General features: G+C 41.1%; 4 protein-coding genes, 1 long non-coding RNA gene and 2 pseudogenes across 10 annotated transcripts; 4 read left to right on the forward strand and 3 right to left on the reverse strand.

Annotated features, from left to right (window-relative positions):
- Positions 1-51,799: 51,799 nt before the first annotated feature.
- On the reverse strand, positions 51,800-831,190 carry NALF1 (NALCN channel auxiliary factor 1). Of its 2 annotated transcripts, none has more exons than XM_048854809.2 (3): positions 829,726-831,190; positions 67,084-67,255; positions 51,800-55,676 (listed from the first exon to the last, which is right to left on the reverse strand). In XM_048854809.2, the coding sequence occupies exons 1-3, from the start codon at positions 830,542-830,544 to the stop codon at positions 55,381-55,383; spliced, it is 1,287 nt and encodes a 428-aa protein (XP_048710766.2). In that variant the 5' UTR covers positions 830,545-831,190; the 3' UTR covers positions 51,800-55,380. The 2 variants fall into 2 exon arrangements, with proteins under 2 accessions (XP_048710766.2, XP_074985840.1); XM_075129739.1 differs by lacking the exons at positions 51,800-55,676; positions 67,084-67,255 and adding exons at positions 142,792-151,793; positions 296,461-296,491.
- LOC142070982 (pescadillo homolog pseudogene) lies at positions 231,664-275,346 on the forward strand (annotated as a pseudogene).
- Positions 830,001-876,428, forward strand: LOC125638734 (uncharacterized). Of its 2 annotated transcripts, XR_012668991.1 has the most exons (9): positions 830,001-830,123; positions 846,608-846,687; positions 847,339-849,204; positions 852,077-854,449; positions 868,593-868,747; positions 869,608-869,996; positions 871,348-871,789; positions 873,211-873,328; positions 874,863-876,428. It is a non-coding gene; the product is annotated as an uncharacterized LOC125638734 (long non-coding RNA). The 2 variants fall into 2 exon arrangements; XR_007357283.2 differs by lacking the exons at positions 847,339-849,204; positions 868,593-868,747.
- Positions 871,680-871,782, reverse strand: LOC125630732 (small nucleolar RNA U3; annotated as a pseudogene).
- Positions 876,429-1,054,846: 178,418 nt separating the features above from the next.
- LIG4 (DNA ligase 4) lies at positions 1,054,847-1,063,586 on the reverse strand. 3 transcript variants are annotated; one of them, XM_048854837.2, is made up of 2 exons: positions 1,063,447-1,063,586; positions 1,054,847-1,058,800 (listed from the first exon to the last, which is right to left on the reverse strand). In XM_048854837.2, the coding sequence occupies exon 2, from the start codon at positions 1,058,781-1,058,783 to the stop codon at positions 1,056,042-1,056,044; it is 2,742 nt and encodes a 913-aa protein (XP_048710794.1). In that variant the 5' UTR covers positions 1,058,784-1,058,800; positions 1,063,447-1,063,586; the 3' UTR covers positions 1,054,847-1,056,041. The 3 variants fall into 3 exon arrangements, with proteins under 3 accessions (XP_048710794.1, XP_048710802.1, XP_048710784.1); XM_048854845.2 differs by lacking the exon at positions 1,063,447-1,063,586 and adding an exon at positions 1,063,298-1,063,380; XM_048854827.2 differs by lacking the exon at positions 1,063,447-1,063,586 and adding an exon at positions 1,063,263-1,063,352.
- Positions 1,063,587-1,076,555: 12,969 nt separating this feature from the next.
- On the forward strand, positions 1,076,556-1,115,131 carry TNFSF13B (TNF superfamily member 13b). Of its 2 annotated transcripts, none has more exons than XM_048854870.2 (7): positions 1,076,556-1,076,632; positions 1,095,203-1,095,655; positions 1,095,764-1,095,869; positions 1,109,982-1,110,038; positions 1,110,322-1,110,434; positions 1,110,527-1,110,677; positions 1,111,837-1,115,131. In XM_048854870.2, the coding sequence occupies exons 2-7, from the start codon at positions 1,095,281-1,095,283 to the stop codon at positions 1,111,947-1,111,949; spliced, it is 915 nt and encodes a 304-aa protein (XP_048710827.1). In that variant the 5' UTR covers positions 1,076,556-1,076,632; positions 1,095,203-1,095,280; the 3' UTR covers positions 1,111,950-1,115,131. The 2 variants fall into 2 exon arrangements, with proteins under 2 accessions (XP_048710827.1, XP_074985857.1); XM_075129756.1 differs by lacking the exon at positions 1,076,556-1,076,632 and adding an exon at positions 1,094,282-1,094,333.
- Positions 1,076,595-1,079,583, forward strand: ABHD13 (abhydrolase domain containing 13). Its single transcript, XM_048854858.2, has one exon. The coding sequence runs from the start codon at positions 1,076,595-1,076,597 to the stop codon at positions 1,077,606-1,077,608; it is 1,014 nt and encodes a 337-aa protein (XP_048710815.1). The 3' UTR covers positions 1,077,609-1,079,583.
- Positions 1,115,132-1,153,433: the final 38,302 nt, after the last annotated feature.

Consider the following 1,153,433-nt stretch of genomic DNA (forward strand, 5'->3'; position numbering starts at 1 on the left):
AATTAGAGTAGCTCATTTAAAAAAAATACATTTTTAAACAAAATTTTTCATTGACAAGTAGAATTTCAACCAAAATATATTTGAAACATTTTGAAAAATTGACATTGTTTTATGAACAGGTTTATAGATTATCTAATTTTATTTTATCTTAGAAGCATTTTATTGAAATATCATATTTTCAAAACACATTTTTGAAAAACCACTTAAACCTCAAAACATTAACCTGTGGAACTCACTGCCACATGATATAATTGAGCCAACACTTGGTAGCTTTAAAAATGATTAGATATTTATATGGATAATGAGAATATCCATATTTACTTTGGATCGGAGAAAATAATTCTACACATGATATATATATCCTCTATCTTTAGGGGATAAACCAATCACTAACTGACAGGATGAAGAAGAAATTTCACCTATAGCTATAATGTTACATTACAGGCTTTTTTGTGCCTTCCGCTGAAGCTTGTGGCACTGTTTATCAATCACAAAATACTGTTGTTGATGGACCACTGGTGTGACCTGGTATGGGAGTTCTTATGTTCCCTTCTTTTATGACAGGGATGGGCAACCTTTGGCATGTGGCCCATCAGGGAAATCTGCCGGCAGGCCAGGAAGGTTTGTTTATCTGCAGCATCCACAGGTTCGGCCGATCGCAGCTCCCACTGGCCGCAGTTCACTGTTCCAGGTCAATGGGGGCTGCGGGAAGTGGCATAGGCAGAGGGATGTACAGGCTGCTGCTTCCCACAGCCCCCATTGGCCTGGAACAGTGAACTGCGGCCAGTGGGAGCTGCGATTGGCCGAACCTGTGAACGCTGCAGGTAAACAAACCTTCCTGGCCTGCCGGGGGCTTACCCTGGTGTGCCGTGTGCCAAAGGTTGCCGATCCCTGCTTTATGACAATGAAGTATGTTGCTTTCAACTAAAAAAACCACCACCAACAACAAAAACCAAACACCACCAACAAGAGCAGCAGCACTAACATAACATAAGGGAAGGAAATATGTCTGATCAGGGCACAGTTATTGATTAACACCTGAAAGCCATCTTCATGTATATCCGGTAGTAGATAAGAAAGAGAATGAAAGAGAGAACAGAAGGTGGGGTGGGGGGTGGGGGTGGGGAGGTGAAGTGCGAGTGGAACATTAGTCAAGCAGCTACTGATAGACCACCCACAGTAGACAGTGAAAAGGTTGCTTCCAACTTTATAGACAAATTGATTAGCACGATTTGTGTGCGTGTGTGTGTGTTTAATAAAAGGAGGCATTATGAAGAACTGAACTGGAAATCTGCTTATATGAATATAATAGCATTAATCTGTGAGGAGTGAAGAGTGGATCGGCGAGTTCAGACATAGTTATACTATTGAGATGTATGACTGTGTTATACTGCTGAGCAGGATCCAGCCCTACCCTTGAGACTAGTGTTAAAATCCCTTCAAGGACTCATATATTAGATTTTCATTGTGGCATCCCTGGTAGCATTTTTTCAATATGGGAAAGAAATGTAATTTCCATTGTGATAAAATGATAGAAATTTGAAATATGTATTCACATTCAGTTAAAAACACACCAACTTTATCAATAAAATTCCTCTTTATAAAATGAAACCATCCACAAATACTGCATGTTTAAATACTGATGCTTACAGAGTGGAATCTATTATTCCACCCCTTCTTCCTTGTCTGTCACTTTCTTTTCACAGCCTTTTGTAAACGTTTTTAAAGTGTTTTATATAAAGGAGGCTGATCCTGGGGGACATACAGTTTTCACTCATCCTGTCATTCTGATGTACCAAAAGTATAAAAGAGAGATGGAACTGATTTTTTGACCCCACTTAAGAGAAGGTCACCTCCACAAACACTTCACCTCAGCCCATTTTAAAAGTATCTAAATTCATAAGTTCTTTTTCTAAACTTGGGTCTTTTTATTTGTGCCATTTTTAATTTTGAAATATTTTTTGAAGAAGGGACAATATTTTAAATGACAGTGGTTGTGAGAAAAAGTCCTCAGACTATATCAGGCTCGTCTCATTTTTTCTGGGAGATTTTTTTGAGATATTTGTACTACATCATTTTAAAGCCAGCAATCGCTGACAGCTAAACCATTAAATTAAATATGTTGTGGATTCTTATTATTGGAGTGTTAAAGTGCAGTTGTACTCTGAAGAGTGACTGTAAAAATGACATTGTGTGGACTCCAAAATATAGTTTCACTCAGGGACTTCCAGATGAAAGCTCCTAAACTTACTAGTAAAAATATGTTATTTCTACCTTCTAGCCTCAGAAAAGTCAACCTAGGATCTGAAATTCAAATTGTATTAATTTGTGCTATACTGTTTGTGCCTCGACATGGGGGAGGATATCTGTCAAATAAAAATCTGCCATTTTTAACACAGTAATGTTTCAGTGTAGAATTTCCCTTTAAAGCGTTTCTAAACATACAATAAATAGTTACACCAATGCAATTTCATAATTGGGAATCATTTGATCTCTTCTGAGTTGCTGAAATATTCTGTTAATTGATTGCATTTATTAAAATGTCTGTAGTGAAGAATACTGTATTTCCATCCAATAAACCAGATTCATTAGTGTGTTGTTAAACACTGTGGCTCTGAAGGATGGATAGGAAGCTGAAAGAACAAAGTCCTTTCCCAGTTCTTTGCTTCATTAAACAGTCTGAAGGACTTCTCCAAAGGGCACAGCCTTGAATGGTTAGGTTATCTCAACTAAAACCTCAGCACTGAAGAAACTACTTCAGCGAGAGAGACCCCTCCGTGCCTGTGTGAATGATTAAAAAAAAAAAAAAAAAAAAAAGAAGACCAACAAAAGAGTCAGCTCATTCAAATACAAGGCATTCACGGAATGAGGATTCTGTGTGGAAGTAGAGTTTAGGGTGCTTGAAACACAACAGAACTGTGAGGAAATGTACTCTAGTGTTAGAAACTTGGAGAGTAAAATCTCTCCCAACTGTGGGAGGCTTGCTTTGAAAACAGATGAATCAAGTTAATTAGTAGTTTATATATCACAGATCATGAAGTAGGCCTACAGGATTTGACAGTATGAACCTTAAAAATCTATAAACATGCAAAATGTAGTTTGTTTCTCCATTACAGGACTTTCTAATGAAATGAAACAGTAATGTGATCAAATGACAGTGTAATAACCTGTATGAGTAAATCCCCCTAGGGAAACATTTTATTTTAATAAGGTATTATTACTAGGGTTTTTCAAAATGATGTCATGTTCTCTGTAAGCCACAAAAGCAAGATAAGAAGAAAATTACATGATCAGACTTTACAAATAAAATAGTTGACAAGTTCATCAGCAGGCCGAGTAATATGGCTCATAGAGGCTTTTGATCTTTCATCATCACTGGAAGAGAGTGAACTACAAACACTGTTAGATTTTGAAAGCAGTTTTGTGTGTTCCAAATGTTATTGGAGCTACAGGCTTTCAAAGGAAGAAAATGACATCACAGCAGGGTCTTAGTTATAATGAATGGAAATATATATAGATCTAGTTTTTACTCTTCAGCAGAAAACCAAAATATTTAGGACAAAGCCCTAACATTTTCTGCCGAAAACGGAAAATCATGATTTGGAAATGCTGCCATGGCTGAACTGCTACCTCATGGAGTTGTAGTTCAAGAGCTTCATGTGTCACTTCTCTTCTATAGGCTGGGTTTCCAAACTGGACTACATCACATGAGTCTGTGTTCACTTACACCAGAGCAGATTTGGTCCTGCTCCATCCTCTTTTCAAACAGAAGCTCCTGTTTATATTTTTGTGAAATATACCTATTATTAGGAACGTCTTTATTTTGAAATCTTATTATTATTAACTAAGGCTAGATCTTACACTTTTTATTATGCCTCCACTGGACATTGTACCAGAGCAAGGAGTGCAGGAATGGACCTTTAACCTTTTATGCTATTTCCAGTGGCTAGAATCCAGGTGTGCCAGTTATTAAGATGCTGTCCAAGAATGAACAGTATTCTTATACTTTCAGGGACATATCTGTAGCTGGATTAAATTATCATAGTTCCACTGTAGTCAGGGGATTTATGGCAGTTTACAGTAGCTGAGGCTCTGCCCCCAAACGGCTACATTATCATTTTGTCAACAGAATTAAATTCTCTCTTGGTTTGTCACACTGATAGAATTTTACCCTCTCTCCTTCTGTGGACACATCCACTAAAAAAGGTAAAGTAGTCATGCAATGCAGACCAGACTGTACACATATAAGCAGAAAGATTCAGTCAATTTAAATGTGCTTATTTGGTTGACCAAATGACATGATTTTGGTTAAGGAACTGATTGGGCAGTTATGAGAATTCATGTCAAGGGTCTGATTGAAAACATTTTGTTCATATAATGAACTAAGGTGTTTGACAAAATTCTTCCCATGATATATGATGTTTAGATTCACCAATGAACATTTCATCCAGCCCCAAAACATGATTTATGCTGTGCTCTTCAGAACTATTTGTTAGAATAATATTTACCATCTCTTTAAGGACTTTTACCTTCTGAATGATCTTTCACAGGTGAATAAAATCACTAATATAACTTACTGTGTCGAGAAAATAAAACTGTAATAAATTATAGACCTTACAGCATGTTCTGTGAGGAAAAGATAAGGTTATAGATGGGTAGTATTGAAATACTCAACCTGAGGGAGGGATCCTGAGATGGATATGGTTCTCTTCCAGTAACTCTATTTGAATCTGACCCAAGTTAGGAATGACTCAAAGCTGTTTCCCCATAAACAGCCTGCGTGAAATGAGCTAGTGGACTCAATACATTTTCTACTGAAGAGTTTCTGCATGACAAAACCATATTATCAAAAGAATCAACACTAATTGGCACACTTGTTGGCAACCTTGTTGGGCCAAATTTGTCCCTAAGCTGTTTAAGAGGTAAAAAGGACTTCGTAAGGTTTTACAAAATATTTGGCCAAATTGTCTGCTCACGTAAATGTATGCAACTCCATTGATATGAGTGGGTTTCACCCATTCTCAACTCATAAATTCCATGCCATGCCCTCAGGAATTTGTCTTGGTATCTCTTCTCTCCCTGTGGCACACAGTCTCCTGAGGACTGAAATACTTTAGTTTAGCTAAAATCTTTGGGCTTAATAGAGGAGTATCTTAGTGAAAAGTAATATGTAGGAGGTCAGCTAGATGCTCTAATGCCCCCCCCCCTTAAATTCTATGAAACTATTTACATCAGCAGAAAATTTGGCCCATTATGTTATCAGTATTCAGTACTCCTCCCAAGGCAGGGTCACACGCACATACCTGTGTATATTGAAGGCAATTGTAGTAACAGCAAAATTCCTTCTACATTGGGATTTCTCTGGGGCAGGCACTCTGTGTTTTTGTTTGTAGAGTCCCTAGCACAAGAGGGTCTAACTGGGGTCTTTAGGTGCTGTTCTTATAGAAATAATAATATATGATGGAAACAAGAGAGAGCAGTTGGAGGCAGAAAGGAACAATAACTACCATAAACTTTACCTCTTTATTTTATCCTCTGTCAACCAATAGTCAAACTGATAAATTGTACATGTGGTATATATTGCAGAGGATTCCACACTGAGGACTGTATTGCAGTTCTTACAGAAGATGTGTTGTAGCTTGTGTTTGCCAGCCATCTAGCAGGCAGATTTTGGGAGCGAGGGAAGGAGAAATGAAGATAAATAATAATAGTAATTAACAACTACATTACAATACAATCCTGGAGCCTTAGGGTATATCTACATGGACATAAAAGCCCTGCAGCATGGCCATGGCTGTCCTGGATCATCTGAGCTGGGCTTGCGAGGCTTGGGGTGCAGGCCTAAAATTTGCTGTGTAGACATTCAGGCTCACATTAGAGCCTGAGCTCTGGAACCCTTTGAGGAATCCAGCCCATGCCAAAATGTCGACACTGCAATTTTTCAGCCCTGGAGCCCGAGTCAGCCGATCCCGGGCCAGCCACTGTTTTTTTTATCCCCATGTAACCATACCCTTAGACATCCCTCTATTTCACAGAATGGGGATTTTTTTTCATGCTGGGAACTCCTCTGAATGTAACTTACTACACCAGGCAAGAAATCCCTTGCAAAACAGGTGGGATTTAAAGGACTGTATGTAGCTTCCTTGCATCCCCACAGATTTACAAACATAACAAACTGTTGTACAGATTATCACTCCAGCATTTTAATTATGTTGGTCTCTCATAGACCATACTTCCGCATGCACTGTGACATCAGGGTCAGATGAAGAGTTTACACAATGCTGAGTTTGAAAACATAGCAATATATACATAAAAGTACATTAATAAACAATTCTGTGTAATCTAGGGTTTCTAAGATTTAGGCTTTTAAAATGGAGATATGCAACATTAGCTGCACTTGGTAGACTTCTGACTATAACATTGCCTATAACATTAATGCTAACCATGGAGTCTGAAGTTCTGAGAATGCTGGAGGTGAGCATCTCAGGTAAAGAACAATAATCTTTGCTAGATCTGCCCACTTCAGTCCCCAACACACTACAGATATATTTGTTTTGATGATGTAAATCTTCTTCCACTGTCAAAGGGGAAATGCATATAACTGGATAGCTCTACGCCCAGTCTAGGAAGATGACAAAAGACGCATATTACCCGCTGGCTCTCATTCCAGTATCTATCTTTCTAATCTTGTATATGTGCTGTTCCCATGCGTCTCAAGTATTTAAAATGTAGAGATTCAAATAGCTGAATCACCTGCTTGAGACAGAAGAGAATGACCAGGACATGAAAACAAACAACAGAGAATGTTGTTTCTGGAAGGTGATGCTTTCTGTCCTGTATTAATCATAGAATATCAGGGTTGGAAGGGACCTCAGGAGGTCATCTAGTCCAACCCCCTGCTCAAGGCAGGACCAATGCCCAATTTTTGCTCCAGACCCCTAAATGGCCCCCTCAAGGATTGAACTCACAACCCTGGGTTTAGCAGGCCAATGCTCAAATCACTGAGCTCTCCCTCCCCCCACAAGTTGAAATTAAAATGTATCACTTTAAGAGTGTATATAATCAGATTGTTCGGACCTGCTTGCTTGCTAGAAGTTTCTATAGTGAAGCATAAGAAGATCAGAGTCAGAGTCTGCAGACAGCCAGTTTAGAATAAGATGGGGTGGGTTGTGCCCCTCTTTTAGGAGCAGCCTGCCTTCTCTTTCTCTTTTTTTGATTTTGTGTGTTATTTGAATTCTATGAAATAAAGTGGTGTTATATAGCAACCTACCAGAAAAGGTATGTTATGTTTTTATCTAACTTCTCGGTGTATATGCTGTGAAACATAACACTTTCAACCCCATGTATGGTGGCCTGTAGTGACCATGTTTTATAGGATGTTTTGTTCTAAAGTGGAACTAGTTCCACCTTTCCTGGGCTGGAGGAGGAGCACTGATGACAATTGTGTGACTTTGGGATGAACTCTGAGTAAATAAGTCCATCCTTTCCAATAAAGATCTTCCTGCCGAAAGCACTGTGATCTTTGTGAGCATTGCCTTGCTATTTGCTATGTAGGCACATTCTGACCTTGGAAATACATGCACAGGTCTCATTGCAAACAATGGGACTGATGCATACCTCAGGGGGAAGAATTCAATCCATAAATTTGATTTTAGCTTCCAATGTAGCCATAAATCTCCAGCAAGCCAAGAAGTATGAAGTTCAGAAATACCCAAACTTAATCTAAATTAAACCATTTTTTAATTTGTCAGTTTTCTTTTTTAGGTCTCTTTCTCACTCACTTTCTTAAGCCTTTGGAAAGTGAAGCTTTTCTGTATACACTTCCTACACACAACACCCCCGCACCTCCCCAAATTATATTTATAGTATTTTTACCCAAATTCATACATATTTTGAAACTTTTTTCAACTTTTTGTTTTTTCTTCTAACTTATTTAATAGATTAGTTGCTTCCTTGTTCATTATCAAGAACAAAAACCTGAAATAGCTGCTGGTAGTGCCAACAAGTTATTGAGAGAGTATATGAGCTGGGAAGTAGCTTCTGAATGTTTGGTGTCCCTCTGGAGATGATTCAGTACAGTAATACAAATTGACTGCTCATCTTAAACTAATATACCCATGTTACCGATATTAGCCCAACACTATATAAGATACTATTTCACTTTAGGAAGCTATATGATGGGCCAGCTGAGAAAATACTATAGAGAGCCAGAAATTGTACTTTCATAAAGACATCTATAAGGGTAATTGCTGCATTTTTACTAGCAGGAGCTATAGCTAAGGGTCACTAAAAATCCTGGGCAGGATAAAATGGAAGATTTCATGAATTTCAGATCAATCCATAATTTTCTGTCACCTGGCAATAATATTGTCAATTTAGAAGCCTCTATGGAGAATGGGCAGCAGCTTGCAAGCACACTAGAATAAGGAAGATATGAGGAGGCACAGACAAGAAAAAGAAAAAAGAAAAAAAAAGGGAAGAAAGAGAAGGTGGAAAATGGAGGCTAAGGATTTTTTAAAATGAGGAGGAAGAAGAAAGAGAAATGAAAAGTGAAAATGGAGATGGCAAATGAGAAGAGGGCATGGGGGAGGAAGAATGGGAAAGGTAGAATATGGAACGGTGGAACAAAAGCATACAATAATCCTTTCTCCCATTGCCCAAGGGGAGGTGATCACTTTTAAGGAAACTTTATACCTTGTGACTGGTGGACCTCTTAAAGTTCAGAAATTCAGTTCAGATAAGTATGCAAAGTTTGGCTGTCTATGGTTATGTGGACTGTTTTGAATCTTTAAGACCTGTAAACTTGACCTAAAAAACTCATAAGAAAATGCATCCTTTCAAGATTCTGATACATTCTGCTTCTGGTTGGCCTGAAAATACTAAGTTCCTATGAAAATTTGAGCAAATTTATTTGTTTGTTTTATAAATTATTTTGCATTAATAGTATTTAACCAATTTATCCAATAATCTTAAAGCTGTCTACCAACAGGGTTAAGCCTCAAAACACACTGTGGAGTAAGGTAAGTATTATACCACCCAGTTTACACCCTTAGAATGTGTCTGCACAAGGCAATTTGCACTGGAGCAGCTACAATCAAACAAGTTATAAACTGAAAGTCCTACTTCCCCCTTGTCCTAGCAACCCTGGCTTGGAAGAAACTCTCTTCAGAATCTTTAGTGGTGAAGATAATTGTGGAGACATAGTGACACTGAATGGTAGCCCTGGTGGGTTGTTTACTTTGGCTGCAGGGTTAATGATATACATGGCTAAACAACTGGAGGGGAATTGAACTTCTGTATATTGCAGAGATTCTCTCTGAGACCAAGAAAGTGATCACCCCATTATGCTTTCATTTTCTATCCTCCAAATGTTCTTTTTCCTGAAAACCACCCACAACCTTAAATACACAGGCATTTAAAATAGTACATCTCTTTCCCCCTAATATTTATGGGCTATTTTAATCTCAAAATTTTTCTGATTTATGGTATAGTATTTCTTTTTCTATTATCAAAGCTTGTTCCCCAGCTTCTCTTAACATATTAGAGGAAACTTTGTAATGGGGGAAGGATGTCTAAAACAGAAGAAAAGACAAAATCTAAACCTTTAACAGGCTGACATAGTCCCTTCTGATTGACTTTTACTCTGGCTTCCTAAATCAACACAGGAATATCAACCTACCCAGTTGTATAGGAAGAGTTTTCAGTCTGGGATAATATAAAGAAAAAACAACCGTGAGGATTCACACAAGGTCCTTTCCTCCTTATTGGCACTCCTAACTCCCTATTATATCACATAGATTTGAGGAGTACTTGTGGTACCTTAGAGACTAACCAATTTATCTGAGCATAAGCTTTCGTGAGCTACTGCTCACTTCATCGGATGCATCCTGTGGAAAGTGTCCGATGAAGTGAGCTGTAGTGAGCTATTCGACATTGGTGAGGCCTCATCTGGAGTACTGTGTCCAGTTTTGGGCCCCACACTTCAAGAAGGATGTGGATAAATTGGAGAGAGTCCAGCGAAGGGCAACAAAAATGATTAGGGGACTGGAACACATGAGTTATGAGGAGAGGCTGAGGGAGCTGGGATTGTTTAGCCTGCAGAAGAGAAGAATGAGGGGGGATTTGATAGCTGCTTTCAACTACCTGAAAGGGGATTCCAAAGAGGATGGCTCTAGACTGTTCTCAATGGTAGCAGATGACAGAACGAGGAGTAATGGTCTCAAGTTGCAGTGGGGGAGGTTTAGATTGGATATTAGGAAAAACTTTTTCACTAAGAGGGTGGTGAAACACTGGAATGCGTTACCTAGGGAGGTGGTAGAATCTCCTTCCTTAGAGGTCTTTAAGGTCAGGCTTGACAAAGCCCTGGCTGGGATGATTTAACTGGGAATTGGTCCTGCTTTGAGCAGGGGGTTGGACTAGATGACCTTCTGGGGTCCCTTCCAACCCTATATTCTATGATTCTATGATTCTAAGTACTCCTTGTCTTTTTGCTAATACAGACTAACACTGCTGTTACTCTGAAACCTGTCATAGATTTGAGGATATCGTAGACCAGATAAAGGAGGGGGGATTATTACACTATACCCAATTAATCCCAGAGATGATATACTCATTGGTGCCCTCAGGGGAAAATTTACATAGTTTGGTTTCCATTATCCAATATCTATCTATTACTAGATCAGGAACTTAGTTCTGTATGACCATGTTTCAAAGAACTCCACACCTCCCTTCAAAACTGAGGAGAGGACAGATTTCAGAAGTGGATTTTAAAAGCATTTTCCACTTCTTGTAACAGTAAGGAGTTAAATATCCTTTGTAAGTCTGAATCAATGAACAGGTCTATCAGGTAGACTATACAAGTTGCTTGGCAACCTAACAAATAGTGCAGACAAGATTCCTGACTAAACAGGAACAGATAACATGTGGGTGGGAGACTGGGCAGACATATTTCAATATTATCAGAAAAATGAGTGACCACTACCAACCTTCGTGGAACCCAATATAAAATCCTGGATGATTACAACTTGACCTTATTTAATTTTTTAAAAATATATGATTTAATTCAGGCAAGTGCTGGAGGGAACGCAATATGGCAGGGACACTGATCCGCATCCAACAGTTGTGCTCTATAATTAAATCTTCTGAGAAGTAATCAGTCACTATGAAAAGAAGAAATCAAACATTCAGGTCATGTTCACACCAGGACTAACGACATGGAGTACCTAACACAATTGACTCTCAATCTCCAAACTTGCTCTGGATACAACTACTATCTAGGAAGCATGCCATAGTCTGAGGAATATATTCCACCAAAGAATCACAGAGTGGCAGAAATAAATCTGGTGTAGCTGAATTAGAAAAGTTAACCTTAACATTTCAGAGTAAATAAACAATTATTTTTTGAGACACTTTCTCCATTTTTGCCACATGAAAAAACAGATATATAAAATTCACCCAAGTTTGTAGTCTGAATTATGACAAGCTGTTTTATCTGTGGGTGCTAACCTGAGTGGACTTTCCCCTACTCAGCCAACCAGTAAATGAGGCAGAAGTTTTCCCTTGATGAGAGGAATGGTTCAGTTATTTTGGGGTGGTTTTTGCTTTTCTGTTGTGTTTTTTCTTCATTGATTATGTGTAACTATTTATTGTAGTTCATATTGCTCTGTCCCATTTGATACAGTGTCATGTGGGTTATATGAACAATGGATGTTGAGCTCAAACTTCATACTTAAAGACACTTGTCTGTTCAGAGGCTGAGATTTTCAAACATCTCTAATGATTTGGGATGCTTTGATGGTTGAGTGTCCAACTTGAGACAACTTAAAGAAACAAGATTTCCAAAGAATAGTGAGCACTTGTTAGTCGAAAATCAGGACCCTTTATGATGTATTACTTTGGACACCCAGCCAATTGAGGCAGTGGTCACCTTCGAAAATCTTGGCTTCGGGGGCTATGGACTCAGTCCTGAAAACTTACTCAGACGAGTAGCCCCATTGAATTCAGTATAACTACTTATATGAGAAAGTGTTGCAAGCTCTGATGTTACATATGTAGTTATCAGCTTGCATAAGAAAAACATATATCTGGGTTGTGTATATGATATAGCTGTTTGTCTTTTTTCAACATAAATGTATACGTGTGCCCAGGGAGGAGCGGTCAAAACCATTTGGAGTGGGTTAGCATCCTCAAAAAGATGACAGCACTCTTGGCACAATACTAAAGTGTGGAAGAGATGACCCACTCTCTCACGCCAGGGCCCCACTACCAAATCTGTCACCCCCGAAACTACTACACGTATCATATTATCACACGTCTTTAACAACATTTTTATAAGGAGTGGGAACTTAATTCTGTAAAGTGCAGCTGCCTGAATTCTTTGCCTCTGAAAATAGTTTTCTGAAGTTTCTCAAAGGTAGCAGACACATAGAAAAGTGGATGCATCACCTTATGCAGGCTGCTTAATGCAGGCAATATTGTAAACAGCACTCTAGGGAAAGCTTTCCGAAGTGCATTTAATTGCATTTTCCAGTTCTCGTAACAGCAAGGGATTAAACTGAGAGGGAATGTAATGGAACCAGCTCCTTCCTATCTGTTTAAAGAAAGACGAGAAACTAACTGAAAATTGTGTTTATTCACTTTCTAGAAAAAACATGAGCCTATCTAGAATTAATGAATATATGAGCCTATGACTTTTCATGATTAATGGTGACTTCTTAAGCTGAAATCTGAGTGGGTATTATAAGAAGTTAAGAAATGAGAAGTGGGATGCACTGTACTTACTTACAAGTGTTAAATTTTCATACCCTGATTGAGCTAACCGTGAGTTTTGTGGTATTTGTTTGCACCTATACAAACAACAATCAATTCCATACTGCACATCAATCACGGCAATAACCAGTGGTATATGTTACTTGTACCCATATCTGTCCATAGCCAAACAAGAAATATTTCTATTTCTAGTGTGCCCCGATACATTTAATTTAAACAGTCTGTTTTGGTATGTTGCCCATTCTCTCTGTACTTGCCTGCCTGCACATGTCCTTTTGGAAGTTCCAATTCTGCAAAATTATAGCACCAGAACATTGAAATTTCTGATGCTATAATATTTGTCCTGGAAGTACAATTCCCTGGGAATGACAGCAGAGCTATAAAATATTTTTCTCTTCAGACAAGCAAAAGTGACATGCACCACATACCTATCCTACTTGTAGGTGAGCAGGTATTCACCTTTGGAGATAATTACAAATTTTCTGGACACTGACACCTTCAAAAACAGAAGAGAAGGCAAGAAAAGGGCTATTTAAGGAGGTCTTTTGACACAGACATTGTAAAATACAAAGAGCCATGTAGACATCCTTAGCATAACTCCACTATGGATTTACACTAGGAATGGTTTGGACTTACATGCAGCACTTCAAGAAAATGCAAAGCTTATCTGACAGGTTTCAGAGTAACAGCCGTGTTAGTCCGTATTCGCAAAAAGAAAAGGAGTACTTGTGGCACCTTAGAGACTAACCAATTTATTTGAGCATAAGCTTTCGTGATGAAGGCATAGTGATGAAGTGAGCTGTAGCTCACGAAAGCTTATGCTCAAATAAATTGGTCAGTCTCTAAGGTGCCACAAGTCCTCCTGTTCTTTTTGCGAAAGCTTAACTGGGTCCTGATCCAGCAAAACACTTACACATGTGTGTAACATTACGCCCATGAGTAGTCCCACATGTATGAAATTAATGGGACTGTCCTGATGCTGAAAGTTGCATCGGTGCTTAAGAGTTTGGCTTTGGCATATGCTGCAAATTCAACCCTTGCTGCTGTACAGAGTTCAAAGACAATGGAATGTCTTTGATGGCAATAAGATGGGATCCTGAGCAGATTGAAGAAGAACATCTCTCTCTCTCCCACCAGTGGCCATTGAGCACTCTGTGTCTTGTGTGGGGAAGATTCCTTCTCCCTGGATCCCCTGCACATCCAAGTAACTGGGCTGAACACTGAGCTCTGTATTTCCCCTTAAGACACAATGGATCATGTGTGAGTGCTGATTAGTGTGCACCCCTTCCTGCCCCATGCTTCTATGCAGTAATCAATGCCACCGTGTAACGTGTTAGTGTCTGAGCCTACATTGTGTCCTCTTCATTGTACAGTTCCTAACACGATGGGGCCTGAATATTGACATAAATTAATAACAGAAATGGTGATCATTTAAAAATAATCTTACACCAGGAATTCTAGGGAGTTTTGTACAAACAATGTCTAGAAACAAACCAAAAAAAGAAAAACAAAACCTTTCCCCCCCTGTATTTTTATATAATATTTTTGATTTTAGATCAATTTTTTTCTTGTTTTTTTCCCCCCATTTTACCAATTCTGCCTCTAATGACTCTGTGCCTCCTGCCTCTTATTCCTCCCACCCTACCATCCTGTCAGTTTCATTTTGTCTTGACAAATACAACCAGGAGCTGCTTAGTGCTTGAAGTGGAAGGGGGAAAAAAACAGCTTTTAAACTTTTGCATTCTGTTGGCTCTTCGGTCTCTTCCCACAGCCTCTTCAGTGGGTTAGTTTCATTTTGCAATGAAAAATACAATCAGGAGCACAAAGCAGCACCCAATTGGATTTTTTCAGTACTAAATTAAATTAACCAGTTGATCAGATGAGAAGAGGAGGACTGTGGAAATTCAGGGCAGTGATTGAAAGAAGATGAAAACCCTGCCTGTTTAAAATGTAATAGTATTGAAGTGAGCTACCCCCATACTGCCCCCATTTAGTATGTTATTCTGATTATATATTGAAATAAACATATGGGAGCACAGCAGCACTTAATTATATCATTTAATATAAATACACTGAATACCTGGGTGGTGGAGAAGAGGGTTTCTTGAGAGTTTCCACTGCAGGAAGAGAAGCGACCTGGACAAGAGAGGTTGAGTTGTTCCTCAGCATCTGTAGCAGATGGTGGATGGAAATGGCAGAAAGAGGAAGGGATATACAGATTTATAGGAAAAAGGATACCCTGAGGCAAGAAGGAACTCCATATTTATTCACATTTGTTTCGCATAGTGATCTATATTTTTCTTCATGATTATGATAATGTCAGCTAGTGCAAAAGAAATTCTGAACAGCAGTGGGATTATGCTTATTAACCACAATTATGTGACTGCTTGGCCCATCACAATTAAGGGATTGGACATCTCTATCATACGGTCATTTCTACTCTGCTTTCTTACTGGTTTTAAGAAAGCTTCTCTTTCTCTCTATTAATCTCAGACATGTACTTATCATAATAAATGGTTTTCCCATTCAGTGAAAATTGTCAAGATTTTGAACATATTTGCTATCCGCAAAAAGTCAAAAATCTTGAAAATGTTTGCAAGCAGAAAAATCTGAAAAAAGTTTCAGGCTATGTCAATCAAAATGTTTTGTTTCCATTTCCACCATTTTAAAATTTGTTTTACTTTAATTAGCTCAAATTTCAAAACAAAAAGTTGTTTTGAACTAGAAAAGAGGAATTTTTCATTTCAAGAATTTTGAAACTTTTGAGTTGAGAAATTAGTAAAAATCAACTCTTTCCCATGATAAAAGTTCTTCCTTGTAATAGGGTGCTCACCACATCATGCTGGGTTCAGCCTCCTGGTCCCGCTCCCCTGTGAGTCAGGACCACTCCAAGATGGTGCAACACCCATGCTCTTTATTCCTGTGTCCGGTCCCCAGTATCAAGCTCCGACTATGTACAGATTATATACAGGCTTGGCCTAGCACAGACGTCAGCAGCTCCTGGCTCCTTCCGAGCCTACGCTCCCCTCCTGGTCTCCGTCTCATCTCGTTTTGGCCTTGTTTTGAAATGGGATTAACTTGATTTTTGGCTTACCGTGAAAGTTGGGGTGCTTATTTATCACGTGAAAGTTGGCAACTGTGCCTGTCACATTCCTGGTTCATATTTTCCCCTGCTTTTTTCATTAATCTATCCATCTATGGTCTGAGCAAGTGTTTAACAATAGAAATAACAATAACAATCTCACTCTCTCTATCCATTTTATGTAAGAAATAACTTGATCAGTTTACGGTTGTTTTAAATTTGTTTATGTGTGGGGGTGAAGGGGCATTTTGTGACTCTGTTTTTGGATGTGTAATCTTATCAAGAGAAAATGACATTGAAGGAATGAGTTTTGCATTTTTAACTGGTTAGTTTTGTGCTTACTCTTGCCCTGTGCTGGGATGAAAGCTTTTTTTCATGCTCACAAACCTACTCTTACTGGCTGACAGTTTCAGTAAAGTGTAGCTGTGGTCAATATCTCAGGTAACTCGAGCCACTACCATGGAGGGCTTTGAATATCAGGACAAAGAGTTTGAACTGAAGCCTGTTTCTAAGGGAAGACAAGATTACTGGAATGATGTATTCATGGCAACCTGTGTCACAGGTTGTTATAGAGGAGGTAAGTTGTTCCTGCCAGCAATATCTCAGCCTTGCCTGGGTTCAGTGACAGCCAACTGCTCTTCATCTGTGCTAAGCATTGAAAAAGCTGGGAGGTGGAGCTGTCTATGTTTTACAAAAAGGGAAGCTTGTGATAGTTATCATCAGCACACTGCTGGCACTTCAGCCTATGTTATGCCTCCTGTTTTCCTAACAGCTTCATGTATGGGGAAGAGGACTAAACAATATAGGGAAGAGGTCTGAGCCTCCAGGTCTCCACAGGGGAGGTCCCATGTATCCAATCCAAAATATGACTGGCAGTGTGTGCATTGGTCCAGTAACTGATTAGGAGAAACGGAAGGTGGAGAACTGAAGAAATATTGGAGATTTGGGGCTATCATGTGCATGGTTGCAGAAATCTCCCAAGAACATGTCTCCCAACACCACGGTAGATGGCATCTCGATCAGCTCTTCTGGAAAATCTTACATATCTGGAAGAGTATTGATTAGCAGGATGCCGAAGATTGTCTTGCCTCCGGACTGAAAATAAGTGATTTTGTTTCAAATGAGCTTTTGAGGTATTAAAGCCAAGATGGGAATAGAATGGTTACTCGGCCTTCAGACTTGTTCTCCCTTGGTCTGAGTTTATGATGAACAGAGAGAGTGTCCTGGGAGATGAAATGATCTATCTGTAATGCTGCCTACTGTGACTCAAGAGTGTGAGTACCAACCTCAGGGCAGACTGTGAGGAACCAGGGCACAAACCCCAAGTTGGCTGTGAGGTCCATACTTATATTCCACCAACCAATAGGTTTATCATGGAGTCACAGACAGTCCCCTGGGGTACTCTGGTCTGTCTTGCCACCAGGTAAGCATACCTCTGTGATAGTTTGTTCCTTATGCCAAGAATGATAGCAATAGTCAGGTTACTTCCGTCCCAAAGAACCAATCACTTACCCCAGGTCAGTTGCATCTTAGATCTCAGACCAAAAGACAATGTGTGTAGCCAATACTATAATAAATTATATAAAGATTTATTAACTAGAAAAGAGAAACCAGAGAGTTATTTACAAGGTTAAAGCAGGTAAACATGGAGACACAAGTGAGTTACAATCTTAAGTATCAAAAAGTAATAGAAGCTGCTATAATCAACAAGTTCTATATGACCTTTAGGGCTCACCCAGGCTAAGCAGCTGGGGATCTCTTTTTTTATGCCTAGAAACACCTTGCCTCCAGAGTCCAAGCAGCATAGAAATACCAAGTTCCGTTTTTTGTGGGTTTTTATCCCCCTCCTGCTATGTGCTCTGAGCTGCAAACTCAACTGACAGGAAGAGGCCACTTGCTTGACTCATATTCATGGGGAGAAGAGCAGGACAACAAAAGTCTTTTGCCCTTTTGTTGATGGTGCATAGGGAAATACCAGTTGCAATGTCGTACAATAGTCTGTCTGGTATCGATGAACTTTTCCTTTTGGGAAGGGTGTAACCCCTTCTGTTGAAGATGAGCCCTTCACATTAATTAACGTCTCTCTCCTGTCTAGTGTTTTACACAGTCGCAGAGCTTCACAATACAATGGCTCAAATATTACCTTACAGTATGAGATACAGATGTTATATGTAAGATTCAGGGCTGGATTAACCTTTTGTGGGCCCAGCACAAAATGTATTTGTAGGCCCCCATTGGGGCAATGGAGCATGTTGTGGGGAGGTCGGTACCCAGAGTGGTATGGTAGGGGTGGCCCTGCTTCGCCCAACCCCGTGCGAGGGGCATTGTTTACAAACCGACAGCTGCCAGACTCACACTGGCCCACCTGGCTTTGTGCTGCCAGTGTGCCCTTTCCCCTCAGGGGCAGGTCTGTGCCACACCGCACAGCCCCCGCCCGCCAAACAGCCCCCAACTCCCTATGCCCAATGCCCCCTGCCCAGAGACATTGTACAGACCCCTATGCCCAGCTCTCCTCCACCCAGTGACCCCTCACACATCCTGAAGCCCAGTGCCCCCTGGACTTGCTATGCCCAGAGCCTCCATGCCCAGAGACCCCCTGAGACCCTCCACCACAAATACACAATCCCCTGCATACCACCACCCCTGCCCAGCTTCAACTGCCCATAGCCCCACAATCACAACTACATAGTGCCCCACACAGACTCCCCCACTGCCCAGTGTCCCTCAACAAACCCCCAACTGGCTAGCACCCCAAAACACACAAACCTCTCCCACTGCCCAGCACCCCCCACCTCCCGGGCCCCCACTCCCCCACACTCGGCCCCCCGGCCACACTCATCGGCCTTGCTGGGAGGTTACTGTCTGCCATGCTGAGCTGGTAGGGAATCGTCCCAGTCTGTTCCCTTGGGTGTAGCACAATCAATCAGGCCAGAGGAGGAGCAGGGCCTGCCTGGGCCAGGCTCCCTCAGGACCCACTTGCCTGGAGGGGCCCAGCTAAGCTTCCCTCCCTATCTTTTCCATCCATTGGCTGAGACTGGCCCGGCTTCTGCACCGGTCCCAGGTGGCTCGGCTCTGGGGAGGCAGGCGGGGCCCCACAGGTGGCGGGTAGCACAGACTGCTCAGAGCTGGAGCTGCAGTGGGGTCTGGCCAGGGGGTAGAGAGGAGCCCTCAGCCGGCCCCAGCAGGTGGTCGAGAGGACCAAGGAGTGGGCAGGGGCTATGGGTTAGGGAGGTGGAGAGAAACCAACAGTCAGGCAGGGGGTTTTCTGCTTTCCTTTTCTTTTAAATTGCCCACCCACACTGCTGATTGGTTGTCATAGAATCATAGAAGCATAGAAGATTAGGGTTGGAAGAGACCTCAGGAGGTCATCTAGTCCAACTCCCTGATCAAAGCAGGACCAATCCCCGACTAAACCCCAACTTGTCCTGTCTCACTCTGTGCATGTGCAGCGAGGAGGATGCCCCACCTGCCTAAGGGTATGGGCAGCGGAGTCAGAGCACAGCACAAGTGATGCAGGCTGGGCCCCTTCTGAGCATGGCCCCAACACCATGGGGCCACAGGCGCCATTGTAAACCTGGGACTGGTGAGATTAATGGAGCAATTCACAAGCATTCAATAAAGTGTAAACACTAAACACTGCCTTATAATTCTAATACCAATTTTAACAATATTAACACACAGGTAAGCCAGACTGATTTCACCTATGTATTTCTCAATGTTCAGTTGACCTATGGGAACCTTGGCATGAGCTGGCCTCTGGTCTGCCAGCATCACACTATCATTTCTCCTATTGTATCAGTCAGCCAGATTTCCTGATGCAGATGAGGTTGGGCAGCAGATCAGCAATAAGAGCATGGATAGTGAAAAGTCTTATTGCCCACAGATCTTGTACTGATCAGCAGAAGGTTGAGGTAGTTTTTTGTCTGTTTGGCCCCTGTGTGAGAGAGCTTTTTACTGACTGTACCATAGGAAATGGTAGTTATTTGGGGACCTTCTTTGTGAGCAATGGAGGGTATTTTCTTTGCTTATTTCTCCCTGTTATGAGGGGGGTTTTGGGAGAGCAATGAGCAGGATGCATGTGAAGTTTGATCTAATTGGCAGAGATGGTGATCTAGTTATATGCCACATAACGAGACAGAAACAAGATATGCCAACTCTTCAGGGGACTGAGCTAAGGTAAGATACTGGTGAATATCTGGGGCTGATGGTTGTTGGGTTTTTTTTGTTTGTTTGTCCCTGCTCCCCCATTTCTTCTTTTCAGGTTCCCGAGCTGACTCCTTTTCCTACAAAGGAAACCAAAACCCTCTTTGTTGTCTGATACAATTAAGAACTACAAGAGAGGATGAGTGTAAATGTACAGAGTTGAAAATAAATCAGCTTTCATTTGTTAGGCCAAATTTAGAAGTGTTGTAAATTGTAGGGAAAAGCTCATGTCAGTTACTAGGTGTAAATGTCTGTTTCTGTAGCTTCTATATGTAGCAGCAAGTGGAAATGGGAGACAGAAGGCAGAGTAACAGGATGATGTCAGGTGTATGTGGTGAAGGTAAGGGGCTTGCTTTACTGTACTACTTACTTACATCCTCCTGCCTGTGAAACCAATTCTGACATTACAATTCTGACTACACTTGAAAATTCCATCTGTCAGTTAGGGGTGTGATTGTTTCACCGATATAGTTATACCAGTACAAGCCTTAGTGTGGACACAGTTATTCTAGTAAAAAGGTGCCTTGAAACTGGTATACCAATATTACCAAATTTCTGATATAACATATTTCCCTTCCTGTACAGGAATAAGCTACACCGGTATAATCACATTTATACCAGTATAACTGTGTCCACACGCGGGTGGTTGTACCTGCTTTAACTGTCTGGATATAGTTAAGGTAGCACAACTTTATGTGTAGACTAATCAGCATTTTTCTAAGGAACAGGCATTATGTATTACATATATTTTATAATTGCTTGCCTTAAATTTATCACTTGAGCCTGAGTTGGAAATGAAGAAATATATCTGAAAGCAAATTGAATGTAAAGTAATACTTCTTTATAGATTAATGAAAACACATGAATTAAAATGGGATTTCATTTACTGCTTTCTCCTATTTTTCTTTTCTCCTTTATGAGACATATGTAGAATACTAAAACATAGTAATTGAATTTGAAGAGTATTCAGATTATTGGGCCGTAATTCACAGATTGATTGGTGCCCAGTGTTTATACTACAAAGGAGTTTTATCACTGTGCTTTTTGTTCTATTACTTTATTATCTCTTATATAATGACGCACAGGAAACCAAGACAACACCAGCACTGCTGAAAGATACAATATGGGTGTCTAATATAATTTGAGGATGATGGCATTGCTCAGGAGAAGGGAAGCATTAGCTGGTAATTATGCTTTGACTTTCTAGTGTTGAATTGAAACGATGATTTTTTGACAAATCCAGAAAGTAAAGGATAGTAGCTTTGAACAATGAAACAGCACTGCCATCTACCTGTTCCTCCGCAGAATCACATGCTGTCAGAAAATACAGTGTTTTATTTCAACAGCAAACCAGGTAAAGAACAATATCTTATAGTCATGAAAAAGACATTTGTATTCATGGAAGCCCAGATCTTCAAAGGTATGTAGGTGCTTAACTCCCATTGAAAACAATGGGTTTTAGGTGCCCAAATATTTTTGAGGATGTGGGCCTGACTCCCTTTCTTTTTTATGATGCACAAGTTGTTTTCATCAAAAAACCCTCAACTGTCTGCTTTGGTTTTGCAAGGAGAAATCCCAAACCACTTCAATTTTCTTTTGAATGTGATTGGAAGCAGTGAAATATGCCAAATCTTTTAAGGGAGAAACTATGAGGAAGTGCATTTGACTTCAAAGTCTACACGGCACTGCATACAGGAATACAAGAAAGCATGTAGGATCTAGAGTGTGAATTAACTGCAGCCAGAAAAATAAACTGGGGGAGGGGGGCAGAAGTGGAGAAAGAACAAAAGGAAGCTCTGTGCAGAAGTGCTGACTTTTAATTTTCCCCGGGATTGTTCCACCCCTGCTCCGCCCTGAGGCTCCTCCTCCATTCCACCCCTTCCCCAGAGGTCCCGCCCTTGCACCACCTCTTCCCACCCCCACTCTGCCCCTCCCCCGAGGCCCCTGCCCACTGCTCGCTGCCTTTTGCCCTCCTCCAACCGCCTCCTGCCAGCAGCCAAACAGTTGATTGGCGCTGCTGCCAAACAGCTGTGGCCAGTGAGTGCTGAGCACTCACTATTTTTTTTCCCATGGGTGCTTGAACCCTGGAGCACCCACGGAGTCAGCACCAAAGGCTCCGTGGACAAGAATGAGGTAAAGGCCAGTAGAGCTGAGAGCTGTGGGAAAAGCATCAGTATTTGGATAGCTCATCTGCCAAAGATTTCTGGGAGGTACTGTTTGAAGCTAGAGATCCCATCTCCTTTCTATGAAACATGTAGCCACAGCACTGACCACATGCATATCATTTCTTCAGTACACTGGACAGGTAAGTTCAATGCACTGTTGTTGTCCCCCTCTCACTCACCCCCGACAGTTCATCCCCCAAGAGACCAGAGAGGAGTGAATTTCCCTAACTAAAATGTCCATGACAGAGGAAAGAGACAATCTTGAAAGCAGCAGCACAAACTGAGGCCTGGTCTACAGTACGCGGTTATTTCGGAATTAGCTGAGTTACTTCGAAATAAAACGGATTCCGTCCACACGACCAAACCAGTTTTTCCAATTTAAAGGGCTCTTTAATCTGATTTCTGTATTCCACCTTGGCAAGTGGAGTAGCGCTAAAATTGAGATCGCAGTTCCGGGTTACAGGTACTGTGGACGCAATTTGACGATATTGGCCTCCGGGAGCTATCCCAGAATGCTCCCTTGTGACTGCTCTGGACAACACTCTCAACTCCGATGCACTAGCCAGGTAGGCAGTAAAAGCCCCAGCAACTTTTGAATTTCCTGTTTGGTGACCATCAACACAGGTGACCATCAGCACAGTCCACCATCACAGGCAACCATGCAGAGTCCACCATCACAAGAGACCACACAGTTCCGGATTCGCAGACGAGCTCCAGAATGGTCCGAACGGGAGGTACTGGATCTCATTGCATGTTGGGGAGATGAATCTGTTATGGCAGAACTACATTCCAAAAAAAGAAATGCAAATATGTACACTAAAGTCTCCAGGGCCGAGATGGAAAGAGACTACTCCAGGGACACAGAGCAGTGTCGTACAAAAATCAAGGAGCTCAGGCAAGCATACCAAAAAGCCAGGGAGGCGAACGGGCACTCTGGGTCACAGTCCCATACATGCTGCTTCTACCGTGAGCTGCATGCAATTATGGGAGGGTGACGCCACCACTACCCCACCACTGTCCTTGGACACCTGCAAGGAGTGACTAGCACGGAGCGAGGAGGATGAGTTTTTGGAGGACGAAGAGGAGGAGGAGGAGGAGGAGGAGGAGGACAGTGCACAGGCAGCAAGTGGGGAATCTGTTTTCCCCTCTAACCAGGAACTATTCTTAACAGAGGAGCCAATAGCCTCCCCCCACTTCCAAGGCATGCTCCCGGACCATGACCCTGGAGAAGGCACTTCTGGTGAGTGAGAGCTTGATCGGAGCCACACTGGACTCTTTGTGTTTAGTTTAAAGGGCACATCCCTGCTCAGAGCCTCATCGGAGCCATGCGGTGTGTGTGTGTGGGGGGAGGGAGGGTGTTGTGTGAAGCGATCATCCCAGGGAGCCCACAGGCCCTCCTTTTATATGGCAAACCCACCAGGCATTGCTTGCTATGGGAAAGGGGGCCCGTCAGTTTGAAAGCATTGAAATAAATGTGGAAGAAGCAGAACCCCGCATGCCCCTACGGCTTACCATGGCTGCCTGCAAGCTGAATTCTGTTGCCCGGCCGCATGTGATGGCTTACTCACACCAAAGTGGCAGGCACTTCAGTATAAGAGGCAAAATGAGACCTTGTACAGAAAGAACATGTGCTGTGTACTGTGAATTGCCTATTTCACTGAGAAACAGCGTCCCCTTTGTTCTCTAAAATGTATCTTTTAAAATACTACCCTCCCTTTTTCTCCTCCTGCAGCAGGTGCAAATGTTTCAATGCGACCCCTGTCTACTCATTCCAGAGGCTGGTCCAGATTAGAAGGCAGAAAAAACAAACTCGGGATGACATGTTTGCCGAGCTCATGCAGTCCTCCCACACTGATAGGGCCCAGTTGAATGCGTGGAGGCAAACAATTGCGGAGTCATATAAAGCGTTATATGAATACAAAGAGAGGAGGGACATGCGCGATAAGAGCAGGCAGGATGCTATGGTCACGCTCATGGGGGAGCAAACTGACATGCTCTGCTGTATGATGGATCTAATGCAGGAAAGGCAGCAAGACCACAGACTGCTGCTGTAGCCCCTTAATAACCACCCTCCCTCCTCCCCAAGTTCCACAGCCTCCTCACCCAGAGGCCCAAGAAAACGTGGTGGGGGGGAGGCTATGGGGACTCACACAATCAACCCCCGAGGATTGCACAAGTTACAGAAAGCTGGCATATCCAAAATTTTGATTTGGTTTCTGGACTTGTCCTTCCCTCCTCCTCCACCCCCCAACCCAATACCCCTCCACCCCCGTCTAGCTTCTGATTTCTCTCAATGTTTTGTGTAAAAAATAATAAAGAATGGTTTTTAAACAATTGTGACTTTATTTCCTTTCATATATATAGGGGGCAGGTAACTTTAAGAGAAACAAACACAACTGTCACACCGTACCCTGGCTAGTCATGAAACTGGCTTTCAAAGCTTCTCTGATGTGCAGCGCACCCTGCTGCACTCTTCTAATCGCCCTGTTGTCTGGCTGTGTGAAACTGGTCACCAGGCAAGTTGCCTCAACCTCCCACCCTGCCATAAACGTCTCCCCCTTACTCTCACAGATATTGTGGCGCACACAACAAGAAGCAATTACAATTGGAATATTGGTTGTGCTGAGATCTAACCAAGTCAGTAAACTGCGCCAGCACACTTACAAACATCCAAAGGCACATTCTACCACCATTCTGCACTTGCTCAGCCTATAGTTGAACTGCTCCTTACTACTGTCCAGGGTGCCTGTGTACGGCTTCATGAGCCATGGCATTAAGAGGTAGGCTGGGTCCCCGAGGATAACTATAGGCATTTCAACATCCCCAACAGTAATTTTCTGGTCTGGGAAGTAAGTTCCTTCCTGCAGCTGTTCAAACAGACCAGAGTTCCTGAAGATGTGAGCGTCATAGACCTTTCCCGGCCATCCCATGTTGATGTCAGAGAAATGTTCCTTATGATCCACCAGTGCTTGCAGCACCATGAAAAAGTACCCCTTGCAGTTTATGTCCTGGCCGCCCCAGTGTTACAGGGCCAAGATAGGGATATGCGTTCCGTCTATCGCCCTGCCGCAGTTAGGGAACCCCAGCACATTAAAGCCATCCACAATGGTCTGCACATTTCCCAAAGTCACTACCCTTGATAGCAGCTGGTCAATGATTGCATTGGCTACTTGCAGCACAGCAGCCCCCACAGTAGATTTCCTCACTCCAAACTGATTCCCAACTGACTGGTAGCTGTCGGGTATTGCAAGCTTCCACAGGACTATGGCCACTCACTTCTTAACTGTGAGGGCTGTTCTCATTTTGGTGTCTTTGCGCTTCAGGGCAGGTGACAGCAAGTCACAAAGTTCCATGAAAGTGGCCCTACACATACGAAAGTTTCTCAGCCACTGGGAATCATCCCATACCTGCAACACTATGCAGTCTCACCAGTCTGTGCTTGTTTGCCGGGCCCAGAATTGGCATTCCACGGCATAAACCTGGCCCAACACCACCATGATCTCCCAATCGCCACATGCCGTGCTTCTAGGAACGTCTGTATCCAGGTCCTCATCCTATCATAATCGCGTTGTCATCGTTTCCTTGCCTGGTTTTGCAGGTACTGCACATACTGCTGGATAATGTGCGAGGTATTTAAAATGGTCAAAACTGCAGTGATCTGATCGGACTCCATGGCTATGGCACCTGCATGGGTAATCCTGGAAAAAGGGTGCAAAACGTAGAAGAGTGGCAGCAGAAGAGGTGCTGTTTGGTTCACGGTAGCCGAAAAAAGGCGGTAAATGGTTGTCTTCTGGAGCTTTCATGGAGGTGGGAGCCCAGGACAGACAACATGGAGAAGCTCGGAAGCGTGGGAATAGCGGGAGAGCAGAGTTGGCGGCAGAAGCTGTGCTGCTTGGTTCATGATGGCCGAGCAGAGTTCGATGAGGAAGCGTTCGATGAGGAAGAGAAGGATTAGATAGTAGAGATTACATAGGAAGATGAGAGGAAATGAGAGGTGGATTCATAGTAGTAGGAGAGCAGCGGTGCACTGTCTGCTGAAAGTAGTATGGCGTCTGCATGCCAAAAAGGCGCAAAACGATTGTCTGCCATAGCTTTCACGAACGGAGGAGCGACTGACTACACACACCCAGAAACACCCATGAGAATGTTTTTGCCCCATCATGCACTGGGAGCTTAACCCAGAATTCCAATGGGCAGTGGGGACTGCGGGAACTGTGGGATAGCTACCCACAGTGCACCACTCCGACATTCGATGCTAGCCTTGGTACTGTGGACGCACTCCACCGAATTCACATGCTTTAGTGGGGACACAGAAGACCGAATGTATAAAATAGCTTCAGAAAATTTGGATAGAATAATTTCAAGATAATTTCATACTGTAGACATACCCTGAGAAAGATTTATAACCCATCCTGTTCCCCACTAGATTCCCTAAAATCCAATCTTTAAAATGTGTTTCAATGAGACGACAGCAATGAGAGGTGGGAGCAGCACAAACAACCTTGGCACACTTTCTGTAACTGTTACCTGGTCTCCTTGCTGGGGCGAAAAGGTTGAAGCGGTAGTTGCCTGATGCCTTTTCCCTGGCTCCCACTGTCCTACCTGCCTGGCCTGACACAACAAATGTTCAGAATTGCTGAGCATAGAGCAGTGATGCTGAACACACCTGCATCAGCAGCATTGGTTGATGGCAAAGGCAAACTGGACCTCAAAGGCTATCAACCCATGCTCTCAACAGAAACTTCTCATGGCTCAGCAAAAATCCTCAATTGAGAACATCTTCACATTAGCCCAGCACTTTAAAATACTGCAAAATGCTGAGACATATAATACATTCATGAGAATGGACAGGCCTGCATTTGTACCCCAGAAATTTTACTTTAAGGTTTCAGCAACAAACATTCCTTTAACAGCAGCCCAGAATATTTACTGCTATTTAATATTTGTCCAACTCTGGTACCCAGCAACTCCATTTAGAGTCAGAGGCATTTTACATACAAACACAAAATACAGCCACAAAAGCCCAGCTTTTTAAAGGTATTTAGGCATTGATTTGCTCAGCATTGCAAAGTCTCATTTTCAACCTAGGCACTTAGGAGCCTAAATCTCATTGTCATAGTTTGGTGTGCAGACAAGGTTTATGATCGCCATCTAGTGGCTACTCAGGAAATTCGAATTAGCTGTTGGAAAGCGTCGTACTGTGTGGTCTGGAGTGGTGAACATGCTTCAAGGACCAGAATTTCATAAAGTGTGTAGGTGGCACTCGGGGGAAAGGTTGTTACAATTTGGGAATATGGCTGTACCATTTAGGAATTCTGTGCGAAATTATGAACACTGTGTATCTGTGTCAGGCTGCAGACGGCATTCTGAATGTTCAGCCTTTTGCCTTCTCTGTGATCTGTTTGCCTTCTTGGTGGGCCCCCAAAAATAACAAAAGAGAGTCATGGAAATTAGGTGCTCTTCCACTAAAATGTAATTGCTTTAGACAACACAGTAGAAACCAGGAGAACTGGTTTGTCAGGGGACAGATTGCCTTGGCAATGATATAACTTAGTAGGGGTTAGTGGTCATGTGAGGAAGCTGGCAAGGATGTCATCTGACAAAGGCTTGGTCTACACTACAGTTAGATTGATGCAAGGCAGCTTATGTTGACCTAACCATGTTAATGTCTATCTACAATGTTGCTCCCACCAATATAATTCACCTGCTATGCTGACTTAATAACTTCACCTCCACGAGTGGTACAGCGCTTAGTTCAATCTAGTTAGGTGGAGCAGTGTCAGTGTAGACACTGTGTTACTTACCTTGACTTTAGTGGCCTCCAGGAGGTGTCCCACAATGCCCCCCATGACTGCTCTGGTTACTGTTTTGAACTCTGCTGCCCAGTAGCTAGGTACACAGGAACATACTCCTCCCCTTTAAAGCCCTGCAAATCTTAAATTCCATTTCCTCTTTGCTCAGTGTGGAGAGATCAAATACCAACTGCCCATCTGACCATGGTGGCTTCATGCTGCAAACAACTACAAGCACGAGCAGATCTCTTATGGTATGGGGGAGAAGGGCTACGGCAGAGACATGAAGCAGTGCCATGTGAAAATCAAGGAGCCGTGACAGACATAGCAGAAGGCTAGAGAGGCAAAAAGTTGCTCTGGTGCAGCGCTACAGACATGCCACTTCGACAAGGAGCTGCATGCCATCTTCAGCGACAGCCCCACACCCACCCCAAAGGACGCTGTGGATACTTCAGGGGAGCTCTAGTCACAAGCCACCATAGTGAACCCTGAGGACGAGGTGTTGTATGAGGAGGAGGAGGAGGAGCAGAATTGGGGACAGGTGACTGGGGGATCCAGCGGCACTGCAAGCCAGGAGCTCTTTTTGACTCCTGAGCAGTTGAGGCACTCCCAGCAGTCCAGCCTGGGTGAGCCTGATGCAGGGGAAGGAACATCTCATAAGTAGGCAGATTGCTTTGATGTTTCAGGGACACATATGTTCATTTGCTCTTCTTTAATCATTCTCCAAGAGGTAATGAAATAATCAATAGAGGTAGAATTGCTATCTGCTTCTCAATAGTTAGGCAGAGGGGGCTCTCAAGAACAGTTTGTTTATGTGCACCGGGCTGGCCTGTGAATCTTCCATAAGAGATCTCGAGGAAGATGCCTTATTTTTTCTGCAGTGGTAGGACACTTTTTCACGGCACTCAGCAATGACTTCATCAGGTGTCATTATAGCACATAGGATAGCAGCATATGGACCCAGTCTGCAGCCAGATGTGTACAAAAGCTGTTCTCTTTCAGCATCTGTTACCCTCAAGAGTAACATATCAGCTAAAGCAATGACTCTCATTCTTTCCAGACTACTTTACCCCTTTCAGGAGTCTGATTTGTCTTGTGAACCTCCAAATTTCACTTCACTTAAAAAGTACTTGCTTACAAAATCAGACATAAAAATACAAATGTATCACAGCCACACTATAACTGAAAAAGTGCTTAGTTTCTCATTTTTACAATATAATTATAAAATAAATCAAGTGGAATATAAATATTGCCCTTACATTTCAGTATATAGTATATAGAGCAGTATAAACAAGTCATTGTCTATATGAAATTTTAGTTTGGACTGATTTTGCCAGTAATTTTTATATAGCCTGTTGTAAAGCTAGACAGATATCTAGATGAGTTGATGCAAAACCCCTGGAAGATCTCTGTGTACCCCCAGGGTATTCGTACCCCTGGTTGAGATTCTCTGAGCCAAAGTCATCTCTGCCTGTGGAAAACAGTACCAGTATTTAGTTCAATTCCCCTATCTTCATATACTCATGCCTGCCTGTTACCCTTCCCCCACTTATTGCCTCAGCTAGGCCCCCTGCCACTCGTGGGCCATATTCACCATGACTGGGAAAGCTGCTGTGCTCTATGAATCCCAAGAAGAAGTGAAAAGGTAGTGCTTTTAACTTGTGTGGATTAAGGGGAGTGAATGCACTCACAATAATAACTTTGTCCATTGTTTCTTTTGCATCTACAGATGTTGCCTTGAGGGTCTCTCCATCCACACCGGTGGAGCGGTTCAAGCCAGGGGCACCATTTTGGAAGGGGAGGCAACTGTAACCATGATTCCAGGTTACAAGGGCTACTTAGGCACCTGAAAAATCTAGTTTTTTTGCAGATAATAACTGAGAAATTAGAGGACAGGAGCACTGTACCTAATTCCTATATAAAAAAAGAGAATTAAATAAATATTAGACCTACTCAGATCTAATAGTAACGTGTTCTCACATCTTGCATCAAGTCACTTAAGGGACACTGGTTAGGTTTAAAATGTTAATGTATATTCTGACTTTTTTACTAACTCTTGAATACAACAATTAAAACAACTGTGGAAAAATCTAGAATAATTTATCATTTGGAAACATCCTACTAGGGCAAGGCCCAATAAGTTTATACTGCATCTGCCTGGGACTGTAGGGGTGTTACCTCACTACAAATAATAGACTAGAAACTGACTTTAAATAGGAGTGAAACTGACAATTTCAAGTTTCAGAGTAGCATCTGTATTAGTCTGTATTCGCAAAAAGAAAAGGAGGACTTGTGGCACCTTAGAGACTAACCAATTTATTTGAGCATAAGCTTTCATGAGCTACCACTCACTTCATCAGATGCATTCAGTGGAAAATACAGTGGGAAGATTTATACACATAGAGAACATTAAACAATAGGTGTTACCATGCACACTGTAACGAGAGTGATCACTTAAGGTGAGATATTACCAGCAGGAGAGCGGGGGTGGGGGGTGGGGGGGAACCTTTTGTAGTGATAATCAAGGTGGGCCATTTCCAGCAGTTAACAAGAATGTCTGAGGAATGGTGGTAGGGGGAATAAATATGGGGAAATAGTTTTACTTTGTGTAATGACCCATCCACTCCCAGTCTCTATTCCAGCCTAAGTTAATTGTACCCAGTTTGCAAATTAATTCCAATTCAGCAGTCTCTCATTGGAGTCTGTTTTTGAAGTTTTTTTGTTGAAGAATTGCAACTTTTAGGATTGTAATCGAGTGACCAAAGAGATTGAAGTGTTCTCCGACTGTTTTTTGAATGTTATAATTCTTGACATCTGATTTGTGTCCATTTATTCTTTTACGTAGAGACTGTCCAGTTTGGCCAATGTACATGGCAGAGGGGCATTGCTGGCACATGATGGCATATATCACATTGGTAGATGTGCAGGTGAACGAGCCTCTGATAGTGTGGCTGATGTGATTAGGCCCTATGATGGTGTTCCCTGAAGAGATATGTAGACACAATTGGCAACGGGCTTTGTTTCAAGGATAGGTTCCTGGGTGAGTGTTTTTGTTGTGTGGTGTGTGGTTGCTGGTGAGTATTTGCTTCAGGCTGGGGGGCTGTCTGTAAGCAAGGACTGGCCTGTCTCCCAAGATCTGTGAGAGTGATGGGTCAAGTCACTTTCACAATATTGCCAACCCCAAAAGTTAAAAAATGATGAGATTGACTATAAAATCATGAGATTATGTAACAACAATAGATGTGGTGTTCTTTTCATTTGCCTTTGACTTTTTGAGCCTTTAGGGTGCACTGTGGTTTAATTTTGAAGCTTTCTCCACAGCCATGAGGGCTAGAAACTTCATTTTTTAACAATGCCGGCTGAAATCATCACATATCCATGTGACTCCAGGAGCTGGAGGCTTTAAGGAAAACAATAATTATCATGAGACTCACGACAACATCATGAGACTTGGCAACACTGCTTTCACTTCTGTTTAAAGGCTACTTACTTTCCAGAAGTCTCTTAAACACAACACTACAGTGACTGAGTGGCAGTTCTCATAGGAGAATATTTAAAACCAAACACCAAGAAAATTCCAGATTTTAAAGTTCAGAAAAAAGTTGAAACTTCTAAGGTATCTCAGGGCCACTGCAGGCAGGAAAGGAAAATAAATAGGCACAGGAGCTCTGAGTATTTTTTCCTCTTTGAAAGAAAGGTGGAGGGTCAAATCATCTAGTCCTTAATCCAGTAAAACTTTTATTGCCATCAGCACCTCCACTCATAGATATTGATGTGTGCTTAATAACTATACACTTCAGACTTAAATATCTGAGCCATCTTATCCAGGGTTACACATATACATTGGCACAGGGACTACATTGGCATATTCTGAATAGTGCTGAGTGCACAGATGGTGCCCAGTGAATAAATACAAATCATGACAATAATCGTCGACTTCATGAATTCTGTAGATGAAATTTCTGTTCTTTGTTCTCCAGTTGGCCTGGATACTGCTGAAACCCTAAGAATTTGAGGTATAAACACATCTGATACTCATACAACACTTCCTCATTCCTTCTGTGACGTTGCACTCCATATGTTTATGGAAATATGTTTATAAGTGTAAATAGTATGTAACTGGAATATGCTTTATGCAAAAGGTCTCTTGTAAGGTATCATTACAAAGCATATAATCTACTGAGTGTGTTCATCCTATTTGTATGAATGTATCATTCTTGTATCTGAAATTAGGAATATGAAATATAATTCCGAGGTCCTATTGTAGTTATGCAAAGTGTGGGCCATTAATAGTGGTTTGGAATCTTGATGGTGGCACACCCACCCGCCGGCAGGAGCCTGCAGTGCGGGTGGCTCCCTCCTACCCAATCAGAGCTGTGGTGGTGGGGCTTGCAGGTGCCCCCCCCGACCCGACCCAACCCGATCTGATCAGATCCAACCCTAAGAGCCAGAGGGACCTGCTGGCTCTTAGGGTCTCTGCGTGCTGCCGGCGCCTGCAAGCCCTGCTCCGTGGCTCCAGCAGCTCCCATTGGCGCTTTTCCCAGCCAATGGGAGCCACGGAGCTCACGCTTGTGGCGGGCACAGCACATGAAGAGTGGAGACCCCCCCCCGCCGCTCTTACCCTAGGAGCCAGAGACCTCTCAGTGTCATTGTGTCAAATGTGGGAGGTTGTGGGGGGGCTCTGGGCATAGTGGGTTCAGGGGGTGCAGGCCAGGAGAGCTGTGTGTCTCTCTTCTCCCCCCCACACCCTGCTCACCCAATGTGTCCTGATATTTCACTCTTGCGATGTGGTAACCCTATTTACGGGTGACTTTTGACATTGTTTGCCCGCCATCTATCAACACAGCCAGATTCTACTAGCTGGCAAGGGGGGGAAAGAGAAAGAAGGGCAGTGAATTGTACCCCTCCCTGCCAGCATTTCAAACATGGAATGTTGATCACGTCAGGATGGTCGGGAGGGGGGGACCCACATATCTCCTTGTAGTCTGTTCATTTGTCTGTGTGCAAACTCAAGTATGTGTGAATAAGTCAAAATGCCTGGCCGTAGTTGCTAAGGAACTGCAAAGATTTCCCAGAAATGAACAAGTAAGTGGTAAGTGTTGTTTTCATGTGTCATAAATATAAAGGGAAGGGTAAACCCCTTTAAAATCCCTCCTGGCCAGAGGAAAAATCCTCTCACCTGTAAAGGGTTAAGAAGCTAAAGGTAGCCTCGCTGGCACCTAACCAAAATGACCAATGAGGAGACAAGATACTTTCAAAAGCTGGGAGGAGGGAGAGAAACAAAGGGTCTCTGTCTGTTGGTATGCTGCTTTTGCCAGGGATAGAACAGGAATGGAGTCTTAGAACTTTTAGTAAGTAATCTAGCTAGGTATGCGTTAGATTATGATTTCTTTAAATGGCTGAGAAAAGAATTGTGCTGAATAGAATGACTATTTCTGTCTGTGTGTCCTTTTTGTAACTTATGGTTTTGCCTAGAGGGATTCTTTATGTTTTGAATCTAATTACCCTGTAAGGTATCTACCATCCTGATTTTACAGGGGTGATTCCTTTACTTCTATTTACTTCTATTTCTATTAAAAGTCTTCTTGTAAGAAAACTGAATGCTTTTTCATTGTTCTCAGATCCAAGGATTTGGGTCTGTGGTCACCTATGCAAATTGGTGCGGATTTTTACCAAACCTTTCCCAGGAAGTGGGGTGCAAGGGTTGGGAGGATTTTTGGGGGAAAGACGTCTCCAAACTACATTTCCCAGTAAACCCAGTTAGAGTTTGGTGGTGGCAGTGGATATTCCAAGGACAAAGGATAAAATTAATTTGTACCTTGGGGAAGTTTTAACCTAAGCTGGTAAAAATAACCTTAGGAGGTTTTCATGCAGGTCCCCACATCTGTACCCTAGCGTTCAGAGTGGGGGAGGAACCTTGACATCATGATTGAAATCTTTCAAAGGCATTAGACTTCATACATTTACTCGTGATGTTTTACCATTTTCCCGCATGTTTTTTGCCGCAGATACATGGATGTAATCGGAGCTATGCATAAACTTCAGGTATCCTGATCTGAATGATCTCCTGTTTGCCCTTTTGTCGAGTCATGCTGTTTAGTGCATTGAAATAATAGCCATAAAATAAAAGTATTAATTTTAAATAAACCAATCTGCTAAAAAATCAGTCCCAAAATGTCACTGTCTAGAGGTCTAAAGAGTAAAAAACAGTGACTTCATTTAAATCTGGATGGCTGGATGAGACTATAGAGATGGTTACACCTAAGTATTCTAGTGTAATGCCTGTTAAACTTCATGAAATATTCACATATGATGAGGACAATGGAGTGGTTTGTGTATATTGTCGAGATGCCAGAGCTCCGGGAGAATTTTCAACGGGAAGAATGTGGAACGATGTATGGAAGTTGGATTTCTTAAAGTGTCATCTGTCAAATAAGTCTCATATAGACGGTGTAACAAGACCTAGAAACAAAACCCCTTCCTTATGGAGCGGATTGCTTAGCATGATTCTTGAAAGTCCAGCTGAAAAGCAGAGGAGGCAAATTAACCTTGAACGCAAGTGCTCAAACCCCGAAGAAATCAAGGTACTTACTGACAATGCGTTGTTGGCTATTAAAATGAACAGCTCAATGCTTTCTGTTCAGGATAGTAAACACCATATGGAAAAGAATGTGCACATACCAGCGAGCTGAAGAAGTAAAAATTATGCTTTTGAATTTCTTGAAATTATCAACTGCATTGTCCAAAATGACCTCATGCATGAAATAGCATCGGCAATGTTTCATACTCTAGCTGTTGATGAAAGCACTGATATATGCATTAACAGATACTCGATACTCTACTTTAAATATAGATCCATAAATTCTGCAGACTATAAAACTTTGGTGGACTATTACAATTGCAAAAATGTGATGCTGTTTCAATAGTGTTTGCAATCAAAGAGTTTTATAAAAAAACATCAACTTGAGCTAATGAAAATGGTGATGTTCACATCTTATGGTGCCTCTGTGATGTTGGGCAAACTCAATGGCGTGGCGGCTCAGCTGAAACGTGATATTTCACACTTAGTCCAGCAACACTGAGTTGCACACTGAGAAGACTTGGGGATTTCCGATGCATGGAAAGAGGTCAAGCTGATAAAAGACATCGAAATCTTAATGAAAACTGTCTACATGGTGTTCTGTCAGTCATCCAGGAGAAAATGCAAATTTCAGGAAATAGTGGATGCTTCTGAATGCGAGTCAGTGACTTTCAAGCCCCTCTATGAAGTGTGCTGGTTATCTAAGCACTTTGCACTTCGAGCAATTATTCGCAACTATAATCCTCTTCTGGAATATTTTGAGCAAGACAAAGATACTGATCCAGTTTCTAAATACTGCCACAAAAGCTGAATACCATGGAATACCGAATAACATTAGAAGTTTTGAATGATGTTTTGTCAGAGCTGGCTTCACTATCCACGCTGCTCCAGAAATGGGGCCTTACACCTCTTGAAGCATTTCACCTTGCCTGAGGTAAACTGAACAAGATCACAGATCAAGATCAAGATCACAAGAAGACAGTACCTTAGAGATTCAGTCTTATGGAGTGACAAAATTAAGGCTGTCTTAGATATGAGTTCTCAAGAAAATAATGAAATTGATACCAGTTCCATAATAACTTTCATAAACATCTTGTGTGCACATTTGGCAGACAGGTTTCCAGAGAATGAAGTCCAGGAGTGGTCCACTTTTGATTGTGTAGTAATAGTTAAGTGTGACTTCAATTTTGGAATTCATCAAGTCAAATCCCTATGTTCAAAATACAAAGACTTTTTTGCTGAAGAGATTGTTATAGTCACTTGGTACAATGACTTCAAGTTTGCAGTAGCCGAAAGATTCAAAAGCCAATTGGTTTTAAGTTTCAGGATATGGTGACATTTGCTGACCAGAACGAACAGTTCCAGGATCTTGCAAAGTTGATGGATATTGGAGGAACATTCCTAGCATCAAGTGCAGACTGTGAGCATGGCTTTAACTTAATGAACACTCTAAAAAACAAACTACGGAATCGTTTACAAGTAGATCATTTGGACATGCTGATGTGTATTAAGAGTTACCAGCTGGATGGAGGACTGACAGATCTGGACAGAGTTTATATTGAATGGGCAAATGAAAAAGATCGCAGGGAAAAACAGTAAGATTAGTTTAGCAGTCTTTGACATTTCGACCAATAAGGAAATTAAAATGCATTTGTAATTACATATCTTATTCTTGGCTGATAATCATTTATTGATAATTTTTTAGCACAATTTTAAATTTAAAACACAAACTTTTGTTTTTCTTTTTTTACTTATGATGTCTCTACCTGAAAACCCATATAAATTGACACAAATTGCAAATTAAAACTTTTTAAATGTATAAGCATTTTACTTGCTTGGGTGCATTTGCCTCATGGTGCACAAATTTGAACTCTGCTTCAAAAATTTGCACAGAAGAAATGTTTTGTGTACATGGCCTGTCAAAAATTAGAGGGAACATTGAACAGTGGCCTAGCCCGTGTCACTTCCTGCAGCTCCCTTTGGCCGGGAACAGTGAACCGCGGCTGTTGGACACTGCAAGCGGCCGTACCTGTGAACGCTCAGGTAAACAAAGCGTCTTGCGGCCTGCCAGGGGCTTACCCTGAACAAGCTGTGAACCAAGTCTGGGAATCCCTGCTCCATCATAACAGAGGGGCAGCTGGGCCAAATTAGAGTAATGTGGAAGCGCGATACACTGAAGTGTTGTCTTGAGTGGAAGATTGTTTAAAGCTGTAAGATTTAAACAGCTAGGGGATCTAAGGATACAAAGGCTTGGATTCTGCTCACAGCAATCCGGTGGGTAGCTGGAAGAGAGTACCCGTTTGGATCTGTGGCAAAGGGCATGTAGGCTTAACCAAAGGAGTGTGGACAGACCCTCACTTGTTCTCAGAGTCTCAGCTTTCCTCCCCTTACCCCCTAAAGTAAGGCTTTAACTGTTATGGTTGTAAAGAAAACCTTGCAAATGTGACCTGAGATCATCAGTAATGTCTTTCTGGAGGCTTGCCTTCATTGCAGTTAACTCAGGATCCTACACAGGTGTTGTCCCAATCCAGTTCCTGTCCACACACAGAAACACTTCACTCAAGTGAGGTGGTGCTTTACATCCAAGCTAGCTAACCTGACCTGGGGTGTAGGTTAAAGCCCATGTGCTACTTATGCTTGGGCTTTTAGTTCATCAACTTTGGAGTATGGATGTAGGCTAAACCATTTAAGTGCTGATACTCCTTCAGTGCCTTCCCACAATTCTCCCTTGTTCCTAGAAGGGCAGACTAGTTCTCCCACAATTCAATGGGCAGGAATCATTGGACAGCCGAGCTTACTACAGCACAAAGAACCATGAGATAGGCCTAGGGTGACCAGACATCCCATATTTTCGGGACCATCCCAATATTAGGGGCTTTGTCTTATATAGACAACTATTATCCCTCCATGCCCAAAATAGAATGGCCCAATTTTTCACACTTGCTATCTGGTCACCCTAGATGGACCCCCAGAAGTTCTAGCAAAACACACAGGTTAGTACAACACCAGTGTGGATGAAGTCAAGTGGACACACTCAGGCATGTTTTTGCAGTGTGGCCATTTATACCCAAGCTAGGCCAACATGGATGCTTATGCCCAAGTGCCAGTCACCCAAGTTAACTCTGGAGAGAACCTACCTAACTTGAGGTAAAACCTTAGTTGTAGTTTTCACACGAGTTAGCAGGTTGAGTTAAACCCTAATCTCCCCTGTGCTACAAGCAGCCTTGTCTTCACTAGGTTTTTATAGTTACCTAACTCAAGTTAAAAACACACTTTTTTTTTTTGACTGAAGACAAGGCTTGAGTGACTGCTTAATTTGGGTAGGCCTTTAACAACACATTGTGGGATAAAGGTGGACAGGATTGACTTTATTTTTCTGAAGTAGGGCTCAGCTTTAAAATTTTTTGAAAACACTGATCTAGCTACCTTACTTTGCCACTAATCACTGCTGTCCATGCTGAGTTTCAGCAACCCCTGAAGATTTCTGACTCAGACGTGACACAAGTTGGTAGTTACCAAAGGTATTGTATGATGGGGGGTTTCAGTTGCAATGAGATGATCGTTTCAATCCCTTTTCTGGTATTCACATCACAAAACCACCACCAGTGGATGAGATTACAGCTGGTCAAAAACAGAAAAATTCCAGGGGAAATCTCAGCATTTCAAAATAAGGTTTTGTTCCAATTCAGAACCAAAAGTAGAAATAGAAAAGGAAATTCCAAAAGGTGTCTAGCTGATTTTTTTCAAGATGAAATGGAACCACTGGTTGCCCAGCTCCCCAGGAGGCTTCACGCTGCCCGAACTCCATGGGTTGCTTCTGAGGAGTCAAGGACACGGTGGGGTGTCTCCCAGAGTGGGGGGCAGCCTGAGGAGTCCCCTGTCACTAAGCAGAGAGCCTAGAATTCCTGAGATTCCCAGTTCATACTGGGGTTCCTACTCTAGGGATGCCATGTTCTCTGCCATGGATGGGAAGACCTCCAGGAGTGCCAAGCTCTCAGCTGCCTCCAGGTGGGCTGCCAGGGAGACAGGCAGATTTCTGCCTGGTTTCCACAAAAGTTTAATAAAAGTCGTTCCATTCCTGTGGAATGTTTCAATTTCAGTGAATCTGCATTTTCCAATACTCTGGGCACATGGCTGCAGGAAAGTGATGACTTCTGAAGCAAAAATGTGGAATTCCATGGTATCTTAGGAAAATGCCAAATTCCACAGCTGCAGAATCATGGGACTCTGACTGAGATGACTGGGGCAATTCACAATTCTCAGAACTTTTGTTTCAGGCTCTTTGTAGTCTAGAGCTGTCAAAAAAAGTTAATTTTTTGTGTGGAAAATATTTGCAATTTGAAATATTTTGACCAGCTGTATTGCAGACTGGTTGTTTATTCCCAGGTCACAGGTTTGACGTGATCCTTGCAACCATAAGGACTATAAATTTTTTTAAAAAATAAAAACTGAGATTCTAGAGCCTTGGACCTCATGAGAGTTATACAGCCACCCTTAAAGCCCTAAAGAGCAGCTATGCAATTTCCCATCAATCTCCCTCTGAACCAGATGACTTCACTACCATAGCTTGAAACAGGTCACGCTTGGAAATAATATATTGTAAAGTCTGCACTTCCAGAAGAAATACAGAACAATGGCAGTTCCCTATCCCTCTAAAACCACAGTTTTGTATACTAGTAGGTTAAATACTGTTCTGGGAAACACCAGGGAGTAGCCAAATCATAGAATCATAGAAGATTAGAGTTGGAAGAGACCTCAGGAGGTCATCTAGTCCATGTCCCCTGCTCAAAGCAAGGGCCAACCCCAGCTAAATCATCCCAGCCAGGGCTTTGTGAAGCTGGGCCTTAAAACCTTTAAGGATGGAGATTCCACCACCTCCCTAGGTAACCCATTCCAATGCTTCACCACCCTCCTAGTGAAATACTTTTTCCTAATATTCAACCTAGACCTCCCCAACTGCAACTTGAGACCATTGCTCCTTGTTCTGTCATCTGCTACCATTGAGAACAGCCTAGCTCCATCCTCTTTGGAACCCCCTTCAGGTAGTTGAAGGCTGCTATTAAATTCCCCCCTCAATCTTCTCTTCTGCAGACTAAATAAGCCCAGTTCCCTCAGCGTCTTCTCATAAGTCATGTGCCCCAGCCCCTAATCATTTTTGTTGTTCTCCGCTGGACTCTCTCCAATTTGTCCACATGCTTTCTGTAGTGGGGGACCCAAAACTGGACACAGTACTCCAGATGTAGCTTCACCAGTGCCGAATAGAGGGGAATAATCACTTCCCTCGATCTGCTGGCAATGCTCCTACTAATGCAGGCCAGTATGCCATTAGCCTCCTTGGCAACAAGGGCACATTGTTGACTCATATCCAGCTTCTCGTCCTCTGTAATCCCCAGGTCCAGAACTGCTGCTTAGCCAGTCAATTCCCAACCTGTAGCAGTGCCTGGGATCTTCTGTCCTAAGTGCAGGACTCTGCATTTGTCCTTGCTGAACCTCATCAGATTCCTTTTGGCCCAATCCTCCATTTCTCTACATCACTCTGGACCCTATCCCTACCCTCCAGCGTATCTACCTTTCCCCACAGCTTAGTGTCATCTGTGAACTTGATAAGGGTGCAATCCATCCCATCATCCAGATCATTAATGAAGATGTTGAACAAAACCGGTCCAAGAACCAACCCCTGAGGCAGTCTGCTTGATACTGGCTGCCAACTAGACATTAAGTCGTTGATCACTACCCATTGAGCCCGATGATCTAGCCAGCTTTCTAGCCACTTTATAATCCATTCATCCAATCCATACTTATTTAACTTGCTGGCAAGAATACTGTGGGAGACTGTATCAAAATCTTTTCTAAAGGCAAGGTATATCACGTTGACCGCTTTCCCCATATCCACAAAGCCAGTTATCTCATCATAGAAGGAATGAGATTGATCAGGCATGACTTGCCCTTGGTGAATCCATGTTGAGTGTTCCTGATCACCTTCCTCTCCTCCAAGTGCTTCAAAATGGATTCTTTGAGGACCTGCTCCATGATTTTTGTGGGGACTGAAGTGAGGTTGACTGATCTGTAGTTCCCCAGGTTCCAAATGGATCAGGTATTTCAATCCCGGTCCAACTCTAGTCAGTAGTAACGTATGAAGTCTGTAGTATGTTTCATATGTAACTATCACCTAACAATTTACACAGAACAAGGTAGTATATGCATTGCGCCACTAGATGTCCTATAATCATCATTTTCATGTGGGAAATACTGTTACAATGAAAGTAGCGAGCAATAATTTGCATTTCTGTTATTGTATTTTGATAAGAATGTTTTGTTTCTAAAATTATTTTGCTACATTTAGACATCATCAGTTTATCTTTTCATTGTCTTGTGTTGTTTATTTTTATATGCATTCTTCTCTTGATTATGTTTTTACAAGCTAGGCTTTAATTTTCTTATTTGTTAACGCCGGTACCTATGGATGAAACTATTGAGAGAGTTAAAAGAAACTTATTTATGAAGTGAAAGAGCCCCTTCATTTGATAATGGTTTGTCTCAGTGGACAGATTGGATATAATTTTACAATTCAAATTTCTTCAGTTTGTCGCGTATGAAGTGAAGATTACTGGTAAATGCAGGTAATATACAGAAAAAAACAGTTTCAAATTTTATTTCCTGCTGTTAATCCAGTATGTACTCTTAGATACTAGGGAAACTTCTATTAGTGATATAAAAAACAGAGACTCAATGAGCAAGAATTCATCAGGAAGTCAAACTATAGGGGGGAAATAAATCCCTTTCCCACATACGATAAATTCAATACCATCTGCCTGTTAAACTTACTGTAATTGAAAGTGAAATGAAATTTCATTATTAAGCCACCAGCAAATGCCTAATTGTTTCAAATGATAGGGATGATGGAGCATGAGCTATCAGAAGATTAAATTCCTGAATGTGAAATCACTGTGCTATTTTACATTTTAAGCTAGAGCTGGTCAGAAAATGTGGTTTTATTCCATAGAAAATTTTGATTTTTTTTGGTGAAAATTTGAATACGGAATATTTTTGGCTGAAAATTAAAATATTTTAATTAATAAATGCTTCATCATGGGAGTTGTAATTGGGCTGCTTCATGTTCACATTCTCCTCTACAAGTTGAGCTCATTGGTTGGGGTACATCTCCCATCATTCACCACCATCTCCCCTGATGGAGAGAGGAAGCATTGCATCTTGGAGTCACTGGCCGTGGTGAGATGTAGTCTGGGCAGGGAGCTGAGCCCATAGAGGGGACTGGGGACTTGAGGAAAACAAACTACACTTCCAGTGAGGCACTGTGGCAACATTTCCAAATCAAAATATTTAGGATTTTGAGCAAAATATGTCAGTTATTGGGTGTTCATTTTTTCAACAAAATATCAAAAATTTCCATGGAAAACAGAAACTATTTTAGTTGAAAACCCAATTTCCCACTGAAAAACAGTTTCATCAGAAAATTTTCATTAGATCTTTGAGGAAGAGTGGTCTTTTATGTGTTTGTACAACACCTAACACACGAGGACATGTGTGTCCTCAATGAGACTTTGTGCTCTGCTTGTGACTGCAATCACCACATGCTTATTAAAGTAAAAACCTTTCCCCTTTGAAGAGTGAGTTATGTGGCTATTTTAACAAAGAAATGGGATTCTGATGGGGGCAGGGATTACTGCGGAAAGGCTCAACTATGAGTGCATTACAGTTTGCCCTGAAGTTGATGAGGCTTGTTGCATCTTTGATCTCTTCTAAGAGGGTTCCACACTTGTGAGCCAGTCACGAAGAAAGCTCTGTCTCTCCCACACACAACCTCAGGAATGAAAGTGGAACCAGTGGAATACAGTTGTCATGAGAGGTTAGGGTCATGCAGGATGTGGTGGCCTCTCAGATAACAGACCAGACCCAATGGAAAGCTTAGAACATGAGGACTGTAGCCTTGAATTTGACCTAGTGAAAGAACAGAGTCAAGGAGTGAGCAGCACACTGGCATGATCTTTATTGAATAAAAATATATAAAGGACTGTAACTTAAAATGAAAAAAAAATAGAATGTACTTATAGAACTCCCTCCCCTCCGCCTAAATTTTACTGAATGAATAAAATATATACTTAAATTAGCTAAAATGCCTTATTTTGGTCCTTTTTTCAGTGGTAAATGAGTATTTGACAGTCAATGAGCCTAAATGAAGACCTCTTTAATAGCACTGGGGAAGCACTATATACTTTAAGGTACAGCTCCCTATGTTTCAAAAAGGCTATGGGTGTGAGGAGTAAGATTCCAGAGATGGTGTAAGACCAGGCAGATTGAACTAATGCATTATTAGCTCAAAACATCATAATGTACGTGCAAAAATGAGTTCTACTTAAGCAGGCAGTTTTCCTCTCATTGCAAATATCTAACTTCTGTGAACCTCATTAGGAGCTGGTGGCATGAAATAAAAGGAGAATAAAACTCAATATTTAATAATTGCATACCAACTCTAAATGTATTAGAAAATATTGAAAAATGTTCACTAGGTCCTAAGCAAGAACCACTTAGAGCTTGTCATGATGGGACATTAGTGTGCAGCAAGCCGGGGTGCAAACTGATAGTGCACTAACATGCCCTATACTAGCTGAGATGCATGGTTCCTCTATGGTGCACTAAAAGTTCCTTAACGCACTTTGAGCTACTCCTGTTTGGTCAGCGTGCACGAGGGAATTATTTGCGTGTGGTGGGGTGCCGACATGACCAGTTAGTGCATGGCAGGTTAGTGCACTGTAGATTTATGCTACAACTTGCTGCACACTAAATTGCCATCTAGCAAAGCCCTCAGTGTCCCATAGCTATTATGGTAAGTTATAAATAGCGTGTTGTCTCTTAAAGAACTGGACAAGGAATCAGGCCTCCTGGGTCATATTTCTGGCTCCCACTATCTAGCTTTGTGTCTGTGGGGAAGTCACATCTCTGTGCCTGTTTTCCTTTCTGTAAAGTAGGGATAAACAATAATTTCACACTTCCCTGTGATGTTGGGAGGCTTAATTAATTAATATTTGTAAAGGACTAGGATATCCCGAGATGAACGATGCTGTATGGTGCAAAGTACCATATTTTATATCTGACCCATAATATAGTATCCTTGATTTCTAAGTATCTGATTGAGACAGTGGTTAAGTTGAGAGCGAGCTGGCTGAGGCTTAACAGACAAGATGGCAGTGATACTAGTAAAACAATTTTTCAGTCCAGAAGGATACATTGCATAACCCCAGCTCTAATGAAATAGAAAAATAAGAAGACTTGCTCTCGCAGCCATAAGCCAAGTCCAGGGCATCGGAGCAGCTGTCTGAAGATTCCAGGCACCCAAATTTGGCGCCAATAGCCGATCAACACCCTCTCTGCTACAGCTGTGGCTGTTCTACAGTTCATTTTGATTTATGACATTTTAAAATTACCAGACGCAACCTACAAGAGGGAAAAAGGGATTTGAATTCATGATGGGCCTGAGACGCAACATTTGGATTTGAATTTTGAACCCCCAAAGATAAGAGGAGATGGTGTGCTCAGATCTAAGGTTTTGACTTAGCCCATAACTGACATAAAGTATATCTACAAAGCAGTTAAACATCCATAACAGGCCTGGGTCAGCTGACTTGGGCTCATGGGGCTCGGGCTGCAGGGCTAAAAAATGCTATGTCAACACTTGGGCTTGGGCTGGACGTCTACACTGCAATTTGTTTAGCTCCCCAGCCTGAGCCCCAGTCAACTGACCCAGGCCAGCTGTGGCCATGCTGCAGGTCTTTCATTGCAGTGTAGATGTAGCAATAGGGGCCAGCTGTCAAGTTCAGCTCCAGCTTCGTAATGCCAAGCCATATTAAGATCAAGATTTTACTGAGCTAAAATCACGTGGCTTGGCATTCTGAACAACCCTAGCTCTGAATACACCATCTACTCTGAGCTATGGGTCTTCAAAATTTAGATCAAATGTTGCAGCTCAGACCCCTCTTTAATTCAGATCCCCTTTTCCCCTTCTTGGGTTGCATCTGGTCATTTCAAAATTGATGGATTCATCCTGTTAGGCTATGTCTACACTAGCACTTTTGTCGGTCAGGGGTGTGAAAAAACAAACTCCTGGCCAACAAAAGTTTCACTGACAAAAACATTGGTGTGGACAATGCTATGATGGGGGAGAGCATCTCCTGCTGACATAGCTATTGCCTCTTGTTGGGGATGGTTATATGCTGGCAGGAGAGCTCTAGTCATAGACTATGACCCCAGTGTGCCAGTCACTATACAAACAGAACAAAAGGATGGTCCCTGCCCCCACATTTCCCTTGTCCTTTCCTTAACAAAATCTAATATCTTGATTGCTGCTTTGCCCACTGCTGCAAATTGAACATATGTTTTCATTGAGCAGAGCTGTCCATATACATAGAATGTTTGCACACACCTGAATTGCAGCTAATTACAACAGTGAAGGAACACAATCAAACAAACAAACAAACAAAAATCTTTCATCTCTAGACTATTTTGATATCAAATAGAGCACGCTGAAGGACATTTCAGACTTTTTTTATAGGCGATAATCAAACATGAAAAGTATTTTCCACATCTATACTCAACCACTTGTTGCCTCTTCTTGTGCTATTAACTGGATGCTTCATATACAAGTTGTTACTGTTAGTCTGATGTATTTTGAAGAAAAATAACTGCTTCATGTTTAAATATTTGATGTATTTCAGAGAGTAAGTGCTCAGGAAGTATTAAATTAAAAACACTAAGAGAATGAGGAGGACCAGCCAGGGATTGGCAACCTTTGGCACACAGCCCAGCAGGGAAAGCTGCTGACGGGATGGGATGGTTTGTTTACCTGCAACATCCACAGGTTCAGCAGATCGCAGTTCCCGTGGTTCGCCGTCCCAGGCCAATGGGGGCTGCGAGAAGCGGTGCGGGCTGAGGGATGTGCCGGCCGCCGCTTCCCATAGCCCCTATTGGCCTGAGACGGCGACCTGCGACCAGTGGGAGCTGTGATCGACCAAACCTGTGTACAGTGCAGGTAAACAAACTGTCCCGGCCCATCAGCGGCTTTTCCTGACAGGCCATGTGCCAAAGGTTGCAGATCCCTGAGCTATGCTGACGTGGATACATATTTTAAAGAATGTTTGTTTCTTTCACAGAAGGTGACAAACACACCAGGTCTGCATATGCGATGATAAGTGTTTATGTTACTTATGTTGAATGTAGTCCATCACTTTCAGCCTATTATATATTAGTGAGAAATGAGGAACCACTGAACGTTAAATTAAGAAAGATGTGAAATATGCTTATGTAGAAAAACAGAAAGGTCGTGTTTTTCTAACATTATGTAAAGGGAATTTTTTTTCATAGTGGGCTTGATCCAAAGTTCACTGAAATTAATGGAAAGCCTCCTACTGGCTTATATGGGCTTTGGATCAGACCTTTAGGAACATGCATAAAGTTAAGCACATGCTTAAGTGCCTTGCTAAATGAGGTGCTTAATGAGTTTTATTTTGCCTTATGCATATTGTTTACCACACATGAATAAAAATCCAATCACAAAAACATTCTATTCCGTGTTCTGATTGCTTTTCTATTTAAGAACATGAACTATATAATTGGCATTCACTACAATATCTATTGCAGTTTGAATATTTAAGGTGAAATCCTGGCTCCATAGAGATCAATGAAAATTTTGCCTTTGGCTTCAATGCTGCCAGGATTTCCCCCCTACAGTTTAGAAACAGGGGCCTGATCATGATCTTACATCACTTTACATTTGTGTAAGTCCACTGACTTCAATGGAATTACTCCTGATTTATGAGTTTCAGTGAGATTCCTTGCCTTACCTATACATGACATGCAAAAAATAGATTCATACTATACTAAATTACAAAATGAGACAGGTAATAAAACTGTTTTTGAAATAAACCACTCATATTGTGTTTCATTTTTAAATAATGTGATTATAACTTGCATTTATATGTTTAAGATGAGGAAGCTTAAAGATTTTGAAACTATGGATGGGCATTGCAAATGAAATGTGGGTTCAAGATAACTATAATCTTAATTATCAGAGATAACACAGACAAAAGTATAGATAACGAACCGTGGATGAGGATTTTCTTCTTTCTTCACCCCAGATTTTTCTCCATATGGTCTTGCTGTCCTAGCAGTAGCAGTTAAACTTCATTTTCCTGCCCGCTCTTCAACATAATCAAACCATCAAGGCTATCAGGTTCCAGGTTACCTTGCAGAACACATATTTCTCCATATATCTCATTATTATAAAAGACTGTAGACTTTCATCTGTTGTCTGCAGGAACATCTGATGCTGACCTACAATTGCAACTGACAGATTTCCCTTTTATAAAACTCATTTTGGACCTTTGGCTGCTCTCACTTGGAGTTTTGTCATTGACTTCAGTGGACGCAGGATCAGGATTTTAATATTACCCTGCATAGAGTTCCTAATATGTTCAGAGATTCCAAGGCCAGAATGGACCATTGTTATCATCTCATCTGACCTCCTTTATAACACAGGTCATGGATCATCCCCTAAATAATTCCTAGAGTGTATCTTTTAGAAGAACATCCTCTCTTGATTTAAAAGTTGTAAGTGATGGAGAATCTATCATGATCTTGGTAAATTGTTCCAGTGGTTAATTACTCTTATCATTAAAAATTTACACTTTATTTCCAGTCTGAATTTGTCTAGCTTCAACTTCCAGTCATTGGATCATGTTATACCTTTCTCTGCTAGATTGAAGTACCCATTATTAAATATTTGTTCCCCATGTAGGTATTTACAAACTGTAATCCCCGTAACCTGAGCCACTTAACCTTCTCTTTGTTAAAATAAATAGATTGAGCTCGTTGAGTCTATCACTATAAGGCATGTTTTCCAATCCGTTAATCATTCTTGTGGCTCTATTCTGAACCCTCTCCAATTTATCAACATGTTCTAAGTTATAAGCATTTATGTACCTACCTCTGGGAGTAGCTATTTTCTTGTCAACCCCTTTTGAGTAATACAAAGATTAAGAAAACCAGGAGACCACCAGACAGACAAAGAATCAAATGCCACTTATAAATTCACTCTTTGTTATGAAATATTGAATGACCAGTATGTAGAAAAATCACTGTATTTTTGTTGTTGGAGATTTCATACAACTTAAATTTTACAGATACATAACCTAAAAATATAAGATTTTTTTTTCTGCATTCGTTCTAGTTTTCTTTCTTTTCTAAACATTTTCAAGTGGTTAGCCACAACAGAGCTCCTGCTATGTCTGCACAATGTAATCCGGGAAGCTAGAAAAGCAGGAGGAAATAACCTTAGTCCTCATACTTGTATTGTAAGCATTTTACTAAATAGGTAGTTGTTGATCTGCAGTCCAGGTAGAAAAGGTAAGAGATTTCATATTTATTTATGGGAGAAAAGAGGGGAGTTGTTTAGGTTTTCTTTTTTATGAATATTTTTAAAAATAATTATCCCCATCTGTTTAAAAAGGAATTAATGACATTCCCGAATCCCTAGCCTCCAAAAAGTCAGACTCACTGTTTGCATCTTTACATTTATTCTTGATAGAGCATCGCTTTAGTATTTTTTCACAATCTTCAACAATTTCCCCTGTCATTTTGAAAACATGATTTTTTGTGAGCCATTGTAATAAATTATTTCATCAAAGTTCTCTGTAAAAAATTAAAGATAGTATTAGTTGCTTAACTAAACTTGCTATAATAATACAATATTTAATATATTATTACAATTTACATCTTTTAAATATTTTTTTTCTGACTGGAACACGTAGCCCTCTTTTAATGCTAAGAATCATAAGACATTCCATATAGTTAAAACCACTGTCGCCATTTTAGCCCATTTCAAACAAAAACCCAGTCCTTAACTTTGACAAAAAAAGAAAAAGAAAGAAAAGAAAAAAGGAAACAAGAATAAACACACTGCTTTTAATATGAGCTTTCAGTTTCACACAACTTGGGAATAACAGAAGAGTAGAATAATTTTAATTGCAAATCCTTTAACATCAGCATGTAATTTGTAGCTGCATAGTTCAATATGACTCTTGAAAAGACTAAAAAGCTGGGTTTAAAAAAAATCCCCAAAAACAAAAAAGCAGCTTTGCAAAACTACATAAAGGGTGTCTTTAACAGGTTAAAAAAATTGCAATTAAAAAAAAAATCCTAAATTTTTATTTTCACTTGTACCAGTGAAAATATTTTAGAATCTTTTCAATATTTTTTCTTTTGTATTTATAATCCTGTGTAAGTTTTTGCATATTCAAACCCTGAATGAAGCCTGTTAGATTTCAGAAAAAAAAGGTGTATCAAATCAAGCTCAAAGCTTTGGCTCAATGTAACCTTTGCATAGAGCTGCAGCTAATTATTAGACCCACCACTTGGACAAACCTTTGAAATATTGTATTCTTTCTGTTGTGCACCTGCTTACTTATCTTCTTATCATGCAAGTGCTCAGAAGGTGTTTGGGCCTGATCCAGAGGTCCTTGAAATCAATGGGAAAATTTACATTGAATTCAGTGGGCTTTGGACCATGCCATTAATCCTGGCCCTATTGAAGTCAAACGCAAGAGTCCCATTGACTTCAATGGGACTTGGATTACAGAGGGAGAGGAAAAAATGAAAAGACAAAATCATAAAATTTTCAAACTTCAAAAAGTTCAAAATCTTTTTTGCAAGCACAGCAGCCATGATGGTTGCTGAAATATAAAGTAGAAGAACATTACTTTTTTTAAAATTACTTTATTTTTCAGAGGGCTATTAAGGCTAAAGCATGTTCCAGACCAGGCAGCTGACTCTGTCAGAGACAGAAAAAGAAAAGAAAAGAAGACAGGAGAAAGGAAAAAAACAGTCTAGTTGAATTATTTTTAACCACCTTCTTCTCCAAAGTATCATTATTTCAGTATGGGCCTGCCCCTGTGGGGTGCTATGTACTCTCAACACTCAATTAAGTAATGACAGTTAAAAGTAGTCAGCACCACACAGGACTGAGCCCTATTTGCAGTATTCCCAATATAATATATAGAGAATTCTGTAATATTGAGATAATGCTATCTAATTATGGAACATGTGACCATATTACATGCGGCGAACTCCCTGTTGGAAGAGTTTGGTGTTTGAGGAAAGCAGAAGACTCTTAAGATAGGAACTGTTAGTGACATTCCCACCCACATGCTGAGGACCTGTACAAGGCCTACGTGCCACCTAAATCCCATTTAAGACTTATAGTGTGGTCTTAGGTCCCAAATCAGCAAAATACTTAAAATATGTCTAACTTTAAGCATGAGAATCCCAATGATATCTTAAGTGGGGCCTTAAACGAGACTTAAGATGCGCAGAGGCCTAGTACTGGTCCTCTGCACAAGGAGGAAGTTCACCCTGTGTGAGTCATAGAGAGGGGGTTAGTCTTGGGAGAGTGAGAGAGACTGGGAACTCAGACTGATGCACAAAACAGCACTTTGAATCCTCTCACTTCTGGTTCTTCATTAACACTCTCTGGGCTGCTGACATTCTCATAAACTGAATGGAATATTAGGCCAATGTTCAGCAAAAGTCAAGGTTTAAAGTGAAAGACTCGAAAAAATTTGAAAGAAGCTAAGATGAGAGAGGAGCATGGAATGAGCATCAAAGTGTTCATTAAGAAAACCCTGCAAACTCACATTTTATTTTCACATTATAAAATAGTTATATGTCCCCAAAATTCTCCTTTTCAATACACATTCCATAGTGTGACTATGAATCAGAGAGAAGAATGTCACCCTATATGTTACCTTTTTACCCACTGGCTTTTTTTTAACATACAGTATGCCTGTATGCTGAACACTCTTGGAAACCTTATATTTATATCTATATATAGATATTTATATTCATATACAGATCCATATCAATATATGCATCTATCTGCCTATTGACGTACTGTATATTTTTAAAGAAACCTAGTTTGCTTGCCAGATGGGTTTCCCCAGGTTGTCCCTGATCTGTATTTGTTTTTTATACCATCATACACTATAGGTTTTTTCACATATACAGACCAGTCTTAATAATTAACAACAATGCTGGAAAATTCAGAAGTGTCTAATTCAAGCCTTTGCTCAGGGTTTTGTTGTTGTTTTTTGAAAATTCTTGCAAGTAAAAACCACAAATTGTATTTATTTAGGCTTTATCCCAAGGCTACTAATATTAACCACCATATCACCATTACCAAATATCCAACTGATACATCCCACTCACATTCACTTTCCAAACTTCCAAAATCTCTTGCTACCTCAGAACTGCTGTTTAATTTCCTCTCAGTAACAGAGAAATTTCTGTTAGTCTGTGCTCCATGCAGTGGATTTAGTTTTGAAATGAGCTTGCTACCAAACTAATAAAGAAAATGGAACCATTCACAGTATACCATTTATCGATATATAATTAAGTGTTAGTCCATTAGGGACCAATCCTGCAGTCTTTATTTAGGCACATTGCTGGAGTAAAGACTACATGATCAGAAATTTAGACCCAGACTCTGCAATGAGCTCTCAGTGGATAGACCCTGTGCCCTCATGGATTTCCAGTGAAGTCAATGGGGCTCCAAGAAGAGCCAGAGTTCCATCTACAAAGAGTTCACTGAAGGGCTGGGCATTTTTAAGATATACGGTGAAACCTGCAGTGAGGAACACCTCCAGTGAGACCCTCCCCAGCCATTTCAATTTCTCTCTAAGGTTTCTAGTATAATTTTGTTTGACCTTTAATTAACTACCTCTGCTAGGCAAATTATTTTTGCTTGCGCTTTGGGTAGTCACTTAAGACAGGTTTCACTGTGTACATGCACGCGTGTGTGGTGTCTTCAGTTACAATGATAAGCAGATGTGCTTTCTGCTTCAATGCAATACTTAGGGCAAGGCCATTCACAATATATAGATACATAGAAAGCAGGAAGACAAAGTCCTTATCCCTCCACTTTGTAATAACAAATATAATTATATTGATTAGGTGTTGAGACCAACACCAGATACCCAATGAAACCTGCCATCTCTACTATTTGGTATACAGCTCTTTGTTCCCCTGTTTTATTAGATGAAAACTACTGTTTGACCACTCATGATGGAATTTCTTGAAAACCCATTTTTGGTGTATCTTTATTGTTCCACCGATTTATTGGCAGTCAATGGCTCTGTTTCATCAATTATGGAGCTAATCCTTTATTCTACATTTGTTTTTGTCGTTAAGTTATGGCGTGCAGAAGGACAGCCTTCACCTGCTATATTTGCAAAAAATGGATGCTGGCTCTTTAATGAAAGAAAAAGTCAGTATAACATATTACCAAATGTAAATGCAATAAGGAATAACATATAGCTCTGGTTATGTTATATGACATTTGGTTGAGCAGTATTAACATATTGCACAAACTGTGAATTTTCCCTATTGCAGAAAATAAGACAATAAAAGACATGGGGAAAATCTGTTCCATATGACTGCAAAATAAATATTATTCTAGTCTTTCTTTCTTCTTTTTTTTTGTCACTTGCTTGAAGAATTATTTTAGTGTTATCTTTTCTTTTTTAAGCCAGTTCTTTATCATGTATGTAATAGGCATACAGTACAAGGAGAAATGGAACAAGATGGCAGTTACAGCAGTGGCAAGATGCAAATTTATTCTGGCAAAAAAAGTAAGATGTGCACAATATCAAGCATGCTTAAGCTTGTGCCAGGAAAACTATTACGAAGGAGGAGTGGACAAAATGAAATTTTGCATCATACATGATTACGTGTTGCTTAACTTCATAAAAGAGTCTTTGTCTACTTGTGATTTCCTAGTTGTCACCAAGAGAAGCTTCAGACCACACTGCTGGAGTGGAAATACCTTGTTGGAATGGTAACAAATATCACAGCAGTAGTCACCCCAAGAACATGATTATTTTTTTTTAAACAAAAGAAATAGAAAAGAAGAAAAAAGACAGAGAGAATTCACAGACCATTTAACTGCAGGCACTAACTCGGGGTGGGGATAAGGGGAGTATTTTATTACATTTTATACTTAATGATTAAGACTCTGTAATTGCTTCCTGCTCTGTTTTACCCAACTTTAATTTGGCTGTTTTATGCATGTGATGATGTCACCACTGTTTTTTCTCAGCTGTCTTTCTCCCCATATTGTATGACATATGTTACTGAGTGTAGCCAAGCAGTGGAGGAGTCATCTTTCTCACTGACACCAGTTGAAAACACCTTTAAAGAAAAACTAAAGGGGAGAGAGAGACAGAGAGGGAGGAAATAATATTTCTTAGAGATAATTTGTCACATTAGGTTACCATGAGGAAAAATAGGGTTCAGTGAGTAGAAATGGTAACTCTTCTTTATATGCCAGTTTATTGGGGATGAACAGGACTTGCTACTGTACTGGTGCAGTGTAAAAATAGATGAAAATGAACTATGGTGTGAACAAAAATATGAAGAACATCACAGAAATAGATGTTGAATGGCCTTTGCACAGCAGAGGTAGATAAAGGTTATAACAAACTGTTTACTGACCATGTACACTTAATATAATTAAGAGGTCAGTTGAACAAGAGCTCACCTAGTAAGTGCCTTCTCAGTAATGTGACTCATAAGCTATCATACAGTACCACAGCACTGTCCAGTTATTGCTCCACTACTTTTCAGGAATATTCCCATCCTCTTCGTAATCTACATTCTACCATTAGTTAAGGCTTTTTCATTTTCATTTCTACACTTTTTCCCACAGTTTACATCTGTTCAATGCAATTAACACATGTGCCCCTAGCAAAAAAAAGCACCATGTTTTACTGAATGGAATATATTGTGTAGGGGGAACGGAACAGGTTATGGAAACACAAATGAGCTGAAGAATTTTGCATTTTTTGGTGCTTTTTTGTATTTGCACAGATCATTTTAGGATCCTCAGTCCCAGTAATAGTAAAACACTATCAAACGAAATACTCTTGCAAAATATTTGAGCTTTTACATCTTAACAAATGCATTTTAAGCTGCTTAAGCAGTAGGGTTTCCTTCGCCCCCCTCCCCCGCAGAATTTCACAAACCATAAAATGTGAATTAAAAAATATTCCATACTTAAGTAGCAGTGATTAAATGCTCTTATAATGGAAAAAATTATCAAGGGATATTTCAAAGCTAGAAAGTAGGTAACTAAACTTTATTTGCTAAGAGAACATTTCCTATAGTTTTCCTTCATTTCCCAGCTACACAGCAAACATCTCTAAAGTGCACTTCCCAAGTGTAGTTAGAGAATAGGAAGGAATGTAAAATGTTTAAAAACAGCCCTTATTAACTTTTCCTTCCATTGATTCTATTGTAAACTCTAAAAAGCCTTTTTATAAAGCAAATACTCATACACTCAGCGGGTAAAATGTTCCCACACACACACAAAAAAAAAAAAAGCAATGGAAAAGGCAATCAGATTACTCTTCTTTCCCTTGATTACTGATAGCCTGGTGTGTTCTTTGCTGTTTCATCGCATACTTATGAAAATGGTTGACCTATTTATTAAAAAACCCATGTTCTTCAGCTGTGCTAACACATCACGTGGCATCCTTAATAACTCTAATACCTTTCAGCAACACGCAGCTTGTTAGAAAAGCAATGGATTCAAGACTGAACACACGGCAGGTACTGTTGGTGCTCAAATGCTTCTACTGGAGCTGTGTCAGAACAAAAAGGCTTCTTTTTTTCCTGAATCCCTTTGCTCCTGGACACTCTGAACCTTTGCTGGGTATGTGACTGCCGTGGAACTGAAAACGTAATTCACAACGAATGGCGATCCTTTACCTCCAGTAGGAGGAAGGCCTCCCAACTATTCAACTCGCTGAGCTTAACTGGTCTCCCATATGCTATCTAGAAAGGCTACTCCTGTTCAACTGACCAGCGAGCAAAGGACTGGACTTCTTCTTTCAAACGGGAAGTGGAGCAACAGTTTGTTATGGATTCCCATACCTAAACATTTGTTACCCGTCCGATCCCGCCTTGTAAGGAGAGCACTTGTTTGTTCAGCTAAAAGGAACCCCCCTCATGCTCCGGGTGGGCTTGCTCAGTCAGCTGGTTTGTGCAACAGTGGCAGAGGGACACCAGAATAATGTGTACCCCATTCATTGTGATTACACAGACAGAAGCAAGTGGATGTTGTCTGCTTAAGGGAGATGGGAGAGGGGGAAGGAAGAATGTTTTCCATGGTGGAAAGGACAGTTAGGTTGGTGGTGGGGGTATGTGTGTGTGTTTTTTTGTAATTTTTTTGTGTGTTTTTGTTGTTGTTGTTTTTTTAAATTTGTTTTTGTTGGTTTTTTTTTTTTTTTTTTTTGTTATGCCATGGAATCACAGCAGTCATTCCTCTAGTAGAAACTGACAGGACATAAAAGACAGAACTATCAGATGAACATACACAATGAATAGAAATATATCGACAGTGAAAAGACTTAAGTTTAGCTTTGAGAAACCGTCCCAAAAATAAAATCCTGTATTAACAAGTGCAAAAAACAAACAAAAAAAGAAACTCCAAACATTAAAACACAGTGTATAAAATGGTGTGAGAAATTTAAGTCACCATATAGCCTTTTAGTCAATAAAAAGCTTGTGTTCATGTGTCCTTGTTTGGATTGTTGCCCATCCTTTTAATTTTACCCAGAAGGCCTTTCAAGAAGTGAATTGAGGGTAAAAGCACCCAGTCTCTGTTATATTTGACTGTAGTACACATGGGCCTGTTGTGTGTCTATCGTTTGACATGTATCCTTTCTTTTATTCCTCGTTAGTTGAATTATCTTCCAAAGTTGTTATGCCTCCAAAGCCCAGTCCTGTTGAGTTCTGTGCTGCTGAGACTGTAAGTACTGTATGCAAGAGAATTAATACAAGAACACACAGTTTAAGTCTGCTGTTACACAGTCTTGATGCTGATGAAACTGTGAGCGATGTCCTGTGACACATCGATGAGTCACTTGTTTTTATAGTCCCTTTGGATTGATTATCTGGTAATAGTCCCCATCTGACATCACAGCATTCTGGTTCTGCATTGGTTGGATAATTTTCATAGAGCCCTGTAGGATAAATACAACAGAAAATTAATTTCATTAACAGACTGAATGGCAGAAGTTGGTAGTTCTCAGAAATGAACTTCTCTAGACGAAGCCGTCCCAGGTCTGAGCGTAAGTTCGGGGCTCATGTAGTTCTTGCCTTCCTGGGTCATTAGAGTTGTTGAGGTAATACTTTTAGTCTATCAAAGGGGAGAATCAAAGAACTAGCAGCCAAACAATATTTTTATAAAAGTATGGAATTGAGTGTCATTCTGGAAAAATGTGGGTTACAGTGAAAAAGCAATAACTCAAGTATACCAGTCAGAATAACCTAACATTTAAAGTCCCTTCCTTGGGGTACTGATAAATCTATTCCTAAGGATGGGTTTGTGTTAATGAGGGAGTTCTCAAACTTTGGACCCCCTTTCCACAAAACATTAATTCTATAAACCATTTTGAAAGTTCTTATTGAACAATGAACGTGTCCTAATAATATCACGGTGAGTGGGAAGGTAGACATTAAAGGCCAAATCTTCAGCTGGTGTAAACTGGTGCGTAACACTTCACCACAAAACTTTCTAAACCCATCAGCTTTCAATTGTTCCCCATCCACTTTCAGATCCTACCCCAACAAGATCCTCTGATTCGGTTCTTCTTTTCTTAACACTGCCGAAAGGGAAACAAAAAAAGAACATAGTCACTGGATCTCCTGAAATTTCTTGCTAGATAACTAGGCCTTCACTTTGAACTGGTCTGGACTAATCAATTTGACATAATTTGTGTATTTTGGAATAATTATTTCTATATTTCTGACATTATTATAGATTAGATCAGAAATGTCATAGTGTGCTATTTACTTCCCACAAATCTGCTTTACAGAAGAGTCAAGAGAACACAGTTCAGAGTTGGCATTACAAGTCCAAGAATGTCTAATGAATGATCAGAGATCTTTTCTTGATTTAAAATCATGTTGTAATAAAACATTTCGTTCAGCATTATATCAGCAATTCACACACATGACAGCTTGAGGTATTGCTAGAAATTAACTTACCAGTAATGAAGTATTAGGATCAGGCCCTTCTGAAGGGCTAAACCACTGTTATTGTTTATAGATTAAACTATCTTCTAGAAAAATGTTTGTTTTATCTAAAAAATACTGCCAATTACACAGCGTCCCTCGGGAACTAGCAGATAGACGTGTAGGCGTATCTTAATGTGCTCAGGCCCAAACTTTATACTGTTGGCATTTCATTAACTCCTTGTACAGAAGAAATTAGCACAGCATAACATAAGATAAAACCTAGCCCTTTCAGCCAATATTTCTATGGTATAGATATGCTACTAAACAGAAGAGTTTACTCAATGCACTGGTAAATATAAATTAAATCTGAGGTGGCATATTTTATATTCACATCCAAGTAAACAGTGCGATAGTGTGTTATGTTAAAAAGCGGGTCTGCATTTATCTGTGTTTTTAAAGCTTCTTTGAACTCTTTGGAAACTAGAATAGGCTCTTGGCTTTCCTGTAGTGCTCCCACTCAGGATTTGCTCCATAAGTGTTCAGCAGTCCACTTCTCTAGTTGCCTAAAATGTGGAGTCAGGTGCTTACCTATGGTTACCCGGATTTGAAAATTTTGCATTCTTACCTTTATCAGCACCACTCATGTTTAATGTTTTCTTAAGATACTCTGCTGTGGAAACACGTCAGTATTTTTTCTTGCCTATACTAAGAAACAGTCTCATTTTTAACTTTAGGTATTCTGTGATCATTCTATGGCATACATAAGTTAATATTGATAAAAAATCTTTGGTAACTGTACTTCTATAAAGAAAATACCTTAAAATGGAGGAAATTATGAAAACAGCTCTGTACCTGCAATAGCTCAAACTATTAGCTGTAATTGAAGAGACACAGAATATTGTTCATGCTTTGATCCCACTGCTGCTTGTTTACCGTTCCAACTATATTTCCTGACTTTCTTGTTTTTGGAAAACACAGACTTCCTTTGAAACCAAAGGCCATTTATACAAGTTAGCCATCAAAAAGATATTTAAATACTTCATGAACACTACAAGTACATTGGTAGAAGCAACTCCATAAGTGGCATTGGTTTTTTTTCCCTAACAATTAAAATTCTTCTCTTCCTCAATTCAGCAATTTAACTTAGTCTCTGCATGTACAGTGACATATTTAATAATTTATTAATTCCAGAATTACATCTAAATTGAATAACAATTAAATTTTCTATACTATTTAGATAATCTAGCCACCAACTTTCCCAGCGAAAACAATGAAAGATCACTACAGATTTTTTGACCCTAAGTATCACTTTTGGTTTCGTGTAGCTAAATTACCATAGCCATACTCTCTACAAATTCTAAAGTTTATACACATTTGAATCACCATGACACCTGTCAGACTGGCCGCATTTGAAACTGTAAAACTGAACAGAAAAAAGATATTTCCCTTATTCATCACTGCATTTTATATCTGTACCAAGAGAAGCCAATCTACCTTATGGAATCCAATATGTGCTTCCATTTTTTGACACAACCTCCCTGGGTGCACAGCTTCCTCTCTGCCTTTGTCACTTACATACATAGTTCCTTACCCCATCCCTCGCTCTATCTGCCTTTGGAGTTTTGCCCCCATTCCCACTTTCAGGGGCCTCCCAAAGTTCACCAGCAGGAGTTTTAGTCTGAGGAAACTGCTAAGGTTCACTAATTTTCAACATAATACCGGCCTCTCCGCACCTGCAATTCCTGAAAAGGTACATCTGAAAGCAAACTCTTAGCTATAACCACATCATTTTCCACAAACAAATGGCACATGATAGACTTCAGCATTGCACATATATCTGTAGGGAATATAACTAACTATAGCTGAGGTCAGCATTAAGGATGGATATTTTAATGTGATTAGGTTAATGGAGATTTTAGTGTGATTAAATTAAATGTGTTCAGTTTTAACTGAGTCAAGTTAAAAAGGAATTATAAGCTACTACACTTTACAAAGAAAGAGCTACGGGGAGACAAACAAGAGGTATAAAATGCGTTCACATACAGAATTTGAAGTCATTTGGGACAATGTTCCCTCAATTCCTTTCAGTAGGAGTTGTGGGTGCACATCATCTCTCATGATTTGGTCCTCACAATTTTACTTGTATATATTTTTGAAAGCCAAAGGTTTTGAAAATCAGGTTTTTTTTTCAATAAAGTTTTTTCTGTCTAACCACAAACTATGTTTTCTTCAGGACTTCTAATCCCAATCTGAGGGACAGACAAAACCTGCTCTGCCTAAAGAAGGTACGCCCAAAAATAAGAGGTAACTGCAGGGCCAGGTGGAGTAAGTCAGGAATGTAGCCTGAGCAATTTTGCTGTGAAGCACAGGGCAAATAATGGCTCCAGGAGTGAAACATCCAAAGGTGACATCACTGCATCAGACAATGCCAGCACTTAGAGTAACATTTCCCCTTTCAGAGCAATTAATTCTGGTAAATATAGGTAGGTAAAGTAGAGAACTAGACATACCTCTTTCTTTACAATGCACTTGGACATCTTTATAGAGAAAGGTCTGAACTAAAACACCAAAACTTTTGATCTAAACTTTGTGACCTTCGGCCCTAATTCCATGTCCTAAGCAAACAAACTAATTATTCTCAGAAAATGAGATGTTTATTGCCTGCAGCTTTGTTAAGCACATATAAGGCCTGATTCTTCTACATTTATGCCAGTGAACATCCACTCATGCAAGTATTCTGACCGCAGGAGGACTACTCACAGAAATGCTCACTGCTGTGAGAAAGGGTTGCACAATCTGAGTTCTTAGTGAAAAAGTAACAGATTCAAGAATATATGGAAAGGATTCAGGAAAACATTAAAAAACAGCATCTAATAAACTACAGCAACAGTTTGGACTTTAAGAGTCCCCTGTCACACTGCACCTAAATAAACTTCCACATACAGTGTCACTGCAGGATGATACATGAACTGGTATTTAAATTAAATTTCTGTGGATAGTATTTGTACTATCAAGCATGTCCACTGGCCCAAATGGACAGAAAAGAATAATCTGCAATCTGTGGCTCAGATAACCCGTCACAATGGGTAGGATTAGATATCTAGAATGTACGCCTCTATCTTTTTAGCCTGGTGATGGCTATACTAGCATTTTCTTAAAATGGAATGAGAGAGAATGGAAAAGATTTTAAGCGCTTGCTTAAATTCGGTCTGGAAGTCAGCTTTCCTTGATTTTATCCAGATGGTCTTCTACATTTCCCGATTGCTGTGTCTGCGATACACTAATGCTTCTGTCTGGATATACATTTTATAATCTGAACTATACAAAATGTAATAAAATGAAATGTAAACCAAATCTTTTTTTAAAACAAAGTTAGTCTTCCTTCAGACAGATTATTTTTAAACCAATGAAGAAGTTGTTTTCCTGTTCTAAGAACTAATTTGCCTTTCAAGATTCCATTCAAACTACAAGCTTGATGAAGTTTTGTTTGTTTGTTTTTTAATTTGCCAATGGATCGAGGAGTCTGGCAGGCTGTTTCAGGCAGTTGTCCCTGGGACATTTTTCCTTTGTGTGTGTGTGCTGGGAGAAGGGAATGAACACACTGTTATTCTATGCAATACTTACACCATTTTTATAAAAAAACATATCAGGCCAGATTCTTTGATAGTGTAAATCAGTGTGGCACCACTACAGTCATGGAGCTTCAGTGATTCATAACAGCTAAAGGTCTGTCCCCAAAAGCTATGTAATAAACTAATTTTTACTTTCCTTTTTGGTGCACCTTGTGCTGAGAAAAGAGGAGGAGGAATACATAGCCTGCTTCTAACCCAAATCAGGCTAGAACACAATCATTGGTAAAAGGTATTTAGCATTGGTGAGTGTATTGTAGAAAGGGTAAATGTGATACACATTTGAAAAAAACAACTTACATACTGTAATATTGCTGTGCAGTTTCTGGACATCACAGAAGCCCACATCCTAACTTACTATGATTCGAGAAAAGTGAGTTTACAACCAGAAATGATATTCTTAAGAAAGGGAAAATGCCAGATGGATGGTGTAAAAGCTTTATGATACCTATTTTTTAACATAAAGGAAACATTACTCCCTGTGCTAATTATTGTCCAGTGAAGCTGACATCACATGCTATGAAAGTATGGGAGAAGATTACTGAAAAGTATCTGTGTTGAACGGTTGAAATTTGGAAGTGTCAGTATGGATTCAGGACAAGACGAAGCATGAACGATGACATGTTTGCATTATGAATGCTCATGGATAAGTTCAGAGAAAGGAGATGGCAACTGGGCCACCTCCATTTGAGGACCTGGAGAAAGTGTACGATCATGTACCAAGAGAACAAGTTTGATGGAGTTTGTGACTGAGAAATGTGCCAGAAGGCTGTATCCATCTTATCCAGGATATATATGATGGAGTGACTACTTTAGTCAAAACTAAATGGGGCTACACTACAGAATTTTCAGTACATGTTGGCCTGATTAGGGGGTCAGAATTCAGCCCCTTTTAATTTGCAGTTGTTTTGGGTGCGATAAGTGAAAATATATGAAGGGAGCTGCCTAGGAACATGCTGTTTGCTGATGACTTAGTAATATGCATAGAAGATTTTGAGACCCTGCAAGCCAGTTTTGAACAACGGTAACACAGATTTGAGTGGGCTGGACTTAGAGTGAACATTGGTAAGTCTGAGGCTATGATAACTGAGGGAGGAGGACTCACCCTAAAGGATATCACAGGCAGAGAACTTAAAAGAGTGAAAGAATTTAAATACCTAGGATTAATGGTTGCTGATGATGCTGCCCTCCTGGCATCATACTAAAGCTGTTTGGTGCAAATGGTGCGAGCTGCCCCCAGTTCTCTGTGACAGAAAGATGCCAGTAAAGGTAAAAGGTAGAATGTATGTATAAAGCTGTAATTTGACCCATCTTACTGTATAGAACAGAAACTTGACCAGCCACAAGAAAGGAAATCAGTGGCAATGAAGTTGTTGAGATAGTCAAATGGTTGGACACGCCATGATGGGAAACAACATGAGGTGGTAAGGGGCCTAATTTGGGTTGCTTCAGTTGAAGACAAGTTGAGAGAGGCTAGGCTAGGCTACATGGGTATAGACCTAGCTATTGGAGACTGGAGAGCTATACTGATAGGATGGCTCTTGCAATTACTATGGATGGAAGACAACCAGAGGGGAGGCCAAAGACTCGATACATAGATCAGATATCAGCAGACCTTAGAGCAATTGGATGAGGCTGCCTGTGATGGGGTGCACTCAGGATGGGGAAGGGTTAACTCCTCACTGTGGGCTGAGGACACAGGCCCCCATGTCCCTTCTGGACATTCTCGAGATGTAGCACCAGTATAAGTGGGAGCAGCCAGCTCAGTTGGGGCAAGTCGCTGGAGAGGAAGGATGCATGGTGCAGGCTCCAGCTCAGGAGCTGGAGACACTAAGACTCAAGCAGGTACCCAGGAACCTGAGGAGGCCACTCGGAGGTCGCCACTATCAGGGTCCTGAGCTGAGAACTGGTGGAACAAGGAGGGGCCAAGTCTCCCTACCATGGCTGCCCCCCTCTGGGAGGCGGCCCAACCCGATTAACTCCAGCCCCTAAGCCTAACTGCCCTGCAGACAAGAGCAAACCTATTAATTCTGGCCACTAGGCCTGACTGCCCTGTGTGGCAGGGTATTACTATTGACTCTGGCAGCTAGGCCTTACTACCCTGTGAGGCAGAGCGTTGGTATTGGATCTGGCCATTAGGCATCACTGCCCTGGGCGCCCAGGTATTGTTATTGACTTTGGCTACTAGGCCCCATTGCCCTGGGAGTCAGGGTGTTGCTAGTGGTAGGCCTTACTGCCCGGGGAGCCAGACTACTGGACCACTTTCCGGAGTGTGATTTGTCTTGTGTACCCGAAGTTTCACCTCCCTGAAAAACTACTTGCTTACAAAAATCAGACATAGAAATATAAAAGTGTCACAGCCACACTGTTACTGACAAATTGCTGACTTTCTCATTTTGTCTGTATGAAATTTTAATTTGTACTGACTTCGCTAGTGCTTTTTATGTATCTGTTGTAAAATTAGGCAAATATCTAGAGGAGTTGATGTACCCCCTGCAAGACCTCTGTTTACCCCCAGAGGTACATGTACCCCTGGTTGAGAACCAATGCTTTGGGGGACACAGAAGTATGCGTCATTGGCAGTCCATGTAATTTAAAGAAAGCTTTAAATTGCTCTAAATGATGCTGGAGGACTAGCACAATATTCAGCCAGGGTAGGGCCGAAAGAGTACAAAGGGCGCCTTGCACCTCCACCGCTGAACTTTTCTGTATGATTCTCAGTCACAAGTGAAGATCTAACCCATTAGATTTTAGAACTCAAAATGCGACCACTTTTTTAAGAACACGGAGAAGCAGTTTAAATACGTACAGCCAGATATTCTAGCAATAGAATGATTCGGAAAGTGTTACGGGTAAGAGTTGCTAGTGCCTCTTTTCTTCCCATCTGACCCTTCCAAGGAAATACCTGTCCTTAATTCCCTGCAGTGCTTTGCTCACTGGAACATTATACTCTGGAAAAGTAAGGGGAATCCCTATATTATAGATAACGCACAAAGTTGCTTTTCAGGCAGGTTTAGATACATAATATTTATTCCTTCCTGTTTAAAACCAGTAAACCACCGGGCTTGTCTTACAGTGTGGAGATGTCTCCTTTTCCCCACTAGGTGTCTCCCCTACTCTATCAAAAGTCACAGTTTATGGATAGTGTCAGAGGGGTAGCCGTGTTAGTCTGGATCTGTAAAAGCGGCAGAGTCCTGTGGCACCTTATAGACTAACAGACGTATTGGAGCATAAGCTTTCATGGGTGAATACCCACTTCGTCGGATGGATGTAGTGGAAATTTCCAGAGGCAGGTATAAATATGCAAGCAAGAATCAGGCTAGGGATAACGAGGTTAGTTCAATCAGGGAGGATGAGGCCCTCTTCTAGCAGTTGAGGAGGATACTAATGGTTAAAACCTTGTATAGCAATCACAGTTCACAGTATTTTGAGTAAAAAAAGCCCTCTGTATCCTCTTATCTAGGCACAGTTACAAAACAGCATGTAACATTAATATTTTTATCTCGGGCTATGTGCTGCATTCAATATCAGATAAAAACAGTAACCACCAATACACCTTTTCAGCTTTGTTGGCTTCTGCAATAATACAATGAAACATCTTTCTGCAGGAGTCAATCAGTCCATCTTTCCATTTCCCTAAATCTCTAATGGAACCTGGAGAAAACAACCTGTTACCATGGAAAGGAAGAAGAGAAACCTTGATTGTGAAACTATTGCTCCTGAAACCTCATTAAAGAAAAACAGGGGCTCTGGAGGGCTGTCATTTCTCATAGAGAAGGTCACCCCATAAACACAGGGATTCCTTTCTTCTCCAGACAAGCTTTGGTGTAATTCAATCAGCTCCATAGCCAGTCAAAGTCCTGCCGCACCCGAGGGCAAGCAAATCTCCAAAAATCTCCCACTAGCAAAATTAGATTCAGTTTCAGCTGGATCTCGATAAAAGTAAAAGTCAAAATCTTGCAAAAGAACCTGCCGACTCTCTCCCTGCAGGATATTGTCATAGTTAGGCACAGCAGAGTTACTCAAGCTAACGGTGCCTTGGTTTGAGAGAGTGAAGGCTTGTTGCAGAGCACTGTCCTTAAGAAATTCTTGATTATGAAACTTGCTCCCTTCCTTACTTTAGTGTGTCAGAGCCCATTTGCCTGGATCTTAAGAAAGCTTTGTGGTGGCCATGTATTTTGGGCTGGCTTGGGAAGGGGTCAGACCAAGGGATGTGATGGACAAATGAGGAGATGGAAATTTGTCTCTAAAGTGATTTTGTGGGGTGGATTGGCAGGATGGGGCACGTCTTTGTATACCGGAGTTTTATCTTTGTGCATATCTGAACTTTTTGTAAGGAGAGTTCCATGTTATGCATAAACACTTTTAAAATATGAATAAATAGTGTAAATAAAGTCTCTTTCTGCAGCCCCTAGCTTCCCCCATCTCGGGAAAATAATTCTTATTTTACTACCTCATACACACATTGGAAGTGTTCCTATTTGTAAACTGCGTTGAAGGTAAGAGAGTATTATTATCCTCCTTCATTGATGGCTACGAATCTGCAGTTCAACTTACATTCCATTCTGTCATCTTTCCCATGTGGGATAGGAATTTCTGGATTCTGTGGGGTAAAACTAGTCATTTTGCCAGAGGTTAGCAAACGACTTAGTATCAACATCCACAAAATAATAAGATATACCAGGGGAGTCCTCATGAACACTATGATCTGCCTCTCCGATTTTACAAATCAACTCAATGGTGGAAAAGCAGTGTGTCCTAGTAACATTCTAGGAGTCAGGACTCTCAGATTCTATTCTCAACTATACCACTGAGTCATCATGTGGCCCAAGGCCAGTCATATAGGACTAAATTCTCAAGGGCAGCTTCTAATTTAGGGTGCGTCAAAATTTGAGGGCCCAATGTTAAACACCTAGAACCTGATATTTATAGGTCATGAGCACCTGCATCTTCCACTGACTTTAAATTACAATTTGGGTGCTCAGTGCCTTCGGAAATCAGGCTGTGGGCTTCTAAAGTTAGCAGCCAATGAAGTGAGGTACCCAAAAGAGAAGTGGCTTTTGAGAAGTGGCTTGAGCCATTATATTTTTAAAATTCATCTCCCATGATGGAAATCCAAATACAACAGTATTTTGCCACTGTCCTACCACATTACAGTATGAAATTAAGTCTACAGCGAACAGAACTGTTTTAAGTAACTGAATCCCAGTTGTCCAAAACATCTGGTTAATCAAACATTGTTTAATGTAACCCAAAGATTGGGTATGTCTTCCCCAAGGCCAAATGGCACATTTTCATTGCAATCCAGGTTCCCAAAAGCTGGGACAAAGCCAGTGATGTTGCATCAATTGGCTTCCCCAGGGCACAACAACAGATATTCAGAGTGCTAAGCTCGGAGGATCCAGAGCACATACTATTCCCATAGAGCTGTCTGGCATGGAGAAAGCTGTCTGATGGAATATTTTAAACTATGATCCAAACTTGGGGAACCCAGAGTACAGTCTTTGAGTGGCAACTGACGGGGCACCATCCTGGCTAACAATCAAGAATGCAGGGGAGCAACTTGGAGGTCTGCACTCCGGGCCTGAAGAACCTAGCTTCCTTTGAGGTTTCAACTCACTGATTATCTGAAGGTTTGGGACATTCTGTGTCAGTAATTGAGTTTCATTGTGAAAAATGAGTGAAGAACAAGAAGTACACTATTTTAACCCTCAAGGTGCGTTCCTAAAGAACTAGTGCCATGGGTAATATTTTATCATTAAAAATATTGGGGGAACAGTACTTGCTAAAGTAACAGAAGCCTAGGAGAGCCAGACTGGGGAGATCTGCATAGGGAGTAGCAGCTCTATGACACGCTCTCCACCAGTGCCCACTGAAGCCCCTTTATTCCAAATCCATGAGTGTTGGGGTTCTGAAGGTGAGACCAGGGTACAGCCAGAGCAGGAGCATCTGTACTCTGTGGAGTGCTCCTCTCCAGACTTCCTGAACATACTCAGAGACAGTTAGCGGTATTCTGAATAACATTAGTTCCCACAGCTACCCCACTCACCGGATGCCCGAAACATCTGCCTGGGGAGGCAATACATCTGCCAGAGGCAGTTCAGCCAACACTGGGGAAGAAGACCCATAGATCATTGCGGATGATCCTGGATCCATGGAGTCGGGAGAAGAGTTCAGCTATGAATCCTAAACTTCTGCAAATTTAGGTCCTCATATCCTCTTCTGAATCCTCCACATTCCTCCACTGTGTAGAGTTTTCTGGGCTCTCTGTCCCATGGCCAACAGGAGTATATGAAATTACCCTTGATTTTATCTTGACAGTGTCCCTTTAAAAGTTAGGAGGAGGACATGACTAGCAAATTAGCTTAATCATATTACTGTAAATGTGTGGTAGACATAAGATGTGAGAGTGCTGGGAAAGGCAGGTGTGGCAGACATTAGCCTCACAGCTCAAGTCACTATTCTGTCTGCAATGTCTTAGAATTACATAACACAGAAGTTACCTCTTCTCACTTAAATTATTAAGCATACAAATGATTAGAATAGTTTTCTGTTGGAAATGTGCTTTTGTAAAGTTAATTACTTTGGTCACAGGTAAACTATAGAAAATGTGGCATAGAAAGTATTGATTCAATGCCTAAAACCTTTCAGAAACTCTTTGATAAAGAATTCCTTCAGGCTCTCATACTTAAAACTATTAGGAAACAAAACATGGTTAGCCACACTCTTCAAAGTTAAGTTTGGAATGAAAACTAGTGAGACATGCTGATCTGCACTGTACCTGTACAGATGAAACTTGATAGTCCTCCATAGATGACATCATCATTGTCTGGTAATATAAATGGACACCTTGTCTGAACCTCCAAACAGTATTGCTTGCAAGGAATTCTGTTGCTGCAGTGAAACTGTGTGACTTCAAAATACTGGGAACAGAGCCAGGCTTTGTAGACAGTCTGGAAAAAGAGAAGAATCAGAAGTATAGATGGCTGACAATAGCACTGTAATTATCAGAAGCACATAGTGTACTGCACACCTACGCTGATGCTGGTTCTTAAAGCAAATTTTAAGAGAATATCACCTGAGTAAAACAAACCCATAACATATCACTACCTTCCCACTTCTGTAAAGAAATCCCCAACCAAGCCATCTAAAATGACTGATTTAAAAACATAAAACATTACTCAATCATGATTGGATTAATATTATTCTGTAATCATATTTGTGTAGAGATGTACCAGTCTCTGATGCACCTTTAAATTATACACATGTCCTGTACTTTACAGATAAACTGTGGTTCTAAAAAATTTAGAAATAATTTGAAAAAAGGCACAGGAACTAAACACCAGAAGGAATTTCAAAGAGATTTATTTAATACACTCTGGCCTATTTGCTCTTCGTAATTTTACCGAATAGAGAAAAGGTCACAGTAGATGGTGCTGTTTCCCCTCAATTAAACTCCAATGCAGTCTGCAGGATTAAGGAGCACATTAGAGTGCCTGAACATCAACAGCCACAGACTAGGGGATAAAGTCAGGGAGAACATTTACATGTGATCCAGATCCAACCCATTAAAGGGTCCATCACCTGAAGCAGTAAAGCAACCCAGCCGAATAATTTATTTTAAAGCAAATTGATTTTGTTTGGTTTAGTCTTGTGGAAGGTATTTTCTTAAGACACACTATCATTCATAATGGTAACTTGAGCCTATTAGCTATACAACTGCTTCATACATGTGACCGTTCAGGAAATGCAAGAATTGCATTTGCTGACTATCAAGTAGCCATTGTAGGGAAACACCTACGGACTGAGTCCTAAAACAATTTCCTGGTTTCCCAATACATAATTTATGTTTATTTTTAAACACATTATTTACTGGCTAAGATTATTATCTAGTTTGCTGGATAATGAAAATTTCCATTCTGTCTTCACTCAAAAATATCTGAAAGATTTAGTAACTACATTTCTTCTATCAGAGGCTGAAAAGCAATATAGTTTAACTGATTATTTCTCCTCTTTCTATACCTGTTTTTAATAAAAAAGGAAAACTGAGATTATAAAGTTTAAACACTGAAAATTCAATAGCTGATCCTTCAAAGGACTAATTTGCTAGAGGGTTTGGTTCAATGTAGGCATGTTTCATCTTATCAGTTATAGTTTTTATTAGTGTCAGTAAAATTTTAAGTTCTATAATTATTTCCAAGGTGGTAGTTCCAGAACCAAAGCTATTATTTTAGAATATTTGCAATGGCAGCAGATATGGCAAGGTTTTTACGTGACAACTGAAAATAGCGTCACTAATCTGTGGTTTATGTTAACCCCTTTGTAGTAGCTTTTAGCTATTATATTGTCAAGAAAAAATATTTTCATTACAAATTCACTTGTAACTGCTTACATGGAGTATATTCACAATAAATGATTATCATGCCAGCAGTCCAGATGATATATGTATTCTTTGTTCTCAAATAAAATTTGAAATTACAACTGATTCTGTATGCAGTGTTGTTGTAGCCATGTTGGTCCCAGGATATTAGAGAACAAGGTGGGTGAGGTAATATCTTATACTGGACCAAATTCTGTTGGTGAGAGAGACAAGCTTTCGAGTTTATACAGAGCTGTTCAGTCCTGAAGAGCAGCTCTGTGTAAACTTGAAACGTGTCTCTGTCACCAACAGAAGTTGGTCCAATAATTTTGACCAGTCAAGCACCTCCCTGTGCCACAGTTTACCTATCTGTAATGTACGCTGTATTTCACAGAGTCTGACACTTACTATTTATAAAGTGCAAACAATCCAAAAATGAAAGATGCTATGTGAATTATCTACAAAAATCGATATTGGTTTATGAATGTCAATTATAGAGTATAGAAAAAAACAGATAAATGGGTGTATACATTTGAGTGGGACAGGATGTGAACATTATTCAGGAGTAGGATTGGTTGGGAACATTTTGATGAAATGTTTTTTCCATTGGAAAAATGTTGATTCATCAAAACTGAAATTTGGTTTCAATGAAAATTTAATCGGGAAGGTTTCTGACATCCAAGATGGAATTTCTCATGAAAACCAACTAATCAGAATAGCCAGTAGACTAGTGGGTCTAGGTCACTCCCTAGGGTGTGGAACACCCAAGTTCAATTCGCTACTCTGAATTAGATAGAGCAAAAACATGAACCTGAGTCTCCTATATCCCAGGTGAGTGGTTTAACCACTTGGCTTTGGAGTCAGTCTCTCCTTGTCTTTCTCAAGGAACATTTAATTATATGTACAAAGTGGAACAGCTCTAACAGGAGAGATTGACAGACAGTGCCTCTGTAGCCCAGTGTTTATGGCACTCAACTGAGATGTGGGATTTATTTGAAATACTATATTTCTATACTGTGTAAACTCTATTAGTAGGTGCTTGGTATATGTAAACAGAGCCAATTGTTGTCACACTGATATCACATAATACCAGTTACCAGTTTAGATACTTACCAAACTGGACTATCTGCCTTTGGTTCTGTAGAACCAGGTTCTATAGACAACCTGCATGAGCCTGCTCATGTTCACTAATCATGTTACCTGAATCCAACAACTTTTACCTTAAAATTTATGGACATTAGCAAACTTGTGAATGCTCACAAGAAGTATCCTCTACTTGCATAATCAAAACTTGCTATGTAATATAATTTATTTTGCATAACAGCTTTCAAAAAAAAATCATCACAGGTGACTTTCCCAGCTGATGATAGTCTGTAAAACAGGCTACAAATAGAAGTCATTCCAGGCCAAAGGGGGCTGCAAGAAGTGGCACCCAGCACATCTCTTGGCCCACACTGCTTCCCGCAGCCCCCATTGGCCTGGAATGGCGAACTGCAGCCAGTGGGAGCTGCGATAGGCTGAACCTGCAGACGCTGCAGGTAAACAAATCCTCCCAGCCCGTCAGCAGATTTCCCTGACAGGCCGTGCGCCAAAGGTTGCCAATCCCTGGACTAGGAAGTTTGGGGCACATGTGCAGGCCAAATGGATAGTGCTTCCAAAAATCTCCAATCAAAGGTGCATGGGGTTCATGTGCACCTGAAGTGAAGCACCCCTACAGACACTACTCAAAAAAGAACCTGTGTTTTTGGAGCTGAGGTATGTGTGGTATTTATGCAACACACAGGTTTGTTAGAACTTGCCCTCAGCCAGTACAGTTCCACATCCCTGTCAGCCTGCCTCCAAGAAGTTCACATTCTGTCTGGCTTTCAGATGGTTAGGAATCCTGTCCTATCTGCTGAGATGCCCCAAATCCTTGGAGTTCACAGATTGTTCCCATAGGTTTCTGCTGTTATATAAGAAGTTACATGTAAACCCATCAATGATAATGCATACCCAGCATGTAAGTCAACATACATGTTGCAACTATTAGTCTTTTTTTAGCACTTCAGTGGCTAAGCCAAAGATTTATAGTCACAGTAGATGTTCCCCTTAGTTTTATTGCATACAATAAAAGGTATTTAAAATTATGTTATTACTAACATTTTTCCACAGAATTTTCATGAGATATGGGATGAATACTGTATGTGTGGGGCTGTAATTGTGTTATACAAGTATTAGCTTGCTGTAGAAAATGCACCAGGCTCCTACATTTTCATGTATAGTAAATGAAACACCAGTTTTGTTCATTCATAGCACAAAGATAAATTATTCATGACCATCATTTTGGGGAGGATTTTCTTTTTCATTCTCCCTCACTCTCTCTCTCTGCCTCACTCCCCCACCCCCCCACACAAGTGGGCATTGCTTCCAGCTTTACATTACCCCTGTTTTTTTCCATCTTCCAATTTAACATCTATTCAAACTGCCTGGTATTACTTGCTATGGTGAATTGGTCTTCAGCTGTCTGTGAGAAAGTAAAAGGGGGGATTCCATATTTTCCTGGGAAAAAAAGCATATTGCCTTTTTCTAAAAAAATACTTCTATTTCTATATTCTCTCCATTGTTTTTCAAGTCGATACTTTGTTAATTTACTTACAACCAAGGGAAAAAATACAGAATATGAATAACTCAAGTATCCAACAAACACACATGTGCACAAACATGCCTGCACAAACATGCCTGCATACACACACACACACGCACACACACACTCAATAGACATGTTAAAACAACTAAGCAACCCCACTTGTAAGATAAAAGAGGAGCTTAACTGGAATCTTGGGGAGGGTGAGCCCTTACAGTGCCTTCATCAAATTATCACGTCATTGACAAAGGGCATGGGAGTTCTTGTTCATGGACATCAGATAAGACAGAAAGCTCTTTCTCGGCATATGCTGGCTCAGTCACTGTCAAAAAAAGGACACTGCTATTTCTTCCCAAGTAGATATTTTTGCTCCAAAGCAAAACAAAGTCAAAAGAAAACAGCATCTAAAATGATGGCTCTTTATACAAGCTGTCCCATATCTGCCACTGTCTCTCTGTATGATACTGGGCAAACACTAGGGACCCAAACCAGCAAAGCAGTTCAGGTGGGTTTTTCAAAAGCACCTAAAGGAATTAGATGCATCGCTCCAATTCACATGTTTGTACAGCCCATCTTTAAGCACCCACTTAACAAGTGGGACTACTGTTCAACTATGCTTATACATATACATTATATACATATACACATATATATGTGTGTGTGTGTGTGTGTGTGTGTGTAGATGTCTGCATTCCTCTGAACTCAACTTGGGATAAATAATTTAGCATTATGAATGACAGCTGGTATCTGGAACTCTACACATATACATAGCTGTCAGAATATAAGAGCCAGTGAAAAAGTTCAATTCTGTGAAAAACACTTCTTTCGGAATCTCTTCATTCTTCTCTGGCATATTTTCCTTTTCTCTCCTCCACCATTCCTCTTCTTTTCTTTGTTTAAACAGAATGACACTGCTGTTTTTGGACAGGCTCCAATACATACAAGTGATTTCTGATTTACTAGTGAGCTAGCCCATTACTAAGGCCCTACTTGAATTGCGGGATGATTGTCAAAAAACTGCAACTGAGTTGTGGACAAGCCATGGAAAATTGCAGAAAAGTAATAACGGACCAAATTATTTGTGGTAACAAAGTCCATTATTACTCTTCTGAGATTTTCCGCTGTCTGTCTCCCAGAGCTGAAAGTGTGGGCTCCCATGGTTGGCATCCCAGGACTGAGAGTAGGGACCCGGGGCTGACAGTGGGAACACGGGTCTGGGGCTGATAGCGGCCTCCAAGGGCTGACAGTGGGGGCTCCCACTCTCAGCTCCTGGGTGACTGGGGCTCCCACTGTCAACCGCACACACGGGGAAGAAGGGGTCTCCTGCTGTCAAAATTTCAATGGAAGCCTAATATTGAGGAATTTGCTATTTCCACAATATCGCAAGTTAAGTAGGGCCTTACCTATTACCATACTGCACAATGCAAGGGCAAATGTACATTCACTCAGATTCTAAACATACTGACACATTCTAGCTTTCCCATTCTTCATTACAGTCCCTGATCTCTTACCTGCTTCTCTTCTGAAATGCCAGTGTAAGAAAAGGGTTTGTATGTCAAAGTGTTAGAGCCAGAGAGAATCCTCAAGATTTCACATTGAGTATAGGTCTCTAGTGAAAAATTGTTGGCTCTGCAAAATCTGACATACTCTCTAAGGGTTCAAGTCAATAAAAAACTTATGTTTCATGGAAACCAAGGTAAGGCTGTGGAAGCTGTAGAAAATCCATTTTTATGGCTTTCATAGTACAGAAGCCTGACATTTCTTTTTTAAATGAAGTGGACCTTTAAACAAGGAAAGGATCTATAAACTATACTGAATGTTATAAGAACACGTTAACTATGAAGACACTCTAGTAAAACCAGGCATGCAAAACTTACTGATTTGTACATTAAACCAAAACCTCATGAGATAAAAACACAGTGTTTATAATATGTAGTCTGTGTGTATTTTATGAGTTAAGCACAGTAATTAAATATAGCCTTTTGGACATTTTTGCTATTATGCCATTGCTGTGAACTATGTTTTTTTGTTTGTTTGGGTTGCGAGTTTTGTAACTTTGTTGTGTGTGTGTACACATGTGAGTAGTATATATTATATACACACACCACAGAAACACAGAAAATATACCAAGAGATACAGGCACAAATGAAAATATGTGCTATACACCCGTATGGAACAGAATCAGTGCATTTGTCAGATTGACTTTACTAAAAATGTTAACCTACATGTTCCAATTTAGGTAATTACATTCCTTATTGAAAAGTGATCATAATAATCTTTACTATTGCTCCTTACAAATAACAAATATTTGTATGGTATAAATATATTATCTGTTAGGCAGATGATAAAGCTGTTTATCATTTGGTATTCATTATATTCCTGTTAAAAAAGGTTCAGTCAGAGGGCAGGAAGTGGAAAAAATACTTTGCGACGTTGGTGACTAATCACATGTCACAAGTAGCTAATGATAATGATTAAAGAAATTATTAATTGACAAACCAGAGGCTGATATTTGTTTGCTTGTCAAATCATTACAAATAGCAAGTGGATTTGGAAAAAAAAACCAAAGCCTGTTTTGTGAACAATCTGTGAACAGCAAAAAGGAGCCTAACTTCTCAACTCATATTATTGACAAGGAATAATTCAAACAGCTATATTCAGGATATAAAACCAGCCCCACTAAATGAGAGGCAGAGAGCTCACAGGCAGCTCCTCTTCCAAGCTGTAGAACTGGGTGGGCACTCATCTCCTTCTCCTGGGGGAGGGTCTGGCCAGCTGACTGACTCCTCTTAGGCAATTCTATGACGTGTGTTGTGCAGTAGGTGCTCATAATGGTTCCCTCTGACCTTACCATATGTGCATCTAAGAGACATCGGGGATGCTGGCTGGATTATCTACCCAAAGCAACACACCTGGAAGCTTACTAATTCCTATCCACAGTGGGTGCAAAGGGACCAGGTGACTTTTGAAAGTCATCAGGCAGAGGAGGTCACCATGTTGGATGGTCATAGAGTTGCTCTTCACATTGGCTGTCTTCTGGAAGGTGTCCACATTAAATGTCAGTGATGTTGTCCATTGCCCAACAGCATATGGTATAGTATGACTAGTAGGATAGTGGCATAAAACTAACTTTGCGCCATGTGACCAATATTCAACCAATCAGATTGTCAAAATTATAAGTGGCAAATGGTTAAATTATACATTCATATATACCCACCATCTCTCTCTCTCTCTTTCACACACACTCTAAATAATCTGCCTTCTGTCAAAACAGATTTAGCATGTAGACTGAATCATCTGAATCACACTGAAATGCATCAGCAGAGTAGAATGGAAAAGCCCTAGAGTGTCTAATCAGTTTTATTCTCTACTGCTGTCAATTCTTCATCATCGTTTTCAAGATATGAATCTTTTCTTCCTACTTCCCCCTCCACCGTTGCTCACACCACAACACTAGAGATTCTGTGTAATATTTCAAAAGAAAGTGATTAAGTGCTCAAATATTTTGCCTTTCTTCATTATCAATATTCTGATGTTAGCAGCTGGATTATCAAAATAACAATCAAAACTCAGTTCCTGAAGCCTTCTAAAGGGTTTATACTGCAGCTGTGAAAAAAACCTCCCTGTAAACCATCACTCATGTCAGCAAACTTTCAGAGTTGACACACTCCTGCCCACTGAACTTCCCGCACGCCGATTCCTCAGAATGGAGTCTAACACTCAGACAAAGCACATTATAATGTATTTTCATCAACTGATAGAGTGGTGAGAGACCTGTGTTGGCTTTACAGATGCCCTGTCCATGGACATTATACACCATTTCAGATAAGTATATCCTACTAATTGAGAAGTACCTACTAACTGAGATAAGTGGGGAACAGTGTGTTATGATTCCAGTGTCACCAATAACAAAGATTGCAATTATTTAGGGCTTGATTCTGCCACCTTAGTTAACATTGAGCAATACCTTAATTTGTGACTAGTCCCAATGGTTTCACTGAGACTACTGGTGGAACAAGTTACTGCTCAAATTGAGTATGGGTGGCAGAATTAGACCCATAGAAAACACAGGACACAAAAATACTTTTAAAAATTCCTTTTTATTGCAAACTGATAGTATCACAGTGCAAATATGTATGCATTGAGCTACCTCTTTATTATGGCCCCGATGCAGCAAGATCTCAGTAGTGTTCAATGGGTTCATTAATGTACTTAAAATTAGGCACATAATTAATTAAGTACCTTGCTAATTTGCTGGCTGGCCTTTCCTGAATGGGGCGGGCCTACATGCATTATTCTGGTACATTAATAGAGGAAAATGCACCACGAGAGTAGACATACTTAAATATTAACAAAACCTGTCCATTCTAAATGGATTCTAATGCTCATTTTATACTGTACAAACTTGTGCTATCTTGATATTTGTTTTTAGTACAGCAAATACAAAAACATTCATGAAGGGCAATAGAATGTGAGTTGCATTTATCATCTGAAATGTCCAAAATATAGATATTTTTTGTTAGTTTGTAAGTGTTTTATTAGATGATCATTTGCTCTACCTCTAGCAAACAGGCATTTGTTCAGGCATGTGTGCCTCAGTTAATAGTATTTGCTGGAGTATTGACCCAAACTTATATTTAAACCATTTTCTAAATATCTACTTTGGCTGAATTTCCTTTACCTAATTTTTAGCAGTCTGCGTCAGCTATAATCATTCCAAACATTTGGACTGAGTTACCAGTCTCCTAACTGGTATTTGAGATTGTAGTTCTCCAACGTAAGATGTTGCTGAATATGCCAATGATTGACTCAGCCTTGATGAACGCCAGCAAATTACTTTTTGTGAGAGTTTTTTAAGCATTTATTTGCCAGATAAATCCTAAGGCCCAAACCTGAAGTCCTTATTCATGAAAAACACCCATTGATTTCAGGACTGGGCCCAATGTTGGCATCATGAGGATACACAGTTGAAAGAAAAATCTCTGACCGCATGTGACTGGATCTTAATATAATTATTGATTTCAAGGCAAAGCTGCAGTAACTCAAGCGTCCTCTTTGTTTAGCATCTAATAAAGGCCCAAAAGACTATGATCACATGGGAGGCATGGTGTGTGAGTTTTTCTTTTAAAATATGCATAACATTTTATTTCAATTTGATTTGAAAATAGATTAAATATTAAGAGAAGGCTGAGATTTGTTTTATAATATATTCTCTACTTTAGTTTCAACTCGGGTGTTACATAATTAGCCTTCTCTTAACAAGACACAAATACAAAGAATAAAAAGCTGCCATGCTCATCTCTTTGTTGTTGGTCTGAGAAAGACACCTACAAAATGTAGAAGTGACAGTTACTCTTACAAATATATTTCTTTGAAGATAAGCAAATTACCACAGTAGAGATTGCATCAGTGTCTTCCTGTTACTTTAGCAATCTTTAAGTAACATTAAAAACAATCACAGAAAAATCTGAAGTGTTCATTGCATGGAATCCTAACTGCCCAATTAAATTAAGTTTCTTAAGAGCTCCTAAGTTCCCCAGGAGAGAGGCTCCACACCCTCGAGGCAGAGCTTTTGTGGTGTGCATAAGAACTGCTTTGCCAGAGCCGTCTATGATTTAAAACGGAAAGTAGGTAAGTGGTGTTGTCAAGGGCTATATACATGTATATATTAAGGATGGTGTCTGGTTTATAGTGCTTTGAGGTTCTTGTTTCTTTTGGAACTGTCACCCCTTATCAGAAGAGCTTTTCAACTTGTACGGAATTTTCAGCTTGCTCACTCAGACTTAAGAATTCTCTGTTTAAATCCAAGCAAATGATGAAAATTCATTAAATAAGCTGACGGAAATTCAAGATAAAGAGTTGAAGCACTCTGGAGGAAATATATGGTATTGAAGACAAGTCAAACCCTTCACAACATGAAAATTACTCAGACAAGGAAAGACTCACAATAATGGCAAGAGTCTGGGATAGTTAGCATACTATGCAAGCTGCCAGTTGTGTTACCTGACTGATTTAAAATGCTTTTATTTTAGCCACGGTCACAAATGTGTTCTAACCAGAATTTGTCAGTTGTACTGCAAACTGTCCTGAGAACTATTAGACTAACCTCACTTTTTTATCCTCACTCAAACCTGAGCCCAGTGAACAAGGCTTGAAGGGTCACTGCACTAAACTACACTACCAGCCAACATGTCTCCTGGAGTTATATTATTTTTTATTTTGATACACGTTCTTCATAAGGGACTTGATTAATGTAGGCCAGAAGGGGCCAATTAATCTTAGATGCTGCACCTGGAAGGGAACCAGGCATTGATAAGGCCTAATGGCAGATGAAGCCCAGCTGGGGGAGGAGCTGGGCTAGCATTATAAAGCCAAGAGGTGAGAGCAGGAAGGGGCTGTAGAGAGGAATTCTGCAGTTGTTCCCCAGAGGGAAAGGGAGTTGGCTAGGGATAAGGAGGAGAGTAAGTCCTGGGCTCTTGCCCTGAACTGGGAAGTCTGACAAGAGGCCAAGAAGGGTGAAGTGGCCATGGAGAGCAGAAGAATCTAAGGAGATAGAGAGGTGGGGTAGGAAGAAACCCAGGGAAACTGTAATGGGTCTGGAGACTGAGCAGACCTACATTGCTCATCACAGAGTTTCTGGGCTGGAACCTGGAGTAGCAGGCAGGCCTGGGTTCCCCTACCAGCTTCTGGAAAGTGGAACTGGACCTAGAATTCGAACAGAAGACTGCCTGAGACAACATTTGAACAGCTTGTCCAGTAGCACTTTGTTATCCCAGAAGTTGGGATGGGGGGCAGCATGGGGGAGGGATAGCTCAGTGGTTTGAGCATTGGCCTGCTAAACCCGGGGTTGTAAGTTCAATCTTTGAGGGGGCCATTTAGGGATCTGGAGCAAAAATTGGGGATTGGCCCTGCTTTGAGCAGGGGGCTGGACTAGATGACCTCCTGAGGTCCCTTCCAACCCTGATATTCTATGACTATATAGTGACATGGCCGGGGGCTGAGTCAAGAAGAGGGAGCACCCTGAGTCACAGAGAGAGAGGCCATAGCATGAGCAACTGGTGGAAGAGGGTAACCAATGGTGCAAGAGCTAATTCCCTGGAGTGGAACCCTTTTCCAGGCCTGCACATACATACGTAGCTGCCCCAACTCCAATGGGAGATATGTATGCACCATCAAGGGTAATATTTGATTCTAAACCATTATTCACCATATATTTTTTTCATAGACGCAATTAAAAACAATACTTTAATTCTGGTCACTTTTGCAAAATGTCTAGTGCAGTTCTTCTGGGATCACTAGCTTACATTATTTCAGGCAGAGCACCATAAAGTCAGATCCTATGTGCCAGATCATCACCTCAGGTCAAAGGGCTCTTAGCACAGCTGAGAAGGAAGCATATAAAGGTGCCCCCTGAGCTCCATTCATCCTGTGGCTGTTCTATGCTGGGCCAATTTCTCTGAGACAAGATAGAACATCCTGAAGGAGCTGTAACAGCAGCTGGGGATGACTACCAACCCACAGGGGAGCCCTAGCTATGCCCCTTTCCTGCATCCATATCTTCTAAGCTGGTAGCTACTTGTTTAGAAATTGCTGCATTAGTATCCCTTAGAAGCTTGAGCTGCGAAGTTTAGGGCTGTTTTGACCAGAGGAGCAGTGTGAAGTGACTGCAGTATGGTCCAGGGAGAGAGACTATATGTTTGAAACTCTGCTCATTATTCAAAAGAGATCCATCTGAGCCCATGATGTACAGTGCAGTATTCACAAAACATCATCCTCCCAGACTTTAGAAAGTCCATGTTGGGTTTTTTAGTGTTCTGTTTCCTTTTATTAATCTCACCCCAATATCCTTTGAGAAATCCCATGAAAGCTAATGTATTCAATATAACCAGGCTTATGAAAAACATTCTGCCTGTGAAGCTTATACCTCAGCAGTAAGCTCTTAGTTCTTATGCTATCTTTGAACTTTTTCTTTCCTATGTTACCTCCCCCAATCCTTGGTTTTCCTCAGGGAGAATTTAAGATGTATTTTTATTTTATCATTTTCACATTGTATTTTGCTCCTGTGTAAGGGTAATAATATAATTTTAACCATGAAATTTAAAATCCTATCATATTATTCAATCAACTAGCAAGAACTATACCATACACTCAGAAAGAGAATTAATGTGAATATAGAATACAGTCTTTATCAAGTAGATTCTCAAACCAAAAAAGGCCGTGTCTGGAGTAGGGAATATTGTCAGGTCTTGTAGTTGATGCCCCAAATTTAGGGTTTATTTTAAGTTTTGCAAAACCTATAGAAATGTTCCAGTTTTGGGAGTATTTTTAAATTTCCAGGTAAAAACAGGTTTTTATTTAAGCATTCCCTTAGTAGTGTTTGCAACCCAAACATAGTGCCAGTTCTTAAGAACCAGGAAGTGCAATAGTCCATAATCAGATCCATCTAATTTCCATCTTCAAGTTGAGGGAAGTGCAAACAAACAGCATAAATACAGACAAATTAAATGAGATAGCTACACTTCTAAGTTTTAGCTACCTAAGGTCTGATCGTGTACCCCCCATGCATCTGAAACTCCTTCTGATCTTTATACCACTAATCTCCTTCTATGGGAGTAATGAGCATATGAAGATAAAGGCAAAAATCCCATTGATTTAAATGGGGCCATAATTTCACCCAAGGAATAAGACCGGTAGACTCAAGATCATTTCTGTAAGGTGTAACCATAACTAAATATTTTTAAAATGGGATTCTTAAACTGAGAATATCCCATTAAGATGTCCGCGTAAACAAGCAGACTTTGAATAATTAAGAGAGAACTCGGACGTGAAGTCAGACTAGTTCAGGTAGATTCCATTTTTATCTTTTTGTAATTGGAAGCGTACATCTACATTTACTTCAGATGCAGTATACTGAAGGCTGTTTTTGCAGGAGTGGCCTCTAATTTATTCCCACCCTATGTTTTCAGTGGGCCAAATTCAATCCTGGTGTAATTCCACTGAAGTCTGGGGAGTTCCTCCCAAGAAGAATTTGGTCCTTGATTTTATTACAGCTACATAAGTGTGCAGTTAAGAAAATAGCTACTAAGCAGTTAAATACAGGGAGCCTGCTTCTCCATTCCCCTGCCCCTTGTGTATTCCTTTATCATAATGCAAAGTGTGCAGGAAATTCTACTGTTCTGATTTGGCAGCATTCACACCAACTTCAGACTCCTTTTGCACACAAGTCAATGATTACACAGAGTGCTGGGTAGAAGAGAACCAAACCCAGGAAGATTTTAGATGACAAGATTGGCACCAGGACCCAGTTCTGCATCTGAGAGAGTGCAGATGAATTTGAATTGGTTTCTGCACTGGTGAAGCAGTCGATCTGCAAGCTCGGAAGGGGAGGATCAGAGCCAAGGTAGTGTGCTGTGCAAATCAACAAACAATTGAAAACATTAACTTTCAGGGTCTCTTTGAAATTAATTACTTTGGTAGTGTAGCTCTGATATGCCATATAAAAGCTTCTCTTTTACATACATGGGTGTTTGTTTTGTCCTTTTCTGTTTTGTGTTGGTCTTTGCAGTCGTCTAAGATGTTTGCATGTCTGGATGCACAGTAATATGGAGAAGGGGGAAAAATAAGTCAACAAGCCTTTGACCATTTTCATCATTACTGTAGCTCTATTGGAGCAGTCATACAGGAGCTGAGCATCTGACAGAGACTCCATTTGAAGACATGCCTATTTTCGGAGTTACTGAACACACTTTGCGAATGAAATAACTCCTTTCAATACATTGCGTTTGAGACTTTTCATCTTCAAAGTGCTTAAAAAATATTGGGGCCAATCCGGCACTCCTCACTTCAGCAAAACCTCTGCTGATTTTCATGATCCTCTGGAGGCTAGTTGCGGTGGATACTAAAAACAATACGAGGCAGGTGACGAAAGGCACCATTTTCTTCTATTAAGATATTCTCTTTTATTCTGTTCTATGCTTAGTCTTGCATTTCTGTGTGAGCAGCCTCATTGGTTGCCCTGGGTCTACTCCTGTAGTAAGTCTGTAATTGACATAAGTCTAAAAGACAGAAGTAGCCCTTGTTTTTCCTTTTGATAGTTACATCACCTATATTAAAATACGAATAATAATATGTTGCTCTATGGTTTACACTGTTAGCTATAATATCTGCTTTTTGGGAAATGGACTCTAACTAGAGAATAAGGCGACATAATATAGGACAGGATCCTCAAAGGTATTTAGGCACCTAACTCCCACTAACTTCAATGGCAATAAGGAGTCTAAATACCTTTGAAGCTCAGGGCCGTAATGTACAGTGCTTGCCACTAAAACCCTTCTTGTTTTTTTTTTTAATCTAATTGTATAACTTTTCCTCATTATCTGCAGTATTCGCTATACTTCCATATACACATGTGAAAGCAGCAGACACTGGGGTCACTTTTTTCGGGCTAAAATATGGTATTTAGGCACATTCCATAATAAGAAGCAGAGCACAGCCATGCCACCCTAGGGATAGCTTTAGGAGACGCGTGGCCCTAATGCCTCCCACAGCTCCCTGATTGTCCAGGAGCAGGGTTCAATCATAATTCTACATTGGCTGGAGTGTAGCTAGGAGGGGTCCATGGCTGTGCCGGTTCCTCAGCCCAGTTCAGAGAACAGAGAGGCAACTTCTATTGTGCTGCAATTCTTACCCAAGAGCCATATATAGTGATGGGAGTCTCCTTACTCCCTCCCCTCCACAGTATCAGGTTAGCCCATATACAATCAATCAATCTAGTCCAAAGTTAGGACAGGTTGTAATAAAAACAAACAATCCACATTTTAAAAGTGGTTACTAATTGTAAATAACATTACTAACAATGTTTTTCATATGTTAAACTAGAGCTTCACTAAAATGCACATTACTATTAATGATTTGTATTATGGTAATACCTATACTTCCCAACTGCGATCAGGGCCTCATTGTACTAAGTAATGTGCAAACACATTGTAAGAGGTAGTCGATTCCCTGATGAGTTCACAGCCTAAATAGATAAGGGGTGGGAGGAGAAACAAAGGTACAGTGACTTGGCCACGGTCATACAGCAAGTCAATGCCAGAATAAGAAATAGAACTCAGGTCTAATGAGGCTTTGCCCAATGCCTTATCCACTAGAGCACACATTATATAATTAGGGCCAAACTATGATCACCTTACTCCCATGAATAATCCTACTAAAATTAGTATACTACATGCACAAATGCACAATTACGAAATGGAGAATAACTATCTAGGTCAGAGATTGGCAACCTTTGACAAGTGGCCCATCAGGGTAATCCGCTGGTGGGTTAGAGCGGTTTGTTTACCTGCAGCATCCTCAGGTTCAGCCGATTTCAGCTCCCACCGGCTGCAGTTTGCAGAGCCAGGCCAATGGGGGCTGCGGGAAGAGGCGTGGGCCGAGGGATGTGCTAGCTGCTGCAGACCCCATTGGCCTGAAACGGCGAACTGCAGTCAGTGGGAACTGCGATTGGCTGAACCTGCGGAGGCTGCAGGTAAACAAACTGTCCTGGCCCACCAGCGGATTTCCCTGACAGGCCGCATGCCAAAAGTTGCCAATCCCTGATCTAGGTGATTGTACTACTGAAAAGGATCTGGGATTTATAGCGACAGAAACTAAATGAGTCATCAGTGTGATGCAGCTGCAATAAAGGCTAATATTCTGGGGTGTACGAACAGGAGTGTTTTGTATGTAAGACAAAAGAGATAACTGTCCCATTCTACTCTGCATTAGTGAGGTCCCAGTTGGAGTACTGTGTCTAATTCTGGGCACCATAATTTAGGAAAGATGTGGACAAATTGGAAAGTGTGGAGGAGAGCAAAAAAAAGGTTTAGAAACCTGAAATATGAGGAAAGGTTAAAAAATAGACCTGTTTAGTCTTGAGAAAAGACGACTTTGGGGGGACCCGATAATAGTCTTCCAATGTGTTAATGGTTGCTAGAGAGAGAGGACAATAATCAGTTCTTCTACAGGTCCACTGAAGATAGGACAAGAAGTTATATGCTTAATCTGCAGCAAGGCTGATCTAGGTTAGACATTAGGAAAAACTTTCTAACTGTAAGGGGAGTTACATAATTGGAAACTTTTAAAAACAAATTGGACAAACACCTGTCAGGGATAGTTTAGGTTTACTTGTTTCTGTCACAGCGCAGGGAGCTGAACTTGCTGACTTCTCAGGCTCTACATTGCTGTGATTCTATGTGTGAGAATGGTTTCAGAGGAGCAGCCGTGTTAGTCTGTATCCGCAAAAAGAAAAGGAGGACTTGTGGCACCTTAGAGACTAACCAATTTATTTGAGCATAAGCTTTCGTGAGCTACAGCTCACTTCATCGGATGCATGCAGTGGAAAATACAGTGGGGAGATTTATATACATAGAGAACATGAAACAATGAGCGTTACCATACAGACTGTAACAAGAGTGATCAGGTGAGCTATTACCAAGCAGGGGAGGGGGGCTGGGGGGGGAGAAATCTTTTATAGTGATAATCAAGTTAATTGTATCCAGTTTGTAAATTAATTCCAATTCAGCAGTCTCTCGTTGGAGTCTGTTTTTGAAGTTTTTTTTGTTGAAGAATGTTTTTTTTGTTGCCACTTTTAGGTCTGTAATCAAGTGACCAAAGAGATTGAAGTGTTCTCCGACTTCAAAAACAGACTCCAACGAGAGACTGCTGAATTGGAATTAATTTGCAAACTGGTACAATTAACTTAGGCTTAAATAAAGACTGGGAGTGGATGTGTCATTACAGAAAGTAAAACTATTTCCCATGTTTATTTCCTGCCCCACCCTTACTGTTCCTTACACATTCTTGTCAACTGCTGGAAATGGCCCACCTTGATTATCACTACAAAAGATTCCCCCCCGCTCCGCTCTCCTGCTGGTAATAGCTCACCTTACCTGATCGCTCTTGTTACAGTCTGTATTTCATTATTTCATGTTCTCTGTGTACATAAAATCTCCCCACTGTATTTTCCACTACATGCATCTGATGAAGTGAGCTGTAGCTCACGAAAGCTTATGCTCAGATAAATTTGTTAGTCTCTAAGGTGCCACAAGTACGCCTTTTCCTTATGTGTGAGAATGGTGATTATAATGTGGTCCTTAAAATATAGTTGTAGTTATATTTTAGCAAATATATTTTTTGCTGTAGTTAACTTTTACATGGTGTGGCAGAGCTCTGATCTTGTCTCAGGGGGTCCCGTGCTTTCTGGCGGATTACGCTAGCCTCAGACACTCACTGTGACCCTCTACATCACCCTTTTCCCTCTAGAGGCAAGGGTCACAGCCTTCTGAGGCCATTTTCATCATAAGCCAGCAAGGAGGTTGGTGAAAGAACTCCCACAGTCTCTGTTGTCCCTACGGGCTTATTCCAGAACAGGTTAGCCTTCTGTCCTGACAGGGACCTGTCTTCCCTTCCCAGGATGTGTTTCTGTAGTGGTGAGTTGGGGGGAACCCGTGCCCGCCCTCTACTTTGGGTTCCGGCCCAGGGACCCTAATAGCAGCAGCTGTTGGCAGCCGACCTTTCACTGCCAGAGTTGCTACATTTCCCTGGGCCACTTCCCCACAACTCTCCCACTTCTCTCTCTTAACACCTTCTTCACCCTTACCTTAGGGCTCCCTTTCTAGTGGCTTGAGGGTGTCTTGATTACCCAGCCCTTCAGCTGCACTTCCTCTCCTCTGGCTCCCTGGCTTTCTTCAGCCTGACCAGAGTGAGCCTTTTTATAGTATCAGAGGGGCCTTAATTAGAGTCAGGTGTTCACATTAGCTTAACGGCTTCAACTGACTCTTTGCAGGCTAATTGGAGTCATGTGTCCATCCTAGCCTGGAGCAGCCTCTGCTCTGGTCAGTCAGGGAACAGAAAACTGCTTATCCAGTGATCAGTATATCTGCCTTCTACTACTCTACTGTACTCAACTGGCCTGGGTCTATCACAATGGCTAACTGTCAAGTCTAGCAATGAGCCAGCTACAAGAGTTTCAAACATTTCTTAAGTCATTATTATTATTTATATTGCTCCAGTAGCTTGCCAAGCACCTTATAGACAGGAGCCTGTTTAAAAATTTTACAAGCTCAGAGCTGGAGTAAAAAAACAAAACAAAACTGAAAGCTTTCAATATTTATACTATGAAAGTGAGGCTAATATCTGACTGTCTCCCGACACAGAACCAAAGATAGAACATTTCAGCACTTAATTGGGTTTTGTTGAGGGAGGTTTCTCAATTAATTTGAATTATGGTCTCTCTATGGACAGTTTGCTTGTCAGGCGGGATATTCCATCCCCTTGTAAATCATTTTAGCACTATATTAGCAAAACTAAACACGCGCGTGTGCACACACACACACACTTAGAAATCAATCTTGCCAAGTGCTGGGAAGGAGTAATGAATGCCCAATTAATAACATCATGCTATTGTTATAGAAGCATGGCAACATTAGCAAAAATTCATTTCCTTACATGATTTTGTCCTGAAGGACTAAGGTAATTGTGAGTATATTGAATAATTTGTTCGGTGCAGCTGACTGCCTCCAGCTATGTTTCCATACAAAATATAAAAGATTGTAATTAGGGAGCAAGAGAAGCTTGGCTTTTAATCATTTTATAATATGGGATTTTGTACATACATTTTGTGAGTGGCAAATCTTGCCACCACTTCACAGCTATGGAAGGCTTAATGGGCAGTAGAACTGCTAAGGTTCTGGAGTGGGTGGGGCTGATGTGCCCAGATTGAACAATGACGCACAACTCCTGCATGCTGTGAAGCTCTGCTGCATAAAGTCTCTCTACACCTTTCCATGTGTAGTATGGGGTAAGTTTAGAAAAAGATGGATGTGGCTTGTGTACCTCCAATAAGTTGATCCACTAGGCATTGCCCAAATACGAGGCTTCATTAAGATTTTATATGAACAGAAAAGTCTTTGGCCGTGATCTAGCAAAAAACTTAAGCACAATGAATTCATTTGGGACTACTCATTTCATATGCTTAAAGTTAAACATGTGTGTTAGCGATGGTTTGTGGACTAGGTGAGAGGTTTTAGACGTTTCTTCCAGCTGCTGCACTAACTTCCAGAGGTTTCCTCATCCTTTAATACCAAGTGATTTTTCTAGCGTTAAACTTGACTCCAACTCTCTTGCACCAATTCCAAACCAGTATCCTAATGGAACCAAGGTCAGCTAGGAAGTCATTCATTTCCAATAAGGATATGTACACTGGTTCACGTAAAAAAACCACAACCTCATCCAAGTGACCCAAACTTTCACCAAAAATTCAATCTGGACATTTTTGGAACTTCCAAAAATTTGGACAACTTAAAAAAGTAATCCTCTTTATGTTCCTCTTCCCTCCTCCACTTTCTGGTTCTGACTGAGAAAGGATGTGGAAGAATAGAAACATCATAAAAGCCTTTTGTAAAGTTGTCTGGAGTCAAGAAGTAAAAAACTGCATGAAATAACCTGCTCTCACAAGATTTTCAACCTATGGACCCGATCTAAATCCCACTGATTTGGAAGAGAATCAGAGCACACACTTATTTTGCAGACTTCAGATTGTTAGGTTCAGATTTCTTGGTCAAACTCAGACTTTTAGATTTATATGTTTACCAGACAGAAACTTCAAAGCTTTGAGGCTCACCCACTGGCAGCAACCAGGACTTTTTTTTTTTTAAGAGGTAATAAAAACTACCCAGGCATAGATGCATAACCGACCTTTTGACTTAAAAATGGCTGGATACAGAACTTCAGTGTAATGCTGAATAATTAGACTCCTGATAATGCTACATTTAAACAATGGGCACATTTTAAAATATACATTTGTTTTCTCAGGGAAAGAACAATTGTATCTAGGAACAAACAAGATGATGTTTAAACTTAGTTTGCACAGTCTGAAAACAGGATACCAAGGAGTATATATATATAACTCGTTTATATAACTGAAGTGCAAGAAACATCGTTGGTACATTATACTTGATCTCCTTGCCCTAAAACCCAGCCCCAATGAAAACAAAGCCACCATGAGCAATTTCCTACACCACACTACAGTCATCCAATTACAGTACTACCTGCTATCTGCTGCAAGCAGTCTTCTAAAAAAGGATGTTCAAATCTTGGAGGGGGGGAGGAGGATTTAAGAATTGTAAGCACTAAAACCATCTGCAATCTGATGTCACTTACAAGTCTCTTACAATTTTATTAGCATTTTAAAACAAATCCTTCATTAGATTTCCATTAGAAACATGGGTCAATATTTTTTAAATGTGTGCCTATAGTTGCTTTTGCAAATCTGGGGTATGGAACTTAGCGAGAGAGTTTGGATGTTTGATTTAAGGCACATCAAAGGGCTCTGATTATTGAACAACTCAGGAAGCCAATAGTCCAGTCCTGATCCCACTAAAGTAGGATCAGGACCAAAAACATCTAGCATAGAAAGATGCTTTATATTGTGACATACATAAAGAAGGAGGATGAACTCCCATTGACTAGGATTTTTCCCTAGACTAGGTCTAGGATTTTCACTCCAGACAGAAAAGATATTGGCTCTGAATTCTCTATTCTTTCAGTATTTCAACGAGTCCAGGAATAGTTCTAAACACATCAATGTTAAGATTGCCAGCCAAATGGACTAATCTATAGCATTTAAGATTGTATTCATGGCTCATAATCTGATGGGGAAACCTTTAGTAGACTATTTATTGCTTTCAAATATATAACTATAAGGAATATGCAATCTAGGTCCCAATTCAGCAAGGGAGAAGAGTGTGACCAGTCGTGGTCCCGCCATCCGTGCCCATATGGAGCCTGACTGACTTGAATGGGGCTGATTTTGTGTGATTCAGCTTGCAGGATGGAGGCTATAGTGAGCTATGGCAGTTACAGTACATAAAGTGTGGGACTGATATGAAAGAAGCTTAATATTATTAGATATTTAAAAAACCCAAAAGAATGCACACAACAAAAGCAAACAAAAACTGGGAGAACAGACATCACTAAGACAGAGACAAGACATAACATGTGAAAAGTTCTGATTTTCAACAAAAGGACATTTTTCATGTGGAAAATTTTTGACCTGCTCTAACTGTAATTAAAACTGACCACCGTGAAACTGTGTGCAGTAATTTTTCTAAAGCTACACCTGTCTTGTCATTTTCCTTCTTTTATTACTCAGCCATAGAATTTCCTTCCCCCCCCCCCCCCATGATCCTTACACAGTGGCCAATCTGCTTGTGAACAAGCAAGCTGCTTTCTTTCTGGGTGAAATTAGAGCATGTGAGGAGAAATCTTGTATGGCAGTATACTGCTCAGAGAAGTGGCCCAACATATGGAGATGAGGAACCGGTCAGTCTAACTTCAGTACCTGAAAGATACTGGAACAAATTATTAAACAGGATAATAGAGTAATAAGGAATAGCCAGCGTGGATTTGTCAAGAACAAATCATGCCATACCAACCTAACTTCATTCTTTGATTGGGTTACTGACCTACTGTGTAGAGGGGGCGGGGAAGCAGTAGACATGATATATCTTGATTTTGGTAAAGCTTTTGACCCAGTCCCACATGTCAATTGGTCTCCATGTCCACTGAAGGTAAGACAAGGAGTTTGGTTTTCTACTGAACTGTTGCTGAACTAAAAGTAAAAGTGAAATCTAAATTGGTGTATAAACAAGGGAAGAAAAAAATCATATTTTTATAGATAGTATGGTAGGAAAATTGATAAACTGTTTCATAATGCAGGGATGAACAAACCCATTTAGTAATGTTCCTCACATGAATTCACATGTCCAATGCAATGTTTACAGTAAGTAATAACTTCCACTAAATACAGCAGCATTTCATTTCTCTAAAAGTGCAGAAAATATGTGCTGCTAGCATCATCAGCTCACTCCTTTTTCTTTTAATTTCCTTTCCCGTTAAAAGGAGCTAAGACCGGAAATAAACTTATCACCATACTGTACTGTCCACATAACAGGTAAAGAAGATGGAAATAATTATTATTACTTTTTATTTGTGGTGGCATCAGCTGTATACTAGGTCCTCCCCAATCACTTAAGGAGGACAGCATCTGCTCCGAGAAACTCAAGTATCTAATGATAAGCAAGTATACAGAGGTCAGGAGAAGGATAAACAGAACAGGAGAGAGAGAGAGAGAGAACTTGATTTGCTACAGGCAGCCTGGCTATATATTATTCTTCCATAGCAATCCAAATGGGGTAAGATATGTGGAAAGCTAAACTATTAAATGAAACAAGAAGAAAATAATAGATATGTACACGAGTTAGCAATTCTGTATTAAAGAAAAATAAATCAGCTAATGTAATGCCAGATGCTCTGTCTTGTACTACAAAACAGAGGGCCAGGTCCTCAGCTGGTAGGCAAATGGGCACTGAAGTCAGGTGTACGTTGGTGGTTTATTTCTATTAGTTGTACAGGAATTATGCGCCAGAACTAAATCTATGCAAGTCTTGCAGGTCTTGTTTTGTGAAGGGATAAACTAAATTCTGCAATTTTGTTCATATAGTTTGGAAGTGAAGCAACCCTGGCCTGTTTGCTTGGAGATTTGAGTTCAATTAGTCAAACCTCCCAGGGGAATACTCTAGTAGAGAGACCCTCTTTAGCTAATCCCTTCCTGCAGAAAGGTTCAACCTCCCCAGCTCCCCCTTTCCTCAACAACGTCTGGGACATTTTTTGTAGTGTTCAGTAATCACCTTTATAATCTTGCTATGTAAGGCCCCAATTCCATAAAGCATGTAAATACATGCTTAATTTTAAGCACACACTTATAGATCCTGTTGACTTCAGAAGGACAGAAATGGGATTATTCTTGTGCTTAAAGTTAAGTGATGTGCTGAACTGTGGCCTATTGCCCCATAGGGTAAACCACAACCAGCTCACATAGTTTTAAACATGATTGTCTTTGTCTACACTAGGTGCTAAGTGATGTTTGAAAATGTGTTAATTAAAATGTGTTCATTGACACTTTTTTTTTAATGCCACTCATTTTCCCAGCATAGACAAACCTTAAGCGTAGCTCTAGATGAGGAAAACAGGTCATGTTTTAAAATGTATTAGCTAAGGGGAGACTGCGGTTGCTAATTTATTTTAAAATATGATTTATCCTCTATATAATAATAGTTGCAAAATTCTATTTAAAAATGCACCCATGGTTCCTTAACCCTTTTTCATGAAGACGTTTTCTTCCCCTTGGGCATCCAACCTGGGCTCTTCCTCCCACTCCCCCCCCCCATTTTCTCAATGGTGTTAGTAACTGAAGAATAATCCCTGAAGCCGAAGTCACAAGCTAAGTACGGGAGTAAGAGTATGTCTACACTAAGGGGATACAGACGTGCAGCTATGGCGCTGCAGCTGTGCCGCTCTAGTGTAGACATTTCCCGCGTTGATAGAAAGGGGGTTTCCATTGCTGTAGTAAAGCTACCTCTCAGGGGTGACAGCTAGGTCTATAGAAGAATCCTTTGGTTGGCCTAGCTGCATCTACAGTGGAGGATATGTTGATCTAACTATGGCACACAGGGCGTGAAATTTTTCACAGCCCGGAGTGATGTAGCTAAGGGCATGTCTACACTGCGGGGGAAAGTCGTGCTAAGCTATGCAATTTGAGTTACATTAGTAGCGTAACTCAAGTCGATGTAGCTTAGATCTACTTACAGCGTGGTTTACATTACTCTATGTCGACGGGAGATGCTCTCCCATCAACTCCCCTTCCTCTTCCGTTTCCGGTGGAATACTGGAGTCGACGGGAGAGCGATCTGCAGTCAATTTAGCGGGTCTTCATTAGACTTGCTAAAGTGACCCCTGGTGGATCGATCACTGCAGCATCGATCCACCGGTAAGTGGAGACAAGCCCTAAGTCAACCCAAGTTTTAGTGTACAGCAGGCCTAAGACAGGCACTAGTCCCCTTTACTTGCCTGTATGACTGAATAAGGGCTGTGATAGTCTAGTCTAACCCATAATAAATCTGATTCTGAGGATATGTCTAGACTGCAGCCGAAGCAAGGGGGGATGGTCTCAAAGCCTGGGCTTCAGGGAATGTCTACACTGCTATTTTTAGCCCTGTTGCACAAGCCCCCAAGCCTGAATCAGTTGACATGGGCTCTGAGACTCGCTGCTGTGGGTTGTTTTTTTTGTAGTACAAATGTATGCTAAAATTTCAGATGGACCATGAGCAGCAGGAGTGGGTACATCTCTTTAGAAATAAAGATTGTGTTTTCTGTGCAAATTCTTAGTAACAAAGAACAAGGAAACAGAAATGCAGAAAAACATATGAAATGAAATCAACATTGTTTAATATTAAAATGCTTTATCTGAGGTATTAGCAGCTCCTTTAAGAGTAGTTTTATTTAGTTAAAAGTAGGACAGAGATTAATTTTGATCTCTAGTCTGTGCTATTTAGACTTCCGTGCTGTTAAAGTTTTGAGTAAGCTGCTACTTCTATGTTTCCACTGTACTTTTGTGACCATCTTCGTTTGCTAAGGGAGCTCTGCTTCTTTTGGTTGCATTAAAATGCAGCCGTCTTTCTAAATGCTGTACAAGAAAATATGATAACCACAGATCATTTTTTGCCAATCTGTGACCTAGTTAATTATCTTTTTACAAAGTACTTCTTGTGTTGGCACATATTTTTGTGGGCTTTTTTTTTTTTTTATGAGGATACCATCTTCATGAACATCAAAGCCAGCATGGAAAGAGAGCTTCAACTCAGCAATAGTCTGCCAACCTGCTCTGTGAAGAGCAGCATATTGTGCTCTGCGAGGGGAAAGAACAAACAGAGCAGAGAGCCAAGTTCCTTTTTTCTAAGATCAGCTGTTCTCCTTCAGGTGTCAGAGTCTCACCCTTACTAATAACAATCTTTACAATGGCAAGCTGGTGTGTCTTCTTAAGAAACTCCTCTCTCTAGATATAAGCAAAGCAGGAAAATAATACATTAAGCCCCTGTGCTCCTTTGCCTTTAAAGTTCTAAATTCCTTCGAACTTGGTTAATCTTGGAAACAAGTCTGGAACATCTCTATTTTGGGTGATTACAGTTACGCTGACTGACATACAGAATCCCTTCGTCTAGGCTGCAAACTAACTGTGACATGATAATTCCTTATAATCAGCTCTCATGAATGCTAAAGAGCGGCTAAGAAATTCAGCAGCTCCCTCCTTCCTAATTTTTACCTCTTATTTATATTAAATCAATTCCCCACTAGTGCTGCTTCAGTTTCAAACCCCATGTTCCTTTTTTTTTTACTTTCCTATTTTGCTTTATTTTTTAACTTCCTCGTTATTATAATTTTTATTTTGCATTACAGTCACTCCTGGAGACAACAACTCCTACCCCATCTACATTTCTGCTGCTGGACATGCACATAGCTGCCTAGATTCTGCCACTAGTGTGAAGCTCGGCATTTAACTCATGCCTGTTCTACTATGTACAATTACTTAAATAATCTTTGGCCCAGAGAAAGATTGAATCACCTGGGAGTTGGGAGACCTGGATCCAACTCTTTGCTCCACATTCTGCAGGCTTAAATCTGGACCTCCCACATCCTGGGTGAGTGCTCTAACCACTGGACTATTGGGTAAAAAGAGGGGAAGCAGCACCTCCTCCATTTTTTTGAGACAGAACTGACCTGGTTTAGGCACCAAATTCCAAGGGAGGGTTCATTGCTATGAATCCCAAGTGGAGGGAGGTGTCTCCTTCTGGCCTAATTCCCTTTGAGAAGCAAACCCCTCTCATTGGAATTTCCTGTTGGCTTCCTCAGGTAGCTCCCCAGTCAGCTTTTGTAAATCCCACTTTTTAGGCACTAATGCTCTCGTCCAGGGTACAGGGGGCTTGGGCACCTAACCTCAGTGCTACGATTTCCACTTGTCTGCAGGGCGCCTAGATGCTGAAAGCTGCAATACTCATTTTAAGTGCCCCATGTGAATCTAGCTTTAATGTTCACTACTATCAATCTGATTACTTTTATGAACAATACAATTCACTTCATAAGTAAATTAAAACTAAACCAATATACAGGATTTCTAATAAATCCTGAATGTTTTTTGGTATTTTTTTCTTGGATGTTGTAAATACGTAGTCAATGTAATACTAAATAGAAATTGTCTTCACATTTGCTTTTACAACAGTTATCCTGTAAACAATCAAGCAATCGCATGAGCTTTAGCCACATAATGTCCATTATTAAAGTTATTTGGGGTACTGTATGGAATTGAAATGGGCATTGATGACTAAATTTCATGCATGTTTTTGTGGCGGGCAGTAGGATCTGTTCTTAGAAGATTTTTCTTTTGTAGACTACCGCAGCAAGGACAGTGTAGCTTGCTGGGTATCCTTGTTGGCCCCATTGCTAGGACTGGATTAAAGGAATCTATGCATGGCTCCATGTCTGCAGCCCCATCCCACACCATGAACTTGTCCGTACATGAAGTGTCAGTGGCAGGGGAGGATCCCTCCCCAGAGAGGCAGTCTATGCCTTAATCCACTCCTCACTAATTGCAACCTTGTGTGTGGAAAGCACAGGGCTGGAATAGAAGGGAGCTGGGGGTTGAGACTGAGGAGTTGATACTATGTATATAGGGGGAGCACAGGGCTGGAGTAGCAGGATGGAGATAGGGCAGGAGAAAGTTCTGAATCAAGATGCGGCAGGCATCAGCATAGAAGTACTGGAATAGTTGGGGAAGGGTGGGGCTGGGGACTTGGCCAGAAGATGATGGACATGGTTCAGGTTACCGATATAGACTTGGGCTGACACCCAGAGCAGATCCTAAGTTGCTAGGAGTGCTTTCCTTCACATTAAATCAAAATCTCTAAAATTTATCTCTGGAACAATAGCTCAGGGGTAAGTTAAAGTCCCACGATGCACTTCAAAAAGAATAGTTAACCCCAGTGTTCTGACCAATATTTCCTCTGTCAATAACACAGTCTCTAATGCCATGACTATGTGTGATTTATTGCAGAGTGAATAATAACTAGGACTTTGCAAGTCCTGCAGGATTTGGTTTGTGACAGGGTCTGTGAACTGAATCCTAACATTTAAATAACAGGGGATAGAGTGAAGCAGCCCCTCTAGGTTTGTTTACATGATCAGTTGGCAGTGCCTGACAGAAGGTCACCTGATTTGGGTTGAAACTTCCCAGAGAAAGGAGGGAGGATGAGGGGAGCTTGAGTGTAGAAATAAGGCAGAATATATAATAGGCTCTCTCTTTCTCCCTCAGATGCCAATTTCCATATTCTCCCTTTTACCTCATTTTCAGGGTCACTCATCTTAGTCCCAGTGTTACCTATATTCCACTCAGTTTTGTGTCCCCTCATTTCTTTTGTTGAAAACTACTTAGGTCAGAAATAAAGAAACAGGAAGTTGGGTTTATAAGAAATGTTATTTAGATTAAAGAAGTGACCCCCCCAATTTAGGTTTCCTGCATGAATACTTTTGCTGGCCTACATTTTGGATCTGTAGCTGAGTCCCCACTGCATTAGTATTTTAAGCTTCAGAGGCACTCAACCTTTCTCTCCCCCTCCATTGCCAGGACAGCTAAATAGAATTTAAAGCTCCAGTTACCTCAAGCTAGAGATTTTTGTGCGTGCACAGGAGTTTCTTTAAGGGTAACACTTGAGTTTTACATCAAGCTAACAATGCTATGAAGACACACTTTTTGTCATACATTTTGGCTTTGGCAGGTTAAAAGACATGTCATGCTCTCTTGCAGCACCAGTGTCTACATGAAATGTCAGAGAAAATTGACTTTAATCAGTATATCTGTACCTATCCTTTGTAACTAAGTTTTCTACCTCTGTTACCAACACATTACCTTTCATTCATTTGTTTTCAATCACTTTTATTTTCATGTTTTGCCTATGGCATTGTGGCCTCTCTAAATAAACAAAACTACTGGACAACCCCTTGACTACAAGTGTTGCATCCTCATAACCGAGGACAGAAATTGACTCCCTATGTATAATACTCTTTGACTCCCCTTTGTTTAAAGGGCATTCACTCCTGACATGCCTCTTGAAGGACTGTTACCAAAAACCACTCATCAGAGTCAGATCTGCTAGTCTTCAGACTACGTGGGACAGCCTGAGAGGGGAACTGCATGCTTTCTGCTCCTAAGGAATACTCTCATTTTAAGTCGAAACAAAGCTGCACCACTGTGGCATAGCTCAGGACGTTCTTAATACTTCCAGGACGTGAGATAAGGATGAACATTGCAAGGATGAGGCTTTGATACTGCAGCATCATTTAGGGAAACTTACGATATATTTATTAAATAAAAATCCTATGACACAGGTGAGAATCATAAAATATCAGGATTGGATCTTGAGAGATCATCTAGTCCAACCCCGTGCTCACAGCAGGACCAATCCCCAATTTTTGCCCCAGATCCATAAATGGCCCCCTACAAGGATTGAACTCACAACCCTGGGTTTAGCAGGCCAATGCTCAAACCACTGAGCTATCCCTCCCTTCTGTTTGGTGACACACAGGGCAATTAAAAGGAGGTTGATAACATTGTTTTAGCTATGAAACCTTGTCTTATTTCCACAGAACACAGAATGAAAGAACAGATAAGCATTAACTGTACTGAGATAAACATAAAGCATACAAATAAATAAAATGAAGAACGAGAAGATAAAGAAATAAGCATAAAGGAAACAGTCCACTCCTATAATAGTACAAACATGGTAATCTATCACATTCTGTCATCTAACAAGAACATTATATGTATGAAAAGATACTGCAAACTGTTCAAGTAGTCATCTTTATACTAAAAATTATTGATGAAATCACCCAAATATCTGTGCTTAGGAAATAAGGCATTTATTCTTTATATGGCTAAAACAGAGCTCTCCAACCAGATCTACAATAGGAAAAATAACACAAAAAGAGTTTGGTTTTACCAAAAATGTCAATATTCTGATTAGCAATAGGCATCTATATAAACATACAGTTCCTTCTGTTGAGATATATATGGTGGATCTAAATTTAGATCCTTTTATACATAAATTACACAATAGGCAAAATTGCTCTGGATTATTCAAAACAAAAATAAAACCTGTCAAACTGGTCAGCACAATACCAGGACAATGCTATTGGCAAAAATTGCAATGGGTATGGTCCATAAGCAAAGCAGTAGGAGATGGGAGCTAATTACATAATACAAATTGCCTAGGCCAATACAGAGTTTGTTCTTCTAAAAAAAGAAGAAAAGCTAAGACAATGACTTTGGCATATTTTGAGACCCTCTGATTTATTGATTTTAATTTTCACTTGTTGCTCATCTCCATTATGTTTTTTTTTAAATATTACACTAATATTTACAAAATATTTAATGAAAAATATGGATCAACTATTTGTGCACTATAATCTCCTTTGAAATTGATCCAAGCCCTGTTAAAAGACAGGCCAAGGACTTATCAACAAGCTGTGCAAAGTAATTTCTTGTCAAAATGTTGCCATATAATTTCCCCCACCAGGAAACCCTCTCTGTGTGCTGCAAAAATAATTCCACTGTCCATATTGATTCTGTGCAATGAAATGCCTGAGCTAGACCAAAGTGGTAGTTTTTTAAAATGAAAGATTAATTGATTTATTCGCAGAAAGAACGCCTGGTGTAATGTGCTCAGACTGTATCAGCCAATGACACACATCACAGCATACAGTATGCTGTCACATTCAAGTGTTGTATAGAAATGTCAACCTTGCTATTTATTTTCAAATTAAAATATTAGCTCTATCATGCTGACAAGGTTCATAATAAAGAGAGTTGATTCATCTCCCCCCTTGAAGAACGGGCAAAGGCAAGCAAGAATTTCAATTGCACATGATGAATAGGTCTTTTCTTTCTACTGGGAGACTCATTCATTCATCTTAAACTTCCAATTCCCATTCACAGTGCAATGGGTATGGTCCATAAGCAAAGCAGTAGGAGATGGGAGCTAATTACATAATACAAATTGCCTAGGCCAATACAGAGTTTGTTCTTCTAAAAAAAGAAGAAGAAAAGCTAAGACAATGACTTTGGCATATTTTGAGACCCTCTGATTTATTGATTTTAATTTTCACTTGTTGCTCATCTCCATTATGTTTTTTTTTAAATATTACACTAATATTTACAAAATATTTAATGACTGGATAAAACTGCAGGAATTGGCAAGACTGGGACTGACATATGAGTCATTTCAAGCAGTGCTTTTGTTAGGGTCTGTTTGACCCACATAAACCTTCCCAGAAGTAGTTTCTGTCCAATTAACTGGGGGCGGGCGGGGAAGAGAGAAAGAGAGGTGTATCAATCTTATCAAGTTAGAGAGAGAAAGTAGCAGCAACAATCCAAAGAGGGTAGAGGAAGGAACTAACAGTAATGAGAGCTATTGTGCTGTTTTTTAAAATAGACCTCCCCCACTGACATTAATGGGGAGCTCTGTTCAAAAATTGAGGGCACAATATGTCTCATTACATATACTTTACATTTGTGTAACCTCTTCAATCCATGGATCTCAAAGCAGTTTACAGACTCTGCTTAAGCCTCACAACATCATTGTGAGGTAAGGAAAATATTTGGCAAATAAGTAAATAGTCAGAGAGGGTATAAAGTCAAAAACTACAAACGTAGATGTCTAAAATTAGGCATCAAAATGATACTTAGGCACCTAAATAAATGGCCTGATTTTTGAGAGGCTGTTTTTCCACAGCTCCTATTGACTTCAGTTGGAAATTGTGGTTGCTCAGCACCGCAAACCAAGCTATTACAATGTGTAAATATGGATTTATGTGCTTAACTTTTGGCCCCAAGTTAAAAAATATTAGCCTAAGGACTGAATATTCAAAAGGAGATAGGCACCTAAGTCCAGTGGTGCAGGCACAATTTTTATAGTGGGGGTGCTGAAGGCAGAAACCATGTATTTGGGTTGTTATAACTACTTCAAACAAGGGGATGAGCAGCACCCCCAGCACCTTTAGTTCCAGCACCTATGCCTAAGTCTCAGTTTTGGTGTCACTGTGATGCACAAAACTCTTGCCAAACCCTGTAGGTGTTTAAACTCATGTATCACCTAAGTTTTTGCAGCAAAATTTCCTGGCACAATTCACAAACCTGGGGAAGGCAGGCGTTCCTCTGCAGCCTACTTCACACGTGGAGCGTGATCCTGTAGGTATGTTCAGAGCGTGCCTACTGGATTGGGCCCCTCAGGCATATTCACATAAAACAGCTGGAGGCGGGGAGAAAAAGACAACTTCCCTCATAACTTTTACCCAAGTGTGTAAGGTACACACCTGAGATGCGGGAGATCCCTATTCACGAACTCCTTCAAGAACCCCTTAGGAAGAGATGGGATTTGACTAGGGCTCTGCCACTGCTTAGCTGAGTACTTTAACCATTTGGCTAGGGGATACTCTGAGGTGGGGGCTCCCTCAGTCTTCCCTGTTGAAACTACTGAACTATTGATAAATGGTTAAGTCATTGGAACAGGGAGACTGGATCATGGATCTTCACCAGGCTACAGAGTCGTGCTTGTGCTCACTCTTTCACTCATTTGGATGAAAGAGAGACTGAGAATGCACAAACAGGATGCATCCGATGAAGTAAGCTGTAGCTCACGAAAGCTCATGCTCAAACAAACAGGAGAATGACTCTATGGCCTGGTGGTTAGAGCACTGAGGTGGGAGACCCAGCATCCAGTCCTACTGCTCCAGTGACTCTGATTATTTACCCAGAGAGCAACAACCTCAACGGAGGAGTTTGAGGAAGTCCCACTTCAGAATATCCCATAACCCCCTGGTTAGGGCACTCCCCTGAGAGATGACAGAGTTCATTTAAATCCTTTCTCTCCTTCAGATGGAGGGGGGGCCTGAACCAGGTGTCTCCCACATCCCAGGTGAAATTTAGCGACTGGGCTAAAAATTATGAGGGATGGCCTTTTACCTCAGCTTCTTGCTAACACTGTATATGCCTACCACCGAGAGAGAGTTTGCAGCTGAGAAGCAGAGGGAGGCATGTCGCTGCAGCCCACATGTAGGCGCCTATCTCCCAGACAGGGGCAGGCCTTAGCACACTCCTCTCTCATTGGCATCTCTCATAGGCTAATTTAGGTAGCTCCCTGTCTATTATGGGAATCTTTCGTGGCTTTTGTGAATCACAGTCTATGGTGCCTTTCTCTCCCCATTCATTGCATAGGGGCTTAGACGCCTAACTCCAGCTTTGTGAATTACACCTAACCCCTTTTGTGCATTCAGGCCTAAGTGACTTACCCGAGTTCACATAGATAGACAATAAGGAATGGAACCTTAGACTTTGAGTCCCATTCCTTGCTTCAAGCTCTGAATCCCAACTACTTAGCCCCATGAAATGTGACAAGTCACAAGTTTTAATTCTCCCAGACTTGCACAACAGCTGCTCATGACCACTGTTGTCATAAATGAAGTTAATGAACACAACGCAAACTTTTAAAGAACAGTCTCTTCTGCTTGTATTCTAATTAGTGAGAAGAGTACTGAGGTCAGAAGAATGTAATTAATTAAATGAGCACAAGGTGATTCAAAGCAAATTTAGATAAATTCACTGCAGTTTAGATCAATAACTTATGTTGAATTAATGCTTATTTGCAATTTACTGTTGTGGCAAAACATGGTATGCTTTAAAAAAGGAATAAGACTTGCCAAGGCATAAATAGCATTGTATTGTTTCACTTTCAGGATCATACAGATTGCTGGCCTCAGACCATCTGTGGAATCTTACTGCAGATCAAGGACAAGCAGATGACCAATACCCTGTTGTTAGGCAGACACAGAGGGCCTGATTCTCATTTACTCTGTGGATCCTTTACACCTCTCAGGCAGTGTATATAAATGCTTATTATATATTATATTCAACCTCACTTCTAGGTCCTTTACACTGTCAGAGATGTGTAAAGGAGCCCTAGTGTAAATAAGATTCAGGCCTAGAGATTTTTACAAAGCTTAATCAATACTATTTCCATGTTCAGAGGGAACTCTGGATGTGTTTGGATAACCTGGGGGATTTGTTTATTTCAAAAGTTATTGCTTTACATAGTCCTTATGTATTCTGCACCTACTCCCAACTCCATGATTCCTTGCTAAGGAGAAGATTCTAGTCAATATTTACCAAGAACCCTGTATCTCCTACCGATATATTCTAAAAAGGTGGATCTGTGCCATTTCCATTGTTGGTTAGGGAAAGTTGTACTTTAAATGTTGATGCCTTTAGAGGACCTAATAATTTCTGTCCCTCTTTTCTTAGCTAACTCTATCTGTCACTCTCCCCCACTGGAATCCCCTGTCAATCACTTTTTTCCTTCTCCTTTCTCTCTCTTCATGTTCTCCTACCTTTCCTCACAGGCCCTCTGCCCACTCCTTCCCCATACAGTGTCTCCTTTTCTATTTTCTCTCATAGCAATTTTCTCTCTCCCTTTGAATCCCACCAGTGTCACTCTTTCTTTCCCTCCCAGCATGTGCTTGCTCTCTTTAAAGATGTCCCCTCACATTGTTTTTCTGAGGCTCTCTCCTGCCCCATTAGGTGGTAGTTCAGGTAGGGAATACCAGCAAAGCATGGACTTTCAGAGCCTTCTCTGTTATGGAGATGCCTCTACATCCTGAAAGCTTCATTTCCCCCTATAATGCAAATGGTTCAGTCCCTAACTGTTTCTCCTTTTGTCCCCTACCCCCTCTTTTCTCTGCAGCAGAATATGTTCCCTTTCTCTTTGAGAGAGGGCCTGGACTTTGGCTCTTGGGGTTAAAATGAGCCAATGGTAAGGTAGGTGATTCAGTCTCCTTGCCCTCTGCAGGACAAAGAGATGAAGTGCTACAGCACAGCTTCAAATCAAAGAGCCTGCAATGTTCAGGGAGACAAAAGTATGCTGTATCCCATCCCACCCCAAATCAATTTGAGCTCTAGTTTCTACACTGATCTCAATGGAGTCCCCCTCTGTTCACACTGCTGTTTGATCTCTAGAGTTGATAAAAACACTCCAACACATACACCCACACATTACCCGTTTGTTTTCTTTGGAGATTTTTTTGATGAAACTTTCCAATCAGCTCTAGTGGTCTCTGTTCAGGGTTGATTAAAGCACATCCAAGATACCTGCTGAGCCACTCAACTGGGGTTCCCTCCCTCATAGTCTTTTATCTCACTCCCCTGTGCTTACAGTTGAAACTGTATGCTTTCTAATAAAAAATAAAGATAAACACAACGGGTACACAGAAAAGTCTCTATTGGAGAGAAGAGGACAGTAGGGCACTTGGGAAAGGCACGTGGAGGAGTGAGGAGCATGAACAGATATTGTTCTATATTTATACATTTCCCTTTCAGGGGAGGAAAGTGCCCTGCGACCCCAGGTTCTGTCAGGTGGATTTTTTTTCTGCACTTCAGTATGCAAGCGCATCTGCCAATACCCCTTTTGTTAAATCCAGAGAGTTTAGGAACTTTGCCTTCCCTTAGGTGTCTAACATGTCATCAATTCTGGGCATAGGGTATGCATTAGGAACTGTGTCAGCATTAAGCTTTCTATAATCAACACAACGTTATGGTCTCATTCTCTTTGGGAACCATAGCAACTGGAGAAGCCCAGGGATTCATACTCGAATTATTCCCATTTCCAGGATGTTTGCTATCTCTTTACAAATGTACTTCTGCATTTTGGCAGTATTCAAGTATGCTCTGCCGGGTGCAGGCTGTGGTCCTTCAGGGTTAATTGTATGGGCCATTCTATGAGTCAAGTCAGGCCTCCTGGAAAATACCTGCTGGTGACTTTGCAGTACAGCCATAATCTATCTTTTCAGTCAGGGTTAACCCTTTATAAAGGTCAGTGCTCTCTAATGGGGTGTCACTACAACATTCAGTCATCAAATCAATCAGAGGGAATGTCTTAGAGTCCTCCTCTATCTATATCACGTTCATAATGACTCCATGGTTGTGATACACTTTTAACCTGTCTAAATGCACAGTTTGAAGGGCGGTGCTGTGAGGCCTTTGTACATTGTAGGTAACACCGTTAACCCTTTCTACCACATCAAAAGGTCCCTCCCCTGAGTTCTTCATTTTATACTTGTTTTTGCAGGGAGTAACACCAGTATTAAAACCCCCACATGAAGTGATTGAGTAAAGGTATTGTGAGCATATGTGATTTCTGAACTGCCAGGCTTTTTGTGAGGTTTTTCTGCAGCAGTCCTGTCAAGACTTTAAATCCTTCCTAAACTTTGGCACAGTTCAGCCCACTTGTTCCCCTTCTGCTTCAATGCCACCTTTCCAGAAGTCTCTAATGAGAGGCAGGGGGACTCTGAGCTTTCTCCCATACAGGAATTCAAACAGAGTGAGCCCCATAGACTCTTTGTGTACGTCCTAATAAGAAAACAACAGATGGGATAACATATCCCAGTGACTTGCTCTCTTATTTACATACATTTTTCAGCATAGATATTAGGCTCCTGTTGAACCTCTCCCCTAAACTATTTGTCTCTGGGTTATATGGGGCAGATTTTGATTGCTTTACCCCATACATCCTCCACAACTCATCAAATAGCTGGGATATGAAATTGGACCCCCCCCCCGGCTATGATAAGGTCTCAAACCTACCCTGATGAATACTGAGAAGAGTGCCTTAGCAACTGTTTCAGCTTCCACATTTGACAGAACTGCTTCTAGATACATGGTGGTGAAATCCACTACTATTACTAATATAAATCTTTTTTCCTGGATGGGTCAGTCTGGCTAAGGGCCCTATGATATCCTTGGCACCCCTGAAAAATGCTCTTGTGATTACTGGCCAAGGAGCCTTGTGGAAACCTACAGGTTTTTCCCTGTTTTGACATAAATCACAAGCCTTGCAGTATTCCTTTACCTCATTTTGAATATTGGGCCAAAGAATTCTTCAGTCTTTCATACGTCCAGCAAAAGGACAATTTGTGGGCTAGTAGCATTAACTCCATATGATGCTTTTCAGGCACGATCATTAGGGCTCCTAAGACTTCTATTTTTCCCCAGCCAGGGTTTTCCTAGACATTCTTCCTTTTTCTCTCTTTGTTCTTTTTGAGGCATTCTTGAGGCTGGCCTTCCTTGTGCTCTCCAGGGAGGTGTCTGTATTTTGTTCTGCAGCAAATTCCATTTGGCTTTGGCTTGCCCTCAGAGCTGTCTCAGGTAAGGGTCAACTCCTTCCTCCCGTGGAGGTACCTTGCTTCTGTTTCTGATAAGAGTGCAGAGCGCACCTCTCCCCTCTCAGCCACCTCTTCTTCCTCAGAGCTTACCCCTGGGGAATTATGGGCATATTCCCTCTTATTAGAGGTCACAATGTTAACAGCTTTGAGGAGTGATACAGTGTCATTTCCCACCAATACATCTGGTAAATTCTTAAGACCTCTACAGAATACCCCTTAAACCTGCCCACTGTAATTCAATGTGAGCTAAAGGCACCATGGTTCTAAATTGCTCCAAGGCAAGGAGTTTTTACCTCCTCCCCTAGGAGCATGTCAACCTCCTTAATCACATCCCTCCGGGCTACAGAGAACTGGACACTAGCGTCTCTCCATCCTGGCACACTTTACCATTTACCTCAGCTTCTTTAATAAACTCCGTTTACCTCCAGGAGGTTAGACTTGCTGAAATGAATTAGTAGTCTCTCTGCCACTACTGAAGTCTCTGACTCAAGAGTAGCTAGATTAGGACAGGTATTTTGGCCATGGTGTAGGACATTGTTTCTTTAAATGTTCAAGGAACCACACAAGAAGCACTTGCTTGAAATGTCCCCTTAAGCTGGGGTCTTATAATTAGGGTTACTAGAAAGGAACCTGTACTAGAGTGATGTGCACTTAATCCCTTCCCCTTCATCCTTTTTCCTTGGAACAGATGGGAACCCATTTACACCAGGCTTTTGCCTTTCCCTTTAGGACCTGCACTCTATGCATGGTCTCACTTGTATGTATAAATCAGCTGCCTCTTCCACAGTTCTTGGGGATTCCCCCCACACACTTCGACCCTTGCCTCATTAGAGTAGACATCAAAGAACTGCTCCAAAGCAAATACATCTACCAACTTATAAGTTTCTGCCCCTTTACTCTTTATCAATTTTCTTAATTAATCCCCCATTTTATGAATGTATTCCCTGTAATTTATTAAGTTTAGGAGGTTTCTAAACTTTGGGTGATTTGCCTCTGGAATAATTTGAAACCTTTTAAAGAGATCCCTTAAACAGATTTTGCAACATAACATCATTAAAGAGCCGTACCATTAAACATCTGTATAGCTTTACCAGACAATTTCAAGTGTAAGACAATCATTCTCTGGTTATCAGGGATTTTGTGTGCCCTCATATCCTTTCAAAGTGGTTAAATATACTTCAATGCAATTTGTGTTCCTGTAACTTGGGCAAAGGCTGGGCCAGCTATGTGATCCCTGGGGAGGGGTATCTATGAGCTAAGGGTTCTAGCCTTGAATTTCCAGCTTTTTAAGTTCATACTGCCTTTTCCATCTTCCTTTCTTGGGCTGCTGCTACCTGCTTTCACTTGTCTTCCTCCTGCTCTGCCAGCATCTCCCTTTCCTGGGCTTTCTCCTCTGCTTCTTGCTCTTTGGTTTTCCCTACTATTTCCAGTTTTCTGGTCCTCTGCTATTTCCAGCTTTTGGAGCTCTATTTTGGCCAGCTCTAACTGTCGCACTGTCTCACTGGGAATTGGGCCAGGCTGGTCACACACACACCCACCCACCCACCCACCCACCCCATGGCCTTAAATTCTATGAGTGGAGATTTCATGCCTTCCATAATTTTGCCTGTGGTAATCAAGCCATGGCCTGTGCAATTTTTCCAGCTGGGATCTGGTATGTTTAGCACCTGTCTCTGGCTTACTTATCCTGTCTTTTCTTTTATTCCCCTTAGCCTAAAAAACAACAAGAAAATAAACCACACCTTTTTCTTTACCTGCTTCCACCTTCTCACTTTTGAATCTCTCCGTATCTATTTTAATTGGTAAACAAGTGCCTGGAACTTGAACCTTAGTTAACCAGTAAATGGGGTATGAGATCCTGCTGACTGTGCCACTGTGGTGCTTCGTGGGACTACCCAGGGTTGTGAGGCACCTCACTACCTGCTCTTAGCATAAGGAAGCCTTGTCCATGCTTGTCATGGATTAGCTGCCCTACTTGACTGACCATGGTCAAAACAAGCGCTCCACTCTAGGGCTGCACAGGCCATGCTCTCTTTACAGAAATACAGGAGGGTCCAGCCCCTGTTCCAATGAACACTCTCACAATATTCACAGATCCACTGCTTCCAAAAGGAGCAATACACCCCAGCTTACCAGTTATACCTCATGTAACTGCTCTGCTTAACACATAGTTACATTTATAGTGAAAACTACAAGTTTATTTAACAGTATAGAGATTGAATTGATAGCAAGCAGAACAAGTGGAAACAAATGGTTCTGTAGCAAATAAAAATCATAACATGCATTCTGGAATCTAGTTTTACTCAGCTAGATACTTTCACACCTTAGAGCAGTGTCCACCCCATTTCCTTCCAGCATTTTACATCCCAGCTTGGCTAAGACCCCTCTGTACATAAAACATGCTATTAATCTATTTCCTTGGTGAAGGATCCAGGGGGTACTTCAGCACCCCCAGGTATGCCACAACAATCCATTGTCTTTATGTGTAAACAGAATTCCTTCTTGCTGTTTATTTCTTCCTGTAAATTTCCTCTCTTGAAGATTTCAGAATCTCTTGATTAGCCTTTGGTTCAGTATGCAAACCAGCATGCACTGAGAGACATACCATGAGACCAGACAGTGAGATAAGCATCTGGTACCTCCTACTTGAGAGGAACTTACCCCAAAACTTACATCCCCTCCTGGTTACCTCCCTTAGGGCACAATTTTCAGCATAGACACGTAATTCTTTAAATATTATCTATACATACATTTTACAATGATGACGACCACTAGCCAGTGGGCTCTTGGTACAGACTTCACATGCCTCCCTTTAGTGAATTATTATGCATATATCTGACCCAAGGGATCCTTGTAAAACTTTATGAAACCCTGTGCCCTGTGCCAGTTAGCACCACGAGGTTCCTGGGTCACAGGCAGCCATATGCCTAGTAAGTTCATTTTCATATGTCCTAAAAGGTGCAAAGATATGTTCCTAGGCTATGCTGAGCCTTCCTTGGCTTTAGAACAGCAACACTTCAGGAACAGCACTGAGATTCTTTTTTAAAGAAAGAAAAAAAAAATCATAATACCAGAGGAGAAGTTGCTTTGTTATTTATAACTTACAATGCTTTTCCAGTTCTAGGGATTTGAAATATGATCTATTTCACTGTAGTGCACAGCAGTACACATGAGAACTCAGCCAGGAGAAACTTAAAAGAAAATATTGAGTGACTCTGCGTCTTTATTTTTAAAAGCACTCTAACCGCTTAATAAGAATTGGAAGGTGCTACCAGGTTTGTTCTGATTTCCACCTCCTTTTTAGATAGTACAGTGCTGTGGATATAGATTCATTTTATGGGTTAATTGTTTCACCGTCCTTTAAATGGAATTGCAAGCCCTTTGATAAATAGATTAAAAGATTATCTAATTTCACTGTTGTGCCTATAAGTATCTTTGTTTTCTCTGCTGACATGTTCTGTCATAACTTCCTGGAGCAATAACCTCCATGAATCACAATAAATGTCCTTACTTCTTCCACAGCAAAAATATACCAGGGGGAATAGTTTCCCTCTTTCTCCAACAGATTAAGACTGTCAAAACGGTGTTAAATCACAGTATTGTCCTTTCTATTCTGATACTAATGGGTCCTGCCATTAAAGTTATAATACCAAATTAATCCCTAGTTTCTTTATTGGAGTTACATCAGAGATGATCATGCCTGTTATAATAATGATAATGAATAATTTACTTATACAGCATGAGAGATATGCATGGCATGAAGGAACATATATTTTATATATAAGGCCCCAGCATCCCTAAAATGTATTCAAACAAATACATCTGAAGTGAAATCTGGGCAGAAGAGTGGGAAAATTCAGCCCTATAATATAGTGGGTTCAAACTTTTTTTAAGTGTTGGATGTGAAAACTGAATGAGCATTTAGAATTGTCCAGTACTCATTGTGAATGATTTTTTTAAAAAATACAGTTTGAATATCTTCTAATGCTACTGTAGAAACACTGTAGAAAAGGAGACTTAAGATGTGGATACAGGCCCAAAATTGAACAAAACATTTAAGCATGTGATTAATCTTAAATATTGACTTGAATGGGACTAAAGCATGTGCTTAACTTTAAGTGCTTTGCTGAATCAGGGCTTAACATATGCTTGTAAAGAGAAAGATATTGGAATCTTCAAATTGACTGTATTAACATCCCCACTGAGTTTTGCAGATTGGCAACTCTATCTTTTGCCAGAAAAGAACGTCTAAACAGATCTTCCTTTAACTAGAAATCAACCCAAAAGAAAGTAATTGTGGACTTATAGTTTTCATTCTTAGCCACCATTCATAGCACAGGAGCCAATCTGGGGTAGCTTTCTATGGCATGACCAACATTAGCACTCTAATGTTCATACACAGAAATCTTACTCATGGAGCTGGCTGACGTGTTAGTCAGTTACACTCTGAATTCAGGCTCCAGGCACAAAGTACATGTTCATGAGTACATATTAGTCCTGGGCTGTTGCTGCACCTACTAGAATAATGAAAGACCACAGAGGATGATGAGCGAAAGCAAGGAGACAGAAACGCACCATTTGTTGGTACGAACTCTGCAGGAGTTCAGTTCAACGGCTGCAACAAATCCAAATAGCAGAACACTTAAATCTTGTGCTTTCTTTTAACCTTTCTCCGCCCCCCCCCCGCCCATTTATACATAACTTTAACAAATCAAGTCCTTAAAAGAATAATACTACAGCGAGGAGAAGAAAACTGTTGATATAAATTCAGGGACATTTCAGAGACCACCACTTGCTTAGGACACGGATCCAATCAAAGCCCAATTATCACGTCAAAGGATTTGCACAAGAGACTATCACATTACTGTTTTTTATACAATGCATAAGCAGACCCATGTGAGTTCATAAACTAAAAATAAATCCCCCGGCGCCATGAAGACAAAAACAACGGCAATGGAGTATATTGTTCTGGCTGTGAGTCTTCAGCTAATGTGATTTCCTGACATAGATATAGCATTGCCTCAACTGTGCTCATTGATTTTTGAGGTCTCTTAATTCAGTGAGATACAGTGGTTGTACTTTAAACATTTATTTCATTCTCGAAGATTCTATTGGCTTGATAGAGATTCCCCATTAACAAAATGGGGAATAATGTTGGAGTCAGAAACTGAGTAACTGGCTTTGAGTTCCTCAGTTGTGGTGCTGGTGGCAGAAGCACCCCATGAGCTTGAGGAGAGTCTCTGGGGGAGGCCAAAGGCAGGCATGACAACGCCTCCAGAGGTACACACAGCCCATGCATCCTCTGTGGAAATGGTATACAGAGGGGAACAGAGAGGGAGAAGGACAAATGCTTTTTTGCATTGTGATGGTTATGCCAGCCAAACCAATTGCAAATTGAAACTATTTTTAAAAGTTTTGTAACAAATAGAATTACTAACCCAATCAGCACTCTTTCAATGAGAAAAAGCTGTTGAATAATTCAGGGAAAAGTAATGGAGTTCTAATGGCCTAAGATGATTTTAGGGGCTATAGTTTTGGGGACTTCCACCAACGTTTATTTATTTTTAAGAAGCACTACTGTGGGACATCAAAGTATGGACCAGATCTGCAGCTGAAGTTAATGAATTACACCAGCTGAGGCTCCCACCCTATGAGTAGAAATTTTAGAAGTGAGGTTAGGAGCATAAGTCTCATTGAGATTCATTGTTTTAGAATAGTGGTTCCCAAACTTGTTCTGCTGCTTGTGTGGGGAAAGCCCCTGGTGGGCTATGCTGGTTTGTTTACCTTCTTCAGAGTTTTCCTGTCCCAAACCTGAAAGCCCAATAGAAATCTCATTCAAGTCAATGTGAGTTTTATGTACAGGGAGCTTGTGGAATCAGATGTGAGTTTCCAATGGCTTTCATATTGACTGAGAGCTTTTTGAACCCCTCTTGGATTCTCAAGTCCTCCCAAGCAGGGTATTCTTCCATCTTTGCCTCCTCTTTTCCATGCCTTACAGGTCTTTCATGGAACAAAATGATCCAATTTTGAAAATCTGGCCCTACATCCCCTTCTCACTGAAGTGTGTTTTTTAACTATAGCTGAGCTGAACAAAACCTCTACTATAAAGTCTACTCCATCCTTTTTGCTAATAACTAGATCAACTATCATCTATCAAGGTCTCACAAATGAAGCTTGTGTCAATGTGTCTCAGCCCTCTACTTAAAAGGGACAATAATGCTTGTGTCCTATATGGAGACAGAAAGGTATTATGAAAATGAAGGTTCTCATGAAAAGGAGAAATGTGCCTCAAATCCAGTCTCCAAATGTTCTTGTTCTTCAGATTCTTGCTTCTTTACAGTAATCTGCTGATTTACTCAGAGCAAAATTTGAAATGAACAGTTTGTCAAGAAATACACAAACAGGGATGTCTCATATTGACAGAAACTTTACACAACATGCTACCTGCTTTGTAGCTTTAACACTCTGCTGGGAATACCCAGAGCTATGCACCACCCCGCTACCTCTCTGCCTCAGCAAAAGTCAGTTTTGCTGGAGATTGGACTGTGCATCAGCTCCCTGCCACACCAGTCTGTCTTCCTCACCAGCAAACTCCTCAAGGCTCTCCCAACACAAACCTCACCTAGCAGGTAACAATGAGTGAACTCCAGCCCTTGTGTTCCTCAGAGATGTTTCTCTGCAATGCATAGCCTTTATCACCGTGCATTCACAGAAGACATTATGTTTCTTTCTCTGTTAAAGAGACAATATATCAGTGTATTAATTTAACTGGGGTAAATACACCTTTCTTCAAGCATAGCACTGAATACATAGTAAAAGTAAAATAAGTTTATTAAAACAAGAGAGTCATAGGTTTAAGCGGTATGAAGGAGGATTAAAGGTAGAAAGAACTACAAACAAAAGTAAAAATATGCTTCTAAGACTAAAATAAAACTTAAACTGTTTGTTCAAAGATGTTTACTCACCATAATGCCATGCATGTGGCTATAATTGGTGATCCCAGTCTGTGAAGGCTTTCTGACTTCAGCTCTGAAGCTTCATCTATGCCCTATGTTAAATATAGATATAGGATAGGATTTTCTAAGGCAGTGGTTCCCAAACTTGTTCGCCGCTTGTGCAGGGAAAGCCTCTGGTGGGCCAGGCCAGTTTGTTTACTTGCCGCGTCCGCAGGTTTGGTTGATTGCAGCTCCCAGTAGCTGTGGTTCGCTGCTCCAGGCCCATGGGAGCTGTTGGAAGCGGCATGGGCCGAGGGACGTATTGGCCGCTGCTTCCAGCGGCTCCCATTGGCCTGGGGCAGTGAACCGCGGCCACTAGGAGCAGCAATCGGCCAAACCTGAAGACGTGGCAGGTAAACAAATTGGCCTGGCCCAGCAGGGGCTTTCCCTGCACAAGCAGCAGAACAAGTTTGGGAACCACTGCTTTAGGGTATGATCTAAAGTATAAAGGTTTCTATATGCTTTGTAAGTTTTAAACTAATTAAATCAGCAATAAGAGACAAGTTCTCAAATGAAAACAAATCAAGACTTGATGTGCTTTGAAACTTGTCAACTGTAACAAAAGCTCCGATCAGCATATAACATAATTGAAGAAAAACAGAGTAAATAATTTATGCTCTTAAAAAATAGACACTGATCTGATGCTACACCAAAACTAAGATGACACAAATTGGATTTAACCAGGAAATTTCAGTAAATTGGTATTGATCAAAATTGTAAGACTTAGACAAACCAATTACATTCATATTAAATGAAAAAAAAAACACAAACTGAGCCATGCAACAATTAGTGGACAGAGAAACAGCGAGAGTGAACTCCAACAGAGATTTCCCGCTTGAGCCTGCCAGGTGCAATCCTAATGTCCAAAATATCTGAATGGTTTTCAATGTAATAAGTTACAAACAAATGTAACATTGAAAGTTGCTCATGTAACATTCTTTTGGTGGTTTTAATAAATAAAACTGACTATTTTAGTACAAAGCACTGATTGTCACAGGAATTTGTGTAATTTTCTGTTCTGAATAGAGTCCCTTTCACAGAAACATAGTCTAAAATCTCTTATGATGAATGGCTTGAGATAACCTACAGTACATGATCTGGCGAACAAGTTATTTTTCTTAAATATTTAAGCTGGAAATGTGTATAGCATACTTAAGTAAAATCAATGAGGTGAAATTATCATGATGGGGAAGGAGGCGAGGGGCAGAGGGGAGAGCACTGAAAGATGTATAGGTCCCAAAGTCATCAGTATTTTGTGAATGAGGCCAGCTAAGCCTCCAAACACTCCCAGGCTTCTAGAAGAATCTGAAAAGTTTTGGGCTGGATCAAACAAGTTCGGATCCACTGAAGAAACACTTGGCTGTGCACCTGGCTGTGAAGTTTAACAACTTTCTCCTTTCCCCTGCTCCCAAAATCCTGCATCATAGGTGTTTTGGAGGCTGGAAATGTTGCTGAGGGTAGAAGGCAGTTCCATGTTTGAGACAGGGGAAGGATAGGATTATTGGTGGGTTAGCCCAAGGTCTGTGTGCAGAAGGATTTGTGCACATGAATCTCCCTTCCTGTGTATTTGTATGTGGAGGGTCAGCTGTCTCCATAACCCTCTGCCCCACTCTAGACAACATAAGCAGCTCTCTGTCGGTCAATGGAAGAACTTGTGGGGAAGACTAAGGGTGTGGCAGGTCTGAGAAAGAAATGCAGAATCCTCTGTCCAAAACGCCTTCAAGGAATCCTCCAATCAGCTAACTCAACCTGAGGGGGGCAGCTGTGAATGGAGAAGGGGGTTGGCTCGAATAGAACAGTGCTTTCAAAATCTGGAGATAGTGGGGAGCATGCCCTGGAGCCATTGGAGAGGTAAAGGGTTTATGCATAGATGGTGCTGGACCCATTTCAGATGGGTTTGTACTTGGCACAGCTAAGCTGTGCCTCTGTGGCTGCTTCGAATGCTACTGTGGGCTATGCTGCTATTTATATTTGTGCTAGTGTGATACGATCAAGAATGAATGTGTGCGCGTGAGCAGGGACAATCTCACTCCTAGCTCATAGTGTAGGCATAACCTAATGGATCTTCTTGGACCCACATGTCCTCTGCGTAGAAGCGCCTGTTTCTTCTTCAGGAGCTGGTGGGCTGCCTTGCAACCTGAAATGCAACCAATTTGGCAGGGGTAGGGGAGGGGAGAGGAGGGGGAGAAATAACTTGCCTAGGATGATGCACCACTTCAGCAAATTTTTGTACAGGAGTGGCTGTGACCTTCCCTTCTGACCATCTTCATCCTCTCTATTTCACTTCTTAGTAGTACCATACTTTTGGGAGATAGGATCATAGAGAGCTACAGCTCAATAATTAGTTTAGTGTAAAGAGTAAGAGGCATAGAAGTACAAAGTACATCAACCTTATTTTAAATCACCCACTTATAGTAAATTATTCCAATACCCTTTTTCCTAGGGTGTCCTGCATAGAGGAGGGCAGGAAGGGGAGGTATGATGCCTGAAGGAGAAATGTTGGCTCTAATTTTAACTGCGGATAAATTATGGATAGTCAGAGAAGTTGGATAACTTAGAACAAAGTGCCATAACTGCTTTGGAGTTAAATAGTATACTCATGTAAAGTGAAATATACACAGATCACTCAGTGTCTCTAGTGCTGTTACACTTATGAATTATGTAATTTTATGTTTCTTTCCTATTAGGTTTTAGGTTTCTTAAGGTCAAATGTAAAATTACAGTTTCTTCAAGCAGAACTTAAGTTACTGTAATGGAGTATGTAAATTCATGGAAATGACATAATAAAGCACTTAGTAATGTTCAGCCAATCAGATAACTTGAATGCCCCCACTTACAACCTCAGTATTTCGGACACAGGTGACTTACAGGCTGGCTGGCTGAACACTCCTGGAGATGACAGTGTAACCATTTGGCTAAGGAGAAAACAGACGTTCTGTATTAATTCTAAATTCAGTAAAACTATTCCATTTTATGCTTCATAATGAATTTATATGCTGCCTCAAGAGCAACTTTTTATATGCTAGGACATCGTGTTCGCAGTTTGGGCAAGCTCAAATGCTTCTGCTTCATTTTACAGACTTCATCCAAATAGCTAACCCGTCCTCCTGTACTCCCCCACCCCCCCCAGAAAATCCACCAGTACATCAAAAGGTATGGCACCCTATACAGTCTTTACTGGAATTATTTCACAGCTTTTTGAAAAAAAGTAGGGTCAATATAACTGGGTTTGTTGATGTGTCTACTAAAAAAGTTTTTAATATTTCCATAAAAGCCATTATTTTAAGTAGCCTGTAATACTGCACCCACACATTTTCTGCACATAATTTATGTTCAAACAAACCCCCACATATATTGTGCAGATATTTTGCCATATAAAACTGTTTCTTGCATAAGCCAGTGTCAAAATCCACCTAGGTTTCAAATTTCGTAGTAATGTGATTTCACTAAGGAACCCATAAAGGAATCCAAACATTATGTTCTGTAAGACATAGAATCATAGAATACCAGGGTTGGAAGGGACCTCAGGAGGTTATCTAGTCCAACCCCCTGCTCAAAGCAGGACCAATCCCAAATGGCCCCCTCAAGGATTGAACTCACAATCCTGGGTTTAGCAGGCCAAAGCTCAAACCACTGAGCTATCTCAAAAAGCCTTTTTAGGGCTAGATTCACAAGGAGGACTTCAGCATTGCCATGCCTAACTTTTAGATGCCATGCTACCAGGTGGAATTCAGAACTCTAAGTTAGGCACCCAGACTTCCATACAAAGCAGCAGGAGAATTAGGAACCCAAGAACAGCATTCACAGAAGCCAGCACTGAGTGGGTAGCTATCTAAGCTAGGAATAGGAAATGAGGAGGAAAGGGATGGGGTGTAGGTCCCTCCTCTCAAAGAAAGCTAGGTGCTTAAGTCCTTTGCAGAGGGAGATGCCTATCTCTGCTTAGGATTCACAGCCGTGACCCCACACCTGAATTTAAACCAGGTTAGTGCTTTATCATGAAATAACGAGGAAGAAGAGGTGGCGGATTTAAGTGCCTAAACCAAGTTAATCCTTTTCAGGTAATGCACCCCTCCCCCCACATGAGTACCCTAACCACCAGGCCATAGAGTCACTCTCATGCTCTCTGAGCCAATTAATATTTAATTATATATTCACAGTGGAGCATCTTCCACAGGAAAGAGAGAACTCCACTGACCCCAGAATACCTAATAGTCCAGGGGGTAGGGCACTCACCTAGGAAATGGAAGACTTGGCTTAAATCCATGTTCCACCTCAGGTGGCGTTTTCCTAAGTTTCAACCAGTCAATAGAGGACACCATGCTCACACAAATGTCTAATGACTGCTCCTGCTCCCACCAAAGGCAACTGCAAAACAACCTATATTAATGAGAGCAGGTCTGGTTCTTTTAACTGCCATTGAAATCAGTGGAAGCAGGATGAAGCCCTGAACTATAAAGAACAAAAAATACTGATAACTTTGTTTAAATATAACCTTATTTATAAATATATGTATTTTCTCCAGATACAGCTACTTTGTGAGATTTAACTTTCTGGAAATTTTGAAGACACAGAGAAACTGCTTTTGAAGAAGAGGGAGACAAGGAAATGTGAGACCAGACATTTCAAATCACTGTAATCTTTGAAGACCTGTTATTCAAGATAAATACCTTTCAAACTGCAGAAATATTCTATGTCTATATACAGACTATGACAATTTTAAGGACAAACCAATTTTCAAAACCAAAAAGTTAGAGAGGTTAAAATAATGGAAGCTGGTGGCAACCATCAGTACAGGAAGCTCACTGCTTCTAGAATATTCTGGTGCAGATTCATTCCTGGTAATACTCCAGTGAAGTCAGTATAAATTAGTAACACCATGGATAAATTAGATCCCTTTCTCTTATAAAATTTTATACATATATAAATTGCAACAAATATTGTTCAGTACAGCCAAAACCCAAATGTAAATCAATTAAAATGAATTGAATATTTACAGTACTTTTCTCCTGTTATTTAAACACCACATCTTGTCTTCCTTCAGCTTTCATATTTTCAATTTCTTTCCAGATCCCTCCTGCAAACACATGTTTTTGGTTTAAATTAGATTTCCCCCCTATTGTTTAGTTGGGAGACCAAGATATTTATTTGGAGCTGGATATTAATTTGTTGTTACTGTACCATTTTGCCATTGCAGAAATGCATTTTGCAGTACAGTGGAATAAAAATTCCATGTAGAGGATGTTGACTTGTATTATTGTTAAGATGTTTTTAATGTTCTTTTTCCCACACAAGGTTAGCTGTTCAGTCAGCTTGGGTATACATCTGAAAGCCACAAGGCTATATATTACCATGAATGCACAAGCTGAGAGGGGAAGACAGATTGGAAATTACTGTGTTCAACAATTCTCAACAAAGTCAATAGTATCCTTTTGTTTATGACAGACATGACTTTTAATGTGAATTCTCAAAATGGCCTTTTAAAGTGGAGTACATTTTATGAATATTCTTGAAATTTCTCATATATATTCTTTAATGTCAGTTCAAGCAGTAATAACTTTCAGCAAGCAGATGTGACAGGGATGTTGGCCTGACATTTTATTTTCTATGAGCTGGCTTTTTAATTCTTTCTGTGAGGAGGGGGAAAAAGACAAAATCTCTGTCTTTATCAATTCTGACATATTTACATGGGGTAATTCCCTTTGACAACTTCTAAGAAAAATCAATAATCTTCCATGTATACCAAGAACACTATTTTCAACAGATCTTTAGTGAAATTTAGTGGAATTGGGAGGGAACATGATTTTTTAAACGTTCATGTCATTCATTTTGTTTTAATTTGCAGACAAGCACAATATGCTCAAGACACGTATCATACAAACAGGATTGGACTGCAACTTGGAGTATATTCTTTTCCAGTGGGATACTATAGGCAAGATACTGAATAAATCATTAACTGCTTTCTCCTCTCTGGAGCAGACGGATGGAGCAAGAGGAGGGTTGGCTCCAGCTTTTTAACATACAGCTGAGACGGCACAGGAACTGTCATAATGTAATGCTGGTGTATGCAAGCAGCAAATTGCCATCCCAGCGCAATGTGTGTGGGGAGTATGGAGAGAACTGTGCCTTGGAGAGGCCTCCTAGGGCTACTCCTGGGGTCGTGCAGCTTCACTGCCACCCTCCTACAGATACACTAACCCTGAGTAGGAGCGATCCCATACACTGAATGATTCTATTGGCCTGGGCTAAGGTGAATCATGAAATGTAACAGAACAACTGGGGAGATTCACAGACAAATAGGAGTCACAAATGGAAGGCATCTAGATTCTAGATGTCATACCAATTGCAGGCTGTGTTATTTATGTGACTGCAAGATTGTTCACTACCAAAAAACCCCAACCAAACCAAAAAAAAAACCCAAATCTATTTTTATACCTTAAGTTTAAAAGGGTGCTACCACAACTTCTCTTGGAAAATTATTTCCCTGTCCAACAGATCTCTAATTGTCATCTGATAATTCATAAGGTAATAAACACTTTTCCATGTGAGTAAAGTGAAATGTATCTAAAAATACAGATTCTAATTGCATTGGCATATTAAAGCAGCCATTTTGAAAAAAAAACCCAACATTTGTAGTCCTGAGCATATGGAAAAGACTGTAAACAAGTCCCAACTCCGCTTTAACAATTAACATATAGTCCTTTAAGGGTCTTAATCTAAGCAGTCCATAGGTTGTTTGAGTTCACATTTGGGCAGAGGGCAGAGGCCAGGGACCTTCACGTGCCTCTCTTCTGGGTATATTCTCTTCTGCATCCAGTTTTGATGCAGGAGAGAATCTGATACTATGTTTTGTTTTGTATTTTTAAGAGGACATTAGGAGCATAGTAGTGGCAAAAAGATAGAGAATAAAACCATTATATATTAGAATTGTGTTATCAGAGGTTGAGGGCCTGATTCCCATTCTGTTACAACCTAATCCCTAACATGGTTTTAAAATTCTGTGGGCCAGAGTCTTATTTATAGATATTTTAAACTGCCAGAACAGTATAAAAGAGACTTCTATTTTTCACTCCAATTTTGCTTCATCTCCAACACCTCCTCTCCCCCATCCAACCCTGATGCACAATATTTGCTTCCCTGAGAAGAGGAGAAAGGCAATATGTACCAAATTATGCAGTAACTATATGTGTTTCCAATACCTGCAGTTTTTTCCCTAAATAATGTGGCAACTTCAGCTGGTGTTTCCTGGATTGTCTTAACCATGGGGTGGCCCAGAAGACCTCAGTCAGCTAGACTACATTTGGTAAGCTCAGGCTGTAGGAAACTGAAAACATATGTATCTTTCAAAGATGCTTCGTAGGAATTTCCATCCTTTATAGAAGTTAAATTTTAGGGCCTAGAAAACTTGACAGTGTTCCTTGAATTAACAAGAGAGCAATAAGAATTTCAGAATGTTTGTTTTTTCCAAAATATGCCCAAACTAAACAAAGAAAAATCTTAAATGATGATTCAACAGCAGAAAATTATAGGTTTTGTGACGAGAGCACTGGGGTTAATTAATGAAAAAAAAAAAAAAGAGTGTAATGTATGGCCAGGCTGATTGAAATCATGCCAAAAAAGCCATTATGATAAAATATCCTCATCATCTGTAGTCTTGGGCATGGCAAAGATTGTAAACAAATCCAAGCCCTGCTTTAATAATAAACAAATTTTAATAATAGTAAGTAATAAAAAGAACACAGCTTTTGTATTCATCTCAATGCATGTGTTGGGCTGAGGCTAAGTGAGGAGCAGAAAGAAAGCAATCAGTTTTCCCCTAAAATGGATTTTTTTTAATATAATCAGACAGATCACATACTGTGTGGGCACAGTGGCATGAAGGTTAACTGTTCCTAGAAACTATTTCCACATAGTTTAGCTATAACTAATGCTGGAATTACTTTCCTCACAAATATAAGAGAATAGTTTATATCAGTAAGGCAGTATTGTGACATTCTGTATCTCAGGGGAGCACCCTGCACCCTCAATTTCATCCTTATAATATGATTGTGTGGTATCCAATACAAAGTTTGTCATGTCGGCTGTCTTCTGATGTACTGAGGAGTGTTATAGTAATGTTATAGGCTATAATTTCATGTATATATTATAAAGCTGAAAATGTGTCCTCATGGCTTAAAACAAGCCCAGGCAAAAACTCTCCAGAAGCAGAGGGGCAGTTCACACCACATCAGGGCATGTATGGGACAAACCCAGCCCAGCCTCACGGGAACAAAGGACACTGGCCTAGGCAGCAACAAAGGATCTGTTGGACTCTAGAGTGAGTCACCCCCCCTTCCCTTGGTCAGTTTGGGACTACGATGAGGTAATGCTCACCTGACTCTGAAGGGGGGCGGGTGGGCAAAGCAAAGAGGGAAAAAAGGACATGATACAAGGGAGAGATGTTTGTCATGCTCACTCTCTCTTCTACCTTTATCTACAGACACCACCAAACGACTGAAGCACTGATCAAAGGGGGAGAGCCTGGCTGAAGAGCAACCAGCCAGCCTGTGGTGAGAAGCATCTAAGTTTGTAAGGGCACTGAAAGTGTTAAGATCAGCTTAGAATGCATTTTGCTTTTTCTAAGCACAACAAATCAGATTTAGTCAAATGAGACTTATAATCACTTAAAAATCTTTTGTACTTAGTACATTTGTTTATTCTACCTGACGCAGTGCATTTGGCGTTAGAGACTCCCCTTGGGATAACAAGCCTGGTACATATCAAGGTCTTTGTTAAATTGACTAACTCATATAAGCTTGCAGTGGCCAGCAGGCATAACCAGACACTGCAAGACAGAGGTTCCTAGGGTTGTGTCTGGGACCGGAGATACTGACTAGTGTCATTCGGTTGCACAATCCAAGTAGCAGCTGGCCCAAAGTGCTCACTCATGTAGCAGGGAGCAACTTACATGCTAGAGGCTGTGCATGAACAGCCCAGGAGTGGGGGTTCTCACAGCAGAGCAGGGTAAGGCTGGCTCCCAGAGTCAAGGATTGGAGTGACTAGCAGATCACTGGTCCAGGTAACACCAGGTTAACTGTTGCTAGAAACAATTTCCACACAGTTTAGCTGTAACAAATGCTGGAATTACTTTCCTCACATAAATATATTGCCTTACTGAGCTAAACTATGCTTTATATTATATTGAAACATCACAGGGAATAGTTCCCAGAAGGAGGTACAGAAAGGGATCAGCAGTGTGTAGTTGTTTCTGTAAACATGGAAGATAAGTAGATTCAGATCTGATGATTAACACTAAGGTTTACTTAGACAAAATTATATGGAATTTTCAGGCTCAGATTTCAAAAGCTTGTTCTCTGAATCAAGAAGGAAAAAAGCTGCCCCTGAAAGTAATCAGATATATGATTTCCTCTTTCAGAAAAAATGGTATAATTACTGCAATCTTTCCTAGACCAAAAATTTCCTAGAGCCCTCATTACTATTACAACCTCCAGTAATAAAAACTATTTTTTTCCATTACATACAACCTCCAACACTTGGATTTGGGTCATATTGCATTTAACATCCATATGAGAATTTGGAGACAGCAGCAATTCAAAGAGAAATTATCTTGCACAGAACTCAATAGTGGAAGTCAGTTTTCACAGAATTAATTTGTAAACATATGAACATCTGTATACTTTTAAATATGTGAGCTAAATGCAAAACTTCTAATGTAATTTTCCAATATCATTACTATATACATGGTAAAATGCTTTATGCATCAACCCAAAATCTAATGACCTTGCCAAACTAATTACTGATATTTATAGTAATAGTCATTTATGCACAGAATATTTGTATTACTGGAAAAGTAATTAACCATTTAACATCGTATAAGCAACTCTCTCACCCAGCTCAGGAAGACAAGATTCATCTTTCCAAAAAATGTTAACACCTTCTTTAATAACTATTTTAAGACAAAGACTCTTTAAAAAACTAGTTAAAAAAGAAAAAAGATCTAAACACAGATTTACACAAGGAACACAAAAGTTTGGACTTTTTAAAATCAAAGTTCCGAATCCTGTTAACCCAGATGAAATTTAGAAAAAACCTCAGAAAATAGACTGACTAAAAAGAAAGTTAAAATTAACTTTAAAAGTTATCTGCAGCTTTCCTCATGCAAGAAAACAAAGACAATTAGAACTATGGTGTTTATTTGGTAAGCTACATATTTAGGAGCTGAAAGTGTCACGAAACCCAGAGGCATAGAGCCAGTGAAAGGATGACAGCAGCAAACTTAAAATCTAAACAAGCCTGAAAAAGAGATGAATTTTCCCATAATTTCATGAAAATAGCAAGGAGATGAGTATTCATATTCTGAAATGAGCACCCATCATTTTCCCAGCTCAAGCACTCTTCAGTTCATCCCATCCATCTCTACAAGTAAGCTGACAAAGACAACTAAGAAAAAGAAGAGAACAACCATACAGCAACAGCAAAGAAAGGCAACCTTTCTACTTAGATGACAAAAATCATGGTGAGATGGAAGTAGTCACAACTACTACCAAGGGATTAGATTAAAAAACTCTTGGAATGATATTGTTAGAATATAGGTTGTGACATTATCTAATTAGACTATGAAGATAAGAACATAAGAACTGCCATATGGCGTTAGACCAAAGGTCCATCCAGCCCAGTATCCTGTCTACCAAAGTGGCCAATGCCAGGTGCCCCAAAGGGAATGAACCTAACAGGTAATGATCAAGTGATCTCTCTCCTGCCATCCATCTCCACCCTCTGACAAACAGAGGCTTGGGACACCATTCCTTACCCATCCTGGCTCATAGCCATTAATGGACTTAACCTCCATGAATTTATCTAGTTCTATTTTAAACCCTGTTATAGTCCTAGCCTTCACAACTTCCTCAGGCAATGAGTTCCACAGGTTGACTGTGTGCTGTGTGAAGAAGAACTTCCTTTTATTTGTTTTAAACCTGCAGCCCATTAATTTCATTTGGTGGCCCTTAGTTCTTATATTATGGGAAGAAGTAAATAACTTTTCCTTATTCACTTTCTCCACACCACTCATTATTTGAATATACCTCTATCATATCCCCCTGTAGCAAAGTGAGGCTCACTGGTGCAGCACTGCCTGCTGGTCATCTCAGGAATTAGCTTTTTCCAGCCTTCAGAGTGCTCGCTGCAGGTCAGTGTCTCACCTGCTGCTGGCCCCCATATCCCTCCCAGACCCTGGTGCCCTTTACCTCAGGGTTCTGCCCCAGCAGTACCCCTACACTCTGGGTCTGCCTTCCCAGGGGAACCCTCAACCCTCTAAACCCACCTTGCCTCAGTGGCTACTGCCAGTCATCATCTAGCCCCCATTCACTGGGGAAGACTGCAGTCTGTAATGGCTACTCATCATTGGCAAGGGGTTAGGACCAGTGCCTCTGCCTATTCCCAGGCTGCCCCTCTGCAGCCCCAGTACCTTTACCAAGGCCTGCAGCCTGGGGGTTTACCAGGCTGGAGCTCCCCGGCTCCCTTTGCCCTTCCCCAGCACTGCTCCACCTCAGGTACCTTGCTCCCAGGCAGCTAGCCCTTCCCACTCCAAGGCTAGAGTGAGACTCCTGTAGCCTGGCCCTGCAGCTCTCTTATAAGGGCCAGCTGGGCACTGATTGAGCTGGCCACACCTGTGGTCAGCTACTCAATCCGCTGCTCTCACTGCTTTTTCCCAGCTGCAGCCCTCTCCAGGGCTGCTTTTTACCCCTGCTTTGCAGGAGTGGGGCAGCTGCCCCACTACACCCCCTCCCCAGTCTCCTCTTTTCCAAGCTGAAAAGTCCTAGCCTCTTTAATCTCGCCTCATATGAGACCCGTTCCAACCCCCTAATCATTTTAGTTGCCCTTCTCTGAACCTTTTCTAATACCAGCATATCTTTTTTGAGATGAGGAGACCACATCTGTATGCAGTATTCAAGATGTGGGTGTACCATATTGCTACCACTGTTATATAATTGCAACAAATCTTGTACAAATATGGCATGTAAGATGTCTATGGAAAGGTTATGATTTGCTGAATATGATTATGCTATTTGTATGCGTGTATCAATTTTGTAGCTGAAGTTAGGAATATTAACTATGTACCCGTATTCTAAGGTGTTTGTTTCTGGGTAGCACCCACACGGTGTTTAGTCAGCACGTTGTGAAGGAACTATTCAAGTAGAATGGCCCATTAAAGGACACTTAACTTACAATGGAAGATGCCTATCCGCTCTTAATGGACTTTCCTGCTATGACTAAGTGAAGTCATGCATGGACATGTGGCTCCAAACTCCGTCTTTTACCTGTAATTTTCTACTAGCTATGCTGAGGGATTTGTTTGAAACAATGGATTTCCCTCTACATGGCAGAAGCTATAAAAGGCGCTGGAAATATCTCCATTTTGCCTCTTTCCTGCTCAAGCCCCTGGACTATGAATTTATACTAATGGGAGCATTGTAACCAATGGACTGAGGACGTTCCAATGATTTGGAAGCAACCAGAGACTTGATTTAAGCCAGCAGTTTATTCCATCTCTTCTACAAGCCTGAACCAAAAACTTTGCAATTATTGTACATATTTGATTCCTTTAACCAACTTTAACTTTCACCCTTCTTTCTTTCTTTTTATAAATAAACCTTTAGATTTTAGATACTAAAGGATTGGCAACAGTGTGATTTTGGGGTAAGATCTGAGTTATATATTGACATGGGTGTGTGGCTGGTCCCTTGGGATCAGAAGAACCCTTTATCTGATTAAATTAGTTTTAAAGAAACACTCTTTAAGTTTAGTGGTTTTGGTGGTGATACAAGGACTGCAATACCTAAGGAAATCGCTTTCCTGATTTCTTGTGTGGTGAGACAGACGTTTACTTTTGTTGCTGGTTTTGTATATCTTATGGAAGAATAACCATCAGTTTGGGGTGTGTCTGCCCTATTTCTCAGCAGTTTGTCCTCAATTTGCTGTTCTCAGTTGTGACCCACAAAGGCACGGTTACACTGGCATGTTATTATAACTTAAGATAGTAACAGTTTTTCCTGTTAATCACCAAATGGTTAGGACCTTATATTTCTGGAGAGGAAACAGGCGCTAAAGATTGGTAAATAGAGAAATAGTGGGATTTAATTGGATTTAAGAGTCCTAATATTTGCTAATTGGTTCTTTAAATTACTCCTTCTAAGTATCTGATTTAAATATTTTCTTTGATTTCGTAAGATTTAGTTAAGATTGCTTATCTTGCCCATCTATAAATTGAATGCTATTCCTGATAACTAAAAGGGCTCTTCTGCCCTTAAATTATTTTGCCCATTTATAACCAATTTTACTTATCAATGCTATATTATGACTTGGCTCACAACAATATTGGGAAATAATACATTGGTCTTAGCTTACCTAAAGAGCAGAGCCTGCGAGGCAGTTCACTCTCAAGGGTGTAGTCGCTGTTAAAAAGCTCTACACAGAGACATACAGAAAAGATTGGAACCGAAGTAATCACTGGTCATCAGTTGTGTTCTGTCATTTATGTTGGTTTGTTTAATTATTTGTTTCCTTTCTTTAACAATAGGACAGACAAAGTCAATAATTCTGATTACTGTATTTTGCTTGTTTTTTACTCGTGGTTTCCACTAAGGTATGCAAAAGAACTGCTATGACTGAAATAGTGGGAGTCATATCTCTGCATTGGACAGTAAGAGAAATGATTAGTAAGAGCTGGCCTATCATTTCTTGTTTTTTAGACTAAATAATTTTAGTAAGTTTTGGGATAAAATTACTTGGTGCTCAACAACCTAAAATACTACTTCCCACCCCATGCCTGGCTTCTATCAATTTACAATATTATATTAAATATTGTAATAATAATAATGAAGCAAAGCCCCCCACATATTTTCCCATGTAGATTAAATTTTATTAAACTTTTACACAGTTACTCTTCATGAGGTAAACCCAAAGGCTTTTTTTTACCCTCTAATTTATTGATGTTGAGAAGGAAAATCAGAGACAGATGGAGAGTATATAGAAAAACTGCTTACACATTTCTTTGTAATTAATTCCAGTTCTTTAGGATACATGATACATTTGATATTTAATGAAATTTATGGCAAAATTAACATGGGACTTATTCTTGTAAGATGGGGACCATACAGCCATTTTTAGCTGTTAATGCCTATCTTTTTGACTGTTTTTATAAAAGAATCAATATTTTTCATTAGTTAGTATCCAAAGCATTTCTTATTTAGGGATTATTGCAAAGTTAAACTGGTTCTGCACTGAACAAAAAGCAGTATGGTATTGTCCCTGGAAAGTAAACTCAGCTAGTTATACATAGATTTGTTATTTAAGTCTCTTCAATACTGAAATCAATTCAGTACATAAAAGGAGTACTCTTTTATTCTAACAAAAAAAATGCTTCTAGTCGGTACAAGAAAATATTAGAAAATTCAGTACTTCTATTGGGATGTACCATGATCAGCTACAATTTGTGATTTCAGAATCAAGTCAATGCCATAACAGTAGTATAATGGCTTATAAATCAAGTGTTAGAATAGTAGATGATAGTAGCAAGTTACTTTTTAAAGCTTTCTGCTTCTGGGTTCTTGATATAGGTACATTGCAGTCTGGCTCTCAACTCCACTAAAGTCTAGCATGCAGCACACTTCTCCCGCTGTTCCTAGATGCTGTGGGTACAATAAAGTAAATGGAGTTGCACCTTACCTCTCCTGGGTTTGATTTGGCCCTGTATCTGAAATTCCTACAATACAGCATTAATAGGTTTATGGGATAGATCAGGGATCAGCTACCTTTGGCACGCGGCCCATCAGGGATATCTGCTGGCAGGCTGGAACGGTTTGTTTATCTGCAGCTTCCACAGGTTCAGCCTATTGCAGCTCCCACTGGCCCCGTTGCAGGCCGATGTGCGCTGTGGGAAGCGGCGTGGGCTGAGGGATGTACTGGCCGCCACTTCCCGCAGCCCCCATTGGCCTGGAGAGGTGAACCGCAGATAGTGGGAGCTGCGATCGGTCGAACCTGCGGATGCTGCAGGTGAACAAACCATCCTGGCCCGCCAGCAGATTTCCCTACGGGCTGCGTGCCAAAGTTTGCCGATCCCTGGGTTAGATTCTTGGCCACAGATTTCCCGAAACTGGAACTAACAGAACAAATCTCTGGCTCCTCATATCAGTAACATGCAGTAGATATTCATTCAGCAATATATTTAAGCAGATACCTAACTTTAAGCATGTGGGTAGCCCCACTGACCTCAATGGAATTAGTCATGCTTTTAAGTTAGGTCCATATTTAGCAAGATACTTAAGTCAGGGCCATATCCAAAGCCCAGTGAATTTAATGGATAGATTGCTTACCACAGGCTTTTGATCAGGCCATATATATAATATCTTGTAGGGACTATATAAATTGCTAGCAATGTCTAATAATAATATATTAGGGAAACATATCACTCATGTTTTGCCATGAACCTGGAACACTTCACTTTAACAATGCCAAATACTTTAATTTGATAGAATTACTTTCAAGTAAAATATGTATGATTTACAATAAGCTAAAGCCTTAAATAAACTAGGCAGACATCCATTCAAAAGTAAGGTATTTCCTTTCTCTCTCAATGACTGATATGAACTCGAAGAAACAAAAAACATTTAATATGGAGTTAATTAGTTTCTTGACCTCTCAGGTGAGAGTAACTGAAAATCTCGAAAGCTCATGCTCAAATAAATTGGTTAGTCTCTAAGATGCCACAAGTACTCCTTTTCTTTTTTTGAAAATCTCTGGTAAAAGAAGAAGATAATGATATGGATGGCTTGGCTGCAATTTTCTGAGTCTTTTATTGTGCTTGTCCACCTCTATTCTATATGATTCAGCAACCTTCATATAGTCTAGGAGGAGACAGGAAAGGATTCTCATCAGTAAACTTCATTTCCTTTCTGACTCAAACTTTCTGTCACTCCATCAATCTGTTTATACTTCACCTATGAAGGATTTTCAGGAAAGATTTCCCAGGGGCCAGATTTATTGCAAATTAATTTACTAAAACAGGACATATGTTATATGTCAGCTTAATTACTTGCATGGGGGAGGATAAGGTAACCGTATAACAAACTATCTTGTTCCTATGATACACAGTAAAATACTGCTCATTCTACTATTCTTTGTATGCAGCTCTGAAAATATTGCTCATGCTGCTGTTCTGTTCATGACATGCTGCTACAACTATCACCTTTGTTATGTTTTTCTCTACCATTACAATCTACTAAGGTTTTTTCTACTGAATGCATCCGATGAAGTGAGCTGTAGCTCACGAAAGCTTATGCTCAAATAAATTTGTTAGTCTCTAAGGTGCCACAAGTCCTCCTGTTCTTTTTAAGAGAAATGAAGAATCTATTGTAGACTTCACAGTAGGGACTTTCTTTACAAATCAAACAGTGATCATGAAAATAGGACATTGACTTCAGCTTTTCACATTGTCATTTACATATGCAAAGACCTTGATAGTGCATTTAAGCACTGTTCTGAGTAGCAAGAAGGGACAAAGCCGACCCAGCTCCACAGGCTGCATAGAAAAGCACAATACCACCCCAAACTCCCTGGTGCTAGGCCCAGGACTGAGTGTGCACAGCCTGTTACTCATAAGGCACCTATCCCTGCACTTTCCGGTACTCATTCCTAGTTTTTGAGTGGGTACAAAATAGGTGCAAAGGCATGGCACCCTACCCCCTATAAAGGCACACACAAATTTGGGATAGTCTGGTGCAGAATAATTAACTTTTCGTGCACTATTTATTTTGCATTTCTATTAATCTGGGTACAGTAACCAATATTTTCCAGTTCTACTGTGTTCTTTTAATACAGTTCCACAAATACTCAGTCACTGTGGATGTATTTGTCCTGCAATTCAAGCATGCTGGTAGCACACATCTTTTGTTTGATGTTATTTTTAATCATTGATATTATGGTAAAATCTTATGTAAGGTGATGTATCCATTTCTGTATATATCTGCGAGCTTTGAGAAACGCCAGCAAACAAAGAGGCACCCAGAGGACTTAAGCACTCAGTGCCCCATTGTGGTAAGCGCTATATACAGTAAGTGATAATTCCTGTCCCAAAGAGCATGCTGTTCAAAAAAACAATACATCTGAAGTAGATGGGGCAAACAGTGTAACAAAGGTGATACAATGTTTTGGCACAAATCTTAGCCAATCAGCAGCAGTAATCACAGCTCACAACCTGCCTAACCATTGTCAGCTGGAAGTTTTCTGTATGGACGGGTGTTCACCTTTGCTCCTTTATGCCTATTTTGTTGGTCTGACCCTGGGGATTAGTGGATCTGAATCAGTTCCAGACATCTATAAAGAAGATATTGTGCAGCAGGTGAATCATTCCACTACTGGTCTACTGAGATGTTCGGATCAATTGCTGTCTTTGAACCTGATAAAGTAGTTTGTCTCCCAAACAGAGGAAAGTTGGTAAATCTGGGTTGCAATTTCCTGGAAACAAATGAATAGGTGTTGAGATAAGGACTTTTCTAAGTTTTTTTTTTCTTTTGAATATGAGGTCAAGTGGATGTGGACTGAAACAGCTTCTTCCATGGGACAATTCTGTATCTAGAAGGGGAAAACACCATGTGTCTGGCTGTCACAACCAAGTTTCATTTATAAATGCCCTTCATGTGCTAAGGATGCTTCAAGCTGCTACCCGTAAACTTGACCTCTTCCCTGTATAGCTACCAAAATCCAGTGTGGGGCCAGGGGTCCATTGGCATAGAAACCAACACTTGACATTTATATTCTCACTTGATTTTATCCTGGCCTTTTGGGCAAAACTATTCTTATATCACCTGGAGTCCTCATTTTACCTAATTCAATCAGATTCGTGGCTTGAGTATAGTATGGTAACTCCCCTGTTGCCACAAGAAATAATCTCTTCCTAGTAGTGGACATAGGTCAGGGGAGAAATCCTGGAAGTTAATGGCAGTTTTGCTATTGTTTTCAGTAGAGCTAGGATTTCAGTCCAGGTTTGTATGCTGACTCTTTTAAATCAATCAGTAGCATTTCCTACCATCCAACTGGGGGCCCCGGTAGGAGACTTGGGACAGCAGTTGAACAGGGCTGCTCCTGCCTTTCAGTGGGTTGGGTTAATTGCTCATACACGCAGGCCTTGTCTACACTGGCAAGTTTCTGCGCAGTAAAGCAGCTTCCTGCGGTGTAACTCCCGAGGTGCACACACTGCCAAGCCACTTAGTGCGCAGAAACTGGGCAGTTGCAGGGCTGTAAAAAACCCACCCCGACAAGAGGCGTCGAGCTTTCTGCACTGGGGGTACAGCGCCACGGTGCCAGTGTAGACACCCTGGGCAATTGCAGCGCTGCGACTGGCCTCCGGGAGGCGTCCCACAATGCCTGTTCTAGCCTCTCTGGTCATTGGTTTGAACTCTACTGCCCTGCCCTCAGGTGACCAACCGTGAGCCCCTTAAATTCCTTGGGAATTTTGAAAGTCCCCTTCCTGTTTGCTTGGTGACGCGTGTAGTGGTCTCAGAGCATCTTTCCAGGTGACCATGCCTGCTCCAGGCACCAGGCGATCCCCGCTTGGAGCAATGCCGAGCTGCTGGACCTCATCAGCATTTGGGGAGAGGAGGCTGCCCAATCCCAGCTGCGCTCCAACTGTAGGAATTATGATATCTACAGACAGATTTCACACTGCATGACATCGAGGGGCCGGGACACACTGCAGTGCAGGGTCAAAGTGTAGGAGCTGCGGAACACCTGCCACAAGGCCTGGGAGGTAAAATGCCACTCCGGTGCTGTGCGCACGAGCTGTCGGTTCTACAAAGAGCTGGACATGCTACTCGGTGGCGACCCCACCTTTACTGCAAAGGCCACTGTGGATGCTTTGGTGGCTGGCGTGCCAGTCGAGAGTGGACCGACACAGAAGGAGGAAATCTTGGATGAGGAGGGGGAGCTGGAGGAGGACCCAGAGGCAGAGGACGACTCGAATGTCAGAGACGAATGCAGCCAGGAACTCTTCTCTACCCTGGAGGAGGCTAGCCAGTCACAGCGGTCAGAGCTTGGCGAAGAGCAAACAGGAGAGGAGGCCCCTGGTAAGTGGGTTTGATTTTGGGAATCGCTGAAGCAAGTTGTTGGGGGCAGGCGGGTTACAGAAAGCAGGCTTGTCTCTGTATGATGCGTGTACCACCACTTGCCTAGTTGATTGGCCCCCTCTCTTCACGGGAATCTGCCTCAGAGATCTCCACAAAACTCTCATGGAGATACTGGGCAATCTGAAACCACAGGTTCTTTTGCAGAGCTGCTTTGTTTCTTGCCCCATTAAGGGTAACTTTCCCTTGCCACTTTGCTGGCACTGGGGAGAGGGGAGAGGCATTGCTGAACACAGACCAGCTGCATAAGGGCCAGGGCGGAAGGTGCAGTCTTGGAGAAGACCCTCCCTTGATTCCCTGCTCACCCTCAGCAGTGAGATATCTTACATAATGAATACAGCCTGTGGAAAATGTGGGGACAAGAATGATTATAAGGCCCCCCCCGTCCCTCCTCACAGTGCTGGCTCTCTCCAAGTGTACAGTACGGTCCTGGAACCCTGATTTCCCTTGCTCCTGTGGTTACTCACCATTTTGGGGGTCTTGTGGCTCATGTGTGCTTGCCTGGGGTCAGCCAGTTAATGACAGGTGAGTGAGTACTGGTTGTGTTCAGTGGTGTGTGTGTTGTAAACAATACTGCTTCTGTAACATGTGGCATTTTGGCTTCACAGATATAACCTTGGGAGCCTAGCTACCCTCTTTGTTATCGCTGGCTGAATGGCTGTGCAGAATTAGAAAGCGGCCACGAAAACTAAAGAGGACTTTCTGTGTGATGTCATGATGCACTCCGTGGCCAAAAAACAAGAATTGAAGGAGTAGTGGGACAGTGAGAAGAGGGACTGAAAGGAGAACTCGGCACACCAGAACGAAGCCACGGAGTGGCTCTTAAACGCTATGGAGTGCCAAGCAGACACGCTCCACAAGCTGTGGACTCCCAGTACCCACTGCACTCAACACCCTTCCCTCTGCAGTTTCGCCCTGCTTAAGAAGAGTACCCGCTCCACTGTACTCCAAAGGACAAGGTTGCATATGATACCTGGATATACACAAATCTTACACTCATAGAATCATAGAACTGGAAGGGACCTCGAGAGGTCATCTAGTCCAGTCCCTTGCACTCAAGGCAGGACTAAGTATTATCTAGACAATCCTTGAGAGGTGTTTATCCAGCCTGCTCTTAAAAATCCCCCATGATGGAGATTCCACAACCTCCCTAGGCAATTTTTTCCAGTGCTTAACCACCCTGACAGTTAGGAAGTATTTCCTAATGTACAACCTAAACTTCCTTTGCTTCAGTTGAAGCCCATTGCTTCTTGTCCTATCCTCAGAGGTTAAGAAGAACGATTTTTCTCCCTCCTCCTTGTAACAATCTTTTATGAACTTGAAAACTGTGATCCTGTCCCCTCTCAGTCTTCTCTTCTCCAGACTAAACAAAACCAATTTTTTCAATCTTCCCTCATAGGTCATGTTTTCTAGATCTTTAATCATTTTTGCTGCTCTTCTCTGGACTTTCTCCAATTTGTCCACATCTTTCCTGAAATGTGACACCCAGAACTGGACACAATACTCCAGCTTAGGCCTAATCAGCAGGGTAGAGTGAAAGAATGACTTCTCGTGTCTTGCTTACAACACTTCTGCTAATACATCCCAGAATGATGTTTGCTTTTTTTGCAACAGCGTTACACTGTTGACTCATATTTAGCTTGTGATCCACTATGACACCCAGATCCCTTTCTGCAGTACTCCTTCCTAGGCAGTCATTTCCCATTTTGTATTTGTGCAACTGATTGTTCCTTCCTAAGTGGAGTACTTTGCATTTGTCGTTACTGAATTTTATCCTATTTACTTCAGATCATTTCTCGTTTGTCCAGATCATTTTGAATTTTAATCCTATCCTCCAAAGCACTTGCAACCCCTCCCAGCTCTTTAAGCAACCCACCTCCTCCTGGGACCCTCTCTTCCCCGATCCCCCACACTGCTGATATGATTTTTTTGTTTGTCTCTCTCCTTTGGTTGTTGTTTTTTAATAAAAGAATTGTTTTGGTTTTAAAGCAATCTTTATTCCATAAATTGAATGCAAACACAGCCCTGCAAAGCAACAGGCAATTTTCTTACACCTTCACAGTGCATCGTCTTCACCAATCACAATCACCCCCTCGTATTATAAGCACTGCACTCCCGAGCATAGCAACAAACATTAGTGGCTTTCAGCTTCAAATTGCTGCCTCAAGGCATCCCTGATCCTTATGGCCCCGCACTGTTCCCCTGTAATGGTCCTGGTCTCTGGCTGTTCAAATTAGCTTCCAGGCACTGAGCCTCAGCCTCAAATCAGACCTGAGTGAAGCTTTCACCCTTCCCTTCACAAATATTATGGAGTGTACAGCATGCGGCTATAAGCATGGAATATTGTCATCAGCAAGGTCCAGCCTCCCATATAGGCAGCGCCAGTGGGCCTTTAAAATGGCCAAAAGCACACTCAACAGTCATTCTGCACTTGCTCAGCCTGTTTTTGAACCTCTCCTTGCTGCTGTCAAGGTTCCTTGTGTATGGCTTCATAAGCCATGGCATTAAAGGGTAGGTGGGGATATTTTGACTTCCCCTATGGTGATCTTCTGGTCTGGGAAGAAAGTCCCTGCTTGCAGCTTCCTGAACAGGCCAGTGTTCTAAAAGATGCGCGTCATGCACCTTTCCGGACCAGCCTGCGTTAATGTCAGTGAAATGCCCCCAATGATCCACAAGCGCCTGGAGAACCATTGAGAAATACCCCTTGCGATTAATGTATTTGGCGGCTAGGTGGTCTGGTGCCAGAATTGGAATATGCGTGCCATCTATTGCCCCTCTGCAGTTAGGGAAGCCCATTTGTCCAAAGCCATCCACAATGTCATGCACGTTGCCCAGAGAAACAGTCTTTCGGAGCAGGATGCGATTAATGGCCCTGCACACTTCCATCCACACGAGTCCAACAGTTGACTTTCCCACTCCAAAATGGTTAGCGACCTAAGCTGGTAAAGATAAGCTTAGGAGGTTTTTCATGCAGGTCCCCACATCTGTACCCTAGAGTTCAGAGTGGGGGAGGAACCCTGACAACATCAATGAATTTTAAGTCCTTTGCCAAAATTAGTTTTGCAATGAAACAAAATTTAATTTCAGATGGTAGTAGAAATGCTTTTCATAGTCAGTTTGTTGCTATTTCTTTGCAGCAGTTCACTGTGGTCTGATACCAGCAGAAGTGAGAAGTTGTGGTGATAAAGCTATGCTGGCCTCATTTATGTTCAGAATGTCCTCTCATATCTACATGGGCCCTAAATGTGTTTTTTGGCAGTCTCCTTCATCTCTTCACTGCTGGCATATTTTTATTCCTTCCATGGGCTGATGATAATGACCAGTTGAGGTGGCAGCACATAAAACAAAGGTTAATTAATACTCCAGATGGACAGACCTGTTGAAATGTTCCCCAGCACATGGCCAGAGCCAAGACACAGAGGCTGTTAGAGGGATCCAGCCAGAGCCTCAACTAGGACTGAACACATAACGCTTATGTCACACCTGGAGATAAGTAAATTCAATAAACACACTTGGTATAATCGACACATTGCTGAACAGTGTTTAACACAGCAAGATGGGGAGTAGCAGTGTTCCTCAAACACCAGGTCAGTGACCTTGTACTCACACAGTTAAACGAAGCAGATAAAGGAATGTGACCACACCCTTCACAGCTAGGGCTATACAGACCATACACTGGAACACAGAAAATTAAATAATCTAAACAAAGATCCGGCTATTCCTTTCATGATTAGGACCACACATTTACCCACCGCAAGCTATTACATTGGTATGAATGTGAATAGATACAATTAAATTTTAATTCAACCCCAGTGCATAATAGCACAATAGCCTAATTTTTCCAGCACTGGCAATTCAGATAAACCTGTCTTTCCTTCACTGATCCACTGCAAGGCTTAGAGTGTGGGCCCTCTACCCAGGGATGAATTTCACCCTTAGTAAACTTCATGCAGTTTCAGTAACTGAGTGCAATATAAATGAGGTGGTGATTAATAGATAATGGACTTACATTGGAAGAACAGTGCAGACCAAATTATTTCTTTTACACAGAACTGCAAAATACAGTAGAATGGCCATACTGGGTCAGACCAATGGTCCATCTAACCCAGTATCCTGTCTTCTAAAAGTGGCCAATGCCAAGTGCTTTGAGGAGAGTGAAGAGAACAGGCAATCATCAAGTGATCCATCCCGTGTCATCCATTCCCAGCTTATGGCAATCAAAGGCTAGGGATACTCAGAGCATGGAGTTGCATCCCTGACCATCTTGGTTAATAACAATTGGTGGACCTATCCTCCATGAACTTATCTAGCTCTTTAGGACTACTACTTTAGAACATCAGCTAAGGGAACTTAACTTGGAAACTGGCCCTGACTTGGTATAATTTGTTACAATCCCTTAGACAAAACTGCTGCTCCATTTTTAGTTCCTAGGGTTCAGGAATGAAGATTTAAATTTTACTTTCACCACATATCAGGATCTGAACCCAGGCTTCCAGCAATAAGAGATTAATGACACCAGCCTACCTCCTCCTTTCTGAACAGCTCCATTGTGTGGACAATCTTGCTTTGGCTTAAGAGGGGCTCATTTCTGTTTATCTCAAGCCTATTGCTAAATTACTTAAAAAAAGCTGAAATAAACAACTTTTGAACCAAAAAAGTGTTTGTTTAAAAATGGTTTAATATCACACCTTGAGTTAAACAAGTGCAGCTCTGCATGTAGAGAAGCCCATAGAGTTTACAGTGGTGGCCACCGGTTCTACTGCATATTCACCAGCCACTTGTGTTTTGAATACCTTTATGGACACTCTTTAGAGAGGTATTTTGAGGGATTTTCCATCACTATTTTGTTTTCCTTTGACAGTCCCCTTCATCTAAGGGCAAGAGACAATATATGTGGCTGACAGCTTGCCGAATTATGGTTGAACAGAACATGAATTATGGTTAGAAAGAAAGAATGTTATCAGATGTCTCTTTTGAAAAGGGAATAGTTACCTGGATCAATTTATTGCAGAATTATTTTAAAATCTTGTGCAGATTAAAATTCAGCATTTATTGCTTCTTGATTCTGCACAGTCTTTTGCAGTTCTTTTTTCTTTTTTTCACCTGATACGTAATTAAATGAGGAACTTAGAGCTTCATACTGAAGTGCTCTCTCTTGTGACTGCTATTAGGTAATTATGGAAAGATACTGCCACTAATGGCTGTAAACGTTTGGAGCTTTGAGGAGCCTTGCTTGAATATCTTCTCTCTGTGACTAGAGACGGTATCAGATTAGATATATTAAAATGGTTTAAACAGAAATATGATCAATAAATTTGATGTAAATGAAATTAAGCTTGGCTGCTTCCTGGCTATTCTCTATCTTGTCTGACAGAGGTCTTAGTGGCATTGTAATACATACTCAAATTATTTTCTGCTTTCGTTGAAGCACATATTGTCTCCAGGATAGAACATCACTGGGAATATGATTTGAAACAGAAGTGATGGTGTTTTTTTTCTGCACATACATAAATGGCATTACATCAAAACCCCATAGTGAATGCCTGAAATCTTTTGTACAGTCTTCCGAAAATCAGGCCCCTTTACAGTATTTTAAGTTAGGAAAATTTCAATTTTGCCCAAGTTTATTGATTTTCTGTTGGGAAAAACAAAGCTGAATTTTAGCTTGGGTTGATGGAAATAGAAATATTTTGGCATGTGGAACTGAGTCAAAATGTTTGACATTAATCTGTGTCTGAGCAGCCATAGTGCCTCATGGATGTTGTTGTTTGAGTGCCTCATGCCTTGATTATTCTATGTGGGCTAGGCTCCCTCACTGGACTACATCTCCCATAGTTCACCAGTCTCTCTTCTGGTTGAATAAATGTAATTCATCATTGGAGTCATGTGACCACAATGCATCATGGGATATACTAGGGTTGGAGGGCAATCTCTACTTTTGTGCTTAAACAGTTGGGGTGTGATTCGGTGAGGAGTTGGGGGGGGTGTCTCTGTGTGTGTGTGTGTGCGTGTGTGTGTGTGCGTGTGTACATGTTATGGTAGCTTTAAATCACCTTTGTGCCCTCCTGATCCTGGGCTGGTCGTGGGCTCCCAGCTGGTCCAGAAAGTCTTAGGGAAACAGCATATCCTGGCATCTCTGCTGTGGCCATATACCCAGCATGCCCCTCCTATCCCCAGTCCTGCCTCTGGCATTCCTCTGGTACCAGGATTTCTAAGGAGGCCCCTAAGAGGCAGCTTTAAGCTGTCTTCCACAGTGCCTACACTGGGGGAACCCTCCCACTGCTGGATATGGGACATTTATGGGACCACCTTTTCATGGTGCTCTGATCCTTTTACTCTAGGGGGAAGAGTGACATTGAGGATCTCACCCCAGGAATTTGATTTCTCTCCACTCACACAACACTACTATATAAATCAAGGAAGAGATGAAACTATTCTAAAGTGATGTTAAACTTTTTTCAATTCCTCCCAGAAACAGGCAAAGAGTTTAGGCTCTAATTGGTGTATGGTACTAGCTGTAGATATGCAAGAATCTTCAAGTAGTGAGTGACCTTTCATAGTGCAGGCCAGATTTTAATCTCAGATAGATTTTTGAAGGCAAAATTTATAGCTATGGACATCCACTACTGACTCTTTGTACAATGCACATATATATGGAATTTTTTAGTAGCAATTATCTGAATTACAAAGCAATGTGCACCATAAAGCTAATATTAAATGTGTGCTGTATTTGATGCAATCCTAACTGGGTTTGAAATTTAACTCTGAATTTTTGCAGTTTGATGTTATTTAATCATTTTGTGACAAATTCAAACCCAGGGTGTATAAATGAAATCCATGTCTTACTGTCCCATTTTTGTTCTTTATTTCAGTTCTTGATATAAAAAGTAAAAGTTCTGAGACTGTTTCCAGTTTACATTTTCTAAGGGCTTGGCCTACCTGGTGAGTTACTGCGCAGAAAAGCCTTGTTGCAAATCTACCGTGCTCTAGCCTGCTGTTGTGGACTCTGTGACTGCACACTAAAAGTTCGTAGTCTGCACCCACCTACTGCTGTTTCAAATGTGCAGACCAAGCTCCAATTTAGGATTTTTTTTATTTCTTTAAAAAATAATTTTGGAGCAGTCTTAGTACACAATTTTCAGTGTGATTCTCAGAGAAAAATGTACCCTTTTGGAAGCTAAAAATAACAAATTTCAATAGAAATGGTTTTGCAAATACCATATTAAAATATTCTCAAACTTTTCATTCAGAGCCTAATTTTTCAGCTACCTCTAATTTTGCATTTTCACTATTCTGTCTTTAGTTTCAGTCATTTTTTATTTATTGTTCAGTGTAGATAAGATGCCCATAATACAGGCTCCGAGCACATGTATAAAACACAGACTGTAGTGCGTTGGCAGTCAACCCTCCCCATCAGGCTCAGAGGGAGGCCACTCTGCTTCACTGCGGTACAGCAATCAGAAGTCAATTATCAGGGGAATTAGCAGCTCCTAGATACACTCACCAGTCTAGAGCCCTGGCTCTTTGAGCGGACCCAAGCAACAGGTTGTTTTTAGCCAAGCTGCCTGGCTAGGGAAGACAGCAAATGCAATCGAGTGCTCTGGACTTCTGTGCAGGGAAGAGCAAGGAGCAGTCTTTAGCGGCAGCCTTCAGGCTGGAGCCAGTAACAACTAAACACAGGCCATCTGGCATAAGGTGAGCAGGCCACCACCCCAGGGTTGTTGTTGGTGGCAGGGGATAGGGGGACCTGGGCCCACCCTACTTCACCAGGTGCCACCCAGGGTCCTAACAGTGGTGAATGATCTCGCCACTGGGTCAGCTGGGATCCCCTGAAACATATTGACATATCTTCTGGAAACACCACTGGACTAAAGTCTGATTTCCTCTGAGTAACTTCCTACTGCTCTTTTCTGGTGCAGCTCCACAGTCTGTGGGTCCTCAGTCTCTTAGGTGTATGCAGCACCCGGCAGTCCTGGAAGCACCCCTCCACAGCTGGTCCCCAGACAGCATTCCCAGCAACTTTTCCCTGTGGTCAGTCTCCTCTGGAGTCAGGGCAGTGCATGGCTTGGGATCTGGTAGAGTCTTGCAGATGTAAGCGGGGGAATTGTCCCGCTTTTGTGGGGAACTTCCCTGGCTTCTGCACTACCCTGGTGAAGTGGGCTAGCGAAAGGATCTGAGTCCTCCCTCCCACTTCCTTTACCCAGTGGCCTCCCTGCCCTTGAGGACTCCCCTTCCACTCTCCTGTCCGGCAGAGTCCTCGTAACCCCAACAAGGCTGGGTCCAGGATTCCTGGGGGGGCTCAACCCCACAACCCTAGGTGTCGTCACCTAGGACAGGGACTAGGGTGTCCCCACTCCGGGGTACTCTCTCTGCACTGGGCACTTCTCTGACCCACTGACCATTACATACAAGTTAAAGCAAATGCAAGTTATTTAATCAACAATTAATTTTAAAAAAGAATAAGGGGATATGGGAAAGGTTAAAGGAAACACCTCACCCCGCTCTGTGGTAGGGAACATCACAAACAGCGTCTCTGGAATGTCAGGGCAGTTCACAGTCTGTTCCTTGTAAGTCCCAGGCCTCCTTCTCAGGCCCTGGCTGTGCTTCAGGGATGCTGTGGGTTGGACACTTGCTCTGGTGGTGGCCACACGCTCTCAGGCTCTAAGTGGTAGGACCCTTCTTCCCCGTGTCGCCCCCGCCCTGTCGGGGTTACGATCCAAGCCCGGCCTGCAGAGCCTCTTGGCTGAGGCGTCGCCCTGTGCTGGGCCTGCTGCCCAGGGTCCCCTTCGGTCTCCCCCGCTGCTCACCGCACCCAGCTCTGGACTGCTCCAGCCCCAGCTCCACCACCCTGTCTCTGCTGCTCTGCCTCCAGCTCCCTGGGCTGCTTCTCTGGCCCCTCTGGCTCTGGTTGCTGCAGCTCTGCTCCCAGGGCAAGTCTGCTCTCTCTGGGCTGTGCCTCTGGCTTTGGGGCTGCAGCTCTGCTCCCAGGACAGGCAGGGCCTGCTCTCTCTGGGCTGCTTTTCTGGTCCCTCTGGATCAGGCACAGCTCTGCTCCCCAGCTTAGTTTGGGCCCCTGCTTTCTCCTTAGCTGGGCCCCACTCTGTCTGACCCAGGCAAACCCAGCTCACCTGGAGGACGGGACCTCCCTGGCCTCCTGACTCTCTGATTAGCCTGCCCACCCTGCCATTCAGGCTGACCTGGAGCATTGGCCTCTCCCCATAGTTCCTGGGGACTATCAGTCTCAGGGTCCTGGTTTCCCAGAAACCCTTCCTCTTTTAGTACTGGGAGCTAGCCAACCAAAACACCCCCACTGAATATTAGTAAGGGGGCAACAGTCCCCTTACACAGAGGGCTAGACATGTCTGTCTCCTTCCCTGGGCTCTGGCCCAACTGAGCTGGGGGCCCCACTTTTTATCCTTCCAGTCCTTCCATTCTGCTTCTGGCGTGGTGAGCGGGGCTGGTCTGACTCTGCCCACTAGGGGGAGTGGAGTTGGCCCTACCCATTGGGCTCTGAGAGAGGCCACTCCACCTCATTACACAGACAATATTAAACGAAATGAACTCCAACTCCAACTGTAATGTCCCATAATCTCCCACTGCTATCATCAAAACATTTCCTGCGTGATCCTTTCTTCTCAGGATGCACAAACCTCACCACCTTTCTGTAGCATTAAAAAAACTCATGAAAGATCCCCAAGAAATGGATAAAAGACTATTACCTCTCCACACTGAGAGTCAATGGCTTGTTTGCTGTCTCATTCAGAGCAGATAATCACAATGATAATCTTCTACCTACACAGTATGGAGGGGGCACAGAGGGACATTGTGGAGGGTGCATAATGGAAGCATCTTAATTGTAGATCATTTTATCTGCACCTTTGTAAATCTCCTTTTGCTCCAAAACCCTGTGGTTGGTTTAGATGTAGGAGGTGGTTGATTGGTGTAAATGAGCCAGCCTGGGCTCATTTGAACTGTGAATTAAAATATAACAAGACTGAGATGAAGCCAGCTCATTTTTTCTTATTTCATGTTATGTAACTTACTAAAATTATCAGTGTTTTTTTTTCCATTTTACAGGAAGAAAACCCTTTAACAGCCTCATCTACACCACCTGTCTGACAGCTTTGCCTGTGAAACTCTATGAGTTTCCAATTAATCTAGACTAGGTTAATTTGCTTCTAATATCATCAAAATGTGAAAATCAAATAAAGTATTATATGTATTGCAGCCTAGTAGCACCGTGTAAGAGCGCATTGATATCAGCATGTTCATTATCTGGTAGCATGTTAAGGCACCTGGAAAATTAAGGCAAATATGTAGGTTACTTGGCGGGATCACTCCCTTCCACTCCTTCTTGTTTCTTTCCTTTGGGATGGCAGATGAATACAACTTTGAAATTGCCCTGTGCAATTCCTATTGAAACCAATATACCTAAATGAACTGCCTGTGTGGTGCTAAGGCACAGGATCTGCTGACTGTAGGGAGCTGCAGATTTGGAAGCAGTACTATCAGAATCTATGTCTGGAGTTCTACTGTCAAGTTCTCATTAGCATTACATTGGTAATGGCTGTATGGAGTCAGACTCCTACTGATAAAACAGGCTGGCAAAGTTAGCACCAATACAGTTATAATAATTATAATGTTGCTCTTTCTTCATGGTGCAGAGGGCTCCACGTGCAGCAACATTTGTGTGATTCTGCAGCACAGGGTGGGTGGGGAAGCCAGATTTGGAGCGGGACCTGCAAGTGTCGTTCACCTCAGTGCAGAGTGGACAGCAGCCCCACTCAGACACACTGTACCTCTGCATGGACAGGTAGTGGGGTACATGGTGGGAGCAGGGCTGGGGAAAGGAAAAGCCAGAAATACCACCATGCAAATGTATAGGGCTGTTTTGCCACTCAGGGCAGCAGGATGCAGGGAGTTCAGGGCTACTGCAGCCTCAGGGATGCCTGCAGTACTTGATGCAAGGTGGCATATCAGCCTCTCTGCAGCCTAGGGTGGAGGGTTTCTTCTCCAGAGTCCCTCAAGATGAGCAATAGAGAACAGACTTCTACTCTGCTTGTGTGCCAATTCTCAGGATTCTGTCATTGTGGTTTCTCATTTTTGGAATGAGAAAGATAAATTCCCTGTTTCTTTTTCTGTTTCCCTACCTGATCTATATTATTTCCTCACTTCCCTGGCAATTCCATTTCCTACACTCAAGCTCCTTTTGGGTGCTGTTTAATGTTACAGCTCTAATGTGGGGGAAAATGGTGTGTGGGTGCTGTTTAATGTTACAGCTCTAATGTGGGGGAAAATGGTGTGTTGGATCTGATTTTCAAAGTTAGACACAAACAGTTGACTCCAAATATTTATGGATGCCTAATTTATATGTTTGCATCATCAATTTGAATGAGCATATTGGGTATTTTCACACTAACTGGCCACATGAACGTAGCTAATTTGCATGTTCACTTCAGGTATTTACGCAGTTCAAGCAGGCATAAGCAAATGTATGTGTGCAATTGTGTACTCCAGGCTCTTTGTTTTGAGACGATTAAAAAAAAAAAGACACATGCTCAGTAAATGGATTCAAATTTCATGGATGAACTACTCATAGAAAACAGACACAAAAATGTGACATGAAAGCACTTAAAGGAAAACCTGACACATAGGGAATAATGTCCCACAGAAGGATAATAAATGCTTCGCAGTTATGAAATAAACTTAGCTTATAACAAATATAAGAGCACTGCCACTGCAATTTACACAGGCACTTAATACATTATTCCTCTGAAAGTGTTCTGTGGAAAAATAAACTGACAACATTGCTGGATGGCTGAATTGGTTGTCTAAGAAAACTCTAAACATATTCAGTGGCAAAAGAAATGACGTACATCTCATAACAGCAGGCAGCCAAAGAAATAGACAGCTGACACAAGCAGATGGACTTAATGATGTGTCAGTTGTCAACAGGGTACCACAACAAGTTCTGTACATAAACACCACAATAATCTCAGCATCTTTCATTTATATGTGCATGTATGCCTGACTGAATAATTTCACTTAATCTCTAGCACAGAAAGTGTTTTCCCAAAGCCACAGTGATACATACTGGTGATGCTAAAGTAAGAGCAGGTCAGTTATCTTTTAGGTTAGCTACACTAAGGACAGAGTTCCTTGGCTGGAATTTACAGTTCCCAAAGCCTGATTAAAAGGAGTTACTTTTTAAAAAATTCTTACTAAAGAAAGAAGCTGAACCTTCCAAATAGTACTGAGATGTAGAAACACAGCAGGGATTTCACCAAGTGAAATTTTGATCCGACAAATAGCAATGCACCAAGATAAAGGACTATATACCAGCTTACACCATTAGAACTAAATTGGTTTCCTAAACCAATTCAGTTATTTTGGTGCAAGTCTGCATGTAGATACCCTTATTTTGGAAGAAAAGTAGATAATGTTGATTTAGCTAAAGTTGGCAACAAGTAGAACTGGTCCCACAAAAACTTCAAGGTTTCGATAGTTTTTCATTCTGAATTGGGATGGAAAGCCAAAATTTCAAAATTCAGTGTGAAATGAAATTCTGCCAAAAGATTTAGTTTTGGGTCAATCAAAACATTTAATTCTGATAAATTCAAAACATTTTATTTCTTTTGTTTAAATTTTATTTAAAATATTTAGATACAATATATTTTGAAATGAAAAGGTGATTTGAAACAAAACAAATCAGAACTTTTCATTCCAAAGTTGACAAAATGATACATTTTGAAATTTTCTAAAAAAAAATTCTCTTTAAAATGTTGTTGAAATCAATACAATTTTATGAAAAAAATTCAGTTTCATCGAAAGAGCATTTTCCAATGGAAAACTGTTCTGACAATTTTTTTCCAACAAGCTCTGGTAAAAAGTTAACTAATTACATTGATTTCAGCCACTTTCATACCACATTCAGACTTGCACCAAAATTACTAAATTGGCTTTAACCGGCACTTTTTGTTATTTTGGTGCAAGGTTTATGTGCAGACAACACACAGAAGCAAAGATATTAGGGTCTGGTTCTCATTTACATTAATGCTCCTTCATGTCACTATGGCAAAGTAAAGGAGATATAGTATAAATGAGAATCAGGACCATTTATTTTTAAGCCAATATAAGTACAATTTTTACAGTGAATATTACGAAATGTGCCAAAGAAACCCAACCTTTATTTTATGTGAATGTGGGAAGAATTTCTTTTCCCTCTCCTCTACCTCTGGACAACAGACGTGGAACTTCAAGATTTTAATTCTTCCTTTGTCAGTTATACAACAGTCATTTCTCTCTGTTCTCCAACGTCTCGGACTACATTTTTGCTATCCCTTTCATCTCACACTGGATTCTGATTGGCTTTCACCATTGCTTTCTTTCCCACTGTTAGAAAAATGGACCTAAAAATTGACACATACAACACAATGGGCCAGATTGTGAATTCCTTATTCATACTAGTGAGCAGTTACTCATATGAATAGCTTCACTCATCTAATGGGATTACTTACATGAATAACTGACTGTTGACCTACTGAAGTAAATGGCTCATAATCTGACCCTAAGGATCCAACTATAATTAATTTCCATACCAATTGGCTTATAGAAACATCGCAGACCTCTTAGGCTCTGAAGCTGCGCAGATCTGAAAAGAAAACAACAACAATAACTCTCCTTTCCTATAGCTATCTAAGGCATCATTAAGAATTCAACTGCTACCTCTTTCTGTGTTCAAAACTTGGCTCATCAGAACCAGGTCAACTGCTTCCATAATCAGTGCCATCCTAACCTGTCCTGATTTCTAGAGGGACAGGTTTTGTTCTTGTCTTTCCACCTTCCTGACAGTAGACTAGTGAAAGGCCTTGTTTTGAACAACAACAAACAATTCCAGTTGGAAGATGACTTTTTCTACAACAAAACATTTTGCAGAAAAACTTGATGTTTATGGAATGTTTCATTTTTCACGACTTTAGTGTCAACATCATAAAAACTTTTCAATATTTGTTTACTGAAAAATGTTTTTAATAGTAAAATATTCAACAACTACATGAATACAATTTTCGATAAAAATTCGGTGAACATGGGTCTGTTCTGAACCCTGCAAAACAGAAAAACAAACAGTGTGAGTGTGTGCGTGTGAGAGAGAAATTCTTAAATTTTTCAGCAAATTCCAGTCTCCTGTCCCTGCCACATAACTCTGTTAATGAATTGTAGTTGTGAGAATTGATCAGTTTCAGTTCACATCTCAAAACTTCTACGTACATCTGGGGAAGGCCTCCCAAAAAAGAGAATGGTAGCTAGAAGCACACATACTACAACCTCCATGATACACCGAGGCATCATTTCTAATGAAAATGTTTGCAGTTAGGATGAAACTTCAGGCATTGTGTGTTCAGTTATTTGATGAAGTCAGAATAATTGACCTTTATACTGAATTTTGTAAAACCCCCTTTTAAAAAATAACAAACTCCAAATCCTCAAATTTGAGTCTGTTTGACTTGATGATGTCCCTTAAGCATCTTTATAGTTTATATAAGTAACTTCTTTGCAAAATTTACCAGAAGGAGAAACTTTAATCTATAGCTGGCCCAAATGATGACAAACACTTGAAAATGAAACGTCCCCTTTTGTATAAATTGCCAAGATCAATTCTATAGCAATTGAAGCCTAGGTTAATCTGATGGACACACCATTCTCTATGACTAGAAATAAACAGTATTAATCCTGTTCAGATGTGTGAAAATGTTGAAAGCTACCTCTTTTGTGGAAGCACTGTCAGTGATGAAAGGGAACAGGATATTTGCTTTTTCACCCCTGGTGTATTGCTCACCTTTCTTTTCTCAGGACTATTCTGTTACTGCACTACAAAGAAAACTTGAAGCATGCTGTTCACCCGTGAGTTGAACTCTGGAATTTCTTCTCTCTAGGATTTATTTTTGAAAATGCCAATTCAAGGTGGTAGCAATGCTTCACTTATAGGTAAGACAGTTAAAATACCCAGTTTATGGGTGGTCCAAAGAAGCCTCTTTATTAACTAAGGGTACCCCAAAGTACACTTTCCTCAACTGTACAACTCATTTAGTTCAATACCAACACACATTTAAAATGCCTGGCAGATTTAGCTAACATACTGAACCAGATAATGATTAAAGATTCTGCTTTCCTACCGTATTGAAAGACTTTCTGTGTATTATAACAATGATGCACAGTCCAGGACATTTCCCCTATTTGATTAGTGTAGACTGAATCACTAATTCTACTATGTCTCTGAGCAAAACTAGGAACACTTAGAGCGTATATGATTTTTTAATCTTTATGATTTGCGTGCATTTGGAAAGGATTGTTTTAAAATGTCATTTCAACGAAGTTGTGAAGATTACATTGTTGGAAAACAACTATTAATCTGTGGTACAATGTCTCATGAAGTCCTCTACACAGCACTTGAGATTCTAATACAAATTTCAGAAGACAAAAAACTTGTAATTATTCAGTGTTGGCTAATAAATATTCACAGTTAACCACAACATACCTCCACTTTTCATGCACATTATCGAGCTTTCCAGATTTTGTATTTTGATTATATATTGAACTAGTTACTAAACACAGTCAAATATGCAAAGTCACCGTCCTAAATTTTTACCTTTTCCCAGAATGACTCTTATTTTCCCATTAGTCATATTGTCATAATCAAGAATTTGTCAGATTATGCTCTGATTAGTGGATTTTTTTGCTTTTAGACTTAATAAGCACACAGCAGCAATCATTGTGGAAAGTGACCTCCTCCTCTAATTTTTCTTGAAAAATTATGTCTCATCAACTGCACAGCATTTTCCCCAGGAATCAAGAGACAGTATAGCCTACATTTTCAGAAAATGTGTTTAATGTCTTTTTTCAAATGTGTCTAATCTGAGTCCACCATTACTGTAACGGAGTATACTACTCTGCTAATCGCATGTGCAAATGAACAATTAGACATATAATTGGTCATTTGTGAATGCAGTTACCTCATCTGTGCATGTAGTCATTTGACCATCCACACAAATGAGGAGTTTGATTTTGCTCCCATTACAGGCACTAGTGAATTTTCCATATTTCAGTTGGTCCCAGATTATGTAAGAAGTGTAAAATTACACCCATATTTTTGCACACACAGTCTTCTGAAAATGTGGGTCTATATACCAAAAAGCAATATTAATGTTAAGATTCCAAACCACAGAGCTATTCAGCGCTTAGGCTTCCAGAGACACCTTAAATGTGCTACCCTATGTACAAGTATTGTAGGAAGAGCACTAAGCAATATCTATAATTAAGGTTGCCTAACATTTCCCATTGTAATCACCTTATTTCACTTGCGTTCATAGATTCATAGTATACAGCCAGAAGGGACTAACAGATCATCTAGTCTGACCTCCTGTATATCACAGGCCATTAAATTTCACACAGTTACCCCTCTGTTAAGTCCAATAACTTGTGTTTGGCTGAAGCATATCTTCCAGAAAGGCATCCAGTCTTGATGTGAAGACATCAAGAGATGGTAAATCCACCACTTCCCTTGAAAGCTTGTTCAAGTGGTTCAATCAGCCTCACTGTTACAAAGTGGTGCCTAATTTCTCATTGAAATTTGTCTGGCTTTAGCATCCAACCATTGGTGATTCTTATGCCTTTTTCCACTAGATTAAAGAGCCCGTTAGTAACCAGTATTTACTCCTTGTGAAGGTACTTCTTATACACTGTAGTCATGTCATCTCTCAATCTTCTTTTTGATAAAGAGCTTACTCTTTTTAGTTTAAGTCTCTCATTGTCAGTTATTTTCTCCAGAAACTTGAACCTGTGTTATGCGTCCTCTCCAATTTTTCAACGTCCTTTTTAAAATGTGGCCACCAGAACTGGATGCAGTATTCCTGTTTTGCTCTTACCAAAGACATATATAGAAGTAAAATTACCTCCATAATCCTACTGTCCAGTTTTTATATGAAAAAATCACATTAGAATTTTTTGCCATGGCATTACTGGGAGTTCATATGCAGTTGCTTGTCCACTATGATCCCCACATCCCTTTCAGATACACTGCTTTCCAGGATACAGTCCCCTTTTGTGTAGATATGGGATGCATTGTTCCTAGATGTATAATTTTGAATTTGATTGTATTAAAACATTTAGTTGTTTCAATGGGCCCATCTTACCAAGAAATCCAGATCACTTTGTATGACTGCACTGTCTTCCTCATTATTTACCACTCCACCAATCTTTGTATCATCTGTAGATTTTATCAGCAGTGATTTTATATTTACTTCCAGTTCCATTGATGAACTTACAGCCTGCATCAGAGCCAAGCACTGTGATCCTACTTAACTGAGAAAAGAACAGCACATTTGGGAAGCATTCTCAAGTGCACCAACCAACAGCCCACCTGCATTTTCCACCTGCATTCCCAGAGTTCAGTACATTCACTCATCAAGAAGTTCTGGACACCCTAAAAGAATCCCAACCCAAGACAAATTAATCCAACACATGTCCTTCCTGACTTGTGAAAGAGAAACAAACAGCTGATACCACTCCTGAACAAAATAGCCAATGCTTCTCTCAGAGAAGGAAACTTCCCCTTCCTCCCTCAAACGTGCAATAATCAGGACAACACTGAAGAAACCCACCCTGGATTCGTCGGTCCTAGCCAACTATTACCCAGCATCAAACTTGTCATTCCTGGGGAAGCTAATAGAGAAGCTAGCCAAAGGCCACCCACAAGTTCATCTAACTGAAGCCGGCATTCTAGACCCAGAACAATCTGCATGATCTCCTTCTGTTAGTAGATAGAGGACAGACATCCATTCTCATCTTCCTAGACCTCTCTGTAGCATTTGACACTATTCATCATGAGATACTGCTGTTTTGCCTGAGAGGTGGCAAAAGTCCAGATAATGCGCTAAAATGGTTTGAGGTCTTCCTGGAGGGACGTGCCCAGAGAGTAGTGATACGAAACTGCATGTCCACCACTAGACCCCTCACTGGTGGGGTTTCTCAAGGTTCAATTCTCCCTCCAGTTCTTTTCAACATCTACATGCAATCACTAGGTGAACCAGTCAGTCAACATGGACTCAAGTGCCACCAATATGCAGATGACACACCTATCCTTTACCACATTTGGCCACACCACTAACACCAAGATGGCCCAGTGCTTGGATGAGATCAGCTCATGGATGAAGAACAGATGGATGAAGCTAACCTGAGAAAAACAAAGGTGATGTTGGTGGGCAGAGGAAAGTATTTTGGGGAGTTTGCAACCTCAGTGCGGTTCTTCTTTGACTGAAGGCTCATATCCACAATGGGTCAGTTCAGTTAATAGTGTAGGAATACTCTTGGATTCTTCATTGCTGCTAAGCTCTCACATTGAAATAGCTGTGAGTAATGCTTTCTACCATCTTTGGTTGTCCAGGTGACTGTCCCATCCTTGCGGATGACAGTCTGGGCGCATATGTAATTCCATGGGCAAGTTAATGATAAAAAGGCAAGGGAAGTGTCATTTGGTTTGTAAATTCTACAGAATCTTAATATCAATGGTGTAAGCCCCTGCAGAATGGCGGGAGGGGGACTCACTCCACCTCCACCGCCCCCACACCCCAGCTCGAGGTTCTCTGATTGGTGGAAATTTTGATAATAGAATTCTGTTGGAAATGGGTTGAGTTGGGTATCATTTGAAAACCCTTTCACCCACAAACAAAATGGTACCAAACATATCAAACGTGTTTAAAACAATTATATAAACATATAGTAAAGAAAATATTTAAAAACCAACTTTAAATTATACTTTAACACAGGCAGGTCATCCATGCAGCCCTCACAAACTTAAACTGTGGCCCTCAACTAGCATTACTGTTTTATCAGTTAATGATCAGAACTTGATACCTGATTAATTTTTTCACTTTCCAGATTACTGTAAATAAAAGGAGTGTTTCAAGTTGATTTGCCATCATTGGCAAAAAAGTGGTATTGATTATCAGCTTTGTTAATCATGCCAAGAAAGTTGTAATGAGGCACTTGTTACGATGTCAGCATCCAGCCAAAAATTACTGGAATCCACTCACAAATGGTATGCACATAGATAGATAACATACATAATATAATCTAATTAATTACAGTCCCAAAGTAATTTATTACAAAATCCTTGCTTTTACTTTGGTCATTTTTAGGCATCAATGGGGAGACAAAAAGTACCAACGAGTAGCTGAATCTTTGAGAGAATACCATCACAGAGAATACCATCACAGAGGACCTGGTAAAATGCAATGCTTGATGGCACCCTATATGCACTAAAAAGTGCATCAATAAACTGAATTTGGCTAGATTGGAGAGGAAGTACATTGAGGATCTGAAAAAAGTTGCCAGGACAAGTGACAGCTGTGGGCAAGACTTAGTTTATATTTGGTGCCATTTTGAGATGAAAACCTATTTCTTCTGTGGTAAATCAGAGGCCCAAAGGCATCCACTAAGCGCAGTTTCAAACTGTGACACAAGTGAGAAACTGTATGAAGCAGTCTGTAGCAATATCGGAGAGAATTCTTTTATACCCCCTCCTCTAGAACACTTTGAGTATAACTGACCTTGCTTCCTGCAGAGCTGAGTGTTGCTTCTTGCAGAGCTGAGGTCATATGTACACATCACATTTTGGTTGACACAAGTTATTTTGGCATCAAGCCGTCGCAGTTAGTATATTGCTGTCCACAGGCATACTTGGATACTTGTGTAAGTGCTGCACCTACTCACCAGGAGTGCACCACAGATAGTTATCCCAGTGTGCAACCCACTACCGGCCAGCACACTATCTTTTGGGAAGTTAGGGTAATGCTTAGTGGGGCCGAAATGAGCCATGCAGGGGTGACTGGAAGCAAGGTGTCAACTTCCAAGCATGTAACTTTTTCCATCCCATAATGTCATATATAATCCCATTTTTTCTGCTCCTTTTAAAAAAATTCTACAAATCCACGTGGCACTCCTCACTGTCCACTATCTTTGACACAAGCCTGGAACCTGGACAACTCTGCCCTATTGTCATGAGTGTTGCAAGCGCAGGACACACGATCCTCCGGTATTTGCAGAGCCGTAAAAAGTGAATCAGCAGGCAACATGACAATTTCCTGGAGGGAAGATTGCTGCGGGACTACTGAGACCCAATCCAAGGTTGTTGTTGGTGTTCATGGAGCAGCTGCAGATGGTGGAGCACTGCTTCTGGGCTTGATAAACAAACACTGACTGGTGGGGTCACACTGTAATGCAGGGTTGGGATGATGAGCAATGACTGCAGAGTTTTCGGATGTGCAAGGTCACATTCGTGGATCTGTGTACCAAACTCACCCCAGCAATTCAGGGATACCAAAATGAGATCTGCATTGAAAGTGGAGAATCAAATGGCAATCCCTTTGTGGAAATTTGCAATGCACGATTGTTACCAGTCATTGGGAAATCATTTTGGAGATGGAAAATCTACTGTGAGGGCCATAATCATACAAGTTGGCAGGGACATTAATCATCTCCTGCTACACAAGATTGTGACTCTTGGCAATCTGCAGGACGTAGTGGATGGATTTGCAGTAACTGAGTGCTCAAACTGCAGTGGTGTATGAGATGGAACACATATCCCTATTATGGCACCAGACCCACTTGCCAAAGACTATAATCAAAAGAAAGGATTGCTTTTCTATGGTTATGCAAGCATTGGTGGATCACGGGGGACATTCACCGACATCAATGTTGGCTGGGTATGGAAGGTGCCTGACACTCGCATCTTTAAGAACACAGGACTGTTCAGAAAGCAAAAAGCAAAGACTTTCTTTCCTGCTTAGCAGATTACCATTGGCGATGCTGAAATGCCAGTAGTGATCTTGTGGGACCCAGTCTACAGCTCATGAAGCCGTTCACTGGCCACCTTGACAGCATCAAGGAAAGATTCAACTACTGGCTCAGTGGGTGCAGAATGACTGCTGAGTGTGCTTTTGGTAGCATGAAGGGATGCTGGTGTTGTTTACTGACAAGATTGGATGTCAGTGAAAAAAAATCCCAACGGTTATAGCTTTCTGCTGTGTCCTGCATAATATCTGAAAAGCAAAGGGGAAAGTTGCCACGGAGGTGGAGAGTGGAGGTGAAATGACTGTCTGCTGAGATTGAACAACCAGACACAAGGGCTACTAGAAGAGCTCAACCTGGCTCAGGGAGGCTTTGAAAGAGCACTTTCACAGTGAACCACAGGAATATGTAGTAGTTTACCATGTTTTACCTGGCCCCGCAGTTTGGAGGCCTGTTAGGCATTGTGTGGTGCTTGGAACACACCTAGGAATTTAACATTGTCAATGCTCCTATTAATTTTGCAGTGCTTGCTGTACATTTATGATTATTGCATGGTGTCACAGACCCCATGATTTGCATCACACTGTGCAGTAACAAGTAGGTGCTTTCTGAAGTGTTAGGCACTTTGCAGCATATGTTGTGAACTACTAAAGATGAATTATTTTCCAAGTAATACAATTTTATTCAGTAACAAAACCAGTGCAAAAAAAAAAATCTGTGCAATTTAAGAGCAAATACATAAAAAACATAATATATTAGTGGAACAGAACCTAACCAGGGGAAAGAACATTCATGTCCATTTTAGCTACACATACAGCAACCATGTCTCTCACAGGTCAGTGTGTGTGAAGTTGTGGTTGTCTTTAATATCCTCCAGGGTGGAGTGATAGGGGTGGGGATGCGGCCTCTGATGCCACATGGAATGTTGAGGGATGGGGTAGAGAGGTGCTGTAATGGAGTTCTCCATGGACTGCAAAGGGAGACAAGCCCATGACTGTTGAACCAGTAGGTCCACAAGAGTCTGCAGCATCTGTGTTTGCTGCCAGAGAAGCCCAATCGTGTCCTGGTGCATCTCCCTCTCGTTTTCCTGCTGGCACTCGTGGGCCTTTCTCCTGCCTGCTCTTTCCTTGTCCAGGCTGTCTGCAATGTTCACTCTACAGGCCCTGTGCTCACAGAGTGATGTAGCATTGGCTTGCAGAATCTCATTGAACATGTAATCCTGAGTCCTCTTCTTTCTCCTTCTCATCTGGCTCAGACATTCTGCAGGTGTGGAAAGGGAACCCCTCAAGGCTGCAACGGGAGCAGCTGCAGATAAAACACACAGAGGTACCATTGTCAGTATTGTCACAACGGAAAGCGAAAGTTAAGATTCAGAACTCCCTTCCCTTGCCCCCCTAAAGTTTTAACCAAGACATGCTTATTGACATTTCTGCTTCAAAGTACTTGTGCACGGTGCCACCCACAGCACCAGCCATGGTGAGGATGGCCCACCAGGGGTGAGGGAAATCAGGAGGAAATTGCTCGGTTGCATGAAACTATGAGTATAGGGCAATGGACTGAATGCTGGCACCATTTTCCACAGGTGTTGGTGATTTTAGCTGATATCTCTCTCCTGAGCATATCAAAGGTATAGAAAGCACAACTGCTGCTGGCATCCTGAAGTTACTAGGGCCCTTTTGCTGCTAGCCTGTTTACTGCAATGATGCCTGCTAAAGTTTTCGCTGACTGGTGTAGATAGGATAGTGCCCTACTGCAGAGGAAGAAAAAAGGCTGCTATTCCCTAGAAAACTTTGGGAGAGGAATGCGGAGTATCTCCGTGAAATTTTCATCAAGTTTTCTCGGGATGATGCAAGGGAGATCCCTGTGTACATAAACTGCTCTGCATCCCCCACCCCCTTGTCTAATTCTCCAGGGGAATGAAAAGTGGATAACAGCGCTACCTCTCTGTTGTACCACTATCTCTTCTAGTACAAGTAAATTAATGAAAAGTTGATAGTTGTGTCCTGGTAAGTTGGGGGCGCCATCACTGTAATGGTACACTCTTACCCGAGGTTTCTTCCCCTGCATCAGGCTCACCTGTGTTTGACTGCCAGGACTGACTGGACTGTGGTGGAGTCTCAAAGAAGTCTTTGCTCACAGCATAGCTGGACTCCCTGGTTACATATCCCCCGTCCTTCTCTTTGTCCTCCTTAACCTTGCTGTTCATCCTAGGGGACTGTGACTTGGGCCTGTTGGAGATATCCACAGTGGTCTATGGGGTGACAGTGGGGTTTCTGCCAGGTCTGGCATACAGCTCTTTGGAAAAGCAGCAAGTCTATGGCTTGGCACTGCATTGACTGTTTGCCTTCTTGACCTTCTGATATGTCCACTGCAGTTCCTTCACTTTTATGCAGCACTGCTACTGGTCCCCATTGTACTCCTTCTCCTGCATCCCCTGTGCAATCTGCTCATAGATGTCCATGTTTCTACAGTTGGTCCGTAGCTGTGCTTGCACAGTCTCTCCTCCCCACAGCAGAGGAGGTCCAATATCCCCTGTCTACTCCAAGCCCGAGTACATCTGGAGCATGTAGCCAACATGGTCAACTAGGCAACTGCCCACAACAATGGATAGCTTCTAAGTGTGCTTCCCAAGCTGGACAATCAGGAGAAAGCATTTTGAACAGTCTTAGGGATTTAAAGAGGAGGGGGTCCTTTCAGTCTCCATGACGCCTGGGAAGTGGAGTTCACAATTATGTCGGCAGCGATCCCTTGATTCGAGGATGATCTCTACCACAGATTTACATATAGATCCTGAGATGACTCAGGAGTCCGATTCTGGAACCACAGATCTGCCCGAAGTAGGTACAGACATTTCCTGGCAGGTCAACTGCCTGCTGAGAGAACATTCTTTCTTTTTCCCTTCCTTCTCTCTCTCTTTTCAACTTCCAGGGCAAGGAGCTTCTCCTCAAAGCTGGCCATTGCCTGATGGAGGATGTGGGGCCATTGAGGTCAGTTGGTGGCTTGCTCCTACCAGCTTGTGACGTCCACATTCTTGATATACGCTTGCAGGGTGTCCTTGTAGAATTTCCTCTGACCACCATAGGATCTCTGACCATAGGTGAGCTGAGAGTAGAGGGCTTGTTTTGGGAGGCAAGAATCTGGCATCCGCACACAATGTTGGTGCATAAGGACCATTGCTTCAATGCTGGTGACACTGGCTTCAGTGAGATGCTGGCGTTAGTGCGACAGTCTTCCCACTTGATGTGAATGATCTTCCAGAGGCATCGTTGGTGGTACCTCTCCAGACTCTTGAGGTCACAATTATGATTGAAATGGTCAGTGTCAGGCATAGCTGCTGAAGGACTGTAACATAAGTAATGCAGTGTCTACACTTGTGATGTGTTGACTTCAGTACATCGGCCATGGCACGATGCCACTTGGGGAGGTAGTGTTATTGTATCTCTGTAACAGGTTACATTCATTGGTGGGAGACAAATTTAAGTGTAGACACATATATAACTAGGTTGACACAAGGGGACTTATGTCAAGCTAACATTGTCGTGTATATCAGGCCTGAGTGTTACTGCTTGCTCCTTTCAGAGCTGAGTGTTAACTCTGAGTGCATGTGACTTCCTCTGCCACTCTGATTGCTGAATTGAGTGATGTGTGTTTTTACCTGCTCTGCCACATTAACTGTAGAACTGAATGTTCTTAATTAGGCTTTCTTTTCTTTTTCTCTCTCAAGTGGTTACATAAGTGTTAACAGATATTTTATCAATTGCTTTAGCTGACTGTTGCTAGTTTGAATGCAACACTACAGCTTGGCTTTGGCAGGAAATCTCTCACTGCAACTGTCATAGGATGGTTATAAATAGTTAAGTGTGGAGCTGAATAAGATGGAGGAAGAAGGATCAGCCTGAAGGAAGGTCCAGACAGTGAATCCATCTCAGACCACTGAGCTCCCCAGGCACTGTAAGGTAAGACTTGCACTAACTGTAATAGGAAATGACTGTTTGATTGCCCTTTGCTATTAAACAAAGGTTTGAAAGAAGACTTAGATTCTGTGTAGCCAGTCCACACCACCACCAAAGATTAAGACCCTGGGAGAATCCTGGGTGAGTTGGTAAGAGTCACTCTTAGCAAGAACATTGCCTGGAAAGTAAAGTTAAGTAGATGCATTGGGAAAAAAGAGGACCATGCATGTGATTTTGAGCATCACATCAAGTGTATACCAAGAATGCATGTAATGTGTTGACAACCCATTTGTGTATGGTGGACCGAAGATCATTAATATCATGACAAAAGCAGTCTTCAGTGCTGAGATAGTTAAAGATGTCAATTGAATGGATACTTTGGGTCTTGACTTGACTTCAAACCCCAAGGAATTATTCGATGCTACGTCAATCTATAGGTTCCAACCAAGAAAAAACAGGCTAAAGTTGTGCTCAAATGCAAAAAAGAAAGGCAGAGTGAAGGTGGCAGGGACTATTATGGTCCTAACCAGAGACAAGTCATTGTCTGCTCATCTCCTGGTCATGTCCAGATCTCAGCATGATGTTGATATGAGAGCATGGTAAAGTGCAAGTTCTCCAGGGTATTGTGACGGATGTTTGAAAACAATGAAAAAGTGCATATGTGCCAGGCAAAAAGCAAGCACACCTTGCACGGTCTTCCTAAGTCAGCACCTACGGACAACATGACTGGTACCATATGCCAGCAGAGTCCTTTTGACATATCAGTCATAGATAGTATGTCTGAGATACAAGTTCTTCACAAACCAGAAACTTAACACCTGCAAAGATCTGGCTGAATACTTCAGTATGAGGCTATAGAGAAAATACTTGACCTATGACAAAGTCCACCTTGAGTGTTTGACATGTATGTAGAGGAATCGATTAAAAATATCCAGAAAGCAGAGACTCCATGTATTGCACCTGTCCAATACAAAATCATTGACTCCATGAACATCTCCAATGTCATAATGGAGAAGCCTCTGTCTGATATTTGCATGAAGGATGAGTTAACTATGTACCTTGCAGGAAAATTCTCCAGCATTTGAAGAATTGCTCAAAGAATGTCATCGTTTCATGGTGTAATGAAGCTGCTGCTTCACATTGTCAGTGAAGTTTCCTTGTAGTTCCCATAAGGATATGAAACTAAAATTATGTTGTAAGTCATCAATTCCACAGAGATAAGTGCTACTAAGTGCTGGATTTTTTCACAAAGACATAGATGTTCTAGTGCTTTCTGTGAGACACTAGACAAGGCTTCTAAAAGATTCTGGTTTTGTGGCTGCTGCTGGGGAACAGAATTGTTGTATATCCCTCAGTTATCACTCAGACCAGTAAAAGTCACTGCACTTCCACGTCTTTGCAGAATGCAATACAACTGGAATGCTGGCTGGAAAGACCAAATGATTTTATTGGCAGGCATTTGATTCAGCCTCTGAAGACTCTATCCTCCCTCTGAAGGTCTCAGAATGGCTGAGACAGTCATTGATGAGGTCATAAATGTACTGGAGTTGTTCATATGCCAAGTTTACCATGTGAAGACTAACATTACAACACTCGCAGAGCTGCATTAGTGGATGTTTTCCAAGAAGTAGCCTAGCAGAGGAAAAACTGCCACCAACAAGAGATGAATTTATACCTGCCATCAAGAGGGTAAATCATCAAGCAAAAGAATGGCTCTGGGATTATCAAGTGCATCCAAAACTACCCTCCTGTTGGCATGGATGGGTCTTGGAGGATGGACTGATCATACCAGTTATCCCTGAAATACAATGAGCTCCTGAATCAATCCTTCAGCTAATCAAAGCTTGTGTGCAAAGACCAGATGCTCACCACACTGCAAATGTTTGGCCAGCAGCCTGCCAGGTATGGAGACGTGTGAGTACGGCGCAGACAAGGATCAGTGTGACATGTCTAGTGGTGGTGCCCTAGGTGGAGATGACACAGATGATGACTTTTACGAATAAATGTTTTCAGTTCTACATGTCAAAGCTAACATCTCTAGGATTACCAAAGATCAACATCTTTTTTTATGTAGCCAATGCATCCCCATGCTATAGTATAATAAAACTAACGTTCATTTTTAAATGTTTTATTGAATATATATTGACAAAATTCTTCTAGTTTTCTTATATTTGGTAACAGTGTGTTCATGGGAAAAGGGCTTTTGACTGATACCCAACTTGACCTATTTCTGACAACATGGTATTATCAAAATTTCCACGAACTGGAGAGCATGGAGTTGGGGTCTGGGGACGGAGGGGTCAGTTAGTCTCCATTGTCACACCACAGAGGGTGATGCCATTGAAATTATGATTCTGTAGATTTTTATTACTCAAATGACACCTCCCTGGCCCTTCTATCACTAACTTGCCCATGGAATTAGATTTTACTACATTATGTTCCTTGACTATGAAGACCTGGCCTGTGCTATTCATGCCTTCATGACTTCTCAGCTGGACTACAACACAGAATACCCGGGCATGAAACCTTCAGCATTTAGGAAACTCCAACTAATACAAAATGCTGAATCACATCTTCTCAGCCATACAGGCTACTGTGATCACATCACACCTGTCCTCCGCTCTCTACATGGGTGTAGGACTTAAATCAATTTCAAGGTCTGCTTATCTTCAAGTGTTCCATGGCCCAGGCCCTGAATACTTAAAAACAGTTTAAAATTCCAGGACAAAGATTGTGGTCAACAACATGGCTCCTCTGGTACAATGGAACTCTCCACAGTAAGAAGAAAGCTCATCTGTATCTGGGTGGTCCAAGATTGTGAAATGAACTTCCCCAGGAATTAAGGACTATCACAAACCTCACCACCTTCCACTCCAAGTGCAAAGTGCACTTCTTTGACCTTGCCTTCTCTAATATTCGCACATGGAAGTGGGTATATTTAACCAGACAAAAACAACAACAACAACAAAACCAAAACACTGCAACTACTACCAAAAGAAGACACTCCACGCCACACACTTCGCTCTCTCCCCAGAGGTAGAAGAAACACATGACAGATGTGTAGTCACACTGCTTAATATACTATTGGAAGGAGCTCAGAGACTATGTTGATGAGCTCAGTATAAAAACCGATGTAGAATAGAATAGGAAAAAAATGTTGAATAGCATTGGGCATAGCACCTAAAATCCCACCAGAAACATCCCATTCAGTGACTCCTCATAGATAGTTACTTTTTGAGAGCTGCTAGCCAGTTCTTAATCTATTTAACATGTGCTCTACTGATATTGTATAGTGCCAGTTTTTTAATTAGAATGTCATGTAGTACTAAGTACTTACAAAAGTCTAAGAATATTACATCTACACAGCTATTTTTATCAAACTGGCAAATTCATCAAAGAATGAAATCAGGTTTATTTGACAAGAACTTATTTTCCATAAAATCATATTGACTGGAATTAATTATATGCCTGTCCTTTAATTCTTTATCAATTAAATCTCATATGAGCTTTTGCATTATTTTGTAATAATGGATGTCAGACTAACTGGCCTTTCATTATCTGGGTCATCCCAGTTGCTCTTTTTGAATAATAGCACATTAGCCTCTTTGTCTTCTGGAATTTCCTGGGCATTCCAAAATGTATTAAAAATTTTAATATCAGTGGTCCCAAGATCTCCTCAGCCAACGCGTTTAGGACTTTTGGGTGCAAGATATACAGCCTGCTGATTTACAAATGATTATCCCTTGTAGATGTTGTGGAACATCCTCCTAAGTTACTAATGGACGGGAAAGTACTTCATCATCTTTATGTGATACAATCCTGCTTATTTCTAAATATGAAACAGAAATATTTATTGAACACTTCTGCCTTTTCTGTATCAGTATTACCAATTTTACCATCTCCAGCTAGTAATAGGCCTAAGCCATTTCTAGGATTTCTTTTGTTCTTAATGTACTGACAAAACACCTTCTTGTTATTAAATCTGCCAGCTTTCCTAAACAATCAATATAAATTAGAAATTATGAAGGGCAGAAAATTGATATCTATTTGCCCCTTTGTCCATTTGTTATATATTGTTTTTATATTATTTCTAATGGCTTCATTTACTTTTCCACTGCACCAGGATGGAAAGTTTTAGCTAAAGTTGTTCTCTTTCTTGATTCTGGAGTCTTAGCTTTTTGGCCATCTAATATACTCGTTTGGAAAGAGCTCCCAATTTTCATTCATTCTAATTTTTTCCTCCCAATCAATTTCACTCATAATTTTCCTTATATTAGGAAAAGTAACACTCGTGAAGCACCAAGCATATATATTTATGTTTGGTACTCTCCTCTTTTTGCCTATATTGAATGTAATAACACATATGTAGTCATATCATAACTGATCCTTAAGAAACTACCAACTTCCACTCCACTAATTAATTCATCTTTATCTGTCATAATGAGGTCCAAAACAGAGTTATCTTGTATTAGGTGAAATACTTTTCATGCCAGAAATTCATCATCTATAATTTTGAGAAACTCTAATGATGTTTTACTTCAGACTGCTTGAGACCTCTATCCTGTGTCTCCCAAACTGAAGGGCCCCCATAACACAGTTTTTCTTTCCACACATTACAGAGAGGTGCTTAAGGAGTAACTCACTCTGTTCTCTGGTTTTGATTTCGTTGTCTGTAGTAGACCTCCACCAGTACCTTCTCCTGAGCTTCTTCCACATTAACCCCTATGCATTCCAGAATCTACTCTTCTGAGTTATCAAAACTCTAAAATAGGTAATGGAGTTTTTCTTTACTGTAAAGTGTCCATCCACCTCTTTTCAAATTCTATTCTTCTTGAACAAGTCATAACCAGAGATTTTAATATTTTAATAATGCAAATCATCCTACCAAATTTCAGTCATGCCAAATTATATAACATTTCTTCCAATCAATAAGAATTTTCAGTTCTCTCACATATTACCTAAACTCAGCATTGGTATATAAGCAGCTGAAAATATTCTTCTTTTCACATTCTGTTTCAGATTTATTCAATTTTTATGTCTGATTTTGTAAGCAAGTAGTTATTAAATGAGGTGAAACTTGAGGGTACACCAGACAAATCAGACTGCTGAAAGGGGTATAGTAGTCTGGAAAGGTTAAGAGCCACTGGTGTAACTCACTGGCAAACCTACTTTGTTTTCCTCCATCAGCTGGTCCACATGCAGGCTAAGTCTACTGGCTCAATTGGGAGAGGTTTGTCCTGTGGATGTGAGGTTAAAGGCCCTGCTGATGACACTAGTGGGTATCAGTATGATTGCACAAAATGGAATGACTTTTTCAGTTTTCATTTTTTAAAATAAATGAATGAATAAAACAGATATGAAATTACATATGAAAAAAAACAACCCTGACATTAAAAGAACATTATTATGGTTACAAAATGAAGGACTCAAAAGTTAGGAAATGCCAGAATTAAAATTGCATGGTCAGTCTTTAATCACATGATAATGCATTACTTTTTCCATAAGACCCCTGCCTAAGGCAATGCCCAGGATGGGCAATACTGAAATTGCTCAGCTTAGGAAATCTCTCGAGAACACAATCCATGGAAGTGTGCCTATTGGGGTATGAATTTATAGACATTTCAGGAAATTAGTTAACAAGATCAGAAATCAAATCCAGGTCTCCTGCATAACACTAATGCACTGTGCCACTAGGCACGACATCAAATATATAAATAAATAAGAGAATTCCAAAATAAAATACATTAAAAACTGCAGTTGACATCACAAAGAAGTAACAGACGTGGAACACCAGATACTCTCTGGTGGTAACTGGTCCAACACCTGCTTAGCTGTTATAATCAGATAAGATGAGATCTGTTCAAAGCTAAAAGGCCATCTGTTGTCTGTCCCTTCATTTTAAATTTACCATGACTCCCCTGATTAATTATTCCCAGGATGCACTTATAAATCTGTAATAGTAATTGCGTTTATTATATGCTATTAACTTTAAAATGTTAAGCTATTGTGCAGGTGACATAGGTAGGTAGGTATTCAGAGATTTTTGTTGTAGGAAAAGGCTATTGTTGGGAAGTGAATAAAAGATCCAAACAATTTAGAGAGTGGATTTATAAATGTTCAATTTATTGCTACAGTGCCAATTTCTGTACTGCATGAAGCCTCACTTACCTCTCTCCCTTAGCAGAATAAAAGCAATAGTGAATATAAAACAAACGTACATATGATTATTCAGAACATTACAACCTACTGCCCACTTCTATAGTCAATTTAGATGAGCCATTTTAATAAGCCATTTTTTTAAAGGGCAAGCCCAAGGTTCACACAGGAAAAAAAATCATAAGCAAAAGCAATCTGCAGCTGTACAGACAATAACCACAGGTGTGAATGAAAATGGTAGTGGGTGCTATGACAGTAACTAGTGCTTCAAGTGTGCAATGGTGTATCTGCACATACAAATATAGGCCCTGATCCTGCAACTGGTTCGGCAACAGAGGATCCCTGAAACTGTGTGCTGCTCCATTGGAGGCAATGGGATTCTTCATTGGTGCAGGGGTCTATTGGCATAGATCTAGTTGCAGGACTTGGACCACAGATGTGCCATTGTTGACAATATTTCCCCCCTGTAAGCCCCAAATCTCCTTTACTATAAATTTGGATGAAAATATCAATAACTTTGTCATTTCAAAATCAAATTCTTTCATTTATAGGACAGCAGTCTTCATGCAGTAATACCAGTTCTGAAGTTTCAGTTAAACTATATTGGAATTATGATAGCTGAGAACACAAATGCTTCAGAAAAAATTCTTAAGTAGTGAGATTTTCATTTTTTACCTTCCTGGGGATATCCCCCAAATGGATACATTTATTTTGATGAAAGTTCTGAAAAGGCTCATTTCTGGGATCAGACTAAGCAGACAAAATGTTAACAAATTTTAATAAAAAAAGATGAAAATAGAATCAAATTAAGCAAAGGAGTTCATGGTTTAAAGAACAGCCCTAGAGTGGGTAAGGGTGGGGTGACTTTGGCTCTATTCAGGAAAGAGTTCCTATTCAGAAAAGCATTAAGTGCTTTCCTGAGTACAGACAGACTTAAGCATGTACTTAGTATGCTACTGACTCAGTCACAATTCTTCCTGTATTTCTAATGGAATCCAGCAGCTCTGCCACCACTGGAAACAGATGCAAAGTGTGGATTCTCCTGAACCCAGACAAGTCTTCTGGCTGGTGAACATAAGAACATCCAAACTGGGTCAGACCAAAGGTCCATCTAGCCCAGCATCCTGTCTTCCCACAGTGGCCAATGCCAGGTGCCCCAGAGGGAATGAACAGAACAGGTAATCATCAAATGATCCACCCCCTGTAGCTCATTCCCAGCGTCTGGCAAACAGAGGCTAGAGACACCATCCCTACCCATCCTGGCTAACAGCCATTAAGAACATAACATAAGAATATAAGAACGGCCATACTGGGTGAGATCAAAGGTCCATCCAGCCCAGTATCCTGTCTACTGACAATGGCCAATGCCAGGTGCCCCAGAGGGAGTGAACCTAACAGGTAATGATCAAGTGATCTCTCTCCTGCCATCCATCTCCACCCTCTGACAAACAGAGGCTAGGGACACCATTCCTTACCCATCCTGGCTAATAGCCATTAATGGACTTAACCTCCATGAATTTATCCAGTTCTCTTTTAAACCCTGCTATAGTCCTAGCCTTCACAACCTCCTCAGGCAAGGATTTCCACAGGTGGACTGTGCGCTGAATGAAGAAGAACTTCCTTTTATTTGTTTTAAACCTGCTGCCCATTAATTTAATTGCCATTAATGGACCCATCCTCCATGAACTCATCTAGTTCTGTATTGAACCCTGTTAGAAAGGGAGACAGAGCTAAGGCTTTCCCCTCCACTTCCCACTCTCATTTGAGAAGTGAGCACAGTTGAAGTTGCCAGCAGTTTTGCTTTTCATGTTGCAGTTGGCTCCTATGTACCCTTGCAGGACCAATCACAATCTTGCCTGCAGTATGGAAGTGCCTTCTCAATCTTACTGATGCTGTTGCTGATGTGACTCTGTAATATTATAAGTGATATGGGGATTGGGTTTAGCTGCCTGCCATTATTTTGCACCCGATTATACAGATTGACTTCAGTGGGCTTTGGATCATCCCCTAATTTAATAAAATGGATTGACTAGAATCTGATGATCAGAAATGCTTTGGGTTGTGAGATCCACATTTTGTTTGTTGGTCACTGGGAGTCTTTGCATTGACTTCAGTGGGCTTTGGATGAGGCTTTTAGGTGACATTTTCAAAAGCAGCTATGCGAGTGAAGAACCAAACTCCCAGTCAGAGTGAAAGGCTACACTGCAAGGTAAGGGGGTGATTCCCTAGCTCACACACACAGCTCTGCAGCAGCTCAGGGGGAACCAGTGGCAGCATAAACAGAAGTGCAGCTGCCGCAGCAGAGGCCGTGGGGTCCGGCTCAGTTGTGCCGAGTACAAACCGGTGGGTCGGCACTCGGCATGGATAAGCCATGTGGCTGTTGCCAGTGTTTGTACTACCCTGGCTATGAAACTATTTATTCTCGTGCTAGCTCTTATTGAGCTCTGCATGTACGCGTCTGCAAGCTGGGCAATCATAACCCCCGCTCACCGAGTAGACGTAGCCACAGTCAGTTAAAAATCCCATCTTTAGTGCTTAGTAATACAAGCCCATGCACAAAGGAGCAGGATTCATTACTCCCCCCATTAATGGATCTCTGCTCCATTTATTCGCCTCTTAAGAAATCTCTTTTTACATCTATATTGGCAGAAGCAGCGGCAAAACACAACTCAGAAAACAACAGCGGCCAGCTCAGCAGGGGGCAAGTCCATTTGAAGTGTTTAATTTTACATATTACTCAGTGAGTGTGTGGTTTCAGCTGAAAGCCTTCTTCAGGCACTTGACATGCATTCATACCCAAACTGTTCTCATTAACTTAGATGGTATGTGCGGGACAGATGTACCAACATCTTTAATGAAGTGTTTTATATTCTAATTTACTCTCAGCAGAATAAATGAAGTTGTTTTGAAGCAATCTAACTTAAAGCTCACCATTTTAATAACTTATTATGTACATTAGCCAATACTACGGAGTCCATGTTTACCAAGCTACCACGCTACAGCATCTGAGTTACTACAGTATTTCCTACATACAGCTTGCCAGCTAGTTTCCAGAAATGTATTTCTGTAGGTCTGATTAGTATTACGTGATCTCCTCGCCTCCTTATTGGTTGGGTTAGCACAAGCAGGCAGAGTCCCTGGAATGATGACAACAGGCATGAGCTCAGTAAACAGAACACGAATTTATTACAAAAAGAGGGTACAAGGCAGCTCCCCTCTGGTGCTACTGACCAAAAATAATTTTGCTTTCTCTCCAAGGCAGAGGCACCTTGCCCTACCTCCCAAACTTCCTTTCTGAGTTACTTCCTGAAATAGGTCTTTCCCATGTGGGAGAAGCTCAGCTCTTTAGGAGCTGAATGCAGATGTGCCACACACACAGACCCAGCCATCACACTAACAATATTAGATTACAGATAGTGCGTATCAATGTCAATGGCTTTTTGTGTTCTGATGCCTTTAAATAATAGTTATCAATATATTTAAGTACTATAGAACACCTTTCTTCAATTAGTATATAAAGCTACTAACCTGTCTATAATTAGCCACTGGAGTCAGTGGATGCATCTGACCACTGCTTTTTGTAATCCAAACCCATGCCATATGATTGAAATAAAAAACAGTCTTCTACCAACACTTCTGCATGATACCTTCAAAACTCCCCTTCAAGCTCCAATTTTGTGGTAACCATCCAACTCATAATGGCTGGGCTGGTGACCAGCAATGATTGCCAAAATCAACAATATCTCGTGTTTGTTTATATTCTGAAAAAACAAAGCAAACAAGGAAAAACAAAAACCAAACCGGAAACCTGAAAGTTGTGCTCATAATCAATCTTCCCCCATTCCTCTGTTTGATACATCTAGTTGCTGTGTTTTATCTTAATTTACATTGTAAACTCTTCAGGGAGACGTCTCTTACTACCTGTTTGCATAAGACCTAGCAATCTGATTGGTGCAACTCTAATACGAATTCATAATAAATATAATAAAGCAAAAATCATATGACAAGCACCTCACATTCATGGATCACAAGACACTGAAAATGCACACGTTTCATCCAAAGATCATTTCCTTTCTGCAGAAATCCATGGTTAACTGGAACACTCAACTCTACCTAGAAGGGGCTCTCATATGAAGTCCAAATTAAAAGAGGAATTTATCAAGGGGACTCTCCCACCATTGCTGTTAGTGGTAGCGATGCAGCTGTTGATAGGGATTCTCCATGAAGTAACCTCAATTTATCATAGCAACAAAGAGCAGCAGCCAGTTAACCATATGTTATACATGGATGATCAGAAATTGTATGAAGGTGACAAAAGGAGTTGCAGAGATTGATGACATGTGAAGCAAAAATTGGTGAAGCTATAAAGCTATAGATTGGCTTGACTAAGTGTGTGTCAGCATTTGTAACAAGGGGCTAACTGGTACAATTAGATAGCATACAAGTTAATGACAGTACTATCCAAGATATCTCCCAGCATGTCCCCTATCAGTACCTTGGAATCAGAGAACTGTTGGAGTTACAATGTAAGGAAGTCAAAGAAGACGTGAAGAAGGAATATTACAGAGAAATAAGAACTACTCTACAGAGAAAAATCAAAGAATTTGATCCAAACCATTAATATGTGGCAATATCAGTAAAATGGTACACTGCCAAAGCAATCAAGTGGAATCAAAAGGAGAAGAAAAAATTGAAACAGAAAAAGCTCCTGACGCTGCAGAAAAATAATGAATATCAAATCAAGATGTGGAAAGAATGTACATTTGATGACGTGATGGAGGAAAAAGTCTACTCTTTGTGGAGGAAGCAACGGACAAGGAAGAATATAACATCAAAACATATGAGGAGTTAGCTAGAGTAAAAGATCATCTGGCCTTGATAACAAGTGATGGCTGAATGTGCATCCCAGGCCAAGAAAGCATAAAAAAAAGGAGAAAGCAAATCATCAAAGAAAGAATAAAAAGATTTACACAGAAATCAATGCAGAGACAGTTGTGGAGAGATTAAACCCATTAGTGATCGAAGATTAACAAACTCATGGCTTGTAGAAAGATACCTCAAAAGAGAGACAGACAGCCTCATCATGAGTGCACAAGAGCAGTCCTTAAGGCTTAATTAGGTTTGAAACAAAATTGACTGACAGAACTGCTCCTCAAACAGCAGAATTTATTCCAGAAAGGAGGAGACAGTGGAGCATATGTTGAGAACCTGCAGGAGCCTGGATGGGAGAGAATATATGAACAGACACAATGAGATTGCCAAGTGTCTGCATTGGAGCTTCCGTGGCAAGTATGGATGTAAATGCACTGTGCAGTATTATGACCACTGAACTGAAAGCACTCTAGAGAATGAAGAAGATAAGATTTGAAGGGATCTGGCAATTGCCAGAGACCAAACAGTGCAGGCAAAGGTGTTGTAAAAAACACGACAGATAAAACCATGTTGACTGCTATTACCATACCAGCAGAGAGAAACGTACAAAAGAAACAAGAAGAGAAGATAGCAAAATATGAAGAACTTTGCCACAAAGTGTATTGATTATAGAAAACTAGAACAACGATGATCCCAGTGATTATTGAAGCACTTGGAGCGATCCCTAAGAGTATTGATCAGCAGCTTAAGAACACATTAGGAGCGCAAAACATCACAATACGTGACATCCAGAAGACAGTGCTCTTAGGCCCTGTGAGAATGGCAAGGAAAGTCAAAGAAGAATGAGGCATTTTAGCACCTAAAATGCAGGAATTCTGCAGATAGTTTAACATGGTTGATTTATTGGTGACTCATTTCCCCTTTTTAAGCTTAAAGATCTTGTACATTGTGAAGGCTATTTGTTTAAATATATATACCCCCTTTATGTAACACAGAGGGATAATAGTAATAGGTCATGTTTATTGTTTCTCTCACATTTTCTTCCTTGCACACCCTTCATTTACACCTCTCTAATGGAAATATAGCTCTATTCTTTGATGGTTTAAAAAGTCTGTTAATCCTCAAAATTGATTTGTAACTTTGAGTATTATTGGATCATTTAGAAAAATTGCAGTTTTTATAAACAATCATAATATTTTGCACTTCTGCAGCACCTTCAATCTGATTATATTTATGTCCAAAATATTAATTAATTTAGCCTCACACCACTGCGGTAAGGTAGGTATGTATTACTATCCCCATTTTACAGATGCTATAACTTTTACAGGTTTACCATATATATCAAATACCCAGGCAATGAAAAGCTAAAGAATTGCTCTGTCTCTTTCAATATCTATGTCACTATTAGCACCCCTATATCAGTTTGTAATTTTGTATATTACTTAGATTGTAATCTTTTGTGGAGAGGGTCCATCTTTTTCTTCTATGTTTGTACAGTGCCTAGCACAATGGAGCTCTGGTCCATGACTAGGGCTCCTAGGCACTCTGTCTCCCTTATGGCTCTCTATTCCATGCAGAACATAGAGCCTTCACCATTGGCTTCCATCTTTCCTGGCCTTCTGCTGAGGCTTAGCTTCTTCCCATGTCATTCTGACAGCTTTCAATTCTGTTTCTGTTGTGCATTTGCATGTTATCCTTGGTCTACCTTGTCACCTCTTGCCTTAGGGGTGCCAGTCCAACACCTGTCTTGTTATGTTATTTGGGTCTTTTCTTCATATATGTCCTAGCCATCTCCATTTTCATTCTATAATTTCCTGTTCTATCAGTTTCTGTTTTGTCTTCCTCCAGAATTCTTTGTTTGTGATTTTCTTTCTGGCCATCTGATACTGAAGATTTGTCCAAGGCAGCTCTTTATGAAAACCTGGAGTTTCGACAGTTAGGTCTTAAGTCTCCAAGTTGCAGCACCATATAGAATGACTGACTTTACAATGGTGTTCTGTGTTAGAAGTTTTGTTCTGAGGGCAAGATTGCTGTTTTTCCATATCGGCTTTAGAGTTACAAAGCTTTCACTATTCTGGCTTTATTGTCTTCATCTGCTTCATCTGTTGTGCTTTCAATGCTGTCAAGATATGTGAAATATCAGGCTTCGCCTCAAAAAGTTGTGTTTTTTTCGTAGTGTGTGTTGATTCTCCTGTATTTAGTTTTCTTGTGGTTTATTTTCAGCCCTAGAAATTGTGCACAGGCCTGGAAATTATTTGTTTTGGCTTGCATGTCTCTTTGGGTCTGGGATAGCAAGCTGATGTCATCTGCAAAGTCAAGGTCTAACTTCTGTGTGAAAGTCCATTATATGCCCCATGGTTGTTCTGTGGTCTCTCTCATTACTTAAGCCACTGCTAGTAAAAAGATCATAGTGACATAAGGCATCCTTGTCTAAAACTCATAGTAATCTCAGATGTCTTAGTCTGTTTTCTCTTATGTATTACTTGGTATATCTTCTTTTCATAGAAACTCCTAGAATGATATTCTGGTACTACAGTAGTAATAATAAATAACTCTAGTAAACAAAAATAACATCATTATTCCTCTAAAGAACACTTTTCAATCCAAGAGGCAATAGTTTCTCATATCAGCTAGTTTGAAAAATATAAAAACTGTGATTATTATTATTATATTACAGTATTATTTTTCCATAGTGAGAGGATATTTTATGCTTGTATGATTTTAAAATGGTGTGCTATTAATGCTCTGGACATCAAAAGAAATGTTGACATTTTACGTTGAGTAATCCTTTGAGTGGCCTATTGTTTGCAAGTTACTTGCCAACATCAGCCAATTGCAAACAGTCCAATAGTACAGCTAACTATTGACTATTTAATACAAAGATACTTCAAAACCATTTTTAATCAGATAGTGTCTCAGCCAGCTAAAATTTCTCTCGCAGACTGTGGTTCTGATCCCAAGAAGACTTAGGCATGTGCTTCAGTTGAGTCACTGATTGACTTTAGTTATTCACGGTGCGTAACATTAAGCATGTGAGTAAGTCTTTATGGATTTGTGACTTATGGATGTAAGATTTACACACACACACACGCACAAACACACACCCTGTTCCTGCAGTCCTTGGATGAATTTCATCCTGTTCAGAAGTCCCTCACAGGGCCCATGTGTCACTCATTTCTTATTTAAGTCTTTAGGATAGGTTTTAAGCAAGACTTTTGTCTATGCCCTCTGTACAGAGTTGCATATCTCCCCTTATGCACAGGCCTTGACAAATGTACTCATTCACTCATCACCAGAAAGTCGGAGAAAGTGAGAATTTATCAATTTCTGCAGAATTTAAAGTTTCATTTAAAAATAAGAAGTTTTTATCCCTGATGACTGAAGATAATCTTCAGAATGAATCAGAAACAACACTGAGTTTATCTTCTTCATTTAAAATTATTGCTGGGATACCTGAGTAGTTTACATTCATTTCTGTATTGTTTTCTAATCTTCTTATAGAAATTACCGGTAATGAAGGCTACAAAGATTTTCTCCTTGTATCCCTGCAGGATAAAATAATCTACATAAGACAGTAAATGCTAGCAGTTCAATAAGAAATATTAAATTATTTTAAAACATTTCTTTTTACTTTTTTATTGCTCTTCCTTGCAGATGCATCATGTTTCCAAGATTCTACAACTAATGCTGTTTCAGTGCCACAGTGTCACACAGAAAAATTGCTAACATTACAGTTGGTATCTTGATGCAGTGCTCATATGCTTGATGACTTACATTCAGTCTGTACAACAGGCATCTCTGAAATGCATTAGTCAAATTGTGTATTCTCATTAACAGAAAATCTGATTATTTGTTCTTGCAATGTTCATCTCAACAAGTCAAAAATCTAAACTCTTCAGATCTCATAAAGTTAAAGAATAAACATCCAGAGCAAAACAAATAAAGAAGAACATTTGAGGAAATAACATGTATTGTTGGATTTATATTCCTTGTCTAACAGACAAGAGTTAACAATATACAAATTATACAGAGACTAATCTCTTACAAATCACAAGATTGCTATCTATCCAAATTTATCTGGATATTTTGAACTCTGCCATTCCCCATTTCATGTTCCAACTTTCTTCAGCCTCAAAGGATAAATGGTTTGGACTGAGTGTCACTCTGAGATCTTGAGTTCTTTCAGACTTGAAACCAAAAATTAAAACTGATGAGTGCCGGTGGATTAAAAGCAAACAAGATGTTCTCTCAAATCCTCAGAGAGCAAATCCTGAATTTCACCAGGCTCTATTTCACATTTTCTTCTTATAACAATATTTATGTAAGTCTGAAAGTCAACTTTCTTAAATACTAAGAGACCCTGGTTCTACATCTGGAGCAAAACAATATATATATATATAAAATAATATATATATATCAACTTTGCCTGGAACACATAATTAAGGGTATTCAGCCATACAAACAACCCCCATACTAACAAATGCATATAAATGAACAGAAAGAACACTTTCTAACACACTGCGCCATGCAGATGAACTATAACCACACAAGTCATACATCAATGACCAGAAAGGTCCCACTCCAACAACAAACACTGTGCATTGTGGCAGAATTAAGAAGGCAAAACGTACTCAGTGCCATATCAGTAGCCAGGAGGAATCTCAGCTCTAACATATTTCACAGGAATGCTGGTGTTTGAGCTCCAGAACCAATTAACCTAAAATCATAGAATCATAGAATCATAGAATATCAGGGTTGGAAGGGACCTCAGGAGGTCATCTAGTCCAACCCCCTGCTCAAAAGCAGGACCCATACCCAATTAAATCATCCCAGCCAGGGCTTTGTCAAGACTGACCTTAAAAACTTCTAAGGAAGGAGATTCCACCACCTCCCTAGGCAACGCATTCCAGTGTTTCACCACCCTCCTAGTGAAAAAGTTTTTCCTAATATCCAACCTGAACCTCCCACACTGCAACTTGAGACCATTACTCCTTGTCCTGTCCTCTTCCACCACTGAGAATAGTCTAGAACTATCCTCTCTGGAACTACTTCTCAGGTAGTTGAAAGCAGCTATCAAATCCCCCCTCATTCTTCTCTTCTGCAGACTAAACAATCCCAGTTCCCTCAGCCTCTCCTCATAACTCATGTGTTCCAGACCCCTAATCATTTTTGTTGCCCTTCGCTGGACTCTCTCCAATTTATCCACATCCTTCTTGTAGTGTGGGGCCCAAAACTGGACACAGTACTCCAGATGAGGCCTCACCAATGTCGAATAGAGGGGGACGATCACGTCCCTCGATCTGCTCGCTGTGCCCCTACTTATACATCCCAAAATGCCATTGGCCTTCTTGGCAACAAGGGCACACTGCTGGCTCATATCCAGCTTCTCGTCCACTGTCACCCCTAGGTCCTTTTCCGCAGAACTGCTGCCTAGCCATTCGGTCCCTAGTCTGTAGCTGTGCATTGGGTTCTTCCGTCCTAAAATACTTGTGTGTGCCTAGTTCTGTATGAATTCAGTGATATCTAGCAATAGCATCCATACTTTTAGAATAGGTTACTTCATCCTTTTGGTTTTACTGTACAATTTCAAATGGAAATCATCTTGCAAATAGACATTATGAATATGTGAATTACAACTGTTCTTGTCTTTTAATCCAGTTGTGTAGTTGGGGACATTAGCCAGTTTTTATGGAAATTAGGCCTTGGTTAAAAATGTCAGAAGTGCCTAAGAGCCAGATTTTAAAAGACATTTAGGTGCCGAAAGATGCAGCTGGGTGCCTAGTGGGATTTTCAAAAGAACCTAAGCAAGTTAGATATTTAACTCCTATTATTTTCCATGTGCCTAATTTGCCTGAGAACTTTTGAAAAGTCCATTAGGCATCTATCTGTACCATTAGTCACCTAAATACCTTTGAAAATCTGGCCCAAGTGACTCTGGAACGTAAGTCTCATTTTCAAAAGTGAAAGTCAATGGGATTTGGGCACCTAAATCACTTCTGTGCTTTTGAAAGGTTTATTGTTGGTCTACACATTTTTTGTATCTGTTTAATTATTTCAGTTAGAAATGTGATTTCTTACCAAAATAGTTAAATTGATACAACTCCTCATATAGACACACTTATACTAGCATGAACATACCCCTAAATTAACTGGAGTTAGCTCTCTCAGTAAAAACATAATTGCATCCACCCTCAGCAGTTATCATACTTTAACTAGACCAGTTTCAGTTTCAGACTAGCATAGTGAAATCAGTACAAAAACTGTGTTTGACAAGATCTCACAGAAATTAGTGGTGAAGCAGAGGGCACCAGTGCTAAGATTGTTCTCTACACTATACACACACTTAATATTGCACACTAATGCAATTCCCTGGTGATTTTATCATGACACCAGCAAATGTGGAGAATTTTTTTACCTGTCTCATGAAAACATGATGAAATGCCAGCTCACAAGTTTTCCCTTTACTCAAAATGGCCATCTTCTCCTATGACTGTCAATGGGGCTGAAGCCAGCAGGAGGGCAATCATTTCTCTACTGTCCAGCTGCATGTGAAAGTGAGTCTGTCCTTAATAAAGTTGGTTGCTACCTCCCAGTGTTTTCTGCAAGACTGATACCTAGCCTAGGGGCAAAATGTCTGCCGTTCCATGGTCCAGGGGCTAGACAGGGCACAGAAACTTTGAGGAGCAACACAGACAATAGGTATGTCTACACTGCACGTTCCTTTTGGTTGCATGCAGAGTACATACACTACACACCCTTCTAGCATGAGCATAAATAGCAGTGTAGACAGTGAGGCACTGCTTAGGTGAGGTGAGTAAAGACACACCTGAACCCTGTGAGTATGTACCCTCCATAGCCCTCTACTTGCCCAAGCAGTGCCTGCCCTATCTACATTGCTTTTTATAGCAGGGTAGCATCGTGCCACTCCATCAAAGGCTCCAGCAATAGGGAGGCAGCAGGGAAAGGCTCTGGAATCTCTCCACTGCCAAGCCTTTTCCTGCTGTCTATCTACTGCCAGAGCCTTTCTCCAATGCATGTAGCCACACACCACAGTGTGGGCACAGCGGGCTTTTCACTGCAGTGTGTAGATACATATACCCTACACACCACTGCTGGTGGTGTGCAGCGTAGATGTAGCCTGTGAAAGATGCATGGGGAGAATAAGGAGAAGCAGGAGGGAGATCTGGAGGTTGCAGTGGGATATGGGGGTGGGGGCAGGGCAGGGGAAAGGTGTGGAGGGGTGAGGCCTGAAGCAGCAGGAGGCAGAAGAGGGATGGAAGTGTTGCTTCTTGCAAAAGGCTAAACCAATCTCCTATTGTTTTTACTGTGACATTCTCGCTTATATGAATGATTCTTTAATATGTATACCTGTAACTCATCAGCCCTCAAAAGTAATACAGTGTGTGTGTGTGTGTGTGTGTAGATGATGATGCATTAATTAGGTCACTGGCTCTCAAACTATTTACCATCCAGCCCTTCTTTTATCAAAGGAAATAAATTAGGAGGAGAAAGAGTCAAGACAGTAATAGGAAATGGATGGCATTTCCCCAGTCTCAGAGGTAAGGAGATGGTAAAAGTGGAGTCTCCATCTGAGCAGCCAGGGAGAGGTGTGCATTTCTGTGTGCACTAAAGGTTGCTTTTCCACCTGAAATTATCACCCGCACATTGGCAGAGGAGTAGAGGGGAGTTAAAAACATTTGATGTTTTTTAAAAAAATCTTGTGATTTTGGGGGTCTGACTCATGGTTTTTGATCTCTTGAGTTGCCAATACTGCTAGTGTTTTGCCCAATCTAGTTTTTAATCCAGTCTGTAATTCTATATGTCTGCAAGCTTGCTTTTTTCATAGCGAGGCCCTGTGGCTAATGTAATCAATCCTCATGCTCTAATCGATCTGTGAGCCCATTCTGCCACCCTTACTCACACTGAGTACCACACCTACTGCTTTATCCATTGACTTCTGTGGATTAACACCGTAATAGTTAATGTGAATAACAGTGGCAGAATCATGTTCTGTGTAAGCAGGTAATTCATATTTTCTAAAAAAAACTGATGGGACTGCTCTTTTTCCTCAAACCATGGCTCTCTGTGGCTTACGTTAGATATTACTGGGATCCATAATTGCTGTCTTGCAGTTTTGCTACTTACTGTTACGAGTGTACCGCTATATCTGGTTCTGCTCATCAGTATAATTGAATGAATGCAATCGCATGGGTGATGTGCTAGGTTTCCAATCCATGGCTATGTATTTGCAGCTCTATTGTGGACTTTCAGTTATTACTAACTGGAAAAGGGATTTCTCTGTCTGTCATAAGCCTCTCTGTCAATTTTCTGCAGTTGCTCCAATGAAAAGGATTACATGAATTGTGGCTATACATAATATAATTCTTTACTTTTTGTAATCCAAATGAACCCGAATGAAGTATGTGGCCTTACTGTAATATAGTGAGAGAGACTAGCAGAAAAGTCTAATCTTATTTCCTAATATGGAAGATAAGGTAAAGTACAACTCATCTTATTTTAAGATGCACCGCTATCTCTGGAAGCAAACTGATGGAGTTTTTGACGGAAAACGTTTAGCCTGATCGGTAAATGACATACAGGAGAGATATAGGTCTTAGAAAGCACACTGCATGGTTTATCATTCTGCGCTTCGGAAAGCCAGTTCACACTTGAGCAAATGAAGGAACTCGGTGTTCCTTAATATATGTGCAAAAAATTATTCCAAGAAATAATCACCCAAATATTTAATGTGTATAAATCCTTAAAACATTCTGATATGAGCAATCAGTATTCACCATCACCCCACCCCCCCCAGCATGTGATAGATTGAAATAACACTGCTGTGATTGAGAAATGGTCTGAACAGTGTAACAGTCTGAAGAGGCAGACTGATATGGATAGAAGAATGTATTATAATTGTAATCAAAAAGAAGAAGCAATAACTAGGACAGAGCAAAACCCACCAATTGCAATGAACCAATCCCAGCAGATAATTACAATTCCCAAGTTTCAAAATCACTTGAATACTGAATTTCCAAATGAAACGAGTAAAACTAGTGTGTTTCCCCTGCTTGTCTCCCCGTGGGTAGGAACTCCCCCCTACCTTTCTGGTGTTTTCTAAGGGAAAGGTTGGCATGCTCCTCCCTCTTAATTTTTTCTGAAAGGGATTGGTGCTCAGGTTGGTAGAGCCAATCCTCTTAAATCCACATTGCAGCTTTTAGGGTGGGTTCTATTTGTGCTTCTCCTGTCTGTAACACTGGCACCAGGAAATGCTTATGTAATCCCACTGCTAATGTTTATCCACATGTTTATTTCATCCTGGGGCAGAGAGGCTCTAGAATAGGTCATGTAGTGGGGAACCTCCTTGGCCATTACTTATATTGTGGTGCATTCAGGGGTGTCCAAACCCCCAAATGATGCCAGTTCCATTGATAAGTAATGCTACCAGTACTTTCTTGGTTCAGCTGATTCCAAAACGGAATGTGGGAGGGAGTCCATGCACAGCAGAGAGCCGAGGGCTCGGGTGGTACCCAGGCTGTAGCTGGAAGCTCTGTGGGGAGCAGGGAGTTGAGAGCCCGGGTGGCAGCCTAGCTGCAGCTGGGAGTTCTGCAGGGAGCCCACAGCTCAGGCTCTCAGTGCTGAGCAGTGTGGCTCCAGCCATCACCATTGCTGGGGCTCACAGTAGGAACACACACATCCTCTCTCCTGATTTCAGGGACTCTACCAACAGTGCAATTGACAGCACTGAACAGACACTGTGTCGCCTGAACTATGCCGACCTAAGCCTTTTGCCTCTCGTCGAGGTGGATTTACTAGGTCGTCGTAGTGGGTGATTTACATTATTGGGAGGAACACTGTAGTGTGTACGCTTACATAGTTAGGTCAACGTAAAATGCCTTATGACGACTTAACTTTGTAGTGTAGACATGCCCTAAGTCACAATGACTAATTTTCATTTCTTTGCAGCTCATGTTAGAACAAAGAGTTAAGAAAATTAAACAAAATACTTATGGAAATCTGGGAGCCAAGATTAATCTTTCTCATTTTCCTTTCTGTTACCAGGCCAGGTAACCCACTGCATATCAATAAACAGACTCCATTTTAAGTAGAGATAAAGTCAAACCTCTATAAATTAAAAATGAAAATTACTCAGTTTTTTCCCCCCTACTCCGGACAGAACCATTAGTGGGGGAAAAAAGAGTTTTAGAACTGGACCAGGAAGGTTAGCCACATAGTATAAAACTCTGGTAACTCAAACAACAGACTGTGATATTCCCCTGGTGTTATCTGGACCAGTGATCTGCTAGGTCACTCCAATCCTCAACTCTGGGAGCCAGCCTTACCCGGCTCTGCTGTGAGAACCCCCACTCCCAGGCTCTTCATGCAAAGCCTCTAGCATGTAAGCACTCCCAGCTACGTGAGTGAGCACTTTTGGCCAGCCGCTACTTGGATTGTGCACCCGAATGACACTAGCCAATATCTCTGGTCCCAGACACAACCCTAGGAACCTCTGTCTTGCAGTGTCCAGATATGCCCGCTGGACACTGCAAGCTTATATGAGTTAGTCAATTTAACAAAGAAATTGATATGCACCAGACTTGTTATCCCAAGGGGAATCTCTGACACACTTCAAACCAAATGCAGTGCTTCAGGTAGAACAAACAAACAAATGTATTAACTACAAAAGATAGATTTTAAGTGATTATAAGTCAGAGCACAAGAAGTCAGATTTAGTCAAATGAAATAAAAGCAAAATGCAAAATCTAAGCTGATCTTAACACTTTCAGTGCCCTTAAAAACTTAGATGCTTCTCACCACAGGCTGGCTGATTGCTCTTCAGGCAGGTTCTCCCCTTTGATCAGTGCTTCAGTTGCTTGGTGGTGGTATCTGTAGATGGAGGTGGAAAAGAGAGAGAGCATGGCAAACGTCTCTCCCTTTATCATGTTCTTTCTTCCCTCTTGACTTTGCCTCCAACCCCGCCTTCAGAGTCAGGTGAGCATTACCTCATCGTAGTCCCAAACTGACGAAGGGAACAGGGGTGACACACTGGAGAGTCTAACAGGTCCTTTGTTGCTGCTTACGCCAGTGTCCTTTTTTCCTGTGAGGCTGGGCTGGGTTTGTCCCATACATGCCCTGATGTGGTGTGAACTGCCCCTCTGCTCCTGGAGAGTTTTGCCTGGGCTTGTTTTAAGCCATAAGGACACATTTTCAGCCTCATAACTATACACATGAAATTACAACCTATAACAATAACGCTCAGTGCATCATGAGCCTTCCAAAGACACCCGACATGACAAACTTTGCATTAGATACCACACAATCATATTATAAGAATGAAGGTGGGGGTGCAGGGTGTTCCTCCGAAGTACAGAGCATTACACAGACTGAGGTTTAAATGAACACCTCTGGTATTGTACATTGACGCAAATGTCAAAGTGAACCAAATTCTTTTCTCAGGTGCATGCACCCTGAAATCTATAGCATTTACATATTCATGTCCAAAGGCAGAATTTGCCTTGATACTTGTGGAATTTGTTTCTTATTATAAACTATGCCTTTCAACCTGGTGCATAGGAATATGCCTCCTAAACCCACAAAATATATTAATCCATAGTTCCTGGAAGATCTATAATCTCGTATCATTAACATCAGTACATATTTACATATAGACACAGGTTCCATTGTAGAGACTAGTATAATGCATATTGCCAGAATATTTCCTAGATTTCTTTGATAAATCTTATTATCCTGCCAGAAATGTGAGTTACATTTTCTCACTGATCTTGGTTCAGATGCTGATGAGAGTGCTGACTAAAGGCCTGAGATGACTTTCAATGCCAATTGGATCAGGGCCTAAAGATCAGACATTATTAAGGAGGGCACACAAATCCTCCCCGAGTTACTAATATAGGCTCTTATTCAGGAAAGCATCCCTACACAGGAAAGCACTTAAGTTAAGCACATGTTTAAGTGCTGTCCTGATAAAGGGTGGAATTAAATAAGTGCTTAAATGCTTTCCTGAATCAGTACCATAGTCCTTTGTTTCACGTGTCTCATGTTAGTTTTCTTGTGTTTTGTGGGGTTTTTTTTAAACCAAAGGGAAAAAAGCAAACTTATATTTCAATCCATTTTTAATTCTGAATCTCCTAAAAATATTCACAAATATTTTTACACATACAAAGCTCATATGCATTTAAATGGCTGTCTTCTGCCACCCAGTAACTCTCAAAGTTTGTTGGCTTATGTATATCCTAAAGGAAACACTTATGAAATAAAGGCTATACCTGTTATAAACTGAGCAGTGGCAAACTCAATAGTTTCAGTACAGTAGGTTCATGAAATCCTTTCAATCAGGATGTTATTTATAGCTTACTACAGGTTTTTTCTGTTGCCTTTTCTATAAAATGCAGGTAATTTGTAATAATAGTTACCTATCTCACAGGTAATGAATGATCTATAACACAGAAGTGTTGTGAAGTTTAATTCATTGATATTTGTACACTGTTTTGAGATCCTTAGGTGCAAAATTCTAGAAATATGCAAAAAAAAACCAACCCACCAAAAAACAAACAAACCCATTCAGATACCTATGGTGATGGGCCAATCAGAAATGCATATAATGTCCTGAATAAATAAATACAAATAATAATAGTCATCCATTGCATTAGACTCTTCTGTTTCCTTTTCTCTACCTGTCTAGAGATTTATATGCCCCACCCTAGGAAGCTTACACCAGGAATGCATTTGATCAATTCCCTTAAAAATATGGCAAACAAAGTCACCTTTGACATAAAAGCTATGTCAAGTTTATTAATTCTTATTTTATTTAACACTTGTGAAATGCACTACATTAATAGCCATGGAGACTGAAATCCTTTTTTATCCACAAAAAAGTACAGTTATCAGCAGCACAGGGTGAGTGTCTGTCATAGAGATCCTAGGATTCCACTTGTACATACTGCAGAAGAGACTTTTAAAAAAATTGAGATATGTCCTGCTATTATGTGGGATTATATTGCCTCAGAAAATGTAGATCAATGTATTTCCATAAAATGTGGTATCTCCCCCCACCCCATTAATATAAATCCAGTGCTGGTGAAAGATGTGAGACAAAATCTTGGAGAATAAAGTTCTCTCTTTCAATGGTTCTCAAAGTATGATCCATAGAACATGCTGAGGTTGTTCACAGAGTTGTTTCTGACCTAATAGTGAATGATCTGTCAGTATACTGGCAGTGACACATTTCGTTACTTGTAGCACATAGTTTAGGACGCTTTCAATGTTTGAGCATTCTTTCTGGGTGTGGGATGCAACTGAACTTAAAAAAAAATCAACCAAAACAGAACAAACCCCAAAACAACATCCCCACTCCTCCTCCCCTCAAAACAGGCACTCCTCTGTATCCTCAATGGCTGCTTCATTTCTTCCTTTGTGGGATGTTTCTTTGGTGTGAATGTGGCAATGACCAAAACCATGGACTGACCTCAGAACTGGACGGAGATGTAGTACACAGAAAGATAATTCCAAATTGGAATATCAGAGCAGTGGGTACCACAGGAAACCAGGAGAAATTTGTTACTAACATATAAATTCCTACTCCCAAGAAGAGTAAAAACAAAACAACAACCACAAAAAAAACCCAGCATAGATACAAAGCATGGGGTTGGAACAATGAAAATAACAACAATGCACCATATTCTGAGACCATTACTTGTTTTCACACTCATTCCTTATTCAGGGAAATTTCCTTTGTCTTTCAATTCCTGCCTGCCAAATTCCTGCCATCTTTGATCTTATGATACACATTCCACTGATGAGGGCCTAGCTCAGTGTCCATAGCCACTCAAATCTCAGTCCATCAAAAGAGACTGCCACCAAATGAATCAGAGTTTAAAAATCCTCAAATTTTCAGCCACAAATATAGTATTACAGAGAGAGGAAGGTCCAACTTTTCCAAGAACAGAGACTGCTCTGTAGCTATCTACATCTAAAATCCCTGCCTCTAGCATATTTCTAGCCTACACAAGAAAGGAGGGCATGAGAGAGACACCACTGAAAGACCGATAATCTAAGTATCCTTCTAAATTTTTTCTTTTAAGATAAGCAAATCATCCAAGATTAGATTTCAATTGAAATCATTGTGTCGATTTTAAAAGAGCTGACCTAAAATTAAATGGATTGACATTATTGCTTTAACTTAACTGTGAGAGTTTTAAAGAGTACAATGTTAGATCTTTTCAGATTTCTAATTAACATGGCTATTATGGAGGAAAAAATACAATGATTTCTTGTTTAGAAGTAGAGAGCTGAACATGTAAGGCAAGAAGGAATCAAATAGAAATTAACAATTCTAAATGTTGGTTTAGTTATAAACTCAGTACAGTAAGATTAGCTGTGGACAAGATAAACTGGGAGAAATATACCACAATGTCAATCTACAAAACATTGCCAGATTCAGTACTCAAAATTGCTAGCAAAATATTTGAAATATTTACATTTAACTGTATTTTTAAAAAATGAATGAAATGAACAAAAGCATATGCCCTCATGGTAGTGCAAAAGACAGGTTTAGGAACTAGAGAAAGAACCCAGTAAATATGCATTGGATAACAGTACAGTCTCTCTCATCATATAATATGGAATAACTGTATTGTTAATGAAAAACAATTCTGAGAATTATAGTAGTCAAGAAAATAGATGCTACATACATTCTCTTTTTATATTACATATAGTATGAGTAGATGTCAACATTGAGCAATAAAACTATATTAATATTCTTATTATGTGATTAGTCTAGAAAGGTTGGCTGGATGGTCTAATATATTTTTCGTTTTTAATGTAATTTTATAAATTTGTCTTTCTAGACTAGTGGTTTGAACTATGCCACTTTAACATTGGACTGATATCAATTTCTGTATTTAATTTGTTTAAAAAGAGAAAATGAAGAAATTGCTTAACAATGTTACCAATTAAATTGTCCCTGTTTCATTCTGAAGTATACATGCTATTGAGGTAAATGTATATAAGAAGTGATTTCCTACCCTAACTGCTGTTGTTGTGTGGTTGACGACTTTCTTTTCAAAGAGGCTTGATTAGCAGTGCAGTATCATATCTTCCTGTATGGTTGACTATCTTCAGAAATATGTATGTGCATGTCAAATTTGCAGAGTATTGTAGCATGTAGTTAAAATTAAAGAGACCCTAAAATTGGGGGAACCGGTTTTTTTGTGCCCACAATTCTCTTCTCTACAGAGCCACTTTAGAAAATGCTTTCAAACGTGCAGACACAGTGATCACTTCTTTCAGAGCCTGGCTGAAATTTACTACTCAGGATCTAGCGCGGCAAGTTACTCTAGGCTGACTGATAGCTCTGAGGAGATGTGTTACTATGTATATGTGTTATTAATTATTATTATTATTTATTACATAAAAAGACATTCCCCAAACTAGACACTTCACTGCACACTTCTCCGTCTGGGGACCTAATGAGAGAACACCACCAGACTGATTTGAAGCCATTTTGCTAATGCCCTACTGGAAAGCACTCAGATCCTATCGTGATTAGTGCAGCATAAAAATGATAGAGACTACACTAGACTATACACAAGCAAAGCCTCCTATAACACTAGAAAGGAGAAAAACAGAAAGAGCATGAAACCCACTAGGGACCTCACCACACAGATCTAGTCTCCCCAGTAAGAAACCAGAGTGAGGAGCATAATCCAAAATCCTAAAATAGATTGATAAAGTCTGTTGGGGAACCAGGATGCTTCTCTTCATTTTATTAGTCCTGCCTGAGGCATGATGCAGGTTACTTTCTCTTCCTGTTTAGCAGGAAGTCTCCATCCATGATTCCCCTAACACTTGCTCCTTGTTACCCTCCAGTGGGCATTAATCTTCTGATTGCTAGTTGCAGACCTGTTTTACGATTTGGGGGAACACAGTGGAAATTGTTTTGTATAAAGGGGGGTGAGAAATGGAAAACATGACAAGTATGAGCTCTCAGAAAGCTATGCAGTCCCCAAATTTCCAAATAGTCCTAACAATCTAGGAACCGAGACCACTTTCCATTTAGTTTCCCTTTCAAAGAATGGAATCATTTTGCAGAACTACATCAGCTACTACCAAGGCCTGCTTCCTGGACTTTTAAGGATGAGGAAACAAATGAAGATTTGTGTAGAAATGTTATATTCAGTTAGGTCAATTCTCCTTTATATCACCTTATGCACTGGGTATTTGGCTCTTGCCACAAGTTAAGGATCCTTTTAGCAGGCTTTTTCTCCTAGCCTTGTTTCATTGAAGTGCTGATTTTTAATCCTTGTAGAAGGGCCACCCCACATCCTGAATAAGAGAGTTATTTTTATGGCATATTATAAGGATCACAATTTCACCTCTGGGCTAACACAAATTTGTAATTGGTTGCACTGGCGTGATGTGGTGCTAATGAACAATGTGACTGTAGCCCTTCCCCAAAGGTGTGGCTCAACCTTCTCCTTGTTGCCTACTGCCTGGAACAGCTTTGTTTCTCTGACCTCAGAGCCCTGGGTTCTTTATCTTGTGCCTGGTGCCTTCCCAAGGGGGACCCTTCCTTGCATGGAACATAAAAGGTGCAGCCCCTTGGGAAAATGTTTATTACCAAATAATATATTAGAAACCTAGTCCAATATGCAAGGAATACAATAATTACCACAACCCCCAACGCAGCAATACAACAACAGGGGAAGCTTTATTAGACTCAAGGAACAAAGTACAGGGGATACTGAAAGAATGGGAGTAACTAAAATAATAAAACCCCCAACAATATCTTTAAATCACCTCAACATTTACAATGGTCCAAACAGCCCCAGCTTCCTTCCAGCACCTGCCTGGGCAAAATGTGAGTAGAGAATCGGTTCTTTGAGGCGTGATGCAGGGCTGTAATCACTGGTCAATTTAAAACTGATCAGAAAAATAAAGAAACATGAAATTTCTCATAAGGCCTTCAACTCTGAAAGGTAAGGATCGTCTGCCCTGGTTTGGAGTCCAATGGAAAGATAGGTTGAATATGAGTAGGTTGCTCCTCAGCCTCCACGTTCCTGGCCTCTGCTGAGCGGACACTTTTCAATGACCCAATAAATACCAGCAGAGTTCAAAGTTTCCCTTTGGATAAAAATGGGAGTTTAATGGGGACCTCAGGCTGCTGTGATGCTTCTCCTTCTGCTCCCCTCCAACAACCCAAACCAAAAGTAAAACCAAATCCTTTGTCTTTGAGTTCAGGCTGATAACTGGTTCTTGTAGAGGGTTCCAGCTTGTTCTACCTCTGCCCTACACTGGACAGAACCCGGGAAACAGAGTCTTGAGCCTCTACTGCCCTTGCTGCTATAAGTCCAGAGGCAAGTCCCCTAGAGTTTAGTGTAGTTTATCAGGAACAACCAGCTCCAGAGGGGGTTACATAACAATGCAGCCCAAACTGATGATATCATACTGGTGTAAATGCCAGGGCACTGTGATACACGTGCACTGTCCCATGGGGCCCAGGTAAGAACATGTTGAGCCTGAGCTGCAGCCAGTTCTTTTCAATAGTGGGTAAAATAAATTAGATGTTTACTGCACCCAAATTACCCTTATTTTAAGTGTTTAAATTTTCAAGGGCTACCTCTCTGGGTCTCTATGATCGTAGTAATAGTGTACTTTGAAGGCAGTCACATTACATTCTGTTACCTTCTGTTCTTTGGTATGGGGATACTTTTTAAAAAAATGAAGCAATATCCACAAGAGAGAGGTATGGTGGGGTCTTCTTTCTTAAAGCGAGACAGTTCCAAATTGCCCATCCACTTTCTTTGGATGGAGAAACTTTTTATCATTTAGGGAGACATGAATTTACCCCAGAACCATTTCAACAGCACTATATTCTAACCCTTTTATCAGCCATTTCTATACTATGGAGAGAATCTTAGGGCTGGTCTACAATGGAAAGTTCCATCGGCATACTTATATCTCTAGGACAGTGGTTCCCAAACTTGTTCCGCCGCTTGTTCAGGGCAAGCCCCTGGTGGGCCCAGCCAGTTTGTTTACCTGCTGCGTCCGCAGGTTCGGCCGATCGCGGCTCCCACTGGCCATGGTTCGCTGTGCCTGGCCAATGGGGGCTGCGGAAAGTGGCGCGGGCTGAGGGATGTCCTGGCCGCCGCTTCCTGCAGCCCCCATTGGTGGGGCACAGGAAACTGCAGCCAGTGGGAGCTGCGATCGGCCGAATCTGCGGACGCGGCAGGTAAACAAACCGTCCGGGCCTGTCAGGGGCTTTCCCTGCACAAGCGGCATCCCAAGTTTGGGAAACACTGCTCTAGGATATGAAAAAACCACACAAATGAGAGATGAAGGTAAGCTGCCCTAATCCCCAGTGTAGACAGTGCTAGGCCAGTGGAAGAATTCTTCAGTTGACCTACCTACCACTTCTCGGGGAGGTGGATTAACAACAGTGATGGGAGAACCCCTCCCATTGCTGTAGTGAGTGTCTACACTAAAGCACTACAACAGCTGCACTGCTGTAGGGTTTTAAGCGTTGACATAGCCTTAGTGTCATTAAAAGGAATGGTAAATAACACACGTGTCATTCGTTCACCACAGCAATTATACATCGGCAGAGCAATGTGATCCTCTGCTGGGGTTGTATCTCTGTGCCAGGATGGCTCTGGCTATGCACCTGGACTCATACCTAAACCAATCTCCTAGCCCTGAGCTCTGGTTTCTTTTGGGGCCTGGTTCCCCTCCTGCAGCATATGCCCTTGCCTGCAGCCCAAGCTGCCCAGTCACCTTCCTGTCAGTTGATGGGCCCAGAACAAAACAGATGTCCTGTAAACAATCACCTGTCCCCACTTGACCAAGGCTGAGCAACTTCTCCAGAGCAATATTCCAATAGGAGAAGGTCTGGCAGCATGAAGCTAAAAATAGGATTTCCTGCCAGATCTCTATCCAACCACAGCTATGGGGGCAGAGAGGCTTCTCCTTTCCTCTGCCCACATCTCTCTGAAATACCACTGAGCTCAATTAAACACTTTTGAAAAGAAATAAACAACTTGAAAGATTCCCCCTCCCTGCAATTGTTCAAAATGCATACAAAACATTTAGCCATCTTTGAATGCCACCACTCACTGAATATTGCATCAAACTTATTTCTAACTATCATTGAGAGAATAAAGCTCTCTTTGTAAATCTATCACTCTGAAGTGAGAGAACAGGTTGAGATGACACCATATAATTTATGAGCTAACTTGCCCTTCCCTAGAGCTACTGATGTACTAGCATTTATGATAAAATGACATATATACTTGTGCTACCTTTTGTAATTCAGATACAGAAAAAACAATTTTAGAAAAGAAGTTACCCAATTTACTGGAATAAAATACTGGAACTCAGATCTTTGTTGTAAATAAGTAACTTCCAATTGTAGAAGTGATTTTACACTATGCACAATGTAGGTCACATACTTCATTTAGTAGAGTCAAAGTACATAAACAAAAATAAGGAAGATTTAGTATGCTGTGCATTTTGCACCTCAGAGGCTAAAGTGAATTATAAGGCAGGAATATTGCTGGAAATAATTTCCCTAATAAGTTTATTAATATTTAGTACGACTCAGTTACCATACAAGCATTCTTTTATTAGTGCCATAGGCCACTTGGGGTCCATCTACACTGGAATAAAAGACCTGTGGCATAGCCATAGCTGGGCAAAGCCAGCTGGCTCAGGCTTGAGGGACATGGGTAGGGGGATTAAAAATTTCTGTGTAGACATTCCGTCTCAGGCTGGAGCCTGGCTTGTGGGACGCTCCCCAGCACAGGGTCCCAGAGCTCAGACTCTAGCCCAAATCCGAACATCCACTCAGCAACTGAACAGCCCTGCAGTCCAAGCCAGCTGACCCAGGCCAGCCATGGATGTTTAGTTGCTGTGTAGATGTACCCTTGGTGACGACTATATCCAAAACATCAATACACACATGTACACCCTAATGTTCTATACCCGAGCAACAACACAGTTATAAGCATTAGTCAAAAATATTCAGAACAGGCTCAGGCGACACCTTCCCATCATGCCATGACCCCAGACAGGTAAGGAAAGGCTCTCACAAAGAACCCCTAGAAACCCTTGCATTCTATAGACTATAATTAACAAGGGATATCATTGCTGGTTATTGGACTTTAGGTACAATGAGTTTAGGGTGGCACTCTGCTCTCTTCATGGTTTTTCCCTTTATCTCACTTTGCTCTGTTTTTCACCAGCTGCTAGAGTGAGCATTTCTAAACAATTACTTACTGCACCTGGTGCCCAATTAACATGTTTTCTTTATTTCTGTTACTTAGCACAATAACAACAGATATACTGAAGCATGAAACTGTGTAGATTCGCATTTTAACAATAAATAGCTCAAATAAATAGCTTTGTTGTTATTACTACCTTCTAGAAAAATCTTACACATGGGTACATTTAGTTTGCCTTACTCTTACACAGTTCCCATATCAGTCATAGTTGTTCATGAGTAAGGCAAGAGGGTTTTATCCCATACAAGAGTGGCTACTCAATAGTCAGTTTTCAAACATTTCTAGTGTTATTTGGAAAAAAGAAATCACTCATACTATTTGATTGCTGTTGAATTGTTTTATGTAGTCATTAGGAAACTGATTCCACAGATACAATAGTAATTATAAGAGTTGCGTTCTTTAAACTAACCATATAGATTGGACAGAGGCAAAAAAGAGACACGTATTACCTCTGAAAATCTCAATGAAAAGTATTGCTTCTCTTATTCACATTCACAAAATCCCCAACTTCTTCTTTATTCACATAATACTATTGGTCTTTTACTAAACTGTATGGAAGGAGTAGATTGGGACATATGGCAGGGATTCAGAAGCATGTTTTCTAATTCCAGATCTTAGGATAATTTGCTTTGTAGACTTGGGCCAGTCACTTAACCTCTCTGTGGTTCAATTTCTTCTTTCTGTAATTGACCACTTGTGAAGAAAAATATCAGATTTATTCAGATCACCATAAGAGACTTTTTAATTTGTAAGTTGATGGAGATATTATTTATTAAGGACTCTCCTGCAGTAAATGTAAAAGCATTGGCTTGGTTCTGTTGCTTATTTTCTTTAAATAATCTAAATGAGATGTCTGAAAAATATTTTTTATCTCTGCAGTGGAGAAATTCTTTACTCTATCTTGTAGGCTATTAGGCTGTTGATCATCCCCCTTTCCTGTGGAAATATGGCTTTGGTTATTCCTGAACTCACTAAATCACGAACCACATCATGCTGACTGGGAACAATTGCATTGCACCATGACATTTCTTGAGCATTAGTAGGTGTGAATATTCAAACTCTTTGGTATTGCCAATTATTTTCTGAGGGAAGGCAATGGGAAAGCTTATCAATTGCAGATCTGGCCTGCTTACAGGGACTGAAGAATTTAAAAGTAGGTAGAATACATATTCAATGGCATGCTAATGCTCTAATGATGGTTAAGTGAAAGTGTAGGCTGAGGTGGTATCCTGTGAGTAAGTGTAAGGGAGCAGTAAAAGGCTGTGAAGTGGTTCTTAACCTGTACACCTGTGGTATTCTGTCTGGGAAGTTGGCTATGTCTAGGAATGTACACCAGGACCTAGAAACTCCTGAATCTTACAGTGTCAAGGCCCACTGTGCGTATGTGCCATGTGCATACTGAGGTACTGCTCAAAGAGTGGAGAAGGAAAGTGGCAACCTTTTTCGTTTTCCTTTTTGTCCTTCAGTAGTGTTAGATGGAATCTTGTAGATGAGAGTGAGTGGGTTGTAGAAGGAGGTGAAAAGATTGTACATTTCAGCAACTGTGGGGTTAGCAGAGTAAAGGTATGTATGTTAATGGGGCATAATGCAGCATTGCTGAAAGACGGCTGAGTTAAGGTTGCATAGGTTTTCATAAGTTTGAATATTGCTCAACTCAGCATTCTGCAAGGGGACAACATATCACCAGGCAATCTTAACTCTGTGTTATCATAGTATTTTGCCATTAAATTTTCTAACTTTTTGAACAGGAAAAGATATGTTGTTGTAGGAGTTAATAGTCATACAAATCATGTCCCACAATTTGCATACCAAGTCAGGCCCCCTCCCCCATACACATTAACAGGGCCCCACCAGCCCTGCTCTGGCACAGCTTCTCAGCCATGCCCCTGACCCAGATACTGAGTTTCCCCCTCCAACTTGGTCCCTTCCCCATTTACTATACTCAAACACACACACCCCACACGAGCTGGGAAAACATCTCCCTGAAGTCCTTTCTTCCTGGTATACAACCATTTCTATTGCTGCTACTTCCCCCACTCTTATAACCTGACTCACATTCAGTGCCTGGAGTGAAGGACAAATATGGTACAGTCAAATGGTGTTTTTGGTCATTTTTCAGAATGGTTGGGGGATGGAGTTTGTGGCAGGACCAGTGAAAGAAATCACAGACAGAGTATGTGTTCCAATATACTGACAGTTTTATGTTGAGAGAAAGATCCTCTGACCCCTGTCTGATAGATGTACCCCAGCTCCAAGAAACAATGAGACATAGCAGCTTGCAATGTTCCTGTGCCATGCAGTACACATTTTCTGGTCAGCCATGAACCTTCCAATTTCCCAATTAATGTTCTTCCAACACTATCAATAGCTTTCATATTGTCAATGTCACAATTATGCAGACATGCAGCCAAATCAGAGAAAACTCTTAGCTCCTGGAAACAAATCTCTCCTGTGGTCCGAATCTTCTCTCACACATTTTATGAGGTACAAACTAGGAATAAGGCCCAGATCATTTCTGCTGAAGTGAATCACCACAATGTATGGTATATCACAACCTCTTAAGTCATTGTTTAGATGCTGCAGAATGGGTAAAACATGATGCCCGTGCAGGTCACCTCTCTCCACCCAAATTATCCTATAGCCATCAATCCCCAGGTCAGCGTGTACTCCTTGCTCTCCCACAAACTTTTTCAATCATGTGATCCAGGAAATACAAAGAATCCACATGTTGGCAACCATGGCAGCATGCATATTCCCCCACCCCCCTCAGTGGTCAAGGTACCTGCACTGTCAGTTCCAAAAATCTATGCTATGTGTCTTTGGAAACACCACATTAATCTGCTCTGAGATCAGGGAGTAGCCACTTGTTCTTCCAGCACCTAATAAAATACAGAGATTTCCCAAACAACCAAACCAAGGCTTGCCTATCACCTGTCGTCATTTCCTAACCCCTCCCATAGATCCAGCCATCTGTCCCCCCATCTCCGCTCCTACCCTAAACCCCCACCACACAAAGTCCTTTGTCTCTAGCTCTTCCCCACCCGATATAACTACAATTTGGGTTAGACCAGCTGCTGAATATTATGCTGTGTTAACCATAAACCTGACAATAAAATATAAACATGTTCTATTATAATTTCCAGCAAGCAACATGAGTTACTAAATCATTATTGCAAACATATACAAAGGTTCAGACTAGAAACATCAGTGGTAGGGTGTTCTCCAGAGACAATGGACTATAAGGTGGATAGAAAGCTAGCTAGATCGTTGGGCTCACTGGGTAGTGATCAACGGCATGATGTCTAGTTGGCAGCAGGTATCAAGCAGAGTGCCCCAGGGGTCAATCCTGGGGTCAGTTTTGTTCAACATCTTCGTTAATGATCTGTATGATGGGATGGATTGCACCCTCATCAAGTTTGCGGCTAACACTAAACTGAGGCGGGGCTAGCGGGGCGGGAATGCTGGAGGGTAGGGATAGGGTCCAGAGGGACCTAGACAAGTTGGAGGATTGGGCCAAAAGAAATCTGATGAGGTTCAACAAGGACAAGTACAGAATCCTGCACTTAGGATGGAAGAATCCCATGCACTGGTACAGGCTGGGGACCGACTAGCTAAGCAACAGTTCTGCAAAAAGGGACTTGGGGATTACAGTGGATGAGAAGCTGGATGACAGTCAACAGTGTGCCCTTGTTGTCAAGAAGGTTAATGGCATATTGGGCTGCATTAGTAGGAGCACTGCCAGCAAATCTAGGGAAGTGATTATTCCCCTCTATTTGGCACTGGTGAGGCCACATCTGGAGTATTGCGCCCAGTTTTGGGCCCCCTACTACAGAAAGGATGTGGACAAATTGGAGAGAGTCCAGCGGAGGGCAATGAAAATTATTAGGGGGCTAGGGCACATGACTAATGAGGAGAGGCTGAGGGAATTGGGCTTATTTAGTCTGCAGAAGAGAAGAGTGAGGGGGGATTTGATGACAGCCTTCAACTACCTGAAGGGGAGTTCCAAAGAGAATGGAGCTAGGCTGTTCAAAGTGGTGGCAGATGACAGAACAAGGAGCAATGGGAGGTCTAGGTTGGATATTAGGAAAAAACTATTTCACTAAGAGGGATGGTGAAGCACTGGAATGGGTTACTTAGGGAGGTGGTGGAATCTCCATCCTCGGAGGATTTTAAGGCCCAGTTTGACAAAGCCTTGGCTAGGATGATTTAGTTGGGGATTGGTCCTGCTTTGAGCAGGGGGTTGGACTAGATGACCTCCTGAGGTCTCTTCCAACCCTAATCTTCTATGATAATGGTGCGACACATTCCCTTGAACTACCCAGGCAACAATAAAGTGTTTGCATAAAAACCTTCTCACAGCTTTTTCTTGATTGGTTTAGGCACACTGGAATTCTTGCAGCTCCATATCCACACAAGCAAAGAAGTGAACATGTTTTGAAATATGATGCATACATTGGATTCCCCAAAGACTTCGGGGGTGTCATACACTACCTTGGGTAAAAATGGACAGATTGAGACTATTCTGACCCAATCACATCAATAGTCTAATCTCTAGCTCTGCACAAACAAACCTAGAACATTTTGAAAAGTTCCTACTATTTTCAGGGCTTATATCTCTGGAATCCCTTGCTCAAATGACCCCAAATTTGGGTCATTCATCCTAATCTGCATTTCCATGAAGCACAGCAGACTTCAGGAAAATCCATGCAAGTATTTAGATTTCACAGCACTTAGGATCATCATCTTTAAACAGAAAGGATAGAGGGACGAGGGAGGGAAAGGGCTCCTTTACACATCCATCTGCAGCATAGAAAGCTCTGAAAATTGTGAAGTGGCCCATTGAGCTCAATGTGATGTTCTCAGCTGAATCAGAACACTTCAGGGAGATTAATATAACCCAGAGCAATAGCTTTGAGCCTGTGAACTGCTCCATTCAACACAGTCGATGTTCTCCCCACCCGGAGTGCTTAGAGGAGGTGGTTATGCCCACTCTCATCTCCCTACCCAAAGGGGCAGGTCTTCCACAGATCCTGGCTCCAATGACACAGAGGCCTCAGACCCTCCCAAAAGGGCAACCCCCCCTAACCAAGATGCTGATTCTCTGCAAAGGGGTAAATTTCACACTAGGACAGCTTTATTATAATGGCCTCTCTCCAACCCCAGATATGTTACATTTGCAATCTCCAACCTTGAGCCCAATCAGTTTCCCAATAAATCAGAGCCTGTCCACTGACTACAAAGGGAAATGGATCATGCTCCCAGAAAGATGGGTTTACTTGAACTAGGATTTTCATTGCTGCAACATGTCATATTGCTTCTAAGCCATTGGGTTAGTACAAATCAATATCTGTTTATACAGTTTTGCATGGATTTCAAAGATTTGCCTGGATACTAGAGAACCACTGTTTTACACTTGCTAAAGAATTCAATAAAAGTTATGCCCATTTTACTAATCTAACAATAATTACATGGTCCACTTTCCTGAAGTAGTGCTGACACTGTAATGAATTCCATTGCCCCAGTGTGTGATTCAGGAATTGGAAACACACAAATGAGGTTTCAGTTTTTTACTTGAAAAAAATATAATTTTCTTAAAAATAAATAAATAAATAAATAAATAAAGCAAGTAAAGATTTCTGGACTAACTCTGAGTTTAACAACAGTAAAATTTTGTATGAAGGAGGAGAACAGTTCCTGAAATTTCTGAATATCACCCAAAGGCAAATGGAAATGATCTTTTCCCCTCAGACAATTTATTTAGACTAAGTTAATATTTGTTTTATGAATACCAATTTTATTTTCCGATAGGTGTCCCATCGGATACTGGAATGATTTCAGGGCTTTCTGGTCGCACCACAAGAGCAAAGTCTTCAGGGATAGGCCTCTGGTTCTCTCTCTGTCGACCGGATTGTAGGGTGGCACTCTGGTCGACAGCTTGTATTGGGGGGGATAGATCCCGGCTCGTCTCTCACCCTCCTTCTTCAGAAATATTTTTTAGGAGGAGGGGCAATGAACCCTTTCTCTGATTTTGTCTCAGCCTTTTCTCTTCTGCTACTTCCCTATTCCTCTCTCTCTCTCCCTCTTCTTCCTTGCCCTTTCTTTACTGAATATTTGTTGGACAGACACAGTTCTTCAAGTTGCCAGTGCAGATATTTCTATGCCCATGGCATCTGCCTGCTTAGAATCATAGTTCACAACTCTCTGTGTCTAACATGTTGGTGTGCTGTTGAATTCTATTGACAAATAATAAAAGACCACTGTGGCCAGCTTGTGACTTGTATTCTACACCTGGACATGGGAGTGAGGGGGAGGTAAGAACCCCAATTACGCTTACAGGGGCTATCTCAAACAGGTCGGCAAGGGACTGCGAATGGGGTGAACCTTTGTTTCTCCCCACTGTTGCCATGGTGCTGACCAGCATAGCTGACAGGTAAACGGTGTTGTAATCTGCTCCACAGCAAATTACTATGTCACTCAAAAAAGGGAAAGCAAGGAAGGGATTGTGCCAGAGAGGTTTGTCTCTGAATCACAATGACATACCTTATTCAAGGGGAGGAGGGAGGAGTTTGTACCACAACACATGTATGCACACTAAGGTTTTATCTGTACAAATTTGGGATAGTTGCATTACTCAAGAGTGAAATCTACAAGGGAGGCATGTGGAGAAGGAAGAATCACTGTTATGCATTTGGCTGATGGTAAGGATCTAGTTTTCTTTCACCTCTAACTCTAAAAATAAGGCATTTGCACCAGAGGCTTGATCTGCTGAAGTATGTATTATATTTTACACAATGTGACAAAGTTCCTCCTCTGCCTTGGTGGGTCTTGCACTTTTTGGTGGATTTGCTTGTCTCAGAGGTTCACGGCAGCCCTCAGTTTGACCGCTTCTGCTAGAGGCTCAAACCAGCTGTTCACTCAGCTAACCTCATCACTGGCCAGCATGGGAGAAACAGAGAACAATCCCCGCAGTCTCTGTGTCCCACATAGTGGGTCAGGGACAGGCCAGATCCCTTTCCAAATTAGACCTTCCCTTCTGGTGTTTCTCACAGACCAGGTCAACTCCTCCTGTGTCCGATCAGGAGTTGGGGGGATGGGGGGGAACCCGGGCCCACGCTCTACACTGAGTTCCAGCCCTGGGCCCTGTGGATAGCAGCTTTCCCCTGTATCAGCTGCGTGACAGCTAAAACTCCCTGGGCTACTTTCCCATGGCCTTCCCCCCAGAACCTTCTTTATCCTCACTGCAGGATCTTCGTCCTGAAGCCTGATCACGCTTGTACTCTTCAGTCCTCCAGCAGCACGCCTTCTCACTCCTTGCTCTTTGAGCGCCCCCCCCCAACTGATGAGAGGTCCTTTTTAAAGCAGCTGTCCTGATTAACCTGCCTGCCATAATTGAATCTAGAAAGTTCTTAATTGGCTCCAGGTGTCTTGATTAGCTTGCCCGTCTTAATTGGTTCTGGCAGGTTCCTGATTGCTCTAGGGCAGCCCCTGTTCTGGTCACTCAGGGGACAGAAAACAATTCATCCAGTGGCCAGTATATTTGCCTTCTACCAGACTCCTCTACCTCACTGGTCTGGGTCTGTCACAACAAATATCCTAAGGTGGAAATTCCTTTTCTTCAGAGTTACCTATAAAAACACCGTTATACGATAGTTTTCTTAACAGTTTGCAATGCCTAATTCAGGAATTGAAATGATAATTATAGCCCTTGAAAGCAATGAATTGTGCACAGCAACATTTAGTATGTTGCATACAAAGCAACCTTTTTAAAAATTTCGTGGAAAGTGGTACGTTTTCATTAAAGTCTGGAATGCAGTAGCTCATAAAGCTCTGAACCTTTCTAAAAAATGAAGCTGGTTTATCATGCTTTTAGAAAACTACAGCAAACGTGAAAACCTGTTGTTTTCACTTATTATTGAAATCCCCAGTTTGTCCTAAACTTTCCTATTAAAGACAACAAAAGTTTGACAGACACTTTAATTTCACTAATATGAATAGACCAAAAAATCTGGAAATGCCATCAAAGCAAGCTCACCCTCCTTTATGCTAGGGTTCATCAACTCAGACTTTGTGCAGCTGAAATTTTACAGCATTCAGGCTAGGATGTTATGCACTAAATACATGATCATTTGTCTAATATGTGGGACACACTAATGTCTTTCACTTTGTTGCATCTCCTTTTACCCAAATGTACTTCCAAGATTATACTGTATATACCTGGGTCATTTCTCTTGGCAATGAAGTGCAACCACATCTTGGGTAAGATCATTTGATGAAAGGCTCTTTGTCTACGTGTGCAATTATGGAAATGTGTTATTTTTTTGGTCCACAGCACTACAGACAATTTTTAAGAGATGTTATTTGAAAACTAACTTATTCAGCTAAACAGTGGAAACTACAGGAGGCAGAATGAATTTACACATACTGGAATTTGGTCAGACAACTGGAGCTAAAATTCTATCTCCTTGTGAAAACTAACAGAACCTTTAATATTCAGGGACTCTGTGTTACATCTCAACTGAAAACTGGCACTCCTTGCAGCACAGGTTCCTTTAGTGCCGAACAGGTACTTCTTTTTGTGCCCCCAAGCAATAGATATACATTCACTAACAAAAAAATGTAATAAATGTAGAGCCCTATAGGCTTGTGAAAATCCTACTGCTCTAAGCAGGATCAAGGAAACTTGGGCCTAGATACAACACTAAGGGCCTGATCCAAAGTCCATTGACTTCAATGGGCTTTGGATCTGGCCCTAGGAGTACTCCATGCTGCTCCAGACATTTTTGGCTCCTTGTCAAGACGAGGATCAGAGTGTAGAATTGTGTTTTTGAGCCCCCTTTTCTCCCCTCATCTCTACTTGCTCAGAATAGCTCAACATTAAGTCCTAATTTAAACCTCCACCCCACCCTAAATATCAGGAACAGTGCTACGCAGGCACACTTTAACCTCTACAGAAGCACTGTGAGCCAAATATATATTGTAGTTTGAACCAAACCCCACATAGCTGAGAGAGGCAGTGACATCTGTGTATAGGGATTTTAGGATAATCCTACTTTAATCGTTCAAAGTAGTAAAACTCATTCACTTTAAAAATGTTTCATATAACTCTGGCAATACAATTACCATGGGAAAATAAGCACATTTGTGAACTCCCTAGAGAGTTGTGTTAATAACAGTTACTACTCAGGTTGACTGGCTCCTAAGACCTGTCTCTATATAAGGACCACTGGTTCATCTAGCCCAATATCCTGTCTTCCAATAATGGCCACTGCCAGGTGCTTTAGAGGACATGAACAGAACAGGGAATAATCAAGTGATCCATCCTCTGTTCCCCATTCCCACCTTCGGGCAAACAGAGGATAGAGAAACTTCAGAGCATGGTTTTGCAACCCTGTCCATCCTGGCTAATAGCCATTGATGGACCTATTCTCTGCGAACATATCTAGTTCTTTTTGAACCCTGTTATAGTCTTAGCCTTCAAGTTGTATTCTATGTCCAAATAAGTTGACTCTGCTTTTTTTTAGATTTTGCAGAATGCCAGTATGGTACATATCATAACTTGTGTATGCCAAAAAGAGTCATTGACTAATGCAATGTTGTCACTTGTGCACTTTGTAGAACTAAACACAATTAAGCTTTCTGAGTTGGCGGACTCACTTTCCCTCAAAAATGTTGCTGGTCGTAAACTATCTTGAATCAGGGCACCCTGTCCCAGAGCTCTAGACCTCATCTTTCATCACTGAAAACACTGAGAATCTTGCTGAACTTAAAAAAAATGGAAATGTCACCAGCTCGGTATGTGTACACAGCAGTGGGGAGCGAGCCTACCAGGCGGGGTACACAGACATGCACTAGCTCTGCTTGAGCTGGCCTACTGAAAAGAGCAGTGTGGATGTTGCAGCTCAGGCAGCGGCACGGGCAACCCATCCGAGTACCGATCGAGGGTGTTGTATTCCGGCGGTTAGCCCGCGCTGCCGCCTATGCTGCACGGCTGTTATTTGCACTCCGGCTCCAGCAGAGCTTGTGTGTGTCTGTCTAGCTGGGCTGGGAGGTGCCCTGCCAGCTGCAGCACAGACCTAGTCCTAATGAGCAATTTTCATGGCAGTGTGACTAGACACAAGGGATATGACGCAGAGGGAAGACAGTGTGTCTTATTTTGTTGGAAAAAAGAGTGAAAGTCTAATCTAAGAAGGAATCACTTTTTTGAGCAGTCCTATTTCATAGTCATGGTGACCCTTCAACTGCCCTCCCTGCAGCAAGGTAATTGCTACCAATGTTATATCCCTGACAGGGAGAAAATACAGAACATCAGTCATAATATTGCATGGCTTCCCATTCATTCCCCTCCATTTCCTTCCTTGGCTCAGAGGATATTTCAGACACAGAAAACAAAATTTGAACCTGATTAGCTTTCCTACCAATAAGTTTGTAGAAACACTGCTTGCATCCATCACTGAGATATCTGGACAATTCTAATTCATGGCTGAGGGCACATTACTAGGAATGGCCATGTGTGGCTAGGAAATTGCTATTTACTGGTTAGATTTACTATTAGATGGTTTAACTCTCTCTTCTCTTTGTTTCAGAAAATCTCAGTCATAATACCTCACCTCCCTCAAATGCCTGAGATCGGCAAATTTGCAGAAACAGTGCCAGATCTTTTCACATGCATTTCAAAAGTTAATTTTAAGATTTCTAAAGTGCAGCAGTGTCTCAAAGTGCAAGTACATGTTTAATTTATCCATACACAACACTGGTCATTTTTCCATCCACCAAACAGTGACTCAGAGAATAATCTAAGGTTAGGGACTTAGTCCCAGGCCTGAAAACACTTAAGCACACGAGTAACTTTCCTTCCATGGATTTCAAATGGGTCTATTCACATCAATAAAGTTACTCATATGCTTAAGTGTTTCTGGGACTGAGGGGATACACAGGAAAACTAACCATGAGCTTTCAGTGCAATGCTGTTTCTTTTAAAAAGTTAATGGTGAGCAAAGAAGGACCGCATGTAAAACTAGCAAGGTTTAGCCCTGATGTGACTGGAATAGCAATATTTTATACAGTTCTCATCTTAGTGCTCTGGTACTGGCCACTGTCAGAAGACAGGATACTGGGCTAGATGGCCTGATCCAGTATGGCCATTCTTCTGTCTCCACAGTTTAGGGAAAAATATTTGAAAAAACTTGAGAAAATATAAAGAAGGGTGAAAAAATGATACAAGAATTAGAAGATAAATCATAATAGGACAAACAGGGAGAGCTAAATATAACTCATCTAGGAAAGAAGAAACATGATCAGAGGCTATAAATACCTTCAAGGTAATAATGTAAATGTGGGTAAAGAGTTCTGGTAGGACAAGTAGCAAGAGCCTGAAGCTAAGAAATGAAGCGTTAGCCCAGGTAGCAGGAAAAAGTGCTTCACAATGGGTTACATTCATACTTTTCAGAGAGGGCCAGTACAAAGCCTACTCATAGTGGGACCACCATACACTCTATTTTTGAGGGCTTTGGTGGGGTTTAAGAGGGGCATAGGCCTTCTAGTCCTATGTACAGAGGTGGCTTTCAGTGTACATCTACTCTGAAAAAAATGTTGAGTTCTTAACTCGAATCCAGGTTAGCTAACTCAGGTTAAAATAGCAGCAAAGACATGATAACCTGGTTTTTAACTCAGGTTAGCAGCTTGAATTCAACTTAGGCTCCTACACTGCAGCTGGGAGAGAGCCCCCAGCCTGGGCAGACACACATTCGTTCAGCTCAAGCTAGCACACTGAAAATAGCAATGTGGATATCGTGACACCAGTGGCAGTTCAGGCTAGTCATCTGCGCTTGGATCCACCTGACCCCCTGGGTCTGAGCCCAGGTGGCCAGCCCAAGCTCATGCTGCAATATCCATACTGCTATTTTTAGTATGCTAGTCGACCCAAACTAGCCTGAGTCTGTCTACCTGGGATGGGAGGCTTACTCCCAGCTGTCAGGCAGACATACTTCTATAGGCTTTAACTTGAGCTGGCAACTTGAGTTAAAAGCCAAGTTGCTCTGTCTGCACTGCTATATTAACCGAAGTTGGCTTATTTTGGATTAGCTAACCCGAGTTAAAACACACACCTTTTTTAGTAGTGCAGACATACTCTCATACAGTAGAAATAAAGGGGAAATGTAACAGATTACCAAGCAAAGTGATAAAGGTGCCAGCAGAGTAGCTATTCAAAAACAGGTTATATATTTGTTGACATTAGGTGGGGGGAAATATTGCAAAATGTAGAGATGCTTCAAGCGTTATGTCCTAATGTCATTCGTACATGCTCTAATGTAGGCAACTACTATTATTATTATTCTACAATCATAAGCCAAGTGCACAGAATGGTTAAGGAGTTAACTAACATTTCATGCTGAGTAAACCTCGTGTCTCAAAAACCAACCAGAGAATAGGAAATAAAATAATTTTCCTATTAACTTTCATTTGACCCTTGCTTTGGAAAAAAAATATCCAAACCCTAAAGAAATATTTATGAATGGTAAATAGTGTTATGACACAATTGTGTTACATCAAATCAACATCAAGCTGCAACTTGTTAGTAAACAAAGCCCTTTGGAGTTCCTCTTTCCCTTGGTTTATTTTCCATTACAGATCTCTGGCTTCAAAGCACCCCATGTTCTTCACTAAGAGTTGCAAGTGGCCTTTACTGTGCACTGGATAGCATCCAGCAAATTGGACTCAATCTTTCTTCCATAGATTTCAGAGTGAGCAGGACTGGGGCCTTAGCAAACATTTTGCAATGAATAATTTACTCAACAAACTTAGCCTCTTTTTTCTACTTATAGATTATTATTTCATCAAATTCATTAGTTAAACATTTTCAAAACATTTAAAAAAAATTTTCTATTAAATTCTGTAGACTGATCACGCACAGTTTATTGTGACTGTTAAATACTCACCATTTGAGCTGTGTTAATCAGCAGTGATTGGCTGGACAAGTCAGATGGTATTGTTTTTGTTCCCTGATTGGATGCTTGTGATTACTTCCAGCACTACTACTTATGCACAAAACTTTGAAAATCATGTTCTATGAACATTTGTGGCAATAAAACGCCATCATACAAATGTTCACAGAAAGCCAACACAAAAGGGCAGCACACACAGCCAAACCATAGCAGAGCAAATATTCATGACATTTTGGGCTAAGGCCTTAGATGGACAAAATAACTTAGAGGCCTAACTGCATCTTTAGGTGCCTAAAGCCCAGAATCAGGCCCCACTGGGATTCATAAAATCCCTGCTCAGTTGTCGCTGAACACTGAAGACACCTAATCTTGCTTAGCACACACTTTTTTTCTGTAAAATTTCCTTAGGTGCCTATATTTCTGCCTCTGTGCATGTACAGATGCCTAAGCACCACAGAGATCCATGAACAAGGGGAAGACAGGCATTTCTCCTCCTAACTCCCCTGCAGGGCCTGATCCAGGAAGCATGCGCCTGCTATATTGGCACCGTTTACACAAAACAGCTGTGGGAGGACAGGGAGGAACTCTCCCATGACTGTACTGAGCTGGGAGGTAGGAGACGCCCAGCTCAAGTCTGTCCCCCAACTGAGGGGTAGAAGGGATGTGAACAGGGATCTGCTACTTCCTAGCTGAGTGCCCTAACCACTGGGCTATGGGAGATTTTGACAAGGGGCTCCCTCAGTCAGACAGTAAGTACGTGCTCGCTGTCGAAGCAAAGGACAAGCAAGTTGCAAAAGCTGTGTAGACGCTTACCACCAAGAGAGGGTTTGCAGCTGAGAATCTCAAGCAGAGGGAGCCAAAGCTGCAAAACTCCCTGAGAGGGGTAGAGGTTAGTTCACACCCCTTGGCTTGGCATCTCCCATTGGCTAGTTTTGGCAAGGAGCCACCTAGCACGCTCACTTTTGTGAATCCCTATCTCCTATCTTTCCCCATTCATTGTGTGAGGAGAAGAGGCCCCTAACCCAAACTTCGTGAGTCACAATGATTTTCTAGGTGACAAAAGGGAGGTATGGCAATGCTTTGTGAATCTAGCCCTTTGTTTGTGATATTTGCCTTAGGCCAGTGGTTCCCAAACTTGTTCCGCCGCTTGTGCAGGGAAAGCCCCTGGCGGGCCGGCCGGTTTGTTTACCTGCCACGGCCACAGGTTCAGCTGATCGCCGCTCCCAGTGGTTTGCTGCTCCACGCCAATGGGGGCTGCTGGAAGCGGCGGCCAGTACGTCCCTCAGCCTGCATCACTTCCAGCCGCTCCCATTGACCTGGAGCAGCAAACCGCGGCCACTGGGAGCCACGATCGGCTGAACCTGCAGATGCAGCAGGTAAACAAACCGGCCGGCCCGCCAGGTGCTTTCCCTGCACAAGCAGCGGAACAAGTTTGGGAACCACTGCCTTAGGCATTGCTCTTTTACATGCTTATTTTATGCTCTTCTATGTATATTAAGCTGCACTCCACCAAAAAAGTGATATAGCCCAAATGCTTCCTGGTAGATTTTGAATCATAGAATATCAGGGTTGGAAGGGACCTTAGGAGGTCATCTAGTCCAACCCCCTGCTCAAAGCAGGACCAATCCCCAATTTTTGCCCCAGATCCCTAAATGTCCCCCTCAAGGATTGAACTCACAACCCTGGGTTTAGCAGGCAATGCTCAAACCACTGAGCTATCTTTAAGGGAATCAGGGGAGAATTGCAGGGGACTCAAGAGGTGGATGGCTGTGGGCTGCCAAGAGATCCCTAGAGTTTGGGGCTAGATCCTTTTGTTGCATCAGTAAGGGAACAAACCACATCCACCAGATGAAAGAATATATAGGAAAATCAGTGAGGAAAACCTCACAGACTTTTCTTCCCAAACCTGCTTCTTCAACTTTTATGGCATAAGGGCACAATGTGGCCCAGTTCCTTGGATGACTGTTATTATGGTTTTGAGAATAGCCTAGTAAGGACATCTGTGGTGGAATTTTCAAAAGCCTATAAATAACTTAGGAGAAAAAGTGCCATTGAATCTCACTGGCTCTTTTTCTCCAAAGTCACACAGGAACTTTTGAAAATTTTATTTCTATTGTTTTATTATACTCATTAATACTCATGTGAGTGGGTCCACTGAACCAAATCCTGCGGTTTTACTCAGTTTATATGCAGCTTTTGCTCAAGCAGACCCCCTCTGAAGTCCTTGTAAAGTTATCGAAATAAAGTGTGAATGAAAACAGAGTAAAGACTTATGGATTTGAGCCATTGGCTTCAATTAGAGTGCTATTTAAGGTGAGCAAGATTTCTGAATTTTTTCACCATGATATACTTAGCTGTTGAAATATGCTCAGCAGACAAAGAGCATATTGCTGAGGTTACTTCAGAAAAAAAATGTTTTCTTCATTTTTTTTCAGGTCTGAAATTGTCTCACTGAGTACTTTCTTCAGTAATAGCAGACAAATATGACAAAATACAATACTAATATTGTAGTGAACTGAAAACCTATAGTATCCGTGGAATTTTCTGTAGTATCTGGCTGGTGAATCTTGCCCATATGCTCAGGGTTTAGCTGATCACCATAGTTGGGGTTGGGAAGAAATTTTCCTCCAGGGCAGATTGGAAGAGGCCCTGGAGGTTTTTCGCCTTCCTCTGTAGCATGGGGCACGGGTCACTTGCTGGAGGATTCTCTGCTCCTTGAAGTCTTTAAACCACAATTTGAGGACTTCAATAGCTCAGACATAGTTGAGAGGTTTTTCGCAGAAGTGGGTGGGTGAGGTTCTGTGGCCTGCGTTGTGCAGTTCAGACTAGATGATCAAATTGGTCCCTTCTGACCTTTGTATCTATGAATCTATGAATCAAATTCCTGCACTGCCAAGAACATAGCTCATAGAGACAGAAACTGAAGTTTGAGTACCAAATGATGATGTTTCCTGGCTTCTTGCAAGACTTCTCTTCAGGAACAGATAATTTAAAGAGATGCCAAAGGTTTTTGCATTGAAAATAGGACATTTTGATTTTTTGCCACTTGTGTGAAAAAGTGGAAGGTAAAAATTGCTTATCTGGAGCACCTGCATTTGCATATTGGAAACTAAAACAAAATATGGAATTTCTGAATTGTCCATGGGAAATTCCAGCTTTTCGATATTTGTTTTTGTCCCAAATTGGGATGAAAAAGTAGAAATTGCAAACTATTTTGCAGAACAGAAGTTCCAAGAAATATTAAAATATTTCAGTTTTGAAGTTTTCAGTTTAAATAGAACATTTCAACATTCCCAAAATTGAAATGTTTGTTTCTGTTTATTGTAGTGACCCTAAAAGGTTTGTTTCGAGTCAGTTCATTTTTAAACTGCATGTTCCAAAGTGGGGCAGTGTCTCATGGCAATTATGGTTCAGGAGCCTGATGCCTCCATTCTCCTCTATAGATCTGGTTACCTGAATGGACTAAATCTCCCATAATGCACTCAGTCATGTGACTCTCATGAAGCCACACAAACCTTGGTCAAAGGGAAACCTGCATTGTGTTATAGCAGATGTAGTCCTCCAGGGAGCCCAACCCATAGACCCAAACTACAAAATAACATAAAAACAGCCATACTGGATCAGACCCAAGGTCCATCTAGCCCAATATCCTGTCTTCCAACAGTGGCCAATTGCCAGGTGCCCCAGAGGAAATGAACAGAACAGGTAATCATCAACTGATCCATCCCGTTGCCCAATCCCCACCTTCTTGCAAACAGAGGCCAGGGACACAATCCCTGTCCATCCTGGCTAATAGATAATGTCCTCCATGAATTTATCTAGTTCTTTTTTGAACCCTGTTATAGTCTTGGCCTTCACAACATCCTCTGGCAAAGAGTTCCACACGTTGACTGTGCATTGTGTGAAGAACGACAATTCCTATATTTTATTGAACTGATTTGAAATGAAATCTTTTGGGGTTATTTTTTGATTTGGGTCAAACTGACCTGAAATCCCAACAGAAAAATCAAGACTTTTCTTGAATCAAAATTTTCAAGAATCAAAAATTTGATTTTGTGGAAACTAGGTTTTCAGTTGGACAATTGTTTGTCTGATGGAAAATTCCTTACCAGCTCTAGTGGAATCATATAGCAATGAATTAAGTTATCCAGTTTATATTTAATGCCCATTGTACAAACAGATGTGTCCACGACATGTTCCATTTACTGCAATAGGACTTAGCACAAAAGTAGAGATCCTTGCATATGGATCTATTTACAGAACCCCACAAGCAAATATGGGAGTTTGCAGGTGTAACAGGTGTTGTACATATTCTGCATTACCCTGCAGTCACGTGGGCCTTTGAAAAACTGGCAACTGAAGTTAAAAAAATACAAATAAAAACAAGGTGTGTATTGGAAGGGAGTTTACATTTGAGCTGTGCTAAAAATGCAAAGTCTTGAGAAGGCAAGGAATATCTGGATAATGAGGAAGTCATCAGAAATCTGAAGATGGGGACTCAATCCAATTACTAAGTATAAAATACATGATACCTGTTGCTATTGAAACTGAATATAACTTGCACATAGTCTCAAAAATATTTAACAAACTATGGGATAGTCATAAATCCACAATGGCAATGCTGTCTTTTGGCTGTGTGATTCTTTATAGTTCCACTTAAAGTTGGGATTATTTGTAACTACTGTATGGTAACACTGACATTCTGGAATGTATTTCATTTCAGAATAATTGCTGGATATTTGTATACAAACTGCTGAACTGCATCTTTCAATTTGAACATGGAATTCAGAATTTGAATCCTGTGACAAGAAGCATGATATAATGCTAAAACAAGAGGGAAAAGTAAAGATTTATGCTGACATAATTTTCCCAAATACACAAAGAGACTTCTATCCAGAGCTTACTCCTTTATGCCATCTGTTCTTTGTTCTGCTTCTTCATAGAATGAGGCTGCAATTGAAATCCTCTTTTTAATTGAAATAAGGACACTGATTCCATAAACAACAAAGGGTTATGCTGTGCATAGTTTATGAGGAGAAAAATCCTAAATAGTATAAGCATATCAATAATTTAAAAGTATAAGCATATCAATAATTTAAAAAGACAATGCTTAAAACATGGAAGAATGTATTCAGAATACCATGATTTACTATTTATTGAGCACTGATAATGTCCAGTGTTGCATATTTCATATGAAGTTAATGGGAGTTTTGCTATTGATTTCAAAGGGGTGCAGAGTGATAAAATTGGGCAACAAACTAATAAAAAACAACCCACTTGCAAGTCTGCTTTTCAAATTATGCCGTAGAAAAGTAATAAGGTTTTTAGTCATAAGTGGTCTTCCCATAATGATTCATTTTATAACCTTTGCTGGGCAGTGGTATGAAAGTACCGGGGTTTTTGTTTATTTGTTTTATTTTAAATTACAGTAAATTATGATTTAATGAAATAGTTTTTAGAGTTCTTCCCACAGATACATCACTACATACATACAAAAGTACCTGTGTACATACATGTTATATATACATACACACACACACGATAAACCAGAAGCTCTGTGAGGCCCCAATCTTGCAATGGGGTCCACCCATGTAGATTTCATTGCAAGATCAGAGCCTATATACCACCCGTTGCTAATCTATAAAGACTATACTTCCAAGACTAATAAAACTCTGATAGTATCACATCTCTTTACAGCAAAGATTAAATAGTGAAGTGCTGTGAAGACTCTTACAGAATACACCGCAGTGTGTTTACTAGCATTATAAACAATAAAACTAAAACCACTTGTCCAAATAAATTAAAAAGACCACTTTTCTAATAATTAGGACTTACTGTAATGCCTTTCTTCTACAGACCTGAAAGCATTAATTATTAAGTAATTAGTATGAAATATTTCCCACATATTACAGAGTGGGAAATTGAGGTACAGAGAGGTTAGGTGACTCACCCAAGTCATACACCGAGTTAATTGCAGAGCTGAGAGCCGGAGTGTGGATCCTTCAGAGCATGATAGGCAGGGTTTGAGTTGGGCAAACTCCTTTTTTGTGTGGCTATGGGGAGGTGTGTTTGTGGTATTGCTGGGTTAGCTGTTAGGTGGAGGTCGGAGTGGTTATTGTGGCTGAAGATTACCTGCATTGTTTGTCCAGAGTTCCTTATACAGGTGCTCAGAAGCAGCAATTTCAGTGGTCACCTTATGGTGGCTGAAAGGGTAGAAAACCCCTGAAGCACACTGGAGTAGGCCAGGTATGGTGAGTGTTTAGGTCCCTTGATTATTAAGTCTATAATAATGTGTAAGACAGAAAATACAGTTTCATACAACTGCACAGCTCTACATAAACTCATCCCACACCTCCTATTACATCTACACCTACAGCAATTTCTAATGTGCAAGCATGGGACTCAATCTTGCCAAGAAAACAGTGCACTCCTGAGCCCATACAAAGCCCCTCTGACTTCACTGAACTTCCAGACAGCCACAGGGGTCCACTTGCATAGCTCTCCTTGCAGAATCATGTCCATAATCAATACAAATGATACATGACCAGTACAAGACAGTACACACAAAAGTTCACACAAACAGCAATACCATTATGCTAATGAAGACATATGAATGCTAGTTTCATGGACAAATTTAGGGCCTGATGATCAGAATCCTCAAGTGGGCAAAACTTGCATTGAGCTCAATGATAATTTTGTCTGAAGGAGTACTGTAAGATAGAGTCATAATTATGGTTAAAGCTATGAAATGTAAGTGCCCAAGAAGGAAAGTGCTGAGTGCCCTCAACTCCTATTCACTCTTTGCTCACAAAGAGGTGATGAGTTCTGCAGACAAAAAATGTGTTTGGGGAATACAAACGCTGAAGAGAAAGAAGTCAAAATTGTTCAGAGACAAGTTCTAGAGCGGAGCAGCAGGAAAATAAAACATGACCCAAGGGCATCTCTTTTACCTGCTGTGGCAGATGGCATTCCTCAGAGCTATGGAATTATGAAGAAAGGCCCACTCCATTGCTGGAGGGCATTGGCCTATCTCACTAGAATACAAATATTAATGCTGCCATTCATAGTAATCACACTGGTGACAGAACTAAAGGGTAAACAATAATGTTTCCAGACAGCCTGCTGCTAGAACTGAAGTTAAAAATATCAAGACAAGGAATTTGTTTTACTTTTCTTCACTAGACTCAAATTTGCTCTTTTATTACCGTTCAGATGCCTTTAAAAGGTTGAGTGTCACAATGACCGATATCTCACAGAGAAACGTGCTAATGTACAATTGGGCTTAAAACAATAGCAACAGAACAAGTGTTAGGGATAATCAAATATCTTCATAGGTTTTGCTGTCTCTCTTTTACTGAACTGGGGCCGACATGTAGTAATCACCACCACACTCAGCTAACATAAACCTCCTTCAATATGACTCCTCATGAAGTCCTTCTGTTTCTGCTGGCTATGCTTCTTCACTATTGAGTTCTATCTATTTAGGTTCTTACATGAGCACCATACACCATAGCATCTGAGCACCTCCCGAGAGTACAACAACAGCAATTATATTTCTCTCTTCCTTCCCTGCTGGCACCAGGCAGTCTTAGGGATTGTTTTCCAAATATCCTTGAAGAGTGGTTAGTGTTCGTGTGTATAAGAGTACTGAAAGGGCGATTACAGGAAATCTTGGTGTTGCTAATGCCGTGAAGAAGAACAATACTTTCTATGTCATAAATAGCGTTCACAGCAGTCCCCAGATTGGTAGAAACACAACAGAGCTGCCCTTTTAAACCATTTCCTATCTGCCAAGTTATTATTTTTAAATAAATAAATACATGGTACAAATCTTAAATGGATTTAGGTCCTGATTCAACAAAGGACTTGAGCATGTGAATGATTCCAAACCTACTGAGCAAAACACTTAAGCTGATATTTAGCATTAAGCACATTGAGTAGTTTATTGGCTTCAGTGGGAGGACTCATATGCTTATGGTTAAGCATGGCCATAAAGGCTTACCTGATTTTGGCCATAATAATCATAATAATCACCAAAAACTTTTATAACAATGCAAATTACATTTGGTTCATTACAGGGGTGACCAAACTGCGACTTGTGAGCCATGTGTGACTTTTACAGTTAAGTGCAGCTTGCGGAGCCCCCCTCTTCTCCGCCTACTGGCTGGTGCGGGGGAGCTTGAGGCTTCTGCCCTGTGGCAGGGTGGTAGGACTAGGAGCTTTTGCCAGAGATGACTGGTGCCTGCTGAATGTGTGTGTGTGTGTGTGGGGGGGCATAATTTAAAGGTTCTTCCCCATCCAACAGCTTAAGTCATGCCTTCCCAGGCACAAACCCCCTCTTACCCTCTGCAGCCCCCTTCCTGCAATTCCCAGGTGTTAGATCCGTATGGAGAGGCAGTGACAAACAGCTGGGAGCTGCAGGGTGGGGCCGCTGCTTTAGCTCCATGGGGAGAGGCAGCAGCAAAAGCAGCAGCTCTCTCTGAGGATCCCAGCTGTTTGCCGCTGCCTCTCCCCATGGCCGCAGCTCTCGGGTTGCTAGCTGCAGCAGCTGCTGTGCAGGGAGAGAGCCCGGCAGCACCATGTGACTGATTGGGGCCAGCAAACCCTGGCAAAAATTGGGGGTGGGTGGGTACCCCATACGTTGGCTTCTGACCAGTGGAGCAGTGGGGTCTTGGGGCTTCAGGCCCGTGGGGTGCACCTGCCGGGGCTCGGGGCTTCAGCGGGAGTGGGGCTGAAGCCACGAACTCCAGCAGACGTGCCCTGGCTCTCCAACTTCTGAAGATTGTCATATGTGGCTAGGACAGTCAGTAAGTTTGGCCACATCTAATTTATTATATCAGCTTATTTTGGATCAATGTGAGATTATGAAATGATATATTTCTCTTTTCTCTTCCCTTCTTGGGTTAAGTGTCTTTTCCTGCCTTTTGGATATGCGAGACAGAGGTTGAAAGAATAGATACACCATTTCAGAGCCATGGAATAGCTTCCTGCTGATTAATATAGAGGAAGATAAAACATTTGCCCATTTAACTCAAGTCATATCCTTCCAACATAGGGAAGAGTGGGGGGAGGGATAGCTCAGTGGTTTGAGCATTGGCCTGCTAAACCCAGGGTTGTGAGTTCAATCCTTGAGGGGGCTGTTTGGGATCTGGGGCAAAAATTGGGGATTTGTCCTGCTTTGAGCAGGGGGTTGGACTAGATGACCTTCTGAGGTCCCTTCCAACCCTGATATTCTATGATTCTAAGAGTTTGAGCCAGTACCAAGTGGAAGGTGACACAGGCAGTGGATTCAGTGGATCTGCTGGGAAATGAACACAGAACTGTGTGGAATCTAGCTGCTGTCTTTGCAAAGGTCTCTGGTCACCCACCTGCCCACAGGCTACTTCTTAAGTTGTGCTGGATTGGCTCTGGCCCCAGTGCTTGCCCCCTTTGAGAAAGGTTGCTAACATGGAAAGGAGTGCCACCAGGACATCAGATTTCTGGTGAGAATTTTATGCTCCTTCTTGGCTCCAGAATGTACCCTGCAGACACACAAACTCCTAACCATGCGGATTGGCATCTGTAGTGACTGGAGGCAAGGGGAGCATGGTACAGGGGGACACCATGCCACTTTCAAAGATATGTTGGTTTTCACTTCCATTTTGTTCCCTATTGCACCATATAGCAGAAAGGACAATAAGGCTTTATGTTCCTTCACTTTATTTTAAGGGACAAGCATACTTTTTGTGCCAATCTATTCATTACAATCCAGTGGTCCAGTTGAACTGAATGAAGCTTGAAAGTCACACAAGTTATCTAATTGCAAAAGAACAGTAGGTCAACTTCTAAGTTAGGAAGCTTTCCCTTATTTCCTAGGATGTTACCTAATGGTAGTGTGCTTCAGTTAAACTTAGAATGGAACAGTGGGACTGAGTACCCAGCTTAATTTTAAAAAGAAAAGGAGTACTTGTGGCACCTTAGAGACTAACAAATTTATCATAGCATAAGCTTTCGTGAGCTACAGCTCACTTCATCGGATGCATACAGTGGAAGATATAGTGGGGAGATTTTATATACACAGAGAACATGAAACAATGGGTGTTACCATACACACTGTAACAAGAGTGATCAGGAAAGGTGAGCTATTACCAGCAGGGTCGGGGGGGTAACCTTTTGTAATCATGGTGGGCCATTTCCAGCACTTTACAAGAACAGTAGGAGGGGAAATAAACAAGGGGAAATAGTTTTACTTTGTGTAATGACACATCCACTCCCAGTTTTTATTCAACCCTAAGTTAATTGTATCCAGTGTGCAAATTAATTCTAATTTTGCAATCTATCTCATTACTGAGTTTCAAGAGCATAACAAGGACTCCAGTGGCACCTTAAAGATTAACAGATTTATTTGATCATAAACTTTCGTGGGTAAAAACCCCATTTCTTCAGATGCATTCGAACAAGTGGGCGTTTTACTCACAAAAGCTTATGCTCAAATAAATCTGTTAGCCTTTAAGGTGCCACCGGACTCCTTGTTGTTTTTGTGGATACAGACTAACACGGCGACACCCTGATACTTAAGAGCATAACAGTTTTATAATTTATTAGTATTTATTATCATTCTCACAAATGAATGGAACTTAAATGGCCTAATTTATTTTGAATTGATGTAAAATAAGAAAATAACACAGCTAGCTGGAAATCTTTCAGTACAATGGAGAATAACAATAAAAGGATGAGATCGCCTGATCCATAAGGGTTTGTCAATCTACTTTTAATGTTACAAGTCACAACTGACTTGCTTGTCTTCACTGAAGCAGTTATCTTGAGTTAGTACACTCTAGTTACTCCACGTGAGCTCGCTTAGCTAGAGAGTGACCACACTCTGAAACAACCCAATCATGAGCTGCACACTGGGACTGGATTAGCAGTTGATGAGTTGTTGTAAGTCGAGCTGCTGTATCCCCTTTCCATTACTAGCTGGACCTTCAGCACCCCTCATGCTCCCCATCATGATGCACCCACCATCCCCATGGACTAGATTTGTGTGTGTGGATGGAAGTCAGGTTAGAAGCAAAACTAGAGTTATAGCTTGAGTTAACACTACAGTGAAGACAAGCCCTTAGGGCATGTCTACACTGTGATAAAAAATAACCTGCAGCACAGAGTCTCAGGGCCCGGGTCAGCTCACAGGGCTAAACATTCATGTCCCTCCTGGGGTCTGAGCCCAGGAACCAGTCCAAGCCTGAATGTCTACACTGCAACTTTATAGCCCTGCAGCCCAAGTGCAAGTCAGATGAACTGGGCCAGCCACTGCTGTGCCAAAAGTCTTTTATCACAGTGTAAAAGTTCTCTCGGAGGGAGGTTTAGAAAACAACTTTTTAAAAAAAAATTGGCTAAATTATATGTAAAGACCCTAGGTACTATTTACTAGGGAGAACTGGTTTGAGTCTTGCAAAGCCCTAGTTTCCCATGGTCCAGCTTGTGAGTCCTAAAGTTTGTGATGAAATTATAGAATTTAAAGTCTGCGAATTGGATTTCACAGTTTGTTTTAAGTGGGTCTAAAGCTAACTTTCAGTGAAATCAATGGAAAGACTGCCTAACTGGATAGTAGGTAGCATTTAGTTAGTATTTAGGGCAAAGAACAATTTGCTTTGATGCAAGAGAAGGTTCACTTTCACCAGGGCTATTAATGTATAGAGCACAATTAAGTGCTGAAGCTTGACTTAACATTTTAGTAACTATATATTTTAGGCAATAAAGGAAGCCCTCCCCCTCACTGAGGTTCTTTGTCTAAAAAGGTACTTTCTGAAAAGTACTTTCTGAATGAAGTGGCTGTAATTTGTATCAGGTTGATGGTGAAAGCTGACACAAAAACAATAGATTGTTTTGATTTGTTATGCAAGAGAAAGTCATATGGAAGGAGGGAAAACTACAAATCTCTCATTACTCATCCTTTGCAAATAATGGCACTAGAGATCCAGCTCTTTTTCACGGATTTGCAATTCTGACCCAAATGCACACTTAGGCTGTGTGTTGTTACTAAGGTCAGGAGGGGGAACTGGATGGTGCAACACTGGATCCTGTTCCTTGTTCCAAAAACAAGATAGTGTTACCATCATGCAGCTCCCCTGAAAGGGCACATAGAGGAGAAGGATGGTTCAGTGATTAGGACATGGCTTAGGCTCTGGGAGACCAGGGCTCAATTCCCTGCTCTCCTATGGACTTCCTGTGTGATCTTGGGCAAGTCAATTAGCATCTTTGTACCTCAGCTCCTGATCTGTAAAATGAGAATAATAGTATTTCTCTACCTCACAGGGGTAATGTAAAGATAAATACATTAAAAGTACTATATTAGAATTAGGCATTATTATTCAGGTTGTGCTGAGTGCTCACAATCTATATGTTAGTGGATACAGCAAGAACCTGTATTCATTCCCTTTGCTGAGATTGATTGTGCTCTTGCCCTGAATACAAGAGTAGCTAGTGCAGGGGAATGTGGTCACTCCCAAGCCCACAGAGTATGGATACACATTATTGCTGCCCTTGATGCTTTATTTTGCACAATTTTCAGGAGGGTGACGTGGGAAGGAGAAAGGAAGGGGACTTGGTGGAGGAGAAGGTGATGACAAAAAAGGAGGATTTGAATTTGGCCCTAAGAGTTCACTTTGGTTATTTTAACTTTCATGTTTGCCTTGCTCATGACAACATAATTATCTCATTTAACCCAACATTTGGAGCTTGCTTTGTAATATTTCTGTTCTGTATGACAGCATACGCAGTTGTGAGGCTAGGGATGCAGAACACAACATGAACCTACAGCTACAGGAATATCAGAAGAAAACAGAACAAAACAGAGCACAGAGACTTTATTAAACACACTCAGCCATTATTATAATTTATGTAGTTAGAATGGAAACCAGTTATTTATTAAAGGAATTCTTAAGACTCAGTGTTTTATGCTCTAATCAGGAAATCTGAGTTTTATTTGGACAGAAAAAAAAAGTTCAATTTGCTTTAAAAGCCTCAGTAGAGGTTTTTTTGAGCTTAGGAGGTACCTTTTTCTGTTAATCTCATGTCATCCAGGTGCTTTACTGTGAATGTCAAATATTGCTACAGTTGATAATTTACTATCCATAAATCAGAGTCTAAGTCTATTGACGAGGTCTGGGACTCTAGTCGCCTGGGATTTATTATAAGTACGGTGGCATGACAATTGCTACAAGAGGTCTAGCAAAAAATGCCAGCACCTTTGATTCCCCCAACATAAATACATAAATTCAACAGAATTTGGATGAAGTAGTTTTGGAGCTATAAACTACCATAAACAATTCAGCCAGTCAGCAAGCAACAGGAAAGTCCTAACATGACAAATGAGTATTAGTAGTACCCAATAACCTGCAGGGCAATAACCTATTCCACTGTTGCATCCCCAATAAAATTACTCCTTGTTATACCTTTCTGTCACACCATAACAGACTCTTTTAACTCATCCAGAGGCCTTGTTTATTATAAGATACTTAAAGTAACAAAGAAGCCAGGAACATTGAGAAACACAACTAATTTCTGCTTCATCTTCCCTCCCCCGTCCTTTTCTTCCATCCAGAATATTTTAACATGTCTCATAATTCTAGGCACAGATGGTGTAATGTGCATATATCTTTCCCTACAGCTAAAGCCTTATTCATACCCTCATCATCTCCCATCCTCATTACTGCAACTTCCTCCTCAACAATCCCATCCCCCACACTGCTCTTTTTAGCCTGTACAAAGTTGTACTCCCTAAAATCATTTTCTTGGCCCACCAATCTGACCATGTAACCCCTGTCTATGAACCCCTTTACTCATTCTCCCTCCTCCCACGGATCAAGTTTAAGATTCTTGGTCTTGCTTTAAGCAGTCTACTTGACTTTAGCCCTTCTTACTTATCCTTCCTAGTCTTTTCACAAACATACACACACACACACCCCAACAAGTCCATTTGGCTTAGTCTGAAATACCAGCCTCAGCACACTAGGCCATTTTGTGCTGCGGACTAAGTACATATGCTCCCATACCTCCCTGCACCAGCTACCCATATGTGACCACAACATACACTATACAGTGTCTGTTTGAACTCTGAGAAATCTTCAGTTATCAATATCACCTCCGTGCACAGGACGGAGTGTTGGATTATGTCTGTACGTAGTTTTCAAAATTGTTGAGTCCTTCGGAGAATTACATAATTCGAGATTAGGTCTCCACAGAAAGAGTCAGTGTAAAAATCATCAACAGTCACACAAAGGGGCAGATCCTCAGGTGGGGAGAATTGTCATAGTTCCACTGAAGTCATGAAATTTGACAGAGATATGATACTTTAACCCAAATTAGGATCTGCCCCTACAATTTTATGATCAAAATTGACCTTAACAAGTAAAAAATAGTGCAATATGTTCCAAGCTATGGATTACAGACTCTTTTCATTTAACTGTACTTCTCCTCTATCAGTTGAAGTGGGGAGACTTAAATCTCAGAAGTTCTTGATGAAAAAAAAAAAGACCTGCACAGAATGAGAATGTCTGTTTTGTTCCTAAACATCACCATTCAGAACGAGTGCTGAACGGATGCCACTTTTGGTCTGTTTTATCCAAATCAGAAGCTACTGAATAGGTGGCCAATCTAGATATGAAAGTGAACTTCGCTGAACATATTTATCTACAGAATTTTTATTCCGATGATTCTATTTTACAACAGCAAAAGCACAAGAAAAAATACCTACCCAACCTGACTATATCTTATTAAACATATGGTAAATAAATGATAAAGCAGACATTACCATATGGAAACATTTTATTTAGAATGGGAACAGAATCATATGATAAAACAAAACCCACTGCTTTGTAAAATTAGTTATTTTTTCTATTGATGATTCCCATGCAATCAGAGTGATTGTTTACAATTAGTCAAATACAGTCTTCAAAGGAAACAAAAATCTTTCTCCATGTATTGCTGCAATTTAAATCTTGGTTATAACTGGAAGTAATGAGAGTCACTCTTAATCTAGAAGTTTGCGCCGTCAGAGATGCAAACAAAAATAATGTGACTGATAAGCAAGCAATTTAAAATATTAAGCATTGATATAAAGGAAAAGTGTGAAATGGAATATGAAGAATTGAATGATCTTTTATTCTGTGATTTCTGTAAGTCGAACAGTTTGGGGACTCACTATATCTGTCCAAAATGTAAATCACTAACATGAATGAATGGTACCGGATAACTAAAATCATAGCTAGATTGCTTTCAAACAGTAACACATATGTTGCTGTTTTGCTACAATTCTAATAATGAACTATCCCAAAAGTAACATTGCCCTGAAGTGAGCTAGATGCTTCCTATTACACAGAGATCTCTTTTCACTCAAAAGCTTACAATTTAAAGCCCTAACACTTCATCAGTATCCACTAGTGCAGATCCCTGTGAGCGAGTATGTGCTTGCGGTCAAATGAACTGGGATTCAGCAGATGTGGGTCCAATTCCTGGCTCTGCCACATACTCCATGTATAACCTTGGGGGAAGTCATGTTGTTTCTTTGTGCCTCAGTTCCCATCCATAAAACAGACATAAAAAATGTCCCTCTCTCACAGGTATTACATCATAGTTTTATGTTCAGTGGATGAACATAACTCTTGGAGCAGGTTTCTGTAACAAGTACTAGAACGAACCAGTTCAAAATTTACTATTCATTAATATTCTCTGCTATTGACTCACCAGTGCTGTTTCTGTGAACACTTCTATCAGTAAACTCATTCTTTAGAAAAATGATAGAAAGGGAACACAAAAGGAACAGAAAGACTGTTGAAGCTCATCGGTTTAAAAATTTGAACGACTATTAACTGAAAATGATTTACAATATCCTGCCCCCACAGCTCCAGTAATAATTATCTGCTTTATAATAATAAGTATGTTCTTCCAAAACAATTCCTCTAACCCCAGCCCCTGTTTCCTGCAATCAGTACTTGTGCTTGATTCTTGAGCACAGCTATAATCAAAATGCAGTACACAGCATACATAGCATAGAGGCCATTTCTAACAGAAAGCAATTATAGACAGACCTGTTTTAGCAGCAACAGGTCTTCATTTAGACCTTTGTTCATCAGTCTTTTTTTCTTGCTCTGCTGCTTTTTCTTTTTCCTTTTTGTGACCTTTCTTGTTCACTGGTGTCCATCTATATTCTTCCTTCACCAGTTATTTTATGTTCTTATTTCTGTACTTTGCTTTCTTTCCTTCCCTTTGTTTTTAGGAAATTTTCTCTTTCTTTTTTGATCTACTTTTCTTTCTTGAGTTTACCTTTTCCAGTTTTTTCCCTTCCATCTCACCTTCATTTCTCTCTCTCTTTTTTAGTTTTCATTTGTTTTAGCTTTCTTTTCCACATCATTTTCATCTCCAGATCTTCACCACTCATCAAACATGATATATCATCTATAATACTTGACTCAGAGGAGTGAGGGAACATTTAATTTATTTTGTTTCCTTTTATAATAGGGTAACAAACTTTTCTCATATGCAGCATCAGAGTTAGATGTCAAGGTGCCATAACCAGAGGATAGCCTCTGTATGAAGGGCTGGGCACTCTTCCACCACTTCAGTTATTGTCTGTAATGCTGTCCCACGGTCACAGTGTAAGGAGGAAATCAGACCAAGGCAGTGCATGGTTGCAGAAACTCTTGCCAAGCCAGAGAGAGCTTGTTCAGCTTGGTCCAGGATCTATGACAAGTGGACAATGAGTCAGGTTCAGCACTGGACTACAGAAATAAGCATGTTAGATTCTCTTTCCCACCAATCCTTCCACTCTGTAAGGGCTCAGTTTTCAGCTCTGTGGCAGTGCTGATTATCCATGCATAGTAAAGGACCAGTAGAGCTCTTGTTGAAGAATGCATGTGCTGTGTAAAGCCTCTGCTCAATCCAGTAGACGGCAATCGTAAGATTTGTAACTTTTCAGTCATTGCTAGTATGATCATTAAATTCTGTAATCTTTTGCAAACTTTTTAACTTTTAGTCATTGTTAGCATAACCTTTTAAATAGTGTAACTTTTGCAAGCTTTGTAACCTTTTCAGTTATCACTTGTATAACCGCCAAGCTTTGCAATATTCCATCACGTGGTCAGGGAGAGTGTGAACAAGGGAGTGTGTGTGGGAGATAAGGGAGTGTGAACAAGGGAGTTACGTGGGACTGGACGGAGAGGAACTGCAAGGAGAAAAGAGCCCAGAGACAGGAGTCAGGTGTGTCTGATGTAATCTGCCCTGAGAAGGTAATCACGGGTGCTGTAAAGAAAAGAAGAACCTGGTATGCATAAAAAGAACAAGGTCTGGGAATGCTTCTTGGTGACAGACACAGAAGGAAAAACTCAGTGTACGTGACGGGAGCCACCCCGTTCCAGTAAAAGCAAGAAGGCACGCACACAAGCCCCCTGCTTCTTAACCTGCTTGCCGGCCCGGATCCGTGACCACAGGCAGACACACCAGATCTACTATGCTTCGGCTTCTTGGCTTCCTCTGCTGTCTTCGGTAACTTTCTGCCTGCATGAGTGTGTGGGTGCATGAGGGTATGAATGCAATGAATGTGTGTGTGCATGAATAAGCTCCATCCCTTTTCTGTTTGATCCAATAGCGGCATTTAATAAAACCAATATAAGTGTAACCCTGGGTTGGTATCTAGGGAAATTGAGGTAACAGCATGGACAGCCATAGCAAAGGGGTGTGAAGAGATCAACCATAGTATCACACCCCACTCCACAGATGGAAGGGGGATTCCTCCACAGAATATGAGCAGCCCTTTGAATTGGCATTGTGTGTTGTTTCTATCTGGGAATAGAGCATCAGTCAACTGGAGAGATGTAATGGGCTGGCTTCATCTGTGTCAGCTCTTCGGATAGACTGAACAGTAATAGCCTCTCAACAAAGGCCTGGTAGAGATAGGTGTTCTAGAACATACAGTCTTAAGGTTGGTGAATAATTCAAGCAGCCAATAATAATACAAGTGGTTAAATTCAGCTCCATGTCAACAAGTTGAGTGTGATGGCTGTGCACCCAGACTGCAGAGCAGCATTTCTCTGGAGCAAACACGAGGGCAATTACAGAGGTTCCTGATAGTTATCATATCAAGGCGATATGGGAAGGAAATCTTAATTGTCAGATATTCCAAGTGAGACCGTTATGTCAAACTGTCATTTGGTTTTATTTCCAAGTATATGACATCTAAAAAGAAGGGCAGTAGCCATCCTTGGACAGGGATCGGGATGGATTGATCAGCAAGATGATTTTTAAATGGAAAGTAGCTGCTATTGTCTTAATTTCATTGAGAATTAGTCTCTATTGTTGGAAGTATGTGGTCAAAGTATCCCTGTCTTGGCTGCAATTCCTATGAATGTCGTTTCCAGTGTCAGCAGCATATACATACTTCTTAGCTTGCGTTTCGGGAAGGTTGTATGTGTATATATATTCAACAAAAAGGGAGCCAAAACTGACCTTTGTGGAAGGCCATTACAGAGACATTGAAGGCAACAAATCCCCCCCACCCCCAACTTGCAGGATGAAGTTTCAGGTGCTAATTATGTCTTGGATGAACTGCACCATTGGCTGGCAAGGAAAAACTTGCAGCAGCCTGGCAGTCAGCCGAACACATCGTATAATGGTGAAGGCTGCTGTCAAAGCAATAAGGACTGTTCCAACTTTCTTTCCTTACTCCAGTGAATTTTCTATGTCTCCAGTCAGACACAGTCTCTGATCTTCTAAAATCGGCTTGAACGTGAGGCAGCTGAGGATCCTACCTCATTAATCTGCATTGGGGTTAGTGTCTCCATTAGCTTGTCAATAACACACAGCAGGGAAAATACTTGGTAGCTCTTTGGGTCCCAACTACAGGGATTTACAAAACCCAAAAAGAGGCAGAACTTTTATGCTTCTACCGCTCAAGCCACAAAAAGACTGCACTGGAGCAATTACCTATGTGCCATGGTATAGACCTCCTGCCTGTCATGCTCCTGAGCAGCCTGCAGAGGGTAAATACAATGTAGGATAGAAGAATGGTAGGAACATGGCTAGTTAGGCCTTATACAAACACCATGTATGGGGTAGGTACGACAGAAACAGTGCAGCATAGTAGTTGCCTCAGACTAGCAGCTCACACATCATACTGCTTGGCTGAAAGAGAGGAATCTGTGCCTGTGAATCCCCAGATAGTTTTACCATTGCTTTGTGTTAGAGAACAGAATTTGCCCTTAAAAACTGTCAGTGTCAGCCCCTACCCTTCTAGTGGATGTGGGCAACACTGAAGTGTGATGTTGCATTAAATCTCTGTGGTCTTTTCCCCAGAGCCTGTGTGTTGGTACAATATGCATGCTACTCTGGGGGGAAAACAATAAATCCTTCTTGGTAAAAGGCCATGTATTGTTCTTTGATTATTGAGTGGCATGGTATGTATTAACACACACAGCTAAGTTTTGTAGTATACGTTTGAGGGGCATGGCCTTTTTTCCACATACTTTTTTTACTAGAAAGCAGAGCATGTAATAGTCCTTTGAGATGATCTTCAAATGTGCATGTATTCTAGGTATATTCACCTCCCCAAGTGTATAATAAACATTTACTATACTTTAAACTGCTAACCCCCCCACTAAAAGGTGAGGCTAGGTTTGCCCAGGAAGAGTTTAGATTCAGGGATTAAAGTGACCTTTGTATGAGTGAGGAACAGTTGTTTCTTACAAAACCCCCAAAGAGGGTTTTCACCTTCCTCTGAAATATCCAGTATTATTCACTAATAGTGGCAGAATCTGAACACTAGCTGGGTCAAAGTTCTGCTTGATATGTGGCACTGGGTATCTTAGGAGCCTGATCCCCACTTTCTAAATTACCTGAGTACTTAGGAGCCTAGGTCTTAGTGAAAGTCACTGAGTTACATTCCTAAGAGCCAAATTTTTAAAGGTATTTAGGCGCCCGAAGATGTAGCTAGGCCCCCAGTGGGATTTTCAAAAGCAACTCGGTGCTTAACTTCCATTTTGAAACTTTTACATAATGCCTAATTTCCTATTCAAAAGGTTTCCCTTATTTTATTTGCTCTATCCCATAAACTTGGCAGAGCTTGCTGACACTATTTTAGTTTGTTATTGAGTGAGGCAGGCAGCATCAGCTCCCTGACCTCAGACAAAACAAATGTTGGCACGCTGGTTACCATTTATTTTCTTTTACAAATGCACATAAAAGGTTTCTCATTAAAGCCTGGATTGGAATTCAGCAAGAGAAAGGAAATAAGCTGAAGATCAGTCAGAATATCAGACCATGGATCACCCCACCCCCACTGGAATTCATAGAACTTCTATTGCTTGTAGTAGATGCCAGCAGTGGGGCAGCAAGAAGAGCAGTGCAGAGGGGCTGGCTTTTGCCAGGGCTGGGATTCCTTTACCTGTGGGTCCCAAAGTACAGGTGGGATAGAAGGTTGGGATGCTGCATCGCCTGCCCACCCAAGGAGCAATTCAATCATGTGAGTTCAACCTAACATCACCATTTTGCCTGTTCTCATAACAAGGGCATAATAAGGGAAGAAGGAAATCTCTGTGTAGCCTGATTTAGGGTGCACTAATAATATTTATTTATTCTTATTTTATTTTAATTTAATTAGTTAATAATATTAATAACAATTACTTATTACTATTCATAGTATGGGTTTTAAGCACGCCAATCTGTTTGAACAGAAGATAAAAGTTCTTGCTCTGAATCAGGCTCCACAGAATTTAAAAAGGACCCTCAGGGGTATGACCAGAAGCTTACACTGAGACAGATATAGCCTTAAAGACTTTTTATTAAAATCAATAATAGTAAGTAAATGGTAAAATATTCAGAGTTACAAAATTACAATTGCATTACTGCTATTCAAAAGATGCATATGCTAATATAGTATTATATGCAACAAAGCTTTGGTCACACCCTTCCTTGATAACCTGGTGGTAAGAGACACAGTACCAGCCTCGCAGTTCAGGTTTCTCGATTCTTGAGTGAGGGATGCAGTGCTTAGAAAAAGCTAATGCTAAGAGCTATCAAAACTAACTTAGGATTTACTTGACTAACTTAAACTTGAAATCAAAACCTAATAAACAAACTAAGAATAAAAACTTAGGGAAACCAAGCTTAGCCTAGTTCCCTTGAAACTTAAAATTTAAGAAGAACAAGTATAACCTACTAATAGTAGTAGTCATAGTAGATAGAATAAAAAGAGTGAGATAGAGAGAGTGGAGGAAGTAAGTGAGAATGGAATACTCTATCGAGGTGGGGCAACTCTTTTATAGGGCAAAGTGCCAGAAATCCTTCCTCCTTTGACCAAATTTCATTCCTTGCCTACAAAATGTTAGGGTATGCTTACCCCATAGGATAGTATGTATGTGCGTATTGATGACATGGACCTACGCACATATGTTCCCTTATGGTATACCTGTTAAGTCTGTGGGTACAACATTGAAAAACCCCCTATGCCATTCCCCATTGTCTATTGGTCTAGATAAAAGGTCATAGGCATAGGCGTGTGTACTTATCTATTTAGGTGACAAGATATAGGTCAACTTTGCTTTCTGAGTAAAATGTCTTAATATAGATATGCTAACTTTGCCTTAGCTTAACATACAGGATATGGCCTGTAGGTCTCTTGCATTAGAGACAAAGTTACTTTAATATGAATCTATAAACCTATTAGAATACACCAAATACTTAAACTGTAACAAAAGATATCTATATCTATATCTATATGCAAGCAAGCAGGCTAGTCCTATAGGGTACAGGATCCCCTCATGAGGATCCCCCATGTCATTCCATTTAGGTTGAGGAAGTTGGGAGTATGCTCACCCACCCACAAAATAGGCCATGGGACAAACCCCATTGTTCTCAGTGGAATCTGTGAATGGACCCATACCTCTCACCCCAGGCATTATACATCCATTACAGTCACACTAACCAGGAAATCTCCCTGGCCATAGCTGACCTGGGTGAAGGATTCTCATGGTCACAAGAACTCTGCATAAATTATACTCCAGCATCAGGCTGCATAATCATTTTCTTGTAAACTTCAGTTGGTGCTGTGGGAAGGGGAGAATCTACCCTTCCTCCCACCCTCATCTTCACTTCGCACAGAATCCAACAGAGAGACCTTTGTGGGACCTGGGGGTGCTTCAAAGGCTCATAAGTACTTCCTTATATACAGAAGGAAAAACTTTGTGCACAGGTCTGGGAGCATGACCCTTCTCCTTTCATTTTTGAGGACTTTATTGACCTCAGGCCCCCTCAGAATTCAGCCCTATGCTCATATATCTGTGTCTGGCTTTTCCACAGCCATTTTTTAAAAAAAAAGTTTCTATGAATTCCCAGCCAGCAGGATGTAGACCTACGTTGTACAGACTTCAGTGGCTTTCACAATGCAGAAAGCTGCAAGATCCTATTGATAGACTAGAACAGAGGTGGGCAAACTATGGCCTGTGAGCCACATCCAGCCTGTGGGACGGTCCTGCCTGGCCCTTGAGCTCCCGGCCGGGGAGGCTACCCCGGCCCCTCCCCTGCTGTCCCAGCCCCTCCCCTGCTGTCCTCCCTCTAAAGCAGCCTCAGTTCGCCGGCCCTCCATACAGTTTCGCAACCCCGATGTGGCCCTCGGGACATAAAGTTTCCTCACCCGTGGACTAGAGCCTTCCCTGAGGAAATGCTTTAGGGAAAGCAAACCAGATACTCAAATGATTTTTGAGACCCAGAAAGCATGGTCCCTCTAGATCAAGGTCAAGATCAATGGCAGGGAAGTTGAACTGCATTGCAGTTGCCTGAAGAATATTTGGATCACAGAAAAAGAGAAAGTTATTTTCAGGCAATGATCCTTTATCTCCCATTATCATATTCACTCCAGGAAAAAAATAAGTAAAGTAATTTCAGTCATTTGGTTAAAATATTGTACATTTGAGTGAATACATTAAAAAATTGAAGCATTTACTCATGGCCAGAAATTTATACTAATTTTGTTCCTTCTTGTCTTGATTAACAGCATATTTCCACAAATTACTAAGGTCCTATCATCTGATTTTTATATGCATTAAGTGACATTAAGGCTGTGATAATTCAAAGCTAAGGTTCTGGCTATATTGATCATGCTGACATGGCTCCAATGCTAAGGACTAAAATAAGAGGCATATGGGGAAAAGAAGCTTAAAGTAATGTGATTTTCATTCAGTATAAATAACAGACCCTGTAAATTCAGTTTCATGATTCTCCACTTCAGATCATTATAATGCATGGTAAATATAGTGCTACCAGGAATTTGTGGAACAGAGGTAAACATGCGTGTCAAATGAATACTACCCCTTTTAAGGAAGGACAGTAGAGGGGTGTGGTCCTCTGTCCTTAAATCACGGTGTCCTACCCAAATATTGCAGACCTCATTGCATCCAAAATTGAATTAGAACTACCTGCAACATCCTGTTGTAATCACATTAGTTAAGAGGCGTACTAGTTTGAATGCTTGCATGGTATATGTTGGAAGCAGACAGCATTGCACTTTGATCAAGATATGTATCTTGAACTGCCTTTTAAAAAATACGCAGGATGGAAGGGAATGAGAAAATTCATTAAAAAAATCTTGATCAAAGTATGCTGCTGACTGCTTCTCTATCAGAATATCACTGGTGTATTCTGGCAAGATGCCCAGAAGGAATGAGCAATATTTGGTAGATTCAATTGCAGTGCATACACTCTACATGGGAACTGATTGCAATGAAGCTATGGCCAGCATTAGAAAAGGCTGCAGCAAAAGTCATCAGGATCTTTAAGTATAGAGAACAAAAACCCTGCCCCCCCCCCCAACCCATGTGGCAGATGCAGCAAAATTGGTGCTGTATCAATGCAGAGCAGTAGAAGAGAAGACTCTCTGGAGGCTGCACTGAGCAGTCACATCACATGCACTTGATAGGACCTAGTCCCACATTTTCACACAGAGTTTGGGAGGAGGATCCTAGAAAGATGTTACAAGTGGAAACTTCTGCTACACCAGGGGTGGGCAAACTTTTTGGCCCAAAGGCCACATCAGGGTTGCAAAACTATATGGGGGGCTGGGTAGGGAAGGCTGTGCCTCTCCAAATGGCCTGGCCCCCACCCTCTCCCACTTCCCACCCTCTGACTGCCCCCCTCAGAACCTCCAACCCATCCAACCCCCACTGCTTCTTGTCCCCTGACTACCCCTTCAGGACCCCCACCCCCATCCAACCCTCCCCTGCTCCCTGTCCTCTGACTGCCCCGACCCCTATCCACACCCCCACCCCCTGACATGCCCCCCAGGACTCCTACACCTATCCAACCACCCTGTTCCCTGTCTCCTGACTGCCCCCTGGGAGTCCCTGCCCCTTATCCAACCCCCCCTTCCAGCTCCCCACACCTTTAACATGCCGCTCAGAGAGGCAGGACTGGCAGCTGTGCCACCTAGCTGGAGCCAGCCGTGCCTCGAGCTGAGGCTGCGGGGGTGGGGGGTAGCCTCCCCGGTCGGGAGCTCAGGGGCCAGGCTGGAAGGCTGGATGTGGCCCACGGGACATAGTTTGCCCACCTCTGTGCTACACAGATTACTACCCCAATCTCATCTCTGTAACGGATGGTGTACAGAGAGTTTATGAGTCTCCCAGGCTACTCAATTGGAGAGGCCATTCTATTGAAAGGTGGCATTTTCCTTTTGAAAGAGGTTGTGTAATGCTAATTTCACCTTTAAATGTCTATCTAAGCCTCCCCTCTCCAAGGGGAAAAGTCACTGACACCGACCAGTAATGGCAAAACATCCTGATGCAGTGAGTGGGTTCTTCCCTGCCTTTTTATTTAGTGATGGGAATGTAATTTACACGGCTCTGTGGTCCAAATTACTTCTCTCTGGCTCACAACTCAGAGATGAAACTCAGTCCAGGATAAGAGATGCCACAACTCTCCCAAAACAGGGAGAGAGAAGGGCTCCCAAAAATGGGAGGTTGAGCCCTACCGCACTGGGCTAGTGATCTGAGGAAGAAGCCAACCCATCCATTCCCACATTCATCTGGCTCAGAAGAGCTTACCCCCACCACTAAAGAAGGAGCTTGCTGGTCTGGATTACTCCTTTGGTGAGGCTATAACAAGTCCCCAGGCTCTGTAGCCCTTTTAGGACATCTGGGAGACAGACAGTTCTCTGTTAGGAGCACCAGGATATTTACTTTTCTTGGGACATCCTCCCCTTAGCAATCTGTGACCTCACCAGACAGATAGGCGGCAATCACTGGGTGTGATTCCAGCTTGAGCCAACTTACCTGAGCTAGCCATCATTTCACGAGCTCAGTTCCCAGAGCAGTGAAGATGCAGCAACATGAGCTCCTGTGTAAGCTATACAAGCCCACCCAGAACCTCACACTGCCATGGCTTCACCGTTTCAGAACCCAAGCTAGCTAGATTAAAGCTAGCTTGGGTATGTGTACCTGAGCTGCAACTGCACCTCATGATTGTAGTTTAGACCAGTGGTTCCCAAACTTGTTTCACCACTTGTGCAGGAGGCCGGTTTGTTTACCTGCCGCATCCGCAGGTTCGGCTGATCGTGGCTCCCAGTAGCCACGGTTCCCCGCTCCAGGCCAATGCGGGCTGCGGTAAGTGGCAGCCAGTACGTCCCTCGGCCTGTGCCGCTTCCAGCAGCTTCCATTGGCCTGGGGTGGGGAACCGCAGCCAGTGGGAGCCGCTATTGGCCAAACCTGTGGTCACGGCAGGTAAACAAACCAGCCCGGCCCGGGGCTTTCCCTGCACAAGCGGCGGAACAAGATTGGGAACCACTGGTCTAGACATACCCAGAGGTCATGTTCCTGTTCATTCCATATTTCATTTACAGCTTGCCTATCCCAGGACAGTCATATCTATTTTTGGTTGGATTTTCTACTTTAATGGGAGTCTCAGAGCCAAATCCCTGTACCTGGCCTTAAGAGTCTCTAAATCTTTAAGCCTGACATTTCTGTATTATGTTTTTGCAGCATAAATTATGCAGTACACCTGAGGCATTGATGAGTACTAAATTCAGTACCATACCACCAATTGCTTTTTACAACTCTCAGCCTAGAAACTGCTTAAAATTATGTTACAACTGATCCAGAAACAAACAAAAAACTAGGCCTGAAGCCCATTCCTGATATGCGCTATGTTTGAATTGATTGATTTTGCACCCTCATTTTTAGAGTTAGTTTCCATTCATAGCTAAAATAAGTTCTCGATTCAAATATGAAAGAAGGAAAAAGTAGGTGCCCATGCCATCACTATTGCTCTCAGTTTACTGCTTTCATTTAAAATAAAATTAACCCCTCCTCATGCAAAGCATGAGAAATTGAGCTTTGTGTCGGAGACTAAGAGGTCACTGAGACAGGATGGAATTTCCTTCCACCTGCCTTAGAGTGACCACCATACGTCCCATTTTGTCCTGGACAGTCCCTTTTTTAAGCCCTGTCCCAGCCGTCCTGACTTTTTTGGTAAAAGTGGGCATTTGTCAAAAAAGTGGGGTTCAGAGGAACGTGCGGGGGGATGGGGGGGAGCAACAATGCCAGCCCCACACGAAAGGGGATGGGGGGGAGGCAGGGCTCGGGCAGGGGGCAGGCAGCTCTCGGGTGAGCAGTGACACTAGCCCAATGTGGGGAGGGGAGACAGGGCTCAGGCAAGCAGCTTGGGCCAGCCCCGCTCAGGGAGGGGAGGGGGCTCAGGCCAGCCGTCCCTGCAGCTTCCTGTTTTCCCTTTAGGAAATATGATCACCCTAACCCACTTATAACCTGTGAGCAGAGCTGCAACATGGCCACTGTTTCACTATATGTACAGGAGTAGCACCTGCTGTCATTCATGCCCCCTGTACAGGCGTTTTGATATGTTTCGACTGTATAAGTGGACAGCCCATAGTCCTACTCCTGGCCTATATCTAATGGATTTCCTGCATGGGTGCCCTGCCTGCATCCTCCCTCCAAGTTTTCAGCAGAATGAGGAGTGTTAAGTAGGATTCCAGCATTAGGCTCCAATCCTACAATCTATTCCATACATGCAGACCACTGAACACACACTAAGCCGTATTGATTTCAATATGGTGAAGGGATGTCTAGTTGGCAGCCGGTATCAAGTGGAGTGCCCCAAGGGTCGGTGCTGGGGCCGGTTTTGTTCAATATCTTCATAAATGATCTGGAGGATGGTGTGGATTGCACTCTCAGCAAATTTGCGGATGATACTAAACTGGGAGGAGTCGTAGATATGCTGGAGGGCAGGGATAGGATACAGAGGGACCTAGACAAATTGGAGGATTGGGCCAAAAGAAATCTGATGAGGTTCAATAAGGATAAGTGCAGGGTCCTGCACTTAGGATGGAAGAATCCAATGCACCGCTACAGACTAGGGACCGAATGGCTAGGCAGCAGTTCTGCGGAAAAGGACCTAGGGGTGACAGTGGATGAGAAGCTGGATATGAGTCAGCAGTGTGCCCTTGTTGCCAAGAAGGCCAATGGCATTTTGGGATGTATAAGTAGGGGCATAGTGAGCAGATCGAGGGATGTGATCGTTCCCCTCTATTCGACATTGGTGAGGCCTCATCTGGAGTACTGTGTCCAGTTTTGGGCCCCACACTACCAGAAGGATGTGGATAAATTGGAGAGAGTCCAGCGAAGGGCAACAAAAATGATGAGGGGTCTAGAACACATGACTTATGAGGAGAGGCTGAGGGAGCTGGGATTGTTTAGCCTGCAGAAGAGAAGAATGAGGGGGGATTTGATAGCTGCTTTCAACTACCTGAAAGGGGGTTCCAAAGAGGATGGCTCTAGACTGTTCTCAATGGTAGCAGATGACAGAACAAGGAGTAATGGTCTCAAGTTGCAGTGGGGGAGGTTTAGATTGGATATTAGGAAAAAGTTTTTCATTAAGAGGATGGTGAAACACTGGAATGCGTTACCTAGGGAGGTGGTAGAATCTCCTTCCTTAGAGGTTTTTAAGGTCAGGCTTGACAAAGCCCTGGCTGGGATGATTTAACTGGGAATTGGTCCTGCTTCAAGCAGGGGGTTGGACTAGATGACCTTCTGGGGTCCCTTCCAACCCTGATATTCTATGATTCTATGATATGCCCACATGGAACAATTTTCAGGATCTGGGTCTTAAGAATATAAATGTAGTTTTATGGTTTTCACTAAAGAATTGTCCAAAGCAGCCAAGTAAAACACCTTAAAGTGTTTAGGTGCTGCTCATTTTTCGATAAGTGGCTACAAATATTGTAGTTACATTAAAAACACAAATGTAAAAACACATTTAAACACTGGCCACTGAAGCTGTTATGCTGATGAAACTTAATTGCCAGTTGTCCATGAAATGTTCCAAGCTCTAGGAAGTCTTTGTTGTTATGACGCAGATGGTATTGCTCATACACTCTTCAAACCAGGAAAGGAAAATGTTACAAAATCTGACTCTGTCCTTGTTTGTAATGCACCACATAAAAAAAGAAAAGAAAAGTAAAGAAAAAACATTTCCAACAGCACATTGCTCCAAAGAAAGCATCAAATATCAGCTGAAATTCCCTTTCAAACATACACTCCAGAAGATGCAGCCTTTATGTTTAATATCATAGTCTTTGACACATCAGTTTCTAATATTTGCCAATGAAAATCTCTGATAATTATGATTTTTTTAAGGTTGGTACATTAAATGTTAAGTAGAGGTTGGACATTTCTCCTGTGCTAATAATGCCCTTTCTTAAAAGAATATGAACAGTGCTTTTAATTATATCTCTTACAAATACCTTAAGAAATTAGTTTTTGACTCCTATATATTATAAAGGATTATCTGATCTTTAATTTTTATTCAGGGTCTCTTTTGATATTAAAAAGTGAAAACCATCGCTGAATGACTGACCTTCAGACAAACATATCCAGAGGTTCTCCTTGACATCAAAAACCCAGTGATAAAAGGCTTTTATAGTACACTGACCTAGCATGTATAATCCTATACATTTGACTTTCACAGAGTTAAAAGAGTTCTTTTTTGCCTTGAAGAGTAGAAGCTCTTTTCTTTCAGTGCTGAAAGTCACAAATTGTCCATGATAGGTTTCTGTGAAAACATCCATGGCCTCTTACAACATAGCACCTTCAAGGGGACCTTCTACATCAAAACCACAAGTCTACTACGACTCAACTTGACCCCTTTTAGCTCTGAGAAAATAAAAGCTGATGAGGACCATTCAGTTAGGCTTACATGAAGTCTGTCAGCATATCCTTCTAAGAATAGCTGCTTAGTAAATAGAAATGAAGATTATCGTTACTGGAGGGGTGGATTATACATTCTTTTTTGTACATTTTTTTCTCATTGTCCTTTTTGTGTCAATCTTGATTCTTAAGAAATCTTTTTTAAATGCAGGTTTGCTTGTACAGTCAGTCAGTCAAGGAACTGGTATTACCACATGGATATTTGATCTGGTATCTTCCAAAATACCATGCCAGTCCATAGCACAATGCCATCTATGTGATGAAAGAGATTGAGAAAAAGATAGCTGCTAAATCCTTAACTTCTTACTCAGGACAGATTGGAACGCACACTAAGTGATTAGAGGAGATTGAACATGACACAAAGGTGAATATAACCACGTTTTCAGGACACGATGCCTCTACTGGGGTTTCTGTGGGGCTGCTGGCTGAGCAGGAGACACGTCTCCCAACACAATGTATTCAGGCCCTCCCAGCTTAGTGTGTGCCATGGTAAGTGCATTACAGGTCTAAAGAAGCAAAGCTGTTCCACTGTGACTTCCACTGGCCAAGGCCCCTCCCTCCTGATAGCATCACTCACATGAGGCTATTGTCTGAGACTTCTGGTGCTTGGAAGCCATCACTGACTAAAGATGCTTCATCTGACAGTAACTTCTTCTATTTTCACTTACTCTGCTCAATCACATCTGAACCTACCAATCTTGAGGCCAATATGAACTCTGAGGTAGATTTTAGAAGGATGTATTGAGGAAACAAAACACAATGGAAACTAATTTGGAACTTTAATTGTGAAGTGGCTACTGATGATCCGTAGGAAAAAATATACATTTATGTTTATTGATATAAAAACATAACAATAGAAAATAAACTGCTTAGTATATTAAAAATTTTACTTTTATGATTATGTTCAGCTATAGCATTTGGTGCAATATTTAAGCTCTTCCTCTGTTTGTTAATAAAATAAAGTTTTGTTTAAATTATGGTGCTTTAAGCAGATTTCCAGTGAGTTCTGTACTTTATTTATTCATTTCAGCTATATTCGTTCCCACAAGAATTTCAGCAAAAGTAAATTAACAAGACCTGGCATGACAGCTTTTTCTTTAACAGGGATTTTTTTTCCCCAGCAACCTCTTAGTGACATCTGATCCTTAGATGACTGGGAATCAAACATGAAATATGCTGATGCCTCTTCAGTGAGACACTGTAATTGCTATTATAATGAAGGCGGACCAGACTGCATTTAAAGATTTGCAAGGCTGTCTTTTTAGTAGAGACTATGTTTTGAATGGACATATGTGTTTTATAGCAAAAGTAGCTGGAACAAACCATGCAACCACCTTAGATTATAATTTGCTCATTTACACTTTAATGAATAAATTAGTATGCTGCATCAGTTCTGTTCTGCTGTCATGATAAAACTTGCATTTATATAACCTGTAATCAGCTTCAGTATGGCCACCAGGGGAAAAATGATTGTAAGTTGACGACCACAAATATTTGTTCTGTATTGCATAGTCCGGGAATTTACAAATGGCTTGTAGCAACATGCAAAAGACAAGGCACTATTATTTGTGTGGCAATAGCAATAATTGCTGTGACAGCTGGGATGGATAGGAAAAAAGTGAAATGTAGGCTACTTCCTGTACATTTGTGCACTATTGATAAATGCAAGTTACAAAATGATTTCATTTCTCCCATAATTTATTTTGGCTGCTTTACTAATTGCTAGCCCAGAAAGAAAAGGCCAACATTTTGTCACTATGTGTCCACTCAAACTCTGTAACCTTGGAAAGCCTTTAGGTCCCAGTACTCAGTTCCTTCATAAGAAATACAAAAATCACACCAGTCCTCTCTCACTTTCCCTCTTTATAGAAAATGTCTGTTGTTGTTGTTGTTGTTTTTCAGTTGAAAACTACTGAAGCTAGCCTAAAAACTTTTGAGTTAATCCCCAAACTTGAGAAAAACAAGATCTTCTAGAGCTCAATATTTCTAGAGCTCAATAGTTTAAAATAATTAAGAACATTTTCTTCCTTTGCTTTTACTTGTTTCTTTTCTGCAGCCAGAAGAAAGAGGATATAAGGGGGTACAGAACTGTTGATTTCTCTTTAGAAGACAGAATTTGTTATCCTCTTTCACACCTAGGGACTATAGGGCAAAAGTCCCATTCCAACCCAATGGACTGCAAAGAAACATCTCAAAAGCCCAAGAAGATTGCATTGTGATTCAACCAGTTGTGTGGCACTTCCTTATTTCTGTCAAATACTTGGGCCTTGTTTTAGAGTTTGTGACAGTCACTATCTACAAGTAAAATATCGAATGTATCATTTATTTGAATAAGAATGGTCTAGTTATTATGTAATCCTGCCTTGCATCCAGGGGATTGGACTAGATGACCTATTGAGGTCCCGTCCAGTCCTGCACTTCTAGGACTTTATTTTCTTAGTTAAGTTAAGCTATGTGATAAAGGGGCATAACATGTTCTCTGTGATTTACTCAGGGAACCCCTGTATGGAAAAGTGAACATAAGTGTTCGGGGAGAGGAAGGAGTCTGGAAATGGAAAGAAGTTTGGGGAACCCAACCTAGATTCCTGTCTTGGCTCTGGGCTACCAAAATGCACGATGGGTTGGTGTTCTTCTCAGCACTGAGGGACTTCCAGGAGACTTCCCTTGATACCTCTCCATCCATTCTGTTCTTCCTTCTGCTTTTCTTTCTCTACTGCAACTCCTAATTCCCACTCCCCCTTGAGGGCTTCACTGTGACCCCTTCCCCATTCCATGGGGGATATTTTAAAGTGATTAGAAATTAGACAATTAATGCTTCCACTGAAATGTCATCTCTGGTCTTTAGTGGTAACACCACACTGAGATTAATGGTGGGTGGAGGAGCTCACAACTCCCATAATTTAAGTGGTCTGAAAACTCAGGAAGAACTATGCTACATTGGTTCCATGAGGTTCACATTTTGAAAGTTATTTTCACAACCAGGAGATACTGAAACTTTTCTACAAAATCTAATATGTTGTTTGGGCTACATAAATGCATCAAATGAGCTGGTCATTTGACCTCCATAACACAATGGCTTTTTCAGTGCCCCCTAAAAACAGCTTGCTCCAGTCACATCTTCTGAGCTAGTGATGAACAAAAGTTGGACTGGGAAGAGAGAGGAGAATGTCTGGTTCTAGTCAACCTCTTTTTACCCCACCTTCACAGTAGGAGTTTTGTATTCATCAGTCTTCAATTCCTCTCCATCTAATCCAGTATACCTATTTAAGTAAATTATATCCCAATCTCACCATAGTTTCTGAGGGCTATATCCACAAAGAGGACATAGGCTCAGTGTCCCAAGGCTTACCTGCAGAACCCTGTTACTGAGTGGAATCCTTTGCCTTGAGTTAGGTGCCTGGGCTCCCCATGCACTGTATGGGGAGAAAGTTAGTACTTAAGACTGGGATCCACAAAAAACAACAACATGAGTGGGCAGATACTGAAGATAGTCAATAAGAAATGCCAAAGAGAGGGGTGAGGGTTAAGCCCCACTGCTCAAAGGGACTTAGGCACCTATCTCTGGGATCGAGGGAGACAGCTATCTCCATGTGGGATTCACAGTCACGAACCCTCTCCTGAAGGCAGGCAACTGACCCAGGACATCCTTTTCTCACAAAAGTGAGGAGAAGGAAGCGGTGCCCCCCTTTTATGTAATAGCCTAATGGTTAGAGCACTCACCCAAGATGTTGGAGACCCAGATTCAGATCTGGTCCCCAATACCTGATTCAAAAGAGGAACTTGAACCCCAGTCTCCTACCCCTACCTTCCAGGTGAGTGCCCTAACTATGGGGTATTCTGAGATGAGTCTCTCTCAATGTTTCCTGTAGAAGCTGTTCCACTTTGCATAAAATAGTGAAATATTAATTGAAGCATGGGACTTGAACCTAATTCTCTGCCCAGGACTGTGGGAGCTATAGAGACAAACTTATTTGTGCTCTAGCCCAATGAATGTTTAATTTCTGAAAGACATTGCATAAGAGGGTATTAAGGCTAATTGTTAGTTACTTCATTATCAGTTCAGAAATAGTGGCCACAGAATAGATTCCCTTCTGATCCATCATCTGGGGATGACATCTCTTCTCCCCAGTGGAAAGACCCAACACCCAATATTAGCTGCTCAGGAAGGATTTGCCTGTAAATGAATACACAGTAGAAGTGAATATAGCATCAGATGCACTGCAACACAGACAGAAAATGGCAAAGATTTAGAAGCTATTCACATGATGGCAATTTTTTGTCCCCTGCTTAACTTTCTTTATGATAAATGTTGTTTTCACAATTACTTGCAATTTTGTGAATCAGATCATAGCAACTGTTTCCACAGTGGCCCTCTTGAGAGGAGAGGGATATAATAAAGGTTTTCAATTTGTCTGCATTGGCTTAGTAGAGTGGAAATGTCAAGTGCAGCTTTCACATTTATGATGAATATGACTATAGAATGTATTAGTGGAAGTGCATACTTGAAAATAAGATTAGAAACAATGTTATGGTCATTGGACCACGTTTGAGAATGTCATTGTACATTTTGCTAAGATCTGAAGTCTTTCATTTTAGGACATGTCTAAACTTACTGGAGATCGACGCTGCTGTGATCGATGCAGTGGGGGTCAATTTAGCAGGTCTAGTGAAGACCTGCTAAATCAAAGGCAGAGTGCGCTCTGGTACTCCAGTGGAATGAGAAGATTCAGGCAGCGCGGTGTAGACGCCACTGTAAGTTGACCTAAGCTACACTGACTTCAGCTACGTTATTGGATCGACTTACTGTGGTACTGCAGACAAGGACTTAGTTTCTTATTTTTCTTTGTTACATTGATTAACCACTGGCAGGCACATCCCCATTCATTTCCAAATAATGGTGTCCAATGTTGAAAGGACCCTTTACTCTCTATTTTTGGTTCCGTTGTTGAAAAGAATACTTCTTATGGGCCTGACGAAGAGGGATTGTGGTGCCTGGCTGAATTAAACTGGTTTGAGTATCTGCCAGCATACTCTTGAAAGCTAAAGCAGTAAACATTCAGTCAGTCTTGTTCACTCACAGTCTAAGACTAGAAGCTAATTTGCGACAGTCTAAGAAGGCAGTGTCAGAAGTTGTTCCCTCTTTAGTTGTTAGGGCTTCCTTAACAATATCCCAATATGGGTTATCTCAGTAAGTAAGCAAGACTAGTAGTAAAGCGATGGGAGGATATGATTATCTATACCGCTGAAAACTGGAACATATATGTTTTGCCTATTCTAGAAGCATATGAAGTATATTATTTCATTTGGAAAGCATGGGCTTATCCCCACTTCTCTTCTTCTTAAAATGCTCCCTTACTTCCCTATATCACTTAGCATTTCAACTCCAATACAATCTCAATGTTTATACATATTATAAGTATCAACACTTGATACAGTTAACACTGATAGGTCTAAAAGCATCAATGACTATAAACTAAAGATAAAAGTTAAGCATGGGAAGGGAGTAACAGAGCACAGTGGGGACCAGGATGGGGTGGGGAAAGTTGGGGAGGAGCAGAGACAGTATGTGGGAACCATGAAGTTGCGGGAGCCAGGTGGGTCAAGGGGATGGTCTGCGTGGCATTCCACAATATGCAGTACTACTAACTACAGGTGTCCTGGAACAAACTGTGTAGCTTTGATGGGCACGTCTTAATTGTGCTTTCCTTACAGTTCAGCATAACTGTGTGCTATCTGAAAGTGTTTCATATGAAAGTATGCCAACCCTGCGAGAATGTATACAGGAAATATTTAGAAAAGGGTGACAGCTAACTCCAAAATCCATGGTATCCCATGATCTCACCCCTACTGATAGACAATTAGTAGAGAGAGGAGCAGGCTCTGAATTTCGTGGGATGGTGCGTCCTGCACCCTGGGGAGCTCAGGCAGAGACTGAGCCTGACGATTCCCTTACTCGTTCGGATTACCTTAATCTTTCTATTAATTTCAAATCCTTTAGTTTCCTAACTATTACCCTCTACATTTTCTCCAGTTTCTTTATATCCTTTATGTAGAATACTCTGCAAAACTTGATACTATGATATAATTTTAATGCACTTTACATAGACTTAGTTTCCTCTCAATTGTCCTGAGCTTTCATCCTCCATCTTCAGTCACATGACCAACCCCAGCCTTCCCCACATTAGCCTTCAGAGGTTGGAGTCCTGAAACTTTCCTAATGCCAGCTCCTATGAACACTCCCCACGGGGTCTTCTTTTTAATCAGAGTACCGTATTGTACTAAAGACCCCTCTGGTTTATAATCAGTTGTGGAATTACTCACTTTTCTTTTGTGCCTTTTTCTGAATTGCTACTATTTAGCCACTAGTTTCCTATTTTACACCTGTATGTGTGTTCCCTCCCACTTCCCAGTGTGAACAATCTTTCACGCTTATCCTTGGTAAATTGCATTTATTCCTCTCTTCTCATGCCTCCAATTTAAATAGATTTAAAGACTTTTCTATCTGTCCTTTGATGCCCTAAATATTTTCCTCCAATTTTTTGTAGTCTGTATATTGAATCAGTATTTTCTCTTTCTCCAGATTGCTGCTAAATAAATTAAATTAGAGAAGTTTGAAGAATTCTGGTCATTTGGGTCATGCATCATATATGTAAGAGCTGACTGTAAATCTAGGGAAAATGATCTCACCAATGAATTTAAACTCGGAAGGATGAGTCTGCCCCAATCATTTATATATTTTTTATATTCATAATTCTGAAAATATATAGGCAAAACACAGAACCCTGAGGAGCATCAATGGACAGACTTACGCAACTTCCTGTAATAATTTGGCTACTTGCCATCTTCTTATGATATTAAAGAATTTAAAAGCAAATGAGATTTCCTATTTTCATAACTAAGCATTCAGTTATGGAGATATAATATTCCATAGGAATGCTACTAATATATGTTACCTTCTATTTATTCCAGTTTTGCTTGCAATAAATATTACTGAATTAAAATAAAAACATATACGATTTTAAAGTAAAAGATATTTGTCTATTCATTTCAAAGCAGGTTAGCAAATTGAAGTGTGTTTTGATTTATCTTATACACAAGTTAAAAACTGAAGCCTTTAGAAAAGAAAAGAAAAGAAAAGAAAAGAAAAGAAAAGAAAAGATGTTGATGTCTTTTTTTCCTCTGCAGGTGTTTTATACAAAAGGAAGTGGCCATAAATTTAACATCAGTAAGAAATGAACTGCTATAGAACACAAGAACCAAATAACTGAGTTTGCTGACCATGTAGTATGTAAGTGTAAGCATCAGATATGGGTGGAAGAAAATTATTATTTTCACCTATACACAAGTAGTGAAATTCTGGCCCCACTGAAGCCAATTACTCCACCTAAGAACTCCTTAATAACATATGTTACGTATAATACCAATACAAACGATCTAAGGGCCAAATTATGCCCACAGACATGTTAAGCTCAGTTCAACAGATATGTGCATGTGTGTCAGAGAGCAGAATTTGACCCCGTAAGACTGACTTGCTATTATAGCACATGCCTGCTAATCCAGATGGTCTCTCTTCTTATGCCCCTTCCAGCCCCATATTGCTGCTCATACATTCTTTATTGATTTCTGCAATGAAAGGGGGATTCACTTTGGACCAATAAATAAATAGAAAGGAACCCTTGAAGTAGATACACCACAAAAGAAAAGGATCTGGAGTAAAATCTTGCAATGCCTCTATACCTTTGTCATGTAAGCAATACTTCCTCTGTAAAGATAAATTAAAACCATAAATAAGATTTCCCTGAAATAGCCTATGTTGAAAATTGTCGTGTGTGTGTGTGTTGTAATTAACTAACAATTACTAATATATTTCAAAGGTTAGGACAACTTTGTGGAAGGTATTATCTATATCGAAGTTTAAAAAAATATAATCACACAATACTTCTCCATTCCAGTCTTCTTGTAAATTCAGCAGTAGGAAAGGAAATTAAGAGGAGCAATAATCAATTCTTCAGTTATAATACCCCAATGAGATGTTCTACTTTAGCTCATGAGTTTCAGGTGTTTTTTTACCACAAAAATATCCACTCAACATTTAGAAAACATTTAGTGCAGCATTTGTATCATAGAATCATAGAATATCAGGGTTGGAAGGGACCTCAGGTGGTCATCTAGTACAACCCCCTGCTCAAAGCAGGACCGATCCCCAACTAAATCATCCCAGCCAGAGCTTTATCAAGCCTGACCGTAAAAACTTCAAAGGAAGGAGATTCTACCACCTCCCTAGGTAGCGCATTCCAGCACTTCACCACCCTCCTAGTGAAAAGTTTTTCCTAATATCCAACCTAAACCTCCCCCTCTGCAACTTGAGACCATTACTCCTTGTTCTGTCATCTGCTACCACTGAGAACAGTCTAGAGCCATCCTCTTTGGAACCCCCCTTGCAGGTAGTTGAAAGCAGCTATCAAATCCCCCCTCATTCTTCTCTTACGCACACTAAACAATCCCAGTTCCCTCAGCCTCTCCTCAACACGCTTACTCATTTTATCCCACAAAACAGAGAACCTTTCAGTGTAGGATGTATCCAAATTATTATGAATTAGAATTAATTTAATTGTGACTTTATCTGCATATATAGAAAGTTTGTGGTGACAGCTTCAATATTTAATTGCAAGTGTCTCATAATATAAAGCAGTCTTCAGACAAAATAGTATATTCTACTACAATGGAATTTCTCTATCTTGGTGGAAAGATCTCTCAGTAATATATTTTATAAATATTCAGCTATGTGATGGTAGATAGCACTTGAAATATTAAATATTTTCTTTTCTTTCCATTGTACTATGTGGACCTCATTACAATTGACATAGGAGACTGCCAAGTTAACCAGGTTACTTACCATCAAGGTATTTGAATATTTTTTCTTGTTCTTCTGTCTCTCTTATTCTACGTTTCAAACTTTTACATCATTCAAAAAATCAAAACCAATAACATTATACTTGTTTCACACATCTTTAAAACTTTGCATTTATATAGGTTTCAGAGTAACATTTATATAGTAGCTTTTACCCAATATACATACCTTAGAAAAAGTTTCCAAACGGTGTTTTCTAGTCACGACAGATAGATTACGATGGATATCAGGGGCAAGTAATTTCCCCAACCTGAAAACTATCTGATATAAGGCACTTGGTGAAATCCCTTTTAGATTAGATAGGGAGTCTCAACACATAACCCCATAGCTGGGCTTCCTAGACAAACCTGGTACAACCACATTATTTTTATAATGGATAGCACCCTAAATTAGCAAAAACTATGAACTCCAGACTATGGCTTTGATGTCGATTTCCTTGAAAGAGAAAAATCATTGTTCCCATTCCTCAGACTTGAAAATTTGTATCTGTGAAGAAATATGCTTGTGGTATTTCTAATTTGAACAAGTAAATATACAAATAAAATACAGAGCAGATATGGAATGTATTTGATATTTGTCATGTAGTTTCTTATTGTCCATTCTATATTTTATATTCTGTTATTTTTTTCTTTTTAAAGTTATTTCTGGCAACTCTATACAGTGGTTTTATGACAAAAGATAAGATAGAAGTGCAAGAATAACAGGAACGGAATGTGTCTTCAAAATGTGTGATTAGTCTGATTGTATAAATGTGTGGACAGGCTGTCAATAAAAAAGCTCTATTATATCTATATTTAAAAAGATTACCAGCACTGACAAATCAAAAAGGGTAGAAAATACAGTATTTAGCTATAGAACATACAGTATCTATATACATATTTGTTGTTCCTCTTAAGAGCACCACTAGACGCAAGTCCATAACTCAAACAGATGATTGTTTGATATAGAGACATTATTGACAAGTTGTGAATATTTTAAGTTACTCTTGTAATGTAGGTGTCAATCCTAAAAACACTTTCACGTATGCATAACTTTATGCATTTGAGCAGTCTCAGAGAAATCAGTGGGGCCCACATGCGATGATAAGCACTGTTCCTGGCAGTCGATGTTTAGAAGATCAGACTCATAGTTGGTAACCCAATCCATTCTGTAATTTATCAATTTTAATAACATTTTTAAATTGTGTGTTTAAGGGTGAAGTAAGGTCTTTCAAGCTATAAATATGTGTACCCAAACAGATCACCTCCTATGATAAAAACAGTTTCTGTCTTGATAACGGGCTTTCAAAAAAAAAAAATAATCTAGTGACTGAAAACCCAGAGATAACCATGACAGTAGGATCTTACTTAATGATAGCATCTGTTATGACCAAGGAAACAGAATTTAAACAACTAACAATGGCTTAAAAATGCCCTAGTATCAAATCAGGAATGTATTTTGTTATTCCATAATAATTTTATATTATTGTCTCAAAATTACTTAGGTAAATTACAACCAGAAAGCACAAATGGAGCAAAAATACAGGTTTATTCTACACATTATTAGTCTCTTTCTCCCTGCACTCTATGGAATATGATTATAGAGCGTCTTAAGAAGTTCACACACCCTGGCTTTCTACCTCATTAGCCATTTTGCTGTTCTCTGTTATAGCCTCCCTGCACTGAGAGAGAGAATGGTGCTTTTAGGCTGATTAATATAGGACAGGAAAAGGGAATATGGCCTGAAACTGGGGGATCATAGCAAATATGTTTTTAAAGCCGAAAAACCTATCGAGGGGACACTCAACTTTCCTGGGAGCTTGATCTGTACTGTAGCATTCATAAAATCCATAAAGAATAAGTTTAAATAAACATTGTGTGATCTTCAAAGCAGGGGACTAGCCCCCTCCCATTTGTATATCCCTTCCTCCTGGCTAAACAGGCCTATGTTTCCCATCAGCCCCATCCCCATTGCACTTCCCCTTTCCTGTACCAGGTCAGGAGTAAGGTGCTGAACTGTAAAGTGGCCAGGCTCTGTTTGTGAGTGGGGGAGCTACATGGCAGCAGGGAACTGGAGAGAAGCCCCAGGAACTGGACAGAGCTGCATCTGGAACAGGCTGTGACTGCAGGACATCTCACGTGGGTGCAGGTCTCCGTGGGTCTTATGGGGGAGCAGCAGTGTCTGAACAGAGATCCAGAGCAAAGGGCCCCAATGAGACACACTGGCCTTGGCCTGGAAACCTACAAATGCTTATTTGCTTGAATAGAGACTGGAGAGGATGCTCCAGGCACTAAGCCTGGAGAGTCTTGACTCAATTGGACTGGCCCAGGGACCCAGGATCCACTATAGTTCACTTTGAACTGTGACTGTTTAAGCCTCGGTACCTCTTTCCTGGCCACCCTAGTAAAAACCGTTCCTTTAGCCATGTGTCTGAGTAGTTATTGGGACCTACCAGGGCTACTGCCTACAAGGCCTAGTTGCTGAAGCAGCTACAGTGCTTGCCTCTGAGATGTGGTATATCGAGCATGCTGCTTGCACCCTATGGGTTTTGGATACGAAGTAACCCCAATAATTACAACTGTTTATATAAGGACCTTGAAGGTTGAAAAAGCCTCATGGATGCTATGATGCGAAGTTCCTATTCTGCCATGGGACCTACAGACCCTGTGTGATTCTAAGTTAAGAGATGGGAGTGATACAAGATCTTCTTCTACTCCAGTAGTGTTGTAGGTGGTTGTTCAGTTTCCCTCAGATCTGGGTCAAATGGGCAGATGGGAAAATAGATCATGGAGAGTGTGAGCTTCTAGCCCATTCTTTGAGAGGAAGGAAGATCTTGTGCTTGAGGCACTGCACTGAGAATCAAGAGATCAGACTTCAATCCCTGACTCTGCCACAGTCTGTCTCTGTGACCTTGGCCAAATTCCTTAATCTCTCCAGCTGTATAAATTGGCATAATAAGACAAACAAAGGGTGGTATAAAGGAAATATTGCCTATTTAAATTTTAAACTCTTTAGGGCGGAGAGTGTCTCTTACTATGTGTCTTCACAGCATGTGACACAATGGGACCCTAATCTTGTTTGAGGGAGCTACTGTAATATAGCAGTATTAAATAATAACGCTACTAGCTGACACACAAACACTACAACGGAATGTATTGTGCTTGCCAGATATTGTGGCCTTTCAGCCAAGGAAGGCTAAGTGATTGCACTCCTTATGGGTCAGAGCAAACAAGGATTCTTCACCAGAGAAGTAGATCACATCATGGAATGAGCCACCCAAATGTCCTGGGAGGACCTGCTTCACTGAAGATTAAAAACAGACAGTGTGCCTATAGTTGTCACAGACAACCCCTACTAGAACCCATACAGGTATCAGATAATTACAACTCACACATGGGGATCGCATCCTGAAAGTATTCTTTTCTGAATCACCTCTCCTGGCTTTTAAACAACCCCCCCCCCTCCCCACCCACACACACACCTCACGCAGATTTTCATCAGAAGGTAGCTCCACACAGACCAGGATACGCCAATTCAAAGTGGCACCAGACCCTGCCAGAATAACAGGTGCAAAACCTGCAGACATATCTCTACTGCTACCCACAACACATCTTTCAGGATCTATGGGTCCTGTACAAGCCTTACACCGCATGTAGTGTACTTCATCCAGTGTATCAAGTGCCCCAGGAACAAATATGTGGGTGAAACGAATCTCTATGTTCTGAAATTAACTCACACAGAAAAATGATAAACAACAAAAAATGCCTCACTCTTGGGTGAACAGTTTTCACAAAAGCAATTACTGCAGCACCTCTCAGTCCTCATCCTTAAAAGAAAACCTCCACCACACCTCCAAAAGATGAGCCAAGGAACTTAAATTCATAACTTCGTTGGACACTAAAAACCATGCACTTGAGAGACACTGGTTTTATGGCTTATTGCAATAATTTATAATACACCCTACTGTCTAGTAATCCTCCATCATCCTGTGAAATCAGAGGTATTAATTGTCCACTTCATGTTAATTATTCACTTGATTTTAAGTGGTCTCCAGCATATGTGAACCCCTTATACTTAACAATATGTCCTACCTTGCATATAGCTGGACACTCTGGTTAACTATCCCCAGACCAGAAGAAGAGCACTGTGAATCTCAAAAGCTTCTCCCCACTACCACCAGAAGTTGGTTCAATAAAAGCTATTACCTCATCTATCTTGTCTCTCTCAAATCCTGGGAACAAAATGGCTACAACAGTACTGTATATAAGAGCAGAACACTGAGGTCAATGGAATGGCAACCAGGAAAAAAATGCCCTGGGAGTTTTAATGTATAGGTTTACAGGTCTTTGAGAACTGAAAATTATTCCTGTCCCAGCCAGGAAAGATTGTTGCTTTTTGTAAGCTTTTTACAGTATTTGTTTACTGTATGGCAGAGGCTGAAAAACGGAAGAGAAAAAAGAAAAGAAGAAATTACAAGAGCACTGTGGGTCTGTTTCAGTCCCAGGTACCTGATTTTCTATAGGTAAGTGAGTTATTTCAATACTCACATCTAGGAACCCAGTTTCGGCGCTCACAGCTGAACGCTAAGCTATTCACACGAATGAATTAGTTACCAGTTCATATACAGTAACTAATTCATATACATAATGGTCAATTATGGCTGTTTCACTATAGTGAACTGGAAGTGAAAGGGAACCTGGAGCTCATACCCCGGGCTTCCACACAAGCATGGAGTTATAATGCTGCTCATCAAAACTACAGGGATGGTTCTAGCAATTCTACAGTCTGTGCAATGTTATGGAATGGCCATGATTCCACTCTTCCTTCTAGTCACCCACAGTGACAGCAGCCTGCCCAGCAATGTGGGGAGCCTGGGGTATGTCATGGGCTGAGAGTGAGTATGCTGCACTAGTGCAGAACAATATGCTTCTCCTACGTACACTGGCATATCCTGACTGGTCACTAGTGTTAAGGCACTTGTACCTCTTCCCTCACCACTAACAAAGATCTGGCTGTAGTAGATTTATCGGAGCCAGTGTTAACTTTGCAAAAAGAAAAGGAGTACTAGTGGCACCTTAGAGACTAACCAATTTATTTGAGCATAAGCTTTCGTGAGCTACAGCTCACTTCATCGGTGACTATAGGCATAGTCCTCCACACTGAGAAGTTGTAAATCTCAGGCATCCTGCACTCCCGCTCCTCTACCCACAAATGTTCACAGTAAAAAGAAGAAGGTTGGGGTGAAGAATGCGTGTGTGTACAAGGAAACACTGGCTCAAATGGTATCCTCAATGAAGTGCTTAACTATTTGCTTTGCTCTTTTTCCTCAACCTTACAAAGAGACAGGAGTAACAGTGATAACTCTCTTTAACACAAGATCAGTTTCCCCACCTCTCTCCCTGTCCTGCTCGTCACATTTTACCACTAAACACCCACAACACTCCAGAATAGAACTGTTTCATCCTTGTTCTTAAGGATATTAGCATGAATAGAGGATCTGTGCTTGCTGCTGTTTGTTCACAGGAAGTCAGATTTGTTTGCCACTTCATCAATATTTTTAGAGCAACTGATCATCATGCCACAAAGAGAACTATTCTCTTATGAGTATCAAGAACAAAAAACTCTTAGCCCCAAATCTCATCCCCCGAAGCTAACCCAAGTAATTAAACATGTGCAGGGTATTTCTGCTAAACCAGTAGGGATGAGAAGGAATCATCCTACCCAGTCTGCTCTTCAGTAGATCCTGGTGGCCTAGGGCTAGAGTAATCCCTGTTGCTCCTGTGCTCCCAAAAGGCTTAGCGACTGATTGCTGATGGATTAATAACAGCTGCCAGCCTAGCCTCTGACCTATCCTTCAGTCCCAACTAAACAAAGACATGCTGCTTGGAGCACTTCTGAATGGGCTACCTGATTTCCCCCCCTCTCCCTGTGTGGTGAGAACCAGACAGATTCTGCTTTTTCTGGGGCCAAGTGTTTCATTGTTTTTTAAGAAAATGCTCTATCAATGTTACAAATAGCACCTTGAAATACTAAAACAGAAAGAACTCCAGAAAGAAAAAAACATAAATTTTATATTTTGAACTTGCACTGTATTATTAGAAAATATCCTAAGCATCATTAATGTATTTGATTATCACTGACAATGTGCTGGGAGCTGTACAAAACACAATAATAAAGACACATCTCTTTTCCAAGGATTTTAAATAGACACAGATAATTTGGCCCTATCTGCTAATGTAAACAGGCACCGCACATTTGGCTTTAACAACATTTCACTCATTTTCAAAAGACAGAATATGGCCCACAGCAGTGGTTCTCAAAGCCGATCTGCTGCTTGTGCAGGGAAAGCCCCTGGCGTGCCGGACCGGTTTGTTTACCTGCCACGTCCGCAGGTTCAGCCGATCGCGGCTCCCCACTGGCCGCGGTTCGCCACTCCAGGCCAATGGGGGCTGCAGGAAGGGTGGCCAGCATATCGCTTGGCCCGCACCGCTTCCTGCAGCCCCCATTGGCCTGGAGCGGTGAACCGCGGCCAGTGGGATCCGCAATTGGCTGAACCTGCTGATGCGGCAGGTAAACAAACCGGTCCGGTGCGCCAGGAGTTTTCCCTGCACAAGCGGTGGACCAGCTTTGAGAACCACTGGCCCACAGAATGCAAGATGCATGGGAAAGCCTAGAGAAAGGAATAATTTGGCATGATTTCATTTTTATTTTCTCCCTTCTTTATTACTACTAATTACCCCTTTCTTGAGAACATCACAAAAGTGGTGAGTTTTTAGAGAGGATCTGAATGCGGAGTATGGGTTGGTTGGGCAAACTGGGATAGATCCTATTCCATGCCTGTGGAAGGAGATGGAAGTGAAGGAGATGGAAGTGAAAATGTATTGATTGTAATCCTCTTTTGCCATGTCACAAATATCACCATAAAAAGGGCATGTTTAGAGGGAGGGCAAATATAACAGGGATACTGTTTGGGAGTCGTTTTTTGTTTTGTTTTTTGCAAGTTACAAAGGAGATGCATTGGCAAAGGTATTTAGGGATGCTTGCACTATGTCTGCCAACATTATACCTGCCTGAAGCAAGTTCTATTAGTCTTTCACTTTGATCAGAACAAAAAATTTACACCCAGCATTATTCTTTCAGCATTATAGACAAAGTGCTTCACTACTGTATTTTATGTTTGCTTGCAGGCACTTGTGTCACAGGTCTTGCCACATTGCTTTGAAGTGCTTCAAAGTTTCCTTAGACTTGGATCACCCTGACAGTGACACCCTCAAAGTATTGAAGCATCAGTTTGCAAAAAGATAAGAAATATAATGTGTCATATCTATCAAATCATGTAAAAGGTAATACCTAAATATTTGACATAATATATCCTACTGGCTCCTTCGGTGCCAAAATAATGATTGATGCTACTACAAAGTAATTTCTTCGAAGCACCTCTTCTAAAGACAGGTTTCAGAGGCATTGCTTTCAGAAGGGACAATTAAACATATCAAAAAGTATAGAATCACTCTCACAAGTAAACAGTCTGCCACCCACTCAGATATTTCTCTACTCACAGAGAGAATGGGTAACTGCATATTTGGATGTATCTGAATGTTCAAGACTGCATCTGTGGCATTTTTATAGGTTGTGATAAAACAATTTGAAAGCATCAAAGTTATTTTCAAAATAACTGCCCAGCAAAATCAGCACTGGCTAATTACTTATACAATATCTCTAAATGTTGAGATATCTATAGATTTCTAAATGTTAAGACCAGAAGAGATCATTAAGATTGTCTAGTCTAATCTCCAACATGATACAGACCATACAATTTTACCCAGTAATCCCTACAGTCAGCAAAAGTCTTGTGGTTGAACTGGGGCAAATCTTTCAGGAAGACATCAAGTCTTGATTTAAATAGGCCAAACTATAAGAATTTACTACATCCATTGGGAATCTATTTCAAATGTTAATAACCTTGACCATTAAAACATTTACACCTTATTTGTACTTTGCTGATTTAAACTTCCAGCCATTGGATCTTGCTGTGCCTCGGTCTATAAAATTAAAGAACCCTCTAGTATCAGATATCTTCTCCTTGTGTAAATAACAGAGTGTGGTAAAGTCACCTCTTAACCTTATTTTCAATAAGCAAAATAGATCAAGTTTCTTTAGTCTCTCATTGAAAGGCATGTTTTTCATACGTCTTCTCTGAATCTTCCCCAATTTTTCATCAGCCTTTTATAGTGTAGACTCCTAAACTGGACACAACATTCCAGTAGTGCTCTCTCCCCATACCGGGGAAATATCACTGGCTCAATTTGTGAACCTCTTTCCTTTTGTCAGTCTTGCTACTTCTTTCATTTGGCAGATACTTTCTCTGATAGGTATTTAAACTTGTTCAGTTTTATACAGATTATTTACCTTCCTTAGATGGTCCTTTTGCATAATTTCATGGCATTATTTCTTTCAGTAGTCATATATGGATTTGGAACATCTATGAGAGGGCTAAATATCCTGATGATTTAACTCTGATTTCAGAGAAAGCAAATACACCAGATTTTTTTTCTAATGCTTTAAACTCTAGTACTGCTCATAAAACATATTATCCAAAGAAAAGTATGTTCAATATCACTAATAGTTGGTTATCTTTCTGTATATAAATCACAAACTGGTCAATACTTGAATAAGCATAGTTACATAAGCGTATTTCAGGAAATCCATAGATAATCGTAATAATATATGCCTTTCTCACCACAGTTCAGCACTGACTATCTGATATGGTACAAAGTATTCTCTCTCTCTCTTTTTTTTTTAATTACAGAATAGACTCTTTGTTTGCACAACAATATGTTTCAAAAGAAAAGGCAAAAATGCACTTATAAAATCTGGAAAAAAATTATTCAAAGGTAAGGGTAAGGAATGTATTCTCCACAAGCTGGTTAAAGACAAATCCATGTGATTTTCCTCTCACTTATACCTGTTTACATTGGTATTACTTCAGAACTTTACAGCTTTGTACCTGTGAGGAGAATCAGGCACTAACATTATAATCTGTCTATGGCATATTACCCCACCAGCACTTGGGCCCTGATCTAGAAAAGCATTTCTATTCAAGTAAGCATTTCAGATGTGCTTAATGTTAAGGACATGCTTAAATCCTATGGGGCAGAGCCAGTCCACTGGGGGCCCTAACCAGGAATATACTTCCCCCAACCCCCAGGACACATACTAAAAGAGCGAATAACCCCTCCGTGCCCTTGAGCTGGTCAGGGCCCTAAGCAATTGCTCAGTCTGCTTAGGCCTAGCACCGGCACTGCCTATAGAAGTCATGAACCATTATATCTCTGATTAGAACACAGTTGTTTTCAGCAGTTCAGTAGTTAGTTGTATTCTGTAGTCAGTTGCTTTCCATAATAAAATATTTCAGATGTTATAACTCAGTCCAATGATTTAAAACAAAACAAACAAACAACAGATTTTAAGGATAGAAGGGACCATTATGATAATTTAGACTGATCTCTTGCTTAACGGAGGCCATTGTGTTTCACCAAGTTATTTCTGAATCAAACACACAACTTCTGGGAAAACTAGAGCATAACTTTTGAGAAAGACATCCAATATTGATTTAAAGACTTCAAGTGATGGAGAATCCAGTACATCACTTGATAAGTTGTTCCACTGGCTAATCATCATCACTGTTAAAAAAAAGTCCACCTTATAGCTAGTCTGAATTTATCTAGTTTCAGCTTCCACCTTGTCATAAAAATAAAGGGAAGGGTAACCACCTTTCTGTACACAGTGCTATAAAATCCCCCTGGCCATAGGCAAAACCCTTTCACCTGTAAAGGGTTAAGCAGATAAGGTAACCTAGCTGGCACCTGACCCAAAATGACCAATGAGAGGACAAGATACTTTCAAATCTGGAAGGGGGTGGGGGGAACAAAGGGTCTGTCTGTCTGTGTGATGCTTTTGCCAGGAACAGATCAGGAATGCAGCCTCACAACCCCTGTTAGTTAGTAAGTAATCTAGCTAGAAATGTGTTAGATTTCCTTTTGTTTAATGGCTGGTAAAATAAGCTGTGCTGAATGGAATGTATATTCCTGCTTTTGTGTCTTTTTGTAACTTAAGGTTTTGCCTAGAGGGATTCTCTATGTTTTGCATCTGATTACCCTGTAAGGTATTTACCATCCTGATTTTACAGAGGTGATTCTTTTACCTTTTCTTTAATTAAAATTCTTCTTTTAAGAACCTGATTGATTTTTCATTGTTCTTAAGATCCAAGGGTTTGGGTCTGTGTTCACCTGTACAAATTGGTGAGGATTCTTATCAAGCCTTCCCCAGGAAAGGGGGTGTAGAGCTTGGGGGGATATTTTGGGGGAAGACGTCTCCAAGTGGTCTCTTCCCCTGGTCTTTGTGTAAGACGCTTGGTGATGGCAGCATACGGTTCAAGGACAAGGCAAAGTTTGTACCTTGGGGAAGTTTTTAACCTAAGCTGGTAAGAATAAGCTTAGGGGGTCTTTCATGCAGGTCCCCACATCTGTATCCTAGAGTTCAGAGTGGGGAAGGAACCTTGACACACCTACTGGAACTTGTTATGTTATTTGTCCGCTAGATTAAAGACCTCTCTACTATCAGAAGAGTTATTCCCACATAGGTACTTTTAGACTGTGGTCAACCTCTTAACTGTCTCAGAGATAAATTAATTAGATTAAGCTTCTTTAGTTCTCACTTTAAAGAAGGTTTTCCAGACCTGGAATCATTCTTGCAACTCTCTTCTGAACATTTTTCCAATCTATCAATGTTCTTTTCAAAGTGTGGACACTAGAACTGGACACAGGATTCTAGTGGTGGACTCACAAATGTTGCATACAGTGAAATAATATCTCCCAGGTTCTACTTGATATTCCCCTGTGTATTCATACAAGGATCACATTTGCTCTCACAGCCACCACATTGAACTGGAAGCTCATGTTCATTCGGCTATCCAGCATGACCCAAAATCCTTTTCTGAGTCACTACTTTCCAAAATTCTGTCCCCCAGCCTTTGAGGGACCTACATTCTTGGTTCTGAAATAAATAGCATTGGGTCAAGAACAGATCCCCACAGGAACCCACTAGAAATGTCACCATTCGATGACAAGCCTTCACTTTCAATTACTTTGAGATCCATCAGCCAGTTTTTAATCAATGTAATATACTATATTGATATTGTATAGCACTATTTTTTTTTAAATCATAATGTTGTGTAGCACTAAGGCAAAGGCCTTAAAGAAGTCTAAATAAATTGTCAGCACAGTTATTTGTCAAACTTGTAATCTCATTAAAAAAAACGACATGAAGCTTTTTGACATTAATTATTTTACCATCCTTTAATTATTTACCAATTTCATCCAATATCAGACTTTCCAGGATTTTGCCTGGGACTGTTCATGACTGGCCTATAGTTTCCAAGGTCATCCCCTTTACTCTTTTTTTAATTTTGGGACAACAATAGCTGTTTACCAGTCCTCTTGAGCTTCCCCAGGGTTCCAGTATTTCAGTGATTCAGATAGCTCCTCTGCCAGTTCTATAAAACTTGAATGTAAGTTATCCAGCCCCACACAATGGTTTGCCTAACCAGCCTGGGTTACAAATATATCATGTATGTTTACAGTAAATACCTTTCATAGCACTACTTCTAGTGTACACCTTTAATCTATTCTTATGGGTGGGGGGCAATATATAGACAACTTCAATGGAGAAGTATTAATTTATACCAACTCAGGATCTGGTGCTGTTATTTTTACTCCCCAGATATTGAAAAAGTACAAAATCTTTACACATTAACAGCAGTTTTGGCAATGGTTGCCACATAAAAACATTTTACAGGATATGTATTTATTTTCAAATTACTTTGTATGACATGGTTTGTCATGATTCAGCTGAGCCTGTTGGGCACCGTTTTGCCTTAGAGATGCCACAGCGGTGGGACCCCAGTGGGAACTCCGGATTAAATTATGCTTCAAAGAAGCACAATTATTCCTGGTGCTCCAAACATGCAGAAAGAGTGCATGGCTGTAGCTACACCTTGTAATGATAGGTCACCTAAACCTCCTTGCTTTACTGACTACTGAACAAGAGGCGAATGAACATGCTATCCCATACGGAAAATTCCTATAGAATAAAAAAAAAACAGATAAGACCTGATTTTTAAAGAGGGTTAAACCTGCCCCTCCTCCCCCAGCGTTGCACATAACAGAGTCTGCAGTTATCCCCATTTAGAACCCCAATTACTTGATTTCTGGGTATGGTCCAGAAATTGGACTTCTAAATGGGTAGACTTGTAAACCAAGCACAAATAACTATTCCCAATGTTTTTTTATGCTGAAAATGAAACTGTAATAAAAAGGCTATTTAAAAAAAAATCAGCTAATACCAACATTCTCTAAATAGATTTTTTTTTTTTTTTTGGCCAGAGATGTGGAAGTCACAATGACCTGTTGATTCTAATACTTTGCTTCTGAAACAGATCGCGTTTCTAAAACACAAATAATGGCTATCGGAGCAGTTCCAGTGTTTTATGGTATCTATTCGTTAAACAAGTTACAATTTCCAGAGGCAAAGAGAGCCACTGCCCAGCTCTGGAAACCTGAGTAATCACTACTGAGACACAAATGTCAGAAAGCCCTGAAATCCTCTCTTTGGAAAAGGCATGGCCAACTTGGATTGGATATTCCGCCTTAACCTCTTAACACTGATCAATTTCCTCCACGATCTTCACTATTTATTCTTCAACAACAAGAAATTAAATATTAACCCTTTAGTTGAAACTTCATTAGCCTCTTTGTTTTTACCCTGTGTGTTTTAAGCACAGTTTATATGTTCACTTCTACAAGGTTTTAATATATGAATTCAATATTCTGGAATAAAAGTTATAAAACTTTAATGTTAAGTCTTCTGGATAACAAACCAGCTCTGTATTTTATACACACAAAACGCTTATAATTATCATAGCTTTATGCCATTAGCTCCGTGTAGGCTATGTAAAATAATATTGGATGCAATGTTGTGCGTGGGTGGGTGGGTGAAACTGCTTTCGTGGTGCAAGAAAAAGGGTTTCTTGTGCTTTCCCGGGATGCCATCCAAGCAGCACTATTTTTTGTTTACTCTTTTCTAAAGATTTGTACTTTTTTTTTATTGCTGTCTTCACTTTTCTGCTGCTCCATTTCCTCCAAAGGAAAAAATTATTCTTCAGCAAAGGACAAGAATACAAAAAAAAAAGAAAGAAAGAAAGAAAATTAAACTGATTTCTAAAGTGAGAGATAATTTTTATGGAATACCTTATAAAAGTACAATGACAGCTGTTAGAATTATGTGTTATGAATGCTTTGACCATTCGTTTGGTTGTCAGATCCGTCATTCACAATCTGCTCTTGATTTTTTTCAGCTGCATTTGTCATTCTTTGACTGTACTTAGGTAGCTAGATGCCATAATTTGCAGAAATAGTTGTTTATGCCTGCAAACTTGAATTTGCAATTGAGTGAAGGTACAAAAGTGTGGGTGCTAAATTAAACACTTGTTGCTGTCGTTTTAAAAATTTGGCCCCAAATATCTCAAAATGATTATAAATGGTGAAGCAGAGAGAACAAGTCACAGTAAACTTAATCTCTAATTAAGCACCTCTAATGAGGAAGTTTACAGCTGCCACATATCGCATAGGATAGCATGCAGTGTCACACTTCCACACATAGTGACAGGAAAAAAGCTGCAGAGACTGAGACCGAAAATACAGCCCACGCAAGTTTACAACAGCATCAGTACAGTGTTTGCTTTGTAAATTATTTCTTGTTGTTAAATAGATAATTTAGCCTTAATCCTGCCTCAGTCCTCTGTGGGTATGTCTACACTGCAATTGGGAGGTGTGATTGCAGGACACAGACATACCCAAACTAGCTTTGTTCTAGTTAGTTCAAAGGTAGCTCAAGTAACAGTAGCAGTGAAGCAACAGCATGGGCGGTTACATGGCTAGTCCTATCCACACAGGATTCTGGATACATATTTGAGTGGCAGCTGCCCACCCTGCTGTAGTTACTTGAGCTAACTTTGATCTATCTAGAACAAAGTTAGCTCAGGTATGTCTACACACATCACAGCTCTTTACTGCAGTGTAGACATATTCATCGAAACAGTATAGTAGAGATTAATTTACTCCAGATTTAAATTATTCTTGCCCCAACAGAGTTTGTGGATGTTCAGGGACAAAGTTTTGGTTGGGGCCCATCTCTGCTTTGCAAAGTTGAGTACAGATAGAAAGTAAAAATTCCAAATACAGGTTTACAGTCAAGTACAGACTGAATTGCTTATAAGGTAATATTTGAAGTGAGGATGGAGACAATAATAAAAGGGAGAGAGAAAGTTTCAAATGAAAAGGCACAGTCTCATGCAAAACTCCCATTGAAGTCAGTGGTATTTGTGCTTGGGAAAGCTATGTAGAATATGAGTCAGAGCATCACAAGTGAAATGACATTCAGGGAGGAAGCATAGGATACCAGATTGGAAAAGCAGAACAATCAGGTTAGGAAATAAGTAGATGAAAGGTCAGAGTAGTAATGGGTAGAAGTCCACTTGGAGGTTTGACATCTATTAGGGTAACTTGGAATTAAATTCAGAAACATGCAGGAAGCCAGTGAAGGTAACAGAATAGCGATACCTAGAGCAAGAGAATAATGTGGAACCATGCAATTTGGAAATTAGTTGCTCTTAGCAACTTTGGTGTAAATTAGGGCTGTCAAGTGATTAAAAAAATTAATTGTGATTAATCACAGTTTTAATCACACTATTAGACAACATTAGAATGCCATTTATTTAAATATTGTTGGGGTTTTCTATATGTTCAAATATAGGGTCAGGGCTGGGAGCTCTGGGCTTCAACCCTGTTTGGTGATTCAGCCCCTTGGGGCTCCGGGATTCAGCCCCCGTTGGAGTTCGGGATGCAAGGATCCAGCCTCCTCTACCCACGCCGCTGCCCGGGAAGCTGCAGCCTGGGGGTTGCTTCCATGCCTCCACTATCTCTGGAGCTGCAAGCTGGGGCTTCTTCAGCCCCACTCCCCGCTGCCCATGTAGCTGCGGGCTGAGGCCCCTCCACCATTGATGGTTCCCAACCCCGCCCACAGGTATGCGATTAACGCATTAAAAAATTAACAGGCATTAACTGCGATTAATAGGTCTAGTGGAAATCTATTGAAGTCAGTGAAGTGAAGTGAAGTTACTCCAGATTAACATCAATCTATAAGAGCAGAACATTTCCTAAAATATTTAAGGGGACTGCAGTAGTTGAGAAATGAAACAGTTCAGATATGAATAAATGTTCTACAGATGTATGTTAAAGCTTTAATATAGATATTCACCAAAGAAACACCAAGAATAAACAATACCTTGTAATACATACATATAGATACAAATAGTCAGATGGGGAGAGTGAACATAGTGGGAACCCACAGAGGTTAGTCCTGGGCTCAAAACTGGGAGGGTTTGCAAGCATTTTGGAGGACAGGATTAGAATTCAAAATAAATTGACAAATTAAAGAACTGATCTGAAATAAACAAGATAAAATTAAATAGACAAGTACAAAGTACTGTGCTTAATACAGAAAATCAGATGTACAACTACAAAATGGGGAATAACTGGCTAGATAGTAGTACAGCTGAAAAGAATGTGGTTGTAATAGTGGATTACAAGTTAAATATGAGTCAATAATGTGAAGCAGTTGCAAAAAAGGCTAATATCATTCTGGGATCTATTAACAGGAGTGTCATATGTAAGACATGGGAGGTAGCTGTCTTGCTCTACTCAGCACTGGTGAATCCTCAGTTGGTGTACCACATCCAGTTCTGGGTGCCACACTTTTAAAAAAAGATGTGGATAAATTGGAGAGATTCCAGAGGAGAACAACAGGACCGATAAAAGATTTGGAAAAAACTATCCTCTGAAGAAAAGTTAAATAAACTGAGATGTTTAGTTTTGGGAAAAGATGACTGAAGTGAACCTATTAGTCTTCAACTATGTTAAGCGCTGTTATAAAGAAAACTGTGATTAATTGAAGTTAGGACAAGTAGTAATGTGCTTAAACTTCACCAAAAATATTTAGGCTAGATATTAGGAAAAATCTTTCTAACTATAAGGGGATTAAGTTCCAGAATAAGCTTCCAAGGGGAGGTTGTGGAATCCCCATCATTGTCCAACCTATTCCTAAAAATCTTCAAACACCTGTCAAGGATTATCTTGGTCCTACCTCAGTGCTGTGGGTTGGAATTGACCTCTCAAGTCCCTTCCATCCCTATGTTTCTATGATTCTATATACATATACACCCAGAGATTTTCAAAAGCATCAGTTCTGGCCTAACTCCATACCTGCTAAAGTCAGTGGTAAAACTCCCTAAAAATATTTGACATTAATTTAATTAATGAAATTGGCCAATTTTCACGCTACAATAAGTTATGCATGTTTCTAGGTGTTGTTAAACACAGAAAAGTGACTGTAAAAATAGTACCTTATTCAACAGAACCACTCCCATATGTATTTAGAGTTTTATCTTACTATGACTAAAATAAATGCTATAAACACATCTTTGATATTTTTTACTCCTCTTAGCACTGCTTGGGAAAGGGATGCCAGATAGTACTCAGAAGTATGTTACAGTGAGCGAGATTCTATTTTGACTTGTCCATCAACAGAATTGTTAATTAGTTCTGAGAACCAAAATTTTGCATACTGGTCTTCAACATTACATTTGCTTTTATATATCATTATGTGAGAATCAGATTAGACTCAAGGTTGCTATTCTGTTTGGAAAGTAGAGTGTCAGCATTGTTCTTTTCTTACTGTCAAAAAAATAAAATGTCTGCTGAAGGCCTATTTCAAAAGTCAAAGTCTTTAGGGGACAGAAGTCTTTGTATTGATAATAGTGGAATGTGTACCATGCCGTATTATATCTGTCACCAAGAGTTAGTAATTGTGCACTAGAAACATATCTGGGCAAATAGTTAAGAGTCTTCATCCTGCAAAGAACTGAGAGCTTCCACCTGCATCCACTTCATACACACAATATTAAACACAGTAGAGAATATACTGCATGACATAGTTGCATACACATATTTTTATCAATAGAAAGCTGTTGCAGAAATGCTATGCTGTCAATAGAAATTGTGAAAAATGTGAATTTACAGTAAAGGAGGTAGAATGTTAGCATTTCAGTTTTGCTTTTTACAAACTTATATAAATAGCAGTTTGAGAACTGGCACTTCTGTTTTCTAAAGCAAGGATGCTGAGGGGTTGACAGGTTTTGTTTTTGATATCTGTGTCTGAACTTGCTTATACATCCATCCTGCAAAGCTGAGCTCCAACTCCTTTTTTTATTCAACAGAGCTGAAGTCCTCAGAGCAGGATATGACTTATCTTTAACACCTTTTATAGGCCAATGTCAACCCCAGCTGATTGGGTTTCACTTCTCCTCTGTCTACTGCGGTCTTGTTCAATTGAAAAATGTTTCAAGATTAAAGGCTGTTCTCTGGGACAGCAAATAGGATCTGTACAGTTTAATCGAGCCTGCAAGCCCCCAGAAAATGATAGTTTTGCAAGCGTCACTTTCAATTCAAGATGAAGTTTCTCACAGCACAAGCACTGAGGGCCAAATTTTTAAAATAGAAACTTAGATACCCACGAGATATGCCATGTAACCACATAATTAGATGCTCTTGTGCACATAAACAATTCTATGTCCAATCTCATGTTTGCAAATACAATTTCTTCCATTACTCACACAATCACATATTTGTGCATACAATCACCTCCAAGTGTATTTTGGAAATGCAATTTGTGAACTTTTTTAAATGCACCCATTAAAGTCTAACACTGTTATATGATTTCATGACTGTGGCCCAGAATTTTCTCTGTTTTGTTGATAATTGTTTGCCTTAACCTTGAATATTTGAATCTTAACTTAAAGTTTAATGGGTTTCACAGAAATGATACAAACTGTGAAATAAGGTTTTTTTTTGTACTCATTCTACGCAGTAGGAAATAGTGAATGTTTTATTATAAGGTTTGTAGGTAAACAACAAACCCTCTCACATTTTTTTGAAAATAATATATCCATTAATATTTATTTCACTCATGATAAAATGGGAAGTCTGACTTTGCATAATTTTTTTGCAAACAACTTAGTTTTCTCAACTGTATTTATCAGAATTTATGCCCAGAATAATTTTTGTGACTAGTTCTCAATCTGCAGATAATTTATAAAGAAGAACTTATAGAATAACACACAAGAAGAAATAGAAATGTGAGATGAATTACACAAAGTTCACAGAGTAAGGCCATGTCTACACTACCACAAATGTCAGCAAAACTTATGTCACTCAGGGGTGTGAAAAAAACACCTCTCCCTGAGCTACATAAGTTTTGCCAGCATAGCTGGTAGTGTGCATGGTGTTATGTCGGTGGGAGAGCTTCTCCCGCCAACACAGCTACCACCACTTCTTGGGAGTGGTTAATTATGTTGATGGGAGAGATCTCTCCCATCAGCATAGAGTGGCTACATGGGAGATCTTACAGTGGCACAGTTGCATTGGTACATCTGTAAGATATCTAGTGTAGACAAAACCTGAACAAAAATATTCATGATTGCAAATTCAAAATTTGCTCTCCAATAATATTGTCTATATGTAATTAGTTCACTTTCCCATAAATATTCTTGTCAGTAAACTAATTTGCTAGAATATTTATGGAAAGTATACACTGGAAAGGTGTGATCACAGTCCAAGAAAATTCATTTAATTTTGTAAAGAATAGGCATGTTGCAGTCATTATGTTCCATTTGGCAGTTTGATGGTATATGAGAAATTATTTCAGAGTTTTATTTCAATTGCTAGTGGCCACATCTCATAATCACATCTGGAACCTCTGCTGACAATCTCAGGGGAAATCCCAAGGAGTAACAGAACAGGAGACTAAGGGCTTGTCTTTACTACCTGGTAAGTCGACCTAAGTTACACTACTCCAGCTATGTGAATAACGTAGCTGGAGTTGACATAGCTTAGGTCGACTTACCCCGGTGTCTTCACTGTGCTGCGTCAATGGGAGACACTTTCCGGTCGACTTTCCTTACTCTTCTCGGGGAGCTGGAATACCAGGGTCAACCGGAGAGTTCTCTTTGGTTGACTTAGCTAGACCCACTAAACTTCATTAGACCCACTAGATCAACCCCTGCTGCATCCATTGCAGACACGTCAATCTCCCCATAGTGAAGATCAGCCCTGAGCTACCCTCTCATCATTACAGCTGGTTCGTCCTGAACAACAAAGTTACATTGACAAGGTTAAGGCATATTGACAGGGCAATGTGAAGACATCTACTCTGCCACTGGCTGGCCTCTCCCACTCTTGTAAATAAACAGAGAACTTTTGGGTAGTCAGACAAACTCATTTCACTAGCATGAACAATAATTTTAAAAATCACTCCAAAGTGAAAATAAAGCAGTGAAATATTTCATATCCTATTTTTAATACCATTATTCATGGCAGTTAGTGAAAGGCTGAAAATTACACTCATAACAAAAGGAAGTGAATTGTTCATTTTAGGAAAAAGGTAGAACAGAATAGGAAATGATGGCCTATAAACTAAGGAAATTTAAAAAGACAAAGAAGGGGAGGAATAATTGTGCATGGTCAGTGGGGTCAATACAAGTAGTAAAGGTGTTTAAAAGAAAAGTTATTAGGAGAGGACTCCTGTCACTGAGTCAGGGGAGGTAACATGTCCTTAGAAGTCATCATCACCAGATATATTGAAATGAAAATTGGATTTAACATTTAGAGTTGTTCGAGAAGAGAACTCTAGGCCTTGTCTTCACTGGCAAATTTCTGCGCAGTAAAGCAGCTTTCTGCGTTGTAACTCCCAAGGTGCACACACTGCCAAGCCACTTAGTGCGCAGAAACTGGGAAGTTGCAATGCTATAAAAAAACCATCCTGACGAGAGGCGTCGAGCTTTCTGCACTGGGGGTACAGCGCCACGGTGCCAGTGTAGACACCCTGGTCAATTACAGCGCTGCGATTGGCCTCTGGGAGGTGTCCCACAATGCCTGTTCTCGCCTCTCTGGTCATCGGTTTGAACTCTACTGCCCTGCCTTCAGGTGACCAATCATCCCCCCACTCCTTAATTTCCTTGGGAATTTTGAAAGTCCCCTTCCTGTTTGCTCAGTGATGCATGCAGTGGACTCAGCACATCTATCAATGTGACCATGGCTGCTCCACTCGCCAGGCGATCCCCCGCTTGGAGCAATGCTGAGCTGCTGGACCTTATCAGCATTTGGGAAGATGCAGTTGTTCAGTCCCAGCTGCGCTCCAGTCTTAGGAATTATGATACATGATGATGATTTCATGATGCATGACAGAAAGAAATTTCCAAAAAAAATCTCATGAGGTTCAACGAGGACAAGTGCAGAGTTAGGACGGGGAAATCCCATACACCACTACAGACTAGGGACCGAGTGGCCAGGCAGCAGTTCTGGAGAAAAGGACCTAGGGGTTACAGTGGATGAGAAGCTGGATATGAGTCAACAGTGTGCCCTTGTTGCCAAGAAGGCTAAAGGCATTTTGGGCTGTATAAGTAGGAGCATTGCCAGCAGATCGAGGGAAGTGATCATTCCCCTCTATTTGGCATTGGTGATGCCTCATCTGGAGTACTGTGTCCAGTTTTGAGCCCCACACTTCAAGAAGGATGAGGAAAAATTGGAAAGAGTCCAGCGGAGGGCAACAAAAATGATTAGGGGGCTGGAGAACATGACTTATGAGGAGAGGCTGAGGGAACTGGGATTATTTAGTCTGCGGAAGAGAAGAATGAGGGGGGATTTGATAACTGCTTTCAACTACCTGAAAGGGAGTTCCAAAGAGGATGGATCTAGACTGTTCTCAATGGTAGCAGTTGACAGAGCAAGGAGTAATGGTCTCAAGTTGCAGTGAAGTTTAGGTTGGATATTAGGAAAAACTTTTTCACAAGGAGGGTGGTAAAGCACTGGAATGGGTTACCTAGGGAGGTGCATCCAATGAAGTGGGTATTCACCCACAAAAGCTTATGTTCCAATACGTCTGTTAGTCTATAAGGTGCCACTTTGCCACTTTTACAGATCCAGACTAACACAGCTACCCCTCTAATACTAGAGAGGTGGTGGAATCTTCTTCTTCTTCTTTAGAGGTTTTGAAGGTCAGGCTTGACAAAGCCCAGGCTGGGATGATTTAGTTGGCAATTAGCTCTGCTTTGAGCAGGGGGTTGGACTAGATGACCTCCTGAGGTTCTTTCCAACCCTGATATTCTATGATTCTAAAGGGGCCATGACCGGAACACACTGCAGTGCAGGGTCAAAGTGTAAGAGCTGTGGAACACCTATCACAAGGCATGGGAGGCAAAGCGCCGCTCCGGTGCTGCACCCACAAACTGCTGGTTCTACAAAGAGCTGGATGTGATATTCAGTGGTGACCCCACCTCCACTGTGGATACTTTGGTGGCTCGCATGCCAGTCGAGAGTGAACCGAGCCAGGAGGAGGAAGTCTGGATGAGGATGTGGAGCGGGAGGGGGACCCAGAAGCAGAGGACAATTTGTTTTTTGTTTTTTAATAAAATAATTGTTTTGGTTTGAAGCAATCTTTATTCCATTAATTGAATGCAAACACAGCCCTGCAAATCAACAGGCAATTTTCTTATACCTTCATAGTGCATCGCCTGCACCAATCACAATCACCTCCTAGCATTACAAGCACTGCACTCCTGAGCATAGCAACAAACATTAGTGGCTTTCAGCTTCAAATTGCTGCCTCAAGGCACCCTTGATCCTTATGGCCCTGCACTGTGCCCCTCTAATAGCCCTGGTCTCTGGCTGTTCAAATAAGCCTCCAGGCACTGAGCCTGAGTGGTGCAGCCCTGAGTGACACTTTCACCCTTATCTTCACAAATATTATAGAGTGTACAGCACACGGCTTTTAGCATAGGAATATTGTCATCAGCCAGGTCCAGCCTCCCATACAGGCAGCGCAAACGGGCCTTTAAATGGCCAAAAGCACACTCAACAGTCATTCTACACTTGCTCAGCCTGTTGTTGAACCATTCCTTGCTGCTGTCAGGATTCCCCTGACTTGGCTTCATAAGCCACGGCATTAAGGGGTACATGGTGTCTCCCAGGATCAGGCATTTCGACTTCCCCTATGGTGACCTTCTGCTCCAGGAAGAAAGTCCCTGCTTGCAGCTTCCTGAACAGCCCAGTGTTCCAAAAGATGCATGTGTCATGCACCTTTCCCGACTAGCCTGCATTAATGTCTGTGAAATGCCCATGGTGATCCACAGGCACCTGGAGAACCATTGAAAAATACCTCTTCCGATTAATGTACTCTGTGGCTAGGTGGTCTGGTGCCAGAACTGGAATATGTGTGCCATCTATCACCCCTCCACAGTTAGGGAAGCCCATTTGTGCAAAGCCATCCACAATGTCATGCACGTTGCCCAGAGTCACAGTCTTTTGGAGCAGGATGCATAAGAACATAAGAATGGCCATACTGGGTCAGACCAAAGGTCCATCTAGCCCAGTATCCTGTCTACCAAAGTGGCCAATGCCAGGTGCCCCAGGGGGAGTGAACCTAACAGGTAATGATCTAGTGATCTCTCTCCTGCCATCCATCTCCACCCTCTGACAAACAGAGGCTAGGGACACCATTCCTTACCCATCCTGGCTAATAGCTATTAATGGACTTAACCTCCATGGATTTATCCAGTTCTCTTTTAAACCCTGTTATAGTCCTAGCCTTCACAACCTCCTCAGGCAATGAGTTCCACAGGTTGACTGTGCGCTGAGTGAAGAAGAACTTCCTTTTTTTTTTGTTTTAAACCTGCCCCATTAATTTCATTTGGTGGCCCCTAGTTCTTGTATTATGGGAACAAGTAAATAACTTTTCCTTATTCACATTTTCCACACCACTCATGATTTTATATACCTCTGTCATATCCCCCCTTAGTCTCCTCTTTTCCAAGTTGAAAAGTCCTAGCCTCTTTAATCTCTCCTCATATGGGACCCGTTCCAAGCCCTAATCATTTTAGTTGCCCTTTTCTGAACCTTTTCTAATGCCAGTATATTTTTTTTTGAGATGAGGGGACCACATCTGTACACAGTATTCAAGATGTTGGCATACCATAGATTTATATAAGGGCAATAAGATATTCTCCGTCTTATTCTCTATCCCTTTTTAATGATTCCTAACATCCTGTTTGCTTTTTGACTGCCGCTGCACATTGCATGGACGTCTTCAGAGAACTATCCACGATGACTCCAAGATCTCTCTCCTAATTAGTTGTAGCTAAATTAGCCCCCATCATATTGTATGTAGAGTTGGGGTTATTTTTTCCAATGTGCATTACTTCACATTTATCCACATTAAATTTAATTTGCCATTTTGTTGCCCAATCACTTAGTTTTGTGAGATTTTTTTGAAGGTCTTCACAGTCTGCTTTGGTCTTAACTATCTTGAGCAGTTTAGTATCATCTGCAAACTTTGCCACCTCACTGTTTACCCCTTTCTCCAGATCATTTATGAATAAGTTGAATAGGATTGGTCCTAGGACTGACCCTTGGGGAACATCATAAGTTACCCCTCTCCATTTATTCCTACCCTTTGTTCCCTGTCTTTTAACCAGTTCTCAATCCATTAAAGGATCTTCCCTCTTATCCCATAACAATTTAATTTACTTATGAGCCTTTGGTGAGGGACCTTGTCAAAGGTTTCTGACCAGTTTGAATGATGCCTATTATATCAATATCCTCCTTTAACATGGGGCACTCTAGTTCACCCATCTTATTATTTAAACTTCTAGCATTTGTGTACAAGTACTTTAAAAACTTGTCACTGTTTATTTGTCTGCCCTTTTCTGATGTGTCAGATTCTTTATGTGAATGTTACTCATCTGTTCCATCCCCTCCTCCTGACTAAAACCTAGAGAATCTCTGTCAATAGACTTCTCTAAGAGAAGTCTCTGTCCGATCCATGTGCGCCTCTGCAGCAATCATCTTTCCCCCATCTCTTAGTTTAAAAACTGCTCTGCAACCTTTTTAATGTTAAGTGTCAGCAGTCTGGATCCACTTTGGTTTAGGTGGAGCCCATCCTTACTGTATAGGCTCCCCCTACCACAAAAGTTTGCCCAGTTCCTAATAAATCTAAACCCCTCCTCTCTACACCATTGTCTCAGCCATGCATTGAGACTCTGAAGCTCTGCCTGCCTACCTGGCCCTGCGTGTGGAACTGGAAGCATTTCTGAGAATGCCACCATAGAGGTCCTGGATTTAATGGCCCTGCACACTTCCATCAACACGAATCCAACAGTCGACTTTCCCACTCCGAATTGGCTAGCGACCGATTGGTAGCAGTCTGGAGTAGCCGGCTTCCACAGTGCAATCGCCACGTGCTTCTCCAACAACAGGGCAGCTCTCATTCTCATGTCTTTGTGCCGCAGGGCTGGGCCAAGCTCATCAAACAGCCCCATGAATGTGGCTTTCCTCATCCAAAAGTTCTGCAGCCACTCTCATCATCCCAGACGTGTATTTTGGTGTGATCCCACCACTCAGTGCTTGTTTCCAGAGCCTAAAAATGGCATTCCACTGTGGTCAGCACTCCGTGAATGCCACAAGCAATCTCCTGTCATAGCTACTACACGTGGCGAGATCAATGTCGCACTCCTCTTGCCTTTGTAGTTTAAGGAATAACTCCACTGCTGCTTGTGACATGTTAGTTTATTGGTCAACAGTGCAGGATCCATTCCTGCAGACCGAAGAGGCAGAGCAAACAGTACACAAACCATTGAAAGATGGTGCCAAATGCAGACAGAAGCACAGGGATTGCTGGGATGCAAAGCAATGCATCATGGGGCATTGGGACAGGACCCAGGATTCCCCGCGACCCCCTCCGCCTTCTCACAAGTCTTAGCGCAAAAGAGAAAGAGATGCTCTGTGGGATAGCTGACCAGAGTGCACCACTCCAAATACTGCTGCCAAGTGCTGCAAGTGTGAACACACTATTGTACGGGCAGCTGACAGTGTGAACACACACAACAGTGTTTTCCCTTCAGTGCTCTCTGAGTGGCACTGTAACTGCTGGTGCTGTAACTCTGCCAGTGTAGACATACCCCTAGACTTGTGTGGAGAGTTGGATTAGATGATTCAGACCTAAAATATGTGGATCTGTGAGTCTAGGCTTTGAGAATGCTGAATTTTATGGACATAAAGTTATGGGCACAGTGAGATCATGAACAGAACACAACCTGTTGAGGTTCATATGTTGTTCTACATAAAAGGCTCCAAGACTGGCAAAGGGGAATGCATAAGGGAGTGTCAATTAAGGGCTTTTTTGCGGGGGGTGGGGGAAGGAAAGCTATACCATCAGTTTTGAGTGTGACAAGAAAAAAAGTGTGTGAAAGTACAATGATGATTGATGCGGGGATATAGTAAGGACAGGAAGACACAAGGTGAGTTTAGAAGGTCTCTAATAATTAAGTATTTTGGATTCTACCTGTGTGCTGCTGTATGATCAAAATATGACCATTTATGATTTGCTAGACGTGATTATCCTGTTTAAATCCATGTATCATCACTGTATCTGAGGTTATGAATATGAGCTATAGATCTGTATCCCAAATGTGTTTGTTCATGGGGTAACACCCACCAAGTAAAATCTACATTGAAGCCAGACAGCTTTGTGTTGATGGCCCATCAAAAGCAATTAACTCTCACAATGGGCTGCAGAAGAAACTCATTCCATCCAGATGGCTCTTCCTGCAGACAGCTTAGCCAATGACTTCTCCTGTAAGGCAGCAAGCCAGGTATGGGCATGTGACTTGTTCATGTGAACCTGGACTCCATCTTTTGCCAGTTCTTTTCCACAAACTGTGCTGTGGACTTTGTTTGGGAGAGTAAGATTCCAAACACATGGCCAAGGGTATAAAAGACCCTTGAAAATCTCCATGTTGCCTCTTTCCTGCTCTGATTCTCTGGACTGTGGATTTACAACTAAAAGTAGCCTATTTGAACTATGGACTGAGGGCCTTCCAATCTTTTGGAAGTGACCAGAGACTTTACAAGCCAGCAGTCTGTACCATCCCTGCTACAAATCTAATATAAGAACATTGCCATTATTGTATGTATATGATCTATTTAACCACTTTAACTCTTATTCTTTTAATCTTATAAATAAACCTTTAGTTACTAAAGGATTGGCAGCAGCATAATTATTGGATAAGATCTGAGTTATATATTGACCTAGCTGTGTGTCTGATCTATTGAGATCAGCAGAACCCTTTATTTGATTACGTTGGTTTTCAATGACCACTCATCATAAAGTCTAGTGTCTGGGTGATGAAATAAGGTCTGGAATGCCTCAGGAAACTGCATTTTTGACTTTTTGTTAATCAGTGTGGTGAGACAGAAGTTTACTTTTGTTACCAGCTTGGTATATCCAATTTGGAGTGAGTGTGCCCTATTTCTCAGCAGTTTGTCCTGATTCTGGTATTCTCAGCTGTGACCCACTGAGGCATGGTGACAACATGAGAAGTCAGTGATTCTGTGAACATATGAGATGAACATGCAAAGCTACAGTAGGTGTATTCCATTGATAAAAGTGTAATGTATTAGTTCAATTTAGGTGGTAAAATAAGCAGTTGCCAAAATTGACTGCAAATTGTTTCTTCATAGCATTTATAATAAATTAAAGTATATTATGGTAAATTAAATGAGTACAGTGAATTTAAATGAGGAAGAATCCTATTTGCTATGTGGAGCTGAGATGGGCTGGCAAGGCAATGCTCAAATCCACCTTCTGGATTAGGTTTAGGCTGAACTTTGAGGTTCAGGTTCAATGAAAAAGTGAAATTTAGATCCTAATATTGTAGCCCAAATGGTTAAAATCTCAAGAGCTGTCTGCCTTCTTGAATTGTAGAATTTTCACAAGAACAGTGGCTTGAACAGATTCTCACATCTTAAATGGAAATCTCATTAATATAACTGTTTGCACAGATTATGGATACAGTCAAATGGAGAAACAGGAAACAGGCCTCTTCCAGGTCAGGATACAAACCAAAATGAAAATTACAAGGGTAAAATATAGGGTATTGAATCAGAACTGCGCACTGACATTTTAAGGGGTTTGGATATTGTGGTTATGTGTTTGCCAGGATTTGAAGGTAGTATTAGAGGTCTTATTAAACACTTTTCCATCAATAAATGTAATCAGATGCAAAATTTTTCAACCAGAATTTAGTTTTACAATCTAAAATAAAAATAAGAAAGTAATTTAACTTTAGGTAAGACAAATCTGGACAAAGTAATAGAAAATATATTGTAGGGAACAGCCAATCTTGGCTGGAAGATGAACTAGATGACCTAGCAGATCTTTTGCATTGGTAACTACCATAATTTTATTACTTCATGTAACAAACTGTCATTTTTATTCATTGCAAAAACCAAAATAGTAACTTAATAACTCAATGGGTGACTATCATGAAAACAGTGGAAATTCCCATTGCAAACGGTTCCCTGTGCTCTATTATTCTGTAATTGAAAAAGCAATATCCAGAACAAATTTTAGGAGTGAATCAATATCTTTTAATATCTATCTTAACTAGTATATGGAAATACACATGTACTAATATATGGCTCTGCTTACACCGAAGCAAGTGAATAATAAGAAAAGACAGTAAATAATGAGGTCAAACAAATAATTCTGTCCTCAAATAGAGGCTCCTAATTTCTTGCAAAGAGAGGAGATGCAATATCATGATTCAGTTTATACTAAACAAATAAAATACTTTTTCCTTCAAAATCTGAAAATCTTTTGCATTTTCCTTGTTATTCAAGCTGCCCAGCATACTAGCTATTAAAAGCTAACATATGTGGTACACAGATTTCTCTGAGTTATCAGACAGCCTCAGGCAAGAAAAAAGAACCAGAACTAGAAAGCAAAGGGGGATACTGGCACAGAGAGAGGAGGAGGAGGCTGGTGCACGTAGCAGTTCTGGCAAATTTGTCATCTGTAAAAGCTGTTTAAATGAATGAATTAAGCAAGGGGAAATGGCAAGTATTTTCCAGTGACGTATCTCAAGATGACTGCTGAAATTGAATAAAAGCATTTTCAAATCATGGACTACCCCTTCCCCCCCCCCACCCCCGCGCCACCCCACACACCCTGTCCACAGCTCTCTCTCAAAAGAAAAAATAATAATTTTATCATCCTGTGACCAGAAGGAGCCTCTTTTACTTTTAATGGTTATATCTCATTGTCACGTTAAGGACAGAAAAGAAACTTTACCACATTTAAAGGGGCATTGTAAATTCAGATTTAGGCAAAACACATTGGCCTGTTTTAATCTAAATCAATAGGAGTTTTGCAACTGATTTCAATGGGAATAGGATTAAGATTTAAATTCTGTAAAATTAAGCCTTTACGAAAATTAAGAGACTGATCCTAACACCCTTACTAGTGCAAATAATTATTGTACTTTGGTGGGATTACTCAGGAGAATGTCACCTGATGGGGAGGGGTCTATGAACAATAAACACCTTTCCATCATTGTTATTATTATTATTATTACTATTACTACAAACAATAACAAATAAATATTTCCCTCAGTGTTTACAGGCCAAAATCTGAAACACTCTGAAAAAGGAATGAAAAATTGAAATTCACTAGAAACTGATTGTAAATAAAAGAGAGATGACCTCTCTATTTCCATTGCCTTAGCTGAGAGAAATGCAGTGTAAACAAAGAAAACAAATTTTGAAATTTAAATTTGATTTTGACTTTAATAATCTATGATATTATAACTTATTTGCAACACAGGCCAGGAATACTTTTTGAAAAAACAATACTTACAAATAACAAACAAACAAACAAACATGACAGGTCTGAAGTATTTAACAAAAAATGGCAGGTCCGAAGTATTTATGAGCATTTATGTTGCTAATCCTGCTAAGTGTTATTATATGGGTGGCACTGGTAGCCTAAAGTTAAGGTAGCCTACCACTTTCTGTTATAAGACCCTGTTTTCAGTTGCTTGTAACTAAGTCACACTTAAACTGTTTGGGGTGAAATTTTCCATGCTGGGGTGTCTCAGACTGTTTTTTTTATTTTATTTTTTTTTTTTTTTGACAGTTTCAGCTAAAATGGTGCAGCCCTATCTCAGAATGAGATTAGGGAAAATGATGTCATTTTGCCCACGTTTAATAAAGACACTTACAACCATTTCATTGAGAAGCTCTAATGTCTTGATGCTTTGGAGCAGGGGTTTGAAATTTGGCAGGGAGTTGGCCTTTGTGCCAGGGATGTGTCATTTGCCATGCCTAGGAAAATATCCCCAGATTTGGTCAGGTTTTAAGGCTCTGAAAATTTTCAGTTCACACAAGTAGAGCCTTGAACGAGTTTGGCAGCTCAATTCTCTGAAAATGCTGCCCACAATGAGCGTGCTCCATCATCTCACAGCTTCCACATGCCAATCAGACTGCACATGTGATATCCCCCCAGAGTGACTGAGCATGCTTCTTGCCAGGGCTGAACAGGACTTTCCCTGCAGTTGCTCCTTGATGGTATCCACTGTGGCACTGGGCTCTAGAATTGAGAACAGAGAGACAGTCCTTTCAGTGCAGTCAGTCCCCACTTTTTCTGGCACCTAGTCAATGAGGAGGAGGAAGATTTGAATGCAAAGGGATGAGGATTGTGCTCGAGGAAGGGATCAGAGTTGTGCAATGAAGGAAGCCGTTGTCTGTGGGAGTCATGCTTCATTTGTTGCAGAAGGTGGAAGTTGTAAGCCTGTTGCAGACACTGGGATGGGATGGCATAGGCCCTCCCAAAACTAAAGGGCAACCCCCTCAACTTAGTGGTTGGAACCACAGAGCCCAAATGGCAAATAATTATGGAGAACAAAGAATGAAAAAAACAGGGATGGGAGTAAAGTCACAGGCCAAACCGAGGGATCCAGAGAGGAACACCAAGCAGAGAACACTGGAGACTGCCCACTGCTCTTCAAAGGCATCCAAGGAGCCGGTGGACACCGCCCAGAGGAAAGATGCCGAGAGATGTGAGAGGATGAGGGAATGGAAACAGGCCCAACAGTCACAGAGCGCACTCCCAACCATTGACCTTTCTCCTCCTGGACTGTTTTTTAATTCACAATCAATTTGGAATTTCTAGATCTGGAGAGCAGACATGTGGATAAGTTACAGTTTTCATACAGTTGTCCGTATTTCCGTAATTCCAGTTCTTTCATATATGGAAGTATAATCACAAAATTCAGGCTCCATCCTCATTCTATCAGTGGATACCGTTAATAGTTTTATTAGGAGGAAAAAGTAATTCTATGGCATATTTCATGCTGAAAACTTAAACCTTTATATGTAAATTGTTAGAAATGTTACCTTTATTGCTACATTTACACATTGGTTGGACTTCCACCATTTTTAACCCCCTTCTTTTCTATGTGGCATGTCATTATGCCATAAGAAAAATTACCATAAAATTGTTGCAGTTTACACTAAGTCAAGTGGCTGCCTGATTCCTTTTCTGAAATATTGTACAGTAGTCAGGAAGAGTTCATCAGCACAAACTATCTGGTCTTTGGCTCTCTAATATCAGCTGTATTTCTATCATACCAACTCGGGCTGCAATAAAAGACTCAAGGATGTGGAGGTTTATTTACCATTCTTCCTATAAGACACAAACAAGTGAGGATTTCACCTTCACATAGTTCTCATCAGGCTGAAAGATGTTTTCAGTTTCTTCAATCTAAATCCAATTTTATAAAAAAGGAATGGTTTGGGGATTATTGGTGTCAAGCTAACAGGTCACTAATAACTGGCTTTTTGATATCTTGAAAAGAAAAGTGTATTTCTGTATAAAAATAACAATACTTTAACAGATTAAGGATAAGACTATATTACATGATGGTTACAAATAGATATTATTTTTCCAGTGCTTTCATAATATTTGATTTTCTTCTCTCCTGTACTTCTTTAACACAGGTGACATGGGGTGGGAGTAGAAATCTTGCCTTAACATCATGGGCATGAATTTGAGCTATGTTTGTTAATGGTGGGCCCAATCCTGCATTCCCCATGAACCAAAACTACCATTGATTTTGAGAGGAGTTTTGGGTGCATAACAAATGCTGGATGGGACTCAGAAGCTGTAAATGTAATTGCAGCTAAATCCCTCAATTCAACTGAATCTGACCCTCAAAATCTACTTTAAATGCTCACATTTCATTATAATGCTGTAACAAATCAGAAGAATGCTGTTTTTTAGAGGTTGCTAGAGTTTATTTGTGTAGATACAGAATTCATAACATAATTTCCTTTGGCTGACCTGGGTGGAGTAGATGTGACTCTCCCTGTTTTCATATCACATATTTAATTTTGAAACTAAAATTTTGCCTCCTGGAAAAAAAATTACCCGCAATGCACACCAGGCATTATGAGTGACAAAAAGGAAACCTGTACAAGTGCAGAATCAGACAAACAGTAGTTCTCAGTCTACCTAATCATTAAGACTAATTCATTAGCTAACAAATTTCACCTGTGGCAATCCCTGGGCCCGCAGAGACTTCAGTTTCGTGCTTCTAACTCACATAGCCTTTTCGTGGATGCCCCTGGAGCCTCATGGAATACAGCAGCATAACTGCTCTACCCACCCCTTTTGCAAGGTATGTCCTTTCCCATATGGGGATCCAGTTCTTCTGGCTGATGCAGAGACTGCATCTTTTGCACTTCCCTTTGAAGAGCTTAATACTGCCTTGAGCACTAATCCCTTTGCATACCCCTGAGATCCTTACATTTGCTATCATCTTGTGAACCTGCTGGGCACAATCTAGCCCTAATTACTTGTTACCCACTTCACTTCTACACATTTAAAGAGTCATTGTTATGGATGACAGGAGAAGATTTTCTTTTAAATGGAAATTTTTGCTCCTAAATCCCTTAGGTATATGTAACACTCTCCTATCACACTCAAAATTAGCCTGCTGCATCCAAAAGTTAAATCTATTTCCTCAGTTCATCTAGAACACTTTCCACTTTCCCTATTCATGTAAATTAACAAATCTTTAAAAAAATGAAATACAGAGTTATGGAAATCAAATCAGGGTCATATATGTTGTTATATGTTGTTATAGCCCTGGGCTCCCACAGGAAAATAAAAAAAAACAGCAGCATAAAATCTATAGAAAGAGCCAGCTAGGTATTACAACAGTGTATTATTATCTTTCATCAGTTAAGCTCACTCTTATCCCATTTCAGCCTTGGGATCCTATCAGCTTCAAGATACAGGAGAGGCCATCATGCACTTCCCTAAAGCCTAGCCACTTCCCAACTTAAGTCTGATTCTCTACCTGAAAAAAGAACAAGTGTCTAGGCTTACCTTTTCCTGCCTGGGGCTTGTCTTTACTTGATAACTCAGAAATATCAACTCCACATCATAAACCTCAGCCTAAGCTTCCCCACTGAGCATGGCTGTCTGTCTGTGGCAGAGTGCTGAGAACCAACAGCTGAACCAGCACTCTGGTCACTGTAAGTCCAAATTAGTTTCCCTGGAGAAGAACCTGATTGCTAGAAGCTGGGATTAATTACTAGATCAGTCTGATCTGGGGGATCTAAGGAGCTAGTTAATCCATTAACTGGAAGAGTAGAAAGGCACATAAGAAAGAAGAGCAAAGGGAGAATGAGAGAAAGAGGGAAGTAGGGTTAAGTAAAGGAAGATCTTTGCATGGACAGATCTCTTCCCTCATGTAAAAGGGAATGATGTTTGTATGTCAGTGTACACAAAGTTGTTGCATGGGCCTATCAAGTGGTGGTGGTTGAGATAATACACAAACTACATGTCAGTGTTTACAAACCACAGGTATTAGAGCCATTTGTACAAGAAGATAGGAGTGCAGGGCTTCACGTTGTCACACTGTCCCAAGGGCTTTCCTTGAGGACTTCATCTGTCCTAGTTCTCTCTTTCTAGAGAAAGATTCTGATCTCCCTTATATGCAAGATGGTTTAGCAAGCCACATCTGCCAAATAAGTCAGCAGAACTTCAGCAGTTTTATGGAAGGTGGATCATCAGAAGAGCCCAACCTCCCTGTCATGAGACTGCTTGGCAGAAAACCATTGGGTTTATTCCTACATGACAACCAAAAATAAAGGGGGTATCCAGAGCTTTTCAAGGAAGGGTCTATTGGTGAAGGAAGATCTCATCTGAGGGGTAAACAACATGTCAAAACGGGTTTGTTGTATGAACTTCTGCAAATCATAGAGTGTCAGATTCATACAAGTAATAAATATTTTGCACAACTAAAGCTTAGCGATTCTCAACACAATATGTCAACAGAGAAAAGGACATTCAGTTTGCAAACAGCTTCAGTGTTAAAATTTGGAGAGGGATGTTCATACTCTCTCACAAATAGTCATGAAAGACCCATAACTTTAATTATTTAAAACAAGGCTGAACTAAACACTTGCATATATACCGTTGAGAAAATTCTGCACTAATTGGGTGATGGGCCTGGATAATTTCATCGGTCTTTTCCATTTTTAATTCTTACAATCAAAGCCATACCCCACAATTTTTCTTCTTTCAAATCTTGGGACTTTGTCTGAGGAAAAGATCTCAGTTTATATTGTAACTAAAGTGGGGCAAAAATAAAATAAAAAATCCCATCACTGAGGAAACTGATAAAAATTCCAAAATAGAACTGGTTGAAATTTCCTGGGTTTAAATTTTTTTAATGTTTTCTCATTGTTAACTATTTGATTTGGCAGAAAAAAAAATCTCAAAGTTTCACAAACACTTTCTCTGAAAATTTTCAGGCTTTTCAATAAGCTGCTCTATATTCTACTAGTGCTAAGCATGGAACATTAAACATGGTTCCAAAGAGGATGGATCTAGACTGTTCTCAGTGGTAGCAGATGACAGAACGAGGAGTAATGGTCTCAAGTTGCAGTGGGGGAGGTTTAGGTTGGAAATTAGGGAAAACTTTTTCACTAGGAGGGTGGTGAAACACTGGAATGCGTTACCTAGGGAGGTGGTGGAATCTCCTTCCTTAGAATTTTTTAAGGTCAGGCTTGACAAAGCACTCGTGGGGATGATTTAGTTGGGGATTGGTCCTGCTTTGAGCAGGGGGTTGCACTAGTTGACCTCTTGAGGTCCCTTCCAACTCTGATATTCTATGATTCTCTGAAGCTAGGCAGCTGAATCGGCAAATGTGTATATTCTACTGAAAACAAGTTGGAATGTTTTGTTGTCTGGATACATTTGTCATCCAAGCTGAGTACGCAGTCAGGGAGCATATCAGTGTGATAAAGAACTGAAAATACTAAATAGGAATGGAGAAGGAAGGAAACATGCCACATAGAGCTGTGCAAATTTTTGGTTATCAAACCATTCAGCTGAAGTTCATGGGAGCTGTCTTCTGAATCCGCTGTATGGACCTCTAGACACGGGTGCAGTCTAAATGAAATCAGTGTGCGGACCTGCAGCTCTGAGGCCGAGATATCTAAAGTTAGTATACAAACTTAAAGAAAAGGAGTACTTGTGGCACCTTAGAGACTAACCAATTTATTTGAGCATGAGCTTTCGTGAGCTACAGCTCACTTCATCAGATGTATACCGTGGAAACTGCAGCAGACTTTATATACACACAGAGAATATGAAACAATACCTCCTCCCACCCCACTGTCCTGCTGGTAATAGCTTATCTAAAGTGATCAACAGGTGGGCCATTTCCAGCACAAATCCAGGTTTTCTCACCCTCCACCCCCCCACACAAATTCACTCTCCTGCTGGTGCTAGCCCATCCAAAGTGACAACTCTTTACATAATCAAGTCAGGCTATTTCCTGCATAGATCCAGGTTTTCTCACATCCCCCCCACCCCCATACACACACAAACTCACTCTCCTGCTGGTAATAGCTCATCTAAACTGACCACTCTCCAAGTTTAAATCCAAGTTAAACCAGAACATCTGGGGGGGGGGTAGGAAAAAACAAGAGGAAACAGGCTACCTTGCATAATGACTTAGCCACTCCCAGTCTCTATTTAAGCCTAAATTAATAGTATCCAATTTGCAAATGAATTCCAATTCAGCAGTTTCTCGCTGGAGTCTGGATTTGAAGTTTTTTTGTTTTAAGAAAATGCAGGAAATAGCCCGACTTGATTATGTAAAGAGTTGTCACTTTGGATGGGCTAGCACCAGCAGGAGAGTGAATTTGTGTGGGGGGGTGGAGGGTGAGAAAACCTGGATTTGTGCTGGAAATGGCCCACCTGTTGATCACTTTAGATAAGCTATTACCAGCAGGACAGTGGGGTGGGAGGAGGTATTGTTTCATATTCTCTGTGTGTATATAAAGTCTGCTGCAGTTTCCACGGTATACATCTGATGAAGTGAGCTGTAGCTCACGAAAGCTCATGCTCAAATAAATTGGTTAGTCTCTAAGGTGCCACAAGTACTCCTTTTCTTTTTGCGAATACAGACTAACACGGTTGTTCCTCTGAAACCTATACAAACTTAGAGGCAACTTTGGAAATTTGCCTTTAATTTATCTCTGCCATAGTTTCCCTACCTGTAAAATTGAGATAGTACTTCACAGGGTTTTGTGAGGTTTAACTAATCATGTGTAAGGCATTTTAAGGTTTTTGGAGGGAAGACACACATTTTTATGAATATATTTTAAAGAAAGCAGATGTTCTCCTTTGAGGATCAGCAGTAAAGTGTAAAGTAGTGACCTCAAACAAGTGGTGCTGTAATCTCAACAGGAACAGTTATTGAAACAATTATAAAGCACTGATGCTCTTCCTGGACCTAGTAAAAACTGCTATAAACTAACAACCAGTAAACATTCCTTTGAAAATGAGCATGACTAAACTATAGAGCTGTCTCTTGCTGTTCCATGAACTGCTTGCTCCAACGTGGCTGACAAAAAAAAACAAACAAAAAAACCAAAGAAATGAAACAGATTTACTGCTTTCATTAATTAGCAGCTGAGCTATTTTCAGGAAGATAGAATCAATTGGAAGAACTGGTTAAAAAGAATCAATGATGTAACTTATAATAATTATGTATACCTGTCGTAACTCATTATCTATGCAAGCCTGACTTCTGTGTTCCCTTGACTGTCCCGTTTTACACTGCTTCTCTAAGGAAATGTTTTGTACTCTCAACAAATGTGTAATTAGCAATTGAAAGGTTTCAGAGTGGTAGCTGTGTTAGTCTGTATCAGCAGAAATAACGAGGAGGACTTGTGCCACCTTAGAGACTAACAAATTTATTTGAGTATAAGCTTTCATGGGCTAAAGCCCACTTCATCAGATATATCACATCACCAAGGAGAGGTACCCAATCTTCATCGATAGCCTCACTTTCCATGTGCTTCCTCTTTGCCTCCTTCCGCGCACTGGCAAGTGCCACGTGCAGACCATCCAGCTGTGCCTCCGCCTCACCGTGGAGTTCCTACTACAGAGTCATGGCGACCTTCACGGAGTTCTACACCGTGCTGCTGGGCTTTGTGAACTTCTGCCTCTACCAGTCCTTCAACCTGCACTACCTCCACAAGATTGAAGGCCAGGCTGAGGCACAGCAGAAGCCGGAGGAGAGGGAGGCGTATACCATGGACTCAGAGTGCTACATGGAGAAGCTGTCGGCTCTGAGAGCCAGACTAGCCCAAGTGGTAGTGCCGAAACCGGAGGACGAAGTGTGGGTGGATGAGTTGCCTGCGGACGGGGGGAGCGCAGAGTAGGAGGCAGTGAGGAAAAAGGAGCAGGAGGCAGTAGAGAAGCTGTCATAAATATAAAGGGAAGGGTAATTACCTTTAAAATCCCTCCTGGCCAGAGGACAAATCCTTTCACCTGTAAAGGGTTAAGAAGCTAAAGGTAACCTCGCTGGCACTTGACCAAAATGACCAATGAGGAGACAAGATGCTTTCAAAAGCTGGGAGGAGGGAGAGAAACAAAGGGTCTGGGTCTGTCTGTGTGATGCTTTTGCCAGGGACAGAACAGGAATGGAGTCTTAGAACTTTTAGTAAGTAATCTAGCTAGAAGAAAAGGAGTACTTGTGGCACCTTAGAGACTAACCAATTTATTTGAGCATGAGCTTTCGTGAGCTACAGCTCACTTCATTGGATGCATCCGATGAAGTGAGCTGTAGCTCACGAAAGCTCATGCTCAAATAAATTGGTTAGTCTCTAAGGTGCCACAAGTACTCCTTTTCTTTTTGCGAATACAGACTAACACGGCTGTTACTCTGAAACTAATCTAGCTAGGTATGTGTTAGATTATGATTTCTTTAAATGGCTGAGAAAATAGCTGTGCTGAATAGAATGAATATTCCTGTCTGTGTGTCTTTTTTGTAACTTAAGCTTTTGCCTAGAGGGATTCTCTATGTTTTGAATCTGATTACCCTGTAAGGTATTTACCATCCTGATTTTACAGAGGTGATTATTTTTACTGTTTCTTCTATTAAAATGTTTCTTTTCAAGAACTGAATGTTTTTTTTTTCATTGTTCTAAGATCCAAGGGTTTGGGTCTGTGGTCACCTATGCAAATTGGTGAGGATTTTTACCAAACCTTCCCCAGAAAGTGGGGTGCAAGGGTTGGGAGAATTTTTCCTCTGGCCAGGAGGGATTTTAAAGGTGATTACCCTTCCCTTTATATTTATGACAGAAGCAGAAGAAGCTGTTTGAGGGGTTGCAGTTCTTCCTGAACAGAGAGGTGCCTCGGGAGCCCATAGCCTTCATCATCAGGTGTTTTGGAAGCAAAGTGTTTTGGGACAAGTTCGTGTGCATCAGTGCCACCTATGATGTGAGGGACCCAACCATCACCCACTAGACTGTAGACTGGCCCAGCCTGGGAAAGCGGGTGATAGGCAGGGAGTACCTCCAGCCGCAGTGGGTATGGGTATTCTACTTGGTCAATGCCAAGATGTGCCTCCTGGTGGCTGATTATTTCCCCGGCATGCTGCTGCCCCCACACCTCTCACCCTTCGTTCGGAGAAGGATGGGGACTACATCCCACTGAGAAGCTGAAGCTGCCGGCCCTGCAGAGGGGTGAGAATCCAGCAGAAGAGAGCAGAGAGGAGGAGGAGGATGACAGTGATGAGGAAGATGATGATGATTATGAAGGCTCAGAAGGAGAAGAACACTCTGAAAAGGAAGATGAAGGGAAACTGAAAAAGCTGGAAGAGCTGCGATCCCAGGGAAAGAAGCTGCCAGTGAAGGTGTCGGCGGGCACGGTGCGGCTGGAGGACAAGCAGCGAGCAGCCCAGGAGGAGCAGAGCGAAAAGAAGCATCTTGCTTTCATGATGATGAAGAAGAAGGAGAAGTACCTCTATCAGAAAATCATGTTTGGGAAGAAGCGCAAAGTCCGAGAGGCGACCAGACTCACTGAGAAGAGGAAAGCTCATGATGGTGCCACGAAATCAGAGAAGAAGAAAACCAAGAAGGTGTGACGGGAGTGACGGAGCTATCGGGCTCTGCCCTCCCTCCAGGACTGGAGCTGCCCCTTGGCCCGGGAGATCTACTTTCTAGGCTGTACCTCGGGCCTCCTCCAGGACAGGCCACACTGAACGGTAGCCAATAGCATCTGGCCGGCCATGACTTTCAGCTCTGTCGATGCTCTGGGGACACCCCCAATTACTGCCTATCCCCTCTATTTAAAAACAAAACCAGCCTCTTTCCCCGTCCTCCGGGACCCCATCCAAGGCTCCCCCATAGGGAGGCTCCGGGAGCATTCTTTGTCTGCTTCACTCACATCAATGCCAAGAGGTTATGGGTGGGAGGGGGCAGTGGATTCCCCCACCTGGTCTGTTGCAGCAGAGCCTCCAGGTAGGCAGATGAGGGGTGTGGAAAGGAAAGAATCCTCCCCATGGCTGCAGCAGATCATGGATGCAGCCAAAGGTCCCCAGAGAAGCCGAATGGCCTGTTAAGTGTCAGCAGCTCTCCCTGGGTCAGGGGAGGGGAGGCTGTGCCTGGTGCAGGCGAACATCTCGGGGCTCTTGGTCGTACAGAGCTAATGGTAAAAGCGGGGCCCAGGGTGAGCTGGCCCAGGCCCTGAGCTGGGGCTCCTCCAGCAGGCTGGGTGCCTTGGAGCTTGCGGCAGTTGTTGCTCTCAGAGGGAGGGTCCCTTTGCTGTTTGCTTTGCAGGCTGGGGATCTGCACGGTCCCTTGCAGCCAGTGCAGGCAGGTTGTGGGCCTCCTGGGAAAAGCTTCCACTGCATGCATCCAATGAAGTGGGCTTTAGCCCACGAAAGCTTATGCTCAAATAAATTGGTTAGTCTCTAAGGTGCCACAAGTACTCCTCGTTCTTTCTAGCTATTGAAAGTAGCCCAAGTAATAAAATGAAATGAAATACAAAAAATAATCCATAAGAAAGGAAAACATTTGTAAACCTGTAAAAACTGGCATTTAGACAACAGTTATCACAGTTAGTGAAATAATATACTACGTCAATATTTTTAAATACATTTGACTGGAGTTGATTGTTGCAGTTGAAGCCTCTTCGTCTATAGCTTTATAAAGTGACTCATGATGTGGGCTATTACACTGAAACTGAAATTAATATTGTTTCTTCTAAGTAAAATATATAAGGCTTGAGTCTTCTTGCTATTATACAAGTTTTTCACTTGGGTAACTACATGGATATTATAGAGTGGAGAATCAGGTCCATAATCCACAGCATATACTATGTATTACACCGTTAACATAATAGAGAAAGCAATTCTGTTTTACTTATTCTGTTAGCAGCACACTGACTTTCCTTTTTTTCATTCTTTTATTGTTGCTGCTATGGCCCTGATTCAGCAAGGTACTTAACTGTGCCAAACAGTAAAAATGGGAGTGCACTGAAGTCAATAGACTATTCCTATGCTTGTAGTTAGACATGTGCATGCATACCTTACTGAATTAGCACCATAGCAACTTCTCTATATTCCCATTCCCATTTTGCTTTAATACTAAATGGTGTGAAACTGCCCCACCCCCACCCCTTACTCACACAGGTCCCGGCAAGGGATTTGCCGGAGGGACCTGGATGGAAAAAGAGGGGGAGCTGGTAAAAGACCTAGGCTAATTACAGAATAAACATGGGGTTACCTGCACTGTACACTGTTATCTGCTGGCACATGTCCGGTGTGGGTACTCCATAGGAAAGTTATACAGTGACTGGATAAATGGCTTGGAAAAGGACTTAAAAAAAGAGGTGTTCATTAAAGGAACGAACAGGGGGCGGTTGGGGACTCCTATGATAGGTATGACAGGGAGCCAACCCCCTATGCCTATAGCCCACATTAACCCTCCTACAAGGGGGAGGGGTCGATGGTAAGGTCCCAGCAATGGATTTGTTGGAGGGACCTGGGGGGAAAACAGGGGGAGCTGGTGGAAGTCCCCCACCCCGGGTATGGTAAGGTCCCAGCAATGGATTTGCTGGAGGGACATGGATGGAAAAAGAGGGGGATCTGGTAAAAGACCCCAGCTAATTAGAGAATAAACCTGCACTGTACACTTATCTGCCGGGTAGTCCCAGACATCTAATAATAAAATTGTGGCCTGATTAAACCCATATCAAATGTCTCCTGTCCTTCTTTTGGCATAGCCAGACAAATGGTGTGAAACTATTCCCCCCACATGCCCTTACCCTCACTGACCAGTGTCCCCTGAGTTTTTGTGCGAGCAGCTGTGGTGTTTAAGTCAGCAAAGTTTCCCTGTGGTTTTGCTATTCCAGTGTCAGTCACTATGTCAACCCATGGAGCATTAGTTTTTCACATCAATCCTTGGCCTGATTCTGCACTGCCTTGCAACTGCTGTAGGGGTTCAACCCTCAAAGGGGGCAAGAGGCAATAGTGCCATCTGTTTGTCCGGCTATACTGAAAGAAGCACAGGAGACATTTGATATGGTTTTAATCAGGTCACAATTTTATTATTAGATGTCTGGGACTTCCCAGCAGCGTACAGTGCAGATAAACCCATGTTCATTCAATAACTTCCTGTGGGGCTTCCATCATCTCCCCCTCTTTTTTCCATCCAAGTCCCACAGCCAATCCATGGCTGGGACCTTACCGTCCACCCCCACTATTTCACCACCTAAAGGGAGGGAGGGTTGGTGCTGCCTCAGCATGCTACTTGTGAAAGGGGGCTTCACCACATGGGCTGCCCCCTTTAAACTCTTCTGCCATCTGGATTCCAGGGGATGAGTCAGAGTCACCACTTGTCCCCTTTTGAAGCTGTTTGACCTCTCTATCCCCTCTCTCCCCCCGCATAAAGCACTGTTCCCTTCATTTGGCTAGGCAGACAAATGATCAGTGGTCAATTCCATGCACAGGCAACTCCTTCCCTGCTGTTCCTGCTCTTTCCTGCTGTTGATATCCTAAACTCTAATGTATGAAATTCTGTATGTATGAGTTGAGCTATAGCTTGACAGCCACTATACTCTAACCACTATGGAAGTGAATTTTCTTTCATCACTAGAGTGACCTGACAGACCATTCTTTGCTGTCAGAATGGCTCCTTGGAGAGAAACTGCTGGTGGAATCTCATAATTCATGTATGCCATGGCACTCATGAGTCTGATGTGTATGAATCATTAAACCTCCTTCCCACCCATGTATTGCTATATGGGAAAATAATGGATGGGGAAAAGGGTAAATCATGATGATGACAGCAAAGAAAAAACACTTTTGGGATGTGGCATAACTTTGACCTTCTGTTTTCCCACAACACTGTTCACACTACTTTGAACTCTTCAGAAGGGTCATGTTCCCTCTATTTGTATTAATATAAATGCAACTTTGAAAGTTTAAACAAATAGTCAGCTGAATCACTGTAAGGTCCTAATCCTTCAAACACTTATACATGTGAGTAGCTTTAATTATGTTAGTTGTCCCATTGAAGTCAATCAAGAGTCCAACACAATCTTTTATTGTGCCTGAACCTGCTCTATGTGCTATATTTGAAAAAGCAGATTATTAATGTGAGGTCTTATGTCTGTTGTGTCTATTTCTAGTGATTTCAACACTTTCCTCACCCAAGATTTGGAAGCGAAAAACATAGTGCAAGTATAGACATGCATTGGTATAAACAATGTGGAGTCAGTGGGACTGCTCATGTGTCTATTAAGTTACCTGTGTGCACAAGTGCTTGTAGAATCTGGGCCATAGCCTATACAAAAGTTGTATTTTCTGCAATTTGTTGCCACTCAGTCTTTACACAAAGTGTCTAGAAAGATATAATAAAACTATGACTGCACTGTGTACCCAGAAGGAAAAGTGTTGACTAATAAATAATAAGTTTCTTTAATAAAAAGCCTGGTCTGTGCTAAAAAGTTAAAATCTGCCCAGCTATGTCACCCTGAGCTCAATGTAGTTAAGCCAATCTACCCCCTGTGTAGACAGTACTAAATCAACAGAATAATTCTTCTCAGGGAAGAGAATTATCCACGCCAACAGGAGAACCTTTCCTGTCTGCTTAGGTCAGATGTGGGCAAACTACGGCCTGCGGGCCACATCCGGCCCGCAGGATGGTCCTGCCCAGCCCTTGAGCTCCCGGCCGGGGAGGCTAACCCCCTGCAGCCTCACCTCACTGCGCTGCCAGCACTCTGGCTGGCTGCTCTTGCCAGGCAGCGCGGCAGCATGGCTGGCTGTGGCTGGGCTGCAAGCTGCTGCCGCTCTGAGCGGCATGGTAAGGGGGCGGAGAATGTGGGGGTGGGATAAGGGCCAGGGGATCCCAGGGTCAGTCAGGGGACAGGGAGAGGTTGGATGGGGTGGAGGTTTGGGGGAGGGGGGCGGTCAGGGGACAGGGAGCGGTTGGATAGGCTTGGAAGTCCCCGGGGGGCCTGTCACACTGGGGGTGTGGATAGGGGTCGCAACAGTCAGGGGACCGGAAGGGTTGGATAAGGGGTGGTGTCCCGGGTGGGGGCAGTCAGGGGACAAGGAGCAGGGTGGGTTGGATGGGTCAGGAGTTCTGAGGGGGGCAGTCAGGGGGTGGGAAGTGGGAGGGGGTGGATGGGGGCGGAGGCCAGGCTGTTTGGAGAGGCATAGCCTTCCCTATCCGGCCCTCCAAACAGTTTTGCAACCCCGATGTAGCCCTCGGGCCAAAAAGTTTGCCCACCTCTGGCATAGGTAGTGTCTATACTGAAGCGCTATAGCGGCATGGCTGCAGCTGTGCCACTGAGCATGTCAAGTGTAGACAAGTCCTCAGTCTTGTTAGCATAGCCCAATGGCTCTAGCCTCCTCCCTGGTGCTTACTGCTTGGAGTGGCTTCTCACATGGATTGGGTCCTGGATTTCTTTTTAGTGACACCGGAGCTGCATGGGGTTCTTGGCAACTGATGCCAGGTTGGATCTCTGCAGGGTGGAACTGCCTGACCCAGGCACTAAATCCCTGAGCAGTTCACACACTCCGTTTATGGGGAGAAGAGTTAATCAGAGACTCCCTGAGAAGTGCTGCTTCTCCCTCAGACCAACTCAAAGCTGAAACTAGTCTCTTTCTCAGGTTGTTCTTTCCCACCAGCCTGAGCAGCCCTAGATTTCATGACACAGATCTCAAAATAATGTCCACAGGGTTCCTGGGAGGAAGGGGTGGGATCATCACGCTTACTGGCATCAGCTAGAATTGGGAGTCTTTGAAGCCCAGTTAAGACAGAAGGCTCCATCCCTGTGCCCCGACTGGTAGAATACTGGAGCTCCTGATTGGCCAGCTTCCCCTACTTAAAACAAGAAGGTGGAAAAGGAAGTTGTCCCTGTAACTGGGCTCCTGCTCTGCTTTGGATCGCTCACCCACTGTTATCTGCTCCTGTTTCCTGGTATCTGACTATTGGCTCTTGACGTCAGCTCCTGGTTCTCAACCCTGCCTGGCATGGAGACTGGGCCCCCTGCCCTGTGCTACCCACTAGACGCGTCTGCCTAAATCCCAGCCCCTGACACTGGTTCATCAGTGGCCCAGTCAATTGCTTGACGCCTCCTATTGGCCTCAGCAAGAGTTTCTAGTCCATTCTACTCCCACCCCGACTCCAGGCATGGGAAATGGCATCACAGAGGGCTCAGATAGCCATTACTGTTGTAGTCCATAGCATGGGAAGCCTAGAGGCTCAGTGCAGACAGTTCCAGGAGCTGGCAAATTCCAAGTGTGGGTTACATTAATGTAACATTAGACTACATGATGAAACTTTTTTTTCAGTAGCAAACTTTTAATGTTGTAGTATAAATCTCAGGAGGCTCATGCTATCATCTAACATAACCAATAATTTACCCACCTCCTCACATTTACTAGTTTGTAAAGTACTTATTAAGGATGGGAGAACTCAACGGTGTATTTGATTTTACAGAACTTCTAGAATTTTATGATTTTATTTTCTGTTTTCTAAAACTTGAATTTCGTTAAATATTTCTCCATTAATTTCAGATGCTTTTCTCAGTCCTAGAGAAATTAACTTCAGTAGTTCTAACTATGCAGAGTGCTTTATAGATGGATACAATAATGATTGTTGCTTAAAAATAATTCTTATCCTGCTTCTAGAGCTGCTGTGAGATAAAAAATAAATCATTCTTTGCTAGTCCCAAACAAAATTCAGACCTCGAATCATTTAAATTACTTTCTAACCTGAGAATCCACAATCATTGAGTGGGTGCTAAATTCAGCAAAGTTGGCCCATGCCCATTTCCTGTCTCTTAAGGAAGAAAAAGTTTCCAGTGAACAGAAACTAGCCAAATCTATGTTACATTGTAAACCAGGGAATAATGTGCTTGCTTTCAGCAGTATGTACTGTGCAGTTGAGACTGAAAATGATTTAGTAGTGTTAGGTAGTACTGCCTACTTTTGCTTTACATGAATTTTATTGGAAAAATCCCAGTGCTTCAGGTTTGTCTCTTCTGCAAGTTATGCAGAGACTATATAATAGCAAATAATAACAAATACAATAATTAATAAACCATGTCCTTGGCCACTGGCTGCTTTAATTTAAAAAACAACAACAACGATGGGGTTGCTTCATATTTCCATATTATCTAGTCAGCAATTTAATTATCTTGCCATTGTCATGGCATCCAGTGGAAGTGGCAGGAGCTCAGCTGACAAACATGGTCCCTCTTAGTCCTCACTACACTGCTATTAGGCTTTAGTTCACAATCACAGATAATGGGACTGCTTTAAGAACATTTTAAAGTTTATACTTTATTCAGTTTCAAAGAGAACTACCTCATAAATCTGAATGGGGGAGAAGAAATGTTACTCAAGCTTTGGCTATACTAGAGTTTTTAATTGAAGTTAATTAATTGCCAATTAACTTAAGTTAGTCAATACATTTGTACATGCTGGTCTGCACACTCTGTGTACACTTGTTCCAGGACACAAACGTTTGTGGAATGATTTCTTCTAGAGCTCAGCTGCTACACAGGGCTGCAAGGTCCTTGTGTCATTAAATAAGCCACAAACATTTATGGAGTGTCCAGACTAGCACATACAGATGTGTTGGCTAACTCATATCAGTTGGGAATCAATTAACTTGAGTTAAAAACTCCCATGTAAGCATTCCCTCAGATTGCAGTGGGGTCTGGGGGGGTTAGACAGTGGGGAGGGGGGTTTGGAGAGTTAGACTTCTCTGTTGGTGTGAGGTGAGAAGGCACAGGGAACCTCCCTACACAGCTTGCACCCCTGTGCAGATGCCAGGCACAATTCCAGGGGAGGAGGTGCCTTGCCGGCAAGCTGACCTGGCACACAGAGGGAGCTATGATACACACACCAGAAGAGGTATAACCAGCAGCTGTGTGGTCCCCAGCAATTTTGAAGAATTCTGAACCCACAAGAAGTCTTCCCCAAGTGAACCCTAGGGTGGTGGGATTCTGCATCACTGCTAGTGACTGATGGCACCCAAATGAAACAACTCAGCCCTGGGACTGGAAACAACAGCCTTTGTGTACTTCCAGCACAATTAGATACTAGAGTACTCAAGGCAAAAATGATGGGTGCTAAGAAACAGCAGAAAAAAAACACCTAAAATGTATTTATCCCTTTTAATCAAATAATGGTATATGGACTACAATAAGATATTACACCAAAGGCCATTTGAGGATGATGGAATTCTCTAAGGAGCTCTTTGCAATTATATATCACAAGAACATAAGAATGGCCATACTGGATCAGACCAAAGGTCCATCTAGCCCAGTATCCTGTTTTCTGACAGTGGCCAATGCCAGGTGCCCCAGAGGAAATGAACAGAACAGGTAATCATCAAGTGATCCATCCAATAATTAGTGGTATTTAGATATCAGACATATATGTAGTGAGAATATGGAAGTATCATGAATATGGAAGTATCCATGTCTAGTTGGCAGCCGGTATTAAGTGGAGTGCCCCAAGGGTCGGTCCTGGGGCCGGTTTTGTTCAATATCTTCATAAATGATCTGGAGGATGGTGTGGATTGCATTCTCAGCAAATTTGCGGATGATACTAAACTGGGAGGAGTGGTAGATACGCTGGAGGGGAGGGATAGGATACAGAAGGACCTAGACAAATTGGAGGATTGGGCCAAAAGAAATCTGATGAGGTTCAATAAGGATAAGTGCAGGGTCCTGCACTTAGGACGGAAGAACCCAATGCACAGCTACAGACTAGGGACCGAATGGCTAGGCAGCAGTTCTGCGGAAAAGGACCTAGGGGTGACAGTGGACGAGAAGCTGGATATGAGTCAGCAGTGTGCCCTTGTTGCCAAGAAGGCCAATGGCATTTTGGGATGTATAAGTAGGGGCATAGCGAGCAGATCGAGGGACGTGATCGTTCCCCTCTATTTGACATTGGTGAGGCCTCATCTGGAGTACTGTGTCCAGTTTTGGGCCCCACACTTCAAGAAGGATGTGGATAAATTGGAGAGAGTCCAGCGAAGGGCAACAAAAATGATTAGGGGGCTGGAACACATGAGTTATGAGGAGAGGCTGAGGGAGCTGGGATTGTTTAGCCTGCAGAAGAGAAGAATGAGGGGGGATTTGATAGCTGCTTTCAACTACCTGAAAGGGGGTTCCAAAGAGGATGGCTCTAGACTGTTCTCAATGGTAGCAGATGACAGAACGAGGAGTAATGGTCTCAAGTTGCAGTGGGGGAGGTTTAGATTGGATATTAGGAAAAACTTTTTCACTAAGAAGGTGGTGAAACACTGGAATGCGTTACCTAGGGAGGTGGTAGAATCTCCTTCCTTAGAGGTTTTTAAGGTCAGGCTTGACAAAGCCCTGGCTGGGATGATTTAACTGGGATTTGGTCCTGCTTCAAGCAGGGGGTTGGACTAGATGACCTTCTGGGGTCCCTTCCAACCCTTATATTCTATGATTCTGTGATCATGATGGGTTACAAATATTCAAGAATATGATTAGACTCAAGAAGGGTAATTTTGTTTTTAGGAAATAATAAAATGTACAAGGAGATAGAAGTCATAAATTATCCTAGCCCACATTATTTGCAGTTACTCCAGTTGAAGCGTCGGACAGAGTATTAAATGTCACAACCTCCCTAGCCAAGCACCATCACCTCAAAGGCCTGCATAAAGGATTTTCAGGACAGTTCTTCCCTGCCTCCACATATACATGACTCTCTTAGGCTTGCTGATGTCCAATATGTTCTAACTGCTTCCACTGAAAAGCTTCCCAATGTTTTTCAGAGCTATGACTAAACTATATTTCCCACCCATTAAAAAAAGCATGATTTAATGCATATTTGTTCCAGTTGTCCTTCAAAGTTAGGGAGTAGTTCTCTCCCATGACTGGTTCTTATTTCACTGATTATATAATATTAATACACACTAATTAGGAAAGTGGTTCAAAGGGAAAATATTTTCTTTATTCACTTGCATTAATGAGTGACTCAGCTGGACACAAATCAACAAAATCAGTGATGGACAGGCAGGAGAATTTGGGTTCAAATGTCAGTGTCCCACGTGGTGGATTAGCTGCACAAAACCCATTGTTAATAGGAGCTATACCTCTAATCGACTATGCATACCTTTGAAAATGTGCCTTGGTACATCCAGCAGATTAAGATTTCTTCTCATTTCTATGTTTTAAGTGAAGAACCCACAGGTATTTTTTTAAAAAAATCAGAGATCTATTTCTGCACTAGTCAGATCTATTATATCTGGTGAAGATGGATGGATATGCCCTGCTTGGCAATTTGCTGCCATATTCCTAAAACACCATCTTCATGAGATACTACTGTCTAGCATCCAACAGCAATTTATCTTCATTACATTAATGTCTAATGATATTCACTTCTGATTAAACCAAATGAAATAAAAGTTCTCACTCTTGTCCTACTTGGTTACTTTTTTGTGGGGAATTCAGTCTTTTCTTCTGCCTTTGGGGAGCAGAGGTGAGAAAAGGAGGAGTGGGAAGAGAACTGGAGGACAGAGACAAATTGTGAAACTTTGAGAACATGTGTTGTGTGAATTTGTAATTTGCACTAATATCCAACTGAGAATGATTTGATGCCATAAAAAAACCTCTTTGCTCTTGAGAACTAGGGTTAATTGGTCCCATAGGTGAACTGTCATTTTATCTAATAAATCATTTTCTCTGAAGTAGTCAATTCTGATTTTCTTTATGAAACTACATTTGTATCTCTGTGTGTAAAGAAAAGAATGCTTGTATTGGTAAGCAAGTCTGCTTTTCTGTTACAAATACATGAGACAATTTTCTAAATCATTCCTAAAAGAAGCTTATCAACAAGATCTCAAATTATATGTGCTCTAATTCATTTCCATAGATGAGCCTGAGATATTTATCGGGATGGTATATTGAGGAATTATAGCATACGTTAAGGCATTTTGAAAAGTTAGCATGCAAACCATGAAAACATATGTTCAGTTATCTTTTTCTTTGTTCATCTTAAATGAAAAATCTCATATTAAAAACATTGCCTGAATACAAAGGGCTAGATTCTGAATTTTACCGTCACAGGAATACTGTAGCACTAGCCAGAGGCATGGGATGAGTGGGGAGACACAGCAGTGGAAGCCCCAGGAAGAATATAGAGGCTCCAGGAGATTGCATACTGCAGCAGAAGCAACAGCTGCTGCATGTGCTTATCCTGTTCATGGCTAGCTTTGCCGCCTGGTGCTTAAGGAAGGCTACATTCTGGACATGCCCCCCCCCCGCCATTCCACCTCTTCTCACCCCTTTTCCAGTAATTAGCAGCAGCATGAGTTGAGAGCAGTGCCTGCATTCTGCAATCAGACTGTGGGGCATAAAGGGTGAAATCTTCTCTCTCACTCCAACCTGACAATGCCCCGGCCACTTGAGCAGCCATGAAAGCCTGCCACAGGGAGACCCAAAATATGTCCTGTTTTATTAGGGGAACAGGAAGAAAGAATTTAAAACTATAATGGTGCTGATTAGATACAATTTTGAATTCCTAAAGGCTGTGTTAATGTAAGAACTATGGTAGCGAAGCAGGGAAAACTAACCAGCCAATCCCATTTCCAACCAAATTCTGAGAAAGGATAATATTTCCATTGACAGTAGATGTCTCTCCCCCACTCTTCAATGAACAGAGTACACAAATTGTCATATACAGAGTCATTATAACCAGTGGATCCATCTGAGTAAAACCTACAAAGAGGGTTATTTTTGTTTTGGGGCATAGCGGGAGTGAGGGACATGTCAGAGTCTAAAGATGTAAGTCCTGTGTAAAAAAAATGAACAACAAAACCACATTCCTGCCTAAAAGGAGAGGTGACAAAGACATAGATAATTGTAGCAAGGTTTGTACCTGAAAGAAATGGTCAGTCATCTTGCTAGGAACAGAAAGGGGGAAATGCTTTTGGCCACAGCAACCACCTGAGCATCCAGCAGTAGCCTCAGGTTTAAAAAGATTCCTTCATTGTGAATCTAAGTCACAAGCATCCTCTCTATATCACGGGTGATGATATGAAGTGTAATTCAAGGATTAGAATAAGGAGGCCTGGAGCACGCCTCTCTCTAGTTTAGGTAAGCAATGTTCCTGCACAACTTTACCTCCTGCTTGGCTACTACAGCTGTTTCAGTCTACATCAGGGATCAGTAACCTTTGGCACACGGCCTGTCAGGGAAATCCACTGGCAGTTTGTTTACCTGCAGCATCCGCAGGTTCGGCTGATCGCAGCTCCCACTGGCTGCTGTTCACTGTCCCAGGCCAATGGGGGCTGCAGGAAGCAGCATGGGCCAAGGGATGTGCTGGCCACCACTTCCCGCAGCCCCCATTGGCCTGGAGTGGCGAACTGTGGCCAGTGGAAGCTGTGATTGGCCGAACCTGCAGATGCTGCAGGTAAACAAACGTCCCAGCCCGCCAGCGGCTTTTCCTGATGGGCTGCGTACCAAAGGTAGTAGATCCCTGGTCTACTTTAACCTCTAGCTGGATCCAAACTCTCACTGAATTAAATGAGCTTTGTATCAAACCTCTGAGCCTCACTTTTCCCCATCCTACCAGTATCATCTCAGGCTTCCCTGGATTTAACCTCAGTCCATTTAACCTTCGAACAGCCCCCAATCTGCTGGAGATATTAGGTTGTTCATTCCACTGTGAATCACATGCGATAGTGATGCACAGCTACATATCATTATCTTACCAAAGAGATAATGCAGCCCATGTCATCTTACTAACATTCCCAATGGTCTCCCACTGCAAGTATATTGAGAACAAGAGGGCGTCAGAATGGAACAAAAGCATTAACAAGGTCTTCTCAGTGAGGTTGCCTTTACTCAAAGACAGAGAAAGGGAAAAACAGATATAGTTCGTTTTCTGAACTCATTAAAAAGCTCTCTTTTCACAAGTTCAGCAAGCTAAGAAAATAATGACAGGCCAGTTTCTTTTTCTCTTTTGTGTGTAATCATAAATAAAGGAGAAGATAGACTATTATCAGATCAACTGATAATCCATAAAAAGGATGTATCATAATCAAGGCACAGCACTGAATTTAGGACTAGGTACAAACAAGTTGGGTTAAGTGCCTAGAAATAAGATAAGCTTTAAGAGCTTACTTCATTTATAGGAAAAAAGACAAGCTCTTTCATCTGGCCTGTGGGTACAAAAATTCACTGATTGATATATTCTTCATGTTTTGTTCACAAATTATATCGACCACTAGAATTGGAAATCAAAATCCTGTTTCTCCACTGCCGTGCATGTGCATCATCATTTACACCTGTGCAAAGAAAATTTAAACCACTACCAGATCAGAAAAGCAGCATGTTATATTCACTTTGCACTGGTGTAAGAGACTGCATAAGACCTTGAAATTCTAAGTAGAAAACTATACAGTCACCCGGTTGTAAGTTCCCATTCAAAGTTCAGCAAGCAAACCAAAGATTAAAACACACACAACGTGTCCTCCTTCTTAACTTTCATTCCAAGAAGTGGATGGTAACTCTGGAGGCCACATAGGGTTCCTTGTATGATTAAACAAGAAAATGTATGTCAAAAGTCAGATTTGCTTAGGGAGCAAGAAAAGATTTAAAGGGGAAAATAAGAAAAACAGCTGGAGGGTTGGAATTAGAGACTAAAAAGGAAACAGTGATGAACAATGTTCTATCTCCAGTTAAACAAAATCCAATCAAGCACTATTTTTAATCATTTATGCTCTACAGTTTTTAGAAAAATAGCTAGAGAAATCTTCATTCTACATTCTTTCTATTCAGGGATGTTCAGGTCATCTCAGTGTGATGAAGTACAGTATAATTCTTTTTCATCTCCATTTCCTGAGTATCAAAACTTCAAAAAGACTTTTCTTCACCAATCATATTTTTTTTCAAATACAGTTTATAAGTGAAATATCCATATTATTTTCAAATGTGTGTTACTATTATTTTCTTTGCCATTCATTATACTTTAGTTTTTAAGGATTATGTCAGAATCCTTATAGCCTAGCCTATCTACAGTTACCTGTTGACTGGCCTCATACTCCATCAGCTCAAGGGGTAAGGGCTTGGGCTTTTGTATTTGAAGGTTCTGGGTTTGTTGCCTACTAATAACCAAGGCCCGTGTATGCACATATGTAGCCATCATTCCCCATAGACTGGCTAGCTGCCAGTGCCTCAGAGCCCTTCATAATACTTCATTTCAGTTCCCTTGTGACCATGGTCAGCAAAGGAATTCTTTGTCTGGCAGGCAACTGGCAGTTCCATTTTTTTTACTTAGTTCCTTCCTTACAACTTTTTCTCAAGCCAAAAGGACAAAATCATACAGTACTCTTTGGAGGAAAAAATATTCAAAAAGAAGTAGCCAAAAAAGGAGGGGTTGGATTTACAGGCTGCATAGGAGACCTGATCAAAACCTGGTGGTTTGCCTTTGTATGGGTTTCACAGAACTTAACGAGTGGTTTCGTTTACATGGTTCACTACAGCTCCAGTTTCCTTGGAATTTTAGTTTGACATAAACCCAAGAAATCCAAGTGAGGATTGGCATGGATCCTGTGGAACTAGGACAATGGTTAAAGTGAAAAGTATAACTGAGACAAAATGATGGAGTATGGAATCTATATGGTTTACCACTCTCCTATCTCAGAGATCCCTTGAATTTGCCTATGTTTAATTTACAGAGAAGACAAATAAGAGGATGAATGGGCCACAGAAATAGATTGGTGCTCCTATTTACACACTCATAATGAACAAGGAGAGATCCAATAAAGTTAAAAAATAATAAATGTAAACTGATAAAAGTAAATATTTTCTTACACAACAGATAATTACTCTGTGGAACTCTATATCATACACTATTGTTGAGGCCAATTAGTAGGATTCAAAGAAGGAATTGACGTTTACGTGGACAATGAAGCCATCCACAGTTACTAGATAACACAAAGCATGTATAAGGTACACAAACAATCAAATTTCATGGCATACGTCACCTATGAATTATCTGAAGTTAGAAAGAAATTTCCTCTACAAGTAAATTGCACCTATAAAGTAATTCCATTATTATCCATTATGGAGTATCTTACACCTTCTTCTGAAGTATTTGGTACTGGCAATCATCAGAAACAAGATACTGAATTAGATGAACCACCGGTCTTATGATTGTGATGGGTTGGGTCACAGAAACCCCCTTGGGACTGCCACCTGATGTGCTGAGACTACCTCTAAGCCCTTTTTCCCTGTTAGCTTGGGACTTCAGTACCCCGTGTTGTTGAGCCAGATATGCTAGCCTGCTGCAAACACAGACCCAGGTCTCAACCACATCCCCCACAAGCTGCAGGCTTAACTGAAAACAGTTTGAGAAGTGCTCCTGTCTCCAACACCCAGATACCCTGTTCCCAATGGGGTCCAAACCCCAAATACATCTGTTTTACTCTGTATAAAGCGTATATATGGTAAACTCATAAACTGTTCACCCTCTATAACGTTGATAGAGAGATATGCACAGCTGTTTGCTCCCCCAGGAATTAATTAGAGTACTTGTGGCACCTTAGAGACTAACCAATTTATTTGAGCATAAGCTTTTGTGAGCTACAGCTCACTTCCTCACGAAAGCTTATGCTCAAATAAATTGATTAGTCTCTAAGGTGCCACAAGTACTCCTTTTCTTTTTGCGAATACAGATTAACACGGCTGTTACTCTGAAACCAGGAATTAATTACTTGCTCTGGGTTAATTAATAAGTAAAAAGTGATTTTATTAAATATAAAAAGTAGGTTTTAAGTGGTTCCAAGTAATAACAGACAGAACAAAGTTAATTACCAAGCAAAATAAAACAAAAACACACAAGTCTAAGCTTAATACTGTAGGAAACTAAATGCAGGTAAATCTCACCCTCCGAGGTGTTCCAATAACCTTCTCTGACAGACTAGACTCCTTTCTAGTCTGGGTCCAGCAATTACTCACACCCACATAGTTACTGTACTTTGTTCCAGTTTCTTTCAGCCATTTCTTTGGGGTGGAGAGGCTATCTCTTTAGCCAGCTGAAGACAAAATGGAAGGGCTTTCAGGGCCTTTTATATTCTCTCTTGTGCAGCATCACAGCCACAAGACGGGGTCTCTTGCCACCTGGGCAAGTCACAGGTCTATGAATGATTCAGCTTTTTGCAGGCCGATGCCATTGTTTACATGTTAGTTTGAATGTTCCCAAGAAAGCTCAGATGTGGATTGGCGTCTTCCAAAGTCCATTGTTAGTTAAGTACTCCCAATTACTTGAATAACCACTTCACACTATGTTGACCAAATCTGTCTTATGTGCTTCCTACAGCAAACACTTTAAATACAAGCATAGAGCCAATGCTCATAACTTCAGATATAAAAATGATACATGCATACAAATAGGATGAATATATTCAGTAGATCATGACCTTTGCAAAGATGTGTTACATGGCATATCTAGCATAACACATATTCCAGTCATGTCATATTTACACTCCTAAGCGGATTTCTATAAAGCATTATGGGGTGCAATATCACAATGAGGTATGGTAATTTTTATGTTCCTATGGACTGAAATTGTACCACAACCTCTCCATGCCTCTTCTATGAGGGTATATGACCTCAGTTTCTGCTTTCCCATCCAGTTTCCGACTCCCACTTCTGTGCTCACCAATTCAGGTTTGGTTTTGGTTTGTAAAATTAAAAAGGGGGGCCATTTGTACTGCAATGGATAAAAATATCAAGCTTCATTTCCATGCTGAAGATTTTTAAGCATGCTCTTGAAGCCCAGTTCCCAAGTATATCTTTTCAGTATGATAAGTGCACTTGAGAAGGAGAGAATTTTGTAATGTAAAATATATTCTCTTCATTTTAAGAAAAATCTTGGGTCCCCAACACTTTACTTTAATATGCACAACGGTCATGGGAAGATCAGATACTTCAGAATAGACATCTGCTTTTCATTCCTTTTGAGATGCTTACCTGGTGCCAGTTCCAAAACTTTTTCTCTACAATAAATAGATTTAAAGCGTCTTTATGCTGCCAGATCTGCTTGTTTTATATTTGTTTACCAGGGATTTGTACAGTTAGTGCTTACTGAAGGTAATGAAAACAAAATATCTCCCTATGAAAGTATGACATTGTACCTTGGACTCAGAACACAGGAAACTAATAAGTGAAGGAAAGTAAAGTCCTGCAAAATACAGATTGATTGCTTTATTTACACATTAAAAAGCAATCAGACAAAAAAAAAAGATATTGAAGTATATCCTGTGCAAAATTTCTAGTTTTCATTATTTTGTGGGAAGAAAACAAATTGCTTTTCTTTGCTAGTTGAGGCTGAGGTGCCCATAGCAAAGGCTGAAAAAAGGAAGAGGAAACAACCAGGGACAACTACACGGAGTTGCTTTATTTCACATCACACAGTGGGGAGAGCTGCACTCTCTGCTTCTCCATACTTCAGATTCTGCTCCCTGCTTCTTGTTTTCCTCTCACTTCTGAAAGCCTGCTGAAGCATTCTTACCAACAAATGGGGTATGTCTACACAGGTATAACAAAAACACTGGCTAGCTCAGGTCAGCTGACTCAGGCTCTCAGAGCTTGGGCTTCGGGGCTGAAAAATTGTTGTGTAGATGTTTAGATTTGGGCTCAAGCCCAAACTTTGAGGCCCTTCAAAGGTGGAGAGTCACAGAGCTCAGGTTCTAGCCCAAGCCTAAACATCTACACAGCAATTTTTAGCCCTGCAGCCCAAGCCACATAAGCCTGAGTCAGCTGACCTGGGTCCACTTCGGCCATGCTGTGGGACTCTTATCCCCATGTAAACGTACCCTGAGAGCCTTTCCATTTCCACACTTCTCTACCTCTGTATTTGGCATTGGTGCAGCTGCTGCTGGGATACTGGGTCCACTTCTGGTGCCCACAGTTCAAGAGAAGGTTAACGGGTAACTTGATTACAGTCTATAAGTACCAACATGGGGAGCAAATATTTAATAATGCATTCTTCAATCTAGCAGAGAAAGGTATAACATGACCCAATAATTGGTAAATTGTTCCAATGGTTAATTACTTTCATCATTAAGAATTTGCGTCTTATTTCCAGTCTGACTTTATTTAGCTTCAACTTCCAACCACTGAATCTTATTATACCATTCTCTGCTAGAAAGAAGAGCCCATTATTAAATATTTGTTCGCCCTGTAGGTATGTCTAAACTGTAATCATGTCGCCTTACCCTTCTCTTTGTTCAGCTAAATAGATTGGGCTCCCTAAGTCTATCATTACAAGGCATTTTTTTCTAACCCTTTAATCATTCTTGTGGGTCTTCTCTGAACCTTTACAATTTACCAACATCCTTCTTGAATTGTGCGTACCAGAAGTATACACAATATTTCAGCAGCAGCTGCATCAATGCCAAATACAGAGATAAAATAACCTCTCTACTCCTGTTCAAGATTCCCCTGCTTACACATCCCAAGATCACATTAGCTCCTTTGACCACAGAGTCACACTGGGAGCCCATGTTAAGGTGCTATGCCCTACCCCCTGCCAAATCTTTTTCAGTCACTGCTTCCCAGGATAAAGTCCTCATCCTGTAATCATGGCCTACATTCTTTGATCCTAGATATAAACATTTATATTTAGCCATATTACAACATATATTGTTTGCTTGCACCCAGTTTACCAAGCAATCCAGATCACTTTGAATCAGTGACCTGTCCTCTGGTTACCAGCCCTACAAATACATATAGTCTGAAAGCTCCATTCATCTTCAGTTTTACAGTCTTTTCATTTGTGGCAATCAAAAACATCTCTACAATTCTTCACTTTTGTTTTGATACCTTTGAATCTGAGGCAGCATTTTCACTTTTAAATGTATAGTATTTATTCTTGCGTCTCTCCTGAAAAATTTTAAGGTTTAGCCCTGAAACACATGCACAGATGCCTTTAACTAAAGAAAAGCAAGCAAGCTAAGGTTGTTGCACTGGTCAGCATGCTATCTCAATCATTTTTACAGTTCTATGAACATCCATTCTGTCGCTTAACAGATACCCAATGTACTAAAAACCATCACCATAAAACTCTAATTCTAAGACTACATGACTCTTTATACAGTACCTTTCACTCCTCTCCACAATGTTAGCCATTCATTACATAAACTAAAGCACAGTGAAACATTTAAAAAATGCTGCTAAAGTTCTGAACCAGGTACAAAGAGACACACAACTTTATATATGGAAGGGGTGCTGGAACAATTTTTATTGGGGGGGGTGTTGATAACAGAAACCATGAAAACCATGTATTTGGTGTTATTGCTACTTCAAGCCAGGGGGTGCGGCAGCACTCCAGCACTCCTAGTTCCAGCATTACTGATGTTCAGTATAAAGTAAGAAGCCCAATAGTTTTTTTAATGCTAGATTGTAACTGGGACAACATGACCATGCATGAAGTAAGACTGAGTAAGAAACCACATTATAACCCTACTCAGATGTTGGGTTTCGGGAAAGTATCACTAATTTACCCTCTCCCCAAGCAAGTGCTCAGGGATAGGGGGGTTCCACATCTCTAATTGTTGGCTAGAAAGACTGAGATATGGAATGTTGTAATTTATTGCTGGTATAGGGAACAAGGAGGAAACAGATAAGGAACTGTGATTCAGATGTGTCTCTTTGAGGCACAGTGCCTCTTGGGATTATTCCCAGGTTGATGAAGTTTTCATATAACCCCTTGTGTGTAAAGAAACAATCTAGACCTTAATTTGCTTTGGCTAAGAAGCAGATTCAATATATGTCATAATATTTAGCTAGGGGTTAATCCCTAGTTTCAATTTTATTACAACATGAAGGCCTAGTCTACACCAGGAATTTACATTGGTATAGCTGCCTCTCAGGGGTATGAAAAAAAAAACACACACCCCTGAGAGATTAAGCTGTACTGACCTAACCCCCAGTGTAGACAGAGCCAGGTTGATGGAAGAATTCTTCCATCAACCTAGCGACTGCCTGGTGGATTACCTACGCTTATGGAAGAACTCCTCCCGTTGGTATAAGTAGGGTCTACACTGCAGCTGAGCTGCTGTAGCATTTCAAAAGTAGACATACCAAAGTTCCAATAGTACTTGGTTTTGTGCTAATCATTAGGGCTTGGAAAGAAGAAAGTATGATAGATCAAACAATAAAGGATAAATTCTCCTCTCTGATCTCAGTGGATGTTTTTATCTCCCTAGATGTATCAACTGCTCATGGATCTAGATTTTGAAATTCTGTTTTTCCCATTCCTGCTTTGATCTCTAGTCAGTATATGAATCAAATGCCTTGTATATAAGGAGAAAAGAATATCACAGCTCAGGTCCGCCAGGAGGATTTCCAAAAGGAAAAAATATATATATAACTACAGCAAGACATTTTTCTTTGATTTAGCTAAAAATGTGGAGTCATTTACTTACATTGTAGAACTAGATGCCTCCCAATGTAGGGAAACGGGAAGATCCGTTCCCCAAGAGCCCTATAAATTAATGAGTGACATGACACAACATGAGGAGTAACAAGACAGTATGACGAGATAGGGAAGGAAGGACAGGGGCTATCAATAAGAGTATACAACTGTTTAGTGAGATAAGTATATGGCATGATGCAGGAAGGACTTTTTTTTAATTTTGTCATCTCTTAGAAATAAAGTAGAAGTGATAGTTGGCTATTTTCTTGTAGACTTGACAGAGGAAGTGGAGTCTAAGGAGGGACTGTAAATAGGAAAGCATAGTCTCTGAAGCCTTTTCCATACCCTACACTGAGCAAAACACACTTTACCATAGAGACTAATGCTCATATAGAATTATGGTATTCCTGATTAAAACAAAGTGTTTTTTCTGAAATCAATTAAGATATTTTTCAAATAAAATTTTAAAAAAATACTACACTGGTTAGTACTCAGTTATCTATGTAGGGAAGATGTAATTTATGTGCTGAATTTTTCATTGAACTTTGTTTTAACCAGCCATTAGAAATTTACAGAGCTCAATAAAATGTTGCCTTGAAGTGGTAGATAAGGCTGAAAGATGATCAACCCTCTTTTGCCATAATACCAGGAGTAAAATATCACCGGCAAGATGATCAGTACAATCAATCCCCCCCAAATTATAGATCTCCAAGATCATGAATGATTAAGCAAAACGTGTAAGCAAACATGAATTAGGATGAAGGAAATTGATGACATGTTCATGGCAATGGATGATATTGTTAACTCTTTATCCCCTGGCACTGTGGCAGATCCATGATACAAGGAAAAGAAACACCTAAGGAGCTTGCAAAGTGTGAAAGGAGAAACAACACAAGACCCATCAGTGTCTTGGGTTCTCAGATGTGCAGTGTACTTTGAGAGAATGGCTCACAGAGACGTTAATCTTGGAAACCCTTATTGACATGGCCCATCACTATTGAGTTTGAGAACAGATGAAGTCCCTATCATAATCAGATTTCAACATGACCAGATCAAACAAAGATTATTATGGGCCACCCATCAAAAAAAGAGAGAATGATTGAACAAAACAACAAAAAAATCACAATACTCCCTTCTTATTGCATTGTATGATAGGACTGGTGTCTAAATGAAAACAATATGGTAAGATTTATAAAGAGGTATGTGATCAAGAAGTGAGATTTGCTCTGATGCACTCGGTGATTTATCAAGGTCTTTGGAATTGAACAGCATACTCACCATCACTATCATGGAGGCCGCCGAGAGGCATCTACAAGAGAAAGAAGCAGAAAACAATGCAGGATAAGCCACCATCAGGACATGAACATCTTTTTATTTTGTTTGATATGCTGCTGGCAGAGTCCTTGTCCTAAGAGTTGGTCTCAGCATCCAGTGTAATCTTTTCTCAACACACAGTTTATGCTGGCTAAGGAAAGTTGTCTTCAAAGTATAGTTTTGCCAAGAGAATGTTTTCAAATTTGTGCACATTTTCTTCCTCATCATAGCCATGGCCTTGAATACGAACAGGCTCCAAGTATTAATTTATGTCTGTTTACTGATTATGTTGCCATACGTGATTGTATATTTTGGGGGAAAATAACAGTGCCAGAGATTAGTGTAGCTTTGCATTTATGCAACATGCATCAGGGCTATTCAGAATTTAGCAGCCACCTATTTGTTTAATACATCATTGTTGTACTTAATGGCAGAAATTAGATTTAGTTGTTGGCTGGTGAAGGAGTTAACCTTACTATTGAAAAACTGTCATTGCAGAAAAATTACAATGGTGTGTGGTCTTCTTAAAGAATAAGATTGAACCTCAAATGATGATGCAGAGATGGGTGGATTGGGTATAAGACTCATTTGAGATATAAATAAAATACAGCACACAGTGATCACTAATAAAATGTTAACCACAATAATGACCACACGACTGTATCTGGGGTATGACAGTTATTTCATATTCTAAATATAGATGAATACTTTGGTATCACAGATACCACTGTGTGGTAACTGATGACAAATGGTAAGTTTTTTAATGGTAACCACTGATAAACAGTGAAAATTCCTCATAGCTTTAAGTGCTAGACAAAGAAAAAGCTCTAGCTGGACCATTAATGCAGCTAATAGGGGACTTCACAACAACAGATACTGTTAAAGATTGAAAATATATTTGTGACAAAGAAAAATTGATTTGCTCCAAAACTCTCCCACAGCTGATAGTGAAATGGGAATTATGTTATGCTCTATGGTGTGATACTGAAAATCCCATTGAGTTGATATATACCTTGTTCTTCTCAAACATGAAATTATACCAGGCTACACATGTATTAATAATAAACTCCTGCAATTCTCCACTCTAGCATCATTAAGGACAGCTAGAGTGTCTGAGCATGCTCTGGTTTTACTAATCGGAGAATTAGACCAAGGACACAGGGAGATTCCTGGAAGTTCCCCACATTTCTTGTAGGTTCCCCAGAGTTATTGACATTTCAAGTCCAATTCTCGGAGACATACTTGTATGTCTGCAATTTCCATCCTTGGTGATATACAAGGATGGGAAGGCAGACTATATATGTAGAGATAGGTGACATTTTTCAATTGAAACTTTTTATTTGTGGTGAAAAAGAGATTTAGCAACACTGAAATGTTTCTCAAATTTGTGTTGGTTTCACATAATTGTTTAAAACAAAACAAAACTAAAAACTTCATTTCCCGAATGTAATGTTTCAATTTTATGATTCAAAATGACTGCTCATTTATAATTTGTTTCCATTTTATTTTTTAAAAATTAAAAATGTAAAAATAACCCTATCAAAATATAAAAGAAAACATTTTATTTAGGTCAAATTTTATGTGGATGTTCAGATAGTATAGAAATAAGCATGGCATAAGCGCCTATATAAAATAGACCAGAATCAGTTGTAAAGTCCCCTGACATCTCTAATAAATAGACTTGATGCCAGTATGGTGGACATCATGATCAGTCTTTTTTCTGCAATAAGCCAAGATAACTTCTGGCTAGACAGCTCATGATGACCACTGAAAGGACATGAAGTCTTTTTGTTAGAGATGGCAGGGGACTTTACAACTGATTCTGGTCTATTCTATATAGGTTCTTGTACCTTGCTCAGTACCATAGTAGCCAAACACCAGTATATTAAGACTCATGAATGTTCTCTTCATTTTGCTTTGTTCTACAAATATTTACAGAACTGAAGTCTCAGATATTAGATCTGCTATGCTAGAGGAATCTCTTTGTACATAACCTGTCAGAAGGCCAAATGCAGTTTCCTTAAGACCTAGGAAAAGGAAAGAAATACAAATGGACACAAAATTTCTATCTGACCAAAAAGACCCAGGACAGAGAGATCTAAATGGATAAAATAAAATAAAATAAAATAAAACCATCTCTGAAGTAGTGGCTGATTGGCTTTTAAACCAAAATTACTATGATTGAGATGTTTGAGTTAATGGAAGAGGTATGGCTAAATTCCCTGCATAGCTTTCAAAGTCTCAACCTATGATCTTTACAGCAACACAAAACAAAATCCCCTATTAAGACTAATACTGCATGAAAATGGAAACAAAATGTTCACAGTGTCATCACATCAAGATGGTTAACTTCCTTGGTTGCTGGACATCTAATTTTAGGTGACTCTCACTTGTTCCACTTTAGGCTCACTCCCAGATGTTTGAATATAATTCAGTGCTGAAAATGTTTATGAATAGGTTTAGTATGTCTATATGGGATTTTTCTCAAGCTAATGATCCCAGAGAACCTTCATGACCTGGAATGGTTTCTTCATAATTCTCCAGTCTAGATTCAGTCTCAAAGGGGAACATGCTTCATATTTTAGATTGACTAGAAAATGAAGACAAAGGACATTTCTATTGTCCCTTCATTTTGCACTTACACTGGAATCTTTGCTGATCAAACTTAAGAACAATTATGTTTAGAGGAGTCACAATGAGGGATTATCACAATAGGTTAAAAATCAATAAATTTCTCTTCCCCCTGCCAAATCTTTTTAGTATTCCCATTTTTAAGGCTCACAAATATCTCAAAATATTTTACACCCCACCTTGCAAAGATCTGACTCAAAATATCATCCATTCAATACTTCATGAAAAATTACCACATCAGTAATGATATACCACCATATTGCTGTAATAATCCATGCTGGAAGTTAGTCACTTCCACAAGAAACCACAGCATCCATTCTCTAGGAACTTTGACTTTGGAAAAGACAAGAAGAGATAGAGTATCTTATAAAGTTACAGCAAACATTTCTAATATTTTATATGTGTAGATATGTCAACAGAGACAGATGGACCCAACTGGACAGATGTTGCAAGGACACATGAGCTCTGATTCCACCTGCAGAAATGGCGAATGGATCTTGCACACACCCATTTTCTGAGTAGGAGCTGTGTGCTCCATATTAGTTCATTCACATTAATGCCATTTCTGCAGTAACTTCACAAAGTTAAACTAGACGTATATACCAGTACTACAGATTAAAATCAGACATGTGGGAGCTATCAGCATTTTGATCCCCTGGAGAGAGCAACATGAGTCTGAAGGCATAATAGGTTTTGTTACTGGTATTGTTACGATCAGGCAGCCAATGAATAAACCTGTTTCCCACCAGGACTCCGTACTCGTTTTTATATTACCTGCACATTATGACTACATGGGAAATGCAGGGAACAGATTTTTAGTAAGTGTGCAAATCTCAGCATTACCATAGCCAAACACTGTGTAAAAGCATACCCAGCCTCTCTCACTGTTACCAAACTCCAAGTGAAATAGCAATAAACAAGCCTTATTGTAGCCAAGTCTCATAGAGAAGCATGCTGTAAAAATGGCTTTGCCATAGCCAAACCACAATAATCTAGCAACTGAGGAACATCAAAAGATTTAGACCTGAACTATCGAGATTTACAGAGAACACCACTAGGCCAGGCCACATTCTGCCCTCACATAGGAACTGCACCTGGTTTGCCTTCTTGTGGGAGGGACTCACACCCACCTAACGCCATCTTCCCCAGACTATTTGGGGAATGTATCTTCCTCAAGATGTGTTTTGGAGATCTGACAGGTAGCCCCACTTGCCCCTTAAAATCTCTGGTAGTCTTTGGTTTGTGTGGGAAGAGGACAATCTGTGGTCCTGCCCCGAACACTGCTGAAGAAAAAGGCACTGATCCATGGTGATGCTGCCATTTTTTTCTGACTGGATCTGAGAGAATACAAAAGTCTACAGCTACTCCCCCAAGATTAGGAGTACAGACACCTTTTGCTAAACTTTGAGACTATGTGGAGTAGGCTCCAGAAGTCTGAAAGCCAGAACTAGTACTATATGACTTTGGTGACCAAGCGCAACTAAATTACCTTGAAACTGAAAAGAAAGGGAAAAATTATCAATGTCTTCAGTTCATCCAAATAGCAAAAATTGTTCAAAGAGCAAGCTATTGGAAAAATAAGGAACTTTCAGTACAAGTGTTTCCATTTTGCTGATATTTGTGAAACAGGCAATTTTCTGTGAGAACTTTTGGTTACAAATAGCTCTAGCTGAAACATAGGAATAGTCTAGTGGATTAGGTCAGTGTTCCATTTTATCTAGCATCCTGCCTCTGACAGTGGCAAGGTATATAGAGTACGGTGCAAAAAAATCCAGTGGTGGCAGTTATGGAATAACGGACCCACAGGGAAAGTGTCTTAAACACCTTTTATTTAGAGGGTGTTTTATGGCCTGAAGACAAGAAGTGAAATCCTGGCCCATTGAAGTGAATGGCATAACTTCCATTGACTTTAATAGGGCCAGGATTTCACTCTGTGGCTTTATATTTTTTCAGAAACAGCCGTGGGATGGATTGTTTGTTTGAGAGGGGTGTTTACTTTAAAAAAAATCCTTATTGTTATGCTGCTGGGTATTCCTGTTATCAATAAAAATGTCCACTCCTTTTTTGAATTCTGTTAAGCTCTTGGAAGGAAGGTGTGAAAAAATACATCAAAATGGCATGTTGCCACTATGATATAGATGTAGAAGTATCGTTCCCAAGTGTCAAACATATGATGAGAAATTTTCCCCTTTTCTCAGGATACAAAATCAGTTTCTCAAAGTTGATCATACCAGTTGATTACATATTTGAGAAATATCCCGCACAGCTATTCTTTTCTGTTAGCCTTATCAGGTTTCAATTATTTAGGGCTCCAACTTATCCTCATTATTAAAAAAAAAATAAAGTCAGATCAGCCAATATAATGCCTCCTCTAGATATAACTAAAACAGACCTCTGGAGAGGGCAGAATTTACTTCTGCTGTCACAGTGCAAGATCATGGACATCAATATGTATGGGCTGTCAACTACACTATATACTTCGCGACATTACACTTTTTATTTGCAGATGGCATCATATTTATTTTTTCAAAGAGAAAAAAGATTCACACATGTGGTGTACTTTAGAAGCAAAATGAAAACATCAACAGGATTGTTCACATTTCCATTAAATCCAGTGTTTGATCTGCAATTTTTTCTGAACTATAGCCTGGTTATTCCTGAATGTAACTTGAGCTGGCTTAAGCACTAAGCAAAAGAATGATTGCCTTACTCATTAGTAACTCTCAGCAACCAATTCAAAAGCAACAGTGGAAGACACAAAAAACAATTGGTTACTCAGTAAATAAAAGAACAACTAGTATTGCGAGAAGTAATATCTCGGGGACATGTGTGTGTCCATATTATAACAATCGGCCCTCCACGTCATCTCAGATCTTCCCCTCATACAGAGTCAAAATAGGAAGGACTAGCACTGCTTTTGGCTTGGTTAATAGGTTCAGTAACCTATATGCACAACTACCATCGCTGGCATGTGACAATGGTGAAGACTACAGAAAGCCGCTGGAGAAAAACAAAAAGCTAAATTTCCAGCAGCCTGGCTAGAATAGCCTCATGTTCATCAGAAAGGGATTAGGCAGTCAGACTGTTGCACTCCCTTTACTGACATGCAGTGGGGGATTCAATAATAGAAAGTAAAACAGTAAGAGTTCAGTATGATGATGATGATGATGATGATGATGCAGAACAGCATAATGTGCAGTCACGATTCATATGGTTCAACAGATTATGTATCTCATCTTGCATTTATCCTGGAACTGGAAAACTCTGTGCTGTGCCACTGAAGCAATGTAGCATGGATGGGCAACACAAATAAATAATAAATGGTACTAGAAAGGAGGTGGAGAGAGGTAGCTGTTAGTGTTGTTCTGCACTTGTTACACTGGTTAATGAGGGGATGTGAGGCAGAGCAAGGTCTACTCACTAGCAGCGTGGGTTGATTGTGGTCACAAGCATCAGCAAGCTATGGGATGCACATTGAAATGAGAATTTTACATTTGCTGCTGCCTTTATTGGGTGTTGCTGTTTGCAAGCTGCCTAATCTCATGACTTCACAGAAATACTAGGAAAGAATGATAGCCCTCCCAAAAACAGCCATTGTCTTTGAGTTTACCAATCATCTGGCCCCACCTCTGTAATACACCCCTGCCTTGGCTGGTGCCTATAAACTACCACTCTGGGATTATGAAGTATAATTTTGGCCATGTTGGTCCCAGGATATTAGAGAGACAAGGTGGATGAGGCATTAGCTTTTATTGGACCAACTTCTGTTGGTGAGAGAGAGAAGCTTTATAGCTTACACAGAGCTCTTCTCATTAATTATAGCAGTGTAGCCATACCCTCTTAATCCATTTCCCAGACATGAAGAAGAGTTCTGTGTGAGTGCACAAGCTTGTCTCTCTCACCAACAGAAGTTGGTCCAATAAAAGATATTACCTCCCTCACCTTCTTGCTCCAATAATATAGCTGTGTGTTTACTATGCCTACTCACCAAGCCAACATAAGGACCACTTCATGAAAGGAACAGAACTAACTCTACATGACTCACAAAATTTTTTTGTGCTTGAAGATAAAATATAAATAGCCACAAACAAGACAATATATTTTAATGTTGAAATATGAACGAATGTTTGTCTGTGATAAAGGACAGCTGTGGCGTATTAGATTCAGCACAAAGCAGGGGGTCTGTTTCCTACTCCACTACTGACTTCCTGTTTGGTGGTGGAAAAGTAATCTTAATCGGTCTCTGCCTGTTACACCCCCTGTGAGTAAAATGTGGATAGTGACATTTACCCAACTTCATAAAGAGGTAAGAATGAAAAAATCCAGCAGAAATGGTAGACAATTCAATTATTATGAGAATAAACTGAATATTGCAATAAATAATTAAAAATCCACAAATATTCACTTGAATTTTGTTCCATCCATAGTCACGTTTCTTTTGTGTTCACTTTCCATTGATGATCATGGCATGCATTCTTGTGGAATTTAAATTTCAAAGTTGCACACACGAGTATTCATGGCAACCAAATTTACATTTACTAATGTTGTGGTTTTTTGCTTGAACGCTCACCCAGAAGAGTATACACAAAACAATACCATCCAGCTTATCTGACTATTGCTAAACATCCCCATTATCTAACTCAACACACTCAGTGAATTTACCCAGCAAAAGCTGAACAGGTGCTATCTTACCTGAGTCACCATAAATCCAGCTACCCTGGGTAATAATAGCAGTGAAGGCAGTGCAGTGCAGGCTTCAGTGTGGGCTAGCGAGACAAGTGCATACTGAGCTGTCTGTACAGCTATTGTTACCCACTCTAGCTAAATCAGGTAGGGTCATCCATGCACAGCTTTCGCTGGGTAGATGTACCTTAAAGTTTCCCTACATAAATCAAATAATTAGTTAATTAAGTGAAATAAGGAATAAATCCAAGGAAATGTTATTCTGCATGTAGATATTCCATGAGTAGAAAAAGTGGCTAAATTTGTCAGATGAATTATGCATTGTGACTTACGATGAACACTAATTATTATTATTACCACCACTATTTTCATTGTTCCAATTCCACAATTTTAACTGCTAGATGTCACGTCCACATATTTTGTGGCACACTGATTAAAGAGATAATTAACTCCCTTTTCCTGAAAGAATCTTCCCTTATATTCAGTTAAAAATAGCTACTTTAATCAAATTGTGTTAGAAGAAGCACTGTGACGACTGATGATATACTGTCAAAAAAAGACAGACCAAACAAAAAAAAAATGATTTGCTTGAAGATCCCGTCCTGCATTGTGTAAAATGTTACATAAAATTCTGAATGCAGTACTGAGTAGAGCTGGGCAACATTTTTTGGACAGAACTTTTTATGGACAAAAAAAAATGCACATTTGGGTCAACCAAAACATTTTGCAAATTCATGTCGAAGTCAGAGAATTGTTTCTGTTGGCGAAATGAAAACAGAAAATGCTTTGGAACTGTCAAAATGAACCCCTTGGATATTATCAAAATTAATATTTTGATTTCTCAAGATAGAGTCACCAGGGGATTTAAGCACCATTTACAAAATCAGAGGAGCAGATGGTAGTGATATACTCAATATCCCTATGGTTAGAGTACTCACATAGGGAGAGGGAGAACACAGTTTGGGTCCCTGCTCTAGAGTTTTTCCCATTATGATCCAAGGTGTGAATTTAAAAATGGATATTGTTATACTGGTATAAACCCCACCCCATGTGCACAGCAGTTTTGGTCTACTATAAGTATGACTGCACTGGGGAGTGAGGGGGAGGTTACAGTGGGATCATGATATAACTGGTAAATCTTTCGCATGTAGACAAGGCCGGAACCTAGTGCATGCTGCAATAGACTGGGAATTTAGTTGTAATCAATTAAGTTCATAGCTATGGACTTGAGTGTTGTACCTCTGTGCTTTGACATAAGAAGGCCCTGGAAACCTGCAGCACAACAAGAAACGCACATCGGTAAAGGATGATACCAGTTGTGGCAGTTTGCACAGTCCAGACAACAGACAGGGAGATGTGAACATCTTTGCCTCCTCTCTAGACTGTGGATTAAATTCTGACTTCACTAAAGTCAATGGCAAAACTCTCATTTACTTCCACGACCAGGAATTCACACTTTGTGTTTCATCTACCATAGGTCTGGCTCTCTCTTTTGTTAGTATTAGCAGCCTGCCAACTAATTAAATGGGCCTGAAAATACTGGCTCTAGAATGGAGTTGGCATCAATCAGACTCATGCAATTGAATTCTTGGAAGGCATCAGACATCTTTTAAAAAATCTCCATGTGGGCAGTGTGCATATTCCCTGAAAAGCCAGTGCATGATAGTATCATTGCTGATTTGGGAGGTTGTTGGATTAAAAAGATTTTTTTTTTAAATCCTTGATATAAAGCAGGAAACCTTCTCACTGGATTTCTCTTCTCTTCTTAGAACTTCATCTAATTTAATTGTGGCTTTGGGGTGGGAGTGGTTTTGATTGTTCACTGTTTTGAGGTTACAGTTATTCAGTCCTGGTCTACACTGGGAATTTACATCGGTATAGCTGCATCTCTCAGAGGAGTGAAAAATCCATACCTCTTGAAAGACGTAGCTATACCGACCTAGCCCCTGGTGTAGACAGCACTACACTGACAGAAGAATTATTCCGTTGACCTAGCTACCACCTCTAAGGGAGGTGAATTATCTACGCCGACAGGACAATCCCCCCATCAGTGTAAGCAGTGGCTGCAATGAAGCACTACAGTGGCCCAGCTGTGCCACTGCAGCGTTTTAAGCCTCAGGCTTTTACCAGGAACACAGGATTTGCCATACCAGATCTCACTGTTTATCCATCAAACCCAATCTCCTCTCTGCGGAAGAGATGAACACTCAATAAGTTAGCAAGGGTTCTCTGGAAAAAATAGTATGTGACCTCATAATTAAAAACTGTAAAATTATGCCTACACACCAGGGGGCTGAATTAAGCTCATCCAGGCAACCTTAATTCTGGCATCCTCTGTTTTGAATGCTTGACTTTTGTAACCATAACATTCTATTAATCTTGGTTTTAGTATGTAATTGTTTTTATAGTGCCAAAAGTGTAGTAAATGCTGAATGCACCGTTCCAACTGTATGGTAACAGAGTTACTGTGGGTGGGGGCCACATCAGAGACCCCTTGTAGCACTAGTGCCACTTACTGTCTCCTGAGTGACCTCTCATGGCGAGGCCTTCCTCTCTGGCAATCCTGCCTCTATTTCCCCTTTAAGAATTCACTCAGTCTCCAGTGACCTTCTAAGCTCAAATCTTTTAATTCCCTCTTCACCTGTTCTCCTCAGGCAGGCAACAGAGTTTGTCAAGAAGCAGAACACGGCTTTTCAGTTCATCTTCCCTTCTTTAACTGCCACTCCCAGGCTTTATCTTGCTTTACCTCCCAGGCTTTAACTTGCTCCCTGTCGCTGCTTCTTCCATCAGCTGCAGTCCCCACAGTCTCCTGTTTCCGGAGCTTCTGCAGGACTTCCTGCCTCTGGCAGTGTCTCTTTACCACAGCCCTCCCCTCTTCATCTTCTTCAGTTTTGTGGCACAGCAGACTTGCTTCCTGAGTCCATGACCATCATAGACTGTACTTTGTAACTATTTCATGATTTAACATCTCATACCTGGTATGCTTAAAGAATCACAGAAGAAATTTTTTTATTGCGCTCCAGTTTCCTTGTATTTTTGATAGATATTGCAAGGAAAACTGTGTTACTTTAAAGCTTCTGAGTTCTCTATATAAACACCTCCATTCATTGAGGCAGTCTTTACAATCCCAAAGGGTATTATCTATCATTTCATGGACCTTATGTTACATATAATCCATCTTTATGCATGTTAATTGGAAATAAATTTAATCCACAATACCCTGTTAGAATTCTAAATAAAACCACTTCACTCTTCCTCTCAGGGGCTTAGATTAGGTCAACATTTTTAACTATTGGGCATACATCTTGGACATTTTTCCCCTTTGATTCATTTACCCACAGTTCTTGCCATTCCTTCCTTAGCTCATTTTTGATTAGGTGTTTACATTCCATTTTGCTTAAGGGGATTCCTAGGTCAACTTGTTCATGATGGATAACACTTTTTGCCTGTTTGACTGCCGCTATGCTGCCATCCATGCTATTACTATAGTTATATCCAATTGCACCAGTTCAGTTGTTAGCAGTAATATTTTATTAAGAATATCATTTCTGCTGTCAGACATACCACTGTAAATTGCCTGCAGCCCTGATAAGGAGTGAGATGGGATGGCTACGGCAGCCGACCACACAACTAAGCTCCATTTAGCATAATCCCTGTTAGCTCAGCCATAATGACAGATACAATGTTAGTTAGCCTTATGGCTTTCTTGAGTCCAAATGAGGGCACGTAGAAAGCTATTCTCACTCTTCCAGTTCCTACCTCTTTGGAGCTGTCTGTTTATGTTTGACAATAGAGTGCCTACTTATCACAAGTATATTGGTTTGCTGTATCTTGTATATTTATCAATCTGCTCCTTTTATTTATTTCATTATATAATTCCATGTCTATCTCAGAGTGGGAGGGGAGAAATGGTTTTCAGTGGTGGAGTATTTTCCCACAGCTATAGATTTTGGTCTCCTTCAATAATTTATTTTCATTAAGATCCTTTCTCCACTTCTGTACCCTATTTACATGGGGAATTTGGATTTTTTGACCCATCCAGCCTCCACTTATTTCCCAACAATCATTATATACTAACTTTGTTTTCCGGCCTTCGATATTACCCTTTCAGGGCAAAGTACTAGGTCAGTCAAAGATCTTCATCTTAAGAGCGATAGGCATTTCACCAGTTGCTATTTGTAATACACACAAAGGTGCTGCACTGAAGGCATCACATGTGATACGTAATGCCTGTGCTTGAATATAGTCTAGTTTTCTCAGATTTTTGTTGTTGCTGACCCAAAGGCCTGGATCCAGACTCAAGAATTGGTCTACTAGTGCTCTGTATAGCAATACTCTGGTTTCTTATCCATTCCCCAGACCTCTCCCACCTCCCTAAAGCTTCTTGGTGCCTTTTATACTGGAATCACCTGATTCCTCTCAGGTGGGCACCAGGGCTTGTAACCAGGGCTGGCTTAGCTCCAGGATCTCCAGCCCACAGGCAAGCCACCCTGTTAAGCTTCTCAAAGGGTGTGGCTCCTTCTAGATGGGAAGAACGCCATTTCATGAAGTACCCCTCAGAGGAAGTTGAGGGTTGAGTATGTTTCCTGCCTGGGGAAGGAGGTGAAAAAAATGTTGGACTCCTGGAGCACCAGCACCAGGAGGGGAGCTGCCTCTGTGCTACCTTCCAATAACAAATACTTGTTCCGTTGTTTAACGAGTTCATACCAGTGTGATCATTCTGGGGAATCTGTCGGCTTGTGCCAACCCGCCAAAACGGAGATGACGAGTAATGAAAGGAGAATCCCTGGGGTGATTATTTTATGACATGAAAACTGAATTGTTATCTTTAGCTTGCAGAGCTTTATTATTTAATATTTGTATTCCTGGCAGCATGCAGAGGCCCTGATCTAGACTAGAATCTTGCTCTGCTAGGTGCTGTCCTAGCAGAGAGACAGGTAGGGTCCCTGTATGAACAGTCTCCTGTCTATAAAAGAGCTAACAACCTCCAAAAGTGAAAGTTATTGGTCCTAAACTATTCAACCCTTTTTAAACAATTCAGCTGCTGTATTTAACTACACAGTAGTAGTAAATTTTCCTCCTGGAATGGTAGTAAATTCTAAGCTTTGCCTAGATACTTTGTGAATACATGTTTGTTTTTATTGATTTTAAAATTGTGTGCTATTAATTTCATTGATTGCATCCTTCTTACATTATGGGACAATGTAAAAATGATCTTATCATATTTCATTAAGTAATTACCAGCCAGTTCTCGGCTGTTTAGTTTTTCTACTTCCTTAACTTCAAATAATAATGCCAAAAATTTGAAAAAAGTCAAAATATATTACTTCTATTTTTAAAGACAGCAATTCTATTTGATAAAGAATCAGATGACACACTGTGCTATTCTTTTGTACAGTAATGTGCAACTGGTTTCTGTAAAAATGGCAATTAGAAACAGTAATTTTGCTGTTGCTAATTAGAAATATTAGGGGAAAAATTACAATGGCGAGGTGAATAAAAGGGATTTGTGGTTAACAGTGTGAGCCATCAGCATGATAAACTGTTAAATGATATATACAGAGCCCTCCTTTATCAGCTTTTTGCAAAGTCAGGAATGACTCTGTGCCAAAAAGCCATTAATTAAAGCATATATTGGATGGAGATTTGCTTGGGTCAATAGGGTGCCTTCTGTTAGAGATTTTATAGGGACAGGTTGTTGGCATGTGCAGCTCTCTCAGAGGACAATGGGATGCAACATGTTTTCTAATTTCTTTTTACAGAAACACCATGATCAAACAGAGGAAGGTGCAAATTTTGGCTCAACTATACCCCATATTATTGATAGTATACTCTACATTTGTCATGTTATCAAAGGCAATACACAAAGGAGAGACCAAGATGGGAAAGGCCATTCAATCTTTACATCTTATGTGTAGGAAATCCCCTTCTCCTAAAATAAAATAAAAACATCTGTTATGATTTAATGGCTGTAAAAAGAAGGGCTTGTTGGGGACACTGGGCACTACACTAGGTAACTTGGGAGGGTGGAAGACCACGAGTGTTGAGGAAGCCCTCCTGCTCTAGGCCCGGATAAACCAAGGTCCCTTTGCTTCTTGAACCCTCTGTGATCCTGCATAACACTGAGGAAGCTAGCACACAGACAGACAGGTTTGCACACGGCTCACCAGCCAAGGCCAGCTTCGGCCTGGGAAACAGATAGATAAGGCAGAAATGTTTAGCAAAAATTAGTAACAAATAGGACCAAATAAGGCAAGGCTCAGGCAATGCTACTGAGGAAAAACACAACTGGCTGCTTTAGCTGATTGGCTACGGTATTGTACGGGGCAACAGGTAATTGGTTGCATAAGCTTGTGTAGTAAAATAAAAAAAAGTATAAAATGTATACTGGAATCTGCTGCACTGGGGCAGGATTTGAGACAGCTCAGTCTCCCTGCACCCTATTTGGAGCTCCAAATAAATCTCTCTGCTTCTCCACCCCGTTCTGTTTATTGGGTGACGCATACCGGGCAACGAACCCCTGCTGTTGCTTGCCTCTGGCACTGGGTGCCAGCAACAGCTTTTGGCGTCCCTGGGTGGGCGACGAGGCTGCTATTTAGCCTTGCCTGGATCCCTCCTGGAGGTCGAGGATTGGGGCAAGAACCGACGCCCAGCGCGCACCGGTGAGTTCATCGGGGGCCTCGGAGGAGACGCGATTTGGTCGACGCCGGAGGGCACAACGGTGCAACACACTCATATAGTGGAGAAGCAGCTGTGGGCGACAGTGAGGAACCGGTCCCTTGGATATAGGGGAGGAGCAGCTGCAGGCGACGGTGGAGAACCGGTCCTTTGGATAAGGTAGGAACCTTTTGAAATCCGGATTGTATGCTCTGTTGGAACCTGGGGATGCCCAGAGTTGCCCTGTAGGTATGGGACAGGGTCAGAGCTCAGGAGGCAGGGCACAGTGTACGCCCCTAGAATGCATTCTAGCAAACTGGAAAGTGTTTGGATCAGATCCAATGACAAAAAGCAAATTGAAAAGGTTTTGTACAGTAGACTGGCCTCAATATCGGCTAGAGGACCCGGAACAATGGCCACCGGGAGGGTCAATCAATTATAATACGATCCTCCAATTAGTTATGTTTTGTCAGTGAATGGGTAAATGGAATGAATATCTGTATGCACAAGCGTTTATGGCTTTAAGAGATAGAACAGACATTCTGCAGAGCTGTAATTTGACTCCAACAGGACCAGTAGTAGCTAATGTTAGCCCCCAGAAACCCCCCCCCCACTGTTGTAATGGCAGATTCGGTGTCCCCTTCGGCCCCCACACCCCCACATTATAAGGGTAGGATGCCTTGGGTTACAGAGATTGCCCCCTTGGTGGGACTCTATCCTTTGATTACTGAGACTGTTGTGGCTCGCCCAGGGGCAGACTGACGTCAGGCTACCACTATGCAAGTTTACACCCATGTGCCATTCAATCCAATAGACCTAGCAGCTTTTAAAACACAGGCTGGGGAATTCTCCACGAACCCAAGCTGGTTTATTTCAATCTTTGAGGGGTGCCTCAGTAGTCACAAGCTGGATTGGGATGACTGTAATATCCTCCTGAGAACCCTGTTGTCTGAGGTGGAGCAGAATCAGGTTACAGCTAAGGCAAGGGGAGTGTCAGCTTTCAAGCGAAAGAAAGGAAGCTATATGTCAAGTCCCTACCCCAAGCACTCGTAAACGGCTCAGAGCTTTTCTGGGTATGGCAGGCTTTTGCAGGATCTGGATCTCAGAGTTTGGACTATGGGCTAAACCGTTATCTGACCGTTGTCAAGGGAATGGATCACGACCCCTTTCACCGGTCCCCAGAAGCCGACAGGGCATTTAAAATCCTAAAAAGGAAGCTGATGGATCCTGGGTCTGCCGGATCTCTGATGAAAAGCGGTGGCCCTGGGAGTGCTAACCGAATTGTTGGGGACCTGGAAACGTCCTGTGGCTTATTTTTCTAAGCAACTGGATCAGGTTGCAAAGGGATGGCCGGCACGTTTACTGCAGTCGCAGCTACTGCCCTAGTGCTTGAGAAAGCCGAGAAGCTAACATTGGGAGGGGTTATGCAAATCTGTACTCCCCATATGGTCCGAGCCTTGCTAGACACTAAGGGTGGGCTCTGGCTCACCCAGGCTTGGATTGCTCGGTATCAGGCTAAGCTGTTAGAGAACCCTGAGGTCACCCTGCAGTCTTGCCCTCTCCGTTAACCCAGCCACCCTCTTGCCAGAAACAGAGGAACAGGAACACGACTGTTTAGAAATCATAGATGCCCAATACTCCAGCCGCCCAGACTTAAAGGATGTACCCCTCCCAAATACAGATTATGAGTGGTACACTGATAGTAGCAGCATTGTCATGGAGGGGCAAAGGAGAGCAGGTTATGCTGTCGTGACCCTCCATGATACTGTGGAGGCCGAGAGGTTGCCTGCTGGGACCTCTGCCAGCTTGCCGAACTAGTAACCCTTGACCCGTGCACTTGAACTGTCAAAAGGAAAGCAAGTCAATATTTTTACTGATTCAAAATATGTTTTTGGTGTGCTGCATGCTCATGCTGGCCTGTGGAAGCAGAGGGGAATGCTGACAGCTCAAGGCTCTCCAGTAAAGTACGGGCCCCAAGTTCTCCGGCTTCTAGAAGCAGTGCAACTCCCCTCAGAAGTAGCGGTGGTACACTGTAAAGCCCATCAGAGGAAGGATCAAGATGTGGCCAGGGGTAATGCTAGGGCAGATAGAGAGGCGAAGCGTGCTGCCACCCTGACGTCCCCCCAGACTGAGAATGCCCATATGCATGCCCTTATCCCATCAGTGGGGGAGCTTCTGACTCCTCAGTACTCTAGTGAAGAAAAAAAATTAGCTGACAAACTCGGTCTTCAGGAACAGAAGGGATGGCTCCATTGCCCGGAAGGGAAGGTCCTTCTACCAAAGGGTCTGATCCGGCCAGTATTGCAGAAACTGTACCAGACCACTCACGCTGGCAGGGAAGCACTTATCCAACTGATGGGAAAATATTTTCTAACTTCTGGACTGCGACCCCTGGCTACCCAGGTACAAGCTGACTGTTTAGTCTGCCAAAAGAATAATCCCCGACCAGGACATCCAGTGCCACCAGCTGCCCTGGAACCCACTCCAGGCCCCGGACGGGTGTGGCAAATAGACTTTACTGAGTTTCCCCAGACCCAAGGGCTCAAATATCTCCTTGTCATAGTGAATCAATTCAGTGGATGGCCAGAAGCTTTCCCCTGCCGTAATTGTACTGCCAGAATAGTAGCCCTCAAGTTTGTTAGGGAAATCATTCCCCGCTTTGGACTCCCCCAGTGGATGGAATCTGACAATGGGACACACTTCACGTCAAAAATCATCTAAAGCATCTCACATGCCTTACAGATCCCCTGGAAACTCCATACGCCCTGGAGACCCCAAGCCAGTGGGGTAGTGGAGCGGACCAATCAGACCCTTAAACGGCATCTCTCAAAAGCGTGCCAAAAAGCCTCACTGAAATGCCCTGATGCTTTGCCCCTCGTCCTGCTCCGCATCTGCACTCTCCCTAAGGGTAGATTAGGGCTTAGTCCCTTTGAAATTATGTTTGAAAGGGCATGGCCTATGAATGGGACACCGGTTCTGGCAGGGGAGTGGGAAATGGGGAGTGTTTTTTTGTCTCGGTACATGTGCTCTCTGTCTGCTGTTCTCTCTTTTCTCCACAGGACTTCCAGCCTCTTCCCTTGGATACCCCTGTCCATTCCTTGCAGCCAGGTGACTCCGTACTTGTTCGTACCTGTAAGGACGAGCCTCTCCAAGAGAAGTGGAAGGAACCCCACACCGTCCTGCTGGTTTCCCACACGGTGGTAAAGGTCAAGGGACACAAAAACTGGATCCATTACTCTCGCCTGAAGGTGGTGCCTACTCCTCCACCAGCGGAACAGTGGACTGTCCAGCCCATCACCACATCACCCTCTGATGATTTTGGACTCAAATTATTGTTTAAAAAGACAAAAGCAGAGGGGGACAGGGCTACAAGGGCATATACACCATGAGGTCCCTCATAGTGGGTGCCATTTGCCTGGTATTCCCCGTCTCTCTTTCTCTGAAGAAGGGATGGATGGGGACCGTTAATTTGAATGTAAATACCTATGAGGCCCTCAAAATCGCCTTTGCCCGGGAATTTAATCTGTCCCACTACTGGATATGTTCCCAGATCCCCTGTCATGCAGCCAGCTTCCCTTGGAGGGCAACCCCCCACAACTGGTCAGACCTCTGTAACGAGTGGATAAAAGCAAACGCCACTCGGTTGCAAACACGGCCCACCTCCCATCGGGCCGGCCCTGGCACCAGTGGTCCCTGTATGCCACCCCCGAACCCATTAGCAAGGAAGATAGATTCGGTATGATCCTCCTCCCAGCATATGGGGTGGGAAGATTGGCCAAGCTCTATCGCCAGCCCTCTGTATTCCTCACCAAGTTCGCCAATGATACCTTGGCCATAGAGAAGAGCCTCAACACGGAACTGTATCAACTCTGGTTGTTGTCCCTGCAAAACCGCCAAGCCCTAGATTACCTTTTGGCTGCAAAGGGCGGGGTGTGTGCCCTGATTGGGGATGAATGCTGTACATATGTCCCAGAAAATTCACAGAATATTAACAAGCACATCCTGTCAGCCGAACAGGCCCTTAACCAGTAAAAAGCCCAGGAAAGAAAGCCCACTATCTTTGCCTCACGCTGGGGATGGCTGCCTGACCTGGGTGGAGGCATTGTTCATCTCCTGGTTACAGGTGCCGTGTTGTGTATTATCAGTCTCCTCTTGCTTGCCTGTTGTAAAGCACTCATATACAAGATATGTGCCTTCCGCTTCATAGAAACCCCATTATATCCTCTTGTTGAGGATTCCAACTCCTCAGTGCTGAATCACTTATTGTCCAGGGAATATGAGAAGACTCAGTTGCAAGCTTGTTGAGTATTCTCAAAGGAGGGAGTTGTTGGGGACACTGGGCACTACACTAGGTAACTTGGGAGGGTGGAAGACCACGAGTGTTGAGGAAGCCCTCCTGCTCTAGGCCCGGATAAACCAAGGTCCCTTTGCTTCTTGAACCCTCTGTGATCCTGCATAACACTGAGGAAGCTAGCACACAGACAGACAGGTTTGCACACGGCTCGCCAGCCAAGGCCAGCTTCGGCCTGGGAAACAGATAGATAAGGCAGAAATGTTTAGCAAAAGCTAGTAACAAACAGAACCAAATAAGGCAAGGCTCGGGCAATGCTACTGAGGAAAAACACAACTGGCTGCTTTAGCTGATTGGCTACGGTATTGTAAGGGGCAACAGGTAATTGGTTGCATAAGCTTGTGTAGTAAAATAAAAAAAAGTATAAAATGTATACTGGAATCTGCTGCACTGGGGCAGGATTTGAGACAGCTCAGTCTCCCTGCACCCTATTTGGAGCTCCAAATAAATCTCTCTGCTTCTCCACCCCGTTGTGTTTATTGGGTGACGCACACCGGGCAACGAACCCCTGCTGTTTCTTGCCTCTGGCACTGGGTGCCGGCAACAGGCTCTATAGAAATTGAATAGAGTTACTCCAAAACCCATAGATGGTTTTGCATTTTTCTATGTATCTAGGGTCATTACATTTAAAAAAAAAAAAAAGGGTCAGACCCTAAGCCACTATCCAAGTTTTCAATGAAGCTATGCTAATTTACACTGGATAAGGATTTGACACTCTGACTCCAAAATGCGGATGGAAATTTACATGGAACACTAGAAAAAAAATGATTGGCTGTTTATCTTTGTACACAAATACGGGGAGCAAGATCAACTTAGCACCTAAGATACGATTCCTGAGCAGAAATCAAAAGAGAATGGGGAAAATGCCAATCACAGTTACGTTGGGATAAATCAGAAGTAACCCCAGAGAAGTGACATAAATGGAAATATTTCACATTTTCATGGGTGTAACTGGGACTGCAATCTGGTCTATACCGATATTTTCAAGTGAAAAACAGATTCTATGGATTAAGGCCCATAATTAAAAATTGATCAAATCTTTATGCAGGAGGTTCCAAGAACTGGTTTTATTTAAAACCTCTTCTTGGCACAAAATCTGAGAGAATTCAATTGCTCCACATGGAGCCACAGAGAGGCTAAAGACCATATACATAATTGTCATGACCTCAATTGAAGGAAAGTGAGCCACTGCTTTAAATCAGTAAATAAGACCTACATAATATATCAGCCAGCAGCAGATTCTCACCAGCCAGCTTTTATTGCTGCAGTAATTTCCAGTGTAGGTATTTTACAGACATCATCATCATCATCATCATCCATTGTAGTGAAAACATAATTAGTGCTGCCACATCTTGGTCAATGATATTTCAGCATACACTATATATGATAATTTTCTGAACAAAAAAGGATTAGGTCTCAAAGGGTAAATGCAGCTAATTTTTACCACTCCGGAAACAGCTAAGAAACCGGGCCTGATTTCTGTCCATTTTCTTGATTTGGTTTAAAGAGGAGGGTTTTATGTTTTAACACATTTTGCAAGAGAAAATGAAAATATCAAATCTGCATAACTGTTTTAACTATTTAAAAATTTAGGCATATTTTTACAGCAGTGTGGTTGTAAAGGCATCATCCAGGCCCCACTGCTGCTGGAACAGGGATATTTGCATTTGCTCCCAGAGCCTTGGCTCTGTGGTGAAAATCTCCATGACCTTCTGCCCCAGGATGCTGCTCACAGTGTCTCCTTAATGGAAGATGCTGGGGATTTCTTAAAGAGCCACTCCTGCTAGGATATTCCATGGAGGGCTCCACAATAATTTGCATGACAGGTAGTATTACTTCATTCTATAAAGGTCAAACTATTTAAGTTATTAGTTTATATTTTTAAACACCATTTTATCATCCAAGTGGTCAATAATTCTATTTTTAACTAAAAATTCAGAGCTAAACAGCCAGTAAATTCCATTTTACCTTTACCGTTTTTACAGCATTCTCAGAGGGGAGACATTTATTAATTCTTATGATGTGTTGAGAACAAACAACATTATAGGATATTTAGCATACTGATAAAGATGGGAAAACAAATTTAGATAAAAGTAACACCCTAAAGTCCTATCTAAAAGCCAAACTTGTTCTGTGATTTTAAAATGTGTGGGTTTTTTGTTTGTTTTTAAATAAAAAGGTAGCCCTCATGATTTTCTGATGTTAGTGTGGATTTTAAGCAGAATGAAAGGCAAGTAAAATTTTTCAGACTAAACTATTTTTTTTTTATGAAAAATGCAGATTCAGGTTGACTGAAACATTTTTCACGTTGAATTCTCTTAATTGTTTTGGCAAAAATAAGTCAAGATGTTTCATTTTGACATTTTGGAAACAAACGGTTTAATTTTTTTTTATTCAAATGCCATTTTATAGGAATTTTTAAATTGATTCTGTAAATTGATTCTTTAAAACCCCCAATGTAACAAAACATTTCACTCAGCCACAAATGATTTTGGTTTTTAATTTTGTGTTTTGGTTTGACCCAAAATGAATTGTCTGGTTTTTATTCCCATTTTTTTGGTTCAGCCAGCAAATTGAAAAACCTGTTTGCACAGCTATAATTAGAAGTACTAAGCACTTGAGAATAAGGCTGTTTTCATAATGTATATGGGTTCGCTCACCATGAGTTATTCTTTAATTTGTAGATGATCCTAAAACCTCTAGCCAGAAGAGAAATAATCACCATGTTTTGCTCAGTTTGAGGTTAAATCTATGCAAAGTCACAGATGTCTCATGATTTCCACCTGAAACTATAAAGTGGTACTGGTTGGTTTGAATTTCATCCCAGCGACATTCATGGAGGATAGGTCAATCAATGGCTATTAGCCAAGATGCTCAGGGAAGCAACCCCATGCTCTGGGTATCTCTAAAAATCCAACTGCCAGAAGCTGGGACTGGACAACAGGGTATGGATCATTCCAAATTGCCCTGTTCTGTTTATTCCCTCTGAAGCATCTGGCAATGGCCACTGTCAGAAGACAGAATACTAAGCTAGATGGATAATTGGTCTGACCATGTATGGCTTTTCTTATGGTCTAAGTTAGCAAAACTTGGTAAACCTTAAATAACTGACCTAGTCCAAAATTTGCTTTAGTAACAAAGTTCAAAAGTGAGTGTTGTTGCCTGTTTTTTGATTCAGGTATGAATGTTTTGCAAAGCTCTAAGTGTGAAATCCTTCCTAAATAAAACCTCTCCTGGGAGGCAACATTTTGGGAAAAATGTCACAATAACTATCCTGCAAACCAGTGTTTGGGGATTAGAACACATTACTTAGTGCTCATACAGGTAGCTATGAACCTGATCAAATAATATGGTGAGCATCTTCAACTCTCACAGATGTCATCCGTGCTCAGTGCTTTTTGGGATCAGGCCCTTAAAGGGACAGATATAAAAATATCTTCCCTACTTATGAAGTTGCATATAGTCCATTAAATTTAAAGGTACCTGAACAGCTTTGGAGAGATCCAAATAATCTTTTATGAGAATTATATATTTTTAAAGTCATTTTTAGTACATAAACCATCACTGTTCATAGTCTACCCAGGCAAGTAAAGGAAGACCCCCCCCCACTGACATCCTTTACAGATACATAGCTAGAAGATCTGAAAAAGAATTGGCACAATAATCTATTGTCAACACTTGCTGTAATAGACTGAAAAATCAGAGGGAAAAGGAAAACAGAACCCTAGGCAGAAGAAGCAGCATGAATGTTCAAAACCACTTCATACTAGCAGCAAAATGAAGGGTAGAGAAAAGGTGAGGACACTCCAGTGAGTTAATGTCACATGGGAACCAGGTGCTAAAAGTGATATGCTGGCTCACAATGGAGGCAAACCCACAGAACCAATGGTGTTTTAAACTAAAACAAAACAACCTTATAGAGAACACAGTCAATACATTTGCAATCAATTAAAAAGCAATTTTCTTTCTGGTTGTATGCAGTATACCTGGAATTCAGAATCTTTCCTAGCTGCCTTTCTCCACTGAACATGTCTGTGATAAATTGCAAGTGGCAGGAGGCTAATGAGGATGGAAAGACAGCTGTTGAAAATTTTGGCCAAGTGGCTGCAACTGTATTTACCAAACAAATGCAAAGAGAATAATCTACATGTAGTTGGCTCCTGAAAGATGAAGTATCCTGACAGCATGGAAAAATGGGGGAACATAGGATTCACCTGTCCCCTGCCATCTCAGCCCTCTCTTCTTCAGAGTGCATGGCTGGAGCTCCTCCCCACAGTTTCCACAACGCTTAAGCAACCTACTTAAACCAGGACTCAAGCGAGTGACTTTGAGTACCTTCCCAAGCCGGCAAACATGTACCGCAATAGATTTTCTCACATGATTAATTCCATTGAATTTTATAGATGAGTAAGGCCAAATAAAACTACTCCCAAATGTAAGTGTTTCCAGGATTGGGCGCCAATTTACTAATGTAAAGGCAACATTGTTGGTTCTTCAGTTCTGGACCTCAGACTAGGCATATGGTTAAAGCTTCCAAGTTATTACCTTGGAAACCGTGTTGCCAGTCAGTGGACAAATAAACTTGAATGGTGATCCAAGCAAGAGCACGGATCTTTTCAAGGACTGGGTCAGCACAACTGTCCAAATATTTATTGTTTGTTTAATTGCAACCTAGGGAAAATATATTGAGCTGTTTCAAAGTGATTTTTTCTAGGGCTGTCAAGCGATTAAAAAAAGGAATCGCAATTAATCACCGTTAATAGAATACCATTTATTTAAATATTTTTGTATGTTTTCTACATTTTTAAATATATTAATTTCAAATTACAACACAGAATATAAAGTGTACAGTGCTCACTTATATTTATTTCTGATTACAAATATTTGCACTGTAAAAAACAAAATAGTATTTTCAGTTCACCTAATACAAGTACTGTAGTGCAATCTCTTTATCATGAAAGTTGAATTTACAAATGTAGAATTATGTACAAAAAATCCTGAATTCAAAAAGAAAACAATGTAAAACTTTAGTTCCTACAAGTCCAATCAGTCCTACTTCTTGTTCAGCCAATCGCTCAAACAAGTTTGTTTACACTTGTAGAAGATTTGCTGTATGCTCTGGTATATTGAAGTTTCAACTGCAACATACACAGCAGAAGCTTTTCTTCTCTGAAATTTATAATCCCCACAGGTGAAATAAGTAATGTTTCAACAATGTAAATGGAAAGTGGTATATTCCCTTTTTCAAAACTCTACTCTCATTGCAACACTATTGCTGACTTAACAAATCAGACGTTTCTTTAGAACTAGAAGTTAACAACATCAGGCACCAGTCTAATGACTGCAAGACATTACTGATTCTTTTTTTGCTTTACATTACAAACCACTGTGTAAAAATAGAACTGATCCTGAGAGATGCTGAAGTCCCATTAAGTTCAACAGGAGTCAAGGGCATGAAAGCATCTCACAGTAAGTGCTCAGCACACCGTAGCATCAGGTCCTACTGTAAATGCAAACATCATTTGAGGCTCAGAATTTATCACCACCTGAATGCAGCACTATACCACTGATTTCACTGTACATCAATTACTTGCGAATCTTAAGAGCTACTATACTGAGAAGCTATGTGAAAAAATTCTCATGAGAAATATCCATATTTGTACAGAAACACTAGCATATGCAAGTGTTTGTGCATAATGTGTGCAGGTACCTCTTAAGATATGGTAGTTAAGATATCTGGATCCTGGCATTTTATTTATACTTGCATATCGTATCAATTATCTTAAGATATGCAAGTATATATTGCTCAATTGTGCATTTCTTACTCAGGCAAAATAGTCAGACTTTAGTCAATGGCAGATTGGCCTTAGTAGAACTGCGAGCTGATGGCCATACATTTTAAGTTCCACCCCTAAATGCTACATACACTTTGTAGGATTTTATTCAGTGATTTGTATGTTGTGTTTACATTGCCAAAGATGCACAACACCAACGTATTCTAACCTGGACATGCTTTACTGCTTTCTCCCTTCCCTATAGCAGATCCCTTCCTAACTAAACCCACCAAAATAAATAAATAAAATCATGGCACTAACATGCCTCTTGTTGCCATCTCCTGGTTCACTCTGCTTCTGCATTCTTTACCTTCCCCCATCCTGTGTCTGTCTGGTCTGTTTAGATTGTAAATTCTTCAGGAAAAGGACCATCTTTTTGTTCTGTGTTTCCTACCCTGCTCCATGATTGGGGATGCTCGGCACTACAGTAATACAAATAATAATAATGTGTGGTTCCCATAAGATGACCGCCTACTTGATCACTGATGTTCACAAAGGTTCAGTGCCAGATCCCCTCCTCCCAGAGTAAAGCCTGTTGGAGGGGTCTGAGAAGGAGGAAATCACCAGTGTTTCCTTCATGGAGTTTCCCTGCCATGGTGTTCCATGGGAAGAGTGGGTGAATAAAAACTAAAAAAAAGACAGTATTTCCAAACTGTCAGGACATTGTTTTTCTAATTTAGAGGTACTCCTTTGTATTGTCCCACTCTAAGTCACTGCATCCGTGTCAATCTTTTGCTGTTGCTAACTAGATGATTAAAAAGCATTATCATCATTTGTGATCTAGAAAAGCTTTAGCTATTATTATATTATTTGTAAAACCATGATCTATTTAGTAAAATCAGAGCAGGTAGTAATGGGAAAGATGTTAAGTTATCTAGTACCTGTTTAGAGTTGCATAGTTTAGATACAGCATTTTTCATTTGCTTTGGGATGATGTGTGAAAAACACAGTAGGGGTTTTCCCATTCAGGCACTAGGATATTATCCATATCTTCAAATATCTACCAGTTCTTGTGTATTCACTCTGGTCCCAGGTCAGAAAAACACTTATGCATATACCCAAGTTATACATGTGTTTATATTCCATTAAAGTCATTTGCACTTAAGCATGTGATTAATGTTAAAAATGCGTTTACATTATTCTTAATAGGGAAATTTTTGGATCGGTCTCCATAAATTGTACAGTGGGCGTGTGGTTCTATAGAACTTATTTTCACATGGTAAGGATGACTTCATAGCTCAGGAGTGGGTAGATTAAAGCAGACAGCACAGCCCGTGTCATTATGTATCATCTTTGTACACAAGTTGCCAAAACCAGTCAGTAGCATGGGCCACACAGAATAAGCTTAGGGAGAAATAAAGTATTTTTAAAGGTTTGTCTAGAGGCATTTTGGCTCTGGAATGTTTACAATATTTTAGTTTTTGGTTTTTATGCTGATGAATTATCCTCGGAGAGTAAATTGAGCTGGTTTGTAGTCAAGCTACATGCAAGTTACAGCTTTCAGAACCTAGTGTCAGTAACTCAGGCTAAGGCTTGCATACTAATCACAAACTTCACTAGTCATTAGACTGAGAATCTGGATTGATAAAGGTTGCCATATTCAGCAAAAGCAATGATTGTCTGACTTTGTTATAGTATGCATATTATATACAGTATATAGAATCACAAATCTGAAACCGCTCATGACAGGTTCAGACTGAGCCACTGAGTATTTGCCCAGTGGACTGTTCCCTAGGCTTGGCCACTGCCTATGCAGACAGGGCTTCAGTGAAGCAAGTGGTGAGAGCAGCATGCAATGCAGAAGGGAGAAAGCAGGAGAGGGGACTGACTGCCCATTTGACCATTACCTTGTGACTCAAAGGAATGGGGTGGGTCTGCAGCATATCCAGTATCGTGCATGTTCCAGAATCATCCCTATGCATATCCTTCAAACCCACACTGCTCCCAAATATATAAATAATATAGTAGCTCACTCAAAGGAGCCTCACTTCTCTTTACTCAGCTGGCTGCTCTGTTGGCTGTGCTACTGAAGGAGGTAAAGGCTGGATGGGGAGCTGGAGGAACAATCCCCACTCCTAAAAACACTAGGGATGCCAGGCCTGGAACAGGAAGAATGAGAAGAGAAGGGAAATGAAGAAATGTGAGGTGACAGAGTGTAAATGAATAAGGGAGTCACACTTAGAGTTCTCCTTTAGCTTGCATGAGCATTCCTTCACCCGTCACTTCTGAGCTGAGCCTGGTATTTGGGAGGGTGCCAGTGAACAGGCTAATATGAGGAAGTTATTTTATACTATTTGAGTTGGACCAGGTCAATAGAACCTGTTTCAAAGTGGGGTTAAGCAGATTAAAAGGGACAGTAATCAATAAAGACTAATTATATTTTTCCATTTTATTTATTACAAAACAGATGTCAAAGTGTCACTTACTCTCGAGGAATGGGAGCCTGTGTCATCCTTGGAACCTAAGTCCAGTCCTTCTCCATGGTCATTAGCCATATCCCGTGCACGTGAAGGGACTAACTGCAGCACACTTGGTGGAGAGCGATTCCTTGGTCCTCTTTCCTTTTTGACTGAGCACCCCAACCTGGATAGACTGTAGACACCCTTTCTTCACAACCTCATTTCGAAGGTTGAAAGGAGGGTTACAGCATACATGAAGTTACCAAACAATTGTAAAAACACAGAGGATGTAGTAAAACTTTTGTTTTTAAGAGAGGAGAGAGAAAAATCAGATGAGAACAAAAATAAAATAGCATGTTTAGGCTTAAGCTGCACCTAAGGTGGGTTTAGTATAGGGTCAGTGCCAATACTTGGGACTGTGTCTTATAGAGGCAGCTATTACCCCTCACCCCATCCAGTTTTTCACACTTGCTATCTGGTCACCCTAACTGTATGGGTGCCAGTTACAGAAATAAAGCAATATCTCTCATTTCTAGAGATTATACACTGTCTCTTCAGTATATCACTTTCTCCCTGAGCCTGTGTGTAAGCAAAATGTCAGAAATGTGATCTCTACTCTTAGATGTCTCTTGTCATCTTCCCTCCCTCCTGGGATCCTTCTCCTTTGTAGCTTGAGACCCTTTTTGATGATTAAGTTGTGATAGAATTTGGTCCCATAATAAGCATCAAATAATGTCAAAGTTACATCCACAATTCACCAAGGTAGTTTGTTCGTTCAGATGTGCCCTCTAAGGAGAAGTCGAATAGGCTCTGTCCTCTGTACAATAGCTACGGTCCCACAAATAGTGGCAAGATTTTAGTAGCACTTCAGACAGACAATCTGTTCATGACAAATGGCTGCAGAAGATGTGGGAACTAGATGGGAAGTTAAATAGTCATAAGTGGAGGGTGAGAGAGAGCTCATCAAATTCTTGGTCCATGAAGAGAAGCTATACAGGGAGAGGGTAAAGAGTCATTAGCTGAGGGGAAAGATCTACAGACTTTTTCTGGTATGGGAACGATGTGCTATACTATATTATAATCGAGGGGCTTCCCTAAAAATGTTCCTTCTTAGCCTTTGATAAATCCAATGCCCAAGGGATGTGTATGATGCAAGACAGCAGGGCATGAGAAGCTGTGTGTTTTCCCTTTTCAACAGAAAATGCTTCTGAATATATAAGCAAAGAGATAGGCAGAACCATCAGGCATTACAAACATTTTAAGATATATTTTGCTGGCCATATTTACATTTTGTTCCTGTAAACTCTGTGTATAATGATACTGATATTGATGTACTGACTAGGTGTATGTGGAAGGCAGGGTGAATGAACTGGTGTGAAAGCCCAGTAGGGACTCAAGGGGTGGGGGTTCTTCCTTAAGAAACGTTGTGAAAATAACTGCCATTGGGTGCAATGAGGTTCATTCCTAATGCAAATACTTCTCTAAGCCCAAGGAGATGTTTTAGCAGTTTCCTCAGAAAAATGGTTAGCTACATCAGTGGAAGGGAAATCATCCCAACCCAGTTTAATGCACGATTTTAACAATGGGATCTTGAAAGCCTCCTAGAACTCCTTCCAACACATCAGGATGGTGGGGAGGAAGCTAAAGCTAATTAAGGCGTTGTGTGGGAAGGATGGCAGCAGAGAGGGCAAAGCACACAGTTTGCCTCTCTCCTCCGCATGTCCAAATACTAGTTGGCACATACATATATTAGAATGTCATGAGAGTCATCTGAAATTAATGAGTAGGAGTTGGTTTTCTAGAAGACAAAGTAGCAAGGGAATGCCAGTAGATACCCCTTCCAAAAGAATGCGTTTGCCCGTTGAATGCAAGATCTTAGGTGATGTTATTTGCTCTGTCTAGTAAGCACTAACACAAGGTGTGAAACAGCAAACCCAATCTAGACATCCAATCTAGTTTAAATGAAGTCCACTGTCTATAAACAGAGACATGCAGAATGCAATAATTTGCCTGGATACAATTCAAATCTATACTAAAAAAATAATGAGAAATTGATGGTATCTGTTGCAAGATCATCTGTCAGGAGAAAAAGTTATTTATTTTTTCCATTCCAATTAAAAAAAATGAGATCAGGAGTTTTTTCATAACCAATGATGAGCATTAATTTTTTCTACATGTATTATAGCATTCAAGGATATAAAAATAGTTTGTCTTACTAGTGTGTATATAATCTTCAATGCAGCAACAGCCAAATCTAATGCTTAACGCTGGAGCACTTAAAGATGCAGAACACCTTCACTATGAAGGAAAAATGAGGTCATGACTAACTTGTTTTCACAGACGCATAGTTTTCACAGACTTTGAAATACGCAGTTTTTTGTTGCTCTTAATGGAAATGTCTACTGCTTGAAAATGAGCCCAGTGCAATTTATGTATTGCCTTCCCTATTTTGTTCAGATAGGTTCATATTTACGGATGATATACCTGCATCCACATATGTACTTGAATATGCTGCAGTATTTCTATACAAATATGGATACTTCTAATGAGAATTTTCACACATGTTATCAGTGTGGTAGTTCTTAAGAAATTTGAGTAATTGAAATACAATCAAGTCAGTGAAAAGGTTTTACTATTGCTTTGAACAGTGGAGTAAAAGTTCTTTTAATGAAGCAAATGTTTCAGGTTTAATGGCCATGGAGGGTAGGGCAAATTCTCCCTTCAACTATTAAAGCCTAAGAAGTCAAGGTCCTTCATTTGTTTCATAATGATCTTTTGTGCAGTTGAGAAGAGATAATCAATACATCCTTTGAATAAGCCTCCTTTCATTGTAAGGGTATTGATTTACATTGGCAATATCAATGGAGACATTGGTTCTTCCTTTAATTCTTGCCTGACATTTTTATAAATTAAAGGTGTCTTAAACAAGACCAAATCTGCAGCAAAGATATCTTAAAGGGGCCAATCCTACCTTTAGTGTACATCTCTAATGCATCTGAAAGAGCTGCAGGAACAAGGGAGAGGAAAACTTACACAATGTGAGGTCTAGGGGCCTGGTCAAAGGCCCATTAACTTCAGTGGGCTTTGGAAAGAGGCCTGTATTGCATCAGTACAACAGTAGCCTCTGCAGGTGGTGCACTCCCATTTCCAGGATGTTTATGGTGATGGATCCATTATTCCGATCTCGCTACTATTACAGGCCCCAACAGTCCTATTCCATCCAACTTTCCTCTCCCTGCCCCACACATATACACACCAAAAAATGCATGCTGCAAGTCATGGAATCTCCATGGTTCTGTGTTGCACAGCATTCAGATGAAGCTCTCCAAATCACACCCCTTGCCAATATTAGGAAGTATATCATATCCATTGTATTGGGAGGACGACGACGACCAGGAGCTGGAGTTAGGTGGATAGGTTGATCTGCATTCAGTACAGCCTCACTGTGTGTCTATGGATTGCACCTGTTGTATTTATTGTGTTCCAGACTGTAAAAAACAACAAGAAAGTCAATCATCAAGCGTACCTGGGGTTTTCTGAAGTAGTTCTTCTCTTATTCCACAAAATGAAGACATGTTCTTGGGAGACAGTTATAGATTTAATAGGGTTTTAAATGTTCATAGGAGAGCTATAATCTAGGGCAACCCCTACCAGTCGAGATAAAAATTCACTGCACTCTAGCAGACATCTATATATCCCCAAAATAAAAGCACTGTGGTAGGTGGTGCATATACAATTCTTTTCTAGTTTTATCAACTATTTTCAAGAGAAGTTGTGACCGTATATAAGTGCACTAGCGGATAAACTTAAACAGTGTGTACTTCACAAATTGACATTGTGAGTCTGCTGATGGGCACTAGGCTGGCAAGGGAAAAGTTGTTTTAAAATGTACAGCTCTGTAATATTGGCAGAGGGCACTGGGAAACTGCAGCTTCCAAATGAACTAGCTGGGAATGATGGAGTGAAGCTGTTTGAAAACAACTGTCAGTGTGACTACGTGCCAACTATACCCATAACAGCGGTCACGTTCAACAGATTAGCCTCAGCAGCAACGTATCTGCCTAACTTGTGGCAGTAATGCAAAGAACCCACAGGCTTGTATCCTGTAAGTCATTGGCTTCAGCAGTTAGCATGAGGGTTGGGGCCTACGAACTTTGGCATAGATAAATTTAGGTAACTCATAAGTTTTGGGGAACTGGAAGTAGAGCGATCGGGGGGGGGGGGATTTTGTACATGACAACAGGAACTGACACTGGCTTCTGAAAGGTTTTGGACGGAACATCCGACCGCAAGAGTGCCATGGTAATGAATTGACATTTGTGATAATGGGATGAAATCATAAATACACTAACCTATAGAAGGACACCTTAACATTGGTAAGGGAAAGAAATACATATAAGGAAGAGGGGAAAAACTATTGAATATGCATTAGACATGGTAACATCAGCGTAACATTATAAAAGTGGCATCCCAACCTGGGGCAGTAGGGGAGAGAGAGAGAGATGTAGCCTTTGGGCTGGGGTGGGGCAGAATGATGGCCACTGGAGAAGATGAGGAAGGTGACGGTTATGAGGAAGATAATGGCTAACACTTCAAGTTCTTCTGCAAGGGATGGTATGGATGTTCAGAATGGATGTTCAGATGTACTTTCTGAATTATCTCTATCTCCCTTACCGAGTTAGAGTGTGTGTGACTTTGCTAAATGAATTAACAAATTTGTAAATATAGAAGAGTTCCTATAGTGTGACTGTTGCACCTGTGCCCATCGGGATTCCCAATTATATAATAATTTTAATACTGGGCCTGATCTTGGGACAAGAACCGGTCATCCCTCAAAATGATAACTGGGAATATTTATTCATGATCTATAGATCAGGCTACAATACAAGTCTCAGTTTAGACTCTACAGCTACAAATGGCATAAGCCATAAAAGCTAAGGCCATAGTTAGGCTTGACAATTAGGCTCCTATCTCCAGATTAAAGGCATGTAAGTAAACGTGGCCTGGTTTCCCCCACTCTTCCCCCCCCCCCCCCATTGAACACCTCTAGCTCCACTACCTTCAATGGGTAATTCTGTAAATCAGACAACTGTTACTTATGTGCCTGAATATGGAAATAGGAGCCTATACTAGCCACCCAGGTTTGAAAATATTGGCCTAATGCCATTGGTTCTGATGTAACAACTATCATATTTTTAAGAGACCTGTAAAATTTGTTAGTTGCCTTTACCCATATTTGTTTTCTTCCACATGACTTGGGGAAAAAAACATATCAGGTGTTTTCACACATAGCAGCAGTACACACTTGGAAAGGTCACCTTCCCCGTACAGCTGCCCAGGGCTTCATTTGACTGTATATTCTAATGTATGATCTGCGAGTCTAGATTTACATCTGTTCATGCACATCCTGGATGGAAGAGATTCTGGATAATTCCTTAGGAAATAAGCACTGAACTTAAGTATTTTGAGAGTTGTCTTCTTAATAAGAAGTTTGTTTCCAGTGTAATTTTCCTTACACACGCCCCTTAAAATAAGCTGCTCTTTATCTTGATTCATGGTATTTAAAGTAAATACAAATATAATACATAAGTACTTGATGTCTCCAAATAATTTATAAGCCTTTACAGCCTTGTATTTTACAGCCTTATGTCAAGGATTGTAAATATAAAACCAAGTGAAAGCTTTCTTCAGCAGCCACCCTGGAAGAGTTGGGTCTTTAACTAAAGGTCAAGTAAAATTGTTCTAGAAACCTTGGGGAAGCCTTGAAGTTGTTGCTTAACAGCAGATTCTTTCTGGAGATGGCTCTGCACATCTTTACAGGAAGGGATGTCATTAATTGACATGCTGCCATATATTGTTACGTAAGGCAATGTCAAGGGATGCTCAGGGAAATGCCAGTGCGGCGAATCTTGTGGGAATCCTAGAACATCCTAACACATATTTCGTTTTTGCCTCTTAATGAGCATCAGGCAGCTATAAAAGATTTAAAGGGGGATATGAATCAAAGGCATTGATGGATTTTTGCTGGTTGACACTCCTGTTGTCAGCAAGAGAGGGCAGAAAAGGGGGCTTGGTTCCTGAAGATTAAAAGGAAAATAAAATAAGTGATCAAGAGGGGAGAAGAGGTGACAGAGCAGCTCATGGAGATGGAATGGCTTCAGTGTAGCACTTTGCAGATTTAAGGGAAAAAAATCCAAATCTTAACTAGAAAATATCCCAAAGACTTTTAAATCTCCCACCCATGACTGCACAAGGAAACTACCGCTGCCTACACCAGCATTAAGTCTGTCTTCCTCGTGGTCATAAGGACCGGGAGTAATAAAGTAAAAGTAATGAGTAGCTCTTTTGTTCTTCTCCCTTAGTTGAAAACCAGTGCAATTTATAGTTGCGGGATGGTGGGAGCTTGGCTGGCATCCGGGACAGACTAACATTTCTAAGCTTTCATTGGGGCAGACACTAGAAGGCACCACTCACTCATACATTCATGGCAAATAAGGAAGCTTGGTTTTTAAGGCCATGCCATTAATATTTTGGATCAAATCATATCCTATGTGGATTATTCCTGTGCAAAGCACTAGAAACACGTTTACTATGAGTTTCTGACTGATTGTTCCCTATTTGACAGGGGAGAGGCAGGATTTGCCCCTTTTAGAATAGGCAATGGGTTTGGCCCATGGAACTTGTTGCCCTCTTGTATCCACTAAAGTCTAAAGCTTCCTGTAGGAAGGTCTGTTATCTCTGAATTGCTTCCTGCCTCATGGGAAATCCCAGATTCCATGGCATAGAAGTGGACAACGATGACGAGGAACATGCCATTAAGCCAGTATGCCACAGTCTGTGTCCCTCCCCAACTCAGCTTCCAAGAGTTTTAGGTCTCCTTTCCATTAATAGTGTTGATGTAATATAGTTAGATTTCTTTAAGGCATTGACTTGGTCCCACATGACATTTTGATTAAAAAAACTAGAAAGATATAAAATTAACATGGCACGCATGAAATGGAGTAAAAAAAACTGAATGATACATCTCAACATGTAATTGTAAATGGGAAATCAAACAGATGTGTTTCTAATAGTGTCTCGGTTCTTGGGCTCATGCTATTTAACATTTGTTCTAATGTGGAAGAAATGACAAAAATAGGAGGAATGGTAAATAACGAAGAGGACAAGTCACTGAAACACAGTAATCTGGATTGCTTTGTAAGCTGAGCATAAGTAAACATTAATTTTAACATAGCTAAATGTAAATGTATACATCTAGGAACATAGGATGTAGGCCATATGTACAGGATGGGGGTTATACTAGGAAGCAGTGACTGCAAAAGTTTTGGGTGTCAAGGTGGATAATCAGCTGAACATGAGCTCCCAGAGTGGTGTGTCCAGTTCTGGTGCTGCAATTCAAGAAGGAGGTTGATAAATTGGAAAGGATTCAGAGAAGACCTGTGAGAATGACATATAGTGATAAGCTAAATAGACTGGAGCTAAAAAAGAAAAGATTAAAGGGTGACTTGCTTACAGTTTAAGTACCAACATGGGGTACAAATATTTAATAAGGTCTTCAAACTTAGCAGAGAAAGGAACCACTTGAGCTTAGTCATTGGATCATGTTAAGAGAACAAATTCAGACTGGAAATAAGGTGTAAATTTTCAACGTTTTGAAAATAATTAACCATTGGAGCAACTTATCAAGGGTCATGGTGGAGTCTCCATCACGGACAATATTAAATTGAGATGGGAGGCTTTTCTCTAAGAGATCTCCTCTAGGAATTATTTTTGGGAAGTTCTAACCTCTTGCATAACACAGGCCACACTAAATGTAAGGGGACTGTTGCCCCCTTACTAACATTCAGTGGGGGTGTTTTGGTTGGCTAGCTCCCAGTACTAAAAGGGGAAGGGTCTATGGGAAACCAGGACCCTGAGACTGATAGGGCCCAGGAACAATGGGGAGAGATCAATGTTCCAGGTCAGCCTGAATGACAGGACAGGCAGGCTAATCAGAGAGTCAGGAGGCCAGGGAGGTCCCGTCCTCCATGTGAGCTGGATTTGGCTGGGTCAGACAGAGTGGGGCTGAGCTAAGAAGAAAGCAGGGGCCCGAGCTGAGCTGGGGAGCAGAGCCGTGCCAGATCCAGAGAGAGCAGACTTGTCCTGGGAGCAGAGCTGCAGGACCCAGAGGGGCCAGAAAAGCAGCCCACGAAGCAGTTCAGTGCTGGGAGCAGAGTCACAGAAGCAGCCTGCAGAGCAGACCTGTCCTGGGAGCAGAGCTGTAGCAACCAGAGGCAGAGGGGCCAAAGAAGCAGCCAGGGAGCTGGAGGCAGAGTAGCAGCAGTGCTGAGACAGAGTGGTGGAGCTGGGGCTGGAGCAGTCCAGAGCTGGGTGCGGTGAGCAGCTGGGGAGACCGAGGGGGACCCTGGGCAGCGGGCCCAGCACAGGGAGATGCCTCAGCCAAGAGGCTCTGTAGGCCAGGCTTGGATCGTAACCCTGTTGGGGACACTGGGCACTACACTAGGTAACTCGGGAGGGCGGAAGACCACGAGTGTTGAGGAAGCCCTCCTGCTCTAGGCCCGGATAAACGAAGGCCCCTTTGGTCCTTGAATCCTCTGTGATCCTGCATAACTCTAAGGAAGCTAGCACACAGACAGACAGGTTTGCACACGGCTCGCCAGCCAAGGCCAGCTTCAGCCTGGGAAACAGATAGATAAGGCAGAAATGTTTAGCAAAAAACAGTAACAAATAGGACCAAATAAGGCAAGGCTCGGGCAATGCTACTGAGGAAAAACACAACTGGCTGCTTTAGCTGATTGGCTACGGTATTGTACGGGGCAACAGTTAATTGGTTGCATAAGCTTGTGTAGTGAAGTAGAAAAAGGTATAAAATGTATACTTTTTGGAATCTGCTGCACTGGGGCAGGATTTGAGACAGCTCAGTCTCCCTGCACCCTATTTGGCACTCCAAATAAATCTCTCTGCTTCTCCACCCTGTTGTGCACACCAGGCAACGAACCCAGCTGTTGCTTGCCTCGGGCACTCTGTGCTGGCAACAACCGACAGGGCGGGGGCGACACTGGGAAGAAGGGTCCTACCACTTAGAGCCTGAGACCACCACCAGAGCAAGCATCCAACCCACAGCATCCCTGCAGCACAGCCAGGGCCTAAGAAGGAGGCCTGGGCCTTACAAGGAACAGACGGTCAACTGCCCTGACATTCCAGAGACACTGTTTGTGATGTTCCCTGCCACAGAGTGGGTTGATGTGTTTCCTTTCACCTTTCCCATTTTCCCTTATTCTTTTTAAAATTAATTGTTGATTAAATAACTTGCATTTGCTTTAACTTGTATGTAATGGTCAGAGAAGTGCCTAGTGCAGAGAGTACCCCCGAGAGTGGGGACACCCTAGCCCCTGTCCTAGGTGACCAAAGCAGGGTTGGGGGGTCAAGCCCCCCAGGAATCCTGGGCCCAGCCTTGTTGGGGTTACGAGGACTCTGCCAGACAGGAGAATGGAAGGGGAGTCCTCAAGGGCATGGAGGCCACTGGGCAAAGGAAGTGGGAGCGAGGACTCAGATCCTTTCGCTAGCCCACTTCACCGCGGTAGTGCAGAAGCGAGGAAAGTTCCCCACAAGAGCGGGACTGTTCCCCCGCTTACATAAAGGATCACAATGGTCCCTTCTTGCCTTGGAATCTAAACATTATTAATAAGGATCACAAATTATAATTCTTTTGTAAGTTGTTCTCACCAACTTTCTCTGCATTTGTTTTATTTAATTTATTCATCTATGGGTGAAAGCAGAAGTAGTATTGCTGGCTTACAACAGCTGGAGTTAACTGGGAATTGGTCCTGCTTTGAGCAGGGGGTTGGACTAGATGACCTTCTGGGGTCCCTTCCAACCCTTATATTCTATGATTCTATGAGTGCAGGCATGAACAATGCAAGATCTCTCATGCCACGTATCTTAGCTTGGCGCACACATGATCCCTGCTTTTCCAAGTCCTGAACCTCTCTTGAGCTGAGGCTACCAATAATGGACATTTCAGTGGTGATTATGGGATGTGTATGAACTGGAGCTTTGGGGACTCTACCAGAATCATTTTCTAGTCTGAACTATTTGAATTCACGTCTTAAGAAGTGACAGACTAGAGCATTAACCTGACGCTACCTACACCACTCCCTGTGCATGGACCGGTGAAATGGCTAAATATTTATCTTCTGAATATTTATTTTCCCCCTCCACATGCAGTACTGTAAAATGTACTCCATCCTTACCTACTTAGCAACAATGGAGTCCAGTCATCTTCTAAAGTGAAGACTAGAGTTATTTTTTTCCAGTTTTCCAAGACAGTATGAGAACATTATTGTAAATTAGCCTGAATTATCCTGGCTAATGTTAATCAGAAGTCACTGATTTCCATGACCTGGTTTGAAATGGCAGGTAGGTCACATGCTTCCTTCCACCATCTGTGATCATAACTCAAGTCAATGTTGCACACTGTAGGTGTAGATTACTTGACACAGGGTGTAATCATTTACATGTACACAAAATGGATGAAATGTCATTACTCTTGGGTCAGATCATGGCCCGCTATGCTTGCCTGTGCAGGGGAAAAATTGTATGCCTCTTACTGTCCTACCTTTGGTGCAGATAGCTGGTGCAGAAGCAGGGGTGGGGGGGAAACTTCCACAAAACAACTATTTCCCCTCCTGCACTGGTAGGTGTAAATAGGTGACTATATACTCTATCCCAAGTGTGCTGGCATAGGATTGGTACAGAGTATATCCACATTGAGTGGGCAGGGATCCAATCTGCTTCCCAGGTTGCTTCTGGTGAGGTGTAACATGGACTTCTTACTCACAGATCTCATGGCCCAGCTACAATTTAAGCAATACATTTATTTATATTATGATAGTGACCACATTGTGCTAGGCACCACCCAAGCCCAGAGTAAGACAGCCTGTGCTCCACAGAGCTTACAATTTAGAGTAGACAAGTCACAGGGTAGGAGAAAGGAAGGATTATCCTCCATTTTACTGATAAAAGATTTATATTTTACAGAGAGTTTAAGTGACTTGCCCAAGGTCACATAGCAACTGTCTCAAATCACTTTAATACAGTCCAGTCTGGAGAATCAGGCTCCGCTACATTAAGTTTGAAATGCAGAACCAGCCAGACTAAAGAATACAAAAATTCAGCGCACTTTAAAATGTCTGTGAATTAGATTTCCAACAATATTTAAAAGATGACTTTTTATCTCTTCCTGCTTCTTTTGCATGGTTAAGTCACGGTGGCTCTTTTACTGTGTTTTTTAATTTGGGGTATACATTTAAGTTGAGCCTCTATTATGGTGTCTTTGAAAAGTGTCCATGCAGCTTGCAGGGATTTCACTCTAGTCACTGTACCTTTTAATTTTTTTAACCTCATTTTTGCATAGTTTCCCTTTCTGAAATTAAATGCCACAGCGTTGGGCTGTTGGTGTTCTTCCCACCACAGGAATGTTAAACGTAGTTATACTATGGTCACTATTTCCAAGTGGTCCTGTTATAGTTACCTCTTGGACCACAGCCTGCGCTCCACTCAGGACTAGATCAAGAGTTGACTCTCCCCTTGTGGGTTCCTGTACCAGCTACTCCAAGAAGCAGTCATTTAAAGTATTGAGAAATTTTGTCTCTGCATTTTGTCCTGAGGTGACATGTACGCAGTCAATATGGGGATAACTGAAATCCCCCACTATTATTGAGTTTTTTATTTTGGTAGCCTCTCTAATCTCCCTCAGCATTTCATCATCACTATCACTGTCCTGGTCAGGTGGTTTCAATGAGGACACACCCTGTGACTAAAGACAGCAGTGCTTGAAATTTTTTGTGTGGTCAGAGAAAGGATTTATGGATTATGCTAAACTTTACAGTATCTTGCTTCAAAGTTTTGCCAATAATCTGAGTTGTGTTTTGTGCACAGATAAATGTGATCCTTTGTATATCAGATTTACTTTTCTATTATGAACTCATACTCTTAATTACAGTAATTGGTATATTGTACATCTCTGCCATTCCCAGTGTTGATTCTGAATTTATAATATTGATTTCATTGTAACAAGAAGTTATCTTTGAACCTCTACTTCCTGTTATCTCCAGGCCTGCTGCCCAAAAGCTGTGTTAGGAAAAGGATGATATTTGAATGGGAGAATCTTTTTCTTCTTATTCTCCAGCCAATAGACCTGCTCTGGAACCCTGTGATCACACTAATTAGTTTCTACAGAAATGTCAAATTTTCATTAATTCTGATATACAAACTGATCTAGGTTCAAATGAAATTTCAAGAACTGGCCCATTAAAAGATTAACAACCAACACACATTTTAGGGTTTTAAGTCCTACTTTCAAGCAAAATCCCACAATATTCCAGAAGGATTTTTCTGAAGTTTGACTTTTTATGCAATATCAAAATAAAATGTGAAAACCCACAGCTTAAGGTTTGTGAATTTTGTTATTCATGCTTTGAACCCTACTTCTATAAAATTCTGGCCCACAGTTAAAGCCAAGGTAGTAGGAAACATATGCTTTGGTTAAAAAAGAAATCCTACTATTTTTCTGACTTTAGCCTACTATACAAGTTCTTGTCTCCAACCCTTAATATTACACTGATATCAATAAAATATGGTATGGCACTTCTGTCTAATGTTGCAAGGGAAAGATAGTGTTATATTTAACTCAGATAACTTGCATTTGGTAGAATGTTCTCATAAATGCGGCAAATAAAATAGTACTGAATGTAAAAGGACTATTGCAAAAAGTAACTGTGATAACTCTTCATCTGAAATAAAAAATATTTAGAGATATAAAGCCTACATTGAAAAGAAACATCTGATAGTTGAGATAAATCACGGCAGAGTAATAACCCAGAATGTTATTAATTCAAGGTGATCATGTAACTAACCAGTTATAAATCAATACATGTTTCAGGAAGCAGTGCTGTATAGGTAGGCTTGGAAGGAATAGATTTTTATTGGTAAATGTCAGTGAATGTCAATTTCACAGTATATACAAACTGACAAATATTTCCATTGATAATAATCAAAGTTTACTTATCTGTAAATTAAGAAAAATGCTGCTTAAAAATTGAAAGTTTAATTTAGGGTTATTTACTTACATATTGACCATTTGTGTTTTAACAAGTTTTGAATCTCAGTGTCTACGGTCATTAAATAGTTACTGCTTAACACCCCCTATAATTTCCCACTATTGAAAGTTTTTTAAAAATAAAACCCATAACTTCACAACTGTGAAAATTGATACAAATCTTTAAAAACCACTTAAAATAAACCTTGATATTATCCATCAAAATGATCAAAAAATAAAAAGTTCTGCCAAGCCTAATTATAGTGAGCAATATTTTCCTACCTCAGAACACAACCAGCTCATTCAGCTACGGAATGCCAATGCTAAATGCAGTACAGTAATTCCTGGCTCCAATACACCTAGAAAGGAGGCACTGTGGGGCTGTAATGAGTCAGTCACAGTAACACAATATCATCTTACTCTAGTGATAGAAAACTGAACATATTAAGATGCAGCTATAATGGGCATGTATTAGAATAGTCAAAAGTTTTCCCCAACAGAAGACTTTTCCATAAGTTGTTGATTTGATAGAATCAAATTGTCTGTAGAAACATGTCAATTTCATCAAAACTTTCAATGGAAACCAGGCAAGCAAGGCCCTGGCCAGCAGGCAAGCTGGCCCATCGGCTGCCTGCCTCCCAAGTACCCAGTTCGCCAATAAGCGGGTTCCCTTGCGCCTTGGCTTTCTGCCTCCCCACTTGGCTGCCCAACTCCCCATTTTTATATTACATTAATAGGAAAGTACAAGCTACCAAACCAATTAAAATATCAAATATCAGTGACCAATGTGAATACAATCATCAATTTTATTGTATATTTATTATACTTTGATAATTATTTCAAAGACAGTTTCACAGTATATAGAATCACTAGGAATCAACATATATATAGATTCCTACTTCTGTGGCACCTTAGAGACTAACCAATTTATTTGAGCATAAGCTTTCGGAAGTGAGCTGAAGCTCACGAAAGCTTATGCTCAAATAAATTGGTTAGTCTCTAAGGTGCCACAAGTACTCCTTTTCTATTTACTTTTCAGTACACCGAAGAAAAAATACAAAGCCCATTCTATATATTGAATAGTTTGTTTCCAGGCACTCAAAGTTCACAAAATATGTAGTCTTTGTTTCTCAAACATAGAGCTGACATTTTCTGTCAGCCTCAATCTTTTTTGGTGCGGGGGAAGGGGAGAAACACACTGGGGGCAGGGAGGTAGGAGATGATATACAAAGTGGTACTATATTCTCCAGAAGTAAAAATAATGCATTGATAACTGAGACTGACAGTGAAACTGAACAGTGGGTGCTTTCCCAGCAAGGAGAACAGCCACCATACAAAACACAGAAATAAAGGAAACAAAAGAAACCACCCTTTCAGACCTCTTGACGTGTTTAGGAAATACTATTGAAAGAGTAGGTAAATATAAACAACAAGGTCATCTCACCCACCCACCCACCGTTAAACAAACAGTCACCATATATCCATTATAGCAGATGAGTGCAGAACAGGGAGTTTTCCTAGCTCTGCCACTGAGTCACTAACTCTGGGCATTCACATGAACTTCCCTGTGCATCATTTTTTCTATCTAACAAAGAAAGTGATACTTCACTTTCTTGGTACAGCTCTCTTAGATCTCTAGATGAAAACTGCTATATAAATGCAAATCGTTATCATTACTACTACTATTACAAGATATTTTGGTAAGTTACATATTATTTCAAAACTTTCTTTGTAGTCAGTTTTTCTTTGATTTGTTTTGTGTTCCAATATTTGACTGAAAATGTGTACCACCTTAAAATTATGATACATCCAACCCTTTTGTCCTTCAAGTAGCTAGTATTAAGTCAGATTTGGTTCAATAGCCTCAAGTCAGCTGAGGTTTTTCTACCTCATCAGATTGTCAGAGAAGTAATTTTCCTCACTCTCTCTACCTCTCTGTTAATAGTGTGCACTTGTGGTTAAAACAGTAGTTTTTTCCTCAATTTTCTGGTCCCTAGTTGTATGTTGCGGTGTTCCAAAGGATGATCTCCCTGAATCATTTTCAATCTCTCTTTTTTAAAAGGAAAAAAGAAACACCACTGGGTTCTGCCAATGAAATGCTATTACTTTGTTTCTTCTTATCACAAAACACTGTGGTATACCAGGAAATAAATGTTTAAAGGCCTACTGAAACAAAATGCATGATCAAATGGCATATTTAAGACAAAAACCAGCAATGAAAATCAAAGTTAAAGCTCTAACTCTATCCTTTCCTCACCCAGGTGTGTAGTACATGGTATATAACAATCAGTTTTTTGTGAAAAGCAGGAGTATAAATCTGTGGATTAATAATTAAGGGCACAGGCCTGCAAGGTGCTGAGGACTTTTAGCAAAGTTCTGAGTACTGTCAGCTCCCTCTGAAGTAAAAGGGAGATAGATAGCACTGAATTAGTGAAATACATCACAGTATCTGTTTCAGACTTACCATGTATATGACCTACTTCTCCCACCATATGCATCAGTGGGCAATACTCCAGGTCCATGTTCTGACTCCCAGAAACTGCTCAGAACCACTTTCTTTTACTGGTCAGCCTGTATTTTATTCCAAACAGTTCCACCAACACCAGTACAGTGCAACATCACAGTTTTTAATTCCTACATCTTCAGCACCTATTTACCAGGGGCCTGGAAGGAAAAGATTTGGGAGGGGAGCTGAGCTGAGCGGAGCTGAGCTCGGCTCGGCTCGGCTCGGCTCGGCCAGGCCAGGCCAGGCCAGGCCAGGCTTTGCTCCACTCAGCTCATGCCACCTTTCTCTTGTTGGCTTTTATCAGATTAGCTAGATGAGGGCTAATTAGTTCCTTATTTCCCCCAGCCTCTCCTTCAGATTAGCTAATTGCTCAATCAGCCATCAATGGGGAAACTACCTGAGGCTGCAGTGATCAGCTTGCTGACCCACCTGTCAGAGCTCAGCATTCTGTCACAGAGCCATACTGCTTTTATACTACAAAAACTGAAGGCCTGCTCCTGTTTTCCTTGACATCAATGCCAGTACACCTTTTGGATTTAATGGGAGATGGGGCAAGGCTCAACAAAATCTTATATTTAGATTTTATCATAACCTCCACATTTTCTGTATGTTCATGATAGGCACTCAATATTCTCTCAGCCTTATCCTTTAGATAATCTCCACCACATACTGCCCCTATCAGGGAGGCAAATCAAGCAAGCAAAGATCATATCTTGGAGGTGTATCTTTATTAGTACAATATGATTTGTGTTTCCACAAATGTTTAAAATCAAAGAGCCTGATCATAACAAAAATCCTTTGTGGTTTCAACCAGATGCATAAAATTAGGCATGTGCATAAACACCTTGCTAAACTGGGGCCAGGATTAGCCCATATTTACAAAATGGTTCGTAAGAATTATTGTGATTATAGATGCACAATTATTGAGCAATTTAGCTGCTTATTATTGACTCACAAAACTACAAAGCTGTTGTGATTAATCATCTAAATATATACTTGTTTATACTATGCATTCATTATATGACAAACTATAACACTTTATGCAGGGCACCAAAGCCTACTGTCAATAGATTTTTATGGCTGTCAAGTTTCCTTCCCCACTCTGAACTCTAGGGTACAGATGTGGGGACTTCCATGAAAACCTCCTAAGCTTATTTTTACCAGCTTAGGTTAAAATTTACCCAAGGTACAAACTATTTTACCTTTTGCCCTTGGACTTTCGCTGCCACCACCAAACATCTAACAGGGATAAAATTGGGAAAGAGCCCGTTTGGAAACATCTTTCCTCCCAAAATCCTCCCAAATCTTACACCCCCCCTTTCCTGGGGAAGGTTTGATAAAAATCCTCACCAATTTGCATAAGTGAACACAGACACAAACCCTTGGATTTTAAGAACAATGAAAAAAGCATTCAGATTCTTATAAAGAATGTTAATAGAAGAAAAAGTTAAAGAATCACCTCTGTAAAGTCAGGATGGTAAATACCTTACAGGGTAATCAGATTCAAAACATAGAGAATCCCTGTAGGCAAAACCTTAAGTTACCAAAAGACACAAAAACAGGAATCTACATTCCATTCAGCACAGCTTATTTTCTCAGCCATTTAAAGAAATCAGAATCTAACGCATATTTAGGTAGATTACTTACTAAGTTCTAAGACTCCATTCCTGTTCTGTCCCCAGCAAAGACATCACACAGACAGAGAGAGAGAGAGAGAAAGGCTTTGTTTCTTCCTCCCCTCAGCTTTTGAAAGTATCTTGTCTCCTCATTGGTCATTTTGGTCAGGTGACAGTGAGGTTATCCTAGCTTCTTAATCCTTAAAGGTGAAAGGGTTTTTCCTCTGGCCAGGAGGGATTTTTAAAGGTGTTTATGCTTCTCTTTATATTTATGACAATGGCCATAAATATATTTAGGTAAGTTTTTTTAAAGTAATTTACCAGATTGTAGATACTATGTTTTTAAAAAAATGTAGATTAATGATACAATCCACCAGATTGCATCCTTGCAGGATGCCATATAGTGATAATTACTCCATTTCAAAAAGCATTCTTAGATCTTTGGAAAGCATAACAATTTATTGTTATATGGATCAGTAAACTATAATATATTTAAAGTAAAAGAAGAAGAAATTTACACGAGGGGGTTTCAGGATCCGGCCTTTCATGTACTAAACAATATTAGGAAGCATGACCATTGAGACTGGTAATGGAATGTGATAGGTTCCTTTCTGTTCTATTCCCTGGTTTGAACTGACTCAGGCAGCAGTGACCAAAAAATTGTTCCTGGTTGTTAGGTATTTTCATCACAAAAATCATTGCCACGGTTAGTTGTAACAGACACACTTGTTTTCAGTCTCAGAAAAGAAGCCAAAGAATGGCTTGCTGTGTGGAGACTGAATTACATATCATCCTTAAATTTAGTCCTTGCAAAAAAGTATGTTGGCAGGTCAGTGCGGGGAAACTTACACTGCTATTTCCAGTGATGCACAGCTGTGTGCAGAAACAGAGGACTTCATTTTAAGTGATCTCAGTGAGGTGTTTTTCAAGAATATGACATTTTAAAAAATCAAAAAGAAAACGGTGTGGTTTTTTACTCTCATGGACTTAGTGAGAGTAAGCTCCTTGGGACAAGGACTGCCTTTTTATTATACATTTGTATAGTACCTAGCACAAATGGGCCCAGGCATATGATTGGGGTCCCCAGGTGTTGCCACAATACAGAATAAAATAATACTAATAGTAATGGGTTAATTCAACTTGAAAACCACTAACTCACTAGCTAGATAGATAATGCACAGTATGTGTGTATGCACTCTCCTACGCCCATGCCTGAGCAGGAATTCACCATGTGAGGAAGGCAGGCAGCATTATCACAATTACCTAAATCTGCCAGCAGAGTGCAGATTTAAAGACGTGTGGGGCTCCACAGAAGCCTTGCTAGTGGATACTCCCCAGAAGCACAACTTTCTTTCACAAGAGTAAAAGCCAACTGTGCAGCAAACAGAAGGCTTCTCTATGCTGCCTCACAGTTCAGACTACAGGGGTGTGAAAAGGAGTGCACCCGAAAGTGCTGCTCTTTTGCTCCCCCCAGGGATGCTGTGGGCACAAACTAAAAGGTCCCTAGTTCACATGAACGTAATCCTCTTCAAACAAGATCACATTCATGTGAACTAGGAACCTTTTAGTTCACGCCACAGCATCCACACGGGAGAGTTACAGCACAGCACTTTGGTGCACACTCCAATTCACACTCCTGTAGAACTGTGGGGCAGTACGGACATAGCCAGAGCTTTCTCAGGACTAGTTCCTAGACTGTGGAACAAACTCTCACAGGAACTAAGGAGCATAGCAAACCTAACCACCTTCCACTTCAAAGGGTGATTCTTTGACCTTGCTTACTCAAACAAAAACACATAGCAGTGCATACAAAAAAATTTAAAAAACAACCCTACCAAAACAAAACATTACACTGCAGAAATAATTCTCCCCTGGGGGAGAGGATATTAGCATAAAGTTTTTGCATTCACTCAGATACTACATTGACAAGACCAGTGTAAGAACCTATGTAGAACAGAATATTTTGGGTGTCCCTTTCCTTGCTCTTTCCATGCCAGTCACACTCAGTTATGTGGGCTACCACAGCCACCTACAGGCTTCCTAAGGAATAAGTTTGTCCCATTGCACCCCACTTCCAGATGGGCTTATTGACATCAGATACTATGGTCTGTGTTTGGCTGGAAACCCAGGCACTGATTCTAACCCATTCCATGTTTCCCCGCCCCCCGCACCTCAGTCGATGGCCATTTCTTGCCTCTTGCCTCTAGAAGTCCTACCATGGCTGGGCTGACAGACCAGGACGGTTCATTCAGGATTGGGGATCTAGTTTGCTAGGTCCATGACATCCAATTTCTTCATCTCCAAGCATCCATTCCATCCTTCTGAATTCTCTCTCTTCATGTCTTCATTTACCAGCAACATTCAGCAGTAAGAGCCTGAGTCAAAACCCATTGAAGTGAATGGAAGTCTTTCCATTGATTTCAGTGGATGTTAGATCAGGCCCTAATACAGCATAGTTTTATGTGGTTCCAGTAAAAAAACAAACACACAAAACCATTCCAATCAGCTCACAGTCCCTGGTGGTAAGCAGAAGTTGGAAAATGGAGCTGATACGGGGAAAAATACATTGTATTAAAGAACTACAAAGAATTTTGGTAGAACACATTCATTTCCAAGTTTAAATTTAGGGGGATAGTTATCATCAGTCAAATGTTGCAGTGCTGAGTACTGCATGATAGGTAAGGACTAGTTCAGACAATGATGTTAAATCTGCAGAGACTTTCCAGACTAATGGGAGTCCAGTGCCATCAGGGAAAAGTTGAAATGCCAATGTGATGCTAACTGATCATGCTCTGGTGCCATGTGATGTGGAATTAAAATTGCTTCATGCTGACAGAGAGCCCTGTGGTGGTAACTTGTCTTCTGGCTCTTTGGCCTCTGTGGAAGCATATCACAGGCTGTCCCTAACTCTATTTAACAGGAAAAATCCATCCACTGTTCTCCTAAAAATCTCCATGAACATTCTCTCCCTCCACCGCTGTGAACATATTCCCAATTGCTTCTTCTCACCCAGCGGGTATTACAGATAGGGTTGCCAAACCTCCAGGATTGGCCTGGAGTCTCCCGAAATCGGCATCATTCTCCCGGTGACTACTGTAAGCAATCTAGGAGATTTTAATAGGATATTTTAAGAAAATGACATTGAAAGAAACACTCTCCCAGAATAGCTTCAGTCAGAGTTGGCAACCCTAATTACAAAGAGTTTAGAACAAGTGAAAGGGGAGACGGTCACATACTAAACTTTCACATTGGAGTGGGGGTTACATTGTATATTATCACAGGAGACCCAGTCTAATATCCACTGCTTTGACTTGAGACAGACGTGTAGATTAAATAGACCTGTCTTATCCAGGATAGATTTTAACGGCTAAATTATAAATTACTGAAAAATAGATTTAACTATGGATTTTCTAACAAAATCTTTCTCATTCAAGCAACTTTTTCAAATTAGTTTTAAAATATTGTTTCATTTTCATGTTATATGTTTTCTCAAAAAATAAATGCCATGTTCATTTTGGTCCAGGCTACTCTTTTATCTCGCTACTAGTCTTTCTAGCTGTTTAGGTCCATGGACAGAACTAGTTATTTGCGTTGATAGAGACTGAACCAAAATTCTAAACATTCTACATTCAACAAACTGATTAGCCTACACCAAGTGGATGTTTTAGTAAAGGTACAATTCTGTGTCTCTCTGCTTACTAAGTTTTGAATAAATGATTTTTAATAGTCAGAAGAATACACACTCAAGACAAAAGATTATTGTTTGTATGTACAAATTTGACAGCTGCTGATTTGACCACTCAAAGCAGTTCGTGATTATTTATAGCCTACTATTGTTTTTAATGGGACTTTTTCCATGAGAAGATATTTGATAATGATTTGCTGGAATACACCTGCAAACCGGTTGATGTGAATACAAAACTAAAGACTATTGTTGAGACATTAGTCTCACGTTTTACATTGTTTTGTACTGTATTGTTCTTTCTCATGCCTTTAGATTGACTTATTTGGGATAGGAACTATTAATTGTTGGGCACAAATCACACCCCGTATGCTTAAGGTATTATATAAATAATTAATAATGCTCAAAGGAAAAAAGAAAAGGAGTACTTGTGGCACCTTAGAGACTAACCAATTTATTTGAGCATGAGCTTTCGTGAGCTACAGCTCACTTCATCGGATGCATCCGATGAAGTGAGCTGTAGCTCACGAAAGCTCATGCTCAAATAAATTGGTTAGTCTCTAAGGTGCCACAAGTACTCCTTTTCTTTTTGCAAAGACAGACTAACAAGGCTGTTACTCTGAAACCGCTCAAAGGAAAGTTATTAGGTGTGTATGAGATCATCAGATGTGGAAAGCAGCTGAAATTTTACTTTCTTTCTGAGTTTCAGAGATTCCTATTCTGGCCCAAATTGAGGATCTGCTGAGATGATATCAATGCTTAACCTAAGTGAAAGTCATTGCTGCAGGATATAGTTTAGAGCCAGCAGCTTAATGGTATTCAAAATGGATTCAATATTTATGTGGCAAACGAGACCATCCAGAGTCACATTGCACACACAGTTAAAAAAAATTTCTGGAAGTGGTATAAATCCACATTCTTTGGGGCATCATTCTTCACTAACTGATGGGGTTAGGAAGAATTTCCTCTGATATGTATAATATTCTATAATTATCTACTACGGAGTATCAAGGTTCCTCCCCCACTCTGAACTCTAGGGTACAGATGTGGGGACCTGCATGAAAACCTCCTAAGCTTATCTTTACCAGCTTAGGTCAAAACTTCCCCAAGGTACAAAATATTCCCACCCTTTGTCCTTGGACTGGCCACTACCACCACCAAACAAATACTGGTTACTGGGGAAGAGCTGTTTGGAAACGTTTTTGGAAACGTTTTGGAAACGTATTCCCCCCAAATACTTCCCAAAACCTTGCACCCCACTTCCTGGACAAGGTTTGGTAAAAAGCCTCACCAATTTGCATAGGTGACCACAGACCCAAACCCTTGGATCTGAGAACAATGAAAAAGCATTCAGTTTTCTTACAAGAAGACTTTTAATAGAAATAGGAGTAAATAGAAGTAAAGAAATCCCCCTGTAAAATCAGGATGGTAGATACCTTACAGGTAATTAGATTCAAAACATAGAGAATCCCTCTAGGCAAAACCTTAAGTTACAAAAAAGATACACAGACAGAAATAGTTATTCTATTCAGCACAATTCTTTTCTCAGCCATTTAAAGAAATCATAATCTAACGCATACCTAGCTAGATTACTTACTAAAAGTTCTTAGACTCCATTCCTGTTCTATCCCCGACAAAAGCAGCATACAGACAGACAGAGACCCTTTGTTTCTCTCCCTCCTCCCAGCTTTTGAAAGTATCTTGTCTCCTCATTGGTCATTTTGGTCAGGTGCCAGCGAGGTTACCTTTAGCTTCTTAACCCTTTACAGGTGAGAGGAGTTTTCCTCTGGCCAGGAGGGATTTTAAAGGGGTTTACCCGTCCCTTTATATTTATGACACGCCCCCCAAATCTCAGCTAGGGTGAAACACTGGCTGGGATTTCTTCCTGGAGCTCTAGGAAAAACAGAGTTAATAAGACACATGCATCTCTAAATATACTACCAAGTACATAAAGACTAACAATATTTTCCACATCTCAAGGACGATTTTAACCAGTTGATTCTGGGAAACTTTCACGGGAGAGTGCATCAGCCACTTTGTTAGAAGCTCCTGAGATGTGTTGGATGTCGAAATCAAAATCTTGGAGAGCTAAACTCCACCGAAGAAGTTTTTTGTTAGTTTCCTTGACGGTGTGAAGCCACTTCAGTGCAGCATGGTCGGTTTGCAGGTGGAAACGCCGTCCCCAAACATTTGGGCGTAGCTTTTCCAGAGCGTAGACAATGGCGTAACATTCTTTTTCAGTGACTGACCAGTTGCTTTCCCTCTCAGACAGTTTTTTGCTGAGAAACACTACAGGGTGGAATTCTTGATCAGGTCCTTTCTGCATTAAAACTGCTCCCACACCACGCTCGGACGCATCTGTGGTTACTAGTAACGGTTTGTCAAAGTCTGGGGCCCTTAGTACAGGGTCAGACATGAGTGTCGCTTTAAGCTTGTTAAAGGCCTTCTGACACTTTTCGGTCCACTGAACAGCATTTGGCTGTTTCTTTTTTGGTTAGGTCTGTCAGTGGGGCGGCGATTTGGCTGTATTGCGGTACAAATCATCTGTAATAACCGGCCAAGCCTAAGAAGGCTTGAACCTGTTTCTTTGACTTTGGGATAGGCCACTTTGGGATAGCATCCACTTTGGCCTGTAGGGGGCTGATAGTTCCTTGACCCACCTGGTGTCCAAGGTAAGTCACTCTGTTTAGGCCTATTTGACACTTCTTAGCCTTAACAGTTAGTCCTGCCTCCCTTATGCGCTCAAGGACTTTTTGTAGATGTTCCAGGTGGTCTTCCCAGTAATCCGAAAATATGGCCACATCATCAAGGTAAGCGACTGCATATTCTCCTAATCCCGCTAGGAGACCATCTACAAGTCTTTGGAAGGTGGCGGGTGCATTTCGCAGCCCAAAAGGGAGTACATTAAATTCATACAGCCCGAGATGTGTGGTGAAGGCTGACCTTTCCTTGGCAGATTCATCTAGCGGTACCTGCCAGTACCCCTTGGTTAAGTCCAAGGTAGAGATGAACTGGGCCCGTCCCAGTTTCTCTAATAGTTCATCTGTGCGTGGTATTGGATAGTTGTCTGGGCGAGTTACAGCATTTAGCTTACGGTAGTCCACGCAAAAACGTATTTCCCCATCTGGTTTGGGAACTAAAACCATTGGAGATGCCCATGCACTTCCAGAGGGGCGGATTACACCCATCTGTAACAGATCCTGGATCTCCCGTTCTACAGCAGTTTTAGCTTGAGGAGACACCCAGTAAGGTTGGACTCTAATTGGGTGAGCATTACCTGTGTCAATGGAGTGGTATGCCCATTCAGTCAGGTCAAAACTTCCCCAAGGTACAAAATATTCCCACCCTTTGTCCTTGGATTGGCCGCTACCACCACCAAACAAATACTGGCTACTGGGGAAGAGCTGTTTGGAAACATCTTTCCCCCCAAATACTTCCCAAAACCTTGCACCCCACTTCCTGGACAAGGTTTGGTAAAAAGCCTCACCAATTTGCGTAGGTGACCACAGACCCAAACCCTTGGATCTGAGAACAATGAAAAAGCATTCAGTTTTCTTACAAGAAGACTTTTAATAGAAATAGGAGTAAATAGAAGTAAAGAAATCCCCTCTGTAAAATCAGGATGGTAGATACCTTACAGGGTAATTAGATTCAAAACATAGAGAATCCCTCTAGGCAAAACCTTAAGTTACAAAAAAGATTCACAGACAGAAATAGTTATTCTATTCAGCACAATTCTTTTCTCAGCCATTTAAAGAAATCATAATCTAACACATACCTAGCTAGATTACTTACTAAAAGTTCTAAGACTCCATTCCTGTTCTATCCCCGACAAAAGCAGCAGACAGACAGAGACCCTTTGTTTCTCTCCCTCCTCTCAGCTTTTGAAAGTATCTTGTCTCCTCATTGGTCATTTTGGTCAGGTGCCAGCGAGGTTACCTTTAGCTTCTTAACCCTTTACAGATGAGAGGAGTTTTCCTCTGGCCAGGAGGGATTTTAAAGGGGTTTACCCTTCCCTTTATATTTATGACAGGAGTTTTTTTACAGTTTCATATGAAGTATCTGGTACACCAGCCACTATTGGATACAACCCTGAATTATATGGACCACTGGTTTGATCCAACATGGTAATTCCTGTATAAATCATATATCCAAAAATTGAGATAGATTGCAATACTTTGTGTGAGTGCAATAAGAAGCAATGGCACACAAGTTTTTTATAGACTGTTTACACTATGATTTGCCTTAAATTAACAGCCTGTTCACGTAGCCCAGCTGCCTCATCCTGCAGACCTTACACAGATAAAACTCCCATTGTCTGAGTAAAAAAGAGTCTAATCCTGATTACCTCATTGATAAAAGTAAATATAATAAGTTATACTGTGATTACTCAAAATCTACTGTGATTACTCAAAAGTAAGGCAAGCAATATTTGGTCATGTATAAAGATTGCAGCACTGAGTGATTTACCACATCCCAAAAGGGTATATGCAATGTCTCATGTTATGTGCATGCCACACACTATAATGCATAACAGCCAGGTACCAGTATATTTTATTGCTGGATTATATAATTCAGTGCAAGAAAGCATCTTCATTATTGATATTGAAAATACTGATAAATTTACTGCAATGTCAAAGTTAGTGTGGGACTGTTACAGCCCTACATACACAATATTGCGATACTGCTAATATTATACTGGTGAGAACAGATATCCTGTTGGTCCATATTTGTGATTTAAATATGCCAAATAACATGTAAAATAATATCAATAATAATGTGTCCTGGAGCAATTTTTAGACTGTATCTTGCGAGTCTAACCTTTTAGTGTAAACATAAATGTGCTATACATAATATTTCTTGTTGGAAAGATGATCAATGTTTTTTTTTCAAGTAAGATTGTTACTAGAAAGCCTTTTATTTGGTTTGAGGGCAGAACGGGGAGGGGAAAAAACATTTTGATTGGCCCCCGATAAAGTGCTAGCTTTTGGCTCAATACTGTCTTTTTGCTTTTGTTTTGACGTGGGTTTTGGAAATATGCATCTGCCAAACAGCCCAACAGAGCTAGGGCTCCAAAAAGTAGAATTTACAGAGGTTTTATTATTGTTACTCTGCAATATGCAGAGATTTAAAAATGTGTTCTGCTCAACTACACTTTACCCTAAAGGAAAATTTGCAAATATATTTAATGAGAGTATTCATTACATTCCTGATATACATGGAAACTTGGATGCAATTTCTATTACAAGCTTCTTTTTTACCTCTTTGTTTTGAAAACTAGCAAAAAGTTGGTGAATAGAAAATAGGAACACCTTTAAACCTGAAAATGAGCTGTTGAAAGGAAGGAGGAGAGTTGGCATTCTGTAGTGCAGACTGATGTACAGTAGAGGCCAAAGGTTGCTCCTTTTGAATCAAGGCTAGTTTAGTAAACATACCATTATAAGTACCAGTTTAAATTACAAAGCAATTGGCTGTGTTATTTCAGTTTGAAAATAGTTAAATCACTTGTCACTTTCTTGTGATTCAATAATGGCTGAGAACTTATTTTACATTAATTTCCCTGAAATACACTATTTTTGAAAATACGTACAGTATATGGGAAATCAAACAAGAAATGTATCAGCATCCAAAATGAATATAGTAAACCCCAGAAGGGGGAAAATGCATTTTGTCTGGATTCATTTATGAATGAAATTAAAATAATAAAATAAAATAGCTGTGTAGGGGGACACTCCTGAAATTGGTGAGCACGCTCAACACTAGTTCAGCTATACTTCATCAACCAGTGGTTGAAGTGCGCATCACCTTGCTGGAAGCACTCAGCACCTTGCAGGATTGGATTAGAAAAGAATATGAAGAACTACATACCAAAAAATAGTGTTCATCTGCTAATTCCTTGAAAAGGGCAAGATTGTGCATTTTAATCACACTGGGCCAGATCTTCAGCAGGTGTAAATTGTCATAGCTCCATTGACTTCCCTAAGATTACTCATGGTGTCAAGTACTATTCAGCATGAGTAAGAATATCAAAATCTGGTCCTGTGTTGTGATAACATTTAATAAGCATGTCTAGTCTACAGGGAAACAAAGAAACTGTTTAAAAACAAAACAAAACACAAACAAACAAAACTCCAAAATCAAAACAACAAAGAAGTGAAAATAAAATGATATAACTATGAGATAGAAACAAATAAAAAACTGCTCTTGTACAACACATGACATTACGTTGCCCAGCAAGTTGAACAATCGGTTAGACATCAAAAAGATACGCTAGAACTGTACAACACCAGATGAATGATAAAGTCCAAATCCAAAAAAATTAGATAATTCTCAGTAAATATACATGATGATTGGTAGAAATAGACTAAGTGGATAGAAATATTTAATTTGTTTGCAAATATGTTTATTTTATTCTCTTAGGATTATCCTTCAAGTTCTGGTTACATAAACTTTGATCTAAACATTCAGTTGCCATAACAACTTAATATATTACATCTGTAGTGTTATGTGTGATCACACCACTGCATACATTAATTTTAGAGCTTTGGTAACTCCAAGTATTCTGTACCTTGTAATTTGACTTAAAAGAAATCTGTGCACCATTTATTCTGACCAGAGACCACTCATTATTTATATTTCTTGTAGAAGTGTATTGTATAATAAGACAAGACAGACTGATAAAGAAACAGTACGGCATAAAGGTCACCAGAAAAAATATTGCACATTCAGTGATAAAAGCATATAGAAATACTGTGAAGTACCTTTGGACAAATGGAGTGATTTTCTTTATTCTATTTTTTGTACAATGAGCATTATATTATATCATTAGATTTCTGATTTAGAAAAATACAGAATGAGAGTATATACTTGAAAGCTAATTCACTAGTTATTTCACAAATAATCCAACATGCAATATGTAAAGCAAAACCTGTGATTAAGAGAGAGAAACAAGAAAACTTAGATACAAATTAGAATGGGTAAGAAGGCTAATGCCCACTGAAATCAATAGAAAGACTCTCAGGGTATGTCTACACTACCCGCCAGATCGGTGGGCAGTGATCAATCCAGCGGGGATCGATTTATCGTGTCTTCTCTAGATGCGATAAATTGACTCCCGAGCGCTCTCCCGTCGACTCCTGTACTCCAGCGCCGTGAGAGGCTCACCACGGTGGAGACACCACTGTAAGTCAACCTAAGTACGTCAACTTCAGCTATGTTATTCACGTAGCTGAAGTTGCATAACTTAGATCGATCCCCCCCCCAGTGTAGACCAGGGCTTATTGTTGAATTCAGTATGCTTTGCAACAGGTGCATAAGGAAAATGGGGAAAGTTGTGCTCCTGTCTGAGCAATGTAAACCATTAGCAGCTCATTGAATGAGTACATCAGAAAGCATTGCACTTATGACTGTTTAATGTAGGTGACACGTAGGTGAGGTAATATTTTTATTGGACCAATTTCAGTAAAAGATATTACCCTTCTACCATCATCTTGTCTCTCTCATATCCTGGGACCAACATGGCTACAACTACACTGCAAACAATATCTAATGTGGAACAGTTTGATATCAATAGACCCCATATATGCTGTAAGTGCTGCTCATTTGCATTGACACAAATGGGGTGTGAATTATAAACGGTAACATCTCATTTTGTGACACAAACTGTTAACATTTAATCAGCCTCATCTTCATTAGCAGCATATAGATATTTAAATACCATAAATAATCATGAGACCACTTAGATGGTTAGTAATGAGCATATTACTTCAAAACCTGTGTGCTGAAGACTACATTTCAATTCCTGGTTTTGCTATGTCGGTGGGTAACTGCAACCACATAAAATAACACTGACATTCTAGATTATTTTTGTCAGACAGAGGAAGTGGCCCTTTTCAAAGCAGTTGCCTGCAGGTGAAAGGAAACCCCAAAGGAAGGCAATTAAAACAGCTGTGCACCACTGTGCGGGCATTCTCTATCAACTGAAAGCTGCGGTAGGGCTCTCTGACAGCAAAGCAGTAAGAGCAGAGTCTTGCTACTACCAACGTGACTGAAAGAGTGCTTGTGCTGCAATATAAATGCTAACCACGAAGGGGCTGTACAAAAAGCTCTAGGTACACACTGATTACTAGCAAGTGTCAGAAACAAGTATATCCCCTTCAGGCTATACATGCATCTATTTAATTGTATGATTGGTCAGGTGAATAATGTGGCCTCTTAAACTTCCTCTGAAACATCAGGTATCCGACTGTGCTGGAGTCAGAATGCCACACTTGCTGGACCAATGAATATACTGAGTCCTATGTCCATACGAATATACAGGACTAACACATTCATTGAATGACAGGAAATACATCCTGGTTGTGGGACTAGTTTATCTAATTTCCTCTATCACACGCAATGTCCAAACACAGTTTTATTTGGTCCACATAATTATTGCACAGGAACGTAAAGGACATGCAAATAGGGGCAGCTAGTAAATAAACTAAAAGAGAAGATACTGGAGACACTTAGGGACTAGAGCCATCAGTGAGACTGGAGTTCTCAGTCATAAGCAGAAGAGGAACAGGTATGAATGAAACAATGGGGCACGATGTCCAAGAGTGCAAGGAAGGGAACCAATCCACAGGGAAGCATGTACAATGGGAGAGGAGGAAAAGGAGATCAAACATAGTTTCCTTTTCCTCTTGATTTTTGTCATGTGCCTTCATTTCCCGCTACCTTCTCAGTCCATTACCTTCCCTGATGTTAACTGTTTTGCACTATAAATTCAACAAGACAATGAGCTTGTCTTTTCTTGTTTTGTCTGTAAAGTGCCATACTGATAAATGATATTATATAATAGTAATAATGAATAAATAACAAGCTGTTATTACTGGATCACCCACAATATTAGGTATTTCATGGTACAAATAAGAAGACATAGTCCAATTCTGCAGAATTTACCATCTGACTTCAGGTGTGATGTAATGATGAGTGTGAGAACACAATAGGAAGGATTAGGATGAGTTTATGGGATTACTCAGCAAAAAATGAAATAGCATGGGGTAGAAAATATATTTTTAAATACATTTATTTGTGGACTCATTTCTGGTAGCCAACATGTCAAAAATGAAGCCATCACGATTTCATTAATTCCACTGAGGATTTCACTATTATCAATTTTATATGGTAGGCGTTCTGATACTACAGCGATGGAAAGATGTATAAAACTCTAAAGCAGATAAAACAGATGCTCCTGTGTTAAATGAGGAGACAGTAGTGGCCTGGTCTATTAGGTCAGGAAGGCCATTCCATACTTAGTGGGGTGACAGGGAAAAAGGTACCGTCAAACTGATCACATGGGTCGGGGAAAGAGCAAAGGAGTGGGCTGGCAAGCTAGCATCAGTGGCTGAGCTGAGTAGAGGTTACTGAGCTGACATCAACAGCTGAGGCGAAGGAATAATGGATATCTCCTTTCTTTCTTAAAAATGATGATGAACGAGAATTTGAGACTGACGACAAAGAGCTAAATCTTTAGCATGTGAATTAAAATTAGTGTATGTCTAGTTGGAGTTCAGGATCACTGCACACTTGATAGTGCTGAAATCATAGTGTAATTAAAAAGGTAAGTGAACTAAATCATTTAGAGGGGAAAGTAATGTTAAATAAGGAGAGGCAATTTGATAGATGTGTGTATACGAGAGACACTGAGGAATGAAAACACAGCGATGTGAACCACCACCTCCTTGCTGTTTGAGGTGTGAAAAGCCTTTTTATTACTTTCATTCATGACAGGGTTTTAGAATTAACCATGAGAAGGCTTCACCCTGAGCACAGAGAGTTTCTGCATTCCGAGTGAAATCACAGGAGAGGATTCTCCTCTCTCAGGTGCTGCCTTGCAGTAGAGAAGAATAATGATGCTGCTTTGTGAGAAATGGGAAGGTTAAAGGCATCCAGCATAATGCAGTACAACCACATATTTACAGAACCTACAATTTGAGCATGCTTTAAAAAATCAGTACCTTCAAGTTCATACTCAAACAAATAGGAAAATCATAGATTGCATTGATTTTTCTCCAAGGTTGCTTATTTTACGGGTGCAAATCTTTTAGACTAAGTTATTGTGCTTCCGAGAAAATAGACTCTGTGTATGTTTTGGGCACAGTCCATCAGCTAATTTAAATTCAAAACATTTCAGCTGTTTCTAAAACTTTTGAGTTCTTCAAAGCTTACCAATATTCCTTTACAGTAAATGATTCCTAAATGAAATGCAGAGATTCCTAAAAGTAAATGCAGAGATGATGCCTATTTCTTAAGTTTTAATTTTTCATGGTTCACAAAAACAAATAAAACAAAAGCAGGAAAATATTTATTCTATATTCTGCCCACTCTCTTGTGCCAAGGGAGTATCCTAATGTAATAAACTTTCAACAATACAGAGAGCGAAAGGGAAAAACCTTCTATCCAATAATCTGAAAGCACATTACAAATATTAATTCATGAAACAAAATACATCTGTGAGGGGCAGAAGGTAGGTATTTACTGATGGGTAAACAAAAGCACAGACAGATGAAGTGATCATAAGAACTCAGTGTGAGAACTGGGACCAGAATCAGCATTTGCAAATCCTCTTAATGTGATCTGGCAATTAAAATGGTGAGTGTTTCACTGCTTCCCCTAGATAACAAATAAAACTGTTAAATAGAACTGGTCCTAAAATCAATCCTTGTGTGCCCCAATTCAAGACCAAATCATCCCTCCATGGTAAAAAATACAGGAATTGACTTTTCACTTGGAAATCTGCAAAGGTATTTCCTTATGGCAATACTCCTACATCCCACCATAAGGTTTGCCTCTCCCCTTGTAAAAACCCACCTTTGAACCAGGCAGATGTGAGCAGGAGCCACCACCCAGGAGATACGAGCAGACACTCTGTTCTCCTGCTGTAGTTCCATTCCTCAACGTCAATGAAGCCACAGTGCTAGGAACTCATCTCAGTCGTGACTTTCCCCAGGTAGATAGATCAACAAAAAAGATTTTACAGCCTGGGATTGGTGCTTGGGAAACCTTAATTTTGCCATTGCCTAACTTTTGAGAGCTTGACTTGGAAACCTTAATATTCTTTTAATATAGCTTTGAATGTAATTTTTAAAATAATTGTGCAGAATTTTTCTCATAAATTTATTTGTGTCATTTGGGGCTTCCTACACGTTACGTTGAATATCAATATTATATTTTTACACATCTTCCTAATATTTGTGGTGTAAAATTTAAGTTACAAAAAAAGCCAGCAAAGCAAAAGTGTTGACTACTTTGTCCTAGTCCATACACAGTCCTCATACTGGTATAATTGTTCCTGTTAGCTGAAAGACATCTGGCAGGGTTTTTGGAGAGGGCTGCATGGATGTTTCCACAAGGAAGAAGGGAAAAAAGGTTTTGCAAAGGGACCTCTCTGTGCAACATAAAAAACTCTCTACTCGCAGTACTGCAGTGTGGCAACTTTTTTGCTTTATTCTACTGCATCACAGTGTTTGGAGGGGAAAAAACTCCCAGGAACAAAACAGAGAGTAATGGAGGGATGGAATATGCCTCTATCCCATAATACTCTTGGGAATTCAATTAACCCCATGATGCCTGGCTGGATGGCTGATTTCCTGAGAAATGACTTCTTTAATGCAGCTTGGATTTTATTTTGTATTAATGATGTTAGAGAGACCAGAGTCTTAGGTAGATGTCTTTTTATAGTTTATAGCATCTGATTTATTTATTTATTTCACCGGGGTTCACCATCCTCTGCCAATGGGAGCTGATGGAAGCGGTGCGGGCAGCAGGGAAGTGCTGGCTGCTGCTTCCCGCAACTTCCATTGGCCAGGAACTGCGAAGCGCGGCCACTGGGAGCTGCGGGTGCCCGTGCAAATATAAACAAACTGTCTAGCAGCCTGCAAGCAGATTACCCTGACAGGCCGCGTGGTTGCCCACCACTAGTCTATAGTATCATAGGTAAGGATAAGTACTTACCAGTGGCAACCGAAACTAGGTATCCAAGTGCCAGAACTTAACTAGACTGAGACACTTTATAGAACACAAGCTGATTTGGCCATTAGATGAAAGCTCTACGAGGATTTACTTTATTTTTATTGTGTACATACCTTGAAGTTGTTTCTCAATTGCCTGAACCTGAAATATTAGGCACCTTCTCAGTACATCTCCCTAGCCTTTAATGATTTCTATGCTAGTTTCAATTTCTAATATTTATTTCTATGCTACTTACTTATCTACTTAATATGTCTTTTGAGATTGCCTGAATGTGTTTCATTATTTAAGCCATTAACATTTTTTTAAAACATGGGTGGATTATCCTGTAACTAACAAATTACCTAACAAAATACATCAGTATTCAAAAAAAGAGTCCCCATCACTTAGAAAAGAATTGTGATCAGGACCATCCTTGCTTAAGTGAATGTGCCCTGATTAAAAAAAGATGCCCCAATTCAGCTTTTACTAAGCATGTAAGGTGAGATCATTTTCTGTTGTGGGAAGTGAGGGAATCTAAACAAAACAAATCCAAAGTTAATTGAATTCATGGGAAAACTGTGAAGCTTCAAAATATTTTGAAAATTCAGAAAGGAAGTTTCTTTTTCTCTGAAAAATATATTGCATTTTGTGAAAAATAGCTTAATTAAATACTTTTTATCTTCATTCCTAATCTTAATACCGATGAACTAGTAAAGAATGGGAAGGTGACAAAAGATGACAAGCAAAATGGCTAAAGTGTGGATGCCACTTGGAATTGTCAGACTCTGCAGCTAATCCCACACTGCACAGCTATAGATCCCTCAAGCACAGCTCTGCACTTAGCGACTTAGCATTTGGTGGCACAGCATCAAGGGTTATCTTGGCTGTTAACTCTTACATAACCAATTCTCTCCTCACTTCCAGTTTAGCATTCTCTTCACTGACATAGCGGGAGGCTACAAACCCTGAATGTTAGGAAATAGTCATGGCCTTTCCTGGGTGTCACATATTACAGAAAGGTACGTGTGATGATGTGTCAGAGCATGTGTTTTTTTCACTGGTCATACCCTCTTTATTGGAATATCGTTAGGGTGACCAGACAGCAAGTGTGAAAAATCGGGACAGGGGTGAGGGTAATAGGAGCCTATATAAGAAAAAGACCCCAAAATCGGGACTGTCACTATAAAATCGGGACATCTGGTCACCCAAAATATCATTTATGATTGCTTAGATTTCCTAGGAAATGAGAATCTAGCTCTTCAGGCATCCCTTTCACAGTTGTATAACTGGCAGCAATCACATTGGAACTTATATCTCATGTATCTCACTGTGTGATTCTGAAAGTGTCAAGTACTTTCTTGCTTAAATAACCCCTGAGTCTGTTATGTAAGATAGAATATTGCAGTCTAGTCTATTACATGTATTGATATACTACAGCAGTGCATGTTTTTCCTCTGGAATTTTAGCACCAGATTCATTTGGCATTATGCTCAGCATAATGTATTCTTTAGGGAATCGAATTTCCCAGTAAGACTTTAGACAGTGTGGAAGGTAAAACCTAGCAATGATAATTTACTACAAAAGCATTTATAAAGTGTTATTTCATAATATTCATATGCCTTAGAGGGTGTTAGCTTCATCTAAAGTCACTAACTGGAAATTACATAGTCTGCTTTGTCTTTTGCAGTGTAAATAATTAAATGCAATTACGGTGAACTCTGAGAACCACTAAGAAACCTCATCACCTCAACATGTCTGAGAATTCTGTTCAAAGAAGAACTGGTGATAAATCTGATACATCCAAGTTTCTATAGCATTTCCACAATGCCTTTAGAAAGATGTCGGTATGGCACAACAAACATACTAAACAAGATGTAACAGGAGTCTTGGAGTGATTCCAGAATCATCAGAACAGAAGCAGGGCTTTATCCAACTTAAAATACCCATTGAGATGCCCAGATCCCTAAACAAATATGAACTGTTTTCTTAAAAACAGAGAGGGGTCCAACGTACAGCACTAACTAGGAAGCCTTAGTAGCCTGGCTATACAAGGAGAGATGGGGGCACATGTGCTAAAGCAGACAACCCCCTGGGTTTAGTCACAGCTCATTCCACAAAGGGTGATAAGCCATGGAAGGACCTTTGCAGAATTTTCTTTTCCCAATCTCCTTTCCATTGGTAATTCCACCATGGATAAGGAGATGAATCTGGCCCAGGTTTTCCAAGACACTTGACAGAAACAATTTTTTATTATATTTCGTACTAAAATTGAATAATTTTAAATAATCAAGCATAGGAGTGCAATACACTGAGACTCAACTGTACTATAGCTCTACAGCGGTGATACTCAGACTGAAGCTCTCCAGCTGCAAGTGGCTCTTTAATGTGTCTCCTGTGGCTCTTTGCAGCACAAGATATTAAAACACTGTGTGATTTAATTATTAACCTATCTAAGTTATTAACCAATCAGGAGGCTTATATTATGTTATTAACCAATTGTAGTTGATAAAATAATAATACTTAATCAAGTTGCTGTGAGAATTATATATATATATATATATATACACATCATATAAGTCAGTCTGAGTATCACTGCTCTAGAGCTATATATATATATATAGTAAATGAAACAATGAATTCACACTACTTTGTGTGTTTTGCGTAATGTTGATTTCAAATTTTGCTCCTGAACTACTGAGATCTGAGTATCGCTGCTCTACATCATATATATTTATTGCATTTTCAATACCCTTATTTAGAAAAAAAAATATTGTACAGCAATTGTTGAAATGACTAGAGTTGTCTGCAATGGTACTGCAGTGTTTTTTTATTATTATTATTACCTTAGAATGCTGCATTTTTGCTTAGAAGAGTGACCACTAACTGCGCCATTTAATTTTCTGCATAGTGGGTGGACTTGATCCAAAGTCCACTGAAGTCAATGGAAAGACTCTCCACAGGGTGCAAATTCCTGCACTCAGACTTGCTACTACAAAACACTGCCTCATCTTCTCTTTTCATTTAGTAGACAGCCACATAACTTTGAGGGTACTTTTTGTTAAGATGATATTAACCGAATCCTGGGCTGCTAAATACTTTGGTCTTTGACCTATTAGTATGGCTGGTCAGAACATAATAAGTGTAGTTCAAAATAAGAAATTTAAAAGAACCAAAAACAATTTCTTGGAAACTTATTTTCAATGAAAAACTGAAAAAGTGTTAGGGTTTTTGTTGTTTCTGAAACCCTCAGCCCCAATTTAACTAATTGGACAACCCCTTGTGTTTTTTTGTTTTGTTTTGTTTTGTTTTGTTTTGGAAATAAATTAAAATTTTCACACACACACAAAACCACTTGTTTTGGAGAAAAAGCATTTTTCACAGAATGTTTTTTGAATTTTTTTTTCAAGCAACTTACCTATGAATGTAAATTAACCCAGGATATCATTTTTAATTCACATGAAATTCTTCCACACACCCCCACCTTTAATTGATTTCATTGGGACTATTTGTGCAGTAGTCAACTGAAAGTGAGTAACAGTGGCATTTATAAATACTAAGCACCTCAAGGAATAATTTTAAAACTGCTGATTCGGGGCCAGTCCCAGAAACATTTAAGCAGGTGAGCAGTGTTACCCATACAAGTAGTCTCATTAACATCAATGAGACTATTTATGTGAGCAAACCTACAAACATGCTGAAGTAGGGGTGGGCAACCCGCAGCCCATGGACCGCACGTGGCCAGACAGGGTATTCCGCTGGCGGGCCGCAAGACAGTTTGTTTACATTTGTATGGCCACCCGCAGCTCCCAGTGGCTGTGGTTCGCTGTTCCATTATGTTTCAAGATGGATAGAATTGTCCTGGTTAAATGCCCAAGTTTAAATTTTATAAGATAAAGCAACATTTTGTTTTTAAAATATTTATTTATTTTTACAGAAATGGAGGAAATTTGAAAATAAGACACATGAAAGTACATTGAATTAGGGAACATCTATGGAGCCTCAAACTGTCTAATTCAATCACAAACAATTTTTCTTTTTTATAGCCAAATTCTATCCCTGATTTTCACACAAAACTGCCCTTCACTTTAATGGTAGGTGAACACATATGTTTTAAAAAAACAGCTGTATGGGTAAAAAGAAAAGGAGTACTTGTGGCACTTTAGAGACTAACAAAATTTGTTAGTCTCTAAGGTGCCACAAGTACTCCTTTTCTTTTTACAAATACAGACTAACATGGCAGCTATATGGGTGTCAGTCTAATGACTAGAGCTGGGGAACTGGAAGTAAGGAGATTTGGATTTTGAGGCGGTTTTTTCGTAGACCTATGGGCCTGATCTAATGTCTATCAAAGTCAGCAGAAAGTCTCCCATTGACTTCAGTGGGCTTTGGATCAGGCCCAGCATGGCCTTGGGATGTCTTAAACCCCAGTGCCTCCATTAACCCTCTGGAAAAGGTTGAATACTAATTGCCTAGCTCACAAGATGTTTGTAATAATTAAAGTTTTAAGATGTTTTGAAATCCCTGAATGAAAAGTGCTAAGTGTACCCAAACTACTGTTCCTACGCGGTGGAACAGTCAGCACCAGTGAGCAGCAATTGCACCAGCGGAATAGGCAGAAATCACTTCATACCATATTTATAACATTTGGCTTTGAAAGCATGTATGTCTTTTTCTCCCTGCTTCACATAAGTACTTCATTTTTGATATCCTCCATAAAAGATTCTGTTAAATATATGGTCATTACAATAGTCAATGCTTTGGAAGTCCCGGGAGTGTGACTCTGCTTCAGTTCCTGGAGTTGATGAACTATGATGACAAAGGGAGAGATGAGAGGTAGGTCTAGCAACTTTTTAATTGACCAAATTAGGAAAAATTGCTCTGAAGTCAGGGAGGGACTAAGGTAGTATATGTATAGAGCAGTAAAAACGGTATATATTAGAGCAAGGATCAGCAACCTTTGGCATGCGGCCGTCAGGGAAATCCTCTGGCGGGCCAGGATGGTTTGTTTACATGCAGCGTCCGCTGGCCGCAGTTCGCTGTTCCAGGCCAATGGGGCCTGGGGGAAGCGGCACGGGCCAAAGGACGTGCCAGTGGGAGCTGCGATCGGCCGAACCTGCGGACGCAACAGGTAAACAAACCGTCCCGGCTCGCCAGTGGATTTTCCTGATGGGCCGTGTGCCAAAGGTTGCCAATCCCTGTATTAGAGAATATAATTAATAAGGAACTTTGAGTGACAAGAATCCAGTTCATCTCTCCCTGTATCATGACCAACATGATTTCCCTGTGCCAAACTGAAATCCCCAAATGATATCTCCTTCCTGCAACCAGCAACTACACTAGACTGGCACACTTTGCTGCTTCCATAGGCCAAGTGCATTGCACAGATTAGGCCTCCTTGCATTTTTCCATTTTTCCCCACAAGCGCCTTGGGTGCCACCCTTCCATCCCCCTCTATTTTAGGGCCTCCCCACAACCCCTTCCATTTTCTCCATCATGCCAAGGGTCTGTGCATTTCCTCATTTTCTTCTCCCTTGTCCCTCCTGTCCTGTACTCACATTCCCCACTTCACTTCCTTCATTCTAATTTCTTTCCTTTCTGTCTGGGAGAGAAGTTTTTTAGGGTGTCAACATTTTAAACTCTATTGGGAGGACGGGCACAGCTGAGATGGAGGTATTCTTGTAATGGAAGTTGTTAATGGCCTCCATCAACCAGTTCTTTGATCTATAAACAATTACAGAAGTTGTTAAAGCTGCTGGGTCTGGTAGCCACATGTCATGCTCCACAAGTGCGGCATTTCCCCTTTTTTGATTTTTCAATTTTTGCCAAAATCAATAGAGTTCTGGCCATTGATGCCCAGAATGTTCCCAGAAAATTTTTAATTGATTTGGATGCGACATTACAACATTATGTGCCTGTTTGTCTGTTGTGTGTAATGTGATAAACAAACAGAGAAATGCCATTGAAATGAGTGTTGGACTTTGCTTTGCGCGGACAACTATTAACACTTATCATTGAGTTCAGTTTGAAAGAATTACTTGGACATAGAAATTCCATAGATTACTAGAATTCCATCTAATCTGAATTTTTCTGGTTTCTCTAAGAAAATGTTATATGCGATCGACGATGACTTAATAAAATTAAAATGTCCAATACAAATGACACCTATTGATTAAACTTGCTATTCTGCTTAAGTGAGAAATTCATTTACTGTGCTATAATTTGTTTCTGATAAAACCATACTGCTCCTATACTAGTTACCACTTTATTTTCCTCTAGGACAGGGGTTCTCAAACTGGGGGTTGGGACCCCTCAGGGGGTTGCAAGGTTATTACGTGGGGGGGGGGCGTTGTGAGCTGTCAGCCTTCACCCCAAACCCTGCTTTGCCTCCAGCATTTATAATGGTGTTAAATATATTAAAAAGTTGTTTTAATTTATAAGGGGGGATCACAGTCAAAGGCTTGCTATGTGAAAGGGGTCACCAGTACAAAAGTCTGCTCTAGTAAGTTGGCCTATGTTTGTCCTTTTTTACATTTTTATAGGCTCTCATCTGGCATCTGAGAGTTCTCAAAAATAACTGGAATGGTTCTGATACCACTTCAGCTAGTTCCTTCGGCGCTCACTAGGAAGAATTTTATCAGCATGAGCTTATTTTAACATGTTCAAGTTATCTACAATTTCTTTAACCTATTCCTTCTCAGCTCTGCTTGTGACTTCTCTTTTTTTCCTCCTTAACTATTACCTTTCACACCACTAAATAGAGAAATACCTATAATCGGGACACTTCCCAGGGAATAGATTTAAATTTAATGATACTTAACAGGAAGAACTGCTGCTTAATTGGGATGCTAATTCGTTTAACTGGGGAGCCTGCAGGTGATTAAATGTAATCAGATAAGGACATCTGATCTTTGTAATGCTGAGGGACCAGTAATGCTTTATCTTCCCTGAGAAGATTGCTGCAATACTGGTCCTCCAGCAAATCTGGTTTGTCCATTTATTAGGGCATGGCTACACTTGCAGATGTAGAGCGCTTTGAGTTAAACCAGCCTTCGGAGAGCGCAGTAGGGAAAGCACTGCAGTCTGTCCACACTGACAGCTTCAAGCGCAGTGACAGCAGCAGACCCGCCTCCCCCTCCCTGCCTCTCTCTCTCTCACACAGCATTCCACATTTAATGGCTTGCTTTGTCTCGGAGCAGATAAGCAGCCCGCTGTCAGAAACGGAGCTTTCAAAGGGCATATCCGCAGTCCTGCAGTGATTAAAAAAAAATGACAAGAGTGGCCACTTGACTCAAGGGGATTATGGGATGTTTCCGAAGGCTGATCAGATCGCAGTAATTCAACACCTCATTCACACTGGCGCTGCGGCACTCCAGGGAGGGTGCAGCAAACGTTACTCCACTCGCCGAGGTGGAGTACCAGCAGCGCTGTAGCCATGGAACTGGAACTGCAGAACTGGAATTAATTTGCAAACTGGACACCATTAAATTAGGCTTGAATAAAGACTAGGAGTGGATGAGTCATTACACAAACTAAAAACTATTTCCCCATGCTAATTTCCCCCCCTACTGTTACTCACACCTTCTTTTCAACTGTTTGAAATGGGCCATCCTGATTATCACTACAAACGTTTTTTTTCTCTGCAGATAATAGCCCACCTTAATCGATTACTCTCGTTAGAGTTGGTATGGCAACCCCCATTTTTTTCATGTTCTCTCTGTTCTTCCTACTGTATTTTCCACTGCATGCATCTGATGAAGTGGGCTTTAGCCCACGAAAGCTTATGCTCAAATAAATTTGTTAGTCTCTAAGGTGCCACAAGTACTTCTCGTTCTTTTTGCTGATACAGACTAACACGGCTACCCCTCTGAAACCTTTAAACTCTTTAGTGCACCAGGAGGATTGAGGTAAGTAAAACAACTGGAGACCAGTGTTCCCTCTAATTTTTCCCACGTGTGTGCGGAATGAATTTTGTTATGTGCACCAATATGGTGTCACACATCACCTCCATATTGGTGCACATAACAAAATTCATATGGTGGGAATGGGGCCGAGGGGTTCAAGTGTGGGAGGGGGGCTCAGGGCTGGAGCAGAGGATTGGGTTGGAGGGGAGCTTGAGGGCTTCAAGGTGGGACCGGGGATGAGATAGGAATCAGGCCCACAGTTTTTGTCACAGCTGTACATATTTCTTACACCTAACCAATCTGCCAGCACTTGAGAACTCACACATAATGTCCATCCCTGATTGTCTTCATCTTGGAATGCACCAGGTCATGCCACTATTTCCAGCAAGTGTTTTGCTGTGCTCAGAGATCAAGAGACTACTATATCTTAACTAGTTACTATAACACAGTGTTGTCCCACAGAGTTGCTGAGAATAGAAAGGACAAGTAATGAGCTACCCCGTTAGCACAGGTCACCTGTCCTAACCCATATACCCACCAGAATCTATGAATGAAAATGTGCAATAGTTAATGCATCTTCCAGCCTATTTTCACAGGTCTTGGAGTGCAGTAATAGTTTCTTTTTACTATTCATTTCTACCACTTCTCCAAATGGGTATTTTGCTTCATTGCACAGGACTGCACTGAGCATGAGAACTGTTCAATAACTGTGACTGAATTCCTTCATGAGAAAAAATTATTGGATGCTTCCATCAAGCAGAAACCATTACATGTCCCTTTCTCCTCATTTTAACAGCTCCTGATGTGAGGAAAGTAGCTTTGTAAATGCAACCATGGCTAACTCTGAGTGCACATCTGTCTAGATAAGGGAAAGATGTTATCAGCCTAGGGAAGCATTTTGATAGTCATGTTTACACCTTTTAGCCTTTCAGCCACCCAATCCTAACAAATGCTTACAAAGTCACAATCTCTTCCTTGCAGACCCTAGCACACACAGACACGTAGAGAGATGCATAAATGTGCAGAGAAATTTTAAGTTAAATTTTAGGAACATGCATAAGGAATAATATACAAATGCTTGAGTTTCCTGGTGCTACTGACCACTGGTACTTCATGCTTCAATCAGACTCAGTAACTCAAAATATTCATAAAGGTACCGCTGCTCTGAAATTCTAGTGCTCTAGTGTTACTTTTTGGCATACATTCCCAGCACTGCACAGGGAAAAGAATGACACCCTTAGGATCCTTTTCCCCATTTACTGGGTTAGAGCACGCTTTAAAAACACTGCCTCCAGTAGGAGATAAGTAGTGGTGTACCAGTTCCAGTGCAGCTGCTGGGGGCACTGTGCTGCAGGAAAAACACAATGCCTCTGGAAATCCTCAAATAGTGCACAGAGCAACAGCTCTTGCTGTATCTTTTAACAGGGTGCACGGTGTATTTCTTTCTGGCCTTGATCTATTGGCATGTGTAGACTGATGACAACGACAAGGCTATGATAGAGACAAGGCAGATGAGCTAATATCTTTTATTGGACCAACTTCTGCTGGTGAGAGAGACATGTTTTCTTGTCTCACTCACCAACAGGAGTTGGTTCAATAAAATATATTACCTCAGCCACCTTATCTCTCTAATATCCTGGGACTAACACGGCTACAGCAGTGCTGCATACAAGGCTATGACAGCTCTTTCATTAGTTCCTTCAGGGAGTCTAGCACTGTTGTCAATGGTAGAATCTCTCCTAATTCTTGTGCACCTGTAACATGATTGTGCATGTCCCCTGCACATGTGCCAGTTAGGAGGGGACAAGGCACTATTATGGGCTATTTGGAAAACAAAAGCAGATAGCAACTTCATCACCATGGTAAAAATGATTTTTCTCTTACTATGTTGCTCTGCAGTGGCTGCCATTAAAAAGTCACTTTTCCAGTATTAGAGAAATAGCTGCAGTACTTCTGTACCAATGTGGGGTCCTGGTGTATCTCTTGTTCAGCTGACTAGAGGATGGCAATTCCATTTCAGAACAACTTTTGAGATTCCAAAATTTGTGTGCATCCTGCATTGGAAGGAAGGCGGTTTGTGTGAGTGTGACTCTATTGTCTGGCACCCTGACAGTAACCAGTGGTGAGCTGGAGCCGGTTCGCACCGGTTTGCTGGAACGGGTTGTTAAATTTAGAAGCCCTTTTAGAACCGGTTGTTCCGCCAGGGACAACCGGTTCGAAAAGGGCTTCTAAATTTAACAACCAGCCAAAAGTGGCACCTTAGGTGCCATCTTCGTGGGTGCTCTGGAGCTGGAGCACCCAAGGGGAAAACTTGGTGGGTGCAGAGCATCCACCGGCAGCTCCCCGCCCCGCCCCGCGCCCGGCCCCAATTCACCTCACCTCCGCTTCACCTCCTCCCCTGAACGCGCTGCCCCGCTCTGCTTCTCCACCCCGCCCCCGGGCCCCAGCTTCCCACGAATCAGCTGTTCGCGCGGGAAGCTGGGGAGGGCTGAGAAGCAGGTGGCGGCTTCATGCTCAGGCGCAGGGAGGCGGAGGTGAGCTGGGTTGGAGTGAGGGGGTGCAAGGAGGGCCACCTGAACCATAGCAGGTAATCCGGGGGGGGCACAGGGGAACCGCTCCCCGTCCCAGCTCACCTCCGCCTCCCTGGGCCTGAGCGTGAAGCCACCGCCTGCTTCTCAGCCCTCCCAGGCTTCCCACGCAAACAGCTGATTTGCGGGAAGCCGGGGCGGAGAAGCAGAGCGGGGCGGCGCGTTCAGGGGAGGAGGCAGAGCGGAGGTGAGCTGGGGCCGGGCGCGGAGTGGGGAGGGGAGCTGCCGGTGGGTGCTCTGCACCCACCAAATTCTCCCTGTGGGTGCTCCAGCCCCGGAGCACCCAGGGAGTCGGTGCCTAAGGCGCCACGTTTGATGTGATCAGTGGGGAGAGCAGCCGCTCCCCCTGCTCCCTCCCAGCTACGCTCCCCCACCCCTAGGAGCGAGTGGGACCTGCCAGATGCTTCCTGGGAGCTGCCCAAGGTAAACACCGCCGGGACTCCCCACCTCGCCCCCTGGCAGGTCCCTCTGGCTCTTAGGGGTGCAGTGGGCACCCACTATGGTGGCCCACGAGACCCTTCTGCCCGGTTCTGGGGGCAGTCAGGGGACAGGGGATGGGGTTGGATGGGCAGGAGTCCCGGGGGGCAGGGGCGGGCCACGACCCCATTGTGGGGTGAGGAGGGAACCGGTTGTTAAGATTTTGGCAGCTCGTCACTGACCATAACCCTTTATAACATTTTCACAAAAATGGGATTGTGCTGAACTGCCCATTTGCAGATTGAAACCTGAGATTTATGATTCAGGAAGTTTTGTCTCTGTCTATCATGTTACTCTTTAGCCTGGTGGTTAAGATATTGGAGGAGAGTTCTTCAATCCAGATCATTTTGAATCAGGAGAGTAGGGCCTGGAACCTAGCTTCTATGCCACAAGCCAGTGCCCTTGCCACCTCTTAAAGAGAATGTATTTTTGCCCCCCTCTTCTAATCCTCACCCACAAAAATTATGTCTAGAGTGATATGTTTGGGAACAAAAATGATCAGACCAGTTCTAGTCTCTAGCAAGGAGAGTGGTGTATAATCCCATGTAGTTCAATGAATATGTCTTCAAAATATGTCACAGTTGTTTTTTTTTTAAAGAAAGTTTTCAGCCATTGAAATTTGACTTACAGTTTCTTGAAGCTGACAACATCTGCTGGGCAAAAATAATACCAGGAGCTAGGGATACTACACCAATTCCACAGTCGTTTTGAAAGTGTGGTGTACCAGGAACACTGAAATTCATCAAGTTTATATCAATTCATGTCACAGATGCCACTGTAAAAGTCCTCCAGTTAGGCAGACAAAAATAACTTAGCTCCTTTGCATTTGATATTATTGTCTAATCAAGTATGACTTCCCTCAACCCCTCCTGCTCTGGCTCCAGTCTCTATACATGTTATTTTATATATGTCTATCATGATCCCTCTTATTAGTTTTCTCTCCAAATAAACTGTCCTAATCTTTTCAGTCTCTCCTCATATCAAAATCTCTCTATGCCTCTAATCATCTCTACATCAGTTCCATTTTGCTATGTATTTTGAGGATAGTGTGGCCAACACTGAACACAGAAGTCAAGGCGAGGGCATACCATTGATTTATAAAGTAGCAGTAGAGTATTTTCAACAGACTCTACCTTATATTTAAGAGAAAGGGGGAAAAGCATAATATAGCACCAATTGTGTAATGCTGGATAAAGAGGAAAATATTTTTCCTGACCCATGCAGCGATCCATTTATTCCCTGAAGCATGAGATTATGAAGATAAATGGCACTCTCCTCACTGCAGTTTTTCAGCACGATGTGCCTTCCAGATTATGACACTCACAATACCACATAGCCTTAAATTTTAGCAAGTACTGTCAGGCCTCACTGCTCTCTGGTTCCTTCAGAAGATTTGAGTCTTAGGGCTTTGTTTTATTTTAAAAAGAAAACCTTTTCCCATTTTAGTAGCCCAGCAGCTAGAAAAAATAGCTACTCCCCATGTATAAATTTGGAAATTTATTTAAAAATAAAGATTTGAATTACAATTGGCATGTAGAAGTTACATGCTGAAATGATATCCTCTCTATATATTAGACTGGTAGTAGAGCAACCATCCGTAAGAGACTGTAAATCAAGTCCAATCTCCTTTAATATTAATTTAAAAATAATTTTGAAGTTTTAAATTTAAAGTCTCTTTCGTATAGTAATTTAAATATTGAACAAATCAGGGAGAGAATCTTCTTGAATATTTCTGGAATATGTTAGTTGCTCTGGTAACTAACGTCCATTTATATTTGATGTTTTCAGAAGATAAAAAGCTAAAACCAAAAGTTGTTTGTGTTTTGGCAACCAAAAATGAAACATTTTGTCTGGTAGGTTGAAAATTTTTCATTCAAAATTTTTATTTGCTGGACTGGACACATTTTTTTTACTTGCTGAATACCATTTTTTTTTTTTTTGAAAATTTTCAGCTTTGGCCAAATATCTGGTTTGGGGATTTTCAACAAAAATCCAAAATATTTCTTCATAAACAGACCTATCCAGTGCTAATTTAGATTTTGCAAAATAGCTATTTTCAGTCAAAAAAAAGTTGATGGAAAATTTTCAGCCATATCTAGGGCTGAATTCCTTCAATGCCAATGGGAACTGAGAATGCATCATCCACATGGGCCCTTAATATATTAAATCAATGATTAAGAACTCTTTTAGACTGCAAGCTCTCTGGGGTAAGGACTGTCATTTACTGAATCTTTTTACAGTGCCTAATACTATGAGGCCCATCCTGGTTGTGATCTTTAGGCACTACCACAATGCAAATATTAATAAGAATATTAATAAAGAAATTGGATTTAGAGTAGAAATTAAGATTGATGGGTTGTTTTGTCTTTTGCTGTTTTAATATAAAAGCACAGGATTTGTCATGTCAAATCAGACAACTGAGACATAAAGTTTAGCAGCCACCAACATTCCTCATGGTTCAGATGAAGACCACCTCACCCACAATAAAGTACTTAGCTGATGTTGCAAAGCTGTATGGCCCCAATTCTGCTTCCATTGAAAAACTCCCCTTGATTTCCAAGATGTGGGGTCAGACCATTTCTGAGGATTCATTCCCACATGTACCCTGCTGGTGATCACAACCCAAAGTTTGATCAGATTACCTGTAATTTAAATAACTGAAAAGACATTGTGATAAAATTACCATGTCCTCTTAAAAAAAACCCTCTTTTTATTGATAATATTACAAGAATTGACATATATACAATGCTTTCCTTTTGTTTTCAATTACATATCTAAAGATAAGGGAGAGTGGCACTATATTTAGATAATATCAAATGGATGCAAAGCCATCTGTAGGGGTTCGTCCATGATTTACGCCCCCTCCCTTCTTTTTTTTTTAATAATAATTGATTGTTGTTCCCCTTTACCTTTCAAACTGGTCAGAAACGTTTGACAAGGTCCCTCACCAAAGGCTCTTATGTAAATTAAGTTGTCATGGGATAAGAGGGAAGATCCTTTCATGGATTGAGAACTGGTTAAAAGATAGGGAACAAAGGGTAGAAATAAATGGTAAATTTTCAGAATGGAGAGGGTAACTAGTGGTGTTCCCCAAGGGTCAGTCCTAGGACCAATCCTATTCAACTTATTCATAAATGATCTGGAGAAAGGGGTAAACAGTGAGGTGGCAAAGTTTGAAGATGATACTAAACTTCTCAATAGAGTTAAGACCAAAGCAGACTGTGAAGAACTTCAAAAAGATCTTACAAAACATACTATATGATAGGGGCTAATTTAGCTACAACTAATCAGGAGAAAGATCTTGCAGTCATCGTGGATAGTTCTCTGAAGATGTCCTCGCAGTGTGCAGTGGCAGTCAAAAAAGCAAACGGGATGTTAAAAAAGAAAATGAAAAATAATAAATAAATAAATAAATAAATAAAACAATAAAAAATGAAAAAAGAGATAGAGAATAAGACGGAGAATATCTTCTTGCCCTTTTATAAATCCATGGTACGCCCACATCTTGAATACTGAGTACAGATGTGGTCCCCTCATCTCAAAAAAGATATTCTGGCATTAGAAAAGGTTCAGAAAAGGGCAACTAAAATGATTGGGGTTTGGAACGGGTCCCATATGAGGAGAGATTGAAGAGGCTAGGACTTTTCAGCTTGGAAAAGAGGAGACTAAGGGGGGATATGATAGAGGTCTATAAAATCATGAGTCGTGTGGAGAAAGTGAATAAGGAGAAGTTATTTACTTCTCCCCATAATATAAGAACTAGGGGCCACCAAATGAAATTAATGGGTAGCAGGTTTAAAACAAAGAAAAGGAAGTTCTTCTTCACTCAGCGCACAGTCAACCTGTGGAACTCCTTGCCTGAGGAGGTTGTGAAGTCTAGGATTATAACAGGGTTTAAAAGAGAACTGGATAAATTCATGGAGGTTAAGTCCATTACTGACTATTAGCCAGGATGGGTAAGGAATGGTGTCACTAGCCTCTGTTTGTCAGAGGGTGGAAATGGATGGCAGGAGAGAGATCACGAGATCATTACTTCTTAGGTTCACTCCCTCTGGGGAACCTGGCATTGGCCACTGTTGGTAGACAGGATACTGGGCTGGATGGACCGTTGCTCTGACCCAGTATGGCCATTCTTATGTTCTTATGTAAACCCTCTGCTGCTCTTGCTGAGACTTTACAGATACTTGGCTTCATTATAAAGTTTACTGTGATCAGGTTGGCCCATATAGCAGTCCTTTGTGCTCCTGCTGCATTTATCCGTGAAATCAGAATTGCTTTTTTGGCCAATGCTGACAGTGGAGTTTTAACATGTCCATAACGTCCAGGGTACACAATTATTTCTGTGTGATCCTCTGGGAAAATGTCTTAGCTCCGAATACTGCAATGCACACTGAGCGGGAGACCTCTTTGAAAGTAGTGCGACACTACAGAAGCACAAGTGTCTACTCACAAGCAATCCATTGCAGGATCGAGGCCAAAGTCATTTTCCACAAAGTTTTCCCCAACTTCTGACTTCATACACACGCTTCGGTCTCCCTGTTTTACTGCACTTGCTGAATGAGCTGCCTATTACTCTAGTATCTTTTAGACAATCTTCAGTTTAAAGTTTGCATTTCAAATTGTTCCGAAGAGTAAAATTCTCAACCTGTTTGAAAGCAAGATCTGCATAAATGCATTACTAACTAATTAAAATGACTTCTTTTTTAAAGTACTGCATTGTTAATTGGTATTAATTGATTTGCTGATTAATTTGATTGTCTTTAAATCAGATTGAAATAACTCTTAGGCTTCGTCTGGAAGAAGCCCTCCAGCAGCACAGGTAGCATCTTCACTGAAGCGCTAAAGTGGTGCAGCTGCGCTACTGCAGCCTTTTAAGAGTAGACAAGCCCTCTTAACTGGACATCTTCAGAGAGTACTATAGAATGAATTATTATTACTCAAGGACAATATTGTAAAGCAGTAACGGAAAAATGAGGAGGAAAATTCATAAACATAACACAGTCCTAGATGGAATCCATTTTAATACAGAGTACACAAAAAAGAAAAAAAATGGATTCAAAATAAAATGTTCACTTAACACTTAGTTTTCCCCTAAAAGTCTAGTTAGTTTTTACACATAAAGCCACTGACTCATTACAGTATTCTGATTGTGTGTGTGTGTGTTGAATTTCAGACTACGGCTGTGTCAGACAGAGAGTGTCTTTGATCTTTCTGTATCAAAGTAACACCTTGACACAAGCAACAAAGATCAAGGTCAGAATGTACTTTTCCTTATGACCATCTGAAGGGCTTCTTGAAACGGCATCTGGCAATTTGAAGCTCAAGACTGTATCCTTTATTAATTACTTTTAAAGCAATCTGGCAAACATTATCATCTGATTGCCTGATAAGGGCCTGATAAGCACAATTAGATTGCAATTGCATTTTAATGTCTCTGTGATCAAGAAAAGGCCAATCTGACTAACAAAAACATGTCCATTCAATATTTTAGATGAATAGATTTCATGACATCACTCCCTTTGTAAGACTGTGAAATGTCCATGCCTAAAATTCCTATTAAATAAAATCTTATCTTGAAATGGCTTGTTATTAATAATTCCCCTTTGAATTGGGATATCTAAAATGATGTATTCATATAAGGGTTTTTCCTTCTTTCTTTAAAGTTCCAAGAAAGAAAGAAAGAAAGAAAGAAAGAAAGAAAGAAAGAAAGAAAGAAAGAACCTACACATTACCTTTCCCCATCAAATAAATTACTTTGGGTAATGATATCAAATAATGTTTAAACTTTGTAGTGGTCTTATATTAAACTATCTCAAATGTTTACTGGGGTTTTCCCCCTGCAGTTTGGAAAATGCTATGCCTTTCTTTATAAAAGAAAAAGAGAAATATCTACAGTGACATGGTGCAAACCAAATTTATGAATACCATCAGAAGAAAAAATTAAAGTTCGTGCATGTATTGATCATTTAGAAGTTCATGGATATCAAATACAATAAGACAACTATCTCTAGTGAAATGTGTAAACGTAACATATAATGAGCTAAGGAAACAAATACCATAATTCTGTGGAGAAGATGGGTGGGTGAGCATGGCTCTGCAACGATACACAATTGAAGAGCTACTATAAAGAGTAATTTTTCCCTCTGATTCAGTAGCTGGGGGGAGCTTAATAGGGCAGTTACCTAAATTTAGGTGGAGTGGATGCCTTAAGGGAGGTCTACACTTACAACACTGCAGCAGCACTGTAGCACTTCAGTGAAGACATGACTGTGCCCACAGGAGAGCTCCTCCTCTTGGTGCAGTCAATCCATCTCCATGAAAGGTGGTCTCTATGTCACTGGGAGAAACCCTCCCATCAACATAGCATGGTCTACACCAGGAGTTAGGTCAGTATAACTGCATAGCTCAAAGGTGTGGATTTTTCATACCCCTGAGTGATGTAGTTATACTAATGTAAACTTACAGTGTAGACCGTAGACCTAGCCTGAGTCAAACTCTGAAAGGCACTCTGTCTCTAGCTATATTATCAAGTAATCTAACAGAGGGATTAAGAAAAAGGAATGACCTCAATGTATGTTGTTATTGATGAGAGAGACCTCATTCAAGCAACAATCTTTAGTGGCCACACTGTCCATGGCATGGACAATTTCATAGCCTTACAAAGGGGTGTATGGTCATTTACACCAAAACACATACAGTTTTAAACCCATTTAGAACTCACTTTGCACTGGCATAAATGACCTCACAAAGTGCAGGACAACAGGTTCGATCTGAAAGCATAGCACAGGCACACTACGCTCAAAGGGCTGCAGCCCTTACGAAACATTGGTAACTTGTGGAATGGTGAATAAATAAAATGTAATATTGAACGGTTGAAAATGCAATCAGTTCCCCAGCTCAGTAAATCAGGAGAGCTAAGAAGGCAATAACCTTGAAGGATTCAGGACACTGATCTTTTTCAGAGGTTAGGCTGCCTTGCAAAACTCTAAATACTAAAACCCATGGGGGTTAGATACTCAAAAAAGCAAACAAATCAGTTCCAAGTTATACTAATAATAATCAGTTCCCAGGGTGTTTCAATTATTTTTGTTGTATTTGTGTGATCAGGAACACGTATAATCACAGTATCGTCAGTGGCAACAACAGAACTTCTATCCCCACCCCCTCCCCCAGGAACAGAAAAACTAAGGATGACTGCCCTCTAGCATGGAGGAGGGGCCACAGGGACTAAAATAAGCAAATCTTTTTTATTTTTTTGCCAGAAAACAACTTCTGGATAAAAACAGCTGTGCCCTGGGTGTGTGTATTCACATAAATATAAAAAAAATACAGTGCTCCCTATTTCGTACATAACAATTGTGTTATTATGATTTACCAAAGAAGCAAACCAAGCCCCAGACACTGTTTTTATGACTAACTTGCAGAGAGCAACTTAACAACAGCCTCGTCCCAAGAGACAGAGTCAGAATGGATTCTGCTGAGCCTCCTGACAACTTGGGGAAAGCTCCTCTGTCAGGAAGACAGAACCAACAGCTTGGGAATTAAACCTCCGGATAAGTCCCAATTAAACTGGCTGAAAAATGGAAATTGCACCATAGACAGTTATCTTGAAGTTTCCACAGTGCACATAGTGCAAACATAAAAATCCACAGAAAACATCAATCCACTCAAATATGCTGCATTTTCACAGAAACACCAGGAACACGAGAGGAAAAAGTGCAAATGCAGAGTATTTTCAATTTCACTATGAATATTTAGCACAACCTCTCCTGATTCAGAATTCCAGATTCCTCTTTGGTTTACAGGCTACCCAGGGTTATGACTTTCTTAAATAATTGTCAACTACAACACGGGACTGTAAACATATGTTTGCTACAAGAGTTAACCAAATGTGCAGCTATGATATTCGTAGTTTTATTAAGTATGGTCTCATGAATAATTGCCATCCTTATGAAATTAAAGCTTCATCAGTTGAACTGTGCCTTGTTGCCTTCCTAGAGGCAATGGAAGTAGTGCATTTCAGCACTTCTCTCAGTGATTGTCAATTAGTAAAAATTAATTAGATGCTTTAATAGCACTCCTATTAGGGCAGCAGCTAGCTTAATAATTGGATCTTATTAGTTCATTTCACATTTGGTAGTATGACACGAAGAGAAATGCTAAATCTGGAAATACTTGCAAAGACACAGTTCCTAGCTTAGCCCATTGCTACAGAACAATTCCACAGAGTGGAGAAGAGACCCCCTGCTGAATTATACTAGCAGACACAACCAGCTGAAATTGGAACCTTTGCCAGCTTTCCAATCTATTCTATATAGTTTCTTATACCATGCTTATCTCAATAGTATCTGAGCACTTTCCAGTAATGCAATAAGCAATGTGACTACACATCTGTTATGTGTTGTTTTTTCTGTCATTCTCTCCTTTGTGGGAGAAGCATGTGCAGTGGCATGTCTTTGTTTGGTAGTTTTTGTGGGGAATGTTGGGTTTTGATTTTCTTAAATATACTTGTTTTTAACTGTACATGTTGCTATGTATATATGATGAAGAAGCCAAGGTCAAAGAAGTCCATCTTGCACTTGGAGCAGAAGGTGATGAGATTTGTGATGGTCTATAGTCCAGCTTTTGAAACTTTCCCCACATTCACTTTATTTTCAACTTCAGTTAACTTTTTTCTTAAGTTTACAAAGATTTGTTATAAATGATTTTACAATTCAGATATCACTTGGAAATATATGCAAATTAAGGGCCTAATTCTGCAAATATTTACTACCAGGAATAGCTCTTTTTACAGGGTCAAATTCAGCCCTGTAAAAGCCCAGAGAAGGCCCATACGCCATTTAAGCCCAACCTGGAAAAGTAAATACTGCTTAGGCCTTGTTATGGCCCTCTGCACAAAGGTGAATTCCACTTCCAGCCCTCAAATAAGTAGTCCTATTTACTAGTAGGTGTCCAGAGAATTGCACCCCCATACTTAAAATGAGAGGAGATGCCTGAAATTTTCACTTTGAAAAGAAGCTACTCTTGGAAATTAAACTGTGTGCCATTGGTATAAAGTGAATGATTTACCTCAAGTGGCATCTATAAAGAAAATATAAAAATATAGAAAAAAATAGCAAATAAAACAGACTCTATGCCATTTACCTTATTATACATAATTAACATTTTATATATATATTGGAAACAATCACTTAAAATTGTATCTGGCTATGAATGTCCACTTAAATTTTAATATTAGAGAGACATGGTGGGTGAGGTGATATCTTTTAGTGGACCAACTTCCATTGGTGAAAGAGACAAGCTTTCGAGCTTACACAGAGCTCTTCTTCAGACCAACACAGCTACAACCACACAGCAAACAACAATGAAATAAATCTTAATATTTCATTACTCGCTAACTCCTTCCACAAAGTTTACCCCATATATTATAAATCAGCCAGTGCAGTGCTTTTGGTAATGAACATTATGTACTAAACATTATGACTGATAGAATAAATTAGAACATAATAATACAGTAGTTTGCTATCGAGCTAATTCTAACCAATAAAAGGGTCATTCAAAGGTACTCAGTCCAACACATGGGACTGAGATGAAATTTCCAAATACACAATAATTTACTTTGATTGACTTTGCATCAGGCTCTCTGTAGGTTCAGAGAGTTATTTTAATAAAACATCTGCCAAACTGAAAACCATTAAATAAAATGTTTACACCTTAAATAAAATGTTTACAATTAATCTCTCTGTCACTGGAAGAATTCTCTTGGTTCACCAATCCACAGGAAAACTTCTGACTTCCATGGCAACTGGATTCCACTGTATCCCAGCTCCAGAGTAACCATTTCAGATCCTTCCGAATTCAGTTCACACAAACCCATTGAGCATTGGTGATCAGCATCAGGACTGAGAGATTTTATTATTTTAGAGTGCATATAAACAAATATCACACACACACACACACACACATAAACCTATGCTAAACTAACATTATGGTTACCAGGTCAAGGACCCAGAAGCTAAGCAATGTAAGAATTGCCTGTAGGACCTCAGCCTCATTTGTTGTAGAAGCTGGATGCTGTGCAGTGAATGAGAGAGGTGATTTCAGGAAGAGACGGTATGGTTCAGACAGTTGAAAGACCCCTTGGAGTATGAGATCCTATGCCTTCCTCTGCCACAGAGTTTCTATGTATTACTGGGCAAGTCACTTAAACCAAGTATTTCACAGGTGCGCACTAATTTCCCATATAACCCAGGCCACAGAACTTCCCCAAAATCATTCCATTTTTCATTCGAAAATGCTGATTCATTGAAACCAAAATGTTTCATGGAAATGTACGAGTTGTGATGCACTTTCAAAGTTTTGATGGTTCCCTGCCAGCTCATCTGGTGGGCTGCTGTGTATACCAAGGCATCCATATTCTGCACCTCCAAGGAAGCCCCAATATGTGGACTGCCCTGGGGCCCAGGGCTTTTAGAATCCTCACTCTGCAGCTGGGAGCCAAGCCAGGGTCTCAGGGATTCTAGGCTACCCACTATCCGATGTCTCAAACCAAGCCTTCTAGATTCCCTGCTCTGTGGTTGGGAGCCTGATAGCCCTGGAAGCTCTCACTAGAGCTGGGTCTCTCAGGGCTTTTCATAGATAGATTCATAGATTCCAAGGCCAGAAAGGACCAGTATGATCATCTAGCCTAACTCGATGTATAACACAGTTCATGGAACTTCCCCCGAAATAATTTATAGAGCATATCTTTTAGATTCCCTGCTCTGAGGAGTCCCCCACTGAGTCAGGGCAGATGGCTACTCCATTTCATTTTAGAAAGGTTGAACATAAATGTTTCCATTTTTTCCTAAATTATTTTTTTTTCCAGAATTTCCTCACCACAGGAAATGTCTCATTCTCCTTCTGGTTCAAAACTAAAACTTTTATAAATGTCAGAATTTCCAAGTTCCAACCAACTCTACTCAAAACAGAGTCTCATAATGGGAAGTGTGAGGCAACCTTAACTATAGGCAGTGCTAGCAGTTCTGCCTGAAATAAGCTGCTTATTTCTACAGTTCTTCCCTTCACCACACAATATGTCTTCACTTCACTGCAACAAGTTCGTTGAAGGCCTGACTTCAGAAATGCCAACAGATCACCAGTTCCAGTACTCCAATGTCATTCCGAATACACTTAATGACGTGACAGCATCATGTGGGATGACATCTGCAGCTAATGTAAATCAGTCTAGCTCTATCAACTTACACCAGCTAAGGATCTTGTCCAGGAATTGTCCTGAATTGTTGAAAAGTTCAGAATTAAGCAGACTGCTTTCATGAGGAATGAAGATGCAGAGTGCCATTTCAAGTGAAATGAAAAACAATATTTCACTTGGTTTCATATTTTATAGATATGGCGATAGATAGATACGTTCATAAGTTACGTGTTACTGTATGTATTCTCCACACATTTCACAAGACAGTTTTCCATTGGCAATCAATTGGCAAATTGTCACCCTCTTTTTATGTCCCCTCACAACATGTCCATTTTCTCCTTTGTTCCTTGTTTCCTTATCTTTTTGAGTGTGTGTGTGTGTGAGAGAGAGAGAGAGAGAGAGAGTTATCTGCCTACAGATGATCAATACTGTTTTCTAACATATTCTTTTTGATCTTCTATTGTGACTCTCCATCTCGTTCCTCATCTTGTTGCGGGTGGAGACATCCATTGGTGGCCCCTGGGGGCTGGGTCACAAGTGCTATTGCAGCTGAGCAGACTGCTACAGGAGTAGAGCAAAGAAGCAAAATTTGCTTACCTACAACTCTACAGACTGTTTCACGGGCTGCTTTGGCTAGGGTGACCAGATGTCCGTTTTTTGACTGGAACACCCAGTCGAAAAGGGATCCTGGCGGCTCCGGTCAACACTGCTGCCCGGGCTGTTGAGTGTCCGGTTGACGGTGCTGCACAGCGGAGCTGGAAGGCTCCCTACTAGCTTCCGCACCGCGCAGCTCCTGGGAAGCAGCCGGCGTGTCTGGCTCCTAGGCTTTGGGGCAACCAGGGGGGTCTGCATGCTGCCCTGTCCCCCGCCCGCAGCGCAGCTCCCATTGGCCGATTCAGGGCAGGGGATGAACTCACGCGACTCGTGAGTGCTCTGCAGGCGGCTGCTGAGGGGTCATGGCACGTGCCTCTCCCACTGCTGCCAGCCCTCTTCTTCTCCTCACGTGCCTCCTGTGGCTGGGCTGAAGCTCCGGCGACTGCTCCTGCAGTGACCCCACCATCTGTTGCCCCATCGCCGGCACCCAGGAGTTTGAGGTATGTATCCCCATTTCCGAGTGCTGGGAATGTGGCTACTGGAGGGGAGGGCAGGGGAAGGGAGGAGACCGAGATGAACCCAGTGCCCAGCCCGGCCCAGCCCCATCGGGGAGTCAGGGGTGTGCCCAGCCCAGCAGCACCAACTCCGCTCTGGCAGCACCACCCCCCAGGCCCGGAATAGTCCTCCTGAGTCCAATGCTGGCCCTAGCAGCCCTGGACTCTGGGGAACCCCTCCCGCCACAGCCCTGAAACTCCATCACTGGATCCCTCCCCGTACCAACCTCCCTGCACTCCCATCCCCCTCACTGCATCCCTCCCTGTCCCATCCTGCCCTGGCCCCCACCCCTACCCATCCCAGCCCTGTACCCCTTACAGTGCTCTCCCACCCATCTTCTCCACCTCCCAGAGCCACCACCTCCATGTCCCTCACCCCCCACAGCCCTGCACCCCATTCACCTCCATACACTGCTGCACTCCCATAATTTCCCTATACATCCCTGTGCCTCCCACATCCTCATGCAATTGTAGCCTTCTGCCTCCCCCTGCATCCCCATCCACCCCACATGCCCCCCTCTCCTCTCTCTGTCACTGACCCCTCTCACGCACACCCTGCTGTCATCCTTGGCCTCTTTCCCTCCCCATCCTCTCTCCTCCACGCCCCCGCATCTTTTTCTCTCCAGCCCATCCTTCTCCCTTCCTGGCTGGATGATTTAAGCAGCCCCTGGAAGAGTAGAGTCCTCCCAGGCACCATCACAAGCAGAGAGAGAAAATAGAAAGGGAATAAAACCAGACAATAAAACTCAGCCAGCAGCCCGGGGCCCAGGCAGAGCAGAGCCCCTAAGCAGCAAGCCTGTGGCCCTTTCGCTCTGGGGACCAACTTTCACACTGCAGCCCCCGGGGTGAAGGGCTCGCGGGCATAGGAAGTATCCTGAAGCTAGGGTGACCAAGCGATGGAGGGAAGGGGGAATGGAGTGAGAAGGGGGTGGGGCCTCAGGAAGGGGCAGGGCCTCAGGGAAGGGGAGGGGCAGAGGTGGGGCAAGGGTGTTTGGTTTTCTAGAATTAGAAAGTTGGCAACTCTAGCTTTGGCTTGCCAGAGGCATTACAAAATTACTGATAGAACAAGAATGGAAGGCAGATATGTACCTGAAGTCACTTGCTGCTTTCCTCATAGCTGCAAGAGCACATTTGCAGTGAGAATTGAGGTATATCTGGGGTCATGAAACTTTTTCACCTCTCCCTCCACTGCTCTTCTCCTCTGACCCTCACCACTGCCTCCAGATTAAACTGGCCCCCAGACTGGGAAACACTACTGTACAAACAGCTGCGTAACGAGCTAAATGCTTTCAATTCACATTTGCTGTAATGTGAGTTGAGGTTGCTCAGCCCTGCACAACAGCAAGCCCTAAAATAGTTATGTTCTGCTTACACTGAATAATAAGAGGAAAATGTTATAATGAATAGTCAATCATTATTTAATTATGTTTTCAGAATACAATGGCTACTAAGCAATTAAGCAAATACTCAGAACTTCAGGGCATAATTAAAGGGGCTTCCTGAACATAACATCATTTTAAAAACCTCACATTTCTCATGATCATTACTACTGGGGAATACCTGTAAGAAAGCAGACAGGCTTTGCCTGCGCACCATTTCATTGTTTCCCCACAAGCTGTCACACTTTGACAATAGCATCTTCATCATTTGCATAGTAATCAGTCACTGGCAGGTTTATACTACTAGTCTAACATGTTAAAGCTCAATGCTGCATAACTAAATATCTGTGAATACTAATGCAATGGGCTCTTCTTTAGCAGAGTTTTATAATGAACACCAACTTGATCAGATCCTCATACATGCAGTTTAACATTGTAAACTATAAATGCACATCAAAGCAACCCTGACACTTAATTTTCCAGCCAAAGTGGGCTTTTGAATATATCTGGCAGATACTGTATTACTGCGTTATGCATATGCACAAAACTTCAGAATATTTTCAGCTATAAATAGTGAAGATTCATATTTCAGAGCTGTGTGAAATTTGGTGCTATCTCTCAGAATTGTCATTGGTTGGGATACCCTGGAAGTGATGTCATTTTTGATTCAAAGAAATATCAAAGTGCAATTCTCGCCAAACCTCAGAGTTTCACTTGCCTTGGCGACGCAAACACACAGACAAAAAAAAATCAATTTCAGTACATAACCATAAACTGGTTCAGAGACTCGTTGTCTCTGTCTCTCCATCCATCCATCTAGTTATCTAAAAGGTCTGGAGCAACAGATAACAACCCTGCGTAGAAACTGAGGATTTTCTGGACAAAACTCAGGATAGGCTTCTAGGGGCACAAAGCTCTAAAGATATAGAGCAGGTTGCACAGAGGAGCCAAGAGGCCAGTGAAGAAGCTTGGCAACATGTGACCTCCAGAAGAGGTAAGCGGAATGTCCGGGTTCCAGTAACACAGACACAGGTAACTAACCGCTTTCATGTTCTCTCCACAGGTACCATTGCGGAGAATGGACCAGATGATATGTCTGGGGCGAGAAAGCAGAAGGAGACTCCGCTGGTTGGAAGCCATGAGATGCGATGTCCTGAGGTTGGGGGTTCCACGACCACCACTCCCAAGAGGAGAAGGCGGGTGGTGGTGGTCGGGGACTCTCTCCGCCGGGGGACTGAGTCATCTATCTGCCGCCCTGACCGGGAAAACCGAGAAGTCTGCTGCTTGCCAGGGGCTAAGATTCGCGATGTGACGGAGAGACTGCCGAGACTCATCAAGCCCTCGGATCGCTACCCCTTCCTGCTTCTCCACGTGGGCACCAATGATACTGCCAAGAATGACCTTGAGCGGATCACTGCGGACTACGTGGCTCTGGGAAGAAGGATAAAGGAGTTGGAGGCGCAAGTGGTGTTCTGGTCCATCCTTCCCGTGGAAGGAAAAGGCCTGGGTAGGGACCGTCGAATCGTGGAAGTCAACGAATGGCTACGCAGGTGGTGTCAGAGAGAAGGCTTTGGATTCTTTGACCATGGGATGGTGTTCCATGAAGGAGGAGTGCTGGGCAGAGACGGGCTCCATCTTACGAAGAGAGGGAAGAGCATCTTTGCCAGCAGGTTGGCTAACCTAGTGAGGAGGGCTTTAAACTAGGTTCACTGGGGGAAGGAGACCAAAGCCGTGAGGTAAGTGGGAAAGCGGGATACCGGGAGGAAGCACAGGCAGGAATGTCTGTGAGGGGAGGGCTCCTGCCTCATACTGGGAATGAGGGGCGATCAACAGGTTATCTCAAGTGCTTATATACAAATGCACAAAGCCTTGGAAACAAGCAGGGAGAACTGGAGGTCCTGGTGATGTCAAGGAACTATGACGTGATTGGAATAACAGAGACTTGGTGGGATAACTCACATGACTGGAGTACTGTCATGGATGGTTATAAACTGTTCAGGAAGGACAGGCAGGGCAGAAAAGGTGGGGGAGTAGCACTGTATGTAAGGGAGCAGTATGACTGCTCAGAGCTCCGGTACGAAACTGTAGAAAAACCTGAGTGTCTCTGGATTAAGTTTAGAAGTGTGTGCAACAAGAGTGATGTAGTGGTGGGAGTCTGCTATAGACCACCGGACCAGGGGGATGAGGTAGATGAGGCTTTCTTCCGGCAGCTCACGGAAGCTACTAGATCGCATGCTTTGATTCTCATGGGTGACTTTAATTTTCCTGATATCTGCTGGGAGAGCAATACAGCGGTGCATAGACAATCCAGGAAGTTTTTGGAAAGCGTAGGGGACAATTTCCTGGTGCAAGTGCTAAAGGAGCCAACTAGGGGGGGCGCTTTTCTTGACCTGCTGCTCACAAACCGGGTAGAATTAGTGGGGGAAGCAAAAGTGGATGGGAATCTGGGAGGCAGTGACCATGAGTTGGTTGAGTTCAGGATCCTGACACAGGGAAGAAAGGTAAGCAGCAGGATACGGACCCTGGACTTCAGGAAAGCAGACTTCGACTCCCTCAGGGAACGGATGGCCAGGATCCCCTGGGGGACTAACTTGAAGGGGAAAGGAGTCCAGGAGAGCTGGCTGTATTTCAAGGAATCCCTGTTGAGGTTACAGGGACAAACCATCCCAATGAGTCGAAAGAATAGTAAATATGGCAGGCGACCAGCTTGGCTTAATGGTGAAATCCTAGCGGATCTTAAACATAAAAAAGAAGCTTACAAGAAGTGGAAGGTTGGACATATGACCAGGGAAGAGTATAAAAATATTGCTCGGGCATGTAGGAATCATATCAGGAGGGCCAAATCGCACCTGGAGCTGCAGCTAGCAAGAGATGTCAAGAGTAACAAGAAGGGTTTCTTCAGGTATGTTGGCAACAAGAAGAAAGCCAAGGAAAGTGTGGGCCCCTTACTGAATGAGGGAGGCAACCTAGTGACAGAGGATGTGGAAAAAGCTAATGTACTCAATGCTTTTTTTGCCTCTGTTTTCACTAACAAGGTCAGCTCCCAGACTGCTGCGCTGGGCATCACAAAATGGGGAAGAGATGCCCTCTGTGGAGATAGAGGTGGTTAGGGACTATTTAGAAAAGCTGGACGTGCACAAGTCCATGGGGCCGGACGAGTTGCATCCGAGAGTGCTGAAGGAATCGGCGGCTGTGATTGCAGAGCCATTGGCCATTATCTTTGAAAACTCGTGGCGAACGGGGGAAGTCCCGGATGACTGGAAAAAGGCTAATGTAGTGCCAATCTTTAAAAAAGGGAAGAAGGAGGATCCTGGGAACTACAGGCCAGTCAGCCTCACCTCAGTCCCTGGAAAAATCATGGAGCAGGTCCTCAAAGAATCAATCCTGAAGCACTTGCATGAGAGGAAAGTGATCAGGAACAGCCAGCATGGATTCACCAAGGGAAGGTCATGCCTGACTAATCTAATCGCCTTTTATGATGAGATTACTGGTTCTGTGGATGAAGGGAAAGCAGTGGATGTATTGTTTCTTGACTTTAGCAAAGCTTTTGACACGGTCTCCCACAGTATTCTTGTCAGCAAGTTAAGGAAGTATGGGCTGGATGAATGCACTATAAGGTAGGTAGAAAGCTGGCTAGATTATCGGGCTCAACGGGTAGTGATCAATGGCTCCATGTCTAGTTGGCAGCCGGTATCAAGTGGAGTGCCCCAAGGGTCGGTCCTGGGGCCGGTTTTGTTCAATATCTTCATAAATGATCTGGAGGATGGTGTGGATTGCACTCTCAGCAAATTTGCGGATGATACTAAACTGGGAGGAGTGGTAGATACACTGGAGGGGAGGGATAGGATACAGAAGGACCTAGACAAATTGGAGGATTGGGCCAAAAGAAATCTGATGAGGTTCAATAAGGATAAGTGCAGGGTCCTGCACTTAGGACGGAAGAACCCAATGCACAGCTACAGACTAGGGACCGAATGGCTAGGCAGCAGTTCTGCGGAAAAGGACCTAGGGGTGACAGTGGACGAGAAGCTGGATATGAGTCAGCAGTGTGCCCTTGTTGCCAAGAAGGCCAATGGCATTTTGGGATGTATAAGTAGGGGCATAGCGAGCAGATCGAGGGACGTGATCGTTCCCCTCTATTTGACATTGGTGAGGCCTCATCTGGAGTACTGTGTCCAGTTTTGGGCCCCACACTTCAAGAAGGATGTGGATAAATTGGAGAGAGTCCAGCGAAGGGCAACAAAAATGATTAGGGGTCTGGAACACATGAGTTATGAGGAGAGGCTGAGGGAGCTGGGATTGTTTAGCCTGCAGAAGAGAAGAATGAGGGGGGATTTGATAGCTGCTTTCAACTACCTGAAAGGGGGTTCCAAAGAGGATGGCTCTAGACTGTTCTCAGTGGTGGAAGAGGACAGGACAAGGAGTAATGGTCTCAAGTTGCAGTGGGGGAGGTTTAGATTGGATATTAGGAAGAACTTTTTCACTAAGAGGGTGGTGAAACACTGGAATGTGTTACCTAGGGAGGTGGTAGAATCTCCTTCCTTAGAGGTTTTTAAGGTCAGGCTTGACAAAGCCCTGGCTGGGATGATTTAACTGGGAATTGGTCCTGCTTCGAGCAGGGGGTTGGACTAGATGACCTTCTGGGGTCCCTTCCAACCCTGATATTCTATGATTCTATGATCTTCCTGGTGAGTGTTCTAACCACCAGGCTACAGAATCCTACTTGTGTTTGCTTGTTATCTCTCTCTCTCTGGCCCAATGATTCTGTCATTATTTATCCACAGTGGAACAGCTTTAACAGGAGAGACTGAGGGAGTGCCCCCCATCAGAATATCCTATAGCTCAGTGGCTACGGAACTAACTTAAAAGGTGGCAGAGCCCTCTTCAAATCCTTTCCCCACTTCAGTTGGGGGGGTGGGGTGGAGGGGGCTTGAACTGGGGGCTCTCCCACACGTCCCAGGTGAGGATCCTCACCCACTGGGCTAAAAGTTATGAGGGAGCTCCTCCTTGTCATCCTCCAACAGCATAGGTGGCTAACCCCAAGAGAGGGTTTGCAGTTGAGAACACCAAGCAGCTAAAGGCACCTCCCTATAGCCCAGACTTAGGTGCCTACCTGTGAGAGAAGGGCAGGGCTTAACACATACCTCCTCAGCTTGGTACTTCCTGTTGGCTAGCATGGGCAAGGAGCCACCTAGCATGCTGGCTTTTTGTGAATCCCAGTGATTATCTAGGTGCCTAACAGTTGGTCATGGCAACGCTCAGTGTCACCAAGCCTAAGTTTCTTTGTGAATCTAGCCTTTACTGTGCTACAGAGATAAACCAGCGATAGACTGCTAAAGCCAATGTAGAGCATGGAAGGGCTGAATGTAATGTCAAATGGTTGATGCTGCACATATTTAAACTGTCTGTTTTGCCTCTCCGCTAGAATAGAGTTCTAAATTGACTTTGTGAATATGAATAATCCTGTGTCTGATCTTTATGATAGTCTGAAGCTGGAGCTCATCTTGGCAAAGACCGCTCTCTCCCCCCCCCCCTCACTTCTCCTGCCTTTTTTTGACTGGCTCATTTTACAAAGCAGTTGCTGTCTCAGCAGCTTAGATCTCAGCAGCTGTCTTCATGAAGGGATGAGATGGAACACATTAATGATAACAAGACTGCTCAACAAAAGGGGGTAAAGGAAAGGCAGAGAAAAGCATTGACAGGTTTAAAATGTTGTTCCAGAGATTTTTGTTAGAATAAAATATGGGGACAAAACCTGTGCAGCCCCTTACTTTTAGGAAAGCATAGTTTAAGGTGGGGCTGTGATTTTGTTGACTCCTAGTTACATGGTTCCAATGTGATCAACAGCAAACAAACCAGATACCTTAGTCAATCAAGTTTCCTGGGTGGTGATTCTGGAGAACTTTATTTGTGTCTCTTTCTTTGTTTCGGCACTTCCTATGAAAACATTAAAATAACTATGATTCTCAAAGAAGCCTGCTTGTCTTCTGGAACAAAATGATAGAAGGAAAACTGCATCAACATGCCAGCCACAAATAGAACAAAGGAACTGACAAAGTGAGCAAAGTTGTTTTTACTTCCAAAGTTTCTTTATTGGCAGTTGTTTCATAACATAATATAGTTAAAACTTTTTTTTAAAAAATATGACATTAAAAAAGAGCACAGCAACATTACATTAATTAGTGTTCAAACCACTATGGAACTTAGGAAAAAAATCAAATTTGTATAGTGCAGGGACGTGGAATATAACGTTGAGTGTTTGGCCATTTGTATAATATCCACAGAGGTCTGTCCTCTATTAAGAGTTTGGTAAAGGGACAGTGTAAAAAACTGTTATAAATAAGCCCAATGTAATGAAAGGGTTATATAATATATAGTTGCCTAGTTTTTACCACAGCCATGCCACTTTATTAAATTATCTTACTTAGGAAATGATTACGAGAGCTGTGTGACCTATTCAGAACAGGGTTTGCTAAGGTCTGTTGGCCTTATGAGCATTTAGTGATATCATGGTGATAAGAATGTTTTCATAGAATCATAGAATATCAGGGTTGGAAGGGACCCCAGAAGGTCATCTAGTCCAACCCCCTGCTCGAAGCAGGACCAATTCCCAGTTAAATCATCCCAGCCAGGGCTTTGTCAAGCCTGACCTTAAAAACCTCTAAGGAAGGAGATTCTACCACCTCCCTAGGTAACACATTCCAGTGTTTCACCACCCTCTTAGTGAAAAAGTTCTTCCTAATATCCAATCTAAACCTCCCCCACTGCAACTTGAGACCATTACTCCTTGTCCTGTCCTCTTCCACCACTGAGAACAGTCTAGAGCCATCCTCTTTGGAACCCCCTTTCAGGTAGTTGAAAGCAGCTATCAAATCCCCCCTCATTCTTCTCTTCTGCAGGCTAAACAATCCCAGCTCCCTCAGCCTCTCCTCATAACTCATGTGTTCCAGACCCCTAATCATTTTTGTTGCCCTTCGCTGGACTCTCTCCAATTTATCCACATCCTTCTTGAAGTGTGGGGCCCAAAACTGGACACAGTACTCCAGATGAGGCCTCACCAATGTCTAATAGAGGGGAACGATCACATCCCTCGATCTGCTCGCTATGCCCCTACTTATACATCCCAAAATGCCATTGGCCTTCTTGGCAACAAGGGCACACTGCTGACTCATATCCAGCTTCTCGTCCACTGTCACCCCTAGGTCCTTTTCTGCAGAACTGCTGCCTAGCCATTCGGCCCCTAGTCTGTAGCAGTGCATTGGATTCTTCCATCCTAAGTGCAGGACCCTGCACTTATCCTTATTGAACCTCATCAGATTTCTTTTGGCCCAATCCTCCAATTTGTCTAGGTCCTTCTGTATCCTATCCCTCCCCTCCAGTGTATCTACCACTCCTCCCAGTTCAGTATCATCCACAAATTTGCTGAGAGTGCAATCCACACCATCCTCCAGATCATTTATGAAGATATTGAACAAAACCGGCCCCAGGACCGACCCTTGGGGCACTCCACTTGATACCGGCTGCCAACTAGACATGGAGCCATTGATCACTACCCGTTGAGCCCGACAATCTAGCCAGCTTTCTACCTACCTTATAGTGCATTCATCCAGCCCATACTTCCTTAACTTGCTGACAAGAATACTGTGGGAGACCGTGTCAAAAGCTTTGCTAAAGTCAAGAAACAATACATCCACTGCTTTCCCTTCATCCACAGAATCAGTAATCTCATCATAAAAGGCAATTAGATTAGTCAGGCATGACCTTCCCTGGGAGATCCAGGGTCCCTACTTATATAACTTTTTCAACAGAAGAGAGACTGGGGAACCCGCCCCCCCCCCATTCTCCTCCCAGTAATAGAATAATCCATAGCCGAGTGGTTAGGGAACTCACCTTAGAGGTGGAAGAGCCTTTTCTCTCTCAGATGGAGAAGTAGTTGTAGTGGAGGTCTCCCACATCCCAAGTGAGTATCCTAGCCCCTGGACTAAAGGTTCTGAGGGAGTTCCTCCTCCTTCTTTCCCCACTATTTTGTGCAAGTTTGTCTATAGCATCCCACGCCAGTAGGCTAGGTGTGAGTGCGCTTACCAGATAAGGCCCTATAGGCAAGTTTGCCAAAGTAAGGCTGTGCATTGTTCTGGGACACAGGCATTTGAACACCTGGTGCAGGGCTGTACTGCCCATACTCAGAGGCAGAAACAGGTGCCTCAGGAATCTTTACTGCAAAAATGTGGGTGCTGAGTGAGTTGAGTCACCTACAGGGTTCAGCGACAGCTGAGTGGGGTTTTTGTGAATCCCAGTTGAGCCTGATTCTGGGATTAATGTTCCTAAAGTGGCAATTAGGTACCTAAGTCCTTTTGTGAGTCTAACTCTAATTTGACTGCATACCTACAATCACTCCTCATTTAAGAACCCTTAAAATACGCAATACATTATCTCTACTGTAGCACAGTACTGAGAAATAGCAGAGGAGTTCCACCTCAGAAATTGCACTATTAAATTGTAGGGCCAGTTCCTCAGCATAGTTCAATTGATTTAAATGGAGCTATATAGAATTACACAAGCAGAGAAGATGATCTTTAGGATCATTCATATATTTTAAGTAGCATGGGTGGAAAATTTTCGGATAAGACTGTTGTTCCATTAGAAGATGTTACTAATTTGTCAAAATCACAACGTTCCACAGAAGCATGTTGATTGTGATAAATTTCCAGTGGAAACCTGCCAGGTTTTCTGCCAGATCTCCTGGCCTCCCTGTCAACCCACCCGGTGGGCTTCTATGGAGATGCAGTTCCGAGGGTTCCTGGTCAGGAAGCTGCCTTGGCAGCCTGATTCCTGATACAATTGTCCTGGGAACTGGGGAGTCATGGGAGCCCTGGCTCTCAGGCTCGCAGCTCCTCACAGCTCCTCAGGTAGGCAGCCACAGCATTGAGGGTACCATGCTCCAAGAAGCCTGCCTGGTGGAATTTAGCTTCAGAATTATCAGAAACATTTTTCCCCAGACTTCGGCTCCACAGAGGGTTTTGAAATTTGGGGGTTTTGTTTCGATTCAGAATAAAAACAATTTCAAAATCCTACATGAAACAGAAGTTATCATTCTCTGGTCAGCTTTAGTTTTAAGTGCTAAGCAATGACATGTTTGTCCCTATTCCACAACCCACAATAAGAAAAGAACTTCCATCTAGAGACATATGGTATAAAAGCCTGGTAAAAAAAGTTTACATTTTTTTGTTTTTGTTTTTAAACTTTTACAAAGAAAGATGAAAGAAGAGCTATAAGAATGATTCCTGGTCTGAAAAAACAGGCCTTACAAAAAGGAGATCCTATTCAATTTACTGAAGAGAAGGTTAGGAATTGATTTGATCATACTTTCTAGGTAGGGCTGGCTGGTGAAAACAATTCAAATTTCAAAATTTTTCAACAAAAGAAGAGTAATTTATTTTATTTTCTTTTGAAAATCTTTGATTTTTCAACCACCTCTATGTTCATGCAAAAGAAGAAGATGGGTAATAGTAGGGTGCTCTTTCATTAAGAAGACAAGCTTAACAAGATCAAGTGGCTGGAAGTTGAAGTCAGAAAAATTCAAACTGGAAATAAAATGCAATTTTTTAACAATGAGAGTAAGTAAATATTGGACCAAAATTACCCATGGATATATCCTCCATCACTTGACATCTTTAAATTAAGACTGGTTGTCTATCTAAAATACATGCTCAGTTAAACCACAGTTATTACGCTAGTTGCAGAAATAATTGGGTAAAATTCTGTGGTCACTGTTAAGCAGAAAGTCAGACTAAATGAGGATCAGTCTCTTCTGGTCTTAAAATTTATGCATCTGATTCTAAATTTGCCAAATATATTACTGAAAAACTACATTTGATGGGCTATCTGAGAGTGTGTACCATAAAAATAATATGAAACAGTGTGAGAGAAAATACAAGTAGAGAATATTTTCTGAAAACCAGATGTCTTGTAACCTGAAAAATTCATATGGAACTGGATAAGGAGAAGGGAGCAAGGTATATTAATTGTTTGTCTGTTCTAAACAAGTCCCCAATAAATGTGAGTCAAAGTTATGTTTGGAGCACACACAGATGATGTGGGCTGTGATGACTGTGAGATGGCTTCCCACAGATTGGTAATGTATGAGACTCTCTGTTTGTGCTGATTTCTATATGTTTAATAAATTGATTGAGATGTGTTATCTGATATTTCATCAATCAATAATAAAAACTGAACCCTAATATCTATTTGAAGATCATGCGCAAATTCATGAGTTTTATTGGCATAATCCCACAGAAACACCATTGATTTGTATGGGATTTCTTTGAATTTACACTGGTAAAACTTAACACACATTTTGGCCTCAGGGGTTCAAAACTGGAAACAGGACTCCTAGTGATTATGGATTTTTGGAGGTGTCTTTGACTAATACACCAATTTCCTGTAATATCCTTGGGACAGTTTTTTGAATTAAGTTTAAACATGTTTGGGGTCCACTGTATTAAATTAATGGTTTATATATTATCATGGGCTGGGATTGTATGTAATCTCTCCAGAAAGAAGATGGGATGTCAACCCTGGGAAGTGTTATGAACTTCAATGGAATATATAGACCAATGTGCCAGACAAAAATGAACTTTTGGGACAAACAGGAATAAGTGGTTTTCCTGCAGATCTCTAGTGGGAAGCAAAAGAAAATTCCTCATTTTTGGTTATGCAAAAACCCAGCCCTTTAAAACTACACCCTGAGATGTGGACCAGCATTGTCTAATCACCTTTAAATGAGGCCAAGAGCAAAGGCCCAAGGTGTATAAAGGAAATATTGAACATTCATAGTTGTTCTGTTTCTTAAATTGAGTCAGTTGTGCACTGGTAACCACAGGGAAAACCCAGTGGTGGGTTTTGAAGGATAGATACCTACCAAAGCCAGAGGTTGGAGTTGGGGTGACTTCTGCTAAGCATTTTAGCATGTGTGTAGGTTGTTTTATTGTTTTTAATATTTTATCTGAAATGTTTTCACCTTAAGAATATATATGCTTGCTTATAAAAAGCTGTGTGGTAACATATAACTGAGAGCAATTACAGCTGTTCATAACCTTTGAAAAGAAATCAAAGTTCAAATGTTGGCCTGTTTGGGGAGCCTGGCTTTTTGGAAATATCAAAGTGTCGGCAGGGAAGTGTGCAGCCTGGAAAAACCTCTTGTCAACAGGGAGAGAGATGCAGATCTTGGCCCAAGAAAGGTGACTGCTGAAGAGCCAGGCTCCTACAGTAAATACAGTGGATCATGAGGGGAAATACAGTTGCCCTGAAATGTGACAGTAATCATTCTGTTTGTTTTGAATGGACAAAACATCAGTTCTGTGCTACTGCAAAGAGGTGCTGCACACAGTCAGGAGAACACATGCAGGTCTTTCAACAGGTTTTTGTACAGTATAAATTGGTTACACCTGCTTCATCTGACAGTGATTTGCTATTGATGGAAGAAGATAAAATGCCCAGAGAAAAGAGAAAAATATGCTATGTAAAAAGGCAAATATAAATAGTATTTAAGATCATGGAGCGAACAGGGAGGGTTTGGGTATAGAGAGATTCCTGAAAACAAGACACTTATCCAAAGAAGAAACCCAACAGTTAATAATAATTTGATTTACATGGGGAGTTTTCAAGTGGAAACTGCCAGATAAGCCTATTGGGAGTAGTTCCCTTTATGTGGTACAAGTAGAAGCTGAAATGTTACCAGAATCTATAGGAAACTGAGGGAAACTCTTACAGGCAATTGCTGTTCTACTATTCCTGCCACTGGCTTTCTCATGTGACTTTCTCAGTAGAGCTCCTGTAACACACTCTCTGCCCTTCATACAAGTATCCCATAGGATACACTGCTAATAGGGGATTCCACAGAAATTTCCCCATAACTTATGATGAACTGTTTGAGAAGAGCAAGTAAATGTATTGATTTGCTTTCCCTTTTAATCATAAATCCTTTCTTATGACCAATCAGAGAGGCAGCAAACAAAATAGATTAAGCTTACACTTGTTTAAAGACCCGAGAGGATTGTACATGGGTACCTCTTGGAGAACGCTATATGTTGCTATCTCATTTGCTTTTCACCAAGAAGTCGTCTGACCCAGGGCTGACGTAGTACTTTCTAGACAGGAAGAGTGAGCTCCATAGAAATAATTTCTGCATAGAAATCCTACCAAACTTGTGCTCAGTTTTATGACAAAATTTTAACAAGGGGCTCTTGGGCACTTCCAATATTTTGAAGCCCCCTCTTTGGCACGTCTATGGTGTCTCACCAGCAATGCTTAGTACAAACCTCAGCCTAAAACTGAAGAAAACAAGATTTCTCTTTCTGCAGCTGACATGCAATGCAGAGTAGTTCAGCTAGCAGGACAAAAAGGTACAACCAAACTGACAGCCAAACCAGAAGTGGAGCTCAAATTAGATTGTGGGAGGGACTAGTATTATGACATACCAGCACCTCTTTCAAATCACCAGTATGTGCTTCAGAATCCAAGCTTTCACTTAAAAACAAACAAACAAAAAATAATAAAAAATAATAAAAAAAAAACCCTTATGAGTCTTTGTTGCAAAATAAACCTTTGAAAGCTTGATGTAAGTATAACTTGATGCAGGGAAAGCTACCTATGTGTTCAGAAAGCCTGAAACAATAATTCTAAGAGATGTGGACTGTCCCATTTGAAGAAATATAGATAAATGCAAGATAGCTCTTGATATAAAATTATAAGGCAATAGTTGTTAGGTAGATAATTATCTTTGCTATTGTTATGTAGAGTAAGATTGTTTCACAGGGGCTGCTTTTGTGTTAGTCAAAACCACAAAAATAATTTAAGATTGCTGAAAGAGGAAGGCTTGTAACTGCTGCAAGAGTATATTTCTAAGACAAGTGGAACACTGATTGACACAAATCAGTATAGCTGCACATAGGTATAGAATATAAAAGGGGGATGTGAACATCAAACTTCAGCCAAGACCATGTGACTCCTCTATGATGTATTGGGTCCTCCTTCTAGCTCTACTATAAGTAACAGACCATTGCTTATAGTATGAGGGAAACATCATTCTAATCAGAGTTTATAGTTATATTGAGTAGAACATACGGGATATAGTTCCATTGGTAAAAAGCTGATAGGCCTTTAGGAAATAAAGGTATTTTTGGTGAATTGCCAGCTTGTAGCCTTATTCTGAAGAATCTTATCCAAAAATTCCAACAGATTTGGTGAGCCAGCCAGGAGATAAGGCAGAGTAGACTACTGAGGAATGTATCTTGGTTGAGAAGATTATTCAGATCAAAACTGGATACCTTCCAACCACCCCTTTTCTTGGACCATGGTACTAACAATTCTTGGCACCTGGGTAGAGAAGTATGTAGCGGATCACTGTGGAGAACTATTGAAGGCTACAGAAATATGTGGGACAAGAGATCCCTGGTCAATGGGAATCTGAGCCCTGGAGGTGGACACAAGAAAAGAATTAAGACAGGTAAAATCTAGGCAGCTGTAATACAAGGACTTTATTTATTAGGAACATCTTTGTGGGACAAGCTGTTATTCCTAAAAGTTGAGTGTAAAAAAGCAAAGAATCAAATGCAGTACCATTATAATGCACGGGAGATAAAAGAGGAGGAGATGAAAACAGCTACAATAACTATGTGGACAGTTGATCCTAGCCTCCAAGTCAGTTAAGACCCTCTCAGAAGAAAACAGTCAATGGAAACTGCAGTATTGTAACAAGTATGAAAGCTGTGTTGAGTTAGAAAGAGAATGTTGTGAAATAAAAGGTGTATTTGTGCAAAATTTGAAACCCCACCCCCAAAATTAGATGGATTAGACTGTGCCAAAAACATAGTGGATGTGTTGGAGGCAGTATGGGGGGGGGGTGGGCAGGACAGGACGGGGGCAACTGTAGACAAAGAGTAGAACTGTGCCATGATCCAAGTCTAGAGGCTTGGTAGTATTCATAGTCACCCTTTTCTGTGGAGCCTACTGTGACAAAAACTGTACAGACACCTGATCCAAATAATCAAGGTCAGTTTCAACAAACCACAAGCACTATAAATACTCCCTTGAGTCCCACTGAATTGACCCATGTAGCCAAAGACATAGGTCCCCTTTTACAGACCAGAGGAAGTATTTAAGTGGCTGAAGAAGTTAGATCAGTCTGTGATGTTAAATGGCCTTACTGGGTAAGATGTGACAAAACCGTTAAACTGAACCACTCCTGGAATATAGGGAAGGTTGCTGGATGGAACACAGAATGGAATCAACTCAGTGGGGACAAATTCGACCCTTTGTTTTGACCCTGGTGCTCGGAAGCAATAGTGGCATTAATCTGCTAGCACAAAGAAGGAAGGAGACAAATAAGACTGCTAAGGAACTTAAGGAAAAAATGTAGTTTGTGTATGGGATGGTGGTATAAGGGATTGACAGAGAAGAAGTATAAAAAAAATTATTTGGATAGTGGTGAAAAGTAAAAAGAATATGAACTAAGGTGAATTAAAGGATAAACAGAAAGGAGTGTTACATGAAAATATGGTTCAGGTAGAGGGGAAAGTTGGTCTGGAATAACCCATTTAGCCCTCAGTGGAATAACCGATATAGACCTCATGGAACCAGTCGGGTGGGTGAGGATGGATTAATAGGCTAGATACCAGAGAAGGGGGAAACTGGAATAAGGAATGTGAACATGATTGCTGCAGGGCAGATCCTGGAGTAAGCAGAAACCAGAATAGACTGTGGGTGTCTTTCTGTGAGATGCAGCATAAACTTGGGGAACCCTATATGTGCAGATGTGACTATTGCAGTCTGAAATGCCAACCTGTGGCTTTACCCTTGGAGATACATTTCCTAGTTGAACAATACTGCTAATGGGGACCAAATAAAGTTAAAACAGCCTGTGCAGGCAGCGGTAAGTATGGCATGGTTGCAGGGGGATCTGAATTTCAGTATGGAGTAGTTATCCGTGGGTTTAATTGGCCAGTGTTTTGTATAACTCCTGAGGTGCCAGGGAAAATATTTTATCCCATTCCTGTGTTTCATAATGTCACTGAAACTCAGGCACAGTTCAATCTGCAGGAGGAAGATATTAAGTATTTACCTAACTTTGGATATCCTATTCTACCTTTAAGTCTAGTTTAAAAATAGTAATGGAAAGAACACCTGAACACATTGTGCACGTGCAAGATACTGAAATTGCACAAGGAATTAAAACATTTGGAAGTACCTCATGGTTAGATGCATCTTATATTCTGTCTACACACCCATGGATGAGATTGTCATTTAAAATACTCTTGTTGGTTAAAGTAATAATGGTGCTTATTGTTTCAATTTTTTATTGCACATTGTAAGCTATGCATAAGTCATCAAGGAAAAAAGAGAAATGTGTGAGTTATTAGAATAAACAAGGCTCCCAAGAGGTTAGAGCTAAAGGGGCTTAGTGTATATAGAATATGGAAGCTTTAATGCTTAAGCACTAATGCTTCATTGGCAGGACTGAAGGAATACAGATAACACAAGAAGAGGCACATGATATAAAAGTAATAAGTTAACAGTTGTTAGGCAGATAATTAACTTTGCTGTTAGGTAAAATTAAGATTTTTTTTAAAGGGGATGTTTTTGTGTTAGTTAAAACGACAAAAATAGATTAAGCTAGCTAAAACTATTATAACCAGAAGGATTGTAACTAATGCAAGAGGATGTGTTTTAGAGAAATGAAATATGGCCTGACACAAACCAGTGCAGCTGGCTCATAGGTATAGAATATAAAAGAGGGATTTGAGCATCACAGTTTAGCTCAGAAGTCCCCCTGGGCAGCCAAGACCACAGGATACCTGTGGTGGATCCTCCTTCTAGCTCTACTGTAAATAATGGCCATTGCTTAATATTAGGAACACATTGTTCTAGTAGGTATATATAGTTATGTTGAGCACAGCATACGGGATGTATTTCCTCTGGTAAAAAGCTGATCAGCCTTTGGGAAATTAAGATACTTTCAGTGAATTTCAACTCATAGCCTTATTCTAAAGAACTAGATATAAAAATTCCAACTCCATTCATCTGAGTGAGGTGTTAACTCACATGACCAATGAAGATAATTAAAACATCAGAACTGTTAACTATTTCATTGCTGATCTAACCATGTAAGACAGGAGAGAAAAGATCACATTTTGAAGATGTATGCAATCTACCCTAAATGATATCTCAGTTTGGCACCATGAGTGGTTGGCACATAGTTGAGTATCACCAATTATACTATCTGTTAGGAGAATGTGAAATAAATAAGGTAGAGACTAAACAATAATAATTTTGTTTTTGGCCTTGCTTTTAGTTTAAAAGGCTGAATAAGCAAGCAAGAGCATGTAAGTGAAAGCACAAGGCTGCCTCCCGCTCCCCGCCCAGCTGGTAGCCTTGAAGATAATAGGCTAATTTAGCAAGGGGGTGCTATGGTAACCAAGCAGCTGGAGGACAGGGGAGGGTGTAAGGAGGAGACATAAAGTCTGCAATAAAGGAACCATGGCCAAAAGGAACCTTGCTCCTTTTCCCTCCCATCAGGTATAAAAGAGGTGGTCTTATCGACCCCAGACTCAAGCAGGGTGACAAGATGAAACGGACAAAATATCAGGACACATGGGGGAAGCAAAAAAAAAAAAGAAGCGGCTGGAGCAGCCAAAGCCACAATATTGGGACAAATGGTGTCCCGATCATGCATTGGTTGGGACGTGGGACAAAGAACTAAAAATCGGGACAGTCCCAATTTTATCGGAACATCTGGTCACTCTAGACTCAAGACCCCCAAAACGGAACATGACCATATATTGGAAGAGGTGGTACCAGGGAGGGGGCAATACAAGTATAATTAAGTTTGCCAAGAAGAGGGGGGCGGACAAGGAAGCTCCGTTGATGTGCGGAGCTAGGGGTTAGGAGAAGAAGGGGGATCTATCATCATCTAGAACAGTAATTGGGGAAGGGAAAGAGGAAAACTCTATCGGTGTATAAAGATAGCCCGACTGGTGTGAAGGGCTTAAAAACACTGTAAAACTCTATTGGCATATAAAAATAAGCCCAGTTGGTGTAAAGGATTTTGGAATATGCTTGCTTGTTTAGCCCCAATAAACCCATCAAATTGCCTGCAGATTGGACTCTGGATGGTTATTTTCCAGCGAACTGTGTCTGGGAACTGAGAAGGAGGAGGGAGCTGGACTCCCGCCAACACTACCCACAATCAAGAAGAAACCAAACCCAAGAAGCTTAACAGGTCAGCAGGTTTTCTGAGCCCCAGAGGGGAAGAATCAAGCCTAAGGAGCCCAGTGACATAACCAAATCACACCAAAGCAAGAAAAAGGCAGAGGAGCCCAGCAGAGCATAAAAATGTATTTGAACCTTGCTGATGGGGAAGCAAGTGCAAGAGATCAAGCAGAGCCCAGATAGCATATATGGCCATATTTCAAATTTCTGCTTAATTTATTGTGGCATCACATGTTGGCGTCTCAAGAGGAAAAAGCTTATTTTATGGGTATTGCTTGTAAAAATACCACGACCTTCACCTCACCCCCACCGCACAAACAGTTTGCCCCCTGCCAAGCAGAATAGCACTCCTGGGAACATAGGCAAGTAGAACAAAGAAGTAGAAGGATGCAGCATTTCTCCCAGAAACTAACAGTGGGGCCAGGATACCAGCCAGTTAAATGCAAAGCATATTGAAAGCGTGAGGCAGAGCATCAGAGTAATGAAGCAATGTAACAAAAAATGTAAAAAACCAAAAATGTGGATTGTTCTTAATAAATGCAGTTTACTTTGGAGCTCTTCTTATGCTATTGGCCATGCCTCCTTTAACTACAGTCCTTTTTTGAATTCCCTGGAATTCCCAATGCTTACACTTGGTCTCTTATGGCTCTTTAGAAAGTACGGCTCACTCAGTAGCTCCCATGGTAGTGCTCAGCAATTTTGAAAATCAGCCCATTACTTCATGATATGACTGCTAGGAACACCAAAAACATTCTCCCATCCTCCAGAGAGGTATTCTCCAACATCCTTATTGCCATAATCATAGCAAAAGAAACATCTCAACAATAAATAGCTGAATTATAATAATAATGAAGAGGAAGAGAAAACAGACTTCGTATTTTTCCTTTGATTCTCTACATCAGTTTGACACTACATGAATGTTGTGCCTGTGCTTTTGACAAAATAATCTCCTAGTCGGGAAAGTCAAGGCTTTTAAGTACTGTAACAGAGCCCTGGGATTTGTGTTCAGAGAATTTCATTTGTCTTTGTAGTCTGTAGTCTCCCATCTTGAAGAGACATCACACGGAGTCAGACACTATATCAGTATCAGTAGCAGCAGCAGAATCGTGTTCTAAATCAAAATTCTCCATGTTCACCATTAAGAAAAAGTCAATTAGATTCATTTTAATATCTAATACATGGTTAATAGCTTCAAATAGAATGACTGGTTGCAATATAATTTGGAGTTCTGTTATTATCTCAGACTTTCATGCTATGAAAAAAAGTTGGGATATACTTAGAACATAAATATTCTCTGAAATCATTTTCTCCTGACCTATGATTATTCGAGGTATAATAAATCTTCCTTCTCCATCTGTTCTTGACTTTTGGCATTGCGCTCTAAGCTTTTATTAAATATTGTGATCATGCTGAGGTTTAGAAAAGAGTGAGTTATTTCGAGAAGCACTCACCCAGTCTTAGTTTATGTTGCCAGCTTCCTGTTCAGATGGACATATATCCTGAAGGAAAGTTATGTTTACTTTATGCCAGTTTAAATTCTGACATAAAACAGCTGGGAAGGGTGAGAAATGAGTTGGTTAAGCTATTTGTGTTCTATGAAAATAAAATTTAGACACACATTGATCATCCCTCTGATACTAATTCTTCAGCCAAATTCATTCCTAAATCATGTTGGCTTGCAGTAGCGTAAACCTCTGCACAGGGCTCCCTCTACTGGAAAGTCCACCAAGAGGAAGGGGATTATAGCAGCAAAAAACTCAGGCAGCCTTTTCTCAACCAGTAGCCTACAGGGGATCAGCACTGCTAGAAAAGGGTAATCTAATTAATGACAATAAACCTGGATTTATGGAAAACTGATCTTGTCAAACTATCTTGATATTTTGATGAAATTATAAATTAAAGGTAATAGTTTTGATATAATATAGACTTCTATAAGGAATCTCACTTGATACTTAACAACATTTTGATTAAGAAAGTAGAATAGTACAAAACCAACACAGAACACATTAAATGGATTAAATAGGTCTAATAAATAGGTCCCAAAAGGTAACTGTAAATGGGGGTGGGGGTGTTTCCAGTGGGGTCCCATAGAGCACAGTTCTTGGCCCTAAAAGCCACCTGACATTTTTATCAATGAATTAAAAGAAAATAAATTCATTAAAGTTTGCAGATGACACGGATTGGGGGATTCAGAGAAACAGCCATGTTAGTCTGTATTCGCAAAAAGAAAAGGAGTACTTGTGGCACCTTAGAGACTCAAATAAATTGGTTAGTCTCTAAGGTGCCACAAGTACTCCTTTTCTTTTTAGAGACTGGGGGAGTAGTAAATAATGTTGCATGTTTGAATTTAATGATTTGAGATCGTAAAATAACAAGATCAAATGAAATGTAATCAATGATTGTTAATCAAAGGTTAATACAGCACTATACAGTGTACAGAAAGAAGCCCTATGTTACCGCCCTCTGTAGATGGTGAAGAGAATGTAGTCTGGTCCCTTCCTCTGTACCTAGTTGAATGCTGAAAATGTCCATTCCCAAACTAATTTTCCAACCCTCTTTCTTTTTAGAGAGGGTGAGACAAAGAAAACACTTTTTTGGGGGGGAGGGGAGGGAACAATCCTTCCCCACAATTAATTTCACCATGTGTATAATAATAAGTATCCCTTATCAATTACGTCAGTTTGTTTATAACATACTTCTGTAGACTATTAATATATTAATTAATTAATACTTCTTTCCTGTTTGGTGAATTACACAGTTGCAGAGGTTTACAAAGCAAGCACTTAGTATAACTTTATATGGTGGGATACAGATGTTATAAATGAGAACAATACATGAAGCACCTACAAGCATTTCATCAAGTCGAAACACTAAATACATTGTTCTCAATTTAACATCTATTTTAACAACACTAACACACAAGTGAACCAGACTAGTTTCCAGCTATACATTTGTCAGTGTTCAGTGAGGCCTAGGGGCCTTGGCATGAGCTGGCATCTGGTCTGCCAGCATCACAAACAGTTCTCTCTAAAGAATTTTCTAGTGTTGTTTTTTTTTTAAGAGCGGAGGATAGGAAGGGGGGTGGGGGGTTGGAGAAAAGATAGATACACGAACAAATAAAAAGGGAAGAGCCTCACTCTAAGACATCAAAGCTTTGCTGATGCCAGGCACCATCTCCAGCGTCAGAACTCTTAATGTACTGGGGAGCTGGATTCCATCCAAGGCACCTCAGGCGGCCCACAGAAGAGAGAGTCCCGCTGCTGTGAAACTTAAGAGCTCTGAAGTTGTGGAAAGTGCATCAGAACTGGGCTTCCGGCTGCACAACTTGCAATGGGCTTAAGAACCCTTGTTCAATCCTTTCTCAATTTTCAATATCTGCAGGAGCCCTTCCTCAGCCGCCTCATAACTGACAGCTTAGCTAAGTTAGCCATGCACACAAGCACAGCAAAGCTTTGAAAAAGAAAAGAAAAACAAAAAATGTGCTTGCTTATTATGTGATATTCCAAAGCTAATAACTTGCTCTAATCAAAATCTATTGCTTCTAGAAAGATACTGTGCCACCCCGAGAGCCCATTTTCCTTGAACTCAAAAGTCTAATTTTCCCTTCTGGGGATTTAAAAGAAAAGTCATATTTGCTCAGACACCAGCCCCAGAAAATAATAGCCCAAAGATGAACATTTTGGGAGGTTATGAATGACCAAAATCATGGAAACCCATGTAGCTTTATCTGTACTACCCTATCGTCTCTGCTGGTATTTGATGATGAAAACAAAAGAAATACTGATGCAGAGAACTGATGCTACATAAATAATATTGCATTCTTATCTACAGTAACAGTGAAATATTTCAGTGATAATGCAGTGGTTAAATCTAAAATGTTTCAGGCTTGCAACCCCTGTGCTCAGGACATATGGTATCCCAAAGGGAGCGAAGAAAAGCAGAACAATGCCTGGCATAGAGGCAGTTTGGAAGCTGCCTAGAGGGCAGGAGTTTACTGCACCACTCAAATAGCAGTGCAATTCCAAATCATTTCTTACTATGGGCTGTGACTTAAGCCTTGTCTGCATAAGAAAGTTGCACTGATTTAACTTGAAGTGTGATTTTAAACCAATGCAAACCCTTGTACAGATATTCAGAATTCATCTTAAACATGCTCCTACTTGACTTAAGTTAAACCAAAGGAAGAGTGTCCACACAACTATCTATTCCACTTTAACTAAAACATTTTAAAAAGCGCACACTTCAGTTAAATCAGTGCAACTTTGTTGTATAGATAAACCCTAAGTGGCACAATCTAAATCCAAATATTAAACTACAAAATTAATACCTTATTCAGATGAAGGGAGAAAGTTCAAATTTCACAGTATTATTTGGTTCAGTGTGTCAGGAATCACACTCATCGCAACAATTTATTGGTTTATATTTTGAATGTTACCAAAAGAATGTTATGGTTAACAAAAGTAGGTTGTGGAAAACTCTGCAAAATCCCATTAAATTAGTTTTTTTCCTGTTGTTTCTATGGATTTCTAGTATCCTTGTTCATTGCTTAGAGAGCTTCTCAAGTTGCACTGCAAATAAACATTGGCAACTCGTACAACTTAAAGGTCAGCTGCAAAATAAAAAAATGAAAATTGGGTTAAGCACAGATTTTACAGCAGAATGTTCTCTCTAATATGGCGGGGGGGGGGGCACTCAGCACAAGAATAAGTTTTAACTAGCCTTTAAAAAAATATGTTTACAACATGATGCTCATGGCATTTCCTTGGCCACTGACAATACCCTATAAAGCATAAAACTCTGACATCCCAAACACTAATAGTCTCATTGCAACCTTTTTTATCTGTAATGTCACATAATGGGGCATCTGTAGTGAAGCAGGAAGTACCAAGAGGATACTACAGAGGGAAAACATATTTTTTGAAAACTTGTCTAAAATGTATTTCTCTGCTGAAGACACAATACAATTGGGGTAGCAGAGACTTTCAGCACTTTTCAGAATTTTAACCTTAACTGAGTTTATTTTTCCTTTGCAGTTTACTATCAACTGTTTGACAGGTGTCACCGTCAAGAGGCAGGTTTTATTTGAAAAACCAGTAAGCACAGGCAGGAGTATTTTACTGTCACTTAAGTAGGCTGCTCTGAAACAAAATTCTTAAAGTATTAAATTAGAGAATCTTTTCCACTCTGATTTTATGAAAACAGCCTTGAAATAGCTGGTAGCATCCAGCTATAGTTTAGACAGAAAGCTTCCTAGAATTAGCTGGGGAAACAACAGGCATATAAGAGGGTGGATTCTGGAGGAGGCATAGTGTTTCTGGCTGATTTCTCTTCATTGTCAGTCAGAGATTGCTAAGGTGTCTTTGAACAGAATTCTGCGCTTGTATTGTTCTTGTTGGCAGTGTGATGCTTGAATCGAGGAGGACACTCACGAGAATGTGAATTTGACACAAATGTAAGACAGTCTCTCATTTCACAGCAGAAGTAGCTCTATATTTCTTAAAAACCTCATCTCAAGGCTTTCCAGTGTGTATGGCTCAGAAGACAAATGGGAAAGGATTTGTCCGACTGACACCAGTCCAGTTCCCAACAACCTCTTTGTGTGACTTCTTTAGAAAGCAGAAACACCTGACAAACATTGCGTACATTTCTACTCCCCAAAAGTTTGAACAAGAATTACTGTGGCTTTTCCATATGTTTCTTGATGGACTGTATTCATAATGTATTTGGTGCTCTGCCAACCTTTCTAGTGTGTAAGAGTCAAGCTCTATTGAACCACCACTTCATATTCTAATACACGTATGGCTAGATTTTTGAAGTTTTATTTTAAATGTTGATTTTAATACAATCATTCTTTAGAGTCTGAAGTTTAGACAATCTACATAATATCATAATGACTATATAAAAATGGCACCTTCTCACACAGCACATCCATTCCTTATATGTCCTCAGAGTCATATCTGTTTATTGTATTGATAAAAAAAATCCTTATTTCTTTTTATTTTTCTTAACGGAGCTAAGCCAAAACACTAAGAGATTGATCTGGGGTATGTTCCTTATTACACCTTGCAAAATCAACAATCCCACTGAATATAATTGGCGTTTGTCTACACCCATTTTCCCCCCCAAAAAATTTCCTATCTGTTATGCTGTTCCACCAGTAATAGCAATGAGGAAGCACTGGTACTTTCACTGAAATGTTGTCTGGACTTGCTCTGAGGTAGGTTCAATAACATGGTGCCAGCATCATAGCTACACTAATTGTCCCACTGTTACTACTACTGTAGGAATTGCAGCATTGATAGCAATGGCAGGAAATTTTAGGGAAAAAAGGATATTGTAGACTCAGTTTTAGTTGTATTTGTATAAATCATATGAGTGCAAATAAGTTGCACAGATGTAATACGGTGCAGAATTTGGCCTCGAGAATAGGGATCCACAAACTTTTAACCTCACGCCCCTCCTTATCCCGTCTGTGTACTCCCCCGCCCCGCCCCGGAGCTGAGGCCGGGACAAGGGCCGTGGCTCAGGGAGGGGGGCCATGGTCAGGGGCAAGGGTGCCAAGGCTGGGGCCACAGATGTGGGCAGTGCTGGGGCTGAGCGCAGGGCTGGCAGCGGGGCCCCAGGCATGGGACTAGGACCAGGAGCGAAGCTGGATGGTGCTCCCTCCACGTCTCCTGTGGTGGCTAGCCCAGGCCCCAGCCATGCTCCCTGAACGTTCCTCAGTGCCCCTCTAGTGAGGAGTGCCCTACAATTTGGGTACCTATGCTGTAGAATAATTATTACTGCTGTCAAGTGAGAAGGAAAGAGTCCCCAGTTGAATTTGCAATTAAAAAATACAGAGAAATATTTTCTGAATTGTAAACTGAACATCTTATATCTGGAAATCACTGAGATGGAATAAAGATTGAGTAACTTTAACTCAGATACTGGCATAGTCACTCTCAAATTAATATTACACTATTATGCCTGCAAAACACTGGCCAATGAGTTGGCATCTGGTGTTCTGTGACTACTGCTTATTACACCAATCCTAATCATCTCCCTAAATGTTTGCTGTATCTGTTTGTTGTCTCACATCACATACCTAGATTATAAATTCTTTGGGGGCAGGGACTGCCTTTTCATCACATGTAAGCACAATGGGATCCCAATCTCTGATTAGGGTCTCAGGGCCCTATTGCAATACAAACAAATAACCTAATTAGCATACTCTTTCACATACCCATAGTATAATACCTATTCTTTGAGTGGCTACCCATCCAGATTTTGAGTCTGTATCTGTATCTGTTTTGTTATATTTTGCAGATTTTTTTAATTAAAGAAATGTACCATTGCCATGCCCCATACAAGCACTAATGAAAAGAGGAGCAGGTTTGATCTGTGTTTATCTTAAAACCTAATGTGCCTAGAGCTTTGAATGTTTTCATTTTAAATGAGTCAGTATAATTAAATAAATAATGGTGCTTCATTCAACTGACTTGTGAATCTAATACTTTCATAGGGTATTAATCAATTTACTGTCTAGATGCACACAAGGGGATTCTTACATTCATTTTTCTTTTCAAATGACAGCTAAAATTCTTGTTTCCTCAAGCCAAAATCCAAGATTTTAAAGAATGGCAAATCTATCCTGTATCTTTGGAGGCATAACATAAAGAGAAACCTTGGTAATTGCCTTTTTTTCCTCTCTGTCATTTTAGGCACATGATTGCTTTGATGTTCAAAATTGTACTTATTAAAGGTCTAATTTTGAGAATTTTTTCTCTTCTTCTTTCCCTCAGACACTGATATAGTGACGTTTGATCACCCCTTCCCTGCCTCCTCATGTTCTCCTTAAAAAAACACCTTCAGGACCGAATCGTGGCCAGAGATTGTATTCTAAATTGTACCTCGTGTTTCTAGGCTTTGATATACCCTAAACTTAAGGAAATTTGAATTATATGTTGACAAAGCACATGTACGTAGGGTGTTTTAACATGATTTCTTTATTTTCAGCCTGATAGGTACATTCAGACATGAGATGCAAAGTGAGCCTACATGATAAATGCCAGAGCACAGAAACTTGACTGAAGAGCTTCCAGGGGCATATGTGCTAGCACATATGACTGCCCTGCAACTTTAATTTATGGCCCTGGGTGAGTAAACAGGCCTTTAGGCTGCCTGGAATGGACAAGCTGCCTTCATATGTGTTTATTTTCCATTTCAAATGAAGAGAAAGTTTTTATCCCTTCCTTCCCCCTTGCAGATAGAAAACAGTAGAATCTATTTGAACAAAGCATCTTTTCTCAAAAGTTTTTTTTTTAAAGACTATTTCCTACAGTGTGCTTACAGAAAAAGCATTCCCCTCCCCTGTTTCAAAAGGTTAAGGGGGATCCTTAAACTGCTAATTTTTGAGAGGAACTCTCATTCTTTTATATAACACAGTTTGTAAAAGTTCCTTTCTTTAACTATCCAAACAGGCTACAGGAGCTCCCAAAACCTTTCAGCTGATTTCTTCACAGAAAATCACTAGTCACACAGATTCCCTTAACTAGGTTCTAATCTATGGTCTTTTTTTCCAGTTCACAGATTTCTGAACTTCCACAGAGGAGGCAAAAGTAATGCCAAAAAGAAGACTGAATTATCTTATTTAGGGCACCATGACGGTTGCAATGCATTACTGTGATGGAGGATACAAACACAATGTCTTCAATCCAAACAAGTGGAGGGAAACTGCTCATTATTACCAGGAGGCAAAGCTGTGCTTTGGTGTGCTATAGACAACTTCAATCCCTGCTTCCACATTCTGCACCTTGATGAGAAATTGTAGCCAAATATCAAATTCACAATTTAGACACATAGTTAAACAATGTTTCCATCATATGATGTTAGTGAAAAGTCTCTCCTGACCCCATTTAAAAAAAATAAATCAGCATTTGAACCTCTTCAGATCAGGGGTGCGAAAGAAGAGGGCAAAATATAGCCAGTGACAGCAAAAATATATGTCGCCCCTTCTGACAAGAGAGATGGCAATAAATTGAAGGTTATTATTGGTAGTGAAATCAAACAACAAGCAATTTCTATCCACCTATCAAGGAAAATGCTCACAGGAGCAAATGATTGTGTACATTTATAGGAGTTAAAAAATTATGTATACACACAGACAAGCTTAAAAAACAATAATGCCTACTCATACATTCTAGATATCTGACACTGTTTTATTAACAGTAAGGTTCCAACATAAGTAAACTTCAGGAATGACATTCATTATGATCCATAACTAGTAAAACACATAAAGAAAAAGCTATGGAGATGTGTGTGCAAGTTGGACACAATTGTCAGGCTCCTGGTGAACTGCTCATATGGTCCTCTGTCACAGAGTGTCATTACCCTGATCTAGATTTTGCAGTTTAATCCAAGATAAAAATAGCTAAACTTTTATGTTCCAGTGCTTTGATACTACATAGCCTGGTAGATAATTAGTAGAATTAGATGGACCTAACTCTTGCTACATGTCCCAGTATTGTAATGAAGATTGTCTGTGGTGGGTATTCTAACCAAGTTAAATGATAAACCTCCATCTTAAGGATAAATCCTCAGTATTTCACCATGGTCCATCTTTCATTCAACTGCACACTATCTAACCTGCAATGTAACCTTCTATGCTGCTAAATGGTTCTCCTAATTGTCGGGAAATTATGCGAAGGTCTATGTCATGCGGTACTCTTAAAATTACTGCAGATTGTACAGTCTTCTTAAGAATTTACCATAAACCAAATATATTTTCCATGAACAGTACATTTCAAAACTGTATTGCACACATTTATAGTGCACAGGGACGTTATATGTAAATACCTGTAGCATATTTTAAGTAACAAATTTCTATAGGAGAAAGCTTTTAACTCTGCATGATGCAAAAGACATTCTGATTCCTGAATTCAGTGGCTCCAGAGATCTCCCCGGTGACAGTGCAAGCAAGTCCAACTGTGAGTAATGGTGCAGTAGAGCCTTTGAGCATCATGGAAGTATTTAATTAAAGAGACATTACTGTAGCCAATAATTGTGTAGAATTCCCCTTGACATCAGCCTGACTTTTGCATATGGAGCAACTGCCGTCAGTCCTGAAGGCCTAAATTGAAGCAAGTCAAAGCTGTGTGCTGTCACAGCATGGAGCTACACAACTGCCTAATACAAAGATGGATGGGGTCATGGCCCCGTATTGTTCACACTCCACATTAGTAGAGCTGGTCAGAATATGGGGTTTCTCCTCTTAACAGAAAATTTAGAAAAAATAATGAAAATGAAATCATTTTCATGAAAATTTTCCATGGAAAGTTTCAATTCCTCAGTGCAAAACTGAAAGCCAGAACGTTTAATCCAAAATCCAAAAACTTGGGGCTGAAAACTGAAAATATTGCTTTGGAAATGTCCTTGGGTTCTTCATGGGAGTTGTAGTTCAGATGCCTCATGACCTGATTCTCCTTGATGGTCTGGGCTCCATGGATGCTCCTGAGTTTGTCTGTTGGCTGAGCTGCTGTGGTGTAGTCTGTACATGAAAGATGTAGTCTGTCCTGGGACCCTGCTCTACAGAGGAGAATGAGAGCAAGAGGCAACCAAACTACGCTTCTCACGAGGCAGTGTGCTAACTTTTCCAAATCAAAACTTTGGCTTCTGACAAAAAGTTGAAACTGTATGTGGAAAGCAGACACCTTGACAAAATGATTTTTTTCATGAAAACTCAATATTTTCTGAAAAACCCTTCTGATGGAAAATTTCCCTCCAGCCCTAAACAAACTTTTTTGCATAAGGCCCTGCAAAGGCACACAAATAAGGGAAGCTCTTTATCTTTTTCCTCACCTTTCATTCATATGCAGGAGGTCAAACATAATTTGGTCTGAATGCTACAGTCACTGAGTTCAGTATGAATATTCTACAGCCAAACTTTACTTTATAGCTGTTATAAGAACAGTACTTAATGGGCCAAAATGTGAGCAATAATGTAGAGTTGTTTGAACATTTTCAGATTTCTCAATGAAAAAAAAGACTAATGTTCCCCAAAAAAGTTGCACAAAAATATTATTTTAATTCACCAGCTATAGTGCTGGCTGGAAAAAAAAAATAGAATTTAACATTTTTGACAAAAATGGGAAAATTCTTTGATGGAAATTTTAGTGAAAATTATTCCCATTTTCCAAGGATAGAAAACAAGTTACACAATAGAATGAGAGTGCAATACTTACTCTGATCTGTCAATGCCAAATAATCACAATAATATAATACATTACAACATACTGATTTTAGCTAATAGTGTATCTTAATAAATGAAATTATTCTCCTGAGGCATTTGATCTTCCTAATGTTAACTTTTATCAGCCAAACCACTTTCCAAGCAGCAAAAGAATTTGGAGAACTTAACCTTAACAAATGGTAGTCTGCCTTTTTGTGCAATATATCGCCAGATTTGACAAATGCTGATTATACTACTTGTAAAAATAAGACCAATTAACCATACCTGCTGCCTAACAAGTAGTTCAGGAAATACAGGTGCCTTGAAGAGTTAGAAAAGAATTATGACAGTGAAAATGTCAAGGCTTATCATATTAAAATCCTTAAAAATAAAAAGCTTCTGGAGGCAAACAGTTCGAGAAACTTCTTCTAAGTCCACTCCATGCTCATTTCACATTAACCAAATATGTTGTACTTTATTCTTCCACCATTTATGCTTTAAAGAAATGTATTTAGAAGTATGTCCTCAAGCCCTCCGTTTGCATGTAATCAAAGAGCTCTTTCATGAGACCGTTCCCAAGTGCTTCTGCATAAATCTCTATGTTCAGATTAAAGCTGCATTCAAAACGACCACTTCTGAACAATGAACAATCAAAACCATGATTAGGAATTAGTAATGAATAACTGGTTTGTCAGTGACCAGTAACATTAACATCACAGTGCATGGCCGTTTCATACTGACCTTAGTTCCATTCTTAAACCATACAGAAGTAAGAGAAACAATCTTGTTTTTACTCTCAAGTTAGCCTCTGAATTTAATAATACATATTTGCTGTTCTTTGAATTCTTGCTTTTACTCTCTGTTAGCTGTGCTATGCATCATATTATATGTGATTAACACTGTATGCTGACAAAACAAATATACTAAACCTGGAGTGCATGCAGTGCTTTACCATGAAAAGATGAAGACACTTATTAACGAATACTCTTTATGTAGACTGGTAGTGAATATGGCTCTGTGTCCCTAAAGTTTACAAATGCAGGAATGAAAGATTGCAAATATGAGAAGTTACAGAGGCTGATTCTCTGATGCCCTGATCCAACGTCTACTAAAGTAAATAAAAGATTCCCAGGTTACTTTATTGAGCATTGGTTTGAGCCCAGAGAGCTGGGTGAATGTCATTTCTGTCTTAGCAGCTTTCTCTGAATTTACGATGAATTTTATAGATCCTTGCTAGCCAAACAATGCTCGTCATAGCAACACTTGTTGATCAAATTTTTATTTGCTTTGCAAACACACACTGTGAGGGGAAATTGTTCTGCTTGTGTAACTACTAATACAATTAGTAAAACAATTACAAAGCATGCTGTTAAGAAACACCTTCTACTTGAATTAGACTAAAAATGTAATACAATTATTTCCATTTTTGTTCTCAAACAAGACACTTCAGGAAATGTTCATGGCACATTTTTACCCATTTTCAACTGTTTATGGTTGGTTTTTATGTCAGTTCTCCAAATGTCACCTACATTTTGCTTGGATTTTGAAAATTTTACTCCAAGGTTTGTGTATATTCTGTACTGAGTACATTTGGCAGAGATATTTTTAGGTCTCACAAGTTAAGCGGGTCAGGCCTTCTCATTTATTAAGTGAGAGACCTCCACTGAACCAACAAAGAATAGCAGGATCCAGTAGGGGGCACTCTACCCAGAACTGAGCCAATATTCCAGCATGTGTTATTGGAAGTGCCATCTCTCAGATGCAACTAAAACAGAGGTCCTGACAAGTCAGAGCCAATAATCCCATCATGCTTTTTTTTTTTATAAGAATAAGAGACCTCCATTGCTCTACACCCTGTGCAATCATTTGATAGCATTTTGGGAGCAACTGAGAACAGCATTTTACTCCCACTTTGCCCTGGCTTAAATGACTGCATAAGGTATAGGGCAATGGAGACTCATACAGAGAATGCTAGCCCTGGTGTTCCAGACAAATTTAATTTGGGAAATTACATGTTAACTATATAAAAAGTCCACCTGCAGTTTTGTTTGCCCTGGATTATGGTTGGCTATTAAATAGATGCTATGTTCCATCCCAGAGTTGCGTGAAATGATTATTATATAGTTCACATTACGATGTTCTTCGAAAGGACTGGGAACACAGCAGCATGTACATATACAGTATCCTCAGCTCCAAAATGTGGATCATATGGTATCAGGCAGGTGGCACACTGTCCACCCCAGTGATCTTATTTGCTACACAGAGGAAAGACTCAATATGCAAAGGTATTGATAACTTGGGACTTGTGTTACTAGCTAGTTAGTTAACCTTCTGTTACAGAACAATCTATTTACCAAGGCAATAAAAATTAATTATATGGGGGATCCACAGCTGCATGGCTGGCTTGGTTTTATTAACCCTTAGAATCCTGAAGACAAATAACTCACAATCAGCATTCTACGTTGCATTACTGAGGCTGAGAACTTCCTCCATCTACTGCCTGATAGCCTCTAAGCACAGAGTCCCTCTATGGACTGTGCCAACTTCTTTCCACATCTGACCCCTGGTGTTGATATGTGCCTTCTGCCACTTGCTGATTCCTTGGCTGAGGAACCGATGTGAGAGAGCACTGAAGGACGCAGGAGACAGTAGGGAGAACATTTTAGAGGAGAGTGTGTGGTTCCTAGCAGGGGAAAGGCAAAACCATTCAAGATTTACTGTAGACACAATTACTGACTTGACTGTGCCTCCCAGCATTCATGACAACATGTATCTTTTACAGTCTCCTAAGGTTAACGTAGCAAAAACCAAACACTTAGAATCATAGAATCATAGCATATTAGGGTTGGAAGAGATTTCAGGACGTCATCTACTCTAATCCCCTGCTCAAAGCAGGACCAACACCAACTAAATCACTTCACCACCAGTGCAAGCAATGGTAGAAACTCAGTGTAAACAAATTGAAGACATTTTGACATCAGTAGCAATGTGCTAGTGGTGAGTTATTGCCTAATTTTTTCCAGTATCGATGCAACACTAGGTCACTACAAAAACCCATAGGAAGTCTGGCAAACCCCAAGGGGTGTACACTGTGGAATCAATTTATTTCCTAAGGATATTCTATAATGTTTCAGAGATTTAAAATAAAATGCCATTTTGGGCAACCGTGTGCTAGCATTTTCCTCATTACCATGCAAAGCAAACATGCCTGTGTGTAAACTTCAGGTTACCAGTAGGTCCCCAATTTTTCAAATGTCCCCTTCCTATTGTCTTTGCCTAAGTTTTTATATTCTATCTGTACCAGTGTGTCTTAAAAATAACAGCGTTTCAGAGTAGCAGCCATGTTAGTCTGTATCTGCAAAAAGCTGTAGCTCACGAAAGCTTACGCCCAAATAAATTTGTTAGTCTCTAAGGTGCCACAAGTACTCCTTTTCTTTTTAAAAATAACACCTTACATTAATGTAGAGTTTCTACATTTCCAAGTTCTTCAGAAAGTTTAAGTAATTAGTCTTCAATTTGTCTTCTGCTAAAATGACCCAAAGCGGCTGGTTGTAAGTGAAGATATTATTTAAAACTTTATAAGGCTTTCCTTTCAACTGATACAGGAAGGCACCTACACCACTGCTACATATTTTTAGTTCTGCCTTTTGGCATTTAAAAGCATGACCATGTTATGTGCACTTGAGACAGACATGAGCCCACCTGTCTTTCCTTACCAGCCTGTACTAGCATGGAGACCCCATCGGGTCAGATTTCCAAAAGAGCTCAGAATCAAGCAGCTCCTACTGACAATGGGTTCAATTTTCAAGAGGGCATAACTGACTTATGAGCCAAACGCCCATTTTCAAAAGTTAATGGGACTTTGGCTCTTATGTCAATTAGGCACTCTTGAAAATTTTACCCAATGTCTTTAATGGGAGCCATTGGTGCTGACCCCATGAAAATCTGGCAAATAACTGTTAGAGCTATCACCATAACTGTTCAGTGGGCAGGACTGATCATTGACTTTATTGGGTGACCTGTGTGTATCTTCAACACAGTCTTACACCAGAATTAGAAAAGTAGGCCAGAAGGTGGCTCACTGTGACAGGTGGTTACTGGAAAGCATTATTAATGATTAATTATTATTGTGATTACTTATTTGTTTCTAGTGGTACCAACAATGTGCAGGGGAGCTGTACAAACATAAAGCACAGCCCCTTAGACGCTGAAAAAAATCTACCCAACTCTTGCTTCCAACCTTGCTGGGAAGCCTGATGATGGAAGGATACAACACCTGCATATCCTGCATTTGCTGCCGAGGAGATGTTTTGCACAAGGATAGGACATGGTATGAAGCCACTGGTTAGAGGCAACTGACTCACTGTAGTCTGTCAAAATCCTTATAAAATGATAGTGGTGTTGCCTGAGAAAAGAGACCACTTAAACCATTTAACAGTTTATGAATCCAACCAATAAAACAAGGCATTGTATATTGAGATAGTTACTCCACTCTTGCAGAACTGCACGCCAAGAATAAGGTACCCAAAAAGCATCATTCATTTTCAAGAGGATTCTATGTAACATATAGAGAAGCCTATTAGTCAGACTACCCATATTATCTGAAGGGCAAAACCACTGGATTATGGCACTGATCATTTCATTTTAAAGGATTTTCCAAAAACTAGACCTCCTCACACATCTTTAAAAACAATTTGTCCACAGATTCTGGCACCCTCTCTCATTTCCTAGGAATATTTCAGGATGATGACACAATCATGTGGAAGTGTTGCCATCCCAGAACTGTACTATTAATTAAAACAATGGCTTGGGTGGAGGAGTACTACAAATAGCTGTCTGTACTTTATCTTCATGACACAGTCTCACTTTTTCGGAGCTATAACATTTGATTAAATCAACCCCAGGGCATGCCAAATCATATATAAATGTGGAATAAGAGAATTTTTCTCATTGCCATGGCAGGCTTTTTTCAATGAATAATCAGTGAAAATGGTCCACGGAGGATGAAATGTTATATTTATATTACAGTGACATCTTGAAAATAGAGATAAAGAAAAATAGGTAAGTGACTGGGTAAACTTCTTTTATTCATTGTTTACATCTGAACCAGAGAGTCTGGAGATTTATTTATAGGTCATTTATATAGAGTATATAAAGTAGTCTGAGGAGAGGGTTGGGATTGCCACTTTAGGAACACTGGTCGCTAAAATGTTGCACTACAATGCTATTTCTGTTATATCATGAGCAGATGTTTGGAACTATAACTTATTCCTACAGTCACTGTCTTTATTTTTGCTCCTCCTACAGCAGACAATTTTGCAAACACTAATTTAAGTGGTTGCACTAACTTGACCCACGAACCATCCTGAAAGGAGGGACATTCATTGATTTCAAAAAGCAAAATACATACATGTACGAGGATTAGAGGACTACAGTATTTTCTAATGCTGGACCAGCAGAGGAGACTTTGTACACAAGTTACAAGAGTGGTTTAGGAAAACCACTAATGATTTAAGTATTTACTATCTATTCATTTATTTATATCATTCCATAGATACACAGGGCCCTTCACAGAGCAGATAAAGACAGGTTCCTTGTCCAAAAGAATTTACAGTGTAAGGCCTTGATCCTGAAAACATGCACATTCTTAAAGTACAGCGCATCTCTGAGTGTTTGCAAGACCAGGTCTAAGTAAGGACTGACAACAGGAGAGAGAAGACAGGCAAAGGATGTGGAAGAGGTGGGACAAAAGTGGTGACAATAAAATTGCTGAGCTAATGTACATATTTTGGTGGAAAGAGATAAAGTTTTCAAAATGAATGCCTAAAGTTAGAAATCTAAATCCATATTTAGATATCCACAGTTCCTACTGATTTAAATAGTATTATTTGCTACTAATTTACACTAGTGTGAGATTTGAACCAGCCCTATAGTTCATAATCAAGTTTGAAGAAAAATGGATTTTGAGAAAGTATGTAATTGGTGTGAGGGAAGAGGCATTATGGATGGGATCAGGAATGAAGTTTCAGGCATAGATGGGACACAATGAAAGAAGGAACTGAGGTAGGTGCAGTAGGACATGAAGGGCCATCCAGACGAGCAGTTTGGGCTGAGTAAATGGTTCATGGAACTGTAAAAAAGGAGATGAGGGAAGCAAGGCAGGAGCAAGCTGAGTTGTGGAAGGTCTTGAAAGCAAAAGCTAAGAAGGTGGAGTTGACGTAGGATAGAATGGAAACACAGAAGAAGGAGAGAACATGGCCAAGGCACGGAAGATAGAACAGTGTTCTGGATGGGCTGGAAAGGTTGAAGTAATCTTCAGGAAGCCAGGGAGAAGGAATTGGTTGTACCCAAGGTGTGAAGTGGCCAAGGCTGGGGTAAGGGAATTGAGATGGGGAATGTAGAAGATTTTACATAACGATTATAGATTACAATGTACCAAAATTCTTTCACACAATGTATATACCACTATGGTAAAGCTGGTTAGATCCCTAAGGATTATTTTTATGTTTGGTGTTCTAAAATGAAACTATTTTACCTTAAAACCAAGAATTTGTACTTCCAAAAGGCATAGCAGTGTAACACGTTCAAAGAAAGGAATTACTTGTACATTTATGGATGCCCACAGTGTGTTCCATGAGCCAAACACAACCTGCATCCACCATCTTCCTATAATTAAATTATGGAGTGAGAATAAAAATGATCAGCTGCACTTTTCTTTCTTTTCTTCTTCTCCTCCTCGCTCCTTTTGGTTAGCCAAAACAAACAATTTCTATTTGCTGATCAAAGAAGACCCATGAACAAGGCAAATACTGTTGTGTTCATTGTCTTTTTAACAAAATGCTGTGGTTTTGTATATGAAAGTTAACATCGTCCTTATCGGGCCTTGTGAGTTCCCAATGAGTCTGTGTGCATATAGGAAGCCCAGTGACATTTCTGAACTGTGCACACGCACACACACAAAGTCTTCTCCGTAGTATTTACAAGTTATTGATATCAAATGAGTTCCAGTCTCACTGAAGTATTACAGCTGCAGTCATTTTAAACATCTGGTCACAGCATGAGGAAGCTTTTGTAAGTATGAGTCCCCAGAGATAACAGAGATAACAGAGATCAAGCCAGGCTCTCCCACTTTATACTAAATGAGCTGAATCGAAGCCTCTATTAATGGTATAACTATCTAATTTAGAAAATATTGATGACTTATTGTTGAGCTAGAACTTTGTCCAGAAATCAAAGGGCCGACACTGGAAAGCCTGGCTAAAAGGAAGTCAGCAACTCTATCATTCTCCAGAATGTCACCATGATTGATATCAGAATTCTGAGGATGTACATGGATTTTATGAACAGGGCAAACCCTAGGACATTCTGGATAAATAATGGGAAGTATATATAAGAAAATCCACCTTAAAAAATACTCCCAATGGATAAACAAAGCTGCTTGGAAGATCTTTATTGACTGGTAAATGACAGGATAAAATTACACTGAGAAGAAATGGTCCCTAACCTACTTAAGACCAGAACTGATCCCAAACCTGAGTTCCCCAGACAGGTCTCAAAACAGGACAAGACTGATTTGTACAAGCAACGCAAAACTTGTCTGCATATTCTTCTGAAGTTCCCTTTTTAACCCATACAGCAACCATTATTTTTTAATTTTTGTTTTATTACTATTATTATTAGTGTTCCTTTAGAGAGAGGTTGGTAGTTGCTGAAGAGCTTAATGCAGTTTGGACTGGTGAAGAATTCTGAACAAGCAAAACTGGAAGAGGGATTTGGCATTCATATAGATCTGCTCAGTGCTGGAAGTCTCATTTTTTTGTACTTTGTAATTATAGGCACCCACTATCACTGCTATAGTTAAGGGCATGTCAGCATTTCCATTATAAATCCAGTTTTTCAAACATTATAATTCAACTGTGAAAATTTGCGTCAGCCTCAAACTTGGCATGGAAGGCGCAGGTCGGGAGCAGATTTCTGCGACTTCAGATGCTTGTTGTGCCCCGACAGCTCAACACTAGCTTTACATTAAGAGATGAAGTTTTATGCTTAATTAATAAGTTCAAAACAAAATAACCTTGGGCAAATCGAATCCTATTTTATAACTGGGTTTATAAAGAATTGAAAAAGGGAAATCTCTGAAATTTTAGAAGAAATTATGCAATGTGACTCTACCTACATTATTAATCTGTGCAATGGTTTATCAGTAAAATATGTAAACCAGGTTTATTTAAATGTTAATATAATTATAATAAAAATGTACTGCAGTTTAACACATTTTAACACAGAGCTGGACATTGCTATTATTCTTTAACCATGTACAAAATTATCTTACATTTGTTTCTGCGCTATCCATCCCAAAGGACACAAAGTCATTTGATTCCCTACGGACCCAGTGTCCTGTGGGTCCTACTCTTCATCTTTGGGCTTGATTCTGATTATACTACCTCCAGTTCTACACTAGTGATTCTCCAGTGGAGATATTGCTGATTTACAATGGTGCCAGAGCATATTGAAGCCCCAAGTTAATGGGAACTTTGCTTCAATAAGGACTGCAGGATTGGGTCCTCTGCAGGTTGAGGATTGAGCTTGCTGAGTAAAGCAGGAAAGATTCTGAACTCTGTAGTGCTCCTATTTGATTTTTTAAAATATGATAAACAAATTAACATGACACATTTTAAGAGCGTCTTTACCTTATCCCTAGTTCTAGGCAATAGAGGTCTCATTTACTATGCAACCTTTCAACACTTGTTGCTAGTTTAAGGCTCTATCCAGCCATGCTTCACTGTAATGAAATAGAACATCACTGTGAAAAACAAAATAGAACATGTAAACAACTAACAATTCTGTGTAATTTATATTCTGTGTAATGAGTTGCCATGATTTGAATCCTGATATTAATAAGAATGGCCATATTGGGTCAGACCAAAGGTCCATCAGGCCCAATATCCTGTCCTCTGACAGTGGCCAAAGGTAGGTGCCCCAAAGGGAATGGAGAGGTTATCATCAAGTGATCCATGCCCTGTCACCCAATCCCAGCTTCTAGCAAACAGGCTAGGGAAACCATTCCTGCCCATCCTGGCTAATAGCTATTGATGGACCTATCCTCCACGAATCTATCTAGCTCCCTTCAGAACCCCGTTATAGCATTGGCCTTCACAACACCCTCTGGCAAGGAGTTCCAGAGGTTGACAGTGTGTTGCATGAAAAAATACTTTCCTGTGTTTGGTTTAAACCTGCAACCTATTAATTTCATTTGGTGGCCCCTTGTTCTTGTATTATGAGAAGGAGTAAATAACACTTCCTTATTTACTTTCTCTATACTACTCATGATTTTATAGACCTCTATCATATCCCCCCTTAGTCGCCTCTTTTCCAAGCTGAAAAGTCCCAGTTTTATTAATCTCTTCTCATGCGGAAGCCATTCTATACCCCTAATCATTTTTGTTGCCCTTTTCTGAACCTTTTCCAATTCCAATGTATCTTTTTTGAGATGGGGTGACCACATCTGCACGCAGTATTCAAGGTGTGGGCATACCATGAATTTATATAGAAGCAATATGATATTTTCTGTCGTATTATCTATCCCTTTCTTGATGATTCCCAACATTCTGTTCGCTTTTTTGACTGCCGCTGCACATTGAGTGGATGATTTCAGAGAACTATCTGACTCCAAATGACTCCAATGACTCCAAAATCTCTTTCTTGAGTGGTAACAGCTAATTTAGACTCCATCATTGTATATGTACAGTTAGGATTATGTTTTCCAATGTGCATTACTTTGCATTTATCAACATTAAATTTCATCTGCCATTTTGTTGCCCGGTCACTGAGTTTTGTGAGAGCCTTTTCTAGCTCTTCACAGTCTGCCTGGGACTTAACTATCTTGAGTAGTTTTGTATCATCTGCAAATTTTACTCACTGCTTAAATATGTTAAATAAGACTGGGCCCAGTACAGATCCTTGGGGGATACCCTATTTACCTCTCTCCATTCTGAAAACTGACCATTTATTCCTACCATTTGTTTCCAATCTTTTAACCAGTTACCAACCCATGAGAGAACCTTTCCTCTTAACCCATGACTGCTTATTTTGCTTAAGAGCCTTTGGTAAGGGACCTTGTCACAGGCTTTCTGAAAATCTAAATACGCTATATCCACTGGATCTCCTTTGTCCACATGCTTGTTGACCCCCTCAAAGAATTCCTATAGATTGGTGAGGCATGATTTCCCTTTACATGTTGACTATTTCCCAACAAATTATGTTAATCTATTTTGGTTCCATTGGGAGTTTTGCCACTGATTTCTGTGGAGCCAGCATTTCATTTTACATCTTTACATAGCTTATTCTAATTTAGCTTTCTTTGCATGTGAAATGTTCTGGGCCAGATAAATCAGCACTTCACTTTTATTTCTTAACTGTGGAAAAAGGCTGCATACATTTCATGAAGTTTCACACAGGTGTTCAGCATGTGCTTACTGAAGAGTTGAGCTTTAGAAAAGAAATAATTGGAATGATTTCTATTTCCTTTACAAATGAAAGATTTGTATTACAACTGGAAATTGAACTTCTGTGACATAGTATTTTATTGTCCTCTTAGAACTATTAGTTAAACTTATTTTACTAAGAGTCAGGGTAAATTTTGCACTAAATTACAGGAAGGATTATGACTTTAAAGTTAATAGAAGGTACATTTTTAACATCACCAAGTATTCACAAGAGAATGTACAGTACAGTGAACTGGACATTTCCTTCTAATCAGATATTAGCAACAACATTTTTATCCTTATGGATAGACATCATAAGAGACCATAAGAACTGCCATACTGGGTCAGACCATGGTCCCTCTTGCTCAGTATCCTGTCTCTGACAGTGGCCCATACCAGAGCTTCAGGGGGCATGTACAGAACAGGGCAATTCTGGAGTGTTCCACCCCTGTATTCTACTCCTGACTTCTGTTAGTCAGAGATTTAAGGTTGCCCGAGAATGGGGTTGTGTCCCTGACCATCTCAGGTAGCAGATACTGATGGACCTATCCTCCATGAACTTATCAATTTTTTTAACCCATTTATAATTCTGGCCATCACAACATCCCATGGCAATGAGTTTCACAGGTTACTTGTGCGCTCTATGAAACAGTACTTCCTCTTATTTGTATTACAACTGTTGCCTATTAATTTAATCACATAACTCCCATTTTTTATTGTGGTAAATGATAAATACTACTTATCTGTTCACTTTTTCCACACCATTCATTATTTTTATAGACCTCTCTCATATCCCCATGTCAGTCATCTCTTTTCTAAACTGAATAGCCACTAATATTCTTTTTTGAAAGAGGGTGACCAGAACTGGACACAGTACTCAAGGCATGGGCACATCATGTATTTATATAGTGGCATTACAATATTTTCTTTCTTATTTTCTATCCCTTTCCTAATAGTTCCTAACATACTGTTAGCTTTATTGACTGTGGCTGTGCATTTTGTGGAAGTTTTCAAAGAACTATCCACAGTGATTCCAAGATCTCTTTCTTTGGTGGTAATGGCTTAATTTAGAACCCATCATTGTATATGTATAGATGGGATTATTTTTTCCAATGTTCATTTCTTTGCACTTACAAATGTTGAATTTTATCTGCCATTTTGTTGCTCAGTCAAACAGTTTTGGGAGATTCCTCTGTAACTCCTTGCATTCAGCTTTAGACTTAACTATCTTGAATAATTTAGTATCATCTGCAAACTTTGACACTTCAGTGTTCACACTCTTTTCCAGATCATTTATGAATATGTTGAACAGCACAGGTCCCAGAACAGGTCCTTCGGGGATCCTGCTATTCACCTCTCTCCATTGTAAAAATGGACCATTTATTTCTCCTTATGTTTCCTATCTTTCAACCATGAGAGGATCCTCCCTCCAATCCCATGCCTACTTAGTTTGCTTAAGAGCCTTTGATGAGGGGTCTTGCCAAAGGCTTTTTGAAAATCCAGGTACGCTATATTGACTGGATATATAGGTGCCAACTCCATGGGCGCTCCGGGGCTGGAGCACCCATGGAAAAAAAATAGTGGGTGCACAACAGCCACTGGCAGCCCTGTGGATCAGCGACCCTGGTCTAGACCATCCTGCTAAGAGTCGAACCTGCTTTTAAAAATCTCCAATGATGAAGATTCCACAACCTTCCTGAGCAATTCATTCCAGCGCTTAACCACTCTGACTGTTAGGAAGTTTTTCCTAATGTTCAATCTAAACCATCCTTGCTGCAATATAAGGCCATAGCTTCTTGTCCTATCTTTAGAGATTAAGGAGAACATTTTTTCTCCCTTCTCCTTTAATAGCTTTTAATGTACTTGTAAACTGTTATCATGTCCCCTCTCAGTCTTCTCTTCTCCAGTGTTTTCAATCTTCCCTCATAGACCATGTTTTCTAGACCTTTAATCATTTTTGTTGCTCTTCTCTAGACTCTCTCCAATTTATCACATCCTTCCTGAAATGTGGAGCCCAGAACTGAGGCCTAAACTCCAGTTGAGGCCTAATCAGCGCACAGTAGAGTGGAAGAATACTTCTTGTGTCTTGCTTACAACTCTCGTGCTAATACAACCCAGAATGATGTTAGTTTTTTTTGCAACACTGTTACACTGTTGACTCATATTTAGCTTGTGGTCCACTATGACTCCCAGATCCCTCTCTGCAGTTCTCCTTCCTAGGCAGTCATTTCCCATTTTGTATGTGTGCAACTATTTGTTCCTTCCTCAGTGGAGAACTTTGCATTTGTCCTTATTGAATTTCATGCTATTTACTTCAGACCATTTCTCAAGTTTGTCCAGATCATTTTGAATTTTAATCCTATCCTCCAAAGCACTTGCAGCCTCTCCCAGCTTGGTATTGCTTGCAAACTTTATAAGTGTACTCTCTATGCCATTATCTAAATTACTGATGAAGATATTGAACAGAACCAGACCCAGAACTGATCCCTGTGGAACCCATTTGATATGCCTTTCCAGCCTGACTGTGAACCACTGATAACTACTCTCTGGGAATGGTTTTCCATTTCCAGTTATGCACCCATCTTATAGTAGCTCCATCTAGTTTGTATTTCCCTAGTTTGTTTATGATAAGGTCAAGACAGTATCAAAAGCCTTACTACAGTAAAGATTTACCACATCTACCACTTTCTCCCATCCACAAGGCTTGTTACCTTTTCAAAGAAAACTATTAGGTTTGTTTGACATGATTTGTTCTTGATAAATCCATGGTGACTGTTACTTATCTTATTATCTTCTAGTTGTTTGCAAATTTATTGCTTAATTATTTGCTTCATTATCTTTCCAGGTACTGAAGATAGGATGACTTCTGGTGCAAATGCCAGTGGTGAGCCTCTTCATCTAGGCCTAACCTGTCCAATATGGCTGCCTGCCTCACTTGCTTATAGTCCTGGGCTGCTGTGTTGTCAAATCCTGAGTATACTGCCTGGGCTTCCCCAATGAGAAGTGGGGTGTGCCAGGTTGCCCACTAAGCAGAGGCCAATGGCAAACTCTGACTACCCTCTTGAAAGTCATCATCTGTCATCATTTTGGCGAGCACCAAAACTGGAGTGTTCCATGAATTACATAGGACGAATTCCCCCTGGGGCAGAACTCTGAGGGGTAGCAGCCAGTAGTAGTTATGCCACCCATCACAACAGCTGAAGCTGATGGGCTGCCACCTGTTCGTACAGTTGTTGTGCTTGTGAGTCAGCCAGCCATTGGAGAAGCTGATTTGCCTACATAGGTCTCTTGAAAAATATAGGGGGGGAAGTCAGGAAGTTTATTTTGCTTTGTTGTTTTTTTTTGTTTTCCCTTTTCTGTGGGGATGGTTAACTGCAACCCCACTTATGGTACCATGTTGTCACTGTCTCTTAATGTGGTCTTTCAAGAGGTCTCTGCTTCTCCTGATTGGCCTTCCTTAGTTTCTTATTAGTCAAGTCAGTTCCTAGACCCTCACCTCCAATTAAATCTATTTACTCTTCAGTTTTAGGACTTGTAATCTCCTTCAGTCTCTTGGCTGTTTTCTTGGAGGCAGCCTGGTGCAGGGCTGTCTCCCCTTTGCTACTCCAGGCCTTTCTGCCTCCCCTTCTTTTTCTGTACTCTCCCCTGTATAGGGACCCTTGTTTTTTGTATTGGTTGCAGCTGTGGGTTCCTGCCCCAAGATTGGCAGCTCTGGAAGCTGTGTGAGGGGTGTGATTAAGCTGCTTGCCTATAGACATGAGAGTCTCTCCTCCCCTTTATGGCTATGCTGAGTGTGGGCTTTGTAGAACCCATTACACCCTCATTACCATAGTATCTCAACACCTCATTTAAAAAAATGCATTTATCCTCATACCACTCTTGTAAGGTAGGGAAGTAATACTATCCCCTAGCTGGGGAACTGAGGCAGAGAGCGACTAAATGACTAAAGGTCACCTAGGAAGCCTGTGGAGGAGCAGGGAACTGAACACAGGTTCATCTGAGTCTCATGCTAGCACCTTAGCCATTCTTCCTGCCTTCATGGGAGAGGGCAAGTTTAAGTTTCAGTTCCTGTCACTTATTCCAAGGGTGACAAGAAAAAGAAGCAATATAATTAGCCCCTGGACAGAGGGAGCACTTCACTTCATTCTGTATGGTGACAGGTTTCAGAGTGGTCGCTGTGTTGGTGCCCGCATGGCCCCACAGTATGCCAACATTTTTATGGCTAACTTAGAACAACATCCCCTAATGCCCCTACTCTACTTGCACTACATTGATGACATCTTCATCATCTGGACCCATGGAAAAGAAGCCCTTGAGGAATTCCACCATAGGTTTCAACAATTTCCATCCCATCATCAACCTCAGCCTGGACCAGTTCACACAAGAGATCCACTTCCTGGATACTACAGTGCTAATAAGCAATGGTCACATGGACACCACCCTATACTGGAAACCTACTGACCGCTATACTTACCTAATTGCCTCCAGCTTTCATCCAGACCACATCACACGATCCATTGTCTACAGCCAAGCTCTAAGATACAACTGCATTTGCTCCAACCCCTCAGACAGAGACAAACACCTACAAGATCTCTATCAAGCATTCTTAAAACTACAATATCCACCTGCTGAAGTGAAGAAACAGATTGACAGAGCCAGAAGAATACCCAGAAGTCATCTACTCCAGGACAGGCCCTACAAAGAAAGTAATAGAACACCACTAGTTGTCACCTTCAGCCCCCAACTAAAACCTCTTCAGCACATCATCAAGGATCTACAACCTATCCTGAAGAATGATCCCTCACTCTCACAGATCTTGGGAGACAGGCCAGTCCTTGCTTACAGACAGCCCCCCAACCTGAAGCAAACCAACCTCACCAGCAACCACACACCATACAACAAAAACACTAACCCAGGAACCTATCCTTGCAACAAAGCCCGTTGCCAACTCTGTCCACATATCTATTCAAGGAACACCATCATAGGACCTAATCACATCAGCCACACTATCAGAGGCTCGTTCACCTGCACATCTACCAATGTGATATATGCCATCATGTGCCAGCAATGACCCTCTGCCATGTACATTGGCCAAATTGGACAGTCTCTATGCAAAAGAATAAATGGACACAAATCAGACGTCAAGAATTATAACATTCAAAAAGCAGTCGGAGGACACTTCAACCTTCCTGGTCATTCAATTACAGACATAAAAGTAGCAATACTCCAACAAAAAATCCTTCAAAAACAGACTCCAATGAGAAACTGCTGAATTGGAATTAATTTGCAAACTGGATACCATTAACTTAGGCTTGAATAAAGACTGGGAGTGGATGGTTCATTACACAAAGTAAAAACTATTTCCCCATGCTAATTTTTCCCCTACTGTTACTCACACCTTCTTGTCAACTGTTTGAAATGGGCCATCCTGATTATAAAAGTTTTTTTCTCCTGCTGATAATAGCCCACCTTAATTGATTAGTTTCATTATAGTTGGTATGGCAACACCCATTTTTTCATGTTCTCTGTGTGTATATATCTTCCTACTGTATTTTCCACAGCATGCATCCGATGAAGTAGGTTTTAGCCCACAAAAGTTTATGCCCAAATAAATGTGTTAGTCTCTAAGGTGCCACAAGTACTCCTCGTTCTTTTTTCATTTTGTAGTGATCCCTTTGGCCAGATCAGTAGCTTTGTTGATAGGCTCCAAAGTGACTTTAATAGGAGATGTGCCTGAGCAGGAACTATAAAATTTGGTCCATTAGGTAGAGGGACAAAGGACTACATAGACAGAGAAAAACATTAAAAGTTTTGCAACTTTTTACCACTGTTTCCCCTTTGGTTATCAATGTAATACAGTGTGAAAACTGGTGAATTACTCTAAAGATCATGTTTCAGAGGAACAGCCGTGTTAGTCTGTATTCGCAAAAAGAAAAGGAGTACTTGTGGCACCTTAGAGACTAACCAATTTATTTGAGCATGAGCTTTCGTGAGCTACAGAAGTGAGCTGTAGCTCACGAAAGCTCATGCTCAAATAAATTGGTTAGTCTCTAAGGTGCCACAAGTACTCCTTTTCTTTTTTCTGAAGATCATGTTTAGGAATGGTTGAATAATTCCTACCCTTGTTTTCTTTAATATGTGAACTGGGATGCCCTATGTGCCCCCGGGACAAAGTATCTCTGAACAGCCTGAAAATAACTTTGAATAATATGACCCAGTACAATAAGGTTTTTTTTTTCCATGCTATTTAACTTCGGAAAGTGAATTACTTCCTGAGTTGTAGCTACAGAATTGTCATTGCTACTCAATTTAAATAAACAAGGCTTCAAATACAGAAGGAATAAGTAGGACAAAGAAAACCCATTGCAATCAGTGCTGAGCACCTGGGCAGTGTCTGACACATTGTGCTGCAGTCCAAGCAGAACTATTATTGGCTCTGTAAAAGAACTGGGATGAGAATGAAGCTCTGTCTCTGTATGAGACAAAACAAGCTACATGTACATTTCTCCCTCACTAAATTCTTGTAGGAGTCCAAAGTCCAGAAACTGTTTCTGAATTACAGTTTGATAAGTAAAACATCCCTGTAAATTATTCAAACAGATCAAGCAATAGTGTACATCAGCAATAGCGTATGTGCATGGCTCCCAGAAACATCCCCAAGTGTTTATTTCTATTCTTATGAAGTGGAGAACCTTGTTTTCCTCCATTGCATTAGCATTCACCCTCCATGGGATTTCATTACCTACCTATTGTACTTATCACCATTATTCATTGTGTGTAAATGTATCCAGCATGACTTTATCTAACTCCCAAGAAGCAAAGACATATTGCACTGTTTGGGAGGGATTACTTCAGGATAGATGGAGGGGTAGGACAATGAAAAGTGTTTAATCCAACGAATTTTTTGAAATCCAAAACATACAATGTTAGTGAGACATAAAAGGAACACGATCAGGTAGCAGGTGAACTCCAGAACTGTATCTTGAATATTCTTAGTACTCAAAAGATTACCCAGGACTGCTTAAAAGAAGTGCCCCAACTACAACCATGGATGCACCATGAATACAACAATCCACTCCCATTCACTGCTCTGTTGTAATCATTTGTATTATGGGAGTGGGGAGCCGGTGGATGGAGAAAACACACAGTTAACAATTCATTGTCTTTCCACAGACTCTTCTGTAATCTCATGAAGCCAAGCTTTCGTGGTTACAAAAGTAAGTCTGTTCCTCATTAACTTTCTTTCCAAATGTGAGTTATGTGGCAAGCAAACGAGAGAACTGAATGCAGTCACTGAATCAAGGAAATAAAGATGGAAACATCTATTAGGTCCGCTAGTCCATTGTCTTGCCAATTGTTCTGGAAATCTTCCAGTTTTTTGTCTAATACAGTTTAAATCTCTCAAACATTGGCGCTTCCACCACTTCTTTTGAGAATCTATCCTGCATTGTAATAGATCACAACATTGGAGATATTTCCTGATATTAGGTATAGATTTTCTTTAATAGGATTCAGCTCATTCAATCCTTTTTTGGGCCATCCTAAAAATACATCTTCTTTCTTGGGTTACACCCTTCAATTATTTTTAGACATTGGTCTTTGACCTGAGTTTTTGCTACAGAACTGGAAAGTTTGGCAAAGATAAGTGGAAACAGGCAAAAGTGCTATTCAGAGAAACATTTCAGAGCTATATGACATATAATTAACTTAGACAAGTCTGTACATGAACATTTATGGCACTTTGATACATGATTATTGGTAGCCTCTAATAAATTTGAAAAACATAATACACTACCACATTCCAATGATTACATTGGTCTGATAAACTTTAGCAACCTCTATAAGCATCTCTAGCACATTATTTATAATCTACTCTTACACAAGAGAGAATTTTAATTTCTCATCATCCATCTCATTAGCAAAGAGTGCCAGTCAGTCTATTTTATTCTTGTTTTGTACCATCTTCTATAAATGATCACCTAACCATTATATATCACTAGAATTTTCCAGACATGTAATCACCATTAATAGTAAATTGTAACATTGTAAAATTCTATAATTCCTCTTATTTAGCAGCTGGAGAGGATATGACAATGGAGAAACCAAACAACATCTACGCAAACAGTATAAAGCATGCCAGTGGCAGAAAGAAAAGCAAGCATTCAAACTATACATTTCTATTGTATTGGGTGAATGTGTGTGTAGGGTTAGGGTGCTCAAAATTGTTATAGCCATGACTGAACTAAACTGGTCATCCTGCACAAATGCCAATAAAAGCTTCTATCATAAATATAAAGGGAAGGGTAAACCCCTTTGAAATCCTTCCTGGCCAGGGGAAAGCTCCTCTCATCTGTAAAGGGTTAAGAAGCTAAAGGTAACCTCGCTGGCACCTGACCAAAATGACCAATGAGGAGACAAGATACTTTCAAAAGCTGGGAGGAGGGAGAGAATCAAAGGGTCTGTGTGTCTGTCTATATGCTGGTCTTTGTCAGGGATAGACCAGGAATGGAGTCTTAGAACTTTTAGTAAGTAATCTAGCTAGGTATGTGTTAGATTATGATTTCTTTAAATGGCTGAGAAAAGAATTGTGCTGAATAGAATAACTATTTCTGTCTGTGTATCTTTTTTGTAACTTAAGGTTTTGCCTAGAGGGGTTCTCTATGTTTTTGAATCTAATTACCCTGTAAGATATCTACCATCCTGATTTTACAGGGGGGATTTCTTCATTTCTATTTACTTCTATTTTTATTAAAAGTCTTCTTGTAAGAAACTGAATGCTTTTTCATTGTTCTCAGATCCAAGGGTTTGGATCTGTGGTCACCTATGCAAATTGGTGAGGCTTTTTATCCAACATTTCCCAGGAAAGGGGGGGTGCAAGTGTTGGGAGGATTGTTCATTGTTCTTAAGATCCAAGGGTCTGGGTCTGTAGTCACCTAGGCAAATTGGTGAGGCTTTTTACCAAACCTTGTCCAGGAAGTGGGGTGCAAGGTTTTGGGAAGTATTTTGGGGGGAAGGACGCGTCCAAACAGCTCTTCCCCAGTAACCAGTATTAGTTTGGTGGTGGTAGCGGCCAGTCCAAGGACAACGGGTGGAATATTTTGTACCTTGGGGAAGTTTTGACCTAAGCTGGTAAAGATAAGCTTAGGAGGTTTTTCATGCAGGTCCCCACATCTGTACCGTAGAGTTCAGAGTGGGGGAGGAACCTTGACAGCTTCCATACAACAACAAATGATAGTCAATATGTGTCTCATTTGAGAGAGAACATGCATTTCTGAACATGTATAGTTGGACTTAAAGTCAGACGATGACCCTTAAATTCACATTACTGAGCAGTTACTCAGCAATTTTACTATAAGGGTCATAGTCTGGCCTTCAGATAAGATTACTCAAATAAGCAATTGCTCACCTGTGCAATTAAGGAGTTCACAATTTTGCATATAATAACTAAGGCACCTTGTTTTATTAAGATAGAGATACAAAACCACCATTTCTTAAATTCACAAGAATTTTAAAAATGAATGTTCTGTGACATAAATGGCAGATAGAGAACACGATTGGTATGGTGTAATTATGATTTTATAAACATGAGTTGGGATGGCTACATCACTCATGGCTATGCAATTCATGAGTGATGTAACCATCACAAAATCATAATGGTCATATCTTTATACCACACCACACAATCATGCATTCCCTTTCTCATGCTCTAATTTGTGAAAGAACCTGTATGTGTGTGTGTTTGTGTGTGTAGTAACCACACACACAGTGCAAGTTGTTTCATCTGCAAGATCTCTAGTAAAGATTTATTCCTACTTTAGTAAGATAAGTTCATTTAGGCAACCAATATTTTGGTCTATTATATGGTCATTCAAGAGCTTTACAGTGATAATATATCTTTGTAATGCAGTGAGGTGGGTATGAGGGCAGGAGGAGAGAGATAGATAGAGAGAAAGAAAACGAAGTTATGTGAAGTATTCTGGAATTCTTCAAGATGAAACATGCCATAAAAATTTTTATGTTTAGCTGAGTCAGATTTTTCCACTCTTATTCAAATTGAATAATATCTTGCTCAGGGTGCAACCTCATTTACATACATGGGATTACTCCCAGGGTAAAGTAGTAAGTGTGAGTAAGGGTGGCAGGAATAGGGCTAGGGTCATCCACCCTTAGTCACACATTGTGTCACCTTAGTCACCTTACTGTGCTGCTACTCCCATTGAAACCAAAGAGCTACTTGTGGAATGGGGTACTACAAAATGTGAGTAAAGGTGACAGCAGCTGGCCCTGTATTTACTGTTTTGTATAGCTGCATAGGGTTTGGAATGTATATAGGAACATACTATCATGGCAGGGGATTTTCAGTTAGTCACAACTGAAATGTAGGAATTATTGGAGAGGAATGTGGCATCTGTTTAACAGTGCAAAGCAACACTACATGATTGTTTAGGAAAGAAAATGAACCAGAATACCATACATAATGGAGACTGACGTGAGAGGTAGATAATTTTAGGTAAGAAGAACATAATTACATAAACTGGAATTTGACCAGAACATCAGGACTATCATCATTATTCATGAAATTAAATGATCTCAAATGATTAAGATGTCAAATTTATTTCCCACCTAAACATAGTGGAAGATGTAACTCTTAGAACTAATACAACCTGCCTTCTACATTTCTGCTGAAAACAAAGATACACTTTCACTGAGAATATGGATCATTTAAAGATGAGAGGGTATCTTGTATCTGAAGATGATGGTCATTTCTGCATTAATTATTTTCAAATGGTTAAAGTCAATATGTATCTTACCTTACACCCACAAAGAAGAGACGTTCTCACAATTTTTCTAGGTAGTGTAGTGGCTGAGAGCTGTTTAAGTGATGTCGTGTTTTTATCTTATATTTCATTAGTTGAGAGTGTTAACATGATAGGGATGCAAAACTTAGAGATCTCCTGCTGACTGTATATAATAGTTTGAATTGGGGCCCAATCCTAGAATCACTTGCACCTATGAATAAAGATATTAAGCAAGGCAGGATCAGACTCTTTGCACTAAGGACCAGAACCAAAGTCCACTGAAGTAAATACACAGACTCCAAATACCATAATTGGGCTTTGGATTCAGCCTTGACAAAACTTTATGGTGGCTTGTTTTCCTAATTTGCCTCAGTGTAATTGGGAGTATGTTTTAGAGCAGAATGGGAAATGATTTCCCCAATCCAATGAAAATTTTAAAGATTTCAATTCCCCCAGCCCCTGACCACACCCCGCACCTGCACCAAATGGTGACAAAAAGTTGAAATCTTCAAATTGTTCAAGAAGTGGGGGAAAAAATGGTTTAGATCAATCATCACATTTTTGTTTTGATAATGAAATCAAAGCATTCTGCCATGGTTTTTTCTTTTTTCAAACTTGAATTTCTAATCAAAAAGGTATTTCAAAGCTGAAAACTGGAATTTTTTTTGTTCTCTCCTTTTTAAAACATGAGACATTTCCAGAATTTTAATTTTTTTTTAACAAAATTTTTTCAAGTAAAAAAACTTGTCAAAACCAGCCCACTCCCACTACACATTTTCCTTTGAATTAATCAGCATTTTCTGATGAAAACCACAACATAAAAATTCCCAAGCAACTCTCGTAATTTACTCCAAAATGAGGAAAAAATACTGAAATTCACAAATATATGTAATGGGGTATATTCAGAAACCAAAATTTGTGCTGGCCACTGGAACATTTAATCCTAGTCTAGTGTATACTGGTATGCAGTGGGTTCAGGTGAGCTTCCATGTATGAGGATCAAGGAAGCCATCCTTTAATTATCCTCATCTTTTAATTATCCCTCTTTTCTCCAATCCCCATCTGATACTCAGGTTTGTCTACATACATGACGCCCCGTGAGTGTTCTGAACTCCTGCGACCTTTGCGTTTAAGATCATGTATCCTACTAATTCTATAGCGGGAGAGGATAGCAATCCCCTGTTAAGACAAATAAGAAATACTGGCCCTGCTGTGGTTTTTACCTACATAGGATATGATTTGGCATAGTCCGTAACACAGCACACACTTCAAGCACAAGGTGGCCTCATATTTTATTTTCACTGTGTCATTGAAGAGTAATTAGACCCCCCAAATGGTTTTATCTAATACTGAACCAGCTTGAATATGATGGTTTCAAAAGTTCAACTAACACTGTTGAGTTTACACTCCCCTTAGGGGAAACTGTGAAAGGGGATTTGGGGGATAAGGAGTGGTGACTGAGAAAAAAATAAAATAGAATCAGATGCGGGAGAGGAATAAAGCAGAGATAGGACTGAATATGTATCAGAGAGGAAAAACGGGTAAACTATGATTCAGCTTAGTATGTGTTGTGATGGGGTGGGGCTCATTTGTCAATTCAAAGTTTTTCATTTAGGTAGAAAAAGTAAGGTTATATCTAGAGCTGGGCAATGTTTTGGACAAAACATTCTTTGCTGAAAAATTATGTGGCTGGAAAAAAAACCTGAAGAAGTTAAAAGGTTTTGTTTTGACATTGTGCTTCAATTTTATTTTATGTTTTTTAAAACGGCTTAGCCCCTTGAAAATGAAAATAAATGTGTGTGTGTAATTTTCATTTTGCAGGAAAAAAACGTAAGCATTTTCATTTTGGGTTGACACAAAACTTTAAATTATTATATTTTTAGTTTTGGCCACTGAACTGAAAATTTGATTATTAGAACAGTCTAGTTGTGTCTATTAATTCCTCTATGAAAAAACACATGGCTCTTAAATTAAAGAAATTTGAAATTCAAACACGTTTTATGACCCCCCAAAAAGGTTTGAAGGGTTTGAAAACCCTCAGTTGCTCCCTAGAAACCAGAAGTGGTATTTTTACCTAGATCTACTTTTTAGCCATTGGAACATTACTAAAAGTTCTAATTTAAAACTGATGAAAGTAATGCTAAAAGTGTTGGTGAAATCAAGGGAAGCTTTCTGTCTCGGTTGCAAGAGAGAGCATGAAATTCAGTGGAAGAGACAGCAAGGAAGCAGGGGGTCCAAATCCAAAATGTGTGAGCACAGTAGAGCTGCTGTTGAAATAGATATCTCCTTGCTTGCCAGGCTATCATTTCAAAGAAGTTTCATTTACAATATAACCATAGACAATCTGCAATGCAGATCCATATAAAAAGTTCCTTCAGGTTTTAAAAATTGAGTCCAAAATACAACACAGGGTTCCAATTAACCAATACATATTTTGTCAGTCCAGGAGAATTATATGAGAGCACAGGGGCTTAGATTATGATAATAAGGAAGAGAGTAAAATCTATGGCTGTGGTCCCCAACCTTTCTTGTGGGAATAGCATATTGAAACGGCAATGCTTCTCGGCGGCATTTCGGCGGCGGGGTGTCCTGTGTGCCATAGGCCCAGGGGGCACCGCATTAGGGACCCCGATCTATGGTTACAAAAACCTTTTACAGGTCTCTTCAGATGATCTCCTTGTGTCCTTGCCTAACATAGATTCATTTTTCATATGTTCTGCTAATAGATTCAGTATAAACAGGATATGGACTACAAACTGTTTGTATTTCCCTTTACTAGATGGTCAGATTATGGCTTTAAATCACTGGCTGTGTTGGAAAGGGATGAGGATTCCCTAGGGGACACCCAGAATTCCTCTGAGGAAGAGGGAGAACATAAGCCTAAATGAGAGTTCTGCACTACCTTTTAACAAGTGCAGCACATGCTCACCCCACACCAGGTCAGCTATGGCAGATGGGCAGTGTGTAAGGGGGTAGTAGAACTGCCTCCACTTCCACTTCATCCTGCTCCTTTAGGAAGGCTGAGTGCTGTGCTAGCCATCCTAATTTAGCCTGACCCTGGTTCCCTGTAGGTAGGGATGGTTCCTCATTCACTCTATCCCTTGACGCTCTCCTAGGGCACCACTTAGCTCAAAGAGTTCACAGATGGAAGACTGAAAAGACAGTTCCATTCCAAACTCTTCTGTTGACTCACCCATAACTCTCTCTCCCCCTCTTATACCTGGAAAGGGAACTAGTGCAGGACATTTCCCCATTTGGTCACCAACCAAAAGGTCCTTCGTTTAAAACGTTTCAGCAAAATCGGCGGAGACATTTTTAGCTTCTGTGAGCTTGGAAAAAGAAAAAAACAAACAAATCTCCTGGGGAAAGAAAAAAGATATTGAGACCTATTTTTGGATGGCTCAGAATTCATTGAATCTATAAACTTGGCACAGTTATAGTCCTCCCTGAGGAAAGCAACTCCAGACATTTGTGATTGTTTGCTATTTCAAATAAAAACCATGGGTGAGCATTTTAATGTGGAACTGTTGATTAAAGTTCCACCCTTGCACATGCTTTAACTAGCTAACATGTCTTAGAATGTTATCTGCTGTACATGCAGATACAGTAAACTATTCATGCAAAATCTACGTCAGATTGTGCGCTATTCCAATAGACGAGGCAGCTCGGGTAGAAAAGAGCCAGGCAAAGAAAGCATATGGCATTGAGCAATTCTTAGTTACTTCAGTTCTCTTCTCCATTGTGTGGGAAACTGGGAGGGGCAGATGGCCCTCAGCAGTTCCTTCCCCTTTACAACTAGTGGGAGTGTGGGAAAAAGAAGCTAGGAGCCTCTCTCTGCTTCCCTAAGTTCCTGGGGACTTCACAGTTCCCAAAGGAGATGAGAAATTGTTGTGGGGTGCTATGGTCATGCCACCCTCTTGTAGGCAGGCCTATAAGGTGGGATCAGCTTGCAAGTGGAATATGCCACACCAAATAGTGGTAACACATTCATTTTCCCTTGGGGCTAGAGAGGAATTCCATCTCCATGATCCAGAATGCCTCCCAGTGCTCTCTGAAGGGTTGTGCCAAATCCGTAACACTGCTTATACTGAGCTTTGCCTAACAGTCACCATCATCACTGAATGCATCCGATGAAGTGAGCTGTAGCTCACGAAAGCTTATCCTCAAATAAATTTGTTAGTCTCTAAGGTGCCACAAGTACTCCTTTTCTTTTCATGTTCTTATTATTAACAGCTCATTTGTTTATTATTTTCTAGTCCAAAATTCTTAAATGTTATCAGTCAGCAAGGGATTTAGGATTATTGTTCAGATACTTGTTTCAAAGAAATAACTGTGATTATGGCTACAGTTCTATAGACAAAATCAAACAGAACAAACTATAGCCCTCTAATTATTGGCTGTGCAGTGTTTTCCTTTGGTGTCTCTTATGAGGTTGTATGGTAGACTCTTTTCTAAAGCAAAGGAAAATTTCTTTATTTTTGTAGTTTGCAGTGGATGGTAAGGAAACCTAACAAACTAGGCTTATATTGTAAATTAATGGGGGAAACCCTTCAACAAGTTCCACCTGTCACCACATCCCACAATATGTCTTCGATGCTAACACTCTGACTTATTTTAGAAATGTTAGTCTGTATTTGTTATGACGCTCAGTATTGATGCAGAAAACACCTAGAGCAAGCTCTTCACACTCAGAGTTATTGTTTTGATTTAATAGAATAAGCATCTTACAACATTCAAACCACTGACACCATTTTGCGGGTAATGGTAATGGAAACATATTGTATTTGCACTCCACGTTTAGCACAGTATAAGCCAATTGAGAAGAATAAGCCTATGGATTTCAGCATGATTTGAATTAATGAACTCTTGTAGACAGTAGAAATGTCCATCAGGAAATCCTAAAAGTCTGTAGCATTCATTTTGAAAAACAATTCCAATAGCACTCCATTAGGATCTCCCCCTGTTTAATTAGCATTACAGACTTCTAATGGATTTCTTAATTAGACATTATTATTAAGAATATTAAATGAATCACACCCAGACCTGGCATCTCTTTTTAACAAACAGAAAAGGAAATGTAAGATTTATGTCCCCCCAATAGCTATGCAAATGCACTGTAATTAACTATTCACCTGTCAAAAACTAAACAGGGGAAAATCTTTATGCCTGCATAAGGGAGACTCCCTTCAGTGATTTCAAAGAGGAAATGCTGGCTGCTTGTACTGCTTCTATTCTCTATTCTGCAGAGGTGACTGCAGTTCTGATGCTGCATAATCATATTTCTCTTTTCTCCTCATTTAACAGTGCTCATTCACTTATTATTTTCAGCATCTTATCAAAGCTAGCACCTTAATCCTTCCTTCCTCCTCCCCTCCTCTCCCTTTTCTGGAGGAATTCCTGAATACTAATAAAATATTCTTTCCATTTAAGGACACTTTTAGGGAGGAAAGCAAAATAGCTTCGATCAAATCAAAGACTCCAGAACAGTCAGACAGTCCAGGAATCCCTGTTGGTTATGGAAATCAAATAAACCACTTTCCCAGTACTGTCAATTGTAAAGCTACAAACCCCTCGCTCTGGACTATACTGAATGCTATTATAGAAACTGTTTTTAAGTTCTGTGCTCCACGGTTTCATGGAAAACATTTATATAGCTAGAAACAGTGAGCAAACTGTGCAGTACAATATGCAGTCAAACAAATACACATGTGGCAACCTCAGTCTAGCAAGGCACTGTTTGACACAAAACAAAAACACAGTGTATATTCTGAATGCAACCAGGCACCAGCAGAGGGCTCTACACACCTCATAAAACAAACACAAACAGACACAGACACAGGAATATATATATATTCTAATCCTGGTTTTCAGGCAAATGAGTAGTCCCATTATCGTTATTAATATAGCTCCAAATGTGTTGAAGACACATATAAAGACAAATGAGAGGAAGAGGTCTTTTTCCCAAAGAACTTACAATTTAAAGCATCAATCTTGCAAAAAAAATGCTTAATTTTACTCATGGGAGTAAGCCTATTGACTTCTGTGGGACCACTCTCACCAGTAAAGTTACACATGTATTTGCAGTATCAATACCTACATGGACAATATACAGATGAAGGAAACAGGATGGAATATGACAAAATGCTAGTGAGATGGAAATAAGATTTTCCTGGAGCCTTGTTAGTGGCACTATATATACACAGGATGTTTTCCCTATCGTCTATAAAAAAACACACACAAAACCAAAACCCTCTTCCTTGAGTCAAGGCACATTTGTGTAGTGTCCAGACCAAGCCCTTGGCAGAAGAGGCTGCTGAAATGCACACATCTGATAAAATAAATAGGCATACAACATGACGTCAATAAATCAGCAGGCATAATATGGAAACACGGGTAGGACGGGCACTTGTATCCTCTCAATGACAACTGTGCTAATGAAAAAGCTCTGCACACTGGGGATTGCAGATTCTCTTCTCTACACAATCTTTAATAGTCAACATTTATCCACAGTTACCACTTTGGTGCCTTAGACAGCCCAAGTGTTTCCAGTTGTAAATAAAAGGAAAACTGATATCTCAGATACCATCATGGGTGAATGCTGATGTTTCGACAGTGACCGCTGTAGTACTTATCATTCTTTGCAAAGGGTTAGTCGTGATCATTTTGACATCAATAATTATGCCAGAAAACATGTTTTGAAAAATGGCAAGACATCATAACTGAAGTCATCCATCTAATTTTAGAACATAATCTAATAGATAATTAAGAAGCTTTTCCATATGATAAAAAAATATTATGGCATTTGGCAGTTGCATTCGTGTTGTACTTCAGAACTATTTCAAGAAGATTGTTTCAAATCAGGGCCTTAGAGCAGAATTCTACTGGAATTCCAAGTTTCCCCTACCTCCTTTTTTTGAGGCAAAGGGATAGGGATATAAAGCAAAGAGAAAGGTAACGTGAATGACTCTCTAACTTTTACGTCAATTTGTTCAATGTGTTTTGTACATTGTTGGAAATATCTAGCATTATCATCATTATTGATAGAAATTACGCAGTAAAAGCATGGCATCAGATTTTTACCAGTTGCCCAAGCAAGGTCATTCCACTGAGTATTAGATGCCAAACTGTTTTTTAGTTCTTTTCCAGATAGCAAAAGCTTACAAAAGTGGTGGAAGGAGGCAATAGTTTTAATCTTCCCTGCTGCATTTTCATCCTGCTTTACAGCTTTCCATTAACTGCATTATTTTCTATGGTAAAGCGAGGACCATGATTTGATAAGTTTTTTATTATTCAGCACTAGCATTAGTGAATTTGGGGACCAAAGAATAGAGTTGGTAGGATAAATTCCAAGAAGACAGTTTTTCATCAGCATTTACTCAAGCCAAAGTTGAAACATTCCACAGTGACTGTTCAATTTTGACAAAGTTCCTCCAGAACCCAAGTGGAAACCTGTCTGGTTTCCTGCCAGCTCACCTGCTCCCACTCCTCAGTAGCCATCTGGTGGGCTGCTGAGGAGCTTCTAGGGTCTGCAACTCTGGAACAATCTACCATGCAGTCTGCCCCTGAGCTACAGAACCCAGGGATGGCAGGATTGACGGTTTTGGGGAATTCAGCCAGGCAGACTGAGTTATGGATTCCAGGTCTTCCAGGGTTCTCAATCCTTGGTGGACCGTGAACTAGCCAGGTGGAGTGCCCTGTAGTCACAAGCCCGAGGTCTTCCCTTTCACAAGAAATGTCAGTATAGTTGGGGTTTATTCCTAACTGGAATGAAACCAAATTTTGAAATTCAAAATCTTCTGGGAAACAGATTTACTTTTCTCTGCATTTCTCTATTAACGGCCCATCAATGCAATCTTCTTGGGCCTGCACCCAGTGACTTGCAAGACTGGTGCTTTCACAAGAGCGAGCAGACATTCTCTCATGCTGTTCTGTTAAAGGGCTCTGTCTTGTAACATGCAGAGCTCTGTGGTCATGATCCAGAAAGGCACTTCAGCACACATGATTAGCTGTAAGAATGCAACAGCCCCACCAAAGAAAGGTTTAAAAATTGTACCAAATTATCATGCTAACAATAAAGCTTTGTCAAGTTTATTTTGTAATTTTTATTGTAATTTTATGATGTTTGCTGAGTGATATCAAATCAATATAAGACTGTAAACTTTGTTACTCTATTGTTTTGCTCTTGATGAAATTGAATAGAAAACAGTTAAGATTTCCCCCCCACTAGAAATACTGAAAGCAACGTCGGATAACTCAGCTCCTCTGAAAGACAGGAGATGTTTAGTGATGTGTCCATATTTGGTTTTAGGTATCTTACTTCATGCAGCAAAGTTTGGCCTAAAATTCCAGTTCAACAAATTGATTATCGGATACTTTCTAGAGGACAGATTTTTTCTAAGATCCCACAATGTTAATTTGGCAGTTGATAGAGGAGGTTCCAAATGTCTTATACAAGATAGAAGAAACTGCACTTTTAACCCTCTCATCAGCAATCTATGCATCATTGCTGTTTGTCACATGTGAGGGAAAAACACAACATGCCATCCAGAGCAATATGCCCTTTGCTATGCCACAGCTACAGGGAAATCTAAAGCCTCATTAACATATCACACATATCCTGAATTTGTCACATTAATTCACTCCACTGACATACACAGAATATACCTCCAAATGCATCACATTGTTCCTACATTTTTCTTTTAGAACCTAGTCTTTTATGACTCAAAGGGTCCAGCACTGGTTTTACACTATCTTTGTCCTATGTAAAATAGGGAGGTTTGGAAAAATAAAACAAAACACATTATGTGAGATACTCCAATGTCTTTTGGAAGTTATAATCTTCTATAAATGTATTTCAGATGGCATTAGTTCCAGTTAAGAGTTATTCACTGTCCTGCATGTTCAAATTAGGGGGAACTGGGAAGCAAGTATTGGCCGGCAAGAACAAGTGATCTCGAACTGAGAAGGCACATTTTTAAGTCTAGCAACAGCTCTGTGCGGAATTCCCTCTGAAGATTTTGCTCTAGGTCTGGCACAGGAGTCAATACAAAGTATGAGAAGCACAAGTTCTATTACATAAATTTAGCTGAGCATGATTGGAGCAAATGCGGCTGTATCTTAGAGCTTGGCTATAGACAATGGACTTGTAATCTCCTTACAATACCAAGCTGGGAGGGGTTGCAAGTGCTTTGGAGGACAGGATTAAAATTCAAAATGGTCTAGGCTCTAGGATGATCCCACCATCAACCTCAGCCTGGACCAGTCCATACAAGAGATCCACTTCCTGGACACTACAGTACTAATAAGCAATGGTCACATAGACACCACCCTATACCGGAAACCTACTGACCGCTATACTTACCTAATTGCCTCCAGCTTTCATCCAGACCACATCACACGATCCATTGTCTACAGCCAAGCTCTAAGATACAACTGCATTTGCTCCAACCCCTCAGACAGAGACAAACACCTACAAGATCTCTATCAAACGTTCTTAAAACTACAATACCCACCTGCTGAAGTGAAGAAACAGATTGACAAAGCCAGAAGAATACCCAGAAGTCATCTACTCCAGGACAGGCCCAACAAAGAAAGTAACAGAACACCACTAGCTGTCACCTTCAGCCCCCAACTAAAACCTCTCCAACGCATCATCAAGGATCTACAACTTAACCTGAAGGACGATCCCTCACTCTCACAGATCTTGGGAGACAGGCCAGTCCTTGCTTACAGACAGCCCCCCAACCTGAAGCAAATACTCACCAGCAACCACACACCATACAACAAAAACACTAACCCAGGAACCTATCCTTGCAACAAAACCCATTGCCAACTCTATCCACATATTTATTCAAGTGACACCATCATAGGAACTAATCACATTAGCCACGCCATCAAGGGTGCGTTCACCTGCACATCTACCAATATGATATGTGCCATCATGTGCCAGCAATGCCCCTCTGCCATGTACATTGGCCAAACCGGACAGTTTCTACGTAAAAGAATAAATGGACACAAATCTGACATCAGGAATCATAACATTCAAAAACTGGTAGGAGAACACTTCAGCCTCTCTGGTCACTCAGTAAAAGATTTAAGGGTGGCAATTTTGCAACAGGAAAGCTTCAAAAACAGACTCCAAGGAGAAACTACTGAGATTGAATTAATACACAAACTAGATACCATTAAGTTGGGTTTGAATAGAGACTGGGAGTGGCTGGGTCATTACACATATTGAATCTATTTACCTAAAGTTAAGTATCCTCACACCTTCTTGTCAACTGTCTAAATGGGCCATCTTGATTATCACTACAAAAGTTTTTTTCTCCTGCTGATAATAGCTCATAACTAATTAGCCTCTCACAGTTTGTATGGCAACTTCCAACTTATCTGTATGTATCTATCTATCTTCTTACTATATGTTCCATCTATGCATCCGATGAAGTGGGCTGTAGCCCATGAAAGCTTATGCTCTAATAAATGTTAGTCTCTAAGGTGCCACAAGTACTCCTCTTCTTTTTGCGGACACAGACTAACACGGCTGCTACTCTGAAACCTGCCTTTAAGCAGTTGTTCGCATCCCACAGAAGTCAATGACACTTAAGCTCAAGGGTTTTTATGAACAGGGAGCACCTGCGCAATTGAGGTCTACAACAATAAGTAATGAGGAAGTGGCTAAAACAACCATTTTGATTTATTTTTAATCGCAGCCAAAATCCAGAAAAGCCCACTTATCTCTATTTTACATTCTCATATGTTTTTTCTATATGCAATCCCACTGGGTCAAGACTGTTTTAGCTGCAAGTTCAAGCAGCCTCACACTACCATATTAATGTAATATCTCACTTTGCAGGCAAAATTATTTGTTTTTCTTTTTTTGTTGTTTTGGCTAGTCTCTCCCAGTCCAAATGCCAGCTGGCTTTCCTGTGGCTTCCTCTCAAGAAGTAGGATTTCCTCCCAGGTACAAGAATGTAGGATCTTGCAGCTATTGCAATATATTGGACGTAATACAAAAATCATGTAAGCAACATTGAATTAAAACAATTTAAACAAACAAATAAACATACACTTATGTTTCATTGAGTTGTGCTAACAGCCCCATAGTTAATATTCTGTGCTCTCTAGATACATGGTAAGGCACTGATTAGGCTTAGAAAATAGCTATTTTGATGTCCTGCTAATTATGACTTCCTCAAAGATAAGACCACCTCTTTCTGTCTAGGCAGACATCTGCTGACATTTGATATCTAGGCAGAGAAGAATATTTTGGAAAAAAATGAGGTTAAGTTGGTAGTACATACTTGTCAAATGAGTTTGAAAACTGAGAGGATTTTTATATTTTGAAAAGTCTTCTAGGTTTCATTTTTTGAAACATCTTTTACAAAGCAGCTTGCTCTAGAAACTTTGGGTTTGTTTTATTCATTTGTTTTCAAAGACATTTTTTACTTGCTCATTATTTTCTGAAAAATTCTTCTTTTCGGACTAAAGTTTTCAACCTCTAGTTTTCATCTCAAAGGCATTTTTTAAAAAAATTAAATTAAGAAAACTCTGTTCACAATTTTTTTTGATATTACTGGTATGAACCACGAATGAAAAAATATACCTTTTTGTTGGCAAAATAGATCTAAGATCTCAAGTTTCAAAAGAGCTTCATTTCCAGTTAAGCATCTCAATAAAATGCTGATGAAGTGAGCTGCAGCTCACGAAAGCTCATGCTCAAATAAATTGGTTAGTCTCTAAGGTGCCACAAGTACTCCTTTTCTTTTTGCGAATACAGACTAACACGGCTGTTCCTCTGAAACCTGACATTATAATGAGTGCTCAAGCAAGCTGCTAAATTTGGAAATCTGGATTCTTATTTAGGGGACTGAATGGAAGCAGTGTGTTAAACTCTTTTGATATGCTGGCCTTGAGTCTTTATGTGTGCATAAACCAATAATTACTCAACTTCACAAGCTAACATTCTTCAGGTAACTAACTTCTTGTTCAGATCCAGTCTCGTACAGCTTTCAAAACTGTAAGAACCGAGCAAGAACCGACTGAATAACCAGTTTTCCTGAAAGTGAAGTATGAATTTTAAAGTTTAGAGTTTCAATACTGTTGCTGTCTTCCATCTCTTCCCTGAGGAGTGGGGAGTACACTGAGAGCAGGTGGGCAAGTATGGCACTTCTCCTCACAGAGCCATAGATGCCACCAGGGATGATGGGTGACCCAAAGAAAAATGAAGAGGGGTAGTCTTCTCATGAGGTTGAAGCTTCATTTCCCCAGAATTTGATGGCTGCACCTCATACTTTCTCTGCTCCTCTGCCACAACCTTATCTCCATGGATTTGTCTATATTTGAGTTTATTAATTCAAGTTAACCAATTAACTTGCCAATTAACTTGAATTAGCTCACACACAATGGGATCCTGGACCATGACTAGGACTCCAGGGGACTACGGTAAAACAAATAATACATAATAATAATAGTAATAATAATAATAATATTTTAGTCTGGACATTCCTCAAATGTCTGTAGTTTCCCTTACATCTCTCTCTTTTAAATACGTACTTCCTTCCGCATTCCAAATAACCTCAGTGACAACTGTCCTGATGCAGCTCAGGTAATTATCCAGGTCCAGATTCTTAACAGGTGTAAAATAGCACAGCTTCATTTTACATCAGCTACAGATCTGACCCAGTATGTGCCCTGAAGACAAGATAAGGTTACCATGAGCACCTTGAGCTTTTGAGTACTAAGAGTGTAACTTTAACATTAGTCATGTGTTGATTGTGACACAGATGTAAATAAAGGGGTTATATTTTCCAGAACAGAAACTCATTGATTGAACAGAGCTTTAAAAGTATACCACAGTGTTATAAATTTTTAATGTATTTTGAAAATAGTCCCAGGGTATTCTAATATTAACCATTCTTCATTACAAATATTCTATCCTCGGCTGTTTTAACTCCTGTTTGCTCCCTTCCCCTTGCAGCTCCTGATGATCATGATACTTCCTGGTTTCCCAGAGCGGCAGAATGTACTGATGGCATATTCCCACACCTCCTTAGGCGCCTGCCAGATTAACGACACTTTGCAGAGGTTCTTGCAGGGGTGCTTTGGGATCAGGACATCAACTCACATACAGGCTGGACTTCCACAAGATAGAGCACACCTGGGGCTACCTTCTTAATCAAACTTCTTCTGCAACAGGGAGTTCCCAGACGCTAAGGTGTGGGTTCCCAGTTGCACATCCAGTTCTGATAAGACTGCTGAACCCCATGTGTGGGCTAAATGAATGTGCAAAGGCATCACACTCACACCATCATTCCAGACACCCTCACCCTCCCTCATACCCTCTCTAGTATTTCTCTACATTTTTTCTCAGCTTTGAATCCACACTTACAGTCCTTGCCTGACAGCCCTAAATGCAGGAGAGTCCGCTGAGATTAATGCTGCTGCTTGAATTTGTCACTGGAGGAAGATGGAATGGGGAGGAGTGCAGGGATGACGTATGCTTTAGCCTCTGCCTAAAGACTGAAGGCTCCTTGATGATACTGTTGGCCTGAGGAAGTAGAAGCCCCGCAGTGGCAGTGTATCAGTTGGATATCCTACCAGCTGGACCACATCGACTTGTGCCTTTCAGCACATGCTAGGATGTGTAATTCTGGATCTCATTTCTTAAACACACGTCTCTAAGTAAGTAAATGAGGTATACATAAAGTGCATCATCTGCTATTTATTCTCTTACAATTCATAGTTACAACATAAGGCTTTGGTAAAATAATCTGCCTTCGACATTTATAGTGTGCCAATTGCTATAGTATCTAGGTTACAAAGAAATCTGCTTATGCATGATATTTAATATGCATACCATTGCAAATGCTAGTAAGATATATCATAAGGCTGAAAATAGGAAACTACTTCCTAGACACAGCACATCTACAGAGGTTTAAAAATACTTTAAAATTTTAAATAATCTTCTAAGTATGGGCTATGGGCCAGATTTTGCGACTGACTCAGTTTAGTACCTTAAGCCCAATCCAGCAAACACTTATACACATGCTTAACTTTAAGGATGGGAGTTCTGCAACTGACTCCAGTGAGAACTCCCATTCTTAAACTAAAACACATCAGTAAAAGTTTGCAGGATCAAGGCCTTACTCCTCAGGTAGTCTCACTGATTTTAGCGAGGCTACTTGAAAAAAAAAAAGTTATTGCATAGAATAGCAGAATCGAGCCTGACAATTCAAATTTAGTAGATTATTTAAATCCCAGGTGATCACCATGAATGTATATGCTGAAGTTTAACAACCATTAAATAAATATACTGTCGGTCTTATTTTATATTCAGCTTAAAACTGTTTTAAATATTATATTAGAATTCTATGCACAGTGACTGTCTTACTATATTGAAATTAAATCTGCATTTGGTACACATTTAAAGTGACCAAAAATATTTGCAAAAACTATATGCACTGAAGTGTGAAAAATCAATTAGAACTTACCACCACTCTCAGGCATATTTCAAATAAAGTAAAATGTTACCAGAAAACTCATCCTATGATTAGAAGCTTGAAAAAAATGTATCTCATTTTCTATTATTGCAAATTGCAAAGATTTCTTAGCGCAGGAGACATACTTTGATTCCCACTTTGATATAGTTATAATTAAAATTTTCCAAATGATTTTTGGGTACCATAATGAATTAGTGATAAAATGTAGACAACAGTGCCTAGACAATGGGGTCCCGGTCCCTGGCTAGGGCTTCTCGGTGCTGTTGTATTACAAATAATAAATGAAATAATAGCAACAGTTATTTTACTTTGCAAAGAACTAATTCTCTGAGTCTTCAAAAAGTTTTTTTTTAAAAAAGCCAACAACTTCACCTTTGTATTTATAATGATCCTTTACTATCCTATCCAGTACACATCTGTCCCAAACTCTAGCTGAGACACGTTTTTAACCTGGGAAGGTCTGATTTTAAATAAATAATAAATAAAAAAATCTGCCCTCTTGCAATAAATTGTGCCTAGATACAGAAGTGGTCTTCTTTTACTAAGATAGGACACTGACTACTGAAAAAGCAAATCATTAGAACATAGGAATTGCCATGGTTGCTTCTTGGAGCAGCTAGTCCTGGAACCCACAAGAGGAGAGGCAATTCTTGATGTAGTCCTAAGTGGAGCACGGGCTCTGGTCTAAGAGGTGAATATAGCTGGACCCCAAATTAAAAAACATAGTAAGAGAACCAAAAAAGGGCCACCATGATTAACAACAAAGTAAAAGAAGCAGCGAGGGACAAAAAGGCTTTAAAAAGTGGAAGTTAAATCCTAGTGAGGAAAATAGAAAGGAGCATAAACTCTGGCAAGTAAAGTGTAAAAATATAATTAGGAAGGCTAAAAAAGAATTTCAAGAACAGTTAGCCAAAGACTCAGAAAATAATAGCAATTTTTTAAGTACATCAGAAGCAGGAAGCTAAACAACCAGTGGGGCCACTGGACAATTGAGATGCTAAAGGAGCACACAAGGACAAAATAAGGCCGTTGTGGAGAAACTAAATGAATTCTTTGCACTGATCTTCACGGATGAGGATGTGAAGGAAATTCCCAAACCTGAGCCATTCTTTTCAGGGGACAAATCTAAGGAACTGTCCCAGATTGAGGTGTCATTAGAGGAGGTTTTGGAACAAATTGGTAAACTAAACAGTAATAAGTCACCAGGACCAGATGGTATTCACCCAAGAATTCTGAAGAAACTCAAATGTGAAATTGCAGACCTACTAACTGTAGCCTGTAACCTATCAATTATATCCGCTTCTGTACCAACTGACTGGAAGATAACTAATGTGACGCCAATTTTTAAAAAGGGCTCCAGAGGTGATCTCGGCAATTATAGGCCGGTAAGCCTGACTTCTGTACCAGGCAAATAGGTTGAAACTATAGTAAAGAACAGAATTGTCAGACACATAGATGAACTTAAGTTGTTGGGGAATAGTCAACATGGTTTTTGTAAAGGAAAATCATGCCTCACCAATCTACTAGAATTCTTTGAGGGGGGTCAACAAGCATGTGGACAAGGGGGATCCTGTGGATATAATGTATTTAGATTTTCAGAAAGCCTTCAAAAAGATCCCTCACCAAAGGCTATTAAGCAAAGTAAGCAGTCATGGGATAAAAGAGAAGGTCCTCTCAAAGATCGGTAACTGGTTACAAGATAGGAAACAAAGGGTCAAAATAAATGGTCAGTTTTCAGAATCGAGAGAAGTAAATAGTGGTGTCCCACAGGGGTCTGTACTGGGACATATTCAACATATTCATAAATGATCTGGAAAAAGGGGTAAACAGTGAGATAAACTACTCAAGATAGTTAAGTCCCAAGCAGACTGCAAAGAGCTACAAAAGGATCTCACAAAACTGGGTGACTGGGCAACAAAATGGCAGATGAAATTCAAGGCTGATAAATGCAAAGTAATGCACATTGGAAAACACAATCCCAACTATGCATATAAAATGGTGGGGTCTAAATTAGCTGTTACCACTCAAGACAGAGATCTTGTAGCCATTGTGGATAGTTCTCTGAAAATGTCCAATGTGCAGTGGCAGTGAAAAAAGTGAACAGAGTGTTGAGAATCATTAAGAAAGAGATAGATAATAAGACAGCAAATATCATCTTGCTGCTATATAAATCCATGGTACGCCCACATCTTGAATACTGCATGCAGATGTGGTCGCCCGCATCTCAAAAAATATATATTGGAATTGGAAAAGGTTCATAAAAGGGCAAGAAAAATGATTCAGTGTATGGAATGGCTTCCGAGATATTAATAAGACTGGGACTTTTCAGCTTGGAAAAGAGACGACTAAGGGGGGATATGATAGAGGTCTATAAAATCATGACTGGTGTGCAGAAAGTAAATAAGGAAGTGCTATTTACTCCTTTTCAAAACACAAGAACTAGGGGTCACCAAATGAAATTAATAGGCATCAAGTTTAAAACAAAAAAAGGAAAGTATTTTTTCACACAACGCATAATCTGTGGAAATCCTTGCCAGAGGATGTTGTGAAGGCCAAGACTATCACAGGGTTAAAAAAATAATTAGATAAATTAATGGAGGATAGGTCCATCAATGGCTATTAGCCAGGATGGACAGGGCTGGTATCCCTAGCCTCTGTTTGCCAGAAACTGGGAACGGGCAACAGGGGATGGATCACTTGATGATTACCTGTTCTGTTCATTCCCTCTGCGGCACCTGGCATTGGCCATTGTCTGAGACAGGATACTGGACTAGATGGAACTTTGCTCTGACCCCGTATTGCCATTCTTATGTTCTTATGGCGCTCCGTCTAGTTCAGTATCTTGTCGCTAACAGTGGCCAGTAGAAGATGCTTCACAAAAGGTGCAAGAAAACCAGCAGTAGGCAAGAAAGAGAGAAACTACCCAGAGGTTAATTTCTCTCTGAATCCCCAGTAGTTAAAGGTTGGTCCTGAAGTATGAAGGTCTCTATCTCTTCAAAACTCTTATTTACTAAAAAACTCTAGATAGAACTTATTAACTGGCTGTAAATAAGTGCACCTAATATTAACCGCTGCTGATGACTTTGTAATATGCATGTGTTTAAAATGTTTAGTAAAGCAAAGGGAATTAAAGCCTGTCATTTCAGCACAGAGTAGTGTGGATTAATGGAGATTTCCCTGCCCTTTCATTATACAAGTGTCTTCCCATAAAGACAACACATTGGTAGTACAAGGTTTTTCTGGACTTAAATCTGATGTCCCTATGAAGGCAAAATTCTTGCTTTCTGTAAACATGGAGCAAAATGTACTTTCCAGAATTATTTTAACTGAAGTTCAGGAAAACAGAAGCAACAGAAAAACAAATATAATAGAATGATAGATAGGACCAGCTTTAGGAAGAGTGCACTTAGGAGGATATGTAGGGTACTGAATTCTTAGCTGCTACCACTACCATTAGCCAGAAACAGCAATAGCTGCCACTGCTACCAGGAGCAGGAGAACTTTCAGGGGGTCTGCCACTAAGTTTGCTGCTGCCCCCCATATATATTATATATTTTCATCAGTGGAAGCAGCCAGAGCTCCAGCTGCCCCCTCCACCAGCCAGGGAAGCTTGTTGTGGATTGGAGGTGTGCCTAAGGGTATGTCTACACTTTGCTCTGTAAGTTTCACCGGTGATAGGGGACCGGTGAAAGTAAAGCGCTGGTTTGTGTACTCACTCAATTCCTCAGGCGTCAGATCCTGTTCACATTTGCAGCACTTCCATCACCGATGAGAGCAGCGCTCTAGGGCAGCTATCCCACAGTGTAGCTCTCTCCATTTTGAGGATAGGTCTTGTGGAAAGGGGGAGGGGGTGATCACAGGGCATCCTGGGTCCCCGCACGGCCTCCTCTCCCCAAACACTGATCAGCTCTAGTAGCTCAGCATTGCTCCAAGCAGGGGATCATTTGCTCCGTGGAGCAGCCATTGTCACCTGGCCAGATGGTAAGTGAGCACTTGCCAAGAATACAGGAAGGGGAGTTTCAAAGTTCCCATGGGGAGGGGTGGATGTCTGTTTACCTGGCAACAAAGCAGTAGAGCTGCTGGCCAGAGTGGTCACCTCGGCACTGTGGGATATCCTCAGGAGGCTAAAAGCTCCGTAAACAGGAAGAACATGTCGTCACTTGCACATCGCCACAAAAGCATCACCAGTAAGAGCTGCATGCCTCTCCTGGAGGTGGTTTTCTGTTTGCGATGAAACTTCTCTGAGTTTCACTGCAAAAAGTCATTGGCAAGTGTAGACACTCCCTTGGTTTTTGTGCAAAAAAGGGACTTTTTTCGCTTTAAATGGGAAGCGTAGACATGCCGGTAGCAAAAAAAATCTAGCATCAGTCCTGTAGAGAGCAGTGTGTGTCAATCTTGACACACCACAGCCCCACAGCGAACACCTATGGAGACTTCTATGCATTTAAATGTGCAGTTAACAGAAGAAGTAACAGCAACCTCCCTAGATGTATATAACTATATATAACCCACTCCTATTGACCTGACTGGCAGTTTAACTTACTTGAGAGTTTTGTCTTATTAGTAATTGCAGGATTAGGCTCTTTGGGTCTATGTGATAGAGGTGCTGTTGCAACAACCAGGAGATTTCGCAGTGCCTGATACTATCATTTGTTCTTTACTGTCACAAACAGACGTGACAGTGCCTCTTATTTTCAAATTAATAATCATATCCCACACATTACAAATCATTAGAGCTTAGTTGCTAGCAAGCTGTTCCATGTTGCCGACTACCCTTGATATTAGATCATTTGGTAGTTGCTAGGGTACAGTCCTGCAAAGTCTCATTCACGCAGATAGGGGTTATTCACTGCTTCAGTTTCCAAGCTACCTCTCTTCCAGAATAAGAAGATTCACAATGAATTTGATGACCTATAGAAAGCTAGACCCTTGCTCACAGTTTTTCCAATACATCTTTCTCATTTCAATCCTGAACTTGAATTTTGCACATATGGTGTTCATTGCTGCTTTTCTGCTCTTAACATTTTCACATTAGATTAATTACCTTCCTATCTTGTTAAATAGGTTTTGTTTTCCAAACGGTCTTATCTCTAACTACATGTTAATTAGCAGAATCCATATTTCTCCAGCACAGGATAAAGTTTATAATTCAGACAGCAATTTGAATAAGAAAAAACTAAACTATTATTTAACAGTGCAATAAGAAACACAATTGCAGGCCTTATTTCATTCATACTTTGCTGAACTCCAGAATTAAGGAAATATCAGGAACAAGGAAAACAAAAACACTTGTTAGGCTAATGCTCATCTCTTTTAAATGCACCATTTTATCTCATCGTTTTATCTTAAACGATGCCCACCCTTTCTTTTTTGTGCTTGTGCTTTTACACCAGCAAATTCCACTATTCACAAAAATACTAAATAGAGTAGATTTTTAGACAATTATTTAAATCATGTCATTAGTATAGGAAAACAGACTAATTTTCTATTATTTATTTTTATAGTACTATGCTTCTTTATAGATGAGTAAAGCCTCCCAAAACTTAAATTCTGCTCAAATAATGTATGAACAAAGGAGTTGGGGAGAAGGAGGAAATGTTATTTACTCCTTCACATAACACAAGAACTAGAAGTCACCCAATGAAATTAACAGGCAGCAGGTTTAAAACAAACAAAAGGAAATACTTCTTCATAGAACACACTGTGAACCTGTGGAACCCGTTGCCATGGGATGTTGTGAAGGCCAAAATTATAACAGGGTGCAAGAGAGAACTAGCTAAGTTCATGGAGGACAGGTCCATCAATGGCTATTAGCAGGACAGTCAGGCATTCAACACCATGCTCTGAACATCCCTTGTCTTTGTTAGCCAGAAGCTGGGAGTGGATGACACAGAATGGATCACTTGATGATCACCTGTTCTATTCATTGCCTCTGGGGCACCTGACACTTTTCAAGTTGCAGTGGGGGAGGTTTAGATTGGATATTAGGAAAAACTTTTTCACTAAGAGGGTGGTGAAACACTGGAATGCGTTACCTAGGGAGGTGGTAGAATCTCCTTCCTTAGAGGTTTTTAAGGTCAGGCTTGACAAAGCCCTGGCTGGGATGATTTAACTGGGAATTGGTCCTGCTTCGAGCAGGGGGTTGGACTAGATGACCTTCTGGGGTCCCTTCCAACCCTTATATTCTATGATTCTATGATTCTATGACACTGGCCACTGTCAAAAGACAAGATACTGGGCTAGGTGGACCATTGGTCTGAGTAAGTATGGCCGTTCTTATGTTCTTAAGAAGTATGGAAAACGTGAATTTGCTGTATATAGGTTGGCATATTTACTTTAGTTCCAGATATAACATTAAGAATAAACCATGTGTGTGTGTGTGTGCATGCATACACGCATAAACAGAGAGGTGGTTATTTGGCCAGCAGGCCTAGTGGTCTGGGCCTCCAACTTCCACCTTTCTATCGTTTAAAGATGTCCCAGCATGCTGGTGGAGAGCTTAGCTGGACTGGCCTCAGTGATGGTAGTCTCTAGCTCCTTGGTCTAGGGGTCACAGCTAGAAAGTTAGTAAAGGGACCAGGACCTACCCTCCCTATGTTTGGCAGACCTACTTTCTCACCTTCCCCTGGACTACTTCCTATCACCACTGCCTCTCAGTTGTGGGTGTGGCCAAAGCGGATGTAAAGTCTTTACTTCAAAACCCTACCATCAAGGGTCAATGCTTGCAGCCTTCTTCGGACCTTGCCCATGGTGCATCCTCCTTTTCGAGAAGTGTCTATGAGAGGGAAAGAAAGACTCACAGCCAGGTCCCCACAACAGAGGTTTCCTCTCCTGTTGCTGCAGAGCATCACTGCTCCAAAATTGGCCTCTTTCTACCTCCCCCAGCTGAAGCTCCCTTTATAGTATACTTCCTTTCTCCCAGTAGCATGCTCAGAAGTGCCTGAGGGATGGGGCCTTCCTGGCCCCGTACTGCTCTCCAAAATGGAGGCACCAGACTCAATAGTCACTTTTGGAAATGTCAGCATATACCTATTTATATATTGTCATAGTATACACACACACACACACACAGTGCCTGGCAACACAATATGTAATGGTTGTGTCTTAAAATGGACATACAATAAGGCATAAATGTGTGATTCTTTCTAAAAGTATGTGAAATTTCACTGTCAGTTTTTATGCACATTGATTTCTTTTTTTGTGAAGTAGTTTGTGCAAGTCTCTGAAATTAGGCTCTGACTGAAATTTGCCCTTGGCAGTTTGACCTTTCATTGTTGACGGAGATCTTTTGGAAAAGACCATCTAGCTACACAGAATCTGGTAGAGCAGTGTAAGCCGAGTGGATCTGATGCAACATTTATATATTATTTTTGGAAGGGGATTTTAGATAACTTTTCACCATTATTCTTCATAGCTAGAAGTTTGGGTGCCAGGGATTGCTAACGGATGCAATTTTATTGGATAAAAGCTTCCGTCATGCAAATGAACGCTCTGCAGTGCAAATAAAGGGTTCTACATCGGCATCTACACTTTTCTGTCACATTTCGTATGACAATACAGAAGGGTTTTGGATGGAATGGGCAGCAAGAAAGTGTTCATGTGCAGCAGCTGTTCCCCACCAATTTTGCCTAACCTGCCATTCCCTCTTAAACTGCACAAAATAGGAAATTAATGTAAGGACTCCGTTGTGAAGCAGTTAGGGTCATAACACAAACCACAGACCTTCCCCAAATCCACCAAAGCAAGGAAAATGAGAGGTAAGCTGGTGTGTATCCTCTTCTTCAACCACAGGTGCATTGTTTGCCATTACCACAACTACCATATAGCACAGAGTATAAACCAGCACAGCCATCCATCATCGCTTCACCAAACTACCCTCTCTGAAGAGAACATACTACTACACCAACAGTAGAGATAGGAAGGGGTAGTTTGTAGAGAAAGAAAGGCAGATTGAAGCGGGGGAGGAATTAAAGTCCTGGTGTGTCATTTATAGTATTTGTGGGAATGTTCATGTGTGTTTTAAGGTGGACAGGTAAGGTGGACAGATGGTAGTTCCTGTTAGGTGGCTTAAGTTTGCCTTTGTGTCCGGCAAGTTTGGTGTGGCACAACCTAAAGTGCTTCACAATGCAGTTTTAAGAGATCGGGGGTTGTGGATGTTCTATTTTGATGAAGAAAGAGACAAGAAACCAATGGAGGAATTCTAGCAGGAGAAAACTTAACTGGAGCTTCAGGAAAGGAAGGTAATTTTTGAAACGATTAAGTCATTTCTCCATCCCAAGAATTTATCTTTAGTTGCTGGATGATTTTCTCCTATACTCTACCCATTTCCTCTCCCCTATCTATATCTCTCTAATTGGTATACGGAGAGAAGATTCTTCATACCCAGTGGAAAAGTGTTCTTGAACCATCTGGCTTTTAGACTATGAAGCCAGAACATTATGCAATTTGTATCTTAGCTGAGATCCAAACGCTTTGCTTTAAGTGAAGTATGTACAAGCTTACACATCACCCTACCTGTAAATGTCTAAGTTTCTTGCCCTTTCAATTTCCTTACAAGCCCGCTAACAAGAAAGCCATATCCGGTTGATGCAATTATTAAAACACAGAAAGAAAAGCTTCACTTTAACCTGACATTTTCAGAAGAAAACCTGAGTTAAATAAAAAATGCTTGACAATGCCTACTTTTTTCTCTACTGTCACTCTACAGTGACTAAGGCCATGTCTACACTACGAAATTAGGTCGAATTTATAGAATTCGGTTTTGTAGAAAGCGTTTTTATACAGTTGATTGTGTGTGTCCCCACACAAATGCTCTAAGTGCATTTAGTCGTCGGAGTGCATCCACAGTCCCGAGGCAACCGTTGACTTCTGGAGCGTTGCACTGCGGGTAGCTATCACACAGTTCCCACAGTCTCCGCCATCCATTTGAATTCTGGGTAGAAATCCCAATGCTGTATGGGGCAAAAACATTGTCGCGGGTGGTTCTGGGTACATATCATCAGGCCCCCCCTTCCCTCCCTCCCTCTGTGAAAGCAATGGCAGACAATCATTTCACGCTTTTTTTCCTGGGTTACCAGTGCAGACGCCATACCACGGCAAGCATGGAGCCCGCTCAGCTCACAGTCACCTTATGTCTCCTAGGTGCTGGCAGACACCGTAATGCATTGCTACACAGCAGCAGCTCATTGCCTTTTGACAGCAGACAGTGCAGTATGACTGGTAGCTATCATTGCCGTACTCCAGGGTGCTCTTTTAGCCGACCTCAGTGAGGTCGGTCAGGGGCGCCTGGGCAAACATGGGAGTGACTCAGCCAGGTCACTTCACTTTTAAGTTTCGTCTCATGGCAATTCAGTCCTGCCGGCAGTCATACTGCACCGTCTTTTTCCGAGCACTCAGGAGATGATGATGGCCAGCAGTCATACTGCACTGTCTGCTGCCGCAAGATGTATAAAGATAGATGAAGTGGATCAAAACAAGAAATAGACCAGTTTTGTTTTGTATTCATTTTCTCCTCCCTCCCTTCGTGAAATCAACGGCCTGCTAAACCCAGGGTTTTGTGTTCTGTCCTTGAGGGGGCCATTCTGTTTCTCCTTGATGCAAAGCCACCCCCTTTGTTGATTTTAATTCCCTGTAAGTCAACCCTGTAAGCCATGTTGTCAGTCACCCCTCCCTCCGTCAGAGCAATGGCAGACAATCGTTTCGCGCCCTTTCCCCCGGATTGCCCGAGCAGACACCATAGCACAGCAAGCATGGAACCCGTTCAGCTCACCGCAGCAGTTATGACCATTGTAAACACCTCACACATTATCGTGCAGTTTATGCAGAACCAGCACCTGAAAAAACAGGCGAGGAGGTGAAGGCAGCGCAGTGATGAGGACATGAACACAGGTTTCTCTAAAACCAATTTAGAGATCATGGTGTTACTGGGGCAGGCTCATGCCATGGAACACCAATTCTGGGCCCGGGAAACAAGCACAGAGTGGTGGGACCGCATAGTTTTGCAGGTTTGGGATGATTTCCAGTGGCTCTGAAATTTTCACATGTGTAAGAGCACTTTTATGGAACTTTGTGACTTGCTTTCTCCTGCCCTGAAGCACAAAAATACCAAGATGAGAGCAGCCCTCACAGTTCACAAGTGAGTGGCAATAGACCTGTGGAAGCTTGCAACACCAGACAGCTACCGGTCAGTTGGGAATCAATTTGGAGTGGGCAAATCTACTGTGGGGGTTACTGTGATGCAAGTAGCCAACGCAATCATTGAGCTGCTGCTATCAAAGGTAGTGACTCTGGGAAATGTGCAGGTCATAGTGGATGGCTTTGCTGCAATGGGATTCCCTAACTGTGGTGGGGTGATAGACGGAATGCATATCCCTATCTTGGAACCGGACCACCAGGGCAGCCAGTACATAAACCACAAGGGGTACTTTTCAATGGTGCTGCAGGCACTGGTGTATCACAAGGGATGTTTCACCAACATCAGTGTGGGATGGCTGGGAAAGGTTCATGATGCTCGCATCTTCAGGAACTCTGGTCTGTTTAAATGGCTGCAGAAAGGGATTTACTTCCCAGACCAGAAAATAACTGTTGGGGATGTTGAAATGCCTATAGTTATCCTTGGGGACCCAGCCTACCCCTTAATGCCCTGGCTCATGAACCCATACACAGGCACACTGGATAGTAGTAAGGAGCTGTTTAACTATAGGCTGAGCAAGTGCAGAATGGTGGTAGAGTGTGCTTTTGGACGTTTAAAGGTTCGCTGGCGCAGTTTACTGACTCGATCAGACCTCAGCAAAACCAGTATTCCCATTGTTATTGCTGCTTGCTGTGTGCTCCATAATCTCTGTGAGAGTAAGGGGGAGATGTTTATGGCGGGATGGAAGGTTGATGCAAATCACCTGGCCACTGAATTTGTGCAGCCAGACACCAGGTTGGTTAGAAGAGGACAGCAGGAAGCGCTGTGAATTAGAAAAGCTTTGAAAACTGGTTTCATGACTGGCCAGGGTACTGTATGACACTTCCGTTTGTTTCTCCTTGATGAAAACCCGCCCCCTTGGTTGTCTCTAAATTCCCTCTAAGCCACCTGCCCTCCCCCCTTTGATCACAGCTTGCTTGCAAAGGAAATAAAGTCATTATCGTTTAAAAAACATGTATTCTTTATTAATTGATTACAAAAATAGGGAGACAACTCACAAGGTAGCCCAAATGGGGTGTAGGAGGAGGGTAGGAGGGAAGGAAAAGGCCACTTTAAAACTTCTTGAATGACAACCTTCTGTTGCTTGGGCTGTCCACTGGGGTGGAGTGGTTGGGTGCCCGGAGCCTCTCACCCGCCCCCTGCGTTCTTGGGCGTCTGGGTGAGGAGGCTATGGAACTTGGGGAGGAGGGAGGGTGGTTAAACAGGGCTGCAGGGGCAGTCTGTGATCCTGCTGCCATTCATGAACCTCCACCAGATGCCAGAGCATGTCCGTTTGATCCCGCAGTAGCCCCAGCATTGCCTCATGCCTCCTCCATCTTCCTGCTGCCACCTCTCCTCATGTTCATCAGCCTCTTTCCTGACCTCTGCTGTTGTGTCCCTCCACACATTCTGCTGAACTCTGTCAGTGCTGGACAACTGCATGAGCTCAGAGAACATTCCATCGCACGTGCGTTTTTTTCACCACCTTATCTGAGATAGCCTTTGGGACGGAGGAGGGAGGCTTCCCCTCCCCACTCCAGTACCCCATCTCCACAGAGCAGGGAGGACACATGACAGGGCTTAGGGTGCAAGGAGCTTTCTGGCAGCAGCTGCTGTCTCAACTTGCTGATCTACTTAAAAAGGCAGTGTACTTAGAGTGTGGTCAGTGTACTTAAAGTGGCAATGTGCTTCTCTCTCTCACACACACATGCACACACATGGTATGTCTCTCTGTGACACACACATACGGTGTGTGTCTCTGTCACTCACACACTCTCTCACATACACACAGTGTGTGTCTCTGTCACTCACACACGCACATGGTATGTGTCTCTGTCACACACAGACACACACACACAGTGTGTGTGTGAGAGAGAGAGAGACACACACACGGTTGTGTGTGTGTTTCTGTCTCTCTCTTACACACACACACACACACACACAAATGGTGTGTGTCTGTCTGTCTGTCTCTCTCTCTCTCTCTCTCACACACACACACACACACACACACAGAGTGTGTGTCTGTCTCACACACACATGAACCACCGGGGGCTTTGGAAAGTGGAGCACTCCAGTGGGAAAGTCTGGGTTCATCATCACATTCAGTTTCCGCTTGGAATTATTGCAGCCACTGCCATGTGTGTATTGTGTCTCCTCCCTCCATTCCTGCTGCCTTGTAGAGCGTGAGGCTACATTAACAACAATGTGTCAGCCTTTGAGGGCTCAGCTGAGTGCTAGTTCATCATATAGCAGGAAGGCTTTCCCTGGGAAATATCCCACTCTCTGAGTCCACTGCCTCAACCAAGCTTCACAATCATCATTACTGTGTACAGTATTAAATGGTTTGTTTAAAACTTATCCTGTGTGAAGATACATTTATTTCCCTGGAACCTAACCCCCCCTCCCTTTACATTAATTCTTATGGGGAAATTCGATTAGCTTAACATCATTTGGCTTAAAGTAGCATTTTTTCAGGAACATAACTGCAATGTTAAGCGGGGAGTTACTGTATCTATTGGTGGTCTGTGATGTATCAAGGCAAACAGACACACATTTTACTTTGTTTGTAAAATGTGCATGTCATATACAGCACTGGTACTGTGTAAGTGTTGTCTATGAGGCAAAGAATAAATATTCTACAACAGTTAAGTTATCCTTTACTATATTTATTCCATCACAACATTATATCACAAGACACAAAATGTATCCGTGGCTGGTGGTAATCAACAAAACCATAACATTGCCACTGCTAACAATACACATTATTTGCTTGAGATTTAATTTTAGACTTTGAAATGGACTTTTGACATCTCATAGTCTTTGAGGGTTGCTCCACAGGCATAATTGCTGCCCATTATTTTACGGGTGGTTCTCTCTTTTTGGCTGCATGCAGTGGTAGAGCAGAATGAAAAATGTTGCCGTTCGTGAAGTGGAGTGAAGTTCCTTGCTCTTGCAGAATGCACAATCAGGCTGGCTGAAGAGCCAGAATTTCAATTCACTCATGGAGCTTTGTGTGGAATATCTAAATAGGAAAGTAACTAAAGTATTAAGAGAGAAGGAATGCCAAGTATACCCCTTGGAACACTGTAGACATTGTAGTATGCATTATAAAATGTTCAGATAAGCATGGTTATCCAGAAAATGTTCTGAGCAGACACTATGCAGCAACAGAATATAATTAACAGGGATTTTCTAATAATATAGGTACACAAAGCTTAGGGATGGGCTGAAAAACAATCACTTTATTTTAGGTGACTGTTACTATGCTATAATGATCTCATTTAACAGTAACTAGATAAATCAATCAATCATTTAGCTGATTACATACTTATTTAATGATTCACACCTTCTAAGCACTAGCACAGAGCTAGGGTAAGATGATGATACTAGTTCTTGGTGGCGAATGCATTTGTTAAATTTTGTTTAGTTAAGAGGGCAACATCAATCCATTCAGAGCAAAACAGCCTTGGCAAAGGAGGGTTGGCTCTTTATCTGGAAGGATATATCCTTCTAGAGAATTTAATGGATACCTGAGCCTCAAAAATCCCTAACAAAGTCTGAAATGGATAGTAAATACCTAAAGAGTGATAAAAAAGGAAACCTTGTTCTATGAAAGTTCAAGTACACATACAATACAGTACATATATACTGATATTTGTGTGTGCTTGTATAATATATATAATAAAAACCACACAATACAATACCAATAAAGCATGTGTTAAATTAACTGGCTAACTGAAAGATCTCAAAAAACAGTTGTCAATGGCGAATCATCATTAAATGGGGGCGGTGGGGGAAGGGACAATGGTTTTAGTAAGTTTCTGCAGGAATCACGACTAGGCCCAACACTATTCAACACTATCACCAATGATCTGGAAGTAAATATAAAAATATTGCTGATAAAATCTTAGAGACTAACCAATTTATTTGAGCATGAGCTTTCGTGAGCTACAGCTACAGCTACAGCTACAGCTACAGCTCACGAAAGCTCATGCTCAAATAAATTGGTTAGTCTCTAAGGTGCCACAAGTACTCCTTTTCTTTTTGCGAATACAGACTAACACGGCTGTTACTCTGAAACCTGATAAAATCTGTGAATGACACTAAGATTGAAGAATGGTAAATAATGCTGAAGACAGGGCAGAGCAATCTGGATAGCTTGGCAAGCTAGGCCCATTCAAACAAAATGCTTTTTAATATACCCAAATGCAAAGTTATCCATCTAGGAACAAGGAATACAAGCTTTACCCACAGAATAGGGGACTGGAAAGCAGTGACTCTGAAAATGATTTATGGGTTGTAGTAGGCTTCCCTTAGGGGCCAGCAGGCTTAGTCAACAGGCCAGAGTGCAACAGTCTCCAACATCCTGGGGGGGTTGTCAGGCAATCTGGGGGCCTCACAGCCAAATCACAGTCTGTCCTTCTTGGATCCTCCCTCTCCACTGGGTCCTGGCCCAAGGCGACATTTCCATCCTCTCCAACTGATACCCCAGACTAGCCTCCCCTGAGCCACTTCGTACCACCACTCCCTCTGGTTTGGGAAGTGGTCACAGCCTTCTGCTTCCCTCCATGTGGAGGGTTGTTCGAGCAGTTTCAATTATTCAGATAGTCAATCAGGGCTTTGCAGTGTGCAATGATTTCCTCCTTGCTAGAATGAAGGGGAGAGAAAAAGGGGTAAGCCCCTGGCTGCTCAGTTGGGCCTTACCCACAGTCCAGGGGCTTTCCCTGTGGATTCCTCTGCCCTAGAAGGTACTAGCTTCCTTCCTGCAGACACCCTTTCCTTCTCTCCCCCGCATTTGATTGCCAGAGGCCCATTTTAAGCAGGACCTCCAATTGGAGCATGTTCTGACGCTACTGAGGCATGGGATTTCTTCGCCCAGTACTGCGCCATCACTCCTTTGGTCCTAATGAGGGTTCTGTAAAGCCCTTCACAGGGTCTTACTGTGCAAGCAACTCAATGTGTCCTCCAAGTGCAATGCTATAGTGCAGTGCAGTGTGCCCTTGTTGCCAAGAAGGCCAATGGCATTTTGGGATGTATAAGTAGGGGCATAGCAAGCAGATCGAGGGACGTGATCATTCCCCTCTATTCGACATTGGTGAGGCCTCATCTGGAGGCCTCATCTCATCCACCACACTACAAGAAGGATGTGGAAAAATTGGAAAGAGTCCAGCGGAGGGCAACAAAAATGATTAGGGGACTGGAACACATGACTTATGAGGAGAGGCTGAGGGAACTGGGGATGTTTAGTCTTCAGAAGAGAAGAATGAGGGGGGATTTGATAGCTGCTTTCAACTCCCTGAAAGGGGGTTCCAAAGAGGATGGCTCTAGACTGTTCTCAGTGGTAGCAGATGACAGAATGAGGAGTAATGGTCTCAAGTTGCAGTGGGGGAGATTTAGGTTGGATATTAGGAAAAACTTCTTCACTAGGAGGGTGGTGAAACACTGGAATGCGTTACCTAGGGAGGTGGTGGAATCCCCTTCCTTAGAAGTTTTTAAGGTCAGGCTTGACAAAGCCCTGGCTGGGATGATTTAATTGGGGATTGGTCCTGCTTTGAGCAGGGGGTTGGACTAGATGACCTCCTGAGTCCCTTCCAACCCTGATATTCTAAGATTCTATTCTATGATTCTATAGCTAAAGGGATAATGTGATTCTTGTATGTATAGAAGAGGTGATTTTACCTCTGAACATGGCTTTGGTGAGGCTGATACTAAAATACTATGTACAGCTCTAGTGTACCCAATTCAAAAAGGATACTGCAACATTGGAAAGAGTTCACAAAAGAGCCACACACTGATTTGAGGGCTGGAGAAAATGCCTTCGAGAGAGATATTTAAAGAGCTCAATTCTCTATCTTACCAAAAAGAAGACTCAGAGGGTATAAATAACTGTGTGAGGAGAAAATACTGGGTACTAACTAAAGGGCTGTTTAATCTACCAGAGAAAGTCTTAATAAGCACAAGTGGCTGGAAGCTGAAACCAGACCAATTCAAATTAAGGCACACATTTTTAACAGTGAAGGTGATTAACCATTGGGAAAACTATCAACAGACGTGGTGGAGTCTCCATCTCTTGATGTCTTCAAGTCAAAACTGGATGCCTTTCTGGAAGATATGCTTTAGTGAAACTGAAGTTATTGGGCTCAGTAGAGAGGTAACTGCATGAAAGTAAGTGTCTGTATTATACAGAAGTGCAGAGTAGATGATCGAATGGTCCCTTCTGGCCTTAAACTCTATGAATGTGTGTGTGCATCTGTCTCTCTCTCTCTTTTGTCCTCTTCCCCCTCTTTCTGGCCTTAAGCTCTAGAAATGTGCTCGTATATGTGTGTCTTGCACTAGAAATCATTAGGTTGAACATATGATCCTGTCTGTAGTCTATCCTTTGACACCCTAAAGATATGCCATGCAAGGACAATGTGTGATATGAAGGTATGCAGTATAGATTCATGGGTTTTTTTAAAAACATCTTTCAGATCAAACACAAGCTTATCTGGCAGCATATGACAGAAATATGTTCTTGGGTGAGAGTAAAAGCTCAAGTATTTGAACATCACACATTTCTGGTTCTTGCAGCTCTCTAATCCTTGTCCTAATGCTCTTTATGTTCAGATATTTAATGCAAAACAGTTACACATTTGTGAATAATATGAAACTGCCCAATCACAATTTCAAAACATTTCAGAAATTGAACACGTCTGGGTTTTGAGTCTTGGTTGTCTGACCACAAGACAGATCTGTGAAAAGAATAATGGGCAGATCTCTTCCATTTGTAGCATTTAAATGAATTACATTCATTCCTATTAGCTACTTATCCACTCTGCTTCTTTAATAAAAATCCTATATGATTAACTTTATACCTTACCTAAATAAATAACGGCTTTATTTAGCTGAAAAGATGCATGGCTTTCTGGAATTCATAAGCCCGAGAATGCCATGTATGCCTGCTAGGTGTTGGGTCAATCTATTCAGCACAAAGGTTAGTCTAGTGCACTGTAGCAATCTTCATGGCACTTGAAGGGTACAGCCCAGGTTACAGAAAGGAAAAGCTTGGAGAAGGCATCAGGAAGTCGGTCTGTGTGTGCACATGGCTAGAATGCTAGCTGCAGTTTCAGTATCTCTGCAAATAGCTCTCTTACTAAAGAGACAGTTTAGTTTTAGAAACACAGAGTGCTTTCATGTTCTTACTCAGCACGCGGTATACGAAACGTATTGGCATCAGTCAGTCCAGTGAGAATCACAACAAGGAAGAGACTGTGTGATTAACAGGCAAACAAAGCAGCACCTAGAAAACAAGGAGCATGGAGGGATTCAGACCACCTGCAATGCTGCATTTCAAGACAAAAAAAGCCTTGCTCAAGCATGAAGTATGGAAGCAAGAAATGAGTCTGTATACAGAACTGACCATGGGGGATAAAGATGGGAAAATAATGGTAAAGCTTTCTTACTATCTCACTGGGACAAAAGCATGAGAAGTGAATGAGACACTGTTTCCAGGAATAATGTCCAAAACACTGGAACAGCTGATAAAGGTGTTTGATGAGCATTGTGATCCGAGACAAAATAAGACTATAAAGAGATACTGGTGTTGTGTGGGTTTTTTTTTTTTTTTTTTTACTTTGAAACCAAGAAGCAGAAGAGGGAATATTACAGAGCTCAGAACTCTGGCATCCACATGCAACTTTGGGGACATTAAAGATTTCATAACTAAAGACAAGTTCATTTATAGAACAGTTGATTCCAGTTTACGGGAGAGATTGTGGACAGCCAGCTACAATGTAATTGCTGAGCACTGACGAGCAACAATATTAGACTGCAGAAATGTGACCAGGTAATGGTGATGTACAATAAAACCAATAGGCAAATGTAGGCTGTCAGTAAGAAACCCACACAACAAGAGACATGATCATTTGGAGTTTAAAGTAGTTGACACGTGAGTGCCACCCACTGCTGGGCAGCAGGATAGTACAAGCTGTGGATTTGATTACAGTGCAACACCAGAATACCCTCAATGTGGGAGAGGAGAGAGAACAGTCATATGGGCCCTGCCCAGCATTCTAACAGAATATAAAGACATATTTTAAACAGATGGACCCTAAAAGGCAAGCTGAAGTTAGAAATAAGACCCCCACATACAGCCCACAACTTTGCTGAAATATGGATTTCCATTAGCTGGGGCAAGACACTGCAGAAGAAGCTAGCAAGCCTGTAAAAGAGGGGAATCATTGCACTTGTTGAAAGTAGTAGAATGAATCAGCAGCTTAGTAGTGGTGAGAAAACCACCAGTTAAACTGAGGATCTCTATTAGCCCAAAACCACTGAATAGATCCTTGAAAAGAAGTTACTATCTAGTATAATCAATTGAGGACATATTATTTGACCTATCCAAGGCAAAAGAGTTCACTGTTTGTGATGTCAAGAATGGGTTCTGGAATATTGAGCTAGATAAAGCATCCAGGAACCTGGCAACTTTTGCCATATCCTTTGGCAGGTACTGTTGTATGCCAATGCCTATGTGCATTAGCCCAGCCCCAAAGGTGTTCCAGTGTAAACAGAGTTAGACAGTATGGGGAGTCCCAAGCGTCAAGACTGTTACTGATGTCATTTTTATGGTAAGAGAAAGAGATTAAAAAAAGAAGCAATCCAGGACCAGGAGTGCGAGCCGTGACAAGTCCTAAACAGGTGCTGCAATGCAGACAAGCTGAAGCAGAAGAGAGTAGAGGTTCCTTACCTTGGACATTTATTGACTTTGGAGGGACTCTGCATCCTGGGAAACTGAGACCCATTAAAGAAATGCTCAGTTTTAAGGATATTAAGGGTGCATCACTGACGAAAAGTCAGCAGTCCAGAGCATTTGCTAGTAGAGACCTGACAGACACAAAGAGGGAATATGCTCATGGAGAAAAGGAGCTACTGGCTGTGCTCTTTGGAATAAATGGACTCCATCACTTCCCCTTGGGCACTAGGTGGTCAGGCAGTTTATGCAAAACTCATTAGAAAGCATCATGAAGAAGCCATTGCTGATTGCACCCAAGTGACTGTAACACATGTTGCTGAAATTCCAGCACTATGATGTGAGGATACGGTACTGCCCAGGAAACTCACTTCTGGTGGCAAATACACTGCTAATTAATATACTTTCCAAAGTACAACATAGGTGGCTCAATGGAACAGAAAACAGGTTCTATCAACATGCTACAATACCTTCATACCTCCAATGGAGGCTCCAGGCAATCCAACAAAACACTAAACAGTTTGGGATGCTACTGTCATTAAAATTACGCCAGGGTTGGCCAGCTTTCCAGGAGCAACTGCCACAGGAGGTTTCCCCCTGCTACTAAAGGGAGAGGTGAGTTGGTGTGCAAGATGGAGTTTTATTTGAAAGGGAACAACCAGTAATCCCATCAAATTTAAGAGCTGACACCATAAGATGGATACACAATTCACATCTCGAGATAGAAAGCATGTCTAGATGAGTCTGATGATGTAAAAACTAGCTAGACATGAATGTCCAAGTGAGGGCATTTGTGGAACAAACATCAAAAAATATTGTGATGAACAACAGAAAATGACTCTACAACCTTATGAACTCCCATCACAACCCTGTTTGCTTTTAATGACAGGAACTACATGGTCATGAGAGAGCCATGCCTCCATCCCAGAACAGCCAATAGCCCAGTGGTTAGGGCACTCAGCTGGGATGTGGAAGACCCAGGTCAAGCTGCTTCTCTTAATCAGACAGAGCAGGGACTTAAACCAGCCCAAGTGAATCCCCTAACCCTTGAGCTATAGAGTCAGTCAGTCTCAGTCTCAGTCTCTCTCTCTCTCCCTCCCCCCAGTGAATCTATGATTATTGATATAAAGTGGAACAGCTCTAACTGGAGAGATTAGGACAGAGGCCAACTCTATAGTGTCTCGGGCACTCGTGGAATAGAAGAGATCCAGATTCAAATCCCTACTTCTAATCAGGCAGTTCCAGGATTTGAACCTGAACCTTCCAGACTGCCAGCTATTTTTTTGGTTTAGACCAGATATTCCATCCTGGATCCGACAAAGGTTTAGTTCAAACAGATAGATTTCTTTAAAAAGTTTAAATTTCGACAAATTGGTTCTGGCAAAAAATGTTCTGGCAAAAAATGTTTAATTGAAAAGTTCCTAACCAGCTCTATCTGGGAATCTGCATGCAACCTATTTCTAACTGATTACTGAGGAAGAGTCATTTGCCACCATGCTTTCCCTATTTAGGATGTGGTGTCTCTCACTATGCCTTAAATTGGTGACCTTGGGGAATGTGTCAGTTTCCATCTTGTAAAAATGTTATCAATCCTATGAAGTATTACATTCTGCTGGCATGAAATTGAGAAATCCAACATGGTAAAATGCAACTGAAAACCATGGAACATTCTCCCTGGTAAGTTTATGTTTGCTTGTGTGTAGGCAATCTTTAACAAAACTTCCATACAGTTTAGAGTAACCAATGCCTTTAAAAAATGTATTTCCCTCTTCTTTTTTGTAGGACCCTGGTACAACTGTGTGAACTTGCCGGTGCTCCCACATCACTGCTCCCAACAGATCTCTCTGAATCAAAGAGAGTTAAATGCACAATGGAGAAAGATGGGACACAATATGAATATTTATGTCTTGGCTGTTGATCTTGGAGCTGGCAGGGCTGCTGTATCTGGGCAGCTGCCAGATCTGATCATTCAGAATATGAATCTAGTTTGAGAGAAGGGAAGGGGGGTGGAAACACCACAGAATCTGGTAGGAAGCACAACAAATATGTTTTGTTGCTAGTAAAAGAAAGTATTTATCCTTAAGCCTACAACTTAGCAACATGAATTTTGAGAAGCTTGGAGGAAAAATATGAGTTGCCCAAGAATGTTAGGTCAAGTTGGTTGAATCTATAGGAAGTAGGTTTACAGAAGTAATTGAAGATGAGAAGAGCACAATGTGAGTGAATGCTTTCCTTTGTTCCCTTTCTCTTTGTGGTATTGAATAAAGAGAGATACTGGAGAAAAATTTTCAGTGAAATTTCACACTACATTCGTGTGAATTAATTTTGTGTGGTTTTGGTTTTGCATGAGTGAAGAGAATTGAACTGAGTGAACCGAAATGTTGTGTAACTTTCATCTGTCCCTTCTTCAATCTATTGGACTAGAAAGTACTGGAATCACTCACTGCAGTAAGTGTTTGTGCTAATGCCCTCTTAACAAAATGTGTTGCTGTTGCCATGGTTACAGAACAATGTCAGGCCCAACCAAAGCAGAAGAGTGACATCAAAGTGGAGTTTCCTTAGCAGAACTAGGGATGAAAGGTGAGCAGCCAATATAGTCATTGAACATTCAAGTGAGATGAAAAGCAACTAGCTTGCTGGCAAGAGCTGGAGAAGACATAAATGTAAGATGGGAGATATGAATGTAGACATCAGGTATTTAATTGCTGGTCATTCTGCTGAAATTTTAAAAGCCAACAAAATGCAATGCATATTGATGTTACATGAGATCAGCAAATCCAACAATATTTGAATTTTAGGTCAATATTGTTTCTAGAGATGGATAGGAAACAGTTTTCCTGTTCCACAAAATTGTTCTATGTTTCAAAAAAAATTCCCATCCCAAATTGGGACAAAGTCGAAAATTTCACCATCCAGTAATCTGAAAAAAATATCGTTTGCAGAGTTGGGGGATGCACAGTCAAGCTAGTCATTGTTCAAACAAGTAGAAACTTCCAATACTCAAAGACTGTTGGCTTGCTGGTGAAAATAGAGAAGATGAACCTGTTAGTGGACTCTTCTTTTTCCTCAACCACCAGGACCTAGCAAAGTGCAATATCTAAGTAAGACATGAGTCGAATTAGTAAGGGATATTCTAGGGAGTATGACTTGAGTTTGTAAGAGGCCCATTGATGCAAAGAGCATGGAAGTGATGGACATAAAACAATCTGAAATACTCAAACATATTACACATGGACAGCCCCTCATCCAGGGAATAAAAAAAATGCTGTGTAATAGATAGTTTGCTGAACTACTAATGTCAGACACTGGGCTTTCCTGTCTGTCTTCTCCTAATATGACAAAGTACCCTTGTGAGCAGTTTGGCTGATACCAAGTACCATCTGCAGTTGATTGGCACTTGGTTCTTCCTAAACAGCAAATATAACTACTTTATAATGACAACATAGCTTCAGGTAGAGGAAGTGTTATGAATATAAGAGCACATACCAACAAATATTTAATTCTCCCATCCTCATTCTAAACTTATCACCTCCTTTCGTTTGTCTTTTCTACATCAGAATGTTAAGCATTCCATTGCACCAGATGGAATCTATTTTCAAAGAAAGAGGTGTCAACTAGCCAAGCAATCTAATTGGCAGAACACTCTTACTGTACTTTTGACTGATATAATTGTAAACAATATGTGTCTAATTATTCTTGCCCTTGTTTGAGAGTCCAGCTGCAAATTGGTAGTTACCAAATGTATTTAAACTCAGTTTACCATGGTTCAAATCCTGCACTGGTAAAAAAAATTAGAGCTGATACAGCCTCTTCTGAATAATCAGTAAGATAATAGTGATCTGGGAATTACTTAATGAAAAGACTGGCATTCTGTTAAAATTCTGAATGGAGTACAGAAGCTACAATAAAGAAACAAAAAGAAGGTTGAGAAGAAATAATAATAATTAGAAGAAGAAGAAGAAGAAGAAAAGGAAAATATCAGTCTAAATATAAGCATATTGTAATTGCAGGTATCATCAGATGGCATTGTTGTATGTCTTCCAAGTTTTTCTTAGTGTATAAACAAGCCTTGGGAAGACATGTTGTATTGCTGTTAGTTTCGTTATGCAAAATTGCAGGGGTCGGGAGCTGAGAAAGCAGGAAGAGAATTTGCTCTCTGAGTGGATCTCTGATTAAAATCAACTCTTGAGGCAGAGTTACTCCCTGGGAAGTGAGCTCTGGGGATGACAGAAATTCCAGAAGGAAAGGATTGTCTTTCATGCGTATGTGTGTAAGTAAAATAAGTTACACTTTGAATTTGCCCAGACTCTGCACTTTAACTGCACTTTTCACTCAGCCCTACCGATAGGACAAAAAAAAGGGAAGTTTGTGTAGCCGTTTGGAGGATAGTTGTAGAGCCAGAAGAACAACAACAGAAGCAGCTATTCCTGGTGGTGGCTCAGGGTGACTGATTGAGCTTTCCAAAGTTGCCTGAGTGCAGTCAGGTTTCTCTTGGCTTAAGAGCAACAAGACCTGTGCGCTAAGTATATGTGCAAAGTGGAAATAAACAAGTTGCACCAGACCTTACTCCGTGACATCAATTTCGCTCCAATATCAAAAAAGTTACCTACTTCAAGCCCTGAAATTGACCCCTGTTTGGAGGAGGTAAAACACCATATTATATATAAACACACACCAAATATTATATTAAACCCAGCTAATTTTACCTATTAGCTATTTGTAAAATGAATGGTATTAATCTTTACTCTGTAACATCTCACATAGTACTTAACTAGGATTTTAATTTACAGCATTTTCTTACATATCAGTTTGTTGAAATAAGGTTTCTCTCTTTTCTGCATCACAATAGTGGCTGCTAGCACTGTTATACATGAAGATCTGTGTTCGTTTCTATTAATCTTCCCTTTATTTCCAGTTTTATCATTCATTCTTAAAATGCTGTTTAGGGCTGAGAATTGGAATGTCCCAACCTCTGAATATTGAATGATTTTCATTACTCTAATGCAGTAACCAGACAACAAAATAAGAGAGAAATACAATTTTGCCATAAAATAAATGAAAATGTTTTAAAAATATGTGCTGAACATATGAAGTCCAGACTCACAAAAGGTCTTCCAGTTCCCGCTTGGAGCTACATACCTGGATGCAACTTTCTGGTGATGTCAAACAACCCTATAATCTCCTGCAAAATGGAACTGGACCCATAAGTATAAGATTATTCCTCATATTTTTAAAACATGACACTGATTTTTTTAAAAGTTTCATTTTTAAAAATATCTCACATCACTAAAATAAGGGGGGCTTGGCATTGACTTCAGTGGAGCCAGGAATTCACCCAAGAACTGTTAAAAAATCATCAGCACATTCTACAGATACTTGATTTTAGTTTCCAAATATACCTGCATGTCATCTTTAAATATGACTTTTCCATCTCATGCTTAAGGTAGATGCTTACCTTTAACATTTATGGTTTTAGGAATATTAATTTAATTAAATAGGTTTTATTATTTAGTTTTTAACCTTAATCATACTGTAAAAAAAAATCTCCGGGTAGATTTTTCAGGTGCAGAGTACATACAAATTGTGGCTGAAGTCAATGGGAATTGGTGATCCTTCACATCTCTGAAAAACAGGCCTATACATTTCATCTTCACTGTTTTCCAATTTTGTTCATCCCTTCAGTGATATTAAGGGTCTGATTCACCACTACTTTGCACTAGTTATGCAATCAATGTCACTGTGCACATTTATTAAATTACTTATGACTTGTTCCATTAAAAAAATGTGTGTCTTTTACTCTGTGGACAGAATCTGTACGGTCTTCCATAGAGCATCCACGCCACTTAAGTGGGACATCTATTTTATTACATTTAGCCTTTAGCGATTGTGATGGTGTAGACTGCCTCTTAAGGGTAGTACTGCCTACTGGTCAGTCCTCCCCATCACATGACATTGCCCTTTATGAGTTTGGGGTGGTCTAACACAAAAAGCCTGAGGCAATATGGGAAGATAGGAAAGGGGTACCAGGAAGAAGTAGCTCTAGAAAGAATCCTGATACTGTGTCTTTAAGGGCCCAGGACCTGGAGCCTTGCAGAGAGAGTGGGGCAGGACTCCCCTCTCACCCATCTGAGCTGAGAGAAGGGGCCAATATAAACAATGTCTTCTCCTGCAGGGCCCTGAGTTAGGAGGGAGCAGCCATTAGCAATGGAAAGCTGCCAAACCATCTGAGCCTGAGGACTAAGTGGGGCCAGCTGAAGGAGATAAGTTGCAACCCAGCTCCAGAAGGAGAGCTGAAAACTCCTAGTAAGGAGAGGAATAATAATTTATTGAATTATCCAAAGCCAAGAAGAGAGCTGGTGTTCCTGCCATGAGAAAAGATTTAAAGACTGAGAGAGAACTCTGAGGGGTCTAGGCTTAGAGGGCAGGCTTCAGAAGAACCTGAAAGCCAGAAGCACCTTTTATTGTGGCCCCTTTTGTAGGAAGTTTAGAAATAAAGAAGTGCTAAAGAAGGGAATTATTGAATCAAGCATCAAGAGTGAAGTGGAATTACTTGCCTCCTGAATAGAGGAATTGAGGAAGGGATGTGCTGTGTCACCCTGACTCAGCAGGGGGCGCTACAGGGCAGGCATACCCTATAAGAGTGATCAGTTACTGTCACCACAATCAATGACACTAATGGCTAAAGACAAAAATTACCTGGGCTTTTACAGTGACACTCATTGTACTCAGATGACATTTCCAGGTCAGAATGAAAGGACACTTCCATACTGTGTTACCAATTACTTTACTTACTAATAGGCAGCAGTTGCATAACCCTTATGTCCCTTAACTCTGCTTTCTTCTCACTTGAGGAGAGCTCCTTGAGGAGAGCTCAGTTAAATAACCCTTATTGCTGTATGAGAAGCAGAGAGAAAATGTTATCATGCTGATCACTGGCAATAACAGCTGTTACGTAATTTTGTTATAAAGCTATTTCCTGCTGCTAGAGGGCTTGAAATAGCATTTACTCGTATAAGTTTAATTCTATTTATTTTATTCATCCTAGCCTAAATAAAAAGCATAAATTAATCCATACCAAATATTTCATACTGATAATCTCTTTAGAATAAAATGAATTAAATGCTTTTTACTAATATTTGATACCTTGTTCTTGAATAACTGTAATAAAATATGGCTATTCCAAACAGCCAACTCTATATTTCCCGCAGATGAACAATGAGCAAACTATTATATATTATAAGAAAAACACATTATTATTAACCCTTCACATTGTCCTGCTAAGAGGATGGATTGCAAGCCACCTACCAATTACCAGCTCTTCCATTTAAAAATAAATTATGAAGAAAAAAATCAAGAAATATGGACTGTCTAAAAATATCTGTAGCAAAGTATGGCTGCCTGTAAAAATGCCCCCATGCTGACACTGATTGTGATCACATGAACAAGATGGTGGTAGCATGCTGGAACTGCTTACCAATTCCCTTGAAAAAAGGAAAGTAGGTCGGCGTTGCTTGACATTTACTATCTTGTATGCAGTGTAGTTGTAGCCATTTTGGTCCCAGGAGATTAGAAAGAGAAGGTGGGTGAGGCGATATCTTGGTCCAATAAAAGATATTACCTCTCCCACCTTGTCTCTCTAGTTACTATCTTGTTATTCTCAGTTTATTGGAATAAAGTGGGGAGGGAAGGAGTTGATGAATCCCCATGAACAGTCACTTCTTTCTTCATTACTGCCAGCCTGTATGTCCCTTGTGGGAAAAAAACCCCAACCCTATACAATTTAATAATGATGGATCCAGGGGATTCTATAGGGATTACTCTAAAAACCGATAGAATTTAATAGAGAATTATGTCCCTTCTTTTAATCTTCCTGAAAAGGATGTAATTCTCCATTAAATTCTACAGCATAGTTAGAAAACGCCAACCAACCTACAGAAAAGATAATACCCTTTGTTCAGTACTCTGGAACTTTGCCATAAAGGTTCCTTTTATCCTGTTTATCGATTTGCTCCCAGGAGCTTTGTTCCACACTGGTAGCAACTGTCTGGTCACCCTGCATCTGGGCTTCCAAGGGTGACTGATGCTGCAGAGCCAATGTCAGGAAGCCAGGAGTACTGCTCTTATCTCCCCTGGCCTTCAACTCCTCTCATCTGCTATCCACACAAGCCCAGCTCCACATTCTGCCCACTGAGCCAGCTGTGTTTTATATGAACCAAAAAAGAAAATGAGAGCTTAGATTCAATCAGACAGTCACACACAAAATTAAGATTCAAGAAAAGCTCTTATCTCTGCCATTGACTGCAGTGCTTCATCTTGATTTAGATGCACAGAACATATTAAGTGCCATAGTGAGAGACAACAATGAAAACATGAATCTCAGTTTTATCTATGATTGCGTCTGAATACATTTTGTCTATCCCCCCTACACATTTGTTTTTAATCACCATGTAGAAAGAGCTACCATAGTGCAGCCGCTGTGGAAAAAACAACAAAGGGATGAGAAGACAGAAAAAGCAAAAAGAATGGTTAGAAGGAGAAAGGAAAGGGTCTCCTATGTGGTACCACAATACAAATAATAAATGATACTAATACAGTATTTTTCTCACCAGAACACTCTACAAACATTGGGCCATATGCTGCTATTGATCTACATTTGGAATCCCCTAGAAATCAATGAGATTCTCTGTAGGAAGATCAATGGCTGGTTATGACCCATTAACCAATTAATGAGAAGGCAGAAACAATCAGAGATGAGAGAAAGAACAAGTCGGGGACAGGGAGAGAATAAGGGGAAAACAGGTGGATTGAGGAGAGAAAGAAGAGAAGAAAATAGCAAAGAAAAGAGACAAAAAAGGTAGAGCAGAGATACAAATCAGGGAAAGGCAAAAGGAATATTCTTTACAGTGAGAGAGACAGGCAAAATAAATGTATAAGTAAAATGAAACTGGCAAGAGAGAAAAATGTGTATCAGAGATCACAAGGAAAAGAACAAGGAAAAAAATAAGAGTGAAATCTAAGGAAAAGAATTACTGAAGAAGAAAATAAAGTTTCTAAAATATAGGCAACACAGATTATAAATAGAGATAACAAACCAGGCAAAGTGGAACTAAGAAAAGAGAAAAAATGAGGAAGAGAAGGGAAGACTGTACAAAATATGTGGAAAAAAAAGCACAGCAAAAATAAGTAGGAAAATAAAGGAGCACATGCACAAGTATACCCCTGTACTCCGTGAGAGTCTCTCTCAAATCTATTCAAATTCTAGGATTAAGCATTTGCTACTGGCTCAAGACCATTAAACCCATTGCCAAATATATACAATTCCCCTTGCTGGGGGCCAAATTATTGCTGAGCCTGCATGGGTGTAAAATAAAGGAGAGCCTTTCCCTATTTCCTTTCTCAAGGGCAGGCACTGTATTGGTCATTCTATTCCCAGTGTATAACGATTGGGAGATTCAAGTATCAAGACTGGCATTAGAAAACCCCAAAAGGTCAAGATGGTAAAGGGCATATGACATGACTCTGTGTGCACCTGAAAACACTGTGCCAGCCTTAGGCAGCATCTTAAACATACAATTCAGCCTTTATTCTCTTACACAGAATATCACCCTAAATCGGAAGAATATTATCTCCAAACTGTACCATGCAGTTAAGGGATTTTATGCTAGTTTGGGCAATTACTTCCATCATAGAGTAAGTCAATCTGAACAAAGATAATACAAATAATAAATAACATAGTATCATAGAAGATTAGGGTTGGAAAAGAGACCTCAGGAGGTCATCTAGTCCAATCCGCTACTCAAAGCACGACCAACACCAACTAAATCATCCCAGCCAGGGCTTTGTCAAGCTGGGCCTTAAAAACCTCTAAGGATGGAGATTCCACCACCTCCCTAGGTAATCATTCCAGTGCTTCACCACCCTCTTAGTGAAATAGTTTTCCTAATATCCAACCTAGACCTCCCCCACTGCAACTTGAGAACATTGCTGCTTGTTCTGTCATCTGCCACCACTGAGAACAGTTGAGCTCCATCCTCTTTGGAACCCCCGTTCAGATACGCTGGAGGGGAGGGATAGGATACAGAAGGACCTAGACAAATTGGAGGATTGGGCCAAAAGAAATCTGATGAGGTTCAATAAGGATAAGTGCAGGGTCCTGCACTTAGGATGGAAGAATCCAATGCACCGCTACAGACTAGGGACTGAATGGCTAGGCAGCAGTTCTGCGGAAAAGGACCTAGGGGTGACAGTGGATGAGAAGCTGGATATGAGTCAGCAGTGTGCCCTTGTTGCCAAGAAGGCCAATGGCATTTTGGGATGTATAAGTAGGGGCATAGCGAGCAGATCGAGGGACGTGATCGTTCCCCTCTATTGGACATTGGTGAGGCCTCATCTGGAGTACTGTGTCCAGTTTTGGGCCCCACACTTCAAGAAGGATGTGGATAAATTGGAGAGAGTCCAGCGAAGGGCAACAAAAATGATTAGGGGTCTAGAACACATGACTTATGAGGAGAGGCTGAGGGAGCTGGGATTGTTTAGCCTGCAGAAGAGAAGAATGAGGGGGGATTTGATAGCTGCTTTCAACTACCTGAAAGGGGGTTCCAAAGAGGATGGCTCTAGACTGTTCTCAATGGTAGCAGATGACAGAACGAGGAGTAATGGTCTCAAGTTGCAGTGGGGGAGGTTTAGATTGGATATTAGGAAAAACTTTTTCAATAAGAGGGTGGTGAAACACTGGAATGCGTTACCTAGGGAGGTGGTAGAATCTCCTTCCTTAGAGGTTTTTAAGGTCAGGCTTGACAAAGCCCTGGCTGGGATGATTTAACTGGGAATTGGTCCTGCTTCGAGCAGGGGGTTGGACTAGATGACCTTCAGGGGTCCCTTCCAACCCTGATATTCTATGATTCTATGATTCAGGTAGTTGAAGGCTGCTATCAAATCCCCCCTCACTCTTCTCTTCTGCAGACTAAACAAGCCCAGTTCCCTCAGCCTCTCTTCATAAGTCATGCGCCCCAGTCCCCTATCATTTTCATTGCCCTCCACTGGACTGTCTCCAGTTGGTCCACATCCTTTCTGTAGTGGGAGCCCCAAAACTGGATGTAATACTCCAGATATCGCCTCACCAGTGACGAATAGAGGGGAATAATCACGTCCTTGATCTGCAGGCAATGCTCCTATTAATGCAGCCCAATATGCCGTTAGCCTTCTTGGCAACAAGGGCACACTGCTGACTCATATCCAGCTTCTCGTCCACTGTAATCCCCAGGTCCTTTTCTGCAGAACTGCCGCTTAGCCAGTCAGTCCCCAGCCTGTAGCAGTGCATGGGATTCTTCTGTACTAAGTGCAGGACTCTGTACTTGTCCTTGTTGACCCTCATCAGATTTCTTTTGGCCCAATCCTCCAATTTGTCTAGGTCACGCTGAACCCCTATTGGTTGTTTTAAAAGCTACAAGCTGAATTCAGAAATATGGAAAAATGAAATAGAAAAGCTTATACCTTTCCCCCCTTAAAAACACAAGTTTGAAATAGTAACAATGAGCTCAGTAGCAGTGCTTTGTCTGTTATATAAGATAAAACTGTTTAAAGTACTAGAGGACCGTAACTACCCCCAGACTATGCTTATCTAACCTATAAAGGGCTTATGTTGACCTTATTGCTTAAATATGATATATACAGTAGTATTTATCTCCCTCTGCACTGCAGGGGGAAAAAAAGATGGCAATCTGCCTTTAAGCAAACATCTATTCACATTGCTAAAAGGTATCCAATCCATAGGGTACATTATGAAGTTGTGCAATAACAGATTTGACCAATCTAAGGATGTCATAGCAACTCATTAAATCAAGCTAGAAAACACATACTGTGAGTAGACTCTTTTTAAAATTATCACCTCACCATTATTAAGCAAACATGCCCCAGCAAACACATACAAAGAAAAAAAATCTCTGCTACTAAGTAACCAGCCTTGCAAAAAAGGTACTGATTCAAAGAACCATATTTGTACAAAATCAAAATAAAACAACATAATATAAAATCACAGTAGTAACAAACTATAACTGAGGATAACTAAACTTACCTGAATTTCCAGCTGTTCCATAAAAGAGCAGAAGCATTATTTATTTATTTACCTGCCAAAAGCCTGGCTTAGGGTTGTGTTTTCTTTTTCCCTGCAAATAATAGATCATATCACTCACTGAAATAAAAGACAATTCCTTAAATATAGATTTTGAAAGGTTTATCCATTCACCATTAAAAACTGCCCTCAGCTCTGTTTTAGGTGCCAGTGACAGAATGTTATTGCAAGGGAAAGACAGAACTCTACCCACACTTGGGAAGCATCAGGGCGTAAAAGGAGGACTAAAAAGAGAGAGATAGAGGGAGATTGGCTTGGTTTTGTTTATTTTTGGTGATTTTTGTTGAAGTCTTTACGCTATTTTAAATGAGATAGGGACAACTGCTACTCATAGATGTGGAGCTGGGAGTAACTGGCAGGCAGGGCCGACTCTAGCATTTTTGCCGTCCCAAGCACGGAAGCAGAGTGGTGGTGTTGCTGCCGAATTCCTGCCAGCGACCAAAGAAGAGTTGCATCCCTGCCGCCGAATTGCTACTGAGTGCGAAACAGGTGGATTGCCACCCCAGAGCCCAACCTCCTGCCGCCCCTTTACGTTTGCCACATGGAGCTGGCCCTGCTGGCAGGGTTCAAGACTCACATGTATCTTCTCTGTGGACAGACTCTTCTGGACTTTCTGGCCATAGCATGCTGGAGGAAGACACACACATTCAGGCTGGGGCCATGATCCTTCAATGTCTAAGTAAGTACAGGGAGCTGATGCTGGGCTTTCTTTCCATCCATCTCTTAACTCTGCTTAGCTTTGTTTTGGCTTTGCACAACAGGCCAACATAGGCTAGATTAATCAGCTGCAGACGTAATGCACACTATTTTCCTAGGGCTTGCCTGACCTGGAAGGTCACAGGTATGTTCTGGTTCTCTAAGCTCTTAATGATTAATGAATATTATCCATCTGGTTGAGCTAATCAATTCACAACTCCATCTCAGCACTTTAGTTAAAATCAACAAGGAACTCTGATCTAATTAATAAATAATCAAACTATACCTACACTACACAAGTTGATTTTCATATTCCGTGCACTCTGGAAAACTGTTATATTCCATGAGGGTGCTGAATACAAATCCATGATACTTAAAAAAATCCTATCAATTCTTACAATTATATATATATTAATACAAAATGATGTGTACGCCAAAAAGTTGAATATTTAGCCCTTCTTTACCCATGAGCTGGAATCTATTTAGCATAATTTTGACTTCCTACCTGATTTATAATTAATATTTCAGACTTTCTTGTCTTCTTCAATTGAAAATGGGGCACAAGCTCAAAAATACCGGGCTAACCCTTTAACCAAGTATAGCAAAGCACTCAAGCACATGCCATCTCAGATAAGTGGGAAGGAAGATCCATTTGTTCACTCAAGCCTTTGCTGGAAAGAAAAGAAAGAATCCAACCATAACTCTAACTAAAATGTATCTGTTACTTCATCTCAAATAATTAGTGAAGGAGACTTTTTTCTTGAGAGTGAGACAGTAAAGTGCTACTGTCTCTCAAAAGAAGATATCACAGAGGGAAAAGTCAAGATTGTTACAATTTTTTGCTTTGGAGAAAGAAAGAAAGAATCTTAGAAGATTCTGCAAATGATTTTTAGCTCAGTATTTATTCCACTGTGGGAAATTACCAATCAGTTATCATCACTTACTCCCTTGCTTGCAGGGCCCTATTAACCTCGGTGTCAGGCCCTGCCATCTGTTCTTGGATAACCATCGAGGACAATGAATGCCTCAAAACAACAAAGCATCACTCTTATTAAACTCCTACTTATTTCCTCAGATTTCCATTAGCCAGCATGATTGAAGTTGCACAGTATTGTTTCATGTTCACAATTAATTCAGTCCCTTTCTTTGCAAAGTTGTCTGTTTTGTTGAAATAAAACAAAACAATAAGAATCTGTGATTTGGAAATTGCCACAATGACTTAGTTTCTTTGCTCTTTAATATGGATTATTTATAAACACTGAGATGAACATCTGAAGTAAAAAAGGAAAACGCAAAGCACTAAGGCCGACACTTTGGGAGCCTGTTCTGCAGGAGATCTGGAGAGAGAGAGCTCCTGTTTCTTACTGCAGCACTTCTGGTTGGTGCTGTTCCACTCAGCCCAATGTATGTGTAGGCACTCTCAATTTAGGTACAACCTTCCCATATAAAGCCCAGCAGTAAACAGTCTTCTGATCAGCACTCTACTTCCGGTTCACGACCAAGTGTTCCAACAATGATGATCAGATGGCAGTTGTAAATGTCCTTGTGCAGTCCATAATGCAGGCATAGTTGGTGGGTGGGAGGGAAGTGAGTGCATACTGGGGAGAAATAGGGAGGAGTCCATTTATGTGGTGTGAAATGCAGGAAGAGTTATGCTTTAAGGATGGAATGGGATGGAGAAAACCATGGAGAGGATGAGGAGACAGAGCAAGAGGAAGACTCGGAAAGAGGGATAGAAAAAGCAAAAGGAAGACAAGGGAAGAGAGCAGAGAGAAAGTCCAGTAAATGAGAAGGGAAAACCAGAAACACTGAAAGCTAGATAGATTCTCTCCCAATGCTCATGCACAGCAGACCTGAGTTTCTACTTTAATTTCTGCTCATTATCTGTACTCACCCAGTTCAAAAGCAAATTTCATTTTATGTGGCATTGGTTGCGCATAGGGTGTTATACATACATCTGGTGCACACACATATTGAAAATTTAGCTCCAAACGCACTTGAAACTTCCTTTCATAAAATTTACCAGTTTCATCCCTAAAACCTAGTGGTGATGCATTTGAAATGGGTCACTCTTGGTTAAGTGGTTAAATTTAAACATGGAGTTATGCACTCTACTCCCATCATTACAGAGGCTGGCAACAGTTTAAAGGACTGAGACAAATTAATCACATTTGATATACAAGGCAATTGAACTGCATTTCCCTGCTGGACAACTGAGCTCAGATCACTGGATATTATTACCATAATCCTCCAGCCCCAGACCTAATCACTAGAGCTGGACAGAAATTTTCCAACACAATGTTTTTCCATCTAAAAAGGCTGATTCATAAAAACGTAAAATATTTCACAGCAATGCTTCAATTTTGAAAAAAAAAATATGTCAAAAGACAAAAAGAAAAAAGTTAGATTTCCATTTTTAGAATGGAATGGTGCATTTTTTCTTTCAAAATGACTTTTTGTACAAACATTTTTTAATACATATTTTTTTAAAAAGTCAGAATCAGAACAAAACATTTCAACTGACCCAAAACATTTTTGGTTTTGTTTTAGTTTATTTCATGGGAAATGTCTTTTTTGTTTGTTTGGTTTTGCTTTGTTCCTTTTTGGAATGAAAAAAAATCAAAATCATGGAACTTCCCATGAAACAGAAACTCTGGTTCTCACCCAGATTTCCTAATCACTCTTCCTTACAATCCTCCAGTCCCTTGTTTTTATCCATTTGCAAGTATGGCATTTGTTGTGAGAATAAGGGCTAATGTTCAGATCTGACCAGGCAGAACATATTGAATACAGACCCCTGGTTCATTCACTATGCAGGTAAATTAGGCATGTGTCATAAATATTAAGGGGAGGGTAAACACCTTTAAAATCTCTCCTGGACAGAGGAAAAACCTTTTCACCTGTAAAGGGTTAAGAAGCTAGGATAACCTCGCTGGCACCTGACCACAATGACCAATGAGGAGACAAGATACTTTCAAAGCTGGAGGGGGGGAGAAACAAAGGGTCTGGGTCTGTCTGTGTGATGCTTTGGCCGGGGACAGAACAGGAATGGAGTCTTAGAACTTAGTAAGTAATCTAGCTAAATATGCGTTAGATTCTGATTTCTTTAAATGGCTGAGAAAATAAGCTGTGCTGAATGGAATGGATATTCCTGTTTTTGTGTCTTTTTGTAACTTAAGGTTTTGCCTAGAGGGATTCTCTATGTTTTGAATCTAATTACCCTGTAAGGTATTTACCATCCTGATTTTACAGAGGTGATTCTTTTTACTTTTTCTTCTATTAAAATTCTTCTTTTAAGAAACTGAATGCTTTTTCATTGTTCTTAAGATCCAAGGGTTTGGGTCTGTGGTCACCTATGCAAATTGGTGAGGATTTTTATCGAACCTTCCCCAGAAAAAAAGGGGGTAAGATTTGGGAGGATTCTGGGGGGGAAAGATGTTTCCAAACAAACTCTTTCTCAGTAACCAGTGTTAGACGTTTGGTGGTGGCAGCGAAAGTCCAAGGGCAAAAGGTAAAATAGTTTGTACCTTGGGGAAGTTTTAACCTAAGCTGGTAAAAGTAAGCTTAGGAGGTTTTCATGCAGGTCCCCACATCTGTACCCTAGTGTTCAGAGTGGGGAAGGAACCTTGACAGCATGTGTAAATGTGCTGTATATCTAAAGTGCAGAGTTTAATTTTCTTTGAGTCATGACTCAGTCAAACAAAATTGGTTTTCAGCTGAACACTCAAAAGATACTTCCCATGGAGGGCCATTTCCTAGCCCAATTTGTGCTTTCTACCCCCAGCGGTTTTAGTGCTACATCTATTAACAAAATAGTGCAAGGATTTTACTTATAATGAGAAATATTGTTTCTAACTTCTCCATTATCCTTATGTTTAATAATGGACTTATATTTTAGAAGGGGGGAAAAATCTTTTTTAGTCAGAACCAATCTTGGCAAATTTCAATAAAGATATGGGTTACTGGATATAGGGCTACAACAGAAATGTCTTTGCAAATTTAACTATATCAGTCTTTGTCATGGGAACACAATATAGTGGAATACAAGTGGAAAATTTTTAGACAGATTCCATACACATAGCCAGAGAAAGCCCTATTTTTAAACAGGGATTATCCATGACCAATGTGAGGAGCTGGTGTCATTATGCTCTAGGGCATCACCGGTAGGAAACAGGGCAGAGTGGGAGCATATGTTGCACCCTTACAAAGGTTGTTGAGCTCTTGTTCCAGTCTGTGCTCCCCCACAGCCCCAAAAGTAGAGCTGATTGAAATTTGGGAACTGGGGGGAGGAGATCCCCTCAAGAAAATTTTGATGAAAATTAAAAACTGTTTTCCACAAAAACATTCCACTGAAAATTTTGACTTTTTGTTGAAAAATTGACAGTTTTTCCTTTTCAGTCAGAAAAGGTTTCGATGAAAACTCAAATTTTATATATGGAAAGCAGAAACTTGTGGCAACACTTTTTGTGTGGTTGAAAACCCAAATTTTCAGTTGGAATTTTTTTGACCGGTCCTACCCGAAAGGAATTATAATTGAGACAGTTTTTGTAATATGACTCTCCTCACTCCAGTGTGACCTGTGACTTAAAGCTGCCTCCTCCCCCATACAGTACTACTTTACAATACAAACTCTGTATCTTACCTGATAACTTGGCGAATTTGGCGGATGAGAAACTGAATCCTGAAATTTTGCTCCCCATCTTGGGAAAGTATGTTATTAAACATTTATTAGAAAATAGCATATTGTTTATTCTCTGCACTCAGTTACCCTACATGTAGGAGTTTTGTAATTTCCAAATCAGATACCTTGAAGTTATTTATAGCCACCTTTAGGTTTGAAAAATAAACTATTTTTAGTAATTTGAGTGCAAAAAGTTACTGACATATGTCTTAACTGAATAAAAAATAACGTTCCCCACACACATATTCTGGTAACTAAAATATGGCTAACATTTTTGTAAACCTAACTTTGTAATGATGATAATTCGCTATGAAATGTGAATATATATGGGGAAAATATCAGGTTTTTCTCCCAAAAAATCTGAAAGTGGACAATGATAATGGAAGATTATAGAAAGTGCAAGACTGTGGTGAAGCATTTTTTCTGATTTTATTATCTCTTCTCCCAAGAAATATGCCTCCACAAAGAAAAAAAAAACCACTCACACGTACACAGTTTGATAACTGTGCACTTCTATAGCCTACCTAAATTAAAGAAGTAAAATCTGCCTCCTCTAGCTTCAGTCTTCCTTATGACATAGGTCTACTGAGTGCTTAGTGTCATTTCTTATGGGGTCAACTCAAACCTCATAAAGGAGGTAGTGGAAATGGATACCTAATAATAAATATATATATAATAATTGCACATAAATAGCTCCTTTCATGTGAGAAACTTAACATAATATTATAAACACTAATCAAACCATGCAACACCTATTATACATTCATTTTACACATGGCTAAACTAATTTGCTCTTGGCCACATAGCAAGTCAGGGTCAAATATAAAACCGAAGAGTCCTGATTCCCATTCCATCAGAACCAACAACCGCCTCCATCATAATGCATCAGCTAAAAAAACAAACAGTCAATCATTTACATGATCTCCTCACAAGTAAAATGTCTGTTTTTAGTGCAAATCAGAATACATGGCTCCATGACTGTACTTCAAAAGAAGGAAATAAAGCACAACTGGGAAAGGTTGTTTATTTAATGTTTTGCACCATGTTCATGGTATGTAATACTCAGCCAGTAATACAGTTTACTGGGCTATTGGCTTTATGGACAAACGTTTGAGGGTGAAAACTGATTTAGTTTGTCTAACGCTAAAAAAATATAGCCTATTATATTTCTCACTATAGAGAGTCTGAGGTACATACTGTCTTATTTCAATACATTGAGAATTAGGTACCATTTTACCCACTGTGATGACAGTATACCACTACATTATGTCCCTTTTTAATACATATTGTATATCCTTAAGACATAGCTGAAAATACAGCATATTACAAAAAACAGGAAGAGCTATGCAAAATATTACAAGAACCATATATTTTCTGGCCCTCGCCAATTATCCTATAGAACAGTGAAGCCATCATGTATTGACCAATGTGCCACTTGTGACAGTGTTGAGCAAGGAAAAGTAACATAGAAAGACATTTCTTGAACTATTTCTGGCATGCAGGTTTTGGAATTAAATTAAATGTGGCTGCAAAGATATTAGAATCATAGGGATTGCCTGTAGTGGAGAAAGATTTCCTTCTGTTTTTCTTGAATGGTGCACATTTGGTACTATTTAGATGGCATTCTGACTGTGTAATAATTTAATCAATCATGTTTTACAGGAGGAAAAAGATTTTGCATCTTTACACTAGATAGTTGACAGCACCAAGTGCCTCATAAAGAATCCACAGTATTAATATTCTGCAACTGCGCTAGGGAGAGATGCCATGTAGGGTTCCATTCACCAGGCACTCAAACCTGCCAAAGAGTAACAGTGTGATGCGGTCTTGATATAGATTAAACATTTCAACAAGCTGCAAATGATCAGCTTAACCAAAGGTTAGAGCAGGGTTTTGCTAAAACTGATTTGATTCTAGTCCAGTTTATTCGAAATGCTGGCAAAGAAACCTGTGGCAGTAAATGGCAAAGTGGTCAGTGCCAAGAAATTTTGGACCTCCCTTTACTACATGAAATTTGCTGTTTGTGTGATTTTTCATGCCCCTCAGAACCTTTATATTATCAACAAAGTAAACCAGATAGAGCTGTGGCCAACATGCCTGCATTCTATTTTCACAGCATTTTATGTGGAATGTCCTGGTTTATGTCCATTTGGAAGCCAGTGGTGAAATCTGAATGAATAGTGACTGGAGTTCTCTGCGCAACATAATCGTACCCTTAATTCCACCCGTTTTCAGTCACGCTTTGCTATCATTTACGGTATTCTCTCTTCTTAATGGAACGTCTGGTAAAGGAACCAGTCCAAATCCCCTACCCCATATTGCTTTAAGGACTGGCCTTAACAGATGTAGCTTCTGGTACATTGTTAAGCACATTGTTATCTACACAATGTCTGTAACAGCCTGATGTGGAGATCCATGCCCACTGCTGAGCCCAGGTCACTTATTTGGCAAGCCACAAAGCTGCCATTGTACAGTCAAGCCAGCTTTTTATATTTCTTTTTTGTACAGAACACAAATATTGCTAAAGCCAAAACCTATTTGTAACAGTTAAAGCAGCCTTTGAAATCAATCAGAGGCATGAGCTATACAAGGAATTGCATTCCAAGGTATCTCCATGCTCCTCCATTTTAACGCGCAGCATCATTACAAATCTCATATCACATAAAAACTGACTCCTGGGAGGGCAAATGAGGGTACTAAATCCTTGCAGCCACAATTCATCTTTGGAATTGTACAGAAGTCTCAAAACAATGGGGGGAGGAGGGAGGAGGCAGAAACCCACTAGATATTTCCTTTATTTCAAGCCCTGCTTATATATTATATACAGATAAAGATAGCGACACATATTTAGGCACCAATCCTTCAAAAACTTCCATGCATGAGTAACTTTATGCACATGAATAGCCCTGTGCTCCACCATCAAGGAAATTCAATAGGACTATTCATGTGCATAAGTGTTTGGAGGACCAGGGCATTATAGTATACTATGTCAAATTGGATATAACTTTGTGGTTTCTGCCTCATTCTAGTTCTGGAAAAATAGAGGATTGAATTGAATTAAATGAGAAAGTGAATAATATAATAACAAAAATCTGGATAATATAATCAAAACCATCCCATTTTTAAACTCCAAAGGTCTGGCAGAGATTTACAATTTCACCAAAGGCATATCTGAGCACTTAATCTCCAGCAAATTTGCCTGGGTCAGTGAAGATGAAAACTCCAAAAGACCACTGGGAAAGTTTATCAGCTTTGCTATGTCCTGATGGAGTTCTCAGACGTCTGTGACAGTTTCTAAGTTTGCAACACCTCCGGGTTGTGACAGGGTCAGGCCAGATAGCTAAAAGAGAGTGGTCAAAGGTAGATACATTAGTTCCAGGTTAAGCAGGTCCTTTTTCCCTGGGTAAGATAACAGGGACTATTTCAGAACACTCAGGAACTTTCTAGAACTAATTAAGGCAGGCAGGCTAATTAGGACATGTGTAGCCAATTGGGAAGCTACTAGAATTAATTACGGCTAATCAAGACACCTGGTTTAAAAAGGCTGTCACTCCAGTTAGTGAGGTGTGTGTGTAAGGAGCTGGGAGTGAGAGGATGTGCTGCTGGAGGACCGAGGAGTACAAGCGTTAATAGACATCAGGAGGAAGGTCCTGTAGTGAGGACAAAGAAGGTACTGGGAGGAGGCCAAGGGGAAGCTGTAGCCCAGGGAGCTGTAGCTGTTGCACAGCTGTTCCAGGAGGCACTCCAGACAGCTGCAGTCCACAGGGCCCGGGGCTGGAACCCCGGGTAGAGGGTGGGCCCAGGTTCCCCCCAAGCCTCCCAACTCTTAACCCAACACAGGAGCTTCCACCAGAGGGGAAGTTCTCTGAGCTGGTCCCCGACCCACATGGTGGATCAGCAGAAACTGTGGGGATTGTTCTTAGTCTTTTTTTCCCCATGCTGGCCTGTGATGAGGTTATCTGAGGGAATAGCAGATTTGAGCCACAAAAGTGGCCAAACTGAGGGCTACTGTGAATCTCTGAGGTGAGCAAAATCCGCCAATAAGCGCAGGACCCACCAAGGTAGAGGAGGAACTTTGTCACAGGGTCTAGGAAACTAGCTGGATAGAAGGAGCTTAAAATTTCACTAGGAGCCATATTAGCAGCCCCTGGCTAAAGAGTGCACTTTATGAGCTCTGAACAGCAAAAACTCTGAGGTTCTAGTTCAAGTATCAGCAGCACATTCCAGCAGAAGAGCACAGCTGGATGGCTTCCGCTGATCCCCGTGTCTGCTAGAGAGTGAGGAGGCCTGCTGTTCCTGCTTCCATTCTGTCTTGAGGCTTAATTGTGCAGCTACACTAGGAAAACTAATACCCATATTAAAGCAGCAGCCAGCAAGAGCTTAGATGTGCCAGTTCTAAGCCACGGCTGGAGACTAGAGTCAGGAATTTAACTAGATTTCCTGAGGATGATAAAGATATGTGATCCCTGTTTACAGGAGTATCACTGTTGCTTAGAGCTCGTACAGACAGCAGTTGCTGCAGTATGTGTGCTAATTTTTCAAATGCTGACAAGGTCTAAGGCACAGCCCTACATTGTGGGGAGCGAAGAATTATACCATCCCCAGGGGAGCACCTGGAGGCAATTTAAATAAAAACAAAGCTAATAAGGTATAGCAGAATGCCTCCGAGAGCTCCCTGGCATTAGGGAGAGTGTGGCTGCCACTACACTTCTCTGTGGAGTGCAGGATACTCCCCCTCGTGTGTTGGTTTCTCTCTGTGAGAGGGGGAGAAAAGGCTTGGCCCTCCTTATTGCCTGCTCCCTTTCGGACACTGTGGAGGGAGCAGTATCTGTGTGTCTGAGCACAGGTACTACCAATACATCTGTCCTGTATATGGGCAACACAATGGAAGAGAAAGGTCCTAGCACCTTTCATTCCATCCGTTCCCAAATTAGTCTTATGCAAGGCACAATCTGAGCCCGAGGATGTGAAACGTATCCCAGCTGCTCTTGTTTTACAGACACACTCCTGGTTCTTTTCTTCATCTTATGTCTATAATGTACAGATTCAATTTTCATTTTTTTCTGAAAGATCCTTTTTCATGAAAGTTATTCTTTAAAAATAGTAGCACTGTACATACAAGAAGAGTTAAAAACAAGACATTAGAAATTTTAGATTTCTTTAAAAAGTATTAAGGAAATCCTCTGACAAGGTTATAAGCAAAACACTGATTTAAAACATTAGTACCTTTTTTTAACTATTAACAATATGGAAAGTCAGGAAATTCAGAGTTAAAGAACCAGACATTTAGGGTAAAATCCTGGCCTTCACTGAATTCAATGGCAAAACTCCCAAGTCCAGGATTTCACCTTTAAAGTCAGGAAATTAGAACACTACAGTTGAAAACCCCTGAATTTCAGAAAGTTTGGAAATGTTCAGTAGAATTTTTAATACCTTCTTTAAACGCTACCCCTTTACCACCATTCCCCATCTAACTTTTACCTCTGGGGAACAGAGCCCCTATAAACAGAGTTCTATGAAGTACAACCCTTAGTCAATTTGGGACAGGAAAACCCTCCCCACCTATTGTGGTAAGGATCAGAGTCTGAATAGCTTATATCCCCCCTGCATAAAGGACCACACTAGAACCTGTCTACCATTCTAATATGTGTTGGATACCCCCTGTCCCCTGAGACCCAGGATCCTCTTGGTGCCAATTGCCAGAGAGCACAGGGGTTTATAGTGCTACAGGGTTCCCCTGGGTCTGGTCTCTACATAATAGTTCATCCAAAAGTGTCACGTAAGGTCTCCATTGAAAGTCTGTGTCACACTAGTCATCATAATCATTGCTAAATGCATATACGGATAATATGTAAGGAGTTATGTATCTACACTGAAAATTATCATCTTATAGTCTGTGAGTTGGGTGATAAACAAGCTTCTTTCAGGCAGGAGATGCTTATCTACCTGTCTGGCTATATGTAAATTGAGTAGTGTATATTTCACAATGGTCGCCTATTTACAGTGTGAGCAAAATGCTAGTCAAGGGATTGTGAAGGGGAGACTCTCGACAAGAAAAAAACAAGCAGCAGTGGGTACCCTGTTTACAAGTGAAGACAATGCATAGTTGAAACAATACCTGGGGGCACAAAGGTACCCCCAGGTATCCTTCATCTAGGGGACAACCTGACAGCTGACTTCTCCTCTGAACTGAGGATCACAGCAAGTCTGGCTGTGGGTGAGCTATCCTTTATGAGACAGGAAAATGTCTTGTTAGACTCTTTCTGTAATTTTAGACTCTAGAGAGCATGTCATGATATTTTATTTTGTATTCAGCCATTTGCTTCCATCAATTCTACTTTTTTCTTAAATTTCTGTTCTTTGTTACATAAACTTTTACTTGTTTTCACTATAAACAAATCTAGGTGTTGTGAGTTGAGCTGGAGATAAAACCAGCAAACTCCTGTATTCAGGGGTAGCAGATCTGTGAATTCTGGAAGTATCCAGTGGAACAAGGGCTGGACACTCCAGGAGGATGGACCTATCACTAACCTGCAGAGGGATAGTGGAGCCTGTGTAGGCTGAGAGGGGAGTGTTTGCATTGTTAGTGGCTGGCCTACTCAGGGAGCTGACCCCTAGCAATCACAGATGAGGCTTCCTCACACTAGATGCAGCTGGTAGCGAGGTGCCTCACAATCCCAAGTACCCCCAGAAAGCGTCACATCCCCAATTCACTCTCCCAAGATTAGTCAGATTCCACATTCCAGATATAGACCAAAGATCTTTGTCCCTTTTCATCTTGAACATATGGGCCACAGATTTACAATAGCCCGTGTAAACTGGCAAGGCATGCTTGAAATCCCTGTGCCTAATATAAGGTGGGAGGATTGGTGCAGGTTAAACAATCATACAAAGATGGCCTTACTAGTATTCATTTGGACAACAGGATTTAGATTTCTTTCATATATTAACCACTGAGGTGTTCCACCAGCAAGAAGAGAATAGGAGAGGTCCAGATGCAAGAAAAGAAAATTGTTGTTGTTAAGTGTCTATTTTCAATGTCTGTATAACAGACAACATGGAGCAAACAGTGACCAAAACTAACATCTTCTGCCCAAAAGTAAAAAAAAGAAGCAAACATTCTGCAAGCATAAAGGCATCAAATAGAAGGCATAATGAATTATTATAACAATATCAAAGAAAATACTAGGGATGCTATGGAAATTATTTATAATTTCTAATAAAGGATTCTCCACTAAAGTAGAATGTGGTGTTTAATTTTCTTCAGATCCCCTTTGTTGGATGAAAATCATGGTGGTAACCATTCCTCCTAGGCATTCTTAAATCTTTCAGGGCACTTTTAAATAACTACAAGGGGTGACAGAGGCAGGGCCAAAGCAAACTCTGCCAAACCCGCAACTGTGGAGGGCCCCTTCATCATCAGAGGACACCAATACTAGTCTGATGTACACTGCTCATGTCCCAGTGTCACATGAGGGGGAGCCTGAGGAGCTATGAACTGTCCCAGAGATCATTAGTGATACCTTGAGCACCATAACGAATTATGAGGAAATAACTATGTTCCCTCTCTATCATAGTCCTGTCTGGGACAAATCACAGGGCTCCCCTGATCCTCCAGTTTAATAGGAAATCCCTTTATGCCCCCTAACTCTCTTATACGTACACACCAGATGCAGATGCACTGCCTATTCATCTCTGAGCTATACCATACCCGTTAGCATAGTAACTGAGCTTCTCACCTGGAGTGACTGAACCCCACCGGTGACAGGATATAAGACAGGACATATGGAATGGAAGAGAGGAAGGTTGCACGCTGAATTTTGGAAGTTGCAGCTGGCTTTGCAGCAGGTGTCACATTTGCCTCAACCAGCCGTGGGGCTTGATTTTGCATTCTGATACACTGGTTTTATGCTGGTGTAGCTCCATTCACTTCAATGGAATTACACAGGTGTATTACCAGTGTAACAGAGTGGAGAATCAGGTCCCCCCTGTGTACAGTAAAACTGGCTGAGTTAGTTTAGAGGCTTTGATTGCTGTCTGGAAAGGATAGAGGACGCATATCTAAGCCACTATGTTAATTTGCATAAGTGTGATGTATGTCTAGAGGAAAACAATTCAACAGTCAAGCTTCCTGAGGGAGAAGTATTTACTCAGCTGCAGAAAGAGGATTGTTTCACTGAACTTCAAAAAATGATGGGAGATTTTTTTAAAGATACAATATACCGGGAATAACTTAATTAACTCTGAGTTCTGATCAAACAGAAGAGTGACAGGAAGCAAAATGATTTGAACTATTTTCCCTCACTAAAAACGGAATTGAAGACACCTTTTTTTCCCTTCAAATTTGGATCAAAGCTCTGACCAGGCTTCAAACGCTTGGGTTTTCAGTGATCGGTCATAACCAGAACTCCAGATCCAAACTGGGGAATTTTAGCTATCTGAATTTTACTGTAAAGTTGCACAAGCAAGGCATGTAGTATTTAGCTTCAGTGAGCAAAATTTTGGAGAACAGAAATAAGATGATCAGCTATTTGAATTATTGTCAGGTATATGCAATATAAGCAAAATATATCTCCATGTACAGTGGTTAATGTGAGGAACAGAAATGGTACCTTGGAATTTGAGATGCCTTCCAAGTCTAAACACACTGGGCCAGATTCTTTTATCACAACAGTGTCACATCAATATAATTGCATTTACTTCAAAGGAATAACTCCTGATTAACCCTCTCAAAACTGGACTCAGGCCCATAATGGTGCTCTAAAGTATCCACCAAAACATACATTATTCTTTTCATATCATTCTACTTTTTTTTTCTGAACTAGTGGCTTACTTCTTCCTCAAATAAGTACTCCCTAAATTGCCATTCTTAAAAGTGGTAATTACACAGATATTATTGTTTGAGCAATACTTTGCGCCCTAGGAAGTATAGGACTTAGGCCACATCTGCACTGACCACGATTGTGTCCAAAACATGTGGTAACTTTGCTTCTTCTTGTCTATGTAGCCAGAAAAAAAAGTTATAATTAAATTAATAATATTTTAGCCTAGGTATTTACCAGGATTAAAACATACCCTTAACTTGGATAGAATGGGGTGACCACAACCATGTTTCACAATAATGTGTAAAAACAATTATTTTTGTAATGTAAACCTTAGTGGCAATTCTTTCCATGAATGACATGGAAAGAGGGAGCAATATTATGCCATCAACTTTAAACAGAACTCCTGTTGATTTCACTAGGGAGTTCTGTGTAAAAACTGACACCTGTCTACAAACAGTCCATAATCCTACCTTGCCCCACATAGTGTATTGGAACAGTATTTGTGCAGATTTTTGTGAATTTGGATATTCAAATATCTATCAATCTTTATGGAATACAAGTTACCAAATAGAAGCAAATAGCATTTATATATTTATGCATGTATATATATTTAAATACAATAAAATTTTAAGGCATAATTTAGGGTGTCTTGGTGGCCTCCTGGCTGTGCTCTGCACTGCAGAGACTCAGTTTTGATCCACAGTCTTGGTTTATCATTCTTCAGACTACCAAAGCTGGAAGGAAGAACCTTGCTGTTGTTTACAGCATTTTCCTCTAATAACTAAGTTATGTTACTGCTGGCTCCTAAGAAACAGCAGACTTCTGCTTCTGGGAAAATGGTGGCTGCAACACAGGTCTCTGAGACAAGGGGTACAAATTATGAATGAGCTACGAAAGGAACACACAGGACCTCTGGTGCAAAAACGGGCTAGATAAATATTTGGGAGGTCATTCCTATAATAAACAAATCAAACTAGTAAGTGGGAAAGATTTGAAAGGAACAGTCTCTCGTCCTTTTTTTCCTAAGAAGTGTAAACTTGTAATCTTTGGACAAAAAAAAGTCCACAGACAGAAGTTGTGCTGTTCTGTCATTTTGACTAACACTGATAATCTCACAAAGTAGAAGGAAAAAACAAACAATACATGCCTCCTTTACATTCTACCACAGTTCATTCAAGATCAGAGATTTAAAAAGTAATGATTATCTGTAGAGTCAAGAAAATACCCTTGATCATTCATAAAACAAAGTGTGATATTTTTAGAACACCTCCAAATTACCATTACCACCTTTTACTAAGGCTGGGATTAGAAAATCCCTTCTCTTTTAGCTTGATGGATTCTAATTGGCTTCATTCACCTCTTAGAAAATGAGTCTTTTCAATTTACCCTTTCTTGAGCAAATCCAAAATGACTTACTTGCTTCTTAATTGAAGCAAAATTCCCACTGAGTCAGGACTCAGAAGTAACACAGCACTGTGAATTTAGGCAAGTTTTATCTTTAACATTTTTATCCTATATTTTACTTTGACTGACCTTATTCATTCCATCTTGTTCTCTCTCATTTCATCCTCTTCCTGCTTCCCCGTCCCTATTTATTTAATTCTATATGTACAGCCAAAATTAAACGTAAGTCACAATGGGTGTTTTGGGGTGGGAGAGTGGAAAGTTCTCCTGACTGATTTATAGAAAAAAATGGAAGAGAATAAATAATACAATGGATTTATATAGCCCTTTTCAGTCATGAATCGTATACACATTGTACAGATGTGTAAACTAAGAGCTCTGAATTCAGCTAACTGCAGCCTGCAGTAAGTGAATGTAACTGTCTTGGGCCAAATTCACGGTCATCAAGGTGGTGGTAAATTAAGTGCTTGGTGTAAACTGGTCAGAAAATGGGCCTAAGTGGAAAACCTGTGAAGCTAGCACTGATTTGGCATTCTGTAGATGTGCAGAATGAATGCTTATATGGGGAGAGGGCCAAAAAAGGTAGTTGTAGAAAAAGCAACTAACTGGAAGGTGCTATCCTCCTTGTCATTTACAAGCATTGCACCACCCCCAAAATTCCAGGGCCAAATTCTAGGCTGGTGTAAGTATAATCCATGCCTGCTTGGTATGGCACTCTGTCCCCCTCCAGTGGCAGCTAGACCAGCTAGAGATTGATGATGAGTCTGCTACAGCCTTGTCTAAGAGACGTGCCTTTTAACTCAGGCAGTAGAGGCTCATGTGTTAAGCTCCAAAAGTCCCAGGTTTGATCCCTGCCAATGATGACCAGGGTCTGTCGGCATTGCATAAGCATCTACAACTGTTGACTACAATGCACGTTGCAGCTGTTTATGCCAGGACTGAATGCTGACCCCCAAACACAGTATTTTGCTCACCTAATAACTAGCAAATAAATGCCAACTGTGCTACTTTGGTCTGAAAATGGGTGCAAATGGCAATGCACACCTGATGTGTAATATACAGCATAATTTGTTGACACTGCTTGTTTTGGCATAGAGAGCTTAAATAACTTGCTGAGGTTGTACAATGAGCCACTGGCTGCGCCAAGAATGAGAATGGTTATTCATAATCCCCTGCTGTCATCACTAGACCTTCCCCCATTCTCTGTAAAACGTAGTCAGAAGTCCTTGGAACTAAAAAAAGAATTTGTCCTTGCAGTATGAAAGGTTAGGCTTGATGTGGGTTCAGCAATATTGGCAGAACAGGCCTTAACATTTTGGGCAGGCGTGCACAAAAATTGTTTTAGCTACTGACCACACGAACGCAATCATCTTTTTTTCTCCATCCTTATTGTCCCACTATGCAGAAGAACATTCTAAATAATTTATGGAGGGTTGGCAAGATCTTTTTCTGGGAAAGACCAAAAACTTAGCTAACTAATTTGTGTGTGTGTGTGTGTGTGTGTGTGTTCTTTAGATTCACCCTCAGCCTGTTGCAAAAGTGGGACCTTTTCAACTCTGTAAATTATTTTGCATCAGTGCACATCAACCTACATTTTCAAAGCCACCTTCAAAAGGAAAAGGTCTAGAAATCCACTTTTTAATTTTTTTAATGAACATTGAGATTCTCATTTACAATTCTAGGTCCACTACATCCAGATTCTCTGACCCTGTGGCACAAAGGCTGGTTTTGTTATTTTGGTGCAAAATATCAGGGCCTTATTCTTATTTCACTTGCTCCAGTTTTATACTTGCACAACTCCATTAACTTAATGGAGATTTCTCTTGATTTTCATTGGTGTGACTGAGAGCAGAATCAGATTCCCTAATTGCAGTTTGAGGATTGTCAACTACCATTCTCTCTGAATACCTTAATAGATTTCCCAGAAAAGGGGAAAGCACTGTGTTAGCTCATCTTTGGTTTTAATTTAAATCCTTCCTGCTGACACTATTTTCTTCTACTTATGGCTTTTAAATAATAAAAATCAGTTAGGATGAGAGTTCAGTTGTAATGAATCTTAGGCACTAACACAAAATCAGTTAGCACATATGGATTTTATGCACCAGTGCAAAACTGTAGTTTGCAACTTTGCAATAAAATGGCTTTTGAAAAATGTCGGTATATTTAAACCACAACAGTTACGGACAAAGATCAGTTCAGCTAACAGCACTACCGTACTGTCACATGGATGTCTTCCATTTCTGAGCAACTTTCAGACTCCAGGCTTCCTACTCTTGGAAGTTAGAGGGGCACTCTATACTTCTGGGGGCAAAGGAAAAACTCTGTTGAATTTGATACTTCCAGCTGGGTCTGATCAAGCAGCAGCAGCAGTTTCACCGACAGCAGCCTTTAAAGGAGCAGATTGTCTGCTTTCCCTAACAATGTAGAGCGCACCAGAGGAAGGGAAATAAAAAAAGCAAAACAGTGACCAGGAATGGTAGAGTGGGTGAATCCTGATGTGGAGGGGGAGGGGAGAGTCTCACAAAGCCACATTTCAATGCCTCTTGAATCTTCATCTATTAACTAAGTCAAGTGATAGGGAAAGAAGAAAATGTAGCAATGTTAAAGAATGCCAAATCTAAAAATTAATTTCAAATGAATTTTACTGGTATTCCATTTGGAAATTGTACACAAATACTTTGCCTCTGAAATTTGTGATTAAATTAGGGTAGGGAAGTCATGAGTATACTAATCTTAGAAGATATTTCTATGGTCAGGTGACTCCACAATTGCCACAGAAGAGTTTTTTACTCTTTTCCTTGGAAGCATTTCTACTGACGATTGTCCGATGTAAGATACTGAATTAGATAGACTACTGCTCAGATCCAATTCCTATGGTCCTACTCCATGTTTCTCACAGAGTGCAATGTTCCCTACTTCTCCCACATGGGCTCCCAATAAATTATGCAGTCATTTCAGACTTATTGCACTGGTGGGATAAATTATGAAGCAGATTACTTTTAAAAAGAAGGCATATCATGGACATTTTGTGTGTGCAATTGTACCTCTGATTGAACTCATGGGGAAATAACATGTGCATTTTTGATAACTGCATGAAAAAAGAGCCATGCAATGTCACATCTGACATGATGGAAGATATGGCCAAGTGCCTATTTCCTACTGTGAGTAGCCTGGTTTGGGATTGAAGCATAAAAAATGCCCATTCCAAAAACACTGGCTCTCCCCCAGAAAAAAATTATCAATTAGATCAAATATTGCAACTTTGGATAACTAAGAGCTGCATTTTAAAGCACAAGTTTCCCTGCAAATAATCCCCACATGGACTTTTGTGTAACTGTACTAATTTTTTTCAAGAAACTGAGCCTGCAAAATAGATTTGTTCCATTTTAAATGGATTTACAGCACAGTCTGGAGGTCACTTTTTATTTATATTTGTAAAGAAACTACTTCATCATAGTCTTTTCCTCATAGAGGGAAAAAAGATTTATTGTGAAGCCATAGACCAAGCAAGTGCATCATAAAGGGGCATGACAGGACAGCCCTAATAGCAATTATGATAAAAGAGAACATATTTCATTCCTCCTCTTTTCTCATAGCATTTGAAGCCTCCCTCCTCACCCCCCACCCCCACCCCTGACTTGAGGAACGAGAAACGGTATAGGTTCTCTCTTAACAGCAGAGCCACAAGGAGGGAATTAAAAAAGAGGTCAGGAGGCTTGGTTGTACTGACAAAGAAGTGAACAGAAATGAGAGACCTGTTTCCACTGTGTGCAGGCCTGGCCTCTGGGCTCCTGCCATCAATACTCCAATGTGTTCCCATCTAGCAAGACTGTTCTACACTGTCCTCTTCTCCCCAACTCCCCCAACTCCAGCTTCACAGTAGAACAACACATTGGTTCAATCTGCTGGGTAATGAATGGTGGGGAAGAATGGTACATGACAAAGAAGTGAAGGGAATGGGAAGACAGGTGTTGCTCATAATCTTTCAACCTGTCCAAGCCCAAATGTGGAATGCGGCATGTGACAAAGACTCAAATGGACGCCAATAACAGTATTCATGCAAGAAATTTAAACATGGAGAATTCATTGCTTTATAATGAACACCTCTTTCTATAACTTCAGCTTTATATGAGGCATAAATAATTTTCAACAATAAAAGTGAGGGGATATGAAATTTATCCCCTTTGGTATCTTTGGTACTAAAATGAATGATGCTCCTGAAAATGAGACAGCACAGTCCTATGGTGGTGCTTACATTCTGTCATTCCTAGTCCCACTCCAAGACCATGTCTGTCTGAAAGGGCTCATCATCCCTATTCTCTGACCTTCCAGTTTCCTTCCCCCACAAGTGTCTCAGACTCATTTTTCTCCTCAACTCCTGTTCTATAAATGCTATATTACCTGCACCATCTTCCACAGAGGAAACTAGAGCTCACCTTACTGTGATGATGCTGGATGATATTTTCCAGCCACACTTGCTCTGTTATAGCATATTCTAGATTATGAAGCACCTGAGCTTTGTGTGAGTGGCAGACAAGACTCACAAAAATAACAGATTCCATTTTTTCCCTGTTTTTCCCTCCTTGAAGTGGCAACTCAGGAACTGTGGATGGGTAATGGTCATCAGTGACACCAGGACTGCTGGGACAATTTAGGAAATTCAAAGCAGCAATCTTCAGAGAATGAGCAGGGTGTTAAATTTGTACAGTAATAGATTCTTATTGATCACAAGGTAAAAAATCCTCAGTAAAAAACCCTTAAATTACCTTTTCTCATACAGTAGCTGTCTAAACATGATATCACGAGTTTAGATGGTTGCACACAGAGGAGCTTTTTTAGCTAGCTATCAGAGAAATTCCCACATCCATCAAAGTCAGTAAGGCATGAATCACTCAGGTGTCTAAACACATCCTAAGTGCCTGAATACTCCCACTGAAGGGAAAGAGACTACTCAGATGACTAAGTGCTGAATCAGGTGCATGTATATATATATACACACACACATACACACACACACACACACAAGCCTAGAAATTAGAGAGGGCAAAGATCTGTTAAATCATCTTGGCCATTCTCTTCCAATATAGGGATATTCCCAATAGGATGACAGGTTTCAGAGTAACAGCCGTGTTAGTCTGTATTCGCAAAAAGAAAAGGAGTACTTGTGGCACCTTAGAGACTAACCAATTTATTTGAGCATGAGCTTTCGTGAGCTACAGCTCACTTCATCTGAAGTGAGCTGTAGCTCACGAAAGCTCATGCTCAAATAAATTGGTTAGTCTCTAAGGTGCCACAAGTACTCCTTTTCTTTTTCCCAATAGGATGTTTTTCAGAACATTTGTCCAGTCTTGTTTCTATGTCCTAGAGTTTAGTCCTGCTGCCACTAAATTCAATAGAAAACGCCCATCAAATTCAATGGAAAGCAGAATCAGGTTCTCAAGTTCCACAACTTTTTTGTATGAGACTATTCTGCAGTGTACCTGGTATTTTTTTTTAAATTCCTCTTGAAAGTCAGCATAAATGTTCCTTTCTTAATTTTGCCCATTACTCGTAGATATACTCCTTTTGTAACATTGATAACTCCTCTCCGTCCCTGCTTACACCTTTCAAATACTTATAGATTGTAAGAATTGATCTGTTTTTATTAGTAGTAGTATTAAATAAATTTCATTTCCTGGAACACTAAAAAACTATTCTGGGAAGTGCACTTTTAGGGGACTACTGTATTTCCTGGGTAGGTAAAGTAATTCTGCCTTTAGCCTCAAGCTTTATAAACACATGCCACTTGAGGCACAGTAATAGAAAGGTTCACTGCCAATTATGGCTTATTGCTTAATTAAATCCATATTTGAGAGCCTGATTATATGGCACCTCCTTATTTGGTCTGATGCTACCTCCCACCCAAAGGCCATATTTGTATCTACTTTTACATTTTCCTTGTAATTAAAGATCCAGAGTCCAGAATGTGTATGTGATAAAATGGTTTGCATGGCTGCTCTGAGAATTAAAACACACTCCAGCAGTATTTTGTTAATGTTTACAAGATGAAAATGGCACTCTTGGGCAGTCGCTCTCGTGAGCTACATAATATACACCTTTATTTCTTTCTTTCACTCTTTCTTGCATGAGAGGCATTTCTAATACATCAGCTGAGATACAACATAAAACTCAACTAATACACTGGATTTTTAAAGGATGGGTTTCCTAACAGTGCAAGTGACATTCAGCTAATAATAATCAAACTAATTAGCACTTGTATAGTGCTCTGCATCTTGGAAGCTCATACAAATGTTAACTAATTAATTCTCACAACATCCCTGTGAGGTAGGGAAGTAATTATTCTGAGCCCCATTTAACACCAGGGGAAGCTGAAACAGGGAGGTTTAAGTGCTGTTGAACTCGGAACATTTGCACTGTAAAAATGGCATCAAGGGGTTCTATGTTTGTCTTCTCTCAATAGTTCTTGTATCAAATGTGCTCAGTTTACAAGTAATATGATTTTTCTTCAACTGCCAGGCTTGCAAACAGCCTGGGCTCTGACAATCAAATTGAATCCTTTCCTCCTCTTGATGATTCCAGTTTATGAAATAACTCAACTGAAAATCTCCTTCCTTATACTAGATCAAGGCTACACAACATTTCACTCAGCAATTCTGGTTCCCAGCTCTGCTCAGTATTCTATGTTATGTCTCTTGCAGCTATCGTATATTCCAGTCATAAAAATATTGTGTCATTATTACTTATAGTAGAGTAGTGACCATTGTGCTAGGCACTAGATATACCCATCTCCTGACCTGAAGAGCTTACAATCTAAATAGGTAAGAAAAAGAGTGGGAATGGAAATATAGGCACCAGGAGACTTGCCCAATGTCATGTAATAGGTCAGTGGAATAAGAACCCAGATTTCATGAGGCTGTGCCCAACAATTGGGCCATACTGCCTCTGGTGTAGCATCATAATAAATATGGCTGAATAAATGAAATATTCTAGTCATCAATGGGGCATGGAGATGGGAGTCAATATTTACACACACTTTCTCTCCCTCACTCTCATGTGTTTGGGAACTGAGAAGGCTGGAATGTTCCAGCTGGAATGAAAATGATCAGAACGGATAAAAGGTCAGAAAAACCCAGAAGGATATAATACTTGTATTGTGCCCTTAGGTCCTCAGAATGTCAGAGAAGCACAAGTAAGTCTCTAGTGTCGGCCTTTAATTTGGTTCAGAATATAACATGTAAACAATCCACCTAATGAAGTATCAGATATGTATAAAACAAAAACTGACTTTGAACTGTTGGTATATCAAGAGAGTTTCTGTAATTAAACATTTATCATCATTGCCGGGACTTCAGTTGTCAACTACAATTCCGCATAAATTCCTCTCATTAACACAGAATTAATCAAGCTAATCCAAATTTATAGACTGTGATAGCAGGGGCCGCCAAATGATATAATCCCATAGAAACTTCTTACAAATAAACAATTGAATCAAAATAATCCCCAACAATATGACAAACGAGGAGATGATTCCAGTAGGAAATATGTAATTTGAAACACTTAGGGCTACGACCTCAGCTCCTTTAAGTCTACTTTGTACCACTCTGGAAGCTATTTTAAGAGGACATTTGAGGAAAGCTGTTGTGTAGGGGATTCATCCATTAGCACAGCTGTTCCCTGACAGCTATTGATGTAGGGGGAGTGTCTAAGGAAAAGGGGGTGTGGTCAGAGCACATCTGTGTTTCAGCTATCTTAAGATCTGTTGCAGTTTGCAGCAGCCCTGAGAGTGCTCTGAGTTGCTCCTTTGTACTGGAATGATAGCCAGTGTTACAGATAGTGGCTAACTACACCTCTGACCCCTCCTGGTCTCGTTGAGATCACCTCCACGCCCCCACAGTTCTGAGGCCTCAAGCTGTCACCTCTCTATCTCTCGGTGTGGAATCATACAGTTTCTCCCACTCTCAGACTGTCCCTGGACTGCAGTCTGCCATGCTTACCTCAGCAGGCCTGGGTTGGATTCTGTACCTGCAGTTCATTTCCCTCCAGGAGCTATGATAGCCTTCTTAAAGCGATGTTTTATTTATTTAGAACAAAACCATTTCAGAGAAAACAGATCTTAAAATAATAAAGTGGCTATACATATGTCTAGCTTACCAGGTGTTTATTCATCTTCCACATGAGGATCCTGAGAGGTCTATGCTTCCTATAGGCGCCCCAAGACCCTAGGGTCCAGGTGGCATGATCTTTCCACATAACTCACAAACCAGTTCACTCCCCCTGCTTCAGGGAGAATGTTCTTTAAAATCAGTTGATCACCCATCTTTCATCACCCAGCATTTTAGAAATAAAGTCATTGTTTAACTGTTTGTGGCCTTTTGATCAGTTAGTTCTCAAGGTTGCCAAAACAGCTGTGTCACTTTGGGCTGGAGCTCGGAAGAAGGCCATTATCCTGGAATTGCCCCATAAGTGTTTGTTTGCTTACCTACGGTCATTATGTTGCTTTCCTATTTGTTATTCCCACAGTACACACTGATTTACAGCAATAAAGGCATATAATTCATTTCACTACTCAAATATAAGTTATACCGTCTATCTCAATAATTAGACTACATACAATGTTAATAACTGAAACAGTGGGGGTTTTTTTAGATTATTAAATAGCACTTCCTGTCTGCCTCAGCCAGCTATCCCACAGCAAACATACAAAGAGTTGCTCTGGGTATCAAACAGTGAATCCTGATGATCTGGCTTACATTGGCCACCCCCCCCCCAAATTTGTCCTGCATTATTGTCATGTCCCATATAAATGGGGGAAGCAAAACTGCTTAGTCTTTAGGAAACCTAATTTTAAGGGGAAAATTACTGAAATTCTGTAAGACATGAAAAACTAGCTGAAGAGGATTGGGACAAATTTTAAAATTACTAAATAATGCCTGGTATAAAGAGTAGCTTCAGGATAAGCAAAGTGATTCAAAAGAAAAGTTAAAAAAATATTGTAACATCACACTGTGGAGAATGTCTCACCATAAGATGCACTTCTAATACATTCCGAGTAGAACAAGGTAAATACAGAACATTAGTCCACCACCGAATGGAAAGCTAGACAGAGAACAATTGTTAAACAGTTACAGAAAGGGCAGAAATGTTAAATAATTATTTTTTTCCTATCTTTACATATATAAGGATGAAACTAGGGGACTGATTAAGACAGGGATCATATTAAAATGAGAGCAGAGAGTTCCTAGAAAGGGAAAGTTATTTAAAGTTCATACATACTGTTTAATAATGGGCTCTAAATTAACAGGAAATGTTCAGAAGGAACGTGGAATCATCCCAGCTCATAGGATGTTTGTTCAATGTGCTTCAATAATTAACAAGGGAAATTGGATGTTTGGATACATTTTTTAAAATGTAGAAAATATTAATAACTTTGTAATGATGTTACACCTACGCAGTTTCTTTAGTGTTTTACATTAAGATGACTGATTTCAAAGTAGGCACATTTAGCTAAAAAAGTCTAACACAGAATTATACAATAAGAATTTTAATTTGACATAATTAATGTAGAGAGCAAAATGACATGTTATTTCTCTTTCATAACTGTCTTTGTTTTATGCAAATTAGTAGTACTTGTTCCACTTCTATATTCTAACCAATAGGTGGCACTAACAATTTCTATGAGAGTTGTATACATTTAACAAGTTTTTGATTGAAAGTTAAATTCCAGATGACCAGTATCCAAATAGAACAATTCAGTATAGCAAACAGTTATATATCAATCATCTGAGCACTAGGGGCATGCTAGAAAATTTCACAGAACCGAAGAACAGCTCAAATAAAAAGCATAAATCTGATCAGAGACTGTCAACGTGGATTTACAGAAATGAGGGCTTAAGCAACTAATTTGCTGGTATTCATTCAAATTAATATTCCCATGGATAATATATTCTGTGGACATTATGGGTGGGATCCATTAAGGATCTTAGGCATTGCAATGCTGAGATCATGGCATGTAACTTTTAGGCTCCTAGAAAATCCAAGAAAAACACTGTGATCCGCAAAAGCAAGTTAGGCACCGAGGCTCCCTGTCCAATGAATGGGGAGAGAGAGACACCTAAAAAAAGACACAAAAGCCAGGACTCTAGCCAAGAGGAAATGCCAATGACAGGGGTGTGTGCTAAACCCCGTCCCTCTCCTAGAGATAGGTTCCTCAGTCCAGACTAAAGGGAGTCACCTACCTCTCCTTAAAAATCCATGAATGGGCACCCATCACCTCGAAGGCTTAGGCATCTAAAGCATTGCTTGAGGAGACTGAGCTAGGAACCTGCCTTGTTCAACACAAAATGGCTGAAAGAGGCATTGTTGCCCATCTTGTAAAACTTTTAGCCCAGTGGGATGTGGGAGAGGGGGAGAAAGGATTGAGAGAGGGGTCTCCTACTTCTTATGTGAGTGTTCGAACCACAGAGCTATGGGATATTCTGATGCAGTTCTACCTCAGTCTCATCTGTTGAAGCTGTCTACTGTGTATAGTAATGAAAGAGTTGTTGGAGCAGAAGGACTGGATCTTGGGGCTCCAAGCTCCCAGGTGCCTGAGAGTCATTCCCACTCTCTCTGGCCCAATTACTATGTAAGTATTTATCCACAGTGGAACAGTCACTGGACTGTGAATACCAGTGGCTTAGATGGATGCTTACAGGCAGGCAGCAGTACACATGCCCAGAGGCAGAAATATAGTCACCTAGGGAACTTTTACTTTGAAAAACTTAGGTGCCGAGTGACTTTAGGCACCTATAGATTTGGGTGGAGTTTTGTGGACAGCAAAGGAGCCAAAACTGGGACCTAGGCAACTAAAATAGAGACTCTACAGTGAAGATTAAAACAAAGAGTAATAGTATAGATTACAAGTAAAGAAGACCAAGAAATTTTTGTGGTTTAAAGTGTTTTAAAATAAGTAACATACAAGTATAGTAATTTCTCTAGCTGGAAAGGTTTTAGTAGAAGTAAACTACCCAAAGGGATAGTTTGAGGACTGTCCTCGTTTACAGATTGGGTAAATGATTTGGATGTGAATATTAAACATATTGGCCAGGATTTCCAAGAATGCCCTACATGAGATGCATTAATGGGACTTGATTTTCAGGGAGTAGAAACTCATCACTTTTTGAAAATGAGGCCCTAGTAAGGTGTCTCAAGTAGGTCTCAAAAACTGAGGCACCCAAATTCACTAGTCAGTCTTTAACAACATTGGCCAATATGTTAGAATTTGCTGATGATGTCTGAGTACAACAAAAAAACCACATTCAAACAGAATGGTCATGCAACACTCAGACAGATAAGGACTGCAAAGGATAGTCCAGAAAAAAAAAATATAACATTGATTTGTGTGATGTTCGTAAACAGTAAACAGCAGAAAGGAAACTGAGTATCCCCAACAGAAGGATAAAACACTAATCAGAATGAGATACCATTAATATAAACAACAGTAGCTAGACCTCATCTATAATGGTGCCTTGAACAGGCTACTGTAATGTGATCACAATAAAAATGGATATGCCTGTAACTTTTTTTAAAAATTGTTTTCAGAGTATATACAGCCAAATTAATTCCTGGTGTATTTCCACTAAAATCAATGGAGAAACTGCAAGATTTAGCCTTTTTTCCAAATATAGAGTCCTGGATACAAAGTCATTCTATGAATGACAGAACCATATTTTCACTGGAAGAATATTATTTCTTAGAGAGGTTTCAGCATAGGACAACCAAATTTATTACAAACTTTCAGAAATTAAGAAATTTTCTTATAGAAAATTTAATAGAATATTATCAGAGATTATTATGAAGGAATTGAATAAAATGATTTTTTTTTCAAATATCAGGAGACTACCTACAAATAACAGATTAAATCACAAATAGATAAAATAAAATATATAAATGATTCTGACAGACAACACCACATTTTGAGAGAGAGAAAGAGAGAGAGAGAGAGAGAGAGAGAGAGAGAGAATGAATGTTAGTGTAAAAATTATTGTTTGTCCAACTTTCTTTGTATTTTGTTTCTCTCCGCCTCTCTTTTAAATAAAATATTTTAAGCCAGATTCCTAGGTTACATAAATGGAGCCATGCTGATTTATATCAGCTGATAAAATAGCTTTTACTTCTCTTTTGAATAAAAACCTAGACATTATAACAGTGCCATCCTTTGAGATAACACTTATCAGCCTTTAGCAAAACTAAAAGTTATTTCATAGATGCTAACGAGAGTGTATTGGGAAGAACATCAGAAAGACTCAAGACTAGACTAGATATAGCAATGAAAATGGAAAAAAAAAACCCTATGTAACATTCAATGCTATGGAAAGAGTTCTTCAAAATATTGAGACCAATATCTTGGCAATCTAGAAAAAGAGAAATGTATGAGACAGATGTGCTGATTTCTGTTAACCCCACCATGTTTTATGAGATGTCTCTGTGCGAAAAATTAGGGAACTTACATTCACCAATACCCAGTTATTTGTTGAATGTTTTAAATATATCTTTCTAACAGGAAGCTAAGAGTCAAATGCATCTAATCATATCTCAGAGAATGACAAACAAGGCACTATTGACAGTATTTTCTGTTATATTGTTTTATATTAATTAAAATATGAATAAGTATTAATTAACTGAAAGTCCTCTTACTGTGAAAGGAGTTTGCATACAAAGGAGTGCTCTTTCTTATCAACTTTTCTAACATTATCCATTAATCTACTCCCAGACAGAGGAAAAGCTTTGAGAATAACTTTTTCCCCCAAAAAGTTGAGGAGGTAAATACTGGAACAAATTGAGACTTCATTATGGCTTAATATAATGAACTGCAGTAAGAGATGAATGGTGAGTTATACTGCAGTGAGAAACTGAAAAGTTCTTTTTGACAACACAGACCACTGAGACTGGGAACTGCTAGTGCCGTAATTTGGGAGGAGAGGGTATTAAATAGCTTTGAAGACTAAAAGGAGCTTCCCCTGGACTTGAAGGATAATAAATAATGAAACTTCAAAATACGGATAAGAGGTTGTTTGCAGATTCCTGACGAAAGATGCCAAACCGTATTCTTTTCTGTGTAGGTTCTTACACTGCACTTATCAATGCAATATCTGAGTGCCTTCCAGTAATACAGTAAGCAACATAGCTACTTTCTGCCCTGTGCTTGGACTCTCATCCTCTTCCGAGGGAGAAAAGTGAGAAGACTCCTGCAGGAAGATGATAAGACTTAAAACAAGGTTGATCACTATCACAAACTCTAGAAGAAGAGGACATCGTTCAGCTCCACTAACCACACATCTATATCTACTAGAGAATACTACCTTAGTACCCAAAAAGAGTACACACATGACCGCCTTGCACCTAAAGCAGGGGGCACATTATCCAGGCTTTCCGGAGGCTTTAAAGGTGCAAGCCCTGGCATTGGAAACCCCTTTCTCCACGTAGCAGGCAGGCCAAACTTCCACCTCATGCAGGGTTATAGTTAGTGAGGGAATTTGTGTCACGCTGTCTGAGCCTTAACATCTCTTTTCCTTCCAATCACGTGCCCGTGATTGGATGATGGCAAAGCGGATGCCCTGTCTCATTTGCAGTTCAACAGAGCATGAGGGCCTGTACCAGGTGCTAGCGACTAACTCATGCGCTAGTGACTAGATGCTGCTGGTACTAGGTAGCAGTGGCATAGGAGGATCCGGGATCCTGGTCACCTATATGGCCCATCAGGAAGGGACAGGCATTGCGGTACATGGCATTGGCAGCCCAGCTGTGGGAGTCTTTGACGATCCTTGCATTGTGCAAAGGGCAACCAAGTTCATTTGGGAGAAGGGGGTTCAGTTATCAAACTTGGGGGGTAACATGTTTTTGCGCTGCTATACAAAAGGCCATTGGAAGATGTCTGGGACCCTAACTAGGTGTGCAGGGGAGGCAGCCAAGCTAATTGTGGATGTCCAGTGCAGATACTGAACAGGGAAGGCATCCAGTAACCAGTTAAACGGCCCAGTAAAGGACTTTAAAAGGGGGTGCTGGTTAAAGGAACAAAATAGTGTGGGGTTTGGGGCCCCTATGGTTTGAACAGCAGGGAGCCAACCCCTCTTTCTTATAGCCCACCTTATCCCTCCTGCAAGGTGGGGTGGACGGTATGGTCCTGGCAATGGATTTGCTGGAGGGACTTGGAGAGAAAAGAGCGGGAGCTGGTGGAAGCCCCCCTCCACCTGGGTAATTACAGAATAAACAGGGGTTACCTGCACTGTACACTTTTATCTGCTGGGTAATAATAAAGTTATGGCCTGATTAAATTCATATTAAATGTCTCCTGTCCTTCTTTCGGTATAGCTGAACAATTCAGAGACTAGAAATTGACCTGTTTTTGGCTCTCATCTCTTACCTATAAACACACAAACATCTGAAGTACTTGCCTATCTGAAGCTTTTTTCCTACAAGGTTCCATAATTTGATTTCTACTGGTGAGAGTAGCCTGCCAGCAAAAACTGAAGTTAACATTAAAATACTTTTAACAGCTAGAGATAGTTATTGTTTAACTTAAACTAAGGTTCATAAATTTTCTGATATATAATTGTGTCCTTTAGTACCTTCTGCCAAGAATATTGACAACTGATCATTTATGCTGTGCTTGAATTTTAGTGGAACTGTTTATTTTTTGTATTAAAACCTATGAAAAAGTGACAAGACTTTCCATTTTGGATACAGAGGTTTGGGTTGGATTTGAACCACTGAACAGTAATGATGGATTATATTTGCTTTTATTCTTGAGCTGGTAGCGGAGGTGGATTAAGATTTCATGGGGCCTTGGGCCAGAGCAAGTGGGGGGCCCTTCCCCACCCTTTCCGTCGGTGGCCCTGCCTAAGGCCCCACCCTGCTTTGCCCCTCCCCCTGTGGCCCCGCCCCTGTTCCATCCAGAGTCCCGCCCAATGCTGCCCCCTACCCCAGGCCCCGCAACCCATTTGCTCCCTTCTCCCCCCAAGACCAGAAGAACTGGAGCTGAGTCCCTCTCACAGAGAACAAGTGATGGAACTAAATTTATATTGAACGAGAGCAGGACCAGTTTTAGGAATTATGTTAGAAGAAACAGATTGAGTCTGCAACTGTTGAACAGAAATCACATTTTGTTCTATGCACTATAAAATATATTTCTATTTGCTGTACTGTATGCAAATATATATATATATATCAGACTATCTATTTCCCTATGTCACTTGTATCTATCTTCTGTGTGAATGTTAAAATCGCAGCTAACTAGTTTAGCTGGAATGCTCCTATGTAAATGGATCATGTGCCCATTGAAATCAATGACAATATCAGTTGATTTCAATAGGAGTAAGATTGGGCCATTGGTTCTATAATTATTAATTATTTGCATTACTGTAGCCCACACAGGTCATAACTGAGATTGGGGTCACACTGTGCCAATGTACAAGCTGAAGTCAGAGACTGTCCCTATCCCAGAGTTTACAATCTAAATAGTTCCATTAGAAATGGGTTAAGGGGAAACAGAAGAGTTATGGGATTTGCTCAAGGTCATATAGCAGTGCCAGAGCTGAGAAGAGAAGCCAGTTCTCCTGGCTCCCAACCCAGTGTCCTAGGCTTTACTACTACTCCAAACCCTTTATGCTACATCTGGAGTTTTTCAAACTATGTCTTTCTTCTCTTACCTCCCAGCTTTTTCTTGTCCTGTATCAACCCTCAGTTGTTCATGCCGAGATCAGTCCTTGATTCCTGGAGGATACAGAGTTCCTATTACTGAACAACTGAGAAAAATCCAGCTTTCTATTTATTTTTGCTGCGTTTACCATAGCTTTTCTTGGGAGATAGGGGAAAGTGTTAGCGGGATTGGTCCTTCTCTTATAAAATAATAAAGAATGACTATGAGCCTTGTGGAAGGTGTATTTCATGATTTAATGACATACTTTGAATTGTTTTTCACAAATAAAAAAATGGCAGTTTCCAGCTAAAGAAGATATAGATAAAGAAGAATACCAGGGCATGCAGTGGAAGAGCACAAGATTTCAATCAAAGATAGCCTGCCTCACCTCCCCACAACTCCCTTTAACTGAACTTTGTTGTAAAATTTTAACAGCTCATATAAAAACTGCTTCTATATTAATTCAAACTGGATAAGGGTATATGATACAACATTTTATCTAAATATTGATTTCATATACCCCCACACACTGGGGCCAGTAGAATACAGCATTTACATCTGGACCTCTCTCTGGTTCAAGTGGCTAGAAATTATGGGCTGTCATAGTGGAAGGGAGGTGTTTGGGGTTGAGCAGGGGAACTAATAGTCAGAGTATTAATCAGGGTCAAATGGATTTGTTATTTCTTTGCTTTCTACACTTTGTAGTTGTGGGCTGTGCAGCTAAAAACCTTCACTCTAAATTTTAGATGTGGGAATATAAACCGTTTTCATGCTAATTTCACAGCTGACAGAAGAACTGTACTACTGAAATTTGTTCTGAAATGTGGAGTTTATTAGGATTCAAAACTACGTGGGCTGGCAAACCCACATAGGTCAAACTTGAAGAAAATGTTTTCATGGCTCTTTAAGATTCAAAATGCCTGAGTTTCACACAGTTTTAAAAATCTCCAACCCACACAAAACTCACCTAGTTTCAGAATGTGTTACAAATTCAGTATTAGGACTGGTTACAAAATGTCTGTCTGAACTATTGGATGAAAAATTGAGATTTTGACTAACTAGAGATTTTCATGAAAAGTTCTTTCTGTGGAAAATTTAGAGTTTTTGTCAAAAAAAAAAACCTGAAAATTTTCAGTTTTTGACAAAACTATTTCTTTGTGTTCATTAGAATTTTACATGGAAAGAAAACTATTTTCTAACCAAAACTCAAGCCATGTTTTAAAATTTATAATTGTAAGATTGTTAGCACTATATAGAAGGGACTTTCTGTGTGCTGTGTACATTGTCATTACACAGAAAAATAATAATATACAATGTACCCTAACAAAGAGTCATAGGGTGCATGGACAAATCCACACTGCACAACTTTTAAATATAAATATCCCATGTCCTCAGCTGGTGTAAACTGGCATAGCTCTCATGGTGCTACACTGATTTACATCATATGAGGATGTGCCAGCAAAGTCCCTCCAAAATTAAGTTAAACACCAACTTCATTCCTCCTCCCCCAGACAAAATGAGCCCAGATTCAGTTACATCTATATTGATTATGGTTTTGAATAAAAAAATTGTGCAATGTGCATAGTTTCATATGGTCAGGTTCATTTTTTTTAAACTCAATAAACGTTCATGATGTACTTGCCATCATAAAATAGATTGTTAAACACTTGATATTCCAGGCTTCTATTTATTGACATTCTATCCTTTTGAACAATTGTGCAAATACTGTTTCTGGATGTCTTTACTTTTAGTAAGGTAATATTCTCTACAATTATAAATAAATCCCTGGTACAACAGCATCATGGAAGTGCTTGAGTCTTGTTCTGAACAAAAACCTTGCAGAGATAATTAACTCAAAATGCAAGAATGTTGTTGAAATGTTCTGCAGTTATTGACAATTTCCCTGACTTTAACTGACTATTTTATAATTATAAATGGTCTATGCCGCAGGCCACTCTGTCATTTTCTATTGGCTGCTAATAAATGAAAGCACCGGGCGGTCTCTTGCCTCCTTCTTTATAGGCTGTTGAAGCTCCCATGCTGGTGTCTCAGAGACAAAAAGACTGGAAAGTTAACCCGAGGTGAGTGAAACAGCACAATGATACACATATAAAACCCCTCCAGGTTAAAAAAAAAATTGTGAAGAGTTACAGCTGCTAATGTGCAACTCCAATCAATACAATGAGTAAAAAACATAATAAAACCATCAGTAAAGCTTACCTGCTCTCACATGCCTTAACATGTTTACTAGAATTGGGCAACATTTTTTGGCCAATTAATTTTGCTGAAAAATTCAGATTTTTGCATTTAACAAAATCATTTTGAATTTACCGAGTTATTTCAGGCAACCCACCCCCCACCAAAAATTAGCCAACCCCCAAAACATTTCATTTTAATATTTTTGAAACATTTCCTTTTTTTTTTATGCAAAATGACTATTGGGGTTTTAATTCAATTTTATTTTAAAAAGTTAAAAATCTCAATACTCAAATGAAATATGGAGTGAAATGATTAACTGGACCTGTAACTAATGTTTTATTTATTTATTTTTTGTTTCAGTGAACCAATACCAAAACAAAACAAAACACCCAGTTATCCACACAGCTCTAATACTTAGGCACTCCATCAAAAAAAAAATCATGTTAAAAACATTGATAAAATGTTCTAAGGCCTTATAGTCACACTCAAGTGCTGAAAAATAATTCCAGCCACAGCTACATTATGATGTATTCTCTGTAGACATATGTGCATTGGTGAAGTGTATAATGTGTTATTTGAACATAAAAAAAAATAAGGTCAAGTTAAGGTTGTGCTGTGATCATGATTTAGAGGGAATGGGCCATTACTCTTTGTATTATTTCTTCATATTAAAATAATTCTCGACAAAAGCGTTGTTACTTCCCTGGCAGAGATACAGCACCTTTACCTCAGGAGTTAGGCTTTTTTGTTCCTGAGTGAGTGGGGAAAATATATTACATTCTTGATTGCACTCCTATTTTTTTCAGAGATGCTTTTTGACAGTGGCCTTTTGCATTTGCCAGTTTTCCATATAAATAGCCAGACTTTAATGTATTTGGAATCTTGACATCATTCCCGATAAATGATGTATATTTGATTCAGCACAACATTGCATCCATCTCCAAGCAGCATCAAGGGATAGAAACAAAGTTTCTATTTGCTTTGAGTCAGTATGGTTCCATTATATCAATAGCAAAACTCCTCTCCAAGTGACCAGGATATACCCCTTTAAAAGTAGATCAGGACCAAATTTTGTCTCATGAAAATATAAACAGTCACCAAGGAGCATGTCGGGAAAAAGATGAAACAACAAAAAGCTTCTGAAATACTATGGGTGCCCAATGTACCAATTCATTACCAGGTTTTTATTTTTGAAAAAATACTTCATAAAATCTCTAGTTACAAGTTGCTAGACACAATCACTCAATATAAAAGCATATCTACGCTGAAATAGTTCAGGTAAGCCCCGCACAAACAAATGAAGACCCCGAAGCAATATCGATTGCATCCCTCATAATTAGACAGATTGAATACTAAAATTATGGTCACATTTAATACCTGTGAGCTCCCAGAACTCAGATGGAGCACACAATGTATACTCCCCTTTATGAAGTACAGAAAACTCCCCTGAGTGGACTACTTTCTCTTTTTCTTCTTTACGACGCTCTCCCCCTGCTCGGTCTGGAGGAGTACTGAGTGACCAATCCTTGTACTCCCTTGAGTACAGGAATGGCTATTTCTTCTGGCCTTATTCAGGTCTCCAACCCCACAGCTGTGTTCCTGTGCAAGGAGAAGATGAAGTTTGGCCATAAATTCTGAACTAGTGACCTTTAATTGGGTAGGGGAAGGAAAAAAAAGAGGCTTTCCTCCCTCACAGTTGGTAGTCAATGTTGCTGTTTTCCAAAGGCTCTAGATGACAGAAATAAGAAACACATGAGAGATGAGATGGCAAATGGTGGTGAACAGAGTCATTCCTCTATAGGACACCAGTTCAGACATGGCCCAGGGAAGTAACTGTTAAAGATGTGGAGCTAAGCTGCAATAATTTATGAATGCTGAATCTTGACCAAGTATTACAGTGCTGTTTACTGTAGGCATACATCCAGTTAACCCAGCACGGGGGATGCACTTAGCAGGGATAGGTGGTACATAAGGAAAGGGTTTGTCTATTGGCTAAGGTTTCCGATGCATGAGGGCAACGTGCTTTGCTAAAAGGTATATAATCTCTGTATAACCTGCATTCGGGGTCCCCTCCTGATTAGCAGGGGGGCACCACGCTCGAGCGTAATAAACTTAGTATCTTTGGGAACTCTGCAGTTGTGGACTTTGTTCGTGTGCCTCAGCCTAGACTCGAACTGTGCGTGACCTATCGGGTATAATTCGCAGCAGTTTGTGTGCGTGACCTGTGAGGTATAATTCGCAGCAGTTTGTGTGTGACCAATTAGGTATAATTCGTAACAACTCCCTAAGTTTTTCAGGATACAGGGTGGATACCGATATTCACATCCGCTGGCAAACATGACAGTGGATAAGAGACAATACAGAACCAGCCATTTTGAGCTGCACTTCTGACACCCTGCTAGGCTCCTGGAAGTTAAAAAAGTATGGATTGGATGAATGGACTATCAGGTAAATAGAAAGCTGGGTATATCGTCGGGGTCAATGGGTAGTGATCAACAGCTCAATGTCTAGTTGGCAGCCGGTATCAAGTGGAATGCCCCAGGGGTCAGTCCTGAGGCCGGATTTGTTCAACATCTTCATTAATGATTAAGTACGATGGGATGGATTGCACCCTTAGCAAGGTCACAGATGACGCTAAACTGGGGAGAGAGGTAAATATGAGGAGGGTAGGGATAGGGTCCAGAGTGACTTAGACAAGTTGGAGGATTGGACCAAAAGAAATCTGATGAGGTTCAACAAGGACAAGTGCATAGTCCTGCACTTAGGACGGAAGAATCCCATGCACTGCTACAGGCTGAGGACCGACTGGTTAAGCAGCAGTTCTGCAGAAAAGGACCTGGGGATTACAGTGGATGAGAAGCTGGATATGAGTCAACAGTGTGCCCTTTTTGCCAAGAAGGCAAATAGCATATTGGGCTGCATTAGTAGGAGCACTGCCAGCAGATCGAGGGAAGTGATTATTCCCCTCTATTCGGCACTGGTGAGGCCACATCTGGAGTATTGTGTCCAGTTTTGGGCCCCCCACTACAGAAAGGATGTGGACAAATTAGAGAGAGTCCATCAGAGGGCCACGAAAATGATCTGGGGGCTGGGGCACATGACTGAATGAGGAGAGGCTGAGGGAAATGGGCTTATTTAGTCTGCAGAAGAGAAGAGTGAGGGGGGATTTGATAGCAGCCTTCAACTACCTGAAGGGGGGTTCCAAAGGGGATGGAGCTAGTCTGTTCTCTGTGGTGGCAGATGACAGAACAAGGAGCAATGGTCTCAGGTTCCAGTGGGGGAGGTCTAGGTTGGATATTAGGAAAACTATTTCACTAGGAGAGTGGTGAAACACTGGAATGGGTTACTAGGGAGCTGGTGGAATCTCAATCCTTAGAGGTTTTTAAGGACCAGCTTGACAAAGCCCTGCCCTGTATGATTTAGTTGGTGTTGGTCCTGCTTTGAGCAGGGGTTGGACTAGATGACCTCCTGAGGTCTCTTCCAGCCCTAATCTTCTATGATTCTATGAACCAGTTTAACCAACCTCAGGAGACAAAGCAATTTGACTGGATTTAAGGAGATACAAACTAAAGGGGAGAAACAGATGTTTTTGAGTTAAAGCAAACCCAGACTCCAGAGAATGGTGTGTCTGAGGTCAGACAGGCCTATCTAGGAGGACGATAGGTCAGACAGATACACATATAGACTGTTTATTGCGTTGAAAACCATTTCCTGTTATGTTTTGCTGCGTTCCTACTGTTAAGATAAAAGAATACTAGACACAGTTCCTGAAGGGAAGACTTGTGGGCCCTGGCCCCAGTTGTACCTGTTGAGTAATCAGGGTTAGGACACATGGTACTGAGCCTCGGAACCTGGTCTGAGAATAGGAGTATCGCAGGATTCCATCTCAGGACTGGTAAAGGCAAGAGACTTTAATACCTCAGACAAATCAGAAATGGGTCAATGGTGCAGCTCTCTTGCTCTAACCATAACAGGAGTGAGTGACAGTGTTTACTAAAGCTTCTCGGTAATCTGTTTGAAATGACTTGGTAGCCTTTGTCCAGTTTCATGTAGACTGGTAACATATAAAAAATGCAAATATATAAATACATAAATAAATAAAAAATGAGTGATGTCTCCCCTCTTGCTGAGCCACCCTGGTCTATCAGGAGAGATGCTGTATGGCCAGGGAACCATGCAGGGGAATGGGAGCATAAGGCACCTAAACTACAATTCCCAGGAGGAAACACGGCAGCATTTCTGAATCAAAATTATTGGTGTTTAGCTGAAAACTCATTTGTTGTCCTTTTTTTGAGGAAAAAGTAAAAAAAAAATCCATGGAAAGCAGCACTTTTGTAGAACGATTAATTTAGTCTGAAACCCAATTTTCCATTGCAAAACAGATGATAGAAAAATTCTGAGCAGCCCTATTGGTATCCTAGGCAAGGAGGCCAGAGACTGAACTGGCAGTAAGGGGGCAACTCTTCTTTACCCTAGAGAAAGGCCTTTCTCTGATGCTCAATGGATGGGCAGTGAGGGATAAGCTTGCGGTATTGCAGACTGTGATGTGCAAGAGAGAGAAAGAGGACTTGATTCTCAAGCATGATTCACTTAGGCATTTTAAAAATAAGTTATAAAAGCACTGTGAGGTTTCACTGTAGAACTTTATATGTGACATAAGTATTAGCCAACACATATATGTTAGGTTAGTATATACCATATTATATGAATGTAAGACAGTTATAAGAGCAGACTTTTTCCCAGAGTTCTGTTCACTCATGCTAAGCAACCTCCCACAATACACAGCAATAGTTCAACTCAGCATTGACATAAGCAGCATTTGTCAAAAGCAAGACAGATTCGTTCTATGTCTTAGTACAAGCTAGGGAGGTGCCTTCATGGGTCAGGTAGTACAGTGCCAGGATCCGAAACAAAGATAAAGAAAGGAACAGAAAACAAGTTAAGGAACTAGGATAACTAATGGGTTGGGTTTTAGTAATGTGTAAAGAGTTTTGTAACTTTTAACATCATTCTATAAATAATCTTAGCAGAAATGTGTAATTTTGGAAGCACACCTTCTGTCTTAGGTGAATGTAATAATACAGTACAAGACAGGTTCTCAGAGACTGGTATGGTACTGAACACTTTTCCTGTACTATATTATTATTGGTTTATAGTAATAAACCTGACTGTTACTGGTTATTTGGTTTCTTGACTATATTTCATACTGAACTAAAGTGTGGTCAAGAATTGATTATAAAATTTATCAACATAAATTCCATTCAATTTTTTGCCCAGTATAATGAAAAAAAATCACTGATTAATTGAATGAATATTTTTTTTCAACACTGACAACTCCGTGGCTATCATCGTCAGGCTCCAAGGACCCCCATAAATACTGATGTTGACATTTAAAATGTAAAATGAAATGCTGGGTTTTAAACAGTGCCATTTGCCTTTATAGGTAAAAGATAATAACAAAATGTTTTTTAAGTACATCAGAGGCAGGAAGCCTGCTAAACAACCAGTGGGGCCCCTGGACGATTGAGATACAAAAGGAGCACTTAAAGACAATAAAGTCATCACAGAGAAACTAAATGAATTATTTGCTTCAGTCTTCACTGCTGAGGATGTTAGGGAGATTCCCAAACCTGAGATGTCTTTTGTAGGTGACAAATGTGAGGAATTGTCACAGATTGAAGTGTCACTCGAGGAGGTTTTGGAATTAATTGAGAAACTTAACAGTAACAAGTCACCGGGACCAGATGGCATTCACCCAAGAGTTCTGAAAGAACTCAAATGTGAAATTGCAGAACTATTAACTATGGTTTGTAACCTGTCCCTTAAATCAGCTACTGTACCCAATGACTGGGAGATAGCTAATGTAATGCCAATATTTAAGAAGGCTCTAGAGGTGATCCTGGCAATTATGGACCGGTAAGTCTAATGTCAGTACCGGGCAAATTAGTTGAAACAATAGTAAAGAATAAAATTGTCAGACACATAGAAGAACATAAATTGTTGAGCAAAAGTCAATATGGTTTCTGTAAAGGGAGATCATGTCTTCCTAATCTATTAGAGTTCTTTGAGGGGATCAACAAACATGAGGACAACGGGGATCCAGTGAACATAGAGTACTTAGATTTCCAGAAAGCCTTTGACAAGGTCCCTCACTAAAGGCTCATACGTAAATTAAGTTGTCATGGGATAAGAGGGAAGATTCTTTCATGGATTGAGAACTGGTTAAAAGACAGGGAACAAAGGGTAGGAATAAATGGTAAATTTTCAGAATGGAGAGGGGTAACAAGTGGTGTTCCCCAAGGGTCAGTCCTAGGAACAATCCTATTCAACTTATTCATAAATGATCTGGAGAAAGGGGTAAACAGTGAGGCGGCAAAGTTTGCGGATGATATTAAACTGCTCAAGATAGTTAAGACCAAAGCAGACTGTGAAGAACTTAAAAAAGATCTCACAGAACTAAGTGATTAGGCAACAAAATGGCAAATTAAATTTAATGTGGATAAATGTAAAGTAATGCACATTGGAAAAAATAACCCTAACTATACATACAATATGATGGGGGCTAATTTAGCTACAACTAATCAGGAGAAAGATCTTGGAGTCATCGTAGATAGTTCTCTGAAGACGTCCTTGCAGTGTGCAGCGGCAGTCAAAAAAGCAAATGGGATGTTAGGAACCATTAAAAAAGGGACAGAGAATAAGACGGAGAATATCTTATTGCCCTTATATAAATCTATGGTACGCCAACATCTTGAATACTGTGTATAGATGTGGTCCCCTCATCTCAAAAAAGATATATTGGCATTAGAAAAGGTTCCGAAAAGGGTAACTAAAATGATTAGGGGTTTGGAATGGGTCCCATAAGAGGAGAGATTAAAGAGGCTAGGACTTTTCAACTTGGAAAAAAGGAGACTAAGGGGGATATGATAGAGGTCTATAAAATCATGAGTGGTGTGGAGAAAGTGAATAAGGAAAAGTTATTTACTTGTTCCCATAATATAAGAACTAGGGGCCACCAAATGAAATTAATGGGCAGCAGGTTTAAAACAAAGAAAAGGAAGTTCTTCTTCACTCAGCGCACAGTCAACCTGTGGAACTGCTTGCCTGAGGAGGTTGTGAAGGCTAGGATTATAACAGGGTTTAAAAGAGAACTGGATAAATTCATGGAGGTTAAGTCCATGACTGGCTATTAGCCAGGATGAGTAAGGAATGGTGTCCCTAGCCTCTGTTTGTCAGAGGGTGGAGATGGATGGCAGGAGAGAGATCACTAGATCATTACCTGTTAGGTTCACTCCCTCTGGGGAACCTGGCATTGGCCACCGTCGGTAGACAGGATACTGGGGTGGATGGACCTTTGCTCTGACCCAAAATGGCCATTCTTATGTTCTTAAATAACAAAGACAACAACAGTAAATTGCTTTGTTGTATCACGGGAGTATCAAAATCTGATGTGTTAATGTTTTAGATTAACAACAGGAAAGAGCAGTCAGAAATGCACATTTCAGAGACTACAGTTTTTTTTAATCTGTACACTGAATATTTGTTTCAGAAAATTAATTTTTACTTCTTACAAATGGAATTGTTTATGGTGCAGTCAAGCTCTAAATTTCACCATCAGTAATATATCCATAAACAGGGTTTATACATTTCTGTAATAAAATCAAAGTGCTACTAGCTGATCTGGTAAACAACAGAAAATACTCTACTTTTGCTGATTGGATCCAATATCTAGTTACTACCATGAAGCATAGTGTGAAATCCTGGCTCCACTGAAGTCAATGAAAAATTCCTTACCATCTTCCAGTAAAGACAACAAGGCTGGGGGGAGAACAGGCTTCCAAAGTACTCTCTAGATACAATGGAAATGTGTCCCCAATCTCTTTAAAATAGTAAAGATAGACAAGTAGGCAAAAGCTTGTTGAAGGTTGTAGTGGATGGGATAGGATGGGTTTTATCGAGCACCACAGTAAGTTTGGATTTGAATACCTTCTAAATGCTTTTTCCAAACCACAGTTTTACAAGACCCGATAATTAAGAGATTCATATTAAAAATAACCACCTAAGTCTCCAGAACATACACATAACCTCGTCTACACAGCCTGCAGCAGCGAGCATCCCAGCACGGCTCGCTCAAGATATGTCTGCACAGCAAAAGCAGACCTGCGGCAGCAAGTCTTCGAGTCCAGGTCACGTGATAGGGCTTTTGGGGCACACACTACAGGACTAAAAATAACAGTGCAGACATTCAGGCTTGGGCTGGAGCCTGGCATCTGAGACCCATCCCATGCACCAGGTGTCAGAGCCAGGGCTCCACCCTTAGCCTGACCATCTACACTGCTATTTTTAACCCTGAGCCCCACAAGCCTGAGTCAGTTGAGTCCGCTCAGAGACCCTCTGCCTCGGGCCTTTTTTTGCAGTGTCGTCATACCGACTGACTCAAGCTGGTGGTAGAGATGTCTACACAGTCCATAGCAGTGAGCCTCCCTGCCCAGGTTGAGAGACTCTGGCTAGTGTGGCTCACCCTAGCACTCTAAACATAGCTGTGCAGACAATGCTTTGAAGTTGGGCTCAAGCTGGAGCTTGGGCTCTGAAGCCCACGCCTCTCCTCAGACTTCAGAGCCTGGGTTAGGCCGCAACTTGAAAGCACTGTCCACACAGCTATTTTTAGAACGCTAGCATGAGCCCCATTAGCCAGAGTCTGTCGGCCTGGGCAGGGAGGCTGACTGTTTAGACACACCCACAACAGTGTTCTAGGACCCAGTAAGCTCCAAGCTTTTGAGAATTTTCCCTTGATTTTTTTTTTAGATTGTCAGTCATGCAATATTACAGAATTGTCCCTCTGATCCCCGTATCCTTATTCGACTGTAATTGTGATTTTAGATTTCTTCAGAGAGCCTCTTTTGGTTGATTTATTTCCACTGAGCTGGGGAAAGAAAAAAACAAAAAAACCCTATAGTAGCTGAAACTCACTGCAGTGAAACCTACTGAGAAAAGAACTGACCTGCTGCTGAACTCAGATAACAAGCAAGTTATGCCTCCAGCAGACAACATGCCCCTTTTTAAAAAGAAAGAGAAAAAAAGGAATAAATTTTGCACTGGTCACTCTTCCATCTTCCAGTTATGAAATAAACACTCCCAAACAGTTGAGATCCAGCCATAGATAATAGTTTTCAGGAGTCAAGAACAACAGACAATAAATTTAGACAATTGATTTATCATATTAGCTATCAATTGTAGTAATACATTTATACAACCTACTGCACTGCTTTCTCTTCCTACCGAAGCAGCTTCGATATTATGATAAACCTACATTTTCTACGCTGTTGGATGGGTCCTAACAAGGGCTTACAACTGGATTCATTGCGTGGCTGAAAAGAATAAAATGTCCAGCTAATGTCAATGTATTTTATGATAACCATATGAGAACTCACTAAAGGCACAATGAACAGAATCATACCTGCCTCTCGTATACATCGGTATGTATTGTCATATTGCTATGAAAATTAACTATTATACTTACAAATGCATACTCCAGTTGACTTTTTATGAGAGAGACACATCAACCATCCTGGAGCTCTGACTATACATGCCATGAAAAACAAGATGGTTTAACTAAACTAGAAGAAAAGAGATATGACCAAGGCACAAAGCTCAGATCTGATCAAAACTTTCACAAAGTTTTAGAGGACTTAGGATATAGGGTGTAGATTCATATCTAGTCTTCACATAAGGTTAAGATGATGATATTTAAAGCTTGTCAATTGCCTACCCACCTCCTCCCCTTATTTGAAATCCTTGATTATCAACCTTACCTTCTCTTATGAAAATGACATTTAGATAATCAAAGTTTATGAAAATAGGTTTCCTCTGTCTTCTTCATACATCATATATATCTTAAATTCCATTACTACGTGGTTTTGTTTGTTTTACATATTGCAGATGGGAATCTGAACCACCGAGAGTTTAAGGGCCTGATCTAAAGCCCCTTGAAGGTAATAGAAAGATGCCCATTGACTTCAAAGGGCTTTGGATTAAGTCTTCAAATTTACTTTTGCTCAAGATCACATAGGAAACCTGAAGGAATGCAAAGAAGCAAACCCAGGAGTCCTCAGTACCAGTTCTGTGCTTTAGCTACAAGACTTTCCTCTTCCAGAATCCTTTGACCATCGTTAATATTTGTGAAATATTTGGTATCTATCATCCATGAACAAGAACTCTCTTTTTCAGCAATATATGGAGAATTTCCCTGAGGGCACTGACACGAATATGGAGATACAGAAGATAGGATACTGAGGATTAAGGATCTGTTTACTAAAACCAGTATTGACAAACAGAAAATAACTGTATATTGTCCCGTCATTCAAAACACCCTTAACAATTGGATCTCACATTTTTACTTAAAATGGGTTTAATCTTTGGTGTATGATCTTCAGCTTTTTGATTTGAATATTGAATGTGAATTGAAAAAGGTATGTTAAAGTTATCAATGTATTACCATGGTTAAGTGCTGTGATGGTAGCAGATTTACGCTCGAAGACTAGTATTATAATGCTTGTGAATTGAATGTTGTCTCTACTTAAGACTACCTTGTTTTTGTGTCTGTATGTAGTGGGCTCACATGCCTAAGAAACCTTCATTCTAAATTAAAGGTATTTTGTGTGGGAATTTTACATCCACCCACCCACCTACCTATATCTGTGTTACAGAAGATTACAGCTGCTGTTTAGCATTAGTGAACATATATTATCCCAAACAGAAAAGGGGAACACAGCTCCGTTTCTACCAACAGCATAATGCTGAAGCCTCCGTACAAAGGTCTAAGGTGTGTCTGGTTGCTGTTCAGGTAACCAAGAGTGAGAAAATGGTAGGTGCACCAGCAAGGAAGTCAAAGTCTCCATGAGGCTGATGCAAAGCTGTCCCAATGCAAGGTGGCAAAGTACACACTGTACTGTATAACAGGATAACACAGCTCCCATGCTTCCCTTTGCACCGAGAGATACATTGCTCATGTTTCAGCCATCAAGCCTCCCATACTTCTCATTAGGACAGTGAGCCTCTGCTCTGGCCCCAGCAGAGGGCTGTAAATTAGGGACCCAATCAAGGTTAAAGTCCTTTAGCATGTTTGGTTGCTGTAAAGACAGTCTCAGACATCAGTTGGATTAGGTGCCTGAGAAGAAACAGACAGAGAGGTCAGAGCATTACTACGAACTAATGAAACAGAGGTTATAGAAAATGCAGACTTTGCCAGGAAAATTAATTCGACATCATTTCAAGCTTCCTTCACAAATAATGTGCATGTCCCATACATTGGTCTTGTTACCGAGAGTTATGGAGTGAGGCCACCTCCAATTTATTTATATTTAATTAAGCAACCTACTACAGAGGTTAGCAAACAAAGGGGTTCTATAGTAATGACAAATTTATCATCTTAGTTACAATCTTCTGCATGTCCTGCTATTTACACAATATACAGCACTTTTCCCCTACAAAACTACAGACCTCATGATTCAAGACAAACCAGCTGGGATTAGACTGGCAACTGTTTCAGGGGAGGATGTTGATTTATATCCAAAATATATTTATCTAGCCAGACATTTATGTCAAGCTCATCACCATCTGAGCACCTTTTAAAAGGCTTTTTCCCCGAGAGAAGCCAGGAGAAGGAGAAACGAGGTGCTAAAAGGTAAAGAAAATAGCACAAGGTCATGCAAAGTATAAGCTCCATACCCAAAATCAAAAGGGATATTTAATATGTACCCTGAATATAAAGAAAAAAGGGAATAGCTTGTGCAATAAAAGACAAAGAATAATAAATGAACATAGATAATATGCAGACCTGCATGCGTGTTGGGGAAGGGAGTTAGATTACTGATGTAGAAGTACAAAAGTGTTAAGCACAGACAGTGTGTTCAGTGTTGTAAGGACCAGAAAAGGACGTGGTTCCTACCCTAAGTAGCTTACAATCCATAGACGACAAATCAAGCAGGGATGCACTGTGAAACCTAGAGTATTTTAACTTACTCTGCAATTTTTTTTAAGATAGGGTTTTTTAAATAGTTTTACTGATGTGGTTGGTATTTGTGGATCTCAGAGAAGTGGATTCTGAGGAGGAATTTGAACAAAGGAAAATTGGGTGCCTGGCACACTGATATAGTCCTAAATGTTAACTAGGACTAAATCTCTCTGACATCCCAAAGTCAAGATTAAAAAAGAGGGAGCTACCTGAAAACCCTAATTTCCTAACTGAACCTGAGAGCAGAGGTGGGCAAAAAGTTGTGTACTTGTGGCACCTTAGAGACTAACCAATTTATTTGAGCATACGCTTTCGTGAGCTACAGCTCACTTCATCGGATGCATACTGTGGAAACTGCAGAAGACATTATATACACAGAGACCATGAAACAATACCTCTTCCCACCCCACTCTCCTGCTGGTAATAGCTTATCTAAAGTGACCACTCTCTTTACAATGTGTATGATAATCAAGGTGGGCCATTTCCAGCACAAATCCAGATTTTCTCACCCCCCCCCCCTTTTTTTCCCAAAAACCACACACACAAACTCACTCTCCTGCTGGTAATAGCTCATCCAAACTGACCACTCTCCTTACAATGTGTATGATAATCAAGGTGGGCCATTTCCAGCATAAACCTGGATTTGTGCTGGAAATGGCCCAACTTGATTATCATAGATATTGTAAGGAGAGTGATCACTTTAGATAAGCTATTACCAGCAGGAGAGTTGGGTGGGAGGAGGTATTGTTTCATGGTCTCTGTGTATATAATGTCTTCTGCAGTTTCCACAGTATGCATCCGATGAAGTGAGCTGTAGCTTATGAAAGCTTATGCTCAAATAAATTGGTTAGTCTCTAAGGTGCCACAAGTACTCCTTTTCTTTTTGCGAATACAGACTAACACGGCTGTTACTCTGAAAAAAGTTGTGTGTGGGTTGTGAGAATAAAAAAAAGAAATCACCAAAATTTGATTTTCAAGATAACTTTCTAACTAGTTCAGTCTGAGCACCCCAAAGGAACTGCTCCAAAATATAACAGGAGAAATGTGCCCCTGGAGTTTATGAGAAACTGGCTCTGCTAACCTGCAAGAGACTATAGCTACTACACTGCAATGTCAATGAATATAGTTTCTAGTCCAGGTTCAGCAACCTTTGGCACGCGGCCCGCCAGGGTAAGCCCCTTGGAGGGCCGGGCTGCTTTGTTTACCTGCTGTGTCTGCAGGTTCGGCCAGTCACAGCTCCCACTGGCCGTGGTTCACTGCTCTAGGCCAATGGGGGCTGTGGGAAGCGGCGCGGGCCAAGGGATGTGCTGGCCACCGCTTCCCGCGCCCCCATTAGTCTGGAGTGGCAAACTCCAGCCAGTGGGAGCGGCGATCGGCCAAACCTGCAGATGCGGCAGGTAAACAAACCAGCCTGGCCTGCCAGGGGGCTTACCATGGCAGGCTGCGTGCCAAAGGTTGCTGATCCCTGTTATTCTAGCACAGCTTGTCTTAGCCACAGCTAAATGCTATGAAATATAAATGCACCTCTTTGCTTTTAACTTTCTTTTTACTTACACAAATAGTACTTTGTTTAACTATACCAATTTAGTTTTGATTGCTAACCCTGAAAAACAAGTACTGACTGTCCACATTTGAAGATCTCTTTCTAGACCTAAAAGACATATTCTACAATTTTTTTCAAGGAAGTTCCATGGCCTGTGTTATACATGAAGTCAGACTACATGTTCACAATGGTCCCTTCTGGCCATATAATCTTGAGTCTGGAGAAAGAAAAAACATGTAGATTACACATTTCAGTAGCGCCCAAGATCAAAAAAGCAAGCATTGTCCTAATGTAATATATCAGCGGTTCTCAAACTAAGATCCATGGACCCCAGGGGATCCACGAGGGTACTCCAGGGGGTCCATGAGTCATGTCCGGGGCTGCCGGCCCCACTGATCAACTCCTCCTCCTTCCCAGTGCCTCCTGAATGCAGCAGAACAGCTGTTTGGTGGGGTGCAGGAGGCGCTGGGAGGGAGGGGGACGAGCGAGGACGGGGCACACTTGGGGAATGGGGAGGAAAGAGGTGGGGTGGGGGATGGGGCCTTGGGAGAAGGGTTGGAGTGGGGGCGGGGCCTAGGATGAGTTGGGGTTGAGCACCCCCAGGGAAAATTAGAAGCCAACTTGGGGGTCTGCAAAATTTTTTAAATCAAAATGGGGTCCTCGGGTTCCTAAAGTTTGAGAACAGCTGTAATATATTACACTTAGCTCACCATCTGAAGGATGTAAGCATCTGTTCCCTAATACACAAGTAATTTATGACTCAACTTTAGTTTGCAACTGACATTCAGGCTACCCCTCTCTCATACTTATCAGAATCCCTAAACAATACAATACTGAGGGGGATTTGGTCTGTCCTACTCAGATTGTAAGGGTTGGGATTGTCTTTGTTCTGTATTTGAACAGCCCTTAGCACAATGGGGTCATGCTACATGATCAGGGCTCCTAAGTGCTATGATAATACAAATAAAATAAATAATAATAATTAATAAAGGGTAATGAATGCATTTAATCTTACCCAGTCACCTTTGCCAAAACTGTTACAGAACAATCCATACCTCTGGCTTCTATTACACCCACAGGGAATTACTGACTATCTGATACATTTGAGACCTAAGCCAGAACAACTATCCATCGTATTCCATTCCCATGAATACTACTGTGAAGCAGAATAAGTGCATTTGCCTTCTAACAATAGACATACCATGTCTTTTCTACATATACTAACCATCGAGCTATCCATGAATAACTCTCACATTTTGGTGCCAAACAACTAACACTTTTCAAGGTGTGGAAGGCACAGTGATCACATACACAGAAATATTTGATTTTAACCTGCACGTCCTACATTAGATATAACTGCATACATAGGAGCAAATCCTAGTCCCACTGAAGCAAATGGCAAAACTCTCAGAGACTTCCACAGTGACTTCAATAGGACCAGCCTGTGGATCACTGATAACATAACTCAAACCTGATGTACTCACTCAATTACTAAATGGACTCTGATTATCTTTAGCTAGGATATAAATGTTCATATAACTAAAAAGGGATGAAGAGAAACTCACAGTATCTCTAGTCGCTGAGCACATGTGCTGTAGTATATTATTGTCAGAGGTTATGAGGGGACTCAATGGAACAAGAAGGCCTGATCTTTGAGATGATGAACATCTCCTGGAAGTTACTGAGTGCTCTCAACTCTCATTAATGTCAGTGGGTGTTGCAGGAAACTCATTGCTGATCGTACTGACCTCAGTCATCTGCAATATTATAAAGGCTGTATTGTTAAAACTTGGAGCTCTTATCTTTTTACCCTATATGTGATAATGTCCATGGAAGTGATGACGAAATCATTTGCATCAGGACATTTCAGACAGCAAGTGCAGATTTATTGATTAATATAACAGTCCATTTCACATCTCAATGCTCTAGAATTTTGAGGGTTTTTTTTTTTAAATCACTGCTATCAAAAAGGTGTGTTGACTTTTCCAGGAACATAAAGATGTAAATAACATGAATGTGACATTACACAATAACTCGGATAACAAGAATTTTGACAGTATCTTGCAGCCATCCTTCAACGTATCACAAGCTTTTTTCTTTCAGACTGCTCAGAGAAGCATTCACTGAAATGAAACAGGCTGCAGCTTTTCTTAAACATTCTAATAGTTCAACAAAACTGATTCAGGACCAAAAAGAAAGTGACCTGAACAGCATGTGAGGCATGTTCCTTACTCAGTCTATTCCTATTCTTTATACAACCAAACAGTGTCTGGAAAGTTTTAATTACATAGAGGAATATGATTATTTCTTCTGGTATATGGGATTTAACCAATGAGTTTGAAAAGATATGAAAGGAAATGAGCACCTTGAGAGATTAAGTACAATACCAGTTGGACTCCATTACAATAATTTGTCAGCCACTGACTGATTAAAATGAAACCGGGTACAGATTCTTTTTTTATGATGATGATATTTATTAGTAAGGCTTATAATGAAGGTTAAGACTTGGTGCAATGATTTATTCGTTTAAAAATATTTATGTTAAAAAAAAAATTTGGCCTGAGTCAGTTAGAAATCTGCAGGCCAATAAGGATCTACATTTCCACCATGAAAGCTGACAGGTGGTCAGGATAATGGACTTTCTTTTCTGTTGTGAAATCTTATGTTTTAAACCCACTCATTGGATTTAGCTAAAGAACCCATTTTTTTAAAGAGGGACTGACAAAAACAATACAAGAAAGCCAATATTTATTCAGACTATCAAGACTGTTTTTAATGTTAGCTTTTATATATTTAGTTTATGGTTGGCTTTAACTTGGTAAGCTTGAAAACAAAGGTTTCAGAGTAACAGCCGTGTTAGTCTGTATTCGCAAAAAGAAAAGGAGTACTTGTGGCACCTTAGAGACTAACCAATTTATTTGAGCATGAGCTTTCGTGAGCTACAGCTCACTTCATCAGATGCATACCGTGGAAACTGCAGCAGACTTTATATATACACAGAGAATATGAAACAATACCTCCTCCCACCCCACTGTCCTGCTGGTAATAGCTTATCTTATTGAAAACAAAGTATGCGTGTTGGTTTTGCAGAGCTATGAGCAAATGCAAATATTCTCTCTAGTTCTCTAGAGGCTCCCACCCACTAAAGCAGTTGCTTTCAACAAAGCATAAAGGTTCCTTAAAAAAAACCCTATGCTAATAGTTTATAAACATATAGTAAACTGCAAACATGCACACATAATAGTGCTGGAACAAACTGTGCCTTGCCCATGGTGAGTGGGATAGGGTACAGTCATCGCCTCTCAAGCATCCTCAGAGGCAAAAGATGCTCAGAACTCGATTTACAAGGGGAACATAGGCATTACAGTAACTAATTTGTAGGCAGCCTGTCACTTAGTGGAATTCACAACCCTGAATTAGGCACCCCCCCTATAATGCATAGGGAGATAGGGAAATGAAAAAGGGATTCACAAAAACCAGCAATATGAGCAGGGAGCCAACCAAGTTAACCAGTGGGAAATGTCAGGGAGTCAGGGGTGCCCTTAGCTCTCTGCCCTTTCAAGAGAGTTAGATGCCTATCTCCACTCAAGATTCACAGCCGTTAACCCTCACCTGGAGTTAGGTGCCTAAGTCAGGTTAACCCTTATCTCATGGAAAATGGAGGGGGTGGTGGGACCACCCCCTTATATCCAAACACCTGTGGTTAGAGCACCTAACCACCAAGCTATTGGTTAGTCTGAGATGAGTGCTCTCATATCCTCCCTTTGAAGCTGTTCCACTTTGTATAAAATACTTAAATATTCATTGGGCCACAGGGAGCCTGAGAGCATTTCCACAGCCTAGTGGTTAGGGGCAGTCACCTGGGAGACGGGAGACCTGCATGTAAGTGCCTGTGCTCTTTCAGGCAGAGTGGAGATTTGAACCTGTATCTTCTACATCCCGGCTTAATGCTATAACCAGTAGTTAGAGCACCCCCTGCACCCGTACTTCCAACACCAAGGTGTGTGGGAATGGGTGAGAGGGGATGGATCACTTGATGATTACCTGTTCTGTTCATTCCCTCTGAGGCACCTGGCACTGGCCATTGTTGGAAGACAGGATACTGGGCTAGACTGACGTTTGATCTGACCCCGTATGGCCGTTTTTATGTTCTTACGATCGAAGGAAGGAATGGAAATAGGCCCCACAGTCGCAGAACACCTCCTTGTCCAGCATCTTCCTCCTGGTGTCATATATGGCCACTTTGGCTATCACCAGGAGGAGGTTGATGAGGCGGTCTCGTGGCTTCTTGCGGCCACGTACAGGGTGTGCTTAGATCAGGAGGTGTAGGGAAACGTGCAGCCAGAACTATAGGCGAAGATTCTGGAGGAGCCAAAAAAGGGGCTGCAACATGGCGCACTCCAGATAGATGTGCGCCAGTTTCTCCCTCACACCAAAAAAAAGAGCAGGTGTCGGGGATGGGGGTAAAATGTGCCAGGTACACGTCTGTGCTCATGGCTCAATGGAGGAGCTGCCATCTGATATTCCTGGCCGGCCATGAGACCAAGGTGGAATATAGGCTGGCCCATCAGGGTTCCTCAGCCTCAACAGGTGATAGAAGGTCCTGCCACTTGGTGTCAGGATGGGACACGAGGGTGAGGAAATGGAATGTGTAGAGCACGACCGTGAACAGATGGCACAGTTTAGAAACTAACCAGCTGCACGTCACACAGCCAGCTTGAGGTATGCAGAGGGGCGACCAGGGAGGCTTGCATGGCAGGGGCCCAAGGAAAAGGTTCAGAGGCCCAGAGGTGACAGGTGGGGATCACCTTCTCACATGACCTGCTCAAGGAAGGCCCGAGAAGTGGGCAGTAAGGCGGCCCTCACTTCCTGGAGTACATGCCGGGGGTGGAGAGCCCCAAGCACCATCCAAGCACTGGTCGTAGTCCAGGAAGTCTCCAGTTCTGGTGGTTCCTGCCAGGACCAACCTCTGGTGCACCAAGCGGGATTCCACCACTTACACAGCAAGTTGGGGGTTGTGTTGCAGGGGCTCTGCAAGGAGATCTGCCTCTTCAGTGACTTCCATGGACATAGTCGCCAAAACCAGCTTCCATGTCCGGAGAAGGTCCTGGTAGAAGACCAGCAGTTTGGAGATGTCTCACAGAAGACCGCTTAGACAGAACCCTCAAAGGTGGCAGAGGAATGCATGCACCAATATGCTCAACACTGGACTACCTGCATCACAAAGGAGTCTCTCCAGGGTCTGGAGGCAGAAGACATGGACCTGACTGTGGGTAGGGATAGGCAGCAACTGAGCGGTTAGTTTTGTGAATGTCAATGGACACTAAGTTTTGGACTTAGGCACCTGGTTGGTGATAAGGAACCTAAGTCCCCCTTCTTAATCTAGCTCATCAGATCCCATGCCTATGGATAAATCTTAGATTAGATAGAGAAGGTATGATCATCGGTCTTGTGTACTCCCATGTATTAGAACTGCATGAATCTAGTGCCATTAGACACGCCAAAGCAAGAAAATGGATGAAGAAGGGGTAAGGAAAGAAAACATATTTGGCTAGACTTAAAAGGAAGTACAACCTGCCCACTCCCATCCACCATGCATGTCAGTACCTGCAATGTGAGTTAAGCACAATGTGTGTGCACATAAATTTCCTTATGAATAGGGTTACATGCTCTCATCAATAGGATTCCTCTCACACTTCTCTTGTGACACTCTTACTGTGACTGCCCATTTAAAAATACTTCCTTTGAGAGGAGAGAATGACATAGCCAGAAGGCTACATCTTGCCACACAGTCCACACACTAACTCTATTATGTATTTACAGCTAGTTCTAACAAGGAGGCAAAACAATGATGTTGAAAAAAAGACCATTGCTTTTTGCTCAAAACACAGGGTAAAATCAGGTTTCAGAGTGGTAGCCATGTTAGTCTGCATCAGCAAAAAGAACAAGGAGTACTTGTGGAACCTTAGAGACTAACACATTTATTTGAGCATAAGCTTTCATGGGCTAAAGCCCACTTCATCAGATGCATGCAGTGGAAAATCAGGGTAAAATTAGTAATTTTGTGACCTACAATTTCTCTCCTATCACAGAATGGCTATTTTTTATATAAAAATTATGAAAACCTATTAACCACTTATTAGAAACCTGACACCTTCCAGACACAAGACATCTCATTAAAACAAAGCCCTCCAGGTTCCATGCACTGGTCACTATTAATAAATCACCTGGCACTTCAAACTTCTTCATTTGCACTTCTGCTGCTCAGCTTGCAAGATTTAAGGCAGAACTAAGCCATTCCTCCCTAAGCTACGTTTTGCCTAGGCTTTTTCTCCTGTTCTCACCCTGTTAGGTAGATGTGTGTGTGTTTTTTCCCTTCTTTTTTGCCAGCACAGTGTCAAGTGGATATACTAATTGACCTCTTGCTGCTTTGTTAGTCTCAGTTAGAAACTTAAGACACTGGTGATTTATTATAGTTTTCATTCCAGGCAGTGTGGCCCTTACTCTGACTTCCTTTATAGTAAAGAAAAAAAGAGTGTGAAATGCTTAACCATTGTTACATTACATAAAATATGTTTCACAATATTAAAATGTGTATTGATAAAAATGAGCTTGCAAGAATATGACAAATTGAAGAGATAATTAGCTAAAATAAATTTGCCAAAGTATTTTGCATATCAAAAGGTAATATGGTTTGGGAGTCATTCGGAGTAATGTGTATGTACTTTTCAACTATATTTTTATACAGCATTTTAATTCTTTCATGCAAGGGCATCTCAGAAAGTATTTTCAGGCAGCTTTATTTAGTATCCAGATTATCCCTTCAAGGTGCCACATTTAGTGAAATCACTTTTTCTCAATTTGAAAATTTTACTAAACTATTCAGTAGAAGCAATAATTTTTTTTAAAGAGAACCTTTTTATATTTTTCAGATGTAAAACTGGAAATGTGTTCCTTAGTATTTTTAATTTAAAAAATAAATTATTTAAAAATGTAGGCTCTTTTCCATGAAATATGCAGTGAAACTTCGAAGAACTTCACTGATCCATACAATGTAAATGTCAACAAACCCTGGGTTCCTGTCATGATGGTAGTTTGTGTTGACAATTGTCTTTTCCCCAATCTACCACATGCACAATTATTCCTTTCCCAAGCCTTCCTATTTAACATAGGAAGGCAAAGCCCCTTCAGAATTTTCTCAGATTCATTATGTAGGACACTGGTGTTTCTAACTGAAATTACTGGCTCTGGACTGCTTGTTTGGAAATAAATATTTCTTTTACAAGATTGTTTAGACAAGGTTTTATCACTGCCACATTTTTTCTACTCCTTTTTCCAGTGTTTGCAGCCCCAGTGCTCCATCAGTCAAAGATTTTTCTGTTGCTCAGACCTTTGAGAAATCTGCAGGTTAAACAGCCAGCAAGGCTCCCTGTAAGCAGGCATTCATGTTTACAAAAGCACACTGTCGATCAACTTCAAGCAGGCGTTGGGAGCGTCTGCCACCTTGCTAGGATAAACGTGTTTGAAACGTGCATACAGAAAAAAAGTCTGTTCCAAGAACTAACATGGTTGAGGTTTTGTTTTTTTTAAACCAGTGACACTGTATTATTGATGAGTAGCTTCTCTCCAGCTTCTCTCCTAGATGCCTTAATGCTGGGTCCATTCAGTGCTCACTAGAACTGAGCAGAGAAAGACAATTCCATCTTACGGAAACTTACCAGGTTTTAGAGTAGTGGCTGTGTTAGTCTGTATTCGCAAAAAGAAAAGGAGTACTTGTGGCACCTTAGAGACTAACAAATTGAATTCATCCGATGAAGTGAGCTGTAGCTCACGAAAGCTTATGCTCAAATAAATTTGTTAGTCTCTAAGGTGCCACAAGTACTCCTTTCCTTTTTACCAGATTTTGAAATTCATTTTTGTTGGAACCAAAGCTAAACCTTTTCCACAAACAGAATTGTGTCAGAGAGGAGAGAGTATGTCTGTGTCCTTGTGGTTGGGGCACTGGTCTATGGAAGATATTGGTACAAATCCTTGCTCTGTCTCATTCTGAGAGGAGAATTGCTCATCCCAGATCATTAAAAACCAGGCAGACTAGGGATCTGAATTTAAGTCTGCAATATCCCAGACCAATATCCCAGCTGTAGATTCAGAGTCACTCACGCTCTCCTCATGTCTTCCTGATGAAAGTGATGTGGAAATCATGATGTCTCAGTGAGACATCATATTTTGACAGCAACATTCTGACCAGCTCTAATGCTCATCCTTGAGGTAGTCTCAAGCTCACGCTGTAGTTGTACCTATGGTTTCTTGTAGAGTGAAAAAATATTTCACTGGACTCTGGGGCTGTGCTGACAACCTTTCTTCTCTGCTAAAGATGCTGGCTTGATTAAAAAGTCATCAAGATACAGATCATGCAGTCAGTAAATAATAATTTGAGCATTGAATATCTGTTGTAAAGTCATAAATCATAAATACAGTAAGCATAAACTAAAATTAGAGGGGTTGATTCTACTCTCACACTGGTTTCAGACTGGTGTGATGTCATTGACTTCAGTACCTTACTCCTGATTTACAAGGTTAGGAGATCCTGCATATTTAGTAAATTGTATTATTAAAACCTATCTAGTATATTTGTTCATGCTGTTAGAAAGCCTTGTTATGGGAAATATAAGATTAGACTTGAAACTTACAAAAACCCATTGGTAGAAATCAAGGACTCCTTCAAGTCCAGGATATGAACCTCACCAGTCAGTTTGCCTGGATGACAGAGGAATACATGGCTCCCATTTGTTTTGAATTTGCACCAGACTTCTTCAGACCCATTCACCTCTCCTCTTTCTGGAGGACCTAAGCTGAGTTAAGATTACATTTCCACCGGCCTCCTCAATACATTGTTAAAAACACATCTACCAATTAAATATACAAAAATTACCTGAGAAGAAGCAATGTTTCCTCTTGTATGCTGTTACATCTGTTTGATGCGAACCCTCCACCTTGCGGCCAAGAAGACTAGAGAAATTCATTAGGCCTTTGCCCATTTCCAACTTCCTGGGCTCATCCAATTGTTAAAAAAGTTTCTTTTTGCCTTTTGCTTAGTCTGCTTTTTTGTTAGCTGAAGACTCTCTCCTGCAAGTTACTGAACTCTGCCATGGAGAGACTGTGCTCTTGCTTAGAATACAGAGTTTGCTCAACTACTGCACATATTGTTTTCCACACAGTCCAGTGAAATGTGCACAGCATTCAACTACGCAAGTAACGATCACAGTTGTATTGAAGTGAGCATGTCAGTGGACAGAGATGGGGCACAGTGGCTCAAAGGTGAACATGTGCATGTGAATAGTCTATTTTCATTACGGCAGGATTTTTACTCCCAACCTATAGTATTACTTTGTCCAAGTGTGCAGAAGAACTGACCTCAGAAGAAAATGAAAGTGGAGGCTATCATGTGGGCCACTCACAGAATAAGTTCTAACAGTTCTCCTCAAAACTATAACTCTAACTAGTTGCTCTATGCTTCATAACATGTGCTGGGAACATTGTCTTTGCTGCACTGCTAACCCCCTGGTGCCTGATTCCTTGAGTTTACTTTATCATGCTAGTTAGTGAGTTATCCAGGATTCAGAAACAGCTAGCAAGTCAGCAAGTCAGAATTTCCTTTTCGCGGGAAATGCTGAAAAGTTGGGGGGGAAATTATTCAATTTCTGAACAAAAAGGTAGAAATTGTGTAATTTCCCGAGGAAGGAAAATTATTTCAAACTCTTTTTCTTCCAGAATAATCAAAATGTTTTAATTCATTTTTTTAAACAAAATGCCACATGGGAGCCCAAGCTCTGAGGCTCCTGGCTCAAGCTGGATCTGGGGCTCTCAGGCTCCCCTGCCACAGATCTGGGATTTCAATCCAGGGCTCTCAGGACTTCCAGTGTTCTGGCTCTATAGCAGGAAGCCTGCAATTCCTGGGACCCCTGACCATGGCAGTCTGAATGTTGGCTGCTGAAGAGCCAGGCAGGTGAGCTAGTAGAAAACTACGCAGGGAGCTGATGGAAACCTGTCAATGTTCTGTTGGAACATTGATCAAAATAGGTATGTTCTCACAAAACAATTTTATATAGTTGAACCTGCATTTTCTGAGGGAAAAAATTAGAAAATTTCCAACCAGCTCAACTCAGAAATCCGACCAGTGGGTCAGAATTGCACTAACAAATATAATCTGTACCTAGGCATAATCTAGCTTTAAGTGTCCTTTCACCTTCACACAAAAGGACCATTAGATACATTTATTTTACAACCACATAACAATTTGACTTTGCTTAAAGTCAAAGGAACTTTAACATAATTTATTCTCAAAGGATCAAAACAGGAGTAATGTTACAATATTGTTCAATGCTTATCTGAGTGCAGAATATCTCCCTATAGGAATGCTTGAAGAAGGATCATTCAGTAAAAAGCACTTTCTTTCTGTGATGTAAAGCCAAGAAACTGGATGAAGGAGTTATAGAAAGGTATAGCATGATCCAATGGCTGGAAGTTGAATATAGACAAATTCAGACCAGAAATAAAGGTGTACATTTTTAACAGTGAGAGTAATTAATCATTGGAATGAACAACTTACCCAGGGTCATGGTGGATTTTCAATCACTGGCAATTTTTAAATCAAGATTGCATGTTTTTCTATAATATATGCTTGAGGAATTATTTTGGGAGAAATTCTATGGCCTATACAGGAGGTCAGACTAGATAATCACAATGGTCCCTTCCACCTTGGAATCTATAACATTGGGATAAGCTCACTGACTATATATTTTAAAATCATGAATTATACCAGTTTTCAAATATTAGAGTTTATTGGTAGTTGCATAAAAGGAACTTTATATAAAGGACGTTACCTTGGCAATGAACATGAAAATGGCCACACTGGGTCAGACCATTGGTCCACCTAGCCCAGTAACCTGACTTCCAGCAGTGGTTGATGACAGAAGCTTCATAAGGAGAAAACAGAAGAGGGAAATTTATTGAGTGATCCATCCCGTCATCCAGTCCCAGGATCTAGCATTCAGAGGTTTATGAATACCCAGAGCATGGGGTTGCATCACTGGCATTAATAGAGCTATCCTTCATGAACTTATCTAATTATTTTTTGAACCCAGTTATACTTTTGGATTTCACAATATCCCCTGGCAATGAGTTCCACAGGTTGACTGTGTATTATGTGAAGAAGTACTTCCTCATGCTTGTTTTAAACCTGCTGCCTATTCATTTCATTGGGTGACCTGGTTTGTGTGTTATGTGGAGGGGTAAATAACACTTCCCTATTCACAATCTCCTCACCTTTTATAGACCTCTATCATATCCCCCCTTAATAATCTCTTAACAATCCTAGTCTTTTTAATCTCTCCTCAAAGGAAAGCTGTTCCATACCCATAATTGTTTTGTTACCCTTCTCTGTACTTTTTCAAATTCTAATGTATCTTTTTTTGAGATGGGACAATGCCAACTGCATGCTGTTTGCACAGTGAGGGCATACCATGGATTTATATAGTGGCATTATCATATTTACTGTCTTATCTCTTTCCCAACAGTTCCTAACATTCTGTTAGCTTTTCTGACTGCTGCTGCACATTGAGCAGATGTTTTCAGAGAACTATCCACAGTGACTCCAAGATCTCTTTCTTGAATGGTAACAGCTAATTTATACCCCATCATTTTGTATGTATAGCTGGAATTATATTTCCCGATATGCATTACTTTGAATTTATCGACATTGAATTTCATCTGCTATTTTCAGAGTAACAGCCGTGTTAGTCTGTATTCGCAAAAAGAAAAGGAGTACTTGTGGCACCTTAGAGACTAACCAATTTATTTGAGCATGAGCTTTCGTGAGCTCACGAAAGCTCATGCTCAAATAAATTGGTTAGTCTCTAAGGTGCCACAAGTACTCCTTTTCTATCTGCTATTTTGTTGCCCCATCACCCAGTTTTCTGAGATCCCTTTGTAACTCTTCACAGTCTGCTTCAGACTCAACACTCTTGAATAATGAAGTAGTATTACCTAAATAACTACCGGTACAGATCATCTATGATGCAGAATTTTGATAAGAACCCCTCTTTAGATTTTTGAGTTCCTGAATGGAGTTGGGAGAATGTTAAAACATGGAACAGCCACTGATTTGGCTGTTTGCACTAATTTTCATATTGCATAGTCATGCCAAGTTATTAAGCATCAAAGTCATTTCTATGATGTATGCTACTTCCCCACACATCCTTGCTGACAATCAGATTAAGGTAGATCATCATGCTTAGCATGTGTCTGAGGCACAACCTGACTCAAAATATTTCACATATAATACCCACCAAGTTAGAAAAGAACAGTACAGGTATATATATGCAATAGATAGAAACATAAGGTCCCAATAATGCAAACACATGTGATTTACCTTTCTTTATGTGAGACATTCCATTGAATTTAATATGATTACTGCAGCTAACTAAGTACATACACATGTGTTTGCAGGATAAGGGACTAGCCTGCTTTCTTTTTTAAAATGTTAGATTTTGATTAGTGGAAGCATTTGGGCTGAGAAATTCAAAAATCTCAGAGTTAGCCTAATTCTGCTCCCACTGAAGTCAATGAGGGACACTGAAAGCTTTCAAAAAAATCCCACCCTTAACTCCTAGGTAGACAGGAGATGTACAAATAATGGTGACACTATTTCTCTTTGGGTTTCTTTGTTGTTGTTTTTTAACTTATTTCCCCCTCTATGGATTATAAATGTACACATGGAAACTCTGAACTGGGGAGAGGGTAGCCAAGTTAGCTCCAGTGTTTCACTTGACCATTTAACCACGTCAGTCTAACTTTCTTCAATAATAGCACATCTTTACTTCTATGGCTAAGCTGTTCTTTAACTGGCTTTTTTAAAAAGGCAAATGAACTTTTTTTTAAAAAACATTACATTTGAAGCTAGCATTTGCATCTTGCCTGTGTTAAAATTAAAGAAAGAACAGGAGCCAAAAGCATAAAGCAATAGACTTGTATATTTACTTTTTTGCAGCCTAACCTCAGCAAGAATTATTACTGTATTACTTTAAAAGTTTCTCATTGCATTTTTTGTTTCTGGATTTTTCTTAAAAAGTTAAATTGTTTGCAGTTTTATTTATTATTATTATTATTATTATTACTACTTTAAAAATGCAACAGTGACTCTGTCTATAGAAATAAAACATCTGTAAAATAAAAAGCAGAAGCTTAACCAACTGAGCTATAGAATCTTCATTCAGGAAAGAAGAACTGTAATGAAGCGATATTAAGGTCTTTATTTTGGGCACTAAAAACTGCCATTTTTTTTCATTACTATCATAAGAGGATACAGAGAATGACAACAAACAATATTTTTTAAAAAAATGAATATAAAATTTCAAACTGAGCTCCTAATTCACAGTAAAGGATGTGTGTATTCAAAGGGTAAAATCCTTTTTCCAGATCTGGTGCCCATGATTCAAGGATGTTGATACATTGGAGAGGGTTCAGAGAAGAGTCATGAAAATGATTAAAGGATTAGAAAATCTGCCTTCTAGTGCTAGCCTAAATTAAACTAAATAGACTGAGTTCCTTGAGTCTATGTCTACACTACAGACTTTATAGCGGCCTAGCTGTACCACTGCAGCTGCGCCACTGTAAGGTCTCCTGTGTAGCTGCTCTACACTGGTGGGATAGAACTCTCCAGCCAGCATAATTAAACCACTCCCAATGAGGGGCAGTAGTTATGTTGGTGGGAGAGCATCTCCTGCCAATATAGCACTGTCCACACCAGCACTTTTGTCAGTGAAACTTATGTCGGTCTAGGGGTATTATTTCACACCCCTGACTAACAAAAGTTTTACCAACAAAAGTGCTAGTGTAAACAAAGCCCACAAGAAGGTTAAGGGGTGACTTGATTACAGTGTATAAGTACCTACATGGGTAACAAATATATAAAAAGAATATCCCAACATTTTGTCTCTAAATTTCTGCATAAATACAAAGTCTAATAACATTATTTAAAAATATTTTTTTATTTGTGATATTACTTATTAGGTCTGAGTTAAATCACAAGAATACAGGCAACATACCAGATTTATAATCCCTGTGTAGATATTAATGGTGTGTATCTGTCTAATTTGGCTCAAGCTCCTATCAAGAGTCAGTCATTACTACAACGAAAGGAGTTTTCAGATCTGCAATGTGCTAAATCCATGTTTACACTAAAAAAATTCCAAACTTGCTAATAGATTAATATAATAAATCCTGTCACAAAAATCTGAATCAAATATAAGTATCAACCTTCTGAGTTTTATTTTACCACCTCTAAGTTATCTTCCAGATCACGGTCACAAATAAGCAAACAAAGCTGATTTGACAGTTTAACCTTTAATGTTTAAAAAGGGCCAACAGCCTCATTCAGCACAGTAGGATATTTCATTATAAAAAATAAGAGAACACCAAAAGGAGATTATTGACAAGAAAAAGCATGATTGGGGCAAATCTTCATTTTATGTTATGCATTTCATGGAAGATTATGGTCCTGTCAGACTCATCAATATGCAACAAGTATCAGTGTCTCCATGTGATCTCCTTCAACCATGCACCGTTAGGGACAATTTCTGCTCACATCAGAACAGTCCGGTTGACTTCAGTTGGCTTAGTAAAGTTAGCAGCATTTGGCCATAGATTAGCTAGTTCTTTTTGCAGAGGAACAATGATCATTATGAATTTCTACCATGCACAAACAAAAAAATGCAGGTATATGAAGAAATGAGTACTTTACTCATATTCAAATAGTATTATATACTCTCTATTCAGCATTTTATTATTTCCCAACAGCTATCTTTTAAAAAAGAATAGTGAAAGTTCTCTAATAACAGTATTTTTTTTCTTTTGTTCTTGGCTTCAGAATATGTGAAATAGCCCTTTGGAAATATGTGGCTGTGAATATTATAAATGTGCTACTAAAACGAAACCCACATTGAAATACTAAACTCACAGGGAAATTCAGTAAACTTAAATCAAAAATTGAACCAACTTGTTTGTTGGGATCACACAACTTTGTCAGCTCTGCAGGAGCAGTGTAGGACCCATGAACCGTGGCACCTTCACAACCCTCTTTCTCTCCCAACATCCCACCATGATCCCTATTGACTAATTTGTATTCTTTAGATGATGAGATGGACAGAGTATATCAGTGGTCTGCAAAGAACTTCTAGGCAGCCAGTTGACCTGCTCCCCACATGTTTTGTCTTTAGTGCACTGGCATTGTAAGCCTGCACTTTACCACATCCATAGGATGTATCTTCAGAAGAGCAGGTGGCAAGTTCATTTCCAGTGCAACAGAAGAGGGGATAGGAAATGCTTGTCTATTTCTTCTGCATTAAAGATCATCTACTCCTTTATTGGGTGGAGAACCCCAGAATGTACCACATAGTACTAAGTAATCGAGTGACCATAATAACAAGGAACCCAGAAACCCCTTTTACTAATCAGAGCATTCCATGATGAATCAGCCCTATAATATGGTAAGGTCCTATGAAGTGGCAGCAACAGCCCACCAGGAAAAAAAAAAAAAACATTTTCTAGTCCTGCTGCTTCTGTGGAGAGGGGAAGTAAGCAATGTGCTCATGGAAGATATTTTCCTCTGAATATACTAGAAGTGGCAATGGGGAGAAAGAGGTTTGCCTCTCAGGTCCCTTTATACATATGTGGCGAGCAGACTAGTTGGCAGCAGGCAAATATTTCAGACAGGTCAAACATATGTCTTCTACCCCTGCCTCTAATAACCAACTAAATGTGTGGGTTGTGGAGGGGCTCCTTGGATGTGTTGGGAGAGTGTGTTTTAGGTGAATGAGAAGAGATTGTCACTGAGCTTTGTGGGAGGGATATATTGCTAAAATAAATCATAAGACTCATGAGTTTCTCCAGGATTCTCACGTTTTTCTTGGATTTCACAACTTCAAGAAATCAAAAACTGTAAGCAAAATTTGGGGTCACAGTTCCTGGGTAATGTAGCTCACTACTTTGAAGGGTTTGGGCAAATGATGCAAACTCAATAAAGCTCTGCTGAAAACCCATATGTAAAGGGAGCGATGTGGTAGTGTATTTTTAAAAGTGAGATGAAATAGTTACTTACCACCTCACAAAGAATATGGAAATCATGTTCTTTCCCCAGAAATGTGGTCATTTCCCTCAGATGTATAGTCAATATTTGCATGCTTTTCAATAATGTGTTATTAATAAATTATGTTAGGGAAAGAGAACATGAACCAAATGTTTATTTTTTAAGTGAATGCCTTTAGCTGAGAATATGCTCAGTGAACTGTAACTTGAAAATACATTGGGGAATATACAATACTTGTTTATTAGATTACATATTGTCTGCAGCTGGTTGCACACAGGTGAAGTGCAATAAATACTGGCACTGATCTGAAAAGATCTATGGAATGGAACGTGGAGTTGCAAGTGTATTGCTTTGCTGAGAGCTGCAGTTGATTTAGCATACTCTTTCATTTTCACTTAGCAGCAATTCACAAACTGGAATAAGGTCACATATGTAGTAGGGACCGAAGAATAAGTTTGGTTAAATTAAGAATTAACCCAAATCTTCACCATCACTCAAACCTAATTCAAACCAAATTTTTTTCCAACATTGGAACATGTTTGATTAAATACGTGGCAACTTTATTTAAAGGAACAGCCCTCAGGGCCTCATATAGGATTTAAAAGCGTAAAAAAATGGAAAAACACTGCCCTCACGGTCCCTTGATGTTTTGGGGTTTGTCTTTCCCTCCCTACTCTTGTGCATCTTTCAGTGTTTATGCATTTTTAAGAGTCTTTCCTCTCTGTCTCCCTATTTTTTCAGCTTGCCCCCCGTGATGGGTTTGGTCACAGAGATCCCCTTGGGACTGTCACCTGATGTGCTACGATTACCTCTGAGTCCATTTTCCCTGCCAGCTTGGGACTCCAGAACCCTGCCTTGTTGAGCCAGATACACTAGCCAGCTGCAACACAGACCCAGGTCTGGTCCACGCCCCCAAAGCTGCAGTCTTAACTGAAAACAACTTAGCAGGTTACCTGCCTCCAGCAACCAGACACCCAGCTCCCAATGGTATCCAAGCCCCAAATAAATCTGTATTACTCTGTATAAAGCTTATACAGGGTAAACTCATAAATTGTCTGCCCTCTATAACACTGATAGAGATATGCACAGTTGTTTGCTCCCCCAAGTATTAATCACTTACTCTAGGTTCATTAATAAACAAAAGTGATTTTATTAAGTATAAAAAGTAGGATTTAAGTGGTTTCAAGTAATAAACAGACAGAACAAAGTAAGTCACCAAGCAAAATAAACCAAAAACACTCAGGTCTAAGCCTAATACAGGGATCGGCAACCTTTGGTATGTGGCCCACCAGAATAAGCCCCCTGGCGGGCCGGGCCGGTTTGTTTACTTGCTGTGTCTGCAGGTTCGGCTGATCGTAGCTCCCACTGGCCGCGGTTCACCACTCCAGGCCAATGGGGGCTGTGGGAAGCAGCAGCCAGCACATCCCTCGGCCCACACCACTTCCCACAGCTCCCATTGGCCCTGAGCGGCAAACTATGGCCAGTGGGAGCTGTGATCGGCCAAACCTGTGGATGCGGCAGGTAAACAAACTGGCCCAGCCCACCAGGGGGCTTACCCTGGTCGGCTGCATGCCAAAGCTTGCCGATTCCTGGCCTAATACATTAAGAAACTGATTACAGGTAATCTCACCCTCAGAAATGTTCCAATAAGCTTCTTTCACAGACTAGATACCTTCTTAGTCTGGGCCCAATCCTTTCCCCGGTCCAATGCTTATTAGTTACAGCAGACATCTTAGGTGGAAAGTAGTGGCTCTCTCATGACTGGCCTCCTTTGTTCTGCTCCACTCCCTTTTATAGCTTTGGCACAAGGCGGGAATCTTTTGTCTTTCTGGTCCGCACCCCTCCTTTTAAATGGAAAAGTACCAGATTTAAAATGGATTTCAGCACCAGGTGACATGGTCGCATGTCCCTGTGAGACCTCGTTCTTCATTATCCCTGGGCTGGCCCACATGTACACAGGAAAGCCTGCAGATAAATAAACCAATTCACAACCAATTTTCCTAGTCAGTGGGAGCCATCAAGAGTCCAAGCCACCATTAATGGCCCACACTTTACATAATTACAAATAGGACCTCAGAGTTATACTTCATATTTCTAGCTTCAAATACAAGAATGATACATGTATACAAATAGGATGAACATACTCAGTAGATTATAAGCTTTGTAATGATAACTTTCAAGAGACCTTTTGCATAAAGCATATTCCAGTTACATTATATTCACATTCATAAGCATGTTTTCATAAAGCATATGGAGTGCAACTCACCCCCCCACACATACATTTTTTAAACATCTTGTTTCTTCTCTCTCTCCCTCCCTCCTCTTCCCAGCTAAAGCAGCACAGAGTCAAGCATTTCTCTCCCATTTTGTTGCTGTTCCAAGTCCATTGCCCTCTACCCTTATCATGAATCTCAGCTGTGCACTGCTGGTTCTCTGGTGTTTGGAGCCTCTGTAGCACACACACTGTGCTCTGTCTTTATACAACTACACAACAAGCACCTATTCTCGAAGAACCTGTCAGCCTTGAGACCCTTCATGAACCAAGGCCTATCCTATTTATCTATCTTAGGAGTTTAGATATAATTATCATCCTGCCCCATGTCAACCATCATTGCCATCCACTATCCAGCAGTAGCCTTCCCAACCATCCCCAGTGAAGTATACAATCTCCCTAACCAAACAAGCTTTTAAGTTTAAAGGTACACTGTGGTTTTCCCTCATATTATGCCCCAAAATGCAGCACAATAAAGTAATATTCAAAACATTCACCCCCTACCTCTTTCCCTTGCTGACAGGTTAGTGGTTGACATAGAGAGATGTCTACCACTAGCTCCAGACTTTTATAACCCCATAATAAACACTAGTGTGTGTAGATTATGGGAAAACTAAGCAGGTTATACTAAACTGCAGAAGGAAGTCAGTTGTCCCCAGCAACAATTTACAATGGAAGTTGAAAAAAAAATACTTTGGACACCCATGTGCAATGCAACCTTGAACTGGGGAGGAGTGAGCTAACCCCTTGTAGAGGAAACTCATCAGAGAAGTTGATGACCACAAAATCACTAGTCTTTTGATTAGAAGGATTTGGCTAAGCACCCACCACTTAGGATGCTTATCTGAAGTAAATGTTGCAAACTTACCAAGGTTTTGCCCAGCACCCGCATATGTGGTTACGCCTTATGGTGGTCTGATTGTACATTTTAGCATGAGTCAGATAGTATTGATAGGAATTCATCCTCTCTCATTTTCATGAAATTCGGATTGCACAGTTTCTCTGGCATAACTTTAAATAACAGACCAACCAAAACAGTTCAGGGCCCAGCCAGTTAGGTCTAACTTCTCCTCTATCTAAAAGTTTTGTCATGGGTATGACCTACTTTATATACAAATGAAATTAAATCAAATATTAAAATGATGGTTACTCTTCTTCTGTTTAACACTTTGGGCAAAAAAAGCTCAAGAAGTGACATTTTTGCTCATGATGCCTTCTACTAGATTAGGAAAATGATTATAATACAAATGTTTTAATGTTGCAGGTGAAAACTTACAATGCTGGATGTCATCTAATGACCTCCTTCCTACTTCACAATACAGAATGAAATATACTATAAGTCCGAGAAAATTGTGCACTACTGTTGATATTAAAATAAGGTTTAGGTGTCTGCACAGTGGATGCACCATAGTTCATCTCATTGCAATTACATGTTTGTTATTTGGTGTCTAGCATAGTCTAAAAAAGGGATGTTTTCACATGAGGAGAACTTCAGGAGAAAGTTGGGAACAAGAGGAAGAAGCAGCTCAATCTTAATGGAGACATCAAGCAATTAGTAGAATGGGAAGATGTAATATTCTCTTATTATTCCTTTTTCAATAAAAATACATAAAACTTGTAGTTAAAATGTTTTATTATGTTTTTTTTTTTAAAATCATTACAGAAGAAATATCGGGATAAAATGCTTGAAAATTAAAGAATGTTAACAAATTCCCCACGACATTCTTTTTGTTAAGGAGTCAGATAAAAGCATGCTTGCTGGAGTCCTCATGTGACAAGGCAATGGAGAAGATAATTCCCCCTGTCTCTTTTGTACCAGGAAGAGGCTTTCAGGTTGTAATTGGCTCAGTTTTCAATACTCAAACTAGCAAAGAACATATAAACTTGACCAAAAATATATAGAGACAAGATTATGAAGTTAACTTGAAAGATCATTCATTTGATTTGACTGTCCCTTCACTGACCTGAGAAGCTCATCCGAGAGTTGCATCTTGTGGTATTCTTGCCAATGTTCTCTTTCAGCATTTCCTTTGGGACATGAGTTTTGATAAGGAGCTTCCAAAATAGGAAGGTGATACCATCCATGGGCCACACCCTGGGACCCGGTTTTTCTGAAAATCTTTCCGTCTCATATTGTAAATTGAATGTTTATGTCCTCCTGCCCCATTGTTAATCCATCATGGCAGATAAGGAACTTTTTCTTTTGTAATTATCCTCTGGGCCTCTGTGTATGATAACTGCTCATTTCAGACAGCTGCAAGAAACAGGCCTCTCAGTCTGAGATGAAGTAGATGATGGTGGAGAGGGAAAAGGACTTGGGACCAAACAGAGGTTTCTGCTTCACTGCTGTCTCTGCTTTACTAAACTTCACAGAGAGCAGCTGTTGCCTCAGGATCTTTCTTTCAATCTGCTCAAGCATCTTTAATGTCCGGGGACTCTCCAGTGACAGCATGTGGTTCTGTTGTCAAGGAGGAAATCTCTGCTGGTAGATACAGAACTGGCAGATGGAGAAAGTCCTGTAAATTAAAACAAATACACATTTTTAGCCGATATAACCCAATAGCTTCTATTTTTACAGAGTTACATAAAGATGCCACTTGCTGGAGTGTACAGTCTGAACTTACTTCTGAAGCCTGGAGAAGTCTTCACCAGGGAGGAGCAGGATCGTGCACTCTGTTTGGCTACTGAAAAGGACAGGGACGGGGGAAAGCATCTCCAAGGTAGATGCTGATGACGGTGCTGGAGGTAAAGCTGATGACTAACACCTGTCCTCATCCAAGCTGACTAAGTAGATGCAGAGTCTCTTTTTGGAGATCCGGGTTATAAGCCACAAGAGGTTTATGGGAGATCATGGTTTTTATGTTCATACTCAGATTATAAGCAACATCCTATCATTCCACAATACAACATTATTTAACATACCTAGATTATTTTAAAAGTCTGCATATTTTATCAAAGCTTATTATTTGTAATGCATTTTGTGGGCTGTCATTGAAACTGTGGAAAATGTAATTTGATTTTCTCCTTTTCTTTCTTAACATCTTCTACTACTTACCTCTGTAGGACTTTTAACTCCTCCCTTTCTGCCTTGTATAGTTGTGTGGCAAGTGTCCCTGTTCTGTCACCTAAGGAACTGCAGGAAGGAGAGGTGGCTCTGAAGTACTTAGCCTTTTCACAGCTGCAATTTTTTTCCCCATCAGTCAAGATCAGGTGAGTCCATCAAACACCGTGCTTAACAGCAAGAAAGTCAGTTTTTACCATTCAAACTTGTTTCTTGCAAGTCCTTCTGTCCCTCTACCACAGTGGCCTAGGCTTCAGAGAGGTATTAGTGATTCCCACAATCAGAAGACCTCTTAGAACTGAAGTAAAATATTATTTTTTTTATTTTGGAAAATGTGGATGAAGCAGCCTTCTACATGACCCCGCCCACCTCCCAAACATTTCTTTAACAAACCTTGAACATCTTGTTTAAGTTTTTCTATGCCTCTCCAAGTAGTTCAGTAAGTTGATTCCAGTTAAAATCCTGTTCCACACCTTTCAAGATTCTTCCCCCACTCTGAACTCTAGGGTACAGATGTGGGGACCTGCATGAAAACCTCCGAAGCTTACTTTCACCAGCTTAGGTTAAAACTTCCCCAAGGTACAAATTAATTTTATCCTTTGTCCCTGGATCTCCACTGCCACCACCAAACTCTAACTGGGTTTACTGGGAAAGGTAGTTTGGACATGACTTTCCCCCCAAAATCCTCCCAACCCTTGCACCCCACTTCCTGGGGAAGGTTTGGTAAAAATCCTCACCAATTTGCATAGGTGACCACAGATCCAAATCCTTGGATCTGAGAACAATGAAAAAGCATTCAGTTTTCTTACAAGACGACTTTTAATAGAAGTAAAGAAATCCCCTCTGTAAAATCAGGATGGTAGATACCTTACAGGGTAATTAGATTCAAAACATAGAGAATCCCTCTAGGCAAAACCTTAAGTTACAAAAAGGACACACAGACAGGAATAGTCATTCTATTCAGCACAGTTCTTTTCTCAGCCATTTAAAGAAATCATAATCTAACACGTACCTAGCTAGATTACTTACTAAAGTTCTAAGACTCCATTCCTGGTCTATCCCTGGCAAAAGCAGCATACAGACAGACACAGACCCTTTGTTTCTCTCTCTCCTCCCAGCTTTTGAAAGTATCTTGTCTCCTCATTGGTCATTTTGGTCAGGTGCCAGCGAGGTTACCTTTAGCTTCTTAACCCTTTACAGGTGAGAGGATTTTTCCTCTGGCCAGGAGGGATTTTAAAGGGGTTTACCCTTCTCTTTATATTTATGACAACACCGACATCTGAAGTGCTCCAGATCCATACAGGTGGTTGTGGAGCATTATACATTTCTACACCCTGTTCTGAGCCACCTATTTTGGTCTATTTAAAAAAAGAATAGACAGTATCTTTGAATTAGCCTTAGATTTCTTCTACCAACAGCAGGGAACATCAAAGCAGGAGTATCCCTATAACAGCAGGCATTTTACACATGGACTAACATAACTAAACTTTTGTGATAACAGCACAAGAGCATGTTCTGATTTACTTGTCAGAAGTGGTCTATATTTTTTAAGCAGGCGTGTCACAATGGCTGTTTTATTAGTGAATGATGTGACAATGTAACCTCTGCTTTGCAAATGAACTTTGTAAGTGAATGATAGATTGTGGTAACATGGTCTGATGTGAATTTCATGAGAAATCATGGAATATAGTTTTCCTTGAGGGTCACATAGACAATGCGTGTCACAAATGTTAGCTACAAAGTAGGGATGAGTGAGCATTGTACATATTTACCTAGAAAGGCAAAAAGTAGATGCTTATTCTAAGATCATATATGGTAAATATATATTTACCATATATATATATGGCAAAATATATTTGCACTAAATATATATATATATATATATATATATACTATAGTGCACTATTTGTACTAAAAATAGCCACTCCTCTTCTCCAGGGTACTGGCACAAAACATGTAATTTGCATGCTTTAGTACCAAAATACAGCCTGGCTAAAACATGCATGAAAAAGCAAACCATTCTCAAATTAAATAAGTTAGACATTTAAGAACCAGAATGAACCTCATAACCAATGCATTTTCCCTTATATGCTTGAATTGTTCATATTTAGAAACGCTTCTGTGATTGTTTTACAAGAAAATTGTGAAAAGCCAGAATAACTCATTTTAATGAATTAGTGGTAGATGTGTTTGAGATCAATACTTAAATAAGATATAACACTTCTGAAAATAAATATTTTCCTTTAATTCAGGCTAAATGTTTCAAGTCAAGGTTACAATGTAATTGTGGTAACTTTATTCAGTCAGGTAACTTTGGCCTGCTTATTCTACAACTAATAGAGATCCTTGCAAACCTGCCTAAAGGAATCAATAATGGGAAATGGCATATCGGAATAGACAAATATTTCTTCTTTTTTTATATCCTCTCTTTGACAGTAGCCTATGCTGGTTGGGCCAAAGAGAGGTGTAAAACCCTTACAACACTCATAACTGTGAAGTGCTATGACAATCTCCCCTCATATGGAATGGGAGCTACTTGCAGAATGAAGGACACTATTCTGTTCAATATCTTCATCAATGACTTAGATAATGGCATACAGAGTACACTTATAAAGTTTGCAGATGATACCAAGCTGGGAGGGGTTGCTAGTGCTTTGGTGGATAGGATTAAAATTCACATGAATTGGACAAACTGGAGAAATGGTCTGAAGTAATAGAATCATAGAAGATTAGAAGGATGACAGTCAATAATGACAAATTCAAAGTACTCCACTTAGGAAGGAACAATCAGTTGCACACATACAAAATAGGAAATGACTGCCTAGGAAGGAGTACTGCAGAAAGGGATCTGGGTGTCATAGTGGATAACAAGCTAAATGACAGTCAACAGTGTAACACTGTTGCAAAAAAAGCAAACATCATTCTGGGATGTATTAGCAGGTGTGGTAGGCAAGACACAAGAAGTAATTTTTCCACTCTATTCTGCGCTGTTTAGACCTCAACTGGAGCAGTAGGTCTAGTTCTAGGTGCCACATTTCAGGCAAGATGTGATCAAATTGGAGAAAGTCCAGAGAAGGGCAACAAAAATGACTAAAGATCTAGAAATCTTGACCTATGAGGAAAGATTGAAAAAAATTGCTTTATTTAATCTGCAGAAGAGAAAACTGAGAGGGGACAGGATAACAGTTTTCAAGTACATAAAAGCTTGTTAAAAAGGAGGAGGGAGAAAAATTGTTCTCCTTAACATCTGAGGATAGGTCAAGAAGCAAGGGGCTCAAATTGCAGCAAGGGTTGTTTAGGTTGGACATTCGGAAAAAATATCCTGTCAGGGTGGTTAAACTCTGGAATAAATTGCCCAGGGAGTTTGTGGAATCTCCATCACTGGAGAATTTTAACAGTATATTAAACAAACACCTGTCAGGGATGGTCTAGTTAATATTTAGTCCTGCCATGAGTGAAGGGGATTGGACTAGATGACCTCTCGAGGTCTCTTCCAGTCCTATGATTAATGTGAGCAAGAATGCCAGAATCTGGCCTTTCGCTAGCAAGATATCCCCAGATGAATTGTTACTGGCAACAGGGCCAACCCCATCAATCCACACAACTGAAACCACGCTGACTGCTGAGAGATGAGGAAGAGAAGGCATACGCAGGACAGAGAAAGTCAGTTGGATAAAGAAGCTGCTGTGATAAAAATGTTTTGGCTGCATTCTAAATGCAATTATCTCTCAAGTTTTGCTGTCATTTCCATCTCTGCTCAGTAGGACAATATGGTATATACTGTGAATAAATATGTTGAGTATATGCAGGCCTTACTTTTTATTTCCAGTAAGAAGTGGACTCATTTCAAAGTTCCCAAAATTCTATACACTGCTCAGTAAGTGGAATTTATTTTTCAGTTTTAACAGCAAAGTTAGAACTTTATGTAAAGACATTGTACACTAGATTTCAAATTTTATAGCATTTACAAGACAATTTCCAAAAATCCCTAAGTTTTTAAAAAGGTTATTTTTCCTTATTGTGGAACAAACATGTGCCCATTTCCCCCTCAGCTCTATTTAACCAACATGAGTTTCTAAATATTTTTAGTTTTTACAACAACTTTGTTGTGTTAATTTTTCTCTTCAACAGTGGGGGAGGAGGGAAGAGTGGAGGCAGGGAAGGTGACTAATATCGAAGCACCTGGCCACAGAACAAGAACATGATTTAAGCTACAAAGGCTTGAATTTTAAAAATGTTAATGATCATGAAACTTTTTTGCCTTTAGTAAACAAGAGGTTTTGTAATTTTGCCTCCTGTAGCAATTAACTTTAAAAAATGTAGTAATATCAATAGATTTTTAATGCAGAAGTTTAGCAGTTCCTTTTCACAATTTTGTTAGCACAATGTGATGAGCAGCAGAGAGCATATGAATACGTTGTGAAAATAAAAAAAAATGCATCTCATTTTGGGTCCTGGAAGAGATGGTGGGTGGAATTGTAGGAGCTCTTATAGCAGGCATTGTTCACAAATTAGCACAGGTGGGAACTGCACCACTGAGGAAACTGTAATTTGTATAGAAGAAATAGAAATAAATAGCGATAAAAACAAAAGAAGGAAAAGAAAAATAAACTACTTGGATGTCGTGGTTTTAGGTGTAGCCTGTTCTGAGCATGAGATTAGGAGTCCAGACCACCAGAATTCTCACCCCAGTTCTTGCTGGGTGGCACTCAACCACTTGGTCTTCTACCTACTGTTATCACAGTCCCTTCTAGATACAGACCAGTACTTTGAGAAACCATTTGTGGTAACAGCAGGCAGCAGAGCCTATATTTCATTCATCTGGGAGCCAGAACACCATGGAGAACTAAAGGGACTGTGTATTTAGTAACCTCAATTTTAAAAATCCTTTTACATTCATTACACCCAAGTCCAGTCTCTTCTCTAACTTGAGGCACAGTACCACTCTTTTTTCCTGTCAGCAAAATGGAGATGATAATTATTTGTCTATCTTATGGGGTGTTTTAAAGATTAATTTCAGTGGTTAATATCAGTATAATAAGAACTATATAAGGGCTTTGTGTTATTAATCCTGACTATGGAGGCCCTACTAAAAAGAAAACAAAAAAACAAAATAACCCTCTCAGCTAACCCTTCCTTCGCTCCTCCGAATAACAAAAACAAACTAATTTTTTCCCTCCATATATGGATAGGAAGAAACTCCCTTCATGGGGTAGGAATCAACATGTAGGAAGAGAACAGGCCAGTGGGAGTTGAATAATGATCAAAATCTGCCACTTTTTCTTTTCCTTCTCTGAAGGAAACTAAACTGCTAAACTAAACTAAACTAAACTAAACTGCTTTAGCACTGTCTTGCTTTCTCCCTCTGTGCATTTCTTTTCCTTTTCCCCTTCCCTTGTCTTTTTTTCAGGGTCTGTTCATTTTTGTATGCCTGAAACATTGCTTCTCCCACTCACACCCTCCCACAGATCCCTTTCACTGCATTTCCCCACCCTCCTCAACTCCCCAGTGTCCTCAACTCACCTTCTCCCATAACAAAATAAGAACAAAATGTTACTGGTTTGAGTTTTTACAGCCAATTTGCTGTAATCACTTTGCTCAATATTATATAACATGAAGCACAGCACACAAGCTTCAAGAACAAGGAGGCCACATTTTACCTATTATTAACAAATTTCTATTTGTGCTTTCTTTTCAGGTTCCTTTTCAGCTCCCATGATGTCTCCCTCACATTCCAAAGTGCCCTTGTTTGACGGTAAGTGTTGCAAGTTTGACACACATGATCTAGATCAAATGAGGCAGCAAATTGAATTTAAACTCTGATCTTCATCGCCCCACACATCTTGGGATTGAAATAAAAATCTATTAAGCAAATTAAAAAATGTATTCATCCGGTCATACAACAGGCAATATGGAAAATACTAAAGCCAGATACATCTTATATGGATGTAAGCAGAGTCTGAATGAGTTCTCCCCTGACATCTACAGATGAGCTGTGGAAGAGGACTTCAGGAGCGGATATTGTTTGCATGGGCACACCCATCCATCTTAGGTGCTCAGCCTGATGGGACTGCTTGCCCAAATGGTCACTCTTGGCTGTTATTGGATCCCAAGTCTTCTTGTAATTGGGGCAGAAGTAATAAAAGGTTGTTATCCTTGCTGTGTGAATTAAGGGCAGCAGAACTTGATGTACTCTGATTGAGGGACTCACCCTCAACTAAATGGCACTTGCTCGGCAGGGGACATGGGTTCCAAAGCCCAGTGAGTTGAGAGAGGGTGGAGACAAGTAGTTGGTCCTGGTGGTGTAGGCCCCAAACACCATTTGACCCTTCATCTCTCCACTATGTAATAAGAGAAGTAATTGAGAGTCTTGTTATGCTCTGCATACCTGATACCTAGGTCTAAGTTTGGGACAGTGTCTCTGATGCAAGAGACTGCCAAGTGTGCACCAGCAGTGAGGCTCCCCCACAAACAGCTGCAATCACTGAGAGCTGTGTTAAGTGGTGGGACCTGAAGACATCCTGGCAGATTGGCAAGCAGTTGGCAGGACAGCCAGCAGAGAGGTGTGGCGATTGGGCAGTGAAGTGACCAGCGGAGAGGCGCAGTAATAGGGCAGCCAGAGGAAAAGTGCACTGATTAGCCAGCAAGGCAGCTGGCGGGGAGCCATGACGATTGGCTGGCAGAGCAGCCAGCAAAGAGGATCAGAGCACTGATCAGCCGGCAGGGCAGCCAGCGAAGAAGAGCTGTGAGCAAGTGCCTGGGCAGCAGAGCAAGTAAAGTGCCTTCTTACCCCTCACCTCCCCCCAGGGATATGCACCTCTAGACTCTGGGTCTGCACTAACCAAGATCGACAACTGTGAGTGGGGTGCAGAGATGGGGTGCAAGGAGTTTGGCTTGTTTAGCCTAACTAAAAGAAGGTTGAGGGGAGATATGATTGCTCTCTATAAGTATATCAGAGGGATAAATACCGAAGAGGGAGAGGAATTATTTAAGCTCAGTACCAATGTGAACACAAGAACAAATGGATACAAAATGGTCATTGGGAAGTTTAGACTTGAAATTAGAAAAAGGTTTCTAACCATCAGAGGAGTAAACTTTTGGAATAGCCTTCCAAGGGAAGCAGTGGGGGCAAAAGACCTATCTGGCTTTAAGATTAAACTCGATAAGTTTATGGAGGAGATGGTATGATGGGATAACACAATTTTGGCAATTAATTGATCTTTAAATATTCATGGTAAATAGGCCCAATGGCCTGTGATGGGATGTTAGATGGGGTGGGATATGAGTTACTACAGAGAATTCTTTCCTGGGTATCTGGCTGGTGAATCTTGCCCATATGCTCAGGGTTTAGCTGATCGCCATATTTGGGGTCACGAAGGAATTTTCCCCCAGGGCAGATTGGAAGAGGCCCTGGAGGTTTTTCGCCTTCCTCTGTAGCATGGGGCACAGGTCACTTGCTGGAGGATTCTCTGCTCCTTGAAGTCTTTAAACCACGATTTGAGGACTTCAATAGCTCAGACATAGGTGAGAGGTTTTTCGCAGGGGATGGTGATGAGAGTCTGTGGCTTGCGTTGTGCAGGAGGTCAGACTAGATGATAATAATGGTCCCTTCTGACCTTAATATCTATGAATCTATGGGACGGGCGCATTAAAGGGACTTTTGGTTGTTGGACTTAAGAACCTGACGGAAAAGGACGCTACCCAACTTTCTTGGGGGTGGGTCTTTTGCTCATGGTTTATGTTTAAGAACCCTGTTTGTGGTGTTTTCCCAAATTAATGCTGGGTTATTTCCATCCCTTTATTAAAAGTTTCTTTACTACACTCAGACTCTGTGCTTGGGAGAGGGAAAGTATTGCCTCTTAGAGGCACCCAGGGGATGGTATGTAATTGTTTCAGGTCACTGGGTGGGGGCTCGAGCTGGTTTTGTGTTTCATTGTTGAAGAGAAACCCCAAGATATTGAACCTGCCCCTTGTTACTGCTAATTCCAATGGGCAGAAGGGTTACATGTAGGATTTTCAGATCGCTAGCCATTATATCCTTAAGTTGTATTATTTTTAACTCTAGAGAGCTGCACTTTTTTAGCTATATAAAAAGCTGATATTGTCAAAGCATCCATCTCTAATGAATATCCTGTAGCCTAAAGAAGCAGCTATAGAGGACTAACACATATACCACATGGATTTAAAGGTCTTCTCCAGCTATAACATCAGTGATGCCATAATATAGAGAGACTGCATTTATTAATAACGACACTGTGCTCCATATTTAAGAGTACAATGGCTTTGTTCTTTCAAAAGTGTGAAGAACTAAAATGGTAACTGTAATACTGGCTTTGTAATTAGAAAATATACATTTTTAATACACATACATATACAGTTTTTCTCTTTTTGATTTAGAAATCTTCATTATTTCAAATAAGTAGATGTAAAGAGGTCACTATCAGGGGTATAGATACATTTGTCAAGCTTCCAAAGTATATTTTCTTCTAATAAATTTATTTTGCCAGAAAATCACAAGCATCCTTTGATAAATGAGATGCATTGTCTCTTTCTTGCATTCCTACCTCTTGATTCAATAGATGGGGAGGATGGGGAAAACAGCTACTCCAATTTGCCACTTATTATCCTTTGAGAAAGCAATATATTTAAAATGGAGGCTATTTGTAGGCTGAAGTATACTACAAAATATGTTTTAGCTGTGTTATATCATCAGTTATGGAGCCTAGTTATTTTTTGGATTAAAGTCTTAATTACAAAAATACTATCTATTAGTATAGCACCACTTATCATTGGATACAGCACCAGCAGGTGGATTGCTCTGTCCTGGGTCTGCCACTGGACTCTAAGGAGAAAGAAAACATGGAATTATCTATTATTTCCCCCACATCTTGGAAGGAAGCATGGGTTTGTCTCCCTTTCCCCAGAGAAACAAGGTGTTTGGGCACCCACACTGTTTGTGGGAACTCGGTGCCTTCACACCAGTTCTGAGACCTCTTACCCTCTTCCCTTCATGCCATTCCTCTCCCTTCCTCCCAGAAACTGGACAGAATGGTAGCTCCCACAACCTGGAGGTTAAGGAGATGGTAAGTAGAGCTGTCTCTAAGCAACCAATAAGGAGGCTCACATTTTGTTTCTGTATTTAAGGCAATATTTTCAACCTGAAATGATCACACACAAATTGGGGATTGGCAGCTCTCCCCTAAGGCTCAAAAACCCAACAGAAAAGTGCCAAAAATGTGATTTGTTATTTGATTTTAAATCTTATGATGTGGGGGATTTGTCATGATTTTTTAATGCCTGTGTTTGGTGATATGACTTCTATTGCCAATTTCCTACTCACTTTACCTCATTTGTTCCAACCTCTAGACCGGGGATCGGCAACCTTTGGCATGCGACCCATCAGGGAAAGCCACTGGTGGGCCAGGATGGTTTGTTTACCTGCAGCATCCGCAGGTTTGGCCAATCGCAACTCCCACTGGCTGCGGTTCACTGTCCCAGGCCAATGGGGACTGCGGTAAGAGGTTCAGGCCAAGGGATATGCTGGCTGCCGCTTCCCGCAGCCCCCATTGGCCTGGAACGGTGAACCGGGGTCAGTGGGAGCTGCGATTGACCAAACCTGTGGACACTGCAGGTAAACAAACCATCCTGGCCTGCCAGTAGCTTTCCCTGTTGGGCCATGTGCCAAAGGTTGCCAATCCCTGGTCTAGAAGACACAGTTTGATGCTGACAAACTAGCTCAGGCCAGAGCCATAGGCCAGTTCACTTGTGTGTGAATATCAAAGGAGTTAAATGTATTAGTATATATATTCAGGCCAATTCATTCAGTGGGTTAATAGAGATCAAAGGAGATGTTAATTGTATTCTTTTCACCTATCTATATCCTGTTTACTATTACATTACATTATGCATGTCCACTAGTTAAATAACAATAGATGTGTGTTCATATAAATGTGTATTCAGGTGTTAGAACTTCATGAAAACTAATGGAATGTTACTTGTATTGTTTTTGCTTATCTATTCCTATTATAATGTAATGGTAGCATTTACATTATGTATATCCCTGTGACTAAATCACTCACTGAATGCAAATGAAGAAGAGTGCTCAATACAAAGCAATTGGTCTTATCAGATTGTTGTCTGAAGAAGCTATAAGTACTGATTCAAAGGAAGATCCTTTATCTCTGAACTGTCTTGGATTTTTACAGGGAAGTGTACCAGATGAAAAGCAGAGATCTCCAGAATTATTCTGGGTAACCCTGAAAAGACTTTTAGGAAACTGGCAGATTACTACATCTCTGCTATCATTTTGGACTTACAAACTGACTCACCTATTATTACATTTAATCCGCTTTAAGCTCTCAATAACTCTCAGTTCTTTTTTCCTAGCTAATAAACCTATAGCTAGTTTACTACAGAATTGCCTGCCAGTCTTGTCTTTGGTGTATGATCTGGAGTACCAATTGACCTGGAGTAAGTGACTGATCCTTTGGGATTGAGAGAAAACAGATGTGGTGTGACTTTTCATTTATATAACTTTTTATCACAAAGTTCAGTTTGTCCGGGTGGCAAGATAGGCTGGAGAGGTTAAGGGGGCTGTCTGTGACTCCATGGCAAGACTGTTATAGTGATCCAGGAGTTCACATTTGTTATTGGCTTGGTGAAATCTAGTAATAGAACACACCATCAGTCTGGTGTGTTTGCCCTTTTTTTCTGACAGTCTGCCCTAAGATAGGCACTCACAGTTGTGAACCACTCTAGACAGCGTGACACACAGAACAGAAGGAGGAGTGGAACTGGAATGCAAACTTCCCTGGCAAATGGTGCTGTCAGCTTTGTTACTGGGTCTGAAAAAGTTCCCATGATTCATTGCAGTTGAACTGTAGCCAGAGATGGCCACCAACCCCACTTAGTTTCTGGGGGAGCCCTTCATGAAGAGAGATGTAAGGCTTGTGTGGATTTGTATGCAAATACTTAACCACTGAAAACACTAAAAGTTAACACACATCTATGTTGTGAAACAGTTGCAAATAACTGACGGGACATAAAGCCACAAATGAAGGAAACAAAAAGTTAAACAACTCAACAATAAATATGCTGACTCCTCGACCCGCAACCACCTTGACCATGACCACAACTATCATACAAAGCACAGATTATTCACCTTAACTCTGTCCCCTTAGAATGCCAACCTTCCAGCTTTTACCAAATTACTTCCTGCTAATACACCAAACTATGACACTAAACATCCACAACTAAGGGTATATCTATACTGCAACTGAAAGCACACTTCACAGCTTAAAGTAGACACTTAGTGCTCTAAAAATACAACTGTAGCCAAGGGTAGCACGTGAGGTGGCTTGGGCTAGCCACTTGAGTACAAACATAAGGGGTTCTGGGCAGGTTTGCTCTCAGGCAGCTAGCTGACCATGCTCACCCTGATTACACTACTATTTTTAATGTGCTAGCTCAAGCAGAGTTAGTACATGTCTGTTTACCTGACCTGGGAAGCAGGCTTCCTACAGCAGTGTAGACATCCCCAAAGAGTTTTGCGAGGGAATGATATGGTGAAGGGGTGTGAGTGTGGAGGGGAAAATTGAGGGATAGTTTGGTAAAGGAGGATGAAATCTGGCATCCCTGTGGAGACACAGTTATGGTAGTTGTATGTGGTACATAGGAATCATGGTAGTGGTAAGGTGGGTGCCTGTCAGTGCAGAAGTAGAGGGTATGTTAGCCTCTTAGTTTTGCCACTTCCTTCCTTTTGTGGTTATGTATCATGTCTATTATGTGCATACAAACTTAGTTCTTTCACAACAAAGTTAATTAATGTATTAACCTATTTTAGGGTTCTGTATCTGGAAGGATTGTATCACTTGCATCTGAGACAGTTTACATGCAATTCCAACAAAGCCATATTGTTTCCTTCTAGAGACAACAAATATACCTTCAAAATGCACCAATCATTGTCAGAGTGCCTTGGAAAGTATGATAGTCTACATTTATATTCAAATACAATATGTTTGCAGTTTTTAAGTATTTTCTCTATTTTATACTCTTAGAAGTACATAAAAAGTAAATTCCAAACTGGCCCAAAACTAGTAACAATTAAGCCAGCCTACTGAAATGCAATCTAAACTTCTGACCACTCTACCCTATGGTCATACAGTTGCCACCAAAACTAAAGCTTAGATGCACTAAAGAGATTTAACATACAGCCAACTGGAAGGGGCTTACTGCAAATGTTATGCAAAGTGATTGTTAAACCCATTGCTTATTTACTATTTACAGAACCTCTCATGCTTTTCACTTTTGCATCTCTGAGAAGTATTGCTGAGGTTTAAGAATTTATGACCAAGTGTTGGTGGGATTTCAGGAGGGAATTGGTATAATGTTGGTGAATAATTCATTTATCTGAGCTAAGTCCCTCTTTTAGAGATTAAATGGAGCATGTAGGGAAAACAAAGGTTTAATGTCATTTCTTTTGGTATATAATAAGATATAATACCACAACATGGCTGTATTGGAATGTGTTAATCAGATATTTGATTTCCTATCATAAATCAAAATAGAGGTATTCACAGGAAAATAAAAGACACCACTGGTGAAAGTTATTCTAATATAGTAGCTCTTACATTCATGAGAAAAATTCTGTGGTATAATGAACTGAAAAGAGTGATAAATCAAAAGTTACTATGGTTAATCAATTACACTGAATATGTACACTTACGCAATTTGATGAGTTGCAATGAATTAAAAATAGCTTACTTCTATACGGTCATGCACACTGTTTATTTTCATATTTTCCTCAACAGAGTGTCTCAAACACCGCATATATTGCTGAGAGTGGATATTCAAACAGCAGGGTAGAATTGACTCAGTTCTCAGCTGTACAACACACTGATACTTTTTTTGTTGTCAGTTACCACCAATAGAATGATGTAGAGGGAAATGAGTATTGCCTGTCCAATATGTGTCCCCTCCTCTCCTGCACAGAGTGGACATAACTGAAAAATAGGTAAATGGACTTTGCTGCTGTGGAAAACTTGATAAGAAAGCCACCTTTGGATTGAGACGATTAACAGAAAATTTTAGTTGTAAGAAAGAGTTTTGCAGAAAGTTCTGACTTTCTGAACAGGGGACAGAGACATTGGGGGAAAAGTGAGAGAGTAGCCATGAATAGGTGATAGAAAGGAAGAAAGAAGCTGTAAGGGATAGAGAAAGGGGGCAGAAAAGCAACCCCTAATATAGATGGGAAACAGAAACCATCAAAGGGATGGGGATATAGGCCATGAGGAGAGAAAGGTGAAGCATAGTGGGAGCCACAGCAACAGAGGAGAGCAACCTTTTATCAGTGTTTTTTTCCCCACATAAACCAAGAGCCTGGAGACTGCGGGATGATTTTATGTCCATGTTGCAAATATCTGATTGTTTTTCTTAGCATTTCTATGTCAACTTTATAAGAAGAAAATGACCTAAAATCCATCAAAATGTGAAAACAACGCTCCCCGGCCCCCAGAAGCCTAGCTTATTTTAATTGTTATTAATGACCATTAATTAGTAGTCATGTTATACTATAGCTATTGACTTTATGTGGAAAGTGCACAGGTCTAGATTCACAAAGGTACTTAGGCACCTAAACCCCAGACAGTCATTAAGACAGAGAGAGAGCACAGTCATAAGAATTATTCTATAGCCTTCTGATGTCAGGACTCATCCAAGATGCGGGAGACCCAGGACCTAGTTCCCATGTTCCAGTGACTAATTATTTATTAATATTGCATCAGCTTTAAGGGGAGAAACTGAGGTTGCCCCACATCATAATATCCAATAGCCCAACGGTTAGTGCCCTCACTGGAGAGGTGGCAGATCCATGTTCAAATCCCTTCCTGTCATCAGGTGGATGGGGAACTTGAACCAGGGATCTCTCACATCCCAAGTGATTACAAGGTCTTTCCCAATTGTGAAAAAAATGCCAGAGGTGCCTAATGCAAAGAGTGTTCACAGCTGAGAATCACTAGAAGAGGTAGGTGCCTATCTGCAGTCTGGATTTAGGTACTTATCTCTGAGAGAAGAGCAGGGCTTAGTATACACCCGTCTCGTGGACATCTCCCATCGGCTAGCTTAGGCACCTCCTCACCTAGTGAGCTAGCTTTTTTGAATTGCAGTTTAAGATGCCTATATCTCCCTGTTCATGGTATAGAGATCCCAGGTGCCTAATTCAGGCTGTGTGGAAAACAATTGTTTTTCCTAGGATTTTCTAGGTGCCTAAAATGTAGGCACTGTGACATTCAGCTTCACCACATTTAAGTACCTTTGTGAAGCTAGGCCCCAGATACTATTGTGATGGGTGACAGTATAAACCCCTCAGATAGATAGATAGATCTATCTATCTAAGTGTAGAGAACCATGAAGGAAGCTGGCTTGTACTGTGGTAAATGTCATCCTTTACCCCACTCTCACATGTAAGGCAATACAGACTCCGTAGCAGGCATCTCTAAATTCTAATATTTATTTCTTAGAGTCTCTTTCAATGATTGTTTTGTTCCATCTGTCAGATTCCCATATCACAGGGGAACAGCTATATTACTCTGGAAATATCTGTGTACAAACTTATAAAAAATGAGTGATGAAAGCACATTGGTCACTGTGGGGGAAGGGAGGGAAATAACATCCATTTGATGTTCTTCTGGTACTATATGCAGAAGAAGCTTTTTACTTCAACATCACTGTACTCTGCTAATGGCCAGATCTATTTAAACAAAAAAAAACCCCCAAGACATTACTTGTTACCAGCAGCTCTTAAATGTGTTGTTAGTTAACAGCTTGATACCAGCATAGCAAAGTGCAGTTCATGGCCTGGTAAATGGGATGTTATGTGTGTTGTCGTCTAATTGCTGTAAAATTATTGATGTTACACTGGAGTGCTGTGTAAAAAGAGAGAGTGAATATGTATGAAGTGACTTGATTCTGGCCTCTACAGTCACTTGATTCTAGTCACTATAAACTGCTGAATATAGAATACTTTGTATTTGTTTTAAGACCACCAATAAAAATACTAGTTTAAATCCTATGGCAATATAAATGAAAATGGGAAGTGTTTTTGTTCTAAAAATATTTTATTAAATAGCCATTTCAAGAAAAAAATAAATAAAGCCACTGAATTTCAATCCCTTATTGAGACTCTGATTATTTTTCTTGGTCAAGTTGGAAAAGCAAACATCTCGTCTCCAAGTGTATCTAGATCTTTCATCATGTACACACCGTCATTCTGCCTGGTGAGTTCCAACTGAAAACGTATTCAAATATTTGTAGGGCTTTTTTCATTATAAAATTAAACAAAGACAGAAATTACATCTACTCGGGTTACAGAGCAACTTGGTGACAGAGCTAGGAGTAGGACCCAGATCTCTTATGTCCAGTACCCTAGACACAGAACCGCACTATCGTCTTAAACAGTTGTTAACAATTTAAGTCCCTGATTCTGCAGTCAGAACAATACACCTGCCGGAAGCCCTGTTGAGTTCAATGGGGTTCCATGGAGGTCCCAGGCCCCACCTATTCAGTTTCAGGTCTGGGGCTAAGTCTATGTGTATTAATAATGTATGAAGATATCCTAATGTTCACTTATTCTATTTATAGTTGTTTCAGCACTTTAAAGCTATTACAACGTAGCATTATCTTTAATCCTTATTTCCCACCCTCAAACAAGTCTGGTACACTGTACTGAAGTGAACACTTTACTATGCATACACTGCTAAATGCTTATATAACAGCCATGTGTGCGCCTGCTTGACATCAAGCTGTTTAGAATTTCTGATATAGTGCATCCAATTAAACAGCTAAAATCTACCGTTATTTTTACTGCTGCTATTTTGCTGTCACCCTTGCTGTATTTATAATCATTTTAGATGATACAAAATGTACTTTCCTTCATGGGGGGGGGGAAAAGTGTGCAGTCTGAGATCAGCATTTCAGAAGAGGTAATGATCAGGTTGGGAGGGAGGTAAGAAATTTAACACATAAAAATTATATAAAAGTAAGCTGAAGAGACTGACAAAGTAACAGAAGGCAGCAAATTCTGAACCACAATTGTCAGTCTACATCAATTCACTCCGGTGGGGATGGCGCCTTGGAACTGTGGCAAATACTGGTCCAATTCTGCAAACACTCATGCATACAGTCCTGTTGACTTTAGTGAGACTATTCACATATGTAAGAGCTTTCAGAGGCAGACCCAAGCAGTAGAAGATGATATATACAAAGATGTTCATTCAGTATAGAGTCACAGCCTGCACCTAAAAGGCTCTGTCTGCAGTCTTGATTCAGGCCAAATGTCCACTGACTTCAATGGGAGTCTCATCTGAGTTAAGACTGCAGAATTTGGTCCAACATTCACTTTCTCCTTGTTTCCTTTCCGTACTGGTACCTCAACATACTTTCACTGGTCTTCCACCTAGTATCTGGAATCAGAAAAAGGTCTGATTATAAACATGCATTTTGGTGCAGCTTGTAATAGCTTCACAGATAAAGCTGCAACTAAATTTCAGTTTAAAGATGAGTTCTGCATTCTTTTAAAATCCACATATAAAATAAAGTTTAAAAAGAAAAAGATTGCTTTGAAGATGCGTGGGTCATATCTTTGGGCATAAAGTGAAGGTTGTGTTGCCCCGGAAGCATCAGGCTAACTCTGCATTACCCAACTTTTCTAACATTTTTAGGTGTATTTTTTTTTTTTGGTAACACTTGTACAGAAATGTGAAAGAACTGTAACTCCACGTTTCTTGGTTTTCAAATGTCTGAATTTTGGGAATTCAACTCTCCTGTTCAGGAAAGGCACAAGTAGCAGAAGACACAGTTGAGCACCTGTAACCCTTAATGCACATTAAGAGTTTTTTGCATGTAAACACTATAAATGTTGCTCTTTATACACTGAAAAGCAAATCTCCATCTCTCTTTAAACCCCTTATTTGGTCTTAACCTCCCATAATTACTAACATATTACTTCCTAACAAGGCCTGCAAAATTCAAAAAGCAACCAACCAACCCTCCACCCCAATTTGGATAATTTAGACCAAATCATTTTGGAAATATGGTGAACCAAAATGAGTGAAAAAATAATTTAAAAATGAACTCAGCTACATTTTCAAGATTGGTTGATCAGATTGTTTGAATTTTATCAGACTTTCCTGAAAAAAAACCAAACTGTTCCCTGGGATGAAGTATGACTTGCAAATTATAGCTGGGAGAAAAATGGTTTTCTTGTCCCTTGAGAATTTCTGAGATTTCAAAATTTTTCCCTTCCTGAATCAGGACAAAAAGTTGAAGTCTCAATTTTTGTGTTTGTTTGTTCAACAAAATGTCATATGAGGTCAACTGAAACCTTTTGTTTCAATAAATCCTTTTTATTCCACCCTCCCATTTCCCCCCATATACTATAAGTTAACTTACATTTGAAAACAAAAAGTCAGTTTGAACTGAAAAAATAGAACTTTTCATTTTGAAAATATCAAAACAAACCATTTCAGCAATTTCAATTTTTTCCCCCCAAATCTTTCGAAACAGGAAATTTGCGCAAACCAACCTTTTCCCGTGAAAATTTGTGGTGTTGATGAACTGCCATTTTCCAACAAAAAACAACAAACAAATATTTGGTCAAAAAATTCCCAGCTTGAATGCAAATATTCAGGAAGGTCACTTTCTTTTGGGAAAATTAAGAGGGTACATGTTGAAATGAAGATAATAAGGGATGCTAGTTCCTACCTCAACTATGGTATGACTAAAAGAACAGGAGTACTTGTGGCACCTTAGAGACTAACAAACTTATTTGAGCATAAGCTTTCATGAGCTACAGCTGATGAAGTGATAAATTTGTTAATCTCTAAGGTGCCACAAGTACTCCTTTTCTTTTTGCGAATACAGACTAACATGGATGCTACTCCGAAACCTATGGTATGACTAGTACTACATAATACACTACCAAGCATGCACTATATTCATATCACTTTTCATGTGGGGATGGAGGAGCAGGAAGGTCGTGAAGGGAAAACAGGTTTGGAGTTTCAAATGCGTACATTATGTGTGAAGCCACAAATCAACTGTGAAATTCACTGGGATCTTGAAAGGACCAACTGAGGGAATCATAACTGAAATGCAAAGCTCTAATACTACAATCTGATCTCCACTAGTTGACCGTTGCACCCATATTCAACCCCCTTGAAGAAAATTGAGCTCCACACAGATCTGCCTGTTTGAATCAGATTGTAGGACCATCGTTTAAATTTGTAATACTGATTGCAATTTTGACTTTTTTCATAAAAAAAGACTGCGGTTTTAGTAACTATTCTTTGTTCTTTTTGGTGGGTGTCTTTTTGGTGGTGTTATTGTTGTTGTTGTTGTTAAATGGAAACTGCTGAACCAGGCACAAATCCAGGTTCTCTCACCCCCATACACACACAAACCCACTCTCCTGCTGGTAATAGCTTATCTAAAGTGACCACTCTCCTTAATAATGCGTTGGAGGGGTTTTAGTTGGGCGCTGAAGGTGATGGCTAATGGCATTCTGTTATATTCTTTGTTAGGCCTGTCCTGTAGTAGGTGACTTCTGGGAACTCTTCTGGCTCTATCAATCTGTTTCTTCACTTCCGCAGGTGGGTATTATGGTTGTAAGAATGCTTGATAGAGATCTTGTAGGTGTCAATGCTATCAAGCATTCTTACAACTACAATACCCACCTGCGAAAGTGAAGAAACAGATTGATAGAGCCAGAAGAGTTCCCAGAAGTCACCTACTACAGGACAGGCCTAACAAAGAAAATAACAGAACGCCACTAGCCGTCACCTTCAGCCCCCAACTAAAACCCTTCCAACGCATTATTAAGGATCTACAACCTGAAGGATGACCCAACACATCTCACAAATCTTGGGAGACAGGCCAGTCCTTGCCTACAGACAGCCCCCCAACCTGAAGCAAATACTCACCAGCAACCACATACCACACAACAGAACCACTAACCCAGGAACCTATCCTTGCAACAAAGCCCGTTGCCAACTGTGCCCACATGTCTATTCAGGGGACACCATCACAGGGCCTAATAACATCAGCCACACTATCAGAGGCTCGTTCACCTGCACATCCACCAATGTGATATATGCCATCATGTGCCAGCAATGCCCCTCTGCCATGTACATTGGTCAAACTGGACAGTCTCTACGTAAAAGAATAAATGGACACAAATCAGATGTCAAGAATTATAACATTCATAAACCAGTCGGAGAAAACTTCAATCTCTCTGGTCACGCGATTAAAGACATGAAAGTTGCAATATTACAACAAAAAAACTTCAAATCCAGACTCCAGCAAGAAACTGTTGAATTGGAATTCATTTGCAAATTGGATACAATTAACTTAGGCTTGAATAAGACTGGGAGTGGCTAAGTCATTATGTAAGGTAACCTATTTCCCCTTGTTTTTTCCTACCCCCGCCCCCCCCCAGACGTTCTTGTTAAACCCTGGATTTGTGCTGGAAATGGCTCAACTTGATTATCATACACATTGTAAGGAGAGTGATCCCTTTAGATAAGCTATTACCAGCAGAAGAGTGGGGTGGGGGAGGTATTTTTTCATGCTTTGTGTATATAAAAAGATCTTCTAGACTTTCCACAGTATGCATCCAATGAAGTGAGCTGTAGCTCATGAAAGCTTATGCTCAGATAAATTGGTTAGTCTCTAAGGTGCCACAAGTACTCCTTTTCTTTTTGCAAATACAGACTAACACGGCTGTTACTTTGAAACCTGTCACAAAACTAGGTGACTGAACAACAAAATGGCTGATGACATGTTGATAAATGCAAAGCAATGCACATTACAAAACATAATCCCAACGATACATATAAAATGATGGGTTCTAAATTAGCTGCTATCACTCAAGAAAGAGATCTTGGAGGCATTGTGGATAGTTCTCTGAAAACATCTGTTCAATCTGCAGCAGCAGTCAGAAAAGGTAACAGAATGCTAGGAACCATTAGGAAAGGGCAGAAAATAAGACAGAAAAATATCATAATGCCACAGTATAAATCCATGGTACACGCACAACTGGAATACCGTGTGCAATTCTGGTTAAAAAAAAGATATATTAGACTTGGAAAGGATACAGAGAAGGACAACAATAATAATTAGGGGTATGGAACAGCTTCTATATGAGGAGAGACTAAAAAGACTGGGGACTGTGCAGCTTAGAAAAGAGACAATTAAGGAGGGATCAAATAGAAATCTATAAAATCATGATGTGGAGAAAGTAAACAAGGAAGTGTTATTTACCCTTTCACATAACACGAGAATCAGGGGTCACTCAATAAAATAAATAGCCAGCAGGTTTAAAACAAACAAAAGGAAGTACTTTTTCACATAATTCCCAACAACCTATGAAACTCGTTGCCAGAAGACCAAAATTATAACTGGGTTCAAAATAGAATTAGATAAGTTCATAAAAGATAGGTCCATCAATAACTATTAGCCAAGATGGTCAGGAACACAAACCCATTCTCTGGGTCTCCCTAGCCCTCTGCCTGACAGAAGCTGAGACTGGACAACAGGGGATGGATGGATCATTCAGTGGCTCTTGTTCTGTTCATTCTCTCGGATGTATCTGTCACTGGTCAATCTTGTAAGACAGGATACCGGACTAGATGATCTGATTGATCATTGATCTGACACAGTTGGGCCATTCTTATTTTCTTACCTTCTTTTTCCAGAAAGTGAAATTGACAAGAGCTTTCCATGTAAGAAGCTAGGGCACTGTGATTTCAATTTTTCCAACAGAAAAACAAACTGTATTTACATTATTTAATTAATTTATTTTTCAAAATTACAATTTTCCTATGGAGAATGTAGATTTTGAAAAATTGCATTTTCCATTGAAAAAATTACAATGGAAAATTCCCAACCAGCTCTAGTCAGTAAACCACACATTATTCATATCTGGACCAAGAAACTCCTTTATTATTGTCTTTTCATAAGTTTCTCTTATGTGAGAAAGTTGAGCTTTTAAGACCAACATCCAGACTAAGAGTATCTCAAAACTATGGACAAAATAGTATGTTTCTCAGAACTGTAATATCAGATACCTGCACTACAAGTATGAAGTAACCTTAAAATCCTAATTGTAATTGACTACACAGTGGCATTTGAACTGCCCAGCTCTGACCTCTTTCTGTAGGTAATATGGCAGCAACAAAACAGTACTCATATAAAATTCAGAAATTTGGATTTTCAACTAAATTCTTTAAATTTCAACAAAGAAAAAGGGGATGACATTTTCTTTTCTTTCTTTTCTTTTCTTTTTTTTTTTTGGTGTGTGTGAATATTATATACCTTTTTGTAATGAGTTGCAATAACCATCTTTATACCATATCTGTTTAAATCAACAGCTTAACAGCCAGAGCTGGGTATTGTTCCAGCTTTTATAATAGTAGTACCAATTTTAAATGTACAGTGCCATAGTACAATTTTAAATATTGTAAGTGCAGCAGAACAGAATTCCACTAAAGGTTATATTCCTCGATGCGCAACACTTACAGAAGCAGCCACTCTTACCTGAACTGCGTTCAAATGTATTCCATGTCTATGATTAAATTTAGCCAAACAAGATTTTACTGTATGTTTAAATTATGTATGCTATAGTCATGGTGAGTAATGTGAATTTGGACATGTACATATTTTTCATTCCCCCTCAGGCAGACCTAATCATCCTCTCCCTCACCTTCTATCTCTTCCTCTCCTATCCTTCTCCTACGCTATTGATTCTCTCTCCACTATGGCTTTCCTCAGAACTCCCACCTGCCATGATCCAATTAGCTTTCAGCTTCCATTTACATTGAAAAAAATCGAACTGCTTTAATTTCCCAATTACAGTTTTAATTAAAGAGTGAGCTGTTAAGGTCAAGCAAAGAGTGCTGTGGAAAGCTGCAACTAACAGACATTGAAACCACCCTAAAAGTTTAAGAAATCATTTTAAATTCCTTATTTCCCCCTTTCAGTTCTCAAATTAATAATAGTATTTTTATGGGGCAATAGGGGCACTCACCTTTGAATAGTGTTTGACTGTCCACACTCAAAAAGGCAAACATTAGCACCCATATATAACCTGGCATGTTCTATTGCTTAGTCATTACTAGTGGAACAAAACAGTACCTAAAAGTGGGTCACATAAAGGATTTCACAGCCATGCTTTCTGTCTTATTGTCATGGATATGAAATTTTGTGATGCCTCTAAGCCTCATTTCTAAACAAAAATAAGTGAGAAAAAAACAAACAAAAGAGGCATGTGATTAATGTGATATCCATCATAATTAAGGAGACAACTAAAAATGCAAGGTCATCCTGAGAAAGCAATGACCATTTCATGAAGCAGTATGCCTTTGTCTCTCTTTTTCATAGAGATTAATGATTATAGGGTAACCATGAGAGAGTGTTTTGCTTTATGCTTAGAAATGACTCCTTAGCTAGAACTGTCTCAAAGCCTGTACATAGGGGAAGCATCATTATCAGAACAAAACACTTTATTCCTTCTTCTGATGATATTCTAGATGAATTTGCTATTTTGAAGTATTTACATTTTGACAAAACCAATTATGTGATCCCAAAAATATTACAAGGGCTCTTTCAAAAAAATTCCACCTCAGTCAACAGCACATAAGATATTCCTTGGGCAAAACAGCTGTCCTGCCAAAAAATAAAATAGATTTCACTCTTCTACAATACCCCTACCCCCAAGATCCATATCTTTCCATTGCCAAATCCATCAGTCTTTACATCCCCCATCCTAAATATATCAATCCATACACACTCACCAATCTTGACCTACTATGATTCCTCCACCCCAATGCCACATGAAGACTCCATTTGAGGGACCTACTCTACCTGGAAACTATATTTGGCAGAAGTGGGGTGGTTGGTCAGATGGGAAGCAGCTCTCCTTATGTCAACATGAGGTGTAAATTTACAGGGATAGGTCTCATTTGGTCCAAGTAGTCGCTCTCCTAACTGGTTTGCATAAATAAGCAAAAAGTCATATGGTGTAACAATGCACCCTCTCCTCAGCAAGAAGAAAAGAAAAACTCAGATAAATATAACAGGAAACTTATTATTAAACTTACCAGCTGGGAAAGAGGGGAATGCAGCAAACAACAACTGGTTTCAAAATGGCCACTTAAGGGCTGCACTGACTCACCTCTGTGGAATTTAAAGGGAACTCCCGTCCAAAAGGCAAGCTGGAGGGGTGGAGGGAGGGAGAGAAAACAACCTTCCCATAAAAGGTCAGCCCCAACTGATTTGGAATAAGACTCTCACAAGGAAAGGTGGTTTTCAACAGAATCATGAAGTAGTGGGACTCCATGTAGCAAAAAAACTGTCTTCAAATAGTTTTCTCCACCTACTAGAAGCTAATCCCAGGGCTTCAAAATAGGCAGTCAAGGCTTCTTTTCTTTCCCCTTTTCACTACTGGTTTTTCTTCGCCCCACCCCACCCCCGTGCCTTTCGGTGCAACACTTTGGAACAAGAAAGCAGGCGGATTATGGAGCCAGCACTGCTGGTTCCTGATCTTGGACAGTAGCATGGCATCAGTGGTCTTAGAAAAAAAATTCAAGGAGAGTAAGGACTTTCAATTGTCATCCCCAAGTGTTCAAAAATCATAAAAGATAGGGTAAAAATCAAGATTTTCCCCCCTTTTTTAAAATGATACATTTGGGTTACTTTTCTTTGTCTTCTAGTTTCTGAACTTTTAGGGTACACAAGGGTCATGCTTCCAAGTTTTCCTCCTCCACCACAAGGGCTGGAAACTTTATTTGAGAACCTCAGCTTTTGTTGTTCTTTTAATCACATCACTCCAGGAACTGGAGGTTTAAGTAAAACACCACATATTTGCAAAAGCAATTGTCAGATCTAAGCAGTTGGCCATCGCAGGAAGAGGGCCAGTGATAGAAGGGATATGGAGGAATAAGGGTAAGGAGACAGACAAAGAAAGAGAGTGAAAAAGAATGGTGAAGCACAAAGATATGGGAGAGAAATTGGGCTAAGGAAAAGGAAAAACTACAGTGACAAACAGTGGAAGGATGGTTCTGTGGCTAAAGCATAGGACCAGGAGTCAGAACTCCTAGATTCTATTCCCAGCCCTGCCACGGACTCGCTGTGGCAGCATGGGCTGTAAAAGCCTGTCCAGGACCCTGGGTACATAGTTCATTGACTAGCCCAGAGTGCCGGAGATAGTTAGATCAAAGTTACGTCTACATGCACTGCAGTCACACCTCCGATATCGCTGTAGACATACCCAGTGTGATCTTGGGAAAATCATATTGCTTCCTTGTACCTCAGTTTCCTCATCAATAATATGGGAATAATGGTACTGGCCTACCTCCCAGGGAGGTGAATGTACCCTTGCATGGAAGGATTAGAATTACTATATTATTACGCAAAAAGAAAAGGAGGACTTGTGGCACCTTAGAGACTAACAAATTTATTTGAGCATCAGCTTTCATGAGCTACAGCTCACTTCATCGGATGCATTCAGTGGAAAATACAGTAGGGAGATTTATATACACAGAGAACATGAAACAATGGGTGTGACCATACACACTGTAAGGAGAGTGATCAGGTAAGGTGAGCTCTTACCAGCAGGAGAGCTGGGGGGAAAACCTTTTGTAGTGATAATCAAGGTGGGCCATTTCCAGCAGTGGACAAGAACGTCTGAGGAACAGTGGGGGTGTGGGGGGGGGAGAGTGGGAGAATAAACATGGGGAAATAGTTTTACTTTGTGCAATGACCCATCCACTCCCAGTCTTTATTCAAGCCTAAGTTAATTGTATCCAGTTTGCAATATTATATTATTAATTATATTAATTATAATTATATATTATATTATTATGAGATATAAGGTGAGTAAGCGTTTTGACTTGCTCTGTGCTAACATCTACAAAAACATCACTTGAGGAGCTACTCAGAACTTGGGAAGGGAACTGGTTGCTTCTGTGTTTTGCATACTATTGTTATGTCATTCATAGGGCTGGATTTCCCCAGATTGATGTCTCAATGGATCTGTCTCAATGGATCTGTACGTGGGAGGGGGTAGGGTGAATTTCCCTTGGGTGGTAGTGAAGTTTCAGGAAAGAAAACAGCTCCCTCCAGTACCAGATCTGCACATAATGGACTGGGCTGGTCAGGCAGGCAAAGGGGGAGAAATGTGTTCATCGTCTGTAGGTCTCCAGCTCAGTGCGTATTCATAACTGCTGCATCTCTTGCGTTTCTCTTTATGTTCTGCTGGCCAGGATGCTAGAAAGGAAGTTGAGGAGACTACATGGCATATCTCCCATACTTCCCACTTGCAGTGGAAGATGCAGGAAGAGAGTTCCCCTTGCAGCTGCTACTGTGACAACGGCAGGTGCATCTGTGGCGCAACAGCTGTCTGCGGGAAGAGCAGCTGATTCAGTTTCTGCCTCAGCAATGAAAATTTTAAGAAGTGGAGTCAGACTTAGCAGTTTGAGGGCAGGCTTGTGGAGCCATTTGTTAGTTATCTACCACACCTATTAACAATTTCTGTCATAGAATCATAGAATATCAGGGTTGGAAGGGACCTCAGGAGGTCATCTAGTCCAACCCCCTGCTCAAAAGCAGGACCAATCCCCAATTAAATCATCCCAGCCAGGGCTTTGTCAAGCCTGACCTTAAAAACTTCTAAGGAAGGAGATTCCACCACCTCCCTAGGCAACACATTCCAGTGTTTCACCACCCTCCTAGTGAAAAAGTTTTTCCTAATATCCAACCTAAACCTCCCCCACTGCAACTTGAGACCATTACTCCTTGTCCTGTCCTCTTCCACCACTGAGAATAGTCTAGAACCATCCTCTCTGGAACTACCTCTCAGGTAGTTGAAAGCAGCTATCAAATCCCCCCTCATTCTTCTCTTCTGCAGACTAAACAATCCCAGTTCCCTCAGCCTCTCCTCATAAGTCATGTGTTCCAGACCCCTAATCATTTTTGTTGCCCTTCGCTAGACTCTCTCCAATTTATCCACATCCTTCTTGTAGTTTGGGGCCCAAAACTGGACACAGTACTCCAGATGAGGCCTCACCAATGTCGAATAGAGGGGGACGATCACGTCCCTCGATCTGCTCGCTATGCCCCTACTTATACATCCCAAAATGCCATTGGCCTTCTTGGCAACAAGGGCACACTGCTGACTCATATCCAGCTTCTCGTCCACTGTCACCCCTAGGTCCTTTTCCGCAGAACTGCTGCCTAGCCATTCGGTCCCTAGTCTGTAGCTGTGCATTGGGTTCTTCCGCCCTAAGTGCAGGACCCTGCACTTATCCTTATTGAACCTCATCAGATTTCTTTTGGCCCAATCCTCCAATTTGTCTAGGTCCCTCTGTATCCTATCCCTGCCCTCCAGCGTATCTACCACTCCTCCCAGTTTAGTATCATCCGCAAATTTGCTGAGAGTGCAATCCACACCATCCTCCAGATCATTTATGAAGATATTGAACAAAACTTGCCCCAGGACCGACCCCTGGGGCACTCCACTTGACACCGGCTGCCAACTAGACATGGAGCCATTGATCACTACCCGTTGAGCCCGACAATCTAGCCAACTTTCTACCCATCTTATAGTGCATTCATCCAGCCCATACTTCCTTAACTTGCTGGCAAGAATACTGTGGGAGACCGTGTCAAAAGCTTTGCTAAAGTCAAGAAACAATACATCCACTGCTTTCCCTTCATCCACAGAACCAGTAATCTCATCATAGAAGGCGATTAGATTAGTCAGGCATGACCTTCCCTTGGTCCACTAGGAACACCCTGTATGTGTTACTCCATGGGATTGCCTCATGCGGGGAGGGTCAACAAATAGTCTTTAAAATATACTCAAAGCAAATGCCTCATTTGACATACAGAGTGCATGTGCGTGTAGTACTCATGCACGTACGCATGCTGGAGCTTTAGGACTCTCCTTCTCCCCCCCCCCCCCAAGTCTCCTGCTATAGAAATGAAGCCCCTCTGCTTGTTTCTTTTAAAAACTGATTGCAAGGGTTATTATTCAAGGCTGTTGTAAGGAAATGGGGTAGAATCTTATATGTAAAGAAATCTTATATGAGTCCAAAGTCGTCCAAAGGCTGGCTATGCTAATTAAAAAGGAGCTCACAGGAGCCCTCTCCAGGTCATCAGGGCCCAAAACCAGACACAATGTTAAATGTTTTAGAAGTAATATATAAGGTTATTCCTCACCTACTCCCAAATCACAACAGCAATCACCATTTTCAGTCAAAGCCAAACATAATTCAGATTCCTGCTAACCACAGTAGCTGGGAAGTATGTCAAATACAATACAGGTCCAGATACTTAATACACATTTTACACTCTGAAACGTATACGGACAATTGAACACAAAGGCATCTGTTCTCCCTCTGATGCACAGGAGATTTATATACCTAGCAACCCTAAAGCATCAATGTGAATTGCAAGTAAATATTCCCTGTTCATTGATGAGGAAATGGATTGCAAAGTCTGGTCTGTTATTCAAAATTCTCCTCAGTATGTTAATGGATAATTATAGCTTTTTTTTAGATTTCATCTTCCCTGTGTATATGGAGGCCTCAGCTAACGTTCTTTTCATTGAAATAGTATTTTCTAGCAGAAATGACTGGTGCAGAGATATGACCTATTTCATTATAAATATTTTTTGTCAGAATTAATTTGTGATTTTTTAAAGCTCCACGGGAATCATGTGTTTTCCTCATTTCTTAAACCTTAATCTTTCAGTGTTCCATTCACATGTTGGAAAAAGCAACAATGGATTAAAATGTGCATGGCCCCACATAACCTGATGATGAAACTCCAGCAAAATACAGGCCTGATGATATGAAGCGTAGTTTACCCTCTGGTCCTATAGAAATGATTGACTTCAGTGGGAGTAGAGGGTTTGCAGGAAGAATTAAGCCATTTGCGGGATTGGCCCCTGTATTTGCAAAGATATTTAGGAACTGTCAAAATGTCTTTAGATGGCTTGATTAAATCATATATTAACAGATATTGTGATATTTAAAGGGTAGGAAAAGGTACCCTGCAAAGGCATATGGTTCCCACTAGAGAAGAGCTCAAACATCTTAACAGTGTAAAATCTTTGAGGAAGTATCTAGAGTTTCACAAGAATGTGTGTCATGATATCTCCAGGAAATGGATATATTTTAAGTATATAATTAACTTTTGAAGAAAAAAAGAATTTTCCAGCTTTCCTAAACATATATTTAATAGGAACAATGGAATTGTCATACTGGATCGGAACTGAGATCCATCTAGTACAATACCATGTTTCCAACAGTGAGCAGTACTAAATAGTCAGAGAAGGTGCAAAAACTCCACAGTAGGAAGATGTGAGATAATCTGCCCTCTACATTTGGCCTTATCCTGATCTCTAAAAGAGATTGGCTTAATCTTTAAGCATGAGGTTTAATATCCGTCCCAAAAAATGTATCATGGTTAATTATGACTTTTGGGCATTTCTAGATACCTTTATGAAGCATGGATTTTATATATTTTATTTACACACACACACACTTTTGCCCACACATTCATCTATTTGAGAGAGATTGTTTCTACAGGAAATGGTGTCCCTAGCCTCTGTTTGCCAGAAGCTGGGATTGGGTAACGACATGGATCACTTGATGATAACTTGTCTGTTCATTCCCTTTGGGGCACCTGCCATTGGCCACTGTCAGAGGACAGGATGCTGGGCTTGATGGACCTTTGATCTGACCCAGTATGGCCATTCTTATGTTCTTATGCACACGGTATTACACACACACAAAAGTATGTTAAGAGAACATTATTAAGGTTACAAAGTCAAGCTCTCAAAAATTAGGAAATGCCAGATTAAGATAGTCTGTGCAATCTTATTTCAGCCCCCTTGTGTGTACGCACTATGATCCAGTCCTTAATTACAAGATTACATACTATTTTTTCCACAGGACCCCTGACTCATTCAGTGCACAGAATAGCTAATCCTCACTTAATGAGTAACTATGCAATATTTTGTTTTCTCCTCATGGCACACTATTGAAACCCTGCTCTGAAGACATAATTATTAATTTCCTCATAAGCTTTTCTACGGTACTCATCACTATAGTATCCGAGTGCTTCACAATCATTAATGAGTTTATTTTCATAAACTCCCCTGTGCAGGGACAGGGTGGTATACCATTTTCAGATGGGGAACTGAGACACAGAGAATTTAGGCACCTACCCCATATTAAGGTGCCTAAATCCCATTTTTAGGCTCTGCTGCAATCCACAAATCCTCGGCTTGGCTGCCGCCTAATACTGTAAGCACCTGAACTGAAAAGGGTAAACCTGAACCTGAACGGGGTAAACAGTGAGGTGGCAAAGTTTGTAGATGATACTAAAATGCTCAAGATAGTTAAGACCAAAGCAGACTGTGAAGAACTTAAAAAAGATGTCACAGAACTAAGTGATTGGGCAACAAAATGGCAAATGAATCGTGGATGAATGTAAAGTAATGCAAATTGGAAAAAATAACCTCAACTATACATACAATATGGTGGGGGCTAATTTAGCTACAACTAATCAGAAAAGAGATCTTGGAGTCATCGTGGATAGTTCTCTGAAGATGTTGACGTAGTGCACAGTGGCAGTCAAAAAAGCGAACAGGATGTTAGGAATCATTAAAAAAGGGATAGAGAATAAGACAGAGAATATCTTATTGCCCTTATATAAATCCATAGTACGCCCACATCTTGAATGCTGCGTACAGATGTGGTCTCCTTATCTCAAAAAAGATATACTGGGATTAGAAAAAGTTCCGAAAAGGGCAACTAAAATGATTAGGGGTTTGGAACGGGTCCCATAAGAAGAGAGATTAAAGAGGCTAGGACTTTTCATCTTGGAAAAGAGGAGACTAAGGGGGGATAAGATAGAGGTATATAAAGTCATGAGTGGTGTGGAAAAAGTGAATAAGGAAAAGTTATTTACTTGTTCCCATAATATAAGAACTAGGGGCCACCAAATGAAATTAATGGGCAGCAGCTCTAAAACAAATAAAAGGAAGTTCTTCTTCACACAGCGCACAGTCAACCCGTGGCACTCCTTGCCTGAGGAGGTTGTGAAGGCTAGGACTATAACAGGGTTTAAAAGAGAACTAGATAAATTCATGGAGGTTAAGTCCATTAATGGCTATTAGCCAGGATGGGTAAGGAATGGTGTCCCTAGCCTCTGTTTGTCAGAGGGTGGAGATAGATGGCAGGAGAGAGATCACTTGATCGTTACCTGTTAGGTTCACTCCCTCTGGGGCACCTGGCATTGGCCACTGTCGGCAGACAGGATACTGGGCTGGCTGAGATAAATGTCCATCCCTCCAGGAGGAGGAAGCTTGATGGGGGGTGGGCAGGGGATTACTCTGTGACTGTGGGGTCTATTTCCAATCCCCTGTCAAGTCATGTGTCCAGGCAGAGCTCCTCTGGGCAGTCTCCACTGACTCCTTGGATACTTTTGAGGAGTAATGGGCATTGGCAGGGGTTCTCTGCTTCATATTCCCTTCATATTCCCTTCCCTCTGATTTTTAACGTTTGACCTCCCTAGAATTCTTTTATTCTCCTTCGTTTTCTCAAGTAATTACTTGTGGCCTGCGCTCAGTGATTACTCCCCACAGTTGAGGGGAAGGGCCTTTAGTTTTGGGCATGTCTAGGACTGTCCATTCCCAAATACCTCAATAGGTACACAACTTCCAACTGCTACAAGAAATGAAGCAGCAATCTTACAGATAACAGTTCCCTTTACTCCATAACCTTGATTTCACCTCCAATCAAAGCCATCCTGTGCAATGAATAAGACAGTGGCCTCGCAGAAAAAAATAATATAAGCATACTAGTATAAGGTTAAAGCTGTATCATAAGTAATACGCACAAGTGGCTGAATTAAGTTTGCACAGGCAACCTTAATTTGGCATTTACTAATTTTTGAGTGTTGACTTTTAATAATGTTCTTTGACCATAGTTTTTGTGCATGTAATTTCCTAAATTCTATAAAAGCAAACATCTGGTCATCACCATGGTTGTAATCTTTAGATATACCACATGGACCACTGTTACTTGAGCTAATGCAGTAACTGATAGCAGTAGTAGGTTGTCATTCTCTATGTGGGCCAGCATTAGGGGGGACGGGACCCTTTGGCAGTGGATTTCACAGATATTTGCTAACAACAGAGGAATGGCAAGTCTTAGAAATCTTGGGTTCCATTTCAGGCTCTGGAGAGCAGTGTGACTGAGTGGGCACAGATTCTTCTGCCCATTCTCCTCATATGTGTCCCCCTTCTGCTTCATCTCCTCTCAGCTGTCCTTATCTCAGATTTCTCTTCCTCACTCTGGCTCCTCATCCCAATCCCATTCTCCTCCCCAGTCAATCCCAATCTGTACAAGCTTCACATTCCACTCCTGGTCTCCTTGTCCATCGAGTCCTAATCTCACTTACACATCCCAGTCTCTCTCCCCATTCCCACATTCAGACTCCATGGCTAGCCAGTCCCAGCCCCTCCCTTCCTGCTGCAATCCTTGTCCCTAATCTGCTTTCCCAGACCCAGTTCCCACTCTCCTGGCTCCTCAATGGATCTGTCTCTCTCCCCAACCCTGGCCTCCAGTCACACACATCCCACATTCTCCACTCCCCATCCCATTCTCAATGTCAGTGCCTTCTCCACTGTTTTTTTTCCACAAATCTCTTTGCTCACACATGTGGTACCCTGCTCCTCATCATCTCTGTCTCCCCTCCCCTTACCCACTGGCTCCTACTTCCCTCAGTTCCTGTTTTCCTCCCTAGCTCCAGTCCCAGTTTCACCTCTCTCACACCCCTGCCAGCATGCAGTTCCAGTCTCTGGCTCTTCGTCCCAATCTACCCTGCCCCCACACAGCTCTTGTCCTCCTCATTCAAATTGGGCAGTATCCTCCTCTAGGCTTCCTGGACCCACTTGACTTTCTGCCATCAGTTCAGATGCACAGACCTGGACCTAACAGCCACCCAAAGTTGCAACTGCAGAAAAAATCTTGCTCGGCCCTCAGCTGCAGCATGCTAGTGTATGCAAAATCTTCAGGGAATTTAGCTGCTAAAATCTAAGACTCTACTGAGCATGTATGAGCTGTGATTCTTCAAAGGCTTATAACTTGATCGAATTTGAACAGATTTTCACAAAGACTGCAAAGAGACTTATCCCTGATACAAAGACCACCCCACATGCACCATATTTCAAGTCCCTGATCCAAAAGCATTGGGATGCCAGAGCTTTTCAAAGAAGAGGTTAACAGTATTTTCTTTTTTAACAAGGGCAACGTATATTTTTCCCTAACCTCATTCCTGGAAATGGCTGACCTATTTTGACAGTAGTTTTTCATAAATATTCAGCTTGAAGTAGAGACCCAGCATGGAAAATATCAGCCCAAATGGTTGCAGTTTTGGCAAGTTATATGCAACTGAAAACAGGGTCTTATAACAGGAAACATCAGGGAACCTCAATAATAGGCCATTCTACCAACCTTGCCTATGCTACTTCATTGTACTAAACATGCACTTGACAGAAATGCAGTAATGTATATACATTTACTCAACTACAGTAAATATTTCCTTAGAAGTAAGCATATAATTACATTCACAATAATTATTGTTTTGGCTGTCTTTATAGATACAACATACAAGCCTCAAAAGTGATTTGAGATTAGCTTACAAGTGTCCGACATCAGCAGGCATCCTAGCCATCCAAGCACTGTGCTGCAGCAGAATGTGTCTGCAGGAATTAATTATTAATTAAGCAGCCAAGAAAAGAGACAAAATGAGAAAATAAGGTCAATAGCACTGATGTTGTCTATCCCTATTAAAGCCTGATAATGTATCTGTTTCTGGACCCTATTATACATACACAGTCCTCAAGCCACCTATTTTTAGATTTCTCTTTCCTGACTTCTGAGCAAAACTTAGATGAAATGTAAACACATATAAATCAATAATGTTCTCCACATTTTGAACTAACCTAAAGATATAATGATTTGCCCTAAAAATAGGAAGCTCTACTCAAAACTCCTGGAACCATTTCAAAACCAAAAATGCCATTAATAGAGCTAGCCAGAAAAATTCCAGTGACACAGGTTTGTTTTTGTCTAAATTTACCAATTTGTCAAAATAGAAATGTTCTGCGAGGACAGTTTGATTTTGACAAAGTTCCTTGAGAACCCAGGCAAGCTTTCCAAACCTGCCTATCTTGTTTCTCATGCCTGGTGGGCTGCTGGGGAGCCCAAGGTTTTAGGATCTAGAGTCCTGGGCAGCCTGCTATATGGATTGTGCCAGGGTTGGGGGTACCAGCGTTCCCAGGGTCCACAGCACTGGGAGAGTCAGCCAGGCAGACCACATTGGAATTGGGGATCCCAAGACTTCTGAGTCCACAGCTTTGGGACAAGCAGCCAAGTGGATTGTCCCAGATTTGGGAGCTTAGCGCTTTCTCTTTCATGGAAAATTTTGATTTTTTTCACTTTCTTTTCTAATTGGAATACAACCCAATTTCAAAATATCAAAATCCTCAGCAAAATGGAATTACCTTTCTCTGCCCAGCTTTATTCAGGAGAGATTGTGAGTATGAGGTTCGTTTTATTTGTCTAATAAGTGAAATAAAAATGAAAGAACCGCTTCATAGGAGGAGGAGGAGACTAATGAGCAATTCTTCCTCGGTTGATAGCACTGGCAGTATATGGGTTCTTGCTTGGCTACATCCATTGTGCATCAGTTCTTCTGATCTTGAAAATACCAGAAACTAGCCTCTACATACAGAACGGCAAAGGGGAAAAGAAACACCACTTTTTGTAGTATTTTTTATTTCACATTTCCAAAGAATATCAGCTACATAGATAAAACAAACGTGTGCATATCCATCACTCTAGTGAATGATACCAGTTCACATCCTGTCTCCAGCGTATGTTTTACTTACACATAAGTTAAGTGGTTTGAAAGTCAAATAAAGTATAGACAAAGAGAAAACCCTTTTTTCCCAGTCCCATTTTGTACATATTGAACAAATATAGTACTGACAAACAGGACTAATTTTAAACTAACTAAAACAATAACAAAGCCTGTTATTTGTTGTTATTGATTAGTTAGTGACATGTTTTGGCTCTAAGAAACAACATGCACAATGATCAGTAGAAGCAAACTGAGTGAAAGAAAATAATTGCTGGTGAAATTCTCTCCTCTACACAGGGCCTACACAAAGACCTGTGACCACAAAATAAGGTCTTAGTGGCCCACAGGCTTTCATAGATTCTAAGGCCAGAAGGATCTACTAGATTATCTAGTGTATAACATAGGTGAATTTCATCCTATAGAAGGAAGAATAAATCTCATTTTTTATTCTTCACAAGTACTTAAGAAGGACAGGACATTTTTGTTGACACTATATATGTGACATTTGAAAACAAACAAAACAAACAAAACAAAACATCCACATAGATATTTAGATAGCATCTGACCATATGCTTAACCGCAGAATTCGTATATGGGCAGAGGAACTTCAACTTCTGTCCATTCTACAGAGAACTGATGCAAACACCAAGGCAGAGTACACACTTTACTAAGTAAGTGTCAACAAACAAACTGGTTGGTTTCACAGTATACATTACAGCAAAAAGGAGAGTGATCACTTTAGATAAGCGGGGGTGGGGGAGAGAAAACCTTTTGTAGTGGTAAACACCCATTTTTTCATGGTTTGTCTGTATAAGAACATCTTCTGTATTTTCCACAGTATGCATCCGATGAAGTGAGCTGTAGCTCATGAAAGCTTATGCTCAAATAAATTGGCTCGTCTCTAAGGTGCCACAAGTACTCATTTTCTTCCATAACAGTAAGTCTACTTGTCAATTTTTTATGATGCAGCATTGTACTAGAAGGTTATTTGGAAGTTTTAGTGGTAGATCACTTAGGACTATATTCTTCCTACAGTCTTTGCAGAGACAATTCTGCTCGTTGAAGGAGACTGAATAATGTTGCTGCATTGGAGCTTGTCACAACATCAGAAACCCTGGATGTAATTCTTTTCTTGACCTACATGATTACTTACTTATTATTCATATAACTAATAGAAAAAAATATGTTCTAACAGTAAAAGTAGAGGATTAGAAGCTAGGATTTCTGGATGAGCTACACAAAACTCAACTGTTTCATTTTGCGTCTGCTCAAATGAGTATTTTCTTCTATTTCAATTCATGTGGATTTTCACCACTCAAGTTTTGCTTACAATTTTTGGCTTTGAATGAATACCAAACCTCAAAAGCAGAACTCAGATTGAATCAGCATATTTCATCTGATTTCATGCTGGAACCATGCAGAACAGCAAAATTATAATTTTGGCACAGGTTCATTCGAAACTGATTAGCAACAAAGACCAACAGCCTCCCACCCCCTAAACCTCCACATTTGTTTAGATGATAATTTACTACTGCTGTGAAGAGCTACAAAATAAAATATATGTTCCTCTTTTGGGGAAGATGTGTACAGATCAGAGCCTTATAAATACTTGGCATAATAAGAGTAACAATATTCAGGTACAGCCTAATTAAACAGAATACAATCCATTGGCTTAGTCCTGCCAGCTTTCTTCTGCGGTAGTTCTGTGTGCAAAGCTTGCAGATTTGAACCATACATTTGCAAAAAATAAGTAAAATATCCTACAGTCCTCACACTGCTCATTTTAGAGACCCAACATTAATTCAGTTGGGCTTGCTCACATTTGCCTGTTAGATACATTATAATTAAGGGATACCAAATGTTGTGCTTTAGACTGATTTGCTGATGATTTACAGCAGAAGACGCCAAACTTTGAACATTTAAAGAACAGATGGTGCTTCTTCCCTCTTCTTGCTGGTCAAAAATACAGAGAAAACAAGAATGAAGACAGATGTAGATATAGAAGAGAAGCAACTGAAAAAGAAAGTTTGGCAGATCCCATAAGCAACTACAGAAACAAATTATACCAATTTTCTACTGTGGGTGTACAAGTTTGAGGACTCACAGATGGCTTGGAAGAGAGAAACAGTTTCCAAAGACATTCTGCAACATGGGCCCCCAACTATTGCAAAAATGTTTTTTAAATTGCAAATTCCAGTAGTTGACAGAAAATGTTTATTTTCCATTTAACTGGAAAGAGAATGAAAAAAAAAATTGTGGCACTACCTGCCTGGATCAGAAGGACTCATCTACATGGAGACTTAGTACATAGCATCATAGAAATATAGGACCAGAAGGGACCCGGATAGATCATCCGAGCCAGGCCCCTACACTGAGGCAGGACTAAGCATTATCTATACCAGTGATACTCAGACTGAGGATCGCGAGCTACAAGTGGCTCTTCGGTGTGTCTACTGTGGCTCTTCACAGCACATGATATTAAAACATTGTGATTTAATTATTAACCAGTCTAAGTTATTAACCAATCAGGCTGCTTTTACTGTGTTATTAACCAATTGTAGTTGATGAAATAACAATACTTGGTCAGTCATATTACTGTGAGAATAATTATATATATTAATGTATAAACTAAATAGTTCTCCTGTCATACTGTTTAAATATGAATATATGGTACTACAGTAAATGAAACAATGAATTCACACTACTGTGGCTATTTTGGGTAATGTTGATAGCTAATTTGGCTCCTGAACTACTGAGGTCTGAACATCACTGCTCTAGACCACCATTCTTCTCTGACAGGTGTTTGTCTAACCCAATGGTGGGCAACCTGCGAGTTGGGTAGGGTCTGCACAGCAACTTAGTGCCCAGCAGGCTAGCCACACACTAAATCTCCATTTAGACAAGCCCAGTCGACCCTATAAACTTTACTCGTCAGTTTCCGAAAGAGGACCCTCACAGTGCAGCTGGCACCTATGAATGAAATTGGTCTAGTGAGTTTGTGCCAGAACAGTTGCTCCCAGTTTGGTGAAATAAAAGGGAGAGCCAGCATGTTGGGTCTATAAAAGTTCAGGGAGAGACCCAGTGAGGTATAAACCTGGTGAGTTAGGACTGCCAGAGACTGGAGATCTCTGGGGAAAGCTTCAGAGAACAGAAAGCTCTCCGCAGGTCCTCCCTAAAACAGAGAAGAATTATCAGGAAGACAGTAAAGAGTCTAACCCACTGACTTTCAAAAGATAAAGCCAGTCCTGGGAGGCAGAAAAGGGCTGAGGACTAAGAAGCCAGTGTGGGGGCTAGACTGCTGACCTTCCTGAACCAGAGAGCCATGGCCAGAGAAGGTGGAAGAGAGTTGATGGCAGCAAGCAATAGAGGGGCATCCTGCCTGCTCTTGGGGTCAGGGCATGGTGAGGGATGCACTGGAAAGCTGAAGGGCGGCAAGGGACCCCCTAATTTTTCATTGCTTATTCTTACAATATTTTATTCCTCAGATCCCTCTGCAGACTAATTATAAGCCACAGAATGAGTTTTAGTCCATCCCTGCTGCTAATGAAGAATGCAGTTCCTTTATTTGGAAACTATCAGTTATTGGAGTGAGAATAGCTCCTTTCTGACTCACTTTAAATGTGATTCAAAAACACGAATTCTCCATCTACTGGGATTCTAACTGAGCTAAGGAGTTGCATTTAAATTCAGCTTAAACATGGTTGCACTAAATTAGTTTCTAACTCATTAGGACCACACCTTATGGACCAAGCCAAATCTCTTCAGGTCATATTTTAAAAACTATGATTCAGTTTAGGCAGGAACCTAGTCTGTCTAACTAGGAACCTGAACACACATAAAAAAGCTTGGGCAAGCACAACTCAAGACAAGTTAGGCAGTATTTGTCAAACAGCGAGTGAAGGGCAGATCACCTTGAAACAGAAGCTCAAAAGATACCTGGTCTCCTATATTCACTTGGCGACAAGGGGAAGATCAACAAATAGGCTATTATAAAAAACAATTATTAGTTTTGAGTATTGGAGTCCTATTTGATAAAGAAATAGTTTGCACAGCAGTGACATCTATACACTGTTTACTTCAGCTGAACTTGCCGCAAAATGGTCTAAACTTATTTTACTTCACTGTTGTGAGCTCTGAAAAATTTGAATTGTCACTGGTTTTTTGGGAAGTTTAATGAAATTTCCACTCACCCTATTTGGAAAATTGATGTGGATTTAGAATCTGAAAGCAACGAGAAATGTAGGTCTGCCATGAAAAAGTCCATTCAAGTCTTAAGTTGCTTCCAAGTTCACAGGCAAAAGCAACCAGAAGGATTTCCCCATGGTCTGTTAAGCTTTCATTGGAGCTCTGTGGGGCACATTTTAAATACCTTCAATTTTACAGCAACGATTCAGTCACGTTATCACAAATGTTTTGAAAATTCAATCACAGAAACAAAGGCTGCTAACTGGAATCTTAATAGTGTCTGTAGGTTAAACTATGACTGACTGAATGAATAAACAGCTATAAGCCTATTAGTTTCATAAACAAACAGCTGGAAACATGACAAATACAAAAGGATATGCAATAAAACTTTAGGATATAAGTCAGAAGAAATGATTACCTATATACATTATTTGATCAGAAACACCTGCTCTTTCACAAAACTTTTCCTTCAATATAGTCAACATGGACATGAAGCAAAACAGACACATTAGTTGTGGGTAATGAAGATTATATGATGTCCAAGGGTAAATTTTAAAAAAAGTGATATATATGTATGTTGTTATTCATTTCAAAATCATACAAATTTCATACAGTAGAAAATCAGCTAATTGCCGGAAGTGTTTGTCAAGCTTAACATCCCATTTAAGCCTTCTTTTCTATTATTTGCAGTATATACTTTCACATAAATTCATATCATATTTGGTCACACATTTTCAACGTGATCTGCAGAATGCTTTGATTTTCCTATGAAGGAAAAGCAATTCTATGGTTTATGTTTACTATCAAGGGACATTCTTTACAAAACACGTAAGATATCGAAAAGTATTTTACAGATACCAGCATCCCAACAACTGCACAGTGAATTTTTCATTATTTACTGCATATAGGTCACTGGACCCATGATGTGTTTGCATACTTAGAAGAAGCTAGCCAATAAAATAAGTAAACAAGTATCTTAGTCATAAATAGAAGCAATGGGCATATCATACTGTACCTTAAGATACATGTCATATATTATTTAAGTATTAATTTAATTAGCACCACATAAATGCTCTGAAAATGGAATTACCTCCCATCTCACAGTTTGAGACAACATCCTGTCAGCTCTCAGAACTCAGAAGAAACATAGGTTCCACGACCCAGTTAGCATTTAGTTAACTATGCTTAACTATATAAGAACTGTCAAGTCGTAAATTTATTTTGCAACACTATTTTTTCCATTTATTTTTAGACCGATTCTTAAATCTGATAAATCCTCATAAAAGATTCATTCAGTCTTTCTGTACATCAGGATCAAAATTATATACTTTATTTATTGTATTTTCCAAACCTTTAAACTGCTTCTCTAATTTATTGACTACCAGTGACACAGTACCCCTCTGGAGCGCTCTCAAAATAACTTAGAGCTTGACAATTCCCAGAAGCTGTAAGGAACAAAACAATTATAGAACTAGTAGCTTACATGATCATTTAATATCATATTTTATTCTCTTATGGTCACTGAAATGTTGTTGAAGGGTGAGAAAATCAAATTGGCATTTAGCAACTTTTCAACAAAGTAACTGCTACAAATTTAGAATACTTCTCTTTTTCAAACATAAATCAAAGCCTTGCATACTAAATCAGAGCCCAGAAATACTGGAATTATCAAAGTTATATGCCAAATTCAGCCCTATTGAACCTCCAGTGAAATTGTTATACCAGGGATGGATTTGGTCCTATTGTAGAGATATTGAAGACCATAGAGTCTATCCTCCAGACAGCACAGGATTCTTCACCATCCTGTTTTCTAATGCTTTGACTAAAGATTTTAAATAACCCAAGAAATTGGGTTTCATCCTTTCTGGGGAAAATATCCCCCAGTCTAAAAGATCTCACTTTTAGGAAATTCCCCTGTCATTATCAGAAATTGTAAAAACTCTTAACAGGTTAAATAGGATGAAGAAAAATCAGGTCCACATACTGCAATGTTCCCAGATACCACTGGGCTCCTTGTTAGGTTCCTAAACTACTGGTGACAATGTGCTATGGACTGTCTAACTGACAAGTGAGTGAAGCTGCTGATAAGCTGATTTTGCCCTTATATAAGTTTCGGAACAAGGGCTTTAAGAAAATGCCTCACGAGATATTTATATATGATCCTAAAGGAGGGATGAAATTATGTTCCTAAGGCCTTGTAGTTAAAGGCAGGAAGTTAAAGGCACTCAGAGAAAGCATGCCTTAAGTCCAGTTCCACCAGACAGGAGATAGAATACACTTATTTCCCTAGTTGACCGTTGTTGTCGTCTTACAAGGGAAGTCAATCTGAGTACATGTCTCAAATGCTAATGATGAAGAGATTGTGGGGACTTCAAGAGAAATGGTGAGTAGAGCATGGAGGAATCCTACTAACAAGTAAAAAACAAAGGACTGGTCTAATATATTTAGGGGCGCAAAAAGATACCCTGTCATCTTTCCTCTGGGGAACACAAGTTGCCAGTGGACTTGGTCTCATGAAAGGAGGCCCCTAGCCATCCTAGTTGAAGAACTGTGAGAAGGACTGTGAGTAAGCAGTGCCTTATTAGATAAGAGGGCAACTTGTTAGTTAAGTTTAAACTCTAGAATGTATGTTATAATTTTATTTTATAGGTAACTCTTTCTTTCCATTAGTCCAACCTGATATCATTTGAATTTCTGTTCTTTGTTAAATAAACTTTTTCTTGTTTTCATTATAAATATGTACAAGTACTGTGTGTTAAGCAGAGCTGGGGTCTAAGGTGTAACTTGTTAGCTGGGGTGTACTGTTGCTTTGGGAACATAGCGCCGGGTAATTCTGTGAGTGTCCAGTAGATAATGGGCTGGACACTCAAGGTGGATGCTCAGAGGGCTTGACGTGGGTGGGGTTAGAGTGTGCCTATCACTTAGCTTGCATAAGCGCACATGGCCTGAGAGCGGAATGCTTGGGTTGCGTATGGCTGGGAGAGTCAGGGAGTTGACCCCTGGCAGGTAGACTAGGCTTCCACACTGCAAGGCCAGGTGGTAGCGAGGTGCCTCACAACCCTGGGTACCTCTAAGAAGCATGACAGTGTTCATTAAACATTCTCTATTCTGACCACATCACTTTCTTTTTTCCAATTTAGAGTAATTCCGTGAGGAGAAAATGAGGTTCTCATCTCCATTTACATTTGTTTAGATACAGTATGAAACTATTCAACTATTCCCCCAGATAGTCTTCATCCTGTCGTTTTTCAGACTTCTTATCCCTCAGAGATTACCAGTGTGTGTGTTTTCTATCTTTACTCACTTGCTTCTTCAGCACAGGGCATCACACGAACCCTTTTAAGAACGATTTTAAACCATGATTTTAGAGATGAATGGAAATAGGAATAGAATCTGCTACAGGAAATGTGTACTTTTTGAAGGAGTCATGTTCAGACATATGGTAAAAATATAGAAAAATAATTGCGAAGTTAACTATCAGCACTTGGATACCTGTAGCAATAAGCAATATAAGACAATTGGCTAATTCATTGTTGAATGGCATTATATGTAGAAAGGTCAAACACTTTTACCATCCTTAGAAATACAAGATATACTTAGTGTAGAATGTTTTACTGCTGCTAGGAAAGAGAAATTCATAAATAAGGAAAAGGCAACTCAATGCATTTGGGCCCTGACCTTTCCAACATTTTTTGTTGCTTAATTTTAAGCCTGTGAACAGCCTATTCGATGGGACTACTCACATGCTTTAAGTTAAACACATATGTAAACATTGGCAGGATCAGGGCTTCACTGGGCATGGACACGATGTTAGTGTCAGTCAAACAGTGATATATAGGATTGCAAAGTGCTAAAGAAATTACATAAATTTTCTTACACTGTCATTTTGGTTCTCTTTCGGGTTTAGGACCAAACTTTCCTCTCAGTCAGACAAGATAATCTGATCTTTAATTTTACTTATCAAAATATTTGTTGTATAAAAATTATTTTATTATGTATTGTAGTAGTGCCTAGGAACTCCAGTCATGGACAAGGAACTGTACAAACACAGACCAAAACAGTTCCTGCCCCAACACCGATAGACTAAGCTGCAAAGAAATGAATCCATCTCCTCCTTCCTCAGCACATTATCCTTATTAATGAAATAACATAAAGAGAGAGCTTATAGAACATTTTCATTTATTATTTTAGCAGCAAAGGCGCATGCCAACTTTTTCCATATACTTTATCCTGTTTATTAACTTAAGAACCAGAGATGGCATCTATTTTAGCATTCTATGGGGCTTGTTTCAGCTTAGTAGAGTAAGAGACAATACCCCTATGAGTTACTACTCCTTCTATAGTCCTGCTACAGGAGGGAAAAAGCAAAGAGCATTAAAACAAAGGTCTTAGTTATTGGAATAAGTAATAATTTATAACTATTTTTTATTTGGCTACTGCCTCTGAACTCCTTGAGAATGTGAGTCTAGAATATTAATTTCCCTTCCATACTAAGAACATATCATGCAATACGCATTTAGAATAGCTTTATCACCAGGGCTGAAGCAGGAAGATGCCACATCTTTTTTCCAGCATAATTTTCCAGCAAAAATCTTTAGCAGGGAACAGGCATATATGCAGTAAGCTGGATAGCAAAAGACGACAGACTAGGTGGAAACAGATCAGAAGCACAAATAGCCCAGCATACAGCTGAGCCAGGGAGAGAATATTTAGATCAGGCTAACAGAATTCTAACCATCTAAGCACTCTTCTGAATTATTACCAGCTAAAACTGCCACTGGCCCAAGTTCCAGCTAGATTTTTAACCTTTTTTTCCACCTTTGTTCTTTTCCTATTCAATCTCAATTTTTCAAGTGCGCAGTCACCTCCACTGTTTGACATTGCAAGCTGCCAATCTTTGCTCTCATAAGCCCTTAACAACCTTTGCAGATCTTCATACTTGAAGCGAAACACAAAGGGTAGTAGAAGCCAGGCAATTAGATTTAGAAAGTGCAGTGTTCTGAACAGTAACCCTGTATCATCCATGTGCTTCCTAACCAAATGTTCAGTCTTAGTGCTGAAGAATCAGAAAGAAGAAACAGTATGCAGCACTTGCATAGCCCTTTGTAGTTTCAAAGTGTTGTACAAATATTAGCCAAACTCTGCAACCCCCCTGAGACATGTTTATTTTATTTGGGTCTAACAGGTTTATTTATTTAAAAAATCCATACTAAAGCTCTGAGGGCTAGATCCACAAAGGCACTTAGACTCAGCATTGAAATACCTAATGGTTAGGTCCCCTGCTGCCTAGTTTTGGATGTGCCTAAACCGGTTGATGTGCCTAAACCGGTGGATCTAGCCTTGAGTAAGCAGAAATAGGCAAGTATTATCATCCCTGTTTTGCAAATGAAGCAGCTGAGACACAAAGAGAAAAGCAGTGAAGGTCAAAAATTTCAAATTGGGGTGCCTAACGTAAGATTCTTACAATCTAAATGGCCTGATTTTCAGGGATATTGAATATGTAACTCTCATGAGCCTGTTAATCGGGCAAATAATCTGGTACAATAAGCAACCCAGAGCAAAAGTGAATAATCCAAGTGGCTTGGTTCTTTCTTCGAAAAGTAATATTGAGGTGGTGACTGAGCACTTTAAAAACTGTGACCCATTTTTTAAAGAATATAATAAATTAGCTAATCTAGCAATCATTAATTCGGCCATTTCTTCTTTATAATGTGTCTAACTTCTGCCTCTTTCTAAAACCTTGTCTATCCTAGCCAGCTCCTGCTTTATAGTCTATAATAGCCCTCTCTTTTCTGGGTCTTCCCTAGTTTTCACATTGCACCCGTCAAGAATGTGCTATTATCTTTCTCACTTGTTCTTACCATTTTCCCTTCTCCTTGAGTCCCTGCTCTGTCTTCTGATAGAGGTGAGTGAATAATTGATTGGGGGGGCTGTGGTGCCTAAAATCTCTGATTTAGGTCCCTGACTATGCAATTTTAATGTTCTTTCACTTAGAAGTTATAAGATAATGATATAATGGAATGCCTCACACTTGAATCATGTAGCCTTGCATTAAAACCTAACCAAGGTCTGACTTTAGGCCACATTACCTACAATTGAGTTCTGGGGTGCTTTAAATGGTTTCATTATATTTTCCCTGCATTCTTAAATAACAGACATTTTCTAACTATATGAATGTTAGCTTGTGATCAAGGGGACTATTGTAAGGTTGTAAGGGAAGGAATAAAGAGAGTCACGCACTCCAGACCCTAAAAGAGAGAGACCTGTCCTCCCACAAGCCCTTCTGTTTAACTTTGAATAAACCTCAAACTAAAAATACTAATAAACTCAGAAATGAGATGTAACATTCCAAAGGTCTCAAAATAGACTTAGTGTCAAAACAGATGTTTCAGTTCATCTAATAATGACACAAACCTGCTAAAGGGATGCTACAGTTAATTTTCTCTGTATATACTCAGGCAATACCTCCTTGCTAATGAGTCGAGGTACCAGAATAGTGGGACCATAAACCTGAGCTCCCCTAAAAATCAACATCTCCAGAATTGTTTTCAAGATGTTTATTTCTTAGCTTTGAGCAAACTACACGGTGCCATCACTACCATTAATACATCTCTTAGCAATGTGCAAAGAAATAAATTAACTTAGTAGGTAATCTCATAACATTCTCTAATTCATAAAATGAAGAAATGTAAACAACCAATGTTTTAGACTTGGGTAAACAATAAAACCGTAAAGCCAAATTATATTTTATGAACTTTCTGTTAAAGCATAAAGTGTTCAAACCCACCAATTTCGTAATAAAATCAGTAGTGTAGTTTAATAAGTTCATACACATATGATAAGATCCTTTTTACTCGCAATTAAATATTTCAGTGTATAAAATCATCTACCCTCACATATTAGTAAATCTAGGAATGCTATATAAAGATTAAGTGTAACAATTGTGAAATTATATTAGAGGATATTAGAGGATATTATTAGTAAGAATTAGCACTTGTTGTGTTACTAATGTTTTGAAATCTCTAGGACAATGCTTAAAATAAGCTATAATATTTTAATCATTTGGAGTTAAGATATTGTTTTTTTTAATGAACCTGTAAGTTGTTTAAAATTACTATAAACATAGGGATAATTTCTTTATACAGTTGGAATTGGGATGGAACAAAACTTTTCCTTGCCTTAAGAGAAAGATGAGATAAACACACCCGAGATTAAAGTTGAGTCAGAAGAAAAAAGCTTCCAGAAGATAATTACCAAGTTACAACAATATGAGAAAATGTTATCTTGTTAAATGGTTCAAGAAATAGCAACTGAAAGTTGAGCGAAAAAACTATTTAAACAATTCTGTTTGTGTTTATTTTAATTAACTAAGTTAAAGGAAAAACTAAGAATTCCCAGGAGAGGCTGAAAACCCTTGGAAAGGAACTTAGCTTGAATGCAACCTACTGGATGGGCAAGACACTTGCCATGACATTTTGACCTGTCCAGTTATTGAATGTCCACCTGCAGTGAAAGGGAATAACACCCCGGAATAGTAATGAGCCAATGGAAAATTGCCAGATATGTACTGTTGACATAGAATCAGCCTCCCAAAGCAACCAAATGGGAAGTTAATGCATAAAAAGGATTGGCAAACCCAAAATCTTTGTCCAGCAAAACCTAAATCCAGCAAATCAACACCTGATCCACAGATGATAGTAAAGAAGAGAATTATCAAACATTTTTTGTTGGGGAAGAGTCAACTTGGCTTTTGTAAAGGGAAACCATGCCTCACCAATCTATGAAAATTCTTTGAGGGGTTCACCAAAATATGGACAGAGGTAATCCAGTGGAAACAACACATTTGGACTTTCAGAAAGCCTTTGACTAGGTCCCTCACCAAAGGCTCTTAAGTAAACTAAGTAGTCATGGGCTAAGATCCTCTCATGGATCAGTAATTGGTTAAAAGATAGGAAACAAAGCGTAGGAATGAATGGTCAGTTTTCACCATGGAGAGAGGTAAATAGTGGGTTCCGTAAGGATCTGTACTGGGATCAGTGATGTTCAACATATTCATAAATCATCTGGAAAAAGGGGTAAACAGTGAGGTGGCAAAGTTTACAGATGATACAAAATTCCTCAAGATAGTTAAGTACAAAGTCAACTGTGAAGTGTTACAAAGGGATCTCACAAAACTGGGTGACAGGGCAACAAAATTGCAGATGAAATTCAATGTTGATAAATGCAAAGTAATGTACATTGGAAAACATAATCCTAACTATACATATAAAATTATGAGATTTAAATGGAGTCATTGTGTTCTCTGAAAACATCTGCTCAATCTGAAGCAGCAGTGAGAAAAGGTAACAGAATGTTGAGAAATATTATAGAAAATAAGAGAAAATATCAGGATGCCACTATATAAAGCCATGGTACATCCACACCTTGAATACAGCATGCAGTTCTGGGTCACTCCATTTCAAAAACGATACATTAGAATTCAAAAAAAGTACTTAAAAAAGCAACAAAAATTATTAGGGGTACGGAACAGCTTCCGTATGAGGAGAGATTAAAAGACTGGCACTATTCAGCTTGGAAAAGAGATGACTAATGTGGGATCTGATAGACATCTATAAAATCATGAATGGTGTGGAGGGAAAGTGAACATAGAAGTGTTATTTATCCCTTCACAGAACACAAGAGCCAGGGTCATCCAATGAAATGAATAGACAGCAGGTTTAACACAAACATAAGGAAGCACTTCACACAGCACAGTCAACCTGTGGAACTCATTGCCAGAGGATGTCGCGAAGGCCAAAACTATAAATGGGTTCCAAAAAGAATTAGGTAAGTTCATCAAGCATAGGTCTATCAAGGGCTATTAGCCAAGATGCTCAAGGATGCAACCCCATGCTCTGGGTATTCCTAAACCTCTGACTGCCCTTGCTAGATGCTAGGACTGGACAACAGGGAATGGATCAATTGATATTTGCCCTGTTCTTTTCATTCCCTATGAGGTATCTGGGATTGGCTGCTGTCAGAACAGGATACTGGGCTACATGGACAACTGGTCTCACCCAGAATGGCCATTCTTATATTCTTATGGTCCATTCCATGTTAGAAGTGTTTGTTTAACTCTCCTTATGCCTATGTTTATGGCATGTAGAGTACAGGCACTACATGCATAGCTACATGCTGCTGTTAAAGGCGGCTGCATCCACACTGGTCACTGAGGTGCACAGCTCCACACAAAAGTGAAAGGTTTAGGCAGTGGGGAAAGGCTCCTGCAGCGGGACACTACCTGCAGGGGGAGGCACTGATTGGGTGTGTAGAATGCTGTGTAGGATATATACCCTTGTGGTTCAGGCATGTAAGGCACTTACTTGCCTAAGCTGTGCCTCACCATCTACTCTGCTATTTATGGCCATGCTAACTAGGTGTGCAGTGGGTGTACTCTACAAGCAGCTGTAAGTGTAAACGTACCTTAAGAAAGATGGATTTTCTTTAACTAAGAGTCCTTTGTGGACAAGAATCTTGGATCCTGGGATGCCCAAGGCTAGAATGCCCAGCTATAAGCCACTTGGGGAAAAAGATATTTTCCTGAAGACAAAGAATTCTGAGAGTCCCACCATGAAGAAGACTGCATACTGAACAAAAGGAGCAAGGGTGAGAAATTCTACTTCCTTATAAGTGCAAAAAAGATGTAGGAAAGCAATGCTTACTGCTCAAATTCCACAGGGAATTTCTGTGCTTTGAAGGAAGAAAGAATTTAGTCTTGCAGAACACAATTATTGCTTTCCTAGAACAGTGAACCTATTGGACTTCAGATCTATTCCATAAAACCGGACTCTTGGGCTGGTAGGAACCCCTAACTGGAAAATACCAAAGTTAGAAACTAACAACTTCCATCCAACTATTAAAATATCCTAACTTCAAACAGGACAAAAGAAATTAATTACATTAGAACTAAGAAAAAGGCAGAGTCTTAAGTAGCTAAGATTGGGGGAAATTCTCATAAGAGCAAAACTGAACTAAGTTATAGAACTTGAATCTGACAACATTGTAACTAAAACTGATTTGGTGCTGATTTAAACTTCATGCTTTCACTGTAACTTCCCCAATTATTGTTCACACCTTATGTGTAGTATTAAGCTCACTTGGCTCACTACATTATTTGGCTTACTCCTCAAAAGAGCTACCCTGCAAATCTTTGGTTTGATCAGTACATAAGTAAATCTCAGCTGCACTTACTGTGTTATCATAGCTTTGTGGAAATTCATTGCTTGATGGTTAATTTTGCTTTGTTATTTTGTTTCAACTCCGTTCCTATTTAAGAGTACTTGGAACTAGCAATTTGGTTAAGTCACTGTTCTGCCCTTCTGTGTGTCTTTCACACCCAAACCCCTGCAGCTGCGATGTCTTTGCATGTGTGAGTGAAAATTACATGCAAGAAGTATCAGTAGATCTCTCTCCCTTGTAACATTACAGTCAGAGAGTGTGTGTAAGTGAGAAAAGCCACCTTCTAACTTCAGGTTTCAGAGTAGCAGCCGTGTTAGTCTGTATTTGCAAAAAGAAAAGGAGTACTTGTGGCACTTTAGAGACTAACCAATTTATTTGAGCATAAGCTTTCGTGAGCTACAGCTCACTTCATCGGACCTCTATTCGATTTCTATTGGTGTGTGTTATAAGCTTTACAATACTTTTATGCTAACTTTAATTGAGTTGTGTGTTTCTAACATTTTTATACCTTATGCTCCAACCTACCCTCACTTCATTTTTGTGCATGGTAACTTAAATTGTTATTGTTTACTTTTGTTTATTCCAGTTACTACAAACATGGTGCTCCTTTAATAACTTTGCTTCATGTCAATCTTGCTAATGTTTATACCTTAGATGTAAGTGTGCTTTGTCTGTGACCATCTGTATTGAGTCTCTTTGATGCAAATTAACCTTAAGACAGAAAGCATCTCCCTTACATCTGCATTGCTTTCTTTCAACATTTCCAAACTTTAACCGAATTCCACCAAATCAGAGCTAATCCAATCTGCTTTGCATTGTTATGTAATAATCACACTGGGTGATCTGGTACCTCAAGCTTTTTTTGTGAAATTGTTTCCAACTAAGTATATGTATCTCAACACTGCTTACTTTCAAGCTGTGACTATCACTATGAATTTGCCTTGTTTAGCTGTGGAATATATTTTCTTAGGACAGAAGTAAAAAGTAGTAGTAACGGTTTTGCTAGCTTTTGTTTAAGTTGATACCTTTTTCCAATTATAGCATCTTATCCAACCTATTTTTTTTAGTTTACCATTGTTCATATCAAGTTGAATTATGTTGTTGTAATTTGTTACTTCACTGAGTTTATACTTGGTTATCTGATACGCTCTTTAAATTTAGCCTGTTGAACTATGTTAATAAAACTTAGCTACTAGTTAAGCTTAGTTAGGGTAAACAGTCTGTTAAAACTGTTAGCATCCTAAGCAATCAAGTAAACACCATTGTCTGGCCAGGACAGGGGGCAATGAATGTGCTTTAATTATTATGCAACTTTATACACTTAAAGTATCTGGGAGTACCCAGCAATAAATTGTACAGTGCTGTTCATCATTCCTCCATAATCCCTAACTTGATCCCAGCTATCTCATTACTGGGACCCTGCCGCCATCGTCCCTTCATATGAGGTAAAAGGGGGCTATAAAAAAGGAAGGCATGTAGGCTCCCCCTCTGCCAGACATAGGAGTTCTGACCTCCCTTTTCTCAGCTCTTGCTATACCACATGTGGGACCCCAAATACCCCTTATCTAATTACTTCATTGCACAGAGGGATGTAACTTCCCTGTGGGGCAAGCGGGAAGGGATATGTGAGGGAGCGAGGGGAGCTACTGAGATGGGGTGGAGCAGCAGGCTTGAGGCTAGGAAGGGGCATTCCAGAAATATGTATCCTGGGCAGCTGATGCCTAGTGCTGTATCGCTCCCCCCATCCCTCCTTCGTGGCTGGTGCCCTGTGCGCCAATACCTCTCTGCCCCCTACCCAGATGCTGGTGCTCTGCCCCCCAACCCTCCCTAGTGGTGGTGCACATGTTCCTATACCTCCTCTGATCTGGGTGTCCCCATCAGGGCCTGTGAGGCTGAGCTAGGGAGTCCTACCTGCTCCCTGGAGGCTGACCCAATCTTGTGAGCCACAGAGTTCACTCCACCCCCTGCTACAGGTCCTGCTCTTGCTTCTGTAAGAACAGTGAAGGTGGAAAACATTGGGAGGGCAGAAACTGATCTGCCCACCTATATCTCCATTTCAGAGGTGCTAGCCCCCCTTTCTCCAAACCATCCCCCCATCTCAGTTCCATCGCCCCTGATTCATTTAGTTTATACATGGTTATCAGATACTATGTATTTAAGTTTAGTTGTTGAACTATATTAACAATGGGTAGCTACTAATTAATCTTAGGGTACTAATAACACTAATAGATTTAGTCTAAGTGAACACCATTGTGGTTAACACTCATCAATTTTTGAATTTTATACTCAGTTTTATCAGACTACTTCATTCAATATAGTTAACCAACCTTGTTTTATTTACTTTATAGTTTACAATTTCATGTTCAGTTAAGACGCTGTCTTAAGAGTTGCTAGATTGTATCATATGTTTTCTTGACCTTTTTATAATCTAGTGTACATCATTTGCATGATTCTTGCTCATTTCATTGTTTATAAGCATACAGGAAAAAGAATCCTTGGAAATTTTTATGTGGCCACCCCAAGGTGCAGTATCATTAATAACCGTAATAAACAATGCCATCTTTTGACTTGGTTTGCCAGAAGGAGTCATAGCAGAAGCAATTAATTAATAAATTGATCTAATTATTTTTTCTCCCAATTATCAATTATTGGTTTTCTTATGGTAGTTTTACTTTGAAAATTACCTTGGGTCCAACCCCACTCTGCCTCTTAGGGACCAAACTGAAAAATCTGGGGAAAAAATCAGTTCTGATTAAACCCAAACTGACGTTTTTTTTGTTTGTTTTTCTCACCAAAAGATAAAATACAAATAAACAGATAAATAATAATTATGGGTCAAATGAAATCTTTTATACAACCCAGAGCAATTTTCTTTTTCACTAACATTTGGTTTGGGGTCATTTTCAAGTGTTTTTCAACTTCCTTTTTGTTGTTGTTGTTGTTTTAAGTAATCTTTCTAAACAAAATGACATTTAAAAATGAAAAGCTAAAATCTTTCATTTCAAAATTGCTGAAACTAACTAACTGTTTCTACTTTTTTGAATGTTTTTCAGCCAAAACTATTTGCTGAATTCCACTCATATTTGCTTGTAGTTTGGGTGCTCCCGTGACACCCTAGCATTCCCTTATTTACCATTGTCAAGTAATTAGGATATGTTTTGCACAAAGTATGCCCTGAGGTGGTCTACTAGACATTAATATCTTGTTGGTTTATATGTGTTATCATATGTGAAGTTATGAAGTTTGACTATGTATGTGTTACAGAAACAAGTTGTGAGGTTGAAAACACCCACAAGCAGCCTTTCAGGTACAACAGTAAAAAGGCCAAACAATGTTAATGGCTTTTTGAGAAAATGCACACAAGCACAAGGATTACCCCAGGAACTGTGTTTTGTAGAAACCTCTCTGAGATAGCACTACACAATGGGAACTGTTTGACTCAGGTCACAGCAAAAGAGCTTTCCAGCAGGTGGGAAGAAGATATAAAAGGGGGAAATGACATCATGATGGTACCTCACTCTCCCTACAACAACAGACCTGGAAACACTTGAGGAACAAAGATTGAACTGGGGGAAGTGATGATCCCAGGCTAAAGGGATTTCGAGCCCATGTGTGAAAGCCTGGGAAACCCAAGCTGCAACGCAAAGGCAGCTTGTGCCTTAAGAACCTGCCAGCCTGTTTATCACTCAGGGTGGGAATTTTCTATTTCATATCATACCTATCTAGTATGTTAAACTCAGTTTGCATTTTTGTTTATTTATTATGTAATCTGTTTTCATCTGATTACTATTACTTATAATCACTTAAAATCTATCTTTCTGCAGTCAATAAACTAATTTTATGTTTTAATCCAAACCAGTGTGTGTTTGGCTAAGGTGTCTGGGGAAAATCTCAGCTCAGTTACTACAGGTGTGCATGGTCCTCTTCACATTGAGAGAGAGACGGACTGGGTGTTAAATGCATAAACTGGCCAGATTTGACCAGAATAGGATGGTACTGCTCTGGGGTCCTAGGCTGGGAAGCTGGTGGTTAGAAAGCCTGCATGTAATTGCAGCTGGGTGTATCCCTACCTGTGTGAATGCTGGTGAAAGTGCAAGCTTGGAGGGCTTTGCAACTTGTCACAGCTGTACAGTGCAAGAGGGAATTCACGCTGGTGGTCAGAGGGCTCAGTGGTACCTGTCACACCCCCAAAATTTCACGTTTTGCCCAGCTCTACTTCAGATCTGCTTCTGTATCAAATGCAGACTCCTTCTCATTGCCTGAACAGTATTTCCAAATTCTGCTACTGCCTCCATCTTTACATCTGTCCTTTCACCTTCTGCTACGCCTCTATACTCCTAAGAGTTTAGGGTATGTTTACCCTGAAATTAGAGGTGTGATTGCAACATGTATAGTCATACCTTAGCAGCAGCAGGGGCTTCAGCGCTGGTGTACAATCCTACCCATACTTCCCAAGACTCTGTCATTTCTTGCTGCCTTATAATATTACGTCTAATTTAGATGAGAAGCTTTTTGGTTCTGGGACCTATTTGTCTGCACACCTAAGGTGCTACATACAGAGTACATATTAATTATTAGCATTAGTATTTACAAGAGATGCCACTGACTAGAACACTTACCTTTTTGCAATCATATGGACAAACCAACAAATATATCAACCCCCAAATCTTGCGCAATAATTTTCTCTAGGACCTAGTTATATAGCCTAGAGACTAGACACAGTAGCCACATTCAGGCCTTGATCTTGCAAATAAAAATGTAGTGATGTAGACCTTTATACCACATAGATTTTAATGGGACATGTGTGGGCATAAGAATTTGTACTGGAGGGTCTGGTTTCCAGGATCTGAGCCATATTATTCATTATTATTATTATTATTATTATTAAATATTTGTATTGCAGCAGTGCCTAGAGTCTCCAAACAGAGTTTGAAGGCCTATTGTGGAAGGCACATTATGAGCAGGTTTGTCAGTTATCATACCAACTGCTTAAATCTATCCACATATGACCGGTTAGCTATCTAGGAAGCCAGAGGCATCAGTCGTGAGCTAAACAACCTTGAGACTGGTGAGTAGCCAGACAAGAAAAGAACCACCAGATGGAGGAATGTGATCTGCCAACTGACCATTACAAGCTATCAGAAAATAAATCATAATTGGAATTCCCCATTTCTAGAAGAATAAACAAGCAGGTTAAAATAAGTGATAAAATAAAACACAAAGTACTTAAGCATCCACGTGTTATACTACATTAGGACCTCTACAAATGAAAAAGAGCTTTGTCTAAAAATACACTTATTTAGGCCTCAGATATTTAAAAGCACTCCGTTTTAAAATTTATCAAAAAACTAATTGAGCTGTTAACCATATTTTGCAGTTTTGTTGTAGCTATGTTGGTCCCAGGATATTAGAGGGACAAGGTGAGTGAGGGAACATCTGTTATTGGACCAAATTCTGTTGAAGAAAGAGACAAGCTTTCAAGCAAGACTGACCAGACCTGAAGAAGTGCTCTGTGTAGCTCAAAAGCTTGTCTCTTTCACCAACGGAAGTTGGCCCAATAAAAGATATTACCTCGCCCACCTTGTCTCTCTGTTAACTGCATTGTTGTTAACTGGTTGTATTGATTGGTCATTTGAATTCTGGCAATTACTCAATGATTTAAATATGCCTGTTAATGGAATTTCTAGAAAAGATTATGTGGAGACCAACTGTCATCATGAGCTAAAATAGTGATATTAAGTCAAATGTTTAACAAGTATTAACATTGAAATCTCTTTCAGTAAATTCAAACATTATTTTACTAGTTGCTAGTCTCATCTCAATGGTAAATTAATTCTGGTTGGGATCAATAACCTTTGGGCTAATTTCATCCCTTATGTAACTCCACTGAAGTCATTGGAAAGACACCAATGATGAATATGGTTCATTATTTTTAACTTGCTGTTTTATTTGTTTACTCTCTCTCTCTCTCTCTCGTAAACAAACAACTAATTTGTTTACTATATCAATATATAACTATATATACGTGTGTGTGCGCGTGTGTGTGTTTTATTAATGTAAAATCCTTAATGGGCATTAGGACACTTTAAATTAAAAACACCTTGCATTTCCAAACAGTTTCCATATTGTCTTATTTCTGACTGAAAAAGGTATGGACCACTTATGCCAGTAATTTTCCAGAACAAACTTAAAATAGATATTATCTTACCAAATTCCTAAACAGCTTTTCATGAGACAGAACTAAAAGTGATTGTAACATATGTCTAAACCAGTGGTTCCCAAACATATTTCATACAGCAGATCACATCTAAATAATATTTTATGTAACATCTCTCCTCACAGTCATGACCATTCAACACTTTTATAACAATGAAGTAACTGCTTAAGATGGAAGAGTATCATTAGAAAAGTATTTTGTTGTTTTAAAACTGTCTTTAAAGTGTTTTCTGCTTTTTATTAAGATTAACTGCACTCAACCGTTGCTCTCCATTTAATCTCTCCCTCACTGTTCCTCTCTCTTCCCCCTGTTTCCCCAAATATTCTTTTCTACAACCTCCCCCCTCCCCTTTCTCTTCTTGCCCATACTTCCCGGATGATTAGTCTTCCCCTCTGTTGCATATGCTGCCTGTTCCTTTCTTTCACTAGCATCTCTATTCTATTTGTATAGGTTCTTATACCACTCTGACTGTAATATCTGAGCACCTTCCAGTACTGAACTGGGGGTAGGAGAAGGTATATAGGTGTTAATTATTTTTTGTTTTGGCCAATTGCACAGGCAGCTCCTGGGTCCTATGGGACCATTGGCGGTTCAAAGTCCCCAAGGGGAACATCCATTTCTTCTCCTTCATCTCTTTGTAACGACTGTCTTTAGTGCAAGCATCTAGGCAAACTTGACTCCATTTCCAGCTGGAAACAGAGGAAGAGGAGCCAGCACCATATGACTATCTTTTGACAGAATACCAGCAAACAATCCATGAACAATCATGGGCCAGAGTCTGGGAACTCTGGCTTTCAGCTAGTAAGATTCCTACAAAGGTATATTTTCACAGAGGCTTCTGGGATCCCTTTTTTGAAATTTTTCTGTATGTGTTTTGATTTAAAACACAAAGCTTGACTACAGTGGGGTGTCAGTGGAGATGAGAGTTTAAATTCTATGATTACCTGAATATACAGGTATTTCTTTTAATAAATTCTTCCATTTTCCTGTGTTTTGTTTTAATTGATTATTAAAATTGACATTAGTTTGAATACTTTTATTTAAATGATCTAGTTGGACCAAAACAATTGCATCACTCCACCAACTTTTGAAAGTACAGGGGTTTTTTTTATATTAATATGTACACCCAAAACCGTCTTTTCCTATTAGTGTCATTACATGGGCAGTTTGAATCAAACAAAAATTGGTGAGAGGCAGAGATAACTACTTGTTTTCCTCCCAAACTTAGAATGTGACCACCTGCTAATATGAAAAGACACTTAATGCCATATTCATATATTAATAAGAAAAAAATAACTATTTTATATTTTTACTTTATAAAACGTAAATTTAAGAAAAAAAAAACACTCATCAGAAGTTTTCCCACCATCAACTGCTAGAGTAATCCATTATTGCGGCCAAGAGGAAATTATTATATCATTATGTAATTATTTGCTATAATTGGCTGTAGAATAGCCAAAATAATTGTGGAAAGATGGTCTGGAGGTAAAGGCATATGGCCAGGAGTCCCCAACAGACAACTAGGGTTACCTTGGGCAAGTCACTCAGGCCGAGATCCACAATGGAACTCAGGCATTGAGAGGCTGAGGCCATGTCTACACAGCAAAGAAAATCTCACAGCTGGCCTGTACCAGCTGACTTGGGCTCGTGGGGCTCGGATTTCAGGGCTGTTTCATTGCTGTATAGACGTCTGGGCTTGGACCAGAGCCTGAGCTCTGGGACCCTCCCACCCCGCAAGGTCCTAGAGCCCAAGCTCCAGCCTGAGCTTGGACGTCTACACAGCACTGAAACAGCCCTGGAGCCCGAGCCCCACGAGCCTGAGTCAGCTGGCACAGGCCAGCCACGGGTGTCTAGTTGCTGTGTAGACATATCCTGAGTGTTGCAACACCTAACTTTTAGGCACTGAGAAGATCGCTGGAATTACCCTGCAATCCATAAAGCATGAGTTAGGCACCGAGGCTCTCTATATAATGCATGGGGAGAGATAGACACCTAAATGTGATGCACAAAAGCCAACACATTAGACAGGAACCACTTATGTTAGCCAATGGAGATGCCAATGAGGAAGTGTGTCCAAAGTCCTACCTCTCTCCTAGAGATATGCACTTGAATCTGGGCTGCAGGGAGGCACCCAACTCTGCTAATAATTCAAAACCAGCAGCCCTCAGTTTCTCCTATTGAAGCTGTTACACTGTGGATAAATATTTAAAACAAGTCACTGGAGTAGGGAGACTGGCACAGAGGTCTCCCACATCTACTAGTGACCTAATCACTGGACTATTCAATATCTCTCTCTATATATATACACATATTTGCCCCAATGGCTATTTAAATATTTACACACAGAGAAACAGAATCAACAAGGAAAGATTGAGGGTGCCCCACATCAGCATATCCTATAGCTCAGTAGTTAGAGCACTTTCCTGTTAGCTGTGGGAGCCCTCTTCAAATCCTTTCCCACCCCCATGGGGCAAAAGGGGTAGGGGGAGTAATAGAATCCAGATGAGTGCTCTAATCACTACAGGATTAGTATTAGGGCTGGTGCTGCCACCCCCACCACCATCTCCTCCTGTCAGACTTTGAAAGGTATCCAATCTGATAGGCAGCCTCTGAACACACGTAACAGATTGGGCCCTGCGCATGAAATAAGCAGGTGAATGCTTATCTTCCCCTGGTTGTGGATGACTCTGGGGCTTAGGCAGCCAGACACCTAGAGTGGGGTGCAATGCACATGCTCAGAGGCAGAAGCTTAGGCACCTACATGATTAGAAGGGAGTTTCGTGGATCACTGTGGAGTCTAAAACAGGGACTTAGGCATCTGAGTACCTTTGTGGATCTGTGGCTCAATTTCCTCACCTGCAAACTATGGATAATAGTTACTTATCTCACAGGGCATGTTGAGAAGGTAAATTGACGTTTACATAGTACTTCGAGATCCTCAGATGGGAGATATGATCCAAGTCCTAATCATTATATTTGATTTTATTTAATACATGCACAGATGCACATACAAGGATGCCCAGATCCAAATTTTCTGACTTGGGACATCTAAGTCTCAGACATCTAAGTCTCAGACTGAAAATTTTGCATACCCATTTCTCACAGAACCCGCATTTGGCCTGAAAACAGACATTTGTGCGTGCATCATATGCTAATGCATGCATAAGTATCCAACCACATCTGCAAATGCTGCTTTTTTACATGCAAATAAGTTTTCATTTACAATTTTTCCAGGTGTAACTAGGTGCTCGTGTCTAAATTCCCCTCCAGCCCCCGAAAGAGTTAAGGGTGATCTATGAGCCAACATTCAAAGCCAAATTCAAACCTACTGTAAGTAGTCAATGGAGTTAGATCTGTTGCAATAGCTCTGAATCTGACCCTCTTATGTTTAACATTTGCCTAGCAATTGTGGTTCAAATGAAATCAACAATCTTTTTCTTGAGAATTCTGTAAATCTAGCTCTTCAGCTGCTTCTCATTGCTCTTCATTCAGAGCATCCAACTGTATCCAAATATCTCCCACTGAGACAGCATAACTACACCTGTCACAGTCCACTGGGTCTTCTATCAATATCTCTGCCATTGTTGCTTCTTACACAGATTGCTATTTGCCTCATATCATTCTCCAGCTCTCCTTCCTCCTCCTGCACTTGATTCGTTCTGGCTCATCTGAAACTTCATTAGAAAAATAATTTTGTATTCAACTGTATCTTTTTCTTATATGTGATCCTGGATTGCAGTAACACACAATAGAATTACCAAAGTCATTCTTCATGTGTAACCAACGTTATAGTGCTGACGTGAACATTTGGAAACTAAATCAGAAAACTTCAAACTCACCAAGGTTTTCACATTTTGCTTCTAGTTATTAAAAGTGGTCGAATTTCATGAATGACCTGTGAAAAATGTTGCATGTTTTTTGCTTGAGAATAAGAGTGATTGAGTGAAAAAGATGCATTTTCAAGAGGAAAAAACCCTGAAATTTGCAACATTTTGAAATGTCAAAATATCTTTCAGATGATATTCACTGAAAAAAACATTACACTTTTAATTGCATATGTGTATAATGTGAAAAGGTCACTTCTGTGGAAATTTTGCAACACATGCATACACACAAAACAAAAGTGAGAGTCATAAAAGGTCACCCCCCCAAAAAAAAAACAATGAAATTTGCATGAAATTTCAGTAAAACATTTTCCACTTTCACATAGCAGTACCATATCCATTATAGTATTATATATAGATATATATCATTAATATTGTTTTGGTTGTCTTCAGTGCAATATGGTTTCTGAATTATATATATGATATGTTTATCATAATGTGAGAATATGCAATTTGTTTATTTCTATAATCTTGGTGTACTCAGCATTTACTGTCTTACAGCTGATACTAACATGAACCACTATACAGCACTGAAGGCTGGATTTGTATATGCATTGCCATCTTTGTTATCCTATTAAGTACATTATCCCAACAGTTTTATCAGATGCAGTAGCATCAATTTTTTAAAAGACAATTTAATTAAACCTAAAGTAGCTGTGTCTACTGTATTTGTTAATTTTCCTCTGTTTAGGTATACTGGATGAGATTCTGCAATGCACAACTAATAATAGGTATAGCACAGAACTTGCAGCCCAGGGACAAGGGGGAAGCTAAAGTAGCTATAAAGTACCTTTTTACCCTCCTGATCTAGGGTTGCTTAAGGGACCCTGACATAATTTAGACAGTCCTGAGAGACTAAGTTAAGACATGATTTCCACCATGATTTCAACAATTTGCATCCCACCATCAACCTCAGCCTGGACCAGTCCACACAAGAGATCCACTTCTGGGACACTACAGTGCTAATAAGCGATGGTCACATAAACACCACCCTATACCGGAAACCTACGGACCACTATTCCTACCTACATGCCTCCAGCTTTCATCCAGACCACACTACATGATCCATTGTCTACAGCCAAACTCTACGATACAACCGCATTTGCTCCAACCCCTCAGACAGAGACAAACACCTACAAGATCTCTATCAAGCGTTCTTACAACTATAATACTCACCTGCCTAAGTGAAAAAACAGATTGACAGTGCCAGAAGTTACTTACTACACGACAGGCCCAACAAAAAAAATAACAGAACGCCACTAGCCGTCACCTTCAGCCCCCAACTAAAACCTCTCCAACACATCATCAAGGATCTACAACCTATCCTGAAGGACAACCCATCACTCTCACAGATCTTGGGAGACAGGCCAGTCCTTGCTTACAGACAGCCCCTCAACCTGAAGCAAATACTCACCAGCAACCACACACCACACAACAAAAACACTAACCCAGGACACTATCCTTGCAACAAAACCCATTGCCAACTGTGTCCACATATCTATTCAGGGGACACCATCATATGGCCGAATCACATCAGCCACACTATCAGAGGCTCGTTCACCTGCACATCTACCAATGTGATATATGCCATCATTTGTCAGCAATGCCCCTCTGCCATGTACATTGGCCAAACCGGACAGTCTCTATGTAAAAGAATAAATGGACACAAATCAGACGTCAAGAATTATAACCTTCAAAAACCAGTTGGAGAACACTTCAATCTCTCTGGTCACTCGATTACAGACCTAAAAGTCACAATTGTTCAACAACAAAAACTTCAAAAACAGACTTCAATGAGAGACTGCTGAATTGGAATTAATTTGCAAACTCGACCCCATTACATTAGGCTTGAATAAAGATTGGGAATGGATGTTTTATTACACAAAGTAAAACTATTTCTCCATGTTTATTCTCCTCCCCCCCCCCACTGATCCTCACACATTCTTGTCAACTGCTGGAAATGGCCCACCTTGATTATAACTACAAAAGGTTTTTTTTCTCTTCTGCTGGCAATAGCTCACCTTAACTGATCTCTCTCGTTACAGCGTGTATGGTAACACCCATTGTTTCATGTTCTCTCTATATATAAAATCTCCCCGCTGTATTTTCCACTGCATGCATCTGAATAAGTGAGCTGTAGCTCACGAAAGCTTATGTTCAAATAAATTTGTTCATCTCTAAGGTGCCACAAACAATCCTTTTCTTTTTGCTGATACAGACTAACATGGCTGCTACTCTGAAACCTAAGTTAAGACAGTCTCCCTAGGCTACCCTATCGGCCACAGTGCCGTATGGCATCTCCATAGAGCTGTATGCCTCTGCTGGTCATGGAAGTGTTTAGTAATGTATTATGTTTCTGGTTTTGAACCCATTAGCTGATTAAATGGATTGTGAGATGTATTGTATTGAGCCAAATTCTTCCGCAATGTTACTCTGACTTCAATGAAGCTGCACCAGAGATCTGTACAAATTCTAGCTCAATTTTGCAGGATTTATCACCTTTGGGTTTATCCCTAAGGGAAAAACAAATCCCTCTAGTTTTTTTGTCATTCATTAAAAGTGGAACACATGAGTCACAAACAGGTGCCATAGCTTCTTGTGTTCCTCAAGTGTTTCTCGCTGACATGGCTTTATCGCTCATGTCTCATTTTTGGATTATGTCATCTTGTTTCTTACCTTTTTTCCCCCCTAAGTACTATCTCAACAGTTTTCATTATGAATCTAGATAAATTCACCTACTGTTTCTCAATAGTGCAAAACACTGATCTGATGGGCCTCTTAATGACCAACCTTGTTCAAGACGCATGCTACAGTGCAAGTTGGAGGTAGACTCAAAGCAGTTTTTCTCCTATTTTCCACTGGAAAGGGAAGAAGAAAGAAAAAAGGAAAGACCAAAACTGGAAATGAAACTTTACCATTTTTTCTTCATTTTGGTAAAAAGGCTGTTTTTCATGTTTTAAAAAAAAAAAGAAAGAAAAAGGTGAAAAGCTTTTCACCAGTTCTACTAAAATATCCTGGTTACAGTCACAGCATAAGACCCTGAAAATCACAGACTATAATACAGTATCACTCTTCTGTTATCAGGCTGAAAGAAGTATTGTGCCTCTATATCCTATCTGCATTGATGACAACATTTAGCTCCTGCGTTTCAGGGTATGACTACATTTCAAATTTCAGGTGCAATTTCCAGCTTGAGGAGACAAAGCCATGCTAGCTCTGTTTGAGCCAGAACACTAAAAATAGAGTGTAGTCAAGGCAATGTGAGTGGCTGGAGGGCTAGAGGTCCCCAGTATGTGCCTAGCATCTTGGGCAGGTAAGTGCTCAGGGTGGCAAGCCTTCCTGCTGCTTGCACTGCTGTATCTACACTATTTTTAGCATGCTAGCTCAATCAGAACTAGCTTGAATATGTCTCTTTGTGCCAGGAAACACATCTCTAGCTCAAAATGTAGACATATCTTCAGTGCTTAGCAAGATCCTCAGGTAAATGACAACTATTGACAAGCCAACCAAACCATGAAACATGCTATGTCATAGGTGCTGGCATTAAGGGCACTGGGATGCTGCTGCATCCCCTGGCATGAAGTGGTTTCCATTATATACAGGGTTTACAGTTTGATTCAATGGCTCAGCACCCCCACTATAAAAATGGTTCCAGCACCTCTGTACTACATGGTTGAAAAATGCTATCTCCCTTCACACGTATACAGTCTTGGTGACAAGTAGTTTCCTTTTAGGCTCATTCCAGGAAAATATTCTGCATTCTAGGATGGACAATGTAAAATGCATTTGAATCCAGACATCAGCACACCATGTATCTGCTCTGTATTTTAAGGTGGTGTCTGGAAACTGAATAAACACATCAATAAAGACACTATTGTTTTCAGACAACCTGAAGTTTTAAATACTATGCGAATGCAGGTGTGTAAACTCTAAAAGATTTTCAGAATAATGGGCAACATTTAACCCAACATGGCAGTTTCCTAAACAGCATTAAAATGAACTGAAAAAGTTGGAACTCTGCATACAGCTAAGATTTTAGTAAAGAAAAGTTCCCACAGTTGCAGCAGCATGGATTCAAGATATTAAAAGTCAACAATACATCAATGGAGAAAAAAAAACTAATAACTGACTTAGACTGTAATAAAGTCAGACTCTTCAATATCGTATTTAAGACACAAGCAATAATGCTGCAGTTTGATCTTTGCATGCCCAGACTAACAATAATGTAATTAGATAATTATCTAACTGAGAAATAGGCAAGTTTCAAATGTCCAGATGGTTCCACCACCCACCTCATTTAGCAAAACTTCCTTTATTCACACTGCTCTAACATGCTGTCCGTTTCCTTAATTTGTACCATTAGCTGACAAAAAAAAGGGCTCAGCTCAAAAATCAGCAGGCTCAGACAGGAAACCAAATCTCAAAGGCCTTCTTAGGAGAAGTAGATTTTAAACACTGTTGCCCAGGAGACAACATTAGTCACCAAATTCCCATCTCAAACAATATTAATTAGTCAAAGGGGTGAAAGGAGGAGACCTACCGTAGAGAAACCTCTATCACTCTGGGTAAACTGCATGGAATCTTCTGTCTGCAGTCAGAGAAGCATTTAGGTTTGATATGAGAAACACTAAACACATTTTTCTGTCTATTTTCAAAAAAACATTTTTATATCATTAACTGGTCCAGCCATAAAATATGGTTTACACAGGGGAAGATAACTTGGACAGTTCACAAAACAGAGTGTAAAATAAGGTAATGTTTTGATGAAATTTAATAGAAAAATGGAATTTACTGTTCTTCTAACTTGATTGTCATTTCAGAACCAGCGAAGCTCTCCAAGTTTTGAGATATGGGTACTAGGCTACCATAGCCAGGGCATTCATCCTTGGCTCTGATATGAGGAAGGACAAGTTTTGATAAAGGCCGCATTTCCAAAATATATAGCCACCTGAAACACAAGGCTCATAAAGCCACAATGGGAAGAGGGACGGGAATAACATACTCAGACCCAGACTATGTATATGCGCATTTAACGCAGCAAGAGATACTAATTTAACATTAACTCTATATATTTATGAACAGATTATAATCAAACATAGTCTGAGTTTCAGGGAATCTGGTGTATGTTGTTACCAAGCCAGTGACCCTAAGAATGTGTTCTATGCAAATAACAGGGTTTTGGTTTTAACTGATTGCATCCTAGCAATGGACAATGGACACTCCTGTTATACCAGAAGTGTGTCTCCTACATGATCTCTTTAGTTAGATGACTTTTTAGTGATATTTTAGATGATTCTTTACTGATGACAAGATCATTGTTGTTGGTTTTTTTACAATGGAAAATGATCAACAGGGAATAGAACAAGTAATAGAAACTGTCTCAGATAAGAAAGTAATTCACTTGATGAAGAACAACAAAATTGATAATATCTGATGACTGCATCTGTTAAGTAGCATGGAAAACTGATTAGATAAGTAGCTATAGATTTCTGTTGAGTCCCCCAAAAATATTCTGTGTCAATATGCAGTTAAGATTAAAAGCATGTATCAGTAATTTAGGTTAAACTACATTAAAGGCATGTTGTAATTATCCCAAAATCATGCATTATAATCCCATGAAATTCAGATTTAAGGTTAAATATAAAAGAAATCCAGGCATGATAAGGTAAGGAAATGTGGTCAGGGCACCCAAACAACCTTAACTGTGCTCTGTCACAGACTTTTCAAAGGTGTCACGTCAAAAACCCATTGGAATCCCATGGGTATAGGCAACACACACACACACACACGTGCTTTGGCTGAGATTTTTTCCAAACAAATTCAACTTGAATCAGTCACCTGGCATGGAAAACTTCAGGCCAAACAGTTAAAGTTTAATAAAGTTTTAAGCAACTGAAACCAGGGTCTTATGGGAAGACTTGTGCAGCTTTAATAGGAAGCACTATCGACTCCATTTATGATTTTATATATACATAAAATTAGAAATAACATTTAAAATAAAATTTTCCCTGTTAAACTTCTTAAAACTGAATGTTTCTCCTTCAGCACAAACAATAATTTTGCTTTATGGTGACACAAAAGGGAAAAAAATCATATAAAATAATCTAGTGTGTCTTTAAAAATCAAGTTAACCCTCTCCTGTGGGTTCACAAACATTAAAATGACCATCATGATTGTGTAGCTGTTACATGATATCACTATAGGATAGAGTTAAGTTTTCTGCTCTAAGAGAAACTTTCAGTCACTAGATTTCCCAGCACAAACACCCCAGACTCCCATTGTCTATTGCATTTCCCCATGTTACACTTCACACATACTTCCCCATCCCTCCTGGCCTACCTGTTCTGTAGATATGATGCAACACATAGCTTTGGAAAAGAAATTTAAGATTAATGATCATATTTTGACATTATTTTTCATAAATAGACTCAGACTTTAAGACCAGAAGGGACCATCATGACCACCTAGTCTGACCTCCTGCACATGGCAGGCTGCAGAACCTCACCCACCCACTCCTAAAATAGACCCCTCATCTCTGGCTGAGTTACTGAAGTTGTCAAATCATGGTTTAAAGACTTAAAGTTACAGAGAATCCACCATTTACTCTAGTTTAAATCTGCAAGTTACCCATGTCCCATGCTGCAGGGGAAGGCAACCCCCTCTCCCCCCTCCCCCAGGGTATCAGCCAATCTGATCTAGGGGAAAATTCCTTCCCGACCCCAAATATGGCAATCAATTAGACCCCTCATCATGTGGGCAAGTCCCACCATGAAGATACCTGGGAAATAATTTTCAGTGGTAACTCAGATAAATGAAATTTTACCTGTCACAAATTACTATCCTCTTTCAAATTGGCCTCCAGCTCCCATTCGTCTCAATGGGACTGAAGCCACAGTCACCGTAAGGGAAGATGGTGGCTCCCCATGCTTTGAGGAGATAGAAACTTTAAGTCCCATTGAAAACAATGTGTGTGTGTGTGTGTGTGTGTGTGTGTGTGTGTGTGTGAGAGAGAGAGAGAGACAGAGAGAGCTTTTTCAAAATGGCCACCAATAGGAGTCAGCTGCAACTTCTCTATTAAGCACTGAAAGACAATGTCCCATCATGCATTTTATTTTTATATCGGATCCCGCCCCCTATAGCATAGACACAATACAAACTTTGTAGCAGGTTCCTCATTTTATAGTGAGCTGGACCAAAACCTCAGATCAGGACACCCTGAAACGTTTGGGAATCTTGGATCGGATTGACTCTGACTTTAGCAGCTGATAACCTTTGTTAAAGTGTGACATCCCCCTCACACCCTCAAATAAAAGAGAGAGAGAATGGGTTCTATGGCCCGTTTTATACAAGAAATCAGACTAGATGAGTATTCTAATGGTCCCTTCTGGCCTTAAAATCTCTGAATCCAGCTGTAATAATCATTGATCACATGAGAGAACATAAAACAAAGTAAAAACAACAAGGAGTCCAGTGGCACCTTAAAGACTAACAGATTTATTTGGGCATAAGCTTTTGTGGGTAAAAAAAAAACACTTCTTCAGATGCATGGACTGGGGTTTTTTACCCACAAAAGGTTATGCCCAAATAAGTCTGGTAGTCTTTAAGGTGCCACCGGACGTCTCATTGTTTTTGTGGATACAGACTAACACGGCTACTCTTCTGATACTTAAAACAAAGTACATTAACTCAAGGGTAGGAAGGATAATACTGCAATAAAATTCTCATTTTTTCAAGCAAACCAGTGAAGGTTCTTTGTAACTTTATTGTGATTTCTCTTTTTTAATATTTACTGTCCCTTTTGTCTCTTGACAAACATAACAGGAAATTTAAAAAGCAATTATAAAGCAGTCAGATTAACATCATTTTTTGGGAAAATACTATAAAGAATCATAAGAAATCGGTAAGAAATCATAATGCTATATGATCAGAGATAGCTGGAATGGAATAAGACGGGCAATGTCTTGCCTAAGTACTGGAGCTTGTTCCCTGTGCTGCAGTTTGTCTTAAGCTATAATTATTGTGGTTCTAAATCAAATAGCTGCCCAAGGAAAAGACTTAGAACATGATGGGAAGTGAGGAAAATGATGACTAAGAAGTAGAAAGTTCTCAGGAAAGAGGTTTCAAAGTGGTAGCCCTGTTAGTCGGTATCAGCAAAAACAACGAGGAGTCCTTGTGGCACCTTAGAGACTCACAAATTTATTTGGGCATAAGCTTTCGTGGGTTAGAACCCGAAGTGGGTTTTAGCCCACGAAAGCTTATGCCCAAATAAATTTGTTAGTCTCTAAGGTGCCACAACGACTCCTCATTTTTTCTCTCATGTAAGACGTTATTTCCGATGACGGGAGGTTCAGTTTAGTTCACACACAAGTATCTAAAACATAAGATGCTTTCTGAACCTCAGCTAAGCATCAGACTTAGGATAAGATCCCTTTCATCACAAGTATCCAATTCCCCCAGACATAGCAGACTGACTCCTGAACAAGTCCTTGATCCACTTTCGCAATATTCATCCAACCCCAGGAGACTCCCAGCCACCACCCCGTGTGCAAATGAATCCTATTCTAACCTGACTCCCTTTCTCGTAGACTCCCTCATGTTGCATTCCAAGAGCCATCTCAGGATGCCCCTTTTCTCCCTCTCCCTACCTTGGAAGGCATGTGCCCCCCCAGCTCTGTGTTTTTTCACAGAATGAAGGTGACGTTTTAGGCATCAGTAAACAGAAAACCTCTGCATAGGGATTAGGACCCCAGAACCCAGCAACAGATCCAGTTTAGGGATTGGAATGCAGAGGGTAGGTGCTATAGAAAGCGCTAAGATAAATTCTATAGCTAGGATTGGTTCAGAAGCATAGAAGTATGGGTGGGGAGAGGGAGACTGGTTTGTGGGAGGTCCATTGTCCATAAGTATGGAAGTATAAAAATGTATCCAAACCAATCTGAACTATGAAAAAGTTCATATCTGCGTTCAGAGAAGCGGTGAAGCTTCAGCCTCGCTCTCATTAAGAGTCAAAAAATGCAGATGATTTGAAATGATTGGCTGAGTAAAATTGACAATAATGGTATAGTACAAGTGAATGTGAACACATAAAAACCCCACAAAGAATAAATGTGACTCCAAAAGACAGTATCAGATGAAGAGGATATGCAGAGTATGTACTGAGAATGGTAAACAGACTCACGAGGAAACATATTAAACTCTAACTTATAACCCATTAGACATACATACCCATGCTAGCATGACCTGATTATCATAGCTTTCCTCCTCAAACAGGCCTCTAAAACCGCAGTTGCACAGCCCAGATTCTCTTCTGGAACAGCCTGGATTTCTTAACTCCATTGAGAGCCAAATAAAGTCATGAAGTTAATATTACTTTTGGGAGTGTCAGAAATTAACCTCCACAAGAGTTTATTTCTAACACAGTACAGGGTTCAGAAGCTGTTGTTCACAAGCCATAGTATCATTTGTTTTCCAGTAGCATCTATCAGACCAATGTGCAGGTCAGACTAGATGATCATGACGGTCCCTTCTGACTTCAAAGTCAATGAGTCTATGAGTCCAACACAACCTCAGTATTCGTGAGACACACCACCCCAGCGGGAACACTGAAAGATATTGTATTTGGAGGGAGGTACAATATTTCCCAAAGCATAAGGGAACACAAAGGGTGTGTGGCAGCTGCCTTATGAGTGTGTGAGCAACTAATTCTGCTGGGTGCTATGGAAGGGAGGCCTGATGGCCCCACAACTTCCCTCTTTAGAGAGTTTTGCATCCTGGGGCCACTAGCAGAGTACGTGCAACATGCACTCATGGCCACACTCTGAACAGGGGATTCTTGCAAACTCCTGCTCAACAGACAAGCACAACTTGGCTCTATGTCTGCAGTACATAACGGGTAAACTGAGCTGCAGCAACTGAGGGAAAGCATGCAAATCAGGGTCCAGACTGAACTGAGAATCTAAGCATGTTCTTAGTTTTAGATAGATGAGTATTCCCATTGACTTAGTAGAACTACTCATATGCTTAAAGTTCAGCACTTGCTTATGTGCTTTCCCGAATCATGGCTCAAAATAAATGATATTGTCAATGCACAAGTGCAAACACTGATAAAAACACATGTAGAACACTGGTCTAAGTAAAATGATTTTATTGCAGGGGATGGGCAGCTAGTATTATATTAGAATATAAGAACGGCCATACTGGGTCAGACCAAAGGTCCATCTAGCCCACTATCCTGTCTTCTGACAGTGGCCAATGCCAGGTGCTTCAGAGGGAATGAACAGAACAGGTAATCATCAAATAATCCATCCCCTGTCCCCCATTCCCAGATTTTGGCAAATGGAGGCTAGGGGCAACATCCCTGCCCATCCTGACTAATAGCCATTGATGGACCTATCGTCCATGAATTTATCTAGTTCTTTTTTGAACCCTGTTATAGTCTTGGCCTTCACAACATCCTCTGTCAAGGAGTGCCACAGGTTGACTGCACTGTGTGAAAAAATACTTCCTTTTGTGTGTTTAAAGCTGCCTATTAATTAATTAATTTGGTGGCCCCTAGTTCTTGTGTTATGAGAAGGAGTAAATAACACTTTCTTATTTACTTTCTCCACACCAGTCATGATTTTATAGACCTCTATCATATCCCCCCTTAGTCCTCTCTTTTCCAAGCTGAAAAGTACCAGTCTTATTTATCTCTCCTCATACTGAAGTTGTTCCATACCCCTAATTATTTTTGTTGTTCTTTTCTGAACTTTTTCCAAGTTCAATAAATCTTTTTTGATATGGGGTGACCACATCTGCACGCATGGATTTATATAGAGGCAATATGATATTTTCTTATTATCTATCCCTTTCTTAAGGATTCCCAACATTTGTTCGCTTTTTTGTCTGCCACTGCACACTGAGTGGATATTTTCAGAGAACTATCCACAATGACTCCAAGATCTCTTTCTTGAGTGGTAACAGCTGATTTAGACCCCATCATTTTATATCTATAGTTAGGATTATGTTTTCCAATGTGCATTACTTTGCATTTAACAACATTGAATTTCATCTGCCATTTTGTCGCCCAGTCACCAAGTTTTGAGAGATCCCTTTGTAGCTCTTTGCAGTCTGCCCAGGACTTAACAACTATCTTGAGTAGTTTTGTATCATCTGCAAATTTTGCCAGCTCATTGTTTACCCCTTTTTTCTAGATCATATATGAATATGTTAAATAGGACTGGGCCCCCTACAGACCCTTGGGGGATACCACTATTTACCTCTCTCCATTCTGAAAACTGATCATTTATTCCTATCCTTTGTTTCCTATCTTTTAATCAGTTACCAATCCATGAGAGAACCGTCCCTCTTATTCCATGACTGCTTACTCTGCTTAAGAGCCTTTGGTGAGGGACCTTGTCAAAGGCTTTCTGAAAATCTAAATATACTATGTTCACAGGATCCCCCTTGTCCACATGCTTGTTGACTCCCTCAAAGAGTTCTAGTAGATTAGTGAGGCATGATTTCCCTTTACAAAAACCATGTTGACTATTCCCCAACAAATTATGTTCATCTGTATGTCTGACAACTTTGTTCTTTACTATAGTTTCAACCAGTTTTCCTGGTACTGAAGTCTGGCTTACCAGCCTGTAATTCCTCTGGAACCCTTTTTAATAATTGGTGTTACATTAGCAATCCTCCAGTCATTTGGTACAGAAGCTGATTTAAATGATAGGTTATAGATGACAGTTAGTAGTCCTGCAATTTCACATTTGAGTCCCTTCAGAACTCTTGGGTGAATATCATCTGGTCCTGGTGACTTATTACTGTTTAATTGATCAATTTGTTCCAAAACCTCCTCTAATGATACCTCAATCTGGGACACTTCCTCAGACTTGTCACCTAAAAAGAATGGCTTGGGTTTGGAAATCTCCCTCACATCCTCATCTGTGAAGACCAATGCAAAGAATTCATTTAGTTTCTCCACAATATCCTTATGTGCTCCTTTATCATCTCAATTGTCCAGTGGCCCTACTGGTTGTTTAGCTTCTTGCTTCTGATGTACTTATTTTTTGTTGTTGCTATTTTTGAGTCTTTGGCTAGCTGTTCTTCAGATTTCTTTGTTTGGCCTTCCTCATTTGCCAGAGTTTATGCTCCTTTTTATTTTCCTCGTTAGGATTTAGCTTCCACTTTTTAAAGGATGCCTTTTTGCCTCTCACTGCTTCTTTTACTTTGTTATTTAGCTACGGTGGCTCTTTTTTGGTTCTCTTATGTTTTTAAATGTGGGGTATACATTTAAGTTGAGCCTCTATTATGGTGTCTTTAAATAGTTTCTAAGCAGCTTGCAGGGATTTTAATTTTGGCACTGTACCTTTTAATTTCTGCTTAACTAACCTTCTCATTTTTGTGTAGTTCCCCTTTCTGAAAGTAAATGCTACAGTGTTGTGCCACTGTGGTGTCTTCCCCACCACAGGGATGTTAAATGTAATTATATTATGGTCACTATTACCAAGCGATGCAGCTATATTCGCCTCTTGGACCTGATCCTGACCTCCACTTAGGACTAAATCAAGAATTGCTTTTCCTCTCGTGGGTTCCGGGACTAGCTGCTCCAAGAAGCAGCCATTTAAGGTGTCAAGAAAATTTATCTCTGCATCGCTTCCTGAGGTGATACGTACCCAGTTAATATGGGGATAGTTGAAATCCCCCATTATTATTGAGTTTTTTATTTTAATAGCCTCTCTTATCTCCCTGAGCATTTCACAGTTACTATCACCATCCTGTTCAGGTGGCCCGTAATATAACCCCACTGCTATATTCTTATTACTCAAGCATGGAATTACTATTCATAGAGATTCTGTGGTACAGTTTTTGTTCATTTAAGTTTTTTACTTCATTTGCTTTCTTTCATAAATCGTGCCACTCCCCCACCAACAAGACCTGTTCTGTCCCTCCGATATACTTTGTACCCTAGTATTACTGTGTCCCTTGTTTAATAATTTTTGTTTTGTGAAAAGGATAAAGGGGGGGGGGGATTCTTATCTGTGAAAAAGGAAACTGATGTAAGCTGTAGAACATATTCAAAATTATGGGTGGATTTTGACAAGGTAGAACACATAAATTGTTCACGCTGGTGAAGTTCAAAAAAGAATCTCTAAAGAGTAAACACATGGAATAATATTTTAAGTGCAGTCACCAATACAAGTATTTTGATTAAGATTTTCAGGACAGTGGCTATTAGCCAGGATGGGTAAGGAATGGTGTCCCTAGCCTCTGTTTGCCAGAGGGTGGAGATGGATGGCAGGAGAGAGATCACTAGATCATTACCTGTTAGGTTCACTCCCTCTGGGGCACCTGGCATTGGCCACCATCAGTAGACAGGATACTTGGGTGGATGGACCTTTGGTCTGACCCAGTATGGCCATTCTTATTTTATTATGAGAAAGAAAAGATTGAACAATACAGTCAAGATGACAATGAAAATATGAAGAACAGAGAAACATAATGGGGATGGATTTAGTTGGCCAAATCTCCTTTTTGCTACCTACACATTCATTAGATATAGTTGGATAAAGTTGCAAGCCATTAAACACAATATTTAGGGGAAAAATTTACCCCCAAACAATTTGAATCATGCACAAACTTCTGTAATGTTGAGAAAAAATGTTTTGTGATTTATCAGTTAGAGTTTACATTATTTTTTGGGAGGCTGATTGTCAAAAAAGTCAACAAGAAAACTACAAAGTTCTCTCACAATCCACATTTCAAGCTTTGCAATGAGAAAAAAAATGCTGTCTACAATTTCAGAGATGTCTTCATCATTCTGCTTATTTTATTGATTGTGATTGTTTTCAAAGGTGTAGAATTTTAATCTCTTTTGTTTTTTGCCAATAAAAACATATATCACTGACATGTTCCCTGCCAGAACTATCAGATACATAAAGTAAAAACTAAAAACAGCAAAGTGAGTGTGTGAAAGCATTTCATTTCTAAAATAATTTTGAATTACAAAATAAAGAAAAACTGTTTGGATCCTGCTATGCAATCTAGCAAGTTATGGAATACTATCACAATGGCAACAAATATGGCAAGTTACATTCATTTTAATATAATAGCTCCAAAGATGTCATCAGTGCTTTAGACACTCTCACACCATAGAAGACCCATTAGTATACAAGAGAGTATAGGACCTGAGCGTCCACTCTACTATACCTATTTCAGTGTGATGCAATTCACCAAAGTCAGTGGAGGAATACTGGAATAAAACAGGTAAAAAAACCCCAAACATTGAAAATCACATCCTAAACATTTGATATCTTTTTCTAATATCCACAAAAACTCCCACTGAAATACACAAGGCAGATATATTTGAGAAACTTGTTAAAGTTGAATAAGATTTAAGATCTTTTTATATACAATACTTTATCCAACCATTTCACTCTCACAATTATGCCACCATAAAGTACCTTGTTAATGTTTCCCCTTTACAATTGTTAAGTGGAAAAGATGGGACATGCTTAAATATATAAAATGATTATAAACAATATTTGCACGCTGGCATAAGAGAGAAAGGGAACAAGAGGAGAGGTCTTTGCATCAGAAAGAAGTGAAGAAAAGATGTACAGAAGGATCTATTTACCTCAAGACATAAAAACATCAGAGAGTGATGATCTGATTCAGGAAAAAGCAGCCATCATAGAGCAATAATTCTGAAAGGTGTTAAAGTTTCTTCATTTTGTACTCCAATATGTAACATACTCTTAATTTGTGGCACTTTATCTGTCAGAAGCAGATATCATTCTGTATTGTGTAGTTCCCCATGAAAGGAAAAAGAAAGTGGGACAAATCAGTTGGGGGTTGGTCTACAGAAAGAGGCTGAGATACTCTTTGGTTATCTATAGGAATTATGGGATAGTTGCTGAGAAATAAAATATATAAATAAAATATCACCAGTTGGTTTACCCTGGATCTGTGTCTACCACCTCAATTAAACAAAATTGATGAAATAGAAATTCAGCTTGAAGATATTCACCACTTTTTTTTTATTGGAGTCTATTAAATGATTGCTTTATAAGAACCTTTACAAATAAGAGACATTTTCAAGTGTCTCTTTTATAACGTACTTATATTTATTAATCCATTATGTGTGTCCACTACTCTGAACTTTAGTACATATATTGGGACAGATCGCAATCAGTGTAAAGTTGAAATAACGGAACTGAAGTAAACGATCGCACACATTTATTTTGGGCTTTTTTTCCCTCGGGGTGAAAAAGAAATAAGGGATAGATCAAAACCACCCACAGTTTTTTTCACTCACTATTTTGTCATGAGTTTTTGGTGGGGGTCTGACTCATGATTTTGAATGTGAGGGTCGGTGATACTGTAATTTCCACAGGGATTACAACAGCTTCAGATTTCAGTATTTCACCCTGATGTTTTGCCTTAAACATTGACAATGTAATCATGGAAGTGAAACTTAAAACTTATTTTGTGGACAAATAACTGAGAAGCAACAATCTGATTCAACTTGCTGACTTCTCACAACCAGCAAATCCAGTCACCGTTTATCTTTTTGCTGCTGAGAAAGCAACTACATTTTCATTCCGTAACTATGAAACACTGGGCAGAAGGAAACTCAGATCAAATTATGATATCATTCTCAAGGTACCTTCTTCTTTAGAATTGAAGTATTCCCACCAGAAGCCTGATGAATTGTGCATTTTGGTAAGAAGCTGGAATTAGTTTTAATTTGTATGGTTTGCCTGTTCTCCTTGACTCAGTAACATTGATAGTAAAGAGCCAGAACTCAGCAGAAAGCTTCCTTGCCATAAATAATACAAATTGCTCACTGCTGTTCAGTGACATTCTCTCACTCAGCCATGCTGAGGAAATTCCCGCTTTTGCCTTTTCCTTTCATTTCAAACCTCACCACCTCAAAAAATCAGCCGCTAACGCAGTTGTACCCTGACAGCTAATCTGGAAGTTACTTTTGAAAATTAGTCTATGCAGTAGATTGTGTGGTGATATTCCCACCCCCTCCCCACCACACACACACACACACACACACACACACAGAGGCTATGTCTACACTAGCATGTTTGCCAGTAAAACTTTTGTTGGTCGGGGTGTTAAAAAAAATATGCTCCTGACTGACATAAATTTTACTGACTAAACACCAGAGTGGACAGTGCTATGATGGTGGGAAGCCGCTCTTCCTCCAACATAGCTACCACCACCTCATTGGGGGGTTAATTATGCCAACGGGAGAGCTCTCTCCTGCCGGCATAGAGTGGCTACGTGGGTGACCTTACAGCAGCGCAGCTGCAGCGTTAAAGGTCTGTAGTGTAGATATAGCTATGTATAAAAGACACAAAGACATTGTGAAAAAGAAAATCAGAAAAAAAACCCTTAGATTCCATCCTTATTCACAAAAAAGGACGACTCAGGGAAATCTTCTAACAGCAGCAAAAATAGGATAAATTAAACATGGCATGATTCATCATTAAAGTTATTCTGCTCAAGAATATGGTAACAAATCATTTCCAAAGTTTCTATCATATTCAGAAATTGTAAGTAAAAGTCTGGTCAAAAGCATTGCTGAAAATGTTTTGACACTGAAATTGCAGGAACTTTTAGTTAATAATCTTGAATTAGTGCTTTTTTTTCCTCCTCAATTGGAATAGATACCTCAAATAAGGAAAATAAGAATATTTCCCCTGTAACTGTTTTTTTCCCCAAAAAAGACGGAAAAAGATTAAAATTGGCTTACTTATTTTTTTCCCATACCAGCAAGAAAAGTACAGCATAGATTTCAAACATTATAGACAAAAACAGCCTTCATATAAACACCATCATCCTACACAACTGATAAAGGCTCTGGTAATTTTGGGAAACAGGTCAGTTCACCAGAAGCTCAAACAACTTTATGAAAGAATGATTCAGGTTGGATGCAAATGCCACATAAATCATAACTGTTAAAAATTACATGAAATCTTTGAATTTTTAGATTGAATGTCTTATTCTGAAAGTGTGTGGTGAGAGCTCTTCCTCCACTAAAAAGACAAAATCCCTCAATTCATTTTTCAATTTTGTAGAAATTGAGAACAAAGAACTTCTGCTCCACAAGCCAACAAAGTGGCTGTCCCTTCTGCCTCTGATAGAATGAGTCCTACAGTGGTGGCCTGCACTAAAGGAATATTTCATTTCAGAGGGGTCAGAAGAATGTGCCAAGATTATGTGGGACACATTCAATATAAGGATGATCAGAAGTCTTGTTCTGGTTGTTATATTTACTTTCTACATAATCTGATGGGATTATTTAATGAACCACTTAAAAAACTAGAATGCAATGATTCCAACTGTACAGAATTAGACTGCATCATGGAAGGACTTCTTCCTAATCTAAAGAGAAGGAAAGATGACAAGTTCTATGGATGTTCAGTACAAGTTATTTTGTGCACTCTCTCTATGGAATAGGAGAAAATTTGAGGAGGAAACTGATAAGGCATTGTGAAGATAATTTCTCAAGGAGTTGAATGTATCTGATTTCAAGAGATCTATCTGTTTTCAAACAAACGAGTCCTCTCCCTGGAAAATGAAGTGCAATTGTTTGATATTGAGAAGTTGGCTGAAGTTCTTCACCTTGAGATTGATTTTGACAGGCAATATTATGATCATTGATTTTATAGGAAATAAGAAGAGAAATAATTTCAAAGGAGCAAAAAACAAAAACAAAAAAACATTAAAGATGAGTGGAAGTTCTCAAACAACCAAATTTTAAAACTCATATCTTTCACACTTTCAATTACAGTCTCAAATGCGTATTGCAAAAAGGTTTGCATTTTAATGACTGGACTTTGGAGGAAAAAAAAGGAATCTATTAGGTGAAAGTGTTGTGAAAGCAAATTTACAGGTGCAGATGAATGACAGTAGGTCTTGTGCAGACTTTTATGAACATGTCAAAAAGTCTCCAGAGTTGCTGAAAGCAGTAAGAAGCCAACTAAAGTACAGGGTTAAGAAGTGAGCAAGTACACTCAACTACAGGAAACCCAACTTTTATAAGGTAAATGTAATCAAATGTATTTATTTATTTTGAATCTATTGAATGAGTTATTTCTGCATCAGTCATTAGGGGATGGTATATCATTTTCTTTCCATTATTTTTAAATAATGGAATTGACACAAACATACAAACTAAAAAGTAAATCCCCATCACTCCTTTAAAAATAAACATTACTGATGATTTTTCAATATTGTTATTTATGTAACATGCTTAGAGTTGCCAGTTTTGGTTGGCCATATTCCTGGAGGTTTCATCACACCACATAATCTTTAAAGATTAATCTTTAATTTCCTGGAAACTTCAGGGCACTCCTGGAGGGTTGGCAACCCTAATTACATGCTTGAACTTTGTTTGCACATGAAAAATCTGATACACACACACACACACACATTATTTTTCACTGAAGGCAAGCAGCTCACTCCATAGTGAGTTTTGGAGTATCTCAGTCCTCAAGGCCATTATGTCATGCGGTGAAACCTCCCGGAATACATCTAGCCAGAGCTGGCAACCCTAGCATCTTCAGTCTTACAGAGCCTTAGCAGGCTAAAGAGCTGGCAGGAAATCCAGCCCCTACTTCCTACTGTCTCCTCTTCTGCATTTGGAGAAGCAAATTGGTGGACTGCCAGAACAGGCTCAGGCAGAGGCTGCTGCTACTACAGGGACACAGCAGGCCAAGAGTCTGAGCTCTGAGCTGCAGGATAGGTTTAGCGGCAGCCTGAGCCTGTGCCCTCTAAAAGCCTGCATGTGACAATCAACCAGAGCCAAAAAGGAAAGAAGCCCCTGATCAATGACTATGGGGCTGATGCTGGGGGCACTGGGACTTCCCCGCCTCCCCTTTACCTAGGTGATTGTTGCTAGTAATGCTGATTGTTTGTTACTGAGACAGGTGCTGGAGTCTTTTCTCGGTGAATCCTGCCTCCTCCTACCGTTGGTGGTTTCTCCACCACAAGGCAAAGGATAGGAGTTTGGAACGACCAGCAACAGAAGTCCCCATCATAATTATCTTTCACGTTCCCTTTCTCTTAAAAAAAAAACTCTGGAAGCATGTAACTTCTGAACTTGTGTACACAATTGCATGAAAGATTTTTGGCTTTTGAATTTAGCAGAAATTAAAATTTCAGAGACGTCACGGCTCAGGAAGCTTCATTCAAAGGGGACTGTACAAGGACATAATATATTGTAATACAGACATGATGAAAGGCAGTTGCATGTAACTGTGGTGGTACCACATAAACAACAACAAAAGCGTTAAAAGCACCACACGTCCCTATTTTTTAGGCATCTTTTAAAAAGGAAAATATTCCTTTTCTATATTTAGCATCCCCTTAGGATGCCTACAGTATGCAAAAGGACACATTTCAAAATACTGTATGTACAAATTTGAACTGTTCAATTCACATTGGCTTTAATAATTATAAATCATTTGTATTCCGATAGCAGAAGTTGAGTTGTGCCACCTAGTTAAAGCACTGCTCATGGGTTCAGTTTACAGGCATTGTGAACATACTCCTTTTCACATACAGTAGGCCAAAATATTTGGTCTTTACGCAATTTACTGCCTACAGCTTTATTATTAGGCCAGGTTAACACTGTGCTTGTTTTTTCAGTCTCCAACAAAACTGGACTGCATTTAAAGGGCTACACCTCAATGGAAGAAGATTGATCATTTGTAATCATAGGTGCTGGAACTATGGGTACTATGGGTGCTGCCGCACCCCCTGGCTTGAAGTGGTTTCCATCATATACAGGGTTTTCAGTTTGCTTCAATGACTTTCGGCACCCCCCACTATAAAAATTGTTCCATCACCCCTGTTTGTAAGAGTGGTCAAAGTAAAATCATCACAGCTAAGCAGAAAAAGGCAGGTTGTGTGTATATTTTTTAAACACTGCATCAGAAGGAAGATAGTGAAGAAATAGAGTGCACAAAAAAGAAATCTCTTTAGGAACAAGTTCTCTAATGTGACAAATGGGAGAATTAACTGTCAACTTCTGCAGGGAACAGCAGCACCCGCACAATTGTATATTCCTGAATATGAAAAGGCCAAATGCAGAAAACAAACAGATGCCTCAGATGCAAAACTGTTGCTGAAAACTTGTCAGGATGTTTTTTTTCTTCACAGCAAAAGGTTATATTTGCGTAGTGGATTTGCAGCAGTGGGGAGGGGAGTTGGCTAGTTATAGTTCCAGCTGATACACACCGCAGATCTTTGCAACAACAACAACAAAACCTGTGTAGTGGTGCAGTGGCTCAACATGCAGAAGGAGCTGTGCTGTCAGTTTTTAGCAGTACACCCAGACAGTTTTAACCCACAAAATACCACTCACTCAGAGCTTGCTTTTGTGGACATGGCCGTGCTCTAATTGCATGGACTATATTCCTTACACCTTGCTGCAGGGGAGATGGAAATACCAAATATACAACATGTGAAGCTACAGAATGCTTTTTCCCCCAGCAATAAAAATGCACACATTACTTTATGTACCACGTAGGCTGAGAGAACTCAGGGAGGTTAACATTTTACATTTTTTTCTGGGGCAGACCTAGTACAGCTTGTATGACCCAGCAGCTTAGCAAGACAAGCAGACTTGCCAGATTTTTTTCCTACGGGTTTGCTCGGCCTAATTTGCTTTGAGCAAAGATACAAGCTGGACGGCCCAGAAACTCTTCGTTAGCGATCTCTTGACAAAGCATGCCCTTCGCATACTGTTTCACCTGTTTAGTAAAGAACAAATCACATTAAATGTAAAAAGAACAGGAGTTCTTGTGGCACCTTAGAGACTAACCAATTTATTTGAGCATGAGCTTTCATGAGCTACAGCTCACTTCATCGGATGCTGTAGCTCACGAAAGCTTATGCTCAAATAAATTGGTTAGTGCCACAAGTCCTCCTTTGCTTTTTGCGAATACAGACTAACACGGCTGTTACTCTGAAACCTGTCATTAAATGTAAACTATCACACATGAAATTGACAGCAAAGAACTGACCTACAAGAAATCACAGTAGGTTCTAATACATACACAATACCTTTCTTACTGTATCATCAATATGTTGGCCGTTTCTAAGGAATAGACAAGACAGTATGAAGTGTGCAAACACAATCCAGCACTCAAGTTAGGAAGTTCACATTCTTATGAATTGAGCATCAACTCAGCTGATTGGGAACACCCATTATCCTTTTCTCTCGCTTGTTTTTAAACATCTCTCTTCTTCGGGAAAATTATTTGCAAAGCTGAACATTAGCTTTTAATGCTATACAATAAATATTCAAGATGTTCTGATTTAATTAAGATGGATTCAGTATCTCTGTTCTTTAACAAAAGGAGGAAAACATCAGCTTTTATTGGAAAGCATGTTTCAGTTTTCATTTTCAGCATACCATGCTTGAATGATTTATACATATAAGGGCCATATTGTCAATTGGTATAATCTGGCATTATTTTGCTGAAGTCATCCATCGGCTTCAATGGAGCTATGCCACATTACGTCAGATGTGGTTCTAGTCTTTTTGTTAGGACGAGGTACTGTTCTTTTAAAGATTGCTTAGAAGTTTTGTATTAGGCACTGCCACAGCTGAGATAGAGTCCAGGTGCTCATAATGACCCCAACAAGGTGTGAAAAGAGGTTGGGCAAAGTGTGAACTGTCTGCTCCTTCCCACCTACCACCCTCCGGGCTTGGACTCTCATGGAGGGACATAAGCAAAATCCTTCCCTGAACTCACCCTGGGACATTGCAACGCCCCATTGACCTTTACTTGGAATTGCATCATCATCAAAACACAATGTGGCCCATAATGCATAAAGTTCTGTAGCAGATTCAGAATCAGAACAAATTCAACACTTAGTAATTATAATTAAGGCTATGATTTAGTCATGGATATTTTTAGTAAAACTCAGATATGGGCAATAAACAAAAATTCACGGCCTGTGACCTGGCCATGACCTTTACTATAAATACCCCTGACTAAATCTTAGCTGTCCAGGTGTGCTGCTGCTTGGGAAGCAGGGGGTTGGGGTGGGGGGGAGGTGAGCCGCTCCGCACCCCTGGGGCCAGCCACACTGGCTGCTGCTTGGGCGATCCCCTGGGTGTCAGCCACACTGGCCACTACAGCTGTGGAAGTCACAGAGGTCACGGAAAGTCATGGAATCTGTGACTTCCACGACCTCATTGACAGACATGCTGCCTTAATTATAATTGTTAATAAAAACAAAACTAAGAGGTACCAGTAAAGATTAAGTGTCAGATATTCAACATACCCATAGCAATAGACAGTCCCCTCCCCCCCCCCCAATCTTACAATCTAAGTAGAGATAACAAAGGAAACACTGTCATCCCAATTTACTGATGCAGAACTGAGGCACAAAGATGAAGGCCCTAATTCAGCAAAGCACTTCAATAGGTGCTTAATTTTAAGCACTTGTGTGGTCCCAGCGAATCTGAGCCTAAAGTCACACAGAAAGGAACAGAATCCTAAAGTCTATCCGTCATTTGCAATTGCGTATAAGTGGGCTATAGTTTAATTCACTTGTACAGTACTCCATTTATAATCAATAACATCCCAAACTGAATCCTGTGCAGTTAGGGAAAATAGCTCAAATAAAATGTATCTATTTCAATCTCATCTATTCTTGCAAGGACAGATCAAGAAAAGTCTCACACTTAAATGTCCAAAAGTTCAAGACAAAATGATGAATCTGCTTCTGAATTAAGCTGTCATCGGAGATCAAAGATCTGCACCATAAGATACACAAAGTTCCATGTTACAGGTACACATTGCTATAATATAGAGTAAAGCAAAGCACTGTGCTTATGACAAAGTGTAGAATTGTAAAGTTAAAAAAAAAACAGCAAAGCACTTCAATTTAAGTTATGTATCCTGGATTGTGGGGAAAATTGCCTTGCCAGATGGTGAACTGCTATACTTGTGAAGAAAGTATTGAAAATGTCATGGAGTGTGAAAGTCTTGTATGAGCTACCTTTCTGTTGACAGCCTACAAAAGCTTTCCAATACACTACCTCACACAAATGTAATAGATTCTTTAAATACAAGAGACAATCTCTTGTATGATATCAGAGACAGCAAAAGACCTTTGGTAGCAAGCAAAGAGGAGGATGGAAGGAACAATCTCTACTGCCCCTCCTACAAATGGCAGGAAATTCATCCTGTCTGATATGCCCCTGTGATCAGAACAAGCTTTTTATTATTTTATTTTTAGTAAAAAGGTCCCTGCTGATATTCTCTTAGAGAACTTCCCTCCCAATCAGGCTTATATGCTTCCTTCTGCCGTATAGCTCGGGGGGAAACAAAACCTTGATCAAGCTGAAAAATGTGGTTGGGGGGACATGCCTGGAGGGAAAACACAGCTGCATGGAATGTTCACCTGCACATCCACCAATGTGATATATGCCATCATGTGCCAGCAATGCCCCTCTGCCATGTACATTGGTCAAACTGGACAGTCTCTACGTAAAAGAATAAATGGACACAAATCAGATGTCAAGAATTATAACATTCATAAACCAGTCGGAGAAAACTTCAATCTCTCTGGTCACGCGATTACAGACATGAAAGTTGCTATATTACAACAAAAAAACTTCAAATCCAGACTCCAGCGAGAAACTGTTGAATTGGAATTCATTTGCAAATTGGATACAATTAACTTAGGCTTGAATAGAGACTGGGAGTGGCTAAGTCATTATGCAAGGTAACCTATTTCCCCTTGTTTTTTCCTATCCCCCCACCCCCTCAGACGTTCTTGTTAAACCCTGGATTTGTGCTGGAAATGGCCCAACTTGATTATCATACACATTGTAAGGAGAGTGATCCCTTTAGATAAGCTATTACCAGCAGGAGAGTGGGGTGGGAGGAGGTATTTTTTCATGCTTTGTATGTGTATAAAAAGATCTGCTACACTTTCCACAGTATGCATCCGATGAAGTGAGCTGTAGCTCACGAAAGCTTATGCTCAAATAAATTGGTTAGTCTCTAAGGTGCCACAAGTACTCCTTTTCTTTTTGCGAACACAGACTAACACGGCTGTTACTCTGAAATCCCTCTTCTCTGTACCCTACTTGCCAACAGGCCAGCTCCACCATAGTAATTCCACATGACAGAGAGGTTCTGCAAAAAGAAAACATATGGGCTGATCACAGGAGTCAGGAACCAGCTTTCCTACGCTGTACATGTCCCCTCCCAATCTGGATTAGATGCCCCATAGACAAAAAGATCAATTAATGCTACACAGAGCTGTAACAGCTCCTGTAATTTTTCTGTATATCACTGTAGGTAGTTGTGGCAAGGCCTCCTCTGGAGTATAACATCCCAATATGGGAATTTTGCCTCATGTACTAATTCTGGAGACGGATCAGAGATGAGCTACTAAATTCGTCAGAGTTTCATAATTTTAGCTACCCATAAATGGAGGCTGAATTCAATTGACCTCTGGAAGGGGCACATGGGTCATTAAAGTGGATCCTGATGAAGGAATAAGGCCATAGTTTGTAAGCTCTTCAGTCTGGGACCTTATCTACATGTTACACAGGTCCTAGCACAATGGAGCCTCAATCCCGGTTAAGGTCAATAGGTGCTACTGTAACATAACTATTAAACACCTCCAATTTTTATACACCAAATTTATAAAATACTATTTTCTAAATGCCCGTGTCTTTCAACCTAAGAAAATTCTTCCTTAAGTCATCTAGAATTGATAAATGTTAACATTAGATTTTACATTTTAAATAGTGTTTTGGTAGTATTATGAGTTGGGTGAAACCTTGTTCTTGCATTAAGATTGATAGGTGTGAGTTCACACTTCAATAAATATAACTGTAAGCATAAGCCCCACCTAAGACAACAGGACAATGTAAACTGGCCCAGAAGACTTTGCTGAGAGTTGTTTTGAGTAGGGATGAGTGGGGCAAGACAGAACACACACACGCAGAAAAAAGAATTGAAAAAGAGACAAGAAAGACGGCAAGTGAAGGTATGTCTACACTTAAAATGCTACAGTGGCACAACTGCAGTGGTGCAACTGCACTGCTGTGGCGCTTCAGTGTAGACACTACATTTGCTGACAGGAAGGGTTCTTCCATCAGCGTAGGTAATCCACCTCCCTCAGAGGTGGTAGCTAGGTTGACAAAAATTCTTCCTTTGAGCTAGTGCTGTCTTCACTGGGACTTAAACCAACCTAACAATATCACTCCGGGGTGAGAATTTTTCACATGCTTGACTGACATAGTTAAACCAACTTAATTTTCTAGTGTAGACCAGGTCAGACACACAGGCAGAAGGAAAAACTGAGAGCATGGTGGCTGACCCTGGCAGAAACACGGGGAGAAGTTTTGGAGCCAGCAGAGCAGGTTGAATAGAGAGCTCTTGGTGCTGCGAGCAAAAGAAGCGATTTCCTGCATTCAGAGACATGGAATTTTGTAAATTCTTTGTCCATACGCAAAACTGCATCAAAGAAATATCTATTTCATCAATTTCTACTCCTAGTTGGAACACCAACAGGGCTCCAAACTTTGACTAGCCACTCAGTTCAAAAGGGGCAACAGTAGCCCTACAGCCTTGCACTCTTCTTTGTAATATTTGTATGACTCACACTTAATACAAAACTGTATCGCACTTTGAAAAAATTAATGCAGAATACTGTACTAAAAACCATTCTCTTTGTAGTTTACTTCACAGTCTCCTGATTTGAAGAAGATTTGCAGACTGTCACCTGGGACCTTCATGAAATCAAGGTGTTATCCTAATCTCCCTTCTCTTGTTCATAATGCCCATGAAATCTAGTACATTATTGGCTTCTATAGTGGCAAATGAACAATGCATGATAATGTTTATGATTCCTGTAATTGCTGAGGCCTGTACAGACACTTATATGACTCCAGAAGTACATGATTAGAGTTATGCATCTGCATAAGTGTTTGAAAGATCAGGAACTAAAACCCGGAATCAGCAAGGCACATTTTTAAGTAACTCACTGAATCAGGGCCTTAATCAGCTTTACTGTCAGTATCTTCCAGTTCATCACCCAGAAAAGCAAGAGGTACAAGTTTTAGCTATTAAACGTGTTATTTTATCTGTTCATATAAAAACCTGTCAGCAATTTCAGTGACTACTCTACTGATGGGCTTACATCCCCAAAAAAGACATATTACAATTAAAAAAAGTACAGAGAAGGGCAACAAAATGATTTGAGGTATGGAACAGCTTTCATACGAGGAGAGTTTAAAAAGACTGGGATTGTGCAGCTTAGAAAAGAGATGTTCAGGGGGAAGGAATAAGATAGAGGTCTATAAAACCCTGACTGGTGTGGGGAAAGTGAATAAGTGTTATTTATCCCTTCACCTAACACAAGAGCCAGGAGTTATCCAATTAAATTAATAGGCAGTAGGTTTAAAACAAACAAAAGGAAGCACTTCTTCACACAACACAGAATCAACCTGTGGAACTCATTGCTAGGTGATGTTGTGAAAACCAAAAGTATAACTGGGTTGCATAAAGAATTAGCTGAGTTCATGGAGGATAGGTCTATCAATGGCTTTTAGCCAAGACAATCAGTGTGATGGGGTGCACTCACTTCTCATGAGTGCCTCCTGTTGACTAGGTGCAAACCTGCACTCTTTCTCTCTATGCTTGTGGTGCTTCCTGTTGCTCTCGTGAGGCAGGTCTTCACTGGCTCAACCCTCTATCTAAGTCACACATAGTCTAAAATCAATGAACACCTTCCAGCGTAACAAAGGGCCAACAAGGACTATCACTATGCCCTTGTTGGTATTTGCAGCCCTGCCTCTTGGATCAGTTCTCAGCCATTTCTGGGCTAGCTTTAAGTCTGTCCCTGCAGTGTTATAAGCCAGTGCTTTCTCCCTGGAGATTCTTTGCCACTAGAGTGGTTCTGTAGTGTCCCAACTCTCCAGACATGTTACTCCTTAACTTCAGTCCCCTTCTGGGATAACAAAGTTCAACAAATGGTTGGAACTCTTCAGCTCCATCCCTGGACCTGTTTAAACTCCTAGCCCCTTTCTTGCAGAGTCTTATCCCCTCCTTGGGTCTCAGGCCAGTTCTCCAGTGGCTGGTGCGGGGACCTGGACCCACCCACCACTTCGGTTCCCAACCCAGGGACCCTTTATAGATAGTAGCCACATGCTGCTTCCTCTATTTGGTTGATGCTGCTATTCCCTGGGCCGCTTCCCACTAGATCCCATTACCTTCACCTGTTACCTTAGGTTACAGTCCTTGGGTCCTATTTGTCTTCTCCCGTTTGCATAGGGACTCCCCAAGCCCTCCTTTCCTGGAAAGTCTCTGTCTTACCCCATCTGGTCCCAACCAGGAACTGATCTGCTCAGGCCCTGCAACTCCTTTTATCTGAGCCTGATGGGCTCTGATTGGCTGCTTCCCTACAGCCTTTCTAAGCCGGCCTGGAGGACCCACCTTTATTGCTCCTTTTCTGGGGTGGGGAGTGGTATCCTCTATCAGGGAGCCTCAAAGAGCCCAGAATACCCTGTATGCAACCCAATACTCTGGATGTTTCTAAACCACTGACAGCCAGAAGCTGGGACTGGACAACACGCATGGATCACTTGATAAATTACCCTATTCTGTTCATTCCCGCTGAAGCATCTGGCACAAGCCACTGTCAGAAGACAGGATACTGGGCTAGATGGATCATTGGTATGACCCAGCATGAATATTCTTATGTTCATATCTGTTTGAAGATTACCTGTGTCACTGAGGTGTTAACCATAGTTCCAATTTTGGTGACATCAGCATATGTTACTCCTCTGCAGGCCTGCTGGTGGTCAATAATAAGCTAGTTAAAAAGCCATGTCCGTCCTGCTTTTCCTGCTGTCCTCCCAAGCTAATAATTATATCCTGTTACAAATATTTTTGTAATATTTTTAAATTAAAAGCAGGAAACTTCACTGGAAAGATTTTAGAAAAGATCAATTTTTAAAATGTTAATTTGAGTTATACAAGAAAAGCTGAATATTTTCCATTGATCCAGATACTTAATTATTAACTATAAGAACAGAATATAATTAAGTTTGAATAAATGCTACATGTTAAATTATATGATTTGTTTGCCTTACTTTCCTTATGCTTGTAAACTTGAAAATGTTTTCAATTTAAACTATGTGACATACTTCTTGCCATGATACATGAGCCCCCAGGCCAGCAAAAATTCACATTTTTAAATTTAAGAATATGCATAATCACATTGACTTCATTGAGACAACTGACAGGAGTAAAGTGCAAAACTGAGGTCTAATGTACTAAAATGAAAATGGAAACGTAACTCCTTACATTCCTAAGCGGTAGTGGATTTGATTCTCAGCTCTGAGTGTATACGTTTTACAACCATGTAACTCTACAGAAGTCCATAATATTATACTGGGGTAAAACAAAAGTAACAGAGCAGAGAATCAGGCTCAATATGACCAGGTCTGTGCCATGGATAAACAGAGGCCTTCCAGGCTTGTCAAACTAGTACCTTTCAGAGTCATACATCTGCTAAGTATTTTTCATTTAAAATACTAATTAGTTCTTTCTAATATACTCAACTAACCTGCTCTCTTCTTGCAATTTGACTGCAGCAATTAATTTTTCATATACCCTAGATAATTCTCTAAGCCTTTGTAGTCTTGTTTCTTACTACCCTTCCAGTATTTATATAGGGTTTTTTTTTTTCCTCTCAAAAATGCAGTTTTGCTGAAGTTTAAACATTTTGCAGAGACATCAATTTTGACTATGTTTTCAACAGGAAGCTTTCCGAGGTCCCAGGTAGGCTCTCCAGTCACTCCAAGAAGTGGGGCAGAGAGAGAGAAAAAAACCTTCAAAACCTGAACCTTTTCAGTTAAAAAGAATTGAATATTTCAACACAATTTTTGAAAATGTTCCAAAGGTTTTGTTTTCATTCCAAAGTGGAACAGAAGCAAATTCCGAAAGCTGTCACAAAATGGAGTTGTCATCCTCTGACCAGCTCTAGTTTTAATCTCTCTGGAAATACAGGCTGATTGCTTTTGAACTACTTGCTTTCTTTAAAACTGGAATAAATCTGTTTCGAGTTCTAAATAAAATAAACTTGAAAATACTGTGGAATGTTCATGAACATTAAGAGCCTTTTGGCTTTAAAACAGTAGAGACCGTTCATTCTTTTCAAAACACACAACTGTGGTGTTTTGAAAAAAAATTACTTGCCCTAAATTTCATAAAATATTTCTTTTATTTCAAATCCACTTAATGGAAGAAATATGAGCACTGCTACATGCAGTTCTTGAACCCTGATAGTCCTAATAACATTGGAAAATAGATCTGTTATCACTTCTCTTCCATATGTAAGGGGACTGTTGCCCCCTTACTAACATTCAGCAGGGGTGTTTTAGTTGCTAGCTCCTAGTACTAAAAAGGGGGAAGGGTCGATGGGGAATCAGGACCCTGAGACTGACAGCCCCCAGAAACAATGGGGAGAGGCCAATGCTCCAGGTCAGCCTGAATGACAGGGTGGGCAGACTAATCAGGGAATCAGGAGGCCAGGGAGGTCCCATCCTCCATGTGAGCTGGATTTGCCTGGGTCAGACAGAGTGGGCGAGCTAAGGAGAAAGCAGGGGTCCAAGCTGAGCTGGGGGGCAGAGCTGTCCCTTATCCAGAGGGACCAGAAAAGCAGCCCAGAGAGAGCAGACCCTGTCCTGGGAGCAGAGCTGCAGCCCCAAAGCCAGAGGCACAGCCCAGAAAGAGCAGACTTGCCCTGGGAGCAGAGCTGCAGCAACCAGAGCCAGACGGGTCAGAAAAGCAGCCCAGGAAGCAGGTCAGTGCTGGGAGCAGAGTCACAGAAGCAGCCTGCAGAGCAGACTTGCCCTGGGAGCAGAGCTGCAGCCCCAAAGCTAGAGGCACAGTCCAGAGAGAGCAGACTTGCCCTGGGAAGAAAGCTGCAGCAACCAGGGCCAGAGAAGCAGCCCAGGGAGCTGGAGGCAGAGCAGCAGAGACAGAGTGGTAGAGCTGGGGCTGGAGCAGTCCGGAGCTGGGTGCGGTGAGCAGCTGGGCAGACAGAGGGGGACCTTGGGCAGCAGGCCCAGCACAGGGAGACGCCTCAGCCAAGAGGCTCTGCAGGCCAGGCTTGGATCGTAACCCCGTCAGGGCGGGGCCGACACTGGAAAAAAGGGTCCTACCACTTAGAGCCTGAGAGCGTGTGGCCACCACCAGAGCAAGTGTCCAACCCACAGCATCCCTGCAGCACAGGACCTGAGAAGGAGGCCTGGGACTTCCAAGGAACAGACTGTGAACTGCCCTGACATTCCAGAGACGCTGTTTGTGATGTTCCCTGCCGCAGAGCGGGTTAATGTGTTTCCTTTAACCTTTCCCATTTTCCCTTATTCTTTTTAAATTAATTGTTGATTAAATAACTTGCATTTGCTTTAACTTGTATGTAATGGTTAGTGGGTCAGAGAAGTGCCCAGTGCAGAGAGAGTACCCTGGAGTGGGGACACCCTAGCCCCTGTCCTAGGTGACCACAGCAGGGTTGGGGGTTGAGCCCCCCAGGAATCCTGGGCCCAGCCTTATTGGGGTTACGAGGACTCTGCCAGACAGGAGAGTGGAAGGAGAGGCTACTGGCTAAAGGAAGTGGGAACAAGGACTCAGATCCTTTTGCTAGCCCACTTCACCAGGGTAGTGCAGAAGCCAGGAAAGTTCCCCACAAGAGCGGGACTGTTCCCCTGCTTACACATAGTATCGAACTGCAATCAAACCAAAATTCTCTCCTAATAACCCAGTGAAGCCTGTCCCTGCCGCCAGTTGATTCCTGACTTGTTAGGCTCTCATATCCCAAAATATGGCTGGAGCAAGATTTAAAAAATGCATTAGCCTTTGCACAAGGGTGATTTGCTCCCTCCCGCAGCGTTTAGAACAGGCTGAGATTCTCCAGAAACAAAAAAGTTCTGCTCTCTGAAGGCAATTTTGCCTTTGTACTTCAGCTTTCTATGTCTACCCTGCCCTCTTGCCCTCCAGGCATTTCTTTTTCAGATGTTAGTGTGGTTGCTGCCTTAAAAGAGGTAACACTAATAATATAATTTTCCCTAATGCATTGTAGTATTCTGAGGTAGCTTTTAAATCCCAAACCTGACCCTTCGATTGCTCAAGCTTGTAGCATGGGGGTAAATGAATGATTCTACCATCACACTGAGGAATGTGTAAATAAAGAATACAAACATAATTGCGTAGAACAAATTGCTCCAGCTTTCCAGTAGCAAAACTGCAACCTCCTCAGTTCAGTCTCATCCGAAAGGGCCCAACCGTACCCCTAAAGTTGAGATTTTAAATTGTCCGTTTTAAAGAAGAACTAACTTATTCAGTCTTATTTCTGGACTAGGAGCCGGTTTTGTTCAATATCTTCATAAATGATCTGGAGAATGGTGTGGATTGCACTCTCAGCAAATTTGCGGATGATACTAAACTGGGAGGAGTTGTAGATACGCTGGAGGGGAGGGATAGGATACAGAAGGACCTAGACAAATTGGAGGATTGGGCCAAAAGAAATCTGATGAGGTTCAATAAGGATAAGTGCAGGCTCCTGCACTTAGGACGGAAGAACCCAATGCACAGCTACAGACTAGGGACCGAATGGCTAGGCAGCAGTTCTGCGGAAAAGGACCTAGGGGTGACAGTGGACGAGAAGCTGGATATGAGTCAGCAGTGTGCCCTTGTTGCCAAGAAGGCCAATGGCATTTTGGGATGTATAAGTAGGGGCATAGCGAGCAGATCGAGGGACGTGATCGTTCCCCTCTATTCGACATTGGTGAGGCCTCATCTGGAGTACTGTGTCCAGTTTTGGGCCCCACACTTCAAGAAGGATGTGGATAAATTGGAGAGAGTCCAGCGAAGGGCAACAAAAATGATTAGGGGTCTGGAACACATGAGTTATGAGGAGAGGCTGAGGGAGCTGGGATTGTTTAGCCTGCAGAAGAAAAGAATGAGGGGGGATTTGATAGCTGCTTTCAACTACCTGAAAGGGGGTTCCAAAGAGGATGGCTCTAGACTGTTCTCAATGGTATCAGATGACAGAACGAGGAGTAATGGTCTCAAGCTGCAGTGGGGGAGGTTTAGATTGGATATTAGGAAAAACTTTTTCACTAAGAGGGTGGTGAAACACTGGAATGCGTTACCTAGGGAGGTGGTAGAATCTCCTTCCTTAGAGGTTTTTAAGGTCAGGCTTGACAAAGCCCTGGCTGAGATGATTTAACTGGGAATTGGTCCTGCTTCGAGCAGGGGGTTGGACTAGATGACCTTCTGGGGTCCCTTCCAACCCTTATATTCTATGATTCTATGATTCTAGAATGATGAAGTGACTACCAAGCTACGAACAACAGAGATCACATACTCTAAATCTCAGTGGCCTCTTTTGCTTGTGATAAAACAAACATGAAGCAACTTTCTTACAAGTGATAAATGCTTTAAACACCTGTAAGGAAGACCTCTGAGGTTTGAACAACTGAGAGCTAACTATGGAGAGTATTCAGAGTAGCAGCCCTGTTAGTCTGTATTCGCAAAAAGAAAAGGAGGACTTGTGGCACCTTAGAGACTAACACATTTATCTGAGCATAAGCTTTCGTGAGCTGCATCCGACGAAGTGGGCTGTAGCTCACGAAAGCTTATGCTCAAATAAATGTGTTAGTCTCTAAGGTGCCACAAGTCCTCCTTTTCTTTATGGAGAGAGTATTGTTGCTCAGCAGCATTTATGTCAAGGATCAGCTCTTTGGAAAAATCAAAGATTCAAATAATGTTTTACAATAATTTTAATACAAAAATCTTAAAACCCCATTCACTTAATCAAATCTCACAGGCAAAAAACCCTCTCCCTGTGGTTCACAAAAGAGCTCTCCTGAAACATTGATGATAGATTTGCCATTATTGTTTCTCTTGTACCACATTTGCTCCTTCAACACCTGTAAGATTTGTCAGCGCACTTTTTATATCCAGATTCTTTGGAATAGCAGCATGATGCATGCCTGATAAATGTTGTAATGTACCAGCAGCCTAAAAATGCTGCTTTCAGGAAGATATATCTCCCGCTGCATCTGTATTTTCTGATTAGCATTATCTGGCCTAGCCTGTCTTTTTTTTTTTTTTTCCCCCTAATATATTTCCATGCAATACCTTCAGACACATATAGGCTATCCATCGGCACACATGGAGATAGATTGCATAAATGCAGTTGGTCAGTAGTCATGAAAAACTAATAAGGTATTGAGGTAGTCTGATACATAATTCAGAAGCAGCTCATCCAAAATGTGCCAATTAGCCAATATAACATTATTTAAAATAATAAATATTCACTTTAACTTTCATGACTTCACAATTCTCTCTCACCCCACTTATGGAGGCGCTTATGTCTATGTGTTTGCACTACTCCTTATGCATTGCTGTTAATAATCCCATCTGTGAACTAATCAAAGTTAAATAAAATGACATTGTGATTTGGCCCCATTGACTTGAACAGAAAGTATATGGCTATCTAAACCCTCATATTTAAACCCTGAAAATGTATGTGAGGGCCACATGCAGGGTTCCCAAAATATAATTAGTCTGAAGTCCTGTTTAATGTCAAAAGGCAAACAAGTGTTTGCTCTTATCACCATCTCATTCCCTTGTTATACATTTAGCGGCATTCACTGAGAGAGTTCCATTAATGTGTTCTATAAAGTCAGAGTCTAGGTTTAGCTCCTCTCACCCATCACCTTGTTTTGTCCTTGCTTGACAGTTACTCTTGTTTAGTAGCATCTTACTCCCAAGTAGTCCTATTGACTTCAAAGGGAGTATTCAGGGAGTAAGGTACTATTCAGTGTGAGTAAGGCTATCGTAATCCTTTTTGGAAGCACTTTAGGGCTGTGTCCTGTTTTTTCCTAACTGCCTGTTCAGTACCACAAGCCAAAGGCATTGAATGAATCAGACAGCCTCTTTGAGCTGCCCAATCACTTATATGATAGCTTAATTAGCCTTTAATCCTTAAATACGTTTTCATCTTTTACACTTTACTATAACCTACCTGGTAACAAGTTACCCTTTCACCTCATCTACTAGATCATTGCAAATGTCTGCCCAAATCCTAATCTTCATTACCTCAGAAGCTGATCTCTCCAGTGCTTCTCCAGAATTGCACTGCAAACGCAAGGCAGGAAGCACTTTGCAGACTAAATGAATCCCAGGCTTTCCAGTGATCATTGTGTGGAAGCTGAGCTGAAAATCACACCAGAACAGGCTCATGAGGTTTCCATTTTTTTAAAAGTACAAAATCCTTTTTGAACATCAAATTTTTTTAGTTCAAGGTATAAAGTACAGATTGGTTATTGCCTCCACACTGGTCTGATCACTCTACTCATTACACCACTTGCACAGTGGCATGAGGGCAGTGATTCTCAACCTTTCCAGACTACTGTACCCCTTTCAGGAGTCTGATTTGTCTTGCGTACCCACAAGCTTCACCTCACTTAAAAACTACTTGCTTACAAAATCAGACATAAAAATACAAACACGTGTCACAGCCACACTATTACTGAAAAACTGCTTACCGTACTTTCTCATTTTAGCTGTATGAAATTTTCATTTATATTGACTTTGCTCGTGCTTTTTATGTAGCTGTTGGGGACACTAGGGCATGGCCACTAGGTAACTCGAGGGGATGGAAGACCACGAGTGTCAGTGAAGCCCCCTTGCACTAGGCCCAGGTGTCCTTGGCCCCCCCCTCCCGCCTGGAGGCACTCGCAGCAGCTCTGCGTACTAGGCCCAAGTATCCTTGGCCCCCCCGTCTAGAGGCACACACAGCAGTTATGCTGAGAATCTGCAACAATATGTTGCAGAGTCAGACTGCCTGAAACTAAGCAAGGCCACACAGGGCAGATATGGAAGAACAATGCTGAATAAAGCAGCTTTATGTATAGTTTAATAAATGATACAGAGACCCAGGGAACTAGCTGGGAACTGGATTGGCTAGCTATATGGATACTTGGGGCAGCCTGCTATTGGATAAGTATGCTGGGGAAAAGGATGTATAAAAGCCTGTGTAACTTCCTGCTCTCTGTACAGGATTTGAGATTCAAATCTCGCTGTACCTATTTGAAGCTTCAAATAAACTTTTCCGCTTCTCCACCCCATTGTGATTATTGGGTGTAGCACACCGGGTAACGAACCAACTTCAGCTGTTGTTTAGCCTCTTGGCACTGGGTGCCGGCAACATAGCCTTATGTAAAACTAGGAAAATATCTAGATGAGTTCATGTACCCGCAGGCAGACCTCTGTGTACCCCCAGGGGTATGTATGCATACCCCTGATTGAGAACCACTGCATTAGGGAATACCTCTTCATCACCTAGCTGCAGTTCCTGTGGATGAGATGCACAGAATACATGCCAGGTAATACATGCCAGGTAACAGGAATATTGAATGTATCCTATATTATCAGAATTAATGAACAGAATACAAATGAATCAGTAATAACAAACACACCATCAGCCTCACCCTGCTAGGCTTCCATGCACAGGTTTCCTCTTGCCCCTGGGTCAAGTGTTCCTTACATTTCTAATATCAGCCTTTGGGGTTAGAACATGCAGTAAATATTTTGGAATACATATTTTGTTTAGGAATCTGCATAACACCATCACTCACCACCATGTGATACAACGCCTGCTTTCACTCAACAAGGTAGCAATTGCTGCATGGTGGTGGGGGGAGTTATGTGCAATTCCTCTCAGCAGGCAGAATCTCAAATCTCCCTTTGAAGGGATTTCCCTTTTCACAGGTCTCCTCTCCACTATATGTTATGCTTCTCTTCCTAGAGAATTCAGATATCCATCCCTCTGAATGCCTGCTGCATGTTGCTAAAATGTGTTCTGTCACTGAATTTTATACCTGATTACAATAATCCTGCTGACTGGCTGTATGTGAGCAGAAGTGCTGAAACATCTCTGGTTTTGGGTTTTTTTTCCTGGTAGGAGGACACTGCAGTACTGTACAGTGATTCTACATTTGCAAGTGTGATCTCTGCACACACCACTCACATGAAGTGTGCGATTCTTTCTATTATGTGATTATTAGAGATTTCCCAGTACCAGATATACTACAATGCAAGAATCAGCATTGCAGCAGATGGATACGTGAAAGGCTGAATACTGAGGAAATAATATCAGAGCTCTATTCATCATGTAAAAAAATCCACAAGCTTCCATGGCACACAATCCAAGGACCAACCAGCTGTATTTAGAGTCTGTTCAGAATATTGTGTCCTCTGTTGAGGCAATTATCAATAAAAGGAGACAAACAGGTGAGATACATGCTTTCAAAAGCTCTAAACCAGGGTTAGTCAATAGGCGGATCACGGGACAAACCCAGACCACCAGATGCTTTTGAATAGACCCAAATATTTTTATTTAATTATTATTATTATCATCATCTATCGTTATTGTTGCTGGAGTCTCAACCTTCACGATACCTTGACCAAGAAATTTGGACCTTGGCAAAAAATAATTCACTATTCCTGCTCTACAAAATATTTAGTTATGGATATATATCATCCAATATATAATAAATATACAATTATGAGCAAAATTATATATGCACATAGGGTATGCATCTACGGTTCTGAGTTGGGTTAATTGATACAGACTGATTGACACATGACTACTTTCATTTTATCAGAAGGGAGAGGATTACTTAGCCCTCTATTTCAGCAAGAGGTAAATGGCATTTAGGTGATGAGCTCTATGGTGAGATGATTAGATTTAGATTTATGAGGCCACATTCTCTGTTACATTAGGGGACTTTGCATCATTGTGCCCGCACAAATCTCTCCCAAAGCAGGTGGATCTAATCATTGGACAATTTCCCCAGCTTAGGCAAAACCTTGTATGGCACGGTTTCCATATTAGCTCCTACTTGACCCCTCTACCTGTCATCAGAGGAACAAGTGTGTGTCTGAGATTCACATCTGACTGATTGCCAACTGTCAGAATTAACCCTCGATACTGTTGGCAGTCAGCACACGTTGGAGCATCCTGAAGCTGCCCTAAGTTTTACTGAGGACTGACCAGCTACCCAGGTGGCCCACTGCACCACCATCTACTTCCTGAGCTTTATCGCATAGTTTCTGGCCATGAACTTGTGCAATACTTTGGAATACTGTGGAGTTCCTGTGGAGAACACCCTGGAAGTAGATATTCTGTGAACAGAGCACAGAGATGAGAAAATCCTACCTACTCATTTCCAGTGTTCTGTCAAAAAATTTGAAGCAGCATCACTTTGGTAATAAAAGGATTAGTTCACCTGTCTCAAGGAGTCGAGTTTAATCAACCATAATACTGTCTGGGTTCAACAGAACAATAACCCAGGTTTAAAATATTGTACCAGTTATTGAAATGTCTTATGTCATCCCAGAATTACTCAAACAAAAACATCTTCTATTGAAGTTCCTTTAAAATGACTTGCATTGTGTTATTTATGTGTAGTTACATCCTAATACATGGTGTAATGGCTAGCTTGCCTAAAAGATAACCATGAATCAAATTTTACATTCAAGCTTGCAGTACTATCTAGTGCCATCATTTTATTTATTCAGTAAGATGTGTATACATGTCTATTCATGAATGAAAATCCCCCCCCCCAAACCATAGTACCAGTTATTGCAGAATGAGTAAACTTTAAACAGGAACCCCACATATAGAAATGGGATAGTACACAGTTTGAAAACTTAGAAAGAAAGCAGAAAATTCAGGAACTGTATGTGGGAGTATTACCCACATGACAATTATACACAGGAAAGATCATGAGTCAAAAGTGAAACAGGAGAAATGACAACATATGGAGAAGTCATGTCTGACAGGCTAAAGATTCATTGCTGGGGAGCTATTAATTCTGTTTGAAAATGCCTGACAATTTTAAATCCTGGAAAATAGCCTGACAAAGCCAATTTTTTGTCTCAAGTATAGCCACAAAGCATACTATTAGAGCACGTAGATATTATCTTGAAGCTCAAATGTTTATCTTCTGTCTTTCCTTTGCCTTTTTCTGATCTCATTTTCTCTTTACACATCATGGGCCTGAACTAAAGGTCAATGAAGTCTATGGGAGTCTTTCCACTAACTTCAGCTTACATTGGTTCAGGCCCAGTGCCAGCAGCCACAGGTTCTTGAGCAATATGATCTCATTAGAAATAAGCCCAGGGTCAGGTTCGGTCAGTATTTGGATGGGAGCCCTCAAAGGAAAATGCAAGGTTCTGAGGTGAATGTATTTAATGATTCAATAGGAAGTACTAAGTCTGTGCTGAATCAATGCCCAAATATTATATTAGGGTCACTGAGCGCCAGTGAGTTATTTGCAAACTAATCCCAAATAATTTCCCCTCTCTAAATGACACATTTCATGTCTCTAACTGTTCAATAACTTTATTTCCAGAAAACATGTGTTCTCCTCCTCTGCCTGTTTTTGTAGTTTACTTTGCCTTTTGCTAAATACATTGTGATATGCTACTGTATTTACCTCTTCCAGTACCTCTCCTCTCCTCTGTTGGGCATTACACAAATACATCTCTGCTAGGCTGTTGAAAGTACCATCCTAAAAGAAATGTCATCAACTTCTGCACTCAAAACACTGCATGGAAACTTTTGCAAAAGCAATGGTTTTATTCAGTGTCCTGGGTCAAATTCCAATGTAGATAATTACAAACATCCAACTCAGTTACTGTGGTTTGAATTGTAACCTACTGGAACCTGCTAGAAACTGTGTAAGGTATTATATAATGGTTGCCATATTTGTTAGCACAATCACTGAACTACCAATATCTAACCCATTAATGTAGAATGCAATATGTTCAGTTTGAAAGATCCTATTAAAAGCAAAATTCTGATTCATTTTGTAGTCATAACTATGTAGTCATATTATTCCAGGTACTATAGTAATGGGTGCTGTTATGAAAAACACAGTAATTAATAATATTTCCACTGTTTCAAGTCATTCCAAAGTCCAAAAACAGCATTATTCAGTATAGTTACTAAATGAGGTTAAATTTCATTAAATTTAATAAATGATTCTTTAAAATAAAGTTAAAAGCTAATTGTACCCTCATTCCTTCTCCTACAATAGTAGAACTTTTACTAAACATCTCTATGATGGAAATTGCTATTGTTCCTAGTGTTAAGAAGAGTCAAAAAAATGTAGCAGTGAAAAGTGCATTTTTTCCTCCTCTCTGGAAAAAAAACAGGAAAAAATAAATAAATTGGTATATTTGATTTATTCTCTGAACCTTCTACATATTTCTACAACAGACTACTCTGGGACAGCTAATATTTTCTAACTATTATTTTCATACTAATAAAATATTTGAATTCCCCACTTTGTCTTTCACAAATAATCTAGCTCTAGATAGGCTATCACACATCTGCTACTTCAGTGCATACTGTTAAAGAGAGGACTGAATCCTGAATTTCTCTATTTACTATAAAGTTGCTTGGTAAGCTAGAGATCTCACAAAATTTTAATTGAGAGAAAAAAAAATGTTTCCCAGATAGGGTTTCTCCAACTCTGTAACAAGGAAATTCAGAAATTATGGGTTCAGTGGCCTGCGAAGTAGGTGCAGGAAACTGCTGGGAAGATATCACTGAAGGCTTATATGGTTTACTTTATGAAATCATTATGAATTGACAATGAATGGGTAGCTTTTTTGATAGCTCTTTTGCATCTGGATGAAAATCAGCTCGAAAGGGAATTCAAATGTCTTTATCACAATTTTGGCTTTGTTTAACAGCTTTTTTGGGGGGTCCATGGTAACCTGCTTAATTTATTTTGTATAATGTGAATCACACTTAGTACACTGATTTGTTAGTTCTTTAAATTGTTTTTTCCAGTAGTTTTCTATACGATTAATTCCGAGATCAAGGTCACCAATACTGGCTTTGCTGAAGGATATATAAAGGCTGCAAGTTGTTCATATGCAGATGTAACTCTGGACTTTCAAGTACATGTAGGTATAAACATATACATGTACACATACAAACAGTATGTGTGTGTCTTTTTCTGTCTTAAGATCTCTCTTAGTTTCTGCTACCAACTCTATGACACTTTGCATTTCTATAACGTGTATGTGTATATAAGCCTTCCAGGCATCTAGCTGGGGTGCCATCATTTTCATATTTCATGGAAAATTTTGAATTTACAAAAAGGGCATTTTCCACCAGAAAATTATTCTAATGAAAAATTCCTGACCAACTCTATACATGAGGGTGTGTATAAAGGTTTTACCAGCATGAATTTGGGATCATTTAAAGGGGTGAAGTATGTCATTGCTAATGACTACATCATTCATCATCACGGTATCTACATTTTATACCCCATCACATCATCATATATTTTGTCACATGCCACATATGATAAAAAAGATGGTTTAGACAGCTTTAAGAATTTTAGTAATACTATTTCTTGTGTCAGTCCACCTGTAGAATCAGGTGGTTCACTTACCATGATCCAACATTTTGGGGATCAAAAAGGAAAGAAAAATCAAAATGAATGCATGTAAAAACACGTCCCCTAAAATAGCTTGACTAAATAAACATGTCACACCTTTAAAGTGCAACATATCAAGTCTTTCTAGGACTATAATAGAAAGATGGGTCCAAGGGAACATCGAGACATTTCCTTTTTCCGCTAATATGTTCTCATTTCTAAATTTGGAAGGTCCCTTGGTATCAGACTTTAAAGCCATGACCACTTTTATCTCTAGAAAAGCTGTTATGCTCATCAGAACTGAATTCTGTCCATTCTGGAATGATAGGTAATATAAAGGATAAAATGAAATGCAATTAATTAAAAATACAGTATATAGTTCAGTGAAGACTTATCTTCAGTTTTACAAGCCAGACCTAAAGCAAGCAGCGATAGAAGCAGTCCCATGTGGCATCTGTGACAGTTAACAACAGGATTCCATACTGAGAAACCAGGTTTAAAGAGTGCAAACATGCTGGTAAATATAAAAGGACACAGGAAAGGTCATTTAAAGATTTTCTTCTCACAGATGTCTGTTGTATAGTATGCTATTATTTGAGTAGCTTGTTCATTTTTATTTTGCTTCTGTTTCTACATGTATGTTGACTGCAATCCTACTGTTGCTGTTCATACCTCTCAAGCATACATGATTTCAAGGGATAACATTCATTTAATCATAAGAGACCTACAGTCCAATTTGGGGGAAATTATTTACATCAGAAATATAGAATATATTTCTATGTATTACATCAGAGTAAAGAATCATGAAACTGTAGTTCTAGAAAGAGCTATTTAAAGCAGAGAACTCAGTTCCAGAGCATTTAAACTTCCTTGTATAAAATATTTGTTACTCAATGTAGGTGTCTCTCATACATTGCATCCCATATTTGGGCCTTTGCAGGTTAGGAAGTATGCTCCTGTCAACAAATTGCTTTGAAAAAGGAGATGTTGCATTTCAGAACAAATTTAACAAACAACTCTGCTCAATCCTTCCATCTGACATAGAAGATAACCAGAAATGCAATCTAAAATGCTTTCCCACTTATTGTTTTAATAAATGTTTCTTATTTTCCCATTTATATGTGAACTAACTTGAATCCAAGAAGTATGATCATTTTGCAAGTCTCATAGTTAATCATCCACACATCATTTAAATTAAGAGTTACAACAGCCACTAAAATTGTGTGTTTATGAACTGTTTCTTCTGCTGGATTCAATTACACACAATGGAGATTGACACATATGTAAGTTTTAGCTGCTGATTTTAACTCATTTAGAAGTTATGAATGGGATCTACAGGAGAGACACCATTCAGGACATTAATAGTGTGTTACATTTTAATCTGTAGGTAATACAGGAATACTGACAGATTTACTGTGAAAAATGTCAGTGGGCCAGGAACCAAGAGCAACAAGGAAGAAACAAGCCTCATCTCCAGAACTCCAGAAAAATAACCTGCTTTGCAGCAAAATGTAAGCAGGGGAATAGTCCTGCTATTGTGGGGAACTTTCCTGGCTTCTGCACTACTCAGGGGGTGAAGTGGGCTAGCGAAAGGATCTGAGTCCTCACTCCCCACTTCCTTTACCCAGTGGCCTCCCTGCCCTTGAGGACTCCCCTTCCACTCTCCTGTCTGGCAGAGTCCTCGTAACCCCAACAAGGCTGGGCCCAGGATTCCTGGGGGGCTCGACCCCCAACCCTGCTGTGGTCACCTAGGACAGGAGCTAAGGTGTCCCCACTCTGGGGTACTCTCTCTGCACTAGGCACTTCTCTGACCATTACATACAAGTTAAAGCAAATGCAAGTTATTTAATCAACAATTAATTTTAAAAAGAATAAGGGAAAATGGGAAAGGTTAAAGGAAACACATCAACCCGCTCTGTGGCAGGGAACATCACAAACAGTGTCTCTGGAATGTCAGGGCAGTTCACAGTCTGTTCCTTGTAAGTCCCAGGCCTCCTTCTCAGACCCTGGCTGTGCTGCAGGGATGCTGTGGGTTGGACGCTTGCTCTGGTGGTGGCCACACGCTCTCAGGCTAAGTGGTAGGACCCTTCTTCTCAGTGTCGGCCCTGCCCTGTCAGGGTTACGATCCAAGCCCGGCCTGCAGAGCTTCTTGGCTGAGGCATCTCCCTGTGCTGGGCCTGCTGCCCAGGGTCCCTCTTGGTCTGCCCAGCTGCTCACCGCACCCAGCTCCAGCCCCAGCTCCACCACTCTGTCTCTGCTGCTCTGCCTCCAGCTCCCTGGGCTGCTTCTTTGGCCCCTCTGGCTCTGGTTGCTACAGCTCTGCTCCCAGGACAGGTCTGCTCTGCAGGCTGCTTCTGTGACTCTGCTCCCAGCACTGACCTGCTTCCTGGGCTGCTTCTCTGACCCCTCTGGCTCTGGTTGCTGCAGCTTTCTTTCCAGGGCAAGTCTGCTCTCTCTGGGCTGTGCCTCTGGCTTTGGGGCTGCAACTCTGCTCCCAGGACAGGGTCTGCTCTCTCTGGATCTGGCACAGCTCTGCTCCCCAGCTCAGCTTGGACCCCTGCTTTCTCCTTAGCTCGGCCCCACTCTGTCTGACCCAGGCAAATCCAGCTCACTCGGAGGATGGGACCTCCCTGGCCTCCTGACTCTCTGATTAGCCTACCCGCCTGTCATTCAGGTTGACCTGGAGCATTAGCCTCCTGGGGACTAGCAGTCTCAGGGTCCTGATTTCCCATAGACCCTTCCCCTTTTAGTACTGGGCGCTAGCCAACCAAAACACCCCCACTGAATGTTAGTAAGGGGGCAACAGTCCCCTTACACAAAGCTTCCTTCCAACAGGTTAAATCAGCAGGAAAGTTCAGTGCTGTGGCAACACTCCCAGTTTTATCCAATAGCTGAGACAGGCCTGCAGTGCTGATTAAGGGGATTTTAGTCACTAATGGTACAGAGCTTATTCTGATCTGGTCTATTAATGTGACACCCAACTGGCAGCCATCAGAATAATCACCTCACAAAAACAACAAAATTTAGTTTATATAACCCTGCAACACTGGCCAGTGTCTCACAAATCAAGATGACATTAACCATTAGCGTTTAATGTTCGTAACTGGCAAAATACAGCCTGCTCTTTCTTTTGCTCAGGTAATTGTCATTTGAAGAAGTGGGAGGAGGAGGAGGACAATACCAGACTATGGAACAGAATCCTGTTTACTTGGTCAAATCTTGCACAACATGTTTCCAGCACTTCCTTTCTAAGTTTTGACCAGCTACAGTCACCTGAGGCAGGGACACTCCTGCTCAAAATGAAGTTTATCTGAATATTTATGATTAGTGATCCAACTGTGTTTCAAACATTGTTAGTGACACAGTGCTGTTGAAAGTCATGATAACCTACCTTTTTAAAATGTCTTTCTTCTCTTGCAATATCTAGCTTACAAAACTGTTTCTCTATTAACCGGTAATGAATTCACTCAATATTTGTTACTGACATGAATTAAGGGTACAAGCAATGACTTTTGCGCTATCACGTAGACCTCAGAACACATCATGAAGACACATTAACCAACTCTGTCACTCTGGTGTAACACAATTAAAATATAACCTTTTTAAAATAAGTCATTTTAACATATGGACCACAGTCCATCACAATATTTCCATCATTCTTTTGAATCACAGAAAGAAAATCAAACCCAAGCATTTATTTAAACAAAATAAGTCAGAAATTATTTTCTGTCTGCTTAAGAAGGTGCTCTGAAAATCAGAGGCTACAAAGCATTTTAATGTGTGAGAGAACAGTAATGTCTTAAGAGTCCATGCCATGAACATTAGGATAATCCCTATCAATTTAGATTAGTAGCAATAAATTTATAGATCTTTCTTCTCAAGCAATACTGGTAATTATACACACATTTTATAAGTCACTTACCTAGAGCTGGTCATATACTAAAAGATATTTTTTGTAAAAGTTTTCAAACATTTTGAAGCCATTCTCATTCCAAGGGGTTAAAAAATGAATATATTGTTTATTTAAAAAGTTTCCCAAAAAATGCTACTGAAAGTTTGTTTCAAAATTTTTCAATTTTTGGTTTTTCTTTTTACCTCTTTCCAACCTCTTTTCTTTTTTCCCCTTTCTCCTCTGTTTTCCTTTTTCCAAGTTGCCACTGAGAAAGGGAAAGGGAAGAGGAGGAGACTGGAAGGAAAATGTGGAGAAGAAAGGGAAACAGAGAAGAACAACCACAAAATGAAGAACTGGCTATGTTTTCCATTTTTCTGAATGGAGGAAAAAACCCAGAAAATTTCAAAACAGAGGAAAATTTTTCACAAGAAGTTTCAATTTTGAAAAAGGACCTTTTTTCAATTAAATACATCTTATTCCCCCTTCTCCCCCAAAAAATGTTAAACAGTCCTAATTTTCATTCCTTAGGGCAGTAACTGGCTTTTATCACATGTCTGTACAGGACCTAGGAATGCAGATACTGGTTCAGAACAATGTCCCTTTCAATCTAATATCCTGTCACTTATGTTGATCAGAATCAGATGCTTTAGAGGAAGGTACAAGAAACCATGCAGCAGGCTGCTATGGGATAACTTTCTGCTAACACAATGGTGCCTTAATCCTTGATTAATGTATAGAGCTACATACAAATAATAATCAATAAAAACAATAACAATTGAGGAAATGTACCTATGATGTAAAGAAAAAAACATCGATCCTTGAGCTCATCAAGACAAAATATGGATGAATAAAATTCTGATTTCCATGGCACTTATTCAATTATGCTACTTAAACGGCACAAACAATTTAAAAAAACAGAATTTGATCCAAGGTTGGTCTCTTTCTTTCACACTATCTATAGCTTCTGAGTAGAAAATCAGTTTAAGATTTACAGTACAATGCCCAATCCTACAGAGATTTAAGTAGATGTCTAACTTCACACATCGCGAGTCATTCCATTGAGGTCAATGGGACTATTCACAGTGTATTCAGTTAAGCACCGGCATAATTTCTCTATAGGATTGCAGGCTTGGTTGTTTCCTTTGCACAGTGCAGTACATTTTGGCACTAAGCAAAAGAACTAATAGTTCTTTAATAAAAACTACGTCACAATATTTCTTTCAATATTGGGACTAGATCTTTATTTCAGTTTTAGAGCCAACTTTTAATTCGTGAACACATGACAAAATGAATTGATTGGGATATTCCTCCTGGAAAGTTCATGATATCACATCCTTGATTCAGCAAAATCAAAGATTCCAGAAATTCCCTGACCGAATCCTCTAAAGCAGTAGTTCCCAAACTTTATTGTTTCACATACCACCATCTTTAAAAAATTAAGTACTACTTGCAAATTTCTCCTTGTGCACACTTATTTAGGCCTTAATAGGCTTAAGTACTTCTGGATTCTATAGCAAAATAAATACCTAAGGATGCCAATTAAATGTCATAAATGATGTCTTGGTATATTTTGGTATGCTGCTGTACTGCATCAACAGCTTGACTTTTAACATGTCTAATTTCAATCAAAGTCCCTGGTAATTTTTATCTGAATTATTGATGAACATGAGCCAAAGGTCACTTTGCTTCCCTTTTTACATAATTTAAATAAAGAAAAATACAAAACATTTTGAGTAGCTCTTGGAGAAAGTGAAAAAGTGGAGAAAGGGGTGCTCACCTCACAGAACGTACTGGGCTTCATCTGAGGTGAGATATCAGTGAGCTTCAACCAAAGGTCTGGTTCTGCCGTGGAGTTCATCCTGTATTTATTTTTAATGGCAATCAGGGAAGAAGAAACCATCTTGCAGAGATAGGTAGTGCTGAAGGGCACAAACATTTCAAGGGTCTTTCTGATATCAGGCTAAACTCCTCTCTCCTTCGCATCTGAAAGTCACCGAGCTGCGACTTTCTTGAATTCAAGCTTGAGTCCACTACCCCGTGACAACTCAATCAACTGTTTGTTTTCCTTTGCCAAGAAGCCATCTGGCAGGGTGTCTTCTATTTCATGAAAGTATTTATTAAACTTAGTGACAAAATTCAGGCATTTTATGACATTTTATGTCAGCAGGGAGGTGAGGATGAACTTGCAATTCATTTTCAATGAGGAAATTTTTCAAGGTTGGGAGTGCTTGCCAGTTTCCATTTTCTGTTTCTCATGCTATACATTGCAGTTTCTTTATTACTGCCCTTGTTTTGTCATCAACATTAAAAGTATAGTTTTCAGTCTCAGTAAACTGGTTTTCAGTTCATTGAGATACATGAGCAACTCAGCTGAATAGGCTAGTCTTGACAGCTATTATTCATTGGCAAAGCAACCAGCACATTTAAAACTAAAATCAGTGAGGAAAACTTGTACTTCGGACCAAGATCAAAGAGATGCGTCAACACCTTCCAAAGAGATATCCATGCTGACATGAGATGGCTATGTTTTGATGATCACTTTTCAGGTTTGTACAATGAAATTGGAACAAGCATAAATTCATCCCACATCAGACTTGGCATGTAGCAGTTTGGGTTTTTCCACCTTCCTCAGAGCTCAAGGGAGATTTGCTAGATCTAGGAAGTTATTTATTACAACTATATTGCCGGTGTCCTGTGCAGGCTAAATAAAATAGAAGAGGGGCCAAAGTTGTCAATGCGGTCCTGGGCTTTAACCATGTAGCATCTGGCTGGGCACTTGCTATGAAAGGAGACGAAAGGGCTTGCTCAAGGAAAAGATGTGGCCTACTTGCTCCTGTGTCCTTTTGGCTCCCGATCCCTTGGTGAATTTTGCAAGGGGATGGGGAGGAGTTAGTGGTAGTTTCCTTGTGAGGATTATTCCCTTTTTATAACAGTTTGCATGGGAACTGAACTGGATTTATCTTGATGGGTAGTTTATATTGGAATGAGCTGCCTGGCTGTTCCCCCTCTGGTTCTGTTACCGAACAAAATAATAAGTAATAAAAGTTGTGGCTTCCACTTGCACGCAGTCTCTGTGTATGAAATCTTATTTGTTGTGGCATCTGGATCTGGTAAAAGACAGTGGCTTTTAATCCTCAGAGGCTTTTAATCTTGCTTTGTTATAAACTGTAATATTTATGGATTTCTCTCCATGTCTCGCTCTTCCATGTCCATCACAATTGTATGTATCATAAAAGATTACTTTTGTATTTGACCAATCCATTTCTTTTTAGTGAGTATTTAAATAATCATATTTGTCTTAACATTGCATTGCTCCATTGTATGTCTGCACTGCAGCTGGGAGCATGCGTCTCAGTGCAGGTAGATAGACATGTACATCTCTTGCTCAAGTCAATACACTAAACGGAACAGCATACATGAAGTAGCATATGTTGCAACTTGGGCTAGCTGCCTGCATAAACATATGTTTGGCCCCCGGGTACATATTCAGGTGACTAGCCCACACTGTCCCTGCCTGTGCTACCCCAGCTATGTGGCTATTTTTAGCACACTAGCTCAAGTGTGTGTGTCTACCTGCACTGGGAAGCATGTTCCCGGCTGCAGTGCAGACATCCCATAGTAAGAGTCATTACAAAACGTTTGCTGAACTATCAGTGTCTTCACTGCCTTGACTACAGCTGGAACAGACAAGTTAGTTGGACTAAGAAAGCAGGATCTCTCTCTCTCTCTCTATCTCTCTCTCTCGTACGCAGACATCAGAGCTTAATGTTCAGGTTCTGTAGCCAGTGGATGGTCTCTGTATCAATGGAGGCTAGGCATTGTAAACTGCCTCCCAAATGGCACTCTTCCACCACATAAGTTATTGTCTGGCAAAGTGCTTCACAGTCACAGTGTGGGGAGAAAACCAGGGCATGGTTGTAGCAACTCTGGTCAAGCCAGACATTAGCCTGTTGAGCCTGGTCCCGCATCTACAATCAAGTGGACAAAAATGCAGGAGCAGTGACGGAATCCTGAATGTACTTAGTATGTTAGACTCTCTCTCTCTCTCTCTCTATCTGTGATGCTTCCACTGTAAGGACATAATTTTTGGCTCCCTGGCAGGGCTAATGGTCTGTGCATGGTAAAGGGCCAGTTGAGCTCTGATCCAAGAGTGTGTGAACTGCTCTAGCAAAGCGGGGCTGAGAGATCAGCCCTGGTGTTACACCCTAGACCACAGGAGTGGGTTTCCTCCCCTGAATATGAGCAGATCTTTGAGTTGGCACTGCGTGTTTCCTGTCTGGGAACTGAGCACTAGTCAACCCGAGATGTAACAGGTTGGTTTCATCTGAAAGTAAGGTCTTGTTACTTCATTTCTGTGTTTGGACACTTTTGGTTTTCCTTTGATGGCATCTTGGTGACTAAGCTGTGATTCATCAAGGTATTTAGGCAAATGCCTAATTTTCTATATGTGAGTAGAAATGGGACTGAGCCCATATGATTTCAAAGCCATTTACAGGGCTTTAGCTGTGAGAGTTCTACTGAGGTAGCTAGTCATCTCCAGGCAAAAAACCACCACTAATAGCTTTGAAAGTTGAGGGGGAAACGTCACTGTTAACTAATATTTTGCTAGGGTAGCATGTATTTATGTGGTGGATTTGATTTGTTGTGGCTATCCTTGTGATCTTCCAGGTAATCTTCTGAAATCATAACATTTCATTGAATATAATGATGTCTATCTGTTCAGTTAAGCCTTCGGAATTCTTAAAGTAACTTTTTTGCAAATATACCTCATATAATCTGTAAGTAATGGGTAATAAACCTGGGATTGTCTGGTTCTGTATTTCTGTAATCATGATGACTGGAAAGCTTTTTTAAAAAATTGGTTTTTAATGAACCACAAATGAGGGTAAACTTAGTTTGGAGTACACTATCACTTGATCTTGTTAATGGCCTTTAGACTGTATAGCAGTTCCCAAACTGTGGTACATGAGCTTGTTGGAAAAAATCTTTCACACTGTACTCTTATCAGTTGCACAGCTGGCTGGCTTTTGGTAAAGCCTACCCTTCAGCTTGTGCCAAGCCGCCGAGGCAAGCTTGGGATGTTCCATATCACATTGCCAGAGCTCCTGTCATCCCAAAAGACACAAATATAGAGGGCCAGTTCTGAGTGGCTGCCAAACCTGTAGCTGCAGGGAACCCCAGGATCAGAGGGTCCCAACAGAGGAAGCTGCTACCCACCAGGCGATCCCTCTGTAATCCCCCCCCCCCCCCCCCGCAGAGGCTACAACCTGGCATCTGCAGAGCTAGGAAGGAAGGGAGAACAAAAGGTTGCCCTTCTGTTTCTGCAGGGAAGTTGAGGGGGTTGGGACTGGTCGGATCTAGTGTAAAAGCCTGGTTACAGAACTAAGGAGAGTCACCTGCCTGTACAGTTGCCAAGTATTAATGGCATCCAAGGGTTCTGCTGTAGGGCTGGAGCTGTTGAGAAGAAAGAGATCTCAAGGAGGTGAACTGTTAAACAATCAGTTTGTAAGCACCTGGAGGATAATATGGTTATAAGGAATAGCCAGCCATGGATTTGTCAAGAACAAATCATGCCAAACCAACCTAATTTCCTTGTCTGACAGGGTGGCTGGCCTAGTGGATGAGGGGAAAGCAGTAAGCAGATGATGTGATATAACATGATTTCTGTAAGGCTTTTGACACAGTCAACATGACATTCCCATAAACAAACTAGATAAAATGTGGTCTAGATGAAATTACTGTAAGATGGGTGCAAAACTGGTTGAAAAACCATATTGAAAGAATAAAGGAAAGGAAAAGGAAAGAATAGTTATCAATGTTTTACATGGATGTATCTAGTGGTACCCACAGTACTCTGCCCTGGATCCAGTACTATCCAACATATTTATTAATGACTAGGATAATGTAGTGGAGAGTATGCTTATAAAATGTGTGGATGACACCAAGCTGGGAGGGGTTGCTACCAACTTGGACGACAGGATTAGAATTCAAAATGACCCTGACAAACTGGAGAATTGTTCTGAAATCAACAGAATGAAAGTCAATAAAGAGAAGTCCAGTGTATTACACTTAGGAAGGAAAAAGCACATGCACAGCTGCACAATGAGGAACAACTGGCTAGGCAGAGTCATATTGCTGAAAAGGCTCTGGGAGTTAGAGTGGATCACAACTGGAATTTGAGCCAACAGTGCACTGCAGCTGCCAAAAAGGCTGCTGTTATTCTGCGGTGTATTATCAGGCCTGTCAGACAAGAGATGTGGGAGGTAATTGTTCTATTTTTCTCGGCACTGGTGAGGGCACAGCTGGAGTACTCTGTCCAGTTTTGGGTGCCACACTTTAAAAAAAGATATGGAATAATTGGAGACAGTCTAGAGAAGAGCAACAGATGCCCATTTTAACTCCCCCCTCTCCCCAACACACACTAACTGAAGCCCCCTGCATTCCAGCCATTATCCCTTCCCTCTGACCTCATGTCCTCTAACCCTCCCACCCAGATTGCCCCCATCAAGGTCCTTTTTCTTCTTATTTCTCCCAGGCACATTCCCACCAGCCAGACCGCTTTTAACCTGCGTGCATACATTCCAGGGAAATGGCCTGATCTTGGCTCAGCAAGAAGAGTTAGTGCATATTCATACTGATCCACCTTCATCTCACTTGTCTGAATGCTTTGGCGTCACTCGTCTGAGTTTGCATGTGGTGGTAGAAGATGTATATTTGTGAATGGAATTGTGATCTTTCAAGTGGCTACGTAGCAGTAACTTCAAAGAGAAATATACAGAAACAGACCAAATGCCTGTTGCTGAAATATGCAATGTTGTTGTAGCTGTGTTGGTCCCAGGGTATTAGAGAGACAAGGTGGGTGGGGTAATATTTTTTATTGGACCAACTTCTGTTGGTGAAAAAAATAAGCTTTCGAGCTTACAGAGCTCTTTTTCTTCTGAAATAGGCAGCCAGATAAAACAATACCTAAGGAGAAAAACTGAAGGGATTTGAGACACCACTGGTAGGATTTCTGTTACAAACAGTGAACAAAGCAAGATTGTTAGAAGATATGATCCCAACTACTTATTTGGATCTTCTTTGGGTGGTAAAGAAAGTGAACCCATGTCAGCTTGTCACTTGCAGTGAATTATTATCTAGTCATTCAGTGAAATCTTCCCTGCTTCAACATAATCTCTATACAAAGCATAGCTCTTAAAAAATCAAAACCTCTCAATTTAAAAGAAATTTAAGTGAATTTGAAAAACCGCCAAAATACCATCTGTCAGTCACATTAACATGAAGGTCCTAGACCATGTAAGCTTGAGGAGTGCTCAGACTTGGAAAGCCTATACAGTTGGTGAGACTTGTGTTAGTTGCGGTAAAAATCGTTTTGCCATCAGTTCTTGGAGATAATGCTGCAAAACAGCTTGACAGTGTTCTTTATCTAACAAAAGTGTGTGTGTGGGAAAAGCCCTCGTACCCCTTTAAAAAGGTTCTGGCAAAACCCTGAGCAAAGTAGGAAAACTTGCGGTAATTAAATGGGGGAGGGGGCAGGGCAGAACCAGGGAAAGGTGCTGGGGTAATGAGAAATGGGTGTGAACGGTGGCTTAGATCTAGGACAAGCCTGGTTGGGCAAAGCGTTGGACCTACGAGGCACCCTTATGGCTGGGCTGGTCAGGCTGTGAGGGTGGGAACTAAGTGTCCAGCCTTCACTGTGTATAAGGTTTCATTGCTCTTCATCACATCAGCCAGGACGCCGGTGTGACTTTACACTTCCAGTCCAGCCATACCAACAAGTGAGGGCTGCATTATCCTAAACTGAAAATCAGGAAACTACATTAGGTGATTTCATCCTTTGACTCTGGAGATATAGGTTTAAAAACCATTTCAAACTGTTTAATGCTGTTGGCAATCGCTGCTCAAGAAAGGCCCAGACTAGGCACAACAGGGATGTGACAGGCTAAGCTTGAGGTTCATTGGCCATAATTCAGTGCGTGAACCACATTCGTTTTCTTTATTCTTTTCTGGTTCCCTTGTAAAATAGATGAGGAAAAACAAAGAGGAATGATCCATCGTTGGACATTGTTTCAGTTTCCCCATCTTTAAATAGAGATCATTCCATGGATCCATCTGCCTCAGAGGGAGTTGTGAGGATTAGTTAGTTATTGTGAACATATAAAAATTAAGTACTATTTATTATTCATACTGAATGGCTCACAGGCCCAAGGGATAGTAACACTAAGTGGTAATGAATTTATAACAGAGGGTTAGAAGAAACTTTTGAGTATAAAAAGGTCAGATCTTTGAATGTATTTAGGCACTGAAAGATGCAGATTGATACCTAGAAGGATTTTGAAAACTGTCTAACCAATTTTGAAACTACTTTTAAGGATCTATCTGCATGTTTAGGTGCTAACTCCATTCAATATCCAGCCAAAAGTCCCTGAACTGCTGCACTGCTAGCAGGTGCTACTATAATGGAAAAGGGAGTGATGTTCTTTTGGTTATATCGGATTAGTTTTTTCTTCTGTTACTTAGTTTTTACTGAATACTACAATCCAAACTGTGTATTATTGAATATAATTCTTCCAAAACTTGTAAAACTAAGAAAGAGATTTTTTTCTTTAAAGGTAATTTTTTTTAACAACAAAACCCAGCTATTTTAAAAAGAGAACAAACTGCAGGCTTCATATTCCTGATCATCTGCCTCAGGCAAATTGACAATTGAGAAAAGAGGTATACAGTTCTTGTAGCATAAATGGTTGCCATTCTGCCAGGCCAAACTAATGTAATATATTAACATTTAAATCATATCAGGATCTGCAGCTGATTAACTTGGTCTTAAATATATGTATGTATATATATATATATAAATATATTCTTCTAATGGAGGTGGTAAAAACTATTCAATGAAAATCAATTTGACCAGTAAGAGTCACGAGTGATTTGAGCCTGTATCATCCAAAGATCCTAGGGATATGCAAATGCATTTGGATAAGAATAAGAAATGTGGAGAGATACATAAATATGTTGGCAAGGGATATGTAATTAATTTCACTGTGAAATATAAACAAATACATTAAAAATATCTTCAAGGTTCTAAATCACAGTTGCCCATAAATAGGCCTGATTCGCCATTGCCCTGCATCTTGAGTCATCATTACATCAGTGCATCATTTACACATGAGTACACATTTGGACTGGATAGTGTTTAACACCCACTTTGTACTACAGTAAATATTATCTATTCATTGTGAAGGGCAAGAATCAGACCCATTAATTCAGTATATTAGACAATGGAGATGATAAAACACTGGACAAGTTTGTTTGTTACAAAAGGCAAAATGAAGGCTAGCATTGGCCTATCAGTTGCTAGAATATAAAACCTGCTGACCTCGAAAATGGCACTGCAATCTGACCCTTGGTACCTGTTCAGAACTCCTACTGCATCCTGTATCATGAATGGGAAGGACTATACATGTAATTATTTTTAAAACATTATTAAATCAGGGCATTGGATTTATGTTTTGATCTTTTTAGCTGTTAGCTATTAATTTGCTATTTTTATTTTCTGTCCATAAACATGACTTATCCAAGTTATTTCTAGGGAACCTATTGCTGCAGGAGCTGAGCACTAAGGGTTTGATCCTGCACCATTAAAGTTAATGCGAGTTTTTCCATTGGCTTGCATGGGAGCAGGATCAAGCTCTAAATATAGGAATTAAAATTTCCTTTGATTTGTCCAGAGTGTTCTCTGCTCTTCACCTCTCCTTGGTTTGACTAGGTTTTTTAACTGGGATTATTTTTTTTAAGTTCATAATTAATTTCTCAGCATTTGTTATTTTGTATTGCATTATGGAAATAATACAAACTAGTTTGTCATAAACAATTAATTGCAATGTTTTTTTCTAAGAAAATACCTATGCCTCATAATCATTGGAAATGGGGCAATTAGGATTCTGGGTATCGTAGCCCTTGCCCTGTTGGAGGGAACCCACTGAAGATAATATAATTAATAAGCTATGATTATTAGTAGTATATTTTACACTTTATGCATCATCTTTCATGTGAGGGGTTTGAAGTGATTTAGAAGTATTAAAGCTATCTCTGCACCTTACTAGCAGGTCTGCATTTTCCCTATTTTACAGGTGAGTAAACAGAGGCACAGAGTGGTCAAATGACTTGCCCTGTATCTTGGGTCCCCCAGAGCTGGGAGGAAATTTGGCTACAAGTCCCCACTATAATTACAGAACACCTCCTAAAAACAGTTTATACAATTTTTAAATAAATGAAGCCATATAAATCCTTTATTTAAACTGTCAGCTTACCTGTAACTTGAGAGTCATCTATACAGTCCAGTTTTTATTTTTAAAATGTAGCTTAATAACAGGAATTAAGCCTTTGGGAATTGCCAGAGGAGCAAGAGAATAAAAATTTGAGGGTGCTTTTATTGTTTGTCGATAAATTATGGGACCACTGAATAAATATTTCAACTGCATTTCTAGTAGAGTGCAATAAGAGTTCTTTAGTGGCAAAATAATTATCACATTTAATCTAGTTGTTCTACGTGCAGTAAACAAGCTTCGAACTGCATTTTTCTTTTCCTATTCACTTCCTACTAAGCAATTTTTATTTAAAGATAAGAAATAAAATACTGCTAACACATTTGCTGTTTTAGAGAATAAACAACAGGAGGGAGAAAAGTTTTCAATAAAACTGCAGAGCTATAGGTGAGTAAAAGAAGTGTTTGATTAACAGAATTCATTATATAAAAACAATAATTTTTCAACCCATTGTTTCTTGAACATGCTTTCTTGATCTAGATCTGCAATTCCATGGATATATAATACTAATCTGGATACATGCTTCCTTTTGCAGGAACCTAGAAACGAGGGGAAATGTTATTTTAAACAGTTATGTTCATTTTACACCATTAATTTGCACGGTTCAATATTACACAAATTCGCATTGATTTCCTAACAGAGTCACTAACAGACAGTGGTACCGTCTTTTAAATAATTCTACACTGTAGTCAGTTGCAATTCACTACTTTGAGTCTGTCAGTCAGGTATAATGGGCCAAACCCTGGGCTCCTGTGAATCAACTTAGTTCCATGGCCTTCCATGGACCTATGCCATTTTACATCAGCTGAGGATCTGGCCCCAAATCTAGTGTTTTTGTTTAGGTGGCTAATCAGTGAAGACCTTCGAGATCTGAGATCTTTCAATACGTTTTTTTATAGCAAAGCACCTTTTCCAGCCACCTAAACAAAAACACTAGAGTCCTGCCTTCTCTCTGATTTTGTGGTTGTGGAATTTGTAACAGAATCCACCCTTGATCTCTGAATTATGCTTTTATGTTTTTTCATGTAAAATATTAACTTTCTAGGCATTATAGTTGTAAAAAGAAAAGGAGTACTTGTGGCACCTTAGAGACTAACAAATTTATTTGAGCATAAGCTTTCGTGAGCTTATGTATGTGGGATAACATACAAATATTTAGTTTCAAATTAACAAACAGAAGGAATTCTGTATTGATTGAACTATTCATTTATATATGTAGTTCAACATCAAATAACTCTGTTGTTTTAATTTATTGTTCGGTAGCTGGAGGTGACAGACTATCCTGTATGTGCAGTACTGTCACATAAACCAGACAGTGCCATCTCAGACTCATACATGTAATGAACTTAAACTCCAGACCTAAGTATACCTCAGGTATGTTTCCTCAGCACCTGGATAAGTGAGCATATCTCACCAACAGTACTACCATGAGGTCTTACTAAACTAAGATCCAGTAGTTCCCCATCTAGACAACACTGAAGTACCTCCTTAAAGTACCTCTTTATATCCCCAGGGGTACACTCTTAAAATTCCCCTAGGACAATAGTGGTAAAGGATAGGCTTATTGGGGTTTTGGTACAGTGCCAGGAAATAACAAATTTACCATCTGGTTTTCAGAACGCACTGTACATTATGGAGCCTTGTCCATGGAATGAATATGAATCAGTACCTGAGTTTCACTAGCAGAAGCTAATGGAACACAAGCTGTAGCCTGCGGTGGCAGAAAGTCTGCCTGGAAGGTATATCAGTTGTGCAAACTGTTATGTTCACAGCATACACACAGATCAATTAGATAAAAACAAATACACTTGCTAGAAGGTTGTAACTTAACACTGCTTTATTTCTGAGACTTCAGAACCATCAGACACAAGAACAAAAAACAGAGAGAGAGAAAAGCAGGCTGCTCTCTAAAACAAAGAAGCAAACTCACCCCACATTGCTCTGAGGCTACATGCAGACTGACTGCTCACACCGCTTTGCTGCTATAGAGCCCCCTAGCCTGCAAGCAGGACTTGGATGGCCACTACTACCACTCTTAAAGTGATAGCTTGCAATTGCAACACAGTCCTCTGTACACCATACAATCCACCACAGCTCACTGCTCCCTCAGGTGACTTGAAGCTGGCTGATTCAGCAGAGGAAATGGGCAGGGCCCACAAGGGAAGGAGTCTGGTCTGTACTAAACCAGTGCATCCCTCAGGCTGCCTCTGGCAGCTGGGTTCCAAAGTATGGTTCCCTGGATGCAGGTTCGGCTCTAGGCACCCACTAAGCAAGCTGGTGCCTGGGGCGGCACTGCTGAAGGGGCAGCACTCCAGCTGTTCTTGGGGTGGCACTCTGGCAGCAGCCCTGGGGGCAATTCAGAGGCAACTCTTCTGACTCGGGTCTCGCCATCGGCGGTAATTCAGCGGCAACTGCCTCCGATGTTCCTGTTCTCTCTGGCGGCGGCGTATTGGCCAGGTTGTAATGGGTTTTTTTGGCTGGTTAGGGCGGCAAAAACGCAGAGCCGGCCCTGCCTGGATGGATCTAAAAATTGGTTCCTCTAACAAAACTTCCCCATGTTAACGGTAGTGAAATCAGCTCAATAAATATTGGACCCAACTAACAGACTTATAAACTGCAATGGCTTATTTATACTAAATACTTTCCCATAGAAGCTCTATAAATATTCCTTGGTAAAATTTGTGCAACCACTGAAGCAGAAGTCATACAACTGCATCATTTCTCAGACTTCAGGAATGTGCAAATGGCTCACTGGACCAAGGGCAGCAGCTTTGTACCTTCAGCTCTGAAAATTACATCTGTTGGCCAAATTGGTTGCCTGCAAAGTAGGGTCACCTCAAGACTGGATTCCTGTACTATGCTCTACATTGACACACACTTGAAGATGATGTGAAAACTTGAGTGATGCAGAATCCTGCTTACTAGTCTCCTTCGGGGAACACATTCCCCGTATACTCTCTTAGTTTCACTAACTAAGTCATCTAACTAACTAAGAGAAATGCTTTTTTTGCCTCTGTCTTCACTAACAAGGTCAGCTCCCAGACTGCTGCGCTGGGCATCACAACATGGGGAATAGATGGCCAGCCCTCTGTGGAGAAAGAGGTGGTTAGGGACTATTTAGAAAAGCTGGACGTGCACAAGTCCATGGGGCCGGACGAGTTGCATCCAAGAGTGCTAAAGGAACTGGTGGCTGTGATTCCAGAGCCATTGGCCATTATCTTTGAAAACTCGTGGCAAACGGGGGAAGTCCCGGATGACTGGAAAAAGGCTAATGTAGTGCCAATCTTTAAAAAAGGGAAGAAGGAGGATCCTGGGAACTACAGGCCAGTCAGCCTCACTTCAGTCCCCGGAAAAATCATGGAGCAGGTCCTCAAAGCATCAATCCTGAAGCACTTACATGAGAGGAAAGTGATCAGGAACAGTCAGCATGGATTCACCAAGGGAAGGTCATGCCTGACTAATCTAATCACCTTCTATGATGAGATTACTGGTTCTGTGGATGAAGGGAAAGCAGTGGATGTATTGTATCTTGACTTTAGCAAAGCTTTTGCACGGTCTCCCACAGTATTCTTGTCAGCAAGTTAAAGAAGTACGGGCTGGATGAATGCACTATAAGGTGGGTAGAAAGTTGGCTAGATTGTCAGGCTCAACGGGTAGTGATCAATGGCTCCATGTCTAGTTGGCAGCCGGTGTCAAGTGGAGTGCCCCAGGGGTCAGTCCTGGGGCCGGTTTTGTTCAATATCTTCATAAATGATCTGGAGGATGGTGTGGATTGCACTCTCAGCAAATTTGCGGATGATACTAAACTGGGAGGAGTGGTAGATACGCTGGAGGGCAGGGATAGGATACAGAGGGACCTAGACAAATTGGAGGATTGGGCCAAAAGAAATCTGATGAGGTTCAGTAAGGATAAGTGCAGGCTCCTGCACTTAGGACGGAAGAACCCAATGCACCGCTACAGACTAGGGACCGAATGGCTAGGCAGCAGTTCTGCGGAAAAGGACCTAGGGGTGACAGTGGACGAGAAGCTGGATATGAGTCAGCAGTGTGCCCTTGTTGCCAAGAAGGCCAATGGCATTTTGGGATGTATAAGTAGGGGCATAGCGAGCAGATCGAGGGACGTGATCGTTCCCCTCTATTCGACATTGGTGAGGCCTCATCTGGAGTACTGTGTCCAGTTTTGGGCCCCACACTTCAAGAAGGATGTGGATAAATTGGAGAGAGTCCAGCGAAGGGCAACAAAAATGATTAGGGGTCTGGAACACATGAGTTATGAGGAGAGGCTGAGGGAGCTGGGATTGTTTAGCCTGCAGAAGAGAAGAATGAGGGGGGATTTGATAGCTGCTTTCAACTACCTGAAAGGGGGTTCCAAAGAGGATGGCTCTAGACTGTTCTCAATGGTAGCAGATGACAGAACGAGGAGTAATGGTCTCAAGTTGCAGTGGGGGAGGTTTAGATTGGATATTAGGAAGAACTTTTTCACTAAGAGGGTGGTGAAACACTGGAATGCGTTACCTAGGGAGGTGGTAGAATCTCCTTCCTTAGAGGTTTTTAAGGTCAGGCTTGACAAAGCCCCGGCTGGGATGATTTAACTGGGGATTGGTCCTGCTTTTGAGCAGTAGGTTGGACTAGATGACCTTCTGGGGTCCCTTCCAACCCTTATATTCTATGATTCTATGATTCTAAGCTGGATATGAGTCAGCAGTGTGCCCTTGTTGCCAAGAAGGCCAATGGCATTTTGGGATGTATAAGTAGGGGCATAGCGAGCAGATCGAGGGACGTGATCGTCCCCCTCTATTCGACATTGGTGAGGCCTCATCTGGAGTACTGTGTCCAGTTTTGGGCCCAAACTACAAGAAGGATGTGGATAAATTGGAAAGAGTCCAGCGAAGGGCAACAAAAATGATTAGGGGTCTGGAACACATGACTTATGAGGAGAGGCTGAGGGAACTGGGATTGTTTAGTCTGCAGAAGAGAAGAATGAGGGGGGATTTGATAGCTGCTTTCAACTACCTGAGAGGTGGTTCCAGAGAGGATGGTTCTAGACTATTCTCAGTGGTTGAAGAGGACAGGACAAAGAGTAATGGTCTCAAGTTGCAATGGGGGAGGTTTAGGGTGAATATTAGGAAAAACTTTTTCACTAGGAGGGTGGTGAAACACTGGAATGCGTTGCCTAGGGAGGTGGTGGAATCTCCTTCCTTAGAAGTTTTTAAGATCAGGCTTGACAAAGCCCCGGCTGGGATGATTTAATTGGGGATTGGTCCTGCTTTTGAGCAGTAGGTTGGACTAGATGACCTCCTGAGGTCCCTTCCAACCCTGATATTCTATGAACTGCAGTTCACTTGCATGTGCAGTTTAAAGTGTTGATTTGAATTTATAAAGTGCTAAATGATTTTGATCTTATCTACCCCAAAGATTACATCTCTGGTTGTGATTTTTTCCCTTACCTGAAGTAAAAGCAAAAGCTTCTTTGCCCTCTTTAAGAAGTAACTGACTGAAAAAAATCTAAATTTTATTAAATGAAACACAAAACACATACTATGTGTCTTCATTACTTTAGTCCATTTAGTCACTTATTTCCTACCAATCCCTTCAACTCTAACCATCGTGAATTAAATAAGAAATTCCTACACTGATGTTTGGTAATCGTACAACACTAACTCTCCATTTGCAAGACTGCACAGTGGTTTTTACATGCACTATCATTAGAACAACAAAAAACTACATAGTGAATTCAACACTGTGCGAGTGAAACAAAAGAAGAATTAACCAGCTTTATACAGAACCATAGTATCACAGATGCCCTGCCCAGCTTCCAAACATTTCTAAATTCTAGCAAACCAAGCTCTGCACAGTTCACAACTTTACTCGCACCCTGTCTTCAACATTCATTCACAATAGCATTTAATTCTACCTACTAATCACACCTCTCTCCCCAGGGATTTCATCCATTCTCATTATTGCTACCACTATTATTATTTGTATTGTGGGAGCACCTATTAGCACCAGACATGGGCCAAGACTCCATTGTGCTAAGCGTTGTACAAACACAGAACAAAAAGATGGTCCCTGCCCACAGCAGTTTACAATCTAGAGTGTAAGAAAAGAGACAACTCTGCAGTATAACTTTCAAATGGATTCCTAATATTCTGAGTAGGTGTAACATTAACCTTGATCATCTCATCACTTCCATTGTATCTTTTTTGAATAGTCCAAGCTTTCATTCATAATTAAGTTACAGCCCAATGTTTCTCGTATCATATAAACCTTTCAAATATGTTAAGTTTGTGTTGATAATTCTGAGTATTATATAAATTCCAGCACTGAAAAAAAAGTTCTAGCACTCACTGTTCATGTTTTTTTCCTGAAAAATCCCTAGGTTTTCCAACCCACTGAACATGTCTCTTTGGCACGGTGATATGTATCCCATTGCAGTTAAGATCAGCTGAGATGTGCAAGTGACATCTTCCTCTTTGGTTTAACTATGAGTAAGCTGCAGGCAAGGCACTTTCAGTGGAGCACGCTCAACTTTGGAACTTGCTTCCCTAATATAACCTGACAGAATTTGAATTGGGGCCTTTCTTCAAGGCCTCTCTCCATCTCAATTTTGGGAAGTAGGCGAGTTTACGGGAATAGTATCTGTCTCTAACGATAAGCTGTTGGGGTGAAAGAGAGTTCATAATTCATTACAGGAATATATTTCTCAGTTCATAGTAATCTAACAGCCCTCTCTGCATGGACCTGAGTCCTACTGAGCCTGCATAAGGGCATTCAGAAGTGGTAGGAAAGGAGAGAGTGTAGCTTAGGCAGTACAATCCCCATGCACTGACACTAACTCCATGTCATGCACAGATATAGTTAGAATCCTTAGAATAGATATTTTTCTGTTAATGCTGTTTTCTACTCATTCATCTTGAAAACAACAAAAAGCTAAAATTGCTCTTTTCCCATTGAATAGTACTGATGCATACTAACAAATAACAGAAATGAGGTAGTACTGGTAAAAGCCCAAATTGTGAAGACTGGATTTGGAATTACACTGAAAACAAACTTCCCAAAGACTGGAGTTGTTGCAATCTAGGTCCATTTCCATAACGTACAAGAGGTTCATCTAAACACCCATCCAACTAGCACCCATCACATACAGCAGACCCCATTAATCACTTCGAAGGCACTTAAAAATAGATATAAAGATCTTGTAACTGATATATTTACCTTTATTTGATAATATTACTGTAAATATAAACAAATATTTTACTTCTAAGACAGTTTTTGTTTTCAAATGATTTAAAATGTGTATGTGACTCCCCACTGAGATTTTAAGGAAGCTTAACATAAAATATTTAATTATTGCTGATTTGTTTTTCTATATACAATCAGCAGCACATTTCTTAAAATGATTTTGTGTCTCATGATATACTATTCATGTTCTGAATATTAATGTGGAATGAAGAGAGTTAGTCAAAGGCAGTGGCTCAGCATGTTATTCATGAACCTAATATTTCTTAGGCTAGTACAGTCTTGCAAAGCAGTCCAACAGGTATTGAGCTGGAGTAACTTTGGACTAAGCTAGTAGTCCTGAGAGAGAAAAACAAACAAACAATGAAATCATCACAAATATGAGAAAGGAAGAAAAATGGTTAAGACTTCTTGGTTGAGAACTCTGAGTATTAAGAGATGGGTGAAACCCCATTGAAGCTGGCAGGGCAAAACCATTGCCTTCCATTTAAGATATTTATAAGAAGCTATTAAGCTCTTTTATGGAACTAGATGAAACCAAATTAAAGAATAGGAGCCTCTACCCAGAACATCAGATTCGAAATGTAGAGAATCCCTCCAGGCAAAACCTTAAGTTACAAAAAGACACAAAAACAGGAATATACATTCCATTCAGCACAACCTATTTTACCAGCCATTTAACAAAAGAAAATCTAACGCATTTCTAGCTAGATTGCTTACTAACTTTTTACAGACATTCTGAAGAGCATTCCTGATCTGTTCCCGGCAAAAGCATCCCACAGACAGACAGACCCTTTGTCCTCCACCCTTCCAGCTTTGAAAGTAACTTGTCTCCTCATTGGTCATTTTGGTTAGGTGCCAGTGAGGTTATCTTAGCTTCTTAACCCTTTACAGGTGAAAGGGTTTTGCCTCTGTCCAGGAGGGATTTTATAGTTCTGTATACAGAAAGGTGGTTATCCTTCCCTTTATATTTCTGACACCGCCCGCAAATCACAGATAGGGTGAAACGCTGGCTGTGATTTCTTCCTGGAGCTCTAGGAGAAAACAGGGTTAATAAGACACATGCACCTCTAAATATACTACCAAGTGGACAAAGACTAATAATATTTTCCACGTCTCAAGGACAATTTTAACCAGTTGATTCTGGGAAACTTTCACAGGAGAGTGCATCAGTCACTTTGTTAGAAGCTCCTGAGATGTGTTGGATGTCAAAATCAAAATCTTGGAGAGCTAAACTCCACCGAATAAGTTTTTTTCTTATTTCCCGTGGCGGTATGAAGCCACTGTAGTGCTGCATGGTCGGTTTGCAGGTGGAAACGCCATCCCCAAATGTATGGGCATAGCTTTTCCAGAGCGTAGACAATGGCGTAACATTTTTTTTTCACTGACTGACCAGTTGCTTTCCCTCTCAGACAGCTTCTTGCTGAGAAACACTACAGGATGGAATTCTTCATCCAGTCCTTCCTTCATTAAAACTGCTCCCACACCACACTCGGATGCATCTGTGGTTCCTACGAACGGTTTGTCAAAGTCTGGAGCCCTTAGCACAGGGTCAGACATGAGTGTCGCTTTAAGCTGGTTAAAGGCCTCCTGACACTCTTCAGTCCACTGAGCGGCATTTGGCTGTTTCTTTTTGGTTAGGTCTGTCAGTGGGGCGGCGATTTGGCTGTATTGCGGTACAAATCGCCTGTAATATCCGGCCAAGCCTAAGAAGGAGTGGACTTTGGGACAGGCCACTTTTGGATAGCATCCACTTTGGCCTGTAGGGGGTTGATAGTTCCTTGTCCCACCTGGTGTCCAAGGTAAGACACTCTGTTTAGGCCTATTTGACACTTCTTAGCCTTAACAGTTAGTCCTGCCTCCCTTATGCATGCGAAGACTTTTAGTAGATGTTCCAGGTGTTCTGCCCAGGAATCCGAAAATATGGCCACATCGTCAAGGTAGGCAACTGCATATTCTCCTAATCCTGCTAGGAGACCATCTACAAGTCTTTGGAAGGTGGCGGGTGCATTCTGCAGCCCGAAAGAGAGTACATTAAATTCATACAACCCGACATGTGTGGTGAAGGCTGACCTTTCCTTGGCGGATTCATCTAGCGGTACCTGCCAGTACCCCTTGGTTAAGTCCAAGGTAGAGATGAACTGGGCCCATCCCAGTTTCTCCAATAGTTCATCTGTGCGTGGCATTGGATATTTGTCTGGGCGAGTTACAGCATTGAGCTTATGGTAGTCCATACAAAAATGTATCTCCCCATCTGGTTTGGGAACTAGAACCACTGGAGATGCCCATGCACTGCCAGAGGGGCGGATTACACCCATCTGTAGCATATCCTGGATCTCCTGTTCTATAGCAGTTTTAGCTTGAGGAGACACCCGGTAAGGTTAGACTTTAATTGCGTGAGCATTACCTGTTTCAATGGAGTGGTATGCCCATTGAGTCAGTCCTGGGGTGGCTGAGAACATCAGCTGAGAACATCGGTGTAGCTAGTGCATAGCTCCTTGGTCTGCTGTCACTTCATACGCCCAAGGGTCATGGAGATGTTTACCTCTTCTACGACACCATCACTTTTCCCTTCGTAGTAGACACCTTCAGGCCACTCAGCGTCATCTCATCCCTGGGCTGTAAACTGACAAACCTTTAATTCTCTGGAATAAAAGGGCTTTAGAAAATTAATATGGTACACCTTAGGCTTTCAGTTGGAGGTGAGGAATGCTATGAGATAATTAAAACAGCTCCCAGGCACTCTTGGACCGTGAATGGCCCTTCCCACGACGCTTCCATTTTATGGGCCTGGAGTGCCTTTAAGACCATGACCTGGTCCCCTACTTTGAAGGAATGCTGTCTGGCATGTTTATCATACCAGGTTTTTTGCTCTTTTTGAGCATCTTTTTTTAGCAAGGGCTAAAGAGGTTCGGAGTGTGTTTTGTAGGTTGGTTACAAAGTCCAGAGTGTTAGTCCCTGGACAAGGTGTAAACCCCTCCCATTGCTCCTGCACCAACTGTAATGGCCCCTTAACGTCGTGGCCATATACAAGTTCAAAAGAAAACCCTAAACTGGGATGTGGTACAGCTCTGTAGGAAAAGAGCAACTGCTGCAACACTAGGTCCCAATCATTGGAGTGCTCATTTATGAATTTACGTATCATGACCCCCAAAGTTCCATTAAACTTCTCCACCAGGCCATTTGTTTGATAATGGTAAGGGGTGGCAACCAAGTGATTCATCCCATGAGCTTCCCAAAGGTTTTCCATAGTTCCTGCCAGGAAATTAGTTCCTGCATCTGTGAGGCTGTTGGAGGGCCAACCTACCCTGGGAAAAATGTCTGCTAGTGCCTGGCACACACTTTTAGCCCTGGTGTTGCTTAGAGCTACTGTTTCCGGCCATCGGATGGCAAAATCCATGAAAGACAGTATGTACTGCTTTCCTCTGGGTGTCTTTTTCGGAAAAGGACCCAGAATATCCACAGCTACTCGCTGAAATGGAACTTCAATGATGGGGAGTGGCTGGAGAGGGTCTTTGACCTGGTCTTGGGGTTTTCCCACTCTTTGGCACACCTCACAAGACCAGACATAGGTAGAAACATCCTTGCCCATTCCCTCCCAGTGGAACAACTTTCCCAAATGGTCTTTCGTTCTGTTCACCCCAGTATGGTCACTAGGATGATTGTGGGCTATGCTTAATAGCTTTACCCGGTACTTAGTTGGAACTACCAACTGTCTCTGAGGATTCCAGTCTTCCTGGTGTCCACCAGAAAGAGTTTCCTTGTATAAAAGTCCTCTTTCTACAACAAACCTGGATCGATTAGAAGAGCTGAGAGGCGGTGGGTTGCTCCGTGCTGCCGTCCAAGCTCTTTGGAGACTTTCATCTGCTTCCTGTTCGGTCTGGAACTGTTTCCTTGATGCTGGAGACATCAGTTCCACATTGGATTGCGGACCTAGGCTTGATCCCCCTGGAAGCGATGCAGGTGATAGGGCTGTTTCCATTGACTGTGAACCACTCTCTGCTGGTGCACTATGTTGGGGTTCAGGCTTCGGCTGAGCCTCTTGTGTAGGGTTATCTGCTGCTGCTGGTGCAGGTTTGGTGGGGCCCGCTGGAGTTGGGATTGCAAGCACTGGATTCAGTGCTGGCACTGGTTCTGGTTGTTCCGCCAGTTCCGGTTCTGGGACTGGCTCTGTCTGGGTCTCTGGGACTGAATCCACTACTGCTGTTGCAGACGTTGGCATGGGGTCTGGTTCCATTACCTCTGACCAGGTCCTGGTAGAAGTTTCCAGAACAGAGCTTGGCGTGACAGCTTGCTTAGCCTGGCTGCGGGTGACCATTCCCACCCTCTGGCTAGCTTCACATGATTGGCCAAGTTTTCCCTCAACAGCATGGGGATGGGATAATCATCGTGGACTGCAAAAGTCCACATTCCTGACCAGCCCTTGTACTGGACAGGCAACTTGGCTGTAGGCAAATTGAAAGAGTTTGACTTGAAGGGTTGAATCGTCACTTGGACCTCTAGGTTGATTAAATTGGGGTCCACTAAGGAAGCATGGATAGCAGACACTTGCGCTCCGGTGTCCCTCCACACGGTGACCTTTCCATGCACACTCACAGTTTCCCTCTGCTCTGAGGGTATCTGGGCCTGAGGACCTCTGGTGTGATTCCTGTGCAATGAACTGTAATCTGTTCTGGTTCTTGGGTCAGTTGGCCTTTACATGCCCCGGCTCGTTACATTTAAAACATCGTCCAGCTGACCGGTCACTGGGGTGGGGTGGGTTGCTGGAGAACGGTGTGGCAGGATGATAAGGTGTCTGGAGTGTTCCTTGGTGTGTAGTTGGGGCCTTGGGCTGCCCCCAGTAATAGGGTGTGGTCTGAGAGTGTCCCTTCTGGCATCCACTCCAACTGCGACCAGGGTTGTTCCTCTCTCCTCCCTCCACCCATTTTGTTCCGGTTTGCCCCACCTCTCTGGCGGTCTGGGACTGCTCGTATTGATGAACATAAGAAGCAAGACTTTCTGCTGAGTCCATTTCCTTATCCCATAAACACTGTTTTATTTCCTCCTTGGACATATTCAGGAATTGCTCCTGAGCCATCAAATCACACATTCCTTCAAAGCTAGTTACACCCCTTCCTTTGACACATTTATCTAACAGATCCTTTATCTGGTTTAGATAAGCCACATTACTTAGTCCAGGTCCTCTCTTAAGGGCTCTAAATTTTACTCTGTAAGTTTCAGGTGTAACTTGAAATTGCTTTAAACCAAATCCTTGAATTTATTATAGTTAGAATCCTCATCAATAGGCATCTTATTGAATATGTCCAGAGCTCTTTCAGTCAATTTTGCAACCAATGTGGTCATCCTGTGAGCTTCAGGAATTTTATGGAGTGTGCACAGTCTCTCAAAGGTGAGAAAATATTCAGCAACATCCCTGGATTCATCATACTGTGGACATAGTCGCTCCCATTTGTGGATTGTTGGGTAAGGATTGTTAGGGTTATCTGGTATATTCTGCTGAGCCTTTGCTTTCTCCATCTCCAGTGCATGCTTCCATTCTTTTTCCTTTGCCTTCAATTCTTTTTCCTTTGCCTCCATTTCTCTCCTGTGGGCAGCCTCTTTTTCCTCCTCAGCATGCTTCCATTCTTTTTCCTTTACCTCCATTTCTCTCCTGTGGGCAGCCTCTTTGGCTTTTTCTGCATTGGGTTCTGTCACCTTAGCCTCTCTGTTTTTAACTAACTTTACACCGGAGAGTTAAAAAAAAACAAAAAACTAGCTTGTAAATTTTTGTTGTGCTGTAACCTGATACCTATGTTCTGTGATAGCTATTTTTTCTTTTGTAGGCTGAAAATAGCTAACACCTCTGTCTCCAGGCAAAAAACAAAAAAACCATCTAGGTCTGTGAAAAACTTGTGAATTTCCCTGCAGGAGGTTAACTACCTGCCTTTAGGTAGAGAAAACTCTAGCTCACAAAAGGAAGATCCCTTTGTTATGCGTGCTGCTTTGGCCTTCAGGCAGATACAGAAAAACTCTAACTGCTTTCAGCTTAAAGCCTGCTTCCAAGCAGCCCAAAGGAAAAAAAAATGTCCTTTTAAAATCTTACTGTGCTGCTGGTTCAAAATGATCCCCAAAAAAATCTCAAAATGATCCCCAAAAAATCTCAAAACGATCCCACCGTTCTGCCACCATGTCAAGATTCCTTCCCCACTCTGAACTCTAGGGTACAGATGTGGGGACCTGCATGAAAGACCCCCTAAGCTTATTCTTACCAGCTTAGGTTAAAATCTTCCTCAAGGTACAAACTTTGCCTTGTCCTTGAACCCTATGCTGCCACCACCAAGCGTGTTAAACAAAGAACAGGGAAAGAGCCCACTTGGAGACATCTTCCCACCAAAATATCTCCCCAAGCCCTACACCCCCTTTCCTGGGGAAGGCTTGATAAAAATCCTCACCAATTTGCATAGGTGAACACAGACCCAAACCCTTAGATCTTAAGAACAATGAAAAAGCAATCAGGATCTTAAAAGAAGAATTTTAATGAAAGAAAAGGTAAAAGAATCACCTCTGTAAAATCAGGATGGTAAATACCTTACAGGGTAATCAGATTCAAAACGTAGAGAATCCCTCCAGGCAAAACCTTAAGTTACAAAAAGACACAAAAACAGGAATATACATTCCATCCAGCACAGCGTATCTTACCAGCCATTTAACAAAAGAAAATCTAACGCATTTCTAGCTAGATTGCTTACTAACTTTTTACAGGCGTTCTGAAGAGCATTCCTGATCCGTTCCCGGCAAAAGCATCCCACAGACAGACAGACCCTTTGTCCTCCACCCTTCCAGCTTTGAAAGTAACTTGTCTCCTCATTGGTCATTGTGGTCAGGTGCCAGCGAGGTTATCTTAGCTTCTTAACCCTTTACAGGTGAAAGGGTTTTGCCTCTGGCCAGGAGGGATTTTATAGTACTGTATACAGAAAGGTGGTTACCCTTCCCTTTATATTTATGAGAACATGTAATACATGTTACTGCCCAAAATAAAGACACACAACATCACAGAAATGGAGCTATATCAGTAGACGGGTTTTGTTAATATAAGTGAGAGTGAGGGGACGGGGGAAGAGACAGAGAGAGAGAGAAGCAGGATTAAAACCAGGGAAGCAGCAGAAAGCCAAGGACACACTCACAACAAATACTAGAAATGTGGCCCTGAGGGGGAAAAAAAGCCTAGAGAGAGAGAGACGTTTTAGGCTAAGTGCTGGCTGGGAAGGGAACTGGAACTATGAACAATGAAATTGTCTTCTGCTGTTTGATTCCCGCTGTGTTCATAAAAACAGGATTTACTGTAAAGAATCAAGGAATGTGAATTCCTATTAGTCATGTGATTAGTCATGTGCTAGCTACTCAGTCTCACTCTCTAGTACTGAGAGTTAAGGTAATTAATTTAAGGCGTGTTGCAGGAGGGAGAAAGAATAAAACCAGCATGGTTCAGAAAGGCCACATCTCCAATGCCAATACACTTCCTGGCTCCTCCACCTGTGCCTGGGTCCAGACAGAGAACCTGACCATGGATGCCTCTGCCAGGTCCTGCAATGGATTTACAGACATGGTGGTCTGTATTTCCCCATCACAGAAAGCCAGGCAGAGGAGACCATCCTGTGTGAGAGCTGTGTCTCTGGAAGCAGGTGGGAGAGCTACAGGAGGAGGTGCCTAAACTTAGAAGCATCCATGCACACAAGGAATTAATTGAAAACACGCATATGGAGACCTCCAAGGTTGAGGAAGCAATCTATATGGAGAGGAATCAAGTAGCACCAACAGGGGAGGAGGAGACAGCTTCTTCAGAGGAGCTTCTGGTTACTAGAACCTGCTGGTTACTTCTAGCACCAGGTACTGCTCCGCCCCTGCTCCCATCCCACCATCCACAGAGATTTAAAAAAAATTGGTATGCTGCCTTGGAAATGAGGAATCTCGCCAAAAGCTGAAAGAGGAGAAGCCATGTACCCCCAAAGCTAGGAGTATCACAGCCAGTGCTCCCAAGAAGACACAAAGGGCAGTGGTGGTCAGTGAGTCCCTTCTAAGAGGGATAAAGGAATCTATCTACCAGCCTGACATGGCATCCCAGGAGTGTGCTGTCTGCAAGGGACCCATATATGAGACAGTATGGAAGGATTGCAGAGGATCATGGGGCCCTCTGACTATTACCCCAAGCATCTCACACATTAGGACTCTAATAATATTGCAAGGTACATCACTGAGCAGATCAAAAATGACTACAGGGCTCTAGGAGTGAGGGTGAAGGAATGGGGTGAGCAGGTGGCATTCTCACTGATACTTTCAGTCCAGGGTAGGAGCCCAAGAAGAGATAGACACATCCTGGAAGAAAACTCATGGCATAGTGTTGCCAGGAGGCTTCTTCGAACTACAGGATGCTGTTACAAGAAGGACTGCTGAGCAGAGATGGGGCCTACCTATCAAGGAAAAGAAAAAGTATCTTTGGATACAGACTGACTAATCTAGTGAGGCAGGCTTTAAACTTTGTTTGACAGGGGCAGGAGACAAAAGCCTACATGTAAGGCCAAAATGTGGAGACTGGGGTTAAGGCTAAAACTCGGGGGTGCTTCATAGGCAATCATAGCAGGGACAGAGGAGAGACAAGAGGGAATATAAAGGGGAAAATCTAATGAACATCTTAGATGTCTGTATTCTAATGCAAGAAGTATGGGCAATAAGCCGGAAGAACTAGAAATACTAGTGAATAATCACAAATGTAACACAATTGCATTACAAAAACTTGGTGGGATAATTCACGACTGGGCCAGTTCTACACTACAGAGTTAAGTCAACATAACACTGCTTACATTGACCTAACTCTGTAAGCGTCTACACTAGCATGTAGCTCCCACTGATGTAACAATGTAACTTGCTCACTATACTGACTTAACTCCACATCTGCGAGAAGCATGGCACTTAGGTTGATGTAGTTAGGTTGATGCAGTGTCAGTGTAGAGTCTAGACTTGTGTTGCTTACATTGACTTGCTGCCTTTCAGAAGCCGTCCCAGAGTGCCCTACACTGACAGTTAAATAGGTGCAAGTGCTCTTGGTGAGGACACGCACCACTGATATAGGGAGCATACTGTGGACCCGCAAAAGTCATTTAATTACTGAAATGTCAATGTATCTTTCGCCGACTTAATTTTGTAGTGTAGACTTGCCCTTTGACAAGTTAGAGGTCTTCAAATAATCAGGGCCTGATAAAATACATCCTAGAATACTTAAGGAACTGGCTGAGGAAATCTGAGTAATTAGTGATTATCTTTGAGAACTCATGGAAGACAGGAGTGATCTGAGAGGACTGGAAAAGGGCAAACATCTATAAAAAAGGGGAATAAGGACAACTCAGGGAATTATAGACAAGTTCGGTTAACTTCAATACCAAGAAAGATAATGAAGCAAATAATCAAACAAGCAATTTGTATGCACCTAGAAGAAAATAAGGTAAAAAGTAACAGTCAACATAGATTTGTGAAGAGCTAATCATGTCAAACCAACCTAATATCTTTCTTTGACAAGTAGATGTGGGGAAGCAGTAGTTGTGACATATCTCAACTTTAGTAAGGCTTTTGACACTATCTCCCATATATTCTCATTAAAAAACTAGAGCAAAATACCTATATGAACCTACTATAAGGTGGATGCAAAACTGGTTGGAAAACTACTCAAAGAGTTGTTATCAATGGTTCACAATCAAGCGGGAAGGGCATATCAAATGGGATACCAATGCAATCTGTCCTGGGTCTGGTTCTTCATACATAATTTGGATAATGGCATAGAGAGTACACTTATAAAGTTGTTGACAAAACCCAGCTGGTAGGGCTCGCGAGTGTTTCAGAGGACAAACTCAAAAACTGGTCTGAATTACATAGGATGACTTTCAATATGGAGAAATACAAAATATTACACTTAGGAAGGAATAGTAAACTGCACAAATACAAAATGAGAAATGACCATTTAGGAAGAAGTACTGAAGAACAGGATCTGGGGGTTACAGTAGAGCACAAACTAAATATAAGTCAACAATATAATACTGTTGCAAAAAAACCCCCACAACAACAGCATCTTTCAGGGATGTATTTGCCAGAGAGTTATAAGCAAGACGTGAGATGTAATTCATCCAATCTACTCATCACTGATAATGCCTCAACTGGAGTATTTTGTTCAGTTCTGGGCACCACACTTGAGTAAAGATGTGGACAAATTGGAGAAAGTCCAGAGGAGAGCAACAAAATTAATTACAGATCTAGAAAACATGACCTACAAGGAAAGATTGAAAAATAATTAGGTTGCCTAATGTGGAGAAGAGAAGAGTGGCGGGAGGATGAAAACAGTCTTCAAGTATGTAAAAGCTTATTACAAAAAGGAGGGTGATAAATTGTTATCCTTATCCAATGAGGACAGGAGAAGCAGTAATGGGCTTAAATTGCAGTAAGGGAGTTTTAGGTTAGACATTAGAAAAGTTTCCTAACTGTAAAGGTAGTTAAGCACTGGAACAAATTACCTAGGAGAGTTGTGGAATCTCCATCATTGGAGGTTTGTAAGAACAGGTTACACAAATACCTGTCAGGGATGGTCTAGATCAGTGACACTCAAACCTCAGATGTTCAGGAGCCAAATTAGCTATCAACATTACCCAAAATATCCACAGTAGTGTGAATTCATTGGTTCATTTAATATTTAAGCATATCTCAAGAAAACTGATGTGAATATCACAAGCTGGGAGGAGCAAGTCATCAACCGACCTGAATGGTGCCACATCCTCCATCAGACAGTGACCCGCTTTGACCAGAAGCACCTTTCCCTCGAAGCAGAAAAGAGAGAGAAGGAAAGAAATAATTGTCTCCCAGCTGGCAGGTCTGTGGTAGAGATCATCCTCGAATTGAGGGATCACCAGTGATGATTATTATATAATTCTCCCAGCAAAATGGCTGACCAAGTGTTCCACAATTGGTTAATAACATAGTAAAAGCATCCTGATTAGTTAATAATTAAATCACACCACGTTTTAATATCATGTGCTGCAAAGAGCTGGAGACACATAAAAGAGACACTTGTGGCTCATTAGCCTCAGTCTGAGTATCACTTAGTCCTAACCTCAGTGCAGGGGCCTGAACTAGATGACTTAATGAGGTCTCTTATAGTCCTACATCTATATGATTTTATGTACTTTTAAAAAGCATTACCATTACTATCTCAGTTTTACCAACCCCAAGTGTGCAAAAATCATTAGTAGGGCCTCAAATATAGTTAGATTGGTTTAAAAATAAGATGTTAAAGTAATATATTTAGGGTTCTTTTTATTTGCTTTCGAGTGTCGGAGGCTTTAGGAGTCCTATTTTCAAGCTTTTCTTCGTAACCATGAGGACTAGAAATTTACTTTTTAAATAAAATGAAATCTAGATCCTCACACTATGGGGTTGAACATCTCATGGCAGAAAATCAAGGTCCAGAACCTCAGAGTCGGGCCATCAGAACTCCTGGTGCAGGTAGTGTTGAGTATTATGGAGAGCATTGATGAGTTTATCGGCTGCAAGCAGAGTTCAAACAGTCACAGAAAACCAGGCATTTGACGTGAAATCCACAGCTCAGTTATGGACACAAAAACGCCGTTGCACTGAGACAAAGTTCAGGATCTATCAAACCTGTCTACTACATATATTGCTATATGAGTCAGAAACCTGGACAATCTTACAGGAAGACTTGGAGCAGCTGGAGGCACTCCATATGCTCTGTCAGTGCCAAATCCTGAGCATAAAGTGGTTTGACTTTGTGCGAAATGTCACAATTTTGAAGAGACCTGTCCTTCCTTTAATTGATTATATTCAAAAGCAATGTTGCATGCTCTTTGGCCAAATAATCAGGATTGGCAAAAACACCCCAACACACCATGATCTCAAACTCTTCATTGATGCATGAAAGGGTGCATGCACTGACCCTACCTGGCACCACTTGCAGGGCCACCCCAGAGATTGTGGATTCTCAGCATAGAGCTAGATCTGGGAACTCCCCTACATAATGCCTGGTGCAATATCAACCATGGTGGTCACTCTGGCTGGCACAAGCAGCCTCAGTAGACTATGCATGTTTGATGATAAAGTATTCTTAAAGGTATTAAGTTCAGTCCTATGATAGGTATAATATTTATTTTAAAATCTCAATTTCTAAAAGATCTGTCATATGTGTCACAACATTTTCTACACTTAATTATCTTAATTGTCTAAAATTGTTCTGCTCTTAAAGATATTTGACCAAGTACAAATATTATAGCACTTGAACTCTAACATTTTTCATTTGGCCAATTAAGTCAATGCTTCGGAGTTTATCTACTCAAAAGATTTTCTCTTTGTTATGAAATTTGTCATAAAGGGTAGCTTGAGCGTAGAAGAATATTATCAACACACGTATATTAACAATCTGAACTCTTGCAACATCATCTTGTATCACTTTGATGCATAGTCTGCAGTGCAGAGAGTTAACGGGCTTATTAGGGCTGTCAATTAATCGCAGTTAACTCATGCAATTAAAAAAAATTATCGCAATTAATCACAGTTTTAATTGCACTGTTAAACAATAGAATACCAATTGAAATGAAATATTGGATGTTTTTCTACATTTTCATATATATTGTATTCTGTGTTGTAAATGAAATCAAAAAGTGTACAAAAACAAAACAATGTAAAACTTCAGAGCTTACAAGTCCACTCAGTCCTCCTTCTTGTTCACCCAACCGCTAAGACAAACAAGTTTCTTTACATTTATAGGAGATAATGCTGCCCTCTTCTTAGAATCAGAGAACATTAGGGTTGGAAGAGATTTCAGGAAGTCATCTACTCCAACCTCCTGCTCAAAGCAGGACCAACCACAAGTAAATCATCCCAGCCAGGGCTTTGTCAAGCCGGCCCTTTAAAACCTCTAAGGATGGAGATTCCACCACCTCCCTAGGTAACCCATTCCAGTGCTTCACCACGCTCCTAGTGAAATAGTTTTTCCTAATATCCAACCTAGACCTCCTGCACTGCAACTTGAGACCATAGGTCCTTGTTCTGTCATCTGCCATCTCTGAGAACAACCTTGCTCCATACTTTTTGGACCCCCTCCCTTTTCAGGTAGTTGAAGGCTGCTATCAAATTCCCCCAACACACTCTTTTCTTCTGCAGTTTAAATAAGCTCAGGTCCCTCAGCCTCTCCTCATAAGTCATGTGCCCCAGCCCCCTAAGCATTTTCGTTGCCCTTCACTGGATTCTCTCCAGTTTGTCCACATCCTTTCTGTAGTGGGGGCCCAAAACTGGACGCAATACTCCAGATGTGGCCTGACCTATGCCAAATAGAGGGGAATAATCACTTCCCTAGATCTGCTGGCAACACTCCTACTTTTACAGCCAGCATTGCAAGGTATTTACGTGCCAGATATGCTAAACATGCATTTGCCCCTTTGTGTTTCAGCCACCATTCCAGAGGACATGCTTCCATGCTGATGATGATCGTTAAAAAAATAATGTGTTAAGTAAATTTGTGACTGAACTCCTTGGGGAAGAATTATATCCCCTGCTCTGTTTTACCCACATTCTGCCATATATTTTATGTTATAGCAGTCCCAGATGATGACCCAGCACACGTGGTTCATTTTAAGAACATTTTCACTGCAGATTTGACAAAACGCAAAGAAAGTACCAACGTGAGATTTCTAAAGGTAGCTTCAGAACTCTACCCAAAGTTTAAGAGTCTGAAGTTCCTTCCAAAATCTGATCGGGACAGGGTGTGGAGCATGCTTTCAGAAATCTTAAAAGAGCAACACTCCGATGCGGAAACTGTAGAACCTGAACCACCAAAAAACAAAACCAACCTTCTGCTGGTGGCATCCGACTCAGATAATGAAAATGAACATGCATCAGTCCACACTGCTTTGGATTGTTATCGAGTGGAACCCATCATCAGCATAGATGCATGTGCCCTGGAATGGTGGTTGAAGCATGACGGGACACATGAATCTTTAGCACATCTGGCATGTAAATATCTTGCAACACTGGCTACGACAGTGCCATGAGAACACCTGTTCTCACTTTCAGGTGACATTGTAAACAAGAACCGGGCAGCATTATCTCCTGCAAATGTAAACAAACTTGTATGTCTGAGTGATTGGCTGAACAAGAAGTAGGACTGAGTGAACTTGCAGGTTCTAAAATTTACATTGTTTATTTTTGAATGCAGTTTATTTTGTACATAATTCTACATTTGTAAGTTCAACTTTCATGATAAAGAGATTTCACTACAGTACTTGTATTAGGTGAATTGCAAAATACTATTTCTTTTGGGGTTTTTTACAGTGCAAATACTTGTAATCAAAAATAAATATTAAGTGAGCACTGTACACATTGTATTCTGTGCTGTAACTGAAATCAATATATTTGAAAATGTATAAAACATTGACTTCTGGAGCATTTCTGAAGAGGCTGCTAGATGTATTTTCACACCACCTAAAAGAAATTCCTTTGTTTTCCCTTGGAAAATTTCTTCCTGATATTAGCTTGTGAAATGTCTTTGTCCTGATAATGGTGGTGGTACCTAACTGAGTATTTCATACCAGCACAGAGAACAAAAAATGGTGGGGTAATTCTGGAAAGCCATAGGCACTTATGACTCATGATGTCAACTTCATTAGCATTGGCAATTGTTTACACTGGCAACCAGGTCTGGTAGGAACAGAGACAGGAGAGCAACAGGAAAAAGTAAGTCACAAAATAGGGTGACATGCAAAAGACAGACACAGGAGAAGGTGATATACATGGTCAACAGTGGGCACACAGCCCTGGACAGATTTATGTTCACTTTGAAATGTAACTTCTTTAGCATTCTTCCTGATTAGATGCATCTACAATGGTATCTGTTCTTACAATGATCTCTGAGCACTCCTGATCTCTCTCTTTCTCCTGTAATCAATGTTATCTGGTGTCTTTATGGCTTATGTATGGCCAGCTGCAGTTTGCCTACTGTTATTTGTGCACTATTCCCTTGAAGACATATGACTAACAGGACTGAAACTGGGGGAAGTAGAGGACTATGGCCTCCCACTTTTTAACAAAAAAAAACAACATAAGTACAGAATTCATATCCCTTACAGATTTTTTTTCTCTGAAGAATAATAGATTTGTCTGGGGAGACGCTGCAATTACCCCTTTGGCCCACCAGAAGAAAGAGCAGCTGGCTCATCGCGAGCATAGCTGCGAAGCGGGAGGGGGCACTTTCGCCTTGGCACTTCTACAAAGGTTCTGGCAGCCTTGCATATAACCCTGGTTATTTTATCATAGCAGCCGTCCCCCTTCCCTATCCAGTGTTAGAAAAACCACTGATCAGCACTATCCCTCTGTGGATTTATTTTTGTTCATATTTCCGATAAACTGCAGTCTCTATGCACCTGGAATAAATGGAGGAGATCGGTGTGGCTTTGCCATCATGATAATAGGCCGATCAATGGTCATCAGTCCTTATTTCACACTCTCCCCTTTGACTCATTAGTGTTTACGTTCTGTACATAACTCGGTTTCCAGCCTTTGTGTCCCAACTTTTAGGTCCTGTTCACATTGGTGCACTCATTTAAAAATGACACTGCCAGCCATACTCTACCAGTTGCTTTTGAACAAGTGTTATGAAGGAGAAAATGGAGGACTATGCAATGGCTCTTCCCTTTTCCATTTTCAGTGGCTTGCCTGTTTTTCGGGTGATGTGCTATATGTTCATCACAGATACTGTGTTGGCCTCCCTTATGTATACAATCCAGACAGCACCATATTTTTTGCTCAACCTGTATTGGTTGCAGATTCTGTCTTTTTTTGTGTTTTCTCATATGCACATGCCACATACCTGTCAAGAGGTTTGTCCCTACTCTTTAATTTCTCTTTATATGGAGGCCCACAATCCCTGGCCCTCTCCATGCTGCTGTGAGAGCCAAAGATTCTCAGTGATCTTCCCTTTCTTGCATTCATTTCAGAAACATTATTCTCAAGGTTCCCGCTCATGGAAAAATGAAATTTCAGTGTGTTGTTGATAGATGATGGAGTAATTGCTAACCAGACAGTGAGTGGAATAGCTGTCATTTCAAGATTCCATTTCTGAGGCAGCTATTTACAACACAACATAATTATAAACTACTATTAATCTAAAGCATTTCAGATGTTTGAAGCACTGTTATTTTCTTTAGGTCTAATTCAACATGCATGTCAATGAGTTAAAATCTATGGGTTATAATTTTGTTATAAAATGACCCACAAATGTATTACAATGCAAACAAGTTTTGAGTAGCTCAGCTGCGATGGTATTACAGGTACCATACAAGAAACATTCAAGCTTCATTTTTCTTTTTTAAACATATATATGTAACATTTGTATAAAGTGAAATTTAAAATATATATTTTCCTACCTATTTAACATCTTTATAAACTATGGAATTGAAGACGTCTAATGTCTTATGGTCAACACTAGTTTGGATGTGTCAGACAATTACTTATTATGGTTTCTGTATTGATTTTAGATCAAACTCAATTACCGTAAAACAACTAAAAATCTAACGTGAAAATATAAATCCTCTCCAAAACCTGACAATAACTAGATGAACCACAATAACATTCGCCAATTCCACAAATATTACATGGACACAAGTAATAGCCAGCATTTCATAAAACTGCATACATTGTGTAAATAAAAATTAAATTAAAAGTAATTTCTTCTGACAAACCTTGCCCTATGTAATTACATATGTAGTGGGTATATTCTATTTTAAGTTATATTCAGCACAATGACAGTTGCATTTTCTTTTCTATATTCTCACAAGATTTTGTTCCTCTATAAAACTAAAAATGGAATCCAGATCTTAATGAACTCAACTATTTTATCCCCTCTTCTATCAAACTCCATGAAGAGCACCAGTGCCCAGATTACGAGATGGTATCGCTCCCTGCAGCCTTACAATTTCCGGTTGCTCCATTGCCCGGGGAAGGCGCACGCAAATGCTGATTTTTTTTCCCCTCAAAGGGAAGAGGAGAGCAGGAGAAAATATATCACCTAGTCTGAGGGGAAAATAGTTTGTATGACCCCCTCACTGGTGAACTGAGGGTTAAAGAACAGCTCTGGATCCAGAAGGCTGCCCTGCCCAGCCACACCTACTGGGCATGCTCACATTGGAGGCGGGACTCAAAAGGGAGCAGCTCAGCTCAGTCTGGGTGGACAGAGAAGGGGAGCAGTCATGCACTGAAAGCTCCTGCAGAGAAGCTGCTGCTCCATTCAACCGAGACCAGGCTCCACTGCCAAGCCACCACAGACCCTTCACCCCCTGGAGGCTGGGAATGATGGATTGTAGCTAACAGAAGAAGGCCCTCTAGAGTGCAGTTGGACAGAACTCAAGGGGGGAATCCAGAAACAGACCAGTGACATTGAATGAACTGAAGCTGGGGTTGGAAGTAGACCAGGGAACAGGCGTAAGGGTGCCCAGCCCCAGGCCACATATTTGAGCTGTTATTCACAGGGTCTTCAGCTGAAACCTGGTGGAGCAGGAAGACCCCAATTTTCCCTACCCCTGGCAACCAGCTCTTGCCACGGCCCAGACCCCTGCTACTTGGCAGTGCTGTCAGATTTGGATTTCAAACCCCCAACAGATGTATGTATAGAGGGCGTGTAAAGAGGTATGTATGTGTGCTGACAATGTTCCTAAAATACACTTTGGGGGCAGGCTCAATAAACAAGTTTGTCCTAGACAAAGAAATGTCGCTTGGCCTGTTTGCCTGTGGCTGCAGCACCAATTCCTCCCATAAAAACAGATGCAAAACCTCCACTGCCATGATGATCAGTACTCCCACAACACCCTTTTCAAGATCCATGGGTCCCACACATGTCTATTACAATATGTGGTGTACCTAATTCAGTTCACTAAAGGCCCCAATAACAACTATGTGGGTGACATGAGACAGTCACTACGAGCTTGAAAGAACTCAAAACAGAAAAATGATCAAACATACCAAATGACGCATGGGCAAACACTTTTCACAAAACAGTGATTCCATATATGACTTCTCAGTCCTCATCCTCAAAGGAAACCTGCACATCACCTTCAAAAGAGGAGTCTGGTTGCTTACATTCATAACTTTGCTAGGTACTCAAAATCTTGGACTCAGTAGAAACACTGCATTTATGCATCATTTCAACAATCTATACCCAACTAACCCTCCTTGGTTTCATGACTGCAGAGGTATTAACTTCATCTTGAATGGTCTCTTGCAACATGTGATATCTCCTTATGCTAAATACTTTGTTTCACCTTGTATTTAGCTATGATACTCTGAGTACCTTTCCCAGACGTGAAGAAGAGCTGTGTAAGCTCAAAAGCTTGTCTCTCTCACCAACAGAAGTTGATCCAATAAAAGATATTGCCTTACCTATCTTGTGTCTATAATGCAAATTAGGCAGGGTGATGACAGAGACTATGCACTGTTCATTTGAATCTGAGGTAAACACCAAATATCAGGAGGATGAGGAAACAGTATGGCAGCCCCCCACTGGAGCACAAACAGCAGTGGAGAAAAACTATGTGGGTTGGTGAGCTGAAAAATAAACTGTAGGTGAGAAAACTGCTTTAGACAAAGCTTGACACTGAAGGTTCATGTAGGCTCTTGGAAGTGTGTTACTCTATTCTTTTATTTGTAAGCATTTTGTGTTTCTGTTATCTCTGCTCAGTATAACTTAAATCTTTGGTCTTATGAATAAATTCATTTTTGTTTTGTTATCAATTCATCTCAGCACTTTTCTGTTAAAGTGAAGTGTGCATCCTCTGATGATCCAACAGACTGGTATGCATACTGTCTCTTTTGGAGACAGTGTAGTTGGTAATTTATGTAAGTGTCCAGTGACAGGGGCTAGATCTGCAGAGGAATGCTCTGCCAGAGGGTTTGGGACCTGGGGGCACCCAGAGTTACCTGCAAGGCAAGGAAAGGAGTGGCAGAGTCCTGAGGAGTTTATTGGGTTGGCTCACCTACTGGAGTGTCAGGGAGCTGACACACAGTTTAGCAGCAGAGAATCTCTCTCTCACTGAGTCAGAGGTTTGAAAAGGTAACACACAGTTATAGACACCCCAGCAGAGCATCACAAGTACTTAATGAGACCATCTTCGAATTGTTAGCAATTATCTTCAAGAAGTCACGGAGAATGGGTAAGGTCCCAGAGGACCGAGAAGCGGAAACACAGTAAGTATCTTTAAATGGGTGGTGGTGGGGAAGGATCTGGGGAATTATAGATCTGTTAGCCTAACTTCGGTAACTGGAAAGATACTGGAAACAATTATTAAACAATTTGTAATCACCTAGAGAATAATAGGGTTATAATTGATAGCAATGTGGACCTGTCAAGAACAAATCATGCCACACCAATTTAACTTCCCTCTTTGATAGGGATACTGGCCTAGTCGATGGCAGAAAAACTGTACATGTCATATATCTTGATTTTTGCATGGATTTGAACACAGTCACACATGACATTCCCATAAGCAAACTAGACAAAATGTGGTCTAAATGAAATTACTATAAATTGGGCAGAAAACTGGTTGAAAAACCTACTTAAAGATGCATCTGAAGAAGTGTTTTTTTTACCCACGAAAGCTTATGCCCAAATAAATTTGTTAGTCTTTAAGGTGCCAATCCCGCTCCTTGTTGTTTCTACTTAAAGAGTAGTTAACAGTGGTTTACTGTCAAATTGGAGTGGGGTGGGGGAGGCATCTTCATTTGGGTGTCAAAGGGGTCTGGTCTGGTACTATTCATTAATTTTATTAATGACTTGGTAATGGAGTGGAGAATATGCTTATAAAGATTGTGATGACAACAAGCTGGGAGGGGTTCCTAGCACTTTGGAGGACATAATTCAAATGAACCCTGACAAACTGGAGAATTGGCCTGAAATCAAGAAGATGATATTCAGTAAAGATAAGTGCAAAGTACTACACTTAGGAAGAAAAAAATCAAATGCACAACTACAACATAGGGAATAATTGGTTAGGCTATAGTACTGATGAAAAGGATTTGGAGGTTATAATGAATCAGAAATTGAGCATGAGTCAACAGTGTGATACAGTTGCAAAAAAAAAAAGCTAATATCATTCTGGGTGTATTAACAGGAGTATTGCATGTAAGACACAGGAGGTAACTGTCCTACTCTACTTGGCACTGGTGAGGCCTCAGCTGGGGTAGTGTGTCCATTTCGGTGCACCACACTTTAGGAAGGATGTGGACAAATTGGAGGGAGTCTAGAGGAGAGCAACAAAGAGGATAAAAGGTTTGGAAAATCTGACCTATGAGGAAAGGTTAAAAAACTGGGCATGTTTATTCTTGAGAAGAGAAGAGAAGACTGAGTTGGAACCTGATAAGTCCCCAAATGTGCTAAGGGATGTGTGATGTGGTTTACAGACCCCACACTAACGCTAAGGGAGCTGTGGAGTAATATCAGGCCAATAATCTCCCCATCCCCAGCAGCTGCAGAGCATGTTCCATATGGAGGGCATCTGGGACAGACAGATCTACAGGGGAAGAGTATGGAATGTGAGTAAGACCCAAGGGTCTGTCCCCTCTGTTTTCCCTACACTTCTCCCTTACAAGGGGGAGCAAGTGGACACTGGAAAATAAGCAGGGAAGATGCAACTGACTGAATTATAATTATTGGGGGAGCAATCCATTGCTAAGAAGGAAGCAGAATGCCATGATCATGCCACAAATTGAAGAGAGAACAGAGGCGGGTAGAAAGTGGCACAGGGGATGCAGGTCTGTTGTACAAGATAGAGAGGACTAAGACTTTCCTCACCTCTTCCTCCTTGGGCCAGGACCCAGTGGAGAGAAGGGGCCTAGGTTCCCCTACTTTTCTCCCTCCTGCTTCCTCCTCCTCTGCCCAACTGAGAGAATCTGGGGGAGCACCAGGGGATGGTGGACTAATTTGATTGCCAGACCTTCAGATTGCTTGGCAAGGCCATCCCAAGACTCTGTTGAGCCACAGCCTGCCCATTAGGCCTGCTGGCCCCAAGTGAATCCCATTAGAGCCTGTTATAAAGAAGGTGGTGATCAATTGTTCTCCATGTCTACTGAAGGTAGACTTAATCTGCAGCAAGGGAGATTTAGGTTAAATATTAGGAAAAACTTTCTAACTATCAGGATATTTAAATACTGGAATAGGATTTCAAGGGAGGTTGTGGAATTTCTGTCTTTGGAGATTTTTAAGAACAGATTAGACAAACACTGTCAGGGATTGTCTAGGTACCCTTGGTCCTGCCTCAGTATGGGGTGGGAGGGGACTGAACTAGATGACCTGCAGGTCCCTTCCAGTCCTACATTTCTATGATTCTATAAGAACATTCAAGTTAAAACTATAAACAAAACATTAGAAACCCAGACTACAGACTAAACTGTCAAGAAACCAAAACCTTTAAAAATGGAACTTCACAATTAAGGTACCCATATCACCTTAACTCTGTCCCCATTGCAGTGCCCTGAGAAAAATCAGACGACTTTATCCATCATAATAGTTAACTGTATATTGCTTGAGACACTTTACAGCCTCAAATCTGAACCCTGAACCTTAACCCAAAGCTAATCTGCATCTAGACCCTAGACAGCCATCTCTAAATAGAGATTTTATTTTGCATTTGTTTAATCTTGTAAATATGCCTCTTCTTTAAAACATTACCAAAATTAAATCACATGGTACTAATCACACCAAGCTCATTAGTTTGGGTCTATTTTTTCAAGAGTACATCAGGTAAGTGTAGGCACCCTTTCTTAGAGGGGGACAGAGCATCACTCCAAGCAAGCAGGGGCTTACATAAGTGTATGCATACACCAGGTACATGCACACACATAGTTAGTGCACACTTCATAATAGAGAGTTGATGCTCACCCACAATGCCAATATTGTACACCAAGCTAATTCATATGTACAGCTGCCCACATCAAATAGCAGGTATAAACATGTCCACACAGCTTCTTGTTTTGTTTTTGTGGGAGCGGGCAGCGGGGGTGTTATCAGTTATTTGTATTGCAGTGGCTCCTACGAGCCCCAGTCATGGACCAGGACCCCGCTGTCCTAGGTGCTGCACAAACACAGAACAAAAAAGACAGTCCCTGCTGCAGACAGCTTACAATCTAAATCAATTTAGAATCTTTTGCTGTAAGTTCTCAAACAAAAAGACTTCTAAGACTAAAAGATCCAGTGTCATGGTACAAAAAGGTAAGCTTATGGTGAGTTGAAAAATTTGTCTTTTTAACTTTTTCCCCCACGCTGCTCTTAATTTTTAAGCTCTAACCAAACTTACAAGCTATGTAAAAGAACTCAGCAAATGGCTTTTGCAAGTTTCACCATAAACTTCCAAAGATTTAGGGAAGGATTGAATTTCCCACCGACAATCAGCCTTGCGGGAAATATGTATAATCATATATAGATGTTCACTTGGTAGCCTGTGTAGAACAGTATTCACAACAGATCAGTCTCGCTACAGTGGAACACTAAAGAGCTAATACACTGCTCTATTTTGAACCTTCCCATGCCTTCTCCAGTAATGTGACCAACTTCATTATCTTTAAAAAATATTGAGAGAACTGAAAATGAACTCCTTGAACAACAAAGAACTGAGGAAAAAAAGGAGAAGGCTAAAAACAAAATCCTAAAAATAGTATGATGTAAAAATGGTGCAGCAGCAGTATGGTATGTGGATGTTCAAAACCTGGATTTGTTTTACGGTTAATAAAAATAAAATAATATAAAACTTGACAAATTCAGTCTTCAACCTCACACCAGACACAGCATTAAAAAAACCTGACATAGTATCCGGGTGAAAGCCTGAGAGGTGGCAGGCCTAATTTAGGAAGTAAGTTGGCTAGGTGATAAAACATATCCGAAATAGATTAATCTATGTGAACCACTCTGCTCTGCTGAATACGCCCTTAAACATTTTAAAGGGATAACTCCATCTTCTATCATCAAAAAATTCACTGCCTGGTGTCATCAAGAGGTTTGGGTTGTTTTTTTTAAATCATGAAATAATGTGCTTGCTGGATTTAAGGACGTAATGAGCTTTGTTGGGAGGGAAATGACAATTTAGGGACATCCTGGCAGTGCTGTTTTGCTTTATGATGCCTCTTATTCATATATAATCTAATTCAAGTGGTTACTACAAATATAGATATCTACATGCAGTGTGCAAAACTATATTAAAGAATGTATTAGTATTTCTATAACCTATGCACGTTTTTATAAATTGAAGAAGTCAATCTCCCTTCCTTGTCATGTTTAGCAATACATTCTCCCACTGTATATATTTCTACATACAAACTTCTAAACTATTTATAGAAAAATGTACTTCATAAAAGCACCCGCTTCAGAGGAGATGTATTAATACCCACCTCACTGATATAGGTCCTGATTATGGACAGATCATGGGCTATCTTATGTGCCAGCACAAGACAGTAAGAAGGTGTAACACACTCTTTCCTTTCATACTGGAGCACCATACCACCACTAACTGCATATGCAGAGGAAAGCAGGCTCTGCAGATCCACTGTATACCCATATCATGCAGATATGCAGGAGAGGATGGGAAGTTAGTGGAGCCTTGACTCCACCTCCCCAGTGTGCTTGGAAGTGTAGTTATGATGGCAGGGAGCACATGCTGTGACAGATAAAAACCTGTGGCAGTTTACTCTATCCCTGAAGCAGCTGGAAGACCAGGATTGTGGCTCCCCCCACCGCGGCTCCAGAGGCAATGCAATTCTTCCTTGCAATGGGCTAGATCACAAACTGATGGTTAAGTCCAACATTTTGTGTTGTAGATCTGTGTTTTTCAACCTTTTTGTGCTGGTGACCTACTCTGAACAAAAAAAAAAATTGTGACCTCTCCACCCCCCGTCCACTAAGGCACAAAAAAATGGAGATCCCCTACTTTAAATATCATTGAGTAAATTACGAATAATACTTAGGGCTGGCCTTAGGGGGTGGCAAGCAGAGCAATTGCCCAGGGCTCCACACCACAGAGGGCCCCACAAAGCTAAGTTAAATGTGTCAACCCCAGGCAGCAGGTTTGAAGCCTGAGCCCCGCCACCCAGGACCAGGGCCAGGGCTGGGGCTGAAGAATGTAACTTCATTTCACAGGGTGCCCTGTGTTATGGGACCCTGGGCAATTGCCTTTCTTGCCATCCCCCTAATGCCGGCCGTGCACGTGCAACCTCACTAAATCCATCCTACGACCCCCACAGGTTGAGAAATACCGCTGTAGATGGTTCTGTCAATTCTTACGGAAGTTTTGAAGTCGCCGTATGTTTCCTTCTATGGGTATGTCTGCACTGCACACTCCTTACAGCGGTGTGTGAGCACATACACTAAACGTCCACTAAGCACGGGTTGAAAGAGCAGTGTAGGTGGTAAGGGACTGCTGAGGAGAGTAGAGTAAATACACACTTGAACCCGATGAGTACCTACCCTACACAGCCCTCTACATGCCCAACCAGTGCCTCCCATATGTACACGATTTTTAACAGTGTAGGGTCCCTCAGTTGCAGTCTTTCCTTGCTGCAGGGAAAGGCTCTGGCAAGGGGGAGGTAGCAGGGAAAGACTATGGCAGCTCCCCAATGCAGGAGCCTTTCCCCATTGCCTTCCCCCGCCAGAGCCTTTTACTGCTACATATAGCTATGCATCGCAATATGGATACAGACTGCTTTCCATTGTGGCATGTAGCTATACATACCCTACATGGCATCACCGGTAGTGTGCAGTGTAGACATAGCTCATGAGCATGTACCCCTTGCGGAGACAGAAGGCAGCTTATCTTTAAACAGTTTACCTTTTTATAATAGTACCCTCCAAGCACCATATAGTGGCAAAGTGAAATAAAACTTCTAGCTAGCTATGAATTTCATCAGCTTTACTAAGAGTGGCTTAACCCTAATGACATCTGGGCACTTACTTCTAGAGATTTCTTTGTTGCAGTTGTTGTATGTGTGTGTGTGTGTGTTATTTATTATCATTATTAACATGCTTCTGGCATACTTCAAAAGCCGTGTAAATTTTGCATATCCTCCTACAAAAGATATTAAAATGATGCAGACGCACAGCATGACTACAGTAGAAGGTTAGTTTTGTTCCACAAGTCTAACAGTTATTCAAATGAAAATGAAATCTTGGGTAGCATTTTTGATTGTGTCTAATGGGTCCTAGAAAATGTCTTTTGATGGACAATTCCAAATTTCCACTGGGGCTAATTCACAAAAATGTGTTCTTTGCTCAAGGGGAATTTTTTTATCATGACAGTCAGAAACAGGATCATCTCACCTTGGGTCCAAATCACAGATAGTAGTGTAAATATCAGTATTTCACATGTGAATACTTGTGAAGCACTAAATCCTGGTGAAAATCCTAGGTGTGGTGGTCAGTACATATAAAAGGATCAGCACTGGAGATGCCAGAGGCCCAGAATAAAACTTTGTTGAGTGGGAGCAACTGTAAGAGTCTTTCAAATAAGAGAGGCCACAAACTCTTCCAGGATGGGAACAGCTAAGGAGGGTCCAACATTTTCACGGCCAACTTCTACATTTACTTTTCATATAATTACTACAGATGGGTGAAAAATGTATAATAAACAAAATTTTCAGTGGAATTCAGATTGATGGAGAGGATTCATTTGTAGTATAATTAAGTGGGAACAGGACTGTGATGCTTTGTTAAAACAATAATCTGGTTCCCAAGTTGGTAATATGAGATTGAAGGTTGAAACATTAATGTTAAGAAGGAAAATTGCCTGGTTCCTGATTGGATGCATAATAGAAATGACAGTAAACATCATGAGCTTATTTAAAAGTTTTAGCCAGAATATAGCAACATGCACACTTTGCAGCAAGTAACCATAGGTTAGTCAGAATAGTTCTTTGTGAGCCATCTATGGTAATGAGATATTAGTTCTTTTTCCTTGCCCAGACTGCCTGTTGTGATGGTGGTTTAGAGCCTGACTGGAATCAGGCTGGCAACCTGGGGCTCAAAGGCTCTATGTCCCATTACCAGTCCCCTGAGCCACTAAGTCCCCCTGTTTTATGTGTTGATTTTCATTAAAATCACTCTGCCACTATTTGTTTATATAAGATTCCCTGAGGAAGCTCTAGCTGGCAGTTTATAATGCAGATGCTGTTTGTTTGGTCGAAAAACCCATGGCCTTGTGAAAATTTCAAGTGTTTAAGAGTATTAGTTCCTAAAAGGCAAGGGTAATAAGCTTTCTAAAGGGTATTTTCAACCACTAAACCTTCGTAGTTGTATTTTTTTTTTAACAACTGGTTGCCTTGACCTTACTATAGTCTTTGTCCTGTATAACATACTTGACCCTGAATCCTTTCATTTTCTATTACTTTTGATCAAGAACCTCACTGCTGCAGCTTGTACATTAAATGCTGTGCTCTGGAGTCATCTTAGTATTTTAGAGTAGATTGAAAGAGACAGGGCAGCCACTACAGGTCAGATGTGATGGGAGATCTGAGTGTCATCATAAGCCGATTTCTTAGTAACTCACAGCAAAGAAGCACACAGGCAGTCAGCTCTTGCAGCTTCTCAGCAGACTGAAGACTGATTCGAGTGGGGAATGGTAGCCTGTCCAGACCCACACAAAGCCCTGGCCAGTCCAATATTATATCAGACTGCCTGCCTAGCTAAACTACGCTAATTAGACTCTCCCTGGCCCCGAGATCAGGAGGCAGCTGGATCTTCTTGACTAAAGTGGCATCTCTCTTGGCCTCTGACACACCAAGTATTGTTGTTAGTTCTTGCTCTTAGTCACACCATTCCCTTGGTGATTTCCAATTGCAAGGGAAGGTGAATTCTTCTGAACCTGAGCCCCCATGATGGTTAGTAGACTCATTTCAGAGGACTCAGCTTATATTATCAAATGTGTTATCTATAAAAACAGTTTTCACCTGAAAAACATCACAGTCCTGTTCCCACTTAATTATACTACAAATGAATCCTCTCCATCAATCTGAATTCATGCTTTCAGTCCAATTATTTCCTGATAATAAGATTGCTCTGTGAATTACACCCTGTATTGACATTATGCATTTTACACTCCTGCTTTCTCCTCACTTTAAAACAGTTGATAATTAGTTACTCCACAAAAAGTTCTAGAAGTGATCACCAAAAAGTGAAATCTTCCTGCTGTAACTCTGTTGTGAGATTGCATGACCATTCAGAGGTCAATGAGGTCTACAATAAGGTTTGTTAGTAAGTTGATTGTGGGATGATTATACTTTTGGGTGACATCATTTAAAGCCAGTTTGAAGTTAGGATGGGGAACCAGTTCAGATAAAATGAGAGCTAGGCTAAACCTCTGAACAAAACAAACTGAATTAACAAATTTTAACAGACACACATGCAAAAACAAATCACTCAACTCTGCATTCTCTGGTTGACTTCCAGACCAAAAGTGGAAATATCAAAATGCTGTAGAGAAAAGCTATTTTTACTGTATTTCCAATGTCATGAGCGAGACTTTTCAGGCAGTAAAGCTCTGAACTTTTGGATGTTTGCCCATCACTTGTAGAGAGTCTTCCACTACATTGCTGTCTACTTTTACATAGATACACCAAAGGGAGGAAAGAGGTTGCTTCAGTCAGAGTGTTCCATCTAGAATAAATTCTCAACGGTGCCACAGCTTCCTGTGTGACCTTGAGTAAGTCACACCATTCCTTTCCACTTAATTTCTATCTATAGAATGAGGATAATGGTAATTCAAAACAATGTTCTGAGGAGAAACTCATTAATGCCTCACTCATTGTGAGGCATTCTTTTGCTGAGATGATGGGGGCCATATAAACAGATAGAATTAGGATACAGATTGCGAAGAGTGTTCTTCTCTTGCACAAGAGGCAGCTACAGTCTTGGTTCCTGAACTCTTGGCACTCCTAGGCTGTGTCTACACTACGTGCATGCAGGCACGAGCTAGCCAAGCGCGTCTCCAAGAGTCCATGTGGAAAAGCAACAGACGAGCATGCCATATCCTGCATCCACACACAATACATGTTTAGTGCTAGGATTTCGAGGGCAGAGAGGGAGGCAAATCTCATGGTTCTTATTACCTCATTGTCATGTAAAGCTACTCTAGACATTTGGTTTTGGTGTATTTTAGGAGAACTTGTCTGCCCTTCTTGGATCCCTGTGCAGAAGTGTTTTTAGCCTGCCACATTAAGCTGAGCTACTTTCAGTTCTGCATGCTCCTCACTTTTGCTAACTGCCCTGCTTCTGGCGCAGCACAGAAACACACTCACACCTAAACAGTGTGGATTATAAGATTACAATTTGGCCCAATATGTTTTGAAGAAAAATAACATTATGATAAATCTTTGCGGCTGACCAGTGGTACCACAATATACAGAGAGTTGTCATTATTAACCTTATTCGTGTATTACCTGATATGCATGAGTTGTAAATACTCACTTGAATGGCTTTGGTTCCTTTTACAGTTTTAAACATGTCCTTTCCTCTCTTTACATGCCTTAACAGTGTTCCCCATCTCTGGGGAGTTTACACTGCTCTAATGTATTCCTTGTGGCTAGTATACTGTGACTATCAATTTTCACAAGTGTGTCATAGGTCAGCAGCAGTCCTAAAGAAGTACAGGGAAGAGCATATGTCATCAAAGGAAGGGGAAAAAAGAACACTTCGTGACAAACAACTTTTCCCCCCCACATACTTCTTTGTGACAACATATGCTCTGGATCGCTGTAAAATTAATTGTTCAATATTTTAAATGCTCAGTTTCAAGTTTTTAATTGATCTTAAATTAGATTGCAGCAAGTGCATAGAGCCTTTAAGACAAATCTCTAAAATTATGTCAGTATAGTCTCAGATATGCTACTGCTGGCCGTCTTAATTTTACAGGGATGTCCCGATTGTCAGATCCTTTATTCCTATTTTCTAAGCATCACTGGAGAAGAGCATCTACAGTTCTTTCTTGCTCATCACTTTCAGTGGATGCAAGGAAAAAAATCAAAGAAAACTGATGCACAAAAGAAACGAACAGCTGAGAATAAATCTATGATGCATAATTCTAAAGGAACTCCTAATTCACCACATATGCATATGGACTCTCTAAATGTACTAAATAAAGCCCAGATTCAGGAAGATATTGATGCTTGAGCATAAAACTTTAGGCATGTGAGTAGTCCCATTAGGAGGCATTGTACAATGGCTAGCACAATCTCTGACTAATGCCTCTAGGTGCAGCTGCAATGTAGACAATAAAATAAAATAATAAATGTAAACTAATAGAAGAGATACAATGACCAAGGGCAGATCTACACTCCAAACCATGCAGTAGCGCAGCTGCGCTGCTGTAGTGCTTCAGTGAAGACACTACTACACTGACAGGAGAGCTTCTCCTATTGGGGTATTTAATCCACCTCTGTAAGAGGCAGTAGCTATGTCAAGGGCAGAAGCCCTCCCTTCAACATAGTGCTGTCTACACCAGGGCTTAGGCCAGTAAAATCGCGTTCCTCAGGGATGTGGATTTGTCACACCCCTTAGTGACGTAGTTATGCCAGTGTACGTTTATAGTGTAGATCTGGCCTGAGATGCAAAACAAAAGGCTATAGAAAAAAAGTTGCAGACCCCCGCAATGCTCAATGATAGCCAGTACTATTATTATTAACTGTCAACCCCTGACTAAAGCCAGATCTACACTACAAACTTACATCAGTATCACTACATCAGTGAAACATACACGTCCCTGAGTGACGCCGTTATGCTGACCTATCCCCGGGTGTAAACTGCGCTATGTCAGCGGGAGGGCTTCTCTCATCAACATAGCTCCTGCCTCTCATGGAGGTGGATTAACTACACCAACAGGAGAAGCGCTCCCATTGGCATAGTAGCATCTTCACTGAAATGCTACAGCAGCACTGCACACAGCATTTTTCCTTGAAAAAGAAAGATGTCCTCTCTCTAAAGTTCACCTCATCTACTGGCATACTGTCAGGGAAGGGCTCTTTCATAATGGCAGACTAATAAAGACTTTGTATGCAATTTGTATGCAGTTTAGCAATAGTAAAATCTACCAACTACATCATTTTATATATATATATATATATATATATATATATATATATATAAATAAATAAATAAATAAATAAATAAAACTAGGGCTGAGCAAAAATATGGTACTGCTATCTGTAAAGCCTAGGAAAAATCCTCTGTAGGTTCCTGACCAGGACTTTAGAATTACCAACACAACTATTCCCAGTTGTAAATTTGGCCCGGTGTATAGTGACAGGACTTCAGAGTTTCAGTAAGGGAGGGCAGAAGATTGTGTCACTTGGTGTTCCATTAACATGAAACACTATACTAGCAAAATAAATATATATCCACTTTTTTCTAGTCAAACATTGTAAATTTGCCTCAAATATAGCACTATTTTTCACAAAAACTGAAAGATGATTTTTTTTTGTTGGCATGCAACTGGGAAAAGTGTACTTGATTACCAGCAACGGAGCATTTTTTTGAACTTGCAAGAAAAAAGTATAACTCATTTGGAACTTCATAAATTGGGACATATGCTGTAATTTCATTATCATCAGAGAGGAAGAAAATAAGTCTATTCCAGTGGCAGTCTATGACATCAGTTTATTTCCCAACTAAGACATATGCTCACGTGAAAAAACGTTGTTTTCTCCTGCATATCAGTGGATTAAAATTATTTATTTCCACAAAAATCTAAGTCAGCAACACACCCCTGATATGACTTCATTATGATGACAAAAGGCAAGAAAAACAGATCTTTGATGACTTCACTTTTAAAAAATACAAAATGAAAGAAAGAATCACAAGAAATCATAAAATTCTATAAAATCAGCTCTAAAACATTCTAAAACAAAGCTTGTAAACACAAGCATTTGCTCATTGGTACAGAGATTTGGTTAGTTTTGCATTTTTAGATAATTTTCCATTTCAAAATTTTGTAGAAATCAGCTCCAACCTTATTCATAGTATCATTTATATTTCCACTTTACACTTAAGTTTAGAGTCACAAGTTAATGTAAATAATACTGTACATTGATTTAAATTGGCTTTCAGTGGGACTTCGGCTCATAGGACAATTAGGTGCTTCTGGGAATTTTACCCAATAGGTATGATTCTGCTTTCACAGCAGTTTTATATCAGCATAAATTCTTGACATCTATGCTTCTGCTGCTCCTAATGTCACCATTCCTAATTTACAATGGTGTGATCAAGAGTAGAATCAAATCCAGCTTTCTTCGCATAAAACCCTGAACTAATGGATTGCATTGAACTAATGGATTGTCAGAATTCAGAGTAACAGCCGTGTTAGTCTGTATTCGCAAAAAGAAAAGGAGTACTTGTGGCACCTTAGAGACTAACCAATTTATTTGATCATGAGTTTTCGTGAGCTACAGCTCACTTCATCGGATGTGAATTACCAGCTTGCTTGTTTGGTTTCCTGTTTTGTTCTAAGTGTTTCATTACTAAATCCTCTTTCAGACACTGAATACCCTAAGGTCAGCTAACAATTGATTTTAATTTGTATCAGGCTACCCAGAAGACTAGTTCAACCAGATCACCAGATATGAAACTGCCAATCATTTACAATGGAAATGACACTCATGGCTGAAATACTGATGCAATATTGCCCCTAGGTAGTGACTATTCCTTCTGTGATGGCAAAATGAAACAACTGCACTTGCAAATAATTCATAACCAGCAAACCATGCTCAAACAAAATCATTTGTTAGGCAACATGCATCTTCAGCTGAAAGGTGCAACTGTGACGCCACAGAAAGGCAAACACAATGTTTCTTTATACTTTGGAGAACAACAGGAATAGCAGGCTTTAAATTGAGCATTTTTTTCTTTTCATTTCATCTTCCATGAATCTATAAATCGGGTTCTATTGTGATTTAATTTGTATGCTTACATCTTGCTCCATGCTACTTAGATTTCTATTATATTTTTAGAATTATAGCACATAGTACTGCATTCATTGCTCACGTGAGTTGCCCCAGTGACGTCTACACCACTACTCATGTGAAATGGGGGCTGCATGATTAGGCATCATTTCTACACTGGTCTATTCTATATAAGTGTTCATACCATCCTCACCACCATAGTGCCTGAGCCTCTTCCAGAAGTGCATTAAGTGACATTATCATCGTCTGTCATCCATTCCATTATTAAGTCATTATGAATTCAAAAATCACTTTTCTTCTAGGCCTCCTTTTGCCCATACACTCTTCTCTCTGCCTAACCAGCATAATGTGTATCTTTTTCCTTTTGTTAAAGAATCCTCTTCTCTTTAATTTGAAACCAATCTTTCCTTGTAAACCTGAGAAACATATATTCACTACTGTAAGGCTTGCAGTTTCCTGATTCTGCATGACTAAATACAACTGGAGGGTTCTAAGACTCCTACCAAGGACTAAGTTATTCATGCTTTGGAAGTGTTTTCAAAAGGCAAATGCTTTAGGCCAACATTTTTAAGGAAAAAAAATGGTATTTTGGTATTGGCGTGCTCACCATTGCAAGTTCTAATCGATTTAGATGTCTATGGACTTTTCTTCGTGCTCCACAGTGCAGAAAATGGGGGGGTGGGGTCTGAACTGCAGCATGAACAAAGCACTGTGCAGTATCTGCCCCATGTATACTCTGCTAGCATGAACTAAAAAAAGTGTCTCAATGTTAACTAGGTACCCTTAAGTTTGCACTAGCAGGGTCTACACAGGGCAGTTACAACAAAACACTTCAGTGTGTGCTGCAGCTAACTCCCCCTCCCCACCTAGCAGGTTCATGCAGGCAAGCCCAGAAGTGATTTAGACATTTAGGGCTGAACGCTCACAAGGAGTTAGGTTCTGAACTTCCTTGAAATTTGATTGAAATGGAAGTTTGGACCCTAACTCCTTGTGAGCATTCAGCCCTTAGGCACTTAACTGTCTCTTTAGGCTCCTAAGCCCAACATTTATGCACCACTGACATTCATAAAACCACTGCTCAGCAACCACATAATCCTATAGGTGCCTACATCCCCAGAGGCCTCTCCATGTACACCAGTAGGCATGCACAAAGCTGCTTAAGACCTGACACAGCCAGTGTGTTTCTCAGAGGCTTTGCTCATGGCTAACCCTCACCAGGAGCCTCATACTAGGAGGGAAGGATGCATATATGAGTCTGTCCATCCCCAAATCCCCATTAGCTTTGTGGTTAGGGCACTTGCCTCCAATGAGGAAGACCTCAGTTCAAGGTCCTAGTTCAAAGCAGACAAAGTGAGGATCTGAGAACAGGTTTTTCATGTCCCAGGTGAACATCTTCACTACTGGGTTAATGACTGTAATGGGGTCAGATGGGATGTCTCTCTGTCTTTGATCTTTCCTAAGAAAGAGTTGGCTTAGGCATTCAACTCCAGGAGAGGGCTCATAACTAAGATTTTTACCCTCTGCAACCTGTCAGTCCAGCATCATGGGCTCAATTCAATAGGAGTTAGCTACCTAAGTGGATCTGGACCCTAAGCCCTGCCCCTTTCCTCTACTTTTCTCTCCTGACTAGCTTAGGTGGCGCCCCACTCAGTGTGCTAGCTTCCAAGAATCCCTTTCTTAGCATCTGTCTCCATGCAATGCATGGTGAGCCTGGGCACCTAACTCAAGGCAGTGAATTCCACTGGGCATCATGGCACCAAGAAGTTAGGCATTGCAATGCCTAAATACTCCGTGTGAATCTAGCCCTAAGTACCTAAGGGCTGTAAGTCACTTCTGAAAATAGGACTTTGCTGTCTAAATCAGTGACATTCAACCTTTCCAGACAAGAGTACTCCTTTCAGGAGTCTGATTTGTCTTGCACACCCCCAAGTTACATCTCACTTAAAAACTACATACAAAATCAGACACCAAAATACAAAAGTGTCACAGCACACTATTACTGAAAAACTGCTTCCTTTCTCATTTTACCATATAATTATAAAATAAATTGTTTGGGATATAAATATTGCACTTATATTGCAGTGTATTGTATATAGAGCAGTATAAACAAGTCATAGTCTGAACAAAATTTTAGTTTGTACTGACTTCACTAGTGCTTTTTATGTAGCTTGTCATAAAACTAGGCAAATATCTAGATGAGTTGATGTACCTCTTGGAAGGCCTCTGCATACCCCTAGGGGTACACATACCCCTAGTTGAGAACCACTGGTCCAAATAACTTAGGCTTTGCAATGCTGAGCAGTAAAACAATTTTTTTACAAATCTAGGTCTTAATACTTACAGCTCAAGGCAGGTACTACTATAGCACCTGAGACAGAGCATGAAACTGTTGCTAAAACTAAAGAACATAAGAGTACGTTTTTCCTTTAAGTCACACTTCATCCACTCCCCCTCAAAAACTATCAAAATATATTCACAAAAGCTTTCACCACTCTCTGTCAGAAGTTTAAGGGCTGTAAATTAGTGCTTCAATTTGCATTTCCTCCTTCTGGGTTGTATCTGTGACTACCAAGCATCAGTACTATAAGCAGAAACATTTAAGCAGATTGCTGTAGAGATTGCAGAAAAAAAAGTCTCCACTGGATGTGAACATTAATAGCAGGTTCAGCTAAATAACAGACTCACTGAAGACAACACACAGATGCTTACTTCCCTACAAACCCTGAAATCTCACTACCTTGAGATGCTCCATCTGAATACTAATGGAGAATACTAGTAATAAAAACCTCGCAACAGAAACAATGTATAAAAATACTTGCCACTAAAATGCCACCTCCAGTCTATTTTCTGTGTTTCCCTGCTTAAATTGCTGCATGACTGTTAAACTCACAAGAAATAAAACATAGCTCAGAATACAATCATTTTGTTGGATTTAAAGAGTTCACAGAACTGTATTCACTCAAACACTTTGAAGAGGATTTTGGAACTACCAGCCCAGATGCTACTCTCATTAAAGTCAATGACAAAATTACCACCAATGGGAGCAGAATCAGGTCCCCCAAGACTGCTGTCAATTCAATATAAGTCCAAAAAGATACACACAACTTCACAAAGTGCTGTGATCTAGATTTAGGGGGCAAGAATGTTTGGGAAAGCCCCCCCCCCCTTTTTTTGCAGGCTTCTTTGTACAAATTGAATTAAATGCTCTGGGGAATTTGAATCTTGGACTTTTTATCTTATCTGTTACAGTATGATAGGAACAATCTATACACACAGCCAGCTGTCTCAAACAACGTACATTGTTATATAGATTTGTCTGTTTCAATCACATCATAACAGACATGTTCCTGAATTGCTTTTATTTACTTCCCTTTTAGGAATGAACTCTGTTTACTTCAAGAAAGGTGTAAATGATCATCTTTTCTCTCGATAATTAGAGAACTTTCCCCAGACATATCATGCTGGTGTTCGGGCTTTTATTCAGTGGTTACCAGTAGACATCAAGTACTTAGATTGAATATGACACAAATTAACCTTGTGGGAATATACTTAAATGGTTATGAAATTAACATATGTACTCAACTAAATTTGAAAGTGGGAATTGACTGGCCTGCCGAAACATGTCTTAAAAGACACAGATCACATTTTTGACTACTGTGTAAGCAATATGGTACAAAGGCAAAGGACTATTAGGGTATGTCTACACTATGGGTATGACAGTACACATGTCCCTACACATGGCTGTGCCATAATCTCCCTATTGTCCACATCTGAACCCCAGAAGCACATGTCTGAGCAAAGGGTAAGTACACACCTCCAGCTGTGGAAGAGCTTTGTACTGATGCAAGTTTGCAGTGTGGACAGAGTTTTAGAAAAGACAGGTGAATCATTCAGCTCTTTATAAAATCATAGACATGTAGGGCTAAAAGGGACCTCAAGAGGTCATCAAGTCAAGCCCCCAGGACGAAATATACCTACCTAGACCATTGTTGACAGGTATTTGTCCACCTGTTCTTAAAAAATGATGGGGATTCTAAAACCTCCATTGGAAGCCTATTCGAACCCTTCACTAGAAAGATTTTCCTAATATGGAACCTAAATCTCTCTTGCTGCAAATTAAGCCCATTACTTCTTGTCCTATCTTCAATGGACATGTAGAACAATTGACCACAGTCCTCTTTATAACAACCCTTAACGTAAGTGAAGATTTATTAGGTCATGCCTCGGTCTTTTTTCTCAAAACTAAATGTGTACTTTTTTCACCTTCTCTCATAGACCTCACCAGTTCTGAGCAGAGTGGGACAATTACTTCCCTTGTCTTACATGCAATGCTTATATGTTAATGCACGCCAGAATGATTTTTTAGCAACTGCATCACATTGTTGACTCATTCAATTTGTGATCTAGTATAACTCCCATATCCTTTTTAGCAATACCCAGTTACTGCTCATTTTGTATTTGTGCAGTTGATTTTTCCTTCCTAAGTGAAGTACTTTGCACTTATCTTTATTGACTTTCATCTTGTTGATTTCAGACCCATTCTCCAATTTGTTACGGTCATTTTGAATTCTAATCCTGTCCTCCAAATCGCTAGCAATTCCTCCCAGGTTGGCATCACCTGAAAATTTTATAAGCACACTCTCCACTTCATTATTCAAGTCATTAATGAAAATATTGAGTAGTACCAGACCCAGAACGAACCAATGTGGTGGGATACACCCTCCCAGTTTGACAGCAAGCCACTGATAATTTTTTAAATTATCAGATAATTATTTGTTAATTATTTTTTAACAGTCTTTCAACTGGTTGTGCACCCCACATTGCCCTAGTTTGTTAATGAGAATGTCATGTGAGACAATGTCTAACGACTTACTAAAAATCAAGATACACAATGTCTACTGCTTCCCCCTACCCTCTAGTCCTGAAACCCTGCCAAAGAAGGAAATTAGGTTGCTGCAGCATGATTTATTCTTGACAAATCCAGGGTGGCTATTCCTCATAAACCCTATTATCCTCTCGGGCCAGTGGTTCCCAAACTTCTTCCGCCGCTTGTTCAGGGTAAGCCCCCGACAGGCCAGGCTGATTTGATACCTGCCGCGTCCACAGGTTTGGCCGATCGCGGCTCCCACTGGCCGCGGTTCGCTGTGCCCAGGCAATGGGGGCTGCGAAAAGGGCAGCCAGCACATCCCTCGGCCTGCGCCGCTTCCTGAATCCCCCACTGGCCGGGCAGTGTGAACCGTGGCCAGTGGGGGCCGCGATCGGCCGAACCTGCGGACGCGGCCTGTAAAGAAACCGGCCAGGCCTGCCAGGGGCTTTCCCTGAATAAGCGGCGGAACAAGTTTGGGAAACACTGCTCTAGGTGTTTACAATTGATTGTTTTAACAATTTGTTTCAGTATCTTTCCAGGTATTGAAGTTAGACTGACTGGTCTATAATTCTCCTTAATTATTTTCTAAAATTTCCCTTAATTATCTTCCTTATTTTTCCCCTCTTTTGCTAGTGAGGACAGATGGCTATGTGGTTAAAGTAGAGCCCTAGAAGCCAGAGGTAGGGCCCAGTGCAGATGCCAAATTTATATCCACGATATAAAGTGGATATCTGAGGAGCTGCACGGATCTACTGGGAATGGCAGCAGCGAAAGCACCAGTGGCAGCTGTCCTTGGTCATGCTAGTCCAGGAGCTTGCAAGGCAGGGCTGGGGGGTGGTGCAGCCATGCCAGAAGAGCTGCCCATGTGGGGAGCCAGCTCCTGCGAGCAGCGGCCCAATGTGCGGCTGCTTTCGCTGCTCCCATTCCCAGTAGATCCCTGCAGCTCCTTGAATATCTGCTTTATATCCTCAAATATAAATTTGGTATCTACACAGGGATCTGCCCTCTCTCAGTTGAGTGCTCTAACCATTGGACTATGGGATAGTCTCATGTGCATATGTGGGGGGGGGTCCCCTCATTCTCTCCCGTTGAAGCTGTTGCACACTCAATTAATACTTCAAAAGTCACATGGACCAGGGAGAGCACAAGCATGAGAATGACTCTGTAGTCTGGGACTTACGGCACTCATCCAGGAGTCCGTCTGCCTGCTCCAATGACACTTCAGTTATCCAGAGTGCAACAGTTTGAATGGGAGATATTAAGGGAACTCGCTACACCAGAGTAACCCCTAACCCAGTGTTTAGAGCACTGCCCTGAGAGGGGGCTGATCCTTGTTCAAATGTCCTCTCCCTCTTAGGTGGAGAGGTGACTTGAACTGGGGAGGGGGGGGGGGTCTCCCACATCTCAGATGAGTACCCTAAGGTAAAAGGGAAGGCCTTCCTTTCCTCTCCCTCCCACATCTGTTTTGTGTGAACTTGCTTGAGGGGCCCGATCCAGTAGGCATTCTCAGAGGGCCCCCCGTTTGTGAATTGCTCTGGGTTTAGGCGGATGATAGGAGACCAGATGACTAAAGACAGGCAGCACTGCACATGCCCACATTGGTGCCTAGGGAACTTTTACTGCAAAAAATTCAGTATTGTGTGATTGTAAGCGCCTACAGGGTTTGGCAGGAGTTTTGTGGATCGCTGCAGTGCCAACGCTGGGATTTGTGCCCCTAAATCCCTGTTTTGGGAACCTTAAATCCATTTGTGGATCCAGGCCCATATATAACAGAAATTGAATGAACTACAGCTTTAGATTCAAGCATCTCTAAACAGAGGAGTTCTGAAGTTAGGCAATTTTGAATATCTAGCTTCTCTAATTGTTATAGACAGCTACCTCGGAGAGCAATACCCCCAAGTCCCTTTATTTATAGGTAGCACTTCTACTGATGTAATAACTTGGGTGTTACTCAAGAAAATCCTGATTTTGGCACCCATGTGCAGTGAAGCAAATGGGTACTTTAATAACTACCCATTTCTAGTACATACATAGTCATGTTGGAATCTTTTTTAAGAAACTGAAGCATATGGATGTCAGATCAACTGATTTATCATAAAATCGAGTAGAAATGAATTAGCTAGTTGTGAGGTGATAAAGCATGGGCTTTAATAATTATAATAATTAAATATTTCTATAGCACAGCACTCTACAGAGAATAAAAAGACATAGTCCCGGCCCTGAAGAGTTTACAACCTAAATTAGTCAAACATAGAAACTGAAATTAAGAGACAAAGGAAGGGGAAGGGAAAAGAGTGAAACAGAAAATGATGATGTAAATGATATGTGAAGCAAATCTGATAAATTCCGATATTTATCAAACAAGACTGTGTTGTGTCAGGAGGAGTGTAGCAAGGACAGGAACGACAGAATGTGCCAGAAATTAGACTGAAACTGGATGATGATGCTTGGCATACTCTCAGGGGGTTATTTTTTCTTGACATAGTGAGGAGTGTAAAGAAATGCCATCAAGGCAAATGACTGAGAGCCACAGGACAACAAGGAGAGAGAAGACAGGCCAGGGTAGGAATGTTCCTTAAGAGCTAGACCAAGGAATTTGAACTTTATGAGGAAAATGAATTAGAGCCAGTTTAATGGGAGTAAAATGGAGAGAGTAAAGAGTCAGGTAGGCCAGAGAAGATTAAAGCAGCTCAGGTCAAAGATTATTATAGCCTGAGCTAGGGTTTTGGCTGTGAGGATGGTGAGGAAGAGGGCAATTTTCAAATTGCTAGAGACGCAGAAGGGACAAAACTTGGCAAGAGCCTGGATGTGAGCAAAGAACGACAGGGAGAAGTCAAAGATAAACTCCTTATCTTCCCCTTGGGGATTAACTCTTCCCCTGGGTTAGTTTAAAGTAATGGCAAGATTATCCCAAGAGCATATATTAGAAAGACAAAAGGAGATGCTAGCTTGTAGAGAGTGTGAGAAGTCATTGTTACTGTCATGGAGTATATACACAACCTGATAAGTAAAAAAGGGGTTGATGCTGGCACTAGGGAGAAAGATTCACTGTAGCCGGAACTAATTACAGCTGTCCCAAAGGCTGGTACCTCAGAATACCCACTGGCTGAAGGGAAATATGTACATCTCAGAGAAAAGACTGATCTGAGCAGCCATGCTGTCCTTTGGACTACTTAGAACCCTTTCCATCTGCCCAGGGAAAGGAGTTCCCCAGCATGAAATAGTTCTGGGACGGGCTTTGCTGAAGCTAGCCAATCAATGATATTACTACAAACTATTAGTTTGGGTGGTACCATGTTGTTTATAAGTTTATTTTTTAGCTCAAACAGGTCTTAGCTGATTTAGCTTTCCAACAGCTGGAAAAGTGATCACCCCAGTCTGAATTCCTCAGTGATTGAATGAAAATTGTTAGAATAAACAAATCAAACAAACAGTATTCAGAAACGGATACAACTTTTATTCAAAATGACTTATTTCTACTAGAACACCTGCTAGAGAGAAAAGAAGTGATATAGGATCATAGAATCATAGAATATCAGAGTTGGAAGGGACCTCTGGAGATCTTCTAGTCCAACCCCCTGCCCAGAGCAGGACCAATCCCAACTAAATCATCCCAGGCAGGGCTTTGTCAAGCCTGACCTTAAAAACTTCTAAGGAAGGGGATTCCACCACCTCCCTAGGTAACGCATTCCAGTGTTTCACCACCCTCCTAGTGAAAAAGTTTTTCCTAATATCCAACCTAAATCTCCCCCACTGCAACTTGAGACCATTACTCCTCATTCTGTCATCTGCTATCACTGAGAATAGTCTAGATCCATCCTCTTTGGATCCACCTTTCAAGTAGTTAAAAGCAGCTATCAAATCCCCCTCATTCTTCTCTTCCGCAGACTAAACAATCCCAGTTCCCTCAGCCTCTCCTCATAACTCATGTGTTCCAGTCCCCTAATCATTTTTGTTGCCCTTCGCTGGACTCTCTCCAATTTTTCCACATCTTGATCTTTGAACCTTTCTCATGGGCAGCTGCTCTAACAGTGCACACTCCTCATTTTGTACACAGCAATGTCAGGAATGTGTATCTGACCAAGTCCAAGAGATAGACATAAATACATCCGATGAATTGAGCTGTAGCTCACGAAAGCTTATTCTCAAATAAATTTGTTAGTCTCTCAGGTGCTACAAGTCCTCCTTTTCTTTTTGCGGATACAGACTAACACAGCTGCTACTCTGAAATAAACCCTTAACTTTCTGGTCCAGAAGCAAGAATGCTACTATCTATGCACGAGTAGCCAAACTTACTGACACTCTGAGCCACATACGATAATCTTCAGACGTTCGCGAGCCACAAGACATGCACAACCTTTACAAATGCATTTTCAAAAATATTAACATCCTACTTACTGTATCATGGCTAATTTCTGCTAGAGCTAGAGGCCTTGTGGGTCTCCATCCTGGTCGTAAATCTTTGGAAATCTGGTTGATACATTGTCAACAGAGGGGCTCTACAGAGGGGCAGCTGCTGATTTGTCAGATGTTGATTTGTAAGGACCGCATAATATTCCGATTTTATGAACTTCATCACACAGTACAGCGATTCACAGCAGTTTGTTGTGCCAAAAATTGAAAGGAGTTGTATGCTAGTCTTCTTGAGTTGAGGATACTTTGTTCCTGGAACTTGCTTCCAGAACTCAATTGTGATTTATGCATTATCTTTAGAGCCCAGTCTTCCTGGAATTCCAATAGTTCTATTTCTACAGAAGATGTTTCAGTAACCATGGTTTTGGGAATTGGATAGCTGTCATTGACCACATTAACCATGAAGGGTTTTACAAGAAAGGCGAAGCAGGATCCCAGCTTCTGCATGTCTTCAAACCTGGCCTGAAAGTCATCAAGCAGTCCTTGTAATTTACTTCTGTATTCCTTGAGTTTTTGATTTCAGGGAATGTGTTTACCCTACTCTTGAGATGGGGGAAGTCGTTGAAGTCTCTGGACACTGTGTCTCTTTGAAGACACTTTAACTTGTTCTGGAAGCTGGAGACAATCTGAGTAAGTTCAGAAATAATCTTATCCTTCATTTAGAGTGCCAAGTTGAGAGTTTGCAGATGTTACATAATATCAATGAAAAACATCAGATCCTGCATCCATTGCTTATCTTTCAGTTATGGATAGGACTTTTCCTTTTCTTCAAGGAAAGCACAGATAGGTTTGTGGAACTGTTGGAGCCTATTTAAGACATTGCTGGTTGATAACCACCTCACAATACAGTAGAAAGAGACATTGTTAGGTTTGTCTTCAAGGTCCAGCTCTTCAATGAAATTTTTGAACTGTTGATGAATCTGCCCATTCAGGTGGATGAAAATGACAATTTCTCAGACTATTTTCGTAACATTTTCATACCTGAAGTATCTGCCTGTGAGATGTTCATGATAGATGATGCAATGAACAGGGAGAAACTTGGAAATTTGACAGGTTTCAGAGGAACAGCTGTGTTAGTCTGTATTCGCAAAAAGAAAAGGAGTACTTGTGGCACCTTAGAGACTAACCAATTTATTTGAGCATGAGCTTTCCTTTTTCCTTTTTGGAAATTTGAGATCGCTTTCCAAGAGCTCGATAAGGCCTACATTTTTTCTCCACCATTGCAGGTGCTCCATCCATTGCAACACTGATAAGTTTATCCAGTGGTACATTGGAGTACGTCAATGGTTTGTCAAATGCGTTCTTTATGTCAATACTGTGGGTTGTTTCTTTTAGCACCATTAAGTCTAACTTTTTTTCTTTCACAATTACATGTGCGGAAATATAGCAAAAAATATTGCTAGTTGTGGTTTATCTTGAATATCCATAGATTCATCAACAGCTGAATGATAGAGAATTCTCCAACAGCTGCATGAGCATTTCAACTCAAAAACCAATGTTAAATGTTTTTGTTTTTGAAAATATGTTAATTCTGATGGGGGCTTCTGAAAAGGGCTCCCAGAGAATATTTTAATATCAAAAATATACCTTTTGCCAGTTGTTTGCAACATCAGCACTGATCTGGGAGATCTGCCTCTGTGTAGTGTGGCACAAAATTGGAATTTGCTGTATTAGTCATTGAAGTTTTGTGTTACTTCAATCTAGAATTGAAACCCACTTCTGCAATAGTCTTCTTAAAGTCTCCATCAAAATATGGATGTTTAGCAAGAGCAATATTACATGCCATAAGAAAATTAGCTTCAGTCATTGTGTCAGCTTCCTTACTGAACGCAGAAAGTAGTGTCTGTTGATTGTCGAGGCATAATTTTAATGTGGTTAGCTTGTTTTTCCTTAATTCTGATCCAAGAGGGTACTTAGATGAAAAGTTGTGCGAGTAGTTTGTTAGTGACATTTCAAGTTACTTGCTTTGTAGCAATGCATTGCAGATTGGGCACAGAAGTTTGTCATGTTTGCTAGTGAATTCAAAATCTTCCTTCCATTGTGGCTCAGAACGTCCATTTTCTTCTTCATATTTGTGTTTCTTACAGTTTGAAGATGTAATTGTCATCCACAAAATTAACGGAGGGTTAACACTTAATCTGAATCTATTCAAATGTAATTTATGAAAAGTAAACACAGCCTGTAGCGTGCAGCATGCAGGGAGATCACAGCACACAAGGTCTGCACAGCACTACACTGATGCTATTTCCTGTTATAATGAGCATGTGCAGCTGAAACCGAAGCCTAGGGTGCCACCTACAGGGCTGAAGCCCTGAGCATTCCCTCGCTGCTTCCTGCAGGGAGAAAGCCCCAACCATCAGCACCCCCTGCACTTCAGGGCTGAAGCCATGAGCTCCAGCTCACCCCCACTGCAGGGTGAAACCCTGAGCCTCCGCACTCTCCCCCACATACTGTGGGTCTGGAGACACAAGCACCGGCTTGCCGCACTGCAAGGGGAAGCCCTGAGCCTCAGTGCCCCTTCCTGCGGCGATGAAGCCACGAGCTCCACGAGGTGCAGCTGACCTGTCAAAGAGCCGCATGCAGCTTGCGAGCTGCCGTTTGGCCATACCTGATAGGCCTGATCAATGAAAAGATTCCCATTGACTTAAATGGCCATTAGATCCTAAATCCAACTACTTTAAGTAAAAAGTGTATCAAAACTGACTTAGCTATTCTGGCCAGCTATATTTGAGTCAATGGGTAGCATATTTTGTAAAGACTGTGTGAGAAGACAGACGCCAGGGCCAATATTTTATAAAATGGTTGCTCAACGTTAGACTCCTAAACCCAAATTTACACACCAAAATAAACAAACAGATTTTCAGACATGCTGGGAGCTGCAGTATGTGCTCAGCAGTTCTGAAAGTTAGGCCACTTATTTAGGTGCCTAAATATTGTTTAAGGAGCCTAACTTTTAGCCACTTATTTTTGAAAACCTTGGCCAAGACCAACAATTTTTCACTTGAAATGCTCTTCTTCTCTCATCCCTGGAGGCTGCCAATCATCAGAATGGAGTGTACCATTCTTACGGCATTTCAGAGGTAGGTCTTGTGCTCTTCTATAAAACCTTATTTTTTTCTTGATGTGTTCATTCAGGTAGGCAAAAATTATTCTGTTAGCACCCAGAAAGTGAAGCACAAAAATGGCATTAGTCAATGAAATTAGAAACAAAGAAGATTGGGATGTTTGTTGGTTGGCTTATTTTTTAAGTTTCCTACAGTATGTGTGGGCCTCAAGAGATCATGATTTCATCAAATTCTGGCTCGCATCTTATTAACCTTGCCTGACTTTCACAGCTCTTGGGTATGGGCAAGGAGAGTCAAAAAAGCACAATAAAACAGGGTCTGAAACTGCACCTAAGTTCCTAAAGAACATCTTCAACATACAGTATTGCGAAGAACGTCAACGTCTGCCTCAGTAGAGAAACTGTAATTTCTGCCAGAGTAGCCTTTGCTATAAAGATATTTAATCTAAAATCCAAACAGCAGATTCATGTTATGTATTTACTTACACGTCCTTTTTCACTGAATAATATTCCGGCATACTAAACTTTTGCTGATAATATTACCAGTGTTGCCTAAAAATAATCTAAAGTCCTTATTACGATCAGTTGAACACCCCCCACCTCACACACACCAACATTATTTTACAAGAAACTCATGAACTGAAAAGTTAAAATAAGAGTTATTTTCTCAAATTCTTCAGCTGCCCCCCACTGCAATTTGCAGTTGTTCACCATACCACAACTGTTAGCTACTGTATTAATAGCTGTGACTGCAATGCCACATTTCATGCATCTATCAGTATGGCACTTTATTTAACGTGTTTGTAGTTTTCCCACAGCAAGTCATTTTTGGAATCTTACTACCAGCTTAAAGTGGAATGAGCTTGACATATTTTAGTTATGTAGAGAATGTGGACCGAACAACACACAACAGCAAAAGCACCTTGCATGAACAAATGTGGTGCACCTCTAAAATCAGCTTGTCATTCCAGCTAAGCAGTGGAACATAATGAGCCAATTTGCACACATTTCTGCTAATTTAGTTTCTGATTGTATGTGTTTAAAAAGGAGCCACATTTTAAGGAGAACAGAATTAAACAGGAGTTTGAACTCTCAGTTGTTCTACTAATGTAAGTTAATGGGGAGGAATGTTTTCCTTTTTTTTGTAGTAGAGGTAACAAAATAGAAAATAATGTCTTGCCTACATTACTTAAAAGGCCCAGTCAGACTGGACAAGTTCTGAAATATTGCTTTGGTTTGTTTAAGCCTATTAGCCTAATAAATAGCACAGAGAATAACAGAGATATTTGTGAAAAGAAAAGGAGAACTTGTGGCACCTTAGAGACTAACAAATGTATCAGTCTAACAGACTAATTAGATGCAGACTAACACGGCTGCTAATCTGAAACCAGAGATATTTGTAAGAGGCTGGAGTATTTGGAAAGTGCTTAGAATGAAACCTGCACACGTATTCTTGGAGGATATTGGGCATAAACAAATTATTTGCATTAGCACCTAGCCAACCCAGTGCCTTAAATTCCCTTTTTAATGGATCAGTACAGACTCATTAGAAAGACAGTTTAGGAAGGGAAATTTACTCAACATTTCGAAAGAGAGAGGAATTATGACTTAGCACTTTTGCTGATCTCCTTGGATTTTCTATTTTCCATGTTTTAAATATTTTGGCCTGGGACAGTATTAGCTTGGCAGCATTCGAGGAAATTTAGTGACTACTCTGTATCTGACTTTTGACAATGCAGTTTTACTCTATCTTTGTGGATAAATTTGAGTTAACGGCAAGTTTTTTTTATCTACACATCTCGGGGGGTTCCTCTGCTGTGACCCTTCGGTTCAATTCAACTCTGATTGTAAAGGGCATGACTAAAATGCCAGGCCAAGTGTGCTAGCTAGAGGATGAGATTTCTTATTAATCCTGAAATACGGAAGTTTATAGTGGAGCAAGGAAGCCAAAGGTAAAGTGCTAGGAGAGAATACAAACTGGGGCTGGAATTTTCATGTCAGCAATTTCCTAAAGAACCTCTGAATATAATAGCAAGAATTGGCTGCCCCAGTGAAGAATGAGCTTTGGTTGGCCTATAAGGAAAAGGAACTGGGCAACTGTATTCCTCCGTCACTCTGCAGTTACTAGTAGGTGACCTCTATCAAAAGCTAGTGGCCACTTTCTTCCCTCTCAGATTACTTGTCAGATTTGATTAAAACTGGCTCTCCTCTAACTGTCCCCATTATCCAGAGTGTACTTATATGCCTTAGCAAGGAGGCAACCTGTTCCTATTGTTGCAGTCTTTAGGATACCTTACAGTTAGAACTGACTGAAAAATCAGAATTTCCGTCCCACAAGAAATTCCAATATTTTGACATTTATTTTCTTCCTGAACTGGGACAAAGTGTCGAAATGTCAAAAATTTAGATTAATAAATATAAAAATATTGACTTTAACATTTTTGATCTAAATGAACTGTTGTGACATTCCTGCATCAAAATGTTCCATTACCAGTTGGTTCACCATTAAACTGCACCTCCCAGAGCCACTGCAGTGGCTCATGGAAAATGTAGTTTGGGTGCCTCATGCCCCCATTCTCCCCTGTGGGTCAGGCTGTCAGGCCAAACTACACCTCTCATGATTCAACATGGTCACAGGATTCCCATGATGTGCTAAGGCAGCTAAGCCAGAAGGGAGACCCAGGTTCATTATGGGATAGATAGTCTGGCCAGGGAGTCATGCCCAAAGGGGACAATGGGGAAATGAAGCATCAGAACTACAACTCCCACCAGCCACTGCAGCAGATCAAGTGGGTACAGATTAACATCAACTCAACTGAAGCAAAACTATTTAGTTTTTTTTCCAATGGAAAAATGAGGTTTTTCCAGAAAAAATCTAATTTTCCTCTGGAAAAAAATCAATTTTGCAGAAACCACATTTTCCCAGAAAATTTCTGACCAGTACTAATTAGAGTGCACCAGAGAGAATGCATTATGGAGCTTGTTAGGGGCATTGCCCAAGGAATTCATGCTGCTCTGCTGGGCCAGCCAGTAGACGGTGCTAGTTGGACAGTTCAGCACTGCCCTGCAGGTGTTGGCAGTGGAAAACAGGATAAACAAGATTTTATATTCCAGATATTTCTAAATGTAAGAAACAGGCAGAAAAATAAAAGTGTTTCTCTTTGTTTGGTTAACTTGGAACTGAAAGATTGGGCTCCAGGAACATTTATCATGAAAAAATACAACATAAGGCTAGATTGGGCTTTGTGTATAGCCTGTAAATAACTGCTGCACTGGGAAAAAATTCTGACTCAATCGTATTTAGAGTCATGGAGTTTAAGTCTTGGAGGGACCACCAGATCATCTAGTCTGACCTGTGTATCCCACAGGGCTAGCCTGATTGCTTGATTTATTATATCCTTTCTAAGGGTTTGTTGTTTGTTTTATTATAATAGATAACAGCTCTGTGGTAATGCAAGAAACCTATAGGCCACATCCAGTATGATGAGCTAAAGCAAGTTAGCATACCTATGTTAGATAAGTTTATAAATGGCAGTCGGTAGACCACTTAACAGGTACATCACAAAGAACATGGAAATAACCACCAAACCTATTCAGGCCAGAAATAACAGAAGTAAGAATGAGCTAATGGTCATTAACACATATGACTATGCCAGCCTATGGAGAAAGCACTGCCTGATATTATGGGGGTGAGGGAATTAAGTTTGGACATGGCAGGTTGGGCACATACTGCTGGGGCTCTATAAGAAGGGCAAACCACCATCTTTAGCCAGTTAGTTTTAGGTCAGTTTTCCTTGGCTTTGTTTTCTGGCTTTCTCGCTCTCTGGCTCCTTCTGAGTTCTTCATCTTCCACTCGGGCACTGAAGAACCTGGACCATTGGACTCTTTTGGCATGCCAGAGATGAGGCTGGTCCTTTGTGTCTTACCACCAGGTTCTTAAGGAAAGGTGCGAGTATGTTAATCGAGGAAGTTTTATAGTAATTGATATCACATGTGCCTCTAGAACAGTACTATTGCCGTTTTTAATTCTGGTTGATTGCCTTTCCATTTGATTACTTTTCCATTTATGTCAACCAAAGTCTCTAAGGCTGTATTTTATTCCTAGCATGAATGTCCTTGTCATACATCCCAAGGGTCCTTGCAAAACTCTGTGTAGTCTGATTCTGGGACAAAAACCGTATTATCCTCTGATCAGATCAGTTGGTGAGCCTATAACCTAAGTTATATAAACAATAATATTAATTCCCTAAAATCAGGCAACACCTTCTGTATATCACAAGCTACCAATGCTACCCAGCACCCACATACTAAACCCAAAATCCCAAGTTAGACCAAAGTAATACTGCCCACCAGAGTCGAGAATATTGTGTGCAATTGTGAGAGAAAAGGAGAGACCAAAGTGCACCACTTCCCAAGACTCCCGCAATTGCAGAGAAATGATTGAGAGATACCTAGAGAATCCTGGCAAACATGCTGCGGAGGAAGCTGAAACGCCACCAAGGGCTCTGCCAATCGCACCGGGGGAAGGGGGGAAATTTCTTCCTGAACCCACATAGGGCTATCTGTCAGACCCTGAGCATGTGAGTAAGAACCAGCCAGCCAAGAACGTGAGAGAGAGAGAGAATGCTCAGAGCCACCACAGAGCATTGGCTAACCCTGTCCAGTGTCCCGTCTCCAGCCATGGTCATCTTCTTCAGAGGAAGAAGACCAAAATACCCGCAGAATACACTGGGGGTGGCATGCAATCTCCTCTTGACCCCTGCAGGTGGCCTGATAAAGCCCTGAAGCATGAGCTTTTGTTTTCTTCCCAGCTACCTATTTGTTCCAACGTGGAAGTAATTTACTACAGCCCTTTACACTATGCAGTAATTCCTCACCTTAGCACAGATCTACTGGCCTGCATGCTGATGGCAGAGTCAAAGTTCTGTCCATTCCCCATCCCTCTCTACTCTCACACTTGAAGTGTGAGTATGACCATGTAGATAGAGCCTTCCCACACGGTCATGCCCAAACTCATGAACCAGGCAAATCTTTGGGCAGAGAGGCAAAGGGAGAACTTATGTTCCCTTTCTATACCCCACCCTCCCATATTCTCCGCTGCAGGGCTCACAGTTACAAAGATAACCTGTTTGGTCAATAGACACATTTTAAACAACATTCAATATACGAATATCTGCTCTCTTTGTCTGGGATTACTATTATGAAATATTTAATTGAACTTAAACTTTCATTCTCTTCTCTTAATATTTTGTTCCTTTTGGTGGTTTATTAACTTTCTCCTTTCCACAATCTCATTGTCTTTGACATTTATTCTTTTATGTCCTCTTTGTGGTTTTCTTGATTTCAATATCAATTTTCTTTGACCTTTAGCAGACCTCATGAATCACTTGTCTTTGTCTATAGGGCTTTTGGAGCTTTGCCTGTTACATATTCAAAAACAATTAAACTAATCATGTTTTTTAAAAAGCTAGTTATATAGATTGACTGAAGTACAGCAGATAAATGTTTAAAGCCTCCATTTAATGTATGATTGACTTTCCACCATAAATTCCATGCTTACCATTCCTACAGAAGTGCCTTCTAGTAGTACAGCTATGGTGTAATTAAAGGGGAGCCACGATTTACAGGTTTCTGTCTATTTCAATTTACTGCAATAAGTGTTCAGGTCTGGACTCTGGCTTTAAGCCACTGCATACATTGGAAAATGGTGAGGAGCTCCTGTGAATCTGAGGGCAGGCCAGTGCCTCCAGGAGCAGACCATGGGAGTGCACACAGTGGCAGACACTTTAATAGCATGTAGTAGGCACCTCCCACACACACACACACACACACACACACACACACAAATAGTTTAATTCTTCTGGCTGGTGAAGAGAGGAGACAGGACTCTGCACAAGAGCATACAAAGAATTTCTAGCACCCTCTTATTCCCTTTCCACACTTTCACACCTGAGAAGAGATAGGTCTGACAAAGCCCTCAGTCTGGATAATTAGTATGTGAGGTCACAGGCCAAGGATTGTTAACACTTCATTTAACTTGATTTGGTCATTTTTCAGGTTTACAAAGCCAAAAAAAAAAATCTCTCTCACAACACAAAACTCATTTCTGGCTTCTAACGCTTGTTGCTGAACTCTGCCAAAGAATTAAGGCCTGGATGTATAAAAGGAGTTAGGAGCCTTAGTCCCTGTTTTAGGCACCTAAGTCCCAGTTTAGGACCTAAGTCCCAGATTGTGATGCACAAGGCACTCACTGAACATTGTAGGTGCCTAAAATAGCTCAACACTTAAGTTTTTGCAGTAGAAGTTCCCTAGGCACCTATGTTTCTGCCTCTAAGCATGCACAACACTGCCCCGCTCTAGACACCCAGATGTCTGTCTCCCACCTACACCCCAGTGTGATTCACAAACCAGAGGAAGATAGGTGGTCAAACATCTAATGTGCATGTGGGGCCCCATCCAATTGGCATGCTCAGAAGGTGCCTAACTAATCAGGCTGCTCAGATGAGTTCACACAGCTCTGCAGAGGAAGCAGGGGGACAGTTACTAGAGCAGGGGGAGTGGACCCCCACTAGGTGAGTGTACTAACAACCAGCTCTCATGCTTGTTCTGTCTCTCATTCTTGTTCTGTCTCTCCCTCTCCCTCCCTCCCAAGTAACATTTTGTATGTTTATTCAGAGAGCAACAGTTTCAACAGGAGAGATTGAGGGAGCCCCACATGAAAATTACCCATTGCCACATGGTTAGAGCACTTACCTCAGAGGTGGCAGATCCCTGTTCAAATTCCTTCTCCTCCTCAAGCAGAGGGAGAACTTGAACCAGGGATCCCCCACATCTCAGGTGAATACCCTAACCACTGGGCTACAAGCCATGAGGGAGCTCCTCCGACCCCTCCAATCAACTTCTTGCTAAAATAGAGTAGGTGCCTAATTCCAGGAGAGGGTTCACATCTGAGAATTGCTAGCAGACTTAGGCACCTCCCTGCAGCCTGTATTTAGGCACCTACATCCATGAGAGGGGAGGAGTTTAGCACATACCCCTCTCGTCAGCATCTCCCGCTGGCTAACTTAGGTGGCTCCCGTCCCACAGTGCTGGCTTTTGTGAACTGCAGTCTAACATTGCCATCTTTTCCCCATTTAGGCACCTAACTCGGGCTTTGTGAATCACAGTGATTTTCTAGCCCCCTAAAAGTTAGGCATTTTGATACTCAGCTTCACAGTGCCAAACTCCTTTTGTGCATCCAGGCCTAAGTGCGTTTTGCTTGGTTCAGATTGCTAGTCACAATGGCTGAGTAATATAAACAGATGGCAATGCCAAAGGCATATGCACAGTAATCTTTTCAACACAGAATCAGATTCCAGGAGTGAAATCCTGGCTAGGGTGACCAGACGTCCCATTTTAAAAGGGAAAGTCCAATATTTAAGCCCTCCTGCAGGCATCCTGACTTTTTCTTAAAAACGGGAAAATTGTCCTGTATTTTCTGTCTCCCCCCAATCAGTACTGGTGGGTCCTGCTGCTGGCCAGATCCCTGCTCACCAGACACCCTCCCACCAGTGGTGAGTTGTGGGGGTCCAGTGGCCGATGATAGGGGAGGGTGTGCAAGGCTGGGGGTGGGGCAAAGCTTCAGCTCAGGGGGCCAGCTGCTTTTCCTGCTGGCCCATCAGTGCAGCCCCTGCTGCGTGCCAGCTCTTGGCCAGAAGGGCCCCACCCCCCGTCCCACTTCCAGCCAGCACTGGCTCCACGTTGAGAGCTGCAGTGGCTGGTGAGTGCGGGCAGATGCCAGGCAGTGGCTGGTTATGTCTTGCTTCTCCTGCCCACCCATCAGCCCTTTACATGCTCCCTCTCTCGCTATCCTCTCCCTGCTTTGCCCCGTCACCTCCCCCCCCGCCACCCCAGCCCCACTGCTCCTTCATATCTCCCCCGACGGGAGTGTTGTGCGGAGAACCAGCCCCTGGTCAGAGAGCTCAGCTCACCAACAGCCTGTCCGGCAGGTTCCTTTCTTCCCCCACTGCCTCGGGCTGGGCCAGCACCCCAGGAAAGCCCAAGACCTTTCAGTCCAGAGTACTAGCCAGGAAGAGCCTAGCCCTGTGTGTGCCAAAGCCCCGCACAGCGCTGGAACGGGAAGCCTCTCCGCCCCTCAGCTAAGCTCTGGAGTGGGTGGGGAGCAATTTCCAGCCTGTTCGTGCCCCGACCCTGCAGGGTCCACAGCAGTCCCCGGTGCAGGGGCTTAGCACCCTCTTCACCTGCCTCCCAGCACCCTGGGTCCTGCCCCCAGGAAGCGCGGGGCTGCTCTGTCCCCTAGGCACCCTCCCCTGCTGAGCCACCTCTCTGGCCAGGTTTGCTGAAGCCCCTGCAGTCATGTTCCCTGGGCCCTGGTGCACAGTGCATCCTTAGGGCTTAACCCCTTCCTGCCCACGCTGTAATCGGAGGGACAGGAAGCAGCTGGGTTATGTAGGTGGCCAGCAGCAGCCTAGAGGTGTTTGCTGCCATTTGACACAGTGCGGGCAGGACGGGATAAGCTGCTTCCAGCCACAGGGGAGCATGGGCAGGGGAGAGGGGAAAGAGATGAGCTCTGCAATGACATGGGCCAGGTCATTCCTCCCCCAAGCCCCCTGGCTGGAAGCAGCTCCTGTCTCTTCCCTCCCACAGAGTGCCAAAAGGCTGCTGCTGGCCACAATCTTGGGAGGGGAGGCATATGACCCTGTGTGCCCCCCCCACACACACACGTGTTGCTCTGAAGTGTCCTGGGGGCCCAGCCAGGCATGGAGGGTGGAGAGTGCCGGGCAGGGAGAGTTGGATCGGTTGGTCACCCACCTTGGGTTAGAGAGGGGTACGGGAGTGTGTGTGTGTGTGTGCGTGAGTCACCTTTCCCTGTATGTGTATGTGGGGGGGGGGGTATGGGTGTGTAAATCACCCCTCCCTACGTGAACTCTAAAGCCTTAAAGATAAGGTAAATAAAAATAATCCAGCTATGCAGTATTTCTTTTTAACAGGGGCTCAGTCTGCTTGATGTTAATTTGAACGTTTGTACTGCACAGTTCTGATTAATTGCCATTGAACTAGCTTGAATATGAGTAATTTTACCATGTCCCGTATTCAGCATAGGGAACTATGGTCACCCTAATCCTGGCCCCACTGATGTAAATGAGTATGGCAAAACCTCCATTGATTCTAATGGGCCCAGGATGCCTCATATACAGTATGCTGCGGGTCACATTCTGTCCTCATATATATGCATAGAACCCCTACTGCAGTCGGTGCTGCATTCAGATAACTGGGGACAGTTTCTGAATCTATAAGTATGTGCTTATTTAGGGTCTCCTATTACAGGCTTACATACCTTCTATATTTTAATATCTAAGACACCCTCTTTCTCACATATACATAAGGATCCTGTCCAGCTCTCAAGCTAGAAGCTAACATCACTCATTTTCTCCCTGTATGCTGTCAGAATATAGGTGTGTGTCTTTCTCACTACTCTCTCTCTGTTTTGGATTCTTTTCCTCTAGACCTCTTGCTCACCACATCTCAAATTCACTAGTTCCTGGTTCCTGAGTACTCTTTAGTGGACACTACCACTTCTTGATCACATTATTTAGGGTACCACAACTGCAGAATTAACATTATCCTTAATATCCGAACTCTGCATTTCCAATTATCCAAAGGATAAATAAAGAAAAACCTCATCTTAATTTCAGGAATACATTAACTCTTAACAGTTTGTATCATATATCCAATGAATTGCTCAATTTCTTCAAGGTTCAGTACCAATCAATTTATATTCTCCATAGTAGCTATACTTCTGTATTCTTCTTCTACATCCTATTACATCTTCAAATTATGTACTTCACTCTCTTCTCCTGCAAACTAGGATTTCCCCCTTCCTCCCATTATTCATGACCCACCCTCCAAGTTCTTCATATAGAAATACCAGTAAAGTTGCTCGAATATCACTTCTTCCTCAACTTCAGTCCATGACCTCTTGTTTTCAAATAAGGTATGTCTAAGCTATGCAATCTAAAAGCTTCACCTAAAGCTCTCTTATTTCCGAGGACACTTCCTTTCAAATTCTGGTCTGTAACTCATCTGTGCCTGGTGCTCTGCCAACTTGAATAATTCAAATAGACTAATTACGCACTTTAGAAAAATGATAAATTAGATCTCTAGTACCCCTCCCCCAGAAATGTAGGTATCATTTTCCTTTGAAGTTTGAGGGAAATACTTTGTGTGGACTTCAGGTAACATTATTTCATCTGTTACTAGTTTTCCATTGTATCCATCCATTCAGGTGCCTAGTTACACCTGCTGATAATCTGTTTTCTTGCTGTAGGCAAAATCTGGGTCCCTTACTCACACCTAGTAGCACTTACTCATGTGAGTAGTCCCATGGAATTCAGTAGAACTACTCACAATATAAGGTAATGCTCAACGTGAGCAGAGGTTGAAGCAGCAAGTCCTCTGTTCTTTTTCATTTCGCTTCCTCCATTGCCCTTCTGAATCTGGACCATAGAACTGCGTTAAAGACAGATACACAAACCCACTCCCCCGAGCCTTATTGTGCCTTTCATATCTAGTAGTACCTTGCCCCATGAGCAGCAACATAGATTTCAGTGGAACCATTTGAGTTGTAAGTTACTCCCTGTGTAAGGAAAGTTGGCAGAATCTGGCTCACTTTTTTTTCAAATTTACTCGACTGTATTGTATATGTGAGTAATGAAGATGTCCTTAAATATACCATACTTTTTAAAATAAAATTATTGTTAATTTCACAGAAAACCCTATAATATTCCCCTTAAAACTCTTAAAGGAGCTTTGCTTGTTTGTTTTCTTTTTAGACACCAGAAATCCACTGGGAGCCACACTTTCCTCAGATTTCTTTTCAGTAAGTTTGCATCTTAATGGATCAAAGATCACAAAATTTAGGCAAAGTGAAGCTTCAGATTACTGTGTAAAACAACAACAAAAAAAGGGCTTTCAATTTGAATGAGAGCTTGAAAAATACAACATTACAAGGTATATGTCCAAATTACAATATTTGTTGAAATCACTGTAGTTTTCTTGTTTAATTGTTTTAAGTTAAACTGTTATGAACATGTGGGTTAATATTGAACAATACATTTTCCAAAGGGTGGTCCCTCTTTTGTGAGTGCTGTTTGCACCCATAAAATTAGCACCTGAAATTCAATCATAGGTGCAAATTTGAGTAGCTGCACCTTTAACCATTTCAAGTTAGGCATGTCATGTGGTTGAAGGTGTGACTGCTCAGATTTACAACAGTAGTTCAGTTTACAGGCTTTACATTGAGAAACAGTGCCTGGCTGAAAACACAAACCAAAATATTTAGAGCATTATTTTGAAAATTAAATTTTGTTAATTGTATTATAGCCATGAGGAGTTACGACCATAGACTGCAATAGGAGCAGGATTAGGTCTTATAAAGTTAATGGACTACAAATAGATTGTAAAAGCCTACGCATTTTTAATGTTCTAAAAGAATATATGATACACTCATGACCCATTTTTCTGTACATTGTTTCTGACAGGTGCTTCAGTTTTTAAATATACCTACACAGGACATGATATTTCTGAAAACACTGAAAATGTTATCAATGTGCTAAATAAAATTAAATACATTAAATACAAATCCATACAACCTGATTGAACCTTAATCAAAATGTAGCTGTACTGCTAACAGGTATTGATATAGGCAAAATAAGAGTAGAATTTATAGTGAGATTCTGTTTGTCATATCTGAAGTGGACAAATCCCTAAACAAGAAATCACATTAATATTGCCACGTATGGACACACAGCTTTTTATGCTGGAAGGTGTCAATGGAAGACATTAACTAATGTGATGCAATGGGGGTAGAGAAACCAAAGTTGTGTGTTATGCTAAATTTCAGCATAGTGAGGTTTAAAGTTGAAGTTTTTCTTACATTTTCATTCATGAAGGTTATCACTTAAAAATCTCACTGCCAATACAATCAAATATTTTCAAAGCTTTTCTTAAAGCTCTGATTCCTTGGAAAAACTGAGGAATTCCCGCATATTCTCCTTTTTCTAATCCAACCCTAACTAAGCAAACTATAAAAGAAAACACTTTTAGATTGCCATGGTTACACTGAGCTTTCGTTACAGCCAACTTGGTCTGTGCATGTTTTTTATTTGTTCATTCATTTCCCAGTCCAATCAAATTTTGGCAAATCCCTTTATCACACATGAAGCCTTCTTCACAGATCAGGCTACATCTCTGCTGTAAATGATTGCCCAGAAAAATGAAATCTGTTTTTCTACAGAACATGTACAGCATGGGCAGTAGCAGTGCCATCTTCCTGCTACCACAACATCAACATGCTGCTGAACTATTCTGGAGGACCTACATCTTAGGCGTGAGACCATGACCCATTGCCTATTCACTCTTTGGCCTCTGTGCAAATAGTATGGCTATATCTGAGATTTGGCTTACCAAATAGGGTCAATCTTGGCACTACTCATAGTTTACCACTTCATTCTGAAGTTATGACCGCTAACTAGCCAGAAGGAATTGTGGGTATAGCTGATTAGAAAATCTCAAAACAGAACATTTTTCCATCAGAAAATGTCAATTCATAAAAATACTCTAGAGACACTTTGGTTCCACTCAACTTTTGATAGGTTTCAGAGTAACAGCCATGTTAGTCTGTATTCACAAAAAGAAAAGGAGTAATTGTGGCACCTTAGAGACTAACCAATTTATTTGAGCATAAGCTTTCGTGAGCTACAGCTCACTTCATCGGATGAATACTGTGGAAAATACAGAAGATGATTTTATACACACAAACCATGAAAAAATGGGTGTTTATCACTACAAAAGGTTTTGATGGAACACAAACAGGGGCCTGACAGAACTCTGCCTGCCAGCTTGCCCATCTGGCTCCTCACCAGCCTGCCAAGTGGGATGATGGGGAGCCGGAAGCCTGGAAGCCATAGCCATCAAGCTCTCAGATCAGTGGCTCCTTGGCAGCTAGGGCCGCCCACCAGATGGTGTGCCTCAGGGATGGGGCTCCATTCCCTTATGCAAAGAATTCCAAAAGTTTTAGATTTTTTTCCCCAAATTGGAATGAAACTAATTTTAAAATATCAAAATCCTCCGTGAAATAGAATTATCTTTCTCTGCACAGCTCTAATTGTGGGTAAAACTTTCAAAAGCAACTTTCATTGAGATGTAGGCTCCTAAGGACCTAAAGTCACTTCTGAAAATGAGATTTAGTAACCTAAGTCACTTAGGCGCTTTTAGGAATTTTACCCTCCCTCACCAATTTCCCTGAGGCATCCACTATCTATATGTATGCGTTGGAGTGTCAATGTGTTGCTGAACTTAATTCTTTCTATAATTCCTATAAATACCACTTTCCAGGTTTTTAAAAACTCATTTCCATTGTAAAAATACTGTAACCTTCCTTCTCTCTTTTCAACATACCCAATGCACCCTCCTTTCTCACCGCTATTCTCTGTGTATTCCCTCTTCTCCTCTGTGCCCCTCTTCACTTTCAAATTCTTTACATTCTTACTGTAAGAAACCTTTGTGAAAGGATAGCTATCAGGGTATTAGTGCTCGTGAATATTCAATTTTAATACATATTCATCCCAAAACTATGTTAAAAACATTATGGTTACACAGACAAGCACTCAAAAATTAGGGAATGCTACATTTAAGGTTGCCTGTACAATCTAAATTGCTCCCTTCCTTGTGTGTATGCATCATGATACAGTCTTTAGTTACATGATAACAATATTTTTCCACAAGACCCTTGCCTCAATCAGCTGAATATAAAATTGTACTAATAAAAGTCCTTGCATTATATAAACCAGAAAAACTTCTGATAATTCTTTTAGCATCATTTTAACACTGTTTTAATAGATTTTAGTATTCCTTCCTTACGTAAGACTAGATTAATCAAAAGTAAAAGCTGTCAGAATATACTAAATGTAATGTTTCAAGTGATCTACTAACATAGGAGACGCATAGTTAGTACTCCCTTATTTTCAGTGAACAAAATATTCTACAGTAGTTGAGTAGGTATTTTTTGTGGCGAGTTTAAATTGAATGGTGTGACTGAAAAGGCCCGCTAAGTAAACATAATTTGTCTTTCACAGAACCAACCCACTAGTAACAGCTGACTTCCATTACTTTTGTTTATGATTAAACTGGGAATCTTAGTTTATCAACAGTAATATTTAGACCATGTGCCAACTGAAATCACCAGAAGTTTCTCCAGTGTAACAGGAGAGAATTTGGCTCCATTTCGACTAAAAAGCTTTTAAATCCTCTCAGATTCTCACATCCCATTCCTAAAAAGAAAGGATGACATACAAAGATATAGTCCATGTTTTCCAGTGCAATTATTTTGTTTGTACAATATATTCCCTTCCACTACCATAAGAAAAAAAAAGTTGAAAACATTCTTCCTTAGTGACCAAACTGAAGATTACAGGCAAATTCAGACCTAGAGAAAGAGGGAGCAAACAAACTGACTTCACTAGCATTCCATCAGAGCTGAATTCGCCCCTACAGCTCTCTATGGGCTGAGTTAATCTCTTACACTAAAGTAAATACAGACTTTACAGTGTTCAACTAATACATTTCTACCAATTTGAGAGATTATCAATTCTGCAGATAAACCCTGTGTATATAGGAAATCTCTCTCAAACCAGTAAAAAAACATTTTAAGTATCAGTGGGGTAGCCATGTTAGTCTGGATCTGTAAAAGCGGCAAAGAGTCCTGTGGCACCTTATAGACTAACACACGTATTGGATGATTTAATTGGGTATGGGTCCTGCTTTTGAGCAGGGGGTTGGACTAGATGACCTCCTGAGGTCCCTTCCAACCCTGATATTCTATGATTCTATGATTCTATGAGCATAAGCTTTCGTGGGCGAATACCCACTTCCGACAAAGTGGGTATTCACCCACAAAACCTTATACTCCAATATGTCTGTTAGATTTTAAGTATGAGCACTGTGCACACAAGGATTCCCTGAAATTAAGACTACAAGGTGAAACATTAATGATCCAGCTTTCTGTGTAGTGATGTTGTGTTGTAGTTTTTAGGTTGTTGTTGTTTTTAATGTTGATTTGTATAACATACAATGGTCACTATTAAAAATCCATCCTCCCTGCCCCACCCCCGGCCAAATACAGTACAGTACTATGTTAAATGTAATCTATTTTTAAAAAAATAAAGGGAAAGCAGCATTTTTCTTCTGCATAGTAAAGTTTCAAAGCTGTATTAAGTCAATGTTCAGTTGTAAACTTTTTAAAGAACATCCATAACATTTTGTTCAGAGTCATGAACATTTCAGAGTTACGAACAACCTCCATTCCCAAGGTGTTCATAACTCTGAAATTCTATTGTATTTATGAAGTTCATTAGCCAACTGACGGAAAGAATTTGGATAAACTAGTCATGAATATTTTATTCCAGCCACTCAAATTATGAAAAGTCCAACTCTCTTCATACAAACTGGGCCAAATTCTGGTTTACAATTCTGTTTCTTTGTATTGATTAGATGGCCATACTCTAACTGTAGATGGCAAGCTGAAGTCCTCTGAGCAGCTCCTGAGCCACATATCCATCCCATTCTCCAACCTACTTGGATTGGAAGGGATATGGTAGAGTTCTGCTTTGCGATGCTAATGCTCCATTGGTGTATGGTCCCTCAGGACTAAATCTGTGGTTCACCTTGTTCCAGAGGACAAGCTTCCATTCTGATAATGGTTTCTGCTCAATAACAATCCAAGTAGTGCGGGCTGATGCATGTTCATCTGACTCGGATGCCACCAACAAAGGTTTATTTTCTTTTTTGGTGGTTCAGGTTTTGTAGTTTCTGCATAGAAGTGTTACTCTTCTTTTTGCACAGACATCTGAAGAAGTGAGGTTTTTACCCACGAAAGCTTATGCTCAAATAAATCTTTAGTCTTTAAGGTGCCACCGGACTCCTTGTTGTTTTTGTTTTCCATGTTGTAATTGAAATCAATATATTTGAAAATGTAGAAAAATATTCAAAATATGACATTTCAATGGTATTCTATTATTAACAATCTAATTCAAACTGCAATTAATTGCCATTTTTAAAAATTGATTTAATTTGTTTTGAGTTAATCGCTTGAGTTAGCTGTGATTAATTGACAGCACTACAAATTATTAACTAACCAGGGTAGCTAATTTCAAGACAATAGTAATTCTACTTATAGTTGAAATGTTTTAGAGAAGCACAGCAAAGAGGCATCGCCAAAATCAAGACTGTATAGGAAGATATTCATTTTGCACTAATCCTTACACAGAGTGCACTTGATAGGTTTGTAAAATATTTGATACTCAGAGGTCGTAGTCATGAGAATCTTTCAATAAAGAGTTGAGAAGGAAATTATAACAATCTCCTCTCGTTAACAGGCCAGCACCCTTTCTCCCCCTCCCACCCTCTACCAATAATAGATGGGCTCTAGTTAAAGGCTTATTCATTTATTTAATTTTACTGAAAATAAGGTAAAGTGGATTGAACACACAAACAAGGAAAAGACTAATATATACTCTTCAATAGGCAGACCACTTGTCAATTCACATCAAGCTGAACAGCAGTCAATGCTCAGTGTTAAGGTATGCCCAGGACCATCTACATGAAAGATGCCTAGCCACTATAAGTCCATATTTTCTAACACTGAAATATGGCAAGAAGCCTTTCCTACAACCCTTTCCACTGTGTGGAATGAAATATTGGTTTCTAAGAGGAACTTGCCATGGTAAAATGGTGAGGAGCAAGAGCCTGCACTGAGGTCTAGCAAATACTGCTCAGATTGAGCTAACAAATCCAAATAAAAACATTTTGCCTTTTTATTTACAATATTGCTAGCACAGCAGTGGAATCCTGAGTCATTTCAATCAATCCTAATTATTCAACTGCACTAAAGTAAAATTTGTTGTCGCTAGTCAATACGCATGCAGGAGTCTGCTTTTATCTCTTAATTCTTGTATCTACTTTCACAACAACAATTAAAGTTTCAATGCTGTAATGTAGGATTGTCTTCTCTTCCCCCCATCCCCGGCTTTAAATTTTTCTAATTAGTAATACATCTGTGAGTCAGACTTCGTTAATCTCAATCAATTTCTATTGGGACTTCAGATTATCAAGTCACTCACTCCTACACAGTATATTATAAATTCAGGTATCCAAACTTGGATAAAGCAAACAGATTAGCCAGCTTTGAGTGTATTTTTTTTTAATTTATCACAACTACAGAGTTTCATTTGAAAGGGTTTTGCAGTCATTGCAAATTCTTTAAAATTAATACAACTTTTAAAGAAACCTCATATTAGTTTACAATCCTGCTCAGAGAAAAAAAATGTAACAGTCACCAGCCCAAAATGGGCCTCCTATCATAAGAAAAATCATCACAGAAACTACAGGGAATAGAAAAAGAAAAATCTGAAGTCGATACATCCTGTTTCAATTTCATCTATCTACACTAAAAACAGAGACCGAAGTTCAATGCCCTGCTCTGCCACAGACGTCCTGTGTCACCCTGGGCAAATCACACAGGGCCAGATATACAAAAGGTATTTAGGTGCCTAAGTGGGATTTACAAAGCAATTAAGTAAACAGGAGTTTAGGAATCTAACCTGCTTAGATACTTTTGCAAACCCCGGTAGGCACCTATCAGAATTTTTAGGTGGCCAAAGACCTTTGTAAATATGACCTTTAGCCTCTCTCTCTGAATCTGCTCCCACTGTAAAATACCACTTCCCTATCGCATATGTGTACAAAAGTGGATCATGTACTTAAATCCAGAGGGCTCAATTTTAAAAAGAAAAAAATGCAGGCCACAAGGAGCAAAACGTAGAAAACTGTTTGTGTGAGTAGAAATCCAGACACTGACATAGATTTAGTCATCCACATTACTTTCAAACCATGTGCAATTTTCCACATGCATAAATGCAGGAGCAGTTTTGCACATCATAAAAATTTGGTGGAGGACGAGATATAGACCTAGGTCAAAAAGTTCACATGAAAACAAGAGGGAAATTATTTAAAAGCATGGGCATTTCTGGGCAAATGCAGATCACTAGGGCCAGGTCTACATTTAAAATTTAAGATGAAAAAGCTATGGCACTCAGGGGCATGAAAAATCCACATTCCTGAATGCCAGTGTCGATCTAGCTAGGTCAACAGAAGAATAATTCCATCAAACTAGCTACTGTCATTGGGGAGGTTGAGTTCCAGGGATGGAAAAAACCCTTTTGTCACGGTAGGCTGTGTCTTTACTACAGGGCTATGTAACACAGCTATGGAACAATAGCTATGCTGCTATAGTATCTGTAATGTAGACATGGCCTAAGCAATAACTAGATTGATTTGATTGTTTGATTTAAAGATTAAAAAGGTACAGCACATTTTGAGACACTGGGGAAAAAATTCTGCTGTAGCAGTTGAGAGAGAAGGACAATTTAGAATGGTTTCTCCTTAAACCAGGATTTAAGAACTGAGCAGGATGTTTTGGATACATGGTTGTAGAATCATAAGAGTTAAAGATGGAAAAGACCTTTTAGATAATCTAACATATCTCTTTCCCAGGAGGGACTGTTCTTTACAGTGTATTTACCAATGTGTTCATTCAGTCTTGTTTTAAGTGTGAAGAGAGGGGAAGAATGATCTTTGAGGTAAAGGAAATGGGCTAGAACTCAAGAGAAAAGCTAGGCAAAAGTTTTCATGAAAATAGATTTTTCACTTAAAAAATGCAGTTTCAGGGCAACAAACTAGTTGTGAATTTATGGTTACAAAAAAAATCAGAAGTGTCAAAACACTAGTTTATTTTGGCATTGCTGAAATGAAGCATTTCAACTAGTCATTTAGGAAAGATGTTTTATTTCAGAATTCCCCTATATCTTATTTTGAAACATTTTAAAAAGCATTTTAAAGCCCCCAAAAGGAGACCAACCAAGTATTTTTTTAACTTTTTCATTTCACTGAGAAATTTTAAAAGTTTTGTTTGATCATAAGCGAACTTTTTTGTTCGTTTGGCCACCAAAGCCATACTCAAGAGGTCTGGGTTGGGTTCCTGATTCAACCACAGACTTTCCTTGTGATCTTACACATCATTTAATTTCGCTGTGCTTAAATTCTCCATCTGTAAAACAAGGATACTATTACTGCTAATTTTCTTCTACCCTTATCTGTCTTGTATATTTAGATAAGTTTGCTGGGGCAGGGAATGACCACCTGCCACTTCATCCTTGTACAGTGCTTATTATGATGGGCTTTCAGTCTAGTTGCAGCTTGCGTCAATAAATATGTCTTCTGCCTTACCTCACACTTAATGTTTTTCCTGATATTCATACATAGGAACAGAGGATTTAGCATATCTGATAAGACCTGTAGACTTTCTATTCCAATATCCTGTCTCTGACAGTGACCAGTTGTTTTTGTACAGTGCCTAGAACAATGTGATCCTGGTCCATGACTAGGGCTCCTCGGCACTACGGTAATACAAACCACAAACAGGAGATGTTTCAAAAGAAGGTGTGAAAACAAACAAACAAAAAAACAGTGAGAAATTTCTGATCCAGGCTACATTACTACAATGAGTTCTACTAAAGGAGGTCTATACTGAAGACCAATCTAAAGCTTCCTCTGACAACACCAACAACACAGAATGCAGAGGTTTGCCTTCTAAGGAACCAACTCAGGAAAGCATTTAAGCATAAATTTGAGTCCATCCCTACTGACGAACTCACTTAAGCATGAGCTTAACTTTAGTCCCATGAGTAAGTACATTCATGAGTAGGGATGCTTTCCTGAATCAGGGCCTATGTGAGGTGAAGCAGCTATTGATAGGTGTCATATTTTTCATACCCTAACAACAAGAGGATTAAACCTAGTAGATTAAGGCTGATATGAAAGATGGAGTGGAATCATATTGGCAGAACATTGCTTTGTTTGAGCTGACAGCAAGTTTAAAGAAAAAGTTTGCAAAAGTTTATAAATCCAAAATTTTTGTTTAATCATTAGAAGATGATATAAATAATAAATAAAAATGAATAATACAAATAAATAATAAAAAACTTTTCTTTTTTCTGAAAAAAACAACAACAACCCACTATCAAAACAAACAAAAACAAGCCAGTGGATTTTACCAGGATTTTTTTTTAAAGTTTTTTCACTCTGAAGTATTGACATTAACATAGCACATATTTGAATTTTTTTGGTACTAGAAACTCGTGATTCTTATTTGAATCTGCGAAGAAAACTTGAGCTCATCACTTCCTTCTTAACATTTTAGAACAGTTATTCAAGATTCTTGTTATGCCAATGCAAGGAACCAAGAGAGGAAAGGGAATGGATTAGTGGTGATAGGAGAGCAAGTGTGGCTAGTGTATTAGTATGAGCTGGCATTAAATGGATGTTGCAGAGCAGGGTGTGAATGGAGTTGTGAACTGATAGGACTTTGTTAGAATCTATACACTTTTGGAAGCTGTGCAGGACATCTGATAGCATGATTTTATATAAAGTTAGCTAGTTCATCTTATATTCCAGTCTTATCAGTCCTGAATTTACTAGGAAGTTGTTTCTCATTCAAACTATATCAAATGTGAAAGCTGCTGATTAATACTACAAATGACATAGTGTTGTGTGATCACCAGCATTCTCTGAAAAAATTTATGTGACTCAGCATGCCTAAAGCTGAAGGTAATTTTGGGCAACTAAAATAAGGATAATGGATCATTTTTAAGTTAAATGTAAACAGGAGTTAACATGATAAAAGATTTTGCTCATGTCAGACAATGCAAAAAAAATCGGATCCTTCAGGATCAAGTTGAATGAAACTTTGACTATTTAGTGGAAGTACACTGAGCAGTGATAATTCTACAAGTAAGACTTCAGATGACTCATCAAAACAGCCACAATGACAATCTGAGTCCGCCTTCCAGAAAATCTTCAGCATCAGAGGCGTTCAGGAGCCATCTCTGCTCATCTTCAACACCGAAAAACAGCAAAAGCCAACCAATGATTATGCCATAACAATTGAAATAAAATGACTTGAACATGCATCCATCTTTTATACTAACATGAGCACTTTCACATAATGAACAGTTTAAAGAAATGATTGCCCGGGATATATTCCTTCAGACTCAGAGATCCATTAAAAGACAAGTGAAGAAAGAGGCAGGGGGAGGGGAATCAAATTAAAAGAATCAACATTTATATTAACGCAAAATGGTTTTTGATCAGGAAAAAAGTGACACAATAATTGCGAAGAGTGTCCATGGAGGGGGAAAAAATCTGCTCCTACTTCTTCTTTCATATGGCTTGGTAGCAACAACTACACCAGGGATCGGCAATGTTTGGCACGCGGCCCGCCAGGGTAAGCTCCCTGGCAGGCCGGGCCGGTTTGTTTACCTGTTGCGCCCGCAGGTTCGGCCGATCACAGCTCCCACTGGCCACGGTTCACAGCTCCATGCCAATGCGGGCTGCGGGAAGTGGCGCGGGGCAAGGGATGTGCTGGCTGAGGCTTCCTGCAGCCCGTGGCCAGTGGGAGCTGCAATCGGCCGAACCTGCAGACTGGTGTACAATATTCAGCTTCAGAATATACCAAGGCAATTGTTGTGGTTTGTAAGGTCTGTGGACTGGAGCCCCATGATGTTCCAGCCAATTTTCTGGTAAGCACAACACGATACCTGACCTTACGATGGGTGTTCTCAAGCTGTTGTTGAAAGGTCAAACTCCGGTCCCGTGTAAAGCCAAGATACTTTGGATTAGCTTCATGGCTGATCCTCTCACCGCAGAACTGCACATCAAGTTTAGTATTAGCCATTTTTATTGTTCAGATGAAAAGCAGTTACCATGGGGTTTTTTTGGATTAGGTCTAAGTTTCCAGCATTGGAAATAGTCAGCCATTGTGCTAAGCTCTTGGGTTAGGGTGCAGCTGATGGTATGGAGGCTTGTATGATGAACAGCTAGGGCAACATCATCCACATACACGAATTTCCTTGACTCCATCGCTGGTATATCCGTGGTGTATAGATTTAAAAGTATTGGGGCCAGGACATGTTCTTACTTATATAGCTGAAAAGCAAAACTGCAGAACACTGCATCCTAGTTGAGAAGATGTCATCCAAGAATGCAGAGAAGAGCATGACAAGAAAGGCTTTGCCATTTGCTTCAACAACAAAAATAAAATGTAAAATATGAGAGACACAGTACAGGCTGCTAACGGTACTATCAAAGTCACAGTGCTAATCTGACAGTTGAACTCCGTTTGTTAATTTTAAAGAGTCCTGCACTCCAGATCAACTATGGCAGCATCAGTTGAGTGTATTGCCCTCACAATTGCATTTATCTGGTTAAAACTTCGTAATGGGTTAAGTGCTGGCAAATAGTAACAATGTATCTAAGGGCAGACACAAAAAAGACTGTCTGGGCCTAATTACCAGGAACTATTGCTGTCTTCTACTTACAGAGTAACAAGATTTTTATTTGTTATGTGTGATCCTTTTATGTGTGAGAAAAAATATGCTTATCAAGTGATTTGACTAGTATGTGATTTTTGATTCATTTAATAAAAAACAGTGGGTTTGCTTGAGTTTTCCCGTGTTTTGTTCTTTGAGGAGAGAAGTAGTAGGTTTTGGGGTTTAGGGAAAAATCACAACTTTTGACACTCATACTTCCTCCCTCATCCTGCTCAAACAGCCTGCTTCGTCCCTGTGAGAACAAATCTCATGAACATCCATGCCCTGACTGCTCAAAAAAACAAAGAAAGCTGGAGTAGCACAAAAATGGTGCAAAGTGTTTGTGCCTGCCTGCAAACCAAAACAAATTTTTACTCTGCTAGCCTTGACAGCATCCTATTACATTAAGTCAAAACTACAAACAGACTCTTACTACACTTAGACCATGAGCGCCTGCAGCAGAACCAGGAAGGATCTAATGTTTAAACTGCCTTCACTTTAAAATGATTATTTGGTAGAAAATATTTTTCAAATGCTTTTCCTTAACTGTCAAAATGCTACATATTAATAATTTTGCCAGACAGCATAATTTATATTCATTTGTCAATATTTACCCACTCTTTACATCCTCCCAAAAAGTCAAATGCTCCTAAATAATAAGATGAAGGCAAACCTTTACTACTTCTTGATATTTCTAGCCATCCCTTGTAGCATAACTTTCAAACTACTCTTTTTTACATTCTGTGGGAGTCTTATCATTTGAAAAATGCCCTGCTACGAAGAGGACATTATGTATCCGTCTACCTTTAAAATCTAGCAATACACAACATTTTCCTGACATGCAACACATTAAAGAAAGCTAGCCTACACAAACATTACCATCACATTTCAAAGAAATTGATTTGCACAATGTATCACTATTAGTGTTTCCATAGAAGCTGTCAGTCTGCCTGTTAAAGGTCTTTAAGTATTTCTATCATTTCCATATAATAGACTTTCAGAGCTTTAATGTAGAGTAATGACAAAAGTGTGCAACATGTAATGAAATATTAAGACATTCATAATCCCAACATTAAAGAAAAAGTATTATAAAACAGGGCTACTTGGTATCAACTGAAATATAAAAATTACAGTCTGTTAGGTATAATGACTTCATTACAATATTCAAACACTGCCTCCAAAGCTAATATTCTTTCTGAAGTACCCATACATTGAAAGCACAGCAATAAAACATACCCTGCTATGCCTTCCTGAATAGTAGATTAACTGCAGTATTAGAATGATGTCAATTTGTTTCAAAATATTGCAGCTAACTTTTTGAATGGATGAGCAATTACTAACAGAGGGTGCAATTATAATGGAGTCACAGGGAATGCTTTGATATGGTTCTTCTCTTATATATAAGGAACAACAAGAAAATGCAATGAAAAGGTAATAAAACAGATGGGTTTGGCAGCACCTTAGCAGCTGTCGCTAAGAAATTAAGTTCATTAGTTCAGTAGAGTCCATTCTTCAAGAGATTTTCCTAGAGATGGAAGATTGACAATTAACATCCTGTCAGAGAATAACTAAAAGTGTACCCTAAATTGCCAGCATAACACTCACTTGAGTCAGAATGGATCTTAATCTGAGATCTTTGTGACACTGAAAGACAGTAATTTCTGTATGTTTTGACTTAAAGATTTACCAAATTTTCTGTCTGCTTACTCTGGCTCCTAACCTTGGCTGTAGATATGTGCAATGAAAACATAAACATATTCATTTGCAACATTCCCCTCTCCATCCCAACTTCCCAACTCACTCTTTTCTCTGAATGAAATTTCTGCAAAGTGCTTTTTGCCATTTGTCACATTAAATTGGTTTAATGCTATTACTACACTTAAAGGAGAGCTGCCTGGAGCCAGCTGGTCTGCCTAGATAGTTTTGGAAGAAGAAAATTAAGTTTTAAGAGCAATGGGCCAAATTTGCCTTTCAATTATACTGGTGCAACCTTATTACATGCAAAAATCGATGACACAATATGATCTGTGTTTTGATAATAAAAATAAAAACAATTAAAAAAAAAGTCCTTGGAATAGTGTCAAAAGTCTCATTCTGATCAATGTAGTTTTTAAGTTACCAAAGACTGCATCAAACACATCCGTCAGATCAAATACTCATAGCCTTTATAAAAGTGTGTTTTATAAAGCATCATGAATCAAACGTCTCAGGCAGTTTCTTCACCGTATGCCTGGAGAGTTAAGAATGTTCTATTGAAGTCGTCAGCATAAATGTCCTGAAAACAAGAGAAAAAAAGCTACCACCTTGCCTGCTATGACTGTGCAATTTTTTAAAAAATAAAAAACAAGATTACATTGATTTACAGTTACTTTTAGATTACAATTTTCACAGCTTTATCAAGATGGAAAAGTTACAAAGTTCCTAAACAAATGGCCACTCCATCTTTAACTGTACAAGGAAGCAGATAAACACTTTTTTGGATTTCTTTATTTTTTTAAAGCACAGGAATTTCTATTCAATTCTTGAACAATATTGTCACTCCTCACATTCTAATCTCACTCAATGTATCTTCATAAACACTATGCATCACCACAGTATCAGAGCTCTGCTATTACAGCCAGAATATAATTTTCAAGGGATCACTATTATATATGCCATTACATGAAGTCAAGCAGTTGCCTTCAATAATTAAGATTTATTTGCAGGATTAAGCCTTAGGTGCTGATTTTCTAAAATGTGATGGAGTTTTCTTTACTTGTGTTATTATTAATTTATTTGTATTGGATGTTACGTAGGAGCCCCAGTCATGGATGAGGACCCTGTTCTACAAAGTACTGAATGAACACAGAACAAACAGACATCCCTGTCCCTAAAAGTTTGCAATCTTTGTTTCTCTTTCCAATTCTATGTTAGAATTTACAGCCCCATTTTTTGTTTTGTAGAAGTGAACAACTGATTTGATACCATTACGATTGGGGGCTGGAATATAGGCCATCATAGCTGAGCTTTTTTTGATGCCATTCCATTGTTCAGGCCCAAATCTCCATTCTGTCACACCAGTTTTAGCAGCATAACAGAGTGAGAAGTTACATTCTGTCTTTCCTCCCCATCTTTCAAATATGTACGCACAAGAAGATAACGCAGTCTAGAAAATAGCCATCACATCAGAATTATATTTTCATAGCAAAAAGCAGTACACTCACTTATATAGCGTCCAATGTTAACTGTAAACCGGACATATCATTTTGCAGGTGGTAAAAGACCACTAAAGACAAACATACAAAGTTATAATAATGAGCACTTAAACAATGCTTTACAGCTTCAAAGTGCTTTGCAAACATTACGTCATTCATTAATCTCACAACACCAGCTTTGCAAAGTAGACTGGTATTACACTCATTTTAGAGATGGGAAAACCAAGGCCAAAAGACTGAGGCAAAATCTTGCAGTTCTTACTCAGGCAAAAACTTCCTTGCAAGGATTTTTCCTGAGGATTTTTCCTCAATAATAATTATTGGATTTGATTCTAAAAACAAGGGGGGAAATTTTCAAAGGAACAAATGGCAGTTAGGTGCCTAACACCCATTAACTTTCACTGGCAGTTGGTTTGCCTAACTGCCATATGAGTCTTTGAAAATCTCCTCCCAAATGCCTATACAAACCCTGAGTATATGAACTTTGTGCAGAAGACTTCTGTATGATTTGGTGGGTTCACACTCCTCCTGCCACAGCCAGCAAACAGTGCATTGAGCAGTCAGGCAGACACTCCACATCTTTTATTATGGCTTATGTGCTTCAGTGTCAGTGAAAGCCTCAATAAATTCCCTACAGGTGAGGGGTTGCCCAGTAGATTCAAGTAGCACATGGAACCATTGGCCACACTTTGACCCTTCCTCAAGCCATGCCTAAGGACACCTGTGCATGATGATGGTGCAGTGTGGCATCCCCCACTCTGAGGCCTCCTTGTCACCCACACATACACACACTCAGACTGTGTTGGTTCTGCTGCTTTTGGGACCATGTGCACCTATCCAAAGTGAGAAGCATTTTCTCGAAGAGGACTTGTCCGAGGTTACAAAAGTTGTAAGTGTTAGAGCCAAGATTAGTACTCACGGGTTCCTGACTATAACTTTATCTGACCAATGAAATGATGAGTGAACCCAAAATACATCTTTAAAGAGATTAACTCATTCAGACATATGTCTCGCATAATTTCTTTTCTTACTCTTATTTTACAACAGTCTAACTGATTCATATGCACTACCTTTTGTAGTGGAGGGCTATGTACATGCAGTATGAATTATTTTGCCCTTTGCTTTGTGTACATACCATGAAAGATTCTGTACTAACCTGCAGGTACAAAGAAGTAGAGCAAAGAGACTAACTCCTGCCAGAGATGAATTATATACAACATTTGAGTACTCAAACAATGCCTGGTTGTCACTGAACAGGTATGTAATTCATTGACTGGAGCATGTTTAGACACTGAAGATATTTCATGTTTTATGCAACTCTAAGAATATAAAGCATAGTTTACATTTGAAACACATGAAGGAGAGCTGATTGTTATCCTCGGAGTTCTGATTTGTTTACCTCTTTAACCATATTTGTTTTTCTTGTGTTGAATACACCATTGACAATATTCTCCATTAATATAAACAAGACACACCACCCACTTATTTTATATTCTAAGTAAAAGGGAAGAACTGTGATCTCTCACATACCATAATGTGGTAACTGGGCAAATATGAGCCTATGAATGGTGACCACTATAATCAACAGTATACATATGTTCATATTTAAATAATTCATTTCCATGCTTTAAAATAGATTATGATAATATACAAAAGGTGTGCATCTCGTGAGGCCACCCCAGTCTGAGGGGTTGTCTCAGGCAAGCAAAAGGTGGCTGGGATGATAGGTAGGTAGAGCTAAGGAGGGAGATGAATGAGAAACACATCTAAGTTCATATAGGACTTTGCTAAACTGAGAGCCAGCCTGGGCTGTTTACTCATTCCAATTATAGGGCCTCCCATGGTCGGGAATGGGTAATGTGTGTGCCTGTTGCCTTCCTTGGATGTGGAAGCCTTTTCTCAGGCCCCCTCTCAAGAATCGAAACCGGATTTCCCATTACCCGTGGTCTCCTTGGTAGGCAAAGGAAGTACCATCAAAAGTTGATGGGTAGACATTTGAATGCATTGACACAACTGTGGGGGTAAGCCTTACTCACCTTTATTACCTATAAACAATGGTTATAGCCCTGAACAAATATTTATCATATTCCAATGCTACAGAAGAGTAGATGTCAGTACAGTACAGGACTTTTTTACGCAAGTACCATTTTGACCTCTAGGCTGCTGGTGTTTTATACATATAAGACTATGCATGTTGATCATTGCCATACATGCTTCACTTTTTGTACTATAAGACATCACTCGATCATTTCTCCAAATATTTACATTGGCCAACTGGGGATTAGTTGTGCCCTAAGTTACTAAAACTGTGCTAGGTCAGAGGTTCTAGAGGGCCCCACTCCAGAGCAGCACAAGTTGATCCAGAAAGGTCTGGGGCAAAGCACTCTTCAGCTGTTCTTACTGCTGCTTGAAGAAGAGAGCTGTGTGCATCCTCATTGTCTGACCACACCCAAAGTCCCAATTAGCGCAATGGAACACTAACAGATATTAGTTATCTTAGCCCCCTTCTGTAGAACTGCTGGAACTACTTCCTTATGAACCCTGCCTGTGGATATCAGGTTAGTGCCTGTGGATATCAGGATTATATGCATTTATATAGGATTAAAATCCTAGACTGTGACTCCTGCCTAGCATCTCTGCATATCAAGATTATATGTATTTACATATGGTTGAAGCATCTGAAGGTTCCTGGACAGTTGACAAATGCCACCTTCAGTGCTGATGAGATTGTGTATTATTGCTCCCCACCATTTTTAGTGATGCCTGAACTTTGCTGGAAGTTGTCTGCTTTAAAAGTGCTGCTCCACTAGGGAACTAGATAAACATCACATAGTGGGCATAAAACAACCATTTCCTTTTTTTTTTCTTCAGTCAGATCACTCCTTCTGTTGTTTTTGGCTCATTTTCTCCTGATCATTGAGTGCAGCTGTGTTTAATGAGCTCAGTCATAAATAAATCAATAAAATATACCATATAAGTATGTCAGTTGCAGTTTAAAGGTCAAAGATTGGTTAGGATCGGGGGAAGGGGGAGGTAGACTCTTAAAATGGCACCCTGACATTGTAAGTATCTGCTGCCTTTGGCTGACACCACTCATTGGTTCCTGGGCCAAGTAAAGCCCAGAAGGATACACAGATCCTGACACAGATCCTGACTCAACAAGATGCATTCAGAGGAAAAAACAGAAAACAACCAGATCTGCGCCGAAAGCTCCGAAGCAACAGTGTCATTAATACAGCTATATTGTTGCAAGTTGCAGAACCACACAGGAATCAGAAGACATGGACGTTATTAGTGACAATCATCCCCGGCTCCCAAGAACATAACCAGGTGGTATGGAGTGAAAGAGTAGAATCCTGGTCTGACTGGAACAAACTGGAATTTTGCTATTGTCTTGAGAGGGACCAGGATTTCACCTAAGGAATCTGGGCCTGATTGTCCTCTGAATTACACCACTATCAATCAGGGGAAACTCCACTGAAGTCAAGAATCCCAATTCTCTGTACCTTAACAGCACTTTTGTGCCTCTCTCTGGAACTACGAAAAGGCCATATAGTCAGCTGCTGCTACAGCTTGGAAATCTCCCTCTCTTCCAACACCCTGCTTCACAGCACCTGCTGCTGAGCTCTGGTTATACTCATACTACTAGAATGGCCATGCATCAGACTTAGGAAGGCCCTGCGTCAGTCTAAGCTCAGCTGGAACAGAGAATAAAGCCAGTAGAGATAAAGCTAGTGGCTGTGAGATTAGAATAAGGCCTATTGCTCACAGACAGGAAGTAATACACACTGGTTTAGGAATTCCATCACAACTGGAAAGCCTCTCCATGGAATTGTTTTGATTGTATTATTCACTCCAAACACTTAGGGAGATGGGCCTTTATATATCTGTATTTCTAATACTACCACCAGAGTATGTAGGGAAGTTTTATGAAATTATTCCAGTGATCTCTTAACACCTGAAAATGTTCTTACTGCCATAGAGTTAAAACAGCTGCAGAAGGGCAAGCTGCATTTAATTTTGTATAATGTGCCATCAACAAGAATGCCACAAAGTTCTGATTCTGGAATTTTTATTGCCAGTGACAAGGTACAAAGCAGAAAGAAAATAGTAGAGTTTGGAAAATCAACAACTACACTTTATCAAGTTGATTATGTGTTAATTTGAATTTTAATTGCTACCATTTGAAAAATCTTGTTTGGATTTGTAAACACATTTCATGATTAAAGGAGAATCAGTATAGATTATTAAAATGGCATTTTAATAGTCAGTCACTTTTTTGACCTAACTTTAATGTTCTTTATTGATAATAGTTCTGTGAAGTGATCCAGGAAAATTTAGTGTGAATTGTATCAAGATGTGACTATGTATTATTATGAGCTTGTTGAAACCTTGTTATGGGTTGAGTTAAAACCTCACTGCGGTTAACAGGTGTGAACCCACTCTTCAATTCACATGCCGATTAATTTAAGATGGCACCTAAAACAAAAGGAATATGTGAACCCACCCAGGAGCTTTTGCTGAGTTTTGTTTTCAGTAAGTTTATGTGGGTGGGTGTTAGGGAACACAGAAAATACAGAAACCGAGAGAGACTGAGAACCAGGAAGAAAGCCAAGCAGCAGCTTGTGAGCATGGTGCAAACCTGAAGAAGCCTAGAGCGAGGTCCGGGTTGATATACTGGATGAATGCAACCTGGGCCTTTATGCTAACAAACTGCCTTTTTGCGGGGGGAAGGAAGGGGTATGTCCCTCTTGAGTTCAGAGAAGTGGGACTTCATCTAGTTCTTGTAAATAAACAAAATTCAATCAAACTCTTTCATCTATTTCTACTCTAGCTGGGACATTTCCAGAGTCCCATACATTAATTAGCTGTCAGAGCCAAAAAGGGGGCAACAATATAGTAAAAGCACTCTCGGACAGTAAAATCCACATTTTTTGTAGTTTTTCCCTGTGTGGAGGGAGAGAAGATTTACAGCTTTATATGAATAGTAACATTTTCATGATGTTTTACAAAGGAAATCAATTCTTCAGGAATTCTATTGGCAATTCAAACAGTCTAGTTCTGAGCTAATAGATGCAAACTATAAGGTGACACTGACTAAGGACAGCTCAAATTTACTGAATGTGACAGAAGGCTGCTTTCATTGTCAAAACTAAGTGAAACTAGAAAAAATGAGAAACAAGTATAAAAAGTGAAAAGTAAATTAGGGGCTGATCCTACATAGCCTTATATCTGAGTAGTCATTACACAAATACTGCAAAGTCAAAGTCACAACTGCGCACACGAATAAGGACTTGCAGGACTCATCTCATAGATTATGAACAATCTACTATGCAACACAATGTTTTTTAAGTAACACTAGCTTTTTAAAAATAAAAAGTAAATTCTAATGTTTTACTAGAAACAAAGATTTTTGGGAATACAGTGTTCATTTAACATTGAAAACTGCTAATTTTATATGGCTCACCTGTGATTTTGTATTTCTCTTGTGGACATACATTTTTGCAACTAAATGCAATTTCTATACAGAATTAAAAATAAATGATGGCAGCTCACAAGCATTACCTAGAGGATTTATTAAAATCACTTTTAATTATACCTGATGATTAACAGAAAGTTCATCTGCAAGTCTGGAAATGAACCTGAAGAATAGAAAAATCTGCAAAATTATCCCAACCATGACTTTTCATTGCTGTGGCAGATCTACTAAGCATAAGACAACTTAATACAAGATTGGGGCACAATCCTGTAATATTCTATAGTTTCAGTTCAGCAAAGCACTTATGCATATGTTTAAATTCCATTGACTTCAGTGGGCCTCCTTACATGTTTAAGTGCTTTGCTGAATGAAAGTCTAGAGAGCCACAACTGAGAATGAGGCAACCCAGGTGTACTATTTCTTGTACTTTCACAAACGTCCTGTGAGAATTTAGGCTAATTCTCAACCTCTGTGCCTAAATCTCCCCTTTTGTAAAATGGGTATAATAATAATGAGGATTAATTCAGTAATACCTGCAAATCATAGGCACCTTCAGGTCATTATATTTTCAGAATGTCCTCGAAGTAGCTTAATATTTCAGCTTTACTTCTACTCTTAAATTATGTGTTGATGGGAATACAAAGCAATATTTATGTTCACACTGTATAAGCAAAAGGAAATACCAAAAATCAAATTCTGAAAGCCAAAATAGCAATTTTATTATGCCATTACCTTGATTATCCTAACATCGACCCAAAATATCCTTTTATCCAAATCATGAGTATGCTTTACAAGACTGGGTAAAATTCTGAGTTTCTTTACCAGTCAGTCCTTAGGTCAAGTTCTCACTGACTTCAACAGGAGTCTTGCCTGATAAAGGAGCCTACAAATGGATCTACTGAGTTTTCCCTGGATCATTTGAAACTTCAGTTATCCTATGCAGTCAATGTCCCTGTGCTATTTAAGTAATCAAGGTTGTATTGTTATTATACAGAGAAAGGACATTATATCACTTTCACACAGAAATGTTGCTATTTTCAATATTTTGGGAATAAATAAATACCAACACTTGTAATACTCTCACCAATGTTCGGGGATTTTTCCATATCAGATGTGCTACTTTAACACCAACCTCATGAATTTAAAAGCAACTTGCTCAGTAGAATTACTCTATTTTCCTTATTCTCTCTCATAAGTCTCCAACATTATATGGCTTTTATCATTTTATCTGGATTTCTTCTTTTTGTAAATACAACATGGAATGATCTTTACAGTGGTTATGTTATTATTCTGTACCGCACATTCACACTGCGGCGCTCCACCCATAATTTTGGGTGTATAGCCACTCAAAGTCAAGTCTCCATTTGTTTCCAAGGTAATGCAGAGGCATTCACTTAAGCCAATTGCTGGAATTAAAAGCAAAATCAATATAAATGGGTGTTTGTCTGCTTTGCCACCAGTGAATATTTGTTGAAAATTAACACAGATACTGAATACAATGATAATATTGAAATGTAATGGACAATAAACACAAGACCTTATAATAAACAGCACGAATAATGTTTGGAAGTGCTAAGATACTACATTTATATTCACTGGCCTACTCCTGTAGAAAGTACATAATTTACCTTGTAATGAATCAGATTATGAAATATGTTGCCTCCCCTAACATTATCAATTTAGGATAAAAGTGAGTCCTACTTTCATCAGCTTGCATGCACTGTAATTATATACATATGTTTAGTATATTCTAGCTCGTATATTATTTTAAACATTTATTCATTTATTTATGGCCATGTCCAGGAAATGCACACTGAACAACCCCCGCTTCCACTCCCCATCACAGACTAATATTAAATAGTACAAAAAATAGGTAGGAAAAGATAAAAGTCTTGAGCCTAAATTTGATCATGTCACATGTAAGTGGAAAATGTGGGTTGCTGGGTAGTTATTCCATATTAAAGAAAGCCTTCCCTTAAAGATGACATATTGACGTAGCATACTTGTGGAAAATTTGTGAAGAGAAACAATGTTATTTGGGACTCGAAGAAAGGCCAGAATCTATTCATAACCACTGGGGCAGAAAGACCTATTATGAGAAACTAACTACAGCATATTTCAGACGAAGAAAACTGCTCTGTACTAGAAATGTGGTGGTTGTCTAGTGCAAGTTTCACTGTCTATTGGAGAAAATATATTTGTGCGTCTTTGATGTTCTTCATCTATATCAATCCACATCTACAACTATTTACCACTTCCCCCAAAAGATTTGGGGGGAAGGATAGCTCAGTGGTTTGAGCATTGGCCTGCTAAACCCAGGGTTGTGAGTTCAATCCTTGAGGGGGCCATTTAGGGATCTGGGACAAAGATTGGGGATTGGTCCTGCTTTGAGCAGGGGGTTGGACTAGATGACCTCCTGAGGTCCCTACCAACCTGATATTCTATGATTTCACTTTGACTATTTTGCCAACAACTCAAGCTCCCCATCTCACTTAGTACACTGTAAAATCTGTCCAATTTCTCTGATATTAACTTAAATAGTGGGAATGTCTTCCACATTATAGGTTGTAGGGATGTACACCCTCAATCCAGTTCAGTGTCCATCTCTCATCATACAATGAAAATACTGAAATATAATGAACATAAACAATATAACTAATGGTTTGACTTGCTAAATCACTGTGGCAAGATTTACAATTCCATATACACAGAAAGCTTTACAGACATAGTCAATACAATAAATACCAGGTTAGTTTGATTAGTGAAACAAGAGCTGTCTCCTGCCAGATGGCCTGGCATCTGTATTTTTTGTTAGTTTTAAGAACACGAGGAACGTACAGCCTGAATGACACTGTCAATTCTCTCCACCTTTCCCTGTATCCCACGTTCACCACTTTTATATGGGCAAGATATATTTTGTAGAAAGTATGCCTTGTGAGGTATCATTTGAAAGTCACAATCTACTGAAAATCATTGCCCTGTTAAAAGGTGTATATCAGCATTATATTTGGAATTACGATTTTGCTGTGTATTTGTTACTGAAACATGTAAATCTGGGAAACACACAGAGATTAGCTCCCATATGTCAACAAAGGACTGACCATAGGTGTTAGAAAACTATTAGCTATCAAAGCAACCATTCACCACCAGGGAGACCGTAAACAAAAGATTTGTCATCCCTCATGTAAGTAGAAGGTGTGAATAAGAAATTTACAATTCACCTGGAAGATGCTTTGAATCTCATATATGCCACAGACTGATTGTGTTCATCCCAGGAGGGGTGTAATCCACAAAGAGAGGAGGAGGGTATAAAACTATGGCTTCCTCATTACCTCTCCCTGCTCAGAACATCCATGGACACTGGACTAAGAGTAGTGGTCCCAGACTGAAAGGAAACCCAGCCTGGGAACTAAAAACTGAACTGCATGGAGCAGCTTCTGAGTGAGAAAGCTGTTTACTTCAAATCTTATTTAGCTTGGTAAAGTTTAGGAATTAGATTGCAGTTTTATCTTTTATTTCTTTTGGTAACAAATTTTGACTTTTATTCCTCAAACACTTAAAATCTATCCTTAGTTAATTAACTTGTTCCATCGTTTATCTAATCCAGTGTGCTTTTGGTTGAAGTGTTGGTTGGAATCTTAGGTTAACAAAGGCTGTTGCATATTCATTACCCTTTGATTGAATGACAAACTTTTAATGAGTTTACCTTCTTAGGGGGTGGGAGGAAGACTTGAACGGTGTAAAGTGTGCATTTCTCAGGTGCAAAGCTGGGACTGAGGGATATGAACAGATACAATGGCAACACCTGTGCCAGTGTTGTGGAAAGCATTCATGTAACTTCGCTGGGTGTGCCTTTACATGCTAATGGCTGTGAGCAGAGCCTGGAGAGGTTGCTTTTCACTAGCAGAGCAGTTTAAGAAACACCCTGGACTGGAGAATTAAGGGGACACTGCTGCTCAAAAGTCCAGTTTGCACTTTGCAGTATGTCACAGTCATAATCTCAGAAAAAACTGTCAAGCTATTTCTCTACATAGACACATTGCTTCCCAACTAGAATGTATTTTTTTCTCCCTCTTAACTGACAGTTAACTTGTCTAATCTATAATACTGTGATGCATGGCCAGAAAGGGTTAAGCATCCTGCAAAAAAAGAAGACTCAAATTCAACACATAAAAACATAATCTTTGTGTTTTTGTGTATTTACATGTGTATATAGGTAATGGTCAACAATGTAATCAACAGTCCCTGTCTATGCTGTATTCTGATAATTCAAAGATCAAAAGAACATCCTAGCATTTAAATGAACTGTAAACATAGGATACATTTGTATTTATCTCTTTTTGAAATGTATAGCAAATCATTGGTGAATAGTGGAGGAACTGGTAATTGTTTTAAGTTAATTCGTATAGCTAAGTTCCGGTGATGGACCCACTTCAAAGACACACTGATTACCTGTTGTTCCCCGAGGGACTCCAACTTGTCAAAGAAGACCTGAAATTGTATAAAAAATCCTTGGGTCCCAATCCTGTTTATCTCAGATCTGCTTGAGGTTTCACGTAGGGGAAACCTAAGCCACAAGGACTGAGATCCCAGTTCTGACTGGACCGCCCTGAAATAGGATATTGGAATATGAACTAAATTCCAAAGGAACTTTTTGCAACTACAAAGCTCACCATCTCTGCTACGTATCGGAACCTCAAGAACTGAACTCATGTCTATATGTATATTGGTCTTTTAATGATACTCATTCCCTTTTCTTTCTTAATAAATTTTAGTTTAGTTAATAAGAATTGGCTGCAGTGTGTATTTGTGTAAGATCTGGAATATTCATTAACCTGGGAGGTAATGTGTCTGATCCTTTGGGATTGGTAGACCTTTTTCTTTTCTATGATGAAATAAGATTTTCAAAAATATTCATCATATTTGACTTGGGTATCTGGATGGAGGCCTGCGGCTGGGTTACTTTAAGGGAACTGTGCTGTTGGTTTCTGGACAACCAGTGAGTTAATAAAGAAGCTGTTTTATGATGTCTTGCTAAATCTAAGTATTGAAAATATCCACCAGCACATTATCTGCCCCATTCTTTGCACTTCACCCTAATTGAGTGACCTCAGCTGGCCCCCAGCGGGACCCCGGTCACAAATACAAACATAGAAATGGAAAGCCACCAGAAAAAATAAGAGCAATATTAGCTAGTCAGGAAAATCTAAATTCTATTCCAAGCTCTGTCACTGACCTGGTGTGTCATTTTTGGGCAAAGAGTATAAGAACATAAGAACAGCTGTACTGGGTCAGACCAAAAGTCCATCTAGCCCAATATCCTGTCTTCCAACTGTGGCCAATGTCAGGTGCCCAAGAGGGAATGAACAGAACAGGGAATCATCAAGTGATCCGTCCCCTGTCACCCATTCCCAGCTTCTAGCAATCCTTCGTAATCCTTCTTTTCTTGTCTCTGCATGCGAGAGTGTGGGATTTTATTTTGGACACACAAATCCAATGCCACCTAAAGATATCCAGGAAACATTGGGGTGAAGGATGTGGGCAGGTTACTGATCACTGAAAGAATGGTAAGTACGGAGAGTCACCAGCTCTGGGACAAAGGACAGCTGAACATCTGGCAGGACCAGTACTAAAATACAGGCAAAACTAGGGCAGTAGAATAGGTGGTTGCAGCGCAAATCACAGTGCTAAACACCAAACATATTTGAAAGAATAGTGAATTTTTTTCAAAAAGAGTCAATTTTTGCCTATTTCCCCCCCTTTTCTGATCAGCTATCAGCTTGGCCCCTGAGAAGTGAGGAAGTCTGGCTCTAGGTGGTGACAGACTGTGGCAGGTTTAAAGCAGAGCTGGCTCCCAGCAGAACGTAAGTAAATGTACAGCAATATGCATAGTATAGTTCTGCCTTGGTCTTCATTCCCCTTGCTAGTCTTCAGACTCCCTATTGAGCTCCTCTTCCCACTTTGTGGGGAAGCAGAAGAATAGTAGAGTCAAGATTGTCTGTCTATTCATCTACCCCTTACATGGAGAACTTGATCTAGGGAATTTACGTTGGTAGCTCCCCAGAGAAGAAGGCTCCAGCAGAAAGAGTTAAACTGGGGGGAGGACATGTGAATGCTTGGAAGACTACAAAAGGTATGGCGCCGATGGGTGGTGGATGGAATTCAAGATTCAGATGGATTAGCTGGTCCATGGAGGGTGCGACAGGAATGTTAGGAAAAATAGGTGGACAGGTACATGCTATGGGAAGAGTGCAGGGTTGCTGCGTCCTCTGATGTGAACTTGAGGGGAACTAGAATATGTGAGAAATGATTGGGAATATAAAGTGCAAGCAGGGAGTATGATCGGGAGAGATTAAGCCATGTAGTGTCCTTCAGGAAAGTTGGAGAGGAGTGTGTGAACATATTACGTAGAATTTGCAAAGAGGGCCAGCACTGGGATAAGTTGTGCTCTTAGGTCAGGGGGCAGGTCTTCATGGTCCCATTGGAATCTCAAACTCACCTTGATCTCAGAGAGATTTGGGATTCTAACTGACCTCCTGCATAGCCATGCAAGCCTTCCCTTTCCTCATTTTATGAAAAGCTATGCAATGTCCAGACAGGGTTTTTCAGATCTTGCAAGGTGAAGCTGAAAAAACCCCTAGCTGGGCACTGAATTTTGTTCATGATACATCAAATTCTTCAAGGGAGTCATAACTCAACCCTATCCTGTGAAGAAAATCAGGCAGACGCTGCTATAAGATATTCCACTATGTCCACAAGGGAGCTTCTGAAATGGCAAAGCAAATCTAGGTAACCAAGGCCCACCAGAAGTACAAGCTTTGCACAATTTCCTCCAAAGGCCTTGGCATAATAAGCCAAGATTTATGCAGTCATTTGGGGGTGATAAATATAGGAGCAGAACATACTTGGGGGGAAGGGAGGAGAACAATTCTTTCACCATGGAAAGTGGTTTCAGGGTTGGAACTAGTGGAATTTTTCCACTGCAAAATTTCATTCTCTTGGAAAATCATGAGAGTATCTGAGTTTTTGCATGTGAATGATTGCAAGTTGGAAGTCACTGCTTTCACATAGATGCAATAGAAACCCATAAGTTTGGGCAGGCTCATCTACTTTCATTCATACACTGATCAAGGCATGCTAGAAGGTGATATGCCTAAAGTGCAGACAAATAGCTAAAAATTCCTCACCTGTAAGTGGTATTTTTTTAAAGTTATTTGTTTATGAAGAATACACCTGGCTGTCCCATTCATTATATTAATTCCTCCTCTTCACACCGTTAGTGGAACAGCAGTCAAAATGAAAACATGAGGGAAAATACTTGGTGGTCTATTGATCAAGAAAAAAAGGGGGGAAAAAACCAGTCTGCTGGTATTTGGCCACTCACTGTTATTGTTTAGTTTTGCTATGGAATAAAACAATTATTTTACTTTTTGGGATTTCATATTTTTGTGGCCTGAGATTAGGAAGATAAACAATGTCATATTCTAAACAGAGTGTACCTTCCAGGGGACTGCAGCTCAACGTTCCACTTTGCTTCCAGGAAAAAAAGACTCATTAAATGAACTGTGCGGGTCTATTTAAAATACAGTTTCTGCTGAGGAAAATAAACATAGCCAAATATCATTAGATTAATTTTCCAAACACTTCCAATGAAACTACTCACTGGACATCACATAAAAGCAGTATCTCCAGAATAAATGAAATAAAGAATTTATGTAGGTGCTGGTTACAGTTTCATATTCGGGGCTATATTAAGTTTTGCCATTTAAAGTGGAGATTTAATTACTGTTTCTGAGGCATTACACATTAATTCATTAGTTAAATGAGTTTAATTAGTTTAAAATGTGTCCATAATAAATTTAGCAGGGTGCATCAAACCCTTTTCTTTTTTTGTCATGAGCAATCTCAATTCAGGTATTATTCCTCCGTCTATGCAAAAGTTGGCAGAGAGATCACGAGTAGTTTGTTTCAGAGTAACAGCCGTGTTAGTCTGTATTCGCAAAAAGAAAAGGAGTACTTGTGGCACCTTAGAGACTAACCAATTTATTTGAGCATGAGCTTTCGTGAGCTACAGCTCACTTCATCGGATGCATACCGTGGAAACTGCAGAAGACATTATATACACAGAGACCATGAAACAATACCTCCTCCCACCCCACTCTCCTGCTGGTAATAGCTTATCTAAAGTGATCATCAAGTTGGGCCATTTCCAGCACAAATCCAGGTTTTCTCACCCTCCGCCCCCTCACACACAAACTCACTCTCCTGCTGGTAATAGCCCATCCAAAGTGACCACTCTCTTTAAAATGTGTATGATAATCAAGGTGGGCCATTTCCAGCACAAATCCAGGTTTTCTCACCCCCCCACCCCCCTCCAAAAACCACACACACAAACTCACTCTCCTGCTGGTAATAGCTCATCCAAACTGATCACTCTCCTTACAATGTGCATGATAATCAAGGTGGGCCATTTCCAGCATAAATCCAAGTTTAACCAGAACGTCCGGGGGGGGGGGGGAGGGGAGGGGAGTAGAAAAAAACAAGGGGAAATAGGCTACCTTGCATAATGACTTAGCCACTCCCAGTCTCTATTTCAGCCTAAATTAATAGTATCCAATTTGCAAATGAATTCCAATTCAGCAGTTTCTCGCTGGAGTCTGGATTTGAAGTTTTTTTGTTGTAAGATAGCGACCTTCATGTCTGTAATTGTGTGACCAGAGAGATTGAAGTGTTCTCCGACTGGTTTATGAATGTTATAATTCTTGACATCTGATTTGTGTCCATTTGTTCTTTTACGTAGAGATTGTCCAGTTTGACCAATGTACATGGCAGAGGGGCATTGCTGGCACATGATGGCATATATCACATTGGTGGATGTGCAGGTGAACGAGCCTCTGATAGTGTGGCTGATGTTATTAGGCCCTGTGATGGTGTCCCCTGAATAGATATGTGGGCACAGTTGGCAACGGGCTTTGTTGCAAGGATAGGTTCCTGGGTTAGTGGTTCTGTTGTGTGGTGTGTGGTTGTTGGTGAGTATTTGCTTCAGGTTGGGGGGCTGTCTGTAGGCAAGGACTGGCCTGTCTCCCAAGATTTGTGAGAGTGTTGGGTCATCCTTCAGGATAGTTTGTGTGGTTTCTAAAATAATATTTAGAATTAATGGTCATAGTACATTGTGTAAATGCTATGCCCTCACACATTAAAAATTAAGGCAAAAGGAAACAAACATGATGTGGCTACACAAATAAATTACCTGTGCCAGAACTTTTCCACTGAACATTCTCCATTGTGGAAATCCTCTAATGCAGTGTTTCCCAAACTTGGGACTTCGCTTGCTCAGGGAAAGCCCCTGGCGGGGCGGGCCGGTTTGTTTACCTCCCAGTGACCGCGGTTCACCACTGCAGGTAAATGGGGGCTGTGGGAAGCAGCAGCTGGTATGTCCCTCGGCAGGTACCAAAGACATTTAATCAAGGGACAGCAAAGTGTCATTAGGACTTTATGAACCATCATTTTCTATCTGGTGGATACTGACTGAATGGAAACCAAAACAGACAAGCAGTCTTCTGCAGTTTGTAAAAACATACCATATTTTTTGTAAGATATAACCTCTGCAGCAATTGACAATCTTCTTCTGCAAAATGGTACCATATAAAGAATTGATGAGGAGTTCATTGCTCCTTACATACTATATTCCCAGTGCCAAATATAACTGCAAATTAGAAATTAAATCTGATCTCACATCAATTTAAATCTGGACTAATTACATAGATGTCGATGGAGTGAAGTTATCATGAAGCTGGCATGCGATTAGAATTAGGCCCAAAGGCTTTCTAAATACAAGTAGCTGGCTAAACTCTGTTATTCTGCAGCTAATATCAAATCATCTTTGGGCTGATAGTGTACCAGGTACTCCATCTTATATCAAGTCTTCACATTACCACAGTTTGTCTTAAAAACACAATTCTGGCTGTGAAAGCACAAGTAGTAATATCAATTATACTCAGTTCCTTCAAACACTGAAGCGAATGGGAATTCTCAGATGTTAAACTTAAGCATGTGCATGTTTGTCAGATTGGGGCTTAGTTAGCATGGATTGTTTTAAGTTTTTATGTCCTGTGTCTTGTGTAATACAGAGTGGAATACCAGTTTAATATCCAGTACTTCATTGATATTGGGGACTATTGTCCTAAATCAGCAAAGCATTTAATCATGTGATTAACTTTACGCACCCATTCAAGTCCATCCCTCTCATGTTTAATAGCTTTGCTGGATGCGGATGGCATGGATTTATGCAAATATTTAAATTCTTTGCTTGGTAGGGATGGACTTAAACACATGATTAAATGTTTTACTGAATTGGGACTGATCTCCTGATTATCCAGTGAATAATCTAGACAGGGCTCTCCCGTCTCTGACTTTTATGACTTAAATATCTTCTTCCCATTAAAAAGAAAGTTCATGTGTGGAAGGTGCTGCCTGGCAACACTGAAAATTCATCAATCCAACTGTTTTATGTATAAAATAGTTTACAGTATCCAGCACACCAAAGCTTTTTTCCTTGTCAAAGTTGCCTGCATATGTGTGTGTATACATCTGTGTGTGTGTGTATTCCTTCAGAGCTCTGAAGCGTATTATATAAACAACACCTAGATTTTCCAAGTAAATATTGTAACAATTTATTTTGCTCAAATCCACCTCAGAGGTAGTTCCCATAGTTTTTAAATATCTAAAAAAACGTAGTAAAAAAGAATTGTTTGTTAGCATCAGATATTTCTGTCACAGCATCAGAAGCTTGTAGTCTATTGCAATTTCTAGCCTACAGTTTAGTAACAGCAGGAAAGAAGTCAGTGGTTTAGTAAAATATTGTACAAGCCTAGAAAGCCTTTCTTAAATCAAAATCCAAAAGCTGGCAACAAAATGTCTGCAGAGTGTTTGCTATGTAGTCTGATGGGAAAAAGTCCTGCATTTGTTAATATTCCAAAAGTAATATTCTTTTTGTAGACTTCCTCTCAATAATTAATTAGTTTAACATGTTTTAATTAACAAATTAAATACACATTTCTAATCACATAATAACAAACATTCTACATGGCTCAAGAAAAAAAAATCACTTTACTGTCAGCCTTGATCTGACAACCTCAGACACAAGAGTGATGACACAAAATATGGCACATTACACAGGAAAAAGGAAGCTAGGTGCTTTCATTTAGGCTGCAAGAGTTTAGAATAGTCACATTTAAATTCTTATTTTTAACTTGGTTCTGGTCTCTTTCCCTGTAGCAGTCTTGGTCTCTGATGTCTGTTTACATTTCTTAGCTGAGACTATTATAATAATTTCTATTATCAGAATGTTCCTCTGGCAAAGACATTAACATGTCTACTTATCCATCTTGTTTTTTTAAACTTCATCCATCTCCATGGTATCTCTGCATCTACCGTACTATGTGAGCGACTGTGACAGGGCAGGATTCCCTCATGCTGGATTCTTTGCTACAAACAGTCCTTTCACAGTCCCATGGGAAGTTCAACACCATATGCTTTATTTAGATTGTGCTATACAAATGCTTGTTCCCCACAGCATAAGGATTTTACCTTCTCCCTAGACCCAGGGAAAGATACCTCACCATCCTGAAATCTTGTGCTTTTCTGGCCTTTCCTTCCCCTCTCCCTATCTCTTCCTGTTCCTCTTTTGACTGTCCTCAGCCAATGAGCTGAATTACCTTGATAACGGGGTTCATCACCTGGTGCTTAATTATCTCATCAGTTTGGCCCATCCCAGGTGGGGATGCTTACAAAATGTACAGCGTGGTGAGTAACCCTTAGGCAACTCACACTGTTACAGTGACCCAGAGCTAGAGGAGTGTGTGGGAGAAAGGAAGTCTTTTCCCAGATGTTTCTCTTGTTGGTGCTCCTGCAAAAATAGTGAGCTGCCAAATATGAGCAAGGCTCCACCCACAGCTCCGTTGAAATCCTGGCCCCACTGAAGTCAATTGGAAAACTCCCATTGACTTCAATGGGGCCAGGATTTGGGTGATTGAGAAGGACACTAGTAGCTGCTGAAGGGAGGAAGGGACCAGACAATGAGAAGAAGAGCACTGAATAGGGAATCAAGTCTGGAGAAAGCCGACATAAGACTAGTAGTATTTGTTTCTGTGTATAGAGAAAACAGAAGTGCAGTAACTAGGAAGAAAATCAGGTAGGGATGAGATGACTCATGTCTTCAATCCTGTGTAATACATAGGAAGACTAATAATATGGAAACAAACAGCTAAAAATTGTAATTACCCAGTGTAAGCAAAATAAAACTTTCACTGTCTTATTTCTCCTGCTTGTTTTACTCACAGATATAAACGCACATTGATCTAAACACCCAAACTACACATATTTCTAACCTGTGTAACTGTATAATTTTATCATTCTAGCCCTTGTCTTTCCACATGCCAGTTCCTGTCTACTGAATGTCACACCTAAAATTTAGAATTTTAGATTTATTTTTAGAAAGAGAATGTTTCTTTCTTTATCCTCTAGGAAGCACCGGGAACACTTTGGGGAGACACAAAATAATAAAAATAATATTAGTGTATTATCATACTTATCTTCACTTGGTAAGTGAAGAGAAAAACTACTTACCTGTAAATCTGATTCTTTGCAGGCATCATCTTACTGATGTTCGTCCTAGATCTCCTTCACTCTGTACAATTCCCCACCTTTTTTGGATTTGGGGCTTTAACAGAGCAGTAGAAGCAAACAACTTGAAACCACACCCCACCGCATGCACCAGTACTGGTTTTACTGTACTCCCAACAACCACTGCCTCAGAAGTCAGAACCTTTCAATCAGTTCTTTTTGGCAGCTGCCATTATGCTGTCTCCCAGCCTGTTTCTTCAAGTATCCTTTGCCAATAACCAGTCTTGCCAGTTAGCTGCATCATATGTTTGTTTTGGGCCGTGGTGTTCGCTTGACCTGTAGCGTTCTTTAAACCCCCAGATTGCCCATTTGTTCAGTTCCACAGTCCTTCCATGGCTTGATTCCACTTCAGTCCCTCGCTGTTCATCTCCTTAGAGATTTGTCTACCATCCATGGCATCTCTAGACATTGTGATGTCCCTTGATTGTTCAATTTGCTCTGGGTTGTGGCATGGTGTCTCAATTTGAGCCGTCGATTCATCACTTTGGGATATCATTGCCACTAACACTAGCGATCAAAAAACCTTAAAGAATGGGGACTCACCCTGGGAATACGAGAGTCAAGCATGAGAGTGCTGTATTGATAGCACTTTTAAAGCAATACACTCTCACTGTCCTGGTTTAAAAAATTTAGCATGTTCACAATTTCAAAAACATGCATCAACATTCTCTGTCTTTATGTTTTAATCCTTATACTTAAGTTCCTCCCTCCCCCACAGCCTGATTGCTCCATTCCAGCAAGTAGGTTAGAGCAGCACAGTAAATACTTTCCATAATATCCATTGGCTATAGTCAGTTAGTTGGAACTTGATTTTTGTACAGGAGATCTGAAAGTTGACTCAATAGCTTGCTCTCTTCTTCCAGGAAAGGATCATTTTAAACATCACCTTTCCATAAAACCATTAAACATTTCTAATTGCCAAAAGCTTTTATGGCACAGGCTGATTCAGTGAGGCACAATTTTGTACATATAAATACATGAACTTCCATCTCCTTAGTTTCTGCTTTTATTTACATTATATTTTATCATAAAAATGCTTTAAAAATAAAGCTGCAGTAGAAGCTGTAGCTTATTCAATATTTCAGCCCCTGCATATCACAGTTATCTCAGAGACACTAGCCATAAAAACAAATCAGAGGAAAAATTATCACAATTCTGCAGCTACAATTCAGTGAAACCATTCATTTGATACTACGGCTGCTGTAGTTTTCTAAAGAAGCCCTTCTCACAAGATCCGTGTGTTGAAATGTATCTGCTCTTCAAACATGAAGATTTATATCAATATAATTATACGACAGATTTTGAAATCGTTTTCTCACCCCGAGAGAATTTTTGAAATTTCAGTTTTTTTTCACTTCTTGAATTAGGACAAAAAGCCAATCTCAAAAAATTTAAATCATGGAAAATCCGGAGGAGGGAGGAGGGGAATGGATCAGGTGAAAACATTTTGATACATTTTTATTTCAACCTGTTTTTAAAAATGTGGTTTTTTACTATAAATTAATGTGTTACAAAACAAAGAGTCATTTTGACCTTAAAAAAGAACATTTCCCTTTTAGAAGTGGTCAAAATGAGACATACAATTTTGAATTTTTCCAACATTTTTTCTAAATGGGAAATTAGCCAAAAATGACTCTTTTCGGCAGGTAGTTTCACTTTTCACCAATTGGGATATTCTATGAAAAGAGATGTAATGAAAAAAATTCCAACCATTTCTGGTACATAACCCACTATTGTTTGGATCCCCTGAGTGTGTACAACAAAAGAATAGAGGAATGGTGGAAATGATAGGAAGAGAGACTATGACATGCTTAAAAGAAATTTTATTCCATTGCTGCTGTGACAGGTTAATAACTCTAAGTAACACAGGTCAATTCATTTAAAGCTATTTTCTGGCACTCATTCCTTTGCCATGTACAAGTGTTTACATTTTAGACGAATTAACATTTGACTGATAGACAAGACTGCTAATGGAATTCATCTTTATTAATGTAAAAGCTCAACACCACTCAAGACCATGAAATGAGGTACCACCATTTCCTCTGATGAAAAAGGAGGTCAGTAGAATGCTAGGAACAATACACCTTAAGTGAGTTTACTGGAAGCTAATGTCATCTCACTGTGAGGAGAGTGGTAAGATTCACGGAGATAAGCCTTCTTCATGAGCACAAAATTGCAGACAGAGAATTAAGTTGTGCAAATAAGTGCACTGGAAAGAGGCCTGTAAGTTACTCATGACTCTAATAGGCACGTAACCCAGCTAGTGCACATCTCAAAAGAAGATGCACCTATCACAACAGTCCTTAGAATCAGTGGACTGTGAGAACCACTGAGGTTTCATGGCTGAATCCTATGCTGTACTGGGTAAATGCTGGTGCAAGGGGAATGAGAAACATTTTCATCTCCCCAATCCTCCCACTAATCTTCACATTTCCTATCCCCAGAATAATTTTAGAGCAGCCTCATTGCTTCTCTAAGCTACGTTCATATCATCACCCCAGGGGCAATCTATTTACCACCAATCCCTAGTATGCCCCTTACACCAAGAGCCTGGAGCACAGCCAGCTATGTCAGCTAAGGATTCTCCGAGACTGGCAGACTCTCTCAGATGGCCAGAGCAGGACAGAGGACACTTAGTTTAAAAATTCCTCTTCAATCTTTTATCTTTCATGGTCCAGTGATTAGAGCTGCCTAGAGTTTGGGAGAGCTAGGTTCAATTCCAGGTTTTATAATCTTCCACCCGGAGAAGCCAGCGGGAGCCCCGGGGAGAGTTCACCTTAATCTTAATCTTAATGCTCAACTAAATTGGTTAGTCTCTAAGGTGCCACAAGTATTCCTTTTCTTTTTGCGGATACAGACTAACAGGGGTGCTACTCTGATACCTTAATCTCTGACTCTCAGCTCCCACTTTGCAAACTGGAGATAGCACTACTTCCCTGCCTCACAGGACGTTGTGAGGATAACACCTCGATGAATGTGGGATACTCAGATACTATGGTATTAGGGGCCATTTAGATAGCATGGGTCAGGATCTGTCATCATTCCTTGGTGTCTCATCCTTATTACAGAGATCAGCAGTTGGTAGAAATCTGTAAAAGTATCTGCTCAGAAATTCTACCACCACTGCAAGGAACAATCATGCACCCAATAATCAACAGTAGTGGGAGGCATTTCAGCAGCCACTACTGTCCTCGAATGAAAAAGAAAGCATGAAAGTGCATGACACACAAGTACGGAACAGATGACTATGCAAATATATAAAAAGGCCTGGGGAATAATAAGCCCTGGTCAAGGGCCAAGAGATAGCTGGTAAGGTGATATGCTCACAGTCGGCTAAAAGGCAGCAGAGATTAAAAAAGATAGCAGAGATTTTGGGGAAGGGACTAGAGCTGGTTGAAAATCTTCTGATAGAACACTTTTCTGTAGGAAAATGCTGATATGACAGAAATGTGTCGATTCTAGCAAAAGTTTGGATGGAAACCAGAGAGGCAGGCTGTCTGCCTCCCTGGCATCTCCAGTGCCCCCACTGCCCGCCTGGCTGGCTGCCTTGCTCCCCAGCTGGTGGACAACCTGGGTACCTAGGAATCCCAGTCCTCCCACAGCCCAAGTGGCAGGTTGCCCATGATACAGGGCTCTGAGGCTCCCTAAACTGCCTTAATTTCCAGATTCCAGGCTGGCCAGCTCCATGGATTCCCAGGGGAAGAGTTTTTAATCAATTGTTAAGCTTCAGAATGAATCTCCTCCCCGCCAAAAATGTTTTTTTCACAGGACTGAAATTCAGTTTCCTGGCCTGTTCTAGTGGGGACCTTCCCACATGTACAGCACTATGCGGGAGGGAGAAGTCATGCAAGGAACAGAGGGAGAAAGCAAAAGCACAGAAGAGCAGAACACATAAAAGATGTGATAAGGAGTAAGCAAGCAGTAATGTAAGCCACGGAGTGGGTCAAGAAGATTAAAAATAGGAGCAGGGCCTTCAAGTGACACTGTGGAAAATGCATTGAGACTGAGTGTAAATAGAGAAGAAGAAGGGGTGGGGGAGGAAGAAATAGTATATGATATCTATTCTTTAGTGTGACACATCCCAGTTCTGTTCTGAAAGGGAAGTATGGATGCTTGTGTGATGTCCTGCCATTTAAATGTTTTGGGGCTCTGTACTCTCCTCCTCCTCAGTGCAAAACCTCACTTTCCTACAAGTTTCAGTTTTCCAGCCAGAACAATAAAGCCATGACAGGAGATAGCTGTCTTTCCATAAGCTTCCTCTGGATCTATTGCCTTCTCTGTTGGCTCCGGTAATATAACAATGGGCAACACACACACAGCCAGCAAAATTCCAGCATGCTCATCTCCTTTCCACAGATCACCAAAGAGGGTGCTACCATTTCCTGCTTTTAAAAAGTTTAAAGGTGTTCCAATGTCTTGCCAGGGGCATGCGTGATCTGAGCAGCTGAGGCAGCTTGCAGTGGTCAGGACCAGTCTTGTGCCCATGTAATTTGTAACTTGCACCATTTTTTCAAGTCCACTGTGTAAGTTTAATGTTTGGCCATTAGGCTGGGACGGTCAGTCCGAACAATAAGATCTATTCCTGACCTTGCCACTAAGTCACTCTGACAACTTGGTCAAGCACTTTACTCTCTCTGTGCCTCAGTTTACCCATCGGCAAAATAGTTATAGTTCCCTACCTCACTGGGTGGAATTCAGGGAGTGGTTCATTGTAAAGTGCTTTGTTATTTTTTGTTAATAAATGAAAGGTAATATAGAAGTGCAAAGTAATCTCTTTTCTCTAGTCTTTCAATTACAGTATTTTTAGCTGTTTTCTTGTAACAGTCGTGAGCATCTAACTGTCAGACAAAAGTGTTGTGGTTATTTTTAAAAGGAACTTCTGCTGTGCAATCATCTTGCCCCTCTACCTGAAAAAGTCTGAATGTTCCTTTTTCAGAAACTCATTAATGCTTTTCAGACATTAGAGGGATGGGAAGCCATCATGCTACACTCAGAAGCTAAATATACTGCTTTAATAAAAAGCTCCCAAGCCCAGCTGGGCCAGAATCAAAGAACTCATTTCAACTCCTAAATTCTTGTTTCCCAAACTTAATGTGCCATGACACCACCATAAGAATACCAGGCTGGCCCAATTATAAATGGCTACTGAAGAAGATGCATTAATCACCTTCTTATTACTCTTATACTTGTCCCCACAACCCAGTACATTCCTAACTTTTTCCAATGAACTCACTCTAGAGAGACAATTCTGCATAAAAAGGAGGTGTGCTATTTTTCACAGATGTAAACCCATGCGTGTTTTCTCTTTAGGTGATTAGACTTAAATTACATTCTTTTCTTCAGAGCATTGGTTGGTGTAAACTGTTTTAATTTTTGTCTTGTGAAGAAACCTATCACTTTCAGGAAAGATAGGTAAACAATTAAATTTCTTCTAAGAACCACCAACTGAAGATATGAACTTTTTTCTAGAAATTTCAAACCTGCATGTTTTTTATTTGAACAAAAGAGCAGATAGATAGTAATGGGAAGTGCTTTGTCCCCTAGTCAGAATCTACTTAATGCTATGTAGTCTGCCACTCTAATGTTTATTCATTGTGCCAGGCACTCAGCAGGTGATAAAGATCTTAAAGTGCCCAAGGAAACAAAAGGGGCATTTGAATTACCATTTCATATTATTTCTCATTATGGCAATTTTCTGCTTAGTCTTAAAAAGCAGATAGCACTTTTAATAAAACAGAGTCTTATCTGTCTTTTTTTTAAAAGATTCCTTACAAGTAATTAGAACTAAAGTCCTCCTCTTCCACCATTTGTACTCTAAGTTGTAGCTATTAGTTTATAGGCCTTGCTAATAACAGTGAGCTGTAACTGTAGATAAGTCCACCACACCACAAAATACAAACATGTCATCTCTATATGATATGTTTCTGATCCGTTAGTCAAAAACAGACTCCATCGAGAAACTGCTGAGCTTGAATTAATATGCAAACTAGATACCATTAACTTGGGTTTGAATAGAGACTGAGAGTGGCTGGGTCATTACACATATTGAATCTATTTCCCCATGTTAAGTATCCTCACACCTTCTTGTCAACTGTCTAAACGGGCCATCTTGATTATCACTACAAAAGTTTTTTACTCCTGCTGATAATAGCTCATCTTAACTAATTAGCCTCTCACAGTTTGTATGGCAACTTCCAACTTATCTGTATGTATATCTATATATATCTTCTTACTATATGTTCCATTCTATGTATTCGATGAAGTGGGCTGTAGCCCACGAAAGCTTATGCTCTAATAAATTTGTTAGTCTCTAAGGTGCCACAAGTACTCCTGGTTTTTTTTAGATGCATAGTAAGTGATATTCAGAATCAGATCTTTTCATTTGATTAACCAAACGAGACAGAGCACAAAATGCTGACAAGAGTTTAGCAGCCATAATTCATACACATCTCAAGAAAGGTGAGCTGAACTTTTACAGACTCCATCCCAATATTTTTTGCTCCTCTGCCCAGAAAAAAACTGTCCTCATGCTTTTGTTTTATAAGCATTTATTTCCACCTGTTGGAGGAAAGAAACATGGTGACTGGCTAGCTCCAGGGATTTGTAATGGAAGAAGCCATTTGTAATGGATCACTTTTCATCTCCAGTGACTTGGAGCGGATGCCACTGGATGGCTATCCAGTGGCCCAATGAGACAGCTTTCTAGATCCACAGCAACTCCCATGGAGAGAAAGAAGTAATGAGGAATTGAGCAATCACACTGTAACCAATTCTGAACTATCCTTTACTTTCTTCCCCTCTCACCCCCCGGCATCTCTTTACCCAGTTCTGTTCTAGGCAAAGCAGGACTCCAACCACATGCTGCTGATTGAAGTCCAGCCTAGTAGATCAAATGTCCATTTCATAAAAAAAAGAGTTTGAAAAAGGACAATAATTGTTTACCTTTATGTAGGTCCATTGTACAGAGTTTTATTTTTAGTTCAGTACCTAAAGAGTATGAAGATGAGCTAAACTGAAGTTCATGTGAGCTGTTGAGCTCCTCCTATGAATGACTGGAAGCAGTAAAACGTGCTAGATTGTTGCAACTAATATTCCAGTCTTCAGCTCTGAGCAGCTGGAATCTGAAGCCAAAACTGTGCAATGGAATACTAAGAGCTATGCAGACAAACTTGACTAGACTGTTGTCTTTGATTGTTCCACTCTGGAACTTTTCTGTACTTCAAAAAAAAATATTCATTTACTGAGGTACTTCAGAGGGGTTCTCTGTAACTTTTCAAAACAACAGTCTCACAAGAGAGACTGAGGAAGAATAGTGTGCTGCTCTCATATCCTTGCAGAAGAAGGTTAAGATAACAGTTTGGAAACTTTCAACTAAGGGGACCTGTCATAAATATAAAGGGAAGGGTAAACACCTTTAAATCGCTCCTGGCCAGAGGAAAAACCCTGTCACCTGTAAAGGCTTAAGAAGCTAAGATAACCTCGCTGGCACCTGACCAAAATGACCAATGAGGAGACAAGATACTTTCAAAGCTACGTGGAGGTGGGGGGAAACAAAGGGTTCTTTCTGTCTGTGTGATGCTTTTTCTGGGACCAGAGCAGGAATGCAGGTCAGAACTCCTGTAAAAAGTTAGTAAGCAATCTAGTTAGATATGTGTTAGATTCTGTTTTGTTTAAATGGCTGATAAAATAAGTGGTGCTGAATGGAATGTATATTCCTGTTTTTGTGTCTTTTGGTTACTTAAGGTTTTGCCTAGAGGGATTCTCTATGTTTTGAATCTGATTACCCTGTAAGGTATTTACCATCCTGATTCTACAGAGGTGATTCGTTTACTTTTTCTTTAATTAAAATTCTTCTTTCAAGAACCTGATTGCTTTTCATTGTTCTTAAGATCCAAGGGTTTGGGTCTGTGTTCACCTATGCAAATTGGTGAGGATTTTTATCAAGCCTTCCCCAGGAAAGGGGGTATAGAGCTTGGGGGATATTTTTTGGGGGAAGATGTTTCCAAGTGGGCACTTCCCCTGTTCTTTGTGTAACACTTTGGTGGTGGCAGCTTTTAACCTAAGCTGGTAAGAATAAGCTTAGGGGGTCTTTCATGCAGGTCCCCACATCGGTACCCTAGGGTTCAGAGTGGGGAAGGAACCTTGACAGGGCCCATTAAGTACATTTGTATCTTTTGGGGATGTACCATTACCCCTGCTCTGCCTTCCCCTCTCATCCTCAACCCAAGCCTTCTGTTCAACCCCTCCTCCCAGGCCCCTTGATGTTATTCTCACAGCCCCTACCCCTCCTACAGCCTCAGCCAGCCCCTCTCCCCCTGTAGCCAGGCCATGATCATTACCAGGCTACTGACTGGCCACTTGCTGATTCCAGCCACTTCTTCTGTGCTGCTCTTGCTACCCAGCTCCTGCTCCCTTCTGCCCAGGGGAAGAGAGAGTGTAGAGGGTGAGGGAAAGAGTAGAGAAGTGCCTCTATGTGGGGCACACACAATTCACCCAGACCCTTCCCACAACCAAATGGAAAACATTGTGCTAGGGCAGTGGCTGTCAACCTTTCCAGACTACAGTACCTCTTTCAGGAGTCTGATTTGTCTTGTGTACCCCCAAGTTTCACCTCACTTTAAAAACTACCATAACTCCTCACTTAATGTTGTAGTTATGTACCTGAAAAATGCTACTTTAAGCAAAACCATGTTAAGTGAATCCAATTTCCCAATAAGAATTAATGTAAATAGGGGGGTTACGTTCCAGGGAATTTTTTTTCGCCAGACAAAAGTCTATATATACACACTATACACACACACACACACACACACACAAACAGTGTAAGTTTTAAACAAACAGTTTAATACTGTAGGCAGCAATGATGATTGTGAAGTGAGATTGTTGAGATGGTGAAGTCAGAGGGTGGAAGAGGGTGGGATATTTCCCAGGGAATGCCTTATTGCTAAATGATGAACTAGCACTTGGCTGACCCCTCAAAGGTTAACACATTGTTGTTAATGTTGCCTACAAGAGAGCATGAATGGAGGGAGGGGAGACAGCATGGCAGAAAGAGACAGAGACACACACCGTCTGTGTGAGAGAGAGATGTGCATTGCCCCGTTAAATATGCTGACCCCACTCTAAGTACACTGCCTTTTTAAGTAGATCAGCAAGTTGAGACAGCAGCTGCTGCCAGCAAGCTCCCTCGGTCCTGAGCCCTGTCGTGTCCCCCCAGCTCTGTGGAGATGAGGCACAGGAGCTGGGGGGCAGGAGCAGGGGAGGGGGACACCCTGACATAGCGCCACTCTTCCTCCCCCAAGCAGGAGGCTCCTGGGAGCAGCTCCAAGGCAGAGGGCAGGACCAGCACAGGGCAGTTGGGAGAGGGACAGCTGAACTGCCAGGCAATTGATAGCCTCCTGGGCAGCTGCCACACACGGAACTTAGGGGAACTAATAGGGGGGCTGCTGGCCCACCCTGGTTCCAAGTCCCCACCAGCGAGCTCCAACCGGCTGCTCTTTCTGCAAGCAGTGGACAAAGCAGGCAGCTGCCAAACAACATTAAAAGGAAGCACTGTGCAACTTTAAACCAGCATGTTCCCTAATTGATCAGCAGCATAACAACGAAACAACGTTAACCGTGACGACTTTAAGTGAGGAGTTACTGTACTTGCTTACAAAATCAGACATAAAAATACAAGTGTCACAGCACACTATTACTGAAAAATTGCTGACTTTCTCATTTTGTCTGTATGAAATTTTAGTTTGTACTGACTTCGCTAGTGCTTTTTATGTAACCTGTTGTAAAACTAGGCAAATATCTAAATGAATTGATGTACTCCATGGAAGACCTCCAAGTACCCCCACCAAGTTGAGAACCACTGCATTAGAGAACAGAATGGGGAGGATCATGCTATTATTTACCCTGTGGATTTCTTTGGATAACCCAAAGACTTCAGTCTCCTTAGCTGTCTTTCCGGCATCTTTCACAAGTCATTTCAATAATAAATACATTTCTATGCATTTCCAATGAAGTGAGCTGTAGCTCACGAAAGCTTATGCTCAAATAAATTTGTTAGTCTCTAAGGTGCCACAAGTCCTCCTTTTCTTTTTGCGGATACAGACTAACATGGCTGCTACTCTGAAGCATTTCTTTTCTGTCTTCAGCAGACACACACTTGCCTCTAAAGCAGCGGTCCCCAAATTTTGGGGCAAACCCTCCTAGGAGGGTGCGGATGAATGTTTGGGGGAGGGGGTGGCAGTGCCGGGGTCGGCGAGGCTGGGTCCAGCCCCAATGTGGGGGCAGAGAGGAAGTGCCATATTCCAGCCCTGCTCCACCCCCAGACCAGCTCCATCCCCAGACGCAGCTCCATTCAACCCCGTGCTTCGGCCCCAGACCAGCTCTCCCCTCATTCCCTCTCCATCCTCAGACCAGCTCCAACCCCAGCCACAGCTTCACTCTGCCCCCAACCTGGCTCCACTCTCATTCCCTCCATCTCTAGACCAGCTCTGCCTCTAGCCCCAGCTCCTCTCCCATCCCCAGCTCTGCCTTCAGCCCAAGCTCCACTGCTGAGGAAGCCTTGGTTGTGCAGTACTGGAGGAAAAGGGGTAAGGACAGATTCTACTACTGGTAAGAGGGTGTGCAACTGAAAAAGTTTGAGCGCCACTGCTCTAAAGCATCCTAAAAACAGTATTATTTAAAGAGTAAAACTCAAAAGGTTAATTTCTGGGGAATCATTAATAACTTTGTGATTAGTAGTAGTGATAAGTAGGTAATTAGTCGAGGTTCATTAAACCACATAAAATACAACAACATCCCAGAAAGAGACTAGCTGGAATATTTTACAATTTTATGGAAATTATTAACAGTGAGGGGAGACTTGTCTGTTTATTGTGGATTACTGACTTGGATATGACAACATTGGCCACCAGCAAAAAAAAAAAAAGAAACGTTTTCCCAATTCAAAGGTCTTTTCATAATACGGCATTAAGATTAAACAGGGTTTGTTTAATGGTATTGTACATACATACATCCCTGGCAAACCTCATTTACCATTTAGAGTACAAGTAATTTGAGGTACTGTGTTTCTGTACATTGCTCAACACAATGAAGAGCTAGTGCCAATTACCTATTATTATAGGTAATAATATACCTATATTATACCTGGAACCTCTAGACACTCCTGTAATGCAACACCACTCCCAATATATACACAAACACATATGTTGTGATGTGAGATGTAACATATAGCTTTCAGCAGCCTGCTTTTAGGGTATCCACATAACTCGTGAGTAGAGCTGGGCAATATTTTTCAAATGCAATTTAACAGGTTAATCACAACATTTCACAAATTTATGTCAAATTCACCAAACTGTTTTAGTTAGAAAAAAAAATCCAAGGAAGTCAAAATGAAACATTTTGACATTTTCTAAGTGAGAGGTTTTAATTTTTTTATTTCAAAGGACTTTTGAATTATGTTTTATTTGACCCTAAAATATTTGTTTTCCACTTTTTCATTGCACCAAACCATTTTAAAATTTGTTTTGGGTCAACCCATTTTTTTTTCCATTTTGGCCACCAACCAAAAAAGAAAATCAGTTAATTGCCCAGCTCTACTCAGGAGTAACAAAAGCATGAGTAAATTATGTAGTCAGCCCATACAGAGTGCTAGTGAAACCCTTTTACCCTCACTCCACAATAATGTTTTATCTACATGCCATTCAATGTTACATAATATTTATCTAAATATTTTAGAGTCTTAACTTTTTATTGGAACTATATTTCATATCCATCTCTCTCTAAAGCAGGTTGGCTTTCTTACCAATGTACGTAACTTTCAAGGGTAACAGGGAGAAAAATTTTAACACACCTCTAATAATGCACTAAAAATGATGTTTTTTTAAATACTCATAAAAATGTCACTAAAAAATGTACTACCTCAGAAGTCTATAGGGCTAGGATTAATTGTTGGGCCCCACTGGGAAGCTGGGAATCTCAAAAGTTCTCTTTTCTAGATCTGCAGAACTACCTTATATCAGAAGTATCATTGTTATATACAGAAGAGCTATTACAGCTCCAGGACTAAATCATACCTGTTGTGAGGCTCAGGGCAGAAAGGTGTAATTTGGATGGAAATTCCGTTTTGCAGAAGAAGTATAAAGGCAACATTTACCTGGCACTGACTTTTACAAACAGTGGTGGTTGTTTCAAGCTTTTTCGGGTGTTTGGAATGTAAAAATAATTCCCAGGAAGATAGATCAGTCCCTTTTGACCACCTCACTTGCCCTGTGCCCATTAATTCAGCTAACTAGCCCTATGAGTAATTCATTTATGTATACCACTGCTCTGGAGATTTTACATTAAATCTATATAAAATAGTTAAGAACAGTATTAGAGAAGCTCTCAGCCAGCAGATTAAATACTCTTCCCCTGATGTTCATGTTTAGTTTTTCTAAAACACAGATTTACCTTCAAAATTTAAGTGTCAATACCAATGAAGTCATCACTGAATGAAGAAAGACTTCACCCATGTAAGTTTCATTTCCCACCAGGTCTAAATTACTCCAAGTATGTTATAGTTTTATTATGTTCAAACAAATCCCAAAGTGATGACTAACCATATGACCTCACAACCTTGAAAGTCCTCAGTGTTCACAAATGAATGGCTAATGACTTTCAGCCACAGAGGAACAAAACCCAAAAAGCTACGTATCCCCATAAGTATGTATCAGTGTTGTTACCTCAGGTGCATTTCCAGCAGCTTTATAGGATAGGAAGGTGTCCCGCAGCACAAGCAGATGTCATCCTCTGCCGTGCCAAGATGTGTGCACAAATGGTGTCCCTGATATCTTTTGCCCACTGGGAACCAGAATCAGTGTGCAAGTGGGTAGGATCCAGCTGCCTGAACAGACTTGTCCTGATCCCACTCAGGATGGAAGCATGCTCCTTTACCTTCACAAATGTTACGTAGTATGCAGCAGTCAACAATTATACAAACAGCATTTGCCACACTGGCATCCAGATGGAGGCACAGGCAGTGCCAATGAGCTTTAAGCTTACCAAACATGCAATCCATGACCATTCTGCAGCTACTTAGCTTGTAACTGAATTCCCCTTTTCCAGGGTCATTGATGTCAGCATCTGGTTTTGTGGAGCAGGGTCCCCAAAATAACAGTTGGCCTACACATGCCATACAGAACCATATCATTTTGAGGGAATAAAGTCCCTTCTTCCCCATTCAAATACAACCCTGATCCCCTCAGCATCCTGACACCATGAACCATTCTAGTATTTCCCACATTTGTATTCAGGAATATGCCTCTGTGGTCCACTAAGCCTTGAAGAACACGTGAAAAGAAACCTCTTCAGTTCACATACTCACTTGCCCATTGTGGTGGGCAAAGTTTTGGGACATGAATGCCATTGATAGGCCTTGCACAGAGACACCATCTTTTGAATCCAGCTATTATTTCTGGACCTTTTCTTATGACAGCTACTTGTACATAAATCACAGTGTTAATTGCCTTGCAAACCTGCACCATGATGAACCAAGTGTGGGCTTTCCAACCCCAAAATGGTTTGCATTGGACCTACAGCTGCCTGGTGCAACCAGCTTCCACAAGGCAATAGCAGCCTGTTTCTGAATTGGTATTGCTTCCCTGAATCAAGTGTTCTGGCACTGGAGGGCTGGTGCAAGCTCCCCGCACAGCTCCATGAAGATCAGTTTCTTTATTTGGAAGTTCTGACTTCACCACTGGTCCTCCCAGATTTCCAAAATGATGCGATTCCACCACACCATGCTTGTTTTCCTGCACCAGAAGTGATGGTCAACATAAGGGCACAACATGACAATACCAGGATTCACCATATCTGTACAATGTGAGCTAAATCAATGGGCATGGACCAACATCTTCAAAGTGTCAGAAAATGCTGCCCAAATTCCACCCAACATGTTACCAAGCACCCACTCCACTGCAGGACCAGATCATCATCCAATCACTCCATCTCTTTGCAGGGGATAACAGTGAGGGGTGACATGATCAGGCACTGCCATCAGCAAATAGATGCAGGCAGGGGACAGTACCAAAAATACAGCATATAGAGTGTCTCCCGGTGATGCACAGATCCCTGGGATACTGCCACAGAAATGGTCGCGCTAATGATGCGGGTGTACATGTGTACACTGTGTTAAACCTGTGTCCAGCACAGCTTATGTAGACTCTCAGGCACTGCTATGGGGAACATTCATGAGCATTGCATGATCCACTACTCGGGTATGTGCACAAGTGTAGCCATATACAGAGTAAAAATAAGAGAAGATGTATTACAAATTATTACAAATAATTACTTATTATATATATAAGTCTTTCTTGCTTTTGATATCTAAGATTTCTACAGTAGGGTCCCATTTGACTTCCACAGCTTGGAGGAGAGTCTGTTATTTCCAAAAGATTCACAATGGCTGCATCACTCTGAGTAAATAATTCACAGTCATGCAAACTTGCAGTGAGATGCATTAATTTTATCAAATCAGCCCCTAGTAACAGTGCCATTTGTGCATCACCCCAGTACTTTTTCCATTTGATTTACATTTTAATAATCAAAAAAACATTACCAACAATGTAGCACCATGGTGCCAGTAATACGATTGTATGAGGAATATATGTTTTTCTGTACATACAAATACAAAAAGTAATCACCATGAGCAGTACCAGTGAATCTGTTACAGATTCTCCCAAAGCTAGATAAAACAAATGGATTCCTTCTGTATATTTGAGCACCTGGCAAGAGCCACAGGATTTTAGAATCCAGTCCTGCAATCGGATCTGTATGGGTGGACTCATGGATTACAGGATGCGGACCTTAAAATCCCAATACAACTGTTAGTACTGGAGTTGAACTCTGATAAAATACAACAAATCCTGGTGCACTGTACTACTAATAAACAGGCTTTGCAGCAAATGTTACAAAATTATGATAACATTCCCTGATTCTAATGCAAATATTGTCTTGAACTGCATGGGTTCCCATTTAGAGCCTCTAAAAGAACCACATTTTCAAAAGTGAAATTACTGTATATAATGCTTCTTTCCCTGGGTTAGCCTTGACCTTTTTTCACTCGATGACTTTTTAAAGATGATGGACATTGGTCTGCCACTCAGAATTGAGGAGAAAGCATTTAGGAATCAAACATATACATTAGGTTAATTCAGATGTGATGCTATCGTAAAGTGTGCAATTTAATTTTGATAATTCTGTCAAAACATTATTCAGTTGTAACTGTACCTTCCTAAATGTGGGATGATAATTTCCTTTACAGGAAATCACACAGAAAGGTTTCTAAGGAAACAAGGCAAGCACACCAAACTAATATCAGGTTTTATATGACAGCAAATGCCACGCAGGGAGAGAGGGAAGAGAATTTTCAAGAGAAAGGTGCTGTAAATGTGAATGTAGAAAATCCAGCTTTAAACACACATTAAAGGATTTGGCTGCTTCTTATTTAAGTATCTCACTGGAATAAGCAAACGTGATCTTATGTGCAGCAACATATCCTAACAGTATTATTCAAGGTGTGTAAATGGAGGCAGAGGACTTGTTTAAGGTAAACATAGCCCTGGTCTACACTACAAGTTTAGGTCGGATTTAGCAGTGTTAGATGGGTTTAGCCCTGCACCCGTCCACACTACGAAGCCATTTTTCTAACTTCAAGGGCTCTTAAAACTGATTTCTGTACTCCTCCCCAACGAGTGGATTAGCACTGAAATCGACCTTGCTGGGTTGAATTTGGGGTAGTGTGGACGCAATTCGAAGGTATTGGCCTCTGGGAGCTATCCCAGAGTGTTCCATTTTGACCGCTCTGGACCACATTCTCAACTCAGATGCACTGGCCAGATAGACAGGAAAAGCCCCGCAAACTTTTGAATTTCATTTCCTGTTTGGCTAGCGTGGTGAGCTGATCAGCACAGGTGACCATGCAGAGCTCTTCAGCACAGATGACCATGCAGTCCCAGAATCGCAAAAGAGCTCCAGCATGGACCGAACGGGAGGTACTGGATCTGATCACTGTATGGGGAGATGAATCCGTGCTATCAGAACTCTGTTCCAAAAGACGAAATGCCAAAATATTTGAAAAAATCTCCCGGGGCATGAAGGACAGAGGCTATAACAGGGACCCGCAGCAGTGCCACATGAAACTTAAGGAGCTCAGGCAAGCCCACCAAAAAACCAGAGAGGCAAACGGCCACTCTGGGTCAGAGCCCCAGACATGCTGCTTCTATGATGAGCTGCATGCCATTCTAGGGGGTGCCCCTACAACTACCCCAGCCCTGTGCGTGGACTCCATCAATGGACTTTCACGCAACAGGGATGCGGATTTTGGGGACGAGGAAGATGATGAGGAGGAGGAGGTTGAAGCACAGCAAGCAAGCAGGGAAACCGTTTTCCCCAACAGCCAGGAACTGTTTCTCACCCTCGATCTAGTACCCTCCCAACCCACTGAAGGTGGGCTCCCAGACCTAGAAGGCAGAGAAGGGATCTCTGGTGAGTGTACCTTTGTAAATATAATACACAGTTTTAAAGCAACCGTGTTTTATGATTAATTTGTCCTGAAGATTTGGGATGCATTCGCGGCCAGTACAGCTACTGGAAAAGTCTGTTAACATATATGGGGATGGAGCGGAAATCCTCCAGGGACATCCTCCAGGGTTAGTTGGGTTTGTGCTGCATGTTAACCCGAAAACCAAAGCCCCTCCTTTTAAATAGCCAACCCATTTTAAAGGGCCAACCCAAAGGGTGCTTGGTATGTGAAATGAGGGCGCTGCTGTTTGAAACCATTCCCACATGTTAGGAAGGTTAAAGAAGCCAAAAGAATGTGGCTTACCATTTCTGACTGCACGCCAAATTCTGTTGCCTGCCAGGCCTACATGTGTGATCTCTCACACCATATCAGCAGGCCCTCAATATAAGAGGCAAAATGTGACCTTGTAAAGAAAGCATATGTACTATGTAATGTTAACAGCTTGGTTCACAATGAAAGAGTCTACCCATTGTTCTCTAAAATGTCTCTTTTAAAGACTAATCTCCCTTTTTTCCCTCCCGCAGCTGCAAATGTTTCAACGCTTCCCCTATCATCTCTGTCCCAGAGGCTATCAAAGATTAGAAGCCGAAAAAAATGCACTCGCGATGAAATGTTCTCTGAGCTCATTCAGGCCTCCCATGCTGAAAGAGCCCAGCACAATGTGTTGAGGGAGAAATGTCAGAGTCCAGGAAAGCACAAAATGAACGCGAGGACAGGAGGCATGAGCGAGAGGAGAGGAGGGATTAGTGAGAGGACAGGAGGGATGAGCGAGAGGAGAGGTGGCATCAGCATGATGAGAGGAGGCAGGATGCAATGCTGAAGATCAAACTGATATGCTCTGGTGTCTGGTTGAGGTGCAGGAAAAGCAGCAGGAGCACAGATTGCTGCTGAAGCCCCTGCGTAACCAACTGCCCTCCTCCCCAAGTTCCATAGCCTCCTCACCCAGATGCCCAAGAACACGGTGTGGGGGCCTCTGGCCACACAACCACTCCATCCCAGAGGACTGCCCAAGCAACAGAAAGCTGGCATTCAATAAGTTTTGAAGTGCAGTGTGGCCTTGTCCTTCTGTCCTCCCCTCCTCCCACCCTGTGCTCCCCACCTCCCCCACCCCTCCCGAGCTACCTTGGCAGTTATCCCCCCATTTGTGTGACAAATTAATAAAGAATGCATGAATTTGAAACAACAATGACTTTATTGCCTCTGCAAGCGGTGATCAAAGTGGGGAGCAGAGGGCGGTTGGCTTACAGAGAAGTAGAGTAAACCAAGGGGGCGGGTTTTCATCACGAAACAAACAACTTTCACACCGTAATCTGGCCAGTCATGAAACTGGTTTTCAAAGCTTCTCTGATGTGCAGCACGCCCTGCTGTGCTCTTCTAACTGCCCTGGTGTCTGGCTGCATGTAATCAGTGGCCAGGCGATTTGCCTCAACCTCCCACCCCGCCAAAAATGTCTCCCCCTTACTCTCACAGAGATTGTGGAGCACAAAGCAAACAGTAATAACAATGGGAATATTGGTTTCGCTGAGGTCTAACCGAGTCAGTAAACTGCGCCAGCGTGCTTTTAAACGTCCAAATGCACATTCTACCACCATTCTGCATTTGCTCAGCCCTATAGTTGAACAGCTCCTGACTACTGTCCAGGGTGCCTGTGTATGGCTTCATGAGCCAGGGCATTAAGGGATAGGCTGGGCCCCTAAGGACAACTATAGACATTTCAACATCCCCAATGGTTATTTTCTGGTCTGGAAAGTAAGTCCCTTGCTGCAGCCATTCCCACAGACCAGAGTTCCTAAAGATGCGAGCGTCATGTACCTTTCCCGGCCATCCCACGCTGATGTTGGTGAAACGTCCTTTGTGATCCACCAGTGCTTGCAGCACCATTGAAAAGTACCCCTTTCTGTTTATGTACTGGCTGCCTTGGTGGTCCGGTCCCAAGATAGGGATATGCATTCCATCTATTGCCCCACCACAGTTAGGGAATCCCATTGCAGCAAAGCCATCCACTATGACCTGCACATTTCCCAGAGTCACTACCCTTGATAGCAGCAGCTCAGTGATTGTGTTGGCTACTTGCATCACAGCAGCCCCCACAGTAGATTTGCCCACTCCAAATTGATTCCCGACTGACCGGTAGCTGTCTGGCATTGCAAGCTTCCAGAGGGCTATGGCCACTCACTTGTGAACTGTGAGGGCTGCTCTCATCTTGGTATTCTTGTGCTTCAGGGCAGGGGAAAGCAAGTCATAAAGTTCCATGAAAGTGCCCTTACACGTACGAAAGTTTCGCAGTCATTGGGAATTGTCCCAGACCTGCAACACTATGCAGTCCCACCAGTCTGTGCTTTTTTCCCGGGCCCAGAATCGGCATTCCACAGCATGAGCCTGCCCCATTGCCACCAGGATGGCCAAATTGCCAGGACCAGTACTTTGAGAGAAGTCTGTGTCCATGTCCTCATCACTCTCCTAACCATGCTGCCGTCGCCTCCTCACCTGCTTTTGCAGGTTCTGGTTCTGCATATACTACATGATAATGCGCGTGGTGTTTAGAGCGGTCACAACTGCCACGGTGATCTGAGAGGGCACCATGCTTGCCGTGGTATGGTGTGAGCAGGACTGCAGAGTGGCAGCGGAAGCGGCTGGTGGATGACGACAACAATATGTCTGACAGCAATATGGCCCCCGATCGAAAAAAGGCGCAAAACGATTGTCGCCCGTTTCTTTCACGGAGGGAGGGAGGGGTAGGCTGGCAGCAGACGGTGCTGCTGGCTGGGAGAGTTATCCATCTGCCAATATTCCAGGCAGGACTGAATCTCCATTAGACAAAACTTAAAGAAGAGAATGACCTAAGTCACTCCCATTTATGTGCAGGCCCCCTGACATACTTTACTGAGGTCTTCCAGGAGCACCCATGTCTGCTCAGGCACCCTGACCGACCTGACCAAGGCCAGCCAGAGCATCCAGGAGATGTTGAGGATGGCTACCAGTTGTACTGCACTGTCTGCTGCCACAAGGCAATGAGCTGCTGCTGTGTAGCAATGCAGTCCCACATCTGCCAGCACCCAGGAGACATACGGTGACAGTGAGATGAGCAGGCTCCATGCTTGCCGTGATATGGTGTTTGCACAGGTAACCCATGAAAAAAGGCACAAAACGATTGTCTGCTGTTGCTTTCATGGAGCGAGGGAGGGAATGGGGGCCTGATGACATATACCCAGAACCACCTGCAACAGTGTTTTTTGCCCCATCAGGCATTGGGATCTCAACCCAGAATTCCAACGGGCGGCGGAGACTGCGGGAACCGTAGGATAGCTACCCACAACGCAAAGCTCTGGAAGTCGACGCTAGCCTCTGTACAGTGGACGCACTCTGCCGACTTAATGGTCTTAATGGTTTTAAGTGGGGACACACACAATCAACTGTATAAAACTGCTTTCTAAATATTCAACTTCTATAAATTCGACCTAATTTCGTAGTGTAGACATAACCATAGGAGTGATGGGAGGAAATTAAGCAAAGGAAAACACAAGCTAAATTTTGTAAAACTTATCTCGTTTAGGATGTGAACGGAAGTTGTGGGAGTTCCATTATTCACTGGTATTTTTATAAGTATTTGTGATTTGACCTAATTAAATTCAGATTTGATATAAGGCACACATGTTTTCACAGTAATGGAAATTAACCTTTGGAACAATTTACCAAAGGCTGTGTGGAGTCTCCATCACCGGCAATTTTTAAATCAAGATTGGATTTTTTACCCCTAAAATACATATATTCTCTAGTTCAAACAGGGGAATTAATTCAGGGAAGTCCTATGGCCTGTTTTATAGATCAAACTAGGTCAGGCTAGTCAATCACAATGATCCTGTCTGCCCTTATACTTTAGTGATTTGTTAATGTATCTATCAAATCATCATTTGTGCAATGGAATTTAGAAAATGGGGATAAAAATGGTGAAATGATTTCCCTTTGGAAAAAACATGGTCATTCATTTATTTAGGCAAGTTTCTCTGAGGCACACATTCACCATTTCCCCCCGTAAAGCCCTTAATATTTTGGAAACAAGAAAAGGTGTCTTTTAACTCTTTCAGGTCAAAAATGTTTTTTTGCTTTATACAAAAGTCTGATAAAAATCTTAAAAGGGTAACTTTTCCCATAAATTCATAGAGCCTGATTCTGCATCAGCAATGCTTGTTTTACACTCTTGAAACTCCACTGACTTTCAGTGGTGTCACTCATGTCCATACCTGTAACCGAGAACCCAATCAGGTGTGAAATATTTTGCCAGTTTCAGTGGTGGAGACAATTATTTACCTAATTTTTACTGCAGGTTCTACTTCCAAGAAGATGTCAAATCTGTGTACTATTCACTAGGTCAGTACTTGTCCGTGTGTCAATTATGTCCAGAGTGTCAAATATGCGATCTTTCATTTCTTATCTGTTATGAACTTCGTTAATGCAAGTGTAAATGTTGGCTATGTCTTTCCTACAACATTGCCCCTAAAAAGGATTAAACTAGAAGACCAAAGCACTCACAGCTTTGGTGGCAATCTGGGGAAACATGTGTATATGACTGGGGCAGCTTAGGAGGTCTAAGACACTAGTTTTAGGATCTAGGGTGGCTAGACTGTCAAGTCCCATGACCCAAGATGGAGGTGGTGTCAGCCACGTAATCTGAGTCTGGGAGTATGGCCATAGAAACCCAGGTCTACAAACAGTGACTAGACTCTGACCAGATCCAGTTTGCTTAGGAGCATGTGGGACCCAGTGATCAGGTCCATCCATAGGACTGGTGACTGGCCCAGTTTGTAACAGTGACTAATGAACAGTCCATATCCTTCAAGAAGGATGTTGAAAAACTGCAGAGGGTTCAGAGAAAAGCCATGAAAACTATTAAAGGATTAGAAAACATGCCTCAGTGATAGACTAAAGGAGTTCAATCTATTTAGCGTAACAAAGAGAAAGTTATGGGGTGACTTGATTACAGTCTGTAAGTATCTACATGGGGAAGAAATATTTAATAACGGGCTCATCAGTTTAGCTAAGAGAGGTAGGACACAAACCTATGGCTGGAAGCTAGATAAATTCAGACTGTAAATAAGGTGCATATTTTTAACAGTTAGAGTAATTAACCATTGGAACAATTTACCAAGGGTCCTGGTGGTTTGTCCATCACTGATAATTTTTACATCAAGATGAGATGTTTTTCTAAAAGATATGCTCTGGAGATTTTGAGAAAATTTTCTGTCCTGTGCTATACAGGAGGTCAAACTAGATGATCACAGTGTTCCCTTCTGGCCTTGGAATCCATGAACCCAAATTATGTCTCCTACCATCTCTATGAATTAAGCAACTAGACACCTTGCCAACCGCATTTCAAGCTTCAAACCAACATGTTTCAGCCACAACCTACCCTTCTAGACTCCAATTAATATTGGATTCCTGTGATGCTTTTTAGGTGCTTGGCAGACTCAAGTAATACTGTACCTGACAAAACACTTACCTCAAAATCTTAAACAGCCTAGGGTGCATGAATCCTGAAGATGCCACACAAGCAAGATCCTATACTTTTTTATACTTTTTTATACTTTTATACAGATTTTATACTTCCTTTTATTTACCACCATTTGGGTGTCACTATTACACTGTAAATCACTGGGATGTAAAATGTTATTTGCAGCTTCAGGTTTTTCTCAAATGGATTACTGAATTGTATACCAAAGAGATAAACACAAATATAAAATGACTGTATATTGAAAGATGTGCTTCATTTATGAAACCGGTTATCACATACCAAGAATTTGAACATCACAAAACAGTGAGGTTTCATTATACTGCTTGGACACATTCCCTCATAAGTCATGGATAGAGGAAGAAATGGGAGGTGGAATAGTAGGTGTTTTATCAGCAGCCTGCTATTTTGGGATTTATGATCCGAGAAACCGGAGCTCACTCAGAAGTAGAATCTCTTTATAAGATAGATATTAGGGTGTATTGAATTACCCTCAAATACACCAATAGCCTTTCTCCAGGAACCCATCTACACAGTGATCAAAGGCCTTAAGTGCTCTGGAGCTAAGGACTGGGACCTGTGATCTTTTAGGGTTGCAGTAGGGAGCCTCCCAGGTCAAGTAGATACAGTTGCATTAGCTCGATTGTAGGAGGGGTCAGGTGGGCTTGGACGGCTAGCCCAAAGTACTTGCCCTCCTTGCTACGACATCCACACTGCTATTTTTAGCATGCTTTCTCAAGATGGGCTAGCTCAAGTCTGTCTATCTGGGCTGCGAGGCTTTCTCCCAGCTGCAGTGTAGACATACCATTAAATACCCCAGTACTGCCAAGGAGAACATGAACTTTTTGCTGTAACCTTGCTAAGACAGGATATTTTGTATATACTTATCCCTTCTTGCTGGAAACAAAACCTGTTTACCTTTCATAAAGGAAGACCTGAGCTGAGAAGGAGACTTTGTTTCCTGTGCCACAAAAAACAAACCAAAAAAAAAACCCTTCTCCTTTGAACTTGCCAAAAGGGAATCCCTCTGTTTATCAGCCCACCTGTAAGAAGGAGCAAGGACTGTTTATTTGAACCCTGCTGAGGAAGGAAATGAATTGCTTACTTCCCTCCAAGAAACAATGCCCTAAGTAATTGTTTCTGATTCTAAAGTAAAATGGAGATCTTCATATAAAGACATGTAATTTTTTCCCTCTTTCAAGGGGGAATGGGATTCTCTGTCTGACACACACACACACACACACTATTTATTGTAGCATTCACAATGGAGAGGAGGACCTGGTTATATCACAAACATAATACTATACATAACCAATCCAGGTCATAAAGAATATAGAAAGAGGCAGGGAAAACAACTTAGACAACTTAACTACAAGGCAGAGATCCAGGAGTCATCTATTGTGCAATTATCTATCACTGCCAAAATAGTTGTCTATGGAGCTTGCCACTGAGCCAGATCCTGCTGCTGGAGAAATATGTTTCACAGCCAGGTAATCTCTTTTCTCAGATTGCTACATTAAAAGGAGGAGAAGCAGAAAATAGAAGATGAAAGTGACCGTGTAATGCAGTAGATGGCATCAATAGAATTCTGCCAGAAAGAGTTTTTGCAAGTAGCAGGTTGGAAGGGTTTCTTTCTTTGTTTTCAGTGATCAACAGAACTACATATTGTTTGAAATAAAAGACTTAACTTTACAAAATAGAAATCCAATAATGTTAGACTATAAATAAGGTTGTAGACATTATTATTTTTGTCATAAAGATCAATCATGCTGTCTACAGATGTTCTATTTATTAATAAGAAACGGCAGGCTTAATTTATATTATTTTTCTTGTGTGTTTGTTAGTGGTTTTTATACTTTAAAATTTAAATAAATATTCCTGGAAAATACTTGGAATACAGCAAGGAAACAAGAGTGTTGTCAGGACTCTTTCATATTTTAATTCTTGGAAAACTTATAAGCAGAGCTGTGAGAAGAATGGACAATTATGGTTTGCTGGCAATTCTGTATAAAAGTTCTGTATAACAATGAATTTATTCCAAAATGTTGGTGAATCAAAAAAGTAAAAGATTAATTTGATTTAAAATGAAATGAAACAAAATGTTTGTTCATTTTTTTATTTTTAAAGTAAAATTAAAGAATTTTGAAACAACTTTGTTTCAAATGGGAAAAAAACCCATTGTTTCAAAAATGTCTAAATGAAATGTTTTGATTTTTTTAATTTTTTTTTAAGCAAAAATGACACATTCACAAAATGTTTTGGTGTCAGCAAAACTGCATTTTTCTTAGAAAACATTTTCAATCAAAAAATTGTCCTGTTCTAAATATAAGGCATGAGCACAGATATTAAACAGGTGCAAACAAAGTATCCAACCCCCGCTCGACCCCCTCGCCAAAAAAAATAACCCCACCACCTTCATCTCTTCTAAAGTGTCTCATAAAATGGATGTGGATGTCAACCTCTTTCATGAGGAGTCATGTAGGAATTACTGAGGTCTCACTCACCTTGCTAAGGTACAGAGGTCATACCTTCCCAGATATGAACAATTTATCTAAGGTATTAGATAAGCTTTTCTTTAACATTTGACATGCATGTTAAATCTATTTGTTCCTCAAAAATACATTGGCCAAATTCTGCACTCCTTATGCAACTCAAACTCCCACCAATAGAAGTCAGAGGAGAGTGAGGAATGCAGCATCATGCTCACAGCTCCTATGGGTGACACATGCAAGGGCTCTTCTATCACTCACAGTAGCACATGATTTCCTTGTCCAAATAAAATTAAACTGACCAGACTGACACACCACTAATATCTAAGTTCAAACATTGTTGCATTTGAATTACTTTTATAATCATGTACCCAAAGGAAAGAGTGGATCATCAAACCCACTGTAGCACATCAGCAAAAGATCTAAAAGCATGTTAGTATTAATGAATCCCTTGTTTGCTGGGCCTTTCTGCAGTTTCTCAGCTGCAGTCAAACATGATGGTGTCTGGGAAACTCCACCCAGCTAGCTACATCACATTTGCTGATGGTCTAATGGCTTGCTTTAAGTATTGTGTCTAATAACCTTCCAGAAAAGGAGGTAGAAATGAACATGTTAGGAAAAAGGCAATGAATAGATAGGTTGGGAGGGGGATTTACGGGGTGGGTGAGTGGTGGAAGGGGAAGAGGAGGAAGAGATGCTTGAGAAATCTGACACGTGCATGTCTTTTCCCAGGACTAAGTGTATACTGAGTAAAAAAAGATGTTTAAGAGTCAGTCTATAAGATTTTTTTTTTAAATAAAGAGTTTGGAAGGAATTATATGTTCTTTCTGGGGAAAAGTACATAAATAAAACGTTATTTAAGAATTAAGGTTACAATCATGTAACCCAGAGAGAATTGGAGTCTAACAATGATTTATGTATATTTAGAGGTACTGTATTGTGCTGATTGCTGCTCTTAAACTGTATTTGCTTATGCAACAATACGGCATAACAAGAAGCTACTGTGGTATCCTCACTGCAATACAGAGCTTTCTATGCTGCCGGGGGTCAGAGGTCAGAAATCAGGCACCTTATATCATAGAGGGTAGTGTGAACTTTGACATTGGGCAACTGATGTATTGGGAAGTTTAGTTTGGTGAATGGGTAGCCACACTGTTGCGGGTATTGGCATTTGTGATTAGTTAAAAAATGGGGTTTTATTATGCACTTTTGTCTTAAAGGGTGACATTGAGTTACCTGGCTGTTTATAGCACTTGTCAGATAACTTGGGCCTTGACCTTGCAATGAGATGTGCGTAGGGAGACATGCACATTTTTACTGACTTTCATGGATGTGGATGGGTATCTCATTGCAGCACTTGGGCCTATGTTTTTGTTTTTCTCCAAATAGAGAAGAAAATATTAAATCTTTGGATGGGAAATGCTCCTCCTATAAAAAAGATGAGGTAAACAACAGCTGGGGATGTGTGCAGCCACACAGCTGGGGTAGCATTTAGACATTGCAAGTAGTAATACAGGCCCAAAGAGAAGCTTGGCTTCAGAAGGAAGCTCTAACTCCAGCTCAGGAGTTTTAGGCCTTGATCCTACCACTGACTCTTATTCGGGCAGACCCAACTGCCTCCAAGGAGTCTCACTGAAGTTAGCAGTGTAAGGGTCCTCTCATGAATAGGCAAGAGCAGAATTGGGACCTAAATTCCTTTTTTGGATGCACGTATGCACGTAGCACTCATGAACAGGTGGTATTTGTTTTTGTATTTTGGCTCTTAATTCACTTTAATTGTTAAAATAATTGTGCTTTAGTGCATCTCACAGAGCACACGTGGGATATGCATCTTTCTCAACTAGCTTCCCTTGCCAAATGGCCTCAACAGGTATCTCTTTTGCATGTAGGGGCCGATCCTGTAAAGTGGTGTGCATTCTGGCCTAATCCAGCAAAGTGCTCAAACACTGGTCCAGAGGGCTCGGCAACTTCAAAGGATGGAGCTTATAAGATTTTCAAAGATTATTGATGGGAGTGGCCTGTGATCAGCACTTCTGAAAATCAGAAGTCTTGTTTAGGGGCCTCCATAGGGATTTAGGAGCATAACCGTAGAATCTCACTTCTGAATATCTTGGCTATATAATCTGCTTTTTATACTGTGACGGGGCAGTACATGTACACATTTTAAATCCTTAATAAAGAGCCGGTGGGACAATGAGGGTGGGACGAGGGGAAGGAAAAGATACACAGAAGAAAGAGAAAAAGGGGGGGGGGGGAGGAAATATCTAATACATTGCAGATTGCAAAATTCCTTGTTTTGGGTACCAAGATAACAACATACAGAGAATAGGCCAAAGTCTCTACTGGTGTCAAAACTGCTAATCTACTTCAGGGGAACTGTGCCTGTTTACAGAAACAGAATTTGGCTCATGATATATAAACATAGGAACAAATTATTTTTTTTTGTCCTCTAATTTAAACAGGGCTGAACCCATTTAAATCAAACTTCTTTAAAACAAAACAAAAAGTCTCCCAGATGAGAGCCTCTCTAACAATTCATAGAATCAAAGAATCATAGAATATCAGGGTTGGAAGGGACCTCAGGAGGTCATCTAGTCCAACCCCCTGCTCAAAGCAGGACCAATCCCCAGCTAAATCATCCCAGCCAGGACTTTGTCAAGTCTGACCTTAAAAACTTCTAAGGAAGGAGATTCCACCACCTCCCTAGGTAACGCATTCCAGTGTTTCACCACCCTCCTAGTGAAAAAGTTTTTCCTAATATCCAATCTAAACCTCCCCCACTGCAACTTGAGACCATTACTCCTCATTCTGTCATCTGCTACGACTGAGAACAGTCTAGATCCATCCTCTTTGGAACCCCCTTTCAGGGAGTTGAAAGCAGCTATCAAATCCGCCCTCATTCTTCTCTTCCGCAGACTAAACAATCCCAGTTCCCTCAGCCTCTCCTCATAACTCATGTATTCCAGTCCCCTAATCATTTTTGTTTCCCTCCGCTGGACTCTCTCCAATTTTTCCACATCCTTCTTGTAGTTTGGGGCACAAAACTGGACACAGTACTCCAGATGAGGCCTCACCAATGTCGAATAGAGGGGAACGATCATGTCCCTCGATCTGCTGGCAATGCCCCTACTTATACATCCCAAAATGCCATTGGCCTTCTTGGCAACAACGGCACACTGTTGACTCATATCCAGCTTCTCGTTCACTGTAACCCCTAGGTCCTTTTCTGCTGAACTGCTGCCTAGCCCTTCGGTCCCTAGTCTGTAGCGGTGCATGGGATTCTTCCGTCCTAAGTGCAGGACTCTGCACTTGTCCTTGTTGAACCTCATCAGATTTCTTTTGGCCCAATTCTCTAATTTGTCTAGGGCCCTCTGTTACCTATCCCTACCCTCCAGCGTATCTACCTCTCCTCCCAGTTTAGTGTCATCTGCAAACTTGCTGAGGGTGCAATCCACACCATCCTCCAGATCATTTATGAAGATATTGAAGAAAACCGGCCCGAGGACCGACCCTTGGGGCACTCCACTTGATACCGGCTGCCAACTAGACATGGAGCCATTGATCACTACCCATTGAGCCGACAATCTTGCCAGTTTTCTATCCACCTTATAGTCCATTCATCCAGCCCATACTTCTTTAACTTGCAGTATTAACAAGAATACTGTGGGAGACCTTTGCTAAAGTCAAGGAACAACACGTCCACGGCTTTCCCCTCATCCACAGAGCCAGTTATCTCATCATAGAAGGCAATTAGATTAGTCAGGCATGACTTGCCCTTGGTGAATCCATGCTGACTATTCCTGATCACTTTCCTCTCCTCTAAGTGCTTCAGAATTGATTCCTTGAGGACCTGCTCCATGATTTTTCCAGGGACTGAGGTGAGGCAGACTGGCCTGTCATTCCCAGGATCCTTCTTCTTCCCTTTTTTAAAGATGGGCACTACATTAGCCTCTTTCCTGTCATCCAGGACTTCCCCTGATCGCCATGAGTTTTCAAAGATAATGGCCAATGGCTCTGCAATCACATCCGCCAACTCCTTTAGCACTCTCGGATGCAGCGCATCCGGCCCCATGGACTTGTGCTCGTCCCGCTTTTCTAAATAGTCCCGAACCACTTCTTTCTCCACAGGGGGCTGGTCACCTCCTCCCCATGCTGTGCTGCCCAGTGCAGTAGTCTGGGAGCTGACCTTGTTCGTGAAAACAGAGGTAAAAAAAGCATTGAGTACATTAGCTTTTTCCACATCCTCTGTCACAAGGTTGCCTCCCTCATTCAGTAAGGGGCCCACACTTTCCTTGACTTTCTTCTTGTTGCTAACATACCTGAAGAAACCCTTCTTGTTACTCTTAACATCTCTTGCTAGCTGCAACTCCAGGTGTGATTTGGCCTTCCTGATTTCACTCCTGCATGCCCGAGCAATATTTTTATACTCCTCCCTGGTCATTTGTCCAATCTTCCACTTCTTGTAAGCTTCTTTTTTGTGTTTAAGATCAGCAAGGATTTCACTGTTAAGCCAAGCTGGTCGCCTCCTATATTTACTATTCTTTCTACATGTCGGGATGGTTTGTCCCTGTAACCTCAATAAGGATTCTTTAAAATACAGTCAGCTCTCCTGGACTCCTTTCCCCCTCCTGTTATTCTCCCAGGGGATCCTGCCTATCAGTTCCCTGAGGGAGTCAAAGTCTGCTTTTCTGAAGTCCAGGGTCTGTATTCTGCTGCTCTCCTTTCTTCCCTGTGTCAGGATCCTGAACTCCATCATCTCATGGTCACTGCCTCCCAGGTTCCCATCCACTTTTGCTTCCCCTACTAATTCTTCCCGGTTTGTGAGCAGCAGGTCAAGAAGAGCTCTGCCCCTAGTTGGTTCCTCCAGCACTTGCACCAGGAAATTGTCCCCTACACTTTCCAAAAATTTCCTGGATTGTCTGTGCACCGCGTATTGCTCTCCCAGCAGATATCAGGGTGATTGAAGTCTCCTATGAGAACCAGGGCCTGCGATCTAGTAACTTCCGTGAGTTGCTGGAAGAAAGCATTGTCCACCTCATCTCCCTGGTCTGGTGGTCTATAGCAGACTCCCACCATGACATCACCCTTGTTGCTTACACTTCTAAACGTAATCCAGAGACTCTCAGGTTTTTCTGCAGTTTCATACTTGAGCTCTGAGCAGTCATACTGCTCCCTTACATACAATGCAACTCCCCCACCTTTTCTGCCCTGCCTGTCCTTCCTGAACAGTTTATATCCCTCCATGACAGTACTCCAGTCATGTGAGTTATCCCACCAAGTCTCTGTTATTCCAGTCACAACATAATTCCTTGACTGTGCCAGGACTTCCAGTTCTCCCTGCTTGTTTCCCAGGCTTCTTGCATTTGTGTATAGGCACTTGAGATAACTCGCTGATCGTCCTTCTTTCTCAGTATGAGGCAGGAGCCCTGCCCTCTCGCGCACTCCTGCTTCCTCCCGGTATCCCACTTCCCCACTTACCTCAGGGCTTTGGTCTCCTTCCCCCAGTGAACCTAGTTTAAAGCCCTCCTCACTAGGTTACCAGCCTGCTTGCGAAGATGCTCTTCCCTCTCTTTGTTAATTTTGTTGCTATAAAGCCTTAATAAAAATCACGACTTACAATGGAAACTGTGATAGATCATTAATTATAGCAGATGTGCTATAAAATAGCAGGAGAGCTGACAGCAGGAATACAGCTTTCTGAGGGTTTTACTTTTGTAGTTCTAGAACACTATTAAATAAAGATAATATAATACAGAGGACACACTACTACATTAATTTTATTTGACAGATTTCACTGGCACCTGGTTGCTTTCTATCCACCTTTTCTCATTTCCTCATCACTATTTCTCTCAACGGGTAAAAGTTCAAATGATTTGACAGATTGAACCACTGGGTCAAGGCTTAGAATGATCAAGAAGAGATCCTTGTCAACTTTCTTTGTTTTTGAGTGTCCTTCCTGTCTTGAAGGTCAGGTTAGGAAGGTGGAGGTGAAACAGAAGGGGGTGTTTGATCAGACCAACAGTGTTAGACAGCTACTAGGTACTAGAAAGAGTGAGGACAGAGGGAAGAGAAGAAGAGGCAGGCTCAGCTAAATGCAGAAGAGTCTTTCCTTCCTCCACCATTCCCAGAATGCATGTGGGGAGCACTGTAAACATGAAGAGCCCCTGTTCAGGCAAGTGGGGCAGAGGAGAACGAGAGATTTCTCTCTCTCCATGTTGGCCATTCTGTAGAAGGAAGGGAGACCTGCCTGCCTCTCACGCCCTCCCCTAGCCACTTGCTGTACATGAAGCCCTACTAGGTGACCAGCAATTAGTCTCGGTGCCAAACCCTCCCTGCTCTATAGGAAGGAAAAGTGTAAACTGAGTTTCCAAAATGCTGTGAGCCTGATCAGACCCCCAGTTTTAGGGATAATGAAGGAATTTTTTTCCCTCTGGGAAAAGCTGACAAGGTGTTCAGAGTTCCCCTGCTTTCTCACAGCAGCTTAGCAGCCTAGATTTAGGCTAACCAGGAGTAAGGACAGGAATTTTAAAGTTATACATTTAATAAGGGGAGTTTGTCATTTTGTCTGAGAAAATCATTGGGGGAACCTGTTGACCTATAGGAGGGCAAGACCTTAAGTTTTCACAGACTGAGATATCCAATGTGCATACCCTTATTCACCCGTGTGGGACGAGGGCACAGGAGTCAGAGATGGGCTCAGTTCTTGGTGTTAGATTGAAGCGGGCCCACTCTGAACGTTGGTTATCATTCTGGACCCAAGTTAATGCCTGGTACTTTGCGGGAAGTGAGGTTTCCCTCATATTAGAGGGAAAGCTGTAGCCTGCCACTTAAAGTCATCTCCGTGTTTGTGTTTGATTCTCCTTCATTTCCTAATCAATGACATTTTATCATATAAAATGTCTACAAAGATAAAATTTCAAAGTGCTCTTTTTGTTAAACTGATTTACTATTACATGCACTTCAGATACTTATAAACACAATTCTAATGGAAATCAATCTGCAACAAACAAACCTTGGATAACTTCTCTCTCCTCTTACTCCTTTCCTATAACTGATGTCATTTTATTTGATACAGATTGGCTTCAGATCTGAGAATTGTTCCATTCAGGCAAACCCAACATCAGCACCAAGGTCCACCTGCATAGATCCACTAACACTGGTGGGGCTTATATCATTTCATAGCAACTAGTAATACATATCCTTCACAAACTCCATGTTCTTTACAAGTGATCTCAACTAGTCCTTTTCCTGCATCACTGAAATCAATAGGTGTTTTCCTAGTGATTTCAATAGGAGCAGGCCCTTTCTGATTAAGTATAATTTAAACCATACTTTTCTCTCATTTCTATTCAGAGTAACCAAAGAAGTTTGCATTGCTAATGTAGTCAGCAATGCTACTTTAGACAGTAGGCTATTTCTAGAGATTGCGAAAAAAGACAACCATTTCAAGGAACAATCAGCAAAAAAAAGTTGATTTTGGACATTTCTATATGAACATTTAGTTTGTGGTGAGCAGGCAATATGCTTTTATCTAGTCCTGTTTTTAAAAGGACCAGATCAAAGCAGATTAACAAAAACTGTTAATGCACATAAACTGGCTTCAAAGGGTTAGTTAGTCCCCGGCAGGCAAGTGTGGGTAGAGTCACACCCCAGCTTGCCGCAAGTGTTCACGTGGACAAATGTGAAATTTTGATAGATGTTTTTGGGTAGTGTTTGACAAAAATACAAAGATGACACGACACACTATTACTGAAAAATTGCTTACTTTCTCATTTTACCATATAATTATAAAATAAATTGATTGGCATATAAATGTTGTACTTAAATTTCACTGTACAGTATATAAAGCAGTATAAACAAGTCATTGTCTGTATGAAATTTTAGTTTGTACTGACTTTGCTAGTGCTTTTTTATGTAGCTGGTTGCAAAACTAAGCAAATATATAGATAAATTTACATACCACCGGAAGACCTCTGCATACCCCCAGGAATATGTGTACCCTTGGTTGAAAACTACTGCCTTAGAAGACAAGTACTATTTAGGAGCCTGATCCAAAGCCTACCGAAGTCAGCTGAAAGACTCCTATTGACTTCAGTAGGTTTTCTTCATACCTGTAAGAATGAAGAAAGGAATATTTGGAAGCCAAGTCAATTTTTGTTTTCTAGATAAATTGTAATCTGTTGTAATGCTCAGAAACAAAAACTAGAAGTGAGAGCATGCAATTTTGCTTCTGTTTTCACAGAAAGAGAATGTCTTAAGGTCTGCCATAATGACTACAGCATAATTTATGATAGAAAATGGAGCTTCCTTTGAGTAACTGGCATATGTGCCATGTCTCTAATCCACATAATTTCTGTGAGAACCAAAGACTAATTAGGGGGAGCTGGTCTGGCTTTTAGATTGTCCAGCTAATAGCCACCTAGGTCCTCGGAGCTTTTGCATCCACACTGCTTATTGAAAGAGATGTGACAATGTCTTTTTATCAATTTTATTAAAACACTAAAAACCAAATAGAACCAAGAAAACATATCACCAAATCTAAGCTATTATTAATATTAAACTAAACTAAACAAAGCATTACATCTATTAAATCAAAATCAAATGAAACAAATGAGACCCAATATTGGATTAAAGTTAAATCATTAAATTACTCAAATCAAATATAAAAAATAATCAATTCTAATTCAAATACTAAGGAAGTAGTTGTCTGTATGATTATACATACCAATTTAAGAATTTGATCAAAGTCAATCAAATTGCTAATTTGAATTGTTAAATAGTTTAATATTGGAACCAAATTATCTAATGTCTGGACCACAACGTCAGAGGCAATTATAAAGCTTCCTTTTCAGTATTTAATTCCCCTTTCCTCCCCTCGCCAACAGATTTTGACAGATATTTGACAACTTTAATTTGTCAGAAGTTACAGATGACAATCTCAAACTTCCTAGGCCTTTTGAACATAGGACACAGAGAAGATTTTAATGAGTAATTTTATAAGACAATATTTAGGGCTATTCAAACATTGGAAACATTTCTTTCAGGAGTCTTCCCTTAATAGCTTTTATGGGTGTTCACAGAGACATGATATACACAGTCACTCTATTACTGCCACATCCTAAAAATCAAAAGACTGACATCTCCCAGTTAATAAAAGCAAGAGCAAAAAATTGACAAAGGGAAAAATAAGATACTTAAGATAACAGGAGGGTTGTAAGCTCTTCTACTTTCACAGTCTTCTGAATCCTCATGTATTAGGAGGTGGAAGTGCAGTCAAGGTGCCAGACAGTGATGTCCTGCTGGCACTGTGCTTCTTGCTAGTGGGCCTCCTCTGGGCACTGGGAGAGGCTGGTTAAGAGGTCGGAGTGGACTGTAGGTCATTGTTAGCAAACATCAGTTTGGAAAAGTCTCACTGAAATAGGCAATTTAAAAATTTTGCATAATAGAGACTTACATCTGTGATGCCCCTCCCCCCACAAAATACCCAAACTCTGGATTCATAAGATCGTTTTTACGGAAGTTGACATGGTCTTGTCTGGGTGAAAGGTCTTAAGGTGACATTGTGTCACCAATGTATTGAAAGTTAAACATGAAAATCCTAAAAAAGTAGCTAACTGGAAAAACCATAGGGACGCAACCAGTCACTCAAAATTCAATCATCAGAAACATTGAAAATAAGTAAACTTATGAGTTCCTTTTTTGCTTCTTCTACCTCTAGAGTCTAGAACAAGGCTACAGCAAACTGCTTATCTTTTGAAAACTCCATCTTGATTGAGAAAAGTTGCTTTAAAGTCAATCACGTTGAAATCAACTTCACATAAAAATGTTTATAAAGAGACTGTATCCCTAATTTGTTCCTCTCACACTTAATAATGTTCTTAAATTGCATATTATCATTCCCAGATTTTGGGACAGAACCTGACAGTTTTACTTCCACTGGGTAATACATTATTTTGCAAATAATCCTGATAAATTTCAGCTGGTCTACTTGCTGAGTAATGTGCTACTCTTGGGTGCAGACTCTGGTCCTCAGATAAATAGATAAGATGAGACAAAGAGGAAATATAGCTAGAACTTGAATTCTTCTGGTAATACTGCATTTAGTATTATGGTTCACTGACCATTTCTCTTAAGAAATGTTTGCATTTGGTATTAGAGATGCAGCAGAGTTCAAAACTATTTATAAATATGATATTCTCCATTCGTTTTTCTAAGCATCATTATTCCTGTCTCTTATTTCTCTGCACAATTAGACACAATATGAATTACCTGTACAAAAGTAATGCATACCTAATGATGAACTGGGAACTGGGATTGTTTAGTCTGTAGAAGAGAAGAATGAGGGGAGATTTGATAGCTTCTTTCAACTACCTGAAAGGGGGTTCCAAAGAGGATGGATCTAGACTGTTCTCAGTGGTAGCAGATAATAGAACAAGGAGTAATGGTCTCAAGTTGCAGAGAGGGAGGTTTACATTGGATATTAGGAAAAACTTTTTCACTAGGCGGGTGGTGAAGCACTGGAATGCGTTACCTAGGGAGGTGGTGGAATCTCCTTCCTTAGAAGTTTTTAAGGTCAGGCTTGACAAAGCCCTGGCTGGGATGATTTAGTTGGGGATTGGTCCTGCTTTGAACAGGGGGTTGGACTAGATGACCTCCTGAGGTCCCTTCCAACCCTGATATTCTATGATATTCTATTCCATGAGTCTCACTATCAGTCTTTTAAAAAATGTAAAAGATACTTTTGTTCTGTTCCATTTCTTTTGGAGGCCTGAACCTCCTTCATATACATATATTATACTATAGTTTATTGGAATTGATTTTTAGTGTTACATTACCTTGCCTAGCATGAATACATGGGCCAATTGCTAATTCATTTTTCAGTAGAGCTGAACAAGGCACATGGCAGCTACACGTTTCCAAAAATTAACAAAAGTGTAAGTTCTCAGATATGTTTTCAGCCCATAAATCAAGGGGGGTGTGGCGAGGGGACAGAAAGAGAGGCAAAAACCAAAACCAGACCTGAGAACTGATCTCTTAATAGCTAAAATAATTTGAATTGTAAAAAAAAATATATTAAAAAGTACACCCATAAGATTCTAAATAGGAGGCAAAAAATTAGTCTGTAATACAGGTTAGGCTTACAAAAGTGCTTCAGTTGAGCTGAAGGAAGTCAGAGTACAGTAACCTCCCATTCAGAAGTAATCTTGAGAGAGAGAGAGAGAGAGAGAGAGAGAGAGAATGCCCAACAATGAGTATATTAATTTAAATAATGAATGTAGAAGTTCTGCCTATTTCTTCACATTTTGTTTCCCTTTCATTTTTCAAACCTTTAGAATATGTTCAGTCCTTTAATAAAGTTAATCATAATACAGTAATTATATGAATTATGCTTTGAGTTAAAGAAATCCAACAACTACTCATAGTTTGACAATGAAATGAATATACTTTATAATGAATAGTAAGAGTGGTTTAACTTTTCTCTTCACTATTAGTTAACTTCAAGCCAGTTTCAATACAGGAATGCTGCAAGCTGTCTTGACAAAAAGCCAAAATGTCTTATGGTGGGCTGGTTCTCCTGTATGTGTGTGGGATAAGGCTTTCATAGAGTCCAAGGCAAAAAGGGACCACTGTGGCCATCTAGTCTGACTTCTTGTATCACACAAGCCATAGAACTTCCCCAAATTAATAATAATATAAAGTTTATTTAGACCAGAAATTTGAACCTAGGTTTCCTACAAACAAGGTGAGGACCCTTACTACTCAGCTAACCCTGTACCTGAGAGCTAAGAATGTCTCAACCAGGTACTGTAGAGCCTGAAGAGGTGTCTCCATGGCATCTCTTTGACAACACATGGATACACATCCATGCTTCATTCATGTGACTAATTGCTCCTCGCTTCAGTTTAGCACTGGAAGATTACACTAAAGGACAGGTTTCAGAGTAACAGCCGTGTTAGTCTGTATTCGCAAAAAGAAAAGGAGTACTTGTGGCACTTTAGAGACTAACCAATTTATTTGAGCATAAGCTTTCGTGAGCTACAGCTCACTTCATCGGATGCCGATGAAGTGAGCTGTAGCTCACGAAAGCTTATGCTCAAATAAATTGGTTAGTCCCTAAGGTGCCACAAGTACTCCTTTTCTTTTTACACTAAAGGAGTGTTTGGTATTTTGAGTCAAGGGTGTTGGAAAGAGTGAATAGGGAAAAGCTGAGACAACCTGAATAGTTTGAGGCTGGAGTCTTAAATTAAACCTCCACTTTCTGAGAGTGCTTGGAAGATAAAGAGAATGTTACAAATTCTCCAGAGTCTAAAAAGACAGGCAGATAATTTCTTCAGGGTGATCTGAGAGGCTGTTGGTAAGACCCTTGTAGAAAAGCTTTACTTAATGACATTCTGGTTAACAAAATACAACTAAAATTTTGAAGTATTTCTCCTACACAGTATACATAAATTGCCAAATCCCTTCTGCTACACACATACAGCCACTTTGACTCCAGTGGCTTCCACAAATCTGTGAACAAAATATTGTCCATAGTGTCAGGAAGCCACTTTTATGATCTCAGTTATATTGGTACAAATCTAGAACAACAACACAGAAGCCAGAGCATTTTGCACCAAAGCATGACATTGTGTCCACTTTGGGAGATACAAGACTCTGTGTAGATTAGAAGACTCCATTTTTAATCTAGTGGATGGCGTCACCCAACTTTAAAAACCAGGCCTCTTTAAAGTGTCTCCACTTGGGTACCCAGAAATGGAGGCATCCAAGATCACTCACTTTTTAAATGTAGGCTGATATTTACAGCAGTTTAACAGATCAGAACTTGACCTTAATATGACACTTTGGGGTTCAGCCCGGACTAGTCAGGGGGTTAGTCACCACCTGCCCTGTAATCCTGCGTGTCTCTGCTGTGAAGATTTGGTTCAGTGTCCTGACACCAACAGCATGCTTGCAGCACAATAGCCTCACCCTGGCTTTCACCAGCCTGGTTATGCCTTGCAGGGTGACCCCAACACCCTCCCAGTTCAGACGTCTCCTCAAAGGTATATTTCTCCAGTGCTCAGCCCCTCTGACTGTAGCACCCACAAAACCTTACCAAGGCCTTTTAAAGTACACAGCAACTTATTCACTGAACTGGGGCTGACAAACCCTCCACCTTAATCAAAGCACTAAGTCGGTTTATGGGAAGAGTAAAACAAGTTTATTAACAAAGGACATAGGTTTAAATATCAGAGGGGTAGCCATGTTACTCTGGATCTGTAAAAGCAGCAAAGAGTCCTGTAGCACCTTATAGACTAACAGACGTATTGGAGCATAAGCTTTCGTGGGTGAATACCCACTTCATTGGATGTATCCTCCAATACGTCTGTTAGTCTATAAGCTGCCACAGGACTCTTTGCCACTTTTATAAGTTTAAGTGATACCAAATATAAAAAAGGAGAGAAATTATTACAAACAAGCAACCATAAAGTATGCTTCTAAGACTAAAACTCAACTTAAACTAGAATCTTTTGTTCAAAAGGAGTTTGTCTCACCACAGTCATTTTTTCCAGCATGGCTGGAACAACCTTTAGCTCGGACCCAAAACATGGAGCTCAAAATTAAGTAAAAACCCAAGTGACTTCTATCCCTGCCCCACCCCAGATAACTTTACATACCCACTCACTCATCACACCCCCATAAGTGACAGCCTAACGGTGTGTGTACACTGCAGTTAGCTCAACTGATTGGTACCTGTATCTAACTACTCAGGTTAGCCTAGCACAAGTATGAGCATTGTCATTGCAAAGCCCTACCCGTGTTTCTTTTCCTCACTGCTTCTGCACTTGCTAGTATCTCTGGGGGCATATCTCATCACTCTCTGTACTGAGATGGTATAGGATTCTTTTATAGAGAATTCGCCTGCAATTAACAGAAATTGTCTGTCCCTCAGGCGGGAACTAAGAGAAGGTATATGAGCAGGGCCACTCTACATGGCCAGGTGGGGCACTACAAGTGAGCCCCACCTTACTTTCCCCCAACTGGGTATCAAAAAACTAGTATAGATCAGGGCAATGAGAAGCCAAACCAAACTAATCAAAATAAGTATGCCTCCTCTAATGATGCTCCATCAAAGGAGCATTGAGAGAGCAGATCAAAAGCCCTAACCTCAGGACCCAGGTTCAGAACTCCCAAAAGCAAAAGCAAAGTCTCTGTGCCTTTCAGAACAATCTCCAACCCTTACAAGCTAGATAATATCTAGTCCTCTTTCTTCTACTCAGCTTCCTGTTCCTGTTTAAATAGGTCAGTCCTAGGGCAGAACAGGGAGTCTCCTTGATTACATCCAGGCTGTACTAATTGTGAGTTCCTGGCTGATCCTTAAAGGGGTAGCACACTTGTTCACAGAAGGGCATTGCAGGACTATCACTACTTGAGTCCTGCATCCTCACTGCAAAGTGGGCAGGTTAAAAGTCTGAATTAAAGCACAGCTTGGGCTTTAACCTGTATCCACAGCCATGCAAGGAAGCAGGGGGTTCAAAGCACAAACAAATGTCCTTGAAGGTTTTGTGTATGAATGGTGGGGCAGTAGGGCAAAAGCAGGCTAAGACTGCAGCCTAGATGTACTCTAAGAGAGATGGGCATCATGTCATTCTGTAAAAGTCGACAGTCAGCTTCAGACAGATCTCCAGAGTATTGACTCTATCCTTGAGAACAGTGCTTAATACTATTCCCACTGTTAGCTCAAGCACTCCAGCTGGACTTGACTACTATTGTGGTACCCAGAAAGAGACATGATCTTCCAAAATGCTAGTGCCTAAGCCAACATTTCTCAAATGCAGCCACCGTGGCCGCACATGACCACCAGGGACTTTTTTTGCAGCCTCAGCCTCCTGGGCTGGGAAAGAGCAGGGCAAATCAGCGGCCCCTCCAATTCCCTGCTGCCTCCCCTGGCCCTCCATCCAGGGCTTAATTTGTCCCCAGGCTTGCCAGGGCTGAGTAAGTCTGCTGTGAAAAGTGATACCTGTATGTTTGTTAATATCACTTTTCACAACAGACTTACTAGCTAGCAATAAATAAATTACAATGATTTGGACATGTATATGCACATATTTACTTGTTTTTCCTAAAACTAATTAAGTATTTTAGGAAAAACCTTGAGAGCGGCCACCAGCAAGAGTTGGTGGCCTCAGAGACCAAACATTTGTCCTGAGAACCCCTGGCCTAAACCACATACAGCTTTCCAGATCAAAGCCAACACCTTGAATTGCTCCTGGTCTCAAATACAGATTCAGTGTGGTTGGTGAAGAAGTTGTATATTGTGCTTCATTTAGCTACTTCCAGCAAGCAGATGGACAGCTGCACCACCTGAAGCATCTACGTGCCAAGTTTCCAATGATCAGCTTGGTTTAAAAAAAAATAGCCAGTCCTATTTAGTGCATAATGATAACAGTCTGCCACTCCTGGCTTGTTACTGGGAAAGCTACACAGATGAAAGTCTGAGTAGCTTGCATGGACAAAATTCCATGCTTACAAGTTTTCCTAAACTACTCACATGGAATGGTATCAAACCCACCAGCACTTCACTGCTCAAGAAAGTCAGTTATCTCAAGCATATAGTTAGGGTGACAAGATGTCCCAATTTTATAGGGATAGTATTGATTTTGGGGTCTTTTTCTTATATAGACTCCTATTACCCTTCACTCCCTGTCCCAATTTTTCACATTTGATGTCTGGTCACCCTACATATAGTGTCAATATGGAAGAGTATGAGTGGATGATGGGTGTGGGAGTTAGCCACTTCTGCCCAAAGGTGCTATCAGTTGTCATTGTCTATGGCACTTTTGTTGGCTAAAATCTGATAAACAGAACTAGTGACCACAAATGAACACCACGTTTACAAAAGAGAAGTCTCATTCCCATCATGAGCACCTGACCCATGAAAATGTGTAAACTGTAACAGAGGTGACATTAAAGGGCATTTGAACAGACTGAAATCCAATAAAAATGACTGATGGCATTTTGCCAACATCTGTTGGAAAGGTACATATTCAAATCTGGATTATTTCTATAGTCACTAGCTAATGAATGAATGAATGTACCAAATTTCAAGATTCATAATCTAGCTCAACAGCAACATATAAATTAAGGCCCCAATCCTGCTAAAACTTATCCAACTCCTTAACATGACTTCAGTGGGACTGCTCACAATGCATAAAGTTAAACACAGTCATTTAAACACAAGGTCTTTGGAAGTCAGTAAATTACCTGTAAAAGGATTCTTTATATATTAGGTGTGCATAGCTATACATATCTGCACACACACACGCATACAGCTGTACTTGATGGAAAACTGTACCTAAATTATTTGGCAAGACCGCCTAGCTCTTGTTGCATTCTGATGCTGAAGTCTGTGGCAAACTGCAATTTTTGCAGTAGCTTCAAATAAATTTTGAATGGGGGGTTGTTTTACTGAAGATTAATAATATACTCTGTACCACATTTTATATTTATATTCTATGTGTTGTCCTGACTTACAAGTAGCAAAAGCAGCATTGTTGCAGCCCTGCTTAGAACAGGAATAATATACCCATATTCTTGTGAGTATATCTGTATCAGTCAAGACCTGAAGAAGAGGTCTGGGTAAGCTTGTGCCTCTAACCAACAGAAGTTGGCCCGGTAAAGGATATTATTTCCTTCACTGTCTCTCTCTAATATCCTGGGATCAACTCATCTTTGGCAACACTTATTATTAATATTCCTTTGTATACCTGGTGGTGGTGTACAGATTTAAACTATAAACCTGCATTTTCCAGCTATCTTTACATTTGAGTCCTCTTATTTTTAAAAAAGGAATGAACTACAACATTCTGTTTTCTTCAAGATGTTTCAGTTTTCTTAACTCTCCTACAGACACATGCTCCTCCAGTTTCTTGTGAAATCTGCCTAAACCAGCCACAACTTTACTAAAAGAACCACATAGTCTTTACAAATCACCGTTAGTGATGTGAGGACTGACCCAAAATTCTTCCCCTTTAATAACAGAAAATCTTATGATCCTGACACATTGCCACAGTCCAGGGCATAGATCTACCTGCAGTGGCACAGCAAAAAGACTAGGGAAAAATAAATATGCATGAAACTTGCATTAAAGACACCCAAAAACAGCTAAGCTCAGTGCAATGCCTCCCCATTCCAATATATTCAACTCTCCTCATATTTGGTGGTTTTCTGAAAGCCCCAACTCCTGGAATCACTCTTATTAGGAGCAAATCTCAGTTTCTCTCTTTTTTTTTTTAAGTACATTTCTAGTCCTTGTATTTGCTAAGAAATACTGGAAAATTGGAAGCCTGAAACCTCAAAAACCAGAAAGCAAATAGGAAAAAAAACAGAATTATTTTTAAATCTCATTATTTTGGGGAGCCTAATTCATGGGTTTTGAACACCAAGAGTTGGCAATAGAATCATAGGACTAGAAGGGACCTCGAGGGGTCATCTAGTCCAGTCCCCTGCACTCATGGCAGGACTAAGTATTATCTAGACCATCCCTGACAGGTGTTTGTCTAACCAGCTCTTAAAAAATCTCCAACGATGGAGATTCCACAACCTCCCTCTGCAATTTATTCCAGTGCTTAACCACCCTGAAAGTTAGGAAGTTTTTCCTAATGTCCAACCTAAACCTCCCTTGCTGCAATTTAAGCCCATTGCTTCTTGTCCTATCCTCAGAAGTTAAGAAAAACAAATTTCTCCCTCCTCCTTGTAACAAACTTTTACGTACTTGAAAACTTTTAACATGTCCCCTCTCAGTCTTCTCTTTTCCAGACTAACAAACCCAATTTGTTCAATCTTCCCTCATAGGTCATGTTTTTTTACACTTTTTTATCATTTTCTTTCACTCTTCTCTGGACTCTCTCCAATATGTCCACATCCTTCCAGAAATGTGGCAGCCAGAACAGGACATAATACTCAGGAGTGAGAGTAACACAGACGACTTACTGGTACGGGGGCCCTGCTCCGGGCTCCCGGAAGGGGCTGGGCCATGGGCGGAAGGGGCAGCCAGCCAGCCCCCCAGCCAGCCCTTCTGCGCTGTCTGGCCTGAGCCGCCCGGGGCTCCGGCAGCAATTTAAAAGGGCCTGGGGCTCTGGCCATCGCCATGGTAGCAGCGGCCAGGAGCCCCGGGACCTTTTAAATCACTGGGCCCCAGGGCAGCTGCCCCCTTTACTCCTGCTGTCAGTGGCCCTGCCGGTAGGGTTCCTACCGGCAGGGCCACAGACTGGGTGGGAGGGGGGGTAAGGGGGGGGCGCAAAAGAGGCAGCAACATTAAAGTGCTGCCACAGCAGAGCTTTAACGTCAGCTGCATGTACCGGAGGCCACTTCTTACCAATACGCCGTACCAGTCAGTACCAGCTCACTTTCACCCCATATAATACTCCAGTTGAGGCCTAATCAGCATAGAGTAGAGTGGAAGAATTACTTCTCATGTCTTGCTTACAACACTCCCGCTAATACATCCCAGAATGATGTTCGCCTTTTTGCAACAGCGTTACACTGTTGACTCACTATGACCCCCAGATCCCTGTCCTCAGTACTCCTTCCTAGGCAGTCATTTCCCAAGTTGTATGAGTGCAACTGATTGTTCCTTCTTAAATTTGTCCTCATAGGATGAAATTCAATTTACTTCAGACCATTTCTCCAGTTAGTGCAGATCATTCTGAATTTTAATCCTGTCCTCCAAAGCACTTGCAACCCCTCCCAGCTTGGTATTGTCCACAAACTTTATAAGCGTACTCACTATACCATTATCTACATCAGGGGTCTTAAAGTCCCGGCCCGCGGGTCATCTGCTGCAGCCAGCGGAGGAGAGACGCATGCAGACATGCTGCCGGCAATGTCAGCTGCAGGCGCTGCCCCCCCGGCCCCCTCCCCACACAACTCCCCTTGGCTGGGGGAGAGGGACAGAGACAGCATCGCTAGTCACCGGGCAGAGTCAGCCATGGAGGCAGCCTCACTTTTTTCCACAATGAATATAAACAAGTCAAAATACCGAACACAACTATCTGATGCCCACCTTGCTGCAATCCTGAAGGTTTCAACTGCTCAGTCACTGAGGCCAAACATCAACAAACTGACAGAACTGAAGCGTTGCCAGGTGTTTGGCAAACACCAAAAACGCTCTGGCAGGCAAAGAATTGTATAAAGTTGTGTGACAGTTTTATTATTTCTAAGACATTCAAAATAAAAAATGCAATATAAACATTTTCTTTTCTGAACACCATCTTCAGTGACATTATTGATCCACTGGGAGGATTTGAGGACTGGCACTGGCCCTAAGGTAAATTGAGTTTGAGACCTGTCATAACCATACAGCTAAGGGTAGCCTAGAATTCCTCCTTACCTGTAAGGGGTTAAGAAGCTCAAATAACCTGGTTGGCACCTGACCAAAAGGACCAATGGGGAAAGAAGATACTGTCAAACTCCTTCTCCTATAAACCATCCTAAAAGTCTCTCATATTACAAAAATTGTAAGTAAAAGCCAGGCAAGGCGTATTAGATTATCTTTTGTTCTTCTTGTGAATTTTTCCTTTGCTGGAGGGAGCTTTTTTCCTGTTTTTTTTAACTTTGAAACTAAGCCTAGAGGAAGTTCTGCTGTGTTACTGAATCTTTTGTTACCCTGTAAAGTTATTCTCCATCCTGATTTTACAGAGGTGATTTTTACCTTTTTTAAAAAAATAAAATCCTTCTTTTAAGAACCTGAGTGATTTCTCTATTGTCCTTACCCAGGGATTTGGGTCTGTGATCACTTTGTAACCAATTGGTTAGGATATTATTCTCAAGCCTCCCCAGAGCTTGGGGGGATATTTTGGGGGAATAGAAACTCCAAGTGGTCCTTTCCCTGATTCTTTGTTAAATCACTTGGTGGTGGCAGCATACCCTCCAAGGGCAAAGAATTTGTGCCTTGGGGAAGTTTTAACCTAAGCTGGTAGAAATAAGCTTAGGGGGTCTTTCATGCGGTCCCTACATCTGTACCCTAGAGTTCAATGTGGGGTGGGAACCCTGACAAGATCCCTGATCTAAATCATTGTGGAGATATTGAACAGAACCAGACCCAGAACTGATCCCGGAGGGAACCCACTTGTTAAGTCCTTTCAGTATGACTGTGAACCACTGATAACTGGGAACAGGTTTCCAACCAGTTTTGCACCCACCTTATAGTAGCTCCATCTAGGTTGCATTTCTCTAGTTTGTTTATGAGAAGGTCATGTGAGACAGTATCAAAAGCTTTACTAAAGTCAAGATATACCATGTCTACTGCTTTCCCCCTATCCACAAGGCTTGTTACCCTATCAAAGAAAGGTTGGTTTGACATTATTTGTTCTTGACAAATCCATGCTGACCGTTACTTATCACCTTATTATCTTCTAGATGTTTGCAAATTGATTATTTGCTCCATTATCTTTCCAGGTACAAAAATTAAGCTGACTGGTCTGTAATTCGCTGGGTTGTCCTTATTTCCCTTTTTATAGATGGGCACTGTATTTGCCCTTTTCCAGTCTTCTGGAATCTCTCCTGCCGTTCTGTTCTCCTCCACCTATTTTTGGAAAGCAAATACAACCCCAGTATCTCCAATGCTATATCCATGACACAACGTAGACCGACAGGAAAATTCCTCAAGCTCAAAGCTGGAGCAAGAGGACAGACTCCCAACCTGTGTTTATACCAGGACAAGCTATCAGGACAAGCTAATGGGAATAACCAACTTTCTTCAGTTGCCATTGTGATGAACAATAACTAGATAGAAAACCTCAAAGTCACTGTTTCGGCCCGGTCCCCTTCTTTATTAGCTCCTTCATCCACAGAAAATATACATTTGGGTTTCCCTATGTAATGATGGTTTATGAGTGGGATTCCCCCTCCTTCATGAACCATTGAGACACAGGGGATCAAAGAAGCTTCTGCTTCCTTTCTTTCCCTCCTTCCTTTCCTCCCTCAGCACCAGGCAATCCCCAGTGAAGATTTGGCCTAATTTTTCATCTACCAAGTACAATAAAAGTATCTCTTAACATCTCCCATTATCTCTGAATTGTGTGAATAGTAAAAATGATGATGATTTTGGAGCCAAAACTGTACTTAATGCTGTACTGCTTAGAAACAATTTTGAAATTACACCAGGCTACATTGTCTCAGTGATGGTCAAAGTTCCACTGAAATACAGACCACTGGTAAAGATAAACTTGTTAAGTGCAGCCTGCAAGTTAATCCATGGACAATGCACTGGAACGGAACTATTTGTTACAATTTGCTAATGAGGAGCAGCACATATATCCAGTGGCTTGGGGTGTCCCCACCCCTCACCCCCATTGTAATTTTTTCTGTTTTTTACATCAGGGAAAAAAAGGAATTCAGCCCCTTCTCCCTTCAAGTTCAATCCAGCCAGGATGGAGGAGGGCTGTGTAAGGCCTCAAGAGAAGCAAAACTGATGAAGTTTTACTGCACAAAATGCCTCTCATTCGGAGAACCTGTGCAGAGGAACTCCCATTCTCCACGTTTATCCTTCCAGAAAGGCCATCTTTTTTCTCCACAGTGCACAAGGATTTGGGGAAATCAAGCAACAGGGAAGTGGCCAGGGCATCTGTGACATTGCAGACCTACAGACCAAAGTCCCCCATGGATGCAGAACAGAAAGGCTGCAGTTGCTACTGCTGTCCTGAGGTCTACGCTGTGGTAAAGGAGTGTCTCTCCTAGCGTTCTGCAGCCTGGGAGGGAAGCTTTCAATCTCTTCAAATCCAGAAAATCCCTGAATAAAACTCATGTATTCAGATTTCGTGCAGGGGTCTAGCAGTGTTTTGCAAGATTTCAACACATTTTGCCATGTCTGATAGGGATAAAAAGTCAAAAATCTCAAAATTTTGTAAACCAAAAATAAAAATAAAAATCAGTTTGGATCAATTAATTGAAAATGTTTTGTTTCTATAATTTCAAAACATTCCATTTCAATTTCTGCAATTTAATAAAAAGGCTTTTTAAACTCTAGCTTAAATTTCTAAACAGAAAGTCATTTTCAATGAGAAAACCGGAATTTTTCATTTTGAAATATTGAAACATAAAATGTTTTTAAAGTTTTGAAATTTTTCCAAAAAAAATTCAGTACATAAAAAAGTTTATAGAAACCAACCCTTTCCTGCATAAAGGGTCAGTTTCAACTTGACAATGTTTTCTAGTTGAATGTTTAATCAAAATTCCTAAATGGTTCAACTCTCAGCAATCTGGCTGCTCAACTTCAGCTTCTGGGTCAATACACAGTTGACATATATTTGTTTCTGAGGTTCAGTTTAGAGCTGCTACTTTCTCTCTCCCACCACTTCCCGCAAAAAAATTATACAAGTTGGAATAACAGTTCTTTACAGAGCTGGATACATAAATCAGTTGCATGCTAAGGGCCTGTAAACACGTTGGCTGCCCCTGTGCACCTTTGCATAGCTGCAGTGCCTCTGCACTGCTCTTCTCTTTGTTCTCCCTTAAACAGACTCCACCCACTTGCTCATCCTGTCACCACCCTGTGACACAGGGACCTGTGTGGTTCACAACTCTGTATCAAAAACTTTTGCCAGGCCAGAAATCCTTACGACACCTGTTGTCACAATGTATATGCCAACTTTGGGGTATATCATGTTGGAAAACTGATAAATTACTTATTAATATTCTTGCATGAGGTGTGTGTATGAACGCTTATGGACATATGATAAAATTATGTCTTAAAATGTGTTTTGCAAACAATGCAGAGGCCCAGTGTGCCCTAGACAAAGGACCTCCTTTGTTTGTCTGACCAGCCTGGTCATCAGGCAGAGACAATGAAGGCATATTTACATAACAGGTAAGCAAAGACATCAACCTAGTGAGTGTCACAGATAGCCTCTTGAAGTGGTCTGCACTTCAGTAGATAAGTAATTGAGTCAATGGATTGTATACACTATTACTATATTGTAAAAGTATATCAAGTAAAGTCTGAAAACCTGTGACACAAGGATGATTAACATCATTTTGAAATGTAAGTATTAACAGTACATCAGGAAGTATAGCTACTTAATGATATTATGCTTTAAAGTCTGTGACCAAACAGAGAACAGAAAGGTTTTCTCTCAAACAGGAGGGTGTGGAATCAAAAGAAAGAAGCTCTATATTTACATGTGAATCAGCAGGGGAATGGGAGGAAGGGAAGAACAGTACCAGGTCATCCTGCATCTTGAGAAAGGGTCAATGAACTCTGAGAATAATAAGGGAACACAAAGGCTTTAGGTTATCTTTTACATAAATGTACGTTCATTGTCTCTGCCTGACAACCAGGTTGGCCAGAGTCACAAATACACATTCCTTTGTCTAGGGCAGACTGTGCTTATACATTGCTTGCCAAACAAACATAATTCTAGCACAGATCCATAACTTTTGTGCACAACCCATATATACATCACAGAAGAATATTATTAATCAGTGAGTTATTAGTTTTCAATAATATCTTACATGTTACCTTCTGGGTATATATATCATCACAGTAGTGAGTATAGTTTGTTAGGTATAGTGAATATGCCAGGACTGACACAAGCTGCTGATACATAGCAGTGATGAACCACAAATGGGCCTCTGTGTCACACACACTGTCATAAATATGAAGGGAAGGGTAAACCCCTTTGAAATCCCTCCTGGCCAGGGGAAAACTCCTCTCACCTGTAAAGGGTTAAGAAGCTAAAGGTAACCTCGCTGGCACCTGACCAAAATGACCAATGAGGACACAAGATACTTTCAAAAGCTGGGAGGAGGGAGAGAAACAAAGGGTCTCTGTCTGTCTGTCTGCTGTCTTTGCTGGGGATAGACCAGGAATGGAGTCTTAGAACTTTTAGTAAGTAATCTAGCTAGGTATGTGTTAGATTATGATTTCTTTAAATGGCTGAGAAAAGAATTGTGCTGAATAGAATAACTATTTCTGTCTGTGTATCTTTTTTGTAACTTAAGTTTTTGCCTAGAGGGATTCTCTATGTTTTGAATCTAATTACCCTGTAAGGTATCTACTATCCTGATTTTACAGAGGGGATTTCTTTACTTCTATTTACTCCTATTTCTATTAAAAGTCTTCTTGTAAGAAAACTGAATGCTTTTTCATTGTTCTCAGATCCAAGGGTTTGGGTCTGTGGTCACCTATGCAAATTGGTGAGGCTTTTTATCCAACATTTCCCAGGAAAGGGGGGGGGGGGGTGCAAGTGTTGGGAGGATTGTTCATTGTTCTTAAGATCCAAGGGTCCAGGTCTGTAGTCACCTAGGCAAATTGGTGAGGCTTTTTACCAAACCTTGTCCAGGAAGTGGGGTGCAAGGTTTTGGGAAGTATTTGGGGGGAAAGACGTTTCCAAACAGCTCTTCCCCAGGAACCAGTATTTGTTTGGTGGTGGTAGCGGCCAATCCAAGGACAAAGGGTGGAATATTTTGTACCTTGGGGAACTTTTTGACCTAAGCTGGTAAAGAGAAGCTTAGGAGGTTTTCATGCAGGTCCCACATCTGTACCCTAGCGTTCAGAGTGGGGGAGGAACCTTGACACACACTTACTGCAGTCTGGGTTTATTCAGACAAAACAAACTCAGAAGTAAAACTCAGGGTCCCAAAATCTGGCCCCAGGCATGGCTCTTACCTCAGAGTCTGGGTGAGTTCACGGAGACTTTTGTCAGTTCTAAGGAAGTTACCCATTCCAGTTTGAGTTCAGCTTGCAGCTACTCTGCTCAAAGCTGATTCCCTTGCAGATTTCCCAGAGTCAGTTCCCCCTTAAAAACCTGCTTCAGTTGTCTTATGAGGAACCAGCTGCTTGCGGTTCCCTCCAGGCGTCTCCGGTTGGCTCATTTAGCAAACCTGCTCCAGACTGCAGGCAGCTCCCTCACTTCCTCTTCTCTCTCACAGGGCCCAATATTTTTTGACCCACTTTCACTGAGCGAGACTAGTGACTTCAATGACAGTTGCAAGTGTTCAGTACCTCTCAGGTGAAGTCCTAGTTGCATAACTATTTTGTGGAACACTGTGATGCTTCCCAGGGGTACCCAGGGTTGGGAGGCATCTTGCTACTATCTGCCCTTAGTATGAAGAAACCTTGCCTGTACCTGCTGTGGATCACCAGCCTCTGGCAACGCAATCACTTCTTCTAGACCTCCACAGTCCTTGCTCTCTCTGTAAAGCTTCGTGATAGGCACACATCAGCCACTGAGCCCTCCAAGTGTCCCTCTGGAGTGACCAGCCCCTGATCCACCTGAACACTCACAGAACTCTCATATTTGCCACTCCCAAAGGAATAGTACACACCAGCTTACGAGGTTCAACATAAGCAGTATACAGATTCTCCCGTTTTCAGCTGCACTGACGCTTTTAAATATGACAGACTGTAAAGTCATATCATGTTCTGTTAACTAACTGGTTACCCAGTACTAGCCCAGCATAATAGAGTCATGCATATTAGGGACCAGTTTTGTAATTCATACCCAACTAAAACTACTACTGACTTCAAAGGTGTTTTGTCTGAGCATGGGCTGTACTATTTGGCCCTAGAAATGGAAATGGCCTGTCAACAATCCTTCCCTGAAAAAAATAAACAAGCCAATGGCTGTACTTACACAGTAGATGGCTGTACTTACTAAGCAAGCTTTTCTTCCTTTTAGAGATGACAGGTCTAAGAAACGAATTCCAAAGAGATAAAGTAAAACCTAACATTTTAATAAATCCATATTACGTCTCTTAGAGACTGAAATAAACGTATCGGATCCCCAATAGCTGTGACACTACTACCAGTCTATGACATATTTGATTCCCAAAGTTAACAGGTAACTATAGTTTGCAATATGTCCTCTACATAATACGTTTTTATTTAGCTTCATTAAAGCTACCTAGGTTTTTACTTAAGATTGTTTGTAGATTTGCTCCCTACGAGATGTCAAGTGCTCAATTTCTTGGATAGAATATTACAGGTATTAGACAAAAGAAGCCTTATAATGTAGCAGGCCTATTTTTACTGTAACGGCTTGTCAAATTTTCTGTTTAAGAATGTTTTGAGAGCTTTATAACCTCTACATTTTAATGTGGATTGGGTTTAACTTTTCATACAGATTCTCAATCTACATACAATTTTAGTGTTCTCAGTGCAAAACAGTTTATCCATTTCTCAAGCAGAAACACATGGAAATAGATTAAAAAACTATTTTTTTTTTTGTAAAAACAGGTGGGTTTTGAAAGTGACAGGTTTTCAAAAAGAGCTAATTCTCAGGGAGGCAATTAATTTGCCCTCATGCACACATTCAGCTCATCTTATTTTTAATGGTATTTGTGTACGCACACTGGAAAAATAATTTTGAAAAATAGCTTTTGTATATAAAGTTTTGAATAACTTATTGGGTGAGATTTAACTCTCTTCCCCCATCTTCCTATAAAATCTACGTAAGCTATGTTTGTGAAAGACACTCCACAGAGTAAGCAGTGAGGGGAACATGGAAGCCAGCTCCATCATGAGTAAGATATTTTGAATAAGGCCCTCTGTCCCAAAATATGTAGATAAAGATCATGAACTATGAAGAAGCTGAGGTCAGTATAGATCAGGGACAAAATTTCAAAAATGCTATCTTTGCAGCCCTTGAGCTTGCAACACCAGCAAAATTTAGAATTTTGTGAGGACTGCTATATTTTACTCTGTCTGCCTATAGGCCCACTAGACCATTTCAGTGGCCAGGAATTGCCAGTAAAGCTAGGCAGGAGCCATTTTATAGGAAATTCTGCAATTTCAAAAATATTTGAAACCATTTTTAAAAAATGTCTTATAAAATAAAATTTCAAAATAAATTTGGTTTTGATTTTGACCTTTTTAAACGTATACATACAAATATATTTCAGAATTTTGTTTTCATACAAAACTTTTGAAATGAAAATCAAAATGTTTCATTCCAAATTTGTCAAAACAGGACTTTCTAACATTAGCAAAATGCTTTGTTTAGGGTTTTTGCTAAACATAATGTATTTAAAATCAACATTTTTTCAAAATGTGTTGATTTTTGATGAGAATGGCCATTTTTGTCAAAAAAATCCCATTTCAACTAAAATTTTTCAACCAGATCTAATTGCAGGGCAGGAACATCCTAGACATGATGTTTTTCCATACCCTAGGGTCTGGGAAGCAGGGGGTTGCATAGCAGCTGCTACAGTGGAAAACCACAAGTGATCATTTAAATAAGTCTTAGGGCTGCCTTGTGGTGTGGCATAAAGCCCATTTAGCAGTTCTGCCCAATAATTTGTCAATCTAGACTCAGAATAACAATAAGGCCTCAGTTTACAATGAAACAATTAACACCACCCCCTCTTCATACAATAAATATGGGTAACATATTAAAGGAAGGTGTGTTTACTGTGTACCTATTTCAGAGTAACAGCCGTGTTAGTCTGTATCCGCAAAAAGAAAAGGAGGACTTGTGGCACCTTAGAGACTAACAAATTTATTTCAGCATAAGCTTTTGGTGAGCTACAGCTCACTTCATCGGATGCATTCAGTGGAAAATATAGTGGGGAGATTTATATACACAGAGAACATGAAACAACTGGTGTTACCATACACACTGTAATGAGAGTGATCAGGTAAGGTGAGCTATTACCAGCAGGAGAGAAAAAAAACCTTTTGTAGTGATAATCAAGGTGGGCCATTTCCAGCAGTTGACAAGAACATCTAAGGAACAGTAGGGGGGGAGGGGCGGAGAATAAACATGGGGAAATAGTTTTACTTTGTGTAATGACCCATCCACTCCCAGTCTTTATTCAAGCCTAATTTAATGGTGTCCAGTTTGCAAATTAATTCCAATTCAGCAGTCTCTCATTGGAGTCTGTTTCTGAAGTTTTTTTGTTGGAGAATTGTGACTTTTAGGTCTGTAATCGAGTGACCAGAGAGATTGAAGTGTTCTCCGACTGGTTTTTGAAGGTTATAATTCTTGACGTCTGATTTGTGTCCATTTATTCTTTTATGTAGAGACTGTCCAGTTTGGCCAATGTACATGGCAGAGGGGCATTGCTGGCACATGATGGCATATATCACATTGGTAGATGTGCAGATGAACGAGCCTCTGATAATGTGGCTGATGTGATTAGGCCCTATGATGCTGTCCCCTGAATAGATATGTGGACACAGTTGGCAATGGGCTTTGTTGCAAGGATAGGTTCCTGGGTTAGTGGTTCTGTTGTGTGGTGTGTGGCTGCTGGTGAGTATTTGCTTCAGGTTGGGGGGCTGTCTGTAAGCAAGGACTGGCCTGTCTCCCAAGATCTGTGAGAGTGATGGGTTGTCCTTCAGGATAGGTTGTAGATCCTTGATGATGCATTGGAGAGGTTTTAGTTGGGGGCTGAAGGTGATGGCTAGTGGCGTTCTGTTATTTCCTTTGTTGGGCCTGCCCTGTAGTAAGTAACTTCTGGGTACTCTTCTGGCTCTGTCAATCTGTTTCTTCACTTCAGCAGGTGGGTACTGTAGTTGTAAGAATGCTTGATAGAGATCTTGTAGGTGTTTGTCTGAGGGCAAATGCAGTTGTATCGTAGAGCTTGGCTGTAGACAATGGATCGTGTGATGTGGTCTGGATGAAAGCTGGAGGCATGTAGGTAGGCGTAGCAGTCAGTAGGTTTCCAGTATAGGGTGATGTTTATGTGATCATCGCTTATTAGCACTGTACTGTCCAGGAAGTGGATCTCTTGTGTGGACTGTGACTCTTGTGTCAACTGCTGGAAATGGCCCACCTTGATTATCACTACAAAAGGTTCCCCTCCCCGCCCCGCTCTCCTGCTGGTAATAGCACACCTTACCTGATCACTCTCATTACAGTGTGTATGGTAACACCCATTGTTTCATGTTCTCTGTGTATATAAATCTCCCCACTGTATTTTCCACTGAATGCATCTGATGAAGTGAGCTGTAGCTCACAAAAGCTTATGCTCAAATAAATTTGTTAGTCTCTAAGGTGCCACAGTCCTCCTTTTCTTTTTGTGTACCTATTGTCTTTCACTCTTTTAATGGTACAACCTTGGCTAATACAGAGTATGCTGAGACCCTGAAATGGATGGTGCTTTGATGGTGTTGATTATGAGGTAAAAGTTACTTTGCTGATGTATTTTAAAACACAGACTTCTGTATGCTAAAATACAACATCAAAGCATTGGTGCCCAGTGCTGTGCATCATCCAAATATGACAGCAGTTTGGAAACTGTTTAGTAATAGTAGTTGCTGAGGTTTTATAATACAGCATATCCAGTAGAGATAGATGGTAAGTGATAGGCTGTCTCACTGAGGAAAAAGAAGAAAAACACATGAATAGACCCCTGCAAATCCATGGATATCTGCTTTATATCTGCAGACCATTTTGGGGGATCGCAGATTGGATGCAGATGCAAATGTTGTATCCACGCAGGGCTCTACACATGAACTGATTTTGTGGGAAGAGAAGGTAAAATTAGTTCAGAAATACAGAAATTTTACTGCTGGGTGGTTGTGTTGGTCTTCAAAAAGTAGTACTTTAGGAAGAAGAATGAGTTTCATTTAATCCAAATAGTTATCCACTCTCATTATACATGGCAATGGGCACAAGCACTCCCTATAACGTCAGTCACCGTCAAGCCATATCAAACCTTTTACCAGCCCTTCTGCCAATCTGCCTATCCTACTAAAAAAGATAGCAGATTCACTGTGTAACATGCTGGCTAACGTCTCTATCTATGCACTACCAACCACAATTAGAATATTATGTAAGACATGTTAAAGTGTGTATGTGTGATGTCAGTTTCTAGTGACTTGTTTATAAGCCTTAATACCACTGACAGCTGATGTAGATTCAGCTCAAGTATCTTGGGCTTGTGCTTTTGGAGCAGCACCCACACTGGCTGCTGTGACATGTAGCTGGGAGTTGTGCTGTCTGTATGCATGTGTCTCTATATTTGTGTCAGATGGATGCTGCACCTCTTGTCACTCAATGAAAGGAAGAACTGTGTAAACCCAGAGTGCTTCTTCGCACAGATTGACAGGGGTGCTGCATTCAACAGAGATAGTCGATCAGCGACAGAGTATAGACTATTGGTATTAGGGCAATGGCATGATCTAAGGCTATCTTTATAATTTAAGATGTTGTATTTGAAAATATATGGAGGTTAGTACGGATTTCTGGACTGTTCAGCATGGTGGTCGGTAGCTTTTGTAAAAATATCTAAAAGTATTATTCAAGAACTTTAAAAACGTCATTTAAAACTTTCAAATTTCTTCCCCTAACGTTAGCCACCTAATCCATATTTAGGTTTCCAAATAAATGTGGCCTGATTTTCAGAAGTGCTGAGCACATTCAGTTCCCATTAACTACATGGGTTTGAATACATTAAAAAAGTTATTTTTCCCTTAGTATAAGAACTCTGCCATTGACATAGATTTAAAGTAGTTTCTTCCCAACAGCCAAATCCTGCCCTCAGATAGACACATGAGGCTTCATTCAAGTCAACATGTGCCATTCATATATGCTCAAGAGCAGAATTTGGCCCTTAAGCTTTAATCAACATTATACCCTAGGGCCAGATCCTCAGCTTGGTATAAGCTGACATAAATCCATTGATGTCAATGGCAGCTGCAGGTGCTTACCACCTCTGACTTCCACAGCGCTACACTGGTTTAAATCAAGCTGAGGATCTGCCCCTCAATATTTTTGTTGGAAATGTGCTTTTAGGAAGTAGCATGGGCCAAATTAAGCTCTGAATGAATCAGGCGCAGCTCCTCTGCAATCCATGGAGCTGCACTTGCTTACACCAGGGCAAGAGCTTCCCCTATTTGTATAAAATTATCTTTAGAACATTTGTCAACTTGAGGACAGTGACTTAGTTAGAAAACTATTATTTCATCTGCTATGCAATCTGAGAACTTTTTAGACTGAAAAGGGCAGTTTTACTACCATCATACTCTATTCTTTTACATGTCTGGAAATGTTGTTGGAATGGGAACACCTGGATTTAAAGTGGTTTGTTTTATTCTGTTTCCCTCAGGATATGGACACTATATTTTGAGAGGAGGGGACAGTTTTATGATTAAGGCTATTACTGGAGGGTAGATCTCCAGAGAAAGAGCTTGATTGTGCCCTTTGAGGCCACACAAAGAGCAGATTCTATGCTTGGAAACCCCTCTTCCATTTTACTTTCTTACATTCTCCTCCCCACTTACTTCTGTTCAATCAAATCGGGGAGCACAGGCATTGCTCCATGACAGTAACCCTGCAGGTGCACATGACTTGGATGGGGGCTGAGAAGGGAAGAGAAAGGAGACAATAATCCCACTACCTCTGCAACACCACTATTAGTGAGTGGAATGTACATTGTACCCCTCTAACATGTGTCATAGCTGCAACAGGCACATTCATTACTGAAAGCCCTAGGAGACGGTATTACGAAATGAAGTAAAATTTTCCATAGATCTCTTGCTGCAGTCTACATACATACAGTTTATAAGTTTCAAACTTTTTAATCTTTAGTGGTTTAAAGCATTCTGCACAGTGCACACCTTGCGATCAGGCACTGAAATGAGAATTAACTAAAGACAAACTAATCTGTGCTGTTGTGATGCTTCATGGGAGTTGTATTTTATGTGCCTCATGCCTTATTATCCTTTATGGTCTAGACTCCCTGGTTGAACTGCATCTCTTATGATGTATTATGGTATCCCCTCTAGCTGAACTGATGCAATGCAACATGGGAGTTACATGGCCATGAAGCATGATGGGAAATGTACTCATAGTTCATAAAAGAGAATAGGGCATGAAGCATGAATGAATGAAGCAAGGGCATGAATACAACTCTCATGAAGCATCACAGATTACAAAGACAACCCGGTAGCTCAGGGAGACACAGATTATTTCCGTTCATATAATATTTTGATTCAAGAATGTTGAAATGTCCCATTTCAATCAAAAATTCAAAACAAAATGTTTTAGCATTTCCCAATGGAAAGGTTTTGGTCTTTCTGTTCTGTGAAAAATGTCAGTATTTTGATATTTTATCCCAATTTGGGATGAAAACAAATTTGAAATACTGGAATTATACACACACACACATACCCCCTGACAGAATTTTTGTGCTACAGTAATTTTACATCACAAAATCTCAACCAGAGAGAAGACCCAGAATAAATCACTGATAGAGTAAACACAAAGGAGTTTGGCCTGATGATGAGTAGGCTGATGATGAGTAGGCTGATGATGAGTAGGCTGCTTGATTACATGTCAGTGTAAAGTAAAGAAAACCCATTAAATAAACTACAAATATCTTAGGGCTGGTCTTCATTACAGGCAGATCGACACTGCTGCAATCGATGCAGCAGGGATTCATTTAGTGGATCTAGTGAAGACCCACTAAATTGATGGCAGAGTGTTTGCCAGTGACCCCCATACTCCATGTCAAGGTTCCTCCCCCACTCTGAACTCTAGGGTACAGATGTGGGGACCTGCATGAAAACCTCCTAAGCTTACTTTTACCAGCTTAGGTTAAAACTTCCCCAAGGTACAAATTAATTTTATCCTTTGTCCTTGGAATAACCACTGCCACCACCAAACTCTAACTGGGTTTACTGGGAAACGTAGTTTGGACACATCTTTCCCCCCAAAATCCTCCCAACCCTTGCACCCCACTTCCTGGGAAAGGTTTGGTAAAAATCCTCACCAATTTGCATAGGTGACCACAGACCCAAACCCTTGGATCTGAGAACAATGAAAAAGCATTCAGTTTTCTTACAAGAAGACTTTTAATAGAAATAGAAGTAAATAGGAGTAAAGGAATCACCCCTGTAAAATCAGGATGGTAGGTACCTTACAGGGTAATTAGATTCCAAAATAGAGAATCCCTCTAGGCAAAACCTTAAGTTACAAAAAAGACAGACAGACAGAAATAGTCATTCTATTCAGCACAATTCTTTTCTCAGTCGTTTAAAGAAATCATAATCTAACACATACCTAGCTAGATTCTTACTAAAAGTTCTAAGACTCCATTCCTGTTCTATCCCTGGCAAAGCAGCATACCAACAGACACAGACCCTTTGTTTCTCTCCCTCCTCCCAGCTTTTGAAAGTATCTTGTGTCCTCATTGGTCATTTTGGTCAGGTGCCAGCGAGGTTACCTTTAGCTTCTTAACCCTTTACAAGTGAGAGGATTTTTCTTCTGGCCAGGAGGGATTTTAAAGGGGCTTACCTTTCCCTTTACATTTATGACACTCCAGCTCTCTGAGCAGAGTAAGGGAAGTCTACTGGAGAGCGTCTCCCAGCTACGCAGCGCAGTGAAGACACCGGGGTTAGTTGACCTAAGTTACGCCGACTCCAGCTACATTATTCACGTAGCTAGAGTAGCATAACTTAGGTTGACTTACCCCCGTAGTAAGAACAAGCCCTTAGCCTCTAACTTAAAGATAAAGCCTAGTACAGCCTAGCCACCCAGTCACAGAGTAAAAAGTCCAATTTAAGTATGAACGTAGAATACCAAAAGCAGGTTCATCGGAGTGGAAGGCTGCCCAGTTTATTTCCCTCATGGCCAAGTGGTGAATATATGTACATTGAGCAGGTAACTTAAGGCCCTCCTCAAGGATAAACTAGGGTGGGTAACATATAAAAAGGGGATTAAGAGGGCTAAGAGGAATATGATGAGTGAATAGCCAAAGCTATAAAAAACTTTTAAAATATATCAGAAACATGAACCTGAAAGAGAATTGGTGGCTCCCTTAGGCTACCAGGGAGTAAAAGGAACATAAGGATATTGCACAGAAGCTAAATGATTTATTTGCATTGCTCTTCACCACAGAGAATCCTGGAGAGACACCTATTCTTTTAAAGTAATAAATCTAAGGTACATTCGAAGATTCAAATGTCAGAAGAGGAACGTATTGATAAATTAAAGATCAACACATCCCTAAGACAGGATGCTGTTTATTCAAGAGTGCTGAAGCAATTTGAGAACAATAATAAAACAAAACCATTTAATTTCTCATTAAAATCAGTTACCTTCCTGAGGTCTGAAAGAGAACAACTGTTGCATTTATCTTTTAAACTAGTGCTGTGTTCGGGAAAGTGGGATCCTGACTTGCAAACCAGTAAGCTTTATATCAGTACCAGATAAACTGGTTGAAGCAATAATTAAAAATAGAATTCTGAAACACCTAGATGAACATGATAAGACAGAAACAAAGCAGCATGGCTTGTGTCCCTCACTAACATATTTGAATTCTTTGAACATATCATAGAATCATAGAACTGGAAGGGACATCAAGAGGTCATCTAGTCCAGTGCCCTGCACGCATGACAGGACTAAGTATTATCTAGACCATCCCTGACATGTGTTTGTCTAACCTGCTCTTAAAAATCTCCAATGATGGAGATTCCACAACATCCATAGGCAATTTATTCCAGTGCTAAACTACCCTGACAGTTAGGAAGTTTTTCCTAAACCTCTGTTGTTGCAATTTAAGCCCATTGCTTCTTGTCCTATCCTCGGAGGTTAAGGGAAATATTTTTTCTCCCTCTCTTTAACAACCATTTATGAACTTTGAAACTATTATCATTTTCCCTCTCAGTCTTCTCTTCTGAAAACTAAACAAAATGCAATTTTTCCTCATAGGGCATGTTTTCTAGACCTTTAATCATTTTTGTTTCTCTTCTCTGGACTCTCTCCAATTTGTCTACATCTATCCTGAAATGTGGAGCCTGGAGTTGAGGCCTAATTAAGGTGGAATAGAATGGAAGAATTACTTTTTGTGTCTTGCTTACAACACTCCTGCTAATACATCCAAGAATGATGTTTGCTTTTTTTGCAGCAGTGGGAATGGGATGGAAAAGAATACTGATGACATTACAGTCTCATTATATAAATCAATAGTATGTCCTCACCTGTAATACAGTATTTAGCTGTGGGCAAACTATCTTAAGAAATAGAGGAGGTTCAGAGATCAGTGACAGACCACATGCCACAACCTTATCTCTGCCCCCTAGGGATGATTATCTTCAATCAACCCTTATATAAATCTATCCTCACCTAGCACAACACACTACTGCCCTGACATCCATAACTAATAGTGATAGGCGAGGGTTAAAGGGTGGTGGGGAGAAGGGAAGGTTGAGGTTGTTAGAGAACTCTGTAATGAACAGTATTAGTCAAATAAATATATACTAAATGTTAGAGAAGTGAATATTATGTATGGTAGTATATGAAAATATAAAGTAACTTTTGCTTTTTGTAGGTCTCTGCAGAGGCAGCATTTCAGAATTTAGATGAAACAGCTTCAGGGTTGTGTAAACCATGAAACTGGTTTGTGCATCTTATATGTAAAACTTTTAGTCTGTGCAAATAGCATGGTGAAGCAGAGGGTCAAGAGGGACCTGTTAGCTCCAAGTGCAGCCCCCCATCTCCAACAAGACAAGCTAACAAGCAAAAACTCAAGGACAAAAAAGCAGACCAGTACGAAGAATACCAACTATTGTAAGATAACAACTGGATGGAGTCAGGGGGCATAACAGAAGTAGACAGATAAAAATAAGCTTTAGCAGTATAAGTAAAAAATGTATTTGTTCAGGTTAGTTATTGTGATTTAATCATGTGAATGTTTTAATTGGGGGTTTAGAATAGATAGTACACAGATGAGGTAACCTGGTAAGCTGAGTCTGTGCAAAGTTAAGGAACAGGGGATAAAAGATAGGTGATTGACAATAAGAGAGAGTGGAGAAGACACAGGGGCAAACCTAACAGAGACCAGAGATTTGAAAAGAGTTACCTTGTCCGCTAGGAAAGCAACTTGATCATTTACTTTTCTCAGCTTTGTTTTTGCATGTATATGCAATTCATAAAGAATAACAGCATTATCTTAAAATGTGCACAATAAAGGCTAAAAGAAACTGCTCAAGCCTAAACTGAAGTGGATCTCTTTCTTTCATCCAACAAGGTGAACGGTAGTTTTAGTAATGGGCAGTAGTTTTGCGTATGGGTGAAGGAGAAGAGGGTGTGTACTGCAAAGTCATTTAACTGGCCATTTCCTTGCTTTTGCAGGTTTGTGTCAAGTGAGGAGCAATGCTAACAGCTTCACAACAAAGATTTTTGTACATTAATTTCCTACTGTTTTAGCGTTCCTAAGAAAGGGGCTGGTGTCATGCAACAGCTAAGTGTACATCTACACTGCAATAAAAGGTGTGATTGGCAGCTTGGGGAGACATATATGTGCTAGCTTCAATCTAGTTAGCACACTTAAAGTAGCAATGAAGATACAGCTCTTCAGAGTGGGCTGTACAAGCACGCCAGGGACCCAGGGTACATACACACATTGCTAGCTCACGCCGAAGCCCCATGATGCCACATCTTCCCTTCTATTTTTAGTCTGCTAGCTAAATTAAATCTAGCGCAGGTAAGCCCACCCAAGCTGCAAAACACACCTTCAATTGCATTGCAAACATAAGGTAAGTGTAGATACTAACAAAGAAGGCTTTATGCACCAGCAGCTACTGCACATGAACCCTATGTGACAGGAGCTGAAGCTGCCCATAAACTCTTATGTGGCAGCAGCTGCCTATGAGACCCTTTTCAGATATGCACAGAAGCCACAAATAGATTCTTCTCCATTACGCATAGAAGCTGCACACAAATCCGTTTGCGTCAACAGCTGTCCATGAGTGGCACCAAGTGTGTGTGCAGTGACACAAACAGCAAAGAAGGTTTATGCACAGCTGCACATAAACTTTCTCTAACAGCTTGTGCATAAACTTTTGCTTATGGTGTATAATGGACAAAAATAACCCGAAATCCAACATCTTTTAAATTACCATAGGGGTTACACCTCTCTACCAAATTTTGTGTAGGTATACAATGGGTTGTTTACAGATATCCATCAACAATGGATAATAAGGCTACCAAAGAACAATTTCAGCCAGAGCCACGTTAAGAATTACAAAGAGAAACAAAACCAAAACTTCAAAGGGCCTACAATCCAGCTCTGTGTGAATTTTCTCACTGAAAGACAATGGGCTTTTAGAGAAAAACAAGGATTTATATTCCATTTTAAGTTCATTTTCAAATGTTACCCTAACAATAGAGTCCCTACCACAGCTCCTCCATAATGAGCACACTCCCAGGTACACTAGACAAAATAATATATAGAGAAAAGATATGTCCCCAAGCATGAATGTTTATATGCCAATCACTGCTTAGTTTCAGTTAGGAAGAAACATTCTCCATCAGCAAAGTCTTTCACCTTCCCCTGTCCACTGCCAGAGACAGGGTACTGAACTGGATGGATCACTGAGCTGGTCCAGGGGTTGAAGTAGCAGCCCTAAAGAAACTGCTGAGCTGATTTGGATATTACGTGAGGGTTGGGCATAGATTTCATTCTCTTCAACACCTGAGTAATTCCCCACACAAAGCCCATGCTCTCAGGTTTTGTGTGGCATGTGTACCTCTGTGTGTGGATTACACTTTGTGTGGAGTGAAATTGTGACATTTTAACTGTATAGTTTACATTAAGGCTTGTGAGGGGGAGGGGTTTGGGGGTCCCAACAAGCCTCCTGACATTTGCAAGCAATGTAGAGTGGTGGGATCTGAAAGGCTCTTGAGTTTGTGAGGTGAAGGGAACTGGGGCCCCTCGTGGTGAGTTAATAGGTTCACAGGGAGTTCTAGATGTCTCCTAGGAACTTCAAGAGGCATGATTCTCCTCTACAGACTTCAAGAATTCTAAAGGAAAGAGAGAATGCCACATCTTTCCTCTCCCACTCTCCACCCCTCCCCAGCCCAAAGCTCCATTCTTTGCTCAGTGTCATGTTAGGACTCTATGGAAAACTAAGAAAATTTAGACCAAAAAAGTCATTAATGTGAGGTTAAGATTCACAGGATACATTCAGCAATTTAAGGCTGAAAATTCTTATAAGAAATTTTTAATAATTAAAAAAGAACCTGAGCAAGCAGGAAAATTCCAAATTCAGTTTAAACCCAAACATCTGAAAGTATGAAAATCCACACTTAAGGTATCCAAAATAACTTAACTCCTCCCATGTAAAGCGCCCTGAGAAAATTTTAAAAAACTCAGCCTATCCATCCCTAACAAAGAACGTCACTTTCTTTGGGTACCATAACAACTAGAAGGCCTTGTTCTTAATCACACTTGTTGTGCCAATTCCAGGCTTCTTTACATCCTACACACTCCATAGGGGAAAAAAAATCTTACTTACAAATTCCTGGTTAGGTAAATAGCATATTCAGGATAATTGTTCCTGAGTCCCCATTAATGGGCCCTATCATGTTAGGTACTGAAGGTACGCAGCACTTTATATGATCTGGCCTTATAATTTCATGTGCCAACCAATGATCCAAGCCTCATTTATAAACCAGTAATCTGTAGTGCATATTTTTACTACTCCACCTGCAAGAATAGCTGGGGACTTCTTAAAGTCTTTAGAAAAAGTCCTTGGTCCAAGTAAAATTGCATCATAGAAAGTAGCTATAAAACGAATAAAGAAGGGAATTGAAATAGTCAAGGGGGCAGAGATAAGGTTGTTTTGATTCCTTAACTGCAAATTTTTATACTTGCAAAGTTTGTGTTTTGAGTAAGAATGCTCTTAACTTTGACTTTTCCTGGCTCTCTCCTCATTGATTTTGCTAACTGAAACTTTCTTGTAAGAATTTTACCTTTAGGTTACTGACATAAGCTCCATTTTAACTCCACCACAACTCATTTATTTATCTGGGAATTAATGTTTAAAATGTCGCCTTTCTATTGTGTATACAAGCTCTGCTTAAAATAGCTGTAAGACAGAATCAGCCCTTGATGACAGTCTTAAAAAAATCTTGCCATAACTTGAGCCATCTACCTAAAAAAACAATAAAAATGTACCAGAAAAATGTCTTGTCTGACTTTTTATTAGTTAAAAGTGTTCATAAGTCAATCCATTAAAGTAATTCTTTAAGATACATCATCTATTGCACTTGGAGCAGTTAACATATAACCACCTTATTCTGTTTTGCATGAATAAGAAAAACTTCCCGAAGCATTCATTATCTGAAATATTGACAACCCTGTGAGTCTGATCTGCCAATCATATTCTGATACTATTTATTAGAGCAGGTGACATTTTGAATCATTTTCCATCTGAAAATGCAGTTTTGATCAAATCAATACATTTTACAGCAACATGATGAATTTTTTTATAATAAAAAGTCTAAATGAATCATTTCATATTCTGATGATGTTGAAACATTTCATTTCAAGAACGTAAAAATGTTATGTTTTGACTATAATTTTGATTATTTTTGTTTTTATATTATATCAATTGTAATAGTACATATTAAATTTAAAATAATATAATTTGTTTAATGTATATTACATTATAATGTTTAACCATTATCAGAATAAAACCTTTTGATATTATTGAAACAAAATGTTTTGACTTCACATGTTTCAATGTTTCTGAATCAAAAATTTTCAGAATTTCCATGTGTAATTTCAAACTTTTGCTTTTCATTCCCATTCAGCATGAAAACAAATTGTGAAATGTTTTAATTTCAATTGGAGCAGAAATTGTGTTTTTCAGCCAGCTCTATTAGATTCCGAACTCAGATGCATCAGTGTAAATCTAGACGTTGATGGAGTTACTCTGTATTAACTAGTATCAGCCCTTACAACACTTGTGAATGACCTATACCGTTGTTTGGAAGAGGCAAATTAATTCTGCTGAGCTGTCTCTCAGTAATTTTTCCTTTCATAGCTTTAACAAATTAAGTGCATCGTATTTTGCCATGGTATGAAAAATCAATACAATAGGAGAATAGGATCAAGACCAAACACAGCAACAAAGAATAGAAACAGCACTAGTCTAACATCAACAGCAAATTAATATAATCAGTCAAGTACAGGAAACTGGGCATTTTAAACATAATTTTGTGCTTCCCCTTTTCTAGCAAATTCAGTAATCTGAATAAAATTTATCCTCTGCATTTCACATTTTGGAGTTTTAATCCACATGGGCCTAATTCTGCTCTCTCATCACATGTATTCTGGAATAATGCCATTGATTTAAATGAACTCACTCCTGATTTACCGTAGAGGAGAATCAGAACGTATCTATTTGGGTGAAAATAAAGCATCATTTAAAATTCCTATTGGTCACAGATAGATTTGTATGCAATACACTTACCCGATCACACAAATGGGTTTGAGAGAATAGTTTGGCCCAATATTTTTAAATGTGTTTTATTCATAAATTTCTACATCTTTATAATACCACGCCAAACTCTGGCAGGTACTATGCGGCGACACCTGCAAGAAAACTTTCATCTAGGATCAGAGGTTGCCCATTTCTGTTCTGTCTGAATGCACAACAAAGCTTCTCCATAAGACTGTGGTAAAAGACCTGGGATTTTACTGATAGGCATTATGCTCATGGGATAGGGGAAGACCTTATGTCCTTCGCATACCCGAGTTCTCCCCCCCCCCTCCCCCCGGCACACACACCTTTTAGTACCCTCTCTCCCCTGTGCAGAGGTGGAGATGATAGAACTCAGAAGAGAGAGCTGAGTCCTAGGGATAGACTGAGAAAAGTCTACTCTGTGTTATGGGTTTTATGGTAGGAACCTGTGTAGCCCCTACACTGGAACCACTTAAAAGGCCTGGTAGTTGAGAGTATGGACGATGGGCAGGATGAACAATGGGCAGGATGCATGATGGTAGCACCTCTCCCCAGTGTTAACTTTACTAAAATTGCAGCCTGCAGCTAAAAATCCATCCTGGTGCTTGTCCTCATTCACTGGCATGTCTACATCAAATAAGCAAAGAAAAAAAATTAGGTGTTTTTGCTCTTATGCAGATGTTTGATCAGCAATAGCCTCGAGATGATCTGGTGGCCATATTTTGAATATTTGTCTCTGGATCGGATAGCTCAGTGGTTTGAGCATTGGCCGGCTAAACCCAGAGTTGTGAGTTCAATCCTTGAGGGGGCCATTTAGGGATCTGGGGCAAAAATTGGGGATTGGTCCTGCTTTGAGTAAGGGGTTGGACTAGATGACCTCCTGAGGTCCCTCCAACCTGGATATTCTATGAAAATGTATTAGATGAACTTGATCATTTGTTTTAATAACAAAATGCACAGGGAGATTTATATGATTTTTTTTTACTTTCCAACTTCTAATATCAGGGAGACAATGTTAACTTTTTGTCTTTGACATTAAACCAAACCAGTATTCTAACCAGTATTCAAACCAGTATTCTAGACAGTGAGGATAAATTAATCAATGTCTGTTGGCTAATTGCAGTACTAGAGGGAATATCATTAGAAATAAAATGAGTTTAAGGTAGACAAAATAACATTTAGAATCCCTGATATGACACTAAAAACATTAGATGTCTATATCTAAGATAAAAGTATATTGTGTTAAGGATCTCACTTAAATAGACAAAAGTATTAAATATAGTTGGAACTTGCTGAAAATATGGCCCTCTCTAAGTAGTCTCAGAATAATGGATCTCTCCTTATAGCAACAATCCTACAGCAATTCCACCCAGTGAAGCTTCCTTTACTTCATTGGAAGCTCTTCATGTGGACAAGCTACTGGAGCAAATCCACAACCTCTATAGGATGAGTTATGGACTGATCATAGCCAGAGACTCAGTCCTGCTTCCTTGGAAGTCCGTGGCAAATCTTCAGCTCAGCGTACCTTAGACTATAACATCCCCCCCCCTTTTTTTTTTTACACAAATGGGACCCAAACCTGCACCCAATTTAGGTACACAAAGAATATAGCCTTGAACACTAAGATCGTAACAGACTCTAGCCAGATAATTTGACAAAACAAAGTTACTCTGTATTGAGAAAGTAATTTCCTCTGAAAATCACCAAAGGTTTTAGTCCACATCAAAACCTAGTTTTCTGCACATTTCCAACTGTAATGCAAAAAGCTGTTTAAATTGCAGGAGCTCAAAAAAGTTATTGGCACAGACAATTTCTGTGTTTCTTTTTCTGCTCTGGTATCTTGAACATGAAAGAGCTATTTTCATTTATCTATTGTAAAGAATTCTACTCCCAGTCTGAGTGCTTCTACACCAAGTTTCAGACTGGAGTGATTTCCTTTTACAGCTAAGTTACAAATCTCTTAATATAGAAGCATTTTTATTGCAACTGTGACTAAATAAGGTGTTCTTATTATTCACAACACATTTCTGTATAGAAGCCTATTATGAAAAAAACATCATATCTGATAAAAACGTTAATGGTACTCAAGTGAGATTTCCATTCACTTTTTGCTGAGTAAATTTTCAGGATTCATGTACATGCGGTATCTATTCTACAATAATACACAATGTGAATAAAAGCCGGAATGTGACATTTAAAAAGAATCCTCCATTTACTTTGTTTTTTCTTTTGTTGTTGTTACAAACTAAACTTTACTTTAATGCAAATCCCAGTAAAATCTTGCTAATTTCTAATCTGTCACTTGTATAAATATATTGATATGCCTCAGAAGGGTTCTCACCTAATGAAAATAATTTGTAATAACACATTTAGAAATGTTGGTTGTTTATGATTTTGTATTTAGAACTCAATTACTGTAGCATGTTAATATGAGAGATAATATAATTAACTTTTCTAATTTGCTTTAATACATATTAGAGTTGTTCAAAATCTTCTTTATATAATAAAACCTTAAATCAAAACTATATTCCTAAGTGGATGCATAATGATACAATTTTAAATGTGATGAAACAGGCTAGTATCTCCCATAAGTGTAACTCTGGACAAATTAAAAGCATGTTAACCAAAGTAGAAAAATGATCAGAAATGCACAATAAATTCTAAAACACGTCTGTTTTTTTCCCTAAAAGAATAACTGACAAAGTGAGAAACATTATCAGCTACTTATCACAGACTATTTTTTTTTCTTTCATGAGAAATTTCCTTATGGTTTTGATTGCTAATACGTTGAACATGTAATGAAAGGATTCATTGCAATGACAATACTCCACAAAGATGAAGTAGCTTGACATGCTATAGATTCCATATGCATGTTGTCACCTTGTCACCTTGATCAATAGTTCTATCAGTCCCGACAGAGAGAGCACCGATCACAACACGTCATTTGTGTTGTTCTAGCCATTCCTTCAGCCACCCTCTAGCCAGGCTGTCAGTGGCATCTGCAAGTTGTACTCAGGCAAATAAAGTCAATTTATAATCCACTGTGCAGAAGTAAGGACCATCCAGAAATAAATATACATTCAGGACTCATTCAAGATATTTTTATAACTACTGGAATTACACTCATTCCCTGAGAAAATGCTTCTGATTTGCCTGAAGACCATAGAACTTCTTATATTCAAGCAATACCAAAATAACCTATTTTTTAAAATGCTGCTTCTTTAAATTTTTCACTAGATACATTTGAAAAATTCACTACTTCATTGCAAAAGTGGCCCTCAACTTTGCCCTAGATATGATCCCATTAATGACAATGGAAAACCTCTCACTGACTTCAAAAAGCACAGCACTTTTGGAAATCTCATCCCATTTATATTGCCTCTTAATAAGTTCAGTTCAGATCATCTCATCTCCTAAGTTTTACCACCACAGGGAAGAAATCCCCTAAGAATCTCTCTCTGCATCATCCTACCAGGGACGGGAGGATATTTGCCCCCATCCTGCAGCATCCTGAAAAAAGACATCCTCAAAGATCTTCAGGAGGCCATGACATCCATGTGAAGTTCCTGAACTGTCTCACTGGCACCTGCCGGCCCCCATCTCTGGCTCCCTGGCAACGTAGTTTCATTGGACCCAGGTTCCTCCCAGCTGCAGCTGTCCCTGAAACTTCTGCAGATGGAGCTTAGCACAATTGATAATACTAGTAATATATTTTCTTTTCCAAAACATCTCCATGAGACTGGAAGGGCAGATAATGTTCATCCCCTCCGCCCCCTCCCCCCCCAGCTTCACCCCTGGCCTGTCCACATCTTCTCTTGCCCACCCAATCTTCATCTTTCCCACAATCCAGACACCCACAGAGAGCTCTGCAGAATCTAGAGGGGGCAATGATATCACAGAATCAGCTGAACCCCAGATTTGGGCATGAGCTGGGGAACATCCTTGGGGAGACCCTTCCAAGTGCAGATCCCACATGAATGATCCAGGACTTCCATATATCACATGCTGTGCTTACAAGTAACTCAACCAGAATTCCAAACATCAAGCTAAGTTCCTTCCATCTCACACATCTTCATCATGAAAAAACACGTTTTTTGCAGGCTAAAACATGCCCTCAGTGACAGCAGTGCAACTCCATTGCCTTTTCATGCTTTCAAGCAGTTAACCTGACCCTATAATTGGAATTTAGCAAGCTAAAGCTCACTTGCTTTCTTGGCTATGATGGCTCTACAGTTTTTACAAGACTAAAATGTAGTGAAACCATATGTTATTCACTGAAACAAGCAGTTGTGCCTCTGAGTATACACTGGGAGCAGATCTGTATACTGAATGAAGAGGGTTGTAGGGGATTATAGCTGGGTTTGGAGTTTCCCTCTTGCATGATCTGAGAGAAGAAGAAGATGAAAGCTGTTGGAATCCATCCACCTCCTTCCCCAACACATACACACACACACACACCCTCAGAATATTTTATAAGGAGGGAAACAACCAGACCACCATTCTTTTACACCCTGCTCTCACAAGATTTGCTTTTGTAAGAGTCAGAAACAAATACTATTGCAGAGTCCTTAACAACAACAACAAAAAAAGGTAGACCACCCTCATCCCATTTAACACGGATGCAATCACATAATCTAATGCATTTACTCCCATTCATATCTCTAAAACACACCTCTAATTCTCCCATGAGACTGTGTGCAGGTCCCATGAACCTGGTGATATCACCATGCTGGTGCAGAACAGCACCAAGTACCAGCATGCATAACCAAACCCACTCAATCTGCATTAGAATTAGCATTTCTACACAACACCCACAAACCTAATTTTAATACTACTGTCACTTTTTGTTTTCTGAGGTGTATTAGTCATACTAAAGAATACAATGTGTGTATGTTTTTTGCTCTTTTAGGCAATCCTTACTCAGACCAGCATGGAGCAAAACATGCACCAATCTCTGTGTGAGTTTGTTGGACTAAGTAAAGACCAGGTGAGCTTCAGGCATTATAAACGATAGAACTGTATTTAACTTCCTGATGACTTTTTCCTAATAGGAAATGGGGATGAAGGAAAGAGTCTTCTGCATCGCCTGCAAACTGTACAAGGAAGATCCAAATGAACCAGTGTGGAATGGAGGCTTGAAGGCAGAGCAATGAGACCTTCCACTATGTGTATGTCTACGTTGTGTTTTAAAACCTGTGGCAATGAGTCTCAGAACCTGGACCTACAGACTTGGGCTCATGCTATGGTACTAAAAACAGCTCTGTAGACATTTGGGCTCAGGCTGGAGCCCAGGCTTTGAAGCCCAGGGAGAAGTGAGGGTTTCAGATTCTGAGCTCCAGTCTGGGCCCAAACAGTTACACTGCTGTTTTTAGTACCATAACATGAGCCCCTGCGAGCTCAAGTCTTTAGGCCCAGGCTCTGAGACTTATTGCCACGCGTTTTAAAACACAGCATAAACATACCCTATATGGCTCTAAGATCCCCACATGTGTAATGGCAGCTGCCGCTAATCCAGTCTTTAGGGTAGAATTATGGTCATGGGAAATTTGTTCTTTAAGGGATTGATCTACAAGCTACTGAGCACTCTGTCCCTGGAACAGCAAAGCACTTGAGTAAATACTTAAGTTTAAGCATGTGAATAATCTTATTGACTTGATTGGCACTAGTTATGTACTTAAGATTGGGCATGTACTTAAGTAGTTTCTGAATCAAGACATTAGGGATCAGTCCAAAACTCATTGGTGCAAATGGGAGTGTTGCCATTGACTTAAACGGAGGCAGGACCAGGGCCTTAATTACAAGAAAGCCATAATGAACTATAATAGAGGTATTGACTTCTGCCACATGTCAAATCCACAAACTAATTTCCAGGGGGAAAAATTACGCTTTTGGTTTAACTTCTTACATTCAGTTCAGCAAACAAATATGCACAAACATCAATTTGTGAAGTTATCTAAATTACATGATGTATTTTAAACTGTACAGCATGAAAATAATTTTACCTCAGAGCAAACAAACTGATCATAATTTCCTGCAAAATAATATATGTTATTCATCTTTAAAGAAGTTTTAAAAATACACACTATATTTCCAGAGGTTTTTTTTAAATATCAACTTTATAATTCAATTTTTACAATTGCCTTTTATACTAGATACTGTCCACCAGTGCCAAATCATAAGACTTCACTCTTAGTGATTAATTTTAAGAATCACTCCCCAATGTATTAAATTTTAAATATTGCTGTGTGACTGAAACTCCGAAGTAGCTTTGTGTCAAATACTGGTCTATTTGACCTTTGCAATAGAAAGGTTCTCGTCACCTGAAATTTGGTTTCAAATTTCTCATCTGTTCTTTTGTGCCTACTTAACAAAGAGCTTAAACCAAAATCCAATTACAGTGCATCTTCTGTTTAGAAAAAAAAAGTACTACGGTAAACTTATGGTTCATACAAACCATGATATTTCCAATGAAATGAGAAATACTGTAATTTTAATTATTTTAAAATGCTCTAGAATAACCTCTTACTTAATAAGAGTTGAACACAATGATCAAATAAAAACCAGGCGTAGAAGCATACCAGCTATATTCACTGATCAACTGAATACTTGTGATAATAATAATATTCAGGAACCCATATTTTAACTAAGTAGCATTGGAATTCAACTATTTTTACAAATTTACTAGCAGCATGGACTTAAAATTTCAAATCTGAACTGATTAAATATTATTTAATCTTTATAGTGTATTTGTTTTATGTATCATCCTATAGGATATCTAGGGCCTGATCCAAAGCCCATTATAGTAATGGAAGTGCTCCCACTGATTTGGACTTTGGATAAGGCCCAGACTGAAGAAATATATTGAATCTACCATGCCATTTTCCTTGAACTAATTTCAGTGGGGAGCTTGGCAATGAAGGATTTTAATAAACAAAATAATTTTAGAGCTGTGGGCCCAAGCCTGATGACCTTGCTCAGTCATCTCATTGATGTTATGACAGATTTTCCAGCAGGATTTGACCCACTTTCTTTAACAGAGAAAGTAAAAATATTGGCATATCTTCTAATTTTTCTACTCTGGTATCCTAGCATTAAAAGAGAATAATTAGATGTTATTATGGCAATCCATGAAAATACATGAATAACACATCACAGTATTTAAGCTAGTATTGACAAAGGGCAGTAAGGTCTTATTTCATACACTTTAGTTTCTTACAGTGAAATAATTGACTCTGAGATGCTAACTGTTTTGTTCAGCAACTACAAGCATTAATAAATGTGTCTGCAAAGAATATTCTCCAGCTCAAATGCTTTCCATACAGAAAATATTCTCTGTCTCCAAAACCAGCATTCAAAAAAACCTTTACATTTGTATGGCCTACTTAGTGCTTTGACCCAGTTCAGACTCAGAAGCAGCCAGAATCTTCCTCTATTCCAGAAAAGCAATAGGCTTCTGACTTAAGAATAAGAAATTGAGTATTTCCCCTGACGGAAAGCTGACAACTCATTATTAGGAACTGTGTCTTCTAACATCAACCCAATACCATTTATATTCAGTATCAGTTATTCCTGGTTAACAAGACTATATCGATATTATCAATCACAATTACCATAATTTCACCAGATGTAAACATTACTTCAATCCGTTTCTTAATATTTCAAAACAAAAGCAATTTTTTTGTAAAAATCAAAGTTTAAAATAAATAATGGTCCAGATTCTCAACTGTTATAACTCAGCATAACTCTATTAAAGTCAGTGGAGCTACACTAATTTGCACCAGCTAAGAACCCGGCCCAATATTTAAATGCATTAAAATAAATGTTTTTTCTTTGTTGTACTTCTTGTTTTGTACATCCCTAGTATGTGTGATTATCAAAGCAAACAAAAAAATGTTCAAAGACACCAGACTTATGCAACAGTTGATTAATATATTTTGAAACCAGAATAGAATTACAGTGAGACAACAACAATAACACGTGAAGGTAAAACAGAAACAAGTCCACAGAGAAGCTCAACCCCAACCAGTATACATTGTGTATGCAGTTTATGTGGCATACTCAAGCATAAGTGTCTGAACCTTGAGAATTTAAAGCAACTACTCTAATCTGCTTCAAATTTAAATGCACAGATATGTGTAACATGTAAAAGCAAGATCTACTGATGTTAGAGGAAGCAATTTCTTTCTACTTAATTAATATGCTTTTATTTTGAAGATCTGGGAGCCTAAATATGAAAGTCAGCTTAACAGAATATCTAAAAGTGAATTTATACTAACCCAAAAAATTTCTGACTACAAAGGTATTGCCATAATACAAAACATGACTAAAACAAACTCCAGAAACTACTAGGCATACAATGAACCTTAGAACATTCAGAGAAGAAAGTCCAATAACTCATAAAAACCTTACTTTTAGGTAAAAATCTGAAAGTATAAAGTCAGTATTTCAGAATGATACAGTAAAAAAAACATGCAATATTTGCTAATTGTGATTTACATTATAATTATTGAAAGGTATAATAATTTGCCTGAGAGAACGAGTAATGTCATAAGTTCCACTTATTAACCTATGAATCAATTGTTTCTTGAGGTTGCTGGGGTAAGGAAGAGTAGAGGGTCCAGCAGAATATAAATGTTACAGTGAGTGGTATTCATAGTAACTTTTCCTGATTTTGTAATCCACTAAAAATTGTTAACTGGATGAAATGCTCTCTTCTCCTCCAGAATGTAGCTACTCTCCCAGAATACTAAAACTTTCTTAAATGCAAATAAATTTCTTGACTGGATTTTCCTATTTCACTTCTGACCTGTCTTTATATATATGCTTATTGAGTGAATTCTTTATTTTTCATATTGTCTTTTAATACAGAGTAAAAAGCAGCACACCACATTAACCAGTCAGATGGGGTATAACAACTATATATGATTAGATGTCAAATTTCTGTTTCTTCATCAGATGTTAGATGTTGATCCTTTAACATAATTCTTAAATATCATCTAGACATTTAATTATCACAGATTTGAGTACATTAGCAAAGCTGTTTCCCTTTTTTTAATAAATCAAGTATTTATAAAGAACAAAACAAGATAGTAAAGTGGGATTTTCAATTTATTTTGTTTTTAAACAGGTCATTTCCCCAAGATAGGGCATTTAAAAAAAAAGTAGGACTTTATAGTTGCATGTACATACAATTGAGTATACAGTACACTAAATCACCTTACTATATATCATGTGAAGTGCTAGACTGCTTAAGACTGCTAAATGATTGGATTTCACACATTGATATATAAGATTGAAAACGTCCTAAAAGACGTCCTAAAAACATAAATTCAGGGAGAGAACATGTAACATAGTTATATACCTGCAGTGTATGTAGACTATGTGAGCAGTAAGCATTGTGCTCTGTCTTTCAGCACGTTGGACAGCAACTCTTTTAGAAAAGAGCCAGTGTAACAGGAGTAGGGCTTTGCATCTGATCATTAATTATCACACATAAAAAATATAGTTGACCACATCACTTCTTTGTCATATCTTCCAAAAGGCACAATACTACTTGAATTTTTGTTCTTGTTTTGTCTTCACTTTGTCACATAGATTGGTTGGACAAATTCTCAATACACGGTAGAATAGCACTGGCAGGCAGGTCTGGTGCATGCAACCCCAACCCAAGAACTATTAGTAATTTGCTCTGTATTTCCTTTTTGCCCCTTTTCTTACTGGAAAGGTACAAGTATGGATATTTTCTTTTTTAAAATGTAACTGGATTAATTTTATTTTTATTTCTCTTCAGAACACTCATTCAAAACATGTATTCACATCAACCCCCAGTGGGAAAAAAAAGAAATAATATACAGTATTGTATAATTAGTATTCTATGCAATTTTCCCTTTCTCACATGATATGATATATGGTAAAGCAGCTGTTAATGTGGTGGTGAAAAAGTCCAATCAAACCAGCCTATGATTTAAAACATCATGTTAATAATGTAAATATTGCTCGTTTGGCAGCACAAGGCAGGAGATCAATTTCCAGGAGAAGGAGTTACTGAAATGGCAATGATGCCCTCACACTTGTGGCCCTTACCTAAACATTTTCTATTGCCTCCAAATCAGCCAATTTCGAGATAAAAGATATTTACACTGTAGTCTAAGTATAAAATGCATGTGGTGTGTGTTTACATATACATATACGGTTAAATGATCCAGGAAATGCAGGTCCAAAATTGCTTTGTGAGTTGCTTTTATTCCTATTGAACTTAATGAGAAAAACTCTACAGACATATTTTTCTTGCTGATAACATCAGGTTTTATTTACATAATGAGATAACGTTATTGGACTTTTGGACATGCATATGTTTGTCCTTTGAGGCAGTATACATAAGCTATCTTTATTCGTACTGCCCATATTCAACACAATGGGATTCTGTAAGGCATATACCCTAATAATCAAACGATTCCAGAAGGCCCTGTTAAAGTTAAAAGACACTAAGGGGTGTGGGATCAGGTTCTCTTGTTCAATATGCTCACCAGAAAAGCCTTCTGTTCAGATAGATAACTTGTATGTGCTGCTGTACTCAGCTGATTCAGATTTCTAAAGCAGGATTTGGTTTGGATTTGTTAAGGTACCATTGCAGTAGATAATCAAGAAAATTCAGGCAAATCAGTTCAGAGCAGAAGCCATGCAGATGGTTTGGTTGTTCAGGAAATATTTTTTAAAAACCAGACTGTATTTTAAGCACCAAGCACGGCCCCTTTCCCTGCGCTTTCCCGCCTCGAGAGCTGGGCCAACTAGTCTTGTGCAAAGTGGAGAGACAGCTATCAACGTGGGACACTGTTTGCTTATGAAGAAAAATAATCTGTCTTTGGATCGTTCTGAATGAGCATGGGGAATACACAAAGACTAACGATGAGGTTTATTGAAATTCTGTCATCATTTCTTCCCTAGTAAAGGTCACTGCAATGTCTGTTTACAGCTACTCTAGTCCTTGAGCTCTTCCCCACTCCACAGATTGTGTAGAGCAGACTTCAGAAACAGACACATACGCATACATAGATAGTCATCTGGAACGTCTTCCTTTTTACACGTGATCGCGTTGCCACAATCTCTATTCGTACGTTAGGAAATGCCCATTCTTGATTCCCCCAGAATCCCATCACATTGCACATGTTAAAGAGAACAACACATCTGTATTCATAATGCTGTGCCAAATCATCGAAACATTTGTCCTTCAGCGATTCTGGAGAGCACCCTGCTTCTGGAAGCTCTAAGACAAGACGGACTTGCAAGTCAGCTAACACCGGACGTATGTCATCAATTGACTTCACTGAGATTCATCCCAAAAGCCCAAGACAACCAGTAACTTGTCTTGAAAGTTAGGACAGAGTCACGTCGCATAGCCCCATCGCTTACACAGCAATCAGAAAGTTCCCCCGGTGCGCACCGAAACAGATACATTTTGCCACCGAGCGCCTACACAAACGCCAAGCAACCACGCCGCTGATCCCGCGGAACAACCAACTTCCCACGTCCACTCCAGCCCGTCAACAACCAGGGACAGCCCATTCACACCCCATTGCCGTACTAGGTCCTTCTAATTGGCATGCAGCCCCTACCCCTGCCTCTCTGTTAAGCCGCATCCAAGCCCTGTGGAAGCAGGCAGCCGAGTTTGAGCCAATCGCATATTCATGAGTAGGGGAAATCCAGCTCTGCACTCCCAGAGGACCAAGGATCACTCTTCTTTTCCTTGCAAGCAATGCGTAAATAAGGGCTCCTTGTCAGTTTCCACTAGAAGAGTCAATTCCTCCCTACTGATTAAAGCCATCAGCACCCGAATTAAAAACACCACCAACAATAAAAGGGAAAGCAACCAGCCGGCCCATCAATGAAAGAGAGCATAAAACACAGCAGAGCTCCTACCTTACAATCCTCAGGACACGATTTCACCGAGTATTCATCCGATTGTAAATATTTCTGGAGCATAACCTCAAACTCTTCGTATTTCTCCTGAGCGTGCTGGTCGTAGCGCTGGTAAGCCTGGACGCACTGGCGGCAGGAGCCTTCCCCCTCCAGCACCACATCCAGACTGCAGTTCAAAGTGTCCGGATTGGACAACCCGGCGAACAACTCCCAAAGGGTGTAGGAATTACAAAAGGAAAGGTAAAAATCCGTCAAGTTCCAGCCCGGAGTCGGATGATTCCCGGTCACCTGCTGCTCCCGGCTCCATCTCCCCCGGCACACAGAGTCCGCATCCTCCACGCTGAAACACTGGCCAGCCGCGGAGCTCTGCGGGTAACACGTCTCCAGGCGCCAAAAAGGTTTGGTGGAGTTCCCTAGAAAAATAGCCTTGTTGTTGTTGTTGTTATTGTTATTATTTTTGCTGCTGCTGCCGCCGCTGCTGCTGCTGGGGGAGGGAGGCAGGGTGGGTAATGAGGAGGAGAGGAGTCTATGGGCCGCCTGTGCCGCAAGCGAGGGCTCCCCCATGCTAGAGAGTGGCTCCCGCTCCGGATGCTCGGGCTGCTGCTGCGCCTTGTCTCTGGTCCTGGTGAGTTTGGCTTCGGCACAGAACCACAAGTGATCAGAGAGCAGGACTGTGAAAAACAAGAGCGATGCCAGGGACAGTCGCCATTTCTGAGCCCTCTCTGAATCAGTGAAGGGTTTCTCGTTCTCCCGGGGTGCAAACCAGATTTTTAGGCCGTCATCGTACTGCCGACTGCACATCCAAGCACCCCTGGTCATATTTTGGAAACGCACAGCCCTGGCCGACTCCACCGTGAGGGCTCCGTTGCCAGTGTCACCACAATATGCATTGACTTAAAAGATTGGGGGGGATTTTCTTGCCTTCCTTCCTCTCCCTCTCCCTCTCTCTCTCTCTCCCGCTCTCTCTCTCTCTTTCTTCCTCTTCTTCTTTCTTCTTCTTCTTCTTCTTCTTTTTCTTCTTCGTCCTCCCCCTATTGAAATGTTGTTGGGTTTTGCAGGTGGATCCGGCTGGGTCTCACCACAGATCCATCCAATACAGAGTACGGTGGAGCAGATGAGAGCAACAATGCAGAGAGAGGAGGAGGAGGAGGAGGAGGAGGTGGTGGTGCTGGTGGTGGTGGTGGTGGTGGTGGCGGCTGGTGGTGGGGTTGGCTGGCTGCTTCTTTTCCTCCCCTCCTCTCACCCAGGCATTGTCAGATAGCAGATCTCCATCGCTCTCCTGAGAAAAGCCGGCTGCCCCCTGCCAGCTGCATGCCGCTTCCCCCGTTGCCGGCGGGCGGCTGGAGGAGAGCAGCTCCCCTGCCTGCCTTGCCTCCCTCCTTCCTAACGCTGCCGGGGCTGCTTCTCCTCCTCCTGAGCCCAGAGCCCTGGCACAGATGCCTGCACCCCGGTCTCCGTCTTCCCCGCTCCCTCCTCCCCCCCCACCCCCCCACCCCCACCCGCGCTCTAGCCGGCGCGGCGCTGCTGCAGGGCTCCCGGAGCGCGGCTGAGGACGCGGAAGGGGAGGAGGCGGCGGCGGCGGCTGGTGACAGTGAGCGGCGGCGGCGGCGGCGGCGGTCGGTGCCGCCGGGCGCGTTCTCCCCCGGCGCGCGGGGCGGGCTTGCCTGGGTTTTGCCTCCCGGTGGCCACGGTCATCTTTGGTCCCTGGGCTAAGTTGCCGCCATCTTCGTCCTGGAGAAGCACTTTTTGGGGGGGAGCGCGGCCTTTTGCGTCATCTCCTCCCGCGCCGAGCTCGCTCTCTCCTGGCGCAGTGGCCGCCGCTCTTCCTCCGCCTGCCCACGGAGGTGGGGGAAGGCACCGGGCACCACATGGCCCCACCGGAGGGCTTCCGGAGCGCAACTCCTCAGCCCGCGCCACTCGCCTCGCTTCGCCACGTCCTAAGCGCCAGCATCCCCGGCTCTTGCCTTTGCTCCCATCAGTGGCTCCTTCTTCCTTCCCTCTGTGGCCCCCGAACCACCTCCTCCCCGCAGGGCGCTGGCTGGAGGGATCTGTCTCTCTGTGGGTGTCCTTTGTGTGTGTGCCGTGTCATCTCAAACAGCAAACGGCTCGGGTCAGATACAATGTCAGGGTCCGGGTGAGAGCTGGATCCCGCCAGGGTTTTTATGGCCCCCCCCCGTCACCCAATATTCCACTGCCCACATGAAAACTAAGTCTGCCCGTCCATATTTCACTTGACATAACTCCTAGACCTCCAAAGCATCCCAGAGCAATTGCACTGCAATACCCCGACTGCCATCTGGAACCTCAGATTCCACTGCCTAAATGAAGAGCCCGTTTAGCCTCGTGTGTCTTCAAAATCCTGACCCTGGTACGCCCCAGTGTAACAGTAACACAAAAACTTGGATCCCACATCTGGATCCTGCTACGTTTTGCCCCCAAACCCTGAAATTGTACCATCAAAACAGAGAACAATGTTTGCTTCTATTATTCCAAAAACAAAAACAAAAACAAAAAAAACCAACAACCGCCAAATCCAAAATATAAAAACAAAACACTGGACGCCAAAACATCCCAGTCCAAGAACTTTACAACTCTAATTTGGCACTTACATCTTGCCGGATCTGGCTATTTTTTTTTTTTTTTGGCTGCATATCCTTCAGAATACCATTTAGATGTAGTACATATGCAGCATCTAATAGTCCACTTGAATAATCAGAATCCTAACATATCGTGGGGCAACAGTGCCACAAAAGTGTGTCTGGCAAGGGTTTTGGCACTGAACAGCCAACGTATAATTTAAATGGAGTCTTCATTTACAAGAATTCATCTCCTGTTTTGGTCATGTGATACATATATCAGTAGTGTTATCTATCTTTCCTTTTACAGTGGATACTCTTAAAAATGAATTTCAGTTTAAAGATAGAGACTATTGGTGAGACTTGTAATATCTCTACATGCAGGATGAATCTTTTTAAGTGTACCCATTGTACTTCATAAAATGTAATCCTCCCCACTATTTAGTTAGTCATGTATTTATTCCTTAGCAAATGGGAGCTATACTATAATATACTAGATATACTTGGTCTGGGCTCAGAGTGGAGGGTAGGGACAAGGGGACCTTTTGAGGTCTCTTTCAGCCGTATGTCTATCCTTCTATCATTCTATTATCACAATCTACAAGTACCCACAGAGGGAACAGATTCATGATAGTAGGTGGCTCTTTAATTCAGTATCCAAGAGATTAATAAGATCCAATGGTTGGAAGCAGAAACTAGACAAATGCAGGCTAGAAATAAAGTGCACATTTTAAACAGTGACCATAATTAACCAGGGGGACAACTTACCTAGAGAGGTGGTGGATTTTCTATCACTTGAAGTCTTAAATCAAGACTGGATATTTTTCTAAAAGATATTCTATAGCTCAACCAGAAGTTATGGGTTTCATGGAGAAATTATTTTGTCTATGTTAGCAAGGGGATCAGACTAGATAATCATAATGGCCCCAGTGGGCCTTAAAATCTGAGTGAAGTTCATTTAAAACTACTGCACATTAATACTGAAAGAAAAACTATACAGCATTCAAGCAGACCACATCACAGTTCTTAGTCAATCAGAACACATAATCTGCTAACCCTTAACATACTTCAGTTTGGTACTTTGATTCTAATGATTTCAAGGGTTGGGGCAAAAAACTTGCAGGATCCATCAGGATGCAGGTGCCAGCTCTGCATTTTTGCATTGGGATATGTTGATGGCTGGATTTTTTATTTCTTTTTTTGATTTTGGTACAAGAGCAGCTAAACTTGCTCTCTATTTGTGCAGGGGAAAGAGCAGGTTAGTGTAAAAAAACAGGCAGGATCCAAAAGGTTCCAGATATCATGATTTTGTGGTTCTATTCCACCAGGATGCATTGGCATTTGGATTTCTATTTTCCTGGAGTTGGAACAGCTAAATTTGTTTAAGCAGTGTAATTTATGGGATGGACCCCCAAAATGGCTGCATCCACCAGGATGCAGGTGCTGGATTTGGGTTTTTGTGATACTGTTGCTCTGGTATATGTTGGAGTCAGGTAGTTCTTTTTGTTGGTTTTTTTGGTTTGGGTTTTTTTCCCTCTCACCCATACAATAGGAGTCGCTAAACTTGTTCTCTGTTTAGGTAGTGGAATGTGGAGGGCTGGGGTCAAAAAGTGGCAGGATTTGGCAGGATCAACATTTTACTCAGAGCCCCATGAAAAAGAGAGTGAACTAGTAAAGATGTTAGTGGCTCTGGCTCTTCTGTGTGTGTGTGTGTGTGTGTGTGTGTGTGAATTACTTCTCTACTGACACTTCCTCGAGTTTGAACTAAGTTCACAATCATTCTGATAGGAATTATAGATATATGGTGTTATGTAACATTTTATTCGGCATTCTCCACATTTGTTTGGAAAATATTTGATCACTCAACTGACATTTAGTAATAAAATATAATGGGGAAATCACAGAGTAATTCTCGCAATTTGTATTCCTTTGCTTTCATCTCAGATCTGATTTTCTATACTAGGGTATGTATCAAACTGATGTGTTGTTTCCTCTTCTGTATCTCTTCCAAATCCTCATTTCTCCCCGCCACCAAATAAGTTATTATGTTGGTTTGATGCAGACGTCTGCAGCAGCTGGTTCCTGCTGGATCTGAACTGTTACAGTTCAGTTCTCTGGTGCCCCTTAGTGTTAGGTCTTGGAGCTGGGAGGGGGGGGGGGGCGGGAGGAGAGAGTAATGCTACAGAATGGGAAAATCAGCAATTTCATTACATGTGGGGGAAAATTCTTCAGATATATAAAGTGACTGATTGATCATCCCTTAGATTTCCATTAATACTTTTTCTATGATAGTTTTAGTGTGAATAGCTAGATTTTGATTTAACTATGAGTTTACTATTTGTTATTTGGATATAAAAGTCAGAGCTTACTTTTGTCCACAAATATTATAAAAGTATGTCCTTACACTCAGCATTCTTACTAAGGACTTTTGCTTTTGTTTTAATAACAACTCTGGTGGTATGTAGTACTGACTTCTTACTGGAAGTACTTATTTCTTCTTGCCTGCCAAAGCTTGGCAAGCATGAAGAACTCATGCAAGTCTGCTTCCCTAGTAAGCAAGAGTCAACAGATGTTCTCCAGACTGATCTCTTGAATGGTGCTTAGTTCAGTGTAAATTAACTTTACCATGTAGTGATTCTAGCAGTGGAATTAAAGAGCTTATGTTCTTTTAATTCTTTGAGTCAAGTCCACAATACAACTAATTTATTTACTATTTTATCTCAGTACAAAATCTATTGGAATAACCAATGCACAACATTTAAGAATCTGAAAACAATTTCTTAAGTGATTCTCTATGAGTTTTCTTATTCCGCATATTTTAGAAAATCTTAACAAGGAACAAGAATTGGCTACAGGTAATTTTAGTAGGTAAAAGTTAGTCTCATATAAAAGACAACAAATGTTTAAAAACAGTCATCTTTAAACTCTATCTTATAATATACATGTAATAATCTACAACTGTCTATGTTACCTTCTTCTCCTGCTTTGAAATTTGTGTACAATATATAGCGAGCACCAAAAGAAACTGTTCCATCAGACTTACAAGCTATGACAGTACATATGTCTTTCAGAAGATTTATAACATAAACCATATAAAATAGCTTTGTGATTACTGGCTTGGCTTTGTTGTGTGTGTGTTTTTATAGCTGGGGTTTATGCTAAGAAGAGTATACTGTACATTTGTTGAGTACCATATTTTGTAAAGTCCAGCAGCAGGTTAATTTTTTAATATAGTAAATCTTGTTTTGTTAGCTGAGTTAATTGGCTTTACTGACACTGTTACTGTGGCAATTACAACTTGAAATATTCACTTTATAGGAAGAATACCTTACTTTTCCTTTAGAGTCTGATCCTCCATTCCTTATATAAAAGAGCAAGATTGGGCACTTTAATAGTTTTTCTTACATATGCTGTTTGGTTTTAGATGTAGTGATTTGGATAGATTTTAATGGGAACATCTATAAATCACGCTTCTGCTGCTATGTCTTCAACAGACATTCATCAGTTACTTATTTCAGTATATTCAACGTATTCTATAATTTGTTTTTACTTTATTCAACTTCTCAGGGCCATGTGAATTTTAATATACAAATTGTAGAGAGATTCAGAGGTTTTATTTTCTGAATCTTGTCAATAACAAGGATAATATGATTGTGATTGTGAGACCAGAACAAACTTACAACGTCTAAGTGTTTCTTTCCCTGCCTCACTTGTAGACATTCTTCTTTGATTTTAAATATATTTTTCTTAGGCTCACAAATACAGGTGTTTTTTTTAAAGGGGTGGGGGGCAGTTCTGTTTACTGGGGCCTACTCCAAAGACCTAAAGTAAATGGAGGTGTTCACGTTGACTTCAGTGAGCTTTGAATCAGCTCCCAGGCTTGTGAGTTTACACTCATATTGATCTATTTCTTTTTCTTTTCTTTTTTTCCATGTACCTCCATTACACAGCATGCAGTAGCCACCACCCACACACACCAGGCAGGTGTGCAAGAACATAGGCTAATTGAAATACCTCTATGCTCTCCTGTTTTCATTCTCCTTTATAGGAAATACATCCAGAACCATCCCACGATACTCTATTTTTGTATGTGTGCCCCCGATGAGTAGACATAACAGAGAACTAGACAGAGGTAAGAATATACATTATGGAACCAGAATACTGAAGCTGACTGATTCCAACAATTTTATTTGGACAGATGTCATAAATGGTCTGTGCAAACTGCTGTCTCCACAGTTTGCCACTCAACACTCACCTCATCTCCTGCCTTTAAAATATAATGCTAAGTCTTTGTGTTCTGGCTACAGGTTCTTCAAAAAAGGTAGCTGGTGAGGTGTCTGAAACTATACTAGTCTTCATGTCCAAATGTACTGGACATTTCATAGCTCCCCTGTTCTTATATGCCAATAACACGATAATATTCCTAATATCAGAGAAGCATGAGCAGTACACTGAAAACGACTGGGACTTTCCCCAAAGGTCACCTTTGTTCAAGGAAATGGAATGCATTGACTGCACACATGTTGCTACAGTGCCATGTGCCAATGAGGGAGAAAGAATTATTTTTTAACAGGAAGCTCTTTTATAGCATTACTGTGCAGATGGTGTCTGACTCAAGCTGTGTGGTGACTCAAGTACTTGTGGTCTGCCCAGTATCCTCCTACAACTCATTCGATGTGTTTAACCTGAATGTAAACATCACATTGTGGCTTCAGGTTAATGAGATAGCTACTAGGTGAGTAATGAGCACATGGAAGATTTTCAATATTCCTGTACAGAATTTTCATATTTATATGGAATTCTAATGTACGGCACATGGGCCATTGATTGCTAGTGTCAGTTTTCAGTTGCATGTATATTGTGCGGTATCCTTTGACTGGGATAGCTCTACAGGAAGTTCAAACTCCTGGCAGCATAACTATCAGGATCTTTGCAGTACATAAGCTTTCCCCTACCTCAGAGGTGCAGTCCTGAAGAAAGGTTTTTTTTTTATTATTCTGGTAAATAAATGTTACTTTGATATATAAATGGAGATGATAACTATGTATTTTATTTACCATATATATGTCAATGAAAATGCAGACAATTCTAACTTTATACTCTTGTTATAAAAGAGAAAGAAAACGTAATTCTGTTAATTCCCTAAATTACCTTCTCCTTCTTATTATTTATATTATAGCTGCACCTAGGAGCGCTAATCAGTGTGCAGAGACCTATTGGGGAAGAAGGCTCCAGAAAGCTCATAATGTAGGATTTTGAAAAGATGCAATAGGTAGATAAACAGACAAGCTGGGGTCAGGACAAATCAGAAACAGGTAATAGTAAATGTAGATATGTTTACATATGTAAATAGTAGTCACTGAACTGGCCATAGATCACACTGATGTCAAGGGGATTTAAAGGGTGATCATTAGGGCTGGCCAAAAAATTAGATAATTTTTTGTGATTTTTTTTAAAATTGGTTTTAAAAAATATTTTTAAATCAATAAGAGTTAGGCACCTAACCCTCTGGCATGCTTTTATAAATCCCACTAAGTGCCTATATGCATCTCTGGGTACTTAAAAAGAAAAGGAGTACTTGTGGCACCTTAGAGACTAACAAATTTATTTGAGCATAAGCTTTTGTGAGCTACAGCTCACATCATTGGATGCATTGAGTGGAAAATACAGTGGGGAGATTTTATATACACAGAGAACATGAAACAATGGGTGTTACCATACACACTGTAATGAGACTGATCAGGTAAGGTGAGCTATTACCAGCAGGAGAGTGGTGGGCGGGACCTTTTGTAGTGATAATCAGGGTGGGTTATTTCCAGCAGTTGACAAGAACATGTGAGGAACAGTGGCGGAGGGGGGGGGGAATAAACATGGGGAAATAGTTTTACTTTGTGTAATGACCCATCCACTCCCAGTCTTTATTCAAGCCTAAGTTAATTGTATCCAGTTTGCAAATTAATTACAATTCAGCAGTCTCTCGTTGGAGTCTGTTTCTGAAGTTTTTTTGTTGAAGAATTGCCACTTTTAGGAGTGTAATCGAGTGACTAGAGAGATTGAAGTGTTCTCCGACTGGTTTTTGAATGTTATAATTCTTGACGTCTGATTTGTGTCCATTTATTCTTTTACGAGGAGACTGTCCATTGTTTCATGTTCTCTGTGTATATAAAATCTCCCCACTGTATTTTCCACTACATGCATCTGATGAAGTGAGCTGTAGCTCACAAAAGCTTATGCTCAAATAAATTTGTTAGTCTCTAAGGTGCCACAAGTACTCCTTTTCTTTTTGCTGATACAGACTAACACAGCTGCTACGCTGAAATCTGGGTACTTAAGTAATTTTGAAAATCTAGACCATTGGTGCTTAACCAAAATACATACATCATTTTTGAAATTGGGATTTAAAATTTTATTACAAGTTTAATATACAATTCTGTGAGCCAAAACTTTTTCCCCAGAACAACACTTAGGAATCTGGAATCTAAAGGGAAGAGTTATTTATCATTAATTGTTATTAAGTGTTATTAATAATCCCTAATTGTCCCGAATGAAAGATGTAAGCTAATGACAACCAAGCTTAAAGAATGTTTCACATTCAGGCTTCCAGCAGGGGTCCAAAATACCTTGGAAACACTGAAAAACAACCTCCTCATGGAAATGGGCAGCCTCGGGTACTGTCGGAAAGCTCCTGCTACTTGCTTCTCTGCAGTTTTAGACACAGTCAGTCACAAGATGCTACTGACCCACATACATGATGTAGCGGGAAGAGAAGATGCGGTTCTAAAATGGATCAAAACATTTTTCTCTTCAACAAAACACTTAGTAGTGATGGGTTCCACTTCCTCAAAAGGTGGAGGTGGGGTCCCTCAGGTAACCACCCTAGCTCTCCTCCACAACAATAATTTACAAAGGACTTTGTGGGACATCATTCTCATCAGTATACCAATGACAGTAACGTGTTATTGATTTCCAGAGGCAGCTAGATTCATCCAGAATTTTACTGCATTCAGGACATATTAGAAGATCCTCCCCATCTCTTTGACAAAGTGTTTCCACCAAAAAACAAATGTGTTCCCCAGACAGATTCTAATTTAGCCAACAAGAGTAGAAGAAGGGTAAACAATTCCATAAGGTTAACTAGTGACCTTGCCATATAGATTTAATTTACCTAGGAACTGCTGAGATACTATGGTAATGGAACAGATAGATGGATATATAGATGTAAGTGTGACTGGGTGTCTGGAAGGGCAACACAGAGAATGGGCAAAGTGGCAACTCAGGGCAAAGTGCAAGAAATAGGGCAGACAATCCCCCAAAACTGGTGGTTTATCCTATAATTAGATTCACCAACCCATTAAGAAAAGAGCTTCTGCAGTACCATACTGGTTAACCAGAAGCCAAACACAGTTCCCTTTAGGCATTTCAGGCCTTGGCTCCCATACAAATAAATAGGTCCAATATAGGAAGAGGTTACTGAAAACCTAATTCACCATATGTGAGGTTCATACTAATCCCAAAGTATCAGACACTTACTCCAGGTCAATATGAATCTCTGATCTTACCCAAATATCATGCTGTTGGCCAATCCTGAGTAAACTAACTAAAGATTTATTAATAAAAGAAAAGAAGAGATTTATAAATGTTTAATAGATCACATACATACAAACGATTGCAAAGTCCTTATATCAGGTTTGTAGCAGTGATGGAATAGACTACTGGTTTGCAAAAGTCTCTCTGGTAACTTCCAAAAGATGGGAAGGTCTTCAGTCCAGAGTTCAAGGTGCTCTTTTTAGTTGTAAATCCACAGTCCAGAGAATTAAAGCAGAAAAGAGGCAAAATGGAAATATCTCAGGAGTCTTTTTATATCCTCTGCCATGTGCCTGGATATTTACTGTCCCAAACAAAGCCCACAGGCCAGGTGCATGGAAAGTTACTGGTCCAAGATGAAGTCCAGGGTCACATGAGCATATCACATGTTCTTACATGACTTGCTGAATCACTGGGCGTGGCCTTTGGCTCTTTGCTGTCTGAGGCATCCTCAGGAAAAGCTATTTGGGTGGGATAAGTTTCTTCCATGGCCCATTGTGAGAGTGGAGTGTCCTTGATGGACTATCAATGCCTAGATCTACATCAGGGCTAGACAGCTATCTGGAGGGTGTCACCCAGGAATATAACACAGATTAAAGATGCAAGCACATAGCCAAAATTCATAACTTCAGATACAAAGATCATACCTGCATATAAACCGGAAAATCATAGTTAGCAAATCATAACTTTTCCATTGACACCTTACATGATACACTTTGTATAAAATTTATGGAAATTGTGTAACAGTGGTAAGAACAGTGATATAAATGGTCACCTTTCTTATACACAGCATCACCGTAAGCATATGAGCAACTCTCAAATAGAAAAGGATGCCAAGGACCTGCACAGGCATGCTATATATGGTGCAATACCCAGCTTCTCCGTGGTCCTAGTGTGGCAATGTGCAAAGGCTCTTTTATGATAGGTGAGTAGGTATAGGAGGGAGGCAGGAAGGAGTATGAGGCTGGAAAATCTGCTACTATATGGATCTTCTCATTCTACCAATTAGGAAGCCACTGTGGCTGTGTGGCCTTTTGGTAGCCTCTATAGAGCATCTTTGTTCTCAAGTTGATCGCAAATAAATAATTCTGACTGAGGAGGCACAGAGGATTTGGGCCACATAAAAGTTTGAAGCAACTTGTTTACTTTGATTTATACTGGCAACAAGTTGACTGATTCACTGCAGCAGAATCTACTAGCAGATCCCACCCCCTCCTTCCCTTTTTTATTACACATGCAACATTCCATTATATCTAGAACTAGATGTATAGATTCAAAGATTCCAAGGCCAGAAGGGAATACTTGGATCATCTACTCTAAATTCCTGTATAATTTACACAGGCCAGAAAACTTCCCCAAAATAATTCCTAGAGTATATCTTTTAGAAAAACATCCAATATTGATTTAAAAATTGACAATGATAGAGAATCCACCCTAATCCTTGATAAATTGTTCCAATGATTAATTACTCTCACTGTTAAAAATGTACACCTCATTTGCAATCTGAATTTGTCTAGATTCAGCTGACAGTGATTGGATCATGTTATACCTTTTTCTATTAGACTGGAGCACCCATTATCAAATATTTGCTCCCCGTGTAGCTACTTATAGTGATCAAGCCACTCCTTTCATCTGCTTTTTGTTAAACTATATGGATTGAGCTCCTTGAGTGTTTCACTATAATGAATGTTTTCTATTCTTTTAGTGATTCTTGTGGCTCTTCTCTGAACCCTCTCCAATTTATCAATATTTTTGTTGAATAGTTGACATCAGAACTGGGCACAATATTCCAGCAGTGGTCGCATCAGTGACAAATACAGAGATTAACTTCTCTGCTTGTAATCGAGATTCCCCCATTTAGGATCCAAGGACTGTATTAGCCCTTTTGGCCATAGCACCGCATTGGAAACTCATATTCAGATGATTACCCATCATGACCTCTTCATCTTTTTCAGGATCACTGCTTTCCAGGATAGAGACTCATCCTGTATGACTGACATTCTTTGTCCTTAACTGTATGCCTTTACATTTAGATGTATAAAAATAATATTGTTTTCTTGCGTCTAGTTTACCAAGCGATCTAGGTTGTTCTGTATCAGTGACCTGTCCTCTTCCTTATTTATCACTCCCCCAATTTGTATGTCCTGTCTCTGTAAACTTTACCAGAGTTTATTTACTATTTTCTTCCAGACCATTGATAAAAATATTAAATAGCATAGGGCCAAGAGCCACTTCCTATGGGACCCCCTTAGAAATCACCCACTCGATGATGATTCCCTATTTACAATTACATTTTGAGACAAATTAGTCAGTTTTTAATCCATTTAATCTGTGCCATATTAATTTTGTAGCGTTTTAGTTTTTTAATCAAAATGTGATGCAGTACCAAGTCAAACACCTTAGAGAAATATACGAATATTACATCAACACTATTATCTTTATCAACCAAACTTGTAATCTCATAAAAAAAAAAGGATGTCAAGTTAGTTTGACTGGCTCTATGTCCCACAAACACATGTTGACTGGTATTAATTATATTACCCTTCTTTAATTCTTCATTAATCAAGACCATTATCAGCCCCACCATTATCCAGGATTGATGTCAGACTGATAGGCCTATAATTACCCAGATCATCCCATTCACCTCTTTTATGTATGGACTCAACATTATCTTTCTTCTAGTCATCTGGAAATTCCCCAGTGTTCCAAGACTTATTAAATATCAGCATTAACAATCCATTGAGCACATCACTCAGCTCTTTTAAAACTCCTGGATGTAAGTTATCTGGACCTACTGGTTTAAAAGATTAGTAGCTGCTGTTTAACATCGTCTGAGATACCAGATACATCTTCTGTTTTTCCCCAAATACAGAACAGAAATATTTATTGAACACTTCTGTCTTTTCCACATTATTATTGATAATTCTACTATTTCTGTATAGTAATGAACCAATACCATCTTAATATTCATTTTGTTCCTAATATACTTTAAGAACTCCTTCTTATTGTTCTTAACTCTGCTGGCCATAAATTTCTCCTTGTGTTCCTTTACTTCCCTTATCAGTTTTCTACCAATCCTGTACAACGTATAATGTAAAATAAAAGAGAGTTTTTGAATACTAATTTTAATTTTCAAATGATTTTAACTTGGCCATATTCACACTCCTTTTCTGAAAACTCATAAATGAGTCCGTTTGCTAGCACAAACATTCACAGAGAATGAAATTACCAAGTGACTCACAATATTGACTCAGGAAGTGCTTTCAGGCTTATTTAGTCAAGGAAAAGAAACAATATCATATGTTTTATCTGAACAATCGCAATTTAGCAACATGAATATTGATGAACAAACCAACACATTTTAAAGGTATTTGTTCCATAAATCTGAATAACACATACGTTTAAGGATATCATGATCAGCTCACAGATATTATCTGAACAGAAAAATTACTCAAATAGTTTGTGCTATATTAGTCACACAGACCTAATTATAGTATTAGCACTTCATTAGGGACATGTCCCTTGAATGTTTATTTTATTTATTTATGAACTTATATCTACACCCATTGTTGAGGTAAATCTATGCCTTATATCAGTAGAAACAGAGAGACAGTGTGAGTGAGGTAACATATTTTATTGGACCAATTTCTGTTGGTGAGAGAGACAAGTTTTCAAGCGCTCCTGAAGAAGAGCTCTGTGTAAGCTTGAAAGCTTCCCTCTCACTCACAGAAGTTGGTTCAATAAAAGATGTTACCTCACCCACATTGCCTCTCTCATACCCTGGGATTGACACGGCTATAACAACACTATATATATCAGTAAAAAAATAGTTATATATAAGCAGAATATAACAGAATCCCTGGTTAGATATCAGAGCACTGGCGTTATGTGCTCATAGTGGCTTTCCTGAACCTAAAGCTTTTAAGTATTCTTTAGCTCTGGGGTACAGCATACTGCAGTAATCTAGTTTGAAGCTGTAGAGGCATAGACCACTAGGGCAAGGTCCACATCAGAGAGAGAATGATTGAAGCCTCTGAGTCAATCATAGCATCTTTTACCACCTATATGTCATAGCTGTTATCTGAGACATAGGAACCATTGTGGACTGTGGATTGAAAATGACTCTCAGCAGTGATGTGTACTTGCAATAGCCATAAAACACCTCTGACAGTACATGCATTCATAATCTCCACCCATTCCTTTAGATACTTCCCTATATCTGTCAGTATAATTTCCTTTTTACAAAAATTGAGCCCTAACTGGTACAGTCTCATAGGCATTACTATGCTGGACCAGACCAAGGTCCATCAAGTCCAATAGCCTCTCTCTGAGAGTGATCAGAATCAAATGCTCCATAGGAAGGTACAAGATCCTCACAGTAGGCATCTGCTGGGTAATGTGCCCCCCCCCACCCTCCGTACACATTAGGTTGTATCTTGATCTCTAACATTTAAAGACTAGCTTAATCCCTGAAGCACAAGGTTTAATGTCCCTTTGACAACATTATTGTTATAAGTAATTGTGATAACTCTGGATAATCTTGATATCAATATAAATGTGCCTTTTGAGTCTTGTTAAATTCTTGACCTCAAAAACTTTGTGTGGCAATGGGTTCCACAGTCTAATTACACATTGAGTGAAATAGTATTTCTTTTTATTCCATTTAAATTTCCCACCCTTTAATTTCATTCAGTCTCCCCTTACTCTTGTGTGAGAGAACAGAAGTTCCCAATCTACCTTCTCTAGGCCATTCATTATTGTCTGTACTTTTGTCATGTTCCCTCTTTTATTCATCTGCTTTCTAAGTTAAACAATCCCAATTTTTTTCCATCTGCCTTTATATGACAAAATTGGCATGCTCTTTATCATTCTTCTCACTCTTCTCTGAACTCCCTCTACTTCTGTAATATCCTTTTCGACTAGAATGGCACACATTATTGCAGATGACACTGTACCATTAATTTATATAAAGACACTATAATATTCTTTTCAGAGTAGCAGCTGTGTTAATCTATATCTGCAAAAAGAAAAGGAGGACTTGTGGCACCTTAGAGACTAACAAATTTATTTGAGCATAAGCTTTCATGAGCTACAGCTCACGTCATTGGATGCATGCAGTAGAAAATACAGTGGGGAGATTTTAATATACACAGAGAACATGAAACAATGGGTGTTACCATACACACTGTAACGAGAGTGATCAGGTAAGGTGAGCTATTACCAGCAGGAGAGGAAAAAAACCTTTTGTAGTGATAATCAAGGTGGGCCATTTCCAGCAGTTGACAATAACGTCTGAGGAACAGTGGTGGGGGAGGGGGGAGAATAAACGTGGGGAAATAGTTGTACTTTGTGTAATGACACATCCACTCCCAGTCTTTATTCAAGCCTAAGTTAATGGTGTCCAGTTTGCAAATTAATTCCGATTCAGCAGTCTCTCATTGGAGTTCGTTTTTGAAGTTTTTTTATTGGAGAATTGTGACTTTTAGGTCTGTAATCGAGTGACCAGAGAGATTGAAGTGTTCTCCACCTGGTTTTTGAAGGTTATAATTCTTTATGTCTGATTTGTGTCCATTTATTCTTTTATGTAGAGACTGTCCAGTTTGACCAATGTACATGGCAGAGGGGCATTGCTGGCACATGATGGCATATATCACATTGGTAGATGTGCAGGTGAAGCAGCCTCTGATAATGTGGCTGATGTGATTAGGCCCTATGATGCTGTCCCCTGAATAGATATGTGGACACAGTTAGCAATGGGCTTTGTTGCAAGGATAGGTTCCTGGGTTAGTGTTTTTGTTGTGTGGTGTGTGGTTGCTGGTGAGTATTTATTTCAGGTTGTGGAGCTGTCTGTAAGCAAGGACTGGCCTGTCTCTCAAGATCTGTGAGAGTGATGGGTCATCCTTCAGGACGACCTATCCTGAAGGATGACCCATCACTCTCACAGATCTTTTGAGACAGACCAGTCCTTGCTTACAGACAGCCCCACAACCTGAAGCAAATACTCACCAGCAACCACACACCAATATGTCTTGTTAAAACACTTAGTGTACGTGAAAAGAAGTGATGATAAGATAGAAATCTGTGGAACTCTGCATGTGATAACGTTAGAGTAAACAAGCAAGTACACATGACATGTCCACCCTTTGAGCCCTCTGACAGAGGAAGGAATAAAGCTACAGAATAGCCATAAATACACATCCTCATGACTCCACATACTAGTGAACAGAACCTTGTACCAATTTATTTTAAAGTTTTGACAACAAAGGCAACCAAACCAGCACAAAGACTTTAATTGTTTCCACTGACAGGACCTGGATGTTCTGGGAACAAAATATTGCGCAAGATTAAGCAGTTAAGAATATATAGAAATCATATGGAGAGAGTCCCAGAAGGACTCCAATCATAGAGGAAGCATCTCATGGATATGAAAAACGCCACAGTAAATGGCATCCCTCTGACTCTTGTGAAATATTTTATAAAACCTTCATTATCTCAGCCCATAAATTTACACCAAAGCCAGTTGTCCGCCCACCTCTGGATATGCAGGAGAGTTACTACTAATGTGTAACTTTAATAATTCCTGTGAGTTATATAACTGGAGGTGACAGAACTTACATGTGATTATGAAGTACAGAAGGAAGGGAAGTCACCTACATGAATAGTCCTACTTCTGAGGTGCTGTGTATCTCTTGGCTAAAGAACAAATATTTTTTCTTTTTCAGGCTTCCATTGTGTTCTGTCAATAGATTGTCCTCTCCAGTGTTGTGGCACTGTGTTGGTCCCAGGATATTAGAGAGACAAGGTGGGTGAGGTAATACCTTTTATTGGACCAACATCTGGTGGTGAGAAAGACAAGTTTTTGAGCTTACACAGAGCTCTTCTTCAAGCTGTCAATTGTCACACTGTCTAGAGTGGCTGACAACCATGAGTGCCAGCAGACTGTCAAAAAGCAGGCAGATATCCCTACTGGTGGTATGTTCTATAATTAGATTTCACCAACCTAGCACCAAATGTGAACTCCAAAGGACTACAAGAGTCTTATAATGGAGTCACAGTCAGTCCCCTTTGACACTCTAGTCTATCTTGCCACCCAGGCAAGCTGGACTATGTAATAAATGGTCACTTACACCAAAAATCACAAACTAATCAGGTTATACCCAGTCCCAAGAAACCAGACACTCACATAGGTCCATTTACATCCCAGATTTCACACCAAAGACAATGCTGGTAGCCAATTCTACAGTAAACTAACTAAAGGTTCATTAGCTCAGAAAAAGGAATAAGTTACTGGGAGGTTAGAGCAGGTAAAATATATGTACAAGTGAGTCACAGTCTATAATTTCAAAAGGTAGCAGAGATGTAGTAATTTTCCAGTTTCCCAAAAGTATTTTGGGGCTACTCTGAATAACTCTGGGAAACTCCATCTTCTTGGTCGGTTATTCTGTCCTTTTAGAATCCAGACAGTCCAGAGACCGTCCTGTCATGCTGCCCAACTCTGGGAATGAAACATGGATTGCACAACTCGGAGAGCTGCAAACATTTTGGCTAAACCCTGCCCTCGACAGTGCTGCAAGGAACAGCCAGAACACTGGCGGACACGTCCTCTGTTGGTCCAGCCATGATTCCACATTGTGACCAGGCATGTGTGTGATTGGGTTCACTTTGCTGCTGCTCTAAAAAGGAGCAGTGTGTAACCCCTGCTAATGTGTGCTGCTAAGTCCTGGCCATCAGTCCATGCTTCTTTTTTTTTGAGACATGGTACTTGGCCCACATTTTAGATGGCCATCTTAAGATTGTCTAAAAAGAAACAGTGTGCATCACCTGCTAACGTGCTGCTAGTGGGCCATCAGTCCATGCCTCCTTGGGCCCACCTATTGGACGGCCCTTCTAATCCTTACTTGAACACATAGGAGAGATCGTGTCCTGCAGCTACCTCAGGGGGTTAGGAAGGGAAGATGTGAAGGGGGAGAGGGTAAAGATTAGGGAGAAGGGGGCTGTCTAAACTTTCTTCCCATCACTAGTGCCTAGCTGAGAGTAGGACCCCACTCTTCATGTAGAATCAAGCCCTTACTTCTCTCTGAAATCTTCCCCTTCCTCATTAGAGAAGCCTGGCAAATATAATGCCCTCAAGAATTGTTCCATATCTTTTTTTAATCGATCTGTTACAATCATGGTCAGCTATCTCACTGGGAATGAAATTATTTAAAAGAACCATTAACATCATCATTATCTGAAACACACAATCCCTCTATATTATAAACTTCCCAAAAACATTTTTTAGCTTTCTTATATTTTCCCTAACCAGACCATTAGCTTGACTGATTTATCTCCTTTTCTGCACACCTAATTCTGTTGAGTACATACAGCTTCTCTGCCTGTCAAGCAGTAGCCAATTTATGCTTGCATTTGGTTTCATTAACTTCTGTAATACCTCTAATAAGTGGAATACCTTCAAACAGTTTCTTCAGTCACTTTCAAGATCTATTTCTACTGAGTCTTTCTATGAAATTAATTTTTTGCATAGGTAAAAGAGTTCCACAATTTTAACAGGTGAATGATTTTTTGTTAAAGGGAGACAGTACCAAAGAAAATTGACAACCGTGACTGTTTGGTATTGTGTCACATGCCAGAGCACAAAAGCAGCTACCGTTTTCAATCTGATTAAAACCTGAAGAGCTAAAGAATTATTATAGCTTTTTTATTGTATTGCTTTTGTGAGGCAAAAGTGAAACATAATTTTTAAAATACACAAGAAAAAAGACTTTATTAATTTAATAAGTGAACAGCATGATTTAAAACTAGCGGAGGCCATTGATTATTTTATCCAGAAAAGGATTCCAGCAATTTTAAAAATAATTCGTAAGGCCATAAAGGGACACTTGAGCTGGTGTCATATTACTAACAACTTGGCTACATTTGTTTGTGTTGGCTGAAGTTGTCTGGTGAGGTGTTTTTTTATGAATTGGATGTTTGAGGCACATGTGTTGAATGAGGCTGAATGAAGACTGTGCTTTCCAAAAACTAATGTCAATTGGTTGCTAACTAATTCATTTAACATAATTTCAATGATTCCCTAGATTTTTATTGTTTGGATTGGTGGTTATTTTTTTAAGCAACCTTAACTAATATACAACTTAATATTTTTGTGTGGGAATTTCCTTGTTTTGTGGAAGTACTATGTTCTATATGGTATATTTGGATGAGGATGTCTGGTTTTTGTTTTTGTTTTTAACTTTTTATTATATATATTACAAAAATATACATGTACATAATTATTTCCTTTTATTTTTCATATCTTAACCTATGGAAGGGTGACATGGTAAGTACCTAATAATATCAGATGGAGTCAAAATCACATGGTAGAGGTAAGATGCTGAGACCTGCTCCATTGTAAGGCTTACTCCAATTAGGTTGATTCTTGGAGTCCTTTGTGGTACTCCAGGGCTCATCCATGCCATCTGGATTGGGTTTTTTAGTCATTGTTCTCAATGGTAGCAGAACACTTAAATGGATAGCGCCCTATCTATGACCCCTAATAGAGCAAAACTTCTTTTGAAATCAATGTAAGTTTTGTTTAATTAAGGACTGTGTAATTTACCTCTTAGAATTTGTGGATAGTAGAAGAAATAACAATATAAAGATTCTGGTAATAATGAATGACGATGGAAGAATGCTTCATTTTTAGCAAACCAGTAGTTGAAAAAATATATACTCCATCCACCTATCACCATCCTTAAGAAACAATTAGTTTTTCTGTTTGCAGTTTTAAGGGAAGCTTGTGGCCAGAGGTAACCAGGAAATAATCACCCAAGATCCACAGGTTAATTAGCACTCCTTTGTGTAAAGAAATAGGTTGCTAACGTATTATTTAAAGTAAATGTGGGACAAGACAAGCTGATGAACAGCAATATTATTAAACTATGTTACTTTCCTGCTGCATTTTTTTATAAACTCATCAAGTAGTCAGTATATCAACATGAATTAAATATCACTATGAAAGTCTTAACTAAAAATGTGAGCATCTGAAGAGGAATACAATTTACTTGGAGTTTATTACAAGAATAACTTTAACAAAAAACACTGGTGTGTCTTTAATGAATAAAATAAGTTAGTGAAGTTTGTGCATATAATTTCTGATATGTCTGTTTAAACAGTGCCTTCTTAAAAACTTGAAAGGCTATGAGGTTATTTCTAAAAGATACAGGAGTCTGATCCAAAGTCCATTGAAGTCAATGGTAGTTTTTTAGATCATCAATTCTGATTAACTAGAATTACATGAGACTAATGTAGACTAAGACCTACACGGTTAGGTTGACGTAAGCTGTCTTGCGTTGACCTAGTTGTGCATCCAGGTACGCTTAAATCTGCCTCCCACTGATGTACTTTCTCCATTACACCAATATAGTAACACCACCTCCCCAAGCAGGGTTAAGCCATGGTCAAAGTACTGAGGTCGATACAGCACTGCATTACCTATGTCAACCCTAACAGTCCTCCAGTAGCTGTCCTGCAATGCCTGACTCTGACCACTCTGGCAGTGCTTAATTTGTGCCAGAGCTTGCCAGGGCTGAGCTCTGGCACCTCTAGGCTTGGCAGTTCATAACCCCAGCACTCGGGCTAGCCACGTCTGTTATTAAAGTAAAAATTTGCTTGAGCCCTGGCACCTAATTGCTTGAGCCCTGGCACTTCTTTCATTACAAATTAAGCACTGTGCTCTGGTCACAGTTGTGAACACCACTGCCCAGGGGTCACAGATACCAGTAGCCTCCTCCCCCCACGCATCCTGCCGCCCTTTAAAACCTTGAACATTTAAAAAATGCCTTTTCCTGATTGTCCTTCTTGGTGAGCACACCTAGCAGCTCTCTTTTGTTGTGTACCCAGTTGACCATGCCAGCTACATGCTCCGGATGTGCTCCGATGTAAAGTAGACAGGAGATATTGGATCTTCTTGGCCTGTGGGAAGAAGAGGCTGTGCAGGCCATAGAAATGTGGACATCTGTGAGCAGATTGCATGGGGGATCCAAGAGAAGGGGTATGACGGGGATCAGCAACCGTGCTGCATGAGAGTGAAGGAACTGCATCAGGCGTATTAGAAGGCCAGGGAGGACAACAATTGATCTGGTGCTAAGCCACAGACCTGCCGCTTTTAGACAGACTGGTATGCCATAGTTGGCAGAGAATCTATCTCCACCCCACACACCACTGTGGATACCTCTGAGCAGCCCGAGTCACAGCCCCTGTCAAACAGCAAGGATGAGAAGGAGGTGGAGGAAGAAAAGGAAGAGGATGAGGGACATGTGACGGGGGGGGGGAGGGAGTCCAGCTATGCTGTGAGCCAGGACCTATTTGAGACTCCACCGCAGTCTAGTCAGTCCCAGCTGTCGAGCACGGGTGAGCCTGATGCAGGAAAAGGATCCTTAGATAAGTGTGTAAATTCATTTCCCTTTACAGTGATGGCGTCCCCAATTTGGCAGGACACAGCTATCAACTTTTCTTTAATTAACTCTGACTGGAAGAGGTAGTGGTACAACAGAGAGAGGTAGCAGCACTGTTATCCTCTTTTCATTCTCCTGTAGCGTTAGGCAGGAGGTGCGGGGTAGGAGCATGCACCACAGGTTCTTTATGGACACAGAGATGTTCCTTGAATCCTCCTGAGAGATCACAATATAACTTTCATGGAAGTACTCTGCAGTCCTCTTCCAAAGGTTTCTAGGGAGGGATGCCTTATTTCTTCTTCCACGGTAGGACACTTTCTCATGGCAGTCAGCAATAACTTCTGCAGGCACCACTGCAGTACACAGGCTGGTAGCATGTGGCCCAGGCAGCTTTTGGGACACCAGCAGCAGCTGGGTTCTTTCTGCCTTTGTTATACTCAGGAGTGAGATATCAGCTAAAATCACCAACACCTGTGGAAAATGGTGCCAGTACTCAGTCAATTGCCCTATAGTCATAGTTTTGTGCAAATGAGCAATTCTCTCACCCCTGGTGGGCCATCCTCATCATGGCCGGTGCTGTGAGTGGAGCTGTGCATACACACTCTGAAGCAGAAGTGTCAATAAGCGTGTCTTGTTTAAAGCTTTAGGGGGGGAGGTGTGAATCTTAGCTTTCACTTTTTGTTGTAACTATACTGGGTGTTTTATCTGCAACTGCTGACATGGAGGCCTTAAGAAATTTTTCCTTCACACCTGCAGAACATCTGACCCGGATAAGCAGGAGAAAGAAGAGGACTTGGGAGGACATGTTCAGCGAGATCCTGCAAGGCAGTGCTACCATTAGTCCATGAGCATAGAGCCTTGCGGGCGAACATTGCAGACAGCCTGGAGAAGGAAAGAGCAGACAGGATCAAAGCCCCAGAGTTCCGGCAGGAAAAGGAGAGGTAGAAGAACGAGGACATAATGGGGCTACTCTGGCAGCAAACTTATGATGCAGGCTCTTGTGCACCTACTGGTTCCATAATCCAAGGCTTGCCTCCCTTTGTAGTCCATAGAGAACTCTAGTATAGTATCTTCCTACACCTCCTACCCCAACAATGCGTGTGACATCGGGGCCACAACCCTATCTCTACCACTCCACCGTGGGGGATATTAAGGACAACTACAACTTCACACACCTGCTAAAGTCATGGCTGACATATTGGCAGTTAAAATGGACATGAATGTTCCTTCCCTTTCTTTAAACTCTTTTCCATAAATTTATTATGGTTTTAATGTTTTTGGTTTTTACTTGCAGAGAATTTTTGAAGTGTTTTCATTACCCAAAAAAGCTCTATTGTTTGATGAATAATTCATTTTTATTAGTTCCCAACATATGCTGCAGAATGCCTGGCAGTAGTGAAAGCACCCACTTGCTTGTTGCACACTGTGACACAACTCATAGGACCAGTGAAAAAGTGTAATAATTATAAATGTACAGCAAGCACCATAAAATTAGTAGGTGCAGGGTCAGTGTTATATGCATAGATGTGCACCAGCCACCACACAATTCCTAACAGGCCCCCACCCTGCAGGGACAGCTGGCGCACAGTAAACCACTGCACTATTCCTGTGGCTGGCTGTTAAAGTGCTCTTTCAAAGCCTCCCTGAGCCATATAAATCTGCATTGAGCTCTTTTTATAGCCCTTGTGCCTGGCTATTAAAACTCAGCAGAGAGTCGTTCCAACTCTGCCCTCCACCCCAGAGGCAACTTTCCTCCTTCGCTTCACAGATATTATGCAGGACACAGCAGGCAGTTATAACCATTGGGATATTTTTTCACTGATCCAGGCTTGTGAGTAAACAAGGCCAGTGTCCCTTCTATCTACCAAAACCACATTCTACTGTCATTCTTCAGCTGCGGAGCCAGTAGCTGAATCTCTTCTTGGTGCTGTCGAGGTGGCCAGTATATGGCTTCATGAGCTAGGGGCTTAAGAGTATGCTGAGTCTCCAAGGTTCACTATGGCCATTTCAACATCCCCAATGGCAATCCACCAGTCAGGAAAGAATGTCCCTGTACACAGCTTTCTGAACAGTCCTATGTTCTTGAAGATGCAAGTGTCATGCTCCTTGCCTCACCAGCCAACACTGGTGTTGGTGAAGCATCCCTGGTAACCCACCAACACTTTCATAACCATAGATAAGTCATCCTTTCTATTGATGTACTGTGTGGCAAGTTGGTCTGGGTGCCAAAATAATGATATGTCTACTGTCTATTGCTCTACCACAGTTTGGGAACCCTATTGCTGTAAATCCATCCATTACGTCCTACACATTGCAGAGTCACAGTCCTCCATAGCAGGAGACAATTAATGTCCCTGAACACTTGCATGACAATGGCCCCCACAGGGGATTTTCCAATTCCAAAATGATTTCCTATTGACTGGTAGCAATCTGGCATTGCAAGTTTCCACAGGGCACTCGCCGCTCTCTTATCCACTGTCAGTGCAGCTCTCATTCTGGAGTCCCTGTGCTGGAAGCCTGGGAGACCTCAGCACACAGATCTAAGAACATGGACTTTTGCATTCAAAAGTTCTGCAGCTACTGTTCATCATCCCAAGCCTGCATTACGATGCAACCCAACCAGTCAATGCTCATTTCTCAGGCCCAGAAGTGATGCTTCACCATTTGCAGCCGTGCCGTGAACACCACCAACAATCTTGAATTGTTTTTGCTATGTCTCACAGCAATCTGTCCTCCAGGAGACTGTCATGTTCCCTGTGACTTTTCCTGTGGCTCTGCAAATACTGGAGGATCATATGTCCTGTGCTTGCAATGCTCATGACAATAGTGCAAATCTGTGAAGGCTCCACACTTTTGTCAGAGATGGTGGACAGCAACAAGTTTCACATGGGTTCATGGGCTTTTCAAAATAGGCCCAAAAATTATGGGATAGAGATGTCATTATGGGATGAAGAAAGACACATGATGGGAACTTGACCCCTTGTTCCCAGTCACCCTTGCATGATTCGTTTCTGCCACATCACACATTGCCAGAATTTCCCCAAAGACAGTGTGCTGGATGGTGGCAAGTTGCGCACTGGGATACCTATCCATGGTGCACCACACTGTGCATCAAAACAAGCAATCCTGGTGAGTACACACAGCACTGACCCATGGAGCCAAGTATGCACATGCACAAGCAATATACTAACTGCCGAAGCTTGATGCTGAAATGACTGGTGTAGACCAAAGTTTGTAGTGTAGACATGCCCTTAACCTATGTTTACACTGCACTATGGGAGTGAGAAGTGCCATGTGTACCAAAATGCTGCACTGTAACTCTCACATGTAGACACTACTAGTGTCTTCAAACAGGACTACGTTGTGGCGAACTGAGTACCTTTCATTTATGTTAACAACTTCTATGTGGGGCAATTACAGTGCAGCACTTTGGTGTGTGCTGCAGTTCACACCCCTGTAGACCGAAATGTGGGGTGATGTACACAAGCCTAACTCAGGATCCACTGAACTTCAAAGATATGCGTGAGTACTAAATTGTGGACTGTCCCAAATATCAAAGCTATTGGTGGCCCAACCTGTTTTTACCTTAATTGTATATACTGCTGAAACTGCAAACTGGTTACCTTTTCACAGTAATGTGGGAATTGTCATAGGGGATCACACCCCACTTGTTCATTCAAGGATAACATTTTCAAAAATACCTTAGTGACTTAGGAGTTTAAGTCCCATTTGCAAATGTCACTTGGGGTTAAATGCACAAGGAAACATAGACATGGTGCTCTCTGTATCCTGATGGTTAGCGAGCTTACCTGCAAAGTGGAAGACCCAGGAGCCAATCCCCCTCTCCACTATCTTTTGAAATTATTTATCCATAGTGAAACAGCTTCAACAGGAGAGACTGAGGGAGCCTGATATCAAACTATCTGATAGCCTGATGGTTATGGCGCTCACATGAAAGGTAGCAAATACTTCTTTAAATCCCTTTTATGCCTCAGGTGGACAGGGACTTGAACCGGGGGGTCTCTCACATCCCAGGTGTATACCCCAACCACTGGGATAAAAGTCACCCAGGAGAGCCTCCTTGCCCCTTGACAGTTTTGTGTAAGCTCACCTTTAGGGCCCTGATCAGGTAGGAGGGATCTGAGTATGAATACCAGATTAGGCCCTACAGGTGAGTTAGGCATGGTCTGGGGCTCAGGTGTCCAGATGCCTGGCATGGGGCTGCAGTGCACATGCTCAGAGGCAGAAACATAGGCAGCTAGGGAACTTTTGCTACAAAAATGTAGGCACCAAATGAGTTTTGGCACATACAAGTTTAGGTGTCAGCTGAGCAGGGGTTTATGAATCCCAGTGGTTCCTGCTGGTGGGATTTAGGTGCCTAACATGGCAGTCTTTTTGTGAATCCTGCCCTTAGGAGACTACACAGCCTTGTATTTCAGAGCACGGGGGTGTAAATTGCAGTGTGCACTAGTGTATTGTGCTGTAACTCCTGCATGTGGACACTGCAGGAATGACCTAAAAGGTACCTAGTTCATGTTCAGTTTAGTCCTGTTTAAAGAACTCTATATTAACTCACACTAGGTACCTTTTAGTTCATGCCTTCAGTGCACACAGGGGTGTTAAAGTACAGCATACTAGTGTGCACTGCAATTCATACCCCTAGTAGACACAGCCAAAGTCACATTTGAAAATAGGACTCAGGCATTTTAAAATATTTTCCACTTTGTCTAATACCCTCTCTCTAACTGGGACTAGCAATGACATTAGGTTTTCAAGTTCTTCATCAAAAATGAACTTTAGAATTTAGGAGTTCCCTTTACACCATTTCACAGATTCTCTTTCGCCCTACCCCATCCAAACTAAATTAACTTTATTATTCTTTAGAAGGTTATTATATTCACTAAACAGCCCCCATCCTTCCCTTCCACATATCATCCACTTGTAAGAAGTTTTTAAACCATAGTTGTCCAAGACAGAAAAAAGAGAATGTGATAGAGATGGTCAAAAATGGGATACAGTTTTCTCAAGAATTTGCATTAACACTTTTATTTTTTCTTTGGGTCAAACTTCTGAATTTTTGTGAACATTTTTACACTTTCCCCTGTTTTATCAAAATTTCAGTTAAGAACGTCATCAAAATTGTGGCTTTCTAAACATTTTTACTATCCCAAGAATGAAAGCTTTGAAAGAGTTGCTACTCTACTCAGAAAAGTGAGGCAAAAACTAAATGGCATTGTGGGGGCATCATGTTTAATAATCTCTCAATAATTTTCATGTCAAAAGTGCTTGGTTTCAATGAGACTATGTGAGAAGTAATGTACATACTCAAGATGAGTAACATCAGGCCCACCTACCATTAAACTATGTATTTTCTAACTGCCAAGTGTGCAGAACTAATTCTGGGATCAGAATGTCAAGCTGGATTCTTTCCTTCATACACATCATCACCAATAATAATGGATCACAGGTTTGTGAGCCTGCAAAGATGTATGTACATGCTTTAATGGGACTACTCTCAGTATGTGAAGTTAAGCATATCTTTATAGGATCAGCACCTCAGTCCTCAGTGACCTCTTTGCCATACAATTGCCTTCAGCAGTAAATTCTCATTCCCTCACACAAATATTCAGGGAATAACTCTCAGTGTCTTCATGTCAAGTGGAATTATTCATTGTAAGAAGGGGCTGTTAGCTTTATTTGCAGAGGTTCTTGGCCCTGAGAGAGGTTTTTAAAGGTGCCTAACTGCCATTTGTGCCTAATTCTCAATGACAGTTAATGAGAGCTTGTGGTGGGGCGGTGCCCCACTCCCAGACAAGATTGGGCTACAACAGGCCAGAGCAGCTGCATGGAATGGCAGCCAATCAGAGAGGACCTGTGGGGGAGCCAATCAGTGCTGAACAGAGGGCAACCAATCAGGGCCGGGCTCAGCCCTATAAAAAAGCTGCCCAGGAGAGGAGTGTCTCTCCCAGACCTTCAGAGGGGAAGGTCTGTCTCCTGAGCTAAGGAGACCAGCAACTCGGACAGCGCAGCGCTGGGCAGGCTTGGGGGAGCAGAGGAGAGCTCCAGCCTGATACCTGCCAGCCTGCAGGCCCTAAGGAAAGGGCCTAGAGCAGTGGTTCTCAACTCTGGTCCACTGCTTGTTCAGGGAAAGCCCCAGATGGGCCAGGCTGTTTTGTTTTCCTGCCGTGTCCACAGGTTCGGCCTATCGCAGCTCCCACTGGCTGTTTACCACTCCAGGCCAATGGGGACTGCAGAAAGTAGCGTGGGCTGAGGGATGTGCTGGTCGCCCTTCCTGCAGCCCCCATTGGCCTGGAGTGGTGAACCGCGGCTCCCGGCTGAACCTGAGGGCGCAGCAGGTAAACAAACTGGCCCGGTGCACCAGGGGCTTTCCCTGAACAAGTGATGGACCAGAGTTGAGAACTACTGGCCTACAGGGTGCAAGGGGTCAGAGGGGAAGTGACCCAGGGAAGAAGGACAGATGAGGGGACTGAAGGAGGGCATAGAGGCTGCCACCAGAGGGTCCCTGGGTCAGGACCCAGAGTAGTGGGCGGGCCTGGGTCCCCCCCTTTCCCCTTGTACCTGGACATGGAAGAGTGGCCATGATAGACTGCAGCCAGCCCTTGAGCAGAGGGGCTAGACCTTTGGGGGTTGTGGTTGGCCACTGCGGCAGGAGCAAACTGGAAAGACTGCTGTTAACCTGCCCTGGAAGGGGGCGAGTGTGGACTGGGGGGCACTGCCGGATGGCAGTGTCCTGAAGAGGACACAGCCGAGCAGGGAGCAACGCGAGTCCAGATGCCAGAAAGGCAAGAGACGGACAGGACACCACCAGCAGAGGGCGCTCAGCACTGGACAGAGCTAATTCCCTGACGTACCAGCGGGAGGCTCTAGGTTGGTGAGTCCCAGACCCCGTCACAGAGCTATGTGTCTCTCATTTGTACCTTTGACAAATCTCTCCTCGTGTAACAATTTCATGTACAGTGATGGACATAACATAGGTATTTAATAAGTACAGCAAAATTAATAACGGACTAACAACAATTTACACCATAAAATTAATAACATTAATGGTAATACAAATAATTCTTCCTTGATTCTTATTAAAATTTGTAAAGATGCTTTGAAAAGAGAATTATTTTCGGTCCTTAGGGGGAATCCAAAATGTAGTTTCAAATTCCAATGGAAATGAACTTATTTCCTTCATTCTTACATTCTTCTAGGCTTGATATTTTTATCAAGACACTTCTTCTGCTCAGGCTTTTGGTTTCCATTTTCATCTTCACCCAGAAAATCTTTCACCCTGAACTTACAAGTCACTAGCTTCTAGTCAGCTGTTGTGATAAGCTTGCTGCCCCTTTGTGAGGAAAGTCCATCCCTGAGGAACCGAGGCTTTCTTACCTTTTAGTGGTTATAATCCAAGTAGTCTTCATACTTACTCCTCAAGTAGCTGTGTTAGAAAGTCTAACAGCAAGACCTCACACAGAAGTCTGACAACTTATGGTTCCCTTTTAGAACAGCCTTCGCCACATTATTTCTGTCACTTGCAGCTTTAATACAACACAAACAACTTATATGAGCTGTCAAACCTTGCCATTCCAATAATTTCTAAATATTTCACCACATGGAATGAAAACACACTTATTAATTCTCTAACATCTGTTTCCCATGGTCACACACTCCTCAACTGCCTGCTAGCTAAAGTGGCATCATATTTAGCACTAGCTCTGCAGTCAGATGTCTCAAGCTTTCGTATATCTATTCACAGGAATTTTAGCTGATTCATCTCCCCTGGGGCTTTCACATTACTCAAAGAAAAAAAACTAAACATCCAAGGTCCTCACTCTGAATAGAACATAGAATCTCCTTTCACAGCACACAGTTATGTCTTGCTTTGCACTTTTCCATATTGGGCTAAAGGCCCAGTACTGCAGCCTTTACTCCTGAGGACAGTTCAGTGAAATTGCTTCTGTGAGTAAGGGCTGCAGGATCATGCCTAAAAACAGCACTCAACACAAGGAAATTTATTCTTGTGTATCGTGAGTAGGCTTTATATTTTATACAGGTTGCAGTTTCTAGTGTGGACCTACAGGGTTAGGCATCAGCCAAGGGTTGTGGAATTCATTGAAACTCAAAACTGGGGCAGAGGAGCCTAATTTGGGGGTTTAGGTGCCCACGCACCTTTGTGAATCTGGGCTAAATTAACTCAATAGTCATTTTTGTTTTATCTGATGAGAACCACTTCTTTTCTTTTACAATTTCTTTTACAATTTTACAATGACCAACCACAATGGGGTTTGATAGCAAGGTATGCGCTGGAAACCACAGTCAGCTCCCAGAGAGGATTTCCATGCTTGGTAAAATATGCAGTTTGAAGAAATGTGTGATATCAAATACTTCTATATCATGATCAGATAATTTTAACCAGTATTTTTTAGAGTTAAGGTTGCAGCTAACTTTCCATTCTGAGCCTGATTCTTTATGCTTGAACTTTTGCATGTGTTATCCTTTTTCAGGGGAGAGATTTTATAGAATTTTGTATCAAACAAGCACCTTCTTTCTTTTATAAAAAGAAAAGGAGTACTTGGGGCACCTTAAAGACTAACAAATTTAGTCTCTAAGGTGCCACAAGTACTCCTTTTCTTTTTGGGAATACGGACTAACACGGCTGCTACTCTGAAATCTTTCTTTTATGTGAAACTTAAAAAAAAGTGTTATTCACTTCACGAAAATTCTTCTAACACTTGTTTGTCATGCCATACAGCTAATGAGACAAGCTCTGCCAGTGTAAATTGGTGTAGCTCAGATAATTTGGCACAATATTTCCAGATAATTAATAAATGAGCTAGGGTAAAATTTTCAAAAGTGGTCAAGAGCCAGATTAATAAAGTTACTACATTGTCTAAAGATGAAGAGAGGTGCCTAATGGAATTTACTACACCACACCCCTCAAAGGGAGTTAGGTGTCTATCTCTACTCTGGATTCCCAGCTGTGAACCCTCTCCTGGCAGTAAGTTTCCTCAGGCAAGCCAGTCAGTTTTTTGTTTGTTTGTTTTTTAAAGGAGGAGGAGGTGGAGAGGGTGCTGCCGCTGCTCCACCATCACCACACCCATACACCCAATAGCCCTGTTAGGACACTCACAAAAGACACGGGCGACCTGTGCTTAGACTCTCCTTCTGCCTGACAGTAAATTAATCAAAACACGCATTTCAGGGGCACTGAAACTATTCACAAATTTGGGTTCAATTTGGCTAATTGTTTTAGCCAAAAAAAAATAATTAAAAATGGAAATTGTTCATTTTGATCATTTCAAAATGAAGCATTCTGACTCTTCAAAATACGCCCTCCTCAAGAAAAAACAAAAGCAAAAATCCAAAACGATTGTTTTGGTTTGGATTTTTTCCCTTTTTGTTTCAGGTGGTTTTTCATCGGAAGCTTTGTTTGTGGGGGAGGCAGTTTTATTTTAGTTAGAAAACTGAAAAAAAAATCAATTTTGGTTAACATTGAAATGAGCATTTTTTGTTTACTTTTATGTTCAGCCACTGAAGCAAGAAATCAGTTATTAACTCAACTCTACTACTAAGTGATTTAGGGGCTTTTGAAAATGTTACCCTCAGCTCTGATCCTTGTGGTACTCCATTATTAACCTCTACTATTTGCTTCCTACTTTACCCATTTTAATCAACTTGGCTGCTCCCCTTGAGGCTATACAGTTTTCTTAAATAGCCTATAATGTGAAACTTCAACAGAAGCCATATGAAAAGATGTACAGCTCTTTCTGAACTTCTGATTCTGTGCTGAATCAATGTCCCAGCATGGTACTAGAGGATAATGCGTTACTGGAGGTGTCATTTTAAAAATCTAACATAAAACTGACGGCCTGACCATTTGTAAAGCCTTATGACAATTTCCAGAAGATTTGTTTTATTAATTCTAATGTGGCTAACCAAAATACCACCAGAGGTGATTATATTCTGCCTACCAACTGCACATTCCTCCTGAAGTTTCGATTGGATATAATATATTCTGCCTACCAACTGCACATTCCTCCTGAAGTTTCGATTGGATATAATATTGTTTTCCATTTTTACCATGCTGTGTAGCATTTTTTGTGTTCAGTAAAACAACTGCCATGTTTAACCCAAGGGTGACTGTATTTTAGTGGTAAGCGAAATGATCCAGTCTGTAGCCTAATTATCAATTTAAGTATGTAAACTGCTTTCAGGTCCTTCACAAGGAGAGATGAACTCCTGTCCTTACCTCTTGTATAAGAGGTGTTCAAACATGTAGATGGGATCAATTCATGCAGATGGGCAGGCTCTGGATCTAATCTTTGGTATGGGTTTGGAAGTAGGGCTATAATAATTGTATCTTTGCTGCAATAAGATCAGTACTTAGGCTGAGATAAAGATTTAACGATGCTCCCATCTGGGTGGTCCACCCACGGAGGTCAATGGACTCTGCTGAATTCTCACTGAGACATAAGGCTGAACAATGTTGATATTTCCCCCCAGACCTCACCATCTCCACTTAGCACTAGAAGATCACTTTGGAATACAAATTACTTGTACGAAATGAAGTCTCAGGGAAGGAAAGCACACTGATAACAGACAACATGCTTCTGATAAGTTAAGGCGACAGAGTAAAAATCCGTTGGGTGATACCCACACAGGTTTGAATCCTGCCAGCTATTGGTCTTCCCCTTTTCAAGCTTGCCTTTTGCTGGTCTTGAGCTTTCCAAAAGTAGTGGACGGGCCTCCAGACATCAGAGGGCTTCTCAATGGCCCTTTGCTGCTCCTGCAGCTCATTGCAGGGCTGCCTGCTTTCCATCTGGCACTTGTGACTTGCTGGGCTTCCTGAAGTAGAAGAGGGTGGTGGTCGTGGTTTCTTCTTCCTCCTAGCCCTACCTTCCATAGGGCCTGACATTTCTTCCTCCTCCTAGTCCTACCTTCCTTGATGACTCAAGAGAGCCAAACAGCCCACCTTTTCTGCAACCCATGGGGATCGGAGACCAAGAAAAGAAGAGCCTGCAGAGAGAACACAGCCTTGCCTGCAGGAGTCTCTGAGGGCCTGATACAGGCTACTACTTTCCTAGGTGATGTCTGATGCTTGACAAGCCATACCAGGAACAAGGGCTTAGCAATGGTTTTGTCTTCTTGAGGGAATCACAGTAAACAAAAGGGAAAGGCTCAGATAAGAGTACCCCAAGGTGGGACTCAAAATCACAAACTGTGGATTAAAAGACTAATGTTTTAGCCATTAGGCTGCTAGGTCTGAACCAAAACAGCTTCACTCATTGGTGAAAGAGCTAAGATGGCACATGGCCTGAAGCATCACCAATGATAGCTTCACTCAGATGGGGAGGGAAGAAGCAAGCCTTTCTGTTCTTGGCTAAAGACAGATGTGGAACACTGCTACCTTCACCTTCAGTTGTCTGACAACATGCTTTGAGTCCTGTGACAATGTGTACAAACCCTGCATCAGGCAAGACATGGTAGGAGTTGAGGAGCAGGTTTGGGCTCAGGCAGCCCCACCTTGCTCTGCCTGTGAGGCAACACAATCTTGGATAAGGAGACTTGAAAAGAAGAAGCCCAGTTTAGACTAGCCAGAACAGTGAAAAATGCCTTTAAAATGAGGCAGTGGATATAAAGATCACATTGAGTAAACAGGAATTCAAAAGTTTGCTTAAAAGAGAATTTAAGAAGGAATAGCAAGAACGATGGACCAAAGAGAAAAAAGAATAAGGGAGCAACAAAATATGTCCTAAACTTCAGGACATTGTTATACTTCATAGTTTTGATATAAGAAGCGAAGTATCTATATTTAGGGTATGTCTACACTATGAAATTACATCGATTTGATAGAAGTCGATTTTTAGGAAGTGATTTTATACAGTTGATAGTGGGTGTCCCCACTCAGCACATTAAGTTGGCAGAGTGCATCCACAGTTCCATGGCTGGCATCTACTTTTGGAGGGGTGCACTGTGGGTAACTATCCCACAGTTCCTGCAGTCTCCACTGCCCATTGGAATTCTGGGTTGAGCTCCCAATGCCTGATGGGGCAAAAACATTGTTGCGGGTGGTTCTGGGTACATGTTGTCAGTCACCCCTCCCACCATCCATGAAAGCAATGGCAGACAATCATTTTGCACCCCACAGCTAAGCTCTGAAGTATGGGGGGGAGCAATTTTCAGCCTGTTCATGCCCCGACCCTGCAGGGTCCACAGCAGCCCCCGGGCACCAGCTTAGCACCCTCTTCACCTGCACCCCCTGCCCTGGGTCCTGCCCCCAAGGAACAAGGGGCTGCTCCATACCCTAGGCAACCTCTACTGCTGAGCCACCTCTCTGGCCGGGTTCATTGAAGCCCTTGCAGTCAGGTTCCCTGGGCCCTGGTGCACAATGCATCCTTAGGGCTTAATCCCTTCCTGCCCATGTTGTAGCTGGGAGACAGGAGGTGGCTGGGTTATGCTGGTGGCCAGCAGCAGCCTGGAGGTGCTTGCTGCCTTTCCTGTCAACAGTGTGCGGCAGGAAGGGACAAACTGCTTCCAGCCACAGGGGGAGCTGGGGGGAGGGGCGGAGGAAGAGATGAGCTCTGCGAAGACATGGGGCAGGTCATCCCTCCCCTCTCTCCCCTATGACTGGAAGCAGCTTCCATCCCTTCCCTCCTACAGAGTGCTAAAAGGCTGCTGCTGGCCACAATCTGGGGAGGCGGGGGCATATGTCCCTGTGTGCCCTGCCCCCATGTGTTGCTTCGGGAAGCGTTCCGGGGGCCCAACAAGGCATGGAGGGTGGAGAGTGCCGGGCAGGAAGGGTTGGGTCAGTCGGTCACCCCCCTAGTGAGAGGGGTATGGGAGTGTCTGTGTGTCACCTCTCCGTGTGTGTGTCACCCCTCTCTGTGTGAACCCTAAAGCCTTAAAGATAATCCAGCTACACAGTATTTCTTTTTAATGGGCTCAGTCATCTTGATGTTAATTTGAATGTTTGTACTGTATAGGTCTCATTGATTGCCACTGAACTTGCTTGAATATGAGAATTTTTACCATGTGTCCCGTATTCAGCATAGGGGAATATGGTCACCCTTGTGAGAGGACATCCTTGAGGGACCATTATTTTCTCTCAACATACCCACAAAATATTGAAGTCAATGGGCCTTAAGTACATGCTTAAAGTTAATCAGTTGCTTAGGTGTTTTGATGAATAGGGATGAAATTACTCGTGTTTAAATTTAGCTCAGTGCTTTGCTGAACTGGGGGCAATATACTCAGCATCTTTCAGGATTGATTTTACGTATTCTATGGGCTGTACAAACTTTGACGTATTTCATACATACAGGGCTAAATTCAGCACTGGTTTACTCTCTGGAACCTCACAGAAATCAATGGGCTTGTTAAATGCCTAAACTGCTTAAGTGCCTAAAATACAACCCTAGGTCCATTAGGCTCATTTGTCATGGAAGATGCAGTAACATGTCATTGTTTTCTCTCACCCCCCAACCACTACTTACTCTTCCTTATGACACTGTGAATATTTGAAATATAAATACCCTTGTCACTGTTTTATTTGATTATTTTTAATTTTTTATGCCCACGTAGGTTGTGAACAGTTACAGACAAAAGCAACAGGGCAGGCCATCAATTTCTGGATACAGTGAATCATTCTGTTTACAATATAAGTAGAAATGCCTAGTAGACATGTAGTTTGACTTAAACATTTGCTGAGCTCTATAGCGTGTGAAACATTATTAGTCATCTTTTTATTTAGGAACCATTACTGGAGCACACTATTGTTAAGGATACAGCAGTGACATTTGAAACAGCTATTTCAATATTAACCTCTTCCCAGCTGTAGGAAATTCCAAAGAATTTCTGTTCAAATCCATAGATTGCTAGGAAGAGCTCTCCCAGATATTATATATCTAGCTGCACCAGAGGACCATGATCCCTGTGTGTACTCAATACTTCATTCAGCAATAAGGAGGTTAATCCTATACAAAGTCTTTTTTATGATAAAGTGGATATGCACTAACTATTTTCTTGGCATAATTATCTAACAAATTCAAAGCTTGACATTTATATACAGCCTTACAGCAGAGGATCTCAAGGCACTTTACAGATGCTAATTATGCTTCAGAATTTAACCCTATGACAAGTGGGAACAATATTTACTAACAAGAACTCAGTCACTACCAACAGTTATCACATTGTGGTACCTGAGATATTGCAGAAAGAATCTTCTTTTCTTGATTGATGTGGTGTGGGAACAGTTTGCAAAGTTGGCTATTGTAATGAGGACCATGATGCGTAAAGCACTGTGACCTGTACCACAGAGACCTGGGAGTTAGAAGTCCTGGCTCTGTACCATCAGTGTAAGCAGGCATAGCTTCCTTGACTTTAATAATCCTTAAGTTACACAATAAAGGCCAGATCATGGCCCGCCCGAGGAGCCCACACAGGAAAGTAAGAGGGTTTATTCTCCTGAGCCTATCACTCTTAAGGCGGGTAGCCGTGCAGCAGAAAAGTAAACTCCAAAGAGCCTCTACTCTCCCTCCAGTGCAGCTCAACAGGTGTGTGGGGTCAGATTGTGTGGGATCAGAGACTGTGTGGGGTGGAGTTTTGTCTCTATACAGCCCACAATGCAATATGCTGAAGAAGCTGGGGACGTACACTGCATTGGGTAGAGGGCTGACCCAGGGTATGTGTCCCCCTTGACCAGATGGGAGAGAAACGGGAGGCAGTCTGTGTCTCGCTGAATCCCAATCTGATCCTCCATCTCTTCCAGGGGCAGCACCACAACATACTGCCCCATACTCAGGGCTTGTGGCAAAGCCACAATTCAGCCCCATGTTAATTTTGCTACTCAATTGTGACATGCTGTAAATCATACTCATTCACAATTAGCCACCGATTTCTCAGAGCTCACCTTGAGACACCGTTAGCCTGATTTTTCTGAGGTGCTGAGCTTCCTTTGCTCCCTTTTAATTCAACTGCAATTGTGGGTGCTCAGTACATCCGGAACTCCAAGCGTCAAGTGTAGCATTCAGAACTTAAAGTACAGAAAAATCAATCCCTACTTTGGAAAATATTGGCCTTAATCTTTCTGTCTTTGTTCTGTCATCTGTGAAATGAAATACTAACATATCTGACGGGTACAGGTGGTCAAAGTTATTTGAACAAACATTTTTTCATCAAATTGCCTTTTCTAAAAAAACCCCAAATCTTATGTGAGAAGTTTTATTTTATTCCCCCCCCCCCGCAATCATCCCTTTATTATGAAACTCAAGAGAAAACAAAGTTTCTTGGTTTTCCTTTTTTCCATCCCTTTCTTTTTCCTTTGCCTTGTCCAGTTGCAAAATGGAAAAAAAGGGCAGCGGACTGAAAGGGAGAGAGAAGAGGAAAAACCAGAGCCAAAACACATCAAAATTTTCTATAAAAAATTTTTAATAAATGAAAAATTGTTACATTTTAAAACCTGTAGAACATTATTTTGAAATTTTCAAACATTTTCACAGAATCTCTACCACCTGGCAACTGGAATTAATAGTGGGAAGGTTGTAAAGTGAAGCTAATTCAGGTCTGTAAAACATTGAGATCCTCAGCCGGAACTCACTTTATAAAATAAGTGCAAATTATTGTCACTGTGACGTGGTGTATAAACTCTGTACTCGAAATGTAGGGGTTAAAGATGGAAGTGGAGCTTAAAAGGAAGCCAGGCAGCTCAGAAGGGGCTGACAAGGCAGGGAGAAGGACCTGCCCTGGGAGCTCCTGAGAGGGGACTCTGGGGCAGTTCCTCTGGGAAAAGAGGAGCCTACTTGCTAGGTCCACACAGACTAAATGAGCAGTTGATACCTTTTCTTCAGTACCTTTTGCTATAAACTGCAAAGTCTGGCCTATAGAATTGGGGGAGGGGTAGGAAGTGGTTCAAGGAGGGCAGCCGTGGGGCCCTGTGCTAGAGTTCAGTGGAGTGGAAGGGCCTGGGTCCCCTACCAACCCCTCTCTTCATTAAGAAGGAACTGACCCCTTAACCATTACTGACGCGTCCATCAAATGCCAACCATCACAATCACTAGTTTACAGATCACAAAAGTATGGCACAGTGAAGCCAGAGGCCAGCTTGTGCTTGAAACCTGCATAAGTGCATAACAGAGTGGGGGGAACACAAACCTTGTTCCATCTTGTTTCTCTTATGTAAGTGTCCTGAACAAAGGAACTCCTTGCACCAGGAAAAGGGATTCACACTTCTGTGGAGGCCCAGCATAAGGCATTTGTACCACTTAAGTCCCATTTAAGCCTTCAAAATAGGACTTAAAATGGTGCATAGACCTTGTGCTGGTTTCTGCGCAAGTGCAAATCACACCTCCTGAGTGCGAGAACACCACAGTGTGAGGGTTACTCCAGGCATCGTCACTCAGTGGTCCCATCCCCCTCTGCAGTGGCCAGAAGAGCTGGCTACCCATAAAGAAGACAGCTTCTCTCTCACGGTGACCTAGTGATTGAACTCCTGAGAGCTCCAAAGGGACCACCACGTCCCAAAGTTTTTGCTGGCACACTGAAGCGTCATACCACCTGTGATGGCAATACTCCCTACCACGGCCATAATCTAGCCCAGGGATTGGCAACCTTTGACACGGGGCCCATCAGGGAAATCCGCTGGCAGACCGGGACATCCCTCGGCCCACGCCATTTCCCGCAGCCCCCATTGGCCTGGAATGGCGAACCGCGGCCCGTGGGAGCTGTGATCAGCTGAACCTGCAGACGCTGCAAGTAAATGAACCGTCACGGCCCGCCAGTGGATTTCCCTGATGGGCCGCAAGCCAAAGGTTGCCGATCCTTGATCTAGCCCTCAGGATGTTGCTTATAACCACCCAGCAAGTCAGTGGTGGAGCCAGAAACAAAATCCAGGCCTCTATTTCCAGTTCCTTCCTCTAACCACTAGACTACTACTCTCTTCCTTGTATTTCTGTGTTTGTTTTTTCTTAATCATACAACAGGTAAGATTTTTATTTCAAGGTGTGCATAATTTTTATAACCTTTTTCTTTGTTGCCCTGTTAATGCCTGAGGAGGAATAACCTTCATTTACGAACCAGTATTGGCTTAAAAAACAGGGTATTGCCAGTTTTCTTCAAATTAACATTCACTTCATGTTTTTTTCCCCCCTGACTGGAGGAATTGCCTATACCCCTGCTCACCATGGCAACTGAAGAATCTAGCCTCAAACCCAGGATGGGCGGGGAAGCTTGACAATATCCCCAGATGCTAAAATTGGTTTTGTTTTCACAGCAACACACTGTGCAATTGAAGGAGAAAGGGAGTGAGAGCTACCTGTACATCCGTTGGAATCACCCAGCAAGGGAGGAGGAGAAAGAAGGAAGCATGCGTGTTTGTGTACATGTTATACTAGAGCATGTTGAGATTGGAGGGCATTTACTTTCAAAGTATGTTTTTGTGAATGTGGGGAATGAAGGGTTGACTATGTGTTAGTGCGTGTCTCCCTGGGGGTTGTAATAGGGAGTGCGTTAGTGCATGTCAGTGTCTGACTCTTTTTGTATGAGGAAGATGGATCTGACTATGTGAGCGTATTTGGGTGAAAGCATCGTGCTGTGTGTACTGCTTCATGCAATTGAACATAACTGTGCTGACAGTATTTATGAGCACGTCTATGCATGGGGAGGGAAGTAGATCAAAAATCTGGGTTGCAACTAGTGTGAGGACAAGAAAAGGTTCTGGCTTTGCAGATTAACCACATATCAGGGACATCAACCAAATAAGCTACACCCAATTACATCAGCAGAAAATGTGGTCCTCTCAGTATTGTGTTATACAGATCACTAAACAAAAGGGATATTGGAATATTACTCATTACTTTGCCCTAACATTTTAAATTAACCATAAAATAAAATAATCATGAAGTATTAAAAAACCCAAACAAGTGATAAGTATGTGTATTAGCAGACTAAAACACAACAAAAATATACACCCCAAATCATAGAGGGCTCAGTGGCAAAACTCACTGGTCCTAAAGAAGTTAGGCTATGGCAAATCTCCCTTACCTTCAGTGGGACCAGTGTTTCTTCTATATGAATAAGGAAGTCAGTCTGACCTCCATTAACCTAATCAAAACAGACAAGCTCATTGCAAACTTTTCTTTTCTCTGTAAAACTCATTAAATAATCTATCATTCTTAATGAAAGTACGATGTTTGAAATAACCTTCTTTGTTTGCCAGGGTGAGTTGCAACTGATCACATGAAAACATGGAATAAAGTTCTAACATGATTTTCCTCCATGTTTTATAGGTGTTATGTTCATGGCATACACACAGAGGAATTACATAAAAACATAAATACTTTAGATGGAAGGTGGCAACGTAACACTACTTTATTCTTCAGAATTCAGAATGATCACACACAAGAACCCCAAAACCAGCAGAGACAAAGCAGGCTGCTCCCTGAAACAGCGACACAACTCATCTCACCTTATTCCAGGCTGGCTGGCTGCAGAATTGACTGCTCTGAGGCCCAGACTGCATGCTTTCCTCCAAAGCCACATTGCCTGCAAGCAGGGCCAGGAAAACCCCTGAAATTTAAAGTGGCATCTCAAAGAAACAACTGAAGTGGGCATTTCTAACAGAAACTAAAGGAAGGAGAAATTATTTTAAAAAATCTAATAAATATTCTATAATAATGTAAGTGATCAGCAATGCGTTAAGTTGTAATGAATACTCATCACTGTTACTCCTGCTGGTAATATTCACTCCCACACAACTACTTAACCCAAGGCTACATTGCTCTGAACTTCGAAAACAGGTTTCTGAGCCTTAGACAGTGCATTTATTATCATAAACAGCTTTAGCATGTGAGCGTGCACATGTACTAAATTAAGCAAGGTGCTATCGCCTGGCTTTTTTATTTATAGGTACACTTTGAGGGAAGTTATTTATTTAAATTATTTTAAGTGAATGATATTGAGGAGGGAAGCTTCAGTTCAACTAAACAAACAGAATAAGCCAAATCCTCAGCTCACATAAATCAGCATAGCTCCATAGAAGTCACTGGAGCTACACGTCCCAGCTGAGAATCTGGCCAGAAAACATTACAGCCTTTGTACAGTGTGAGCTAATATCCCAAGAGAATTAAACTCTTAGCACTCACCTTTTCAATATTATTATCCCCTATCTTATAATCAAATCACATCGGATTAAGAGACTTCAGTATGACATTGTACTTTTTTGTAAGAAAAGAAAAAAGCACATTAACATGATCTGAGGTTCTGAGACAACCGAAACAGCTGAATATTTTGTCAAAACACAGCTCGGACAATTAACCTATATATTCAGTTCTCATGATTGGGGGTGGGGGATTGTCATGGTTTTGGTTGGTTGTTTTTTGTCCATAAAAATGCATAGTCATAGCCATTATATTGCCAGTGAAATAAAGGAGTGTGCTAGCAGCTACTTCTCCTCCATTTTTATTTGCTGATTTAAAAAGTGAAATTTCTCTTGCAAATCTTTGGATTTCTTCTTGTAGTCTGTGCCAAATAACTCAGAGCTACAGGAAAAACTCCATTATTATAGTTTGGGAAGGACCATCACACTACTATAGTATTATGTTTTATGGCATATAAACAGAGAATTTAAATACTCTTGCTGGAAGGTTGTAATGTAGCACTACTTTATTTCACAGAATTCAGAAGGATAACACATAAGAACTCCAAAACCTAGAGAGACGAAGCAGGCTTCTCACTGAAACAGAGAGGTCCAACTAGGCTATCTGTCTGCTGACTGACAGCTGCTAGATGAAGACGTCATACCCCCCAACTGTGCAAGCAGGATGAGCATTAAAAGCAAAAGCCTGAAATGTAAAATAGTAGCATACAATTTGAATACAGTTTTAAATATACAACTTATAGTGAAATCCAATTTTTGTTTGTTCTGTGCTGCATGAGGCTATCGTTAGGTGGAAGGAGGGAGGCATAGGTATGGTGAGCTGAACGCAACTGTACAGGTCCAACAGTAATATGCAATCTGTTTATTACAGGATAACAGAACTGTCAGAAACAGATACTCTCAGCAAGCATCTACCATCATTAACTATAATGCCTTGCCTAGCACTTGGAAGATACTCTTCAACAGAGTTAATGGGCGCCCTGCAAAGTTTGCCCAAGAAGATAAATGCTAATATTAACAGATGAGATGTGTCTTATGAGATCACTTCCAGGAAACCTGGTGGCCATTCTGGAATCCTGAAAAATACGCCATGTAAATAGCAGTTAAGTAGGAAAAGGCCTTTTTTGAATTTAACTGCCATCTGTCTGTTACTCCCTGTAGCTGAATCATGTCTGACTTTCTCCCTTCTCTCTTTCATTCACCTTCCTCCTTCACCTGGTGGCCAGGAATTGCACCAGCTCAAGACACTTTCGGCTACACTTCTCTAGTTACAAACTATAGAAATGATCCCTGAAAGTATAGTCTCAATCATGGTAATTTACTCAGACTACCTACAGATACATATATGGGTACTACATGTGTGGTGGGAAGCACTGACAAATGTACCTGAACTTATTTAAGGAATCTAGGTGCTTTTAACCTTCAGGGTTTTTTTTAGTTTGCCTGCACTGGGTGGAATGTGAAATTAGAGGCATTTTGGGTTGAGGCAGGGGAAATCTCCAAGATGTGCCAGAGATTGATCCCTTCTGCTTTTACCCAGGAGGAGATCATAATGGTGGGGAGGGGAATACTGATGGCTTCCTCTTTATCTCCTTTGAGTTTGGGTGTCATGGAAGAGAGGCACAAGCCAAAGGAGTTGAGGTAAGGGAAGAAGACAACTACTTTATGTTCATTTCAATGGTCTCTCTGTCCCACTGCTGATGGTGGTTCAACCATGGAATGGCTGCTGAGTCATTTCAGGTGCAATGCCCATTCCTCATTAGTTTGTAATGATAGTTCATGCAGCCAGATTGAAGAACCAAAGACCCAGAGGAAAACTTCTTTCTTTCCAAACGACATGTTCCTTTGGGCAGCAAAAAATGAGTAGGCCAAGCTGGCCAACCTCAGAAAAGGAAGAAGGTAGGGAAGTGTGGCTGTCTGAGGAAGAAGAAGAAAGGAGCATGCTGAGCAAGGGGGCTTGTCTTGGGGTTTTTTTGTCCTAAACAGCAAAGAACCAAGGGAGAGGCTGTGAATAAAAAAGGCTGGACGCTGTGACTATGTAGCAGGCCCCAGGAGGGATCTGCAGGGCATAAAGAGAGTGGAGGAGAATGGTGCCTCTGTATAAACCAGAGCAGGTCAAAAAGAGGGAAACATTTTTGCAAAGATATCACACAAAGAATGGTCAACTTTTTCTTTAAAAAAAATCATTTTTTTTTTCAGCCAGATCTAGTATAAGGTCAAAGGCAGCTTATCAGGCAGTGGTCAGAGATGAGAGCTCTGCCTGAGCCAGGAGTAAGGTTCTCTCCTGTGAGGAAGTTGTCCATTCAGCCCAAAGCTCTCCAACTGATAGGGGGATTGGCCACTATTCAAATAAGCCAGATGACAAAAGATGAGAGATCAGGAATTGTTTGATACTTACTGTATTTTTACACAGTAGACAAAAATCTGAAATGTGTAGCCTCTTCTTCTTGCTTTCCCTCCTGCATCCTACACCTCAGGCTAACACCTTCCAGAGCATTACTTCAGTTCTATCCCTTCTAACTAAACAAAAGTCGTTCCATAAGTACTTCTCATTGTCATCTGGCAGCCTCATGGCTTCTCACCTTCTTCTTGAACAGAAGCCACAGTCACTTCAGTGAGAGGGGAGACAGCCAGATGGTTAACTGTTTGCAATGTCCTTGCAGCATGTCACTATTTTCCTTCTGCCTGATGAGAGGAGGTTTCTGACATTATCCTCTTTTTCCTTTACAATCAGGGCCATCTGATCAGGGGTAGTCACAAGAGTCAACATTAGCCAGGAATTCTGGTGGTAAGTGTTACCCAGTCTTGGAAGGTGTGCACCAAAGACAGAGGAGCAATGAATGGTCAATCTGGTGAGTATTTGGGAAGCAAATTATTGAAGTGTGTTCACCTTACATAGAAGGTGTGATTTGGAAATATGCACTTAAACTAGCTGTATTTATAGTATGGTTTTAGAAGTTACAAAACTCTCTATATGTCACTAAATTACAACCCATTAGTTAATGGAAGTTCCTTAACTTGTTTGGTTCTGTACTTTCCTTATCTGTGTTTTGGATACTTCATGCCAAACCAGTTCAGTGTAGAAGTACATCCCAGCCTGTGCTAGGACACACCAGGCATGTGTCTTGGCTTTGGCAGGCCTCCTATTTTCTAATGCCAAAACTGACTTCAGCTTTGCAGAGTGTTGTGGGATACTAGACATGGGTGACCAGAATAGTCGGGAGAGCATAATACATTCAGAAAACATAACTTCCCAAAACACACACACACACACACATACTAATAGCAGGCACATAATACCTGTTAATACAGTGTATACTACACCTAATATATATGTATTGGTTAACATGAGGGAAGTGAAAACAGAACCATCCCCCATCCCTCGAGAGTTTACAGCTATACAGATTTGGTTCTGGCCAGCTGGTATCTCATACTGATCAGGAAATCTAAAGTAATCTAAATCTTTGTTTTGTTTACTTCTTTATGAAGTTAAAAAAGAAATCTAGCTTCAAAGTTTGGGGTTTTCTTCAAAGTGTTTCATTTTCCACTTTTCTTTATATAAAAAAGAAAATATCAGTTCTGACTTCTTTTTGGTGGAGCTTTTTCCCAAGATCCTTGAAAGACATGGATGATGATATCATTGCTTGAAGTTGAAACTTGACTAACAGCTTTCCTAGTTCCAAGTAGAAGAGTGATAAAGGTAATATTGAATTTCAGTATCTCAAGTTTAAATTTGCTAAGATGTCACCATTCAGCTTTTTCAAAGAACCTGCCACAGTCCTTCAGCAAATAATGGAAGTCAGAACCTTGTATTTATAAATGTAAAAAACAAATTGTAAATAATAATAAACAAAAACAAATAAGAAATTATTTTTTGAAAACAAAAGACTATCTTTAGAAATCATAAATGAGAATCAAGGGACAAACACCATTTTGTATGCTTTTTTTGCAATACACATTTGTAGGAGAAAATTCATCTTCAAGCAATATAACTAACTAAAAACATCTGTCTATATACGTTTTATAGGGAATAACAATGCCTCTTGGGTTGAGAAATGTGACCTCCAGTGGGCAACAATGTCCTTGCAGTGAAGTTTTGGACATTATACTCACTTCTGAGACTCCCTTTTGCTTTTTTCAAGCCTTGGGAACTAGTTATTCCCAATAATCTGAACCTCCATCTGCATCTCTATGTACAGTACATATTTCTCTTTATTTCTGATAAACATTCTCTATATAAATAACTATTTTCCTCTTGTATACATGTATATAATGTGTACACACATATTTAATCACCATTGCAAATTATATATCATAATAGAGCAGGTGAAGTATTAGGTTTCTCTGTATGTACTATAGTTTTCTTATTTTCATTTCTCTCTACAGACCCTATATTTACAAACATGTTCACCGAGTGCCATATGGACAAAACAGTTCCTGGTAAAAATTTGGACAACAATTAACATAAGCACTGCAGGAGATCCCAACTGTTGACCTCTAAAAAGAACAGGTTTCAGAATAACAGCCATGTTAGTCTGTATTTGCAAAAAGAAAAGGAATACTCGTGGCACCTTAGAGACTAACCAATTTATTTGAGCATAAGCTTTCGTGAGCTACAGCTCACTTCATCGGATGCATACTGTGGAAAATACAGAAGACGTTTTTATACACACAAACCATGAAAAAATGGATGATTATCACTACAAAAGGTTTTCTCTCCCCCCACCCCACTCTCCTGCTGGTAATAGCTTATGTAAAGTGATCACACTCCTTACAATCTGTATGATAATCAAGGTGGGCCATTTCCAGCACAAATCCAGGTTTTCTCCCCTGGCATATGTATTTATTTATCCCAACATTCCCTTTTAATTAACACTTCTGAAAGGTGTACTTGGTTATGACTATTGTGTTCTAATAACATGGGGAAATTCTAAATAGGTTCAGTGAAGTTTCAGTTCAAAACATATAAAATAAAATATTTCTAGGAAAAAAATCTGCTAAGGAGTTAGCTCATCATGAATAACATTTATTTTGGCCTCAATTAATACTAAAGATTAGCCAGAGTAGTGAAGTTTATATTCAGATCTGGAATCAGATTTTAGTGCAGTGTTCCCTGAAGTGCAGAGTGCTTGGGTTTGATGTTCCAGCTTGGTCCATTATAGAAATGTTTGATTGTAAAGTTTGTATCTGTAGTCCAGAATTTCAAGAAGGGAAAGCAGTGAGATGTCAAATTCTGTGTTCTGGTTTGAGCCCATCTGTGACAGAATATACGTCTGTGTTCACAGCCTACACACTATTGTCATTGTTTTGGTACAAGGCAAGTCTTGTGAGGTATCATTTAAAAACTCATAATTTGCTGATCAATAATACCATGGCAAAATGCATGTAGTAGAGTTATATGTGAAGTTTTAAACAAAAATTGAGATCATGACTAAAAGTATGTTTTCTAGAGAAGTCAGGGAAAAGGCCAAACCAGTTTCTAATGAGACAAAGAGTAAGCTGTCTCAGCCAGGTATAAACAAGACTGATGGACCATTACCTGTTAACTGGCCATTCTTTGTCAGGAAAGGGGGCATGGGTGAAAAATCTACATTTTAGCAAAGAGTTTCCTTCCACACAAACTGCTTCCAGCTGGAAATTCTCAAATGGGGAGACAGGAATATAAAAAGGAGGGACAAACACCCCAAGGCACCCACCCTCCCCCCTGCCCATCACATTCATTGCACCTGAAGCAACAACAGAAGCCTTCATTGGACTCTGGGAGAAGGGGTCATTAAGATTGCTGAGAGCATGTGGTGGGAGAACTTTGCTTTGAATTTACCATAGTTTGTTAAGTTAGTCACCAGTAGCATTTTATTTTTATTGTATTTCTGATTTTTATGCCTCATTACTTGTCCTCATTTAAAATCTGTTTCGTGGTAGTTAATAAACTTGTTTTATTGTTTTATCTCATCCAGTGTGTTTAAATTGAAGTGGCTGGACAACTCCATTTGTGGTGACAAATTGTGCGCATATTATTCTTTTAAAGAAATAATGGGCTTAATATAACTTGTATTGTCCAGAAGATGGCTGGGCAGTACAGGACATACATTTCTGGGGGGAAATCTAAGACTGGAGGTGTCTTGGGGTCACCCTGAAGTATAACCAAATTGGTCAGAGCCAGAGTGTAACTCAAGGCATAGCTTGCATGCTGTAAGGCAGTTTGTGAGCAGCCCAGGTGGGAGCTATTTCAGTAAGGCATTGTAAGACACTCAAGGTTGCAGGGTAGGGCTGACACAGCTGATCATTAGTCTAAATTGCACCCTGGTATGTCACACCATCTCTGAAAAATAACATGACATTTGTTTTGAAAACTGGAGTAAATAGCCATGGTAGTTATCTGTCTAATGGGGTGGGTTGAAAGAACAGTGACCAGAGGGGAGGTGGGGGGAACAAGCTATTCAGGAGTCCAACACTCCTGAGTGTTGGACTCCTGAGTAGTGTTGGACTCCTGAGTAGCTTGTTCCCTCCACCTCCCCTCTGGTCACAGTCCTTTCAACCCACCCCATCAGACAGATATTTCAAAGACAATGAGTATATGTAGTATATATGCATAATATACAAATGTATCCAGAGATGTGCATTATGAATACACAAAATAACATAAAATGGCTCTTTGCTATTGGCTTTTTTTTAAATTCTAGCCAACACATTTTCAGTTGGTGTAAATCAAGGTAGCTTATTAACTTCAGTAAAGCAACATGGATTTACATAAGTTTATGATATGGCCCTCTAAATTAAAAATAAAATAGGAGTCTTAGTGTTATTGCATTAGGTTGTGGAACTTCCCAGGCATCATGGAAATATTTTTCCTCAAAGATGAATGTAATGTGAGTACTAAAGGATACATCTGGCTCTCAGGTACATGGTTTGTTCCTTTATATAAATTCAGACACCCAAGCACATAACCCACCCTCCCACCCCCCAGGCCCTGGAAGACTATTAAAGGAATTGCATTAATTTTTAAGGCCACGTAAAGGTGTCAGGGTAGGGGTGATACAAGTAAATGGTAAAGGCCCAGCAAAAATGCAAAGCTTGTGGTACACTTTTACAGCATAACATATCAGTCTATTAGTAAAAGAAGACCTTTTACCAGAAAAGCAACAACAACAACAATGTAGGTGTAGGCGCAAAGGGTATCATTGAGTCTACTTGGCTGAGATCCTCTATTGCCTTACCTCAAGTGGATGGTTACACCAGAATGCACATTTGAAATGCAGTGAACATCAGGGCATTGCCAAGAATTAGTGAAGAGATACGATTTGCTGAAAATACTTACCAGAGGGATCTTATACCCTGGTGAAACTGCACTGTGTACAGCATTTACATACTGGGAAAACAGAAAAATGGAATTCTAATGTATCTCTGGCTTCGCTGCAATACACAAAAGGAGAAAATAAAACATATAATTAAAATATTTGTAAACTACAGCAGCATCAGAGTGACATGATACCTTAATGATTATTACATCTCATTTCCATGTGAGGGACTGAGGTATGAGACCTGGGGGTGTTTTTGCCTTCCTCTGCAGCATGGGGCATGGGTCACTTGCAGGTTTAAACAAATGTAAGTGGCGGAGTCTCTGTAATGTGCAGTCTTTAAATCATAATTTCAGGACTTCAGTAACTCAGCCAGAGTTTAGGGGGTCTATTACAGGAGTGGGTGGGTGAGGTTTTGTGGCCTGTAATGTGCAAGAGGTCAGACTAGATGATCATGATGGTTCCTGGTGGCCTTAAAATCTATGAGTCTATGAGTGGAGACCCCTGGATGTATTAGAGGTGACACTCACTCTCTGGGAGAGGGAATGAACATTGGTAAATACAGCATACTTGTGTTTTGAGCAACAGTTAAGATCAGCCCATGGCAGCATTTTTCTCAAAACATTAGCCCTTTTGGCTCTGCAAGGGAGATTAAAGGGATTTAAAAGAAAAAAAGTGACCACTGATGAAGCATCCATGAAGCCTCTAATACCATTTAAGAGATGACTGAAAAGACTTTACATTAGCCATAAATGCATATTGTTTTCTTAGGCAGCCACACCACTTAGTTGGATCATGCATGGAATTCAGTGGGATTACTCCCTTCAGTAGGGACTATCCATGTGAATAAGGATTTGGCCAATATACAGCGATTATAATAATAATTACCATGTAATTTATAATTTTACCTGAAGTACAGAAGATTATTTCTTAAACTATATCTGAAATTCCAGGAGTCTTGGAGGAAATGGCTGGGTAAAGAAAAACCTGCATGTGAATATCTGGAGTATATGGGGAAACATTATTTGTAAACACTGAATATGTTAAACTGTGTCACATTGTCTATTCAGAAGAGATCATGTCTGCATCACCAGTGAAAGTATTTGAATCTACAGAAGCTGGGGAAGGAGGAAAAGAGAAATAAAAGATTAACTGATGTTTAAAGTATCTATGTTGCCAACCTCCTGCTTGTGGGAGCCTTATTCACATTAAAAAGTGCCGAAAGAAAAGAGGTGAAATAGGAGGGAAAGTCACCCTGATTGGACAACTAATTCCATAGAGACAATATCCTGTATGAACATACAGCAAAATGAAATTCCTTGTGACTATTAAGCTAAATGATTCATGCAGAGCTGAAGATCTGATTTACAAAAGAAGATCAATGATTAGGTAAATCTCCAATCTTGTGTTTGCTTTCTGTCATTGTTCCTGGCAGGTTTTTAACTGAAAAATACTTTTTTCATAATTACTGGAAGATATTTCTGTCTATATTTTTCAAAATACCATCCAGTGGAAACAGAACAGATGTTAAAAGAACTATACCTATTTTTGTTGATCTAATTCTTTTATTTTGAGACAAACACTTTTTGACATGAATATATAAACTGAAATATATATATTATATTTTGGCTTATATAGCGAGAGACATCTTGATAAAATGTTATGAGCTAGCTCCTCAGCTTGTGTGAATCAGCTACTTACTTTAAACCTGCTTCATCCAATGTGCTGAGCCAGAATTTGGTTCAAAGACTATCTGTTCTTTCAGAATATTTCTGAGAAAGTGGAGAGAGTGTTCTGGTTTAGACAAGTTGGAAGTGATATTAGACATTGGTTCCCACATAGCTATAGATGACCATGTTAAATAAAGGACTGATTTAGAACCAGTGAATTCATTGGGAATTTTTCAGAATACTTTAATGGGAATAGGACTGGGCCTTAACTTGCACCACTCATATAAATGGGACTATTTAGAATTGTACTTTATGATTTCTCCAGCACTCAGACATATCTGTAGGAAGCTCTTCATTTGAACTGATTATATGAACTCGAGGAGCCAAATCTAATCAGTTTTATATCTTTGATGAAATCTCAGCACTATGTAAAGCTTTTTTTTAAAACAAAAGGAAATACATAGGCCTTGGAGTCTAAATATGCAATAATACAATTATTGGTGCTATTAAATGATATATAGTGTTTGGACCATAACTCAAATTCATGCTTTGGACCATAACTCAGACTTCAGTTCAGTCGTGAGGGATAAATTTGGCTCCTCAGGCAAAAAAGTAAAGTTCTAGGAAGCATACATTATACACTCCAGTCCTGCAAACACTTATTCATACATTAACTTTACACTTTTGTGTAGTCCCAGTGATGTCAATGAGACTGCTATACTAAGGACCTGATCCAATTCCCGATAAAGTCTGTAGGACCAACCCAAATGGCATTAATGGGTTTTGTCAGATCCTAGTGCTCACTAATGTTTAGGAACCTCTCTATGGATAACCATCACAAAATGTTTATGAAATTTCTATTTGAATAAATGTATACCAATTTAGCCATAGTGGGTACAACACCGTTGAATTCTGTGAAGTTACTGTGACAATTGACAATATCCTGTAATGTACTGAACAAACCTTATGGAATTAAAATAAGCTTTACCGAGCTGAGTTAAACTTTATCAAATTTGTGCCAACACCTTTGGGGTACATTGTATTAAAAATGCAATTGTGTACATGTTTTGGCATTGCATGTATCTTCTCTAATAGGGAGGGGGATGCTAATGAACTTCCTCTGCTATCAGCCTCTGGGGAGATATGCATAACTAGTTCACACTGGATTCTCCAGAGACCCTCAGACAAAGAAAAAGTAAAGCTAAACAAAGCTTTTGACACGGTGTCCCACAGTATTCTTGTCAGCAAGTTAAAGAAGTACGGGCTGGATGAATGCACTATAAGGTGGGTAGAAAGTTGGCTAGATTGTCGGGCTCAATGGGTAGTGATCAATGGCTCTATGTCTAGTTGGCAGCCGGTGTCAAGTGGAGTGCCCCAGGGGTCGGTCCTGGGGCCGGTTTTGTTCAATATCTTCATAAATGATCTGGAGGATGGTGTGGATTGCACTCTCAGCAAATTTGCGGATGATACTAAACTGAGAGGAGTGGTAGATATGCTGGAGGGCAGGAATAGGATACAGAAGGACCTAGACAAATTGGAGGATTGGGCCAAAAGAAATCTGATGAGGTTCAATAAGGATAAGTGCAGGCTCCTGCACTTAGGACGGAAGAACCCAGTGCACAGCTACAGACTAGGGACCGAATGGCTAGGCAGCAGTTCTGCGGAAAAGGACCTAGGGGTGACAGTGGACGAGAAGCTGGATATGAGTCAACAGTGTGCCCTTGTTGCCAAGAAGGCCAATGGCATTTTGGGATGTATAAGTAGGGGCATAGCGAGCAGATCGAGTGACGTGATCGTCCCCCTCTATTTGACATTGGTGAGGCCTCATCTGGAGTACTGTGTCCAGTTTTGGGCCCCACACTTCAAGAAGGATGTGGATAAATTGGAAAGAGTCCAGCGAAGGGCAACAAAAATGATTAGGGGTCTGGAACACATGACTTATGAGGAGAGGCTGAGGGAACTGGGATTGTTTAGTCTGCGGAAGAGAAGAATGAGGGGGGATTTGATAGCTGCTTTCAACTACCTGAGAGGTGGTTCCAGAGAGGATGGTTCTAGACTATTCTCAGTGGTAGAAGAGGACAGGACAAGGAGTAATGGTCTCAAGTTGCAGTGGGGGAGGTTTAGGTTGGATATTAGGAAAAACTTTTTCACTAGGAGGGTGGTGAAACACTGGAATGCGTTGCCTAGGGAGGTGGTGGAATCTCCTTCCTTAGAAGTTTTTAAGGTCAGTCTTGACAAAGCCCTGGCTGGGATGATTTAATTGGGGATTGGTCCTGCTTTTGAGCAGGGGGTTGGACTAGATGACCTCCTGAGGTCCCTTCCAACCCTGATATTCTATGATTCTATGATTCTAAAAAGACTTTTGGATAAAAAGTCTGCATTTTGGCTGACTCAGGACTTTCTTCCTGATCTAGCAAATACCAGGATTCCTGGTCTACAGAGGACCCCAATCCTCAGGAGAGGATTGGAAGGACTTGGTCTACTAAAGCCTCATAAGACTGGGTACCTATTCTGATCTGAAGCTCTGATGAACTGACTCCAACTGGGCTTTCACCTTCAGCCTGCGCCTAGACTCCAATCCTGATTTGGCTTCTCTGTGAACTCTGACCTCTGTTCTAACCCAAAGCCTGTCCCTCGGGCCCCGGTTTCAGCGCTGCTCTAGGTTCACTTCTGACTCTCTGGCTGGCTCTGACTGCCTAGAACCCAAAGCCTGACAGGTGATGCCTCATAGGCTTATTGGCATGTGTGTCTTTTAGCGTTTTAATATGTTTTCTCTGTAACGCTTTTTATCCTAAGAATAAAGTAGGCTTGCTTAGAAAGAACTCTGTGGTAACTTAGATAACAGTTTTCAGTATGTATGTATATATATAGATAGATAGATCTTCTTACTATATGTTCCATTCTATGCGTCCGATGAAGTGGGCTGTAGCCCACGAAAGCTTATGCTCTAATAAATTCGTTAGTCTCTAAGGTGCCACAAGTACTCCTGTTCTTTTTGCAGATACAGACTAACACGGCTGCTACTCTGAAACCTGTCATTATGCATCGCACTGAATTTAGCTGTATGGAATGGAAATCCATCAACTTCATGAAAAAACTCGTACAGATACAGACAGACATCATCTTCCTTTCCAAATGCAAACAGATGGATGTCATACCAAAAGGACTAAAGGTAAAAAATCCATTACAATCTACATATCACACAGACTATGCTGTGAGATTGTGCCACACACTCTCAAAGAAACTGCAAAACCACCTGATCAACATCCTGTACAGCAAACAGGGAAAGATTAAGAATGAGCTCTCAAAACTGAATACTCTTATAAAAAACCAACCTTCCACACAAACTTCCTCATGGATAGATTTTACCAAAACAATACAAGTCATTTACAACACAAACTTTGCTTCTCTACAAAGGAAAAAGAACACTAAACTATCTAAACTGCTACATGCCACAAGGAGCCACAACAGTAGTTCCCTTAACCCACCCAACAATATTATTAATCTTTCCAGCTATACTCTTAGCCCTACAGAAAAGTCTGTCCTATCTTGGGGCCTCTCCTTTTGTCCCTCCAGGCCCACGAACATGATACAGTTCTGTGGTGACCTAGAATCCTACTTTCGATGTCTCTGACTCACAGAATATTCCCAACACATCTCTGAACAACATACTAACCCACAGAATCCTTCCTACCAACACTACAAAAAGAAGGATTCTGTGTGGACTCCTCCTGAAGGTCAAAACAACAGACTGGACTTCTACATAGATTGCTTCCGTCAACATGCACGGGCTGAAATTGTGGAAAAGCAGCATCACTTGCCCCATAACCTCAGCCGTGCTGAACACAATGCCATCAACAGCCTCAGGAACAACTCTGACATCATAATCAAAAAGGCTGACAAAGGAGGTGAGGTCGTCATCATGAATAATTTGGAATATGAACAAGAGTCTGCTAGGCAGCTCTCTAAGTTCACATTCTACAGGCCATTATCCTCTGATCCCACTGAGGGTTACCAAAAGAAACTACAGCATTTGCTCAAGAAACTCCCTGAAAAAGCACAAGAACAAATCCACACAGACACACCCCTGGAACCCCGACCAGGGGTATTCTATCTGCTACCCAAGATCCATAAACCTGGGAATCCTGGACACCCCATCATCACAGGCATTGGCACCCTGACAGCAGGATTGTCTGGCTATGTGGACTATCTCCTCAGGCCCTATGCTACTAGCACTCCCAGCTATCTTCAAGATACCACTGACTTCCTGAGGAAACTACAATCCATCGGTGATCTTCCAGAAAACACCATCCTGGCCACTATGGATGTAGAAGCCCTCTACACCAACATTCCACACAAAGATGGACTACAAGCCATCAGGGACAGTATCCCTGATAATGTCACGGCAAACCTGGTGGCTAACCTTTGTGACTTTGTCCTCACCCACAACTATTTCACATTTGGGGACAATATATACCTTCAAGTCAGTGGCACTGCTATGGGTACCCACATGGCCCCACAGTATGCCAACATTTTTATGGCTGACTTAGAACAATGCTTCCTTAGCTCTCGTCCCCTAACAGCCCTACTCTACTTGCGCTACACTGATGACATCTTCATCATCTGGACCCATGGAAAAGAATCCCTTGAGGAATTCCACCATGATTTCAACAATTTCCATCCCACCATCAACCTCAGCCTAGACCAATCCACACAAGCAGTCCATTTCCTGGACACTACTGTGCTAATAAGCGATGGTTACATAAACACCACCCTATACCAGAAACCTACTGACTGCTATACTTACCTACATGCCTCCAGGTTCCATCCAGGACAAACCACATGATCCATTGTCTACAGCCAAGCTCTGCGATACAACTACATTTGCTCCAATCCCTCAGATAGAAACAAACACCTACAAGATCTCTATCAAGTTTTCTTCAAACTACAATACCCGCCTGCTGAAGTGAAAAAACAGATTGACAGAGCCAGAAGAGTACCCAGAAGTCACCTACTACAGGACAGGCCCAACAAAGAGCTGTCACCTTCAGCCCCCAACTAAAACCTCTGCAGCGCATCATCAAAGATTTACAACCTATCCTGAAAAATGATCCCTCACTCTCACAGATCTTGGCAGACAGACCAGTCGTCGCTTACAGACAGCCCCCCAACCTGAAGCAAATACTCTCCAGCAACTACACACCACACAACAAAAACACTAACCCAGGAACCTATCCTTGCAACAAAGCCCGATGCCAACTCTGTCCACATATTTACTCAAGTGACACATCATAGGACCTAATCACATTAGCCACGCCATCAGGGGCTCGTTCGCCTGCACATCTACCAATACGATATATGCCATCATGTGCCAGCAATGCCCCTCTGCCATGTACATTGGCCAAACTGAAAGTCTCTATGCAAAAGAATAAATGGACACAAATCTGACATCAGGAATCATAACATTCAAAAACTGGTAGGAGAACACTTCAACCTCTCTGGCCACTCAGTAAAAGATTTAAGGGTGGCAATTTTGCAACAGAAAAGCTTCAAAAACAGACTCCAAGGAGAAACTGCTGAGCTTGAATTAATATGCAAACTAGATACCATTAACTTGGGTTTGAATAGAGACTGGGAGTGGCTGGGTCATTACACATATTGAATCTATTTCCCTAAAGTTAAGTATCCTCACATCTTCTTGTCAACTGTCTAAATGGGCCATCTTGATTATCATTACAAAAGTTTTTTTCTCCTGCTGATAATAGCTCATAACTAATTAGCCTCTCACAGTTTGTATGGCAACTTCCAACTTATCTGTATGTATATATATATATATATATATATATCTTCTTATTATATGTTCCATTCTATGCATCCGATGAAGTGGGCTGCAGCCCATGAAAGCTTATGTTCTAATAAATTTGTTAGTCTCTAAGGTGCCACAAGTACTCCTGTTCAGTTTTCCAAGTGGTAGCCGTGTTAGTCTTTATCAGCAAAAGCAAAAACAATGAGGAGTACTCGTGGCACCTTAGAGATGCTCTAAGGTGCCACTAGTACGCCTCATTGTTTTTGTTTTAGATAACAGTGAAATTGATCCTGATATGTCTGTGAAGAGAAAGCAAGCAGGTTTGTTTAGGCTGGGGAGTGACTCAGTGAAGGCAGATAACTGTACAGCCTGGGAATACCCTGGTCACAAGGGAGAGAGACATATCTCCACCCAAGAAAGGCAACAGATAGGGAAATGGAAGCTAAGAGAGGGTACCCCTGGGGAGCTACCGCGGGGAATCCAGTTGTGGTTGCCCAGAACTGTGGTAATTACATAGAGTGAATATGGCCCATGCAATAAGGGTTTCATTTATCACAGAACTATGCTATACCTGTCAACATACCATAATGCAGGCACTGTATATTTTATTAAACTAGGAAAGTCTTATTAATATGAGACCTCACAACAGCTCACTGCTCTTAAACCTTTGCTGGGGGGCGCAGAGATTTCGTAAGAATCATGGGTTTTGCGAACTAGCCAAGAGAAAATTAGTGAGCTCCCACTGTATCTAATTGAAATTAGACATCATGATCATTAAAGCTTTTTTGTCTTCCCATTTTGTTTATTTTCAAATGTATGTGTCAGGCAGTACAGATGTGGTGGTCTGCTCTCTGAGAGGGCAGATCAACTGGTTCAGTTGCTAAATTATGCCTGTCTGGTGTTGAATTACAGATCACATTCTCTAGCAAGGCTTTATGGATGCCACACAGTAATGTTCATGATGCAGCTATTATTCATCTTACCTTTTCAGTGGCCAAAGCTTGAATAAAAGATTATCATCAGCAGCACCCCCTTGATTTAATTAGAGTAGGCAAGATTGAATGTTCACGAACATTACCTACTTACCATGAAATAAGTAATGCAAAACTACATTGCTGATGGTTTCCTTTTTATTTTAGTTTTCTTAATCTTCAACTTTACTGAACCAGTCTGGGTTATATTAAGTTGGGTTCTACATGACTATGCAACATCCTAATATTTTAAAGGAAAATTGTAGTGCACTACAAAAAAAGCATTTGATTTTTGAACCAGAGGGAATAAAGATGTGCTGAATCAAATTTGGCACTAGATTCAGATTCCATGATCATCTAATCCAGGGGTGAGCAAACTTTGTGGCCCAAGGGCCACATCGGGGTGCGAAACTTTATGGTGGGCTGGGTAGGGAAGGCTGTGCTCCCCAAGCAGCCTGACCCCTGCCCCCTATCCTCCCCCACCCACTTTCCATCCCCTGACTGCACCCCTGAGAACCTCCAACCCATCCAACTCCCCCGCTCCTTGTCCCCTTACTGACCCCTCCCGGCACCCCCACCCCCTAACCGTCCTCCCCAGGACCCTGTCCCCGTCTAACCCGCCCCGCTCCCTTTCCCCGGACTGCCCCGACCCCTATCTACACCCCCCCCTCCTGATAGGCCCCCCGGACTCCCACGCCCTTATCCAATCCCCCCTGTTTGCCGACCCCTGACTGCCCCCCAAACCTCTGCTCCATCCACTGCCCCCTGCTCGCTGTCCCCTGGGACTCCCTACCTGCCACCGTGTGCATGCTGCCGCCACCTCCGTACCATGCCTCTCAGAGTGGCAGGAACTCGCAGCCCTGCTGCCCGGACGAAGCCAGCCATGCTGCCCATGCGGTGGCGTGACTGCAGGGGATGGGGGACAGTGGGTGAGGGGCTGGGGGCTAGCCTCCCTGGCAAGGAGCTCAGGGACTGGGCAGGACGGTCCCGCGGGCCAGATGTGGCCCGTGGGCCATAGTTGCCCACCTTTGATCTAGTCTGAATTCCAGTATAACACAGGTGTGATTCCCCCAAAACATTCTATAGTCTACATCTGGAGTAACTTCACTGACAATAATGTAGTTTCTCCAGATTCGCATTGGCTTAACTGTGGAAAGGATTTGTCCTATTTTCCACATGTGGGTATTCATCTTGCCTTGCGGAGGGTCCAAAAACGGGGAGCTTGGGAGAAGGAGAGAGAGAGGCCCCAGCATGGAGAGGATGTGGTGAGAAGCAAGGCTAAGGGCTTGTCTACGCTGGGGAAATGCCCACAATAGCTGTTGCATATTAATAGTGTGCACTGGCTACTATGCACTAGCTCCCCCATGTGAACACTCTTACTGAGGACTAGCAGTGCCTTTGTGCACATTAACTTAGTTCACTTTAGAAGTGGATTAAGCTAAATTACCTGAGGGTTCTCAGTGCACAATAAGCCCTGGTCTACACTAGGACTTTAGATCGAATTTAGCAGCGTTAAATCGATTTAAACCTGCACCCGTCCACACAATGAAGCCCTTTATTTCGACTTAAAGGGCTCTTAAAATCGATTTCCTTACTCCACCCCTGACAAGTGGATTAGCGCTTAAATCGACGTTGCCGGCTCGAATTTGGGGTACTGTGGACACAATTCGATGGTATTGGCCTCCGGGAGCTATCCCAGAGTGCTCCATTCTGACCGCTCTGGACAGCGCTCTCAACTCAGATGCACTGGCCAGGTAGACAGGAAAAGAACCGCGAACTTTTGAATCTCATTTCCTGTTTGGCCAGCGTGGCAAGCTGCAGGTGACCATGCAGAGCTCATCAGCAGAGGTGACCATGATGGAGTCCCAGAATCGCAAAAGAGCTCCAGCATGGACTGAACGGGAGGTACGGGATCTGATCGCTGTTTGGGGAGAGGAATCCGTGCTATCAGAACTCCGTTCCAGTTTTCGAAATGCCAAAACCTTTCTGAAAATCTCCCAGGGCATGAAGGACAGAGGCCATAACAGGGACCCGAAGCAGTGCCGCGTGAAACTGAAGGAGCTGAGGCAAGCCTACCAGAAAACCAGAGAGGCGAACGGCCGCTCTGGGTCAGAGCCCCAAACATGCCGCTTCTATGATGAGCTGCATGCCATTTTAGGGGGTTCAGCCACCACTACCCCAGCCGTGTTGTTTGACTCCTTCAATGGAGATGGAGGCAATACAGAAGTAGGTTTTGGGGACGAAGAAGATGATGATGAGGAGGTTGTAGATAGCTCACAGCAAGCAAGCGGAGAAACCGGTTTTCCCGACAGCCAGGAACTGTTTCTCACCCTAGACCTGGAGCCAGTACCCCCCGAACCCACCCAAGGCTGCCTCCTGGACTCAGCAGGCGGAGAAGGGACCTCTGGTGAGTGTACCTTTTAAAATGCTATACATGGTTTAAAAGCAAGCATGTGAAAGGATTACTTTGCCCTGGCATTTGCGGTTCTGCCTTTGCAAAAGGTTTCTGGGGAGGGCAGCCTTATTTCGTCCTTCATGGTAGGACACTTTACCACTCCAGGCCAGCAACACGTACTGGGGAATCACTGTAGAACAAAGCATTGCAGTGTATGTTTGCTGGCATTCAACCAAAATCCGTTCACGCGGTGGGAGGAGGCAAAATGCGACCTTGTAACGAAAGCACATGTGCTATGTATGTAATGTTAACTTTCAAGGTTTACCCTGAAAGAGTGTAGCCACTGTTTTATAAAATGTGTCTTTTTAAATACCGCTGTCCCTTTTTTTTTCTCCACCAGCTGCATGTGTTTCAATGATCACAGGATCTTCTCCTTCCCAGAGGCTAGTGAAGCTTAGAAAGAAAAAAAAACGCACTCGCGATGAAATGTTCTCCGAGCTCATGCTGTCCTCCCACACTGACAGAGCACAGACGAATGCGTGGAGGCAAATAATGTCAGAGTGCAGGAAAGCACAAAATGACCGGGAGGAGAGGTGGAGGGCTGAAGAGAGTAAGTGGCGGGCTGAAGAGAGTAAGTGGCGGGCTGAAGACAGGGCTGAAGCTCAAAGGTGGCGGCAGCGTGATGAGAGGAGGCAGGATTCAATGCTGAGGCTGCTGCAGGACCAAACCAGTATGCTCCAGTGTATGGTTGAGCTGCAGCAAAGGCAGCTGGAGCACAGACTGCCACTGCAGCCCCTCTGTAACCAACCGCCCTCCTCCCCAAGTTCCATAGCCTCCACACCCAGACGCCCAAGAACACGGTGGGGAGGCCTCCGGCCAACCAGCCACTCCCCCACAGAGGATTGCCCAAAAAAAAGAAGGCTGTCATTCAATAAATTTTAAAGTTGTAAACTTTTAAAGTGCTGTGCTTAAAGTGCTGTGTGGCATTTTCCTTCCCTCCTCCACCACCCCTCCTGGGATACCTTGGTAGTCATCCCCCTATTTGTGTGATGAATGAATAACGAATGCATGACTGTGAAGCAGCAATGACTTTATTGGCTCTGCAAGCAATGATTAAAGGGAGGAGGGGAGGGTGGTTAGCTTACAGGGAAGTAGAGTGAACCAAGGGGCGGGGGGGTTCATCAAGGAGAAACAAACAGAACTTTCACACTGTAGCCTGGCCAGTCATGAAACTGTTTTTCAAAGCTTCTCTGATGCGTACTGCGCCCTCCTGTGCTCTTCTAACCGCCCTGGTGTCTGGCTGCGCGTAACCAGCAGCCAGGCGATTTGCCTCAACCTCCCACCCCGCCATAAACGTCTCCCCCTTACTCTCACAGATATTGTGGAGCACACAGCAAGCAGTAATAACAGTGGGAATATTGGTTTCGCTGAGGTCTAAGCGAGTCAATAAACTGCGCCAGCGCGCCTTTAAACGTCCAAATGCACATTCTACCACCATTCTGCACTTGCTCAGCCTGTAGTTGAACAGCTCCTGACCACTGTCCAGGCTGCCTGTGTACGGCTTCATGAGCCATGGCATTAAGGGGTAGGCTGGGTCCCCAAGGATACATATAGGCATTTCAACATCCCCAACAGTTATTTTCTGGTCTGGGAATAAAGTCCCTTCCTGCAGCTTTTGAAACAGACCAGAGTTCCTGAAGATGCGAGCATCATGCACCTTTCCCGGCCATCCCACGTTGATGTTGGTGAAACGTCCCTTGTGATCCACCAGAGCTTGCAGCACTATCGAAAAGTACCCCTTGCGGTTTATGTACTCGGCGGCTTGGTGCTCCGGTGCCAAGATAGGGATATGGGTTCCATCTATAGCCCCACCACAGTTAGGGAATCCCATTGCAGCAAAGCCATCCACTATGACCTGCACATTTCCCAGGGTCACTACCCTTGATATCAGCAGATCTTTGATTGCGTGGGCTACTTGCATCACAGCAGCCCCCACAGTAGATTTGCCCACTCCAAATTGATTCCCAACTGACCGGTAGCTGTCTGGCGTTGCAAGCTTCCACAGGGCTATCGCCACTCGCTTCTCAACTGTGAGGGCTGCTCTCATCTTGGTATTCATGCGCTTCAGGACAGGGGAAAGCAAGTCACAAAGTTCCATGAAAGTGCCCTTACGCATGCGAAAGTTTCGTAGCCACTGGGAATCGTCCCAGACCTGCAACACTATGCGGTCCCACCAGTCTGTGCTTGTTTCCCGAGCCCAGAATCGGCGTTCCACAGCATGAACCTGCCCCATTAGCACCATGATGCATGCATTGTCAGGGCCCATGCTTTCAGAGAAATCTGTGTCCATGTCCTGATCACTCACGGGACCGCGCTGACGTCGCCTCCTCGCCCGGTATCGCGTTGCCATGTTCTGGTGCTGCATATACTGCTGAATAATGCGTGTGGTGGTTAATGTGCTCCTAATTGCCAAAGTGAGCTGAGCGGGCTCCATGCTTGCCGTGGTATGGCGTCCGCACAGAAAAAAGGCGCGGAACGATTGTCTGCCGTTGCTCTGACGGAGGGAGGGGCGACTGACGACACGGCTTACAGGGTTGGCTTCAGGGAGCTAAAATCAACAAAGGGGGTGCCTGTACATCAAGGAGTATTTCAGGCAGGACTGCACGGAGGGTTCCAATAAGAAATGGTGCACCTAAGTTATCGTTGTTATTGGAACAAGGAGGTTAGCCTGGCCTCTGATTGATACATGGCTAGATTTACCTCGCTGCACCTTCTCTGTGAGTGACTGCAGTGTGACCTAGAGGAATGAGTCCCCTAGACAGGGGAGGAGGCAAATGAGTACAAAACAAATCTGGTCTATTTCTTGTTTTGACCCACTCCATCTATCTTTTACATCTTTGGCTGGCAGCAGACGGTGCAGAAGGACTGCATGCCATCCACATCTCATGGCTGCTCGGCAGAAGATGGTACAGTACGCCTGCTAGCCATCCCCATCTCTTGCCTGCCTGGCAGAAGATGGTGCAATACGACTGCTAGCAATCCTCATCTCTTGCCTGCCTGGCAGAAGATGGTACAGTACGACTGCTAGCAGTCCGTATCGCCTGCCTGCTCACCATAAGACGGTTCAATAGGACTGACTGCAGGACTAAAGAGAATGACCTGGTCAAGTCACTCCAAATGTAGTCCCTGCGCCCATGTCTGCCCAGGCGCTCCCAGCCGACGCGGCCAGGAGCACCTCGGACACGATGAGGACGACTACCAGTCGTATTGCACCGTCTGCTGCCAGAAGGCAAGGGGTTACTGCTACTGTGCAGCAAAGCCGTACCGCGTCTGCCAGCACCCAGGAGACATAGGGTGACGGTTACCTGAGCGGGCTCCATGCTTGCTGTGGTATGGCGTCTGCACAGGTAACTCAGGAAAAGAGGCGCGAAATGATTGTCTGCCCTTGCTTTCACGGGGGGAGGGAGGGAACGGGAGGCTGACGATATGTACCCAGAACCACCCGCGACAATGTTTTAGCCCCATCAGGCATTGGGATCTCAACCCAGAATTCCAATGGGCAGCGGAGACTGCGGGAACTGTGGGATAGCTACCCACAGTGCAACGCTCCGGAAGTCGACGCTTGCCTCGGTACTGTGGAAGCGCTCCGCCGAGTTAATGCACTTAATGCACTTAGAGCATTTTCTGTGGGGACACACACACTCGAATTTATAAAACCGATTTCTAAAAAACCGACTTCTATAAATTCGACCTTATTCCGTAGTGTAGACATACCCTAAGAGTGTCCACAAGGGAAGTTATTGTGGAGTAGCTAGTGCATTTTAAAGTCACATCATGCTTACTGTGCACTAACCTCCCTGTGTACAAGCCCTAAAAGAGCATGGCCCCAGAGCCAAGAGCCATGAACCAAGAGCTTGGTGAGAATGGAGAAGAAAGATAAAGCCAAGATGTCTATCTAAGTTGTTTCTCTCAGAACCAGAGATTCCTTGATTTTAGGCAAGTACTTAAGTGGTTGCAGGATTGGGCCCTAAATTAACCTTTCTGTGCCTCAGTTCCTCATCTTTAAATGAGAGATAACTACATTGCCTTTCTCCTACTTTTTTGTCTTATCCTGTCTCTAGATTATAAACTCTTCAAGGCAGGGAATGTCTTTTACTTGGTGTATATACAGGCCCCAAGAATATTGGACCCCGATCTCTGTTGGGTTTTGAGGCACTAACTTATGTAATACAAATAGTTAATAACAGAAATCCTAGGGGAAAATCCTAGAACTTGTTCATGTGACAATTATACGGCAGGCAGCATTAAAATCTGAGTTTTAGTCCGCCAGAAAACAGTAATTCATCACCTTCTGGATTTTCCTTTAGGCAAGCCCATTATAAAGTCATACTAATACAGCAGAGGTACTAATTTTGCATATAAGTCATGGATGCTGTAGAAGAAACTGCCAATTATACCTAAATATTTCAGCCAAACATTGATATCACCAAAGCAGTGGTTCCCAGACTTGTTCCACCGGTTTGGCGGGCCGTGCCGGTTTGTTTACCTGCCGCGTCTGCAGGTTCGGCCGATCACGGCTCCCAGTGTCCGCGGTTCGCTGCTCCAGGCCATTGGGAGCTGCTGGACGTGGTGGCCAGTACGTCCCTCAATCCGCGCCGCTTCCAGCAGCTCCTGTTGGCTTGGAGCAGCGAACCGTGGCCACTGGGAGCTGCGATCGGCCGAACCTGCGGACGCAGCAGGTAAACAAACCGGCCCGGCTCGACAGGGGCTTTCCCTACACAAACGGCGGAACAAGTTTGGGAACTACTGCACCAAAGGATTTATATTTTGGGGTAATAACTAGAAGGAATAGTGACGAGCATGCCAAATTCACTGGTCTCTGGATCCCCCAGGGGAAACCAATATTAAAGAGAAGCATCTGTCTTAATAGTGGTGGACATTTTACTGCCTAATTTTCTCTTCAGATCGTCAGTGGTTAGGGTCTTAACTACAGCGTGGAACAAAGAAGTAAAATTTCCTGACACTGTTGTGTTTGTTGCTTTTTACTATCCTGAAAGCAGGAGTCTAATGTCTTTTGAAATCCTGCATTTGGAAAGGATTCCTCGACTGCAAACAAGCAATCAGAGTCCTTCACAAAAGCGCTGCTCCCCCACTCACACTGTACATCTTGCCAGGCTTCCCTGGGAGCATCAAGAAATCTGTCAGGCATTGTAAACTAGAGTATGTGCGCAGACGAGCTGCCAGTGGAGGAGGAACAGCAGGTATCTCTCTGCCTGCCCATTATTTTTCCACAAGTGGAAAGGAGGGAAGCAGGAACCGGGAACATGAGCAGAAGGTTGAGAATCCATCCTTTCATGCTGCTTTTCTGCATGGAAAACTCAAGACAAATGTGACCTTTTTTTTTTTTTTTTTTTTTTTGGAAATCTGCCAAATGAATCCAGCTGTGGAGTTCCCCGCTAATAACACAGTTTGATCAAAGGAAGCATCTGTCTCTGTTTCTAGAGTTGGCAAACCTAGCAATGAAGAGGGTGCTGTTACTGAATGGTTGCTCTTTATCGCAATAAATCAAGATAGGCACACACCTGCTTTTTCAAGCAAATCTGTTTTTCCCAGCATCCTGAAACTGCCTCTGTATGCCTCGATGAGAGGATGTGGCCATACAAACTCTGTATGCATCTGGCAAAGAAACTGATGAAGAGGGAAAAAATGAGTGAGGGGCACAGCAGTAGAGACCATGAATGAAGAACATAATGTAAGAACATAATGATTAAGACCAAAGATCCATCTAGCCAATGCCAGGTGCCCCAGAGGGAATGAACAGAACAGGTAATCATGAAATAATCCATCCCCCGTCGCCCATTCCCAGCTTCTGGCAAACAAAAGCTAGGGACACCATCCCTGCCCATCCTGGCTAATAGCCATTGATGGACCCATCCTCCATGAATTTATCTAATTCTTTTTTGAACACTGTTATAGCCTTGGACTTCACAACATCCTCTGGCAAAGAGTTCCACAGGTTGACTATGCATTGTGTGAAAAAATACTTCCTTTTGTTTGTTTTAAACCTGTTGCCCATTCATTTCATTTGGTGAACCCGTAGTTCTTTTGTTATGAGACGGCGTAAATAACACTTCCTTATTTACTTTTTCCACACTAGTTATGATTTTATAGACCTCTATCATATTCCCTCTTAGTCATCTGTTTTCCAAGATGAACAGTCCCAATCTTATTAATTGCTCCTCATACAGAAGAATTCCATACCCCTAATCATTTTTGTTGCCCTTTTCTGAACCTTTTCCAATTCCAATATATCTTTTTTGAGATGGGGTAACCACATCTGCATGCAGTATTCCTTTCTTAATGATTCCCAACATTCTGTTATCTTTTTTGGCTGCCACTGCACATTGAATGGATATTTCAGAGAACTATCCACAATGACTCCAAGATCACTTTCTTGAGTGGTAACAGCTAATTTAGACCCCATAATGTAGGGATTATGTTTTACAGTGTGCATTACTTTGTATTTATCAACATTGAATTTCATGTGCCATTTTATTGCCCTGTCACCCAGTTTTGTAAGATCCCTTTGTAGTTCTTTGCAGACTGCTTTGGACTTAACTATCTTGAGTAGTTTTGTATCATCTGCAAATTTTGCCTCCTCACTGTTTACCCTTTTTTCCAGATCATTTATGAATATGTTGAATAGGACTGATCCCAGTACAGACCCCTGGGGGACACCACTATTTACCTCTCTCCATTCTGAAAACTAACCATTTATTCCTAACCTTTGTTTCCTGTCTTTTAACCAGTTACCAATACATGAGAGGACCCTCCCTCTTATCCAATGATAGCTTAAGAGCCTTTGGTGAGGAACAGCTTAAGAGCCTTTGGTGAGCCTTGTCAAGGCTTTCTAGAAATTTAAATACATTATATCCACTGGATCCCCCTTGTCCACATGCTTGTTGCCCCCTCAAATAATTCTAGTAGATTGGTGAGGCATGATTTCCCTTTACAAAAACCATGTTGACTCGTCCCCAACAAATTATGTTCATCTATGTAGCTGACAATTCTGCTCTTTACTATAGTTTCAACCAGTTTGCCCGGTACTGAAGTTAGGCTTACCAGCCTGTACTTGCCAGGATCACCTCTGGAGCCCTTTTAAAAAATTGGTGCCACATTAGCTATCTTCCAGTCATTTGGTACAGAAGCTGATTTAATTGATAGGTTACGAACCACAGATAGTAGTTCTGCAATTTCACATTTGAGTTCCTTCTGAACTCTTGGGTGTATACCCTCTGGTCCTGGTGACTTATTACTGTTTAATTTGTCAGTTTGTTCCAAAACCTCCACTAATATCACCTAAAAAGAATGACTCAGGTTTGGGAATCTCCCTCACATCCTCAGCCATGAGGGTCAATGCAAAGAATTCATTTAGTTTCTCTGCATTGGCCTTATCATCCTTGAGTGCTCCTTTAGTATCTCGATAATGAAGTGGACCCTCTTGTTGTTTAGCTTCCTGCTTCTGATGTACTTTAAAAAGATTTTACTATTACTTTTTGAGTCTTTGTCTAGTTCTTCAAATTCTTTTTTAGCCTTCCTAATTATATGTTTACACTTCACTTGACAGAGCTTATGCTCCTTTCTATTTTCCTCAATAAGATTTAACTTCCACTTTTTAAAGGATGCCTTTTTGCCTCTCACTGCTTCTTTTAAATGGGTGTTTTTTGGTTCTCTTACTATGTTTTTTAATTTGGGGTATACATTTAAGCTGAGTCTCTATTATGCTGTCTTTAAAAAGTTTCCATGCAGCTTGCAGGGATTTCACTTTTGGCAGTGTACTAACCACTACATCTAACTTCCAAGAAGAGTATCTCACTACAATATTTTTTAAAGTCCTATTAGAGAGAGTGTGTATTTATGTTGGTAGGAATAGAAAAGACAGTTATATACGTGCAGTCATATCAGTGACAGATTGAATGCAGTGGAGTATTCAGTTTATAATGAGTTAACAAGTTTATGGATAGTAATTTTGCTTTCCTGTCTTCACCTAGTTCCTAAACAATAGGGACCTAGTTTTTCCCTATGACAAATATATGCAGGAAGACAGAATTAGGACCTTAAGTCCCAGATCCTCAATAGTATTTCAGTACCTGACTCCTATCGATTTGAGGATCTGGACCTAGGTCTTTTGTCCATTAAATTAAAATAATGTGTATACCTCTATGCATCATATTTCTTCACATTCCCTATAGTTTGTTGTTTATATTTTAAAATCTTTTACAAAAAATAGAACATACCAACCAATTATGTAGGAAATTGCCATCTAGACTATTTGATTTAAATTAGAGCTCAGGTGGCCTGATTCCCCTTTCACTTACAACTGTCTTCATTAGAATCACTCCTGATTTATTCCTGTGTAAATCAGAGGAGAATCCCTGTGGAATTCAGGGTTAACCTCAAAAGAGTCTAAATCACCTTATAACAACATGCAAAGTCTGCTTATTTTTGTCCTGCATGCATATGGCTCTGCCTTCCCTAAATCCTAATATAAATCATCAGACTGGACCTCCTGCTGGCAATAGCAGCCAACTGGCAGCTTCTGCTGAGAAACATTCACAGCTACAGACACTGAAACAGTGACAAATATTTCTAACAAGTGTTTTTGGGGAAAAAAAACAGTTTTAAAAATGAACTTTCTTCTTTAATAAAAATGTCACTAAGGTATTAGGACTAATTGTTGCCACTCTCCTTAAAGTGAAATGTTTCAGTGTAACTTCTCAATAATGCAAGCTGAGAGATGTTGATCTCCTTGGAATGCATGCATGCTCAGACACAGCTATTGCTATGATAAACCACAAGCTCTTTCATTATAATTACATTATGCATGCTCTTAGTAAAGGTAGCAAAAGATTACATTAAAACACTTAAAATAAATTTCAGACATACTGCACTTGTGCAAACAAACTCATAGTTAATCACAGCCAGATCCACAATGTTACTTAGGTGCTTAAACACCAGACTCAGGTCTCTAAGACCCAGTTTTTAGGGACCACTGTGATTGAAACCTCCCCCCCCCCCCCAACACTGTAGGCGCCTAAACTTTCACTTTTCAAAGTCCCTTAGGCATCTACGTTTCTGCCTCAGATCATTCCTGACTCTCTCTAGGCACCTATCTCCCTCCTACGCCCCAGCATGATAAACTGGGGAAAGACAGACGTTCTTCTGCCTATCTTACCTACAGGGCCTCATTTGGTAGGTATGCTCTACGCACACCTGTTAGATCAGACCTCACTCAAGACCTGCCTCTCTTGTAACTTTTAGCCAAGTGATTAGGATACTCACCCAGCATCAGGGAGACCCCCACGCAGTTCAAGTCCCCTTCTGCAGAATTGCTACCTGCTTAGTAAAGTGCCCTAACCACTGAGCTATGAGATGCTGATAATGGTGTTAGGGTTCTTTATGATATGCTCTTGGATCCTATGTTTTCTTCAGTAGAGGGCAGTGGTACACATTAGTCAGTACATTAAAAAATTTGTATTTAAAAGTGACACTATTGCTTCTATGACCTTGTTGCAAATAATTTATTTAATAATTCTGGTTGTTTCTAGTTACTGGAGGACCACATAGTAGATTTCATAAGTCACATTACTGTCACAGGAGCAATATTTCTGATCAATTAATTGTGTCCCACTCCCTAACGTTTTAAGCCTTCATGTTATATTTAGGACATAGATTAAAATGTATTGCTTAGGCTAAAACCCATCTGGCTTTATTAAAACCTAGTTCCAGGTCTAAAATATGGCAATAAATCAGTTATCTGACGTCAGTGTAATCAGCAGGAAAACAGTACAGCCAGATGTAAGCTGAACATGTCAAAAACTTCTTAGCAATTAAAAATTACGATGCATGGACAGTAATTTATTAATTATTTATAACGGTTTGTTTTTAATTTTAAAAAAGATAGGTCACATATAACTATTTTGATTTCTAGTGGAAGAACAAGCTTGATTTATGGGTACAATTATAAGTCCCAAGGCTGATAAAAATCTGTGTCATTTTTTTTAAACAATATCACTGTTTTCAATTCAAAGCCTCTGCTCTGATTAAGGTTCCAGTCCTGAAAAACTTAAAGAGTTATCCACAGAAGCAGTCCCACTGAAAGCTTTGACAACACACATGCTTAAAATTATCCCTGTGCTTAAGCCTTTGCATGATCAGGTCTTAATTATGTAGACATTATATCCCCCATGCCCAAACCTTGAGGTGACAGTAAGGAGCCTGAAAAATGTTAGAAAAATTTCATTATGCTTTGATAAGTTACACACACACACAAACATGAAGATGTAATTACCAAAAACAATTAAAACAGAGATTATTAGAGCTGTCCAGGAATTTTGGTGCTGCTCACAAAATCAAAATTCTCATATGGAAAATATCAAATTTTCAGGAAAAAAAATGTTATTTTTTTCCCCACTGGGCAAATCAAAATGATGGCTCTGTGGCTGCCCACCTGGCAGGCTGCTGGCAATTTCACTTTTTTCCAATCAGTCAACCATGGAGCTGCAGCCGAGCTGGGGTAGGCTGGCAGCTTGAGAACCCTGGCTCTCCAATTCCGCCTCAGATTGGCTGCCTCTCTGGCAACTGGAAAGGAAGAGGCAGAGAGGTGGAAAGCCTGGGAGTTCAGCTGCCAGCAGGCCAGCTAGAGGGCTCTTATCAGGCAGAACTTCAAATTGATGAGAGCCTTCCAGGCAGGCAGCCTGCAAGCCAAAATTTTGGCATTCACAAAATAGAATTTTTCTGTAAATTTCTGCCCCCAAAAGTGTTTGCAATTTTCACTTTTCAGCCTGATTTGGCACAAAAGAAATTCAAAGATGTAAAGTGTTTTGTGTGAAGGGATTTCCATTTTCCAACCAGCTCTAGAGAATATAACATAGGAATTTTCTTCCTATCTTTTTATGGCAGTTGAGAAGATCACAGATAAATACATTTTATAACTGTGTGTACAAGACATAAAAACACCTTTTACTCAAAATGTAGTTGTTTATAATCAGCCTATGAACTCAGCTGTGCTGGTAGTATTTTGTTAATCAGCAGTTCAAACTTTAGGAAACATGTAATGTTGTAATGAACGTTACAAAAGGCCAGATCCAAATCTTTCAGTTGACTTCAGTGGCCTTTGGAGTAGACCCACAGAACTAAGAGTAGTTATCAGTTGTTTACTGTCAAACTAGGAGTACATATCAAGTGGAGTCTGTCCTGGGTCTGGTACTAGTCAATATTTTCATAAATGACTTGAATGATGGAGTGGAGAGTATGTTTATAAAATTTGTGGGTCACACCAAGCTGGGAGGGGTTGAAAGTATTTTGTACAGGATTACATTTTAAAATGACCTTGATAAATTGAAGTGTGGTCTCAGATCAATAAGATGAAATTCAATAAAGAGAAGTACAAAGTAGTACACTTAGGAAATTTTAAATCAACTGCATATATACAGAATGTGGGAATATCTGACTAGGTAGAAGTACAGCAGAAAAGCAACAGAGGCTTGTAGTGCATTATAAACTGAGTGAATCAACAATGTGATGCTGTTGTAAAAAAGGTAAATGTCATTCTGGGATGTATTAACAGGAGTGTTGTACGTAAGACACAAGAAGTAATTCTGTCCATTGGCTTTTATTATAAAAAAAGACAGATTTCAAGCAACACCTTTTACAGCACCATATGCTCTTATCATTCTAACTCTGTAACAAATCTGTGGCTACAAAACAGCAGATACTATCTTTGTCAATAGAGCTGGCTGGGAACTTTTTTCTCAGAAAATGGTGTTTCACCTAAACCAAAATTGTTCATGAGGGAAGGGATGGTTTTGATTAATTCCCCATTTTGATTCTTTTTCATCCTGTGTTGACAGTTTTTAAATAAAGTTTTGTTTTCTGAGTTGAAATGACTGTTTCAAAATTTGTTAATTTATAGTAAAAATGTAAAAACAAATTTTAAAAGGACAAAAGCAATATGAAACACTACAATTGACCCGAGCTGAATTTTTTTTTTTTTTTTTTGGACTTCGTTCCCACTCAGAGCATGAAACACTTTCTGAAATCTCAAAAATGTTCACAGGCTGGGAATACTGTTTCCAGCCCAGTTCTTGTTGTCAGCTAAATTCTACGCCTTCAACATCAGGAGCATCATTAAGTTGTCATACTTTTGACTCTAAATATCAGACCTCTACTGCTTGGGCTGAAGGCTTAGTTATTATTTTTTCTTAGTATTATGGCTTATAACATCTGTAGGCTGGCCACTACACAGTTACATACACCCAATCAGGTGTAATAGTCCACCTACAAGAGAACAATGTTACATATACATACTGGGGGCCCAAAGTAGATTATACAAACTGAGATACTGCCAGCCAGTCCTGTGGTCCATTCACTTATCTTTTGGGCAAGTTACAGTTTCTTGAAATAGCACAGCAATAAATGGAAGCTAGTCAATTTGCTTAAAGTGGAAATTTTTCCTTAGTAGGTAGCTGATTAAAGTCCTCAGCAGGATTGCTGATTCGTCACAACATCAAATGAATAGCTCCCAATAAGATAGTCATAGTCTAACTAGACTATACCAAACACCAGAAGCATGCTTTTGTAGTTTCCAAAGTTTTTTTGTTCTATCTTAGGTTTTCCAAGGTGCCTATCATAAGGCAATCTTTTCATAACAAGTACTATTATTCCAGTGTAGTCACACTACCATCTCCTGATGACACCGGCTTACTTTCACAAGGATATTTAACATAGTATGAGTTGGTATTTGATTCTGGAATACCTGTTCTCTTATTTTCTTGTGCAATTTTCATTCATTTTTAGGATGTAGATGGAATAACCTAAGTGATCAAACTTTGTGACATTCCTACTTGTTCACCCACCTGTCCTTCTGAACAGCTTATATCTCCTCTAAAGCTAGCAGAAAGCGTTGTTGCTATATCAGTGCTGATGACTACCAGATGTAACTCTGAGTGTCACTTTCCAAATTCTGATTAAAAATTCTCTCAATCAGAGCATAATACAGCACTCTGGCAGAAAACCAGTGGATGGTCTCTGAATGAAATCTGTTAGATTGAAACTTTCTTTGGCACTAATGTACAGAGAAATTTAAAGTTTCATATATTTGTATTCAGTACACCCATGTCGAAAATGTTTTTGTCCTTTGACACATTCCTTTCCTTTCCTTGGGGTAAGATGCTTTAGTGGTTAGAGCACTAGCTATAGACTTGGGAAACCTGGGTTCAATTTCCTGCTCTGCCACAAACTTCTTGGGTGGCCTTAAGCAGGTTACCTAAAATCTGTATCGCTTTTCTCTGTCTGCAGAACGGGGATAATAGCACTTATCTCACAAGGATGTTGACAGGATCCATTAGGAACTGTAAGATGCTCAAGAACTACTCTAATAGGGTCCATGCAAATATCGTCTCACATTCTTTGGTCTGTCATTTTCTATTCCACATATATGATTTCTTATCCATTCCCCAATGACCCCTACACCTGTGAGAAAAAATGACAATCCTTGTACCAGATGCTTCCATTGTCTGCTTCTGACCCTGATTTAGCAAAGCAGATGTTTATCTTCAGGCATGTGCTTAAGCTCCACTGAAGTCAATGGGACTTAGGCATATGCTTAACAGTTTTATTGAATCAGAGCCCCTGGGTCCTTAGAACACAGAGATCCCACACTCCATAGTACTTCTCCTGGCTAAATGACACATTGTGTGCCAAAGGGAAGCACTATGGAGCATGAGAGCTGCATAGAGAAGACAAACCATCAGCTGAATTTATATTTTTCCAGCAAGGTGTTCTCTGAGGAAGGAAGAAGATGAGCTGCTGCATTGGAGCTTTTCACAGAACTTTTTAAAAGTTATTTTTTGCTTCAGTTTATAAGGAATGGTGAGAGTTTGGGGCTGATTTAAATACCATACAAATTATCTCATCTAGCCAAATATAACAAGGATGGCTCTGTGTAAAGCAGGGTTATGTTTTGGGTTTTTCTATGATTTTCCCTTTCTCCATCCTCCCATCAACTATTTTTTAAGAAAACCCAGAAGGGAATTAAATATAAAAAGCAAATGCAGCGCATGTTCAATATCAAAGGGTACATTGATCAACAGGGAAAAACCTAGCTTCCCACCTGATTGGGAACCTTTAACCACATTAGCGAGAATTTATTCACATGACCAGGCCCACTGCACTGGGACTTCCCATATGAGTAAGTGCTCATTACCAGGAGTAAAAGCTCCATAATTGGGTCCTACCACTTTGCTTCTGGGAAGGCCATAGGTGCTGTCCAACGATTGTTTCCGTCTTTAAAAAATCAAAGGCTCAGGCTTATCAATCCCACCTATATTTGCACCAAAAGCAAACAGTGCAACATCATTGAATTCTTATTTCATTTGTTTCTAATGATCAAAAATCATTAAAAGCCAAGTCCACTCCTTTCTGGCACCAAAATAATCTTTTGCAACGTTTAAAATGAGCCAAGGCTTCTGCAGACGCAAAATCAGTGTGACCTGGCACTGGTCCCGGTCCCTCAGATAAGTAAGTCAGTCACTCTGTTGCAGGTCTGGAAGGGGAACAGTTAGAAGCTCTTACTAAGTTTCAGTAAACTGCCTCCCAGAGCTCCCTATCCATACTGTATCTCCCATAACACATTACACAGCTTAAAACCCATACCACAATGTGCCCCACATAATCCTCCAAAAGGAACATTATTCCTTCATAACAAGAGGTGGTCAGAAAACCTGTGGTGGAACCATTTTAAGCCAGAGGATGCAGTTCCACTAAAGTCTAAAGGCTTTGGGAAACAGTATTCATTTTGCTGAGATTTCGTTCAGGAGAAAAGAGTAGTGGTGGGGACAATACCCTATTTCAGGGATCGGCAACCTTTGGCACGTGGCCCGTCAGGGAAATCTGCTGGCAGGCCAGGACGGTTTGTTTACCTTCAGCATCCACAGGTTCGGCCAATCACAGCTCCCACTGGCCACGGTTCGCCGTTCCATTATAAGGAGAGCTGGGCAGAAAAAAAATAATTCTGTATTTGTAAAAGCGATTTTTATATTTTCCCATCAAGTGTGAGGCCACCATCAACACTGGAAGCTGCCACACAATGAAAATATTGGTGTGTTGGTTTCTAACTTATAGCTCATTGTTTTTCTGACTGTTGAAAAGAAACTTTAATGATATTATACTGGATTCATGTGATATTGAAATATTACTCAAATAATAGCATCTTTGCAGCTGTCTACACCTACAATCCTAATTCAGGACTCTCACTGTATTTTTTTGAGAGAGATGAACAGGAAATCATGATTCTAACAATTTTTCGTGGTTTTCCCTTATCTTATTGGACAAATTACTCCTTTTGCTTAAATTCTACAACAGGGATCGGCAACCTTTGGCATGCGGCCCGTCAGGGAAATCTGCTGGCAGGCCAGGACAGTTTGTTTACCTGCTGCATCTGCAGGTTCGGCTGATAGCAGCTCCCACTGGCCATGGTTCACCGTCCCAGGCCAATGGGGGGCTGCGGGAAGTGGCATGGGCCAAGAGATGTGCTGGCTGCCGCTTCCCGCAGCTCCCATTGGCCTGGAATGGCGAACCGCGGCCAGTTGGAGCTGCAATCAGCTAAACCTGCAGATGCTCCACGTAAACAAACTATACCGACCTGCCAGCAGATTTCCCTGACTGGCCGCATGGCAAAGGTTGCAAATCCCTGTTGTTTTTGCAAACTTTTGACTCCAATAAAGTCAGGAAATGTTAAGTTGCAAAGCAAAATCCCATTTTCCCCTAAACCTCTCCTTGTTTGTACAAACTCTTGTCACCCGGCTGCAACTGCATATAACATCTTTGCCCATTTTAAATCTCTACAATTATAATAAACCCTCATTGAAAATTGACAGTACTGAGTAAAAATAATTAGCATCTTCAAAGTCAGTTAGTGCAGCTACCCTCTAATTGGTAATATTTCTTCCAACCTTGTATAGCCTGGAATTTAATTTACTCTGTACTTTAAACAAGGGACTGTTCCAGCCATGTGGTATAACTAGTAGCCAGTGCGGTCATTAGGAGTTTAAGACTCCTCCTGAAGGCCTTATTTTAGAGGCTAGTGGGAGACAAATTGCTCAAACAATCAATTTTTCTTCTACTAAATTAAATTCCTTTCATAACAGAACAGTTTAAATTACAGCAAGAGGGAACCATAGAACGATTGCAAAGTCTTGGGAAGAGCTATTTTTAAATTGATGATGGGAACCAGTGTCTGGTCTGCAGCAGCCCACCCCCAAATCATCTGTTCAGCCCTATACTTCTAATACTGCATACTTGGAGAAGAAATTAACCCACAGGATATTATCTGGATAATTGGCTTTCCTAAATCATTAACCCAGATATGTTTCTCCTATTTCAGATCAAGATGCACTTTCAAAGGATTTGAAAGCAGAATGTGAAGAATATTAGTGTCATACGTTCTTCTCCTTTTGACTTTGAGCTCTATCCAGCATCCAACTCTTTCCATTGACTTCAGGGTTCCAGGCCTTTGTTAATGTTTTTGTTTTCCCATAAAGTCAGTAATGTCTCCCTAATCTGATTCAGGGAGTGGTGTGTAATAGCTGCAAATATCCTTTGAGATTCAGGACCTGTGAGTCTTCTGGCTTTTAAAGCCTCTTCCAGGTCTAAGGAATGCAAAGATTTATTTTGATTTCCCCATTGTCCTGTTCAAATGCAATTTTGTTCTAAATGAGTTAATTTCTTAGGCACTGCAGCCAATGGAGGACACATCAGTGGAGGTTTAAAAATCTAATCTAAGTTTAAGCCTAAAGCCATATTCTCTTCAGGGTGACAGTCAGAATAGAATTCGGTCAATTAAATGAATGAAACTGTTTAGAAAAGCAGAGTACCACTGTGCAAGAGTTTATTACAGGAAATGAAGAATACCATATACAATTGTAATGGGGTTGAAAGAGAAGGGCGGGAGGAAGTTAGGTCATTATTTTGCCGGAAAATAGGTAAGTGGTAACATGATAAAGTGAAGTAAAACAGTTAATGGTCTAGAGAATTATGCTTGTACTTGTTCTAGCACTTTTAGAAGGAATAAGGGGACACCCAATGAAATTAAAAACAGCAAATTTCAAAATGAAAAGGATTTTCTTTCAAAGAAAGTACAATATGTGGAACTCACTGCCACTAGATATTGAATCCAATATCTTAACAGGATTAAAAGTAATATTAAACATTTATATTAATAATGAGACCATCCACCATTAAATTAGGTAGGATAAACAAAAGGCTGTAAACCCTAAGGATGTTTGACATAAGCTAAACACTGACTGCCTGGGGTTAAAAAGAAATCTCACCATAGGCAGATTTTTCCATAATTGTATGTTCTGAGGTTTCTTGCTCTTTGAGGCATCTGGTACTAGTCACTGTCATAGACAGGATACTAAAGTAGATTGACCAGTAGTCTGATCTGGAGTGACCAGTCCTATGTTAAAGCTTGGAGGTAAGAGATGGGTTTTCAATGTGCAGGGGTTTGTTGATGATGCTTACGTAACTGACAGCCCTCTGGGTTGGCTCATTTAAAGAAGAATATGAAAAAATATGCTAAGAAGCAACTGTTCCCCACAAATGACTATTGTTCAAGAAACCTTACTAAATAAAAAGGGCAGTATTGAACAAAGATGAGTGTAAAGAGGTGGGCAGACATGGCCTATAGTGAAGCTAAGACATCCTTCCCACACTATTTTAAAAATATTTTTTGAAACATACAGACACACACACGTGCAGGTGGAATTTCAAAAGTGCTCAGCATTGGCCTAACTCTGCTCCCAGTGGAGACAATGGTAAAACTCACTGCAATTCAGTGGGAACAGAATTAGGCCAATGTTGATGACTTTTGAAAATCTCCCCCAATCCATTTTTGCGTCCTCCAGCTGGGCCTTTTCCACGCACTAAGTTGATTAGTGCAGGTTAGATCCTGCAAAAGCCAAATTCCCACTGAAGTCAACTTTGAAAACATAAGGGGAGAATTTCTTTGGGTGAAGAGTGCAGATTCCGGTCTTTTGGACTACTGTTGGTTTTGTAAACCAAGAATTATGCAGTATCATAACAATGTAAAGCTTCCCAAATGCAACCCACAGGATACACACTTCTGCTGGAAGGTCTCTGGCACTTTGCTTAGAAACAGTAAATTCAGGGCTCATTATCTGATCCCAGAAAAAGGGTTGCTCATACAAAACCAGTGGTTTATTTTATGTTAATTTTAATAAACAGAGGGGAGATATATTCATCTTGTAGAAAAACCAAATACATCCCTACAGTTACACACTGTAATAATTACAGAAAGGCATGGAACAATCTATTAATACATTCAAATATGAAACTTTACATGATTTTAACTGTAGAGAAATGTAGATGATTTGCTTCCAAGTTAAGAAAAATGAACACTTTTTTGGGGGCAATCTTTTCTATTAATGTCGGCAGCAAATAAAAGAGTATTAACTTCTTTGGCTGTCTTTAATGTGTAACATACGGCTGCTGCTGGGCTTGCTGAAGGAGTGGGACTGAGTGTTTGGGGGAAAGCAGTAGAGCTGAGTGGATTTGGTGAGTGTTTTCTGTTTGTACTCTTATCACTGCAGAACCTGTGGGTGTCTGCAAGGGAGAGGAAAATTCAGCACTGTGGGAAGCTTAGCTCTAGCAAACTGGAGGTGGTAGAAGAAGGGAATTTCTTTACTGAAAAAGAAACTATTCCCATTGTGAAAAACACTTCTTTTCAGGATGGCTAGGTACCGATGGGGGTCTGCTGCTTGAAGACGGGAAGGAAGAGGGCAGCGGGGGGTGCGGGGCTTGTTAGAATTTCTCCCAGACAGAGGGGTTGTGGGGGTGGACTAGACAGGGCTGGAGATTAAGTAACATGGGGAGATGCATTTGTTCAGATTGCACTGGCATTTCCAACCTGAAGAATTTGTTTCCGAAAGGAAGGTTAAAAACTGTTCTGTGACTTGGATTAAATTAATTTCCTTGGCAGAAAAGAAGCTGCAGACCCTTACTCATGTGTGTTTGGTCCCTACATCCCAGCAGTTGGATTTTCTTTCTTGTTCATTTTATCAGTTCACTGTCATTGTTAGGATTTGTCCTGCTTGCACCGGATTCTACTGTTACTAAGAGCCCTGATTTTTTTTAATGTGCATTTTGCTCCTCAGTGGTCCTTATATTCTATCGCTGAGTTTCATTGCATGTGATGAAGCCTTGCATTGTTGTAGAGGGCCTGATCCAATTCCCATTAAAATCAATGGGAAGAGCACTGGTGTAACACAGGGCTTCTCAACCTTTTATCTTTGAATCACGTCCTACCTTAGCATTATTTTATTTATGTTTTTACAAGGACCTTCCCCACTTCCCTTACCATAACAAGAATGCTATCGCCACCTAACATTGCTAACGTATCTGTTCAAAAGGCAAGTCAAAGGCATTTATAAAAATACCCCTTATCTTTATTAGTGTTGCCAATGTCACTCTGAGTGATTTGGGCTTGTTTGGTACTGGAAAGCAGTTGTTTGCTCAGAGGATGGGAACCAGAAGAACTGCAAAAGAGGAAGGGCCAAATCTGGTGCATGGGGTCACAGTGCCACTCAACTTGGCCCAGCTGCCTGGCCAAATTTGAGTGAGTGGCATTATGAGATGATGCTTAGCTCCGCCCCGCCCCCCCCCCAATCCCCACACACATTTATTATTAATTACTGAATTATTTGTCTCACAACACACCCCTAAAAAATCTGAAGCACCCCCTCCACCCTTAGTGTTGAGAATTTTTGATGTAAGCCTAGGAAGTAGAGCTCCATAAAGCTCCTCTCATCACACAGAATTGTTTAAGGTTCCATTTTAAAATGTCTCATTACCTGGGTTACATTCAATTCTTTGGGAGAGGAACAGAAACCTAAGCCTGGACTATTAGAACAGGCTAAGAAAAGTTCCCCTCAGCCAAGTCACAGATTCATTGGGTGCTCAAATGGAGTCTAATATAAGGAATTCCCTTATTTTGTACATATTCTAGTAGCTTCCCTAGAGGTCTCTTTGCAGGTCACACTTAGAAATATCCAACAGCCATATACCTGTAAGTAAGTTTGCAATGTAATTGTGAGAGGATGAATTGTCTTGCGTCTGAATCTCAAAACCGAGTCAGCTGATCTGGGATCTGGTCCTGACAATCATAAATGTCTTATGTGATGTTTAACAAGTCACTTAATCATCAGTACCTCAGCTTCTTCAGTTGGAAAATAGGGACTCTGATACTGCTTACACGATTCATGGGATTTCTGTAAGGGTTGCTTCATTAACATTTGTGAAAATCTTTGAGATCCTTCTACAGAAAGTGCTATAGAAATGCAAAGTATTATCTAGTTCCATTGTTTTTTGCCTGTTTAGCTCAATGCAGCCTTAATGCCCAAGAACCAGGTTTTAATGTATTCAGAATCCTTCTACCCCTTCTGAATATACTGGGAGAGAATTCTAGGGATGTTTGAAATCATGACTCAAAAGATGGCATGGAAACATGTGACTCAAGACTAGTCATCACCACCTGGAAAGCTGGTATCAGAAAATCACTGAAGAAGCAAATATAAAGTTCTGAATCTTGAGACGCTGCTGCAAGGCAAGTAGCTAAACAACACCACATAGCTTAGTTAGAGGCTAAATTGACTTATAGGACTTCAAAGCTGAAACAATATCTTTGCGAAAAAAGAGGCTTATCTACCTTTGAAAGCCTTATCTTGGGTCTGGCAAAGCTCTGGTCAGTGCAGGACCCCACGAGGGGCACTCCCTCTATTCCTTAGGGCAGCTAGGGACCAGTCTGGTCCCAAGTATAAACTGGAGATGCTTCAGACCTGTTCAAATTGATGCTGACTTGTACAGTGCCCTTGGGGCTGTTATTCCAATTGAGGATTGTCAGAGCACAGAACACTCCTACTTCACCCAGTATGCTTGTATGTTGACGGGACAAGAGGGAGCAGTGTAGCGTTAGTAATGGTCACTCTACATTATCTTGGATTGCTCCACTTGAGGGAATTCTCAGTTGCCCCGTTAAGATCGTTTTAAGGCTGCTTTGTGCCATTATGACTATGGTGGACAGCCTTACTGGAGACCAGCGGCTGAGCTGAAGTGTTCAATTGTAGAACCTTACTGTATAATCAAGAGAGATTCCGCACAGTTCACAGCACTCCTGCTATTTGCTTTTGTCTACATTGAATCATGCTCTACTGTTTTAATTTATGTTGGTTTTAAGGCAACTATTTTGAGGTCTATTTTACTTCAGAACTTTTTACATTCTTACTGCTATTCTCAGTTGATCTCAATAAGGTTCTCTTTTGCTGTCATCAGTACAGTGCCTAAGCACTGTATAGAATGGATTAAGGGAATTTACATTTATTTTATTCTCCCCTCCCCCACGAAACATCATGATTACCAGCTTGAGCCTGCATGCAGAGTTCCCTCAAAATCAAAAGTATGTCACATGGAGGATTTGCAGAAACTGGCCGTATTTGGTTATAGCATTACGACACAAGAGAGACTTTTGTAGAACACCAAACACATCAGAAGTATTGAAGCATAAAAAGCTACAAACTTTGGCCTGCTTTCCTTCTAAATCCTGTAGAATGTAATGTAGTACTTTGGGAAAAATCATTAAAACCAGGGATTGAGGAAGCTAAATTGGAGGCTATTTTTACGATGGTTTCCCTTATTTCTTTTTTCTTTCTCATTTGCATAATGGGTGTATGGGTACTCATTATGCAAATTAAATGAGCCAGTGATGAGGATGTCAGTGTCTCCATGATGAGGTGCTTAACTGGGGTATGACATCACGAAGAGCCTGGCTGTGATGGGAGTAAAGTATGCTCAGCACCAACCAGGAAGAGTTCAGCCCCTCACAGAATCAGATCTCACTGTTGAATTCCCTTTCCAGTTTAGCTCCACTCTTATTTAAAATCACTCTCTTCCCCACAGTACTTTATATATTATGTAGGCTGTCACAGCAGAGCCAATGCAATCATTTTATGTGTAACCCTTCTGCCCGTCAGAGTTGGCAGCAACAAGGGCCGGGTTCAATATCTAGGGGATCCATTCCAATAACACAATGCAAACCAGCTGGAGCCCCCACCCAGTGACCTGGGACAAATATATACCACCCCCGCTGGGCGCCTCCAAGAAGCAATACTTCCCCTCTCGCAAGCACATAGTCTGAGTGTAGCAAAAAGCCTTTTAATAACAGAGAGAAACAATGTGGCATTATGTTGGGGAAACACCACCAACAGGATTCATAACACAACCCATGAGCAAAAAAACCCACCCCAAGCAAATTGGGGCATGCCCCTTTCCCTTTGGTTCTTGAGTACAGCAACCCCAAATCACCCAAAGTACCAAAAGTCCAATGACTCAAAAGTCTCTGTCCCTGGTCAGGGCAGCCCCAGAGTTCAAAAGTTTATCTGCGGAGCTTTACCTCCCAACCTGGGTGGAGATGGGACGGGGGTAAGAGGCACCTTACATGATCTGAAGCTGACCACCCCACAGCTCCATAGGCCTTCGCTTCGCTCCGCTCTGCCAGCCGCCCCACGAACTCCTTCGTTCAGCTCCGCTCCGCGGCCCACAAGCAGCTCCCGCCATCCCACGAACTGCTCCACCAGCCGGTCCACAAACTGCTCCGTGTCCCACAAGCAGCTCCCACCATCCTACGAACTGCTCCACCGGCCTGTCCACAAGGCACTCCAGCCGTCCCACAAACTGCTCCACAATATATCTTCAGGCTCCCCCACTACTTAACACAACACTCAGTGATTTCAGCTCTTAGTCAGTTCAGCTGTTTGGTGAATTCAGCTTGCAGTAGGGGAGCCTCAGTGCTGGTGCACCATTAGCCCAAAGTGAGCTCAGCAGCCTGTAACTAGACTCCTAATGGAATCAAAATTAGCTCTAATACTCCACAGTGGAGAGAGGAGGAAGTGCAATTAGCATGTAAGGCCCTCACCAAGGAGCCCATACCACCAAGTATTAATACTTGTCCCCAGTCTCTCTCCAGTCACAGAGTTTTAAAACCCATGACCCTTGCCTAGCGAGTGCTACTTAGTTGATGGTGAGTCCCTCCATCATAACAAAAGGCCAAGTACAGTTCCAAGCACAGTTCCCATAATCAGGGTAATAACAATTTATTCTTCCTGCCCCAATAACAGAGACACTGGGGATCTCACAGCAGCCAAAGTGACGATTTGGGCAGCTATGGCCTCATTCTAGGTCGGGTGGGTGTGCCTATGCAAATGAGGTCGGCCCCTGAAGTTCTTTTCCACAACTTGCCACACCTCACCACCAGATGTCAGGGTGGAGCTCATCCTGACACTGCTTACATATGAGCTGAGGGCACTTATCTAAGATACTTATATGATCACAGTCACTAAAATGTCTCACAATCTTTAGCACATTTTTCCTCACAAGATGTGCTCAGCACCTCGTATGATCTTGAACCAAAGTGTTCAAAGACATGTATGCTATCACTCATCTTGTGAGGCATCAAATTTACAATGGCCTGGTTTAAGAGATATAGTGTACAGCGATATTGGAATATTTCATTATTAATGTATATATGTGAAGCCTAACAAGAAAAAGATTTTGTACTTGAATTTATAATATTGTTCTACAATTTATTTTGCTTGATTCCCTTTGCCCATCAATTAGTACTTTCTAACTGTAATGTTATACAACTTTTGGGACAAATCCAGTCTCACCTTAACCATGGTAGTAGTTCTGATTTCTAAACAACATTAAACTATCTGAAATATGGTAACTCAGTGAATGATATCCTCTTTATCACCGTCAACTGACCATCACTGACACTGAAGTGTCACTAGCCTCTGTTTGCCAGAAGATGGGAATGGGTGATGGGGATGGATCACTTGATAATTACTTGTTCTGTTCATTCCTGCTGAAACATCTGGTATTGGCCACTGTCAGAAGACAGTATGCTGGGCTAGATGGACCATTGGTCTGACCCAGTATGGCCATTCTTATTTTCTTATGTATTGTTTATTAGATTGGTATATGTAGAGCAGCAGGAAAGATACATATAAGGTCTGATTCAAAGACCATTGAAGCCAGTGGATAAAGTTCCCTTGACTTCACTGGGCTATGGTTCTGGCCCTAAATATACAATGACATGGCCAACATTGCTAACACAAACAGGAACAATTTATGAAACAGTCACATAGCATTATTATGAGTATGGAAACAACTGCTTTATCCTCCTTCTGAATCTAATCTTTAACACACCATATGACAAGAAGAACTGAAATTAACATGTGGTCCTCCACCAATGGCAAAAAGACTAACCACGGGAGACATAGCAAAGACAATCTTCTATGTTTTTCACCTCTGAATTTAATGCTTCTGAAAGGCTCCAGATTCATAGAACTGAAGACATAAGTCCTTTGTTTATTTGTAGAAGTGGCCCAACATGGAATCCAACAGCTCAGGCTTTCTTGCACTGCTCTGTCAATGTACCTCAATCCTGATCTAGATGAACCACCTCTAGAGATCATAAGGTAGTTCAATTCATAAACTGAGCTCCCCTCTCCATTGGGAAAACTAACCCAGTGGTCATGGTTTGTGAAGTAGTCTCCTGCCCAGTAGACGAAGATCACCTACTCATTTCACATGCACAAACATCATTAGAGATTATGGACTTTTACTGACTAAGAATCTGGATTGGGTTTGAATTGGTGACCTAGAGTACAGTCCTTGTCATCAAAAAGTCATCATCTACTAACATTTATCCAGGAGTGCTACTCAAAACACTGCAGTCACAATTTCTGTTCTAACTAGAAGAAAACTGTTGGTGAATATTGACTTTTTAAATGGTGAGCACTTGTGCTCTGAAAGCCATCATATCTTGTTATCAATCCCGAGCCACATAATACACACACTCAGAGACAGAGCCTTTACCTCATTCCAACTATGCAAAGCAATGAGAAAGCCAGCGTAACCAGCCACCAAAGGAGTTCTAGTGGGAATCCCTAGGCAACATACAGCTGGTGTAGATGGACCTATGTTAACTCCTCCTAATAGCCCCTGAAAGAGAGAACACTTAGGATAACCCAGGCTCTCCCAAATTCTATGTCAACAAAGAGAAAGTTATAAAGATTCTCATCTTGCACAACTATGATGTACACCAACTTTCTCAGCTACTGACCTATCAGCAAGCACAATGATAAAGCTAACGTTCTGTATTCATTTCCAAGATGATTCCCTAAGAGACTTTGTAACTGCCTATTTAAAATTTTTTAGTATGTGGCTCTTAATCTTGGATGGAACTATGCTAACGACAATTTGTCTACAAGTTGCAGAGTATTTTAAAATCTCTAAAATTAAAAACATACTTGGCAACTGCATAAACCTTGCTAAGCAAGGTGGCAAACTACTAAGAACCTTTTGCAGGCAAAGTGACACATTTCCTTCTTCCATTAATTTCCTATGAGCATCACAGCAGTTTTGTGCATGTAGGGAAACACTTCCAAAGGTCTTATCTTCACATACAAATTTTTTTTCTGATAGATAATCCATGAATACTCATCTTTTAATGAATTCTGGAAAACCTTTTTACAGTTAAGAGTATGGTAAGAAATTAAAAAAAAAATTATGTGCCATGTGTTTTATGCTTATATAGTCCAGGGCCTCAATATCAACCTTTACTGATTAAGGCTGATAATATATTTTTTAACCAAAAAAACCCAAGAAGGTGGTTTGGTGAATCCCAGACATTTTGATGTTGAAAAACATGTACATAATTTTTATACAAAATGTATTTATTATAGTTAATTGCAATGGGGGTGAGGAATGGGGGTGATCCCCACACTGGTCAGGCAGGGGTTAATCAACTACATTGGTCCCAAGAGGCCACACCCCCTTGTCCTTGATGGGCAGCCTCCTGGTGAAGGGAGTATATAAAAGGAAGCAGCTCAGCTCAGTCTAGGCTGGCTGAGGAGGAGAGCAGATGTGTGCTCCAGGCTTCTGTGAAGAACTGCTGAGATTCCAGACTGCCGAGGCTGGGGACCCTGATTGCGCCATGGAGAACCAGTTGACCATGGGGAACGAAGGGGACACTGAGCTGCTGCCAGCTGAGGAGATACCTGAGGCAGGCTTAAGGGTAGGAAGTGAGACAGGAGAGGCATTGGGAGACATAGAGACCTCAACCCTCCTCCAGGTGGCGATTGGTTTCATAGGGCGCTGGGTTGGAAACTGATGGAGTAGGATAGGCCCAGGTTCACCACCTACGCCTAGACTCTACAGCCTGTGACTACCAGTACTATGCACTACAGCCTGGGACTAACGGTACTATACACTACAGTTGTTGACTATTAACGTTACGGTGCTACTGCCTGGGGCACTTGCCACTAGCCCTTGCTGCCCTGAAGGAAAGGGTGGTTCTGGGAACCCTAACCACTATAGGTTGTCACCTCAGCGGAGGAGGCGACTCCTATGTGAACCCCATCATCTGCTTTGACATTAGTGTATAAGTCAAAGATTGATTGGCTAATTACATTGATATGCTCTGAGCAGTAGCAGTTACATTTGTCTGATTTTTATAAAATAATAGAAAGTGCCATCTACCCCCTAAAATCAAATTGTATTTTGCACTAGCAAGTAACTGCATTTTATTGTGTTACAAAGCCCCTGGTGGCTTGGGCACCAAATTAAACTATTGTTTGCCTTTCGGGCACACACAACTTCCTTGATGACCAGACTGTAGTTAAAAAACCCCAAATCCAATCTCTCCCCTGCCCATCCCTTACATGCCTCTCTGCAAAGGGAACACATTTTGCATGTTGCTCAGCCTCAGAAACATGCAGCGGTGACCTTCTCTAATGTTCCATACCCTTGATTCCAGGCATTGTTTGTGTCACGGACATCAGCTAAGCTCAAGTCCCCCTCATCGACTGGCAGGTCAATTCCATTGCTCTGACCAGCCCTTTCTCTTCCCCTCCACTAGTCCTGAGGAGGCTCAGATCTCTTTGCTCTAATCCCACTCAGCCCCTTCCCTGGACTGGCAGCTCAGTGCTGTTGTGACTTCTGTCACTCAGTCCTCCCCTAGCTTCCCTTGTTGTTTCTATGCAGCAGGCAGGAAGTCTGACCCTTAGACTTGCTCAGATAACACTTCTACTGGTCCTAGGCAATACCACTGTTCTGGTCTGATTTGAATATAGTGCAATAGAGTGTAGAAATTTTTAAAATAATGTGGGAGAAGGTCAACATTAGCAACACCAGCACTTATGTGGCCAAGTCACGGCAATTCTAGAGGCCACTAAGGCAAGCCACTTCTGAAATGTGTATTGTCCTTTTCAAACTTTCTTCCAGGGAAGCAGAGAGAAGACCTGATGGAAACATAACTGTGAGAGGAAAAAGAAAATTTAAAACAGCAACACCACTATAGCGCAAGGACTATGACTTCAAGCAAATGATCTTTTTTTTCAGACTGAAACAGTTTTGCATTGACTGTGTGTGTGTTGGTTTTGAAGTTTCCTTTCCCCCTCTTTACATAGCATACATAATATGCACACGAGCATGCTAGGGTCCAAATAAGTGTTTACCAAATATCTACAACATGCAAGGCCTACCTGTATCTACATGCTGCTGATCTAGCTGGGATCTGGTGTCTTCTAATACACTGAAAAGGTGAGCACCACTTGAAGGCTCCCAAACTAGTTAAAGGGATACCATCCCATTCCTATACACTACAGAGTGTGATCCTTTCTGATACTACTTTCAGAAAATAGAGTTTGAAAATAGGTGCAGTATCATCTGGGCTTTATAGGATTTAGAAATGTAATCCAATCTGCCTGGGAAAACCAACAGCTGGAAGAAAACACCCTATCAGGAATCTAAAAACTGGCAAGCTGGGCCCTGAAGACAGAGTAGAATGCAGCCCTTCTATTAGAAGGGATTTGTTTAAAGAATGACTTCAGCTTAAATATTTTACAGGTCTGCTTTTACATTTATTACAAATATTCTGCTGCCAGGATGTTTCCAAAAAATAAAAATATGGGGCCAAACTTTCGGCAATTGCCAAAGAGTTCACAGAGCAGGTCAAGAGGGCAGGTACCAAAGTGGCAAAAACCTACATTTTAGCACTCCCTGAGGCTGCAGTGTGGTCTTCCAGGATCAATGAGAACAGCCTGAAGACTGTTCCAAGTCACGGTGGCTGCCAATGGCCTTTGGGATCATAATGGAAGTCAGGGATCAGCAGGGCACAGAGAAGTTTTGGAAACGCCAGCTTTGCTCCAGCTATGCCCCCTGCAGATAGAAATGACATAGGAGCTGCTCTGAGGGTTCTACATTACGAGGCAATCTCCATATGGCAGGGTGATCCTCCCATGGCCACTTGCACCACCTCTGAGATTTAGCCTCTGATGCAGCACAGAATGGGCACACTCCACCTCAAGATCTGGCCCACTGCTTTACTCAGCTCTAACAAAAGCGTGACTTACACAACACCATCCACTTATGAAAGTATAAACAAAGCAAACAAATAAAGAGTGACAAAGGAACAAAGCTGATGGTCCGCACCCACTTACCAATGCATATCTGTAAACCAAACAGCAACAAAACAAGCTGGCATCTGGCACTCTAGATGATACAGTGTATGCTGCCAGCCATGGGGACTTCACAAAATGAAACCGTACAAAAAATCTGTTTTTGTAATTACATTTTTAAAATGTTTACAAGCACTGGATAATGACACAGGATATTGGCAGCACAGTGACTACAGCATTGGTGACACAAGCGACTTTGTATTTTATGTTATTTCCAGTGGCGTTATGTAAATGTATTTGTTCCCATGCTGTTTTTCATGTTAACTCACTAAAAGCTGTAAGTCACCATTGACATAAAGTGAGTTGAGCTTTGCTCAGTGTGTAGCCCTAAAAGGAGAATGATTTGAAAACCAAGATGAAGCTAGTGGCCATAAACATAGTATGTGCCCTAGGCACAAGCCCTTCTCAAGCAATGTTACTAGTACTTCTTCCCACTGCCAATTCTCCCTTCGCAACCCTCAGGGGACAAACGTCTGCTCTGGGAGACAGTCTGGGAGAAGAGTAAATTTTATTTTCTATCTATTCCACTCCCTGCCCTGATCTACGTACTCACAACCACTGGTTCAAAAACTATATACCTAAACTTCCATAAAGTCACCCATTATCATATTACCAGAACTCTTTACTTGAAAACAAACACAAAGATATTTCTACCTGGTGGCAGGAACACATTTACAGTTATCATTTGGATTTTTTAAAAACATGTTTTCAAGGCATAAAGCCACTGACATATTCATGAGTGTTATTGTGGGAAAGCTAACTCAAAGAGATGGGTTTTACCTTTCCTTCGAAATATGGTGAAGTGCACGGCCATTCTGACAGCAAGTTGAATTGTCTTGCTCTGGCCCCTGTGAAAGGTCTGTCTCCTTGCAGATTCATTTCTTTCCTCGTTTGTCAACAGCTTTATTTTTCCACTGGCTCAAAGCTGTCATACAAAATCATCACTGTAGAAGGATAAGTGAGTTCTCAGGTAACTAGGGCCAATGCCAGGCACATTACACCTTCTCTTTTGCAACCCCATGTCAGCCTTTCTGAATTCTATTGTCACATTTGCTCTCTTCAGTTCCTATCTCAAAACACATACTTTCTATTTTGGCTATGATCTCCATTTCTTTCTCCTGGTAGGGCTCTGTAGCTTTGTACTATAGCAGCCTGGTTTTTGAAGTCAAAGCAGAGTCTGGGCTCTTTAGAGTGGGGCAGGTTCTCCTTTACAGAGAAATAAATGAAGCAGCGTCTCTGGATGTACTTTTCTTGTCTATTTTATCCAAAATGTGTGCACTGTCCTGCTAACCTTGAACAAGAAGGCAAAAGATAGCCATGCATAAGAATGGAAAGGTCTCATGAAGGCTACAGAATCAGGGTAACAGATGATCCAGTTCTCCCTGGAAATAAACAGTAGAAGCCTGTGTTGTAGGCTCTGTTACTCAGCATTTTTTGTTTGTTTGTTTGTTCCCCCACGTCCATCTCTCTTTTCACTTCAAGCTCTGTTTCTGGCAGTAAATTAAACCTCTTCTGATTTTTCCTGTCAGTGTTCCACTGGTGCTCATTTACCCTAAATTACTTGGCTGGGCCAAGAGCCAACATAAAGCATTTGTTATATATTCCCTCCACCTGCTCTCAAGGCTTCTGAAGTTCATTTCAGGCATGGATATTTCCCAAGTCGGCACTGCCCAATTTATGATATTTCTCCTCTGCAGCATGTTGACAGGGTGGAATCCCATGGTTCCACTGTGGTTTTAATAAATGGAAGTGCCATTGGGAAAGCACCAGCCCAGTTGACTGGTGTCTACAAATGTTAATATGTGCCACTTGTTTATTTTCACAACTTCCAAGCACCCTACCGTCATCCCTGCTGCTGCTCCATTTGACTTGACATATTTCTGCTTATGCAAGCAGGTTGCATCTTATTGACTCCGTTTAGGAGCAGATGTTATCTAACACACCTTGCCTCTCTGTCTCCTTTATTTCACAGCTCTCCAATACCAGCTGTGGGCAGTGTGCCTTCACTCCCTTGCCATCCTCCCCAGAACAGGCCATGGAAATGTAAAGGAAATATGGCGTTTCAGTGTAATAAACCCAATGCACCTTGCTGCCATCTGATCAGCTAGTGCAGAGTTTTCGAAACTGGGGGATGCAAAATGTATTCTAGGGGAAGGGGGTGAGACGCTTTAGGGAAAAAAACGTACTGCGCACATTTAACCTACATCAGTGACTAGTCCATGCCACCCTCACTTCTTCAACATCTGCACTGCTGCTGGCAGCAGCGCTGCCTTCAGACTGGCCACCCAGCCAGCAGCTGCCACTTTCCCACCGCCTAGCCTGTGATGCCAGCACCGTCAACAGCAGCAGAGGAAAAGTAAAGATGGCAATGGCACACCATGACACCCTGACTTCTGCACTGCTGCTGGCAGCAGCGCTGCCTTTAGAACTGGTGCCTGGCCAGCAGCTGCCACTCGCTGCTGTGCCTTCACACCAGCCCCCTGTGCACAGAGCTTCCCCATCGCAACTGAGAGCTCCACTGCTTTTCACCCTACCCCCTGCTCTCCTCCACCTCCTGTCTCACACCTGCCCAGGATGCTCTCACCGACAACCACATTTATTTAAAAAAAAAAAAAGGGGAGTGGAAATATCCATTTTCTTTCAATTCTGAATCAATGCCTTACTGTTTTTAATATTTAGGCAATATTGTTGATTTGTTTTATCAGTATATGTACTTGTGTGGTGGAGGGGGGCTTAAACTACTATAGACACAAAGAAGGTGGGGGCTGTGATCAGATAAGTTTGAGAACGGCTGCGCTAGTGTGTTCTTTCACAGCTGTTTAATGTACCTAGTTTTACACTACAGAAAATGAATAATGAAGGTTATGAGTCAGAAAAACTTGACGTTTCCCCTGGAAAAATGAGATATCTGGAATTTTTTTTAAACATTCAAAGCATTAGATAAACAAAATAGTTTATAGTATTTTAGTCTTAATGTATGACTATGCCTGTATCTCTGTTCCAACCTGTAGCTCTCACTGGTTTTGAAAATTAAGGTTTATAAATCTAATATTTTCTATTTGACCGGGAATGTCAGTGCATACCAAACAGTTTATCGTAGATTGCCCATCTTGTTGCATGTTTTTTTCCCACTTCCAACTCATATTAAAGTTTAATAGGAGATTTGTGCATCATGAACATTGAGATGAGACTATAATTGCCCTCCCTGCTTGTCAGATCAGTAAAATTAATCTTCTGGTTTTGTTACAAAAATCTCAGACTGGCTGTAGTTGCAAGTATTTCAAGAGCAGGCCCTTACAAAATATTTTAGGTATATTAATAATTATACCACACTGAGAACTTCTTTATTGAAGATTGAAAATTTATCCTCCCTTTAATACATTACAGTAAATCTGAAATAGACAAAGGTTTACAGTATTTAAATACCATGGTAATTTACTGGACAGACACATTCTTTTTAAAAGACTTTTTAAAATAGATTCCTAGATTCCACAGTCAAAAAGGGAATATTGTTATCATCTAGTCCAGGGATAGGCAACCTTTGGCCTGTGGCCCGCCAGGGTAAGCCCCCCTGGCGGGCTGGGCCGGCTTGTTTACCTGCCGCATCCGCAGGTTCAGCCAATTGCAGCTCCCACTGGCCACGGTTCGCCGCTCCAGGCCAATGGGAGCTGCGGGAAACTGCGCGGGCCAAGGGATGTGCTGGTCGCTGCTTCCCGCAGCCCCCATTGGCCTGGAGTGGCGAACCGTGGCCAGTGGGAGCTGCGATCGGCCAAACCTGCAGACATGGCAGGTAAACAAACCGGCCCGGCCTGCCAGGGGGCTTACCCTGGTGGGCCATGTGCCAAAGGTTGACAATCCCTGATCTAGTCTGATCTCATGTGTAACACCGGCCAGAGAACTTCTACAAAATAATTGCTAGAGCACATTTCTTTTTAGAAAATTATCCAATCTTGATTTAAAAATTCAGTGATTGAGAATCAACCATGACCTGTGATAAATTGTTCCAGTGGCTAATTACTCACAGTTAAAAAGGTACACCTTATTTCCAGTCTGAATTTGTCTACCTTCAACTTCCAGCCATAAAATCATGTTATACCTTTCTCTGCTAGAGTGAAGAGCCCATTACTATGTATTTGTTCCCCATGCAGATACTTATAGACTGTTATCAAGTCACCCCTTAACCTTCTCTTTGTTAAGCTAAATAGGTTGACTCAAGGACCTGAGTCACTATAAAGCATGTGTTCTAATGCTTCAGTCATTCTTGTGTTTCTTCTCTGAACCCTCTCCAATTTATCAACAGCCTTCTTATATCAGTGAAATAGCCAAGCAGCTTTTGAGCTTCTGTTACAATGCAATATTATAATAAGGGAGCAAGGGTATGTCAGTATTTCCATTGACATCCAATTTGGTTTATTTTATGTTGTCCTTTACAAATCATATGCAGAGGATATTTAGTGACAACTGCACTAAACACTATGTGGAGTCAGAAAAAAAGTTTATTTTTCTTTATTTATAACACACACACACACACATATATCAGTGTGTTATTCTGAAGAAGATGAATGGCTTTTTGCTACAAAGGGATAGTGAGAGAAAAGTGAGCAAATGAGAAGAGGTTCCTTGCGCTGAGGAATAAGTTCCTGATCCAGCAGCATCAAAATCAGTGAAAGGTTTGCCATTGACTTCAATAACCATAGCACCAAGCCCAGTGGCACCTAAAGCTATATGCACGGTGTGTACCATTGGCAGAGGCAGAGCTGGCCCCACAACAGTGGTGAGGAGCAGCAGCAGTGGCCACTCCACTGCTAACTCCAGTTTGGCCTCCTGGCCCTCTGTCATGACAGAGGGGAGGGGCAGTGGGGCCAACCTTGAGTGAGTGGCATTGTGACCTGGCAGACAAGGGTCACAGCTCCTTTCAGGTCATGATGGAGCGGCCACAGGGCCAAACCTGTGTGGCACTGCGACCCCCATGCACCAGGTTGGAATACCACTTACTCAGTTTTAGCCGTACCATGCCTCTCTACCCCTCACCACGAGGGGCCGCTGGACCAAACCTGAGTGGGCACTGTGGTGGCCAGTGCTGCTGCTCCTCACTGCTGCCACAGGGCCAGCCTCTATACCAAAGCTTTCCCCACCGCCACAGGGGTTCTCCTCAGCTTTGCCCCACTTCCAGCAGCCCATGTCCTCTCTGCTCTGCCCACAGGACTCACTCATAAACATCCTCAGGACCTGCCTCAAGTACGGGGAGGTGAGGTGAGTGCCTGCGTGGCGGAGCCAGAGGGGCAGCAGAGAGCCTTTGAGGGAAGTGGGCATGAGGAGGTTCTGCATAGGGCCCAGAGATGGATGTCGGTGGGTGACTCCATTTTGTTTCTTGCTTTGGGTGGGAGGTTGGTGGAGAGGAAGTTTTGGACTGGAACCCAACCAGTACTGTATGTTATATGTACCATGTAAATGTAAAGAGATTTCTGGGAGTGCCCCTGATCAAGCCTATGGGAGGGGAATTGACCCACAGGAATAGACCAAGAGGGAAATATCTGGAACCAGGAAGAGTCCTGTGTTCACTGATGTAACCTGCTGAAAATGAACTCTGAGGCTTGCATCCAGAGTACACTGAGCTTCTAAAACTTACGATGACATCCTCTGAACCATAAATGTCAGGGGAAATCCCAAAGTGCAGTCAGTGGAGCTTAATTATAGTGAATAGCTGCTATCATGTGTCAAAGACCCACAGGGTCTGGTCTATGCCCCAGACTGTAACCAATCACTCCATAGCGGCAGATCCATGACTTGCAAGACTTCAGAACTGGACCTTCAGGCACCAGCAATCCCAGTGTCTATCCCTGGCTCTTTGCAATGAATCCAGCAGAGCCAGACTCCTGTGAGAGGCTTGTACTAAACCCCTTCTCCAAGGTGCAATTTGAAGCAACAGCAAGCAGCCTTTTCAAACAAGGTGTAAAGATTGTACCTACCCTGCATCAGCTCTGAAAGGGTTAACTGTGCTTTGCAGGCTGAGGAAACCCCACCCCTCCGACTCTGGTGTGCATGCTCAGCTTGGAGACAGAGTATAAAAGGAAGCAGCCCAACTCAGTTTGGGCAGGCTGCTGAAGGGGGTGAGGGGGATGATGCAGGCTCTCTCCAGGGAGCTGATACAGATGCCGATTACAGAGCCATGGCACGCAGAGTTCCAGACGGACTCCAGGCTGCCTGACGAGCCCAGAGAAGAGAATGCACTGCCAGGAGCTATGCCACCCGAGGACCCCAGAGACCTAGGGGAACCATGGAGCATTGCTGAGGGAGAAAGGGTAGGAAGCAGCCCAAGGGACTTACTCTTCTCCGGTGAGTGAACCAGGGAACCCGTCAGTGTGGTTTGGGAGGATCCCTGCTGACTTGGTGGTGAGCACCCCCATCACCTCCAGGACCCTGGGATGAGACTTGGAGGAGCAGGGAGGGCCCAAGTTCCCCTACCCTGGGCACCACACACTCATAAGTGGCACCCCACTTCCCCAGTGGGCCAATCGGCCACACAATCCCATGGGGGTGGGTTATGTTATTGACTCTGACCATTGTGCCATGCCGCCCGGAGCGGAAGGACCGCTTATTAATTCCAGCCATTGGGCCATGCTGCTCTTGGAGGAAGGGCCACTTTATTGACACTGGCCACCTGACCACAGTACCACACAAGGCAACAATTTATTAGTCACCTGGCATACAGAATCTGACGTCCTTAGGTTAGTATAGAGAGGCATAGCCCATCCTGGCGAAACTAGTGCAAAAAGCCAGCCAAGCTGTGACAAATTCTGTTTCAGTCTCTGTCCCTATCCCTTTGTCCTTGGACCCTAGTGAGATCAGAAGCCTCTTCCAGAAGCCAACCCTTTATCTCTTGCCTATCACATCTCAGTCCTTTGTTCTCTGCTCAGCTTCCCTGCTGAAAGGTGGGAAGTCCTTCTTCTGGTCACTGTTTCCTAGGTGTCGATGTTCTGGTCATTGGGGCGTCACGTTGTCTCATTTGAATTTGGAATTAATATGAGTCTCTTTCAGTAGGTTCCAGCCAGTTCCTTACCAACCCATTTACTGCAGCCCTGACACCAAGGTGGCATCCACACTTCAAGTCCTGAGCTGCCCCCAAGAGCAGACTTAACCCTTATTTCTCCATGAGCAATGTACAGTACAGAGAGAAACTGATGCACACATAGGACTCACAAAAATATTACAGAAAACTCCCATTTTGTCACACCATGTGAGGTCAGCGATTTTGCTATTCACCATTAATAACACTTTCTTCAGTAGTATTGAAATAATCATGTATTTATTTCACACATTGTCATCAGCCATTTATAGTGGTCCTTATTGTAGGACAAATCAGTTTCACTCAACATTTCCTAAAGCCTAGTTTTGACTCTGCCATGAATACTAAGGCACCATGAAATTCACACCTTCAAGATATGTATTTATTTTAAAATGAGAGAAAAAAATAGAGCTGCCCTTTTCTCTTTCTTCGAAACAATCTGCCGATTGTCTACTTTTGGCTGAATCAATGCAGAGGGAAAACTAGTATATAATATTTCATTAGATTTTCCATAAGTATTTTACCTCCAACAGAAATCTTAATTACCATTGACTCTTTGTGCCTTAGCAATAGGGTCTGGTGCATAATACAATAACAAAATACAAATATAAATAGAATAGACACAGCACTTCATAAATATAAGATGTTCATAAGATCTTTGTAAATATATACATCAAGAATAAGTGTATGAGGCTCAGGAAAGGAGTCGAGGTAAAAGCCTGAATAACTCTACTCTAGCATTCTAGAGAGCCTTCTGCCCAAGGCACTCAAATCAGTTAAAAAAACAAGGAGTCCGGTGGCATGTTAAAGACGAACAGATTCATTCGGGCATAAACTTTCGTGGGTAAAAAACCCCCACTTCTTCAGATGCAGAAAGCTTATGGCCAAATAAATCTGTTTGTCTTTAAGGTGCCACCGGACTCCTTGTTGTTTTTGTGGATACAGACTAACACGGCTACCCCCCTGATACAAATCAATGTACAAACAAGTATTACTTGCATTACTGTGAGGCCAGGGTTTTAAAAGGAATTAAGGTCCTAAACAGGCAGATAGGTGCCTATGTCCACCATGTAGGTGTGATTGCCACTTTCAGAGCCGCTGCTCAGGTGCCACCTAACCCCCATAGGCACTTTAGACTCTGCTGGTCTGTGTTTTCAAAGTGGCCTCAGAACTGCTACCATCAACAGCTAATGAGCCGCTCAGAGCCCAAGCTGAATACCCAAGTGGGATTTTTAAAGTAGGTGAGGGAAACATTTTTCTTGCTGGTGGGGCCTGCGCTTGCAGGCATGCTCTGAGCATGACTGAGACCGGAGACCTGCCAGACCCCACATCAGAAGGATCAGAGGCAGGACACAATAGGCAGAAGGACAGCATTAGCACAAAAGATAGCTAGGACACCGGGAAATGCCTGCAGAGTGTGAGTCAGGTATCAAGCGTGAGCAGAAAACAGAGACAGCTTCAGCTCCTGGGGCATGGACTACCTAAGTGGCTGACCTGGCTTAGGTGCCTCCTGTATAATACAGACAGTAGAACATCCCGGAACTAATTCTCATTTTAGAAAAACATCTAATTTTGATTTCAAAATTGCCTGTGATAGACAATCCACCGCCCCATTTGGTAAATTGTTCCGGTGGTTAATTACCCTCATTGTTAACAATCAATGCCTTATTTCCAGTCAGAATTTGTCTATCTTCAACTTCCAGCCACTGGACCTTGTTATACCTTTGTCTGCTAGACTGAAGAGCCCTTTATCAAATTTCTGTTCCCTAGTGTAGGTACTTATAGACTGTAATCAGTTAAATCTATCACGCAAGTCATGTTTTCTAATCTTTTTATCATTCTTGCATGATAGAATGATAGAATCATAGAATATCAGGGGTGGAAGGGACTACGGGAGGTCATCTAGTCCAACCCCCTGCTCAAAGCAGGACCAATCCCCAACTAAATCATCCCAGCCAGGGCTTTGTCAAGCCTGACGTTAAAAACTTCTAAGGAAGGAGATTCCACCACCTCCCTAGGTAACGCATTCCAGTGTTTCACCACCCTCCTAGTGAAAACGTTTTTTCCTAATATCCAACCTAAACCTCCCGCACTGCAACTTGAGACCATTACTCTTTCTCCTGTCATCTGCTATCACTGAGAACAGTCTAGATCCATCTTCTTTGGAACCCCCTTTCAGGTAGTTGAAAGCAGCTATCAAATCCCCCCTCATTCTTCTCTTCCGCAGACTAAACAATTCCAGTTCCCTCAGTCTCTCCTCATAAGCCATGTGTTCCAGTCCCCTAAGCATTTTTGTTGCCCTCCGCTGGACGTTTTCCAATTTTTCCACATCCTTCTTATTGTGTGGGGCCTAAAACTGGACACAGTACTCCAGAAGAAGCCTCACCAATGTCGAATAGAGGGGAATGATCACGTCCCTCGATCTGCTGGCAATGCCCCTACTTATACATCCCAAAATGCCATTGGCCTTCTTGGCTACAAGGGCACACTGTTGACTCATATCCAGCTTCTCGTCCACTGTAACCCCTAGGTCCTTTTCTGCAGAACTGCTGCCTAGCCATTCGATCCCTAGTCTGTAGCGGTGCATGGGATTCTTCCATCCTAACCGCAGGACTCTGCACTTGTCCTTGTTGAACCTCATCAGATTTCTTTTGGCCCAATTCTCTAATTTGTCTAGGGCCCTCTGTATCCTATCCCTACCCTCCAGTGTATCTACCTCTCCTCCCAGTTTAGTGTCATCTGCAAACTTGCTGAGGGTGCAATCCACACCATCCTCCAGATCATTTATGAAGATATTGAACAAAATCAGCCCGAGGACCGACCCTTGGGGCACTCCACTTGATACTAGACATGGAGCCATTGATCACTACCCATTGAGCCCAACAATCTAGCCAACTTTCTATCCACTTTATAGTCCATTCATCCAGCCCATACTTCTTTAACTGGCTGGCAAGAATACTGTGGGAGACCGTGTCAAAAGCTTTGCTAAAGTCAGGGAACAACACGTCCATTGCTTTCCCCTCATCCACAGAGCCAGTTATCTCATCATAGAAGGCAATTAGATTAGTCAGGCATGACTTGCCCTTAGTGAATCCATGCTGACTGTTCCTGATCACTTTCCTCTGCTCTAAGTGCTTCAGAATAGATTCCCTGAGGACCTGCTCCATGATTTTTCCAGGGACTGAGGTGAGGCTGACTGGCCTGTAGTTCCCAGGATCCTCCTTCTTCCCCTTTTTAAAGATGGGCACTACATTAGCCTTTTTCCAGTCATCCGGGACTTCCCCCGATCACCACGAGTTTTCAAAGATAATGGCCAATGGCTCTGCAATCACATCCGCCAACTCCTTTAGCACTCTCGGATGCAGTGCATCCAGCCCCATGGACTTGTGCTCGTCCAGCTTTTCTAAATAGTCCCGAACCACTTCTTTCTCCACAGGGGGCTGGTCACCTCTTCCCCATGCTGTGCTGCCCAGTGCAGTAGTCTGGGGGCTGACCTTGTTCGTAAAGACAGAGGCAAAAAAAGCATTAGCTTTTTCCACATCCTCTATCACTAGGTTGTCACTCTTCTCTGAATCTTGTCTAATTTATCTACACCCTTCTTGAACTGTGAACACCAGAACGGGATGCCATATTCTAGCAACGGTCTCACTGGTGTGGTGCCAAATTCAGAGATTATATTGTCAAGCTGTCTGGAGTGTCTCAAGACCCTGAGTACCAGCTACAAGGCAGACTGTTACAAACCAGGGCACAAACCCCAAATTGACTGCAAGTTCTATACTTAGATTTCACCAACCATGTATCGAGGGTGAACTTCTCAAGCACTATAACAGCCTAACCATAGAGTCACAGATGGTCCCTTTGGGTACTCTGGTCTATCTTGCCCCCAGGTTATCTTGCCAAAAATCACAATAATATTCAGGTTACTCCCTGTTCCAAAGGGCCAGTCACTTACCTGAGGTCAGTTGCACCTTAGATCCTACACCAAAGGCAATGCTTGTAGCCAATCCTGTAATAAACTAATTATTAACTAGAAAAAGGAAATAAGTTATTTACAAGGTTAAAGCAGGTAAACATACACACACAAATGAGTTAGTCTCAGGTTTCAAAAGGTAATAGAAGCTCCTGTAATATGTAAGCTCTATATGCCCTCGAGGGCTAACTCAGGCTAAGCAGCAGGGAATCCCTTGCTTATGCTTAGAAATCTTGCCCTCTCCAAATCCAAGCAGAATAGAGATGCAGTTTCTTCCTGTCAGAGATTCTTATTCCCATCCCCCAGAGTTCAAGCTGATGGGACAAGTTCTGATGCTCGTCTCCTCTTCATGGTTGGGTGGTGGGGGGCAATCAACAAAGTCTTTTGTCCTCGGATGTTTCACAATGGTTTTTCTGGTGTCTATGGGCCTTCTTTTGTTGGTCAGGAGATAAGACCTCCTGTTGTAAACCAGTATTTTACACTTGGTAAGGCTTCGCTCCTACCTGTGGGGGTTTATGGTTTCAGCATGAATGCTTTTACAATTATAGAGTAAACACTTACACATTACCTTTTAACATAGGATAGAGATATTATAAGTGAGATTAATGCATTCAGCAACTTATAAGCATTTCATGAAGTCTAAACACTAAATACATTTTCATTAACCTAATATCTATTTTAACAACACTAACACAAGTGAGCCAGACTGCTTTCCAGCTATGAATTTGTCAGTGTACAGTTGATGCCTAGGGGCCTTGGCATAAGCAGGCACCTGATCTGCCAGCATAACAAATATAACCTCCTTACTGCTGTTCATACATCCAAGAATCATGTTAGCCCCTTTGGCCACAGCAGCGCATTGGGAGCTGATATTTAGCTGATTATTCTGGGCAGTGACTCTCAAAAAAATACTAGGGGGTCAGGGTGGATGGAGTCCCTCATCTTGTAAATGTGGCCTGGATTCTTTGTTCCTAGATGTATAACTTTACATCAGGCCATACTAAAATGCATATTGTTTGCTTGCACTCAACTTACCAAGTGATCCAAATTACTCTGTATCAGTGACCTGTCCTCTTCATTATTTACTGCTCCTCCAATGTTTGAGTCATCTGCTAACATTATCAGAAATGTATGTAGTGTAGTTGTAGACATGTCAGTCCAGGATTTTAGAGAGACAAGGTGGGTGAGGTAATATGTTTTATTGGGCCAACTTCTGTTGGTGAGAGAGACACCAACAGAAGTTGGTCCAATAAAACATATTACCTCACCCACCTTCTCTCTCTAATGTTATGAGTGATGATTTTATGTTTTCCTTCAGGTCATTGATAAAAATGTTAAATCATAGGGATTTGTTTAAAGGATGCCAAACAGGAACTCTCCTTGACTACAAAGTAATGAATTCAAGAACATAGTGCCAATATTCAGGGTCACTGCCCTATAATTGTACTCCTGGATAAGGGATTTTATAGCTTCATGCAACAAAAAAAGCCTTCCCCTCTTTGCCCCTGGCAGGCCATATTAACCATTGCTGGAGCTGGAGAACAATGGTGTGCTGAGGTGTTCCAAAGCTGAAGTGCCAATAAGCAATTCTTATTAAAACTGTGTTTGGTAATAAGTTTCAAAACTCCCTTCCTTTATCTTTCCTTTTCCCTTGTGACAGTAAATTCAGTGGTATATCAGACTGTATTTATCAGCAGCTTCTGGTACAGCAGGCTTAGGGGTGCCCTCTCCATGGCTGCTGAATGCCTTTTTATGGGTCTTCTCAGGGAGCAAACCTAAATGCTACAGATGCTGGTTTAATTACAAGTCCAAAAATCCTGGAGTCTCTCCACCCTTTGCAGTCCTTGGAGAACTCAGGTTCAGTGCTCCCTAGATTCCACCCACCCACATCCCACTTGACATCACAGGATGCATCATTACCCCTAGCATTCCACACCAGGGGACAGCAAGGAAAACCATAACTTCACGTACACCAGTTGTGGTTCTCACTAGTTAGTGAATGTGCAGCCACAGCAAACTACATTTGTTTACTCAAATGGACTAAATGTTTACTTCCTTTCTAATTTTAAATGCTCACCCCATTAAGCTATGTTAAAATGTGTATTCCATAGCCTGTGGTTTTTTGCACATTCATTTTCTGCACTGTTTTTCCATTCAATTAAGTTCTATTTTTGGAGACTCAAATTATCTTTATTAGTTCACAACAAATATTGCAGAATCCGTGGCTGTACTCAAAGCAAACAGGGAATACACACCACAGAATTCATAGCTTCAAGAAAGCACCCAGTCATGTTTTTAAATGTACAGGAAGCTCTGCACAATTCTTAGCAGCACCCAAATCTCCAGGCCCAGAGAACACGCTGACACAGAACACTCCTGTGGCTGACTATTAAAGTGCTCTTTCAAAGCATCCCTCCACTGCATAGCTCCACACTGGGCTCTTGTAACAGCCCTTGTGTTTTGCTGTTCAAAGTCAGCTGACTGCTACTCCACCTCTGCCCTGGTAGAGTCCTTTGCCACACAGATATTATGCAGGACACAATAAGCAGCCATAACCATAGGGATATTTTTCTCACTGAGATCCAGTCTAATGAGTAAACACTGACAGTGTCCCTTTAATTTACCAAACATAGGCACCGACTCAGTGGGTGATCTGGAGCTGGAGCTGTTGGCAGGCCCCGTGGATGAGTGCCTCCCCCTCCCTCCTCCTGCCTGCTGCGATCAGCTGATTTGTGGGGTGCAGAAGGCTGGGAGGGAGGGGGAGGAGCGAGGATGCAGCGTGCTCCGGGGAGGGAGCGGAAATGGGTGGGAAGAGGTAGGGCAGAGATGGAGAGGGGGCGGGAAGATGCGGAGCAGGGTGGACCGGGGGTGGGAAGAGGAGGGATGTGGGTAGGGCCTTGGGGGAAGGGGTGGAATGGGGACGGGGCCTGGGACAGAGCCAGGGAACCAGCACGCTCCAGCACTTTGGAAAGTCGGCACCTGTGCTACCAAAAGCATATTCAATTGCCATTTTGCACCTGCTGAGCCAGTAGCTAAATCTTTCCTTGGTGCTGTTGAGGTGGCCAGTGTACGGCTTCATGAGCCTGGGGAGCAAGAGGTAGGCTGGGTCCCCCAGAATAACAACTATTGGCACATCAATATCACCAATGATCACCTGCCAGTTGGGAAACCATGTCCCTGCCTGCAGCTTTCTGCACAGTCCTGTGTTCTTAAAGATGTGTGCATCATGCACCTTCCCTGACCAGCCCACGCTGATATCAGCGAAGAGTCTCCGGTGATTCACCAGTGCCTGCGTAACCATAGAAAAGTAGCCCTTTCTAATGAGGTACTCTGTAGCCAGGTGGCTGATGCCAAAATAGGGATGGGTGCTGTTTATCACCCCACTGCAGTTAGGGAACCCCATTGCTGCAGATCCATCCATTATTTCTGGCACATTGATGAGAGTCATAGTCCTGTGTAGCAGGAGACATGCTTGCATGACGATGGCCCCTTCTGTGTTTTTTCCAATTCCAAAATGATTGCCCACTGACCAGTAGCAATCCAGCATTGCAAGCTTCCAGAGTGCAATCACCACTGTCAATGCAGCTCCCATTCCGATGTCCATGGGCTGGAGGGCTGGCGCAAGCTTGGAACACAGACCCAGGATCGTGGCCTTTTGCATCTGAACATTCAGCAGCCACTGCTTGTCATCCCAAACCTGCATTACAATGCAATCCCACCAGCCAGTGCTTATTTCTCTGGGCTCAGAAGTGGTGCTCCATCTGCAGCTGGTTGTGAATGCCATGAACAACCTTGAATTGGTTTTCACTATATCCCTCACCAAACTGCTCTTGAAGAATCTTCATCTCCCCAGTTGGTGCAGTACTTCCTGAGGATCTGCAAATCCATGACAATTATGTATCCTGTATTTGCAACATTAATGAGAAGAGTGAATTGTGCAGGCTCAGTGCTTCTGCCAGAGATGACAGAGGCTGAAAAGTGCTGGCTGAGTATGTGAAATATTTTTTTTAAAAAGGGGCAAAAAATATGGGCTATGGATGGCATAATGGCATGGAGAAAGTTGCATGCTAGGATCTTGACCCCTAGTTCCCAGAAAACCCGGGGCAAGTCATTACTATTCCACAAAACACTGCAAAAACGTCAAAAGGCATTGTGCCGGGAGATGGCACAGAGCACAGTGGGATCCGACATGTAATAAACCATACTTTACATCAACACAAACACTCCTGGTGAGTATGTGCAATGCCCACGCAAGCAGCTAAGTATGCACACGCCCGAGTGATATACAAACTTCAGCGGTTGCACACCAATGTAACTTGCACTGACCGAAGTCTGTAGTGTAGACGTGCCCTCACTCAAATTTTCAGTGACAGTGCAAGCATGGCATGCACTTTTGTACACACTATGCTTACAGTCACACAGCTTTTGATATACATGTCTGTGAATTGTGCTTACATGAATGTGCATATCAGTTGGGGGAGGTATCCTGGCAAGTGAGATGCACATCCTTGCAAATATATACTTCTGAACATTTGAAAAATGATATTATTTGTGTAGCCCATCAGCTGGTCCCAACGTGCAGATCAGAGTATGGCTCATAGTCCTCGGTCCTAATCCAGCTTCCTCAGGAATTTTGCCACTGATATCAGTGAGAGCAGGAGAAGGACCCTGAGCCCTAGCTCCCAGACCTGTCTGGAGCTGAGAACATTGCAAGATCTGAGCCTCTAAAAGTCACATTGATAGTCACCTGAGAAATACAAGAGCTGGTCTTGTGCTGCTGAACACCTCACTACTCCAAGATTTCCTTCTCCTTCAGCTCCCCTTGCTGACTAGTCAACTTCAGGGAAGTTATTCATCTCCTGGATAATGACGAGTGCTGGTTCTGCAGGCCCTGAGTTCAGACATCAAAATCTGCAGATCTGAATGGGCTTCAAAATCTGGTTGTCCAAACCCTCAGTTAACTAATGGTTTCAGCTGTCTTCTTTCACATATTCTCTCTTGTATTGTGTACCTTTCAAAAGTCAGATTTCCCAACCCTCAGTTGTCAAAGAATTGGTTTCTAGCTTAAATATTTCTCATGTTATCAGCTGCTAAAATCATGCCACAAGCAGGGGGCGGTAGATACAGGCTATTAGAACGTTGCCATTTCAGATAAAATTAATTTTATCTCATTCAAAGTGCTCTAAAATATGACCATAATTACTGTCATTCTCATTAACAATTGGAATTTTTAAATGCAATTGAGAAGCTGATTTCAGTTAAATTACTGAATGCAGCTCAAGGTCTAATTTGTGCATTATTTAATTTAATTTCTCAGATAAAATAGGGTATTTGTACTTTTGGGAACTGCAGTTTTGCTGCAAGTATAACCTGTTAAACAGTTACTTTGCATCTGCATAAAAATAACACCATCAGATATAATTTACAAGTGGTCATTCAAATCTATAAAATAGATTACCGTAGCTTCTCTTAGTGGCCCTGTACCAATCGGCAGGAACAGCTAAGAAGTCAAATTCTGTTAGAAGTACCTCCAAAAACCTACTTGTAAGGTGCATTCTCTCCCCTTTCTCACTCATTCACGCACACACAAAATTTTCCTGTGATGTCATGTCATCATCCCATATCCTTTAGACAAATGCAAAACATTCTTCCAAGAGTGTATTTGCTGAAGCTGAGGAAGTACTGCCTCTTCTTTTAAAACAAAAAATGCCATTTTTTTACTGTACATTCACTTTAGCATGAGGCACTCTTCATGAATGTCCTTGTCCAGTGCAAAATGAGTAAAAGATTACATAATGCTTAGCAGGGAGATCTAGAGTAAACAGCATAAAATCTGTAAACTGATGAATGAAAAGGATCTGTGAGCTATGAAAGCAGGGAATGATTGGCTACAGAGGCTGTCCGTACCCTTAGCTTGAGACACTTACTACTGCTGTGACACCCATAATAGGTGAGTTGATAATATTATTACGAATTTCTAGTCAGTCTATCCTTTGGGCTACCTCAGGGAAATAGTATCATTTGTTAATAATTACTGACCACCAAGTTCAATGAATGAGAACTGCATGGGACAAAAAAAGCCTGAGGGTTTCACTCTCAGATCCATGTCTGTACTCCTCTGTTCTTTCCTCTTATGTTGGCACCATTATCGTAGCCCTGACCTCTCATGTCAGCTATTGCAATTCCCGTATCTTCCAGCTTTTTAAGAAGCACATTTGTCATACCAGCTCCTGTAGTATCATCAATGTCAATAAATTCTAGAAAATGCTCTTTGACAGTCACCATTGCAGGGTCATTTTCACTGGGTTCTGTTGTTGTTACAAAACACACCATTAAAGTCATTTGTTCCGTATGGCTGATGTCAGGTCTGCAGTCAAGAATAACAGAGTAATATCTTGCTGACTTCAGATCTGCCAAAATCTTCTGTTTGACTTTTGTTGCCAGTAACTTTATGATCTCATTTTGAATTGTTTTTCAAAGGTAGTGGTATGTGTATATTTCTTGGGTGGTGACTCTTCTTAGATATTCTGGAGTACAGCATCAAACTGAGCCATCAGCTCCACAATTTTAAGGAAGTCTCCATTGTTTGGCACATACAGCTGATCTGAAGTGCCACACAGTGCTAGGTTTGGGGTAGCAAGCATTCTCACAATGGCAATGAGCCTCTTCAGAAAATTTTTGCCAGTGAAGAGACTCTGATGCAGTCTTCTCTTGATGCTGATCATCTATGGTAGCCTTTAACCTTAGTCTCATCTCAAGCTCTGTCCACCTATGGAATGCTCTCTGGTGATTTGCTCCCTTCTGTCACAAATATAAAGGGAAGGGTAACCACCTTTCTGTATACAGTGCTATAAAATCCCTCCTGGCCAGAGGCAAAATCCTTTCACCTGTAAAGGGTTAAGAAACTAAGATAACCTCACTGGCACCTGACCCAAAATGACCAATGAAGAGACAAGGTGCTTTCAAAGCTGGGGGGGGGGGGAGACAAAGGCTCTGTATGTCAGTGTGATGCTTTTTCCAGGAACAGATCAAGAATGCTCTTCAGAACGCCTGTAAAAAGTTAGTAAGCAATCTAGCTAGAAATGCGTTAGATTTTCTTTTGCTTAATGGCTGGTAAAATAGCTGTGCTGAATGGAATGTATATTCCTGTTTTTGTGTCTTTTGGTAACTTAAGGTTTTGCCTAGAGGGATTCTCTGTGTTTGGAATCTGATTACCCTGTAAGGTATTTACCATCCTGATTTTACAGAGGTGATTATTTTACTTTTTCTTTAATTAAAATTCTTCTTTTAAGAACCTGATTGTTTTTTCATTGTTCTTAAAATCCAAGGGTTTGTGTCTGTGTTCACCTATGCAAATTGGTGAGGATTTTTATCAAGCCTTTCCTAGGAAAGGGGGTGTAGGGCTTGGGGGAATATTTTGAGGGGTAAGACGTCTCCAAGTGGGCTCTTTCCCTGTTCTTTGTTTAACACGCTTGGTAGTGGCAGCATAGGGTTCAAGGACAACGCAAAGTTTGTACCTTGAGGAAGTTTTTAACCTAAACTGGTAAGAATAAGCTAAGGGGGTCTTTCATGCAGGTCCCCACATCTGTACTCTAGAGTTCAGAGTGGGGAAGGAACCTTGACACCGTCTCATAGCATGCCAGATTTCTAGCCAGATTTTTCCAGTCCTTTGTTCTTGTAGAACCCAGTGTGGCTGGAACATTAGACTGGAAGAGTTTTCAACAAAAACAGTATGCAGCATTCTAGGTTTTTGAGTACATAAGCCATGGCCTCTCCACTTTGTCACCATTGGGGATTTCATGCCAGTAATGTGTTGGACGGAAACTTCTATTTTCATTGTCTTTGGGGAACATGAAGTTTTTCATTTGCTGTGGCCCAAGCAGTACAAGGAAGTCCCTCAGGCTGCTCAAGTGGGTCCACAGTCCTGGATCATCTAGACTTAAGGAACTAAACTCAGCAGCAGCTGTTTCTTGCGCCTGCACCATACTCTTTTCTGAGCTACACTTTTCTTCAGGAATGTACATGGTTACATTCATTGGAGATGGAGATGGAGATTGGAGATGGCTTCAGTAGTTTCTAGGTCACCTGCACTCTGACTAACTGGAAGATCAGGCATCTCCTCACCACTCTCATCTTCACTGGGGCCAGAAGACTTACCATGAACATTTGTGTCTATGTATCTTCCTGCTTAGATAGAAAAGCTTCCTTTGCTTGCTTTCTTTTTGTGAATGCTGCCCCAGAGGGGCGTTTTCTTCTTTCACTCATGACTGGTGCTCTGTGCCAGCTATAGTGGCTCTCAACACTCAGTTGAAGGGGACAAATAAGCAGGCTGGTATCAGGGCCTGAATGAGGGAAGATATCACCGTCTAAAGGGCCTAACTGGCTCCTACTACTTCAGTTGACTGCCTGTTCTCCTCAAGTGAGTTCATGGAAGCAGCAGGAAACAGGAAGCTCCCTGAGAAGCTGGTGTTAATCAGTCCAGGCTCCTGGGGATGCTAGAGAGGTTCATAAAAGGCTCCTCCTCCTCTCTCTCTTTCTGTTATTCCCTCTCACCTTTTCTCCTGCCTGTTATGTCTCTTGTACCCTTCTTCCTCCAGCACAGCACTCTACCATCTCTGTGCATCTACAGCAGAGAGAATACATATGCACTAGCAGCAGACACAATTTTCTACACTCTGGGTCCTAGTGGTGGCCCCCCCAAAGTCTGGCACCTGAGGCAGCTGCCTCAGTTCGCCTCATGGTAAAGCCAGCTCTGGTTCCTACCTATCTTATATAATGCCGGTCATTGGCAGGCAGGATTGAACCAGGGACCTCTGGAGCTTAGAGCATGAGCCTCTACCACATGAGCTAAAAGCCAACTGGCAGTTAGCTAAGGCTGTAGAGCAGACTCATTTTATATCTCTCTCTAAGTGGTCTCGGTGCCACTAGATGGGACAGAACACCACACCCAGAAGGTGTGTGGGTTACTCTTGTACCTGGCAACTCTAGTCTTGGACTCAGAGGAAAGGCATAGGTGCTGGAACTAGGGATGCTGGGTTGAAGTGGTTTCCATCATACACAGGGTTTACAGTTTGGTTCAATGGCTCTAAGCACCCCCCAACCCCATATACATATTGTTCCAACACCCCTGAGGAAAGGCAGCAGTCAGGAATTGTTCTGCAAAGTGTCCCCTACTGCATTCACAAGACCACTGCCTCCGTGAATACCTGTGGGCTCCCTGTCCCTTTAAGAATGTACCTGAGTCAGCAAAGTTTCTGGGTACAGTCCTTGGGGTGGAAATTAAAACTTTTAACAGGCTAATAAAATTAAATGGAGGGAAAACTGCAAATCCCTTAACCTGTATGGGAGCATAAAATGTGGGGTCTCCCTGTCCTGCGATGAGAAATCCCAAACAAGTCTAAAAAAACAAAGGATTTTTTAGATTTCATCTTTCCACAGAAGATAGAGCACTAAAACAAACACCCCCAGAATTCAGTGCAGCTTCCTTTGCTCTATTTGTCTATTTAGTCACTTCCAGCAGAGCCAGAAAGCTGACTTCCTCTCTTCTTTGTGTGTTCCAGTCTAGTTACCTGAGAGACTAACAAATCCTCCCCCACCCCGCCCCCACTGTTTCTATGCTCTGGTAATTAACTCTTCATGCATATGAAGTCTAAAGAAAGTCTGGTGTTCAGGCTATCTTGGGTATTCCCTATTCCTCCCATGTTTGAAACTGGTAATATAATCCATTAAAGGGCTCGGCTGAAAGCCCTATAAATCACCACTATAATAAACTAAACAGATGCTGCATAAGTAAAATCGAGCCCTTAATATTCAAACTTTAATGAGACAATGACCACCGATGTGAATACTGCTACTATCAGGCCTAGTGAAATCCATAATGCGACTAGTGCATTGGATTGTGAGGACCTTAACTCAGAGTGAGTAGCACTTTACTTCACATGGAATCTGATTGATTTCAGTGGGAATATTTTGGAGGTAAGGGCCAGATTTTCAAAGGTACTTAAGCACCTAAAGAGGCAGATAAACACTTAAATAAATTCCCATGGGAGTTGGACACCTAACCTGTTTAGGTGCTTTTGAAAATCCCACAAAGTGCCCATCTGCATCTTTAATTGATTACATACCTTTAAAAATCTGACCCTAAATAACTATTCAATTTTCCCTCTCTTGATATTGACACCTCCTCATCAATTATTGGCAGTGGACCACATCCATCCTGATTGAATTGGCCTTGTCACTACTGTTTCTCCACTTGTAAGGTAATTCCCTTCTCTTCATGTGTCAGTATATTTATGCCTGCATCTGTAACTTTCACTCCATGCATCTGAAGAAGTGGGTTTTTTACCCCCGACAGCTTATGCCCAAATAAATCTGTTAGTCTTTAAGGTGCCACCAGACTCCTCATTGTTTTTATTCAATGGGAGTAAAAGATGTTACAATAGCCCTGTGCGAGTAAGGTTAATTCTCAGTCCCAAGCATTACAGGAATGGGCCTCATAAAGTCAACTGAATTAAGATTCCCTAGTGTCTGTTTACAATAAGGATTCTAGTTTGGACTTTGTTGTTTCTGTTAGCAACAACAACAATAATGCTATTACTAAGGAGCTAGAAAATATTGATGTTCCCATATTTTGAGTATAATCAGATAAATGAATACAACTGGTCTAAAATTGGATAGTTTTTACAATAATCATCAGAAATATGTCACTTTTTTGGTTGAAAATTTAGTATTTTTTAACCAATGCTAATAACGAACATTAATAGCAAATGATCATTTACCACACATCTGCTGTTACACCTTGTTAAGAATGCCAGCATGTTAAAAAGTAAATTAATTATAATTTATTCATGATCAGAACATCAGTATACCAAAACATTAGCAAACAACTGCTATCAGACCTCCGTGTTAGAAGTTTTGGGTAGTTTCAGGCATTCACACAGAGAAGTAATTAGTTTACTAATATTTGCCCATCAAAAATGCTGTTATTCAAGACATACTGGTTTATTCAAAGATACCATGTATTTTTTATTAAATCAGTACATTCAAGGATCACAGGAATATAAGGTGAGCCACAAAAAAACTTGGAATATTAAGGTTGTAAGATTTTCATTTCGAAAAACAAATAAAAACTTTGCTCTTTAAGAGTTAAAATGTGTAAAGTTGTTTTAAATCTCTTAAGTATTTAAACCACGTTTTTTGAAAACTATCATTATGCATTTCCTGGACAAACTTGATGATTTTAATCATGCATCATGTCTTGTTAAGTCAGTTGTATAGTATCAAATAATTTAACTAATGTACTGTAGCTGGACATGTAGAGTCCCAGCAATAGTAACGTAATAGCAAAGAAAAATATAGTGAGTTTGCAATTTTGAGGAGCAAAGCAAGTCATTCATACTTATTTAAGCCATTTTAATGTGTTTTTTTTTCTGATCTGTTGTCAAATTTAATTAATCTAGTCATTCCTTAATACTAGAAGGAACATGAACATAAAAGCTATTAAGTTATTAAGAGTAATGGAAATCCACATGCTTAGAATAACCTGTAAATTTCTTGGATTATCCTGCAGAATTTTTGGATCATCTTGTAAACTTGTATTTTCTAAATAAGTGGAAATTCTAACCTGCTCCACAACTCTGCATATATACAAATTTACATTTCAAAATGTAATTCCTGTTTTGCCAGGTTGTTGATGTCTGGGCAGAGTTTCATTAGCCAGGGTAGGAGCAGGTACATGGGATCATCCCAGGGTGTGGAGATGCTGTACAGAACCATATCATTTTCAGGGTATGAAGTCTCTTCCTCCCCTTTCAAGTACAGTCCCGATCTTATCCGCATCCTCCTGCCACAAATCTTTTCTGTGAATCTGACATTAGTGTTAATGAACCTGCCTTTGTAGTCCACTAGGACTTCAGGGGGGCAAAGTATGGGGATATGGTTGCTCTCAATGGTACCTGTGCCATTGGAAACCCCATTCTCTGGAACCCAGCTATCAGTTTTGGAACTTTAATGATGACGATCACCCATGGTAGATGAGAGTGTGGATAGCTTCACAAACCTGAACCACCACAACTCCTACAGTGGACTTCCCCACCCCAAAATGGTTTGTGACTGACAGGAATCTGTCCAGCTTTACCAGCTTCCAGAGAGCAAGAGCCGTCCACTTCGGTGCTGAGTCTATGGAACTGAGTGTTCTGCTACTGTAGGTTTGGGGCCAGCTCCTCACAGAGCTCCAGAACCATCTGCTTCCTCGTTCAGAAATTCAGCAGTCAATGTTTCATCATCCCAGGTTTCCAAGATGATGTAATCCCACCACACCATGCTGGTTCTCCCTGGTCAGAAGCGGCAGTCCACCAGTGGACATACAGATGAAACACCAGCAGTCTCCTGAGACTGTATCAAAGGACATCAGTGGATCAGTCACTGTCCATATCACCCGTCTTTGGCTTGAGAGAAAGGTCCAAGTCCATTTACCCAAGGTTTTCACTGGTTGCATACTGCCACACACACACACACACACCAGGAAGGGGCAGGAGCAGAACCACATTGTTGTTCCCTGCTCCAGGTCTTCCACCAAGTTGGGCAAGAGATGGGTGAGCAGGAACTGCCATAGCCAAATGTGTGAAGTCATCTGCAGTACCACCAACACAACAAGATATATCCTAGAGTGTCTCCTGTGCTGCACAGAACCCTGGGATGCTGCCCCGAAATGCTAGGGCTAACTTCACATATCAGAAACGGTGCAATGTGGATGAGGGTATACCCGGGTACAGAGTGTATACTCGTCTCCAGCACAGCATAATTGGACACTCACATGGGTGTGGGATACATGGATGAGAATACACATGGCTACAGTTGCCAATTTTGGTTGGACATATTCCTGACAGTTTCATCATATGACATAATCTTTAATTAAAATTAATATTTAGTTCCTGGAGACTCCAGGACAATCCTGGAGGGTTGGCAATCCTACACGTGGCCCAGTACCCATGGCCAATCACCAGTGTAGAGGTAGTTTTAAACTTAAGCTATATTTGCTAACATTCATGAACATTTCAATGAATTTGTCCAAGGCATCGGTTAAGAAGAAACACTAAGTGGCTTCATGTCGTTTTGACCCATAAACAGGCAAAGTTTTAGGTTTTATGGCTGAGTCTCACGTTGAGTTGTGTGGCCACATTCCCTGCCACTTTCCCTGCCATCCCCCCAGCTGCCCCACTGATCTCAATGGAGTTACATGGATTGTAACCAAGGGAAAAATTTGCCCTGAAGGTTTTGTTCAAACCTAAAACTCAAAGGGCCTGATTCTCCTCGTGCAATACAGCTTGTTTAAAATGAGCACAAATCAAAATGCTAGTGTTCCATACCCACTTTGCACAAAGTTAAATGATTGCACAAGATACAAGGCAATGGATACTCTAAGGGCTTGTCTACATGGCAAAATTGCACTGGTTTAACTTGAGATGTGATTTTAAACCAATTTCATTATGCCAGTGCTTCTTGCTTCTTTAAACCAAGCTTTTTTCAGTTTATCTAAAGTCAATTAGGAATCAATTTAAGCTATCTGAAAATAAGCCACTCAAACAGAAATAAGAGTATATATATATAGAGAGAGAGTTCACACTAGCTTAGCTAAACCAGTTTAAAAATGAATTTAGGTCAACCCCCTGCAACTTCTGTACATAGACAAGGTGTAAGGGTTGAAAAAAACACATGAACTAACAGAAGAGTTTTGCACCACTGCTGTATGAAACAAGACTGCCAAGCATGAGAAATCTGTAGTCAGTATTACAACAGTGTATATTGTATGCACTTAGCTTGGTTCCCCCATTCAAAATAGGATTTGTCAGTCTGAATTTTTTAATAATCCATTTTCTTTGTAAGGCAAAAGCAATGTGGAAAGTGCACAATAATATTTAATGCTGATCTCATTGACATTGATTACTTAGTTCTGTAATGTGAACTAGACATAGTTAATGGCATATAAAACTTGGCACTTTGTTTCTTCCTGTCATCACGTATTGGAGACATCAGTGGGGACTGCTGACTTCTTTAAAAATTGTCAGTTATTGAGTGTAGCTATTTGATATCAGCCCTAGGCTGAATCTGTGCACCTGAAGTTTTAGAACATGTATGTGTGAAAAAGTGAGGCACACATACAGACAGGTAAAATTCAAGACCAAATCCTTATTAGATAACCATGCACAGCACCTTGAATAAAATGTGTTTTCATTCTAGCATACATGCTCTATTTTTATTGTAACAATGGTCTAGTATATCTGTATTAACTTAGTCATTTTATGGATAAATTCTCTCTAAAATATGTATCTACTGGCACCTGTATTTCAGTTTCTTGCAGTTAGGTGGTCTATGTTGGTCAGTAAACTTTCACTATTGGTTTTATTATGCTTATTCTTTTAGTATGCTTTATAAGAATGGTTCACTCTTTACTTTTCATATAAATGACTTTCTGAACTCCACGTACACAGTACTACAAGATGTGCATGTACAATATTGTACGATAAATTGGATTTGAAAAATGGTATGTGGTCCTGTAATTAAAGGCTGTATCATAATATATACAGAAAAAGGAGCAGAGTTAAGATTGTGCAAACTCAATGTTGTCATTCCTTGACTTTTGAGCTTGTAGTCCTCTTATCATTTAGGTTTTCTGTTACAAGCTTTTTGAAAGAAAAGGAAATTCCACAATGTGAGACCATTTCACTAGACAACACACAAATGCTCCAGCCTGTACACTTTGACATCTGAAGGCATTAGAGTCTTGGAACCTTTGGAACTGGGCAGTTTTTGCTTTCCAACATGTGTTGTAAGCAGCACCAACATGACTCCAGCCTGGCTGCTTCATCCCCATCCCACACAGATTGTTTAGAAAAAGGGGTACATCTATTTAAGGGCGCTATCCCCCCACCCCACTCTGCTAATAGGTCTCTGGCCCCACTGTTGCCAGACAGCTTTTAGGCTGTGGCTGGTAGTGATGAGTCCTCTGTCTTGGTCAAATGTGTGTCACCAGACCTCTGCCCACAATGAATTAGTGGCAAGCTTGACAGATAATTTTTCCCCATAAAGGTGCAATGTGCCATGGAAGATTTATTTTAAAGTAATATATCCAGCATTGTATTCACAATGGAGGTAAATTTACTAAAAGCATTTGGACATCGAAACACAATTAGCAATTTAAAAATGAATATTTATAGAGGAGCTTTGTTATGTGGTGATCAATAGTTAAACAGCATTTCCAAAAGTGAGTCAGATTAGCTCACACAACCAGTTCCAGCAAAGCTTCTGAAGAATGCTATTTTGCCACTATAGTGCTATAACCTATATGTTAGACATTTTAACACTAGTAGTGAGTGCTTGTATTCACATTGCACATTCCTTTTTTGATCCTTCTCCTTTCTAAAGAAACTGCCACACTTAACAAAAGTAGCTTCATCATGGAGCCTCAAAATGGCCGAAGTTAATACAATGATTTAAAGTGATCAGAGGCTTGGGCCAGTGAGCATTGAGTCACTGATCAAACTGAATTGCTTCCTTCCTTTGTAATGTGCCATCACATCAATCTGCCCATTTTCTATTGCTGCTAGGTATTGGTTATCTCCAATGACAGCATAATATAATCCTGCCAGGGGACAGTGTCTTCTTGCATTGTTTTATTACATGAGACCCATATGGGTTTTCTAACTTCACATGCACAAGCCAGACTGAAGAGAGAAAATATGGCAGAAAGGTGGCTATCACCATTCCTTCCAATTTCACTGTGAAGCATAAGTTTTGGGGTTTGAGTCATGCCTGTGGGTGCAGCAAGTACACTTCTTGCCCCCACACACCCAGCCTGCTGCCTCGCGAGGGTAAAACAGCTTCAAATTCCAGGTGGGGCTCCAGACAAGCCCTGATTCTTGGAACAACTTTCACCAATGTATCTTCCGAATGGCCTGCTCCTGCCCCTGTGTCAACTGGTCTTGCAACAGCCATCTCCAGGCCCCCGGGGAGTGAGGCTTACATCACTATACCCTTCCCTTTTAGAGGCAGCCTTTCTGATGCACCCTTCAAATCACAGACTTACTCTTATGGAACCCAGCGGGAAAAAAGGAAACTGGTCCCATTATAATTGAGTCAAAGATATTCTTCAGGTTCAATCTAATGCCATTGAAATTGATATAGAAACCTTACAGTGTCTGTGGCCCAGATAATCCTCTTGTGTGGTATAAACTTGCATAGGGAAGGACATTGTGGAATTCACCTTGCAGTTTCCTCTAGCTCATTCCCTTTGGGGGAAAAGCTGTCTTAAGCCCCAAAATCCTTTGAATCTCCTGATATACACATGAATCAATCTCCACAGATTTGATGGACAGGATAGAACTAAATTCACATAAAAATCTGAGAGATGGAAGATGTTTTCTTTTCATTCCTGTTCTGGAAACATGTGATGCCATTAGGGGTGCTAAACTAGTTGGTTTCAAGATGTTGTGCTGGAGTTCTTTTATTTCTGACAAAAATTCCATTTGATTATTAAACTGATGATTTTCATGTAGAGATGTAGTCTACTAACAACAGAAAAGAAGGACTAGGACGTTACGCTCCATTTGCAGTATTTCTCTGCCGTACTTGTTTTTAAAAGAATCAGGACAGAATAGCTAGACAAGCATTTGATTTCTGCTTTTGCCTGAGCTCTACACCTTGCTGTTCTTCTGCAGTGCTTACTGAAGGAGACACAATGGGAAGAAGGTGTGGTTCAAGATAATTTCTCAAGGAAACATTGTTCTTTCTCAACTTTTATTTAAAAAAAAGTGAAAATACAGCCAACAGGTCTGTACTCTACAGAGGATCCAAACTTGTAGTACCTGCAATTATCTCACAGAATTATGTGCTTTCTCATCCCAAAGGACTGCTTCCAGGAAGAGGTATTTAAAGAGACAACGTTGTCACCTTAGATACCATTGTCCTAGGGTTTCCATAAACAGTAATTTAACTGTATAAGTACGTCATGGAAGGTTGCTAGAGAAAAACACAGTTTAGGAACTTAACTCATTGGCATCTGGACTGTGCTGAATTGCTTATTCTGTCAACAATATCTCCAAAGGTAGTAATTCTAAAAATGATTATTCAGTGCTAACTCACCAGCACTTAATCTTACTTTTTAATAAGTGAAATTTTTGGAAATGGAGATTTGGTAGGAGAGGTTTGTGCAGGTTGTCATGGTTCAGAAGCATCTAGATCTCCTTGAAAGTTGGTTTCACTAAACCTGATAACTTATTTTATCATTTTGCCTACTTTAAGTAGAATTTATTGAACATTTATTCAGATCGCAAAATCATTGTAAGAGATTGCCAGTGCTTGTCACCTGCTTGTTATACTTGACGCTGTGATTTAGAAGTGGCCTAGACTTTGATTAGTAGTTGTGTTGTAGGTCAGACTGGCAAAGCTATGTGTGGATGCTTAAGGCCTGAACCTCAGAGGCACTGAGCAATCACAGTGGTCAGGATCACATGTTTAAACAGTATCTTTCTGCACTTAGCTCAGAATTAGGAAATACTATCCCTTAGAAAAATGCTACAGTACGAACCTTTTTGGTTTTCCATCTTTTCCATACCATTTCAGAGGACGACTGTCTCAGTTTCAGGGTTAATTGCACCTTTGACCCCTTCCCCACTCTCCGGTCTTCCTGGAGGGCACCCACTTAAGGTTTTTGGCTTCCCAGCTGTCACTGCTCTTGGGGTCGAGACCCACATCTCTCTCCCTTCATACTAGGGTTTTAGGCTGGTAGTCCTTCTGCACCCCACTGTGATTTCTCAGCAGGTCTGACCAGTGTCTAGCACTTGTGGCTAACTCTTTCTCCAGGGTCCATAACAGTTTATACCAGATACCAGACAGACTTCACAAAGCAAACTGCATTTATTCTTAGAGCAAAAGCAGTGCAGAGAAAATATATGAAAAGCAATATAAGAACCTACATTCATACTAAAAGCTTAAAAGGGGTCAGCCCAACTCCACAATAGACTCCTAATAGGTGTCAGTCTTTCAGACCTGCCAACTGGAGTTTTTCCCCTTGGTTACAAGTTCATGTCAGTTTTTAGATCAGGAACCAGACAACAACTGGGAAATTCAGCTGTTTCTTTATACAGCTTGGGCCTTTGGTCTCTGGAAACTGGGAATCACCAGTCAATGGTTCTCTCAGCAGGGCATAGCAAAGTGGTGGGCAACCTGTGGCCCATGGGCTGCATGCGGCCCATAAGGGTAATCTGCTGGCAGGCCTCCAGACAGTTTGTTTACATTTGCACGGCTGCCCGCAGCTCCCAGTGGCTGCAGTTTACTGTTCCCGACCAATGGGAGCTGTGGGAAGTGGCGTGGGCCGCAGGGAAGTGCTGGCCACCACTTCCCACAGCTCCCATTGGACAAGAACAGCAAACCACAGCCACTGGGAGCTGCGGGCAGCTGTGCAAATGTAAACAAACTGTCTGGTGGCCTGATGAGCCACATGTGGCCTGCGAACCACAGGTTGCTCACCATTGGCATAGCATCAAAAGATTGAAATTTGCTTTATCTTGTTCCCCAGGAAACCTACTTAACATTTGTCCCAAAAGTTTATGCCTGCCTGGCACATTTCAATATAGTTATTTGAACTCCTTATACTTCCCAGTCTCACATCTGTCACAACGACATTCTAGAGTGTACCTCAACAGAGGCTAAGAGAAATGGTGGGTGACCCTGGGACTGGGAACCAAGAGAACTGGTGTCTGGAGCTTTGACATTACTGGTAGCTGTGGAACCCTACAGAAGGGGCCCAATGAGCTGGTGAAGACCTGACACAAGGGTTACTGGGACGGGCCAGGGGAAGCCCTCATAGAATCATAGAATCATAGAATATCAGGGTTGGAAGGGACCTCAGGACCTCAGGGTTGGAAGGGACCTTATCCTGCTGTAAGGATAAGGAAGGGAACACATTTTTGTTATATTCCACTAAACTGTGCCCAGGAAGAGGAATATGAGTTCATTGATGAGGAAATTGAGGCTGTGGTGATCATGGTACTATGCTGTGGACCTGCTTGTGCTGGACCATTGCAAATGTACCATTTAGGAGGAATCAGAACTCTTAGGAAGATGATCATGGGCATTTAAAATGTTCTGTGAGTGAAACTCAACAGTACAGCAATGTCCATGAATCAGCATGATTTTATTGTTGTAGTGAATATCTCTGAATAGCATCTCTGAATAGCAGCAGCAGCAGATGTGGTGAGAAAAAGAATGTGTAAATACTTTATTTCATTTTGACTACTTCAGGGCTTGATATTATTAATTATTATTATTAATTATTATTACTATTATTATTATGCAAGTGCTTGTGAAAAGTGCCAGATTGACAGAGGCAGAAGTGCAATACTTTATAGCTTGGGCAGTCTGCAGGGCTGTCAATTTGGCAATAGCAGCTGTGGTGAGACCAAGTGATTTGTCCCTCCAGGCAACTTCTTGGATTTCAGCGTAGCCCCAGTAAATGTTTGTTGAAGGGAAAAAAATAAAGTGGGAAGAGAAGACCTGCCTGGCTGATATCAAAGAAGACAAAAAGCCTTTCTGTTCCAAATAAGTTGGAAAAACAGATTTAAAAAAACCCAGTTCATCCATGTGAAAAAAAAAACAACCTGACCCTTGAAATGCTACTAGTGATCTGCTATGGAAATGCTGATTCTGCCCATTACTCTGATACCTGAGAGATGCTTTCACTTCAACAGCCAATTCTGCCACCATTTTAAAGAAAAAATTGAAAATAACAGGTTTGATCCTCAGTTACTTAACATTTATATTGCAGGTGTGCCTAAAAGCTGCAACAACGTTGGGCCCCATTGTGCTAGGTGCTGTACAAAATATATTATAAATGCCAGTTCCTGACAAACTCCTGCGTGGTGCAGCTGGGGAAGGGAGAGTCATCCCTTTATCTTTCAGACGCCTGTATCTTTCAGCCATCAAATCTGAGAATATATGCTACGTGACCAAAATATGGAAGATCGGTTTTGTTGCATGACATGCCATAATAATGTTTTTAAGTAAAACACTAGTTTTTAAAGGATGTTTTCTCATGGTGTGAATTAAATTAGCCAATTTATTTACTTCTCAAAAAGAAAATTGGGAAAACAAACTCATCCTTCATGTGCAACCATAAATATTCCCCACATGGGTTTTCAGCAGCCCCTTAACTTTCAGATCCCCAACAGAGACCTCGGTAGAAGTTATTGGGTGAGGTTCTTTGGCCTATGTTATGCAACAGACCATGGGCGGGTAAATGGTTATTACACTTAAATAAACAGTCTGTAATATTTCTTTCCTTTTTTGAAGGCTGGTACTATGTTTGATTTTCTCTAATCCTCTGGCATCTTCCCACAAACCCAGAACATTTCAAAAGTTGCCAGTGTGCAAGAAATGTGTTTGTCAATTCCTTTCATACACATCATCCAGAGATACTGATCTGTATAAGTTTCAGAGTAGCAGCCGTGTTAATCTGTATTCGCAAAAAGAAAAGGAGTACTTGTGGCACCTTAGAGAGTAACAAATTTATTTGAGCATAAGCTTTCGTGAGCTACAGCTCACTTCATTGGATGCATTCAGTGGAAAATACAGTGAGGAGATTTATATACATAGAGAACATGAAACAATGGGTGTTACCATATACACTACAACGAGAGTGATCACTTAAGATGAGCTATTACCAGCAGGAGAGCGGGGGGGGAGGGGGAACTTTTGTAGTGAAAATCAAGGTGGGCCATTTCCAGCAGTTGACAAGAATGTCTGAGGAACAGTGGGAGGTGGGTGGGTGGGGAATAAACATGGGGAAATAGTGTTCCTTTGTGTAATGACACATCCACTCCCAGTCTCTATTCAAGCTCCTGCCTCATACTGAGAATGAGGGGTGATCACCAGGTTATCTCAAGTGCTTATATACAAATGCACAAAGCCTTGGAAACAAGCAGGGAGAACTGGAGGTCCTGGTGATGTCAAGGAATTATGAAGTGATTGGAATAACAGAGACTTGGTGGGATAACTCACATGACTGGAGTACTGTCATGGATGGTTATAAACTGTTCAGGAAGGACAGGCAGGGCAGAAAAGGTGGGAGAGTAGCACTGTATGTAAGGGAGCAGTACGACTGCTCAGAGCTCCGGTACGAAACTGCAGAAAAACCTGAGTGTCTCTGGATTAAGTTTAGAAGTGTGAGCAACAAGAGTGATGTAGTGGTGGGAGTCTGCTATAGACCACCGGACCAGGGGGATGAGGTGGATGAGGCTTTCTTCCGGCAACTCACAGAAGCTACTAGATTGCACGCCCTGGTTCTCATGGGTGACTTTAATTTTCCTGATATCTGCTGGGAGAGCAATACAGCGGTGCATAGACAATCCAGGAAGTTTTTGGAAAACGTAGGGGACAATTTCCTGGTGCAAGTGCTAGAGGAGCCAACTGGGGGGAGCTTTTCTTGACCTGCTGCTCACAAACCGGGAAGAATTAGTGGGGGAAGCAAAAGTGGATGGGAATTTGGGAGGCAGTGACCATGGGTTGGTTGAGTTCAGGATCCTGATACAGGGAAGAAAGGTAAGCAGCAGGATACGGACCCTGGACTTCAGGAAAGCAGACTTCGACTCCCTCAGGGAACGGATGGGTAGAATCCCCTGGGCGACTAACATGAAGGGGAAAGGAGTCCAGGAGAGCTGGCTGTATTTCAAGGAATCCCTGTTGAGGTTACAGGGACAAACCATCCCGATGTGTAAAGAATAGTAAATATGGCAGGCGACCAGCTTGGCTTAACGGTGAAATCCTTGCTGATCTTAAACATAAAAAACAAGCTTACAAGAAGAGGAAGGTTGGACATATGACCAGGGAAGAGTATAAAAATATTGCTCGGGCATGTAGGAATGAAATCAGGAGGGCCAAATCGCACCTGGAGCTGCAGCTAGCAAGAGATGTCAAGAGTAACAAGAAGAGTTTCTTCAGGTATGTTGGCAACAAGAAGAAAGCCAAGGAAAGTGTGGGCCCCTTACTGAATGAGGGAGGCAACCTCGTGACAGAGGATGTGGAAAAAGCTAATGTACTCAATGCTTTTTTTGCCTCTGTCTTCACTAACAAGGTCAGCTCCCAGACTGCTGCGCTGGGCATCACAGCATGGGGAGTAGATGGCCAGCCCTCTGTGGAGAAAGAGGTGGTTAGGGACTATTTAGAAAAGCTGAACGTGCACAAGTCCATGGGGCCGGACGAATTGCATCCGAGAGTGCTAAAGGAATTGGCGGCTGTGATTGCAGATCCATTGGCCATTATCTTTGAAAACTCGTGGCGAATGGGGGAAGTCCCAGATGACTGGAAAAAGGCTAATGTAGTGCTAATCTTTAAAAAAGAGAAGAAGGAGGATCCTGGGAACTACAGGCCAGTCAGCCTCACCTCAGTCCCTGGAAAAATCATGGAGCAGGTCCTCAAAGAATCAATCCTGAAGCACTTACATGAGAGGAAAGTGATCAGGAACAGTCAGCATGGATTCACCAAGGGAAGGTCATGCCTGACTAATCTAATCTCCTTCTATGATGAGATTACTGGTTTTGTGGATGAAGGGAAAGAAGTGGATGTATTGTTTCTTGACTTTAGCAAAGCTTTTGACACGGTCTCCCACAGTATTCTTGTCAGCAAGTTAAAGAAGTATGGGCTGGATGAATGCACTATAAGGTGGGTAGAAAGTTGGCTAGATTGTCGGGCTCAATGGGTAGTGATCAATGGCTCTATGTCTAGTTGGCAGCCGGTGTCAAGTGGAGTGCCCCAGGGGTCGGTCCTGGGGCCAGTTTTGTTCAATATCTTCATAAATGATCTGGAGGATGGTGTGGATTGCACTCGCAGCAAATTTGCGGATGATACTAAACTAGGAGGAGTGGTAGATCCACTGGAGGTCAGGGATAGGATACAGCGGGACCTAAACAAATTGCAGGATTGGGCCAAAAGAAATCTGATGAGGTTCAATAAGGATAAGTGCAGGCTCCTGCACTTAGGACGGAAGAACCCAATGCACCGCTACAGACTAGGGACCGAATGGCTAGGCAACAGTTCTGTGGAAAAGGACCTAGGGGTGACAGTGGACGAGAAGCTGGATATGAGTCAGCAGTGTGCCCTTGTTGCCAAGAAGGCCAATGGCATTTTGGGATGTATAAGTAGGGGCATAGCGAGCAGATCGAGGGACGTGATCGTCCCCCTCTATTCGACATTGGTGAGGCCTCATCTGGAGTACTGTGTCCAGTTTTGGGCCCCACACTACAAGAAGGATGTGGATAAATTGGAGAGAGTCCAGCAAAGGGCAACAAAAATGATTAGGGGTCTGGAATACATGACTTATGAGGAGAGGCTGAGGGAGCTGGGATTGTTTAGCCTGCAGAAGAGAAGAACGAGGGGGGATTTGATAGCTGCTTTCAACTACCTGAGAGGTGGTTCCAGAGAGGATGGTTCTAGACTATTCTCAGTGGTGGAAGAGGACAGGACAAGGAGTAATGGTCTCAAGTTGCAGTGGGGGAGGTTTGGGTTGGATATTAGGAAAATCTTTTTCACTAGGAGGGTGGTGAAACACTGGAATGCGTTACCTAGGGAGGTGGTAGAATCTCCTTCCTTTGAGGTTTTTAAGGTCAGGCTTGACAAAGCTCTGGCTGGGATGATTTAATTGAGGATTGGTCCTGCTTTGAGCAGGGGGTTGGACTAGATGACCTCCTGAGGTCCCTTCCAACTCTGATATCCTATGATTCTATGATTCTATGAAGCCTAAGTTAATTGTATCCCGTTTGCAAATTAGTTCCAATTCAGCAGTATCTCGTTGGAGTCTGTTTTTGAAGTTTTTTTGTTGAAGAATTGCAACTTTTAGGTCTGAAATCGAGTGACCAGAGAGACTGAAGTGTTCTCCGACTGGTTTTTGAATGTTATAATTCTTGACGTCTGATTTGTGTCCATTTACTCTTTTACGTAGAGACTGTCCAGTTTGACCAATGTACATGGCAGAGGGGCATTGCTGGCACATGATGGCATATATCATATTGGTAGATGTGCAGATGAACGAGCCTCTGATAGTGTGGCTATGATGGTGTCCCCTGAATAGATATGTGGACACAGTTGGCAACGGGCTTTGTTGCAAGGATAGGTTCCTGGGTTAGTGGTTCTGTTGTGTGGTGTGTGGTTGCTGGTGAGTATTTGTTTCAGGTTGGGAATCTGTCTGTAAGCAAGGACTGGCCTGTCTCCCAAGATCTGTAAGAGTGATGGGTCATCCTTCAGGATAGGTTGTCGATCCTTGATGATGCGTTGGAGAGGTTTTAGTTGGGGGCTGAAGGTGATGGCTAGTGGCGTTCTGTTATTTCCTTTGTTGGGCCTGTCCTGTAATAGGTGACTTCTGGGTACTCTTCTGGCTCTGTCAATCTGTTTTTTCACTTCAGCAGGTGGGTATTGTAGTTGTAAGAATGCTTGACAGAGATCTTGTAGGTGTTTGTCTCCGTCTGAGGGGTTGGAGCAAATGCAGTTGTATCATAGAGCTTGGCTGTAGACAATGGATCGTGTGGTGTGGTCTGGATGAAAGCTGGAGGCATGTAGGTAGGAATAGCGGTCAGTAGGTTTCCGGTATAGGGTGGTGTTTATGTGACCATCGCTTATTAGCACAGTAGTGTCCAGGAAGTGATCTCTTGTATGGACTGGTCCAGGCTGAGGTTGATGGTGGGATGGAAATTGTTGAAATCATGGTGGAATTCGTCAAGGGCTTCTTTTCCATGGGTCCAGATGATGAAGATGTCATCAATGTAGTGCAAGTAGAGTAGGGGCATTAGGGGATGAGAGCTGAGGAAGCGTTGTTCTAAGTCAGCCATAAAAATGTTGGCATACTGTGGGGCCATGCGGATACCCATAGCAGTGCCGCTGATTTGAAGGTATAGATTGTCCCCAAATGTGAAATAGTTATGGGTGAGGACAAAGTCAAAAAGTTCAGCCACCAGGTTTGCCATGACATTATCGGGGATACTATTCCTGACGGCTTGTAGTCCATCTTTGTGTGGAATGTTGGTGTAGAGGGCTTCTACATCCATAGTGGCCAGGATGGTGTTTTCAGGAAGATCACCGATGGATTGTAGTTTCCTCAAGAAAGAATCTGATTGCTTTTTCATTGTTCTTAAGATCCAAGGGTTTGGGTCTGTGTTCACCTGTGCAAATTGGTGAGGATTTTTATCAAGCCTTCCCCAGGTTAGGGGGTGTAAGGGTTGGGAGTATTTTGGGAGGAAAGTCGTTTCCAAACGGACTCTTTCCCAGTAATATACTGGTTAGACGTTTGGTGGTGGCAGTGATAAAGTCCAAGGGCAAAAGGTAAAATAGTTTGTACCTTGGGGAAGTTTTAACCTAAGCTGGTAAAAGTAAGCTTAGGAGGTTTTCATGCGGTCCCCACATCTGTACCCTAGAGTTCAGAGTGGGGAAGGAACCTTGACATGGTACAAGTCTTTTCCCCAAGTATTCCATTACCTGTTTGTATACCAAGAGCTATTTTTCACATTTTCCTTTCAAATTGAAAAGAACTCTTTATTTAATGCAAAACTGGATGGATGAAAACAGTAGGAGACAGAGAGTGATGTAAAATGAGTTATCACCTGGAGCAACCAGGCATTTAGTTCTTCTTGGAACTTAAGTTTTTTATATTTATTGAATGAATAGGAACAATAAGTAGAACTGTGTTCACTGAACTCTGATATATCATGAGAGAAAAGGCTAATATGGAACTGTTTATGGGTTTGCTGGTAGCTGACATCTTCTGCTAAGCTTTCTTCTGGAATGGAAAAACTGCTGATTCAACCCCGATATTAAGTATTTTAATTTCATCATTGTGCAATCATTTTGACCTGTCGGAGATGAATCATTCAGCCATTTATCTGTAATCAATTCTGACATCCTCCAAGAACAGGAATAATTAATCACACCTTCCCTGGGTTTTGTGTTTTCATAAACAACATTGTTTTGATGTCAAGTTCCCTTGGTTTGATATAGTTGGGTTCATGCCACCTGTGATCCAAGACTTCTTTCTTCCATGACTAAACATCATGTTGCCAAAATAACCGTCTTATTATAATTTAATTATACTATAGCTCTGTTTAAGACAATGATTATTTTGGCTTCCATTTAAGAGTCAGAAAATGTACAAATTCAGTCTGAGGAAAAATTGTCACAATTCACTAATTCATTCCACTGTACGGGCATAATTCTTAAAAACCTTGTGTCCTTTCATGTGAGTCAAGTTAGATTTTGAGGCTAAGAGTCTCTGGTATCTCTCGAAATACGTTTATTACTATTAAGGCATAATCATTGAAACCTCAGTTTTGTTATGCAATTACATAATTTCAACTCTTCTCTTTAGTGATATGCATGGTAGGCAGGATGCATTATCAGAGCAAAAGCTTGGTGTTAAGGCTTCCTAGCTCTATAGCCTATCTTTTTGAGGAAGAGATCAAATATAGAGCCCCCGACTTAAAAGCCTGCAGACTAAGTTCAGTCATTAAGTTTATACTGTAAACATAACTTGAATTTTCACATCAGACAAATATGAGTTATTTAATTTGTACAGTTAGATTAGAAGCTGAGTCTTTAGATTTACCAGATGTGATATACATCTGAGAGAAAGTATTATTTTTCCTACAGTTTGCCACTTTTTGATTCCAGAACACAGTGGCTGTCAATGGATCTATCCATACAGGTTGCCCAAGTGAAAAGCTGTAAATTTGGTAGGGATCCCACAATGAGTCTGTATCCTTGAGTAAATATATTCAATTTCTAATTCCACCATAGTCTATACTTTAAACCGGAATAAAAATGGATATAATAATATATGTAGGATTAATAATAGCAATTAATACATACCTCTTATTCACCACTTTTCATCAGCAGACCTCAAAGTGCTGTACAAAGGTCAGTATCATTATCCCTATTTTACGGATGGGGAAACTGAGGCTTAGGGAGGGAAGTGACTTGCCCAAAGCACCCTGCAGGCCAGTGGCAGAACAAGGAATTGAACCCAGGTCTCCTGCACTGCAGTGGTCTACCAAATGAACTAATTTTCAGAGCAAAGTCAGAGATGAATAGTCCCTAGGCTTTTCCACAGATCCACACATCTATCTATCTATCTCTCGGTCTATCCTCCACCCCATATGGCCGTGAGACAGATTACCTGTGCATTTTCAATCTTTGAATATATCTCTTCTGCTTAACTGCATTTTTCAACACTTATTTTCAAAAAGTTAGTCAGTGCTTTCTTTTATGGTGGCTCTTTGTCAGAGCTCACGAGTCAGGTTCACTGAAACTTGTAACACAAAGTTACAAAGACTGTCTGCATTACACTGCAACTAGTAGATTAAAAATTAAGAACATTATAGCTTTCTCAAACACTTCTATCACAGTTGTCTCCTTTGTCACACTCTTTTATTGAAAGGTTTTTTATTATTATTTTAAAAATAATTGACAGGTGTCAGGGTTCCTTCCCCACTCTGAACTCTAGGGTACAGATGTGGGGACCCGCATGAAAGACCCCCTTAGCTTATTCTTACCAGTTTAGGTTTAAAACTTCCCTAAGGTACAAATTTTGCCTTGTCCTTGAACAGTATGCTGCCACCACCAAGCGTTTTAAACAAAGAACAGAGAAAGAGACCACTTGGAGACATCTTCCCCCAAAATATCCCTCCAAGCCCTACACACCCCCGTTCCTGGGGAGGCTTGAGAATAATATCTGAACCAATTGGTTCCAAAATAATCAAAGACCCAAACCCCTAGATCTTGGAACAATGGAAAAATCAGTCAGGTTCTTAAAAGAAGGATTTTATTTAAAAAAAAGAAAGGTAAAAATCACCTCTGTAAAATCAGGATGGAAAATACTTTACAGGGTATTCAGATTCAAAACACAGAGGATCCCCCTCTGGGCAAAACCTTAAAGTTACAGAAAACAGGAATAAACCTCCCTCTTAACACAGGGAAAATTCACATAAAACAAAAGATAAACTAATCCGCCTTGTCTGGCATACCTTTACTGATTGCAATATTGGAGACTTGGATTAGGATGGGTTGGAGAAGATGGATTCCTGTCTGGCCTCTCTCAGTCCCAAGAGAGAACAACCACGTAAACAAAGAGCAAAAACAAAAACCTTCCCCTCCCCGCCCAAGATTTGAAAGTATCTTGTCCCCTTATTGGTCCTTTGGGTCAGGTGCCAGCCAGGTTAGCTGAGCTTCTTAACCCTTTACAGGTCGCAGGATGTTGCCTCTGGCCAGGAGGGATTTTATAGCACTGTATACAGAAAGGTTGTTACCCTTCCCTTTATATTTATGACAACAGGTAAGTGCATAGAGTTATTTCCATGGCTGATCCCTTTGTGTGTCCAAAGTAGGTATTCCGGTGAATGTTCTAAATGACAGAGTATATATGGATAATTGGTGCAACATTGTTTACTGGGTAGAAAATCATGCCTTTGGTTAAATGTGCATTATATATGTTTTATGTATATATATATACACACAAATAGATGTGTGGTTGATTGGGGAAAAGATAAATTCTGCACAAGTACAGTATATAGATGCTAAGCTGATGTCCAGGTGTAGTACAATGTGTTAGCTCTGGAACATAGCGGGTTTTTTTTTTTGTTTTTGTGTGTGTTTGGAACTATATCACTGACTAGAGCTCAAGCACTCTCAAACAGTTTTGGACCATCAAAACTGAGTTGTGATTGGTTTCATTGCTTTAATTTCACATACTTTCTTTGCCATATCTCTTTGGTAGGATTTTCAATCATGAACCAAAATATGCACCTTTTCTTGCCGCTATTAGTGTTTTGAACAAGTATCATTTTGTTGTGGTTACTCCACACATCTAATTATAGGAGTAGATCTGGGAAACGTTTTGGCTGAAACTTTTTTCACCAAAAACATATTCAGGTCAACTGAAATATTTCACTAATTTGCCGAATTGTTTCAATTAAAAAAAATTCAAAATGTCTACAAAAATCAAAACCTTTTGAAATTAAAAAAAATATATTTTAATTGTTCAATTTGAAATGATTTTTCATTTTGAAGTTTACTTCCATTTTATTTTTTAAAAATGTGAAAAAAAACCCGCAAAACAAATCATATTATATTGGATTGAACAAAATGTTTTGTTTGACCCAAACAATTTTTTAAATACTTTTTCTGTTCACTGAAAAATTTGAAAAAAAAATAAATCCTTTGGGCTCAACCCCAAACAATTTTGTTGTTGTTATTGTTCAGCCAGCAAACCAAGTGGTTTGGCCTGTTGGTATGTGTGTGTGCGTGGGGGTGTTTATCCTGATATCATTCTCTGTAGTATTTTGGAATTCTGCTTCCAGTTTTTTTAGCATTAACTTTGACTCTGAATGAGAGTTAAGCACCTGACTTGCTTAGGCACTTTTGAAAATCCCACTAGGCATCTATATGTATCTCCAAGTGCTTAAATAACTTTGTAAATCTGGCCCCTAATTGCTTTTTTTTAAATGCATTATGTTAGTTTTAGTGCAGGATTAGGCCATCTAGGAGTTTGTACAGGTGGCCGATCTCAGAGGAATACTCGGAAAACTGCCTATTCCATCTGTAACCACACTGAATGTCAAAAGTCTGAAACCCAGTCAAGTTGACATTTGAGGTGATCTGCCTATTGAAATTTGAGAGAGCCAGTCCTCCTGTCTCTTCATCATCCTGGCCCCTGGATTTATTCAAGAGAGGATTTATAGAAGTCTATACCAAGTCTGACCAGGTCTGGTGTTTTGCCCTGAGGGACTGAAATGCACCAAAAATTGTGCTGTACATGTCATGCCGCCAAACAGCCCAGATTAAGCATGGTGCTCAGAGAGCAGTTATTGAATACATTTGAAGTGCTCTGACAGCAAATATGGGCACAAGAAGGAAAAGTCACAAAAACACTCGGAAATTGATACGTCTCTGGAAATATATGGAGGATGGAAACAATGGACAAACAGGTCTCTGGGGATGTTGCTGCATCCTACATTCATATTTCAAACAAAATTTCGAGAGTGCAATAGGAAATGACTAAACAGCTTCCTCCTAATTGATCCTCATGGGCAGCTCATAGTTTCAGCTAATGCTAGTCAAATACTGTGAAGAGCGATCAGGCACATTTGTTCAAATTATGAACAGCCAGTTGGTTTGACTATGTTCACCCCGTTTATTATTTGCTATTTGTGAATATTCATGTGCATGGGGTTTTGTTCACCCAAAACGCCTGAGGAATGGCCACTCATAAGAAAACTTGCTCATGTGTGAGCAAGGATATCTGTGTAAGCACAATCATACTGCAGCCAGAGTGGTTCGTTCCCCTGTCATGCTGCCAGCCATCAATTGGCACAAAATGTCAAATGCCCACTTAGGTAAGCTTTTATTCTTACTGAAATAGATACTACACTAACCAGCACCTTATTGGTACACAGATAGACTTAGAAATTGTGAAGGTGTTCACTCGCCAAAGGAACACTCATGGTCAGGTGTGACACCTCTCTCCCCATACGGCTCTCTCTGTTAACACTGCATTGCTGTGGTGATCTCTTTTCCCGTAACTCAGCCCTCCAGCCAGGTCAGAATACGTAGTCTAACCCTTCTGGGGTAACAAAAGTCCCTCACAAGAGGGTCTATGGCCCCAATTAAGGGCCCTTGGTCCTTACATCTGGGCCTCAGGACTTTCTAATGTCCTTCTCCAGACACATGCCATCTTGCTAGTGTCTCTCCCACTACACCAGATTCCAGCCCAGGGATCTTATAACCAGGAGTCCAGATCTACACAATTCCACTCCTTGCTGCTGTTTTCCAAGACTTCATACCCATCCTTGCTCAGGGCTTTTTTCCTGCAACCTCTCTAGGCTGACCCTTCTTTCAGGGCCCTCCTTTGGAATCCTCACACAAAATTCCAGCATAAAAATATAAGCTTTAATCAACTTCCACCCTCCTCAGGCGTGTCCTTTTAAGCCTCTATAGTTCTCTTTTCTCTGTTCCTCCACAGAACACCTCCCAGGGCTTTCTATCCATGACAGTACAAATCCTACCCCTCTTTAGGGTGCATCACCAGAGCCTGCTCCACCCCAGGGGCTGCTTTATGCCTCCACAGCTGTTTGTCAGCCTTCTCAACTCAGGCTAGAATCCCAGGGCTTATTCTCCCCCAGCTTTCTCCTCACCACCTCTCTATTTCCCATAGAATGACTGTAGCCTCTCTCCCTACAGCCCATCTTTGTCCTGGTCTTTGTTTCTGGTGCAGCAGTTTCATCCTATCAGTCTATGACTGCCACTTTCTTCATTCATTGTTAGCCAAGTTTGATTTTTTTTTAATATATCTTTGCACTCTGTCTAGTGTTCTTAAGGTAACACAGCAAAGCTTTCTTTGCACTGTTCTATTTCCCTGATGTTCTCACTTGTCTCTTTAGGGAAAAATATTTGATTCTATGCCGATTCAATTTTCCATATAGAAACTGTCCTTCCGTAGAATACTGCCCATAATGCCATAGAACACGATCGAGTTTTTTTGTTTTTGACCACATTATACAGCCTGTCTTTATGCCTTTTTAATCAGTTTCGCTTATCATTTAAGGCACAATGACCTGTTGGCACTCTAAAAATGACTACTTCACTTTTTCCATCATGACTGTGAAGTATAGTATGATCTTCAATTTTTGAGAATGCATCATGAAATCTTCATCCTTTGGTTTCCTTAGTCCATAGTTCTTGCCATTCCTTTGCAGGCTCTTTTAAGACCACACTTTTAAAGACTTGCCTACTTCAAGGTATCATAATATCCACCTCCTAATTTTGTAGAGCATGTTTTGCTGCTTTCTCAGCCATCTCATTTCCAATACACACTAGAATCCATGCTATTGCTACACAAATACCTGCTTGCATTATTTCCATAGCTAGGAACAGTGTTTCACTTTTGTCATTTCTGCTTTCTGAAGTCCCTGTTCTATTGTCATTATGCCTGACAAGGAATCAGATACAATTACAGCTACAGCCGGTCACACATCTTTTATCCAGGTTAGTACCAAGAGCATTGCCATTACTTCAGCTGTCAAAATGGTCACATAATTCAATAGCCTTTTAGATTTCTGGATTCCAAAACAAGGAACACAAAAGGCTGCTCCCACTCTAACCACGCTCTCATCTTTTGATCTGTCTGTGTAGACTTGGCAAAGCTGGTCATAAATAAATTCAGAAATGTCATCGGTCTTTATATGCAGTTTTTAATTTCCCTCCGATTTTTCATACAATTCCAAATCCACAAAGGGGAATAACTGTCCAGCTGTAATTTGATTTCCCATGACTTAAAATTTTCACTTCTCTCAAGTTTTTTTTTTTTTACATATCTCTTTTACCCATTTTTTGACCCTGATAGTATGAGGAAGTCTGTGGCGATCATTTTGTCTACTAAGCTCCCAGCAATCCTCATAAATCTGTTGTGTACTTCTATTTTCATGATTCCCTTTACCTTTGCCCAGAAGGTTAGATCTAATCGTTTCAGCCTTAGATTTGTAGGTGCTTCCCCAGTGGCTATTGGCAGCACACACACTGGTGGTGTTATCATTGCGCCACATGGCAATTGCAGAGCTTGGATCTGGAGCAATTCCAATTTTCTGAGAGTTGTTTTAGAGGCTGGACCAAAAGCTTGGCATCTGAAGTCTGAAATTGATCTTAGCGATGCTCTCTACATCATCATCATCAGTACTTTCTTATCTGCACCCCATTTGTTTCCAGCTACACTTTTGAATAAGTTCATCCTACTTTTACACTTTTGTATGATATTATCTATATGACTTTTTCCAGGTTAACTTACTATCAAGCACCACTCCTAGGAACATAAAGTTTTGAACTATCTGAATTTTTTCACCATAAAGAAATAAATCCCATTGTTCTCTATTTTTCTTCCTGATTAAAAGCATTTCACTTTGTTTCTGCAAGTCAGATTTTAAGTCACCGGTCATTTCCATACTTGGAAAGTCTTTGGACTGCCTCATTTGTCTTTTCCATGGCTACTTCTGCTCTCAACTTCCTGCCTTTATAATCATCGCCATTCCCCTCCCCATCTGAGCTTCATCAATTGGCCTCTATGATGGGGCAGCTGCCCCTCACTCACTGCACCAGAGCCAGCAAATTAGAAAGGGGCTGAGGGGGGCAGCCTGTCACAGCCCGGAAGGCTTATATAAGAAGGGCTGCAGGGTAGAGCAGAGTTCAGTAGTTGACTGGAGCTTGTCGGGGGAGACGACAAGGCTTCTAGCAGCAGGAAGGAGTGGCAGCACCCGGGACAAAACAGTGCTGCAAGCAGGGACCGGGAAGTTAGAGAGAGCTCCTGGGTGGCTGCTAGGGCCTGCAGGCTGAGGCCCTGAGGTAAGGGCAGAAAAGGGTTCTGGAGTTGCATGGGAAGCGGTCCTGGGACAATGGACTGAAGTTGCCACTGAGGGGAGTGGCTGGACGGAGATTGCAGGTCTCCCAGAAGGGGGGAACACGAAGAGTGGCACAGCTGGAGGGCAGTGTCACTGAAGAGGAGTCCACAGCCCTAGGAGTGGTTTGGGTCCTGGAACGAAAGTGACAGCGATGAGGCACCACCAGAGTAGGGTGTACTGGTGGACAGAGCTAATCCCCAAGACAGCCAGCAGGAGATGCTGCAATGATGAGTGAACCCTGTCACAGTCTCTCAGGCCCACATTAAGCCATTCAGTACTTACTGGGGTTCAAAACCCATCACATACACCTATATCAGCATTATGAAAAGTATTGTCAGAGAGGGACTGAGCTTAGATATGGGATACTGAAATATTACCATAACCTACAGCATGGCAAATCAGCTGAAGAATAATTTGCTTTTTTTCCCCCTCTAATGAACTACAATTTGCATGAGTATGGCCATTATTAAAAACATAGGGATAAATTCTCTCACACCAGTACAAGTCACAGATTAGTGAGTATTCAGGCTAGTGAATGTTTATCTGAATCTGAAATTATTAAATTTCATCCAAATCTGATTTAATTTGAAATATGCCTATTTCGCTTCATGGTACTGGAATCTCAGGCTTTTGGTTAAAGATTTGTCATTCTGATACTGAATTAATCAAACCATAGTGTAGTCATCTTGGTTGACACTGGAGTAACAGCATGTGTTAGTTTCTTAGGTAAAAAAGAGAGTGCTTTAATTCAATAACATTACAATTCAGCATGTACTCTGTTAGTTGACCATGTACATGATTAAGCATGTACCCTGTACCCATGCTGATGTCTACATATCATAGAATCATAGGACTGGAAGGGACCTTGAGAGGTCATCTAGTCCAATCCTCTTCACTCATGGCTGGACTACGTTTTATCTAGACCATCCCTGACAGGTGTTTGTCTAACCTGCTCTTAAAAATCTCCAATGCTTAACCACCCTCACAGTTAGGATTTTTTTCCTAATGTCCAACTTAAACCTCCCTTGCTGCACTTTAAGCCCATTTCTTCTTGTCCTACTCTCAGAGGTTAAGAAAAACAATTTTTCTCCCTCCTCCTTGTAACAACCTTTTATGTACTTGAAAACTGTTATCATATCCCCTCTCAGTCTTCTCTTTTCCATATTAAACAAACCCAGTTTTTTCAATCTTCCTTCACAGGTCATGTTTTCTGGACCTTTAATCATTTTTGTTGCTCTTCTCTGGACTTTCTCCAATTTGTCCACATCTTTTCTGAAATGTGGTGCCCAGAACTGGACACAATACTCTTACTCCAGGCCTAATCAGCCTGGAGTAGAGTGGAAGCATGTTGTTCTGGAGACAGATAAAATATACAAGCATATACTCCCGTCCACACTTCTTCTTTTATTACATGACATTAGTGCTACCATTTCAGGGGTGGTATCCCAGGTAGGATGGCAAACTTTCTGAAAACTGGAGCCTCCTGCTCTGACTCTTTCCTCAAGGCCCTGCCCCAGTTCACTCCTCTCCCCCCCACAGTTATTCACTGCTCAATCTTCTCCACCTTCCTCCCTCTCCCCCCATCTGGGCTCCCTGTGCTCCAGAGCTTTGACGAGAGCTTCAGCTTGATTCAGAGCCTGCTGCCTGCCTGACTGTGAGATGCAAGTAGGAAGTGGCCCTGGCTGAGCAGGGGCTAGGGCAGGTTGATGACCTGGTGTTTTCCCCACCCACCCACAGTAACCAGACTTTTGGTGTCCAGTCAGTACAGCTGACTGGACACTGCCATATCCCCTTTTCAACCAAACTTTCCAGTTGAAAACTGGACACCCAGCAACCCAAATACCAGGGTTCTGTGCATTACAGGAGACACTCTGGGAACCTCCTTGTAGTATGTAGTCGATACTTTCCCCTGCCTTCAAACATTTGCCAGCAGCAGTTCCTGCTCCACTGCTCCCTCCTGCCAAACTGGATAGAAGACATGGAGCAAGCGAATGATGATGTGGTTCTGCTCTTGCTTCTTCTTGCGGAACAAATGTTTATGCGGGACAGTACACAATTGTCAAGATACTGGATGGAATCAGGGCAGAACTTTCTAAAATGGCAAATATGGCTGACCTTGAGGATGAATGACAATCCACTCTGGTCCCATGGAACAGACATAGTGACTGCTGGTATTGCCATGCTATGCCCATGGGTTGACTGCCACTTCTGGCCCAGGAGAACCAGCATGGTGTGGTGGGATCATATGATTTTGGAAACCTAGGATAATGAGCAGTGCCTTCAGAACTTCTGGATGAGGAAACAGACCTTCATGGAGCTGTGTGAAGCACTTGCACCACACCTCCTGTGCCAGCCATTAGATTTCGGAAAGCTATACTGATGCGATTGCCTTGTGAAAGCTGGCAACACCAGACAGTGACAGGTCATCTGCAAACCCACTTTGGGGTAGAAAATCCACTGTTGGAGTTGTGGTTGTACAGGTCTGTGAGGCAATTAACACTCTCATCTATGCCTGGGTGGTTGCCATAAACAAAGTACCAGAAATGACAGCTGGCTCTGAGAGGATGGGATTTCCAAACTGTGCAAGGGCTATCAGCATCATCCACATCCCAATACTTTGCCCACCAAAAGGAGTAAGTAAGTATGTAAACTGAAAAGGTTACTATTCACTTGTTCTGCAAGATTTAGTGGTCCCCAGAGGCAGGTACATAGACACCAAATGTGGAAAACACTGGAAAGGTTCATGGTGACAGGATGCTGAGGAGATTGGGATTGTACTTGGGGGTGGTGAAGGGGGAGAATTTATTCCCCAGCAATGGCATGGTTCTCTACAGAACAACAGTTAATTTGCGGGACCACACATACCCACTCCTAACTTGGTTTGTTCAACCATACCCAGATATCAGTGACCCTGGAAACAGTGAATTCAGTTACAAACTGTGTAGCTGCAGAATGATCCTAGAGTGCACGATTGGGAAGCTGAAAGATTATTGGAGGCCATGTTTGTGAGGGTAAAAGAGAGTACTTCTGTACAGAGTGGGCACTGGACAAGTCTGATTTGCAAACTCTGTACAGACAGCCAGATTCCACGTGCACACTGCTCCTCGTTCCTGGCAGGCAAGAGAAATCCAGAGTGCCATATGTGCGCACATCCTTGAACAGCCAGGAGGGAAAAGAATAACATCCATCTGTGCTGAGGAAGACCCTCATACCCTATGCAACTGCTAGAAAAGCACAAGAGGGAACATTAGCACATATTTGTTTGCCAACATACCTTTGTGAGGGTTTTGTTTCCCTGTAGCCAATGGTCATTAGCATTTTATGTCTGTGTAACTAATGACTCATTACAGATAATTGTTGCAGGGTTCCTCTACCGTGTTAACTCCTTAGGGGTTGGGTTTCTGCTGTGGAGGATGTCGACCCAGTTGTATTGTGATCATTGTGCAATGCTTTTGTGTTACCGTTAACACATGCCTCCTAAATTATATTATCAGGAACACACAATCTGCAAGTATGATCTACATTCTTTGTTCCTAAATGGATACATTTACATTTAGCTGCATTAAGATGGCTAAAAGCACCATGACTCAGCCCGAGTCACCTGCTTCCCCATACCTCTCAGGCTTTCTAGCTTACTTTCTCTCTACTTGCCTTCAGCCATGCTTTCGGACAATAGTGGGAGTTATGGCACAGCCACATGTATGGACATGTGACTAGTTGCTAGTGTAGATGTACTGTAAATTCCATGCAGTTCCTCCAGATTTATACCACTGTCAATGAAAGCAGAATTTAGCCTATGCAGTTTGCATACATTAAAAATTTTGGCATTCCCAAAATTCAAACTGATGAAATTAGGATAAAAGTAAAAAACAGGAGAAACAAAAAAGTATAGAATTTTTCATGAACTCTTGTCTAAATTAAAAAAACAATGAGGAGTCCTTGTGCCCCCTTAGAGACTAACAGATTTATTTGGGCATAAGCTTTCATGGACTAAAACCCACTTCATCAGATGCATGGAGTGAAAAATACAGTAAGCAGAATATATATTATAGCACATGAAAAGATGGGAGTTAGTGCTAACGAACCAATTCAATTAAGGTGGAAGTGGCCTATTCTCAACAGTTGACAAAAAGGGGTGAATACCAAGGGAGTGAAAATTACTTTTGTAGTGCTAACGAGGCCAATGCACTCAAGGTGGCCCACTTCCAACAGTTGACAAGAAGGTGTGAGTATCAGCACAGGGAAAATTACTTTTTGTAGTGACCCATCCATTCACAGTCTTTATTCAGGCCTAATCTGCTGGTGTCCAGTTTTCAAATTAATTCCAGTTCTTCTGTTTTTGTTGGAGTCTGTTTTGAAGGGTTTTTTGTTGAAGAATTGCCACTTTTAAGTCTGTTATTGAGTGTCCAGGGAGATTGAAGTGTTATCTTACTGGTTTTTGAATGTTACAATTCTTGATGTCTGATTTGTGTCCATTTATTCTTTTGTGTAGAGACCGTCCAGTTTGGCCACTGTACATGGCAGAGAGGCACTGCTGGCACATGATGGCATATATCACATTGGTAGATGTGCTGGTGAACGAGCCCCTGATGGTGTGGCTGATGTGGTTAGGTCCTATGATGGTGTCCCTTGAATAGATATGTGGACAGAGTTGGCAACGGGGTTTGTTACAGGGATTGGTTCCTGGGTTAGTGTTTTTGTTGTGTGGTGTGTAGTTGCTGGTGAGTATTCGCTTCAGGCTGGGGAGCTGTCTGTAAGCGAGGACTGGCCTGTCTCCCAAGGTCTGTGAGAGTGAGGGATTGTCCTTCAGGATAGGTTGTAGATCCTTGATGATGCGTTGGAGAGGTTTTAGTTGGGGGCTGTAGGTTGAGCAAGTGCTGTTCTAAGTCAGCCATAAAAATGTTGGCATACTGTGGGGTGATGCAGGTACTGACTTGAAGGTATAAATTGTCCCCAAATCTGAAATAGTTGTGGGTGAGGACAAAGTCACAAAGTTCAGCCACCCAGGTTTTTCAATTGTTGAACACCACTAGCCATCACCTACAGCCCCCAACTAAAACTGCTCTAGCGCATCATCAAGGATCTACAACCTATCCTGAAGGACGATTCCTCACTCTCACAGACCCTGGGAGACAGGCCAGTCCTTGCTTACAGACAGCCCCCCAACCTGAAGCAAATAATGGTCATCAATACGTCTTCTGCCTCTCCTGGGCTCCTCTTCAATCTCATTGTTTCTTCCAAAGTAACAGCTGCCAGGACTTCTCCCTGGAGTCTTGCTCATTTTCCAAGGTCCACCACAGGAGTTTACTCCACTCCTGTAGCATTCTCACAGTTCTCTCTCTGCCTGGCTCTTGTCAGGAACTTCCCACAGAGAAGATACTCCATGCAAACTCTCTCCTAGGTGTCATCCTCCCTAACTACTGTGAACTCCTCCTTTTTTAACTCCACACTGAGCCTGACACGCTCCACGTGTAACAAGGTGGGGCTAATAGAGCTCTCAGGCTCCAGTTAACCTCTTCTTAGTCAGTGTGGGGTTTATATACCGAATCATAGACTCCATGTGCATAAATGATCTTTTACTCTGAAATCTTCCTTCAAAATCCAATTATAGATCTCATCAAGTCTTGGAGTCTTGCCAATCTTTAAATACAATTCCATAATAATTTATTCCATATCGTGTTTTTCCTATAAATGATATTAAAATTGCCTGCCATGTTAAATAAAATATGACAGTGATCACTATACAAGTGTGGTATAAACTACAGATTACGATATGAGTGTTGTATAAATTAATCACTATTGTATGTTGAAAAGTTTAAGACATAAGAAAGAGGAAAATAGTTTCATATGAGAATTGAAGAGATTTGACCAAACCTTGTCCTTATTCTGGTAGAATTCCTGCTTTCTGCCAGGACTGAATTGTGTTAGGACTGGATAAAGAGGGAAATATATTGAACCTCTTTCACGTGGCAGGCATTACAATGAGGACCATCAGACGAACGCTGATATGAGCGTGGACAGAGAGGTTGCAGTTGTAATTTCTTGGTAACCTGTTCTGAAGAGATCCTGATTTCTGTCAGTGTTTCTTCTTCCCCACTAGGAGATAGGTAGAAGTATGTCTCTTATCTCTGGCAACTTCTGCACCCCTGGATTTCTTTGTGAACACTGCAATACAGGATTCATCTATTTTGCCAATAAATTACCCTTGTCTGTTATAGTTCCTGTTGTCTCTTTTGCTGACCTTTTGTTCCTTGAGTACTTGAAACATTTCTTATCTTTATCTTAACCTCTTGTGCGATCATCTTGTCATTCTCTGCCTTTGCTTTCCTTACCCTTATTTCACAGTGGTTTAATTTCATTTTGTAATATTTCTGTTTTAGATCTTTCAAATGTCTCTTTTGTACTGTTAACTACTTAATATGCTTCCCTCTACATTCACCTTTCTGGCCTTTTTATTTTCATCTTCTTTGTTTATTTAAAGACACGAAAAGTGTATTTAGTACTAGGTAGCTAACATTCTATTTTGGTGTATTAAGCAAAATCTTCAGTTTTCAAAACATGACTGGCTACATTTTTCCCTTGAATCTTACATCTTAAATATCAGTACAGCTTGTTCAAGCCACATCAGATTGGGAATGCGGGGCAGCAGCAGGAGGGAATTCTCTGCTGGTCACAGACCACAAATGCAAAATTCAAAGTGCAAATGACTTTTCTTGAGGTTTAAGTGTGAAGTGTTAGGTGTTCAATTTAGATGATTGATCAATGAGACATTAGATAGCAGTTCAGCTGGTGTTCATTAGTTAAAGACAGATCAGCACAGAGCGTAAATATATACCAATCCCTGAGAAAGAGCCCTGCAGCTCAAATCTGTTTCAAAGTTATGAACTCATTTCTGCTCATATCTATATCCTAGTTGTTTCTAACAAAATAGGAAATTCCATACATCACCAAAGATTTTACACACTGGTTCTTACCAGTTTCTTATCTTGTTTTTAACATAGTATTCCAGAGATCAGAAAAACTTAAAGCCACCTGTACGAGCCATGCCTTGATAAATTGTGCACAGTGGCTAAGCATGTATGTTGGTTAAGCATTAACAAGATCATATCTTATCCTGTCTTACTGGTATGTTTCTGCATCTAGCACTGAAATTACACCACTTCACCTTTCCCTTTGGTTCAAAAACTTTGCATAAGTGAAAAGCATTCTCAGAAAAACTTAACATGGATACAATTCATAGTTATACAAAAACATATGTGATATGATATATGATATTGATATTGTGTATGACACTGACAAACACTGTATTACCTACAGATCTTACAGACTTTCTCTAGCTCCATATATGTTTTGCAAAATACAGAGGCATCTTGTACCAACCAGACCCCAGTACAGATAATTATCTGTACCTGGTAGACTGCTTTTGCAAGTCTCAATAAGGCATCCATCTTATTCTCTGACAGATTCCACCAGACCATGCATGTGCAATGAACAGAGGTTCCACAGAGGTTACAGCAATTTGACTTAGTGAGTTTCAACATTGAAACTTAAGATAATTATAAATGATTTTATATAACATACCTTATTTACTATTAGCTACTTTCTTATTTTGATTGTACAGCACACTTTATTCAGGCACAGTTGTAGTTACAGCAGTAAAGCAAATTGCATATTTTGATTAATACATTTGTTTGTCAGAGCCAGTTTCACAATCTTTCATTCCATTCCTTATATGGTGAAAATACCATTGATATATTGGCACTCTGGTTTCTCTGCAGGGTTTTGCACTCCACCTTTGGCCTAGCCATAGAGCATTATGGGACTCTGGTTTAGTTTGGTCAACAGAAGCCAAAGTCAGGTTCATAGTGGAAAGAAACGGCCAGACTGAGAAGTGCTTTGGTTGCTGTAAGTTAGATTCTTACATCAGGTCTCCACTACAAAGTTTTGCTGGAGAGTGTTTCTGTTGACCTACCTAATGTCATGTGGGGCAGAGAGGATGGTGTCATTCTGCCAGCAGAAAAACTCCTTCAGTTGGCATATGTTACATGAGGGCGATCTGCCGGCATAGCTATTTCAGCACCTTTAGGCCTTCTTTAATGATACTTTCCTGATGTGTAAGAGAATCTAAGTTAGTGTAGCGCATATGCTGAAATGATGGAAAGAGGTATAACTTACAGAAGCCTCCAGCCCTACTTTAATGTCAAGTGACTAGCATCCACTTCACTCAACTTATACTTACCTGCTGAGGAGCCATATAAAGTGTAAGTTAGACTAAATTGGATTCCTTTACTGGGTGTATATCTGTCTAAGGAAGTGAATGTATGGGAATTTAACCTACAGCTGATTACAGACAGTGCTGCTAACTCTCACATTGCTATTGAGTGTCTTGTGGTATTTATTGTTTTTCTTAAAGTTCCAGCTCCTAGAGTCATAAAAATACATCAAAATCCCAGGTTTATTATTTTTTAAAAAAGTTTCTGTCCCTCATAATTACAGGGAAGCCTGAAATTGTGACCCCTTGTCACAGATCCACAGGATCAGTGCTGCACACCAGCTTTGGAACAGCCATGTACAGGAATCTTTTCAGTGTGCCAGACCCCAGGCAGTCCCACTCTTCCTTCAGAGTAGGCCACATGGCCTCACTGCCTCCTAGACTCATGCCTTTGGTCTCCAGAACTCCTTTTTCACACTCTGAGACTCCCAGCAGAGACTTATATACTCTTCAGGGACTGATGTACTTCAGCAAGTATTTGGAGTGATATCCAAGCAGCGTTTTTAAAACAGAAGGATTTATTAGTCAACTGGAATGCAGCATTAGAAGTTCTGAGGTTAATATAGAGAAATAAAGGTTAAAGCATAGTCCATTCTGGTCAAGCCAGAGCATTTACTGGCCAAGCTGTAGTGAATTCCATTTTCGGACTCTGTCTCTCTTTGACTTCCTTAGTCAGAACCAGGTGACAGGAGTCAGCCACTTCCAGAAAATAACTCTTTATTACCTGATAGTCACCTCCCTGTCCTTTGTTCTCCAGATAGGGCCATGCTTTCACAACCACTGCTGAGAGGCAGGGAAAGGTTCTTCCTCTGGGATGATTGCTAGGTGTCAATATTCTCATGATTGGGGCTTTCCATTATGTTCTCAGCTTTTCTACTGATATGGGCCAGCTTCGGCTAGTCCCTTTAATGACCCATTCAGTTGCTCAGATAAGTGTGTATGTGTATCACCTAGCTATGTTTCTTAGTCTGCCTTGAGACCATACTTAATCCATCTTCCCCCACTGGAGTAGCAATGCCAAGTATACTGGGAAGCTGGGGAATACATAGGATTCATAAAAATACTACAGAAAATTTGCACTTTGTCACACCCCTAAAGATTGGAAAATCCAAAAGCAAATAACAAGAATCCAACATTTACTACCATTAAAATCACAGTATTTTGGGGAACATAATGTCTGAGCACTCAAGGGTTGGCAAAAAAAAGTACACAGCACTTCTGAATTTAATCCAAAATCTCAAACTTAGCAATAAAGGAATTATTTGCTCGCAATAAGAAGTTGTGGTGGAGCAGTAGTGATTCAATAATGAAGGCTGCAGGAAAGTTTTCCCTTTGACAGGAGTTTCAAACTTTTATTTTTTTCATAAATATAGTAACAGTAGCAGGGAAAAAAGCACAAGAAATTAAAATTCACATAATAGTTAAATTTTTCAAGCTGGCTGGGTAGATACTAGAGCTGCTTGGAAAATAGGGGTCTTTTCTGCAAAAAAAGTTTGACTACTCAGAAAAAAAAATCAAACACCAAAATATTTCCACCAAAAAAGGAAATATTCAGATTCTGATATGCTGCTGCATGCCTCATTCAAGAAGCTTAATTTGGGTGCCTCAAGATCCCATTCTCCTAGCCTGGGTTTCCGAAAACTACATCCACCCTGGTCTCCTTTCTTGGTGAAGGGAAGTGGTATATCATGGAAAATGAAAACCAGCCGAGGAGCCCAGCCCACAGAGGAGAATGGGAGCATCAGAAATACCACTGGGAACAATTCAGTATGGAAATATTTGGGGGGTTGGTCAAAATATTATAGTTTTAATCTGGAAAAAATATTCTACAGAAATCAAATACTTTGTGAAAAAATTTGTTTCTCTGAAAACCCAATTTTCTTTTGGAAAATAATTCCAACAGAAGATTTTTGACCAACTCTAGGAGATGGACACAGAATAATGATACATCAAAAATGCCAATTTAAAAAACTGATCAGGCACTTCTGCCCAAACTAGGACTACGAGGGATGGTAAAAAATTCACAACTTTACAGGTTTCTCTCCCTCCCCCTTGAATCTCTGTTTTCCATTATTTTACTGATGTCATTGCTTGCATCTCTCCAAAATGAATGTCATTTTTCCTAACCATATCTATGGCTACATCCCCACTACAGCACTTACAGTGGCGTAGCTGTGCTGCTGTAGCACTTGTGGAGGAGACGCTGTAAGCCGGCTCGCCCATCAGTTTACTGACTGCTGCCTCTGTGAGAGGTGGTAGCTATGTCAACGGAAGAAGCTCTCCCGCAGACATAGTGCTGTCTACATGGGCGCTTAGGTCGGTATAACTTACGCCACGCGGGAGTGCGGATTATTCACACTCCTGAGTGACATAACTTATACCAAAGTAATCTGTAGTGTAGACAAGGTCTAGGTCTTATATCTGTCTTCAGTTGTTCTTGTGAACTTCCCAGTTTGTGGTATTATCTGTGAAGTTCATTGGCATACTGTAAACTCCCTTTTCTAGCAGCTGGTTACATGGAAAAATAATAATAGGGAAGTGTTTAGTGCATTAAAAAAATAAGCTAAAAATTCACTTTTGCACTGGAAACAAGGAGGGGGCAACAGAATCTGACGATATTGCTCTCTCTGTGGACCACTAACAGGTACACTGAGGACCACAGTTTGGTTGTATCAGAGCACAGCATTCCATTTCCTTGACATTATAAGAATATTAGCCATTTGTGTTTGACTAAATAATCTTCTACTAACAAAATGACGTGCTAATAAGTGTACATAGCCAAGTTATCTGTACAAAATTGTCAGCTCTTTCTAGATGATAATATTACTGATGTTGAGCATATTAAATGGATCTTTTGCCAGCACTAGTTTGTCGTATGCCGCAGATTTGATGGAGGATTCTTAGAACTCAGAACACATCAAATTGATTTCTTAAGGGACAAATCAGTTTAGTGTATTAAAGAGCATAATGTTTTCATGGCAAATCACTTTTCTTGGAAATATTTTTTAAGAATAGTGTCTAATTTTACAATTTATCTGGACAGGACAATTTTTGAGCAGAGCCTGTGGTGGAATCCAATTCAATATGGGCATTTTTTATGCTAAACATTGAAAACAACTATAAAGATTATTGTCCCCAGTGTAATGGCTTGTTGAGTTTACTGTCAATAATAATCTTCTTCAGCATTTTATCTGAATAGTGATAGCAACTTTGTAGCAATAAAAACTGACACTTGATGAAATAATGAAAGACCATCTGGGCAGTGTATTGAGAAGAAGCATCTCTGTATTGTGTCTCCAGTTATCTTTTGCATAAGAGAAAAAAATATATCATTTGCTAGGAACAAAATACTGTTTGCTAGCCCTAGGTAATCATCTCAGAAATATGAATGACCATCTTGAAGATGCATCATTCACTTTACCTAGAAAAACATTTTATTCACATGTGTAATCACTCAACAATACTTAGCATTTTTATAGTACTTGTATCTTCAGTTTTCTGTGCAAACATTAACTAAAAATTAATTAATTTTGCGGAATGAAGTAGGTGATAAGGTCAGATCGTTGGTCTACAGGGTAATGGTTTCATTTTTTCTCTCTAATAACACACACTATGTTACAGTTTTATTTGGTATTTTCCAAAGGAACCTGAGGAAGATAGGTGTGCAACTTCTTTTGCATTCTGGTGGAGTCCTTTGAAAATCTCAGCCAATATGTCTGCTATGGAATAAGTCCTTCAGGAAGTAGAGAGATACCATACTTCCTGCACATTCTTTATGCAATCTGTTGGTTTTCCTGCGAAGTGCTACATGCTGGGACCGAAAAAACAAAGGAGACCAGGACTGGGCAGTTGCAGGCTGCAGCTAGAAAGCAGAAATAAATTTTGTTAGCTTATTCCTTCACATAGTTTCTGTTCTTAATACAGGGTTTATTTTTAAATCAGTCTTGCCCATCGATAATATACTACAAAGTGCACTTCAAATGCTTTAAAGTTTAAAAATATATGATAGTATGTGGCCTAAGCTACTAATAACACTTATTGAAAATAGCATACTGTGGGTAAATTGTAGCAGTCAGAAGGCAAACAGCAGAGACAGAGATTAAAAGGAATAAATAGGTATGTTTCAGTTGTGCGCTGAAAAAAACGATGGAATCGGGCAGGCAAATGGATGGAGGAAAGTTGTTCCGTGCAGCTGAGCTGCAGAAAAGGAGGCTCTTGTATCAACAGAGAGATGATGAAGGGGCACAGTACTGGCTAAGGCTAGACAAGCAAAAGCAAATGTGATAAGAGAGTAGAGAGAAACAGGACTTTCAGGTAGGCTCCAGAAAGTTTGTGGAGCATTTTGTTTTCAAGATAAATGTGGCAAAACATTGATTGAATTGTTTGTAATATTTTAATTTTATATTCGTTCATGAAGCCCTTTAAAATAGACTTGGGGTGGGAGATCAAAACGGTGTAGATGGATGAACTGGAAGGAGTAAGCTTTAGCATCATTCACCAACTCCTGAGACCCCAAGATCCATCCTGACTGGTGTGTCCTGATCCTGAAAGATGTTCAGACCAGGCTGGGCCAGAGACCAGGGCTCCGATGACAGCCCCACCTAATGTGGCTCCAGCTAAATGCTATCACCACCCAGGATGTGAGACTTGAGTACCTGCTGTCACCGCCTCCCGTCATTTTCCTTTTTTTCACCTTATTTTGGGTCTTGCCTATTTCTCTCCTTTTGCCTTCTGAGTCTGGTTTAGCCTGCCAAGGCTGGCTGTTTTGCAACACTACTATGAGCCCATGCCCAGTGAGACAGCTAAAAAACATTTTAAACAGTCCAATGGCTAGTACAAATTTGCCAGATCTCAGAGTGGCTGATGAAACTGTGCTGGGCCTACGCTCCCCCACCAGTAAGGTTGCAAATGAAAGTCAGTACCAGAGACAGAAGCTGCATGGTCTCTTTGCTATTCTTTTCTCTCCTTTTTTGTGTGTTTGTCTTGTTTTGTTTTAAAGGAAGCAGGATCAAACATTAACAACAGCTGCAGATCATCTTAACTAACTTTTCTCTCTTCCCCAAAAAGGAAAGATATTACCATATTTAACACCATCTAAAAGACTGTCAGACAAGGAGGTTTTCTTATAAAAAACTCTCTACAGCTAAAGGGAGAGGGACTAAGTATGTTGTTAAAATAAAAGCTTCACTTAATGCTTTTCAAATGCCTTAACTGTGTTTCCTTTTTCTGTATCTTTAATGAAAGGTTAAAAAAATTAATGGTCTGTTTGCCATTGGACTAAGAGGGCTACAGATCTCTGTACTCCAAACGCCAAACCAAGTTTAACTCTTTACTGTTGTACAGTGACAAGGTCATGTTAACACCTTTGACTTTCTGGGTCCATTTATTTAATTGAAATTAACATATCATAATTATTATCACAACAGTAATCACCACCTGACTTTATCACCTGGCCCCAATATTCAGTCAATCCTCCCTGGAACACCTAACTTTAAAGGAGCCATGCCTTGGAATATGGCTGGCTAACCCCATGCCTGTGGTCCATAACGGGGACAGACAGGCCTGTTACAGTTAAAAAGCCGGAATGTTAGCATTTTACACCCACCTTGCACAGGTGTAAATGACTGCACCAGATGCGAGGTTGCAAACAATCAGGTCCACTGCATTAAAGAGGCTTAAGCATCCAATCTAGGTGTTTGTTACACTGAGCCATGTAGTATCAGAACCCATCCAAAACTACCAAGCTGGATTCTACCTAGAGCATCCACAGAGCTCAGCAGAGCCTATGGAGAAATCCTTTTACACAAATTTGAAAATAGCTTTGTGGCACCGGTAGAGAGTGGTTGAAATCAATCAGCCTGTAAAGAGACATTTAGACAATGGAAATTGGAGGGAAGGAATTTTTAATAGCTTGGGTAGAAATGAGATGGGATATGAAGAAGATAGCACCCTATTCACTTTGTATTGTCTCTTATGAGATTCAGTGTAGTCAGTTTTGAAAAGGATTATATATATATATATATATATATAATCCTTTTCAAATATATAATATATATATATATAATATATATATTTAATTAGAGCAGGACCTGAGAAATTGCCATTTATTTATTCTCAGACACCTACAAAGCAGAAGTGAGCTATATTTGGCCCAGGCTCTGAGAAGATGAGCATTCCATTTCCTCAAGGGGAGTGAGTGAATATGTCACTCCACTATGCAGTTCTGGCAGGAGGCTGGCTAACATAAGTCAAACAGACTGGAACATGTCACATTTTAGACACTAGCTTTGTAGCTAAGTGGTCTTTAAGGATTCCACTAGCATGCAGTAAGCTTTCCATAGAACCCAGGCAGTCAAGTTAAACTTCTAATATCTTTTGCTATTTATCTCACTCTGCTATTCCTTAAGATAAATGCAGCTTTTTGTATGAGATAATCTGGATTGAATCTGACTGTTTTGCTTGAGGAAATGCTGTTAACGTGTGTGTGTGTGTGTGTGTGTGTGTTTTATTTATTTATTTATTTAAACGAGTCTTTGCTCTGAAAAAAAGTAATACGGCAGAAAAGGGAATTAATTGTTTACTTGGTGATCAGCTACTTCAGCTTGGGACACCAAATGAGAATTTAGCAACTGGTCTCAGAAAAGAGTGCACCTATCTGAGTTAATGAAATTGTCCTCACACACAGACTGGGGCCAGCAGGAAATGAAAAGGAGTACACAACATGAAGGCTAGAACAGCTGATCCTTCGCAGGAGGGCAGTCTAAAACTGGACTGTGCAATTAAGGGGCAGTGAATGGATGTGTTTGAACTGGGATCTAAAGTGCTTATGCTTTGTGCATGTGAGAAGGTAGGCAATATTATTCTGCGTGTGCTGGAGTATGGTGAGTGGGGACTTGTAGGCCTTAGAGGGGGTAGTTGCAATAGTCAGAGGAGCTGATGTCATGGACAGGGATTCCACTACCAGAGGTGGAGATGTACAAGTGAGAGCAGCATCAATACAGAGAACTAGGGGAATGGTCTGCAAAAGTAGTATCAAAAGCAAATCAAGGTGGAAAGTCTAATGAGAACTAGTTCATGTTAAAGTAATACGACAAAGTAGCTTTCTGAGGGATGAAGCAGTGAAGAGAGTGATCAGACATAACTAGAGGTCATACTATTTAGAATGCAGAGGAGCAGATCTCTTAAGACATCATTTGCATATCACCAGTCAAGTCTGTTCATCGCTAAGGCCCCTATGACTGGAATCATTTCTTAGTTCCAGAACTGCTGTCTATAAGATGTCCACAGAAGGGGAAGAAACCATGTGATGTCAAATGCATTAGAGACTGAGAGAGGCACATGAGATCAGCAGCTAAGCAAGAGTTTAGAATGGTTTATTCATTCTTTGAAAATATAAGGCAACACATAAGAATGATATATTTTTGTTAGTCAAACACCATTCGTAAATCTCTATCCAAAGCAAATAAATCTTTATTGAACAAGACTGGTGACTACATAGTAGTGTAGTTCCAACCAACTTCCAGATAGGGACCAATGCTGCTGTGAAAAAGCTTTCTGGCTGTTGCCATGCAAACAAGCACACCACTTCTTGGGTGCCATCCAATACAAATGAAACTTTGATTATAATCTAAACAGTTTTCTCCATCTGATTATTTAGACCAAATTGCTTCATGGGTGTGCTTGGAATATTAAAACTCTTTCACCCTCTCTCTTCTTTCTTCATTGTATATAAGAATGAAGGTGTTTCCCTCACAACTCCCTTGAGGAGTTAATCTGCTGTATCAGGATTGCTTGGAACATTGCTCTCCACATGGAATGTATTTAAAGGACTTTAAAAGAAAAAAAGAAAAAAAGTGTTCCCTGTTAATTTCAGCTTTATCAATACATAGGAAAGAGTCAATGTTTTCCAAATGGAAAAAGGAAAATTGGTAGGCAATAGTAAATATTTTCTTACACTTAAATGGAATGGCAAACAATGAAGAGTTATGAATAAAAGGAAGTTAAAAAATATTCTCCTGACAGGCTTCCTTCAAAACAGAAATAAGACAAAACTAATACCATTTCAACAGGATATGTTATTTAAGCAGTAGTCAAAAGTGATCTAATTGTCATATTACTTCCTATATCATGCAGAGCAAGGATTGGAGTGGAGAATTTACTATGCAGTTCATAAAAAATTAAACTACAACATTAGAATGTTAAGCTCTAATAAGGATGATCCTTTGGTCTAAGCTTTTCCACAGTATAGATTCATAGATATTTAGGTCAGAAGGGACCATTATGATCATCTAGTCCGACCTCCTGCACAACGCAGGCCACAGAATTTCACCCACCACTCCTGCGATAAACCTCTCACCTATGTCTGAGCTATTGAAGTCCTCAAATTGTGATTTAAAGACTTCAAGGAGCAGAGAATCCTCCAGCAAGTGACCCCTGCCCCATGCTACAGAGAAAGGTGAAAAACCTCCAGGGCCTCTTCCAATCTGCCCTGGAGGAAAATTCTTTCCTGACCCCAAATATGGTGATCAGCTAAATCCTGAGCAAATGGGCAAGATTCACCAGCCAGATACTACAGAAAATTCTTTCCTGGGTAACTCAGATCCCACCCCATCTAATATCCCATCACAGGCCATTGGGCCTATTTACCATGAATATTTAACTACCAAAACCATGTTATCCCATCATACCTTCTCCTCCATAAACTTATCGAGTTTAATCTTAAAGCCAGATAGATCTTTTGCCCCCACTGCTTCCCTTGGAAGGTTATTCCAAAACTTCCCTCCTTTGATGGTTAGAAACCTTTGTCTAATTTCAAGTCTAAACTTCCTGGTAGCCAGTTTATATCCATTTGTTCTTGTGTCCACATTGGTACTGAGTTTAAATAATTCCTCTCCCTCTCCGGTATTTATCCCTCTGATATATTTATAGAGAGCAATCATATCTCCCCTCAACCTTCTTTTAGTGAGGCTAAACAAGCCAAGCTCCTTGAGTCTCCTTTCATAAGACAAGTTTTCCATTCCTCGAATCATCCTAGTAGCCCTTCTCTGTACCTGTTCCAGTTTGAACTCATCCTTCTTAAACATGGGAGACCAGAACTGCACACAGTATTCCAGGTGAGGTCTCACCAGTGCTTTGTATAACGGTACTAAAACCTCCTTATCTCCACTGGAAATCTCTCCTGATGCATTCCAAGACCGCATTAGCTTTTTTCACGGCCATATCACATTGGTGGCTCATAGTCATCCTATGATTAACCAATACTCCAAGGTCCTTCTCCTCCTCCGTTACTTCTAATTGATGCGTCCCCAGCTTATAACTAAAATTCTTGTTATTAATCCCTAAATGCATGACCTTACACTTCTCACTATTAAATTTCATCCTATTACTATTACTCCAGTTCACAAGGTCATCCAAAGCTTCCTGTATGATTTCCCGGTCCTTCTTTAAATTGGCAATACCTCCCAGCTTTGTATCATCCGCAAACTTTATTAGCACACTCCCACTTTTTGTGCCGAGGTCAGTAATAAAAAGATTAAATAAGATTGGTCCCAAAACTGATCCTTGAGGAACTCCACTGCTAATCTCCCTCCAGCCTGACAGTTCAGCTTTCAGTAAGACCCGTTGTAGTCTCCCCTTTAACCAATTGCTTATCCACCTTTCAATTTTGCTATTGATCTTATCCAATTTAACTAATAATTCCCCGTGTGGCACGGTATCAAACGCCTTACTGAAATCTAGGTAAATTAGATCCACTGCGTTTCCTTTGTCTAAAAAATCGGTTACTTTCTCAAAGAAGGAGATCAGGTTGGTTTGGCACGACCTACCTTTTGTAAAACCATGTTGTATTTTGTCCCATTTACCACTGACTTCAATGTCCTTACCGACCTTCTCCTTCAAATATTTTTCCAAGACCTTGCATACTACAGATGTCAAACTAACCGACCTGTAGTTATCCGGATCACTTTTTTTCCCTTTCTTAAAAATAGGAACTATGTTAGCAATTCTCCAATCATATGGTACAACCCCTGAGTTTACAGATTCATTAAAAATTCTTGCTAATGGGCTTGCAATTTCATATGCCAATTCCTTTAATATTCTTGGATGAAGATTATCTGGGCCCCTGATTTAGTCCCATTAAGCTGTTTGAGTTTCGCTTCTACCTCAGATATGGTAATATCTACCTCCATATCCTCATTCCCATTTGTCATGCTACCATTATCCCTAAGATACTCTTTAGTCTTATTAAAGACTGAGGCAAAGTATTTGTTTAGATATTGGGCCATGCCTAGATTACCCTTGACCTCCACTCCATCCTCAGTGTTTAGCGGTCCCACTTCTTTTTTCTTTGTTTTCTTTTTATTTATATGGCTATAGAACCTTTTGCTATTGGTTTTCATTCTCTTTGCAAGGTCCAACTCTACTTGACTTTTAGCCTGTCTCACTTTATCCCTACATGTTCTGACCTCAATAAGGTAGCTTTCCTTGCTGATCCCTCCCTTCTTCCACTCCCTATATGCTTTCTGCTTTTTCTTAATCACCTCTCTGAGATGCTTGCTCATCCAGCTTGATCTACAACTCCTGCCTATGAATTTTTTCCCCTTTCTTGGGATGCAGGCTTCCAATAGCTTCTGTAGCTTTGATTTAAAATAATCACAGGCCTCCTCTACCTTTAGATCCATAAATTCTTCAGTCTAATCCACTTCCCTAACTAATTTCCTTAATTTTTGAAAGTCAGCCCTTTTGAAATCAAAAACCCTAGTTGCAGATTTATTTTTGTTAATCCTTCCGTTCAGTTTGAACTGAATTAGCTCATGATCACTTGAACCAAGATTATCCCCTACAACCATTTCTTCTATGAGGTCCTCACTACTCACCAAAACCAAATCTAAAATGGAATCCCCTCTAGTCGGTTCAGCAACTACTTGATGAAGAAATCCATCAGCTATCGCATCTAGGAAAATCTGAGCCCTATTATTATTACTAGCACTCGTCCCCCAGTCTATATCTGGGAAGTTAAAGTCTCCCATGATCACACAGTTTCCATTAGTATTTACTTTATTAAAAACATTAAAAAGGGCTCTATCCATATCTAAATTAGATCCCGGCGGTCTATAGCACACCCCAAGCACTATCCCAGGGGAGGCTCTAATATTTTTCTTCCCCAATGTAATTTTTGTCCGGACGGACTCTGTCTTATCCATTCCATCACTTCTTATTTCTTTACATTCTACCTCATCATTGATATACAATGCTACTCCGCCACCTTTACCTTTATTTCGGTCTTTCCTAAACAGCACATACCCTTCAATACCTGTAGTCCAGTCATGACTACTATTCCATCATGTTTCTGTTATCCCTATAATATCTGGTTTCACTTCCTGCACCAGTAGCTCTAGTTCCTCCATTTTGTTACCTAGGCTCCTCGCAATGGTGTACAAATATCTTAATTTTTGCTGTTTGGCCTCACTCACATTCTGTACCCTATTAGGCACGGTCATTCTACAGCCAGTATAACCTATTAGACTGGTATCTACACTGCTCTTCCTCCTTATATACATTCTCCTACCCACGGCTGTATTACTCTCTTACTTTGTTATTTATTAAATTATTATAACTGGTTAATATTACAGTGTTTCATTTTGATTTTACAGCTGTGGAACAATTAGACAAAATGCTGTAGTAAAACTGAATTGCAATGAAATATCTTTTATGGGAATTCTTTGAATGCATTTTAATATGTAGTATAAATCATAGCTGTAAACACCTGTCTTTAGGCTGTGGGATGTCACAGGAGATTCACTGTTAAGAACATAAAGAAGCTTCTCAAGCATATATGCAAATTAAGGTGAGACATTCTGTAAGAGACTCAATGGGCAGCGATTTTCTGCACACTAGTCTCCCAGAAAAGCATGCTTGTGGGCATGATTTTGAATTGTGACCAAGGACAAAACCAGAGGAAGGGTTGGGAATGAGATAAAACATGCACACAGTAACCCTGCTCCTGTAAACACACGTAATTGGGACTATTCACATTCTCAACGTTAAGCAAATGTGTAAATGTTTGTAGGATCATGACAAAGCACTGAGACCAGAGAGGGCTGAGTTCAGGGTGGCAGGGGATAGACTGAATGGGCCGGGGTAGTGGGAGGTTGTGCATTGTTCCTTCAAAATAATATAGCCTGAAAATGTGTTTTTAATATTTTGAGCCCTTTTTGGGGACCCCAGTGGCCACCACAGCTATGAGTAGCCTCTTGTAGTGAAGTTGTAATGGAGCTGAGCTGCCAGGGTACCAAGGGTAGCTACTAAGGCAAGAGATGGTGCAAAGGCACAGTGCCTCCATGAGAATGGCCCTGTTCTCCTGTAGATCCTCCAAGATGCACAGAAATGCCTGGAGGTCCATCAGTTGAGAAAGCAGGCAGGCTCTGGAGCCTTTTCTTCAGGAGAGGTCAAACCTTCCCCCTGCGGGGTAGATATGAGAAGGTCTCCATAAAATAGTCCTTGCTCAGATTTCCTCCTACACGGTTCCCTCCTGTGAGTTTTCTCACAAGAGGAGATGATACGGCCCAATGGCAAGTTTTCAGCTACTGTATAAGTCATGTCTAGCATAATCACATCAAATAAGTAGTAGAGGAATAACACAATTACAACTATTTTCTACCAAAAGGCAAACATGAAAAATCAGTAAACAATGTGCTAGATGCAAATGTTCTTGAAAGTACGTGGAGAGTATTCAGCATCCAGTATTAAGACCTGCTATTTCCTTACTATTTACTATTTTGAGCTTTAAAAAACCTGGGTATTTCTAGGGACATTTACACACTACTTCTGGCTAATAATTGAAGTCAGTAATGTCCTGCTCTAACTCAGCAGCTTTCAGCATTGCTTCCAGAGGAAAATGTCTTTTTTCAAAATTTCAAAAAGATTGGTGTTATTCCATTACTCAGAAGTACAACTACATCTCTTAAATGTCATCTCATCACAGTTTTGGATTTTTTAAGTCTGTTTTCTCTGCTGACGATCCGATTACAGTTTGAGTTACAATAAACAGGCACAGTATCAGTGTCACCTCCAGGATTGTTTATATGAGTGCCTACTGGAAATGCATGGAACATCTCCAGAATTCTTGATCCATATATTTATAAAGTGTTTCCACAAAGTGCTTTAGTACAAAAATTAAGGTGTGATCCCCCTCTCTGTTCCAAACACACACACACGCTATTGAGCTTTCCTTGCAATGCACAGCTCAGAATGCAGATCTAAGGGTCTATTCTTCTACCACATTATTAAAATAAAGTATAACGTTACAGAAAGGTCTTTCTTTCCCTGTAAGACAGTAGGTAATGTAGACAAATGCATATTCTCGCCTTGTGTGGTCTTTAATAACTGCATATGGTGCCAATTTCATCTTGTTTTCATTTGCTGTAAGGGCACAAGAAATCACTCAAAAAAAAGTTATCTTCATAATATGAAAGGGTTAAGTAATTTCAGACAACATTTTGCTTATACTTGCTAAGCCCTACTTCTGCCTGGATTCACACAATAGCTGGCTAGTTGCTTTCAGCATGAATTATCTGGTGATGGTGTATGAAGTATGAAGCAATTATATTGTGAATATGCACATGCTGATATCAATTAAGAGTTTATGATGAGTATAGAATCTAGTGTAGTCCTAAAAGAATTATTACAGAATGATCCAGAATTAGGAAACTGCATTTTGTTCTTAATATAAACATTTGTGCTTCCAAAACAAAAAAAAAGACACTCCCAGTACTTTAATGTAACAGTACAGAAACAGTAGTTTTCCGATGGCTAGACTCCCTGTTGGGTACCTTGCCAGTGTAAAAATTTGACTTCTCATGTACCCAAGTTGTTAAACCACACTCATCACTGTAGCATCTGAGTGCTCAAATAAATTCATATTTTAAAAACAAACAAACCTGAGCCAGAAAAAAGCATATTTAGATTCCACCAATGATATCTGCCACACACACACACACACACACACACACACACACAAATAAATAAATAAATAAATACACTGTAAATGTTAAATCAAAACCTTTTGTACCAAAAGCAATTCTGTTAAAAGGTCTGTTCCTATAATACCACGTGCAATCATTTAAGAAGTCTCTTTTTATGTACAAAATGGTTTGGTTTGATTCACATCCTTTTATTTACCTCAAAAAGGCATTAATTTAAAAGACTCAGTCAGCATTATATCACATTGAGAGCCTGTGATATATTGTATAAACAAGTTCATGCGCACTAATTCAAATTCTAAATGGCCCTTTCTTTCAGCAGTGTCCATGCCCCTTGTTATTTGTTATTGGTATGTAAAGAAAATCTCTGTTCTAGTCAGGTGAGTTACATATCAATAAACTCCATCATAAGAAGCATTGCTTCCTGTCACTCAAAGGATTTATTTGGGTCAAACCTAATTGTGTCAGTTTTGGTTTGCAAGAATGATCTGGAAACATCTATATAGTGCCAGATTATTTGGGGTGGCCTCTCACTCCATTTCCCATACAGCAGTTATAACTAGGATCACTGGAGCTGATGAAATTGCACATTCTTAATAAAAGGCTCTTGATTTCAGGATTCCAGATCTCCAGAGATCTCTACAATCTTGTCAGCTTTGCGTCACATTAGAAGTTCTCTCTCTGTTGGCAAGAGTTCTCATAAGAACATAAATGCAAAGTAAACTTGCCAGATTCCATTCCAGTGGAAAAAAAAGCTTAATCGGTGGGGAAGGCAACGGAAGCTTTGTTCTTCCTTGAGGGTATTGATATATTTCTAAATGTATGGAATTGGCATTCACATAGTACAGGATATCACAACACAAATACTTATTTTATTAAAATAATCATAACAAACAAATAATACGCAGGATATCTAGGTTACTTCTAATGGCTCCATCATGTGGCTCAAGTGCAGTATTACATCCAGCTTGAACTGATGTGTAAAGAAAATCTGTTTTCAGTGTTTGTCTACACTACACAGTTTTGTCTACAAAAGTCAGTTTTCATCGACAAAACAGCGGAGGTTGACACATTACAATGCTCCTCATACCAGTTTAACTCTCCCCCCATGCCAGCATAATAAAACCACCTACACAAGAGGCACAGAGCTTTTTGCGATGAAGTTAGAGCAATATGGTGTCAGTGTCGACACTACGTTTGCTTATGTTGTGCTAATTGGCCTCCAGGAGGTGTCCCACAATGCCCATCATGACCGCTGTGGTCAGCAGTTTCAACTCTGTTGCCCTGCAGCTAGGGACACAGGCATGCACCCCCCCCCTTTAAAGCCCCAGGAATTTTTGAAATTCCACTTCCTGTTTCCTTGGTGCGGAGAGCTCACATCACATCTTCCCAGCTGACCATGCCAGCTTTCCACAACAAACGCGCTCCCACTGGAGTACACCAGAGTTGTTGGATCTGCTGGGTCTGTGGGGAAAGGAGGCTGTGCAGCCACAGCTCCTCTCCAGCCATAGGAACTTTGATACTTACGAGCAGATTGCTCATGGCATGGAGGAGAAGGGGCATGAAAGGGACATGCAGCAGTGCAGTGCTAAGATCAAGGAGCTGAGGCAGGCATACCAGAAGGCAAGGAAGGCAAACCACTGCTCTGGGAGATGCTAACATGCCACTTTTACAAGGAGCTGCACGCCATCTTCGATAGTGGCCCCACCTCCACTCCCAAGAGCCCCATGGATAAGTCGGGAGGACTGGAGGTAGTAGCCAGTGGTATCTGTAGTGGCGTGGAGTGGCTCCCCCCTGTCAGCATCAGAGGGAGGCCACTCCACCTCACAATGCCACCTTGTGGCTGAAAACCAGTCAACAGGGAATTAGCACGGTCAACCTCAGCCCTCTGGGCTGGTCAGAGTGCCAACAGTCTGTGGCCCAGCTCCCTGCTTGGGCAGACCACAGTCTATGGCCCAGCTACCTGGCTGGGGCAGACAGCAAACAAACGCAGGCCATCCGGCTAAGAGTGGTAGATTGCTACCCCAGAAGTGGAGTTGGCAGCAGAGGCAAGGAGGACCCTGGCCCACCCTACTTCACTGGGTCCCAGGCCAGTGTCCTAACAGTGGCAGGGAATCCTGCCACTGCGTCAGCAGGATCCTGACTAAACATGCTGACCATGGCTTCAGCAAACACAACTGGACTAATGTCTGGTTTCCCTGGCTATTCCTACCCCTACCTGTTCATAGGGCTTCATTACTCACGGGCTCTCAGGCTCTCCAAGGTACTCGGCAGCCAACAGTTCCAGCAGCTCTTCTGGGTATTTGCCTGGCAGCAGCTCCTCCAAATATTTGCCAGACAACAGGTCCTCTGGATACTCCTCCTGAGATAGGGGTTGATACAGCTTGGTCCCTGGTTCAGGGGCCAGCAGCAGGGCCTGACTCCTCCCCTGGCTCTCCCTCAACTGAGCTGGAGGCCTTGCCTGAGTTCTCCAAAACTTTTCCTGTTCTGCCCCTACCCTTCTGGCACAAAGATGAAGAATGAATAAGGAAGTGGAGTTGGAGGAGAATGGGGGACAGGCGACATGGTCGTCTAGTGGCATGGCAAGCCAGGACCTCTTTTTGACTCTGGAGGGGTCTAGCCAGTCCCAGTACTCCAGCTTTGGCATGCCTAAAGCAGGAATGGGGAGTTCCAGTAAGTACTCATTTTGCTTTGATACTGCATGGTGACATGAGGTGGAGGTCTTCTTTACTTTGTTACATGGTACAAGTGAGAGAAGGGATAGAAATTAACGACACTAGGTACTGTTTGCATCTGCTTCTCCTTCCCCTGTGCAGCTACACAATGGGAGACCCGTGGAAAAGTTTATTAATGCAAAATGGGATCTCCCAGGAATCTTCCATAGAGATCTCTAGGAAACTTCCGTGGAGGTACTCTGCAATCCTCTGCTGAAGGTTCCTTGGCAGAGCTACTTTGTTTCTTCTCCCCCTCTAGTAAACTTTGCTGCACCAATTGGCAATTACTTCTGCAGGAACAAAAGCAGCACACAGGTGAGCAGCATATGGACCCAGTCTCTAGCCACATGCCTGCAGGAGATCCGCCTGGTTACCCTCAGGAGTATTGGCTTTGATCATTCCCACCTGTGGAAAATGATACCAGTATTTGGAATAGTGTCCCTAGCACTTTCATTGATCCTATTTTGAAACCACTCAGGCCCTTTGTGCCCTCTTCCCCCTTCCCCACTGGTCTGAACTCAACATGTTTAGGGCTCTTGTCTGTGCTTGCCAAGGGAAAGTGAAACAGAGGTGTATGTAACTTTTATGACTCAAGGCTATGAGTGCACTCTCAATACCGCCTCTGTTCATTGTTTCAGTTGCTTCTGCAGATGTGTCCTTGAGGGCCAGGTCCTATACGCCAGTGGAACGCCTCCATTAGATAAGAAGGCAAACAAGGAGGAGTAAGGAGGACATGTTTAGAGTAGTGCTTCAATCATCTGATGCTGCAGATAGCAAGCACAGAGTGTGGAGAGAGACAATCAACAAAAAACTCAGACTGGATAGCCAAGAGAGGGGATAAAGCTGATGGAGGACCAAACAGAGATGCTGAGGTCCCTGACTGTGCTGTAGTCAGAACACATCTGGGCTTGACTCCTCCTGCAGCCCATACAGAACTGTGTTCTATGACCTTCCCAAAATTCCCACACACATTCCTCACATGTTCCTGGCCCATCGCAGTGCCCCTTGCACTCCACGCCTGGGGACATGTTTCATAATGACAGCTGGAGTTACACACACAACAGTGAGATCCTCATTTGAGAGAGTGCTCCTCCATTTCATGTCCCTTGTAAGATATTGAAATCTGTGTGTGACATTGTATACTTTGGGGGAGCGTCCTGTAATCCCCATATTCCTCATCTGTATATAACTGTGATATTGCATATAAAGCATTCCATGTGTGATATCAGGGAAAAGGTTATGATCGGCTGAAACTAACTGTTCTATCTGAATATGTATATCTGTATATGCGCTGGGCATCGCAAAATGGGGAAGAGATGGCCAGCCCTCTGTGGAGATAGAGGCGGTTAGGGACTATTTAGAAAAGCTGGACGTGCACAAGTCCATGGGGCCGGACGAGTTGCATCCGAGAGTGCTGAAGGAATTGGCAGCTGTGATTGCAGAGCCATTGGCCATTATCTTTGAAAACTCGTGGCGAATGGGGGAAGTCCCGGATGACTGGAAAAAGGCTAATGTAGTGCCAATCTTTAAAAAAGGGAAGAAGGAGGATCCTGGGAACTACAGGCCAGTCAGCCTCACCTCAGTCCCTGGAAAAATCATGGAGCAGGTCCTCAAAGAATCAATCCTGAAGCACTTGCATGAGAGGAAAGTGATCAGGAACAGCCAGCATGGATTCACCAAGGGAAGGTCATGCCTGACTAATCTAATCGCCTTTTATGATGAGATTACTGGTTCTGTGGATGAAGGGAAAGCAGTGGATGTATTGTTTCTTGACTTTAGCAAAGCTTTTGACACGGTCTCCCACAGTATTCTTGTCAGCAAGTTAAGGAAGTATGGGCTGGATGAATGCACTATAAGGTGGGTAGAAAGCTGGCTAGATTGTCGGGCTCAACGGGTAGTGATCAATGGCTCCATGTCTAGTTGGCAGCCGGTATCAAGTGGAGTGCCCCAAGGGTCGGTCCTGGGGCCGGTTTTGTTCAATATCTTCATAAATGATCTGGAGGATGGTGTGGATTGCACTCTCAGCAAATTTGCGGATGATACTAAACTGGGAGGAGTGGTAGATACGCTGGAGGGGAGGGATAGGATACAGAAGGACCTAGACAAATTTGAGGATTGGGCCAAAAGAAATCTGATGAGGTTCAATAAGGATAAGTGCAGGGTCCTGCACTTAGGACGGAAGAACCCAATGCACAGCTACAGACTAGGGACCGAATGGCTAGGCAGCAGTTCTGCGGAAAAGGACCTAGGGGTGACAGTGGACGAGAAGCTGGATATGAGTCAGCAGTGTGCCCTTGTTGCCAAGAAGGCCAATGGCATTTGGGATGTATAAGTAGGGGCATAGCGAGCAGATTGAGGGACGTGATCGTTCCCCTCTATTGGACATTGGTGAGGCCTCATCTGGAGTACTGTGTCCAGTTTTGGGCCCCACACTTCAAGAAGGATGTGGATAAATTGGAGAGAGTCCAGCGAAGGGCAACAAAAATGATTAGGGGTCTGGAACACATGAGTTATGAGGAGAGGCTGAGGGAGCTGGGATTGTTTAGCCTGCAGAAGAGAAGAATGAGGGGGGATTTGATAGCTGTTTTCAACTACCTGAAAGGGGGTTCCAAAGAGGATGCTCTAAACTGTTCTCAATGGTAGCAGATGACAGAACGAGGAGTAATGGTCTCAAGTTGCAGTGGGGGAAGTTTAGATTGGATATTAGGAAAAACTTTTTCACTAAGAGGGTGGTGAAACACTGGAATGTGTTACCTAGGGAGGTGGTAGAATCTCCTTTCTTAGAGGCTTTTAAGGTCAGGCTTGACAAAGCCCTGGCTGGGATGATTTAACTGGGAATTGGTCCTGCTTCGAGCAGGGGGTTGGACTAGATGACCTTCTGGGGTCCCTTCCAACCCTGATATTCTATGATTCTATGATTCTATGATCTTTAGTGCATATGAAGTTATGATATTGTGTTGTATGCTTGTCACTAAAACATGCTGTAAGTTGGGGTATCAGCCAGATATTAGCTCCCCAGAGGCAACAGCAAGGAAAGTAACCAACACCCCGGCAGGGTGTCAAACAACCATCAACATCCTTTGTGCAGCAAGGGAGCTACAATTCAATGACTCACCTGCATGAGACCACACCAGGGGAATTGCTCAACCTTGCCTGGGGATTCAGGAATCCCACTAGACATGCCTGGATTTGTGTTCTCCAAGCACATGGGACTGAGGGTATAAAGTAGAACACAGCGGGGGGGCATACTTGGCCTTTCTCCTGCCCCCACATATGCTGCAAGCAACAAAGATACTCAGAAGACTGAAGACTCCAACACAGGAGACTGGCCCAGGTTTAAGGAACAAACCTGTATATTGTAATATCCAGTGGGGTGAAAAAAATGCTTTATCTAGATGTTGCCCAGTCTAATAGGGTTGAGAGTTTAGACTGAATGCTTATATTTTATTTTATTTTGGTAACCCCTCTGACCTTTTTCCTATAACTTATAATCACTTAACATCTATCTTTTGTAGTCAATAAATTTGTTTTACTGTTTATCTTTACCAGTGAGTTTGCCTGAAGTGTGTGGTAAATCTGCTCAGGTTTGCAAAGGCTAGTGTATATTCACTTTCCATTGATGAAGTGGTGAACCAATTAATAAATTAGCACTGCTCATCTTGAGCAGTGCAAGATGGTATATTCCTGAGGTACAGTGCTGGGAGCTGGGGGGATTTGGCTGGTGCCTTTCTCTGTGGGATTCATGAGTTGGCTCTGGGAGCATTCATGCAATCTAGCTGTATGTGGGGCACCACATGCTGTTGTGCTGAGTGATAACAGGGCCTGGAGGGGTTTGCTGCTTGTCATTAGCAAAGCATTGTGAGAGACAGCCCAGGCTGGAGAGTTAAGTGGGAACAGTGGTCCCACAGTCCCAGGCTGCACCCGGGGGATCCCGTCACACTGTATATTGCTGTTTAATAAAAATTTAGACTTAGAAATATGATTCTTTATTTGTGACCTATACATAGTGATTGCTGCAGAAATTCATACATAGTGCCAATCAGCACATTTTCAGACTGCAAATAACACTGAGGCAGTAATCATTACAAGGGTCATTCAATGCAGCACGTAAACGATGCCTGACTGAATGAATTACAGAAAGACACATTAGTTGTCAAAATACTGTTTCAAAGCCTCCCTGATTCGAATAGCCCTCGTTGACCCCCTCTAATAGCCCTGGTATCTGGCTCTAAAAATCAGCTGCCAGGCCATCCACTTCAGTGCTCCACCCCGGGGAAACTTTTCCCCATTAGCTTCACAAATGTAATGCAGAACACAGCTGGCTGCTATGACTATGGGAATATTTTCCTCACTGAGATCTAACTGCCAAAAAGGCAGCACCAACAACCTTTTAATCTGCCAAACGCACATTCTACAGACATTCTGCACCTGCTGAGCCTGTTGTTGAAATGCTCCTTCATGCTGTCAAGGTTTCAGGTGCAAGACTTCATGAGCCTTGGGAGCAAGGGGTATGCTGGGTCTCCCAGGATCACTATGGGCATTTTCACATCCCTTATTGGAATCTTCTGGTCTGGAAAGAAAATTTCTGCTTGCAGATTTCTGGACAGGCAAGTTGTCCTGAAGATGCGTGTGTCAAGCACCTTCTCGGACCACCCTGAGTTGCTGTCAGTGAAACGACTCTGGTGATCCACCAGTACCTGTAATACCATAGAAAAGTAGCCATTTCTGTTGATGTACTCCATCACAAGGTGCTCTGGGGCCAAAATTGGGATATACATGACATCTATTGCCCTGCCGCTGTTAGGGAATCCCATTGCAGCAAAGCCATCCACTATTTCCCGCACATTGCCAAGAGTCACAGTCCCTCATAGTAGGTGATGATTAATGGCCCTGCACATTTGCATCATCACAACCCCCATGGTGAACTTCCCAACTCCAAGCTGATTCACAACTGACCGGTAGCAATCTGGAGTTGCCAACTTCCCCACAGCAATCACCACTCGCTTTTCCACTCTGAAGGCTGCTATAATTTTTGTATCCTTGCAGGGATGAGCTCTTCATACAGTTCCAGGAAGATGGCCCTGGCCTCTTCTATCTGTCCAGTAGTAGATAACTTATGGGGTTCTGAAATGAAGCCTCTGAAATGAAGCTCCTTTTCCCTACTGAGTGTGGATGCCATGTCATGTGGTGTAGTCTCCATGCTGGCTTCTCCCCTTCTAGTGATTTTTACAGTACAAACGATCACATCCTGCAACCTCTGATACAAATGAATAGCCCATTGAATTTGGCCACACTTGGTTTGAGGTGTTGGCCTCTTTCCTTTCTCTGGAGAAATACCCTTTATTAACTCCCCCTGACATCCCTGATTTAAACACATTTTAGTCACATATTTCCAGCATATATTTATAAAGTCCTTTGAGGGTTTACAGTATGTACATCACTCAAGAATATTCATGATCAGTGAGTTAGTTTTCCAGTAATATATTACATGTCACCTTTTGGGTAAATATCATGAGAACAGTGTGTGAGATATAGTGAGTATGTCAGATCTGACAAGAGTGGTTGACACACAGTAGTGAAACACAAATGGGTCTGTTTTTCACAGTCATATCTACCACTTCCCTCTAATCTACTAGGCCTGTAAACCTGTCAAATAAAATTAGGTTAGTTTTGCATAATTTGTTCTTGACAAATCCATACTGGCTATTCCTTATAATCTCATTATCCTCTAGGTGCTTACAAACTGATTGCTTAGTAATTTGTTCAGTATCTTTCCAGATATCAAAATTAGGATGACTGGTCTATAATTTCCTGGGTTCTTATTGTTCCCCCTTTTAGCTATAGGTACTACATTTGCCCTTATTCAGTCTTCCGGGACCTCACATGTCCTCTGCAAGTTCTCAAAGATAATAGCTAATAGTCCCGTGACTGCTTCAGCTAGTTTCTGAAATACTCTAGGGTGAATTTTGTTAGCACCTGCCAACCTGAATACATTTGACATATCTAAATATTCCTTAACCAGTTCTTTCTCTACTCTGCCTTGTGTTCCTTCCCCTTGTTGTTAATATTGTGTTACGCATCTGGTCACAATTAACTTTGTCATGAAGACAAGCAAATTAGGCATTAAACACCTCAGTCTTCTTGGTGTTATCCATTATTAATCCTCTTTCCATTCTAAGCAATGAGCCTACACTTGCCTTTTTCGCTCCCTTGCCCTTGTTTTAGAGGGCATTGAATGGAACAAATTAATTCAAATCATCGCTGCACCTTCTGACTACCATGGGGCTTGGGCACTGAGAATATGAAACTATATACATCTCCCTGAAACATTCCTAGTTGGTATTCTGAGGCTTTACTCTGTGCCTTCCCAGATCCCCTGCACTAAAACTTGAGTAGGTAACTATATTTATTTATTAAAGTGGGACCATTTTTAACACCTTTGAAACCCACCTTAGAACAGGCAATGAGGGATTTAATCTTGTTTGATGAACATAGGCTCAGTTATAAATGACTATTAAGGAGCTGCCATTAAATAGCCATGAATATTAAATGTTAAAATTGTAAATCAGTAACTTAAAACTCCTTACTATAGCCACTACTCTGTACTCCAGGTACAACATGTAAGTTGGTCCAGGAGTTGTGACCTTTTGTTCTTCAATAGACTTGGGGGTAAACACTGTTTTTTGATAAGTCACCAGATTTTCTTAACCTTCTCAATGTACAATTGTTCAAATTTTGGAGCTCAAGGGAGGATTTGTCAACCCCAGCTATTTTGAAGTACCTGTTCCACTGTGGTTGCCGTAATCCAGCAATATGTTTGAGTCACTCTTGGGACTGATATTTGCACTCACTATGAAAGATATTATTCTTCCTGTGATCTGGGAATCATTAAAATTTTACTATTTTTTTAACTGAAGGCTAAACCGTACAATATCCACAAAAGAAGCTCCCTTTTGTCCACCCCTCGGCATTAGACTGCTCAACAAATGATTCTGCCCCTTCAGTTTTGAAGCTGTCTCCTTTTTACTAACTATAATTCCGGGCATAGGAACTAAACAAATCCCTCAAAGCTTAACATACTGAGCATGTCCAAATTTCCGTTGCCAATTAGCTTCTGCAGTTTTTAATCATGGTGCTCCTACATTGCATTACGAAAGACCCATTGGAAAGTTGGCACCTGTAGCTCCAGCCCCGGAATCGGTGCCTATACAAGGAACCACATATCAACTTCTGAAGAGCCACATGTGGCTCTGGAGCCACAGGTTGGTCACCCCTGCTCTACATGTTCTCATCCAGTTGAAGACTTTGCAAAGCCTCACTACAGCAGGGTAGGAAAATTATGAAGAGTACAGGTTGGTAGCATTTAGTTATTATATGTCAGAGTTTGTTCTTTCTGAATGCCAGTTCCAACTCTGGGAAGAAAAACCCAAAGTTACTGTATGTGCGGCACCATATTGAAGAATTTACTCTTATCTTACATTATAAAACTTTTTGCACCAGAGACTACTTTTTTGTTATATATTCACACCGTGCCTGACTGGGTCCCCATAATACAAACATTTTGTAACAATAATCTTGACTGCTACTTCTAATTACTTTTGAAATACATATTTGACTGTGAAATCCAGATCAAGCAAAAAAGTTTCAAATACTGGAGAAATTTTCCTAATGTAATTAAAACAGAGTAATTTCCTGATTAATTATTATACTTAGAAATGTTGCAATGCATGAAACACACTGTTATATTCACATTTTTCATGAAAAAAATCAAGCATTTATTTATATATGACAGGACAGAAATAATCCATTCTCAAGGTTTCTCTTCTCTTCCTAGCTGACAGAGTACATGTCTTGTATAAACATAGAATACTCTATGTACTTCAATGGCTAGTGCATCTACTAGTATGTAAATAATGAGTGGGGGATGTCTTGGGCTAGATTGTCAGCTGGCAAATGTTGGCATAGCTCATTAACTTTCAACTTTACTTCAGCTGAGAATCTATTAATCTTCAGCTGATGTGTCTTTTACCAACTAAGCACCAGCTGAGAAGCTGTTTTTCTTCAGAAGCTCTTGGTGATCTTTTCCATTCTGAGGATCCTTAACTAACTTTACCACTGATGATGCTTGAAAGTATCATTCAGTTTCCATTTCAGAAAAGATTTTCAAAACCATCGTATGCTTTATATATTACACACTGAAATTTAAGTACGATATTTATATTCCATTTGAGTTATTTTATAATTATATGGTAAAAATGAGAAAGTATGCAATTTCAGTAACAGCATGTTGTGACACTTTTGTTTTTTTGTCTGATTTTTGAAACCAAATAGTTTTTAAGTGAGATGTAACTTGGGGGTATGCAAGACAAATCAGACTTCTGAAAGGGATACAGTAGTTGGGAAAGGTTGAGACCCACTGATCTATGGCTCCTCCACATGGGTAAAATATTTTAAGAAGAAAATGAGGTACAGACAAACCAGTTAAGATAAAATAAAAATCATTAATTAACCCAAATTTTAAACCTTTCTGAAGTTTGAAAAAGTTTGATTGAAATTAATTGGAGTACCTGTTTGTGTGCCTCTGCATTGCCTGGTTTATTAGAGCCAGAATATGAAAGTACCATAAAAGAACCTTAACCACAGGTCAATTGCCTGAATTTGAAATTATAAGAACATAGACTCATAGACTTTAAGGCCAGAAAGGACCATCATGATCATTTAGTCTAACCTCCTGCACATTATAGGCCACAGAACCTCACCCATCCACTCCTGTAGTACATGTTCTCTTGCTGGATTTCCAGTGAGTTTTCCATCCTCATTTGTAGTTCAAAGTGGTTCAGTCACATAAATAAGTTTCAGATAAGCACAAAGCTTTTGGATACCTATCTAACCAAAACTTTTGAAACTCAACTATCATTATCCAGAACCCGCTTCAATGTCTGCCACAAGGAGTGGGCAGTGACTATTAGATCCCTGTTGACCATCACAGGCCCGTTCAAAGGAATTTCAGCCAGCTTGTCAATCTAAAGTATAGTAAATGTAATTAGCAATTTCTGCATTATCAAATGCCAGAAAGGGGATATTCCTTAGAGCAGAAAATATTTATGGGAAGAATACTGAAGTAGCATCATTTGATCATTGAATCATGAAGTAATAAGACATTTCCTGGCTCCTGGGCAGCCGTGAGAAAACTATGCTGAAGTACAGTTTTGTGCACAGTGGAAACTTGTTGATTTTAGATTAAAACTCAGCAGAGTAGATCTGCATGCCAGCAAAACACTGTCAGCCTGTTGACATTTCTGAATCTCTTTATTCAATTATCTAATAAAAGAAATACCATGTGAGCACCAGCATATGATAGCAGTTAGGGCACAATCATCAACCTCCTTTAATTATTACTAATGTGCGCATCAGAAGGTTTTCATAGTCTCAAAAGCTACTTGACAAAACCTTACATTATTATATACTCAGGACAGAAAGCAATCAGACTCATTCTTTTATATCAAATGTAAAATTAATTATATGCTCAGTCCTTTATCTCCCAGAGACTCCCCTGACGAAGCAGTTTTAAAGGTGGCAATAGGGCAAGGAAAATTTTACTAACTACAGTGGTTACATAAGCATCTAAAGGAAAATCTATTTCTATTTCAATGAAAACTCAAACATTCTGGAAACCATATGTCAAATAAGCTGCAATCATTTACTTAATGCAGAACTGGGTTTTAAGGAAACAAATATTAACAAATACAGCAAAGGAAACCTCAGTGTCCCAGACTTAATTATTGAGTCACCAAATTAACATTGCTTAGCTAATTAATTAATATTGGTACACACACATTTTTCCTCTCTCCTTCTTTCACTTTGTAGGTGCTCTTATGTGTATTTGAATAGGCTGTTAATTACGAGTTATTTGTTTGAGTCCTTATCAAGGATACCTAAGTTATTAGTATAATAAGTACTTCAAAATCCATTCTTTTTTTTAAATGAAGTTTCTAAACTTCTGCACAGTTACCGTTTGTCTATTTTTGAAAGCTATAATCTGTTGTTCAGAATAATTTATAGAAGAGGGTAGGGGTAGGAGGGAAAAAGAGGGAGTCCTAAAACGCATTGGGCCTTTTGTCAGGGATGAATTTGATGAGTTAAACTTACAAGACTTCCCATCCAATTTTTTCCGTAAAGGGTGAAGAGTTTTCAGATGCATAGACCTTATTTGTTCCAGGAAATTGTTAGTGTAAAGTAGAAGCTATCCGGAATAGGTCCCTCTAAACTGGAATTGAAAATCGTTTAACTGCTTGTCACAGGCTGACACCAGCCCTTTAAGAAGGAGCAGGGCCAGTCCACCTGTAGCTGGTCAGCTGACCTCAGTTGAGTTTTAAAAGAGGGCATGGGTATGCAGGGGGGAGGGTTTGAGCTTAGAGAGAGACCTGGCATGGGGGAGCCTGGGCGAGTCAGACAGGAAAGAGGCAGAGAGAGTGGACTTGGGGTTCTTACTGCCTGTTTCCTGGGAATAGGGAGCCCTGGAGAACTAGGATGCCTGAGTCCCCTGTGAGGGGAAGACAGGGAAGCAAGAGCAGAAGGACTGGTAGAGTCCCGTGGATGGGAGGGGCAGAAGGAAACTGAGAACTAACGGGGGCAAAATCCATAGTTTGAGGAACTGTATTTTTGTTGATTTAACCTAAGCTTGGACAGTAAAACTGCCTGAAAGAGAGTGTGGGCACGGTAGTGAGTCCTTGGCAAGCTGGGGAGAAGCCCTGCTTTGTGATGCAGCTGTTAGAGATGGGCAGAACTCTCTTCAACACGGTTACAGAAAGTGGGGTTAAAACTGGCTACATTGTTTTAGCCATTTGTGTTTAGCCCTTTGTGAATAAAAGAAATGAAGATCACATGGTTTGTGATTTGGAGCAGTGTTGGAAATCAGATGCCACAATGATGTGGCTCATTTGGTCAGACTTTCCAGCAAGCTCCTTCTTGAACTTCTAGTGCTCAGCCATTGAAGCCTAGACAGAATACCGGCACTTCATAGGCTGCACAGACACTTAGGCAGTGTCTAAGTAAATAGGCAGTGGGTAAGATTGTGAGGAACATTTGCAAAGATATTCAAACCTAGTCAAATTAAGCCTTTGGTTTCATATTCACTATGTCTGTGAACCTCTGCCCCTACTTGTAAAAGTTTGCAAAACATGGACTATGGTTGTTTGTACTGTTGAGAAGCTGATAAACTTCCTATCTTCAGCAGACTTTACTCACCGCCCTCCTGTCAGTCATTTTGTTGCCCCAAGAAGGCAGTGCACCTAGAGATTGGGTCTTCTGCATTCAAACGATGATGAAACTAGCTGTTGTGGTGGAATACTGGGAGAGTAGTCATAGGTGCCAGGAGGGCCAGTAGTCTTTTACAGTGTCATCAGCAAATAAGATTAGGGGAGAGCTAGTGAAAAAAGTTGAACTGGCCTTAGGAACAGCTCTGCTGCCCAGGCCAGGGGTCAAAGGTCTTTATTTTTCCTTGTTGTCCATCAGTTTATTGGCTGGCCAATATTTTTAGCCACTGATGCACTAGCCAGAGGTTTTCTCTTCAAAAGCATGTGAAGAGCTCCCTTTGGTGTAACAGGACTTTGCCGAGGATTTCGAATTTGTCATGCAACCCCAGAGTTCACAGCAGCATTTGTACTCTCCCAGGCAGAAAAGTCCCACCTTGGAATGGGTGACTGCTGCTTTTATAGAGTAGGGGGCATCATCTCTTTACCTAGCCAGGTGGGGCTTTGAAAGAGGGAAACAGCTTCATAATTGGGGGAATTAGGGAAATTCTGGAGGCTTCCCCCATTTACACACAAGTCTACTTACGCATCATGAGTAAAATGCACGGCATGTGCTCAGCATATAAAGTGCACTCAGTTCACCTGCTAGCCTAGGCAATTCACTCAGTAACTGAAACAATTAAGGTTTCAGAGTAGCAGCTGTGTTAGTCTGTATTCGCAAAAAGAAAAGGAGGACTTGTGGCACCTTAGAGACTAACCAATTTATTTGAGCATGAGCTTTCGTGAGCTACAGCTCACTTCATCAGATGCATCCGATGAAGTGAGCTGTAGCTCACGAAAGCTCATGCTCAAATAAATTGGTTAGTCTCTAAGGTGCCAGAAGTCCTCCTTTTCTTGAAACAATTAAGATTGCATCAGGTACTGTCACTCACAAAAGAAACAGCTTGACTTCTTATCCCTATTCAGTTGTCTTCGATGCTGCGCAGAGAATATTGGTATGATTCATTCATACCTGATTTATTTTGTTAGATTTCAGCCTCTCTTCCTTTTAGGATAAAAATCACATCCATGCTGCACTGTTATAGCTGAGCTGGTGAGGCTCCAACTCTGAGGCTGTTTGGTAACTGGTACTGGCACTTCATTGTTCCAAACTTCTCCCAAGTTCAACTCCTCCTTGGACACCAACTGACTTTCCCTCTGCTACTTGTCACAAACCAAAGAGTAAGCTGAGAGGATTTTTTATGTGGTTATCTAGAAAACATATATAATTTAACTAAGGCGTGGCTGATGGTGAGCACAAGAAAACTTAGTATGGCTACACTAGCAAAATAGGAATCCCACCCAACAGAAAAACAGGCTTCTCCTCTGTACAATGTATTATAGTTCTTCCCCACTCATGACTTTCAGGGAATTCCATGGTTATGTCAAAACCTTACCCACTCTTTCATTTGACTTGCCATAATAATCATAATTTTTAGAACTTAAATGGTGTTTTACATCTTCAAAGCACTGTACAAGCGTCATCTAATTTCCCATATTTAAATCTGAGACTGCTGCATGATTATAAAATGACAAATACTGTACGCTTGAGAATACATCCCAGATAAACCTTTTCAAATTTATAGTTTTATACCCTAGTTTGATGTCGTTAGATTTTTAGCCCTTTATTGGTTGTATGCTGTCAGGTAATAAGGAGGTATGGTGTTTCTCAAGCTTCTCTACCAGTTCTTTAGTCTGTTTCTTTTTTTTTAAGAGGACTCACATTTGTGCTCCCGGCCATATGTGCTGTTTATGAGTACCAGAAGAAAATTAAAGCAGCTGCAGCTCTTTCAACTACAGTTATCTGGCTTTGTACTTTTTTCTTAGTCACCTTTTCTGAACCTGTAGTTTGTGTTTTGTTGTTCCCCTGAGATATAGCAAAATGCAAATAACCTACTCTTTTCTCTGTACCAGATGTAGTACATACTGTGAGTGGGTATCTCTAAGAGGCCTCCAGAGCAAGGAACAGTGAAATGTTTTTTGCATGGTTAATAGAAAATAAGACACAGACACAGTAGGGTACAGGTAAACTTTCTAATATTTCTTTATTACATTCAATAGTTTCTTTATTACTGTTCTTTGCAGGGGAAGTTGAAGGCAATTCTATGTGGCCTCTGTTCTGACCTTTGTATTGAGAAAACATTGTGAGAATTATTTGATGCACACGCACACAGACACACACACACACACAAAAGCAAGAAACAGAATTTTCTTATTTCCCAAAGAATGGTTTTTTTCATGACTGTGTCGTTTTGGGTGGAAAATGTTCACATCAGTGAAAACTTGGGCTCCAAGGTTTTTGCACTGTATGATATCTCTGAAAATTTTGAGGCTACTTCAAAGAGTATCTTACATGTTGAGCACTGAGCTGGGTTGAACTATTGTAGGAAGCCACATAATATTCCTTTTTGTTTTCTGAACTGCTGAGCCTACCCCCTGTACTCAGGAAGGGTCTACAGTTTCCCAGCATATACAGGGGCAAGTAAGCCACAGAGATGGGGGACAACCCCAAAAAATTCCAGGAGAGAAGTGGAACTCCCCTTTGCCAAAGGCATCTGATAAAGAATGATAGGCCAGTATGCCTACTTCTGTTGCCCTCCTCCAACTCCCAAGAAGACAACATAAGCTAATGGCAAAGGGAGGGTCTAGCCAAAAGCCTGATGTGGGATTGTGAAAGAATAAAAGGCTCACAGGCCAACCTAGACAACTACAAAGGTTCAGATAAAGCATCCAGACTCTTGAAGTTTCCCTATTGTTGTCTTTACATGAATTTTTTTCAAAAATTGAGGCTATTCTACTGTGTGCTTTAACATATACCTCTGCAATAAGTAGAGAACAAATAGAAGAAGTTGAGCGATATGTCTGTTAGGGCCAAGAAATTAACATGCACCATGACCAGGAAGGCAAACTCTCACAAAGAAAGAAAGCTCGTTGGTATACATTCAATTCTATCAAGGATGTCCTCAAAGGAAAAATCAACAGGGCAACACATGCAAACCTTTTCAACTCAATAATACTGCCAGAAGTGTTGTATGGCAGCAAAACATGGACACTGACAAAGATAGAAGAGCAACAATTATCTATCATGAAGAGGGTAATGGGAAGAATAATTCTTGGGATTTCAATCTTCGACCGAATCCCCAGTTAAGTGATCACACAGCAGAGTGGAGTGCAGGATGTTTTTGTTGAAAGCAGGGAGAGAAATGTGTGATGGGCTGGGTATATAGCTAGGCACACTGACAATTGATGGACTGCAGCTGTTGCCAAGTGGTACCCACAGGAACTGAAACGACCACTCAGCCGACCTCCAATAAGATGGGAAAACTTTATCATGAAAAGGCATGGCTGCACATGGCGAAGGAAGGACAGGATAAGAGAAGAATGTAAGACATGTTGTGATTGGCGCAATCTATATGAGGGCTGAAGGACTTATCAGTCAAGGTGATCAAGGTGAGGAGCACTTCAGGGCAAGCTCTGTCTCTTTGTTTGTTTGGTTTTGTACAATGCTTAGCACAATAGGGATGTAAAATATTTGTTACTGTTATGATCTCAGACCAAAGAGTGTAGAATGGGGGTCCTGAGCAGATATTCTAGTATGAGGTGGTAAAACACTAACACAGTGGTAATCTCTGCCTCACCAGGTTTTTCCACGTCTGTGAATACATATCCAACGTATCCTGCATATACTCAGGCTATATCTATATTACAGACCTTACAGTGGCACGGCTATACCACTGCAGCTGCGTCGCCATAAAGTCTCCCGTGTAGCCACTCTGGTGGGAGAGAGCTCTCCCATCAGCATAATTAAGACACCCCCAACAAGCAGCGGTAGTTATATCAGTGGAAGAGCAACTCCTGCAGATACAGCACTGCCCATATCAGCGCTTCTGTCAGTGACACTTATGTCGGTCGGGGTGTGTGTTTTTTTCACAACCTTGGCTGACAAAAGTTTTTACTGACAAAAGTGCTAGTGTAGACATAGCCTCCTTAGGATGACCTGCAAATTCCTACGTAACTCACTCATGGCTTCACCGCTCCTGGGTAACATGTCCATCTCAAATTCATGCTGATAACGCCTTGGTGTCAGGCCACAGCATCACACATTGTAATCTCCTTTCAGGACACCCTTTAAATAAAGGGGACTCTTTTAAAATAGGCTGTTTGAAATTGCCTTTGATAACACCATCAAGGCATAATGACACCAACAGTTTTTTTAATGTTCCAGACTTAAATCATCAGAGAATTTGTCCACACGTTGGAGCTTTTTTGTCATCAGGCAGTTCCAATGGGAACTTTTTTAATCCAGGTTCTGTGCCACCAATTGTTTGGTGTTATTTTAAGTTACTCAACTGAAAGTTGCACAGTTCACTTCAATACTTTGCATATAATAAAACTGAAGATAAATTAAATAAGCACAGCTCCCGAGATGTACGTCAATCAGTTCTAAGCAGTATCACTTAGCTTTGAGACTCACTCTGAAAGCTTTATTGGCCAGTACAAAGGGTCTTATAGTTTCCTTGGGTTTTTCTTCTTTCCTTGTTTTTAAATCATTCCTTCCCATTATTCAACAGCTAAATTATGGCTGGCCAAGCCCAGGTGCCTAAATGGCAAGAGATGACAGGAAGCCTCTCTTTCTCTGCTAAGTCTCCTATGCAGCAATCAACTATAATGTACCTGCATGAGCAACCTGAGTTCGTTCTGGGCTTGATTCTGTTCCCAGCAGCACAGAATGGTCCAGAGATGGGATGTGTAGCAGGAGTGTGTGTGATTGGGGGTGGGTGAGGATGGTCAGACCCTTTCTTTCCATCCTTCCCTGTCAGTACACGAGAGCACACTTGGAGGGCTGCACCGTAGGAAGTGCATATTGCACTTTTCCTCCCATTTTGACTTGCATTCTTTTCCGCCTTGTTATTATGTTAAATATCTGGTCAGTATCAACCTTTTCAGTGAAGACTGAAGCAAAATAGGCATTAAACACCTCAGCCTCTTTCATGTAGTCTGTCATTAGATCTCCTTCTTCCCTGCTGAGCTGAGGACCTGCACTTTGCTTCATTTTCCTTTTACTACAAATGTATTTAAGGAACCTCTTTTTATTGCCTTTTATGTCCCTTGCTAGGTATAACTCATTTCATGCCTTGGCCTTTCTGATTTTGTCCCTAGCCATGTGTGCTCATAGACTTTAAGGTCAGAAGGGACCATCAGGATCATCTGGCTTGACCTCCTGCACATCACAGGCCACAGAATCTCGCCCACCCACTCCTGTAATAGACCCATAAACTCTGATTGAGTTACTGAAGTCCTCAAATCATGGTTTAAAGACATTAATTTACAGAGAATTCACCATTTACACTAGTTTAAACCTGCAAGTGACCCATGCCCCATGCTGCAGAGGAAGGCAAACCCTGCCCCAGAGTCTCTGCCAATCTGACCTGGGGGAAAATTCCTTCCCGACCCCAAATATGGTGGTAATCAGTCAGATCCTGAGCATGTGAGCAAGACCCACAATGCAGATACTGGAAAAGAATTCTCTGTAATAAATCAGAGCCTTCACCCCCCCGCCACTTCTAGTATCTTGTCTCCAGCCGCTGGAGACTTTTGCTACTGGCAGTTGCCAGTGGGCCTCATGCCAAGCAGACAGTCCCATCATACCATCTCGTACATAAACTTATCAAGCTCAGTCTTGAAGCCAGTTAGGTTTTTTGCCCCCAGTAGTCCCTTTGGAAGACTGTTCCAGAATTTCACTCCTCTGACAATTAGAAACCTTCATCTAATCTCAAGCCTAAACTTGTTGATGGCCAGTTTATATCCATTTGATCTTGTGGCCACTTTGGCGCTTAACTTAAATAATCCTTCTCCCTCCCTGGTATATAATTATCCCTCTGATGTATTTATAGAGAGCAATCACATCTCCCCTCAACTTTCTTTTGATTAAGCTAAACAAGCCAAACTCTCATCGTCTCCTCTCGTAAGGTAGGTTTTTCATTCCTTGGATCATCCTAATAGCACTTCTCTGTATCTGTTCCAGCCTGAATTCATCTTTCTTAAACATTGGAGCCCAGAATTGCTCAGAGTATTCCATATGTGGTCTCACAAGTGCCTTGTATAATGGTATTAACACTTCTCTGTCTCTACTGGAAATACCTGACCTGATGCATCCTAGGACTGCATTAGTCTTTTTCATGGCTGCATTACATTGACAGCTTATGGTCATTTTGTGATCAACCAATACACCCAGGTCTTTCTCTTCCTCTGTCGCTTTAAATCCCCAGTTTATGGCAAAAAATCTTGTTGTTAGTCCCTAAATGCATGCTATTGCGCTTTGCACTATTAAATTTCATTCCCATTTCTATTACTCAAGTTTAACAGGTCATCCAGATCTTGTATGATATTCCAGTCCTCCTCCGTATTGGCAATACTTCCCAGCTTTGTCATCTGCAAATTTTATTAGCGCACAATTACTTTTTGTGCCAAGGTCAGTAATAAAAATGTTAAATAAGATTGGTCCTAAGACCGATCCCTTATGAAGTCCACTAGTAGCCACCCTCTAGCCTGACAGTTCAACTTTCTGTATGTCCCATTGTAGTCTCTCCTTAAACCAGTTCCTTATCCACCTTTCAATTGTCATATTAATCCCCATCTCCTCCAATTTAACTAATAGTTTCCTACGTGAAACTGTATCAAATGCCTTACTGAAATCCAGGTAGATTAAATCTAAAAAAATCTGTTATCTGCTCAAAGAAGGATATTACTCTGGTCTGGCTCAATCTACATTTTGTAAAACCATGATGTATTTTATCACCTCTATGTCCTTAACAACTTTCTCTTTCAAAAGTTGTTCCAAGACCTTGCATACAATTGAGGTCGAACTAACTGGCCTGTAGTTTCCTGGGTCACTTTTCCCCCCCTTTCTTAAAAGTAAGAACTGTATTCGCAATTTTCCAGTCATAGGGTACAACCCCTGAGTTTACAGATACATTTTGTACTCCTCCTTGGTGATTTGTCCATGTTTCCACTTTTTGTAGGATTCCTTTTTAATTTTCAGGTAATTAAAGAGCCATCATGAAGCCATATTGTCCTCTTACTATTCTTCCTATCTTTCCTTCTTATCAGAATAGGCTACGGTTGTGCCTTTAATATTGTCTCCTTGAGAAACTGCCAGCTCTCCTGAATTCTCTTTTCCCTTAGAAACCTCCCTAGGAACCATATCTACCAGTTCTGTGAGTTTGTTAAAGTCTGTTTGTTTGTTTTTTGAAGAAATGATCCACTAACAGAATAGTATTAGAATTCGTAGTACAGTAGTGCCTAAGGGCCTCAACCAAACTCGGGGCACCATTTTGTTAGGCACTACACAAGTGTAGCGTAAGAGATAATTCCTTCCCCCCAGAGTATAGAATCTAAATAGATAAGACAGAGAATGGGTTGAGGGAAGGGATATAACACACAAGCAGTGTGAACAATGTGAGGGACTGCAATTGTAATGCCGACAGACCCCGGTCATCAGTGGGCAGGATCAAACTGGGGACCTCAACACATGAGCCTCTGTTGCATGACATAAAAGCCAACTGGCTGTTAGCTAAGGCTGTAGAGCAGACTCTTTTTATTCTCTCTAAGTGATCTCAGTGCCACTAGATGGGACAGAACACCACACCCAGGAGTGTGTGGGTTACACAATCATCATGTATGTTTCTTCTTTTAGGGATTTTGTTGTGAGGAGTCTAGGATCTGGCCACTTTGTACCTGAGGGTCCCAATGAACATACACAATAGTATCTAATACCAAGTGCTGGATAATAAGCACAGTTACAAATTGTTACACAGCAAATGTGAAGATTCATTTTTTGCCATTAAAAATCTGTTTAGTAGATGATATGCAGTATGTAAAAGCTAATCTAATATCTGTAAAGGCTGAATCCAGGCTAGCAGTGAGTGCATAATTAATAGTGTGATTTGGTTAGCACATTGTTTCGTTTACAAAAACCGGTCTACACTGGAGAAACAAAACATGCTTGCTACAACCACGTTCAAAAGTGTCCTTATGATCAAATCCTATAGATTTTAATGGAGTGATACAACTCCTTTAGAATTTTTTAAATATCTTATAGAATGTAATAGGGAATTATGTCCCTGCTATGGGATCACAAAGTCTGTTTTAAAAATCCTAGCGAAATGATCTCATTAAGATCTATGGATTTTAAGTGATTTCTAGACAAACCTATTTGGTTTCATCCCCATTAAAATCTTCAGGACTGTTCAAGAGGAACATAAGTGTAGCAAGCAGGGTGTGTAAGCCAGTGTAGATGTGGGTTTTTTTTATGAGTTGGCATCACTCTGAATAATGAATAAACTAATCTCAGTCTCTCTGTTCTCTGTTAAAGGAGGGGCTCAAGTTGCCTGTTCTCTCCTGTGCTTCCAAAAAAAGTGGGAGCAGTTTCTTGATTTTTTTAAGTGCCACCCAACACAATACCATATTGGCTAGATGAATCCTGCCAATCTCACCTTCTAACCAATCTTCTAGCTGTAACTCCTGCAGAAGGGAGGGGCCATCACAAATCCTGCTCAAAGATTCCTCCCTCAGGAGCCAGCAACCCTCCCCCAATACTTTCTAATTGTTCATTTGCAGCAAGGAAATTGCTGAAACAACTAATGTAAGGGGTTTGACAAAGCATTCTCTCTTTTCAGGGGAGCTCTTTTTATAGGGATGCTGCCTTTTTTTTGATCATTTAAAATTAATTTTCTTCATGTCCTTTTTATTACACTATGTCATCTTCTGTGTCTTTCTGCAGAAGTTCTCTAATATCCAAGAAGGTCATTACAGACTCTAAAAAGGTTAACATCAATCAGCCCAAAACAAGTGATTAGGATCACTGATGGCTGCACTGGTCTTCTATTAAACTCCCAGCTCCATGTTTTGGAGCTGCACAGTGTAAGCTGCTAAACTCCAAATAAAGTCCAAACACAACCTAAGCTCCACAAGTGCTCAGAATGTTTTCAAGCACACTGTAAAATATAGTTGTCTATAATAATTTAAATGTGTATAGTCAGTCAGGGAGTCAGTTTTTATTTGCTTGGCAGGTGAAATCACAGGCTACCAAGACTCTGAAGCTTTAAAATTACCAGGTGCAACTGCTGTGACATTTCAATTCAGTTGTGTTCATCACAAATGAAAGAATAACCAACTCTGACCTCTCTCACACTCCTACACGGCTTACCAATAAGTAAGTGTTTGAAATCTCTTGCAGTAGTGAAAGCTGCTTCGCTCTCTCTCATGAGTATATGTGGGAAGATTCTCATTAGTATTCTGCTAAAGTAAATTTGTGAAATTGTGCAGCACCTAGCACAATGGGGGACTGGTTCATGGCTGGGCCATATGAGAGATAATGTGGCTTGCTTCTGTAATCCTTTTGCCAGGCGAAACCAGCAGCAATCAGGGCCGGGTTCAATATCTAGGGGTTCCTTTCCACCGATACAACACAGAATCAGCTTAAGCCCCCACCCAGTAACCTGGAAAAATTACACACCACCCCTGGACGCCTCTCAGAGGCAATAATTCCCCACTTGCAAGCACAGAGTTTGAGTGTAAAAAAGAAACTTTTAATAAAAGGAGGGAAATAACTCAGCATTAATTTGGGAAAACACCGCAAATAGGGTTCATAAACATAAACCATGAGGAAAAGACCCATCCCCAAGTAAGTTGAGCAGTGTCTTTTTCCCCTCAGGGTTCTTAAGTCCAGTGACACAGTGTTCCTTGCATCATGTCCATAGATAAGTCTCGATCCTCGAACTTGCTGGGTGTGTTGGACCTCTGCAGTCATGCAGAATCATTTCCAGGCTGGGGACCCTAAACAATAAGATCCTGGAAGCATGAAAGTAGGCTAAATTGTTGTGTATGTCCAGTTCTAATGAACTCATCTTAATAAGTTTATAATGCCCCATCCTCTTCCAAAATATCCATGCCAATCTATAAAAGAATAAAAGTAGACACAGTACATTGAAACACAACACAGCATCATCTTAATATACAAAAACAAAGGGAAGGGAGTGGATCTAGTTTAAAAAAAAGGAAATGAAGGGAAGGGAAGAGGTGGTAATAGACTAGTTATTGCAAATAACTGATTGTAACAAAGAGGCATGGCCTCCCTCAGAGATTAACAGAGAGGGTGGGCCATACGCCTCCTGGTAGGTGGAACCAGGAAAGCCATGCCCACTATGCTGGAAGCAGAGGGGCAGGACAGGAACAGGAATTATAAAAGGCAAGCCCTGTAGCTCAGTTGGGCAGAAGCTCCTGAAGGAGGCAGATGCTTCCACCCTGCTGAGGACTTCTGCTGCCCTAAGGACTCATCTGAATTGCCTGAGCTACCAGACACACCTGCTGCTGAGAAGCGGCTGGGATTACTGCTTGCAGTGTACCCAGGGGAGATGGAGGACAACCCCGAGATCCAGGTACACACCGAGGGAAGGGTGGAAAGTGGCCCAGGGACAGCCAGCTATGGTCTGGTTCAGTTGCTGCCTGCATCTGGTTCAGCGTGTTGCTGCTAGATCCCCGCTGACCCAGTGGTGGACCACTCTGACACTGTTCGGGCCCTGGGCTGGGATGCAGAGCAGTCGGATGTGCCTGTGTCTCCCTACCCCCTGCTACCCCACCTTGTGAAGGTCTACAAGGAAGCCTGTGGGAGTCTACTGTCTGCTGAGATAGGACCTTTGATGTTTGCTCAGCCCCTACCTGAGCTCCCTAAACCTGATGGGTGCTCAATGCTGCTTGAGGGCCGGGTTCCCCGGATTATTCACTGGTCTGCCCTGCCTGAGGGTTGGGGCCCTAGACTGTGCATGGTACCCCACCCTGTCTGAGGGCCTGGGTTCCCAGATTATACCTGGCTCTACCCTGCCTGAGAATTGGGCCCCTGGACCGCTCACTACTCTACCCCACCAGAGGGATCGAGCCTCGAAATGGCTAACTTCCCCCTTGTCTAAAACTATTGTTCCAGGGGAGTGACAGCCAAGAGACGTGTCCTCCCTTGGAGATTGACAGTGAGGGAGGGCCATACATGCCTGCACTGATTCATTGGATTGGGCCTTTGTTTGTTTAAAAGCTGCCAATGAACTCATCATAGTTTTCAAAAATTAATTTATTTATAATTGTTGGATAAATATTGTTATGAGCCTTTAGGCCTATTGACTGTGAACTTTTCATAGCAAGTACTCCAAATATTAAGCCTTGTCTACACTACAGAGTTTTGTCGACAAAAGGCAGCTTTTGTCAACAAAACAGTGGATGTGTACACACGACAATGTGACTTTTGATGGCAAAAATTCCCTGTTTTGGCTACAAAATAAAACAACCCCGACAAGAGACATAAGGCTTTTTGTGTAAAAGTTTTGTCGACAAAGGGCCAGTGTAGACACCACCCTTGATTTCATCGCATCTTACAAAATGACCACGGCAGCTTCGTGCAGAAAACCCTCTCCCACTTGGAACACTGTGGAGCTGCTGGATCTGCTCAGTATACGGGGAAAGGAGGCTGTGCAGTCCCAGAAGTGCTTCATCTGTAGGAATTTTGATACCTACGGGCAGATTTCTCTAGGCTTGTGTGAAAAGGGCTATGATCGAGACACACTGCAATGCAGAGCAAAGATAAAGGAGCTGAGGCAGGCGTACCATAAGGCAAGGAAGGCAAACCGTTGTTCCAGTGCTGCACCTAAAAGTGCCAGTTCTATAAGGAACTGGATGCTATCCTTAGCAGCGACCCCCACCTCCACTGCCAAGAGCCCCATGGATACTTTGGCAGTCTTGCAGGTGGCAGAAAGAGGACCTAACCTGGAGAACAAAGTCATTGATGAAGAGGTGGAGTTAGATGATGATGTGGAGCCCACTGCAGGGTCACCTGGTGGGGCAGGCAGCCAGGAACTGTTTACCACTCCAGCCAGTCTCTGCAGTTGCTTTCCAGTGAGCAAGAAACAGAAGAGAAGGTGCCTGGTAAGTGGCTGTTATTTGTGTAGTGCAGAGGTGGATTCAGGGTATAGAAATGTACAAGGATGACTTTGTTTCTATGTGCTGGACATTTCCCTGTGCAGCTAATCAATATGGTGGAACAGGGTGTTGATGAACGCCAAGATCTCATGGGAATCCTCCGGAGAGATCTCTAGGAAACTTTCCTGGAGGTACTCAGTAATCCTCTGCTGAAGGTTCCTTGGCAGAGCTGCTTTATTCCTTCCCCCATTGTAGGAAACTTTTCCGCACCATTTGGCAATCACTTGTGCAGGGACCAAAGAGGCATACAGGCAAGTAGCATAGGGACCAGGGCAGAATCTAGTGTGTAGTAGATGCGCCCTTGCTTCCCTGCTTATTCTCAGGAGATATCTGCTACAATGCCCCCCACCTGTGGAAAAGTGTAGGAGAATGTAGAATGTTTTCTCTAGTTGGCTCACTGCAACCCTTCCAGAAAGCTCTTTTCCTCATAGAGAGTGCCCCCCCACCCCCACTCAGCCAACACTCACCATGCTTTGGGTGTTCACCAAGATGTGTGTTTGCCACAGGTCAGTGTGAAAGTGATTGTAATGTTACCAGAGGTGTATTTTACTGAAATGTTTCAATGCTGTGTGTGAACTTAACAACCATGCTTCTGTGCATTGTTCCTTGTGCTTCTGCAGATGTGGCCTTGAGGGACACCCCACACACAATGGCAGAGAGTCTCCACCAGATAAGAAAACGCTCAAGACAGAGCAAAGAAGACATGTTCCAGGAGGTACTGCAGCTCTCCAATGTAGAGAAAAAGGAATGCAGGGAATGGAGGGAAGCCAAAAGCCAGGACAGGAAAGAAAAGCAGGAGTTCAATAAGAATATTACTGAGTGGATGATTAAAGTCATGGAGAAGCAAACACAGATGCTGAAGTCCTTAATAATGCTGCAGACTGAGCAGACGCGTGCCCGCCCTCCCCTGCAGTACATTCAGAACTCTTTCCCATGCCCCCACAAACTCCACCTCACACTCCTTTCCACTTGCCAGGAGTTCTCAGTTTCCCATTCTTTACCCCCTCCGACAACTTTCAAAATGATAACTGGACCTACATACAGCTCTGAAAGTCTGCTCTTCCCTGGTACCTACTTTCCCACCAAGCGTGTTTGGATGTAGGCGTGTTGTTTTTTGTGCAATAAAAGCAAAGTTTTTGAACAATAACTAATCTTTGTGTCCTACAAATTGAGACAGCAGACAATACATATACAGGCAGTTTAATCATTTGCTTACTGGAATTTAGGGCCCCAAATTTCACAATTGCTTCCTATGAAAACTAGTAACATTGTAATACCAATCACAGAGATATACATTACTGGTTCTCATTTTCAAAATGATGCCTCAAAGCCTCCCTGATTCAAATTGTCCCCCCTCCCACCGCCGGTGACCCCCTCTGATAACCCTGGTATCTGGCTGCTCAAAATCAGCAGCCAGGCTGTCTGCCTCAGCACTCCACCCCTAAGCAAACCTTTCACCCTTAGCTTAGCAAATAGTATTCAAAGTAAAAATATGCGGCTATGACCATGGAAATATTATCATTGTTGAGGTTTAACCCGCCATAAAAGCATCACCAGAGTGCCTTTAATCTGCCAAAGGCACATTCCACTGTCATCCGGCACCTACTCAGCCTGTTGTCCAGGTTTCCCATGTACGGTTTCCTGAATCATGGCTGTAAGGGGTACGCCGGGTCTCCCAGAATCACTATGGGCATTTCAACATCCCCGCTTCTGGTCTGGAAGGTAATCTTGCTTGCAGCTTTCTATGCGTGCATCATGCACCTTCCCAGAGAACCTCCCGTTGATGTCAGTGAAATGCCCACAAGCACGTGCAACACCATGGAGAAGTACCCCTTCCAACTGATGTACTCTATCACAAGGTGGTCTGGTGCCACAGTTAGGGAAACCCATTTCTGCAAAGCCATCCACTATTTCACGCACATTTCCCAGAGTCACGATCCTTCATAGAAGGATGCAATTAATTTCCCTGCTCACTTGCATTAACACAGCCCCAGTGTTCAAATTCCCAACTCCAAACTGATTTGCGACTGACCAGTAGCAGTCTGGAGTCGTCAGCTTCCACACTGCAATTGCCACGTGCTTCTCTACCGACAGCACAGCTCTCATTCTGGTGTCCTTGCGCTGCAGTGCTGGGGTGAGCTCCGCACACAGTTCCAGGAAGGCGGCTTTCCATATCTGAAATTTCTGTAGCCACTGCTTGTCATCCCAGACGTATATGACAAAACACTCCCACCTTTCAGTGCTTGTTTCCCGAGCCCAGAAGTGATGGTCCACCGTGTGCAGCTGTTCTGTGAATGCCAAAAGAAATCTAAAGTTGCTGCTATCCATATCACACACCCTGTCAGGCACCTGGGCCTCTTGTTCTGTTAGGAACTTCATGATTAACTACTGAGCCATCCGTGACGTCTTATTGACCATTATCAGAGTATAGGAGAGCAGTGCAGGATCCATCCCTTGACACAAAGGTGCCAGGGTGCACAGAAAACAAGGGTAGTTGAAAAATGGTGCAAAAGAAAACTGGAAGCCTAAGGAATGCTAGGATGGAAAACAATGCATCATGGGACATTGAGCCTGGTCCCAAAATGTACCACGATCCCCTCCACCTTCCCACAAGATCTAGTCGCAGAAGTATTGAGCTGGACTGAGGGATAGGTACCCGCAGTCCATTACTCACACTGTCAAAGTTAGTGCCCCAACTATGGACACGATCAGCCGACAGAGGGAGCAAGTGTGAACATGCAATACCAATTTTTATTATAGCACTTTTTGAGTGTCGACATTACTTTTGTCAACAAAACTCTGTAGTGTAGACAAGGCCTTTGATATTTTGGTTAGGATTTTCAGAGATGCTCAGTGTTGGTTGGCCTAACTCTACTCCCAATGAAGGAAGCTCCCACCCTTAGGCTCCAGCCCCAGTACTGCAGGGAGGTCCATCTGAGTGCAGGGGTCTATCTTAATTAAGCTATTTACATGATCAGGGCCAAATTCTTGTTCCCTAATTGCAGGACCTAATTTTTATAAACATAAGCCAGTGACTGAAGTCCTCATTAGTGTATTGAGTCTCTCAAAAAAGGATGGGGGCAATTTAAGGAGAAAGGCATACGAGATTAGCAAACATAGGAAATTCTAGAAAAATTAAGATATGTTACCTCTTCTCTCTGCACTAGAAAGGCCTTACTTGGCTAATATTTAAACACTATTGTTAAAAATACCAGTGTTTCTTCCAGACCAAGAGAGAAAGACATAAACCAGATATACTGGCTATCTAACAGACTTCACATTCAATTTTACCTTGTCACTTCCATACCAAACAATTGCTGTTATGGAGTTATACATGAGTAAGGACTGCAGGACTGAGCCCAAATTGTAAAATTGGAACAAATTCAACAGACTCCAGAAGTGGATCTAATCTAGTCATGAGTGCTTTTATTCTACCTTAATTGATGCATATCTATATATAGGAAGATATAAATTAAGATAGAATAAGACTGTGTGCATACATACACACACACACACATATATATATATAAGTATTATATAATTCAGTCACCTATTATAGCTGTTTGGTCAATATCCAAGTAACTGTTATAGTGAATTTAATGTTCATAACCTGAATTTTTATTTGAAAGAGAAGTGTTCTCTATCTCCAATGTTCAATTTTTGCCCAAAAGGACACATTTGTCTTGGCAGCTAGTTTATTACATATACATATTAAGCTGATCCAGTGAAAGATAACCCCTGCATTAGAAAAAAGAAAACAAACACAGAAACCTGTCATATGTTCATGGGCCCCAATCTGCAACCCTCAGTCATGAGTAATTCTCATTTATACAGATATTCCCACTGAAGTATTAGTCTCTTGGATGATGCTAACTTGACTTATCTGCTTCTAAAATTGTGTTAGTAAAGTAGTAAGTGTTCTGAAGCCTTTGTAAGTGGAACCAAATTCTACGACTTTGCTGGACCTGATTCCTACTGACTATTCACACATAACTAATTGCCAGTCAAAGTGAATAAAGGTTGCAGAATAAGGCCAGCACAGCCGCTCACCCTACAGCACTAGCTTTGTCTTAGAGTCAGATAGCTAAATCAGTCTTTCTAGTATCCTTGATGACCTTATAAACAACTTCTTCACGATTGTCATTTCACCCAAAGGTGAAAACTGAAAGACACAGAAGAAACTGTGGCAGGACTTTTAAAGTGATGTTATGAATATTCTACTGACTGGAAATGACTGAGTGATTGTTTGGCTGATTTAAACTGACTTCCTGTGTTGCATCTTATTTAGAGAATCTCTTGTTACAGCCACAAGAACAATGTTGAAAGGATATTTGCTACAGGCATTTCAATAGATTAAAAAAAATCTGTTCAATATATTTCATTTACTTCTTGGCAAGAATACAATCTAGCCAGAGTTTGATTAGTGCACACTCTACCTCTCACACAATAATATACAGAGCATAAAATGCTAGAGACATTGCAATTCAGCATGGACTTTAAAAGGTAGATGCAGTGGTCAAGGTCAGTTATCTCTTACTGGCGGTCAATGATTCCTTGGAGTTCTTGTCTATAGCCAAGATTATCTAGAATATGGACCCATCTGTGGACAATAAAGTGGAGCTCATTTCAGACAGCAGACCAAAGCCTGCCTTTTGATGATATAGCAGCCTCTTTCAATTTATGTCTGACCGTTTGATCTCTATAAAATGCCTATAACCATCTTAGCAGAGCTGCTTTACTACACATGCGTTGTATAGCTGGAGGACATATATGCACACCCATTTCTTGCACAGAGAAACTGTGGCAGGATTTAGGAGGACAGGTTAAAAGACTGGATATGTTTAGTTTTGAGAAAAGATTGCGGGGGGGGGGCAATAATAACTCTTCAAATATGTTAAGGGTTATTATAAAGAAGACTGTCAATTGTTCTCCATGTCCACTGAAGGTAGGACAAGTAGTAATAGGCTTAATCTTCAGGAAGGCAGATTTAGGTTAAATATTAAGAATTTTTTTCTAACTATAAGGGTATTTAAGCTTGGGAATAAGCTTCCAAGGGAGGTTATGGAATCCCCTGTCACTGGAGGTTTTTAAGAACAGGTTGGACAAACAACTGTCAGGGATGGACCTACCTCAGCACAGGGGCTGGACTTGATGACTTTGAGATCCCTTCCAGCCCTTCATTTTTATAATTCTATGACACTGTTGTAGCTTTTTCAACCCTCTAAGAGTATATGGAGGACTGAGGGGGCAGTATGAAGAAAGCAGGCCTGTTCCTCAGAAGTTATCTGTGTGGGTCATTCAGTTTCAGAAGAGGGCATTCACACAGAACCCCTGCAAGGTGTCAACAATACAATATTTCCCACAACATAGACTGGTCTTCAGGTGTCCAGCAGTTCGTAGTCTAAGTGGCTATTCAGGCCATGACCTTATCTGAAACTATTCAAGAAGACAAAGGATGAATCAATGTCTGTGAAAATGCTAGTCCATGACTGGGGCTCCTAGGAACTATGATAATACAAATAAAAATAATTTAAGTGGCTCTTCTCTTTTGTACCAGTACATACTCTGCCACACTTCATCCATTGCACTCTACACAGAGAGGCTTCATTTGGTTCCTGCCCTAACATGACCGGACCAGTCACTGGCTTTCCTAAGTAGGAATGGCTTCAAAGCGGGAAGGAAATATTTTATCAGGGAACAAAAATGTTTGGCTATGGTCTGACACACTCAGATATTTTTGCTTGTACCTGCACGTCTTATGTTTCTCACTCAACCCCACAATGGGAATCCCCCTAACATGCCTCATGGCCTCACTAGGGGTCAGAGTCTGGCCCCTCACATCTTCCCTGCAACCAAAGCTGGCATGGAAGAAAGCAACCCTCTTACTGAGCAATGAATCCCACAGGGAGTGCTCCAGGATCTGTATTGGCTGCCTATCAGTTTCCAGGTGAAGTTTAAGACATTGGTTTTGACTTATAAACTATTGTGGATTGGGGCCACATATTTGAAAATCCTCCTCACCCCCACCTTTCCACTGTGTGGTTCAGAGAACTGTTCCCTCATTCCTGTTCAGAAAATGTATAATGTTATTTCCCATTTTGCAACTTATTGTGTAGAAACTGGTTTCCACGTTCACAGTGGAGAAGGACAGGGATAAAAAAAAATGTATGCTAGTGACAGGAAATAAAGACTCATGTTCCACAATCAATTATGGCATTAAACCAGCTTCATGTTTCAGGCTGACAAAACACCCAACATGTTTCCCACAGTTTTTTTTAAGACATTGGTGCTTTTGACTGGATGGTGTGGCAAGAGAATTGGCCTTTGCTGAGTTACACCTACAGACTTTCAGCAACTGTTCTGTGATGAGTGACAGGGTTTTGAACAAGAACCTGTTTGTGCTGTGTGCCACAATACTGAAATCTGACATTTGAGTGTAGCTGGGACTAAAAATAGGCCTACCTGATCTGAAGAGATGCAGATAACCTCTGAACATGAACACTATGGCATCCATGGATTCATTGCAAATATACTTTCCATATACGATATAATACATTGTCTACATATATTTTAACCTGGGGGAGTCCAGCCTGTGTGCACAAGGAAGGGCTCTTTGTCCTCAGACTGCAACTAGCTGATCATTTGGGATAAAAATAATTAAGAAAAAAATAGGGAAAGGCAGACAAGAATATAACACAGGAAAACTGCAAATATGGAAGATTATCTAGCAATTTAAGAAGGTAGAAGAATTTCTTACGGACTTCAGCAGGAGGAACAGAGGGGACACAGACACAGACTGTGGTACACAGACTGTTATGGAGGAGGGCTGTTATTGTGGTCAGAGGGAGCATTAGGTTTGATTATTCTGCCTGTTGTCATAGTTCAACATTTTAGTGCCTGGGCTGTTAATCTCTAGCAGCCCCGATTCTAATTTCACTAACATGACTACCACCACTCTGGCAGTGTAAAGGGGCCTTAAAGAAGACACAAATTACACCCAGTAAGCGTATGTCTACACAGTAAAGAAAAACCCATGGCTGGCCCATGCCAGCTGACTCGAGTTGGCAGGGCTTGAGCTGTGGGGGTCTTTCATTGCCGTGTAGACTTCTGGGCTCAGGCTGGAGCATGGGTTCTAGGACCCCAAATACCATTTACTGCCAGCTCTGACTTTCATTCATTCATGGATGAACTGCATTAAGTAAACTACCTTCTTTGTAAGAAGTCCACATTAGCTATTAGTCACGTCAATCTGAAAACAAAAGGCACTTTGAGTCACATGTCTAGGCCTGTAGATTCTCAGTTGCCCTGCACCTATAGCATAGTCATTGGCACCAGTACAGAGTGTGTATAAAATGCTATTAAATTAGAATAATGATTTTTATCCATCTGCGTTCTGTTCGCGCTGGTGTAAATGACTGCATGAAGTCCAGGGCAGTGGAGAATCTCACCTAGAGTTTTGGGTTGGGTTTTTTTGTTGGGGTTTTTTTTGGTGTATTACCTGTCCAGTTTAATTCTGTAGCAACTTAAAACTTCCCTTCCAACCATCCTTCACATTCAAGTTTCTGACTCAGTCTGTGTTGTCTTCACTATCCTTGAGTACTCTGCAGTTCTCTGTCTCCCTTCAGTTTCTCTCTCTTCTCTGCTTATCTTGACTGCGGTTTCTTTAGCAGAGACAAGGTGAGTGAGGTAATATCTTTAACTGGACCAACTTCTAATGGTGAGGGAGACAAGCTTTCAAGCAACATAGAGCTCTTCTTCAGGTCTGGGAAAGGTACCAAGAGTGTCACAGCAAAATACAAGATAGCATATATTCTATCTGTTCAAACTACTTATGCTAAAGTAAGGGATCATTCAAGGTGAAGTGGCCCATTAACACACACATACAACCCGCCAACCTTAAGCATATTCTCACCAGCAACAACACACTGCACCATAGTAACTCTAACTCAGGAACCAATCCATGCAACAAACCTCAATGCCATCTCTACCCGCATATCTACACCAGCGACACCATCACAGGACCTAACCAGATCAGCCACACCATCACCGGTTCATTCACCTGCACGTCCACCAATGTAATATATGCCATCATGTGCCAGCAATGCCCCTCTGCTATGTACATTGGCCAAACTGGACAGTCCCTATGTAAAAGGATAAATGTACACAAATCAGATATTAGGAATGGCGCTATACAAAAACCTGTAGGAGAACACTTCAATCTCCCTGGACACACAATAGCAGATTTAAAAGTAACCATCCTGCAGCAAAAAACCTTCAGGACCAGACTTCAAAGAGAAACTGCTGAGCTTCAGTTCATTTCAAATTTGACACCATCAGCTCAGGATTAAACAAAGACTGTGAATGGCTAGCCAACTACAAAAGCAGTTTCTCCTCCCTTGGTGTTCACACCTCAACTGCTAGAAGATGGCCTCATCCTCCCTGATTGAACTAACCTAGTTATCCCTAGCCTGATTCTTGTTTGCATATTTATACCTGCCTCTGGAAATTTCCACTACATGCATCTGACGAAGTGGGTATTCACCCACGGAAGTTTATGCTCCAATAAGTCTGTTAGTCTATAAAGTGCCACAGGACTCTTTGCCGCTTCTCCAGTGGAGTGTCTCAGTGTATTTCTACTGAAATCTTTGGAGTGTGATTTGCCTTGTAACTGAACTGTCTTCTTTGGATTTGTGTAATCATTGGGAAACACATAAAACAGCAACTTCCTCCCCATCTCCCACAACTGTGTTTTCTTCTTAATTTGAAGTTTTCACAAGATCTTAGATTATTCTCAACGTTTTTGGTCGCTAGCTCAAATGTGCATTAGCTATGATCAACAGGACCTTTGACCGATTTAATGTCAGAGTGCCCAGTGATCTGAAATGTAGGAACACCCAACAGTAAAGCAATTATTCCCTCAGAGGCCTTCTTGATCTTTAAATGCCATATGTTTTGAACAGCAGAATTTTCCCTTGTAGTGGGAAAATGTGCTTCCTTTGCAGCTAACATTGTGGGTGCTTAATTTCAAAGCAGAGAGGAGTTTCACTCTATCACATTGGGGGTTTATTCTTCACAAAAATAGCAACTGGCAATTCTGGTTTTTGTTTGTTTGTCTTTTAAAAAAATAATTTATATTCTCTCAACCTCTTCTTAAGTTTTGATTGAATTTCAGTGCTTGTGAAGTTAGAAGCTGATAGCCTTGACTAATGCTGGACAGTCACTGTGGTAGCTTTCTGTTTTGCTCTTCCAATCCTGACCTCTAATAACCCTGCCATTCCAACACTTTTAAACAAGAGCTAACATTTGTGCCAAGTAATGTAGTGGCTTCATGGTGGCAAACATTCACCAGTGATTCAACTAAAACCACTAATGTTGTAAAGCTAAGACTTTTTAATGTTGCATATTAAGGAGAATTTCAAACCAGATATCAGACAACTGAACTACTCTATTGGGCTGCCTCATCATTTTATATTTCCAAATGTAACACGTTTCCCATGTAGGGCAGCGATGAATCCAGTTGGCTTTTATATTTGAGTGAACAAAACAAAACAAAAAGTACCATCGTTAAATGAATATACCATGAGTTACAAATACATATAGCCAGTGATTTTACAATCTTGTGAAACCATGTAGAAGCAGCAAGGTGCTATCTGTGTTACACAGGAGATCGGACTAAATGACTAGAATGGTCCTTTCTAGCGTTAAAATCTGTGAATGTGTCTAAGCTAACATGGTAATTCCATTAATACACTCTGGAGGGTAGATTCCGACTGTCACAGAGATCCATGGCCTCACAGGTCTTCAGTGTTCCAATCTTTGTGTAAACCTGTGATTTCCATCTCACTCTGCTTCCTCATGACTGTTCACCATGAAAAAAAAATAGCTGGGTGAAAGGGTTGCTATAGTCTCATTTCCCCTTCAAAACACTATGATGGAGAAGGAAGGTGGCAGCTACAAATGGCCAAGACATTGCCAGATGGTTATAACTCTGTCTGCTACAGATTTATGCTTTAACACCAAGCTCTTCACAAAAAGCAGGGAGTGTAAAAAGTGCAAGAGAAATCTGTTATCTACAGCCAGACATACAGATACTACAGCATATGCTCTGAGAAGAAAGTCCAGGATATACATCTTAACACAATCAAAACCACCTTCAACACAAACCACAACACTCCACCGGAGAAGTAGTTCACATCATGGAATAGGCCACCCAAATACCCTGAGAGAATCTGCTTCAATGCAGAAATAAAACCTGTCCGACTGCACACCCTTAGTTGTCACCTACCACCCCACACTGGAACCCATACTGGGTATCAACAAACTACAACCCATAATTAAATGGGACCCCATCCTGAAAGAAGTCTTTGCCAAACCCCTTCTTCTGGCCTTCAAACAACCCACAACCTCCTCAAGCTCAGCAGCAGCAGCAGCAAGCTCCCCACAGACCAAGACACCTAACTCAAAGGAGCACCAGACCAGGCCATAACAAATGCAAAGCCTACAGGCATATCTCCACTGCTACAATGATCAAAAACACCTTTCAAGACCCATGGCTCTTAGACATGCTTATCACAATATGTAATGTACCTCATCCAATATATTAAAAGCCCCAACAACTACTATGTGGGTGAAACCAGACAATCACTACACTCTCACATGAACTTACACAGGAAAATGATAAAAGACAAAAACACCACATTGCCTGGATGAACGCTTTTCATAAAGAGGTCAGATATAGAATGATCAATCAGTCCTCATTCTCAAAGGAAACCTGCACAACACTTCAAAAGACAACCTTGGAACTTAAATTCATAACTTTCCCAGACCTGAAGAAGAGCTCTGTGTAAGCTCAAAAGTTTGTCTCTCTCACCAACTGAACTTGGTTCAATAAAAGATATTACCTCACCCACCTTGTCTCTCTTATATCCTGAAACCAAGACAGCTACAGTATTGAAAACTGAGGCCAGGCCTACACTAGGAAATTGGGTCAGTATAATTACATCACTCAGGGGTGTAACACCCCTCCCCCACCGAGCAATGAAGTTAAACTGACCTGACCCCGGTGTAGACAGCTCTACGTTGACAGCAGCACTTCTCCCCTCTACGTAGCTGCTGCCTCTCACTCTCATTTTAAGTGTAGTTCTTCCTGGAGACATATTGTCCTTCAGCAGGCACTTCCCTGAATGTAACGTAGAAGATGGGGAGGGGAAGGATCTCTAGAGGCAGAAGTCTAGTACCATTTAGCCCCTGATTAAATGACCATATTGAACCAAACCAGCTGTTTAAATCATCACCTCACAGCCACTGTCTTTGCTACATATTCCAGGGTTATTTAAGTGATGGGCTTGGCTTTGGCTCTCATAACAAGACTTGTTCCCTGAGTGTCCATGCATTGTGCCTGTGCTTCATCCCTCACTCTGTTGCAAGATGTGCATGCTCACTCTCATGTTCCCTGAGTTGTCAGTCTGTCTCTTCAGCCATGGCCTCATTACTCTCCTTCATTGTTTGCTCCTCTCTGAGACTTTCCTCCCCCTGGAGAAAAAGTACTGCATATCTCAGATCCATTGGCACTAGATTTGGGGATAGGGCAGTGGATTAGGACACAGGAAACCTGGGTTCTCTTCCTAGTTCTTCTACTGGGTGACTGTGAGCAAATCACAGTACTTCTCTGTGCTTATCTCCACATCTGTAAGATGAGGGAAATGATATAAACCCCTTTTGTCAAGTATTTGAGATACATAATTCTTTTCATTATACAAGAGTTGTGTTATCAAGGTTAATCCTAATAATAACCTCCGATGAAGTGAGCTGTAGCTCATGAAAGCTTATGCTCAAATAAATTGGTTAGTCTCTAAGGTGCCACAAGTACTCCTTTTCTTTTTGCGAATACAGACTAACACGGCTGCTACTCTGAAACCAAAAATAACCTACCTGTGGCTCGTGATAAGTGTCCTCAAAATGATGAGGACTGAATGCATAGAACTCAGATTCTAGTAATTGACTGACTGACTATAAAAAAGTGTAATTTTTTCAGCCCACAAGCTTTCATTCATTGTACGTACTCTTTTTAACTAAGTGTCAGTCTTTATTAAAAAGAAAAGGAGGACTTGTGGCACCTTAGAGACTAACCAATTTATTTGAGCATAAGCTTTCGTGAGCTACAGCTCACTTCATCAGATGCTACACTTTCCACAGTATGCATCCGATGAAGTGAGCTGTAGCTCACGAAAGCTTATGCTCAGATAAATTGGTTAGTCTCTAATGTGCCACAAGTACTCCTTTTCTTTTTGCGAATACAGACTAACCCGGCTGTTACTCTGACACCAGTCTTTATTAAGAGCAGATATTATATTTTAATGTCACATACTGCCACCTTCTGTAAGCAACAAAAATTGCTTTCACAAATTTTGACCTTTAGGCCTGCCACAGTACAGCCATCAAATCTTTGACATTTAAAATACTGATAATGTCAAGGATAGATGTCATGAATTTAATTTAATTATCTATTCAGCCAAGTGTTTTTTTCTGTTGAGCTCTATTGGTCATCTGTACACATCATCCCCAGTTTGTTTGTTTATTGGATTAAAATTCTAGTTCCAGAATTAACTTCCTTTCAGACATTAAATTGACTAGGCATTGGTTTAAACATTTGTTAGCCATTACTAAATATAGACAAATTCAAATAAGATTTGCTTTAAAATTAGTTGCTATTTTCTAACAAGCCAAGCCCTTCCGGTAACAGTTTCAGAGTGTTTGCTATGTAAATGTATAGCTGTTAACATAAAAAAATACCCAATCACTTCACAGGAGAATTAGTCTGCTTTTTTCAAGAAATCTAGATTCACTTCCTTACTTATTACTTGCTTTCCCCCTATAAACATACCATGGTGGCCTAGAAAAGATTCCACAGTTGTGTCTATTTTAACTGAAAGCTCTTCTGTTTTCACTCTTATATATATTTTGTCCCTAACTATGAAATACAGTAGATATGAACAAAGAAGCTCTTTGATCAACACAAGCATGTAACTCACTAGCTGGTTTCCCACCTTGTGGCCGGCTCTGGTCTTCTTTGGCACCTGCTAACAGACACTTTAGCCCTGTCATGGTTTGCTTCTTCATATAATTCGGCCATCCAACCAGGTCACACATAGTCCCCACCCTTCCAGGTGGAATCAATAATACAAATATCACATTAGGCCTTTGGTCTGACAACTGACTTATTAGTCTTTACCCCTGGGTCAGGGGGTTTTAAGAATCCTTACCTCCCATTGGGGGGGTTGGCTCTACCTTCCGCAGTGTGCTGGCAGGGGAACCACGTCATCCTTCTCCACTGGGTGCTGATCCAGGGGCCATTTAATAAGCCTGACTACACAGACCCTTTGCTGCTTCCCTGGTCCACTTCCTACCTTGCCCTGTCATGGGCCTTTGCCATAACCTCTTCCCAGGCTCATAGCATATCAGCTGCTCTTTCAGCCTCTTCCACAGTGTCACTGCAGAGCTCCTTAGCACTTTCTGCGACCCAGCTGGTTCTGATGCAAGAAAGGTTTCTCTGTTTGCCTGGCAGGGCAGTCCCTGACTCAGCTACCTGAGACCTGCTACCTGCAGGCCCTTTCAGCAGCATGGAAAACCCTTAGCAGACTCATTTCCTCCCGCTCTCCTTCACAACTGTCTTGGGCTCCCAATTGCAGCCCTACTTTCCTTCAGGGAGGCTCTGTCTGCCAGCAGTCCCACTCAGCTGACTCCAGCCAGGCTTCTCTCACTGAGTGGGAGCCACCAATCACTCTCCTTCTTGGTCAGTCCCCATCTGAACTGGGCTCTGCCTTTTAAACTCCTTTCTCCGAGTGTAGTAGAGAGGAAGCTGTCTGAGCCCACAAGCTCTCATTAATCCCTTCTGGCCCAGTGTGAGGTTGGTACACACCTTCACAACCAGCTCCTCAGCTGGCATACATCAGCCTAGCTCCAATGGAATCACTGGAACTAGGCTGTTTTACACCAGCTGAGAATATGTTCCTTAAGTCTGCTTAGGGTCAGAGAAAGAGGGGGGGAGGGAGAGGGTGTGTGTGTGCGTGTGTGAGTGAGAGAGAGGGAGAGAGAGAGAGAGAATTGAAAACATAAGTTAGGAAATATGGATGCCAAAGAAGTGAGAGAAAATGATTGAGCTCTAGTAGGTGTAAAGAATTGCTTCTCTCTCACCTATAACGTTCAGCTCGCATCTAGAAACAAGTACACCTTACTAATAGTATAACACAATCTCTATGTACCTGTTGAAAATACGTCCAGCTTTGTGGCTGATGTGGGATTTGCTGTCTCTTTGGCTCTTTCTACACTAGGAGACTGACACATGACCAACAACAATTTTCAGCAAGAGGCTGTCCTATGATGGTTCAGAGAACAGTTCCAATGCTAGCAGAGATGGGACAAAACCATTTTCCCATGTCTTTCCCCTCACATACATGTTCTAAAGTCAGGAACAATCAGACCCTATGCAATTTCTAAGTGTTGCTTATACTAGCTTCTCCTCCCTCCCATTTTTCCCCAAAGCCATCTATCTGTCCCATTACATTCTCTTTCCCCCCGCAGCTTCATTTGTCTATGGTTTCCATGCTGATGATGGCCAAAATCCGCCTCTTTTCTCCCCTATCCTCTTTCCCCTGCATCCCATCCCATATCTCATGCAGCAATCCAGTTGTCATTTCAAACTGGGCCTCCCCAAAATTTAACCTCTTCTCATTCTTCTTTCTCTTGCACTTCCCTTTTCTCTTCATTTACATCTCCACTGTCCTTACGGTCTCTTAGGCCCCGACTTTGGAGAGCTCTTTCATTATTCTCTATATGCATTTTATTGCTAAACCCTGTTCTCTAACCTCTTATTAGCTTCCAAGCACATGGATTCCACAATCTTCCCTGGTAACTTGTTCTAGTGCTTAATTATCCTTATAATTAGAAAGTTTTCTTAATATCTAACATAAATCTCCCACGCTGCCAGCTAAGCTGATTATTTCTTGTCCTACCCTCAGTGGACACGAACAATTGATCACTCTCCTCATCATGACAACTTTTTGACATATTTGAAGACGTATGTTCCCCATTAGGCATTCTCTTCTCTTGAAGAAACAGGCCCAATCTTTCCACATAGGTCATGTTTTCTGAAACTTTTATCATTTTTGTTGACCTCCTCTGGACCCTCGACCTCTGGAATTTGTTCACATCTTTCTTAAAGTGTGGTGCACAAAGCTGGACACCATATCCAGCTGAGGCGACACCTGTGCCATGCAGAGCAGAACAGTTACTTCCACATCTTAAATATGACACTCTTAATACACACCATAATGACATTTGCTTTTTCTATAACAGCACCCTCAGATTCAATTTGTGATCCACTATAAACCCCACATCCTTTTCTGTAGTACCACTCTCTACACATAAGTAGTTAATCATTGCCAAATCATGTCACGGTGGCCTTGCGGTGCAAGTACAGGCATTGAGACAATTATTTGCAAAATAGTCGATGATTTGTTCAACTTTCAAATTGAAGTAGACCACTCATGGTTGCAGGGCTAGCTACACCTCTGTCCTCTTTCTGGTCTCTGAGTGTACCCTACACTCCCTTCCCTCCCCCCCTCTCCCCAGGTGTTAGGCCTTATGCCTTTACCTTTCTTACAGTACAATCCCATGATTTTTGCCACCAGGTGTTGGGCTACAGTAGCCTCTGTATCCACCATGCTTACCCAGTAGGTCTGTTCGTTTCTTCAGGAGATCTGACCAGTGGGCTGCAGTGATCAGACAGCCTTATTAAAACAAAATATTTTAGCAGCAGAAACAAAACTCTTGGAGAGGAAGGATTTTAAAACAACTGTCTACATATATGACATTCTGGGGTGCAATGTAGATCAGTGAGGGTCTGTGTCATCACCAGTCCTGCAACCTGGGATGCCTCACAATGCTTTGTTGCTATAGCTCCCAACCTGGACTCCTCACAAACAGCATGTAGGTCACACCCGAGTTTCTGTGTGTAGCGGCTGCCTGCCAGCAACACTGACCTCAGCAGCCTTGGTTAGTACCTGCAGAGTGACCCCAACCCTACCTGTTCTGAATCTTCCCTAAAACCTGTGTTCAGCCTTCTCCTGGTCAGGTCAGATATTTTAGGTCTGTTGCCCTCTAAGGGAATAATATCCAAACAGTTTGCTACTGTTAATGGAGTTACCACACAGTCCAGTTGAGCCACAAACACTGAATTCATTTTGTTTAAAGAAGAAAACATGTTTATTTAACTACAACGAGAGGTTTTAAGTGATTACAAGTACCAGGCATTAAAGATAAAATGCTTTCTAGTGCTAAAACTTAATCTAGACTTGGTTCAAGATAAAATTCTTACCATATGCTCCTAGCAACCCAGCTGACCAAATTTCAGGTCAGAATCTCTCCCATAGTCAAAATGGCTGTTTCTTTTGTCTTCTTAGGTGAAAGAGCAAGAGAAACCTTGGGTGTTTTTGACCCTCACTTTATAGTCCAGTTCCACTTTGAAATGCATTTTCCTGAGGGTGAACATGGAGTCATGAAATCTCACCTCATTGTGAAAGAAGTTCTATGCTATAATTCCTGTGGGACATACCCAGGGTTAGATCCAGACTAATGAGTGGTTGTGTCCCCCTGTCTCTAATCTGGGGTGCCTTCCTCATCACTTTGCTGCTTTAGCAACCACTTCTGGTCTGCTCATAAGCAGCCTCCAGCATGTAAATTACTCCCAGCTTTGTCCCCTGTGAGTTGCAGCCTGCCAGACGCACATTGGATTTGTTTATTGCAGGGTGACCCCAACACACTTCCAGTCCCAGACTTTTCCCCCCAGAAGTGTAATATATCTTGTACTGCCCAGCCTCCTCCTGGACATATAAAGTCCATTGTTTTATTAATAGAAACGATATGCACAAATCTTGTTATCCCAAATAAATTTTCCCAAACACTTCAATTTAAACCCACTGGATTAGATAAAATAAAGCAAGTCTATTAACTATAAAGAGATAGATTTTAAGTGAATACAAGTAATGAGGCATAAAAGTCAGAAATGGTTAAGAGAAAAATAAAAGTTAAATGCAATTAAAAAATTCCTAATTTAACAAAAACTGGAGTTAATCCAAAGCAAAGCCTCTCTCACCATGTTTCAGCAGTTCTACTGGCTGAACATCTTTCAGTCAGGTTCTTGCCCGACCAGCGCTGCTTCTTTTGTTCTTTGGGTGTCATGAATGCCATAAGCAGAGAGAAAGAGAGAGATACATTGGGGTGTCTGCCCTTCCTTTGTATAGTCCTCTCTCTCCTTTGAGAAGCATCTTCAGCTGGGAACATGGCAGCAGGCAGATTGTGTGGATGGGGACCCCATGCTGTTTTTTGCTAAAATGCAAATTTTTCACCCATGTCCCTTTTCCTGCCAGTGAATAGCCACTTAGCAGGTGGTGGCCCATTTGACCTTGTTTACACCTGGCTGAGGCATCAGCCAGCCCTTTGGCTCTGAGAAACTGGGTTGGTCACTCCCCAGACTTGGAACATGTTTTAGTAACACCATACAGTGGAATCTTATAACTTTACATATAATATTGCCAAACATATATTACTAGGACAATAATAATCAGCAAATTATGAGTTTTCAAATACCTTACAAGGCATGCTGTGTACAAGGATTATTACAAGAGAGTGCAAGGATTGAATACAGGGGTACAGACCATCACACTGTCTTTTATACAATTTAAGTTAAGTTTATTTTTTTTAAGTTCAATATTAAGTCCCAATCCTACAGATGATTAAGCACATGCTCATCTTTAAACATGTGATTAGTCCCACGGTTTCAAAGGGACTACTTACATGCTTAAATTTTAAACACACATTAAATGCTTTGTAGGATTTGGGCCCTAAGAAGGAATTGGCTAAAGAATTGCCTCTTTCTCTTTGTCTGATTTCTATATAATAAAGATGGCACTAGAAGAGTTATTCAGAGAAGCTGCTCTCAGCAAACTAACAGGAAGATTTTGATTACTTTCTGAGTGTATCTGATTTAGCATAAAGAATGCACGATTTGTAATAAAGAATGAATAGAAAGAACAATACACAACTTCAGACTATTTGAAGTAAAGAAAAACCAGAGAAGGTCAATTATGACTATAAGTGCAATGTTGCTTTATTGGTGATGCCTTCATTACTAAGGAAATACCCTTTTCTCAAATGCAAGAACAGCAGAACCCCGTTTATCTCTTCTAATTGGCACTGGGGCCAGATGGGATAATCAAAAATTTGGAAAATCTGGAGAACAGAAAAGTGCAAGGCTGTAGCACCATCTGGTGGCCACAGGAGAGACCACCCGCCTCTGGACCTGGGTGAGCTGGTTGTTCGGTTAATACAGACAGCCGGATGATGGAGGGTCAGATAAATGGGGTTCTACTGTACTTTAATACTCAATCTTTCAGTTGCAATAATCAAACATGTTAAAAGAGACATCATGGATACAGATGTACAAAACCACAAGCAAAAAAGACTATTTGGATACACTCATTTGACCCTTTTTATCTTTCCCCGTACTGAATTATCATTTCTATAAACTCCATCACTTGGTATGGTGTATTGCAGTAGGATGGAAGATTTAAGTCAATTTGATCTTAATCTTAGTTTTATTGCACCTAACATTTTGCAGTTTTTCTGATGTTGTTTCACTATGGCAAAAAGGACTAAGAGGAAAAAGGATTAAGACAACCTTTCAAAAATCTTTTTTAGTATTGACTGAATACAAAAGCAAGGGGGGTGGGAAGCAACTTGCCACTTAAGAAAAAAATATAAAAAATCCCTTTGTCTAAGAAGAGTGGTAAATCCCCTTTAAAAGTGACCTTCACAACAACAATTCCTTGCTGGAAGTAGTTAAATATGGTGCACATCCTTTATACATATAAACTAAAACTGACTGTCCCAGCTTAATTCAGCTCTTCTTCAGAGACTTACATAGGCATAAAAGGAACACATACACAAATGTTAATAGACAAATGTAGAAAAGAAAAGGAAACCTGCTGGTTCTGGTTAGGCGTTGGGCACTAAGGGTGTGTCTACACTGCAAATCTGCAGCTGGCCTGCACCAACTGACTCAGGCTCGTGGGGCTCAGACTTCGGGGCTGTTTAATTGCAGTGTAGATTTCCAGGCTCAAGCTGCAGTCTGAGTTCTGGAACCCTCCCACCTAACAGGGTCCTAAAGGTTGGGCTCCAGCCCAAGCCCAAAAGTCTATTCTTCAATTAAACAGCCCTGAAGCCCAAGCCCAAGTCAGACAGCATGAGTCAGTTGTGGGTGTCTAATTGCAGTGTAAACATACCCTAAGGAGGCATGATGCAGTGGTCAGGAAGGAAGCTGGATGCCTGGGCTCAAGTCCCTGCTGTGAGCAGTATTCTTGTGTGTTCAAAAAAGAACTAGATAAGCTCATGGAGCATAGGTCCATCAATGGCTATTAACCAGGATGGGCAGGGATGGTGTCCCTAGCCTCTGTTTGCCAGAAGTTGGGAATGGGTGACAGGGGATGGATCACTCGATGATTCCCTGTTCTGTTCATTCCCTCTGGGGAACCTGGCATTGGCCACTGATGGAAGGCAGGATACTGGGCTAGATGGACCTTTGGTCTGACCCAGTATGGCCATTCTTATGTTCTTCTGTGACCTAGAACAAGTTAGAGTCAGATTTTTAAATATATTTAGGCACCTAAAGGTAGATAGGCACCTACAGGGATTTTCAAAAACACGTAGGCACCTAACTCCCATTAATCTAGCCCCTCTGTGCCTCACCTGTAAAATGGGGATAATAGTGCTTCCCTACCTCATAGGGGTGTCGTGAGGATAAGTTAATCAAAGATTATCGGGTGCTCAGATACACTGGGGGCCTATCTAGATTAAGGGGCAGGTCCTCAGCTGTGACAATTTACACCAGCTGAGGATCTGTCCCTAAAGCTGGTTGAAATTTTCCAGGTTTTGATTTTTCAACAAAATGTGTCATCTGTGTAATTCTGTAGCTCACATTTCAGCCTGGGTCACTGAGGCCCTGAAAGCTGGTTGATGACTCAAGGACTGTGGATTCAACCCTTCATTCCCTTAATATCCATGGGTTCCATGTTATCATTAAGTTTCCCAAAAGATGAAGAGTTGTGGCTTGGCATTATTTTTATGCATTTGAGGTTTAGTTATGTTGCTCCACTAGATATTGCTAAAGGATTAACTACTGGCAGTGATATTTGAATTGGGTTTTCACTTGAAATTGTATTCCCTGAGCTGATTTATTGTGAGACTTAAAATGTCAACTGGATATTCCTGGGAAGCCTTTTGTCTGCATTAAGAGCTAGCTGCAGTCACTGATAGTGGGTTACAGGGTATCAGAACTGCCATCCAACAAAACCAAAGCCACTGCTTAATTTCATTGTTATTCATTTTTAAGGACTGCTATTGAGCTGTTTGCTATTTCAGTTTTATGAGTGTGTTTGAAAAGGACATAGTCACATAGTGTTTCTTCACTACCACAGTCCTGATGAACACTGACTTGCTTTTGTTTAACTCATTTATAGTATGAGGACACTTCTTTTTCTCTTGGGCTTGCTCTTTTTTTAGTGAAATTAGTTTTTCTATTAACAGCCACAGATGTTTTCAACTGCTGCCCATGATTTTTAGTTTATGAACATAAGAATGGCCATACTGGGTCAGACCAAAAGTCCATCTAGCCCAGTACCCTGTCTGCCGACAGTGGCCAATGCCAGGTGCCCCAGAGGGAGTGAACCTAACAGGTAATGATCTAGTGATCTCTCTCCTGCCATCCATCTCCACCTTCTGACAAACAGAGGCTAGGGACACCATTTCTTACCCATCTTGGCTAATAGCCATTAATGGACTTAACCTCCCTGAATTTTTATTTAGTTCTCTTTTAAACCCTGTTATAGTCCTAGCCTTCACAACCTCTTCAGGCAAGGAGTTCCATGGGTTGACTGTGCGCTGAGTGAAGAAGAACTTCCTTTTATTTGTTTTAAACCTGCTACCCATTAATTTCATTTGGTGGCCCCTAGTTCTAATATTATTCTTTGAGCCACAATATTTGCTTACCCAATGGTCTTTTTGTATTGTTTAGGGGGACATTTTCAAAGGCACAAAGGGCTAGAATGTCTAGAAATAGTTATTTGTACTTCCTAAAACCCTTGAGCTGTAGCACTTTTAACGACTTTTGTTGAATTCGCGGCCATTACATAAAATTAAAACTAACTAGTATTTTATAGCATTCAAACTGTGCTGCAACTTTTACAGATGAGAGAGAAAGACCTAGCCCTGCACTGAAGAGTGTATTAGAATCTAAATGTTAGACACGGAACAATAGCAACGGCAGCAAATGCTGAAGCAGAGCTGAGGAACAGAAAGACAAAGATTACAGCAATATGATTATTTAAGTCCTACGTTTAGTCTTGTGCACTTCAGAGCAATTCAAATAATTGTTTTTAAAAAGCAGTAATTTAAGAGAAAGTTATTGTCATAGTTCCCATTGTGAGTGCACCACCCATCAGGTCTCAAACCGTCACCTCCTTTGTGATGGAATCATACGATTCTCCCACTCTCAGACCAAGCCTTGAGCTGCAGTCCATGGGCACTAATCATGATTATCTCGGCAGGCCTGATTTATGTTCAGCACCTGCAGTTCTTTTCCCTCTGTGAGCTGTAATCAGTGACACCTAGTGACCAGTCTTTCCAAAAGCAAGGTATTTCTTTGAATAAAAACATTTCAGAGAAGAGACGCCTTAAAAGCCTATAGCTATGCATGTCTAGCTTACCAGATGTCTTATTATGTTCCACATGAGGAGCCTGGAAAGTCTACGCTTCCTACAGGCACCCCAAGACCTCTAGGACAGGGGTGGGCAAACTTTTTGGCCTGAGGGCCACATCTGGGTATAGAAATTGTATGGTGGGCCCTGAATGCTCACGAAATTGGGGTTGGGGTATGGGAGGGGGTGAGGGTTCTGGCTGGGGGGCGTGGGCTCCGGGGTGGGACCAGAAATGAGGAGTTCAGGGTGCAGGAGGGGGTGCCAGGCTGGAGCAGGGGGTAGGGTGCGGGGGGGGGAGGGCTCCAGCTGGGGGTGCTGGGTCTGGGGTGGGTCTGGGGATGAGGGGTTTGCGGTGGGAGGGGGATCAGGGCTGGGGTAGGAGGTTGGGGCATGGAGAGAGGCTCAGGGCTGCCAGTTCTGGGAGGTACTTACCTCGAGCGGCTCCTGGAAGCAGTGGCATGTTCCCCACTCCCGCTCCCAGTCAGCTCTGCTGCACACTGCAGTCTGACTCCGCAGGCACCGCTCCTGCAGCTCCCATTGGCCATGGTTCGAGGGCCGGATTAAAATGGCTGGCGGGCTGGATCTGGCCCTTGGGCTGTAGTTTGCCCACCCCTGCTCTGGGATCTGGGTGACAGTCTCTTCCCCTAACTCACAAACCAGTTCACTCTGTCTCATTCAGGAGCTGCTCAGTTTTTTTTATCACCTCTTTTCTTAAAGAACAAGTCCCTTTAACAGTTTACAACCCTTTCATCTGTTAACTCCCAGCACTTATAAAACAAAGCTTGTAACTTGTAACAGGACAGAGGAGCCTTGAAGCAAGTAGCTTTCCCCATTGACCTTCAAGTGTGCACTGGAATGTTCCTATCTATGAATCATTGTGTTCCTTTCCTGCTTGTTTATCCACCAGCCCCCTGTTAAGCTACATCAATACAGTCATCTGGAGCAAGGCGACAACCTTCACTTGCTGCTTCTGTTAAGTGCTGGTGTTTTTTTGTGCTCTGTGTTTTATGTAAATCCACCAACATACCAATGTTGTCAACTGGCCACTGGACATCATTTTACTGACCTCCCAGTGAATGTAGCAATGATTATACTTCCTCAAACCTCCCTTTCAGGACCAAAAAAGAACAGTTGGGCCAGTCCTCCGAATATATCAACTTAATGTAGAAGGGATGTCCAGGGAAAAAGTGGATTACCTCTCGAGGACCCTCAAAAACCATCACATTGATATTGTGACACTCCAAGAAACACGTGTGAATGAAGAAGATAAAGCTGCCAGACATAAAATCTATGGCTATATCAAAATCTCTATGGCTATGTCAACCATCCAAACATGGGTTAGCAGTGTACATATGAAATGGATTAGAGGATCTGGAAGTTTTGGAAGAATCATCGACCATTGGAAGAGAGATCAATGTAGTTAGAATTAGGGACATTATTATAGTAAATATATACAAGCCACCTAGCATCATGGGGCCTGATCCCATCTTACCTTCCCTTCCTCATCCAGCCATCTACATAGGTGACTTTAACAGCCATCATGAAGACTGGGGATACTGCTCAAATGACACAGCTGGGAAGCAGATCACAGAATGGGCCTCACTTGAAGACCTCTTCCTGTTCTATGATCCGAAGCAATCCGGATCTTTTCAGTCTGTGACAATCAGACCGAATCCGAATCAGACCGAAAATCTGCCGCCGAATATTGTGCATCAGTGTGGTCTGATGTGAGGTGGACAACGGATCACAACCCTGACCAGTGTTTTGTGACCCTTAATAGTGCAGGTGTCCCACTGGCCAGAACAAGAACCATCCTGAGTCACTTTCTGCATAGCCAACATAGCCCAGTCATCCTCCAGATTGGCCTGGAAGTGCCTCTTCTGCAGTCTGTGCCAAAGCCACGTTGGAATTTCCGCAAGGCGGACTGGCCCGCCTACACTCCAGAAACAGAACCTCGGATCCCGCAGCTCAAACTGATACCTAGAAACTTCAGTCGTTTTACAAACATCCTAAAATCGACCACTAAGAAGTACATACCGCGTGGTCACCACAAGGCTTTTACCCCCTGCTGGACAAAAGAATCCGAGTCTCTCCTGAGGGAATATGAAAAGAGGAGCAACCCAAATAATGCCACTGCACTGCTTGAGTCCTTGAATTTGACATACCTGGAAAGATGGAAAGAGACCGTTGAAAGCCCTGATTTTGAACCATAAGGCATGGGCTCTTTTGCTGCAACCTAGAGGATTCCAGCCAGTAACGCAACACTCAGCAAAGGTGACAGCAAATGCTGTTGCCTCTCCTTTCTAATAGCAAGATGCCAGCAGACAAGATTACATGCCAGAAGGTCCAGCGGGAACTCAGCAGAAACCTTCAACAATGCCCAGAGGAATCCCCACTCTCCTCTCCATATTCTGTTGAGGAGATCAATGTTGCGCTCTTGGAAACAAAAAGCTAGAAAGCTGCAGGGGTTGATGGCATTCCTCCAGAGTTTCTCAAGAATCTGGGGAGACAGGGACGGGAACGGCTGGCGGCACTTTTTACTGCCTGCATAGAACCAGAGAAGTGCCAACAAGCTGGCGACAGGCAACAGTGGTTGCCCTACTGAAGCCTGTGAAACCCCCAAAGGACTCAGCTCCATCTCTCTCCTCTCAACCACCAGCAAGCTCCACTGTCTGTCTGATATCATCGAAGACATTGTCCCAGTGGAGCAGGCACGATTTTGCCCGAAGAGGAACTGCTGTGACCAACTAGCTTCACTTACCAGCCACACTGAGGCAGGATTCCAACATAAGTTGAAGACAAGAATCGCCCTTCTTGATCTGTCCTCAGCGTACGACACTATCTGGAGACAGGGCCTCCTCCTCAAGGTCTCCCACATCATTCACTGCCGGCAAATAATCCGCCTCTTGGAGGCAATGACTGGGGACCGCCACTTTAAGGTACACCTTAATGGCCGGATCAGTACACCAAGAACTCTTAACTTGGGCATCCCTCAGGGCTCTGTCCTGGCCCCAATACTTTTTAATCTGTACACCACAGATACACCAGTGACCAAGTCAAGGAAATTCATGTATGCAGAAGATATTGTGCTCGCTGTTCAGCATACAAGCCTTCATACCATCAGCTGCACCCTAACCTGAGATCTTAGCACAATGGCTGATTATTTCCAATACTGGAAATTTAGGCCTAATACAAAAAACCCCATGGTGACTGCTTTCCATCTGAACAATAAAATGGTTAATACCAAACTTGATGTGCAGTTCTGGGTTAAGAGCGTCAGCCACGAAGCTAATCCAAAGTATCTTGGTGTTACACTGGACTGGAGTTTGACCTTTCGACAACACCTCGAGAACACACCCGATAAGGTCAGATCTCGTGTGGCACTTATCAGAAAATTGGCAGGAACATCATGGGGCTCCAGTCCATGGACCTTATGAACTACAGCAATTGCCTTAATATAATCTGCAGCCGAATATTGTGCATCAGTGTGGTCTGATAGACACTACACTCCTTGACACTCAACTCAATAATGCTATACATAGTGTCAGGGATACTCAAATCTACTCCAGTTGACTGGCTCCTAGTCCTATCACACATCCAGCTTCCACAGATTAGAAAAGCTGTTCAGACATCTCGCTCTCTTAATCGTGTGAATGAGAATACGAGGATCCGACTGCACCATGACCTGCAGAACCCGCCAAAGACAAGATTAAAATCCCGCAACCCTCTATGGAACAGTATTAAGATCCTTACTCCCAACTTTGATGCTGAGGCTCAATGGAGAGTCACGTGGAGTATTTCGATCACTCTAAACAAACAGCTCGTCATTGATCCTGTTGAAGAACCACCAGGTTTTGATTTATCTTGGAAAGACTGGTGCAGGTTGAATCGCATGAGGACATCTCATGGGAGATGTGAACAAACCCTCTTTAAATGGAAAATGAGGCAAACACTTGTACGCAACTGTGGTCACCAGGCACAAACTACAGAAAACATCATATCTGAATGTTCCCTTCATTTTTTTGCTGGAAACCTGAAGGACATTCACCAGCTCACCGCTGCGACAATGTGCTGGCTATCAAACTTAGATATAAATTTGTAGTTGTTGCTACCTACCCGAGCCATACGAAAGAAGAATACAGTCATCCAGGAAAGTCTAACTTACTGACCAGATCACATACAGTATTCATACAACAATTATAGATCAGTATTCTTACCTTACATAAGAGCTCCATACCCACCATTGCCATAAAATGAGTATTGGTGGTGCTTCTTGTGGGTTAATAATAATAATGCCTAAAGTGGCACAAAAGGGCCAGAGCATGCATCAAGATCTCTAAGGAAGCGACTATAGAGCATCATGAGAAAAATGAGTGCATTAAATCTCCAGAACAAAAGAATTTCAAAGGAACTAAAATGTGAAATGAAATAACTGATATGTAGTGATGAGGCAGCGCAGTATGGGCCCATCCTATTTGATGCCTCAGATATGGTGTGCTGTATAGATGTGACAAATACTTGAGTTAGATTCAGTCTATACATGATCATTGGGCTTGTTGCAGGGGGTCGATGTTTGTGCCACTAAAAGGTACAAATACTTAAAATAGATACCATCTCACCAGTCTCTCTCAACCTTAGCTCCCTCTTCTACCTGAGCAGTTGCAGAGAAACTCTCTCCTGTTAGAAGTAGTCTATCACTTCCATGGAATTTGGAATCACTGAATAGCAAAGGCGAAGTATTTGGCATCCTTTGGATACAAAAAAGTGGATACCTTTTATGTTAGCTTTCAGAGTAGCAGCCGTGTTAGTCTGTATTCGCAAAAAGAAAAGGAGGACTTGTGGCACCTTAGACACAAACAGATTTATTTGAGCATAAGCTTTCGTGAGCTACAGCTCACTTCATTGGATGCATTCAGTGGAAAATACAGTGAGGAGATTTATATACACACAGAACCTGAAAAAATGGGTGTTATCATACACACTGTAAGGAGAGTGATCACTTAAGATGAGCTATTACCAGCAGGAGAGTGGGGGCGGGGGGGAGAGAAAACCTTTTGTAATGATAATCAAGGTGGGCCATTTCCAGCAGTTAACAGGAACGTCAGAGGAGCAGTGGGGGGTGGGGGGTGGGGAAAATAAACATGTGGAAATAGTTTTACTTTGTGTAATGACACATCCATTCCCAGTCTCTATTCAAGCCTAAGTTAATTGTATCCAATTTGCAAATTAATTCCAATTCAGCAGTCTCTCGTTGGAGTCTCTTTTTGAAGGCTTTTTGTTTTAATATTGTGACCTTTAGGTCTGAGATCGAGTGACCAGAGAGACTGAAGTGTTCTCCGACTGGTTTATGAATGTTATAATTCTTGACATCTGATTTGTGTCCATTTATTCTTTTACGTAGAGACTGTCCAGTTTGACCAATGTACATGGCAGAGGGGCATTGCCTGCACATGATGGCATATATCATATTGGTAGATGTGCAGGTGAATGAGCCTCTGATAGTGTGGCTGATGTGATTAGGCTCTATGATGCTGTCCCCTGAATAGATATGTGGACACAGTTGGCAACGGGCTTTGTTGCAAGGATAGGTTCCTGGGTTAGTGGTTCTGTTGTGTGGTGTGTGGTTGCTGGTGAGTATTTGCTTCAGGCTGGGGGGTCTGTCTGTAAGCAAGGACTGGCCTGTCTCCCAAGATCTGTGAGAGTGATGGGTCATCCTTCAGGATAGGTTGTAGATCCTTGATGATGCGTTGGAGAGGTTTTAGTTGGGGGCTGAAGGTGATGGCTAGTGGCGTTCTGTTATTATCTTTGTTGGGCCTGTCCTGTAGTAGGTAACTTCTGGGTACTCTTCTGGCTCTGTCAATCTGCTTCTTCACTTCAGCAGGGTGTTATTGTAGCTGTAAGAACGCTTGATAGAGATCTTGTAGGTGTTTGTTTCTTTCTGAGGGGTTGGAGCAAATGCGGTTGTATTGTAGAGCTTGGCTGTAGATGATGGATCGTGTGGTGTGGTCTGGATGAAAGCTGGAGGCATGTAGGTAGGAATAGCGGTCAGTAGGTTTCTGGTATAGGGTGGTGTTTATGTGACCATTGCTTATTAGCACAGTAGTGTCTAGGAAGTGGATCTCTTGTGTGGACTAGTCCAGCCTGAGGTTGATGGTGGGATGGAAATTGTTGAAATCATGGTGGAATTCCTCAAGGGATTTTTTTCCATGGGTCCAGATGATGAAGATGTCATCAATTTAGCGCAAGTAGAGTAGGGGCATTAGGCGACGAGAGCTGAGGAAGCATTGTTCTAAGTCAACCATAAAAATGTTGGCATACTGTGGGGCCAACTGCGGGTACCCATCGCAGTGCCGCTGATTTGAAGGTATACTTTGTCCCCAAATGTGAAATAGTTATGGGTGAGGACAAAGTCACAAAGTTCAGCCACCAGATTTGCCGTGACATTATCGGGGATAGTGTTCCTGACAGCTTGTGGTCCATCTGTGTGTGGAATGTTGGTGTAGAGGGCTTCTACATCCATAGTGGCCAGGATGGTGTTTTCTGGAAGATCATTGATGGATTGTAGTTTCCTCAGGAAGTCAGTGGTGTCTCGAAGATAGCTGGGAGTGTTGGTAGCGTAGGGCCTGAGGAGGGAGTCTACATAGCCAGACAATCCTGCTGTCAGGGTGCCAATGCCTGAGATGATGGGGCGTCCAGGATTTCCAGGTTTATGGATCTTGGGTAGCAGATAGAATACCCCTGGTCGGGGTTCCTGGGGTGTGTCTGTGTGGATTTGTTCTTGTGCTTTTTCAAGGAGTTTCTTGAGCAAATGCTGTAGTTTCTTTTGGTAACCCTCAGTGGGATCAGAGGGTAATGGCTTGTAGAAAGTGGTGTTGGAGAGCTGCCTAGCAGCCTCTTGTTCATATTCTGACCTATTCATGATGACGACAGCACCTCCTTTGTCAGCCTTTTTGATTATGATGTCAGAGCTGTTTCTGAGGCTGTGGATGGCATTGTGTTCTGCACAGCTGAGGTTATGGGGCAAGTGATGCTGCTTTTCCACACTTTCAGCCCGTGCACGTCAGCGGAAGCACTCTATGTAGAAGTCCAGTCTGTTGTTTCGACCTTCAGGAGGAGTCCACGTTGAATCCTTCTTTTATGTTGAGTCTGTTGTACAAACACTCCTCCAAATACCACTTTCAATGCATTTCTTATTATATAATCACCAGGCAACTCTCATTGCAGCAAGTTATAGAATACTTGTATACTGCTAAATTCTGAGATATTTTATATAAGAATAGGGCCCTATCAAAATCACAGAAATGAAAAACATATCACAGACCGTGACATCTGGTTTCCCCCCTGGTCTTGCGTGCTTTTCCCCTAAACTATACAGATTTCACAGGGAAGACCAACATTTCTCAAATTGCAGGTCCTAATCCAAAAAGGATTGTAGGGGGGTCACAATATTGCCACCCTTACTTCTTCACTACCTTCAGAGCTGGACAGCCAGAGAGTGGCGGTTGTTGGCCGGGTGCTCAGCTCTGAAGGCAGCGCCCCGCCAGCAGCAGTGCAGAAGTAAGGGTGGCAATACTATACCATGCTACCCTTACTTCTGTGCTGCTGCTGACAGCGGCTCTGCCTTCAGAGCTGGGCTCCCATCCAGCAGCCACCGCTCTTCAGCTGCCCTGCTCTGAAGGCAGTGCCGCCACCAGCAGCAGTGCCAAAGTAAGGGTAGCAGTACCGCAACCTCCCCTACAATAACCTTGTGATCCCCTCCAAAAACTCCTTTTTGGGTCAGGCTCCCTACAATTACAACACTGTGAAATTTCAGATTTAAATAGCTGCAATTATGAAATTTACGATTTCACATATAACTGTGAAATTGACCAAAATGGACCGTGAATTTGGTAGGGCCCTATATGAAAGAAGAATCCCTGTGTGTGCACACACAGATCTGGATGCATTGAGAATATAGGGCTATGCATTTCAGTAGATGAAATGGGGGGAAGCAAATCTGGTTTCTAGATGTTCTGTTCCGAAGCTTGACAAAGCCAGACCTATCTCTCATTCACATATCAGCTTTTTGTGCTTTATTTTGTGCTTAATGTCAAATTTGCTGACTTAAAAAAACCCAACAACCCAACAACCCTGCAAAGCTGATTTATTCCATACACAGTGTCACTCTGTCTGAAGTGACTCACAACTGTGAGTGCCAAACTCAGGTCAGACTGTCAGAAAACAAGGCAGCACCCCAAACTGGTGGTATGTTCTATAATTAGATTTCTCCAAGTAACAAATGTGAACTCCTGGATCACTATCTTAGTCTTACCATGGAGTCACAGACAGTCCTCTGAGACTCCCTAGTCTATCTTGCCACCCAGACAAACAGAACTTAGTGATAATGGTCACATTAACCAAAAATCACACCACCTCAGGTTGCTCCCAGTCCCAAAGGACCAGTCACCCCAGATGAATTGATACTCTGAATCTTACACCAAAGACAACGCTGGTAGCCAATTCTTTAGTAAACTAATTGTTTAACTAAGAAAAAAAGAATGAGTTATCGAGAGATTAAAGCAGGTAAAATATAATAACAAGTGAGTCCCAATTTGTAAGTCAAAATGGTGGCAGTGATGTAATAAATTGCTAGTTCCCAAAGTCTTTTCAGGGGTACCCAGCTGATATCCGGGAATCTCAGCTTTGCACACTGCTGGCACAGTTCCCTATAAGAGTCCAAACAGTCAGAGATAAATGATCTTTCCATGAATCCAATTTATATCTTCTCACAAAAAACTGGCTGACAGGGTTAAAGCTGACAGGGTCTCCCCTTGCATGGGCTTTGTCTTTTGATGGGAGTGAGGAATGCCTTTTGAGTCTCTGACCTCAAGTCCTCACCACAAAGGCCATTTGTTTTGGAATTAGCACCTTTTCTGATGAAGTCCTTCATTAGCATTTCACAAGGTTTCTTTGGTGGGCAATTTAGTTGCAAGGCTATTTACAATGTAAATGTTTGCAGTTACATTATGAGGGGAACAGATAAGCAAAAACAATACAAGCCCATTCCACTAGTTTTCATGAAATTTAAACATCTAAATACATACGTATAGAACTAACCATTATATTGATCTACACAAGTAAGTTGACCTGAATACACTCTAGCATGACCTGCTCAGCCAGGAGGACACACACTGCTTAACATTTGAGCTCTTCTCTGTGATTGTTCCAAGAGATATGGCTGTGGTAGTTGCCTTTCAAGTTTAATCAAAGATAGAGAAAATACCCCCTGGGTTAGCGTGGCCAGGCATTCTTCTAAGATTCAATGTTTTTACACTTTGTTCAAAGCAGAACAGAAATGTGCCAGCAATGCCCCTCTGCCATGTACATTGGTCAAGCTGGACAGTCTCTACGTAAAAGAATAAATGGACACAAATCAGATGTCAAGAATTATAACATTCATAAACCAGTCGGAGAACACTTCAATCTCTCTGTTCACTCAATCTCAGACCTAAAGGTCACAATATTAAAACAAAAAGCCTTCAAAAAGAGACTCCAACGAGAGACTGCTGAATTGGAATTAATTTGCAAATTGGATACAATTAACTTAGGCTTGAATAGAGACTGGGAGTGGCTAAGTCATTATGCAAGGTAACCTATTTCCCCTTGTTTTTTCCTACCCCCTCCTCAGATGTTCTTGTTAAACCGTGGATTTGTGCTGGAAATGGCCCACCTTGATTATCATACACATTGTAAGGAGAGTGATCACTTTAGATAAGCTATTACCAGCAGGAGAGTGGGGTGGCGGGGGAGGTATTTTTTCATGCTTTGTGTGTATAAAAAGATCTTCTACACTTTTCACAGTATGCATCCGATGAAGCGAGCTGTAGCTCACGAAAGCTTATGCTCAAATAAATTGGTTAGTCTCTAAGGTGCCACAAGTACTCCTTTTCTTTTTGCGAATACAGACTAACACGGCTGTTACTCTGAAACCTGAGTGGGTACAGACCTTTGATGGATACAGTGCTCTGCAGAGACAACTACTGAAAGGAAAAGGATAAGATTTTGAACAGTCTGAATTACCCTCTGCAGGACTCAAACTTTAAGTCATGTGGTGTATTTTCCCTTACTGAAAATGCTGCTGCACACTTATCTATAGACATTCCACATTCAGAAGGTAGACAGCTAACGGACAGATGTACATCACTAACCAAAAGTTCTTGTTGACAATTAGGGAACTAACATGGTGATTAATCCTGCAAGAATTATTTATATATATTTATATATATTGGCCAAGAACAGCGAATCGCGGCACTGGGAGCTGCGAGTGGCCGTACCTGCGGATACTCAGGTAAACAAATCATCTCGCAGCCTGCCAGGGGCTTACCCTGAACAAGCTGCAAACCAAGTTTGGGAACCCCTGATCTAGTCCATCCCTGATAGATGATTGCCTAACCTACTCTTAAAAATCTGAAATGATGGAGATTCCACAGCATTCCTAGGCAATTTATTCCAGTGCTTAACTATCCTGACAGTTAAGAAGTTTTTCCTAATGTCCAACCTAAACCGTCCTGGCTGCAATTTAAGCCCTTGCTTCTTGTCCTATCCTCAGAGATTAAAGAAAACAATTTTTCTCCCTCCTCATTCCTTTTATGTACTTATAAACTGTTAACATGCCTCCCTCAGTCTTCTCTTCTCTAGACTAAACAAACCCAATTTTCTCAATCTTTCTTTATGGGTCATATTTTCTAGACCTTAAATCATTTTTGTTGCTTTCCTTTGGACTTTCTCCAATTTGTTCACATCTGTCCTGAAATGTGGCACCCAGAACTGGACACAATACTCCAGCTGAGGACTAATCAGTGTGGAGTAGAGCGGAATAATTACTTCTCGTGTCTTGCTTGCAACAGTCTTGCTAATGCCTCCCAGAATGGTGTTTGCTTTTCTTGCAGCAGTGTTAGACTGTTGATTCATACTGAGCTTGTGATCCACTATGACCACCAGATACCTTTTTGCAGTGCTCCTTCCTAGGCAGTCATTGCCCATTTTGTATGTGTCCAACTGATCGTTCCTTCCTAAGTGGAGTATTTTGTATTTGTCCTTACTGAATTTCATCCTTCATTATTTCAGACCATTTCTTCAGTTTATCTAGATCATTTTGAATTTTAACCCTAGCCTCCAAAGCACTTTGGCAACCTCTCCCAGCTTGGTATTGTCCGCAAACTTTATAAGTGTACTCTCTATGCCGGTATCTAAGATATTGATGAAGATATTGAACAGAACCAGACCCAGAATTGATCCCTGAGGAACCCCAAATTATATGCCCTTCGAGCATGACTGAGAACCACTGATAACTACTCACTGGGAACAGTTTTCCAACTACTTATGCACCCATCTTATAGTAGCTCCATCTAGGTCATATTTCCCTAGTATTTTTATGAGAAGAACATGTGAGACACTATCAAAAGCCTTACTAAAGTCAAGACATGCCACATCTGCCACTTCCCCTCTATCCACAAGGCTTGCTACCCTGTCAAAGAAAGCTATTAGGTTAATGTGACATTCCCCTGGTGTTATCTGGACCAGTGATCTGCTAGGTCACTCCAATCCTTGACTCTGGGAGCCAGCCTTACCCAGCTCTCCTGTGAGAACCCCCACTCCTGGGCTGTTCACGCACAGTCTCTGGCATGTAAGCTGCTTCTTGGATTGTGCAATCGAATGACATTAGCCAATATCTCTGGTCCCAGAAACAATCCTAGGAACCTCCGTCTTGCAGTGTCCAGTTATGCCCGCTGGACGCTGCAAGCTTATATGAGTTCATCATATTTAACAAAGAAATTGATATGCACCAGGCTTGTTATCCCAAGGGGAATCTCTGAAATGCTTCAACCAAATGCATTGCTTCAGGTAGAATAAACAAACAAATGTATTAACTACAAAGATAGATTTTAAGTGATTATAAGTCAAAGGACAAGTCAGATTTGGTCAAATGAAATAAAATCAAAACACATTCTAAGCTGATCTTAACACTTTTAGTGCCCTTACAAATTTAGATGTTTCCCACCACATGGTGGCTGGTTGCCCTTCAGCCAGGCTCTCCCCTTTGATCAGCGCTTCAGTTGCTTGGTGGTGATATCTGTAGATGGAGGTGCAAGAGAGAGGAAGAGCATGGCAAATGTCTCTCCCTTTTATCATGTCCTTTCTTCCCTCTTAGCTTTGCCCCTCCCCCTTCAGAGTCAGGTGAGCATTACCTCATTGTAGTCCCAAACTGACCAAAGGAAGCGGGGTGACTCACTCAAGAGTCCAACAGATCCTTTTTTGCTGCCTAGGCCAGTGTCCTTTGTTCCTGTGAGGCTGGGCTGGGTTTGTCCCATACATGCCCTGATGAGGTGTGAACTGCCCTCTGCTCTTGGAGAGTTTTGCCTGGGCCTGTTTTAAGCCATGAAGACAAATTTTCAGCCTCATAACTATATACATGAAATTACAGCCTATAACATTACTATAACAACAATGCTCAGTGCATCATGAGCCTTCCGAAGACACTCATCATGACAAACTATGCATTGGATACCACACAACCATTTTATAAGGATGAACATAGGTGTGCTGGTTGTTCCCCCGAGGTACAGAATGTCACAGTTGATTTGACATAATTTGTTCTTGACAAATCTATGCTGACTTTTACTTATCACCTTATTATCTTCTAGATGTTTACAAATTGACTGCTTAATTATTTGCTCTATTATCTTTCAGGATATAGAAGTCAAGCTGACTTGTCTATAATTTCCTGGGTTGTCCTTATTCCCCTTTTTATAGATTGCCACGATATTTGCCCTTTTCCAGTCCTCTGGAATCTCTCCCAGCTTCCATGACTTTTCGAAGATAATCACTAATAGCTCAGATATCTCCTCAGCATCTTGAGTATTCTAGGATGTATTTTATCAGGCCCTGGTGACTTGAAGACATCTAACTTGTCTAAGTAATTTTTAACTTGTTCTTTCCCTATTTTAGCCTCTGATCCTACATCATTTTCACTGGCATTCATTAAGTTGGATGTCCAATTGTTATTAAACTTTTTGGTGAAAACTGAAACTAAAAGGTCATTTAGCACTTCTGCCATTTCCACATTTTCTGTTATTGTTTTTCTATCCTGACTGAGTAATGGGCCTATCCTGTCCTTAGTTTCTTCTTTCTTCTAATGAATTTTTAGAATCTTTTCTTGTTACCCTTTATGTCTCTAGCTAGTTTAATCTCATTTTGTACTGTGGTCTTTCTAATTTTGTCCCTACGTATGTGTGCTGTTTCTTTATGTTCCTCTTTTATAATTTGACCTAGTTTCCACTTTTTGTTGGAGTCTTTTCTGAGTTTCAGATCACTGAAGATCCTCTGGTTAAGCTAGAGTCACCTCTTGCCATACTTCCTATATTTCCTGCACTGTGGGATAGTTTGCTCTTGTGCCCTTAATAAAGTCTCTTTGAAAAACTTCCAACTCTCTTGGACAGTTTTTCCCCTTAGACTTGCTTTCCATAGGAATCTTACTTACCAACTCCCTAAGTCTTCTAAAGTCTGCCTTCTTGAAATCCATTTTTTTTATTGTGCTGTTTCCCCTCTTACCATTCCTTAGAATCAATCCTTTCATGATCACTTTCACCCAAGCTGCCTTCCACTTTCAAATTCTCAACCAGTTCCTCCCTATTTGTCAAAATTGAATCTTTGTTCTGTGTTTGTACAGTGCCCAACACAATGGGGTCCTGGTCCATGACTAGGACTCCTAGGCACTACATTAATACAAATTAATAAAAATCACTGTCATGTTAACAGCAGTAAGAAGGAGTAAAATTTATTTTGTCAATAAAACCATTATAACTGTGGCTATAGACTCATATTAAGGTCAGAAGGGACCAGTATGATCATCTAGTCTGACCTCCTGCACAATGCAGGCCACAGAATCTGACCCACCCACTCCTGCAATAAACCTCTCACCTATGTCTAGGCTATTGAAGTCCTCAAATCATGGTTTAAAGACTTCAAGGTGCAGAGAATCCTCCAGCAAGTGACCCGCATAGGAACTGATCAGCTGTCTCATTTTTTAAAGAAAAATTCTATACTAAGTTAACATGCTGAATCATCCTGTATCTTTTTGTCATTCTCTGTATGAAAAACTTTTGAAATTAGTGCAAAAAAGATCACAAACTTTCTAAAAAACTATACTGCCAAAAACTCATTTTAAGGAAGTAGAAACCAATTGTAATTCAAACTTAAAATTAAAAGTGCTCTCCCACCTAGTCTTTATACCTTATATTACAAAATGAAATTATATAGAACGGACAGATGGAAAGTTATACTTCATGACAGTTTCTCAGCTTAGCTGCAAAATAAATTGTATCTAAAAGGAAACGCTTTCAGCTATACATGTCTTTTCATTTCTATATTATTTTCAAATTTGAGGGTAATTTTAATTATGCACACAAACTCCACCTCTCCTATCAGGCTTCTGTGATAACTGATAATTATAGACTGCTCCTTAAGTGCAGTCATTTTCACTCATTAGCAAAGCCAAATGAGGGTGAAATTTTATGATCCTGTTCAGTGTAGTACAACAGCTGTTACCTCCAGCGCAGATGTTTTGTGCTTGGTTGATCCAACCAGAATGTCTCTAAAGTGACTTTATTGATTTCCTTCTAGTGAACATACTTTTTTCTTCACAGTGCAATTTTCAACTGACCTTTAAGTTCTTCTTTTGAAAGAGTTCATATTGAAGTTACATACAAGATTTGTAAGATCTTATCAAGATGGAGGTTGAACATCATAAATGGACAGCATGTCAACCACATTAACACTGGAACTGAAAAGCTCTTCAAGATCTGCAATTTTTTCATTATACTGGAGTTCCATGAAAATAATAACACATCTTATCCAATTCTTTGAGTGCTGACAGAAATCAAACTTTTGATTCTTTTTCTCACATTAATTTAATTTCCCTCTGCTCTTTAATTCCATATCACAAAATTAATTCTCAAAGAATTAATGTGTATAAAATATGTTCTGATTCTTTGTGCACATAACTGAAGATTTGACACTGATCGAAAGGTATTTAAGCATGTGATTAATAAATGTGGTATGGTGCAAACTTATAAAGTGTTCACAGTAGTTGAAACTGAGGCCCCAATCCTGGAAGTTGATTCATATATATGGGTGCTTGCATGCATAACGCTAACAGACACCAGCCATTGGGATCGAACCTGGGACCTCTGGAGCTTAGTATATGAACCTCTACTGCATGACCTAAAAGCCAACTTCCTGCTGGCTAAGGTTGTAGAGGAGATTCATTTTTATCTCTCTCTCTAAGTTGTCTCGGTGCCACTAGATGGGACAGAACACACACCCAGAAGGTATGTGGGTTGCACATGCAGGATAGGGGCCAGGTTAGGAAAAAACCCATGGTAGTATACTTCCAAGCTCTGCACACAAAATAAACTTTATCCACATGAGTCACCACTCACTAGAGATTATGCAAGAGTTCAAAATACGATTGCGCATGCACTTTGGGCTCCTGGAACTTGATTCTCCTCAGCATAGTTCTGGCAAAGGAAATAGCTTAGCTTAGCTTCATCTGTGTTATAGGTTTTCCTTTCAGTTAGTTCACCACCCCACGATAATTTCGAAGTATTAAAACAAATACAGCAAATATATCATTTTGCTAATCAGGATATATACATGAATCATTTTTGTTCTGTAGACGTGATCAAAGCAAAAAGAAACCCCCCAAAAACAAGTTCAGTAACTTAAATTGAATGGAATTTTACTAATATCATTAATTAAATCATTAATTGACCCCTATGCAAAAGGACAGTTCAATCCACCTAGCTGATTAATATTTTTATTTAAATAGCTGATCATTTTTCATGTAATGTGGATACAGAACACTATGTACAGATGGTATCCTGTGTTGACTCACTGTTTCTTCCTGCCTCTTCGTTTTTTCTGCAAATATATCTTTCTGAAGGGTTGGGTTAAAAACAGGAAGGTTTTTTTTTTTTATTATCACTACGCTGACAGTAAATTACAGTTACATAAACACATCAAAAGCTACTAAAATGCTATTGATAAACTATGCTGTTGTCACTAAATACAACAAAGAGCAACACATAGCAATTTATCAATGAGGTTGAATTTGTCCAACGTTACACAAACTCATGTAACTTCAACAAGTATATGCACAGCAGGCTGCAACCTAATGTATTTTCGTGATCATACTCAGAGGGTTGGTCTACACTACAGTTTGGTTGGTGTAAGGCAAGCCTCTGAGTGCGACCCCCCTTATACATTAAAAACACATTTTAATATATTACTAACATTATAAATGCTGGAGGTCACCATCCTTTTTATAACTGCCCTTAATGCAGCTGAAGACTTACCAGACTTTTCTCAAGCCTAAACATACCCAGGTTTTTTAAGCCCTTCCTCATAAATCAATTTTCTAAGCCTTTTATCATTTTTGTTGCCCTTCTGTGGACTCTCTCCAGTTTGCCCACATCTTTCTTAAAATGTGGCATCCAAAAATAGACACAGTACTCCAGCTGAGGCCTCACCAGCACTGAGGAGAATGGGACAGTTACTTCCCGTGTCTCAATCAGGGTCCAAACTTCCTAAGGGGAGAACAGGGATCTGAAGTCCAAAGAATAAGCAATTGAATCAATTTGTTATATACAATGTTATTGTGCATAAATATGTCAAGTAAAATCTTTGATGAAAGTGTGTAATGTTCTGAACTAGATGGTCATTAGGAGATGCATATACAGATTATGGTTTTGAATTTATGCATGTATAGCTGTGTAGAACATTATAATTGTTACAAGAGTGCAACTACATCACCTCCCAGCAATCGGACAGGGAGGGGCACCTCCCAGGCTAGTTATTTGCACAAAATTAACTCCAAGCACCCAGCACAGTCAGACCCATAGAAAGGCAATTGTGGATCATTAAAGTCAATGGAAGGACACTGTAACTGAAAAGAAAACCCAAGTCTTGGAAATCTAAGGAAGGATTAACTCTAACCATGAAAGAAAAGAAAAGAAAGCTCTTTTAATAGGGAAGGATTTTGAAGCTAAGGCTATCCAAAAATGGAGGGCATGCATCTAAGCAGGGTTCTGTCCATGAAATACTGGATTCCCTCTGTAACAGTACCTGGGGTGGCTCACAGCTAAGAGTGCCAGACTCATCTCAGATTGTCAGAAATCAGGGCAGACACCCCAGACTGGTGGTATATTTTATCATTAGATTTCACCAAGCCAGAGACAGAAGTGTTCTCCTGGATCACAATTTGGTTTTACCATGGAGCCACAGACAGTCCCTTTATGCTCTCTTAAGTTCTCTTTACCACCCACACAAACTAGAATTTATGATGAAAGGTTATTAAAACCAAAATTAGGTTACTTCCAACCTCAAAGGGCCAGTCAGTTACCTCAGGTCAAAATATACTCCAGGTCTCACCAAAGACAACACTGTAGCCAATCCCATAGTAAACTAAAACTAAAGATTTATTAATTAGGAAAAAGTAATGAGAGTTTTAGCAAGGTTAAAGCAGATAAAATGCATTACGGGTGAATTAGCATTTGTAGGTTCAAAATAAAAGCAGAGACATAACAATCTGCCAGACTCAGAGTCTTTTCATAACTTTTCTCAGGGCTTCCCAAAAATGGCTTTTTGGGACCTCTATCTTTTTAGGTGACAAATCTGAAGAACTGTCCCAGATTGAGGTGTCATTAGAGGACGTTTTGGAACAAATTGATAAACTACAGTAATAAGTCACCAGGACAGGATGGTATTCACCCAAGAGTTCTGAAGGAACTCAAATGTGAAATTACAGGACTACTAACTGTAGTCTGTAACCTATCATTTAAATCAACTTCTATACCAAATGACTGGAGGATAGCTAATGTGACGCCAATTTTTAAAAAGGGAACCAGAAGTGACCCCGGCAATTACAGGCCAGTAAGTCTGACTTCCGTACCGGACAAACTGGTTGAAACTATAGTAAAGAACAGAACTGTCAGACACATAGATGAACTTAATTTGTTGGGGAAGAGTCAACATGTTTTTTGTAAAGGGAAATCATGCCTCACCAATCTACTTGAATTCTTTGAGGGGGTCAGCAAGCATGTGGACAAGGGCAACCCAGTAGATACAATGTATTTAGATTTTCAAAAAGCCTTTGACAAGGTCCCTCACCAAATGCTCTTAAGCAAAGTAAGCAGTCATGAGATAAGAGGGAAGGTCCTCTCAAGGATTGGTAACTGGTTAAAAAATAGGAAACAAAGGATAGGAATAAATGGTCAGTTTTCAGAATGGAAAGCGATAAATAGTGGTGTCCCCCAGGCATCTGTACTGGGCCCAGTCCTATTCAACATATTCATAAATGATCTGGAAAAGGGGGTAAACAGTGAGGTGGCAAAATTTGCAGATGATTCAAAACTACTCAAGGTAATTAAGTCCCAGAGAGACTGCAAAGAGCTACAAAAGGATCTATCAAAACTAGGTAACTGGGCAACAAAATGGCAGATGAAATTCAATGTTGATAAATGCAAAGTAACGCACATTGGAAAACAGAATCCCAACTATATACATAAAATGATGGGGTCTAAATAAGCTGTTACCACTCAAGAAAGAGATCTTGGAGTCATTGTGGATAGTTCTCTGAAAACATCCACTCAATGTGCAGCGGCAATTAAAAAAGCGGACAGAATGTTGGGAATCATTAAGGGATAGACAACAAGATAGAAAAATATCATATTACCTCTAATAAATCCATGGTACGCCCATATCTTGAATACTGCATGAAGATGTGGTCGTCACATCTCAAAAAAGATGTATTGGAATTAGAAAAGGTTCAGAAAAGGGCAACAAAAATGATTAGGGGTATGGAATGTCTGCCATGTGAGGAGAGATTAATAAGACTGCGAATTCTTAGCTTGGAAAAAAGACAACTAAGAGGGGATATGATAGAGGTCTGCAAAATCATGACTGATGTGGAGAAACTAAATAAGGAAGAGTTATTTACTCCTCATAACACAAGAACTAAAGATCACCAAATGAAATTAATAGGCAACAGGTTTAAAAACAAACAAAAAGTATTTTTTCACACAACCAACAGTCAACCTGTGGAACTCTTTGCCAGAGGATGTTGTGAAGGTCAAGACTATAACAGGGTTCAAAAAAGAACTATATACATTCATGGACGATAGATCATCAATGACTATTAGCCAGGATGGGCAGGGATGGTGTCCCTAGCCTCTGTTTGCCAGAAGCTGTGAATGGGCAACAGGGGATGGATCACTTGATGATTCCCTGTTCTGTTCATTCCCTCTGGGGCACCTGGCACTGGCCACTGTCGGAAGATAGATGGACCTTTGGTCTGACCCAGTAAGGCTGTTCTTATGTTCTATTTGACACCTGAAGCCTCCCTGTCAGCCTTCAGCTGGATCAGAGGTAAGGATTGCTCCCAAGGCTACCTCTTTATAGTTGGTTTCAGAGTAGCAGCCATGTTAGTCTGTATCCGCAAAGAGAAAAGGAGTACTTGTGGCATCTTAGAGACTAACAAATTTATTTGAGCATAAGCTTTCATGAGCTACAGCTCATTTGCATTCGATGAAGTGAGCTGTAGCTCACGAAAGCTTATGCTCAAATAAATTTGTTAGTCTCTAAGGTGCCACATGTACTCCTTTTCTTTATAGTTGAAACAGGCTAGCAGGCTGACAGGCATCTTCTCAGCATGGGCTTTGATGAATAGCAAATGCAGACAGTTTGTGATCCTCATTGTTTAACATTCAATAGGCCATTCAAAGATAATGCATTTAGTAATGGCCATTCAGACTACTAAAAAAGTAAAATGTTCTATAGGTAAATCAACAAGTTTCAGACAGATGAAGACAATAATATTAGCATTTCAATAGTTTCCATGCATTAATTAAATCATCTAAATGCAAATACATCCTTTGATTTAAGGTTAATTAAGCATAGGATACAGACACAAAAAAGGACTTTGCAACAACAGGTTAATTTAATCACATTAGTACACATCAGACAGGATACATATACAATGTAAATAGCATTCAGCAGGTTACAGACAAATGTAGGGAATAACATTAACATTGAACAGATAAAAGAAAAGGAGTACTTGTGGCACCTTACAGACTAACCAATTTATTTGAGCATGAGCTTTCGTGAGCTACAGCTCACTTCATCGGATGCATACCGTGGAAACTGCAGTAGACATTATATACACACCGAGACCATGAAACAATACCCCCTCCCACCCCACTGTCCTGCTGGTAATAGCTTATCTATTATAATAGCTTATCTAAGCTATTACCCCACTGTCCTGCTGGTAATAGCTAATAGCTTATCTAAGCTATTACCAGCAGGACAGTGGGGTAGGAGGGGGTATTGTTTCATGGTCTCGGTGTGTATATAATGTCTACTGCAGTTTCCACGGTATGCATCCGATGAAGTGAGCTGTAGCTCACGAAAGCTCATGCTCAAATAAATTGGTTAGTCTCTAAGGTGCCACAAGTCCTCCTTTTCTTTTTGCAAAGACAGACTAACACGGCTGTTACTCTGAAACCTGTCACTGAACAGATAAGTGAATTGGGACACTTAACACTGCCTTGAGGTCGTGACCTGAGCTCAGTTAGCTGCTAGCACCAGGCCCTCTATGATAAACAGCAGGCTTGGAAACTGTTAAAAGGCAATAGGTAACTTGTTATATTTAGCTAATATAGGGTGCACCTTTATTATTATTTTCTGTGAACCTTGTGTTTGCTTTTCCTTATTATTTCATATTTAAAAGCATGATTTTTCTATTAAACTTTTTGTTTATTTTTATCCTAAGCAGGTTTCTGTTGTACAACCCGGATGGGCAGCGGCAAGTGGATGGATAACTGGGAGCAGGTTTCATGCCATAGGGGGTGACAAAGCAGAACGGAAAAATCAGAGTGTTTGGCAGTTAAGAATTTGGGGGCTTGATTTGGGGAGACTCAGGACCAGAAGGGCTGTTGGAGTCATTCTGCAAGGAGTAACTAGGCAGGTGGAAGCATCTTAGACTTTTGTGCTTGAAAGCTTGCTACTATTAATAGAGGTCTAAGCTATAGTAGCATAGCATAAGAGTACCTGAAATTACAAGGCTAGCAGTGACCGAATGTCTTACTGGTCTGAGTGACCCTCAAACATCACAAGAAAGAAACTGGAAGAAACTGTTCTAGATTTCATTTTGACAAATAGGGAGGAACAGGTTGAGAATTTGAAAGTGGAAGGCAGCTTGGGTGAAAGTGAATTACAATTAGGATTAAACTGATTTTATTGCACTTTGTATTTCATCGTACCAATGAGTATGAAATGAATATAGAGATAAACCCTTAATAGGGTCAAGAAACCAACAATGATTCAATCTGGAATACTATATACATTATGATGTTTCCAGTAGCAACTCAATGGAAGATGTGCCAGCAGATTGTTCCAAGTTTTATTTTTGACCTTCAAAACCACACTCCTCCCTTTTTTGTTTGTAGCATATCAGACTTGGGATTAAGGCAAAAGATTTTTCTTGAAAGACAGGTTAAAAATTGCTTATGTCTTATGTATATCTATTTTCTGCTAGTATACAATTTTTCCATTTTAATAAATCCATTGTCTTTTAGTATTTTTCGTGCACAAAAACAATGGATTCATGTATTCTACAATTTAATGATTCACCTGGTAAAGTACATTATAACAAAAATAGGTGTTTATGTTTATTTTAAAAAACTAAATGGACTAAAGAATAATTTGTGAAGTTAGCCCTTCAAGTTTATACTAATAAAAAGGAAGTAAAAATGAGAAGCTTGCTTTCTTTCCATTTGGCCTTTGATATAGTGTTCCTGTTAGGATATAGATATTCAGGCCTGTCTGTAAAGGCCTTTACGCTAAGAATTTAGGTGTATTCTTATCACAGTCTGAGTCCTTGTTCTTAGGCTAAGGCCTTTGGCTAAGCAGCAGAGGCAGCCATAAGCTGGGAAGCGACAGGTCACCTCCTCACATTCCAAACTAGTCACATTGAAATAAGGTGCTATTGGGCTGTTAGGAATACAATCCTGTCCCGATAATGTTTATCACCTCCAGAGAAAGGGAAGTGCCTAGAAAATGTAAAAGGAAACTTAGGTTGATAGCATCCTGTCTGGCAAGAACTCACTTATCAATAGCTGGGATGTGAAATCCTCATTTCTGTGTTTGTTCTATCACTGTAGTCCCCATTTCCCCATTGTTTGTCTGTATAATCTCTGTCTGGTTCTGTGATTGTTTCTGTCTGCTGTATAATTAATTTTGCTGGGTGTAAACTAATTAAGGTGGCAGGATATAATTGATTACATAATCATGTTACAATATGTTAGGATTGGTTAGTTAAATTTCAGGAAAATGATTGGTTAAGGTATAGCTAAGCAGAACTCAAGTTTTACTGTATAGTCTGCAATCAGGAAGTGTGTGTGTGTGTGGGGGGGGGGAATGGGAACAGGGAATTGGGGTGGGGAAATTGGAATCATGTTTGGCTAAGGGCAGGAATGGGAACAGGGACACAAGTGTAAGGCTCTGTGGTGTCAGAGCTGGGAAGGGGGACACTAAGGAAGGAAACTGGAATCATGCTCACTGGAAGTTCACCCCAATAAACATCAAATTGTTTGCACCTTTGGACTTCGGGTATTGTTGCTCTCTGTTCATGCGAGAAGGACCAGGGAAGTACGTGGCTTAAGGAATAAGCCCCCTAACAGTTCCTAATTATTTATGTAACTGTTCTTGAAAAATCCATATAGTAAAATACTGTTATGTGGCACCTGATCATGATTCCATCAAAGTTAATGGCTAAAGTCTTATTTACATTAATAGGGCAGGACCAGCCACTCAATGTTCACGTATTCCCCCTCCCGCAATTAGAGAAGTATTTTCCCATTAAAATAACATTTTAGACTGGAATAAAAAATATAGATCTTTATTTCAATCATTCAATTCAAAGTCTTGATTAAAACTGAAGTGTATTTGGAAATAAAATGCTATATATTACTGAACACCTTAAAGTAACCCATATATCATCACTTATAGAAAGGTAAGCTGAAATCAGGGGAGAAATCCTGACTTCACTGAGGTCAATAGGCAATTTGCCATTGACTTTTATGGGGCCAGGATTTCACTCAAGTTTTTAAATATGTGTATATTTTCAATATACAAGTTACTCTGATATTTTATTCACCCTTCAACTAAATCTTTGGATCTGGGCCTACAATGTCTACTCACACAGTAGCACTTACACAAGTAGTCTTATTGAAATTGAAGTGTTACTCAACATGAATAAGGGTTGCAAACTGGGTCCTTTAAGTACAAAAATAATTACAGCTGTGATACAATGAAGGAATGGCAAATTTCAAAGCTAATTTCAAATTTTAGAGCATATACAAATATATTTTTTAAAATGGTAGCTATGACTATACAGATATGATTGATGTTATGTTTAACACTTAATGGAAATTCTACAGATCTGTTTTAAAAAATTGAAAAAATCCTTGAAATACATGAAACTCACTTTCTCTAAATTTACACACAGCATAGATTCTAAAAGTTTTCAAACATATGTTGAATATCTACTTCAGAATGTTAAGATTTATATAGTACTATCATTCAATTATTAATGTAGAGCTGTATAAAAACATTTAACTGTGTTAATGTTTTGGTTTAAGAGGCTTTTACTAATTGCTTTATTCAATAGCATACTCTCTTTAAATATTATTAATTTAAAAGTTCAAACGCACACCTCAGAAAGATCAAAGGGTATAAAATAGTCAGTATTTAAATAAAGGCAAGTGTTGTCAGTAGAACAAGGTTAACTTCATAGCTATAAATAAAACAATCTCCTATGTGAGATCTTTGTAAAATACAAAACATGTAATTATTTCTTTTAGCACTGGACATTTCCTCCCACAGTGTAATGTAGTCTGAAGTCTTTCCCTCCTTCCCCAGCATAGGAGATGCTATCTTTCCTTTTCCAATATATAAAAATTAGAGCTACTCTTTAACCACAGGCTAGGTATACACCTGGAAACATGCAGAAGGATCTCACCAAATCTTAAATCCACCAAGTTCATCAGAATGCCTTTACTTCTAGTTAAAACCTGCTTTAAATTAGGTATGGATTTTCATTCTGTAACTTCCCCTCCTTTATTGACTCTGTTACCCACCGCTCAGATAGGATTTTAAATTTTTTCTCAAATGTTCTCCTAAGTGTTTTTATCTCTTTTACATGGGTATGATCTTCTCCCATAATTACATGGGACACACCCTCCTTTAGCTGAGAGACTATTTCTGCTCCATGAAAACGGAGCTCCAACGCCCTAATTGATAGCATTGTTCCATGGGTCTTGGTACTGGGGTCATTAACTACAGCATAAAGGTCCAGATAAATGGTATTTTGCCTGAACATACTGAGTGGAGAGCTATTCCACAGATAACGTTCTTCTAAGTCAGCAATCATGTCCAGAGGTATCTTCTCATCATTTTTATTATTAATTCTTGAGAATACTTCCTTTAGTTGGGTCACCTCTGTATCTGCTGTGTAGCTGTCACCATAACAATCATACTCACATGCAAAATGTTGTTTTGTGTCTGGAGACATGTGAATCATGACGGCCGGCTGCCATGGTACAAATATTTTCGCTTCAAAACACTGTAAAAGCCACTCTGCTCTCACAACATCATGCTTGTTGGAAGATATAGTATTTTTTACTCTGACATTCTCAATTCCTGCAATAACACAGTAAGTGTCTGGTCCAGGGTTTTGTACCACATTACCACCACTTTCTGCTATTTTACTTTCCAGTTCAGATTTTGAATGGTTTTCTGTTCCAGTCATAACACAAAACTCAAGGTCTTCAAATATATTAGAAATCTTATTTACATTGGAAAGATCAGGGGCTTTAAAATGATCCATTATTCCAATTATTTTCTTTACCTTTGGTACAGTTTTCCGTTTCTTTTCTTGTGGTTCATCATCACCCACATCAAGGTGCTTAGATGCTAGCTTCCCTGATGCTTTACCTCTGAGCTGTTCTAAGAAATCCAAAGTCATACATTCATGCCACTCTTTGTCCTCTCTTATTTTCTCAATTCGAGGGAATCGCAAAGTGCAATCAGTTTTGTACATATCACTACTAACAATCTCCGCTGCCTTAATCTGAACTATGATTGAGTTACAAGGCTCGATGTAAACTTCAGGCTTCTCAGTTCCACATAAAATATTACAAGGAGGATCTCTTTTATGGTAAGGCTTCCAGTGTTTGGCCAATTTCAAACCAAGATCGTATAGCTCCTTCATAGTGTAACCAGAACCAACACGACAAATAGAATGAAAGACAGATGGTTTTTCACCAGGAGGGGAAGTCTCAGCAACAGCACACAAAAAATGAGACATCATGCCACCACGCAAACCTTTTCCCCAGTAACCACCAATAATTAATAGGTCTAGCTCATCCATGAGCCCATTGACATACTCTGGTTTGATTTTTAACCAGCCTTCCCCACGTTTGTCTGGCTTGTAAAGGGACATAGGATCTTTTATCATGATTCCTTCTTCTCTGTTATCTATTGCTTCATTCAGAGCATCAACTACTTCTTTCCTGGTGCTAGCCTGTGTTTTATGCACTATGTGTATTCTGCCTGTTATTGGTGTAAACAGCTCATTTAGAATCTCATATCTTTTGCTTAGTATCTCGTGACCTAACTTCTGATCATTAACCATTAATACATCAAACACACAAAAGCATGTCTGCAGATCAGAATCATCTACCATTCTTTTTATGTCAAATTTGTTTCCCTTCTGCATAAAAGTTTGTGTATTGGGATTGTAGGCCATCATTTCACCATCAAGAATGCAGTTTTGTATATTATTTTTAAACACATTATGAATAAATGGAGTTAATGAACCTTCGAGGGGAGAAGCACCAAACTGCTGAGTATAATCAAACCCATTACGGGAGAAATACTTGTATACATCTCCATCTTTGTGCATCTGCATACGTTCACCATCTAGTTTAGTTTCTATGTAGAAACTCTGGTGATTCATTTGTTTCTCAATTTGCTGGACATTAGCAATAGCAGCAAGCATAGGTTTAAAGGCTGAAAACAACATGGTGGAAACATCACTGAGTGATACAGAAGGGTCATGCAGCTGTCTGCAAACTTTCTCCAGGTCAGTTGTGACATTGTATAACTCAGTAGCATCAGAATGGAAAAGGGAAAATATGGTTTGCTGACTAACACCAAGTTTTAGATCCTTTATAATCATCCGGATCAGCCACTTTTGTTCAAGTGCTGAGCTCTGAGTTATTAACTGAAGAAGATTTTTCTTTACTAGGTCCTTCCTTTTGGTATCATTATTACTAGCAACTGAATCCAGCAGCTCATTCACCTGTTGTATGGTCAGTCTGCCTTGTTTTGGGCACCTCGGTTTCAATACAAAATAGGCAATCATTGCAAAGTCTCCAGCATCTCCATGTGAGCCAGTAGGTGTTCTATAATTTAAAAGTTTTAGGGCATCTTTTCCTTCTTTGGGTAAATTGAGCAGTTCAATATAGAGCTTAGCAAGCATGGTTTCTTTAATTCCATAAGCCATTCTCTCTCTTTCCAATTGCGGAAGAATAAGTCGCATTGCTGGATAAAAAGAGTCTGTGACATCTTTCTCTTTTTTATGAAGAGCATCATGAAATTTCCTCCATGAATCTAAAAATTCCTTAAAATACTTGGTTTTCTCTGGCCGGGATTTACATTTCTGTATTCGTTCTAAAATTGAACACAGATCTGCAAAAGGAACTACTGATGCCACCGTTCGTTTAGGGGAAGATTGTGAAGTAGGTGTGGAAGACATCAGGATTCACTTTTTCACTATAAAAAAAGCAAAACAAAAATATTTCAAGTGAAAGAAAACATACCACCAAATTGCCCTATTTCTCAAAAGAATTAGGCACATTTTTAAAAATTACTTTTGTGTAGAACAATCATTAGATATTGCTACACTTAGTTTAACTACCATCATCATCATAATCTATATTACAACACCACCCCATAACCCCAACTGAAATCAGGGCCCCCTTGTGCTAGACTCTGTGGGGAAAAAAAATATATAGATATATACACACAGTAAATCCCTGAAGAGAATACATTTTACATTGACAATACAGTGAAAAGATGGAAAAAGGAAATATTATCCTATTTTTACTGATGGGCATTAGGAGATTACAGGTAAAATGTTTGAAAGTGCCTAAGTGATTTAGTATCATAAGTGCCTTTATCAAAAGTTACTAAGGCTTGGTCTATACCTAAAACATAGGTAAACATAGCTACATCGCTCAGGGCTATCAAAAAATTTCATGCTCTGTTTGACATAGTTAGAATGACCTAACTCCCACTGCAGAAGCAGCTAGGTTGATGGAAGAATTTTTCCATCAACCTACCTACCACCTCTCGAGGGGGAGAATTTCCTACAGCAATAGAAAAACCTCTCATGACACTAAAGTGAGTGTCAACACTACAGCAGTATAACTGCAGCATTTACAGCTGTGCTGCCATTGCACTTGTAGTGTAGACATATCCTGAGGCACTTAGGAACATAAGTCCCATTAACCAAGGACATACAGAAGTCTGTGGCAGACCTCCAAATTGATCCAAGATCTCTTACCACCCAGCCTTAGCCCCAAACCATCCTCTCTTCTATCCAGACTCCCGTACTTGAGAGGAAATCTTGTATCATATAATAGGACTGTCTATCACATTGAATCATTTCTTATTTTCAATTAAACTGAGGTATCAGATGGTTCAAGGGACAGTAATGGATTACACAGTCTTACATCTCTGTGACAGATTTAAATATAGTGCAGTTCAGTAGTACATGATTAGATGGTTCTTAGGTAGTTACTATTGCTCAAGTTGAGGTGTGGCTAAAAGCCACAGCCCAACAGAAAATGATGCATCCTGCCAAGTTTGGCACCCAAGCCCCCTAATTCCATCACCTAAAACCCAACTTTGGAGAAGGGGAGACAGAAATCTGCATGTCCACTCCCTGCTCTGTATTTTTCAAAGTGCCAAGATGTGCTAGGTTCTGTTATTTTTGGGGACACTAATAGCAGTTAAAGATGTTATTTATTTGGGGAGTGGAATTTGGACTCTGGCACTTTATTCTTTACTTCTTCTAGTGGACAAGTGGTTAGGGAGTTGGAGCACTACAATCACACACTATTAAAATTAAACACACATACACACACCCCAGTCTGTTGGGTGTATATGCCTATTGTCTCTGGTCTTACACTGTGGCTACATCTATATCAGCAGCTCTCAAACTTTTTTATTGGTGACTCCTTTCACATAGCAAGCCTCTGAGTGTGACCCCTCTTATAAATTAAAAACACTTTTCAATATATTTAACAACATAATAAATGCTGGAGGCAGAGCGAGGTTTAGGGTGGAAGCTGACAGCTCATGACCCCCATGTAATAACCTCGCGACCCCCTGAGAGGGCCTGACGACGTTTGAGAACCCCTGATCTACACAGCAACGTAAGCTTAGTGTTAGTGAGACCTGAGTCAGCTGACCTGTGTCAGGGAACCTGGGGCTTGTGCATCGACATTGCATTTTAACCGTAGATTAAGAAGTTTCTGACTCATGCTCAAACCTAGGGCTCTGGCATCCACACTGAAGTGCGCAGACCCAAGTCATAGTATCCAGAGCCTCCCCTCCCCAGTATCGACACTCTAGCCCTAGGAACACATGCATTGTGGGAAAACTCTACTGCCCATTCTGTTTCCTAACTGTGGTGGTGCTGCTATTGATGGGACTCCTGCCCGTAAGGAGCACGAGTACATAAACCACATAATTAGCTCCTTTGGTGGCTGTGTCAGTAGACCAACTGCAGTTTGAGAAGGCTTGATATTGAACTATCATCTAACCTGAGAACTGGGTTCTCTAGCTCTAGGCTGAGTCATACTGGCATGAAAATCCCCACGTACACCTGTTCTGAGTATAAATAGGACATCAGTCTCCAGACCTGTCAACTATTAAAGTGAAACTTTGCAATTCTTAATTTTTAAAACTGGATGTTCAATGAAGGTGTGTTTATTTATTCATTCATTCCTGTTTGTTTGAAGTTTGACTTAAAAATGAAGGTATCAGAGGAAAAAGACACCCCTCTCCCCACCAAGCCTGGCTGCTGCCGACTACACAACAGTTAAGTGCATCCCCAAGGCTTGGGGTGCAGTGTTCTCCAGCTCCCCGTGGGGATCCCTTATCCCTGACCCCTCTGTACCCCAGGAGGTTGGAGGGAAGTTTTGGGGCTGTTTCCCACCTATCACCCTGACAGTGCATGCAGCCTGGGTGTCCCTACACACCCCCACAGGGAAGGCAAGGAAAGCCCGGGAGCAAGGGCCAAAGAGCAGAACGGGGAAGAAGCGCTGCCCTGCAGAGAGGGGGAGCAGTAGACCTTCTGGCTCAGTACAGTCAGAGAGGGATGACCCCCAACATCCCAGCAGTCAAGACCTGCCTCCCTTCTGCCAATTTTGTTCCCTACTTCAGGCAAGCTACATACTTCAGAGAGGAGCTGGAGCTGCAGGCACCACTGCGGGCAAGTTTTGGGGCTGGCACCCTAAGGAAGGCTGAGGGAGCACTGGAGCAAGGGCCAGAGAGCAAAGCAGTAACCATCTGCTGCCCTGCAAGGGAGGGAAAGCGGAAGAACTCCAAGCTCAGCCTGGCCCGGGGAGGGATGAGCCCCAGCACCCTGGAGGCTGACTCTCACTTTGAAACTTTGCTCCCTGCCCCGGGCAAGTTCCACACAGCAGAGAAGAGGAGATGGAGGGAAGAGAAGGAAGGGAGAGCAGACGTGGCCAGGCAGTAATGGTGCTTCTGCCCCGCTGTGCTGGCTACCTGCAGCGCAGCCACTCTGCTGCCAGGAACCACAGGATACACCTGGAGGACTCCCGAGATCTGAGTCGAGCCAGGGACACATGTACATAGAAAACCAATAGGGCTTGGACCCTAGGTCCCGACTTAACATGGGCTCGGACCCTCCAACCCCGCAGGGTCCTGGGTCCGAGCTCTAGGTTACCACAATTGCAGTGTACACACGGGGAGTTTTGCTTAAACCCAGGCTCAGACCCAGACTTAATCTGTTGTGTGGACGTAACCTGAGAATTTTTGGACAAGAACCACCTTCTGTGTTGCGTGTCCAGCACTTAGCACCTTGGGGCCCAATCCACCGCAACGCAAATCAATAATAATTAGCCAGACTTGCAAGGTCTTACGTTCAGGTTGATGTATACAGTGTTGTTATAGCTGTGTTGGTACCAGACTATTAGAGAGACAAGGTGTGTGAGATAACATAATTTACTGGACTAGCTTATGTTGATAAGAGACAAGCTTTTGAGCTTACACAGACTTGAAGAAGAGCTCTGAGTAAATGTCCCTCTCTCACCAACAGAAGTTGGTCCCATAAAGATATTACACAAACACAAGCAGAAATGCTATCAAGCTGAGTGGGTGAGGTAACACTGCATCCAATCAATTTCAAAATGTCCTAGGCCTCAGTGACCAGAATCCTCTGGATTTGGGGGGAAATGAGGGACACACAACACCCACTGCCCTCTAGCTTTTAGCACAGACAGGGCTTAAATCAAAAGTTGTCTGCCCAGCGAACAACCAGAGGCTGGCATCATTAACACTTCCCAGCACAACAATCGCCCACCCCAGCTCTGCTCATGCTCCCGACAGGCTGCATCCAATGAAGTGAGCTGTCGCTCACGAAAGCTGAGGCTCAAATAAATTGGTTAGTCTCTCAGCTGCCACGAGTCCTCCTGCTCTTTTTTGCGGATACAGACTAACAGGGCTGCTGCTCTGAAACCGACAGACTCCGACACCCTGAGTTACTGCAAACAAGAATACAATGATAACACCACTGGGGGGAGGGGAGGGTGCACACAGAGCCCCTGCCCCGGGGGGAGGGGCGAGATGGCGGACCTGGCATGGGGGGGGTGTCAAGGGGACCCCCTCCCAGTTGTGGGGTTCTTGGTAGGGGAGGAACCACAGGGCCCCTACCAAAGGGGCGACTCGGACGGGGTGGGGGGGGAGGAGGGGGGAATCCCGGCCCTCGCGGGGGATGGGAAGGCGAGGCGGGGGGGGGGGGGGGGGAGGGGGGCTTCAACCGACACAGCCCAGGCACGTGCCACCCAGCGGCCAGTATGGGTAACGCGGCTGCGTCACAGCGGCCCCAGCACAGCCCCCGGCCCCAGCGGGGAGCGGAGCAAGAAGCGCCGGGGCCAGGGAAGCGCAGATCCCGACCCGCCGCCGCTTCAGCCCAACTCACCCACCACCACGGCCGGCAACGAGCCCAGCTCCTACCCCACCACACGTCACTAGGGCGCCACGCACCACCCCGGAAACTCGTTCATCGGAGCCGCGCATTCAGAAGACGGGGGGGGGGGGAGGGAGGAAGGAGTTTCCCGACGACGCCAGGTCGAGGTCCCCTCCCCGCGCGCAGTGGTTCAGACCTGGCCGGGACGAGCTCTTACACCCTCCTCTGCCCCCGAGGGTTGGTTCAGCCCGGGAAGAAAGGGACGTTCTACCTCCCTCTGCCCGTCCTACGCAACAGTTCCTTCTCCTATTATCAAGTCGGGGGAGGTGCCAGAGTGATGCCCTTAACCCCGGAAGCGGAAGCGGCTGCGGTGGTGATTTCGTTCCCGGAAGCGGCGGTGGCTGAAGTTGCAAGTCCCGGCTTTGGCCTGAGCGAGCGCGGAGTGGGGTCGAGCTCCGGCGGCGGAGGAGAATGAGGCGCGGCGGCCCCGCCGAGCCCGATTGCAGCCTGGGAGCGGTCCCGGCAGCGCGGCGCGTCTGAGCAAGTGAGAGAGACGCACGCGGGGAGGCGCGAGGGTAGCGTGGAGCTGCCGGGAGGGGGGCGACGCGGGGGGTCTTCCTGCTGCTGGGGAGCCCCCGGCCCCTCCCCCGCGCCTGTCACTGGAGGAGGGAGGCTCCGGCTCCCCTCCCCCCCCCCCGGGCTGTTGGGTGCCTGGTGGTGGGTGGGCGGGCGCCTGCCGAGACCCGCCGATCGGAGCCCAGCGAGGCTCCCCCGCGCGGACCCAGCACCACCCCTCCCCCGGGCTCCGCTGGTGACTCGGTCGGGGCCGCCGTGGCTGAGCCGCGCTGGGTCGGTAGCTGAGGCTTCGCAGCCCCTGTGCGGCGGGGCCGGGCCAGTGTCTCGGCCGCAGGGCAGTTCGGTCCCCGTTCCGCTCCCGCCCACGTGAGGCTCGGTCGGGGTCCTTCTCCTGGGCCAGAAGGATGCGGAGTCACCAGATAACTCCGCTCTCCCCGCCTCTGTGCGCCGACTGGAGCGTCACCCCGGGGAAACCCGCAAGAGACCGGGAGGAAGCGTGTAGACAGAGCGTGTGTGAGGGGGGGCACGGCAGGAGAGAGGAGGAAAAGCAGCGGGACACAAGGTGCTTTTTCCGGATGTACTAAATCTATCGATCGATCGATCTATTATTAAGGAAAGATTGAGAAATTGATCAAAAGTCAGATGTGTAGGTCAGTTTAGTTGACGCCCTATTTCACTAAATAGTTGGGTAATTACTGATTTGTGCTGCATTTATACTTTAAATATTCTTAAGTTATTTCTTTTCACTTATGTTTTAAGGCAGCCGATTTCACAAGATCCTGACATTTATTGTACGGCTTAATTTTAATAAACTATCCAACGCATACACTACTGCCTATACCAGTGGTTCCCAAACTTGTTCCGCTGCTTGTGCAGGGGAAGCCCCTGGCGGGCTGCGCCGGTTTGTTTACCTGCCGCGTCCGCAGGTCCGGCCGATTGCGGCTCCCAGTGGCCGCGGTTCGCTGCTCCAGGCCAACGGGAGCTGTTGGAAGCGGTGGCCAGTGTGTCCCTCAGCCCATGCTACTTCCAGCAGCTCCCGTTTCCCTGCACAAGCGGTGGAACAAGTTTGGGAACCACTGGACTATATATATATTATGGTATGTAATTTGTTCAAAGCTTCAGATGTATTGGAGTTTTCTCCCCCTCAGTAAAACCAAATAGTATTTATATGTTTGAGAACTTTCTGGCATACAAGAATTGAGGTTGATGGACAGAGCAGTAGAGTGTTAAGAAACTAATTTGCAGCAGGGAAGTAAGTAGGTCTAATTTGGCTTTTTGACTTTCTTGCAGGTACCCAATATCTCAGACATATTTTCTATTTGCGTTACTAAACTCTTAGACATTACTACTTCTAGTCAAGAACAGTTGGCTTCAGGAAACTCATAACATATTCACAAAGATATTGTTTTGAAGACTCATTAAGGATTATTGATTTTGAGGTCTGCATGTCAGTCAGCTGAGATTTCCATAACAAAAAAGTGAATTTTAGATACTTGTTTTATTGTTCCTGTTACCCCAGGCTCTGTTTTGGCCAATGTAATAGAATATGTGTGTTGTGTAAAAATTTCAAATATTAAATTGTTTTAAGAATTTTTTGGTAAAGTAAGATGTTTAACTCTTGTCATAGTTTTCCAAGAGAAACAATGTACTATTACAGGGATCAGCAACCTTTGGCACGCGGCCCACCAGGGTAAGACCCCTGGCGGGCCAGGCTAGTTTGTTTACTTGCCACATCTGCAGGTTCGCTGCTCCAGGCCCATGGGGGCACTGCAGGAAGCGGCGCGGGGTGAGGAATGTGCTGGCCACCGCTTCCCGCAACCCCCATTGGCCTGGAGTGGTGAACCGTGGCCAGTGGGAGCCACGATTGGCCAAACCTGTGGATGCAAAAGGAAAACAAACCAGCCCGGCCCTCCGGGGCTTACTCTGGCGGCCCGGGCCATGTGCCAAAGGTTGCTGATCCCTGTACTATTACTTGAAATATTGTGGGCCATGACTTCTCTCTTTAACTAAAATAACTTGGATTTTTTTGGCCATGACAAGCAACCACTTTTAGTATGGTTTTTAAGGGATAATATTTTATCCAGGAGTGGGAAGGATGCAGGTGTAGACCATATAATTCAGTTTCTTATCCACTGGCCCAGGAGTCTGGAGTTGTCGTCTTAGCTCTTCCAGTAACCCATTCGGTGACCTTTGGACAAGTCACCTTATTCCTCTGTATCCTTGCTTTTACATCTGTAAAATGAAGACAATACTTACCTTCCTTCATAGGGCACTCAGATTTACAGATGGAAAACACTGTAAAAGGATAATGTCTTGTAGGTAGTTGTACTTAAAGAAAATTTTGACTATTTATCATATTTGGGGAAAGGAGGAAATATTGGTTAGCTGAAATTTAATATTTGAAAGGGAATGTTAGAGTCTGGAAGACCATGAAGGAAATAACTGTTTGGCTTCATCATTACTCCTAGGGGAAGTCTGTGCTAAAAATTTAAAAATTCTGTGTATGGTATTTTAAAATTCTTGGTATTTTAAAATTCTTCATATTTTATTTATCAAAATAACACAGTATAATCACACCAGTTTCAATTATTCTTGGTCATTTATTTCAAAATACCTGTCAGCAAGTATCTCTAACAAAACAGAAGACAAAAAAAATTGAGGAAATGATTTTTGACAGATTCCTTACTCATACAAATATAGAACGTTGAGTAATTAATTTAAACTACAATACAGAACTGTATTTTGTGCCCCCTGAGAAACAGTGCAAAGGCTTGGGGAAGTTGGGGGTAACAGAGGGGCTGAGGGACAGGGAAGCAGCCTGGGGATGAACCTGGAGGATTGTTGGATGTGGATGGGAGAAATATGGAATAGATTTTTGGAGGGCAGGGAGGGATTGTTAGCGAGCCTCTCCCATGGAGACCCTGGCGCACCCCTAGCCTTTCCCATTCAATCAGGTACATCTGCCCCCATGTGTCCCTGCACCTCCTTCCCCCCCGTCTCCTTCAACCCCTACTCTGACACCCACTCACCCTACCCCCATGTGGCTCTGCCCCCCCACCCCCATTCTCATGTGTCCTTGTGCCCCCTCCCCGCTCTCACCATGTGTCCCTACCCCCTCTTAGCCAGCTCCCTCCCAATCCCCATGTATCTCTGCACCCCCTCCCCCATCGTGACACTGCACCCCATATTCTTCATAGAGATGATATTATGATATGATTAGGACATAATTTTGATGTATTTTATTCAAGATAGGTCTTGTGAGAGGTTATGATTTACTGAATATGATTATCCTATTTGTATGCATATATCATTTTTGTATCCGACTTTAGGAATCTAGACTATCCATATTACAAATGTGTTTACACATGGAGAATGGCCACTAGGCAAAAAACTGTCAGTTTAGATGGCTAGTTGGGAAGGGCCCATTCAGGTTAATGAGCCATTAGGAGAAAACAATAGGCCTTAAAATAAGCTTATCTCCCCCTGAGGGCCTTACTGAGGACCCTACAAACAGCCTCAGAGTTATTGGTGCTGTGACCGTACAGGGACATGTGATCAGGTGACCTGGTGCTGGACTCCATCTTGGGATATCAGTGTTTTCCACTGATTGGCGTGGGAACCAAGCTTTGAGACAAAGTGTTCCCATGGTATGCAAAAGCTATTTCAGGCAGAGGAGTGACATCATCATGGTTCTTCACTGACTCCCCACCCAAAGAGACTCTTGGAAACACCTATGGAACAGAGAGACTGAACTGGGGGGAAGTGCTGGATCCAGGCTAAAGGGATTTTTAGCCTGTGAATGGAACACCTGGGGATTTTAAACTGTAAATTAGTGCAGCTTTCCTTTAAGAATCTGCAGCCTGCTGGTATCTTCGCTTAGGGTGAGGATCTGCTATTCATATATAATCTCTTTAGTATATTAAGCTTAGTTTCCATGTTTTGTTTATTTTCTAGGTAATCTGCTTTGATATGTTTGCTATCCCTTATGATCACTTAAAATCTATTTTTTATAGTTAATAAACTTGTTTTTGCTTTGTCTAAAAGCTAGTGTGTGGGGGTCATAACTCAGGGCAGAAAGCTGCTCTATATTTCCTCTCCACGTTGAGGGAGGGGTTGAATTTCATGAGATTATGCTGTACAGTTCTCAATGCAGCGCAAGATGGTATAATTTTGGGTTTACACAACAGAGGGGGGGGTGCGTGCCTGAGTACCTGAGAAGTTCCTAAGCTAGAGCCTTCCCATGCAGAACTGATCACAGCGTCTGCATGTAACTGTAGCTGGGTGTGTCGCTATCTGTATGTGTGCTGGTGAAAGTGCAGGCTGGAGCCTGGGAGAAGGCTTGGCAGGTAGGTAGATCACAGCAGTAGAGTCCAGGCTGGTGGGTGAGGGGGGCTGAGTGGTACCAGTTCCAGGTGGCATCCAAAGGGGGAACCCATCACCCCCATGTGGCCCTGCATCCCCTCCCCCTTGTGTCCCTGTGCCCTCACCCAGCCACCCCCATATGGCCCTGCACGCCCTCTCCCGTTCCCATGTGGCCCTGCACCTCCGTTCCCATTCATCCCCTGCCCCAGTCTGTCCTCCCCCACTACCCTTCTTAACCCTAATCTGTGACTCCCCCAGCGGCCTCATGTGCCTCACGCTGTCTGCCACCCCCACCCCCTCCATATACCCTGTCTCCTGCCCTGGCCCTCTTCACTTCCCTCTGGCAGCTGGCTAGGGCCCTGGAGCCACTTCTGTGGTCTAGCGACCCCTGGTGGGCAAAAGGCACAACTGCAGCAACTTCTCAACAGAAGTTTATTTTCTGCGGGGGGGATAAAAAATTGTGTGGCACATGAATTATGCGCATGCACTGTGGCTCAGAATTCCTGCATGAGTATCCACTGAGGGAGGCTTTTGACATGTTGACTGAAAAGATTGAACAGCTGTACAGAAGGATGATTACTTTTAGGTAAAGTATATTTTGCTTTTACTTGCAAAGACTTTAGCTATTAGGTTTTTTTTTGTAAATTTTCCCCATGCAGATAGCCTCATAATTAAAATAATTATCTTCAGAAAATGAGATGGTATCAAGCGTAATTTTCAAGGTTTATTTTGTTTTCATAGACCTTGCTTTGTTTGTCCTTGCCACTATCACCCAAGCCTCTTTTAAAGTATTTTTGTGGGATCCCTGAGTATGATGAAACGGAAATTGAGACTTAAAATCTGAATTGGGCTTTATATCTTCAGGGGTTATATATAATGTAAAGTTTACAAGATAATTATTGCATGGTGTTTTTATTCTACCTGTCACTGAAGTTTTAAGGTGTAATCTCTCTCTCAAGATGTAAATAAATGTAAGAATAGTAGAGGGTTTTTAGGACATGTTTTTGCTGTGGGGTGGAATTACTGAGCTTTTTGGTGTGTAATTTAATAGCTGTCCTTTGAATCTTTCAAGGATTCACACTGAATTAATGAGGTTTAGCAGTAATACTAGTGCACTTGCTAGCATTACTTAACATGTATTTAAAACATGCACTCCACCCAGCCTTCCCATGCTCTGAATGTAGGCCAGGCAAAATTGTGATATTTGACAGAGAGAACGTAAAGGCCTGGATGCAGAAAAGTCTCAGGCCTGAGGAGGAATTCATATGTGGCATTCAGTTACTTTAAAACCTCTCAGGAAAACTGCAGCAAGTGTGCTCTCGTTCAACATTGAATTATCTTGGGTCTTAAGACACTTTACTGTAAACTGATTTAAAAACCAGTCTCAGTAAATGTTGATTATGTTTAAGAGAATTTTTTTAACACTTGATGTACTTCATCTTAATGTTAATATAGTACTATTTGAAAAGTCATTAAAATATAAACCTAAAAAGAGAGAGAAAAATGGTCTCAATCCTGCGAGATGAGTTTTGCAGGTGTTCAGCATAAATTTCATTAGGCTCTCTCACATGGCAACAAGAAAAGCAAGATTAAATTTGAGGCCGCTCGGCATCTTGTAAGATCAGGCCCATGGACCTAGCAGTTTAGTCCAACTCTTAGCTAAAACACTAGCAATTAAAGAAGGCCAACACTAAAGCACTACTTTAAAAAAAAATCTTTAAATTTATAGTTGCTTTTACCTCAAAAAATTTGGAATTTGGGGCCAAATCTTTCTTCTTTTCAGAAGGGTAGCCTCGTTGGCTTCAGATGATCTGTTAGCATAAGAAAAGTGGGATGCATTTGGCTTCTTTTATATAATATTGTTTGAATGTTTAAATTTCTTTGAACAAGAAACTTTAAACTGACTTTAAATGACCCTTTAAAAGCTACATTGTGAAAGGTAGAGAAGCTCTAAGCCAGGGACTGGCAACCTTTGGCACGCGGCCTGTCAAGGAAAGCCGCTGCTGGGCCGGTTTGTTTACCTGCAGCGAGGTTCGTCCGATCGCAGCTCCCACTGGCCACGGTTTGCCACTCCAAACCAATGGGGACTGCAGGAAGTGGCGGCCAGCACATCCCTCGGCCTGTGCCACAGCCCTCATTGGCCTGAAATGGGGGGTAAGCAAAGTTGTGTCAGCAAATAGAACATTTTGTTCCAAGTAGCATCACAAATGGAAAAAAGTGAGGCAATTATTGCTTAACTGTCAAAGTCCAAAGTCAGCAGGGGGGGCAACTGCCTGCTTTGTGCCATAGCAGGTGATGCTTCTGATTTGTAGGTTTCTCTTTCTCTTTTAATTGAAATCCAGCTTTGCCTGTTTCTTCTTCTGTTGTGCAGATCAGAATAGATTATGTGCTTATATTGTAGTAAGGTGTTTTACAGCTTGATGGCAGTACTGCTCTCTGAAGAAAATGTTGTTTGTAGCTTTCTTTAAAATGATTTTACGTTCATATTAGCTAACAGGTTTAATTTCAATTTTGCTCAGAAATGGAACCTTCATTACCACACGTGCACACTCTTTCAAATTGTTTTGGGGGAGAGAAGGAAAATTAAAAATCCTATGGGACTCTCTTATTTGGACTGTCTGGGTACCAATTTAATTATATCTCTTCCACCTATACTCTTGTGGCGTTAATATTGTGGAGGGTCTGAAACTGTTCTTCTGTCCAATCTCCTTCAGGCTTCTGAGATAACTGCCTCTGTGGATATGGGGAAGGCGGTGGGCGTGATATACTTTGACTTTAGCAAAGCTTTTGATACGGTCTCCCACAGTATTCTTGCCAGCAAGATAAGGAAGTATGGATTGGATGAATGGATTATAAGGGGGCTAGAAAGCTGGCTAGATCGTCGGGCTCAACGGGTAGTGATCAACGGTTTGATATCCAGTTGACAGTCGGTATCAAGTGGAGTGCTCCAGGCGTTGGTCCTGGGGCCGGTTTTGTTCAAGATCTTCATTAATGATCTGGATGATGGGATGGGTTGCACCCTCAGCAAGTTTGCGGATGACACTAAGCTGTGGGGAGAGGTAGATACGCTGGAGGGTAAGGATAGGGTCCAGAGTGACCTAGACAAATTGGAGGATTGGGCCAAAAGAGATCTGATGAGGTTCAACAAGGACAAGTGCGGAGTCCTGCATGTAGGATGGAAGAATCTCATGCACTGCTACAGACTAGGGACTGAGTGGCTAAGCAGCAGTTCTGTAGAAAAGGACCTGGGGATTACAGTGGACAAGAAGCTGGATATGAGTCAACGGTGTGCCGTGTTGCCAAGAAAGCTAACGGCATTTTGGGCTGCATTAGTAGGAACATTGCCAGCAGATTCACAGACGTGATTATTCCCCTCTATTGGGCAATGGTGAGGCCACATCTGGAGTATTGCGTCCAGTTTTGGGCGTCCCACTACAGATAGGATGTGGACAAATTGGAGAGAGTCCAGCGGAGGGCAACTAAAATGATTAGGGGGCTGGAGCACATGGCTTATGAGGAGAGGCTGAGGGAACAGGGCTTATTTAGTCTGCAGAAGAGAGGAGGGGGGGAATTTAATAGCGCCTTCAACTACCTGAAGGGAGGTTCCAAAGAGGATGGAACTAAGCTGTTCTCAATGGTGGCAGATGACAGAAGAAGGGATAGCTCAGTGGTTTGAGCATTGGCCTGCTAAACCCAAAGTTGTGAGTTCAATCCTTGAGGGGGCCATTTAGGGATCTGGGGCAAAAATTGGGGATTGGTCCTGCTTTGAGCAGGAGGTTGTACTATATGACCTCCTGAGGTCCCTTCCAACCCTGATATTCTATGATAAGAAGGCACAATGATCTCAAGTTGCAGTGGGGAAGGTCTAGGTTGGATATTAGGAAAAGCTATTTCACTAGTAGAGTGGTGAAGCACTGGAATGGGTTACCTAGGGAAGTGGTGGAATCTCCAACCTAAGAGATTTTTAACCCCAGTTTGACAAAGCCCTGGCTGGGATGATTTAGTTGGTGTTGGCCCTGCTTCGAGCAGGGGGTTGCACTAGATGACCTCCTGAGGTCTCTTCCAACCCTAATCTTCTATGATTCTGACTGACTGTAAATCTGAGCACCAATAATAGGATGTGTGATGGAACCAGTTACGTTTCAGAGAATTCTGGTGAAGAATACTGTGCATTCAACTGGCCGTAAATGCAGGGTGAATTTGATTTAAATCCTGATTTAAATCACTAGTCAGGAAGCCTCAATTTAATAATGGATTTCTACATAAAAATGCATTCTTGTTGGTTGTTATAACCTTAATACATAGTCTTCACAACTCAAAGATAGATGTAGGTTTCATTTTTAGACTATACATTAGGTACACACTATACATTTTTAAAGTGATTTATTTTGAAAACTTTTCAGATTAGTTTTACGGCTATATCAGAAAATGAATGATGGTTTGGTTATTTCATTTACCAAAGGTAATTGAAGTAGATAGTTCACCTCCCAATGACTTCATAAATATCTCCAATTCAACAGGTTAATTAATATTTGGAGGATTTTCTTGCCATGTTGTATTAGGAGGAGAACATCACTAGACAGACATTTAAATTTTTATTTAACTAAAATGACAACATTATGTATTCTGGAAAGGAAGAAAATATTCTTTCTACACCAATAGAAGAAGGTACTGCTGTTAAAAGTGAGATTATCACTTCAACAGTCCCTGAATCCAAGTGCTTAAGTGACTTCCACCAGTTCACTGGTGTGACTTTCTTTAAAACATCATCAGCAAACATATATTTCTTGAATGGTTCTTATTCCCAAACTGGGTCTCTTTTACGGCCTGCTGCCATTATAAGTTTTCCCTTCTAGTGAGAATGGTATGGTAGATCTCAAATCAATGAAGGCTACACTCAGAACTCAAGACTTCTGGAATATTCTACTCAAACAGTTTCACATTTATTTCCACTGCCTGTCCCTCCCTTCTCACATTTATCTCCAGACTTCTTCTCCTTGTCCAGATCTATTCTGCCCCCAACAATCTTCTATTCATTGAACTTTTTGAAACTTTGCACTTTTAGAGAGAGGTAAGGGATTGACTCTGTGTACACAAATTTGCAGAGGGACAATAAGGTTGTGGTCTGTTATTTCTCACCTCTATTTATTTATTTTATTTAAAAACATTTTTGCCGTTAACAAGCATGTTATTTCTGGAGACATAAATCCACAGTTTGAGAACTGCAAAACTAAGCATCTCTGATGGTATCTTCTAGACTGAGCACTGAGTCCCATTGGGTAGATAGAAAGATTAACCTAAATCTATACAGAAGCCTCTGGAACCCCATAAAATTGGGTCCCTAATCCATGAACTATTAAAACTCACTCACAAAACTTTTCTTAAACATTACATGAATATATTGTCTCATATTATAGAATTAGAATTTATAATCTCTATTCCATGATAAAATATCTTTGAGCTATAATGTATAGGTTTTTTCCTCAAAAAGCATTTTATCAAAAAATCCAATTTAAATTAAAAAAAATTATTATTATTTTAAAATCATTGATTTCTATCCCCCCCGCCACAATGTTGATGACCAGATACTCAAGGACACAGATAGGTATAATATCCTATCAAGTAGCTGATTGTGAAAAGAGATGGATTTATGGTTGTACAGTTTTTTTTTTCCTCTCCTCCTTATTGTCAGATTAAGCAAAAGTACTGTTTGCTTAAAGTATTGTTTTTTCAGGTCTGTAAAATTTTAGCTACATCACAAACCTGATTTAATGAAATTAAATTATTAAAGTATTCTTTTTTGACTTTTAGTTGGAGGAGCCAGGCTAGCTTTTCTTTGCAACGGCAATTATACACTTTGGTACAAAGGTTTTATGCAATTTAAGTAACAGCATACAGAAGAAGCTCCCAGACTGGTATACGCAGCACTTTGAGTGGTCTGCAAAGCTTCTTCCATCACAATAAGAAGGCATGCACAATTGAAACAAGAAGGATGCCTGCCATCCTGTGAAATTTCACTTGTGAATGTCAGTCTTCAGGTAGTGAAGTGTGGTGTCTGATGTAGTTTAGTCAAGCGTTCTTATGACTTCCAGAAGTTCTTTAGATTTGCTTTATGTTGTGACAGTTCCTCTTTGTGTTTTTTCTGATGAAGTTAATAATGGTAACCTCATGCACTGGATCACAGATATTTCCCTCACCAGTGAATGACTTATATCAGAAAGGTCTTTGGGGTCCCTTTCCTTCTTATTTGAAGGGCAATCATTTGTCTTTTTCCTCACAGAGTAAAAGCACTGCCTTTCTGCCATGCCATAGTCACCTGCTTTGTCATTATCCTTGCAGTTCTTGGCACTTGAATACCAAACCATGGGTATTTTCAGTCAGGTCCTTCAGGCAGTGTGCTTAACATTTTTTTCCGTGCCTACTCTTGTGGTTCTGTTGTTTCTTGTATTGTGATTCAGTGGCGGTGCAGAAATTGAAATCTGTTAGTCTCTTTTTCAGTGAGTGTTTAGTGTGAAATCCATAAGCAAATTTGCAGATGAACTCAGGCTAGAAATAAGAATAAACACACATGGAAAAAAGAATAAAACTAGAGTGGTCTAGAGAGAGAAATGCAGTGAATGCTGATATATCTAAGGACGATATCCTGTCCAAAAGCCAAGATTGTCTAGTGCATGAGCCTCGGGTTGGAGCTAGCATGTTTTCTTGCTGATGTATGATCACCCTTGCAGCATAACAGGGTCCCATCTGGAGCTGACAGTCACTCAGACTGACTTTCTTAGATGTCTTTAGTAATTAGATAAGGACTCTTTAGGGGTTAATTCCACTTCTCATGATTACTATAACTCTTCTAGTTGACATCTGTCTCCATGCATATAGTGGGCTATGTTCCGGATCTGGTTTATATATTGGGATCAGTAGTTGGAGGGACAGAGTTTACTCCCATGTCATGGACTGACCACTATGTCCCTCATTTTGATCTCTAGGTGTACTTTTCTCATTGGAGCATGAACTTGCTTTGGCATCCTGAACCAGTATTGTTTCCACTGATCACAAGGAGGTACAAACAACTGACTGTTCTTTCAGTAGCCTGGTAGGACATTAAAACCACCTGATGTCATCACCGTGGATGATGATATAAGTACTCCTAAATACCTTTCCCACTTGATGACCTGTAACAAATGAAGCAGGAGGAAATATGGCTAGAAAGCTGGTAGCAGAAATCTTAAACTGAATCTGACTAACTGTGGCATTAAGCAGCATAGGTACAAAATGGGTGGGTGGTGGGGACAAGTGTTAGGCATCCATCACAATTGTGCCTTTTCATCTGGTCATCTTAATCCAGCTATAATACTTTTTCAGGTAACTAAGGGCTATAGCTGCAGCCAGGCATTTGCAAGGGATTGGGGAAGTTGGTCTGTGAGAATATTTCTGTATAAATCGTTAAAGAATGAAGACGCTTGTCACAGGCATGGAAGTAAGAGTGATATCTTTTTTTATCTCTGGATCCTAGAGCTAATGCCCAAGAAGCAATTTTGCAAACTGATCAAATCACCATCTGTGCCCATGCTTGCTTCTGCAATTTGGGTGGGAATACAGTTGTTGTCAGCCACAGTATTTGAGGGGATTATTAGTACTAAGTAGTATTCAAATGAAAACAAAAGAGAATTCTCCTAGGAGTTGCAAAGCCTATTTTACTCTTCTCACTGATTATCAGAGATCCTAGTTTTCCATGATAAAAAACCAAAAATTCTACGACTTAAAAAAAACCCCATGAAAATCCACGTTTTTCCGCGATTAAAATGAAATGCTGAACTTTAGTTTTCCTAGTCACAATATATATAGATCCGTTGAACACAGTCTTTTACTGAGATACAGTGGAACTCTGCTTATCTGATCTAATTGGCACCGGGGCCAGATGAGATAATCAAAAATTTGGATAATCTGGCGAATGGGCAAAGAACTTCAGCCCAAGGCAGTGGAGCTCCCCCACTGTCGGCTGAAGCCTGAGACCTGCTGCCTGGGGCTCAGAGCCCCGGTTCAGTTAATACGGATAATGGAGGCTCAGATAAACAGGGTTCCGCTGTAGCTAATGTATGTTTTTGTTTTTTCACAAAACTAAAGATTCTGTATAAAAACACGAATTCCATGGTTTTCGATGGCAAATGAATTTCTAGAAGCCCCTGCTGATTATTACAGTTGAACTTTGGGAAGTGATTAAAGTGATCTAGTTATATAAAAGATTAAATAAACAGTAGTTTGTTGTTACCTTCTGTTTATGCAATGGTTTACTAATAATCTTCAGGAATATGAATGCTTGCTTGACTGTTTTCCATGTTTGATATTTATGTACATATGTTTGGGTTTTTTGCAGGATACATATGGACTAAAAGATCACTCACTACTGCAATGGAAAAGTCATGGATGCTTTGGTCCTTTGTTGAAAGGTGGCTACTGGCTTTGGCATCATGGTCTTGGGGTCTCTGCCGTATTTCTCTTTTACCTTTGATAGTAACTTTTCATTTATATGGCGGCATTACTTTACTTATGTTAATATTTGTATCAATAGCAGGTATACTATATAAATTCCAGGATGTACTGCTGTACTTCCCAGAACAGCCCTCTTCTTCACGCCTTTATGTTCCTATGCCTACCGGTATACCACATGAAAACATCTTCATCAAAACCAAAGATGGAGTTCTTCTCAATCTTATTCTGTTGAGATACACTGGGGACAATGCAGTGTATTCTCCTACTATTATTTATTTTCATGGAAACGCAGGCAACATTGGTCACAGGTTACCAAATGCTTTGCTGATGCTGGTAAACCTGAAAGTAAACTTGCTGCTGGTTGATTATAGAGGTTATGGAAAAAGCGAAGGAGAAGCAAGTGAAGAAGGTCTATACTTAGATTCTGAGGCTGTGCTAGACTACGTGATGACTAGGTCTGACCTTGATAAAACAAAAATCTTTCTCTTTGGCCGTTCCTTGGGGGGAGCAGTGGCTGTTCATTTAGCTTCTGAAAATTCCCATAGGATTTCTGCCATAATGGTGGAGAACACATTTCTTAGCATTCCACATATGGCCAGCACTTTGTTTTCTTTCTTCCCAATGAGATATCTTCCTTTGTGGTGCTACAAAAATCAATACCTGTCCTACAGAAAAATCTCTCAGTGCAGAATGCCTTCTCTCTTCATCTCTGGGCTATCTGACCAGTTAATTCCGCCAGTTATGATGAAACAGCTTTATGAATTATCCCCATCTCGGACAAAGAGATTGGCCATATTTCCAGAGGGAACACATAATGACACTTGGCAGTGTCAAGGTTATTTCACTGCACTTGAACAGTTCATCAAAGAAGTAATAAAGAGTCACTCCCCTGAAGAAATGGCAAAAACATCATCTAACGTAACAATAATATAATTGATATTCCCTTTTTTCTGATAAAACTGCACTGTACCTTGATTTGTGAAAAATTGTAAAAGAATGTCAATTTTTAAATGTATATTATGTCTGTACTTGCCTAAAGAGTGAAATTAAACTTGGAAAGGTCTAATACTTTATTATGATGATCCAGATAGTGTTTATATTTGCAACATTGTAAATGAATGAACAGTTCTACAGGTCTTTCCCATACACTTTTTGGATATGTTTATTCTTCCACTTGTTCAGTATATACAATGAAGGCTATTACAAACTTCTCGTGACTACATTATTACAATTTACATTAGTTTAAGATGACAGAAGGCTCTTCAGTATTCTCTGCTGTATGTATCAGCTATTTGGCCAATCATGATTAGCAAAATATGTTCCATAACAATATTTCTCTTCTAGGATTTAGTTTAAGTATACCATGCATGATAGTGTTTTATTCCTTGAATTTATGTGTTATGCAAGATATGCTAAGTAATGTAAATAGCATTAATGGCAACGTATACCTATGGGTATACGATCCTGATTATTTTTATGGTTATATATGTTCTATTACAAATTGAAGGTTAAGAGGAAAACCCAATTTCCTATATTAATTTCATTTTTTATACTGTAGTAGTGCTCTCAAATTTGAGTGTCCATGCCTAAAGGCCAAGAGATGTTTTTCCTTGTACAGCCTGCTATCTGAGAAGAGAATCAACCTATGAAGAGAGGGAAAAAATGTACCATCCAAATATAACTCTTTCAAAACTATTATTGTTTGTCCACAGCTCTTCAACTTAGCCTTTATTAGTTGTCATTTCTTGTTGGCATCACAATAGAATCATCAGTTTAGGTAGGGTGTCCCATGTTGTGGATCAGAATAGCAGAAAGAGCAACGCTGTTTGTTGAAGAGGTGGCAGGTGGGGTGATACAGTTAAACTTTACATTTGATTTTAAATTTGATTAAATTAAACAGGCCTGTACTCCCTCTACATACACTTCTAAAACAAGTAGTCTGTTTAAACATTAGAGTTTGATTTGTACGGTTTCTATGATCGGGATAAGAAAGCCACATAAACATTTAGACTTAGCAGATTTAGGATTTGTTAAGTTCTAGAGAATATAGATAATCTTGTTTTAACTCTTTTAGCCTTCTGTTTGCAGATTTTTTTATTTAAATTTTATTGTATAGTGTGGAGACTGACTGTAAGTACCATCAACAAAAATGTGAATTTCTTCCAGTCACATTAAGAGTTAATGGTGACCACTTTCGTGTGGACAGTGTTGAATAATAAGATAAGAGCCTGATTGACTGTCCTCCTAGAATGAGGATCCTTGCTTGAGCAACTATACCAAAGCTGTCTGTCATCAGCGCGGTTAACATGACAAGGTATATTCTATATTTGTACTAGGTTTAATTACTCATTTGCTCCAGATGATACGCAGTTTGCCTATTCAACAAATAGCTTTTTTTACCAGACTAAGGATATCTGTGAAAAAAGGTTTTCCATACAAAAATGTGTACCATTGCTGTTTCAGGCTGAATTCTATTCAGCCTTTCTGCTATTACTGTTAAGCCCTAATTCAGGAAAGCACTTCAGCACATGCTTAAATCCATTCCTGTTTCGGAGTGGCGCTTAAGCACATGCTCAGGGTCCGTTAGCGTCAGTGAACAAAGCTGTATTCCTGAACTAGTGCCTCAGCAACTACTTTATTTTATGGGAGTACAGGTATTACACATGGATATGTATCAGAGTAGCAGCCATGTTAGTCTGTATTCGGAAAAAGAACAGGAGGACTTGTGGCACCTTAGAGACTAACCAATTTATTTGAGCATAAGCTTACGTGAGCTACAGCTCACTTCATCGGATGCACTCATTATCAACAAATTAAATATGGACATGGGGGTGAAATATCTCAACTAGAGAAAATAGTTTTCAACAGTGGTTATTCTTTTTTCTGAATAAAGACATCCTATATTGCTGCCGTCTTGGTGATAAGTATTTTTTTTTTAATACTGCAGCCATAAGTCCTTTAAAATAACTGCAGTCAGCATTAGAACTGCCTAGTGTTATAAACTCTCCTTAGCTGTAGTTTGTCTGACTTCCTTGTCTCTTCTAATTATTTCAGTGTTGTGTGGTATGTTTCTTTTCCTGTGTGATGTAGAAGTGGCAACCTTCTTAACGGCTAAAAGGATTTAATGGATCATAATGTTCATTTACTTGGTATATTCCTATCAGATCATGTATATTTTTCACAAATTTTGCTCTTGTGTTGTGCTATTTCAGCTACATCGCAGATTTGGAACTGACTAAATTCCTACAGAAAATAGAATAAATTATATCTGAGTAAGTGGGACAAATATTACTGTTCTGAAAGAAAAAACTTTTAATTGTAGCAGCCACTCATGCAGATTAGTGGTTGACGGTTGTAAATTCAGTTCAGTAAATAGCTGCTTCAAAAGTTGTCATGTCTTGCAATTATTAAATTATGCCCAATATAAAATATGGATTTCCAAAGCAAAAGCTGAACATAAATGTGTATTTTTAGTGTAAACTCTAACGCCATAAAGGGCTCTTTATGCACTTGTATCATCTGAGTAGGCAATGTTGAATTGGGGCCCATAGTTGCAAAGGCAACTGGTCGGGGGAGGAAAGGGGGAGAAAATCATGACAAACTAGAACTGTTTAGCAATGCACTCTTGATCACCAAACCATGTTTTCACCATAGTGACTGTGGGATTTCAAGTCATATATCTGAAAACCTGCACATTGTGATGAATATTTATCCCAGGGATGAGGTGTCTATATCCATAGGATTTATTAAACTGAATACTGACCCCTCAACCACATACGCATGTTCAAACTCCTTTCCTGTGCCGTATAGGGATAGGGTCGTGTTAAGCAGTATGAATGAGAAACTGAATCTCTAACAGGAGTTTACCCTTTTGCTTTGAAATCCCTCTGGGGCAGGTGAGGAGGGAATACTTAACAAAATTGGTTTAAGTTCTGTTTTCTGTATATGCCACACTGCTGTCAGTGGGATTATTTATTGGTAACAAAAGTAGAGAATGATTCCTCCCGCCCCCAACCCCGTGAGGGAATCCTTCCCAGTTGGAACATCTGACAAGTCAAGATTTTTGCCTACAGCAATGCACTCATTCTGGCTCCAAATTGTACAGTGGCAAACCGGTGTTTTGCTGTTGAGTCTTTGGTTTGAGAAGCAGCTGTTATGGTTGGGTATTGAGAAGAATCTCTGCTATTTGGTTAAAGTATTACTGCTGTTACATCGTTTGTGTTTGAAAAATAAATAGAAGGGTGATTAGGTCAAGTGCACCTTTTGCCAGCACTCCTGCAAAAAATAACAGTAAGATAAAGTGTTTAACTGTGAACAGTATATATTCTTATTTTGTGTGATTCCCAATCACACATAGGCTTGTTTGGGGAGAAGGGACTAAGTAGTCTGGATCCAGGCTTTACAGAGGGGTCACTCTTGGGTTTAAAGATATAGTAATATACGCTTGAGTAGGAACTGCCTATATATATAATAGACTTCAAAAGAATTTGGAGTCTCTAAATAGAGTAGCTGTACCAGTAGTGTCCTTGTGATAAATACCCCCCCCCCCCCGCAAGAGTACTTTCTTTTCCAATGTAATTAGTGGAGACACTTAAGGCTTCCTATTGGCCCATGTTTACATTCCCAGTATCTAGTTCTGAAACTGTGAAAGGCAAAGATATAAGCTGTGCTTTCAAAGCGGGGGGGATGGGGGTGGGAATGACTGATATAGGTGCCCTCATGTCCATTCTCAGGTAAAAATACAGCACAAACATAGTTGGCAATCACCCAGTTGTAAGGGTAGATGCATTTAGACACACACACTCACTCTCACTCTCCTGGCTAATTAGGAGTGTCACCTTGGATGTTCTTATGGTGACAAATGCAAAAGTGGATAGTTCTCTGACCCTAAAATCCTAGGATTTGACAAGTTTACAAGATTTGACACTTCCAGTTAGCAAAGAGATTCAGATATACCTCCAGTTATATTTCATAAATCACTTTCTTCAAGTGCATTTTTAAAATGATGTGCAAATTTGCAAGAGGCACTTTGCCAAAAATAAAATTAATGCCTCCTGCACAGGACGGGATCAAACTATGATTGGTGTGTCCCGTTTAGAACAATTTATAATGCTGTCCTGTCCGTCTAGTTTACAGTAGAATCATGCAGAAGAGAAAAGCCTATATATCTAAAGCATATTCAGGAGCTAAATAAAGCTGATGTTCTGAATTTAAAATCAGTCATTGAATGTTCAAGGAATGAATTTTCTTTAAATTTTTTTAGTATTCAGTTTAAGTATCCTATAAAGTAGTACTTCTATATTTTGTCAACTAAGCATAAATGTTTCAGTATATGTGCTAACCATTGCAGTTTTTACAAACACTTTCATTCTAGTCTGGTTTTTACAATAAAATTGATTTTACAAAACATATTCTATTTTTATGTACTGACGTGCAATAAATTGATACATTAAAAGTGCCATTAATGTCTTGTTCCAGTTTGTGATCTGTCTTCAGAATGAATTTAGGGTTTTTTGGATTGCCTGGTAACTGCTGCTGTTTAACAGGTTAAATATTTAAAATTTTATTTACAGAACAAATCAATGAACATGTAATACAGATTACCCATATTAAATGTTCTGTTACTGCACAGAAATATAATTGACAAGTTGGTTAGTAGATTAATACAAAAAAAAATTTGCAAACATCCATTTCTAGGACCTCTAACCTGGTTTCAGCTTTTCAGAGTGACCGAGTACAGCTCATAACCAGTGACCTTCTGCTACCCTTTTTTTACCTTTACGTCTTTCAGACTTCCTCTTCTCCCTGCCCCCTTATATTTCCTCTTTCAGACTGAAATTGTCTGAATATTTAGTTCCCTAATCTGAATTGAAAACAGGTTGAAAACATCCTGTATAGATTTCAGAATCTCCTCTCAAAAACTTTCACTAGCTCCACTACCTAATCATCCTGAGATACAAATTTGAAACGTGCCAGTGGCATACTTGATTTTATGCAGGCTTCTATAAGCATACTTGGCTTTTGCAATGTGCTTGTAAAACTATATTATGTCATAGGCAAACCCATATTTAACTGCAGAAGACAGTAAAAACTACTCTTGGAGTTTTGTTCATCACCCTTACTTAGTAACTGAGGGATTTCTTGCCCTTTTATTTACAGTTGTAAACTCAGTATTACCCTCTCCAGGATCATAAAAGGGGTTATGGTATGTCTTTCACCTTCTTTTGAAACACCTAGAGGACAGAACTTAAAATTCACCATTTGAACTTCCACTCACAAAGAATTTTAACTTGTTTAGTCTTCAGAAAGGAAATTTAAAAGGGAAAATTGCAAGGAAAAGTCATGTGTGGGTTTTTTGTTTGTTTTTAAACCCTATGCAATGCACAGTAGTTCCCTGAATGTTAAGCATATTCCACATGCAAGTAATCCAGGTGCAAGTAGCCACTGCCCAGAAGAGCTCGGCATTAATTTTTGAAAGGTTAATGGTCTACCTACACTTGTCTTAACTATGAAAAATCAATAACCATGTAACTTAAGAAATGCAGTGTAATAGAAGTGGCTGGATTGCATGGAACAAGAACCTGAGCAGAATGAGTTTTTATATATATTTCATATAAATCAGTTCATATATAATAGTTTTCTGTGCCCCGCTTGAGACATCTTTAAAGGGCTTTAATTTTTCAAAGTATGAGTATTCAGTGCTTCCTGAAAAAACAGTTGTGAAATAACCACATTGATCTTTAACTTGTCTCTAGAGTTGAGGTTCCCTTCTCCCCCCCTCCCCAAAATGTTGATTAATGGGAGCAGTTTATCTTTCTCTGAGCTATTTTGTCATGCTGTGCATAAGCTCTGCATATGGTGCAGCATGAGTTTATTTTGGGTGTACATTTTGAAGATTATCTTTTCACTCATAAGATTTAGGCTTAGCTTTTAAATAAAAGCTTAGGTGCTGGAGCGCAATAATAAAGAAACTTAAAAATGGAAAAATATGCATCCGTTTGCATAGACACTTGCAACTGCATTATACACAGAGCCATGGATGTATATTGCCTCTAATCTAAGAAAAGTGCAGACTCCACCTGCTATCTCAAGGAGGAAAAGACTTCAGGTTTTGTACCCCAATGCAGTGTGCCAACTGGTTTGTAAAATTTGAAAGTGAAAGGTCGTGCCAAGGGCATAGTATTCTGTGTTCTATGAAGACTGCAGCAGCTCAGTGACGGAGCTAGCTGTGTGTAAATGAGACTGACTTGATACTACTAAGATCCTTAGCCATGTGCTCCCCTTGTTACTGGGTATGCAGAGACCCTAACTACTACTGTAGCCCATGAACTCAGACTCCAAGGTCATCAGGTACCATTGTGATCTTCTAGTCTGACCTGTATAACACAGGCCCTAAAACTTGCCCCAAAATAATTCCTAGAGCATATCTAGAGCACCCACTTCCAGCTGAGGAGGGATGGCTTCCTTGTAACTTCACCACCACAACTCATTTTAGCTCAGATGTACAAAGCTTGTTTAGTTGTGTTTTGCATAAGGACGTGGGGAAAGGCAGTAACATTACGTTGCTGGGTAACCAAACTATTCAGAATTCTGTACAAGATGAGCTTTGTCTTTCTCATACTTCCCCAGCTCAAGCAGTGTGACCCTTTTCTAAATTCTTTCTGGTTGCATTCTGGAAAAGGAAGAGATGATTGCTGATGGTGGCTCCAAAATATAAATTGCATTTATTTCTATTTGGTCCTGTTTTACTTTCTGTATGGGGCTTGATCTTTTCTTGTTCTACAGTTTGCTTCATAATACAGTCCTCTGCTTATCATTTTTCTTTCCTGTAGTATTTCCTGTTCTCTTTAAAAGGCAATCTAAAATAACCAGGTTTACAAAGCATTCAATGGAACTGTAGTTGTAAATTACCCATCTATGTAGTTTACATGACTTTTGTGCACTATGGCGTGAAGGCCTGAACTTGCAGTTCTTGCTCAGACAAAATTGCTACTGACATCAGTGTGAATTTTGTGAGAGTGGAAATGTAGACAGTGACTATATGAAAAAGATAAACCATGCGGGGGGTGGAGGGAAAAGTGGAGTCTGTGGTGGATCATAGAAGAAAAATAACATTACTCAAAATGCAACAGTCAAGGTTCCTTCCCCACTCTGAACTCTAGGGTACGGATGTGGGGACCTGCATGAAAACCCCCTAAGCTTTTTTTTTTTTTTACCAGCTTAGGTTAAAACTTCCCCAAGGTACAAACTATTTTTTACCTTTTGCCCTTGGGGTTTATTGCGGCCACCACCAAGCGTCTAACAGATATATAACCGGGAAAGAGCGTGCTTGGAAACGTGTTTTCCCCCCCAAAATCCTCCCCAAACCCTACACCCCGTTTCCTGGGGAAGGCTTGATAAAAATCCTCACCAATTTGCATAGGTGAACACAGACCCAAACCCTTGGATCTTAAGAACAATGAAAAGCAATCAGGTTCTTAAAAGAAGAATTTTAATTGAAGAAAAAAAGTAAAAGAATCACCTCTGTAAAATCAGGATGGTAAATACCTTAGAGGGTAATCAAATTCAAAACATAGAGAATCCCTCTAGGCAAAACCTTAAGTTACAAAAAGGCACAAAAACAGGAATATACCTTCCATTGAGCACAGCTATTTTATCAGCCATTTAAACAAAACAGAATCTAACGCATATCTAGCTAGATTACTTACTAAGTTCTAAGACTCCATTCCTTTTCTGTTCCCGGCAAAAGCATCACACAGACAGAGAGAGCCTTTGTTTCTCTCCCCGCCACCCCCAGCTTTGAAAGTATCTTGTCTCCTCATTGGTCATTTTGGCCAGCGAGGTTATCCTAGCTTCTTAACCCTTTACAGGTGAAAGGTTTTTTCCTCTGGCCAGGAGAGATTTTAAAGGTGTTAACCCTTCCCTTTATATTTATGTCAGCAACATATAAGCCAAGCAACGGTATTATACTTCCCAAAAAGAAATACATACTGTGAAGAGACAATTGTGAATTTGGTGCAGTATTTCTTGACTTGTATACTAAGGTGTAGACTGCCTTTTAAATGGGTTTGTTCAGGCTGTATTTTAATACATAATTTAAGTAGGTTCATAAGGAGATATTTTCTCTAAAGCTGGCTAGAGAGGAAGCCTCTGTATTTCACTCATTCTTCCCCTGTCCAAAATGGGTACTGCTTAATTATTCCTAGCTTAAAAAAAATTACATTATGTGATTTTACTTTAATTGCCTGTGCAGCCCCCAGACATTGCATACATAGCCAAAATAACAGAGAAGGAACAGCTATAGCCGTGCTCGGCCCTGTGTGAGACAGGGACTTCCTTCTTATTTCCTGATTCTAAAGGGCTGGCCTTCGCTTCCGGGAGAGTGATGCTGCTGCAATCAATGCAGCAGGGATCGATTTAGCGGGTCGAGTGAATACCCGCTAAATCGGTGGCAGAGTACTCTTCAGTCGACCCTGGTACTCCAGCTCACCAAGAAGAGTAAAGGAAGTCAACCGGAGAGCATCTCCTGATGACTCAGTGCAGTGAAGAAATTGGGATAAGTCGAACCCAGCTATGTCGACTCCAGCTACGTTATTCACATAGCTGAGGTAGTGTAACTTAGGTCGACTTACCCCTGTAGTGAAAACAAATCTTCTGTATCATGTGGTCCAGATGCTGGTACCTGAAGGTGCTCGGGAAATTTCCTCTTCATCTCAGAGGACTGAGTCTAAGGGTATGTCTACACTACGAAATTAGGTCAAATTTATAGAACTAGATTTTTTAGGAAGTGATTTTATACAGTCGATTGTGTGTGTCCCCACTAAATGCATTAAGTCGGTGGAGTGCGTGCACAGTACCATGGCTAGCATCAACTTTCAGAGTGTTGCACTGTGGGTAGCTATCCCACAGTCCGCCGCCCATTGGAAGTCTTGGTTAAGCTTCCAATGCCTGATGGGGCAAAAACATTTTCGCTGGTGGTTTTGGGTACCTGTCATCAGTCACCCCTCCCTCCGTGAAAGCAACGGCTGACAATCGGCTTTCAGCAGATGGTGCAGTGGGCCTGCTAACTGTCGTCATCGAACCACCGCTCCGTAGCAACTCTACTCTCCTGCTCTTGTCTCGATAACTAATTTCTCCATGTTGGCTGTCATGGGCTCCCGCTTCCGCTGCAACTCTGCTCTCCTTCTCTCATGAATCCACCTTGCAGGTCCTCTCATCATTCTCTATAAATATCTATTCTCATGGCATCCGTTGTCAGCCACCACTTCCACTGCAACTCTGCTCTCCTGCAGACGCCATACCATGGCAAGCATGTAGCCCACTCAGATCACCACAGCAGTTATGAGCATTGTAAACACCTTGTGCATTATCCTGCAGTATGTTCAGAAACCAGAACCTGCAAAAGCAGGCGAGGAGGCAACGGTAGCACAGTGACGAGAGTGATGAGGACATGGACACAGACTTCTCTCAAAGTACGGGCCCCGGCAATTTGGACATCCTGCTGGCAATGGGGCAGGTTCATGGAGTGGAATATCAATTCTGGGCCTGGGAAACGAGCACAGACTAGTGGGACCACATAGTGTTGCAGGTCTGGGATAATTCCCAGTGGCTGTGAAACTTTCGCATGCATAAGGGCACTTTCATGGAACTTTGTGACTTGCTTTCCCCTGCCCTGAAGCACAGGAATACCAAGATGAGAGCAGCCCTCAAAGTTCACAAGCAAATGGCGATAGCCCTCTGGAAGCTTGCAATCCCAGACAGCTACCGGTCAGTCGGGAATCAATTTGGAGTGGGCAAATCTACCGTGGGGGCTGCTGTGATGCAAGTAGCCAACGCAATCACTGAGCTACTGCTATCAAGGGTAGTGACTCAGGGAATTCCATTGCAGCGAAGCCATCCAAAATGACCTGCACATTTCCCAAACTGTGGTGGGGCAATAGACGGAACGCATATCCCTATCTTGGGACTGGACCACCTTGGCAGCCAGTACATAAACCGAAAGGGGTACTTTTCAGTGGTGCTGCAAGCACTGGTGAATCACAAGAAATGTTTCACCAACATCAACGTGGGATGGCTGGGAAAGGTACATGAAGCTTGCATCTTCAGGAACTCTGGTCTGTTTGAACAGCTGCAGCAAGGGACCTACTTTCCAGACCAGAAAATAACCATTGGGGATGTTGAAATGCCTATAGTTATCCTTGGGGACCCAGCCTACCCCTTAATGCCTTGGCTCATGAAGCCATACACAGACACCCTGGACAGTAGTCAGGAGCTGTTCAACAATAGGCTGAGCAAGTGCAGAATGGTGATAAAATGTGCATTTGGACATTTAAAAGCGCGCTGGTGCAGTTTACTGACTCAGACCTCAGCGAAACCAATATTCCCATTGTTATTACTGCTTGCTATGTGCTACACAATATCTGTGAGAGTAAGGGGGAGACATTTATGGCGGGGTGGGAGGTTGAGGCAAATCGCCTGGCTGCTAATTACATGCAGCCAGACACCAGGGCGTTTAGAAGAGCACAGGAGGGCGTGCTGCGCATCAGAGAAGCTTTGAAACCCAGTTTCATGACTGGCCAGGCTATGGTGTGGCAGTTCTGTTTGTTTCTCCTTGACGAAAACCCGCCCCCTTGGTTCACTCTACTTCCCTGTAAATCAACCAACCTCCCCCCTTTGATCACCACTTGCAGAGGCAATAAAGTCTTTGTTTCAAATTCATACATTCTTTATTAATCCATCACAGAAATAGGGGGATAATTGCCAAGGTAGCCCGGGAGGGGTGGAGGGAAGGACAAGGCCACACTGTACTTCAAAACTTACTGAATGCCAGCCTTCTGTTGCTTGGGCAGTCCCCTGGGGTGGGGTGGTTGGGTGCCCAGAAGCACTCCCAACCCCCGCATTCTTGGGTATCTGGGTGAGGAGGCTATGGAACTTGGGGAGGAGGGCAGTTGGTTACACAGGAGCTGCAGTGGCGGTCTATGCCTTTCCTGCAGCTCAGCCATATGCTAGAGCATATCAGTTTGATCCTCCAGTAGCCTCAGCTTTGCATCCTGCCACCTCCTCATCATGCTCCCACCACCTCTCCTCTTGCTCCCGCCACCTCTCCTCTCACGCATCCCTCCTGTCCTCACATTCATTTTGTGCTTTCCTGGACTCTGACATTGCTTGCCACCATGCATTCTGCTGAGCTCTTTCACTACGGGAGGACTGCATGAGCTCAGCAAACATTTCAGCGCGAGTGTGGTTTTTTTCGCCTTCTTATCTGCGCTAGCCTCTGGGACAGAGATGATAGGGGGAGCGTTGAAACATTTGCAGCTGTGGGAGGAAAAAAAGGGAGAGTAGTATTTAAAAAGACACATTTTAGAGAACAATGGGTAGATTCTTTCATGGTGAACCAAGCTGTTCACATTATATAGTACATGTGCTTTCGGTACAAGGCCCCCCCACCCCCCCCACACACACCCAATTCTCTGGGATGATCGCTTCACCCCTCCCCCCAGCACATGGCTAAAAGTGGGGACGATTTCTTTTCAGCCACAGGCAAACAGTCCAGCAGGAATGGCCACCTCTGAATGTCCCCTTAATAAAATTCCCCTATTTCAACCAAGTAACCGTGAATGATATCACTTTCCTGAGGATAACACAGAGAGATTAAGAACGGATGTTGCTTGAATGCCAGGAAACACTGGGACCATACGCTGCCATGCTTTGTTATGCAATGATTCTAGACTACATGCTACTGGCCTGGCATGGTAAAGTGTCCTACCATGGAGGACAGAATAAGGCTGCCCTCCCCAGAAACCTTTTGCAAAGGCTTTGGGAGTATCTCCAGGACAGCTTCATTGAGATGTTCCTGGAGGATTTCCGCTCCATCCCCAGACACGTTAACAGACTTTTCCAGTAGTTGTACTGGCCACAAATGCATCCCAAGTCTTCAGGGCAAATTAATCATTAAACACGCTTGCTTTTAAACCATGTATTATATTTACAAAGGTATGCTCGCCAGAGATGCCTTCTCCGCCTTCAAGGTCCCGGAGCCCACCTTGGGAGGGTTGGGAGGGTATTGGCTCCAGGGTGATAAATGGTTCCTGGCTGTCGGGGAGAACAGTTTCATCATCATCATCATCATCATCTTCCTCATCCCCAAAGTCCTTATCCCTGTTGCGTGAGACTCCCCCCTTGCAGGAGTCCACGTACAGGGGTGGGGTAGTGGTAGGGGCACCACCTAGAATGGCATGCAGCTCATCATAGAAGCAGCATGTCTGGGGGTCTGACCCAGAGTGGCTGTTTGCCTCTTTGGATTTTTGGTAGGCTTGCCTGAGCTCCTTAAGTTTCACAGGTCCCTGTTATAGCCTCTGTCCTTCATGCCCTTAGAGATTTTTTTCAAATATTTTGGCATTTTGTCTTTTGGAACGGAGTTCTGATAGCACGGCTTTGTCTCCCCATACAGCGATCAGATTCAGTACCTCCCATTCGGTCCATGCTGGAGCTCTTTTGTGATTCTGGGACTGCATGGTCACCTGTGCTGATGACCTTGCCACGCTGGCCAAACAGGACATGAAATTCAAAAGTTCCCGGTACTTTTCCTGTGTACCTGGCTAGTGCATCTGAGTTGAAAGCACTGGCCAGGGTGGTCACAATGGAGCACTCTGGGATAGCTCCCAGAGGCCAATACCGTTGAATTGCATCTACAATACTCCAAATTTGATCCGGCTATGTCGATTTCAGCACTAATCCCCTCATCGGGGAGGAGTACAGAAATCAATTTTAAGAGCCCTTTAAGTCGACAAAAATGGCTTTGTCGTGTGGACAGGTGCAGGGTTAAATTGATCTAACGCTGCTACATTCGACCTAAACTCATAGTGTAGACCAGGGTTAAGCATGCTGCTGCTTAAGTAGGGGCAAGGTGAGTGTGATCTCTTTTCATCGGGAGCTGTTGTATAAGATTGTCTGCAATCAGACAGAGTCTGACTGGCCACTTTGGAAAGGGAGGGGGTTAGAGAAAGGACTTTGAATAATATCTTTGTGAAAATGGAAGCTCTGCTCACTCCTCTATTCTTCGCATTTACCTCTATGTGCTCCATGCTGTCTTGTATACTGGGGCATGTTAGCTTGCTTTGTTTTGGGGCATTTAATCAGTTATAGGAAACAGTGCCATTCTCACACTAGTTTGGAAGTATCCGATGTTGACCCATCGGTTGGTTAGCCATTCTGCACTTTGCATCTGGACATGCACCTATAACATAGACCACAGACTTCGGTGGACAGAGATTCTGCACAGTGTCATCCAAGGATTTGTCCTAACTTTTTTTTAAAACCAAGGGATTTTGTTTTAAATTATCTGAATTTATCCCTTGTCCATCTCTCAAATATTTATATTCCTCTGACCTTATTCTTGAGACTTGTAGTTCTATGTGCTTTTATAAAAACTTTTTTGTGAGAAATAATTTTCATTCCTTAAAGAGGAAGAACGCTTTTGTGGTTAGGGCACTGGACTGGAACTCAAGAAATCAAGGGTTCAGTTCCTGACTCAACCACAGATTTCCTGTCGGACCTTGGGCATGTAAATCTGTCTGTACCTCAGTTCCCCATTTGTTTACTGGGGACAATAATACCTAGTAGATTTTTAGGATAGAAGGGCCAATTATCGTAATCTAGTCTGACCTTCTGTGTGACAGAGGCCAAAAAACCCTCACCCTGTCATTTCAGCATCAACCCTGCAACTTCTGTTTGAACTACAGCATATCTCTTAGGGCATGTCTACATTACAGGCTGGATCGATGGGCAGTGATCAATCCAGCGGGGGTCGATTTATCGCATCAAGTCTAGATGCGATAAATCGACTGCCAAGTGCTCTCCCATCGACTCCGGTACTCCACCAGGGCGAGAGGCGCAGGCAGAGTTGATGGGAGAGCATCAGCCTTCAATTTATGGCAGTGAAGACACCGTGGTAAGTAGATCTAAGTACGTTGCAGTTGCATAACTTAGATTGATTTCCCCCTCCCCGCTGCAGTGTAGACCAGGCCTTAGAAAGAGATCCACTTCAAGTGATGGGGAATCCATCGCATCTCTAGGTGAGTTGTTTCCATAACTAGTTGCCCCCACTGTTAAAAATCTGTGCCTTTTTTCTAGTCTGAATTTGTCTAACTTACGCTTCCAACCATTGAATCTCATGTCTTTTTGAATCCATCAGAAATCTCTTCCCAACTGAGGCATTTATAGACCATGATCAAGTCACATCTTACCCTTCTTTTAGATAAACTAAATAGATTGAGCTATTTTAGCATCTCACGATAAGGCATGTTTTCCAGATCTTGAATCGTTCTTATAGCTCTTTTCTGAACCATTTCCAATTTTTTTTTTTTAAATTGTGGAACCAGAAGTTGGCACATCATTCCAGTAGTGGTCTTGCTAATGTTTATATACAGCAAGAATACTGCCTTCCTACTATTACTTGATATGCATTGCATATACATTCAAGAATTAATTTGCTCTCTCAGATACAGAATCACATAGGGAGCTCAAGTTCAGTTAGTCATTTGTAAGACTACAATTCTTTCATGGAGGTTGCGGAAGTCACAGATTCCGTGACCTCTGTGACTTCTGCAGCAGCTGGTGCTGGCTGGTCCCAGGGACTACCCGCGCAGTGGTTCCGCTCAGCTGGCCCTGGGGTCTGCCCTGGGGCCAGCCACACCAGCTGTTGCTTGGGCGGCCTTGGGAAGTGCCTGAGCAGTGGTCCCGCTGGCTGCCCCGGGGCCAGTCGCACCAGCCACTGGTCAGGCAGTCCCACGCAGCTGGCTTTGGGGACCGCCGGAACAGCAGCTGGTGTGGCTGGCTCCGGGGAGTGCCAGAGCAGCAGTCCTGGGGGTGCCCTGGGACCTCCCGAGCAGTAGCAGTCCCAGGGCAGCTGGAGCAGTGGCCCCAGGAGCGCCCCGAGGCCATCCAGAGAGCAGTCCCTGGGAGCAGCGTCTGGGGGGTAGTCAACCCCCAGTACTAGAACAGGGGTCCCTTGGAGCAGTGGGGCCCCAGAAGTAGAGATTTAGTTACAGGTATTTTTGGTAAAAGTCACGGACAGATCATGGGCCATGAATTTTTATTTATTGCCTGTGACCTGTCTATGACGTTTTTTATCAAAAATACCTGTGACTAAATCTTAGCCTTAATTATTTGCCATGACCCTTCCTTTTCAGAGTTACTGCTTTCCAGGATATAGCCCCATCTGACCTACATTCTTTGTTCCTACATGATCTTGCATTTATTTGTGTTTTAAAATGCATGTTGTTCAGATGAGCCCACTTTAACAAGTGATCCAGATTAGTCTGTATAAATTACCTGAGCCCATCTTAATTTATCACGCTACCAATTTTAGTGTAATTTGGAAACTTTACCAGCAATTATTTTGTTTTCTTCCACATCATTTATAAAAATGGATTATTAGTGAGTCAAGAGCAGATTGCTTTTAAAACTCTGCTAGAAACAACCCCATTGGATGACAATTTCCCATTTACAATTACTTTTTGGGATCTATGTTAACCAATTTTTAATCCATTAATATGATTTTGTATAGTGCTAAATTTATCAGAATGTCATGCAGGATTATGTCAAATGCTTTACAGAAGTCATCACAGTTACTTTTACCATCGAAACTTGTGATCTTACCAAAAATGTTTGTTTGACAAGACCTATTTTGCTAAACCTGTTAATGTCATTGTTTATGCTATTGTCATTTTACTTCCCATATTTGGTCTTTTCTTGACTTTGCATGGCATTGATGTCAGGCTAATCAGCCTAAAGTTTCACAGGTTATCCCATTTACCTTTTTTAAATATTGGCACATTACCTTTTTTCCCGGTCCTCTGGAATTTCCTCAGTGTTTTGCAGATTTGTTAAAAATAAACATTAGTGACTCAGACCTCTTTGTGTGTGCAGTGTAGTATATGTGGTATATGCTGTTATGTATTTGTTAGAGAAGGCAAGGTTGAAAAAGTATACATTGCACTTAGAGTGAGAAGGTGTGAGGTTTATGATGGTCCTTCATTCTTGAAGGAGTTCATTCCACAGTCTGAGACCATCCCCAAGATCCTTGTTCTTGCACAGACAAGTTTTACCCTTGTAGTAGAAAGTTCCATTATTCCTGTTTACTACAGTCCCTATCCTGGAGCATCAGATGATCTCTTAGATGTCATGGGGCCAGACTGTTGAGTGCTTTGAAGATAAGGACTGAGACCTTGAACTTAACTTTTATGGGAAGTCACTGCAGAGAGTGGTGGACACGTCTGACATTTTCATGATTGTCTGTGTTGCTGAAGGGATGTACTGCAACATTCTGTTCTAGATGAATTAAGCAAGGGATGGCAAGAGTGTAAATTACAGTAGAACTTCAGTTACATACACCTTGGGAATGGAGGGTGTTCTGAAATATAATTCTGAAATATTCGTAACTCTGAACAAAATGTTATGGATGTTCTTTCAAAAGTTTATAACTGAACATTGACTTAATACAGCTTTGAAACTTTTATGCAGAAGAAAAATGCTGCTTTCCCTTTATGCTTTAGTAGTTTATGTTTAATACAGTACTGTACTGTATTTGCTTTTTTTGGCAGGGGGAAGGGGGGAGCTCTGCTGCTGCCTGATTGCGTATTTCTGGTTCCAAATGAGGTGTGTGGTTGACTGGTCAATTTGTAATTCTGTAACTCTGAGGTTCTACTGTAGTTAAATTCCCATCACACCCATTTTAAGATTCTGTCAAAAAGTTCAGAGGGATGCAGGGATTAATAGGACCATAGGAAGAGATGAGCCCAAAGCCAAGCAGACAGGTTTACAAAGTAAAATTAAGCAGACAGGTTTAAATTCCATGAATTATCTTTGCCTTCTAAAGTGCATGCATGCTAGAACAAGTTCTTCCTCTTCTTGGAATTCTCCATATACTTCCTTTCTACCATCCTCTTTGTATCAATCCTTGGTTAATCCCACATCCAAATGCTTGAACTCTGCAGCAGAATCGGTAAATTTATAAAACAAATTGTAATTAAAAGTCGTTCTCAAATTCTTTGGGAACATCTGGCCCTCCATTGAGCCTGCAACTTCCCACAGTCAGAAAAATGAAATGCTCTGCTACCTGTACTTGGAAAACTTTTTTCTGTTTTTAGGATACTAATAGAAATTCTGTGTTCTTGAGAACTACTTTATATTTCTATTTTTAGAGACCACTTTATGCATTAGGTTGTGACAGGATACAGTATTTTGGCAGGAAGCCTTACAGCTCTTCTGCACTGTTACCTAAGATTCAGGATACAAATGGTATCAGATGTTTTAATCATGTCTGGATACAAAGATAACAGGAGATGGTAATGGGCAAGTTGCCATAAAAAGTAAATAGCTGAAAGTGAAATGAGGAAGGTAGATTGAGCAAGCAGCTGAAGAGAGAATAATAATTTGCCAAGATGCAGAGCAGTAAGAAGAAAGCTAAGGGAGCCTGCATCTTAGACACTTACCCTGTACATTAAACTTAATGTTTGTATCAACAGCTCCATATGACAGGAAATGATCTGGGCGTTTTGGTCAGATATTTTGGCTGCCCTTAGTTTCAGCCAGCAACTGGCAAAATGGATTACACCCCAGAGCTGAATGTTCCCTCTGGCTTTAGTAAGGAAAGAGCAGAGATGAAATCCATGGACTGTATGCACATCATCCAACAGAAGGGTACCTCCTCCTCTCCTCCTGCTCTCCCTGGTGCTGGTTTGGGCAGCAAAGGACTCCTCTCGGTCACATTCCTGTGGCTTGCAACGCTCCTGTCCTCTTCTCTTGCAGCAGTGTGTCTTTATCACATTCTCACACTTAAAGCAGAACTAGCCACTCTCCGCAGCGAGCTGATCTACAGAGTCCAGGCAAGAGCTCCGCTACCCCAGCCTCAGGATGCGAGTAAAGAGGGTACCCTATCCTCTTCTTCCTTGCAGTTATCAGAAGCTGCTGCCAGGCAGGTGAGTTGCAGTGGCCTCTGAGACCTGCTCTTTGCTGCTAGGATGAGGAGGGCAGGGATGAGTATTTGGAGCTCCTTTCCCTGCTCTAATCTTGTTTGTCATTGTCAGGAAATCAGGCTGCCTGCTTCTGAGGCAGGTGAAGGTAATGAAAAGAGAGGCTGGAGTGCAAGCAGAAGCAGAGGGAGAAGGTCTGCTCTGCCCAGAGAAGAAATAAGTAAGTGACAAGATGGGTTGAACTGCTGGGAGGAAGATGTGTGGATACTGGAGAGACACAGGGGATGGGGTTGGGAGGTGAGGAAAACAGCAGAGCTTGACTCACATTCTCAACTGGAAGAAACAGCAGCACAACGTCCCCTGTTGTTGTACACCATTATTGTAGAATGAATGGTGTTAACTTTAAACATAACCACCCAAAGGGAATAGTGATCCCCTGCCCAATGCCAACTGTCTGAGCACTGAACTTCTGGCAGGTTTTTAGATATAGATCCCAACCTCCTTCTAATAACTCCAGCATCTCTCTAGAGTGAATCAGACCAGAGCAGTAAATTCACACGACTGAGTCAGATTTTTTTTCTCTTTTTAAATCATAATAAAGTCACTTTTCTGGTAATACTTACCAGTTTCCTCATAAAAGAGAGAAGTGGCGAGACAGCTTCAGAGCTTTGTTTGGGGAAGTCTTAAGTTTTCACAGAGAACAGCTAATTTGTACCTGTCAAAAGAGGCAGAACAAAAAGAATCCAATAGACTAATCCAACAGACTTGCTCAAAATGTTCCCCTTTAAAAAATATAAATGCTTCTGTTGAAAAGGTAGCACTTCAAAAAAATTTTGTCAGAACTCTCTCTCATGGCTTTAAGTCTATTTGAGGCTTCAGAGAAAACTTTTAAAACTCTTTAGAAATCATTTTGCTTGTGTTATAATTTTAATGGACTAGTTTTTCTGTTGATGAAAGACCAATGCTTTATTATTCTCCCAAGTCTACTCATGACTAAGACTACATTTTAGTCACAGGTATTCTTAGTAAAAGTCATGGACAAGTCACAGGCAGTAAACAAAAATTCACGGCCTGTGACCTGTCCATGATTTTTACTAAAAATACCTGTGACTAAAACTTGGACGGAGAGGGTTGCGGGGGGGGAAGGTCTTGGGGAGGATGGTCAGGCCGCAGTGTGCGGCCTGGGATCCCTGCTGGTGTGGGGCGGGGGGTACGGGGTTGGCGGGGCTGGCAGGGGCTCCCTACCTGGCTCTGCGTCCCTGAGGCTCCTAGGCAGTGGAGGGGCACAAGCGCCAGCTGCAGCAGCTCCCATTGGCTAAGAACCACAGCCAATGGGAGCTGTGGAGGCGGGACCTGCAGGTGCAGGCAGCACGCGGCGCGGAGTCTCTCCTGGTCCCTCCGTCACCTACTAGCTGCAGGGCCATGCCAGTGGGAGCCTCCCATCCTGAGGTAAGTGCCTCCCCTGCTCCCCTAGCCCTGAGCCCCCTCCCACACACCCAAACTGCTGCTGCTGGCCCAGGGGCTGCCCAGCTTGGGCATCCCCTGAGCCAGCACCAGCTGCTGCAGAAATCACAGAGGTCACGGAATCTGTGACCTCCGCGATAGACTCACAGCCTTACTCATGGCCCATAAAATTAATAGGCATATAAGTGCATGAAGCGCACCTAAAGTTGTCCCTATAGTTTCAAAAGAGTCAATGTGCTTTTTATTTTAATAAAGACCCAATTTACCTCCTCATATTACACTGATTTAAGTAAAGGGGGTTTGTAAATTGATAAAAATCAGTGCAGTCCTCATGTGGACACTCTCTTAAATTAGTTTGACTGGATGTTGATTTAGTTTAATTCAGTAACTGATTTAGTTAAATCAGCAATTTGTGTGCACATCAACCCTGAATCAGTCTTTAAACTATCAGTCAGAGACACATTTTAAGTAAAGTGAGATGTTTCAGTTAAATAAACTTCATTTAGTAGGCTAAAGTTCAAGTTACTGTATATTCACTTACTTTCCCCTGAGTCCCCAAAAAGAAAATACTGTATTCATTGAGGACCAAATCCAAAGCCTATTGAATTCAATGGGATTATTACAGCTGACTTAATAGACTTTGGATCAGGCCCTTAGTTTAAAACCCTCAATACAGTACAGAAGCAAATTATCATTACTTTTTCTTTGTATTACCATGGTCCCTAGGAGCCCCAGTCATAGATCAGCATCCCACTGTGCTAGGCTCTGTACAGAACAGAAGGGCAGTCCCTGCCCCAAACATCTTACAATTGAAGTATAAGACACAGACAATAGATGGAGACAGACTGATGGGGAGCACAAGGAAATAATGAGACAGTATTGGTCAGCATGATAGGCAGTGGTCTCGGCACACCAGCAGCCTAACCCTTGTCAAGCCTTTGGTAGGCATTATCGCAAAGGAAAGTTTTAGGAAAAATGTGGAGAATATTGAGGTCTCTTTGTGGAGAATCTCCCAAGCATGAGGGGCAGCATGGGAGAAAAGCATGAAGGCGCTTGAGCTTGGAGTCTGGCTTTTGGCTGATCAGAGGTGGGAATCGATATTTTGATAACACATGCAAAATGAGGGTAGAGTGGAGGTAGGCTGTGAAGGGCCTTTAAAGTGATGTCAGGTCACTTATGTTTGATGCGATTGAGAAAGGGCACCAGTGGAGAGACTTGGTCAAGGCAACAGGCTAGAAAAATTATCTTTACAGTAGCATTCTGAACGGATATGACCAGGGCAAGATTGCATTTGTCAAGTAATCAAGACACGAGATGATAAGACGAGGTTTTGCAGTGTGGATGGCTAGGAAAGGCTGTCTCTTAGAGATGTTATGCAGAAAGAATCTACAGTTTGAGAAAACTTAGTGCAGAGCCACTAGAGCCACTGAGCTAACATCTTTGGTTTTGCCTAAATGTTTAGTATTCTTATATTCCTAACACTTAAATACAATGAAAACACCTATCAGGGTCAGATACCAGCTTTGATAAATGTAATTGGGCTTAGCACTCTGCAGGCTTATTCGGCTTTCTCAGCCACGTGTCTCTGGTGGCTTTTATCAGTCCCTCTTCAAATGTTATCTGGAGAGAGCAATTGTGTTATCCCTACTCTTACTCATCCTCCTCTGAAGTCAAAATTCAGGTTTATTCTTATCAAGGTGTCCCCCAACAATTATCTCCAATTTACCAGTCTTCACATCCAGTTTCAGTTAGCTTAAATGAAACAACCTTTGATTGGCATAGTATGGAAAATAGAAAGAATCACATAAAGAGAAAATTGATTTAAAAGAAATTCTACTAAGTCAGTTATCGCTACAAAAGTGTCACTAATGAGGCCCCACAATTTAGGTTACAGAGTACTGGTGAAGTGAGTTGAAAACCTTGTATATTAAAGTCCCTTTGTGGCTCACAGGAACGTCACTATGTCCATTTTTTCCGTCCCAAAGGTCTGCATAGTCTCCAGCAGGAACGTCTTTAAAACAAATAACTTTTAGAGACACATGTCAAAATGAGGCAGAGGCCAAAATGAGAGACAGATCTTCATAATAGAATTGTTCCTCTTCTCTCTTGCGTACAATGTTGCAGTGACTCATAGACATTAAGATCAAAAGGGACCATTATGATCTTCTAGTCTGATGTCCTGCACAATGCAGGTCACAGAATCTTACCCACTCACTCCTGCAATAAACCTCTCACCTATGTCTGAGCTATTGAAGTCCTCAAATCATGGTTTAAAGACTTCAAGGTGCAGAGCATCCTCCAGCAAGTGACCCATGCCCCATGCTGCAGAGGAAGGCGAAAAACCCTTAGGGCCTCTTCCAATCTGCCCTGGAGGAAAATTCCTTCCCAACCCCAAATATGCGATCAGCTGAACCCTGAGCATGATTCACCAGCCAGATACCCAGGAAAGAACTCTCTGTAATAACTCATATCCCACCCCATCTAACATCCCATCACAGTCCATTGGGCCCATTTACCATGAATTGTTAAAGATCAATTAATTGCCAAAATCATGTTATCCTATCATACCATCTCCTCCATAAACTTATCAAGCTTAATCTTAAAGCCAGATAGATCTTTTGCCCCCACTGCTTCCCTTGGAAGGCTGTTCCAGAACTTCACTCCTCTGATGGTTAGAAACCTTCATCTAATTTCAAGTCTAAACTTCCTGATGGCCAGTTAATATCCATTTGTTCTTGTGTCCACATTGGTACTGAGCTTAAATAATTCCTCTCCCTCCATGGTATTTATCCCTCTGATGTATTTATAGAGAGCAATCTCCCCTCAGCCTTCTTTTGGTTAGGCTAAACAAGCCAAGCTCCTTGAGTCTACTTTCATAAGACAGGTTTTCCATTCCTCGAATCATCCTAGTAGACCCTTCTCTGTACCTGTTCCAGTTTGAATTCATCCTTCTTAAACATGGGAGACTAGAACTGCACACAGTATTCCAGGTGAGGTCTCACCAGTGCCTTGTATAATGGTACTAACACCTCCTTATCTCCACTGGAAATACCTCGCCTGATGCATCCCAAGACTGTATTAGCTTTTTTCATGGCCATATCACATTGGTGGCTCATAGTCATCCTGTGGTCAACCAGTACTCCAAGGTCATCGTCCTCCTCCTCCATTACTTCCAATTGATGTGCCCCCAGCTTATAACTAAAATTCTTGATATTAATCCCTAAATGCATGACCTTACACTTCTCACTATTAAATTTCATCCTATTACTGGTTTCAGAGTAGCAGCCGTGTTAGTCTGTATTCGCAAAAAGAAAAGGAGTACTTGTAAACTTATTACTCCAGTTTACAAGGTCATCCAGATCTTCCTGTATGATATCCCGGTCTTCTCTGAATTGGCAATACCTCCCAGCTTCGTGTCATCCGCAAACTTTATTAGCACACTCCCAATTTTTGTCCTGAGGTCAGTAATAAAAAGATTAAATAAGATTGGTCCCAAAACTGATCCCTGAGGAGCTCCACTGATAACCTCCCTCCAGCCTGACAGTTCACCTTTCAGTATGACCCGCAGTAGTCTCCCCTTTAACCAATTCCTTATCCACCTTCCAATTTTCATATTGATCCCCATCTTTTCCAATTTAACTAATAATTCCCCATGTGGCACTGTATGAACGCCTGACTGAAATCTAGATCCACTGCGTTTCTTTGTCTAAAAAAATCTCTTACTTTCTCAAAGAAGGAGATCAGGTTGGTTTGGCACGCTCTACCTTTTGTAAAACCATGTTGTATTTTGTCCCATTTACCATTGACCTCAAATGTTCTTAACTACTTTCTCCTTCAAAATTTTTTCCAAGACCTTGCATACTACAGATGTCAAACTAACAGGGCTGTAGTTACCCGGATCACCTTTTTTCCCCTTTCTTAAAAATAGGAACTGTTATGCAATTCTCCAATCATGCTGTACAACCCCTGAGTTTACAGATTCATTAAAAATTCTTGCTAATGGGCTTGTAATTTCATGTGCCAATTCCTTTAATATTCTTATACCAGTGTTCACTACGAAACTGTATGTCCCTGGATCAAACTTTCTGGCCCAGTGAGGTTCACAAACAGTGAAGATAGTGTGCAGATAGGGCTGGAGTAACCAGGAAGGATGGTGGTGTTCATGGTGCTGAATCCTCTCACATTTAGTCATGGAAATGGTTGTCACTGCAGATTCAGTCTTCAAGTCCTCACACCTTCTAGGCGCTGAATGATCCTACGGATTCTGTTTAATTCATTTTGAAGTCATGAGCTTAAGGTTAAGCGTGTGCTTAAGTGCTTTGCTAATTCAAGGCCTCAGAGAGCAACTTATTCATAAAGTATCTTTATGACTATTTTAGTTCTGATGGTCTCACGTGTTACTTTAACTCTTATGAGGTTATTGACCATAGTTCACAGATAACTACATTGGTTTAATAAAAAATTAATAATCAATAGAAAATGTCATCTAAAATACTATTGTTGGCATCTCTCTTCGTTAGGTAAAAGACAGTATTTTAAGTTTAATTAAATATGAAGAATCTAGTTTTGATAATGATGTTAAATATTTTATTCAAACTTAGTTTTCTTTTATATCTTAAATTAATAAAAAAAAAGCCTGAAATATATGTACCATCATTCATCCCATATACCCAATCCAGAAGCTGTTGCCTGCATGGAACTCCTGCTTAATACTCTTCTTTTCATTTGCTGGGAGTTCTGCATGTAAAAATGGCCACATAGTAGGGTTTTGATTAGCATGAAGTGTGAAACAAAAATAAACACATCACAATTATGGTCTTTTTAAAGTTTATTTTGGAGGATACTATTATATTTTTATCATATATAATCATTGGTGCTAGTACAATATGTACCTTTGAAAGTTAAAGCCCAAGAAGATGGGAAAGAGATGGTTTCTATCAACAATTCCAAATATAGCGGTATGCTTATCCCTCAAAGTGAGAACTCTTGCTGCACTGAGTGGGAGTTAATAGACTATTGCCAGGAGTACATATAATGAACACCCAGGCAGACAAATCATCAAACCATTCATGACAGGACTTTTCTTTCTTTTTTATTGTTAAAGAGCAATGAGTATCTTTCTTTCTGACAGAGGAAAATATAGCGTCTTCAGCACAATTGAAACTAGCCCCATATTAAACACCATGGTTACATTTGTTCATTTTGTGCCAACATGTTTTATGCCGGAGATCCGTGCAAAGTGATATCCAGGAACAAGAAGGTGGTTTTTGGTTATCTGAGCCAAATTATTAGTCTCTGTGTGTGCCAAAGTTTCATTCACATGTACTGTGTGGGCCTGACTCTGATCTCATTTCCACCAGTGCAACTCAAGAATAACTTTGATGCCAGAGAAAAATAAGGGCTATTAGAATCAAGCCCTTGTCAATTTAAGCTTTGGTAAAGTTTTTTGTGGTTATTCCATGAATTAACAGCAAATAATTACTGTGGTGTACTGAGAAGTCACAAAGCACCTGCTTCAGTTTCCCTAACAAAAGGCTTGGGACTCCCTTTAACCACAGAAAATTCCCACATAATTCAAACATCAGTGCAATAGCCTAATCTGGCATACAAGACAGCAAATTCACACCCGCAACTGGCAAGATCCTTTTTGGCAGATGCCCGTGTCCCATCTAAATAATTAACAGCATGCAAACTTCAATGTTAGCTATAGGAAGCTATTATCTTTTGTCTGTTTCCTCTAGCTATTCCAGGCTTGCCAGAAGAAAGAGAGGTGGTAATGGATGTGGTTTAATTAGTCCACAACTGTATTCATATAAAATATCTGGGTGTACTTGGCAATAAATTGTACAGTTCAGGTTGTCGTCGTTGCTTAATCATTTCCACATAATGCTCATCCTGGTCCCAGCCATCCCATAGCTGGGACCTTGCCACCCTTTGCTTGTAGAGGTAAAAGGGAGCTATGAAAGGAGGGGGTTGGCTCCCCACTGTACCAGACACAGGAGCCCTAACCGCACTATCTCAGATCTCTTTAGGAATTCCTTTTTCCAGTCCTTTTCCAATCCATCATGTCTGACAATCATATCCCTTCTATAACGACGCCCTGCACTGGACATCTGCTAAGAGTCTTGTGTGCTAAGTTGTAACGTTATAATTAAGGCTACAATTTAGTCATGGGTATTTTTAATACAAGTCATGGACAGCACAGGTCATGGGCAATAAACAAAAATTCATGACCCATAACCTGTCCATGACTTGTACTATAAATACCCCTGACTAAATCTTAGCTGTGGGGCCGCTGGTCTTTGGGGGGACGACGTGGGTCCAGCAGCAGCAGCTGCTGGGAGTCGCCCCCCACCGCTGCTCCAGCTGCCCCCAGGACCACAGCCGGGGAGCAGTGACTGGCTCCGGGGCAGCTTCAGCAGCGGCAGGTGTGGCTGTCCCCAGGGCCAGCTGGTCAGGCGGCCCTGGGAACGGCCACAATGCCTGCAGCAGAAGTCATGGAGGTCAAGAGAAGTCACGGAATCCATGACTTCTGCAACCTCCAGGACAGACACAGAGCCCAAATTATAACCTAACCCTCCTGCCCTTCCCCACTGGTTTCCAGAACTGTTGTGGGGAAAATGAAAAAAACCCACCCTGCCTTGGCCAATCTTTCCTTGTCATTCCTCAAGGGGGAAAAAAGAGTGACTAGCATAATGCCCCCAGTAGGTCATGAGGATACCCAGTGTTTTTGCAAATGGAATGGAAAGATGGGTGCAGTTCTCAAGAAGTTCTACTTCTGGTCTGGAAAAGAAAAAATGTTTGTTTTATGTTTCTGCTGACAGCAATGTAAGTCAAAGAGGAAGCAACCCCTCCTCGACCAAATGGCATGAAGAGATTTAATCCAGGACATGCAGTTTAGCATGAAGGATCCAATTTACTGCCTGGATGAATCAATACTATGCATATTATGTGAAATACTGGAAACTCAAAAATAGTTACACTAAGTAAACTCTTCCTTATAAAAGAGACACATTCTATTATGTGAATTTAATATGTATATACTTATTATGTGGAACATAACACAGTAATGGTCAATCTATTAATATCAAGATACTGCAACAAATATTTTGGGGATATATGTTAGATCTGAGTCACATCCCCTAAATACGACTAACCTGTCCTTACACAGGAATTAGGCTGTCTTTACTAGTTTATGTATCTGAAGTATTTATAGTACTGAGTGCCAGATAAACCAGTCTTAAAAATGCACAATTGAATTATATAGGGATATTTCATCATTCCCTTCTATGGATGAAAAATAAAGCAAGCAGCTCCTGGAAGAAAAATGGGATAGAAACAAACAAAACCCCACTTCATATAGAATTATACAGTACTCAAGCATGTTTCAGAAAGTCCATGGAGAATATATGAGGGCCATGAAAGAAAGAAGGGATGTATGGAAATCCTTTTAGCAAGCATTTCTCTAAAGATACTTAGGGGACTAATGCCAATATTTTCAAACTTGGGTACCCTAAGGCATGCCTAAATTGTGTGCCTAATGCCATATTTAGGCACCTACATAAGTAGTCTGTTTTTCAAAGTTACTGAACTCTGCCAACTCTATTTGGTGTCAATGGGACTTGTTAGTTTGACACCTCAGGCCACTTTTAATTACCACCATAATCCATACATATGTACCTAACTTTAGGCACCCACATTTGAAAATTTCTTCAAGAATTAATATACTGGAAGGTTGGTCCCAACTTATTAGGACATGGGTAACTATGCAAATAGGATTTTATAAAACCAGCATGGGAGGGGATATGATAATATCAATATGAAGTCTCTGATCATGCATAGATGTATACATAAGCCCAGTCTGCAGTCTCGTGTAAGAAACAGGTTGCTAGAGCAGCAGCTTGTACTAGACTCACAGGATAGTCCTTCCTAGTATTTTGGAAAATAAGCATGCATTGCTCAGATAGGTAGGCCACATCCCTTTAAGTGTTGTCTGTGGTTTGTTACACCTGGAGTCTCTAAATTCAGAAGTATCCGTTTAGCTCAGGGAAGAGAAATTACATTCTGAAACTTGGTTTCTATAATTTTTTCCCCTGGAGGTGTAAAAGTTAGAAAAACTTGTCTTCTAAGAAGAGCAGTTCTTTTCTGTATGAGGTCCCAGGAGATTATGCAAGTTTTGAATACTCCAAATGCAATGCATACTGTCATCATGATGATGATTTAATCTTCTTTCTTCAGTTGTTATAATACGTTTTTAGATGATCTTAAACAACTTTCAGAGTAGCAGCCATGTTAGTCTGTATCCGCGAAAAGAAAAGGAGGATTTGTGGCACCTTAAAGATTAACAAATTTAATTGAGCATAAGCTTTCGTGAGCTACAGCTCACTTCATCGGATGCATTCAGTGGAAAATACAGTGGGGAGTTTTATATACACAGAGAACATGAAACAATGGGTGTTACCATACACACTGTAACAAGAGTGATCAGGTAAGGTAAGCTATTACCAGCAGGAGAGCGAGGAGGAAAAACCTTTTGTAGTGATAATCAAGGTGGGCCATTTCCAGCAGTTGACAAGAACGTCTGAGGAACTGTGTGTGTGTGTGGGGGGGATAAACATGGGGAAATAGTTTTATTTTGTGTAATGACACATCCACTCCCAGTCTTTATTCAAGCCTAAGTTAATTGTATCCAGTTTGCAAATTAATTCCAATTCAGCAGTCTCTCCTTGGAGTCTGTTTTTGAAGTTTTTTTGTTGAAGAATTGCCACTTTTAGGTCTGTAATCTAGTGACCAAAGAGATTGAAGTGTTCTTCAACTGGTTTTTGAATGTTATAATTCTTGACGTCTTATTTGTGTCCATTTATTCTTTTACGTAGAGACTGTCCAGTTTGGCCAATGTACATGGCAGAGGGGCATTGCTGGCACATGATGGCATATATCACATTGGTAGATGTGCAGGTGAACGAGCCTCTGATAGTGTGGCTGATGTGATTAGGCCCTATGATGGTGTCCCCTGAATAGATATGTGGACACAGTTGGCAACGGGCTTTGTTGCAAGGATAGGTTCCTGGGTTAGTGGTTCTGTTGTGTAGTGTGTGGTTGCTAGTGAGTATTTGCTTCAGGTTAGGGGGCTGTCTCCCAAGATCTGTGAGAGTGATGGGTCGTCCTTCAGGATAGGTTGTAGATCCTTGATGATACGCTGGAGAGGTTTTAGTTGGGGGCTGAAGGTGATGGCTAGTGGCGTTCTGTTATTTCCTTTGTTGGGCCTGTCCTGTAGTAGGTAACTTCTGGCTCTGTCAGTCTGCTTCTTCACTTCAGCAGGTGGGTATTGTAGTTGTAAAAATGCTTGATAAAGATCTTGTAGGTGTTTGTCTCTGTCTGAGGGGTTGGAGCAAATGCAGTTGTATCGTAGAGCTTGGCTGCAGACAATGTTTTGTGTGGTGTGGTCTGGATGAAAGCTGGAGGCATGTAGGTAGGAATCGCAGTCAGCAGGTTTCCGGTATAGGGTGGTGTTTATGTGACCATCGCTTATTAGCACTGTAGTGTCTAGGAAGTGGATCTCTTGTGTGGACTGGTCCAGGCTGAGATTGATGGTGGGATGGAAATCGTTGAAATCATGGTGGAATTCCTCAAGGGCTTCTTTTCCATGGGTCCAGATGATGAAGATGTCATCAATACAGCGCAAGTAGAGTACGGGCATTAGGGGACGAGAGCTGAGGAAGCGTTGTTCTAAGTCAGCCATAAAAATGTTGGCATACTGTGGGGCCATGCGGGTACCCATAGCAGTGCCACTGATTTGAAGGTATACATTGTCCCCAAATGTGAAATAGTCATGGGTGAGGACAAAGTTCAGCCACCAGGTTTGCCGTGACATTATAGGGGATACTGTTCCTGATGGCTTGTAGTCCATCTGTGTGTGGAATGTTGGTGTAGAGGGCTTCTACATCCATAGTGGCCAGGATGGTGTTTTCAGGAAGATCACCGATGGATTGTAGTTTCCTCAGGAAGTCAGTGGTGTCTCGAAGATAGCTGGGAGTGCTGGTAGCATAGGGCCTGAGGAGGGAGTCTATATAGCCAGACAATCCTGCTGTCAGGGTGCCAATGCCTGAGGTGATGGGGCGTCCAGGATTTCCAGGTTTATGGATCTTGGGTAGCAGATAGAATACCCCTGGTTGGGGTTCCAGGGGTGTGTCTGTGCGGATTTGTTCTTGTGCTTTTTCAGAGAGTTTCTTGAGCAAATGGTGTAGTATCTCTTGGTAACCCGCAGTGGGATCAGAGGGTAATGGCTTGTAGAAAGTGGTGTTGGAGAGCTTTGGGTACCCACATGGCCCCACGGTATGCCAACATTTTTATTGCTTAAACAACTTTATACACACAGATCCTTTTCTTTTTGCTTAAACAACTTTATACACATTGTAATATTATTAATTATTATTATTATATTTATCATTTATTATTAGAGAAGGGCTTGGCTCAGAAAGTTAGAACTCAGATCTGAATTTACACAGAGTCTAGGGTGTTCAGATAAGGGTTTGGGTGTTTTGATTCATTCCAATCCATTATTCTTAATAGTTCCACACACACATACAGAATTAACAAATAGTATGTGTTTGGCATTGTAGTCTGAGTAAGTCATGGTTCCTTTTTGAAATAGATTGACTATCAGAACTAATGTTTTGCTGAGGAACCATACTGATTCCCCAGAGAAAATAGTTTTCTTCCTTATTTCCTATTTAACAAGCAGTAATCTTACTCCCGATGGCCCTGATTCAGCAAAGTACTTAAACATGTGGCTAGTCCCATTGAAGATAACAAAGCAAAGTATTTTGCTGAATCGGGGCCTGTTGCTCCTGAATTTTGAACAAGTTTAAAAAAATTGTTGCTGTTGGTATTTCTGAACTAGACTTTGGTTTCTTGGACACTGCTGTGCTTTAATTTGTGGTTTTAAATAAGACGTTTAATTTGCCAGTTAGCATTTGCTCTAGCACCAGCGAACAAAACTACATCATCTTTTGTCCCCTCCTTATACAAAGTAAAGGATTATATTCCAAGGACTATAATCAGTGCCATCTAGAGACACAAAAAGATTAGACAAACAGATGGTTTTCTTTAGTAGTTATAATTAGGAATACGTTGTGTGGTAATAGACATGGTACTTGTACTTTTTATGAAAAAGTTTCTCAGATGATATCAGACCTTTAGGATATTACTGCTTTAATAATTATTAGCAGTGCCTGGAATGATGAGTAGTTTTGCGATGTGGTTGTAATAAAAATACCAGGCCATATCTTCAGCAGGTGCCAATTAGCATGGTTTAATTGAAGTCAATGGAGTTAGGCTGATTCATGTCAGCTGAGTATCTGGCCCAGTGTAGTTTAGTAAAAAAGAAATGCTATAAAAATCACCAGAAGTAGCAGTGATAGGCCCACGACCACACATCTGACACCAGATCTCTTCTCATTCTTTTAAAAGAAAGTTACATATGCAAAAGGGATTGATTTTTCTGAAGGCCGGAAAGAAATTTTCAGTGTAGTCTACTGCACAGCTTGGGAGCCAGTAAATAGTTACTTATGGCTCAGTCATAAGGAACACAGGTCTTAACATTAGTTTAAAAAAAAAAATAGAACTGTTTGTGGAGCAGTATGAGTAAGGGTGGCAGAATTTGCCCACAGAGTTTATCTGCTTCAGGGAAGTGAGATTCAACAAATTAGGATTTTCTTCTCTTCGTTTCTGATAAATTACTCGATTAGCACGTTCATCCACTTTCTGGACAGTACTGAAGACATTTTTTATTTAACACTTCCATCCTTTGAAGTAGCAGTAAAGCATAAGGCTTAACTGAGAGCAGTGCTTAGTGAATGCAACTTTATAGGCTCCTTTATTATGATTCCTGGCACTTATCTGTGGCAGATTTTTTTTTATGGTGCCTTAAATTGTATTTAACTGTGATCCAACACTTTAAAATACCACAATACCGGCATCCAACGCAGTGGGTATTCACCCACGAAAGCTCATGCTCCAATACGTCCATTAGTCTATAAGGTGTCACAGGACTCTTTGCCGCTTTTACAGATCCAGACTAACACGGCTACCCCTCTGACACTTGACACAATATTTCTTATTTTTCTATAACTAAATGTGTATCCTGTATTTCTATCCAATGCATGCAATGTCAAAGCGTTAAAGCAATGGATGAGTTTTGACAAGTACTAAAAGCTTTATAGCTGTAATTGCAACAATTTCTCTTACAAACATTGTATCAGCACTTTCTTGATTGGGCAATTTCACTACAGTCCTATTGTTTTGGAACATGGGGAAGTCTTACTCTTTTAGGGATGTTATATGAAATGAATTCTTATTCACACTTGGCATTTTCTTTTGATATTATGTGAAACTAAAGAACTCCTGCAAATACTACAAAAAATATCTTTTGGAAGCCTGACATCCATCACAACTGAGAATTGTCTGGTGGGGTTTCCGTTAGAAATGTAACTAAACTAATGGAGCCAATAGCATCTAACTCATCTGACTTAACACGACATTGTTCAAGTATACTAGGAACCCAGATGAAAGCCCAGTGTTTTATCATAGTATTCAAGGTTGGCTGCATGATCTCTGAATTTCTCCAGGACCCTTTAATGTGAAAATCTGATGGCTGTTCTGCACATCTGACAAGTACCTGCCACAAGAAGCAATGGGAGATCCTGCTTTCACATAGTGAGAATAAGAGTATTTCCCTCATGAGTATGCTTCGTCACTTTTTTTACCCTCCCAAGATCTTAAACCATTCTCTTAATTACTTCCTCTCATTTGTTTTCTTTCATTACAAAAGGAGTCTTGTTTTTATTTTTTTATTTTTTCTTTTCAGTGCTACAGGCCTGTCTGCAATTGATTGCCGATAGCAAAAGTAACATCCAGCAAAAAGGTAACTGTGCCTTCTATGTATTCACATATTTTCTACTCAAGCTCCAGGCATTATAAGTAACAAGCAGTATTCTGATTAATACAATGCCAGTTACAAAAAATAATGAAAATTTTGGATCTGGATAATTCTCGCAAATCTCCCCATTTAAATTGGAAAACTCCCCTCTCTAAACTCCGCTATTTTTCAAGAGGTCAGCACTGTTGATTTTTGACCAAAGGAAACTAGAAGGAACTAACTAATTTTGATTTTTATCTTACCGGAAATTATTCTCTCTCTCTTCTAGATGACTCAAGCATTGTTCCATGGCTTCTTAGCTTTAAAAGAGGAACAGCTCTGGAAGAGCAAGGAAATAAAATATTGGTCAAAGAAGCAGGTTACTTTTTCATATATGGTCAGGTAAGAATATTCATTTCACTTTAATATTGGACTTAGGGTGCTTAACAACTTCACAGTGTATGTCTGAAGTTTGTTTCTTTTTTATTCTTCAGGTTTTATATACAGATACAACATTTGCTATGGGACATCTAATTCAAAGGAAAAAGGCTCGTGTATTTGGTGATGATCTCAGTTTGGTGACATTATTTCGTTGTATCCAAAACATGCCTCATTCTTATCCTAATAATTCTTGCTATACCGCTGGTAAATATCTGAGTTTTTACCCTTCTTTATTTATAGTAAAGCTGTACCAAATGTAATTTGTGGTGATATAGGATTACATATAGTGAAAATGTAATGGGATCAGAAATCACCTTGCCAGTGAAAGTATGGCATACTTTGGTTTATGTGCAATTAACAATATATTATGATTGAAATTCCATAAAGAGTCCAATTTTCATACTTTGATGCCCAAATCTGTGTTTACTGTAGATACTACAATAGCCATTTTATGGCTCTGTGTTCTGCTTTAGTCAACCAAGTATGGATTTAAGCATCTTTAGGATGAAGCAGTCAGTATCAGCCTAACTCTCTGCTCCTAATAAAGATTACTGGAGTCTCATCATTGACTTAAGTGCAAACAGAGTTAGGCCAATGTGGAGTGTGTTTGACAGTCCCATCAGAAATGTTGCATGCAAGTAAATCAAGATATGCACACCAAGACAAAAATAATACTTTTATATTAGCAGAGCTCCAGTAGTCTGCTGTAAACACTTGTGTGTTATACTAACCCCTGTGCAAGGTTTAAAGAGCCATTGTTGCAGCCTGTCAGACTATATTGTACCAAACCACTTTTAATGGCTTTTACTTCTCTAGACTTCTTTTCCCATCATTGTTGTTTAGCAAGCTCTCTCTATGGATTTTTTCTTCTGTACCCAAGTGCCTGATATATTCACTGATGCCAGAGTTCATTGTATATGGCATCACCACAATAAAAGCTGTTCTGAGAGACAGACACTGGATTGTCCCATTGCTAAATGACGCATGTAGCAGGGAGCTAATTAGAAAGGAAAAATTCTTTGCATATAAATATTGTAGTAATCACCAATTGGAGGACAAGAAATACATGACTAATACAAGGCCATTTATTATGTTTATGGTAACTTTGCTGAAGTGTGGCAGTAGTTCTTTAAGAACAGAATGTCATCATTATGGAATGACATTCAAATGTAAGGTCAAAATCATAGGTGAATTTAAATGTGAGCTTTGCCTGAGTAAAGATTGCAAGATTGGGCCCAATATATTTTTTTTTTATTGCAAATAATGTGTTTTTAGGTAATACAAAAGACTCTCTGAATGCAATCTATTAAGATACTACCACATGTAAAATACCTATCTAAAGATATTCCAAATTCTTTTCCAGGCATTGCAAAATTAGAAGAAGGGGATGAACTTCAACTTACAATACCACGGAGAAGGGCCAAAATATCATTGGATGGAGATGGCACTTTTTTTGGTGCAGTTCAACTCCTGTGATACTCTACACTTTAACATTAGGCTTATCTCTGTTCTCTTTTTTGTTTTTATGTAATTGAAAAAAATGGAAATATAGTGAAGCAGTCAATTCAGTCCTTTTTTTTTTTTTTTAGCCCTTTTCTTCAGTCTGATGAGCCAGCCCAAAACAGGAAACCCAGCAGACATACTTCTGATGTGACTGTCATGTGAATTACCAGAAATATAGGTTATTTTAGGCAATAGAGGAATAAAAATACCAATGGCTATACAGGCATATTTTACAGCTTTGAAACAACTTCTTGTCCATGAGACATTACTCAGGGCCTCGATACTGCAGAGTTTGACCCAAAATATCTCAAGTGTAATGAGGACCATTGTGATTAGTAAATCATTATCCAGGAGGTACTGAAGTAACATAAACAAGTTAACGTAAACACTGCTCACATTCATATTAAATTTCGCAAATGTTTTATTGTTAAAGCAGCAAAGAATGAGAGAATCACCAAAGAGTAGAACCCTCAACATACATATTAATGTACAGTATATGAGAAATTGCTAAATAATCTGCATGCAACTACGAAACTGAAAAATGTACAACAATTGTCAGCCCAGTTTTTAGCATTGACTGTGAACTTTTGGAGGAAATTGAAATCAGATGAGGAAATGGGTGTTGTGGGGAAGACTGACCGTGGGGTGGGGGAGCAAGGACATGGGATTGGGAGAAGAAATCCAGAGGGGTGAGACTAGGACTTGCTGAGGAAGGGGACTGGGACTGGGATAAGAAGCCTGAGTGGACACTAGGACTGCTTAGGAGAGGAAAATGGGACATCAGGAAGACAAGTGTGGGGAAAAGATAGGACAGAGACAGTCTGGAGGGAATACGGGCAGAATTGTCTTTCCTCCAAACCCCCAAATAGAACCCAAGATACCTGAATTTCACCATTCCTCTGCTGTCTATGAAACCCGTGTCACAGAATCTGCATTGGGTGACAGATGAGAGTGCCAGTCTCAGGTCAGACTGTCAAGAAAACAGGGCAGACATATCCAAACTGGTGGTATATTCTATAATTAGATTTCACCAAACCAGCAACAAATGTGTGCACTTCGATCACTGCACTAGTTTACCATGGAGCCACAGCCAGTTGCCTTAGACACTCCAGCCTATATTACCACCCACACAAACTGGACTTGATGAAAGGTTATTAAAACCAAAAATTGTCACACTTTATTACTCCCAGCCACAAGGGGCCAGCCACTTACCCCAGGTCAAGGTATACTTCAGATATCACCAAAGACAATGGTGAAGCCAATTTCTTTACTAAACTAAACTAAAGATTGATTAGCTAAGAAATGAAAGATATTGAGAGGTTAAAGCAGGTAATATATATAACAGTGAGTCCAAGTTTGTAAGTCCAAAATGATAGCAGTGATGTCTGCTAGTTTCCATAAGTCTCTCAGGGTTTCCCAAAATGTCTTTGGTGACCTCTGTCTTGTATCTGGAATGCCCCCTAACAGCATCCAAATTAATCAGGGATCGCAACTTTTGGCATGCAGCCTGTCAGGGAAAGCCACTGGCAGGCCGGGATGCTTTGTTTACCTGCAGCGTCCACAGGTTTGGCCGATCGCAGCTCCCATTGGCTGCGGTTCGCTGTTCCAGGCCAATGGGGGCTGCGGGAGCAGGAGCTAGCATATCTCTTGCCCCGCACCACTTCCCACAGACGCCATTGGCCTGGAGTGGCGAACTGCGACCAGTGGGAGCTGCGATTGGCCGCACCTGCGGAAACTGCAGGTAAACAAACCATCCAGGCCCGCCAGCAGATTTCCCTGATGGGCCATGTGCCAAAGGTTGCCAATCCCTGAAATAGATCATCCCCAGGGCACACTTTTATAGCTGTTTCCTCTGAAAAGCAGCCAAGCAAATGCTTGTACTCATAGCATAGGCTCTCCCTTTGATGAAGAGTGCCTTTTGAGTTTTTTACCTCAGGTCATCATATGAAGGACCACTTGTTTTGAAATTAACATTTTACTTCCTATGCATAGACAAGTAACCCAGTTACAGTGATATACGTATGCAGTTGCCTGCCATTATATTCTAATAGGGATAGATAAGTGAAAACAATACAGATAACATTCATTAGCTTTCAGGAAGTTTACACATCAAGCAAATTCTCATCTTACTGCTAACACAAACCTCTGATCTAGGGTTAATTAAGCATAGGGTATACATATAATGCAAATCAAATTACAGATATGTGTAGAAAATAGCACTAACATTTATTTGAACTATTCTAACAGGCAGGTGCATTGGCTTGATACCATTATAATGCCTCTTGGCATTTTCTTGATTCCTGTCAGCACAAGTGAATGGGCCTATGTCTACTAGCCCACTTAACATCTCTTTGATAACCAGGCACAAGTGAATTAGTACACCTAACACTTCTTTGAGGTTTTGATCTGAGCTGGCTAACTGTCAGCACCACAACGCTCTAGCAAAGCGTGTGTGTAAGTGCTGATCCACGTAGAAGATGACAACCTACCGCTATCTTTTACTGCATTAGCTCAAGTGGCAGACGGCTGTGATGGACCTGAATGTTCCAACTTTTCTGATGACCCCTGTGAGTGCCACTCATTGTTCCTTTACACACTTGCTATATCACATTGTGACTAGATATCGCGCTTAACATTTTCGTGCTGTGGTGTCAAATACCTGGCCCATTTGATATATTTCCATGGACTGCATGCTATGGTCAGATTCTACAGAATCTCGGCTTTCATTTAACAACAAAAAGTAAGTTTCTAAGCCTCATTGTTGTGAAGAAAACCTTCCAGATACGAACAGGCTGGGAACTGATAGTGGTTGATTTCCTGTGCTTGACACCAGCCTGAACCAATCTCTGAAAGGTGTGGGCTCCTCCATCTCTAAGCCCATCCAAATGGGAGGGAAGTTAATTCTAACTCTTAATGATAACTCTTCTAATGGCAGCACTGCCTCATTGATGAGGGCATGAAGCCCACATCGTGGAGAGGAATGAGGAATAGCTGCAGGGAAAGAAATGATAGAGGGATAGTAACAGTAAAAGGAGGATGAATTAAAAAGAGGAAAGTGGTGGTCTAAGGAGTAGACTATTCTTCCACTGAGTGTTGGTGAATGTGTCAATAAAGTCATGTATAAATGCTAATTAAAAGTTGTATTACTACTGAAAGCCATACTCTACTCTTGATCTTCATACAAACCTGCCATTGGATTGAGGGTAGAGGAGAGTCCTAAATATATACCACAATTCCATTACTATAAATTACATTTGGCCCCGAGGGGAGAGAACCAAATGCATTCGGGTGAAATTCACCCCCAAACTTGCACAAAGCTTGAGAAAATATATTTTGTGCAGAAAAATATGGAGGGGGCTGGAGTCTTTTTCTTGCACATCAGGTCCGCAGCCCCTATTCTAGTTCCTGCTCTGAAAGGGAGGCTGAAACCCCATAAACAGGGCTTTGTCGCCACTGGGTCTGTACAACTGCAGACCCAGATGCTACAGTTTTATCCCTCCTTGGGCTGTCCCTCTGCTCCATTCAGAGCTATGTCCAATGTTCCCATGTACTCAGTTTGCAGCTGCCCTCACCACGTGTAGTGGAGCCATAGCAGTTATACGGCTGAAGGGGTGTTAGACAGCTGCCATGCCGCTGGATGCATCTCACGCACAGGGAGCATGGCAGCAGGTGCCTTCTGGGATACAACTAGATTAGATTTTATTAAATATTTTTGTTCCATATCTAGGTGAGAAGTTAGCATAAGTGGAGAATGTAGAGCAGGGGTGGTCAATTATTTTTTGTCAAGGTCCAGATTTCTTGGTCAAGGTATTGTCAAGGTCCAGACTCCAAAGAAACATTTTTCACACCACAATAATGCTAATAAGCCAATAAAAAGATTTTGCAGTCATTGAGAATGTTATGGCTGATAGAGATTATGGTTACACTGCAATTAAAAGCCTGTGGTACTCATGCAGCTCAGGCTAAGGGGCAGTTTGATTGCCATGTAGATGTTCCGGCTTGGGTCGCAGCCTGAGCTCCGGGGCCCTCTCCCCGCACAGGCTCATAGAGCCCAGGCTCCAGCCTGAGCCTGAACATCTACACGGCAATTAAACAGCCCCTTAGCCTGAGCTGCATGTGCCCAAGTCAGCTGGCACAGGCCAGCTGCAGTGTAGACATACTTGTAGAGAAGTTACAAATGTGGACAGGAAATAAACTGAGGTTTGACTTTGGAAACAAAATGCAAACTCATACATCTGGGAGGGGAAGAAGCTGCAAGGCAGGGTAAGCATTAATACCAACAGATCTACAGAGCCTATGAGAATTAGTTACAAGTTTGTGGTAAAATATGCCAGCAACAAAAAAACATGATTTGGGAGTTTGTATTCAGATTCTTCACATCACAGAGCAGGAAGATAGGTGAGAGCTGCTCTTTCTGGGTCTGTTGAGACTGTACCTAGGATAGTGCATTCCTTTCTGTGCACATCAGTACCAGAAAGATGTAGACAAACTGGCACTATTTCAGAGAAGAGCAGCAAATAGGATTTGTGAGCTGAAGGGACTGACTTATAAAGCGAGAATAAAAGAGCAACATATTTATAACTTGTGCAAGAAACAGCTTAAGATAGGGCATGACAATCACCTGTGGGTACTAGAAAGATGTAAACCAGGCACATGTACAACACAGCATTCAGATGGTGCTTGGATTCAGTGGCACTCACTGATATTTGAGGTAGTTACCTAGTTAGAACTAAGGACTGGGAGCCAGGAGTTCTGGATTCATTTTTGAGCTCTGCTGTAGACTTACCCCGTGATATTGGGCAAGTCAACTTAGTTATGTTTCCAAGCTTCTCATCTCTAAAATGGTGAGAAGAATACCTACCTGTCCTCTCCTTCTCCCCAAGAAGAGCGTAACTACACCCTGACATTTCCTCTCCCATCAGATTGTTATACCAATAAAATAAAAACCAGCAGGATCTTATTAAAAGGGAAAAGGCAAAATGCCACATTTATTGTGAATACAGAAAGAATCATAGTAAGCAGTTAGTTATAGCTATACCATTCCATTCAATTTCATATTTATTCACACATTCATTCATACACACACACACACACACAGGTTCTGCAAGGTTGTTATCATAGTTACCAGCCCTAGAGTTGCTCGTGCCAAGCCGCTGGCCAGGTGGCCTGGAAAGGAGTAGGGAGCAGGGCCTTGTCAGATGCTCATCTGATGCTCTTGGAAGTTGGTTTGCAGAATCAGACCCCAAAGTTCTCACTTTCTAGAGTCCATTTTTATAGGAATTTCTTCCTATGCCGGTCTATGGGAATTGCTTCATCATGCTGTTGCTGAATCAATCAGCAGATGGCACATTCCTGACGGCTCCGTGCTGCCAGATGTTATCTTGTTCTTTGGTTCTCCCATTCTTGAGGCTGTTGGGTGGATTCCAGTCTGCCCTCCGGGGGTCCTCTAGTTATTTCCACTTGACGCCTTCTTCAGCCGATGGACACTGGATTCTTAGGCTGGCACCTCCCTGATCATTCAGTTATTATCCACACCAAGCATCCATCTACGTACATCCTTTATCTCTACTTTAATCACAATTGTTAACAAAGCGAGATGAATACAAGAAAAGGGTGGAGAGTCTCTGGGTGCTGTTTCTGTTGTTACAGAGTATTGCTTTGAGTCTCTCTCTGTGTGAGTAGTTGTTGTTACAAAGAATTGCTTTGAGAACACACTCTGTCTTAGAATGCACTAACGCAATTAGCAGCTTGCAAGTTTCACACATAGAGAGAGAAACAGTACCAAAAACCAAGAGACCTCTTAATTAGTAATACCCTGGAATTTAAACTCTGGGGAATCAAACTCATTTGTGATTTTAATACAGAACTTCTTCAATACGATCCAACAAGATGAAGCACTAGCAGGACATTTTCTTCCAATCCTAACACTGGAGGAAGAGCAGCAGTGGTCAACAGAAGCAGGGTGAAGGGGGCATATGCAGGACCCTGTTGGCCCCTTCTCCCTTGTCCCCAGCACCAATTCATCAGCATCTCTTCACGTCCCCAGCACCAGCTTGAAAACATTGTCTGAATCCATCACACTCTGCCATCACCTGCTGTTCTCACCAGACTGCAGTGGCTCACTGGCATGGAGTCAGGTCTGATTGTCATTGCCAACTGACTGTTCCAGCTGCACTGCCAATCCTATTTAGTTGCTCTTTGGTTCTGTGATTTTAATCATTCTGCCTCCATTTATGGTTCTGTTGTTTCACCACCTCTCTCAGACTTACCCTGTCTCTGTTCTCTCCAAGCTTCTCTCTTGCTGGCTTCCTGCATGATCATGTTTCCACTTGCTTCCTTTAACCCGCCTCCACCAATCTTCACATAAGTGAAAGGATAGGAGAAAGAGAGATTTTTAAACAGAACTGTAGCTACGTTGGCTCATCTACCTTATTTATCTTGGGAACCACATCACAAGTTGAGTTATGGGCTTGTTGGTGAGCTACCCAATTTAGTGGTTTTAACTGTACAGTACACATGACACATGGCCACTAGAGGGCAGCTGTGTCACACATCAACCCGTGGCTGCTCTTTTGCTTACCAACCATAGCACAATACAACCTTGATTTGAATTTATAGGTGAGTGTCTCTCCGACTGCACTGGAAGTCAACACAACAAGGAAATTCACGTTTCAGGAATACCCAGGTTAAGGAAGCCTATTTAAAAATACTCTTGTACCTAGGAACTGGAAGGCTCCCTAAACTGTCTAGTCTTTATTTTCTAACAAAGAGGATGATTTTTCAACCCCCTTTTTAGGCAAGAGACGGAAATTGGCTTGTATAATTGGTCTATTTTACTTTTTATTACATAGTAACTTAGGGGAAAGAAGTCTAAGATGAGCAGAACTGCTACCCTTGCACTGTGCACTCAAGGGCCTGAGTTAACTAGTGGCCTGCTTAAATGCTGCAGAACTCAGTCTTTCACCATGCTCGCAGACCTGAATAAAAGCAGCTGGTGTGCTTAGGGTTGCCAACTTTCTAATTGCACAAAACCAAACACCCTTGCTCTGCCCCCTGCCCTACCCCTTCCCCTAGGCCCCGCCCCTGCCCTACGGCCCTGCCCTCCCACTCACTCCATCCCCCCTCCCTCTGTCACTAGCTCTCCCCCACCTTCCCTCACTAGCTCATTTTCACTGGGTTGGAGCAGGAGGCTGGGGTGCGGACGGGAGGGAGGGCTCTGGCTGGGGGTGCAGGCTCCCAGGTGGGGCCAGAAATGAGTGGTTCAGGGTACAGGAGGGGGCTCCAGGCTGGAGCAGAGGGTTAGTGTATGGGAGGGGGTGAGGGTTACAGCTGGAGGTGCAGGCTCTGGGGTGGGCCAGGGATGAGGGGTTTGGGGTGCAGGAGGGGGCTCCGGGCTGGACGGTGGAGCTGAAGGGTTTGGAGTGTGGGAGGTGGCTCTGGGCTGAGGCAGGGGGTTGGGGTGCGGGCTCCAGGAGGGAGTTTGGGTGCAGGAGGGGGTGCTGGATGCAGGCTTTGGTAAGGAGTCTGAGTCCTGGAAGGGGCTCTGGTTTGCAGTGCAGCCTTCGGGAGGGAGTTTGGGTGCAGGAGTGGGCTCAGGGCTGGGACAGGTGGTTGAGGTGCAGGAGGGTATGAGGGGTGTGAGCTCCAGGTGGGGCTTACCTCAAGAGGCTCCCCAGAAATGGGAGACATGTCCCTCAGCTCCTAGGTAGAGGTACAGCCAGGAGTCTCTGCGCGCTGCCTCCACCCACAGGTACCACCCCTGCAGCTCCTATTGGCTGCAGTTCCTGGCCAGTGGGAGCTGCAGAGCCGGAGCTCAGGGCAGGGGCAGTGTGCAGAGCCCCCCTGGCTGTGTCTATGCCTAGGAGCTGAGGGACATGTTGCCACTTCCGGGGAGCCACACTGAGCCAGGTAGGGAACCTGCCAGCCCCACCAACCAGACTTTTAACGGCTGGGTCAGTGGTGCTGACCAGAGCTGCCATGGTCCCTTTTCAACCAGGCATTCCAGTTGAAAACCGGACACCTGGCAACCCTAAGTGAGCTGTGATCCCTGCTTGTCATGGTGATCAGTATCATCACCTTGTTACATTGTGCTACTCCCATCTGACTTGGTGCTTCATGACATTTTGATTAAAAAACTAGGATGAAGTTAAAATTATAACATGGCCCACGTTAAATGGGTTTAAAACTGGCTAACTGATGTCTCAAAATGTAATTGTAAATAGGGAATAATCATCACCAAGGGGTGTGTTTCTAATGGGGTCCTACAGGGATTGGTTCTTGGCCATACGCTAGATAACATTTTTAACAATGACCTGGAAGAAAACATAAAATCATCACTGATGAAGTTTGCCAATGACACAAAAACTGGGGGAGAGGTAAATAATGAAGTGGACAGGTCGCTGATCTAGAGCAATCTGGCTCATTTGGTAAGCAGGGTGCAGCCAAATAATGTGTGTTTTAACACAGCTAACTGTAAATATATAAGTCTAGGAACGAAGAACGTAGGCCATTCATTCAGGATGGGGATGCTATCTTAGGAAGCAGTGACTCTGAAAAAGATTTGGTAAGGGCGGAGTGCCACAGTTCTCAAGCAGCCGACGGGTGCTTCCTACTGTATAGACAAGGAAAAATCCTTAAGGTACCCTCATCTGCATAAGTAGGTGTCTCTGGTACAAACTGAGTTAAATAGTCTGTTTGTGTTTGAAGGGGGTGGGGCTCTTTACTCCCACTCCCCAGTCCCTTTAGTGTGGTCCCAGATTTCCTAATCCCAAAATAGGTACAGGGTAGTGGGACTGACTCTAATGGCTCACCTTGGGGCTTGCTGAACCTATCCTACCTAGCCAGAATACCAGTGTCATTGTCTCCTTGCAGCCACAGGGATGGAAGCTGGTAAATGGCTTTCTTGAGGCCAAATGCCCTCAAGATTTCAAGGAGTCTCCTTTGGGAGCTGCAGAGCCACTATCTGCTCTCTCCCAGAGCTGCCCAGCAACTTCCTGCTTTTAAGCCCTTATTCCATCTCTGACATGACTGACAGGATCAGAAGGGCAGGGCTACACACAGTCCAGTCTCGGGGACATGGGATAATCAGCTGAACATATGTTCCCAGAATGACACTGTGGCCAAAAACGCTAATGCCATTGTCAAGGTTCCTCCCCCACTCTGAACTCTAGGGTACAGATGTGGGGACCTGCATGAAAACCTCCTAAGCTTACTTTTACCAGCTTAAGTTAAAACTTCCCCAAGGTACAAATTAATTTTATCTTTTGTCCTTGGAATAACCACTGCCACCACCAAACTAACTGGGTTTACTGGGAAACGTAGTTTGGACACATCTTTCCCCCCCAAATCCTCCCAACCTTGCACCCCACTTCCTGGGAAAGGTTGGGTAAAAATCCTCACCAATTTGCATAGGTGACCACAGACCCAAACCCTTGGATCTGAGAACAATGAAAAAGCATTCAGTTTTCTTACAAGAAGACTTTTAATAGAAATAGAAGTAACTAGGAGTAAAGGAATCACCCCTGTAAAATCAGGATGGTAGGTACCTTACAGGGTAATTAGATTCAAAACATAGAGAATCCATCTAGGCAAAACCTTAAGTTACAAAAAAGACACACAGACAGAAATAGTCATTCTATTCAGCACAATTCTTTTCTCAGCCATTTAAAGAAATCATAATCTAATGCATACCTAGCTAGATTACTTACTAAAAGTTCTAAGACTCCATTCCTGTTCTATCCCTGACAAAGCAGCATACCGACAGAGAGACACAGACCCTTTGTTTCTCTCCCTCCTCCCAGTTTTTGAAAGTATCTTGTCTCCTCATTGGTCATTTTGGTCAGGTGCCAGCGAGGTTACCTTTAGCTTCTTAACCCTTTACAGGTGAGAGGATTTTTCCTCTGGCCAGGAGGGATTTTAAAGGGGTTTACCCTTCCCTTTATATTTATGACATCCATCCTTGATGGAAAAACAGGGAAGCTCAAGTAGGAGAAGCGAGGTTATTTTACGTCTGTATTTGGCACTGGTGCAACCGTTGCTGGAATATTGTGTCCTGTTCTGGTGTCCACAATTCAAGAATGATGTTGATAAATTGGAGAGGGTTCAGAGAAGAGCCAGGATAATCATTAAAGGATTAGAAAACATGCCTTATAATGATAGACTCAAGGACCTCAATCTGTTTATTTTAACAGAGAAGATTAAAGGGTGACTTGGTTACAGAATATAAGTATCTACACGAGGAACAAATTTTGATAATGGCTCTTCAATTTAGCAGAGAAAGGTGTAACATGATACAATGTCTGGAAGTTAGGCATAAATACATTTTAACAGTGAGATTAATGAACCATTGGAACAATTTACCAAGGATTGTAGTGGCTTCTTCATCACTGACAATTTTTAAATCAAGATGGGATGTTTTTTTCTAAAAGATATACTCAGTGAATTATTTTAGGAAAGTTCTAAGGCCTGTGTTGTACTGGAGGAAAGACGAGATGATTACAGTGGTTCTTTTCTGGCCTTGGAATCTTTGAATCTGTCCATCCGTGTTTTGGTGCTCAGGCTCTACTGCATAGGGAGACCAGTCAGCGGTGCTGCGGCGCTGAGGCAGGCTAGTCCCTACCTGTCCTGGCCGGCACCGCGCTGTGCCCCGGAAGCAGCCAGCAAGTCCGGCTCCTAAGTGGCAGGGGGGCAGGAGGGACATGGTTCTGCGCGCTGCCCCTGCCCCGAGCACCGGCTCTGCACTCCCATTGGCCAGGAATCTGTGGGCGAGTGTGGCATGTGGACCCTCCTGGCCCCCTGCCTAGGACCTGGACCTGCTGGCTGCTTCCGGGGTGTGCGCAGGGCAGTGCCAGGACAAGCGGGCAGACTCCCTTAGTGCCCCTGTTGCGCCACTGACGAGGATCTGCCAAAGGTAAGCCCACGCCCCAACCTCTAGCCCCCACCCTCTGCCCCAGACCTGAGCCCCCCCAAACCCAGAGCACCCTCCTGCACCCCAAACCCCTCATCCCCATCCCCAGCCCAGAGCCCTCACCCCTCCTGCATCCCAACCCCCTACCGCAGCCCAGAGCCCCCTCCCACACTCTGAACCACTCATCCCCAGCCTCACCCCAGAGCCCTCACCCCCTTCTACTCCCCAACCCCCTGCCTCAACCTGCAGCCCCCTCCCACACTCCAAATCCCTCAGCCCCACCCACCTGCCTGGAGCTCCTTCCTTCACCCCAAACCCCTCATCCCTGGCCCTACTCCAGAGCCAGCACCAAGAACCCTCACTCCATCTGTCAAGGTTCCTCCCCCACTCCGAACTCTAGGGTACAGATGGGGGGACCTGCATGAAAAAACCTCCTAAGCTTATCCTTACCAGCTTAGGTCAAAACCTCCCCAAGGTACAAAATATTCCCCCCGTTGTCCTTGGACTGGCCGCGACCACCACCAAACTAATACTGGTTACTGGGGAAGAGCTGTTTGGACGCGTCCTTCCCCCCAAAATACTTCCCAAAACCTTGCACCCCACTTCCTGGACAAGGTTTGGTAAAAAGCCTCACCAATTTGCCTAGGTGACTACAGACCCAGACCCTTGGATCTTAAGAACAATGAACAATCCTCCCAACACTTGCACCCCCCCTTTCCTGGGAAATGTTGGATAAAAAGCCTCACCAATTTGCATAGGTGACCACAGACCCAAACCCTTGGATCTGAGAACAATGAAAAAGCATTCAGTTTTTTACAAGAAGACTTTTAATAAAAAATAGAAGTACATAGAAATAAAGAAATCCCCCCTGTAAAATCAGGATGGTAGATATCTTACAGGGTAATTAGATTCAAAAACATAGAGAACCCCTCTAGGCAAAACCTTAAGTTACAAAAAAGATACATAGACAGAAATAGTTATTCTATTCAGCACAATGCTTTTCTCAGCCATTTAAAGAAATCATAATCTAACACATACCTAGCTAGATTACTTACTAAAAGTTCTAAGACTCCATTCCTGGTCTATCCCCGGCCAAGACGACTACAGACAGACACAGACCCTTTTGTTTCTCTCCCTCCTCCCAGCTTTTGAAAGTATCTTGTCTCCTCATTGGTCATTTTGGTCAGGTGCCAGTGAGGTTACCTTTAGCTTCTTAACCCTTTACAGGTGAGAGGAGCTTTCCCCTGGCCAGGAGGGATTTCAAAGGGGTTTACCCTTCCCTTTATATTTATGACACCATCCCACACTCTCAATCCCTCAGTCCCAGCCCCCTCCTGCACCTCAAACCCCTCATCCCCAGCCCCACCCCAAAGCCCACATCCCAAGCCGGATCCCTCACCCTGTCCTGCACCCCAACTCCCTGCCGCAGCCCAGTGAAAGTGAGTGAGGGTGGGGGAGAGTGAGCCACCAAGGGAGGAGGAATGTAGTGAGTGGGGGATGGGGCCTCGGGTAGGAGTGGGGCTAGGGTGTGTGACTATTTGTGTGACTAAAAAGTTGGCAAGCCTACTACTGCAATACAAATAATTGTAATGATAACTGACCTCGCACAGGGAGTGTAACTGGGGTTGGGAAGTAAGAAATCCACCTCCTGCCCCACCAGAAATTAACAGCTCAGAGGTGAGAGAGAGAGAAACCAATTGTCTATGCTTGTTTAGTCTTTGGTCTCTCTATGCAGATTGCCAATCAGTCCAGTTATGGCAGCCATTATGTGATGTGGCCACATGTCCACAAAGAACAATTCTGAGCCCACCATTTCATTTGGCATAAAGCCAGGAAGCAGCAAGTCAGTGGGCTTGGGCCAAAAGTGAAAGTATCTGCATCTTCTTATCAGTCCTCTGAACCTTCCCTTCTAGGGTGACCAGACAGCAAGTGTGAAAAATTGGGACGGGAGTGGGGAGGTAATTGGAGCCTATACAAGACGAAGCTCCAAATATCGGGACTGTCCCTATAAAATTGGGACATCTAGTCACCCTATTCCCTTCCCTGGTCTCCCCCCAAATATTTTTTTTAAATTAGAGGAGAAAAGAAAGCAGATTCCTCTCCTATTGAATGTTATAAGGGGTATTATTTGCATATCTACAACTAACACATTTCTTTGGGGCTTTCCAGGCTGTCAATTACTTTCTGTCATGAATTTTCACACTAGAGTTAAAAAGCCTTCAAACAGGCTCTTACAGCCAAACAAGTGGAATGCAAGCCACATCCCTACAATACTACTGTCAAATTCTCAGATACTATAGCCCAACATATAATGGTTTAATCTGCTCACATATTTGCCTTTTCGGAGAAGATGACTATTGTCTATATTTTGATTATTTATTTATAGAACAATTAGATTAAAACTAGACCACTGGGATACACTGCTGGTGACATAGAAATGTGCAGAATGACAACGTTTGCCTTCCTGCTCCAGTTCTTCTCACCCACCCACCCGCGATAATGCAGGAAGCAGAGCATATTAACCCCCTGCAGACACTTAGTGACTACTGCGGCAACAAGTAACAGAAAAGGCACAGTGTTGCGTTTTTTTCTTTTTTGGGGAGCTTCCCAGACATGAAGTTAGTTTTATTACTACCAAATGTTTTATTATTACCAGTTGCTTCATGATGAAAGGAAGGGGAGGTGGCAAGTACCAGAGGGGTGGGTAGGGGTAGGAGGGGAGGCAGAGAAACCCAAAAAGGCTATTGTGTTATACACAAATGCGAGGCATACGAGTAACACAATTCTTTAATTAGACACAAGTGTGGAATGAGAAGTGTGATCTAATTGGAATAAATTGCTTAAATCGAGACATTGGCTGCGAGATTAAATGAGATGAGGCAAGGAAAGGTTTACAAACGGGAAAGCCAAATATAAAATCTGCAAGAGGAGTGAAATGGATAAAACAGTGAATAAAAATATGTATTAACTGATTCAGTAAACACTATTTGGTTTCAAGTAAAAATAATAGGGTGATCTTTGATTGTCCGTTATTACAGACCATCCAAGACAGAAGGAGGTGTTTTCAGACAGATCTGTGCCAATAAAGAGGGCTAGCGGAGCAGTTACAGAAATTCTAAGTGCCCAAAGATTGAGTAGGAAAACATTAGTGGCAGCTTTAAGAAAGGAAATGTATTCATAGATAGCTTCCTTATACAGCAGGTTGATACTGAATAAGAAACAAGTGACAATTACTGACATGAACTGGACACAAACCAGATGTAATGCATAAGGTTGGAGCAGGAAAGCACCTAGGTTCTAGGTTTGAAATGATGATGAGAATCTGACATTTGTTTCTCACTCATGATCAGGAGGCTTTTCCTGGCACCCATAGACTCACAGCCATTTTAGGATAGAGAAATATCTTACATATCTATATAATGTATATAATCTATATATCTACTCTCTTCCATCATATCCCTTCCCATTTTTGATGCTTTGTCAGGTAGCATGTCAGAAACACAGCCTGTGGCTTCAGGTGTCTTGTGTCATCTTGCCTCCCTAGGGTCTTCACATATATTTCAGGTCTGCCTTCATGTTTACCCTGCTGTGCCCCCCAAGGAAGAGATGACAGTCTCTCATGATATGTCATATTCCAAATTCATTCTCAATAATAATTGCTGGGTTGGATAAACGATTTCAGTTCCTGTTTTTTTCCTCATTATTTTAAAAGCTGAAAACATTCTTTGGATGCTATAGACTCAAAATATTTGTCACCTTTATATCTTATTTGCATATAATCACTTGCACTCCCACTTGCTCTTTGTTCTAGCCTAATGATGGTGCTTTCACACAATCATTACCCTGACTGGAGGTGTCAGCCTGAGTAATGCTTGTTGGAGATGTTACATTAGGATCTAGAGGCCCCAGCTGACCGTGCTAGGCACTGTACATAGGCGCAGCAAGGCACAGTCCTTCCCCTGAGAGTTTACAATCCCACATGAACAATTCAGGCACAGAGCAACAATGCGTTGTCCAAGGAAGTTTGTGGCAGTGGCAGCAACTGGACCCTGGTCTTCAGGGTTCCTGTACATTGCCCAAACTACAAAACCATACTCCATCTATCCCTCTGGGCTTTACCCTGCTTCTCAGGGTAAAGAGACCGGCATCATAATTCCCTCAATGTGAATTCTACTTTATATCCAATAGGAATGATTGACATACTAACCCAATTTTTCACAGGCATTATAAGAAGGTCAGTGAAATATTGGACACAAGGCATGTAGGCAATGCAACATAAGCTAAAGAAAAGTGACTAGAACTGAAGGTGCAGGGAAAATAAAGAGTGGAAAAAGGATATATTTAAGATTTTTTTAAAAGCTTCACAAACTTAATTCAAGTCAGATTTTGATTTCCGTGCCACTGGTCACTTGAGTAAAGTTACATGTGTTTACGTGTTTGCAGGGTTTGGCACTTAAAGTTCATGTCTAGACAAGCACATGTTAGCTAACACAAGTTAATTAACACCTCTTTTTAAGCACCACTGAGCACCTAATGTACACAGAGCAGTGTTATAAACGTGTTAGCTGGTAGTACTGTCGTGATGACTGGGATCAGCTAATCCATTTGTAAACACTTTTGCTTGTGTCTATATTTGGTGCTCAGAGTGTAAAAATGTGTTAATTAAATATGTTAGCCAACACATTTGCTGAACACCTCATTTTCCTAGGCTAGCCAGTGCCATGGTGTGCTTTTTACATCAGAGCTTCACACATTGTGGCCCAGGGCCCTTAGACTGCTGGTGGTGGGTTGCAGAGAGGTAGCTGGTTACATAGGATGGACTGTCCCTCATTTCCAGCTGAAATGAAGAGAGAAACAGAGTGTGTGATATTTTTTTCCCCAAACAGGTCAGAACACCTAAGCAATTGTAGTTGCCACTGGGATGCTCTGATTTCAAGTTGGAAGGAAAGTAGCCCAGGCAGTTGTCAATGGGAGGGAGGATATCACACAAAATAATTTCTCTTGTAAAGTGTGCTCCACACTATGAAATGTCCGAGATCCCTTGTTCTGTGGGTGAGCCACACTTTTCCTCGGGGTCAGCAATGTCCATTGATGTTTCCTGAAACCCAGCTAACTTCCTTACATCAACATCTGAATCCAGGCACCGTTTATAGAATGCTAATGTTTTATTAATTGATGGGTTTCCTCTAAATCCATACACTGTCCATATCTACTGCATCGTACTGTGACTCCTGCAGTTTATTCATCCCAGGATGTCCTGGTATAGGTCTTTAATCAGATTATGATATATCAAGGCATCCTGGGAGTCACAGTAACATGCAGTTGGTAGGGTCAGTCGCTAGATTTAAAGCGACTCCATCAATTGTTCTAAGAACAATACCCTCCTTCTCATGCAGCTGAATGGCTCTTGCAGACTGCTTTTATGCACTGTTTTCCCAACAGAAAGGAAGAAACATTTATGAGCACAGCAATTTACACAAGGAAATCAATTTCTGTAGCTTTCTCAATTACTGTAAATTACTAGGCAAGCCTTCAAGGCACAACAGGGTCTCTATTTTTCTGCGGTGTTCTATACCATTCATTTTTTCTCTACATTTCTCTTTATTTGTACTTCTTGAGCAGTATGAGTCCCATTCTTCTTAGGTGCAAAGTGTGATGTTGCACTCCATATGTTTATGGAAATATGCTATAAGTGTAAATATTATGTAACTGGAATATGCTTTATGAGTAAGGTCTCTTGTAAGGTATCATTACAAAGCGTATATAATCTACTGAGTGTGTTCCATCCTATTTGTATGAATGTATCATTCTTGTATCTGAAATTACAAATCTGCAATATAATTCTTTTTGCGGATACAGACTAACACGGTTGCTGCTCTGAAACCAATATAATTCTGAGGTCCTATTGTAGTTATGCAAAGTGTGGGCCATTAATGGTGGTTTGGAATCTTGATGGCCCCCATTAACTAGGACAATTGGTTGTAGATGTCTCTGTTTACTTGTAAGCATTCCTGTATACCTGTGTGCCAGCCAGTGGAGAATGAAATCTCACAGGACATGTGAACATGTCACATGATACTGGAATCAATCTTTAACATGATGCTTTCCCATTTAGAAGGATGGGGGGGACCCAGAGAGAGACAAAGGATTCCTGCCTTGTGCCAAAGCTATAAAAGGGGGTGGAACAGAACAAAGGGGTCCCAGTCATCTGGAATCCCCTGCTTTTCACCTAAGAAGCCTGCCAGAAATAACAAGAACTGTACCGGGGAAAGGATTGGCCCCAGACTAAGAAGGAGTCTAGTTTGTGATCCGATGAAGTGAGCTGTAGCTCACGAAAGCTCATGCTCAAATAAATTGGTTAGTCTCTAAGGTGCCACAAGTCCTCCTTTTCTTTTTAGTGTGTGAAAGAAGCTTATTGGAACATCTCTGAGGGTAAGATTTACCTATATTCAGTTTCTTAATGTATTAGGTTTAGACTTGCGTGTTTTTGCTTTATTTTACTTGGTGACTTACTTCGTTCTGTCTGTTATTACTTGAAACCACTTAAATCCTATTTTTTATTCTTAATAAAATCACTTTTGTTTATTATTGAACCCAGACTAAGTGATTAATACCTGGGGGAGCAAACAGCTGTGCATATCTCTCTATCAGTGTGATAGAGGGTGGACATTTTATGAGTTTACCCTGTATAAGCTTTATACAGAGTAAAATGGATTTATTTGGGGTTTGGATCCCATTGGGAGCTGGAAGTCTGGGTACTGGAGACAGGAGTACCTGCTCAGTGGTTTTCAGTTAAAGACTGCAGCACTGGGGACATGGTTTAGACCTTGATCTGTGTTTGCAGCACCTAGCGTGTCACCTAGCGTGCTCAACAAGACAGGTTTCTGCAGTCCCAAGCTGCCAGGGGAAAGGGGCTCAGAGGTAGTTTCAGCACGTCAGGTGACAGTCCCAAAGGGGGTCTCTGTGACCGAACCCATCACACAGAGGAAATAAAAGTATCACAAATCTCAGTCAATCAGATATACAGCAAGTGCTAAAATAAGAGGAGTAGGACCAAGCCAGAAGCAGCATAGTTTCCTTATCTGAACCATGCAGATGTCCATGCCCTTCTACTTTACCCAGTGTGATGAAGGAGCTGCACATTTTGGGTAGGAGTTGGCCTCTGGAAAAGGCAGCCCTGAGCTACTGACAGCTTTTCTTTCTGGCAATTTCACTCTGCAAGCCCCTAGTTTGCACTGGAAGTCCCAAAAGAGTGAATGCTGACACCCTCAGCATTATTTCAACCCTCCTCCCCCAAGAGAGTGGATCATAAGCAAAGCCCAAAGGGTTGTGATTTCTAAGGAGGCTGGGTATTTTTGAAGCAATATGGAGGCTTGGGCCTTCCATGTGGAGATGACAATGAGATCAGTGGGAGCTCACCATGGATCTCCAGATATCTGCACAGTTAGAGGGCCTATGCCTCTTTTATGGGCTTGCAGTATTCTGCCACCAGCACAGCAGTGAAAGGTGCACAGTTTGCCTTTCTGTAGGCTCTTTTATAGGAAAGGATACTGGCCGTGGTTCACCTCTCCAGGTCAATGGGGGCTGTGGGAAGCTGCGTGGGGTGAGGGATGTGCTGGCCGCCGCTTCCCGAAGCCCCCATTGGCCTGGAGAGGCAAACCGCAGCCAGTGGGAGCCGCGATCAGCCAAACCTGTGGACATGGCACATAAACAAACCCACCTGGCCTTACCCTGGTGGGCCGCGTGCCAAAGGTTGCCGATCCCTGTAATAGGCATTGGGTAAATTTTTCAAAACCTTAGAAGTTACTTAGGATCCTAAGTCCTATTGAAAGTCAATTGGACTTAGGCTCCAAAGGACCAGATCTACAGACAGCCCCGCAACCTGAAGCAAATACTCACCAACAACCACATACCACACAACAGAACCACTAACCCAGGAACTTATCCTTGCAACAAAGCCCGTTGCCAATTGTGCCCACATATCTATTCAGGGGACACCATCACAGGGCCTAATAACATCAGCCACACTATCAGAGGCTCGTTCACCTGCACATCCACCAATGTGATATATGCCATCATGTGCCAGCAATGCCCCTCTGCCATGTACATTGGTCAAACTGGACAGTCTCTATGTAAAAGAATAAATGGACACAAATCAGATGTCAAGAATTATAACATTCATAAACCAGTCGGAGAACACTTCAATCTCTCTGGTCACGCAATCACAGACATGAATGTCGCTATCTTAAAACAAAAAAACTTCAAATCCAGACTCCAGCGAAAAACTGCTGAATTGGAATTCATTTGCAAATTGGATACTATTAATTTAGGCTTAAATAGAGACTGGGAGTGGCTAAGTCATTATGCAAGGTAGCCTGTTTCCTCTTGTTTTTTCCTACCCCCCCCCCCCAGATGTTCTGGTTTAACTTGGATTTAAACTTGGAGAGTGATCAGTTTAGATGAGCTATTACCAGCAGGAGAGTGAGTTTGTGTGTGTATGGGGGGGGGGGGGGGGATGTGAGAAAACCTGGATTTATGCAGGAAATAGCCCGACTTGATTATGTAAAGAGTTGTCACTTTGGATGGGCTAGCACCAGCAGGAGAGTGAATTTGTGTGGGGGGGTGGAGGGTGAGAAAACCTGGATTTGTGCTGGAAATGGCCCACCTGATGATCACTTTAGATAAGCTATTACCAGCAGGACAGTGGGGTGGGAGGAGGTATTGTTTCATGATCTCTGTGTGTATATAAAGTCTGCTGCAGTTTTCACGGTATACATCTGATGAAGTGAGCTGTAGCTCACGAAAGCTCATGCTCAAATAAATTGGTTAGTCTCTAAGGTGCTACAAGTACTCCTTTTCTTTTTGCAGATCTTCAAAGGTACTTAAGCATTGCAATGCCCAGGCACCCTGCCACCCACTGAAATCTTCAGCCCCAAGCTAGGCACCCATGCTCTCTGCTCATTGTATAGGGAGAGAGGCATCTACAGAAGGGATCCTCAGAATCCAGCACACTAAGCATGGAGCGCCTGTGCTATCCAGTAGGAAATGCTTAAGAGATGGGTGGGGCTTCAGCCCAGCTCTTTAAAGGTATTGAAGCATTGAACTCCTATGGATCTGGGCTTGAGGCACTTGTCTGATGGGCCCGAGATAGCTGATTCTCAGCTGTGAATCCTCTTTTGAAGTCAGCCAATTAAGTAGCCCATGCCCTGGCAGCTAAAACCCAGACCTTTCTCGTGAAAAATCAGAGTGAGAAAAAGGCAGACACCCCAGAATAATCCGATGTTACTCACGTGGGATGTGAGCAATCTGGACTCAAGTCCCTACTCCAAATGAGGCAGAGTAGGGACTTGAACTTAAGTTTCCTACATGCTAGGTGTGTGTTTTAATCACTAGGAGAGACTCACATGAATTTCCAGACTGCTTATCCCTGAGTCTTTTTTGCAGATATCAGGTGTTAGGTGTATGCTGAGCCTGCCTATAGGATCAGGGCTGCCGGCAATAGCTGTGTCTCTCAATTAACTTAAGAATCCTGTTCCAGAGCTGCTGGGGTTTCAGCTTGAGTGAGCTCTGACTCTGAGCATCTCATTATTGTCAGCACTTAGGTGGCTTTGTTAGTGCTGACAGGTGGAAACTTAAGTGCTATGGGGATTTAAGAGCTTGTGAGGTAAAGTAGCAGTTGAGCAGTTGTTTTGAGAATATCAGTGGTGCCTAAATGGTGGATTTAAGCAACTAAAGAGGCAGGTAGGTGCTTCATTGTCTTTGTGGATCTGGCCCTAAGTGCCCAAGGCATTTATGAAAATAGGACTTAGGCTGCTAAGTCACCTCAGCACTTTTGAAAATTTCACCTTTGCCTTTGAATATTTGAAACCAAAATACACCCTTAAATTTATTGTCCCAGCAAGAGTTAATATTTAGGGGAGCCAAACATGGTAAGAAAGGTTAATTTCAGAGTTTTTGCTTTAGTCCAGAGAAATTCACAGATCTTTAGGCCTCTCTCTATCTGAAATTGTTGAAGACTACATTAGGTAGCAGCTAAACCAGTGAGAATCTCCTCAGAGAGATTTCAAATAGCAGTTTGATTCCACTACATCCAGCCGCCCATGGATTTTGGCTGCCTCTATGATTCCTTTCCTACAAGATATCTGTCAAGGTTCCTTCCCCACTCTGAACTCTAGGGTACAGATGTGGGGACCTGCATGAAAACCCACTAAAGCTTATTTTTACCAGCTTAGATTAAAACTTCCCCAAGGTACAAACTATTTTACCTTTTGCCCTTGGACTTTATTGCTGCCACCACCAAGCATCTAACAAATATATAACAGGGAAAGAGCCTGCCTGGAAACGTCTTTCCCCACAAAATCCTCCCCAAACCTTATACCCCCTTTCCTGGGGAAGGCTTGATAAAAATCCTCATCAATTTGCATAGGTGAACACAGGCCCAAGCCCTTGGATCTTAAGAACAATGAAAAAGCAATCAGGTTCTTAAAAGAAGAATTTTAATTGAAAAAAAAAAAGTAAAAGAATCACCTCTGTAAAATCAGGATGATAAATACCTTACAGGGTAATCAGATTCAAAACATAGAGAATCCGTCTAGGCAAAACCGTAAGACACAAAAACAGGAATATACATTCCATTCAGCACAGCTTATTTTATCAGCCATTTAAACAAAACAGAATCTAACGCATATCTAGTTAGATTACTTACTAAGTTCTAAGACTCCATTCCTTTTCTGTTCCTGGCAAAAGCATCACACAGAGAGAGAGAGCCTTTGTTTCTTTCCTCTCCCCCCGCCCGCTTTGAAAGTATCTTGTCTCCTCATTGGTCATTTTGGTCAGGTGCCAGTGAGGTTATCCTAGCTTCTTAACCCTTTACAGGTGAAAGGTTTTTTCCTCTGGCCAGGAGAGATTTTAAAGGGGTTTACCCTTCCCTTTATATTTATGACAATATCAATGACCTCCAATGGCGGAACCTTGTCAGAAAGCCCTCCAAAAATAAGTGTCTCAGTAGAAAAATTGAAACAAGGTCCAGAAACATAATGTATTTTGTTGTAATTTAATCTTCAAGGTAACAATTTACAATGTGCAACAATTTGGATTCCTCACCAAAGGCTAAAGTAATTTCCTTCCATCTATAACCCTGGGGAAAGCTGCCTTTGTCAGGCAGCAAAGAGAGAGAAAATACTGATCAAAGTAATCTGCCAAATTCAAGATTTATTATTAGAACTTTTAAAAGGGCCTTGGTTATTTAAGTATCTGAGATAAAATTTAATCTAGAATGCATCTCATAGAAACTTGTAAATAGAGTTTTATTTTAGTCAGTGCAAACAATCTGCAGTAATACAACAGACCTTTTACTAATGAACTAGAACATTATTTCCATGGCAGGAATCTGAGAACATTTCTGAAAAAGACCTGAAAAGACCACCACAGAAGTAGAGTTGGTGGTGATGGATGGGCATGCAGGTCATTTCCTAGCAGATCTGGCTAGGAAATGTTGAGGAAGAAGGTAGAAGACACTGGAGGTAGGGAAGAATAGCTGAGAACACAGGATGGCGGAAAGAAAGCAGAAAGAATCGTATTAAACACAGCAGGCCAGATTCAGTAAGGAGCACCTTACTTCACAAATATTGCCATAAGGTGGGATTTTCAAAAGCACCTACCTGATTTACAAGAACAAGTACCACTGGTTTTCAAAGGGATTTGGGCTCCTAACTGATTTAGGTGCAAATCCCACCCATTGCTTTCAGTGGGACTACACATGCAGTGAGGTACTCCTCAGTCAGAGTGGAGGACTAGACCCTTGCCTGGAATTAACAGATGTTATTTAATACCTGGAGATCATCTTTTAACATCTGAAATAATTTGTGAGTGTAAAATATTTTAAAAAATAGATTTTTAAACACTCTGGAGGCATGGACCATGTGTACCTGTGTTTTTTATAGTGTCTGGCACAATCGGTCTCCAATCCTGACCAGGGCCTTTGGACATTCTGGAATCCAAACAATAATACTTCATTATTAGATGAGAATATGATTTTTCAGGGGTGATTAGCTTTCAAAATTCCTACTGAAGTCAATAGGTGTCTGTGACACATGGCCAGAAAGGGTTAAGCAGCTTTCAGGCTAATTGACCCAGATTGAATCTTTAGGGACATATTGGTAGATAATGTTTGTGTTTTTGTGTGTTTACATATATAGTGTTAGAGGTTAACAATGTAATCAAACAGTCCCTGTCTATGCTGCATTCTGTTAATTCAGAGATCAAAAAGAAGTCTTAACATTTAAACCAACTGTAAGCATAGTGATATCACTGTATTCGTCTGTCTTTGAAATGTATGGCAAATCATCTGCGAATGGTGGAAAATAGGCAATTGCCTTATGTTAATTCCTGTAGCTAATTACCGGAGATGCTTAGGAAATAGGCCTACTTCAAAGTCTCCATGATTGCCTATTGTTTGCCTAAAGACTCTGAGCTGTCAAGAGAAGGCCTGGAACTATATAAAAACGTTTGGGTCGTGATCCTTTTTATCTCAGATCTGCTTGATGCTTCATGCAGGGGAAGCTTAAATAGTAAGACTAAAATCTCCAGTACCATCTGGATCACCCTGAATATGGACATTGGACTATAACCTATGGACTAATTCTGAAAGAAGTGTTTGCACCTACAAAGCTCACCATCTCTGCTATGAAACTGATCTCAGAACTGTACTGATGTCTGTATGTATCTGATCGTTTAACCAATACTCTCTCTCTTTTCTTTTTTAATACATTTTAGTTTAGTTAATAAGGATTGGCTATAACTGTGTATTTGGGTAAAATCTGGAATATTCATTAACCTGGGAGGTAATGTGTCCAATCCTTTGGGATTGGTAGAACTTTCTTATATGATGAATACAATTTTCAGCAATCCTCATCATATTGTGGGTGGAGGCCTAAGGCTGGGTTGCTTTAAGAGAACTGTGTTGTTGGCTTCCACTTACACTTCTGTAAAATGAGCATTATCAATATTGTCACAAGGGTTACTTAATATTTAAAAGATGTTCTGAGATCTCTAAATAAAAGAAGCTCTATTATCGTTTCTATTTTGTTTTTTTTTCAATGGGTATGACCCTCAGATTGAGCTGTCTTCAGGAGCCACATCGTCTTCTCCAGGTTAACCCATGACTGACTTCGTTTCCATTAAAAACTGAGTTGCATTTCTTTGGCCAGTATGTTATCAGGGGAAGAGAAATTCCTAGCAAAACCTGTTTCATTTTTATTATAGAATTCATCTTCACTGTGGTTGCCTTTTCATTTTATATTAGCTTTGAAGTTTAATAATGAAGGGGATTACTTTTGTAAAGCATCGGACTTAATATTCTTCTGTATCAACTTACATTTTCTGATAACTTGCCTTTTCTTCAAATAAACTAGATTAAGCCTGGGTCCCTACAGAGAATATTGTCTTTCAAGTTAATTTGTGTTAGGAATAGATTTTTACCATTTTAATGACTCCAATACAAAGTTTCTTTTCTTCAGTCTTTTGTAAATACATTGCTATTGGACATATCACAGCTCAAATATTCTCTAGTTTGTTTTAATGTTTCAAGGTTCTTATTGTCCCCAGTACATTCCTCACTCTTTTACAAATTCATCACATTCCATAACCAGTATTACAGAATTTATCATCCTGCTCAAGAACAAAACAAATGCTTTGCACCGGCTTTCCTCTCACAAGCCTGTGGCAATAAAGCAAACCGAAGAGGCTTCTCCCAAGTAGCATAATTATGTGGTTATTTCTTTTAAATGAAAATAGCTGAGTGGCAGATTCATCATATAATCAGTTAACCCCTGTTGAGTCTGCACACCGACCTTGGAAGATAGACACTTATGTCAAATTTAATTGTCTAGATCAGAGATTCCGATTATGCAGCTCACAGCATACCTTCTTTGTCAATTTGTGGACTGGTTCATCTCTTCTGGATATTCAAAAAGGAGGAACATTTGGCTGTTAAAATGAGGGGAATTTCCTCTAATGAGAAAAAACTGAGTTACCTGCCAATCTTCTGAGTTTTCACCTAATTTAGTTACCCTTGAAGCACATAGCTGTTTGTGAACACCTTCCCATTCCTATATCTGGCAGGAGAATAGGTCTTTTTAAGCAGACAATGGTAGGATGTGCAGAACAGCCTTTTGTCATCTGCTGCTGTGGACTGTTGCAGACCTTTTCAGAGGGACTCGAGTAACTTCACTTATAAACTGCAGACATATTGGGTGAAATTCTGGCCTCACTCAATTCAATGGCAAAACTCTCATTGATTTCACCCACTGGTTTTATTCAAGGCTCCTGTTTTGCTACTTGTCATTCATCATCCATCTTTAACCTATGTAGTCATTGCTCATATATCATGTATGCACTCTCATGCCCCCTAATTTTATTTTTAGTTCTCCCTTTCAAATTGTCCCAGCACCTCTCCCAAGCCCTTGGTAATAAATACAAATGTGCCAGTGGTTTAAAAGCAATAAATGTTCCAGCACTCCCCCAAACATAGTTCTTCCCCATTGAGATGCACAATAAACATCCCCATCTCTTATACAGAAAGTCATCCTTCCTGTTTTCCAGTTTCCCAATACCCCAATAAAGCAATTTCCCCAGAAAAGCCTGGGAAGGTAGATTAAAGTGTGTCCTGAAGATCAACAAAACTAGGTTGTTTTGGTTGGGTGGAGGAGTGTAATTTTTGACCTACAACATATTTGCACTCTTGAGCATAAGGAGAGACACATTTTCTGTTCACTATTCTTTTTTAAGGGCTGACACCCATAGCACCGCTTGTTATGTTGATTCCTAAGTATCAGAAAGTGTCCTGTTAATAGGGGCAGCTACCCAAAAGGGAAGGTTATTAAAGTTTAAGAAAATAAACTTTAAGAAATTTAAAAATCTAGTGAAATCCATACATTTAGGATGAGGGTATGCCTCTTTGCTGAACAAGTGTGCAAGGGAGGAGAGATGGTACCAGGAGCCTTCTCCACCCATAGCTCCTCCTATATCACCTGCTTAGTTTCTGGGCATATTTCTTACGATCTCCTGAATACAGGGACTTGCTCTCTTCTAATCTAGGGGCATGAGACATGCCAAAGGTGGCATTTCCCAGTCCCCCCCGGCCCCCATACCATGCACTGGAACTGTTGGATACACAGGAGAGAGTACAATCTTATAAGGGTTATATCAGTAGGCGTATACCCTCAGCATTCCAGGGAGCCCCGGGATGCACTATGCTACTCCAAAGCACGATCCCTGCACATGCTCTTGCTAAGGGTGGTGTAATGAAATGAAAGTATTTATATAGAGAAAGAAATGTGGTTTAAAAAAAAACCCTGAATGAAGCAAGCTGGAGCATCCAAAGGCCCATAATCAACACTCAGCACACTGAGAAAGAGAATGCCAAGAACAAGACCTGGCCAAAGTGTCATCATACAATACTGCTCAGAGAGTTGAGGGTTTAAAAAATGCACTGGAAATGTGGAAGCTGGGGAAAAACAAAACAAGGATCTGTGGAACTGGTTTAAACTCTGAATGAACAGAAGATAAGGTGAATATGGCTTGTCTAGGAGTGGAATGTTTTCTGTTATCACATACTAGAAAAGTAGTTAAGGTATCAGAAATATTGACAAATGGAGAGACAGCTTGGATGAGCTAAACAGTATTTCATGCTGTTGAATGATCTAATTCTGTGGGGTAATGGGGTCACCCTAGGCCAGTGGTTCTCAATCAGGGTATGTGTACTCCTGGGGATATGCAGAGGTCTTCCCGGGGGTACATCAACTCACCTAGATATTTGCCTAGTTTTAAAACAGGATACATAAAAAGCACTAGTGAAGTCAGTACAAACTAAAATTTCATACAGGCAATAACTTGTTTGTACTGTTCTATATACTATATCAGTGTTTCTCAACATGGGGCGGTGGCAACCCCCAGGAGGATCATGGGATGGATTTAGAGGGGATGCAACTGCAGGGCTGGCATTAGGGGGTGCAAACGGGGCCCCATGAAGCTAAGATAGATGTTGAAGCCCAAGCCCAAGCTGTGCCACCTGGAGCTCAAGCCAAAGCTTAAGCCCTGCTGCCTGGGGCTAAAATCAGACTCCTGAAAGAGGTACAGTAGTCTGGAAAGGTTGTGAATCACTGCCCTAGGGCTCACACTGCCTCTGCTCCAGCCAAGAGAAGTTGTGGCAACATGATTTTTTTCTAACAACATTTTTTCAGTATTTGAAACATTTAAATATTCTTTGTGGTAGTAAAAATTGTGTCCCATTTTCCCTCTCTTCCAGGGCAAGTGAAGCAATAGTTAATTTTACAAAGTAATATTTTTAAGAAACAACCGACTTGAAGAATATTCCTTCAGCTTTCTACAACAAGCAAAACCTATTTATGATGCTCTTTATTTCAAATAGTACTTTAATGCATATTATCATGCTGGGCCACTGATGTAATTAGCCATATTGTGAATTGCAACTAATACAGATTAAAAATTAGTGACAGTAGGGCTCGGTTCTCATTTAATTGGAAGGGCTACCTTCACTTCAGAATTTGATAACGTGTGTGTAATATTTGAATTGACTCCTCTCTTGAGTTTCAAGATACTAGGAATTTTACAAAGCTTTTGAGAAAAGGAGCTGTCATCATTATTATTATTATTATTATTTATTTGTTTTATGATAGCACCTAGAAGCAAGGACCTCATTTTTCTAGGCACTGTAAAAATATGTAGCAATATATAACAGTTCATAAACTGAAGAACTTACAATCTAAGTAACTATTGCTCTATTTTAAAACTGAGAACTAATAACATTTAATGTTTTTAAACTACATTAGAGGCTGAAAATAATTTTTATATTCATGCAACGGCAAAAGATTTTTTTAAAAATGGAAAGGTCAGGGCTCAAAGGGAAAAAATACAAGAAGATTTAATAATTCCCTTAGGAGACTCATAGAGTACTTTCTGAATTGTTCTTTGTAGTTATATATAGGTTACAATACCTTGAGGGAGGAAGGGAATGTTTGATTAGACAGAGAAATCCATGTTGTCCAACTTAAAAAATAAATGATGGATGCCTAACAAACTATCTTCACATAACAGTGACATTCAGCTGTGGGAAAGTGTGGTAAATACTAGGTATGGACAAATACGTCCCAAAAAAGAGTTCTTTTTTTCTCCCTCTCAGTTCTAGGAGACGGCTTAGCAGAAAAAGCAGAATTGTTATCAACAGAAGGAAATTGGGAAATAGGGTCATAGCAGAGAGGAAGGAGACTAGGCCTTGGAAGCAGGGAAAGATCCTATAGGATCCATTGAACAACAAGGGCTGGGAGTGTGACACTTTTTTCCATGCCTCAGTATGTAAGCAAATCCTATTTTGGCATGTTTTAACTCTTGGTTGCCATTGTCACTGTAAATGACAGCTCTGAATTACCGCAGGAGTAGTGACATAAGAACATAAGCACGGCCATACTGGGTCAGACCAAAGGTTCATCTAGCCCAGTATCCTGTCTTCCGACAGTGGCCAATGCCAGGTGCCCCAGAGGGAATGCAAAACTAAATACCCACGGTCTGTCAGCACAGAACACAGAGCTAGTTAGCAATGTGTTTTGGTAGAAAAAAGATGTTTTTGTTTCATCCTGAATAATTTTTTATGGAAAAATACTTCATATTTGAAAATATTTTCACAAAAGTTCTTATGTAGTGAAAAATATCAAGATGTACTTCTGAGTTTTGAAGTAATTGACAACCAAAAACTTTTAACCAAGATCATTAAAGATCAAAGTGTGTGCTGGATGGCCACTAGATGGCAAACTTTTACTGCACCATGCTGTAGATGAAGTTTTAGGAATTGAGTGTGCTACATGAATACAAAAACTGATGTAGATTAAATAGTAATGATAACAAGATAAAGTGTGTGTGTGTGTGAGTGAGAGAGAAAGTTAATGAGTTATTCTATACCTTAATACTGCATCTATTTTCAGAGTTACTAGTCTTCCATTTGGTGATGCATTCATAAATATAGCCAAATAATCCGAAATAATCCTATAAAATGACTCTTTGATTTTTTAAAAATTATATATTGCTTATTTTTTTCTAAAGAGAATTTTAGCTTTTAAAAAAGGGTAAAATGAACACCTGTTAAAGTTTTAGACCAGGGATTGGCAACCTTTGGCACGCGGCCCACCATGCTCAGCCCCCTGGTGGACTGGGCTGGTTTGTTTACCTCTGTAGGTTCAGTCGATCGCAGCTCCCACTGGGCACGGTTCGCCAATCAAGACCAATGTGGGCTGCGGGAAGCAGCGGCCAACCCCCTCCCTTGGCCCGCGCCACTTCCCGTAGCCTTCATTGGCCTGGAGCGGCGAACTGCAGCCGGTGGGAGCTGTGATCAGCCGAACCTGCAGATGCGGCAGGTAAACAAACCAGCCCACCCACCAAGGGGCTTACCCTGGTGGGCCACAGGCCAAAGCTTGCTGATCCCTGATCTAAAACTTTAACAGTGTTCATTTTACCCTTTTTAAAAACTAAAATTCTCTTTAGAAAAAAATAAGCAGTATATAATTTTTATAAAATCAGGAGGATCCAGACAGGACACATCTATCTTGGGAGCTGCTGAGTAAGGGTGCAGTAGGAGTCCTGGCTGAGGGGGAAAAGGTCTGCAAGTGGCAGCTACCTCAGACCCTAGAGGAAGGACTGGCCTTTCTCTAAGGGTAGGGAACCTTTTACTCTAACTTCTGTGGGATCATTTTCAAGTCTTTTGGCCATGCCCTGGACTGGGAAAGTAAGTGGTAAGAAGTGGGCCAGGTTGGAACCCTCAGAACACTCCTGGGGTGTTTGCTACTGGTGTCTCCTGTAGGGCTCTAGGCTGAAGTCCCATGGAGTGGGAATGCCCAGGCTCCACTAACAATCACCCTCTGGCGAAGGAGGCACAAACCCCTTCTTCAAGCCCTACCCCGACACATTGATAAGGGGGAGTAGAGGCATTGTGACCCCTGAGGAAAGGTGTGGAACCACAGAGATGTGGAGGTGGGCTGAAGATTTTTGTGGGGGTGGACTATATATATATCAGTGGTTCCCAAACTTGTTCCACCGCTTGTGCAGGGAAAGCCCCTGGCGGGCCAGGCCGGTTTGTGTACCTGCCGCGTCCGCAGGTTCGGCCGATCGCAGCTACAACTGGCCGCGGTTCGCTGCTCCAGGCCAATGGGGGCTGCGGGAAGCAGCGGCCAGTACGTCCCTCGGCCCGCGCCACTTCCAGCAGCTCCCATTGGCCTGGAGCAGCGAAACGCAGTCACAGTCACCGGAGCCGCGATCAGCCAAATCCGGACGCGACAGGTAAACAAACCGGCCTGCCTGCCAGGGGTTTTCCCTGCACAAGTGACAGAACAAGTTTGGGAACCACTGATATATACATTTTGTTGGACTCTGTTACTTCATAAGGGAGTGGAATCGATTGGTGACCTGGCTGGAGGACTGAGTCACTACCTACACACCTATCGGGGTGATTGCTGGCAAAGGATGCCAGAGACAGGGAACAGCATGGACATAATGACCTAACCACTAGGCAGCACCACTTTCAGGCAAAGTGTCTACTTTCTGCAGAAAATTTTGACATTTCATTGAAAAAACAAAAACATAAGAAGTGGGGGATTTTTGTTGTTGTTGGTTTTTTTTTTTTTTTGGACAGAAAGTCAAAACTTTATAAAGGAAAAATTCCCACTTTCCAACCAGTTTTAATCTGTACCATCATACTGCACTCATTTGCCATGGTATATGAGTGGTTTTAATTACTGAGGTTTTTGTTTTTGTTTTTTGTTTGGTTTGGTTTGTGGCCAGTTGTGTGGCTGGGAAGGGAGAAGAAGGTAAACAAGGTTTTTGCTTCCCCCTGGTGGTTTTTTAAAAGCAGTCAATGCACACTATTCCCACAGCTGCACTGAGATAGTCAACTATTCCGGACTATTAAAATAAAGAAAAGCTTTGAGAGGGGAAGTGGAGTGTAGAAGGCAGTAAGAGGCATATTCTTTTTGATACTGAGTGGCTGACAGGGTGAGGTAAGGCTCATTATTTATTGATAAGTTTTGTAATAGTTTTTCTTGTGTTCATGTACCTTGTCATGTACCTTTGTTCATGAGAAATCAGCAGAATGAATAAAATTGTTTCCATGGTTCCTACTCACTGGAAACTCCATGTATTCCTGTGGCACAGCAGCCACAGAAACTGCTCCTTTCTGTAAATGCATGCTTTGTCCTCCGCGGCAGTTGGATAAAACTGGTATTGGTTTTTCACAGCTACCTAGTCCTGCTCCCTTATGACTTAGTCTTTTGGAGATGATGTCAGGCACGTACACTGAGTAAGTTATCACAGAGCACATCTGCCCCACAAGACCACATAGCTTTCTAGCTGAACAGGCTCCAAAGAGTTAAAGGAAAGGTAAAGGAATGTATACAGTTGGCTAGAATGGCTAAACATAAAATCTGTATTAATTTGAGCTTCATTTCAAAATATAGGGAAACAGTTAGCAAATTTTCAATATATGGTTTTTGTTTGTTGGTTTTTAATTAAGGGGGAGGCCAGGACTCCAAAGCTGCAATCCAGCTTGGTCTGGAGGCAAACACCTTTGAGGATGGGCAAAGCTGTGGTGACGGCAATCTGTTAAAGGACAAATGGGATTTCATTCCAACCTTGCCAGCTGAAGTCCATGATGTCTCATGATTTCTTCTGGTTGCTTTATGTAGGTCTTGAGTTTGATTCTGAGACAATACAAACAAGAGCACTGGAGGATGATTAGTACTCATAGATCTCCTATCTCAAGGGTACTAACATGGTGGCAAGTAACAATGTGCTCATATGTTAGATACATATATGGCCACCCCTTATTGTAGTATTTGAGCACCTCACAGTCTTTAATGGCTTTATTCTCACAATGCTCCTGTGAGGTAGGGAAGCTCTGTTACCCTCATTACACAAATGGGAGAGTGAAGGAAAAAGAAATCGAGAGAGATTCACAAAGGTATCAAGTCCAACATTTAAGACATTCACAGAACCACTGCTCAATTGCCACCTAACCCAGTAGGCATCTAAATTTCCTAGATGCCTACATTTCCCACCAGTAAAGTCCCCATGGAATCTAAATTTCTGCTGCTGAGCATTTGCAAAGCTACCCAAGGACTGATGCTGCTAAGCAGCTTGCTGCCTTAGTTCAAGCCTAAGCCCTAGAGGGATTCTCATGCTAAGCATTCCCTTGCCTATTTTACCAGCAGGGCCCTCATCCCATAGGTGTGATCTCAACATCCCTAACCTGCAAAAAGACAGCCATGGTAACCAGGTCAGGAATTTTTGGGTCTAGGTATATCAGTTTTCCAGTAGCCTTCCCAGTCATTAGGGCACTCACTGCTTTGGAACAGGGACTTGAGCCTGGCTCTCACAAACCCAGGTGAATGCCCAAGCCATCAGGCTATAGAGTCACTCTCTCACTTTTTCTGTCTCTCTTGCTTGTCCAATAAGTATTAATTATTTTGTACAAAATGGAACAGCTTCAACAGGAGAGATCGAGAACAACCCACTGCAGAATACTCCATAGCCCATGGTTAGGGCACTCAGCAGGAAGGTGGGAGGCTTAGGTTCAAGTCCCTGCTCCAGATCAGTTCAGGGATTTGAAAAACAGGTCTCCCACCTCTCAGGTGAGTTCATAACTACTGGGCCATTGGATAAAATGGTTGGGGGGAGGGTACCCTGTTTCTCTCTTCCCCGGTCAGTGGCTGACCTGGCTCAGGTGCCTAAGCCCAGGAGAGGATTCACAGCTGAGAGTTCAGAGTGGAAGGAGGTGCCTCCCTTTCGGCCCTTCTGCTGACTAGGTAGCTCCCCATTCAGCTTACAGGCTTCTGTAAATTCCATTCTTAGGGAACTAACTCTCCCCTTACACTGCAAGGGGAGCCTAGGCACCTAACTCAGGGCTGTGAATTCCACAAGGAGACAGGGCACTTAGGCTTTAATAAGTCCCCTCTGTGTGGCTCTAATTCTAAGTGACTCAGCCTAGAAGGCTACGGGGGAGGAAGTAATTGAACCCAGGTCTCCCATATGCTAGGCAAGCTCCCTAATCAACCCTCCTTTTACTGCTTAGGCTGAGAACAATATGATAAAAACTATCTCTGCTAAAGCATTCTTTTCTCCTCCAATCCTTCATCCAATGTTTTGCAAGGCATTAAGGTTTGAAATAGCACTTATTCCAAATTGATACATACAAGTGCTCAAAACCAAGTACAGACAAGGAGAGACAGACAAGAGCAAATATATGCCAGATTTCAAAATGGCCATGGCCAGGAAACAGGGCAGTAGTCATCTTCTCAAATGGAGAAGTAACTGAAAAATCACTGGGCTGAAAACAGGGCACAGTGAAAGATCTGACAAATTAAGCTTTTATCTTCATCACTATTGTTGTGACAGAACAGTTACAATGTATTTCTTAAGGGAAAAATAAAGGTTTTGCTGAGCATAGTTGCTCAGCACTTTGAAGAAACAAAGCGTGGTTCCTCAGCCCAAACAGAGGGTTCATCTTTCCACACCATACCAAGTGAGGATTCCTTTTACTTACCCTAAACAAATAAGTAGTATTGCTCAATACCCCAGATTTGGAATGGGGGAAAGAAGCTGGGTAGTTAAGTGTCCTCTTAAACAAGGAAAGAATTTGATTAGCATCCCTTTGTCCTAAACTAGTTAAGCTACTGTCCAATTCTTAAAGGACATGCTCAGCTATAGGACATAGCCATTTTGCACAGCACAGGTTACAATAAACTTTCATAAGGAAAGTCATGCATAGGACTCATTCCAACCCTTAGCTATTGCAAAGTATTTTAAACCTACCCAGCTGCTTGCTTGGCCCCACTATTATTTCTATGTTTAAATATGTATGTTTGAAGTTTCAAACAGAAACCCAGCCTCAGCCACAAAAATGCAAACATTATGTAAGAGGCCATGTGCCAGCACAAGGCATTCTGTATTCATTCACAATAAAGTGTTCCATTCTGCTGGCACTAGGTACTGTAATGCGTATCACACAACAGAAATGGGATTCGCAGAGCTAACAGACCTGTCATATCACAAAGCCTCGCAGTCCTGAAAAATTAAACAGCCTTCATTGACTGCCACAGTCTGCAAATCTAACATCCTTCCTCAACTCTTCCTTAGAGATAAGCAATGCATTCCTTGTCGGAAACCATCCAAAAAGGTAAATGTCATTACTTAAACATAATACAGATGTCAGGGGAACAAAAATCTACAAGCATCAGCTCTGAGTCCCGCACCCCCTTCTAGAAAATACAGAGCAGTAATCTATATGCCTTCAGTGTACCTTCTTCAACTTCTGCATGCTTGCTACAAATCTGAAAACCCAGGGTGATAACTGTAGTCCTCTGCACTGGCCATTGAAGAGTTCCTGTACCCTTTACAGCTCAGTGAAGCTCTGCTTATGTTCACTAATCACAGGAACTAATTCTCACAGAATTATTTAAGCCAAAAAGGTAGGCAGGCCAGCCCGGATCTGCAAAAGGGACTTAGGCATTGCAATGCTCAGCATCATGACACCTAACTTTTAGGCACTTAGAAAATCATTGGAATCCACAAAGATTGGGTTAAGGGTCCAGGCGCCCTATATGATGAACAGTGAGAGTAACCTAAGAATGGGAACCATAAAAACAGGTGTGCTAGTGTCTCCCTGCCTAAACTAGCCAATAGCAGATGTTGATAAGAGGGGTGTAGCCTAAGCCCTGCCCATCTTCTGGAGTTAGGTATCTCCCTCTTCTTGGAGTCCACAGCTTGGAGTTAGATCTCTTAGGTGTTTCTTAGAAGAAATACTAAAGAAGAAGGTGAGAATGCTGCCCCTCTTCTTACTTTTAGCCCAGTGGTTAGAGCACTCAGCCAGGATGTGGGAGACACAGATTCAATTCCCCTCTCTGCACGATGGGGAGAAAGGATGTGAAAAGGGTTTTCCTGCCTCTTAGGAAAGTGCCCTAACTAATGGGCTATAGGATGTTCTGACCTAGGTTTCTCCTGTTGAAGCTGTTCCACTTTGGATAAGTACTTAAATAGTGGGTGGGCTGGACAGAGGAGGGGGTGGTATGCGAATGACTCCATAGCCTGATGGTTAGGGCACTCACCTAGAAGATAGGAGACCCAGGTTCTTGCTCCCTTGACTTTTTCATTATTTAATCCTAACTGGAATAGCTTTAACAGTAGCAATTGAGGGAGCCCTACATCAAAATATTCCAAAGTTCAGTGGTTAGAGCATGCTCCTGAGACATGGGAGACCCATCTTCAAATGCTTTCTTCCCTGCTGACAGAAAAGGAAGCACCACACCTGACTCTCACCAATTCCTGGGGTGTGTTCTAACCACTGGGCTAAAAGTTATAAGGTGGGCAAGAAATGCCTTAGGCCTCTAAGTTTCCTGACTCTAGGTGGCTGATTCCCATTTGTAGATCACTAAGTAGAGTTATAAGCACTTCCCTACAGCCTAGATTTAGGGGGCCTATCTCTGAGCGAGACGCAGGGCTTAGGACACACCCTTCTTGTCAGCAACTCCCGTTGGCTAGCATTGGCATCACCCTGCCTAGCAAGTTGGCTTTTGTGGATCACAGTCTGTTTCCTATCCCTCTCCATTCATTATGTAGGGAGACTAGGCACCTAAGTGAAGCTTTGTGGATTGCACTGTTGTTCCTGTGATTTTTCCAAGCACCTAAAAGTTAAGCACCATAAGGCTCAGAACTGCAACACATAAGTCCCTTTGTGGATCTCACCCTAGGTACCTAGGAAACTTTCAAAACAAAAATGTAGGTACAAAGGGATTCAGGACACCTACAAAGTTAGCCATCAGCCAAGCAGGGGTTTTGAGCATCTCAATGACACCTAATTTTTGGACTTAGGCACCTAAGTCCCTTTTTTGAATCTGGACTGCAGTCTTTCAGCTGAAGCTGCTCAGACTTTGGTTTGTATTTATGGGTTTTTTTCAAAGTGCTATTGTCTTTGTAAGCTTTGTATCTTTATGTCTAACTAAATTATGTAGGTGATACTAATGCGCCTGTTAAACTGTCAGGGCTAGATTCTGGACCCCAGAATCCTTTTGTGATGCTCCAGAGGTACTGTCTTTATTCCTCCCCCCCCCCCCCCGATGTATTTATAATTAGTACCGACAGTAGGACACCCCTCTGTTTAGGCTATTCTCATCAAGAGCCTGTCAAATGGAGAAACCTAAAATGGAAGGTTTTTCTTTTGATACCCTTGATTTTCTTTGTAAATCATTGTTGCACTTGCTCAGTTGTATAGAAAAGCCATAAGCAAATATTTTATTTTAAAAATCCTAAAATAGTGTATAAATAACTCAAGTGGACTATTAATAGTAAATCAAATTTCTTGCCACTTTAAGAGCTCTGCCAAACTGTAAATTGGCACAGCTGCTGAGAAAGTGGCTTAATTTTACTAAGCTTGTAGGGTCAGGCGCTGCTTACCTAGCGTCACACTCTAGCTACGTAAGTACCTTTGCAGAATCAAGTCCTCTGTATGTCTGGGAGACACCTGTGTGTGCTGTTTGTAGTTGGTCTATATTAAACAAGTAAATTTTTTTTAAAACAAAGCACAAATTATCATTTGGATCACCCATTGTGCACTTATAAGCTACATATGGACACTATTTTTAAGGAAATATGGATCTATAGTGGCAAATGGTGTCTATTGTTTGTGCGTGTATTGGTCCTTGGGGATTAAGTCAACTATCACAAAAGCATTACTTACCAGAAAATAGACTTTGCAACATATTTCAATCATCTGATTTATACCCATTTTATTTATGGCTCAGGGTCTTGATAACAGGCTAAGAGGCCTGTAACTTCTTGCTTGGTTCAAACCTAATCAAGGTAAACGGAGATTGAAAATAATTTCTGTCTGGTCAGTTGTTTTTGAGCAATGAGTTACTGGTTTTGGTCCATTACCTAGGAGTAGGCAGCCACATCAGGAACTCCACAACCACTGGCACTAACTGGCAATCTTGTTGACAGTCTTAGAAGAGAAGCTAAGAACTTAATGAGCTGGGGAAAGTGAACAACACTATTTCTCCTACAGATAGCTCTAGTACTGCCTGTTCTGTATTTGTTTTAAGGTTAAATAGAGTATAATGGTCTCCAAGGTTATAAGTTTAGGGTTAAACCCAGAAATTCCAAAAGCACTAAAATAATTTGTTCTCTCAAATACTTGAATGCCTACCCATTCTCACGGGAGAAGGTGGAGATCCTCATTCAGTCTTTGTTCATCAGCAAATGCTACTGAAAGTTAGATTTGACTCAATGCCAACATTGTCATATGTGATGACTTTCCCCGTTTGTTGGAAACAAGGTTTGTGGTTTCTCACTTGGGGCATAATAGTTAATTACAGGTTCCACCACTATCCTTAAGGTTGCCTGACACTTTCCATTATAGGACCCTGTGTTCAGTTGCTTCTAACTTTGCCAAACTTTAACTGTTTGGGGCTGAAATTTTAGATTCCAGGTCTTAGCCTCAGGCTGAATTTCTCTTGAAAAACTGAGTTAAAATGGTTTATCCATTTCCAAGAACGTGGCTATGGAAAAATACAGTATTTTGTCCATGTTGAAAAGAGTTGAGACCTTTTCTTTGAACATCTCTTGCACCCTCATGGTTAGGATCTTTGAATCTTTGCAGGAGATTGACCTTTGTGTCAAGGAAGGGATGTATGTTTTGCCATCCCTGTGAAATCTGGCCACATTAGATATGGGTTTTTTTGTTTGTTTTTTGTTTTGTTTTTGAAAATTGTTAGTTCACACATGCTCAGTAGAGAGTACTTTGATCTTCAGCAGCTAAAATCTTCCAAGATTCCATCCTCACTGAGCATGCTTAGGTCTCTCACAGCTTCTAGTGCTGACCAGACTGCTTATGTACCATCCCCACAGACTGACTGAGCATTTTCTGTTCCTGCAGAACTCCTACTTCTGACCAGATTGCACATGTGCTAACTGCTACAGGTATAAAGCCAGACTTTCCCTACAGTAGCTGCTCTGGGTGGAGCACTGTAGCTGAGAGCCAGTGTCTACTGTCCTCTCAGTGACTCCCCTGCTGGCACCCAGGCAGTGTGGGGGAGGAAACTGTCTCAGTTGAATGCAGTAGGGGGATAAAGCTGTAAATTGGGATGTGTCTGGTGGGCAGGAGAAGAGAAACTGAGACTTGCTGGGCATGAGGCTGAGGCTCGCAGATGAGGGTGGGGAGGAGTGGCTGGCATTGGTGGCTGGGCATGGAGACTGGGAGCTGGTGAGGGAATGGAAGGGGAACTAGAAGCCAGTTGGTTTTGGGGGAGAGGGGCTCTGAGATTGGATGCAGAGCCAGGCAGAAGTGAGGGGATTGGGACTAGGAACCAGTAGGGGAAGTAAGAGGAGATAGATATAACAAGGTTGTGGGGTGCAGGGAGAGAACTGGGACTGTCTGGGAGACTGGAACAAGGAGCCAGAGAGAGGGGGAATCTCCTAGAGGTGGAGATGTCAGTGAGATTTAATGAGGAGACTGGAGAGGGAGACTACGACGGGGAATGAGTGGAGGAAAGGAGGGGAGAAACAGACTGGCCAAGGAACCAGGAAGGGAAATTTGGGACTGACTGGGCTAAGAGACTGGGACTAGGGTTGTCTGGAAAGTAATACTTCTATTTTGTGAAAGAAAATTGAGGTTTCAAAATATTTTTGTTCTGCATTGGAATGAAAATGAGACCTTTTTATTTTTTTGCTGGAAACAAACCAACCAACCATGAAACAGACCCTCACTCCAGACCTGCCAAGAGCCTGCTGCTTAGAACACTCACTTAGGACATGGGAAACCCAGGTTTCAGTCCCAGGTCTGCCTGATTTGGAACAGGGACTTGAATCTGGGTCTCCTATGTCAAAGGTGAGTGCCCTGACCACAAGGCTATTGGCTTCTCTGGATTTGACCAGGAATTCCATCCGGGACCTGAAAAACCGTCCTGGAGAAAGGGCATTTTTATGAGGGGGGTGAGGATAGGGGTTAGAAATTTTGGTAGAAAAATCTTCAACTCTATTCACAACCATTAATGTATTTTTTCTCACAACACTCCTGGGAGGTAGGGTAGTGCCATTTTATAGATGGGGAACAGAGCCTCAAAAGTATTAAGGAGCCTAACCCCCTTAATCTGGGCTAGAGAATCCAAGTGGCTTGCCCAAGGTGACACATGAGAGTTCTGACAACATGGAATTGCACCAGGGTATCTAGATTTCCAGGCTAGCACCCAAACCACCTATGGGCTGGGCTGGCTTTTTAAAGGAGCTGTGCTCAGCCCTACCTGCTCCTAGTTATCTGCTTGCCAGGTGGTGTAGTTGGGTCAGGTGAGCAGGCAACGGGATGATGAAAGCTTCTCTTTCTTGAAGAAGAGTTGCTTGTAGTTAGTATGCCATGGCTGAGAGAAGAACCAGGTGAGAGAGCTGCATGGGTTAGATGAAAGGACTAACTTTGCTTTCTTCCGCAGCTGCACTAGCTGTATTCATGATGTCTGACCCCACACAAATTCACGGAATCCAAATAAAGAGCACTGGGGCCATAGTTACTGGGATCTAATTGCAAGTGTTATCAACATCACACTTTTAACAATGAGCCTCAGTGAACTAGGAGAGTTTAGTAAACATTCTGTTCAATGGAGCTGCATTCAGCTACTTATGGGGGGGCTTAAGTGGTGATATTTAACCATGTATTAAATTGGGGTAGAATTAAAAGTTTCAGTCTCTAACAGCTTCTATATTAAAACTAACGGAAGAAAAAGAGCAAATGTAGAGCATGTCACTTGGATACCATCTTTTTCTAAGTCTCTTTGGAGTTTTATTTGTAAATGATCTTTTTTCTTAATCAGGTCAAGCACTTAATCAGGATGATGGGATATCTAACCACCTCCCAGTTAAAAGTTTTTTTTTTTAATTATATCAGGAAATTAAGTAGTGGGATAAAAAAAAGCTAGAGTTCATTAGGGCTTGTCTACACTGGCAAGTTTCTGTGCGGTAAAGCAGCTTTTTGCACTCAAACTACAGACGTGTGTACACTGCCAAGCCACTTTGTGCACAGAAACTCCGCAGTTGCAGCACTGCAAAAAACCCACCTTGACGAGAGTCGTAAGGCTATTTGCCAGGGGCTCCAGTGCTCTATTGCCAGTGTGAACACTTGATTGGCCTCCGGAGCTGTCCCATAATGACTCAAGTGACCGCTCTGCTCATTGTTTTGAATTTGGCTGCCCTGGAGACAGGCGCCTCTTCCCTTTCAAAGCACCGTTTCTAACGGCCATTGTATGCTGTGCTGATCTGCTCCGGGACACAAAGCAAACCATTAATGTGGAATGCTCATGCTGTTGAACACAGAGGCATGTGTGTGTGTGTGTGTGAGAGAGAGAGAAAGCGAGAGTGCGGGGGGGGGGGGGGGAAGGAAGGAAAGGGGGAGAGAGAGAGATTGCTGTGCAGAGAGCCCAGGGAAGGAGGCGGGGGCTGATGTCCGGGTTTCCCCCTCCCCCTGCCTCAGGACTGGTTGCTGCCGGCTGCTGTCTGAACTTACAAGACAGCTTGCTGACACACTCTCTGTCCCGCAAAACACACTGTCTCTCTCCTCGCCTTCATACACACACACTCCCTGTCACCCCACCCCACCCCTCAGTTGAAAAGCAGCTGGCAATGTAGTGGGATGCCCATGGAACAATGGGATTGGGGAAACCTGCAGCATGTGATGCCCTGCCTGCCCCATGAGGCATTGCAAACTCTTCCCAAAGCACCCTGTGGATAACTACCACAATGCACTGCTCTCTTTGCAATTGCAAGAGCTGCTAATGTGGATGTGCTCCAGCGTCACAAGGAGCACAGTGTGGACACGCAGCGGTTTCATTCCAGCGTTTTAATAAAAGTGGTCTAACTTGTGGTGCAGAAACTTGCCAGTGTAGACATACCCTTAGACACTCCAGGGTCTTTATTAATCTACTAGATTCTGTTATACATTACTATCTGTAAATACAAGATAATCCTTTCCTGTCAAAAACTGACTTTACACTCCATTTTGGATAGGACATGGCACAGAACTGATTCAAAATACCCCATGTTCATTCACAGGTATACATAGTCCAACAGGGCCTCTTTTGAAATGGAAGATGAGTGATTGGGAGTACAAGTTCATAATGTAGGGGCCCTTTTTCCTCTTTAAGATGATTCAGTGATATGATGGGCGAAATTATGGCGCTGAATTAATTGGCTTGTCTCACTTAGACTAGCTTGTCCTGAAGTAGGTTTGGTTCAGGGCAAGTGCCTTTCTTTTGCTGCTGGTGTGTGAAGAACACCCATCATATTGGGTGCTACTACAACAGGAATAATAAAAAGTTGCATATATCAGAGTGGGAATATATACAAAATTCAAGCAATTTCTATAAAAAGAAGGTTGACTGCTGTGCTGTGGTATCGTTCCTGGACGTGATCCATGTACTTGTCTTCCCATAATGCTCTTGGCATGCTATGAGAAGTCC

Source organism: Caretta caretta, chromosome 1 (genome assembly GCF_965140235.1).
Source record: "Caretta caretta isolate rCarCar2 chromosome 1, rCarCar1.hap1, whole genome shotgun sequence".
NCBI lineage: Eukaryota > Metazoa > Chordata > Testudines > Cheloniidae > Caretta > Caretta caretta.

Excerpts from the sequence above, each read along its gene's own strand:
- TNFSF13B (XM_048854870.2), top strand. The coding sequence starts at position 1,095,281 with ATGGATTACACCCCAGAGCTGAATGTTCCCTCTGGCTTTAGTAAGGAA. Across the intron at positions 1,095,656-1,095,763 it reads CAGAAGCTGCTGCCAGGCAG|GAAATCAGGCTGCCTGCTTC; the intron begins GTGAGTTGCAGT and ends TGTCATTGTCAG. Across the intron at positions 1,110,039-1,110,321 it reads AAGTAACATCCAGCAAAAAG|ATGACTCAAGCATTGTTCCA; the intron begins GTAACTGTGCCT and ends TCTCTCTTCTAG.
- LIG4 (XM_048854837.2), bottom strand. The coding sequence starts at position 1,058,783 with ATGTCTTCCACACCTACTTCACAATCTTCCCCTAAACGAACGGTGGCA.
- NALF1 (XM_075129739.1), bottom strand. The coding sequence starts at position 830,544 with ATGACCAGGGGTGCTTGGATGTGCAGTCGGCAGTACGATGACGGCCTA. Across the intron at positions 296,492-829,725 it reads CGTGTCCTGAGGATTGTAAG|ATGCCTCTCGGCGGCCTCCA; the intron begins GTAGGAGCTCTG and ends TTTCTCTTGTAG. Across the intron at positions 151,794-296,460 it reads CGGCCTCCATGATAGTGATG|CTGCTCCCGTTGCAGCCTTG; the intron begins GTGAGTATGCTG and ends TTTTATCTGCAG.
- ABHD13 (XM_048854858.2), top strand. The coding sequence starts at position 1,076,595 with ATGGAAAAGTCATGGATGCTTTGGTCCTTTGTTGAAAGGTGGCTACTG.